Source organism: Ambystoma mexicanum, chromosome 4p (assembly GCF_040938575.1).
Source record: "Ambystoma mexicanum isolate Mex_15411 chromosome 4p, UKY_AmexF1_1, whole genome shotgun sequence".
Classification (NCBI taxonomy): Eukaryota; Metazoa; Chordata; class Amphibia; order Caudata; family Ambystomatidae; genus Ambystoma; species Ambystoma mexicanum.
Window position 1 is genome coordinate 1,279,460,184 of NC_090927.1, and position 1,153,433 is coordinate 1,280,613,616.

The following is a 1,153,433-nucleotide window of genomic DNA, read 5'->3' on the forward strand; positions in this document are numbered from 1 at the left end:
ATGAGGCAGGCGGAAAAGGGACACTAAGATTAACTTCCCCAAGAATCTTGGAGATGTAGGCAAGCCAGGGGATTTTTTTGCCATCCAGCTCTGCCCAACACAGTCCGAATAATAAAATGGGAGAGAGAGGCATGTTCATTGGCGCACAGCCGAACCCAAAATAATAGTGGAGCCAACGCCCACTGGTCCTCCCAAAACTCCACACCCAATTCTCTGTGCGTGGCTATTCCAGAAGTGCAGGTCGGGAGCGCCAACAGTTTTTTAAGAAATGTGCTCTCTCTACTTTGGATTTCGGCTGCATTCTGGAAGCCCCAAATGGGTGCACCATACATAGTGACTGCCACAGTTTGGGCACCGTAAATCTTGGTAATAACATCCAGTGGCTGGCCCCTACACTTTGACATAAATCTGTACAGACCTCCTAGTTGCTGGCTCAACTTTGCAGATTGTTTGACCACATGGGCCCTGCCGTTTAGTGCTTCTGAGAAACAAATTCTCAGATAGTCGAAAACCTTAACTCTGGGTATGATTTCTCCAGCACAGATCATCAGTTTCATGGGCACTGAACGTTTTCTACCTACACAGGCCATCACTGCTGATTTTTTGGTGTTTATGTTTAGGCCCAGATTGCCCAAGAATGATGTGTAAGTATTAATCAAAGCCTGTAATGTGCTTGGTGTTCTAGCTAGCAGGACTGTATCAGCAGCATAGGCCAATACTGGAAAGCCCCTTCCCCCCAAAACCAAAAAGTCAGCCGGAATGTTTGTTTGTTTGTTTGTTTTATTATTTGTAATGCGCCGTCATACCCTCAGGTAACAGTGCGCAGCATTTACATGAGATTGTGTAGCTTGGTTACATTATCAAAAAAAATATATAACATACAGTTAAACAGGAATATATACATATGTGCAAGTAGGCATCAATGGGTACAGTAAACAAGAGTCTGATAGACTAGGCACCTGGCTATGATGGGAAGCCTACATTTTCAACCATAAAATTACCTTAGATCGAAAGTTCTGATAGTGCAAGTCCATTCTGAGGGGTGGTGGTAAAGAGTTCCACAATTTTGCTGCTTTGACTGGGAAGCTGTTACCCCCTATGGTAGAACGTTTAAAATTGGGGACAGAAAGGCAGTCTTTATATACTGTTCTTGTTGGTCCCAGGGAGGTCTGTCTATGGAATCTATCAATAAGATAGATGGGGCAGCATTATTGAGGGATTTGTGAGTAAGTGAGGCCATTTTTAGGAGGATTTTGTCTTTGACAGAAAGCCAATTGTTCTGTTGACAATATGATGTAATATGCTCTCTTCTAGAGATGCCCTGTGCCGCTCTAAGAGCGTTGTTCTGGAGAGTTTGGAGTTTGCTGGTGATGGCTTTGGAGGACCCAAGATAGAGAGCGTTACATTAGTCCAGGCGGGACAGTATGAGGGCTCTGGCAAGGGTCAAACAGCTGGTGTCAGACAGGAAAGGTTTGGCTGCACAGATCAATTTACAAGTGTAGGCCGTGGAAGAGGCTAGAGATTACACCTGTTTGATGAAGGAGAAGGTGGAATCCAGGTAAAAGTGTAAGGTTTTGACCTCTTGTCCCACATTAATACTATTGCCATCGATCATGAAGGAGCAATAGGCAGAACCCAATTTCTTCAGACTGGTAGTAGTACCTAGAATTATGAGTTCGGTTTTATCATCATTCAGGCATAGTCCATGTGTGGCCATCCATGCCTGGATGATGATGTACACTCTATTCACCAAGGCCAAATCCTTTCCATAATCTCCAGAAAGTGGAAGGAGGATCTGGGTATCATCCGCGTAGTTAGTGTAGGTGATACCGAGATGATCCAAATCATCGAAAAGGGGCTTTGTAAATATATTGTACAAAGTGGGGGAGACACAGGAGCCCTGTGGCACGCCACAAGTGAAGGGAATGGGGTCTGCTGCAGCTATAGGTGAAAAGACCCTCATAGTTCTGCCATTGAGGAAAGATCTAATCCATGTAGTGGCCTTAACGGAAAAGTGGGCTGATGTGTGTAAGTGAGTGCATAAGACAGAGTGATCGACCAGGTCAAATGCTGCGCAAAGGTCTAGGAGGAGGAGTAAGGCGGCTTGGCCATTATCTCTAAGCTTGTCGATCTGGGCTTTAAGGTCAATGAGGGCAGTCTCGGTCCCATGTTGAGGACGGAAACCTAATTGCCTAGCTCCAAGTAAGTGGTGTTCTTCCAGATACTTCTGTATTTGCACGTATGCGACCTTATCCAATATTTTTAGAAGGAATGGCACAGTCGTTATGGGCCTATAGTTTGTGGGCGTGGCTGGGTCAAGTGTGGGCTTTTTTAGTAGTGGCAGTACCCAGGATTGTTTTAGGTTGGTGGGGATAGAACCAGTGGAGAAGGAGGCATTAATTAATTTTGTGATGAAAGGGGAGAGGTCACGGGCCGCATCTTTAATGAGCTGTGCAGGGCACAGATCGCCCTGACAGTTGGATGGTTTTAGTGACAAGATGATTTTTTCTACTTCAAGTGTGGTGACTTTAGAGAAATGAAAGCGGGTAGTTTCCCTTGAAGTAGGCTTCTCAGGCGATTTGGAGGTGGGAGGGTCATTCAGGGAGGCTTTTTTGCATGGAATTTTATTTTGTAGCGTAGCAATCTTGTTGGCGAAAGCCTTTTGAATTTCTGAGCACCAGTTTTTATCTTTAGTACAGGTATCTGGTGGTGCAATGGGGGTTTCTACTTCTTTCAGGATGGAGAATAGTTCCTTCATGTTGGCTTTTGCTTGGGCTATGCGGGAGTCAAAGGAAGATCGTTTAGCAAGGTAGATTTCTTTTTTGTAGAGGGCTGCTAGTTTGGTTAGTTTAAGTTTATTAGGTACTGAAGGGTGTTTTTTCCAAATGGCTTCACAGTTTCTTTTTTGCTGTCTTAAATTTTTGAGGAATGGTGTGTACCATTTGTTCAGAAGCGTTTTGGGCTTGCTTGGTCTAAGTTTGAGAGAGCGATTAAATCCAATGAAGTGGACATGATTTTATTATATTCTTCAACCAAGGTCTCCGGGTCCAGGTTGTCAGGGAGTGTGTTTAGTGTGGGGAGTAAGTTCAGGATAAGTCTCTCCACAGTGATGCTCTTCTTGTTTCTCGTGAGTGTAGGTGGGGCCCTACTAATAGGTAAAGGTGGGGGTAGGATGGTAGAGAGTGTGAACGATACCAAATAGTGGTCGGTCCAGGCTAATGGTGAGTGGGGTAGACAATTGTAGTCAGCCACCCAGTCGAGTATTCTGCCTTTGACGTGTGTAGGTTCCATACATCTTTGGGTAAATCCTAAATCGGAAAGGGCACTGAGTGTAGTATTGGCACTTTGGTCTTCTAGGTCATTGTAGCCCATGTTGAAATCGCCAAGGGTGAGTACTTGGGTGGAGCTTTTGAGGTTACTAGATAATATAGTATTAATATCTTCATCAAAGGTGCCTATTGGGCCTGGAGGACGATATATCAGGTGTATGTTGAGAGTTTGGGAGTTGGTAAGAGGGACGTTAACAGAGAGTAATTCGCAAGAAAGGAAATTTATAGTAGTTACAGTTCTCATGGTAAGGCTGCATTTGTGTATGATAGCAATGCCCCCTCCTCTGGAGTTGGGTCGGTCGTGTCTCAGGATAGAGTAATTATCTGGGATTACAAGCATGAGCATTGGGACAGCTGCCGGATGTAGCCTGGTCTCTGTAACGACAAGGAGGTCGAGGTCTTCTTTGAGGATCAAGTCTGCAATTTCTGTTGTGTGAGCTACTAGCGATCTAGCATTGATTAGGGCTCCCTTGATTTGGGGGCTTGCGGTAGTTTTAGTAGTTGTGATTTGAGGTGTGAAGTTGGGGTTCTGGGATGAGTTAGGTTAGAGATTAGGTAGGCTAGCCCGGGCATTTGTGGTTCTGAGTCTCTGTGAGGTGGGCATGGAGCTGGCGAGGGGCTCATAAATTTTAGCTAATCTTGCTCTAAGTCCTAAATTCCTATCAGAGGTGGAACGGAGGAAGGCTGGTGGGCAGCAGTGGCTGTAGGTCACCAGTATGTGGAGGAGCGCTACCAGGTGACTTAGTATTGCTCATAGTCGAATATATATTGATAGGTGATTGGGATGACTTGCTAAGCAGTACTACGGTATTTGAGAAGAGCAGGAGCCAAGGGGGAACAGGCTAGTATTCAAGGGACACATGCTAAATAGTTTGTAGCAAATATTTGGAAGTGAGGGTAGTTGACCTAACTCTGGGACTAGAGCTCGGGCCTAGGCCGGTGCCGAGTTAGACTCTCCCTGGGCAAAGAGGGCTCATGGTGCATGAAGAGAGTAGCGCTAGTTGAGGAGCAGTGCCTGGGTTCGAGCTAACGTAGTTTGGCTGCGCTGCAATAGGGTGGCACCTAAGTGCGAAATAACACAATTTGGCTAAAATGCAGTGAAGGTAGCACCTAAGTTCAAATGACACAGAATGGCTAAAATGCAATGAAGGTGGCACCTAAGTTCAAATGACACAATTTGGCTAAAGTGCAATGAAGGTAGCACCTAAGTTCAAATGACACAATTTGGCTAAAGTGCAATGAAGGTGGCACCTAAGTTCAAATGACACAATTTGGCTAAAGTGCAATGAAGGTAGCACCTAAGTTCAAATGACACAATTTGGCTAAAGTGCAATGAAGGTGGCACCTAAGTTCAAATGACACAATTTGGCTAAAGTGCAATGAAGGCAGCACCTAAGTTCAAATGACACAATTTGGCTAAAGTGCAATGAAGGTAGCACCTAAAATCAAATGACACAATTTGGCTAAAATGCAGTGAAGGTAGCACCTAAGTGCGAAATGACACAATTTGGCTAAAATGCAATGAAGGTGGCACCTAAGTTCCGATGACACAATTTGGCTAAAATGCAGTGAAGGTAGCACCTAAGTTCAAATGACACAATTTGGCTAAAATGCAGTGAAGGTAGCACCTAAAATCAAATGACACAATTTGGCTAAAATGCAGTGAAGGTAGCACCTAAAATCAAATGACACAATTTGACTAAAATGCAGTGAAGGTAGCACCTAAGTGCAAAATGACACAATTTGGCTAAAATGCAATGAAGGTAGCACCTAAGTTCAAATGACAAAGTATGGCTAAAATGCAATGAAGTTAGCACCTAAATTCAAAAGACACAATTTGGCTAAAATGCAATGAAGGTAGCACCTAAGTTCAAATGACACAGTATGGCTAAAATGCAATGAAGGTATCACCTAAGTTCAAAGGACACAGTTTGGCTAAAATGCAAAATAATATAATTCAATGAATACAATGAGAGAGCACCTTGATATGAAATAGCACATTTGGGCTAAGAGGACAGTGGCGCAGCACCTCTAGATGCATTAGGGTACACTAGTGGGGTGCCTAACACAGTGGCGCTCAGGTGCAGTGGGCAATGGCTGGACACAATAAGACAATAGGTAGAGTACATATCACCAAACGGCAAAAATGCCATAGTTAGGCAAAGCAAGCAAGGAGGGTCCTAGATCCGGTCTCAATGAAGTCATTAATGTTAATGAGGTCCTGTGAAAGGCCATTAATATAAAGACAAAAACAGATGGGGGCCAACACACAGCCCTGCCTTACGCCACACCCAACCTGAAAACAAGCCGTACAAGCCGGACCACTACACACACATGCCTCGTTGTCTGTGTGTAGGTCAACCAACACCTGCAGTATGTCCCCGGGGCACCGTAGGGACCCGAGCACAGCCCAGAGCTTTGCTCTATCCACCTTATCAAAGGCAGTGCTCAGGTCCATAAAAGCCATGTATACTGCCTCTCCCGGACAAAAAACGGAAATGGCCACTAAAATGTATAAGTTTAGGCTCTGTTCCATTGTACCCACTCCAGTGCGAAAACCCAAATTGAATGTCCGAAAGGATCGACTGTTCACTAATCCAGGTTTCAATGCGGACCAGCAGGATTCTCCTAAAATTTTTAAAGGACGAGTCCAGCAGAGAGATTGGCCTGTAGGCACCGGGGCTGGACATATCCCCTTTTTTAAAAATTGGGAAAATTATCGCCTTTTTCCAGGAAGGCGGATACTCCCCTGATTCTATGCAGGCATTGAAAACCACCGTTAGAAGAGGTGCCCACATGTCTACCGGATCTTGAAACAGATCTGATGGGATCATGTCCGGTCCCAGGGCTCGATTATGTGCTTGGAGCTTGATTGCCTTTTTGGTCTCCTCCACCTCGAATTTTAGGCAGGACCTAACAATGTCTGCGTGGGCCTGTGTATTCACTGACCCAAACAGATTCCCGAAATGGGTTAACCATGCCCCTTCTTCTACATGAGTGCCAATACCCAAATTAGACCAGCACCCGTCTGGTCCACCTTTTACTAATGCCCAAAATGCCTTCTGGTCCCCTCTGAGAGTGCCATTCAAGAAGCCTTCCCAGGCCACCCCTTCGATCTCATATTTCTGTCTCTTTAGCTCCTGCTGATACGCTTTTCTAACTTGGATGATCGAAGTTCTACTGCTGGAAGGATCCTTAAGTGTTCACAGCAAGGTTTTCTTTGCCCTTTTACAGGCCTCATCAAATCACCCCCTCTTCGATGATAGCTATAGTAAATTTTGTTGTGAGGTCAGCTAACAATTCTACAAATGTATCAACAACTTCCCTCGCAGGCAGACAATAACCCAAAATGTCCATTAGAAGGGGTTCATTCTCTCTAACAGATTTATAATGTAACTCCTCCTCTAAAATGGTCCCCCATTTAATTATTCTTGAACCAATAGGAACACCCAACAATGGACTGGGAGTAGTATCCTTCGAAACCCCTTCCCCCAGCAGACCCTCGAGTGACAAACATATGGGGTAAAGGTCACTATGTATGTCCACCAGCACCTCAAAGCTTACAGTACGTTCCCATAGGTTCGCAGAGATACAGAAATAATCTATTGTTGATGATCCCTGGTGATTGTTAAAGGTCACCTCGCCCGGTATATCCGGGGCTAGGCGGCCATTAACTATATGAAAGCTATATGAAAGCCCCAATCCAACAGCCAGGAACTCATTTGCAAACCCTTAGGACACACTCTCTCGTCCCTCATGCACCGAACCGGGATATTCTCTACCAAATCCTCCAGGGGATCTAAAGTATCCATAGATACACCCACTCCCATTCTGATGTTAAAATCGCCACCCCCAGATGTAGGATATAGTTTTGTTCTTACCCTTGGACAGCAAGTTCTCTATGAGCCCCTTAACCTTTGTTAGTCTGTCTAATTCAGAGATATGTGGGCTATTATAAAAGTTAATAATACATATAGAATCCCCCTTTGCTGTTGATAGTATGACCACCTGTAAAAAATCCATCCCCGTTGTGATCACCTTGGCCCTACATTCAAGGGCGGCCTTGATCAGAATACGCAAACCCCCATAGTATATGCCCCTCGGTTTTTCCTTTGCCGGAGTTCTGTATGAGATAAAACCGTTGTGGTGTGGGGGTTCCAAAGCCCATGTTTCCTGAAGTAGAACCACTGAGTTAGCTTGAAGAAGCACAATCACAGGCCCTAGGTTTATCTTCCTAGTTGAGCCTGCAATGTTCAATGAGAGCAGACAAAACTGTGGGTTCTTGCTCACTGGGCGCCCACAGGTACGGAAGGGGCTTGCAAAGGTTCACGAGCCTCTGCGACAACCACTTGTCAATCCACATCCTCGCAAGATGTTAGGATCTCATAGTGGTTATCCAGGGCAGGGAAGTTAAGTCATTCCTTTCTGTGGCATTACCCTGCCCCCTCTTAGTAGGAATGGTGCTCCAGTCGCCCATTGATGTACTATTTGGTAACGACCGGCCTGGGACGGTGTCTTTCTTCTCATATCCCCCACGAATCCTTCTACCCACCAGCTGACTCCGCACCTCCTGCCCCCCAACCCTGACGTAAAAACAATCCAAAGGTAGAAGTTTGCTTGACAATGTGTTGCCATTTGGCTTAAGCCACCAGGATAAGTTAGTGTTCAAAAGGTAATCTGTTATCTGTACATCTGAAAAGGTTACCACCACACAGTCCCCGATCATATTCTTGGGCCTATTCCCCACCCATCCCACTTGCCTGGCCATACGAATGATTTTGGGATCTCTCTTGGGCCCCATCAAGTTCAAATTTATCGAGTGGGAAGCCTTATTAATTAGGGAAAGTGTTGATTCAAAGCTCCCATTGGGGAGCCCAGGCAAACCAATAATGAGCCCCACAAAGGGGACCGCTTCCAGCGGTGATTCAGAATTGTCGTATTCCCTTGCCCATGCCCATGCCCTTGCCCTTGTGCGGATGTGGTTTCCTCCAGATATTCCTTGTCCAAATCCCTTACGGGCCCACTCGCTGCCTTTTGAGCCACTGAGACTTCTTCCAATTCTACTGTGACAGCGACAGCTGATTTCCTGCCTTGTACTTCACTAGCCTTAACACCACTAGAGGGATGCCCACCAGTTAAGGATACAGATGAGGGGCAAGGGCAAGGCCTGGCAACCACCCCCCTTTCTCCACACTGCTTGCCAGGTCACACAGTTTTAGAGAGAGTGCTCTAATGGAATCATCCATAATTGCCAGAGTATTAAGAACCCCCTCTTTTAACCCCCTCAAGGAGTTCAACAGCAGCAGGAGTGGTTTTAGCTTCTCATCCAATAAGGCCTCCAGCCACTCTTTATCCCCCTCACTAGCTGTGGAGGAGTCCAAGATCATAAGGTCCTGGTCCTCCGGAGTTTTACTATTCCTCCTTGGCACCCCCTCCCTAGGTGGCAGGGGGGGCATCGGCACCGGGACTATCCCCACTTCAGCATTAGCCCCAATCCCATCACCACCTGGCTCCAAAAACCTAGCGCCTGAGTCTTCTGCCCCTACACTCCCTATGCCAAGTGCCTCACACCGAGGTGCAACCTCTCTAGAGGCTGCTTTAGCTGCATTCATGCAGCTTACTATTTTATTGGCCATAACATCCATGTAAGAATCGAGGGATCTTTGGAATCTTTGTGATGCGTTAGGAGCTAGTTTGGGAGTGGGTTTAGCATTTTTCGTTGATTTGCTGGTTTTGGTGGCTGTAACATTTTTGGGCTTTTTTGCCCCCTTCCCTAGGGCCTCCCCTCCCCCAGATCTCCCCTCATCCCCAACTTTTCTTTTCCCCATATAGCAAGTATATGGTTCGGCTCAAACTGCCTGAAATACCCGAAATCCCGATTGGCCACAATAAGAGAAAAAACAGACAAAAACACAAATTAGACCAAAAAATGGAACACTAGATCGCAATAAATGCAGTGCTTTATATCCAAAAACACAGTTAAAGTATCTAAAAAAAGCCAGCTAGCCTTAAAAACAGGATTACCATATACAGAACTAAAGCATAAGCCCCAGAGGGAGGCAATGACAAACTCGTAGTGGTTATCCAGGGGCAAGGAGGCTAAGTCATTCCTTTCAATGACACTAAAAATGGGAAAAATAGGCAAAACAGGGCAAAACCGGGCAAAACAGGGCAAATTAGACTAGAGAAAGAGCCGTTGGAGGGAGAGAGAAATATCTTGCAGCCCCCTCCCTGCGGCTCCCTGCGGCTGGCTCTGAATAAAGGGGGATAAAAAGGATACAAAGAGCCACGTAATAAAAGCAGTGTTAAAATCCATTAGTAACCATTGCTAATGATTGTATGTCCATTCAATCCTTTTGTTGCAATTCCATTTAAAGGATCATAAAAGAGTCCAAAAGCCCAACGGCCCGATGGTCCAGTAGTGCAATAATCCTAAACCTGAGGAGGCAGTAACAACACAGAGGGCGGGGAATGCCGGACAGCTCGGGGAGCTGCCAAAGTCTGACTCCCCCGCCCCGCCCTCTTTATGAACAATCTGGTTCCCACAAACACTCGCCTGAACAGTCTGGTAGGCGTACCTTGAGGCCACATGACACTGTCCACGGATCCCGCAGTCCACGACGCTGTTCACTTAGAATGAGGCTGTGAGGCTCTGATCAAGGGCAGTCAGTCGGCACCTGACACGGGCTATCGCAGTTGGAGCACCCTGCGCTGGGGACCCCGAAGGCTAGACATATACACTCCTGCCTCCAGGCACCGGAGCGCGAAGGACACAAAGGACTCAGCCGGACTCCTATCTACGGGCAGAAATCTAATCCCATGCTGCAGCTCGGCGTGCTGCTGCTTCTGTCTGTTCATGCTATAACACTGCTCTCCTTACAGAGGATATGCTGAGATGGGAATCCAGTAGGGGTAGGAGCCGAATATGCCATGTGACACGTGCCAGTGACACAAGCTTCTGCATGTCACTACTACAAGTGACACGTGCCTCTGACAGGTGTCACATGACATGCCAAACAATGTCATAATTAATTCATACTTTTCACACTTCGCACTGTACGAATTGTGATACAGATAACTGCATTCCACTGATAACGTTTATAGCTTATATTGCAGATTCATGAAAACGTTTTCATTTACAAATGCTACATTTTCAGATTTAGGTTAAGCAGCACTTACATGTAATACATTCAGTCTTGCCCTATGAAAGTTTTCAGAAGCTCTGCAAGGTCATGTGATGTACTGTAATGTAATTTTTCATTTGTATGGCTCCTTTTCCCGTTGGTATGGTCTCAAAGTGCTGTAGGTGATGGCCCTTGGGGGACTAAAGTCCAAGGTATGAGAAATTCATCAGATGAGTTTAGAATGTGTGTGTGCATTGTGGTGTGGTCTTTTTTAACGCGCAATGACAGGGTACGTCTGTCATATGTTGCACAAGGCATCCAGGTAGGTTTTGGGTGGCTGTGCTGATGTAAGGGGGCAGGTAAGTGCATATAGCAGGAAGTTAAACAAGAATGAAGATAGGTGTGATGTCCACGTGACCCTTGTCACGTGGACGAGTGAATAAAAGGAGGAGGAGCCCGCCAAAAAGGCAGTTCCCGCTCCATGTTACCGCAACACTGTCCCCGTGCCTTATTCCTCCGCCAGCTGCGCCCACGGCCTTCTAAATGGCCTGGCTCTGCTGTGGCCACACTTCACATCGGTTGAGAACACCCACGCAACACAGCCCCCCACACAAACGAAGAGCGGGAAATCTGTCTTCCGCACCCCCAGGCTACATGAGGCTCGCCGAGTTACTCGCGCCAACGGAACGGGGGCCTGGGAGAGCTGCATAGGTGAAAAAAAAATACGTCTACACACGGACATCCAGCAGCGTGTAGCTGCATGCCTGCCAGCTGGCAGACATTACAGTAAGTGTGCCATGTGCAGCAGCAGAAATGCGTACAAGCCCCACGCACATGCCCTGACCTCACATCCAATGGTCAGACAAGCGTGCCCTGCAACTCACGCAACCAGGAAGAGGGGAAGTGTATAGGAGATACTTCAGCCCCACAAGACAGCATAATCCATGCCCCCCAGCCCAGCAGATCACAGAAAGACAACCCCAGAGGGAGGCAGGCTGCCACAACCCCCCCTGGTGCGACCAAAATCAACATTTATACGCCCAACTTGGCAGAAACACCACGCACAAGCCCCAGCCTCATGAGCAAAAGACCCACGGCCCAGGGAAGCTCCACGACCAGCGAGCCACAGCATCTGCCCACCCACAACAGCAAGGATGCCAACTACGCGCTGACACACACACGCCGAGCACAGCGACAACGAACGCAAGCCCACCACAACATGATGGTCGACGTCGCAACACCATAAAAGCTACAGGGCCGTAACCCAGACACTAGCACGTGGCTAGACACCGCGCAAGGAACGTTCATGCAGCCCTTTCAGCCCTTTAGACCACGTACTGGCCTTCGATGGGAGCTGTGGATGCAACAATTCGAGTTATGCCTCCTCACACATGAAATAAACGTTGAAGAAAAGAGAAGAGCATTCCTCATGCTCAATCCAGGCACAATGGAACTCCGCATATTCAACACCCTACCAAACCGAGGAACGTCTGATGATTATGAGACAGCAAAGGATGTACTCACGAGAAAGCTCAAGCCGAAAATCAGCTCCGACTTCCAGAGGTTTAAAATTAGCAAAGCCAGACAACGCCCGCAGGAAAGCATAGATGACTTGCACAGCCACCTAGGAGAAATTGCATTAGCCTGCGACTTCCCAAACGAAGAATTCTCAGTAAGACAACAAGTTATACACGGCCTATCCTCTGAAAAACTCAGACATGCCATTCTCTCAGAAACAGACCTTCCACTGGACACCATCCTGTCCATGGGGCGACTACATGAGCAGATGGATGAACACGCAACCGAGATGGAGCAAATCATAAACCGCCTGCCACTGGACGCTGAGCTAATGAAGAACACCGCTGCGACCATCAACGCCCTAAGAAAACAGAAACTCTGACAAAGCCAGCCTATCACACGGCCGAAGGACTGCATATGGTGTGGAGGACTGCAAGGCAGAAGCAACCCATGCCCAGCATATGGCACCATGTGCCACAAATGTGGAAAACTCATCCACTATGCATCGGTGTGCCTGAGCTCCAAACAACCCACAGACTATTCACCACGGGAGTTCACCCCGCACCACAGGGACGACGCAGGATCCCGCAGACCCCCTCCAGGCCGTCCAGAGCGACGTGACCGTCAACAAAAAGGACAGCGAGGCAGATCGCACAACGGCAGAAGTGGACACTCCCGAGCCATTGACGGCGAGAACACTGACAGCTTTAGCAGCGATGAAGAGCGATCCAGCAGGGAACAATCCCCAAACCACATGATCTCAGCAGTAAAACCTGGACACGAGAATCAGCCTAGCGGGACCCGGTCACGGCAGTGCACCAGATTTGTAGGAGAGGTTCCAGTAACTATGATGATTGACACAGGGGCCACCGTAAATGTCATGCCGTCCTCCAAATTCAGCAAACTCGACCCGAAACCTACGCTTCTGCAGCGTTCAGTCCTGCTCTATGCCTACGGCTGCAAAAAGCCCCTCCCTGTGGCTGGTTACTTCAACACAACACTCTCCCACAGGGAATCAGCTGCAGGATCCGCATCCATCCGGGATAGAGACCCTACTCAGCTACGCAACAGCAGAATACCTGGAGGACATCCAGTTCAACCTCGCAATCCAATCGGAGGACATAGAGCACCTGCTGGCCAGGCACAAGAACCTCTTTACAGGATTGGCTGTCTCAAAGGTAGGTCAGTGAAGCTTCACATCGACCCCACCATCGAGCCACGGGCTGTATGTCACAGAAGAGTACTGTTCCACATGAGGGCTGCAGTAGAGGCAAAGCTCAAGAAGCTGAAAGACCTAAAGATCATTGAGAAAATCTCAGGGCCCACCCTGTGGGTCTCGCCAATGGTTGTCAAAACCAAACCAAAGCAACCCAATGCAGTCCGCATATCCATTGACATGCGGCTCGCCAACACTACAATAGGGCGAGAGAGACATCACGCCAACGTTAGATGAACTAATCGTTGATCTGACGGGCGCAACAATTTATAGCAAGCTTGACCTCCAATCAGGCTACCACCAGATCCGCCTTGCAAGAGACTTGCGCTATATCACCACGTTTCAACGACTAGAAGACTCAGCGCTCACGCTCCACGAAGAAAAGTGCACATTTGGAAAACGATCGCTGAGTTTCTTTGGCTACATTTTCAACGAGCATGGTGTATCACCCGACCCTGGCAAGGTCAATGACATTAAGAATGCACAGGCCCCAACCACAGTGATGGAGATTCGTAGTTTTCTAGGCATGGCCACTTACTGTGGTCACTTCATTCCTGGCCTAGCTGTCAAGGAGTTCCCCCCTTCTCACCTGAGTTCGATCTTTGCTGGATTTCTTGATCGATGCCTTCTTGCGTACTGATCGAGTCTTGAATAAGGCTGCACACGTCTCTTCCGACTCCAGCATGCGTTCAAGTACCGGGATGCAGGGATACAGGAATCCAGGAAATAACAGGGTGCGCAACCAGCACACGAGTCCAGGAATTAAGAAAGGAAGGAAGGGGACTAGAATTGGGTTAGGGTGGAAGAAGCAAGGGAAACAATACCGCTAGCTACGGAGCACACGTCTGGTCGCTACTTCGCAATAGCATTGAGACGCGCAGGGCCGCGGGGGCGTGGCATATTTATGGAACATACTACGACCGCCGTGAAGGCTGGTGCGAGGCGTGTTACGTGATACGGTCATGTTGGGAGAAACAATGAATGCAAGCCCTGCCATGACAAGGACCAGGAAGTCCAGAAGGGGGTGCGTTCTGTGTGTCATGACAGCATGCCTCCCCCGAAAACCTGTTCCACCAGGTTTGCCCGGGTGTATAAGGTGAAATCTTCTGAGTAGTCGAGGGGCCTTGAGATTAGAAAGTGGTTCCCAGGTTCTTTCACTAGGAGGATATCCTTTCCATTCAACCAGGTATTGAAGCTGACCCCGTTTATACCTGGAGTCACATATTCAAGATACTTCATATTCCAATTGGTTGTCGACCAGTAGAGTAGGAGGTCGGCAGGATTTCCGGGAGGATTGGTGGTAGGGTTTTAACAAGGATGTGTGGAATACTGGGTGAATTTTGTTCCAAGATTCTGGTAGTCTAATCCGGTATGAAACTGGATTGATAATTTCCTTGATGGGAAATGGACCATAGTACCGAGGGGCCAACTTGTTTGGTTGTAGATGCCGAGGTAGTAATTTCGAAGACAACCAGACTTGATCACCGATTGCATAAGAAGGACCTGGTCTCCTTTTTAAATCCGCATACCTCTTAGTCTGTGTTCTGGCCTTCTCTAAATTTACTTTGGCCTCTTGGTGTACGTTGATGAGGGTTTCAATCCAGGAGTCGACAGGAGGTACTGGTGTAGGATGAGGGAGAACAGAGGGTAGAACCGATGGATGGAAACCTTGGCTACAATAAAAGGGACTGGTCTTAATTGCTGAATGTTCAGAATTGTTGTAGGCGAATTCAGCCATGGGTATCAGGAGCGACCAGTCATCCTGAACATTGGTGGCGAAACATCGAAGATACTGTTCCAGGGTCTGATTAGTACGTTCTGTGGCCCCGTTGGTCTGGGGATGATAACCAGACGAGAGGGCGCGTTGGATTCCCAAAATGCGACAGAGATGTTTCCAGAATTGAGAGATGTATTGAGGTCCTCGATCAGATATGATCTTGGAAGGGAGTCCATGCAAACAAAATATGTGTTCCAGGAAGATTCCAGTAAGCTCGGACGAGGATGGTAGCTTACACAGGGGTGTAAAATGGGCCATATGAGTGAACAAGTTTATGGTAACAATGATGGTCGTGTACCCTCGGGGAGGTGGTAATTCCACAATGAAGTCTGTAGCAATGAATTCCCATGGCCTTGTTGGCAACGATGGTTGCATTAGAAGACCCGCTGGTCTCTTGTTATCATGTTTGTTTTGACTGCAGACAGCACACGCATTGATGTACTGCTGTACGTCGGTCTTCATTCCAGGCCACCAGAACTGTCTTTGTATAAGACGGAGGGTGTTGGTTATGCCACGATGTCCGGAGTGAAGGGTATCATGACAGAGGTTTATCATTTTTTGTTGTAATGTCTGTGTAGGAATGACCAGTGCATTGTCCTTGAATAAGTATCCTTCCTTAAGTCTTAGGTTCCATGGATTCTTCCTTGAAATACCTTTCCAGAGGTCAGAGTTTTGGGTTTGCACTCAAGTTTCTTCCAGGAGGTTGACTGCTTGAGCTATAAAGATTGTGTGGGGAAACATCTTAGGATAGGCCTTGTCTTCAGTAGTTACATAGTCAGGACGTCGAGATAAGGCATCAGCAATCATATTTTGTGATCCGGGAACATGAGTGATTTGGTATTGGTACTGGGCAAAGAAGTAGGCCCAATGCGCCTGACGACTGTTCCTGCACTCCAATGACTGTAGAATTTGAAGATTCCGATGGTCTGTACGGACCTGAACTGGATATCTAGCACCCAGAAGTAGATGTCGCCATTCAGTGAAGGCCTGGCGGATGGCTAACAGTTCCTTTTCCAAGACGGAATAGTGTGTCTCACTGGGAGTCAGTGTTCATGAGAGGTAAGCAATGGGGTGTTCCAGTTTATCCTCAAGTTCCTGTTTCAAGATGTTAGGAAAGATTTCGTAATTGTAGGTAATTTTGCTTCCATGTGGCAACCCCTAAACTTTTTGCTGTTGTTTTTCACTTTGTTCTTGACTTTGCCAGAGAAGTGCAGCCTTCTGCCGCACTCCTCTGGGCTTTCGCTCCTTTCTTACGGGGAAACTGACATGCCCTTAAGACAGTCAGTACCGGGGAACGCTGTTTCCCGTAGTTTCTTTTATCATGTTGCGGCTTTCGTGCAACATGACACAAGAGGGCACTGTAAGCTAAGTTACAGCTCTCTTGGGTCTCTAGCCTTCTACAGGCCCAGATACTCGTTTAGGATTGTATTTGATCGGTGCAAGTGATTCAGCGACGGGAATGGTGGCAGCGATCGTTTCTTTGTATTTTGAGCTCCTTTTGGCGTTCTAAGCGCGTTTTCTGCGCTTAACCCAAAATGGTGGCCTGGCTCCCAAAATGGCCAGACCACGAGGCTCCTTTGTCCTGTCCGCTGACCGTCTTGCCCCCTTCGCCTTCCCCAGGTCGAGCCGACCCGGGGCCTTCCTTATTTGGGCATGTACTTTCCCGCGAAACACAGATGCTTTCGCGGACTTCTACATGTCTTTTGTGTGCCTCCAGGATGTGGGCTGGGATGTCTGGTCCCAATACACATCCTGGGTGCCAGAGAGTCTAGGGTGGTGTGAATGCCTAGGACCACCGTGGTCCGTGATTGGTCCACGAATGGTGTGAGTGTTAATGAGCGGATCTCCCATTGGGTCCCCTCCGTTTTGGCGCGAAGGGAACCGTGGATAAGAGGGGGCTGGAAACACCACTACCATGTCGATCTCCTGAGTTCTCACGAACGAAGGAATACAGGAGCCAAGTATCCTGCAAACAAGAGGCTGGACCGAGGAATCGCTGGTGACCCGCTGAAGGACTTCTGCTCTGCACTGCTGTCGCCTTGTGAAACCCTTTTCACCTTTGATCGAACCAGAAGGCCTGTACTGGTGCTTCGTCCCTTGGAATAGCGGGAACAGCTATTCTCGGCATCTTCATCATCTCCTGCCAGTAAGCCTTCGGAAGCGTCTCTGGGCCATCCAGTTGACTGACCAACTTACACGGGAGTCTTGCTCTGTAACCGCCGCCAGGTTGTGTAGTATTTCGAGTCCTTGTCACTCTCACACGCTTCGTACCCTTGGCGTTCCCAGGTCGGAAGTGAGTAGTGTACATTTGGCTCAGATACACACGGCCGCTCCGTTGCCCTGCTGTGGTGACAAAACTGTGCAGGTTCCTTCGATTGGGACGTCTTTTTACTCAACACGACGACAAGGTTTTCCCTGCTCTTCTGAACCTGCCAGCTGCTGAAACTGACGCAGAGAAGCCTGGGTATTTTTAATATAACAACTGTTTGGAGTAGTTTGTAAGTGATCTTGCTTTGTGTGCTCATTGCTGGCTTTCAGTCACCCTCACCCCTCTTGAGACCTAGTCTTGACCGCCGCGATCGCTACCTTGTTTGGTCTGGCTCGTCCAGAGGTTACCCTGTTCCAAGTAATTAGGTTGGCCTTCTGAACTTCTGCGCCACCAGGACAGAGTTCAGAAATCCGTCTTAACAAATTGGTGTACAGCGGTGGGATACGACTGAAGGTATCCAGTGTTGCGCACGAACTAAGGCATTTCAGGTTATTCCAACCAGGACACGTAGTGAATTGTTGTAGTATAACTTTAAAAAGGCCATAGTCCTATCTAACAGTATGGAAACAAATACCTTGTTAACTTTAAATGCTTCCAAATCAGAAACATTGAAGAAGATGTGTGCGGAGAGAGGTGTTTCCTCTCAAGGCACTAAATTGGAAATGATCCAAAGAATCGTGCCGTGGCAAGAAGCGCAGCTTGACGCTATAACTTCTGAGGACAGTGCGGAAGGAGGTGGGGCTGCTCTCACGGGTAGAACCGACGGTTCTGCCGCTGCACTGATCCATCGCGACCACGAGGACAGGGAGGATGTGATGTCTAATGTTTCCTCTGCCAGTGCTGATGGGGAGGCTATGCTTGAATTCAAGAAGCAAGAGCTGCGGTTTAGGCAGCAGGAGCTTGAATTCAGCATAGCCAAACTGAAAATCGAACAGGCAGAAAAACAAAAAGACAGGGATCACCAGTTGGAACTGGCCAAGTTTCAGGTTGCAAATGGGTCCAAGGGTCCTGGACATGGGTCTGGGGCCTCCTCTCATCCACGGTTTCCGAAAGATCTGCTCAGTGTGTATGAGGAAAGGAATGACATTATGGACTGGCTGAATGCGTTTGAGTATGCATGCGAAGTTCAACAAGTTGACAATGCTGATAAGATTGCCTGGTTACTCAGCAGACTGCCCATTCTGGCTGTAGTGCCATTATGGAAATGTCGAAGGCTGAGCGAGCTGATTTCGCAATGTTAAAGCAAACTCTCATTTTAAAGTTTGGGAAGACTCCGGCCCAATATTTGAAACGTTTCAGAGAGTATAAGAAAAAGGAAGGTGGTTCTTGGGTATCTTATGTCACTGAATCCTTGAAATACTTAACTGGCTGGGTTGAAGGGTATAAGGTTTCTACCTTCGAAGGCATGATAAATCTTGTCATGCTGGAACACATTTTTGCTTCTTCTTCCCCGGAGCTTAAGCAGCATTTGGCCGATTCGAAGGAGATAGATCCTAAGAAGCTGGCCATTGCAGCAGACTTATGGGTGTCACATCGAGTGTCCCATAAGGACAAAACTCATCCTGGTAAGCAGGAGGAAGGGAAAAAGTCCAAAGATATGGAGGGTGGAGAATCTGCTAAATCTTCTTCCCATAAGGGCCACAAAAAGAAAAATAAGGGTAGGACACAAGAGAACTCACAGGGTAGTGGAGGTCAGCCTCCGAAACAAAACTCTGGTTACAATAAGCCTCCCTATGTAAACAGACCCAATGGATCTTGTTTTGCTTGTGGAGCAACTGACCACGTGAAGGGGGATCCCCGTTGTAAGGTTAGACCTTTGGGGGTCCACTCCGCTAATCTGGCCTTCTCCTCCTACGAGGAAGAAGAGATTACAGGAGCATCCTTCTCCTCAGACTCATTTCCCAGCGGGATAGAGGCTGAGGTAGTTTTAGTGTCCCTGGGTTCCTGGGAGCCTAAAGTCGCAGAGGCTTATGCTAGGATTCCGGATAATACCAAGCACTACTTTAAAGACAGTGTGCTGATCAATGGAGTAGATACTCCAGCTCTTAGGGATAGTGGGTGCAGCCACACTGTAGTGGATTCTACCTTGGTAGACTCAGAGGAAGTTGCCAGAGCTACTCTGATGCCCACTAAGTTGGCTGACGGCCCCCTCCGTATGTTTCCCGTAATACCTGTAAATCTTACTTTAAATGGTACAGCAGTCAGGATTCCAGTGAGCATTCAGAGAAAGGTCTTGTTAGGTAATGATCTCAGAGCTTTAGGGCTCGTAGGAGACACTGCCGAAAGACCCTACACACGGTCTCAAGCACGGGCAGCATTGGCCAAGTCCAATACGCCGCCCCAGCCGAAAGGGGAAACCCAAGGCGAAAGGAGTCGACAAGTCACGACGAGGGAAAGAGAATATTCCCCCGAGCTCGCCTACCACTGTGGTGGAGGAAGTTGGTCAATCGCCCGGGCCTGACGAGGAGGTGGCGATGCCTGAAGTATTCGACCCCAACGATCATCCTGAACTAAAAGACTTGTTAGTTGAAGGAGGTCCTGATAGGGACGAATTCAGTAAAGGCCAACGTGAGTGCCCATCTCTGGAAGGCCTAAGGAGACAGGCCTGCTCCCAGCTTGAGGGTGAACCTCCTGGGACGCATAGGATTTATTGGGAAGGTGGACTCCTGTATAGTGAGCCCACAGAGTCTACAGAAGGAGACCATAGGAGGTTGGTGGTTCCCCTTGCTGTTAGGCCCTTCTTCCTGCAGTTGGCGCATGAAGTTCCCCTTGCTGGTCACCTTGGTATGAAGAGGACCAAGCAAAGGTTATCCATGCACTTCTACTGGCCCAAGATGGGGGTGCAAGTAGAAAGTCATTGCAGGAGTTGTGCCTCCTGCCAGTTGTCTGGTAAGGTTGGCGCGACAATCCAAGCTCCGTTGGTACCGCTCCCAGTTGTGGGGGTACCATTTGAAAGGGTAGGGATCGACATCATTGGTCCCCTTGACCCGCAAACATCCTCGGGCAATAGGTTTATCCTGGTGCTGGTCGACCATGCAACCAGGTATCCTGAGGCCATCCCATTGAAAACTGTAACTGCCAAGTCAGTTGCAAAAGCTTTACTCGGCATATTTACTAGGGTTGGCTTCCCTAAAGAAGTTGTGTCGGATCGTGGCAGCAACTTTATGTCGAAGTATATGCAGGCTATGTGGAAAGAATGTGGGGTCACCTACAAGTTCTCTTCTGCATACCACCCCCAGACCAATGGTCTGGTGGAACGTTTCAACAGAACGTTAAAGAGCATGATTGGGGCTCTGGAGGAGCCTCAGAGAAGAAAATGGGATCTTCTTTTACCATGCTTACTGTTTGCCTACCGAGAGGTACCACAGGAGGGTGTTGGCTTCAGCCCCTTCGAACTTCTGTTCGGTCATCCCGTACGGGGACCCTTAGCCATCGTCAAAGAGGGATGGGAGATGCCCACTCCCCCTGTTACTACCAACGTAGTTGATTATGTGCTAGGGCTCAGAAAATGGATGGTACTTCTGATGGGCTTGGCTAGTGATAAATTGAAGGCAGGGCAAGCGCTGGTGAAACATTGGTACGACCAGAAAGCTTCCCTCATCAACTTTACACCTGGTCAGCAAGTCCTGATCATGAATCCCATAAGGCCTCGAACTTTACAGGACAAATGGTCAGGCCCTTACACAGTGGTGGAGCCCCTGGGTGTGGTTAACTATTTAGTGGACCTTGGAAGGCCTGTACAGGCTCCAAAAGTGTTTCACGTGAATAGGCTGAAGGCTTTCGTCCCAAGAGTCGAAATCGCAGCACTGCTACTGGCTTCAGATGTTGAGGAAGAGGAGTCTGAACCTCTCCCCGACCTGTTCCAGAGCGGTCCTTCAGATAGCTCCTTTGAGGGTGTCCGTGTGGCCCCTCACCTGACTTCTGATCAGCAGGCTGAGGTGAAAAGTTTGCTTAGGCAGTTTTCCCCCCTGTTTTTACAGTCGCCTGGTTTGACACCTTGGTGCAAACATAACATTGAAACAGGAGACAGTGTACCGACCAAAAGTAGGGGATACCGGATGTCAGATAAAGTACGGTCTTATATTAAGACCGAGGTCAACAAGATGTTAGACCTTGGGGTGATTGAACCCTCTAGTAGTCCTTGGTCCAGCCCTGTGGTTTTGGTTCCAAAGGCAGGCACTTCTGAATTGAGGTTCTGCGTGGATTACAGGGCTCTGAATGCTGTCACCAAGACAGATGCACACCCCTTGCCTCGAACAGATGAGCTGGTGGATACTTTGGGTGTCTCCAAGTACCTCAGCACGTTTGACCTCACTGCTGGCTATTGGCAAATAGCTTTAGCAGAGCATGCCAAGGAGAAGACAGCATTTTCTACTCCAGACGGCCTTTACCAATTCCGGGTAATGCCGTTCGGGTTGAAGAATGCACCTGCCACTTTCCAGAGGCTTGTGAATCATGTGTTGAATGGGTTGGACGAATTCTGTCTTGCATATCTGGACGATATAGCAGTTTCCAGTGCCACCTGGGAAGACCATGTGAGACACCTCGGGATTGTGCTCCAGGCTCTTCAGAAAGCCCACTTGACCATAAAGGCTAGTAAATGCCAGATTGGACAAGGCTCAGTGGTTTACCTTGGACATGAAGTAGGTGGAGGGAGAATACAGCCTCTACCCAGTAAAGTACAAGCAGTACAAGACTGGCCTACCCCCACTACGCAAACCCAAGTGAGAGCCTTCTTAGGACTCACGGGGTATTACCGCAATTTTGTGGCAGACTATGGCACCATAGCTGCCCCTCTGACTGCCCTCACAACTCCGAAGAAACCCAAGAAGGTAACTTGGACCGACGAGTGTGAGAAGGCCTTCAATGGCTTAAAAGACTCCTTGTGCCAGGCCCCTGTCCTCAGGGCCCCTGATTATCAAAGACCTTTTATCGTGCAGACGGACGCCTCTGACACTGGGATAGGAGCTGTACTATCACAAGTAGATGAGAAGGGTAAGGAACACCCTATCGGTTTTATTAGTCGCCAGCTTAAGGACAGAGAGCTCAGATGGTCCACGGTAGAGAAAGAATGTTTCTCTGTTGTGTGGGCCCTAAGGAAGCTGAGGCCCTACCTCTATGGGACCCACTTCACTGTGCAAACTGACCATAAGCCGTTAAAGTGGCTAATGAACATGAAGGGGGAGAATCCAAAGTTGCTTAGGTGGTCCATAAGCCTACAAGGCTTCGACTTCACTATTGAGCATAGGCCAGGTGTCCAACATAGCAATGCTGATGGGTTGTCCAGAATGTTTAACCGACCTGAACAAGAGACTCATCCAGGGGTGGATTAGTTCCCCCTGTCCATAGTCTGGGAGGGGCGAGTGTTAGGAAAGATTTCGTAATTGTAGGTAATTTTCCTTCCATGTGGCAACCCCTATACTTTTTGCTGTTGTTTTTCACCTTGTTCTTGACTTTTCCAGAGAAGTGCAGCCTTCTGCCGCACTCCTCTGGGCTTTCGCTCCTTTCTTACGGGGAAACTGACATGCCCTTAAGACAGTCAGTACCGGGGAACGCTGTTTCCCGTAGTTTCTTTTATCATGTTGCGGCTTTCGTGCAACATGACACAAGAGGGCACTGTAAGCTAAGTTACAGCTCTCTTGGGTCTCTAGCCTTCTACAGGCCCTAGATACTCGTTTAGGATTGTATTTGATCGGTGCAAGTGATTCAGGGACGGGAATGGTGGCAGCGATCGCTTCTTTATATTTTGAGCTCCTTTTGGCGTTCTACGCGCGTTTTCTGCACTTAACCCAAAATGGTGGCCTGGCTCCCAAAATGGCCAGACCACGAGGCTCCTTTGTCCTGTCCGCTGACCGTCTTGCTCCCTTCACCTTCCCCAGGTCGAGCCGACCCGGGGCCTTCCTTATTTGGGCATGTACTTTCCCGCGAAACACAGATGCTTTCGCGGGCTTCTACATGTCTTTTGTGTGCTTCCAGGATGTGGGCTGGGATGTCTGGTCCCAATACACATCCTGGGTGCCAGAGAGTTTAGGGTGGTGTGAATGCCTGGGACCACCGTGGTCCGTGATTGGTCCACGAATGGTGTGAGTGTTAATGAGCGGATCTCCCATTGGGTCCCCTCCGTTTTGGCGCGAAGGGAACCGTGGATAAGAGGGGGCTGGAAACACCACTACCATGTCGATCTCCTGAGTTCTCACGAACGAAGGAATACAGGAGCCAAGTATCCTGCAAACAAGAGGCTGGACCGAGGAATCGCTGGTGACCCGCTGAAGGACTTCTGCTCTGCACTGCTGTCGCCTTGTGAAACCCTTTTCACCTTTGATCGAACCAGAAGGCCTGTACTGGTGCTTCGTCCCTTGGAATAGCGGGAACAGCTATTCTCGGCATCTTCATCATCTCCTGCCAGTAAGCCTTCGGAAGCGTCTCTGGGCCATCCAGTTGACTGACCAGCTTACACGGGAGTCTTGCTCTGTAACCGCCGCCAGGTTGTGTAGTATTTCGAGTCCTTGTCACTCTCACACGCTTCGTACACTTGGCGTTCCCTGGTCGGAAGTGAGTAGTGTACATTTGGCTCAGATACACATGGACGCTCCGTTGCCCTGCTGTGGTGACAAAACTGTGCAGGTTTCTTCGATTGGGACGTCTTTTTACTCAACACGACGACGAGGCGTTCCCTGCTCTTCTGAACCTGCCAGCTGCTGAAACTGACGCAGAGAAGCCTGGGTCTGCTTGCATCGGGGACCGGTGAGTAGTTTAGCTAGGATCTGGTCGCCCTCCTGCAGGAGCCCATTGCTTTTCCCCGCTGTGTAAAACAGCACCCTTTTGCCGTACTCGCGCTCTGCTTCTGCCCACTGTGGAGGCTGCGCTTGAGTCGCGGAACTTGTTCTCCTTCATTTGTGCACTGAACTGAACTGCCTGATTTCCTTAGAAGAGACTCTCCTTTTGCCCGTTGGCACCAGCGCGTGCAGGTACTTTGAGCACAAGGCTCCACTCTTCGCAGGGCTCGGACTTCCATCTAGTTAGGTGCCTCTGAAGGCGAACTGAGTCTAAAGCATTGTATTGCACTGACTGTTTTCCTTCCCTTGCAGGTGGACTACACATTTCGTGCATATAACGCTTGCGACTGTCGTATTTGTATATATATTGTGTTGATATGGTATGTGTTGGTTTACTATCGTTATATTGTGATTTTCTCGCTACGGTCATTGTTTTAAAGGCCTTGAAATAAATGTGCATATATTTTTAATATAACAACTGTTTGGAGTAGTTTGTAAGTGATCTTGCTTTGTGTGCTCATTGCGGGCTTTCAGTCACCCTCACCCCTCTTGAGACCTAGTCTTGACCGCCGCGATCGCTACCTTGATTGGTCTGGCTCGTCCAGAGGTTACCCTGTTCCAAGTAATTAGGTTGGCCTTCTGAACTTCTGCGCCACCAGGACAGAGTTCAGAAATCCGTCTTAACACAAGACCGCTCCTATGGCGTAGTTAGAGGCATCCGTTTCCACTAGGAATGGGCGATTTATGTCTGGTTGGGCCAGGATGGGGGCTTGCGTGAACTCTGTCTTCAATCGTTGGAATGCTTTGTCTTGCGGTGTAGACCAGATAAAGGGGGTGTCTTTCTTCAAGAGAGCAACGATGGGCTGAACGATCTCGGAAAAGGTAGAAATGAACTTCCGGTAGAAATTGGCAAGCCCCAGGAAGGATTGAACTTGTTTCATGGACGTGGGAGCAGGCCATGCCAGTATGGCCTTTACCTTTGAAGGGTCCATACCAATTCCTTCTGGGATAAGGATGAATCCCAGGTAGTGAACAGAAGTAACGTGAAACAAGCATTTTTTGGGCTTGGCTAAAAGTTTGTGTTCACAGAGTCATTGTAATACTGCCTTTACATGTTCTTCATGCTTTAGAGGATCCTTGGAAAAGATCAATATGTCATCCAGATAGACAATGACGAAAAGGAATAACATGTCAGAAAACACCCTATCCATGAAACATTGAAAAACTGCGGGGGCATTAGCTAGTCCAAAGGGCATGACTAGATATTCATAGTGACCAAAGGGTGTTCTAAAGGCTGTTTTCCATTTGTCTCCTTCCCGGACACGGATCAAATGATAGGCACCCCGGAGATCCAACTTCGTGAATACTACGGCGCCTCTCACAGCTTCCAGGATATCCGAGATCAGGGGCAATGGGTACCGATCTTTGAGGGTGCATTGATTTAAGCCACGATAGTCGAGGCAAGGTCTGAGTTCCTTGGTGTCCTTTTTGGGAACAAATAACAACGAAGCACCCGCTGGAGATTTTGAGGGTCTTATGGTGCCGTTTTCAAGGTTGGTATCCAGGTATTCTCTGAGGGCCTTGTTCTCAGGTTCGGAAAGAATGAACATTCTGCCAAAAGGAATCACTGCTGAGGGATCTGTATCTATGGCACAGTCTTCAGGTCTGTGAGGGGGTAAGGCCTGGACTATGGCTGTTGAAAATACATCAGCATATCCCTGATAGGCCGCTGGGACTTGTATGATATTGGAAACCATGAGTGGTATTTTCTGGTGTCTTGGTGGTTCTTTAGGGGGTGTCGAGGAGGGATCCAGGATTAAACAGTCGGACATACAAAACTCTGAGCCTAGGAATAGTGATCCTGCTGTCCAATTGATGTACGGATTGTGCTTCTGTAACAAGGGCATACCCAATACCATGGGGTAATGGGCTGACTTAATGATGTTGAATGTAATCCGCTCTTGCTGATGGTTTATGGAAAGTTGGATCTCTTTTGTCTGCAGGCTTATGGGTCCTGAAGAGAGGGGTCTTCGGTCGATTGCTTCCACCGGCTGCATGGTGCTTCGTGTCTCGGACTATGATGACTAACAACCCAGTCTTGATCAATGAAAATTCCCATAGCTCCGCAGTCCACCAAGGCCAGAATGGGATAGGTCTTATTCTTGGAGTCAACAGGAAGGCCTGTAGTATCACCAAATAGTTTTGTCCAGGAGAGTTCAAGGATGGAATTGATGTGGAGCAAAGATCTCTCTCCCGAAGCTCTGCTCCATCTAGGATCGTGAGCTGGCGTTTCCCGAACGCCAAGGAGGGGCTAGAGGACACTCCCTAACCAGGTGTTTGTCTGAGGCACAATACATGCATAACCCCATATGAATCCTTCTCATTCTTTCTTGCGGGGATATAGGTCCACAGAAGGCTCCTATTTGCATGGGTTCTGATTCAGAGATTGAGCCGGGGTTTGTGTCCGCCTTGGTGGTACCTTCAAAAGACGGCTTCGGAGGATTAGCTTTGGATTTCTTCTTCTCTGCCTTCCTTTCCTGGATACGAAGATCTATTTGCATGGCAAGGTCCATTAGTGCCTGGAATGAGTTTGGGCGAGCCACTCTGGCCAACTCATCCTTAATCTCCTCATTCAGTCCTCTCCTGAAAAGGGTAAAACTCGCCTCCGGGGACCAATTAGCTTCCTTGACTAATTGTTTGAATCAGGTTACATAGGTGAGCATATCCTGGGATCCTTGCTGAATGTCTAACAGGTGTTCCTGGGCACTATATACCTGTTCTGGACGGTCAAACATGATCTTAAGGGCTTGTATGAAGCCATCATAGTCATCTAGAAGAACCTCGCTCATTCCTATCTTCGGAGGATCAGGACCACAGCCCCCCGCCAGTATCGATCACTGGCTACTGCAGCTATAACAATTTGACCTGGACGTCCAGTACCGAGCAGGTGCTGACAATCCAGCAGACTTCCTGTCACGTCACCCTCGCCCGGCCACCACCACTGAAAATGAAGCCGCGAAAGTGACAGAAGAACATGCGTGCCAGATTATCGCATGCACCAGGCCCAGGCCCAGACTATGAAGATCGAAGAAATCCAGGGCGAGACGGACAAAGATCCATGCCTGCAACTTGCGAAGACAGCAATCCTATCAGGCGAATGGAAAATGTTTCTGACAGCAGTCGCACGGAAGACAGTCCCAGGGCAAGAGATGATACAGGCACTTTTTGGTATACGCCACAAACTATCCCATCTCACTAGACGGCCTAATCCTGAAAGGACACCTGATCGTGCTGCCTGCCTCCCTCCACGAGAGAGCCCTCAGACTGGCACATGAGGGACACCAGGGTATAGTGAAAATGCAAGCATTCCTCAAGTCCTGCATATGGCTACCTCGCATGCAATGCAAAGTCATAGCACTCGTAGAAGCCTGCACTGCATGTTTGTCCACACGCCGACCAGGGCCACCGGAACCCATGGAGTGTCCCCCCCGGAGTGACCGCAGGTGGGACGCCATAAGTATCCATTTCTGCACGATTGTGAACAAGATGTACCTACTGGTAGCGATCGATGAACACACCAGATACCCAGAAGTCGAACCTGTCGCCTCAACAGATGCCACATCAGTCACCACTGCACTTGAAAAGATGTTTGCGACACACGCCATCCCATCCTCGATCCGGAGCAATAACAGACCCCCCTTCACGAGCAAAGGGTTCAGACCTTTCATGGACAGTCTAGGAATACGCCAACACCACATCACCCCGTACTGGCCACAGGCCAATGGAGACGCCGAGAGGTTCATGGCATCATTTAACAAGACAGTGAGAATTGCCAAGGACAAAGGGCAGCCATGGCTCCAGGAGCTCTACAGGTTCCACCGAGCCTATCGGTTGACCCCCCCCACTCAACAACACGTGTCAGTCCAGCAGCCATGATGTTCGATGTCCCCATCCAGGGAAGCCTACTCCTACACCACTCCTGGAAGCCTCCACTGGTGGAGCTAGAGGAGGTAGAAACCAGAAGACGCAATCACAATGCCAAGGATGACGAAGTCAGAAGAGCCATTCCTAGCGAGCACCAAGTAGGGGACATGGTTCTTGTGAATAACAGGACCCAAAAGGGGAAGATGTCCCTCCGCTATGAATCTGCACTGTGGACGATATCTCACCGAGAACCTGGCCTTGCCTCGGCTACCCGAGGGCAAGAAACAGTGACTAGGAATGTTACACATTTCCAAAAGATCCTGCCAACTCTATGGGAAGAAGTGAATGTGAAACCTAGCCCCACAGGAGCATGGCCCTCAAAGGAAGGCAGCCTGTGGCGAGCGAGAGGCCAGGCGAGGACACCACGCCGAAGGACCCAGATCAAAAGGAAGAAGAGAGGAGCATGGCCATGCCCCGAACACCACACCGAGAGCAAGGGGAACACTACTCACTCCGGAAATGACTAGTGCCGTCAACAAGACTGCAATGCTAAGTACGGAACAGCATCTACGTGTGCAAGGGAGGCTGAACAACAAGACAAGCTCCACCACACAGTTAAAGACAACCCTGTCTCCACTGCTCCGACTGTGACCACGTGTTAGTTATCTGATGTTCAATGCATTTGTTTGTTCATCTAAAGATGAAAAGAAATTTGATGTCCACGTGACTCTTGTCATGTGGACGAGTGAATAAAAGGAGGAGGAGCCTGCCAAAAATGCAGTTCCTGCTCCACAAACCCGCAGCACTGTCTCCGTGCCTTATTCCTCCGTGCGCTGCGCCCGCGGCCTGCTCAGTGGCCTGGCCCTGCCGCGGCCACACTTCACAATAGGCAAGGTAATTCAGAACGACAGAACAGGAAGAAAAGACGGATCTCAATGTTGAACAAAAAAGGGATGGGAACCATGCACTGGACAAAACAATGAGGAATCCCACTAGTGGTGTACACACAGGTTGGACTGCCCACAGAACTAAGGGAAGGCCAATGCCTCTGTGTAAATTACTTTTCCAAGCACCACTCCTTGCAAGCCCATGGAAAGGGGAAGCAGTTGTGGCTTCTGTGTCTGGACCCTAAAGCACAAACAAGGATTGTACTTACACGAGACAAGCCGGTATGGGTCCAGCCGGAACTCACAGCGGATGTCCTCTGAGGGAACAGAACTCAACACACTGTTACATTAATTCACTATAGACTATAAGTAAAACAAGACAAGGGAAGGGGCAGTGATGGCCTGCTGGGAACCCCAGCTTCCAAACTCTAAACAAAGGAATAACAGAAGCACAAGTGAGGACAAAAACAGTAACTAAAATAACTAGGGAAAAATAGGCAGCAAAGTAAGCAAGGTTCAGAACGGGAAAAGCAAGTAGAAAAGAATCAATGGGCAATAATACAGGAGACTGGAACTGCAGACAGGTAACCAGGAACTGTAAATCTGGACTGGAATAACCAGGGGCAGTACTGAAGACAGATAACAAGGAAACTGTAGCTCTGAAGTGGGGATGATGAAGACAGATTACAAGGAAACTGTAGCTCTGAAGTGGGATAACAAGGGCGGGACAGAAGACGGAAACCCAGGACTGGTACTTTCAAGCTTAAGCCAGGGAAACACAGACTGTAGGAAGAGAAGAAGGAACAGCAGGCAGGGAGCCAGAAAATAGGCGGTAGAGAGCAAGGGACTGCAGACAGGGAACAATGACTGCAATGCAGGAAGCTCGGCAGAGCAGGGCAGAAGGCAGAGAAGAATAGCAGGCTGCAAGGCAGGGAGCCCAGAGGAGCAGTGCAGAAGGCAGAGGAGAGTTGCAGCCTGCAAGGCAGGGAGCCCAGACGAGCAGGGCAGAAGGCAGTGGAGAGTAGCTAGGCTACCAGGCAGGGAGCACCGGGCACTGGAACAGGAGCAGGATCTGACAGCAGGAGAAAACAGCAGCCTATCGTGGCTCTAGGCAAAAGAAAAGGGCTGGAAGTGAACTCAATGCAAGAGACCTGTGCTCCAGCAGGCTGTTGCTTAAATACTCCCCTGCCCCGTGCTGAAGCAGGCTAATTAGCAGCACCTGGAGCAGCACACCTGAAGGTAATCTGCCTCCTCCCTCCCTGGTCCTGGGAAGGTGAAAGTAGCACTGATCTCTAGGGCTTCTGGGGATTGTGGTTCCAACACTGATGCATAGGAATAAACAGGAAAAGAGAACTGCCTCATGGTGCATTATGGGTCATGTAGTTTGCGAAATTAAATAAGAACGTACCAAAGTCTTGCAAACGGAAAGTAAGGGCAAAAATGTGAATAGGTATTGTCCAGGGAGTTTTATGGAGATGAATGAGTACCAAATAGTCCACGATGGGTGCCAAGTGGTGCGCCAGTGGCACCGTAGTGACAACGTCATCCCGCGGTGTCAATAAATACAGCCCCGCTCCAGCACGCAGGGCAGTGCACGAACGGGGACGGAAGACTACACACGCTCTGTCTGTGTCTCTTTTAGAGGTGGGGAGGGCCTCCATTCCACCAGGCCCCCTAGTCCCATCAGGCCACCAGATGCACTATGGTCAATACGAAGGAGGGTCGGGGTGGCCAAGTCTATGCTAGCTGCCCAAATTGAGCTGGACTCGTTATGTGTCCAGCTAGACTGATTTTTTGTTGTTGAGGATAGCGTCATTCTTCTGGCGAAGGTGTTGTGCAATGTGTTTTACAAGTGGTGTGTGGTGGCAGATGCGCAGGGGTGGGTGGCCTTGCCATTGTTTATTTTCCATGAGCATGGAGTGTGATACGTACCCGTGTATCCTGGCTTGTTTCTTGGTTTCGTAGATGTAGTGTGCATTCTGTCCTGTTGTCTGCTGGAGTTTATTTTCTCTGGTCTCTGTACATTTTATTTGCAGGTACATTGCTACCTGAAAGGTGTTTTAATAACCCAATGTGAGGCATGGGTTTGGTGAATAATCGCAGGTTTCGGTTGGGTTGGTAATAGAGTAGCTTTTGTTGGGGGTATTCTGGGCCTGTCTTGTGGACGGCATGGTGGCCGATGCACATGGCTTTGAAAGTGCCCTTTGCCCGACAGGGAGCCAGTGGAGGACACAGTGGGCGGGTGTTATGCGCTCCCTGGGACCAAGGTATAGGAAGAGCCTAGCTGCATTGTTTTGGATCCATTGGAGCGTTCTGAGTTGCTATGCGGGGGCACCCAGGTAACAGGAACTGGCCTAGTCAAGGTGGGAGAGGACGATGGCCATGACTGTGGTGACTCTGAGGGTATGAGAGGTAAGGGAAGATACTTCTGAGAATGCAGAGATGTAGATAGCAAGATTTGGGCACATAGTTAATGTGGCGAGAGAATGTCAGATCAGTGTCCATGGTGCATACCAGGATCTTTACTGCATTTGATGCAGCAAGGGGAGGACCTAGGGAGGATGGCCAAGGAGTGTGTTGGGGAAAGAGAGCTGTCTTCCCGCATATCATGATTTCTGATTCTCTGGGGTTGAGGAGGAGGTAGTTGCCGGGAGGTCTGTAGATGAGTAAAAAGATGTGGGTAAGAGATGGGTTGATGAGAAATTTCAGGAGGGATTTGCAGTCTGCGTTGCAGGCTTGTCCCTCGGAGTGTCAGATGGAGAGGGGTGATTTGTGGAGGAGAACGATCCCGCCTGCTCTGCAAGTTCTGTTATGGGTGATGGGTGTGTAGCCTGAGGGGAATGCCTTGTGTGAAATGGTTGGGAAGCCATCAGAGAACCGGGTTTCTTTGATGAAAGGGATGTCTGGGCTTTCTGAGGAAATTAGGTCGTATATGTTGTGTCGCTTTTTGGCGACAGATCTGGCGTTAATGAGGATGCATGAGAGTAAGGAGGGAGGCAGTGTTTGTCCCGGAGAGGTGGAGGGTCTGTGGGGGTGGTGGTGGAGGGAAGGGAAGCGGTTCATCTGGTGATGTTCCCATGGGGCGGTGCAGTGTGAATAAGGGAGAGAGTAGGGAGTGCAGGAAGGGGGGGTGAGGGCAGAAGTAGAAGGGGAGAAGTGTCTTTGATGTTAAGGTGGGATGGGGAGGCTCTGAGCATTCTTTGAGTGTGAGAAAAGAGTGCTCATGATGTACAGTACCTAGGGAGGAGGACTGGAGTGTGAGAAGAAGGGAAATGGAGAGTTTGAGAGGAGATTGTAGGTGTGGAGTCAGGAGGGCGGGGGCAGGAGAAGGAGCTGGGCAGTGAATACGGTTGCTGAGGGGCGTTGTTGACAAAAGGAGTTTGGAAGAAAGAAGGGTGTAAGGACTGACATGAAGCTGGGTTTGCAGATTTCCAGGAGATTGTGGAGCGGGCTGAAGGGGGTTAGTGCTGAGGGAGTTGAAGGAAGTGTTGAAGATGAATTTCACTGGGTTGGGAGAGGTGGCGGATGTCAAAATGGGGAAGGTGAGGGGTGCATGCAAGCGACTGAGGGTGAGATAGGGAGAGATGTGCAGAGATGAGAGGGTCGGGGTGTTGCAAATTCTGTGTTTGAGGGGTCCATGGGTACCTGTGGGGTGTGTGTGTGTGTAAAGGTCAGCGGGGTGACTGAGGAAGGGGTGTTGGTAAAGAAAGCATGAGCAGCACTAAGGGAATGCGAAGTATGAGAAGTGTAGGGGACGGGGGAGGGTTGGCGCAAGGGTGTTAGAGGGCACTGTGGGAAGGTTAGGGCAAAGGTTTGTGAAGGGGCAGAGGGAGGTGTCTAAGGGGGGCAGTTCTCCCCAAGGGCTGGATGTGTGCAGGGGGGAAGGGGTTTGCAGAACAGTTGGCCACATATATGGGGTGCCAAAGTGCCCCTCTGATCTGTGAGTTGGTTTTCATGGTGATAGCATGTTATGGCTGCTCTTGGTGGCTAGAAAGGTTAATGGGGGGGTCCCCACTATCAGTGTACTACAAGGAGGCTAGATCAGGGAAGGAGGCATAGCTTGAGGCATCGCTGTATTTAAGTTCATGGCTACAGTGAGATTCAATGCAATGGCTATTCTCAGAATGCAACTTGATTTAACACAGTGGTGAACTACAAAGTGCAACTAGCATGGGAGCACTGGAGAAGTTCAAGCAGAGATATGCAGTGATTGCACTCATTATGCAGCTAGGTTCAATGCAGCTCGGAGGCAATTAGGCTCAACACAGTGTCGGGGTTCAAACACTGCTAGAAATAAAGCACAGGCTACCCTCACACTACAGCTAGCATCAGTGCTGGGGCTATACTCAAAGACAAGAAATAATGCAGTGGCACATTCAAAGTGCAGCTGAATTCAATGCAGCTAAGTTCAATAAAGTGGCTATACTAAAATAATCTGTTCATATTTCATACAGTGGCTATTGTAAGGGTGCAGTCTTTGACTGAGGACACAAAGGTGGCAAGCTTGCTGGTATAGACTTATTGAACTGAAAATAAGGAAGAACCCTACATGTCCCTATGACTAAGAGGGGTTTCGCTGCCTCAACCAAAACTAAGGACAATGTCAGAATGTCTGTCAAAAGAATAAAGTCTACTGTCCTGTGTCTTAAACGTATTTCCGTCCCTTACACTTCAACAGAAAACCTTTAACTAAACTACACCCTGCTAAGAACAGGATGGCTCCCTTCTTCGGGATGCTTTAGGCAGTTCAAAGTTCCAAGTTCCAAAACAATATTGGGAAGGTGTCGACCTTCCCCAAATGTTTCTCAGGTTCTCTTTATCAATAGTCTCTTTGTCACAGTTCTGTCTTATGGCAAAAGATAATACTCCCTTCCTCTCGTCTGCTAATGATTTGTGCCAAAAGGGTCTTTCTTTCCCCCCTGGGATTTCCGTGACTTGTGCCAAAGGATCTCTTCCCGTGGACCTCTTACAACTTGTGCCTAAGGTTCTTTGCCCCTGGTCTTCTCATAACTTATGCCAAAGGTTTTCTTCACCTGGATCTCTTGTGCTTTATGCCAATGTTTCTCTTCCCCTGGACTTCTCATCTCATTCTGTGGGACCCAGACCCCTTGTTCAACTGTGTAATGTATCTTAACTAAGTCCGGTTCACTAACATGCCAAGCCCCTCTTCCAATCTCTCTGGGTGCTCTTTGACCCCCTCTGTTCTCAACTTGGCTCTCTCTGTGTTTGGGTCTTTGACCCCTCTTTTAGCTTTGCAATCTCTTTTAACTAGGCCCGGTTCACAATCCTGCCAGGCCTCGCTTTCATTCTCTTTGGGGCGCTCTTTAACGCCCTCCGTTCTCAGCTTGTGTCTCTCTTCAGTTGTTGGGTCCTTAACCCCTCTTTCAGCTTTGCAATCTCTTTTAAATAGGCTGGTTTACTATACTGCAAGGACTCTCTTTCAGTCTCTTTGGGGTGCTCTTTATCCCCCTCTGTTCTCAACTTGGCTCTCTCAGTGTTTGGGTCTTTGACCCCTCTTTCAGCTTTGCGATCTCTTTTAACTAGGCCCCGTTCACTATCCTGCCAGGCCTCTCTTTCAGTCTCTTTGGGGCACTCTTTCACCCCCTCCATTCTCAACTTGTATCTCTCTTCAGTCCCACTGGGACGAGGAAGATGGCTCTGCACTTCCTCCATACCACAGCCTCTGGGGTATTCCTGTGCCTTCGCGGTCCCCATTGGCATACCTTTTTACTTGGTCTGCAAGGGTTTCAGTACTTGGAAACACTGAACAGGTTTTGCGGCTTCCCCAGAGCACTCGCAGTCTTCGTTTGGTGTTCGGCGGCTGTACCATGCTGGTTTCTCTCCACACGTCAGGTCTTGCCTGCACCACTCGAACAGCTGTGCTTCTGCCACCAGACCCCGGATTCCACACCCAGATAAGAAGTGGTGCTTCCCCGTCTTGCTGTTCTCTGCCTCTCTGTTCAAGGTGGACGGGTCTGCCACGGGACCTTTTCACTGCGTTCCACTCCCCAGCAGGAAGCTGCTTTGGGGCAGGACAGACACGGAGGGGAGTCCCTTGTCAGTGTTTATGTCCTGATTGCTTTCTAGCTTCCAATAGCTAGCATGCTCGTATCAGTTCTGCGTAGGGCTCTGCTTTGCTCTGCTCTTTCTCGTGACAGTACTTTTGAAGTTATCCATATTCACTCTTCCCTCACTCTTCCTTGTCATAGTGTTATTTGCCTGCAATACACAATTAATATTTATAACGAAATTAGTGGAAGCAAGAGGAGAAAGAGTGCATAGTGGTATCTGAGTCCTACATATAGGGCTGGATGCTTCAGGTCTAACAGCATGGTTGTGGTGATACTGCATTCTCCCTTGACAGTCTTCACTTCTCTTAGAGAGGGGGCCCCCACCCATGGGATCCTCCCACTGAGTACCACCCCCAGGGGGACTATCGGGCAGCCGCCTCACCTCCCTGGCCCCATGGGATGGTTCCCCCTCCCGGGGAGAAGTGACGACATTGAGGGATTCGTCACACTATATTCAGAGATGCAGCTAAATTCAGTGGCTATACTCAAAAATACAACTATTTATACAATGGCTTTACTCAGAGATGTGGCTAAACTCAGCACAGTGGCTATAATCAAAAATTCTGTTAAAATTGTATACAGTGGCTATAAGTCCTGAGCAGTGGCTATACTAAAAAATGCAGCTATTATATTTTATACAGTGGCTATACTCAGGGATGCAGCTAAATTCAAAACAGTAGCTATACAAACAAAATAATGCTAAATTCAACACAGAGGCCATACTCAAAAATGTGTCTAAATTCAAGGCAGTAGGTATGCTCAAAAAATGCAGCTATGTTCAACACAGTAGCTATAATGAAAGATGCGGCTAAATTCAAAGCAGTGAATAAACTCAAAACAATTAAGCTAAATTTGACACAATGGCAACATCAGAAGTGTAACAGGGCTTAAGGAAACTACTGTGGTAATACAATAGTTTGGGTAGATACATGACAGTATCAAGAGTTAAAAATACAGCACTGGCTATGCAACCAAAATATCCCTTTCTTACCTGGAGTTGTCTGTGGACAGCTGTTGGGGGGCCTAACAAGGGTGCCAAGGTTGTACACGCAAATAGGTGATGGAGGTGCCCTACGGCTGAGCCGGCTGCCCTGGGGGAGACTCTGAATTTTGGCTGTTCCGGTCACGTGGCTAGTGCACTGGGCAATACAGAGCATTGTGGGAGGGAAGGGGGAGAGGGGCAGTTGGGAGAGGAGGGTCATGGGAAGGAGCTGTGTGCTGGGTGCTTCAAGCTAAAAATGGTGCTCAACCACAGGGAAGCCAAACACATTACTAGCCATGAGGGGAGTTTCCCTCATCAGGTTACGCATTCCACCAACCTTAGGGGGGCTATTGGGAAGTAGCCACACACCCCTAACCTCAAAGGGAAAGGCTCCCCTCTGGGGAGATGTGACGAGATGCTGTGAATTTTCACAGAGCATACAGCAGTGAAAATTAAGTTTGAAATCTCCCACCTTCTAAATGTATGGAGGCAAAAACATTGTGCAAACACATAAAATTGCACATATCACCATATTTACCTGTATCAGAGCAATAGCAGATAAGTCACAAGGCAGCCAACAAGTGGACAGGAATACAGCACATTCTTCAAGTGCAAGACATCATGTCAGGAGGCATGCCCAAATTTAGCAGACTGAACACCTGGCATGATATTGGAGGAGATGATAGTGGTGGAGACATGGCCTAGGGTCAGAGGCACCTATATACACTTTCTACAGTAAAGGCACATGTGGGGCACCATTGTAGCAGCTGTTAATATGGTGCCACCATGACATGAGACAGGGAACACCTACACAAGCAGTGGACAAATATGAAGCGTAAAATGGGCTAGCGGATTTAATAGGACCAAGAGTTACTGAACACTGCCAAATGGGAACCAGCCATTATCTGGATAGCCGAGGATGAAAACGTGATGCCAATTATTGAACTGGTGTGTTTGACTGGCTTAGAGGGGGGGTCATGATACTTCTGTGTGTGACAAATGCAGCTGACAAGCCCCTGACAAAAAGCCAGCATATATGGCACACAGGCCACACACACACACACACACACACACCCACACACACACACACCCCTTTGAGGCTAGGGAGGTGTGCCCACTAAGCAAGACCCTCTCTAGGGGTCAGCGAAAGTGTGACCACCCTGAGAGTGAATCCCCTTTTGGGGACAAGGGCTCCCATTTCTGTAAGGAAATCCCTGTCCAGAGTACATTGTCTGCCTACATGTGAATCGGAAACACTGTTGTTACTTTTGTTTTGGATTCTCCAAATAGTGACATTTATTTTATCTCTTTGGCTTCAGGTAATGCTGGATCTTGCATGAACCCAACAGTGAAAGGGCAGCAACAAACCCCTTTTGTTTGTGATGACGTACATAAAACAATAAGGAACATTGGAAACAGAGAGAATCCTACGCAGAGGTGATCCTCCGATGAGAGGATGTCATGGAGGGGCGGAGCCACACTAGGCGCAGAGCCAGCGGTAGCGTGAGAAGTGAGCTGATCACTAGCAAGACACTGTAAAGCTGGAGTCCTGAATGGCAATAAAGATGAAGTAGAGAGAGAGAGAGACAGAGACGGTAAAGCAGCCATGTCACCTGGTGGGGCAACCACACAGAAGCCATGGTGGGCCTGGGGCACGTTACAGATGCTGAGACCAGACCGCAGCAGAAAGATCAGTTCCCCGAACTCCACATGAGAGGCGCATCAGCTGCCAAGCAGCGTAGAGCAAGGGAAGAGGATTCTCCCGAAGATGTAATGCCGCTGATAGGGGCGAACAGATGTATTCAAAGCTATGAAAGCCTAAAAGGTTACAGGAGCCAGGGAAAAAAACGAACAGACAGACATCCAGCAGAGACCCCGCTAAAGCAAGTCTGTTGGAGAACGCAAAGGGATTTGGGGAGCCCTGGAAAGAGAGACATTGGGCCTCATTACAAGTAGGGCGCAAAGGGATACGGGGCATCGGTAATGACACCGGTGCCGGTAATCCCTTTGCGCTCTACTACGAGTTCCCTTTGCGGGTCCTTCCTTAACGCCTGCTTTTAGCAGGCGTTAAGGACGGGACCCGCAAAGGGACACCGGGGTCAATAACGGCACCGTAATTTACGGTACCGTTATTGCCGCCTTCCCCCTTCCCATTGAGCCCTATGGGGGCTCAAATGGGAATGGGGAATGGTTCCCGGAATGGGGACTTACCGGTCCCGCAAAGGTTGGAATGACATGGTAAGTCCCCATTCTGGGACCACGGACCTGGAATGCGGTAAGGGGGTAGCCATGGCGCTAGTAGCGCCATGGCTACCTCGTAATGAGGCCCATTGTTTAATGCTATCTTGCTTAGAGTTATGACTGTCCTAAAACACCTTCTGTGGAAGATGGGTGGCCCATTATGCATTTATGGTATGCTTACTGTGGACAATCGTATCACAAGGGTGCTGCGATATTTGTTGTCATACCAATAATGGGAGAATATTTTAAGAGTGCAGGGGAGTGGTGGGTTAGGGCATTAGATACACCACACACCTCTTACCTGCTAAGCATCACATAGTGAGAGTGGTAACCTGGCACCTGTGGCCACCTCACAATACCCCACTAGACTTAGCAGTAGACTTCATGAGATAGTGAAGAGTATACTGTGATATAAAATTATGCAAACAACAATAAAAAGCAAACCTCTTGATCCTGTGATGTGTTATGTTATTTAAAGAGTTTTGGTACTACAACAATGACCTAAGCACTGGTATAACAATGCTAAGGACTATCTCAGGAATGGTCGTACTGTGCCCAACTCTGGAATCTACAGAGCTTAGTCTCTAGGAGGGTGGAAGAGTGGAAGGAGCAGAGGAAGGTTAGCGATGGATCCGTTTTATTAAATAAAAATAACAGAGATAGTCAATAAAATGTGATGTAGTAACAGAACCACATTAAAAGTTAGGAACATGTAATGTGTTGCAATGCTATACCTTCTGAACCGTTAGTAAAGAGGACTGCTAATTTCCAGTTTTTACTAAGAAGATGTTGCACCAGTACATTGTACGTTCTTCTTGCAAAATGTGCACATGTCGTTTTCGTTGCAGATGAAGATGAAATCATGTTGGTCTGAAAATCCAAACTTCATGTTTATTTTGTTTATTCGTTTTTCTGTGAATAACATGCCATATTTATTACATTAAATCATGGTCATGTGTAAGTTCATTGAGTAGGATTTCAAATATAATTAAATAACAAACAAAAAAATTCACCATGAATGAAAATCTAAATAACATTAAAACCAGAATTCATGTGGCATATGATCCAGCGTTTCCTTTTTACCTTTGCAAAACCACATATATATATAGGGCCTAAAAAGGAACACACTAGGAAGCATTCCCTTATTAAAGGATAGTTCCGGGACTTTTTTTTTATTGTCCCTACGGTTCGGCCATGTGTTTTTAAGCATAAATCGGTAGATCGTAGAAAACTTTCCTATGGACCTTACCCGACTTTTCATCCATTAACGCACTCGAAATCAGCCGCCATTTTCTGATAATCCTATCATTTCCCCTCATCTACCTGGCTCACCTGCTTTTGCGGCACTAAACCAAATCCCCCGCCCCTGAAACAGACTTTATCAAAACATTCATATTCCCCGCCTCTATCCGTGACCTGACTGTGCTGCGTAGGCAAACGCGCCCAGGCGTCTTCTACGCGACTCCACACAGAACCCGGAAACCAACACAGATTAGCTCACAACACAGCGCGCCACAATTCGGAATATGAAACTGTACTTTTAAATCAAACCGCAAGATTGTAAATTTGGTAAAGTACATTTATTTGACATCAAATGTTTAGAGAATATTCAGCGATTTGCATTTTTATTTGCTCACGTTCCAAAAAGTTCGTTTTGAGGCACGCGATGTTCCTTTGCTGTACACAGGGTCTTAGATCATCTCACAATACAGCGCCACAATTCGGAATATGAAACTGTGGTTTAAAAGCAAACGGCAAGATTGTACATTTGGCAAACTACATTTATTGGACATCAAATGTTTAGAGAATATTCAGCGATTTGCATTTTTCTTTGCTCTCGATCCAAAATAGTTCGTCTTGAGGCAAGCGATGTTCGTGTGCAGTACACAGGGTGTTGGTTTACGATAAAATAAGCTCTTGGGTCGCACTGATAATCGCATGGCTGTTCCAACAACGAGGCACTAGGCCACCACAACGGTCTGTATGTTGCATCTAGCCGTTAGTACCGCGTAAGGGCATACTTGTACTTGCCGATCGTCCCATAAAATGGTCAGGGTGGTAACGTTGTTCACGCGGAGAAGCAACTGGCAGTTGTAAAAGCCATCCGCCGGTGTCTGGTACTCGTGACACATACAATAATGAAGGATGTACCTGTTTTAAAAACATAAAAAATGAAATTAGTCTCACCATCAGATCTTTATTAAAATTATTCATTTTATATATTAGGTCGGGAAATTATTTCATAGCTAGGACAGTGCAACTGGATATTATATGTCAAGGGGGGGCTGTAGGATACTGAGACAGTCCCCCAGTGCAGGGGTTGACAGGGAGGCAGTGCAGGTGGAGAGTGGAAGGGCCCAGGACCGAGGTCGCAGACAGTGGACCAGTTGTAGCAGGGGAGAGGGAGAGAGAAAGCAGAAGCAAAGAGGAAGGTTTTGAGGTACTTCCGTAAAAGGAGATGGTTCTCCTCAAGATAGTGCGCGGTACAAAACAATATGCCACATAGAACGAACAAGTACAACTTAACCCGTCTTTAAAGCTACTGTATAGTAATTAAATTGCGGTATAAACTCATCTAAAGAGTTACTTACATTATATTTGCATTTTCCATTGTGTCTGTGCTTAGGGCAGCCCCGAAATACCACTCCTTCTATGCCGACGTTATTTCTTCTAATGAACGAACATTAAATGGCTTTCGTTTCTGAAATTATATTCATTATCGTTTCTTACGTTATTGCCCCACACCCCCAAAAAGAAGTCTTTCGGTATGGTCCCGGCCTGTCAAGGTCAAATAACAATAGAACCTTATTCTGAGTCGTGGGCCATTCCGGCACCCGAGCAAAAAATCAAAGCAGCTGACCTTCACTTTGAACGAGCACACATTCCTAGTTAGCTACATTCAGTGTAAGGCCATCTCACAGGACTCACAGAGCAATCACTTTTATTTACACAATACATAGCTACACATATTCAATGGGCCTGCGACATGAGGAGACTCGAGAGAACAGACAATCAAATTACAATCATTTAAACCGTGATGTGTATTTCTCAATGAGCTCTTCTTTAGGTGGACATGGAACAGAGGCAATGTTGGGTGGCAATGCAGTTGTCCCCTGCACAGGTTCGTTCACAACTCCATGTATGTGCCTATCTAGGACATCAACAATAAGTCTCTCAATAAAATCATATTGCATATCCTCAAACACTGGTTTGATAACCCATTGTTTACTTCTTTTAGTGAAGGCCTTATTGTAGCGAAGCGTCCCTAAAGTTCCGGTCGTCCTACTTTGTTGACGACCAACATTATGGTTATGTGCCAAGACCGCTAGAAGAGTCCGATTTATCATGCCCTCCATGCCAAAATGCAATCGTTTTGGCCTGTACTTTAGGCACATATTGTGGAACACCTCCAAATCTCCTGTGTGGCAGAATTCCGTGAGTCCCCTCAAATCTCTTGTTATAGTTTTATCAAATACAATCTTTTCAATGGCTTTGTGAGTGGGTGATGAAGGAATCAACCACTTCTTCTTCTTCTGTGCCTCCTCTGTGGACAAATGGCCATGTTCACAATTGTGGAAATGTTGGTTTGTGGTCCAGCGGTGAACGTTGCTACAGTGTAGCATTACTGACCGCCATTTTTCCAGTAGAATTTCCAACAACCCTCCACATGTTTTTGAGCTCCACCAAAGATGGTTGCTGATTGACTTGGACCACTGTCAAATACCTTGCACATCTTTTTTTTTACCTGCAGCCGACATTTTTTTATTGATTGTTTTTGCAAGATGCCAAACGTCAAATTGGTGATTTATATTTTTGTACTCTTCTCTCATTGTCTTGGCAATTGAAACGTGTCTGTCCGTGGCTATCAGGTCGATCACCATTCCCCGCGATTGTAGTTCTTGCAATGATGCTACAAAGCCAACTTTCTCCATGGCCACTGAGGATGTACTTTGTGACACCTGCACGACCACCGAACTCACAATTTTCTTACTTTCCATGTCCTGAAAGTGGTAGGTGCAGTACTTGGCTGAAAATCCTGGGCTGTCGCACTGTCCATCACCGGCTAGCCTGAACCGTTTGCCCGCGAATGTACTATCAATAGACATTTTTTCCATTCTCCAAGCTTCGCTAATGGCTGGAAATAGATAATCGGTTTGGTATTTGTAGAACTGAGTTTTCGCAAATGGATTCCCACAAACTGAAAGAAAGACTCTAACTTTTTAAAATTTGAACCACTAAAAAGTGCAGCCGCTGCACAAAGTAGATTGCCTGCTGGCAGTTGCCCCAGCATGGGTTGTGCAGACCATGAGAAAGGATGATATTTTGTACAGGTGGCATGTATTTTAAGGTAAGTGCCTCGAATTGCACGAGTCACATTAATCAATGGCTCCCCACATACTTCCCCACCAACCGAGTGCCCACATTTCATCCGAATAATAATATCAATCAAACAACTATCGAATACAATGAATTTGGCCTCTTTCCTTATACTGTCACTCTGCATCCCAGCTGGTTCGGCCTGTAACGTTGAGGACATGTAACTCACATGAAAGGTAGAATCTCTGATATCGTCTTCCGCTATGTTCAGTGATATTGATGGTGTTTCATTGTCGTCCACTTCATTCTCTTCCATTGCAACATCTGTTCCTTCTCCGGCGATGGGTGAATAAAACAATTTCTTCAACTTTCTCGCGGTCTTAGTTTTTGCGGGTGTGGATTCTGTGAATTGATCTCCGACTGCATCCGAACTACCAGGAGGACATTCACTATCAATGGCTGGTGGTGGTATAGCTCTGTTGTCAATCACTTCATATTCTTCCCATTGGCACGATGCATCTCCAGTCTCAAGTCCCTGCCAAAAGGTTTGACAAGCAACATCTCTCGTTCGCTTCACTGTCTGTGTAGATCTAGTTGGTACACCCACTCGCAACTAGAGGACAGATTGGAAAAGGGATGTTCAGTTTAAACACAACTTACAGTATTGAACTATTAACAGTGAAAAACAACATTATATAGTGACCAGGACACTAACCTTCTTTTGCTTTCTTTTCTTTGAAACTTTCTTGCCTCGAACTTCAACATCAGGACGCTGTTGCTCCGACTCGTGTGTGCATGTCTCCACTTCCTCTTGCGCTGCAACGACTATATTTTCATGATAAGCACATCCATCACGCACTGACGCTCCATCGACTCCCTGAAACATAGAACTTTCATTAGTATGTATAATAATATTGAAAACACAAACAGGGTAATTCATAGAATTTCGCAGAAAAGTGTCGCAAGCGGCTGGCGCAGAGTGTCCGCGTGCGATTGACTGCGCCAGGCACGTGCGCTAAAACCGATTTCCGCGCACAGCGTATTCATGGATTTCATGCTCCCAAACCAGCCGTGGCGCAGAGTATCGCAGCGACCCTGCAGCAGCGCCAGTAATGCCCCCAAGAACGCCCTCGCGCAAGGAAAAGCCAGCAAAATCGCTAAATCATCGCAAAGGGCTGCGCTAACCCTGGACCAGTTTACAGGGCAGCCAAACAAGGAACGCAAAGCGGGTAACGTGCATATCAGGGGTACACGTGAAGTCATACACGCGATTAGCCAGGGTAAGTGTATTACAGGGGTACACGTGAAGTCATACACGCGATTAGCCAGGGTACGTGTATTACAGGGGTACGAGGGAAGTTTAACACGCGATTGGCCAGGGTACGTGTATTACAGGGGTACGCGGGAAGTTTAACACGCGATTGGCCAGGGTACGTGTATTACAGGGGTACGCGGGAAGTTTAACACGCGATTAGCCAGGGTAAGTGTATTACAGGGGTACACGTGAAGTCATACACGCGATTAGCCAGGGTACGTGTATTACAGGGGTACGCGGGAAGTTTAACACGCGATTGGCCAGGGTACGTGTATTACAGGGGTACGCGGGAAGTTTAACACGCGATTAGCCAGTGTAAGTGTATTACAGGGGTACACGTGAAGTCATACACGCGATTAGCCAGGGTACGTGTATTACAGGGGTACGCGGGAAGTTTAACATGCGATTGGCCAGGGTACGTGTATTACAGGGGTACGCGGGAAGTTTAACACGCGATTAGCCAGGGTAAGTGTATTACAGGGGTACGCGGGAAGTTTAACACGCGATTAGCCAGGGTACGTGTATTACAGGGGTACGCGGGAAGTTTAACACGCGATTGGCCAGGGTACGTGTATTACAGGGGTACGCGGGAAGTTTAACACGCGATTGGCCAGGGTACGTGTATTACAGGGGTACGCGTGAAGTTATACACGCGATTAGCCAGGGTACGTGTATTACAGGGGTACGCGGGAAGTTTAACACGCGATTGGCCAGGGTACGTGTATTACAGGGGTACGCGGGAAGTTCAACACGCGATTGGCCAGGGTACGTGTATTACAGGGGTACGCGGGAAGTTTCACATGCGATTTGGCCAGGTACGTGTATTACAGGGGTGCGTGGGAATTATCACACGCGATTTGGCTTGGTACGTGTATTACAGGGGTGTGCGGGAATTATCACACGCAATTAGGCTGGGTGGGTCCTCACAGGTGTTCCCTGTACACCCTCCACAGCCCCTGCAGGCAGCCCACAAAACAGGGGACTACCCTGCACACCTGCTCATGTCCCCCTGCACCCCCACCCCCCAGCAGTGCAGGGGCACCCTCCACCAGGCCCCCACTCATGTCTCCCACCACCCCCACCCCCCAGCCACCAGGGTCACCCTCCACCAGGCCCCCACTCATGTCTCCCACCACCCCCACCCCCCAGCAGTGCAGGGGCAGCCTCCACCAGGCCCCCACTCATGTCCCCTATCACCCCACCCCCCCGCCACCAGGGGCACCCTCCACCAGGCCCCCACTCATGTCTCCCACCACCCCCACCCCCCAGCAGTGCAGGGGCACCCTCCACCAGGCCCCCACTCATGTCTCCTACCACCCCCACCCCCCAGCAGTGCAGGGGCAGCCTCCACCAGGCCCCCACTCATGTCTCCCACCACCCCACCCCCCAGCAGTGCAGGGGCAGCCTCCACCAGGCCCCCACTCATGTCCCCTATCACCCCCACCCCCCCGCCACCAGGGGCACCCTCCACCAGGCCCCCACTCATGTCTCCCACCACCCCCACCCCCCAGCAGTGCAGGGGCAGCCTCCACCAGGCCCCCACTCATGTCTCCCACCACCCCCACCCCCCAGCCACCAGGGGCACCCTCCACCAGGCCCCCACTCATGTCTCCCACCACCCCCACCCCCCAGCAGTGCAGGGGCACCCTCCACCAGGCCCCCACTCATGTCTCCCACCACCCCCACCCCCCAGCCACCAGGGTCACCCTCCACCAGGCCCCCACTCATGTCTCCCACCACCCCCACCCCCCAGCAGTGCAGGGGCAGCCTCCACCAGGCCCCCACTCATGTCTCCCACCACCCCCACCCCCCAGCAGTGCAGGGGCAGCCTCCACCAGGCCCCCACTCATGTCCCCTATCACCCCCACCCCCCCGCCACCAGGGGCACCCTCCACCAGGCCCCCACTCATGTCTCCCACCACCCCCACCCCCCAGCAGTGCAGGGGCACCCTCCACCAGGCCCCCACTCATGTCTCCCACCACCCCCACCCCCCAGCCACCAGGGGCACCCTCCACCAGGCCCCCACTCATGTCTCCCACCACCCCCACCCCCCAGCAGTGCAGGGGCACCCTCCACCAGGCCCCCACTCTTGTCTCCCACCACCCCCACCCCCCAGCAGTGCAGGGGCAGCCTCCACCAGGCCCCCACTCATGTCTCCCACCACCCCCACCCCCCAGCAGTGCAGGGGCAGCCTCCACCAGGCCCCCACTCATGTCCCCTATCACCCCCACCCCCCCGCCACCAGGGGCACCCTCCACCAGGCCCCCACTCATGTCTCCCACCACCCCCACCCCCCAGCAGTGCAGGGGCACCCTCCACCAGGCCCCCACTCATGTCTCCCACCACCCCCACCCCCCAGCCACCAGGGGCACCCTCCACCAGGCCCCCACTCATGTCTCCCACCACCCCCACCCCCCAGCAATGCAGGGGCACCCTCCACCAGGCCCCCACTCATGTCTCCCACCACCCCCACCCCCAGCCACCAGGGGCACCCTCCACCAGGCCCCCACTCATGTCTCCCACCACCCCCACCCCCCAGCAGTGCAGGGGCACCCTCCACCAGGCCCCCACTCATGTCTCCCACCACCCCCACCCCCCAGCCACCAGGGGCACCCTCCACCAGGCCCCCACTCATGTCTCCCACCCCCCCCACCCCCCAGCAGTGCAGGGGCACCCTCCACCAGGCCCCCACTCATGTCTCCCACCACCCCCACCCCCCAGCAGTGCAGGGGCAGCCTCCACCAGGCCCCCACTCATGTCTCCCACCACCCCCACCCCCCAGCAGTGCAGGGGCAGCCTCCACCAGGCCCCCACTCATGTCCCCTATCACCCCCACCCCCCCGCCACCAGGGGCACCCTCCACCAGGCCCCCACTCATGTCTCCCACCACCCCCACCCCCCAGCAGTGCAGGGGCACCCTCCACCAGGCCCCCACTCATGTCTCCCACCACCCCCACCCCCCAGCCACCAGGGGCACCCTCCACCAGGCCCCCACTCATGTCTCCCACCACCCCCACCCCCCAGCAGTGCAGGGGCACCCTCCACCAGGCCCCCACTCATGTCTCCCACCACCCCCACCCCCCAGCCACCAGGGGCACCCTCCACCAGGCCCCCACTCATGTCTCCCACCACCCCCACCCCCCAGCAGTGCAGGGGCACCCTCCACCAGGCCCCCACTCATGTCTCCCACCACCCCCACCCCCCAGCAGTGCAGGGGCACCCTCCACCAGGCCCCCACTCATGTCCCCTATCACCCCCACCCCCCCGCCACCAGGGGCACCCTCCACCAGGCCCCCACTCATGTCTCCCACCACCCCCACCCCCCAGCAGTGCAGGGGCAGCCTCCACCAGGCCCCCACTCATGTCTCCCACCACCCCCACCCCCCAGCCACCAGGGTCACCCTCCACCAGGCCCCCACTCATGTCTCCCACCACCCCCACCCCCCAGCAGTGCAGGGGCACCCTCCACCAGGCCCCCACTCATGTCTCCCACCACCCCCACCCCCCAGCAGTGCAGGGGCAGCCTCCACCAGGCCCCCACTCATGTCTCCCACCACCCCCACCCCCCAGCAGTGCAGGGGCAGCCTCCACCAGGCCCCCACCCATGTCCCCTATCACCCCCACCCCCCCGCCACCAGGGGCACCCTCCACCAGGCCCCCACTCATGTCTCCCACCACCCCCACCCCCCAGCAGTGCAGGGGCACCCTCCACCAGGCCCCCACTCATGTCTCCCACCACCCCCACCCCCCAGCCACCAGGGGCACCCTCCACCAGGCCCCCACTCATGTCTCCCACCACCCCCACCCCCCAGCAGTGCAGGGGCACCCTCCACCAGGCCCCCACTCATGTCTCCCACCACCCCCACCCCCCAGCCACCAGGGGCACCCTCCACCAGGCCCCCACTCATGTCTCCCACCACCCCCACCCCCCAGCAGTGCAGGGGCACCCTCCACCAGGCCCCCACTCATGTCTCCCACCACCCCCACCCCCCAGCAGTGCAGGGGCACCCTCCACCAGGCCCCCACTCATGTCCCCTATCACCCCCACCCCCCCGCCACCAGGGGCACCCTCCACCAGTCCCCCACTCATGTCTCCCACCACCCCCACCCCCCAGCAGTGCAGGGGCAGCCTCCACCAGGCCCCCACTCATGTCTCCCACCACCCCCACCCCCCAGCCACCAGGGTCACCCTCCACCAGGCCCCCACTCATGTCTCCCACCACCCCCACCCCCCTGCCACCATGTGCAGCCCCCACCAGGTCCTCACAATGTGCGTAATGGTCAGCCTCCACAGCCAAAAAGCCCTACCAAGTAACCCATTCACCCACATGGAAATGGAAATCACATGTTACACCCCCAATGTTCATGAAGCAAATGAACCCATGTCCGTCACACACATATTTTCCAATTGAATGGGAAAACACACAACATGACATGCATGAAACCAATGAGATGAAACCACACAGTGAACAATGTAAAAAAAAATGTATTAGAAAAAAATACGAATGCTAAAGAAAGAAAACTAACTACAATGTAAATGTGAAAAAAGAAGCTGCATGTCCGCATAAAAACACAAAACTAGAAAATCTAATCCAAAAAATTTTGTCCAAAGTGAAATGTCAAAACTCTCCGTGCAACAAAGAACTATGTACAAAAATAACAAGGGTCCATCATCACAACAGAACTAAGGAAACCTCCTAAAAAACCTACCTAAATATCAACTATATACAAAAAGTGGAGCAGTGTCCGTCGACTCCAAATCATAAGAAAAAACAAAGGAAACCTAAAACTAAAGAACTATATACAAAGGCGGCGGGCAAGTCCAGCGGCTCACTCTGTGGTGTTCCGGGCCAGGGCATCATCGAACTCCTGTTCGATGTCCCGGAGGCGGTCCAGTTCCATGGCCCCGAGGGTCCGCAGGGACGACGCCGTGTCCTCCTCCAACCCCCTGCGGATTGCCTCGAGGCACTCGGCCCGCCTCAGGGCCCTCCGCATGGAGTTCTCCGCCCTGACCATTGTGAGCCGCGCCTCTTCCGCCCGCCGCCGCTCTGCACCTATGGCGTGGCCCAACCGCTGCCACACGGAAGACACTCTCTGTCCTGGGTCCTCCTGCCCTCCGGCCGTTGCCTGCCCCTCCGATGTCGAAGGCCCCGAGCCTTCATGGCTCCCACCATCTTGCTGCTGCTGCTGCTCTGCCTCTGCCCGTGCACTGCCTCCTGCTGCCTGCACATCCTCCGCCGGCTGGGGTGCAGTTGTTGATGTGGCCACCCCTGCTGGACGTCCGACTCCCGACTGTGGCAGGGATGCCTCCTCCACCAGCCTGGCCGCACTGTCAGAGGCAGCTCCACAGGGCACCCAGGTGACTGATGGGTGGGAAGATGGCACAGAGGACGACTGGCGCGTAGGGGGTCCAGTTGAGGAGGGGGTCGGAACAAGCCCCATCAGACGGAGGAATCCGGTCTGGGTGACCTGTCCCAGCAGGCTGACGTGGTCAACGAGCCATTCGAGATGACGTGCAGTCTCTCCATGAAAAGACTGCAGGTCACCTCGCATGGCCCGTTGACACAACGCCACACCAGCCAGGACAGGCTCAACCCGGACCTGGATAGCCACGTCCGCAGGCAGAGGAAGGCCAGTTGACGTCAGCTCATCCCCTGCCTGAAAACGGGTCTGGACGTAGGCATCCCTGCTGGTGCAAGATGATGCAGGGACAGGATCGGGGACAGGATTGCACACAGGCACCTCCGCGGCCGCCTGTGCTGCCTCCTGTCCCTGGTCCTGGACTGCACCACTAGCACCAGTGGGATCCCCACCTCCAGACCCCGTCTCTGGTGCTTGCACGGCCTCCTCCTCCACCAGACCCCCCACCAACCTGGATGACTCTGTGCCATCTTCCCCTGTTGGGCCCTGTGGGGTCCCAGCTGCCCCTTCTGCTGCCGAGGAGTCCAACTGCAACCTCCGCCTCTTGGACCTCCCCCCGGCAGCTGCGGCCTGGGACGCGGCACCGGACTCCTCACTCCCCGACGAGATGACAACACGGGAGGGGAGCCGGGCCTTGCGTCTCCGGCTGGCGGTCGGATCCCCGCCGCTGTGCTCCACAGCACCTTCTCCGCCCTCTTCATCAGTTGACGCTGCAGACAGGGAGAAACAAAACACAGGCATCAGGGCACTGTACAATGGACACATACACGCATGACAGTTGCACATGAGTGGCATTGGCAAACCTCAGACATGTCATCACAATCCCCAACACACATGTCATTGCAACTGGCACACATGAGCCATACCACAGCCATATCGCAACTGCCACCACCATCCCTACACATACAACAGCATCAGCAGCCAAAGGGGAGCCATACATCACATGCAACACAGGAAGTGCACCACACATGTACACACACCACCACACTTGCATGCATGTCTACACCTCTGCCAAGTGTCGAACTGTTCAGACGGGCATCCATGTCACATCTGCCAATCAGGCTTCCACATACCGCTGTCACATGCATCCATGTAGCATCACTGTTGCACCTTTGACAAATACACACACATGCACATGTACACAGTGCTCATACATGCAGCCGAAAACAACATGCATGCCTGACATCACGGACATGTCTACTTACATACACATTCATCCAAACATGTGTGCACGCACAACTGCATTTGCCATGCAAGCCCACACACACAAGCACCATCCATGTCTCACACATTACAGCCCTCGCATGTGTCAGCCCCACGGCCCTGTACACCCCCACCCATACTCCACCCCATACAAACAGATGTGCAACCGGCACAATGGGGAATGATCCCCACACGCCCTGCTCACAACCAGGATGCATGTACACTCACCGCTCGACTCCAGACGGCTCTGCTTCTCTAGGACCTGGACGTGGAGCGCTGGGGATATGCGTTCCAGGACCCCCATCTGTTCTTCCGACAAGTGGCCCCGGCGCCCCTTGGCATCCGCTGCCTTCAAGAGGCGCCGGGCCTTGTTCAGGGTCCTGGACCTGAAGTCCTCCCAGCGCTTCCTGACATGTTGTAAGTCCCGGACTGCCACCCCCTCCGCGTTGATGGCAGTCACGATGTCTGTCCAGATCCGAGTCCGTCCTTCCTTGTCGGCGCGGGAACTTCCAAAGAGGGCATCATACTGCCCCAGGACTTGCTCCACCAGGACACCAACTTCGGTGGCACTGAAGCTGGTGCCCCTCTGCCTCTCTGGCCGGGGGTTGTCAGTGGTCACAGATGGTGTTAGCCCCGACATGACAACCCCAGAGGCAGGAGTGGGTGGGCAACTGGGTCCTGGGGCTGGGCTGTGGAGCGATGGAATTCCAGTCGGGAGTCTTCTGTTCCAGCAGGGGTGGTCACAGCAACAGCACCCCTGGCTGATGTGCAGGCAGCAAATGGCAGTGCACGTGGGCAGCAGGCAGTCAGGCAGCAGCAGATAGCAGGTGGGAGCGTGCTCGGGGCTCTGGGGGGCAGTAATTCGGCCTTCTGGGCAGGAGCGTGGTCTCCCGTGTGCTCACGCGTGGCCAGCTTGGTACGGAGTGAATTGGCACGTGAAAATCCTGCACGTCAGCGTGAAAACCGAGGAAAGGCCCTTAGCGCGTAAGCGCGTCAGCACGCATACGCGATTCCATTGGACCAAAGGCCCTCAGCGCGTAAGCGCGTCTGTGACGTGACCCGCACGGGTGTTTCCCACACAGCACGTGATGACAGAGCACACGTGGAAAGACTGCACGTCAGAGTCTCATCGCGTGTAATTGGACAAAAGTGCGTGTACACGCGATTGGCCTATGTACGTGTATATGAGGTGTGCGCGGACACTTACACACGCAAGTACGTCAGCGCACCTGTATCCCGGTGTACGGCCATTTCCACCAATCACACGCAATGAGACTCTGACGTGCAGTCTTTCCACGTGTGCTCTGTCATCACGTGCTGTGTGGGAAACACCCGTGCGGGTCACGTCACAGACGCGCTTACGCGCTGAGGGCCTTTGGTCCAATGGAATCGCGTATGCGTGCTGACGCGCTTACGCGCTAAGGGCCTTTCCTCGGTTTTCACGCTGACGTGCAGGATTTTCACGTGCCAATTCACTCCGTACCAAGCTGGCCACGCGTGAGCACACGGGAGACCACGCTCCTGCCCAGAAGGCCGAATTACTGCCCCCCAGAGCCCCGAGCACGCTCCCACCTGCTATCTGCTGCTGCCTGACTGCCTGCTGCCCACGTGCACTGCCATTTGCTGCCTGCACATCAGCCAGGGGTGCTGTTGCTGTGACCACCCCTGCTGGAACAGAAGACTCCCGACTGGAATTCCATCGCTCCACAGCCCAGCCCCAGGACCCAGTTGCCCACCCACTCCTGCCTCTGGGGTTGTCATGTCGGGGCTAACACCATCTGTGACCACTGACAACCCCCGGCCAGAGAGGCAGAGGGGCACCAGCTTCAGTGCCACCGAAGTTGGTGTCCTGGTGGAGCAAGTCCTGGGGCAGTATGATGCCCTCTTTGGAAGTTCCCGCGCCGACAAGGAAGGACGGACTCGGATCTGGACAGACATCGTGACTGCCATCAACGCGGAGGGGGTGGCAGTCCGGGACTTACAACATGTCAGGAAGCGCTGGGAGGACTTCAGGTCCAGGACCCTGAACAAGGCCCGGCGCCTCTTGAAGGCAGCGGATGCCAAGGGGCGCCGGGGCCACTTGTCGGAAGAACAGATGGGGGTCCTGGAACGCATATCCCCAGCGCTCCACGTCCAGGTCCTAGAGAAGCAGAGCCGTCTGGAGTCGAGCGGTGAGTGTACATGCATCCTGGTTGTGAGCAGGGCGTGTGGTGATCATTCCCCATTGTGCCGGTTGCACATCTGTTTGTATGGGGTGGAGTATGGGTGGGGGTGTACAGGGCCGTGGGGCTGACACATGCGAGGGCTGTAATGTGTGAGACATGGATGGTGCTTGTGTGTGTGGGCTTGCATGGCAAATGCAGTTGTGCGTGCACACATGTTTGGATGAATGTGTATGTAAGTAGACATGTCCGTGATGTCAGGCATGTATGTTGTTTTCGGCTGCATGTATGAGCACTGTGTACATGTGCATGTGTGTGTATTTGTCAAAGGTGCAACAGTGATGCTACATGGATGCATGTGACAGCGGTATGTGGAAGCCTGATTGGCAGATGTGACATGGATGCCCGTCTGAACAGTGCGACACTTGGCAGAGGTGTAGACATGCATGCAAGTGTGGTGGTGTGTGTACATGTGTGGTGCACTTCCTGTGTTGCATGTGATGTATGGCTCCCCTTTGGCTGCTGATGCTGTTGTATGTGTAGGGATGGTGGTGGCAGTTGCGATATGGCTGTGGTATGGCTCATGTGTGCCAGTTGCAATGACATGTGTGTTGGGGATTGTGATGACATGTCTGAGGTTTGCCAATGCCACTCATGTGCAACTGTCATGCGTGTATGTGTCCATTGTACAGTGCCCTGATGCCTGTGTTTTGTTTCTCCCTGTCTGCAGCGTCAACTGATGAAGAGGGCGGAGAAGGTGCTGTGGAGCACAGCGGCGGGGATCCGACCGCCAGCCGGAGACGCAAGGCCCGGCTCCCCTCCCGTGTTGTCATCTCGTCGGGGAGTGAGGAGTCCGGTGCCGCGTCCCAGGCCGCAGCTGCCGGGGGGAGGTCCAAGAGGCGGAGGTTGCAGTTGGACTCCTCGGCAGCAGAAGGGGCAGCTGGGACCCCACAGGGCCCAACAGGGGAAGATGGCACAGAGTCATCCAGGTTGGTGGGGGGTTTGGTGGAGGAGGGGGCCGCGCAAGCACCAGAGACAGGGTCTGGAGGTGGGGATCCCACTGGTGCTAGTGGTGCAGTGCAGGACCAGGGACAGGAGGCAGCACAGGCAGCCGCGGAGGTGCCTGTGTGCAATCCTGTCCCCGATCCTGTCCCTGCATCATCTTGCACCAGCAGGGATGCCTACGTCCAGACCCGTTTTCAGGCAGGGGATGAGCTGACGTCAACTGGCCTTCCTCTGCCTGCGGACGTGGCCATCCAGGACCGGGTTGAGCCTGTCCTGGCTGGTGTGGCGTTGCGTCAACGGGCCATGCGAGGTGACCTGCAGTCTTTTCATGGAGAGACTGCACGTCATCTCGAATGGCTCGTTGACCACGTCAGCCTGCTGGGACAGGTCACCCAGGCCGGATTCCGCTGTCTGATGGGGCTTGCTCCGACCCCCTCCTCAACTGGACCCCCTACGCGCCAGTCGTCCTCTGTGCCATCTTCCCACCCATCAGTCACCTGGGTGCCCTGTGGAGCTGCCTCTGACAGTGCGGCCAGGCTGGTGGAGGAGGCATCCCTGCCACAGTCGGGAGTCGGACGTCCAGCAGGGGTGGCCACATCAACAGGTGCACCCCAGCCAGCGGAGGATGTGCAGGCAGCAGGAGGCAGTGCACGGGCAGAGGCAGAGCAGCAGCAGCAGCAAGATGGTGGGAGCCATGAAGGCTCGGGGCCTTCGACATCGGAGGGGCAGGCATCGGCCGGAGGGCAGGAGGACCCAGGACAGAGAGTGTCTTCCGTGTGGCAGCGGTTGGGCCACGCCATAGGTGCGGAGCGGCGGCGGGCGGAAGAGGCGCGGCTCACAATGGTCAGGGCGGAGAACTCCATGCGGAGGGCCCTGAGGCGGGCCGAGTGCCTCGAGGCAATCCGCAGGGGGTTGGAGGAGGACACGGCGTCGTCCCTGCGGACCCTCGGGGCCATGGAACTGGACCGCCTCCGGGACATCGAACAGGAGTTCGATGATGCCCTGGCCCGGAACACCACAGAGTGAGCCGCTGGACTTGCCCGCCGCCTTTGTATATAGTTCTTTAGTTTTAGGTTTCCTTTCGTTCTTATTATTATTTGGAGTCGACGGACACTGCTCCACTTTTTGTATATAGTTGATATTTAGGTAGGTTTTTTAGGAGGTTTCCTTAGTTCAGTTGTGATGATGGACCCTTGTTATTTTTGTACATAGTTCTTTGTTGCATGGAGAGTTTTTACATTTCACTTTGGACATAATTTTTTTGATTTGATTTTCTAGTTTTGTGTTTTTATGCGGACATGCAGCTTATTTTTTCACATTTAAATTGTAGTTAGTTTTCTTTCTTTGGCATTTGTATTTTTTTCAATACATTTTTTTTTCCATTGTTCACTGTGTGGTTTCATCTCATTGGTTTCATGCATGTCATGTTGTGTGTTTTCCCATTCAATTTGAAAATATGTGTGTGACGGACATGGGTTCATTTGCTTCATGTACATTGGGGGTGTAACATGTGATTTCCATTTCCATGTGGGTGAATGGGTTACTTGGTAGGTCTTTTTGGCTGTGGAGGCTGACCATTACGCACATGATTGGGGATTGTGAGGACCTGGTGGGGGCTGCACATGGTGGCAGGGGGGTGGGGGTGCAGGGGGACATGAGTGGGGGCCTGGTGGAGGTTGAGCCTGCACTGCTGGGGGGTGGGGGTGGTGGGAGACATGAGTGGGGGCCTGGTGGAGGGTGACCCTGCACTGCTGGGGTGTGGGGGTGATGGGAGACATGAGTGGGGGCCTGGTGGAGGGTGACCCTGGTGGCTGGGGGGTGGGGGTGACAGGGGACATGAGTGGGGGCCTGGTGGAGGGTGACCCTGGTGGCTGGGGGGTGGGGGTGGTGGTAGACATGAGTGGGGGCCTGGTGGAGGGTGACCCTGCACTGCTGGGGTGTGGGGGTGGTGGGAGACATGAGTTGGACATGGGTGGGGGCCTACTGGCAGGTGCCCCACAGTGCTGGGGGGTGGGGGTGGTGGGGGACATGAGTTGGACATGGGTGGGGGACTGCTGGCAGGTGCCCCACAGTGCTGGGGGGAGGGGGTGGTGGGAGACATGAGTTGGACATGGGTGGGGGCCTGCTGGCAGGTGCCCCACAGTGCTGGGGGGTGGGGGTGGTGGAAGACATGAGTGGGGCCCTGGTGGAGGGTGACCCTGGTGGCTGGGGGGTGGGGGTGGTGGGAGACATGAGTTGGACATGGGTGGGGGCCTGCTGGCAGGTGCCCCACAGTGCTGGGGGGTGGGGGTGGTGGGAGACATGAGTTGGACATGGGTGGGGGCCTACTGGCAGGTGCCCCACAGTGCTGGGGGGTGGGGGTGGTGGGAGACATGAGTTGGACATGGGTGGGGGCCTGCTGGCAGGTGCCCCACAGTGCTGGGGGGTGGGGGTGGTGGGAGACATGAGTGGGGCCCTGGTGGAGGGTGACCCTGGTGGCTGGGGGGTGGGGGTGGTGGGAGACATGAGTTGGACATGGGTGGGGGCCTACTGGCAGGTGCCCCACAGTGCTGGGGGGTGGGGGTGGTGGGGGACATGAGTTGGACATGGGTGGGGGCCTGCTGGCAGGTGCCCCACAGTGCTGGGGGGTGGGGGTGGTGGGAGACATGAGTGGGGCCCTGGTGGAGGGTGCCCCTGCACTGCTGGGGGGTGAGGGTGGTGGGAGACATGAGTGGGGCCCTGGTGGAGGGTGACCCTGGTGGCTGGGGGGTGGGGGTGGTGGGAGACATGAGTTGAACATGGGTGGGGGCCTGCTGGCAGGTGCCCCACAGTGCTGGGGTGTGGGGGTGGTGGGAGACATGAGTTGGACATGGGTGGGGGCCTGCTGGCAGGTGCCCCTGCACTGCTGGGGGGTGGGGGTGGTGGGAGACATGAGTGGGGCCCTGGTGGAGGGTGACCCTGGTGGCTGGGGGGTGGGGGTGGTGGGAGACATGAGTTGAACATGGGTGGGGGCCTGCTGGCAGGTGCCCCACAGTGCTGGGGTGTGGGGGTGGTGGGAGACATGAGTTGGACATGGGTGGGGGCCTGCTGGCAGGTGCCCCACAGTGCTGGGGGGTGGGGGTGGTGGGAGACATGAGTGGGGCCCTGGTGGAGGGTGACCCTGCACTGCTGGGGGGTGGGGGTGGTGGGAGACATGAGTGGGGCCCTGGTGGAGGGTGACCCTGGTGGCTGGGGGGTGGGGGTGGTGGGAGACATGAGTTGGACATGGGTGGGGGCCTGCTGGCAGGTGCCCCACAGTGCTGGGGTGTGGGGGTGGTGGGAGACATGAGTTGGACATGGGTGGGGGCCTGCTGGCAGGTGCCCCACAGTGCTGGGGGGTGGGGGTGGTGGGAGACATGAGTTGGACATGGGTGGGGGCCTACTGGCAGGTGCCCCACAGTGCTGGGGGGTGGGGGTGGTGGGAGACATGAGTTGAACATGGGTGGGGGCCTGCTGGCAGGTGCCCCACAGTGCTGGGGTGTGGGGGTGGTGGGAGACATGAGTTGGACATGGGTGGGGGCCTGCTGGCAGGTGCCCCACAGTGCTGGGGGGTGGGGGTGGTGGGAGACATGAGTGGGGCCCTGGTGGAGGGTGACCCTGCACTGCTGGGGGGTGGGGGTGGTGGGAGACATGAGTGGGGCCCTGGTGGAGGGTGACCCTGGTGGCTGGGGGGTGGGGGTGGTGGGAGACATGAGTTGGACATGGGTGGGGGCCTGCTGGCAGGTGCCCCACAGTGCTGGGGTGTGGGGGTGGTGGGAGACATGAGTTGGACATGGGTGGGGGCCTGCTGGCAGGTGCCCCACAGTGCTGGGGGGTGGGGGTGGTGGGAGACATGAGTTGGACATGGGTGGGGGCCTACTGGCAGGTGCCCCACAGTGCTGGGGGGTGGGGGTGGTGGGAGACATGAGTTGGACATGGGTGGGGGCCTGCTGGCAGGTGCCCCACAGTGCTGGGGGGTGGGGGTGGTGGGAGACATGAGTTGGACATGGGTGGGGGCCTACTGGCAGGTGCCCCACAGTGCTGGGGGGTGGGGGTGGTGGGGGACATGAGTTGGACATGGGTGGGGGACTGCTGGCATGTGCCCCACAGTGCTGGGGGGTGGGGGTGCAAGGGGACATGTGTTGGTGTTCATTAGTTCAAGGAGACATGTGCCTTTGCTGGGGGGCATGCCCATGTTGGGTGGGCTGCCTGCGGGACATGACCAGGGATGCAGGGTAGTCCCCTGTGGTGTGGGCTGCCTGCAGGGGCCGTGGAGGGTGTACAGGGTACACCTGGGAGGACCCACACTGTCAAATCACATGTGGGACTCCCCGGCACCCCTGAAATACACGTACCGTGCAGAAATCGCGTGTAAAACTTCCCGCGCACCCCTGAAATACACGCGCCCAGGCTATTCGCGTGTAAAACTTCCCGCGCACCCCTGAAATACACGCGCCCAGGCTATTCGCGTGTAAAACTTCCCGCGCACCCCTGAAATACACGCGCCCAGGCTATTCGCGTGTAAAACTTCCCGCGCACCCCTGAAATACACGCGCCCAGGCTATTCGCGTGTGGAACTTCCCGCGCACCCCTGAAATACACGGGCCCAGGCTATTCGCGTGTGGAACTCCCCGCGCACCCCTGAAATACACGGGCCCAGGCTATTCGCGTGTGGAACTTCCCGCGCACCCCTCAAATTCACGCGCCCAGGCTATTCGCGTGTGGAACTTCCCGCGAACCCCTGAAATACACGCGGCCAGGCTATTCGCGTGTGGAACTTCCCGCGCACCCCTGAAATACACGCGCCCAGCCTATTCGCGTGTGGAACTTCCCGCGCACCCCTGAAATACACGCGCCCAGGCTATTCGCGTGTGGAACTTCCCGCGAACCCCTGAAATACACGCGCCCAGGCTATTCGCGTGTGGAACTTCCCGCGAACCCCTGTAATACACGTAGCCCGCTCCCCCAGGCCCGATCGCGTGAGGAACTTCCCGCGCACCCCTCAAATTCACGCGCCCAGGCTATTCGCGTGTGAAACTTCACGCGAACCCCTGAAATACACGTAGCCCGCTCCCCCAGGCCCGATCGCGTGAGGAACTTCACGCGAACCCCTGTAATACACGTAGCCCGCTCCCCCAGGCCCGATCACGTGTGGAACTTCCCGCGCACCCCTCAAATTCACGCGCCCAGGCTATTCGCGTGTGAAACTTCACGCGAACCCCTGAAATACACGTAGCACGCTCCCCCAGGCCCGATCGCGTGAGGAACTTCACGCGAACCCCTGTAATACACGTAGCCCGCTCCCCCAGGCCCGATCGCGTGTGGAACTTCACGCGAACCCCTGTAATACACGTAGCCCGCTCCCCCAGGCCCGATCGCGTGTGGAACTTCACGCGAACCCCTGAAATACACGTAGCCCGCTCCCCCAGGCCCGATCGCGTGAGGAACTTCACGCGAACCCCTGTAATACACGTAGCCCGCTCCCCCAGGCCCGATCGCGTGAGGAACTTCACGCGAACCCCTGTAATACACGTAGCCCGCTCCCCCAGGCCCGATCGTGTGAATAACTTCACGCGAACCCCTGTGATGCACGTACCCTGCAAATCGCGTGTGACACTTCCCGCGCACCCCGGTATACATGCACACGTATTTTTTGTCAGCGGGTGTCCGTGTTTGTGGGTACCCCTTTGCACGTCATTTTTCCTGGAGGGCCACAGTATGGGACATTCATCATGGCAGTATATAGGTGCTATTTGTTGGCGCACCTTTTGGCGCACATTTCTTACAGCCGCAGAGACGCTACCGCCTCCTTTCTTGTGGCGGTCGTGTTTGTGCCTGTGCGCTGGTTTGAGCGTGCGCTTTTTTCCCCTATTCTATTCCATGAATACGTGTTGTAGGCGAGCGTGTGGGCGTTCCGCGCACTTGTGCCCTGTACTTCCCCCGTGACGCCCACGTTTTGGCAAGTTGTTCCCCATTCCGAGTGTTACGCCCGTGTTCCGCCTACTTTTATTGCGTGCGCCGCGCTATGTGCGAATTTCGCTGTGGCCTGTGCGATTTTCGCTGTGACCTGGCGCACGCTGTTAGATGGCCTGTGCGCCAACGTGCGCCAACGTGCGCCGCGCACTTTTTTTTCGCACATCCGCTGGTTTTCTCGCGCACGGCCTTCCATGAATCGACGTGCGCTGCTTTTCGTGCGATTTTCGCACGTTCACTGCGATTTTCGCTATTCCACTGCGAATCGCACGTTTTTGCCCACTTGCGCCGCGCTAATTATTCCATGAATCGGCCTCAAAATGTACTTGGGGACCAATACCCACGTACATCTCAATAGCAAAACACGAATGAACGCTTTGTGTAGAACATTCAAACGACAATTATTCACGCATTGTTGATCTAGTTAGATGGAACTGTCAAGATCCATACCTCGGGCTCCTCATAGACTTCCATTGATGATATTATTGAAGATGATGCTTCGGTGACTCCCTGAAACACAGTAATTGCATTAGTATGGTTTTCTATTTTGTTAAAAAGAACATAAACTTTGTGCAGGCGTCAACGGCTCATCTAAATAGACCTGCACAAATGATCAGTTGTCTAAAATAAATAATGGATATCTAAATATGATTCGATTTGCTCGATCGTTGGAAGTGTCACCACCCAGAGATCTGCATCAACTACTAGGGGTGATGTTCTTGTAGAAGAAGCTCCGTCATCTCCCTGAAACATAGTACTTGCGTTAATAAAGAAGGAAGTATAGCGGATGTAATCACGTCATATGATTTCGCTTGATCGAACTGTCAGTATCCATACCTCGAAATGCATAAGAACATCAAGGGACGATGTAACTGCGGTGCACACTTCTGCAAGCTGTTGCGCCGACCCGTAACTGCATGCTCCCCCTTCTTCTTGGACTAATGCTCCATCGACTCCCTGAAACATAGGACTTTCATTAGTAATGAACACAATATTGAAAAAACGAAAGAAACATTGTGTGTAACAATCACGCTACAAGAATGCAAGATCTGATGATCTCCATCGATGGAACTGTCCGGAAACGTACCTCGAGCATCTGAGTGACATCAACGGTTGTCGTCAATGCGTAGGACTCCTCAGCATCTCCCTGAAAGACAGTACTTGCATGACTAGAGGACGAGTACAAGGGTGTACCATTAGGTAAAATAATCACACGATAAATTAAAACTATTGATTTACATGCCTAAAACAAGTCAGTGGCAGAATAGCTAAGTAAGATTACCCGATAGGTGCTTGAAGTGGCTGATGACTGCAATAACGACACGGATGGAGAATCTTCCGCCTTCATATTGAGTGGATACATAAATGGGGAAATTATTGTTAGCTAATGCTACACACTACCGCAAGGCCGAGAGATAAATACGTAAACTTGACTCACCAGTGGAGGGATGTGGACGAATAGAGTGGGAATAGCGGTTGAGAGCAATTTTCGCTTCGCTCGCGGTGTGTTCTTCTTTATTAGCAATGATGTGGAGTACATGTCTGAGCTAAAGTGCCTGCTACAGATGCGGTATCGATCAACCCTCTTGTCCGCAAAGACTTCTAGGACTCTACTTTCAAGCTCAGACGGTGGATATCCGCAATATCGGACCCATTCTCTTATCTGATCTATTGTCTTAGGGAAAACATGCATTATAGTACCTTCAGATTTATTATGGGTCTTCGAAGGGCAACCGCCAATGGAACAGGCAGGCATTGTGGAAAGTTCTGAAAAGTAAAGATCAACAATTCTCTATGAATACCAATGTGTTAAAAAATTAGATGACACATAAAAGGTTCAATGCAAGGTTCGTTTTGGTTCCTGGAACTATACACGTTATTCACATGCGGATAAGTATTTGAATAACATTAAAAAAATAGAAAAATAATTTGACTAAACTCAGAACATGTGACTAGTTCCTTGCATGTACTGTCTTGAACGAAAAGAAATTGGACGCAAAATGATTATGGTACATGGCCTTACCTTGACGAACAAACAGTTAGATGCAGGGATCAGAGTAGTTTCTTGTCGTAGAACAGGGAGCAGTTCACAGGTTGCAAACTGACGAGTTTCCTCGAAGTGGTCACGGAAGTTCACAGAGACGAAGAGCAGGTAACCAGCACCTTCACGGGTTGACTAGCAAAGCGCAAAGAAGTTCTCATTAGAAATATGAAGTGGGTTATAAAGAATTCAAAACAGGGGTGTGTTTGTGAATGAATGACGTGTATATGTCGTGGCATTATGCGGTTTGCAGGGGGGCGTCCAGCGTGAGGGGGGATGCTTGGCAGGAGATACGGGGTCTGGAGGTAGACATGGGAACAACAACCCATGCTCTATAGACCACTTTGAAGTGTACATGGTCTTTGGCACCTCTTGGCCTTTATCGCTCCCTGACAGCTCCACTTGCCAGCGCAAGTACCCCGGTGCGAACTGCCTTTGATAGGGCGGGGGGTGGATTGGGGCGGTGGTCGTGCAGACAAGAAACAGGAAGACTCGTGAATGGAGACACACTTATGTGGATTGCAGGGGGCGTCCAGCTTGAGGGGGATGCTTGGCAGGAGACACAGGGTCCGGAGGTAGACATGGGAACAACAACCCATGCTCTATAGACCACTTTGAAGTGTACATGGTCTTTGGCACCTCTTGGCCTTTATCGCTCCCTGACAGCGCCACTTGCCAGCGCAAGTACCCCGGTGCGAACTGCCTTTGATAGGGCGGGGAGGGGTGGATTGGGGCGGTGGTCGTGCAGACAAGACTCGTTTGCCGCAGGGCCTCACCAAGGAGAGGCCATCTAACTGCATGTAAGAGGCAGGCTGCAGGATCTAGTACATGGAAGGCAGGGGGGTGAGTTTATAAATACCTCACCCTCCCAGGAGAATATATGGGTGCAGTTCACCCTGGAGACCCTGGATGCCTAGGCAGTTAGTCAGCAGCAGGCTGGCCTGTGGTGGCAAGGCGGCACGGGCCAGAGGGGGTCATCTCTGTACCCGGTGCCCAAAAGGATGATTTATTATGATCAACCATATTGATTATTTACCTATAACCATGTTTTGTATCAATAAAATCCAACAGCCTTTTATTGCCAATGCTTGAACAAAGTGGTGTGGTAAGTATTTTTGGGGGAGGAGGCCGGGAGGCTTGATGCCAACCCGCAAAATAACATATGTATGTCTGCTGCATATGGGTTCAACGGTTATGTGGATTGAAGGTGGGCGGCCAGCGTGAGGGAGGATGCTGGCCGGAGACATGTGGTGTGACAAGACAAGGCACAGGAAGACTATTCAATGGAGACACACTAGATTCATTTAAAAAATCAAAACAACCATTGTTAAAATATATGTTGGGTTTTATTTTAGATCTTAATTTCAATTGAACATAAATAATAAACATTACACATTGTAAAGTTCCGGTTGCAGCACATCCAGGGAAAATCCGCAGTATTGTCCACTGTCGCTGGGGAAATGTTGTCTAATGGCAAGTACCGCACAGGCAGGTATTACTCTCCGAACGCGGTGTCCGAGCCTCCCGTGAAGCCACCAAGTGAAGCAACGATAGGCCACCAGCCTGTACCACCTGTGAAAATGAAAGATGCAAACTGTATTAAAATGACAAAACTTTCTTATCACTGTCGATTCAGGTAAAAAATGTCATTCTGCTTTGAAAAAAATTCTATCTAGAAAATGCACAATATGGAACCAATTTACATGCATTCGAATGATATGTAGATGTAATTTTATATGTGGGAGACGACCATGAAATAGTAGTGGCATCACTGACATCACAACCAGAGTATACTTACTAGTTACTCGGATTACGCGGACGAACAGTGCCGCAAAGTTCGTGCATAAGCACCATCATCATCCTCAACACGGTCCGTGAGAGGCAGGCTTCCCTGAACTCTGGCAGCTCGGTGATGCATTGCGGACTTGGCTCGCCTTCCGAAATGTAGGCCAAGCACCCGGAATTTTCACGGCAGCAGCAGTTCTCCTCCTCAGTTGGCATTAGCTCGCACCGATTGCACGTGCACCAGGTGGAGACGCCGTCCATGCGACATGTTCCAGGCTCTTCATCCGTTGACTGGTCCTCCCAACTGCCGTCCGAATCCCCATCGTTTTCGCATGCTTGCCTTTCCAGTAGTTCTTCCTCGGTGTACTCGGGCTCGTACATATACGGCATTATTGTAGCCATTGTGTGGTAAAGAAAGTAAAATAATTTACAGAGATGGTACAGGTGTTCACAAGGCCTAGAAGCGGCGAAGGTAGCTGACCAGAGCACAGAAACGAGTCACAGAATACTCAAAGTAATACAGAGAGAGTAATGTAATCGAAAATCTGCTGCTGTGTGTTGTGAAACGGTGTGTTTATACTTATTGAGGAAAGAGGCGTCCTGCCATTTCCATGGCGACACTTCATTAGCTGAGGCGCAGCGATTGTTGACACGGAACGTGCTTTGGCGTTGGGAAATGGGCGGTACGCGTCTGCTGATGTCAGGCTCAGGGGCGGGGGATTAGATTTAGTGCCGCAAAAGCAGGTGAGCCAGGTCGATGGGGGGGAAATGATAGGTTTATCACAAAATGGCGGCTGATTTCGAGTGCGTTAATGGACGAAAAGTCGGGTAAGGTCCATAGGAAAGTTTTCTACGATCTACCGATTTATGCTTAAAAACACATGGCCGAACCGTAGGGACAATAAAAAAAAAGTCCCGGAACTATCCTTTAAGTGTAGAGAGACAGAAATACATTGCATTCACATTTAAGGGGACGCATTTCCAATTCCCTAGAATAATACAGGGGTATAAGAATTCACCTAGCATATTCTCAAGTAGAATACAGAGCTTGCTCGCAGACATTCCAAACTGTTGGAAATATGCAGATGTATATATATATTTTTTTATTTACTTGCATATAATCGTTTAGATTTTTACAAGATCACTTTCAATGAAAAAAAAGTGGTCGTCGGGTAGGACGACTTCTAATGTTCGCAATACAGAGGTGCAAAATGTCTATTGGACTATGTTTTCAGGTAGAAGTTGCGAAGGGCTCAAACACGATCTTATATTGTCCATGGCAATACTCAGGAGTTTAGCCATCGCAATTGTCCATCTGGTCTGGTCTCCTGTAATGAGGCGGTTCCACCATATTCCTTCATCATTCATAAAAGAGTTTACAAGCAGAGGGGTGAAAAAGGCTTTTCTTTCTCGGTTCATTTCAGGACATCTCATCAAAAGATGTCTAATCGTCAATGTCTTATGTGGATCATTGCAGAGTCTGCAAGTCTTTTCATCACTAGCTGCCCTTATAGATGATATTTACATCACTCATGAGAATCTCAGTGAATCTCAGTGAACACTTGCAACAAGTAGACAGAGTCATTCACACATTGGCTTCAAAATGATACCTGATTAACTTCAGAAATTCAAGAATAGCTCATTGTGAGGTTACCTTTCTAGTATTCACTCTTTCAGATGAAGGCAGAGGCTGTTCAGTAGATTTTCTTGAGAAGTGTGCCAGGATACAGCCACCCACCACACTTAGGCAATTACGGGCTATTCTAGGGCTGTTGAACTTTGGCAGATCTTATGTGGCTAATTTTGCTGAGCTAGTAAAACCAGTGTATGCTTTGATAAAAACGAATTTCAAAGCAGTTCACTGGTTACTAGAACACACACCCATTCTGCACCATGTGTATTCATTAATGACTCAAACTGGTCCTTTGCAGGACAGAGAATCAGATAAAGACTTAGAGATAAACCTGTTGGTGGGAGATAATGCTTTCACATACACAGTCTGCAATCTAGGGGAGACTAAACCAATTGCATATAAGTCACATGTATATTCCACACCTGAGTTAACATTTACACCTGAGGAGAACATTCTGGCTTCAGTTCAGATGATTATTCAGAAGGAGAGGCCAATAGCAGCAAATAGAACTATACACATAAACACACCTTTAGCTCAACTTGAGGCTGCCACAAAAGCTAGCGTGCCCAATGCGAAGGCATTACATACCAGATGGATTCAATGGTCAGCATCTCAACATGCGCCAGATGTAAAGAATCATTATAAGGCAGAATTGCAAAGAATGAGTGGATTGACTCGGACAATGGACACAGAGCCTGACACCTCATGGCCTGACATACCATTGTTTGATTTTTTCCAAGTAATTTACTGCAATGGTTCTGCGATACTGGCAGTAGGGGCACGTTCCAAATATGCTGCCTGCGCTGCAGATCTAGGACATTTCACACATGAAGAAGCATTTATATTCACCGATATTGCAACAAAGCATCTGGGAGACATGTCTGCCCAGACTGCTGAATTGCATGGATTACTGCTTGCATTGCGCCAAGCAGATTCAGGGAAGCCTACACTAGTAGTCTCAGGTTCAGATTACATTATCAGGGTTTATAAGACTGATTTGCATTGGCGGATTCAAAATGACTTCATAGACAATTGGGAATAAAACCATTGCTTCCAGGCAACTCTGAAAGCAGGTTTGGGATCTTAAACAGACTTTCCCTTTGCTGTGTGTGATGAACACAGAGCACATACTAAAGGGCACATTCATAGCACAGGCAATGCATTGGCAGATAAATAGGCCAAAGAGCACACATTGAGAGAGACGATAGCAGCCATAATTCACTCAGCAACTGCAATGGATGAGAAAATAAAAGAGCCTTTTTTAGGTACCTAGGCCAAAAGGTTTCCCCAGTAATTATGTTTGACATTGAAAATAATAAAGCAATAGTCACCATTCCTATGAAACAAGGGGAATCTATTCAGAGATGAATCCCTAATAGAGCAGGCAGGGAAAGATTGGAGCCACGCACCCTGGACTTGCATCTGCCCATTTTGGGGTGAGTGCAACTGCACAGCTACTCCCTGACCGTTACTGGTGGCCAGGGCTAAAACAGCAGGTGAAAATATATATATAGCAAACTGTGATACATGCTTGAAGACAACTGTGGACCAGAGCAAAAAACCTAACGAGGTTCCTTTAAGAAAGGCAACCTCGCATTTTGAGATCCTATATATGGATCATATAGGCCCACTACCAGCAATAAATAAGCACAAGTACATTCTAGTAGTGGATTCTTGCACTAGGTTCACCTGGATGATTCCGCAAAAGAAAGTAGACTGCAAATCAGTTATACAGGCACTTAGGGGTGTAGTAGCGATGACGGCAACTCAAACGTTCCATGCTGACAATGGTCCAGCTTTTTTGGGGCAGGCTCTGAAGAAGGCATTAGAAGCATGGGGAACAGAGCTGCAATTCACACACCCTTTTCATCCTGGAACGAATGGGATTGTAGAGAGAGCAAACCAGTCCATAAAAGTGAGCCTGACTAAATGCATTCTGTCACTTGGAGGTAACTGGATAGACCATGTGCCCTTAGTGATCAGGAGTTTAAATAATGTACCACCAGTCTCTATGCAATGGTAAGACTCCATTTGAACTCTTGTTTGGGGGAAAGATGTTTATGCCTGATCTGCATACTCTTCCCAGCCCCCTCTCCATGCATAAGCAACTGCTGGCAGCAACGCTGCTGATGGAAACCCTCCATGTGGAAGCTGCTGAGGCCAGACCTGAGAACACTATCAAAGCAGGAGATTGGGGGGGGCGCTGTTGTGCGCCGAGCAAGATGGCCGCCTGATCCGTGAGCTCTGCGGCGAGCGGACCTCATAATCCTGAAATTCGGCACCTTCCCTATCTGCAGCCGTGTACGGGGTACACGATCCTGTTGCTGCGGTTCCGTGGATCCTGCGACCCCGATCCTGTCTCGAATCGGAGTCGGGAAAGGCAATCCCCGACTCCGTAATACCCATCCCCCCGCCTGCGGAGCTCCCACGCGCCTAGGACTGGGCCCGGGCGGTGGGTGGCCGTACCCGCCCGGGGTCCTGCGGCGCCGCCTCCCGCATCTGCCGGACATCGGCGGGGGCCGGTGTGCCTCATCCCCCTCGGCGGCGGGGCCGTCGGGGGCCGGGATTGTGTCCCGCCGGCCTTGCGGCTGCTCAGGCTTGGACGGGGGGGTCTGAAGCGGGCATAATATATCTGGGGCCCTCCTCGCTCTTCCCGGGGCGCCTCCTCGGTCTGTGGGGGGGTCGCTGGAGCCTCTCCCCCGCCGGCGTCCAGATACGAGCGGCGCGGGACCTCGCTGCCCCCGGAGGTGATCCTGCGACCGCTGCCTTGGTGCTCCTGTGATCCTCGGGCCCCGCTGGGCCGCCCCCCCCTTGTGGAGGAGATCTTGTGTTCCACGGCCGGGCGGGCCGTCTGGGGGCCGTGCCGAATTCCGCCTACTGCCTCGGTCGGCTGGGGGGGCCAGGCACTCGCTCCCCCTGGTGCTGGGCGGGCTGGGGTGCGCCGCCCCCGCCGCGCCTGGTGGACGGCCGGACTGAACCCTCAGCCCGGCTCGGGGATCTTCTACTCTTCTTCCGGGGGACCCGGCAGGAGGATCGTGGGGACCTTCCCCCCCAATGCTTGCGCACCCCACGCAGGCGGAGCGACGCGGCCCTCGGGTGCGAGCCGGGAGGCCCCACTGATCTACTGGACCTACTGCCTCCCTACCCCGGGACTCTGGGACCGCCCCTCCATGGTGGTTCTTGCTCTCTGCGGTGAGGGGATCTGAAACCCACAAGCAACGACGACCGGCTCTGCCAGGTGAGCCCTGCCCTTTCTGGCTCTCCTGCTCTGGACCTCGGCTCCTGCTCTCCCCCCCCCTTGGGGGGCCTCATACCAGCCACATACTGTGTCTACCTCGGCTGGAATCCCTCGTTCTGTTTGGCCCTACTGTGCGCTGGGTGCTGGCCTTCCCCCCTCTCACTTCTCTTGAGGCTATCGCCGCTCTGCCCGTAGTGATACTCTGCAGAAGGGGTCCGTCAATACCGCTGGGTATCTTCCACACTGTTCGGCCGGAAGCCTGCAGCCTACATTTCTCCGGCATAGCCTCGGGGCCACGATACTCCCTGCTCCGCTTGTCACGCACCCTACTTGGATTATTGACTTGCAAGGCCTGGGATCCCCCCTGTCTCCCTCTTGGTACCGTTGGAGGCTCCCCTTCACCCTACTCAACCATCACCACAGCCAGGATGACCAGGGGGGGCGCGAGAAAGCAGTGCTCCATCAACATGTTTGCGAAAGCAGCTACGAGATCCCCAGAGGACCCCATTGAACAGGCCCCTGTGGCGTCCTCATCCGCAGTGGCACCTGAGACCCAGGGCATGATGGACTTTATCAGGGAGGGTTTCACTGCCCTACACTCGAAACTGGACGATATGAACGGCACAATATCCTCAATCAAAGCCCACATCGAGAGGACCGATAGCCGCGTGTCTGAGGTCGAGACACGGGTCGGCTCCGCCGAGGACGCACTTGGGGTACTGCGCTCCGAGGTTGTCGCTCTCTCGAACCGAGTCCTCGAGGTGGAAAAGAAGAACGAGGACTTGGAGTCCCGCTCACGGCGCAATAACCTTTGCATCATCGGGGTTCCTGAGAACGAGGTGCACGAGCCAATGGAGGACTTCGTTGAACACACATTAATGTCTCTCCTGGATTCGCCCAAGCTCTCCCCCCACTTCGCTATTGAGCGGGCGCACCGTGCCCTTACCGCAAAACCCAGACCCGGGGCCCCGCCTCGTCCCATCATTGCCCGGGTCCTGAACTACCGGGATCGCGACACTCTACTCAGAGCTGCAAGGGCAAGGGCGAGCTCTTATTGGGGGGTGCGAGGATTCATCTTTACCCCGACTTCTCGGCTGCCGTCCAACGTGAACGCAAGACTTTTCCAGGATGTGAAGCGGAGACTGCGAGATCACTCCATTAAATACGCCATGCTCTACCCCGCCAAACTGCGCATAGAACATGCTAATCAGGTGTTTATTGACGAACACTTCCCGGGCTGACGTGCTTCTCTTATACACAACTCAGCAGTTTCCCCCTCGGGCCCTGCAGGGGGCGGCCTAGTTCGGCCCTTCCCCGACGCCGGCACCGCATTGATCCTCCCTCCCGGATTCGGCTTGCTCAAAGTTCTCCCTTCATCTCAATGATGTGCCATACTGCTGAGTGCAAGACACCCTCTCTAAGTTACATTCAATGTTTGCAGTTGCACCTTGAGCTCTACTGGTCCTGCTGCGGCCCGGAGCGCAGCGGTCAGCCCGGCCTACAGGCCCCCAGGCGCTGATGCCTCTAGTTTGGTTTTGGTTGAAGGGGTTTGGGATTGTCATTCCTCTGTTTGGGAGGGGGATGTGGGTGGGGGTGGGACACGGTTGGGGTGTTATTCTCAGAAAATTGGCACTGGCGGCGAGCGCGGACGGGGGTGCAGCACTCACCCTTTGGTCCTGGACACCTTTCTTGACTAAACCACTACCACGTCTATGGCGGAGGGGAACTTAACCTTTATGAGTTGGAATGTCCGGGGGCTGGGGAACTATAGGAAGATGAGGCAGCTCCAGCTGCAGGCTGAGCGCCACGGCTCCAAGATCCTCTTTCTGCAGGAGACGCATGCTCGCATGGAACAATGTGTGCGTTTTGCCAAAACCTGGGGCCCCCATAGATTCTTCACCGAATTTTCTACGCAGAGTCGGGGGGTCATGACCCTTATTCACAAGAGTCTCCGGTTCACCCTCATCTCTTCACATATTGACCCCCTGGGCAGGTATGTGCTGTTACATTCCACACTTCAAGGGAAAGAAGTGGTTTTGCTGAATATTTATGGTCCCAACCTTGATGATCCCGAGTTCTATAGACAGATCACGTCCCTTCTAGATGGTTTCCCCCTTGTTCCGATTCTCTGGGGGGGGGGCTTCAATACTATTTTCGATGTGGCCCTTGATAGATCTGGGACCAAGCCCCGTCATCTCTCCAGGGCAGCCTACGCGGCATTATCATCTCTGCCCCGGTTGGCCATGGTGGACGCATGGAGGTTCTTTTATCCCGATTCTCGCGTTTACTCATTTTACTCTTCAGTCCACGATTCATATTCCCGAATTGATCGCTGGGTGATCTCCAATGTCTTGGTTAAAGACGTGAAACAGTTAATGATTTTACCCAGAACCTTGTCGGACCACTCCCCAGTGACCATCACCGTTAGTTGGGCCCCTGATCCAGACCGGTCCCGCTGTTGGAAACTGAAACCCCTCGCCCTTCTAGACCCAGAATTTCACTCCGAGCTCGAGGACTCTATTGAGGAGTTCTTCGAGATAAACGCAGGCTCGGTACCATCAATAGCCATACTATGGGAATCTTTCAAGGCCTATATTAGAGGGATTGCGATCTCCAAGGAAAACGGAGTCCTCAAATCGATCAGGAGAGACCTGGCCGAGAGTGAATCCAGGCTTTCGACCCTGGAGGCTGCATGTTCACTTCACTCTTCTCCGGGTACCCTAGCGGCCATTGGGGTGGAGTTGGATGCATTCCGCTCCCTGGCTGATCGCGAACAGAAGTTTCTGGACAACCCAGGTATCGCGCGGAAATACGGGGAGGGCGAGCGCCCTGGTCGATTCCTTGCGAGGTTGATCCGACGCGAGACGGGTTCCCCACACATTCTCAGGATCCAGAGACTGGATGGCTCTTTAGCCGTCACCTCCCGGGACATCAACACGGAATTCTTTGATTTTTACAAGTCCCTATACTCCAACTCGGACGAGGTATTAGTGGAAGAAATCGACTCCTTTCTCGAATCTCTTCCCTTGTCAACTTTATCCCCTGAAGCTGCGGGCTCTCTTGATTCCCCACTCACACTGGAAGAGCTGTCCGACGCTATCGATTCCCTATCCTCCGGGAAAGCTCCCGGCTCTGATGGTATCCCAGTCGAATTTTACAAATCCTATAAGTCACTTCTCCTTCCCCACCTGTGGGCTGTGTGGGAGGAGTCGGTCGAGACAGGTGTGCTCCCCCCTTCACTACGTGAGGCCACGATCACAGTATTACTAAAGGCTGGCAAACCTCCCTCGCATTGTGGATCGTATCGCCCGCTTTCCCTTATAAACTGCGACGCCAAAATATACGCAAAGGCCCTGGCTCTCAGGCTGGCTCCCATTCTTCCGGCCATCATCCATCCCGATCAAGCGGGCTTTGTCCCGGGGAGGTCCACCTCCCTGAACTTAAGACGCATATTTAATATAATTGACAGGATTAGCCCAGAGACTCATGCCGTGGCGGCTACGCTGGACATGCAAAAGGCCTTCGATTCGGTCTCATGGCAGTTCCTTTGGCGGGTTCTCGAGAGCTGTAAGTTTGGGCCCGCCTTTCTCTCTTGGGTCAAGCTACTTTACTCGTCTCCCGTGGCTAGGGTCCGCACAGGTGACCATTGCTCTCCTACTTTCGGGATTGCCAGGGGGACAAGGCAGGGGTGCCCATTCTCTCCCTTGGTCTTTGCAATTGCCATGGAGCCCTTCGCGGACATGCTTCGCCATCGCCATGCCCACAGAGGCCTCCGTACTGCCGGGAGAGCGGACATAGTTTCCCTATATGCGGATGACGCGTTGTTGTTCATTCGCTCTCCATCCCTCAACTTGCCCCCGGTGCTGGAGGACATCATTTATTTTGGCCGGGTCTCGGGCCTTAGGGTAAATTGCTCGAAGTCCACCCTTTTCCCACTCACGGAATGCACTTCCCCCCCCTCTGATACTCTGGGATTCGCATGGGCTCAATCCACATTCACGTACCTAGGGATAGCAGTAACGCGCCAACAGGCACTAACCCTCGAAGAGAACTTCCGGAAATACCTTACACTTCTGTCCGCCAAGGTCCTAGCTTGGGACAAGCTCCCGATTTCTCTTGCGGGCAGAATGGGCTTATTGAAAATGGTGGTGTTACCTCAGCTGCTTTATAAGTTTGCCAGCGTACCCTTGTGGCCAGGTGCAGATTTATTTCGTGTCCTGACTCGTACAATTAACTCCTTTCTTTGGCACTCGGGAGCGGTCCGCCTTAAATATGAGACCCTATCCGCCCCCATGGCCAGGGGGGGCTTTGGCGCCCCTGACTTTCACAAATATTGGCTAGTATCCCAGATCCAATATGTCTCCCATTGGTTTAATACAGCTGACCCCCCCCCCATGTCCGACTCGAGAAACTTGCAGTCTCTGATCGCGATATCCGCTCTCTGGTTGTGCAACCCGCTCCCCAGGTACTGGACTCACAGAGTCCGGTCGCCTGTACATCCCTTGCATTAGCCAAGACATGGAAGCTGCTTGGAGTGGCCCGCGCCTTCCACGGCAACCTCCCCCTCTGGAACTTCCTCCCGGGGGTCCCCCAGGTCACACCGCTCTCTGTTCGCCGCTGGGCCGAGGCAGGCTATGAGCTACTGCGGGACGTGTTTGACCAGGGCATATTCATCGAGTGGTCTGATCTTCCCCTACCCCTGAGGAGTGACCGGGGAGTCTGGCTCCAGTACGTGTCCCTCCGTAAGACCCTTAAGCGTAATTATCCAACATTCCCTGCGCTACCTCCGGATGACCCGGCCATTGAGGAACTCACTTCCCCCTCACCCATGAAAGGTAAAATCTCCAGGCTATACTCCATGCTGCAGTCCAGATCCTCTCCAGAATTTTCTAAACTCAGGGGGTCTTGGGAGAGGGACTTGGGGGTGGAAATGTCGGATGACCGCTGGGCACATATCTGCGATCGCACGCACCGGGTGTCCTTTAATTACCGATTTAAGCTCATTCAGTTAAAAGTTCTGCATAGGTTCCACTATACCCCGGTTAGATTGCATCGCATGTCCAGTGAGCACCCATCTACCTGCCCTCGATGCGGGCAGGATGACGCGGACTACATCCACATGATCTGGTCCTGCCCCCGCCTCTCACAGTTCTGGGGAGCGGTTTGCTCAACGGTATCTGCTATGCTCGATCACCCCATTGATCCTTCTCCTGCACTGTGTCTCTTCCATGACCTCCCTGGTCTCCCTCGTGAATCCAAAAAATTGACTGGCCTCTGCATGCTTTTAGCGGTTCGGTCCATCCTGCTCTGCTGGCTTCGCCCCTTCCCCCCCACACATGCCCAATGGTTAAAGGCGGTTACTTGGGCCTCTGATTCCGAGGAAATGTGGTCCCGCATGCAACCTACCCATTCCAGGCCCAGGGACATCTGGCTTAGATTTCGCTCCTACTTGTCCGACCTTGACATGTCTCCGGTCACTTCTCCTCCACCTGCTTCTTCTCACTAGTCTGAGAGCACTTCCCATATTACTTGGGTCAGCCTCCCCTCCCCACATGTCGTTGTAAACTTTGCTTTTCTAATCATTTAATGTGTAATCTCCGCATGACTGTATCATGATATGTAATGTCAAGTTGTACCTGCTGGGCGCTGTTCGCCTGTTGTTCCGCTGCCACGCTGCCTAATAAAAAAGAGTTTTAAAAAAAAAAAAAAAAAAGAAAAAGCAGGAGATTGGGTCCTGGAGAAAATTCATGATAGAACTCTGTTTGGCCCATCTTACAGACCAGCAGTGCAAGTAATCAGAGTGAAAGGTTCAAGAACTGCTGTTTTACCCGCATTACTTTCCAAGAGAGATACCAAGCAAGTTTCTGTGGATCACCTGAAACCCGCTCGAGATGGTTACCGCAATGTTTCCACGCAATCCTCCTCTTCCAAGTGAGGAGCCCGCGGAAGATGAAGAGATGGAGATCCGTCAAATGATGCTGATAGGCGTTCAAGATGAGGAAAAATATGCCACCCTTGACTACAAGTCCACAATTCAGGGAAATAGTGCAGGTCTGCCAAGTTGGAAACAGAAAGCCTTGCTAGTTGCTAAAGTGATGAAAGAATTCTTTTGGACAGACTTTCTGAAATGGTGTTATAAAATGCTGGCAGTGTATTTTCTCCTACTGTTGCTCAGCCTCACTTTGTTCTTTATCTCACTAACTTCCAGGCATTTTCTGAGCAAGGGTTCCACTCCACCTGCAAGCAAATAAGTTGTACTAAAGCCTTTAAGTTCTTTACCAATGTTAGAGTCAATCTCCAAGAGCCAGGAACTCCAGCCTCAATACTCATGTTTCCTCTAATTATGGTCCTGTGTGAAGGCCATTGTTTAAGACATTTAAGTTCACACCTCTTCTGTGATTGATTAATCCAGACTGTTTGCACCCAGTAATCCTGTGTCCATGACAAACAGAGAGCTTTTAGGAACTAGGCTCCAGACATTTGTGCAAAACACATTATTTGATGTGTTTGATGATGTGGGGGATCTCCATGAAATGGGGCCCCATGTGTGTTATGTGTGATATTACAATGCCTTTTTACTTGTCAAGCATGAGCCCATCTTGTGGCCCAAATACACATTCTGGGAACACTGTGCAGTGCCCGTTCAAACTGACAGTCCTGAATTCAAAGCACAGTACTCATATATTCCACTGAGAACATACCAAGCAGGGGATTACATGTTTGAAAATAAGTATAAATTCCCTCCAGAGCCACATAATGCACAATACATGTATGTTGCAGATTCAGTCATTTTTGACAGCGAATACTTTTCAAACATGACTGAACAAACATGGTGGGAAACTGTCCCTCTATGGTCTAATTTGGGTTTACAGGTATGGCAAATCAAAGAGTTCATGCGTTACACATGGCATGTAGATTCCCACATTTGATGTATTTTTTTAAATTTTATACTGTAACAGACCACTTGTAGTGATGGGAAGTTGAGCTTCTACCCACAATGGAAGAAGGCAGAAGGTGAGTTCAGGAGTGTGTCTTATAGAGAAGCAAAAGTGCGCAATGGCACCAAGCATATTACTTATGCATCAGGGAGACCTGTGTTATGGGCGGCTCAAGCAAAAGAAAGCAATAAAAGAAAAGCAGGACTCAGTGCGGGCCCATATAGGGTATGGAATTCCCATAAAACTTCCCTAACACAAGCTATACCCATAGGTAAACTGTGCCAAGGAATGCTTTCACAGTATCACCTGAGTGAGGTGATACAATCTCTAGATAACTTCATAAAAGAAGAGAATTGGACAGCTATCATGCAGTCAGCTGCTGGTCTGAGGCGCACCCAGAGTGGGGGTATCGGGAGAGCAGCTTCCTGTACCACCTCTGACCATACAGTACCTTGTGAGGTGGGACAAACGTCCGTAACAGGTAGAACCTACACTTGGTCACAAGCAATAATGCAAATCCTGCAGACTGAAAGTGCAGCAGTGCAGCTAGGATTTCATGCTGCAGATTCTAATGATCAAGCACTACAACAGGGCTTCTATGAGCTATGAGATGCAATTACAGATGTGGTAGGGTTGATTCAAAATTATTTATCTATGATTATAAGCGACCAAGAAGCAGCAGTAAGTCCTTCTGTGGTAACAGGTTTTCTGGAAACTCTCAGCAGAGGGGTCCCAGATTGCAATGTAATTTCATGGCCAGAACAAATACATACATTTAACTTGTCCAAGGTTGCAACACGTCAGACAATGTCTGGCTTCACTTTCTTATTGCTGAGTGTACTTGCAAAGAGTGTGGCAGCAGCATCTGCCTGGTCGCCAGACTCAACAAATTGGATCGTGCACGGGGTGCTAAACATTCCCATTCAAACAACACCTTCTATGATATGTCAGGAACTACATTCATGGGGTAATGTGCATTCGGTAAATGACACGTGGGTCAGAGAGGATTATGTTGTGACATATTCACGTGCATGTGTTTCACCATCAAGTCCTGAAATTATCACTGTACTCGTAACGTGAATGCAGAGCCTCTACTTGAATGGTGTGTACACATGCTGAGCCAGTGAATTCCTGTGACAGTGACTCTAAATGCACACTGCATGTTGCACCAATTGTGTCTTTTCACAGTGTCTTTTCACAGTCATAGCCTACCTAATGGTTCATATCTGGTACATTTCAATCAATCTTGTCACGTCACAGTGGGAATGCACAAGTTAAATGTTGTGGGTTCATTTTGAATAGATTATTCAACTGAAATCATTGCACAGGCCCAGTTTCACGTTAAGGCCATTAGAATACCCGAAATTGGGCTTACACATAGCAAAGCTGTTAAAAATGCATTTGGAGGTGTGAAGCACTGAAGATGCATATCTCCAAGAACACTCCTCTGTGGTCAAACATATTGTATCTTTACTGGCCTCCGAGGATATAATGGAAGAAGCGATGCACTCGTTGATTGACAGTTCACAGTTCAGTGGGTTCAATACTGGTCTTTATGTGGTGGCAGCAGCGGCCACAAGTACTCTACATAAAGGGTAGATTGCCTTGGACACAGTCATTAGAACACTGACTTCGTCGAGTGCGTGGTACTGCTGGCTGTCGATAATACTTGGAATTTGTCTTATATGTTGCTGCAGACACTGAAATCATGAAAAATCGCAATATGAATGGCCTTGAAGCAACTTGTTTCCGGTTCAGAGCAGAACTTTGCAGACTTCTTGGATGCGAACAGTGTGCTCAACTTCAAAAACATTTAATTTTGTCATTGATCAGGAAGAAGTCTACGGTATCAACCATTGCCAGATGCAGAGTGTGTGCCCGAAGAATCTCTTCTTGCCAAGAACGTGGCAGTCAAAGTCTCACCGTCCAGGCTTGCACTGTGGCACAGCAGACTCACCAGAATATTATCGGTGCATAGAGACATGTGCAGAATTCAAAGGTTCTTCTACTGTGAGTTCATTGAAATCCCACCTGAAACCACACCTTGCTATGGGAACATGCCAGGGCAAGATAAACTGCTGAGGAAACGACGAAAGTGACTCCGTTTTATAATTCTAGCACGTTGTAGTTATGAGAAGTAGAGATTCAGTCAGGTTCCCTTCACCACAAAACAACAAAATGGAAAATTCCTACCTTGTCTTCGATGAAGGATCGAAGCTAGCAAGAATTCCCGTGTTACACCCTGTATCCGGCTCCGACTCGGCGAACAGAGGGTGCCTGAGGGAAACCCTTTGTGAAGGGAAAAAACCCTGTGCTGCTTGAGAGCGCGGGATCAATGGGAGGTAAAAAGGCCTCGACAGCTGCCTCGATGTGTAGACTATCGGCCAACAGGTTTCCCCAGGAAGTTTCCCTGCGGGTCGCGGGTTGTGTCAACGCTTTCCGGAAGCAGGGGCGTTGATGGGTCCGTGACCGGAGGTAGCCAGTCCAAGTGTGAGGATGGATGAGAGAGAGAGATCCCTGTGATGAATGCTGGGAGATGTAGTCCGGAATTTCCTAATGAAGGAATGTAAACGGGTCTGGTTGCAGATTCCATGGCGAAAGTGATCTTTAACTGTAGAGCGTGAAGGTGAATGGCGGCAGCTGGTCTAAGAGGGAGGAAAGAAGGAGAAAGAAACAGGTTTCAATAAAGGAAGGATGTGGAAGCTTGGAATAAGTTTGGATGCTGGAATCCAGGAGTTTCTTATGCGGTGACTTACGAAGCGTGACCACAGTAAACAGTAGCAACGCACTGAAGTTTCCTTTCCGGAGGTTTAAGTACCGTGACCAGGTTAAGGGGAGGAGTTTCCTCAGGTGACTGAAAGGGATCTAGACCTTCCATTCGTGCACACGATGCCATCTTGGGAGAAATAGCATGAAGACGGCATAAAGCGCCACCGGCGCAGGAAAGACCACCTTCATGACCGGGCCGTAACAGTATGCCCCCTGCCAAAGGAGGCAGAACCCGGCTTACCCGGGTGACGGCGATAGAAGGCGCGAACCAAGCGTGGAGCATGCACAGCAGAAGCGGGCCCCCAGGATCTCTCAGATGGAGAATAACCTTTCCAATCAATCAAAAATTGTAGAACCCCCCTGTGAAAACATGCATCACATATGTCAGCTACTTCGTATTCAGGGCCAGAATCCTGGAGTATTGGAGGAGGTGTGCCAGTAGGGACACAATGAAAACGGTTCCGAACATCTGGCTTTAGTTGAGATACATGTAAGATGGGATAGATCCGACTCCATGATCGAGGTAGCTCCAATTTAAAGGCTGCATTCCCTTTCCGTTTGAGCACCTTAAAAGGTCCATAGAATTTAGGGGATAGTTTAGAAGGGATAGGTCTTCTGTGAAGAAATTTACTGGCCAGCCATACTCGATCCCCTATGTTAAGAGGGGGATCAGGAGATCTGTGTTTATCCGCTTGCAACTTGCTCCTATCCTGTGCCATCTTTAGAGCTTCCAACACCTTTTGGTGTCCTTGTTGAATCGAGTCCGATAGTCTCTCCAAGCTAGGGAAAACTGAGAAGGATGGTAAAATGGAAGGAAATATGGAAGGATAAAATCCATAGGTACAGTAGAAAGGGCTACCTTTAGTGGCAGAATGCGTAGCGTTGTTATACACGAACTCTGCAAGAGGCAGTAAGTCTTTCCAATTGTCTTGCGCCGCGGAGATATAGCATCTGAGGTACCCTTCTAGAGTCTGATTAAGGCGTTCAGTCTGCCCATTAGATTGAGGGTGGAAGCCCAAGGTGTTACACAGGTGTTTCCAGAATCGAGAGGTGAATTGAGGTCCGCGATCTGAAATAATCGTATCGGGAAGACCATGTAAAGAAAAGATATGATCCAAAAAGACTTGAGCCATACTTACTGCGGAAGGTACTGCAGGAAGAGGGATGAAAATGTGCCATCTTGGATAGAGAATCTACGGTGACCATAATGGTGGAGCAATGGTCCGATGGTGGAAGATCCACAATAAAATCCATGGATATAATTTGCCAGGGTCTGTCAGGTAATGGCATTTGTATCAATTGCGGGGAGCTTTAGTTTGAAGACAAATAGCACAGGAAGCTACGTAATCACGTACATCTTTTTTTACAGTCGCCCACCAAAAATGTCTGAGAACTAACTCCACGGTATTGGAGATTCCTCTATGACCCGCTACTCGAGAGTCATGGCATAATCGCAATACTTCCATTCGAAGGAACTCATTAGGGATGAATAACCTGTCTCCTTTGAAAAGAAGCCCATTATTGTTTGACAATTCTTGCTGAATTGTGATGTCAGGATTGGCCGTCAACAACTTCTGAGTCTGTTCTTCTACCTTCTGCAGAAAGTGATGAATGACTGGAATGAACATTGCCTTGGGGAACAACGGTTCCGGGTTAAACATCTTGTGGTCTTTGCCTTCCCTGCGGGATAGAGCATCAGCCTTCAAATTCACTCTACCTGGAATGAAGGTAAAAGTGATTTGGAACGGTGAGAAAAAATGTGCCCATCAAGCTTGGCGACTATTGCATGTCTGTGCAAACTGAAGGGTTCGTAGATTTTGTGATACGTCCTCTCTTCTATGGGGTGTTGAGCCCCCAATAGAAGATGTTGCCACTCCTCAAACACTCTTTTTATGGCAAGAACCTCCTTTTCCAAGACAGTATAATTGAGCTCCACTGAGATAGGGTTTTAGACATATATGCTACTGGTCTTTCCGTGTTCTGTGCATCCGGCTGTAATAGGACCACTCCAAGTGCAGAATGGGAAGCATCTGATTCCACAATATAGGGTCGATTTTGATCCGGAACTGCCAAGATAGGTGCTTTAGTGAATACAGATTTCAATGCTTCAAAGGAGTTTTGAGATTCGGTAGTCCAGACGAATGGGACCTCTTTTTTGAGCAGATGTGTAAGTGGTTGAGACAAGAAAGAAAAACGTGAGATGAACCGTCTATAGAAGTTGGCGAACCCCAAAAACCTTTGTATGTCTTTGACGGTCTTGGGGGATGGCCAGTCACTGATGGCTGAGATCTTTGTCGGGTCCATAGAAATACCTTGCGAGGATAGGACGTACCCTAAGTAAGTGACGGAAGTTTGGTGGAATTCACATTTTTCTATCTTACAAAACAAATGGTTTTCTTGAAGACGTGCAAGGACACTACTGACATGTTGAATGTGTGTAGATAAGCTAGGAGAAAAGACCAGGATATCATCCAGATAGATGATGACATAATGTAGCAAAATATCAGTGAATAAGTGGTCCATGAACCTTTGGAAAACCGCTGGAGCGTTGGTAAGACCAAAGGGCATGACTTGGTACTGATAATGACCAAAAGGGGTGAGGAAGGCTGTCTTCCACTCATCCCCGGATCTTATGCGGATCAAGTGGTAGGCTCCCCTGAGATCTAGTTTAGTGTATATCTGTGCACCTCTGACAGCCTCTAAAATGTCCGGTATTAAGAGCTTTGGGTATCTGTCTGGGATGGTGATCTTGTTCAACCCCCGGTAATCAATACATGGACGGAGTTCTGAATAGTCTTTTTTCGGGATAAAAAACAAGGATGCCGCTGCCGGGGAATTAGACTCAGCAATCAACCCATTCTGTAAATGTGTGTGCAAGTAGTCTTTCAGTACCTCCTTTTCTTTTGCAGATAGTATGTACATTCTCCTGAAGGGGAGAGGGCTGTCAGGGATCAATTCGATTGCACAATCATCCCTGCGGTGTGGGGGAAGAGATGAATACTCCGTCTGTGCAAAGACTCCCTGGTATTGTTGGTAGACAGGGAGAAGAATAGCTACCTGATGGAGCCCCTGGCTGGTTATTGATTTGTTTTTGGAAGGGTTGTTTGTTCCTACGCATTGTTGAACACAATGTTCCGAGCCTAAGAACAAGGTGCCGGCGGCCCAATTTATGTAAGGATTGTGCTTCCTTAACCAAGGTAATCCTAAAATTATCAGGTAATGAGCCGTCTTGATGATGTCCAGCACAAGGGGTTCCTGGTGATTGGAGATGATTATAGTTAAAGGGCAGGTATGGTCTGTAATGGATCCCGAGGTTAATAGACTGCCATACACGCTTTCAACTATTGCTATGGGTTTTGCTCTTCTTGGGATGCCATGTCGTGAAGCCCATCATCAATAAAGTTACCTGCAGCTCCACTATCTATCAGAGCAGACACCCTTTGGAGCTGGATATTGTCCCGTGTTAAGGAAACTTCCAGTACAACCATGGAGCCTTCTGGGCTGGGATTAGAGTCAGAGTGTGTAGCGAGTAGGGAACCGGTAACCGTCAAAGAGCCCTGGACCGTTGTTCCCTTCACGGCCGGGCGCTGGCGTTTCCCGATTTCATTTTGGGAGTGAGAAGACACTCCTTTACATTATGGTTGCTGGCTCCACAATACATGCACAAGCCTAAAGACTTCCGTCTGGACCTTTCTTCTGGTGATAGAGGACCTCTAGTGGAACCTAATTGCATGGGTTCTTCCGTAGATGGAATCTTGGGTATGGGGACTGCTCCTTCAGAATAGGGTTTTTGTGAACAACCCTTACGCCTTTCACGCTGTCTCTCCTGGAGACGATAGTCTAGTTTCATTGTTAATGCAATAAATTCCGTCAAATTGTGAGGACGTGGGACTCGAGAAACTTCGTCCTTTAGTTCTTCAGAAAGCCCTCGCCTAAATATAGTGATGAGAGCGTCGTCAGCCCAGGAGGTATCGGCTGACATCTGTTTAAACCTGGTAATATACGTTAAAATGTCCTGACTTCCCTGTTTAAGGTCCAACAGTCGCTCTTGTGAGGCTATTGTGATTTCCTGCCTGCCAAACATACTTTTGACGCTGTTGCAAAAAGCTGGGTAGGAGTCCAGTATCGGATTGTTACTGGTTACCAGGGGGGTAGCCCATGCTAATGCTGCGCCCGTCATTTGGGCGATCATGTAACCAAACTTTTCGCGATCAGTTGGGAAAAAGGCTGCCTTAAATGCAAATTGCACTGTACAGGCTTCTAGGTATTCTTTGACAGCATGTGGATTTCCATCGAATTTCCCTAATGGAAGTGGACCCGGTTGAACCTCGGAACTATGAGCGGAGCAACCTACTTGTTGCCGCAGAAGAGTGTTCTCTTGTTTAAGTTGTTGGGCCTCCCCTGAGAGGGCTTGTACTACAGCCATCAACTGTTGTACCTGCTGCTCCATGTCAATTTGCGATGTTGTTATGAAGGGAACACAGAGTGAGCTGAACAAACAGCGGCTCTATTTTCTACCCGGGCGTTGCTATCTGTTATAATTCTAGCACGTTGTAGTTATGAGAAGTAGAGATTCACTCAGGTTCCCTTCACCACAACACAACAAAATGGAAAATTCCTACCTTGTCTTCGGTGAAGGATCGAAGCTAGCAAGAATTCACCTGTTACACCCTCTATCCGCCTCCGACTCGGCGAGCAGAGGGTGCCTCAGGGAAACCCTTTGTGAAGGGAAAAAAACCCTGTGCTGCTTGAGAGCGCGGGATCAATGGGAGGTGAAAAGGCCTCGGCAGCTGCCTCGATGCATAGACTATCGGCGAACAGGTTGCCCCAGGAAGTTTCCCTGCGGGTCGCGGGTTGTGTCAACGCTTTCCAGAAGCGGGGGCGTTGATGGGTCCGTGACCGGAGGTAGCCAGTCCGACTGTGAGGATGGATGAGAGAGAGAGAGATCCCTGTGATGAATGCTGGGAGATGTAGTCCGGGATTTCCTAATGAAGAAATGTAAACGTGTCTGGTAGCAGATTCCACGGCGAAACTGATCTTTAACTCTAGAGCGTGAAGGTGAATGGCGGCAGCTGGTCTAAGAGGGAGGAAAGAAGGAGAGAGAAACAGGTTTCAATAAAGGAAGGATGTGGAAGCTTGGAATACGTTTGGATGCTGAAATCCAGGAGTTTCCTAAGCAGTGATTTACGAAGCGTGACCACAGTAAACAGTAGCAACGCACTGAGGTTTCCTTTCCGGAGGTTTAAGTACCGTGACCAGGTTAGGGGGAGGAGTTTCCTCAGGTGACTGAAAGGGATCTAGACCTTCCATTCGTGCACACGACGCCATCTTGGGAGAAATAGCATGAAGAGACGGCATAAAGCGCCACTGGCACAGGAAAGAGCACCTTCGTGAACGGGCCGTAACACTCCGACTATTGCCAAATGCAACCAACAACACAGCCAAGGAAACAGCTGGATCCTCTGTCGCAAAACCTGACTCAGGCCAGCCACAAGATGATCAATGCCTACTCACAAATCCTGAACCCCAGGGACTTCAGACAGGAGACACAAGTGATGGATTCCTCTGGTTCCAGGAGTACATGGCATAAGGATATGATGCCCAAGACAGTACAAATTGACGACATGCGCATCCTGTTTTTGTCCCCTCTGTGCTTCTTAACACACGTCAGAAGAAGGCTTGCTACTAATCCAGAGTTCAGAATGCCTGAAAATCTACAAAATTTGCCCAGGCAGGCATCTCAGTCATGGGTCAAAGAACTGAAAATATATCGCATTATACCTCGAGATGCAAGTTTGAGTGCAAAGCACACATACAAACTGGATGACCTCCGCGTGCAAATCACTGTGGGTGACAAAGGCACTCACATATTGGTTTATTTCCAAGAACACTAATTCAAACTATGGACAGGTTACGCATGTGAGCATGTGCTCAATATCACGCTGTCGAAAACGCATTGGGTCAAGAAGCCAGGAGCTAAACTATCCTGGTTGTTAATTGCTAACGGATTCTCAAAGGATCCTTTGTCGTATATTGAAGCTATTGCCAGTAATGATTTTCAGTTAACCTAAATACCTCACATTTAATAAATGCATTCATGCATCCTAGCTATGTCCATTTACAATATAGTGGACTCCTTTTGAATATCTCAATGTTAGGCACATGTATTCATTCCTGCTGGTGTTGGCAATTAGGGCTAACTATTTGAAATGTGATGAAGCCGCTGATTTTTATTGTGTATAGCAGACATAACATGCTTTTAGGCGCTCATCAATTCATCAAGCAACTCATGTTCGTTTTTTGCATGAAGTATTTATTTGCTAAGATATGAATGCTTAAATTGTGTTTTGCGACCAAAGTAGGCAACCTTTTTTATGTAAATGTGGCTCCCTGTAGATGTATTAATGACTTCACCTAGCTACAAATCTTTGATCTGTGACAAACTCCCTTAAGGGGGGGTCTTATGGATTATGGATAATGGACAACAAGCCTGGTAAGACAAAACAAAGGGGGTTCTGGGAGTTGCTCTACCAACACGAACACAGCCCATTGACCTGTTCTTGGGTGGATGGCCCCTGGGAGAGTCTCAACCAAGTCTTTAGCTCACTGTCCCTTTCACAGAAAAGAAATATCACTGCATATCAGTCTTTGTCCTGCCCAGGTGCAGTCCAGCACCGAAATGCTAGGCAATTCTCCTCTGAACAAGAGTACCAACAGCAACCACATATTCTCTGAACAGGGCATGTGCCTGGACCCAAACAAGGTTGCATTCCTCAATGGAGCCCTGCGCCCAACAAATGTGTCCAACCTGAGGTTGTTTCTTGGCCTTGCGAGCTATTGTTCACAGTACCTCAAACTATACAACAGTGAGCGCCCCACTCCGAGAGCTCACAAGAGACAAGCAAGAATTCATAAGGACCCCTGAATGCAAGAGGAGCTTCAAGACCATCCGGGCGAATATTGCATCCGCCACTGATATGGCATATTTCAGTTCTTCCAAGTAAACAGAAGTGATGGTGGAAGGCAGCCCGATGGACCTGGGCGCCGTTCTGGCACAATTTGACAAGAGGAGCCCCCACATCAAACAAGTTGTGTTGTATGCCAGCCACAGCCTGTCGACTACGTAGCAAAATACTCACAAGTGGAGAAGGAGTGCCTGGCCAATATATGGGTCAGTGAGTATTTTCATCTCTTTCTGTTTGGTAAAGCATTCACCATGCCACAGACTACCAGGCACTCCTCACCATGCCACAGACTACCAGGCACTCCTCGCCATCTACAGAAATCCCAAGGCAAGACTGCCTCCCCATATTGCACGTTGGGGACTCAGGCTTCAAGACTACAAATTCACAATCCGCCACAGGCCCGGGAAAGACAAAAACCCGACAGACTACATATCCTGGCATCTCACGAGTGCTACCCAGCCAGGACACTTGATTGCCGACACCTATCTACACGACATCATTTATCAAATGAAGCCTTTCCTAGTGGCGTGGCAGATACTCCAGCAGGAGTCGGCAGCAGATGCAGTGCTCGCCATCATCGCGCACTGCGTCACCACGGGCAAGCTAAAACATGCGAAAGACATGATATGATATGATATGGCATTTATAACGTGCCTATACACAAGTGTTTCAAGGCGTGACGAGGCAAAGGAGGGGGAACGGACCGAAAACACACAACGATCCTACTAGCCCAGGTGGCATTCAGATCACGCAAGTGCATGGAAAGGTGGAAGTCGGCAGTGCGGTAGGGGTGAGGAGGAGGGGACAGTGCAGTACATGGGATAATAGAATAAATAAACAATAAGTAAAATGTACGGCCAGCAGGTTGCAAGAGTAAGTGCAGACATCAGGTGGCAAGTGCTGGTAGTGGGACTGTATAGTACAGAAAACAGTCCAACATGGCGAAGCATCTCGACCAGGCAACACAAGACAATGTTTGGTGTATGACCCTTGTGCAGGACAAACTCAGTCACAGAAGACCATGTAGTGATAAAGGGGTGCAAGATCTTCCTTCTGAAATCTCTGTGCCAGCAGGTCATGGACCTGGTGCACAAGGGTCATCGGTGGGTGGTCTCCACCAAGAAACACCTCCAACAGAAGATATGGCTTCCAGGTCTAGACAGCAAGGTGGAAGAGATCTTGAAGAACTGCTCCATTTGGTGTGTGGAGGCCCTGGCCACCCGGCTGAGCCACCTGCAGATGTCCCCTCTACCGGAAGGTGTCTGGTAAGAGGAGGCAGTATAATTCTTCGGCCCACTCTGAGATGGTTCCTACGCTGTGGTGGTCATGGATGAGTACTCTAGGTTTCCCGAAGTGCAGATCGTACCCTCCAGAGTGGCTATGTCGGTCATACTGGCACTAGTTGAACGTTTTGCTGATGTATCAGGTTAACCCTTTGATCAGGCCCTCGACCAGTTGCTAAGAGACTACAGTCACAGGCCCCACAGCACCACAGGCAGACTTTATGTTTGGTAGAAGAATGAGGACTCGCAGGCTGCAGGGTCCTGATACAGGGGTGCCAAAGGAGTCTGACCTGGAGCTTCGAGAAAAAGACATGAGTGAGAAGAGTAAAATGAAAACAACGGCAGATACCAGGAAGGGTGCGTGAGACAGCGCCCTTACTGTCGGGGACAGCAGCCCCAGCCCCGAAAGGAAGACTCCTTGATCGACACAGGGTGTGCTCACTGTAAAGCAGGCAAAGGGCACCATGACCACGGCACAGGACTCTGAAGGAAAGCCAGTCACTCGAAATGCCTCATACTTCAAGGAATGCCGAGGTGAGCATGAAGACGGTGCGATACCCCCAGCTGACTCAAGGATGTGGGACCCAAACGAGTGCTACTTGGGAGATGGAAAAACGTCTGATGAAGAGTGGGAGGTGCCAGAGTATACCTCGCCAAGAAGGAGCACCACCCAGCAAAGGAAAGGGCAGCTGGTCCAAGCCAATTTAAAATCTGTAGACTCATTGAAGAAATGGGTTAAGTTATTATTGTTCAGTTTGACAAGGGAGGAGGTGTCACATTCTCCATTACCCTTGTTATGTTAGAGGCGGGGTTGGGGTGGATCGAGAAAAGGGACATGGCGTGTGAGGACAGGAAGTTTCTCAGTTACCATTAAAGTTCGGAGTTGAACCATGTACTTGGTGTGGGCCTCCGTTATTTGCATATTCCTGTTGCATTGCCTGCCCGCAACTTCACAAGTAGTGTTGCTCGTATTGTTATAAATTGATCCCCCGGTTGTGGCACTTAAACACATGGGTCTGCCTCCTTGAAAATCTAACAAAAGGGGTGGGGTTTTTTGCATACTGCAGGTTGGCACTAACAAGGGCTTTGAAGTACTGTGGTGGTGAAAGCCATAGCTGGGGTTCACAGGCCACAGGTGTTTCCCCAAGAGAGTGCTAATGGCCCCTTTCCACGACCCTGGCCCCATGGAGGGCCCAAACGGAGATGGGAGTGCCCCAGTTTGAACCACAGACAGAGGGGATAAGAGTCGAAGGAGAAAGAGTGGCAAGCAAAAAGAAAAAAAAGCATGGGGACCAGGTAGATCGAGAGCACAGGGAAAAGGTCCCACTGGGCCCCGCAACCCAACCCACCACTGTAGGGGCAGAGGAAAGAGATGGAAGGTGCACACCAGCAGAGACCAAAGGGCAAAGCAGGTGCAGAAATAAACCATCCGGGACACTGGGTGGAGGGGGGAGGGGCACTGCCTCTAGATAATCCTGCAGACAACCACCAACCGTACACAGAATAAAGGAGGAAGACTCTGTCACTCCCCCTAGAACACCACAATACAAGACACTAGCAGGGACATATCACAGGCGGCCATAGCGTAGGAGTACAATAGAGGGTCACCACTAACCAAACCCTACTAACAATCTCGTCCCTCTGTTCACACCACTCAAATTCTAAAACATAACACAACCACACCTATACTGCAAAACAAACCGCACACACTTCAACACACCACAACAAAACAAACCACACATAGCCTCACACAACAGCACACGACACCTACCGACTGAAAAAATCACACCCACGCTCAGTGAACGGTGTAAACTGCCCTGAAGCTGCCAACAGCACATCAAAGCTCGCCAGAGCCTTTTCCAGCAAAGTGCTACTAACTTTACCGTACCCTCTTGCTTTTCAGATCCACCGGAGCGCCAGGGGACCACTCCCGTGGTGATAGTGCGTGGTATACATTACCTTTAACATAACATAACAAGCAACAGTTCACTAAGAAAGGGCAATTAGCATTCTAAAGCCACTCATTCCGTGTATTCTCCACAGTAAATGCCTGCATCACATTAACCTGAAACAGTGTAATTCATGCACACTTGCACGTTTAATTCAGAAGATGCTTGTGTGAAACAATTCAGGGATGTGAAGACAAGTAGGGCAATACACAAAGAAAGGTAAAAAATATTAATGCGTCAGGGTGTTGTCATTGTTCAAACTCCTAGATTTTGGGAATACGGGGTGTTTCAAATGAATGTTAAAAACAAGGACGGGGACGAGCATGGGTACAACTTTAAACTGAGAGTGCTACCACTATGGTAGTGGGGTTTGGACTCACGGGTAACTAAGGCTTGTTTCTACAGCTCTCGCTTTTATATTTACAAGGAGGCAATGAAAAAAGTCGCCTATTAGATCCTACTGAACATGCCCAAAACGAGCTACATCGTGCCCGTACAGCGGTCAAGAATCAAATCAACGTTTCTTTTTCTCCAATAACGAAATGCATCGGTTTGGAAATACTGTTGATGGGTTTGATAAAACAAGCACACACACACTCGTATTGTAAAGAAGTCGTCAGCTTTGCGCATGTGCACAAGAATGTGTATGTCTCTAATAAACATGCTCACACGAATCACACTGGAGCCTCAAGCTGAGCATGCCTCGACGATCAGTATCTATCTTCTAAGCCTGCCCTCTCATTCTTTCAGGTAATTAGATTTTGAGCTAGCAAAACAAACATGCCCGATCTACGCTGATGTCTCGCTTGATAATAAGCAGGAGGATGTTCAAGCAGGTCGTCAGTGGCTTGTAGTGTGGTTGACTTGGGCGCTGGAGAGTTACTAGGAAGAACAGTTCGTAGATTTCGGAGTTGTTATAGCATTCATACTGGTTACCGTGGTTATATGCAGCCTGCCCACTGTTCGGGCGCTTAGTGTCAATTGGAAAAGTGCAATGGAAATCACACAAGAAATGTCGGAACAGGATTCACATAAGGTGAGTAAATTAAGCCTCGTCATTTTGAATAAGGTGCTATATTGGTAGTAAAACGTACCTATACGAAATGTTTCCGGTAGTATCACGCTTCCTACCATTTTGTTTGCCAACTAAAATGTTTACATTTTATAGATGCATTATGTGTGGAATTGAGGATCCCAATATTATTGTCTCCTGATATGGCACGTCGACAAGGAATTCTGTAATCGCATATTACGAAATGTACGATAGTGTTTTGTATCTGGCCACTTTAAGATGCATCTTGCTGTGGGGTTAATTCTGCCTTGTAATAAATGGCGTCCTGCACCGCAGGCTAAATATTTGGCGTGCCTGCGTCCCACCTGCTTGTAGACCCTTTTCTCTACTGTGATTTACATTTGATTTATAAATATACTAACTGTCCTAGGAGTTTCTCGTAATGTAACCTACACACTGGTGCAGCAGGTATGTAATTTGAGGAGGCTCTTGCTAGCATGCACGAGTATAGATTACTATTATTATTATTATTATTATTATTTGTGTCACACTGTGCTTTGTCGCTTTTAAACCTGCTACTTTTTGTAGAGAGCTGAAAGAGTGAAGTGGGTCCATGTCTGCAGGACTAATTACACCTTGTGTGTGGTGATTGCAGGGCCGACTATTCCTTTGACCTGTGTTTTGACAGGCTCCCAGCACGCCCCCTCTATTGATGCTAAAGGGGCGTGCTTTACCCTAAGTGTGAGCCCCTTAGTACTTCTAAACCAGCGGCGATTCCAATAAGAAAGGTGAAAGAGTCCAAACCCGACAGGTATACCCCTCATGCACACATTACTGGTGGGCCTTTATGGGAACACTCAGAGAATGCAGACTTTAGAAAAAAAGGGGCACTCTGGCTTTGTAAACGTCGGTGTTCAGGCAATAATGTAATCCAAATTGTCACCGTTTATGAAGATGTCTTTATAAATGAAGAGAATTGGCTTAAAGCAGGGGACTATCCAGCATTGCGAGTGTGTGTGTGTCGGGGGCGAGGGGGGCGGGTGCGTGGTGGCTGAAACATGAAAAAAGTCCTGCTACTTTCCCCCCTAATGCAGTGCACGCAATTCACTGGTCCCATTCGCGTCCAACATACCGCCCATCCCTGCCCCAATCTAGCTTTTTGGTAACATTAGTGGCAGATGGCATTTTAACACATAACAAAAAACAAAAAAACTGTAAATCATTACAGGCGCAGAGAACTCATCTATTAGAGCTCTGTCCAGGCGCTCTTAGCAAAATACATACAAACCTCCTAATTTGCATAGGTATTGCACTAACAGAAGGGAATTCACAGAAAAGGACATCACATCAGTCTTTGATACCTGGTGGCACCATGGAAGTGTTTTTAGAATAAGTTACCATAAGTAAGCCAAGTAGCAAATAACTTTGTGGTTCAAAATACCTAAATTTCACGATTGTTAGATATGGATCAACCCTATAGCGAGGCTTTTTTTTTTACAATAACAGCATGATCTATTAACATATGCTCTGAAGTAAAACACTAACAGAGCTGCAGATATGCCGAGGATCACACACTTTGGATAAATGGTGGAACTGGGATGTGGACAATTTAAGAAACTAACCACATCTTCACAGGTTTAGTTGATATAGATATTTATTAAGGTTTCCCCTTTGCATTTCATGTACTTAAATAATACTATATTTGTAGCAATGCCTTGGAAGCAAAACACATTACATAATAAACAATCCTTTCATAATTAGCTTTACATTATATACATCATCATAGAAATATGTTGAGCAATAAGAGTATGCTTTAGTTGTATTCTCCCCATCCTGCATGCAAAGGCAGAATAGCATCATGCAGGTTAATGTGAGCCTAACAAATCCCCCATGGGTAAAGCCATAGTCATTATTTCACTCCGGTATTAAGCGCTTTATAAAAAATAAAATAAAGCATGCAACATTATGCAGCCTTTCCTTCTCACTGCTGATCACTTCCTCCCATGCACATTTCTAAAGGGACAAAAGTCCCGGCCAATAGTCTCCCCTCCCTCGCATCAGTGCCTAATGGCTCACATTGAAATGCTCTGTTGACACAGAGCAACGTGTGAGCCCCTCTGCTGCCCAGAGCTCCTTGGGACTTGTCCTGGCAGCGGGAGGACACCTCTACCGTTCAGAAAGAGTAAGATGTCCTGCTGCCGGGACAATGAGTGTGCTGAGCAGGAATTGCTCAGCACACATTGTCCTCCCAGCGGGACAGCTTTCCTGTTGGGCACCCAAATTAACACGCTAAACGCGAGAGGTGTCCTGCTGACAAAAGTCCCGCTCAGGCTCTTAAACGAGCCTGTCCAGGCGCAGCTTGACCACCCTGTCCCCTGCTCAGTACGCCACTGGCTTAAAGGTCACCAGAGCTTTTTAAGGCAGTCTTTGGAGCACAAGAGAATTGGACCAGGCTTTTTAGCATCAGATCGGGAGTGCTTTTGCTGCCGAGCTTGGGTCAAGTTGAGCGGCGGTGACAAGTTCCAACGTAGCAGTGCTGTTCATCAGTGGGGATGGTTTGCAGATCGACAGCCCTCAGAAAAGCAGGCATGTTAGGTTGGCTGCCCCGGGAGGCTTGGCAGGCTCATGTGCAGAGAAGCAGGGACTGGCCTTTTGGGGCAAGCAGACTTAGCTGTCTCAACACAGCGTTGGGTACTGTAGCTGGCTTGAAACTCGAAGAAGGTATTGACTAGGCAACCATGTCAAGTTAGGGATGCTAGAAGACTTGACGGGTCTCGGATCATCAACAGCATCCAAAACTCGGAGGTGCGAAGGCGGTCAAAGTCAAAGATGACTTCAGCAGCTTGTACAGCGTCAAAGGTGCCCAAACTGGCATTGAGGTGGTTGAGAGATGTATAAAGAGCCAGGGGTCACTTACTTAGTTTTGTGGTCACTGGGAGACTCAGTCCAAGGTCTCTGGGGCAAAGTGAACCTTTCTTCTACCCTTCCCAAACAGGAAAGTGTGTTGAACATGATCCCATGGTTTCTGTCACATCCAGTGGCAGGGTCCTGGGTACCAGGGTCTAAGTTACAGTCAGCCTTTTCCACACCGTAATTTTACACCAAATGCCCCTTTGGGATGGGTAGGAAGAAGAGCATTCATTTTCCTTGGATGCGTCTGTCATCACCTGTCTGTCAGAGGACTTTGGAATAGACTGTATCCCCAAAATAGTTCCAGTTGAATCCTTGTTTTTGAAGTCCAAAGGTGAATGAACTAAGGGGAGGGGTGCTGCCTTATATAGTCTGCCACACCTTTATATAGGAAAAATACTACTGAGAATTGGTCCACTGCAAGCCTGTTGTTGAGGGTGTCCAGTCATAGTTTCGAAAAAAAAGGTTTGAATGCCCTTTTTTTTAAACCAAAAGGACCGAAAAGAAATTGTTGGAATGCTTTTTTATTTATTTATTTATAAATGTTTTAGTGTCGAAAAAAAGGCATTCGATCCTTTGTATTTCGAACAAGTCACCTACAACCGTTGTTGAGAGTATACATCTAAACTGCTGCGGTAAGTGTCCTTTTCCAGATTAGGTCATACCCAGAGTGCCTTGTCTGCAGGAAGTGTGGCCGGGCCAGGAGGTTTGGGAATCCCTAGCAAAATCCAAAATGGTTCAATTTGTGACAAAATGATTTCTGCCCTCCAGGAGTACAAGGATGGGTAGTGGCTAAACTGCCTACTCAACCCTCACACTTCTACAAAACAAGAGTGATCCCAATCATAAAGATGAAAGGAGCACACATAAAAGATATACGTAGGGTTTCTAGTTTTCATTGTTTCTGCTTTGTGAATTTCCGGGGTGTATTTTTTTGTATTTTAACAAAATCTAAAAAAAAGTGTATATCAGTGTTTATACATTTTTTGCGGAAAATAATGGAGCACAATCGTGTTTCTCCAGTGAATATGAAAAACATGTGTTTATTAACATACTTCCTTTTTTTGTAGAAATGTCATGGGCTATACAGTGTTCTCAATGGACAGGCCATTCGGGGAACAGTGTCTCAAAGGGGTTAGCCAATAGACCTCTTCTGAGAAAGGCAGCAACAGATGTCAGTGAGACTCTTCCCCTGGAAATCATGTAGTCGATTTTGTGCACAGAATGATGCCCTTTATCAATATCCATGGCATGTTCTATATCTGATCGGCTGTGTGAAAAAGGATGCTCAGGGGGCTCTAATTTGCATATGTATTTACATCACTGTGAAATCATAGAAAATGTTGTCATTAGAAGGGACATGAGGCTTTGGTATTTTATGGTATCATGGGAAGCAACATTACAAGAAATTGCCACGAGTAAACCCAAAAAGCAAACAAAATTTGTGATGTGCAATATGTTATGTTGTTTTATACTGCACTCCGCTGCCATTTCTATCATCTCCAGGCACTCTATTTATGGTCACTGTTATTTATGTAGCAGTAGAATGAGTGGGACATTTAGTTTATAGAGTACAATGTGGACAGAATCAATTCTAAGGACTTTTACTTTTCATGGATTAGTCACAGTGAGATAAAATGAGTTGCCTAAGATCACACACTCCAGTTAAGTGCTGACGCAGGGGTTTTAGTTAAAACATAGAATTCTGACCACATATATCTTCCAGGCTCTGCTTGGTAGAAAGATGTGTTTTTGTCTTTCAAGAATACTCTGGACAATAATCATAATAGGCCACTGTGACTAACATATACATCCCTGTAAAAATATGTTAAGCAAAACGAGGATACTTGTAGCTTTATTTTCCCCATCTTGAATAGAAGCATGAATGTATCACAATGCAAAGCAGACTGAAACTAAATACTCGCTTTTGAGGTCTGTAAATGTACTTTCAAGACCTAGGTGCAACAAAATATGTCGATGAGGTCACCTGGTTTAGTCATATTTCACAGGCATTCAAGTGGAGACTAGGGAGGGTTGCCAGGGCCTCAATGCTCTGGAGTATGAAGGGCCTTAAAAGTATAACAATACTGTGCAACAGTGTACTTTGTCGCTGACTCCTTCGACACCCACCTCCCTGTGACTAGTCGCCTGCCTTATTTCAACATGTGTGCTGGAACACAATCAAAGAGCCTTGGAGCATGAATGCAGATTATGCAAATGCAATGTTCCATTGTGTTTATTTGTAAAAGGAAAAAGTATTTGTCAGTGGTCAGGGGCTGTTTAGACGAAGCGTGGCAATTTTCAGGGCCATTTTGAGTTTGGGCTATTAGGTGTCGCTTGCGAGACCTATAAACTGCATTTTAGTACAGATAGGGAGGAATGACATATGAGGAGGGACACAGAGTCTGTGGGTGGTGCTTGTTTATGTGCCCACCCATTGCCTTCCCATGGCCATGCTAATCCCAAAAGCTATTCCCACCCATTCCTGCCTCTGTCTGCCCAAAATTCCTAATCTTTGGAACTCTTTGGGTTTGCTTTAATCAAACCTTACCATCCGGCTTTGCATTAAAAGTGCCTGCCAGTGTTTGTTCAAAGCAGTCTTCTTAGAGTTAATGGGCCTCATTATAAGTTTGGCGGTAGCCTTGCCGGTAAAACCGGCAGGCTGCCGCCAAACTTCCCTCAATGGGAATGGGGAGGCTGCCTCCCCATTCCCATTGAGCCCATTCCCATAGGGCTCAATGGGAATGGGGAGGTCGGATGCACCGGCACCATTTACAATGGTGCCGGTGCATCCGACATGCTCTGCTTGCGGGTGCCGTTAGAAAAGGCACCCGCATGCAGAACTCTTAGTTTGTCGGTCCGGTAACTACGGTACCGAAAAGCTTACTGGTACCATAGTTACCGGAACAGCAAACTTATACTGAGGCCCAATGACTTTATTGGAGTTGTAAACATAGCAACATGAACCACAGGTTTCTCAATTTATACAAAAGCAAATACAAATGCTGAGGAAATAACACGTGTTCAAGTGGTTTGTTTTGTTTTCGGATAGATGTGTAATCTGCTCTGGAGTGTGGACAAATACCCTAATCCTTGAGCAAAACCTGTGTTAGCCTTTTATTATTGCTTACAAGTTCTTTCTTCATACAGAGCATTTAAAGTGGGGGTGATTCACAAGTGATGGACCATTTAAGAGGCCATTGTTTTAGTTACGTTTCCATCTTAAAAAATGCAAATAGGCATTTTCATTTTGAAAGCACACAGAAAGCACACGTTAGCTGCCTAAGTCTACGCCCTCCTCCAAGTCAAATAAATGGTATCACACAAAATAGTTTAAAATTAACTACAGTATTTTTAGATGTTCATGTTTAACCCACCAAAGCCTTTATTTTTAGAAGAATGTAATATTTTCATCACATCATACATGAACCCTGCATTTGTCAAACACTTAAACCTTTTCAAACATTACATATTGTTATAAGTCTTGAAAGTACATGTTCAAAACCCAAAGGGAATTTCTTTGCCTCTTGCTGAATTGCATACTGGTATTTGTAGTCTCCCAGTCAAGACGCGGGAGGGGGAATAATGCCACAATTGTACACTTTTTTCCTAACATATTTCTATAAGAATGTATATGTTTGAGTAGGTACCTTACTATGGTATTTGTACATTTCAATTCATCTTTATAAAGCAGAATATTGTTGAAAACCAGACATGGGTATGAGGAAGGGAAATGATGAGATGCAAGTGAGTCATGAATATTTGCCCAGGATGTGACAAGAGAGGTTGCAGTCCTGGAGACCTGTGTAGTTATTTTGCCCTGATTGTGGCCATGTACTGCTTTTTAGGGCACAAGTAAAGGAAACATGTGGGTGGACAGCTTAACTTTTTTCAGAGGGTGGATGCAACCCCATTGGGTGTTTTTGAGGTCGGCAAACTTGCTCAAGCATTTGGCTATCAGGACGTTACTCATGTTGTCATGTTTCCAGTGCAAACACACGCCTCGTATTGGGATTTTGTTTTCCAGAGAATATTTCACTACAGGTTGCTGGGTTTAAAAGGTGAGTATCTTTTATACGTTGCAAGCACATTTATTGGAACATTTCATGTCTCAGGTTATTTTTCTGGTGTTGATTACTTTTTTTGAAAGGCCAATGCTCGTTTGTCATGTGAACTTTCTTCTAAGGGGAAGGACAATTGAACTAAGTTTGCATATTTCACTTTAAGATATGTTCACTTACTGTGTGTATATTCATGGGTGCTAGCTTTTGATTTTTGCTATGGGGGCAATAGATCCCACACAGAGTGAAGCGAGGGAGCCATACTCATCCACAGATCAGAACATCATATTTTACAGCACATGTTGGAGCATGAATAGGAAAAAAGAAATATGATTTACAGGAAGGTATAAAAATATAGCATATGACAACAGTCTTCTAACCTGCTGAGTTGCCTCTGCAATATTCTGCTATAGGATCCTCTGCTATTCCTTCACCTAGCAAATAGCTCTGGCCTGCTCACTCTCTCCAATCAAGGCTCAGGGGGTACATTAATGAGATTCCCTTCTCGTTTTGTAGTAAGCAGCACTTAATAAACGTAGTAGTTATTTGTTTGGAATTCATTCCTTTTGACAGTCAAAATAGTCCTTATCTGTAGCTTCTGAAATAAAAGCATATTGTTAATTTGGAAAATATGACCAAATATACACACAATAAAAATAAAAACAATAGTGAACCTTCTGCAAAAACAGTTTCAGTTAGCAGAACACAATCACCATATTTTTGCAATGCCTTTCACAGTCAGACAGTGTTTCCAAACCAAAGTTTCAAAAAGACATTTGCAAACAGTATTTCTACCAATGACATTTGGGAAGAGATGTGTTCGTTCAAGTTCCTGACTTGCACACTGCTCTCAAATCCTGGCTTTGACACTTAACAAAATAAGTGCTCCCGGGAAAATGCATTTATGACACTATGGGGCTTATTACGAGTTGGGTGGAAAGGTTGAGGATTCACCTCCAGCTAAGAGCTGGAGGTAAATCCGTTGACTTTCCGATGATATTTGGCAGAATTACTGCAGCAGAATTACCGCCGCTGTAATTCCGTGGAAAAAACCCCGTAGAGACCAGTGGACTCTGAAATAAAATGGGTATTTACACGGCCACCGCCGAACAAAGTGGCTGGAATACCGCCCAACTCGTAATGACTCCCTCATTACGAATTTGGGCGGTGCAGGTTAAATGTGGCAGTATTACTGTATACTGCCACATCACCGTGCGGCTCAACTATAAGTTGAGTGGAACGTTGGAGGATTCACCAACTTTCCACCATATTTGGGCAGAATTACCACCACAGTAATTCTGCCGAATTGCCCCATGGAGTCCTATGGACTCCAAATAAATGGGGACTAACACTGCCACCGCCACCAGTAATCCGGCAGTAATACCGACGTACCAAGTGATGGTAATTCCATTTGGTGGTATCTTGGTGTAGTATTGCCGCTGAGATTCCACCAAATTTATAATGTGGCCCACTGAAAAATCCATGTTAAACCATTTTTGTAAATACAAATATTTGACATTGGACAAGAGCCATTTTGAGGAATTTTTGTGAATTTTGAGAAGCGGATTGGTAGCCACAAAAATAGCTCAAATTTCCCTACAATTCCTCAATTGCCCCTGACCACTGCCAAATCATCTTATTTTCATTTTATTTTTATTTTTGTTTTTTTAAACTTTATTTAATACTGGCATGTTGACATTATGGGAAGATCGTATTTCACTTAAAACAATACATTATCAAGCATTTCATAGGTATACAGTGCAACAGCATATACAACATTGGGGTGTATTAGGGGGGAAAGAGGGGAGAGGAGGAAGATGGGGAAATAGGTGGAGCTTAACAGGTCACTTAGGGGGGGTTCCAGTCCTCGTGTCCCTTGTCTTGACTTCCTCCGACATTAAGTATGATCTGAGGGGGGCCCATAAGTCTTTGGGTCTCGAGGTGGGCTGGACCCCTCTAACGTAAGTTTCTTCACATTCTTGTGTGCTGATCAAGTCTTGCATCCAGCACTGGTGTGTTGGGGGGTCTTTTGCTTTCCATTTTCTGAGAATGTTCCGTTTGGCTACTGCACCCCCCACAGCGAACAGTCTGCGGGTCCTGACCGACGCCTTCCCTATGTCTCCCAGTAGGTACTTCAACAGGGTAGCAGTAATGTTTGTGTTTAAGATCAAGTTCATTGTCTTTGCCACTTCGTTCCAGTAGTGTTTAATTGGTGGACATTCCCAATACATGTGCAGGGGTGTGGCATCGAGTGGGTTGCATTTAGGGCATGTCTGTGGTTTGGAGGGGACAAACTTGGAGATTTGCTTGGGGATGATGCGTAGATGGTTCAGGATTTTGAATTGGATGAGTCTAAAGTTTTCGCAGAGAGATATGGTTTTAGTGTATCTTCAATAGTTTGTCCATTGTTGCTCTTCAATCTGTATGTTTAAGTCTTATTCCCATTTAGTTTTTATATCGTTTTTGGATGGTGTGTTGGCCTGTGTTATCCTGTATAGTGTGGAAACGCTGCCCGTAAAGCCTTCTTCTGTGAGGATTTCCGTAATAAACTTGTGGGTTGGAGGTGTCTCTGGGAAGGTCGGCCATTTCTTCTTGCAGGCAGCTTTTAGTCGTTGGTAATGAGAGTTGTGGATAGGCCCTTCCCTGTCCTGTTTGGATTTCTGACAACTTGAGGAATCGACCTTCCGGGAAAAGGTTTCCATCTTGGGCTTGCTTTTCAGGGTCCCAGGATGTTTGTATTGTGCGGTCCACTGTGGGTTCCAGCCCTGGTTAGTACCATAGGGGTGAATGTGGCCAGTATGCCGTTTTGCATCCTACTCTTCTAAGGATCTGCGCCCACGCTCGGACAGTCAATTCCATCGGGTCAGCAAGTGTTTTTTCTCTAGGTACCGTGGCAAACATCATGCTTCGGAGTTCTAGGGGAGATGCAGCAAATTTTTCTGCATGTATGTGTGCAAACTGTTCTCCAGTATTGGACCAGTATTTTGCAAAGTGTGCCTGTGCCGAGTAGTAGTATAGTTGAAAATATGGGGCTGCCAGGCCGCCAGAGTCGTAATTTTCGCATAGTTTGGCCGGGGGGTTGTTGTTCAGTATCTTTATGAAGCGGAGGAAGTCTGCGCCGAACCCCATCTTCTTCAGTATTCCAACCATGAACCTCCACGAGACAGAGTCGAATGCTTTTCTGCGTCTAGTGTGACTGCCACTGTCTGTGCCCAGCGGTCTAATTGGGAGGTGATGGCGAAGAAGCGCCTGATGTTCAGGGCAGTGGAGCGCCCATGAATGAACCCTGATTGGTCCGGATGCACCAATTTGGTCATATGGATTCAGTTTGTTGGTTAGGGCCTTAGCGAAGATTTTTGAATCGATGTTGATGAGGGATAATGATCTGGATGATGACAGAGAATGCGTGGGCGTATTTGGTTTGAATAGGACTGTAATAATGGCTTCTCTCATTGTAGGAGGGAGCGTTCCGGATTCAAGGGATTCCTCCCATACCTCCAGGTGTCGTGGGGCTAGTTCATTCCTGAGGATCTTGTAGAGGACTGCCGGCAGGCCGTCTGACCCTGTTGCTCTGCCCACCTTGAGGTCTTTTATTGCTTGCTGCAGGTACTCCGGGGTTAGTGGCAGATCAATGGTGGCACTTTCTTCTGCAGTGAGTCTATGAAGCGGAAAGGAGTTCAGGTACTCTTGCAGTTCTTCTGCTGTTACTTGGTCTGCATTTGTGTAGAGCTTGCTGTAGAATTCTCGGAACACCTCATTCACTTCCCGGTGGTCTACATGGGTTCTACCTAGATCGTCCGTGATGCTGGTGATTTGTCTGTGTGCCAGTTAGTCTTGATGAGGTTAGCCAGTAGTTTGCCGGATTTATTGCCCTCTCCATACTGCCTAGCTTTGATTGGTTGTGCTGTATACCACACCTCTTGTTCTGTTAGTGTTGTGAATTTAGTAGGGGCTTCATGCATCCTGGCTAATGTAGCTGGTTCTGGAGTTCTTGTATATTCTGTTTCAGACTCTTTAATGCGTCCTTCTGTTAGGGTTAGTTGGGTGCATATGTCTTTCAGCGTGCCATGCACCTTGGAGATTAGGTGCCCTCTTGGCCAGGCCTTAAAGGATTCCCAGACTATTTGGTGTGATTGAATCGAGTTTTGGTTCCGGTCGAAGTATTCCTGCACCTTAATTTGTAGAGTTTCATGTAGTGAGACGTCTCGCAGAAGGTCTGGAGGCATTCGCCATAGTTGGTGCTCTGGTGTGGGAGGCCCAATCTGCATTTCAAGTACCACTGGTGAGTGATCCGAGAGTGTTCTAGGCAGTATGATGCATTCAGTGCCAGGGTGTAGCTCATGGAGCAGAGCCAGTAGTCAATTTTGGAGCTCGACCCATGGATGTACAAGTGAAACGTATAGTCTCTGGTGTCAGGGTACATTTCTCTCCAGGCACAAGCAAGCGGTAAAGATGACATGGCTTGCTTTATGGTGAGTGCGGATTTGGAATTTGGCCGCGGCGTTGTGGATTTCCTGTCAAGCAAGGGATCTAGAATAATATTGAAGTCTCCTCCCCATATTATTCTTGTTTCTTCAGTCAGCGATATCAGGGACACTATCTGTTGGTAAAATTCTGGTGTATCGACATTAGGGCCTTAAGTGTTCACAATGACCAGTTCTTGCCCATGTAGGGAGCCCCAGATTATTACAAATCTTCCATCAGTGTCTATTTTAGTTTTTTGTGCTAGGAATCCCAGTGTTCGGTGAATCAATGTTAGGACTCCCCGTGATTGTGACGAGTAGTTTGTTGTGAAGAACTGTGGACCCGAAGCACGGACAAATTAATTGGTCATCCATTCCGTGATGTGTGTTTCTTGTAACAGAAGGATGTTGATTCTGTGTCTATTGGCGTATGCGAATATTTTCCTGACTTTGATTGGATTCAGAAGACCCCTCACGTTCCACGTTAGTAGTCTGGTGCTACTAGTCATCTGTTGGTATACCATTCGTGGGGTATTTGTATTATGATTGCTGTTTCATCCGGTTTATGGTAGTCTTCTTCCCGTTGCACCCATGCCAGGGTTTTCATTTTTTTGTAACAACATTTACTAACTCTATGAACATTTGGATGACATAACTTCATCCTGTACTGGCAACTGGCCAGTGACTTTCCCTTCCCCCAACCCTCACCTTCCCCCCAATCGGGCGGTGTATCCCTCAAAACCATATGCAACTTGCAAGCAAAAACCTTTGACTGTGGTGGAGGCGGCGGGCCCGTGTGGCCCATCCCGTTACTGTGTCACGGCTTCAGTTGTTTTGTAGATCGACGTGCTGCTGTTCAAGGTGTTCTGGACTTTATGGGTATTATTGCCCTTCTTGTGTCTTTGAGTAGGGGAACTTGCATCAGGTCCCGTTGGGTGCCTCTGGAATGTGGCGTTTGATAAATGCCATAGCGTCCTCTGGTGATTCAGAAAACTGTGCTTACCTGCATGCTGGATGCGTAGCTTGGCGGGGAACAGCATCGCATATATTACTTTTCGTTCTCGAAGTGTTCTTTTCATGGGGTCAAAGGATCTTCGGACAGTTTGGACTCCCATTGAAAAATCTGGGTAGATGTGGACTCGGTTAGACTCGATTGTCAGTGGACCTTGTTCTCTTGCCAGGCGGAGGATAAGATCACGTCTCTATAGCTGTGTAGTCTGGCTATAATAGTTCTTGGGGGTGCTCTGGGCTTGGGCAGAGGAACTGGTGCCTGGTGTGCCCTTTCTATCAGGAATTGTTTTGAGAATTGTGTTTCTGGGAATAGTGAGTGGAGTAGATCTTCCAGGAATTGTTCCATGGGCACATTGGACTTGCGCTCTGCCACCCGCCCACTCTTATATTATTCCGTCTAGATCTAGATTCTAATTCTTCGCATTTGGTTTGGAGGGTCTTAACATCTTTCTGAATCTTGTCCATGGTTTTGCTTTGGGAGCTTGTTGTGTCTTCCAATGTGGAGACCCTGTCCTCTGCCTCTGGGAACCTTGTGTTTAGTGTTTTTATATCTGTGTGGATTGAGGCAATGTTGTCACCTATGTCGTCTAGTTTGGCGTTAATGGATGCAAATCCTTTTTCCATAGCAGCCATGTATGGGGCCATACTGTGTGTTGAGAGGTCAGAGGGAGGATTGTCGGGTGTTTCAGTAGGTTCAGAGGTGTGTTCTTGATTGGGGGAGTTTGCAAATGCATCCATGGGCCCGTTTTTCTTTTCCTTGTTTTTGGCACCGCCTGACATGTTCATGCGTTGGGTATGGGTTGTTTTATTTTTGTCACTGAGACGTACGGGTCGAAGGCTGAGTGCAAAGGCGAGTTGGTACCCTGACTTCGGTGGTCAGAGTTTGTATCTGGTGCCGGGAGGTCCGACTAGGTGTTTGCCCCCTGGTGTTGCAGTGGGTGCAGTTGGAGGATTTATGAGGGGTTCACCTATCGCCCTTTGCTTCAAGGTTCAGAGCTTTGGTCTGGATTCTATGGGGCTCTGGACAGGGGAAGATGCAGGCAGTTATACTACTTTGCTGGTGGCGTTATGTGCATGGAGTTCTAGTTGCTCGTGGTAATGTTGTGGATAGAGTAGTGGTACATGTATTGCAACCGGATTGTCCTCTGATTTCCTGAGTGTGAGTCTGGTGTGGAGGATGCCTCTCGGACCTGCTTTGGTGGTTTGAGGTGTGGGTGCAGAGCTGGGTGGCAGTTCGTGTGAGTGGCCTCACAGTTATCCCCCTGCTTGCCAATCCGGATCGTAAGTTGGAAGGGTGGGGGGAACTGCAGTCTGTATTCCCCTGGGAGCCCGCAGTGTTGTCCTCCCCCACCCACGTACCTTAATGGTTGTTCCTGAGCCAGGAGACGACATCAGCGGCGTGTTATTCCTCCCCGCCTCCGGGGAGCGGATCGACCTGAGCGCAAGTAATATGCCTGGTCTTGCCCTAGAGGCCCGCTTTGACCCGGGGCGGCAATGATTATGGAGGTTGTGCCCAGGATAGTCTTTGCAGCATGCCGATGTCTGTCCTCTGGTAACCGGGTCCCCACAGCGGCAGGCAGCAGCAGAGCTCGGTCCCGGCACGGTAGTGTCAGGAGTGCGTGCGAGGGGTGCTGCAGCCGCGGCGGAGGGTGGAGTCTACCACCCGCGGTCGTCAGGCCCCTCACAGGGGCTCCGGCCCCGGGAGGATTTTTGGCGCGAAGACAGGAAGGCGCGCGGCAGCAAGGCGAGACGCCTAGGTTTGCGGGCGGTGTCTCCAATCGGCTGAGCTGCAGGCGGCTCTGTAATTAGCCCTGGATGTTCTGGGGGTATTGATGCTCCTGCCGGGTCGTGTAGAAATGCCAGCAACCACGTCCATCTGCAGAATTTTCTTATCAGGATAAGCATACTGGTGGGTCGGGGAAGGCCCCCCTTCTCATATTGTATGCCAAACCCACTCTCAAACCACCTCTCATCCCCCACACCTCCTCCCATCCTTGCTCAAACTATTGCACCACTCAAAAGGGCTAAAACAGTATTTTTTGGCTTAAACTGAGTGGGCACTTTTTCCTCCTGGTGTTGTTTTTCCGGGGTTTATCGGATTCAAATGAAAACCAGAAAGCCTAAATAGTCTTCCTTCGTCTTTGTGGTAATGTGAGCCAAGGGCAGGCTATACTCTTAAGAGGGGTGTGAAGGTGAAACAGCAACAACCCAAACAGCAATAGTTCAGCAGTCCAAAATAATAGAATTCCAATCAAGGTTCTATACAAATAAATATTCATTAATTAAACCTACAAATGTACAACTAAATATTAAAAACACTATGAAAGACCCACCGCCACAAAGGAAGGCAAAGAAATGCAGAATGTAAAAGATGCAGGCAATCTAGCTAATTAGCAGGGAGAAAAAAGGCAAAAAATAACAAAGGGTTCAAATAGATGTACATTTGGGTGAAAAAGGGGCTTAGCCAGTCTTTGGGGTCCCAACAAATGGCCATGGGGGCTGGAGCCTTCTAACAGTGCCTTAATCAATTCTTGACGGTTCAACAGCATTGAACAGGCTTCTTATTTTTCTTTGAGCAGTTCGAATCGAGTTCGGATGCAGCGAGTCACAGTGATCCTGACAATGGGCAGCATGTGTCGATTCGGGTTGCAAAGAGAGGCTTGTTGATGTTTGACGCAGGGTTCTAATGAAGCAGATCAATGAGGCTACCAGGGTCAGTTCGATGCTTGATCATGGATCATAGACAAAGAAGTAGGCAAGACGAGGCGCTTGGTCGAGAAGCAGCAGTTTGAATTCTTCTCACAGCAGCGAATGTCTGGTTTGAGCCGAGGCAGTGATGTGGTCAGCTGGCATGGTGAAATGGCGCACTGTTTTGAAGTTCAAGAGAGTGCCTAGGAGCAGCACTGGCGGGTCCTGTTGGTTCGAAGGGTGTGAGCAGGGTTTGAAGATGGCTTGAAGTGGTTCTACAGTGAAAAACAGGGATCCTGGCTGTTCTGACTCTTAGGATGCTGTCCCTATCCTGGGTCTCTGAGTCAAGATGAGTCCTTGTTCTTGTTTATCTCAACCTGGGGGAAGCTGCTAAACACCTCAAGTAGTCCTTCACCTACAGTATGGTCCTGGGTACCAGTGTGGCTAGCAGAGAGGCAGGTCTTGCTCCTGCTTTAAAGGGTCCAAACCCTGTCCATATGACAATTGGTATTTGCCTTCTTACATCATACCCAAAGTGCTTTGTGCAAAAGGAAGTGGCGGTGACAGGAAGGAAGATGTACAGAGAGAAACAAGATGGTGGAATCCTTCCACAACTTTCTGATCTCATTCTGATTACACTAACTCCATCGCCTTCTCAGGCCCATAGCATCAGAGGCCCTTTGGTGTGCAACACCCTAGTGTGAGATTAGCCCTTTTGTTTAGGGTGTGCCCTTCGATTGCTGTTTCCCAGTATAGCTCCATCTGAGGGGCAGCCCTACTGGAGAGATGCATTACCTGACCTCATAAAGGATCAAAAAAGAGGCATAGTATTTCAGTCTCTTGTCCTACTGGCTAGCAGAGACATGCTGTCTAAATAGAATACATGCAACCATTCAACAGTAGACCTGGCCTCACAGTGTTGACACATGTATGATGCAGATCAGATGTGGCTTTAATAACTATGAAAATTACCAGCCACCATACCGCAAATTCAGGTGTGGCTCAAGTTTAAAGATTAATCTGCCACCAGGATAGCAATTCCTCATAATGATGTGGTTTTGGAACAGAGGTGCAGACTTTAAATGTAACCTCTATGCTGAAGTGATTTAGCTGTCACAGCAGTTCTCAAAGGGGCACTTGTGATTGTTGATGCTGCTCTTACCTAATGAAGAGCAGGTGCTGCAGATTAGGACACTATGAATATTGATTATTAAATGAACAAGCCAGGGCTTCTAAGTCCTTGTCAGATGGCAATTCCTCCCAGAACCCCTCTCTGGAATAAACCTATCCTCTGGGCTACACTAATCCCATCCCCTTCCCATGTTTGTCTACTTTAAAAGTACTCCAGTAATCTGCACCCCAACGTAAAAGAGCCTTTGTAATGTGAGCACTATCTCCGAAATACCCGTTCCCAGAGGACTTTCTGGCGAGGATTCCTGCCTCCTGAAGAAAGATATCGACCCGCCTCAGGGAAGTAACATACGTGCCTGCTGGGCAGTGAACAACATGGTTGTTGTAGTTCCTAATACACACCCAGCCCTGCCATTAATGAGTAACTTCATCAAGCTGACAGTAATATAACATCCAAATGCTTGTGGCTTAATAGTTGTGTAATCTCAGTAGCCACCATATCAAATTAGGAATGATTGCGATTTAATTATTAATCCATTGACACAAGGCTGATGAGGGGTACACAATTATTGTATTTGAATAAGAGGTGCTTGCAGTTAATAGTCCACCTCTGTCTGTTGGAACTTTGGGTTCCAGCAACTTAGTTGGGGAATTGTATATGTGACCTTTAAACCTGCCTTATTGCCACTTCTGGATGCACGTTCTTCTGACTTTCTTTGGACATACCCTAAAGTCCACCCTCCCTATTTAACACATCTTTATCACTGAAGCAGCATGAAAGCGACCAGAGTAGGGAAACAGAACCCTGCTTTGACTCTAGGACCTAAATGGCAGTAAGAGAACAAGCAGCATTTTTATTAATTAACAAAGAAGAAACTTTGGATTATGTATCTGGGGCTACCTTGATTGGATAAATGATTTCGATGGAGTTAACACAAGAAAGTCAATGCCCTTCCAGATGTACTATAATTTTGGAAATAAAAGGGAGACAATAGCTTATGGAAAATCAACAACTCTGAGAAATGATTCAAAATTAGTTGTGATGGGGAAAACCCAATGTTGAATGATGAAACGGTAACTAATGGGGGGGGGTGCAATGTTAATGGAACAGATAAATCAACAGAGAGCTGGTATTGAATAGAATACTCTTCTCTATCGGGCCCAGCAATCCAGTTTCAGAAAATGATCAGTCCTTGTATAAAGTCTCCATGAAAGTCCAATCTAATAAGGCTAATCAAATAATGGTTTCAATAATTAAATTATGTCCGTTATTCGAATTCCAATGTGTGCCACAGTCTTAGTAAATGAAGGAAACAATCATTAATTGAGGATATCATTATTAATGTAATATGTTGCTATCCACACACTCCTTGATTAGTGTGTTTGATGAGGACAAAGGTTAAAGGATTATGGCTGGGAATTTACAATATACCAATGGTTGCAAGGTAGTTGAAAGTAACGTCTTGAGCTCATCTCTTGGTTGTGTAAGGACATCTCTTGTTAAACTTTGTGGGCAAGGTGAGCCTGCTCCACAATACCCTCCCTAGCAGTAGTGGCATGTGGGAGCTCACCGGGAGGGACTTCCCTTTTGGGGACAAGGACTCCTGTTCTGATGAGGAGCTCCCTAAAAACCCCTCTCAATAATATCTGTGAAAACATCAAACCAGTATCCGCTATTACATTAAAAAATGGTAAATATATCTTTAAATAAAGAATCTCATTCCACTGCGACATTGAGGCCAAACGAGCGATCTAGAAAGGCCTGACCGTATGCCAGGGAAGACCCAAGTATACTTCACACATAACGAGGGAGGAGACTAGCACTGGAGAATGCCCACGAGTTACAAAAGGGCGGAGCTGCTCATTGCAGGAAGTGAGGCAGACGCACAGCATTGCGCTGGGAAAGCAAAGAGAGCACCAGCCGCGCAGCGTCTTGGTGAGAAGGCAGAAACCGAACTAGACATGCAGCGTCTGGCTGAGAAGGCTAAAATTGAATGAGATGTCCAGCGTCTTACCTGGAAAGAAGAGAGAGAAAATTGGACGTGTGATGTCGTGTATCCAGGAAGGAAGCCAAAATAGATGTGCAGCGTCTTACCTGGACAAGAGCAGGAGGAACAGTTAGACATGATGAATCCTGCATCCAAGAGAGAGAAGGAGACACCAAAGGTGGTGGCATGACCACAAATGACTTGTGGTGGACCAGGAGTCTCAAAACGAAAGCTGAAACCACTGTGAAGGCAAAAGCACAGAAACTAACAATGCAGAAAGTACCTTGTGAATATCCTCAACAAAGGCATGAAAAAGGAAGCCTTGAGAGAGCAAAAGAGAGAAAGCTGAGGATACAGAGAGGTGACCCCGAACCACTAGAAAGCCCGGTGATGTTGCCCCTAAAAGTCCCATGTAACAGGGATAACGGGAGACCGAGGAGGGGAACAGAAAATTGTTATGGGACAAATTATACTCGTCCCAGTCAAAATAAAGACACTCTGATAAGTAAACCAAGAAAGCTGTATGAGAATTGTTGCATGACTAATCATACTAGTCCCAATCCAAATAAAGGAATTGTAGTGCTTAAACGAAGGCGAGAGACTGTGATACTTAAACCAAGAGGAGTATGTGAAAATCGTAATGAATCCAATCTTACTCGTCTCAGTCAAGATAAAAGAATACAAATAGTGGAACCACAAGAAGTGAATAAGAATCAATACTGGAACACTCAGTCTTACACCAGTAAAGCCCAAGAAAGCAACATGGAAGCAGAGAGTGATAAATGGTGGATCGGTTTATCACAGAAACAGAAGAGTACACATCTCTGGAGAGAGAATCAAGTTGAGAGTAATAGAATCCAAAAGGGTAATAACCTAAGGAAGGAGAATCCAAAGAAAGTCTTGTGTGAATTGTATGAACTCATCAAACAGTCACAAGAGTCTACCTTAAGATTAACTATTGAAGTTTGCAAGAAGCAAAACAAGCCACAGTAGATGGGAGTCTGTTATATCCCATTCCTGTTCAGTAACCACATGCAGCATTTTGTCATATGTATTTATATGTATGTTTAGATGTATGTTCAGCAGTTATCAAATCAACATGTTTTTCCTTTATCCAGTGTATCATTCAAAGTTGTTTATTTACATTCAGTTCACAGCTTCTCAGATAGGCATATTGTGATGTAATAGAATGTTCCATATTTATATATGTTGGTCCTCTGTGAAGCTCTGGTAGTTTCGGCCTAGCAGTGGAGATGGGCATTTATGAGAATCCACTTAATAAATACAGTTGGAGAAAAGCTGTTGTGTACTTAGCTTTCTTCTCACTTCACATTTGGTGAAGAGCTGTAGCTTGCCCCTCTCCCTGCATGCTCTTCGGGCTGGCCACGAGCTGTAACTTGGATTTCCAGCACCTCTGCTTGGTTGGGTGCCACATTTGTTTCCCACTATTTGCTTCGATGTGAGTCTGTCTTCACATCAACCACTTGAGGATTTGTTTGGTTCCTGTGGCGGGCGCACCTTCCCCGCTCTTGCTTTGAGGGGCTTGCCAGTGTGCGCTTGTGCCCTGACCGCTTGTGCCCTGGGTGCCTGGCTACCCCAGCCAATTGTACCGATAAGCCGTGACTCTGCACCAGAGGGGGGCCTGTGCCTGTACTCCCTTCCAGGGTGTCTCAGTGCAGAACTGGGCTAATGGACTAATTCCTGAGAACGTGATTACACCGCTGTGGTTGCACCGACTCCCCATTGCTGTGGGAGACCGCTTGGATCACCTGCGCTACTTGAACTGCACTTCTAGCAGTGCTGTTTTCGCCCCGTCATTTTCCCTCTTCGGAAGCCTCTCAGTGCAGCACTTCAGAGGAGAGGACCCTCCAACGCTGCTACGGTGACACGCAGCGTGCGTAGCTTCCCAGCAATGTCTGCTGCAAGTGGGGAAGCAGGACACGCTTTCTACGTGATTTGCGTTGTCCCTTAGCAAAGCTAAGTCACTTTGCGAGGTAGTGAGCACAGATCCTGGGTGCTCACTTTTGCTTTGTTTTGCCGTTCTGTTTTCGCCAGTTCAGCATCTCCTCTAATTTGAAGACTACATCACTGTTTTGGAGGTACGACAGCTGCTCACCTGGCTCAGCTGTACATTTCTAACACTGAAGGTACACATTGAGTTTTTCTTTTCACTGTCACTTTATTCACCTGCATGGGAAGAGTTAAGCATCTCCTGGATTTCTGGTAAGAGGCACTAATCTGGCAGCTGCTTCCTCTGTGTTGGCGACTGCATCACCATTTGGGGAAGCACAGTTTAGGGAAACATCACCCTTTTATATATCTGTGCCACTTGCAGTTGAACATTGAACACATTTCACTTGTCTGTCCGGTGAGACTCTGGTTTGCATCATTTTATTAGAGTTAATTCTTGGGGCATCATGAGTGCTCTCCCTGTCCAGTTCCTCCCCAGCACAGGTGAACCTGTCACTAAATGGGAGATTTGGATGGAGGATCTCTTGGACTACATTATGGTAGTGTATGGGCCTAACTTCAGTATAGAGAGGCACAGAGCCCTACTCATGCACAGTTTAGGTTTAGAAGGTAGACACATACTTGATATGATATGATATTTTATTTGTATCGCACTCATACACAAGTGTTTCAGAGCATAACGTGGCAAGGGAGGGAACAAGGGAGGACAAAAACAACGATCTTACTAGGCCCAGTGACATTGAGAATGCGCAAGTGCAGAAAACGCTTAAACGCTTACCTGATTTGGTTCTGTCTGGTAATGATGACGGAGAGTCAGTGGAGGCTCCCAATGGATTTCAGACCATTATCCAGAAACTAGACAAACACTATGAGAAGAGAGTGAGCATTGTTCTGGAAACTAAACTACTTTAGCACCAGGGAGCACTTGGAGGGCGAAAGTGTGGAGGCAACTTTGGTCTGACATACAATGAGCATCTCAGAGATCCGTTTATGCCCAAAGTGTGGGAGAATAAGATAAGAGAAGACATTTGGACTAGAGCAGATCCATTGCTAGAGGCGGCACTTGATATTGCAAAAAGGATGGAATATATAATAGCGTGTGTTAAAGAGCTAGAATTTAAGGTTACTAGTATCCATGTTTCAAATACTTAACAGCTCTTGCAATACTAGAGGTGGGAAAATGTGTGCTCCTTAAAAAAGGATTGGCAGAGAGGTTAAGCACAATAAAGCAACAGAAGCTATTTGTAGGAAGACATGGTACCGAACAGCATCCGTGTGGTTATGTGGACAATTTGAGTTTTGCAGGAGACAGCAGTTTATTTGTTGAGATGCAGCTGAATGCTCCATGATACACGTTGGAGCCTTTCGGTGACTTGATGCACTCTTATTGAATTTGTTTGGTTTATCAGCCTTTATTTGCAGTTCCGTTGGAGACGACTTTCGCATTAATTCTTGAAACAATCCCCAGCATATGCAGCAGTATCAGTAGGACTTCTATTTGAACTATTTCTTGCCTTGAGAAAGACCGCAGAAGGTTGAAACACGTGTCGGCAAATCGTTCTGGCTGATGATAAAGCATTTTTGAACATAAGCTACATTGGACATTCATCTTGTGTTTTTTGTTTGATCACAATTAGTCATTATATAGACAGTACTCTGAAACATACTGAGTCTAGCAGCACAATATATCCAGTGGAGCTTAACCTTGGTGGGTTTTTGTTGTTATTTGTAGGAAATGTTTCAGGTGTGGTAGCTCTGCTCACCTTCCTAATTCAGTGAAGTGTCTAGCACTAGAAGTAGTATGTTTGTGGTGCAGTAAGAAAGGGCACTTTGCATGATACTGTACAAAATTTGCCAAGGGGATGGTTAAAGAACTGTGTATGAATCAGAGTAAAGACAGAGGTGAGGATGGAATGGATGACGAAAATGATGTGGGTGTTGCATGGTCAGTGAGTAGAGTAGGAAAAAAAAAAAATAAGGAGAAACCGTAACACTGATATAATAGTCAATGACAAGACTGTCAATATGCTTGTGGACTCTGGCTCAGACTATGCAATCATAGATTACAACCTGTGGAAAAGATGTTTTATGGCTGAAACTCTATGCAAACCTAAAGTAAGAGCAAGTGCCTATGGAGGGTTTACTTGGTTATTTTAAAGCAAAGAGTCAGTGCCTCAGTGGTAGCACTGTAGCAGACGTGTATGTATCCAGAAAGGGTGGCAGCCTTCTAGGGTGGTATGAACAATATGCCACAGGCATTGTTATCAATCCTAAAGTTCCAGGTCACATTGCCACAGTTGCTCGAGAGGTACATAAACCAGAAGATGAATTTGAGAATGTGTTCAGAACTAGCATAGGATGTGTAAAGGGATTCTCCCACAAGATTGTTTTGAAACAAGGGGCTATTCCAGTAGGACTGAAGGTTCGTTGTGTACTATTAGCACTAATAGAGGAAGTCTCCAAAGAGATTAAGAAGCTGTTGACACAAGATATAATTGAACAAGTGGAAGCCTCTTAGTGGGTTTCCCCTGTTGTGTAGTTTGCAGGGCCAATGGCTGTGTCAGATTATGCGTAGATTTGAGAGCACCGAACAACTGTGTCGTGGTGGATAACTTCCCCCTACCCAACAATGGGGAGATGGTGGGTATGATGGCAAGTGCCAAATATTTTAGCACTCTAGACCTCGCTTCAGCCTGCTACCAGATTCTTTTACATCCAGTGTCAAGAAGCCTAACCATGTTTATCACACAAGAAGGGACATTCAGGTATAAGCGAATACCCTTTAGCTGGTCTCAGCTGCTGCATTTTTTTCAGTGTTTGATGCTCAAGCTTTTGGGTCACATTAAAGGAGCGTGGTTCTTCCAGGACGACATCTTGGTTACAGTAACTTCAGAAACTGAACATAATCATAGACTGATGGAGGTCAGGAATTGAAAATATTGAGTGGGAGGCCACCAGGGGGCGCGCTCATATAAGCTGCCTGAGAGCATTCTCTTCCCCACCCGGCACCGTTAAGTGAAATGAGCCCACACTTAATGTCCCCCCCCCCCGCTGAAAAATTGAGGAGTGCAAAGAAGAACGCCCGAGGCACGTCTGGTCCCAGCAGCGGAGTGAATCGCCCCAAGGAAAGTGAGAACGTGCCCCGGGGACTTTGCGGCGCTGACTGTCCAACGCACCAGTTCGGATAGAATGTATGTGATGTCCAGAGCCCCTTTGGAAGGAGCCGGCATCACCAAAATAGAGGAGGGCCGGCAGGACAGGGCAACTGAGGCGCTCATGTGCGCCTCTCAGGATCCCAGTGGGTGCTGTGCCCCGTGGGGGGAGTGGATGTCAATCTCGTGGTCCCCCACCCGGCGCCCTGCGTAACTTAAGGCCCGAGTATCGGGATACGGGAGGAGGAGCCTTGGTGGGCGCACCAGGGGTCTACTGATGCGCGCCCCGTGGACTGCCTTGAAGACGTGGTATCCCCTGTTCGTGACAGACAGGGATCCATCGAACTGAGCCTAGGAGTAATGAGCCGACACAGGAGCTGGGAGTGTTGGGAGTGTTAGAGGCGAGGACGGTAGCACAGATACTACGTGGCTCGGCCCAAGTAAGCAGTGAGTGGCAGAGGGGAAGCCCGAAATAGACTGAGAGGAGGCTTGGCGATTACTGATACCCTGCAAATGTTAACGGGGCACAGACCCACTCAGCAGTGACAACAGCTTGTCTATAGGGAAAAGTGGGGTCACAAGCCTTGGAGGGAGCCTTGGTCTGTCTGAGGATAGATTTGTTTGGAACTTTAGAGGGAATATAAGGGCGGCGCCCTGCCCAGCGTGGCTTAGCCCGCCTAAGGAACCCATACACTGAGGCAAGGCCACTTCGGCTTAATCCAAAGATTCAGAACAATTAGAGGAAGACATTGTGACACACACATCCGTGGAGAACAACCTGGAGGGAGGGAGTGGGCCCGCCTGATACGGACATCATAAAGGGCCGAGAAGGACTAGGGGAGATTGCCAAGGTCAACTGCTAGGGCGGGAGCAAGTGAGAGGCTCAGGTTCAAACACCCCTCATGGGCTACAATTGGGAAGGTGCTGGTTTGGGGCCTCTGGGCACCAACGTACTCTTCCACATGTGGCTAGGGGGGTGTGGGCCCCCAGTAATGTCACATGTGCCTGTCCCCCGAGCACAGGGGTGAAATCGGCAGACAGTGCTTGAGGAAACTCTGAGGTGGGCCTGGATGTGGAGGTGGACCCTGGGTCTCACAAGGGGCCCCATCTAGACATTGTGTATACCACATTGAGGGGAACCCCCACGCCAGCTACTGCCCCAAAGTGGATCAGGCAGCTAGAACCAAGGAGGAGCACACACCGGCCATAGGGCAGTGGTGGATGGAGGCTAAGCAGAGATTAGCCATATATAAGTACACACCGAACAGCCCCGGAACGAGACTCTCGGGCAGTGCAAAATGGTAGCAACATTGAAGGAATCAGCAGCTACCAAAAAGGGCCGTGGCGGCCCTGATGGAAGAAATAAGGAACATGAGGGGCGGACATTGGAAGCCGGGTCGACAAGATTACCCAGAGGATAGATAAGATGGAGGAGCGGCTGGAAGAAGTTGAGAATTATCAGACCTCCCTGGACACCCTGGAGACACATATGGATAGGCAGATGTCAGAAATGGAAGGCCGAGAGGAGGAATTTCGGATGAAGATGGACGATTTGGAAAATTGCAAAAGGCGTAATAGCCTTAGGATATTCGGAATCCCGGACAAAGATGGGGAGTCGGAACAGGACTTCACAAAGTTGGTCTTTGAAGATGACTCGATTGACCAGGCAAAGATTGAGAGGATACATCGGGCGGGAGGGATAGCTGGGGGCCTTAGGTCAGTCCTGGCGCGATTCCATAATTATACAGATAAAATGAAGATCCCGGAGAAAGCAAAACAAAAGGGCTCAATCACCTATGGAGCAGCTAGGATTCTGATTTTCCATGATCTGTCCTCATTAACCCTGGCGAAGAGAAGAATGTGTGTACCCCTGACAAAGTGACTGAAGGACAAGGGAGTGCGGTACAGATGGGGTTTCCCGTTCTCTCTCACGTTTGAATTGGACTGACAGAAACACAGGTTGTTGACAGAGGGGGACATTCGCAGGGTCATCGGCAAACTGCTGGGCGGATCTGACGGCGAGAGGAATCAGAGTGAGAGACCAGACGACGACAGGCAATGGCGTATCAAAGGGCCGAGGAGGAGGAGGATTTCTGGATCCAGGAAATCCAGCAAGCTAAACTCATCACACAGGGTATACAGTTGAAACCCACAGGGTTCACGGTACTGTTTGTAAAAAGAGAGGTTGGAAGTGGTTACGATGTGATGACGGGGATTGGGGGTGCCCTTGTTGGGGTAGGATGTTGCAACATGGTGGAGTGCTAGGGCAAAACCAGCAGTGGTTATGGGCCCAGTGGGGGGAGTTGGAGGGGGTTCAATGGCATGTGAAAGGATAAGTGATGGACTGGAGGGGTAACGGTCCCAGCATGTGATCCATACTTAACCCGGTGATGAAATCCGGGAGATATCGGGTGCCTGTGCAGGGGGGGAAGGGGATTGGGTGGAAGGGTTAGGAATGGGTTCTTCTGGCAGTTGAGTTCAATCAGGTGTGATACGGTCGAGTCCGGGGCTTGGTCGCCTGGGAGGGGAGGAGGGACATTGATGGTGAGCTGACACTATGGCTGTAAATGTGGGTGCCTAGGAAGGTGGACGTCTGGGGGGTGGGAACATTAAATGTGAAATGGATGAATTCACCCACGAAAAGGTCATTAGTGGCCAGAGAGTTCCGTAGAGCGGGGCTTGACATGTTGTTCCTTCAGGAGACTAAATATGCCAGAGGATTGGAACGGAGGGTCCCTGGAAGTGGACTGGGACATGAATTGTGGGGCTCCGGTCCACTGACGAAAGCCGGGGTGGGTATTCTCTTTAGGAAGGGGCTGAAAATGGAGGTGACCAAAGTATGGGCGGACGTAGAGGGCAGGGCTCTCTTGGTGGTTGGTAGTGTACAGAAGGTGTGTTTTAAGTTTGCTACAGTTTACTGTCCTAATCAGGGCCAAACAAGGTTCCTGTCAAAAACTCTCCCGAAACATTTGCTGGAGGCCTCGGGCCATATAATATTGGGAGGTGTCTTCAGTATGGGCTCCGACATCAAATTGGATAGACAAGGGGGAGAGGCGGAAACAGGGGACCCACCCGGGAGGGGTTGTCGGAGGTCCTGGAAATGATGGAGGTATACATGCTCAGAGATGAATGGCGGCATCATCACCCGAATGAAAAGGGCCATACTTTCTACTCTGCCCCGTATGGCATTTTTACTAGGATAGACTATGTGTACACCTCAAGAGGACTAGGGGAGGAGATGCTGGGTTCCGAGATCGCTTCGATCACATGGTTAGACCACAATATGGTGATGGTGGATCCAAACAACCAAGGCCTGGTACATAAGGGATCCAAATTGAGGTGCAATGAATCCTTGTGGAGGGACCCGGTGTTCAAAGTGGAAATGGTATCGGAAATTCGGGAATTTTCCAAAATAAATGATACTGGAGAGGTCTCAAAGAAGATGGTGTGGGAGGCTGGGAAGGCGTCAAGGAGGGGGATCCTGATCAGGGAAGGGGCGAGGAAGAAAAGAGAGCGGACGCTTATTGAGAACAGGCTGAGAGAGGAGGTTATCCACCTTGATAGTAGGCCAAGCGCCGCCACAGAAGACAGGGAGGACACAATTTTCGAGGCGAGAAGCAAGAGGGAAATGCTTAGGCTCCTGGAGGAGGGACAAACAGTCAGGAAACTACAGTTCCTGAAACAAAAAGTACTATGAGAAGGGGCACAAGGCGGATGCATTATTGGCAGCCAGACTACGGGGACAGCAAGCCGAAAGATAGGTGGATGACATAGAGGGGGGAGGAGGGGCGCATGACCAGGGGATGGAGAGGGTTCAGAAGCCATTTGCGGCATTTTATGAAAATGTATACAGATCGGAAGCAAATCAAGGGACCAAGGGCATACTGACATATTTGGCTGTTACTCAGATGCCGAGGCTCTCCCCGGTGGAGGCCGAGGCACTCGAAGCCCCGATTACGGCAGAGGAGATTAAGAGGGCATTGGCGAGATTGCCATTGGTCAAGGCCCCGGGTGAGGTTGGGTTTACGGCAGGCTTTTACAAGTCTTTTATCTCCACTCTCCACCCATCCATGGTTGCATTTTTTAACAATATTTTGGAAATTGGGGAGGCCCCAGACTCATTTTCATGTGCACTAATATCAGTGAATATCGACGCTAAGATCAACACGAGGATACTGGCATCTAGGTTAGAAACATATATGCCCGATCTGGTTAACCCAAACCAGGTGGGCAAACAAAACAAGAGTGTGCTGACACTGAACATTCCCGTAGATGACCATAGGATGCTAAATGTCAGCTCTGAAGAAACCCTATTTGGTACAGCCACAGTGCCGGGCAATTACATATTAGGCCAGGAATTGAAACCCATCTCACTTACATTTGCATTAATCGAAGAGGAGAAACACGATGACGCCCACCGAGGGAAGTTAGCGTCGGCACAAGATGCCTGCTTTTGTACCATTGCTCATTTGCAGGCTGCAGCAATGACTGCTAAATTGAATTGCTGCACAAAGCGGCCATCTTGGAACAGAATGGGTACAAGGCCTTTGATGGTGCGAGGTCATTTACATGCTTTTTTCTATCTGTTGCTTGCTCAAGCATTACTTATATCTTATGTTACAATCGTGCCCGTTTTGTTATTATTATTCCTAATTGTTCTTAATTCTAGGAAAAACAAATTTTGGCAGAATATATTGTTTTCCCACACTTCAAGTTGCCACTGTAGGGACGATATTAGCCAACCAACATATTTTACTCTCCTGCCAGGACTTCTTGTATTTACACTTTGTTCCCCTACTACTTACACAGTTGTGCATACCCTTTTTGGTATTGTATATCTCCTTGCTACATCATTCGGTTTGGGTTCCCCCACGTATTTGTATTCCATACAATCATATCTTGTTAGGGTGTTCTTATTCGCAATATACTTTCGTGTTTCTCATTCTCTTGACTTTCCTTCTGTTGCTTTAATTATTACAGTTCGTATCTGGTGCGGTTGCTGAAACACCTGGGGTTCGCACTGTGATTGGGTTGACTCACTGGCTCTTGTTGGCTTTCTCTGCCCCGTTTGCGCACAAGCGGTAAAGATGTACTGCCTGCTTTCCTCTTTGGGCTGCTCTTGCTTCGCTCTGGTGTCTCACGCAGCCGTGCTTCAGCATGCCTGTCACAATGCAAGTTCCGGTAGATAAAACGCTGCTTTCTGAGGTTGCCGAATGCCCAGGAGTGTTACATTGGCTCCTGGCTTACCTGCGGTGCGTCCTGTCCTCGTAGCATTTCTCTTCTCCCTTGCTGATGAGCTGCTCGGCTCTGCCACACTGGTTCATGCTTCCAAGCTTCACAAGCCTCGCGGATGGCCGAGTCATCTTCTTCCGAACAGCAGAAGCCTCTGTGACTTTGCTTTCCGTCTTTAAATGTCCAGCGCACAGTTGTATTTTGAAAACAACTAGAACGCTCATTGAACTTGTGACTCCTTTTGTTCTGCGTTGCTCTTTCTCTCTTCCTTGTCCAAGTATTTGGGTAATTGTGAGAAAAGAAGTCAATTTTTGTTGTGTGATGTAGAAAACATTTCTTTCAACAGTTCTGAATGGTAAATCAGTTCTATATGGTGAATACTGGAAAAGGTGTTCTTGGAGCTTCCACATTTTAGACCAGGGATGGAACTTGGGTCTATAGAGTTTTGGGAAAGGGTTTCTCTATTTCCCTAAAAAGGGGTGTGGATGTATGGCAATAGGCTATGAGGGTATGATATGATATGGCATTTATAACGCGCCTGTACACAAGTGTTTCTAGGTGCAAGCGTATTGGGTATAAAGGGGCCATCTTCAAGGGAAAATGGGGGATACCATGTCTCATCCAAGGAAGCCATGACATCTCCCCAGAGGTTGTCTCCTTCCATGTGATCCTCCCTCATATAGCCATCCCAGGGTCCGGATCAAGTAGCGGCTGCTGTCTTCTGGCCACATGGGAGGAGCTTACTGCTGGAGATCAGTGATGACTCCCTTGGATTCATCACACTACTCACAGTGCTCTTTGTTAGACAGCAACATATCCTCTTGTGAGCTGTGAATTGGGAACCAGGAAGTAAGATATATGGCCATTCGCTCCCTGGTATTCTTGCACATCTCCAGGATAGGGTGAATGCACTTGGAGAAAGAGAAGTGTAACAGGGCCACGAGCTTCTGGACTAATTTGTTTTGAAGGCCACAACACTGAGGTTTAGATTGGACAAGAACTTCCTTGACTTAACAGCATATACCTAGGATCCTATTATTTGCCACCCCTGTGAACAAAATCATGGCACGCGCAGTACCTCTGTAGCTGCAGGGATCAAAATAGGGATTATTTTAGCAAGAGCTAAAAGCAGCTCCTGGGTATCTGCATCGTGCATCGCCTAGCAAGCAGAAGGTTGCTCTGGGAACCAGAAGCTGTTATCTTGCATGACGCAAATGTAACTCCCATATGGGATGCCAACTATGCCCTTTTGCTCATTATAAATGGCACATTCTACTTCACATTCCTTTTAGTGGTTTCCGTAAACACATTCAAACACATTCGCAAAACACGTATCTTGTGGTAACTGTTGCTGTCAAGTCGACCATGCTCTTCTAGGCAATAACCAGGAGGTAAATAGCACCGAGCAATTTCGAACCCTGCACAACTGATTTTGACTGAGGGCCGAAAATACCTTACATGCTGCCTATAGTGGGCCGAAAAGTAAATGTGGGCGGGGCCGTAGGTGTGGCGGGTGTGGCAGGAGGCTTTTTCAACCCCCTATTTTTATTAAACACATGGAAAAAGAATACATTTTTCAGGTGTAACAGTCTTTATTTGTCAAACTTACATTTTGTACTACACATTTTCCATTGTTATCATTTATTTCTATTCAGTAACTGCATTGTCTGTTTAATTAAAGTATATAGATTTTATTGACCCTTGATTGGACATGCCCATATTTTTGACTGCTTTACTTTGCTGTTTAGGTTGGCCAAGAGGAGTATGGCCTTCGTTGAGTCAGGTTTCCACAAAAAGCAAAGGATGTACATCTCCTAACTGCCTGTTTTAGCTTTACTATTAGGTTCACTCTTGCAGAGTGCAACACTATGCCCCATGGCCTCCAGCCCCCAACCAGGTACTATGCCCCATGGCCCCCACCACTCAACCAAACACTATGCCACATGGCCCCAACCCCTCAACCAAACACTATGCCCCATGGCCCCCACCCCTCAACCAACCACTATGCCCCCACACCTCAATCAAACACTAAGCCCAATGGCTCCCATGCCCCAACCAAACACTATGCCCATGGTCCCCACCCCTCAAGAAACACTATGACCCATAGGCCCCTCCCCTCAGCAAACACTATGCCCCATTGGCGCCACCCTTCCAACAAACACTATGCCCCTGGGCCCCACCCCTCAACCAAACAGTATGCCTCATGGGCCCCACCCCTCAACCAAACACTATGCCCATGGGCCCCACACCTCAACCAAACACTATGCCCCACACCTCAATCAAACACCGTGTCACACCTTTTGTGTTTTACCCAGTGCCCCCCAGGCACTTTGAAGTGGCACACCTAAGAGTGGGCACATTTGAAAAATAAATAACTATATCATTTGTGAAACTGTAAAGACAACACAACATGACACCCCCACATCTATCCAGTAAATTCACATATAATCATTAACATATCCCAGGCTGCATGGAATGAATGAGTGGGTGGTGTTCCGTGTGCGTGTGTTCCCACTTTCATGGAAAAATGGGGTCAAAGAATTAATTGACCGTCCTAATTAGATGCATGTATATAAAGAGTCGGAGGCGCCACTAGTCATTTGCGAGTGATAATTGACTCCTGGCGAGTAAGAAATGGTGTGCTGGTGTACATGTGGAAAATCAATAGGGCAAGTGACTTTTCATGCCTAGCTAGTGGCTTTAGACTTGCCATTTTTAGCTGTCACGTAATATACACAAGCAAGATGTCATCTATACTTCTATAAAAGGCAGGAGCCACAGTGTCCTCCACCTTCAGAAACGAGTGACCACCAATGGGCAGAGAAGCTGGAGCCCCACAGAATGAACCAGTATGCAGTTTGGGGGAGAAGGCATGCCCCCATGAAGTCCTCTAAGAAGAGGGGCAAGAACAGCACAGACATTTCCTTTGGGGAGAAAAGGGCCACCACTTCCACCAGGGACCAGAAGGAAGGTGCCACAAGGAGGACTTCTGTACCACGACTGCACATGTGCAGTCAGAGGAGGGGAAGAGCACAGACTGTCATAACTGTGGTGCCAGTGAACAAACACCTGAACAGAGACCTGAAGCTGGGGAGGGGCCCAAGCCGAAGAACAAAAAATTGGCATGCAAAGACCCATGCCAGGGAGAGTCGCCCTCAAACAGAGAAAGGTCCTGCAAGAGATCCCTCAACCACGCCTGGAAAGGGCACCACAACAGCTGTGGTGAGTGTCCATCATTGGGATAGCATAACACAAACTTTATTTTCCATGAGAGGGAACATCCAGGGTAGCAATGCTCAGGCAATGTGAGCACATCACCTGCAACAGCTCGCACCACAAGAGATCCCTCAACCACCCCTAGGAAGGACACCACAACAACAACCACGCCACTCTCCACACCATAGCACCTTCTTCAGGCGCCATACCTGAGGGTACGCCATAGGGGAGCTTACACAAACGTGACTTTCCAGGAAGTGGAACTCCCAGGGTAGAGGTGCTCAGACAATATGAGCACATCACCTTCAACAGCTAGCACCACACCAATGTTGCTGCGAGGGCCAGAACTTGCGCCAACATTGCAAAGAAGATCAATGTTCTTGGGGTCTATTAGCGCAATGTGATGAAGGTGAAGAACCATTTGAGTGCAACTCAGGCAAGAAATCAGCTAACATCCTGATGGTGGATAAGCAAGAACCCAAGCAGGGTCATGTGATGTCCCACATGAGCCCTTTGGAATGTTTTGTCTTCATGAGGACAAATCCGGAAGAATACTAGTGGGTGGTGAATCTGGAGCGCTTCCACCCAATGCCTGGTGAGTACATGAGTCTGTATCAATTCCTCTCCTTTAACTCTTGGCTTACATGTTGTGCCTGGCATTGTGCCCCAATAGGGCGTTCATAGGTATATGGATTAGGAGTGGGGTGGGCGTTTAGGACATGGGTGGAAAGGTCAAAGGGCATATGTGGTGCAAGATACCCTACATGTTACGTAGATAGGGTCATCCACTGGCAAAAAAAAGGCGATGACCTTTATTAGTGTACTCCATGTTTTGGTGACCATATATGCTGCCCTGGTAGTACATGGCATGAGCGCTTGACAAAGGTCATATAGCCTTGCGTTTTAGCTGATACATGATTCAACATTTACTTATAATGATCGTCATGTGCCGACTGATGAGGTCAGCCAATAAACACAGACATGCTGCCAGGCGCAGCAGTACATAGAGCTTTTTGTGATTGTGATTTAATTTAATTGTTTAAAACATGTGGACACTCCAACTGGACCTCATGGGCCTATGGGCACTGTCAGCAGCTAATGAACACACTGTGTAGAGCTTTAGGGAGTTTCCATGGTGCATTGCAGCATCCAGGTTTTACCACACAGCAAGCTACATGTGGCCCTCAAGGGATGTAAATCTCACACTTGCATACACAGGTGTGGAGGAACAGTTTCATTGGGAGTGTGAGATTTCTCAATACTAGCCATATTTAATGGTTTAGTGTGCCCGCAAGCCTCTAATAAATAGTTCAGACAAAGAGCTTCATCTGCTGGCCATGTAGGTAGCTGGTGCTTGTAAGTGGAACCAGAAATGATACAGAGACACAATGACTTATGGTTTTGGCCATAAACTTGTATTACAAATGAAATGGGGGCTGGGGAATGCCTCTCTGTCCCTACTCTAAGAGGTGTTTCCCTACCTAATACCAAAACTAAGGATCTGCCCAGTGTCATGAAGTCTAAAGCAAACCGTCCTGCATCCAAAGTACTATTCTGGCCCTCATAGCTTTGAAAACAACTCAAAGGTGAAAAGGGAAAAGGTGTTTGGCCTTTAGTGGTACACAAAAGCATACAAAGGAAATGCATAACTCCAAAACAAAAATGTCCAGAAGCATAGAGTTCCTTGTTCCAGGAGGCGGTTCCCTTCCTCTGGATTTCTCCTCACTCTCTTGTGTATTTTCAAGAACGTCAGTTTCTCAAGTTTCTTCTGATCAATAACACAAAACAACTTGGCTGTTAGTCTGTATCTTACTAGGATACTTGATGTACTCCCCTGCCAGGTTTCCACTTCTCTTTAATGTGTTTTTACAGCCTTTTTCTAATCCTGATGTATCCTGATTAGGACCTCCCCTGGGACTGTTTAGTACACACTGTTCATAGTGACCATGTCTGGTCTGCCATTCCTGTCAGAGCTTTTTCACATAAAGATACCTGCAACTTGTATCTGTCTGGTATACTCTCCTGCCAGGGCTTTTCTTATTTATATATATTCTTGTGACTTGAATCTGCCTGGTATAATCTCCTACCAGGGCTTTGCTCATGTGTTTATTCTTCCACCTTCAATCTGCCTGTATACTCTTCTGCCAGGGCATGTCTCTTATGCATGGTGTACACTTACAAACTTGAAAGTTTCTTGTGTTTATTTGGTTCCGTCTTAAATCCACCTGGTATACTGTTCTGCCAGGACTTTCATTATATTTGCACTGGGCACACTTGCAGACTTGATAGTCTCTTCTATCTGCTCTGTCCTGTTTTGAATCCCCCTGGTATACCATCCTGCCAGGATTTCTCTTATAGGTGTAATGCATACAATCACAAACTTGACAGTATTTCAGGCTTGTTCCGTTATGCCTCTTTAAGAGAATTTCACTTGTCCGTTCTTTCTTATCTGCTTTTTTACATTGATTTGGTTTTGGCAGACTTGCCGATACACCCCGGTGTCCCTGCTTCCCGTTGGTGGACTCATTAGTTTTGGCTGGTGTATGTCGGATCTCATGCTGCAAGCCTGTGGCAGGCATTTGGCATTCTGCTTTCTCTCGCCACCTCTGCTTGCCAGCTCACTTCCTCTCGCGGCTCCCGCTTTTCTATTCCACATCTCTCCGGGCTTCGCTGCAGTGGAGGCTGCCTTGTAGTACTGGCAAAAACACCCAGAAGCTCGGTGCTCCTGGCATTCTTGCCACGTATGTTCGCCTGCAGTTTGCTTTCCTTTACCTTGTCGGAAAGCCGTGTTTCTCCACGGACACCACTCCAACCCCACAGTCCCTCAGTCAGCACAGAGAGAAGTAGCGTTCTCCAGCCAGCGTCTCTCCATCAACTGTCAGTATTTTTACAGTTAGGGAAATAAAAGCTTGTTGCTGATAGCTCGGTACAGTGTTACTAGTGATTTTTTTTGTTTGTTAAAAACTTTATTTAATTTGCACAGATTATCCACATTACATACAATTGTGTTACTTGATGATACTGTTATACAAATGAGTGGGTAGTTCTCACATTATACCACTCCCTCTAGGTTGTCCTCCGTTGTGCTTTTATCAAACATGTATTGTCTGAAACTGCCCAGATGTCTTTAGGGCGGCATGCCACCGGTAATAGGCTAGAATATACTTCCTCATTATCATTCGCCCAAGTCATAGCTCTCAGCCATTCTTCCATCACTGGATGGTCTTTGCTTTTCCAATGCAGTAGTATTGTTTGTTTGGCTAAAAGTAGACCAATGTTTAATAGTTTTCGCCTGATTGGGTTCATTTTGCCTACAAAGCCTAACACACACATCGCTAGGGTCCCCGTTTAACGGTTGAGTCATCATTGCATCCAGTGCTCTTGCCACATCCGTCCAGTACAACATTTGTAGTATTCCTGCTTCCTCACTGCCAAATCTGGGGCACCTCCCCGTTGCTGTAGTGTACATACTCTTGAGCCGGCCTGGAGTGAGGTGTACTCTGTTTACTACTTTGTAGTGGATTAGTCGGTACCTCGAATTACAGGATATCTGTTTTGGCAATCTGCAGACTAGTGTCCAGTGCGTATCTGTAAGGGCAACACCCAGGTCCTTTGCCCATTCATTTTTCATGTCTGGTATCGGAGCATCCCTGGTGGTTAGTGTGATCTTGTACAGCACTGAGGCTGATTTCTTCATTGCACTGGGCGTGAGTACATATCCCAGGCTTGAGTGTGCTGGAGGTTCCTCTGGGAAACCATCCCACACAGTTACCATTGCCGAACGCAACCTGAGATACTGTAGTTTTTGCAGCGGGGTATCACCTACAATCGTCTTGATATCATCCCAGCCAACAAAATTATGTTCATAGTATAGGTCTCTAAAATTGTCTCTCGAGATCTGTGATAACATCCCGTTGACACATACTCTCGCGTAGGGTTGGGTATAGAGTATGCAGAACCACTTGATGAAGTTTGGACAAAATCCGTAATTGTTTAGTACTGAATAAGGAGGGCCAGTACACAGTGTCAAACGCTTTTTGCATATCTAGGGCGATTGCTGCCCCTTTGGTGTCTTTTGGGATTTTCGCTATTATGGTATAGCACCTCCTGAGGTTGGATGCCGTGGACCTGTCTTGTACAAACCCTGCTTGGTCTTCGTGCACCATGTGCGGCATTAGGGGGTTCAATCGGGTAGTCAGTATCTTCGCAAATATCTTCGCATCAGTATTTATGAGGGACAGCGGGCGATAAGAGCCGGAATCCTCTGGAGGCTTGCCTGGTTTGAGTAGAAAGGTTCTAACTGCTTCGCTCGGTGTGTCTGGTAACTTACCATTCTCCAGCGCTTCGGTCCATAGTGAGTGGAGTCGGGGAGCAAGTAACTCTACAAACTCTATAGAATTCCACACCCAGTCCAACCGAGCCTGGAGCATTCCCACCCGGGAGGGTTTTTATGGCTTCCTTTATCTCGTTCAGTGTCAGTGTGGTATCCAAAGCATCTCTAGTTGCCTCAGACAGAAGGGTGGTGGGTAGCTTTTCTAGGTAGGTGTCAATTTCAATGTCTGTGGCTTTGCTTTGGGGGGAGTATAATCTAGCATAGAAGTCGTAGAACACAATGCTGATTTCTTCCCGTTTAGTGACCACTTCCTCGACCTGTCTGGTTATGCATGGGATATTCGTATTCCATTTCTCCCCACGTACCATATGAGCCAGTATCTTCCACAGCCTTTCTTGTTCCCCCTATCTCTGTGCAGCAGCCCGTCTGTCAAAGTAACACAGCTCCCTGTCTGCCACTGCCCAGAATTTGTCTAGTTGTGCTTTAATATCAGCAGCAATCTGTGCTGTCAGGGTGGTCGCATATTGTGGGCGCAGGTTGGCTACGGCTTCCTCCCTCCTCCCGAGCTCCCAAAGTACCCCCAATTCTGTGGACATGGCAATGCCCCTGATATAGGCCTTAAATGTTTGCCATATTATTGCCTGACTGGTTACAGACCCGCCATTATTCTCAAAAAACTCGATGACGTGCTGGTTTTAGATACTGGGTCCGCTAGTGCGGTCGCTTTGAACCGCCATGGACGTTTTTGTTGGGGCGCTTTCTGGGATATCTAGCGTTAGTAATACAGGTGAATGGTCTGATAAGGTACTCAGGAGTATTTTGGTGTCTGTCGTCCAGCCTTAAGCCCTCTGAGATACCAGCCATAGGTCTATCCTCAAATGCATATCATGAACTGATGATTAATAGGTATAGGCCCTCTGTGTCCCATGTAGTGTACGACAGGCGTCCCTTAATCCCAGGTCTGTAATGTGTGCATGTATTGTGTGCGCTGCTCCTGTTAAGGGGTTGGGGGTGATTGATGTTCAGTCTAAATCCACATCCAATATGGTCCCCTCCACATATGACTTGGGCTGTCGGGTATTTGGCACATTTGTGTAAGAGCCCTTGGTAGTACTCTGGGTAGTCAATGTTGGGGCCATATACATTGATCAGTAGTACTTCTGTGCTACCCAGTTTGCTGTGTACAACCACATATCTACTGCCCGGGTCGCACTCTGTTCCACAATAGGTAAATGGTAGCGATCTGTGTATCAGTATCATAACACCCCGGGCTGTGGTGGAGTAGGATGTGTAGTATCGCTGTTCTCCCCACCCTGGAGCGAATGTACGTGCCTGTTGCTCTAATAAATGTGTTTCCTGCAGGAATTGTATCCGTGCCCCTTGTCTGTTGACATACGCCACAACTTTCCTTATTTTAACCGGCATGCCAAGACCCCTCACGTTCCAGCTCAATAGTTTTATCTCTGCCTCCCTTCTATCATCCATCATCATCCATGTATATTCGTCTCACTTCCACACCCCAAAATCTTCTATCATTGTTGCAGTAACATATTTCTTTCTGCCTGTGCATTTTTTTAACTTTAACCCCCCAACTCTCCCCTTCTCCCCTCTCCCCCACCCTCATAGTTCCCCGAACTTCAACTGGCCCAACACTTCCCTTTCCGCTCCACTCCCTCACCCATTGCACTAAACTATGCACCCCTTTCACTAAACTGCGGTGGCCCGGGTCCTGATGCCCTCACCATTGTCATGCTATCTAGGTTTCTGAATGTATGTGTACATTACCAGTACACATAATGAAAAATGTCGGTCTGCAAGCTGCCAGCAGTCCGACTACCCAGGATCTCTGACCGGCTGGCTGCTATGTCTGCTGAATGCCTCGTGTCTCTCCGGCCAAGATCAAGTCTCCAGTGTTTAGCGCAGTCATCTCCGTCTTCCGATACTGGGACCATTACTCGTTACCATCGTCGACTCCTGGAGGTCTTTTATCTGGCAGTGGAATGTTCGATTCTGCAAAGTTAACTGCTTCCTCCGGAAACGTAAAGAAGTAAGTCTTGTTCTTGTATTGCCTATGTAATCTGGGCGGGTATAGCATCGCGTAAGGTATCTTTCGTTCTCTCAACATTTTCTTTACTCCCGTAAATGTCTGCCTTTCTTGCTGGATTGCCAAGGTGTAATCGGGGAACATAGGGATCACATTGGATCCCATCTTAAGTGCTTGCTTGTCTCTGGCGGCTCTTAACACCAAGTCTATGTCCCTGTAGTTCTTAAGCCTCTCTATTATCGGTCTTGGATAAGCACCTGGCTTAGGTCGTGCATCTAATGATCCATGCGCATGTTCAACCATGAACATCGTCGACCACCCAGGGTCTCCCAGTAGTTCTTTCAATAGCTCTTCAACTACAAGTTCCATCGGGCCTTTCAGTGCATCCTCGGGGACACCCACAATGTGTATGTTGTTGCGACAAGACCTCGCCTTCAAGTCCTCACAATTCAATTTAACAGTACCCAAATCCTTTGCCATGTTGGTCACTGTAGTTTGCAGTGCTTCTAACATGTCTTTAGTGGTACTGATCCGCGTCTCTGCCTCCGTGATACGCTGTGTGGCTTTCTCCAGCTGGTTGTGGATTGTTGTGACATTAATATTAATGCCATCAAGTTTGTCATTAATTGCTGCAAAGCCTTGTTGCATTGATGTAAAGACGCTCTGGGGGTCAATGCTAGCCGGTGTCGTCTGTGATGGGGATGGCTCCAGGCAGTCTGAACCTTTATCACCTCTGGTACTTCCCTTGGAGACCGACTTGGTGAACTTATCCATTGCTCCTTTTTTCTTGAGCGCCGCTCCTTTAGGCATTTTAGTGGGCTCTAGGTGTTCATTCTTTGTGTTTCTACAAGAGCGTAATGGTGTAGGTCTCTTCAGGATATCTTCCACTGCTATGGTTCTTTGTGGGGAGCAAGACAGTGGCTATAGTAATGTGCACGGATCTGTTCGTGCCAGGTATCCTCTGGGGCTAGGTGCCTCTACCGCCTTCCTCACTCCCACACCTGGAGGCCCACCCAATGTCACTGCTATTGATCCTTCGTTTGCTCTGTGTTACATTAAGTTAGGAGATTTTTGCTGTGACGCTTCTGTGGCATGCCCTGAAAACGTAACTAAGGCTCTGCTGCCCTTGGCGTATTTACAGCAGACTAAGAATATTCACCCGGGTTTGTGTGCCCCCCTTTCCAATACCTGGTTGTGTGTTGCCGAAGGTCTGCGTCACATGTCTTCAGGGCTGGAGGCCTTGCAGTCCTCCCCTGGTAATGATCCAATGATTATGGCGGTTAATAATGTCTACTGGAGGCAGGGGTGGGGTGATGCGGAGGAACACGCTGCATTCACGTCAATCGTATTATATTTCTGCCCCAATCGAGCGTTTGTCAGATGTCCACTGGCGTCTCTAGTCCTTTTCCTTGTCTCTTTTCAATATGCATGCACACGTGCCTGGGACTGTATGTGTGTATTGCTTAAATTCGGGTTGGCTCCGTGCAGAGAACGCCAGATCCCTTAAGACAGAGCTATTTGTTTTTGTTGAGGCGGGTTACTCGTTTGTTGCCTGCAGTTCACAAGCTGCTCCACAATGTCGCTGCGGTGCGCAGCGTAGGTTTCTGCTGCTATGGCTCTGCACTCGCATGTGATGCTTGGGAACCTCTGCCTCCGCAATTATGTCTGCTGCAACTCAAAACCGAAGCGACAGCAAGCCACAGCTGGCCGCTGAACATTGTGCCTTCCTCCACACTCTCACTGTTTTTTAAACATTGCCCTTTCCTCCTCGCTTATGCCGTTGTTCCTGTGGCACTGCACGGCTCTTGCTGAGTGAAGGTCGTGCCTAAGCAAGGGATCAGGGGTGCCTTGTGCCTTTTCCGCTTCCCAATGCTGAGAGTTTGTCACTTTTATACCCCGTGAAGTAACCAGGGTACTGGAGGACTCACTATGCCCTTGCAGGGAGGATCTGTCGTCTGTGGCTGTAACAAGCATTCCTGGAAGACGGAGGGGGGAGGCAATATTGTCCTTTGTGCTCGAGGAATATGCGTTGTATGTCTGCCAGTACTTAGGCCGCCACACACTCAGTGCCGCCTCAATTATACTTGTGGACCTTTATATTGGGGAGGCTCGCCTGTGTTGGGTGTTGTGCGTTTCTTTTGCACCAGCAATGAACTGGCCAGTGGTGTTGCATGTAGTCCTTAGCCACCATGTGGCTTTATAAATCCAAAGTCCCTGCCTCTGTTTTAGGCTTTTAGCGGGCAGGGCCACTGAGTGCACAGTCTTGCTGCTCCTTAGCTTCTTCTGTTAAACTGGTGTCAGTGATTTAGTTCTGGTCGCCATGTTTCCTTGTGTGTGCTGCCCGTAGAGTGTGACCACCTGTGTAGCATAATATATGTGTTAGACTGCGTCTTCTTCATTGGGTGTACACTCTGCTCATCCTGTTTGAGAGCTTGCCTCTGCACTTGCAGTGAAGTGCTCCCATCTACGATGGAGGCGATTGGTTACTTTTAGGGATGTCTAGTGTTTATGTCCAGTGTTGGTGTTCCCAGGAGGACATGGGAAGATGGCGGATCTATCCGTTATGTTTACGCGGAGTTTCGTTCGAATGCCCCGTAGCTTGTCGGCTGCCAGTTTCACAGCATCGCCCTTGGTCTCTGATCCTGTGGTTAATGAATTACGGGGTTCTGAAAGCTGTGTGCAATGTGCCACCACTGTCCCTGCTTGGCACTGGTGGATGATTATTTCTCAGTGGAATCGAGTTGAGAGATTTGTGGCTGTGTAGCCACCCGGGGGTTGGGTCTGGTAGTGTTGTGTCTGCAGATTCCCTCTAAGCCATATGTTGTCCCAGCTTACCGTATGACAGTGTATTGCAGTGTTGGCTCGCACCGTGATGTTATTCCTCCTGGAGGGTGCCGGTGAGCGTCACTGTGCTACAGTTCCCCTGAGTTCGTGGACTTCCAGTCCTATGGCGGATCGCTCTCAGCTCTTTACTCTCGTTGTCCTCACAGCTTCTTGGGTTTTCTCCGCTCGATCCCTGCTGAAGGCGTTTACTGTGTCCTGCACTTGTGATTTGCCTTCCGGATGTTGAGTTGGAGGTCTCGGTCGGATCTTCTGGTCGCCGCTTGGGTGATATGCGCAGCTGATCTGCAGGACGAGCCTGCGGAGCCCGCTGCTCGCTCTTCAGTGGGCTGTTTCGCGTTGAGCTGAAAACTGGTCACAACTTTGTTTCTGCCGGTTTGTTTTTTGCGATTTTTGGCCAGGCCACAGCATGCACTGGACCATTATATGCTTTTTCCTGTAGTTTGGTCAGAAACTGGTCATAATTTAGCAAGTTTCTCGCTCAGGACCCTGGATCACCACCGGAGCTCACACAAAAGGCTGCATTTAGCTTCATGCACAACAGCACCGCCCCCCAGTTCTTAGTGATCTTGAAGGGCAAGACAGTTCTTGATGTCTTGTGTGCAGAAGATGTCTTCAGTACCTTTCTTAGGTAGGTGATGGGAGGGATGGCAATATTCCATTAGGGTATGGGGAATGGCAGGGGTATCCTCAAACCAAATAGGGGGTTACCATCTGTCGTCCGATAATGTCATAACACCCCGAGGGTTGCTTCCCCCCATGTGATCCTCCCTCATATAGCCGGCCCCAGGGTCAGGATCATGTAGCGGCTGCCAACCCCTGGCCACATGGGGAGAGGTCACCATCGGGGAAGAAGTGATGACACCATTGGATTTCTCACATATCCCTCACATATCCTTTCCCTAAAGACCAGGCTTCCTGCACAAGGGCTACTCTCTCTGCTTTAACCTGCCATTTTCCCCAGGGAAGGAATCCCTTCTTCAACTTTGGTATCCCACCTCCAAACAGGGCTTTCGGGTATGAACCCATCTTCTTCCCAGGAATCGAAAGGGGAATATGGAAGGGCAGACTCATTAGCATTTTTTTGGAGGCTTTCAAAACGTAGAAAGTCTATACCAATTGTGGTCTCTTACGGCAATCTGGGGATAACCGCAGCATTTATTTGGGTGGATTCTCCCGGGACTCGGATGGTAACTGGGGTTTTGTGATATACCTCTTCATCAAATTAAATTAAATCCCCATGGGCGCAGGTAATTTTCACAGGACGTCTCCTTCCCAGGTCTGTGGTTGAGATTAAGTCAGCTCTTACCGCTGTCTGCTTACTGCCTGAATCGCTTAAGGCCTTAACTGGCACTCCATTTGCTAGTGCGGAATCGTGTGTTTTAAATGGCATAACTCAGCAGATGAAATTGCTGGTAGTTTCAATAAACTCCCCTTTGGGAAAGCTACATGCCTCCCACTCACTATTAGTCATAAACCCCACTTCCATAGGTTCCTCCTTTTAATTCAATGAACCCTGCCTAGACAAATCATGTTCTGATTGTCCACAGGAGAAACACACAATGGAGGTTGGTTTAAGGGTTCACCCTTCTGATTTTCTTTCCCCTCTTTCTTTGGCTACTATGGGTTTTTTCTTTCCCCATCCAAGATCTTTTATTACTGGTCTGAAAACATTGTCTTGGCTCCTGTCTCTTGTGGGTCTTCTATCTCTTGAGGAAAAGGGGAAAAAGGAGGGGGAACCCCTTTTGATCCTTTTTAGTTTCTTTACCCCAGTGGATGGTTTTTAAATGTATGTTGGCTTCTTGACAATTTTGAGTGGTCTCTGTGGCCATTGCTAGACTGTTTGTTTAACTGAAGCACTGCCCTTTATAAATAAGGTGGTAAGAAGTTTATATAATGCTCAATGGTTAAAGTTTCTGTTACCTCAGATTTTTTAGCAGAGCCATAAAGAGATGATATTTTGTACTCAGGCCCCCAAGGTGTTTCTCTGGGGTTTAGTTTGATTTCTCTAAGTTTCTGTTTATAGAAGCAATCTGTTTTGGCCCACTCTTAGCAATAATCCTTGTTTTATTTAATTAAATGTGGCTGTTCCCAAAATTCAAAAGTTGGTTCGAATTTTGTAATTCTCCTTTAAATAGAGGACACAGGTAACAGGTTTTTAAGTCTTCTCCCGGGCGGAGTTGTTGTGCCAACCTTTCAAAATTAAGAAAAAAATGTCCTAGGCATTCCCTCTCTTTGTAAGGCTGTAATACTCCATGGGGCAGTATAGATCTCTGCTGGGAGGCAGCAATATGATCCAGCCTGCTTTGGAACCGTATTTCTGCTTGGATCTGGGGGGCAGTTAATTGCATCAACAGATTTTCTAAAGTGGCCTTTTTGGGGTTCTCTGTTGTGGTGGGGATTTCAGTTAGTATATTCTTCAACAAAATCAATGTGTTTTTCAAAAATATAAAGATCAGGGTTCGGAATAAGACTCTCTATTTGCCCTGTTGAAAAGGAAAATATTTCCTCTTCTGGCTCGTGGGATTGATCTATCTCTATCGGGGTGGTAGGTTCCCCTAGATACCTTTTTCTCCCAGGGATTCTGGAGGGTCATTTGAGGCTTGGTTTTAAGCATGTCATTTACTGGCAGGAGATATATTCTGGTCTAAACCACAAGATTTAACTTGCTGTTGGGTTTTATCGCCTAATCTGTTCATCTTAGAGCATTTAGTATTGGCTATCCTTGGAAAAGGAGCCCGTGGCATCCGATGGGGAGATGGAACTTACTATTACTTGCTTAATATTAAGGACTGTTTCATCTGCGGCTACTTCAAGGATCAACTCCTCACCATGTAACTGTTTGATCATCAATATGATAGATGATGAAAATTAAGAGAATTTAACATATAATTGTAGTGGGTACCCCAGCTAGAGTCAGTATCCCGTACATGACACCATATGTGAGGAATCAGGAATGAGACACGGACACAAGGACTTATGGTTTTGGCTATAAGCCTTTATTACAAATGAAAAGGGGGTTGGGGAAAGCCTTTATCTCCCTACTCTAAGAGGTGTTTCCCTACCTAAAACCAAAACTATCGATCTGTCCAGTGTCAGGATGTCGAAAGTATTCTGTCCTGTGACCAAGGTACTATTCTTGCCCTCACATCTAGGAAAAGCAACTCTAAGGTGAAAAGAGAAAATGTCTTTGGCCTTTAGTAGTGCACAAATGTTCAAAAAGGAAATGCTTAGTGGAAACATGGCCGCCTAAGTTACGGTTCCCGATCCCTCTGGCATAAAAGAGATGAAAAAGAGCAGACCCAGTCCCCCCCCAGAACTGAAAAGCTGAACAAAGGTGCAGTGGAGCGGTTGCTGAGCTCCCAGGCGAAGCACAGAGGAGCTAGCTCATGTAGGCTCTGGGCTCAGAGCACCAGCCAAGCCCGGGCCAACACACAGTAGAAGGCAGCAGCAGGGGCCTTCCTCTACTCAAGGTGCTAACCCACGCTAACCCCCCGATGTCCTGCGGAGGAGCCATGAGGAGAGAGCGCGCAACCTGAGGCCTGCACCATCCTTTGGCAGCAAAGAAATAGCAGAACCAGGACCCAACAGGCCAACTGCTGCGCGGGTGCTTCCCTGTGGTGCTGCTTGTCCTGCAAGGTAGAGATGTCAACAAAGCGGTGCGCTGACCCCCAGGCGGCATACAGAGGAGGGGATCCACATCAGCACCTTCAATCGCTGACCGGCCTGGGCCGAAAAGGAGAAGTAGTTAGCAGCAGGGGTCTTCCCCTGCATACAGAACGAGCCCTGGTGGGCAGCGTTGAAATGGAAGCACGAGAGTGTAGGCTGGGGCCTGCTGCAGGGTTAAGCCCAAGGAGGCTCCCCCACCACACTCCGGCCTCACCGGGGCACAGCACACCCCACTCTGCAAGAAACAGGAGCCAGGCAGTGAATAAGGTGCAACAGTAGACAGAGGCAGAGTGCCCTACCACACCAGAGAGTGATGTGAGGCAGCCTGAGGCATTCAGGCACAGTGGGGAAACAGCATCCCTACAAGGATCTATGAACAATATACCCACACTGGTGTACTGAGTCAGACCTCAGCATCAGTGCCTTGGACAGCTGGAAACTTCATCTCACTCAGTTTTCCTAATGAAGATTATGCAAAATGTAGAAAGCCCTGCTAGCTGACAGGCACGGCGGTGAGTATGCCCAAGCAGGGAGGAAGTGGAGTAGTCATCTCTCACCTGCTGCTTAGGGACTATCCCAGACTTGGGGGAAGGGTGAGGACTCTGGCACCTGTAACCTGGGGCTGGGAGCAGTGAGCCCACAGGTGGGGACTTCACTCTGTTAAAGGAATGGTTCGGTCAAAACTTTTTATTGCCCCCTACGGGTCGGCCATGTGTTTTTAAGCCTAAGTCGCTCGATTTTAGAAAAATTTCCTATGGACCTTACCCGAGTTTTCGTCCATCAAACGCACGTGAAAACAGGCATTAGGGCGCTGCCATTTTGTGATAATCCTATCATTTCCCCCATCGCCCTGGCTGACCTGCTTTTGTGGCACTAAATCATATCCCCCGCCCCTGAGCCTGACATTATCAAAACATTTATATTCCCCGCCTCTCTCTGTGACGTTTCTGTGCTGCGTAGGCAAACGCGCCCAGTCGTCTTCTACGCGACTTCACACAGAACCCGGAAACCAACACAGATCAGCTCACAACACAGCGCGCCACAATTCGGAATATGAAACTGTACTTTAAAATCAAACAGCAACACGTACATTTGGTAAAGTACATTTATTTGACATTAAATGTTTATAGAATATTCAGCAATTGCCGTATGAACTCTGAAAGTCATTTATTTACTTTTATCTCTATCCGCGAATCCGTAAAAGTTTATCGTGAGTCACGCGCTGTTCCTTTATGGTACACAGGGTGTTGGTTTTCGTTCAAAGAAGCACTTTTGTCGCACGTTCAACTGCAAGGCTGTTCCATCAAGTAGGCACTAGGCCAGCGTAAAGGTTGATATGTTGCTTCTAGCCGCTAGTACCGCATAAGGGCATCTGGGCACTTGGCGATCGTCCCATAAGATCATCAGAATGGTGCAGTTATTTACATTAAGCTGCAGCTGGCGGTTAAAAAAACCATCTGCCGGTGTCTGAAACTGGTGGAAGTGGCAAAAGGGAAGGATATACCTGTTTTGAAAACATAAAATTTATAATTAGTCTCGCCAGCCGATCTTTATTAATATTATTCATTTTATTTATTATGGCCGAGCTGAAAGTATTTGCTTTCAAGGATAGTTCAATGGAGTATGTTCGGCTCTAAAATCAATGCGAAAACTAACGAAATAAATCTAGGTTAGTACACAATGAGAAACTACTTTTTGTCTACATGCGTGTGGAATGTGGACCTGCATGCCCATGTACCCGCTACAAGGACGATCCCACAAACGTTTTCAAAGCTCTTCATTCATTCATTTATTCATGCATCCATTCATTAATTCTTCATTCGGTATAAAAGCGTCTAAAGAGTTACTTACATTATATTTGCAATTTCCTTTGTGTCTCTGCGTAATGCAGTCCGTAAATCCCACTGTGCTCTTGACAACGATTTTTCGTATACTGAACTAACATGAAACTCGGTCTAGTTTCAGAATTTTCTGCCTTATCGTCTCTTACGTTATTGCACCCCCCAAACTCCCTTCAAATGAAGTTCTTTCGGCATGGTCCCTGTCTCTCAAGGTCAAAAAACAATAGAACCTTATACTGCCAGTGCGAGTTGTAGGCCTCTTCAGGGCGCGAGCTGAAAATCAAAGCCGCTGACCTTCACTAGAAATGAGCATACATTCTTTCTTTGCAACATCCCGTAGTAAAGCTATCTGTGAGAACTTGAAGTTTCGAATCCATCTATGTAGTGCGTCTCAATGTGCAAATGCGAACTGGCTTCTCTCCCATCTGCAACGGCCCGCTTGGCGCGTTCGAAGGCCCCCAATTTTGTCCTTGTTGTCTGCGACCTTTGAAGCCCTAAAGAACCATAACTATTGAGACTTTTAATTTTTTGGGGAAGGTCAGGGAAAGTATAAAGTACCCGAGGAGTTGAGTTGAAAGTGAGATTTATTGTTTGTTTGTTTTATTATTTGCAATACGCAAGCCTCCCCTCGGTTAACAGTGCCCAGCATTTAGAAGAGATTGCGAAAATTAGTTACATCAACAAAAATATATACATACAGATATAGACATGGTCAGCAATATGAGGTGAATAGAGGGGGAATTCAAAGATGACACCCAGGTTGTTCGGCACCCAGGATGGTGAAGGTAGGGGTTATGGTTAGCGTACTTTGTATGCACACTGTACAATAACATTTATGTACAAAAAGACAATGGTATTACAATTATTTAAACCGGGATATGTTGGGTGGCAATGGATCAGTGCTCTGCACAGAAACGTTCAAAATTCCATATCTGTGCTTCTCTAATACAGCAACAATAAGGCTTTTGACAAAGTCGAACTCCATTTCCTCTTAGACTGGTTTGATCACCCATTGCTTACTTCTTTTTGAAAAGGCCTTAGTGTAGCGAGGCATCCTTACATTACCCTTAGTCCTAGATTGTTCACGGCTGAGATTCTCGTTATGGGCCAAGACCGCTAGCAGAGTCCTATGTCTCATGCCCTGTATGCTGAAATGCAAGCGCTTTGGTCTGTACTTTAGGCACATATTGTGGAACACCTGAAAACCTCCTGTGTGACAGAATTCTGTCAGTCCCCTCAAATCTCTTGATAGAGTTTTATCGAAAAAACAATTTTCTCAATGGCTTTGTGTGTTGGTGAAGATGGATTCAACCACTTCTTCCTCCGTGCCTCCACTGGGGACAAAGGGCCATGTTCACATTGGTGGAAATGTAGGTTTTCTGACCAGCGGTGCACGTTGGAACAGTGGTGCATCAGTGACCGCCATTTTTCAAGTAGTATTTCCACTGACCCTTCACAAGGTTTGGAGCTCCACCAAAGATGGTTGCTGATAGACTGGGACCATTCTGAAATACTTTCCAAACCTTTTTTTTCCCTGCAGCCGAGATTTTCTTATTGATTGATTTAGCAAGATGCCATACGTCAAATTGATGTTTAATATGTGGGAACTGCTCTCTCATTGTCTTGGCAATTGAAACGTGTCTGTCCGTGGCTATGAGGTCGATGTGCATTCCCCTCGATTGCAGATATTCCACCGATTTTATAAATCCTAGTTTCTCCATGGCCACTGAGGATGTACATTGTGTTACCTGCACGACCACACCGAACTCACAATTTTCTTACTATCCATGTCCTGAAAGTGGTAGGTGCAGTACTTGGCAGAAAATCCAGGCTGTCGCACTGTCCATCGCCAGCTAGCCTGAATCGTTTGCCTTCGAATGTACTTGCTAGAGACAATTGTTCAATTTTCCAAGCATCACTAATGGTCGGAAACAGATAATCATGTTGGTAGTTGTAGTACTGCGTTTTTGAAATTAAATGGAGTCCCACAAACTGAAAGAAAGACTTTAACTTTCTAAAACTGGAGCCACTAAAAAGTGATGCAGCTGCACACAGTAGATTGCCTGCTGGCAGTTTCCCCAGCATCGGTTGTGCAGACCATGAGAACGTATGATGTAATCTACAGGCGGCATGTATTGTGACGTTACTGCCTTGTTTTTGATGAGTCACATGAATCAATGGCTTCCCACATACTCTCCCTCTGACGGAATGCCCATATTTCAGCATACTTATAATATCCATCAAACAACTGTCAAATACTATGTATTTGCCCTCTTTCATTAGACTGTCATCCTGCGTCAAAGTTGTTTCGGCCTGTGACGTTGAGGACATTTCACCACATTTGAAAGAAATATCGCTGCTATCAATTTCTGATGCGTCAGTGAATGCTGCTGCTGGTTCATTCGCTGTCATTTCAACATCTGCTACTTCAACATTGATGGGAGAACACAACAATGTCGACAGCTTTTTTGGTGGCAATTTTTTGGCGGGTGTAGATTGTGTAAATTGATCTGCGACTACTTCAGAGATATCTTCAATACATCCAGTATCATGTTGTTGCGGTGGTGCGGTCGTACTGTAGCAATGGTCCTTTACAACTTTACTGGATTCTCCGGACACATTCATTTCATTTTCTGTACATTGGACATGAGCATCCAGAGTCTCAACACGCCGCGTCTGAATTAATAGTTCCTCCATAGCCTCCATAGTGTAAATGGTCTGGCAAGCAACAGCTCTCATTCGCTTCACTGTCTGTGTATGTATAGTTCGTAGACCCACGGGTAACTAGAGGACAGATTGGAAAAGAGATGTTCAGTTTAAACAGAAGATAAAGTATAGTACAATTGACTTGAAAAAAACATAAAATAGTCCCCAGCACAAAAAAATTCTAAAGTTATGAACTGTTTGTAACTAACCTTATTTTTGTTTCTTTTCTTTGCAACTTTTTTGACTCGACCTTCAACATCTGCACGCTGTTGCTCCGATACGTATCCGCATGTTTCCCCTTCCTCTTGCGCTGCAACAACTATATTTTCTGTATCCGCATAGACAGCACGGAATGAGGCTCCATCGACTCCCTGAAACATAGTATTTTCATTACTGTGTATCAAACTATTGTTAGCATAAAACACACGTGAGGACGAACACACATGTACATCTCAATAGCCAAACACGATTTAAACATTGTGTGGAACAATCAAACGACAAGTATTGGAGCTCTGATGACCTAGTGCGATGGAGCTGTCAGTATCCATACCTCTGGCTCTGCATGGACTGCCACGAATGATTGTATGGAAGAGGAGGCATCAGCAACTCCCTGAAACACAGTACTTGCGTTAGTATGGTTTTCAATATTGTAAACATAACACACACTTGGGGTCGACGGCACAGGTACATATAAAGAGATAACCACAAATGTTGCATTGTCTAAAAGAATCAAGGAATATTTAAATATGATCAGATTTAATCGACTTATTTCTCTGATTTCTTTACATCTGCATCATCTAAATGGGATCTTATGATTGTAGTGGAAGCTCCATCGTCTCCCTGAAACACAGTTCTTGCGTTAATAGGGAAGAAAGTATAGCAAATGGAATCACGTTATATGATCACGCTCGATGGAGCTGTCAGTATCCATACCTCGTGCTGCTGAAGAATATCTAGGGCTTTTGTCAATGTGGTGCGCACTTCCGAAAGCTGTTGCGCCGATTCGTATCCGCATGGTCCTGCTTCCACCGGTATTACTTGAATGTCAGGCTCTGCATCAAGTGCGTGGGTTGACGATTCAACAACTGCCTGAAACATAGTATTTGCATTAGTAAGGATTACAATATTGAAAACATAACACACGCTTGGGGTCGACCGCACAGGTACATATCAACGGCTAACCACGAATGAAACATGGTGGTGAACAATCAAACGACAAGTGTTCCAGTCCTGATGATCATGGTCGATTGAGCTGTCAGTATACATACCTCGTGCTGCTGAAGAACATCTAGGGCTGTTGTCAATGTGGTCGACGCTTCAGCATCTCCCTTAAAGACAGTACTTGCATTGGTATGGATAACGCTAATTATAACTGAAAACAAACACCAGGGGACGACAACTAAGGTGTATATCAATTGGAAAGCACTAACCAAACAATTGGTAAAATAATCACATGATACATACAAACTCTTACTTGACATGCATAAAACAAATCTGTAGCGGAATAGCCAAGTATGATTACCAGCAGTGATACGCGCTAGAAGGGGTTGATAACTGCGGGCACGTGACGGAAGTAGAATGTTCTTGCTTCAGATTCAAGGGATAGTCAAGAAGTTGTAAAGGTAAATTGTTTGATAATGAAAAGCCAACTTTTAAAATTGCCATGTAAGGAGACAGAATACTTGAGTAATGCGCAATATAGCACAGTTCCCTGTGCCCATATATAGATTTCGTTTGTGGGTTATGAAATCTAAAAATAATATATTGATAAATGTCATTATTCAAAAAGCTATACATTCATATCAATGTCGAAAGTATTACAAATTGGAAACAACACCAAAAATATCAATGAATCCATTCAGCTACCTACACACTACCGCAAGGCCTAAAGCTAAAAATGGACACTTAACTCACCAGTGGCGGATTAGAGTGGGAATAGCGTTTGCGAGCAAAATTCGTGTCGATCGCCGTTTATTCTTCTTTGTTACCCAAGATGTGGTGTACATGTTCGAGGGAAAGTGCTGGCTGTAGATGCGGTATCGATCACCCCTCTTGTCCTCAAAGACTTGTTGGACTCTACTTTCCAGCTCATCCAGTGGATATCCGCAATGTCTGACCCATTCTCTTATTCGATCAACAGTTTTCGGGAATACATGCATTGTAGTGCCTTCAGATAGCATGGGTCTTCGAAGGGCAACCGCTATCGAACAGGCAGGCATTGTTGAAAATTCAGAAAAGTAAATATCAAGATTATTATAAAACCTTGATGAATAAAAATGTCATAAAAAAGTAAATGAACCATACCATGTTCAATGCAAGGTTTGTTTTGGTCGCTGGAACTATACCAGTTCATCATGTGCGGCTTAGTATTTGCATAAGTTACAGAAATGTTTTAAATTATGTGACTAAACTCTGAACATGTGACTCGTCCCTTGGATGTTCTGTCTTGCACGAAAAGGAACCATGCTTACATTATAGACTGGACCCCCGAAGGATGCAATTCGATGACAATTGACACAGATGAAAATAAATAGATCTATTGATAGCATAACAATTGAAACTCAAGTCAATAGCAATGAGACCAATGACCATTGCTCTATTGGGTACTGTAATAGCAAATAGATTGAAATGTAAAAATGACCGAAATATGACTAGGATACATGGCCTTACCTTGACCAACAAACAGTTGGATTCAGCAGGCCGAGCAGTATGTTGCAGGAGAACAGGTAAATGGCCAGAGGTAGCACACTGACGAGTTTGCTCGAAGCGGTCACAGATAGCACGGCAACGAGCAGATTAGCATACATCTCAGTGTTTCTCAGGTAGAAGGTTCAGGAGTTGACTTGCAAAGCACAAAGATGTTCTCATGAGACATATCAAGTGGTTTATAAGGTATTAGAAACAGGGGTGTGTTTGTGAATGAATAACGTGTGTATGTCGTGGTATTATGTTTATTGCAGGGGACGTCCTGCCTCGGGGGAGGCGTGCCTGGAGACACGGGGTCTGAGGAGGCCATGTGAGTGATGGCCCATGCGCGTGGGATACCTTTTGAAGTGTACATGCTGTTTGGCACCTTGGCCGTTTGCGCCCGTGACAGCCCCCATGCCAGCGCTCATCCCCGGGTGCGAACCGCCTTTGATAGATAGAGGGGGGTGGGATGGATGGGCCTGGAGCATGCAGATAAGGCACAGGAAGACTGCTGAATGGCGACACACTTAGGTGGATTGCATGGGGGCGGCCTGCCTCGGGGGAGGCCTGCCTGGAGACACGGGGTCTGAGTAGGCCATGTGAGCGATGGCCCCTGGGCGTGGGATACCTTTTGAAGTGTACATGCTGTTTGGCACCTTGGCCGTTTGCGTCCGTGACAGCCCCCCCCCATGCCAGCGCTCATCCCCCCGTTGCAAACTGCCTTTGATTGAGGGGGGTGGGATGGATGGGCCTGGGGCGTGCAGATACGGCACAGGAAGACTGCTGAATGGAGACACAAATATGTGGATTGCAGGGGGCGGCCTGCCTCGGGGAGGCCTGCCTGGAGACACGGGGTCTGAGGAGGCCATGTGAGCGATGGCCCCTGGGCGTGGGATACCTTTTGAAGTGTACATGCTGTTTGGCACCTTGGCCGTTTGCGCCTGTGACAGTGCCCCATGCCAGCGCTCATCCCCGGGTGCGAACCGCCTTTGATAGAGGGGAGTGGGATGGATGGGCCTGGGGCGTGCAGGCAAGTGTGTGGGAGCGAGGGGCCATCAGGCCCCTCTCATCCTTTACTTCTCAGTAGAAACTCGTACCAAGTGCCTTCAGTAGTGGGTTCGCCCCTTGCCCTTATGTGATGTTAACTTTGGATGACATTCGCGTAGATGGGAACACTGAGCAGGACACGGGGCATCCATTTTTGTACCCCCTTTCCACTCCATCTTGGTGACCAGGCCTCACTGCGATAGTAAAGCGCGCAGAGCACATGGCCCACACCCTTGTTCCCACCATGACTGGAAAACTCCAGAGGTATTTGCAACAGCTAATAAATGTAACACATCACTCTTCCTCTGAGATCCCGGTCCTGCATGTGAACCAGCCTGAACCAAGCACATAGCTCGTTCTTCGCCACAAACGTGTCCTTGCCCACGCACCCTCGCCAGTGGAAACTTACTGCCATTCTGACCACGTGTCCCTGCAAGGTATTCTCTTCATGTGCCAGACCACTGACCACGCCATGATGCCCACCTAGCAGATCCCCAACTAACATTAGACCACTACTGCAGTATATCGTTGCCTATCAATAACAAATGCTACATACCAGAGATTCTTGTGAGCACAGACCCACACTTCAAACAGTGTATTATAGTGGTCAAGACCCTTGACCTAAGGCCTGTATAATCCAATGTTAATTGATAGTATAGATATATGTGTGACTTTTATAGAGACATAACCGACTGAAAGACTTTGAACAAGTGTTATTTAGTGCATGCATTATTGATAAATATTATGTTAGCTTAGATAGTGACCACCCCGCTTCACAGCGACCTGAACTTCACCCATTCCGAGCACAGATGTCTGACATCCATCCTTGAATGGAGACACACTTGATTCATTTAAAAAATCAAAACAACCGTTGTTAAAATATATGTGGTGTTTTATTTTGTATCTTATTTTAATGACACAAAAAATACAAAACTTTACACATTGTACAGTTCAGGTTGCAGCACAGCAAGAGAAAATCCCCTGTACTGACCGCTGTCACTCGGGAACGTTTCTCTTATGGCACGAACGGCACAGGCGGGTATCACTCTTCGAACGCGGTGTCCAAGCCTCCCGTGAAGCCACCATGTAAAGGAACGATAGGCCACCAGCCTGTACCACCTGTGAAAAGGAATGAAACAAAGTGTTTTTAAATGACCAAGATAAGTTTAATAAACGTTTGTTGTCAATGACAATTCTTGTAACTAATGGCATTCTGCTCGCACAAATGCTATGTAGACACTGCACACTATTGAATGACTTTCGTGCGTTACAATGATATGTATGTGTAATTTTGGATATAGTAGAAGACAATGAAATAGGAGTGGCATGACAAGCAGAGTATACTTACTCATTACTCGGATTACGAGGACGAACATTTGCGCGAAGTTCGTGCATAAGCACCATCATTATCCTCAACACGGACTGTGTGAGGCAGGCTGCCCTGAAGTCTGGCAGCTCGGTGATGCATTGCAGTCGTGGTTCGCCTTCCGAAATGTAGGCCGCGCATCCCGAGTTTTCACAGCAGCAGCAGTTCTCGTCCTCGGTTGGCATTAGCTTGCAACGATTGCATGTGCACCAGGTGGAAACACCGTCCATGCGACTAGGTCCAGGCTCTTCAACTGTTGAATCGTCCTCCCAACTGCCGTCCGAAGACCCATCATTTTCGCGTGTTTCCCTTTCCAGTAGTTCCTCCTCGGTATACTCGGGCTCGTACATGTAGGGCACTATTGTAGCCATTGTGTGTTAAACAAACTAAAATAATTGATAGCGGAGGTACTGGTATCTGTTCACACGGGCTACAAGCAACGAAGGTAGCTGACCAGAGCACAGAAACGAGTCACAGAATACTCAAAGTAACACAGAGAGAGGAATGGAATCGAAAATCTGCTGCTGTGTGTTGTGAAATGGTCTGTTTATACTTATTGAGGAAAGAGGCGTCCTGCCATTTCCATGGCGACACGTCATTAGCTGAAGCGCAGCGAATGTTGACACAAGACGTGATTTGGCGTTGTGAAATGGGCAGTAGGCGTCTGCTGATGACAGGCTCAGGGGCGGGGGATATGATTTAGTGCCGTAAAAGCAGGTCAGCCAGGGCGATGGGGGAAATGATAGGATTATCACAAAATGGCAGCGCCATGGTACCTGTTTTCGCGTGCGTTTGATGGATGAAAACTCGGGTAAGGTCCATAGGAAATGTTTCTAAAATCAAGCGACTTAGGCTTAAAAACACATGGCCGACCCGTAGGGGCAATAACATTTTTTGACTGAACCATTCCTTTAAGGGGAGTTTTTTTTTAAGACTGGCAACATTGCCGCAGACCCCAGTGAGGACAGTCCCTGGTCCCCAACTGGAAGGAGAGCAAGGGGGGATCTCAGGCATACCCTGCCTTGGCTGAGCGGGTGTTGCACCAGATATCAGTGCACCGATGAACCACAGAAGTGGGTGAGAACCTGAGCAGACCACCAGCCAACCGAGATGGCACCCCGGAGACTGTGAATGCTGACCCTGATGAGGAGGAGGATAGTGGGACCCGTCAAGGAGAGCGAGGAAAGCTTGTATTCCTAGAACTTGGACCTCAAGGAGCCGAGGGCCTGGGAGTGGACTCATCAGAGCAGGATCTCCGGTAGACACAGAGGCGGTTGCAGTAGAGAAGTACAAGCTTTGTGGCGCCCCTGGCAGTGTAGGTAGGGCAAATTGCAAAGGACTAGGGCCTGGAGCCAAGAACAATGCAAACTGGGAGGCCTGGTGGAGATGCAGTAGTTTTGCCAAAGGGGAGGTTGCTGGTGTTAGGCAGAATCCTGTGCAGTTCCCTTGGGGAACACTGCAAGAAGATTAAGACTGCAGGAGTAAGCAGTAAACTCAAGTGGTAGCAGTCCGCACCACCCAGATTTACCTGGTAGCTGTGGCTGAGCAGTCAGACCTCTTTCAAGAAGAGTAGGGCAGTATACAGAGGATACACAATAGGGCTAAAGACACAGCAGAGCAAGCAAACACTGACCAGAGCTTGGTATCAAAAGTATATAATTATTTATTTAACACACACTTAAGGACATAAACTAGCACTATAAATCAAAGCAAGTTCAAACGCAATCAGAAAAGTATACACAACTCTCTAAAGAATTATTAGACAAGTCTAAGTCAAAACACCACTATTTGTAAAAACAGATGCGAGCGTGTAACTTAGATGGCACTCCAATAATTAACTTAAAGGGAGAGAAAAAGGCAGGTCATGAAAATAAAACAGTTCCCAACACTTTTCTAAGACCAAAACAAGGTAGTGAAGGCAGAGTCTACCGTAGAGCCAAAGTTCATAGGCCAGGTCCACTTTAAATGGAGCAAGGTGAAATGTGCCCAAGATCACACCGTTTAGAAATGCATTCAAGTCTTTGTAAAAATGGTCAAAAGAGGTTGGGTTGATTCAGAAGGTAAAGTTCGAAGGTCTGGGGCCAACCCAGTTGGAAAGCCAAGGATTTAAGGGTCACCTTTAGCAAATCGTAGAAAGGGGGGCCAGGTGGAACACGGTACCTTTAAAGTTGAGGAAGCTCCAGCAGAGGCAGTTGTTCCTGGCAGCGGGTGCAGTTCATGGTTTCGACCAGGGGAAGAGAGGATCTCCTCGAGGAGGAAACTTGGAGTTGTTGCACTGCCCAGGGAAGAGACCAGCCGCAGAGTTCGTCGGTTGAAAGGTGTGTTCCTTTTATTCGCTGTCACAGTGGTGAAGCTTGGCTATCGGCCGCCGGGGAGCTTGGCACGGGCGATTCGACCAAGAGATGTCCTGGAAGGCGAAATGGCGAACTGGTCGATCTCACCAGCTCAGAGGAAGAAGACTCTTTCAGCAGAAGATCTTCTCTTGTCGTCGGGAAAGTGGTGAGGTCGTTGCAGCAGGGCTCCACCGGTGGTGTTGTCGTTGCAGATGGCTCAGCTTCTCCCCTCTTCGGATTTCTTAGGTCCTGTGGCGACTTCTGAAGTTCCAGTCCCAAAAGCCCTGCTTTTATGCAGAAAAACCCCCATTCAACAGCCTAGCTGTCACTCATACATGCTAAGTGGTGAGCCGGGCACCTCACCACTGGGCCAATCAGAACAGAGTGCGACTTGAGTTGCTAAGGCAACGCAGCCCAGGGTGCCCATTTCCCCACCCACACATCCTGTGGAACCCAGACAGAGTGGCACCAGTTGGAGGGCTTCTGCGGAGAAGCCCGTCAAAAAGTGGAACAAAGGGCCGACCTTGGTTGGAGTTACAGAGAAGGACACAAACGCCATTTTGGAAAAGAGTTCTGGCGAAAAGACCCAACCGGTTATTTTATATTAAATAAATAAACCAGCGGTATCTTTAACATTGTACCAAAAAGTGGTGCGTTTAAAATCAATGGGAAAATCCCATTGGAAATATTCCGGTGGAATATTTTGTGTGGTAACCACTGCCACCAGCCAGAAACTCGACAAGGGGGGATTGGACAGTGCATCCTTGGAAACAGACCCAGGGGCAATCGAATTAACCCCATCCAGTACTTCCACAATATGATGGTTTCTACTGGTTCTGTTCACAATTTTGGACTAGTAAAGTCAATGGTGACTTTACATGCCCTGGGAGACAGTAGTCAGTCCCAGGGTATGGAGTCTATGTTTGGGGGTCACTATGACACCCCTGTGTTACTGCACTGAGGGTGCTGTGTAACACATACACTAAAACAGACAATACCCTATGGAGTAAAAGACCCCATAGCCCATAAGCACACAATAAGTCAAAGACATACCTCAAATCATGCCTAAGAGTGGGAGAAAAAGAGTCTTACTCTTAGCAGGAGAAAAAAACAAACGCCACAAATACAGCAAAGCAGCTGGGAGACTTACTAGGTTTGGGAAATTAGCCTTATAAGATAATTCTCCCTAACAGCTGGCTGGGGGCTGATGTGTCAAACCTTGCCAATAAGGATGACATTGGAAGTATTTTGGCAGAAATTACATAGGGATCGGAGGAATAACATTCACATACTGGGTTTGAGGGAAGCAGACAGGGAAACTCCCTCCCAAGTGGTGCATAAGGTGCAAGGCATCATCAATCTACTGTTTGTGGTGGAAGGGGGGCAGAGCGGTGCAATTCAAAAGGGCGCACAGAGGTGGTAAGCTATATGGCAATGGGCCCCCATCCATCATTGCCAGATTCTCGAGGTACATGGACAAGACAGACGTGCTAGAAAGAGCACGGACGAGGCAAGATCCGGAGTACGAGGGCTCCTGCATAACAATCTACCAAGACTTGTCCACTCTAACGTTGTCTTGCAGAAGGGACTGCCGGCCACTCACAAAGTGGCTAAATGATAATGGGGTCAGCTACAGGTGGGTGTTCCCGTTTGCCTTACAGTTCTATATGGACGGGATATATTATCCGATTGCATCGGCAGAAGCAGCAGAACAGGCTTTGAGCCACCTGACTTGGGACACGGATACAGCGCCAGACCAGCAGGTGAGCCCAGCCAAAAAGAGAGGAAATGAGGAGTCACAGCCAAACCTCCCTAGGTGCCGGAGGAGACAAAGCGGGCACAAATAAATGCGTCTTAATGGCCTGTCCCGATGGAAGACCTCATGAGTATACTGGCGAAGGGGAGGTGGAACTGAATATATGCCACCACCCACCTGAATCTACGTAAAGGGCAGACTGTCTGGTTTTTGTTCGAATGTTGAAGGGGATTGTTTGACTCCCTCTCCAGGTGGCCCTCAGTGGGAAGGACAGTGTCTCAGAAGCATTGACTGCCGTTTGCAGTTTACATTTTGTGCAATTTATACAGTTAAAGTTTTGGGTGAGTAGGGACGTTTTACGGGTAGCAGGTATAAGCAGTGGACTCCATTAAGGGAGACACCACATCTTTGCAGAAAAGCAATGTGGGGCCACTAGTTATGAACATGGGATGGCTGGCGCAGGATGGAATACAAGATGATGGGGACTAGTGTGGGGGGAGGAGTCTGGTCGCGGCGACCCTGAATGTTATAGGACTCAATTTACCCACAAAAAGGTCCCTGGTAGCACACACATTTTGCAGTGCACCCTAGACGTACTGTTCTTACAAGAAACCCGGTTGGTGGAAGGGGAGGAGAGGCGGTTGCAAGGTGCTGGGATTGGGCAGGTTCATTGGGCATCAGGGCCAGCGAAGCAGGGAGAGGTGGCACTAATACTGCATAAGTAGCGGCGGATAGAGACGTGTGTAGGTCCGAAACTGATGGAGGGGCCCTTGCTTTAAGACAGGGTATTCTAGATGGGGTGAGCATTGTGCTGGAGGCACTCTATGCCCCTGATCAAGGACAAGCAGTATTTATCCAGGGGGGCCTAGATGCAATATTGGCTATGTTGGGGGACCGGTTTATTATAAGTGGGGGCTTTAATTCATGGGCGGATGGAACTTTGGACAGGAGATCTGCAAGGGACATGCACCTCCCTGGTGGGGGGCAGTGGGATGGGCACTTGGGTCGTGCAATTGTGTCAGGAGGATTGGTAGATGTGTGGAGACTGATGCACCCAGTGATTGAGGAATATACTTTCTTATCCGGCCCATCATACCACATATACTAGAATTGACTACCTGCTCCTGAACAAAGACCAAGGAGGAAGGGTGATCAGCCGTGCCATTCGGCCAGCGGGGTTATCAGACCACAATATGGTAGTAATGAAACTAGATGTAGGAGGGCTTAGCCAAACTGATATCCGGTGGAGGTGTAATGAATCCTTATGGCGGGACCCACACTTTGCTGAGGGACTCGTGGAAGACATTGCCGCATACGTTGAGATGAATGAAACGGGAGATGGAGGTCAACGTGGTCTGGGATGCGGGGAAGGCCACCTGGAGGGGGCTCCTTAAGCGGGAAGGGACGCGCAAGAAGAGGGAGCTGGGACTGCGGGAGGAGGTGCTTAGAGCAGAAAAGTTAGAGGGGTAATCGCAGATGCACATGGAGGGGCAGTATTATGAGGATCTTAAAGACACACTACAGAAGAAGAGGGCAGAACTGAAGGTGCTTCGGTTGGGGGATACCCTATGTAAACTTAAGTATCTTAAGCAAATTTTCTATGAGAAAGGAGATAAAGTGGACGCACTGCTAGCCGTGAGGCTCAGAGCACAGAGGGCCGAGAGGTAGATTGCGGAGCTGAAAGATGCAGAGGGTCTCGCTGCGATTTTGCCCGAGGGGATAGTGGAAAGCTTTTAATGCAATTATGAGGGCCTGTATAATACAGAGTGTTCGGGGGCGGGGGTGGAGACCGAGGAATATCTCCGAGGTGTCGAAATGGTGGAGCTCACTGGGCTCACTGGCGAGCCCAATAACTGCTGAGGAAGTGCTGGCATCGATCCAGGGGCTTCCAAATGGTAATGTCCCGGGTGAGGATGGCTACACGACAGGATTTTGTAAACGGTTTTCAGGAGTCCTCCTGACGCACATGACCAAGGTGTATAATAATATACTTGCGACAGGGACTGCCCCGGCGTCCTTTAGTAACGTGCTTATCACAGTGATACCCAATCCAGATACCCAAGGGTCTCAATGATCTTTATATGATTAACTACTGCCTGTTGTTGTGTACGCTCTTTTGGGACATGGAGATATGGTCAAGGCTCATCCCTTTGTGGTTGGGTAGGCTGAATGCCGTTAAAATGGCGTTCCATCCCAAGATGTTATATTCTTATCAGGCGCTGCCTATTGCAATGCCGGACGCACACTTTGCAGAGATGAAACATCAGCTTGATACATTTATATGGCAGGGGCAGAAACAGAGGGTGCCCCACAGGGTGTTGTAAGGAAGGCATGGTATCAAGAATAGACAGACACAAATTATCACAATTCAAGGGTGTTTATTAAACTGTAAATGCAGGGTGGAAAAATTCCTAACCGGTCGTGCGCATCTCATAGAAAGCCTCACCATGCAACCACAGAGAACAACTGGATCTAGTGATACTTTTCGGCTACGGTTAAGCGAAAAAGAGGTAAAGGACACTCCTTCCCTGTTCAGGCTACACACACCTGGAGTGGATTGCCAGCCGAACTGCATAGAGGGAAGAGTCTCCTTACCTTTCGTAAACAACTGAAAACAATATTATTTGATTGATACTGCCCTATAGCCATGATGATCCATTAGCTGACTTGTCTGTCTTCTGTTGTTAGTTCTCTTAATGTGCACCCTGATGCCAGAGAGCTGCAGCGCGTAATAAGCAATAAATAATAATTATTATAATAATACCACCTCTTGGGTACTACCTTGATGGGTAGGTCTTCTGTAAACAGAACCAACATTATTTCCCTAGAGAACCCCTGCTTGTCCATGACTGTTCCTGATAAGGGAAAGTGACCTTCCTTAATACAGGACTTTGTAGCTCTTGTATCTACCATGAAGTTGAATGTTGTACTACCTATCCTCACACGTACCTGTGGTTCCTCTTTCGGATCAGCAGTGACTGACAGGATTGGGCATGTCAGGGTTCTCTGCTTTCTGTCCTATTGGGGAATAGGTGTTCAACCCCGGGAGTGGAAAAAAACCTCCTCCTATTACGCTAGCTCCAGTGTAATGGGTTACTGTACCGTATGGCAGGGGTTCCTTATCCCAGGGTTCAGATGGGGCTGTGGGGCATGCTGCTGTATATACACCGCTGCAAGATTTTGGACCTGGGTTCTGCATTTGCTGGTGTGGAGGTGTCAGATATTGATACTGTGGTGGTTGTCCAGGGTTAGGCACTTATGGGGGGCCTGAGGCGATTTGCGGGCCTCATAATTGATGGCGGATGGTATGTAAGTGCAAATGTGGCTCCACCAGGGTAAGCATGGGGATCATACTAATATACTGGTTTGCTCCTAGACTCTTGCAAAATGTCCTGTCCTACCACAAGTCCAACATAGTCCCGGTCCCCCAAACCTCAGCCTCATTCCCCCCAAACCACTTCCTGGCCCTCTGTGAAAACCTGCTTTTTCGCTCTGGTAATCTCCTGTGCCCCTTCTGTTGTCTGGGTACCGTTGGTAACCCTCCGTCAATTCCAGTGCTTGACTTCTGTCCTGCTGCTCGTCAAGGGAGCTGGTAAACAGCGCTCCATCTACACTTAACTTTGCCAACTTCTTCTGTACTAACTTCACTTCAGCCTGCTACGCCTGCCCTGCTGTTTCCTTTTCCTGTCTCTGCCTTCTCCTGCAATGATGAATCTCAGCCCTTCCCTTCGCTGCTATCCCTTCTACCTTGTCTAAATACTTTTGCACATCTTTGGGGAGTCACTTCCATAGCATATTGATGTCGGTGTATCTGGGTATGCTAACCTCAACGCATATTCTTGTTTGACAGTCATTAATCGGTGCTCCATCATGGTTGTCTTTTATCTGTAGCCCTGGGTACCCCGCCTTCATCTGTATGTCATCTACCTGTTCTCCTAGCAGTGCAGCGAATACACTGTTCATGTCCCCCACTGCCAATGTAATCCCTGCATACTGTTTTTCTAATGCATATATCCATTTTCTGGCCCCTGTTATGCGTGAGGGTAATGTATTCATTAAATAGTTTTTGTCCATGTGTGGCCAGGGCATATACTGTGCCCGCCCCTGTCCCTTGCGTAGCAATGGAAGCCATTTTCCTGGCTGTTTAGCCTGTACGGTTCTCCCTCCTCTCTTGACTTTTGCTACATCCATTCGAACTGGTCATGTCCTAAGTCTTGGCTCCCATAAGCGGTCTACCCTCACTGTTGGTACTGGGGATATCTCATCTGCCTCAGTCTCCCACTGCTCCACATCTGGCGCCCACTGATCTACCTCTTCTGGAACCTCTGCGCCTCTGGAATTCGAGTCGGGTCATAATCTACACTGAAAATATACGATGGACCCTCTGGGTGCCCCACAGCATGTGAGTTATCTTCACTTGCAGATATTTGCACGGCCCTAATTACTCTATCGATTCAGGACAGAAGGTCCCCTGCTCTCAATTCGTCTGTACCTATCATCACTCTCCTCCCTCCCCCTGCTCCTCCTGCGTGGATTGCTGCATGTCTGCCTCTTTTCAGTGGAGTGCCATCTCTAATTCTCTCCGTGCCCTGTTTTCTACCTCCATAACCAATGTGGTGTAGCAGTAGCCAGTAAGCCGATTGTGTCATTCTCACCAGCAGCAGGAGTTTGCTGTCTTGGTGCAGGTTGGGGTACATACTGTGGGTTGGTATAGACTGCTGTGGGTTGCAAGGGAAAACACTCATATGGAGGCTGGGCTGTGGGGACAACATTAGGTGTAGGTATTACCACGGTTTGTTCTTTTTGTTCTTCTGGGGCATCTTCTAAACCCTGAACCATTCTCCAGAGTTCGAGGATGCCCTGCCTACTTCTCAACTTTCTCCCTTTATACTTTGTGGCCAAATACAAATACATGTGTCTTAAGACATCCTTGTTATTTCGGCCCTCTTCGTGCCAAGGCTTGGACATTCCCCCTTTTGTATCCGCGACCCACTGTAAGGGAGGCAAGGTATCATAAGTATGACACTGACACAAAAGGTACAAGTTTCAAAACCTTTATTCAATTTTCAGGTTTGTAAAAACTCCTGCTTTGCCCTATAGCTATGATGGGAGTAGTCTCTAACATCAAATAATAAAGAAACACAGTCCTAATCCGTTTTTGTCAAATCAAAATGGCCTATATAACAAAACTTAATGCCTGCCCTATCTCTAATACAAAACGTGTGTAAAGGGGAATATGTATGCAAAGGAAAATCAGTGTTATAACATAAAGGATCAAGATGACTAAGTCAGCTCTCCTCCCCACTTTGGACAGCACTGAGTAAGGCAGCCCCCGTAGACAGGATGACACACTGTGACTCAGGTTCTCAAAAATAAAGGCAGTTCAAAACGTGGATCGAGGCACGCCCGACCTGCCACGTTTTATAGTCACTTATTCCAGCATTTCAAAAGTTCTTTCACAGTTCAACAAAAAGTTCACGTAGGTCTCCCTAAGCCAGGCTCTGACCTCTCAATCACAGCACTTGTAGGGGTTCCCTCCCCCAACCTTAATTCACATTTGTTAGGGGTTCCCCTCCCCTAACTTATCACACTTCCAGTCTCCCTCACTTGGGCTCAGCCCTTTCACTGATGTCAAAGATTTTCGAATGTGGAAGGCTTTTACTATAGACCTCTGCAGGACCACTTCGACTTTCTCTTCAGCTAACACTCTCATGTTATTTGCCCAAGCGTCTCTTGGTCTAGGTAGTCCAGCACCATAAGCACAAATGTTCATAGAAATATTGATCTCAAGCATTCACCTTTTAACTTCCCCTTTCTAATCTTGATCATTGTGGATTTTCAGAGTTCATTCACTTTGCTGCTTTAAAACACGATATCCCATATTTCACAGAGACTTTCGAGTGGGCTTCTTCCTTTCGCCAGACCACTCCGCTACTCTGTATCACCGGCTTCACAGTTATCTGTAATTTAAAGTTCACCATAGGTCTGCCTTCCTTCGCATCTCATCCACAAGTGTGCAGCCTTCAATTGTGAGATCTACTCAGGGCTTTAAGTGGGGTAAGAAATCGAGTGGGGGCCCTCATTTGGGGGTGTGGCTTGTGGGAGGGGCGTGGCCTAAAAAGTACGCAAATCGTAGGGTATACACACAAATATAAAAAAATGTGATATATTTGTGTGCGTACCTTACTATGGTTTGTGTACTATGCAAGCCATCTTTTCTAAACATAGAAATATGTAACATATTTCTATGTTTATAAAAGATGGCTTGCAAAGTACACAAACCATAGTAAGGCACGCATACAAATATATCACATTTATATATATTTGTGTGCATACCCTACAGTTTGCCTAGTTTTCAGGCCATCTTTTTTAAACATTTCGGGTTTATAAAAGATGGCTTTGAAACTACACAATTCATGCCATCTTTTATAAAGCTTTGACTACGGACAAAATTGTCGTCGGCAAAGCTTTATAAAAGATGGCTTGAAATGTGTACTTTCAAAGCCATCTTTTATAAACCTTGAAATATGTCGAGGAATGTCCAGGGTCGCCGAGGGTTAAAGACACCTCGGCGACCTGGGGAAACAAAGGGACAGTAACTGCCTCTGGTGACCTCTCGCGCGAGGGGTCACCAGATGCAGTTACTATGACTGACGGAAGTGGCAGCCAGTCACAGTGTCGCTGTGGCTGGCTGCCACTTCTGTCAGCTTGCCTGACTTCATTGCAGGCGCATCTCCCGTCGCGGCTGCAGCCGCGACGGTATAATGCATCCCGCCAATGTTGCAGTAGGACGGGGCCCCGGCAGGGCTCCGGCTCAGTCCCACTTTTTGGAGACTGCCGGGGCCCGGCAGGCCCCGGCCCACTTTAAGCACTGGATCTACTGTTGCAACTTCAATCTTTCCTTAACACACACCAGCCTTTCATGTTGCTCGCCAACTCACTGGCTGTGTGCATTCCTTTCTTGCGTTTCTGGTTTTTATTCACAAGTCAAGGTTAATGCCACAGGCTTGGCCTCGCATCCCCAACTCTGTCGTTCACCCGGGAGCATTGCTGGTGTCCTTGAAACACAATGCAGTCTTCTTGTCTGGGATTTGGCCTTCTCTGCGTATCTTTCACGGCTCTTCTGAGGCAACAACCTCCTGCAGGGATCTCCTGGGTTTCTCTACGTCCCTCTGTTGGTTGTTCTGCTCCAGTAGGTTTGCCTTCGCCCCAGAAATTCTGTTCCTTCTTGTGTTCCGGCTTGCTCAGAGTGTGTCTCTATGTTCCGCCTTTTATCCGTGTGGGGAGAGCTAACAGGTATCAGATGTAGGTGATTAAAGTCAAGTGCCTGACTTTACCTGACCCGATTAGCGGGACATGTCAATTTTAATGCTTGTGTTTGAGTCTGTCTTTCCCCAGAGCGCACTGTCCGTGTATTGAGGGGGGGGCGGGCGGTGGTTGAAGTCTCAAGATATATTACCTGGTAGGATGGGGTAAAGGAGTTACAGGGGGGGGATTCCCACTCGTCCACCCCCAGGAACTAGATCCAAAAGCGATGGCCATCACCCTGTGCTTTCTCACACCACTCACAATGATATTTGAGAATCTTTTCCTGGTACAGCAGAAGCGTGGAACGCATATACTCGAGTGGGGTACTCATAATTCTTCCCATTTCTTTCCTTACCAAAAACACATATTTCTCAAGTCGCCCATCCCGTGACACGATTCTACCCCACCCTCCAAATGCTGCGTACATTCCCCGCTTCCCCTCTCAATGTCCCCTGAACCCAAACCATACCCCCTTTCACACACTCACCACCACACAACCTCATTCATACAACTGGGCAACCATCGCCCTGTACCACAACAATTGTATATACACATTAAACCATAATGTATAATAAAAATATAATCAAAAAATAAAACACACTTATTTACACAAAGCTTTAGGCCCTTCCTCTGTCTTCTTGCCTCGAGACAAGGGAATTTCTCCTCATACCCATTGTGCCGCGCGTAGGGATCCTTGGCCCTCTATAAAACGGGCCACTTTTCTTCTTGTAGCACTGCCTTGCCTCTTGTATGAGATGATCCCTTTTCCTCTCTTCTCTTTTATCACTGTAATACTAGTTCTTCAGCATGGGGTCTGGCATATATTTACATGCTCAAGAATATTCCCTGTTGTCAGGCCGGGAATCCTCGGTAAAAGAAAAAACAGTTTCACTTTCACTTACAAACTGTATTTCTCCTCTAAACCAATCACTGAGCTTTGGGTCCTACTGCCCCCATCCAATGACAGTCCTCTCCCTAAGCCCCTCCTCTGGCAGCCATCTTCAGATTTTTACTGCACGTTTCAGTGTTGGGAGTCCTAGAGTTTTGCTCTGTGAGCTACTTCTACGTTTTATCATTTTTTGGATGCAAAAAAGTTCTATTTTTGTTCTAAAAAGAGCCCATGTGCTCTTTTCTTCAACTGCCCACAGTGGGGATCCATTGTCAGTGAATTTCAGCGCCCCTCAAGGGCGAAGATCGTCGAAGTTTCCAGAAGGCCATACTTCGCGCCCTCTACCCATGACAGAGGAGAAGAAGGAAGGAAGATCCCTCATCAGACCCTGCACCAAGTGCGGGCTACGGAACGTGTTTGTGGAGGACAAACACCTCCATTGCCTCTACTGTCTTCATCCGCACCACAAGGAAGGAGAGTGCAAGATCTGCCTTGGCTTCTCGAAGAATACGATGAAGGATCGGCACAGTAGACTGGCGGCATAGCTGAATGGCAATGCCTCTGCCCCATGCTCCGAGCAGGGTCATGCCTCACCCAGGACCGGCAGGTCCGAGGAGCAGGGTTCTAAGTCCTTTGAGGGTGCCTTATCTGTGGGGGACCAAGACAAGGCCAAGCACTGCAAGTCCGGTTCCATTGGGGTCACCGCACAAGTGTGTCCCGTGATGGACAGGGCACGATCGACATCACCATCCGCCTCCATCACCACCCAACGATCAATCTCCTCCTCGAAAAGGAAATCGTCCAACCTGGCTAAGCTGCGGGAGAAGGACGAGAAGCCAGGGACGCAGGAGAAGACGGCCAAACTGTCCAAGAAGGCCCAAGCGGCTCAGTAGAAGTCTTCATCGACGATAGAGCTGGTGGCGGCTGCTCTCACGACCCTGTAAAGGTAACCCCCACAGCGTCAAAGGTGTCCCTGCCTCTGAGGGGAGAAACTGCCACAGTGACTTTGGTGAGGTCTGCGGGCACGCCAAAGAAGAAGAGGATGCTGTCTCTGAGTCTGGCTCTGATCCCTCGGGGTGGAAAAAAGGGGGGGCAAGGAAGTCCCAGACCAGCCCCAGGCCGTGTCCCAGGCCATAGAAGTTTTGACACATGACGAGGACCTGGAGTCCTAGCACACGGTGCATAAGGACGAGGAGGAGGACAACAATGGCAACGCTGGCGATGACGACGGCGCAGGGCCTAGTGTTTTCCGATCACGCCGAGGGATGTATCTTTGGCCATTCTGTCAACTCTCCACACTTTGGTGTCGGAGATCCAGAAGAGGATGCTGCAGGGCCCAGTTCCTATGGCCCCTCAGGCCACCGATCAGCCTCTGGCAAAGAAGAGGAAGCGTCATCTGATGCCCCCGTTTCAGCCTCAATAACCGTGCCGGGCGCCCTAAGCCGGACAGGGGGATGGATAAAGGCATGGCGACGACTGACAACGACATCGCCACAGCGGGCGATGGGTCTCCGCAGCCGAGGGTGGCCCGACCGGATAAGGTGGGGTTGTTCCATTCCATGGTTTCCAAAGCCTCCAAGTTTTTCAGCTTGTGCCAGAGGAAACCAAGAAGGAGGGTTTCCTGTACCAGAGGTGTAAGGCCAAGTGGAAGATCACCATGGCGGTGCCCCTTCTTGACGACGTGTGGGAGGAGGGCTTGGCCCTCTTGAAGAACCCTTACACAGCTCCAGCCAAACGGGATAGGCAGGAGAAGAAGTACTGGGTGCTGAAATCGGCCCCAAGTGCCTGAGGTCACAACCATCGCCGTATTCAGTGGTTTCGGCAGCCGCGAGGAAACGGCAGGTTAAATCTCTGGACAGCGAGGGGAAGAAGATGGACGCTATGGGAAGGAAGGTCATTTACCCACGGCGTCCACCATCAATGTGGCCAACGCACTGGCGATCCTAGTCAGGTATGACAGGGAGCGGTGGTACAAGCTGGGCCCAATTCTAGAGTTCCTCCCCGACGACAAGAGAATGGAGGCAATCGCCTTCTTCCAGGAGGACGCGGTAGCATTGGATCACGCCATCACTGTGGTGTTGCACATTGCTGACACAGGGTTCTGGCAGATGAGGAACGGTGTCTGCCTTCATCGTCAGGGCTGGTTGAAGGCCATGAATTTCCACCAGGAAGTCAAAGTGAGGGTGCTGGACATGCCTTTCGACAGATATAACCTTTTTGGGAAGGTCGTTGATGAGTCTCTGCAGACCATCAAGGTGGATACAGAGATGGCTCGTTCCATGTCCACATTCCACCAGCACTGCTCTTCCTTTTGCTCCTCCAGAGGAAAGTCGAACAGGTTATCAAAAGGTTTTTCCTTGTCTTACCACCAACCTTCAAAATCCACGAATCAGGATGCCTACAGAGACTGTTCCCAGACCTATGGTGGAGGAGGCCAGCGCCATAGTCGCCCGCAAGGCAGGACGCCAGCACCTATGCAGGCCTGAACTGGCCAGGACATCGGGCCCCCACGCGTGCACCCCGGTGGGAGGCCGGCTGACGGGATCCATCAGCGAGTGGGAAAAGATCACCACCGACAGATGGGTGCTGGACGCTCTCGCCCAAGGATATACCCTGGAGTTTCAACACAGGTGTCCGCGGATACCTCCGGTGGCCTGGCAGGAGCAGCACGTTCCTCAGTTCTTGGACGAGGTACAGGCCATGCTATGAAAAGGGTCGATAGAGCTGGTTCCCCCACGACTCTGGGGCTCCGGAGTCTATTCCAGATACTTTTTAGTCAAAAATAAGACTGAGGGCTGGTGGGCCTTCCTGGACCTGCGATGTCTGAACAAATCCCAAAAATTCAGGATGGTCACGTTGCAATACGTGCTCGGCCAACTAGAAAAAGGAGACTTCTTGATGTTGCTGGACCTGGAGGACGCCGACTTCCACGTCCCCATTCACAAAAACCATTGAAGGTTTCTATGCTTCGTAGTGCAGGGACGGCACTAACAGTTCCAGGTCCTTCCTTTCGGCTTGAAGTCAGCCCCAAATGTGTTCACGAAGTGCCTGGCACCTGTGGCGGCCCATCTGCGTCTAGGGGGAATACATGTGTACCCGTACTTTGACGACTGGCTCATCTGGGCCAGCTCGCAAGAGTTAGCCGTCGGACACACAGAGGCGACCGTCCAGCTGCTGGGGGTTCTCCATCAATTATCCGAAATCCTGCTTAACGCCATGGCAGAACGCACTGTTCCTAGGAGCCAGACTCAACACGGTCTCCTGTCTTGCAACACTCTCAGAGGAGAGTGTAGCTGCCATTCAGGGGACAGTGCAACGCCTGTTGTCAGTGAAGACAGCCAGAGTGCAAACCATCAAGTCGCTGCTCGGCATATTGTCATCTTGCATTTACCTTATCCAGCTATGCAGGTTACAGATGAAACCTCTTCAGGAGTTCCTGGACGCTCGCTGGATACAGGTGTCCGTCGGGCGATACGGTGGTGGAGTGTTCGCTCCAACATCGCCCGGGGCACAGGGTTTCAGAACCCCCATACCAGGAAACGCTCACCACGGATGCTTCCCTGGAGGGCTCGGGAGCCCACACTGGACATCTGCACGCCAGAGGCCTGGGGCTACTGGTGAAGAAGGATCTCCATATAAATATTCTGGAGCTACGGGTAGTGTTCTGGGCCCTCAAGTCATTCCTCCCGTCTTAGAAAGGAAAGATGGTGAGGATCTTCACGGACAACACCACCACAATGCTCTTCATCAGGAAGCAGGGGGGCACACGATCCCCAGTGCTCTACAAAGAGGCGCAGGACTTGTGGCACTGGGCCGTCGGACAGGCATGTTCCTCGTTCCTCTTCACCTGGCGGAAGTCAAGAACAACATTGCATACTCCCTCAGCAGGGAGTTGTGCTCAAGCCGTGAGTGGGAACTTCGGCAGGACCAGGTGGGCCACATCTTCATCAAGTGGTGCAGGCCCCAGATAGATCTGTTTGCGACAGCGGCAAACTCCAAATGCCAGACATTTGCCAGCTTTAACCAACCAAGGAGCATGGGGGACACGTTCTCCTTCCTGTGAGTAAGGGCATGTTTCTGTACGCTTTTCTTCCATTGCCTCTTCTGCTACGAGTCATCAATGCACTCAGATGGTGCCAATGCAAGATGATACTCATCCCCTCGGCGTGGCAGAGGCAGATCTGGTACTCGGTCCTTCTCAGCCTGTCAGCTTTTCCGCCGGTCAAGCTGCCAGTGGTTCCGGATCTTCTCACCTGAGAAGGAGACGCAATCCTTCCCCACGATCAAGGATCGCTGAACCTGGGGGCTTGGCTCCTGCAGCCCTAGAGTTTGGAGGATATGAGTTGCTGGCGGACTGTAGGGAGGGAGCTTACAAATGGAACAGTTTTGCGACATTGTGCCAGTCTCAGAAGATTACCCCTCTGAGGGTCACTGCCCGCAGATTCTTCCATACTTGCTATCCTTGGCAAAGGACGGACTGGCGCACGCCTTCATCAAGGTACATCTGGCGGTATCTGCCGCTACACCAGGCCTCCATGATGATCTTCACTTTGGTCTCATTGACTCGTCAAGGAGTTCCTCAAAGGACTGTTTCGATCTTTCCCACCGATCTTTCCTGCAATCCTTCACCACGATCAAGGATCGCTGAACCTGAGGGCTTGGCTCCTGCAGCCCTAGAGTTTGGAGGATATGAGTTGCTGGCGGACTGTAGGGAGGGAGCGTACAAATGGAACAGTTTTGCGACGTAGTGCTGGTCTCAGAAGATTACCCCTGAGGGTCACTGTCCTCAGATTCTTCCATACTTGCTATCCTTGGCCAAGGACGGACTGGCGCACGCCTCCATCAAGGTACATCTGGCAGTATCTCCCGCTACACCAGGCCTCCAGGAGGATCTTCACTTTAGTCTCATTGACTCGTCAAGGAGTTCCTCAAAGGACTGTTTCAATCTTTCCTGCCGATAAAGGTTCCCAACCCGGCATGGGAACTGAACGTGGTGCTGACAAGGCTCATGGGGGGCCCCCTTTGAGCCTATGCATCAGGCCCCTCTCAAGTTCCTCTCATGGAAAACTTCCTTGTGGCCATCACCTCTGCCAGGAGAATGGATGAGATCCAGGCCCCATCCTGCAAGCAGCCATATCTGACTTTCCACAAATCGAGGGTGTGTCATGATCTCTGCTTCCAAAAGGTCAGGGTTTTCCCAACTCCCTTGGAAGCAGATTCATAACCCAGGTTCCGAGTGCCAACCAGTCCCAATTGCGACCTTTTGGACCCAGTCCTGGCGCCAGTGGCACCAGGCTCATAAATATGCCCAGTCCCAGCGCTGGAAGCCCCGGGCTCATAATGCTTGGGTGGACTTACCTGCAGCAGACCATGCTGCTTACTTGCCTGCCAGTTGAGCCTCTGATCCTCTTCTGTTTGGAACTACTTTTCCTGTTGGGTGGGGCAGGAGCCACTCCCTAGGTTCAGAACACTGGAACTCTTCTGGAAAGCAGGAACTCTTTTCTTACCTAGGCATGGCTGTGGAAGGAGACACCTAAGCACTACAGGAGGCTATTTAAACCACACCCGATGGATGAATCTTGCTTTGCATTATTCTGCATCCTCTGCAGCAGAACGCTCATCGTGTCTTCTGCATCTGATCCTGGGCCTAAGGAAAAAGGCTTACCATCCTGAATCCAGTCTTCAGCAACACCTATAAAGACAAGAAAGAACAGGTTAGCATTACGGTCTTCAGTGACAGCTCTTCACTTACCTGGGCCATCGGCTGTCACCAACGCCTCGCGCTGCATTCTGAAAGACAAAGGCTTACCTACTCTTCGTGCGCTCCGGAGGTCTTCACACTGCATTCCGGCATCTGAAAGACAAAAGCTTACCAACTCTTTGCACGCTCCGGAGGCCTTCGGCGCTGCATCCCACATCTGAAAGACAAAAGAAGGTGCGTTTAAAGACATTGGGGAACTTTAATACTCACGTGCCATTACTCCTTTCCACATCTAACCCAGTGGGTATTCCGGCACCCTGCAGCCGCTCCGAACTTGTACCTGCAAAATAAAAAGACAGTTAGAGCGCATCGTGAAGCAGGCAACAAGCGCTTACTTACGTGCTTCCAGGCGCTTCTATTCATCACACGGGCTCCATCTTCAACTCACTTCAGCCCGTCATCCACCATCGCCGGAACCCTGCAAAACAAGAGACATCATTACTAAAGACTTTAAAGACATTAGAATTACTTGAAACTTACCGTTTGTGCAGTAAACGACGGACAGCAGTCCTCTGAAGTCAAGAGGCCTGCTCCCCTTATCCAGTGAAGAAACTGGTTACAGCACCCTGCCCCGAGGCAGATGGAGAGCACGGCGTTCACTTACCTAAGACATCTTACCCTTCGAGTCAAACATACAGTGCACAGAGGTCCAGCCCAAAGAGCCAGCCGTGTGTTATACATCACCTTTGAAGATACGGTATATGCCCAGTCAAGACCGGCGCCTCTACGGGAATCAGGTGAGCGTTACAGAATGCAAAGCCTACCACAAAACTCCCGTCCAGGCGCTATGGAAACCTCGGATACCGACCGACTAGCCCAGTTACTTGGGGAACTAAGGGCAGAAGTGCATGCAGCCCGTCAGGAAACGAACGCTCTAAGAAGGGAACTGATTATTTCCAAGGAGCGAACAGATGATCTCGCTAGACAATTGCTACAGTCACAAGCCGGACAGACCCTGTTACCCGCATCTGGGGGAAATCTTCCTTCTACATCCTCTATGAATCCAATGCAGATCAACCTACCTGGGAATGTACCTCTGGCTCCGCCCGAACGATTTTCTGGTGACCCAAAGAGGTTTGCAGTATTTATCAATCAGTGCCAGTTGCATTTCTTATGCCGGTCAGCAGCCTTTCCAACTGATCAAGCTAAAGTAGCTTTCGTGCTTTCGTACCTTAGTGGCAATGCGGCAGACTGGTCGATCCCTCTAGTAAATCAAGATGATCCGGTCCTCCATGATTTTCAAGCTTTTCAGCTCAGTATGGAAAAACTGTTCGCAAGACATTCACAGGGGCAGGCCTTGGACAATGAGCTTCTTTCGCTGCGACAAGGTAATCAAGACCTTTTGGCTTATATTGCGTCTTTCAACAGACTGATAGTGGAAACTCAATGGCCTGAGGACAAAAGGATTACGCTGTTTTATAGAGGTCTACGTGGAGAGCTCAAAGATGTGTTAGCCCAAGTAGTGAATCCCCCACAAGATTGTTCGGACTATATAGACTTAGTCGTTCAAATAGATCACAGACTGCAGAACAGGAAGGCCGATCGTTCCAAGTTTGATGCTCGAGTATTTTCCAAACCGCCAACTCCTTCCAAAGGAGTAGACTCCGGGGAACCCATGCAAATAGGGGGTCTGAAAGGTCCTCTAACACAAAAGGAGTGGGAAAGGAGAAAACAGTTGCAATTATGCCTCTATTGCGGAAACTCAGGGCACTTTCTTCGAGACTGTCCGGTGAAACCTGCCAAGAAGGCAGTAGGAGCTGCAGTTACCAAAGTTACCAACTCTGAGCAGGGAAACGACCTCGCCCGACAAGAATAGAGGTCCTCTTGCCGAGCGTGAAAACCAGTTCCGTGACCTCGCATTTCGTGATACCTATGGTCCTCATTAGCCCTGATAATCCAGATCGATTACATGCAATTGAAGCTTACGTCGACAGCGGTGCCATCGGCAATTATGTGGATCATGAAATGGTTTTGAGGATGAATCTAACTCTTTGTCCCAAGGCTGTAAAGGACGTCATTACTACGGTGGATGGCACGAAGATAGCCTCCGGGCCAGTAACGCATACCACTCAAGAAGTGACGCTAATAAGTCAAGATGGACACCATGAGAAGATCGTGTTCGATGTGATCAAGGCCCCTCAGTTTCAGATTATTCTAGGAATACCTTGGTTAGAGAAACACAATCCTCTGATCGATTGGCGAGCAAGAACGGTCCAGTTTCCAGAATGTGTCTCTACTTGTCACCCTCCACCTGGTGTTGCACTGGCAGCAATTTCTTCAGAGACTCCCCAGTTACCTCCCGAATACCAAGATGTTTTCCGGAAGGATCAGGCTAACTCTCTACCTCCTCATAGGTCTTATGACTGCCAGATAGACCTGATACCTGGATCTACTCCTCCTTGTAGTAGAATTTATGCCCTCACCGAGCCTGAGAACCTTCACCTTCGACAATACCTGGATCAATACCTGGCAAATGGGTTTATTCGTCCTTCCAAGTCCCCTGCTTCTTCAGCTTTGTTCTTCGTTCCAAAAAAGGAAGGAGACCTTAGAACTTGTATAGATTATCGCTCCCTGAACCAGATCACCGTTAAGAATAGATATCCGTTACCTTTGATCCCTGAACTCCTGGACCAAGTCAGAAAAGCATGCATATATACAAAGCTGGATCTTAGAGGAGCTTACCACTTGGTACGAGTAAAAGAGGGCGATGAATGGATGACGGCGTTCCGCACCAAGTATGGGCTATTTGAATATCAGGTCATGCCCTTCGGACTTTGCAATGCTCCGGCCGCCTTTCAATATTTTATGAACGATGTCCTCAGAGAGCTCATAGATGTGTGTGTTGTTGTTTACATTGACGACATCCTCGTTTATTCTTCATCGGAATCTGAACATCGGAAACACGTGAAAATGGTCCTCGAAAGATTGCGTCAACACAAACTTTTCGCTAAGTTGGAAAAATGTGTTTTCAACGTGACTGAAGTTGAATTCTTGGGATTCATATTATCACCTAGCGGAGTGCGTATGGATTCAAAGAAGGTCGATGCAGTTCTCAAATGGCCATCACCATCCTCCGTAAAAGGTGTGCAAAGCATGTTAGGCTTCGCTAACTTTTACCGCAGGTTTATCCCCGAATTCTCTCGAATAGTCCAGCCCATCACTGCCTTGTTAAAGAAAAACAAACGTTTTGAATGGTCTACCGAGGCGGAACAAGCTTTCCAGGATTTGAAGACTAAATTTATCTCTGCACCAATCTTAAAACACCCTCGCCCCGAACTCCCCTACATCGTGGAAACTGATGCTTCAAGCCTTGCCATGGGGGCAGTTCTATCACAAAAGGACCCGGTAACCAATCAGTTGCATCCCGTGGCATTTTGGTCCCGCAAATTCTCGCCTCCTGAAATCAATTACACGATTACTGACAAGGAACTTCTGGCTATCGAGTCTGCCTTTAAGGCTTGGCGGCATTATCTGCTGGGGGCCCGACACACCGTTACTGTGATTACGGATCACCGAAACCTGCAATATTTGAAAACCGCAAAAGCCCAATCCTCTAGACAACTCCGTTGGGCATTATTCTTTGCCGAGTTTGACTTCATAATTACCTATCGACCTGGTACAAAAAACGGTAAAGCTGATGCCCTTTCTCGGATGGGAGTGGAAGAACACTTGATCAACCCTAAACCTGTACCAATCATTCCCGAACAAAGAATTCTGGGTGTAATCGCCACACAATCCATAGAGGAAGTTAAGGATAAAGCCAGACAACTTGTAACTCCAGCAGACATACAGAATTGGCATCTGCAAGGAAAGGACTTTGCAGTAAAGGACAACTTATTGTATTTCCAAGAACGATTATACCTAACCAGCACAGATTTACAGAAAGAAGTAATCTCTTGTTATCACAATTCTTTAATGGAAGGACATCCCGGTATAGCCAAGACCTCAGAAAAGATCAAGCGCTACTTCTGGTGGCCGTCTTGGAAAAAAGATATCAGAGACTTTATAATGTCCTGTGGAGTATGCGCCCAAAACAAGAGTCAAAAGGAAAGACCAGCAGGCCTCTTACGCCGTATTGACATCCCACCTCGCCCTTGGCATACGCTTTCTATGGACTTCATCACCGATCTACCTCCATGCTCCGGATACAATACGATTCTAGTAATCGTGGACTTATTCTCCAAGATGGCGCATTTCATTCCGCTCAAAGGCTTGCCAACAGCAGCAACTCTGGCCCGAGAATTTCTCGAAAACATCGTCCGACTGCACGGTTTTCCTTCGGTTCTAATTTCGGATCGAGGTAGTCAATTTATTTCTCATTTTTGGCGAAGTTGCTGTCGGTCGGCTTAAATTGTTGTGAGACTATCGACCAGTCACCACCCTCAGTCCGACGGACAAACCGAGAGGACCAATAAAACTCTGGAACAGTATTTACGCTGCATGCTGCAACAAACTGAAAAAACTTGGAAAGACATCCTTTGGATAGCCGAATATGCCTACAATAACTCTGTCCATTCGGGAACTGGGAAAACCCCGTTTTTTCTTTTGTACGGCAGTCACCCTCGAACCTCGGAGTTGGATCCCCTCCAAGATCTTGAAACACCAGCAGTAGACTACCTGCATTCTACAATCACCCAAGCCTTTAAGGAAGCTGTTTCTCACCTTCAAAGGGCTAAAGAACAATACAAGAAAGGAGCAGATCAACATCGGAAGGAAGCCCCTCAATATCGAGTAGGGGATCAAGTCTGGTTATCCACCAAATATCTACCTCTAAAAGGGCCACGCACATTCAACCCAAGATACCTTGGTCCCTATTCCATCACTACCATAGTAAACCCAGTAGCGGTCAAGTTGGACTTGCCCCCGCACATGAAGATACATCCGGTCTTCCACGTCTCTCTATTAAAACCCGTGCAACCTCAAACCCGACTAACTAAATCTCCAAAACCTATCTTAGTTGATGGGGAACTCGAGTTTGAAGTCAAAAGCATTCTGGACTCCAAGATCTCCAAATCTAAACTATTTTACCTAATTGACTGGAAAGGCTACGGCCCCCAAGAGAGATCCTGGGAACCTGCTGAATATGTCCACGCTCCTCGCCTAATCAAAAGATTTCACTGAACATTTCCTGACAAGCCAAAACCCCCGGAGAAGCCGGGTTTGGGAGGGGCCTTGAGGGGGGGTACTGTCATGATCTCTGCTTCCAAAAGGTCAGGGTTTTCCCAACTCCCTTGGAAGCAGATTCATAACCCAGGTTCCGAGTGCCAACCAGTCCCAATTGGGACCTTTTGGACCCAGTCCTGGCGCCAGTGGCACCAGGCTCATAAATATGCCCAGTCCCAGCGCTGGAAGCGCCGGGCTCATAATGCTTGGGTGGACTTACCTGCAGCAGACCATGCTGCTTACTTGCCTGCCAGTTGAGCCTCTGATCCTCTTCTGTTTGGAACTACTTTTCCTGTTGGGTGGGGCAGGAGCCACTCCCTAGGTTCAGAACACTGGAACTCTTCTGGAAAGCAGGAACTCTTTTCTTACCTAGGCATGGCTGTGGAAGGAGACACCTAAGCACTACAGGAGGCTATTTAAACCACACCCGATGGATGAATCTTGCTTTGCATTATTCTGCATCCTCTGCAGCAGAACGCTCATCGTGTCTTCTGCATCTGATCCTGGGCCTAAGGAAAAAGGCTTACCATCCTGAATCCAGTCTTCAGCAACACCTATAAAGACAAGAAAGAACAGGTTAGCATTACGGTCTTCAGTGACAGCTCTTCACTTACCTGGGCCATCAGCTGTCACCAACGCCTCGCGCTGCATTCTGAAAGACAAAGGCTTACCTACTCTTCGTGCGCTCCGGAGGTCTTCACACTGCATTCCGGCATCTGAAAGACAAAAGCTTACCAACTCTTTGCACGCTCCGGAGGCCTTCGGCGCTGCATCCCACATCTGAAAGACAAAACAAGGTGCGTTTAAAGACATTGGGGAACTTTAATACTCACGTGCCATTACTCCTTTCCACATCTAACCCAGTGGGTATTCAGGCACCCTGCAGCCGCTCCGAACTTGTACCTGCAAAATAAAAAGACAGTTAGAGCGCATCGTGAAGCAGGCAACAAGCGCTTACTTACGAGCTTCCAGGCGCTTCTATTCATCACACGGGCTCCATCTTCAACTCACTTCAGTCCGTCATCCACCATCGCCGGAACCCTGCAAAACAAGAGACATCATTACTAAAGACTTTAAAGACATTAGAATTACTCGAAACTTACCGTTTGTGCAGTAAACGACGGACAGCAGTCCTCTGAAGTCAAGAGGCCTGCTCCCCTTATCCAGTGAAGAAACTGGTTACAGCACCCTGCCCCGAGGCAGATGGAGAGCACAGCGTTCACTTACCTAAGACATCTTACCCTTCAAGTCAAACATACAGTGCACAGAGGTCCAGCCCAAAGAGCCAGCCGTGTGTTATACATCACCTTTGAAGATACGGTATACGCCCAGTCAAGACCGGCGCCTCTACGGGAATCAGGTGAGCGTTACAGGGTGGTGCTGCAGATGCACTCCTCTTTCATGCCGAAGGCCCTATTGTAATTCCACCTCAATGAGCCTTTGGTGTCACCTGTGTTTTTCCCGAAGCCTTTGTCACCGGCCGAAAGGGCCTCTCATTAGCTGGACGTTGCTCATACCTTGAAGTTCTACTTGAAACGCATAAAGAGTTTTCGGAAGACTTCTCAACTGTTTGTGAACTTTGGTCCTGTCAACCATGGGAAGGCCTTGTCCGGCTTCCATCTCAAGGTGGCTCTCCGGCCTCATCACGCAGTGTCATCGGTTGGCAAGCCGACCGCAGCCCGGCCGTCCGAGAGCCCCCTCCACCAGAGCTTGGCTGCAATGACAGCCTTTCTGTCTGGGGTACCCCTGCTGGACACCTGGAGGGCTGCTGCGTGGAGGTCCATGCACACCTTCACAAAGTTCTACTGCATTGAAAGGAATTCAAGGGAGGAGTCCAGAGTCAGCCAAGCAGTGCTACGCAACATGTTCGCTTTAGGTGAGTCAGTTCCAGAGGTAAGAGTTAATTGCTTCGGTTGAGCCTTGCCACCTCCCGTGGTTGTGTAATGTTCTAATGCTATGTATTCGTTGTTCATGAGCATGTGAATCCATGCCCGACCCCATGCTGGAGAGGAAACAAGTTATTTACCTGTAACTATTGTTCTCCAGCATGGGTCTGGCATGGATTCACATGCAAACCATCCCTCCGACCCCTCTGTGGCTCATCTTGGTCATACTGCCGCTTTACGTGCTTACCAAATTTAAAGATCGCTGCCAGAGCAGGGACTTAGGGAGAGGACTGTCATTGGATGGGGACATTATGACCCAAAGGACAGTGATTGGTTTAGAGGAGAAATACAGTTTGTAAGTGAAAGTGAAACAGTTTTTTCTTTTACCAAGGATTCTCAGCCTGACGACGAGGAATATTCTTGAGCATGTGAATCCAAGCCAAACCCATGCTGGAGAACAATAGCTACAAGTAAGTAACTTGTTCTTTAGGACACCCTCTTTCCTCTTGTGGGAGGAGATCCCTCGGGCCACTATTATAAAACCAATATATCACCATGTGGTCTACTGCATCCAGACACTCAGCCACACATTTCTTCTCCTCCATTGTTTTCTCCCGCCAAGGTGCACTTACGTCTATGCGTTCTCCCGAGCACCGCTGATGCATGCACGTGGGACTGATCACTCCAGACGGGCGCCGCAACCCACGGAGTAAAAAGAGATAAGAAGGGGAAAGAAGAAAAGGTCTGCCTCACCTTCTTCTTCCTCATCTTCATCATCTTCGAGTTCATCCTCCTCTTCTTCCCCTACTTCTCCATCTTCTCAAGATGATAATGAAGAACGTGAAAATACCTGGATATGGATAATTTGGAAATAACAAGAGGTTATGGGGTTTGCAGAGCAGGCCCACACCGCTCTATCCCTTGACCCAAAGATAGGGCAGTAGATGCATATACCCAAGGCAGGTCTCCCAATGATCTTGGACATAAAGGATAAGATCTTATGGGAGTGGAAGGACTATGAACATATTTCTATGCCCAGTACATGTCTAAACTCTATCCCCTCAAGGGTGAGGAAGCCAAATTGCCAGTAAATGTAGACATTTAGACATTCTGTGCTGCAAAGACTGTCTTGTCCGACTTAAACTAATGGAAGAAAGTATTGCAAGTGGAGCTGATTGCTCCCAGACCCTACCAGAGATACAAAAGCAAGTTGAGTTCATGTCTGATCTCTTCTATGATGGTGCAGGGGTACAGCCATAACAATGGGCTCCACCTTCTCTGTATGTCACCATATCCACCAGAGAGACTGCAAGCTGGAAGGCCCCCAGAAATCCACAGCGTTGAAACTTTCCTTCAAAGGCAGCAAGTTGTTTGGTGACGCCTTTGCGTACACAAAGTTTTTAAAGCAGATAAACACGCTGACAAATTAAGGAAAAAAGTTCCATCTGAGTCCGATCTTCAGGGCTTAAAATCTAAAAGAAACCCCATTTGATTCCAATAGAATCCCAGCAAATTCCGCTGTGCTCCCAAGTGTCAGAAGTCCTGACAATAACCGATGACCAGTGGGAGGAAGAATGGTGCACTATTTCTGTGTTTGGGATCGGTTGGCCTGTGATACTTGGGCCAAGACCATAATACGCCTGGGCTAACCAATAGAATTCCCATCTCTCCCCTGGGACTCAGAGACCGTACAGTCTCCCGTTACAGCAAACAGTATGAAGAAAGGAAGCTATAGAGGAATTGCTTACCAAAAGAGAGGTTTGTCAGAGTCCCAAAGGGACAAAGAGGAGTATTCCTGTTTGCCAAACCCAACTTCAAGTTCCAGCTAATAATCATATTAAAAGCACTGAATTCGTTTGTTGTGACACACCCTTTTAAGATGGAGACCCTTCAGAAGATCAGCCTGGTAGTCCTGATGGGGGACTGGTTGGCGACAGTGGATCTCCGAAATGCCTAGTATCATATCCCCATCCTCTGGAGACACCAGATGTTTCTGAGATTCACAATAGGAGTGGGTCATTTTCAATTCAGAGTCCTTCAGGTTTGATTGAAATCAGCCCTCAGAGTATTTCCCAAACTTCTGGCTCCCCTGGTGGCAGCATGTGTACATCTGTTTTGGACGATTGGATGATCGGGACGGCAGAACAAACAGTGACTCTCAGACACCTTCACTCGGTTTGCTAGTCATGAACCCAATTCGGATTTGTCATCCAAGGGGTCAAGTCTCATCTAATTCCATCTAGATCTGTACAGTTCATGAGAATGCAACTTTGCACATTAGACGGAAGGGCCTGTCTCCTGCTAGACCATGCAATTACATTAGAGCACATGTTGAGAAATGTGCTAAAGAGGGACAAAGCGACTGCCAGAGAGATGTTGACACTCAAGGATCATATGACCTTCTGTGTCTTTGTAATCCCGAGGAAACTGTTTTGCCTGAGACACTTATTGAATCACCTTCTCAGCTTTTCAGACCGGCATCCAACAGTTCAAACCTGTCGTTCCGATAGACAGTGTCCTGAGGAAAAACCTAAAGTGGTGGGGATCCCTGTACAATCTCAGGAAGTGGTTGAGCTTGATTCCATCCAAAAAGATCATCTTTACTAACGACACCAGCAGCACAGTTTGGGGGAGGCCTCTCTGGTAAGTCTGACTCATCAGAATAAGTAGGCTCAAAGGTCTCAGCAGATCATCCAGTTGAAAAGAACAGGCAGCAATAGGAAGGGTCCCCAGGTGGCCCTCTCCTCAGACAGACACTCAGGACCTCATAGTGACCAAATTAATTAAAGTATCGTTTTGGAAAATGAAAGGGGGGGACTGCAGATATTAGGGTTAGTGGCCCAATTAGCCAGGAGGGCTTTTACACTGAAGTCATATGATCGGGACTGGGATAATTTCATAGTTTGGTGTGGTAGGACGAATCTTCCAACACTAGAATGGGGTTTCCCAGACATTCGCCAATTCCTTCATGTAGGATTCATGAAAGGCTTCGGCAGTATCTTCCCTGAGGGCAGAGTGGGTGGCCATTAAAGCTTTTAGGGAACACTGAACCCCCACAGCGCTAGGAGACAGTCTGGTAACCAAATTACTTAGGTTCTAGCTATCTCTAGACCTATGAAAGAATCTGGGCACTCTACTGGGTCCTTCCCACGGTCCTGGATATTCTTCAAAAGGCTCACTTTGTACCTCTAGAATCAACTGATTTGAGACTTCTGACGCAGAAAGCCACATTCCTAATCGCAAGTATGTCTGCTAGGTAACTTGGGGAAATTGGTGTCTTATTGAGTAGACCTTCATTCTTGACAATTAGACATGATGCTATTATTTTGAAATATAAACCTGCCTTTATTTCAAAGTGGTCTGAAAATTCCATGGATCACGAGAAATGCTGCTCCTGGTATTTTTTTTCTCCAAAAACCAGTGTTATATGAAGAAAGGGCCTGACTTACAAGCTGTTAAGAGGACAGTTCTAGAATATTTGAAACGTACTGAGATCATCAAGAAGACCAATAACCTGCTAGTGACGTTGGGGCTATGGAAACTGTCAGGAAAGCTTCCACTGGGCAGTAACTATTAGGTAATTCATAAAGCCAAACCCATGGCGTATGACAGAATAAACCAGCAACCTCTTGGACTGGTGCAGGGACGATCAACGAGAGTGGCAACATCTTGGGCTAGTGTTCAGGGCGTAGCGTTACAATAGATCTTTTATAAGACAATACAGACTGAATGTGGGCCTCATTTGGCGTTTAAGTATTGCAGTCTGGACGGTGATCTTCATTACTCCAAGTCCTCTTCCTCGTCACAGAACTAACGTTCCTCCTCACCCTCCCAAGGATGGAAAGGGTCGCATGACTCAGCTGAGAAAAATGAAAACTGAGGACTTGTCTGTAAGGTGAAGGTTAGTTTCCCTAGGAGGTAGAGGATTGGGGAAAAGATCTTGGGAAAGTTGTTTTCTAGAGGTGTAGGCGGGTCTCATTGGTAAGTGCTGTAACGAGAAAGAGTAGGACTAGGAATAATGCTAATTACTGGTAAGTAATCACATCAATCTATGTAAGGATGTATGCCCTGCGGCTGATAGGGAGTAAGGTAATGCACAATGCAACCTAACTGCTCTTAAACCTACTAATGGTAAAAGTCAACTTCAAATATATATGGGGAAGCAGAAACAAACTCTTGAACATTTTATAGTTTGCTGCACAGACAAAACTATACTACTACATAAAACAAGCATGTTTCACAGGAATTTCCAAAGTTGCTAAGTTTTTCATATGCAAATTGTCTTCTAGGAGCCAATTACATTTCGGGACGTTGCTGCTTATTTCTCTGAAGACGAGTGGAAACTTTTACGCAATTGGCAAAAGGAGCTTTACAAAAATGTGATGAAGGAAATACAGCAAGCTTTCATCTCTCTAGGTAAAGTTCTACCATTTTTCTATACATGAGTGCTGTGAATCTATCGAAGTCCCTCCAGAATTCACTTAAAATATAAGCTTCAAAGAATGCATTTTGACTGAAAATATTTGATTGATGTCATCTAGGCAGTTTTTTGTTTTTTACTGAATCGAAACACTGGGGTTAATTTTTCAAAAACTACAAATTGCATGCAGGGGGGCTCCAGCGTTGGCATTTATGTGCTGTTGAGTCCCATACATGCAATTTTCGAATTTAGCAAAATAGAGCGTGAAAATGCCTTTAGTTTTTACTTTTACAATCTGTTTTGTAAAACATTTAAAGGCTGCTTGCACATTACACTTTGCAGACGAAATTTGTAATGGATACATATTGAATCCGCCTGCTTTTAGCAGGTGTTTAATGCAGGCAGGCTCCATTAGCACCAGTATGAAAAAGTCATCCGGCTGTAAAAGGGAGAGGCTTTGCAGGCAGAGTGGGAAGAACAAGGAAGAAATGTGTTTCTCCTCCCATTTACCACTCTGCCTGTAAAACCTTTGTAAAATCTCCTGCAGCGGTATAGCAAGAGATTTACGCCTTGGTGTTACGCCGTGGTACACCTCTTTGTTCGTTTTAGAATTACCCACGGTAGCATAGCCTTCAACATGAGAAGTTTCAAAACGCAAACGTTTCTGGTCTAACTCAGGACACGTTTGTGCGTACTGATTCTAAAGAGGGAAAAATAGGAAGTAAAATAACTGCCATGATTCAATCAATATTGAATACTGATGGATCTGAAAGCGTTAAATTAACCATAACTGCCTGCAATTACTTTTAGCATCTGTCCAAACATTGCTTTTTTTAGCCTCTTGTACCATTGCTGAAGGAGATATACCATATGCAAAATAAACGTGGTCTCATCCCAAAAGGGGCAGTCAACCTCAACGTTACTCTGAGAAAACAAGAGACTCCACACATGTTTTAGCCTCATTGGGCGTCATCAACTTCCTATAATAATCCTAGAAAGGAACTGCCCTTTAAAAAAAAAGAACAATCTCAGAAACAAGTGGAACACATGGGGCTGTGGGTGAATAGGAGGGGTAATGGATGGAATTTCTTTGAGCTAAACTGCAGAAAATAACCCTGACTCGCCATTAATGGAAAAGGTTGCGCTAATGAGACAGGCCAAGCTTATAAACTTTGCTAACCTGGTCCCTCAGCCTTACAGACTAACCAACCATTAAAACATGTAAGTAAATCCACTCCACACACCCCCAAGAAGTCCCACTTTCAGCTCTTCCTTACCAAAAGAAATTCTACCTTTTCTCACCTTCCCCAAGAAGCTCAATGTTACCCAAGCCCTGGTTCTCTCTAGGCTTGACTATTGTAACAGCCTCCTCCTGAATGTAGATTCTTCCACTCTGCAACCCCTCCTGCTAATCCAGAATAGGGCAGCAAGGCTTATCCTTGGCCTCAAGCCCAGGTACTGCATATCTCCTGCCCTAAAATGTCTTCACTGGCTCCGGTTGCTTCACGGATTAAATTCAAATCCCTCTGTATCATCCGCAAGACTGTCTGGGCCGGGGACCACACTATCTGCAACTCTCTCTTACTAAATATTCCCCTTCTAGACCTCTGCGCTTCTCTTGCACTAACTCCTTGTGTGTAAAGCAGCTAAACAGCTAAACAGAGGGCAGGAGGTCGATTGTTTTCCTCAGCTGGCTCCCTTCTTTCGAACAGCCTCCCCCTCCCTCTTCGTCTTGAGCAAGACTTTCTTAAATTCTGGAAGAACCTCAAGACATTCCTCTTTACCTCCTCCTTCCCTCCCTCTCCCCTCTGCTAATCTCACAGTTGTTTGTTTGGTGCTCAGGGCCCTTATGCATCCTCAGGGCCCTGACGTCCCACACCGAATCCCCCCAGCTTCTGTCTGTCCTCAACACTTGCCTCGGCTCACCCTCCACCCTTGGAGGCTTGCACTTACCTTACATTGCACTTCACTTGTTGCTCACCCATGAGCACCCCAGAACCTATCTCTATCCCATTCCCTCTCCCTTTCGCACTTGCACGTTCTGAACACTCACAAGGCATAGTATATTTGCCCCCCCACTGTATTTAATATTTTTTATGTATTTTAATTGTTTTCTTATCCCTTGTCCCCTCCCTGTGGCCCAGTGGGCGCTTTGAAACAGTATTTACTTCCTGTATAAGCGTCTAACAAGTGAACAATAAATAAATAAATAACTTGACATTGACCCCAGGACGCCAATGCCCACTTGCTTATAACAAACAGTGATAGTAGATGATTCCCTAAAGCCTGCAAAACCTAAACTCCTAAAAACAACTACTCCCCCTCACTGTACACAAAACACCTTTCCTCCTTAACCTGCCTCGACACCTTCCACCAGCAACCCTCTCTTCTCCAGAACACTGCCCATCCACGCCAAATCTGTGAAAAGAAATGACAAAATGAGAACCATACGAAAAATCTACCCAATTTCCAGCACTCAACTTCTATATGGCTACACCCAAAGCTCCTTCATAAACCTCCCCTTAATCCCCCCTTTGCCTCCTGCCCCTGAGCCTTCACTATACCACTCGTTCTCCCTACTCATATGCCCTGCCGCTTAACTCCCCACCTCGAGGAGTGTGACCCCATCCAGTGCCCTGTCTACCCCCTGTGCCACAAGCCATTCCGTACCTCCAAACATTTCCCTGCTGACCCATTCCTCCCACCCCTGCATGAAATGATAACCTAGCCATTATCCTCTTTCCCGTTCCCTGTACCATAACCAGGCACACTGCTGCTCCACCCTTTCCCCAGCGAAACCCCCCCACCTCCTTTACCCTGCTAATCTACCACAATGCCTGCTTTGCTTACTCCATTCTAAATAAAATTACACCCCTATTTGCACCTCTTTTCCCTGATGTACCCTCGATCCTTCCTCCTATACCACCCCCAAGAAACTCAGAGAAGCATAAACCTGAACCTATCACGCTCTGATGCCACAAACCAACGTAGGCCCTAAGGCCCGAAACTTGATGTCCCCAAAATCTTAAAGAACCCCTCCCCCCCCACATGCTGTCTCACTCCCATTCTTCCATCCTCTTTTCTCCTCGTCCTGCCCTCCTGGTTCCAAATGATCCTTGATCCCGCTACCATAGCCGGACTTTCCAAAATTGCACTCTTGTCTGTACCCTAAACATACCCTCCTAGATCACCTGACCATACTATCCATAATCCACACCTCCTTTCTATCCCCAACTACTACCGTAGTGTGAGAAACCTGAAGGTGTTTCACCCGCTAGTCCCCGAGATCTGTTATCCAGGTGACCAGGACATGGCCATCGCTACTGGATCCAGTTCCTGGGGGTGGACCAGTGGGGGGGATCACCTGGATGGGGGGGTCTTCGGGCAGTGGAAGTGGGACACCAACGGGTGAGACGCGCTACCCCCTTCCTTAAAACATCTTTTCCCCATCCTACCCTGTAGGATATTTAGAAGCTCTACCCTCCACCCCCCTTTCCGACACAAACACTTTCTTACACCGTGAAAGACAATGGACTAACACCAGAGCTGTGTACCTAACATGTCCTAACACAAGGGTTAGGCAGGGTCAGGTAATTGACCATAACTAGACACACCTTGGATTCCGGAATGCAGGCAGCAGAGGCAGCAGCATAATCTTGTAGCTCCTGGCCCTCTCCAGCTATTGATTATATTGGATTATGAACACTAAGAAAAAGATTGAGGTGGCTGAGAACCCCATACCCTAAAAGCCAAAATCAACATTGGGGATGGAGGAAGCTCTTAGCACTTGCGTTAAAAACAAACAATGGTGCACCAGTGTCCAAAATGCACTAAACAACAAAGTCACTGGCCTTCAAACAAAAATTAAAAATAAGAAAGACTCCCTCACCAATCTTACCGACCCCATCAACGCCCACGCGAGCCCTCCACCCTCACACCACACACCTAACACTGCTCGCTTCAGCTTTTCCAAAGTCTCTTCCCTCGAAGTAGAAAAAATAATTCTTAGCCTTAAACCCTCCAACTGCAAAGGTGACCTCTGCCCCCCACAAACCATTAAAGACGCGGCACGAGACCTCTCGCCATTCATCACCAGACTCATCAATGCCTCTTTCTCCTCAGGAACAGTCCCCAGTAACCTTAAAGAGTCCTGGGTCCTCCCTCTCCTCAAAAAACCCTCCCTTGACCCGTCCATCCCAACCAACTACAGACCAATTACCACCGTCCCATTCCTGCTCAAGATACTAGACAAGACAGCATACCAACAAATTCAAAAGTATCTTGAAACAAACCACCTTCCAGGAATAAGACAATCCGGCTTCAGACCCCAACATGGAACTGAAACAGCCCTGATAGATCTGATAGCCCAAATAGACGACCTTAGAGATAACAGGAAAACTGCATTACTACTCCTGCTAGAACTCTCTGCAGCGTTTGACCTAGTTGACCATAAAAACCTATGTAATCATTTAGACTCAGCTGCCCACTTTTCACAAGAAGCCATCAGTTGGATTGAGTCATTCCTCAACAACAGATCCATGCGAGTCTTCTCCTCCTCTGCCGCCGCCGAACCCATCCCCATTACATGTGGAGTCCCACAGGGCTCGTGCGTCTCCCCCACTCTGTACAACGTGTTCACAAAGCCCCTGTTTGATGATCTAGATGGCCTGGGTATCACCTACACTAACTACGCCGATGATACACAGATCCTCATCCCGTTGACGGGAGATTACAACCAGGATTTGGCCTTGGTGAACAGGGTGTATCTCATCATCCAGGCATGGATGGCTTCGCACAGTCTATGCCTGAATGATGACAAAACTGAACTCATCATCCTTGGTTCTACGTCCAACCTAACCAAACTCGACCACAATTATGCCAACTTCATCATAGATGGGAACCTAATCAAGGTTTCGAAAGAAGTAAAAACCCTAGGAATATACCTCGACTCCTCCCTAACCTTCCACAAACAGGTTAGCTCGATGGCATCCTCTACGGCCTACTCATGTAAGCTCATAAGAGCAGCCAAACCCTTCCTCTCCACCCACAGCTGCACTACACTAGCCAGAGCATTGGTATTATCCAAACTGGACTATTGTAACGCCCTCTACATAGGAGCCACCAAACAAATCACCAACAAAATTCAGACGCTACAAAACAACGCCCTTAGGGCAGCACTCAATATTCCCAGGAGGGAACACATTTCCAATATCAGGAAATCCCATAACTGGCTCAGCACAACAGACAAAATCCTGCTTAAAGTAGCATCGCTCACCCACAAATGCCTGAATAATGCTGCCCCACGCTATCTGGCAGACAGAATATGCAAACACAGCCCCATCAGACCCACCAGAACCTCCAATGCTAATCTGCTCACCGTCCCCAGGTTTAAACGCACTAAAATGGGTGGCAACAGCTTCCAGGTGAAAGCACCTCAACACTGGAACTCCCTACCACCATCGCTCAGAACTCCCCAACCTTACTCACTTTTTAGACGCAACTACATCCATTGGTTAAAGAACACGAACCACTAACACCTCTAACACCACACGGCTGCTCTCCGCGTTGCATGCTTTAAGAGAATCTGTAAATTTGTAATACTAAACTTGTATATATTTGTAATTCTTTAAATACATCTACTGCATTCTCTCCTGCCAAACTGTACACATGTTCCTTCATCGTCACGCTGTAATTATGTAATGTAAAGTATAATTATTTAATGTAAAGTATAAGCATCCTGTAACCAAGCTTTGAATCACCTTGCTGCTCATGCGCCCTCATACCCTCGGGTCTGGTGCGCAATACAAATGAATAAACTAAACTAAACTAAACTCATGACATTTACTCTCTACTTCTTAAAATGGCTCAAGACTTGGGAAAGGTGGTCCAGGATGTGGGAGATGTTAAATCATCAATGGATGATCTATCCAAAAAAGTCTCACAACTGGATAGTAGAAGTAGCATCCTGGAAACTGGCTCTGCCTCTATGTCTTTAGAAATCACTGGAAGTTTTAGAGCTTATAACACCTTGAAGTATGAAGTTCAAAAAGGAAGGGAGAAAAGCTTGGAATTGGATTTGAAGATGAGGAACAAAAATCTGAGACTTGTGGGAGTCGAGGAAAATACAAATGAAGATCTTTTGCATCTGGTTCTGGAAATTTTGAAGTTCTGCTATGGCTGTGAACAAATGATCCCTGGAGATATAGACAATATCTACAGAGTGGAGAGAAAGTCTGGCCCAAGAGCTAGACATATTTTGATCACACTAATGAACTCCAGGACTAAAGAAGCAATCCTGGGAGCTGCAAGAAAGAAAGGAAACACCTACTTTAAAAGTAAACACATATTTGTGTATCCCGACTACCCAAGAGAAACTTTGATAATCAGGAAATCATTTAAAGAGGCCAAGGATTTGGCAAGGCTGCTGGGCATTAAAACTTTCCTAAATAGGGCGAATCTCCTGACCTTGGCTCTACCAGAAGGTGAAAGGAGCACATCTGACCCTAAAGAGGCCATGGCATGGCTGGAGCCATTGAAGGATAAGTGCATATAGTGTTTTTTATTTGTGCTTTGACATCACCAGATCGATTTTGAACTTTTTATTTAGTTATTTAACTCCCCCTGATTGACTTTTAATGGTTAAAAATGGCACTGACTCGATAAAAATGTTAAACTTTTCGAACGATCTGATTTTTTAAACGAATACTAACTTCATGAGGTTGAATTCAAGGCTTTGTGTGCAGTGCAGAGGGATTAGAAGAAAGCACCCTCTAACGTGCCTAACGGGTGCCCTCTACGTGCTTTCAGGAAGTATGATGCCCTGTTCGTATTTCTCTGCTATGCTAAACATGAAACTGCCCGCAAAGGATCTGCAGCGTGTCAGTGAGAGCCTCTGGGTCCTGTGCATGTTGGATGGCTGAATCACTTTGAGGCTGGATCGGAACACACCCGCCCACCAGGTGAGGTTCAGTGTATCAGCAGTGTGGATCATTACAGCAGCGTAGTGTGCCTTATCCCCTCAGTCAGGCCAGCCCTTGTGTGATGTTTGGAACAGAGGGCGGTTCTGAGCACTGCCAGTTCGCCGCCAATCATTTCACCCATCTGGGGTGTTGGTGTGCATTGCCTGCACCGTCTTCATACCAGCGAGGTGCTTCGGGTCCCGTGGCGCAAGCCTGATGCGCTGAGACCCGGAGCTGGGGACCCAAGGCTGCCAATATGCTGCTGCTTGCCCTACTCCTCGAGCTGCTGTGGAGACCCGTCTCTGCATCGTGCCCGTCTAACTGCACCTAAACCGAGAGCCTGCTGGACTGCAGATACCGTGGATTGACAGATCTACCCGCACCTCTGCCCTCCTGGATGGTCTCTTTATAAGTGCCGACTTGTATGTTGTTGCACGCATTGCCCCCTTGCCGGGCACCCGGGGTCGTGGTTCGTGCACCGCAACCCTGCTAGCCTTGTTACATTGAACCTGACTGCACCATCTGCCAAATTCTGCCATGCTGGCTTATCCAAGGCCTTGCCGTAGTTCCTTGTGGGGAACTCTGCATGCGTGGTGCTCTCGGATACGAGTGGATTTCGATGTGAGAGGTTTGGAGACTTGCAACTGCTTGTTGCCAGTGATTTCTGATATTCACTGATAATTTCATTCTGTTGTGACCACTGTGTTTTGGAGCTGGGCCTTTAGTGAGCAGGAACAGTCATCTGCCGTATATACACCCCTGCTTCAGCCATTGAGGCCAGTTCACGTGGTAGGTCGGCTGGATGATCATGGAATCTGTGTTTGATGAGTCTTCTTCCCTGTGGTTTAGGAATCACTTTTGGCGTCTACCACAAACTTTCCAAACGAAATTGAGATTGCATGGTGTGAAGTTCCGGGGACAATCCAGTTGCTGCAGGGATTGACTTGTGTTTAAACACACATGAGGCAATGTAGATACCCCCTGTCTGGAGACGTGATAGCTGCTTTCCTGTGATGTGTGAGTGTGTCAACTATAACTGTATAAAAGAGGCAACCACTCCATTCTTAATATGTACATTTCTGTGGGGTATAGGGGTTATTGCCTTTGAAGCGGTGGGGTCTTCAATTGATGTGAATGCCAATGCTGAAATGCAAAAATTCATTCGAAGTCCAACTGTCTACTAATCACACATTACCTGGTTCTGCGCTGGTATTTCACAAGACAAAAATTTTAACCTTGTATTTTTGAACTTTTATCTGAAGGTTTTGTAACTTGTTGGCATTGTTGGTTGTTCATTTCACTGTTTATAGGTTATATCTTAAACGGTTTAGAAATTGCATGCCACCCTCTTTACTATGTTCCCAACATGGATGACTTTATGGTTGTGGGATTGTGGTGTACAATGTCACAGTCTATACAATATCCCTAGCTAAACACCAATATTGCCGAAGTCATTTATGTCATTGCTATATGTCTTTTCCGGAACGGATGCCTTTGCTGTAGGTGTTTGCACTGCCAAGGTGTGCATAGCTTTCCCGGTGTAGATTCCTATACAGTGGGGTAGGGGCGATGCTGGCTCTGTCCACTCATGGCTTTTTTGGGCTATCAAGTCAATGTGTGGGAGAGAGGACGGTGGAATGCGCAGGAAAAAAGGGATGAGATGTCTCCCGGGTATCCCCCGCAATTATACATATGAGTTAGATCTTAATGTAGTATATGATATTCTAGCATTGCTAGCCCTCAATGTGGAGTCAAAAACTACATGAAATGTATCTTCTAATATTGAACTACAAGACCACATGAGAATCTTGTTAACTGAGAGACAGTCTCCTTTCAGCATACTTTCCACTCTCTTTCTCGTGATTTACCATTCACATCTCCTTTTCCTGCTGCTTCCATCTATTTCCTTTGGCGGCTTTTTCTTTAACAGTGGCCCTGCTGAATTACATACAAGTTACAAGTGTGGAAGTATAAGCGGAAGTAATGTAGTAATGTAGTAATCGACACAGTTAGTCATGAGCTATGTGTAAATGATCACGTGTCTTTTCACAGCTACTGTTTTGAACGGTTTATTAAGTATTTCTTGTAAGTTTTAGACATAACTCAGGAATGTCTTTCATTACTTCTGCTCTTTCTCACATTTATTCAATCACATGTTGGGTTCATTAATTCAAATGTATTCATCGCTATGTCTGCACGGATGTACAGAGGAAACCTAGATAATTCTGAGGTGGATGTTTAATGTTTACTCAAATATATTGCTATTTATAATATGGTATATCTCGAAAACTGGAGATCAGTAGTGGTCTAATTGACTTACATGTTGGTTCGGATGTCGGGGTGAGATGATTGCATGTGACCACAGGTTGGGGATGTGAGATTGCATGACAACATTTTTTGCACAGTATTTGGCCCATACACTACAGTTGATCCTATTACTTAAATGCTGTATCTCGAATACACACTCAAGGATTTAGTTGATACTTGGATGATGATAGGCTGGCCTAAGGAAAGGAGATTGAGAGGTGCTGTTAACATGTGTTGTTAAGATGGGGAAATCGTGGCTACCTGAGTTGGATTTTGGTGATATACTACTAATGATTCAGATCTCTCCAATTGTTCAGGATACGCATTTTTCCTATTGCCGAATATTGAAATACATGTTGTATTTGTTATTTTAAATGTGATTCATGAAGGAGTCTATCAGCTGCTTCATGATAGGTTGATAAAGTGTATTCTAATCCACGATACTGAAGTATGTGTACCTATAGAGAGGGTGAGAAGCAAATGTAATATAGACACAGGTTCTATTAAAAGGATGACAAATGATGCAGTGGTTAAAAGGTCTAGGGGTAATTTAATGAGACCACGTCCACAGGGACAGATGGAATACTCTTTGATGTGGTCGGGCTATAATCAGTGGATATCCCAAAATACTATGGTGGATTAGTATGACTATGTTGAGAGGAAAATAAATGCTTACTGTTATGTTTGTTGATGCTGTATATGAATACTGCATAGTTGTGTTTAAGCGAATGGACATGAAAGGAAATTCCTTTTGGTTTGTGAAATTAAGGTGGTTTTTTGTGAGGGGTTATATAAAATGGCATTTATGAAAGGATGATGTTTATTTGTGACTCTGACCATATTGAAATATATGGCGATGTGGTCTGAGTATCATAGGGCTTAGGATAGTCGTTAAGTCATTATATCTATTGATAGAATTGAAGGGGGAGTGTCTTTACTGTGATTAATGAGTTTTGAATCTGATATAGATGTGGTGATGTTTGTCTAATATATGGGTTTTTCGGCTGATTTAATATTAGTGTAAAATGTTTATTAGTTTATGGGAGAGGTGTCCAGGACACTGTACTGGTTAAAATGTCATATTTAGTTTGTAAAATATTTCTGTTGTTGCTGACTTGCTTCTATTCAAAGGGGGTTAGGTTCACATCTGATTGTCACTTGTCAGGGTTTCTACGTTAGACTGGGGCGCTTTTCATTGAAAATTTTGACATGAACGGTGGGGTGAAGAAGATGGCCAGTGACCTACGTCTGGTTACATGGAACGTTAATGGATTAAATAATTCCAAAAAAAGGATGAAGGTTATGACCTATTTAAGAGAACTGAAAAGTGACATTTGTTTTATTCAAGAAACTCATCTTCTTAAGGATGAAATTGGAAACCTTAAGAACCATTGAGTTGGGAGGGTCTACGGATCCTCCTTCTCCACGCGGTCAAGGGGAGTAGCGATATTGATTCAGAGAAATTTGCCAATGAAGGTATTACGAGAATTGTCAGATCGAGAAGGAAGAATGGTGGCACTACTGGTTAATGTCCAGGGTTGTATTGTGGCTTTGTGTAATATTTATGCCCCATCTGTAGATGATGGGTCATTCTATAGGAAAGTAGCTCAATCATTACAAGATTTGGGTACAGATAATATCATTCTAGGTGGTGATTTTAACAATGTTTTAAATAAAGATTTGGATAGAAGTGTGTCAGTGATGGGTAAGCAGTCTGATCGTCACTATCTATCTCTGAAAAACCTGCTTGAGGAACATGCCCTACAAGATTGTTGGAGGTTGGAACATCCATTTACTAAAAAATATAGTTTTTATTCAGGGGCACACTCTGTTTATTCTAGACTTGATATGTTACTGACAGCTGGGAAAATTACTGAGAATCATAGAGCAAGTGAAATAGGTACTATTCTACTGACTGATCACGCACATGTAACAATGTGTATTAAAATGGTTTGTGATGAACGGAGGCAATATACTTGGAGAATGAACAATGCAGTCTTACAAGTGGAAGAGGGAATGCAATAATTGAGGACCGAAATTGAATTTTACATATCTGAAAATCACACAGGCAATTTGAGGCCAGAGATTGTTTGGAAAGCCTTCAAATTTACCATGCGTGGCTATTTGATTAATTTAACGTCTGGTTTAAATAAGAAGCATGTTACTAGATGAACGGAACTGGAAATGAGAATTGGTGATTTGTCTAAGAGGACAATGGCAGATCCCCGTGACTTGGTTGGTATGGCCGAATTGTTGAAATACAGAAGAATATAATTTAGGAGCGGACGGAACGGAAATACCACAACTTGAAATGTGTGTATTTTGAGAAAGGAGAGAAATGTGACCGCTGGCTAGCCTACAGGCTGAAGAAGAGGGAATCGGAGCGTTCTATTACGTCAATTCAAGGCAAAGATGGACGAATCACCTTCCATCCGGAAGAGATCAACAAAATCATTTGGGACTATTATGTTGATTTATACCGGAATGAATCCGATAGGAATATTGGGGGTGATGACTTTCTTGAGAAGGTGAATATTTCCAGACTTTCAGACAATAATTCTCACCTACTTGAGGCGGAGTTGACACTGGATGAGATCAAGGGGGCTATTAATAGATTGAATGTGGAAAAGTCACCAGGGTCTGATGGCTTTCCAGTAGAATTCTACAAGCTGTAACCAGACTCGGCCCTTGAATAGCTAAAGGATGTATATGTGGCTTCTTTGGCAAATGGTCTCTTACCGACATCTACAAGACACGCACGATATCTGTTTTTCCTAAGAAGGGGAAAGATGAGACACTTCCAGCGAGTTATAGGCTGATTAGTCTTATTAACACGGATAATAAGATTCTGGCAAAGGCCATGGCTATTAGACTGGAAAATCTTCTTCCGGTCTTGATCAATGAGAATCAATCGGGATTTGTGAAAGGTAGGAAGACATCAAGTAATATTAGGAGGCTGTTTCATACGATTGATAAAGCAACTGACCCGTTGGATGGAGCTGCTGTTTTCTCATTGGATGCAGAGAAGGTATTCGATCGAGTGGATTGGGAATTCCTCTTTTTAGTCCTTGAAAAAATGGGATTTGGGGTAAAATACAGGTCATGGATTGAGCTACTATATTCAGATCCTACAGCTGATGTTAACGCCAATGGTAGACGCTCAGCTTCTCTCAAACTGGAAAGAGGGACAAGACGGGGGTGTCCTCTTTCCCCATTGCTATTTGTTATGGCGATTGAGCCCCTGGCAGCTATGATTAGAGAGGATCCCTATATAAAAGGATTGTAGTGTTGGGGGAGACCACAAAAATTATGGTTATCTGCTGATGACATTCTTCTGGTTCTCCAAAACTTAGAACAGTCACTACCAATTCTAATGGACATTTTGAGATTATTTCAAACCATCTCTGGCTATAAAGTAAATTGGACAAAATCGGAGGTGATGCCTCTAGTACCTTGCTGTAATAAACAATATGTGACTGGTTTAAATGGTGCCCGGATAAAATGATGTATCTTGGTATCTGGATTACTCCAAAAATCAGTGATTTGGTGAAGTTGAACATGAATGCGATTTGTAAGGATTTTCAAAACGATCTGGAACTTTGAGGTTTATTAAGTCTTTCGCTATGGGGGAAGGTTAATGCTTTAAAGATGGTATCAACCACTAGGATCAATTATATCTTGAGTATGATCCCACTAAATATTGATAGTCAGTACTGGAAGGAATTGGACAGACATATTCAAGGTTTTCTATGGGACAAGAAACCACCTAGATTAAGTTTATGGAAACTACAATTACCACTTGAGAAAGGTGGACTGGGAGTGCCGAACTTTAGAGCCTGTCACCTTGCCCTTATTAGTGATTTTATGTTTGGTTTCTTGACACCGCTACCTGATGAATGGGCTGTGGCGGAAGCAAGTTATAATGGTCCTCTGTCACCTAGAGCCTTACTGACTACAGAATCAAGAGCGAGAAGTGTGAAGGACCCATTCACTGTCTGTCTGAGAAACTCCTGGAAGAAATTGAATGGTTTGTTGGGTGTGGATGCATGTAAAGATCCTGGTGTGTCATTATGGATGAATCCTTCTATTAGATTAGAAAATAAAACGCTATTCTGGGCAGAATTGTTTTTGGGTCATGTGAGTTGGATTGATGATCTATTTATGGAGGGGAAATGGATGTGTGCTCGCGAGTTGCAACAACAATTTCATATTGAAAATTTCAGGTTTTCAGATTAAAGGAAATTGAAGATTGCGGTTGGTGAGATTAATTTCCAGGCAAGGTTAAATCTGGATTTTCTTATAAGAGAGTCGTTGGTAGGTGAAGGTGGTTTAGCTAGCCGGGTTTACAAACAAATAGTGAATGAATATAAAGACAATGTTCAGCTCAGAGACAGGTGGAGTCGAAGAATTGGCTCTGACATTACAGTGGAGACATGGACAAGGATGTGTGCTAATGTCAAATTTTGTTCCCTGGGTTTGACTGAGAGAACGAGACAAATAAAGATATTAAACAGGGTTTATTGGACACCTGATAGATTATGGAAGCGAGGTTTGAAAGATGGCTCGAAGTTTTGGGCTTGTGCTCATGAAACTGGTACACTGGAACATATGATGTGGGATTGCAGGAAGGTGCGTGAATTTTGGAGTGAAATTGGTGTGATCATGGAAAAGGTCTTGGATGAATCGATAGGTTTTGATTTGGAGACATTAATACTGGGAAATGATACTGCCTTAGAACTGCTCACTCAAAGCCAAAAGAAGTGGTTATTTAGGGGTGCCATGATGGTGAAAAAAATCATCCTTAGGAATTGGAAATCTGACATTACTTTAAAGAAGGAGGACTGGTTGAAAGAAATGCTTGATCTGGCAGATGTGGAAAAATGTATATATAGGAAACAAGGGAAGAATGGGTTGTTTATGAAAATTTGGGGTAGATTTCTGACATTGGATTGAATCTGACACTTATATATTACATGATGTGCACCTGGTGTCTATGGGGGGGGTGGATTTATTTGTTTTGTAATTATGTATATAGTTTTTGCTACAAATTTCTTTTGCCATTTCATGTATTGTTGTTATAAGTAAAATGAAAATAATTTTTTTTTAAAAAAAAACTAGCCACACCTGACGGCCCTTTCCCTTCCCCACATGGATAAAAGGCAGAGGACGAGAGCACACTTTGAGCAAGGCCAAACGCACGAGGAAGCAACTAATCCAGGACGGCAGTTCAAACAGAGGAGAAAGACGGCAAGACCGGAAAGGACGACAAGGAGGGAAGTGCTCTTGCCCTTTTCATCCCAGACCTGCAAAGCCTCCGTGAAAGGAATCATCAGACCGGGAACTACAGCTGACGTGTATGAATTGAAAAAACGTATGAACACAGAACTTGTGTGTTACTGAACTTTTAAAGCCCTGGGAAAGACCAGCTGGAGAGTGGTCAGGCACCACATGGGTGCTCATTCGAAAGACTCTGGCTGGTCCCCTCTTTGTCGAATCTACAAATACCAGGAGGCCTAGGAGAGGCTGGCATAGAGAGTTAAGGTGGTAACACAAGGGTAGAGCCAAATCCCTTGTACAATCGAAAGTCCTTAACCCATTACCAAAGTTTTGACATTATTAAACAGGCGTGTGCGTCTGGCTGAGGAAAACGCTGTACGAACAGTGAATGTGTGAAGCCTGACTGGGGGCTAAGAGAAAGCCTGACTGGGGTTAAAGAGAAAGCCTGACTGGGCACTGGAAAAAGCTAAGGGAAGTGAATCCAGCAAGGTAATACAACTAAGTGAACTGTGTTAAACTGGCAAATGTGAATCCAGCTGAGGGATGCCCACGAATGAGAGCAAAACGTAACACCCCATAAACATTGTGTCGACAAGTGTAAACTTGAGAGATGTCCACAGTGAACGGTTGTTTAAAAAGACATTGGGACTCATTACAAGTATGGCGGAATGGCAACAACGGTGCCCATAGTGCTGCTGGCACCGTTGCTACTGTACCGCCAAACTATGAGTTCTGCTCGCGGGTGCCTTTGCAACCACCAGGTCTGACCTGGAGGCCGTACCGGCACCCGCGAGCAGAGCAGAACAGGACTGTAGCATTGGTACCGTTATTAACGGTACCGGTACTACCACCTTCCCCATTCCCATTCAGCCTTATGGGGCCAGATGGGGATGGGGAGTCCCTTATTACCGGCACCCGCGAATGGGTAATTACCGGGTCCGCCAAACTCACCATAATGCGGTAATTGCCCATTCGCGGGTGCCAGAAAAAAATGGATACCAGCGACAGCCGTGCCTGTACTACAGGCACGGCTACCACCAGCCTCGTAATGAGGCCCATTGAGACTCTTGAATGTTACAAGTTGCAGATATCTTGAACGAAAGGATGTAGTGAACCCGACTGAGGCAGGCCAACGTTGTAAAAGGATCGGAAATCGCCCAGTTAGACGAGAGGCTAAGGGGCACCGCTGAGGGGAGGGAAGAAAGAATCATGGAGGCGAGGGGGAAGCAGGAAGAACTACGACTCTTGGAGGAAGGTCAAATAACCAGGAAATTGCAGTTCCTGAAACAAAGGTTCTATAAAAAAGGAGACAAAGTGGATGCAGTACTGGTCACGAGACAGAGGAGACGGAGAGCCGAATGGTGGGTGATGGCCATAGAGGGTGTGGAAAAAATAGAGGACCAAGGGAGGGACAACATCCAAGAGGCATTTGCGTCCTTTTACGAGGATCTCTACAAAACAGGCACCAATTCAGATACCGTAGAAGTAACAAATTATTTGGAGGGAATTCGGATGCCCAGGCTCTCCCCTGAGGAAGCCGAGGCAATGGAAGCCCCAATAACAGCCGAAGAAATAAGGAAGGCAGTGGCAAGGGTTCCTATGGGAAAGGCCCAGGGGAAGATGGCTTCTCGGCAGGCTTTTATAAGTCGTTTCTTACCCCCTTATTCTATTTATGGTAGAGTTATTCAATGATATCCTGGAGACGGGGAAGCCCCGGACACCTTCTCCCTAGCAATGATCACGGTTATACCAAAGGAGGGCAGGGACCCCCAAAGATGCGGTTCTTATCATCCCATCTTCCTCCTAGAGACACACATGCCCCAATTAAACCACCCTGATCAAGTGGGCTTTATAAAGGGACGCCAGGGAGCGGACACATTTAGGAAGACCCTACATCTGATCCATGAGGCGCAAGGTATGGGAGGAGACCCCGTTCTCCTCTTGGTGGATGCAGAAAAAGCCTTTGATAGGGTAGAGTGGGGCTTTCTCAAGGCGATAGTGGGCAATGTGGGTCTGGGCCGGAGGTTCAGACGGGGCATCATGGCAGGCTACGGCTCCCCCCAGGCTTGCGTAGCAGTTAATGGTGGCTTTTCCCACAGGTTTGCTCTGAGTAGGGGCACAAGACATGGTTGCCCTCTCTCTCCGATCCTATTTGCAATCTCTCTGGAACCATTACCGCAGAGAATCAGATATTACCCTGGCGTAGTGGAATTCATGGTGGGGGAGTGGAATATAAGGTAGCGTTACACGCTGATGATTTGCTTTTGCATATGAAGAACCCCCAACCTCCATACCCAGGGTAATCATGTTGATTGAACATTACAGTGACCTCTCCGGATTTAAGATTAACAGGTTACAATCGGTCCTGTTCCCACTGGACAGGGACGGGGACGGAGAGATACATAAGTTCACTCCACTGGGGCTATTGGTTAATCAGGACACATTAAGATACTTGGGGATTAAACTCACAAGGAACATGGGAGACCTGATTGTGAAAGATGGAGACAATTGACCATTTCGTGGCTCGGACGTCTCAACGCCCCTAAAATGGTGTGCTTACCGAGGTTCCTCTATGCTTTTCAAATGCTTCCTATTCGTGTCCCCGAAGCATTTTTCCAGGAAATAAAGTTTGCTATGGTGAAATTCCTGTGGCAAGGAAAAAAACAGAGAATATCCTTTGAGGTCCTTAGTTCACCAAAGGACAGGGGTGGGGCTTCCGAATATGAAGCTGTACTACAAAGCCACACAGCTACGGGTCCTTATCCCACATCTCAGAATGCCAAGGGAGTACCAATGGGTCGGTTTGGACAATCTCCACCTGTCCCCCACCTCTATTGGGGAATAGCTGTGGGTTCCTAGAGGCAGGCCCCCCCGCAGAATCTACGACCACCATATTCAGGGTACAATATGGGACTAATGGAGACAGGGCACGGAAATGTACGAGGTGACAACCTGGCCCTCCCCTTTAAGCCACTTTTGGGCGCCAGTAATACGTGATGCAATCCCAAACACAGAGAGATTCCAGGCTTGGTTTGAAGAAGGTCTCGAGCGGTTGGGTCAATTGGGGAAGGACGGTAGCTTTGTCACTATAAAGGACCTGGAGGGGGAGCTATGTTTGGGTACCTTATCGGCCTTCTCATACCTTCAGTTGAAAGGGGTGCTCACAGGAGGAAAATGGAGAGACAGGATACAGAGGGACCTTACTCCTTTTGAAAAGCTCTTAGATAAAAGAACGGAAATGAAGGGCCTGATCTCGGTCATGTATAGAGAACTGGTGATTGCAGGGATGGGGTCTACGAAAAAACTGAGACGGAAATTGGAAAATGACATTGAGAGGGAAATAGACAATGCGTTGTGGCTGAGAATGTGTAGTGGGGCCTCTCGGACATCGATTTCGAGCCAATACAAACTGCATGCCATCAAGCTCCTCCATATGTAGAAATATGACCCTGTCAGGCTCTCAAAAATGTTCCAGCCGGTGAGCCCAGAGTGCTGGCGCCCATGTGGAGAAAGGGCAGACTACTGCAAATGTGGTGAGGATGCCCACGAGTGCAGATATTTTTGGATGAAGTGCTGGGTTGGATCAAGGAAATTGATGGTGTCCACCGATCCAAAAGGCCATTTTTGATCCTGTTTAGTATGGAGGAAATTGAGGCAAGGTTGCGGGGTTGTCAGCGCCCCTGCTGCTTGCAGCGTGAGCCTACCGGGTGATGAAATAGAAAAGTGCCCGGACTCCAGGTAAGAGGGACTGGGTCAATGTGGCACTGAATATATGTACCATGGAAAGGATCACTGCAGCACTTCATGGGAGGGCAGCATCCCATGAGACCATGTGGGGGGATTTCATGACCAAATATTTGAATAACTGAAGCAATGTGATGTTCAGCATAAGGATGTAGGCATTGGGGACTGTGCCGTGCCAACAGGGGGTAACAGGGTGGAGCTCCCCCTCGGTGGACCACCCAAAAAATTGACTATTGCCCAAGAACTTGGAAGAGTTGCAGGAGGCAGCCACTGACATGTATGTAACTCATCATCTTATTTCTATCCCGCTCTAGACAACCAAAGTTTTTGGTTAAAGTTTCTTTGAGTTAGAGAAGACTCTATTAAAAGTGGGGATGGGGAGGGATGGGATGGGGCGAAAAGGGGGTTGCCCTGTTGTTGTGTTTGCAAAGGTTTGTTGTTTCTATTCTGTGAAAACCCAAAATAAAATAAAATAAAAAATAAAAAAATGGAGAGAACCTTCACTCACAGCACCAGAGATCAACCAACTTGCACCCAGCGTCCTGTGCCAATTGCTAATATGAGATCTTACAGACAAACAGCCCTATCAAAATCTGATGTATATTTGTGCACATGGAGGAGCAATGACATCAAGGTAATCCTCATACCCTTGTATGCTCTTACAATACAGGTATTCTTATACCTTAGGAAAGCCATCTTTGCAACGGACTTTGCGTCCATGGATACCGATGTCACGTCATCCCAATACACGCTTAGCCCTCGTGTCATAAGCCATTTTTTTACATGAGTGAGCCACAGGATTTTATGATCCCCCCCACCCCTGCCCTAGGACATCACATGCTCAAAGCCTCCTGGTATTTGGCTAGGCCGGAGTTGCCCCACACCCTTAGCCAGTAGTACATTGGTCTCATCCCTGCCTCTTCGCCAATTTTGCCCAAGTCGCGCTCCATGCTGCACTTGGGGTACTTTGTGGCAGTAAGAGAATATTCTTCAGAAACTTACTTTCAATTAATTACAGACAGGTAAGAATTCTGTATGTGGCCCCAAATTCCTGACCCGTACAGGGCTGATGTCTTCACCTGTGCCTGGTATTTTTCTAGGACTGGTTTGCTGCTTGAAATAAAAAATTTTCAGTGCCGCAATTTTTTTTTTTAAAGTGGCCTCGCCCTTTTTTTAAATGTATTTTATTGAGTATTTATAAAGAGCCTGTACAGCAAATGGTGTTTCAAGGCACCTGGCTAACCCAGCCTGCACTACTTGAAAAGAATCTAAGTGATTTTCCCATGACGGAAATCACTGCACATAAAATGTCTGCATGAGAAATGTACGAACTACAAAATTGTTCGTACATTTCCCATGCGGACATCCATTAAAGAAAACACCACATCCATACAAACACAAACACCCCCAAAACACTGCCACTCAAACACCCAACACACCACCCCCCTACTTACTTTTCTTTTCGACACGTTGTATCCCTGCAATGCTGGTTCCCTTTCACTTCCCTGATTGGGAACCGGCACCGCAGGGTCCTTTTTCTTTTCTTTTTTTTGTAACATTTGGTTGGTGAGCTGCAGGGGTGTCCCTTGCAACCCCCACTCACCATACTGTATAGTATGGTGAGCGGGGTGTTGCGGAGGATACCCCTGCAGCCACTGCATCCATTTTACTTTATTTTTCTATTTTTTGTCAGGCAGCTTCGGGGGTGACCCCCGCTCACTATACTGTATAGTATGGTGAGCGGGGTGTTGCGGGGGACACCCCCGCAGTCTTTTTTTTTTACCTACCTACATTGCATACCACCAAAGGTTTGAACTTTTGGTGTTCGAACCTTTGGTGGTATGCATTCTCAGACTTTTTGTAACGGTCAGAACTTTCGGTGCGGTCATTTCGGCCGAAACTCTTGAAAAGCATATGCCCAAGTAGTCATACCAGGATACTTGCTCTAGCATAGTGCCCCCCATGGTTATGTTCAGGGGTCTACATTTTGACTTTCTTGGACTGAAGACCATGGACTTGGTCTTGCTAGCATTAATCTCCAGTTCAAGGTCATCATATTTGCTTGCGAAACAGGATAAGGCCAGGCGCAGCCCCATAGGGGACGTTTACAACAGCACTGTGTTGTCTGCGAAGAAAAGGGTGGGGATTCGATCGTTCCCCAACCTTGGTGGGGTCTGATTAGGTGGTAAGAAGATGATCGATGTAAAATTAATATAACAAATGTAGATGCATGCAGAATAGTAGGGGGCCCAGGACACATCCTTGTCGGACCCCCCTTGCCACAGCCAATAGTTTTATAACGTCCCGTGCCAAAGTCCAGCAAACCACTGTGGTTTTTTTGGTGTAAAGGAGCTGTATCGGGTTTAGCAGATTTTCAAGAATGTTTTTTGCCTGAGTGCCTCCCACATTAAGCCTCGTCAAACACTGTTGAAAGCGCCCTTCAGGTCGACAAACACTGCATGTAGCTTGGTCTTCTTCTTTGCTAGGAGGTGCTTCTGGATGATTAAATGCAACCCAAAGCTCTGATCTATAGTGCTCGTCCCAGCTTAGAAGCCTGCTTGAAGATGGATTAGTGGGCTTACATTGTCAACCCAAGCTTGGAGAGTTTCAATACCACCATGGCTAATGTTTCACCTCCGACCACCAAGACGAAGACCGAGTGGCAGTTAGAGGGTGTCACCCTGTGCCCCATTTTAACAATTGAGGCTATCTCAGCGCTAACCAAGTCTAGGAAAATTCTGTTCGTAGCCAAGATGACTTTGAAAACTGTTGCTAGCACTGGGACCCCAACTACAGGCTCGCTTTTAAAAAGTTCAACAGGTGTTTTGTCCAGGCCTGCAGCTTTTCCACCAGACTGTGTCCTAATCGCCTCATCCACCTCATTCAAAGTGAATACTAAATGTTGGCTCCCACGATTTTCAATGGTGTCTGATTTGGGGAGAAGTGTCAGCTCCTCGTTCCTATGGCCACATGAAGGCTGGTATAAACCCTGAAGTACTTATGCCACATATCGGGAGTAATGCATGCCTGAAGAGTTACGTCTCCCTTTAGATCTCTGTCTGTGACAGACTTCCAAAAATTGGGTAGAGTCTCCATCTTGAACAAATTGTAGCATTGAGGCCCATTTGGCAGCCATGTGCTCCTGTTTCTTAGCTGTTACTAGCTTTCGAAACGCGCCTTTCATGTTACAAAGGTGCTCTCTGTCTACATGTACAGTGTTCTTCAGATAAGCAAGCAATTTATTTTTGTCATCTGTGCAATCCCTGTCAAACCAGGTTTCCACTTTTTTTGCACCCTTACAAATTTGGGATTTTGAGGCTGTGACAAGAGCCTGAATGTGTTCAGTCAGTTTCCCAAATTCCAACACCTAATCCAGGTCAGCACTTTCCCAAGAGTGTATCAGCTTAGTGTTTTCCAGGGTTGTGCCATATATACTGCAACTTTGATTTTTCTGAATCAGTGATTCCCATTTCACTGAGCGGCGGGCATGTCCCGTGACTATAATGTCATAATGTCAGTGGTGTTGGTAGAGCTCTTAGTTTTTGTTTTATCATTACTCTTGAGAAGAATTACTGGTCTTTTATCGCTTTCACAGTGATCAATCACTTGAAAGCCTGCCACTTGGTGTCAATCTTGTGCTAGGATCTATTCTTGGCCTCCCATTGGGTCCGTGGTAGGTATCGTTGGCAGGCTGGTAAGTGGGAAAGCGACCATTGCAGGCCCTCAGTTCGAAGTTGTATAGGGTCTGGGTAGTTTCCACTGCAGTGCCATGAGTTCTCACAGGGGGACTAGCATCTATTTGTGGGATACCCCAAGCCTCGTCCTGGTCTTCCATAGGCCCTTGAGTTCTCTTAGCGGCTCCATGTGGATGTTGAAATCCCCCATAACAACAATCCCATAATTGTTCTTGCCGCCCATTTTCCATTTGCGTATACTCTCATTGAGCTTAGCGAGGGCATTGGGATATGTTCTATCGTTGGGCCTGTTATAGATATTGTACAATAGCATCTGCCGGTTGCCTGGCATGTTAATTTCAAGCTGCTGGAGGCCAAGTGAATCTGTGCTAACCTGCTTCACCACCCAATTTAGAGCTGCTTTTACCCAAATGGCAAGCCTCTACAAAAGGCCGACCCCCTTGGGCCCTTCTTAGCTTTGATGTCAAATGACAGATAACCTTGAACGGCTATCTCTTCCATGGCCCATGTTTCTTGGAGGAAAATGATGTCAAAATCCTCCATTGACTTCACCCATTCGCTGTCTATATCCTCTCGCGAGGATAGCTCAGGGGCAACGTGCTCGCCTTGGAAGCAAGACCATATGGAATAACACTGGTTCGATCCCCGAGTCTGCGTTTAGAAACCTCTGGGTATTAAGCGCTTTATAAATAACCAATCATATCATATTGTATATCAAATGAAGGTTGGTACTCCCAGTAGAAGCTAAGACTTTGGCCACCAGTGTCAGTCAATCTACACCCTCCAGACCTTTATATATAACAAGTGGGCAGCTTACAGTACTCCCACCCGCTGGGCCCTGAGTTGGGCTTGGAATCTACATAGTTGTATGGACTATAGTTTGGCTATTCGATGGTGGGTATAGTGATGCAAACCCAGCCACAGGGCGTGGGGATAGCTCTAAGTGAGATATTACATCCTCGGGCGGATATGATCTGAGTTCGAGTGTCGACAATCCTTTGGCCAACCATTCTTCTCTGAGAGCGACCTGAATGTAATCGTCCCTGCTGCTGAGTGGACTTTATCTTTTGCAAGCCACAATTTCCTCATGGATCATGAAGACGCATCCCCACTGTGGCAGATCCAGTGGGTGACTTCGTTAATGAGTGCCTCTTGGCTCTCGTAGGCTCACCCCCCCCTTGCTATTTTGGGAACGTTATTCACGAATACAAGCTGATTTATTTACCCAATTCTGCCATCCCTCCTGAATGGGTCTGATCTCAGGTCCCTCTACGGGCCACCATAAAAATCAAAGGATTGTTCTTTCCTTTTTTGCGTGCAGCTTGCATTGGATATGATGTTTCGTACACTCTACCAGGGGGATTCATTTGGCCCCCAGGGCCTTTTTCTACCTGCTTCCTGATCACTTCGAAAATGGGTCCAGTCCAAGTGGGTCACTTGTTTACAAGGTCAAGCTCAACATTTGGATTACTACGCTAGTTTTGATCAGAGTACCCCATTATGTGACTTCAAAGCTCCTCGCTTGCAGGCTTTGTTGCAACTATCGGGGTGCTGCTTTTTGGCCTCTTGCTCGGCCCGGTTGACTAGGGTCTGCAGAGCAATTTGCACATGTACCCTTTAGTTTTACTAAGAGTTGGCCCAGCTCCACTAAGATTTTGCACACAGTCTCCTTAATATTTTCTAGGTCTGCTGCTATTTGCAGAGTGTTCTGCTCTTCGCCAGATTTGGTGGGCCGTCGTTTCTCCTCATTAACAACCATCTCCTTCTTTTTAAACGCTGATCATCTCTTACCAATCCCGATCTGTATCGCTTTAAAATCTGTGTTGGGGCCCCACTTTGAACTCTTCCTCTTTTTTCCCTCTTGATTTCCACCTTCCTTGGTGGCTATGTCCAATTCAATCAAACTGGAAAACACATTTGAGGTTGGGACTGAAATCACCAAATCATCCCCATTGTCGTTCACAGAAGTGTCCTGGTCAAGATACATTTTCTTCCTAGGAACCATGGGGGTTGGTAGTTGCGGTTCCTCTCAGAATCGTTTGGGAGTGTGTTCTATTGTACACGGGGGCGCCATAACAACCAGACTTATTTTGCAGACTCGTAGCAAATAGTTTGTTTCCCCTTCCTGCCCCTTTCTCCTATCCACTGCAAACTCATCTATGGTTTCATTGCTCAGGCCCCCAGTCTTTCCAGTTAGGGGTCTGCCAAACGACGGGGGAGCGTTGGAGCCAGGGTCATCTCTGGCTACCTACAGCAACCCTCAACTGCCTCATCCACCACACAATTTGATTTGACCCCCCTCCCCTTCTCTCCAGCCCCAGTGATTCCTTCAATATCACTCAGCTGACCCTTAATTTCAGTGATTAGTATATTCACTTCATTTATTGGTTGAAAAATGTTAAAACAGATTTTTCCACTCTTTTCCAGAAGCGATTTCTGAAATGGCCTTCTTTTTGGACATCTTTTAAATGCACATCTTTTGAATGCCACTAATGATACAAATTGCATGGACAACCCCTGCAACTCAGCGATATTGGGAGGAAGAGTAGTATTGTTACTAACATTTAATACACATAAAAGTTGGCAGTCAGCTTGCAGTCACAATGTAAAATGCCTATACAATGCCTAAAATATATTAAACACTTTGAATATCCTAGCCCACTGGTCCAAATGCAAGGTTCACTAAAAATGTATCCAATGTGTACAAATTGTATAATCATATGTAGCCAAGTGTGTGCAAATATAAAAACACAAGGCAATGGGACACACTCCTAAGGGATCTGCCCATGTAATCCACCCAGTTCCTATGACAAGATACTGTTGCCTGGCCCTGTTGCACTGATGCTAGTAATTAGCATGCCGAAGGAGTTGTAAAACTGCGCTTTGTCCCGAGCGAAGAACGCCCAACTAGCTTACGGGGCACCCAACGTCCGAATCCCCACCTTTGCTCCAGGAATGAGCAGAAAGTCAACGTAGCAGTTGTGCACCACCCACACGAGGCCCTTCGAGGACAGAGGAGCACAAAAGTACCAGGAGCTGAAAGAGCATATGGGGAAAAGCGTAGAAAATGCAAAAAGTCACCTTTCGCTCTCGCGTTCTGCTGTTTCACATCCTCCGAGCTAAGCTGCTGCTATGGGGACGCTTTCGCGATGCCAGATGAGAGATGGCAGGCTAAATTGAGTTGAGAGAGGACACTCACGCATGCAGCAACCACGTGCAGTGCCAACACCACGCCCTTGCTCACCGCTGGCTTACACCACTGCAGGCTTGTACTGTACAGGTAACTAGGGTGGAAGACATTTTCTCTGCTATGGCTACAAAAGGCGCCAACACTGCACCCTTGTTCGCTGCGGGCTAACCAAATAATGAAGATAATCATTGTCAAATATCCACACATGGTTGTGATTAATTCTGCTGAGTCATCACTAAACCCCAGCCTGCTCCCATGTGGCCAGGGGAAGACAGCCGCTACCTGATCCTAACCCTGGTGGTGGTAACATGAGGCAGGATCACATGGGAGGAGATGGCTGTTAGGGGGAAGTGGTGACTCCGTTAGGAGGGACGCCGTATTCATCCTGTTCTGAGGATGAGATTCCCCTAATACCTAAATATCTAATGCATGCTGTCAACGTACGGTTCCCTCTCCTAGAACTACCCAAAGTTTAGAACATGAAAACTCTTTTAACCAGCATTACAGTGGTGCATTGAGGGTTCAGGAAGTTAATATCATAACTTCTAATTGTTATTATTCTGCCTTATGTAGAGGTGTACAACCCACGGGTAAACTACTCACTCTTTTAATACCTCACATACATCTGACCACTCTCAGTTAACAAATCAGCATTTGTTTGATATCTCTCCTGCCCTTGGCCCTGTGCATGTGGCAGAGGAGCACCTCTGCCACTTTCCTGTACCTGGTTCCGCCCTCTGGGCATTAAGCAGAACCCTCCTCTTCCTTGGGAAGGTTATCATTGCTTTGTTTGCAGTGCCATAAGCTTGACTTCAGTACTGTTCATTTGCCTCTCAATTATCTCATGGAAATGTTTTGCAGCTAGCAAAACCTCTGTCAAACTGTTTTCCTCCCAACCTATGAGGTTGGCTTGTATCCCTTCCAGCACCTTTGGTTCCAATTCCATAACAAACTGTGCCACCAGAGCATGGGGGGCATCAGGTACCGCATCAATAATGAAAGTTGTTCAAAACATCGTTTCAGGTGCTCAAAATTTTCAAGATTCTGCAGGATTTTCTCCCGTCGCCTGTTTACAGGCATTTATTTTCGGAAAATCCGTCTTCCTGGGACACATTTCAAGAATAGTTTGTACATGTCTATCGGTAAATACCTTTAAATCCCCCAGTAGGGGGCTCTTCAACAGGCCAGTTGGAGCACACTTTTAGCAGAGTAAAGGTGTCAGCAGGAAGGACTGCATGCAGCAATTGATTCAGATCAGCACATGTGGGACAGTGCAATCTATAATGACCTGTAGTTCCTCTTGGAACTTGACGGGGTCTTCTAGCATTTTACAGACTTTATGAACAATATTAGACAGGTCAGTGGCGCTCATGGTGCATGTACTGTGACCAGGGTATCTCCTCCCTACAGGGAGTTGCCTGAGTGGGAATGCAAGGGTGCTAGTAGTTGCAGGAGTAACGGTGAACCCTTCAAAGGTCCGGGAGTTGGTGTGGATGGTGGCTCAAAGAGACTGGAGTCCTGTGCTTGTAGTGCTGCTGAGTGGGGGTCAGTCTTGGGACTTATCAGGGTAATCTGTTGATAGGACGGCGGTTGGGTGGAATCCGGGCTAGCCATTTACCCAGGACTGCCTGGCTGAGAGCCTGGTAAACACAATGGGGACTGACCTACTTAAGTGTATTATTTAGCACACTCCTAATTGTGGTGTGAATATTTTAACTGAGGGTGAGGCTCATGTCAAATTTGCCTTCAGGAGCAATAAGTGTTGAACCCTAGGGTAGCTTTGGATATACCAGAAAATGTATACCTTTGGCTGACCTGATTGGAGACAAAAGCACCAATGAAGAGAGCGAGCAACAACTCTGGCAGGCTACTGTTTTAATTTAGTAGCCACTATTGAATTCAAAAAAATGAAAAAAATCTTTGCATTTCATATTCTTTACATTAAATGATATACATATATTCAAATTCATTCAGTCATTACTGAGAACAAAACATATAACAAAAGCAGTACTCCAAACATGAGGGAAAGAACACACTTGTGAACGAAATTGTATTCAGATGTGCAAAAACAACAACCGATCTAAAGCAGCTTTTTTTGTTCTGTGGACATGATCAACAGGACAGCATCATTTTGCCTTAGTCATGTGCAGTATATGGAGCAAAGTGAATTAACCACCAACGAGAGTCCAACCTATTGACCTCCGGTAAGGGGTTGTTGTCAATCTTGTAGCCTAAGAATGAGCTTTTTCTAGTTCTAAACCAGTTCAAAAAGAAATTAATTTCATGGCAGGCTGAGAGATCAGTCAATGAGTGTTGTGGGTGTGTAGAGACCAATCCTAGGTCCTGGTGCAGGGTTTTGTGTAGCTGGATTGTAAGAGTACAGAATGTGCTCAGAGTATTCTCTCAGTGTGGGTGCCCCTTGGATGACAGTGTATTGTCGCTTTTACCCGATTTTATGTGCCAGTGCCTATTGGTTGGATTATTCAGTCTTTAATGTCTTAACTTGCTCCTGGAGCTTCTATTGTGTGTCTCTCAGGGCTTGAGTCTTTGAGTCAGACTGTCTCTTGGTGGCTTCTGTGTACCAGTCTAGAGCGCTATCTAATTGCTGTTGGTGCACTTGGGCACCTTTCTTCTCTAACGCCTTGCATAGGATTGGTATCTTGTTTAAGTCGAATGTGCCCTCCTGTGGGAAGTGTCTAGGTGACTCCTTCTGTGTATAATTGTGCCATTTTTCCAGAAACGTACATGCTTTGGGTGAGTAGTGGGTAAACAGGAAGTGAGCTGGACTAGCTTTAGGAGGAAGTATCACTTGTCTAGACTGACCTGAACCTATTCTTGCAAGGGTTGAGGCAAGAGATGGCTTATTGTGGGACCAGGTCCATACCTAATTCTAATTGTAGCACTTTAGTGTCCCATGGTTGGTGGGGCTGGTTCAGCTCATAGCTAACTGCTCTGAAATGCCTATCAAGAATCTTTGGATAGGGCTCCCACCCTCAGTTCCTTCCCTGTTACAGAAATGTCAGTGGCACCCACAGGTGTTGATCAAATTGAGATTCACAGCCTATATTCCCTGTTACGCTACCCACAATACAGAGTTGTGTTCAGTTTACAAGAGAGAGGGTAGGAAGCGGTTGAAAACAAGATACATATGCAGAGGAACCACAGCCTTTTACAGCATCTGTAATAGGATAGAGCAGAGTGTGAAATGCAAAGTCGGGTCGCAACTGAGTTGCACATACAGGGTTTCAAGTATCGGGGAAATGGCTAGACAGGACAGGCTCTCATCCAAAATATTTTCTTCACACTCATACAAGACACATTAATTCCAGCTCCTGTTTTATACTACTCTACTCTGGCCGACGCAGAAGCCTCATGTCGTCTTGAATCAGGTGGGAACATGGATGCGCTGCTTCACAATTCCTTTTTAACTGCAGTGACCAACTGCCTTTTAACTTTCTATGACTTTTGATCAGTTCTGACTTGTCAAAGACATGGTACCTTCCCTCCTAAATCCTAGGAAAACCAGGCAGATTCTAGGTTTCAGGTTTCTTGGAATTCCTTCAACCAGAGACGAACATCATCCCAAACACGTTTCTAGACATTAATACACAAGACATGGCAAATAGCAATGCAATTAACTGTGCTCACCAACTGACGACTTTCAGTTGGCTCTTCTTCTGCATCTGCCCTGTCAACTCTCCCAGAACCCTCACCGTACCTGCAAATTCTCCCCACTGACAAAATCGTCCTACCTGGGACCACAGTTGTCACTTGGAGTCGCGTCTGGCGACCCCTGAGTTTGTCTGCAGAGCAGTGAGAATCCAACATCTCAGGCACCGATCGTGGAAAAATAATCACAGACTCGTCCAGTGGATTGGTGAACGACTTATAATGCCAGCCCTCAAAGCAGCATACACAGGAGATCCAGCAACCCAAAGACAAATGAGACTCAGCACAACAACCCCCTCTTCCCTTCAGTCACTGGGTTTTATACCCCAACGATACCCCTGCCTTTCAATGGAGAGGAAGCTTTCAGACATAGTAAGACTTTGGGAAGAAACAATGTATCGGGTGCAAGGACAGTGATTCAGCATACAAGTCATGGGTACAGGCTGCGTTCTCACGCCTAGATGGGCATGTCCAGGATGGAAGACAAACAGTGATACTTTCTGGGTGCTGCTGTGAAAGTTATTTCTACAGTTCGCACACAGGTCAGGCCTAGTGAGCCTACTTATGATATGACCACTTCTGTCTGCTACAGCCGACTTGCCTGGGAAGATGGCAGTCTAAAACATGCTTCTTTATGCAAAAAGGTAAACACGTCAGAGGCGAGAACTGAGGAAGCAAGCTCTGCCAGGTATTAGGCGGTAAGCCTTTTGAGGTTCAGATAGGCGCATTAGAACATAGGGCTCACAGAGCAATGGCATTAAGGCACTTTTTAAACATGGCAGTTAGCATTTGCTGAGCACTACTATAATGATGCACATGTTAAAAGGTTATTAACATTTTTTAAATCCTCATTTCTTCCCCCACAAACACATAAGGCGAGGGATGACTGTGGAATTTTGGGGATCAACCACATCCTTCTTCCAGAGTTCACTCACAGGGCTGGTTGTGGTACACAGACCCATGGGCGTAATTTTTGGGGGACAGGGGTATTTGTCCCCCCAACTTTCATGGCATACCATTTTGTCCCCATTCATTTGGCTGGGGCACCTTTTCTTCAGATATCATATCCCCCCAACATTTTCAGCAAAGTTACTCCACTGCACAGACCCCATGGCTTCCCCAGTCTCCTCCCCTGGCCTAACGCATCAGACTTTGCCACATAATTCCCTGACTGATACCAAGCCCCCTGTTCGAATATCTACTGAATGTTGGCTTATGAAGTCCATATTTGCACAGATGAACCACTGTGAAAGTGTATGGTTGCAGTATCAGGAACCATCTCATCACTCTAGAGTTGGGGTCTTTGTTTCTGGCTTAGCAAGCAAGTGGGGCATGGTTGGAGTTGGAATCTTTTTTTCAGATAAGTATTTGTATTTTGTATAAAATGTGCATATTGACTTAAAGGCATCATCATGCTAAAGTAGTTCTTTAGAATCTCTCTTGTGCACTTGATGTCAAGACAATCCATCTCAGTAGCCTGGTTATTATACCAATATATAGGATGGTACTTGGTAGCAACTTTATCGGGCACTAGTCAGGGAAGCTCGGGGGTAGATAGTTCTTCCGGGGCCGAAATTGAGGTGACTCCCACAGGAGTGGGTTGAAGCATAGAGGAATGTGGGGTAGGCTCGCGTAAGGGGGGTGGGAGCAGGGAGGGAGAAAAACAAAATGTGTTTATGTGAAATAAGGTGAATGCATGTTTGGCATTCCATTGTATAATGTTTGTTTACATCAATAAAAAAATATTTAAAAAATATATATAGGATGGTACTTTCATCAGGCATGGGGGAGGTAAAAAGTACTTCAATTCCTAAAAGGCCTTTTGACTTTGAATGGTCCAAGTAAATCTCTTTTATTTAGAAGGTCTTAGATGATCGAGCAGACGTTGTGCAATGCTTGAGGCCTGGGTTGTTGCATGTCACCCCTCCTGGGAGCATGGTAGCTCCCAGGACTTGTACCTTGGTCACATGGTAGTAACCATGTGACCTATGCAATAAAAGGGACGAGCCAGTTTCGGCTTGTCAGTCGATCCAGAGCTGACTCCTTGTTTGTTGTAGCTGGTGCCGCGCAGCATGCCGATGGCCCGTCCACGTGGCCCGGCATCCGGACTGTGCCCCTGCTGGGCAACACCATCCCAAAGGTTGTATCCTGCCATGTGATTGTGGCCATTGTTGCAGCAACGTCATGGTTGCGCCCAGAGCAGAGGCTGCTGCATGCTGGTTGCCCCCAGCCAAGGGGTCCCACTCCAGTGATCCGGAGTTTGCAGGGTGCCCCTGTTGTGTCCTAGAAGGACGGCAGGACGCTGTAGTGGATCTACTCTACTTTATTAAATAACAACTGGTGGGGACTTGTATATGTCCAAGTTCTTAACAAGCACGTACTTACAGTTCAGTTAAGTTCAGGGCTTCCCCAGTTGAGTCACTGAGGTAAGTGGGTGCACTAGGGTGGCACGCTGTAAGCTTCTAGGGCCCCCAGGTAACCTCCTGTGGCTGTGGTGTTACACCCTAGAAGCTGGGCTGTACGGCTGCTGGAAGTTCTTGCCTTCTTGGCTCCTCATCAGGAGCAGCGCTCTGGTACGACCGCTTCATCTGGCAGGCTGCCAGCTCTGAAGCGGGAAACGTTTTCCCGCGGAGCGTGGGCTCGCGAGATCTCGTTAGGTGCGATCTCGCGAGAACACGCTCCCGCGATCGAGAGATATCCCCACACATCTCCTTTGCTGGGAAAAAGGATGCATGGTCATTCCATGACAAAGTCTGCAAACTTGCTGGGTTTTCTTCTCTCTCTCTGAGGTCTGCTTAGATCTGTATATGGGGCAGGATTGCTGGAGTGCCCTTGAGAAGATGCGGGTGATTCAAGTTCTTCTTCACTTGCTCCTCGCTGTGACTCCCTGGGTGTAGTTGGAGAGTCGGGGCTTGAGAACTCGTTGCCCTGGTGTGGCTCCAAGACACTCCTTTCTGAGCGGCGAGGGTTTTCGGATGTCCCTTGGCGGTCTTGCTCTTCTCCGGTGTCCCAGTGTGGTTGTTCCACGTCTTCCCTTCTGCGGTACATGGCCACTCTCTCCAGATTCCATTTCCTTCCGTCGCTGGTGCAGATGTGGTTTGACCCTCTCTCCATGACTTCTATGGGACTGCTGTACTTGGAGCCGGTGTCATTGTCTTTGTGGGGAAGGCGTATTTTCACCAGGTCACCTCTGTTAATTGTTGTCTGTCGAGCGGCTCAACGCAAGTCCCCTTGGGCCTTCATGGCTTCTTTGTTGCGCCGCATTCGAAACGCTACGTCGTCCATGTTCACGTCTTCGTCAGCCCTCACTTGATGGAGCCAGGGTGGTACCAGTGAGGATGCTGCCCTTCTCCCCCTCAGCAGATGGAATGGGGAGAAGCCAGTGACAACGTTGGGGGTGAGGCGGTGTGCCGCTACTGCTTCCTTGACCGTCTTGTACGGGTCAGAGCCCGAGGCATGAGCCAGTTGAAGTGCCCCTTTGATGAAGCGGTTTGCTCGCTCAACCAGGCCATTGGCCTGTGGGTGGTACAGGCTTGCTCTTCGTTGTCGAATGTTGTTGAGCTTGAGAAACTTCTTCATTTCTCAGGAGACTAACTGGACTCCATTGTCTGTGACGAGTTCTTCTGGTAGACCTTCCCGCTGGAATACGGCGGTGAGTGTTTCAATGACTGTGCTTGTGGTGATGTCTGACGTGAAGTCAGCTTCTACCCATTTGGAGAAGTAATCAACCATGACTATCCCATATCTGTGCTCTGGGGGCATGTTGTCCAGGGGCCCAATGAAATCCAAACCTAGTTTTCGCCACACCCCTTTGGGCACTTCGGTGGGCAGCATGGGGGCTTGCCTCACGGTTAGGCACTTGTCACTGTTGGTGCACTCGTGGCACCTTTCGACCATTTGTCTTATGTCCTGGTCCATGCCTGGCCACCAGTAGGCGTCGCGTATCCTGCGTCTGGCCATGTAGCACCCCAGGTGGCCTGAATGTGCCCTGCACATTATCGCTTTGCAGATGCCGCTGGGCGGGATGATTTGATCACCTCTGAAGATGAGGCCGTTCATGGTGGAGATTTCCTCGTTCACTTTCCAGTAGGGACGGAGGCCTTCGGGGATCGCTCTCTCGTTGGGCCATCCCTCGCGAACCCAGGTGCTGACGTGCCATAGGGCCTCGTCCTGTTCGAACTCCTCCCGCCAGTGGCGCTCACTCAGGTCCATGTATTCGCCGTTCCTCAAGTCACTGATGGAGGCTACGACACACTCATCCTCCAGCAACGTGGTGTCGGGGGCTCTTTGGCTCAGGAGTCTGGACATGCAGTCCGCTTGTGCATTTTTCCACCCCGCAATGTGTGCTATTTCGTACGTGTATTCTTGAAGCTTTGCGGCGATCCTGGCCAGCCTCGGGGTGGCCGTCTTGGTGCCGCCCGGGCTCAACATGTGGATGAGGGGTTTGTGGTCGGTGACCATCTTGAATCTCGTCCCCCATACGTACGTTCTGAAGTAGTCGATGGCCCATGCACATGCCAACATTTCCTTCTCGACTGTGGAGTAATTCTTCTCCGATGCGGATAACGCTTTGGATGCAAACGCCACAATGTTCTCAGCGTCTCCCTTCTTCTGGGTCAGGGTGGCCCCCAGGCCATACGCGCTGGCGTCTGTGGTAATGCAGGTGTCCCATTCAGGGTTGTATGGTTTCAGGCACGACGCGTGTAGGATTCTCTTTTTGATTTCCCGGAATGCCTCGTTCTGTTCCGGACCCCACGAGTAGGCTGCCCCCTTCTTCAGGAGCTCCCTCATGGGAGACGTGGTCTCGGAGAACCTGGGGACGAATTTGGCATAGTACTCCGCTAGGCCCAGGAATGAGCGTAGCTCCTCCTTGGACACCGGAGCCGAGGCTTCTGTTATGGCCTGCATGAGGTCCTTCTTGGGACTAACGCCGTCACTTGAAATGCAGTACCCAAGGTATTCTAACTTGTTCACTCCGAAGACGCACTTTTCATGGCGTAGGTGAATGCCCTCCTCTTGAAGCCTGCTCAAGACAGCCTTGAGTGCCTTGTCGTGGGTCACGTTGTCTCTGGCATACACAAGGATGTCATCTTGAAAGAAGGAAACATTTGTGAGTCCCTTGAGTAAGGAGTTCATCATTCTCTGAAATGCGGATGCCGCCGATGACAACCCGAATGGCATACGGGTATATTGAAAGGTGCCGAAGGGCGTGATGAACGCTGTAAGGGGGCGAGAGGCTTTGTGCAGGGGAATCTGGTGATAGGCATCACGCATATCCAGCTTAGTGAAGATTGCCGTCTCTTTCATCATGAGGACGATCTCATTGATACTGGGGAGTGGAAAGCTATCTGTGATCACCTCTAGATTGAGGCTTCTCAGGTCGATGCAGATCCTAAGGTCGTTGCTGGATTTCTTTTTAATCAAAACTACTGGACTCAAACACTGTGAGGATTCCACGGTCTCGATGGTTCCTTCTTCGACCATCTTCCGAAGGTGGGCCTCCAATGCGGGTCTCGCTGTCGCAGGCACTGCCCCGGCTTTGTGTTTCACCGGTATGGCGTTGGGTTTTAGGCGAATCCTGTGGACATAGTTTCTCACCTTCCCTGGGTTCTCGGAGAACAGGTCCGGGAACATCTCCTTGAAGTTCAGCGCTGCTCCTGAGGAGACCATGAGAACCTGTTCCGGAGAGCTGGGAACCAGTTTCATGCTGAGTTTGTGTTGATCGTCCCATCCCAATACAGCTGGGCCTTTGGGTGAAAAATACACTTTGGTGGTGGTGGACCTCCCTTTGAATTCGATCCGGGCTTTGATGTAGCCTAAAAGGTCGACAGTTGCACCACCGAACACCGTCGGCTTTTGCCTGGTCGTTCTGATCTCTACTTGCGCTCGACCCATCATCTCCTTGTACATGTTGATGGGGAGGATTGTGAAGTCGGATCCCGAGTCTGCCATGACGCGCGTTTCCATTCCGTCAACTTTAATGGTGCAGTGGGGCTTTTCCCTCATGGCCTGGGGAGCGTTGACCATGACCACCATGGGTCTGTCCTGCTGGTTATCATCGACGCTTGAAACGCAGTCACCATCGACACGGGAAACCGTCTTCTCCCGCCACGTGCATGCCTGAGCCACGTGGCCGATGCGTCCGCACTTAAAGCACTCCTTATTCCTCGCGGGGCAGTCCCGATCATTCGCCATGTGCTTGGTGCTGGCGCATCTATAGCATTTGGGTGCCCCCTTTTGCCTGGGACCTTTGTCTCTGGGGCCGTCGCGGGACTGCTTGTCTCTGCGCCCTCTCCATTGTAGCGCCGCAAGTTCGGGCGCGGGCAGGTGACTTCCCGCCTCTTTGCATCTGCTGGAGGTTTCCTCCTCCGCCCTAGCAATTTGGATGGCCTTGTCAAGGGTGACCTCCTTTTCTTGTATGAGCTTGTCCTGCACTTTCCTAGAGTTGGTGTGAACGACAAGCATGTCGCAGATGACCTGTTCTGCGTTCTCGCCAAAGGCGCAAAGAGAGGCCAGCTCCCTCATCCTGGTGATGTAGTCGTCCACGGGTTTGCTCCCTTCTTGTTTGCGGGTGTAGAACCTCAGTCTGTGCAGTACAACGTTCTCCTTATTGGTGAACCTCTTCACAATGCGACGGGTCGCTTCCTTGTAGACGTTGTCATCATCATCGGCCGCAGGTATCTCCTTCAACCCAGCAAAAATGCACGGCCCTTCAACCCCCAATGCATTTAACAGCATTGCCTTCTTCCTCACGGGGGCATACCGCGTGCCGCCTATCGCTTCCAGATAGGTGGAGAACAGGGGCTCCCACTGCATCCATGGAATCGCTGGTGTCCCCGGTGACGGGAGAAAGACAGGGGGCGGCGTGGCACCTTGCATGGTGAGGCCGTGGGGTCTTTGGTATCCTGGTCGCCAATTATGTTGTGGCCTAGAAGGACGACAGGACGCTGTAGTGGATCTACTCTACTTTAATAAATAACAACTGGTGGGGACTTGTATATGTCCAAGTTCTTATCAAGCACGTACTTACAGTTCAGTTAAGTTCAGGGCTTCCCCAGTTGAGTCACTGAGGGAAGTGGGTGCACTAGGGTGGCACGCTGTAAGCTTCTAGGGCCCCCAGGTAACCTCCTGTGGCTGTGGTGTTACACCCTAGAAGCTGGGCTGTACGGCTGCTGGAAATTCTTGCCTTCTTGGCTCCTCACCAGGAGCAGCGCTCTGGTGCGACCGCTTCATCTGGCGGGCTGCCAGCTCTGAAGCGGGAAACGTTTTCCCGCGGAGCGTGGGCTCGCGAGATCTCGTTAGGTGCGATCTCGCGAGAACACGCTCCCGCGATCGAGAGATATCCCCACAGCCCCCCATGCAGATCCTCTGCATGTTCACAGAGCCATTGTCTGTCGGGTGATCCCGGCACTGAGGGTGGCCTGCCCGGAAGCCAAGGGAAAGGCCACCACATTGGCGACGAAGGTGACGGTCCAGGGCCCCGTACTTTGTTATTGTGCCGGCTGCTTGGTGCCCACGAGGACACAGAATCGGTGTCGGCCGCGTGTGGGGGGCGTGGCTTGGTGTGCCCCGGGCCCACAGCAGCAGTGGTGCGGAGTGCCGGGGCCGCTGATAACTCCCTGCGCTTTTGGAAGGAGGAAGACACAGGGAGAAGTGGCGGGTCCTTGTGCGCCTGCTACCACGAAGTGAGGCACATCTGGAAAGAATCTGCACGGCGGGGCTTCATGTGGATGTGGCGGCCCGCCCAGCCGCTGAAACAAAGACAATGCGAGCAGAGCACCAGGCCAGCTGGCATCTCCCTGCTGTATCCTGCAGCAGGGGGGGGCAGCCAGCAAGCCCTTGTGTGCCCGTTTCAGTGGACAATAGGAGGTTGGGGAGAGGCCGCAGAAGGTGGGTGTGACCTACAAATCCCTGGGCCTGCGGCAGCTCGCTCAGCGCCGCAAAGACGAACACACACTTGTGTATAGGCGCATTATAAATGCCATATCATATCATATATCAAAGGAAGTGGGTGTGGCCTGGGGAATCCCAGCACTTGGCAGCTCCCGAAAAGAGGGGGGTGTGGCCCACCAAGACCCAGGCTGGCCGCAGTGAAGAGGCAAGAAGGACATTGAGGCCCACGGCGGACCTGAAAAGAAGGTGCGTAGCCCACAAAGACCCGGGCATGCCGCGCTGAAACAACAGAGGGGCAAAGACTTGTGTGCAGGCAGAGAGTGAGGCTCTGCAAGTCATTAAGTGGGGTGGGGAAGCATATTATAACCCCTCACAGCACTTCATCTGTTTGTCCACCCAGAACTCTGTAAATCCAGGGCCCATTGGGCGGTGAGTTGGGCAGTGCTCACCGTCGAGCAAGGACAATGTGAATTGACGACCAGTGAAGACCTCAGGCTAGCTGGGGCTGATGGTCCGTGTGCTCCCTTTCGGAGGTGTTAAAAGCAAAGGGGCCAGTGATATTGGTGGCATCCCGGGCCGCATGTGCAGGGGCGGCATTACAATCAGCCCACTCGATCGGGACTGTGCAAATAGAGGTCCCAATGTGATCAGGGGTCCCGCAGTGGTGGCTGGCATGTATAAAGAAATAAAATATCGGGGAGGGGAAGGAAAAGGCTGCTGCCGTGCCACCCAATGAATGGGGGTGTTGGAGCAACATCATGCACATGCAGTGAAGAAAGTGCAGGACTGCCCATGCTCAACATATAGGGGCAGGCCCCATGCCAGCGTACCAAACATGCAGTCGCCACACCAGAACCAGGTGGCAGTGACTCCCAAGAGGAAAGAAGAAAGATTGGAGGAGGTTTGCAACTCTCAAGAGTGCTTGTGCGCATTAGCGGTGTCCTGCTTCAACCCATGTGTGGAGTGGGAAGTGACGTGAGTGGCCCGTCATCCAACACCAGCACCCTGCTGTTGTGTTGCCACAGTTTTCCTGCCACGATTTTGTCCCACCATCTAGAGACTAGGCCGAGGTGGCCCCTGGAGCCCCCAGGTGCGACTTTGCCGGCCCTTGAGTTTTGAACTGTCCAGGAAAGATGCCAATGGAAGTCAGACTGGTATCCTCCGGGTGTGGGTTGTGTTATGAGGGGTGCCAGGCGCGAGCAATAGTGTTTTGTCAGTGGTGCAAGTTCCACTCACCCAGGTTAATAAAAGGTGTGCTTGCATGTGGAGTCTCCAACACGTCATCAGTAACCCACCAACCCTCACGGTCACTCCCATGGGTACCAAGGTTTAGTGGGTGGGGGTAACCTGTGTTCCTAAGTATGTGAAAATTAGTTGCATCTATATTCCTAGTGGCATTATTTGTATTGTGGTGGGATGTCATGTTTTAAGCATTGTTTGGTTTTTATGGAAAAGTAGGAGTTTCATGTAACCCCTCCCGGGAGCATGGTAGCTCCCAGGACTTGTACCTTGGTCACATGGTGATAACCATGTGACCTATCCAATAAAAGCGATGAGCCAGTCTCGACTTGTCAGTCGATCCAGAGCTGACTCCTGCATTTGTTTGTAGGCACCACGCTGGTGCCGCGCATCATGCCGAGGGCCCATCCACGTGGCCCGGCATCCAGACGGTGCTCCTACTGAGTTTACCGTCCCAAAGGTTGTATCCTGCCATGTGATCATGGCCATTGGTGTAGCCCCGGCCTGGGTGCCCCCAAAGCCGAGGCTACTGCATGCTGGGTGCCTCCAGCCAAGGTGTCCCACTCCGGTGATCCGGAGTTTCCAGGAACCCCCCGGCAGATCCTCTGCATGTTCGCAGAGCCATTGTCTATCGGGTGATCCCACCACTGAGGGCGGCCTGCCCGGAAGCCAAGGGGCAGGCCACCACATTGGGTTATCAGTCCGGTAATTCCCCAAAAGGCCCATAATGTCCCATAGTTCAGGACCAAAATGCCCCATAGTTATGTCTTCATATTTTACATGGGGAGTGCGCGCAGGGGCTGACAGGCACAGCTGAGCCAGAAGAGGAGTTGCTTGAGTGTCCAGGGAGGGAGAGAGGGAGGGAAGGAGTGAGGTAAGGAAGGGGAGAGAGAGAGAGAGAGCACAGATGTATGAGAACGGTAAGGGTGGGGCGAAATGAAACTGTATGTGGTGAGGGCTGGGGGAGCGGAGTAGTAGGGTGGGAAGAGGTGCAACCCCCCGAATAAAAAAAAAATACCTTAGCTATGTGCTTTTCGAGAGCCGCATAACATAGACCGAAATAAATCGGTCTTTTTTGAGTGCGGTCTTCAAAAAGCGGAAAAAATACATAGGTATGGCTGTGTATCCCATTGTAAACCAAGAACTTTTGACGCGCAATCATTGCATGTCTTTCTTCCGTCAGTTTGACAGTTAATGTCAATTAGGCATTTGTAATAAAATAGGGCCATGCCATTGTGCTAACGGCTTGTGTTCAGATGTTGGCAGCAACACTAATATTTGATCTCCAACCTTGACTTTGTTGAGATGGGCCTGATCATCGTAGAGCGTTTTCTGTTTGCGGCTTCACACAGTCATGTTGGTTCATTAATTCTCACACAAGATCATCATATCCCAGTTATTTAGCATACTTGCCAACCCTACAGATTTAGGCAGTAGGCTGCTGCTTTTGAAGCAGCCCTACCGCCTACAGATTTCATTGACATATCCTATTGCTTTTTATAGTGGCAAGTAATTTATGTGACTCTAAGGCAGGCTCCAGGAGAGAGCATGCAACACATTAATTAGTCTGTCTATACAGTGAACTGGTAGGTGCTTACTTTGATTGCACTCAGACCAATCCACTGACCTGACAGCTGCGTGACTCTGTCCTGCACTCTTGCCACAGCAGTGAAAGCAAGTGGCAGAGTGCAACACCATCACACCACATCTCCCAACCATTTGGTGTTAGCATTCAGAATGATACATTTTTAACATTTCAACAGCTTTCCATGTGCTGTTTTATGTTTTGTATTTTCCTGTGATGTCATTGTTATGGGAATTATTATTTTTCAAACTTGAAAAATCCTAAATCTTTTTGGTCACAGAATGTTGGCAAGTATGATTTAGTCAAACTAAAGGAATGCTTTAGGCATCAAAAGCCGGCTAACGTGTAATTCCTCAGACTCGCTAGATTTCTCAGACTATTTAAAAGAGTTCCAAATATCCTTAAAAATCAATTTATATTTCCGATTTTAATCCAAACCCTTGCATTCTGTTGTATAAAGCGTCTGTGCTCTGCTAGTACCCGGGACTCCTTCGAAGGCCGGCGTTTATGTCCACGGAGCGGCTGAGCACGTCCTAGCCAAGCAAGTACTGTAAATATCTACTACGATTTATTACCATTTGTAATGTTTCTGCTTTTAACGTGTTGAACTTGTGAGCCTAACAAGAGTCTGTGGAGCTTTATTTCAGTGGTGCAGAGGTGTGCACAACTCTATAGAGCTGCGGGGGCGTTGGACTTGGTTATAACAAGCGGGAATCAGGCGGTTCATTGGGGGGTCGCCAATTGTTTCTTACATGCTTCCTTGATTAATTTGTCGAACACCTTCTTCCCCGTGCTCAAGGAACCGACAAAAGGGGCGGGAGACGGACCAGAGAAATCCTATCAAGCCACGAGAGGCCCGATTCCGAGCTCGATGCCACGTGTAATACGCCATTCCCTCTACCAGATCCCTTCACCTCCATTCTGAGGTGGAGGTAAGAGTGGAGGAGAGATGTCGTGGCAGAAGGCAAGAACATTACTGTAAAAGTGCGCAGATGAAGGCGGCAGGGTTAAGGTGCGCAGAGGACAGACGCCTGAATGCAAACTACAAAGACACGTTTCTTACAGAAAGTGTAGAGATCAGAGTGCTCAACACATTCTGTAATGTAGAAATATGGCGCTGACTAATTGAATTGCAAACATATTTTACAAAGTCCTTGCAGTTAGACTGTCAGCGAACTATGCGCACTGCCTGCTATCTTGTGGCCCTTTAGTGTAAAATCTTTTTAAAGTAGTAATCTGATAAAAAAGGTAGTTTATTTATGCAAATCCGAATACTTTGGAAGTAATGCTGTACTTTAGCACCTATATTTCTAGGTGCAAATCTGGTGTTAGGTGAGCAGAATAAGCATGCTCTCGCTGCTCAGCGTTTGGTGTGATCACTAGGACCGTTGCCAAGCCATAAAGTGAGGACGCCACTTTTGTATTGCAAATGGATCTGGTGCAATGTAGAAAAGTGTCCCTACTTCAAGGAAGAATCCTTTTCTATTTTGGCATGCCCCTCAGAATCTGGCCCTCAGGCGTTCCCTATTCCATCCGATTGAACACATTTCCTTGTGATTCTGAGCCTTGAAGCCAAGTCCCCAATTATGCACACTCCAGAATAAAGACAACCCGCTAGGGAAATAGGCCAGGAGAGAGTGTTGCAAGGATAACAAGGTTTAATTATACAATATACAAATGTCAGCAAAGGAATCTGCTGCCCGAGAGCACTCTGACCCGTTCAAGTACAAACATCAGCTTATCAGGGGATACATTGTCACAATATACAGTACAGACTTGGTGCCACTGATTGGTGGGGACCCTACACATGGGCCTGTTCCATAGGGGATGCCAGACTACAATTGGTTAGTTCTCCGTCCATCAGGATCCACGCGGGTAAGCTGGGGTCATCTTCGCATTGAAGGTCGGGTCACACATTGAAAACAATGTTTCTATAACTAACATAGTACGACAGAATGTTAACTCATTGTGGGAGGCACCTGGGCGGCATGGGAAATGGTACCAGGGAGCAGGGAGGATAAAATGCAGTTATGCTGACCCACACATTCTGGGCTTCATTGATACTGCAGTTCCTGCATACAAGGTGTTCCCCCGGGGGATCTTAAATATATGTTTCCTGGTGCTTTGGGTTACAAGGGGCATGTGCTGCTGTAGAGGAGACATTTAGTCGTACCTGCTTAGATCTCTTGTGGACACTTAATGAGGATTTGGACCTGGAGGTCGTGCTTTGATCAGAGAATGCAAAGGTGCATGGGTGGAGTCAGTGGTGTGGGGCTGGCTCCAACCTGGCTGGGTGGGCGTTAGAGGCTGAATGGCAGTTTTGTGGTGATAAATGGGTGCAGCGCAGAGCCTGGTGTTGTCTTGCGCTCAGGGTACATTCAAGCGGAAGATACTAGATATTCGCAACACTAACAGGATGAGGGGGAAGTGGACTTCCGTGGGAACAAAACTTGCGCAGAGCCATCATGTTGAACAGAAATTGGATCATGAGAACTGTGTTTGCGATCAGCGTGAGCCTGCCGCTTCTCCCTCTGGGGCATAATACAAAATGGAGTCCAGGGCTCCACGCTTTCCTAGTGCCAAGTGTCTACATCTAAGCGCTGTGAGGCCTTTATATGCAAAATGCTCCTCCTTGTATATTAGATCACTTTGTATGGTGTTTGCCGTATTTGGAAGCACCTTGGGGGTGGGATAGGCTCATTTCCATCCCAACATTCCCCCCTTTCGTTACTCCTACAGTAACAAATTCCCCACCCCATATTTCCATTCATTTGCACACCTTTCTGCTTCGTCCCAAGCGGGTGTTCCTTTTATGGGCATCCATGCCCTACATACATGCCTTAAACTTTCCCCATGTTGCGCATACCGTTCAGGTGTGCACGTCATGCATATGCATCCCCCATCCCCGGCTAAGTCCACCCATACTTCTTTGTAATTCTCGGGGTCCGCAGAGGTACAATAGTGGTGTGGTATAACGTGTCCATCTCGTAACCGAGAGGGAGGGGGACCATATGATATTTGGGCCATTGTTTTGTTCAGTCTGGGTTTCTATTTCTTGTGTGTTACGAGGTACTTTGTTATTATTCTTCCCAATTGTCAGCATCATCATTGCACTATTAGGTACTGCTTTGGCACAACACCGGAGACCCAACTGGCACATGCAAAAGATCATTAGGATGAACACGAAGATTGGGACCAGCATTTTGATCAGTGTTCCAAGCCACAACGGGACCCAGCTGAAAGCCATTGTAAACCAGTCATCATCCTTGACCCCAGCCTCCTTTTTCATCTTTACCCCGAGCTCATGCACTGCAGCAATGATGTGCGACAATGTCCCATTTTCAGCATCTTCAGAAGGTACGAATGTGCAACATGAGCTCCCGATCTTTTTGCAAACACCACCCTCCATGGCTGTGAGAAGATCGAGGACGTATCAGTTCTGCATTGTCATCAATCTTAAGGCTCTTAGTTCTACCTTTTATGACTTTGAACCCTTCTTCTGTGTCGTTGGCAAGCTGGATCTGTTCCCATCAAACAATCTGGAGCCATTTGGCATTGGCTCTTGTCTGGATGCTGGGTACTAATGATGCAAACAATGTCTCTGCTGAGTTGTAGAGTTTATATTCTTCAGGTATTTGTGCAAGCAGGTCAGATGAGTCTTTGGCTTTGTAATTTGATGATCTTCTTTGCACAGCTGATCATAGTATTCTTCTTCTTGGGGTGTGTAAATGGTTGGTGGTTGTTCAGTCTGTCGAGTTTCTTCGCTGGGGGGCAGTAGAATCTTCGAGCAGGGCACCCCCCTTTAGAAGCTCTTCTGGTACCACCAGTATTGCTGAATGCAATATAGCTAGTGCACAATAGCCCCTCCAAGAAGGTGGGAGGTGCAAGTGTGCTTGCTGTCCGCAGATCCAATAATAGTCCATTATTGCATCAGTGCCTTTCTTGAGGTCAGTGATGACAGTTCGATTGCACTTTGTGTTTGACCCAACTGCAGTTGTGCCTTTGTTGAAAAAACACAGTTCATTTGTTTCGGGTGGGTGTTTTTTTATGGGCCTTTCGATGGCTGTGACCCATGTTAGCTTTGTGATATGCTCTGCCCACGGTTGTTTGCAGGCCTGCGCTATGAGTGCTGGTATTTCTTCATTTCCCCCCAAGAGCCCTTCTGCCCTGCACAAATAAGTTGCTTTTTGCCACTCGTTGTTGACCTATCTTTTTCCTTCGCTATGGAGATGTGGTTCTTGGAAGCATTTGGGGTTACTTGAGCTTGTTTCGCATTTTCGGGGGTCTGGATCCAAAATTTCTAAGTGAACATTGCGTGCCTGGAAAGTGCCATTAATCCTACATCGTGCAAGATGAATCAGACATTGGGTTTTTGTCATAGGTACTTCCTGTGGGATTAAGACCTTGGGTGCCCCAGATGCATGCAGTATCAAGGAACCAACATAGCAACTTGCATTAGTCGTTCGCCTTCCCATCGCACTCATGTTGGAGTACCAACTGTTCCAGTGTTCGGGATGACGAAGGTCGTCTACTTCATCAAATTCTAACCCATGATACATGTCATATTTCCGTTGACATGTTTGTCGTTTCCTCCTATCACTGCGCAAGATGAACCTTCTCTTTACCACTAACGTCTCATTCCTTAGGTGGGTCGGGAAGTAAAAGTGTTCTTATCTTTGGTGACATTCAGTAAGGTTACCAAAACTCTGGCTGTTGGTGTGGTCATGCTCATAGTTCAAACTTCAATGGTATTGGGAATGGAAGTAGGGTTACTCTTATCGTGCATAGAGTTTAGAAGAGTGGAAGTGAAGACACTTAGAGGGGTTGCGGTTACATTAATCTTTGAAGCAATTGTCTTATTCTGGTACAAGCTTGTGAGATTTAGGGGTTGGCTCCCATTCCAGGTCCATTTATACCCATCCCAAGTCCATTTGCCCCCCTGCCCTCTTCTTTTTGATGATCTGCCCAGAAAAAATATGTCCCCAATATATTCCTAAGGCAAACATTAACATTGCAAATAACATAGCTGTGAAAATAAGCCCACATTCATAACTGTAAGCCCTAGTAAAAATGTATCCTACTCCTACTGCTATCTACATTCAGAGAATTTCATAATGGTTTCATCTCCATCATCATTGAACCTGCGTAAATTACAAAAAAACGGGGAGGGTGCACCTGGTGCTTTGCCCTGTGGTGCCTTTCGAACATCAGAAAGGTATATCCAGTATCGCAGCCCCTTCACTTTTACTGCCAGCGGGGTGGAATACATCACTTCATAGGGCCTGTGGAATCTGGGGGTGATCCACTTTCAGACGAATCTGCAGACATATACCCACTCACCAGGCAACAGAGGTTGCGCTGGGGTGATGTCTGCGGGTGGGGTTCTTGTTGTTTCTCTGTCTCCCGTGTGAGATGGGGCAATTTGTTTTGAAATACACCTAATTGCACGATTGAGCTGGGTCAGATACTGTTTGAATTCCTCACCCAGGATTGTGGCCGTTTTGTGTGTGTCTGATGCCCTCCTTACTGGCGACAAGGGCGTGTGCATGCGTCTGACAGTTACTATTTCGTGGGGGGACAAGTGGTGATCCTTGCTGGGCTCTGTGCTTAACTGGAAAAGAGCTAGAGGTAAACAGTGTACCCAATTCTTTTTGAGTGTGTTACATAACTTAGAAAGTCTGCTCTTGAGGAGTCTGTTTATTTTCTCCACCACTCAATTTGCTTGTGGGTGGTAAATGGAACACATACAGTGCTTGATCCCTAACAGAGTTGTTTCTTCTTTGAATAGTTAGTTGAAGAAATGTGTCTTGTTATCTGATCATAGTACATCACACACTCCCCACCGGAGGAAGACCTCTGACGAGAAATGTTGCTGCATACTTGGCGTCAGGGCAGGCACATGGGCCAGCTTCAACACATCTGAAAAATAGACACACCACCATGATCAAATGTCGCACCCCATTACACCGTTCTCGCATGTCTGCATAATCAATGTGCAGCTGTCGGAAGGGGCCCACATGGCGCGGAAAAGTCCCCCTTAGAGTTCTCAGTGTCCTTCCAGTGCTAATACCTGGCACGTTATTCATTAAACCACCATTTGTTTCAGGTGCTCCTGTAGATTTGGTATAAACCAATCCTCACGGAGATCGGCTGCGATGTGTTGCTTAGAACTGTGAGATGGATAGTGTAATTGTTTGAATTCCGTGTAGTGTAACTCGACAGCCATCACCAACTTACTCGTGGCTTGCTGTCTCCACAGGAGGTCTGTGGGTGACTGAGCGCACCCACTCTTGAGCCATAACGCTTGTTCTTCAATGGGTGCTCTGCGCTGTAACTCAATGATTTGTGCAATTGGTAGTGCCTCTGTTCGGTTCTCAGTGGTGGATGTAGTTATAATGTATTCTGCTGTGGTATGTAAGGGGAGATATGCTGCCTCTTTGGCTGCCGCATCTGCAGCTGCGTTTCCCAATGATATTTCGTCTGTATTGTGTGTGTGTGCTTTGCATTTAACAATTGCCACAACAGAAGACTCTGCAAGGGTGGAAATCAATGAGTTGAGTAAAGTTGCGTGCTGCACGGGTGAGCCATCTGCTCTTCTGAACCCCATCCTCCTCCACCGTGACAGACCTGCGTGCACCGTGGTGGTGACATAAGCAGAGTCTGAATAGATGGTCACATAGCAACCTCTAGATGCCTGCAAGGCCTCTATGAGTGCTACGAGTTCGGCTGCTTGGGCGGAACGATGACTAGGTAACATTTTCATGACAAGTGTCTCATATTCCCCTTCTTCTAATCGCACCACTGCTGCGCTGCATGCTTTTCACCTGTGTCCTGGTCAATTGATGCTGACCCATCAACAAAGAGTATTTCCCCCTCTTTTAAGGCAACGTCTTTTGCCTTAGCGATATCATCCCCTTTCCCTCGTATGATGCACAGTCATGTTGTTTCAGATCTTCAGCTGTGCAGGGCTCAGTGAGAAAGGTGGCAGGATTTACTGTTTTGCACCTAACCATGTGGATGTGTGCGCTGGATAGTATTATCTCATATGCTGATGCTCTTTTTGTGGTAAGAGTGGATTTGGAGCGTTCTAAGAGCTCAACATGTGAGTGCTCGATGTACAGCGTCACTGAGCACCCCATGACAATGGTAGAGCCCTTTTCAATGGCGAAGGCTATGGCAGCAAGGGCATGTTTGCAAGCAAATTGCCCCTGCATGACAGAATCGAGTGTGCCACTGTAATATGCCAGAGGCTTGTGGCCCATGGAACTTCTCTGCGTTAGAACGGCGGTCATGATAGTGCCACTTTAATGGGAGAAAAGAAAAAACACCTGTGTAGAGTTGGGGGTGGCTATGACGGATGCCTTTGAAATCACTTCTTTGAGATCATTGAAACTTGTTATCATCTCTTTTGTCCACTGAATTGGGCTGCCTTCTTTTTGCGCCTCCTTGAGGCCTTGTAGGAGTGGTCCCGTGTATGCTGCATAGTCTAAGATCCATGCTCTACAATAGTTGCAGAGCCCCAAGAATGTGTGCATGTCTTTCACTGTGATGGGCTTGGGGGTGGCAGCACTGCTGCAGCCCTGTCTGGAATTAATCTTTTACCATCCTTGGAAATGATTTGGCCTAAATACAGCTCTTCCGTTAAGCACTATTGGAGTTTTGTCTTGTGTACCTTGTACCCTTTGTATGCTAGCAGTTGTAATAGTGTGATGGAGTCCCTTTTAACAGCTTTGCTCGCTGTCGCTGCAGACCAGTAGGTCATCACGCTGGGTACTTGAGTATTGCCTAGAACTTCGTGCAGTATTCTATTGAAAATGCTGTGGCTTTCACAGTACCCATGGGGTAGGCGACGGTGCTCGTATCGCCTTCCTCCCAGGCTAAATGCTGTAAGGTACTGTGACTCTGGGTCAAGTGGCACTGAGAAGAAGGCATTCTTCAAGTCCACTACTGTAAAGTGTGTTGCCTGTTTTGGAATGCTGCACAAAATGGATGCCAGGTTAGGGACACGTTAGGGACGAGTGTACATTTCTGTACAATGTCGTTTAGGGGGAGCAAGTCCTGGATCATCCTCCAACTGCCCCCTGTGGCCTTCTTGATGGGGTAGACAGCCGTATTGCATGGTGGCATGTAGGACACTATGATCCCTTGCTGTAATAGGGCCTGTAGTGTTTCTTGTATTCTCTCCTCAGCTTCTTTAGATAGGAGGTACTGTTTTACTCTCAGGAGTATGGCTCCTGGTTTAAGAGTTATCTTTACTGTGGTCACTTCCTTTAGCATGCCTACATCGTGGTGGTTTGTTGTCCACAAGTGTGGTGGGAGGTCTGCAAATCACTTTCACAGAAGGAGGGCGGGCCGCTAACAATGACCAGGAGAGGACACCATTATGTCACAAAGTATACACCTTTCAAGAATTATCTCCCCTTCATTATTGTCATCCACAAAGAGGTCCTCATCTGTCAGTTCTCGGAGAGAGGAATATTGGGTCAATGCACAGCACTGTGTGCCATTGGCACCCATGGTGGTCAGTTCCTAGCACTACAATCCTTTTGGCAGATACTTGTAACCCCTTTAGATTAAATGACAAGATTGTGCCAGCAACCACTTCGGGGAGTGCTACGGGTCAGAAAATAAAATCGGCAGGTACGCTCCCTTCCTAGTAATCTGTGGAACCGCTCAGGCCAGCACTCTGATGCCGTAAACGAACATGTCTGGTTTCACAGGTATTCCCCTCCCTACCATCTCACTAGCCACAGCGTGTATCAGTAGCATCACTCGGAGGGAGTATATGCCGGGGGTGGCACATACAATCCCTCTGTCTGTGAATAATATTGAAATTGACAAGGGGGGGTCCTGGGAGTCTCTCTGCCAGACATTAGTCCTGGTTACGAGAGACTTACCCAGAGTCTTTAGCTCACTATCTTTCACAGAGAAGAGATATCCCAAACATATCAGTCTTAGTCCTGCCCTGGGGCAGTCCAGCACCGAAATGCTAGGCAATTCTCCTCTGAACAAGAGTACCAACAGCATCCCCAGACACGTGTTTCAGTCTGGTTGGACCTCATCAGTAGGGAGGAGCTGTGCCTCTCTAAGAATAGTGAGCAAACATGTGTCTGGGGTTTCTGTTGGTACTCTTGTTCAGAGGAGAATTGCCTAGCATTTCGGTGCTGGACTGCCCCAGGGCAGGACAAAGACTGATAGGTTTGGGATATTTCTGCTCTGTGAAAGATAGTGAGCTAAAGACTCTGGGTAAGTCTCTCGTAACCAGGACTAATGTCTGGCAGAGGGACTCCCAGGACCCCCCTTGTTAATTTGCATATTTAAGTAACTTTGGGTCTCACCCTAAGTTACTAGGGGAATCCAGACGTGGACCCCTTGCTCACTATTCTTAGAGAGGCACAGATCCACCCTACTGATGAGGTCCAACCAGACCGAAACACGTGTCTGGGGTTTCTGTTGGTACTTTTGTCCAGAGGAGAATTGCCTAGCATTTCTGTGCTGGACTGCCCCAGGGCAGGACAAAGACTGATATGTTTGGGATATTTCTGCTCTGTGAAAGATAGTGAGCTAAAGACTCTGGGTAAGTCTCTCATAACCAGGACTAATGTCTGGCAGAGGGACTCCCAGGAACCCCCCCTTGTTAATTTGCATATTTAAGTAACTTTGGGTCTCACCATAAGTTACTAGGGGAATCCAGACGTGGATCCCTTGCTCACTATTCTTAGAGAGGCACAGATCCACCCTACTGATGAGGTCCAACCAGACCGAAACACGTATCTGGGGTTTCTGTTGGTACTCTTGTTCAGAGGAGAATTGCCTAGCATTTCGGTGCTGGACTGCCCCAGGGGAGGACAAAGACTGATATGTTTGGGATATTTCTGCTCTGTGAAAGATAGTGAGCTAAAGACTCTGGGTAAGTCTCTCGTAACCAGGACTAATGTCTGGCAGAGGGACTCCCAGGACCCCCCTTGTTAATGTGAATAATATTGTCATATTCTGTTTGCTAAGTAGGTCCCTTCCCAGCAGGTTGACAGGTGAGCTTTCAGAGTAGAGGAGGGGTGCTCACAACCTTCCCTCCTATTTTGACATCTAAATCTTTGGTGTATGGAACCATTACCAAACCCCCAGAGAATTCCTGTGTGTCGATAGTTTTTCCTGATAGAGGGAAGTCACCCTCACTTATGCATGACTTCTCCGCTCCCGAGTCCACCATAAAGATTAATTGCGTTTTGCCCCTCTCTGCCCCCACCAGTGGTTCCTCTTCTGGATGTAAGGTCCTTGACAGTACAGGACACGCAAGTGCTCCCTGTGGGCTGTCCTAATTGGGATAGGTGTCTGTCCCTGGGAACAAAAAGGGGTTTCTGCCTACCACTTTGGCTCCTTGATAAGGTGCTGCTGCTCCGTTAGTTGCAGTTGCAAAAGGATGTCTGGCTCTTGCTGCCTGTTGGTTGGGGCGGTGTTGATGTGGCTGTACTACCTGCTGCTGCGGGGGCGAATTTTATGGGCCCAGTATTTGAGGAGGCAACTGAGCATAAGCTTTATGGATTTCGTGGTATCATTGTCGTCCCCTGGATGGGCCCCTGTGGACTCTCGGGTGGGGACAGCCACAGGGTTGTTTATTGTAGCTGTAGTTCCACCCAGGCCTATTGCAACATTCTCTAGAAAAGTTTCCCCACCTTCTGCATGACCAACAGTGCCCTTGCCCACCCCCTCTGGGCCCCTGTCCACCGGAACCACCTCCTCTCTGACCTTGGAACCCACCTTGTCCTCATGGTGGCCCTCCTTGCCACTGTGGTCCTGCAGAGTGCTGGTTTTCTCGCCACTGTCCTTGCCCATTGTCTGCGCAGACCGCTGCCATGCTTGCTTGTGTGGCCACTGAGGTACACCTTTCTGCCACTGCCTGTTCTGGGGGTAATTCTGCAGATACTGCTTCCCCCTTTACCAGTTTATTTCTAACTAGTTTTGCTTCCTCCGCCTGCCTCCTTTGAAAAGTTTCTTTTTCGCGCTCTTTGATCCTCCTGCAATGGTGCACTATGATGCTTTGAATCTCAGTCCACCCCATCGCCTCCACCCACGCTATCTTATTGAGGACCTTCTGCACCTCATTGGGCAATCCCGTTTTCACAATGAAATAAGTATGTCGATTAATCCCAGTCGCTGCCCGTCTCTGCTCTCCACATCTCTTGAACCCTAAGAATGAACTGCGCAGCATTATCCTTGTCCCCCATAGTGCATTGCATTATTGATTGTAGGTCAGGGTTATCCAGAAAAGTGCATCGCAGTGCATCCCACACCCGTGTCCTAATCCTGTTGAACGATGCCTCATCATGGGCATCATTGCTCAATGTCACTCCAGGGTACCCCGCTTTCACCCACACTGTCTCAGCCTGATCGCCCACTGCTGCCACCATTAAGCTCTTAATGTCCCCTATGGCAAGGAGCACACCCGCGGTGTGTTTTTCAAAGGCATAGATGAATTTTCCTGTGCGCGCCATGAGTGGTAAGAGTGCCTTAAGGAGATTATTCATATCCATTTGTGCCCAGGGGACATAGTGGGGCTGCCCTGCACATTTATGTATTAGGTGCATTTGTAACTTTGTCTTCCCCTTCCCATTTTTTACAACATTTCCTATTTTCTTTGCCAATGCTATCCTACCAAACCTCTTCCTTATCCTTCCGTCCCTTGGCATTCTTCCCTGGGTGTAGTTATTGGCGCTTGCTCAGCCCCTCCCTCTGTGTCCTCTTCCATATCCTCAAAATCACTCCACCAATCTTTGTCTCCTCGTTGGGACCCCACATTCTCGTACCCCAGGCTATCGGTTTCTCCTTCTCACTCTACATGTACAGCCTGTATGGGGGCACTGTGAATTCTGAACAGGAAGTCCCCTGACTTCCATTCATCCCCATGTGGCTGCGGGGGCGTCACTGGGGGCAACATTGGGACCTCTGCTGCCCTTGCTGTTTCGCATGCTGCTCTTAACCTAGCTAATTCTCTCCGTGTAGTAGCCAATGCCACTTCAAGATCCCTCACGCTTACCCCGGTGTGGATGGATACCTCAGGGGGTGCAATATATGGTGGGGGTGGAGCTGTGCTTTGGCCTGCAGCCATTGTGCCCCCTGATACATACGTCGGGTTAGTATACCCCTGTGCTGGCCGCGAGGCAAGTTTATAAATCCTCTTTTTAGTCTCCCCACTCGTCACAGCAGCTTCTCCCGTGTCTGTTTTGTTACTACCGTCAGATGTTGCCCCGTTCCCCTCGAGTGCCTCTGTTTCTTCAAACATTCTCCAGAGTTCCAATATTTCCCTCCTATTCTGTAGTGGTCTCCCCTTATACCTTGCCGCCAAGTATGTGGACATGTGATCTATTGTGCATCTGTTGAAAGACCACCCCCGGCCAGAAGTGGGGCATTCCTTCTCCCTTTATCTCCGTTACCCATTGGTTATGATACTTCTTAAAGGCATGGTCTAGTAAAAATGTTTATTGTCCCTACGGGTCGGCCATGTTTTTTTAAGCCGAAGTGGCTCGATTTTAGAAAACTTTCCTATGGACCTTACCCGAGTTTTCGTCCATTAAACGCACGCGAAAACAAGCACCAGGGAGCCGCCATTTTCTGATAATCCTATCTTTTCCCCGATCGCCCTGGCTGACCTGCTTTTGCGGCACTAAATCAATTCCCCCGCCCCTGAGCCTGACATTATCAAAACATTCATATTCCCCGCCTCTCCCCGTGACGTTACTGTGCTGCGTAGGCAAACGCGCCCAGTCGTCTTCTACGCCACTCCACACAGAACCCAGAAACCAACACAGATCAACTCACAACACAGCGCGCCACAATTCGGAATATGAAACTGTACTTTAAAATGAAACAGCAACACAGTACATTTGGTAAAGTACATTTATTTGACATTAAATGTTTAGAGAATATTCAGCAATTGACATATGAACTCCGGAAGCCATTTATTTTCTTTTATCTGTATCCGCAATAACTGTTCCGTTTCATCTTGAGTCACGTGCTGTTCCTTTATGGTACACAGGGTGTTCATTTTCGTAAAAAAAATCACTTTGGAAGCACGGTGAACCGCAAGGCTGTTCCATCAACTAGGCACTAGTCCAGCCAAAAGGTTGATATGTTGCTTCTAGCCACTAGTACAGCGTAAGGGCATGTGGGCCCTTGGCGATCGTCCCATAATATGGTGATCGTGCTCCAGTTGTTGACACGAAGCTGCAGGTGTCTGCTGAAGAATCCATCCGCCGGTGTCTCAAACAGATGGCAGTGGCAGAAAGGGATCAAAAACCTGTTATGAAAACAAAAAAATGATAATTAGTCTCGCTAGGCGAACTTCATTAATATTACTCATTTTATTTATTACGGCCGATCAGAAACTATTTGCTTGCAAGGGTAGTTCAATGGAGTATGTTCGTCTCTAAAATCAATGCGAAAAGTAACAAGATAAATCGAGGCCAACACACAATGATAAACGACAGTCTACATGCGTGAGGAATGATATGATATATGATATGGCATGTGTAACGCGCCTATACTCAAATGTTTCTAGGCGTGACGAGGCAGGTGGGGAGCAAGGGCAGACAGACAACGTTCCTACTAGGCCAAGTGTCTTTCTGATCGCGCATGGGGAAGGGCTATACATGGTTAGTTGAATACAAATTAAATAATAGGGCCAGCTGGTGGCAAGTGCAAGGTAAATGCCGGGAGAAGGGGCTGAAGGATACAGAGACAGTCCCGTAGTGCAGGTAGGCAGTGCAGGGAAATGTGGCTGGGCCAAGGACCGAGATCGGTGAGACCAGTGGACCTGCATGCCCATGTGCCCACTACGAACAGTTTTACTTGCTTTTCCTAGCTCTTCATTCATTCATTTATTCATGCATTCATTCATTAAATCTTCATTCCGGTATAAAAGCGTGTAAAGATTTACTTACATTATATTTGAAATTTCCATTGTGTCTCTTCGTAATGCAGTCTGTAAAACGGACCGTGCTCTTGACAACGATTTTTCGTATACTGACCTAAAATGAAACTCGGTCTAGTTTCTGAATTTTCTGCCTTATCGTCTCTTACGTTATTGCGCACTCCCTTCAAATGTAGTTCTTTCGGCATGGTCCCTGTCTCAAGGTCAAAAAACAATAGAACCTTATACTTCCAGTGCGACTTGTGGGCCTCATCTGGGCGCTGTCCTTCGCATTCTTTATTTGCAACATCACGTAGTATAGGCATATGTGAGAACTTGGAAGTTTAGAATCCGTCTATGTAGTGCGCCTCAATGTGCAAATGCGAACTGGCTTCTCTCCCAAATGCCACGGCCCGCTTGGCTGGCGCGTTCTAAGTGCCCCAATTTTGTCCCCGTTGTCTGCGAGCTTTGCAGCCCAAATTGAGACATTTAATTTTTGGCAGAAGGTCAGGGAAAGTATAAAGTACCACAGGAGTTGAGTGAAAAGTGAGATTTATTGTTTGTTTGTTTTATTATTTGCAATACGCAAGCCTCCCCTCCGTTAACAGTGCGCAGCATTTACATTTACATGAGATGAGACATGAGAAAAATATATACATACACATATGTGAGGTGAATAGAGAGAATTCAAAGACGACATCCAGCTTGTTCGCCACCCATGATGGTGAAGGTAGGGGTTAGGTTTACAGGTACACTGTACAATAACATTTATTTACAAAAAGACAATCGTATTGCAATTATTTAAACCGGGATTTGTACTTCACAATCAGCTGTGCTTCGGGTGGGCATGGCACAGTCGCAATGTTCGGTGGCAATGGATCACTGCTCTGCACAGAAACGTCCAAAATTCCATATCTGTGCTTCTCTAACACAGCAACAATAAGGCCTTTCACAAAGTCTAACTGCATTTCATCATAGACTGGTTTGATCACCCATTGCTTACTTCGTTTTGAAAACACCTTAGTATAGCGAGGCATCCTTACTTTACCCCTAGTCCTAGATTGTTCACGTCCGACATTGCTAGCAGAGTGCGATGTTTCATGCCCCGAAAGCTAAAATGCAAGCGCTTTGGCCTGTACTTTAGGCACATATTGTGGAACACCTCCAAATCTCCTGTGTGACAGAATTCTGTCAGTCCTCTCAAATCTCTTGATAGAGTTTTGTCGAAAACAATCTTCTCAATGGCTTTGTGTGTCGGTGAAGATGGAATCAACCACTTCTTCTTCCGTGCCTCCTCTGGGGACAAAGGGCCATGTTCACATTGGTGGAAATGTTCATTTGCTGTCCAGCGGTGAACTTTGGTACAGTGGTGCATCAGTGACCGCCATTTTTCAAGTAGTATTTCCACTGACCCCTCACAAGTTTTTGAGTTCCACCAAAGATGGTTGGTGATAGAATGTGACCACTGCAAAATACTTTCAAAACCTTTTTTTTCCCTGCAGCCGAGATTTTCTTATTGATTGATTTAGCAAGATGCCATACGTCAAATTGATGTTTAATATGTGGGAACTGCTCTCTCATTGTCTTGGCAATTGAAACGTGTCTATCCGTGGCTATGAGGTCGATGTGCATTCCCCTCGATTGTAGATATTCCACTGATTTCATAAAACCTAGTTTCTCCATGGCCACGGAGGATGTACATTGTGTTACCTGCACGACCACTGAACTCACAATTTTCTTACTATCCATGTCCTGAAAGTGGTAGGTGCAGTACTTGGCAGAAAATCCAGGGCTGTCGCACTGTCCATCGCCGGCTAGCCTGAAACCTTTGCCTTCGAATGTACTTGCTAGAGACAATTGTTCAATTTTCCAAGCATCACTAATGGCCGGAAACAGATAATCACGTTGGTATGTGTAGTACAGCGCTTTAGAAATGAAATGGAGTCCCACAAACTGAAAGAAAGCCTCTAACTTTCTAAAACTGGAGCCACTAAAAAGTGATGCAGCTGCACACAGTAGATTGCCTGCTGGCAGTTTCCCCAGCATCGGTTGTGCAGACCATGAGAACCTATGATTTAATCTACAGGCGGCATTTATTTTGACGTTACTGCCTTTTATTTGACGAGTCACATTAATCAATGGCTTCCCACATACTTTCCCTCTAATGGAATGCACACATTTCAGCATACTTATAATTTCCATCAAACAACTGTTGAATACAATGTATTTGCTCTCTTTCATTAGACTATCATCCTGCATCAACGTTGTTTCGGCCTTTGACGTTGTGGAGATTGCAACACATTGCAAAGTAATATCGCTGATATCAAGTTCTGATGCGTCTATGGATGCTGCGGCTGGTTCATTCTTGTCATTTCAACATCTATTACTTCAACATTGATGGGAGAACACAACGTCGACAGTTTTTTTGGTGGCAAATTTTTGGCAGGTGTAGATTGTGTAAATTGATCTGCAACTACTTCAGAGCTATCTACAATACATTCAATAACATCTTCTTGTGGTGGTGCGGTCGCACTGTGGCTATGGTCCAATGCAACTTTGCTGTAGTCTCCAAACACAATTAATTCATGTTCTGGCCATTGGACATGAGCATCTCGAGCCTGAACACGCCTCGCCTCAATTAATAGTTCCTCCATAGTGTACACGGTCTGGCAAGCCACATCTCTCATTCGCTTCACTGTCTGTGTGTGTATAGTTCTGACACCCACGGGTAACTGGAGGAGAGATTGGAAAAGGGATGTTCAGTTTAAACACAAGATGGAGTGTAGTAGAATTGACTGAAAAAAAAACATAAAATAGTCCCCAGCACAAACATTTTTTTAAAGTTATGAACTGTTTGTAACTAACCTTTTTTTGTTTTTTTTCTTTGCAACTTTTTTGACTCGACCTTCAACATCTGCACGCTGTAGCTCAGATTCGTTTCCGCATGTCCTCCCTTCCTCTTGCGCTGCAATGACTATATTTTCTGTATCCGCATAGACAGCACAGAATGAGGCTCCATCGTCCCCCTGAAACATAGTACTTTCATTACTATGTATCAAAATATTGTTAGCATAAAACACGCGAGGACGAACACACAGGTACATCTCAATAGCCAAATACGATTTAAACATTGTGTGCAACAATCAAACGACAAGTATTCGACCAGTGATGATCTATTTCGATGGAACTGTCAGTATCCATACCTCTGGCTCTGCATGGACTGCCATGAATGGTTGTATTGGAGAAGAGGCATCCGCATGTCCCTGAAACACAGTACTTGCATTAGTATGCTTTTCAATATTGGAAACACAACACACACTTGGGGTCGACGGCACAGGTACATATAAAGAGATAACTGCAAATGATGCATTGTCCAAAAGAATCAAGGAAAATCCAAATATGATCACATTTCATCGACTTATTTCAACGATTCCTTTACATCTGCATCATCTAAATGAGATGTTGTGATTGTGGTGGAAGCTCCGTCGTCTCCCTGAAACACAGTACTTGGATTAGTATGGTTTTCAATATTGGAAACATAACACACACTTGGGGTCGAACGCACAGGTACATATAAAGATATAACCGCGAAAGATGCATTGTCCAAAAGAATCAAGGAAAATCCAAATATGATCACATTTCATCGATTTATTTCAACGATTCCTTTACATCTGCATCATCTAAATGAGATGTTTTGATTGTGGTGGAAGCTTCGTCGTCTCCCTGAAACACAGCACTTGTGTTAATAGGGAAGAAAGTATAGCAAATGGAATCACGTTATATGATCACGCATGATGGAGCTGTCATTATCCATACCTCGTGCTGCTGAAGAATATCTATGGATGTTGCAAATGTAGTGCACACTTCCGAAAGCTGTTGCGCCGATTCGTATACTTGAATGTCAGGCTCTGCATCAAGTGCAGGGGTTGACGCTCCATAAACTGCCTGAAACATAGTACTTGCATTAGTGAGGATTACAATTGTGAAAACATAACACACACCTGGGGTCGACAGCACAGGTACATATCAACGGCTAACCACGAATGAAACATTGTGTAGAACAATCAAACGACAAGAATTCCAGCTCTGATGATGATGCTCGATGGAGCTGTCAGTATCCATACCTCCTGATGTTGAAAAACATCTAGAAATGTTGTAGATGTGGCGGACGCTTCAGCATCTCCCTGAAAGACAGTACTTGCATTAGTATGGATAACTTTAATTATAACTGAAAACAAACACCAGTGGACGATAACTAAGGTGTATATCAATTGGAAAGCAGTAACCAAACATTCGGTAAAATAATTACACGATAGAATAAAACTATTACTTGACATGCATAAAGCAAGTATGTAGCGGATTAGCCTAGTAAGATTACCTGATACGCGCTAGAAGTAGTTGATAACTGCGACCACGTCAAGGATGTAGAATGTTCTTGCTTCAGATTCAAGGGATAGTCAAGAAGTTGTAAAGGTCAATTAATGATTGATAATGAAATGCCAATATTAAAAATAGCCATGTAAGCCGACAGAATTCTTGAAAAATGCTCAATACAGCACAGTTCCCTGTCCCCATATATATATATATATACATTGCGTTTGTGGGTTATGAAATCGAAAAAGAATATATTGATAAATGTCATTATTCAAAAAACTATACACTCATATCAATATCGAAATTATTACAAGGGATAGAACACCTACAATACCAATTAATCCATTCCGCTACACACTACCGCAAGGCCGAAAGCTAAATCCGGACACTTGACTCACCGGTGGCGGAATGTGGACGAATAGAGTGGGAATAGCGTTTTCGCGCAATTTCTGTGTCGTTCGCCGTTTATTCTTCTTTGTTACCCAAGAAGTTGTGTACATGTCCAAGGAAAAGTGCCGGCTGCAGATGCGGTATCGATCACCCCTCTTGTCCTCTAAGACTTGTTGGACTCTACTTTCCAGCTCATCCAGTGGATATCCGCAATGTCTGACCCATTCTCTTATTCGATCAACAGTTTTTCGGGAATACATGCATTGTACTTCCTTCAGATTTCGCATGGGTCTTCAAAAGGCAACTGCTAATCGAACAGGCAGGCATTGTTGATAAATCTGAAAAGTAAATATCGACATTATTATACAATCTTCAAGAGTAAAGATTTGATACAAAAGTAAATGAATCATACAATGATCAATGCAAGGTTTGTTTTGGTCTCAGGAACTATACCAGTTCATTATGTGCTGCTTAGTATTTGCATAAGTTGCAGAAATGTATAATTGATGTGACTGAAATCTGAACATGTGACTCGTCGGAAACATGCTTACATTATAGACTGGACCCCCGGAGTATGCAATTCAATGACAATAGACACAGTAAAATAAATAGATCTATTGAAAGCTTAGCAATGGAAACTCAAGTCAATACCAATGAGACCAATGAACATAGCACTATTGTGTACTCTACTCGAAAATAGATAGAAATTTAAAAATCTGCGAAATATGACCAGGATACATGGCCTTACCTTGACCAACAAACAGTTGGATTCAGCAAGCAGAGCAGTATGTTGCGGGAGAATAGGTGGATGGCCGCAGATAGCGCACTGATGGGTATGCTCGAAGCGGTCACAGAAGTTCACGGATAGCACGACGACGAGCAGATTAGCATAGATCTCAGTGGTTCCCAGGTAGCACGTTCAGGAGTTGACTTGCAAAGCACAAAGATGTTCTCATGAGACATATCGAGTGGTTTTTAAAGTATTAGAAACTGGGGTGTGTTTGTGAATGAATGACTTGTGTATGTCGTGGTATTAGGGGGGCGGCCTGCTTGAAGGGGAGGCCTGCCTGGAGACACGGGGTCTGAGGAGGCCATGTGACCGATGGTCCCTTGGCGTGGGACACATTTTGAAGTGTACATGCAGTTTGGCACCTTGGCCGTTTGCGCCCGTCACAGCCCCCCATGCCAGCGCGCATCCACCGACGCGAACCGCCTTTGATACAGGGGGGTGGGATGGATGGCCCTGGGGCGTGCAGATAAGGCACAGGAAGACTGCTGAATGGAGACACACTTATGTGGATAGCAGGGTGGCGGCCTGCTTCAAGGGGAGGCCTGGCTGGAGACACGGGGTCTGAGGAGGCCATGGGCCCGATGGCCCCTTGGCGTGGGACACCTTTTGAAGTGTACATGTAGTTTGGCACCTTGGCCTTTCGCCCCCCATGCCAGCGCGCATCCACCGGCGCGAACCGCCTTTATATTAATATACAGTATATCGCCTTTATATCAATGATAGTATATCGTTGCTTATCAATAACAAATGCCACATACCGGAGATTCTTGTGAGCACAGACCCACACTTCAAACGGTGTATTATAGTGGTCAAGACTGTATAATCCAATGGTAAATGTTAGTATAGATATATGTGTGACTTTTATAGAGACATAACCTACTGAAAGACTTTGAACAAGTGTGTTTTAGTGCATGCATTATCGAGAATATGTTATGTTAGCTTAGATAGATAGTGACCACCCTGCTTCACAGCAACCAGACCTTTACCCATTCGGAGCACAGATGTCTGACGTCCATCCTTGAATGGAGAGACACTTGATTCATTTAAAAAATCGAGACAACCGTTGTTAAAATATATGTGGTGTTTTATTTTGTATCTTTTTTTCATGACACAAAAATACAAGACTTTAAAGATTATACAGGTCAGGTTGCAGCACAGCGAGAGAAAATCCCCTGTACTGACCGCTGTCACTCGGGAACGTTTCTCTAATGGCACGAACGGCACAGGCGGGTATCACTCTTCGAACGCGGTGTCCAAGCCTCCCGTGAAGCCACCATGTAAAGGAACGATAGGCCACCAGCCTGTACCACCTGTGAAAAGGAATGAAACAAACTGTTTTTAAATTACCAAGATAAGTTTAATAAACGTTTGTTGTCAATGACAATTATTGTAACTAATGGCATTTTACACGGACAAATGCTATCTAGACAATGCACACTATTCAACGACTTACATGCGTTACAATGATATGTAGATGTAATTTTGGATATAGTAGAAGACCATGAAATAGGAGTGGCATGACAAGCAGAGTATACTTACTCGTTACTCGGATTACGAGGACGAACAGTTGCTCGAAGTTCATGCATAAGCACCATCATTATTCTCAACACGGCCCGTGTGAGGCAGGCTGCCCTGAAGTCTGGCAGCTCGGTGATGCATTGCGGTCGTGGCTCGCCTTCCGAAATGTAGGCCAGGCATCCCGAGTTTTCTCGGCAGCAGCAGTTCTCGTCCTCAGTTGGCATTAGCTTGCACCAATTGCATGTGCACCAGGTGGAGACGCCGTCCATTCGACTAGGCCCAGGCTCTTCATCTGTTGATTCGTCCTGCCAACTGCCGTCCGAATCCCCATCGTTTTCGCGTGCTTCCCTTTCCAGTAGTTCCTCCTCGGTATACTTGGGCTCGTACATGTAGGGTATTATTGTAGCCATTGTGTGTTAAACAAACTAAAATAATTTATAGCAGTGGTACTGGTATCTGTTCACACGGGCTACAAGCGGCGAAGGTAGCTGACCAGAGCACTGAAACGAGTCACAGAATACTCAAAGTAACACAGAGAGAGGAATGGAATCGAAAATCGGCTGCTGTGTGTTGTGAAACGGTCTGTTTATACTTATTGAGGAGAGAGGCGTCCTGCCATTTCCATGGCAACACGTCATTAGCTGAAGCGCAGCAAATGTTGACACGAGACGTGCTTTGGCGTTGGGAAATGGGCGGTACGAGTCTGCTGATGACAGGCTCAGGGGCGGGGGAATTGATTTAGTGCAGCAAAAGCAGGTCAGCCAAGGCGATCGGGGAAAAGATAGGATTATCAGAAATGGCGGCTCCATGGTGCTTGTTTTCGTGTGCGTTTAATGGACGAAAACTCGGGTAAGGTCCATAGGAAAGTTTTCTAAAATCGAGCCACTTAGGCTTAAAAAAACATGGACGACCCGTAGGGACAATAAAAATTTTTACTAGACCATGCCTTTAATTTTGTCGCCGTACAGGGGTAGGGCCTTACATATGTGGTCAAGGGGCGTGTCTATCCCCATTTTTAGCCACATTTAGACAGAATTGTGAACATTAACCTGCGTTGCATCTGAATAAGACTGTGAAGGTTAGCAAGTACCCCACTTAGAACTGTGAATATCAGCGTGTGCCAAACTTAGATAGAAGTGTGAACATTAGCAAGTGCCACACTTAGAACTGTGAATATTAGCATGTGCCACATTTAGACAGAATGGTGAACATTAGCCTGCGTCACATCTAGATAAGACTGTGAAGGTAAGCAAGTACCACACTCAGAACTGTGAATATTAGCATGTCCCACATTTAGACAGAATTGTGAGCATTAGCCGGCGTGGCATCTAGATAAGACTGTGAAGGGTATCAAGTACCACACTTAGAACTGTGAATATTAGCATGTGACACATTTAGACAGAATTGTGAACTTTAGCCGGCGTCGCATCTAGATAAGACTGTGAAGGGTATCAAGTACCACACTTAGAACTGTGAATATTAGCATGTGTCACACTTAGAGAGAATTGTGAACATTAGCCTGCGCCGCATCCACTCTGCAGGATTCTCAAATCTAGGTGTAGCCTCCATCTCTGTCTATTATATGTTAAGACCCACTCACTGCGGAACCCAGGTCTTTCTCCCCCTATACAGGACACTCAATCCAAGTATAGCACCCATCGAGGTCTACTTAATGGTGTAATGCATTGTGAAACCTAGCCCTCTGCCCCATTCTACAGAATCCTCAAATACAGGTGTAGCCTCCATCTCGGTCTATCATTGTCATGTGTAGACCTTTCACCCACTATGCGGGACTCCCGAATCTAGCTGTGCTTAGCCTTGTACTCAAATTGCACTGTTAGGTGTAGGCCTCTCTCCCACTATACAGGACTCTCGAATCTAGGCATAGCCTACATCTCTGCTTAATATGAGGATACCTGCTACATTATGAAAGCTAGGCCCACTGGTATAGGCCCCTCAATTCTAGACCTGGACATATATTCAAGCAATCTCGCAGCCTACGGTATGTATATCTCACACCACTAGCGTGGACACAGGCCGCAGGCACGGCCAAGCATCCATGCACGATAGTATACGCCTATGGCCAAGTACATCCGGTCTAGTGCACAAATAGCCGTCGAGACAGAAACACCTGACGTACCTCAACACCTCTACCACTAGCATGCAGCGACCACCACCTGAAAGGAATTTGGAATAGCTGACCTTGCATAAACTCTTTCAACAATAGCAATCTATCTCTAACCCTCAACAGCACCCACCCATGTGTCTGACCTCTCTTGGGCTGCTTAGTCGAGCCTTGCCAGCCACCCAAGTCCTAGAACGGCAACATGCACACACGCATCTCCTAAATTAATCTCCCTAGAACTTTTCATCCACATCGACTACAGTCACCAAGGGCGTTCAACCAAGGAAAAAGCACATTGAGGTCACACAAGTGAGGAAAGAGCCCTATATAAATAACCAAATACAATACAATACAATACAATACAATGGTTGCAGTCTGTCAAAAGTGTGTGTTAACAATATGTTTGTGCAGTGTTCCCCTCATTAACCCACATCCACAAGACGTCCAATACCCTTTAAAACATACGCTTTACAATTGTCTCTGTACCCACAGTCACTACTGTCGAAATTTTTTATATCAGAAACATCAATATTATTGCTTTTTCCCTAATGCATCCCCATTCATTCCTGACACACGTTCCCTCTTCTCATCCCCATTCACACCATACACACCCCTCCTAGGCCTCCTCCAACATATGAAAAAATACACTGAAAGTAACAAACTAAAATAACAAACTAAAACAACAACCACTACTTTTCCGGAGCCTTCTAATTGTACGGGGCTCCTAATTTTCTTCTTATATTTCTTTTCCCGCACTGGTCGGGACAGTGCACTGTGGCTGCCACCTTCCCCCCTCACTCGGGGACAGGGGGGTTCCCTTTCCTTCCTCTTTTTTGTTCTCTGTATAACTAAAATAAAATAAGTAAAAATGGCCATAAAAACCTCAACAATCGGCAAACCAATCTATACTTCCACTTTCATTCATTGGGTGTTCACCTCTTTCATACTGCTCCATAACATTGTTAGTCCTGGCAAGCTATACTCGCGTGTCCACATTATTTCGCCAGCCTCCATTCACGGAGAATCCACAACACACTTGGACTCTCTTTGGGGCTGCACCACGCTCCAACGAGCAGGTGGGAATTCTGCAAAGACGGCACCCACAAGAGCCACTTTCCCTGCATACGCGTTTTAGGGACTGGTCACTGTAGGTGGACACGGCCCTTCCGGAGAGGTCGCCTGGACGCCGCCACAAGTACAGGAGCTATGGAATCGCATCACAGGGGTCACCAAATGAAGGCAAGTCCCCAATTCCGCACACTCCAGAATAAATACAACCCACTTGGGGAATAGGCCAGGAGAGAGCATTGCAAGGATAACAAGTTTTAATTATACACTATACAAATGTCAGCAAAGGTCTCTGCTGCCCAAGAGCGCTCTGACTCGTTCAAGTACAAACTACTGCTTATAAGGGGATAAATCGTCACAATATACAGTACAGACTTGGTGCCACCGATTGGTGGGGACCCTACACATCGGCCTGCTCCATAGGGGATGCCAGGCTACAATTGGTTAGTTCTTCTCCATCCATTAGGCTCCACGTGGGTCAGCTGGGCTCATCTTCACAGTGAAGGTCGAGTCACACATTCAGAACAATGTTTCTGTCTAAACTAACATACTACAACTCATTGTGGGTGCACAGGTGTAGAGGTACACCCAACCCAAAACGATTTGTAGAAAAGTAGGCACAGATGCAAAACAAGTCTGTCTCTCAATTTCTAAAAATCGTTTTGGGTTGGGTGTATTTGTACATCTGTGCCCCCCTCTTGCAAAGAGGGGGGCACAGATGTAGAGGTACACCCAACCCAGAAGGATTTTTAGAAATGGAGGCACAGATGCAAAGCAAGTCTGTCCCTCAATTTCTAAAAATCGTTTTGGGTTGGATGTATTTGTACATCTGTGCTCCCCAGGCACCTGGGCGGCACAGGAAATGGTGCCAGGGAGCAGGGAGGATTAAATACAGTTCTGCTGACCCACACATTCAGCTTCATTGATAACACAGTTCCCTCATTGAAGGTCTTCCCCCCAGAGATTTGATCTTAAATTTGTTTCCTGGTGCTTTGGGTTACAAGGGGCATGTGTTGCTGTAGAGGAGAAATATAGTCGTATCTGCTTAGATCACTTGTGGACACTTAATGAGAATTGGGATCTCGAGGTCATGCTCTGATCAGAGAATGCAGAGGTGTAGGGATCGAGTCAGTGGTTTGTTGCTGGCTCCGACCTGGCTGGTGGGGGTTAGAGGTCGAAATGGGAGTTTAGTGGAGATAAATGGGTGCAGCGCAGAGCCTGGTGTTGTCTCACACTCATGGTACATTCCAAGAGAATATACTATTCGGAACACTAACAGGACGAGGGGGAAGTGGACTTCCGTGGAAACAAGGCTCGCGCGGAGCCATAATGTTGTACAGAAATTGGACCATGTGAACTGTGTCTGCGATCAGCGTGAGCCTGCAGTTCTCCCTCTCGGGCCTAATACAAAATGGAGTCCAGGGTTCCACGCTTTCCTAGTGCTAAGTGTCTACATCTAGGAGCTGTGAGACCTTTATATGTGGCTTGATATGCAAAATGCTCCTCCCTTATATTATGTTACCATATTTGGAAGAGCCTATGGGGGTGCGATAGGCTCATTTCCATCTCAACAGCCTGATTCAGAGGTGTATGTTAGACACTTTTCCATAATGACATGCATTTCAATGTATTACGGGAGTGGCAGCAATGCTGTGATTTACGGCATGGCAACAGCCATGCCAACCACCTCACATGCAAGGGGCTGGCAAGGTCTGCAGTCAGAGGTCAGAACACCCTTAATGCCCCATCCAAAAGATGCATACATTAGCGGTATCCTTGGAGGTGCCGTTAAAGCCCACAGCACACATTCTCCCATTATGTACATACCATTTCTCAGACTGCAGCACCACGTTTTATAGTTCAATCAAAGTTTAAGAAAACTTTCTTGAATTAGAAAAGTGGCAGCCTTTTGAGAAATGCTCGATAAGCCACCAGAGCACCTCTTTCCCCTGCAAAGATACATTTTATGCTTCTGAAACCCATCTCAGAATGATGGTGTTGGAAACTGGAGGGGAGAATGTCGACGTTCCACGGTATATCTAGCACGGGCTCTGAATCAGACCCTCTGACGTTCTGGAAGGAGTTTTCTGTAAAAGTAAATCCGGTTAATTGTATTAATTTTAGTGCGTTTTGGTACCTGGCCAGCTGGCTTAGTTTGAATTGCAATTTTAACAATGTTACGATTGTTACTTGTATGGTTCTTTATTGTTTGTATGTATATGTATTAGAAGCAGGATTTTTATTGTAAACGGATTGGTTCGTGCATTTTAGGCATACCTCTCAACTCACATGCTTTTGGCGGGTGTCACCCGACACTTAGGCAGCTCTCTCACCCACTAAGCTCCCTCCACACCCAGAGGGATCATTTCACCCGCCAAATTTAAAAAATCGGGTGTTTTCACCCACCCAGGGGCCATGAAAGGTTGAGAGCTAAATTTACGGGAGGTGTTTTTTGCACAGAATGGAGAAGTCATTTAAAGCACTGGGTAGCTTCTACTCTAGATCCACTTCCACTGCCTATGATAATGATGTGCTATTTTTATCATGCTTTCGCCAAAGCACTTTACATAGAACATCTTCACACACAATATTACCGAACCGAAGTTGGGACGCATTTATCCACTCAAACCTGCAGATCACACACAGATAGCAGCAACAAGCACTCAACTTGCTGTGCTATTCCTGGGGAGGAAGGATAGCTCGGGGGTAACGCATTTGTCTTGTAAGCAAGGCAACGCAGCGCTGCACAACAGAGGTTCGAATCCCGAGCATACGCTTAGAAACCTGAAGCGAGTTACAAAAGAACAATGATAATTATAATCTTGTCTATGTAGTGGTATGTGCACTTTTCTGATTTCTTCCAATCTATGTCCACGCTTGAGCCCTCTTACATTGTGTTAGGCTGCTAATATGAAAGGGAGAGGATAAAAGTTGCCCAGAAAAATCGTGATAAAGCAGGGCCCCACAATGATAAATACAGCGCAAAGAGATAGCGATAATCATCATTTGCAGGGTATGAAAAAAAAGTCCAGCTGCAGAATTTCAAGATTACTGGCAGGTTGTCTGGTGGTGATTCTTATAGGATGCAGCTAGGCCAAAGGAGGTGCAGTGTCATTTTTGGGGGCAGCATGTGCTCAGAGGGGCGGTGGGGTGATTTATGGCTGCATATAATAGGTCGATGGTTCTATCTGCCTGCAGACACTCTGCCAGCAATGCTTACTACTATGAAAAAGTGTTATTTTTACCATATCTTCTGACAGGGAAACAATGGCGTGCTTTTAGTCAAGGGTTGCAAAGGGGGCTTAAAAAGACTATAGGAGAGCGTATATTTTTTTTTCAGTGCGTCTGCTTTTGTGAATCCGTAAAGAAAAGTTAAAAGTCTTATATATGGATACAATTACTGTTCATCACTTGAATAGCCGAAATAAATGTTAACGTTATCTACAGGGTTTCATCTTTTCTTTACAGATTCAGGAAAAACACACCAGCTCAGTCTAACTATTAACCGCCCAAATAAAATGTATTCGGACACTTTAACAGTATATTAAAAATCATTACCCTTGGTAGGATTCTCTCTGTGTCCTGTCGCGCCTTCAGCTGCTCTCAGTGGCACTGTTTATTTGAATACATAAATCCATTTTATCTTTCTCCGTTGACTCAGCAACGATTATTTATTTTATTTATTAAGAATTCTTGTATACCGCGCCACATGCCCAAAGGCCTCAGGGAGCTCACCTACAACAGACAAACAGACAAAAACCGGAGAGAGCGGTCAGTCTGAGAAAGCAGTCAGACTAAGGGCCAGGGGGAAAAATTGCAAAACATCTGAACAATTAGTCAGGGGGTGGGTCAAAGAGAAGTGTTTTCAGCTTTTTCTTGAACTCTACCATTGTCGGAATAGCTCTGAGGCAAGATGGAAGCAGATTCCAGGCTGTGGGGCTTTGAACATTGAAGCTGCGCCCACCGTCCTTCACCAGTTTGAATTTAGGCTGTACAAGTTTGAGTAAATTCTGTGACCTGAGTGTACAGGCCGGAACATATGGCTGAAGACATACCACCTGGTATTTAGGAGCTAGGTTTAGGAGACATTTGTGGGTCAAAGTAAGTATTTTATGTCTAATTCTCAGCTTCACTAGCAGCCAATGCAAGTCCCGTCTGGATGCAGTGATATGAGTTTGTCTTGACGGACCAAAAACGGCCTGAACTGCTCCATTCTGCATAACCTGAAGGGAGGATATATTATCCTGCGAAAAGCCACTCAAGCGGCTGTTGCAGTAGTCTAGTCGAGAGTTGATAAGGACTGTAGCCAATGTTGCTATATTTTCGTAGGTCAGCAAAGGTCGAATGTTGCATACAAGTTTATTAATCAGGCCACAGGAGGATCTGGTCTGGGCAACATGTTGATTTATGGTGAGCTCGGCGTCTAAAACGACACCAAGAGTCTTGACCTTCTTAGCCACGGGAATCGTGGAACCGAGAATGAGAACGCTCTTGTTTTCCGATGGGAGAGATTTCAGTTTTGATCTGGCGGCAACAATCAAGAGCTCAGTCTTCTTGGCATTAAGCGCAAAAGAGTTGGTAGCCATCCAGACATGAATTGAGGCATAGATAGAGTTGAGATTGGCCAGGTCCTCGGAGTAGGAGCCAGAGAGTTTTACGACAACCATCTGCATAATTCGCTTATTGGACGTCCAGGCTGTCAAGATGTCTTAGAAAAGGGATGATATAGATGTTGAACAGCGCGGGGGAAATATAGGACCCCTGCGGGATACCAGTCATAGTTGGGGTAGGTTTAGAAAAAACCTCTCCCACGCTCACTCTGGCATTCCTAGGGCCCAAAAAAGAGGAGATCCATTGGATTGCCTGGGGCGAGCATCCAGCTACCGAGCGGAGTCTATCCTCTAGCAACGCATGATCAACAAGATCAAATGCAGAGGATAGATCCAACAACATCAGTACAGCTGGTTGCCCAAGATCAATACTCTGTATCAAGTTAGCCTTAAGGTCTAGAATGGCGGTTTCTGTGCTGTGCCCCTTTCGTAATCCAGACTGGTGTGCCAAAAGAATGTCATTACCCTCAACAAAGTTCTGAAATTGGATATAAGCCACTTTATCCAAAATTTTCAAAAGTAAGGGAACGTTTGTAATAGGTCGATAGTTATCCACTGAGAAAAGCTCAAGATTCTCCTTTTTAAAAAGCAGGTTGACCCAGGCTACTTTTAGAAATAACAGGAGAGTCCGCTCCGCAAACAAAAGGTTAATAAACTTTGTGACCCATGGACAGAGCACATCGAAACATTTGATTAAAGGACTAGATAGACAAACATCCCCCTGACAGGAAGCAGGCTTCATGCTGGAGACAGTTTGCCCTTTGAAGGTTTCGGAACAAGGGATGAAGGAGAATGGAGTGGAAGTGCATATGGTAGATTCACCTTCTATACCGCCCACATGGGGCATAGCCATGCTATGGCTAGCGTCCCTGATAGACTGAATATTTGTTTGGTGTAAAGTGACCTTATTGAAAAAGGAGTCATGAATAGACTGACACCAGTCTTTTTCTTTCACTGGGGCCTGTGCAGAGTGTGGCTTACCCTTGAATTTGCAGAATATTGCGAACAGTTCCTTCGAACTGGATTTTGCATTCAGAATCCTATAATTGTTGTAAAAGTTTATTCGAATAAAAAATAGTCATCAAACTCATACATATTGCATATCAAAGACAAAACCTAGCCCATTGGTGCATATCAAATATATCAATCGCAATTACATAAAAATTGAACAAAAAGAATCGCATAGACAGTAATTTTACATCATTTTAAAATGCAGCTGCTTGTCTTCTTAAAAACCCCCTTCTATAAAACCTGGCAGCCTTCAGATACAGCAGGAGGGCCCAGGCCGTCAATTTCGTTTCCGCCCTAAGTAAAAAAGACATTGCTGGCCTATATTGGCACAGATCTGTGCGTTTTAGAACTTGCAGGATGGTCAATTTTCTTGTTTTCTCATAGCCCTGGCAAAATAAGATGAATTTATATCATTATATAGGGAGGATTTGGCCATAATAATGGTGTCCATATATTGTTTCACCAGGATTTTTTAGTTGGCCAGAGTTATTGCTGAAGGGTTTATTCACCAGCAACGTTCAGCTGTTCGTTTCTTGAGCCTAATTTGTATTATGTTGACATTAAGCCAGGGTTTGTGGCTGAATTCACTTCTGATGCGCCAGACTTTTAGGGGTGCTAACTGGTTAGTGATTTCCTCAAGAGTACTTATAATGTGGTGAGCTAGATCATCAGCATTGCCAAAGTCCTCCAAAACACCCAGATTCTCACAAAGCAAAAGGGAGACATTTTAGGGGGTTCGGGACTTCCGGTTACGCATGCGCACAGCAGCTCTCATGTTTGTATCAAGTCTGGCAGGGGGGTCTGGGAGAATAAGGTTGAATGACAACAGCGAATGATCGGACCATATGCATGGAGATGCAATCAAGTTGGCCAACAAGAGATAGTGAACCAAAAGCCAGTCAAGTGTATGACCAGCAGTATGAGTAGAGGAGCAGACCAATTGCGAGAAACCAATAGTATCAATGGCACTCATCAATGAGACCATGGCAACGTCAGGGGGTGCATTGAACCAGTGGTTCTAATCACCCATTACCGGAACTGGTGTCCAGCCCTTGGTAATATTGTTTAAACGGTTTAAAACCTGCTCTTCAAAAGAGGGAAGGGCCCTGAGAGGTCTATAGATGACAATGATGGTAAGTGACGTGTTATCTGTAATCTTCAATTTCACCTGGAGAGATTCGCAATCCGCAGGGGATTCATGCGAGATTGTGTGAAACTTTAGAGATTTTTTTAAAAACAAGGCTACTCCACCCCCTCTACCGCTAATACGGTCAGCGCGAAGAAGAGAGTAGCAGTTGGGAATAGCAAGAAGTGCTTCTGACGGTGTGGCTTCATCAAGCCAGGACTCACTTACAGCAAGTAAGTCGCGGCTAGTGGAAGTAGGAGGTCAGCAATCTCCACACCATGCAGACGCAAAGAGCGGGTTTTATGAAGTACCGCTTGAAGAAAAGGTGTAGCACTGCTACTGTCTGTTGGAGGGCTAATTGGGGTCGTGGTTTGTAGAGGCACAGCCGCCTTGGCATCAACAGGTCTGCAGGGTTCCACCAGTTCAGAACTAGAAATGCCTTGGGGTTTTATGGCAGTAGCCCTCATGGGAGGTTGATCTATAATTTAAGGCTTAAGATTATCAAGGCCTCAGGATAGACATTGGGGTGTGAGTTTACAGGGCGATCGACAAGTCCAGATAAACTGAGGAGCTGGGGTAGAGATATATCAATATCCAGGAGATTAACTTGTATTTGTGCTGCAAGCCTGGCTTGTCTATTCCGTTGGATGTTCATAATTAAGTCTACACAAAACATGGTAATAGAGAAAATAAGAACAAGCCCAGCAAAACCTACTGTAGGTAGAATAGGCACCCAGGGAGGCCAGAGAAGAGTAATACGCACCTGACATGCACCCACAACCCAGAACTAACTGGACAGTCACGGCGGCGCAGTCACGCCTGGAGGCGTAGTAAATACTGCATGCGACTACAAGAATGATGTTCAGAATCTGGACTGTTATACAATTAAATGCAACAATTAGCAAAGACAGAGAACAGAGCTGGGGGAGGCAATATGTAACTAAGTTAAAAGTAAATAAAAACAATTTTAAAAAGACACGATCTAAAAAGCAAAATAAAAGCAATGAGCAGCAACAATTCACGTTAAAGACAGAACACGTATTACAAAGTATTACGATGCGTGAAGAGGCATGTGCGAATTGCTAGCTACCCAACCCAGCAGGGTAGGGGACTTCAAGTCCTCCTTACTGGAACCACCCACAATGCTGAACCCTCTCTAAGCTGGGTGCTGTAAAAGCAGCCCAGGTTACGAGCATACCAGAATGATGTCATCAGACAATCACTCCATGTTTTTTTTACAGATGTCCATGAAAAAGTCGAATGTGAAATATCTGAGGGAGAAAAAAACGAAAGTTATTTTCTCCCCCAGACACTTCTAGCTACCAGCTCCCCTCCACCCCCTTACTTACCTTTTGGCGGCCCACTTTGCTGCGTGCCACTGACTCCGTCTCCCTTCGATGCCTGTTCCCTTCACTTCCATGGATGGGAACCAGCGCTGCATGGTCCTTTTGTTTGTTTTTGTTAAACATTATGCTTTAGGGAGCGGGGGACACCCCGACAGCCCAACGATACCATTATAGTGAACAAGGGCGTGGGGGACACCCCTGCAACCCCCGCTTCCCTCTTTCGCTACAATGGTAAGGAATGGTAGAATTGTTTGACATTTTCGGCTATAATTAATTTTGGTACAGACGCAATTTGAACAATTCTACCATTCGTTTTTTTTGTTTACCAACCTTTTATACGGATACCGATTCTTACACTGGCATAGCTCTGGTTAAGCAATTGTTCTTTTCCACCTGCACCCCGGTGTGGGGCTGGCCTGCCCTCTGTCTTTGAGGTGTCAATCACTCAGATAGACCAATAAGACAGAGGCAAAGCCAGGGGTGGACTGGCCTACAGGGAACTCTGGAGATTTCCCAGTAGGCCTCTGCACCCTGGGCCTCTCGTGTGCTATTTAAAAATGTTCTCACCGGAAAAAGATTGGGCTTGTTGAAAATGTTTAATATGGGGCCACCTTGAACATTATTTCCAGGACCTCTTTTGGTTCCCAGTCCACCCTACGGCCAAAGCCCCACCTATATGCCCTGCCTGAGGCGAAAGAGAGAGCATTGTCCTTTACTTACAGCAGATCATGCTGGCAGCAGCCTGACTAATTTATTTATTATTCTCTGCCTGGCAGCCTGGAGTGAAGCCCTGCCGTAGGTGATAGCAGAGCTGTTGCAGCACTGTAAACATCAGATTGTCTGACACTGCTAATCTCGTGATCGATGGCACACACATGACTGGGCTGACCCTCTGCATCATCTGTGTGCAATCAATCAATGGCCACATTTATATTACGCTCCTCAACTCTGGAGTCTCCCTCAAGCTAAGAGTCCTGACACATTTATTTCACACTATACCTGGTGGGGCTGTGCCCAACCGTCCCTCTGGAGGGGCCTCCATTGATCCTACGGTTGGCACAGAAAGAGTTCAGGTGAGGGGAGATTTCCATGGATACGATGCTTGCAACACCGTTTCAGGCGTGACATGGGGGTGTACCAAGGGCTCCAGTGTTTGGTGTAAGGTCGTGTGGTTTTTAGGGGGTCATGGGTGTCCCCTAGATTCATAGCTGAGTTGAATAAAATCTAGGAGGACTGAGGTATTCTCTGTGGTGGGAAAGTCTGGGAAGTTTGCTTTTAGCTCATTGACCAGGAAGGTGTTGAATTAGCGGCCCTGTGAGAGGGGTCGTTTAGCCTGACCTTTGTGGGACATGGTTGAGTGGGTGATCGACAGTCAGACCAGTTGAGTGGGTTAGCATCTGCACCTTTGATGAAGGGTGGGGGGAGTAAAGACTAAATATACAGTGTTTACTTTGTTGTTTGTGGGGAAGAGCACAATTTTCTTAAGGTACATGCATCCGTGAAGTGCAAAAAGCATGCATCCAGTGTGGTTGTCGCCATGCGACTCAGGGATGTTAGCATCTCAGCGAAAGGCATTATTAGTGTGTGCTAGTTTGGCAGAAGAGAGTACGTTGGAGAAGTCAGTAGAGAAAGAGTCACTCACGTGAGGTGGTCTGCCGATGAGGTGAAAAGTGATAGAGTTCTTGTGTTTCTTGTGAGATAAAGGGTACATGCCACAGAGTGATTTAAACAAGTTTGCTCTGGAGAGGGGATTGTATTGTATTGTATTGTATTGTATTTTATTTATATAGCGTGCCAAGCCCTGAGGCATCTGGGCACATTTCTTACAGTTGCAAAGAGAAAGTATTTACAGTTCAACAGAAAATATATTTACAGTTACATCAAATCATTAATTACATTAGGCATCGAATTATATTTTTACAGTGAATAGTTAGACTTTGCAGCAAATATACAATAATCTTTACAGTTGTATCAAATCATTAATTACATTAGGCATCTGTAAATAGTTGGTGATTGGTTGTTAACATTAATTCTGAATGAGCCAAGTTGTTACGTTGTTTCTGAATTTGTGGAAGGAAGGCTCAGCTCTAATGATTGTAGGTAATGCATTCCATATTTTGGCTGCTAATACCGGAAAGCAGCTAACTCCTGCCATTTGGAGGTTAAACCTTGGGACAGTAAGGAAGTTAGCTTGGAGGGATCTGGTTGGTCGATCCGAGGAGTTACGTTTGAATTTGTCGCATAGGTACTAAGGTGCTAGGTTGTTTATGCATTTGAAAGTGAGTGATAGAGTTTTAAGTCTAATTCTTTGATTGATAGATAACCAGTGTACACTGCGTCTCAGTTCTGAGATGTGAAGTGCTCTTGGGAAGTGAGTCGCTGACCTGAGTGCGCTGTTCTGGAAGATTTGTAACTTTTTAAAGTTGTGTTGGTTGGTACCTAGGTATAAGGCATTACAGTAGTCTAGTTTGAATAGCACGTATGCCCTAGCTAGAGTAATGCAGTTGTCTGTTGTCAAAAAAGGTCTACAGGCATTAATAAGCGTGCAGGTTTATGCAGGATGATGTAGAATTGCCATTCACTCCTGTGGATGATTGCCACTCTGCCTCCTGCCCTTCCTGGCCAGACCGCATGTTGGATGCAGTAGACTAGGGGGAGGAGGACATTGAAATCATGCTGGAAGAATGGGATAAAACATGTTTTGGTGACAAAGAGGGTATCAAGGTTGTTATATGAGATGAGATTGACAATCTCTGTGGCGTGAGCAACTGCAGAGCGAGCATTGATCAGCATGAGTGGGCGTGTCCATGTGGGTTGAGGTTGTTGGACTAGGCAAGGGCGATATTGATGAGGTTTTCTAGAGTAGCTTGCGGGCACCTGGCCATTTGAACCCTAGCAAGTGTAGGGATAGGCTGTGGAGGGAAGAGACACTTGATGATATCATTTGGTGAGTAGTAGCAGTAGTGACTACTTTGTAGGTGGAATGCAGGATAGTGGGTCAGTCATAAGGACTGCTAGCATGCCTCTTTCTGCCTTTGCTCACTTCCTTGCATCATGAGCTAGGTGGCCCATTTCCAATGGCATTCATCCACCTCTTTTACTATCCTTTGTACATCTATCAACCTCCCGGTCACACCACCCACCGTGCCATATTTATTATTCTGTGTTATCATAGGTTCACTGTCATCCTTTGATAGTTTTCCATCTAAGCTGCCACACCACTAATTCTATCCTTTTCATCATTCCTCCCTAGTATAGGTTTGCCTCTAACCATTGCTACTTTGATGTAGCTTATTGCTTCCGGTGTTCACCTCACTCTACCCCACTAAAGAGGAAATTCCTAAAAGATAAAGACATTTATGGCACATAGTCTTTACCAATTGGTATATCCAATAAGCTACATGGTATGAAGTGCATTTAATACTTTCAGAAGAATGAAGGGGAAAAGAGCAAAAAGTAAACACAAATTACATATATGGCATATATTTTACATGCATAATATATCCGGTCTATGCTTCATGTATCTTTATTCATTTTGTAATCTGTACATTGGAATGATTACATGATCTGCAGGAAGCTAGACGTTAATAATGACATGTTATGGTATCCTACCCTTAATACAGTGGCGTATTTAGGCTATCTGCTGCCCTTGGCCCAAATAATTGCATGCCCCCCACCCCCAACTTTACTCCACCTCTGCCAGACTCTGCACCTTCACCAGATTCCAGCCCTTCAACAAACTCTGTCTGCACTGTCCATACTCCCCCACTTTGGCTCCATAACATTATAAGGATGTTTTTAAGGTTGCAGGGATTAGTGAGTTATTGCTTCCTCTTTTAATATTCTAGCCTGCCATCTTCTATGGTATGTTAGTTGAAAGAGTTTCTTCAGAGCTCTGCTGCCCAAGATTTGGAGAAGGCAGAGTGTTCTACAGTCAATTGAACTAGAGCAAATTGTTACGGCTAATTGTCTACTTTTGGTTAAGTCTGAAAACACTCTTTTAGAGGAAGTGATAAGAACATAAGCTGCCTGCCAACTGGACACAAGTGAGAGAAGGTTGGAATAAGGAATTTTGGTTTCAATGCTAATATCTGATTTCTCTCACAAATGTCCTGCTGTCACTCTATGAGAAGCACCTAGACTGGTCTGTAATATTAATGCAACATAACTCAATTTCTACATCCGGTCTTGTCAAATGGTAAAGTTTACATATGAAATGTGTATATGCAATATGTACAAATATGTATATTACATATAGTGGTATATGCAAGTGGTACAGGGACACCTTATAAAAATGTTGAATAAAAAGAACACAACACCCTTCTTTTTTATTGTTACAGCTGAATTAATCAACTTTTTATCACATTTATACATCGATGGACACAGTAGTAAGATAAAACATTCTACCAAAGCTCTAAAATCCATAATCACATAATGCAATAAAGTGCTCAATAAAAAGAGAAAGTGATTATCTATGAAGAAAATACGAAAACAAACATGTACATATGAGAAGTTAAAATCAACAATTTAAGTCATAGCCTAGTGATTCACCTATAATAGTCATAACCTTTATAAAAAGGTTAGATAATAAAAAATGCCTTCTAAATAGTTTTCTATATATTACATTTCTTGCATTTGAGTTTGCCTATCAAGATGTTAACAATCAAAGCTCTATTATTTATCTTTCCTTCATATGATACATGTAAGTATAAGTGAATATCTCTACATCAGTGACATTATGAGCAGTTGTGCTTCAATCTATACAATGTCTAGAATTAACATGAGTCGCAGTGTAAGTCTAATTTGTACATACGGCCGCACATCAAACTGCATGGAGGAGAAAAAATAGCAAGTGATCAGGCGGTAATTACTGTATCGTCTAATTTCAAGGCATGAAGCATGCCTAGTGTACCTATTCTAAGAGACAATGGCCCTCATTACGACCCTGGCGGAAAGTAACTGACCTGACCGCCATAGCGTAAATAGCGTTTCCGCCATTGCACGACGGAGTAAAGTGCGGCTAATTCTGACCCATCGGGCACGAGCACTACGCCATGGCGGAAGTGCAAAGTCCGCGATGGCGGAAATGTCCCCAAAACGCCCCTCACCGCCGTCGTACGGCGCCCTAGGTGCAATTCCGCCACCCATCATAGCGGTCACCGTAATGAGCGGTAATCGCAAAATACGGTGACCGTAAATATACGGAAACGGAAGTAAAAACATGGGCCCGGAACGGGAAACAGCACGCCGTACACCTATAAAATCAGAATCCCAACACAACCATTAAAAATCCTACCCTGAGACACATCCCAACCCGTTAGCCACCCTAGTGAAAACAATAAAAATGGGAAAAGTTGCGAAAAAAGCGTGCGACCGCAAGCGGCAGGTCCACTTCTCCCATGAGGAACTCACCGTGCTCACAGAGACCCTCCAGGAGAATGCTGCCGTCGTCTTCTCGACGCAAATGACCAGGATGGCACTTGCGAACAAGAAGGCCATATGGGCCCTGGTGGCACAGCGGGTAAGTGCGGTGGGGACCGCACCCCGCAACCCACAGCAATGCAGAAAGCGATGGGACGACTTGCGGATACGCGTACGGAGCATACTATCAGCCAACCGTAACATTGCCACAGCTACCGGGGGAGGATCGGAATCACCCATCAAGTTGACCCCCTGGGAAGAAATCTGTGCCTCCACCATTGGAATGGAGAGTATAGAGGGAGTCGGAGGGATGGAGAAAGGAGTGCAGACATCCGAAGAATCAGGTAGGTGGGCCAAATAAAACGATGCTAAATCCACAATGTCCAATCATGTGAAGTACCATGTGTCCACATAGTGCAACAGAAACACATGTCCAGGAGAACGTCCACATACATTGGCCTGATAGCGCACTTTAAAAGTCACATTAAATACATAAATAATTAAAAATCCTAAAAAAAAACTCTACACGTGCAGCATGCACACCCTAACTGCAGGCTGCAAAACAACTGCATCCTCAATCCACACAAAAATGAAACCACCTCCAAGGCCCTGACCCAAATCACCCTCAGGTACCACCCCAATGCATGTGATACATTGCCATTCCAATTTCCACAGACCCATAAATAACGCTCGCCCTCCTTTACTCCAACACAGGGTCCGATTCAAACGACAAGCTTCAGGACACCCCTACCAGCACACCTGCAAAGAGGGCCAAGACCAACGGCCAAAGTCCCTCCACCTCAGCTGCACGGATCAAGACACGGCAGCAGCACAAATCAAGTGGCAGCACACAGGAGGGGACTTCAACAGGCACCCCAGCAGCCAGCATGCCCACAACAGCAGCACCACAGGTCCCCCCAATGGATGCCACAGAAGGCACTGCTTCTGGTGGCAGCAGCACCATAGGTGACACTGCATTAATGGCAGCATGCTCCGACACAGAAAACGGTGCTGTCGATGAGAGATCCATCCATGACCTGTCTCAATCCCCCTGTTTGTTTCATCCCGTACACCATGAGGATACCACGCAGGGGCACCCACAAGACGACGACTGGGCATCCCCCACAAGCCCTGTGGCAAGGCAACATGAGGTGATCAGCCCCTCTGTGACACCACCGCAAATGGGCATGGCCCAGCAGAGGCAACAGTCCCTCGACCAGGTGATCGTGCAACAGCAGCAACTGGCCACGCTCCTCAAGGAGCATGCTGATGAATGTGGGGGTACTAAGGCAGCCATAGAAACATCTACTGAGACACTTAGGGCAGAAATGGAGAGAAGTACAGAGACACTAAGGGCACAAATGGAGAGAAGCACCGAGAGCCTGAGGGTACAAATGGAGAGAAGCACCGAGAGCCTGAGGGTACAAATGGAGAGAAGCACCGAGAGCCTGAGGGGGGAACTGCATGCGACGTCCAAAGACGTATGTGCTGAACTTGCCGCTGTGCGCCGTGTGCTCACTGAGCTCTCACAAACCCTTAGGGACATGCATGGACGTGAGCAGGCAGAGACATCATCCGTTGCAAGTTCCGTCCAGGGCAGCCCCCAACGTAGATCTGGGAGGAACCTGCGCTCCACAGGCAGGGGTGCCCCTGATACCCGGAGAGGGGGCTTGCAATAGCGTCTGCCCACTGACAATGAGCATCTTTGGACACTGGTGTTCGGGGGGGAGGTAGGAGGGTGGAGGGGGTGTGTTGGGCTTTCTTGGGTGGCGGGTCGATGGGGTGTGTAACATAATTTCACATATGCTATAAACATTTCACAATCATCCAATGAGATGTGTGGACATTGATCTTTGTGTACGAGGCCTTTATAGGCGTACAGTCCATATTGTGCATGTTCCAGACACACACAGTGCCACAAGTCCCGTGTCCATGTATCAGCCACCAGGCGTGAGTGCTAGAAGCATGAATCTATGATAATCTGACGAATTTCACGGCCCTCCTGTGCCTCGCGGACTCCTTGAGGTGCTGCCACATCCCCACCCTCATCATGACCATCTTCAGGTGCTTGCAGTTCTGTGTCAGGGGGCATGGGCACATTTCTACATACGCACATGTTGTGTAGCATGACACATGCCATGACCATCTTTGCAACCTTCTCATGGCGGTACAGGAGTGCCCCGCCAGACCTGCTGAGGCAGCGGAAACGAGCCTTCAGTAGGCCGAATGCCTGTTCTATGACTACACGGGTACGTGAGTGGGCATGGTTGTAGTCCTCCTCATGCTGGTTCTGTGGGTTCCGGAGTGGTGTAAGGAGCCATCTCTTCAGTGGATACCCGGCATCACCTGTATGTGGACAATAAAGGATGTTTGTGGAATGACATTGCTACGTACGCATCCCCCCACCTTCCTGCCAGGTCATTGCCGCATCACATACCCCACATTATCATGCATGAAATGAGACTCACCGAGTAGCCAGGATCTGTTCCCTGCGTGTCGCTCCATGTAGCGTGGTATTGTAGAGTTCCTCAAGACCATAGAATCATGGGTTGATCCAGGAAATCGGGCACAACAATGTGTAATGATCCTGTTGGAGTCACACACCATTTGTACATTAAGAGAATGATATTGTTTTCGGTTGCGGTACTGGACCTCCATGGCATGTGGGACAACCAATTCCACATGGGTGCAGTCGATGGCACCAATGCAACCCGGTATGCCGGCAAGTGCATGGAACCCCACTTTTGTGTTCGTAATTTCCTGCTCCGAGCGTGGTAGAGAGATGTAGTCGTCTGCGTGCTTCAGGAGGGCATCGAGCACTTGCAATAGTGTCCGTGACAACAGTGGCTGTGAAATGCCATGCAACTGTCCGACTGTGTGCTGGTAGGTGCCTGTGGCCAGGAAGTGTAGTACAGACACCACCTTCAGTAGGGGTGGGATGGCGGTTGGGCTATCTATCATGCTGACAAGGTCAGCGTGTGTCATGTCCACAATGGCGGTTATGGTGTCCCGGTCCAAACGGTAGAGGGTGTGGATCTGCTCATCAGTGAGGTTGAACGGATGAGCTCGGAGGCGTGGGATTGCGGGCTGCCTGCGTGGTGGTAGTGGCTGTGCTGGTGGGCCTTGCTGGCCCTGCCTTGCCCTCCTCCTCCTCCTGCGTCTCCTCTGTGCGGCCGGTTGTTGTAGTAGTTGGTGTTCGTCTTCTTCTTGAAGTTGGAGTACTTGCAGTGCTATCAGGTCCCCCAGGGCCAACATCGCTAGTCCTGCCGGTAGCATTTTGGAGTGGGTGTGGTTGTGGGAGGGGGTTGGGTGTGCAATTTATGTGTTTTCAGGCAGTATAGCCTCCACCTGTGGTGATTCATTCCACCTGTGCAAGCTGCAATCCCCTTTGGGCGAGCACGTCCCGCACAAAACGCTGCAATTTGACACATGGCATCTTGCTATTACAATCATGTATTTAATCCCGATGGCAGTGAAATATTGGTTCATATGTTCATTCTGCTATGGTCCCATTGTTTCACATACTATCTTTACAGTCGCGAACAAACTTGTGAAGGGTCAGTGGAATGTAGTACTCGATTAACGGTGGACCCTCATGCAGCACTGTACCGAGGTTCACCGACGGGCGGGGCGTCCCATTTGTGAGTGAAGCCAGTTGCCATTTTCACACACTGCCGCACTACATGGATGAATTTGTGATTTCAAGCGGTCACAGATGCCTTTTCGACGTGATGTTGCAAATGAGGAATTCGAAGGACAGCGCTTTCGGTTTTCAGCTAGCAGCGAGGAGACGCCCACAGGTCTGACTGCAGATATAAAGTTCTATTGTTTAATGTCCTTCGGACAGGGGCCATGGCGAGAATGCAATGATTGATATGAATAGTATGGGATGCGCAATAGCGTAGTGGACGATAAGGCCGGACGTTCCCAAATACATGTTACTACACAACACTGGAATTCCGGGCTGGAGCACAGTGGATTTTGCAGACTGCATTACGCACAGACTCAATGGAAATTTCACATGTTATGTGAGTTAATAATCAGGCGTTTTCATACCGGGATGAGGGAATGATGTATGGATGCATGGACAGATGATTTAATTGAGAGTTTGCCATGTACATGGCTTTTTGGAATCTATCCACTTCCCCTGCGCTATGTGATGCAGAGCTGCCATAGTGGGACCATCGTCTATCTGCCCTTGTTGAACCCTCCCTGTCTCGACGCGCCTTCAAACACTTGTGTCTATGCACGTTACTAATCCCATCTAATGGATTCTGTTTTAACAGACGCATGCACACAAAGACTCGTTTGTAATAGTGTTTTCACCTCGATTTATATAGTTATGATTCGCAAGTGATTTTTGGGTGGGAATAATCCTTTTGAGTGGGCTAGCATGCATATGGCTGTAGATTTAGTGTGATCATTGAAGTGAGTAATTCAAATGAAGTTCTGATGCCCATACTATTCTTTTTCATTTCATTTGGGTGACAGGTATCTCCTCCCCTTTTGCCGCTGCCATCTGTATGCCACTCCTGCAGATGGCTTTTACTCCCGACACCTGCTGCTTCGTGTTAATCAGTGGAGCACCATTACGATCTTATGGGACGATCGCCAATGGGCCACATGCCCTTACGCAGTACTAGTGGCTAGGAGCAACATATCGACCTTTCAGCTGGACTAGTGCCTACCTAATGGGACGGCCCTGCGGTTCTAGGCGCTTCCATGTTGCCTTTTTGAACGTGAATGTAGCCCCTGTGTACCATGAAGGAACAGGGCGTCACACAAGAAGAAGCTGGTCATTTATTGCGGATGCAGCCCACAATAATGAAATATATTTTGGAGTTCATGACCTAATAGCTGTATGGGCTTGGTGATTTTGTTGTGCATTAAATTTCTATTATGATATTAACCGTGTAGCGTTATTCTTTGCAAGTAATGTAGCATATTCCTATTTGTGGAGCGATGTATTGTGAGAAGATCTGCATTGGGTTCCGGCTTCTGAGTATAGTTGCGTGGTACTGTACTGGGCGCGTTTGCCTACGAAGCCCAGTGAGGTCAGGGATCGGGGCTGCCATTATGACTGTTTTAATGATGTCATGCTCAGGGGCGGGGGATTAGCTTTTGTGTAACAGATGCCGGTCAGCCAGGTGGATTGGTGGAATGATGTGATTATCAGAATATGGCTGGTCACAGGTGCCTGTGTTTGCGTGCGTTTCTTGGAGGGAGACTGAGGTCATGTCCATTGGAATAGCTTCTGTATTCGTGCCATCTGTGCCCTGCAGCTCCCATTGGCCCCTCTTGAGATGAGCCTGGCTGCTCAGTCACTCTGCCAACTTGTGTGGTACATGCTTATGCTGATGGTTGGTTTGTTTACTGACAAGAGTACAGGGCTGGTGCAGTCTCCCTCAGGATACTGCTTTGAATGTTGCCTTGCACTGGTGTCAAGCGATGGGGGCCTGTTGTTGTTTTGTCTCATATTTCAGTTCATATTGCTGTACTTGAACCTTCACATGCCTGTGCTGCATCAGTACGGCAATGGTGACATGGCAAATATGGATGGCCACTCACAAGGCACTTGGAGCCCCTACATTCATTTGTTCGTTGGCATGCATGGGTGACTTGTACATTTCACTGGTTGCATTGTGTGACTTCATTGCACCTACGAGGAGTTGTGCAATGTGGCCAGGGAGTGGTGTACAGGCACTCAGTAGGGCCATTTACGGTTGGTTCGCGATGCCTTACTTCTCACCATGGCGGAATGGTACTTTCCGCCATGCTTGATGGCGTTAGGTAAATGTCCGCTAGGGTCAGAATTCGCGTACCGTTGTGCCATGGTGGTAATTACGGTTTTGCATGGCGCGCGTGCGCGTACTTGGTGCAGTTAGCGTTGGCGTTCACTACGGTGTCGCTAATGGCATCGTACTTTACGGTGACGGGTCATAATCGCACCGAGCGCTATTCGATGGCGGTATTGCATTTCCGCCATCGTTTTTCGATTTCCGCCAGGGTCGTAATGAGGGCCAATATGTGTCCACTAAAGATTGCATGCCACAACGCTTCCGCACTTACTATTTGATACTGCTCTGAGGCTGATTTTAAGTATTGGATGCGCATTAACACTAAAGCCTCACAATTTGCCAGTAAATGTTGTAAAGTTTCTTTAGAGTTAGGACTTGTGCAAAATCGACATATATTTTCATGTAGCTGAATCAATTTACGTCTCGCCTGAAGAACTTTGGTACACCTTAGATTTAGCCTCACATGCATGAAATCTGAACGATGTTGCGGAGAGGGAGATTGACGCAGATAGGACTCCAAGGCGCTGAATTTCTTATGATTGAAAGGCTGATTTTTATAACCTTTGTCATTCAGACATTTTATTCTTGTTTGAATCCAATCATGTTGGAACAGTTTAGTTTTTGCCCTTGACATATCTTGAATTAATACTTCTAGGCCAATATCTGCATCAGCAAGGGCCTGTAGCACTGTAAATCTCCATGTCCGCACAAAAGAATCATCAGATTTAAACATGTGCTTTGACAAGATTCCTATGAGCAATGTTGTGTCAAAAGCCATAAGGCATTTTCTAAATAATGCTATGGCTTGCCAGAGATATCTTGTATAGAGTGAGATGAGACCCAGTTTATTCCTAAATAATACACCAGGGATGCAGCTAGGAAGCATCAACAACTGTCTCCAATATTCAGGCTCAAGTTTATTCCAAACTTGAGCTGGAGCCGGTTGTTTGGATTCAGAATCATACAGGAGACTAGGAGTCACTTTTTGCATTTAGAAAATGAATGCCGGTAATATCGTCAATTTCGCATATTTGTTTTGAATTATGGAGGCTTTGCGCAGTGAGTCTCTTCAACTTGATTTCTAGAGATGAATAGTGTGTCCTATCGACCGCATAATCAGAAAAAGACACCCCCAAATATGTATAATGTCTGACTTGTTCCAATTCTTTTCCCTGTAGAAACCAGCTGTTCCCTTTTTTAACCTGTTTTTTTTTCCATTGCAGATCATCACCTTCGTCTTCTCCAAATTAACAGTGAGGAGATTTTCCTGCATATAAGTTGCCAAAGCATTTAATAGGCGTTGTAAAGCTCGGGGTGATTTAGATAACAAAACTAAATCATCAGCATACAAAATAGCTGAGACAAGTTTAGAAGCCAACATAGGCACATCTGCAAGTATTCCAACAAATGCACCTTGTATGTCTGCAATAAAGAAATTGAAGAGGGCCCAGGCAAGGATGCACCCCTGCCTAAGCCCATTTTTGGTGTCGATTTGAGATGACAATGAGCCCTCCAGATCCAGTCTGATCTGAATCGAGGTATTCGTGTGTAGGGCTCTAATTAAATCAACCAAATGGTCAGGGCAATCAGCCATGACCAGCTTTTCAAAAAAGCATTTCTCTCAACACCGAGTGGAACGCTGCCCGCAGGTCGACGAAAACAAAATATAATAGTTGTTTCAAAGGGATGTAGTGGGATACAATCGCCTTTAAAGTCAAAAGATTAATTGCTGTTCCCATCCCTGCAATAAAGCCAGTCTGGAATACATCACATTGTGAATACTGAATGTCCATTGATTAAAGTCTTGCAGTATGAATCTGGAGAAGATTTTTCCAGGAGCATCTAGAAGGTCGATCGGTCTATAGTTGGTCAGGCAAGACCGTTCGCCCTTCTTAAAGATGGGCACAATGATTGAGCATCTCCACGAATTGGGCACGCAACTGGTTTGCAGGCTTGTTTGAAATACTTTATACAGAATCTCAGACCATGTATGTGGATGTAGCTTGAGCATCTGGTTGCTCAAGCCGTCATGACCTGGAGCTCTAGAATTGCTAGATCTCATTATAAAGAAATATAAGTCCTCCTCCAGGATCGCTATATTGCTATAATTGCTTTTTCTGGATGGTTCCATTCTAAACATTCATCAGGCATTTTATATAAGTTGGAGTAATGGAGAATCCATTCTTGTTCGGTTACTCCATTTATCTGAACCGCTATTTGTCCTGAGCGGTTAGCTGCATTTAGTAGGGCACAGATTTCTGACGTGTTTTTAGAATGTATAGCTTTTAACATAGCTTCTCCATCATTCTGAAGGAGAATCATTTTATTTGATCGTAGCCAGTTTTTGTATTTACATTTAAGGGACTGAATCACCTTGCTACCTACTAAAGCCGGCAAACAAAGGGCTAGTTTTTTGTCCCTACGTAGCTCATTTTTGTGAGCTTGGACCTCAAAGTCAAAGACATGCTTTGGTTGAAAGTGTTGTCGAGCTGTCCCGTAGAGAGATTGTGGAATAACTGCAGAGTAGATGTGTACTGTTCACCTGTCCACATAGCATTTTTCAGAGAATGTAAAGAGCGTTCGTTCCATCGAAAATGTGTTCTTCCATTATTAACATTCAACAACGGAAGATACTGCATATGACTGGATTGTTGCTCAACTGCTTGTGGCATCCACTTTACCGGCAATAATTCATGGTTACTGTGAACCTGAGATAATATTTCAAACCCGAGCATACGACTAAAAGTATATCTATCCATGAATATGTAGTCTATCACAGCTTCACTATTGCCACGCTGCCATGTAGGTCTATGGGGGATATCACTCGTAAATGCTCCATTGAGCATCAACAGTTGACGCTCTCATCAGACTCACCCACCTTACCATAGTAGGATTGTTTTTTTAAACCTTTGCTGGAAGGCACTGCAAGTTTAGATCGTCAACTATTAGAGTGTTAATGATATCTGGAGTTTGAGAGATCATATCCAATAAATGTTCTAAGTCTCTAAAGAATGTTTTATCAGAGATAGCTATTGGGTTGCGATACATATTTATTAAGGCAATTATATTTTGATGATGTTTAATTCTTACCATTTGTAGATAATGGTTGGGGGCAGCCCAAGGAAAAATCCCGAGGCCCTGACGATGCTCGACCACTGTTATTAGATTTAGCAGGATTCAATATGATCTCATATCCATCCCAGACTGGCTGTTCAACCAGCCATGTCTCCTGGAGTGCTAGAATTTGGAATGATCGCAGTAAGTTCGCATTTGGGACAAACAGGTGGGTGGACCCACAAGTATTCCAACTGGCAAGTGATACTTCCTTTGAATTCTGTTGATCATCTAGTTATAACACAGGTTGCTGTTTCCAATGAGTACTGCCATTGCGCTCTATACTCGATCTTTGACCATACATTTGTGGGATTCTCACTGGGTGCTCATGTATCACCTTTTTGGAGAAGCAATTTTGTACTTCACCCTTTGCTACAGAGGGATCATGCGCCAACAGGAAACCTGATGCAAACAATTCCATTTTCGCTTGCCAGATGATATTTCTAACTACATTAGAGGCAAGCCATATTCTCACTATTGTGAGGTTGTTTTCATTCAGGAACTCTATCTGCGATATGTCAACTCAAGTGATGTCTTGTAAACTGCCAATTTCTTCAAAGATAGCTAATACTGAAGAACGGTTCAGTTTCATAGGCAGGAAACGGGGCAGGCCGTCATTTCAGAATAAAACAATAATTATGTTCGCTCAATTTAGATAAGGGATCTTTTCGCTCATCGGTGAGATGTGATTTCATATTTAGAGAGCGTGGAAACTTCAGCATCTCTTGCAATATCTCTGGGGACAGGAGCAGGCACGGAGGCTGGTACAAGCAAAGGCAATATGTGTTCCTCAGGGATCTTCGTGATGTGCTGTTTTTGTTGTGTGAACAGATTTTCAATTGATGATTGAGTTAAAGCTCTCATTTGCGGAGAGATATCATTGCCAGAATTAATGTCATTAATCAGCAAAGGAGCCATTGAGTTTAAGATGCCAGGGCAAGGTGCAGGACCAGCCCCAGGAGCGGCCTCACTAATAGATTTCGGCACAACGACTGGAGCTTGTATATCAGATGTTCTACTACTAGTATCAGCCGTTTTAGCATACTCTATGGATCCTTGTTGTTGGTTATCTTTCAGACTAGTCATCCCCACTGAGGCCGTAATTAATTCATTCAATGGAGCGTGCCCTACTGGGGCTGTCCTGAGCTCTTTAGCACTAATAGCCTTGTTTCTAATGTTAGATTTTTGTTTATTCCGCATACCATAATTTGCTCTGGCTCGTGTTGGTGCCGACGAGATTACACGTTTAACAAATTGTTTTACACTGGTTTTAAATTAAGAACACATTTTTACTACAATGGCAGTTTCTTCTGGTTTCCTATTTGTAGCCACTTGAAACATATTAAACGTAGTCAAATGTTTAGATCCAGCATTTTTGGTTAATTTTGAATCAAGCAATTTTGGGTGGCAAGTGGCTTCATTCACCGCATTTATTATCGCAACAGGCACACTTGCAGGATGACACTTCTCATTCAAGGCTGAAGCAACAGACCCAAATGTGATACCAGTAGGTTGATGTTTTTCCCCTTCTAAATTAGACATTATTGAATGAATTATGTGGGAGATCGTGGGTAAAGTACATAAAGAACGCTGAGGCGAAACTGCAGGCTGGAAGGGCTGAATTACATCTTTAATGAGGGTGGGAGTTTGGGCTCGTAGTTCTTGCCTCTTGTCAAATGTATTCATCCATAAACTAATATCGTCTATCTGTTTTGATTGACAAGTAATCATGAGATCTAAACTCTAAAATAATCAAAACAAAGCTAAAATGGATGAATTCATAGCTTGGAGAGTGATTTGCTGTAACGGAAATCCGTTCAGCACCTCAACCTGAGGATCATGCGAGATTGCAGGAATTGCAGCAGGAGGCTGAGGTCTCCCTGGAGTAGGATTTGAAAAGGACAGAGGTGAATTCACCTCATTGTCAATTGATTGATCAAACATACTCTGTGAATGGGCAGAACTTTCATTTACAGGATCGGCAGGTATAGGTGAAAAACAAGTAGGATGCATTCATGTTAATTCTTACCTCCAGTAAGTTCAAGGAGAGATTTTTCTCATCCGGCAAATCAATGGCAGCACACATCGAAGCATGAGGCAGCACATTAAAGCTATTATGCCCATCCATTATAGATATATCCGCTACAGGTTGACTAGTCAAGTCAACAAGTGCAGAATTTTTAATCTGCTCAGCCGGTGAACCACAAGCCCCTGAGATCAGCTGTGTGTCAGCCAAAGAAATATTAATTGTAGCAGCCTGTTGGGGCTCGTGGACCATCGGATGTACACCTTCAACCAAATTCTTAACCACTGCGGATGGCATCGCCAAAGACTGCAATTGTCAAAGATCTCTTATATCTTCTGCAGCATTCCTTTTATCAAGCATGAAGGAAGCCAAACCTGTCAGCTTCCTTCTGCTGGCAATGGCTGGCAACAGTTTTGTGGCCGTGGATCTTAACGTGATCGACGCTTGTGAAATTATTAGTTGATTTGGCATACCTGATTTTAACGTGTAAAATCTGCTTTGCATAGAGAATGTGGTTATTCAAGTATGATTTGGAAATAAAACGTTTCACGTGGAACGTAAAACAGCGTTCACAGGGAAGAAGTGTTCTTCGCAGCCCCCGTGTGAAAACTGCAGTGTGCGCAAGAAATAAATAGTTATAAATTAGGAGGTAAAGTTCATCAGTAAAGCGACTGCATTAATACTATGTTCACCAAGGGTGAGTGATCCACACAACTCTCATAAAAAGCGGAGTGATCGATATAAACTTACAACTGTAACTGTGATTTCCACAGATTAAATACATTTATATAGTAAAATTCATCACTGCACGCAATATTGATGTAACAGAAGCGTGTGAAATGGAGGAGGATAACCCATGCAAATTTAAAACGATCAAATAGAGGCTTCAAGCCTTTCAGCAAATCTCATGCTTAAAAGTATCATCTTGTTTAACTTAAGGGCTAGAGGAGTTCATCAAGAATGTACATTATAAAACAGTAATACAGGGCGAGGCACGCCCGACAGCTTGAGGAGCCACCAGAGTGCATCTCTCCTCCCTCGCCCTGTATCAGAATCCACAGCTAATTCGTAGGGGACGTTCAAACAGGTAACTTGCATAAATACCGTGATAACGTCGGAAAGATTCCTTAGGGTCACGGTCGTTCAAGTGTAGCACAAACAATGTTCCCAGACTCTGGCCGTCACTCTCAAGATTGACTCGTAATAGTGAGGACAACGGCCCACGTCCTGCCAAACAGCTGCTCCTCACCCTTATCTACTGAGGGCTTAACGCCGCAAGGGCGGGTGGGCAGGGCTTAAATACGGAAGTCCTGCTTCGCGTCAGGGCACGTCAGGGCTTTAAGTGGGGTAAGAAATCGAGGGGGGGCCCTCATTTGGGGGTGTGGCTTGTGGGAGGGGCGTGGCCTAAAAAGTAAGCAAATCGTAGTGTATACACACAAATATATATAAATGTTATATATTTGTGTGCCTACCTTACTATGGTTTGTGTACTATGCAAGCCATCTTTTCTAAACATAGAAATATGTAACATTTCTACGTTTATAAAAGATGGCTTGCATACTACACACACCATAGTAGGGTACGCACACAAATATATAACATTTATATATATTTGTGTGCATACCCTACGGTTTGCCTAGTTTTCAGGCCATCTTTTAAACATTTCAGGTTTATAAAAGATGGCTTTGAAAGTACACAATTCAAGCCATCTTTTATAAAGCTTTGACTACGGACAAAGTTGTCCGTCGGCAAAGCTTTATAAAAGATGGCTTGAAATGTGTACTTTCAAAGCCATCTTTTATAAACCTCTAAATATGTCTAGGAATCCCCAGGTTCGCTGAGGGTTAAAGACGCCTCGGCGACCTGGGGAAACAAAGGGACAGTAACTGCCTCTGGTGACCTCTCGCGCGAGGGGTCACCAGATGCAGTTACTATGACTGACGGAAGTGGCAGCCAGTCACAGCGTCGCTGTGGCTGGCTGCCCCTTCTGTCAGCTTGCCTGACTTCATTGCAGGAGCATCTCCCGTCACGGCTGCGGCCGCGACGGGATAATGCATCCCGCCAATGTTGTGGTAGGACGGGGCCCCGGCAGAGCCCCGGCTCAGTCCCACTTTTTGGAGAATACCGGGGCCCGGCCCCGGCAGGCCCCGGCAGGCCCCGGCCCACATTAAGCACAGGGGCACGTTAAATAGACAAGAGTCTCAATTGGATATCCAAAGTTTCAGCGCATCCACAGGACAACTTTCAAATGTTTTGCAAAAGCAGGAAGCTTTATCTCGCCAAACAGCTGCTCCTCGCCCTTATCTTCTGAGGGCTTAACCCTTCTCATGGTTACAGCTCTGGTGTTAGCAGGGGGCAACATGGAAATAAGGCAAGTCACCTGCTGCAGCCGATGTAATTCTAATCCCTTGAGTTGGAACGCCATTAAAATACGGCACAATAACACGTGAAATGTGTAAACTCTGCCCAGGCATAGACACCTCAGTAGAGTAAAGACAGTCGGAGAAGGTTCTTGGAATCTTTGGCTGTGCATTCTCAAAGGCGGGGTAATGGATAAGGCTGAACCTGAACATTCATGTGTGGGAAGCAACAGCATTCCTCGTAGCTGCACAATGCAGGCACCTTTTTATAACAAATGAAGTGGTATATACTGTTTACATCATTGGTGTTTGTGCAATTGGTCAAAATACCCAACATTCCAAGAGTGAAATTGAGCAATGGATCGGGTGTTCCAGTACAATCTTACCTTTGTGGGTGTGGTTTAGGCTATTGGTCTTGCCAGCTTTAAAATGTTTGTTAACTCTGTTGAGTTGGTTGCACTGTACACTACATAGGGACATTTTGAGATGTGTGGGTATAGCTATAGATGACCTGCTGTCATTTGAAGTACTGTTTAACAGTAAAGGTCCTACCTTGTATTTAAAATATAATTAATATAAATATTACTTGTAAGCAACCCAGTTATGCATTGTGTCCCTGCTTCCGTCATACCCACTCAATCCTACTCTTCCTTTGAATGACTTGTCTACAAGCTTGGCATCTCCTACACTCTTGCTACCATCTAAAGACCCCCTGGGCAGATCCCGCTCTTCCTTTCCGAGTGGGCCGACCTTGCATTTTCTCTTCTGGCCTCTACCTCTAAACTTCTCCTCAAAGAATTCAACATTCATTTCGACTCTCTTGATGCAGCCTCTTCACTCTTCCAAAACCTCTGTGACTCTCTCTCTCCCTCACCATTCCTTCCACTTGTAAGCCCATATATGGAATAAGGCACCATAACCATATACTAATGACACGCCAATTGTGAGGTTCGTTTTCCCAACAAGTCAGGTTTATTCATAGAGTATCACAGTCGGCCGACCGGGTCTCAGCGCCTCCCGTGTGTTCCCAGACGCCGCGATATGAGAGAGAGCGAGCAGCGCTAAAGCAGTCATAGATATACATAATACATTATCCTTCACAATACCATTCGGCCCGCCCTTATACATGTCATGCAAGCTAGGGTTCGGTAATTGACAGCTATCTGTATAACTTCAGTCCATCTAAACATTAGTATTTCTAGCGAAGGCTGCAGAGACAGTTTTCTGTTATGGGGAACACGGGGCCCTGGCACAGGGAAGGATATCATGTTCTCGCAGGGAGACATTCCAACCAATGTTATCTGTTTGCTGCGCTCAAGAGCTAAGGGTCAGACAGTTCTAAAACAGAGAAAAATACCATCCTTCGTGTAGGAGCACCGTTAGTTGCCTATAATTCACATTTAACTGCCTTTTACAACAGCGCTTGGAAGACAAACCGGCACCTCGGTTGTTGATTAATGGAGGCTCTTGCCCAGGCTTCAAGGCCTTACAGAGGAAAACAATGTGTATCTGCAGGATTCTACATTCCTGTCTACCTTAGTATTCAAAGTTCAAGCTGTGGCCTCGCACCGTGTATGGATCTGAAATGCAGAATATATTTGCAAAGCGTTTACAGAAAAGAAAATGGCCGGCAATTACAAAATGGACTCCCAATGGTCACATTCAGGTTTCATGGTTTGCAACGTTTGTCACATGATGCGATTTGCTTCTGGCCAACATACTATTCATATCATTTGGGCTATGCGATTGCATTTACGGTATAACACTCTGGTCCAACTCATTAAACAGGGCACACCTTGGATGCGCTCCTCTCAGCTGATATCTCCTTCTCTTCCCCACTCACTACTCCTCTCTCCTGGTCTGTCCATTCTCTCCTCTCTTCCCATCCTGAGCTCCTGGGCTCCCCGACTAAACCTCTGCCTGCACTGCAAGTCTTCTTCTTTGTCATTCGACCGATGAAGCTAGTGTCAGTAGCTGCTTTTGCTGATTCCTTGATTCCCCCCCATTCCTGCTGCTGACTCTGACATGGACTCAGCCGTTGCTAACCTTCACCTCTCCATCTCTAACACCCTTGACACCCTTGCCCCTGCCATGAGGATCCTCATGAAGCCTGCCTCCAAGTGCAACAGCTGGTATGATTCCAAACTAGCCTCGCTGTAACGCAAGTGCAAAGCTGCGAAACAGAAGTGGTTGGCTTCTAGCACATTCTCTGCCAAATTGGCCTGTCGCCTGCTTCAAAAGCTAAACCGATTCTCCATCCGTTCCAAGAAACAGGCCCATACCCATAATAGCATCTCTGGGGCCACAAACAACACAGCTGAACATTTCAAAATCTGCAAGGAACTTGCCAATCCTACTGCAGTCTCCACCTCTCCTCTTCTTTCTCAGGCCCTCTGTTTGGCACTGGCCTCCCATTTCACAACCAAAACCCAAGACATCCTGCCCTCTCTCCCGTCTACCCCATCCCTCCTCTGCCTGCACCCAGGCCTCCCTTGGCCTCCTCCCTCCTTCCCCCTAGTCTCCTCCTTCTCACCCATAGCACTGGATGAGGTCACTAAGACAGTCTGCTCTATGAAAGTCTCCTCGAAACAGGTGCTTCCCTGCTCCTCTAGAACTATCAAGGGCACCTTTGCCTCTCTTGCTCCCCCCTTGACTGAGTTATGTAACCACTGTTTTGCCACTGACTCCTTCCCATCACCCCTCAAGGACTCCCTTGTGCACCCTCTCCTAAAAAGACTGTCTGCGGACCCTTCCTTCCCGGCTAACTACTGCCCTATCTCCACTACGCCCTTCTTGGGCTAACTCCTGGAAAAGTTGGTCATTTCCCAATTATTCCACCACAGTGAATCTGTTGTTTGTCTCCACGACCACCAGTCTGGCTTCATAGCAGCCAGAGGCACGGAAACTGCTCCCCTGAACACCCGTGAGGACTTGCTCTCAAACCTAGACTCCAACACTCCTTCCGTTCTCATCGTCCTCGACCTGTCCTCTGCCTTTGACACAGCCAATCTGTCCACCCTCTGCATTATGGACTGGGCACTGGATTGGTTGACCTCTTTCCTTTCAAAATCGTCCCTCCCAAGTGCAGTTTGGCCCTTTTCTCTCCTCTACCTCACTCACTACTCAGGGCTCCATCCTCTCACAGTGGCTTTTCTAAATGTACCTTTCCCCTCTAGCCCACCTGATCTCCACCATCTCTCCTCATTTCCGGTGCTATGCTGACACACAGCTCTCCTTTAAGCTTCTTTCTACTTCCTCTCTCATTCCCAATTGCCTGACTGATATTCAGGCATGGTGTGCTTCTAATGATCTCTGCCTTAATGCCAATAAGACTGAGATCCTTCTCATTGGAACCCCTGTCACTTCCTTCCCTTCCACTCTCTGGCCATCCTCCCTGGGCCCTCTTCCCTCATCCTTGTGTGATGCCGAAAACCTTGGCGTCATCTTCGACTCCTCTCTCTCCTTCATACCTCATAACTCTGACCTTGCCAAGAAGGCCCACTATCAGCTTCACCCCCTCAGAGGCATTCTCCCTTTCTTCATCTTCCCCCCCAGAAATTCAATGTCTTCAGAGCTCTGGCCCTCTACAGGCTGGACTACAGCAACAGCCTCTTCCTCAATCTCCCCATTCCTCCCTACGCCCCTTCAGCTAATCCAGAATAGGGCTGCTGTTACACTCACCTGGCTCCCACAGGGGCATCGATCGGATCCGGACAGCTGCGACCTCCTCCAACGTGAAGCGTAGTGCAGAGATGACAGACTGGACTGGACCACCTAACCTCGTCTGCTTGACCCGTAGAAGTATTCTCCTGCAAGTGGAGAAAGGGATTTAGCCACCCGTGGATTCTAGTAATGGCACCCCACTGTTCTCCCCACTAATCACCACCGATATTCACTTTCAGTGAGCTCACCTTATGTTTGTAAATGATGAGCTCTCCATCCTGCGCAGAATGCAGGGGCGCATAGATACCAATTACTTCACTGTTTTGAAGGCGTTGGAAGAATTCCGGATGAATATTGACTCCGAGGTTCCAGCCGAGAACCCGTAAGTATTAAGTTCAAAGAGTTCAATATGTCCGATGTTCACTCTTGTACATTCCTTTCTTGTGTTGCAGCTGAGTCCAAGGGAAGATTGTCTTGTGGCAGCTGATGGTGTTCAGGTAGAGTCTGTATTACCCAACACCGTCCGGCAAAAGATGCGTGTGTTTAAATTGCTGGTTTCTCTCTCCTTACAGGTGCGGCGTAAGAAGTTGCGGTTTGTTACAGAATAATGCCTCCGGTTATTAATCAGGTAAGTCTATGGTGGAGAGGTTGTATTTGTTGGCTTTTTCGGCTCACCTTATGTTTCTTTTGTCTCCTAGATGGTGGAATTCGGCAGAGAAAATGATGGAGGCTGCGCTGGATCGAAAAATGCTGTGAGGACTGGTGAGTATGGCGCGGCACTGCAACTGGCAATGCGACACGTTTAGAATAATGTCCTTTTCAAGTTCGAAGACGTGATGGATCCGGAATTCAGGTAAGGATTGAAATAATATCTGTTTTCTAACCTTTCCTTCTTCCTTCTTCTATTGCTAGGAGCTCTGGATTCGACATGGGCGTGGCTGAAGACTGGATGCTGACTGCAGGCACGGTGAGCGTTACGCTGCTGGATGCAGAATAACGCAAAGCATGTGCTGCTGTTCGGGCGTGGTTTAAATAGCCTCCAAAGTAGTTCCAGGTAAGAAGTCCCTAGAACCACACCCGAGTAAAAAATAGTCCCTGTAGTAAAATAGTCCCATCCAGGCCTCACGTTGGCTTGGATTCATTTGCAGTATGGTCTGCATGAGGTAAGTAAAGACTATGAGCCTGGCGCCTATGGCGCCAGGACTGATTTCTATTATGAGCCTGGCGCCTAAGGCACCAAGACTGAACCCAGACAGCCCTCAGCCGGGTCTGCTGCGGTTTTATTAAATATCTGGATGCATGCTCCCGGGGCTGATGGGCTTGATCCGGATGCCCGGGGGTAGGCATCATGACAGCACTCCCCCTCAAGGCCCCTCCTAAAGTTGTTCTTCCCCTTGGTCCTGGTTTGCCTGGGAAGTTCCGATGGAATTTCTTCACCAACCGAGGTGCATGAACGTGGTCACTAGACTCCCATGACCTTTCTTGTGGTCCGTAACCCTTCCAGTCGATTAAATAAAAAAGTCTTGATTTAACCATCTTAGAGTCCAGGATATTCTTTACCTCGAATTCAGGTTCTCCATCTATTAGGATGGGGTCAGGTGGTTTGGTTAATCTTGTCCCAGGTTGAACTGGTTTTAGAAGTGAAACATGAAAGACAGGATGAATCCGCATATTAGAGGGCAATTCCAATTTGACGGCCACCGGGTTGATAATGGCCTTAATGGTGTAAGGTCCCAAATATCTAGGATTGAAAGTTCGAGTTCCCTTTAGAGGTATGTGTTTTGTAGCCAGCCAAACTTGATCTCCAATCTCGTATTGTGGAGTTTCACTTCTATGTCGATCAGCATTTTTCTTGTATTTCTCCTTTGCTTGTTTTAAGTGTTCTATTGCTTCCTTAAAGGCTTGTGTAATAGTAGAGTGCAGATGAATCACTGCAGGCATTTCTAAGTGTTGATGCGAATCGAGTTCTGAGGTTCGAGGATGATGTCCATATATGGTATAAAAGGGGCTTTGTCCGGTTCCTGAATGTACAGAGTTATTGTATGCGTATTCGGAAATCCATAAAATATCTTTCCAATTGCTTTCAGTTTGGTGTAGCATACAACGTAGGTATTGTTCAAGAGTCTGGTTGGCCCTCTCTGTCTGACCATCAGTTTGGGGGTGGTGACTGGTTGATAGCCTTACGTCGATTTGCGCCAATTGACAGCATTTCTTCCGAAATTGCGAAATGAATTGACTACCTCGGTCTGAGACCAATACGGAAGGAAATCCATGGATTCTAACAATGTTTTCGAGAAATTACTTGGCCAAAATCGAAGTGGAAGGTAATCCTTTTAAAGGAAGAAAAGTGGGCCATTTTGGAAAAAAGATCCACAATAACTAGAATGGTGTTAAAACCATTACACAGAGGTAGATCTGTAATGAAGTCTAAAGACAAGGTGTGCCATGGTGTAGGTGGAATATCCAAAGGTTGTAAAAGGCCAGCTGTTTTTTTCTTCTGACTTTTGTTTTATGTGCAGATATCACAAGACATCACAAATGACTTTACGTCCTTTCGCCAGGTGGGCCACCAGAATTGTCTTTTAATTTTAGATTCAGTTTTTGCGATACCTGGGTGTCCTTCCATAAGGGCGTCATGATAACTGGAGATGACTAGTTCTTGTAGTTCATTGTGTGGTAGAAATAAACGTCCTTGATAGTAAGGCAGGTCATTGATGACTGAATAATCTTGACCTTTCTTTACGCAGTCCTGCAGGGCTGCTGGATCGAAAAGTTGTTGGAGTTTTAAGTGAACGTCTTCTAGAGTCTTTAGAGTAGTTATGCCAAGAATTCTTTATTCTGAAATTATAGGCACCGGTTCCGGGTTCGAATATACTTCTCCCATCCCTATTCGGGATAGGGCATCTGCTTTACCATTTTTACAACCTGGTCGATAAGTGATCACGAAATCGAATTCGGCAAAGAATAATGCCCACCGAAGTTGACGCGATGATTGGGCCTTGGCTGTTTTCAAATACTGCAGATTCCTGTGATTACAGTGATGGTATGCCTGGCACCGAGAAGATAATGCCGCCAAGCCTTGAAGGCGGACTTGATGGCTAATAACTCCTTATCAGTAACCTCATAGTTTAATTCGGGTGCTGAGAACTTTCTTGACCAGAATGCTACTGGATGAAGTTGACCAGTTTCGGGATCCTTCTGGGACAGGACAGCTCCCATGGCTAAACTGGATGCATCGGTTTCAACTATGTATGGTAGCTCAGGGCGTGGATGCTTTAAGACTGGTGCAGACGTGAATTTTGATTTTAACTCTTGGAAGGCTCTTTCAGCCTCTTCAGTCCACAAAAAACGTTTGTTTTTTCGCAAAAGTGCTGTGATGGGGTGTACAATATGTGAGAATTCAGGAATAAATCTGCAATAGAAATTAGCAAATCCAAGCATGCTTTGTACCCCTTTAACTGAACTGGGTGATGGCCACTTGAGGATTGCGTCCACCTTTCGAGAGTCCATTCGAACTCCTTTTGAAGTCAGGATAAATCCCAGGAATTCAACTTCTGTAGAATGAAAAACACATTTCTCCAATTTTGCGTATAACTTGTGCTGGCGTTGTTTCTCAAGGACTGCACGAACGTGCTTCACATGGTCTGATTCTGAGGAGGAATACACTAGAATATCGTCTATGTATACGACAACACAGACGTCAATGAGTTCACAAAGGACATCGTTCATAAAATACTGGAAGGCTGCTGGTGCATTGCACAACCCGAAGGGCATCACCTGGTATTCGAATAACCCGTACTTGGTGCGAAAGGCAGTCTTCCATTCATCGCCTTTCTTTACACGTACCAGATGATATGCCCCTCGGAGGTCTAACTTAGTGTAGATACAAGCATCCTTTACTTGGTCTAGTAATTCGGGGATCAGAGGCAATGGGTATCGTTTTTTACTGTAATCTGATTTAATGCGCGGTAGTCTATGCACGTTCTAAGATCACCTTCCTTTTTAGGCACGAAGAATAGAGCTGAGGATGCAGGAGATTTGGATGGACGAATGAAGCCATTAGCAAGGTATTGGTCCAGATATTGTCGTAAGTGAAGATTTTCAGGTTCCGTAACAGCGTAGATTCTACTGCATGGAGGTTGTGCACCGGGTACTAGGTCAATTTGACAATCGTATGATCTGTGAGGTGGTAAAGTATTTGCCTGTTCTTTTTGAAAAACATCCTGAAATTCCTAATATTCCTGAGGTAGCTGCACAACTGGATTAGTAACGGTGGCCAGGCTTTTGTTCAAGGTTTTTTCCGGGTAACAGGTGTGTGCACAATCTGGAAAGGTCACTCTCTTCTCTCGCCAATCAATACAAGGATTATGTGTTTCCAACCATGGCATTCCCAGAATTATTTGGAATTGCAGGGCCTTGATTAAATCAAACACAATAGTTTCTCGATGCCCATCTTGACCCAACAGTGTCAGCTCAGTAGTGGAATGAGTTACAGGCCCAGAAGCAATTTCAGTTCCATCGACTGTGGTGATGACATCCAAAGCGGTCTTTTTGCAAAAGGGTAGATTCATCCTTGAGGCAAATTCGTGGTCCATGTAGTTTCCTACGGCCCTGCTATCAATTTATGCCCTTACTGCGTGCATACGTGATGGCTGCCTTGGATCAATTAGGACCGTTGGTATAATTAGGTGGGAGGTCTGAGTGTCCTTCTTTAAGCTCGGCAAGCGGACCTCTACGCTTGTCGGGCGTGGTCGTTTCCCGAATCAGGCTCTATTTGGCTTTTGTCAGCTACTCCTACTACTTTCTTTGGTGGTTTTATAGGGCAATCCCGTAGAAAATGTCCTGCGGTTCCACAGTACAGAAACAATTGCATCTGCCGTCTCTTTTCTCTTTCCTTTTGAGTTAAGGGTCCTTTAACCACCCCCGATCTGCATGGGTTCTGATGCATCTGTTCCTTTGGGGGTAACATTGGGTTTAACCCATACTCGACTCTCGAATTTAGCTCGATCAGCCTTTCTATTCTGAAGTCGGTGGTCTAACTGGACCACTAAGTCTATATATTCTGCACAATCCTGAGGCGGGTTCACAACTTGAGCCAAAACATCTTTGAGTTCTCCCCGAAGACCACGATGAAATAATGTAATTCGTTTCTCCTCAGGCCATCCGGTTTCCACCACCAACCTATTGAAGGTTGCGATATAGGTTAGCAGATCCTGATTACCCTGTCGCAGGGATAAAAGTTCGTTATCCAGGGCCTGTCCCTGTGAATGTCTGGCAAACAGTCTTTCCATGCTTCTTTGAAAACCCTGAAAATCCCGAAGAAAAGGGTCATCCTGGTTGACTAGTGGAATTGACAAGTCAGCTCCGCTGCCACTAAGATATGATCGTACAAAGGCTACTTTGGCTTGGTCATTTGGAAAAGCTCCAGATCTGCATAAAAAGTGCAAGCGGCATTGATTCATAAACACTGCAAACCTTTTTGGGTCCCCAGCAAAGCGTTCGGGTGGAGCTAAAGGAATAGCCCCTGGTAGGATTACTTGCACAGGATTGCTCGATGAAACAGGAGCTGGGTTTCCCCCGAGTCCAGGTAGGGGTGTTTGCCCAGCTTGATTTTGCAGCAGTTGTCTAGCAAGATCATCTGTGCGTTCCTTTGACACAATCAGTTCTCTCCTGAGGGCATTAGTCTCTTGGCCCGCAGAGTGCACTTCTGCCCTAAGTTCCCCTAATAATTAGGCTATTTGGTCTGTTTCGGAGGTTTCCATAACGCCCGGGTGGGGTTTTGTAGATAGGCTTTGCATTCTGTTACGCTCACCTGGCTCCCACAGGGGCGTCGATCGGACCCGATCAGCTGCGACCTCCTCCAACGTGAAGCATAGTGCAGAGATGACAGACTGGACTGGACCACCTAACCTCGTCTGCTTGACCTGTAGAAGTATTCTCCTGCAAGTGAAGAAAGGGATTTAGCCACCCGTGGATTCTAGTAATGGCACCCCACTGTTTTCCCCACTAATCACCACTGATATTCACTTTCAGTGAGCTCACCTTATGTTTGTAAATGATGAGCTCTCCATCCTGCGCGGAATGCAGGGGCGCATAGGTACCAATTACTTCACTGGTTTGAAGGCGTTGGAAGAGTTCCGGATGAATATTGACTGCAAGGTTCCACCCGAGAACCTGTAAGTATTAAGTTCAAAGAGTTCAATATGTCCGATGTTCACTCTTGTACATTCCTTTCTTGTGTTGCAGATGAGTCCAAGGGAAGATTGTCTTGTGGCAGCTGATGGTGTTCAGGTAAGAGTCTGTATTACCCAACACTGTCCGGCAAAAGATGCGTGTGTTTAAATTGCTGGTTTCTCTCTCCTTACAGGTGCGGCGTAAGAAGCTGCGGTTTATTACAGAATAATGCCTCCGGTTGTTAATCAGGTAAGTCTATGGTGGAGAGGTTGTATTTGTTGGCTTTTTCGGCTCACCTTATGTTTCTTTTGTCCCCTAGATGGTGGAATTCGGCGGAGAAAATGATGGAGGCTGTGCCGGATCGAAAAATGATGTGAGGACTGGTGAGTATGGCGCGGCGCTGCAACTGGCAATGCGACAAGTGTAGAATAATGCCCTTTTCAAGTTCGAAGACGTGATGGATCTGGAAATCAGGTAAGGATTGAAATAATAACTGTTTTATAACCTTTCCTCCTTCTTTCTTCTATTGCTAGGAGCTCTGGATTCGAGACGGGCGTGGCTGAAGAGTAGATGCTGACTGCAGGCAAGGTGAGCGTTACGCTGCTGGATGCAGAATAACGCGAAGCATGTGCTGCTGTTCGGGCGTGGTTTAAATAGCCTCCAAAGTAGTTCCAGGTAAGAAGTCCCTAGAACCACACCCGAGTAAAAAATAGTCCCTGTAGTAAAATAGTCCCATCCAGGCCTCACGTTGGCTTGGATTCATTTGCAGCATGGTCTGCATGAGGTAAGTAAAGACTGGACTGATTTCTATTATGAGCCTGGCGCCTAAGGCGCCAAGACTGAACCCAGACAGCCCCCAGCCAGGGCTGCTGGGGTTTTATTAAATATCGGATGCCTGCTCCCGGGGCTGATGGGCTTGATCCAGATGCCCTGGGGGTAGGCATCATGACAGCTGCAAGACTTATCCTTGGCCTCACGCCCAGGGACTGTATCTCTCCAGCACTAAGAGCTCTCCACTGGCTCCCGGTGGCCGCAAGAATCAAATTTAAGACCCTCTGCATCATCCACAAGGCTTTTTGGTGCCTGGGTCTCCAACTCTCTCTCCCTAAATACTTCCCTTCTAGAGCCATCCACTCCTCTAACTAGAACTCTCTGATTGTCAAACATTTCTCTAAGCAGAGAGTGGGTGGGTTCTCTCTCTCTTCATCGGGTACCTCTCTCTTGGACAACCTCCCTGCCCCTGTCAGACTTGAGCCAGACCTCCTTAAATCCTGTAAACTTCTCAAACCCCTGTTTTTCTCTACCTCTTTCGCTCTCTCTCCCTTCCCTGCTAACCACCCTACTCCCACTGAGACTCGTGGCTTGGTACCTTTATGAAACAGGATACTAGGCCCTCTGTCCATTCGACACCAGAACCCCCTCAGCACTGCCCTTGTGGGCCCCCCGCCTGGAGGCTGTGCCTCCCACCCATTGGGATCCCTCCGCCCAGAACTTAGCTAGTGCACTCCTTCCCTGGCACCCCTTTGCACTTCCCTCTCTGGCTCAGCAGCACTTGTCTATCCCTAATCCCCCCTCCCATCATTCATTACCCCTTGCACTTCTCCTCACAGCACTTGCACGTCCAAATGCCACAAGGCCCAGTAGAACCATGTGTGTATACTTTCTTCTGCATTGTATTTACTCCCCTTGTTCCCTCCCCATTTGCCTTGTGGCGCTTGGAAACACGAGTGGTGTTGTATAAGCGCCTTAAAAATGCTCAATAAATAAAAAAAAGAAAAGCAATCTTTGTATTTCGTAGGCTTATTAACAGTTGCCAAATAACTTCATTATAGTTATAGATGTCACTTAGGAAATGCGCAAACTGTACCAAGTGCAATATTCTAAAGAACCGGAGTGCAGGACAGTGCAAAAGCAAGTGATTCCAAGTCTCGAGTTCCAACAGAACACCACAATGCTGCAGTAAGAGGCTTCCTTTAGTATAATATCTTTACAGGCCATCATTTCCTGGGTCGGTAGAATGCTGAACCTAAAACACCTCAGTGTGTTTCTCACATAACTGTGCAGTAGGTACGATGCTATGGTACCCATTTTTTTGTGCTCCTTTTCTAAGTGGGCAAGTGAGGCATATTTGTGCATACTCTCCATGGTAGCAATCCAATTAACCTCATATACAGAGTGCTTTGCAAACCCTGGCCTAACATAAATGTCTTCCTCATTCAATCCTAGACCAGTTAATATGGCTTGACAGTGGTTGACTAATTGCCCTATCGTAGCATTATGTGCTTGATACATTAAAGTGTTCATGTCCCCATAAAGGAACTGGGCTAATGGTTTACAGAATTTAGTATAGAGACAACTTAGTTTCAAATTCACCCTGGTTTGTACAGATATCAGACACAACTTGTATCTAATAAAAACAATTGGAATACAATTCGGTACTTTAAATGTTCGCCTCCACATTAAGCCTTCCAAAAGCGTGAGTTTCTCCCAGATCCATACAATCACTTAGGGACTATTTTCACCTCATAAAACTTCACGGCAGGACCTATGGAGATCTTCCCAAATGTCTTATTTACCTTTCTGAAAAGGGGCAAAAGGGCATTTGCTTTATTTTTATAATTATCCCACAAGCAGAACTTAGGCTTGCTGAGTACTGGGAGACCTAAATAAATCAGGTTATCTACAAACCAGTTCCCTTTAATTACTCTTTGTCTTGCAGTCAATTCCTGAACAATAAGAAGTCGCCTGCATAAGTCAACCACATATACCTCTGTCTGCACAATTTAGGAGGAACAAAGGCGACTGTTCTTAAATAATCATTAATGTCTGCCATAAACAAATTTAAAAGGCAGGGCCATCCGAATATAATATAACTTGAACATTAGAATATTTGAGGACTCATGCAAGTTCATGCAACTTTATTAGAATCCTTAACAGCCCATCAGGAAGACCCCAGATGGACTCAGGTCCTGGGGGCAATGCAAAAGGTATCCGTTTAGCGCTTTGCTGTGTGCACGTCTAAATCCCATCTGCTATTTCAGGATGATGATTTCCACTGAGTTCCATTTTTCCAAGTGAGTTGACATGAACACAAGCCTAATTTAAGACAGCTTTTCATATCTAATGCGGCCTCCAACCATTGATAGCCGTAAAATGGTAATCAATTATACAGCACACTTTTGCACAGAAGGTTAGTGTGCACACTTGCTGGACAAATGTTCTTGGGTTCACCGAGGTCCAGGAAGTGGTGCTTGCCTATTCTGGCAGATGAGCAAACCACAAAAGACAGATAATTACCTGTTTTACCTGCACACCAGTAGGTGTGAGCATTGACTTCACACCATTAGGTGTTATTTTAGAAGCAGCTGGTGGACTTTACAAGGGGAAGTGTTATATCTGATAAGGATTTGCGAACAGAAACATTGCGCACATTCGCCCAGTTAAAACCCATAGAGTGATATACAAAGTACTAAGTAACAAGTGGGAGAGATGTCTCTTTACAACAGATATATGATGAATAGTTTCACTAATGCCATAAAGTGCAGTGAAGGCATTCACTGAGAGGTGCGAAAATCCACCTAATGTAGTTTACATAGGAGACCTGACTCAGCGAACACAGTGACACACTCTTCCCTAGGCTTTACTGTTCCAGATAGCGCATATGATGAACGCACACGGGCAGGGTAAACATGTTCCTTCACACATATAACGCCCAAGCAAAAAAGGGAAGGGGAAACACCAGCAGACTTGCCAGGGCATTGAGGCCTGCAGGGCTGGGGAGGAGTGCATACCAGAGCAGCAGCAGATAGGAAAGAGACAGCCGGGCCCAGCTAAGCAGATCTCGGCAACCCAAGAAGGAGCTGTTTCATCTGAAGCACACTCTGCTCTAAATGTGAGTGACGGGTGGGGGCTTGCTGAGTGCATTTAAACTGATGGCGTGTAGTGTGGTGTAGCATAGCTTCATGAGACATAAAGGTTACACTTGCTCTTTAACTAAAACCACCACTTGGTCTATTATTTATCTATTCAAACATGCTCTTTTCACCCACATGGCAATCTTGTTCATGGTTGCCAGACATTTGGTCGAAAAAAATTGGTCGACCAGACAAATGGTCGAACCAATTTGGTCGAAAACCAAATGGTCGAATTTTTTATTTATTTTATTTTAACCCTTTTTTTTATTTTTTTGGGGGGTCCCCCCCCAACCCCCTTTTTTTCTCTAAAAACCCCTTTTTTTACTAAACGAAAACCCGAAAAATAAATATATAAATAAATAAAAATTCGATCATTTGGTTTTCGACCAAATTGCGTCGACCAAATTGCAGTCGACCAGTTTTTTTTCGACCAATTGACTGGACACCCTTGTTCATAGGTGTGATGTTATGTTATGTTATATCTGCTTTTGCTTTAGCTTGTTTAATGAGACTAAAAGCCCCAGAAGATAGGGGGTCATATTAAATGCATTAACATGATGACTCCTGTGTCAAGTGTATAATTTAGAGAACTTTACAATTCCTGGCTGTATATGTTTAATCATGTTGATGAACCTAGGCATGCATGTCTTTTAGCGCTGAGACACAGCCTAGGTTGAATTTTTGACATGACTAACTGATGATCAGGGGTCTATTTTCACAGCCTCAAACGAGGTGGCGATAAGAGGCGTGTGGTCATGCCTAATCATAGGCAATCAAGACAGAGTTAGAACAATGGACGCAAATATCGTACTATCCACGTCCATGATCATGATGGGCCGAGTTCCTAGGGTCTGAATGTAATCCCTTTTCATATAGGTGTAACAAATGATGTCTGCCATGAGGGAAGAAAATATGTTTGCTAGAGAGGATCTGTGTAAAAAATATCTCCAAAATAGTCACCCAGAGATCTCAGGCAGATTTAAATGACCCATTTGTTAACATGCTTGGACCCATCGTACAGGAAGTGCTGGCCTTCCGAATCTTATATAAGACTTCCTCATATTCAAACTCCATCGAACTAGCCACCCGTGCTGTAGCCAAGGGAACTTTATTTAGGTACAGTGTTTCACCAAATTACCCCTGAAAATAGTCTGCCCATTTCAGAATCGGAATACTATTAGATTTAACAGATGCCTGGCACACATCCTGAATATTGACTTGGTCCCAGAAGCCCTAGATATCCTTTTTCAAGATAACCTCCAACATTGCCTCATTGTAACATTGCCACATTGTCTTTCCGGACCACCTTCCATTCATGGAGTTTCACCCAACTACAGTACCACTGTTTAATCTTAATAGCAGCCACTATACGCTTCTCCTTGGGCAATGATGATTTCCTTATTCTCCTCAACTCCTTCTGCATAGTCGCCTTTCTCTCCTTTAAAGTGGCATCAAACACATGCAAATGTTTTTTTATGCTACACGGTTGGAACCCGGCTACTCTTTTTCCAAAGAACTTCTGATTTACCAGGTCCTAAACAAGTGGGTGAAACAAATCAGGAGAAAACATTCCTGTTTGCCACTCATAATCTGTGGATTTTATTACTTGTGACAAGCTTTCATTATAAACAGACATTCTCACTAAATTCCATCTAATCCTCTTACCCCCTTCATTTACCACAGTCACCCCCTTATTTTATCTTGATACTCCTTTCTTCATTGTAAGTGCAAGGAACAACATTCTATGGTCGCTAGCTGTGGTCCCCAATATTTTCATTGTCTCGCAATATTGCCAAGTATTAATCCATGTAAATATAATTGATCACAAATTCAGACCTGACATTAAACTAGGTGGCCACCATTGGAGAGTCCCCATCAATGTTCCCATTAAGACGTGTGAGGCCCATAGAGGCCAAACAAGCCGACTATACTTGACCTGAAGTCACTTTCCTAGTGGAGTTATTATGCTCATTTATCCAAGCCAAAGACTCCCCACAATCTCTGGCCACTTCACAGCAGGAGTTAAAATCCCCACCTACCAAGGCATGTCTGTTCAGATGGTTAGCAGACCAGCCCTCTATAAACACCTGTAAGGCATCCGTGAAGGTTATAATATGTGCTACACCAGGATGCCAATAAATATACTATAAGAATAATATTCTTATAGTATATTATTGGCATCCTGGTGTAGCACAGCCTCCATCATTTTCTCCGCCGAATTCCACCATCTAGGGGACTTATATCAAGCTCCAAGCCCAGGGCACCCATGTGGATATCATACCGTTCTCCCACTTTCCACTACGGTGAAAACTTTACTGCAGGGAATAGCCCCCCCACACACCCAAGAATGACCTCTTGCAATATGTTTTGCATTTTGAACCGCCAATGCATAGCCATCCAATACAGGAGGGGTCCTCAGCCATTTCTCTTGCAGCAGAATAACCTCATAGTTTTTCAACCTTTAATACAAGGTGTCATTTTCATAAAATTGTGAATGCCCTCTCAAGTTCCAGCTACTAACTTTACTTTTTGTTAAAGAGGCTGATGGTCGGGCAAATGCCTGTTTCCATTTATACACTGGCCATGCGACACCCAGGACCAATCCGTCTCCTTGCGTGTTCTAGGTTGTACACCATACTGGAAACCTACGTCCAGCGTATCAGCTTCCCCTTTGTGTGACACACATGACTTGTCACTTAGTGAGGAATGCCTGCTTGAGAACTTTTACATGACAAAGGGAAAAAGATTGGTGTTACATCATATCCCAATTGACGCATTAGTGGGGCTTATTTAATGATTACATCAAAGACTATTTTAGATCTTATATCCAGTTTGACCAAGCCCACCCAGGCGTGTTCTATAATATCAACTCTTGAGATATCTTTGGCCGAACGGCTTGCAAATTGGGAATTTCTGCATAGAGAAATGGAACATTCTTTCTGTTCATCACCACAGGCTGAGCTTCTTTAATTAAACATTCCAATATTCTGTTTTCTCGCCCCGGGCTCAAGGGGGGGACCAAGGACTCCCTGTTACCAGAGCCCCCCATGACTTTCTGCTGCTCAAACCGTGCATGCCGAGGGTTTTCAGATGAAATGTCTGAAGATCAAGAACTCCTCAGAACACTGATGGTCTGATTTTGAGAACCCTCATCAAACACTCGTTTAACACTTGGGGCCTCATTATAAGGCTGGCTCTCCCATAATGAAGGGGGTCGGTACTGGACTGGCCTCCTTCATTACGGGAGCGCCGATTACGAGCTTCCCATCACGGGACCTGGATAGCACGCCTGGTAAAACCACGAGGGGAAGAGGGAGGCAATAACTGGCCAGATGTAATCTGCCCATTATTACCTCCCTCCTCATTCCCATTGAGCCCTATTTGGGCTCAAATGGGGATGGGTTCCTGCAAGGAGGACTTACCGGGTCCTCCTATGTCGGAGTAACCCGGTAAATCCCCATTGCAGGAACCCAGTAATGGAGCCCGGAACGAAGGCAGCCATGGAGCTAATAGCTCCATGGCTACCTCCATTCTCGTAATGAGGCCCTTAGTGTTTGTTAGAAAACCTGGGCCCCACCCCGGCCACTCAATCACCCCCTCACACACAGCATTATCAACATCCCTGCTCAGTTGATTAACACCAGAGTGTATCCCCCCATTACTCAGTATAGCCCCATCATAATAGGCACCCTACCTCAGTGTGTTATTTTGCAGACCGGCATTCACACCCCTTTGAGCGTGTGGCTCTAGCACTTGATTAACTGGCACCTCGGCTAATTTCACGCTCTGAAACACTTGTGTACGAGCGCGATAGAAATAAAATATCAATATCAATACAACCGCCCTTTGTGCGCAGACTCACAGACCTGAGTACTCACACCCTTCACTCCCTCAATATTGACAGTGCCCTTAATAAGCATCTGTAAGCATTGCTGCTGCTCCTTGTCTTGGTTCATCAAAATAATCGCTAAGTCACTGTTGTTTTCTCCTTAGATTGTCCACCAAAGTCTTAGTATACTCCGACTGACTTTTAACTACATACAATCGTTTCTGCCCCACTTGGTCCAATTCATCAGTTTGTAAACTGGCTGCATTGCCCATATGAACTCCATCCAAAGGGGAATCCAGTATAATGGGTACAGCAGGGAGAGCCACAGTAGGAACAACTAAGTTTAATGATGCAGGGACATCTCATTGGTTTCTCATTATGATCTGCCTACAAGAGGTTAAAGGGGAAGGGGAGACCAGTCCTGACACATTTCTCAAATATTTTCTCGAGTCTTTCCCTTTGCCCTTCCAGTTTTAAATTTTTTGTTTTCTTTTCCTCTTGTTTATTCCTCTCCAGTGGTTGCTGTTGGTTCTTCTTTTCAGCCTTTGCTTGCATTCTCTTACACTCTTATTTGCTTCATTTATTGACTGTGTCGAGAATGAGGTGAGATCCACTACTGCCTCCTCCCAGGACTGATCCATGACAGCCAGTTCAAACAATGACAATGGTGGAGCCGACTCCCGACTACATCTGTCAACAACTTCCGCTCACACCCCAGTCCTGAGGGGCCAGGAGCGACAGTGGGAGCCTGTGTCCCCAGTGTATACAAGATGCATACCTGGATCTTCAGTGTTTGGATCTTTACACAAGTGCTTCTTAAAGCGGGCACACAATTAGTCTGCTCCAATCAGCGAATGTAATTTCATTGTAACTGAATCCAGGATTACTTTGTGTATTTTCACCTCCATTTTTATATTTTCATATAAGCTCACAAATTATGTAAGCACATAATTGAATGCATGCAAAACATAACCATCCCTGTCTTTATTGGTTCTTTCTTCCCCATCCCTTGTAGATTATAATTATGCTCACAGGGAAAAATCCAATAATGCTTGTTTCTGCTTGATCTCAGAGTAGAGCCTTTTTCTCAGATATTATGAACGTAGTATTTAATTGAAACGGACAGGGCAGTGTCCAGAAGGACTCATCTAGTGGGTTTGGTGTGTTATTTACCGACACTTCCACTTCTTCTTCCCTCCGAGTGTGACTTGCATATTGTAATAACTCATTGTCTGAGAGAGATATCTTTGCCTTATCACATGTTTGTGACTGTGCCACCATCTCGATTGGGTGCCACAGATTGTTCTAGGCATTTTGATATTTAGTACTTGGTTCCTTGGTGTTGTTAACACCCTGGCACTTGGTGCCTTATTGCGAACTCCTTGATCCTTCTATGTTGCCATTAAGATGGTGAAAATGAAGGCTCCAGATCTGTGGAAGCAGAATGCCGGGCAATCACCTCTGTGAAAGCGAGGGATGGGGGCTTCCCAGAACATCCCGGGGGCCTAAAGGGGGAGGATGTTAAGGGAAAATGGCCTGGAATAGTTCCTTAAAAAAGGGTTAGGTGCCTTAGATGACAACATTTCACTGGCAGAGAAACCCGTCAGTGGCACAGTGAGCCTGGGAACTGATGGGAATTATATTTAGGACCCCATCCGTCATCTAGGAAGTAGTTCGGCATTTGGCCTCCTGGGTAATACTGCATATGAGGATATAAACCGAGTAGAGTCCAACCTGGTCACAAATAGTAAGGAGGCTGGTAAAAAGCTGAGTGGACCCTGGAAGGGTGGGGGGGTCAAGAGGTAGCACAGGAGAGCAAAGAGCTGGCTCAAAGGGTAACCTTAACAATCTTGTGGGCCTAAAGGAAACATATCCCGAATATACCTATAGTAAAAGACTTGCAAAGCCATATATTGAATATGTATGAGGTACTGGCAGTAATGGATGGTAAAATGAACACCATTTTAAAAGAATTAGAATCCTTGAGTCAGGGTAACAGGCCCAAGGAAAAAGGCATCCCAATAATTGGGATGGAGCCTAGCATTCAAACCTCTGGGGTTGGTCTGGTGTCAGACAAACCTCTTGGCAGGTCCCCGGTTAGGGTTAAGGATAAGAATGCCAAGACTGTGATTATCATTGAGATGGATGGTTCACACCAAGGAACACCGGCTGGGTGCTCAAATAAGGTGCTGGATTTGATAGATCTAACTGACATCTTGACCACTGAACCTAGGCCAATTAGAGAGGATACAGGGGCTTGCGTATGATATTGGCCCATGGGATCACCAGAGCCAGGTAATAAGGGGACAGAAAGGTCATGATTCAGGTTTAACCTTTCCGCCACAGGCTGCACCTTTTGTGGTGATGACAAACGTCCCTACTTTGGACGATAGCCAAACAAAAGACACAATCAGCTTGATAATAAGGTTACTCATTTCATTAAAAGAATTTGTAATGTGGATTTTTGTCCAGGCAGGGATGTTTTGATGATGAAACGATCAGCTTGGGTGAGGCAGGGTATGAAGTGTGTAAGGAGAGAATGCGTTACTGTCACTTATAATAACACTGCCAAGGCAGCGGATCTCCTCTGGAAAAGTACACACTGTTGAATTGCACATTTGGAGGTTGGGTTTTACCCTCTTGTTTTTTTCTACCACAGAGACAAAGGGAGACAGATATTAATAATGCGTGGCTTTCCCCTTCCCCTCTCAGGGAGTTTCTGGCGGAGAAGTTAAGCAATGAATTTGGTTGCAATTATGCAGGGACATCTAACTGCCCTATAACCCTGAAAAATAGGTTCACTTGTCTAGAGTCTATGGAGAACGCAGACTGACAGATTGATTCTGCACTGTGACTGAACATCCTCCCGTGAGGTATGATTACCCAAAAATGTAATAACAAGCAAGAGCCTTCGGGGCCTGATCGTTCTCCAGATAACGGGGGACCAGCAAATTTGAACATTCTGGTATGGAATATTGCAGGACTGGGTTCCAAGATTCTGGATATGGACTGGGTATCAAACATTAGGAGCCACCAGATACTGCTTTTCCAAGAGACCTGGTTGGTAGACCCAATACATCTACAGGGCTATGCTCTATTTTTTGTCTCAGCCGTGAAAAACAGTTTCAGAGGGAGGACTTTCAGTCTATGTTGCAGTGATCCTTCCCGTGGAAATTAGACGGTCAAAGGACTCTCATAGTAATATGACTTTGAGGGGTAAAGCGGGTCAGAGACTAGGACTGATCAATTTCTATAACAAAACGGGTAAGGATCGATAGAAATTCGTTTAAGGTGCTAAGTAGTTCTGACTCATAACCTAGAGGAGTATCATCGTAATTTCCCTATTATAGTGGGGGGTATTTTTAATAGTCGGTTGGGGACAGGAGAAGATATTTTTATGTTGGAAGAAGAAGAGAGAGCCTATTCTGTTCCTCCAGCATCCCTGGTTGATTTTTTTTTTAGCTTCAGACTGTGCTCTGTATCTATGGGAGATTTCGGTTGACTCAAGTTATAAAGCCGTAAACAGTACTGGCCCACCGAGAAGCTGCAACAACAGACTCCGGTATAACTTTCACCAGGGTCCAGATTCACCCAGAGTTTCCAGTGCAAGTGGTGTTGGCTCTGAATCTTTTGTTGCTTTGTGTGAGGAATCCAATGGAGTCATCACTGATTTTCCAACGGTGACCTGCTCCCTTGTGGCCAGGGGACGGCAGCCGCTACCTGATCCTCACACTGGGGGTGGCTATATGAGGAAGGATCACATGGAAGGAGACAACCTCTGGGGAGATGGCATGGCTTCGTTGGATGAGGCATGGTATTCCTATTTGCCGTGAAAATAATCCTCCCATACCTAAGACCCTTATGGCCTATTGACATTTATCTACATCTCCCCCTTTGAAGAATAGGGAACATTTTTCCCACATCAAATGAGCCAAACCTCCAACCTTAATCTATCTACTAGAAATTACAAAACTACCAGTTCCATTTTTCAATCGCCCAAAAATACTTGCCATTTGAAACTATTGAAAGTGATTATTCAAACTTTTGAAATCAATCACCAACGATGAACTTCTTGTCCCAGAATCACACTCAAGTACTGGGAAGAAGGGGGAAAGAGTAATGCACAGCTGGAGAAGCCACAAGTCCAGCGAGCGCTCTAGTCTTTATTTAAAGGATGGAAAGAAGATACTCGAGATTGCTGTTGGGGAGACAACGTTTCAGCTCTCCGCGAGGCTCAAAGGACCGAAAAGCAGAAGCGGGCGTAGTGAAGCTGGGTGGCTCACCAGCTAAGAAGAGAGCGTGTCATGCTGCCGGGATGCCAGGAGCCAGGGAAAGACTCCTGGGCATTCGCCGTTCACCACAAGCAAACCCTTTCTTACCAGAGCCTAAGGCAAAACAGGCGAGTGGAAGAAACGCCATGAGAGATGGGAAAACTAACAGGACACGGCACCAAAGGGAAACCAGGCCGCATACCTTCACTGAACAACCGCGAACAAGCCTGAGAACTCCAGCAAGAGCCGGTGAGTCAGCCCAAAGACAGTGGTGTGATCCAGGGACATATTGGCGATCACGGCAAATAGCAATAATAGTAACAAGAACCACAGAAAGTGAGAAAGCAAAAAGACTAACTGTAAAAGAGGGACAGAATTAAAACCCTTGTCTGTATGTAAAATGCATGGAATGTAAATACATGGGAACTCCAAAGCAAAGTGCATATCAAGGGAATATATTACATAACCACGTAAATACAACAGGCAATTACAACTGTGAAAGGAGCAGAAGCCCTGACAGGAGAGTATACCAGGCAATCATAAGTGTGTGAATTTGAGAAGTCTTAGTAGAAGAGTATACCAGGCAATTACAAGTGTTGAAGAACAAGAAGCCCTGGCAGGAGAGTATACCAGGCAGTTACAATTGTGAAAGGAGCGGAAGCCTTGGCAGGAGAGTATACCAGGCAATCACAGGTGTATGAATCTGAGAAGTCTTATCAGAAGTGTGTACCAGGCAATTACAAGTGTGTAAGAACAAGAAACCCTGACAGGAGAGTATACCGGGCAATTACAATTGTGAAAGGAGCAGAAGCCCTGGCAGAAGAGTATACCAGGCAATCGCAGGTGTGTGAATCTGAGAGTTTCTGGCAGTAGAGTACACCAAGCAATTACCAGTGTGTAGGGAACAAGAACGTCTAATAGAGGAATGTCAGAACTGTGTTAAGCATATGATGAAAAACCAAGACCTGACAGAAGTATTTACAAAGCTAGGGAGCTTTTTTTGTGACAGTGCTGTTGTGGGCCAAGTAAGACACAAGGAACTGTTTTATTTGTTGAAGAGAAATCCAGGGGCAGGGAGCCCACATTTCTGGAACAAGAACTCTTCATAGATAAATCAGGATTAATTCTTCTTTAATGAACACATTTTTCAAGCGCTTAAAGACATTTCCCTTTTCACCTTTATAGGTTAGTTTTAGTGTGAGGGGTCAGAATAAAGCTATTGGATACAAGGACAATTTTATTTTGACATCCTGACACAGATAGATCCTTAGTTTTGGTTTAGGTAGGGAAATTCCTATTAGAGCTGGGTCAGAGAGGCCTTTTCCTAAACCTTTTATTTTAAATAAAACCAAAAAACATGGGCAACTTTCACTTTACCAGGTCATTTTGTATTCTGTAATTAAGTTGGTATCAAGATTCTGCTGGCTATAGAAGAAGATCCCTGCGCCACTGTTTGTGATGCTCAGGACAGAGTACTAGCCTTTCCAAATGTCCCTTTCAGATCTTCATACCTCAGCGCTCTAACTTCCAATTTTGTAACTCAACGATGCATTCAAAGTTTCTCAAGAATGCTCCTGAATCTTCTCTAGTAGTTTATATCAGCAAACCAGGAGGGTGAGGGTGGTGTGCCAGCCGAGTCTGTGCCACTGCATATTTTACTTTTCAGGGATATCTTGACTAAGGGGCTCATTACGAGTTTGGAGGCATCCATGCCCTTTGTTAGGGAGAATTCTCTCTTTAGGCTGAATTTCCTAACCTAGTGAGTCCCCCAGCAGCTTTGCTGGATTTCTGGAGTTTATTTTTTCCTCCTGCCAAGAGTGAGACTCTTTTTCTCCCACTCTTGGACATGATTTATGGTATTCCTTTGACTGGTAATGTGTTTTATGGGCTATGGGGTCCTTTACTCCATAGGGTCTCATGTGTTTTTCCTATGTGTGTTACACAGCACCCTCCGTGCTGTAACACAGGGGTGTCATAGTGACACCCCACCATAGACTCCATACCCTGGGACTGACTACTGTCTCCCAGGGCATGTAAAGTCACCATTGGCTTTACTAGTCCCAAATTATTAACAGAAACCAGTACAAACCATCATATTGTGGATGTACTGGTCGGGGCAATTCGATTGCCCTGGGGTATGTTAGTCGAGGGGGCACGTCTCCGTCCCCCCTGATCGAGTTTTGGCTGGTGGCAGTGGAAACTACTTTTTATATTCGACCGCAAATATTTTCCTATGGGATTTTCCCATTGTTCGAGGCTACCAACTTTAATTATTTAATTCTCATAGCCTCGAACATACCGCCGGTTTATTTAATGAATATTAATTCTCCGGTTGGTATTTTTTGCCAAGACTCGATTCTAAAATGGCGTTTGTGTTCTCTTCTGTGACTCGAACACAAGTCGAGCCCTTTGTTCCACTTTTTGGCGTGCTTCTCCACAGAAGCCTCCAAGAGTGGAGCCACTCTGTCTGGGTAGCACAGGGGGGTGTGGGAGGGGGTTTAGGCACCCTGGACTGAGTTACCTTGGTAACTCAAGTCACACTCTTGTGTGATTGGCCCAAGTGGTTAGCCAGCCGGCTCACCACTTAGCATGTTTGATTGACAGCTAGGCTGAGTGAATGGGGGTTTTCTGCATAAAAGCAGGGCTTTGGGGACTGGAACTTCAGAAGTCGCCACAGGACCTGAGAATCCGACGAGGGAAAAGCTGAGCCGACCTACCACGACGACACCACCGGTGGAGCCCTGCAGAACCGACTCACCACTTCCCGACGACAGAGAAGATCTCCCGGCTGGAGAGGCTTCTTCCCCTGACTGGTGGGCACAACCAGTTTACCTTTCTTTCTTCGCACCCCAGCCCGGTTTGTGGTCGAACTGCCCGTACCAAGCAGCCCGGTAGCCGGATAGCCACTCACCACTGAACCGGGAATCACCAGACCACTCCTTGTACCTGAGAAACTCCGCTGCTGGTTTCTTCCCTGGCAGTGCAAAGGACTCCTGTCTTCCTCCACGACGAGATGCTCTCTTCCCTCGGACGAAGCACCGACTTGCACCCGCTGCCAGGAACAACTGCCCCCGCTGGAGCGTTCTCACCACTTTAAGGTACCGTGTCCGCCAGGCCTCCCTTTCTAAAGATTGATACAAGGTAATAATAACCCCTTAACCTTCTGGACTGGGCTGGCCACCTTGACCCTCTAACTGGTCCCTTTCTTTGGTCCAACTCCTTTTTGAACCTTTACAAGACTTTTGTGCACTGCAACCGTGTGACCTTGGACACATTTCGTGTGGATCCGGCCTCTTGAACTCTAACTTCACGGTTTTACTTTGCCTTCCTCTCTTGTTATGTTCTGATAAAAGTGTTGGGATCTGTTTCAACTTGTTCTCTGCTTTTCTCTCCCTTTTTAAAACGAACTATTAGAGTGCCATCTACGTTAAGCGCTCACCGCTGTCTGAAAATAAGTGGGGCTTTACTTAAGACTTGTCTAATATTCTTTTAAGGGAGTGTATATCTTTTAGTGACCGTGTTTTTGAATTGCTTACTATTAGTGCCTGTGTGTTTTTCTAGATGTGGTTTTAAATAAGTAATTATATCTCTTTTACACCAAGCCCTGGTCAGTGTTTACTTGTTCTATTGTGTGCTCTTGACCTATTGTGAATACTCTGTATACTGCCTAACTCTTCTTGAGGGAAGTCTGACTGCTCAGTCACAGCTACCAAGTGAATCTTGTGGTACAGACTGCTACCAAGTGGGTTTACTGCCAAACACCTGTAGTCCTAAATCTTTTGCAGTGGTCCCAGAGGGAACTGCACAGGTTTCTGCCTAACACCCTTAATAAGGGCATGGCTGCCTCCAAACTCGGGTCCTGGTTCCCTGAATTGGGAAATACCGGGCCATTCCGACCTTGGAGGGCCCGGTATTTCCCCATTCAGGGAACCCGGACCATTTCCATTTGATCCCCCTTAGGGCTCAATGGGAATGGGGAGCATGCTAACAATGGGCCCGTTAATGACGGGCCCGTTGTTAGCATGCTGGACCACTCGCGGGACGCGCTAAGGACGTCTGGTAGAACCAGGCATCCAGAGCGGGTCCCGCGAGCGGACCTTGTAATAGGGCGGTAAGGGGTTAACGGCTCCGGCACCTTTACTGGTGCCATTAACCCCTTACCGCCCACCTCGTAATGAGGCCCTAAGTCTTGTGCCACACCCTGACTGACTTCAGGCCTTATGGGTCAAAGGACTGGTCTGGGTGTGGTATCGGCAAGGATTGTGCTGCTGAAGCATGTTTGGGATCTAAACTTGGAATGAGTTTGTCTCATGGATTTGGACTCCTTGACTTGCAGCTACCCTTATTTCTTTGCTCTCATGAATCCATTGTTACTTGGTTTGACTTGGACTCTAGGTCTTCCGGTCCTTCGATGCTCTCTGCCCACACAGCAGTTAGAGCCAGTCTAAAATTCTTCAGGACTTGTCACGATGGAACTGACCTGTGGTGTCTTGGCCCAAGAGATTTCCTACTCAGTTACTCAGTTTCCATTTAGCTGATACATACTCGGTCTCTTTACTGAATGTGTTCTCCAGGATACTGCCTTCTCTTTTCCAGAGATCAGCCTTGCCACACACATAAAAGGTGACAGACACCTTGGCTTGACTGGGATGGTCTACTGGATGATTAGACTCACCCTTCATCCTCCTTGCTGCATCTCCAAGGTAACAAAATAAAAAGATGTGGTCCCTGATACAGGGAGCCATGCTATCTGATTTACAAAATTAATAGGTCAGCATTTACTTGTTCAAAGTTTGCATTCCTACTCTGACACTATAAGTCACAGCTGAGGGATCAACTGACATTTCGAAGCCAAGGTTCAAGTGTCTTAATTAAACAACAGAAATGCTAAGAGATTAGGTAGAATTTAAATAATATGGTTGAAAACCGGAAGCAATTTAAATTAAGCAGTCTCTTGGGAGGACCATGATCCAGTTGTCCTTCCCTTTGTCCCTTAGTCTTCGTGTACTGTCATTCAAAATGTAATTCACACTCATTTGGGTATTAAGTAGCCAGACACTCCTGTATTGGATCTTGTGTTTGGATTCTTGGCTTTTGTAGGAGGTTGCTCTTCTCTAGATGGAGAGATGGAACCACGAGGTCTAGTACTCTGGGTCATCTGTTAATGACCCATGGCCATACGTCCATTGTTTCATTGGGTTCAAGCCAAGATCGCACTGTGCTCTGGTATTGCTAGGTTTAAACCTTTTGATGCTGGTTGCACAATGTGTGACAGTTTCTCCTAGCACTTGAGTGTGGAACACCCTCAGTCTTTCTTGCCCTTTAACTTGGGCACCGCCTTTTCCTTGCTCTCTCCCATTCCCTCTGCTCCTTACTATTCTTTTTCTCTTCCCCTAAATACCTCAACACATTAGCACACTCTGATAGTCTCCTTCTCCTTTCTTCATTTTTCTTTCCTCCCCCTTTATCCAACTCTCCTGTTGGGTCCAATAGGTTCTGCTCCTCTCCTCTTTAGGTTTCCTGTCACCACCTATTTGTTACCTTCTCTACCTTCCTTTACCTTTTTTCTTTTCTGTTGTTCCTTTTCCTCCACTTCACTTGTTGTTCCCTACCACCTTCTATTCAGTTATTTTACTCCTCCTCTGCCTGCTGATAGATCCTCTCACTCTTCTTCAACTCTACTTCAGTTCCCTTATTTTCACCACCCCCTTCGCTTTGCTGCACTGCCATTCCACACCACCACGCTCTCTCCTGCTTTCTACACCTCCAACACCTGACTCCTTCACCCTTGAAAAATTGCTAGGCCTCTTTATATTTCAACAGTTTCGTCTGCTGCATTTGTGATGGCAATATTACTTTCAGCTGGGTCTCCCAGACCTGCAGGAGTTGCGATTGGATGACTCTCTAAGGATCTAAAAAAGGCAGGCTGATATGAATCATTGAGCATTTGGTAACAAGTTCCCACATTCAGAGTTTTCAATTCAGGGGACTACCAACTTTGTTTCAGTTGTTGAGCATCCGTGGAGCAGACGCCTTCTCGCTGCTCATATTCTTGTCTCTTTTCTTTGTAAGTGTTAGCGTTCCTGTGTTGAACTGCCCACCATGAGCTTGCTCGGATTAAGCCCCTGAGTAAAGGGGAGGGGTGCACTGAATGCCAAGTGTGTCTGTTCAAACCAAGTATTTGTATTTTGTATTTTATTTATTTGTAGTGCGCACCAGGCTCATGGGCATCCGGGCGCAAACTTAAAGGACAAGGTTTCAAAGTGGCATCATGTACAGGATATACAGGAAAAGCGTAAGTTTACATAGGTACGAAGTTGTGTATATAAAATAAATTATAATAAAAAATAATTACAGAGAGAAAGGGAATATGCAATCAAGCGAATACTTACAGTGTAAGCATAAAAATATACATCATATACATCATATACAGCAGTGTGAAGGCTTGGTCACTTTGAGCGTAGTGTCAGGACCAGACAGAGGTAAGTTGGAAGGCAAATAGTGGAGCATAGACAGACACAACATGTTGCATAGTCAGTCGCTTAGGCAGTTTATCAAAGGACAGAATTAAGCTAGGCAGTTTCAGTGGGGGCAGAGGACTCTGGGTGGCTGCTATAGGCAGAGGCTGGGTCAGATTTGAGCATAGAGCCAAGATTTTGTTTTCCGTTTGAAGGAGTTGAATGAAGGCTCGGATCTGATGTTGGAGGGGAGAGTGTTCCAAAGCTTAGTAGCCAGAACAGGGAAACTCACGCCCCCAGCTTTTTGAAGTTTAAATCTCGGCAGAGATAGGCTGCGTGTCTGAGCAGTTCTTTGGGGGCGTGAGGAGGTGTGGAGAGAGAGGCGGTTGGATAGGTAGGGTGGGGCCTTGTTAGTCAAACATTTATGAGTAAGGGCAAGTGTTTTCAATGATATTCTCGGTTTGACAGGGAGCCAGTGCAGGTTAGTCCTGACATCAGAGATATGTTGGTTTCTTGGAATATTTAGCGCCTCTCTGATGGCATTATTCTGAATGATTTGTAATTTGTTGAGGTTAGCTTGGCTAGTCCCCAGATAAAGGGCACTACAGTAGTCTATTCTGGACATGATAAGTGTTCTGTCTAGAGTGATGCTATTATGGGTGGTCAAAAAAGTTCTGCATGATGCAATAAGTTTGCAAGTATATGCGGACGCTGATCTGACTGCATTGGTTTGTCTTGTCAATGATAAGGTAGAGTCAAGATAGATACCCAAGGTTTTAGTGTCCTTAGACACCTTAATGACATTGCTATCAATGATGAATGACTGATAAGAGTGATCCAATTTGTTAAGTCGTTGAGAGGAGCCCAGGATGAGGAGCTCCGTTTCATCATCACTGAGACAAAGTTCGTGTTGGGCCATCCAAGCCTGGGTTACCAGATATACTTAATTCAATGCCTTGGTATCCTCAGTGTGGTCACCAGTGATAGGGATGAGTATCTGGGTGTCATCAGCGTAATTGGTGTAGGAGACACCCAGATAATCCAGAACATCGAAGAAAGATTTGGTAAACACATTGTAGAGTGTACGTGACACGCACGAGCCTTGGGGGACTCCTTATTGGATGGGGGCAGGGTCAGCAGCTGTGAAGGGGAGAATACCCTCATGTGTATGTTGCTGAGAAAGGAACTGATCCAGGCAGTGGCTGAATCAGAGAAGTGGGCGGCAGAACGGAGGTGCTGGCACAGGATTTTGTGATTGACCAGATCAAAAGCCGCGGACAAGTCTAGGAGTAATAGCAAGGCTAATTTCCCATTGTCTTTCAGGACTTCGATTTGAGTTTTCAAGTCTACAGGGCCGTTTCAGTTCCGTGCCTAGGACGGAAGCCGGATTGTCTTAGTCCCAGGAGGTTATTAAGTTCCAAATAGTCTTGAATTTGCAGGTAGGCTGCACAGTCAAGTATTTTAAGCAAGAACGGGACAGTGGTGATGGGTCTGTGGTTAGTTGGTATGAAGGTTTTTTTAACAAAGGGATCACCCAAGCGTCCTTGAGGTTGTCTGGAACAATGCCTGTTTTAAAGGAGGAGTTGATAAAGGCCGTTATAAAAGGGGCAAGGTCGTGAGCAGATTCCTTGATTATGGGTGCAGGGCAGGAATCACCTTGGCAATTAGAAGGTTTGATTTTGTTGATGATGACTTCCACTTCAGGAATGGAGAGTGGAGTGAAGGCAAACTGTTTGATCAAAGGTGAAACCGAGGTGGCAGTCATTAATGATGTGGACTGAAGATGATCCAAATTCAGACTATTTTGTTTGGCTTTAATTTTGGATTGAAGGGAAGAGATTTTGTTCAATAAGGCTGTATGGATATTATCGTACCATTCACTATCTTTAATGCAGGTTGCAGGGGGTGTGGCAGGCGATTCGAGTTCCTTTAGGATCTTGGATAGTTCTTTGGTGTTCGAGTCAGCTTGCATGATGCGATTATTGAGAGACTCTTTTTTGGCCTGGTAGATAGCTTCTTTATAGTTGAGTGTGGCTAGGATGAGGCCGTCCTTGTGAGCATCTGACTGATGACTTTTCCAACGATTTTCAGCACATCGTTTAGCTTTGCGGAGTACTCTTAACTGAGGTGTAAACCATGAGTGGAGGTGCGCGTGGGGTTTAGGCTTTCTGAGTTTGATACGTTCGATAGCGTTTAGGGCTGAGAGCATTGCTTGGTTGTACAAGTCTGCTTGGATAGTAAGATCAGAGCAGGAGTGTGTTATCTTGTTGAGGGAGGGGAGTAAGAGAGGGAGTAATTTCTCTCCAATTATGTCCCTTTTGTTTCTAGTAGGGAGGGCCGGGGCCATAGTTGGTAGGGGGCGAGCGGCTGCTTCAATATTAAAAGTGATGTTATGGTGGTCAGACCATAAGCAAGGTACATTAGAGAGTACCTTGATGTCACAATTGGTATCGGCTAGCCAGTCAAGTGTCCTACCTTTACTGTGGGTAGGTTCTTGGATGTGCTGAGTGAATCCGAAGTCAGTTAGGGTGTTAGCAAGGTCAGAGGCGGTAGGGTCATTAGGGTCACGGAATCCCAAGTTAAGGTCGCTCAAGAGAATGATTTGCGAGCCAATTTTGGATTTATCTAGTAGTACGGTAGAAATCTCATCCACAAAGGAGGAGGCTGGGCCGGGTGGTCTGTAGATGAGGTGTATGGTGGTTGTTTGGTTAGGCGTTAGCAGGAGCTTGACTGAGAGTAATTCTGCAGACTCCATATTGACATTGGGGACCGCTCTTAGGCCGAGTGAGTTTTTGTAAATGAAGGCAACTCCCCCTCCTCTGGTTTGAGAGTGTTACAATCGCAGCGCGTAATACTGTAATGTGGAGGTATGGCTAGAGATAGTGTGGGTCCAGATGCTGCATGTAACCAGGTCTCAGAAATAGCAATAAAGTCAAGCTTTTGGTCGTGATGAGGTCAGCAATATCAAGTGCATGGGCTTTGACTGATCTGGCGTTGATAAGTGCACCCTTGATCTGTGCAACTTCGGCTTCTGGGGCTGCAGTTTTGGGGTTGTTAATTAATATAGGAGAACACATGGCACTGGAGCTAGGACTTGGGGAGGCATAGGGGAGTTTAGGCACAGTGCAAGTAAGCGTGTTAGTGCGCCTGTGCGCATGCGGGAAACTAGATCCTAATCTCTTATTTCTGATGTGGAGGGCGCAAGGTTGATTAGGTGTAGGTTACTTTGCGAAGTGTTCCAGCCAGAGGGCAGGGGCATTAAGGTACTGGTTTGTGGAGGCATCATTATGATTACGCTCATTGGACACTATCAAGTGGCAACCCATGGTGTGGGGAAATGGTGGCAGTAGCTGGTAGTGTGTAAGGTGTTCAGGTACCACAATAGTTAAGGGAGTGCAATAAAGGTAGGCTGGTGACGCCTGCATATGCACCCTGACCGGGATGGGCAGTAGTAAGAGTAATAGGTGGATGAGGATTAGAGAGATACAAGAAAACATGGTAGATAAGGGTTGTGGTGCATTAAGTACTGCAAATGAGCCAAATGACAAAAGCATGCATGTGGTTCAACCACTAAGTGGTGCTGAGGCAGAAACAGGTATGCACCAAGATAATAGCCTATGAGCACACAGTAGCCAAAAAACAATCAGGCAGTTAGGTAGCTAGAACCAATCAATTTATGTACCACAGAAGCTGTAGGCTTACAGATATTGGGGATCAGATGCAAATGCAGCAAGGCAGAGGTGCTGGCGCAGTTGAGAACAGGTAGCAAGGGTAACAATGTGTAATGCGGTAGCCTACTGCACATGACTCAAAGTTTCTATAATATCAAGAACTCAAACATGCGACTAGTTAAGTGGCAGGTGTAGTGCATTCCTACAAAGCAGAACATTGCGTTAGGACAATTGTAAGTAAGAATCAGGTGCCAAGGAAGTACGCCTCGTGAATAACACGGCTGATATATCAGACTAAGTCGGCAGTAACAGGCAACATTAACCAATGGTACAAGGCATTGCTAACAGGCTAAACATTATTTGGGCAAGTCACTGGTACACATTACAGTCGCAGCGGTAATCGTATGATAAAGCGGAGCGAAGGCAGGCAAATCTGACCACACAATGTCAGATCAAGGTAAAGGTGGCACTTAAGCAAAAGAGCGAAGCGGTTACAAAGCGCCCACGCCAGGTCACGTATCAATATGAGCAGGGAGGTACCAGACAATTATAATAGTAGCAGGGTTGTGCTTACCCCATTTAGTCCAGTACCAGGCAGCGTTTAGACACAAGCACAATAAAACTGAGGTGAAAGGAGCAGAGTAACCGGCCCTGGCCTCTATCGCCTCTGGACAGGCTCAGGACAGGGCTGCCTTGTTGGGCAGGCTTAGTGGGTGGGCTGCCGTTCGCCTGCCGGCATCGGTCATTGGCTGAAGTAGGTGCAGGGAGCCAATCACTGGAAGTCCAGCCTGCAGAAGGCTGTAATTGCACACACAAAGTTACGGGCGGCCATCTTGGAAGATAAACTGCCTCGTCCCAGTGTTTATATTGTCCGGCAAGCAGGGACCCACTACAGGATTTTCCTGGGCATTGACACATTGGCAGCCACCTTATAAGTGTGCTTTCCACATTGCAGAAACCAATCCTTTTCTTTAACATTCAATCTGCCCATGTATGAGGACCTGGCTGTCCATTATAACCACTATATTACTCAGCATGGTTGGTTTGCAGCAACTCCCTGAATCTTACAGGGGTCTTCATGTAGATGGGCAGGGTATCTGCTATAGCTAGAGAACGTTTCAAAACATGCGCTATCAGTTCTACACTCCCTATTGACAATAAGTCAGCCCTTTAATCTCCCCAGATGCCAAACAGATGGAGCACCTACATTACTACCCTCCCTTATCCTTCATGATGCTTATGACCCAGGAATTCAGGTTCCTGACAGGTCTGGGGAGGTTTTGAGGGGTGGGGGGGGATGTCAGACTCAGTTAGGCTTTATCCTGAGGCTGGTAACATGAGATCCTGCAGGATACTCAATCTACCTTCTCTGGGGGTGGCATTTGAAGTGGGAAGTGGCACCCTAACCCCAGATTTATCCCAGTCCCATCACCCACCCATCAACATGGACCTTTGTCAAACCATTCAAGGGATATCCTTGACAAACTTAGGACATTTTTCAGGAGAAGGTAATCGGTATAAAAACATATTTTGTAGTGCCTTTTAATGCCTTACTGAACGTCACCTTCCACCTTGCGTATGTGCCACTGATCTTCACAGCTGCTACTTCCATAGTAAGAATGAACTACCCTTTTCTTCACTTTAGGCGATTGGGGTAGTAGACCATTCATGTTGGCAGGTTTACAGAATCCTCTTCATCTCTGTGAAATTTGTCCCAAACCCCATTCACTGCGTCACTTGTACTTAAAATGCCCATTGAATCCAAAGACTTTCTCAACGTCCTGTGGCACAACTGTGGCTGGATCGGGACAAGCATGTTCTTTCATGTTTGAAGGAATCTTTGCATGTTCTCAACAATTCAGTTCCTTAAAGCTACTCTTGTCTGTGCCAATCGGATAATAAATAAAATCTCTTGAGACTTCTTGTTAGAATACTTTTGAGGACCTTACAGTCTAGGTCCCCATGCTGTTGTGACTATCTTTTTTGAGTCGGAGACTGATCATTGAGTGTCAAATATTTTAAGGGAATACCAACCTAGAGAGTGAATCTACAAACATTGCATGCTTGAGATCTATGGATGGTAAATGTAGGATTTTATAGTATTCAGTCAGGAATCCGTACAGACTAGGTGTTTTCCCTGAGTTAAGAGTTGCTATTTTCATATGTAGTTCCTCTCAAACTACAGGCTTTTCCAACATCTTGTCTTCTTTTCCCAACTGGAGCATTTGCAAGCTCCCATGAAGTTTCTCAGTGCAGTTCCATCTAAAACAGTTTTTGATTGCTAGTGATCAACCTAAATATTCTCCATTTATTTAGTCAGGTATGCACTGTCACATCATGGGCATTGTTCAACAGATCAAACCCAGCTAGGTATAATATCAACACTGCAAACACTTTACAGAAAACCAATGCAAATAATGATGGCACTCTGATAGAACTCCAACCTAAATTCCCCTACCCTCAGGACATCTTAGGTTTGGCATTTCTTCCATCCCCAATCACCAAGTGGTTCTCCTGGCTGTCCAAAGACAGCACAGAAATGCCATGATAGTCTTTTGCCAGCAGTTGCATAACTTCAAGAGTCTTCTTCTAAAGGTCACAATATTTTGTGGTACCTCCACAAGGCTTGACATGCCTGGTTCTTTCCCAAATTGTAATGCGTGTGCAAACATTTGCTAAAAACAACATGGTGCTGGTGCGTGGCCATTTTGTACATTCACTTCCAAACCGCAATGAAAGTCTACGTTTCTGTGTGCTCAGTTAGCAGACATGAATTCTGCCACGGGTGCAATATTATATTATGAAGCAGATGAGCTCACTGGGGAGGATAGCTGTTGTATTGTTCGCTCAAGGACGAGCCAAGAAGGGAGTCAGAGTTGTGCAGGTGCAGTGATAAGGGGTGCTGGGAACGAGCGCATGGGAGACAAACTGGGTTTTGCCACTACTGACTGGATGGTTCCACTCTTTGCTCCCCATGCTTGCTGCCTGTCCTTCAGCCGGGGACGGTTGGCAACCTAAGGTGGGTGGGGATATTTCCGCATAAGAGACGAGGTATCCTGGTGGTAGATAGAGATTTGGAACCCCAGGTGATGAAGTCTCACTGAGAGGGAGGACGCTCCGCTCCAGACCCCGTTAGCACATGTGATCTCTCTGCCTACCTGCCTTGGGACTGGTTACTGTCGAATTGGCTGAGATGAAGCTTCCTTCTTCAACTGCACTAATTGTGATGTAGACCTTGTTTGTAGCTATCCTTGTCTCTGTGTGTGTGTGTGTGTGTCTATGTATACCCAATTGTATCTACTACCAGAATTATTTGTATACTTATATCTTGTATGAATAAAAGGACCTGCAAAGAGCCAATCATATTCTAATTATTGGTCTAAGTGTTTGTTATTGCCTCCCTGAGTCCAAGAACCTTTGGTCCGTGTAATAAGGTAAGTGGTTCTAGGGCCATTACACATGACAGAAAAGCAAAACACAAATAAAGATCCATTGTACATCCCTGGTACTCTGAGTCTCTAGTTCTTTCTCAAAGAAAAGGGTAATTAAGCATATTTCCTATTGATGGTGGGATAGAAGCAACTCTGATCTACCCTGCAGGTTCTGCAAAAATCCCTGTGCCTTTGCCGCAAGCCGTAGAAACAGCTGGAGCTTCTCTTTGACCTGCAGCAAGAGCCAGCTGGGGTTTCCTGCCCCAATTTCCACAAAGGAGCTTATGAGGGCCTTATTACTTCCCCTTGCTAGGGTCCTGATTTCTAACTCGTGCTCCTCTTTTGGTACTGACCCTCCTTGATGCATCGCCACATCACTGTTCCCCCTGCAACTATGGGTTTAACTTGTACAGATTGGGGTCTCTCCCTGTCCACTTCCTCAGGCAATGCAGGCCTTCTCATTCTTTCCTTCTCTCGCTAACTACCACTTTACTAACACTCTGTGCTTCCTACTGTTTAACAACCTCTTGCAGATTTTCTCTCCAACCACTTTTGGGTCTTTTTCTTCATCTCCTACAGTTTTCCTTCTTTCAAGTCCTATTGTCTTCCACCTACAACTTCCAGATAGCTTCCTCTTGCCAGTGCCACCCATTGTTGTTTTCCTCAAACCACCTTCTGAGGTCTTCTTCCTATGTCATGTTCTCTCTCTCCAACCACTTGTTCATATCGTACACCTGCCACCTTCTGTAGTCTATCTCTCACTGCCCTCCAATGTCTTTCTTCTTCTATCTCCCTCAGTATACCTTCTGATGTTTTGCTCCGTTCACCTTCTAATATCTCCCCTCTTCCAATGATTCCTTCCTGCCGTATGCCTTCAAACACCTCTTGATGTCTCTTTACCCCCTCTTACCTATAATCTCCTCTGCTTTTGTATCTCTATACGTCTTCTCCCCGTCCTTTCAGAATCACCAATTCCCTCTGAACTCAAACCACAAACTTCTCCAAATGTCCACTCCTCCCTTTCTGGGATGTTCCTTTATACTCCTGTGGGTCCTGCCCACGGGCCAATCTGAGAATATGTGCCTGTGCCTGTGTCTTCTCATTGATGCTACAGTATGAGTGAAAGCTGGGGAACTGCCATCTTGCCACAGTTGTATCATATATTTGGTTGGGTACTCCATCGTTTTGCTTGACCGCAGCTTTAAGAAGCTGGTCCTACATCTTGGGTTTCATATCTGTGTGGCTTTGTGCATGCTTGTGGGCATTGCTGATGGGAGCAGTGTTATATGTACGCCGGGACTGGAATTCAACACTGTGATGATGGTTTCTAGGCAGTTTGGGGTCTACATGTTGTGAAGCCTTAGATGAGATAGCGGTGCAATGTTCAGCTGAGGATGTTCATGTAGGTGCCCTTAAAGGTACAATAGCTTTTTCTCACTGGATGTGACTGTCTATTGCCTAGTGGCAGGGACTGAGTGTGGGCGACCAGGGGATCCTCCCCATAGCACTCCCGGGGACAATGCCCACTAGTTTGGGGAGGTACCCTGCTCGCTTGGTCGCCCCAAGAAGTCCTCAGAATAAGGCATGAGTTACTGCACGCAATTTCACTGTTGCCTAATTGTATTTCAGCAATCACGCTTTTGTGGCACCAGTTGATGGACCTGGACAGGGCTATAGCTAGGGACAGCTCTAAACAGGGGTATTGTCTGATATTAAAGGAATGGTCGCCTCCACACTTTTTTTCGCCATGAATCTTCATTACACCCACTCTGCATCTCATAGTGATGTATTGGTGTGTTTTTGATGGCGCATCACTTACATTTTGGGGCACGTATCATTGCGACCCACCTGTGTTCACCAAAGCCAGCTATCACAATGATGCACGATAACATCGTCTATCCGGTGCCACAAACTGGGGCAAATGCCCCTACCGGTGATGTCTTCGGTCACCATAACAAAACATATTCTAAACGTATTTATGCAATCACGTGTCATCTCGAAAATGCGGAAGATGCTCTGCCTACCAATGCATATCAACATTGCCTTTCTCCGTTATCTCAGAAGCTTTTCTTTTCAATAATATAATTAATAAAATTATTAAAGCAGTTGACACATCAATGTAATTTAAGGATTTGTATTAATATGTAATCCGAAATGTGCACCACTGTTATTAAAAGGCCGCTCAGACAGTGATCATTATGCATGCAAAAAGAAAATGACATGTTTTGTTTATCATCCATGTGGCTCTGAAAACATGTGTGTTTGTGTCCCTATCATGCTGGCATGCACTATTAAAACTGTGCATTTTGTCTTTAAACCTTATTATGCGTTTGGGGAATGCCACTGGCTCAATGTTCTATAAATTGCACCATTTGTGGCTAATTTGACACTAGTTCCCAAACACATGCCTTGATGAAATCAGAGAGAGAGGGCCCCTTACCAGCAGGTTTCCCCTGATCACACTAAATCTCTGAAGGTTTCCCGTCAGCCTCCATTGGAAGCATTGGACACTCTCATGCCCCCCTAGCTGCGCCCACGGCAGCCCTTTTCTTTAAAGAAATCTCAGCTCTGCTTATGTGTTACAGCTGATTGATTGATGTGCTGTTGTCGTGTAAATTATGCATAAAAAGAAGGTGTATACTTTTATCAAATGATATCTACAAGCATTTGGGTCTATCCCAAAGGCGCTTGCGGGAATGTAAATCTTAATCCTATTAAAACCTCTAGGACAATTGAATGAGTTTGCCAGTTCCAGGTCTGAATTAATTCTATGTTCCTGGCTTTTGGGCTCATAATAAAAAATACCTATTCTTGTGACTCCTGGTTATGGACATTGGAAACTGCCTTCTGTTGTGGATTTGGTTCCCATAACGTTTGTCAGCTTTCACTCGGAGTCTCATTTATGATTTCTGTATCTAGCATTCCATGATTTTTTAATTTATTGATAAACATATTTTTTTATGAGTTGCCACTCCCTTAATTTTTGGGCACACTTGATATGCTAGTTTGCAATTCTTCGGCCAGCACACACACCGTTTTTAGTGCCACACACTTCTGATTTTAGGACTCATTCTCTACACTCATAACCTGTGCTTTGATAGCTATGCTCAGTTAAAGCTTTTTGTTGCTCAGATAATTTACCTTCTTTGAAATGGCACAATGCCATGGCTTTGAACAATAATCGAATATAGGCCAACGTACAATTCTTAGCCTTTGTGAGTATTAATTTAGGGTTTGGGGCTGATTCACAAACAGGTCAACAGGAGTAACTCAATTACCTCTGGAGAGGGGCGTTACAATTAAGCAATAAGCCCCGAGCAGGGAGTATTACCACTTCAGGTAATGCCCCGGGGCCCATAGTTACAGGCCCCATGGCATTACTTGAAGTGGTTAATGTCCCCCCTGCGAGGGGCCTATTGCTATTAGTACCCCAGACACGAAGACCGGGGTACTAAGAGCATTTCTTTTATCTTCCGAAACGCTCCAGCGTTTCACAACAGAAAAAAATGTCAGAAAAATGGCTGCCTGCAAAGGGAAAACTGTCCGTTTTCCCTTTTCATGGCAGCCATTCAAAACGAATGGAAAAAGGTAAAGAAATAAAATGGCTGCAATGGAAAGGGAGAAGGGACTACAACTAGTGGCGGCCATTAAAAAAATAGGGAAAATGTAAAGAAAGAAAGTGGCTGTCATGGAAAGGACGAAGGGACTACGTGTAGTCCCTTCTTCCTTTCCATGGCTGCCTGACGCCAATCGGGAGTGGATGCGCTGGGGACATAAGTGTGCCCAGCGCGTTCGCTCCTGAAATGGACCAAAAAGAAGGTAAGTGGGGTTCAGAGTGCGGGGAGAAGATTGTTTGGATTGGGGGGGCAGAGGGAGGGACAACACTTACCTCGATCCCCGGTGGGGGAAAATGGCTGCCTCCAGCCACGTGGTGCTCGGAGCGGGGATTACCCCATTCCGAGCCTCCTCATTGGCTGAGTAGCTGCTTACACCCGCCTCGTCCCCTGCCAGGGACAGGAAGGAATGTAATGGCGAGAGGGATTTCCGGTCAGGTAACGCCCGGGCGAGGGCCAATGAGATTGCATGTTACAATCGTATTGTCCCTCGCTGGGTACTAATTTGCAACAAACTTACCGGTAGTAACCCTGACATGCTCTTCTCTTACCAGGACTTAGAGTTACTTCTAGCTTCTTTCTTTGTATGAATCAAATAGTCCCCCAGGAGTAAGTCAGGGCAATCAAATATTTCTGGCTCAGCCTCTTAGTTTGTTGCTGAAATGCGTATTTCCCTCTGCAGTATGTATGTTGTATTACCTTTGTGAATAGGTGAAATATGATTTGGACTGACAAAAAACGGTGCAGTTGCATGATAAACAGAGATAATTTCACGTTTGATAAGGTTTTGTCTCTTAAAAATATAAAATAATTGAAATGCTCACAAAAATGAATCCTTGTCCGATACCCGCCTCTTATTAATGTTAAGATTTATTCGACAGCAACAAAGAGCAATAGTCTTCTTCTTCAAAGATGTCAAGTCTTCTTATCTTATCGTATACACACTATATCAGTAATATGCTTTGTATTATGTTGGTTTTTCTCAGAGAAAATATAAACATACATTTTCAAATGTGTACATATTAAATTGTTTTCCTGGTTCTCTATAAATCGAAAACTGTGCCATGTTTTGTTTGTTTATTTTTGTGTCATTTATGTACTATTCCCTTAATCGTTTTTTGTAGGACTTTTACTGTTTGCTAAACATTTTCACAAGATAATAGATAGACTGCCATCGAGAGGGTATTGTTGAAATATATTGATGATTCTGTATTGTTCTGTACTTTCTCATAAGACTTACTATTGAACGCACACGTGTGGCAACCCTTTCTCTGTCTACTACATTCCTTGATTTCCTTCTGCCTTAGTGCATGCTACTTGATTATGTCATTGGCTTCTCTGTGTTTGCCTTGATAGTACTATTTGCATTCAATCTGTGTACAACTGTAGTTTTTGTAATCCAACACTTACCTTAACTTTCCGTTTTCTAACCCCTCTCTTTTGCTCATGATTACACATCGATGTTTTATGGTTATTACAGAAAAAGCTGTATATTAATGATATACTTATTTTTACTTTGGAAAACAGGCCCTCGTATTGCTGCCTCTGTCTTTTCATTGAGAGCAAAAGAAAAAGAAGATCTTTTCTCAGTGGACTCTGAGAGAAGATATGGGACTGCTCCTGCCCCAAGTGAGTGCGAATTTCTGAAATACTTATGGAAAGCTGAGCTAATACCTAGATGTTGCAAATTGGTTTGATTTGGCTACTAAATCCAACAATAAAAACAGGGTTTTTATAGGACTGGAATGTGTATTTTTACCAAAAAGCATTCATATTTCTTTGCTGTCAAGGAAGTGTTACATCACCATTTTTAAGGAATTTTTAATGTGATCGCTGCACCCCCACACTGATTCTAAACCTGTCAACGGGCAAGTGGGGACATGCACCCTCCATCTAACAACATAATTAAAGTGGGGGAAGATTAGCACCAGTGATCAATGTAATGTGGACACATGTGGGAAGCTGGGTGATGGGACTGAGGCGGCCTTCAAGGCTGGAGACCACCACCTGCTTATTGATGCTGGCCCTGGACGAGGTACATGGAGGATTCTTTAAGCACCCCACTCCATCACCAATCTTGAGTCCACAACCCCCTTCCCATATTTAGGTAACTCATTATCATCCCATTCTGGCAGGATGAGAAACAATCACAAACCCCTATCACCTGGCACAGAGGACCTATAATAATCCTCTGAAATACCACAGAAGGGGTAAACATTGTTTACTGAACCCTTTTGAGGAGATGTAAGTTGCAAATTGGCTGAACACCTCTCTGATTAGAGAAGGTGGCACATATGGAGATTACAGAGACTGTGGAGGGATCAGTATGTACCTTAAATATGGAACCCCTGGGGATTTCAGGAGAAACAATACATTGACTTAAGGCAGAAAACCTCAAAAAGCATTTGATGTTGTGTCTTTGATGGGCCACTTACCTGCTGCTGCAGGTGTCCGCGTAACTCGTGTCATTGATGAAGGGGCATGTTTTGAAGAACACCAAAGCTCCACAGTTGTCAATCACATTCCTGGTCGCAATTCTGAAAAAAACAGATCCCCCAGAGGAAGTAATAATGGATTTAAGAATGCAATGTACTGGTGAACACTGTCACAATGCATCTGGATCCAAAATGGCACCTGGACTTGATGTAAACTTGGTGAGCAGACCTACAGGCTCTGCTCACAATTTGACAACACAGGAAAGGTTTGTAGTCCCTCAGTGCAAATGTCATTACAGCACCCTCAATAAATCCAGCATGATTATCCTGGCAGCAGTAATATGTGGGTTATATTTCTGTACAGCTGTAGGGACAGAGAAAAAGTAGAGTATCACGTAGAGTATCACATCCAGATGATGTAGCTCCTAAGCACACATTTCTCTGGGTTTTTATATGGTTTTACCCAATGGGAATAAGGTCACGGCAGTATTCCCTTCTGTTGTTTTCTTAGATCTTTGTCAATCAATCATGGGTTCTCGCTCTTCTACCGCAACATGCTGCTACTTGTGGCTGTTTTGTTGCTCTTCCTTTTACAGCTGCATGGCCAGTGCTCATAAAAGCAGGGAGGAAAGGAAAGAGAGAGAATAGAAAAATACTGAGAGAAAAGGGGAGATGAAGGGAGAGGAAGAGAAAGAGAGAGAGAGAGGGGGGAGAGAAAAAGAGCGAGGAAGAGATCCCAATTCCCATTAGATATGATATGATATGATATGATATGATATGGCATTTGTAACGCGCCTATACACAAGTGTTTCAAGGCGCGACGAGGCAGGGAGGGGGGAACAAGGGGAGACAGACAAACAATCCTACTAGGCCAGGTGTCATTCAGATCGCGCAAGAGCATGGGTAGGGGGGACGGGAAAAGTGCAAGGGGGAAAGGGTGAGGGGAAAGTGCAGTACAAAGTGATTAGTAACATACAAGATAAATAATAAGGGCCAGCTGGTGGCAAGTGCAGGATAAGTGCAGACAAGTGCTGGGAAGGGGGGGCTGTAAGGATAGAGAGACAGTCCCGCAGTGCAGGGGTTGCCAGGGAGGCAGTGAAGGGGAGAGTGGCTGGGCCAAGGGCCGAGATTGGTGAGTGGCCCAGTTGCTGATTCAGTACAGTTTCAGTGATTTAGCAGGGGAGAGGGGGAGAGAAAGCAGAAGCAAAGAGGAAGGTTTTGAGGTGCTTCCGGAACCAGAGATGGTTCTCCTCAAGATACACCTACCGTGGTGCAGAATCTGTGTCCAAAGAGCTCTCTGGCCTTCTGGCAAACGGTTAAGTCTAACAACCCCAGGGCACATTGCAAAGGATCTTTGTGTCTGATGCCTGGCCCCTATCAAGATGACCCTATGCACCAGGGACAGTGGTGTTAGTACCTCTTGAAAGTAAAGAGCGACATACTGACATCATCGAAAAAAGGCAAGCAAGCACCGCCAACTACCAGCGATGAAGTGCAGGGTACCTAAAACCCAGAAGAATTGGGGCGGGGGCGCTGTTGAGCAGCCAAAGGTACTAGAGGTCTAGGAAAGTGCTCCGGCCCGGCAACATCATGATACTTCCAATAACCTTTAAATGTCAGAGTGAGTATATAGAGAACCTGTCGGAGGAAGCTGGGACTATTGTGCATTCCCTGTCCAAAGCTGGCCCTAATCCGTTTGCGGGGAGAGGAGAAAAGACTGGTTATTGGTCCAGCGGCGCGTCAGCCTGGCCGGTGCCAATGGGGATGCCCAGGAGAGCTGGAAGCAGGCTACCCAGTTCTGCAGCGTTGTTTGCTTGGAAGTGGGAGGAGCAACGAAGGCAAGCTGCCCCATCTGCATTGTTTCCCCGGAAAGAAGCTGTGGGCGCTGTGCGTTCCCCATCCAGAGCCGGCCCAAATCCATTTGCAGGGAAAGAGAGCGGGCTGGTTACTGGTCTGATGATGCGCCAACCTGGCCGGGGCCGACGAGGACACTTATGTGAGCTAGAAGCAGGCTACCCCCCATCGCACCCTTTTGGCCTGAATGAGGAACATTGAAGAACAGCAGCCCATTCTGCATAGCTACCCTCCGGACGGAGATCACTCGGCCACACCAACGGGCGGCGACTTCTGCTGAGGCCATTCCCAGACCGAGAATAGACCTATGGACCACTTCGAAAGCCCCAACAACCCGGCGAGAAGTACGTTAAAAGGGAAACTCGAGGGAGGGATGCTGTAAAAGATGCTCACACGGCAGTGATTGGTACTCTGTCAACGGTGGAATCCAGCTCTGTTGAACAGTCCCTGTGCCCGACCATCCACCCCTCCTGCCGCTGAACACTGGCCCACTGCCCATTTAGGCACTAATGATGAGATATCCCTCGGGGGGCTGCACTGCGTACTGCATCACCAATATCTCGTCAAATCGGAAACAGGACTCCCTCCACATTCCAGGAGGTATATTATTGTGCCAGATAGTGCTGATCACTAGAGGGTAGTTAGCAGTCTCCACAACATCCTTTACAATCCACACCCCTGCAGTGCACCGTGAATCCAGGACCCAGTGGGACACTAGAGAGAGCTATAACCCGGCAACATAAAGCTTGTGTGCAATATTTGTAGGGGGCAACAATAGACTATTGATTCAGACTCACCTGTAAACACATCCTAGTACCACCAATCGCAAACTTAGTGGGATGCCACCGGACCCAAGAGCACAAGGGAGAAACACAGTGGACAGTGGACATTTTCCTGCTGAAATAAGAAACCTAGCAATCCTCGAAGCAACAGAGGGGATCTGGGACACGAAAGACAACATGACCAAAGGGTCTGGGAAGAAAAAAGGCCCAACATATTTGTTTACCAGTGCCCAAACAGTGGCCCCGCAACTCGTAAACCAGTCGCTGGGAGAGAACTTGAGCACTATAACCGGGGAGACACGTGAAGACCATCTGTTGGTGGTGGTGCAGAGTGGCTTCATGTCCATTAATGTTAAGCGATATTGTGGCAATAATTGGGTCCCTAAAATCAAAACTGGAAAAGGAGACAGCCTATATTGATGAAGCAGAAACCAGAATCGGTGAGTTGGAGGACAAGGTGGGACGTCTTGATCGTGACATTGCGGAACTCAAGACCGAACTCACTAAAGTACGTGGCAAATGTGATGATCTCGAAATCACGCTAGAGACAAAACAACATACGCATCGTTGGTATACCTGAGGTGGCATGCAAGGGACCCATGGAGCCGTTTATCGAAAGTCTACTGACATCCATGTTTGATCTTCCAAATTCTCCACACACTTTTTGGTTGAATGAGCCCACCACACTCTTGCTCCATTGCCTAGAATAGGAGCCCCTCCGCACACAATCATAGTGCTACTACTTAATTACAGAGACAGGGGCCTCATCCTGAAACTCTCCATGGAGCAAGGGACACTGAGATAAGAATCCAACGATATCCATATTTACCCTGATTTTGCTGCCAGAGTACAGGTTCTTAGGCGTTCATATGACCCTGTGAAAACATTAAGAGCCAGACGCGTTCCATATGTCCTTATTTTCCCTGCAAAGCTACGTATTCAGCACAGGGGCAGGACGCATAGCCTATGTGGAAGCGATGATCCCGCTCCCACCCCGTGACCAACAGTGTCATCAAAATCATGGTCCTGAAGCAGAATCTGTCTGGCATGATTTCAGTGACAGAACAAGAAGCCCCCATATGATCTCAAGATAACAATATTTGACTCTGATATATTTAATTGTTAATTAAAGCCAGGGCACACGGCTATAGAACCGGCCGTTGCAAGTGACGATTGCTCACGGCGGACGCTGGGAAAGTTCCATGGTTGTACAAGGGAAGCATCATCGAGTTGGGGTAGTTGGTCCGGGAGGGGGGAGGAGGGTATGTTGGGACGACCTCAGAAGGGCAGTTATTTGGAGAAATGGGAGGGACGGGAGTTTGGGGATGTTTAAAGTTAAAAAAGGTTGGTTGACAGATTAGCAGAACGACACTGGGTCACACGAGAATAATCTGTACTTTGAAAAACACCCAAATATAATAAATCAATGGTCAAATAACAAATGGACGAATCAATAGGATTCATTTCATGGTACGTAAGGGGCCTTAGTAACCCCATTAAAGCCAGAAAGACTTGCATATATTGACCAACACGCACCCAAAATAATGATGCTTTAAGAAACGCATGCACTGTTGCCAATTCATGAGAGCTTCGCCCCTAAATGGGGAAAACAAAGATTCTACACCTCTTAGTCGTCACAGGGAAGGGGGGTGTTGATACTGGCGCACCGGACACTGCCCTTTCAATCCAAAGAGGTCCAAATAGACCCAGAGGGAAGATGCATAATAGTAACGGGGGAGTTGGCCGGGAAAAAGATAATATTGGTGAACTCGTATTGGCCCAATATAGATGACCCAAGCTTTTTACAATGGGATTTCCGAAAAACTGTCAGGAATAATGGTGGAATAATGGTGGACCTTAACAGGCCGGTTGAGCTAGAAGAAATAGAAGAAGCAATCAATTCATTGGCTTCAGGTAAAGCCCCGGGGCATGATGGACTTGGCATAGAACTGTACAAGGTATATACGGAAATTCTAGTCCCGTGGCTCCTTCAGGTCTGAGAGGAGGTACTCGAGAATGGATGGCTCCCCCTTCGCTGTCAGAGGCCGTCATCACAGTACTGCCAAAATCAGGTAGGCCGCTGAACGACATGACCTCCTACCGTCCGCTATCTTTAATTTACACAGATGCCAAGTATTGGCGAATAGACTACTAGCCACATATGCAGCGATTAGTGCACCCAGATCAATCGGGTTTCATCCCTACATGACCAACAGCCCTGAATGTACGACGCCTATTTGTCATTATTTTACAAATTAACCCAAATGCGGTGGCAGCATCAGATTTTTATTTAGTTTCATGGACATTTCTGTTCGGGGTACTTAAACAATGTGGGCTTGGAGACCACTTCATTAGATATGTTTGGCTGCTATACACTAACCTGACCGCCAGAGTCCGCACCAACCGGATGCTGTCCCAGGACTTCACACTATCCTGGGGTACGCGACAGGGTTGCCCCTTTAGCCCCCTATTATTCGAAGTCACGATAGAACCTCTGGCCTGTAGAATGCACGATCAACATGCACATAGAGGAATACATATAGCAGGGGCCCCCCTCAGATAGTCTCTTTATACGCAGAAGACGCACTGCTATTTTTACAAAACCCTGAAGTAAACCTTAGACCGGTGATGGAGGAAGTGGCCGAATTCATGACACACTATGGGTACAAAATAAATAACGCAACATCTGAATTATTCCCGTTGACTGAGAACACAACTGAACTTACTGATCTAATGGGATTCAAATGGGCCCCAACTAACCTTAAATACTTAAGTGTGATAGTTTCCCGTAAACAACACACGCTATATGAGGACAACCACGAAACCTATCTCAATGCATCGCAAACAAAATTGTCAGCATGGACGAGACTCCTGCTATCCTTGTATGGTAGGCTGTCCTTGTTGAAAATGATAGTGATGCCCAAATTACTATATTATTTTACCACAATCCCGATATGGCCCGGACAAAATTCTTTACTAGACTCAGATCCATGGTAATACAATATACTTGGGGGAACGGAGTGCCCAGCATGAGTTGGGAGGGACTGACAAAACCATATGAACGTGCGGGATTGGCCTCCCCAGATTCCGAGCTATACTACATAGTAGCACAAGCACAATATGCGGGTCATTGGTATGCACAGACCCAGGGCCCAGCCCACCTGGCAGTGGAACGTTACGGTGCAGCCCTCACGGATCTCAGGGCAGTAATCCTGGAAGATAGATACGAGTATTCATGTGCATTTGACCCGGTGTGCACGACAGTCAACACATGGGCACGGGCGTTCAAGCGCCTGAACATAAACACACCATATAATGGCAAGATAATGCTATGGAATTGCCTGGTGCTCCCCCCGACGTATGAGCCGGATATACGGAGGGCCTGGGACCCCAAGGGGGAGATGAGGCTGGTGACTTGTTTCTGGGGATGAGGGGGACATTCCTGACCATAGACGAGTTTATAGAGAAGCTAGGAAACAACCCAGTTAGGCTATTGCAAAACCTTCCAATGAGAGCAGCAGTGCACCGTAGATGGCCCTCATTCCCACCAGAGCCGGAGCCAGACACATGCATAGATGCTATAATAGCAGAAGAGATACCGAGGGGGCTGATCTCCAAATTATATAAGATAATACAGGCAGGTCAGGCACAACAGAACACAGCTATGGTTACATGGGGAAAGAGATTTGGCAGAAAACATTGATGAAGCCAAATGTCAATGATATTGCTTATTTACAAGGGAAGTTTTGCTAAATGCACGCCTACAACTCATACTGTTTAAAATACTGAACCAATTGCATTATACACCGGCAAGAGTCTCGTGGTTCTTCCCTCTGTCATCAGATAAATGCATCAAATGTGGAAGCGAGGGGGCAGATTCAATACACATGTACTTGAATTGCCCAGTGACAACACAATTCTGGCAGGATGTGGTGGAAATAGTACATGATATAACTGGAATTTCTCTGGTACTCTTACCATTGAAATATTTACTGGGGGACATAACCAAAGTATCTGCCAAGGTGTGCAGTCTATTCAACATGGGATGTATACGTGCCAAGAAATGTATCTTGATGAAATGGAAATCCAAAGTAGCACCAACTATCCAAGAATGCCTGAGAGAAATGACATTTGTGAATGAGATGAAAGGGAAATATAACGAATAACGAATAGGCCCAAGGACCCAAGGACATATGGGACCTCTTTAGAGACTAACTTAATAAAAGACAATCTGAAAATGTATAATGATATAAAGTAGTAAGTAAATTATTGGCGTGTAAAATGTATCAAAGACGATATCTCATTTGTGATAGTACTGTATGAACTTGGTGTCAGGTTTAACCTGCTGACGTGTTGCTTAAATAACATTTTTTTTAAACCCAGAAGAGTGTGACTTTATAATTCCCATCAAGAAGGTGGAGTCTAAGGAAGAGGGAAAGGACTAAGTACTACAGTTCAATAGAGAGGCCTAAATTATCTTGTTTTGTTGAATTCTCACTAGTTTCCTTCAGCTTCCCCTACTTAGTTGTAATAAAATCTCTGCAACTGATAACCTGGCTTTGAGTTGTCTGTCATATCCCTTGGCCATGACATCAGTCCTGGTAATACATTTCCAAATGAGCAACGCAGGGTTAGGAGTATTTGGTCCAAACCAGCGTAGACATCTCACCTCCCACCTTGAGAGATGACTTTTTGGCCCATTTCACACGGTTGACACCCAAATTACATCCACTCTTTTTGAAGATTTATTGCATTTTAACACTGAGAAAACATTAACTTTCCATATTATAACAAGATTATAACATATTCCCCTACACCAATCAATACATTTACCTGCCAAGGGTTACTAACGATCCCAACAATATAACAAAAGAATTGGTGGATGGGAAATCCGAATACATTAGTGTCGGCAGAGAGAGGCAAGGGGCCAGCGGGTCCTTTAGAAAATCTGTGGTCCCTCACCATATAAATCCCAATTTGAGCCTACTACTGCCTACCACTTCACCCCGCTCTAGTTCTTGCACTCCATCTGCAGCAAAAAAGAGAGAGGCATGGCACTTCCTGCTGGGACATCTGTGGCTCTTTTGCCTTGATGCATTTTTTGCTATGGAACCTCTAGCGACTTGCCTTTATATGCAATGCAGATTGTCAGGATCAGCCCCACTATGGACTAAATTGTAAAGAACTTTCCCACATTTCTTCTCAACACTGAATTGCAGAGAACATCACAGCCCCCAAAGAAGTATAGTCCTTTGGACCACCCTGCAATGCATGTTTGCACTCTGGTGATGGGGGAAGGGCCTCAAGCCATACTTAGGAGTGGTGTCGGATCACCACGGACAAGTCGGTGCCTCACCTTGTACAGTCGGGCGATGACCGAGAGTTTTTTCAGAAACATTCAGCTTTTCCACCTCAACCAGACCATCACCAGCACTGATGCCTAATTCTTCAACAAATGGAAGAGGTTGTGAACCTATTCCCTATTCAACAGAGAGGGTTTGGTTGCTACTTCAGGTATTTCCTCAAGCAAAAGAAAAAGGTGAGTGGCACCAGATTCTAGATCTGCATCTCATGAAATCCTACAGTATGTGTTAACCTTGATATGGCCTGGCAATTTGCAGGTCTCAATGAACCTGCAGGATGCTTACTTCCAAGTCCCTATTCCTTCTGCTCACAGGCATGTACCTATGTTCCACAAGTCTTAACAAAGTATTTGGCCCCGGTCGCAGCACATCTTCGGAGGCTGGGAATACAAATGTTCCCAAGTTAGGCAACTGATAGTTGCTGGGGCCCATATGGAAAGCCACATCATGGAAGACCGAGGCCCAGCAGACTCAGGCTCTCAGGCAGTATTCTCAAGTTCCAGATTCACCTTTCCAAGCAGTCATCTTCCTGTACACCAATTTTGATACACAGCAGAGCCCGATTCCCCCCCCGGTCTGAGGGTATCCACAGCCTGATGGCCAAGGCGCAGTTCATGAGAGGAAAGAAAATCTGATAAAAATCTCCATGGTACACAGCTTCTCATCTCTGCTCGGACTTATGTCTTTCTGCATCAGCATACTCCCACACTGCAGGCTATGGGTGGGCCCTGCACAGGAGGACATCAATCTCCAGTGGGTTTAATCATCTGTGACAATACCCGCTCTCTCAGCATAAAGGTCATAGGATCCCTCCAGTGATGGGCCAAGGTGGATCAGCATACTCCCACACTGCAGGGTACGGGTGGGTCCTGCACAGGAGGACATCAATCTCCAGTGGGCTTAATCATCTGTTACAATACCCTCTCCCTCAGCATAAAGGTCATAGGATCCCTCCAGTGATGGTCCAAGGTGGATCATATGTCTGAGGGGCTGCCCTTCCACCCACCAGTGGCAGGACATGTGATTAATACATAACCCTCCATATTTTGGTGGAGCATGCACCTGGAAGACCTCAACCCCGTGGGTCTAGGGTCTGTGGCAGTGTGACACCTTCACATCAGTGTCCTCAGGCTACAGCCATACAGCTAGCTCAGAAGGCCATTTTACACTCCATCTTTCACTCGACGCAAAAGATGCCTAGCGCATGTAAACCTGAGCTATCCAACATCAGGTCTACCGAATGTCGGGGCACTTGCCTCTGGCAGAGAGCTCCCTAGTGGACAAGCTAAGCATAAGCAGCACCATTTAAATTTCTCAGGAATAGGAACTTCAAGATGTACAGATAGAGCTGGAAGGGGGGTTATTTCTTAATGCTTTCCTGCCCTTTCCTATGATCGTTTAATACCTCTCACAGCTTCAGTGGATGCCGTGGAGGGTGAACCTGGATGCCCCGGATTGGACACGGCATGTTTGGTGCCCAACCCTTCAGTCGCTCTCCAGGACCCCATTAATGACCCTGATAATTCCCCCTCAGCTGCTGTCCAGGGAAGGTAGGCACGCTTTTTATCACAACCCCAGCTCTCTTATGCTTTTAGGCTGGACCTGAAAGGTGCCATTTTGGACACACAGGCCTCCCGCATGGCTGTCCATTCTGTTTTTCTGCTGTTTGGAAACCTGGCATGTCCTGTTTGGGAACCAGAAATAGAGTAGGTCTCACTGTGCATGTTTAGAAGCGGGAGGCAAGCAAAATAACTTTGTGTAATCCATGAATCAGCAGTGTATTAAATCCAGTTCCCAGGTGTCACAGGGAGGCAAAGGGCAGTAGTGCTTACACTACACATCACCAGGGGAGAAACATTTACATTTCCGTGTCGCACCAGGGAGTAGTCAGATTTCTTTCTGACTAGCAAGAGAATAATAAGTACCATGATTTCAATAGAAATAATTTAGTGGCTGCATGAAGTTCAGTCTTAAGAAGAAGCCCCATATCTCATTGTGACTGGGAAGGCTTTGTGTTGTGCATAAGGTAAATATAATGAGTTTCTCCGTTTTTTTGTTCTTTGGGTGTGCGTAGGACTGAGACAACAATTCTGGTACCTATGTCTCAGAGAGGACTATGGAGTAAGCAGTTTTTCTTTGCAAGTTCACCAGTTCACAAGGGAATATGTGTGCCATGAATAACACATATAGAACAGCATTTACTGCATTGAACAGGGAGAGCTATGAATTACCTAAATAAGTATGTGAATCCTGACGGTCTGATTGAAGGAAACACGTGTAGAATGACTGAGTTTGTAACTGATGGTAGATTGTTTTATTAGTTTTTTCACCTGCAGGGGTACACCTTTGACAAGAGAAAGGTCTACTTGTGCCATATATACATTTAAGTTTCATCATGGGAGATCACCTGCTATCTGGCCTGATGATGGCCTAGCCAAATTGAGGGGTGGTGAAGATAGCACCTCCGCCATAAGAGGTCGAAACACACGTCGGTCGACACTGTCTTGTTTGTTTAATACACAGTGCATCAAAGAAAATATATGCAAGTCTGAGACAAAACGCATGACCTTTGTGTTTAGATTGTCATGGTTTTGCCACTGTCAATTGGCCATAAGAAAACATTGAAATAGGGTAGGAACGTTGTAAATGGCCAGATGAAAGGCATTGTGGCGATTAGTCCAGACTGATGTCTGTGGATGAAGAAAAGTGAATTAGTTGTTTAATGTAATACTGCTGCTTTGCGATTTTTTGAGTCACTTTTACTAACGCCATCACTTATTTTTGTGGTAAATTATCCACAGAGAGTGTATTTGGGATTTATTTTTGTTGCTATTGGGTTGTTTTAACATTTGTATATAATAAAAACATTTCTTTTTATACAGTAAACAATTGAGTACAGAAATGTTCCTGTAGGAAGAAACTGTTTTGAAAGGAGCGTGACTGAGTGAGAATGATGTTGATAGATGTTGGGCCAGAGTGACAAGAAACACATGCATCTGCCATAGGTGTTCTTTTTTTCTAGATTTCCATCCCGGTAGACATAGACTCTAGTCCGGGCCCCACCTTTTTTTAAGTTGTCTTGACATGCTTCACAGTGCTAGCGGCCATGACATACTTAAGGCCTACTCCAAGAAATGCAGGCAGTTTAAGTCCTCGCACCCTGAGAAGGGACTTTCACCCCTTGATCATCAGTGACACAAAATTCTGCCTCATCTGTTGCATTCGATCACAAGGGGCTTTCACTAGCCTCTGTCAAAGTTCATCTGTTGATCAACTCTTTTTACTTGTTGTCCCAGATTCAAGGCCATTCTTTTCAGCCCCACTGGTCAAACTCTTCCTGAAGAGGCTTCTTCGATGGTATCCCCTAAATCTGCGCCCTGTCCCTGCTTATGCAAGCACCTTTTGAACGTATGCGTAGCGCTTACGTTAAATACATTTTGTGGAAGACAGGTTTATTGCTAGCCATAATGTTAGCACACAGGGTAGATTAACTGCAGGTGCTGTCCTCTGAATAGCCCTTTACCAGATTTCCCAAAGACAAGGTTGTGCTTGGCCCTCATCATGGTTTTCTACCAAAGAAAACAATGTTGCTCTATCTGCCAGTGACACTGCAAACTTTCTTTGTCAACCCGGTGCCTATTACCAAGAGATGCCTTCGTTCTCTTGACTTTTGCTGAGTTCTATGATATTACCTTGCAAGGACTAAAGACATTTGTCAGTCAAATAGGCTCTATGTGGCCTTTTGGGCCACTTCAAAGGATCTGGTTATCTCCAAGCAGTACATTGGATCACTTCCTGCATCAACTATTGTCAAGGCGCGTCTGGCCAGATTGGGCGGGTGAGCCATGGGTGAAACACATATGAAGCACAGCGCCACACCTCAAGGCCTGAGTCCCCTCTAGGGCAGTTGCTCCGTTTTCAGTGCTATATTATCAGCAAAGGGACTTCACTACGAGGCCAACCCACTGTGTTGCGTTCAACAGCAATGCAATACTCTTTAACAAGCTCTCACCACGAAAACTCTGTTGCTGCGGGACATTCAACACAAAGTTCCAAAGAATTCTGTTTGATATCCCATACTTTTAGTCTATCTTTGACACAAGCACGCAGATTGCTGTTATCTATGATGAGATTAAATCTGTACTACTTGTTCTTTGATGTTAATCCTGTGTCCTGCACTAGCTCCTCCTTCCCTTCTCCTAGCACTTTTCGACTTCCCTCTCCCCGGCACTTGCGCGATCTCAATGTAACTAGGCCTAGTAGGAGCGTTGGCTTGTCCTCCCTTTGTTTCCCGTCCCTTGCCTCATTGCACCTTGAAACACTTGTGTATAGGGGCGTTATAAATACCATATTATATCATATCATAGTTCAACAGAAGAAATGCTTTCTTTACATGCCAAACAAGCAATCATCCGAATGGGATACAATGTTATGAACAGCTTGTTAGTTCTGTTTTGTTTTTGGTTTCTTGAATACAGGTGAATATTGAGCATCCACGTTTGGGCGGTTGTATACTAATTGACCTTTTCACAATTGACCTCGGGAGAATTGACCTGATTTAGAAGGTCAATTAGGAAATATATGCGGGGGTAAACCCCCTGCAACCCCCCACCCAATCCAAAAACCTCCACAACCCCCCATCCAATCCCCTTATATTATTTAAACCAAACCAATACATATATAAAATAATATAAAGGTCAATTGTGCAGAAGATCAATTAGGACCACTATAATTAGGTCAATTGTGCAAAAGGGCAATTGTAAAAGGTCAATTTGGGTTATACCCCTTTGGGCACGTGAGATGTTGCCTTTGAGAAGGAGAAACAAGGTAATAAGAAGTGTTTGCTGCCCAACATGGGACTTTGCTGTGTTGCTACACTCTCCAGGCTCACACTTAAATGGGACACCATCCCATCCTTCCTGAGCTAGTCAAAGCAGGTCTAGCCCACACTGCTAAAAGAATAGTGGAGCACTCTGTGCACCTGCTTGTTCCCTCGACTTTTGCCTTGATTTGAAGTTTAGAGGGATGCAAAAGATTAGGCACACAGGAGGTGAGGTCTGCATTAACGGGAAGACCACAATCATGATGGTGGTGCCTCTCTTTGTTATTCTGGTCAGCAGTGTGCATGGACAGAGAAGACCTAAAGGGTGGCACAGTGAAACATGGCCCCCCTCTCTGAGTATTGTGTGAAGGTTATGATGCTTTTCAAAACGTAACAATTCGTTTTTTGTTTGTTTGCTGGTGTGGTGCCTTTTGAAGGTAAACATTTCTTGGTTTAGCCTTAGTGTGGTGATACCGTTCAGCGTTTCTTTTGATGGATCTTCATAACTCAATACCTACAATGATGATGTTCTTCAGCAAGATGGGACTCAAAAGGTTCCCACCATTGCCTTTCTGCATTTGTCTTTTGGTCGCAGCCTGATGTTAGATTTTGAAAGGTCTTTATGCAACTTGGTAATTCAATGTAAGGTTCCAATGTAAAGTATGGTGCCTTCGTGTGCATTTACTATTATTAATTTTAGGCAATTTTTTACTTCAAAAAAGGTCCCCGTATTGCCACCTCTGTCTCATCACGAAGGGCTAAAGAAAAGGAAGATGTGTTTCCAGTGAACTCAGAGAGAAGACTCTGTACCGAACATTCTTCAAGTGAGTGAAGATTGATGAAATCTTTTTGTGGAAATCTAATGGTAATGTTTGGAGAGAGAGAATGTGGGCAGAGGGACAGAGGGGACCCTTGCTGTTGCCTTTGTCTTACTCAGATGAATGCAAAGGAGAGTTAGCAGTCACTTTGACATCGCTAAGCCTTGCACAATGCTGTGTCACCTGGCATTTCTTCTTTCTTTCACCACATATAATACATAGATTGCTTTTATCCAACATAAGAAATCTGTACAAACGTATGGGAGCTCATGTTCGTTATGGCATATTGTAAAATGTATGTGTAAAATCAGGGTTCGAAATTGCCAGGAGCTGGGAGCTATTTAGCGCCTGGTTATAGCTAAGTGGACCCTGGTTAGCTTGAAACCAACAAGTACCACTTTTGACTCCTGTTGCAAGTGGCGCCATACAAAACCTAGATATGTGATATTAACTGTATATGTTTGTGCATGTATAGCGAGGAGAATAATTGACTCACCTAAGGGACATTTAGAGCATATTGGATACGATAAAATGGACACAAAGTTAGAGTTTGCATCTTTGCTGCATGCTATGTACTAGCTCCTGGTTCCCCAGCGGTAGCTCCTGCCTGATTATGCCTGAAATCCCAATTTCGATACCTGAAAATGCTTCATGCAAAAAACTGTATGCATTATTTTTACACCATGCGCTATATTTGTACGATGTAGAGGGGCACAGAGAAGAATTTCCATTTCAACCATCCACATTCACTCCACCATACAAATGCAACAGCATTCATGCAACCATGATACTTTCATGCTGGTGTAAATACTGTGGATTCCAGTGTAATCCACCTGTCTTTTACATCAGAAAAAAATCAGGTGGATTAAATATGAATCCATTGTAAATCATACATTGCAGGTAGAATGCACTCAACTAGCACTCTGAAATGCAAAAGGAAGGTGTTAAAGCTTAAAGCAGTTTTACTTGCTTTTTACACCTCTCTTTTGCACTTTGTAGTACATCTGACAAACATAGCATGCATGGGATGTATTTGTGTCACCAACCAACCTAATCTGCGGCTGGAACCCGGCTTGTGATGAGAAGAGATAGGTCCTGCTCTTATAAGTCGCCACTGCTCCTGAAATCATCAGGTAGACGAATGGCTTCTAGAAAGGAAAAACCAAGAGGAAAACCGGGCAGGGAAAAACCTCCTAGGTAAGAATCCAAGATGGTGATGACATTGCAAAGCACATACAAACCGCTGGAACACCAGGTGTGATGAATATTGCCATTAATCAATCTGGAGAGGGGCATTCATGCAAATTCAAAGATGCACTAAGAGAGACGAAATTAAAAGACCCTCCCCCAAAACACTGAGGCATTACCGTAGCTCGGATCCAGTTAATCGCATGGGCCAACACAAATAGTGAAATGACTAAAGTATTGTAAAAAAGGTTAAGTGACCCGAGCAGGAGTAGCAGCAGACTGGTAGCAGAGGACATGTTCCTAGCTGCTTTTTGCAAAGACAGACTGGCACTTGGTACAAGGTTGTTGCTTTGCTGGAGAAGCTACATTCTTCCGGGACGGTTTATAGTCATAATATCGAAAAAATAATATCGAATTACAAAAATGTTGAGAAAAAAATGTCGAATTCAAAAATGTCGAAAACACATACATATAATAGAAAAAGTCATTAATTCGAAAATAAAATGTCGAAAAAAAATCGAAAAACCAATGTTAAAATAACTATGTAAAATATCACATATACTAACGTTTTTTATTGGGGGGGGTCCCCCCCAACCCCCCCATCCCAAACCCCTACCCCAACCCTCCACTCCTCCCCATCCCCCCCAACACCCCCCATGGATATACCTTTATTTTTTTTAAAAAAGGATTTAATAAAACATTAATTAAATAATTAATTATTAAAAAAAACCCATCCCAAACCCCTACCCCAACCCCCCCACTAACCATGGATATACCTTTAACCATTTAAAAAAATATGTTTTATAACATATAATTAATTAATTATTTATTTAAACATTAATTCGAAAAAAAATCGAAAAAAATTCGACATTTTTGTAATTCGACATTTTTATTTTCGACATTTTTTTTTCGACATTTTGACTTTCGATATTATTGTATTCGACATTATGAATGGACACCTTCCGGGACACTGATGGAAAGCCCTGCATAAATGAATGCTTTGAGAAAAAAAAGAAGGAAGACTGAAGAAGGGTCCAGATTTTCACTAACCCTAGAAGAACCCTCCCAAGAGAAATTCATGTTGTGTATTAGGCTTGTGTCATAGATGGCTCATCAAACACCTTACTCCCAGAGATGGTTCAAGGGTTTTTATTGAACCTTTAAGCAACGTGCTAGGGACATCCATCTCTCTCTCTCTCTCGTCTGAAAGGACCAATCCCTCCTCAACCCATGTGTCCATACTCACAGGTAAGTATATACTGCAGTTTTCTCCCTACTGTCTAGCTTCAGACTGTTGCTAGGAGGAAAAACCTCAAAGCCAACGCCTTATCTGTCTAAACTCCCCAGGGACTTCCTAGACTGACCTTACTTTATCAGTGGTGTTAGTTGATTACAAGGGATTATAGTGTGTGCCTTTCAGACATGTTGCCCGACTTGGTATGTTCCTATCATGCCCACATACTCCTCTTAATCACTCTGATTTTCTCCTGCTCCCAACTAATTGTAATAATGTTAGAATTATTTCAGAGGCAATGCAGTTCGTCTTGTACTAATGGCTGCTTTGTTTCTGACATTTGTGAATGATATTAATGCCGCTTTTAAGTTCTTGGGTAGGACATTTTTATTTTCGACTAGAAATTCAGCCATTTGTACATGTTAATTGGTTGTGTGTCTTTGTTGTTAATATTTAAATTGAAAGTCTAATGTACGGTTGTAGTTTATTGTAAAAAGTATTTTGTGTAACATTCTAATGGCGAAAACTGAATAAAGTCTCACTACTGCTACCGAACTCCACCCACCATTATTCCTTCTCCCGGCGTCTTACTTGTGTGGCCGTCTGCTTTCTCTCACTCCTCCTGCCACTTGCCTCCACCCTTCGACATTACTTCTCCCTCCTCCTCCTCCATTCCTCTACTACCTCCTCCACACTACTTTTACTACTCCACCCACCTTCCACTCATCACAACCACTTCACATTCCCTCCCTACATGCCCTCTAATAATCTCACTGACTACTTGCACACTTAAAACACAGTACCACTTGCGCTCACTTATCAATAAGTCACCTTTCCTAAAATTCACCTCCACGCTCTTGTCTACCATCCTTCCTCCTGCTGGTCTCTGGCTCCGCCAACTCCTTCTGCTTTGGCCGCACCCAAACAACCCACAACTTTCTGTTGCCTGAGGTCTTTCGTGTCCCCCTCCCCAAACCCTGATTGGTTGTCTGACCTCAGCCAATCTGGCCCTGTCTTCCCTGCCCTGTAGGTGTTGCATATAGAAAAATGTTTAAATAACGGGTTAAGCCCCGCCCCTTTTTTCTGCATGGCGCCACTGTGAGGTAGCAATGATCCCCTTCATTGCACAGTGTCCAGGCTTGTGTTAGCAGCCATGGCATGGCTTCCCCCAAGCTAAATGTAGTTGTCGTTGTTGGTTGTAGCTCTTATTTAGGCCCCTGGCCATCTAGGGTGTTTGCAGAGGTATTGCTGCTGCATGCACCAGCACTGGGAGAGTTATGTGGCTTGGCAGGTTGCCACCTAAGCTCTCTGCCATGTCTTCTACTGTCTTTCTCTCATTTGCCAGTTTGGGTATTCCGGCGCTGAAAAGCAGATGGCGTAGGGCATTGGTGGTTTGTGCTTCCTCTGCGGGCTTCCAATATGGCTGCAGTGTTTGATCTAAAACAATGAGAACATTTGGCAAGCATTTGTTTCAAGAGGCATGGAATGTTGCCAATGGGTACTGGCCACATAAAAACTGGTGTTTAGGGCGAGGACAGGAATTGGGGCCCTCTCAACTGCCACTGTCCTGCACGGGGTACGACTGGCTTTGGCTTTCAACCTGGTAGGCCTTCCATCCTAAGATGTGAGAGGTTCCTATCCCGTCGTGCCAAGGGAAGGTTACACCTTGTCCCACACATGCATCCTTTCACCTAAATCGTCCTCTTAATCCTGACCACTAGCTGACAGAGCATTGTTGTGAAGAAAGATCTAAATTTGCCAGGTTGATCCCAGCCTGGTGTTTGACTATAAAGGAATATGGCGGTCTGGCCAAGAACCATCTCAGGAAACGGGGTTATTTTCCATGTTCCTTGCCATGCAGACTAGTGGGGCGTGGTTTGTGACAAGTTTGACTGGTCGGCCAGTTAGGTAGAAGTGGAGGCTGAATTTGGCATATTTGATTGTCAAGTATTTATCATATAGCTTTATGTTGGTTAATATTGAACCATAAAAGCAAAGTGCATTAAAAATCAATCCATGTATCTTACAAAAAGTGCTTAAGAACAACAAGAATAAAAAACATGATAAAAAGACAACCTTTAACACCAGAGAATAATCTTCCTGCATAGATTAAAAAGCGATGGTTGCAGCTTCCCAGTTATTGCAGCTAAACAATGGAATACCATGCCTCTAGCACTGAGATCAGATCTTTCCCTATGGCCCTTCCGGAAACAACTCAAAACTTGGCTTTTCATTCAAGGGAAATAGCAACACATGTCTCCTCCTGTCTCTAACCCCTGCCTAACGCAACACTCATGTTCTTTACCTGCATACTACCTAAACTATACCTGTAATCTGCAACCTACTGTATGCAACTGTTAATGTAACATAGTAACAACTGTTGATTAATTTTGTCATCTGGTATAACCTAACCCATCCTGCACTGAATGTAACCTAAGATAACTACTGTAACCACCACGTTTATGTTATGTAACCAGCGCATAGATGCCCCCAGGCTAAGTGTGCTTAACAAATGTCAAAATAAATAGATAAATAGATCCACTTGAACAGCCAATAAACATAGCAGATAAAACCTTTACAAATCATACAATTGCCTAAAACCTGGTCTCAACTATTTGATTTCATTATCTTTGTCACATCAAAAGAGATATACAAATTAATTCAAGAGATTGATACAGTAAAATAAAATGTGAATCTATTTCACCAGACTTCTTTGACGATATCTCCAGGCTTTTGCAAGATAGCTTGAAACTGCATAAACCCTAAAGACACCGTTTGGGGTTTTACAAAAGCTTAACGCCCCAAGTACAGTGTCAATACTATTGGTTTTAAACAGAGGTAAAAACCATTTCCGTCGTAGGTATATCAAGATCGGGCAAAAAAACATGAAGTTATATAAATCCTCTTTAACACAACCACCCATCGGGCAATTTGGCATTTCCCTCTGCCTTCCAGTTCCTTGTAAATTGATTTCACAATGACCTTTCCATAGGTCTGGTAATCCAGGTAAAATATTGTTCTAGGCTGAGGGAGCTCTTTTATTGCGTGAATAAAGTTGAAAGAGACTGTTGTGGACATTAGCATGCAATGTGTACAACAATGCCCATTGCCAGTATGCAGATTTCACAACTTGTAAATTATCTAAAGTCAAGGTTTCTGAAGCATACCAGAAGTCACTCAATATGATCATCCATAAAACAGTTTTTACGTGTTTAACCCATGCCCAGAGTTGAGAATGGTTGTTGCTCAACACACCTCTCAATGAGTTCATATGCACCCTTAATTGCAGGGAGGTCTACAATTTAAGCCATAATAAAACTGGCTTTGATTGAGCATGGTAGATGATACATGATTGTCTCAATTCTAAATTAACTGCTGCACTCGAGGTACCTGATGGTAAACCTAGCAATTTTTAAAAACATGTGTTTTCACTGATCTTGAGTACTATAGTCCCGCACCCACCCCAAAGCTCAGCATCATAAAGGGTGCTTGAAAGGGCCTGAGACCTATAGACCTCCAGTGTAGCTTCAATAGCCACATTACCAAATATTTTTGAAAAGTCGAGCAAGGCACCAGTATTTCTATTCAGTAATAAATTACATTTTTGAATCTGAGCACTCCAGGAACCTACTCTGTCAAAGCAAACCTCCAGGTAATCATAAAATTCCATGTTGTCAATATTTAGACCATCTAGTTCTAAATCCAAAGGTGGAAGTGGTTTTCTAAAACAGGACATGACTTTAGTTTTAGATTAATTGATTATTAGCAATTTTTCCTTACATAGCAATACAAATTCATCAAAAGTGGTTTTTAGGGAGGCCACCAGGGGGCGCACAGGCAATGGCTGCCTGAGTGTACAGCTCCCGCTGAGGCCTGGCCGTATCGGAGGATTGAGCCCCCCCAAGCCCCCCAGGTGAACTCAACGTGGCGAATCAGCGTTGTGACCTCCCCCGGGCACCCTAGACTCGAAAGAGCGACCCCCGGGAACCCCGTGGAACCTGAGAACGGGCCCGACACACACAAGAGGAGAAGGGAAACGAGGCCTAGGCGGCCGCGGCTCCAGAGCAACGGAGGCATTTCACCGAGGCCGCGAGGAGGTGCGGACCGAGAGCACAGACCCGGAGCGCGAGGTGAGCCCTCGCCCCCCTCCTCCCTCCGCCCGGGCCGGAACACACTACCCCGAGGCCATCGGGAGGTGGGGGTTTGGGGGACTGGAGCAGTGGGGCCCCCACTCACCGGGACGGGTCGTCGCTGGGCTCTGGACAGCCTGAAAAAGTCAAGGCAGGCCGGGAGGGCGGGAACCTCCCGTATCACGGTAGGTCCAGCACCCCAGCGCATAATCAGAGGTGCCGCTCCCACCAGAAGAGCGAGTGGAGGGAGCGCGAACATGCCGACCTCAGTCGTGGAGGGATCCGCAGGCACTAGGTGAGGGCGGCGAGGCGGAGTAGCCAGGCCCTTTGACCAAGGGGCGAGCCGGTGAGGCCAGCGACCTCGACCAGACTGGACCATTCCCTCCCCCACGGGAGACACTGAGGAGGCCCCGACAACCCCCCCGACAACTCCGGGGGGTGTCCGGGTGCGAGGCCCCACCCGGCATTGGTGGGGCGTGTGCCAGCCCGTAGACACCCTCTGGACCTGACCGGACGGATTCAGTTGCCTGCTCCACCAAGAACCCCCGACTGCCACGGTAGAACTGGATAGGGTGTGAGGCCCCTGCCCGGCGACGGCGGGGCGTGTGCCCGCCCAACACCAATACCCCCCGCAGCAGCACAGTCACACTAGGGGAGGGTGGGGAGAGACCTGGCCTCGGGGCTCCCCAGGAGGAAAATCACCAGCTGCCTCGCGAGGGGCCACAGTGGTCTCGACGGTGGGCGACTAGGGGTGACCAGATGAACTGGTGGAAAACATTGCAGGAATTTCGCTTTTAGGAGGCCGTGAGTAGCATCAAAGGTACGACCCTCAGGAGCGAAATGGCCCAGCCGGAGGCCCCGGCACCCTCCATAGTGGCAATGGAAAAGGGTTTTGCCTCGATCCTGCAGGAGATCAGGGACATGCGCTCTGACACCGCCCAGAAATTTGAAAAAATTGACCAGAGGGTGGATAAGGTCGAGGACAGACTACTACAGGTGGAGACCAACCAATCCTCATCTGCGTCCCAAGAAATACAAATAGGCATGAGGGTAGCGGCCCTGGAGAAGAGGGACGAAGAGCGGGCCAGGCAGATGGACGACTTTGAAAATAGGGAACAGAGGAACAACCTCAGGATCTTTGGGGTCCCGGAATCGGAAGGAGAAACGGAGAGAGACATCACCCGCACGGTGAAAGACATCATCACCCTCCTGTTTGCGGAGGAGATGACGACGGAACTCACATTTGATAGGGCGGGGGCAGAGCGGGGGGCCCCCGGTCGATCTTGGTCCGGTTCCACTATTACTTGGAAAAGGCAAAAGTGCTGGAGGAGGCCAGAAAAGCCTGGGAGATCACTTACAATAACGCTCAGATCTCAATATATCAGGATCTTTCGGCCTACACATTGGCCAAACGCAGAATGTGCCGCCCCCTAACGCAACTGCTTAAGGAGAAAGGGGTGCGATGCAGATAGGGTTACCCCTTCTCCCTGACCTTCGAATATATGGGTCAACGGTCAACTCTGATTACGGAAGACGACATAAGGGGAGCCATCCAGGACTATGTAGTGGACTCTAACCCCCGGAGGGGCCCATCGGGCCCGAGATGGGCAGACCAAGTGGCTCTGGCCCATCGGGAGACAGGAGAAGGAAAACGGCGCAAGGAAATTCAGAAAAATGAATACACCATCTCCAGCGAAAGACGGAGAGCGTAACGACTCTGAGGACTGAGGACGGGGGCAACCCGTCAGGCTCCAAAATGGTGTAATGGTGTCTCGGAAGTTCAATTACTCACAGCGTCCCCACGAACAGCAAGTATAAGGGGGCCAGGAAGGGGACGCTGCAATAAGGGGGTAGGGGTGTTCAAGGCGATGAGCTTTACACAGATGGCCTGGCCGAGGTGGGCCGGCTGGTGGTTCGGCCAAAGCCAGCAATGGCAGAACTAATTGGCTGGATGCCGGGGAGGAGGAAGGGGGGACACACGTCAGTTGGGGTTGTTCAGTTCTGGACAGGGATTGGGGGCAGTTGGGGAAAAGTTTCATGCCCACCCAGGGGGGCGGGGATGGAGGAAAGGGGGAGCACACATTAAAACCAAGGGAGCACGCAGGAAGGGGTGGTGAGAGTATGTCGACAGGGAGAGAAGCGATCCTAGATAATGGCTGAGAGTCCGCCGGCCCTGGGAGTGGGTTCCCTCAATGTACGGGGCCTAAACACCCCCACAAAGAGGTCCCTGGTCTGTAGGGAATTTAGGAGGGCTAACCTTGACCTTCTCTTTTTACAACAAACTCACTGGGCACGGGGGAAGGAGCCCAAGATGCGGGGGGGGGGGGAATAGGGGAGGTTTTTTGCGCATCCCACAAGGGTAAAAAAAAGAGGGGTAGCCATCCTCCTGGCGAGGAATGTTGGTTTCGAAAAAGAGGACATACTTAGCCCCTGCTTTATTCATCGCATTTTTGGGTGACTTTCAATATACGCAAACTTCATTGAGAGCATTTCCTCCAAAAGTTGGAAACAGCGCAGTGTCCAGGTTGCTCTACGCCGACGACTTGATTCTGATGGACCAAACTCAAGTCGGTCTTCAGCGCCAGTTGACAAACCTGGCCAGATTCATTACCAAAAACGACTTAGAAATAAACGTAGAGAAATCAAAAATCTTGATCTTGGGGAACAAGCGCTCAAAATCTAAACCAGGTGGCACCTGGTTCTTAGACAACGTAAAGATCGAGATAGTCACAAACATCAGATACTTGGGTGTCATGACTGATGAATCAAGAACTGAGAACTCAGCCATCCTGGCTCTGTGGGTGAAAGTCAAAACACTTACCACTCAAATAAGACTGATCGACAGCAAATACTGTAAATTTTCCCTAATACCAGCAATCCAGTTTTACAGACAAAAGGTGGTACCAGCTTTAATCTACGAAATGGACGTAGCGCTCAACATGCATGACTCCATCTGGCCAAAACTAGAGGGATACCTCTGGAAAGCGGTTTTGGGATTGCCAAAATCGACATCTATCGCAGCCATACGACGAGAACTTGGCTTATTATCTTTGTCAGCATCCTTAGAACAAAGCCAAATGAGAGCATTGAGGAAAATCATTGACCCGGACTCGCTGCCAATATACAAAACGATTCGAGAAGAACTTAAGATGGGGCGCTGCAAAGCATTGACCCTTTGGGAAAAGAAACTAACTTTAAAACTAAAAGACCTTGCCTGCACCCGCGAGGACTTAATCCAAAACCCGGAAAAAATTAAAAGCAAAGTAGCACATGAGGACTGGATCACTACATGCAATCTGGCAACGGCAAACAAACTGCTTTGCCACCTTCCACCTACCACCAACAAACTAAACCTTCCGCTGAACTATTGCATCAAATTCCCAAACAAGAATCTCTGGAAAATGTTCATGCGAACAAGACTAAACCTGATCCCAACGCAAGAAATTCGGGCTATCCGTACTCAATCAACAAACAAAACCTGCAGACTATGTCTAAACCCAGACATCACAGAAACATCAAGACATTTGATCTTGAGTTGTCCTAAAACCGCCCACCTCCGAGCGGCATTCTTGCTACCGCTTCTTCAGGACTCTACTCTTAGAGAAGAACAGATTTGGTGGTGTAGATTGATCGCCGGGGAAAAAACAAAATGGGTTATAGTGGCAGTCAAGATTCTCGAAGCTGCCTTAAAACAGGCTACAGAACTCTGATTTAAATAACAAACTTAGCCAAGATTGAAACCGGTGAAACTGCATCAACAGACCCCAGAAAAAACGCTGATCTTTTTTTATACCTTGTAAAAATCAATTCTTTTTGGTTAAAATCAAGTAAATAAAAAAAATAAAAAAAAAGAGGACATACTGAAAGATCCCGAGGGTCGCTACTTGTTGGTACAAGGGTCCCTGGAGGGTGCCCCACTTACCCTAGCGGTAGTGTATGTCCCAAATGAAGGTCAAACCCAATTCTGGGAGGAGGTGGGGGAGACACTTAAGCTTCTTGTCCGGGGAGTGTTGGTGGTGGGGGGAGATTTCAACATGGTCCTGGACCCAACCCAGGACAGGAAACGCGTTGGTCCTCAGTTATCCAGGGCAACGGATGAGGCCATGGCTCAGACCTTCCAAAGGGTTAACTCAGGACTAGGTCTGGTGGACACGGTCCCGTCTCCCAGGACGGGAGCCCCCTCCTTCACATATTATTCAGCCATCCACTCATCTTTTTCCAGAATAGATTACATCTTAGTGGATGAGACCCTGCACCCACTCGTCACTGGCCACAAGGTCGACTCCGTCCCGTGGTTGGACCACGACATGGTCCGAATCACCATTGCAAGGGGCTGGCTAAGCGACCGTAGGGAACAATGGAAATGCAACGACTCTTTGTTGAAGGATGAGGTCCACGCTCAGCAGGTGCTAGACGCCATAACGGAATTCTTTGAATTTAATGACAATTGGGAGGTAGGTCCGCACACCCTATGGGACGCCTTCAAGCTAACCCTAAGGGGGCTCCTTATCAAAATGGGTGCCCAAAATAAAAGAGTAAGGGATGCCCAGGAGAAATCCCTGAGAGAGAAAATAGCACAACTCCAACCGGGGGGTCCCCCAGCAGTTCCCTTGGATCGAGATCAGCTCACCACTCTGGCCGACTATAGGCTCCAGTTAAAAGATCCCCTCCTGCACAAAACGGAACGGAGTCTCCAACTGGTTAAGCAAAAGTACTACGAAAAGGGGGATAGGGCGGATAGGATCCTGGCCTGGAAACTGAGGGAGGTACAGAGAAGCAGAATGGTGAAAGCAGTAAAGAACGAAGAGGGGTCTATAGGCCACGACACTCCGCACATAGGAGAGGCCTTCCGCCGATACTATGAAAAAATATACTCATCAGAATATAACGGGGTGACGCAGAGATAGAAGGGTTCCTGAACTCAATACAAATACCGGCACTGACTGGGGAGATGGCAGAGGGGTTGGAGGGCCTGGTGACCGAGGATGAGGTGGAACATGCAATCAGCGGGATGAAGGTGGGCTCTTCCCCGGACGAGGATGGCTTCACAGTCTACTTTTATAAAAGGTTTCGCTCGACCCAAGCCCCGCACTTAATGAAGGTCTTCAACGCAGTACTAGAGGGGGGGACCCTCCCGGACTCCATGAAGGAGGCCATAATTGTTGTGTTGCCCAAGGAAGGAAAGGACCCCACGGAGTGCTCCTCCTACCGCCCAATATCCCTGTTGAACATCGATGTTAAGATCCTAGCCAAGGTAATCGGGAAGCGGATGGAGGAGATACTATCGAAACTGATCCACGGGGACCAGGTAGGGTTTATAAGGGGAAGACAGGGCTCAGACAACATCTGTAAAGCCACGCCCAGGAGTCGGACCTCGACGGGACTTGTTCTGACATAGACAGTGAGACATACAAAACTCTGAGCCAAGGAAGGTTCATGACAGCATGCCTCCTCCGAAACCCAGTTCCTCTGGGTTTACCCGGGTGTATAAGGTGGTACCTTCGGAGTAGTCTGGGGGCATTTATGTTTGAGACTGGTTCCCAGGTGCGTTCACTGAGAGGGTACGCTTTCCACTCGACCAGATACTGTAGCTGACCACGTCTGTACCTGGAGTCACATATTCTGGACACTTCGTATTCTAATTGATCATTGACAACCGCAGGAGTAGATCTTGGAGCAGTCTGGGAGGACTGGACGTATGGTTTCAACAGAGAAGTGTGAACAACTGGGTGGATCCTCTTCCAGGATTCTGGTAGTTTGAGTCAGAAGGCCACTGGGTTAATGATTTCCTTTATGGAAAAAGGGCCATAGTACCGGGGAGCCAACTTATTTGGTCGTAAGTGTCGAGGCAGTAGTTTCGAGGATAGCCAGACCTTATAACCCACTGCGTATGAAGGCCCTGGTCTTCTTTTGGAATCTGCATAATGCTTGGTGTTTGTTCGGGCCTTTTCGAGGTGTTCTTTGGCTTCTCTGTGTATGTTGATGAGGGTTTCAATCTAGGAGTCAACTGTAGGAACTGGGGTAAGATGTGGGAGTATGGATGGTAGAACCGAAGGGTGGAATCCTTGGCTACAGAAAAAGGGGCTGGTTTTGACAGCCGAGTGGTCCAAATTATTGTATGCGAATTCAGCCACGGGTATTAGAAGTGACCAGTCAACCTGGACCTTGGTGGCAAAACAGCGAAGATATTGCTCCAGGGTTTGGTTCACGCGTTCAGTAGCACCTTTGGTCTGTGGATGATAACCTGAGGAGAGGTCATAGTATACGACATAAGTGTTTCCAGAACTGAGATATGTACTGAGGTCCTCTGTCAGATATGATCTTGGCGGGTAGTCCATGAAGTCGGAATATGTGTTCCAGGAAGATTCCAGCGAGTTCAGAGGAGGATGGCAGTTTATATAAGGGTGTGAAATGAGCCACGTCAGTGAATAAATCGATGGTAACCATGATAGTTGTGTATCCCCTGGAAGGTGGTAGTTCCACAATAAAGTCTGTAGCGATGAATTCCCAAGGTCTTGTTGGCAACGCTGGTTGGAGCATAAAACCTGCCGGTTTCTTGTGATCATGCTTATTTTGAGTGCAGACAGCACAGGTTTGGATGTAATGCTGGACGTCATCTTTCATTTTCGGCCACCAAAACTGTATTTGTATTAAACGGAGAGTGTTGGTGATGCCACAGTGTCCTGAATGAAGGGTGTCATGACATAGGCTTGTGATCCTTTGTCGCAGTCTCTGCGTGGGGATGACCAGACCATTATCCTTGAATAAATATCCATCCTTTGTTCTGAGATTCCATCGATTCTCCCCAGTAAACTCCTTCCAGATCCCAGAGGACTGGGTTTGAATCCGAATGTCTTCCAGGAGACTGATTGCTTGGGCAACAAATATTGTGTGGGGAAACATCTTTGGGAAGGATCGGTCTTCAAGAATTTCGTAGTCGGGACGTCGGGATAAGGCGTCAGCAATTATATTGTGTGTTCCAGGAACATGATGGATTTGAAACTGGTACTGGGCAAAGAAGAAGGCCCAATGGGCTTGACGATTGTTCCTACATTCCAGGGATTGCAGAACTTGAAGATTCCGATGGTCCATGCGGACCTGATCAGGATGTTTCGCTCCCAAGAGTAGATGACGCCAATCTGTGAAGGCTTGACGGATGGCTAATAGTTCATTTTACAGAACAGAATAGTGGGTTTCGCTAGGAGTCAGGGTGCTCGAAAGATAGGCGATGGGGTGTTCTAATTTGTCATCAAATTACTGTTTTAGGACTGCCCCGATGGCATAGTTGGAGGCCTCCGTTTCCACTAGGAAGGGTCGATCAATGTCAGGTTGAGCCAAGATGGGGGCTTCTGTAAACTCCGACTTCAATCGTTGACATGCCTGATCTTGGACTGCTGTCCAGTGAAAGGGAGTATCCTTCTTCAGCAATGCAATGATTGGTTGCACTATCTCCGAAAAGGAAGGTATGAATTTTCGGTAGAAGTTGGCAAACCCCAGGAAGGATTGAATCTGTTTCACAGTAGTTGGAACAGGCCAGGATAGGATGGAGTCTACTTTCGAGCGGTCCATTCCAATTCCTTCTGGGCTAAGGACAAATTCGAGATAGTGAACAGTAGACACATGGAAAAGGCATTTCTCAGGTTTGCCAGGAGCTTATGTTCACGTAGACGGTGTAAGACTGCTTTAACATGTTCTTCATGCTTCAGATGGTCCTTGGAGTATATCAGTATATCATCCAGGTAAACTATGACGAAGAGGAACAGCATATCGGAGAACACCCAGTCCATAAAACGTTGGAAGACCGCTGGGGCATTGGCGAGTCCGAAGGGCATAACCAAGTATTCAAAATGACCAAAGGGTGTTCTAAAGGCTGTTTTCCATTCGTCACCCTCCTTTATACAGATGGTAGGCACCTCTGAGATCTAATTTCGTGAACACTACAGCTCCTCTCACTGCTTCCAGGATATCCGAGATCAAGGGTAATGGGTAGCGGTCCTTGAGGGTGCATTGATTAAGACCACGATAATCAAGGCAAGGCCTAAGTTCCTTGGTATCTTTCTTGGGAACAAAAACAACGAAGCTCCCACTGGGGGCTCTTTTCTCTGGTTCTGATAGAATGAACATCCTTCCAAAGGGAATCACTGCTGAGGGTTCAGAATCAATAGCGCAGTCTTCAGATCTGTGAGGGGATAGAGCCTGAACTATGGCAGTCGAGAACACATCAGTGTAATCCTGATAGGCCCTGGGAACCTGGATGATATTTGAGACCGTGAATGGACCTTGCTGGTCTGTTTGTGTATCTTCAGAGGATCTTGATGAGGAATCCAGGGATAGACAGTGGGACATACAGTGTTCTGAACCAAGAAACAAGGATCCTGCCGCCCAGTTGATGTAGGGGTTGTGCTTCTATAACCAGGGCATACCCAGTACCATTGGATAATGGGCAGATCTTATGATGTCAAATTTGATCCTCTCTTGATGGTGGTTTATAGAAAGCAGGATCTCTTTAGTTTGCAGGGTTATGGGTCCTGAGGAAAGAGGGCTTCCATCGATAGCCTCTACAGGTTGCATGATGTCTCGTGTTTCATATGGAATGGGATGGGTAGTGACCCAATCATGATCTATGAATATCCCCATGGCCCCACAATCCACTAATGCCAGAATGGGATAAGCTTCTTTCTTGGAAGGCGATAGAAAGGCCTGCAGAATCACAAGATTGTTTTGTCCTGGAGAGTTCAAGGATGGAATAGATGTGGAGCAAACATCTCTCTCCCGAAACTGTGCTCCATCTAGGATCGGGAGCTGGTGTTTCCCGAACGCCGTGGAGGGACTAAAGGACATTCTCTCACAAGATATTTATTAGAGGCACAGTACATGCACAGCCCGGTGTGAATCCGTCGCATCCTTTCTTGCGGAGTTATGGGTCCGCGGAAGGCTCCTAGTTGCAAGGGTTCTAGGTCTGTGGTCAGGGAAGGAGCGGGCTCAGGTCTAGAGGAAGGTTCTGTAAAGGTAGGGCATTTTAGTCTTCTTCTTTTCCGCCTTCCTTTCCTGGATGCGAAAGTCTATTTGTAAAGAGAGGTCGATGAGAGCCTGGAAGGAACCTGGGCGAGCTACCTTGGCTAGCTCGTCTTTTATCTCTTCATTCAGCCCTCTTCGAAAGAGGGTAAAACAGGCCTCAGGGGACCAGTCTGCTTCCTTGGCCAGTTGCTTAAAGCATGTTACATAGGTAAGCATATCCCGGGATCCTTGTTGGAAGTCCAATAAGCGTTCTTGGGCACTGTAAACCTGTTCTGGGCGGTCAAACATGGTCTTTAGCGCCTGTACGAAACCATCATAGTCATCCTGGAGGGCATCACCCGAATTAACTAAGTGTGTTGCCCAAGCTAAAGCATTCCCGGAAAGATGTGAAATCATAAAGCCCACCTTTGCCCTGGGGGGGAGAAGTAGTAGGGCTTAAAGGTAAAGTGCACTAAACACGAATCGAGGAAGCCATGAAGTTCTTTGATGAGCCATCATATTTATCCACCACTCCGCCCAGCAACACACTTTCCTTGGTCGCGGAATCACGTGACAGGACTAGTTGTTTCAAAGCAGCATTCTCGGCCTTAAGATTCTGAACTTCTGTTGTTAACTCCTGCATGCAGCGCATGAGGTCTTGAGCTGCAGCCTCCATGTCCGTAACTGTATCAGTTTGTTGGCATCTCAATCTGTCACAGGTTTCCCCCCTTCTCACCTGTCTGTGTTGTTTGTTCGAGTTCTTCGATGAAGTCTTCTTTCGCACCGTTCGGGTCTTGTATAACCCTGTGCGTGGGTCCTCGGGTTCCAGCGTGCGGTTCGTGTCCCATCTCCAGGGAGCGTTCAGATGTCCGGGAAAAAAGTCCAGGAAATGGCAAGGAGCGCACTCGGAAGGCGAGTGCGAAGGAAATCCAGGAATGCAAGGTGAGGACAAAAAGGGGAGGATAAAGGAGGAGGAAAATTAGGGGACCAGGAATCGGTGGAAATCGCTGTACGAACTACGGCAGTACACGTCTGACTACTGCAAGCGGTAGCGTTGAGACGCGCAGGGCCGCGGGGGCGTGTCTGCTTTGTAGAACGCAGAGCATACAACGCGGAGACTGGCAAACAGCGTTTCACGTTCGGCGGCCATGTTGGGAGTACTGCTGAGTTCAGTCTCCTATGGGTCAGAGACCACAAAGTCCAGAAGCGTCCGGTGGTTCATGACACCTTGATAACTAGTGAATGTCATTATTCAGTCCTGGAAAAGGAGCTACTGGCCCTCTGACAAGCATTCACTGACTGGCGTCATTTACTCCTGGGAGCTAAATATCCAGTGGAGGTATGTACAGATCATCGAAAGTTGCAAGTACTACAATCCCTGGAATGCAGAAACAGTCACCAGGCCCGTTGGGCCTTCTTTTTCGCTTAGTACCAGTTTCAAATTAATCACCTTCCTGGAATCAATAACATTGTTCCAGATGCCTTATCCAGACGTCCTGACTATGAATCTGCCAAGGTCAGGGCCTTTCCAAGATGTTTCCTAAAACCGTGTTTGTGGCACAATCTAAATTTCTCCTGGAAGACATCCATGCTCATACCCCTTCCTCTGATCTCTGGGAAGATTTCACCCAGAACAATCAATGGAGCTTGAACACTAAGGATGGTTATCTCTTCAAGGACAAACGACTAGTCATCCCTACACAAGAACTGAGAAATAAAATCATGACTCTCTGTCATGACACCTTTCATTCAGGACATCGAGGCATTACCACTAACCTTCATCTCATACAGAGGCAATTCTGGTGGCCAAGAATGATTATTGACAGAAAAACATCCAATCCTGTACTGTGTGCAATCAAAACAAACATGACAATAGTAAACCTGCCGGTCTTCTGCATCAACCTACATTACCGACACGTCCTTGGGAGATCATAGCCATGGATTTTATTGTGGAATTACCCCCATCTCTGGGATATACGACTATAATGGTTACCATTGTCTTGTTTACCCATACAGCACATTTCACACCGCTGTTTAAATTACCCTCCTCACTTGAACTTGCTGGGATATTTATCGAACATATATTTAGGCTCCATGGATTACCTTCCAAGATCATCTCCGATAGAGGTCCTCAGCATATTTCCCAGTTCTGGAAACAACTATGCCGAATGCTAGGCATTCAGCGGGCATTGTCTTCAGGTTACCATCCCCAAACCAACGGGATCACCGAAAGAGCCAACCAGACTCTTGAACAGTATCTCTGCTGTTTTGCGAGCAAAGTCCAGGATGATTGGTCACTATTGATTCCTGTGGCCGAATTCGCTTACAACAATTCAGACCATTCGGCCATCAAGACAAGTCCATTCTTCTGCAGTCAAGGATTCCATCCTTCAGTTTTACCATCAGTTTTACCACATCCAACCCCGGTCCCTGCAGTTGAATCCTGGATTGAAACGTTGGTAAACGTTCTCAGGGATGCCAAGGAACATCTGGAAAAGGCCAGGATAGCTGTTAAACGATATGCATATGCCAAGCGGAGACCTAGCCCTTCTTATTCAATAGGGGATGAAGTCTGGTTATCCTCCAAACTCCTTCCTCGACATCTACGGCCCAATAAACTGGCTCCCAAGTACTACATACCTTTCACCATCAAAGAAATCATTAACCCAGTGGCATATCGACTATAGCTCACAGAATCCTGGTAAAGAATTAATCCGGTCTTTCACACCTCCTTATTGAAGCCATATATACAATCCAATCAGACTATTCCTAGACCTAATCCTGTACTCATCAATGATCAGGTTGAATTAGAAGTTTCCAGGATATGTGATTCCAGATATAGACGAGGCCAACTATAATATTTGGTACAGTGGAAAGGTTACCCCCCCAGCAAGCGTACATGGGAACCAGTCTCTAACATGAATGCTCCTCGTCTACTGCAGAGGTTTCATCGAATACACCCAAGCAAACCAGGTGGGTCTGAGCTCAGGAGGAGGCATACTGTCATGAGTAGCCGGATTTAACCCTTCTGGGCTTCGTGGTCCATGATGCACCGCGGCATAAACACTGCAACTCATCCAAGATGGCCGACAAGTCAGAACCGTTGTGGTCTAGCCTTTGCGTGCAGTCGCCAGCTTCCTACGAGTTACTAGACGCTGTTCGAGTTCGCTCTCCGCATTGTCGAGTATTTCTATCTTCCTTCTTTGTTCCTGAACCCTCTCCCTTCCAATCCTTACCTTCCGATACCTTCCTTCCTGGATTCATTGACATATGCTCCTGGAAATCGAACGCTACTGGCTTGGCAACCGGCTTCCACGCTGGAACCCGAGGACTCGCATTCCAGCCTGTACAAGTCACGGTCGGTGAAAAAGAAAGAAGCCTCATCCCGGAACAACACAAGCAAGGAGAAAAAGGTGAGAAAGAAAGAGGCTTTTGACAGCAGAAGTAGTTGATGGTGCTGGATGGGGCAGCGACAGAACCGAAGGGTTCAGTGAGGATCATTCCTATGAGGGATGTGAACATGAAGATTAAGGATGGGAGAGAGCTGAAGAGGTTGGAAGAGGTAAAAGAGTGGAGAGTGAAAAAGAGGGTTAAATTATTGCACAGAGGAAGCTGGAGAACTGGCAAGGTTGGGAGAGGATCCGGGAGAGGAGTAGAGAGAAATGTGGGAAGTAAGAGAGGGGAAGGTGGATGTTCCCTTGCAGGAATAGTGTCAGGTCAATAATAGCCTGACAGCAGTAGTTAACATGTTGTCTGGGGGTCATAAGAGTAAGAATGAGAATGTAGTGAGGTGTCGATGAGGTTAAAACATTCAGATTGAGGGCAAGTGATAAGACCTAGTGACAAATGTGTTGAATTGGTGAAACTCCTTTGTATTTAGGGAAGCTGAGGTACCGAGAGGAAGCCCGGACTACCAATCCCAAAATGTAAAATATGAAGTCACAGACTGGACTGAGAACAAGGGAATCCTTATGCAGCATGGACAACAAAAGAAAATATTTAAGACAAGTATTTGCAAATTGGTCAGCTTTCGCCAGGCATGAGAAACAGGCTCATTACGGGTGGTCTTTGCAGATTTTTATGGCTACCGATCGTGGGAAACAAGGCCCCTACAGACAACAGTGAATGGATCTCAAAACCGCTACACACAAGAAATAAGGCAGATCGTAAGCAGGGGAATCCAAGACTGCAAGTCGTGACAAGGCACACGTTTCTGAACAAGAGCAAACTAATCTAAAACTCACTATGCCTGGTACACAAGTAATTCGCAAACACAGATAAGAGGTGCCAAACCTTGCTTACCTCTTTTTCAAACAAACCTGCTATGAGGCTCTGGGTAAAATCTGAGCACAACCTCCCTGGCAGTATAGAAACAACAAAGTTTGCTGCAGGACTGCTGAAAAGCAGTGAGGGATTTCCAAGATGGTTCTGCATGCTGCAGACCTTTAGAAACCTCCCATTTGCATGCAGAAGAGAATGAAATCAGTGAAACCATTGGACCACACTGCAAGCCATTTTCCAAAGAGGTTGTAAAAGGAAATAAAACCCTGGCTGAGCATAACCATTCCCAGAGAAGGGAACAATTAAACCTGTAAAATGACCAATCAGGAACCATATTAGACACAACATCAGAGTCCAATGGGTCCAATTGGGCTGGGACAAAAGACTAGGTGCTTTGGACCCAGAGGAAGAAAATGTGCCCGCAACAGGTAGCCCCTGGAGGAGAAACCCAGGAGAGCACAGCCCACGTGAGGAAGATCCCAGAGGTTTGGGAATGCATCCAAAGGACCACCCTGAGACTGGCCCTGGCCAGGAAACCCTGAAAGGAGCAGGTGCCCAAGACAATTGGGAAAGGCCTGCAGAGCCATGAGGGAATTGGAAGGCCTACGCCTGTGGCCATCTACCAGTAACCCCAAATAGATTGAAGGCAAGCCCTGAATAAAGACACAAGAGTGATAGAGTATCTATTGCTTGAAAATAACTCTAATGAGCAGTGAGGTACAAATATCCATTAATTCACAAACCCAAGGTCTCGGAAGAGACCTACTGTGAATCCTGAAACTCAAGGTCTGAGAAGAGATCTGCTGTGAATCCTGAAATGCCGGTCCGGGAAGATACCTGTGGTGAAATCTGAAACCTATGGTCTGGGAAGAAAGAGAGATAGTGTGCATCCTGAAACCCAAGGCCTAGGAAGAGACCTGCTGTGAGCCACAAAGCCCAAAGTTCTAGGAAGAGACCTTTTGCAAACCTGTTGCAAACCCTGGAGGGACCTGTTTAATATGCAGAGATAACCAAGGTACAGGAGAGAGAACCAAGGTCCTGGAGGGGCACCTGTTGTGAATCTTGATTAAAGCCAAGAGCCAAGAGGAACCTGTTGAAAGCTCTGAGAGAACCAAAGTACAAGAGAGGCACCTGTTGTGAATTTTGAATAAAGGTAAGGGTCAGGAGGGACATGTGGAAAATTCCAATGGAGTCAAGGCCCAGGCAGGACCTGAAGTTCAAACAGAGCCATCCAAGGCTTATGGGAGACTACAGAAAACCTGAAGAGACCAAGGGCTATGATAGGCCACAACTGATTGTGATAGGTCACAAAGCATCCTGGATAAGAGAGAATTTTGAAGCCTGAATCAACTTCTCGGGACAGTTACTGGAGCCTGGAGGCAAAAGCAGAGGGGACAAAGGAACAGTCCAGACTATGTGTAGCTCCTAAAAGAGTCTTCCCAGGAACTGTTAGATTTTTGTTTGTTGACCTTGTATAGGGACAGACTCTTCAGTTTAGGGTTTTTGAATATGTTAGCCACCATTGTAACATTTATACTATCACTTTAGGGTTGCCAGGAGGCTAAATATTCATTAAGATTAGGTTGAAATGTTCATTTGGCCCCTCCGTTTAAAGATTGCTTTGTAGAATGGGGTCTCCCGTGAGGAGTAAGGACTTAGAAAATTGTGAACAACCAAGAGGAAACCCCACTTTAGTTTAGTCCGTGCTTGACACTGTTTTTCTTAGAAGATCCCTTATCATTTCTACAAAATCCTAATAATACCAATAGGTGCTAACCACCCCATCCCTCATTAAAATATCTGACAATAAAGATAATAATAACTACTGCTGGAATCACACTTCGAGCATGCATGTAATATTATTTCCTTGAGTTTGTCACACAGACCTCTAGATAAGAGGAAGCATCGGTACAGCGAAGAAGAAAGTAAGACTATTTTGGGCGATAGGGTAAAGTCCTTAAAACAATCAGACCGACCAAATTTCAGCCAAAAGCCTAGAGACCCTCTTAGCTTACCTCACTTCTGGGAGACATTTTGAACCTTGCTGGAACATAACCTTGAGCTTCAAGACAAATACCTATAATACCTGATGCTCTGATACCTGTGGAATACCAAGAGGATCTGCACTGCCGAGTACCTAATGTCGTGGAGCAACGTTTCATATGTGAGTGCCCTGGGAAATTATCCAGACAAAAACTGTTGTTTTTCAGAGACTTTCTTTGGTGCAGTGGTAGAGTGAACTATTATGAAAACTGGTTTCACCTCTTGAGTCACTCTTTATAACATATGGTAAAGGACTACTCCCAGGAATTTACACAAGACATTTTGTTGTCAGAGGGAAAAGTTTCAATGGGGCTAAGGGCCTCATTACAGGTCCGCCGGTAACCCTGCTAGTGTTACCGGCGGGTTGCCGCTGGACCCGTAATAATTTACCCGCACCTGACTTCCCGGTGCCACCGGGTTATTACAAGTCCGGCGGCCTGGAAGTTAGGCGCTGGTACGTTTGTTAATCCTCATTCCCATAGAGTCCTACGGGACTCTATGGGAGTGAGGACATGGGAGCACCGGCACCATTAACAACCGTGCAGGTGCTCCTGTGACATGTCTGCCTACCGTGGCCGCTGCGCCCATCAGGGTCAGACCTTTTCACACCGGCTCTGGCAGGCAGACTTGTACTTTGCCGGTCCACCAACATGGGTGCCGGTGAGCTTACCGACACTCTTGTTTCCGGACCGGCAAGCTTATAATGAATCCCAAACAAACCTCACAGAAATTCAACCACCAAGTTAGGCACCGTCAATGAGGGAAATGCCGAAAAGACTTTGTTGTTGTTGTTGAAAACATTTATTCAGCGTGAACCATCAGTTACAAAACACAAACGTTCATGAAACACATAGACCCAAGAAGTTACAGATTAAAATACATAATACAGAAAAAATACACTATACTTCAAACAAGCTAAAAAAACAAACATCACAGTTTGTTAAAAAAAAATACCACGTTAAGATCATAAAGTGCTAATGCAGAGGGCAAGTAAAAGTCTGCTTGTAACGGTCAGCAGCTTATTCCTCTTGTGCCATGCCCTACTGATGTGCGCAGAGACAAAGAATACAACATTCTGATTTTCAGCTGATTTGCAAAGGTGCACGGCTTCCTGGATTGTTGAAATCCCAATGAGTGTAAAAGTGGTATCAAATACTTCCTCCTGAGGTCTTTAAGGCCTGCACATAAAAGCAACATATTGACAGGGCTCTCATTCTCAGCATCGCAAATTGGGCATCTTTTATTCTGGGTCTTGTCCCAGGTGGCAGTAACAGACCTCAGTGGAAGAGTGCCCAAGCGTAATCTAATATATAATGATTGGGCATAATGGGGAAAATACAGCATCAATGTATTCCTCATAGCCTGGCAGTGGCTTACATTGCAAATAATCTGGCCCACTGGCCAATGCAGAGCACATAATACTTACTTTGTTTCTCCTATATCTAAAATAGGCTTATCAGACTATTATCTTTGCAGCCGTGGGGATAACTATGGGATTTGTCCAGTACAGACTTAGGCCTAATATAAGAAGCCATTTCTTCATGTGTAAAAGCCATGCAATTTCGTGGCTGCCCCCCAGGGACATTACGTAAGAATGTGCATCCCAGGGTTTGGCCACACCAGGAGTTCCCCATACTCTCAACCAATAATATACTGACCTCCTTTCTGCTTTATCACCAATGAAGCCAATATCACACACCATCGGCACTGCTTCGGTTGGAATGCTTTGGGGAAGGAGTAGGGCACTCTTGAGGAACTTGCTCTCAATCACTGTGAGCGGAGCAGAATTTGCATAGCCCCAAATCTCAGACCCAAAGAGGGCCGAAGCCTTTGCCCGAGCTTGATAGACTGCCAAGACTGGTTTGACGGCACCTTTCCCATGACTGAAATAGTACCTTTTCAGAGCACTCCTGGTTTTCTCCAAGGTGGTCTAGACTTTGTAGTGGCAGGACACCCTGACCAGGAACATATATACATCTAAAGAGTGGCGGGCTGATCCCCCAAACTCAGGTAGGAGAGAATTGTAGAGCAAACCTATCATTAAAGGAATGGTTCGCACAAAAAATGTTATTTCAAAAATAGATAGGCAATATTAAAAAAAAACGATTGCCATTTTTTTTTTCGAAGTCCCTATGTAAAATGTTGAGCAATTCAAGCTCAAAGAAAGCACATGGGGGCTCCCCGTGGGGAGCCCTAAAGCCCCAAATGGGAAAGCAGAGTTAGGCAGAAACACAACGCGGTTGTGTTTGAAAACGCTGCGGTTTTTCTTTCTAAGTTACTCATGCTCGGAGGAGCCTGAGAAACTTAGAAAGAAAAACTGCAGCATTTTCAAACACAACCGTGTTGTGTTTCTGCCTGCCGTGGCTATCACTTTGGGTCTCCGGTGCTCCCCCAGGAGAGCACCGGAGACCCAAAGTGAAAGCCAAGGCAGGCAGAAACACAACACGGTTGTGTTTACATGCCGCAGTGTTTCTGCCTACAGCTGATTTCCCATTTGGGGCTCTCAGGCTCCCCACGGGGGGCTCGAGAGCCCCAAATGGGAAATGCTAAATGCTGCAGTGTTTCTGCCTAAATCTGCTTTCCCATTTGGGGAGCCCTAGAGCCCCAAATGGGAAAGCAGGGTTAGGCAGAAACACTATGCGGTTGTTTTCTGCAATGCTAAATGCTGCAGTGTTTCTGCCTAAATCTGCTTTCCCATTTGGGGCTCTAGGGCTCACCGTGGGGAGCCCTAAAGCCCCAAATGGGAAAGCAGATTTAGGCAGAAACACAAAAGCGACCGCAAACATAAATACAATGTTTTTAAAGCTGCGGTTTTATTTCTCCTCCAACCCGGAAAACTTAGAAAAAAACCCACAGCTAGTGCTTATTTAAAAAAAAAAATAAATAGCACTTACTGAGATGCAGCTGCAGCTGCAGCTTTTCTGCCTGTAGTCTCCGGTCCGCGTCCTCCGAGTCCCGGCACCAATGAAGGAAAAGCCACCCAGTGGTAGCTTTTGTTTACTACAGATGGATGGCTTTTCCTTCATTAGTGCCGCAAAAGCAAAAGCCAGCACAGGCGGGCATCCATTTCACAAAATGGATGCGGCCATGTGCTTGCTTTTGCAAATTTTGAGCTTGAATTGTGCAAAATTTTACATAGGGACTTCAAAAAAAAAAGGGCAATCGTTTTTTTTAATATTGCCTATCTATTTTTGAAATAAAAAATTTTGGGTGAACCATTCCTTTAAGTTGTTTTAGTTTGTTTATTACAATACCAGTTGGAACAACTTCATTATGTTTTGTTGCTATCCCTGTGTATTGTGATCTTCGAATAAAAAAACCCTATTTATTAAAACCAATTTCACCTTTCAGGTGGTGCTTTTGTCATGTCTTCACGACACAACTGAAACTAATCTGTGCAACATATTTTCTGTTGAAACATAATGTTCTAATTCTTCTTTTTATTTAACAGGTGATGCAAGTATCAATTCTGACGTGTTATTCAGGAAAAAAGGCGACACGGATCCCAATGTGAAGTATCTTCACAGTACAGATAAAGGGGATCACAATGATAGTCTCACTACAGGTCAGTAATAACTAATAGAATATGTGAGATTTTCCGAATGAAAATATTGTATACTTATAACTTGCAATATTTCTTGAAATTCAACAAAGCTACCAGTTCTTTATGCAAAATTAATTATAGGTTCTATGTATTTTTGGCTGGCACGCATGTTTACATATGTCCTCGACAAAAATTCATCAAAAAAGTACAGTTGAGGACAGGTCTAGCCTTGAAACTGATAAAGAATGTTCATTCTGCTGGGCTCCTGTCCATGATCCAGCCAGTCCCCTTGTACACCAGATGAATTAACCCGTGTGACAATACGGCAATAAGGTTGACAAGAACCGCAAGGCAGGCAAGGGGCTGGAAGCAGCTGCAAGATGATTTGCAGCACTCCTTAACTTCCACAGTTTCAGTTTCTGACTACACTGCAGTGTGATACTTTTTTCATTCGGTCTATATTCAACACTGCAGCTTTTCATGTAAGTGCTGGGCTCGCAAATCACTCCGATTCGGCCCCTTTAGCACAATGCATGATACACATGCTAGGTCCACTATGCTGCCCGCTTTTAAATCCAGGGGATAGATATGGCACAGGCAGCAAGTATGGGAAGTTGTGCTATATACAGAAGAGTCTAGCACTGGCTTTAGAGGGTCCCTCTCCCACAGCACTAGTGAAACCCCAAAAGGAAAGTGGCAGAGTAAAGAGGATTGCCGAGAGAACAGACACATGATATTGGACTTAGTTGTAAACTTATAACTTGAAACACATCCTTACGAGAGTGCACTCAGGCCCACCTACTACCCATGTTTTTAAAACAAGAGGTTTGACAGGGACGTCATTTCACCAAAATGCCTGGGGTAGCTGAAGTGACATCACACGACCCTTGACCTCTGATGATATCACAGGAAGTGATGTCATTTGACCCCGCAGTGAAATCATGGGATATGATGGCACACAACCTTTCACCCCCTTGACAAAACAGGAACTGGCATCACATAGCATTGTTCCTAAATACACCATGAATAAAATGCCCACCACCCCAAGACCTCTCTGTGAACACCCTGGCGCAACGGAGGCACAGCACTAGAGGAGTGAAAGTATTTTGTTGGCAAAGTGCCCGCTAGGCAGACCAGGCACCCAGTGCCGGAGCGTCCTGCTCAGAACAGCTGCTGGGCGGCAACAGTAATATACAGAAAAAGGGCCTGCTAAGTAGACCAGGCGGCCAGGGCCGGGTTGCCCGGTGCTGAAGAGCTGCATCAGCCCCCCTGGCAAGCAGTTGGCAGTGAGGGGGAATGAGCCACAAGTCCCGGGGTGGACATGGTGGTGTGCCAGCCTAGTCAGGGCTTCTGGCGTTGGGGCTGCAGGGAGTACCTCTCCCTACAGCCCAAGGAGGAGAATGCAGTGACTAAAGGAGCCAGCACACATGTAGCAGGGGGAGGACTGGACCGTAAAGAGTGCACCACTACCCGCGCTTGCAGGCAGTGGAGGAACGGCTGCCCGCACCAGCAATCTTGAGGAGAGTGGAGCGGAGGGGCTCTAGGGGAGAGCCAGAGGCTGGTGTCTCTCCTTCTGCTTCCCCTCACTGGACCAACATGGATCAGAACAGAGCACCACCAGAGGCACAATATCAAGATTAACAAAGGCCCAGGAGACGCCGGTGAGTGCTGGGGATAGCAGCCGTGTGTTCAGCACCTGAGCGTGCCCTGCAGTGTGCTTAATGGGGTAAAAAGGCCTTGCTCAGGCATGGCTCGGGGGCCTATTGAACAGCAGTGGTGGCAGCAACAAAAGAGCTGGGGCGTCCACCAAACTGATTTTAGGCTAGAACTGCCAACAGCCGTTTTGGTAAAAGCTCCCAGGCCCTGCTATCAAACTGGTTGGAAAATGCTCCCAGGCCCTGTGGAGGAACCTCAGAGAAGTCACTGAAATTCCCTGGCTGCCGGGAAGTGCAATTGCAGTGGTCTGGAACACGGGGACAGTCGCCTATACTTAGAGCTCTTGGACACCTGGAGGCGCCTTGAAGCGTTGCTGTTTGACACTTGGGAGGAGTTGGCCTGGAGAAGGGTAGTGTGTCCACTGACACAGCTTCCATCGCACAAGGGGAAATTCAGGAGGACCCCCACTGGAGATAGCAAGGGCCTACCACCAAAGTGGCAAGCAGCAAGCAGGCTCCCTGGTGGGGGAGACCCGAACCCTGGTCCCCTATCCCCTGGTCCATTGAACGCACGCGCTCAGCATGAGGCACAGACTCGAGGCCTAGACCAAGGGGCCTCTACAGGATCTGGCAGGGTCCCGGGCCCCTGGAGGCTTGTCACTGAGGATCTTAGTGCCCGTAGAGGCTGGACAAATGTCGAAGACAAAGTCGAAAGGACATAAGAAGGCGACGGGAGCTGGAGAACCGGTGGGCACCCGCCCCACTTTGTGGGCCCCGAGTGAGACAAGGAGGCCGAGCAAGACTGATCTCGACATGATGGAACAGGGGGGGGCAAGCGGCAACGGAGAAGGATGGGCCCCTATCCAGAGAAGACCGATATAGGGAGATGTCGAGCCTTCAGTCAGCAATAGCTAAAGCCTTTCAGGAGCAAGTCCAACTGATGCAAGCAGACGAATTGGCAGAAATTCAACAGGAGGTGGGCTAGCTCAGATATGAACTGACCTCCTGGAAAGGTATGTCAGATCACAGTGAGGCAATCAAAAGGGTGAACCTGGCCACGCAAAATCTGGAGTTACAGATGGAAAATCGATCAAGGAAAATTAATATAAGGATTAAAAACTTGCCGGAATCTGTGGCCGACAAGGATCAAAAGGTTCAGGCCCACCAGATCTTTGCAGGTCTCCTGAAGAGTGTGTCCCCAGTCGCAATTCGTCTGGATCGCATACATAGGACAGGGGGGCCTGACTCAAGACCTTGGTGGCTTTCACACGCTACACGCAGAAAGAGGAGGTCTTGCGAGCAGCACAAGCAGAAGAACTGGTGCAATACCAAAGGTCCCCAATTCAGCTATTCCAGGATCTGGCTGGCAGCACATTGTTCAAAAGGAGGCAGGCAGATGGGCCCTGTGGTCAAGGAGCTGGCTGGCAGAGGAATAAAATACAGATGGACTTTTCCGTTTGGACTAGTTTTTGAGTGGAAGGGCGCCCAGAAATGTATCACTTCTGTCCAGGAAGGTGTAAACCTGCTACAACTGGATCTAGGAGAAGATCCCCAAGAGGACCGTCCATCTCATCCCGAGAACTCAGCGAGACCTTGCCCTTGGGAATGGTCGACAGCGGGAGAAGGACGCAAGCGGAGATCCCAGCTGCGGGGCCCTCGGCTGGGGCCGGAGGAGGGGGAAGCCAGGGAAATGGGACTTGAAGCCAGCAAGGTCATTCTGGCAACAGTATTATTTGGGGTAGTGTGGAGAAATGAGGTGAAATAGGGCATCAGGAGCATGGAGGGATGCTCCATCTGGATTACCATAAGGGCAGAAGTGCCCGGGTGAAAGTATTGCGGTGAAGGGAGGGTAGGGGGGTTAACCCGGAGTTGGGGATCGGGATGCGGGATGGAGCAGGGGGGCAAAGGGGAGATGGGGTAGGCACCAAGGGTTGGGGATCAGCACCGGGACAGGGCGGCAGGAGGGTCAGCATGGGCAGGAACAGAGGCAAGGACACCAACAAGGGCGGCGGGAACTGGGGAGGGGTACAATGCAACAGAGGAGGCAGGTGGAGCGGCTAGAGGAGGAATGGCAAGTTGAGGATGCTAAGTTAACATAGCCATTCAGGTGGGCAATGCATAACATGAGGGGCCTCAACACGCTGGAGGGGTTTACGAGGAAAACATTCCCTGATATCCTGGCACTTCAAGAGACTCACCTCCTGAGGCCGGACCAGACGAAAGGTCGACTGAGGGAGTTTTCGCACCTAAGGCCTAAATATAACATGTGATGTGGCTCTGGCTATTCGCAATGCAGTGGGCTTTAGAATTAGAGCCACCAAGGCTGATAAAGGGGGCAGGTATGTACTGGCGGCGGGGGAGGTTGAGGGGATCCCACACAGAGTAGCATCAGTATATGCCCTTAACACACGGCAGGAAGGGTTTTTGAGAGATTGCGAGAATTATTGGATACATTCGAGGGGTTCACGACAAGCCAAATAGTGCTGATGGGGGACTATAACATTGCCAGAACCTAGATAGGGACACGAAGGGATCAACCCACATGGGATGGGTGGCATCCAAGCCGCTGAGGGACAGATTTGATGCCCTGGGTCTTGGGAATGTCTGGAGAGGGATGTAAGGAAACAGGGAGGGCTTTACCTTCTTCACGGTGCATGCTTCACAATCCCACATCGATTATATTTGGGTCTTGGCTTCCTTACTGGGTCGGGTGATGGACGTAGAGGTGGGCCCTCTAGGCATACCGGACCATTCAGTGGTCTCAATGACTCTCATCCTCACCGGGCGCTGTGGCATTGGACTGTACCGGGACAATTGCTGAGGGGCCCATTTATGAGAGAAACACTGGAGAACAAGATTAGGGACTTTTTTTTACCTCAACATGGCTGAGGCTCTGGCGGATGTGTTTAAGGCAATGCTCACGGGGTAGATCATTGCGGCAAAGGCTGCATGGAACAAAGAATTGAGGGCTTTGAAGGTTCAGTTGGAGGCTGTGGTGGAGGCAATTACGACAACATTTCGGGAGCGCCAACTATACGGGCCATGAGAGAGTACCCCCAGTCAGTGGGTCAACTCAGTATCCTTAGAACCAAGAAGCTGGAAAGGTCCCTGTTATTTGTCCACCAGCGATTCTATGTTAGGGCCAATAAGGCAGACAGGCTACTAGCGCATCTGTTGAGGGGAGAGTCGTCCCGCAACGCGATAACAACAATTGACCGTGATCAGGGGAATCAGCACTCTATTACATTGGAGATTCAGGAGATCTTTGCCCAGTATTACAAAGACCTATATTAGACCCACAACCCTCCCGAGCCACTCCAGGGGGACTATCTTAGTGGAGTCCACCTGCCTAAATTGGGAGCCGAACGTAGGACGGGAGATAACGGAAGAGGAGGTAAGGAAGGTTATTTCAGCCAGTGATCGCAGTGAGCACGAACGGTCGGGAGCGGTGTTCCACTACTTTTCTTTTTTTTCTGTCCACCATTCCTCTACTTTTTATGACCATATTCACCATTCTATATAGAGGATATGTCCATTCATGTCCCTGCGCAAGTGTAAAGTTGTAATAGGAGCCTTAGTTTCTAATCACTTAGACTATTGTAATGCCCCGGCTGCAACACCTTTTCACATGTTGCACTATGCTTCTGCCTACCCTCTCCCCAACCAAGACCACAGTTCTACTACTTTTTTGGTACACTTCTACCACTGATTTTAGCCCTCCCCCCAACAAATTGCACGGGCCAGATGGGTATACCGTGGCCATCTATAAAACATTTGGGCGACTTCTCATCCCCATCTCACAAGATTGTACAATCACTTTCACTTTCGGGTAGCATCTCAGCGTAGAAGGAGTAGGCGAAAATTATCCTTATTTCTAAACCAAACAAGGATCCCGCTAGGTGTAGCTCCTATAGATCAATAGCATTAATTAACTTAGATGCCAAAATATATACCAACATTTTAGCCAACAAGTTGGAGGGGCACCTCCCATATTTGATTCACCCAGATCAGCCAGGATTTGTGAGGGGGCGACAAACATTCAATATCATTAGAAGAATAGCATACGTGATGGAGAAGGCCCACAAGACAGTGCTCCCAACGGTCCTCCTTTCCGTCGACCCCGAGAAGGCCTTCGACCGCGTGGAATGGTAATTTCTGTTGAAAGTGATGGAGAGGATGGGTCTGGGTGCGGATTATATCCGGATGGTCGAATTACAACAACCCAATGGCACGCCTTTCTATAAATGGATCCCTATCCAGGTGCTTTAGTCTGAGTCAAGGGACCAAGCAGGGTGGCCACTGCTCCCCCTGCTTTACGCTATAAACCTAGAGCCCGTCCTGCAGTACCTGCGGGAGTCAGATGAGGTACATGGAATACCCTTTGGAGGAGTCCAGCATAAAACTGCAGCTTTTTTGGGGCTTTGGGCCTAACTTTATTAAATGGGTAATGGCTACCTACCAAGTCCCCACCATGCAACTGGGGATGAATGGTTACAGATCTGAGATAATAAGCATTGGCAGGGGAACAAGGCAGGGCTGCCCTCTATCGCTGATGATCTTTGCCCTATCCATGGAGCCGTTTGCGAATAGGATCCGGCAAACCCCGGAGATAAAGGGGCTCATGGTAGGGAATCAAGAGTATAAAGTAGCGCTCTATGCAGACGGTGTCCTGGTAACCACAACCAAACCAACCACCTCCCTGGGACCACTCTGGGACGAAATTGAGGAATTCAGCAGGGTATCGGGGTTCAGTAGCAATGGCAATCAACCGCTCCAAAAAAACAAAAGGTGGACCTGAGCCCGACACTACCAATCCCCTGGGCAGACTCAGCGATCGAATACCTGGGAGTTCAGATCCCCAGATCGTCCTCCCAAATATATCAGGCCAACTTCCCCAAACTGTTCAGTGAGTTCAAGCGCGACCTAGAGCTTTAGAAGACCCAGGAAATCTCATGGTCCCTAGACTACTGTACCATTCGGCGGCACTCCTGGTCAATATTCCAGAAAAAGAGCGTATTACTCTCCAGAGAAGCATACAGAAATTCATCTGGGGGGGGTAAAAAACCCAGAATAGCGAAGAAAATCATGCTTCGGGGCAGAGCTCTGGGTGGTCTGGGAGTCCTAGATGTGACTAGATACTCACTGGCTGCACAGCTCTCTCACGTATTCACATGGGCACGCTCATCTGACCAACCTCTTTGGAGACGAATAGAGGAAGCTTGGTGCCCGGTCCCGCTAGGGGACCTCCTGCACCTGCCAACGATAAAAACCCAGGATAAATTAGGTCCCCTCACAACGACATTGAACACAGTGCAAAAATGGAGAGCCGCAGGCCGGAAATGGGGCTGTAAAAAACCGCTAGACCCACTAACTTCACTCTGGAATAACCCAGAATTCACTCCTGGAATTCCCCCGCATGGATTTGCAGCATAGCAAGAGGGAGGTCTACGAAAGCTATCAGACTTTTTAGAGGAGGGCTCCCCACAAACCTTTGAAAAGTGCAAGGACAAATTTGGGGTAACACAAATAGAAAGATTCCACTATGCTCAATTGCGGCATTGGACCTCACACAAGACAGTGAGGGAAAAAGGGGGACGAGACCTAACGGCATTAGAACACACCCTTGTAGCAGCAAACCCAAACGGGAAGCTACCCACACTCTACCAACTCCTGGACAAGACAGACCCCTCCAAAAAAGAAAATTATATGCTGGATTGCGAACAGGACTTGGGCAGAGTAATAGAGGTGGAAGAATGGGGGAAAATATGGACGAGGCTACATAAAAGTACCCAATGCATCACGAACAAGGAAGGGGCTATAAGGTCTGCTATAGATACTATACCATGCCAGATCAGTTAAATAGAGCCAACTCGGAAATCCCACCGAACTGCTGGAGGGGCTGTGCGGTCAGGGGGACCCTGTGCCACCTCCTATGGTCCAGCCCAAGAGCGGAAAGTTACTGGGGGGAAGTAATAGGCCATGTTAAAGCAATCACAGGCCTAACAATCCCGTGGGATCCTGGAATAATTCTCCTGGGGAATACTGGAGGTGGGGCATTCCCACTGTCAGGGCAAATGGCTCGACTATGCACACACCTCCTGCTGGCAGCGAAAATTGCACTGGCCCGTTTATGGAAAGACACAGAGGGCCCCTCAATCCCACTATGGTGGTCGAAATGTTAGGAAATCATAGCGGCAGAAAAGATAACGGCAATACGCGCTGGGAACCTAAACACCTTCCTGAACACGTGGGCACCATTTATGGACTACTCTGAAAAATGTCCAGGCCTCTCCCGAAGAACCCCACTGACTCGATGGCTACAGGACTGACAAAGCGGAACACAAATAAATAGGGCTAGGGGCACCCAAACTCTTTATACCCTGCCCCCTAAGTGGGATCTAAAGGGCACAACACCCCCCCCCCGAACGGGGCCTGTTAAAAGATATGGCTGGGGTGCATATGGCGGGGGGGCATGATGACAGTTGGAGATATATGCCATGTTGTGACTGCCCTCATGCACTTTAAGATCGAAATGGTTAATGGGGAAAATACTACTGGGGCGGAAACGGTGGAAGGAGCACGCAGCCTACAGGGCCTCATGACCTCCATAATACCTGGACAGCATTGGTCACTGAGCCAGACTCCCGCAAAGGAAATGGCTTATGAGCTAACCTGTGATGTGAAGCGTAATGTCGCAAATGTACTGTTGTGATGTCATTGTTTATCCAAATGAATTAATGAATAAAATGTTTTGTTGAAAAAAAGAAAAACTGCAGCTTTTGCTGACGAATTTCTGTTCATGCTCACAAATCCTGGGTAGCCGTTGGGGGCATGTAGGAGGGTGCTAACAAAGTTTGGGGGCTGGGGGTGTATCAGGCCTGAAGATCAATGTGTCCAAGTCGGAACTCCTTAATCTCACAGTAAAAGGGGATGAGAGGCAGAGGACCCGAAGGTTACCTCGCCTTTCATTTGGAGCCCGGGGGGGGATTCGACACCTGAGAATTCACATAACATCTAAGCTCCAGCGGTGTTATCTGACTAACTACCCGCCCATGTTGGCCTCCATAAAAACGGACCTCAGTAAATGGAAAAACTTGAGAATTTCTTGGTGAGGCAGAATTGTCTTTCAAGTTCTGATCTTGGCGCTGCACAATACCTTGTTTTGGGACCAGGGGATGAATGCAGGGCAGTTCATCTGAGAAGGTAAGCCCCCAAGGCTTAACCGCGGTCTCCTTACATCCCCTAGGGGGTAGTGGTGTGTGGCTCTTCCCAATTTTCAGCAGTACTACGAGGCATCCCAGATCCGTATTATTAGGGAATGGCTCTCGGGGAGTGAGGAAAAACTGTGGGTGGTAATGGATAGAATCTGTGAGAGGTTTTGTGATTCCCGTGCCCAAACAGGCCACGTAACCTATACCTTAGCGCCATAACAAAGCTTGTGGCCGTCACATGGGACAGCTTAGTTAAGAAGTATGGGATCACAACATTTCTGTCCCTGTTTACCTCATTGTACAACAACCTCGATTCTTCTTTGGGGACTCAACTGGGGACATTTGCACATTGGCAAAAAAGGGGGATGCCACGTGATTCGTGATATGTTCCATGGCCTCACTATACAACCTTCCACGATTGCAAAAAAAGTTTTGGGGTAGGGTCAAATGAAAGGCTACGCTAATTCCAGATGAGGTATTGGCTGTCAGACCCAGATATAAAGAAGGCAGCAACGTGCCCATTCACCCAGTTTGAAAAATAGCTAACACATGACTGGGAAAAGGGCCTTAGTTCGTGTCTTTATAAAGTTCTAGCAGTGGCCAGCCCCTGCGCAATGTGGCCCTATACGGTGCAGTGGGAGAGGATGATTGGGAGGGAGCTGGTTAGGAGTGACTGGGAAATGTGGGCGCTGTTGCCCAAGATGGTTAAGGCATCTTAGCTACAGGAGTGCTGTTTTAAACTGATCTTCTGGTGGCACTACACACCAGTCCAACTCCACAGAAATATATTATGAGGCATCAAAGGCGTGTTGGAGGGGGAGCAGGGCGGACGGCTCCTGGTCCAAAATATGGTGGAGGTGCCCTAAAATTGAGCCATTCTGGAGGGAAGTGCGGTAGGCTCTGTAGGGTATCTCCGGCGAAGCCGCGGGGGCGCCCCCAGAGGAGGTGATACTTGGCTGGATGGAGGCACGTGGGACGAGGAGCCCAGAGGAAACAGGAAGGCCAGAACAGTGCTTACTTTGGCAGCAATACTCCTAATTGTGCAGCTTTGGAAGGGGGCTTACATCCCCACAATGCAAGACTGGTTAAGGAAAATGTGTGAGTTTGTGGCTCTGGAGTGGGCAACGTATGCGATGAACAATAACTTAGCACGTTTCGCCACAGACTAGGAGCAGAGCCTGGCTTCCTCAGGGAAGACTTCAGAGCCCAGTGGTGTCCTCAGCGCCTGAAATTATTGTACTTGTTTTAAGACGCTTTCTGTATCGCTCCAAAGTTTATTGTAGTTTGTGTGCGGGTCCCTGCCTGTGTAGTAGGGGGGAGGGAGGATTAGTAAAGTTTGTACATTTGTATAGGTTTTGTCTCGAATTGTATAGTGTCTGCAGAAAATGTATAAAAAAGAGTAAAAAAAATAAGAATAATTAGTGCCACATGTACAGTGGATACGGCCATAGCCAGTGGACCTTGAGGCTACCGACTATGTCCTATGGGACATGGACAGTGGGTACAACTGAAGGCGGTGGCCACTGGCTATGGTGGAAGGCCATGGCTAGTGGGCCACTGGCAAAGGCCAAAAGCCAGTGGAGACTGACCCCGCTGGGCGTGGACTTAGGATATGGCTAGTTGGATCTGGTTAGGTACTAGGGAGGGGGGTATTTGTCCTTAGTCTGTAGACAGGGGCCAGTGTCCTTGCCTTTTTTAAAATCATTGGTGCAAAATGTACAGTGGCCATGGGCGAAGATCATGGCTTGTGCGCCCCAAAGAAACTATAGCATAACAAAATCCTTGAAATTCAGTGAAAAAAACATTAGTTAAGAGAGAGTTAAGGTTAACAGATTTATCGCAACAAAATCCTTGAAATTCAGTGGGTGTCAGAAGTGGATGAGCATCTTAACTACGTGTGGCACCCCAACCCCACTGCTGCAATGCCCATAACCACACACATCATAGCACAGAAGGGATTCAAAATGTGATACAAAATGGCATCATGGGGGACATCAATTGGGGGCACGCAGAGTTAAGATGCTCATCACTTTTCACACCTGCTGAATTTCAAGAGTTATTTTACAATAAATCGGATCGCCTTAACTCTCTTAACTATCTGGATTTCAAGGCATATCTTTTATTAACTTATTGTAGTTTAATCAGCAAGTTTACTTCCTATGAAGTGATCAGGGTCAACAGTACATTACATGTTCTGCAGCTTTGCCCATTTTTCTAAGTTTATGTCACTGCCTGGTGCAATCACCCTGGGGAAAAGTAACAAGATGGCTGACGCCATGGGAAAGAGGACTTAGTCCCTTTTTCATTTTGTGGCGACAGCCGTGGTCGGGGAGATCACCAGTATTGGAGCACAGAGCTCCGGTCCATCAGGTATAAGTGGGGAGGGAAGGAAAGGGTGGGGAAAAGGTTTGGATGTCATTGGTTGGGGCAAGGGGGGAAGTGGGGAGGCAACAGGGAGGGTCTCCCTGTTGCCTCCCCACAATCAAGATGAAGCCACCTGGGGAAGGGCCTCAGGGGGCTGGAAAGAGCAGGTGATACTCAGTGTATTCTCGCCTGCTTTTCCAGCCACCTGATTGGCTGAGCACCCTTCCACAGGTGCAAATTATATTTCTGTCAGGTGCTAATATTTGTGTAATATGGACCAGATGCTTACGAATGCAAGTAGCCTTCCATCACTTATCTCCATCAATATTGTAGAGGTAGTATGACATTTTAATTTGATGTAACATATTTTGGTTCCTCTAGAGAGAACAAGACGATTTTCTATATGTATATGAAGACTTTGAAGAAACTTGCCCACTTTCTGAAATGGCATACATCTTTTATTTAGAGCCTATCCTATTTTACCTCCTTTTATTAATGTGGTGTATAGTGGTATCACATTTCACTCGTGTCCATATCCTTTGTCCATTAAATGTGCTTTTTGTCTAAAATAAGGCATACTACATACAAGTGATCAAGGTTTTAACTGGACGAACGTGTGGCTACAATAAGATGATTATATCTATTTTTTGGTCTTCTTTTGGAAGGTGTCATTCTCAGACAATGGTGTGCATCTGTTTTTAAAGGCCAGTCCTGATGGAGAATGTATCAGGGAGCTCTTTACTTGGCTTTTATTTTTCTTGCTTTGTAGGGATATGGAGGGCTCTGTCACTTTCCCTCTCTGTAGAACAGAAGTCTTCATTCCTGCTTGGGGTATCAACGGGAGACTAGCATGCCTACGTGGAAAATGGAGTGGTGCACTTTTTCTGCAGATTTCCTTGTCTTTATATTAGTTGATGCAGATTTCAAATACACTCCCTGCCTAGCGAAAGGGATGGAGAGGCACTGCTCTACTGCTAGGATGTTTGGCTCCTGCATTGACATCTCACGAGTGTTAGTCGACATACCTTGCCAGCCTAGCTTAGGATCTTGCCACCCTCATAAGCATCCCCTTCTGAATCAGGCTCTTATCTTCCGTCCACCATTATGTGTGAATGTAATGTTCTTAATTATAAAAGAATCACTTTGGAGGAACCTCTAAAGAAGACAGAGTTATTTTATCACTTTACATGCTTGCTTTACAAAGCTTCTATTTCAGACAGCTCATATTAGTTGTTAGTTAAGGAGTGTTACAAGGCTTCTCTTGAACATTAGTCAGATATTGAAGTAACCACTTTATTAAGCTAGACGTTCAGGCAGACCAAAAAATACCACTGTTGACTTTGGGAGGACTACGATACTTACCAACACAGACTAATGGTTACCTGTTCATATTCTACTGGATGTGGATATTGTGTAATTTTAGTATTCTGCTGTCAATACACATTTTTGGCTTTGATCATCCTACAAATGGTAATATTTCATCAGGATTTTCTGATTGTTTGCCTGTCATACTGACCAGGAGTAAGAAGCATTGACACCTTCAGTAATTGATTATTCATTCTTTCTTTTAAACCTTGTCCGTGCAAGGGAATGGAGGATTTTGAATGGGATTGATTTTTTTATCACTTATTTTACAATTTTGTGTTGTCCAACAGGATTTTCTGTTCTCAATCGTGACAATCGGCTACGAGTGGAAAAGGAAATTGAGGAGACTCGAATGGATCATCATGAAGGAGACCAAAGCAGCACTGGCCCGAGTTCAGGTGATGCTCAAATCCTGTTGCATTGTAGTTGAACAAACTATTTAGGAGTATATTTTAGGTTTGAGAAGTCCTCTTATCGTGTGCTGTTTCTACTGAACCCACAAATGTATTCCTTAACCATACTGACTTCTTTGGGATATGTTTGGCTTCTCCAATGATTTCAAATACATTTTTGGGAAAAAGAAACTTCGGGCCCAAACCTGAAAACAGTATTTTTTGCACGTGATAGGATGCGCTTTCTGATACCATTCCTTTGCACACAAAAGTATTGCGCAACTAACAATGGGCATCAGAACATGTGCATCATAAATGCACACATTCAGATGCATTTTTCTCCATTTGCGTGCAATTGTGCCAAGCAGAGGGTGTTTTTATACATTTCAAAGCGTATATTTTATTCACTATTCCCTCTCACTTCCTGAATGTAACCTGCAGCCTTCCTGCACAGAGACCACCAAGTCATCAGTCCTATAGTGCCTGGCAGGTGCCTTGTGAGGGCATTCCTTTGATTCCAGTCCGATTTTGGCTAGAATTTGTGTGCCGTTAGGAATGATTTGTGAGTATATTGTAATCTTTTTTTGGGCTAGTTGCTGATTTTCAGAGGGATTTATTTGTTGTTTCCCTTTGACTCCCAACCTGTTTTCTGTGCTGGTCTGCCTGTAGAGTGCCCTAGACTGGTGTTGTGGCGCATTGTTTGTTTCTGGCTTTTTTGCTTTTCCCAGCCCTTTAGCAATTGGCTGAGGCAGTCAGGTGTCCCTTTATGCACAAGCCCCATTCCAGCTTGCACACCGACCACTTGTTCCCTGATTGGCCCGAGAAACCCTTTTTAAGAATGACCCCAGAGCAGCCTGTGCCCAGGCAGCCCACGGCTAATGGCCCCAAGACAAAGGGCAGCTCCTGAAGAAGCAGCACCAGTCTGTGTTTGCCTGTGTTGACTTGGGAAACCTGCTGCCATCAACCAGCAGTGACTGATAAATTAAGTGTGGTAGTGTGGTATGGCCGGGGAGTACAGCCATTACTGGACTCCATTACAACCCCACCACTCTTACTACCTATTATAAATATAGCCTATTTGTCTAAGGTATTCATATTTTGCATTTTTCCTAATTCCGCATGGAAGCCTCACATTGCTTGAAGCCCATCTGTATAAGTCTGTCATATCTCACACTTACCCTATTTTGTGTAAATCCTCACCTCTCCTATTAACTAATATCATATGCCTACTTGCAGTTAGCCCAATTGCGCCAGCTAGCCAAATTCTGATTTTAGCCTAATTGTGCCAGGTAGCAATTCTCTGCTATTAGCCCAATTGTGTCATGTAGCCACAGCAATTGCAAGGACCACCCACGTGTCCTGTGAAGATTAGCCACATGTCAAACTTATATAGACTGTGAAATTAACCATGCATATCACTATATAGAATTGTGTTGATTAGCCACATAGATGAACTTAGAGAGTAGCCAATGTACTAACCACCCCACTCCTGCTTCCTCCAACACACCACTATACATGCCCACTGGGCTAGCCTACCTATACACTAACACCCACCCAACACGACCCACACCCACCCCTCTCAAACTTGAGCCGGACCACTTGAAGTTCCAGAAGCAGCTCAATACCTTCCTTTTCTCCTCTGCTTTCTCTCTCCTGCTCCCCTTTTGACCTACCTACCTGATGCACTGATTGGTTGCTTGGCTACCCACAGAATTTCACTGGGTACCAGGCTCCTCCATGATCAGTCTCCCCTGCACTGCCTCCAGGCCTACCACGCACTTGGGGCTATAACTGTAACTCTAAATTCCCCTGCCTCCTGGCATTTACCCAGAGCCACGCTGCACTGGCTGCACTTACTCAGAGCAATGCTGCCCTGAATGCACTTACCCGTCCCTCTCCCTGGCACTTCCCCTTTCTCCCTTCCCCCTGCACTTTGCGCTGTCGCACTTGCCCGATATGAATGACACAAGGTCTAGTAAGATTGTTTGTCTTGTCCTCCCTCTGTTTTACCTCCCTTTTCTTGTCCCGCCTAGAAACCTTGTATACAGGCATGTTATAAATGACATGTATCATATCATATGAAGTAACAAAAGCTTACAACAACAAACCTGGACACTGGACAATACCCATACGGATAGAACAAGCCAGTTCTTAAACTTGGAATACCATCCAACCTACACATAAAACACAGAGACCCACTCCTACATAACCAACAGTCACATAGAAATAAACTAGGCATTGGACCATACCCGTCTGGATACAAATAAGCCAGTGCACGCAACCAACCATTCGCAAGCCAACACACACAGATGCCAGTTTCTCCTGTTTCCGGACCTGTCCTATCACCCTTCCCTCACTAACTAACCCCATCCTCTTTCTTGCAGAGCCACGTTAGCGCCTGGAGACTGCCCTTGGGTTGTAGCGGTGCGCAGTATAAATCAACATAACATAACATAACAAAAGGGATGGACTTTGCAATGTGCAAAAAATAAACAGCGTTTCCAAATGCCTGTTTGGGACAGGTAAAGGGGAGTGCATAATGATTGAGAGGGTCATTTCGGACCCTGTCATGGGTTTATATTATGTTGAAAAGTAGTGGTGTGGATGTTGCTGTCTCACTTGCATTTCTAGTCTTCAAAAAGGGTTAGAACAGCTTTTTTTTACCTTTTGCTGCATTTCAAAATAACAGGGTCTATAGGCTGTAAAAGGCACTCCCAAAACCCATTTAGGTGCTTGGGGCTAGTCATACATTAGTGTCGGTTGCACAGTCCCAACACCAAAGTATGCAAAGGGGTTGGCCACCTCATCAATTGTACTGGTTCACAGGCCCCCATAAATGCCAGATCACTTTGTAAATAAGGTGACATGCATGTTTCTTGAGATTAATTTGTGTTTGTAGTTATTTAACAACAGTTTGTCATTTTGAACAGTAAGGACTTGCAAAGTAGTCAATACCAGAGAACAAAGGCATCATCTATACTTCTTGTAGGATTTTTTCAGACTCTGGCCTATTGTCCAATTGTTTTCCATTTTTCATTATAGAACGTTTAGGAAATGTTGCCTTTTCAGTATACTTAAGTATGTTCATTTGACCGTACTTTGATTAGCTGCTTGAGTTGAGCCTTGATTTCTTTCTGCCAAAATAAGATGCATTTAATTCAGGATACTCACCACCCTGTTTTATGAGTGCAGCATGCATGACTGCAGAGAAAGTTGGGGTGGGGGAGAATATGGAGAGCAGAATGTGCTGGCTCCTGAGGATGCTACGACTCCTGGTGAAGTGGACACATACTTCATCACCAACCTTTGCCCATCAGATGAAGCTTGGCTTATCCGTAATGACATTAACTCACACCTTCGGCAGGGGATGTCCAATGTCATATGGGAGTGCGTGGGTGAACAGGGTGCTCAGAGGCCGTCAATAGAGAGCTGCAGCGAGAGCCTGGGAGTGTAGCAGCAGTAGAGGCTATTGTAGACTGGCACACGGACTAGATAGAGATGGTTGTGGTGCCCAGAAGGAGAAAAAGGAGTGAATGCTCCAGTGGGCCAATACCCGCACTTGAGGGGCAGCAGGGTTTCCATAACCCATTTGTGAGGGCAACAGACACAAAAATCTGTTGCCCTCAGAAATCTTGCTGTGGATTGGAGGTCTCAAAGAACATTACCAGTAGTAGTTTGGTGACCTTGGTAAAAGGAATGAGGAAAAAGACAGCGCAAGTTCTTTTGCATTGCACTAGAAGGCAGTGAGTTTGGGAGGAAAGTAGGCTACCAACTCACTGGGACAGATTGGATGGGACCTTTCAGTTGATGGGACTCACATAAGGGCTGCCCTGGAAAAGGCATTGCTGTAAAAGAGGTGGGATGCCAAGCAGGGTGGATGCCAGAACATTCTGAGGGTCCCAGTTCCTGTCTCCTCCCTACGTGCCTATATTTGTATCAACAGTACCAGTGTAGATCACCCCATACCTCATGAAAAGATTGCTGGCCAGTTCCTTTTTTTGCCTTTCAGATCACCACAACATACAGCCAAGTTCTGGGTAGACCGCCCACCAACCATAGTCGTTCAGCCAACAACTACAATCATTCAGTTCCTGTGGACAGCTAGAAATGAAAAAGCAACCAAGCGACAAGGCAGACACCTTTTGCAGCCACCAGGGGCACTGCGCTCTGCTCACTAGCATCAATGTTTGCTGTACTCAGAGACATCTACAAACAGTCGTGAACTTGATCTGGAGCAGCTTCCAAACAAAAAGAAATACTTTTTGTCATATTTACCTTAGACTTCACTGCAATGCGACCCCTGACACGCACTGGGGTATGCTGCAATGTGTGACACCATTGTTTCAGCATGGTGGCCGCGCACGGTAGAAAGGGACATAGATTAGCCGCCAGTTTGTTAATTCTGACTATTTAAACCTCTCCCGGGCAGGGTAGTCAGGGCAACATTGGTTAGGGTAAGAGGCCCAATGGAAGAAGGAGGGAGAGAATAAGAAGGGCAAAAGGAAGATGTGGGTTGTTCGGGTGAGGTCAGAGGAGGATGTGGTGGCAGACCAAGGGACCAGAAGGAGGAGGAATGGTGGCTTGGAGTTTGAAGGTGTTTTTGAGAAAAGGTGAGTTATTGGTTGGTGAGACTAAGTGGTTCTGTGTTGTAAGTGCGCATGTAAGGTGAGTGAGAGTGCTCAAGAAAGTATAAAGAGTGACTGGATTGGGACAGAGGGAGTGAAAGTAGGGTGAGTGAGTAGAAGGATGGGTGGCATAGTCTTGGTGAGGGGACAGTAACAGTGTAGTGCATGAGTAGTTTTGTAGTTGAGATGTGGGGTAGTGTTGTAATGGGGAGGGGTGAGTTGTAGTGGACAGGATAAGGAGAGTAATAGAGTGGAGAGGGGCAGGAGAGAGCAACATCAGAGGGTGGAGGTATATCAATCCAATATGTTTTGGATGCAGGCGTACAGCCATGTAGCACGCAAAAAAATGTTTTTTTATTTCAATCCATGAATGTGCTTCATGGCAGTTCGTGTTAAATGTTGTGGGCAAACCCGTGCCTCGGGTCACCCAGCACACACACTCGCTCACACGCATCCACACAAGGAGACACGGGACATGCGTGTGTGCCTTACGGCGTCCCCGCTGCAACTGCCCGCACGGACGTTCTTTATTATCAACACGCATGCACGGCCCAGAACGAGGCTCGCGCATGCTTCGATCATGCTTGCAACGTCACATCCCTTTTTTTCTTCAACAAAAACAATCTAACATCAACAAGGATGAACAGTATAACCGGCAAACATAAATCATGTAACCCAACGTGGGTTGGCCGGCTGCTGTAACCTCGGCTCAATCTCCCGAGTCCAGGACATAGACCTTTAGGCGAGCCGGCAGTCTGCGGTTTCCTCGCACAGGGTACCGAGGGGTGCTTTGCGAAGTCGAGCTGGGACCATCTGCATGCGGAACGGCCTCCCTCTGGGCGTCCTCCGCCTGACCTTCGGGGACAGCCTTGGAAGAGGTGCTTTCGTCCGGTTCACTGACCCCTCGTTGAAGTGTTGACTTTTTTTAAAACGGACCTGTTGCGGGTGACGGTTCCCCGGTTGCAAGCTGCCGTGACCATGGTCCCTTTCACGTGTGTGACTGTCCACGGGTGAGGCTCGTAAGGCAGTGACAGTCTGCCTTCTGGGTGGCGATTCCGAACTGGCAAGGAATCACCTACGGCCACTTCCTTGTCTTGGAGACCTCTCCTCTCGCTCTCTCTCTGATTGCGGGCTGCCCGCTCCTCTCTCACTTTTTCATTGTCAATGACCCAGGGTACTCTTCCTTCTATCTCCGGTATCATGCCGCGAGGGTAGCGCCCGAATAGCGCTTCAGCAGGGGCTACGCCCGTCGATTGATGCGGCGTGGTCCGATACTCTCGCAGGAATTCCACAACCTTTTTTCGGGAGGTCCTCCCCATCGCTTGCGGATATTCTCAGCACCTTGTTTAGCATGCGCATGAGCCTTTCAGCTTCCCCGTTTGCACGCGGCCACAACAGGGATATTCTCCGGTGATGATGCCCCTCGCTTTGAGATACTGTGCAAACTGGCTGCACGTGAACGGGGGACCATTGTCTGAGCATAGTATTTCGGTGGAAGCCATGGGTCGCAAACATTTTGTCCAAGGCCCTGGTGGTGTACTCGGTGGCGGTGGACTCTACGACCTCTATCTCGGGACTACCGACTCAGGTAATGCCCCAGGGCCCATAGTTATAGGCCCGAGCGAAGCTGCTATTATATGCGTGACCGGAGCACTAAAAGCATTTTTTTTTAAAAAACGACCAAGAAAATGGCCACCGGTTGTCCGTTTTCTCTTTCCATGGCGGCCTTCGGGAGCGGATGCGCTGTCTTCCCAGCTCGTCCGCTCCCGAAAAAAAAGAAGCAGAAGGTAAGTGTGGTTGGGAGGGTGGGGGAGAAAAAAAAAACATACCTTCGTCCCTGCCAGGGGACGATGGAAGCCTCCAGCTGTGTGGAGGCGCGGAGTCTCCACACTGCTGGAGGCTGCCATCGTCCTCACCAGGGACGCAGGAGCAAGAAGGTAAGTGGGGTGGGGTAGGGAGGAGGGAAGGAAGAAAAAAAAAAAAAAGCTTACCCGAGTCCCCAGCGGGGGGCAGAGGCAGCCTCTCAGCCGTGGGGAGGCTCGGGGCGGGGATGGCCCCACTTCGAGCCTCCTCATTGGCTGAGGGGCTGCCACGCCCCCCGCCGAGGACAAGGCAGCTGGAGTCCCGGCCGAGAATCGAAGGATTCTCGGCCGGGTAAGGACCCGGGGAGAGCCAATCAGAATGCGTGTTGCATTCTGCTTGACTCTCGCCGGGTACTAATAAGAAAAAAAAAAGCGCTTTGAAGAACTCGAGTGACAGGAAGGTGGATGTAAGGGATAATGAGGAGGAAGAGCGAAGATAGTGACAGTTGGGGATGAGCCAGGGGTGGGGATGGAGGATAGTTTTGGGTTCTATTTTATATTGAAGACAGGGATTTGGTGTTAAGGTAAGGGGTGAATAAGTGACAGAAGTGTGCAGTAGTTAATGTGAAATTGGGGGTGGTCTGTTTCATTGTTTGGGGGCATGAGGTATTGGGCCCAGGCCTGGGATAGAGGGGGTGTTGTGCATGTATGGTCCCTCTGGGCCTTGTGGTTTAGGATCTCATTGATACTGCAGGCCCAGCCTGTGCCTTTTACGGCCCAGTTAAGGGTTGCCCCACCCGGGACAGGGATGAGAGGCAGGAGGCAGAAGGCAGCCAGCAGTCTTCGGGGGAGGGGTTGCAACACGAGGGGTAGCGGTGACCGACTGGAAGGGGCACCTACAAAGAAAGATTAGGATGGGATATGTACATATCGGGTCAAGACGTTGTTGGGTTTGGGTGAACGGCAACAAAGTAATATGTTTGTCGTATCTATGTGAGTTTTGTTTGTCTTAAGTGGAATTTTGGGTATGTGACAGTTAAGTTTGGGGACAGTTAAGATGGGTGAATATAGGTCAACAAAGAAGTTTGGATTAATGGGGTACCCGAATGTGCAGGTATGCAGAGAATGTTAATTTAACAGAAAATGTTGTATAGGGAAAAGTAATGATGAATGGGAGGACGAGCATTGTAGAGGTGTAAAATTATATATTTCTTGACATGGAGATGGACAGGATGGCTTAAAAAAAGGAGTCAATGTGAAAGGAAAGGAAAGGATGGGTTCGAAGATCTTTAAGGAAAAAATGGTTGGGTGCAAAGGGGCTTTATAAGAGTTGCCTCTGGTGAAGGGGCGGAAACACAGCGGCTCACTGGGAGATGAGGTGGGCAGTGGTGCTATGTGAAGTGGCAAGGTGGGTGGATTGAACTGCATGGACAGAGGGGGCACGGAAGGCCCCTGGTGCAGTGGGGGAACAATGATCGCACAAGGTATTTGCAAGTTTGAGCATGCAGATGCATTGGGGATGTAAGAGGAATGAGGTGTTACTGCATGCAGTGTGCAGAGGGAATTAAACTGCAAAGACAGAGGGCCCAGGTATGGCAACTGGTGCAATAGGGGACAGCAGGTGAGGTGCATGGCATAGAGCTGGCAAGCAAGCATTTACAAGGGTGAACACGGGGGCGTAGTGGCAAATGAGGAGCGTGGTGGTGTTACTCCGTGGGGTGGAGAGGGAATTACACTGCATGGACGGAGGGTGCGGGTACGGCTACTGGTGCAGTGGGGGAGAAATAATGAGGGGTGCATGGCAATAAGCGAGGGAGCAATTGGTATTGTTGGGGTGAGTACAAGGGAGAACTTATGCAGGAATGCGTTGGTTGGTCGATGGCCATGGGGTGTGGTTCAATATGCTGACCCCTAAGCAAATGCAGGCGGGATTGGTCTGGGGTTACCAGGGTTTAGGTAATTTGCAAAGAAGAGGAGTGGAGTTAGTTTATGGTTGGAGTGATGAATATGGAAAAGTACAGAGGGTGGTTGTGTCAACATTTGCGGGTCATTGCGGGAGATCATACTGTTGGTAGAGTAGACTGGGGTGTTATCTTCAATTCGTTTTACTACCTTGACAACACATTACGTTTCAGGGCCCTTGGTTTATCTAAGGAGAATAAGTAGGAGGAGCATTGGTGCGGGGCTCGGAATTCGAGCAATTTCTTTTTTTTTGTTGCATCTTCAGAAGGCAGATGGGCAGGCTGTATCGGAGAAACAGGAGCAAAGGAGCAGGTGCAATAATGACAGGAGGGTGCAGCACAACAACAAAAATACAATAAAAGAAATATATAGATAAAAGGGTCCAAGGAGCCGGCAAAGGGCCTATTACGGCTCAGAGGAAGAGTTTATGCAGGGAAGCAAGTAGGTTAGAGGGGTCGAAAGTATGTGAGGGGGATGGTGAAATGGGGAGTTTAGCAGGGAAAGGGGGAGAGGTCATTGAAGTGGGTTTAACAGGATTTGGGGCATAGGTTCCACAGGGTTGTGCATCACGGGGGGCTGGTGCAGGCTTACGATGGTCCAATTGTGTTTTTTTTTTTTAGGCCAGTGAAGTTGGTGTGTATAAAAATAAAATAGAAGTGAAAGGAAGCTGTTGGTTTTGGAAAGAGAGAAAGGGAGAGATAGTGTTGTGCTCTATTATGAAGAGGTACCATAAGGAGTTCTGTAAGGACTGAGTATAGGTGCTTGTTTATCAGGTCAAGGGTTGGAGAAAGGAACACCGGTGAAATGTGGTAGGGGTTAGGGTTTTTTGTGAGAGCATGAGCGGTACAGGAAAAGGGATCATATGGTGGGGGTACATTACGGGGGGGGAGGGGAGGGAGATTGCCAGAAATGGGGATTTGGTGAGCAGGGAGGAGGAGCAGGTTTTGATGGGCAAGGAAGGAATGGGGCGAAAAGGAGTACGAGATTTATAGTGATGAGCGTTAGGGAAGAGGAGGGGTTGCAGAGGGCAGTGAGGTGTGTTTGAGTACAATTGGTGTGGTGCTTAATTTGTCTTTTCTTTCACAGATGCAGCAGGGGTTGGTGTTCTGAAAAATAGAATAAGGGACCGGTTGCTCTATGTAGGGTGTCTATTGATGTATTGATGTAGGGGTATAAAGGTTTTATTGCAGTTTGGGGACAGTTTTCTCAGGTGAGTGTCGTTGGTGGGGACGGAGGGGGGGTGATGGTCTTTATGATTGTGTATTGAGGTAGGATGGCCATGGTGGTCAGAGGTCAGTAGTTAGTTATGAAGTTACAAAATAGGTTTTTGGCCTTCAAGGATTGAGTTAGGTAGGGACACCATCAATGGGGAGAGGGAAGGGCATAGGAACACTTATAGTGGCATTGTGAGCAATTTTAAAGGGGGGGGGGGTTTGGAGGTAAGGGAAGGAGGGGAAATTACAGAGGAAGGAATAGTAAAGAACAGTTTTTTCAGTTCGGGTATTTGATGTCTGGGTGTCAGGATTCGGGCGGGGGGTGTATAAAAAAAGAGGAAGGAAAAAGGTGATTGAATAATTAAACAAAGGAGTAAATAGGAAGTTCATAGGGGGGCAGAAATAACACCTGTTCTGGTTTCGGCGACACGGTTGGTTAGATGATGGTTGGTTGAAGACAAAGGATTTATATCGCGGTAAGGAGGGTGGTTAGTGCTGTTTGGACGGATAGGTTTGCCAGGGATTACAAGAGAGGGGAAGAGGTAGGGAAGAAAGGCAGTCGCTGGCTCGGGGAGAGGACATGGATAAAGTTTGGAAAGATGTGGGGGAGTTGAATGAGGAAGGAATATGTGATGGGAAGGAATGGGGGGGCGTAAGTGGGTTTACCTACATGTTTAACGTTTTGTTTAGCCTGTAGGGCCAAGAGGCCAGGGTAGCCTAGTTTGTAAACCATGGCCTATCACATTAAAGCTATCTTTTCCAGTCTGGGTATTTTGTGCAGTCAGCCCAAAGGGGGCCCCTGGGGAGCATGCGGTACATGTTGCTCCCCGAGGAGGTTTTAGGTGCTACACCTCGGCCAACGAGCCGAGCCAGGCAGGGAGTAGAGTGCATCCCAGTTTATTTATATGGGTGCCGGCGAAGGTTCAGAAACAGTTGGCAGTTAACACTGTTCCGTGTTGCCCGCCCTCCTTCCCTGTTAACTTTGGTTTAAGGTACTGTTTTTTCTTTCAAGGTGAGCAGACTGGTGGAGGTGAGTAATAAAGAGAGACTGTGGTTTTTGGTGTCAGGGTGGCAGAGAAAAGTAAGATTTGTTCTGTGGTGTTTCTTTGTTGCTGATGTGGCAAGTCAGCCTGGCTTTCACTGAAGAAGAGAGTTGTGGTGAGTTTGGGGTCTTGGGAGATTGGGGAGATTGAGGATATTGGAGCGTTAGCCAGGTACACGGTTGGTTAAATGATGGTTGAAGACGAAGGATTATTATCGTGGTAAGGAGAGTGGTTTGTGTTGTTTGGACGGATAGGCTAGCCCGGGATCACAAGAGAGGTGAAGAGGTTGGGAAGAAAGACGGGCGGTGGCTTGGGGAGAGGACATGGATAAAGTTTGGAAAGGTGTGCAGGAGTTGAAGGGGGAAAAAATATGTGAAGGGAGGGAATGGGGGTGGAAGTGGGTTTCCCTACATGTTTAATGTTTTGTTTAGTCTGTAGGGCCGAGGGGCCACGTTAGCCTAGTTTGTAAGCCATGGCCTATCGCATTAAAGCGATCTTTTCCACTAATGGCGAGTCTGGGTATTTTGTGCAGTCAGCCCAAAGGGGGGCCCTGGGGAGCATGCGGTACATGTTGTTCCCCAAGGAGGTTTTAGGTGCTACACTTCGGCCAGTGAGCCGAACGTGGCCGGAGGTAGAGTGCATCCCAGTTTATCTATATGGGTGCAGGCGAAGGTTCAGGAACATTTGGCGGTTATCACCTCCTATCCTGTTAACTTTGTTTTAAGATACTGTTTTTTCTTTCGAGGTGTGCAGGCTAGTGGAGGTGAGTAATAAGGAGAGACTGTGGTTTTTGGTGTCAGGGTGGCAGAGAAAAGTAAGATTTGTACTGTGGTGTTTCTTTGTTGCTGATGTGGTAAGTCAGCCTGGCATTCAATGAAGAAGACAGTTGTGGTGAGTTTGGGTTCTGGGGAGATTGGGGAGATTGAGGATATTGGAGCGATAGCCAGGTACACGGTTGGTTAAATGATGGTTGGTTGAAGACGAAGGATTATTATCGTGGTAAGGAGGGTGGTTAGTGCTGTTTGGATGGTTAGGCTAGCCCGGGATTACAAGAGAGGGGAAGAGGTAGAGAAGAAAGATGGGCAGTGGCTTGGGGAGAGGACATGGGTAAAGTTTGGAAAGATGTGCAGGAGTTGAAGGGGGAAAGAATATGTGAAGGGAGGGAATGGGGGGCGTAGTGGGTTTCCCTACGTGTTTAACATTTTGTTTAGTCTGTAGGGCCGAGAGGCTAGGTTAGCGTAGTTTGTAAGCCGTGACCTGTTATATTAAAGGAACGTTTTCCACTAAAGGCGAGTTTGGGAATTTTGTGCAGTCAGCCCAAAAATAGTGAAGCTCAGCCAAGGTACCTGCCAAGTCGAGAGGCAACGCAGCCAACGGCTATGAGCTAAGGGGGGCTGGCCGGGGCTGTATTTGTAAATGGAGCGAAAGTTAAAACTCGCTCAGGCACTGTGTGCGCTCCTTTTAAATCAGGTGAGGCTAACTTGTAAAAGTATTTTGCCATACAGCATTTACATTAACACTGTGTAACGCTCACCTGGTATCCACGGGGACGTCACTCAGCCTGCTCTGACCTCTTACGACCTCGAACCCTTCCCTGGAGTCTACTCGACTGGAGACTGGGCCTGAAACACAGGATTGGTAGAGTTTAACTCCCTATTGTCTCTGTGTGCTTGAACCCCTTCTTCCCCGGGGTCCAACCCTTCCCTTTGATCCACAGCTCACCTTGTTTTCTTGGAAAGTGTGCTCTCTGTCCTGCTTTCAGCGCAGGGGCGCGTTGATTGATGCTGGCTCATTGCTGCCTAGTTACTTCACTGGCAAGAGTCTGACAGGTAAGTATAATGAGTCTTTTGAACAGTTCTCTAACTTCATTCTTTTTCTTCCTTAGATGATGGCCGACGTCCGGGGATGGCGACGTGCTGCTGAGATGAGTAGCGCTGAAGGTGAGTGAGAGCGTGATGCGCGATGCGACCCTTTCGTATTTGTATTGAACTGAGTTCTTTTTCTGTGTCTTTTAGGTGCCGCAACGTTTTCAGCGTGGATGCCGGTTATGAAGAAGAAATGCGGTGAGTAAGTGCGGTCTGCGGTGCCTTTAGATGTTTCCACACTAAGCTGGAGTGTGTTTTCCCTCTTGCAGATGGATGAGAAGTTCCGGAGACAGAGTTCCCCCAGAGCGGCTGGGATTCAGGTAAGCGTTTGAAGCTCGTACAGTCTTTAAAAATAAGCGAAGATTTGCTCAATGCTTACTAATGCCTTTTTCTGTTCTTTTCCCTTTTCCTTAGGAAGCGGCGTGCCGGGATGGGAATGACACCGCCGAAGATGCCCGCAGAACAGTAGAAGCGATGAATGATGGGCAGAAGCGCTGCAAGGTAAGGCTGTTCCTAACGGTGTTCTTGTTCTTGCAGGAGCTGAGCACAGAAGAAAGATGCAGGCCTACTGGAGACCGATCTGAACACGGTGAGTGTCACGCTGCAGGTGCAGAAAACACAAAGCATGTTTCTCAGTCTGAACCACACCCAAAAGACTAGACTGCACATGCAGTTCTGGGAACCGAAATATGTGGGGGCATCCATCTTGTCCCCATCAATGCACTGCAAGTCCAATCCCAATGTTATCCTATGGGAGTGAGTGAGTCTGGTGCCACAAGTGCCAAGTCTGACTCCAAGTGGGTCTTTGGAGGGATGGAGAGGCCCTTGAGGGCCATGTAGGTGATCGTGGCCTGGCTCCAGCATGACATCTTGGAGGGCTGGGGACATGAGGGGCAGGAATCATGACAGCACTCCCCCCAAAGCCCCTCTCAAGGTGGCTCTTCTGTCTGGTCCAGGTTTGTTTGGATGGTTTTGATGAAATCGTCTAAGCAAGCAAGGTGCATGGATGTACTCACAAGGCTCCCATGTCCTGTCTTGTGGCCCATATCCCTTCCAGTCTAGTAAGTAGTATAATTTGGATCTGACATACTTAGAATCCAGGATGTCCTTGACTTCGAATTCTGGCTCCCCGGCGACTACTACTGGCTGTGGTGGCGTTGCTACCCGGGTCCCAGGTTGAACAGGTTTAAGGAGAGACACGTGAAACACAGGATGAATCTGCATGTTTGACGGCAAAGCTAGTCTGATCGCCACAGGATTTATCACGGAGGTGACGGTGAATGGACCCAGGTATCTTGGACGGAAAGTTCGGGTTCCTTTAATGGACACGTGTTTAGACGCCAGCCAGACTCTGTCTCCCACTTGGTAGTTGGGGGCCTTTGCTTGGTGTTGATCAGCAAACTTCTTTTGGCGATTCTTAGCTTGAAGTAGGTGTTCAGCTGCCCTTTTAAAGGTTTGAGAAATGGTAGTGTGCAAGGTTTTGACTGCTGGCATTTCCAGGGTTGTAGGAACGTCCAACTCAGAAGTACGTGGGTGCCTGCCATAAATGGTATAAAAGGGTGTCTGTCCAGTGCTGGTGTGTAGGGAATTATTATAAGCATATTCAGATATCCATAATAGGTTGAACCAGCTTCCTTCAGCTTGGTGTAACATGCAACGCAGATACTGCTTGAGCATCTGATTTGTCCTCTGTTTGACCATCCGTTTGGGGATGATGACTGGTGGATAGCCGGATGTCGATCTGGGCCATAGAGCAGCATTTTCTCCAGAAGTTAGATACGAATTGAGTACCTCGGTCTGAGACTAAAACTGAATGAAACTCATGGAGCCGTACGATGCCTTCAAGAAATACCTTTGCCAGAGTGGAAGCATTTGGGAGCCCCTTAAGAGGAATGAAATGTGACATTTTTGAAAATAGGTCCACGACCACAAGAATAGTGTTAAAACCTTGACTGGGTGGTAAGTCAGTAATAAAATCGAGGGACAACATGTGCCAGGGTGCTGGTGGGATTTCCAATGGTTGTAATAGACCATCCGGTTTCTGCTTGGATGACTTGTTTTGAGCACACACTCCACAAGATAGGATGAATTGGATAATGTCTTTAAGTGGGTCTTTAGAGGGATGGAGAGGCCCTTGAGGGCAATGTAGGTGATCGTGGCCTGGCTCCAGCCTGACATCTTGGAGGCCTGGGACATGAGGGGCAGGAATCATGACACACTGATACTGACATTGTCCTCTTCCCACTGCCCTTCAGCACCGTCACCATGTCACCTGCCGTGTCCAGGCAAAAAATAGTAATTTTATTTTATTGTAACATTTAGTTTATGACAAACTTTTATTACATTTCACACATTCACACATTATAGTCCAAGTCTTTACAAATGCATACGTTGTCTCGGGCCTACACAACCCCCCTTTGAACAAATGTCTGTGACTTGCTTTGGAGGTTCATCCTAGTTTACACAGCTGTTAGAATCATGTCCATATAGCCAATCACTTTGCAAATTAACTTTTCATATTTGCCTGCAAGCATCATATTCCACCCCTCCTCCAGGTTACCATTTAGGGGGGCAAATGTACTTAGAAAGGTGGACCTTATGAATTTAGCTCCAGGCATTCTGTAATCAAGTGCTTAGAGGATTCAATTGAGGTGTTGCAGAATCTGCATAACTTATCTGTGGTTCCTTTGTCTCGTTTCAGAAACAACATCTCCTTAGTTTTGTATAAATTGAGCCGCAACTGCAAAAAGTGGTCTCTGTGGTATCGCGAAGGACATTTTGTCAAGTATTTCGGAAACTGATCAATATCACATGCAGCAGGGCCGTTATACAGCGATGAATCAAGTTTATTTCGTTTCTCACAGTTTTGGATCCAATTCCACCTCTTTAACTTTTTCTTTGCCGCTTGAGGGTTGGAGATGACTATTTCCATCTTGACATCCGCTTAGGAAAAAATGTTGTCAATTTTATCTGCCCAGATCTTTAATAGTCCAGAATGAGGAGACTCCTTTGACAAGCCAGAATGCGATAAGGAGGAGTAGTTTGCGTTAAGCGCATATTCCTCAGTGCCGCAACCGATTTCCACAGGACGGTTCCGTATATTGATTCCAAACATAATTCATGTCGAACTGCTGTTATTGAAACATTGGAAGGTAATTTAAGCAGTTTTCGCCAAAAGAGGCCCTCAAGATAAGACCAGATATCTTGACTTAAATTCCAGCCCACTTCACTCCCAAAGGTAATAGTTGGAACCGCCTTTTGTGAGTAGAACGTCAACACAGGTATTCGGGTGAATTTCCCATAAGCAGCGTGTAATTTTGCCCCTTGCAAGGACAAGATTCACATTCAACATATTAAGTCATTCACGGTGGATTGATTAAAGAGTACTCCTAGGTAGTGTATACATTGCGTAGTCTCAACGTGTTTGCCACCAACATTCCTTTTAAAGTTCTTGTCTCTTTTTCCTGGCTTTGGGCCAAAGGCAACCATTTTTGATTTATTTACATTTTTTTCAAGATCATTTTTCTGGAGATATTCTTGAAGGTTGCATAGGAGCCTTTGCAGCCCAATCTTAGTGGTGTCCATCAACACTAGGTCATCGGCATAAATGGCCCAACTAATCTGCTTGCCATTTATTTTAGGAGGAAATGACTTTGTGTCCGGTAAGTCAGCAATGAATAATTTGAAAAGTAGGGCTGCTAGTGGGCATCCTTGTTTAATGCCCTTTGTCGTCAAAATTTTGTTTGTGAGGTCGCCCTGTGAGGTCCGCACTGGTTGCCCACAATGACAACTTTCTTTTAAGAAGGACCGCAAAGATCTTCCCAATAATATCAAGTAGGGCAATCGGTAGGATTGCCCTTTTTGAAAATTGGTACCACCACTGCAGAAGACCATGATTGAGGAAGTTCTTTCATTGATGAAATCTTTCTAAAAAGCGCTTCAATAAATAGAGACCAATCAATTTTGTTCGCTTTTAGGATAATGTTGGTAAGGCCGCCTGGCCTAGTGGCCCTTGAATTTTTTAGATTTTGAATTGCTAGAGAGATGTCATCTAATGACTCGCACACATTCCACGGGAGAGACTCACTACTCCACTTAATGCTGTTACTGCATTCGGTTTTTCAAAGACTTTAGTGAAGTGGGTCTCCCATACATTAGAGGCAGCACTGTTTGACATTATTGTACTTTGATTCAACGATTCTTGATTTATGATCGTTCAGATCTGTCTGGTTTTATGCTTTGAAATCAATCGCAGAATCTCTTCGGCTCATTATTGATCGTGAATTTGAGCGAAAGACTTCAGCCAGTTCCGGTATTTCAGTCGCCTTTTTTAAAATAGCATCAGGAGTCTTGACAGAAGTTTTTTTTTTTAGAGTTTTATGTCTTTGTGAAGGATCTTTTAGCTTTGCTGACGTTCATACTATAGCAATGTTTGTTCGTTTGAGAAGTAATTTTGCTTCCATGTTCCTTTATGGTAAATTGTATTAGGAGCAGGGCATAATTTACTTGAATCGGAGACGTCACATTTGAAGCGATATTTGCACTTAAAGTGGCAATTTGTTGCTTATTAACACGTAGTCTTTTTGCGCCCTGGTTAATCGATAACTTCTCAGCGTGTTTTATGATTGGGAGGCCGCTATTTATATACCAAGTAAGTTTAAGCGCATCATGGTCACTACTGGGTGATTGTAAGGTTGTTAGTTTGTTTGTTTATTAATTTATAATGCGCGCCAGATCCAGAGGTAACCGGGCGCAACAGAAATAATATGCAAAGCTTACAATGTTACATGAATCTAGTAATGACAGTGTTACAAAAATGTACACTTTACATATATACAGGTGTAGATAATTACAAGGGAATAATATACAATGTACAATACATTTTACAGGCAATGTTAGAATTTTATACATACGTTGATGTTTCTAATAATGCATCAATACTAACCAGTTAGGCTAGGGATACATGGGTATCTACAAGTTATTAGAGTTGATGTGTTTGATGAAATTCCTTCTGAAGTGTGAGAAGGGTTAGCCTGCTCTCAGGTTGTGTGGCAGAGCATTCCAAAGTTTAGCGGTTCACTGGGAAGCTAGTGCCGCCAATTTTGGCAAGTTTGAATCTTGGTACTACCAGGCAATTAGAGTTGGCAGTTCTTATCGGTTTGGTCGATATTTTACTCTCGATTTTGTCGGTCAGGTAACTAGGAGCAGCATTGTTAAGGGCTTTGCGGGTCAGAGAGATCATTTTCAGATGGATTTTGACATCAGTAGAAAGCCATTTGTGTTGGCGTCTAATAGAGGAGATATGCTCCCTTTTATTTATGCCAACTGCAGCTTTTAGGGCATTATTTTGTAAGATTTGTAGTCTTTGGGTAATGGCTTTGTTGGCACTGCTGTAAAGGGCATTACAGTAGTCGAGTCGGGAGAGTATTAAGGCTCTCGCCAGGATCATACAGCTGTCATTGGATAGGAAGGGCTTGCCTGCTCTTATTAATTTACAGGTGTAGGCTCTAGTTGGCGCTAAGGAATTGACCTGTTTAGTGAATGACATGGTAGAATCAAGGTAAAAACCAAGCGTTTTTACTTCCCTAGAGACCTTGATAGTATTGCTGTTGATACTGAACGCGGAGTAGTCTGGGCCTAGTTTGTTGATATTGGCCTGCGTACCCAAGATGATCAGCTCTGTCTTATCATCATTATCATCATTCAGGCAAAGACCATGAGAAGCCATCCATGCCTGAATGATGAGATACACTCTATTCACCAACTCCCTTTCCTTACTGTGATCCCCGTAAAGCGGGAGGAGAAACTGTATATCATCTGGGTAGTTAGTGTAGGTGATACCTAGATGGTCCAAATCATCGAACAGGGGTTTGGTGAAAATGTTGTATCATGTAGGGGAGACACAAGAGCCCTGGGGTACTCCACATGTGATAGGTATTGAGTCAGCTGCTTTCGAGTGGGAGAACACTCTCATAGTTCTCTCGCTCAGAATGGATTCTATCCATCTAATGTCCTGGGTAGAGAAATGGGCAGCAGTGTCCAGATGTCTACAGAGGACCTTGTGGTCCACAAGGTCGAAAGCAGCTGAGAGATCAAGTAAGAGGAGGAATGCAGTCTTTCCTTGATCTCTCAGTTCATCTATTTGGGTATTTAAATCAATGAGGGCTGTTTCAGTACCATGTAGTGGACGGAAACCAGATTGTCTAGCTCCTAGTAACTTATGTAGTTCGAGGTGTTTTTGAATCTGCGTGTAAGCCACTTTGTCCAGTATCTTCAGTAAGAATGGTACTGTGGTAATCGGGCAGTAATTCGTAGGGATGAGAGGGTCAAGAGTCTGCTTCTTGAGAAGCAGGAGCACCCAAAATTGTTTTAAGTTGGCAGGAATGTTGCCTGTGGAGAAAGAGGCATTAATGAGTTTGGAGATGAAAGATGATAGATCTCTGGCAGCGTCTTTTATTATCTTTGCAGGGCAGATATCACCTTTACAATTGGTGGGTTTAAGGGAGAGGATGATTTTCTCTACCTCTATAGTAGTTGTTTTGGTAAAGGAGAATTTGTTAATCTTGTTGGGGGTAGCATTGGGTGATGGCTTAGGCAGATTAGGAAGGTTTAGAGAGTCTTTTTTTTAGTTGTATTTTATTTTGGAGGGTGTTTATTTTGTTGGCTAGTGTGTGTTGGATATCTGTATACCAAGTTTGATCCTTGGTGCAAGTATCTGGAGTGGCAATAGGTGACTCAAGTTCTTTCAATATGGAAAAAGGTTCCCTCATGCTTGAATTAGAATTGGCAATGCGGTCATTATATGAGTTCCGCTTTGCCAGGCAAACTTCATTTTTATAGTGGCTAGAGATAGAGGTTAGGTTTGCCTTGTTTTCATCAGTTGGGCAGAATTTCCAGGCAGATTTACATTTTCTCTTTGATAGGCGTAGTGCCTTAAGTTCAGGTGTGAACTATTTATTTAAGTGGGCCTTGGGTTTACTTGTTCACAGTTTGAGTGGGGCATATTTGTCCATAGTGTCAAGCATGATTTTATTGTATTCGAGAACTAGAACACTAGGGTCTAGTTCGTAGGGCAGAGCATTTAATATTGGGAGGATAGCAGGGATATTATCCACTGTCATGTTCTTCTTGTTTCTAGTTGTGTAGAATAGTTGGTCTATTCTACATAACAAGTTCCTTGAAGTCCAGATGTAGTCCAGGGTTTTGTGACTGATTCCAGTGCCATGTCCGGGCCGCTGGAATGTCACCTCTGGTGTTACCTTTTAACATGCAACAATTCCTCATGTCAAGTTTGGATTTCCAATGTTGTCCTCGGATTAACTTCTGGTTGGACTGATCTGGCTCAAAAAAGAGAGTTGCCTGTCATTGTCGAACCAGGAATAATTCAGATCACCACAGATGATAATAATGGAATCAATTAATTCAGTCATGCAATCATCAATTAGGGATGTCACTGATGTTATGTACTTTCCCGAGGGGATCATCGCTGGGTTCCAGTAGGTGTTTTTTATGAGGATCTGTTTATTCATACTGGAGCCTGGTTGCATGCATTGTAGTGTTGTGGCTTGTACAAACAAGTTTGGATTTGCCGTTTTCACCACATTCCACATATTGTTGATCTTTAACATAGTCACTAAACCAGAATAAGGTCGACCCATGCGATTTCTTTTTGATGCATTTAACAAAATTAGATACCCATCTCTAATGGGTACTTCTCGCAGCCAGGTTTCCTGGAGACAGATCACACGGTTATTTTCAAGTAGAAGAGATGATGCGTTGAATAAATATTGAAACCCTCAGATATTGCAGGAGATGAGGGAGCACAACTCCTCTTGCTGTTTGGTAACTAGCTAATGTCGATTTGATTGCTCGCTAGGGGTAGCGGTCGTCCTGTTTGATTGAGTGAAGCCATGGTCTAATGTGTTTGTCTCTGGGAACTTGGTTTTTATAAGGTTCTGCAAGGTGCTGCGCCTTTTTTCATTTGATGACTTAGTTTCAGAAACTTGAGACGGACTCACAACACAGTTGTCTTGTTCGTCGTTTGCTGACGAAAGCTCGAAGCCAAAATAAAGTTCATCTTTCGCCTGTATTAACGTTTTTATGATGAATTGAAATTTGATGTGAAGAAACACCCAACCAGAGCGATTTTCAGAGGCATATTCAACAATTGCGTTATGTTCTGATGTAATTGTCCATAACGAGGGAATACAGTGCAGTAATTTCATTATGTTACTTCTGTTCAGATTGACCTCGTTCTTTTTATTCAGAATATTTTCTAATTGTAGTTTCCAATGGGTGACAAGTGGTATATTCTTCAAATGAGAGGCCATGCTTGCTGGGCGTTTGCCTTGTTTTTGCATTTGAGCCGTAGTCAGTTTCGGATTAAAATTCGAGGTCAAGCTTTCTACATGTTTGTCAATTGGTTTGGGTGCTGTTTTCAGCTTGGTGTCGTCCAAGCCATTGTGGGAGAAGGTCTCTTTTTGACGACCTCGGCGAAGATCAGTGACTCCTTCTAGGGATTCAATAACAGCCCTCGTCACGGATTTCGGCTTTGTGATAATTTTGGATGACTGACTGATTGTAACAATAGAATCGTCAGCAATGGTGTTATCATCCGCTGAAGCCTCATCCTCGTCACCTGAATAAGTGGATAAGTCGTATAAGTTAATAGAGGCTGGGGAGACGTGATTCGAGGTGTCCTCAAACTCGACTCTTGGTCGTTTAGATGGGTTACGCAATTCAGATAGTACTTGGTGCACTGGACTGTTGGTATTAGGGGCACTTTTCATTTTCTCCTGAGTTGGCACCTTGGAAGGATGCTCAAAGGGCCCAATTTGAGGCAGAGTAGACAAGTTTCTAATGATTTTTTTTTAATTGTTGACCAGGACTTTGGACCACCATGCGTCTTAACCGTTCGTAGTTTTGCAGAGCTTTTTTCTTTGTCGAGAGTTGACACAGTGGAGTTATTCATTGTGGTTTTCCCAGGGCCGGAGAAGATTCCAAACAATGGCGTCTGGCTCATAATGGACATTGAAGGAAACCCTTTGTTTTGGGGAGCACATGGAGTGTGAGAGGTGGCCCCAACTGAAGTCGTGGCAGTAGAGGAACTTTTGCTTTGGAACAATCACTATGTTTTGAATAGGTTGTGTCATTGCTTGGAACTTAAGGCCGGTAGGATGGCATCAATCAGTTTATTTTTTTGGGAGGTTTTTCGACAACCACAGTTCCTTCTGAAGGATGCAATGCCAACATGACTGAGTCACAATTTAAACCTAGAGATTCCAAAGAGGTGTCCTTTTTGACGAGAGGGCTGGATTTAGGTTTTTCTGTGGCAAAAGGGCTGTGGCGGACATCATATTATTGAGACATTATTTGTGGAGCAGTGAGCTAAAGTGACTAAGGAAGGGTTAACGTTGTGACGCATCCATTTTGTGCACTCCGGTACCGCTTCAATCAGGTCAGATTTCTCTGCTAGTTCATTCCTTGCTAGGTCGCTTTGCCATTGTGCAGAAACTACTGCTTCGCCATCCAGACGATGTTGTAGCTGTGAAGTAAAATGTTCCAATTTAGAAAGGTTTGAAATTAGATTGGCAATCATCGACCCTTGATCTTATAGCGCATCATTTAGTGACTCGTATAATTTCACAAATGGAATGAGCGCTATTGACATGGTAGCTAATGCATTATTATGTATTTGAATGCCTGCTGCGATGGATAAGTTACTTTTGATGCTGGGTTCACTGTCAGTATCAGGCTGTCTCGCCGCTGATAAGTTACTTTTTCTGTTGGGCTCCGTTGTCGAGTTAAATGTTGCAATTCAGGTCATAGGGCAACCTCTTCTTTGAACTTTGCCACAAATGGTGATTTTCGAGCCAAACTATTTTTAGCCATAGCTGTCATGTGAGTCGCTGCTTTAATTTGAGGTGTACTTGTCAATTCTTTAAATGTATTGTTTGCGTCCTTGTTGTGCCTATGAAATGGCAAGAGATCTAATGGCGTTCCTTTTTTAAACTTCCCAGGGCTATTACCAGACGTCAGGGCACAACTCTCATTCAGCCGATCACATAGCATTAAGAAGTCAGCTCTTAATCACTCTGTTAAGCAAGCTTCACAAGCTGCAGGATCGTACATACTCAGACTTCATCTCGTAACATGTTCTTAGTGAAAACCAAGCCACCATCGGATCAGGGGGGGTCGACGCCTTTCATTCGAGGCGCTGATTTCCGCCTTCAAATCCAATGCGTCCTGTTTGTTGCCTTGTGAACAACCAGCGCCTACTAACTCTGATGATATCGAATTTATTTGGTAATAGTAGATAGATTCAAATTAGTAAGCAGCTATGTGGCAGGAACTCTAGTTCGCAAAGTCGGAGGAAACTGAAAGGCGGTAGACGTTCTTTGTGTACGATTGTCCTGTAGATTTAGCTGGTGACTTGAGTACAATATCATGCTGTTTTTGAAATATGGTTGGAATCCGTATTGCCAGTAACTCAGTGTCTGTGATATCAAACGGGTATTGAAACATTTCTGTGTTCACTTCAACAGACTGCACGGGCTCCCTTCCCTTTTGTTACATCTGTGTCCATTGAAAGGTTGCGCTGTGTAACTGGATTAGTTGGAGGTGTTGGTACTAGAACAGCAGTCGGGTTCATCTAGGCAAGGCGAGCCGCTGATAGCACGGGTAGGGACAACACTGGCAGCAATGGGGCGACTGTAACCGCACCAATCAGTTCTTTTGAAGTGCTTACATCTGCTTGCGAATCCTGGAATTGATCTGTTTCAAGCTGCTGTTGATGTCATAGCAACTTTTGAGTGGCCAGCGGACCAGGAGCCGCCGCCATAGGTAGATGGCCCTTGGGTTCCACAGGTACTGCAGCGGACTGAAGCAGACTGGACTCTGCTCAGGACTTGTAATTGTAAAATGGAAAATTCTGCTTGAAATCCCCCCACCCAGCAATGCTGAGAAACAGCATGGTAACATTGAGAAACAGCAAGATAGCCGAACAAACCCGACGGGGGAGGCAAACAACTTGATAAATAAAATAAAACAGTTTGTTGGTATTACACACGCTTTTAATGAGTTGGACCCTTGATCAAACTCTCAAAGCAGGATACATAAAGTCATTGTTAATGCTGCAAATGATGATCCACATTTTGGGGGTGAGTACAATGTTATCTGCATTAGCCCCATGTGTCGGGATACAGACGCTTTATCAGTTGTCACAACAGATGCGACCATGTGCGCCCCTGATTAACTCAGAACTTCCCTACGTGAGGTACAGGATGTTATGGTGGCTGACCACCGTCTAGCTGCTCAGACCTTGTTAGAAGACTTGCCTACCAAGCCGTTACCCCTGCCATACTATTTTCCACAACCAGAGGGGGCGAGGATGTAACAGTACCCATGTTGGCACCCTCTGACCGGAATTTTGCGAACTTTGACAAATCTAATGGGTCACAGGGGGAGTGATGTTGTCTAGCAACAGCCCAAAGAGAGACTCTAGGGACTCAAATGAAACTGCGCAGGGCAACCCCAAAGGTGTGCAATTTGTATCTCATCCCAAATTTCAAACAGTCCAGCTCCCAGTGTGGAATATGGGGAGGGGGATATAATGGCTGCCTCACACAGGAGAACAATGCAACTGTTCTACTTCCAACTAGGAGTTTAAAGCCAAATATGGAGGGTTGGTTGGGTGCATCGCGAGTGGTCTTCGTAGCAGACCACTTTGTCAATTGACCAGCTTAGGCACCCCTGCTACACATCATCCCAACCAGGCTAGTAAGGATTCAGCTGGAACCAGTGGGTGTCACTGTAGCTCCTTCTTGGTATAGTTGGCTGAACTAAAGAAACTACTTGTGTCCCTACTTGAAGCCTATGGAAGTAGAGCTTGTGAGATGAAGGTGTCTGCTAGTATCGAGGGTGCTTTGGGAAGTTTAAATCTGATGGATGTTGCAGCCAGCCACAGTGGTGATGCTTGTACCAGCACAGGATTCACTAATGTGGCTGGCACAGGGCCCACTCTGGAAAACAGGGTGAGTACCGGGCTTAAGTATGATTTGCCTGGAAAAGAGACCCAGTTTATATCTAATGCAGGCACCCCCGTACCCAACCAAAGTATACTGAATCCCATAGCTCCCCCACTCCCTCCTGATGTCTACATGGCAGGAAGATCCTGAACTCACTGTTGTTTGCAAGGCTGGTAAGCCAACCATAAGGGTTGACCATAGGGAAATGAAACCTCACCCTTATGATTATACTAGACGACGTCCACGGCCTGGGCAGGATAAGAAAGGAAGCAAGGTGGTTGGGGGATGCAAGGGGAGAGTGCTATTTTTAGATAATGTCTCAAAACTGCCACAAAATCAGCCTGAAACTAGGGAAGCCTGTGTTAATAGATGCATTAATTGGTTCTGTGCAGTGCGTGGCCGTATATCAGTAATATGCAAGGATATATTAAGTTGTACTAGGTTACATTATCAGGGGAAAAATGGTGTTGACTCAAACCAAATCGAGTCTAGAGAGTCAAGAGTGAGAAATGGTATTTTAGGCATGTGTATGATAGCCCAGCCCCCTCAAAATAGTGCAATTGAAATTAGAGCCCACCTGCTTTACAATGCTGACTGAATAATACAGAGCCAACAGTAAGAAGAACAACTGAACAAACAGGAATTTTCAGAATTTGTCAGTGGGTGAACTGAATGATCAGCAATAACATGCATAGTTAATCACAAACAGGTACAACCCCATAACACAATTGCTTCTTCGGCTTTCTTTTCCACTCCTCTTCCTCCAGCCCATTCCTATATTTTCACATCTCCTGCTCCTTTTACTCCTCTCTCCCTCCAAATGCACTTTCCACTCTCTCTGCCTTGCTGCAACATTACTCCAGTCGACCACACTCACTTCCATCCTTCCACCCTTCCCGAGTTGATAAAGTAATCCAAGCCTACCTTTGGAGCTGAGCACAGCACTATGGGCTGCTTCTGTGGTGATTTATTACTGTGATCTGGGATTCGTTTGACGCTGAGCCATCAAAGTGCTTCCTTTATGTTCGCTTTTGCCTATCCCACCCAGTAGATGAAGCCATGATTAAGCCAGTCCACCGTCTTGGATTATGTCTTCCCAAGCATAATCATTAGGGTGTGCTTGCAGCGCCTGACAGGGAGAGGTGGTTAGTCTGATGATTGTACTGTGGTGTCAGTGGGCTGCAACAGCTGTAGAAGCAAACTCCTGCTTTGCCTCTAACATTGCAACGCACCTGGGAGGGAGATTTCCGCAGGGAAATCGGGAGACATGCATTTTCCCATAGGAATGCATTGGGACTACGGTTATTTTAGGTGGGAGACCGTGAAAAATAGCAATATTATTCAATGAAAAATCGGGATACTCCTGCCTAAATGTATGCTCTAATCTCCCAACGGTGCCTTCTTCTTCTTGCATTGTTATTGTCCACCACTCTACAAAGATGTGAGCCACTGAAAGTGTCACTGACCTATCTCGGGCTAACTATAAAGGGGCAGCAGCATGAGTAGTGTCATTGTGGTGATCCCCTGCCTTAGGCCCCCAGTGCTGCGGGGGGGCAAGGGATCCTCCACATACTGTCCCTGGGCCAAATTGCAAAAACACACACACACACACACGCACGCACGCACGCGCGTGCTATGCACCCAGTATGAGACTTGGCATGGAGCAAAGGCTGGATGCCAACATCACAGGAACACACCCTTTGAGAGCAGCTGTGAAGTCATTTGCAGCAGCCATGTGTCTGTATTCTGCCGCATGGCCTTGCGGTTCTGTTTCCTCGCATTGTGGTGCAGTCTGTTGCATAGCTCTCCAAGCTCCTCCGTAATTGCGTGAAAGTCTCTCAGGATTCTGCTACAAGAGCCAGCCTGGTGAAAGCACTTTTGCTAAAGATGTATTACAGCGCTGCTTCCCTTGCAGCACTGTGCTTACCTGTCATAGAGGGCCCACTAGCGCCTCCAGGATCGCCTTCTCTGGGGTCTGCTGCATGCTTTGTGGACCTGGCGTCTGGTTTCCGCGCCTGCGCGGTACAAATGGCTTGTTGTTGTTGCCATTGTTTTCTGGCAAGGACACGGAGCCTCGCTGTGATGCAAGAGCATTTAAGGAAATCAGACACTGCTTTCAGCGCGTCGCAACTTTCCCTGTTCTGTGGGAATTGACACTGCCTGGATCCTTGTTCCAACATTCCAGTAACTTTCCTTGGCAATCGCTCCTTGCCTTCCTGCTTTCCTCTTCCCTTCTCCATTTTGAAGTTCTGGTCTTTTCAGCCTTTCATTCTAGAATAGGTCCTGATTCCTTTTGTTTTCTACCTTCTTGTCATTCTGGTTACTTTCTGCCCGGTTACCGTCCTAATTTTGTTATGGGTGCCCACATCTTTGCTTGCACTGTTCTGACACCATGCTAAATACGTGGGTGGTCCTTTTCCTGTGGTTTTGGAAGAGAACTCCCGGTTTCTGTCTGAGTTCACTTCTCAGACTTGGAATCTATGGTGACCTTCTTAACCATAATACATCACGACCCGATTGAGCGCCAGTAACGGCAGTAACCTGGATAGCTGGAAACCCAGATCCACAGGTACGTGGGAGTCCCGGAGGGAGCACCTTGACAAGATGCCATAAATTCCATGACCTAAAGTACTGAACCCCATCTTCCTTCTAGTGAGAGTAGCAAGCCTCATGACTTCATGGGGAAAGAACAAAAAAGATCAGCCCTGTACAAAATTAGGAATGTAGGCACTGAATACCCTTTCCAATGCAACAATGTATTAAACTAATACTGTATATAACTTTCCCTTAAGAGAATCATTCTCTAGAAAAAAAACATATAAAGTAGTCTTCTGCATAGTTATGTTCTATCCTCATGAGCATAGTGACCCATGCTGCCAGGGCAAACAATACAGCAGCTCAATCCCCTGCAAAAGGAAGAACTTATTCACTGAACATAATATTCCCTACATCTTCTCTTATGTAACAGTGAATTAAACCAAGATTGTCCATGTCATTCTCAGAGTTGTACTCTTTAAGCAAAATCATGCATAAACCTGAGTTTCCAGCACCCTGAGGTTTGTTCATCTCGTTTGAGTTATCACCCCATTTGCATGCGGAAAGAATACAACAAATCCCACCCCTTGTGAACAATCTGATGGGATAGTCCCCAGAAACCTATTCTCGGGCCCTACTCATGTGGCCAGGGAAAGGGAGGCGCTTTCTGATCCCGCCCCTGGGGGTGGTGTACTGCGGGAGGATAACATTGGGGAGAAGGGGGGCAGACAAGGAAGACTGGGATGAACCCCTTTTTAACTTTCCCCGTAAACCTGACCTTTTGATAGCTTTTTGCCAGACTAAAGAAGTAGAAAAACCTGACTTTTATAAAGTAAACTACATGTTCCAGAATCCTATAAGGACTGAGACAAAGAAGAGGGCTGAAGAGGCATATAGATGTAGTAGTCAGGTAATTAAGCCTTATAGCCGTCGCACAGGTCAGGCAATTGAAACCAATGGCTCACACCTGAAGTTAATTGCCAAACCTGTGAGGCATAAAAGGCTGCAGCAGGAGAGTAGAGGAGGAAGGAGCTGGAACAGGAGTTAGAAGGTTGGTAGTAGAAGAAGTAATAGCAGATCACAAGTCTGGCAATTGAAGGGGCAGTGTGATCACAGAAAGGACGCTCAAGGGTGGAGATAGCAGATTTTACCTGCAAGTTCTGAGACGGTCCTGTGGTCTCAAACTCTGGATTGCCGTGGCTGTACTGAGCAAGACGTGCTGAGAGTGGAGCTTTCACCATGTGTGCCTAGTAGCTGTGATTGCAGAGCCATGACCGTGCTGAAGTCTGAGGCCCATAGCAGAAGGGAAACTGAGGAATTGATGAGTGAATGAGACTCCCAATTAGTGTGGCTGGACCGGAAACATCCATGCTGCAGAAGAATGGGGATCCCAAGAGTGCCCGAAGTAGTAGTAGCAGTTGAAGAACTCAGGAAAGTGAAGCAGCATGCAACCGCAGTGTTGGAGCCGGTGAGTGAAACTCTGCATTCAGGTTTAATTTACAAGCCTTGCCAGTAACTGTTACCAGCTCAGAAGTAACCTGCGTAAGCTCTAAAGCAAGTATAAATTGTTGGTCCTTGTGGAAGTACTTCATGACAATGCAAATGTGTCAAGCGCACTATTAGTGAGAGCAATAGTGCTTGCGTAAGAAGAGAAGCCTATTATTTCCATGGTCGAGCGATTTGATGTTGCCGCAGTGGTCGCGTGTCTCTCATTAAAGGGAAACACTTGTTATAAACCTTTCCGAAAACATAACGTTGATTTCCACAAAGTGTTACAAGAAATGCAGCATCAAAGGGAGGTCGCGTGTGGCCTATTTTATTTCCCTAAAGGAGTTTGAAAACATCTCCGTAAAATTGAATAGGAATACAATCACCGGTATCTCTTTAAAGTTTAAAATCTACTTGAAAGAGTAGTCGCGTATACTTAAAACAGTTTTTCCTTTAAAGACTGAACCTTCTAATATTCAGAACACTTATTCTTTAAATTCATAGTGAAATCAACCCTATTAAGAACTATCCATCTGTTTTACGAGGTTGTTAAAGGTCCAGTCTCCTCTGATACAAGTGTGGCATTATTACCTGATGCTGGAAGGGTGGCAATACAGCTTCAAGGTAGTTACTGGAACCTAGAAGGTGTGAATAATGCTGGGGAAGGGAGCTGGGTGCTTGTAAAAGAGCCATGCAGAAAAAGATAATCTGTAATGCTGAAGACTGTTGAAGCTGAGAGAAAGTCTGTCTTGGAGCAGAGACAGGTTATACCTGTGGCAGTAAGGTTGATAGTAGAAGCAAAGAAGCTGCCATTTTCTTGGAGTATAAGAAACAAGAGTGCCTAGAGGTCGAAGAGTCTTGTTTTTCTATGCATAATAATTCTGAAGTACAAAATTGTAGAAGAAGAAGCAGAAGTACTGTGGTGGTGTATACATTGTCAGTCAATGTTACATTGAAGTTGGTTGTAGTAGTAGTATACTGTCGAACAAAGGAGACTGTTCCCACAGTAACAGTAGTAGAAGAGTGGTTGTCATGAGGAAAGCAACAACCCAAGAAGAAGCATCCTGACAATTATACCAAATGTACTGCAGAGCTGAAAGAGGACATCCGGAATTACCATTGGTGCTATTTTCTTGGCTGAACTTGGAAGGGGATCTTTTCAACTGAAAGCTGAAGAATTGTTACCAGTGGATTTTTCTTTTTTTTAAAAAATGTTTTATTGTTTTTTATTTAACAAGGTAACATGCAGACTTATATATCAATGTACCACTTTACCATATCAACGTTGTGTCTGCTAACTTCCCTCTTCCCCCAACTACCCTCTCCCACCTACTAGCATCCAATTCCACCAACCCTTCGCAACTAAGTCTGTTGTCTCCATGTGTCTGATTCCACATACTTTCTTACACACCCTCTCAGCCAATATCCTTATACCCAGCAGTAGCTATATCCATTACTATCTGTCTGCAGGCCTCCAACCCCATATTGCTCTGTTCCAGGTTGTGACTGGCTGCTTCTTGCCAGGCCACAGTCTCTGCATTCATCCATTTCAGTAGATCTGCCCACCACCCCCGTAATGCAGGTCCCTTATTTGCTTTCCACCCCATCGCTATTCAGCGCTTTGCCATAATGTATGCTAGGTCTTTTAACTTAGTCACATGTTTAGCTTGCTTGGGTCTTGCAAAGCCCACCAGCAGACAGGCTTTTGCGGATCTAGTATATAAAGTGATACCTGCCCGCGCTAACACTAGGGTTACCTCATCGCCTAATCATCCCACAGGCCCAGAACATATGAACCAGTTCTGCGTAACTAGTTCGTACTTCAGACAGGCTTGTGCTGCTACATGGCAACATTTCACTATCCTCCCCGGGGTCAGGTACGCCCTATGTGTCACATATAATTGGATCTGCTGCAATCTGGTATTTCTGGACACCTTCTTGTGATAAGCCAATGTTCTTCCCCACGTTTCATCTGACATTTGTTCCTGTAATTCCGCCTCCCAACTCTGCTTGACCTGCTCCATCTCGCCTTCCAGCTTACCCACCAATAGCTTGTATATTCTCGATACCTTGTGTCCTTCTTCTGAAATGTCATAAAGCGTCTCTAGTTTTTCATCCCCTTGTAAACCTTCTACTGCTGCTTGTCACTTTGACAAGATCTGGGTTCGCAGGCGGGCGTGCGTGCGGTATTGACCCGGATGCTGCCCCGTACCTGCTGTCAGTTCTGTGAAGTCTATTGGCACCCCTTTTTTCAACATGCCTCCCACTGTAACTACTCCTTTGGGCTCCCAATACTTCCTCACATTCAATCTCATCTGCCTATCTTCTCCATACAGTGTGACCAGTGGGATCTGAGGAGAATATGGGTCCTCCCTCCCAAGTAGCTTGCAAGCCCGTCACAACACCCACCCCAGCTTCAATAGTAGGCGCTGGCAAAAGTCACAAGGTGCTGTTATCCATATCACATCTTTAAGAAAATACGGGGCTGCCTCCACTCGCAAGAATCGGGACTCCTGAGTCTGCTCGTCCAACAGCCATTTGTTCGCAAATTGCAGTTGGCTAGCTACAAAATATACTTTAAAATGTGGCACGTTTATCCCTACCTGCTCATACAAATTCCCGCTGTCTCCGATCTGCCGGTCTCTTCCTTCTCTCAGTTCCCCCGTCCCCAATGCACTTCCTCACTTTTTCGCTCGTTTCAGCTACTTGCCCCCCTCAACTGGAACTCCCTTCCTCTCTCTGTCCGTTCCATCCCCACCTATTCCTCCTTTCTTGTCTCCTTGAAATCTCTTCTTCTCCACTCCCCTCCCTGACACTCCTATCCCCTCCTTCCACTTTCCCCTCTCCTCCCTTTTGCCCTCCTCTTCTTACCTCTGTCTCCCTGCTCCGTACCTCTTAAGTCCCCTCTCCTCCTCTCTCATCCTCAGCCTATTCCTCTTCCTGTTTCCCACTTCCTTCCCCTTCTCTGCCCCCTCCTCCCTCGTTTATCTTCACTGGCAAATTGTTCTACTTACTGTATTACTGGTTTGAGTCATATTTTGTAATTGCTTCTACTGTTTTTATTGTATCCTTGTTGTTATAATGTAAAGCGCTTTGGTGTAAAGTGCTATATAAACACAATAAACATAAACATAATGATACCCTGCATCGCGAGTTATGTCATAGGAAGCTCCTGCATATTCTGTCCAATCTAAGGAAAAACGGCTTTGGGATAGCGTACAGGACATTGATGAAACAATCAAGAAGTCTCGGGAGCACCACCATTTTTAACAGAGCTGCCCTTCCCATCATTGACAATGGCAGCGTGGCCCAGAAAGACATGGTTTTCCATTGCTTTCTGTGTATTTTTTCTATGCTCAGTCTTGGGATCATGGTATATATCCACCCCTAGGTGCCTGAATGCATCCACCTCCCATTTAATCGGAAGCACTAGCAAAGCCACGTTTTCTCCCAGGAGAAACAGGCTTGACGTCTGTGCGTTGATAGTAATACCTGATAACGCTGCGTATCATTCTAACACATCTTGGATATATTGCAGATTAACCTCCGAGTGTTGCAGGTACAAAAGCATATAATCTGCGTACAATGAGAGAAAATGTCTTCCTCCCGGGGTTGCAATGCCAGCATCTATGAATTCTTCACGGCGGTAGGCCGCCAGAGGCTCCAACGCCAAAATAAAAAGCATCGGGGACCCAGGGCAACCTTGTCTTGTTCCTTCACCCAACTACCACTGTTCTGAAACAATTGTGCCCATTTTAACTCTCGCCATCGGTTCATTATATAGCAACTGCACCCACCTGATATATGTGGGGCCCATACCAAACTTTCTTAGCAGCGCTATAAGGCAAGGGCATCTGACCGAGTCAAATGCCTTCCCCGCATCTAGCAAAGCCAAAGCCAAATGGTATGTGCTGCCTTGGGTATAATCTATTATGTGGTGCAGTCTTCTCAGATTACTCGTAATGTGTCTATGTGGGACGTATCCTGTTTGGTCCAGGTGTATTAACTTGGCAATGGCAGGCTTAAGCCTTTTGACCAATATAGCAGTGAGGATCTTCCCATCCTGATTCAGCAGTGACAGGGCCCTATATGAGCCACAGTCCGTAGCTGGCTTGCCTGTTATTAAAAGGGGAATAATTATCGACTCTCTAAGCGACATAGGTAGACAGCCTATGTGCAATGCCTCATTAAGCATTGCAAACAATGGAGCTATGACCTCCGCTTTATAATGCCTCCTCAATCTCGGACATCGGGCACTCTAAGGCCTCCTCATATAGTGTCTTATAATACTCATAAAAACACTTATTCACCTTCTTGAGTGTCCTCTCGTTCCCCACCACTGCTCTAATCGTCTCCCGCTTAGTCTCGCACTTGTAAAGCCAGGCTAGCAGGCGCTCAGACTTGTCTCGACCTACATGTTGTCGCTTCGCATACTTCCTATAGCTCAACTTACTTAGCCTGTCCCAGTGTTCAAAGCACTCTTTCTGCATGCGGGCTACCATTGGTGTCTTGTCCCAGGGCATGTCCTCTGCTACCTCAATGGCCTTTCGTTTAGCTTCTGCTTTACTCAAGTCTCTCTCTATCACTTCTAGTATCCCTTTTTATTTTGCCATAGCTGCCCCTCGCACCACCACTTTAAAGGCCTCCCACAATGTGCCTGCTGACTCCACACTACCCATGTTATGTACAAAATACTCTTTCACCTCTCAGAGTCTCGCGAAATCCTGTGTCTTTGAGCGCCTCCACCCTAAGCATCCATGTTGGGATTCTGGCCCGGGGAGGGAGCAGCTGCTACGTGACCACTAAGGTTGTGTGATCTGAAAGCACTCTCGCTTTATATTCTGCCTTTGTGAACTGTCCCAGTGCTTCCTCCCCAACGAACACATAATCTTACCTTGTGTAGAGGTTCTTGAGAGCAGTGTAGTGGGAGTAAAGCCTCTGCTGGGGATACAGTGCTCTCCATGTGTCAGTTAACTGAAATGCCTGTAATTACCCACTCAGGGCCTTAGCCGCCAGAGCTGGATCAGTGGATTTATCATCTGACCTATCGCCCACCGGGTCCATTACAAAGTTAAAATCCCCCTCCCCCCCACGGGGGTGTAACGCTCACCTGATTCCCGCAGAGGCGCTGGTCTTGACTGGGTGAATGCCGTATCTTCAAAGGTGATGTGTAACACACGGTTGGCTCTTTGGGCTGGACCTCTGTGCACTGTATGTCTGACTCGAAGAGTAAGATGTCTGCAGATAGAAAATATGGGATTAATGAACTGGGGTTATTGGGTGCCTCTCTCCTCTTCCCTTTCTCTTCTCCTGTAGAACCCCAAAGGTTAACGCCCTCACCTTAGGTAAGTGAACGCCGAGCTCCCCATCTGCTTCGGGGCAGGGTGCCGTAACCAGTTTCTTCACTGGATAAGGGTGCAGGCCTCTTGACCTCAGAGGACTGCTGTCCGTCGTTAACTGCACGAACGGTAAGTTCTGGGCACTTCAAATGTCTTAAAAGTCTTTTGTAATGATATCTCTTGTTTTGCAGGGTTCCGGCGATGGCGGATGGCGGGCTGATGAAAGTTGAGGATCGAACCCGCGTGAGGAATAGAAGCGCCTGGAAGCACGTAAGTAAGCGCTTGTAGCCTGCTTCACGATGCGCACTAACTGTCCCTTTTATCTTGCAGGTACAAGTTCGGAGCTTTAGAGAAGCTGAAGGGTGCTGGAATACCCACTGGATTCGACGTGGGAAGGAGTAATGGCACGTGAGTAATAAAGTTGCCCAATGTCTTTAAACGCACCTTCTTTTGTCTTTCAGATGCGGGATGCAGCGCCTAAGGCCTCTGGAGCGTGTGAAGAGCTGGTAAGCTTTTGTCTTTCAGATGCCGGTAGCAGTGCGAAGACCTCTGGAGCATGCGAAGAGTAGGTAAGCCTTTGTCTTTCAGATGCCGGAATGCAGCGTGAGGCGTTGGTGACAGCCGATGGACCAGGTAAGAGATGCGCTGCCACTGAAGACCGTAGTGCTAACCTGTTCTTTCTTTGTCTTTACAGGTGCTGCTGAAGACTGGATTCCAGGATGGTAAGCCTTTGTTCCCTTAGGCCCAGGATCAGAAGCAGAAGACACGATGAGCGTTCTGCTGCAGAGAATGCAGAATAACGCAAAGCAAGATTCATCCATCGGGTGTGGTTTAAATAGCCTCCTGTAGTGCTTAGGTGTCTCCTTCCACAGCCACGCCTAGGTAAGAAAAGAGTTCCTGCTTTCCAGAAGAGTTCCAGTGTTCTGAACCTAGGGAGTGGCTCCTGCCCCACCCAACAGGAAAAGTAGTCCCAAACAGAAGAGGATCAGGGGTTCAACTGGCAGGTAAGTAAGCAGCATGGTCTGCTGCAGGTAAGTCCACCCAAGCATTATGAGCCCGGCGCTTCCAGCGCTGGCACTGGGCATCTTTATGAGCCTGGTGCCACTGGCGCCAGGACAGGGTCCAAAAGGTCCCAATTGGGACTGGCTGGCACTCGGAACCGGGGTTATGGGTCTGCTTCCAAGGGAGTCGGGCAAGTCCTGATCTTTTGGAAGCAGAGATCATGACAGCACCCCCCCTCAAGGCCCCTCCCAAACCGGGCTTCTCCGGGGCTTTGGGCTTGTTAGGAAATGTTCGATGAAATCTTTTCATTAGACGAGGCGCGTGGACATATTCTGCAGGTTCCCAGGATCTTTCTTGGGGACCGTAGCCTTTCCAGTCAATCAGGTAAAATAGTTTAGATTTGGAGATCTTGGAATCCAGGATGCTTTTGACTTCAAACTCGAGTTCTCCATCAACTAGAATAGGTTTTGGAGATGTAGTTAGTCGGGTTTGAGGTTGCACGGGTTTTAATAGAGAGACGTGGAAGACCGGATGTATCTTCATGTGAGGGGGCAAGTCCAACTTGACCGCTACTGGATTTACTATGGTAGTGATGGAATAGGGACCAAGGTATCTTGGGTTGAATGTGCGTGGTCCTTTTAGAGGTAGATATTTGGTGGATAACCAGACTTGATCTCCTACTTGATATTGGGGGGCTTCCTTCCGATGTTGGTCTGCTCCTTTCTTGTATTGTTCTTTAGCCCTTTGAAGGTGAGAAACGGCTTCCTTAAAGGCTTGGGTGATTGTAGAATGCAGGTTGTCTACTGCTGGTGTTCCAAGATCTTGGAGTGGATCCAACTCCGAGGTTCGAGGGTGACTACTGTATAAAAGAAAAAATGGGGTCTTCCCAGTTCCCGAGTGGACAGAGTTATTGTAGGCATATTCGGCTATCCAAAGGATATCTTTCCAAGTTTTTTCAGTTTGTTGTAGCATGCAGCGCAAATACTGTTCCAGAGTTTGATTGGTCCTCTCGGTTTGTCCGTCGGTTTGAGGGTGGTGGCTGGTCGAAAGTCTCACATCAATTTGAGCCGACCGACAGCAACTTCGCCAAAAATGAGAAATAAATTGACTACCTCGATCCGAAATTAGAACTGAAGGAAAACCGTGCAGTCGGACGATGTTTTCGAGAAATTCTCGGGCCAGAGTTGCTGCTGTTGGTAAGCCTTTGAGTGGAATGAAATGCGCCATCTTGGAGAATAGGTCCACGATTACTAGGATCGTATTGTATCCGGAGCATGGAGGTAGATCGGTGATGAAGTCCATAGAAAGCGTATGCCAAGGGCGAGGCGGGATGTCAATAGGGCGTAAGAGGCCGGCTGGTTTTTCCTTTTGACTCTTGTTTTGGGCGCATACTCCATAGGACATTATAAAGTCTCTGATATCTTTTTTCCAAGACGGCCACCAGAAGTAGCGCTTGATCTTTTCCAAGGTCTTGGTCATACCGGGATGTCCTTCCATTAAAGATTTGTGATAACAAGAGATTACCTTTTTCTGTACATCTGTGCTGGGCAGGTATAACCGTTCTTGGAAATATAATAGGTTGTCCTTCACCGTAAAGTCCTTTCCCTGCAGATGCCAATTCTGTATGTCTGCTGGAGTTACCAGTAGCCTGGCTTTATCCTTAACTTCCTCTATGGATTGTGTGGCGATTACACCTAGAATTCTTTGTTCGGGAATGATAGGTACAGGTTTAGGATTGATCAAATGTTCTTCCACTCCCATCCGAGAAAGGGCATCAGCTTTACCGTTTTTTGTACCAGGTCGATAGGTAATTATGAAGTCAAACTCGGCAAAGAATAGTGCCCAACGGAGTTGCCTAGAGGATTGAGCTTTTGCGGTTTTCAAATATTGCAGGTTTCGGTGATCTGTAATCACAGTAACGGTGTATCGGGCCCCCAGAAGATAATGCCGCCAAGCCTTAAAGGCGGACTTGATAGCTAGAAGTTCCTTATCAGTAATAGTGTAATTGATTTCAGGAGGCGAGAATTTGCGGGACCAAAATGCCACGGGATGCAACTGATTGGTTACTGGGTCCTTTTGTGATAGAACTGCCCCCATGGCAAGGCTCGAAGCATCAGTTTCAACGATGTAGGGGAGTTCTGGGCGAGGATGTTTTAAGATCGGTGCAGAGATAAATCTAGTCTTCAAATTCTGGAAAGCTTGTTCCGCCTCGGTAGACCATTCAAAACGTTTGTTTTTCTTTAACAAGGCGGTGATGGGCTGGACTATTCGAGAGAATTCGGGGATAAACCTGCGGTAAAAGTTAGCGAAGCCTAACATGCTTTGAACACCTTTTACGGAGGATGGCGATGGCCATTTGAGAATTGCATCGACCTTCTTTGAATCCATACACACTCCGCTAGGTAATAATATGAATCCCAAGAATTCAACTTCAGTCACGTTGAAAACACATTTTTCCAACTTAGCGAAAAGTTTGTGTTCACGCAATCTCTCGAGGACCATTTTCACGTGTTTCCGATGTTCAGTTTCCGATGAAGAATAAACGAGGATGTCGTCAATGTAAACAACAACACACACATCTATGAGCTCTCTGAGGACATCGTTCATAAAATATTGAAAGGCGGCCGGGGCATTGCAAAGTCCGAAGGGCATGACCTGATATTCAAATAGCCCATACTTGGTGCGGAAGGCCGTCTTCCATTCATCGCCCTCTTTTACTCGTACCAAGTGGTAGGCTCCTCTAAGATCCAGCTTTGTATATATGCATGCTTTTCTGACTTGGTCCAGGAGTTCAGGGATCAAAGGTAACGGATATCTATTCTTAACGGTGATCTGGTTCAGGGCGCGATAATCTATACAAGTTCTAAGGTCCCCTTCTTTTTTTGGAACGAAGAACAAAGCTGAGGAAGCAGGGGACTTGGAAGGACGAATAAACCCATTCGCTAGGTTTTGATCCAGGTATTGTCGGAGGTGAAGATTCTCAGGCTTGGTGAGGGCATAAATTCTACTACAAGGAGGAGTAGATCCAGGTATCAGGTCTATCTGGCAGTCATAAGACCTATGAGCAGGTAGAGAGTTAGCCTGATCCTTCCGGAAAACATCTTGGAATTCTAGGTATTCAGGAGGTAACTGGGGAGCCTCCGAGGAAATTGTTGCCAGTGCAACACCAGGTCGAGGGTGACAAGTAGAGACACATTCTGGAAACTGAACCGTTCTTGCTCGCCAATCGATCTGAGGATTGTGCTTCTCTAACCAAGGAATTCCTCGAATAATCTGGAACTGAGGGGCCTTGATGACATCGAACACCATCTTCTCATGGTGTCCATCTTGACTTACTAGCGTCACTTCTTGGGTGGTATGCGTTACTGGTCCGGAGGCTATCTCCGTACCATCCACCGTAGTAATGACGTCCTTTACAGCCTTTGGACAAAGAGTCAGATTCATCCTCAAAACCATTTCATGATCCACATAATTGCCGATGGCACCGCTGTCGACGTAAGCTTCAATCGCATGTAATCGATCCGGATGTTCAGGGCTAATGAGGACCATAGGTATCACAAAATGTGAGGTCACGGAACTGGTTTTAACGCTCGGCAAGAGGACCTCTATTCTTGTCGGGCGAGGTCGTTTCCCTGCTCAGAGTTTGTGACCCTGGTAACTGCAGCTCCTACTGCCTTCTTGGCTGGTTTCACCAGACAGTCTCGAAGAAAGTGCCCCGAGTTTCCGCAATAGAGGCATAATTGCAGCTGTTTTCTCCTTTCCCGCTCCTTTTGTGTTAGTGGTCCTTTCAGGCCCCCTATTTGCATGGGTTCCCCGGAATCTACTCCTTTGGTAGGAGTTGGTGGTTTGGAAAATACTCGAGCATCAAACTTGGAACGATCGGCCTTCCTGTTCTGCAGTCTGTGGTCAATTTGAACGACTAAGTCAATATAGTCCGAAAAGTCTTGCGGGGGATTCACTACTTGGGCTAACACATCTTTGAGCTCTCCACGTAGACCTCTATAAAACAGCGTAATCCTTTTGTCCTCAGGCCATCGAGTTTCCACTATCAGTCTGTTGAAAGACGCAATATAAGCCAAAAGGTCTTGATTACCCTGTCACAATGAAAGGAGCTCATTGTCCAAGGCTTGCCCCTGTGAATGTCTTGCAAACAGTTTTTCCATACTGAGCTGAAAAGCTTGAAAATCATGGAGAACCGGATCATCTTGATTAACTAGAGGGATCGACCAGTCCGCCGCATTGCCACTAAGGTACGAAAGCACGAAAGCTACCTTAGCTTGATCAGTTGGAAAGGCTGCTGGCCGGCATAAGAAGTGCAACCGGCACTGATTATTAAATACTGCAAACCTCTTTGGGTCACCAGAAAATCGTTTGGGCGGAGCCAGAGGTACATTCCCAGGTAGGTTGATCTGCACTGGGTTCGTAGAGGATGTTGAAGGAAGATTTGCCCCTGATGCGGGTAACGGAGTTTGTCCGGCTTGTGACTGTAGCAATTGTCTAGCGAAATTGTCTGTTCGCTCCTTAGAAATAATCAGTTCCCTTCTTAGAGCATTTGTTTCCTGACGGGCTGCATGCACTTCTGCTCTTAGTTCCCCAAGTAACTGGGCTAGCTGGTCGGTATCCGAGGTTTCCATAGCGCCTGGGTGGGAGTTTTGCGGTAGGCTTTGCGTTCTGTAACGCTCACCTGATTCCCACAGAGGCGCCGGTCTTGACTGGGTGAATGCCGTATCTTCAAAGGTGATGTGTAACACACGGTTGGCTCTTTGGGCTGGACCTCTGTGCACTGTATGTCTGACTCGAAGAGTAAGATGTCTGCAGATAGAAAATATGGGATTAATGAACTGGGGTTATTGGGTGCCTCTCTCCTCTTCCCTTTCTCTTCTCCTGTAGAACCCCAAAGGTTAACGCCCTCACCTTAGGTAAGTGAACGCCGAGCTCTCCATCTGCCTCGGGGCAGGGTGCCGTAACCAGTTTCTTCACTGGATAAGGGTGCAGGCCTCTTGATCTCAGAGGACTGCTGTCCGTCGTTAACTGCACGAACGGTAAGTTCTGGGCACTTCAAATGTCTTAAAAGTCTTTTGTAATGATATCTCTTGTTTTGCAGGGTTCCGGCGATGGCGGATGGTGGGCTGATGAGATTTGAGGATCGAACCCGCGTGAGGAATAGAAGCGCCTGGAAGCACGTAAGTAAGCGCTTGTAGCCTGCTTCACGATGCGCACTAACTGTCCCTTTTATCTTGCAGGTACAGGTTCGGAGCTTTAGAGAAGCTGAAGGGTGCTGGAATACCCACTGGATTCGGCGTGGGAAGGAGTAATGGCACGTGAGTAATAAAGTTGCCCAATGTCTTTAAACGCACCTTCTTTTGTCTTTCAGATGCGGGATGCAGCGCCGAAGGCCTCCGGAGCGTGCGAAGACCTGGTAAGCTTTTGTCTTTCAGATGCCGGAATGCAGTGCGAAGACCTCTGGAGCATACGAAGAGTAGGTAAGCCTTTGTCTTTCAGATGCCGGAATGCAGCGCGAGGCGTTGGTGACAGCCGATGGACCAGGTAAGAGATGCGCTGCCACTTATGACCGTAGTGCTACCCTGTTCTTTCTTTGTCTTTACAGGTGCTGCTGAAGACTGGATTCCAGGATGGTAAGCCTTTGTTCCCTTAGGCCCAGGATAAGAAGCAGAAGACACGATGAGCGTTCTGCTGCAGAGAATGCAGAATAACGCAAAGCAAGATTCATCCATCGGGTGTGGTTTCAATAGCCTCCTGTAGTGCTTAGGTGTCTCCTTCCACAGCCACGCCTAGGTAAGAAAAGAGTTCCTGCTTTCCAGAAGAGTTCCAGTGTTCTGAACCTAGGGAGTGGCTCCTGCCCCACCCAACAGGAAAAGTAGTCCCAAACAGAAGAGGATCAGGGGTTCAACTGGCAGGTAAGTAAGCAGCATGGTCTGCTGCAGGTAAGTCCACCCAAGCATTATGAGCCCGGCGCTTCCAGCGCTGGGACTGGGCATCTTTATGAGCCTGGTGCCACTGGCGCCAGGACAGGGTCCAAAAGGTCCCAATTGGGACTGGCTGGCACTCGGAACCGGGGTTATGGGTATGCTTCCAAGGGAGTCGGGCAAGTCCTGATCTTTTGGAAGCAGAGATCATGACAGGGGGGCGCTCGAGAGCCAGAGCGAAGATGGTTGTGGGTCCTGAAACTCAGAGCAAGCCAGCCATCGCGCCATGCACATCGCCCATTCCTGACCCCGTGAAGTGGCAGAATGTACGCAGGTGAGCACCGGTAGCCCTCCTGCATAATTGGGGAGAATTCTGGCCACATTGGACGATATATGAGTGCCTTTCAGGGAGGTAGCAAAACGGCCTCCAACAGCCATGGTACATGCACCACAGCCCATGCAGGGAGACTATGGCCCACGCATACAGACCAATGGACGAGAGCTAGGATATAAGCCCAAGACGAAAACTTTTGGGCAGTTCCTGTGAGGCAGCTGGACCTGGCTCGGGAACGGGCGATCCGCTCCCTGCACGCCTTCCTCAGAGAGCATCTGCCGCTTTGGGAACCTGCTGGGGCGACGCACTGGTCTCGAGATCTCCGCCCCGGCCTGACACAGAGAGACCCGCAACGCACCCGACCCTGCCCTGGAGATACGACTAGCCAACACCGGGGAGGGGGCGACCCTTTGCAAGACCTCAGATTCTACACCCTCACCCAACCACAGCCTGGAACGAACCGAGCAACAGAAGGTGAAGGTGAGGAGCGGCCCCGGGCAGCGGGCGGAACTGGGTATGGGAGCTGGGCTAATACTGGCCGCAGGGGGGAAGGTCCCCTACAACCGAAAGACTTCCTTAGCAGCGCCCAGGCTTCCAAACGGGCCCACACTGCCACGGGACCACAATATGCCACCCCAGACAAATCAACCTCCCGGCGGGGCGTACACGGTCGCGAAGGCCGTAGCTTGTCAGCTTTAAACTCTCCCAGACTCCAGACCAACTAACGTCGTCCATCCTGCTGAGCAAACCCTGCACACGGCATCTAGGCGCCAGCAGCCGCAAGCCCTCCGTACAGCCCATCGCAAGGCAGTGCGCCTCGGGTGGACCCGGTGCGGTCAGACGCCCGGTGCCGCCTCCACCTCGGAGGGAAGGACCCCACCAGCACACGCCATCTCTTGGGACACCGACGGGTCACAGAACACCGGCTCTGAAAAGGCCCTGGCAACATATTTCAGCCTCTTTGGACAAATACCCTTGCAGTGCTCTGCTGAACATATTCACAGCCCCCATGGGAGGCTAGCATGGCAACCAGCCTCATGGACCCTCATGCCTGGTGAGTGTCCGACGAGGAAGCACACCTCAGACCCAGGTGGAGGGCAGGACGCGGACGGGGAGCAAGGTGCATCTCACTCCACGCATAAACATCACCCCTGGAGTGCGGCGGCAGAGGATCCCGCCTGGATCAATTTGCTAGAACCGAGACTGTCACAACCAGCGTATCCCCAATATTAAAAGGGGAACAAGGCCTGAGTCACAGGGACAATCGGGCCATTCAGCGCGCCTGGGATCTGCGGTGGGAGGCCCCCGTGGGCTAACACAGCATGCCGGTGCTGTGGCCGCCGGGAGTGCCCCGCACCACAACGCCCTACAGGACTGAACATCAGACCGCCCTGCATGTTAGGAACACCTGCCTTCCCTTCTGAATACAGCAGTAGCACCACCCCGGGCAGTGGCTGCCTCACGTGGCCCCCCATCTACATCAGTCCACCAGCTCCCCAAAACGGGCCTCAATACTCCCCAACGTCATCACTCAGCCAAGACCCTCACGCCTAACCGGATCAGCCACTAAGCACGCCGCCATTGCAACGGCACCAATTTAGGAGACCACTAACAGAGCGCCTGGGCTAACGGACCCTTTGCCAACCTACTCCAGGAAAACAGGAGTACAGGCAACACCAACAGTCGCTGCTGGCACACCACACCACCCCCTGCGGTGGCTATAATAGGTGGACTCTCAGTGGCCCCCACATAGCGGCCCCCTGAGCTACAAGGAAACCTGTGGCCCCAACCTGGCCGGAACAGTAAGAGCAAAGGTCCTCTTACATGCGCCCTCCTCTGACCTTGCGCAAACACAGAGTCTCGACCCACACTGCAAGTGATACATACACACATCCGACTACAGGCGTCGCATAGAGGGATATGCAGGAAGGGCAAATTGACACACAGCCAACATCGCTTGGCACCCCGGATACCACCAAACCCACTCCAAGACGTTCCTTGCGACAAAAGATGGCAGTGGATGTCCCCATGCAGCTCCAAGCCATCTTGGCAGAAATTAAACTTATCGACCAATGCACCCAAGAGACCAACACCACTGTCCAAGATATAAAACGGGACGTCCAGGACGTCCAGGCGAGATTCAATGTTCAGGCTGAAAGAACAACGCATAATGAGCGACACATTAGTTCACTTGAGGATAACCAGGACTCGACAGCCACCGAACTAGACGGACTCATCAGAGAGGTCCAACGTCTGAGCACCAAGATGGAGGACCAGGAAAATAGGTTCAGACGGAACAATATCAGAATGGTCAGACTTCCTGAGAACGTGGAAGGCCCCGACCTAGAATTGTTTATGTACAATTTCCTGCAAGATGTTCTCCACATAGAAAACCCCAGAGATCTCAAGCTAGAAAGAATGCACTGTGCACCGGTCCCAACGCCAGCGACTGGTGACCGTCCGAGGCCGATCACACTCAGACTCTTAAACTTTCAACACAACATACTGATCCTAAAGGCATATAGAATGGTTGGGCAGGTGAACATTGAGGGGACACCGATCAGGCTGTTTAACAACTATTCGGCAGAGGTCTCTCGCCGTAGTAAAGGCTTCAACCCCCTCTTTGAGGCGTGCGAGGCCACAAGCTTCGGCACTACTTAAAGTTTCCGGCTGTGTGGTGCGTCCAAATCGACTGCCAATGGCACTCTTTCGTAGACCTGGAGGATGCCTGGCGTTTCCTGCTGTGCCAGAATCTGGTCACAACAGAATACCCATGAGAGGTGGACCAAAGACAAACGTCGTCACAACGGGCAGTCTCATCAAAATTCTGGCAGCTGCACAACAAGAACAGAAGGCAGAGATTCGGGAGAGATCTCAGGGGCCCAGAGCAGGGGCGTAAAGGATCCACGACGTAAACCCCCACACCCGTGTCGATGCAGACACTGCTACGGCAATTATAACCTACTATGTCTCCCAGCACAGAAAACTCTTAAGTACCGACGAGGGCACCCTGAGGGCAATAGCCGATTTACAGAGTTTCTCAGAACGGCCATCATCAACATCCACTTCCGGGGAGGAGAACTGTAATATGGCAGCCACAAATTGGCCAGCAAGCCTGATCGTCTCCAGCGACCTACCGGCAGTCAAACCCCCACGAACATTGTGCAGACGACGATCTTAACCTCTACGCAACCGCTGAACAAGACCGGGGTGCATATCTTTGCCCGGCCTCCAACTCAATCACTACCACCGCGACCACCACCAAATGGGCCATAGACCCCGGCAGCCTCGCAGCTGTACAGTCCCTATAAAGAGGGACTACCTCTATGCATGGGAATGTGTGTGACCCGAGGGACCCATGCTCAGAGGCTCCATGCATTGGCTTTAAGGCCTCGTATTGGGCTTGGTTACTCCACACCCAATGTTGTAAGGGGGATGTTGTTCCCTAAGTTTCTTGTTTGTGTTGAAGATGTAAGGTATAACCTAGGGTCAGATAACAGAGCTAGGAATCGGGAAAACACACAGGGCTTCTGCACCACACTACATTCTATAGACCCGACATGAGCAGCCCATATGCACACATCCATAGCTAAACTCACACTGATATTACTGAATGTGCAGGGGCTGGGACACCCAATCAAGCTAGGCGAGTCCTGAATCATCAGAGGGGTCTCCAAGGGGACATTGTGTTTCTTCAAGAAACACATCTCAAAGAAGAAGAGTCTAAAAAGCTTGTGAGAGGTTGGGTTGGGAGCACCATTCACTCACCATTTAGGGGCAAAAGGGGAGTATCTATTCTGATCCATAGAAGAGTACCCTTTGCAATCCAGAATAAGATCTCTGATAAGGAGGGGAGATATGTTCTGTTGCAGGGTACGATTCACCAGCACTCAATTACACTAATCAACATGTACACCCCAACTACTGATACCCCTGCATTCTTCACTCATGCCTTTGCAACATGTGCACCCCTCATGGGACAACTTACACTAGTGGGGGGAGACCTAAATATCGCTCTAGACCCGGACATGGATAGACAGGTTGCACGCTCCACGGGCATGGACAGGTTGAAAAAACTCATCACACTCACTTCCCTCCTTGCGGACCTGGGACTGAAAGACATCTGGAGATGTAGACACGCAACTGAAAGGGACTACACTTTTTACTCCCACAGCCACCAAAGCTACCCGAGAATAGACTACTGGCTGGCTCTGAATACGATACTACACTTATTCGACGACTGCTCCATACTCCCCATCAATGTCTCTGACCATGCACCTATCAAGATCAGACTAACCCTGCCAGACACACCACAACGCTCCCCAAACTGGTGCCTAAATATGAGAGCCCTGGCAAACCCAGACTTTGTAGAAAAAATCCGAGGGGACATATCCATGTTCTGGGAGACAATCATTAACTATTCGTACAATGCTTTCTCCTGCTGGGACGCATTCAAGACTTTTGTGCAAGGCCATGGTATCTCTAGATGGGCGCATAAACTCAGAGTGTGGTGACGCAGAGAAGAGCAATTAACACATGGCCTCCAGAACCTAGAGAAACAACATAAAAGAACACAAGACCATCAAATCCTTTCACAAATATGCAAATTGCGAGCAGATATTAAAGAGGTCACGACCGCTAGAGTCCAGAAATCCTTTTCAAGCTGGTCCCAAAGATACTATATGGAAAACGATAGGCCCCTGCATCTCATGGCGCTCGCACTGAAACAGCGCGAGGTGCCCATGGCAATCAGCTCCATCCGCGATAGGCAGGGGAACACAATCGTGGCGATAAGGGTATTAACAATAGATTCACAGAATTCTACGCAAACCTATACGCGAAACCAGAATCACTCCCCCCGCAAGCGATACAGGGGTTCCTGAACTCCATCCAACTGCCCAAACGTACCCAACCTCCATATGCAGCGCTAGACACCCCCATTTCGCAGGGCGATGTCAGACGGGCGATTTGCACCCTAAATTCAGGCAAAGCAGCGGGCCCCGATGGAATTCCGATAGATCTGTACAAACTTATGGCCAAAGACACTCCTCTGAAACGCCACGACGTGTTCACGGAGTCGCTCGTTTCAGCCCGATTACCCGACACCATGATGACTGCCAACATAGTGGTTTTCCAGGCCCATCTCTTTAATCAATTCTGACGCCAAGGTCCTGGCCAAATGTTTGGCACAGAAACTAGAATAAGTGCTCCCCCACCTGGTGCATAGCGACCAAACAGGCTTCATATGCAAACAACACTCTGGGGACAACGTTCGCCGTCTCTTGCCTGTCATCGCGGGGAAACGGGCCCCCAGGATGCTATCCTCACAATAGACGCCGAGAAGGCCTTTGACAAGGTCCAGTGGGACTTAATGTTCCTCGCGCTCGCTCACTATGGCCTCCCCCCAACTCTAATCCAACTGATTCGCCTTCTATACACTGGCCCAACAGCGACAGTCACCACCAACAGCCTCACGACAGCCTGCTTGAATCTAGATTCCAGGAGAGGTATCCCCCTTTCGCTTACAAACGGAATCTGTCAAATATCTGGGGGCTCTATGTCAGCACATACTTAGGGAATATCTGGGACCTTAACTACCCCCACATAATCGAGCGAATCCGCTCGGACCTCACCAGATGGGACGCCCTGCCCCTGACAGGTAGAATAAATGCCATCGAAATTAACTTGATGCCCAGGCTCATTTACTTGGCGATGAAGCTGCCGTGTGCCCCCACCCCAGAGATGTACAAAACACTCGAAAGCCGCATTCTCTAAATTTATCTGTGGAGGCAAAAGAGAGCGTAATCGCTCGAAGATCCTCACGGCATCCAAACTGGATGGCAGCCTGGCGCTCCCGTCTTGGAGGGGTTACTATCAGCCAGCACAGATTTGCTGGGCCAAACGATGGTTAAACCCAGAGGATACTGCGAGCTGGAGAGGTCTGGAACTGACGGTGATGTCCCCCTTAGAACCTCTACACGTCCTGTCCACCCCCCAACAAACTTACCACGTCACCTCAAAGCACACCCAATCATGGGCCTGACCATTACCCAGTGGCACAAGCTTCGATCCCAACAGGGCATTGACACAAAAATGACACCTAGCTGGATGCCGGTCAAAACCCTTCTTTCACATGGTCATGACACAAAACTTCACTCACAGCAAGACACCCTCTGGGCGCAGGTTAAAATACTTGACTTATGCAAAGGCCCCAAATTGCAAACATTTACTGAGGGCAGCAGGACACTTGACCTACACTCAGGACAGTGGCTACAATATGGCTCAATCTGTGCAGAAATTAAACGATACACCACAGAGACCTCCAGGCAAACAACCCACAGCACCCTGCGAACTGGAACTCGAGCATAGGTTGGAAACCCACCCACGCCTCTGCACGTTTTATTCCATGGCCATTCCAAATAATGTGGTTAGGAACTCTGCCATTGCAGCAGCCTGGTCACAAGACGTTAATATCACCATAGAAACGGGAGGCGCATATCATTAATTCACGGCCATTCCGGGGATTTCTGTAAATTTTAAAAATAGGGAAATTCAATACAAAATAATACACCGCCTTTACTACACTCCATCGAAGATTCATAAAATGGGCCTAACGGCCTCCCCATTGTGTTGGCGCGTGTGCAGAGAAATCGGCACCATGGGTCACATAATGTGGTCGTGCCCAGCGATCAAACAGTATTGGCACACGGTACACAGTCTACTAACCACCCAATCTACAGAAACAAACATAACCATGGCCCCGGACGACATGTTATTTGTGGCTAATTACAAGGACCGGCACTCAGACCCTCTAACTTGCAAAGTCATGAACTCTATAGTGTTCGCCGGCCGCAAACTCTTGGTAGTGAACTGGAAAGCACCAGAGCCCCCCACTAAACCACAACTAACTACTATGCTAGTCAAGATGGGTTCTCAAGAGACCAGCACAATCAAAAAAACAGACCCAAATAGGGCAGAACTGACGCGCAAGATATGGGTTCGACTTGCCCTTCCACCGTAGTACCCCTCCCACACTCTACCAAATACAAACTACGATTTTGTTCCAACGACACACAGCCATTAACTCGTTCTGCAGCAACGGCATCACAAGCTTGCGGACCCCACCCCACACCTTGCACATTACACTACGCATAACATTTAGGCAACTAGTGCAAACACATACCATAGCTGACGTAGAAGCTCCCCGAGACTCAAGAATCTGACCCTGGAAACATAAATAGTAGTAGTAGTAGCGGTTTATAGTTGAGTGGTGAGAGGGGGTGGGGTGGGCTGGAGAAAGGGGTTCAAGGGTAATTTATTACTGCGGCAATGACTCTGAATTGCAGTTAAACAATCACACTCAACGCATACGGCAAAAGGGAAAGGAGCCTAGAGTCCCCCCACCCCCAAGCTAGACATGTGAGGGGAGAAGTGAAATCTCCTGGCAAGTAAGCTCAACCGGGAATTCAGGGGTCTGGATTTCTTATCTTGTATGACTAAATCTCATGTATGCCTTATGTTGTGATGTGTGAAGAACATCTTTCAATAAACAGAAGTTTCAACAACAACATCCCCTCCCCATAACCATGTTCCATCCCTGTAAGGGCTAATCTTGGATTACACTGATCGGAAGTATGCTGCTGTATCTTGATTCGGCGCATATGAGTTGACGATACAAATCTCCCTGTTTTCCACCAGTCCCTGTAGCACAACCATTCTACCCTCTTCATCTAGGAAGGTTTTGAGGACTTTAACCGGGACTGTCAGCGCCACCCATATCAGGACCCCTCTGGCTTACGCTGAGTATGACGAGCCAACAGTCAACCCACTGCACTTCTGTGTCATGGTATTTAGCTTTTCTTTGGTGAGGTGTGTTTCTGGCAATCAGGCAATATCTATCTTCTGGCGTTTCAAGTAAGCCATCACCCTATTACGTTTTATATAACTATTCAAACCCCTGACATTCCAGGATACTATTTTCAGTTCCCCCATTACGTTTCAGCATTTCATTCACTTAATGTTCTATACATGTTGCAAATCCAATCACCACCATGAATGCATCTGTAGGCCCCTCATACTCCATTAACTTATCCAACTCCCCCTGCCCCCCTAACAACATCCCAGTTCGACTCCATGAGCTCACGCCTCCCCACGTCTCACATCTGTCCCTGGAACATGTCCTGGTCCGTAAGGCGCAGTGGGCGGATACGTAACTGCTAGTATCCGTGCAATTCAATACAACCTGGGGTGTAGTCCGTTGTTGTGTAGTGCGATCCCAAGAAAGCATCACGTGGTTAGCTCCTGATTCAAGCCACTTTTCCATGACGTTCATGCTGTCATGCTGCTGCAGAACTTCCATGGTTGTAGTATTCTCATTGTGATTATTCCTGACTACTTGGGTCAATGACTACTCCCGTTGTCAAGTTCTGCATATCCATCCATTTATGTACATCTTCGGGATTGTCGAAAAAAAAAGTGCGGCTTTTATGGACCACCTTCAGCCTGGCTGGGTACAACAGCGTATATTTCTGATTAGCCTCTCTGTTTCCTCTTGACCGCTATATAGATAATTTGCTGCATCTGGACCTGCAAGTTGTAGTCAGGGTAAGCTGTTATCGTGGCCGATGCCTGTTGGATTGTTCCACCCTTTCAAAAGTGTTCAAGGATCCTTTCTCTATCGAAGTAATTCAAAATGCGGGCTATCATTGGCCTCGGCAGGGCGCGTGGCGGTGGCTTCCTTGTCAGTGCTCTGTGCGACCTTTCTACAGTAAAGCCTTGACTGAGGGCCCCTGGGGTGATCTCCTGCTGTAACAAGGTTTCAATGTACTCTGTCGGATTTGCTCCTTCTTCTCCTTCCGGAGCCCGACAATGCGTACGTTATTTCGTCTGGCCCTCGCCTCGGCATCTTCTGCTCTTTTCCTCCAGGTTATGCACCTGTTGGCGCAGTAGCACCTGTTGGCGCAGTACCCTGACTTCTTCCACTGTGTCCTTCAGGCCACTTGTGTTTTCCAGCACTGTTTTTTCCAGAATACCTGTACGTTCCTCTAGGCCCCTCACATCTTGTCTGAGCAAAGAAACGTCAATGCTGATGGCGTCTATTTTGGCTTCTAGAGACTCTTTCAAAGATGCTATAGCCGCCAGGAACTGCTGGTCCCCCTCCACAAGCTTCTGATCCTTTTGAGGCTGCTTGGGGAGGACCCTCCGCTGAGGGCGCTGTCTTGGTGCATGCTTCCAGGGTGAGTTGTTTCCCCTTGCATTTCTGATGTTTGGATGGCATGACTTGTCTCGTTCCTCTACCCTGTACCAGTGACAATATGTATGTGTCCAGTGCGTATCAATCTTACTTGCAACACTGTTTGTGCAGCAATATGGGCCACCTCTTACCATGTTTGTCTTGGAGTGTTCAGTGCACTGCCTGGTGTCGTTTGTCACACCTCGCGAGCTCCTTGACCACCCACTTTTCCTTGCTGTTAGTAGTGGCGGGGCAGCCGCGCTTCGCCAGACACCGATTGCTGGGGGCCTAATGGGTAGGTCTACTACATCACTGAGAGCTCTCTTTTGATTAATTCTGTGCTTTGTGGCCCACTTATTCTGATCTGTGGCCGCTTCGCTTAATCCAAGTAGCAGGTCACCTTAGGCTTGATGTTGCAGGACCTTCTGCCCTCCTCTGTGCATCAGCTTCCCCCAGGCTGACATCCTGGTACACGTCATGGACCTTTTGGCTATGTAACCACCTCCAGGGCTCTTTCCTATGTGTCTGCTAGGATTTCCGCTACCAGTCCCCTGCCTACAGTTGTGGCTTTAAACGCCCCTTTTCTTGCTCCAGTAACTCAGGTGGATGTTATTTGTCCCACGCTCATCTGATGTCGGTGGGAGTCAAAGCAGGGGGGTTATGTGCCTCCCCCCCGGAGTCACGCTACTGGATGCGTTTCTTTTTGTACCAGCCCAGGGGACGTATGCAAGAGCCCTTACCTTGTCTGAAGTCTTGCGTGTCACACCTGACGCTCACCCAACACTTGCATCTCACACCTCCTCAATGATTCTGCAATTTCCAATCGGGGCCCTCCATTCGTATCTGTGTATCAGGTTTCTGCAGCCCCGGATATTTAGCCAGCCTTCTGTGGGCCTCTGTGTGTCCTGGCACCAACCGTGCTTGGGCCTCATTAATTGCATACGCTGTGATTATACCTTCACTCTGTTGGTGTTACTTGCCATGTAGTACCTCCAAAAGCACCCCATCTGGGCTGTACCCTGCTCGCAGTGTTTCGGAAGCGGGGGGCTTGCACACTGCCCCTGCCTCCCTTTACTACTTCTTCCACCTCCTTGTTATGGTCCCAACCTGTACACAGTGGTCCATGTCGTCCTTCCCGGGTGGCTTCTGTTCAGTCTTCCCTTCTCTGCTTGCCGTACACCTGCAATTCTCCCTGCATTTTGTCTGTGCCCAGGCCGACGGTGAGCTGCCGTCACGCTGCCCCCATCCGAAGTCCTCCACTCGCCGGCTGCTGCTCTCCAGTCAGACGGAAGGCTGACACGTTACTGCGTCTCCTCTGTGTGTCAACTCGATTAATCTTTGTGCACAGGTTCTCACGCCTCATACTTTCCTTGTGCTCAGCACTCCTTATGGGCATCCACCATCTCAGCTGTTTATCGTCCGTTCAGATGCTGCTCCACCATTATCGCGCTCTGACGATGGGGACCTGGAGGCTTAACCCTGTGTGTCCGTCTCATTCGAGCATAGGTCCGCGAGGTCTCTGCCACCAGCCCTTCACGTCCCTCGCCTCTGGGTTGCATCTCCTGTGTGTGCACCCTCCTTGTTCCCTGATCACAAATGTTTGCAGGGCATAGCGTTTCACGGGCTGTCCCTCAGTGACGACTCGGGCCGTTCCGTCCTCGTTGCCATCCGCCGGCTCTTAAACGTCCTTAGTGTTCCACGTTTCCTTTGTTCTCAGCCACCATCTTGGAATTAGCCCGCCCGAGTTGCAGCCCAGATCTCGAATGGCTCCAGTTGCTCGGGCTGAGCACTTTCAGTTCCCAAACTTTACCCAGCTATGCTTGCCGAGTTCCCCACTGCGGTGTTGCAGGTTTTCAGATGTAGGCTCCCAAAAAACCTTCTTCTCAGTGCATCTGCATGTGAGGATCACAGGAGCTATGAAGGACACGTCCTACTCCAGGGCTTTGTAACCACGCCCCCAGATTTTTGTTTGATGAACTTTTGTATTGACTTTGAACTCTTAAAGGAACAGTGTGCTCAAAAATGTTGTTGTCCCGATCGTTCATGCAGGTCATGTTTAGCATACTGGGATCAATCCAAAAAAAATGTCCTATGCATCTTACCTTAGTTTACCTCACATGTTGGGCGTGGCCATCTTGTGCTAATCTTATCCGTGGATGGATCGCCCTAAGTTCAAAGGAACTTGCATCAATAAATCAAAACACCCGCCCCTGAAGCGGACATTACTTGTCCGAACAATCTGCTCCACCTATTTTCATTATGTTCATGGCCAGCATAGCCCAACGTGCCACGTCATTACCCACGCCCGCAGAAACAGGAAGATAAACACAAGATAAACACAGATATCCTCACAATGAGCGTACCTTCTCTGTCTTGCCGTGAAAAGCATATAGAATAATTCAATAATGCATCAATAGTATGCAATGTAACAAGTGCTTTTATTTTTCAAATAACGTTCACAAAAAATTATAAACTCCAGGAAACGAACTAGTATATTTTTTCCACCCAGGTAAGTTACAGCCAACGACCATCGCATGACTCTCAAGCTATGCAGTTTACAGTGAACAATCCATTTTCTGTGTCCTTTCAAAGACCCACTTGGTGCTCCGTGTGGGAGAAGAGGAGATTCTTTTTTTTTGGCATTTTCTAGCACAACGCTTTTACTACTCCACGTTGCTACATCAGGAATGATTGAGGGGTCCTTCTGGTTCTTAAAGATCAGCAGTGTACATGATATGTAATTCACTAGGGCATGACCCTAATAGCGGGTCTTATCGCACCCTTTTTTCACTTCAGGGCACAATGTTAAGTATTCTGTCTTAATTTGAACTGTCCTTAGTGTGGTTGGTAAATGCTTGGGTTGCCGTTAGCAACCAGGCCCACACCAAGATAAATGGCGCTCGGCCAGGATCCCACCACGCATGCGCGTAGGTGTCCAGGCGACGCCATAAACATTGCCTCGTTGTATCTAGCAGCGATCAAGATGGTGACCGTACCTCGCTTTATGGATACATGAGCGGGTAAGTGGTCTGCGCATCTGTTTTTACTGTGGATTAACAACTACGCGAGCCACACAAGCATGCGTGCTATCAGACTTTTATTTACACTGTAGCCTGCATATCGCGGCGGGTGCACAGATGCCGGTCCTGTGTTGTTTTTTTTATGTGAGTGCACTTTATGGAGGCTCACTGAGATAATCAGTGGTCTCATTTTGTTTTTCTCATGTGCGGCTGTCTGCTTCGGCGCTGCAGAGTAAAACTGTTTACACACAGGCACCACACATTTGTTGCATTTCATGACCGTTTGGGGAGATTGTCCTTAAGATGCCCCATTTCGTTCTGTAGTATGGAGATTTATAAAGTACACAGCTTATTGCATACTGAACAACAGTATTATTATCTCGACATAGGGAGCACACATAGGATTCACATCTTATGTCCAGTGGTCTGGGATACAGGAATGGAGACTTACCCGCTATCTTTTTCCTGAACAGCGGTCTCTTTCGAACCGGCAGTGATGACCATCAGGTTCTAAACACTGGCTAATTGCCATTAAGACTGGAGTCGGGTAAGTGGGGTTTCCCTCCATCCCTTCTCCTGTTGTGTTATACACAGTGACACTAGAGATACAATACTGATACAATTATTTTTTTTATAAATAGGGCTTAAACTGTACAAGGGGCATCATGATGAAATGGCATTGAGGTTAGTGCCATGTTATATATACTTTACTACCATGTTTAAGTGTGTTGGTATGTATTCTCTGCATTGCTTTGCAGATGATCTATCAAATATTGAATATATTGTGTTACGACTAGGAAATGATAGACTCCAAGGCCCTGAAGAAGGATCTTATATATATCTGAAACGCGTTGGCACTTGTCATCTAAATTGGAGTGTATTAGGAGAGACACAATTGTGCTTGCATTGTTTACTTGAAATTGTTTGAAACACCAAAACCTTTTGTTATGTATAACACAATTGTTTTACTTTGCTTACCATTGTAAATGGTGTTATATGTTTTGTTCCTCTTGTGAGTTTTGTGGACCATTTTTCCTTGATGAAATTTGGTTCTAACATTATATTTGTATGAAAAAACACAAACATGTGTGTGGTCATCATTGGATAAGTGATGTCCTCACAAACTGGGAATAGATTTGAAAATCATGTGTTCACTCAGTTATTGAGTAAACTTACTGAATAATGTTGTCTTTGACTTTTGCAAATTTAATATGAGGACAGTAACAGTGAAGTTACAGTGAGAATGCATTAAGCAACATCTTGACATGCAATAAGCTTCTCTGGAGGCTTCTTTACACATGTCTAAAGTGTTTTAGGATTTTGTATCCCTGAGGAGTGCATTTAGGGGTGCGGATTGGCAACAACTGGCTTTTGTTCGATTTTTGCTCCTTAGTTTCGGGTGGCCTTGAGACTTGTTTTCCCCATTTGCACCTGAAATATGTTAACTTAGATTGTAACTAGCAGAAGATTTAGCTAATCTGTTGTTAATCATATGTAAACAGTGATGCCCCCCAACCCCTATTTTTTCGTTTTACATCAGGAATGCTGACGGGTTGCTTCTTGTTGTCGGAAACGCCAATGGAAATATCGGGCCATGTCCGTCGTCCTACATAACGAGGATCGAAAATACACTGCTTATGGTAATCCTCCAGTGTTGCTTGAAGAAGCCGTCGGCTGGCACCTGGAAGCTATGGCATGGGCAGTACGGTACAAAGTATCTGCGAAGAAAACACAATAAAAATACTTTTCGGTAGCTGTTCTGTACTCTAATATAACAGGTTACTGTATAACTCATAACTGTTTGAAACCTAATCATTAGCGCAACCAATATTTAACACACGCATGGAAACATGCTGTACTACTTGAGACCATGAGTTGTGTACAAGTTGAACGCTCTGAAGTAGGTATAGCTCCCATTGGGATGGAGTACCACATGGAGAAAACGCAGAACACACATAGCAACCATTTAGGTTGAATCATGGACAGATGTCATTATAACGAAGCTGGCAAGATTACTGATCGAAAAGTGATCACAGTACACATGGACAACGTTTACCCCACCGCCCCCAGCACCGCCTTCCATCCCCTGTGTAATACTGTTATGTACATTGTCTTACCAATCAAGGGTGCGTGTTCAGACACTGTGTGTGATGTCATTACTGGCGCTGTGGCCTTCCAAAAGTCACCTGGGTCAGCCCACTCTGTTACCATTATGCGAGACCGGTGACATAGTACATCCCTGAGCAGTGTGTCAACTTGTTCGTAAAAATTGCAGTAGCTGGTGAAATTGCATGATCGTGCCGCTGAATGCAAAAGTGGATCTTCATGGGAAGTCTGTGTCAAGTCAGGAAGGGGCATGAGACGATGAAGAATTGTTTCCGACTATTCGAGTAGGGTGTGCCCTTGGCGTCAGATCAGTTTTAGAAGGGTGAGAATACCTGGATAGCACAGGATAAGTCAGACAACATCGATTGTCTCAGACTGTCTGTCTGCTATCTAGGAGCAGTGTGCCTCCAATGATCTCACGTTCACCCAGATGCTCACTGTGTTTAGAGCACTGGTTCTGTCTAGGCCTTTCCAAAGGCACCAACATTCATTCTGTATCGAGAGAACTTTTGTGATATGTTTTTTTTTATTCTGTAAGAAATCCCATACTAGAATGAACTGGACAATATATTTGTATGATCTAGTGAAACTCAGATACTAGGCACTGTATAAACCAGTAACTCAGATGTGGGATAGCACATTTATTATAGGGGAGTTTGACCTTGGGGGGTAATATTCAATTACAATTTCTTTTGAGTTCAAAGGTTATGATATTGCATTTATGATAAGACATTTATAACACCTCGAAATGTTACTGTGAGCGCATTTTAAAGAGAGCTACAAATCATTTGAATCTAGAAACCCTCATTTCGACAAGTTCGGATTTTGGAGGACAAGGATCTTTTGTAATGTTTTGTGGCATTGTATGGCTCCTGGGAACAAAATCAGCATCCAGTCCATGCGTATGCATGGTCAACACAGTCAATGTCAGATCTTTGACAAATTCAAAATCCATTTCCTCGTATATTGGCTTGACCAGCCATTGTTTTCTTTGTTTTGTGAAGGCCTTGTGGTAAGGAAGCATCCCGAATGTTCCTGAAGTTCTGGCTTGTTCACTCCCTAAGCTGTTGTTATAGGCAAGTACAGGTAGTATCATTCTAGCTTCCATACCGTCGATGCCGAAGTGCAACCTTTTGGGCCTGTACTTTAGGCGCATATTAGGGAACACCTCCAAATCTCCAGTGCGATAGAATTCTGTGAGTCCCTTTAGGTCTCTCAAAAGCGTTTTATCGTACACAATCTTTTCAAGTGCTTTGTGTGGAGGTGAACGTGGCTCCGACCACTTCTTCTTCCGTTCCTCCTCCCCCGACAACGGTCCATGTGCACATTCATGGAAATGTTGGTTTTCCGTCCAAGCGTGTACGTTAGAACGCCATTTCTAAAGTAGAATTTCCACAGATCCATCACAGGTTTTGGAGCTCCACCAAAGATGGTTGCTGATGTACTGACACCATTTTATAAGGTTTTCCAAACCCTTCATATTCCCCAGCAGCTGTAATTCATAATTATTTTTTTTATAACACAATTTATTGATTTTTGTGAGACCAACACTTAGTCAATAAATTACAAACATACAGATATTCTTAAAGCACAGATCATAAGTTTGAGCATTGTATGGGTACTTCCTCACATCTCGATCAATTGCCTTACATTACAAATACAGATCAAGGTAGTCTCACACATTTGTCAGTCATCATGTCTTACATATTTGTCTTTACAAAGTATAAGGTGGCAATTAATTAGGTTAACAGGGAATGCCCTTCATAAATCAGGTGTGTAACACGAAGGTTTGGACAATTGCCATCTGTATTCGAGTTGAAGTGAGAGTAACCAATAATCTGTTTTCCAAAGCCAGGTAGTCAGCCTGTTCTTTGGAATAAAACCACTGTGGTTGAGGGCACAGTTATTTCCCACAGAGAAAGAAACTACTGTGGGTTTTAACGCCAACAGGGGCAAGGCTGTGTAGGAAGACAGGAAAGGATAGAGTTGAGTTCTAAATGTCCCTTCCTTGTGGTCTCTTCTGTCCCTGTGTAGCGCTGCTGGGCCACCTACAAAAACAGGGGATAGGTAAGAAGAGACACTAACTACTTCTAGATGTTATGCACCATTCAGCCTTGCATCAATGTGCCCATCAACCACTCTCTCCCTCTATTTGTTAGCATGGGAAGAGACAAGTTCCCGATCTAAAAACAGTGTTTACGTGCTGAGGCGAACATACATCCACTGGGTTGTATAAGTTTATTTGCCCAAGGATTGTTTGTCACACCCCATCCACTGTAATTTTAAAAGGACTACCACAAAGTCAGATTGCAATCACTCTGAAATTGTGTTAGACCAACATCAAAAGACAAACAGTACAACACTCTCCACTTGGCCGTCTTCCTATTAGTATGGCAGGTGGAGGATGATAAAAAAACTGCTCATGTATAGAAAGTATCTATCATATGTAGCAATTACTGTCTACCGGTTTCAGCGACTCTTGTTTGTTAAGGACGCTTTCTTTAGGACAGTCTTTTTCTATGTGTTGACACCACAGGGGTAAGAGAGATAAGTTCTATACCTCCGTGTAATTTCTAGTTGGGAAAAGTGGATAATCAATACTTTAGCACCTCCTCGGTGCGGCAGGGCTGTAACAGACAGGTGACCTGTGTCAAGACAAAAGCATATGAAATACACACGTCACCATTGGTTGTTCACTGCCAGTAGATGGCTTGCAGGATTAGCAGGTTTCTAGTGCTAATCCTGTTCTTAAAAACACTATGCTGGGCGTGGTGTGGTTTACCTCTTTACTTAGTTGTTACTCAATTGTTGAGCATATAGCGGATGTTTCAAACAGGTTTTTCAAAAAAAGGAACCCCCGATCCTGTGGGGGCTTTGCTTATATATTTTATAACGTGTCAAAATGGCCTGAATCAATCTCTCAAGGAATGCTGCTCAAGTGTATTATATTCATTCCCGGGTCATACATATAGTCACTAACCTGAAAATAGGTCTTTCCATCTGGCTCGATGTGTCGTCAGGTGACAGGCACCTGGTGTTTCTGTGATTCGAGTGAGGTGTCGTGCTCCTAGAACAAAGCAGACAGTACAAGCTCTATTTTCGTTTAACTATTTTGCTATAGAGTGCTACGTCTGATTCGTACCCGAAAGCACAATCGGGACAAGTGATGTCCATCTGTTGTTGAGCAACATAACGGGCTGGACTCCACTTTACTTTATCTGTGGAACGATTCGGAAAGCGCTCACCGTACTTGCAGTAACGACACCGAACTGTGACTGCTCCGCACCGAGTTCACAAGTCGATGTGCAAAAGGGAGTATCAAGAACCCGTCTGAGATCACGTGCCGTGTGTGTGACGTGTTACGTGTGCAGTGTAGCTTACGTTATGCGTATGGAGGCGTCTGCCCGGAGGTCAGGCATCTTCCAGTGTGGTTACATTGCGTATACAGGAAACGTCTGCCCGGAAGTCAGGCATATTTCAAGACTGGGAGTACAGAAATGGGCGGCCTCTACCGCAATCTGATGTCTTTCCTGTCACCATGGCAACGCTCACATAGGGAATGTGGTTTATCATGATGCCACGTCTATTATAGAAGTATTGAGGTTCATAGAGGTGCAACTTGCAAGTATCTCGAGGTAAGGGCGTGACAAACAAAGCCGTTCATTGCCAGTGTTTGCCATGCAGTGTTCTCATTGAGTCCCACCTTGTCTAGTTTAAGACTAAATATCCACTTCTGCTCTCTTTTAAGGAGCAGATTGGTCATGTCTCCGCCTCTTCTTGGGCACATTACTTTCTCTATGATGGTCCACATGATTTCGTTGGCCTTATGTCTATGTATTTTGAAGTGCTCAACTAGGGGGGCATTTTCCCTTTCGCTTCGTATACATGACATATGCTCTTGTATGCGCTTTTTGACAGGTCTCGTGGTCATCCCTATGTATTTTTTGTTGCACGGGCAGGTGATCATATAGATCACATTGGAGGTGTTACAATTAGTAAGAGATTGTTGTTGCCATGGGGTGTCATGATACCTACCCCCAGACATCCGGACCAAGCCCATCAGCCCCGGGACCAGGCATCTAGACATTTAGGCGCCAGGATCATAGTAGGAATCAGTCCTGGCGCCTAAGGTGCCAGGCACATAGTCATTACTTACCTCAGGCAGACCATGCTGCAAATGACTCCAAGCAAACATGAAGCCTGAAAGGGACTATTTTTCTACAGGCACTATTTTTTACTCGGGTGTGGTTCTAGCGACTTCTTACCTGGGACTACTTTTGAGGCTATTTAAACCACACCCGACCAGCAACACACGCTTCGCGTTATTCTGCATCCATCAGCGTAATACTCACCGTGCCTGCAGCCTGCATCCAGTCTTCTGCCACGCCCGCCTCGAACCCGGAGCACCTAAAAGAAAGAGGAAAGAAAGGGGCAAGGTTAGAAAATGAACTTATTTCTATTCCACACCTGATTCTGGATCCATCTTGTCTCCGGACCTGTAAAGAACATCATTTCGGCACGCGCCGCACCTCCAGCAGCAGCGCTGCGCCATACTCACCAGTCTTCACAGCATCCTTCCGGTCGGCGCTGCCTCCATCATTTCTTCGCCGAACTTCGGCACCTAGGAGACAAAAGAAAGCCACAAGGTGAGCCGAGGGAACCAACAAATATAATTCTTACCACCATAGACTTACCTGATTTACCACCGGAGGCATCCTTTTGTGACTCTCCATATTTTCACGTGCCGCATCTGTAAAGAGAGACAAAACAACATGTTTTCCTCGTGCAACATTTACCTGTACAGCGCCGGGTAATACAGACTCTTACCTGAGTGCCACCAGCTGCCACAAGAGCATCTTTTCACGAGCCAGCTGCAAAACAAGAAAGGAAGGGGGGAACAAGAGTGCACATCGGACATATTGAACTCTATGAACTTAATACTTACTGGTCCTCACTAGGAACCTCAGAGTCAATACTCTCCGGAACTCTCCCGAGCTTTCAAAACAGTGAAGTAACTGGAATCGACGTGCCCCTGCAAATCCACGCAGGATGGAGAGCTCATCTTTCAAGAATATAAGTTTAGATTGCTGTGAGGGCATTTCGGAGGTGGTTAGTTTGGGAGGACTGTAGGGGTGCCATCACTTGAATCCACAAGTGGCTAAATCCATCTCTCCACTTGCAGGAGAATATTTCTATGGGTTAAGCAGACAAGTTTAGGAGGGCAGATCCAGTCAGTCATCGCTGCACTACGCAACACGTGGGTGGAGACCGCAGCTGTCCGGGTCCGACTGACGCCCCTGCGGGAGCCAGGTGAGCATAACATGGGGTTGGTAAGCCTAGTTCTAATGCTTGGGATTTTTTGGTTAAAGCACAAATGTTGCATTGTCCGCATGGTGTGTGTCCACATAGTGGTGTGGTACCCCAGAGTGTGGTCTGTCTCATGGGATCATGGGGTGGTATATATGAATGAATGAGTGTATCTCGTATGTTCTTCCTCTTTTTGATGGCGAACTGTGGGATAGGCAGTGTAACGGGCCGCATGTTCAGTAATGGCCAGAGTTTTATAATTTCTCTCTTAATTTGATTTACTTTGTTGGAATAACTGAATACGGCAGTGATAGTGTTTTCACCTATTGGGCGTGTTTTTTGCTGAAGAGTGATAGCCCGCGGGATGTTTCTTGCCCTCTTGCAGGCCGTTTTGATTGTTTTTTTAGGGTAACCCCTCTCCGTTAGTTTATCTGCCAAGATCTTGGCTTGTAAGTCGTATTCTTGTACAGTTGAGCAATTGCGCCTACAGCGCAAAAACTGTCCAAATGGTAGATTTTCCCGTAGGCTCTGTGGATGGAAACTTCTGTAGTCCAGTAAAGCATTTCGGTCTGTCGGCTTCCTGAAAACTGTGGTTGACAGTTGTCCTCCATCAGTTTTAATTTCTACATCTAAGAAGTGAATCACTTGTTTGGAGATGCTGTGAGTAAATTTCAGATAGGGATTCCTAGAGTTGAGCCATTCCAAGAATTGAAAAAATGAGGTTTCTGGCCGTGTATATATTCCAAGATATCATCTATGTATCTAGTCCATAAAGATATCTGTGATCGAAAAGGATTTGTTGCTGTATAGATGAATTGTTCTTCGAATTCTGCCACATAGAGGTTGGCCAAAGATGGGGCAAATGTGGCACCCATCACAGTCCCTGAGCATTGTTGATAGAAGATTTCATTATGTAAGAAGAAGTTCTGTGTTAAAGCCAATTCAGCCAATTGCATTATGAGATCTATTGGCACTGCTGGTGGGATCTCCAATTCTCGTAGCACTTTCTCCACTATTTCCAGTGTTGCTGTCTGTGGTATGTTTATGTAGAGAGCCTCAATGTCTAGTGTCACCAGACATTGTGTGGTTGGATCAAAGGTGACTTCTTGGAGCACATTAAGAAAACTCATGGTATCTTTCAGATACGACAGCATTTTCGGGAATTCAGGTTTTAAGAAGAAATCCACGAATTGTGAGAGGGGCTCCAGGATGGATTCGATTCCAGCCACAATCAGCCTACCTGGAGGTGGTGATGTGCCCTTGTGCACCTTTAGCAGTGCATACAATACTGGTAGTTTCGGGAATCTCGGTGTGAGAAAAGCTGCCTCTTTAGTGCTAATGTGTTCCTCGCATGCTGCTTCTTCCACTATGTTAGCGATAGTGAGCCGCAAAGTCTGTGTAGGATCCCCTCTCAGGATTTTATAATGGTTGGGGTTGTTCAGTTATTTTGCTACCATTGCGTCATAATCGCCTGAATTCATGATGACTGTGGCACCGCCTTTGTCAGCCTGTTTGATGGTCAGTGCCGAATTATTTTTTAGGCCTTGAAGTGCTTGTCGTTCTTGCCTCGAAAGGTTTAGAAAGCTTGATTTTTTTTCTTTTTCAAGTTCCTCTAGTTTTTTGAAAATGGCTTTCTCAAAGACTATTGACTCTGTGGATAGAGTTGGAGGGTAGTAGGTTGATTTGTGATGTAAACCTGTAGTATCTTGTTCTCTTGCGCTCTCGGGGTGATCAAGTTCTCCAAAGTATTGCCATAGCCGGATGTTCCTCATGAGTCTAGCAACTTCGATTCTGGTCTGAAATGCATCATGATGCGTATGGGGACAAAACTCAGACCCTTTTGTAGGACTCTTGTTTCTGCGTCGGTAAGGTTATGATCAGACAAATTCATGACTAGTAGTTGTGTTGTTGTTGTTGTAGGCCCCTGCTCCTGGTCACTACAGGGGATCCCTGAGTTTGGCCTCTGTTGCGTCCGCCTCCTCTTTGGCCGCGGTATAAAAAAGAGGCCCTGCGGTTATCATTTTGACCTCTCTGGTTGGTATTGACGAATTGAACTCGCCTGTCTCTTTATTGGTCCCGGGGACTTGGGGCATTCCGTTCTTGTTCTCCCGAGGTTCCTGGCCTGTTATCATCGTCTCAGCTTCCGCTTGAAAAACTCCATTGCACTGGTGTGTTACATTTCTTGTAGTTGTTATGTCTTGGCTGCCACCCTCGCCTGTTGATATTGCTCGGTTGTTGTGCTGCTCCTATTTGTGGCTCATCATAATAGCTGTCTACGGTGTATGGATAGGTTTTTTCTTGTGTGAAGGATGTTATATCTTTTTTTCAATTTGTTGATCTTTTTATTCAGATTCAGATCTTTAAATTCTTTGATCAAGAGTTCAGCTCGTCTAGCTTTTTCTTAAAATTGTCCAAAACTTCAGTGGACTTTAATTGGTCAATTTTGAGTTTGATTTCGCTCATAAGTTTGATTGAGAGGGTCTTGGCCGTGTAGATTATAAGTTTGAGCCAATCTCTTGTGCACTTGTTTGCAATAAAGCTCCAGTCTTTTCGAAACTGTATCTGATCTAAAAAGATTCTGGGCTCTTTGCGGATAACTAGCCCAGCCGGTGCTGCTTGTGCCCCTAGATATTCCGTCATAATTAAGCCATGTAGTTCTGTCCTGATCAATTTCTTCTTAAGACCTTCCAATTCGTTCCATACATCGCCGTTGGTTATGGTTGCAGGTATTATTCCATCAGATATGAGGGGGGGGTGCCGAGGGTGTAGATGGTCTCTACTAAGTCCTCTGCGAAGGCCAGATAGTTTGATTCGGTCATCATATTTATGCTTGCGTCAGCCATGAAAGCTGGTCTATGTGTGCTAATTGAGGTAAATCAACCACCAGGGTTGTGTAAAAGCCAGATCTTGTGGATACAATCCGGGAGGTTATTAGAAATCCAAATTCTAAATCCCAGACACAGTGGGAATTTTTTCACCCACGGCTGTCGCCGTTAGAAAGACTTTACAAGGTATGAGGGGGCAATTAATTAGGTTAACAGGGAATGCCCTTCTTAAATCAGGTGTGTAACACGAAGGTTTGGACAATTGCCATCTGTATTCCTGTTGAAGTGAGAGTAACCAAAGAATAGTCTGTTTTCCAAAGCCAGGTAGTCAGCCTGTTCTTTGGAATAAAACTACTGTGGTTGAGGGCACAGTTATTTCTCCCAGAGAAAGAAACTACTGTGGGTTTTAACGCCCACAGGGGCAAGGCTGTGTAGGAAGACAGGAAAGGATAGAGTTGAGTTCTAAATGTCCCTTCCTTGTGGTCTCTTCTGTCCCTGTGTAGCGCTGCTGGGCCGCCTACAAAAACAGGGGATAGGTAAGAAGAGACACTAACTACTTCTAGATGTTATGCACCATTCAGCCTTGCATCAATGTGCCCATCAACCACTCTCTCCCTCTATGTGTTAGCATGGGAAGAGACAAGTTCCCGATCTAAAAACAGTGTTTACGTGCTGAGGCGAACATACATCCACTGGGTTGTATAAGTTTATTTGCCAAAGGATTGTTTGTCGCACCCCATCCACTGTAATTTTAAAAGGACTACCACAAAGTCAGATTGCAATCACTCTGCAATTGTGTTAGACCAACATCAAAAGACAAACAGTACAACACTCCCCACTTGGCCGTCTTCCAATTAGTATGGCAGGTGGAGGATGATAAAAAACTGCTCATGGATAGAAAGTATCTATCATATGTAGCAATTACTGTCTACCGGTTTCGGCGACTCATGTTTGTTAAGGACGCTTTCTTCAGGACAGCCTTTTTCTATGTGTTGACACCACAGGGGTAAGAGAGATAAATTCTATACCTCCGTGTGTAATTTCTAGTCGGGAAAAGTGGATAATCAGTACTTTAGCACCTCCTCGGTGCGGCAGGTCTGTAACAGACAGGTGACCTGTGTCAAGACAAAAGCATATGAAATACACACGTCACCATTGGTTGTTCACTGCCAGTAGATGGCTTGCAGGATTAGCAGGTTTCTAGTGCTAATCCTGTTCTTAAAAACACTACGCTGGGCGTGGTGTGGTTTACCTCTTTACTTAGTTGTTACTCAGTTGTTGAGCATATAGCGGATGTTTCAAACAGGTTTTTCAAAAAAAGGAACCCCCGATCCCATGGGGGCTTTTCTTATATATTTTAAAACGTGTCAAAATGGCCCGAATCAATCTCTCAAGGAATGCTGCTCAAGTGTGTTATATTCATTCCCGGGTCATACATATAGTCACTAACCTGAAAATAGGTCTTTCCATCTGGCTCGATGTGTCCTCAGGTGACAGGCACCTGGTGTTTCTGTGATTCGAGTGAGGTGTTGTGCTCCTAGAACAAAGCAGACAGTACAAGCTCTATTTCCGTTTAACTATTTTGCTATAGAGTGCTACGTCTGATTCGTACTCGAAAGCACAATTGGGACAAGTGATGTCGATCTGTTGTTGAGCAACATAACGGGCTGGACTCCACTTTACTTTATCTGTGGAACGATTCGGAAAGCGCTCACCGTACTTGCAGTAACGACACCGAACTGTGACTGCTCCGCACTGAGTACACAATTCGATGTGCAAAAGGGAGTATCAAGAACCTGTCTGAGATCACGTGCCGTGTGTGTGACGTGTCACGTGTGCAGTGTAGCTTATGTTATGCGTATGGAGGCGTCTGCCCGGAGGTCAGGCATCTTCCACTGCGGTTACATTGCATATACAGGAAACGTCTGCCCGGAAGTCAGGCATATTCCAAGACTGGGAGTACAGAAGTGGGCGGCCTCTGCCGCCATCTGATGTCTTTCCTGTCACCACTCAACTCTATCCTTTCCTGTCTTCCTACACAGCCTTGTCCCTGTGGGCGTTAAAACCCACAGTAGTTTCTTTGTCTGTGAGAAATAACAAGTCTATTGCAACATTTTTGCCAGAAAAGTTGAATTTGTGGGCATTCCCACAGGATGTGGAAGAAGGTTCCCCTCTCTTGACGACATCTCAGGCAGTTCGGGTTTGTTACTTTACCCCATTGATATAGCGCCTCACTCAGGTAGTATATCCTGTGCAATATTTTAAGTTGGACAAGTCTGATTCTGGCAGAGATGGCAGGTTTCCCTGGGATGCATTAGGGCTGTGGTCCAATCCTCATGTTGTAATATTCCCACGTCTTTTTCGCACTGGGTTTTTAAACTACAGAGCTCTGGTGTTGCGAATGAGGAGATTGCGTTGTACATTGTGGAGGATGTTTTAACATCAATTCGATCTAGCACAATATTTCTTTCAATTGGTGTGCATTCAGGCATATCGGAGAGGTCTGTCAAGTGTGTTCTCAGCGCGTGTGACATTTGCCTGTAGTGGAAGTGTTCTGTCAAAGGTAGGACAAATCTATTCGCTAGGTTCTTGAAGGGCACTATTTTACCTTCTTGTATCACATCCCCGATCTAGGTTACTCCAGCTACTTCCCAACTTGCCCATTTTGGAAGCTTGTTGAGCTCAGGTAGATATCTATTCCTCCACAAGGGCTGAATTGGGGTAATCTTCCCTTCCCAACCTATGTGTCTTTGTGCTTCCACCCATATCTGCGCCCTGTGAGCTGCCGCTGTGCAAGGAGGTGGGTGTGCTGTGGTCTGATAAAGACTCTCCAGTGGGGAGAGCCCCTGTCCTACATGTGTGTCTGCTCGGATGTGTGGGAGTTTGCCATTTCTGTGTAAGATGTCATTTACTACCGCCATCTGGGAGGCCCAGTAATACGTCTGCAAGTGGGAAAGTCCAATGCCTCCTTCCCAGATGGAGCATTGTAAGGTGCGTAGGGCTATCCGCGGGTGTCCACCTCCCCATAATAGTCTTCTAAGTATCCTGTCTATTTTGCGGAACTCTATCTTGGATATATGTAATGGTGCGTTCTGTAGGATGTATAGAAAAAGCGGGAGGGCTAGCATCTTGAACAACGCCGCTCTCCCCAATAAAGTAAGGGGAAAACCATCCAATGTCTCACGTCATTCGCAAATCTATCAATGATTGGATATAGGTTTCTGGGCACATAGTCCCTAAGGTCAGTCGTGACCTGTACGCCAAGGTAGCTGAACTGTTCCGTTTCTACGCGCTATGGGCAGATATCTGGAGTCATGTTGCTTATTCCTTTAATCGGAAATAGTACAGATTTGTTCCAATTTACTCTCAGCCCACTAAACAACCCATACCTTTCTAGTAGCTGTGTAACGACGGAGCAGTATTCTGTCGGATTACTTAGATTAATCAATAAGTCATCGGCATACAGGCAAACTCTATCTTCCCAGTCGTGAGCCCAGTGAAAACACCTCCATGCATGTGTGTTCCTCAGCAGCACTGCCAGGGGTTCGATCATCAGTGCAAACAAAATTGCAAACAGGGGACAACCTTGTCTTGTTATTTTTGGACAATTTAATACTACGCGAGGACCATCCATTTACTCTAACCTCAGCCAGCCGGAAAGTTTTTTAGGAGCTTTACCCAACCCATAAATCGATCTCCAAATCCCATTCTACTCATTATTGGCCACAGAGCCTACCAATAGACCGAGTCAAATGCCTTCTCAAAATCGATTGCGAGAAGTGCAAGAGACTCCTGTAGCTCTGGTGTCCAAGTGAAGCCTATGGATATTAATCCGTGAGGACCTTTGGGGCATAAAGCCGCATTGGTCTGGATGGATGAGAGAAGTTATCACATTTTGTAATCTGTTATCAAGGATCTTCGCTAGGACTTTGGTCTCGCCATTTATAAGCGAGCTTGGCCTGTAAGAACTACATTTATCTGGTGGTTTACCTTCGTTGGGGATCAACCCTATGCTGGCCTTCCTCAGATCTGGGGGAGAATTCCCAGCTCTTTGGAATGCAGGAACATGTTAAGCATGTGTGGTGCCACTTCACTACTCCCTATCTTCTTCCATGTTTCGACTGGGAACCCATTAAGCCCTGGGGTTTTCCCAGTTTGGAGTTGGGATAGAGCAGTTACCAGTTCCTCTTCTGTAATCTCTCCTTCTAGGTTCATTTTATGTATATCATTTAAGGACGGAAGAGTAACCTCGTCCAAAATGGTGATATCTATAGGGTCTGTGGGGGCAGCGTACAGTGTCTCATAATAGGCCGCAAAGCTCTCTGCGATTTCCCGGTCAGTCGAGGCCTGCCCTGCATTTTCGGTGGTTATGTTTCTAACCTGCTGATGCCCTTCATCCCTCTTTTCCAACCATGCTAACATTTTACTGGGCTTGTCACCCATCTCATATAGCCTAGCACGCATTGCTCTATGTGCTTGTTTTGCGCGATTCAGTGTTATGTTTTTGTAGTTTCTTTTGTGCCAGAATCAGGATTCTATTGTCCTCAGCTTAGTTTGTGTTTATGTAGAGTGTTTCAGCTCTCTGCACTTCAGTTTCAGCGTCTTCCACATCTTTCCTATGTGCTTTCTTATGTGCCGCTGTCCACCCAAGGATTTAACCCCTCAGAAATGCCTTGTACGCCTCCCATAGCACCACATTGTCATCTGTCGAGGCTTGATTCAACTCGAAGTATGATTTTCTCCACCAGGTCCGGGAAGCCCAAGTAATAGTTTTTAGCCGCCAGGTTGGTGGGGGCTGGGGTCTTTCTGTTTCAAGAAGTATCAATAGTGGGGAATGGTCCGATATACCTCGGGGGAGCAGGGATGCCTCCGTTGCCTTATGTAGGTTTTCAGCAGGGATGAAGAAATAGTCCAACGTGGATAGTGACGCATGTGCACCGGAGTGAAACGAGTATTGACGCTCTGTAGGGTGCAAGTCGCGCCATACATCCTTCAGTCTTAGTGCTGATGAAAAGGTGGCTAGTTTGGTGGGTATTGCTGGTGGTTGTGGGAAATACAGTTTGTGTGTGGTGGCGTTGCAGTACGTGAGTATAGTCTTTGTTCTGCTCAGCCCGGAGTTTCTGTTATGCGTGCTTCCCCTCAGCTCAGCATTTCGACTGCCAACAATCTCGCCTCCAGCCGATGACCTTTTGAGGTGTTGGACCAGGCCCCTATGCGGTCCCGCAGAAGAGGACAAAGTCTGTTATTAAGTATTATGCTGGGAAGCCGGTGTGTTTGCTGGCCGGTAGAGCCACAAGACTTAGCCCGGGTGTACAGCGCTCAGCTGCTTCACCTCGTCGCTCTAAATTTGTTGCCGTGCGCTGGCCTCATTCGTCCCGTGGCTTTCGCACACTCTCTGTCCGCAGCTTACCGTCTGTTTGCAGCCGCCGCGTAAATCAAGTGCTGCACACCCAACAACAGGTTCTTGTTCTAGGGACACACAGCGAGAGTTTGGAGTGTAGGAGAACCACTGCCGTCCTATATTTTTACTGCCAATCGGATCAGTTTGTTCACCTCTTTGCTTACAGTGTAAAGGCGCTTAATTCAGCCATCTCCATTCACATCCCGCAGCAGGGGTTGCACACGTTATAGATGTTTTGTTTCTTCTGTAGTCGGGGCGCACCCCGGCAGCACTTCACCGCCCTCCCGCTACCTTAGGTCGCGTGGCTTCTGAAGTGTCTAGGGGCACAGAGCCTTGCTCCGCAGTTCCATCTATAACCTTGTCGTTATAATCTATAGGATCTCCACTCTGCGGGCTCGCTCCTGCACCTTCAGGCTGGGTCGCGCCTTCAAGCTCCGAATCACCGGAAGGCGTCTTTTCGATTGTGTTCACAGGTATGCATCCCCCTGCACTGGGTTGTTAATATCTAGGATTGATGATAGTTCATACCGACCTTTGCATCAGTGCCGTGTGTGTTGTTGCTCGGCAGGATGCTCCGCGCGGAGGAGTCATAGTCTCGGTAGTCGGCTCCAGCTCAGCTCGTTACTCGGCCGGCCATCTTAGCCGGCCTACGCAGCCAAACACTTCCACTTTCATCGACGCGCACCTCCGTAACCAAGCTCCGGTTCTGGTCAGTATTACAGCGACCCACTGTAGATGGGTTCCGCCGCCTGTAAATGCTATTTTCTTGGATTGAGCGACACAGAATCTCAGGATATGAGGCAGGATCTAGCTGTCGGCCCGGGAGCAACGAGGGATTGCGTCCTCATCGCATGCCCGTTGGCCACGCCCCCTGTAATTCTTTTATTGATTGATTTTGCAACATGCCACACATCAAATTGATGCTGATGGAAACCGGTCTTGCATGGCCTTCGCAATTGAAACGTGCCTGTCAGTGGCTATCAGGTCTATTTCCATTCCCCTGGATTGCAGAAGTTGAATGGATTTGATGAAACCATGTTTCTCCATGGCAACATACGGTGAACATTTAGACACCTGCACCACGATAGAACTCACCATTTTTTTTACTTTCCATGTCTTGAAAGTGGTAAGTGCAGAACTTTGCGGAAAATCCTGGACTGTCACACTGTCCGTCGCCAGCTAGCCAGAAACATTTGCCAGAGAATGCACTGTACATTGACATCTGTTCGACATTCCAAGCATGACTAATAGCGGGGAATAAGAATTCCCTTTGGTATGTGTAGTTTTGAGTTTTAGCAAGGAACTCAAGACCCACAAACTGACAAAAACTGGAAATCTTGCTGAAAGTCGATCCGCTGAAAAGTAAAGCTGCTGAACAAAGTAGATTCCCAGCTGGCACTTTGCCAATCGTCGATTGAGCAGACCATGTAAATTAATTATGAAGGTGGGCACAGGTTGCATGGAATTTCAGTATGGTGCCTTGTAATGTGCGAGACACATTCACCAATGGCTCCCCGCATATCTTGCCCCGATTGTATGTTCACATTTCAGCATTAGTACAATCTCCATCAGGCAGCTATCGAACACAATGTACTTTTGCTCCGTTAATAGCCAATCATAATGCAGTACTGATTTTTGTGAGTCGACGGTGCTGGACAAATCCACAAGCCTTGGCAAACTGAAGTTGTGATCTTTAGCAAGTTCATCAGTCAATTGCGTTGAAGCTTCAACCTCTGTGAGTTCATGCTATGATAATTCAACATGAATTGGAGAAAGAAGTAACTTTGAATGTTTTTTTGGTAGAGCATTTTTAGCAGGTGTAAATTGTGTGAAGGGGTCGTCAAGCAGTTGCAATGCATCATCACTTTCATCATTTGCATGTGTTGCAGCTGGCACAAAGTAGCAATGGTCTAGGCTGACTTTGTGAGGGTCGCATGTGACATTCCATTAATGTTCCGGCCACTGGACATATGCATCAATAGTCTGCTATTTGACTGTGCCATGCTGCGTCTGAGATATTAGTTGCTCCAATGTGAAATCAGTTTGGCAAGCAACATCTTTGGTTACAAGCGATGTCTGCGTCTTTATACTCCTCTTACTTCTGGCCTTCTAAATGAATGAATAGAAGAAGATGCTGAATGTATTACACACATACAGAACATACAATGTTGCAACTAAAAACCTAGAAAGACTAAAACATCTGCTCAAAAGCATGTGGATAACAAACTAGTATGTTATTTATCCTTGGTTTCTTGATTTGTTTCAAACCAGTGGCCTTCTCTTTGCCTACGACGACATCAAGCTGCAAAAGAACCTTTTTAAATGGTTTTAATACAGCACATTTAATTTCAAAGCAAACAAACATAAGTACATATCTACAAATGGAAAAGATAGCGACATAATTAAAATGTATTCATAATGCAATGTGATGCCCAATTAACTTCATATATGTATACCTCTGTTCTATGCGCCTCTTCTAAGTCCACATCTGGAGTACATTCCCTGAATAGAGTAATATAAAAAAGAAATGCAATGTCAGACAAAGTGCACAATAAAAGCTTTCAATCGACAGAGAACCTCTAAACGACATATTTTACATAGTCTTTGAACCATATACTGTTAGGGTTGCTGTCGCAATACAAATAGAATATTAATATGGATAAAAACTCAAAACGAGTGTATGTGACTAGGTCATAACATCCAGTTCATATTTCACCTGATATCCATCCGAGTTCAAACATGGACTTGATTTGAGGTCACCCTGTAAAACATAGTGATTACAATGTTGCCCTGCAAATTATTTTTCTTTGTAATGTGTCCTTGGTAACTGTTCTGCATTGGTAGGGGAAGTGCAACATTACAACCTAAATCACAAAAGTTTTAAACAGTGCACGCTTAAATACATTTATGTCTCACGATATATCCAATTTATTTATTTAAATTTTTGTAACGCGCCACATGCCCATGGGCCTCAGGGCGCACATGAAGACGACAAGGACAGACAAACACAAAAAGGCAGAAGAGGAAGGAGGAATCATAAGCAAGTTATTCCAGGTTAAAGAGGTGAGTTTTTATGGCCTTTTTGAACACAGTGTAGCTTTGGATCTGCCGTATCCGAGCTGGTAGTTGTTTTCCAAAGAAGGGGGCCCTGAGCATCAAGGGTGGTACCTCCAAATTTAGCTGTCTTTAATCTGGGGTGTTTGAGGACGACCGCGGTTGATGAGCGAAGATTCCTCTCATTTGACTTGATACTAATGCGTTCAGACAGATATATAGGACTGCTGAGGCTCAGGCATTTGTGCGTCGTAGTTAGCACCTTATGTGTTATACGATGTTTGACCGGGAGCCAATGAAGTTTTTTCCTAAAGGTGGAGATGTGGGTGCGACGAGATTGGTTGAAAATGGTACGCACAGCGTTATTCTGGGCCACTTGTAGAGATTGAATGTTGGAAACTGTGGTACCAGATAGAAGACTATTACAGTAGTCTAATCTAGAATTAATCAGTGCCGTGGACAGGAGAGCACAGTTTTTTCAGTGATAAATGGGCGAATATTTCCAATTCGCTTGTTGATGAGTCTGCAGCTAGACTTAATGCTAGAGACGTGGGACTTCATGGATAGTTCGTCATCAAGGACAACTCCTAGGGTCTTGACTTTCTTTTGGACGGCGATGATATTATCAGCAGTTATCAATGCAATTAGCATGTAATCAGCAATTAGCAACTATTGTCAATGTTGGATGTACTCTGATTCTTGAATGTGAAATTTGAATAGAAATACCTCAAGCTGTGGACCTGTTCCAAAGGAGGAAGATATGGTAGTCGAAGTTTCACCGTCCACCTATAATACAGCACTTGTTTTAATACGGATTAAAAAGGGAAATGAAACAGAAAAAATGCAATGCAGAACAAGATACATACTGAACTGAAAAAATTAGATGCAGACGACAGAACACACGTACACACACCCATACCTGCCACTTTGTACAAATAGCCAATACTGCACATAATACATTTGGATATGTTGAAATTGAAAGCATACCACATGCAAGTAGTTCAATCGCATACAAACAGTAGTGTAATATAATTACTTGGTAGATGTATGAGGTTGATGTTGACTCCGGAAAAGAAATGGATGCAGAATCTTGCTCCTTCATTTTCAGCCCAATGTCCGAAAACAGTACAGTGGAAAAGGAAAATGAGTACTTGAAAAGTGGACTTATGCGACGCTATAACATTTCACTTTGTGCATGTCGGTAGGGCACACCATTGGGATAGAAAGCGGGTCAGTGCTTTTGTCGCTTGCAAGGGTCTGTTCTTCCATCAATGTGCTCTAAGTGAAGAACCAACCAACATATTTCTCAAACACCATTTCTAATGGGCACTGTGGAAGTTTTCATCAAGGATCACATTTATTGATTAGAGGCTTCAGAAAGCGAGGAAAGATGATTTATACAAAGATGAGATATTTGACACTTGTGTTGAATCTGGTGACTATGGAAAATGGAGTAATAGAACATTGATGTAGATAAACAGATGGAAGATAATGCTTATTCATGTAGACCATCGTTCTACATACCAACAAACATAACAAACTCAGCGTTCACTACTCACCTCAACAGCCACCTGCGGAAATTGAATTGGGATGGCATTTGGAAGCAATTTAGGAAGAACTTGCAGTTGACGTTTTTTTGTGTACCTTGACTGGTCGTACATTTCCTCAGTGACGTACAGGTTGCAGACGCATAATCGATTGGCCCTCACGTCGCCCAAGATTTCCTGGGCCCTAATTTCAAACTCATCCACTGTACAACAACCGCAATTTCTAAACCATCTTCTTATTGAATCAATATCTTTTGGGAATACATGCAGGATAGTCCCAGGATCTTTGGCGTGGCTTGCAGAGGTGCAACCGACAACAACACATGATAGCATTCATGAAACGTGTTTGAGATCTGTACAAAGAAATATGAACTATTAGCACAAATGATACTGGATGAATGTGAATAAAGGAATTTGCACCAGAGATTTCTCTTTAAAGTTTAATTAAAATAAAGAAAGAAAAGATGTGTAACCTAGTCGAGTGAACTCAGCGACAACTTTATTATACATTTGTTATACTGCACATTCTACTATAACGCACAGTGATGAATTGTGTTACTTATCGAGAACAAAATACGTGAACTAATCGCTAATGCCTAGGTCTTTGAGATACATGAATTAAAATCCTGGGTACATTTGGTTGAAATTGACATAAACGTTCATAGTAACATTCGATGAACATAGGGAAGTAGTTAGTTGACTTAACCTTACTTTGGTGAACAGATGAGCCAATTCAGCAAGCAGAGGAACAAGTATCCGGTGAACAGGTAGCTCGATGACGATATACCTAGTAGATCTTCCTGATGTCCTCAAGGTAAATCTCAAGGTGTTTATAAAGGCTTACAGAAGTGGGTGTGTATGTGAATGGATGACGTGTTCAGAGACACCCACTCTGCCTCCAAACCAATGGTTCCCATCTGCCATATGAACCCACAACAGGCAATGAGCACTGCTCATTGGACAAACACATTGCTTGATTGCAGAGACGGGGTCTTCAGGAGATGGAGTATGGAGAAACTGTATAGCATGGCCATATGGACAAAATAAAATCATGGGCCCTGGCACGTAGCTACCAGTGATTGCAAGAGAGCTTGCCAGACAAGATGTAGGTACACAACACACAAACCTGATAGCCCACAAAAGTGGCAATCGGTGAACTAAATAAGGCTAGTTCCAGTTTCACAGTAGAAGTGTCCAACAAGTACAAATCTAGGATAACTCTACACACCTGTTTATTTGTGCATGGTCTTCGGTGCAAACTGCCATTGATACTGTGGAGGGATAGAGGGAGGGAATGGATGGACGTGAAGAGGGGAGTCTGGAGACACAGGGTCCGGGGTGACCATGTGGACAATGGTCAGCGTGCAGAATATCCCTTTGAAGTGTAAATGGTGTTTGGCAACTTGAGCGATCACACCCACACAGCCCCCTTGGAGAGCACGGTCATAGGTGTGAAATGCCATTGATACTGGAAAGCGGGTGGATGGACATGAGGCGTGAGCGAATAGGCCGGAACAATTCTGAATGGACACAAACGTTTGATGATTACAGGGGCTGGGACGTGAAGAGGGGAGTCTGGAGACACACGGTCTGGGATGGCCATGTGGACAATGGTCATTGTGCGGAAGATCCCTTTGAAGTGTTCATGGTGTTTGACAACTTGAGTGGTCACGCCCACACAGCCCCCTTGGGAGCGCACGGTCATAGGTGTGAAATGCCATTGATACTGGAAGGCGGGTGGATGGACATGAGGCGTGAGCGAATAGGCCGGAACAATTCTGAATGGACACAAACGTTTGATGATTGCAGGGCTGGGACGTGAAGAGGGAAGTCTGGAGACACAGGGTCTGGGGTGGCCATGTTGACAATGGTCAGCGTGCCGAAGATCCCTTTGAAGTGTACATGGTGTTTGACAACTTGAGCGGTCACACCCACACAGCCCCCTCGGGAGCGCATGTCATAGGTGTGAAATGCCATTGATACTTGAAGGACGGATGGATGGGACATGGTGAGCGCCATAGTGCACCAACCAGGGCTGGACTGGCCTAGAGGGTACTGTGGAGATTTCACAGTGTGCCTATTTTGTTTTTTATTTTCACATTATATCATAGGAAAAGGGTTGAGCTAGCTCAAAATGTGTAATATGGGACCACTTTGCAAATTATTTCCAGAGCCTCCATTCGTTCCCAGTCCACCCCTGACACCAACCATTCTTTCATGACACTCATAGACGATTGAGCGTCTTCTTGACTCACTGGAAAACTCAAAAAACGATCCGTATTTACTCAGTTGTATTTTATTTAATTGGGTGATGTTGATGGCACCAACCAACTACAAATTGTATACTTGAGGTTGAACAACAGTATGAGAAAATCCCCTGTACTGTCCGCTGTCACTGAGGAATTTTTCGCGAATGGCTAGAACGACACAGGCGGGTATTACTCGTCGAACCCGGTATCCAAGCCTCCCATGAAGTCACCATGTAAACGAACGATAGGCCGCCATCTGTACCACCTGTGAAAGAGAAACATACATATTTTAATTGAATGAACCTGATAAGTGTACCATTCAACTTCAAAAAGTGCATCCGAATCGATGGCTTATTTACAGCACAAGTCCCACAATATGCTAAAAGAAATAATGATAACACACCGTAGAGGTTTGATCTACCTTATGCCTTGCTTGGATCCTAGTGATATAGGTGGACGTGTTTTGCTTTTGGGAGAATATACAGATGCACAGGATTCGGGCTGTGGTGGGTGTTCAGGAAAGGTCAGTGCATGGGGGTCACATGAGTATCAGCATGAAAGCAACTGGGTGGTCGGGGCTGGTGGGACCCTGGCCTGGAAGGGTGGGGGTAGAGAGGGCCCATGCTGTTTAGTGGAGATGAATGTACACTTGGGATATGGCTTGTCACAGTCTCACGCTCTGCGCAGAGCACATTCTTTCAGAAATGATACTACAGAATTGTAACAAGGCATGGCTGGACTTTCGTGAGAACAGTACTCGCGCAGAGCTGACAGGGGGAGGCGAGGGTGTGTGTGGGCTTGCCATGCGAGGCGCTGGGGATGGTAGAGCTGCATTTCTACAGAGAGATCGATCACAGTTAGGACAAAGTAGGAGAAAAACATGCTATTCGAATGGACTCGGTGGTCAAAATTACATTGCATCTAGAGTATACTTACTCGTTACTTGGATTGCGAGGACGAACTGTTGCGCGAAGTTCATGCATAAGCACGATCATAATCCTCAACATAGACCTTGTGAGGCAGGCTGCCCTGAAGTCATGCAGCTCAGTAATGCAAATCGGTGGTGTGTCTTCTTCGGCTATGTAGGCCGAGCATCCAGAATTTTCTTGGCAGCAGCAGTTCTCCACCTCGATTGGCATGACCTCGCAACGATTGCAGGTACACCAGGTTGAAACGTCTCCCATGCGTCTCAGCTACGGCTGATGCTCGGGTGATTGATCTTGCAAACTATCGTCTGATTTCCCATAATTTCTGCAGCCTTCTCTTTCCATTAGTTCATCCTCTGAATAATCAGGCTCATACTGGTAGGGCTGTATTGTTGACATTGTACAACAAAGATTTAACCAAAAAGAAAGTTAGTAACGGTTCGCAGGGGCTTCATACTAGGAAGATAGCTGAACAGAGCAGAAACGAGTCACGGGTGATCGAAACTAAACACTTTGAAAATATTAACGAAGAGACTCCAATGTTGTCTTATCAGAAAGGGTCTGTTTATTCTTCTTGAGGAAAGAGGCGTCCTGCCATTTCCATGAAGACACGTCAATAGCTTGCGCACAGAGAACATTGAAACAAGACGTGCATTGGCGTTGTGGAAAGGGCTGAGCGTGTCTCGTTATGTCAGCTTCAGGGGTGGGCGATCTGTATTATTGTTGCAAGAGCACTGGAACTTAGGGCGATGCATCAAAGGATAAGATTAGCACAAGATGGCCGCGCACAACAGGTTGTTTTCACTAAGGTAAGAGGCATAGGAATTTCTTTTTTTAATCGATCCCAGTATGCTTAACACGACCTGCATGAACGATCGGGACAATACAATTTTTTAGTGCACTGTGACTTTGAAAAACCCTGGGAAAAGGATTTACCCAGGACAGGTGAAGGTCATCCAAATACTGGTTAAATATTGTTTATCCTGTTATGTTGTTTATGATTTCCTTTGAATGTTTTGTTTCGTGCGAGGGCCATTTGTTTATGTTAGGAGTTATTCCTGTAGCCTCTAGATCATGTAGGAAATTCCATGATATGGTGTCATGGTCACCCCGTACTGAAAGCTCTGGGATAGATGGACGCACTGCCATTGTAATGTTCCCCAGGCTGTGATGCTGTAACGCGAGTTGCGGTCTAGATTATTTCCAAAAAGGCTGCCCTCCGTTCTACTAAGTTCACAGTTTACTTCCAGCTGACGCATTGCAACCCTTGTTTGTATCCTACGGGTAAGACGCTAGTGCTTTCCTCTTTCTACTGCCTTCCGCTCCTGCATTCCTTCATTTCTCATCCTGCTCCTGTTATCCCTGCTTGCCCTTGCTCCCGTGCTTCTGTTCAGCTCTGTTGCTCCTTTTTTCATCATTCTGCTGCTGTCACTCTCTCCAAGTGCTTCTTCCAGCTCCCTCTTGCCTTCCCATTTTTAGCAGAGCTTACTATTTCACTGTCTCTGTGGAGATATTCAGTATTCATTCTGTCTCTGGGGAGATTGCTTCATGGATCCACTCTGTTGATAACGCTGCAGCAGGGGGTTTTGTGCCTGGAGGCTTTTCTCCTTACATGGGCTGTTGCCGGAGGGTATGCCATTCTGTCCCTTTGTTTTGACATCCTCAGGACATAGTGGCTACCTCCTGGAACAGACCCTATCTCTTTGAGAAGAGGGGCTCCATCCAAAGCAAGAAAACTAACCCTGCAGCTGAGCCATCGGAATCTGACCACTCCACATCATCATCAGGTGAGAGTGAGGAAGACAAACCCGCTATTTCTGAGAGTTTGCAACGCCAAACTACGATGGCTACAGCGGAGCAGGTACAAGAGCTTAATCTGCTGTACAAGGTCTATCCATTGAGATGCAGGGCTTAAATGCCAAAAACACGGTCCTGTGACAATTTATAGCATTGAGGGACACCCATCAGACAGATCTTCCTCCTTTGGGACTGGCCTCTGGAAAAAAGGATGGCTCCCCCAAAAAGCTCAAAGAATTTCTAGATGCGTATATAGTATACTTCACGTTCAGACCAACAGCTTATGCTTCTGATCGCTCGAGAGTGCAGCTTCTGATTTCCAACTTAGTTGGTAACGCCCTAGCCCGGGCTACCCCCTTGGTCACTTCAGCCAATCCTGTTCTGCAAAACTTCAACGCTTTCATAGCGTTACTCAGACAAACTTTTGAAAGACCAGAGGTTGTCTTTACTGTAGGAGAATCCCTTCTGGACTTTAGAGAAGTTTCCTTATGTCCTACATTTCAGCCTTCAAACGTATTGCAACAGAAGCCCAATGGCCAGAATCAGTGCAATCTACTGTGTTCAGATGTGGCCTCCATGAAGACCTCAAAGACGAGTTGGCTCACACTACCCGTCCCAACGCTTTGGAAGAACTATTCACTCTATGAATTTCCACCTGTCAGAAAGACGGACTGAAGAGAGACGGTCTCGAATTCCTGTTTCCTCTTCTCCTTCATCTGCTCTTGTTCCGGCTTCTTGAGAAAATATGAACACTGACGAGCCTATGCAGATAGGTACAGCACGAGGACTCTTAACTCCTTCCGAAAGAAAGAGGATAAGAGACAAGGGGTTGTGCTTCTATTGCGCTGCTAAAGGACATTTGTTACGAGACTGCCCAGAGGTTCCCCCTAGGAGATCGGGAAATGATCGACCCCGGTCCTAGGAGGGATCACTAGCCGGGGTTCAAGGTCTGGTCCCATTAGAGCCATCCAACCTAATGAAGCGAGACTGGACTCCCGCCTCATGGTGGTACAGGTTATGTTAAGATGGGTGACAAAATAGAACGCAAAGTTTTGGCTTTGCTTGAGAGCGGAGCCACGGGAAACTTCTTGGACACACAATGTGCCGAAAGAGAAGGGGTTCCTCAACTCGCCAAATCTGATGATGAGCCAGTAGAAGGAGTCGATTGAACACCACTCTGCTCTGGTCCCATTACGCATACCTCAGAGTCTCGAGTATCAATATTCCATCATGAAGAAAGGATTACTTTCGATTTAATCAGAGCAGCTAATTTTCCAGTTATTCATGGAATTCCATGGATGCGCTTACACAATCCCCTCATCGATTGGTCCTTGAACACAATATCCTTTCAATCCGAATACTGTAGGTTGAATTGTCATTCAGCTCGTGCCAACACAGAAGCCCCAGCAACATGTTCTTTGTATGGAATTATGACCATACATTGCATTCCCCAACAATACTAGGCGTTTTCCGATGTATTTAAGGACAAGACCCATAGAGAATTACCTCCACACAGACCCGAAAATGGTGCAATTGACCTAATCCGCGATGCCATGGTACCTTTTGGAAGGATGTATTCCCTAACTATACCAGAAAAGAATGCTCTTAAAGACTGCCTCGACAATAACCTTCAGAACGGTTTGATACGGCTCTCTAAGTCACAAGTGGGGGCGTCCTTATTCTTCATACCCCAAAAAACATGCAAGAACTCCTGCCCTGTATCGATTACAGGGGACTTAGTAAGGTCACTACTCTGGATCGTCACCCGATGCCCCTCATCAGGGACATTCTTGAAGCAGTAGAAGGGGCCAAAGTCTTCAGTAAGTTGGATTTAAGAGGCGCGTATAAACTATTACGTATATGGGCGGGGAATGAATGGAAGACAGCGTTTCGCACCCCCTCAGGCATTTTGAATATCAGGTTATGCACTTTGGCATTGTCAATGCCCCTTCTATTTTCCAATGGTTCATGGACTGGTTGTTTGCCGATGTACTTTACCTGTCGGTAATCGTCTATTTGGACAATATCTTGGTTTTTTCCTCCAATTTGGAACAGCATAAGGGACATGTGTCTAAAGTATTGAAACGCCTTTGGTTTGTTCATCTCTTGGCAAAGCCTGAAAAGCGAGTTTTTGAAGCCTCTTTGGTCTCTTACCTTGGCTATATTCTATCCAACCAACCAAGGGGTATAGATGGATCCGAGAAAGGTGGCCTCTATTATCAATTGGCGGTCTCCGTCTTCCATGAAAGACGTACAGAGGTTTCTGGGGTTAGCAAAGTTTAATCATAAATTCATAAGGAATTTCTCCGATTTAGTTCTCCCCATCGCAGCCCTCTTGAAGAAGGATGTGCTGTTCATCTGGAATGATAAAGCAGAAGTAGCATTTCAAGATTTGAAGTCAAGATTTTGCTTTGCACCCATTTAAGGCAACCCAACCAGGAACTACCTTTCATCGTTGAAGTGGATGCTTCAGCTGGAGCTGTAGGTGGTGTTCTAAAACAATCAATGAAGGGAGAGGAGCATCCTATTGCCTATTACTCAAAGACCTTAAACCCCAGTGAGATCAACTATTCGGTTATCAAGGGGGAGTTGTTGGCCATCAAACTAGCCTGTACTGAATGGAGACACATTCTGCAAGGATCAGTCCATCCATTCGAAATCTGAGCGGATCACTGCAACCTCTGTGTGTTACGGCAGATGGACTACGTTAACGCCAGTCAGGCCAAATGGGCCTTTTTTTTGCTCTATACAAATCTTTTGTTTCCTACAATCCTGGTAGCAAGAATATAATTGGTGACTGCCCTTCACGATGTCCAACAGTGGATACCAGTGTGTTGCCACAAGGAGAAGACATGTTCAACAAAGACAAATTCGTCTTTTCATTCACTTCATTTCTGCAGAAAGTCAAGGAAGCTACTCATACCTACACCTCCCATTCTCCTCAGGAACTCCACACAAGTTTACCAAAATGGGAGGGTTGTACTTCCTAGAATACTGCTTGTTTATATCTATAAGAACACTTGAACTCCAAATCCTATCTTGGGGTCATGATACACACATTTCTGGACATAAAGGAGTTGCGGCTGTCACAGATCTCATAGGCCAATCATTTTGGTGGCCTTCCATCAATCAAATGATAAAGAGCTATGTGTTATCTTGCCCGGCTTGTACTAAGAACAAATATTCAACCGCCAAACCTATTGGGTTTTTGGTTCAGCCTACTTTGCCAGCGGAACCCTTGACCCATTTGTCAACATATTTCGTTGTGGTTCTTCCACCTTCTAAAGGTTGTTCAGCCATTATGGTAACCGTGGTTAGCTTCAGTAAGGTGGCACATTTTCCCTGTTAAGAGGAGTTCCTACAGCCCCCCAAATGGCACAAGTCTTCTCCTACGTGATGTAGTTCGCCTACACAGTCTTCCCAAAACCATTCTTTCTGACTGAGGAACGCAATATACTTCCTAATTTTGGAAGAAGTTGTGTCGTTTGCTTGGGGTCAATTGGGCTCTTAGATCTGGATACCGGCCTCAATCTAACGGTGAGACAGAATGACTCAACCACACAATGGAACACTATCTCCAATGTTTTATCAACACAGAACAAGACAAATGGATTGGTCTGTTGCTTACAGCAGAATTTGCTTATAATAAGGCCTTTCATTCTACCATAGGTATTTGTCCTTTTTTTTTGTTTGTCCGGCAGACATCCCAAGTCGTTTCCCTCCACTTGTTTTCCGCCTACCGATCTTCCTTCAGTGGATTCACTATTAGACTCTATCTCTATATGCCAAAAGAAGGCATACACAAACCTGAAAGAGAGTAGACGGTACAGACTACAGGCCAATGCCCGGAGGAGAGATGTACCAGGTTGGAAGGTAGGATCTTACATCTGGCTATCCACTAAATATATACCCAGGTGAGTCCGACCCTCCAAGTTGTCTCCCAGGTATATTGGGCCATTTCCCGTTTTGGCACAGATCTATCCAGTAGCCTTTCAGTTAAGACTACCCAAATCTATTAAACGCATTGATACCGTTTTTCATGCCTCCTTCTTGCGGACCTTTATTCCCAACAGATTCCAGAGAAAGAACCCGACTGGAGGACAGGGAAGCGATCCTTCATCAGATGAATATGAAGTCGAAAGGATCTGCAATTCCAGATACCGGAAAGGAAGACTTCAATATCTCATTAGATGGAAAGGTTATTCTTCATCTGAAGACTCCTGGGAGCGTGTTTCTAACATAAAGGTGAAAAGACTTATGCAGCGCTTTCACAGGTGACACCTGGGCAAGCCTGGTACCTGCTCCCATAGGAGGGGGCATACTGTCACGATCGCCCGTTCTGGAAGATCTTGGATAGATGGACGCACATCCATTGTAATGTTACTCCACGCCGGGATGCCATAACTCACCCTTCGTTCTGCTGTCACCCTCTCCAAGTGCTTCTTTCGGCTCCCTCTTGCCTTCCTTTGTCAGCAGTGCTTACTATTCCACTGCTTCTGTGGAGATATATTTAGTATTCATTCTGTCTCTGGGGAGATTGCTTCACGGATCCACTCTGTTGATAACACTGCAGCCCACCTGCTACAGGGGTTTTTGTGCTTGGAGGCTTTTCCCCTTACATGGGAGGGTATGCCATTCTATCACTTTGTTTTCACATCCTCATGACATAGTGGCTACCTCCCGGAACAGACCCTATCTCTTTGAGAAGAGAGGCTCCACACGAAGCAAGAAATCCGACCCTGCAGCTGAGCCATCGGAATCTGACCACTCCACATCATCATCAGGTGAGAGTGAGGGAGAGTGAGGGAGACAAACCCGCTATTTCTGAGATAGGGTAGAATTAGAGAGGATTCATTTGCCAATTTCTTTCTTAATAAAAATGTCTATTCTTGAGCAAACCACAAGCAGTTGTCCGCCTTGCATTACTGACCCCTCACACCCTTGCAACACTTTAATCACTGAGCACAATTTTCCTTCCATTCAATCGCATTCAATAATTAGTTAAGCTAAGATTATGCATAAGAATCCCTTTAGACATAACATACCAAGATCTCCCTCATGCTTAAGTAAAATTGGTTGTGCCTTTTTCTAAATTCCTGGGCGATATTACATTTATGAAACACTTTTAAGCCTGTAACCAGAATTCATGAATTCCTGCAGGCCCTGTCGTAACTGTTCATGTTGCTTTCGGTTCCACCATGTTCCTCACCAACAATTGCGTAACCCGGTTTAGCTCATCCAAGTGGGTTAGATAATAAGTGCCTCTCCACTTTCAAATATCAGTGCAAAAGAGTACCTTGTACTTAATATTACTTTTTCTCAACCAGGCAGCAAGGGTTTGTCCATCATGAGAATCAATGAGGGCTGGTATTAATAGATGCCGCATTTTCTGCCCTTTGATTTGTCTTTTCCTCTCATTTTTGTTAAGATGCCCTGCTTGTTCATGTAATAGCGACCGCAGGCAACTACTGATTTCGGACCATTACCAGCACAACCTATGAGCTGTGTTTATAGTCAGATCCAGACCCCATCTTCCAGAAAGAGGTTAGATAAAACGTCTTTGATCACCTTTTCCACCTGGGTTGGCAACTCGCCCTTTGCATCTGTGACTCTGATAAAGTGTAAATTGCATCTCTATTCCTGTTCTCTTCATCATCAATCTTCCACTCTTGCTCTCTTCCCCTCATTTGGATCTCCATTTCCATCAAGTTCAAGACCCTCTGCATAGTCCACAAGGCTTTCTGGGGCTGGGGCCCGCACTATCTACAACACTCTCTTCCTAAATACTCTTCTTCTGGAGCCCTCCGCTCGTCTGCCTCCAACTCTTTGCGGGTGAGCCGTTTTTCTAAGCAGAGATTTGGGGATGGATCCTTATCCTCTACTGGTGCCTCCTTCTGGAACAGCCTCCTTGCCTCTCTCCGCCTTGAGCCAGAGCTCCTTAAGTTCCGGAATCTCCTCAAGACCTTCCTCTTTGCTTCCTCTTTCTCTCTCCCTCTCCCCTGCTAAACTCCTCTCTCGTTTTCTCTCCTACCTCACTCCTCTGTCCCTTTCCTAACTCTGTTCAGTTTTTACTGGCTGGTCGCCTGGTTCACCTTCAGAGCCTCACAGGTCCCAGGCTCCCCGCCAATTTTTGCTCTTGCCACCGGGCCTCTACACTGTGTTCAGACTACTGCACATTCACCATATGCTCCATGAGAGGTGTGTAACCTCTCTGCACCTAACCCAGGGCCCTGCTGGACTGGGCACACTTACCCCCCCTCGCACAGCCGTATGTACACTTGTATGACCCGAATTTACTAGGACTAGTAAGTTCTGTCTTGTCCCCCCGTTATCTCCCCTCCCTAGTTTGGTTACACCTGCAACAATTCATGCACTTGCACTAGGAGAAATGCCGTCAGGCCTAGTACGCTAGTTACTTTTTTGTTAGATCATTCGGAACCTTCAGGGCCTAAGAATGACTACTGTATTCCATTGCTCCCTCCCGCCTTCAAGCGCTTTGAAGCACTTCACTTGTGCATAAACGCTGTACAAAGAAACAATAAATGAATAAATAAATATATCTTGTCCTTGTCGCATACTTAATTTCACACAGGTCTGCCAAGAGTTAATTGTTTTGGAAGGCTTCAATTCTATAATTCTATCGTTCTTTCTTTTTCAACTGTATCCCTCGATTATAGTAGAGACTTTCACCTCAGATTGCAAAGCAGGGAATTCAGCTAAGATGTCCTAGATAACCTCTTTGTGGCACTTCTTTTGGTGTAAAAGGGGAGACTGCTGCTGACTCCGCCTGAAGGTCCATCATAATTTCAAGCTGCACAGTGTTGGCAGGGCTTACAAATCTCTGGATTTAGGTGTACAGGAGGTGAGTGTTTGTCTCAGAGAAGACACTTTTACATGGTGAATTATTGTGCTTTATCATTTCTTTCTTTCAGAGTTGCCTGTGGAAATTTCAGCAGTGGTTTCCTTCAGGATTAAAGAAGAGGGAGAAGCCAATCCTATGGACCATCAATGCTTAGAGAGAAGAGAAGGAATGAATTGCCCCAGAGGTAAATAATAGCTTTCAGCTACAGATTCACAGCAGTAAAAGAATTAGTGTTCACCCTAATACATTGGCATTCATAAAACGACAATGTGACACCTCACTTTCCCATCTATAATGTATGCTTTTTGCCATTCAGGGTCATCAGTTCATTAACACTTGTCTAAACTTTTGATCCTCCCCATGTTCCACACACCTAATGAAGTGGCCTCACATTATAATGTTTTTCTCCAATATTCAGAGGGAGCCCTGCGTTAGCCAAGCAACATTTTTGAATCATACATATGTATAAATGTGCTGATATGAAGTTTGCTGCCCTATACATTTACACTGGTAAACTTAGATACTTGAAATATTCTGTCGTTCTATTATTATGATGAAATACTGTCAATTAATTGATTATGGGAAGCAAGGTTTGACATCAGACTTGCTTGTAATAAGAAAATAACATCACTACTCACCTCTAAAAAGTAATTACAATCAAGTTATGATGACACGGCACGTTCTCCTTTACAGATGGGATGCGTCTCTCATGCTGATATTGTCATTTTACATCTCATAGCATTGTCATTGCAGACAGCTGCAATAGTTTTTCCAGAAAGTTCACTTGCACTTGGAAAAGTCTGGGTTCGGCTTAACAGATGGATCAACATAAAGTTATCAAGGGACAAAATGGGTTTGAAATAGCTCTTTGAGTCAGGTGACATTGCTATGTTCTCTTATTTTCATATTTTATTTTTATTTTATTAGAACCAAGGACCTGACTTTTGATGGCCTTCAAGCCAATCAGGAATCTTCGGGCATTACCCCATGGTGTTGCCTGCCTTCCGAGCCCCCGATCAGCAGGATGCCACCATCTTGCCTCCCTGGCCTCTGGCCTCCAGTCACCTCCGCTCTTATGTCATCCCCTCCTCACCGGCCCCTCAACCACATTACTACCATTCCCCACCCCCCATGCATCCACTTACACTCCCCTAACTTCTGATCTTTGTATTTATGTGTGCCTGTTTGGGGTCCATAAAACGAAAGTGTATTTTAATTCTGTTTTAATTTTAACTACACGTTGTGTTAGTTTCAGTGGACTTCCAATGCCTCTTGATTAAACTTGAGGCCATTAGGATCTGCCGCAGAAATTTGACAACAGTAAAATGAATACATTTCACACTTTGGCTCATGGCCAAAACGGAGGGGGATGCTCAGGACAAATATTCGTTAACAACGCTCTTTGGCAGGAAGTAGTCCTTGCCACAATCTTTGCAGCTCTATTTTTCACTTAAAATAAGAGAAAACTTGGAGGGGTGCTGTTACGCAGCTTAGAAATGGCTGCCTGACTGTGTAGCTTCGTCTTGGGCAACATCCTAAACATTTAAGAATACTCATTGGTGGCACCTTATTCTACGAAAAGCAGACAGATTGGTGTCTACGGTCTTGGAGCAGAAGCTGTTTCATTCCCGTCCATTCCTGATGCATGCAGGCAGAGAAATCTGCATATTTCGGCACACCGTCTGAGACTTAGAGTGCGACCCGCCTACTGCCTCCGAGCGGTGCAGCGTCATGGTGGGGGAGAGAGCAAGGCTCCTGAGTCCGTAGTGGAGGAGCAGGCCAACAATGAACTGGAGCGGGATGTATCCTCTTTCGATATTCCCCATCTTATAGAGTCATCGCTGGTGAGACCGGGGGTGTTCCGAGCCCTGAGGGACCCCCCATTTCTTCGGGACCGCAGCACCGTGTCTACCAACGAGGTGGCCGAGGCCACTCACGAACATAAGACTCTCCGTGCAAATATTGAATACTGTGGGGTGTGGGATGGACCACCCTGCTCGGGCTGCACGACTGAAGTGGTGGACCCTGCTGCCAGAGGGGATAGGCCAACGAACGCAAAGAAGGTGCAGGCCTGTGAGGCTGCAGTTGCCCTGCTGAGGGAGACACATGCAGCGATCTACCACAGGACCCTAACAACAGACGGTGGCCGATGTGAGCGGGAGGCTTCCACCCGATCCTAATAACAGGTACATAGCCCCCACGCCTTACTCCAGGTGCAACACAAACATATTCTTAGACGGCCGCTGCCGTGTGGAGGCCGCTTCCAGTCCAGCGCCCTTTGGGGGGATAACGGAGACTCTGCACGCCTTGCCCTGTATGAGCACACTGGTGTGGGCACCCCTCGCTACCACTATTGTCCACTTGTCCCTTATGATGGAGGGAGGTTCAGGATCCTGTAGTGTTGCAGCTACCCCGCCGCATCCCAAAGACAGCCAAGAATATAAAAACGACGTCCCCGCGGGGTGCCCTGTCCCACATCCGAGGAGGCGGGGGAGCTGGTGGTCTACTTTGAATACGCAGAGTGAGGCCTTCTGCTCGCAGAGGACCGTGGCCCACTCTGCCACCATGAAGTGAGGCGGGAGAGCCGTGGGTGGTTGAGGCGGCGCATGAGTGGTACCTGGACTCCACTGGCCATCACGCTCTTCTCGGCGTGGTGGACTTCGCCCCAGCTGGCTTCCCCATATATTATTACTTGCTGGGCGAGCCACCATCCAACATACCCGTAGAACACATGGGGCCTGGAGGTTGGGGGACGCAGCAGTTCATGGTTTGATCGGACAGAGAGGAGGAGAGGCTCACTATGCGGGAGGATACAACCCATTCTGACCCATGACCCATCTACAGGGTGTAGCAATTGGGGCACCACAGAGGGAGTGGGGCGTGACCACTGGGTATGGATTGTGGGGGCAGCAACACTGCAACATCTATTGTGTACATATGTACCTGGCTGACAACTCCTATCCTTTCATGAGAACAACCAGATGGACCATGTGAACTGTACACCTGTTGTGCCCCACGGATATATGGCAGCTGTCCCCCTAAAAACCCTGGCACGGAGACAGACTCAGCTGGATCACGCCCACAGGACATAACCCAAGCTGGAGCTGAAGAGTGTCACCCTCCAGGAAGAAACAGTTAGCCTTGGCCCATACTGCAACCGCTCCAGTGTCTGTTACGAGTGGTGCTCGCAAGCCGCAGAGTGCAGGGTCCCAGCACAGAGACAACACTTAGTTGCATTGCTCGGTGGTTGATGGGTTTCTGTCCGTTTGGAAGGGTGCAGCGACTTGATTCTCCCCCTACTACTGGACCTGTGAATGAAGGTGGGACGGCCCCCTCCTCCTGCTTCTCTTGACCCCTGGGTCGGCTATCTGCAGGCCCACTCCACTGTGTGGGCTCTGCGCCCCCATGCCACACCTGATTCCTTCGCATCTCTCCCGGGGTGCTTGAATCCCTGCTCTATCAACCCGCTCTGTTCGGTCGGCTGGGGTCCTCGCTCTGACCACAACGAGGCGGATCTGGACTCCTCTGGCTTCCACCTTATCAGCTTCGCCCCCCCCCACTACAGTGCCTTACTGCAGTCTTACATATATATCCTGGTGTGGTCATGACTAAGGGGGCCAGTTGAGAATAATCTCTATTAATATGTTTACCATGTCAACACCAAAGCAGAGCAAGGCTCAGCTGGAAGCCGAAGCTCCCCCCCCGTGGTGTCTGCTGTACCCACAGAACTCCAGAAGATGATGGAGTATATGCGAGAGGGGTTTACTACACTTCAATTTACGGCCCCATGGAGGATTATGTGGAACGCATCCTTCTCTCTTTACTTTATGCCCCTAAGCTCTTGTCACACGATTGAACGTGCCCACCGATCCCTGGCTGCGAAACCAAAGCCCGGTGCTCCCCCCGTCCTATCATAGCCAGAGTACTAAACTATAGTGACAGGGATGCTTTGTTACGTGCAGCCAGAGCTAAAGGATCCATTTGTATCCAGACTTCTCTGTGGCTATTCAACAGGAGCGCAAAACCTTCATTGCCGCCAAGAAACTCCTTCGAGAGCTAAGGGTTAAATATTCCATGTTATACCCAGCAAAATTGAGGATCAAACATGTGGACAGGGTCTTCTTTTTCACCATCCCTGTGGAGGCCTCCAAGTTCATTGATGATAACTTTCGTGGTTAGCGGTTATCTCTTATCACCCTTGCAGACCTTTCCGGATTCTTTCGAAATATGGACCTCCCATATAATCCCGGGTGATCAATGCTATGTTCATCTATGCGTTCTCCTCCCACCATTAGTTGATACAAATCTGGGCTCTTAGAATGATTGGAAGCCCGAGGCGGCTTTGTCTAAGTCCCTTAAAATTCTTTGTTGTCAAGTTCCGAATTGTGCACCACATTATGCTTTCTTATGCCCTATGGCAGAGTGGACGCCGTTCTTGGCCAGCGCACAGTCCCCATGGAGTGCTGCGATTGTTGCTGTTTTTTTTTAATGATCTGTTGGGGGTTCATCCCTCTAATTAGGAGAGAGATGGGGTGGAGGGGATGGTCCAATTTTTGAAAAATTGCTTGGCTTGCAATGGGGAGACGAGTTCCAACTTACCTTTGTGTTGAATGTATCATGTCTCAACCCTTTCCGGCCTAGCCAAGATTTTGCTGGGCATATGGTCATCGTGGCATACTCCCACTGATATGAGCCTACCGTCTGGATGGCGGATGAAGGCATAGTATGTATGAGCTGGAATTTTAGAGGACTGGGTAACCCTGTCAAAAGGCGTAAACTGTAATTGTATGTTGAACGACATAAGGTCAACATACCTTTCCTACAGGAAAACCATGCATTAGCTAAGGGGTCTAATGGATTTGCCAGGTCATGGGGTCCCCATCGCTACTATACCACCTACTCCACCCACAGCTGTGGAGTTATGACCCTAATCCATAGGTCCCTCAAATTCATCCACAAAGTCTCACACATAGACCCCCTTGTCCGCTACGTTTTACTGTTTGGTTCACTTTTGGGACTGTGGTTTTGCTCAATGTATACGGCCCTAGTACTGACAATCCCGATTTTTACTCTCATCTCTCCTCCCTGTTGTCTGGGTTCCCCCTCATTCCTATATTGTGGGGCGGTGATTTCAACACCATAGTAGACATTGATTTATTTTCCAAGGCCGCTAAGGCCATTATAGAAGTGCAGAACTTGCTGAGGGTGGTTGATGCGTGGAGCCTTATACGCCCTGGTTCCTGTGTCTTCTCCTTCTCTCCATCGGTACACAACTCGCACTCTCGTATTGATAGATGGCTAGTATCTGATATACTTATCAGAGCTATAGGGCAAATGTCCATCCTACCTAGCAGTTTTTCAGATCACAGGTTACTGTTTCATTGAGGCGGGGAGAAAGCAGCGGGCTGGCACGCTCTTGCAGGCTGAAACCAAACGCCTTGCTGGACCCGATATTTGAATCTGAACTGGGGTCCAATACTGACGACTTTTTTGCGTTCAACACTGGGTCGGTAGAGACTCGGGACACTCTCTGGGAGACATTTAAAGTCTACATTCGGGGAGTTGCCTTGGCAAAGGAGCTTGGGATCCTTAAAGTGATTCGTAAATCCATGGCAGAGAGTGAGCTCTTACTGGCCAGGTTGTAAACCCAATACGCCTCGTTCCCATCTCCCGCTACACTTGGCGGGATAGGGAAGTTCTTAGATGACCCTCAGACTGCCAGGAAATACGGTGTGGGGTGACCGCCCCTGTCGTCTATTAGCTAGATTGATCTGACAGGAGAGGGGAGCTTCCCATACTCTAGCAATCAAAAGAGCGGACGGTAATCTTGCTCTCTCATCTCAAGAAATTAACGACGAGTTTTGCTCCCTTTATGAAGTGCTAATATTGATTCCTTCCCTACGGCACATATATCGAATCCTTTCTTGACGGTCTTCCGCTCTCTGTGTTGTCCACACAGGCCAGGGAGGCCCTTGACCACCCAATGACAACGGAGGAATTATCTAAGGCAATAGACTCTAACGTTTGGTAGGGAGCCCCGGGACCGATGGGCTTCCTACCAAATTCTATAAATGGTTCCCCGGCTGACAGCTGTGTGGGAGGAGGCGTGGTGGTCGGTAACCCCCCACCCTCTCGCTTTGCAGGGCGGTTATTTCAGTACGACTGAAACCTTACAAGCCAGCCACGCAGTGCAGCTCCTACCATCCCCTTTCTCTCATTAATTGTGACGTCAAAATATTTGCCATGGTCTTGGCCCTCCAGTTAGCACCATATATGTCGTTCATCGTCCACCGCAACCAGTCAGGATTCATCCCAGGGTGCTCCACCGCTCTTTACTTGCGTCGCTTATTTGGCATCCTGACCCGAATCGACCCAGAGGCGCAGGCTGTAGCAGCCACATTAGACATGCAAAACTCATTTGATTCGGTTTCCTGGAGGTATCTGTGGTTGGTAATAGAGAAGCGTAATTTTGGCCCCCGCTTCCAGTCCGGTGTGAAATTATTATATGCGTCTCCGGTCGCTAGGGTCCGCACTGTAGTTCGGTGCTCTACCTAATTTAAGATAGCCTGGGGCACCAGGCAGGGCTGTCCCTTCTCGCCTTTGATATTCCCGTTAGCTATTGAGCCTTTGGCAGACAGTCTTCGCCAGCGGCATTCCCATTGGGGTATAAGACTCTCTGGGGACCCCGAGATCATCTCACTCTATGCAGATGACGCATTGCTTTACACCTGCTCCCCTGAGGAGAATCTGGCACTGATAATAGAAGACGTTATTCTTTTTGGCGAGTTCTACTGGCTAAAGGTTAACTGCTCCAAGTCCACTCTATTCCCATTGACAGACACCACTACGGTCCCCCAGGACCTTTGTGGGTTTACCTGGTCTCAATCGGAGATGAAGTACCTCGGGATAGTAATCACGCGTCACCGGACCTCACTATATGACCACAACTATGGAAATTACCTTACCTTCCTTACCCGAAAGACTGGAGGCTGGGCACATTCCCGATCACACTAACCGGGACGGTGGCTTTTCTCAAAATGGTGATACTCCCACAACTTCTATACAGATTTCAGAATGTCCCGCTTTGGACTGGAAGTGAATTCTTTAAATCACTAACTCGGGCAGTCAATGCAATCTTTTGGCACTCTGGGGCTGTCCGCCTGAAGTTGGACATGTTGGCTACCCCTTATGCGCAAGGTGGGTTGGCTGCCCTTAATTACTGTATTGCTGCTCAGTACCATTTTGCAGCATTTTGGTTCGAGCCGGGTAGATCCCCTCCCCACGTCAACCTTGAGTGCCTGATAGCCGGCAACCTAGATGTTCGCTCTCTGGTTCTCCCCTCTTTAAGTCTGAAACTTGAGCCCACCAATCCCACCAGAGTCACGATGTCCGCATGGAATAGATTTTGGAAACAGGTAGACAACCCCCACCCATTTCATTGGGATTTCCCCTTGTAGAACTGCCTCCCCCGCTCCTCGTGTGGATGGAGCAATGGTCCGCCACTGGTTGCAGGAGGGTCTTGACACTGTACGGGATGTTTTAACTATGGGATCTTTCGCAGAATGGTAGGACCTGCCGGAGTCCCTAAGAGGGCATCCCTCCCGATGGCTACAATACCCCGGCCTGCACTGTGCGCACAAGAGCAGATGGCACAAATTCCCCTAGATTCCCCCTGATGATTCGCTAATATCTGAGATTATGATGGGTACCGCCACAAGGGGGAGGGTCGCCAGGCTATATGGTCTTCTTCAGGGAAGGACAAGTCGGTCATGGGACGGTCTCCGGGGTGCATGGAGTAGGGACTTGGGTATAGATATACCCGACCAGAAATGGGAATCTATGTGTGCCCATACCCAGGAAGTCTCCTTTAATTATTGGTTCAAATTGATCCAGTTTAGAATACTCTACAGATATCACCATACCTCAGCTAGACTGCATCGTATGTCGAGGGACCGGTCTTCTGAGTGCCCGAAGTGCAGAACAGACAATGCCGAATATATACACATACTCTGGTCCTGTCCAAAACTCACTTCATTCTGGGAGGAGGTATGTGAGGCAGTATCTCAAATACTAGATTGCACTATTACACCGTCCCCAATGACATGTTTATTCCACAAGTTCCCCAGCAGTGGACTTGACCTCAGGAGGCTAGCCGGTGTCTGCATGTTGCTCGCAACCCGCTATATATTGTTGCACTGATTACGCCCTGGTGCCCCCACCCTCAACCAATGGCTTCAGGCTGTCACTTAGGCCTCGGATATGGAGGAGTGCAGGTCTGCTATGCAGCCGGCAATGAGTAGCCCAGGAACATCTGGGCCCCCTTCCGATCCTAGCTACACTTCCTGTCTGTTCAAGCTGGGGATGACAGCGACAAATCACTGTCTCCTGACCCTGCCCCTGGTTAATATGTACACATGTTTATGTTTATGTTTATTGAATTTATATAGCGCTTTAAGCCAATGCATGCTTGTTTTGGTATCTACCTTTATGATGCGAAGCTTGTGAGTTGCTCTGTTAAGTCCCTGGCTGGCTACATTGCCTGATTATGTACTTATCGAGCATGGGGTCTGGCATGGATTCACATGCTCATGAATATTCCCCGTAGTCAGGCTGGGAATCCTCGGTAAAGAAAAAATCAGTTTCAGTTTCGTTTCTGAACTGTCTTTCTCCTTTCTCATACTGCCCCCAGCCAATGACTGCCCTCTACCTAAGCCCCTCCTCTGGCAGCCATCTTCAGATTTGTACCGCACGTTCAAGTGTTGGGAGTCCTCGTGCTATAGCTCTCAAGCTTTTACTGCGATTTTTAATTTTTTCAAAGAGTTTACTCTAATTTTTTCGGTCAATCGAGCCTCAAGCTCTACCATTTCTACTTCCGATCAACGGGGGCCCGTTTCGGAATTTCCTACACCCCTCAAGGGCGAGTTTTCGTCGAGTTTCGCTTCTTGGAGGATTCCAGAACATCTTTGAGGCCTACCCCGCGTGGACATGGCCCAGGACAAAGGAAACACGACACCCGGATCCAAGCTTTTCAGGAGCTGCCCTGGATGCGGATTACAAAATGTTTTCAAGGAAGATGAGCACTCTCTGAGCCTCTACTGCCTTCACAATGACAAATCGCAGGTAGAAAAGGACTGTGCGTTTTGTAAGAATATGCCCGAACGGACAATGAGGGATCGTCGTACACGACTCACCAACTGGCTGGAGGGGAAGAGCCCAGCAGCAGGTGAGAAGAAGAAGAAGTCCGAGCGGTCTTCTAAGACCTTTGAGGGCGCTCCGGCGACAAGGGCCCAACAGAAGGCAAAGCACAGCGAGTCCACGGGCACCGGGAGCGCCGATGGGTCAGGTTCTTTGGCTGCCAGGCATGGCGCGATGTCACCGACGCCATCAACCATGAGCCAGCGCTCTGGCTCGGGGAAAAGGAAGTCGGAGAACCCAGGTAAGCTTCGGGAGAAATCCCTGTCGACAGCGGCAGCCGAGGGGGAGCGAGGCTGCGACCCTCCCCCCAAGGTGAAGTCCTCAGGCGCACCAAAAAGCCGCGAAGGCCCTGATTCACCTGGCTAAGGCCTCGATCGAGGGAGTCGTGGCGGCCCTGACAAAGCCTGCGGAGGCTATCCTAGTGGAGATGACCTCCGAGCCTAGAGTTTCCCTGCCACCACGGTGGAAATCCTCATTTCAGCCTATCGATAAGATCCCCGTAACACCCCGAGCGGAGAAAGAGGGGGGGCAATGTAGCCATTACGGACACAGATACCACCTCTGAAGATGAGCTGGCTGGCGTCGCAAAGATCCTGGACAAGTAGTTCGTGGAGGTCTGGTCCTACAGGAGGGATCCCGACGAGGCGGACGAAGAAATCGACGGTGGTGCCAACGAGGAGCCGCAGGCCGTGGAGGAGACGGAGGATCCTACTCCCCAACCGTCGCTCCCATCGCAACCGGTGCCTGTGCCACAAGACAACTCAGGGGCGAACTTGATGGCTATTCAGGCCTTGGGTACGGAGATAAGGACAAGGTTGCCCTGACCCCCAGCGGATGATCCAGCAGAGCCTGGACCGTCGGAAAGCCCACCCAGCAAGCAGAGGTGAATCCATCCCCCTCCTCCTTCTCAGCCTTCACCTCCTTCCCCTCCACCGAGGGATGAGACGGGAACAGAGACGGCGACGACAGGGACACGAATGGACCTCCCATCACCGGCCACTCGGGGGCCCCCCCCCGTCAAAATTGGCTCCTTCCACGCCATGATCGCCAGGGCATCTGAGCTCTTCCAGCTCTGGCCCGAAGAACAGAAGAATTAGAGTTTCGTCTACCAACGGCAGGAGGCCAAGAGGAAGACTGTCCTCGCAGACCTGTTACTGGACGACATCTGGGACGAGGGGCTGGTGCTCCCAAAGAACCTGTCCACGGCTCCTGCTAAGAGAGACAGGTATGAGAAGAAGTACCGGGTCCCGGACTCCGCCCTTATGTGCCTCAGGGCACAGCCGTCCCCGGATTCAGTGGTCTCCGCGGCGGCCAAGAAGAAAGCGGCGGGGGCAACGGCTTCAACTTGAACGTCCCTGCCGGACGGCGAGGGGAAGAAGCTGGACGCCATGGGACGAGGGGTCATCCCGTCGGCGGCGACGACTATTAAAGCGGCCAACGCCCTCGCAATCGTGGCACGCTACGACAGGGAGCTGTGGTTCAAGATCGCTCCCCTGCTGGACTTCCTCCCTGACGACAAGAGGGCTGAGGTCCTGGAAATCCTACAGGAAGGCGAGGTGGCCATTACAGTGGCCACGGACATCGCCGACACCCGCTTTCATCAGATGGGCAATGGCGTTTGCCTTCGCCGGCACGGTTCGCTTAAGGCCACTGACTTCCGCCAGGACGTGCAGACCAGGGTTCTGGACATGCCCTTTGATGGAAACAACCTGTTCGGCAAGACACGGGACGAGTCACTGCATGCCATCAAAGCGGACACCTAGACGGCGCGGGCCTTGGGTGTTCTTCAACAACGACGGCCGTCCTTTCGGAACTCCGGAGGCAAGCAAGGTACCTCCAAAGGATTCGGCGGTGGTTCCTCCTCGTACCACCAAACGGCCCGCTCCTCATCGCAGGAAGCCTACAGAGGATGCGGCAAGACTGGAGGATTGTGTCCTCATTGCCAAGGAGACCAAGCCGGCAAGGCCGTGACAAAACAGGACTGAACCGGCCGTGGCGTCGGGCCCCCAAGCACCCCGGTGGGAGGCCGGCTGGTGAAATTCGTCAGCGTGTGGGAGTCCATCTACACCGACCGTTGGGTGCTGGATGCCCTGGCCCATGGGCACACTCTGGAATTTCAGAGAAGGTGCCCCCGCATACCACCCGTGGCCAGGAAGGAAAACCATGTCCCACAACTACTTCTGGAGGTACGAGCGATGCTAAGAAAGGGAGCCATAGTACTCATCCCAAAAAGGCTCCGGGGCTCCGGAGTGTACTCGCGGTACTTCCTTGTCCGGAAGAAGACCAACGGTTGGCGATCCATCCTGGACTTTCGTTGTCTAAACAAGTACATCAAGTCTCAGAAATTCCGGATGGTCACCCTCCAGCACGTGCTGGGACAGCTGTAGGAAGGCGATTTCCTATCGTCGCTGGACTTGGAGGATGCCTACTTCCACATCCCATTCTAAAGGGACATCACAAATTCCTACGATTCGTGGTCCAGGGGCGGCACTAGCAGTTCAAAGCCCTTCCCTTCGAATTGAAGTTGGCGCCCAGGGTATTCACCAAGTGCCTGGCACCAGTGGCGGCACGGTTGCACCTGCAGGGGATTTACGTCTACCCCTACCTGGATGACTGGCTCATCCGAGCAAAGTCAAGAGAACTCGCCGTCGATCACACAGCAAAGACCGTCCAACTGCTCACGGATCTGGGATTCTCGATCAACTTCGCGAAATCCCACTTGGTACTGTCGCAAGTCGCCCTGTTCCTGGGAGCCAGACTCGACACAGTGGCACGATTGGCCTCCCCGTCAGAAGAAAGGACAAAGGCCATCCTGGGCAAGGTACAACGGCTGTTGACCATGGAGGTGGCCAGGGTAAGGTCCATCAAGTCCCTACTCGGCATGATGTCATCATGCATCTACCTCGTGCACCTATGTAGGCTGCCTCAACAAGACTTTCTGCCAATCGATCCGGTGGTGGGGCACCGGCACGCATCTAGCGCAGGGCATGGAGTTCCTGGGCCTTCAGATCGTTCCTTCCGTTCCTCAAGGGCAAGTTGATAAGAATCTTCACCGACAACACCACTACGAAGTTCTACATCCAGAAGCAGAGGGGCACCAGATCCCCAGCCCTATCCAAGGAAGCGCAGGATCTGTGGCACCAGGCCGTCTCCCAAGGGATGTTTCTGGTACCCTTCCATCTGGCAGGAATAAAGAACACCATCGGCGACTCACACAGCAGGGAGCTGCGCTTGTGCCATGAGTGGGAGCTGCGGCAGGATCAAGTGGATCTCCTATTCCGACGATGGGGCAATCCCCAGATCGACCTATTCGTGACGGCGATGAACACCAAGTGCCGGAGGTTCACCAGCAGGTTTCCCCAGCCGGGGAGCATGGGCGATACCTTCTCATTCCCCTGGGACGGCCTGTTCCTGTATGTGTTCCCATTGTTGCCGTTGCTACTGCGACTCATCAGTCAACTCAGGCGGTCCCGGTGCAGGATGATCCTCGTCGCACCGGCATGGCCGGGGCAGATTTGGTTCCCGGACTTTCTGGACATGTCATCGTCCCCCCCCCCCAGTCAAAATGCCAACGGATGCGGATCTTCTCACCAGAGAAGGAGGTGCCATCCTCCACCACGACCCGGGGTCGCTGAACCTTCAGGCCTGGCTCCTGCAGCACTAGAGTTCGGGGGAGTACAATATCCCGGCGGACTGCAAGGAGGTGCTTGCAAAGGCCAGAGCGTCCTCGACTCTCAAGTGCTATGGACACAAATCGAAGCGACTCGCTGCCTGGTGCCGTGCACAGAAGATTAACCCTCTTCGGATTACGGCCCCTCAAGTGCTGGCGTACTTGCTATCGCTGGCCAAGGCGGGGCTGGCACATGCCTCCATCAAGATCCATCTGGCGGCTGTCTCCCGCTACACCAGAACTCCGGGGCGCTCGTCGCTATGGTCCCATCGCCTGGTGAAGGAGTTCATGAAAGGACTGTTCCGATCGTTCCCGCCGGTGAAGGCCCCAGCCCCGGCGTGGAAGCTTAACGTGGTGGTGACCAGGCTCATGGGGCCGTCATTCGAGCCGCTGGATTCGGCACTGTTGAAGTTCCTGTCGTGGAAGACAGCGTTTCTTGTGGCCATCACCTCTGCATGACGAGTGGGAGAGATCCAGGCCCTCTCCTGTAAACCTCCATACCTGACATTCCACGAGACGAGGGTGGTGCTGAGGACACACCCCTCCTTCATGCCCAAGGTGCCGTCGCTCTTCCATCTCAACAAGCCCTTAGTGTTACCTGTTTTCTTCCTGTCGCCTTCGTCGCCGGCTGAGAGGACTTTGCGCTTGCTGGATATAGCTAGAGCGCTGAAGTTCTACGTGGACCGCACAAAGAGCCTTCGGAAGACATCACAACTGTTTGTGAACTTTGGACCTGTGAACCAAGGGAAGGCCCTCTTGAAGGCTTCCATTTGCAGATGGCTCTCCAGCTGCATCATGCACTGGCACCAGTTGGCAAACCGACCGTTGCCCGGCCGTCCGAGAGACCATTCGACCAGAGCGATCGCTGCTACCACGGCGTTCTTGTCTGGTGTGCCCCTGCTGGACATCTGCAGGGCTGCTACGTGGAGGTCGACGCACACCTTCAGGAGATTCTACTGCGTCAACCGGGATTACAGGGAGGAGTCCAGGGTCAGCCAGGCAGTGCTGCGCAACCTGTTCGCCTGAAGGTGGGCCTGGTGAGGAGGTAAGAGTTGCTTAATGTTGAGTTGATGAAATGCTTAATGTTGAGCCTTGGCACCACCCGTGGTTGTGCATGTGTGTACTGGTATTTATTCTTGTATTCATGAGCATGTGAATCCATGCCAGACCCCATGCTGGAGAAGGAACAAGTTACTTACCTGTAACTGTTGTTCTCCAGCATGGGTCTGGCATGGATTCACATGTGAACCCTCCCTCCTACCCCTCTGCGGCTCTTCTCTTGGTCCTACTGCCACTTTACGTGCTACCAAATCTGAAGATGGCTGCCAGAGGAGGGGCTTAGGTAGAGGGCAGTCATTGGCTGGGGGCAGTATGACCCAGAGACCAGTGATTGGTTACTAGTAGAAAGACAGTTCAGAAATGAAACTGAAACTGATTTTTTCTTTACCGAGGATTCCCAGCCTGACGAATCCATGCCAGTCCCATGCCGGAGAACAACAGTTACAGGTAAGTAATGTGTTCCTTCCTCATTAATGGATATCATTGCGGTGGTCTCAATGTTCTGGAGAATCATCTCTAAAAAATGTATCCCCTGACATGTGAATTTGTGGTAATATATGCTTGTAAAAAGTAGTCCCAACATTCCTTAATGCTTTTGCCTCCTTCTAGAGACAAGTATGTCCTCAGCAGTTGTTGTCTCGCATTATCTTCTACACTGCATTCTAGTAACAGATGAAATGTTGTTTCCATTTGATTTGGTTTTTGACACCCTTCACAGGTTCCGTTAGAAATGCCAGTCCGGTATATGTAATCATTGGTTGGATACACATCCAACCTAATTTCATCAATCTTTCTCTGTAGAAACTGGAGGGGAATTTGTGCAAATACGCCGGCATTTCATTTATTTTCCGATGTTCATTCGCCATATTTACACTGTTTTTGAGAGCCATTTTAGCTTCTCTTGTCGCAATCCAGTCAGATCTAAGAAGTTTCTCCTTCACTTGATTTGGATTAGATGTTAGTTCTTTCATAGATGAGTCTAGCTCTCCCAAGACTTCTTCCCACTCCTTTTTCCAGATGTTTAGGGACTCTGCGTTTTTTTCTTTTTTTGTTTTCTATTTTCCACCAATATTCTATACCCTTCTATGGGTTTTTCTTCACTGATTTTCCTCAAGAGACATAGGGCCTCATTACACGGATGGCGGTAAGGGATTACTGGCACCGGTAAGGGCACCGGTGCCGGTAATCCCTTACCGCCCTACTACGAGGTCCCTAAGTGGTTCCCATCCTTACCGTGTGGTCAGACCACACGTTAAGAACGGGACCCGCTGAGGGACTTCAGAGCAAATAACGGTACCGCTAATTGCGGTGCCGTTATTTGCTCCTTCCCCATTCCCATTGAGCCCTGTGGGTGCTCAAATGGGAATGGGGAAGGGCCATGGTGAATGGGGAATTACCGCCCCCGCCAACCTTGGAATGGGGCGGTAATTCCACCATTCACCATGCCGACTCCGGCGACAACCATGGCGTTACTAGCGCCATGGTTACCGCCATCCGTGTAATGAGACCCATAGAGAGTTCCATTTCATCTTTGCTTCCATGGACTCAAGACATATTTCCGCTCTTATTGCAACAATTGGGATATTTTTGGGCAATTTAAGTATGGACTTCCAAAATATGCTTTCTAGTTTTGGCCAGATTTTATGACTTAGGTTCATACCTGCTTCGCTTCCATACGTTGGCGACGGCACCACTTTCTGAGAATAAAACATTCTCACCGGGACAAGCGAAAACTTGCCAAATTTTCTGTTTATAATACTGCCCTGTGAGCATAACATCTTTGCCTTTGACAATAGCTTTCTATTCTAGACCTGTTAAACATGATCCTGAAATACCGAATCTCAGAAACTTTGTCCAATTGTTCTCCTCCAATTTGCCCTTTGAATTTTTTTATTGAAAGTTTCTTGCTTCCTCCAATAGTGACAATCTTAGATTTCTCACTGTTTATAACCAGGTTGTTAGATGTCATATATACCTGCAGATTAGTTAACAGCCTCTGCAATCCAATTCTTGTCTTGTCCAATAGTACTATGTCATCTGCATAGCATATGATTGGTACTTCTTGATCGCTCAATTTTGGAGGAAAGTGTTGTATATTCGTTGTTATCATTGGAAGATTCGCTATGTATAGTTTGAAAAGGGTAGCTGCCAGCGGACATCCTTGTTTTACTCCTTTTTTTATTGCCACCTCGCGAGACAGCGTTCCCTTATTAACAAGACGTATTTGTGTTGTTGTATTTTGATGTAAAGCTCTTATTGGGTTTAGAAGAGTTTTTGGGCACTTCCACTTCCCCAATTTGTCCCATCGTTTTTTTCCTATGTACCATGTGAAATGCCTGACTAAGGTCTATAAATGCAAGATGTACTTCTCTGTTCGATTTCTGTGCATTTGTTTTAAGCATTTTAAGTATGACTAGATTTAGGTCTGTACTTGTTCTCTTAGTAAACACTGTTTGTCTGGGGTCAATGATGTTATTTTTATCTGCCCAACTTGTCAGTTGCCGTTGAAGTTCTGTGGCAAAGATCTTTCCGATTGTTGCTAAAAGGGATATAGGACCGTAATTGTTTGTCTCATCCCGAATCCCTTTTTTGTATATTGGAACTGTAATGCTTTTATTCTACATTCCTGGTACTTTCTTTTGCACTACTATCTGATTCATTATGTTGTAGATTAGTGCGGCCCATATTTTTAGATCTTTTTTCAGATGCATGTTGGTTAGACCATCGGGTCCGGCCGCAGAAGAGTTTTTCAGTTTTTTTATTATGTCTATAAGATCTTTTATCTCCATCCTCCCCGTCCAAGGAGTCTTTGGGCCTCATTCCGAGTAGGGAGGTAAGGGTTAACGGCCACCGGTAACGAGACCGGTGCCGTTAAACCCTTACCGCCCTACTACGAGTTCCCTTTGCGGCTCCTTCCCTAACACCTGCTTTTAGCAGGCGTTAAGGACGGGACCCGCAAAGGGACTCCTGGGTCAATAACGGTACTGTAATTTCCGGTACCGTTATTGCCGCCTTCCCATTGAGCCCTATGGGGGCTCAAATGGGAATGGGGAATGGCCCTGGTGAATGGGGAATTACCGGTCCCTCCAACCTCGGAATGGGCCGGTAATTACTCCATTCACCAGGCCGGAGTTTGGATGAGTTCGGAGGCAGCCATGCCGCAGATAGCGGCGTGGTTACCTCTGAACTTGGAATGAGGCTCTTTGTATCCTCTTCATACTGTATTGCCATTCTTGTGTGACGGTCACCAGATTTCATCAATTGTTATAGTGATGCGATGCTCTTCTCTTCCCCTTGTTACCTCTAAATGGGTTACCCATGTCCCATCTAATGTGGAAATAAGGCTGAATATTATAAGTCGGCTTTGTGCAAGACATCATTATAAACTACCCCTTGTTTAGCTTCTCCTTGTTTTGGAAATGTTGCTGTAAGGAAGGTATGGTATCAAACAGTAAAATGGACACAAGTTATCACAGTTCAAGGGTGTTTATTGTACTCCAATTGGGTTTGTAAAATGCCTATCTAAACTTAAATCTAAAGATGGTAGCAAGCTACGACCATTAAATAATAATAACGCAGTCCTAGTGGTGTCTTGTCAAAATAAAAGGGCCTATACTAATAAACCTATTGCCAATCCTTACTTCTAAATACAAATAGTGTGGGAAACAATGTTATGCAAAAGAAAAGAGTTCAAGAAATGAAATGTCAGGATATTCAAGCCGTTGACCTCCCTTTCCCATGTTTTCCTCAAGGACAAGGCGGCACACTCGAGCTTAGCACAGTCTCTGGCGTCTCTAGCACGAGGGTGCAGTTCAAAACTTCAAGATCATGGCCTTCTGTGCCATACTCTCTATGCCATTCAAAGTCTCTTTTTCAGAGGGCCTGATGCAATACGACAAACAGCAAAGTTCCTTTCTCCTTTGGGTTTCACACGTACAAATTCCCAGGTGATTTTCTGTTTAGCCCGGGTCCCCCTCGGCCGGGCTCAGACCCACTTCAACACAAAACTTTATCGGGTGATTTTTGCTTCACCCCAGAACCCCCTCTGTCGGGCTCAGACCCACTTTAAAACAAAGCTTTCAATTGATCTCCCTCTGCCGAACTCAGACCAACTTTATCAACTTTGCCACAAATGTTCTTTTCTGTATCAAAATCGAAGACTTTTGATTATGCGCAGGGTTTTACTTGATCCATCGCAGGACCACTTTGATTCACAATGCTCTACAACTCTTTCACTTTTCAGCTGGATACCTTACAGAGACCTTCGATTGAGCACCCATGTGGTGCTGTACCACTCTGTCAAAGGTATTGTATCTTTGTTTCAAAGTTCAATCACACACCAGCAGTTCAACTTTACGTGCGTCTTTTATCACACGTGTTTCAAACAATGTTCGTTCCAGCACTCGCCATAACAATGTTGCTGCTTGCAACCTGGGCTTTGACACAGACCGGTCTTGTATCGGTTTCCCCAACTCACTGGCTGTGTTGATTTCACTGACACTGCTTTTTTGTTGGTGCCAAGGACAGCACCACAGCGGTTGGTATTTCTCCCCGCCTTGATTCTTGACGTGGGAGGGCCCCGGGTATCTCCGACACACAATGCAGGATTCTTTAGTCTGTTTTCCTGGTCTTACACTTTCCAATCTCGAGGGCTCATGAAAGCAGTGGTTCTTTGTTGAAAAGGTCAAGGGAACTTCCCTCCTTGCAATCCCCTTCTGTTTCACCGTCTTTCTCCTCTTGTTAAACTGCCATCTTGGAACTGTTGTTTCCTTGTGTGCTTTGCCTCACTCTGAGTGTGCTCTCGTGCTCCTCCTTTTCTCTGTGTGTGGAAGCTTAATGGAAGTCAGGTGTGTGTGATGGTCAGTAATTGTCTAACCTTGCCTGACCATTGTATTGGGACACGTCAGGTATACGGCTCGGGTGTTAGTCCATTTTCTATCGTAGCGGGCTATCCGTGAGAAAGTGTTTGTGTTGTAATGGGGTCAGGGGATTCAGAGTTGCCCCTTCTCCCACTCCACTACTGCCACTCCCCCGGAGAACCCTCATCCAGGTGATCCTCCTGCACTGGTCCACCCCCAAGAACTGGATCCAAAAGCAATGGCCGTGTCCTGGCCAACTGGATGACAGATCACAGTACTTATATACTGTATAATGTTATTTTACCTAAAGCATTGTGCATAATTATCTAGTTGTTTCATTACAAGGTTAGATGAGGGAAAGCCACAAAAAGTGTATGCAATTTTAGACTAGAGGCAGAGGTCAGCCCAAAACCAGTTCTGAATGGCATGTACAGATGCTTGTGTGGATGTATTCCTTTGTGTGAGAGACTCCTCCCGAATGCATTGGTGTGCTTGGAGGGGTGATCTGCCATTGGCAGGCCATGCCTCTTTTTGAATGATGCTTGATGTGCCATTGGCTGTAGTGTCCACTCATTGATTCAGGAGGGCTAGACAAATAGACCCCCATCCACACTCGCCTTCTCTACAGTTGGATATGTAAACTTGCCCTCTAGAAGGCCCGCTGCTTTGAAAGTGAAACTCTGTCTCTCTATGAACAGCAGAAGGATCCCAAAGCAGTGCTCTTTTTCTGTGATCTGGTGAAGATAACTGGATCACAGCTCCTGCCTGACTTGACTGCCTAAAGCTTCCAACTGTGCCTTGATCTCCAGACACAGAAGTGGGTACCCCTTCACTACCAGGACTCCGAAAACTCTGAGTCAAACCATCTCCCAGCTTAATCTACATACTGAATCTGTTGGTTGCCTCCATGACCACCAATCTGGCTTCAGAGCTGCCAGAAGCACGGAACCTGCTCTCCTGAACACCTGTGAAGACTTGCTCTCCAATCTTGACTCTAATCTCCCTTCTGTCCTCATTCTCCTCTGCTTTGGACACAGTCAACTATGCCATCGTGCTCAATCGCCTCTGCAACAACCTTGGTATTACTGATCAGGTCCTGGCCTGGTTCACCTCCTTTCTCACCGACCGCCCCTCTCAGGACCAACTGGGTCTTTCCTCTCTTCTATCTCTCTCTCTCTCTACTTGTGGTGTTCTCCAGTGGTCTAAACTCTCTCCCTCGCTCTTCAACCACTACCTGGCACCTCCTGCCCACTGCATCGCTACTTTATGCTCCAATTTTCAATGTTATGCGGATGACACTCAGCTCTCTTTCAGGCTCCCCTCAACACCCTCTGCTTCTTCTCTCATTCCAGACTGTCTGGACGCAATTCAAGAATGGTGTGCCGCCACTGATCTCTGCCTTAATGCCAGTAAGACTGAGATCCTTCTCACTGGGACACCCTCTCCCTCCTTTCCTCTCTCACTCTGACCGCCCACTCTGGGCCCTCTTCCTGCTCCTTCCTGTAAGGCTAAGAACCTTGGTGTCATCTTCGATTCCACCTTCTCCTTGTCGCCTCACATCTCCGACGTCTCTAAGAAGTCAAAGTATCAGCTGCACCTTCGCAGAGGTATTCTTCCTTTTCTCACTTTCCCCCAGAAGCTCACTGTCTCCAGAGCTCTGGTCCTGTCTAGGCTGGACTATTGCAACAGCCTTTTTCTAAATATTCCTGCCTCTACTCTTCGACCTTTATAACGTATCCAGAACAGGACTGCAAGACTTGTCCTTGACCTCAAGCCCAGGGATCATATCTCTATATGTCATGGGTGGTAGTCCTTGAAGTGCACAGTGGTGGCGCGAGTTAGGGTTGCTTAGCATACTACCCCTCCTTCTGAAGGGCCTGGACAAGGGAACAGGCGTGGTAATGTAGATAGAGGAGAATGAGGATGAAGTAGAGCGATTACCCACTGCTTTCAGCCAGTGTGAGTCGTGGATGTGGAAACAGTTTACCACCGTAGGAGACATGCCCAAATCTGTGCTACCCAGGTGAAATGCACTGAGTGCAGTCGCGGAAAACCTGGCTTGTACAGCTATGGCGCCACCTCCATGCGATGGCACCTGAAATCGGACCACAAGGCAGAAGTTCAGAGGGTTGTCCCCTTCAAACAAGGCAGTAGGTTAATTTCCTCTACAGCATCCTCCGCATGTGCTCCTGCCACCACTAGGGACACTCCAGTGGGGCAGCAGACCCCTAAACCAGCCTTGCAGGCCATACGCACCGCAGCAGATCCGTACCTTTCAAAGGTCACTGTATTGCGCATGTACTGCGACGCAGTACTCTGCAGGGGAGAGCAACTTCAAAGTGCTTTCGAGGCTTTGGTCCGGTAGCATGACAAGGACTGCCCCCTACCAAAGCAGGGGCCACCCAACATCTTCCTCTCTCCACGTGCCCTTTCTTATCCCTATGGTTGGTGCCCTTTCCCTTCCTTCCCTTCTGTGTCGTGTGTTAGAAGAATAGCAAAAATGGAAAACAACCAAAAAGGGGTGGGGGGCTCTTTTTCACAGTTCATAAATAGAATTCCAATGAAATGATGCAGGTCGTCCCACAGCCTATAAGCTCCGCGGACAGCGCAATAAAAAATGCGAGGTGTGGCTCCATCACAAACATTGCACGCATTCATTCACAAAAGGAAGTGGTGGCTCTGAAAAGAGCCTTTTTATGCTGTTTGTGTTAGTGTTTGGAATGTTTGAAGTGGTAAACACCCACTGGGGAAATGCTTGCTAGACTTGCAAGAAGCACTTCACTGCATTCTGGATATTACGCAGAAACAGCTCATTGCCAGCATGAGTGAGATGGACTCCATCTGTACGAAAAAGGTTGGTACTATGAAACGTAATGTTTTCACTGTGGAAGGAGAACATGCCAACGTCTCGCAAAAATGCCGCACACAGCCTTGTTCACTTTGCGCCACGCTTTCTCCATTTGTGGCCCAAATTAGGAAGAAAGCAGCCACAACTGTTTCTGGGGAAAAAAGTACATCAGGATTGTTCCAGACTAGTCTTGGTGGTATACAAGAAAATTTCACTGTCGCAGTGGGAAAAATGTGCATCACTGCTTTTAGCACCTCCTTCAGTTCACCGAGCAAACTTGCAGCAGTGCGAAAAGCCACATGCAGTGCTTCACAATGCAGAACTAGTATGTCAACAGTAGTCTAAGTGGCCACATCTCTGCACTCTGCAATGACAGCTTGCAAGCTCGGTATAGCCACACTGCGCCACAAAGCGTGTACTCCTTCCACACCAAAATGTTCATCAACGCCGCTACCCTGTGCATATGTGCGCAGGTCACCCACAAATGAATCACAGATGATGAGCACTCTCACTCTCTGCATCTCTGCCATCATCACAGTTCAAAGCAATTAAAGTATGACTACCCCTTCCTATTAAGCATACCCTCAACACCTGATTGGATAATCTGCAGTCCCATTTCCATGCCAAGCATAGTAAGAAGGACAGCATGTAGCATGTGCGCTTCCCCAAATTACTGCGAGGGACGTGCCCCAATAAAGCAGCGGCAGTCCTTTTTCCCTTTCCAGTACTTTTGTTGCCAGCACTCCCTCATTGGCTGCTGTTAAACAGTCACACACACATCCACCAATCACATCCAAGACCTCCACATCTAACATTATCATCTCTGTTGAACACTCCATACTAACCGTTAAACACTCAGAGTGCAAGTGTCCTGTGACTCAAAGAACCTTCACTGGAAAGTACTGTAAAACTATATGATTTCTGCATCCAGATTCATCCACATTGCCACCCATCACCACAACCTGCAGGTATCAATACTTTTTGTTCAGTACATTGCAACTGTGTTATTAGTGACTCGAAAAACGGTACCTGCCACTAAACCTCCATAACGTACTCAAAAAGCATACTATCATTTCTCCCATCACCTACCATCAAATGCCACCTACAGTGGTACGTGCTTGCAAAGGTGGGATTTGCCCATAGCAGCCATTGTAATATCCAAACCGTTACTCTCTTCTTTCTTTCAGTCAATTTTACGATCTTTTCCCCATTAACGCACCTCCTAAGAAATTTGTAAAAATCGCACAGAAATTGATCAGTGAATCTATCCTACCAAACTAAGCCAAGTGCATACATTCCATGCACAACAAAAGGTTGCCTGCCACTTACCTTGCCCACTTCATAGATTGAAACATTACTTAGGAAACAAAAGAATTTGTGTGCATTTACCACAGTACCATTCATAAATGTGCATAAATAAATGAAAGAACTGAAACAATTGTTCCACTCATGTAGCAAGCATATATATGCATAAACGTAAATGTAATTGCACACACTAAAATATTCTCCTTTGCAATCTGTACATCTTTCTGAACGTTTTTCTCACTCTTCTACAATGAGAAGTAATCCATTTTCAAAATAAATAGTCCTACACCAATGCACACACTTGCCAAAGAGCATGTCATACAACACACTTCCAAATAACCCACTTACCACCTTACCAAACATGCTGATGTGCCCAAATTCCCATTTATAGACACGCACTAACCCTTCCTGCCAAGACATCCCCCTCCACTTTTAAAGAATGTATTCTCCAAATGCATTTACTATGCCATTAACAAACACATTTTCTTATGATCTTCTTATTTTTGCAGTACCCACCAACTTGACAATACAACCTAGAATAAACCTACTCTCACCAACCAACAAAGTAAGTACAATACCATTGTAGTGTTTTACGTGTTACTGAGAGAGTGCAGTGTTCTTGTATTGTAAGATACAGAATTTCGTCAACCCAACGGTATGTGCTTCATTCTTACTCATGACACCTCTACAGTTCCTCACTGTATATTATCATCTCACCACCATTATACTTATTCCCATATAGTAATATAGCATTTCCATCCGAAAGTTAGAGCCCATTACACAGTGACACACTTCCATTTATATACCTACCCTCATATTCAACCACTCATGCACATTGTACACATATACATTTCAAAATCTGCACACCCACACTTTCCTTTTTTCTCCAGCAGCTACTAGAGAATGCCTACCAAACAGCAACACTGTAGAAAACAACTCAGAAATAGATCAGCGTAACCTAAAAGCATAGAAAGTAGCCATCCACCCCTAGCAGAATTTGTACAAAAGAGAAGAGCTAATACAGTCATTAACGAAAAGGGAAGCACATACCAGTAAGGACACTGTAATTCCTCTGTCAAAATGTGGCAATGAAAAGAAAAGCACTAAAATGAGTGCAACTCGCACTACTGCTAACAGAGCACGTACAAATGGTTATGTAACCACATGGAAGCATTCTAAACAATTAATTTTACAAAAAATGTTCTACCACAGAGTCCTTCAGAACCTTATAAATAGAGGGGAGAAATCACGCTCAACCCTTAAAACCTACCGCACAATGAAACCACTAACAAAACTAATTGGTAAACTATAACCACTACTTCGAAACAAACGCAATATCAACATAGATACCTTTGGCAACATCTGTACAGGTGAGTGGACTCGCACCACCACCATAGAGCCATGTTTCAAAGAAGAATCATACAAACAAAAGCAAACAAACCAAATTGCCATAAATAGCAGTGGACGAGGGTATGAAAAGGTACACAATACCATAAAGGAAAAAAAAACACTGCTTTCACAAATATCCCCATCACACTTAGATGCCACTCTCCATTCCACCGAACCAATACGCATCACATACAAATGGCCTTGCACATCAATGTGTAACGTTCATGAACACTCTATCAAATCTTTGCAGCAGTTCCTCAATCACTATGTGAAAGCCAACAACAAAATAAAAATGAAAATACTACAAAGTATGGACTCCTGTCCAGTGCGCAAATACACAGGACTACAAGGACATTCCTTAGGCTGTATTTCTGGACTTACTTGCAAAAGCACCTTCCACCATATCAAAATTTAGCAACACACCATTCTACTATAAGAAATCTCGTTTACAAACTGTATTATGCAAAAGGTCCAGCTTTAGCACTGCAACATTTAAATGATATTTCCTACACATACCGCCAAACAAATGCTTGAATAAATAGAGCACATCCAAAGGAAATATTTTGTAACTGAAGAGCACCTACAAACTCAAGCACTTTCAGACAATAGTAGTGACAACTTTGCAGATTTCTACTTTCTATGTTACACATACAAAAAAGAAATACAAAAGTTCAAAAGCACATCTGCTGAAGTGCTAAACCAAGTATGTGTGTGTTGTCACAGAACTTTCTATAGAAAGAGAACCAAAACTATAGATATAATGCACAAAATAGAAGACAATGGGCCTCATTACACGGACGGCGGTAAGGGTTAACGGTCACCGTTAATGGCAACGGTGACCGTTAACCCTTACCGCCGTACTACGAGGTCCCTTTGCGGGTTGGAGGAATTAACGCCTGCTTCTTGCAGGCGTTAATAACCAACCCGCTAAGGGACCTCGGAGCTAATTACGGCACCGCAAAATTGCGGTGCCGTAATTAGCGCCTTCCCCATTCCCATAGAGCCCTATGGGGCAGAAATGGGAATGGGGAAGGGCAATGGCGGAAGGGGGATTTACCGCCCCTCCAACCTTGGAATGGGGCGGTAAATCCCCTTTCCGCCAAGGCGGTGCCGGTAATTTACCGGCATGGTCCAGGGTGCTAATAGCACCCTGGATTACCGCCTTCCGTGTAATGAGGCCCAATGAAATTACTAACACCTCCATACTGTGCACATACTGCACTGCAAAACTTAACAATAACCAAATGTCTTCATGGGCTATCAGTTATAATTTGATACACTTTCCACTGCCAAATGCACTCGAGGAGCTTAATTTATATGAGAGCATTATAATCCAAACAGTACACCCATTTCAAGCAATAATACGACTTCAACCAAAAACCGCAAAATTGCCTGCCACCGAATTACTAAGAGGCATTTGTGGGAAAGTAGTTTATTTACCATTAGATCTCAAAGAAAATGTAGACACTCTACGAGTGCAAAGACCAATAGACCAATCTTTGATTATCCTGGTAAATGGTGTACCTGCAAAATGCAAAACAATGTGGCAGTAACTAGTGGACTTAAACAAATTTAGGAAAGCCTTGCAATACCTTAAAAAGAACAATGAATACAACAAAGAAATAATCGTTGAAGAAAACCTGAGAAACCACCAAAGTAATTCAAGACTCCTCAACAACTGACCAATTTGAACTTCTAGATCCTACTGCAGTCTCCAATATTTTAGATCACTATACAATTCACCCACTGGACTCCAAAGACACCGGCCCTCATTACGACCCTGGCGGAAATAGGAAAACGATGGCGGAAATGCAATACCGCCATCGAATAGCGCTCGGTGCGACTATGACCCGTCACCGCAAAGTACGAAGCCATTAGCGACACCGTAGTGAACGCCAACGCTAACTGCACCAAGCACGCGCGCGCGCGCCATGCGAAACCGCAAACACCACCATGGCGCAAGGGTACGCCAATTCCGACCCTAGCAGACATGTACCTAACGCCATCAGGCATGGCGTAATGTACCATTCCGCCATGGTGAGAAGTACGGCATCGCGAATCAACCGTAAACGGCCCCACTGAGTGCCTGTACACCGCTCCCTGCCCACAAAGTACAACTCCCCGTAGGTGCAATGAAGTCACAATGCAACCATTGAAATGTACAAGTCACCCATGCATGGCAACGAACAAAAGAAACACAAGAGGGGCCAATGGGAGCTGCAGGGCACAGATGGCACGAATACAGAAGCCATCCCAATGGACATGACCACAGTCCCCCACCAAGAAACGCACGCAAACACAGGCACCTGTGACCAGCAATATTCCGAGAATCACATCATTCCACCAGTCCACCTGGCTGACCGGCATCTGTTACACAAAACCCAATCCCCCGCCCCTGAGCATGACAACATTCAAACTGTCATATTGGCAGCCCCCATCCCTGACCTCACGGGCTTAGTAGGCAAACGCGCCCAGGACAGTACCACGCAACTAAACTCCGAAGCTGGAACCCAATGCAGATCTCCTCACAATACATCGCCCCCCCAAATAGGCATATGCCACATCACTTGCAAAGAAAAACGCTACACGGGCCAAATCAGAATAGAAATTTAATGCACATCAAAGTCACCAAGCCCATACAGCCATCAGGCCATGAACTCCAAAACACTTTTCACCATTGTGGGCTGCATCCGCAAGAAATGACCAGCCACTACTTGTGTGTCGCCCTGTTCCCTCATGGTACACAGAGCCACATTCACGTACGAAAAGGCAACATGGAAGCGCACAGAACCGCAGGGCCGTCCCAATGGGGAGGCACTAGTCCAGCTGAAAGGCCGAAATGTTGCTCCGAGCCACCAGTACTGCGTAAGGGCATGTGGGCCATTGGCGATCGTCCCATAAGATCGTAATGCTGCTCCACTGATTAACACGAAGCAGCAGGTGTCGGGAGTAAAACCCATCTGCAGGAGTGGCATACAGATGGCAGTGGCAAAAGGGGAGGAGATACCTGTCAACCACAAGAAAAGAAAAAGAACAGAATGGCCATCAGAACTACATTCCAACAACTCACTTCAATGATCACACGAAATCCACAGCCATATGCATGCTAGCCCACTCCAAAGGATCATCACCACCCCAAAACCACTTGCGACTCATAACCATCTATATCGAGGTGCAAAGACCATCACAAACGAGTGTACCTGTGCATGCGTCTGTCAAAACAGAATCCATCAGATGGGAATGTTAACGTGCATGGACACAAGTGTCTGAGGGCGCGTCGAGACAGGGAGGGCTCAACAAGGCCAGATAGACGATGGTCCCACTATGGCAGCCCTGCATCACATAGCGTAGGGGAGGCGGATAGATCCCAAGAAGCCCTGTACATGGCAAACTCTGTATCAAATCACCTGCCCATGCATCCATTCATCATTCCCTCATCCCGGGATCAAAACGCCTGAATAATTACTCACATAACATTTGAAACATCCATTGAGTCTGTGCGTTATGCAGCCTGCAAAATCCACAGTGCCCCAGCCCGTAATTCCAGTGTTGTGAAGTAACATGTATTTGGGAACGGCCGGCCTCATCGCCCACGTAGCTATTGCGCATCCCAAACTATTCATATCAATCATTGCTTCCTCGCCATGGGCCCTGTCTCAAGGACATTGAACAATAGAACGTTATATTTGCAGTCAGACCTGTGGGCATCTCCTCGCCGCTAGCTGGAAACCGAAAGCGCCGCCCTTCGAATTCCACATTTGCAACATCACGTCGAAGAGGCATCTGTGGCCGTTTGAAATCACTAATTATTCCATCGAGTGCGGCTGTGTGTGAAAATGGCAACTGCCTTCACCCACAAATGGGACGCCCCACCCGTCGTTGCAACTCGGTACAGTGATGCATGAGGGCCCACCGTTACTCGAGTACTACGTTCCACTGACCCTTCACAAGTCTGTTCGCGACTGCACAGATAGTATGTGAAACAATGGGACCACAGCAGAATGAACATATCAACCAATCTTACACGGCCATCGGGTACAAATACATGATTGCAATAGCAAGATGCCATTCCCCGAATTGCAGCGTTGTGCGCGGGACGTGCTCGGCCAAAGGGGAGAGCAGTTTGCACAGGTGGAATGAATCACCACAGGTGGAGGCCATACAGCCTGAAAACACATAAATTGCACAGCCAGTCTCCTCCCACAACCACACCGAAATGCTACCGGCAGGACTCGCGATGTTGGCCCTGGGGGACCTGATAGCACTGCAAGTACTCCAACTCCAAGAAGAAGACGAACACCAACTACAACCAGCCGCACGGAGGAGACGCAGGAGGAGGAGGCCAAGGCAGGGCCAGCAAGGGCCGCCAGCACAGCCACTACCACCACGCAGGCAGCCCGCAATCCCACGCCTCCGAGCACATCCGTTCAACCTCACTGATGAGCAGATCCACACCCTCTACCGTCTGGACCGGGACACCATAGCCGCCATTGTGGACATGACACAGGCTGACCTTGTCAGCATGATAGATAGCCCAACCGCCATCCCACCCCTACTGAAGGTGGTGTCTGTACTCCACTTCCTGGCCACAGGCACCTACCAGCACACAGTCGGACAGTTGCATGGCATTTCTCAGCCACTGTTCTCACGGACACTATTTCAAGTGCTCGATGCCCTCCTGCAGCACGCAGACGACTACATCTCTCTACCACGCTCGGAGCAGGAAATTACCAACACAAAAGTGGGATTCCATGCACTTGCCGGCATACCGGGTTGCATTGGTGCCATCGACTGCACCCATGTGGAATTGGTCGTCCCACATGCCATGGAGGCCCAGTACCGCAACCGAAAACAATTTCATTCCCTGAATGTACAAATGGTGTGTGACTCCAACAGGATCATTACACATTGTTGTGCCCGATTCCCTGGATCAACCCATGATTCTATGGTCTTGAGGAACTCTACAATACCACGCTACATGGAGCGACACGCAGGGAACAGATCCTGGCTACTCGGTGAGTCTCATTACATGCATGATTATGTGGGGTATGTGATTTGGCAATGACCTGGCAGGAAGGGGCGGGGGGTGTGCGTACGTAGCAATGGCATTCCACATCATACGTTTCTCGTCCACATACAGGTGATGCTGGATATCCACTGAAGAGATGGCTCCTCACACCAGTCCGGAACCCACGGGACCAGCATGAGGAGGACTACAACCATGCCCACTCACGTACCCGTGTAGTCATTGAACAGGCATTCGGCCTACTGAAGACTCGTTTCCGCTGCCTCAGCAGGTCTGGCGGGGCACTCCTGTACCGCCATGAGAAGGTTGCAAAGATGGTCATGGCATGTGTCATGCTCCACAACATGTGCGTACGTAGAAATGTGCCCATGCCCCCTGACGCAGAACTGCAAGCACCTGATGATGGTCATGATGAGGGTGGGGATGTGGCAGCACCTCATGGAGTCTGCGAGGCACCGGAGGGCCGTGACATTCGTCAGCATCTCATTGATGTATGCTTCTAGCACTCACGCCTGGTGGCTGATACATGGACACGGGACTCGTGGCACTGTGTGTGTCTGGGACATGCACAATATGGACTGTACGCCTATGATGGCCTAGTACACAAAGATCAATGTCCACACATCTCATTGGTTGATCGTGCACTTTTTATGGCATATGTGATGTCATGTTGAACACCCTATCGACCCGCCACCCAAGTGAGCCCAACACACCCCCTCCACCCTCCTACCTCCCCCCCGAACACCAGTGTCCAAAGATGCTCATTGTCAGTGGGCTGTCGCTATTGCAAGCCCCCTCTGCGGGTATCAGGGGCACCCCTGCCTGTGGAGCGCAGGTTCCTTCCAGATCTACGTTGGGGGCTGCCCTGGACGGAACTTGCAACGGATGATGTGTCTGCCTGCTCACGTCCATGCATGTCCCTAAGGGTTTGCGAGAGCTCAGTGAGCACACGGCGCACTGCGGCAAGTTCGGCACATACGTCTTTGGACGTCGCATGCAGTTCCCCCCTCAGGCTCTCGGTGCTTCTCTCCATTTGGACTCTCAGGCTCTCGGTGCTACTCTCCATTTGGACTCTCAGGCTCTCGGTGCTACTCTCCATTTGGACTCTCAGGCTCTCGGTGCTACTCTCCATTTGTGCCCTTAGCGTCTCTGTACCTCTCTCCATTTCTGCCCTAAGTGTCTCAGTTGATGTTTCTATGTCTGCCTTAGTGCCCCCACATTCATCGGCATGGTCCTTGAGGAGTGTGGCCAGTTGCTGCTGTTGTACGATTAACTGGTCGAGGGACTGTTGCCTCTGCTGGGCCATGGCCATTTGCGGGGGTGTCACAGAGGGGCTGTTGTCCTCATGTTGCCTTGCCACAGGGCTTGTGGGGGATGGCCAGTCGTCGTCTTGTGGGTGCCCCTGCGTGGTATCCTCATGTTGTACGGGATGGGACAGACAGGGGGATTGGGACAGGTCATGGATGGATCTGACTTCGACATCCCCGTTTTCTGTGTCCGAGCATGCTGCCATCAATGGGGTGTCACCTATGGTGCTGCTGCCACCAGAGGCAGTGCCTTCTGTGGCATCCATTGGGGGGACCTGTGGTGGTGGTGTTGTGGGCATGCTGGCTGCTGGGGTGCCTGTTGATGTTCCCTCCTCTGTGCTGCCACCTGATTTGTGCTGCTGCCGTGTCTTGATGCGTGCAGCTGAGGTGGAGGGTCTCTGGCCGTTGGTCTTGGCCCTCTTTGCAGGTGTGCTGGTAGGGGTGTCCTGTAGCTCGTCGTTTGGATCGGACCCTGTGGTGGAGTAAAGGAGGGCGAGGGTTAATGATGGGTCTGTGGGAATTGGAATGGCATTGTATCACATGCTCTGGGGTGGTACCTGAGGGTGATTTGGGTCGGGTCCTTGGAGGTGCTTTGATTTGTGTGTGGAGTGAGGGTGCAGTTGTTTGGCAGCCTGCAGTTAGGGTGTGCCTGCTGCACGTGTAGTGCGTGTATTAGGGGTTTTTAATTATTTATGTATTTATTGTGGGTTTTAACGTGCGCTATCAGGCCGATGTGTGTGGACGTTCTCCTGGCCATGTGTTTCTGTTGCACTATGTGGACGCATGGTACTTCACATGGATGGACTGTGTGGATTTGGCATTGTTTTATCTGGCCCACCTACCTGAATCTTCGGATGTCTGCACTCCTTTCTCCATCCCTCCGACTCCCTCTATGCTCTCCATTCCGATGGTGGAGGCACAGATTTCTTCCCAGGGGGTCAACTTGATGGGTAATTCAGGACCTCCCCCGGTGGCTGTGGCAATGTTGCGGTTGGCAGAGAGTATGCTGCGGACGCGTATCCGCAGGTCGTCCCATCGCTTGCGGCATTGCTGTGGGGTGCGGGGTGCGGTCCCCACCGCACTTACCCGCTGTGCCACCAGAGCCCATATGGTCTTCTTGTTTGCAAGTGCCGTTCTGGTCATTTGCGTGGAGAAGACGACGGCAGCATTCTCCTGGAGGGTCTCTGTTAGCACGGTGAGTTCCTCACGGGAGAAGTGGACCTGCCGCTTGCGGTCGCACGCTTTCTTCGCTACTTTTCCCATTTGTCTTGGTTTCGCTAGGGTGGGTGACGGGTTGGGGTGTGTTTCAGGGTAGTGATTTTAGTGGTTGTGTGGTTTTTGTGGTTTTATAGGTGTACGGCGGGATGTTTCCCGTTCCGGGCCCATGTTTTTACTTCCGTTTCCGTATATTTCCGGTCACCGTACTTTCCGGTAGGCGCACACTGCGGTGACCGCTAAGAGGGGTGGCGGTATTGCACCTAGGGCGCCGTACGGCGGCGGTGTGGGCCGTTTTGGGGTCATTTCCGCCATCGCGGACTTTGCACTTCCGCCGTGGCGTGGTGCTCGTGCCCGATGGGTCGGAATGGGCCGCACTTTGCTCCTTCGTGCAATGGCGGAAACGCTATTTACGCTGTTGCGGTCCGGTCAGTCACTTTCCGCCAGGGTCGTAATGAGGGCCACCATAGATGATGCACTAGAAACATATCAAATGCGGGAAGCCAAAGGAGCGCCAATCAGTATATGGGATAAAAGTGTAAAAGCACAAGCCTTTCCTCTACTCTTCCCGAATGGAAAAGGTGGAAGGTACGATGAAAGAAATACCGCTCTTTACGAATGTATTCTGAGGACCCTAGATTTAGACAAAACATGGAATACATATTTCACCTCCTCTTTGAAAGTGAACTAGCAACGCTATGTTATGGAGTTGCACATACATTGAAAACAGGTGCCCATTTTCAAAACTTGTCTTCTGCACAGCTACTTCAAAAGGTGCAAGACAAGGACGAAGTTTTACATTCAAGTATTACAAATCTCTTGACAAACATGCGTGGTACGAAAGAGTACTGGTTCCGACGACACGCAGATGTACGGTGTATGCTACACAACCATGGCCCACCCACATGGTTTGTCACTTTAAGTTGTGCAGAGTATGCATGGGAAGACTTGCACACTTTCCTACGCATAGTAAACAAAAACAAAACGGGTATAGACATGAAAACAACGGGAGAACTTTGCTTTCTTGATACTGTAAATGTTTCAAGGTACTTCCATCAACGCTTCATTGCCATGCTGCACTTCATTTGCAATAAAGCACTTCCTCCCCTCTGAGAAGTGGAACACTTCTTTTGTGGAAAAGGATATCAAGCCGAGGAGCACCTCACATCCACGTGCTTTTGTGGATTAAAAATGCTCCTAATTTTCGTGAGGACAGTGATGCAACTGTTTTGCAGTTCATTCACAAATATGTCACTTTCGAAATCCCTTCAGAAAGTACACATAGTGACCTACATGCACACATTTTGCAGTTTCAAAAACACAAGTGTGGCAAGTATTGTCAGTGCAAATATAAAAACAAAGGCAAATACTACACCAAATGCCGCTTTGGTTTTCCTATACCAGTTTCAGCAACAGGGCAAGTAAACAGTTTCATGTCTTTGGTTCGACCCAGTGTGAAAGGGAAATCTCCTAAGAACACATACTACATAAAAAGAACCGGAGCATCAAAGTACATCAATGAATACAATGTAATAATTGCCCTCCTACGGAATGCAAATGTACAATACATTGCAGACAATTCCACTGCAGTTGCACGATATGTCAGAGCCTACTTAACCAAAGCAGGGTCATTACGAGATTGGAGGCAGCCATGGAGCTATTAGCTCCATGGCTGCCTCCAATACCGGGTCCGGCACCAGTGTTGTTCAATGGGGACTTACCGGTACATTCCGACCCTGGAGGGACCGGTAAGTCCCCATTGAACAAACCAATCCCCATCCCCATTTGATCCCCCATTGGGTAAGCCCTCATTGCAGGAACCCGGTAATGGAGCCCGGTTTGGAAGCAGCCATGGTGCTAATAGCACCATGGCTACTTCCAAACTCGTAATGAGGCCCAAAGACACAAAGAAGGTTGGCACATGCTTAAAGCTTTTGTAAATCACGCCTTAAGTATGTGCCAATCTTCTTTGGGCTTCATTACGACCCAGGCGGTAAGTTACCGCCTGGGTCGTACCCTTAAGACCAAGGTGTAAACTGCGTTTACACCATGGTGGATGGCGGATTTACCGCCCCATTCCAAGGTGAGTGGGGCGGTAAATCCCCATTTCCCATTTTACCCTTCCCCATTCCCATTTTTGCCCCATAGGGCATAATGGGAGTGGGGAAGGCGCTAATTACGCCACCGTAAATTACGGTGGCGTAATTAGCACTATGGTCCCTTAGCGCCATGGATTTTAACGCCTGCAAAAAGCAGGCGTTAAACTCACCATGGCGCAAAGGGACCTCGGAATCAGGCGTTAAGGGTCGACGCCGTTTACGGCGCCGTTAACCCCTTAACGCCTGATTCGTAATGAGGCCCTTTGTGTCTTTGGGCCTCATTACGAGTTTGGAGGTAGCCATGGTGCTGTTAGCACCCAATGCTGCCTCCAAACTGGGCTCCATTACCGGGTTCCTGCAATGAGGACTTACCGGGTCATTCCGACATAGGAGGACCCGGTAATTCCTCCTTGCAGGAACCATTCCCCATTCCCATTTGAGCCCCCATAGGGCTCAATGGGAATGGGGAGGGAGGTAATAATGGGCACACTATAAATGGCCCATTATTACCTCCATCTTCCCCTCGCGGGACCCGGAAAGGACGTCTGGTTTTACCAGACATCTGTTCCGAGTCTCGCAAAGGGAACCTCGTAATCAGCGCTCACGCAATGAAGGAGGCCGGTCCCGTACCGGCCCTCTTCATTACGGGAGCGCTAGGGTTATAATGAGGCCCATAGAAACAATAGCCAAAAACAATCCCAAAAGCCAGGACATTTTGAAAAACAACTTATTGGACACTTACTACCCAAACAGGACTATTACTTTAGAAACCGTGGACAGCCACTCATAGCAAGAGGCTGAATTAGCCATGACAGAAGTAAAGACCACCGTGTGCCAGTATGAGCAATCTGCAGAAGAGTTTGCTGTACTAAAATACCAATTAAACAATGAGCAGCGTACCATTTTTCTAGAAGTAAGTAAAGAAATTAAACATGGTATACAGCACGAAAGTAAAATTTGTACTACAAACCTGTACTGCTGTATGTAAGTAGTGAAGCTGGTTCAGGGAAAACTTCTTAATAAAAATTATCAGTAAATTCCTCCAACAATTAACAAACAACAACCTTTCAACTGTTGTAACTGCCCCCACAGGTTTAGCTGCCTACAACATAGGCGGGATCACTTTACACCGATTGCTACTCCTTCCAGTAGAACACCGAAGCAAATTAGAGTACTACAAACTTTCAGCAGAAGCTGCTATGGAGCTACACAGTTTTGAAACAAATGAAAATGCTCCTAATAGATGAGGTGAGCATGATTTCCAACCTAATGATAGCTTTAATTCACCTCAGATAGCAAGAGGTCCTCAAAACAGACTACGAAGAACTCTTTGGAGGAAAACATGTCATTGGGCCTCATTCTGAGAATGGAGGTAGCCATGGTGCTAATAGCGCCATGGCTGCCTCCAATAACGGTACCGAGTCTGCCCTCATTCAATGGGGACTTACCGGTCTAGTCGGACCTTTGCGGGACCGGTAAGTCCCCATTGAAAATACCATTCCCCATTCCCATTTGAGCCCCCATAGGGCGCAATGGGAATGGGGAAGGTGCAAATAACGGTACTGCAATTTGCAGTACCGTTATTTGCTCCCTGGACCTTTTGCGGCTCCCGCTAAGGCCGCCTGGTAAAACCAGACGGCCTTAGCGGGACCCTCAAAGGGACCTCGGAATAGGGCGCAAAGGGATTACCGGCACCAGTGTCCTTACCGGTGCCCGGTATCCCTTTGCGCCCACCTCAGAATGAGGCCCAATGTTTTCGGAGATCTCCTACAATTAACACCAGTGAAAGGTGAACCTATCTTTAAAACCTTAGGACACAAACTGTGCCGTAAAAGTCTTGAAAGCATCAGGAATGTAAATCTCTGGCAACATTTCCAATACAGAGAACTAACTAAAAACACACGTCAGTCTGCAGATCTCACCTACGCCAACATTTTAAAAAACATACGGATTGGTGTACTATCAAAGGAAGCACAGTCTACCCTATAAACCAGATGCATCCATGAGCTGTACGGCATAACACGTGTGCTACTGATGTCATGAAACAATTAGCTCACAAAAATGTCCTTAATGCCAACTCTAGCAAGCTGTGCACAATTCAATGCAACAATTCTGAAAAAAGAAATGCAACCACCAGTGGAAATTCACTCCACAGACAAACTAGACGTACACGGTATGACAATACCTATGTGTCAACAAGCCATAGCACAACTAAATACCTTAGAAAACTCTTATCTCCAAAACAGCTGGTTTGGAGAAATTATTAACGTTATGAATTAACTGTAGAGTCATGCTAAAGCGTAACCTTGACGTAGAGCAAGGTTTAGTTAATGGAGCCCTTGGTACAGTTGTTGGCTTCCAGACATACCCACGGGACAACAGCATTCAGTTTGTCAGCATCCAGTTTGACAAACTTTCAGAAGTAAAAAGGATAGGACGCACAATGGCTCGATTCCTTCTTTTCAATGACATGTATGTACGCAGAGAACAGTTTTCTTTGTTGCTAGCTTATGTAGTGACTATTCATAAATCGCAAGGTCTAACCTTAGATCAAGCATGAATTGATATTGGCAGCACAGTCTTTAAAGAAGGCATGAGTTACATAGCACTGTCACGCCTACGTACACTTGAAGGACTATATCTAGTAAATTTTGATGCAAGTGCAGTCAGTGCTGACATTCCTTGCATCATAGAGTACAATAGCTGAAAAGTCAAAATAAAAATTACCGACTCCACCAAAAGACCTAAAACACACACCACAAAAAGTTCTAACTAACAAAATTTCAAACTTTTCGTGTTATGTGTTCAGGTGTTTCGGTGGGGTCGGTGTGGGCCCTGGTGGGTGTCCCCTGAAACACCCCGCTCACCAGAGTGAGCGGGGTGTTGCGGGAGGCACCCCTCCAGGCCCCCACCAGTACAAAAAACTATACAGTATAGTGAGCAGGGTGTTGCGGGGGACACCCGTGCAGCTCACCCGAGCAATAAGAAAAAAGGAAAAAAAAAGCCGGGGTCTGCGGGGGTGTCCCCCGCAACACCCTGCTCACTATACTGTCCAAAAGCTTGGTCATGTGCCCTTTGTATCTCCTTCCAAGAACGTTCAATCTTGGGGCATATCCACCATATATGCTCTACTGTCCCCGCCAACCCGCATCCCCTCCAACAGCCACCCGATTGCGCTGGGAACATCTGGCAGAGCCGGTCAGGGGTGTAGTGCCACCCAAACAAGATCTTATACCAAACTTCCTGCAGCTGGGCCGCCCTGGCCAGTTTTGGTATTCTCCTCCATAACCTCTCCCATTCCTCCTTGCTAATGACCCTACCAAGCACCCGCTCCCATTTTTGCATGTAAACCCACTGCTTGTCCGTGTGTGAGCTAACTAAGATCTTATATATAATGGAGATAAGGCCCTGCGTTCCATCGTTGGTTAGCGGAAATCTCTCAAAGCTCGTTGGATCCCTTGTTGCAGCCTTTCTGATTCCCGGGTGAAGAACCCAGTGCCTTAACTGAGCATATCTCCACCTTTCCCCCTCTTGTATTGCAAATTCCTGCTTACATTCCTCAAAAGAAAGCACTTCTCTGCCCCGGAACATGTCACATAACTTCCTACAACCCCCTTCTTGCCATTTCGCAAACGCCCCTCTCTCCTGACCGGGGGTGAAATCTCCATTGCCAAAGATGGGGGTAAATGGCGATGGATACGTTGTGATTCCCACTGAACCCACCAGCCTATCCCAGGTGTCTGCCATTAGCTTAGTTATTGTACTTTCGTAGAGGTGCCGGGTGTTAGGGAGAATTCTCTGTTTAGGCTGAATTTCCTAACCTAGTGAGTCCCTCAGCAGGTTTGCTGGATTTTTGGGGTTTATTTTTTTCTCCTGTCAAGAGTGAGACTCTTTTACCCTCACTCTTGGGCATGATTTGAGTGTGTTTCTTTGAATCTAGATGTGTTTAATGGGCTATGGGGTCTTTTACCCCATAGGGCTTCATGTGTTTTTGTGATGTGTGTTACACAGCACCCTCAGTGCAGTAACACAGGGGTGGCATAGTGACCCCCCAATATAGACTCCATACCCTGGGACTGACTACTGTCTCCCAGGGCATGTAAAGTCACCATTGACTTTACTAGTCTTAAATTCTGAACAGAACCAGTACAAACCATCATATTGTGGACGTACTGGCTGGGGCAATTCAATTGCCCCGGGGTCTGTTAGTCGTGGGGGCACGTCTCCATCCCCCCTGATCGAGTTTTGGCTGGTGACAGTGGATAGTACTTTTTATATTCAACCGCGAATATTTTCCTATGGGATTTTCATATTGTTCGAGGCTACTATCTTTATTTATTTAATTACGATAGCCTCGAACATACCGCCGGTTTATTTAATTAATATTAATCCTCCGGTTGGTATTTTTTGCCAAAACTCAGTTCTAAAATGGCGTTTGTGTTCTCTTCTGTGACTCCAACCCAAGTCGAGCTCTTTGTTCCACTTTTTGGCGGGCTTCTCCACAGAAGCCCTCCAAAGTGGTGCCACTCTGTCTGGGGTACTTAGGAGGGGTGGAGGGGGATTTAGGCACCCTGGACTGAGTTGCCTAGGCAACTCAAGTCGCACTCCGTCCTGATTGGCCCAAGTGGTGAGCCGGCCGGCTCACCACTTAGCATGTTTGAGTGACAGTTAGGCTGAGTGAATGGGGGTTTTCTGCATAAAAGCAGGGCTTTGGGGACTGAAACTTCAGAAGTCGCCACAGGACCTAAGAATCCGACGAGGGAGAAGCTGAGCCGACCTGCCACGACGACACCACCGGTGGAGCCCTGCTGGACCGTCTTACCACTTTTCCCAGCGACAGAGGAGATCTCCCGCCGGAGAGTCTTCTTCCTTTGACTGGTGGGGATAACCAGTTTCACCGTCTGTTCGCCTTCCCAACGTATCTCGTGGCCGCATTGCCTGTGCCAAGCACCCCGGCAACCGGGATACCACGTTTTACCACGACCGCGAATTAAAGGGTACTACCTTTAACCGGAAAACTCTGCGGCTGGTTTCTTCCCTGGCAGTGCAACGACCTTCATCTTTCCTCCAAGTCGAGATCTTCTCTTCCCCTGGACGACGACGCATCTCGCACCCACTGCCAGGAACAACTGCCACCGCTGGAGGATCCTTCCCACTTAAGGTACCGTGTCCCGCCTGGCTTCCCTTGCCACCGACTGTACGGGGTAGATTTAGCCCCTGGCTTTCGAACCTGGGTTAGCCTGGGACCCCCCGGCTAAACTTTTCTGAGCCTCGCTAAACTCTTTCTGAACTCTCTGCAAGACTTTCTAAGCCTAGTGTAACTGCGTGATCTTGGGCGCATTTGTGCTCTGCTCTCTCTAAGAGTGGGCCCAGCCTTTGGACTTTGGCTCACCAGTGACTTTTGCTCTTCTGCCTTGTGAACAGTGTTCCTAAATCTTAGAGTGGTGTACCTTTCCATATTCTGTCTTTTTCCCTCCCTTTTTCACAAACTTATTGGAGTGCCATCTAGTTAAGCACTCACCTCTGTATGAAAATAAGTGGTGTTTTACTAAGACTCATCTGATAAGGAATAAGGGGTGTATATATTATAATAGTAACTGTGTTTAGAGTGTTTTACAATAAGAGTGCAGGAGTGTTTCAAACAGTGTGTTTTTAAATAAATAAGTATATACTTTGATACCAAAGCTCTGGTCAGTGTTTGCTTGTATCATTGTGTCTGAGTGCCTATTGTGTATACTTTGCATACTGCCTAACTCTTCTTGAGGGAAGTCTGACTGCTCAGCCACAGCTACCAGGTACATCTGGGTGGTACAGACTGCTACCAAGTGGGTTTACTGCTAACACCTGTAGTCCTAAATCTTTTGCAGTGTTCCCTAAGGGAACTGCACAGGTTTCTGCCTAACACCGGGGTCAATGGGTTTTCGGAAGCCACAACACCTCTGCCAACTCCCGATGGGCTACCGCTCGATCCATTCTCACCCAAAGTTTGTCCTTCTGGCTTTCCTCCCCCTTCAACCATTCCCTAATTATTCGGAGCTGCATTGCTTCAAAATACCTCAGAAAGTTTGGTAGGGCTAAGTCTCCCTCCCCCTTTGGGGCCATCAATTGTCTACCACTCACCCTTGAACGCTTCCCTTGCCAAACAAAATCTCTAGTCAGGGTATCCAACTCCTTTAAAAAACTCGAGGGAACTGGCTGCGGGATCACCTGAAATAGGTACAATAGCCGAGGGAGCGTTACCATCTTAATTGCCGCGATACGCCCTAACCATGATACTCTAAGACCTCGCCACTTTTGGTAGTCCCTCTTGCTAGCTTTAAGGAGAGGGGGAAAATTAGCAGAGTACCACCCCGCCAAGGTAGCCGTAATTCTTACCCCTAGATATTTAATACCACCCGGACTCCACTGAAGCTGTGTGCAGCCCTTTAGATCATCCCGATCGTTCCCCCGTAATGTAAGGTTCAGGACCTCAGACTTCTTGGTGTTAATCTTTAAACCTGAGACCTCCCCGAATTTGCCTAACAAGGTCATGCTAGCCTGGAGCGAATCACTCGGCGCTGTCAACATGAGCAGCATGTCTTCGGCAAAGGCAGCGACTTTCTGCTGTTCACCCCCAAACGGGATGCCTCGAATCCCCTCCGCCTCCCTGATTGCCTGCAGGATGGGTTCCAGATAAATTGCATAGAGAAGTGGAGATAACGGGCAACCCTGTTTTGTTCCCGTCTGGAGGTGCACCCTTCTGGAGGGGGTCCCGTTCACCATTAATCTAATAGAAGGGGCCTTGTAATTAGCTTGGATCATGGTCAAGAATTCTCCCCTGAGACCCATCTTCTCCATCACTCGGAACAGGAAAGACCACTCCACGTGGTCAAATGCTTTTTCAGCATCAAGAGCCACAAAGACCGCGGGAGTGTTTGTTCTCTGAGCCTTTTCAACTAAATGGGCTACCCGTCTAATATTATCTGCCGTTTGTCTGCCTTTGACGAAGCCTGCTTGGTCGGGATGTATCAGGTGAGTGAGAATGGCATCTAACCTATTCTCCTGGATCTTAGTATATATCTTTGCGTCGATGTTGATAAGAGCAATGGGTCGATAGGCTGCCCGCTCTTCCGGATCTTTATGTGGCTTTAGGACGAGGGTTACCTTTGCTTCCTCCATGGAAGGTGCAATCCTACCTGTCTGCCGAAACGAGTTATACAGGGAGGTCAGTTGGGGGGCCAGTTGTGAGACAAACAATTTATAAAAAGCTGAAGTGTAGTCATCTGGGCCCAGGGCCTTGTTAACTGGGAGAGCTCTAATTACCCCTCTAACCTCTTCTTCCATAATTTCTCTGTTGAGGGCCTCTCTTGTTTCCCTGCTTACTTCCCGCAGCTGCACCGATTGCAAAAACTTCCTGTTCATCTCTACTGGGATTCTGGGATGCATAAAGGGAATCATAATACTCTGCAAGAACTTCCTGTACCTCTTCCCGCTTAGTGACTGTCTCCCCCGATGTCAATTTCAACGCTGCAATTGCATTTTTCGCTCTCTTTCCCCTAAGTAACCGTGCTAGAAGGGCGTCTGCCTTATTTGTCTTAGCATAACATTTTGTCTCACCGCTAATAGCGCCCCCTCTGCGTTCTTGGTACGCAGATGTTCCAACTGCCCCAGCGCTCTCCTATAGTTCCGCATAGCCACCCGGGAAGGAGTACTACCTGCCACCTGTCTAGCTGCTTCCACCTCAGTCTCTAATTGGGACTCCAAAGCCTTCATTTGTTTTTCTCGGAAAGCTGCTGCAGCAATTAGTTCTCCCCTTATGGTAGCCTTAAATGTATCCCACCTTACTCCCTCACCCGTATCCTCCTTGTTAATCGCAAAGAAGACCTTGATCTTCTCTTCAATGTTCCCACGTACCACTGGGTCCGTTAGGATCACCCTTGGCAGTTTCCAACCCCACACTCCTCTCCCCCTCCGACCCAGATCCATCACTGCTGAGACTATTTTATGGTCCGCTATTCCTATCGGGCCTGTATTCACTTCCCGGATGCTACCCACCAGGCCTACCGATGCCCATATGTAATCTATTCTGGATTGCGAGCCATGAACTCCAGAGATGAAGGTAAATCCCTCCTCATCCCCCTTTAATTCCCTCCATACATCTCTCAAACCCAGCTCGCCAATCTTTTCTTTCAAATCGGCCAACATTACCGCCCCTCCTCCCCTCCGCCGATTACCATCTCTGTCCCTTTCCCTATCCCAAGCTATATTCAAGCCCCCAAAGAGAACAATCTGACCCCACGCATGCTCTTCCAATAGTTTCAATACCCGCAGTAAAAACTGTTCCAGACCAGTATTGGGGGAATACACAACTGCAATATTATAAAGCGCGTCTAGGAATCTGCCCCTGACCACCAAAAAGCGCCCCTCCTTATCCCTTGTCACTGTATCTACCTTGAAGTCGACTGAATTCCTAATGGCCAAAGCTACCCCTCTCGCTTTGCTTTGTCCCGAGGCATGGATGATCTGTTCAAATCCCTGCAACTTCATTCTCCCCTGATCCCTGCTCAGAAGATGCGTTTCCTGCAATCCCATAACATCGGGCCTTTCTTTTCTCGTGAATTGTTCCAGTTTTTTCCTTTTTAGCGGGGAGTTCAGCCCCCGCACATTATGTGTTAGCCACTTAAGATGTCATAACTAGAAAACCGATTGCCCCTGTAACCTCCTACTCTCCCGCTCGTCCCTCTCTTGAATGACTCGTCACCCCTCTCCGCAGGTTTCTCCCCCAACTCCCCCTGACCCTCTCCCCTCCCCCCTGGAAGGATTATCCCTCCCAGCTTACTCACCACTCCCACCTCAGGCTTCTCCACCCTTTCCATTCCCAACATGGTTGCTCCCACTAAGACCCCTATAGCCAAGTCTCCGTTTAGAGGCCCACCACCCCTTCTAATACCAGCTAACTCAGGAGTCTGACACATGTGCGTTACTCTCTTCATTTAAATTTTCTTTTCGCAGCCTTTCGTCCATTCCGTTTTTCCTCTTCTTTTTCTCTCTCACCGTCGTCCACTCCCAGGGTTTCAACCTGGGGTGCCCCGGCCTGCTCTGTGTTCCTGAAGTAGAGGGGGCTTCCTCCAGTTCTATTCGGAGGAGATCAGCTCCTTCCTGCAGGGACGTAATACGCCTCGAGACCCCTTCCCAATCAAAGAGAAAGCCAAACGGGAATGTCCATTTATATCGAATACCCTTCCCATTAAGAACTTTCAACAGCTGGCCCATTTGCCTCCCCTTCAGCAATGTGATACTTGCCAGGTCTTGGAACAGTGCAATTTGTTGTTCTTTGAACAGTATGAGTTCCAGCTGCCGCGCTGCACGCAGAACCGCCTCCTTTTGGGCGTACCTAGTAAACCCTGCAAGCACATCTCTAGGCCTCCCCGCCTGACCTTTAGGGGTACCCCCCGTTCTGTGAACTCGGTCTATCTCAATCTTCTGAGGGCTCCCTTCACCCAGAATTTCCGCAAAGATACTCTGAAGCACCGCTCTTAAGTTCTTGTCCAGTACCGACTCTGGCAACATTTTCACTCTGATATTGACCCTACAAGAACGGTTTTCCAAGTCCTCCATTTGAATTTCAAGATTGCGTGTGGCCACATCGAGCCTCTCAATGGCCTCGCTATTGGCTGTTGTTTCTGCATCGACTTCTTGAAGGCCCCTTTCCAGCGTATCTGTCCTCTCCCCCAATTGCCGCATGTCCTGTCTTATCTCTCCAAGGGCTTCAGACAGGTCTGCACGCATCAACTGAAATTGGTCTTGAAAAGTTTTCGTCAGATTGTAAAGCGTGCAGTTCCTCCAGGAATTCCAATCTGGTCATAGCCGATGGTTCTTCCGAAGCCCCTCGGGGCGAGTCCACCCCGACCTTCCTTGTGGAGCCCCATGCCCCTCCTTTGATGAATGCGCCGGCCAGATTGCAGTGAGCGTACCCAGTGTGTCCCCCGAAACTTGAACCACCCTCCCCCCTTTACACTTGGCTTTCGTGATCATATCGCTCCCTTCCCCGTCAGTTGCGCTTAGGGAACTCGCACAGATGGCTATACTTCGCTGATTCTCGTCCCGCGGAGCCTCCTCTAGGTTGTGTAGGAGATGCGATGAATCGGCACCGAGAACCAGGATTTCTGCCGCCAAAAACCGTTATAAGGGAGCAAACCTCCAATAGACCGGAAGGAGGGGGGGAAGGGCCTGGGATTGCCAACCCCCGCTGCTCTCGGCCTCTCTACTGTCGCCTCTCTGGTGGTACTGATCACACTTGCTCTACGTTCTGTTAAGCAACTGGGTGCCACTCAGTCCTCAACGCAGCTCACGCTGAGATCTTCTCCACTTCCTTGGGGGGGGCCGGGGCAAGACTATCAACCCCAGCCCTGAGACCGTCCCAATAATGCCCATCTCAGAGGGCTGCTTCCCGTTCCCGTATCACTCCGTGCGCTTCACCGCCTCCCCCATAGCCTGGCAGTGATCACAGATTCTCCCTATGGAAGGGCCTCCAGTCGGGTGCCAGCCTCCACACCCATGCAGTCCAGACTCGCCGAGCTTCAGCTTGCCACCTCTGCCGCAGGCGTGGTAGCGTCTCCCTTCCCTTGTTGCGGGGATGTGGGGTGTTTATTCACAGTGGGGCTCTCTTCTGTCCTGCCACCTGTCGAGGGGGAGAGCGTATCCCCACGCAGCGCTTCCCGACTCACCCGCACACTCTGGCCTCCTCGAGAGCTCCACTGAGCCGCATCATCCGAGGTGCCTCCTCTCCCCTAGCAGCGCTGCTTCGATGCTGCAGGACTGTTCCCAGAGCTCCTTTCCCTCCGCCACCTTCAATGGGGGGGGGGCGGACAGCAGGCCACATCCACCGACTCGTCTACTCCTCTCTGCGGATCTCCTCGGAGCCAACCCGCCGAGCACTCCGTCTGTGGTGGCGATGGGGGAGGGGCAGATCTCCGATCTTCACCCATGGGGTCTCTCTCCCCCTCAAGCCCCTCTCTCCTCCTCGGGCAGCCTCTATCCTTGCTCCTCCCGAGCTCCCCCGGCGGTATCCGCTATCGCCGCGCTGCTCGGCTCCCAGCGGACACCCCCGCAGTCGGAGCACTGTCTCGGGCTGTGCCGCTCCGGAGCCGTGCACCAAGTCGCCTTGTGAAGCCGAACGGCTTCTCTCCTGCACAGGACCCCCCACAGCTTTTTACCGGACCGGATCGTGCACTGTTAAGTGGGCGGTGGGCCAATCTGTGTGATTTTAATGGATGTCTGCATGGGAAATGTACAAACATTTCTGTGTTGCGTACATTTCCCATGTAGACATTTCCGTCACAGACTATTTCCGTCGTGGACGTTTCTGTGTTGCGTACATTTCCCATGCAAGCATTTCCGTCGCGGACCATTCCGTGGCAGTACATGGTAAATCACGCAGATCCCAATAGACTACGTGCAGTCTGCACACCCCATCTTAAAAGAAAGCTCATGCAGTTCTAAATGATTTCCCAACAGTACCACCAAAGAAATTAAAACCAGCTCATACTGCATCAACTACCAAAAACTCCAACAAATGGATTGAAAAGTACAACACATACCCAACTCCACACAAAAAGAAAACTACCTCTTCAAACAGACCAAGTGCACTTCCATCAAAGTACTCGGACACAGAACTACCTGGTCCATTCAAATTTTCCAGTACAACTGGTGTAAATTGCTATGCAAATGTAGCAATGAATGTTCTATTCCAAATGCCAGCAATTGTTGAAAATATTTATTTAAATGGCTCGGACCAGTTGTGTTTACAAATGCTAATCCTTCACAGAAATGCAGTAAATAATCCTGTCAACACTTAGTGTCTCAGGATCAAGGCAGGAATTGGACTACTGTGCTGGAATGATGAAATTCACGTTAAACAGACAAGAAGATCCACAGGAATTTCTAATGTACTTACTACAAATACTGGAAAGCAAAATCATACCCATAAATGAAATCTTTCAGATTTCCTACATGTGGAAACATACATGCACTCTCTGCAACCATATAAATCAGGAAGAAGTCCCTAACGAGCGCTTTGTCTATGTATCAATACCTAACTGAGAATCCATTCAATTTCAGCAACTGGTGCAAAATGCAAACCATAGCATATTGTGTACTTCTTGCAATTCCGATAAGCGTTTGACATACATATACAATCACATAGTCAATATGTAATATTAATGCTTTTAAGATACAATGCAGATGGAACCAAAAATAACAGCAACTTACTATCTTCGCACATGGACAGTTATCACTTGGCAAGAAAACCTTCCCAATAGTAGGCATAATCTACCACAAAGGCGACACAACCAGTGCAGGCCACTATACTGCATACATTAGAAAGCAAGTGTCATGGTGGGAATGCAATGATACTTCCATTATTCCAAAGCAGAGATTACCTGCAAATCTTGCAAATGTCTAGTTAATATTCTTGAAACCAAAATGTACTCATGGATGTACAAAATTAGAATATCTTACTCCCCAGCAGCCACCAGTACCTAGGAAATTGCACAAAAAAAGAATTACCTTCGACACTGTGGAAATGGAACAATTTATAATACAGTAAGTATCCAACAAATGCATCAAGGTGTCTGTTCGACAATTTTTTCCCCAATGAACCCAAATGATTACACTCAGAGAAGCAATAAGTGTACATAAATGGCAGTAATATTGTTTCCTACATGATACATAAAAAAAGTACTAAATATGAGGGTTCACAACTATCCTAAGTAACCTCTGAAACCACCAAGTACGAAAATGAGTCACCACCTGTCTAACAATGCCCATACAAATTCAATACATATGCAAATATCAGTAGGTAAACCCATTATGGCGCAACACCACTTCAGAATGTGGAAAGATGTGGAACTATCAACAGGAATGCACGAGCTTCTAAACGTACCCTATAGAAATGGGACACTGTAAACAGTTAGAATACGCCACCTGGTATCTAACTGCAACCAGAATACTGCAATATTACTTGCAGCATTGAAACAGCCCAACTCAACCTTCAGCAACCACTGTGCTACAAACATATTCTCAGACACTTCCAAAGTATGAACAGGTACAGTACGCCAACAGGTACGTAACTGCCCTCACAATTCTGCAGTAGCACAATGCAATGGCACTATACTTGCAAAACATCAGCAGTAACCAAACCCATAAAGAAACAGTGCTAACAAAAGGAAGCAGGTAAACAGTTAGAATAAACCAACTACTATATAACTGCAACCATACTACCAACACGTACAAAACAGAAATCGTACACCATTGTAATTCCTCCTACTGCAACAGTAAACATTGCTATTATCAGTGCACACGTTACTGTAATGGACCGTGCAACGTAACAGCAAATACATTTGGAAGTTTTTTTTTTAATCCAGCATGGATTTATTTTTTTCCACGGACCCAATGATTATGCAAACAAACACAGGAACTGCACACATTGCACAGTACACTTGTTTAAAGTATAGTACTTATGAAGTACTAATTATGAGGGTCCACAAAGTATCAAAATATCTGCAATGTAATGAACTGCAAAGTAACAAAACACCTGCTCTAACATGTTATGTTCTCTTTTTCCACAGATAATGAAGCAACGATTATTACAACATTTTACATCCCATACACACAAAACAACACAGGCAATCCACAATAGAAACAGTAAGTATGAAATTATTGGTAGCATACTTCTTTATAATTTGCAAAGTGTAATGTGTTGTCATGACCGCAGCCTCCAAGGAGTCAGGTTTAGCCCAACTGCCTCGGAAGCTGGGTCACAACTTTATTTTCAGGCACCCATCGGCTCCCATAGGGGCCTTATGGACCTTGTCCTGGCGCCAGTGGCGCCAGGCTCATAAGGGGACCCAGTCCCGGCACAGGACGTGCCGGGCTCATGATGTAAGGAATGGTGCTTGGGTGGACCTACCGGCTGCAGACCATGCTGCTCACTCCCCTGCAGGATGAAATCCTCATCCATCCATGGCTGGAACTACTTTACCTTCTGGGTGTGGCCAGCACCACTCCCTGGGACTGGCTACTGGAACTATTCTGGAAGCTGGGACTTCTTACTTGGGCGAGGCTGCTGTGGAAGGAGACACCTAAGCACTCCAGTAGGACTATTTAAACCACGCCCGATCAGAGCAACGTGCTTCGCGTTATTCTGCAATAGCAGCAAGACGCTCACCGTGTCAGCTCCAGAGAATCTTCAACTTCTGCATCTTGGGAAGAGAAATCCGTAATCTTACCTTCTGAAATACCATCTTCATCTTCTGCAGCATCTGAGAAGGGAAAAGAACACCAGGTTTGCACGAGAGAACAACCAGCACAGCACTTACCCAATCCATCGGTGCATCTCAAGCCACGGGCTGCAGCTCTCCATTTTTCGGCACCCTGTGGAAGCAAGGACATTGGTTAGTAACCATCGTGAAACTTTTCCTACCTGCGCTGCATTCTTCTCGCCTCCGCCGACGCTGCTACTCGCATCTGCAAAACAAAAGGACATCATTAAGAAATACAAAACTCCATCCATACGCACGTGTTTTGGGCAGCTCTCATCTTTCTCACTCCTCGGCGCATTCCTCGACATCTATTTTTCTACCCAGCTGCTTCTGCAACCTGAAAAAGGAAAAGAGACATTAAGAAGTGCTTTAAACTTCGAATTGACATTTTTTACTTACTTGCCTGCAATACCTTCGCCTTTCCATCGCTCTCCATTCAAGCAACCGCCGTTCGTGCTGCTAACGATGGCCTAGCTCCGAATCTTCATCCTCTGCAACCAAGAGGCTGGACAATTAACCAGTGAAGTAACTGGCTTCGGCGCCCCTGCACAGACGCAGGATGGAGAGCTCTGCTTTCACCTATATAAGGTGAGCACATTTAGCCTACGAACTACGTGGGGAGTACCAGGAAGGGGAGTCAGCTTGCCCAGTCAGGCTTATATATCCTATTAACCCCTTGCTCTCACAATTGCAGACACCTCACCCTTCAGATCAAGATCTCAGTGAGGAGAGGGCCTTTCCAGGGTGGCATTCGAGGCCTGCGCGTGACCCTAGAAGACTCCGAGAACCCCCAGCCCAGACCTGCGCCTCCGAGGGATTCAGGTGAGCGTTACATGTGTACACATATTTTTGCACTTCACATACCAATGCCACAATGTTCAATGTACAGCTATATTGCACTGTGCTGCTTGTGCCCATGGCCTACACGCTTCACTACACACCGTACAGTGTACGGGCTCCAACCATGCACTCAATATTGTAGACCCTGGCCACACCTACCGCAGTACAGTACAACCATGCATCGAAACATCTATCCACTTATCACAAACCCGACACATAAAACAGCCACCTACCCCTTAGCCAATTCAGTTCACATTGTATGACATTACTTCCACGCAATGAACAACCTCTCTGCTGAATACCCTCTTCACCTAAGCCTGTAATAAGTGCACATTCAATGCACTATAGTACAGTAACATACCCAATAATCTGCACAATCACAACAACCCAAACAGAAAAATGCATCCATATGTCTTACGTAACTGTACTATGTGCTGTAAGATTTGCCTCCTTGCATGCCACTGGCACCGTTTAGGGCATTAGGTCATTGTTGTTGTTATGTACACCATTTGAGTGGAAGGTATAGAACACAGAATAGAGTAGAGCACATGGTGCACAACTTGGCAGCCATTTTGGAAAGTGTGCGGTACTCTACATTTTCAAACTTCTGCTTCTCTTTTTTAATGTGTTTTGGAGACACAATTTGAAAACCATACCGCCCTTACAATGTTTGAAAAAGGTGTTGAGTAATACCTTTTGTTTGATGAATGAGAGCCCCAAAGATCCTCGTGCTGCCAGACAGCAAACTGCCTAAGATGGCCCTGCCACCCACGTATGCAGAGCCATCGCACACACAGTCTGCCATCGTACACTATTGCGTCGTAAGACACTGCACATATAAGTAGTCCATAGGGGCTGTAAATGTACATTTTATCTATCTTGTCATCTGTGCAATCAGTGCTGCATGTGTAGGGTACCATCATCTCTCCATGTACGTCATACTAACTTCAACGTAACGACACTACTGACATTTGGAAATACACTGTGAAATCGAAACACGTTGCCGCCTGAATTTTTTTTTACCTGAATGGTCGCGGAAAGCGAAACCTAACATACCTCTCTTTCAACAGGGCAAATGCTCATTGTAAAACAGCCTTGAGTGGGATGCATGATTTGCTCCAAGGGCGGACATTGGGCCTCATTAAAAGTTTGGCGGTAGCCTTGCCGGTAAAACCGGCAGGCTGCCGACAAACTTGTGATTTTTTCTGGCAGCCGAGAATGGGCAATTACCGGGTCATTACGGCCCCGCCTGACCCGGTAATTGCCCGTTCGTGGGTGCCATAATAAAATGCTCCTCATTCCCATTTGAGCCCCATAGGGCTCAATGGGAATGGGGACGTTGGATGCACCGGCACCATTATTGAATGGTGCCGGCTCATTAGACATGCTCTGCTCGCGGGTGCCGGTACGCCCACCAGGTCAGACCTGGCAGACGGGCCGGCACCCGCGAGCAGAACTCGTAGTTTGCCGGTTGGATAACAGTACCGGAAAGCTTACCGGAAACTTTGTTACCGGACCGGCAAACTTATAATGAGGCCCATTGTATGAAATAAAAAAAAAGCAAAGATAACTTACAGTGTAGTTGCTGCGCACATGTTCGGCAAAGGTAGTTGGCAACCGTTCAATACGCCGTAAACAGCAATTTCTCGTCCACACAGTATAACCATGGAATTTGCAGTACAACTTTACATTACATGTGTATTGGGATTAAAATTTACGAGGAGACAGTTCTGTACACATAACTATGAACTTACTGTACCATTGACTTTGACTGTGTGCACTGTACAGGGGTTTGGAACAGGAGTGGTCAAGCTGTGTTACAGTGCCATGTCTCCACCATTCAGCGTAAATGTCAGCTATGATTGTTGTTGGTTTTGTTGACATGCTTCTCCAGCCCATACAAGTTCATACATAAAGCACAACACTGAAACTGAACGCAACTCGTGCACTGAAACAGCACACCATATGCTCCCTCGTGTGCAGCTAGATTGCCTGTATTGTCCTTACAATGACTTTTCAAACACTTAAGTGTTGTACGCGACTTCATTGTATTAAAATTATTAACGGCCAGAGGTCCATATAGCACTCGACCGGCACACACACGTCGACAGGTAATATTGTAGTGTTGCATATTTTGGCAAAACAGCTCCTGCATTGTCCTGCAATCGGAGGGGAACCCCATGAGGATTTTTTTTCAATGTTTCTTTGGACACACACAGAGAGAATGTGGCGTGGGTCTGACGACACTCGCTGCCACTGACATCTTTTTTGATAAGCGAACACATGAAAGGAGGGTGTGTTGGCAACGTTTGAAAGACGATTCGCATGTGTGTAGGCGTAGAAGGAGATTGCCACCTACAAAACAGAGAGCAAGGCAGTGGGTGAACATATGATGCTACTCAATAACACACAGTAGATCACCCAAAGGTCCATGACCCAGCCACCTAGCACCCGTTTACGAGATCCTTCCCACAGACCCTTGTCCTGTACGCTGCCACTGATAATGGCTACGTAAATGTATTTTTGTTCCTCTTTGTTCGCAGCTATCTTGCACCTTACTGCTTGTGTGACACCTTCCATGTCCCAACAGATGGGTGGTGGAGCAATCATTGCAAGATTACCATAAGCAGTATGTTTTCGCTCATTGTTATCTGGGACGACCGCTATGGGCCTGAATGTCCATTTGCGTTTCCGGCAATAAGAAGCAAGCTGCAAACCTTTATGATGTAAGGCATCACAGAGACAACATCTGCTACCTTTCCTAACTTACAAAGAAAGGGTGTTCTCCCACACGAACCACCAACGACCACAAATTAATGCTTTTGCTACTTTGCCAGATGACAAAAAGTACAGAAAAGCACACACGGCATTCTACACTGGAATTTATACACAAAATGAAAAAAGCAGTGGTTGCAGGCAGCTTACACTTTCTTGTAAACATTAGGCCTCATTACGACCTGGGCGGTAGGGATTACCGGTACCGGTAAGCGTACCGGTACTGGTAATCCCTTACCGCCCAATTCTGAGGTCCCTTTGCGGGTCCTCCCTTAACGGCTGGTTTGACCAGCCGTTAAGGACAGGACCCGCAAAGAGACTTTGGAGGTAATTACGGTACCGCAATTTGCGGTACCGTAATTACTGCCTTCCCCATTCTCATTGAGCCCTATGGGGGCTCAAATGGGAATGGGGAAGGGCCATGGTGACTGGGGAATTACCGCCCCTGCAAACCTTGGAATGGGGCGGTAATTCCGCCATTCACCATGGCGGAATCGGTAGTTTACCGGTGGCAACCATGGCGCAAATAGCACCATGGTTACCGCCCGGGTCGTAATGAGGCCCATTGTATGAAAAATAAAACCACTTGCAAAAGTACACAGCATTGTTCGTCAATTATTCAAATGTTCTCTGAGGAACCACTGTGTTCAACAACACCACGACCGTACACTCTGCGTGCGCATGTCTGCATTAGCTTCTGTTTATGTTGCTGGTTTCCGGACCTAGCTCCTCACATGACAGGGTGGGCTACGCTGGGCACGCAGGTTATGAAAATATCTGGAGTGCACAGCTTGAGCAACTACTGTCAACAACTAATGCATACTTGCCAACCCTAACGATTTCGGAGATAGGCTAAGGCTTTTTAAGTACTCTTACGGCCTACGGATTTGGGTGTTTGATCCTAGCGCTTTTAGTGTGTCTCTGTCAAATTGCTTTGTGGCTCCCAGGCATTGATGACTGGGAGTAAGATACAGGCACAGTCAGCAGCTGCAAAGCTCAGAGCTACAGAATGAAAGGATCTGTGTGGGATTTTAGCTGGTGGTAGGCGGGTGTGAAGTCCTTTTGATTGAAATGGTGAGCTGTGGCTGACCTGACGTAACTCTGAGCGCTCGTGTGCAGAGGACATCAGGTCATCACTGGGACATTTGCACCTCAGTGTGTGTGCATACTTGGACGAACTTGTGCAGAGGGGCGAGAGAGAGGTAAGCAGGGGATCAATGGGAAGGCAATTTGTGGGTCACTGTTATAAAAATGAGTAACATTGCAGGGGGTCGATAGGAAGGCAGTTGGTGGGGCACTGTTCTACTAAACAATACACATCTGAGTCAATTAGTGCCTCTTTGAGCGGCAACACTACTTTATCAGTAAGCTTTGCTGGGTATAATTGACGGTAATACCTGCGAATTCAATATGATGTTCTTAATGAAATGCATATGAGAATGGCTTAGTTTGAAGCAGCGCAGGAAGGAGGTCTTATCTCGCTCATTAACAATGAGAGCGTTCCCGGCAGTAAACAGTGGGGACGTGAAGAGGCGAGGCCCAATTGGAGGGTCGCAGTCTCACTGACACCCACTCACCTCATCACCCCCACCAGGGACAACTCAAGCACCCAACATCCTCAAGGCTCCAGGCAATGCGCACGAGGGTAGCTGGTTTTGTACAAAAGGCACTTATCCTAGTACAGCAATCTCTACTAAAATCCCTAATGCCTTTTGCAAGCCATTTCCGAGTGTGACACCGAAGAGTGACACTGATCATGCTGACAATTACTCATCTGGCAGTGTATTCTACAGTGCAGCACACTTTTTTTGAAAGAGCAAGATGGCATAGCAGAGTGCAGTGTGCTGACAACTACCATTTAATTCGAAGAGGAGAGAAAGGGCCTCATTACGACCCTGGCGCTCCTGCAATGACGGGGGCCGGTATGGGACCGTCCCCCTTCATTGCGGGAGCGCCGATTACGAGTTTCCCTTTGCGAGACCCGGATCAGACGTCTGGTAAAACCAGACATCTTTTCCGGGTCCCGCGAAGGGAAGAGGGAGGTAACAACGGGACACTTGTAATGTGCCCGTTGTTACCTCCCTCCCCATTCCCATTGACCTTCCGGGTCCTCCTATGTCGGAATGACCCACTAAGTCCCCATTGCAGGAACCCGGTAATGGAGGACGTTTGGAGGCAGCCATGGTGCTAACAGCACCATGGCTGCCTCCAAACTCGTAATGAGGCCCAAAGACACAAAGAAGATTGGCACATACTTAAGGCGTGATTTACAAAAGCTTTTTTCAATGGGAAAATCCCATTTAAAGCGCTTTGTAAATCAGGCCCTATATCTTGTAAGAATTATTTAGTACACAGCACAGTCACTTGAGGTCATTTCCTGTGAAGTGATAAGGTCAAATTTTATGTGACATCATTTTCTGTGATGTCCTCATTATGCTAATTGTTTTTTTTTTGAAACTTTAAGATTCCTACAGATTTTTGGTCACAGAATGTTGGTATGTATGCGTCAGCTATGAAGGCGAGTGTTGTGATGTTGTGCCGCGCTCACACGTAAAGTTAGTGCAAGCGATGCAAACATAACAATAGCACAGAATGGCAACCCCGACCGCGTTCTTTGTGCATCTAAAACAGTACACAAAAGAAAGCTAATAGTAAGATGGCCACGTGTCCTCTATTTTGCTGGACTTACTGGCATAGATGGTTTTGTCCGGTGATTTGCTGGCATTCTCTGCGGACCTCTAAACATGCCGAATTTGCCTTCACCTCCTGCCTGCCTAAAAGCTTTTGTGCCCTGAGCTCACACTTCTGTGTGAAAATTGAATGCTAAAGCAGAAAGACGGTAGGGGAGCTCTCCCAGGATATGTGGCATTTGAAGATGTTGCTCTGTGTAAATAAAGCACTGCAACGGCAGCAGATAAACATCAATAGACGCCATAGGGGGATATTAGCAAGGACTGTTGTTCCGTAAGAAATGTGCACTCGGAGTGAATAGAAGCGGCAATGGAGCATGTTGTCTGGCAACTAAGAGTGCAATTTTCAGAGTATAGTGTAACATTTTTCTCACACTGTAGCATGTCTAGTACTGCTGTACTTCCATGCTGGATGGGGGGCAAAAGAATAACAGCATACTGATTTCACTGAACATATGTCTATGACCAATTATATAGCACAAGGTTATGTCATTATGAAGTGCTCCTTTTCTTGTAATGGGATATGTTTTCTTTCCAAAGCATTTCTATAAAGCAACCATTTTGTACACATATATGTGAAGTACACCTTCAAACATATGTGGGTAGCTGTGTACATTATCCACATTTTAAATGTGTGATGCTAAGGAACTTGTGTCATGTTTCAACATCTTACTTCGCTCCCAAAGCAAAGGGTGTCATGAGGGGCAAACCATACCAAATGCAAATAGTGGCATATCACTCTGTAAAGGGAAACAAGTCTAATGAAGTACACCATATGCAAGTCCACGCATTTCAGGTCGCCTCTGGTGCTCTACCACGTCTACAATGTCCTACACAACCATTCTGTAATGGTGACCACCCATATGAGGGATGCATATTTGAAAGGGTGTACAATGGAGCAACGTATGGTTATAACAACTTACCCAAACGAGCAAAGGAAAAAAATGCACTCCATAAACATATTTGTGGAATCCATATACCAGTATCACAGTGTTGGAATGCATGGCTGCATTACGTTGGGGTGGGTGTGGCCAAGGCCTAGCCTCTTGGGTGCATGCGAAGGCCTGCAGCCTCCGGCCATGCACCCAAGTGATTAGGCCTTGACCACAACCACCCCCATCGTAATGCAGCCATGCATGCGAACATCTGGCCAGTTACCACAACCCACAAACATAACACAGCCACTGGCACCCCAACCGAACCTCTGCAACATAATACACGCATGCATATAAGCATCTAGCCAGTTGCCAGAACCCGCAAACATACCACAGCCTCCGGCACCGCTACCCACTTCCGTTTACATACTATTGTGCTTCTCCTAACTAAAGCACAAAATCTTCAGAGCATTGGCCCTGCACCCAACACTGTATCATAATACAGTAAGGTTCTCAGTCATCTGGCCAATGAGCACAACCCAAACACATTAACCATCCACTGGAACCCTATCCACTTCTATACACACAGTATTGCAACACTTAACCCAGTGGACACTCTGCAGGACTATTGACTCCATCACCTCCAGGCATGGATGGGAAACTGTGCACAAACCACGCACAAGTCAACAGTGTGAAACCTACTTGCAAACCGTGGGCAGACTCTTCGGTGCACACAAGGCAGTAGGGGCTTGGCACACACAACACAGCATAGTGCACCGAATGCAAATATCCTGACATCATTTGCAATCCACTCCCCATCCCCAATGGAGTCTGCCTGCACTCACCACAGAAGGTAGTCGCCTGTGGAGCTACCCGAGAATCAAGTATATGTGAGTAGCTGCGTACATTGTCCATATTGTAAATGTGTAATGCTAAGGAAATCCTTTCATGTCGCAATATCGTACTGCACTCGCTAAGGAAAGGGTGTGATCAGGGGCAAACCATTGCAAACGCAAATGGTGGCATGTCACGCCATAATGGGCAACAAGGGCAATGAAGTACAGCATATGGAAGTGCACACATTGCAGCTCACCTCTGGTGCTCTAGCAAGTCTAAAATGTCCTCCAGAAGCAATCTGTAAAGGTAACTACCCTAGGAGAGATGCATATTCAAAAGGGTGTGCGATGGAGCAACGTATGGTTATAATAGCTTATCCAAATGAGAGAAGGAAAAGAAAATGCACTCTGTATACATATTAGTGCGATCAAAATGCCACTATCACACTGTTCCCATGCATGGCTGCATTGCGCTGTGGTGATTGTGGCCAAGGCCTAGCCTCTTGGGTGCATGCAGAGGCCTAAGTTGTTGTCCATTCAGTCTATGGAAAAAATAAATGTTGGTACCTCCCCTATAACTTTCCCCCCCTCCACGAACCCTCACTCAACTTCCCAAAAAAACTCAGAACGGGCCATATACTTTCTTTGCAAAGTTATATGCCATTCGTCCACGGGGAGTGAAGTTATAAGCTGGCCAAAAAGTGGTCTTCCTATGAAATGAGCAACTTAACCATAACTACACGCCCGCTACAGAGGGCCCTGTAATGCATATACATATATTTCTAGGGCTTGTGAATCTGATTATTTTCACTTGCTTTGCATAATAAGCCATCTATTGGTTGGCTCGGAGTATAACATTTGTTTTTCGAAGTTGAAAAATAGGGCTTCGACAGGGACTTTCCTATGTACCTATCTCTATCCCACGTACTCCTGATCCCTACACGTGAACGGCCCAAGATTGTTTTTTTTCTGCCATTGGTTGGCAGCATAGCTAGTATAGAGAGAAACATTTCGACATCATCATACGTGTTGTCACCAATTTCGACATCAAAGCAATGTCAGACGAAAGAACTTTTTTGGCTCGACACGACCACAACTTAACAAGGCATACACTAGCGAGAGGTTGAGACATGGTACACTTCTACGGGCCTATAGGTGTAGAGATTGTATTTGTCCCTTTTCATTACTTTCAATTGGCCAGCGTGGATTACCCCAGGCTGTATAGAAAATACACCAATTAAATTATGCCCAATGTGTAATTGTAACTTTCCCTGTAGGTACACATAATGTGTAATAGTTGTCTCAGAAGGGGCCACACTAAAGACGGCTGCCAGGCGTGCCTACAATTTCAGCTTAAGCCTCTTCTGGAGCACCATCAAAAGAAGGGAATCGGAATCCCCAGTGTCCAACTTCCAGACGCTGGAACTCAAAGGAGGGGTATCAGATACAGGGGTCGGGACCTAACCGCAACAGCCTAAAAAGGAGGGACTTTCATGAAAAGCCTTGCAGCAGATCCCCAAATCTGATGGCTCAACCTTAGGCTGTGTTATGGAGAAGTCCCTGGCAATCAAGAAGTCGCTAAAATAGATGAACACAAAAATAAATAACACAAGGGTAGTCGAGAGAGGAGGGTTTAGGGTTGAGCCTCGGCGCAGAAAATAAAAGAAACACTGCTCCCGTTATATAGTGGAGACTCTGCCGACAGAGGAACAAACAAGAGTGGGACACAGGCCCTGACCAAACAAACACCTAAATGGAAGTAGGGTTTAAAACTACTGTTACTTTCCACACCAACACCAATGCTGTTGATTTGTTGCCAAAAGAGAAAATGCGCACTTCAACCATAAAACAGAAAACACTTGTTGATATCTCAGACTCTGAGAAAGAGTGGAAGTAAGGGGCCACTATGGGAGGTGACCACTGAAACATAGTTCAAGCGTCTCAGAGCCTACACCTCGATGCCTAAAAGAGTGGTTGATGAATTAATTTTGAGAAACCATGTAAAAAATTATGTCATTCATGGAAAAGCATGAGACTTCTTCCTATGGAAAAATAAACACTGCAGACAATGAGCCGCCTAAGAAGATAGCTAAATCACATGTGCAGATGGACATGCACCCAGAGCCATTCTCTGACCATGGGGAATTTGAGGATACTGGTGATACTGATTCACATCACGAGTATCAAGACATCGACCCTGATGACTACATAATGCCTTCCATAGATGAGGTTGACCCCCCAGTCTCTTTGTCTACAAAAGAAGATATTTTCCAAAACCCATACCTTCTAAAGAGGGCAACTGAACTCTTTGGTATCTTTACAGAGGAACCAGATGAGTATAATGATTTTATAGAAGACATCTTGAAGGAGAAATCTGGTATCCCACTGTATCCCTCTTCTTTCTGCAATTAGGAAGAGGATAACTACATCATTAGCTAAACCTGTTTTCACTGAGCCTGTTAAACCAAAGGTGGAGGAGAAATATAAACGCTCAAATTCAACCCCATGTACATGAGAGCGTAACTTGCCCAGACTCGATAGTTGTCGCCACGATCAAAAAGAGGGCTAACACGCCTACATCTGCCACAGGGTATCTCCTTAACAAAGGGAGAAAACAGATATAAACTTTTGGACGCTAAGCCACAGCTCTAATGTCCAGGTACAATAGAGCACAGTGGGATAACATGGAGGAGTTAGAGAAGTATATCCCAATGGAATTTCAGACATCATCCTGTAAAATCTTCTTAGAGGAGAAAAAGACTGCAAATACCATAATAAACAATACTCTTGGTGCAGTAGAAACAGCGAGCTAGCAAGTCGTATTGGCGACTGTCGTAACACATCATGCATGGCTCAGGGTTTCAGTGTTCAAGGCAGAGACTCACGCAAACCTATTAGACAAACCTATAGAAGAGGCATATCTATTCGGTAGGGCCGTGGATGAAACCCTAGAACGGCCCAAAAAAGACCAAAATACACTAAAGACTCTGGGACAGATGTCGGACAGATCTTTTCAACCTAGAGGAACACAGAATGACCACTGTTCCTTTTGGCCCAATACATACTCACAGCCAGCAGCTCAGTTCCTACAGGCTCAGGGCAGTTGCTGGTATACAGGAAATCAGTTACAACACACCTACTCACCCCGCCCCTCTAAGCAGCAGTGTAGAGGAAATCCCAGGGGAAGAGAACGAACCTCCAGAGGAGCATCTCCACCTCTAAACGACGACTCCAGAATTCACGTCCACTCCCATGTCCCATCGGTCAGGGGTCACATAATATTATCCCCCCACACATGGGAGGGTATAGCTTCTGACCACTGTGCTAGACACAGTCACAAAGGGGTGTTGAATAGAGTTAGCAGGAACTCCTCTAAACCTATCACCATGCAACAGAACGCTGCCTCAGGACCATCAGCAGCTCCTACAGAAGGAGATCTGGGCTTTACTACAAAAGGGTGCTATCGAGCAATCCCCTTCAAACCAGGTAAAGGAGGTGCATTTACTCCCTTTACTTCCTGGTACTGTCAGGGTGCAGAAGAACAGGTCTGACACATTGGTGGCATAGTTGTTGGCAAAGACCTTTATTGAAAAGCAAAGAAAAAACCTATCTTGCCCTATAACTAAGAAGGGTTGCCCTACCTCACCAAAAATACTAAGGGTTCTGTCAGGATGTCAAAATAAAGTTAAAAGTCCACCGCCCTGTGTCCAAACCTATTTCTGTCCCTTACACTCTAAGTTAAACTAAGGAAAACTGGGAAGCTTCTTGATCCAGAAAGATGACTCCCTCCTTCTGGACAATGGCTTGGTGCTCACTTCTTCGTGAGGAAGAATTAACCAAAACACCAAGTAACTCAAAAGTTCTCAGTAAGGTTTCCAGCATGAATACTCCACCAAATACACAGAAAGGCAAGACTCTTCAATTCTATTATCAGTTCATACCATTAGGGGACTTTTACCTCTAAACCTTCTAACAATCTTGAGCTTCTCCAAGCTGTAACAGGATCGATGGGGGGAGTGTCTGCTTTCCTCCCTCTTTTCTCAGTCTGCCTGGTTCACAAAAACACAGTTCTCTGATATGGGGGAGGGGGATTCACTCTTCCCCTGGTTTTCTCTTAAGCTTGCCGATGTAGCAACAAGTCTGGTTCACTATCCTGCCAGACCGGTTAGTATTGGGGGGATTTTCTGACTTCCCCTGATCTCTTTCAACTTTGTTCATGAAATGACTAGTCCGGTTCACTAACCTGCCAGACCTATCAATGGAGATTAAAGTTCCAAGTGTTCTTTCACTTTTGACAAAAGAGTCTCTGCCCCTTTCTACTTGTTCCTCAAAGTTCATATAACAAAATGTGGGGGCCAGACCCCTGCTTGTTGGCTTCTCAGGTATTATAAAGGGCACGTGGTTACTTCCTTGCTATACCCAGGTAGGTATACTCATTTATCAACACAATTGAGCAAGATCATATAGATCCAACTAGAGATTGGACCCTCTCTCTCCTGAATTTCAATAAAGTCAACTTTGAATTGATTGAAAGATACTGCCATTCTTATTTAATTTCTTTGCAGCAGGTGTAGTAATACACATTGGCCCTCATTACGACCCTGGCGGAAAGCAACTGACATGACCGCCATAGCGTAAATAGCGTTTCCGCCACTGCACGATGGAGGAAAGTGCGGCTAATTCTGACCCATCGGGCACGAGCATTACGCCATGGCGGAAGTGCAAAGTCCGCGATGGCGGAAATGACCCCAAAACGCCCTTTACCGCCGTCGTACGTCGCCCTAGGTGCAATTCCGCCACCCATCTTACCGGTCACCGTAATGAGCGGTCAGCGCAAAATACGGTCACCGTAAATATACGGAAACGGAAGTAAAAACATGGGGCCGGAACGGGAAACAGCACGCCGTACACCTATAAAACCAGAATCCCAACACAACCATTAAAATCCGACCCTGAGACACATCCCAACCCGTTAGCCACCCCAGTTAAAAAAATAAATATGGGAAAAGTTGCTAAAAAAGCGTGCGACCGCAAGCGGCAGGTCCACTTCTCCCACGAGGAACTCACTGTGCTCACAGAGACCCTCCAGGAGAACGCTGCCGTCGTCTTCTCGACGCAAATGACCAGGACGGCACTTGCGAACAAGAAGGCCATATGGGCGCTGGTGGCACAGCGGGTAAGTGCGGTGGGGACCGCACCCCGCAACCCACAGCAATGCAGAAAGCGATGGGACGACCTACGGATACGCGTCCGGAGCATACTCTCTGCCAACCGGAACATTGCCACAGCTACCGGGGGAGGATCGGAATCACCCATCAAGTTGACCCCCTGGGAAGAAATCTGTGCCTCCACCATCGGAATGGAGAGCATAGAGGGAGTCGGAGGGATGGAGAAAGGAGTGCAGACATCAGAAGAATCAGGTAGGTGGCCCAAATAAAACTATGGCAAATCCCCAATTACCAACCATGTGAAGTACCATGTGTCCCCATAGTGCAATAGAAACACATGTTCAGGAGAACGACCACATACAATGCCATGACAGCGCCCCTTAAAAGTCAGATCAAACAACTAAATATTCAAAAAACCAAAAAACACACCCTACATGTGCAGCATGCACACCCTAACTGCAGACTGCAAAATAACTGCATCCCCAATGCACACAAAAATGAGACCACCTCCAAGGCCCTGACCCAAATCACCCCCAGGTACCACCCCAATGCATGTGATACAATTGCCATTACAATCACCACAGACCCATGAATAACGCTCGCCCTCCTTTACTCCACCACAGGGTCCGATTCCAACGACGAGCTTCAGGACACCCCTACCAGCACACCTGCAAAGAGGGCCAAGACCAACAGCCAAAGACCCTCCACCTCAGCTGCACGGATCAAGGCACGGCAGCTGCACAAATCGAGTGGCAGCACACTGGAGGGGACATCAACAGGCACCCCAGCAGCCAGCATGTCCACAACAGCAGCACCACAGGTCCCCCCAATGGATGCCACAGAAGGCACTGCTTCTGGTGGCAGCAGCACCATAGGTGAAACTGCTTTCATGCCAGCATGCTCCTACACAGAAAACGGTGCTGTAGATGTAGGATCCATCCATGACCTGTCCCAATCCCCCTGTATGTTTCATCCCGTACACCATGAGGACACCACGCAGGGGCACCCACAAGACGACGACTGGCCAACCCCAACAAGGCCTGTTGCAAGGCAACATGAGGCGTCCAGCCCCTCTGTGACACCACCGCAAATGGGCATGGCCCAGCAGAGGCAACAGTCCCTCGAGCAGATGATAGTGCAACAGCAGCAAATGGCCACGCTCCTCAAGGAGCATGCTGATGAATGTGGGGGTTCTAAGGCAGCCATTGAAACATCTACTGAGACACTTAGGGCAGAAATCGAGCGAAGTACAGAGACACTAAGGGCACAAATGGAGAGAAGTACCGAGAGCCTGAGGGGTGAACTGCATGCGACGTCCAAAGACGTATGTGGTGAACTTGCCGCTGTGCGCCGTGTGCTCACTGAGCTCTCACAAACCCTTAGGGACATGCATGGACGTGAGCAGGCAGAGACATCATCCGTTACAAGTTCCGTCCAGGGCAGCCCCCAACGTAGATCTGGGAGGACCCGGCGCTCCACAGGCAGGGGTGCCCCTGATACCCGAAGAGGGGGCTTGCAATAGCGTCTGCCCACTGACAATGAGCGTCATTGGACACTGGTGTTCGGGGGGGAGGTAGGAGGGTGGAGGGGGTGTGTTGGGCTTCTTTGGGTGGCGGGTCGATTGGGTGTGTAATGTCTTCTCACATCTGCAATACAAATCTTCATATTCATCCTATGAGATGTGTGGACATTGATCTCTGTGTACGAGGCCTATCCTGGCGTACAGTCCATATTGTGCATGTCCCAGACACACACAGTGCCACAAGTCCCGTGTCCATGTAACAGCCACCAGGCGTGAGTGCTAGAAGCATGCATCTATGAGATTCTGCCGTAATTCACGGGCCTCCTGTGCCTCGCGGACCCCTTGAGGTGCTGCCACATCCCCACCCTCATCATGACCATCTTCAGGTGCTAGCAGTTCTGCGTCGGGGGGCATGGCCACATTCCTACGTACGCACATGTTGTGTAGCATGACACATGCCATGACCATCTTTGCCACCCTCTCATGGCGGTACAGGAGTGCCCCGCCAGACCTGCTGAGGCAGCGGAAACGAGCCTTCAGTAGGCCGAATGCCTGTTCTATGACCACACGGGTACGTGAGTGGGCATGGTTGTAGTCCTCCTCATGCTGGTCCTGTGGGTTCCTGATTGGTGTAAGGAGCCATTTCTTCAGTGGATACCCGCAATCACCTGTATGTGGACAAGAAAGGATGTTTGTGGAATGTCATTGCTACATACGCACCCCCCCCTTCCTGCCAGGTCATTCACGCATCACCTACCCCACATACTCATGCATTAAATGAGACTCACAGAGTAGCCAGGATCGGCGCCCTGCGTGTCGCTCCATGTAGCGTGGTATTCTAGAGTTCCGCAAGACCATAGAATCATGTGTTGATCCCGGAAATCGGGCAGAACAATGTGTAAAGATCCTGTTGGAGTCACACACCATTTGCACATTGATAGAATGATATTGTTTCCGGTTGCGGTACTGGGCCTCCATGGCATGTGGGACAACCAATTCCACATGGGTGCAGTCGATGGCACCAATGCAACCCGGTATGCCGCCAAGTGCATGGAATCCCACTTTTGTGTTTGTTAGCTCCTGCTCCGAGCGTGGTAAAGTGATGTAGTCGTCTGAGTGCTTCAAGAGGGCATCAAGCACTTGGAATAGTGTCCGTGAGAATAGTGGCTGTGAAATGCCATGCAACTGTCCGACTGTGTGCTGGTAGGTGCCTGTGGCCAGGAAGTGGAGTACAGACACCACCTTCAGTAGGGGTGGGATGGCGGTTGGGCAATCTATCATGCTGACAAGGTCAGCGTGTGTCATGTCGACAATGGCGGTTATGGTGTCCCGGTCCAAACGGTAGAGGGTGTGGATCTGCTCAGCTGTGAGGTTGAATGGATTAGCTCGGAGGCGTGGGATTGCGGGCTGCCTGCGTGGTGGTAGTGGCTGTGCTGGTGGGGCTTGCTGGCCATGCCTTGCCCTCCTCCTCCTGCGTCTCCTCTGTGCGGCCGTTGTTGCAGTCGTTGGCGTTCGTCTTCCTCTTGAAGTTGGAGTACTTGCAGTGCAATCAGGTCCCCCAGGCCCAACATCGCTAGTCCTGCCGGTAGCATTCTGGAGTGGGTGTGGTTGTGGGAGGGGTTTGGGTATGCAATTTATGTGTTTTCAGGCTGTATAGCCTTCACCTGTGGTGATTCATTCCACCTGTGTCAGCTGCAATGCCTTTCGTGCGAGCACGTCCCGCACACGACGCTGCAATTCGACGCATGGCATCTTGCATTTGCAATCATGTTCTTAATCCCGATGGCTGTGGAATATTGGTTTATATGTTAATTCTGCTATGGTCCCATTGTTGCACATACTATATTTGCATTCGCGAGCAGTCTTGTGAAGGGTCAGTGGAATGTAGTGCTCGATCAACGGTGGACCCTCATGCAGCACTGTACCGACGTCCTCCGACGGCGGGGAGTCCCATCAGTGATTGAGGCCAGTTACCATTTTCACACACAGCCGCACTGCATACATGTATTTGTGAATACAAGCGTTCACAGATGCCTTTTCAACGTGATGTTGCAAATGAGGAATTCGAAGGACAGTGCTTTCGGTTTTCAACTAGCGGCGTGGAGACGCCCACAGGTCTGACTGGAAATGTAACGTTCTATTGTTGAATGTCCTTGGGACAGGGCCCATGACAGGAATGCAATGATTGATATGGTCTGAATGGGATGCGCCATGGCGTAGTGGACGATAAGGCAGGACGTTCCCAAATACATGTGACTTCACTACACAAGGAATCCGGGCAGGAGCACAGTGGATTTTGAAGGCTGCATTACGCACAGACTCTATGGAAATTTCGAATGTTATGTGAGTGAATATTCAGGCGTTTTCATTACGGGATGAGGGAATGATGAATGGATGCATGGAAAGATGATTTAATTGGGAGTCTGCCATGTACATGGCTATTTGGAATCTGTCCCCTTCCCCTGGGCTATGTGATGCAAGGCTGCCATAGTGGGACCATCGTCTGTCTGCCCTTGTTGAACCCTCCCTGTCTCGACGCGCCTTCAATCACTTGTGTCTATGCACGTTGATGATCCCATCTGATGGATCCTGTTCTGACAGGCGCATGCACACAGACACTCGTTTGGAATAGTGTATTCACCTCGATTTGTGTCGTAATGATTCGCAAGTGATTTTTGGGTGCAATTGATCCTTATGAGTGGGCTAGCATGCATATGGTTGTAGGTTTGGTGTGTTGAATGAAGTGAGTAATGCATATGGAGTTCGGATGCCCATACTATCATTTTTTTCATTTGGGTGACAGGTATCTCCTCCCCTTCTGCCGCTGCCATTTGTACGCCACTCCTGCAGATGGCTTCTACAGTCGACACCTGCAGCTTCGAGTTAATCAGTGGAGCACCATTACGATCTTATGGGACGATCGCCAATGGCCCACATGCCCTTACGCAGTACTAGTGGCTAGGTGCAGCATACCTAGCTTCCAGCTGGACTAGTGCCTACTTCATGGGACGGCCCTGTCCTAGGCGCTTCCATGTTGCCTTTTTGGACGTTGATGTAGCCCCTGTGTGCCATGAAGGTACAGGGCGTCACACATGGGGAAGCTGGTCATTTATTGCGGATGCAGCCCACAGTAATGCTGATCATTTGTGATTTTATGTTCTAATGGCTGTATGGGCTTGGTGATTTTGATGTGCATTAAATTTATATTCAGATATTTACCGTGTAGCGTTATTCTTTGCTAGTAATGTGGCATATTCCGATTTGTGGCGCGATGTATTGTGAGGTGTTCTGCATTGGGTTCCGGCTTCTGGGTACAGTTGTGTGGTACGTCCTTATGCTGATGGTTGGTTTGACTACTGGCATGTGTACAGGGCTGGTGCAGTCTCCCTCAGGTTACTGCTTTGGATGTTGATTTGCACTGGTGGCAAGCGATGGGGGACTGTAGTTGTTTTGTGTCATGGAATTTTCTGTTCGTTTTGGTGTACTTGCACCTTCAGATGCCTGTGCTGCATCAGTACGGCAATGGTGTGTTGGCAATTGTGGATGGCCACTCACAGGGCACTTGGGGCCCCTGCATGCATTTGTTCGTTGGCATGCATGGGTGACTTGTACATTTCGCTGGTTGCATGGTGTGACTGCATTGCGCCTACGAGGAGTTGTGCAATGTGGCCAGGGAGTGGAGTACAGGCACTCAGTAGGGCCATTACGGTTGGTTCGCGATGCCGTAGTTCTCGCCATGGCGGAATGGTACTTTCCGCCATGCTTGATGGCGTTAGGTGAATGTCCGCTGGGGTCAGCATTCGCGTACCGTTGCGCCATGGCGGATATTGCGGTTTTGCAGGGCGCGCGTGCGCGTACTTGGTGCAGTTAGCGTTGGCGTTCGCTACGGTGTCGCTAATGGCATCGTACTTTACGGTGACGGGTCATGATCGCAACGGGCGGTATTCGATGGCGGTATTACATTTCCGCCATCGTTTTTCGTATTCCGCCAGGGTCGTAATGAGGGCCATTGACATTTAACACATAGGGGGCCTCATTAGGACCCAGCTGTTAAGGGGTTAACGGCGCCGTAAAAGGTGTTGGCGCCGTTAAACCCTTAACGAGGTCCCTTTGCGGGACCCGACCCTAAAAGTAGGGGCCCGCAAAGGGACTCTCGAGGTAAGTACGGTACCGCAATTTGCGGTACCGTACTTACCACCTTCGCCATTTCCATTATGCCCTATGGGGCAAAAATGGGAATGGGGAAGGGCCATGGTGGCATGGGGAATTACCGCCCCGCCAACCTTGGAATGGGGTGGTAATTCCCCATTCCGCCATGGCGGACTCCAGCATCAACCATGGTGCTAATAGCACCATGATTTTCCGCCGGAGTCCTAATGAGGCCCAGGATATACAACATAAAAAGGTACATGGTGTAAATCCAAATCAAAAATATTTGGTAGATCAATTTGAGCAGTTACATTCTCTATGTATCCTACTAGGGTCACATGAGAAGTGAATACTGTAATTGCAAACAAGATGTGATACAATGGGCCTCATTACGACCCTTGCGGAAATGGAAAAATGATGGCGGAAATGCAATACCGCCATCGAACACCGCTCGTTGCGATCATGACCCGTCACCGTAAAGTACGATGCCATTAGCGACACCGCAGTGAACGGCAACGCTAACTGCACCAAGTACGCGCACGCGCGCCTTGCAAAACCGGAATCACCGCCATGGCGCAACGGTACGCGAATTCTGACCCTAGCGGACATGTACTGAACGCCATCAAGCACGTCGTAAAGTACCATTCCGCCATGGCGAGAAATACGGCAACGCGAACCAACCGTAAATGGCCCACTGAGTGCCTGTACTCCACTCCCTGGCCTCATTGCACAACTCCTGGCATGCGCTATGTACTCACACTATGCAACCAGTGAAATCCACAATTCACCCATGCATGCCAACGTAGAAAAGCATGCAGGGGCTCAAAGCGCCCCGTGAGTGGGCATCCATGTACGGCATGTCACCATAGCCGTACTGACGCAGCACAGGCATGTGAAGGTACAACACATCAAAATGAAAATCAAGAACACATGACACAAAACAACAGTAGTCCCCCATCGCTTGCCACCAGCGCAAGGCAACATCCACAACAGCATCCTGAGGGGGATTGCACCAGCCCTGTACTCATGCCATTAAACAAACCAACCATCAGCAGAAGCATGTACCACACAAGTCGGCAGAGTGACTGAGCAGCCAGGCTCATCCCAAGAGGGGCCGATGGGAGCTGCAGGGCACAGATGGCATCAATACAGAAGCTATTCCAATGGACATGACCCCAGTCCCCCTCCAACAAACGCACGCAAACACAGTCACCTGTGACCAGCCACATTCTGAACAACCCATCATTCCACCAATCGACCTGGCTGACAGGCACCAGTCGGCCAAAAGCCAATCCCCCGCCCCTGAACAGCACATCATGTAAACAGTCACAATGGCAGCCCCTATCCGTGACCATACTGTGCTACGTAGGCAAACGCGGCCAGTACTGTACCACACAACTCAACTCAGAAGGCGGAACACAATGCAGATCATCACGCAATACATACCGCCACAAAGCGAAAATCGCCACATCACCTGCAAAGAACAACGCAACACGACAAATATCGGAATACAATTTAAATGCACATCCAAATGACAAAGGCCCCACAGCAATTTGCAAAATACCACCAAAACAACCATCATCACCGAGGGCTGCATCTGCAATAATTGACCGGCTTCCACTTGTGTGACGCCCTGTACCATCATGGCACACAGGGCTTACATCAACGTTCCAAAAGGCAACATGGAAGCGGCAAGAACCGCAGGTCCGTCCCATGAGGCAGGCACTAGTCGAGCTGAAAGGCCGAAATGTTGCACCTAGCCACCAGTACAGCGTAAGGGCATGTGGCCCATTGGCGATCGTCCCATATGATCGAAATGGTGCTCCACTGATTCACCCGAAGCTGCAGGAGTCGAGAGTAAAAACCATCTGGAGGAGTGGCGTAGAGATGGCATCTGCAATAGGGCAGGAGATACCTGTCACCCAAAAGAAACACAAATCAACCGATTGCATTACGGGACTCATGATGCATTACAATCTTCATTCAACACACCAAATCCACACCCATATGCATGCTAGCCCACTCCAAAGGAATATACACACCCCTAAATCAGTATCGAATCACAACGAAACCAATCGAGCTAAATACACCATTGGCAACGTCGGTTACTGTGCATGCGTCCGTCAAGACAGAACCCATGACATGGGATTAGTAACGTGCCTAGACACAAGTGTATGAAGGCGCGTCGAGACAGGGAGGATCCGACAAGGGCAGATAGACGTATGTCCCACTATGGCAGCCTTGCATCACATAACGCAGGGGAAGGGGAGTGAACCAAAAAACCCATGTACATGGCAGACCCTAAACGGATTCATCAGTCCATGCATCCACACATCATTCCCTCATCCCGCAATGAAAACGCATGAATATTCACTCACATAATATGTGAAACTTCCATCGCGTCTGTGCGTAATGCAGTCCGCCAAAAACCACTGTGCCCCTGGCCGGATCTGTAGTGTTGTGAAGCAAGATGGATTTGGGAACGTCCTGCCTTATCGTCCACTACGCTATTGCGCATCCCATTCAATTCATATCATTCATTGCCTGCTCGTTATGGGCCATGTCCCAAGGACATTCTACAATAGAACGTTACATTTCCAGCCAGACCTGTGGGCGTATCCTCGCCGCTACTTCAAAACCCAAAATGCTGGCCTTCGAATTCCTCACTTGCAACATTACGTCGAAAAGGCTTCTGTGAACGCTTGCATTCACAATTACATCAATGTAGTGCGGCTGTGTGTCATGATGCTAACTGGCTGCAATCACAAATGGTACGCCACGCCCGTCGGTGAATTACGTTACTGTGCTGCATGAGGGTCGCCCATCGATCGAGCCCTACATACCACTGACTCTTCACAGGTATGTAAGCGGCTGCAATCATAGCATGTGTAACAATGGGAGCATAGCATGAAGATCAGTCAAAGTACATCACACTGCCATCGGGATTAGATACATGATTCAAATCCCAAGATGCCATGCGGCCAAATGCAGCCTTACGTGCGGGACGTGCTCGACCAGAAGGGATTGCATCTGCCACAGATTCATTCAATCAGCACAGGTGGAGGCCATACAGGCCGACAGCACATATATTGCAGACCCAAACCCCTCCCACAACCACTCCCACTCCAAAATGCTACCGGCAGGACTAGCGATGTTGGGCCTGGGGTACCAGATAGCACTGCAAGTGCTACAACTACAAGAAGACGACGAACAACAACAGGTACAACAACCGGGCGCACAGGGGAGACGGAGGAGAAGGAGGAGGAGGAGGGCAAGGCAGGGTCAGCAAGGCCCACAAGCACTGCCACTACCACCACGCAGGCGGCCCGCAATCCCACGCCTCCGAGCCGATCCGTTCAACCTCACTGCTGAGCAGATCCACACCCTCTACCGTTTGGACCGGGACACCATAATCGCCATTGTGGACATGACACATGCTGACCTCGTGAGCATGATAGATAGCCCAACCGCCATCCCACCCCTACTGAAGGTGGTGTCTGCACTCCACTTCCTGGCCACAGGCACCTACCAGCACACAGTGGGACAGTTGCATGGCATTTCACAGCCACTGTTCTCACGGACACTCTTCCAAGTGCACGATGCCCTCCTGAAGCACGCCGACGACCACATCACACTACCACGCACGTACCAGGAGATTACCAACGCTAAAGTGGGATTCCATGCACTTGGCGGCATCCCGGGTTGCATTGGTGCCATCGACTGCACCCATGTTGAATTGGTTGTCCCACATGCCATGGAGGTCCAGTACCGCAACCGGAAACAATTTCATTCAATCAATGTGCAAATGGTGTGTGACTCCAACAAGATATTTACGCATTGTTGTGCCAGATTTCCAGGATCTACCCATGATTCTATGGTCCTGAGGAACACAAGAATACCACGCTACATGGAGCGACACGCAGGGCACAGATCCTGGCTACTCGGTGAGTCTCATTCCATGCATGACATCGTGGCCCATTTGATGCGTCAATGACCTTGCAGGGGGGGGGGGGGCTACTTAGCACTATCATTCCACTGACACCCTTTATTCGTCTCATACAGGTGATGCCGGGTATCCACTGAAGAGATGGCTCCTTACACCAATCCGGAACCCACAGAACGAGCATGAGGAGGACTACAACCATGCCCACTCACGTACCCGTGTGGTCATTGAACAGGCATTCGGCCTACTGAAGGCTCGTTTCCGCAGCCTCAGCAGGTCTGGCGGGGCACTCATATACAGCCATGAGAAGGTTTCTAAGATGGTCATGGCATGTGTCATGCTGCACAACATGTGCATACGTAGGAATGTGCCCATGCCCCCTGACGCTGTACTGCATGCACCTGAAGATGATGATGATGATGAGGGTGGGGATGTGGAGGCACCTCAAGGAGTCCATGAGGCACAGGATGCACGTGCAATCCGACAGAGCATCATAGATGCATGCTTCTAGCAACCACGCATGGTGCCTATTACACGGAAAGGGGACCTGTGGCACTGTGTGTGTGTAGTACAGGCACATTGTGGACTGTACGCCTATGAAGGCCTCGTACGCAAATATCAATGTCCACACATGTCATTGGATGATAATGAGGTGCTGTATTGTTAATGTGATTTGATTTATACACCCTATGGACCCGCCACCCAGTGAAGCCCAACACACCCCCTCCACCCTACTACCTCCCCCCCCAACACCAGTGTCCAAATATGCATGCTGTCCGTGGGTAGACGCTATTGCAAGCCCCCTCTACGGGTATCGGGGGCACCCCTGCCCGTGGAGCGCAGGTTCCTGCCAGATCTGCGTTGGGGGCTGCCCTGGACGGAACTTGCCACGGATGAGGTCTCTGCCTGCTCGCGTCCATGCATGTCTCTGAGGGTTTGTGAGAGCTCCGAGAGCACACGGCGCACAGCAGCAAGTTCAGCACAAACGTCTTTGGACGTCGCATGCAGTTCCCCCCTCAGGCTCTCGGTGCTTTTCTCCATTTGTGCTCTCAGGCTCTCGGTGCTTCTCTCCATTTCTCCCCTGAGGCTCTCACTACTTTTCTCTATTTGTGCCCTGAGTGTCTCGGTGGATGTTTCCATGGCTGCCCTGGAACCCCCGCATTCATTTGCATGGTCCTTGAGTAGCGTGGACGCTTCCTGCTGTTGCTCGATCAGCAGGTCGAGGGACTGTTGCCTCTGCTGGGCCATGGACATTTGCGGTGGTGTGACAGGGGGGCTGCTCAACACATGTTGCCTTGGCACAGGACTTGTGGGGGTTGGCCAGTCGTCGTCTTCAGGGTGCCCCTGCGTGGTTTCGTCATGGTGTAGGGGATGGAACATGCAGGGGGATTGGGAAAGGTCATGGATGGTACCTACGTCGCCAGCACTGTTTTCCGTGTCGGAGCATGCTGGCATGACAGCTGTGTCACCTATGGTGCTGCTACCACCAGAGGCAGTGCCATCAGATACGTTCTTTGGGGGGACCTGTGGTGCTGGGGTTGTGGACTTGCTGGCTGCTGGGGTGCCTGTTGCAGTCCCCTCCAGTGTGCTGCCACTTGATTCCTGCTGCTGCCGTGTCTTGATCCTTGCACCTGAGGTGGAGGCTCTTGGGACGTTGGTCCTGGCCCTCTTTGCAGGCGTGCTGGTAGGGGTGTCCTGCAGCTCGTCGTTGGTATCGGACCCTGTGGTGGAGTAAAGAGGGGCGAGCGTTAGTTATGGGTCTGTCGGATTTGGAATGGCAACGTATCAAATGCATTGGGGTGGTACATGAGGCTGATTTGGGACTGGGCCTTGGAGGTGGTCTCATTTTCGTGTGGATTGAGGATGCATTCATTTGCTGCCTGCAGTTAGGGGGTGCATGCTGCACATGTAGGGGTTGTTTATGGCTTCTTGATTGATTTGTTTGTTCATTCTGACTTTTAGAGGGCGCTGTCAGGGCTAAGTATGTATTGCACTATGGGGTCACATGGTACTGCACATGTTCGTGGTTTGTGGATTTCGCATTGTTTCTCTTGGCCAACCTACCTGATTCTCCGGATGTCGGCACTCCTTTCTCCATCCCTCCGACTCCCTCTATGCTCTCCATTCCTATGGTGGAGGCGCAGATTTCCTCCCAGGGGGTCAACTTGATGGGCGACTCTGAACCCCCCCCGGTAGCTGTGGCGATGTTCCTGTTCGCAGAAAGTATGCTGCGAACGCGGATCCGCAGGTCGTCCCACCGCTTGCGACATTGCTGTGGCGTGCGGGGTGTTGTCCCCACCGCACTTACGCGCTGTGCCACCAGGGCCCATATGGCCTTCTTGTTGGCAAGGGCCGTCCTGGTCATTTGACTGGAGAAGACGACGGCGGAATTTTCCTGTAGGGTCTCGGTGAGCACGGTCAGTTCCTCTCGGGAGAAGTGTACCTGCCGCTTGCGGTCACACGCTTTCTTGGCTACCTTTCCCATATTTATTTTTTTAACTGGGGTTGCTAACGGGTTGGGATGTGTGTCAGGGTCGGATTTTTTATGGTTGTGTTGGGATTCGGTTTTTATAGTTGTGCGGCGTGCTGTTTCCCGTTCCGGCCACATGCTTTTACTTCCGTTTCCGTATATTTACGGTGGCCGTAATTTGCGGTGCACGCTCGTTACGGTGACCGCTCATTACGGTGACCGCTAAGATGGGTGGCGGTATTGCACCTGGTGCAGCGTACGGCGGCGGTAAGGGCCGTTTTGGGGTCATTTCCGCCATCGCAGCCTTTCGGATTCCGCCATGGCGTAATGCTCGTGCCCGATGGGTCGTGATTGGCCGCACTTTGCTCCTTCGTGCAATGGCGGAAACGCTATTTACGCTGTTGCGGTCCGGTCAGTCACTTTCCGCCAGGGTCGTAATGAGGGCCAATGAAGAGTTGAAAGACAACACAAAAAAACAAGTCAACACAACAGTGTTTTGGCCATTTAGCTAGATTTGCAGAGCTGTGATTAAGTAGGCCTTCATCAGGACAGGCGAATTCATAAGGCTGAAGAATCCTATGTGATCATAATCATGTAGCACATTGGCGTGGATCCTCTAAGTGTCTAAGTCCACCGAGGTAGGCAGATAAATAATTTTTCTGTGACGGGGTCATACCAGTCAAAATCATGCGTGTGGGATCACTCCACAGGAAGGGGCAAGTGAATGAGTGCGGATCATATTAAGATGGTTGATCCGCAGTCTGTTGATAGTGCGGATCGGCTGAGTTGCAGGAGGCAGACTGACAGAGTGCTGTCTCCGAAAGCGTGGCTGGTGTGCTTCTCAGGACTTTCCCGACTTGATATGGGTCCCTTGGTCGTGTGCTTCTCAGGTCCTCCACAACTGTTTATGGGTCACTGTTAGGCAGAATCCAGTGCAGTTCCCTTAGGGAGCCCTACACCAGATTAGGACTACAGGTGAGAGCAATAAATCCCCTTTGGTATCAGTCTGTACCACAAAGATTTAGTTGGTAGCTGTGGCTAAGCAGTCAGACTTATCTCAAGAGGGAGATGAGCAGTATTCAGGGTTTATACATTAGGCCCATTAGACTATGAAACAAGGAAACACTGACCAAAGCTGTGTTGTTAAAAAGTATATTTATTTTATACACTTCTAATAAAATACATGTATCACAAGTATCAAGCAAGTTAAATTAAGTCAAGGAAAAATATACACATTCCCTATATGAATTGTAGACCAAGTGAACCAGAGTGAAAACTGAGCAAAACGGCACAGTGAAAACTACACACAAGGGATCCTCTAACAATTCCTCACAAAGGAGGGAAAGCACAAGGTATTCAGAAATATGGTCTTATACACCCTAACAACACTTCCCATCAGTTGTGAACCAGTTCAGCAAGACAGTGCATCAGTGTAAGCAATACTTAGAATGAAAACTGAGCAAAATGGCATTTCACAATGATTATGCAGTGGGAAGAAAGAGTGGTTATAAGAAAGGGGTGCACCACACAGTTCAAATGGAGAATCAATCTCGAGAAGGCAGATCTAACAAATGTGACCAGAGTCAGTAGGCCTGTGCCAGAGTTAGTGGTACAGGCTAAGGGCCCAGGAGCAAAATGTTCTTGTAGCTGCAGTCAAGTCTTTGGTTAACGATATTTGAAAAGGTGGTTGCAAAGGTTGAAAAGACAGTGTTAAGAGAGAGGGGAGGCCAACCCAACAGGTAGGTAAAGGATTTAAAACACCTTTAGCACTACCGTGAAGAAAGGGTGGCCTGGCGGAACAATGTACCTTAATATGAAGAAGTGGCTCCTGCGGTGGCGGTTGTTCCTGGTAGTTCCTGTAGTTCGGGAGATCCAGCAGAGGAAGAGATGCTCTCGTCGTGGAGGAAGGTTCGAGTTACTGCACTACCCAGGGATGAAACCAGCCGCGGTGCTGCCCGACGAATAAAAGGTACGCTCCTTTAAATCGCAGTCCGGGTGGACTGGTGCCTGGCTATCCGGCCTCCGAGTACAGGGTACGGGAGATTCGACCAAGGCAGGCCCGAGAAGGCAATTGGCAAACTGGTTGGCCCCACCAGCTCAAGGGAATAAGGTTCTTGCAGGTGAAGATCTTCTCTCGTCGTGTGGAGAAGAGGTGAGACGCTGCAGTAGGGTGGTTCAGTCGTTGGAGATGTCTTTGGCTTCTCTCCTCTTCGGGTTCTTAGTTCCAGTGGCAACCTCTTGCTCTTCCAGTCCTCAGGACCCTTCTTTTATGCAAAAAGATTCCCATTCATACAACCTAGCTGTCACTCACACAGTGGAGGGGTCATCTTGGCGGGAGAACCTCCAGCCTATCAGGTTAGAGTATGACATGTGTTGCTGAGACAACCCTGTCAAGGGGTCCTACTACCCCTCCCACACAATGGACCCACCCCAGTCTCAGTGGCGCCGGAAGGAAGGCTTCTGAGCAGAAGCCCACCAAACGGTCGAACAAAGGATCGCCGACCACGGTTAGGATTGTAGAGAAAGACACAACAAAAAAGTTATATTAAAGTTCTGGCAAATAAAACCTACCGGAGCAAAGTTAATATTAAAATGCACCGGCGGTATGTTAGAGGCTGTCAGAAAAAGTGGTAGCCTCGAACAATGGGAAAATCCCATAGGCAAATATTTGCGGTTGAATATTTTTGGCCAGTAACCACTGCCACCAGCCAGAAACTTTTGAGAGAGGCACTATAGGGTACACTCTCAAAAATGAACATAGGGGAAAAACTATTGACCCCTTCCAGTACCTCCATAGTAAGATGGGTTGCACTGGTTTAGCTCATAAGATTTGACTAGTAAAGTCAATGGGGACTTTACATGCCCTGGGAGACAGTAGTCAGTCCCAGGGTATGGAGTCTATGTTTGGGGGTCGCTATGACACCCCTGTGTCACTGCACTGAGGGTGCTGTGTAACACAGGTGAATAAAGATGGTTCCTATGGGGGAGAGAAAATCCCATAGGCATTAAACACAAAAATAGCCTAGAATACACATAGCAAAAATGCCTCAGAGTGGGAAAAAGAGCCTCACTCTTAGCAGGTAAAAAGAAACGAACCCTTCAAATCCAGCAAAGCTGCTGGGCGACTCTATAGGTAAGGGAAATTAGCCATAGAATGAGAATTCTCCCTAACAGTCACTGACCATTGATTTGTGCTTCTTGGGTATTCCCCGACTTCATATGGGTCCCCGACCCTTCTGTATGGCTATCTCTGGTCTTCCCCAAATTGGTATGGGTCCCAGACCCTAACCCGTGGCTTTCCCTTGGGACTTTTCCTGGACTTGCGAACCGTCACAGGGTCTCTCCTTCTCTCCGGTTTGGGATTGGCGCTGCAGCAGCTCCACAGTGGAATCCCTTGATGGGTCTGTGTGATCCCGGTCTTCCACACCGATCAACTGCAAGAGACGCCAGGGACTTGGCCTTTGGTGTTTGACGCAGAGTTTCCTGCCCCTGGCTCTTCTCCACACCAGTTCCCCTGTCTCTGCGTCCCAGCCTCCCAGCTTCTCTCCTGACTCGCTCTCATGGCTCCTCCAGGGTGGGTTAGACAAACCGCATAGTTCTTCTTCCCTTTTTATATTTACATAGTGTTCATATTGACTGGACTGCATACGGTGGCTCTGCAGTACAATCTTTCCTCCTTGATGGTTCTTCTTCGTCCCAGTAGTTCATTGTTCTCCATTGGAGTAACTCTCAATCTCCCTCGTCTCAGTACATCCTATGTGGATGGGGTCTTCTACTCTGCACAAATATATAGGAGTGTTGGAAAGCAGAGGTGACTGAGTAGGGTAAGAGGGTGAAAGGGACAGAATTGGAGACTGTACATACTGCTTTCTCCCACAATAGTCATCACTGGTGCCATAGAGGGTTTCCCTCCCCATGAGATACTCCCGCTGAGTACCACCTTGAGGGGAACTATCAGGTAGTGGCCTCACCACCCTGACCTCATTGGATAGCAGCAGTGGCAATACCATGGGATTTGTCACAGTACACAAAAAGACCAAAACAAAAAGTTCAGTGTTAGATCAAAGACCAGCAAACAAATATGTAAAACCCCCAAAATTCATCAGAATGACAGCTGTACAGGAGGTCATTACAGTTCTAACGAGAGGATTATTCATGGCGACACTAGATATAAAGATGCATACTTTCATATTGCAATGTTCCCACACACAGAAAACACTTAATGGTTAAGGTAGGGAGATGTCTCTACCAGTTCAAGGTACTACCTTTTGGAAAAGTATCAGCACCACATGTATTCACAAAAAAGGTTGCCGTGCTAGAAATACACCTATGCAGGGAAACATTTCCATCTAACCTTATCTGGACAACTGGCTCGTAACAGAGGAGTCAACGGTGCATTGCTGATACAACCCCTAGAGGATGGTGGAACTACTTTTCAAGGTATGTTTCACGGGGGCGCTGTTGTGCGCCATTAAAAATGGCCGCCTGAATCGAGAGCTCCGTAGCCTACAAGCCCCTGCCTGAATAATCCTGCAGATCTCCTCTACGCCTAATGTCTCCGGACATACATACACAGACCGGAAAGTCCCGGGAACATCCTCAGCGACTTCCAGCCCGAAACGCACCCTGGATCTGGTGAAAACGGCACCTAGATCCCCCGCCTGTGAATACCAACGGCTGGCGTGCTGCGCGCCAAATCTCGTGTGCCCATAAGCAACGTCCCCTGACACCGCTTGCTTCACTCACCCCGAAGCCTCTCAAACTCTGAGGCGGACTGTTGCTCCCAGGGGAGCAACAGTCTCAAGGACACCCGAGAAAGCAACCGACGCTGCACAGGAGCCCAAAGTTCCCCCGTCACGGGTTGCAGCGGTCACCGACAAGCTGTGCGCATGGACCGCGCACATACTGGCCCACTCCCCGACAACGGCCCGACTCCTTTGCAGGGGACCGCAGGAGGGGCCCCCCGGAGCAGCATTCCATCTGGCCCCACACAACACAACCACAAACAAAGAGCTGCAAGGTACGTGGGGAGGGGCCAAGTGGGGGCACACATGAGTGAATCCAGAGACCTAACCGCACAAAGCCCCTTCTGGGAACGGCATATACCCCTCCCACCCCCCGCCCCCACAGTACAAATAACTCACCTGTGGGCATCTACTCACCCAGTGCAACAACGTGTGGGCCGGCGCCGGGGGCAAGCTGTGAGCCCCCCCACCAATACAACAAGGGCCATACCACCCAGGAACAGAATGCCCAGCCCTCCTGGGCCAGTGATAAACAGTGAGAAGCCACACCAGCCATAGTGGGGCATAATCACACGAGACTCCTGGGGCCACCTGTAACACCGGCTCCCCCCAGCTAAAGCATCTCCGACTTAAGTACCAAACCACCATCCTGACCCGTATCCTTTGAACTACAGGGGAGTGCACACATCCACTCATCACATCCAGACGCACTCACCCCCCTAATAGGTGCTCGACCCCAACACATCAAAACAACTGGAGCCTAAACAACACGGTACAGCCAACACCTGATGTCCCACGATGACGGGGGAGCAAAGAGCAAGAAAAAAGGCCCGATGGGCACATTTGCTAACACCACAAATTTGGAACATGCTGTAACCCAACCACTTTCCCCAATGAGCCCCACGGCAGAACCTCCTGAACAATGCATGTCCCCCTACATGGCAGCAATGGAAAAGGTGTTTGCCGCCATCAATAATAAACTTGACGATATAGGGGACAACATAGCGTCCATACGAGCCAACATACAAAAGGTAAACACCAGAGTCTCCGAGGCGGAAGAAAGGGTGAGCACCCTGGAAGACACAGCCACCTCACAAGGCAAAGCTATTGAGGAAATACATAAAGACATCAGAACCCTTCGCGCCAAATGCGAGGACCTTGAATCCCGATCACGGCGCAACAACATACGAGTGGTCGGGATCGCTGAAGCCAAACTCAACATTCCAATGGAGCAACTCCTCAAAGGAGTCCTTCACAAACTATTCCCAGACACCCAATTCTCAAGCCAATTCCTTATTGAAAGAGCCCACAGAGCACTGACCCCCCCTCCAAAACCTGGCACTCCAGCCCAAACTATCATAGCACGCTTCCTAAACTACCGAGACCAGGACCTAATCCTAAAGCAGGCAAGAGAAAAGACCCCCCTGATATACGACTCCAATCGAATTCACATATATCCGGACTTTTCAACAGGGGTACAGTCAGCTAGAGGCTCATTCGACCAAGTGAAAAGACTACTCAGGGAAAGAAAGATTGTCTACGCTATGCTGTTTCCCGCTAAACTTCTAATTCAACATTCTGTCAGGACCCATTTTTTTTTCGAAACACCGGAAGACGCTCTAGCATATGTCAAAAGAAATATCCCCCCGCCACAGGGGATACTTGAAGGAGGCAATGCACAAACAATAATCAGACGTTCAGTCAAGATCACATATGCAGACCCAGCACTGATAAGACACCGTAGAGGACCCCTGCATCCTTAGAGGCTACTACCACAGGCATGGAAACGGACCACACCGCCTCCATTGTTGCAAAATTGCAGTTGACAAGTTGGGATACACCGCCCGATTGGCGGGATGGTGAGGGAGGGTGGAGAACACATAGCAGGCCTGTTGCCTGTGAAAGAGAAGTCCCACCACGACAAAAGGCCGGTTGCCTTACTCCAGAAACGAAGAAACCACAAATAGGAAGAGAACCAAGTTGGGAACAAGTTGTTATAGTTAATGGTTGCAGTTGTTATAATATTTTTTTTTAAACCTGCCATCAACACAGAACGAGGAAGAACATCACAACACCGAAGACGCAATGGCCCGGAAAACGTTTCTTGAATGGCATCAAAGCAAATAACAAACAGTACTAGACTCTTCTCCTCGAATGTCAGGGGGTTACTCAACCCAATCAAGGCCAGAAAAATCCTATCATATGCCAGTAGACACAAAATCGACATCCTATTATTACAAGAGACTCATACCACTGAACAAATATCTGCCTCGTTTGGCCGCCCCTGCGGCTCTCAACTCTTCACTACAAACTATTTGTCACAGTCGAGAGGAGTACTGACGCTGTTCCATCGCAGACTGGGGCTCCTGGTGACTAAATCCAAAGTGGACACAGAAGGCAGATTCGTAATACTATGGGCCATGCTACAAGGACAAGACATAATCATAATCAACACATATGGACCTAATATTGACACACCAGCATTCTATCAACAGATCATCACACTAATAACACCAACGGGGGAGGCGAGAGTGATATGGGGAGGAGATTTTAACACTATCCTAGACCCCTCACTCGACAGAACATCCACTGCTCACCGGATGGAAGCAAAAGCAGCACTCGCCATAGAACAAGCCATGATCTTACTACCACTTGCCGATGCATGGAGAGAACTACGCCCAGTCACCAGAGACTACATATTTCACTCATATGTCCACGGGTCGAGCTCTAGAATCGACTACTGGCTCTGCTCCACCAGCTGCATCCCAGACTTGAGTGAATGCACTATACTGCCCAGGACCCTCTCGGATCACTCCCCCGTGGTGCTGGATATCCAGATAGGGACACAGGAGCCGGACCACTTCCTATGGAGAATGCCACCGGATCTCCTCCGAGATGTCTCACTTCTGGAACGACTTCGAACTGAAGTAGCTGAATTCTTCGAACGTAACCAAGATTCAGTGAGCTCTCACAACACGATCTGGGAAACCTTCAAAGTGTGGCTTAGAGGACACCTGATATCCAAAGTCCATGGTACACTGCGAGAAATATGTAATCAGTTATCTACTGCCGAGGATCACATCAAAGAGGCTGAGGAAGCGTACACGACCAAGAACTCTGACCCCGCTACATAATGCCCTGGCCGAATTTACGTCACTGGCAGAACGAGAGGTCTGGAATGTGGCACAGCCAATCAAAGCCAGAAAATATGGAGAGGGCAATAAATCCGACAGGATGCTAGCTAATCTAATCAAGTCTGAGCAGGGCCACTGACAAATCACCAGTATCACTGATGAACAGGGCATAACACATGTAGACCACTTGAAGGTTAACAAAGTGTTCCTAGGTTTCTACAGCAAACTCTACTCGAATGCGGATGAGGTGTCAACAGAAGAGCTACAAGAATACCTGGACTCCTTTCAGCTCCCTGCACTTACTCCGGAGGAGAGAACTGCCTTAGACCTTCCACTGAGCCTAGAAGACTTGAAACAAGGAATCAAAGACCTCAGGGCAGGCAGGGTACCAGGGTTGGACGGGCTACCAGCAGACCTTTACAAACACCTCATCAAGGAACTCGCCCCATGCCTCCTGGAAGTATGGGAAGAATCCCTGGAGATGGGAACACTACTGCCATCAATGAGAGAAGCCATCATCACGGTCTTATTGAAACCACACAAACCCCCTCACTCTCCCTCATCATATAGACCGCTATCCTTTATCAATGTTGACACCAAAATATTCGCAAAGGCCATAGCCAATAAGTTGAACCCGTATATGCCTAAACTGGTGCACCCAAATCAATCGGGCTTTATAACGGGCCGCTCCACCGCCCTGAATCTCAGACGCTTCTTCGCCATCACCTCCCAGTTAGATCATCGAGCGAAAACGGTGGTGGTCACCTTAGACGCAGAAAAAGCGTTTGACTCCATCTCATGGAAGTTCATGTACGCAATACTGGGAAAAATGGGATTTGGCCTAGGATTCCTCCAACTCATAAGACTGCTATACTGCAACCCTTTGGCCAGAGTACGTACTAACAAGACACTATCATCTAGCTTCAATCTACAAAGAGGCACCAGACAAGGCTGCCCACTCTCTCCTTTAATCTTTGCACTGACAATAGAAGGAATGGCGGCATGCCTACAGCACAGACACTCCCGGTGAGGTATTCGTATCATGGGATCCCTGCAGTTCATTTCTCTCTATGCAGATGATACGATGTTGTACATTAGAGACCCAGATCTACATGTACCACCTGTGCTGCGAGATATAACAGAATTCACAAAATACTCAGGATACAAAATCAACCAGGTCAAGTCGGAAATAAGACCTCTGACCAACTCCACGATCCAAACTACAGCTATGACTGGCCTCCGCTGGTCTCCCACCACAGCACGATACCTGGGCATCATAATGGCACCAGAAAAGAAAACCCTGTATTGCATTAACTATGCTCCATACTTGACACAACTGGAATTCAAGCTCAACGCATGGGCTAAATTGCCACTATCACTGTACGGACGTATATCCCTATTGAAAATGTTAGTGGTACCTAAGCTATTATACCTATTCAGCGGTATCCCGATCTGGCCAGGTGGGAAATTCTTCGACACACTACAGAAGATGTCTTCCCGATTTGTCTGGGGAGGACGCACGGCTAGAATCAGCTGGCCTAAACTATGCGAAAGCTATGATACTGGTGGACTGGCGGCCCCAGGCGTTCTCTTATACTACTACGCTACACAAGCACACTTCGCTAAATACTGGAACAATACTGCAGAACAATTTGCACCTATACATGCTGAAACGTTCGCGGCATCTCCCCTGAACCTTAAAAGCATGATATTCTCCAAGATAGCAGAGGAAAAGATTCTAGCGGACCCGTTGTCATCTAGAGTCCGGGCATGGACACAGATCCTCAAAAGAGTGGGATGCGACATTCCATATTGGCCACACTTATCCCTATGGCACTACCCTGACCTCGAACCCACCATGGATCGAATGATACAAATGAAATGTGATCCAGAAAAGCAAGCCAGGGTTGGGGACCTATTCCCAGAGGATCGATTTCTTACAGCTGCAGAGATCAAGAATAGGGCAGGAGCCGGACTAACCACAATATTACAGTGTCCAGTCAAAGTTTCGAATACATAGTTTCGAAATGCAATACCTTCGAAGCAAAAGGATCGAAGATAAAAAAATGTGAATGCTTTTTTTTAATGTCTTTTTTTCTGGGTTTCGTATAGGAAAAAAGTGTGGTTTTTCCCCAAAAAACAGGGGTTTGGGGGGGGAGGGCCCAAAACAAAGAAAAAAAAAAGAACGTGCATTCGAATATTTTTTTTTCCATCCTTTTGTTTCTAAAGTATTGCATTTCAAATATATGGGCCTCCATACCGGGCTCCATTACCGGGTTCCTGCAATGGGGATTTACCAGGTCACTCCGACATAGGAGGACCCGGTAAGTCCTCCTTGCAGGAACCCCTCCCCATTCCCATTTGAGCCCCCATAGGGCTCAATGGGAATGGGGGGGGGAGGTAATAACGGGCAGATTACATCTGGCCCGTTATTGCCTCCACCTTCCCCTCGCTGGACCCGGAAAGGACGCCTGGTTTTACCAGGCATCTGATCTGGGTCCCGCAAAGGGAAGCTCGTAATCGGCGCTCCCGCAATGAAGGAGGCCGGTCCCGTACCGGCCCCTTCATTACGGGAGCGCCAGCCTTATAATGAAGTCCAATGTATTTGAAACTTTGACTATAAACCCAATATTACATCACCAGCGCCTAAAGGCACCCTGCAAGAAGAAATGGCCGTCCTTCCCGACAGCACCACCAGTGCACAAATTCCTATCCAACATCATGACACAAGAGGGTTTCACAGGCAGCATATCCACATTATACAGAACAATACAGAGCAACACCCCATCCAAGAACGAAATGAAAACCAAATGGGAAAGAGATCTAAACATTGAGATTGACGAGCAACACTGGACGAACTACTGCAGATACACTACATCCATCTCCTTATGCGCTAACGTCAGACTTATCCAGTTCAAAATTTTAAACCACTTGCATATCACCCCTAGCCAAGTCTCCAAGTTCGATTCCACTAAGCAAATGGCATGTCCCAAGAGTGGTACAAACAACGCAAACGTGATACATATGTACTGGGAGTGCCCACCAATCAGGCAATACTGGGAAGAAATAGCAGAAACTATGAACGATATACTGAACACAAACATCCCGGCCACGCTGCTGAAAAACCTACTGGGGGACATCGGGAAGGCATCTATCAAAACCCGCAGACTATTTGCAGTGGGAGGAGCAGTGGCCAAACGGAACATTCTCAGGAAATGGAAATCCAAGACTCTGCCCACACACAAAGCTTGGCTCCGGGACCTGGTAAACACACAAGAATGTGAAGAGACCTATGTTAGAGGTATACAAACCACCTCCAGACCCAAGGACATATGGGGCCCCCTACACCCCCCAGTAGGACATACCTACTGAATGCAGAAGAGATACAAGAAGAATGAAGGAACCACATCAAAGACTAATTAGCCCCCAACTCCCTTCCTCTCTCCTCCACCCCCTCCCATACCCTGTACCTAATTGACCAGAGGCAACCTATGCCCCTGCCATACGCAATAGACTTACTTTTACAATGATACTGTAAAGTTCTCTATGATGTAACATGCTGTTATGTGTACGCCCGTGCCTCGGGTCGTACCGCACTTACACTTGCACGCAGTCATGCACACAAGAAGACACGGGACGCGATGTGTTCCGTTCCGCGTCCCGGCGGCAACTGCCCGCACGGGCGTGATTTATTCCAACGCGCATGCGCGTAGCCACAACGAGGCTCGCGCATGCGTCAATCGTGACGGCACATCACATCCCTTTTTTTTTAACGAAAAACACAGTATAACATCATATTCCAGCAACAGTACAAACGTCTAACACATAAACATTTTATCTCGCTAATTGGAAATCTCCCGTGACCTCGGCTCAGTCTCCCGAGTCCAGGACGTAGTCCTTGAGGTGAGCAGGCGGTCTGCGGTCTCTCCGCACTGGATACCTCGAGGCACGTGGCATGGTTTCGCTGGGACTGTCTCCACATGGGACTGCAGCCCTAGGGCCATCTTCAGCTGGACCCTCTCTCTGGGATCGCTTCGGAGTCAGGGCTCTCTCCGGGGTCAAAGGTTTCCGACGAAGTGTCCACCTTCTTGAAGAAGGACCTGCTGCGGCGGACCGTGCCATGTTCACAGGCTCCCGTCACCATGGTCCCTTTCACGTGCGTGACCTTCCACGGGTGAGGCTCAAACGGCAACGACAGTTTGCCCTCTGGGTGACGGTTCCGGACTAGCACTGAATCACCTACACCCACTTCTTTGTCTTGTAGACCTCTTCTTTCACTTTCCCTCTGATTGCGGGCCTCGCGCTCCTCTCTTACTTTCTCGTTGTCGATGACACCTGGCCCTCGGCCATCCATTTCCGGTATCATGCCACAGGGGCAGCGTCCAAACAGTAATTCCGCCGGAGCCACCCCGGTTGACTGGTGAGGGGTGGTCCGGTACTCTCTTAGGAATTCCACAAGCTTCTTCGAAAGGTCATCCCCCCCATAAGCGGATATCCTTAGCACTTTGTTCAAAGTACGCATTAGCCTCTCGGCTTCTCCATTGGCACGAGGCCACAGAGGCGATACTCTGCAGTGATGGATGCCTCTATCCTTGAGGTATTGGGTGCCAGTGAAAGGGGGCCCATTGTCCGAGCATATTATTTCTGGGAACCCATGGGTCCCAAACATTTTATCCAAGGCCCTGGTGGTGTACTCTGTTGCAGTGGATTCCACTACCTCCACCTCAGGATACCTTGACCATTGGTCTACGGCCACTAAGAAATACATGCCCCCGACCTGTCGACCCAAAATCCATGTGGACCGTTCCCCAGGGATTTTCGCTCCGTTCCATGGAGCTGATCGGTTGGGCCTTGTCCCCTGGAGCTGCTGCTTGACATGGCAAACACCTTTTCACAAAACGTTCAACCATCCCTTCAAGATCAGAGAACCACACTTTGGGCCGGAGCCTCGCCTTGATCTTCACGACCCCTTGATGGCCAATGTGTGCTAACTCCAGGATGTGATTCCTTAGCCCCTGTGGGATAACGATTTGTCTCCCCCTCAGCAACAATCTGTCATCCGAAATGGACAGCTCATCTCTGACCTTCCAAAGTGCCTGAAGGTCTTTTTGGGCGTTTGCCTGCCGCCTGGAGTTGTTTCTTAGTACCTCTCTCCAGTCTCCACTTCTCACAGCAGCCTTGATGATGTGGAACACCTCATCCTTGGATGACTCCGACGCTATGGCAAGTCTCGATTGCGCCACCGGTAATGCACCTTCCACCACGTGACAGAATAGCCCTTGACAGTCAGCCACCTCGTCGTTCTTCTCCACACTCCCAGTGCTGGGGTGACGCGACAGGTAGTCCGCCGGGTTATTGGTCCCTGGCCTGTACACGAGTCTAACCCCGTACTCCATCAGTGCCAACATCCAACGCTCAATTCTGGGCGGTGGCTTGGATGACACGCCCGCCAGGATGGGCAGCAACGGCTTGTGGTCTGTCACCACCACAACAGGCTTTCCCAGAATGTAGAGACGAAAATGGCGACAGCCCCATAGGATGGCCAAAGCTTCTCTTTCGATCTGCGAGTAACGCTTCTCCGTGTCCGAAATTGCTTTGCTCGCATAAGCGATGGGTCGCATGTCCCCTCTTGTGTGGCTGCTGCAGCACCGCTCCAACACCCACGGGACTGGCATCCACAACAATCTCGGATTCCACCGACGGGTTAAAGTACGCCATTGTGTCTCTGTCAGACAAGGCAGTCTTGAGGAGCTGAAAAGCCTCCTGCTCCTTCCTTTCCCACGTCCATACGGCGTCATTCCTGGTCAACGCCCTGAGGGGCTCCGACAGAGAGGCCAAACCTTTGATGAAACGCCCGCCGTAATTTACCATCCCCAAAAAGCTCCTCATCTTGGTGGGGGACTGGGGTGCTGCTGCCTCTCGAATGTCTTTGATCTTAGCCGGATCGGGTGATACACCACTAGCGTGCAAAATGAAACCAAAAAACCCAATCCTGTCTTTGAAAAATTCACATTTTTCACGGTGGAGAGTAAGGCCCAAATCATCCAGCCTCTTCAGTGTGCACTCCAGCCTTTTCAAGTGTTCTGTCTCCGATTCCGCAAACACTAAAATGTCATCACTCATATTCAAAACACCTTTGAGGCCAGCCAGCGCCCCCCTGATGGTATTCTGAAAGACCTTGGCGACAGATGAAATGCCGAAGCTCAGGCACTTAAACTGATAGAGACCTTCATGTGTTGTGAATGTCGTGATAAATCTGGAGTCTGGGTGGAGCTCGAGCTGATGATAGCCCGCACATAGATCTAACTTCGAGAAAACTCTTGTGCCCTGCAGTTCTCCAATAATATCATCAAGAGTGGGCGTAATGTGTCTCTCCCTCTTGATGGCGGTATTGGGGAGATGCATATCTACACATATGCGCACCGCTCCGGGCTGTTTTGGCTTGGGGGCCACCACGATGGGCGAGACCCAGGGTGTTGGGCCTTCCACCCTCTCGATAATGTCCATCTGCATGAGCAAGCGGAGCTCCTCCTCTACCTTCTCTCAGAGGTGAAACGGGATCCTGCGATGCTTGAGAGCCGTAGGTCTGATGGTGTCGTCGATGTGTAGACGTACCGGGGGAGCCTTCAACTTCCCCACACCCTTGAAAATTCCTGAGAACTTGCCCAGTACCTGCTCAATGTCCACTTGGTAGACCTCCCATGCAAAAATGCACTAGGTCCAGGGCCTCTGATGCCGCACAGCTGAGGTAAGAGTGAAGGCTCACGTCTGTGATGAAAAATCGGGCTTTAATGGTCTTGCCGCCTTTGGACACAGGTGCAACGAAAACGCCCTTGATTGGGAGTGGCGTGTCTCCGCCAAATGTGAAAGTTTTCTCTGTCTAAACATCTAGCGCCGGTGGTCCCGGGATAGACTGGTAGTGATCGGACGCCAGCACACATACTGAGGCCCCCATGTTGACCAGCACTTGTGTCGGTACTCCTTGAATGTCCACGACACACTTGGGTTGTCTCTTCTTTTTCACCCCTGTTGCAATGCTCGAAATGAAGAACACTTCATCCTCCTCGTCCTCCTCTTCCTCTGCCATGTTGAGCTTCTGCATTTCCTGTTCTAACGCTGCGATGCTCCTCTGCACCCTCGAACTCCTGCCAAGTGCCCTGGCCGGGCCCCTCTGTACAGTTATTGAGGCGGGATCGCGACACATCCAGGCATAGTGTCCCAGTCCATTGCATCTGCCACATGTTCTCGATTTAGCGGGACACTCCTCAGAGTGCGGCAGGTCATATCTGCAATATTGGCAAATAGACATCGCCCCTTGCATCGGGCCTGCTTCCTGGCGCTTCTGGCCCCACTTGGCTTTCGACGCCAACTGCCTTCCAACGGCAAATGCTTCTTCCGACTTTCCCGGACGCACCGCCGCGTCCATTTTGGCACCCCTCGATTCTGCCAGTTCATATGTTCTTCCGCTGTCTAAAATCTGTTGCAGAGACCATCCAGGTCCCCTCAGCACTTGCCTACGTAGCTTGCCTGAGCTACAGCCTTGGAGGACCTGATGCCTGATCATGGACTCTTCATTGTCCCATCGACAAGTTGTAGCCATTTGTCGCAGGCGAGCGCAGAATTGGTCAAATGACTCCTCATCCCGCTGTTTTTCACCACTAAACAGAAATCTCTCATAGTCCACGTTGGACAACGGAATGAAGTAGTTTTTTAGAGCAGTTTTAACAGCATGATAGGTGGTTACCTGCAGGTTGAGGAACTCATAAATACGCAGAACGTCCATGCCCGCTGAGTATAGGAGAGTGGCTGTTTTAGCGTCGTCATCGGTTTCCCCAGTTGCCGTAAAGTACATGTCCAATTTTTTTATCCACAACAACCATCTTGGGCCCAATTTGGAGGGGGGACCAGACGTGTCAAATTCTAGCATGGGTAACAAAGCCCCCTGTTGTCTCCTTACTGCCACTCTCGCTGTTTCTGCCTCGCCGTCACTTTCCGCCATGTTCACAGGTCGCACAGGCACCTCATGGTGATTCAGAGGCCGCAAACCTGACTTGGGTGAACCGTGGACGTACCTTGGGTCACTGCGTCATCATGGAATGTTCGAGTTGATGAGGGCCTTCCCCTTCAGTTGCCCCTTGTGTAGTGACAACTAGTCCAGGAGCAGACCTCTTGGATGGTGAGGACTGCCGAGTTTCCAAAAATTGTTCAGATGTATTTTCAGGTATAAGCAGCGCACGAGCACCTTTTCAGGCCGCTACTGCCTCCTACCATGCGTGAAAACACCTCCGCTGTGTTCGCGCCGGGTTCGTAACGCTCAGCGGTGTAGCATTATGATGATTGACACGCAGCGGCGTGTCAACAAACGCTCCGCTTGCATCCCGCTTCGTCGCCAGATGTTATGTGTACGCCCGTGCCTCGGGTCGTACCGCACTCACACTTGCACGCAGTCATGCACGCAAGAAGACATGGGACGCAATGTGTTCCGTTCTGCGTCCCAGCGGCAACTGCCCGCACGGGCGTGATTTATTCCAACGAGCATGCGCGTAGCCAGAACGAGGCTCGCGCATGCGTCAATCGTGACATAGCACGTCACACATGCTATGTCAGTATAAATAAAGTTTTTTAAAAAAAAGATAGGTTTCACCATAAACTAAACTTAAGTCTGTTACCATCCCTGAAATAAGATGCAGGGAAATCCATTCCTTACCCCTTACCCCTCTACACAAAGGGTACAAGAATTCCCAAACCGAATCCCCTGGTGTCTGGGTAACAGTAAGAAAAATAATAAACAGTAAATTACATCCATCTTTGCACTGTGATCACAAAAGCGCAAACACCAGTGACTTGAAACGGCACATCATTTCAGTGCACACAAAGGATTACCCACATAACTGTAAAATGTGCGACAAAGCCTTTCACCGTCCATCGGAACTGAAAAATCATATGTCGCTCACAATGGTAAAAAAATGCATCAGTGCAGACATTGTGACTTCAAAATTGCTGATCCATTTGTTCTCAGTTGCCACATTCTGTCTGTTCACACCAAGGAAATTCCATTTAGGTGCAAGAAGTGTAGAAAAGGCTTCAAGCCAACACAAACTAAAAAAACACATGAAAATACATACCGGCAGAAAGGTTTACCAGTGTGACCACTGTGAGTATAGCACTACAGATGCCTCTGGCTTCAAACGACATGTTATTTCCATTCACACAAAAGACTACCCTCACCATTGTGACTACTGTAAGAAAGGTTTTTGGCGACCATCAGAGAAAAACCAGCATATATTTTAAAGCAAATCAACAAAATGAAAACAAGAAATACTGTGCATTTCAATTCATTGCTGAAATAAAAGAGAATAATTGATTAAGTTAAACTTTTTAATTCAAATTCTGTCAAACATGTCTTTGAATTCCACTTCAGTTTGTTTAATAGATGAGGAAAAGATGGCAACAATATGTAAAACAAATGAGCGTATGCCGCATATTCAATTTTCCAAATATGTTTTTAACTGTGCAATATTTGTCTACCTTCCAGTTCCAATTTCTAATTGTACATTTAAATTAGCTGTCATTAATAAAATGTTTGTCTAAGAAAAATAATAAAAATACTAAGAAGGATGGCATCATATATCTTCATGTATGTCTAAACATGAAAAGCATCCAAGAATGGCTATCATTACAATGGTCCCAAGTATCAGGTCAGTGTAATGATCTATTGGTGGTAACAAAAGAAGTAGTAAGTACTCTGCTGTGGTGGTCAAAAGAGAACCTTTAACAGTCAGGCCCTTCAAACTTCTAACAGTGCAGGCTACAATCACAACAGACTCCCCAGTGCTAGGTTGGGCGGCCGATTGTCAAAAGCTCACTGCACAGGGTATGTGGATTCAAAGAGAAACCACACAGCACATACACGTGCTAGAACTGTTACCTCTAAAGATGGCACTGCTCTCCTGTCAATCAGAACTTTACAACAAAAGTGTGCTGATCAATACAGACAACACTACAGCTATGACATACATATATAATCAGGGAGGAACATATTTGTCATCTGGCAGACAGCCTAAACAGACCAACAAAAGCGCCAAAGGGAAGTAGACATACTCATACTCAAACAAATGTTCAGTATGTGGCGAGTGCCAACAGTGGATCTGCTCACAACAGCACAAAACAAAGATGTAAAAACTTCTCATCCTGGTACCCGTGAAAAGGGTAATTGAGAAATGCTGTATGGATGGTGGTCGGGTTGGGGTTGCAGGCAGTCCTTACAATTAGGATGGTAGGGAGGTGCATACTGGAGTGCCCAGAACCTTTAATAGGTACTTTGCAAGGGCATGGCGAAAGGGTTGAAATGTATGACATGGAATATTAGGGGTTTGAATTGCCTACCTAAATCCTGCAGCGTGTTATTATACATGTTATAGCGTTTCTGCAGGAGGCACAGTCGACCTCTCCTGGGTAATCATGTTTTAGGCATGGCTGGGGTTGTCACCGCTACATTTCCTCTTATTGCTCTTACTCCAGGGGGGTTTGTATATTGATACACAGTTCGGTGGGTTTTCGCCTGGTGGAAGTTGTTAAAGATAAAGAAGGGAGGGTGCTGTTGGGAATGTGAGTGGTACATGGTCAGGCGATTACCTTTGTTAACTACTATAGTCCTAATCTGGACACGGTGGATACGCTGGAGTGGATAGCTCAACAACTCAATAGGAGTCCCACTGGTGTGATTATATGGGCAGGGGATTTCAATCCGGTTATGGAGCCATAATTGGACAGAATGGAGGGGTGTTAGGGAGAATTCTTAAAATGTGCTAATTCCTCTCTACCTTAGAGACCCCCAGCTCTTTTGCTGAACTTTGGGACTCTGTACTTTTTAATTCTTTTTGTTTTCTTTGTTTATTTCTTTTGATTGTGGAGTTTTAGACAAATCCATAGGCATCATCTTTTTTATTTGTGTCACACAGCACCTTCAGTGCAGTGACACAAGGAAGTCCTTTTAGACTTCCCACAGGTTTAAATACCTTCTCTGGGATAAACTACTGTTTCCCAGAGATTGTAAGATTAAATTGACTTTACTAGTCTTTTTAAATTCCTAGACCCAGCACACACTATCTTCCTACAGAGTGTTGGAGGGCTTACCTAGTATCCCCTGTGTCTAGAAACTCATGTAGCAGTCAAATGCTACCCTATCGGAATGACTGGTGACAGTGGTTTTACAACAAACTACCATGATTTTTCCCGACCACGAACACCGGTAGCTAAAAATCACGGGAGCCATGTTTTTCAAGATGGCACCTTAAGGCCCTTTGTTTAAACGGGTCCCGGTCTTCTTTTTTCACCATTTCTTTTTGAAAAGGTCCTTCAAGTGTTTGTCTCTGCGAGCCAAACCAGGTTTGGTCCCTTTATTTCCATGCCTTTGGCGGCCTTCAGGACTGAAGACCGTCTCTGGCGTCTGAGTGTCTGGGGTGGGCAGGAAGTGAGGGAGGTGCCCGAAACTCCCTGTGCTTAGTCTCCTAGGAGACCCATATGCGCTCTGGCGTGATTGGCTGGCTGAAGGTCCAGCAAGGGCAGCCACCCTGCTGGGTGAGTGGCAGATAGGCTGGAATGAATGGGAGAAAACTGTTTAAAAGGCGAGTTTCTGGGACTGGAAAGCAGAGTCGACCACTGGAAAGAACCGAAGACGAGCTGGAAGAGGATGGCTGCTGCAACTCCTGCACCGTTGGTTTGCCCGGTGAAGCCCTGCTGCCAGTCCGAATTGGCAAATCTCCTTTCGACAGAGAAGCCCATTCAATGATGACTTCTTCCTTTGAGTTGGTGGGACCAATCAACTCGTAAGCCACCCAGATACCATTCTCGCAGCGGGTTAGGATTAACCAGGGGGAAGGACACCAGCTTGTGTGCTTGAATTACAGCTACTGGAACTGAAGTGACTCAATTTTGTCCGCGTTTTCTGACGATCCCGTGCAGTGCAGGAGTCCCCCAACGTCCTCCCTCTTGTCCCCACGACGGAGGCTCAGGAACAGTGAGATCTGCAGGAACTGCCAGGAACCAACATCTTCAGCTGCATCTTTTGCTTCATACTAAGGTACTGTGCCAACCCAATTGAGAGAACGCCTCTCGCGGTGAAAGTTCATGGAACTTTCCCAATTTACAGGCCTAATCGCCTTGTGACCCAACATATGATTCTTTTTTGTACAAACTACACACATTGGTAGATTCATAGTTTTGGAAGTTTCACATTTGCTTGAATATTTGCTCTATGCTTTTCGGGAAACTATTCCCTTCCTCAGGAACTGTTTATTTTGTACAGTTTCTATTCCTTTTCTATAATGTATAATAATCATATGTTAGATTTCATCTGTTTAAAACAGTGTATTTCCTTTTACGTCAATAGCATTATCTGTCATGAATCCTACTGAAATAATCACCTGGATGATAGTCTATTGTAAAGAATTTTGAGATCCTCCTTCTATGAGGCTGTCTTAGATGGAGCAAAGTTCCTGCTGTAAATAAGAGATGTATTTTGGATCAGTAAAAGGTTATGTCCTTTAGAGTTACATTTTAAAATCTTAAAATCTTAGTGGCTAAAAAGACATATGTTTCTGGTATCCAATATTGTTATCCCAATTGTTGTAAACAATTGAGGTTATATCACAATGAGAAAAAAACTATTGTCTATATTAGACATATCTGTTGTTTACCTCTATGGGGTAGCCAAAATCCACCGCTCATGTGTAGTAAGAAATTCATCCACTCAGTTTCAAAAGGTCATCTTGTGCCTTCTTGTATAGTGTATGACCTTCACCCACTACTGTAAGGTAGGAGAGAATTTGTATCAACTAGGGTTCCACTCTCCTCAATAAGGAGACAATCATTCTAATCTTAAATGTAAAAAGTCAGTTGGTAATATAGTTTTAAAGCTTACGCATATGGTGTGTCAAAATATGTTCTAGGTATTTCCTTGCCTATTCAGTATTAGATGTCACGGTTTGGCAGCTCTCTATATGTTAAAACCCTGTGAATATAGATCGAAAAATACCTTATTGAGGTGCTGCCAAGGTTCTCATAAATACTAGATTGTCTCCTCTGTCAAAAACATGAGTAGTTGACAGTTTGATACTTACCCCATGCTGTCTTGTTCTGGACGCTTTTTTATTATTGTGCGGCATCATGCTATTGCGTGATGACTTCACGCTTGTTTATAAGCGCCGCTAGGCGGCTTTGCTCCACATAAAGAATATATATTATATATTTAATAAAGCTGAATAAATACATTGTCTGATGTTGTGTCTTATGTTTTGTCTGTGAGTTGGATGCGTATTACCCAATTATGCATCCAGTAACATCTAGGTTAACAGAGTATCTTGCTTCCTCTGCCTTATGCAGATATATATTTGTCATTCAATGCTGGTATAAGCTCACTGCTTGGAGTCAACAGGTATAGTAAGGTATGTCTCACCCAATGCGGTGACGTCGGTAATAGGGATAAACATCCCCAACTATTTCTGTAAGGCTGGCCTGTAGCTACTAGTGATATAACAATGTTTCACGGGATTCTGTCTGAAAGGAAGGTCTTGTTGTGAAGTTGGCCTCTAGTTATAAGTGATATAACAGTGTTGAAATTGAGGTATTCTAAAGGGAACAAATCCATCAGTGTCTGTGGGCCTCATCACGAGTTTGGCGGTAACCCTTAAATGCAGCGGTAGCGCTATTAACGCTGCATTTAATGGTCCGCCAAATCACGGCTTCGGCTGATTTCCCCCCAGCTCTTAGCTGGGGGGAAATCCGCCGAAATTTTACACTCATACCGCCGGAAGAGCATGAAATTTCCACCATTGAGCCCAATGGGGAATGGGCTCAATGGGGAATGGGAATTTCTTGCTCCGCCAAATTCGTGATCCGGTGCTAATAGCGCTGGTGGGTTTGGCGGTAGGGCAGATAACGCCAGCGCTATTAGCGCCGGCGTTACCGCCCAACTCGTGATGAGGCCCTGTGACTTCAAAATCGGTTAGGTTTAATCTAATAGATACTATATCAATCACATGTTTATTATGAGGAACATGCTCCGATTCTTGTATACTCCTATCGTTGTATGTAGAGCAATTGCACATTTTTAAAGTTCACAAAAAGGAACCCAGGTTGTACTCTTCATTAATTCTGTTTGGGGTTAAGCTATTTGGAGTCTCTATCCAAAAGATTTCTCTTTGGTTGATACGTCTAGTATACACTCTGAGCTTTCTTAACTACCTCCAGTATAATGACTTTTAGTTGTGCAAAATGTGTCTATTTTCATTAAAGTGTTGAGCTACTGGTAACCTGATGTTGTTAGTTCTTATATTACTTTTATGCTGATTTCACCTCTCCTTCGCTTTTCTTGTTGTTTGGCATACGTAGAAAATTACACATGGGCAACTTAATGTATCATTGATTTGGTATTGCATGTTGCATAATCTTTCAGTTTGATCTTATTGCCTTTCTTGGGGTTTCTAATGTAACTGCCTCTAATTACATTATTGCAGTTGCTGCAATTCAAACAGGGATATGTACCTGTCTTTGTTGTCTTTAGGGTCTGTTGTTTGTCCTTTGGTGGTCTTTCTGACTTAACCAGCTGGTCTTTAAAGTTCTGTCCTCTTTTCTAAGCAATGATAGGTGGTTTGGGAACAGTTGATGGAGTTGTGGATCCAATTTTATGAGCCGTCAGTTCTTCTTTATCAGTTTCGCTATATGATGACTCTGTCCTGAGTACCAAAGTGCATATAGGAATGGAATGTCTTTTGGTATGGTTTTTGTTATTAAGAGATCCTTCCTCTCTAGATTCTCAGTTTTTACTCTTGCTTTTTCAATAATGTCTTTCGGATAACCTCTCCTCCTATATTTTTCAGTCATCTTTGTGTGCTCATATCTCAGTGTGTCTTTTGATGATATGATCCTTCTCAGTTGTAGAAATTGACTATATGGCAAGTTGTTTTTAAGGCATTGAGGATGCTGACTTAGGTAGTGTAGGGAGTTCTTGACGTCTGTCATCTTGTGGTAGATGTTGGTTATTATTTCATTGCCATTGATTTCCAACTCAACATCTAAGAAGTGCAATTGAGTTGTTCCCACTTCCATAGTGAATTTTATATTTTATTCGGTCATGTATGGAGTTTAGGAATTCTGAAAAATGTGTCTAGGTCTTTTTGATCTCCTCTCCAGATGACGAACACATAGGGCCTCATTCCGTGATGGGAGGTAGCCCTACCGCTATTTGCTCTATGGCTGCCTCCAATAACGGGTCCGGCACCGGTCTTGTTCAATGGGGACTTACCGATGCATTCCGACCCTGGAGGGACCGGTAAGTCCTCATTGAACAAACCATTCCCCATTCCCATTTGAGCCCCATAGGGCTCAATGGGAATGGGGAGGGTGCTAATAACGGGCTCGCGAATAGCAGGCCCGTTATTAGCGCACTGGTCCCTTAGCGGGGCCCGTAAAGGACGTGCGGTCAGACCACATGTCCTTTACGGTTCCCGCTAAGGGACCTCGGAATTGGGCGGTAATGGATAACCGGCACCAGTCTCCTTACCGGTGCTGGTAATCCCTTGCCACCCAACTCATAATGACCCCCATAGTCTATATATCTTTTCCACGTAACAATATTTCATGCCATCTTTCATTAGAGTGTACAAATGTTGTTTCTAAGCGGAACATAAATAAGTTTGCATAGGCCGGGGCCATTGATGACCTCATTGACGTACCCGAAGCTTGTTGCTAAAATTGTGTTTTATGGCTGAAATAATTGTTCACCAATATTATTTTACTCAATTCCAGTATGAATAACTTATTGGCTTCAAAGTTGTCACTTCTTAATAATGCCCATTTCAGAGCATCTAATCCATCATGGTGTGGGATCGACGAGTAGAGACTCTGTACATCGAATGATACTAACAAATCGGTCTAGTGAGTTTAGAAAGTCTGTGGTATCTCTGAGGTATGTGGAGGTTTTCTGTACTAGTGGTTTCCAGGCTTTACCTACATGTAGCGCTAATGGATTAAAGATGCTATCAGTGCCTGCCACTATTAGTCTTAATGGTGATTTATTTAGATCCTTGTGAATTTTTGGTAGCCCATAAAACACAGGAGTTATGGGGTGATAGTTTGTCAAATAACTCTGTGTTTTTTCTGATATCCAGTCTTGTTCCTTTGCCTTTATTATAGTATCCCTTATAATCTTGGCCACCCCTGTGGTAGGGTTCTGATCGATCTTGATATATGTGATTTCATCCTCCAACAGTTCTTTTATTTGGTTATCACAGAATGTGGTGTCCATGATTACAATTGCTCTACCCTTATCTGCTGGCTTTAAGATTATTGTAGGGTCATCAGCTAGATCTCTAATTATTTGGCTTTGGTGTCTCCTGATATTGTAGTCTGTGTTCTAGGTGAAGTTCACAGCTTTTTGATCTTTAAGCATTTGTCATTCAAATATTTTAATGACTATATTGTTGCCCTAACGGTCAAACTGACTTTTTTGTTTAATTTCCAAATATTCATGTCTTGTAATCTGTGTTCCCGCTAGTGGTTCAGTGTCAAAGAAGACTTTTAACCTCATTTTCCTTGTTAGTCTGTGTCGGTATCTTTTGTGTTTAATTTCTAATCACATTTGTTTAAAAAAGTGAATGAATTGGATGTGTACAATATGATCCAAATATGTTCATATGAAAACAAATATACAGGAAGAGGAAAGTAATTATTATTTGCGTCTTTAGCGGAGTCATTGTAATTTATACAGTAAACAGTTAACGTTTGGTTGTTGTTCAACACATATTGGGTGTGCAAGGGACGGGAGAGTTCCACAAAGGTGTGGACTTCTGCTGTGTTTCTCTGTTACATCATATTTAGTACTGTAGGAAAACTTCAAATGTGTGGTGACGGGGGGTTGTATCGTGAGGGAATCTGGGATATTGAAATGATTAGGGGAGAGTTGGCGGATAGTGAAGCACACATTCAACGTTTACAGGTAGAGGCTGTTTTCATGGGTTAACCTGGTAAACAGAAGACTGTTAGGGAGGAATTGGATAGATTTAGAGACGAGGACCAGAGAGCAGTGAAGCTCCTGATGGGGAAAGTGGCTGTTAGGCAATACAGGGAGGGTCAACGACCGGGCAAGCTGCAGGTGAGGGCGGCCAGGGATAATACTCCTAGAGCACACATTACGTCCATTAAGGATGTGCAAGGGACTCTGAAGCACACCGATAGGATATCGTTCAGGAGTTCTATTCTATACCTGCCTTCACTCTTCTCAGACTCGAGCTTCGCAGTCTGAGTTAGATGGATTTCTTGATCAAGTGGCGCTCTATTGGTATTGTGAGAAACCAAAGGGTGTCTCACTTACTAGTCCCAGGGATATCTCTCTCTCTCTCTCTCTCTCTCTCTCTCTCTCTCTCTCTCTCTCTCTCTCTCTCTCTCTCTCTCAGGTGGCATGGGCATGGCCATCGCCTTCGGAAACAGACCCTGGGGGTGACCAGGGAGGGAAGATCACCTGGGTGGGGGATCTTCAAGTGGTGGCGCTGAGGCAGCTGATGGTGAGGCACGGTATATCCCACTTTTCTGTGCCCATACCCCATACTATTTTATAGGATTCTCCAATGCTCCAACTCCCCCCTCCCTTTCTACACAAACACTCGGCTGAGGAAGAGAAGGACTGAGAGTAAAGAGCCTAATACTTGCATAGCTTTTTGGACATGTCCCAATAATAAGGTCAGGTGAAGTCAGGCCCTTGACCATAATCGCATACATCTGATACCTATTAGCTCCCCCCACATGGATAAAAGGCAGAACATAGTGACACACTCTGTGCAAGGTGGGACGCGAGAAGGAGCAGATCTTCCGGGGTGAAGGCAAACCCATTGGAGCAGGACAACCGATCGAGGGACCAGAACGAAGGGTAGGGAAACCCTGAAGATCCTTGCAGGAGGTTGTTGCCTCTTGGAAACCACAAAGAATGTGCGGAGAAAGCCAAATCCCACACTAGAAGAAGCATGCATTGTGTTTCAAGGATGCCAGTGACCCTACTGTGTGAACGGCAGAGTTGGGGAGGTGAGGCCAAGCCTGTGGTATCAACATTTACTCGTGAATCAAAGCCGCAAAGACAAGAAAGGAATGCACACAACCGTAAGTTAGTGAAAGACCTGAAAAGCCGGTTAGTGTCAAGGAAATATTGAAGCCGCAACAGTGTATCTCACGATTGAAGTTTGTGCGCATGCTGATGAGACGCAAAAGAAAGTATATATATTTTTTTCCAATACATTTATATCTGCATTTTTGTAAACAAACAACAACGTGTGGTTCCCCGCCCACTATCCCCTTCTCACCCCACCCCCCTTTGATCTGATTGCTGTCCTAGCTGTAGTCATTTTCATCAGGGCAATCGATTTCCACGTTACAGTCTCTTTTACGGTCTCTTGTGGAGTCTCCCATCACATTGCTTCATCTGTGAGGCTCTTTTATAGGTCCCTCTTATCCTGCAGGTAGATTATTCCCAGGAGGCCCATGGCCCTGGGGCACCACGCTCGACGTGCTCCGTCCTTTAGATATCTCAGTAGGCTTGACCAGTCTGTTCTGAACCTCATACCTCATGTGTTCCCCTTGTATCGAGTATGTGAGCCACTCCATAGCAACTATTGACCAAATGTTTGCCATTCGTGATCCTTTCGAGGGTCTTGTGTTTTCCATTTACACGCCAGCACCAGGGCTGCTGACATCATCATCATCATGTAGAGTTTACGGCTTGGCTTAGATGTGATGCTGTCTAGGACCACATTCAGTCCTATCAATTCCAGTTCCCTGTTCCCTCCACACTTGACTCACAGGACCTGTTCTATTGCCTTTTGTATTCCTTTCCAGTATTGGTCTATTTTTTGGCATTTCCACCAAATGTGGCCCCTGGTGCCTTCCCCCCCACTCCCTCCAGCAGAATTGTGAGGTCTCTGGGTACATTCAATGTAACCTTACCGGAGTCGGGTGCCACTGAAGCATCGACCTTCAGCCATATCTCTCTGATTTGGAGCGATCTGGTCAATTTGGGAATCTGCTCCCATAGTTTCTTCCACTCCGCCTCCCCTATCGTGCACCCTGTATCGGATTCCCATTTTTCCATATATGCCCTGGTCGGGGGAGGTTCTCCCTCCTTAATGTGTTTGTATATGGATGTGACCACTCTTCTGTCGCCCGGATCCGTATTTAGGTACTTCTCAAATGGGGTTAGCTGGCGGGTCCCCGCTTGCTTCATAGTGGTATGTAGGAGCCAGTGCCTCAGCTGGACATAGCCATATCTCTGCTTTTCCCCCAGGTTGAAATCTGTTTTGCATTTCTCAAAGAGTTTAACCTGGTCTCCTGTGACCATGTCTCTAGCCATGTGGCAGCCCCCTTGTTGCCAACCCTCAAACGTGGATGTTTTGTGTCCTGGAGTGAATTGAGTGTTATCAAAGAGGGGCATGTATGGGGAAGGGTAGGTGGTGATGTGTGACTTTGTTACTGCGTAGTCCTATGCATCCCCACTGTCGAAAGTATATGGCTACTATACATTTGGGGGGATCTGTCAGGCTTTGGTTTCCACAGAATGCCATCTAAGTTCCCTCCCGCTACCGCCTTGTCCATTGGCCTCCAAATCTTCTCCCTATTGTCCCTGTGCCAGTCCCTAACGACTCTTGTTTGTGCAGCGGTGTAATACGCCCTGAAGTCTGGCTCCCCATGCCTCCCCCCAGAGGAGGTTGGTGTTCTCATTACCTTTGTGGCTACTCTTGGATGCTTTCGTTTCCAGACAAGTTGATTTGTGAGTTTTTGGAGGGATCTGAAGAAGGCGGGTGGGAGTATTACAGGAGTTGCAGCAGTACCACCATCTTTAAGGTGTTGATGTGTCCTAGCCATGCTATGGTTAATGGACCCCAGTCTATCATTTTGGTTTTGAGTTTCTCCATGAGGGGTGGATAATTCACTTGATAAATTTCTCCCACCGATTTGGTCAGGTGTATCCTTAGGTACTTTAAGGCCTTGTTGACCCATTTATATTGGAAGGCACCTCTGAGATCTTGCTCTGTCCTTTGCGATAGTGTGAGGTTGAGAATTTCCGATTTGTTTGTATTCACTGTTAAACCTGCTACTTCTCCGAACTGGGCGTGTTCCCTGCCTGCAGGGAGGTGTCAGGTTGGTTCAATGTCAAGAGCATGTCGTCCGCGAAGGCGGCAACTTTATGGGTGTTCCCCCCTGAATTGTATCCCTTCTATGTCTGTCTAGATGAAGTGCGTACAGCAGGTGAGACAAGGGTAACCCTGCTCTGTACCCCTCTCGACTGGGTCCAGATCTGATATTTGCCCATTTAAGGCTAGCCGAAGGAGCAGGTTTTGATAGTTTGCCTTGACCCGACCAATGTACTTGGGGCCAAAGCTCATCTTGGTCATGGTAGCAAAGAGAAATCCCCACTCCACCAGTCGAAGGCTTTTTTAGCGTCCACTGTGAGCAGGAGGGCAGGTATTTCTCTCTTTTGAGCCTTCTCGATTAAGTGTACTATTCTTCTAACATTGTCTCCTGTTTGTCTGCCTCTGATGAACCCTGATTGGTCGGGTTGTACTATTTTGAGGAGGATCCTATCGAGCCTGGATGCTAGGATTTTGGTATGGATTTTCGCATCAACGTTAATCAGCGCTATGGGGCGATAGGACCTGCATTGTGTGGGGTCTTTACCTTTCTTGTGTATTAGTATTACATTCGCTTCCTCGATTGATTTGGGTAGGGCACTTGTGGTTCCGATGTGGTTGAATAAATTGGTGAGGTAGAGAATTAGGGTTTCTTTATGGGATTTGTATAATTCTGCTACAAATCGGTCTGGGCCCGGAGATTTATTGGTGGGTAGGGAGTTTATTGCCATCCTGACCTCATCTCTTGTGATCTCCCCTTCTAAGATTTCCCTCTGCTCACCAGAGATGCGTTGTAGGTTGATCTTTTCCAGATATGCTTCCTGACTTAAGAGTGATGGATTATTAGAGCTGTATAGTTTGGGTTAGAATTGAACAAACTCCATTTCTACGTCGCCATTATTGGTGCTCGTCAGACCTCCGTCGACCTTCATTTTCAAGATTGTCTTGTTCCTTTCCTCTTTCCTCAGCATTCTAGCTAGGAGCCGGTCAGATTTATTAGCTTTTTTTTGCCTGAGACGCAGTAGGTTGCGTTCAGCTGCCCTAGTTTTTATGAGGTCCAGCTGCCCTCGTACTACCCTGTATTCTCTTTTAGTGGACGCGGGTCTGTTTCAAGCACATCATGGCAATTATATCTTTAAGTCTACTCTCTAGTTGACCTTCCTCCAGCCTCAGCTCTCTGTCTCTTCTCGCCTTTATTGCTATGATTTTGCCTCTTGTTGTCGCGTTGAGGGCGTCCCACCATATCTGTGGGGTCGTGTCTTCCTGTTCATTATGTTCTATGAATGCTTCCACTTCCTCTTCTATTTCGCAGACGAGCAATGCATCTTTAAAAAGCCTGGTTGGGTAGCTCCACCTCCACAAGCGCCGGGGCCCCCGGGTTCTTTTTAAGGAAAGGGTCTTTGGGGCATGATCGGAGAGCGTGATTGCCCCTTGTGCAATATCAGTTGTTTTGCCTATCAGGGCTGTGGAGATCCATATGTAATCAATCTGTGAGTATGATCGATGTGTGTGTGAGTAAAAGGTATATCCTTCCGGATCCCCCTGCAGCTCCCTCCATGCGTCCACTATGGCCAGATCATGGGTTTTCCTCCTGAGGTCCCCTGAGGGCCACGCCAGTGGCCTCTGGGGAGACAAGCTCCTATCTGTGGTGCGGTCCCAGGCCATATTGAAATTCCCTGTTAGTATAATGCGCGCTTTCGTGATTTTCTCAAGGCGAGTGAGGGTTTTTTGGATAGAGGCATCCTGGCCTATGTTAGGTGCGTAGAATGTCACCACTGTGTATGCCTCTCCCCTGCCCTCCAGCGCCACAGCTAGGTACCTCCCTTGGTCGTCGTTCTCCTTCGCTTTAATTGTCAGGTCCATACCATCTTTCAAGGCGATCAAAACTCCCCCCTTTTTGTTTGGTTGTGTGGCATGGATAATTCTTGAGTAACCCCAGAACTTTATCCTATTTGTGTCCCGGGTTTGTATTGTTCTCTCCTCAGGAATCTCTCCACCTTCTTCCTTTTAATCTGCAAATTTAACCCGTTGACGTTTATAGTTCTGTGTTATCCATTTATGTACCCCTCGTTTAGCTCCCTCTGCCTATTGGGCCCTGGAGCTCAAACCCCTCTCCCGTAAGATTTGTAGTGTCGGACGTAGATTCTCCCTTCATCTTTTAGTGCTCCCGGATCTTTCCCTCCCCCCATCCCTGGTGCCCGCCCCCCTTCCTTCCCCTGTCCCCCCTAGGTGGGCTCAGCTGGCTCTCAGCCCCTCTCGTATTGTGTTGACGAGAGCTGAGCCCTAACGTGTGCACAGTCTTCTTCCACCACGCGGGAACTCCCAGTTCCATTTTGAATTCCCATCCCTCCCCTCTGCCTGCTGTTGGATGTTTCTGTTCTCTATTTTATCCTGAGGCACGGTACTTCTCTTGTTCTAGCGGATTCCCTCCCCGGGTAGGCTGTCGCCTCGAGGTTGTACCTCCAGGATTCGGTATCAGTTGGTGCTCCCAGACGGGCTGTTATGATGATCTGTTGCTTTTTTCTTCGATGTGTTCCAGGATGCGAGGTGGTGTTCCCCTTTCTTTGGCCGTTTGGGTCCCACCATGGACAATTCCCATGGTTTGCGAGCGTTGAGTTGGGTGGTCGAGGATGAGGGACTAATTGGAGGTGGGTCTTCCAATCCCAGCAGGGTTATCCCTTGTTCGCATGTCGTAATTTTGTGCTGTCTGCCCTGCCAGTTGAAGCTTAGACTGAATGGGTGGGTCCATCTGTAGCGGATCTATTGGGCTCTCAAGTGTGCCAGGACCGGTCCCATTTGTCCCCTTTTAATGAGGGTTATTTGGGCGAGGTCTGGGTACAGGAATATTTCCGCGCCATTGTAGGTGATGCGCTCTGCTTTCCTGGCCTTCTCGAGAATTTGCTCTTTGATCACGTAGCTAGGAAAGGCCACCAGGACGTCTCTCAGTCTCGGCCCTTATTCGAGCCGGCAAGGGCCCACCCTGTGAATCCTGTCCTGGCAAGGAAGTCACCAAAGCTGCTCTTGAGTAATCGTGTTAGGTCCTGGTCCTGTATGTCCTCTGGTACGCTTTTGACCCGTATCTCCTGGATCTGTTCTCCAAGTCATCGGCTTGCAGTTCTAGGTTTTGGGTTGCCACCGCCAGTGTTTCCAGAAGGGTGTCGGCTTTTCTCACATCCTCTGTCAGTTCCTGTATAGCTCGCTCATTGGTGTCTACTCTCTCCTCTATTTTGTTGATGTCTCTTTTTATTTCTCCAGCATGGGGTCTGGCATGGATTCACATGCTCATGAATATTCCCCGTTGTCAGGCTGGGAATCCTCGGTAAAGAAAAAATCAGTATCATTTTCGTTTCTGATCTGTCTTTGGTAGTAGTAACCAATCACTGATCTCTGCGTCATACTGACCACAGCCAATGACTGCCCTCTACCTAAGCCCGGCCTCTGGCAGCCATCTTCAGATTTTTACCACACGTTCAAGTGTTGGGAGTCCGCGTGCTTAGCTCTCGAGCTTTTACTGCGTGTTTCACGCTTTTTCGGGTGAATTTTCACATTTTTCGGTTAATTGAGCCTCAAGCTCCACCGTTTCTACTCCCGTTAACGGCTACCCATTGCAGGATTTTCCTACGCCCCTCAAGGGTGAAGATTTCGTCGAATCAACTTCTTGGAGGATTCCAGAAGATTTGCGGCCTACTTCGAGATGGCCCAGGATGCAAGTTCGTTGCCCGGACCCAAGCTGTTTCGCAGCTGCCCTGGATGTGGGCTGCAGAATGTGTTTAAGGAAGACGAACATTTGCGATGCCTCTACTGTCTTCATGGGGACAAGACTCATGTAGAGAAGGACTGCCAGTTCTGCAAGAACTTGTCGGAGCGGACCATGAGGGCCCGTCGATCCCGTCTCGCCAGCTGGTTGGAGAAGGGCTCAACGGGTGAGAAGAAGAAGAAAGGGTCAGAGCGGGCTTCTAAGTCCTGTGCGGGCACCCTGGTGACGGGGGCCCAACACCAGGCCAAGCGCTGCGAGTCCGCTGGCTCCGGGACCCCCGAAAGGTCGGGCTCTTCGGTCGCCAGGCAGGGCGCACCCTCCCCGGCACCGTCAACCACGAGCCAGCGCTCCGGTTCGGGGAAGAGGAAGTCCGAGACCCCGGGTAAGCTTCGGGAGAAACCCCGTCCGATCTCGGAAGAGGGGGAGCGAGGCGTCGCCCCTCCCCCGAAGGAGATGGCCCGGGACGCACCTAAGGTGGTGAAGGCACCTACCCAGCAGGCAAAGGCCTCTATCGAGGCGATTGCGGCGACTCTGGCCAAGCCGGCAGAGACCCCGCCAGCGGAGACTGCCTCCAGGACTAGAGTTTCCCTGCCGCCAAGGAGGGAATCCTCTTTTCAGCCCATCGTCGTGGCCGCCATGATGGGAGAAGTGAGGGGGGGCACGGTAGCCTCCTCGAGCTCGGAGTCAGCCTCGGAGGAGGAACTGACCGAGGCCGTGAGGAACCTCGAAGTCCAATTCGAGAAGGTTCGATCCCGTAAGGAAGATCCTCGGGAGATAACCGAGGAAGACGACAATGGCGAGGAAGAGCAGCCTTCCCTTCCGGCGCGGCCGGAACCTAGGCCTCAGGATGGCTCGGCGGCCATTTTGTCTGCGATCCAGTCCTTATGCTCTGAGATAAGGACGAGGTTCCCACGGCCCAGGCTGGAGGACCCGCAGCCTGGCCCGTCGGGAAGTCCTCAGAACAAATGACGGAGGACCCAACCCTCTCCTCCGCTCGCCCCCGTAAGGCCTACAGTTCCCTCCTCATCCTCCCACGAGTCGGGAGATGACGGTGCGTTGGGCTCGACGACGGGTTCTGAGGGCGACGACGACGGAACGGGTCTCCCGTCGTACGGGCCTCGCCGCCCGATGAGATTGGCTCATTCCACGCCATGATCGCCAGGGCGTCCAAATTGTTCCAGCTCTGCCCGGAGGAGCAGAAAAAGGAAGGTTTCCTCTATCAGCGCCGGGAGGCCAAGAGGAAGACTGTCATCGCGGTGCCTCTAATCGATGACATCTGGGAGGAGGGCCTGTCGGTTCTCAAAAACCCCTCCACGGCACCAGCCAAACGGGACCGGTACGAGAAGAAGTACCGGGTCCCCGAAACCGCTCCCCTGTGCCTCAGGGCCCAGCCAACGCCAGACTCGGTTGTCTCGGCGGCGGCGAAGAAGAAAGCGGCGGGGTCAGGAGCCTCGACGACGAATTCCCCGCCGGACGGCGAGGGAAAGAAGTTGGACGCCATGGGGCGGCGGGTCATTTCGTCGGCGGCGACGACGATCAAAGCGGCCAACGCCCTGGTGATCGTGGCCCGTTACGACAGGGAGCTCTGGTTTAAGCTGGCCCCCATATTGGACTTCCTGCCGGACGACAAGAGGTCCGAGGCCCTGGAAATACTGCAAGAGGGCGAGGTGGCGTCGGACCACGCCATAACGGTGGCAACCGATATTGCCGATACCGGGTTCCGCCAGCTGGGCAACAGTGTTTGCCTACGACGACGGGGTTGGCTCCGGGCGACCGACTTCCGTCAGGACGTCCAGACCAGGGTGTTGGACATGCCGTTCGACGGCAGCAACTTGTTCGGGAAGGCGGTGGACGAATCCCTCCAAGCCATAAAAACGGACACGGAGACGGCCCGTGCCCTAGGAGCCCTTCAGCAACGACGGCCCTTTCGGAGCTCCGGAGGCAGACAGGGTGCCTCCAAGGGATCCAGCGGTGGCTCGTCGTCCTACCGCCAGGCGGCTCGCTCCTCGTCTCAGGAGGCCTACAGGGGTCGCGGCAACCAGGGAGCGCCTCGCCGCCGTCGGCAAGGTGGCCAGGGCGGCAAGGCCACCACCTCCAAGCAGGACTGAACCGGCCATGGTCTCGGGCCCCCACCGAAGCACCCCGGTGGGAGGCCGGCTGACGAAATTCGTTGGCGTGTGGAAGTCCATCTCCACCGACCATTGGGTGCTGGATACCCTGGCAAGAGGACACTCTATCGAATTCCTGAAGAAGTGCCCTCACGTTCCACCTGTGGCCAGGAAGGAAAATCACGTCCCGCAACTGCTGTTGGAAGTACGGGCGATGCTCAGGAAATGCGCCATCGAGCTTGTCCCGAAGAGGCTCCGGGGTATACTCAAGGTACTTCCTCGTCAGGAAGAAGACGGGCGGCTGGCGCCCCATCCTGGACCTTCGTCGTTTGAACAAATACATCAATTCACAAAAGTTCAGGATGGTCACCCTCCAGCACGTACTGGGACAGCTGGAGGAAGGCGACTTTCTATCGTCGTTGGACCTGGAGGATGCATACTTCCACGTTCCCATCCTCAAAAGTCACCGAAAGTTCCTCAAGTTCGTCGTCCAGGGACGCCACTACCAATTCAGAGCACTGCCGTTCGGATTGAAGTCGGCCCCCAGGGTCTTTACCAAGTGCCTAGCACCAGTGGTGGCGCGGCTGCGCCTGCAGGGGATTCACGTCTACCCCTACCTGGACGACTGGCTCATCCGCTTAAGGACGAGGGAACTCGCCGTCGAACACACTGCGAGGACCGTCCAGCTACTCACAGACCTGGGATTCGTCATAAACTACACAAAGTCCCACCTGGTGCCGTCGCAGGTGGCCCTGTTTCTGGGAGCGAAGCTCGATACAGTGAGGCGCCTGGCGGCCCCGTCGGAAGAACGGACGAAGACCATTCTAGGCAGAGTGCAGCACCTGCTAGCCACGGACGTGGCCAGGGTGAGGTCCATCAAGTCCCTCCTGGGGATGATGTCCTCCTGCAATCTGGTGCGCCTCTGCAGACTACGGATGCGCCCTCTTCAAGAATTTCTCGATGCCCGTTGGATGCAGGCGACGGGCACCTTCGAAGACAGGGTCCCCCTCAACGAGGTGTTCCGGCAGGCGATTCAGTGGTGGGGCGTTCGAGCGCACCTCACGGCGGGCAAGGACTTTCAGACGCTGGCGTACCAGGAGACAGTGACGACGGACGCCTCCCTGGAAGGTTGGGGCGCCCACACCGGAGATCTACACGCAAGAGGCCTCTGGCTCCCGGAGGAGAGGCTCCTGCACATCAACGTCCTGGAACTCCGAGCCGTGTTCTGGGCTCTCAAATCGTTCTTCCCATCGCTTAAGGGCAAGGTGGTGCGGATCTTCACGGACAACACCACAACAATGTTTTACATACGGAAGCAGGGAGGCACCAGATTCCCAGCCCTATCCAAGGAGGCACAGGATCTGTGGCACTGGGCGGTCGCCCAGGGGATGTTCCTGGTTCCCTTCCACCTGGCAGGAGAAAGCAACACCATCGCCGACTCGCTCAGCAGGGAGCTGCGCGCGTGTCACGAGTGGGAACTGCGCCAGGATCAGGTGGATCAACTCTTACGACGATGGGGCAAACCCCAAATCGACCTGTTCGCAACAGCGACGAACTCGGAAGTGCAAGAAGTTCGCCAGCAGGTTTCCCCAGCCGAGAAGCATGGGCGATGCGTTCTCGTTCACCTGGGACGGCCTATACCTGTATGCGTTCCCTCCGTTGCCGTTGCTGCTTCGACTCATCAGCCAGCTCCAGATGTCCCAGTGCAGGATGATCCTCGTCGCACCGGCGTGGCCGAGGCAGATCTGGTTCCCGGACCTTCTGGACTTGTCAAGGTCCCCTCCCATCAAGCTGTCGGCGGATGCGGACCTTCTCTCCAGAGAAGGAGGCACCATCTTCCACCACGACCCGGCGTCGCTGAACCTGCATGCTTGGCTCCTGCAGCGCTAGAGTTTGGAGGCTACGATATACCGGCCGATTGCAGAGAGGTTCTTGCAAAGGCCAGGGCGTCCTCGACTCTCAAATGCTACAGTCATAAGTGGAAGAGGTTCTCTATCTGGTGCCGAGCACAGAAGATCAACCCCCTACGGATTACGGCCCCTCAAGTGCTGCCGTACCTGCTATCGCTGGCAAAGGCTGGGCTAGCCCATGCCTCCATTAAGATTCATCTGGCGGCGATCTCCAGATATACCAGAACCACAGGACGGACGTCCCTGTGGTCCCATCGACTGGTAAAAGAGTTTATGAATGGACTGTTCCGGTCGTTCCCGCCGGTGAAGGCCCCGGCCCCGGCGTGGGAACTTAACGTGGTGCTGACCAGGCTCATGCGGCCCCCATTCGAGCCGATGCACTCTGCACCGATGAAGTTTGTGTCGTGGAAGACTGCATTCCTGGTGGCCATTACCTCCACACGACGAGTGGGAGAGATCCAGGCCCTATCCTGCAAAGCACCGTACTTGACTTTCCATGCCTCGAGGTTGGTGCTTAGGACGCACCCCTCCTTTATGCCCAAGGTGCCGTCGGACTTCCATCTTAACGAGCCCTTGGTGTTACCTGTTTTCTTCCCGTATCCTTCGTCGCCGGCCGAGAGGACTTTGCACTCGCTGGATGTGGCTAGAGCGCTGAAGTTCTACGTGGACCGCACGAAGAGTTTCCGGAGGACATCACAGCTGTTCGTGAACTTTGGACCTGTGAATCAAGGGAAGGCTCTCTCGAAGTCTTCTATTTCCAGATGGCTCTCCGGCTGCATCATGCACTGCCACCGGTTGGCTAACCGAACGCTGCCAGGCCGTCCGAGAGCCCATTCGACCAGAGCGATTGCTGCTACTACGGCGTTCTTATCTGGTGTGCCCCTGCTGGACATCTGCAGGGCTGCTACGTGGAGGTCGACGCACACCTTCACGAGATTCTACTGCCTCGATCGGGATTCCAGGGAGGAGTCCAGGGTCGGCCAAGCAGTGCTGCGCAACCTGTTCGCCTAAGGTGAGCCTGGTGAGGAGGTAAGAGATGCTTAATGTTGAGTTTTTTGTATTGCTTAATGTTGAGCCTTTTGCCACCTCCCGTGGTTGTGCATGTGTGTACTGCTATTTATTCTTATATTCATGAGCATGTGAATCCATGCCAGACCCCATGCTGGAGAAGGAACAAGTTACTTACCTGTAACTGTTGTTCTCCAGCATGGGTCTGGCATGGATTCACATGCGAACCCTCCCGCCTACCCCTCTGCGGCTCTTCACTTGGTCATACTGCCTCTTCACGTGCTACCAAATCTGAAGATGGCTGCCAGAGGCGCGGCTTAGGTAGAGGGCAGTCATTGGCTGTGGTCAGTATGACGCAGAGATCAGTGATTGGTTACTACTCCGAAAGACAGATCAGAAACGAAACTGATACTGATTTTTTCTTTACCGAGGATTCCCAGCCTGACAACGGGGAATATTCATGAGCATGGGAATCCATGCCAGACCCATGCTGGAGAACAACAGTTACAGGTAAGTAACTTGTTCCTTCCTTTCTTCCCTCATCTAGGTCTTCCCTCAAAGTGTCCGTTTGCTTCTGCCCGCCGCCGTGATCTTGTCCACCAGCTTGCCCATGAATTGCTTGAGTGAGGCATGAGTAACTAGTCTGTCTTGCTATTCTTGAATGGAGTCTGCGACAGGATCCATAGACCAGTCTCCTGTGGAATGGTCACCTGCTGGCTCAGGCTCCTTTGCCCATATCTTTGTCAGGGGCCCATCCTGCATTTTTTTTTGGTGTTTTCAAGAGCAGCCGGCATTTCTTTTATTCTGTTTCTTGACATACCGGGCTGTATTGATGGGGTGTATGCTGTGGCAGCTCGGTGCGTTCCGACTCGACCCGGAGTCGATGCTTGGGTGCTTGGTAGATCGGTTTCAGTTGAGTGGTGAAGTGCTTCTGCCGGTTTGTTGGCCCTAACCCTTTTCTACTCCTTATTTGTCAATTTGGGCCGAGATCAAGGCTTGGGGGGTTTCCACTGCTCCTTCCGAGGGGTGCTGACGCTTTGGGGGTCTGAGCTAGTTCGTAGTCAGCTTGGCTTGTCTGGTGTTGGGGGCTGTCCCCCTATGATCTGTGGTGTACCTCTTTGGGGGTTTGTTGTCGATGAGTAGGAGTCCCTCCACTCACCCGCTCCTCTTCAAGAGATTCGCTGGTGAACCCTCGATCGCATCTGCTTGGTTACCTCAGTGTTCCGTGGGGTCTCCGTTGGCATAGGGAATGTGCTTCTTCAGACTGTGGGTTTAGGTTGGTGCTATTCTGCTCCGCTTAGGCGAGGGGTTACCCCCTCCGGTGCTTCCTTGTTGTAGTTTGCTGGTGCTTAGAAGACTTGAAGCAGGAGGGTCTTCCTACCCTCCCGGACCCCTCTTCTGTGCGTTGGTGGGCTTGGGGAAAGGGACAACCTTATATGTCTCCTCCACCTACTCTTGGTTGCTTTGGGGCATTGGTGAGCGTCTGGGCTTCAGGACTTGTCTCCCTTGTGGGGGTGGCAGGTACTTGGCTGAGTGGCCAAGTTTGCGAGGGGGTCTGTTCCCCGCCCTCTCTCAGCTGGCCAGGCCTAGCAAGCTGCACGGAGGGGAAGGTTTGACTGTGGGGTTAGAGTTTCAATATGGGTCCTGCTCTGTGCCTGGTCTCCGGTGCACCAGTGGTGCGATGTCCTTTTCACTCCCTGCACCGGGTCTCCTTTTATTTTCAGAGTGCGCCGGGGAGCTGACACAGTGGGTTTGAAGGCTCAGCTGCGCCTACAGTGCTCGGGGAAGTCTGAGTCCCTGTCCTCTCTTGAGCATCCGGAGCTAGCTATGTAGTAATCAGACTGTGTGCCCAGGTCTGGAATTTCAGGGGTATCGGGGAGCGGTGCTGGGCTTCTGTTGGGGGGCATTGGGATACCTACGAGCGTGGTGCGCCCAGCTCCAAGAGGTATTCCGGGCTCTTGGTTGCTGGGCTTCGGTTTTTGCGATCCCTTATGGGGGGGGGGCACCATCAGGATTGGCGGGCCTCCGTGCATATGTGAGCCTGTCAGGTCCGTGGTATTTCAGTCCTCTGGGGGTAGTGCCTGGCCGCTGAGACTTGCAAATGTGTCTGTTTCTTACCCGCTCCCTCCGGTGGCGTACTTCGAGATACGGAGGCGGGTGCTTTGTTGTGGGGCCTTCTTTCTTCTAGGCTGCTGGGCCGACCACTCCTTCTGTCCTGAGGTATCTCCTCTCGCCCTGAAGCTCCGAGTGTCTGCCTGGAGTCGCCCTGCCGCCATCTGTAACTTTGTCTGACGGCCGAAGAATTCAAGGGGACAGGTCGACCGTCCGGATTGGAGGGAGATCCTGAGCAGGACATCCTAGTCCGGGTTCCCAGGCCGGGGGTTCTCTGGCTCTTGCTTGCTGGGCAGGCTTCCCCCACGAGTTTTCTGTCTTTGTGCGCAGGGTCATGTCTAGGCAGCCCCAACTTCCGTTCTCCGCTCTTCGTTGGGTGAGGCATGGTGGTCCCCACTGCCGACGCTCCCAGCTGTCCTCCTTGAGGTGCCACGGTCTGGTAGGTCGTGTCGCACTGTGCCGGGTTCAAGTTTATTGTCAGAAAAAGGGTTTTGCTTGCCGCCCCGTGCAGCCCCTATGAGCCCCCTTCGCTCCGGTACAGGAATCTGTGCTTGGTGGGCCCCGGCCAGGGCTAATTTTGCTGCTTTTGAAGCTTCAGGTTCTGCGCGGGTTGGGAGCTCGGGAGCCGCAGTGCTCAGTGATGTGTGGCCATCTTGGAATCCGAAAGTATTTTATTTAAAAATGTTTTTATTGTATTTTATAACAAACAAACAAAAAACAACACCAAACCTCACAATGGTATACAACATACTCTTATTTAGAGGTGTGCTGGGGCACGGCCCAGGGAGCATGCACTGCCCTGACTCCACCCTTCCGGCGCCACACCTCAGTCCCCTTTTCCACGTCGACGGGAACAGGCCGAATTCACCAGCGCTCCTGGGTTTGGCTTCGGCCATTTCATTCCACGCGCGGATACTTCTTCTCTTTGTCTTTTTTGTCTTTTGTGTTATTCAGGTACTGTAGCAGGTGTCCATCCTGCAACAGGCTCTTCTCAACTTCAGACCCCCATGCCCTCTGCCTACGTTGCCTTGGCCCAGACCACGGTTGGCAATCATGTTCGGCGTGTGACCTGCTGTCCTCAAAGGCACTGAAGAACAGACTAGCCAGGTGGAGGGAGCTTTTCCAGAGGTCGCCTCCAGAGGATCTCAAGAACTTTGTGAACCATCGAACCAGGCCCAAGGTAGGGCCGATATTTTCCAGCGCACCCCGCAAGGGAGACTCCTTCCCAGGGATTCTCCCGTGCGGTAGGGACCGGCCAGGTCCTTCTACCGGCACGTGCACCAAGGCTGCTACAGCTACCGGCCTTCTGGTCGAGGGGTCCTCGGACCCTCCCGGGCGCAGTGTCGAGGGACCAGAAAGGTTCTTGTCCCGGGTCTACACCCAAGGGGCTATGCCCTTTTACCGGCACAATGTCCGAGGGGCTATGCCCTAACACGGGCAATACGTCCGAAGGGCTATGCCCTAATACCGGCAATACATCCGAGGGGATGCCTAAACGCAGCTCTACCGACCCCCAGGTCGAGGGTGCCACACCTACCGGGCCGAGACCAGAGGAGCAGGGTAGGCCTTGTGATCCACACGCAATAGTCTTGGATGAGGCCGGGCCCAGCGGGCTGGGCAACACGTGGCAGGCAGCTTGACAAAGTGGCTGCCGTGCCAGAAAGGGGCACCCGTCTGACGCCATTCCACAAATTCGACGAAGAACGAGTGTCAAGGTGGGACTGGTCTCAACCAGGTACGTGGCCTAAAGTCTACCCTTCCTTTGCGCAGGGCAACTTTCCTGTGCCTCCATATGGACAGGGTACGCAGCGGCTACAGCAGCCCCCCGCTACCCTGTTCATACACCCTGCCACCTCTTGGGCCAGTGAGGAGATGCACTTCGAGAAGTTGCTCGGTCTCATGAGGTCTCCTCAGATGGGGGTTATCATCAAGGACGCACAGAGGGAAGTCCTCCCCGCCATGCTAGAGGCAACACAGACGCCTTCTTCAGGCCCTAGGCCCTGGCACAGCCGCCTCCTCTGGCTCCACAGCCAACTCCGCAACCTCTGTGCCTCCTCAGCCTCCGGCTGCGGTCCCTTACCCCAGCCTCCGGCGCCATCTACCCCTCCTCCTCCACAATATGCTCCAGATCCGCAGGATATGGACGAGTAGGAAGATCCAGACACGCCATCCTCAGCCAGGGCCTTCCATGAACATCTTGCTGGCCTGGCAGAGTACCTGGGCCTCCCCCAACCCGAGGTCGAACAGCCGGCAGAGGGGGTTCTGGCTGAAGTCCTCACAAGATGCTCCTCACTGGGATTCCACTGCAAACCGATGTAGTCTCCCTGGCCAAGAAGGGTTGGCTCAAGCCCCACTTGGTCCAGCCTGTCAACCGACGCCTGGACTTACAAGTACTGGAAGATGGAGGGGAATACACTCTTGCTCTCGACCCATCCTCAGTCACACTGCTCGGTGATCACTGCGGCATCACTATACTCCAAGCCTCAGTTGTCCTCAGCCTCCTCATCTGTGGCACTGCTAGGCAAGGAGGAGATCTTGGAGGCGTACGGCAAGGAGATCTACTCCAACGCCTCCTTGCACCTACCTCAAGCCAAAGCAGATGCCATGCTCGCTGCCACCAACCAACGGTTATGGCATGAAATTGCAGACTTCCTCCTGGAGCTCCCCTCCCAATGCCAATCACGTTTTAAGGAAGGGCTAACGAGGCCAAGTTTGTGGCGCATGACCTCATGGAATGCACAGTGGCTCATATCGATACCTCAGGCCGTGCCATCTGCATTGCCACGGACATGAGGAGAACAGCCTGGCTCCGGGCAACAAAATTCAACCCGTATGTCCAGGAGCGCATTCTAGATCTGCCGTTCGAGGGGGGGTGACCGCTTCCACTCCTCTACGGACGAAGAGCTGGACAAGAAGAAGAACAGCTCACAAACGGCAAAGTCTCTGTCCATTCTTACAAAGACCACGCCCAAATCGTACACTCAATCTCAGCAGTGCTCGGAAAGGGGTCGTACATATGGAGGTTTCCGCGGCTTCCAGGAACGTAGATTCAGGCAGCCGGGCCGCTCGCCGTCTCAGAACCGGCTCAAACAACAAAAAGGGGAGGGGGGTAAGGGCTTTATTCAGTCCCCCCCCTCAACGTCAGCCTCAGAGGGAAAGAAGCCATGACACGCCCCTTTCGGGTCCACGTGTCTTCAGTGGGGGGCAGGTTTGCCCTCCATTCGCAATTCTGGTGCCAGAATTTCGCAGACCCCTGGATCCTCTCTGTAGTATCCACAGGGTACCATCTTCCTATCCCAGCATCTCCTCCCTCCTCCCCTCCACTCCCACAGGTTGGGACAGCAACTCTTTTGGCGTAGATCCAGTTGCTCGTAGAGAGCAAGGCAGTAGAGGAAGTCCCAGCCTCCCAGCAAGGCTTTGGCTTCTACTCCAGGATTTTCGCCATTCAGAAGAAGAACGAGGCGGGCCTGAGAGTTGTGCTGGACCTTTCCACCCTCAACCTCTCCCTACCCCTGCAGAATTCAAGATGGTTACGCCAGCTTTTATAGCGGAGACATTGAACAGGGGATACTGGATGTGCTCCCTGGACCTGAAGGACACATACCAACACGTCCCGATTTGGCAGCCCCATCGTTCTTTCCTATGGTTCAGGATCATGGGCTACAATTTCCAATACAAAGTCCTTCCATTTGGCCTCAACTCGGCCCCCAGGGTCTTTACCAGACTCATGTACGCTTTGGCGGCCCTCCACAGAGCGCAGGGCCTCCACATCTACCCATACCTCGATGACTGGCTCGTCGGGGCTACATCTCCGGAAGCGGTTTGCCACTCTTCCCATGCCCTTATGAACACACTGCACGACCTGGGCTTCTCGCTCAACCTCAAGAAATCACAGCTGCTCCCTACGCAGTCTGACATTCCTGGGCCTCATTTAGGACATGTGCACCAAGAGGGTTTTCCCTTCGGAAGACAAAATCTCAGCCATCAAGAAGACCACCGCCCACTTCCTCAGCAGAGAGGATCTGGTACCAACATCTCCTAGGTCTACTGGCGGCGGTGCTGCTTGCCGTGCCGCACACGAGACTAAGGATGAGAAGGATTCAGCAGCACTTCGCGGCCTCATGGAATCAAGAGCGGGGCTCACAATCCGAGATGATCAACGTTCCTCCATCTCTCCACCCGGACCTAACTTGGTTGTCCATGGACTGCAACCTACGGACGGGCCAGTCTTTTCGGCCGCCCTCCCCGCAGGCCACCATCACCACAGGCTCCTCGCTCGAGGGCTGGGGAGCCACACTGGACTGGACGATCTCTCTGTTCACGGCACCTGTATTTGACAGGAGTTGGAATACCACATCAATTGGTTGGAGCGGATGGCCATCTGGCTAGCGCTCAGAGCATTCATACCACTTCTCAAGGGAAAGGTTGTCCTCATCCAGACAGACAACTCGACCAGCATGTACTACTTCAACAAGCAGGGAGGCACCAGTTCCCCTGCTCTGTGCAGGCTGGCGATCAGCATGTGGGAATGGGCCCTGGAAAACAACATTTACCTCTCGGCAGTCCACCTCCCGGGGGAATCCAACCTGGAGGCGGACAGACCCAGCAGGCTGGGAGCAGACAATTATGAGTGCCAGCTAAATTACCTCATTATTCAAGAGATCTTCAACAGGTGGGGTCATCCCCAAGTGGATCTCTTTGCCACCTGGCGCAACAAGAAGTGCCCCCAGTTCGCATCCTGGCAGGGTCTGTCCCGGGCTCTCTGGGCAACGCATTTCACCTCCAGTGGACCGGCATGAAGGCCTACGCATTTCCGCCTACTCCCCTGAACCACAGGGTAATTTGCAAAATCAAGGAGTCTCACTGACTCCTCATCATTCTGATAGTTCCATGGTGGCGGGCCAGGCCATGATTTACGGAGCTACTCAGCCACTCGGAGGTGCCCCCGATAACCTTTCGACGGGCCCAGCACATCTTCTGCTGCAGCAGGGAGGCAGAATCATCCACCTCGCGCCAGGGACACTAGCCCTCACAGCGTGATACCTGAGCGGGTAACGCTTTGGCACTTTAGCCTCTCACAGGCCAATCTGGAGATCATACAGGGCGCCAGGAGAAAAGCCACCAGGGCCCAGTACAAAAGCAAATGGACCAGATTCTGCCACTGGGCAGACTCCAAGGGAATTGACCCCTTGGCCTGCAATTTGGACGACGTGCTCTCCTTTTCAGCGCACCTCGCTCATTCGGGCGTACAGGTGTACACCTGTCCTACATACCTTGCAGCCATTGGGGCTTACAGGAACTCGGAGGGAGGCATTTTTTCCTCCTCCAACCCTATCGTCAAGAAACATCTGACCGGTCTCGCTAGGCTCTACCCGCCTGTCAAACTGCACCCCGTGTGGGATCTTAACATAATCTTGGGAGCCCTGGCGCACAAACCATTTGAACCAATGGCGTCCGTGGACATTAGGCTGGTCACCGTCAAGACGGCCTTACTAGTTAGTCTTACCTCGGCTTGCAGAGTCAGCGAGATCCAGGCGCTGGTCGCCTCTGAACCATATACCATCTTTCACAAGGACAAGGTAGTCATGTGGACCAAGGGCTTCCGCAAGTCGGACACCCTGTTTGTCACTTTTGGAGGCTCCAGGCCAGGCTGTCAGGCCTCTTAAGGCTTCCATATCCCGCTGGATGGTCTCTGCCATCAAAGAAGCGTAAGAGGGCCAGCACAAGCCGCTCCCGGCCACCATGCATGCCCACGCAGTCAGGGCCAAGGCAACGGCCATCGCATTCCAACGCCATGTCCCTTAGCAAGTCATAAGCAGGGCGGCCACTTGGGCCTCTCCCTCAGCTTTCTGCAAGCATTACTGTTTGGATGCCGGCTCTAGATCTGATGCAGCTTTCGGACAGGAGGTTCTCAGGAACCTTTTGCTTAAGGAGGGTCTCCTCTGCGCCCTGGGGCTACAATCAGTTGTAATCGCCCATACAGTATGGAGGAAAGGGGACGGAACGTAAGAGTAATTATAAGTTACTCACCGTAGTGACTAACGTACTCTTAGTCCATAGTCCCCTTTCCTCCATACGTCCCACCAGCTTCCCCCCTAATAATACTGGTGTCATTAGGAAATGTTAAATCTATTGTCGATGCGTCAATGGGGAATGAGGTGTGGCACCAGGGTTTTTTCTGGTGAAAAAGGTTCGGTCTCCCATCCCTTGGAAGGGACGCCCATACAGTATGGAGGAAAGGGGACTATGGACTAAGAGTAGGTTAGTCACTAGAGTGAGTAACTTATCATTTATTAACATCCTAATCGTTCATTAACTCCAACTAATTCTACATAATCCCCCCCCAACTTGGCCTATGTAACCTATATGGTTATACATTTGTTATCACAAACCATCATCCACTCCTGTTGCTGACTCCACAGCCTCCTCCCCTTCTTTGTTAGCAAACAATGTCACAGTTACCGCTATCCATCTCTGAATATCCATTCCCACATCAGCATTTTGTTCTCTGAATGCCATCTCCCATACCCCTGTCTCTGCTTTGCACCATTTTTCCAACTCCTCCCACCATCTAGTTATACTTGGTTCTTTCGTGTCCTTCCAACACATGGCTATGCTGCGTTTAACCATTATATACATCAGATCTTAGAGTTTATATCTTTCACATTCTTCTTATATCAGCCTAGCATGCAAGCCTTGAGTGTTTGTATATCCAGCTCTATACTTCCCTTGGCCACTTTATGCGCCACCTTCTTCCAGAACCCCTGTACTATCGGGCACTCCCAGAACATATTTATGTGCCCAGCATCCTCCGCCCTGCCTCTAGGACATTCCTGCCTAGCAGCCCCTTTAAAAGTTGCAATAACTGCAGGGGTTAGATATGCCCTCTGTGTGACATATAATTGTATCAACAGCAGTCTAGCATTTCTGGAGACCTTCTTATGGTACACTGTTACATCACTCCATTCTTTAGCCTCAAATGTCTTCCCCAATTCCCGTTCCCATTTCTCTTTACATTTCATCTCTGATTCTGAGGCTTGGCCTATTAATATCCCATAGATTCTAGAAATGGCAGGCCCACTTCCGCTACAGTGAGCAATGGCTAAATGTCCTCATTCTCAATGACTCCCTCCATGCTGTTTGGCCATCTATCTCGCAGTATCCTCAATACTGTGTTATACAGCAGGAACTGTCCTGCGTGTATGCCCGTGGCATCCGGCAATTCCGCAAACATCTTCCATCCTCCCTCATTTTGCAGGTCCCCCACTGTTGCCACTCCGCACATCTCCCACCCTGTTCTTATCACTGCCCTGCTGCCCGGTTTCCCTTCCAGGATCGCTGCTATCGGTATCGGTGGCGAGAGTGGGTTCACTAGCCCCAAAACCTTGCAGGCCCTCTGCCAGACTCGGATACCCAATTTAACTAAGTAAGGGTTCCCATTTTGCTCCTTAGCGGGGATCCACAGAAGGCCCCTCAAGTATCTTTTTTTAATAACTGGTTGTAACAACGCTGTTTCAGTCATTGTATCATCTGCCATCCATTGCACCATGTATTGTAGCTGGCACGCTAGAGGGTACAGCTCTAAATTTGGTATCCTTAGCCCACCTTGTTCGTACCGCCTTTGCAGCATGTTCAGGGCTACCCTGTCCCCCCTCCTGCCACAGGAACCCTCTGCATATCCTGTCCAGGTCCTGAAAGTACTGCCTCGGTCTATCATACAGGACATTCCCGAAGCAGTGCATGAGTCTCGGCAGTGCAACAATTTTCAGCAATGCTGCTCTACCCATCACTGACAAAGGTAGCTTACTCCAGAACCCCATGGATGTCACCAACCCAGCTTTGGCTCTTACTGTGTTAGCTTCATATTCTCGCCTAGGGTCATTATGAATGTTAATACCCAGGTATCTAAATGAGTTCTTACTTCAGGGTAAGGGAAAGTCTGGTAAGACCTCCTCCATCCTCTTTGCAGTGGTGGCCAGTGGAAACAGACATGACTTATTCTTATTTATTTTGATTCCTGTTAATGCACTAGAGTTGTCCAGTACCTCCAGGATAAATGGCAGATTCATCTCTGGATTACTCACATATAGCAACATATCATCTCCGTACATGGACACCACATGGCTCACTCCGCCTATTTCTATGCCTGCATCACCATATTCCTGCCACAAATATGCCAGAATATATATCATCAGGGACAGTGGGCATCCTTGCCTCGTGCCTCTATACAGTTACCACACCTCTGAGTACGTATTCTCCATCCTGACCCTAGCCATTGGCCTAGTGTATATTAACCAAACCCATTTCATGTACCGTGGGCCTATCCGCATCTTCGTCATGGTGGCATATAAGCAGTCCCAATGTACTGAGTCAAATGCCTTTGTTGCACCTAAGGAGGCCACTGCACATTCTGAGGTGCAATCCATTGTGCTATAAATCACCTGGTGCAGTCTTCTGAGGTTCTCCAAGATGTTTCTCCCTGGGACGTACCCTGTCTGGTCTGGCTGAATCAGTATGTGTATTACCTTGCAAAGTCTAATAGCCAAGATAGCAACGATCTTACTATCCTGATTCAGCAACGACAGTGGTCTGTAGGATCCACAGTCTTTACTTATTTTATCTGGTTTGAGAAGCGATATTATCAGGGCTTCCCTCATTCTCCCAGGTAGGATATTTTCTGCATACGCTTCGTTATACAATTTAGCCAGCAATGGTGCCACCGTATCTGCATATGCTTATAAAATTTACTCGGGAGCCCATCCGTTCCTGGTGCTTTCCCCGTTGGCAGTGTCCTAATGGTAGCTATGACCTCATCTGGAGTTATGGGTGCTTCTAGTGGGTCCGCCTGGAAAGCCTACAGTCGGGGTAGGGTTATCTGTTCGAGAACATCCTGTATATCCTCCTCCCCACCTCCCGGGGGGTCTGCATATAATGCCCTGTAGTACTCAGAGAATACCTTGTTTATGCCCGCCTGCGTGTTCAACTCTTCTAGGTCTGTGTTCTGAATGGAGCATATTGGGGACCTAGTGTCTCGGTGCCTGCACAGCCAGGCTAACATTCTCCCAGGTTAACCTCCTGCGCATTGCTTCTTTCCAAGTATTTCGCATAATTAAACTTCCCCAACCTGTCCAATTGCACCAAACCTGCCCTTTTCCCCTTCCTGTATCTTTAATTTCTCTTCTATCTTCTCCAATTTTCTAACAATGACTTTGTGCACCCCTCCCGACTTGGCTACCATTTCCCCTCTAATGACAACTGTACGTCTCTCAAACTCTACCCATCTTCTTCATACTCCCCTCTTTTACTGTAATGTATTCCACTGTGCTCTTCCTAATATGCTCAGCAAATGCTTTATCTTGTAGTTATTCACTCCTCAGCTTCCATGTGGGGATGGGTGGTCTCGGGGCAGACACTCTCCACCTTGCCACAAGCGGTGAGTGATACAACAGTACTCTGGCTAGATACTCCAGCTCTGAGAATTCAGATTCATGCTCCTCCCCAGTAAACAAATAATCTATTCTAGTATATACTTTATGCGGCACCGAATAATAAGAGTATGCCCTATCCGCCCCATTTTTGAGCCTCCACAAGTCTCGTAGTTGGAAGTGCTCCAGCAACGAGTTCAGTACCTTGGTCAGAGGAGACGATTGTCTGTGTTTATCATCTGACCTATCTTTAGTGTGGTCCACCGTACAATTAAAATCCCCCCCAGATCAAAACTCTGCCTCTGTAGGATCCCAGCCTCGCATACAGTGATCTAAAAAAGACAGTGGTGTCATGATTCGGGACATAGGTATTCACGACACAAATCTCCTGGTTTTCCATTATCCCATGCAACATTGCCATCCTCCCTTCATTATCAGTCTTCACTGTCAGCACCTTGAATGGTATATCAGGGGCCACCCAGATGAGGACCCCCCTTGCATATGTCGACCATGTGGAGCCCACCAGCACACACCCCTTTGCTCTCTCCAGGTTCTTCTGCTTCTGTGCATCTTAAGTGCGTTTCCTGTAACAATGCTATCCCCACTTCATTCCTCCGAATATACATGCTCATGCTTCAATATTTCACGTAATTGTTAAGCCCCCTGACATTCCAGGTCATAATTCTAACGGTATCAGACATTATTGAACCTTGTCTAGGGTATCAGTGGGCCACCAGCCTGTGGCCAGTCTCAGTAGGAGTATGATGCAGTCTATAGTTGTAATTACTAGGCTCCCCGCCTCTCTCCTTACCCCCGCCTTACTTATATATTTTGTTTCTACATAGCCCAAGCTCAACCACTGCTGGTCATATACATATGTTTTTTGTCCTTACTACTGCAACCGACCACCCCGGGAGTCATCCCCTCTCTTAGGTGCGTTGACTTTGTTCCGCTGATTTAGTGATCTGGGCACTGTCCATCCACTCCTGCGCTTCCATTGGTGTCTCAAAGGAAAGGGCCTTGCCGGTTTATATAACTTTCAGTTTGGCTGGGTATATCAGCATGTATCTTAGGTCCCTTCCTGAGTCTGGCCTTCGTTGCAATGTACTGGGCTCTCCTCTTCTGCACTTGGAAAGTGTAGTCAGGGTACACTGAGATTTTTGCAGATGCCTGTACTGCTCGCCCAGAGTGCACAGACAGTCATTAATCACCAGCACAGTTGCAGAGCCAATACTTTGAACGCAGGTAGACGACGCAATGACTTACAACCACACGCACGCTTAGAAAATAATGAGAACTTATACGGCTATTTATTCATAGCTTGGAAGCAGCAAGTGATAACACAGAAATAAATCACAGAAAAGACAGAGAATTCAAAAGAAAATACATCACCGTGGGCGTAATTGAATCCCTCATCTCGCCAGAAGCGGCTGGAAGACCCCGGTAACAGCCAGGCCGGGAGCACAACAGCCCACAGGTAAATCAGACAAAGGCGTCCCCCTTCCGACTGAGGCCTTTGTACTTATCTCGTCTGACCGCTGAGGGGTTCCGCATATATGCACTCCTCAAACAGGGGTGGCAAGTACTCGAACCTTCTAGCAATGTACTAGCGCATTGATAAGTGACCGTTGGTTGCTAGCTGGGTCAACCGACAGTAACCTCAAGGAGCAAAGCGCTTCCCTCCTCTCCTAAGAACAAACGCCATGGAAAACAGTTCCATAACTCATAGAAAGACATAACAAAACCAGCTTTCCCAGCAGAATGTCCTTGACTGGCTGCATACCAGGTTTGGAAAGCATGTTTATTTCAGCAAAGCAAATTCAGCTCTCAGCAAAGTAAATACAGCTTTTCACTGAGGCCTGGAATAAATATCCATTATGGCTCTGAGTGCCCCCAGAATGCACTGCGCACCAGCGCCATGTTTTAGCTCAAGCATAACAATGCCCTTTGTATCGTCCCACTCGACCTCGAGAAGGCCAGGATTTTTTCACATTCTTTGTAGTTTAGTACCTTAGCTTTCACAGGTCGGAGCAGGCGGCGAACAAGGGAACGATGCGCTCTCTCTATCGTAAACCTCCTCTCCCGTCCTCACACCCCCCTTCGACTCACATGTTTACATTTTTTCCTATCACTCCTGATGTCTCTCCTCTCCTCTTAACTAAATCCCACCCCACCGCTGCTCCTTCTGATCCTATCCCAACCCTTTTTATTCCCAAGATATAGGCCCTTCTCATACCCGATCTAACCGCTTTCTTCATTACTTGTCTCTCTACGGCCACCTTCCCTTCTGCCTTCAAACATGCCACTATCATCCCTATACTGAAGAAGCCTTTTGCTAATCCTCTTCTCGCCTCCAACTTTTGCCCAATCTCACTTCTACCTTTTCTCTCTAAAATGCTCGAACGCTTAGCCTATTCTCAGCTCTCAACTTTTGTCACTACCCACTCTCTCCTTCCCCCTTCTCAATCTGGCTTCTGCCCCAAACACTCCACTGAGTCTGCTGTTACCTATGTCCTTAACTCTCTCCTTACCGCTCGCTATTCTAAGCAATCCTCTATCCTCATCCTCCGTGACCTCTCTGCTGCATTTGACACTGTCGATCACCCCTTACTTCTCAATACTCTTTCCTCCCTTGGATTCAAAGGCTCTGTCCTTAACTGGCTCTCCACTTACCTCACCCACCGTTCTTTCACTGCTTCTTGGGGCGGACGAACCTCTACTACCTTCCCTCTCGATTACGGTGTTCCCCAAGGCTCTGTCCTCAGACCCTTCTTATCCTCTCTTTACACTTCACTCCTCGCCCCTATCATCTCCTCCTTCGGGATTTCTCACCATTTCTACGCTGATGCCACCCAGCTGTTCCTCTCCTTTTCTTCCTTCACCTCTGATTTACATCTCAATCTCTCTTCCTGCCTCACTGCCATTGAAACTGGATGTCATCTGACTATCTCTCTCTTAAGATAAGACTGAACTTTTGTTCTTTCCTTCTAACACACTTCCTCCTCCCTCTCCCCCTCCTTCTATTCAATTTCCCCCTTCTAATCTACCTATTTCCAACCATGCTCGTAATCTTGGCATTTACTTTGACTCTTCCCTCTCCTTTACTCATCATATCTCCCTCACCTCTCGGGCATGTCACTACCATCTCTTTAACATCCGTAAAGTCCGTCCCTCTCACACCTTTCATGCTACCATACTTTTAATTTCCACCCTCGTCTTTTCTCGCCTCTTCTATTGTTCTCTCTTCTTAGGTCTCCCCGCTTCCCATCTTCCCCCCTCAAATCCCTCACCCTCTGTCTTCTCTCCTCTCACGACTCCATCTCCAACTCCCTTTCTCACTTAGGATGGCTTCCTTTCCACTCCCAACTTAAATTTCACTTCCTTTGTCTTGTCTTTAAATCTCTTCACAGCCTTGCTCCTCCTTACCTTTCCTCTCTTCTCTCATTCTACACCCCCTCTCGCTCTCTTCGTTCTGCTGATCTCTTCTTACTCTCTGTTCCTCCACCCACTTGTGCCTCCTCTCGTTTCCGCTCTTTTCAGCTCCTTGCCCCCTTACACTGGAACTTCCTACTTTTTTCTATCCGTTCCTCCCTCACCTATTCCTCCTTCCGCTCCTCATTGAAATCACTCCTTCTTCATTCCCCTCCCTGACACCCTTCCCCCTCTCACCATTCTCTCCCTCCCTCTAGTACACTTCTTTTTGTTCTCTTTATCCTTTCCCTTCTCTCCTAAATTCTCCTTCCTCCTACTCTCCCTCCCTTTTCCCCCACCCCCTTCCTCTCCTTTCCCTTCTCTTATGCAAATAGTTCTACATGCCGACTTTCTGGTTTGATTCATGTGTACTGTTATTGCTTCTACTGTTCCATGTTTAATGTGTTCTTGTTGTTAACAGTAACGCGCCTTGGATTAAGGCGCTATATTGTTATGCTCACCTGGTCTCTGTGGAGGCTTTGGGGCACAGTTGCAGCTCTCCCTGAACTTGAATCACCCCCTTCAGGCCTCTCCCTTAGTAGAAAAGCTGTGAGCAATGGTATGTGGTGATACTGCTCCTGCGTGGAGATAAGAGTGTGTGAGTGTGCCAATCTGTGATTGTTTTACCTCTCGAACCATTCACCCCAAAGTACGGTTTCTGTGAGCATACGCCGGCCCATAAAGCTCACCTGTGAATTATGGAAGATAAGCTCTCCGTACTGCTACTTCTGGCAGAGGCGCGTCAAATGGGATCTAGTTCCTTCACTGATTCCTGATAAGGATTAGTCCAGTCCAGCTGCGACTATGCTTCTCCTTATGATTGATAAGTCTTTCTTGAGCGTTTGTGATGCTGTTTGTTCTGTTTAATGTCTTTATATGTTGCTCCTTTTTATGCCCGCAATAATGTCTCCATTCTGTTTTCTTCCCTTAGATGCAAATGCGGCCTCAATGCAGCTGTGAGACGCGAGATGCAGACGGATGGAAGATGGATGCTACCGCAATGTTCGACAGGGGGTAAGTTATGGTTTAAGGAAAGTGTGAAGTATGGCAAATCGCAACCTTAAACTGACTGTTTTTTCAATGTCTAACCTTGTATTCTGTTTTTCCTTGCGTGCGCTGCTGTCGACGATGGAGCGTGTCGTGCTGCGGTGCCAAGACGAAGATTTCGGCGTTCCGGAAAGTATAAAGATGAATACTTGGTTTGCCGAAGAGATGTACAGGTAAGAACAGCTTCCCCCAGTTGGTAAGTATGCTGGCAGGAAGCAGGATGTCCAGGAAGCAGGATCTTCAAAGGTAAGTCTGACCACAGGCCACAGTGAGCGTTATGCTGCTTGCAAGTGCAGAATAATGCGAAGTGTCTGTCTTGAGGATCGGGGCAGCCTATATAGCTGAGATTGTGGGCACGCCCATTAGGGCCGGCTTACCAGCCACAACCTGCCACTCCTAGAGAGTGAGTACATGCAAAAGTAATCCATTAGCAGCCACACCCAAGAATACACTTGGGGCTGCTTAATGGATGGAATATTCAAGGTTAATGCATCCTGCTTAATGGATGGAATGTTCAAGGTTAATGCATCTGAAGTGCTATGTCCATAATAAAAGCTTTTTGGTGTTAAATGGATGTTGTTGTTTATTTTGTTATTTTGTTCATGAGCCTGGTGCCAAAGGCGCCAGGACAGTGTCCACCGAGGTCTGCTGTGCATGCGACCCCTGTATGCCTGTGCCCCTGACTTCATGACCATGACATATATAAATCAATAAATACAAATACAAAATACAAAGTAAACCCCTGTGTAAGATCCCCTGCCCCTATTACTTGGAGCAACATGTTTTCAATATAGGTGGTGGGATCAGACCCTTCCGTTCCTTCGGGCAGCCCAACAATTCTGATGTTATTTCTGCGTGCCCGCCCTTCTGCCTCTTCCGCCCTGTCCTCTAGTAGCTTGACTTTCTGCTGGAGGATGTCAATATCCTTAGATGTCAGCACACTAGCTTCTGCATTTTCTTTGACCTGCTCCTCCCGCTTCCCAGTACCTTCTGCTATGGCTCAGACATCTTGATGTTGTCACGGAATTCCCCCTTTCTCACCTGGGAGCGATCCTTGCAGGTTTTCTTGGGCGGTGTCTTCTTACGCATGGACCTGGTCTTGTATAAGCCCGCGCGAGCCTCTTCGGACTCCAGCGTGCATTCAGAGTTCCAGGATTCAGATTCTCCGGGATCCAGGAACGAAGAAGGTGCGCACACGGTGCACGAGTCCAGGAAACAAGGAAGAAGGAAGAGGGGTATGGGAATGGAATTAGGAGGTCCAGGAACAAGGATAACAGAGTAGCGAACTACAGAGCACACATCTAATTGCTGCTTGCAAGAGCATTGAGACGCGCGGTGCCGCGGAGGCGCAGCGTAATTTGTAAAATACGCTACGTCTGATGTAAGACAGAGGAAGGCGTTCCACGTTAGACAGCCATGTTGGAAGTATCAAGGAGTGCAAGCCCCATTGTGATAAGGACCATGAAGTCCAAAAGGGGCGCATTCTGTGGGTCATGACAGCATGCCTCCTCCGGAGACCCGTTCCACCGGGTGTGCCCGGGTGTATGAGATGGTATCTTCTGAGCAATCGAGGGGTGTTCAGATTAGAAGTTGGTTCCCAGGTTCTTTCACTTGGAGGATATCCTTTCCATTCAACCAGGTATTGAAGCTGACCCCGTTTATACCTGGAATCGCATATTCGGGACACTTCATATTCCACTTGGTCGTCCACCACCACAGGAGGGGGTCTGCAAGATTTCCGGGAGGATCGGATGTAGGGTTTTAATAAAGAAGTGTGAAAAACTGGGTGAATTTTCTTCCAGGAGTCAGGTAGCTTGAGCCGGTATGAGACTGGATTTATGATTTCCTTGATGGAAAATGGACCATAGTACCCGGGGGCCAATTTGTTTGGTCGTAAATGTCGGGGTAGAAGCTTCGAGGACAACCCGACTTGATCACCAACTGCATAAGAAGGCCCTGGTCTTCTTTTAGAATCTGCATATCGCTTAGTATGTATTCTGGCCTCCTCTAAATGTTCTTTGGCTTCCTTGTGTACATTGATGAGTGTTTCCATCTAGGAGTCGACGGTAGGAACTGGTGTGGGATGTGGAAGAACAGAGGGTAACACTGATGGATGGAATCCTTGACTGCAATAAAAGGGGCTGCTCTTAATTGCTGAGTGATCGGAATTGTTGTATGCAAACTCAGCCACAGGTATTAGGAGCGACCAGTCATCCTGAACCTTGGTGGCGAAACAACAAAGGTATTGTTCCAGGGTCTGGTTTACACGTTCCGTAGCTCAGTTGGTTTGTGGATGATAACCTGATGAGAGAGCGCGTTGGATTCCTAGAATGCGACAGAGATGTTTCCAGAATTGTGAGACGTATTGAGGTCCTCAGTCTGATATGATCTTGGAAGGGAGTCCATGAAGGCGGAAAATGTGTTCCAGGAAGATTCCAGCGAGTTCTGATGAGGATGGTAGTTTATACAGGGGTGTAAAATGAGCCATATGAGTGAACAAGTTAATGGTAACCATGATAGTCGTGTATCCCATGGAAGGTGGCAATTCCACAATGAAGTCTGTAGCAATGAATTCCCATGGTCGTGTTGGTAGTGTAGGTTGCAGTAGGAGACCTGCCGGTCTCTTGTTATCGTGTTTGTTCTGACTACAAATAGAACAGGCTCGGATGTACAGTTGTACGTCATCTTCATTCTAGGCCACCAAAATTGTCTTTGTATAAGACAGAGGGTGTTGGTGATGCCACGATGTCTGGAGTGAACGGTATCGTGGCAGAGGTTTATTATCCTTTTTTGTAATTTCTGTGTGGGGATGACTTGAGCATTATCCTTGAACAAATATCCATCCCTGGTTCTCAGATTCCATTGATTCTTCCTTCCAGAGCTCAGAGGATTGTGTTTGCATCCGAATTTCATCCAGGAGAGTGACTGCTTGAGCTACAAAAATCGTATGGGGAAACATCTTGGGATAGGTCCGATCTTCAATAATTTTGTAGTCAGGACGTCGAGATAAGGCGTCAGCAATTATGTTTTGTGATCCAGGGACATGACTGATGCGGAACTGGTACTGGGCAAAGAAGAAGGCCCAACGGGCCTGACGACTGTTCCTACACTCCAAGGATTGTAGAACTTGAAGATTCCGATGGTCCGTGCGGACCTGGACTGGATGTCTAGCTCCCAGGAGTAGGTGTCGCCATTCGGTGAAGGCTTGACGGATGGCTAACAGTTCCTTTTCCAGGACGGAATAATGTGTCTCACTGGGAGTCAGGGTTCGTGAAAGGTAAGCAATGGGTGTTCCATCTTGTCCTCAAATTCTTGCTTCAAAACTGCTCCTATGGCGTAGTTAGAGGTATCCGTCTCCACTAGGAATGGCCGATTAATGTCATGTTGGGCTAGGATGGGGGCTTGAGTAAACTCTGTCTTTAAACGTTGGAATGCCTTGTCTTGAGGTGTAGACCAGAAAGGGAGTGTCTTTCTTCAAGAGTGCAATGATCGGCTGAACAATCTCAAAAATGGTGGGTATGAACTTCCGGTAGAAATTGGCAAGCCCCAGGAAGGATTGAACTTGTTTCACAGAAGTGGGAGCCGGCCAAGATAGTATGGCCTTTACCTTCGAATGATCCATACTAGTTCCTTCTGTACTAAGGACAAATCCTAGGTAATGAACAGAGGTGACGTGAAACAGGCATTTCTCGGGTTTGGCTAGGAGTCTATGTTCACGTAGTCGTTGTAATACTGCTTTTACATGCTCTTCATGCTGTAGAAGGTCCTTGGAGTAGATCAGGATATCAAGTCCAAAGGGCATGACCAGATATTCAAAGTGTCCAAAGGGTGTTCTAAAAGCTGTTTTCCATTTGTTACCTTCACTGATACAAATCAGATGATAGGCACCCCTGAAATCCAGTTTCGTGAAGATTACAGCTCCTCTCATTGCTTCCAGGATATCCGAGATCAAGGGTAAGGGGTAGCAGTCCTTGAGGGTGCATTGATTTAATCCACGATAATCGAGGCAAGGTCTAAATTCCTTGGTGTCCTTTTTGGGAACAAAGAACAACGAGCCTCCAGCTGGGGATTTTGATGGTCTTATGGTGCCATTTTCAAGGTTGGTATCCAAGTATTCTCATAGGGCTCTTTTTTCAGGTTCGGATAGGATGCACATCCTCCCGAAGGGAATCACTGCTGAAGGTTCGGTGTCTGTGGCACAGTCTTCAGGTCTGTGAGGGGGTAGAGCCTGGACTATAGCAGTTGAAAACACATCAGCATAACTCCGATAGGCCTTTGGAACCTGTACGATATTGGAAACCATGAGTGGTACTTGCTGTTCTATTGATGGTTCTTTAGAAGGTGTCAAGGAGGATTCCAGGAATAGACAGTGAGACATACAAAACTCAGATCCGAGAAATAAGGATCCTGCTTCCCAGTTGATATAAGGATTATGTTTCTGTAACCAGGGCATACCCAGGACCATGGGGTATGAGCAGACTTAATGATGTCAAATCTGATCAGCTCTTGGTGATGGCTTATTGAAAGCTGGATCTCCTTAGTCTGCAAGCTTATGGGTCCTGAAGTGAGGGGTCTTCCATTGATCGCTTCCACCGGTTGCATGGTACTTCGAGTTTCGTATGGAATGTGGTGACTAAAAACCCAATCTTGATCAATGAATACTCCCATAGCTCTGCAGTCAACCAAGGCCAAAATGGAGTAGGTCTTATTCTTGGATGGCGATATGAGGGCCTGTAAAATCACTAGGCTGTTTTGTCCAGGAGCGTTCAAGGATGGAATAGACGTGGAGCATATATCTCTCTCCCGAAGCCTTGCTCTATCTAGCATCGGGAGCTGGCACTTCCCGAACGCCGAGGAGGGGCTAGAGGACATTCTCTAACCAGGTGTTTATCTGAGGCACAGTACATGCATAACCCCATATGAATCCTTCTCATCCTCTCTTGCAGGGATATGGGTCCACGGAAGGCTCCTATCTGCATATGTTCAGTAGCTGACCCTGGATTATTGTCAGTTTTGGAGGTAGTCTCGAAGGATACCTTTGGGGGGGTTACTTTGGATTTCTTCTTCTCTGCCTTTCTTTCCTGGATACGAAAATCTATTTGCATGGCAAGGTCCATAAGAGCCTGGAATGAGCTTGGGCGAGCCACTCTGGCCAACTCATCTTTGATCTCATTCAGTCCCCTTCTGAACAGAGTAAAACTTGCTTCAGGAGACCAGTCAGCTTCCTTGGCCAATTGCTTGAATCGGGTTACATACGTAAGCATATCCTGGGATCCCTGTTAAAGGTCTAGCAGGCGCTCCTGGGCACTATAGACCTGCTCTACGCGGTCAAACATGGTTTTAAGGGCTTGTATGAAACCATCGTAGTCATCCAGAAGGGCATCACCGGAATTGACTAAGGGCGTAGCCCAGGTTAGAGCATTTCCGGAAAGGTGTGAAATTATGAAGCCCACCTTAGCCCTGGGAGTTGAAAAGTAGTAGGGCTTAAAAATAAAGTGAACCAAACAAGAATCAAAGAATCCATGAAGGGTTTTTGCCGACCCATCGTATTTGTCAACAATACCGCCCAGCAATACACTTTCTTTTGTGGCAGAATCACGGGATAGAACTAATTGTTTGAGAGCGGCGTTTTCCGCTTTTAAATTTTGTACCTCGGTTGTTAGTTCTTGCATGCCACGCATGAGATCCTGAACAGCCGCTTCCATGTCGACTTCGAGTTCGGTCGTTTGGCGTTTCAAACTGTCACGGAATTCCCCCTTTCTCACCTGGGAGCGATCCTTGCAGGATTTCTTGGGCGGTGTCTTCTTACGCACGGACCTGGTCTTGTATAAGCCCGCGCAAGCCTCTTCTGACTCCAGCGTGCGTTCAGAGTTCTGGGATTCAGATTCTCCAGGATCCAGGAACGAAGAAGGTGTGCACACGGTGCACGAGTCCAGGAAACAAGGAAGAAGGAAGAGGGGTATGGGAATGGAATTAGGAGGTCCAGGAACGAGGATAACAGAGTAGCAAACTACGGAGCACGCGTCTAGTCGCTGCCTGAAATAGCATTGAGACGCGCGGGGGCGTGGCCTATTTGTAAAATACGCTACGTCTGACGTAAGACAGAGGAAGGCGTTCCACGTTAGACGGCCATGTTGGAAGTATCAAGGACTGCAAGCCCCGTTGTGATAAGGACCATGAAGTCCAAAAGGGGCGCATTCTGTGAGTCATGACAGACGTAACAGTCCCACGTCTATGCCTACAGTGTCGCTCTTGGCTTCCATCATGGTTTGCAATGCTGCAATGGCCTCGAGGATCTGTCGGTTCCCTTCTGCAGCCATGTCTCTGGTGGAAGTTGCCTGCTCCTTCTCTTTGCCCCCACCACTTTCTCCCTGGTGGCTCAATGGACCTTTTGTGAAGGTGCCCAAGGTGGCTTGCTTGTGTTTATTCTTGTTACACTTTGTCATCATTTCTCCCTGCTTGTCCTGCTCTGGCCTTTGCGTGCGCCAATTCTGTAGAGTCCCTGCTACGGTTGCGATCACCAGTGTCCCGTTTGTGGTGATGTCTCAGGCCCCCGCGTCTACTCTATTGTGCTACCCCAGCTCTCCGGCGCCTCTGCCCGTGACGTGTATCGTGGGTCTGAGCTCCTACAGCATTGCTTCCTCGCCGGGTCCTCTTCACTGTATTCGTTGGGCCTCTATGTTCCTTGGTTCTTGAGCAAATTCTGTTTGTGGGCACCTTTCTTGATCTCTGACTTTCTGTGGCAAATGCTATCCGGTCTTTCAGCCTTTAGCGCGGCATGGGCACTCTCTGTGGACATCCTGTACTAGTGCCGTCCTGCCATTACCATGTGCCAGGTCAGGAGGGAAGCACAGTCTTACATAGGCAGTTACTTCAACACTTTGAGCCTTCACCGTAGATTCTAGACCTATCCCCCCACAGGTCTTCACTGGGGTTCTCCTGCCTCTTTATGCCCTGTGTGGATATGGCATCCGCTGCTTCCCCTTTGCTGCCTGTCATTACGGGTGCTCACTGCCAGGTCTTCTACATTTCCTCTGTCCTCGGCTCTATGTTGCAATCTGTATGTTCATTTCACCCTCCGCCTTGGGTATGGTCGTTGTGATTGCCACCCTCTGTCACAGTTATCCTTACATATTGGTCCTGCCTTTAGCTTAAGGTGTCATTGCAATATTGCGCTAGGGCTCTTATCTGGACTCTCCCCCACCCCCTGTGCGCAGTGCAGCTCTGTTGCTTCCCCAGTTTCCCTTCTGGTATTAGCCCGCCTTTGCAACTGCTGGTCTGTGGGCGACTCAGTTTTTCCCGTAAGTCCGCTTGGGAGGGTGGGGAGAAGGGATCTCCATTCTCGGAGGGTAGTGTCCTTTCTGGAGACCGTGTCAAAGCAGATGTTTTATCTCTGCCCTGCATGTATTGTTCGTGGCACCTTCCGTTCTGAAATTCACTCTCCGGGCACCATGCACTTTCCCACTTCCAGCCCGGGGTGAGCAGTTATATTTGCGTGCCCTTGTTCCCACGACTAGGGGGGGCTACTCCATCCCACCTTCGGGCGGCACAGCTAACTCTGGTGCCTTTCAGCCACCTAGGGCGCCCCTTTGCAGTTTTAAGAGTTAGGGGGCTGCCCTATTTTCACATAGTCATCCTGGCGCCACTTGCCCCGGGGTCCCATTCTACTCCTTACCGCTTTCACTGTCCTGCCAGCCTTTGTTCCCGATCCTGGCTCGGCTCCCGTAGTCACCGCTGCCATCATCGTTCCAGCCAGGAGGAGGGTCCGCTTCTGCCGTCTTCCTGCAGCTTGTGAGTCCCCATCTGCCAGCAGTGGTGCACGTGATTAGTCCGTCCTGCAGGCCAATTTGCTCTGTACAGTCTGTCAGCCTGCTCCAGGAGCGTTGTTGTTCCAGTCTGGTTACTTCACACGCTGGGTCATCGGACTCCTTTGTTATTTTTTTTCACAGTTCTCTTCCGCACCTTGGGCTCCGCTGTACGGCGTACTTCGACTGCGCCTTCTTTTACTGCCACAGTCCACTCCTATACCCCTCTGGGTCCACCAGTCGCCGCAGCACTTTCTTGGTTGGTGGCCTGACTGCTCGCACCCTTCAACGGTCTCCTTCTTTCTCGTCACCTCATGCTCCGCCAAGCTCTGCCGCCATCTTCCCTTTCTTTTCATATCGCACAGAGGAGCGCGGCAAAACCCTCTTCCAATGGTGTTTTGGGGCTTCCCTCTCAAGCCGCAGCTTCTGAGATGTTCCCTCACGCTGCACACTCCTTTCCACCCGCTTCAGGCTAATTAAATGTCTGTTCTGGAGCTTCTCTGTACAGGATCGGCAGGAGCTCCCTGCAAGTACTTCTTCCTCACATGGCTGCTAGCCACGCCGCCAGATGCAAAAGAAAGTAAACGAACAGTGAACATTAAAGATACCGATAACTGTGAAGTCAGTGATACATAGTAGTGGAGAGGTCCGGTGAAAGGAAATAGCCCACTCGAAAGTCTCTGCAAATCGTTTGATGTCTTGCCATAAAACGATAAAGCGAATGAACTATGAAATGCACAATGGTCAAGATTAATCCTGTCGAAAGGGGAAGTTAAAATGTGATTGATTTAAAAGAAAAATATCTTTGAACTTTTCTGATTGTGTTATGGAACTACGAAGACCAGAAGACACTGTGGCAAATAACATAAGGGAGTGCTGAAGTGGAAGTCGAAGTGGTCCTGTGAAAGGTCTGAGCTGACTGAGGGAGGGCAAGATCAAGAAAAAAGTTAGGGGAATAGAAACCTCTAACAAATGTGAATGAAGCTTGGGGAAGGGCACTCTAGCAAGTGCTGTGATTGCGAGGTCTGAGCCAGTCTAAGGGAGATCTACATTGAATCAGGTACTTAATGTTGAGAGGTCTGAGCCTGACTAAGGGAGACCTACGTTAACTTTTGTATAACTGAGAATAAGTGACTTTAACATGTAAGGCCAAGCGGACCTCGACCCCCGTTTTGAACTGCCTTTTTTTGATACCCTGAGCCAGAGTGTGTCATCCTATCTACGGGGGCCACCTTACTCCATGCTGTTCAACATGGGGAGAAGAGCTCACTCAGCCACCTTGATCCTTTATGTTATAACACTGACTTTCCTTTGCATACACATTCCCCTTTACACAATGGTTGCATAAGAGATAGGGCAGGCATTAGGTTTTCTGAGTATAGGTCATTTTGATTTGACATAAACTGACTAGGACTGCGTTTTCTTTATTATGTGCTGGTAGAGTCCACTCCCATCATAGCTATTGGGCAAAGTAAAAGTTTTACCGAACCCCAAGAATTTAATAAATGTTTTGAAACTTGTGGTTCTTGTGTCAGTGTCAAATTTATGATACCATGCCTCAATTACAATGTACTGAGATTGGCTGTGTCAAACTATCCCGGTCCAGGCGATCAAGGTGCTGTCATCTGGGAAACCCCTGTGGTCCGATGTGTTCCCGGACAAGTTTTCTAAACACTTAGCAGCGCTGTTGGTGCCACATCTTTTAGAGGTATATCAGCAGGCTTTGAGTGATGGGCAACTATCTGACTCCATGAGGGAAGCAGTGGTCACCGTACTGTTGAAGACAGGGAAGGTGGAGGATGAGTCTTCCTCCTACCGCCCTATTTCATCTATTAATTGAGACAACAAGATCTGGCCAAATTGCTGGCTCTGAGATTGACACCCCTGCATAAATGTGTTCAATGGGATCAATCTGGTTTTATCCCGGGGCGCTCTACCTCCTACGGGCTGCGGTGCATGTTTGGTTTGATGTCAGCAGTACAACAGGAAAATGCTATTGGGCAGCGTTATTAGATGCCAAAAAGACTCAGTGCAATGACCCTTTCTTTTCACAGTTTTGAGGAGGATGGGGTGGGGGAAGGTTTATTTTTCTCTGGTTTCATTGCTTTACACCTCGCCCAATGCTAAGATTAGAGTAATTGGCCAGCTCACCTCGGTCATCCTGCTGGGGAGAGGTACAAGACACAGGGGTGTCCTCTTTCACCCTTGTTTTTTGCTTTGATGATTGAACCACTGGCTGAATTGATTAGGCATAGGCATATTGTTAGGCAGAAACCTGTGCAGTTCCCTTAGGGAACACTGCAAAAGATTTAAGACTACAGGTGTTGGCAGTAAACCCACTTGGTAGAAGTCTGTACCACCCAGATTTACCTGGTAGCTGTGGCTGAGCAGTCAGACTTCCCTCAAGAAGAGTTAGGCAGTATGCAAAGTATACTCAATAGGCACTCAGATACAATAATACAAGCAAACACTGACCAGAGCTTTGGTATCAAAGTATATAATAATTTATTTAAAAAAAACACACAGTTGAAACACCCCAAACACAGTTACTATTGTAATATATACACCCCTTTTTCCTTATCAGATAAGTCACAGTAAAACACCACTTATTTTCATACAGAGGTGCGCTCTTAACTAGATTGCACTCCGATACGTTTGTGAGAAAGGGAGGGAAAAAGACAGAAGATGAAGAGGTACACCACTCTATGATCCAGGAACACTGTTAGCAAGGCAGAGAGCAAAAAGTCACTGGTGAGCCAAAGTCCAAAGGCTGGGCCCACTCTTAGAGGGAGCAGAGCAGAAATGCGCCCAAAATCACACAGTTACACTAGGCTTAGAAAGTCTTGCAGAGGGTTCAAGAAGAGTTTAGAGAGGCTTAGAAAAGTTTAGCCAAGGTGTCCCAGGCTAACCCAGGTTCGAAAGCCGGGGGCTAAATATACCCCGTACAGTCGGTAGCAAGGGAAGCCAGGCGGAACACGGTACCTTAAGTGGGAAGGATCCACCAGCGGTGGCAGTTGTTCCTGGTAGTGGGTGCAAGTTGCGTCTTCGTCCAGTGGAAGAGAAGATCTCGGCTTGGAGGAAAGATGAAGGTCGTTGCACTACCAGGGATGAAACCAGCCGCAGAGTTTTCCGGTTAAAGGTGGTACCTTGGTTTCGCGGTCGTGGTAAAACGTGGTATCCCGGTTGCCGGGGTGCTTGGCACGGGCAAGGCGGCCACGAGGTACGTCGGGAAAGCGAAAAGACAGTGAAACTGGTTATCCCCACCAGTCAAAGGAAGAAGACTCTCCGGCGGGAGATCTCCTCTGTCGTTGGGAAAAGTGGTGAGGCGGTCCAGCAGGGCTCCACCGGTGGTGGTGTTGTGGCAGGTCGGCTCAGCTTCTCCCTGGTCGGATTCTTAGGTCCTGTGGCGACTTTTGAAGTTCCAGTCCCCAAAGCCCTGCTTTTATGCAGCAAACCCCCATTCACTCAGCCTAGCTGTCACTCAAACATGCTAAGTGGTGAGCCGGCCGGCTCACCACTTGGGCCAATCAGGATGGAGTGCGACTTGAGTTGCCTAGGCAACTCAGTCCAGGGTGCCTAAATTCCCCTCCACCCCTCCTAAGTACCCCAGACAGAGTGGCACCACTTTGGAGGGCTTCTGTGGAGAAGCCCGCCAAAAAGTGGAACAAAGGGCTCGACTTGGGTTGGAGTCACAGAAGAGAACACAAACGCCATTTTAGAATCAAGTTTTGGCAAAAAATACCAACGGGAGAATTAATATTAATTAAATAAACCGGCGGTATGTTCGAGGCTACCGTAAATAATTCAATAAAGATAGTAGCCTAAAACAATGGGAAATCCCATAGGAAAATATTCGTGGTTGAATATAAAAAGTAGTATCCACTGCCACCAGCCAAAACTCGATCAGGGGGGACGGAGACGTGCCCCCTCGACTAACAGACCCTGGGGCAATCGCATTGCCCCAGCCAGTATGTCCACAATATGATGGTTTGTACTGGTTCTGTTCAGAATTTAAGACTAGTAAAGTCAATGGTGACTTTACATGCCCTGGGAGACAGTAGTCAGTCCCAGGGTATGGAGTCTATACTGGGGGGTCACTAAGACACCCCTGTGTCACTGCACTGAGGGTGCTGTGTAACACACATCACAAAAACACATGAAACCCTATGGAGTAAAAGACCCCATAGCCCATTAAACACTTCTAGATTCAAAGAAACACACTCAAATCATGTCCAAGAGTGAGGGTAAAAGAGTCTCACTCTTGGCAGGAGAAAAAAATAAACCCCAAAAATCCAGCAAAGCTGCTGGGGGACTCACTAGGTTAGGAAATTCAGCCTAAACAGAGAATCCTCCCTAACACATATGCACAAAGGGATACAGTTGTATAAGCATAAGGTGGTGGTATCTCTATGCAGATGGCATGGTGATATATGTCAAAATCCTGCAGGATAATTTGATGCTGATAAAGACAAATGTGTTGGGCTTCGGATACTTTTCAGAACTGAAAATAAATACCACAAAATCAGTGCCCTTCCCCCACACTGATTCTACTTTGCAATGTAATGATGGTTTAGGGTTTCAATGGCACATGGATTATACTCAGTATCTGGGAATAGACATAGCTTGCGCCCCAGGGATTTTGTTCCAACAAAACTATGAAAGAGTACTGGAACAGGCAAAGGTGGTTGTGGGAAAGTCGATGGGGCTTCTCCTCAACCTCTATGGGAGGATTTCAATGGTAAACATTGTGCTGTTGCCTCGGTTTCTTTATGTATTCCTCAATGTGCCGCTTGTATTGCCTAGGTCGTATTTCAGTGAGGTTCAGACGGTGCTCACCTGGTTCATCTGGGCGGGTAAACAATTGCGTATGAATTGGAAAAAATGTGCGGTGCCACTGGATGGGGGCGGGGAGGGGGTTGGCACTACCCAATTTTGATGTGTAATATGAAGCAGCTCAGGCGGGATTCTTGGTGTATTGGTTTAATGCAGATAGGAGGCACATGGAAATAGAGAGGGCCCTCTCAGCGCCACCTTTGCTGTGGGCAGCTATACTGACGGCCCCTGGTAGGTTATCTAAGTCAAAGAATATGGTGAAATTGACAGGCAGAGCTTGGGTTCACATTGAAGGGAAAGGGAAGGGGGTGGTTCTTATTCTCCTAAATTGCCGGTTATTCATATCCTGGGTTTACCGTTGACTAGCAAGCTCAGATTAATTTGTTTTATGAAGTGGCTGATCATCTCTGACTTTCAGGATCTATTCCCAGGGGGCAGGGGGCCGGTCCCTCTATGTGGAGGTATTTAAGGGGAAGGGGAATGTTACATGCCTGGACTTATTCATGTATTTTCGGCTATGGCACTCCCTGAAGGGTTTGTTTTCAACATTTCCGAGTATGCCGGGGTGGCCCCTATGCTGGACGGAATCTCTGACTGTCTGTCTGCCATCCAGGTGTGGTGTGCTGCCAATGATCTCTGCCTTAATGCCAGTAAGACTGAGATTCTCCTCATCGGCATACCCGCTCCCTCCTTTCCTGTCACTCTCTGGCTGGCCTTTCTTGGCCCTCCTCCTGCTCCCACCTGTGAGGCAAAAAACCTCAGGGTCATCTTCGACTTCTCACTCTCCTTCTCTCCCCACATCTCTGACGTCTCTAAGAAGTCACACTACCAGCTGCACCTTCTCAAAGGTATTCTTCCTTTCCTTTCTTTCCCCCAGAAGCTCACTGTCTCCAGAGCTCTGCTTCTCTCTAGGCTTCACTATTGCAATATCCTCCTTCTAAATCTGCCTGCTTCTACCCTCCGCCCTCTGCAACTCATCCAGAACTGGACTGCGAGACTTGTCCTTGGCCTCAAGCCCAGGGATCGTATCTCTCCAGGACTGAAATCTCTGCACTGGCTCCCAGTGGATGCGAGGATTAAGTTAAAAACTCTCTGCATTGTCCATAAGGCCTTCTGGGACCTCTATACCTTCAACACTCTCTTCCTAAATATCTTCTTCTAGAGCTCTTCGCTCAACTGCCTCCAACTCCCTCAGGGTCAGTTGCTTCTCCAAGCAACTTGTTGGTGGTAGATCTCTTTCTTCGGCTGGGGCCTCCCTCAGGAACAGCCTCCCTGCCTCCCTGAAACTTGAGGAGAATCATCTCCTGTTCCGGAAGCGCCTCAAAACCTTTCACTTTGCTTCTGCTTTCTCTCCTCCTCTCCCATGCTGACTTCCTGGCTGATACTGAAACTGCACTGGTTACCTGGCCACCCTCTGATCTCTGGGCCAGGTCCCCCCCCCAACGCCAGTTGCTTACCTGCACTGCCTTCCTGGCAACCCTCACACTTGGGGACTGTTTCTGTACCCCTACAGTCCCCCTACCAGCACTTGACACCCATTGTCTGCACTTACCCTTGCACTTGCCACCTGTTGGCCGTACTTTACCTACTGTTATTTATTCTATTATCCCATGTACCGCACTCACCCCCCGTCCTCCCTGCCGCACTTTCCCCCATCCCTCTTCTCATGCACTTTCGTGATCTGAATGACACCTGGCCTAGTAGGATCATTGTCTGTTTTCCCTCTGTTCCCCCTCCCTTTCCTCGTCGCGCCTTGAAACACTTGTGTATAGGCGCGTTACAAATGCCATATCATATCATAGGGAAGATGGACACTAGCAGGATTGGGTTGAATATCTATAGGGAAATATTGGAGTCCTGTGTGGGATGGGCAGAGTCGCCCTGAGGGAAGTGGGAGGTCACTGTGGGTGTTGCTATTGCTGATGAGATCTGGTGATAGAACTGTGCGCAAACTAGGAAAATAGCCATTACCAGCAGGTTTAAGCTGATACCTCAACCAGTTCTACTATACCCCTGCCATTTTGCATAGAATTTTCCCTGACTCCCCAGATGTCTGGGTTAGATGTGTAGCTTCCCCGGCAGACTTCCTTCACCCGGCATGGAGCTGCCCCCCATGTTACCATTTTGGGAGGAGGTTATGAGGATACTGAGTGATATTATAGGGGAGAGGGTGGACCCTACACTGGTGATGGCCCTACTGGGATATACTAAGCAACTTGAGGAGGTTGGTGGGGCTGTTATTATTCTTGGCAAATTGAAGAGTGGCAATGGTGTGCGGAAGGGCACAGCGTCCTACGATAGGATGGTCGAAGGAAGATATTATCTACTTTAATGAACTGAAAATGGAATATGGAATGGTGATGCATCCCTGTGCTTAGCCTAATGATATTTGGGATACTTATAAAAAATATCTCATCTCACAAGCACGGGAGATGGGTTCGGCTCAGAGGAGGGGATACCCTGAGAGACTGGGAATGAAGAACAATGAGAAACCTGATGGGGATATGTTTGATGGGGCCTTAATTTATTGAGGGGAGCTCACAACTGATGGTGATGGGATATCTAGCAAAACCGTAAAACCATAGACGATTTCAGTGTATATGCAGAACAGGGGGATGTATGGAATTGGGGGAGAGGGGCGGCCTCTGAACCACTGCTTTCTCTATGTTGTTTGTTGTTGAAAACAATAAAAAGAATTTATAAGTAAAATGCTCTATGGATGAGTTGGTCAGGGACATTTGTTTCCGCTTTCCCCCATTGCTATTACTCCACAAAGTACTCCACAAGCTACTATACGAGAGAGGCCCTTTTGAACCTATCACAAAGCCACGTTAAGAGACTTCTCTAATAAAATGGCATTTTTAATAGCATTCACATCCATCAGAATAGTTAGTGAGCTAAATATATTGCCAGTATATGAGCCTTTCGCCTCGATGCATAAACACAAAGTAGTGCATCGCACCCACCAACGCTTATTACTTAATACATGTCAAAATTCAATGTAAACTAATCCATAGAACTTTCAAACTTTTTTCCTAATCCACAGAAAAAAGGGGAGAAGGCACTACATATTCTGGATGTGCGTAGAGCTGTTACGTTCTATTTATATAAAACAAAAGAATTATGCAAGGCAAGCCAATTCTTTGTCTCTTTCGTTACTGGTGGAGAAGGTGACCCAGTTACCAAAGACACCATTTCTGGACAATTGTAACAAAGAAGACATTACCCTTTAAACCTAGAGCACATGCCACACGCAACATGGGAGCAACTCTAGCCCTTGTTATTAATGTGCCACTGGATAACACTTTCAAGGCTGCAACCTGGAGCTCAATTCATACTCTAACACATCACTATTTTGTGGATACACAGGCTAGATCAGATTCAAAAGTGGATCAGGCAGTAATTAAATAACTATAGCTCTTCTATGCAAAGCATGTGAATATAAGCAGATTCACACGCCCCAAAAAGCAAATATTAATTGTCTATCTGAGGCTTGTATCTGCTTAGAGACACATGCCACCACCCTGCCTCCCCACAAGAGAGCAATGGTACAGTACAAAGGTACATATAAATATATATAAAAACAGCATTTCCCACAAACCTTACAAATGACATGCCTGGGACACAAACAATCTGAGGATGTCGATGTGTTAGGAATCATGGGTACCTGTCCACATAGGACGGGGATAGAGTGACAGGAACGCCCCTGTCGACACCCTAATTCCGACTTCGGAAAAACAAATGGAATATACCGAGCCAACCACTAAATGGCAGACTATGCAAAGTATGTGACTCCAATCAGATATAAGCCTCACTGGTAAGTAATATTTGTCATATTGTGAGACGGGCATGGTATCAAGAGATGACACAGGAAACAGATTGTGGATTCAACAATATAATCTTTATTAAGTATCAGGATGGGTGTACTGCTTAACTGGCCCTAAAACGATGGTGGGGGATTTCACTACCTATAAGGAAAGTCTATGCCCATTAGTCCAAATCAGTTTGTCGGTGTCAAAAACCTGTGCGTGACCTCACGTCTAATACTGAAATGTAGTGCAGGGGTATTCTAACTCAATAGTGTTCAAAAATAAAGTCTGGAGCCATCTCTAGCTCCCTTCCCCAAGTTCAGGATACAGTTCCAACAATTATAGGCTTCAAATGTTCCTTCAGGACTTGGGTTTCTCTGCCCCAAGTTTGAAAAACACTTAGTTTCGGTATACAAAGTTCTGAAGGAGCTCAGGGTTCCCATTCCCCAAGCTTGAAGTACTGGTTCACAAAATAATCTCACAATGTTCCAAAGGAGCTACGGTTCTGTGAGAAACCAGAAGGTGTCTCACTCACTCATCCCCTGGGATCTGTCATCCAGGTGGCCAGGACACGCCCATTGCTTTTGGATCCAGTTCCTGGGGGTGGACCATTGCGGGAGCATCATCTGGTTTAGGGGTCTTCAGAGAGTTGGAGGGGGACACCAGAAAGAGAGACGCAGTATCCCCATCCCTGTAACACCTTTAACCCATCCTACCAAGTAGGATATTTAGGAACTTTCCCTCCCCCCTTTTACAAGTCAAGTACTTTCTCACAGACAGCCCGATATGAGGGAAAACCGACTAACACCCAAGCGTATACCTGACGTGTCCCAATACAATGGTCAGGTGAGGTCAGGCAATTACTGACCCTCACACACACCTGACTTCCATTAAGCTTCCCCACATGGATAAAAGGGCGAGCATGAGAGCACACTCTGAGCGAGGCAAGGCACATGAGGAAACAGCAGTTCCAAGATGGCAGTTTAACGGGAGAAGAAAGATGTCAAAACAGAAGGGGATCGCAAGGAGGGAAATTCCCTTGACCTTTTCGACAAGGAGCCATTACTTTCCTGAAATCTCGAGAATAGAAAACGTAAGACCAGGAAACCAGGCAGGAAAATCCTGCATTGTGTGTCAGAGGGACCCGGGGCCGTCCTGCGCCGATAATCAAGGTGGGGAGAAATGCCAGCTGCCATAGTACTGTCCTTGGCTCCAAGAACAAAGCAGCGTCAGTTAAATCAGTACAGGCTGTGAGTTGGGGAGACCAATACAAGACCGGTCTGTGTTGAAGCCAAGGTTGCAAGTGGCAACATTGTATGGCCAGTGCTGAAATGAACATTGTTTGAAATGCATGTGAAAATTGATGCAAGTAAAGTTGAACTGCTGATGAGTGATTGAACTTTGAAACCAGTATTCAATACCTTTAACAGAGTGGTCTGGCACTGCGTGTGTGCTCCATCGAAGGTCTCTGTAAGGTAACCAGCTGAGATGTGGCAAAATTGAAAGAGTTGTAAAGAATTGTGAATCGAAATTTTCCTGCGATGGGTCAAGCAAAATGCTGCGCACAATCGAAAGTCTTCGATGTTGTTGAAGTAAAGAAAGCTTGGCAAATTAGATCAAATTGGTCTGAGCCCAGCAGAGGGAGATCAATTGAAAGCTTTGTGTAAAAGTAGGTCTGAGATCTGAGCCTGGCGGATGGGGACCCCGGGGTGAATCGAAAATCACCCGAGAAGTTGGACATGTGAAATCCTAAAAAGAAAGGAACATTCATGTTTGTTGTCTTGCATCAAGCCCTCTGAAATAAGAGACTTTTAATGGCAAAGAGACTTTGGCACAGAAGACCCTGATGCTGAGATTTTGAACTGCATCCTCATGCTAGAGAAGCCACAGCCGGTGCTAAGCTTGAGTGTGCCGCCTTTTCCCATGCTGTAAACGTGGGGAAGGGAAGCCAATGGCTTGAATATCCTGACATATCATTTCTTCAACACTTTTCTTTTGCCTAACATTGTTTCCCACACTATTTGTATTTTGATGTAAGGCTTGGCAATAGATTTATTAGTATAGGCCCTTTTATTTTGACAGACTCGACTAGGACTGCATTCTATTATTTAATGTCGTAGTTTGCTCCCATCTTTAGATTTAGGATTAGGTAGGCGTTTTTCGAAACCCAGTTAAGTTCAATAAACACCTTTGAACTTTGATCACTTGTGCCTGTCTTACTGTTTGATACCGGTTAGATATATTTTCGGAAGGAGTTAAACATAATTCTGTGGTAGCTTATTATGGTGGTAAATAGTGGTATTTACTGTTGCATAGCACCTCTTGTGATAATCCCCTTGGCACGTTCCTCAGAGTATATTCTAACAAATATTCTCTTTCATCCAGGTCCTTTGTAATATTAGATACAGACTTATTACACTTACTTTGGGTGGTAAATTTACCCTGAAACATTACACATGAACTGACACCCTGCTGACTGACTATCGAACAGGCAAACTCAGCACTGCCTCACTTAGAACCGTAAATACCTAGAAATTGATCAGATTCTTTGCACTGCTGACTGTGGAAATCCCCCTCACTTGGTTCGCCACCGATAAGGACTGTCGCGATCCCAGCATCTGCCAGCACTGCCTCAACCCAGCTCTCGGATAGAACCTGGATGTCTCTCTCCCAAGTGACTCCTGCCCGTCTGACCTGCACGTCTGACTCACACCCTCTCCCCGCTCCTTTTTAAAACTTTCCACTGTCACTCAAAGAGAATCCTTCCCCTCGCCCTGATCATCCCACTGCCCCACGTGGTGTTACTGTTAAACGGCAATAAGAAACATTTGTCTTTCTTTGGCTTCCTGACTTAACAATGGTGTTTTTCAAAAGGGCACATTTCATCTTCGCAGCTCAGCCATGCTGCACGCTTCAGAATGAAACCACACCGCGGATAACTGCCTGCACATTTAAACTCCATTGCAGAAGAGCATTTTTCCAAAATCATTTTCAGGTTATTTCATCTGGACACATTTGCACTAATTTGTTAATGACATCTTATAGGTTACTGAGAAGGGGTTGTTAGTTCATATTATTATTTAAATATAGTGCAAGTCAGACCATGAAATGTTACCCTGAAATATAACATTTTTAAAACATGTGCCTACTGCAATAATATGTGCATTTCCATTTATGATGCATGCCGGCCATTTAAGATGTTTGTATTTCTACATAAACCCACTACCGCTACATATGCCTGAACCTCTGTAGCTCACAGCCCCCGGATATCCCTACATACCATGCCTTCCTTACAGCTCCCTTCCCCAAAGCTTGAAATACTGGTTCATAAAACAATCTCCAAATGTTCAGCTCTATCTTGTTTCAGGGTTGTTTTCAAATTTGTCCTCGATCTGTTTGGGCTTCCTGGTCTAGGTGCAGTTGACAGGCTGCACAGTCCACCCTCTACAGGTTGCGCAACCTGTTGTCCTTGCCTCAGCTTTTTACTTTGCCTTGGGTTGGTTTAGCGGTTCATGACCATCTCAAAAGACTCAAAAGTTCATTGATTAAAGATTTATCTTTCTTAGCACTTTTTTTACTCTCTTTTCCAAGTTCCTGTTATGTTATGTTATGGTCACTTATAAAGTGCACTGTCGCCCGTAGGCATCATGGCACTAGAAAGGCAAGTAGCCATAAACAGAACAACCCAGTGGGGCCAGGAAGGTTAAAATGTCATAATAAATGGGTTTTTAAGGCTTTCCGAAAGAGCAGGTGATTTGACAACAATTTTATAGATAGTGGGCGAATATTCCACCGCTGCGCTGCTGCAATACAGAAAGCCCGACCACCCTCCCAAGTGAGGCAAAACGAAGGCACACATAGCATGTTCGCATGTTCAGCTTAGTTGTTCTATTTCAGCATTTGGCTCAGACGTCACTGGCTCCCCTTGGCTGCCATTTCACGGCTTTCATTCTCCTTTCCATAGTATTAACAGTTAATTTTTCTTTCTCAGTGTCTTTAATAGATCAGAGACATTTGAACACGTAACGTTCCTCTGACGTGACCACTCTGATATATTGTTTCCAAATACTTCATTTCTAACATTGCATGCACTTCAGTACGTTCATCCACTTTGATCAGAGGCTTTCGAGAACATGCCGATTGCACACAACCACTCTGATTCAATGTAGCTGAGCAACTTTCACACGCGCACCGGGTTTCTCGCATTCTGAAACTCACTGGTCGCGTTGTTCTTTTATTTAGATTCCTGGTAGATACAATTTCTTATATTCGAGGTCAGGTTCTCACTTCCTGCCCCTCTGATACCCCTTGGCTGGCACTTCCACCCAGGGGAACAAGCTCTGCTTGCCCACAACGAAGGGACCGACACTCTCCACGGTTCCCTTCTCCCGCCTTCACCTGGTCCCTTGAGACACTGCTCCCTGGCCACGCAATTGCACTTTGTTTCACCATGCAGTCCTTCAGCATCCCGTTGCCCTGTTCTCTCTTGGCTTCTCACAGGTTGGACTGGCCTTCCTGCTGCTCTCTCCCTGAGTTCACTGGTGCTCTACCTTTTATACACCTGAACCCTATCAAGGGTTTTCAGGTGTGATTCACATGCCTGGTTTGCCTGATTCCAATTAGACCAATAACTGGGACATGCCTGACCTTCAGCCCTGTAGTCTCCAGGATCCCTCTTTTTCGCCCCAGTACTGTAGTGGTGTTATCTATAGGTAGTCTGTATTACTTTTTGAGGCATCTTCCTCTTCTCAGTGTCATTTCAGGGGAAAATACTTTATTAGAGGAATTCCATCTGGACCCTGGTTGCCCTTTCTTTGCTCTCCTGTTAGAATGGTATCTGGAATGGGACGCAGATATTATTCTCAGTTGCTGCTTTCTAACCTCAGTATTTCTTAGGATTGGAGAAGGGAATATTGGCTAGGGTTGACAATAGCCCATAAAGGCTGAGGGAGTGGAGCGTGGATCAGAATTAGGAAGGGGGTAATACAATGTCTCACCTTTGGACGTCCCCTACACAATCCCCAAGGACCCTCCATGCAGGTGATCCTCCCTCGCTTGTCCACCCCTAGCGTTGGGATCCAAAAGTGATGGCCCTTCCCTGGCCACCTGAGCAGGAGATCCCTGGGGAGTAGATGTGAGAATGCCCTCAGGTGTCTCTCAATATATATTCACAGAATACCAGAATGTCCCAAGTCTGGACCTAAGACAAGGGGCCTCAGTGAAAAAATCTTTTTTTATAAAAATCAAAAACAGAAAAGGTCAATTTTGAAAGACCACTCCGAGCTGTCTTTCTTAATCGACCTGCCATGCCACTTGCTGAACACGGGTGTGTGCAGGAGTTGACAGGTAGGCACTGCGGAAAGACGGAAGTTGCAGGCCTCCCAGGTAAGTAATAATAATAATTTGGCACTTATATAGTGCTACGAACCCTCAGGTATCTGAACGCTACTTATTATTACCCACGGTGTGTGGTGCTCATTTATCGACCTCGGGTCGGAAGGGGGGGGGAGAGAGGGGGGAGAGAGGGGGGTGTGTGTGTGTGTGTGTGTGTGTGTGTGTGTGTGTGTGTGTGTGTGTGTGTGTGTGTGTGTGTGTGTGTGTGTGTGTGTGTGTGTGTGTGTGTGTGTGTGTGTGTGTGTGTGTGTGTGTGTGTGTGTGTGTGTGTGTGTGTGTGTGTGTGTGTGTGTGTGTGTGTGTGTGTGTGTGTGTGTGTGTGTGTGTGTGTGTGTGTGTGTGTGTGTGTGTGTGTGTGTGTGTGTGTGTGTGTGTGTGTGTGTGTGTGTGTGTGTGTGTGTGTGTGTGTGTGTGTGTGTGTGTGTGTGTGTGTGTGTGTGTGGGGCTGCACAAAATAATGGTCTTTTTTACATGCAACCTTCAATATGCAGGATTATCACATAGAACCAAGACTGTAACTTGGGTTACAGAACAAAGTGGATTATTTTAAATAATTTAAACAATCTCAAAATAGCCTTTGACCACTGACACATATTTGTATTTACAAAAAATGGTTAAACATGGATTTTTCAGTGTCTCTATTTGTGCCCCCAGACCTTCTTTTTTCCCCTCCCTCGAATATACGGTTTGAATAAGATGTGCACAGACGCCAACAAATGTATGTTACATAGTTTTTTTGTAAAATACATTATTTGTCAGTGCAAAGGTGCTATTTTCAGCAGTTGTAGCACATTTTGAGCCTTTTTATGTGACCATGAATTCCAACCCTCAAAAATAAACTTATCCAAGAAGTTCCACAACTTTGCATTCATGCTCCAAGGTTCTTTATGTCTGGTACTGCACACAAATTGATATTAGGGAAGTAACAGGTGAGAGGGAGTTGGCTGTCTAAGGAGTCGGCGACAAACTACATTGTTACACAGTATTGTTACACTTTTAAGGCCCTTCCTACTCCATCGCATTGAGGTACTAGTCTCCACTTGAATCCCTATGTAAAACTATGACTAAACCAGGCCTCATAAACATATTTTGTTGCACCTAAGTCTTGAAAGTACATTTACAGAACTAAAACGTGTGGCATGACTTGCACTCCCTCCTGGTCTCTTTGGCTCCAATGGAGGAGAATGCAAATAGGAGGTTTGCATCCTTCCTCTGAGATGGCACCACCCTGCTCCCTTTTTGAGAAGTCCGAGCTGAGGACTAGTTGTTTTCAAGATGGCAACCACACAGCTCGTACCGAGGCAGACCATCAAAGGCAACGGAATAAAACAGACGGCAGCAGGCTGTGCTGTGCGTCGCTTCACTCTAAATGTGCAATGCTCCTGTAAGTTTATCCTTTGACTTTCCTTGCTTTCCTAGATATTCTCAGTCCTTCCCCCTTCCCATCTTCTCTTGCCATTTTTTCTCCCTTTTTTGCCTCCTCTTCCCGTCTCCTTCTGATGCGGAACATCTGGATGAGTTCTGCATTTCCCATCATCCTGCCAGTGCAACACGTTCACTATTGATTTTAATTTGCAGGGTGCCTGAATTTTCTTTTCATTGTACACACTCCCATGTCAGGCTCTCCCCCTTCCTGATACAGCTCTTGTCTCTCCTGATTCTGACAGCGGCTTCTGCAACGCGATCCACCCGTTTACACTGCTATCATTAGCCTTCTTAAGTCTGTCTATCTATTCTCATTCACTCACATGTCTGCTGCTCTCCCCTGGACTTTGTTACTACCAAGGGACATTGGAACTATCATTGCTGCATTGTGACACCCCATCAGCTAGGTTGCTGTTTCATCCTGTCTTCAGTTTTTTTCCCCAGGAGGGTTTCCCGAATTCCAGACGGGTCTCTGTGTACCATCCTTGCAGGACCTCGATGGGATTGGGGAGGCTTTCTATAGCATATTTTACCCTTTGCTTCATCACCCAGGTGAGTGTCCATTGTTTCATATAGTAAAGTACTTTGTGATTTCTAACAAAGTAATTATTTAAATTGGAAAATAGTTATCTCTTACAAATCAAAAGCACCCGAGAACAGAAAGAATTTGAAAGACCCAATGAGTAAGCAACAATATTTTTATTGATTTTTTTAATTCACAAAAATGAACCACAGGAAGGTTTCAAATCTTAATTAGGCTCATCTGTGAGCCTCTTCTCCTTAGTATTGTCCCCTTTATAGCCTCTTCTTAGTTTTTCCTCTTTGTATCCTGTCCTCTAATATATCCGCATATATCCTCATTTGCCCTTGTTTCATTTTCCTCTTTTATATACTCTCTTTTGTATCCTCTACACGTGTTTCACCATCTCTATCTGGCTCTTCAGGAGGAGAATTATAATATTGCGGCTGACAGCTTGTTTGGCTCGCAGGGACCATCGTATCTGCCTGCATTGAGAGAAATCTCAATTTCTTTCCTTCAAAGTTTTCACAACAAGCACCAAACAACATATGGGTGCAGTATAAGTTTGAGAAACAAGGCTACCCATTTTACCAGCCTATGAAACAATAAGGCATGGATTAGACTTCACACTTGGACACACACATATAGCTGTCAAACACAATATTGAAACCTCCCTGTGGTTAATTTTTGTTAATAAAAACAAAAAAATGTTTTTCTTTTGGCTTACTCATTGGGTCTTCTGTTCTCAGGTGCTTTTGATTTGTAAGAGCTATTTCCAATTTACTTATACACTTGGGCAAACACAGGAGTTAATCCGTTCATAAAAGGGATGAGATCAACCTTACGCATTAAGATCGCCTGGACAGAGAGTGAAAGTTTGCACTACAATTTACAAAGTAATTATTTAGTCTGACGCTTCTTTCCATCTTGATACATTCAGGTTTCTATTTAAGATGGGGAAACAAAGATACAATTATCCTCTTTTCGATGTAAATGTTTGGCGGACGCAGTGCTTTCACTAGATTGCCAAAATAGCGGCATCGATACAATGTGCAGCTGGGAGTTGTAACCACGTTTTCTGGCCCAATGTTCTTTAAAAGATAATTTGTCCATAAACGGTACCCAAAAGAGGCCCCACCGGTAGTACTCAGTTTGCTGTTTAAAGTTATGAATTGTGTTTTGCGAATGAGGGACATGTTTCTTAACTCGCCAAAAATGTATAGAAACAGCAGAAACAGTGCACACTTTATTAAAGCCCAGAATATATTGCACATGAAGCAGAATTTCAAATTTCCTAGGCATACAGGAAATGTATACTATGGGTAGCATCAGAGCATGTGAGCCTCCCTCCTCCCCACACATAGAACCACTGAAGTACAGGAGCAAGCATTAACATCTTTGATGCACAACAGCCCTGCAAGCTGCTACCACACACCAAACAGGTGCAGCATAAGTACAAGCAATGCCACCTTCCCTCAAAGCCACCTATGATAGTCACTCCGTAGGCAGCCTTACTGTAAAGTTCCGAAAACTGCATGTTGTCCTCATAAATACACCACATACAGTTACTACAGGGGCAGTATCAGCACAGGCTTCCCTCCCAAATAGAACAGGTACAGGCACAAAGGAGTCAGAAGCAATGCAAGCTTTTCTTAAGAGGGGCAGTAGGAGAAAAGCCAGTGAAAGCTTGTTAGGGAGATTTTCCTTAAGGCCCTGTTTTCAGGAGGCCTCAAAGTGGTAGATGTGGCAGAGCAACCCATGCCTAACTCAAAGGAGGTGGAGTGGGGTGGTTCACAAGTACAGTATACACTTTCCGTTAATACAAAATAAGAGAAGGAAAACACACTATATTTGTATTAAAAACATTAACAAAGGCAAAGAGAAAAACAATTCATTAACAGGCAAGTAAAACTTTGTAAAACAGAGAGGTGACAAATTTCAATAAGAGATCTTTTTAGAGTTGTAGTCCTTCCAGAAAAAGAAACAACAGTAACTGCCATATAACATACTTTTTGGTTCAGATAGGCAAGTTCGCAAGAGACTAAGAAGGACCAGTATTGTGAATAGGGGCAGACTTTGGCAGGAGAGAGTTAACTCAGTGTACGTTCCATTGGAAGGAGACCCTTTAAAGTTCATGAAGAGGCCCAGGGATAAAGAAGGCGCTACAGGGCCAAGTTCGGAGATCTAGCTATTGACAACTAGGGTGGGCAATGGGATCTGCTTTTATCTTCATCAGAAACCAGTGAAAGATCACTGCGCCCAATCACACACCAAAAATAATTGAAAGAGAGGGGTAATTTGCCAATAGTAGAGCATCCCTACCCTCGAACCCATGCATTCTAGAAATATGTCTCACACAAAGGAATGAATTCAGGCCAGCATATGCCAGTCAGAGCTGGTTTTAGGCTGGGTATTGCTCAGGCATTCGAAGCAATAACTGCAACCTCCATTTTGATTAATGGGAGAGGGGCTAAAGAAGGACCCAGTTAGGTTAAATTCAGTCTCCCAGGTATTGCCATTTACACAGGTAAAAAAGCCACAAGCTGCTGAGCCACATGACTAACAGAGAGAAAAGCCAGCAGAAAGTGCAGGGGCCCATTACATGTGATAAAAATTCTGATTTCAAAGGCATGGCCAACCGACTAACCATGAAGACATACTCTTCGTGAGCTCCCGCTAGCCAGGTTATCATAACCCCTAATTCCCTAAAATCAATGACATACTGGGGTTTACCGCCGGAACACTGCTCGCACTTAACATTTGCAAGAACCTCAAGATGGCGCTGTGAACCAGGAGTACTCTGGCGATGGTCCCTGGAGCCCTGCTTCTGCATTGAGTCCTCTTTGTGCCGGAAGCTGGGAGCGGCTCAACATAACATCTAGACTGGCACATACTTGCAGCAGAAAAGCACATGGTACATAGATGACATTGAAAACACCCTTGCTAATCCAGAAGACCAATTGGAAATACTGATCGCAAAACAAGAGGATGCCAAAAACCATTCCCGCAGGAATAACAGATTGAGAGCGGTCCCACGAAATATATGGTATCAGGACTTGAAAAGTCTTCTTTTATAGAACCATATAGAACTTTATAGAACCTAGATGTGAACATACTTCTGTTTCAACAACAATTTCAGACAACTCTCGCCAGGAGAAGCAAACTGAATATGGTCATATCTTAGTTCAGAGATAATAAAATAAAGTCCTCATCCTTCTGGATCTGTCCAGCATGGAAACTGCTCTCCTGAACACCCGTGATGTCTTGCCCTCTAATTTTGACTCCTGTTCTCCCTGTGTCCTCATCCTTCTGGATCTGTCCTCTGCCTTCGACACTGTCAATCATGTCACTCTCTTAAATCGCCCCCGTGACACCCTGGGCATCACTGACTGGGCACTGGCTTGGTTGACCTTGTTCCTTTCAAATGGGCCCTTTTCTCTCCTCTGCAGTGTTTCACATAGTTCTCTCCTCTCTCAGTGGCTTTTCAACATTTACCTTGCCCCTCTTGCCGACTTGATCTCCAACTTCTTCCCTCATTTACAATATTATGCCAATGAGACACAGATTTCCTTCAAGCTGCCCTCTCATTCCTGATTGCCTGACAGCTATTCAGTCATGGTGCGCTGCTAATTATCTTTCTCTTAATGCCAGTAAGACCGAGATCCTTCTCATTGGAATGCCTGCCCCTTTGTTCCCTCCTAATTTCTGGCCGCCCTCCTTGGGCCCCCTCCCCTCATCCTCTTGTGAGGCAAAGAACCTGGGAGTCATCTTCGATTCCTCTCTATCCTTCTCACATGACATCATTGATTTAGCCAAGAAGGCCCACTTTCAGCTCTATCTCCTCAGAGGCATCCTCCCTTTCCTCACCTTCCCCCAGAAACTCAAAGTCTCCAGAGCTCTGGTCCTCTTCAGGCTGGACTACTGCAACAGCCTCTTCCTCAATCTGCCTCTTTCCTCACTCCGCCCTCTCCAACTAGTCCAGAATAGTACTGCAAGACTTATCCTTGGCCTCAAGCCCAGGGACCGCCTCTCTCCAGCCCCAGAATCTCTCCACTGGCTCCCAGTAGTTGCAAGGATCAAATTCAAGACCCTCTGCATCATCCACAAGGCTTTCTGGGGCCTGGGACCATGCTACATCCAACCTTCCCTCCCTACAAACATCCCTGCTAGAGTCCTTTGGTCCTCTAGCTCTAACTCTCTGCAGATCAAACAATTCTCCAAGCAGAGAGTGGGGGGTACATCTCTTTCCTCAGCAGGTGTCTCCGTCCGGAATGGACTCCATGCCCCTCTCAGACTTGAGACCGATCTCCTTAAATTCTGGAAACTCCTCAATACTTTCCTCTTCTCCTCCTCCTTTCCTCTCCTCTCCTGTTAATTCCCTCCCACTGCAGTGACTGGCTGCCTTGTCCCTTCTGAGTCCTACAGGGGCTAGGCCATCCGCCTACCAGTCTTCCGCAGTACCCCACTACCAGCACTTGCCTTCGGGCACCTCTCCCTGACTATCCTACTGAGTCTGTTCCACCCCTGTTTCTCGCCCATTTACCCTTAACCCATCCTCCCTTCACACTTGCCCTCCATGGGCTCCTCTAGTACTTACGCTGCCTCAACCCTGGGGCCTTCTCTCCCACCTATGCACTTTATATAATGCACTTGCATGATCTGAATGTCACAAGGCCTAGTAGGACAGTTTCTTGTTGTTTTATCCTCCTCTGTTTCCCCTCCCCTTTGTCTTGTGGCGCCTGGAAACACTTTCTGATGTATAGGCACCATACAAATGTCCAATACATAAACAAAACAAAATAAATAGATGGGGCTTCCCTTGCAAGTTACTATTCACACATGAATGCCAAAAATATGCAATTGCCTCAGAAAATGAAGCAGCGGCTTTGATGGGAAATCAGCAACAGGAAGTTGTCTTGGATGATGGAAAGGAGTCAGAATCACACGGACCTCAAATGATAATTATAATTGCCTATTTATAAGGTGCTTAATACCCAGAGGTTTCTAAGCGCTGACCCAGGGATCGAACCTGTGTTGCTCCGCGTCATCTTGCTTCCAAGATGAGCGCATTGCCCCTGAGCTATCTTCCCGACAATGAAAAAGAAGCTTTGGTGATGTGCACATTATAGCACAAAGAGACAGCAAAACACAGGTACATTCTCAAAGAAACCACCCTAACGCATATGGGTAAAGATTGTATTAATCTAAACTTAAACCCGGATGTAGGCTGGACTACATCTTCCTGTAAGTGCGAGTCTTGGGCACTAGGTTCTATTTTTATATACTTAAACAACCTAATAAATCCTCAAAAGGTGGAGTTATCGCTAAATAAGAGATGGAAGTAAATAATTGAATCTTTTGTTGTTGCAAACATTGCTTTTACCAGATTATTGGGCGTAATTTGTTTTCAAGAGCAATATGGTGTACAACCAGTGTAAGGCGATCAGGGTATACAGGTTGGGGCCCTGTGCATATGGGGAATATAACCCCCTTTTTTGTTTTCATTGCTAAAAGAAGCGTGACGTGATCAGAATGTATGACTCTTCAGTGCTCTAGGAGTAGTAACCTTGAATGTTCAAGGCCTTAATTCCCTGATTAAGAGGAAAAACATACTACATAGGTTGGATGATTCGTTGACATACCTGCAGGAGACTCATTATATAGTGATTGATGAAAAGAGATTTCTCTATAAGGCATTTACCACACAATGCTTTACTTCTAGCGGCATGAATAAGAGGGGTTTGGCCATTTTAATTTGAAAAAGTCTTCCATTTTATGAACACAACGTTTCTCGGGAACCTGAGGGCCGACTGTTGATGATTAAAGGGGTGCTAAATGGCTGAAAATGCATATTAATCTCACTATAAACACCAAATTACTTGCACAAACTATTCTAACATCAAATTACCTACACAAACTATTCTTTGTCAACCTAGATTCAAAAACAGGAAAACTTGTAGAGGGCGGATTGAAAGTGGGTGGGGATTTTAATTGTGTGTTTGATCCCACACTGGATAAAACCATTGCTGGGTTCCCAGGCTGATGGAAGACCTTTCCAGGTGGTCATGAACATCCTTTGTGATTTTCCCTTTATTGAAGCACACATGAAAGGGAAAGGGATTACACCTATAACTCCTCTTCCTATAGGGGCTATTCGAGAATTGACATGATCCTACTATCCTCTACCCTAATACCACAAGTAATGGCCGTGGAAATTGGTAAAATAGTGATATCAGCTCATGCCATGGTAACTTTTGTTCTCTTCCTGGGGATGCCACCCATCCCTGAGACAGAACTTGTCAGTTGCATGTTTTTAAACTGCAAACTCAGTAAGTAGAAACTTTATTTCATATACTCTTTTTTTATGAGACAGAAAGTTGTTTGCCTGATATCTGCGCACAAAGACACTATTCAACTATAATTAGCATAAAGTTTAATTGGAGAATTCTTGAACAGCCTTTGGGGAATTCTTAAAACAGCCTGACACGTGTTTCGAGCTAAGGTGCTCGTCATCAGAGGCTGGTGATTCTTATTTTCCTTGTGAATCAGCCTAGACAATGAATGATTGGTAATCCAGATCAATAAGTAACGTGTGCTCGACTAAATTAAACGCTTCCGATGCGTGGAGAAATCAGCATCTCCGCCGATGTAAACTGGAGCCGAGCCACTTTATGAAGAATATAGAGTGCATTGTGAGGATGTAGAAGAGTGTACCTTTTTAGTTGAAGATTCAGAAATCAATGTAGTTGAGGATGAAGATGCGGATGTTGAAAAATCCATGGCAACAATAGAAATAGGTGACACAAAAGTTAGCATGGTAATTGACTCCGGTGCCAAGTATTCTTTGTTGCCCAAAGTACTTTCCGAGAAAAGCTTCAGAGTACGAACCACATTAAAGGAGGTTGATGTTAAACCTGTTGCCTATGGTGGTAAATGCATTGAATTGGAAGGGTGGTTCTGGTCTACTGTGAGATTTAAGGACAGAACAGCCAAAGGAAAAATGTATGTTTCAAAAAGAGAAATGCACCCACTTTTGAGCTGGTCTCATCAAAGGAGACTAAAAATCAAACTGGGGGCCAATGCCGAGGAGGTGGTATATGCTGTGGATCGAGAAACATCTTCTGGACTGTTTGAACAACATCCTGTTTTTCGATAGGAACTTGGCAGTTTAAAGAATTTTAGACACATAATGTGCATGAAAAGTGATGCCATTCCTGTGGTACAAAAGGTGAGACCGGTTCCTTTGGCAATCAAAGCCTCCGTGAAGGAAGAACTTGAGAGAATGGAAGCACAGGGTGTGATAGAAAGAGTAGAATCATCTGAATGGGTTTCGCCATTGGTAATAGTGCACACACCCAATGGAAAACTTAGGTTGTGTGTAGATCTCTTATGTGTGAACAAATGTGTGATTCCAGACAGGCATCTGCTGCCCAACATAGCAGAAATGCGGGCACGATTAAAGATGCCAATGTAATGAGTATGTTGGGTCTGAAATCTGCATGCCATCAGATCATGTTGCATCCTCTTTCCAGAAATGTTACAGCTTTCATTAGCACTGAGGGTTTATTCCAATGTAAAAGGATGCTGTTTGGGCTTATAGTTGCAGCCGCTGCGTTTCACCGAATAATGTATCAATTATTTCATCATATGCAAGGGGTACTATGTTTCCAAGATGATGTGTTATTTTATGGAAATAATCAAGAAGAGCATGATAATAGGATTCATAGGGCCTCATTATGACCCTGGCGGAAGACCATGGTGCTATTAGCACCATGGTCCATGCCGGTAAGTTACCGACTCCGCCATGGAGAAAGGGGGGATTACCACCCCATTACAAGGTTGGCGGGCGGTAATTCCCCTTCCTCCATGGCCCTTCCCCATTCCCATTTTTGCCCCATAGGGCTCAATGGGAATGGGGAAGGCGCTAAGTACGGTGCCACAAATTGCGGCACCGTAATTAGCACCAAAGTTCCTTTGCGGGTCCCTACTTTAACGGCTGGTCTACACCAGCCGTTAAGGTCGGGCCCCACAAAGGGACCTCGTAATTAGGCGCTAATAGGTTAACGGCGCCGAAGCCTTTTTACGGCGCCGTTAACCCATTAGCGCCTGGGTCGTAATGAGGCCCATAAAGTTTTACATATTTTCATGGCAGCTGGTCTTACACTTAGCAAGAACAAATGCACATTTAACAGATCCAATATACAATATCTAGGGCATGACAGTTCTGATAAAGGTATCAGACCCAAAGAAGAGTTAGTGAACACCATTCTCAATTTTCCCTGTCCCGATAGTAAGGATAAAGTAATCTTGTTTTTGGGTATGGCTGAATATTACGCCAAGGTTATTCCAGACTTGGCGAGTAAAACCTTTCCTATGATGAAGCTAGTAAAGAAAAAAGTAAAACTTGACTGGAATGATCAGTGTGAATTTGAGTTTAGCAGGATAAAGGTAGATTTAAATGGTGCACCCACTTTAAAGACTTTTAATCCCAACAAGAAAAGCATTCTCACCACAGATGCCAGTAATCATAGCTTAGGAGCTGTATTAAGGGAGGCAGAATGCAATTATTCCACCATTGAGAAAGAGCTGTTGGCTGTCAAATGGGCCATTGAGAAGTTTCGCTCGTTTATTTGGGGAACAAAGTTTGTGGTAAGATCAGATCACAAACCACTCAAGGAGATTGTGACTACAAAAGGCTTAGATAAAGTTTTGTCAAGTATTCGAAAATGGGTAGCAGGTTTGCAAGAGTATAATTGGGATGTACAGTTTGTCCCTGGTGTCACGAACAAACCCGCCGACTGTCTATCAAGGTTAACCAATGTTGTTGATAGCAATGATGATGATGAACAAATATTAAATGTTAATCAAGAGGTAATAATCAGAAGATAAATGGGTACAGGCCGTGGCATCGGACAAAGTCCTTAAAAGTATGAAAGGGCGCCTCGAGTGGTGTAAAAGGTAGTTAGATTAGGAAGGGTGAGCTACCGGAGGCGGTCAGGCATGTGTTTGATGAACTACACTTAAATAAGAGTTTGGTGTTGAGGGGTGAGAAATTATATCCACCTACTGGGGTAAGAAAGAACATTTTAGATTTAACACATGAAGGGCACCAAGGTATGACAAAAACAAAACAGTTTGTCAGGCAAGATTATTGGTGGACTGGAATGGACGTGGAAGTCGTGAGACTGATTAGAGACTGTTGTAGATGTGAAGATTCTGCCAAAGGGTACATAACAAGGCAAGAACCAATGACTGTCATGTCCATACCTACCATACCTTGGGAACGTGTAGGTCTACACATTGATGCTCCAGTGAGAAGTCAAGGAACATTGAAGTTCTGTATAGTACTGATTGACATGTTATCCAGATGGGTGGAGATTGAGTGGGTACAGAATATATATTCTAAAGATATGATTTCATTTTTGGATGTCATTTTTAAAAGGGAAGGTTATCCCACAACCATTATTACCGATAATTGTGTACAACTAGTATCAGAAGAAATTAAAACATTTCTTAAGGGCAATGGGGTGGAGCATAGAACCAGTTCAATGTATCATCCCCAAACGAATGATATTGTTGAGAGATCTAACAAGGTTATAAAGAATAGCATTGGGGCGCAATGGCGAGAAATGGTGATTGGAAGAAGGCTGTTGAGGAAACCTGTCATGATGCCTACCCCCGCAGCATCAGGCCAGGCCCAGCACCCCCGGAAGCAGGCATCATGCCCTCGGGTAAAAGCTCAGCGGCCCCTTATAGGGACTCTTTGGACTCAGTCCTGGCGCCTTTGGCGCCAGGCTCATGTTGGACATCAGTCCTGGCGCGATAGGCGCCAGGCTCATAAAGGGAGGTGTTTTGTGCACTTACCTGATGCAGACCATGCTGCACGCTTCAGGCTTCCCTGAGACCTGAAAGGGACTATTTTTTCATAGGGACTATTTTTTCACTCGGGCGTGGCCAGGGAAGGATACATACCTAGTTGGGGAGGATACATACCTGGGACTTCTTTGGAGGCTATTTAAGCCACGCCCAGACAGCAGCTCATGCTTCGCGTTGTTCTGCTTCCTGTAGCTTAACGCTCACCGTGTCTGCTCCTGCTCCTGGACTGCAGCCACGCCCGTCTTGAACCTGGAAGACCTGCAAGGAAGGAAGAGAAGAGAAAGGTGAAAACCAAGGATTATTTCAAGCTTCTTACCTGCATCCGGAATCTTCTCGCCAGCATCCCTGAAGGAAGACTTCAATTTAAAAGCATCGCGTTGCTCGCTGCAGCCCAACGCTTCAGTCACCTGTCCTGTCCTCGAGACATCTCCCGGCTCCATCGCGGCTGTCAGCATCGGACGCCACATCTCTGCACCTAGGGGAGAGAGGAAGAAACAAAAGGTGAGCAGAAGGACACACAGAAGGAAAGCCTGATTAACAGCCATAATACTTACCGGCTTTTCTTCCACATTTCGGGTCGGCGCCGCCCTGTTGGCAGGTACCGTACCCCGGCCCCTATGGGGAAAGGACTAGAGACATTTCAGAGGAATGATAAGGACATCTAGAGGGATCGCCCTCATTACTACTCATCTCGGCAGGTTAACCCCTCGACGCATCGCCTTCATTCTGCACCTGAAATAAAGGACGGATCACAGGTGAGAAAGACAGTATAAAGGGGGCCTCACTTGAACTTTGAACTTTCATACTTACGGCGCATCGCTCAGGAAAGTCAAGTGGATTTTGCCAGCGCCATTCTGAAAACCAGTGAAGTAACTGGACGAACGCGCGCCCCTGCACCAGAAGCAGGATGGAGAGTTCAACCTTCCAAACCATAAGGTGAGCTTAAACCGGGTTTGGAGGAATAGAGAGGAACGGAGGGGGGAACGGGGGAGCTAGCCCACCATTCTGCAGACTGTTAATCCCCTTTCTCATCTGCAGAAGGATATTCCTACGGGCCAAGGAAGCACGATTTGGAGGTCCTGTCCAATCGGTGTTCCGGGTCCTGCGCATCACGCTAGAAGAGGCCGCAGTAATCCAGACTAGATCAGCGCCCCCGTGGGAACCAGGTGGACGTTACAGAACGCGAAGCCTCCCTACAAATTCTCACCCAGGCGCTATGGAAACTTCTGAGACTGACCAACTGGCCCAACTACTGGGGGAATTACGGGCCGAGGTACACGCCGCTCGTCAAGAGACTAATGCCCTCAGAAGAGAAGTGATTGTAACAAGGGAAAGGACTGATGACCTGGCTAGACAGCTTTTGCAAGGTCAAGCTGGACAAACTCCTTTACCCGGTTCCGGGGGGAACCCCACTCCTGTGGTTTCCAGTAACCCTGTGCTGATTAATCTACCTGCAAACATGCCGCTGGCCCTACCCGAAAGCTTTGCTGGGGACCCCAAACGATTCGCCGTATTCATGAATCAGTGTCGTATGCACTTCCTATGCAGACCCGGGGCCTTCCCTAATGATCAGACCAAGGTAGCCTTTGTGTTGTCATATCTCAGCGGCTGTGCTGCCGATTGGTCAGTCCCACTGGTAACTCAAGATGACCCGATTCTTCGTGATTTTCAAGGATTTCAAACAAGCATGGAAAGGTTATTTGCTCGACATTCCCAGGGACAGGCTCTGGATGACGAACTTCTATCTCTGCGACAGGGCAATCAAGACCTTCTATCCTACATTGCAACCTTCAATAGACTAATTGTGGAAACTGGTTGGCCAGAGGATAAAAGAATCACGTTATTCTATCGAGGTCTACGCGGAGACTTTAAAGATGTCCTGGCACAAGTTTTAAATCCGCCCCAAGAATGCACTGAATATATAGACTTAGTGGTCCAGTTGGATCACAGGCTGCAAAACAGAAAAGCAGATCGGTCCAAGTTTGAAACCCGGGTGTGGGCCAAAACCCACGCTAACCCCAAGAGGGCTGATGCCTCGGAGCCTACGCAAATCGGAGGAGTTAAAGGACCCCTAACTCAAAAAGAACGGGAAAGAAGACGACAGATGCAATTATGCCTTTATTGTGGGTCCTCAGGACACTTTCTACGAGATTGCCCTGTTAAGCCGCCCATGAAGTTGGTAGGAGCCGCTGATAAAATCCATGGAAACTGTGTATCGGGAAAACGACCACGCCCGGCAAGCGTAGGGGTCCGCTTGCCGAGCTTGAAAACTAACTCTCAGACCTCGCATTTCATTGTGCCAATGGTCCTCATAGATCCGGAACAGCCAAAACGGTTGCATGCTATAAAGGCATACATCGATAGCGGGGCTATAGGAAACTATGTGGATCGAGAATTGGTCTTTAGGATAAACCTCCCTCTGCGTCCTAAAACCAGCAAAGATGTCATCACCACTGTAGATGGAATCGAAATTGCCTCTGGACCGGTAACACATTCCACAGCTGAGGTGACACTTGTAGGTCCGGATGGCCATCGGGAGGCAGTTGTGTTTGATGTGATCAAGGCTCCACAGTTTCAGCTTATTCTCGGAGTCCCTTGGTTAGAGACACATAATCCTCGAATTGATTGGCGAGCGAAGAGAATAACCTTCCCGGATTGTGCACAAACCTGCTACCCAGAAAATCCAAAGATTAATCTAGCATCAGTAACCTCTGTCCCCGTGCAACTACCTCCAGAGTACCAAGACTTTCAGGACGTCTTCCAAAAGGAACAGGCCAACATGTTACCTCCCCACAGATCGTACGATTGCCAAATCGATCTAGTGCCCGGTGCACAACCCCCTTGTAGCAGGATTTATGCCCTTACTGAACCTGAGAATCTGCATTTGAGACAATATTTAGATCAATACCTCGCCAATGGTTTCATTCGCCCGTCAAAGTCCCCGGTATCTTCAGCTTTGTTCTTCATGCCAAAAAAAGAGGGCGACCTTAGGACTTGTATCGATTACCGCGCATTGAACCAGATAACTGTTAAAAATCGTTACTCTCTGCCTCTGATCCCTGAACTCCTTGACCAGGTGAAGGACGCTTGCGTATACACCAAGTTAGATCTCCGGGGGGCTTATCATCTGGTACGAGTAAAAGAAGGCGACGAATGGAAAACGGCTTTCCGTACAAAATATGGATTATTCGAATACCAGGTGATGCCTTTCGGGTTGTGCAACGCACCTGCTGCCTTCCAATTCTTCATGAATGATGTCCTTCGGGAACTCATCGATGTCTGTGTTATCGTGTATATCGATGACATTCTTGTGTACTCCTCTTCGGAATCTGATCACAGAAAACATGTAAGGGCCGTCCTAGAGAAACTGCGCCAGCACAAACTGTTTGCCAAGCTGGAAAAATGTGTTTTCCATACCACCGAGGTTGAGTTTCTCGGATTCATCCTGACACCTAAAGGGGTCCGAATGGATTCACGGAAAGTGGATGCCATCCTCAAATGGCCATCACCTAGTTCAGTGAAAGGTGTCCAAAGCATGCTTGGTTTTGCCAACTTTTATCGCAGGTTTATCCCAGAGTTTTCACGTGTGGTGCAACCCATCACTGCACTCTTGCGAAAAAATAAACGTTTTGAATGGACCGAGGAAGCCGAACAGGCCTTTCAGGAGTTCAAAGCTAAGTTCACGTCCGCACCTATTTTGAAGCACCCGCGTCCTGATCTCCCATATATAGTCGAAACCGACGCGTCCAGCTTAGCCATGGGAGCTGTCCTGTCTCAGAGAGACCCTGAAACCAACCAACTGCACCCCGTAGCATTTTGGTCCAGAAAGTTCTCACCGCCGGAGATAAATTATGCGATTACCGATAAGGAACTATTAGCCATTAAGTCCGCCTTTAAGGCTTGGCAGCAATATCTCCTCGGCGCCCGGCATACCATCACCGTGATCACTGATCACCGAATTTTACAATATTTAAAAACTCCCAAGGCCTAATCATCTCGACAGCTCCGATGGGCTTTGTTCTTTGCTGATTCGATTTTGTAATCACCTACCGCCCCGGTTCTAAGAATGGTAAGGCGGACGCTCTATCCCGAATTGGAATGGAAGAAATAGACACAAACTCAGAACCTGTGCCGATAATTCCCAAACAAAGAATTTTGGGAATAACCACTTTACAAACCCTTGAAGACATTCAAGCACGAGTAAAACAAGTCCTGGACTCTTCAGCCTTGCAGGATTGGATCAAAAAGGGGTCTAACTTTTCAGTCAAGGATGGTTTACCTTACTTCCAAGGACGCTTATTTTTGCCAGAAAAGTAATTGCAAGAACTGGTTATTTCCCGTCATCATGACACCCTGATGGAAGGACATCCTGGCATTGCCAAAACTGAGGAAAAGGTTAGACTACAATTCTGGTGGCCTTCCTGGTGAAAGGATATTAAATCTTTCGTGATGTCCTGTGGAGTTTGTGCCCAAAACAAAGGTCAAAAGACAAAACCCGCCGGTCTTCTTCAGCCCTTAGACATTCCACCAGCACCTTGGCACACCCTGTCACTAGACCTTATCACGGACCTGACCTCTTGTAATGGTTACAATACTATTCTGGTAGTGGTGGATTTATTTTCCAAAATGCCCCACTTTATTCCGTTGAAAGGATTACCTTCAGCCTTTGTTCTTGCCAAGGAATTCCTCGAGAATATCATCCGTTTGCATGGATTCCCGTCCATACTAGTCTCCGATCGGGGAAGCCAGTTTATTTCTCATTTTTGGAAAAAGTGTTGTCAGCTGGCACAAATAGACGTAAGACTCTCGACCAGCCACCACCCACAGACCGATGGTCAGACGGAGAGAACGAACCAGACCCTTGAACAATTTCTACGATGTATGTTGCACCAATCGGAGGGTAATTGGAAGGATATTCTGTGGGTGGCTGAATATGCTTATAATAACTCAATACACTCTGGAACGGGTCAAAGCCCCTTTTTTACCCTATATGGACATCACCCTCGTACTTCAGACTTGGACTCACCTTCGAGCCTTGAAATGCTCGAGGTGGATCATTTGCATTCTACGATAACTCAAGCCTTCAAGGATGCAACTGCACATTTGCAACATGCGAAAGAGAAATACAAAAAGAATGCGGATCTACATCGAAAGGAGGCTCCTCCGTACCAAAATGAGGATCAAGTATGGTTGGCTACCAAACACTTATCGCTCAAGGGACCTCGAACTTTTAATCCAAGGTATTTAGGCCCTTACTCAATCAAAGCTATAATTAACCCAGTAGCAGTCAAGCTCGATCTACCAGCCAACATGCGGATTCACCCCGTTTTTCATGTGTCACTTTTGAAACCAGTACAACCAGGAACCAGATTAATAAAGCCACCAGACCCAATCCTGATAGATGGAGAGCCAGAATTCGAAGTAAAGAACATTTTGGATTCCAAAATCTTAAAATCAAAGCTTTTCTATCTAATTGATTGGAAAGGGTACGGGCCTCAGGAAAGGTCTTGGGAACCCAGTGATCACGTACATGCACCTCGGCTGGTAAAAAGGTTCCATTGGAATTTCCCAAACAAACCGAAACCTCCAGAAGGAACGACCTTGGCAGGTGCCTTGGGGGGGAGTGCTGTCATGATGCCTACCTCCGGAGCATCAGGCCAGGCCCAGCACCCCCGGAAGCAGGCATCATGCCTTATAGGGACTCTTTGGACTCAGTCCTGGCGCCTTTGGCGCCAGGCTCATGTTGGACATCAGTCCTGGCGCCATAGGCGCAGGCTCATAAAGGGAGGTGTTTTGTGCACTTACCTGATGCAGACCATGCTGCACGCTTCAGGCCTCCCTGAGACCTGAAAGGGACTATTTGTTCATAGGGACTATTTTTTCACTCGGGCGTGGCCAGGGAAGGATACATACCTAGTTGGGGAAGGATACATACCTGGGACTTCTTTGGAGGCTATTTAAGCCACGCCCAGACAGCAGCTCATGCTTCGCGTTGTTCTGCTTCCTGCAGCTTAACGCTCACCGTGTCTGCTCCTGCTCATGGACTGCAGCCACGCCCGTCTTGAACCTGGAAGACCTGCAAGGAAGGAAGAGAAGAGAAAGGTGAAAACCAAGGATTATTTCAAGCTTCTTACCTGCATCCGGAATCTTCTCACCAGCATCCCGAAAGGAAGACTTCAATTTAAAAGCATCGCGTTGCTCGCTGCAGCGCCACGCTTCAGTCACCTGTCCTGTCCTCGAGACATCTCCCGGCTCCATCGCGGCTGTCAGCATCGGACGCCACATCTCTGCACCTAGGGGAGAAAGGAAGAAACAAAAGGTGAGCAGAAGGACACACAGAAGGAAAGCCTGATTAACAGCCATAATACTTACCGGCTTTTCTTCCACATTTCGGGTCGGCGCCGCCCCGTTGGCAGGTACCGTACCCCGGCCCCTATGGGGAAAGGACTAGAGACATTTCAGAGGAATGATAAGGACATCTAGAGGGATCGCCCTCATTACTACTCACCTCAGCAGGTTAACCCCTCGACGCATCGCCTTCATTCTGCACCTGAAATAAAGGACAGATCACAGGTGAGAAAGACAGCATAAAGGGGGCCTCACTTGAACTTTGAACTTTCATAATTACGGCGCATCGCTCAGGAAAGTCAAGTGGTTTTTGCCAGCGCCATTCTGAAAACCAGTGAAGTAACTGGACGAACGCGCACCCCTGCACCAGAAGCAGGATGGAGAGTTCAACCTTCCAAACCATAAGGTGAGCTTAAACCGGGTTTGGAGGAATAGAGAGGAACGGAGGGGGGAAGGGGGGAGCTAGCACACCATTCTGCAGACTGTTAATCCCCTTTCTCATCTGCAGAAGGATATTCCTACGGGCCAAGGAAGCACGATTTGGAGGTCCTGTCCAATCGGTGTTCCGGGTCCTGCGCATCACGCTAGAAGAGGCCGCAGTAATTCAGACTAGATCAGCGCCCCCGTGGGAACCAGGTGGGCGTTGCAAAACCGTTGTTGCACATAGATTTACCCCACACACCACCACAGGCATCTCTCCCTTTGAAATGCTGAGGGGCGAAAACCCAACACAAGAGTTTGTCCCTCGTGGTTGGGTAGAGCTGGCAAAAGGGACATTGATTTTAAGGACATTGGGCCTCATTACAAGTTTGCCGGTAAAAAAACATGTTTTAGTGAGCAGGAGCGAAACACGTTGGAAGACACACTTGTGGAACATGCCAACGTCGGACCTGTGGTGGCCAGCCCAACTCTTCAAAAAGGCCATATGGGAGGAAGTGGCCAGCAAGGTATCGGCAGTGGGGACAACACCCCGGACGGTCTGAGATTGCCGTAAGCGTTGGGACGATCTACGTCTCCGGGTCCGCAACCTCCTTGCTGCAGAGCGCAGCCAGGGGCTGGCCACGGGAGGCGGACTGACATTCCCCCTCAAACGCACGTCCTGGGAGGAGACCTGCAGCACCGTCATCCACATGGAGGGTATCAAGGGGGTAGGAAATGCAGATATGGGAGCAGCAACATCGGATGATAATGGTGAGTGTCCCTTACTGTAATTCCAAAGTCACACCACACACCTACATCCCCAATGCCAATTGTGAAGTCCAAATGCCAAGTAGGTGGCACCAGATTCCTGCTGCATTTGCACCCACCGAAAGCTACCTCCCACACAACTACAATGTACCTGCCACAAACACAATCAACAAACCCCACTGACACACCCCACATGTCCCCTGCGTGGCCGACACAAGAACCATCTGCATGCGCACACCCACCCGAACATCACTGTACAACTGCAGCCGTCACCACTGTGTCACCTCATGGCAAGATGTACACATCACCAGCACCAGTTGCACACCTGTCACACCCACCATGTCCATACACACAGAGTAAACATCAATGCATCCACATACAGAATGGGAGCACATCAGTTCCACAATGAATCACTACATGGCACACAGCCCCTGTGGCATGGCCACAACACCCAAACCACTGGACACCTGTACCCCACCCAACAGACACTGTGTACAAGATGGCTGCACCAGAAGGATGCTCCGACACTGCATCCCCCCACATTCTTGTGTGCACCATGCCAGGCTCTCCAACATGTCCATGACAATGCGCATGACTCGGAATGTACTAGCATCGATGTATGTCAGATGTATGCACACCCATAACTAATGCCCTGCCTCACTGTCCCCCACTGGCACAGGATCTGACAGCGAGGGCGAACATGCCACAACACCCCGGTGTGAGGAATAAAGGCTGGAAACGCACAGGAGTAACACGTTTTGTTTCTTAAACCTCCTAGGCAAGTACAGAGGCAAGACTACAATTCCAAGCAAGTCACGGGGGGCTTGTAGTTCAAGTCTCGGCCACAGGTGTATGTCACGTGCGCGTTGCCAGCTGCAGTGAATGTGAACAGCATAAAGGGCAACGGCGCGTAAATCAGGTGTGGCTTATTAACGATCTGGGTGCGGTTGGTGTGAGGAGCATGTCGACGGAGCGCTGCGGAGCCATGGACGGCGAAGCTCTGTCCCGTTGATTGCTGCAACGAAGCTTCGCACGATGGACCATTGAAGCCACCAGCGTTCGCTCGCACCGTGCAGAGTGGGTGGACCGGCTGCGACTCACGGCGTGCTACAAACACTCTGAGGTGTCCCGAGTGGCCCTCGGAGATCAGATAAGTGCTGCAGCCATTGTGGGGTGGGGCTCATTATGTACTTGCTTTCACCTGCATTGGATTTGTGCTTGGCAATCACGGAAGGTCTGAGTTGGTGGCTGATAGTGGGTTTTTTACCTTGATGCGAGAACTTCACTGAGTGCTTATGTGGGCATAATCTCGCCTGTTTAAACTTCAAGGACATGAAGTTACGTGTTTGTGTATTGCATCAAGCTTGCATTACAGACTGTGTTTTGTCCTTCATTTATGGAGAAATTCCCCTTGTCCTGTGTTCATCCCGCTTGCTACTACATGTGAATGTTTGCTTCTCTGTGTTTTCTTTTAAGTCAAGTGCATACGTATTAAGGTGTGTCTTGGGTTATGCTTCAGGATGTTTCGGTATTAAGGAAACAGGAACCAGACAGGAAGGGTTCTTTCCCAGTGCTTCCCCCTACCTATCCAACTTAGGTTTGCCCTGACCCTTTTTCCGGTTTTCCTAACTTCCCCTACCCCATCCACAACCTCTCCTTAACTCCTCTTCCCCCCACTGACTGCCACGTGGTGTCCTGTGTACTACTTCAGGCACCTGTGCCAACCACGGTGGGAGGGTCGAATTCATTCGGCTTCTGTGGTTCGGGGGAGTGTGTCGAGTCCTCTCCTCCCTCGTTGTAAGTGTGTTTTGACATAATAAGCCTCCCCCATATTGGGATACTTACAACCACCCAAGCCAAATGGAGTCGACTCCTCCGCCTTTGGCCGATGTGCTAAAGGCCTTACAAGATATCCAAGTAGAATTGGCACATACACGTCAAGAGTCTGACGCTTTAAAAGCACAAGTACAAGGTTTAGTGGTGCAGCAAACCCCTTTGGAGGGGCCAAGTGGATCTACAGCAAGGCCTAGGGAAGTAGTCCCTAATCAGAGTGCTACAGTAATTGTACAACCTCCCGGCAGTGTACCTTTGGCAGCCCCTGAGCGAATATATGATGTTCTTGACTTAATTCAGATTGCATTTTCTATGTAAACCAACAGCATTTGAAACAATACAGGCTAGAACTGCATTTCTGATCTCCTATTTAACGGGGGATGCGGCGGCTTGGGCCATGCCACTAGTTCAAAAGGATGACCCTTTATTATATAATTGGGATGGGTTCCTGGCAGAGTTTGGTAGATTATTTGACCGGCCGGAGGTATCTTTGGCACAGGATAAAGAATTGTTGGACTTGAAACAGGGTAGTAGAGATCTAGTGACTTATGTGAATCAGTTTAATCGGTTAGTGATTGAAACAGAGGGGCCAGTAGCAAAACAGACAGTGCTCTTTTATCAGGGTTTGAAGGAAGAATTAAAGGATGCCATTGCTCAGGTAGAACCACAACCAGGGACATGTACAGCTATGATTGATTTGGCGTTGATTGGATCACAGAATGAATGAGAGAAAAGGAGACAACGAAAAAACAGAAGTGGCACTCTTTGTGAGACTGGATAGGATTAAGGGAGGTAGGGGAAATGAAGTGGAATCCAGGCAGATCGGTAGTATTAGAGGACCTCTATCGGTAACAGAAAAGGAGCAGCGTAAAGCTAACAATTTGTGTTTGTACTGTGGGCAGGCAGGACATTTCATACATACCTGTCCGAACACGCCACAAAGAGGGGCGGGCAGCGAAAGAAGCAAGAAGGAAGCGGGAAAAGAGACGGGCTGGACGTAGCGGGAACACCGGTGACAGGTCCCAGTGAAATAAGGTTCCCTAGATGGATAGCTAACACAATTGGTAATAAGACTTCTCACTTGTATATATTGGTGACGCTGTGTTTTGCGGTGTCTAAACAAGAGGTATGGGCCATGGTGGATTCAGGTGCAACGGGAAATTTTGTGGACATTGCGTTAGCGATACAATGGGGATTGCCAATACAGGAGAAGGAAAGAATGGAGGGAGTACAGTCAGTGGATGGATCGCCTTTAATATCAGGACCCATTTGGCAACAAACCAAGAAACTGGAGATGGTGTGCCCATCAGGCCATAGAGAAGAGATTACATTTGATTTAATGGCAGCACCTCAGTTTGGGTTAATTTTGGGCATGCCATGGTTAAGAAAACATAACCCTCGAATTGATTGGGCGAAACAGGTGGTGTGGTTTGAGAGGCAGCAGTGTCAGGATCATATGTTATCAGAAGTAGGGGCTGCATATTGGTTAGTGGAAAGAGAATCCCTGGAACAAGTGGTGGGAGCAGTAGATGTAGGCATCCCAGTCCAATATAGAGGATTTGCAAAAGTCTTTGATAAAGGAGGAGCAGAAAAATTACCTCCGCATTGTCCCTATGATTGTGTAATTGAACTGGAGGAAGGGGCCAAATTACCATGTAGCAGGATATATGCTCTCACAGGGACCGAAAATAAATATCTCAGGGAATATCTAGATGAGATGCTGGCCAAGGGATTAATTCGGCATTCTACTTCCCCAGTCTTCTCACCTTTATTTTTTGTCCCTAAAAAGGAAGGCACCTTACGAACCTGCATTGATTATCGGGCTCTAAATAGAGTTACAGTAAAAAATAGATTTCCTTTGCCATTAATTTCAGTGTTGTTGGATCAAGTGAGGTCTGCACAGATTTACACCAAGTTTGATTTAAGAGGAGCTTATCATTTAATCAGAGTGAAAGAGGGGGATGAGTGGAAAACGTCTTTCTGAACTAAATTTGGGTTGTTTGAGTACCTTGTGATGCCGTTTGGTTTGTGTAAGCCCCTGCAGCTTTTCAGTTTTTATGCAAGAAGTATTGCGAGACTTTATTGATATTTTTGTTATTGTTTATATTGACGATATCTTGATCTACTCAGATTCACCCGAACAACATGTACAACATGTTCAGGCAGTGTTGCACCGTTAACACGAATACCAATTATGTGTAAAATTGGAGAAATGTGCGTTTCATGTGAAACAACTGAAGTTTTTAGGGTAAATTCCGACTCCATCTGGTGTGGTCATGGACCCAAAGAAGGTGCAGGCAGTCAAAGATTGGCCATCTCCAAAATGTATCAAAGACATCCAATCCTTTTTGGGATTTGCCAATTTCTATAGGCGCTTTATTAGCAATTTTTCTAAAATAGTCACACCCATTACACAATTACTGAAGAAAGCGGTGAGTTTTGTGTGGAGCCTGGAGGCAGAGAGGGTGTTTAAAGAATTGAAAGTGGCCTTCACTACGGCTCCGGTATTGAGACACCCAAACACGGAGAAACCGTTTCAGGTAGAGACCGATGCAAGTAACATCGCCATAGGAGCCATATTATCACAGAAGGATGAGGAAGGAGTATGGCATCCTGTAGCCTTATTTTCAAGAAAGTTAACTGGTTGTGAGCAGAATTATTCAATCACTGACAAAGAATTGTTGGCCATTCGAGCAGCATTCTTAGACTGGAGACATTATTTACTGGGAGCGAGACATCAGGTAGTGGTGGTGACTGATCATAAGAACTTACAGTATTTCAACACTGCGCACACCTTGAGTCAAAGACAGCTCCAATGGTCCCAGTACTTTAATGAATTTGATTTTGTGGTGACATTCAGACCAGGGAGTAAGAATGGGAAGGCGGATGCATTATCCCGGCAACAAAACATAGACCAGACAGTAGGGGAAGTTAAGACCATTATTTCTCCTGAGAAAGTTATTGGGGCGGTCACTAAACAATTAATTGACCAAATAAAGAAGGCTGTCTCCTATAGACAATTGCAACAGTGGAAGGACAGTCATCCGGCACGTACTGTGTGAGATGGGTTACCCTACCACCAGGGTCATTTGTATTTGCCCACTAAAGGATTGCAAGAAAAGGCGCTGTTTTGGTGCCATGGATCCCCGTTGGCGGGGCATGCAGGTCAGAGAAAGATGCAAAAAATGTTGGAGAAGTATTTTTGGTGGCCTACATTGAGACAAGATGTGGTAAAATATCTGATACAGTGTGAAAATTGTGTACGGAACAAGGCTGATCATGTTAAAAAGAGAGGTTACTTACAGCCATTGCCTACACCAGAAGAAATATGGACTCACATTTCTATGGATTTTATATTTGATTTACCACCAGATAACCAGTTTGATACCATTTGGGTAGTGGTGGATTTTTTGTCCAAACAGGCTCATTTTGTTCCATGTGTTGGTATTCCCGGGGCAAGCAAGTTGGCTGAGTTGTTCTTACAACATGTTGTTAGGTTGCATGGGTTACCAAAGAGTATTGTTTCAGACAGAGGCTCACAGTTTACATCCAGGTTTTGGCATTCTTTCTGTAAGATGCTGGTAATCAACTGTGCTCTGTCCACCAGTTACCATCCCCAAACCGATGGTCAGATGGAGAGAGTTAATCAGACTTTGGAACAATATTTGAGAGGTTATCTGGGGGATGGTAAGGACTCCTGGGTGCAGGCCCTGTGGTTGTCAGAATTTACTTACAATAATACCTTCCACAGCTCACTGGGAATGGCACCTAATGAATGTTTGTATGGGCATGAACAAAACATGATCCCGGAGCAATTACCAGAGGTTGAAATCATGCCAGTGTTACAAGACCGAAAACAGTTGCTTCTATCATTCAGGCAGAGAGCACGCACACATTTGGAAAGAGCCAAGAAAGCCTATAAGGAACAAGCTAATAAGCATAGGCAGGAGAGTCCACGGTACAAGACTGGGGACTGAGTGTGGCTTTCAACTCGGAATTTAGCCTTGGTGGGATCTAGGAAATTTATACCGAGATTTATTGGTCCATACGACATCATTAAGTGTGTATCTGATACTGCAGTGAAATTGAGATTGCCAAAGACTTTGCCGGTACATCCGGTATTTCATGTATCTTTGCTTAAACCTGCAGCTCCGGAAATAAAGACAAAGCAACCTCCTCCTATGGTGAAGGAAGGACATTTGGAGTATGAGGTGAAATGCATTTTGGATGCTAAGAAAATAAAACAAAAGTTATGGTACCTGATTCAGTGGAAAGGTTATGGATTGGAAGATTGTTCGTGGGAGCCGGCAGAAGAAATGCATGCGCCTCAATTACTGAGACTCTTTCATAAGAGACATCCACAAAAAATTGGACCTGGGAAGAGGCCTGGGGATGGGAGGTAATGTGAGGAATAAGGGCTGGAAGCGCCCAAGAATAACACGTTTTGTTTCTTAAACCTCGTAGGCAAGTACGGAGGCAAGACTACAATTCCCTGCAAGTCACGGGGGGCTTGTAGTTCAAGTCTCAGCCACAGGTGTTTGTCACGTGCGCGTTGCCAGCTGCAGTGATTGTGAACAGCATAAAGGGCAACGGCGCGTAAATCAGGTGTGGCTTATGAACGATCTGGGTGCGGTTGGTGTGACGAGCAGGTCGGCAGAGCGCTACAGAGCCATGGACGGCGAAGCTCTGTCCCGTTGATTGCTGCAACGAAGCTTCGCACGATGGACAATTGAAGCCGCCAGCGTTCGCTCGCATCGTGCCGAGCAGGCGGACCGGCTGCGACTCATGGCGTGCTACAAACACTGCGAGGTGTCCCGAGGGGCCCTCGGAGATCAGATAAGTGCTGCAGCCATTGTGGGGTGGGGCTCATTATGTACTTGCTTTCATCCGCATTGGATTTGTGCTTGGCAATCACGGAAGGTCTGAGTTGGTTGCTGATAGTTGGTTTGTTACTATGATGCGAGAACTTCACTGAGTGCTTATGTGGGCATAATGTCGCCTGTTTAAACATCAAGGACATGAAGTTACGTGTTTGTGTATTGCATCAAGCTTGCCTTACGGGCCATGTGTTTTGTCCTTCATTTATGGAGAAATTCCCCTTGTCCTGTGTTCATCCCGCTTGCTACTACATGTGAATGTTTGCTTCTCTGTGTTTTCTTTTAAGTCAAGTGCATACGTATTAAGGTGTGTCTTGGATTATGCTTCAGGATGTTTAGGTGTTAAGGAAACAGGAACCAGACAGGAAGGGCTCTTTCCCAGTGCTTCCCCCTACCTATCCAACTTAGGTTTGCCCTGACCCTTTTTCCGGTTTTCCTAACTTCCCCTACCCCATCCACAACCTCTCCCTAACTCCTCTTCCCCCCCACTGGCTGCCACGTGGTGTCCTGTGTACTACTTCAGGCACCTGTGCCAACCACGGTGGGAGGGTCGAATTCATTCGGCTTCTGTGGTTCGGGGGAGAGTGTCAAGTCCTCTCCTCCCTCATTGTAAGTGTGTTTTGACACCCGGACAGCCACTGCACGTCGGCACCGCGGCGAAGACACTGCCTCCAGCCATGAGCCGTCTACTGCCACGGCAAGACACAATCGTGCCACACCATCCACGGCACAGCCCCCCCGCCACCAGGAAACAGGCTGGCCAGCAGCCCGAGCAGCCACCATCAACTTCCAGCAAGGCCCCCCCGGCAAACATCAACTTCTGCCAGCAAGGCCCCCCGGTAAACATCAACTTCTGCCAGCAAGGCCCTCCGGCTATCATCACCATCTGGGGCACAGCAGGCACTTCAGCTGGAAGAGCCGGAATCCCCTGTGGCCAGCGAGCTGGAGGAGGCACAATCTGCAGTGCACAGTGAGCAGGGTGAAGCGGCACAATCCGCAGTGCACAGTGAGCAGGAGGCGGCAGACTCCCCAGGCCACAGCCAGCAGGAGGTGGCAGAATCAACGCCACCCAGGCAGGCAAGCACACATGGTAGACCTGTTGATGGCTCAGGTGCACACTGCCCAGTGGAGGACAGTGGCCCTGACATCCATAGCGACAACGCTGTGTTCAGTCCTGCAAGCCCTCGGAGCCCACCTCCCCTGCCAGTACCAGGTCTCCACCACATCAGGAACATCGAGGGAGGACTCTCTCTCATGGAAGGGCAGCAGCAGGCAATGCAATCCTTGGTTACACAGTACGTGACAGAGGCAGAACACACACGGCAGACCATGCAGGATGCCCTGGAAGACACTGCAAGATTGGTGAGCAGGGCCATGTACTGCGTGGCCAGGCGTGTGCGGGAAGGAAATGCTGTCATGTTTGCCATGGCCCAGTCCATTACCCAGTTGGCAACCGCTATAGCGGAACAACAGAACATCACCACAAACCCCCAACCCGGCCCATCCCCAGCACAACTCTGGCCAGTTCAACTCACACTAGCCCTGTGCGTCGCTGACAGCGACTCATTCGCCGCCCAGAGGCTCACCCCCTCCTCCAAAAGGGGGCGTGAATAGGACAACTCACAAGGGCATGTGGGGAGGAAGTAGTTGGGAAGGTGTTGTGGGGGTAATGGGGAGGGTGTGTTGGGGTGTTGGGTGTGGGGATAGTGGGGGAGGGGGTGTTAGGGTATTGGGTGTGGGGGCAGTGGGGGAATGAGTGTGGGGTCTATTTAACAGGACAGTAGTGGTAGTCAAATAATGCAAGTCTGTACATAGTTATTCATTATTCAGTACAGCTGGTGTGTGAAAGAAAAACACATGACTGGGCATTGCTTCTTGAGTGTGTGTCTATTTAATTATGTATAGTGTCCAGTGCCCAGTTTGACCCATGCTCAGTTCCTTGTCTTTTCCATTCCATCAGAAGTAGTGGTCAATTCAATATTGCTCTATCGCACGTCCTTCATTTACATTGTGCCGCTGAGGAATTCCACCATTTTCCTCATCATCATCCTCATCCTCAGGTGGCATCATGTTCATGTCAGGCGGCAGGGGGACGTTGCGCCGTATGCAATTGTTGTGTAGCATGGCACATACTAACACATTTTTTCCCACTTTCTCTGGCCCGTAAATTAGTGCCCCCCCCCAGACCTGCTGAGGCAGCGGAACCGGGTCTTCAACAGGCCAAATGTCTCCTCAATGGTGACACGAGTGCCTGCATGCGCACGGTTGGAGTTCTCTTTGTGCCTTTGACTGGTTGCCTCATGGGGGTCATGAGCCAGCCTTTCAGGAGATACCCGGCATCACCTGCATGGGAGCAAGAGAAAGGGTACTTGTGATTAATGGTAATTCCATGTTAGCGCTGCCTGTACAGTGTACATGATTAAATGCAACTAAGGATTCAGAACTGCACATGACATGTTAAATTTTCAATGACCCGGGCAAGTGTACTTAGGGCTGATCCATGGGTGGGGAGGATGGGTGCAGTTGCCGTCCCAAAGACCATTCAATGTGAACCTGCACTCTCACATATCAACTCCAGATGTCCATGATGGCATCAGATTTCATTGATGTGTTACCAATGGAAATGGACTGTGCATGTACAGTGGATAATCACTCATTTGCCTAATTGGCTTCATGTAACACAGTGGTATCCCCAGTATGCATTCTACTTATTCATGTATCCATGTACATGTCCATCGACACCTTCCCCCATATGACTAGGTCAGATATACATTAGTGGTATGGGCCACGGGTGAAGGGTTACGTTTCTGTGATACAGCTGGGTAGGGGTTGGCATGGTGGAACTGAGGTACTTTGGATGAGTCCTGCTCCTCTCAATCACATCTTGGTGGTAGTCAATGATTGCAGATTTTAATCGTTTTCATACTTGACCCATGGTACTTAGACGTGTCCCTTAAGGTGACATGACAGGGATACTGATCTGCGGTGTACCTGTGGACTGAGTGCAGTGACTGATATTTTTCAGTGTGGCAGATGGGTTTCTCTCAGGCAGGGCAGCATGACTTGTGGTTACCTTTGCTGAGATCATGTATTTCATGCATTGTCACTACAGGGTGGTACACAGTGGTACATGTGGTTCATGTTAAATGATGTTCCTGATATATGTGCTAGTGTGTGCACTGTGTCTGTTGATTGCGTGTACACACAGCTGTGTAGGTCTTGAACATCTGCAAGCATTGGATGTGTTGCACATTCTGCTTACTTTACTAATGTCACAGTGGAAGGCATCCAGGATGCTGTGTGTGGTCTTGTTCCATTCTATGTGTGTGGTTTAATATTGTGCAGGTTGGGAACGTAGAGGTTGCTAGGTCTGATTCCTCATCAGAATTTACCTTCTATTGCCCAACCCAGTTTCTCTGCACTTCATTGCATACCTGGTAATGTGTACGCCTATTTGCAGGAGTGATGATGGATTAATGCATGCAGTGTGCACTTGTGCTCCTCATGCATGCAATCCTATGCTATGTTCTGACACCCCTCATGGCCCAGCCAGCAGACATGTTGCCTATGCTTGTGATTCCGCCCCCCCCAATCAACACCCCTCATGGCCCAGACAGCAGACACGTTACCTATGCTTGTGATCCCCCCCAATCAACACCCCTCATGGCCCAGCCAGCAGACACGTTGCCTATGCTTGTGATTCCCCCCCTCTCCCCCAAATCAACACCCCTCATGGCCCTGTGGTTAGACTCACCCAGCAGCCAGGTATGTTGTGCAGCGTGTCGTGCCATGTAGCAGGGAAGCGTGAAGTTGCGCAGCACTATGGTGTCATTTGTGGAGCCAGGAAATCTTGCACATCAATGTGTGGTGATTTTGCATGCATGGCACACCATCTGTACATTCAGGGAGTGGTACAGCTTCCTGTTGTGGTACACTACCTCCACAACATGCTAGAGAACCAGCTCCACATGTGTGCAGTTGAGGGCACTGATTACATTTGGTATGCCTGCCAGGGCATTTAATGCTATTTTGGTTGCATTCACCTCGTCTGCAGTCCGTGGTAACTTAATGTGGTTGCTTGCGTGCTTCAGGAGTGCATCTAGCACCCGGCTGAGCACACAGGAGAAACAGGGTTGGGATATTCCATGCAGCTGCCCCACTGTGTGCTGATAAGTGCCTGTGACAAATAATTTTAGCAAAGAAACTACCTGCAGCAAGGGGGTGGGGGGAGTGGAGGTGGCTGTCCAGATATTGATCAGGCTCACCAGGTCATCATGAATGAGGTCCACTATTGTGGTGATGGTGTCCCTGTCCAGCTGGTACAGGGTGTGGATCTGAGCAGGGGTTAGGTTGAATGGGCTGGCCCTTAGGCGAGGGATTGGTGGCTGCCTGTGGGGACCAACTGCCTGCACAATGGGTATGTGCTGGCCCAATCTTTCCCTCCTTCTCCTCCTGCACCTCCGCTACATTCTCTGGCTCACTGCCTTCTCAAAGTGTAGCAGTGCATGCATGTCCTCCTGCTCCAGTACTGCAAATGCTAATGGTAGCATTGTGGATTTGGGAGGGGTGTGGTGTGTGGGAGTGTTCCTTTTGTGCTGTGCCAGATTCCATTGCCTCCACATGTGCTGATTGTGTGCACCTGTGGCAGGTTTCTACACACCAGATTCCTATTAACGCCTGCACAACGATGCCGGTGTTAACGCCATCATTGTATCCGTTCTTAATGTGCACTTAACTGCGGCATGCCGGTGTCACTGGCACGGCTGCCGCGTGTCGACGCTCATAACGACAAGGGTGAGGCTAGTCACGGCGGGTCCCTGCTGATGCCGGTGACACCGGCATCGGGGCTCCTAATACTCCGGTCCGGTAAACAGTGCTAGTACGGTAATACCAGCATCCATTTTACCGGACCGGCAACCTTGTAATGAGGCCCATTGAAAGGAAGATCTCTCACAGACAGTTGAGTAATAAAAGCTTTTTTGATGGGAGAAAGGCTATGAAAGAATGTTGTGTGAAAAAGGATGATTGGGTAAGAATTAAACTTCCCCAACTGGCTTCAGGTACATACGTCAAGTGGTCAGAACCCATACAACTACTAGAGAGATTCCATGGAGCTGTTAAAGTCTCAGATGTTAGAGTGTGGAACGTGAACAGGGTGTGCAAGAGTTATAACCACATTCCCAGGAGTACCAATGTAGTTAAAGGGAGTAACAGATTTTGAGAAGGAAAATAAACCTGAGAAAGGAAAAGCCATGGAAGAGAGGGTTAATACCTGCACCTAACGTGTTTGTGGGAAGCCCTCATATCTGAAAGATTATGTGAGTTGAACCTTGTTCAGCTCCAGCTGCAGTAAAACACAGCACTGCACTACAGAGCATATTGATAATTCCAGTGTTGATATATATACATACAGGTCATTCATTTTGTTTCTAATGTTTCAGACAATTTCATGTTTAGTAAAAATGTATTAAAAATGTGTATAAAGAAGGGAGGTGTGTAGCATTCCATGCTCCATGTTCCTAGCATTCTATGTTCCATGTTTCACCTTCTTACAAAATTGTGGGAAGAGTGGAACATGGAACATGGAATGCTGGAGGAAAGGTGCTTATCAGAAATGCTCTAACATGCATTTTTTGGGTTGCTGTTGAAGAGCCGGTGGGCCAATCCCTCATCTTAAATAAAACCATCATTAATCTTCTACATGGTATTGAGCAACTTTATTTCACGGGTCCTTACCCGAGGGGGCGCCTATACGCACGGCCAGCACTACCGGCCTGGAGGTTGAGGGCGCACAGCCTACCGATTGTACACCTGAGGTGCAGGGCGGGGCAGAGCCGGTGCCGGCAGGCATGCAGGCCGAGCCCGGGAACACGCCGGCTACAGGTCCACGTACTGGAGGCACTGACAAAATATCAGAGGCACGAGACAAGATGGCCACCACTCCCGATCCTCAAAGGCGGGAACCCACGCAGACAGGTACGGAGGTCTGACAACCCAGCGATCAACAGAGGAGAAGCATTTCTTCTAGGGAAGACTGGGTACCAATGACGCCCATCACCTGGACCACGTCTAACCCCAACATCTCGGGTTCCAGGTACAGTGACCTCATGTACGGACAAGGGATTGGTAGGCAGCAGACGTATTTGCACCCCCCCTGTGTAGCCATGTCTCTCATGAGGTCCCCACAAATGGGTGCCATTTTCATGGGCATTATCAAGGACATGTTGCCTCCGGCTCCGCCCGCGTAGCCCACTGCAGCACAGTCCATGCTCCTGCCCCCGGCTCCACCTCCGCAGCAGCCCGTTCATGGGGTTCCAGCAGCCCTGGTACAGGTGCAGACCCCCACACCGTAAGTGCCTCCAGAGGATGCTGAGGTCACTCCCCCACCTCAGGGGCAGATGACCAGCAGCAGGACACACCTTCCTCTTCCTTATAGAGAACAAGGCGGTAATGGAGGTGTCCCCCTGCCCCCAGCAGGGACAGGGCTTTTACTCCTGCATCTTTGCTATTCAAAAGAAGAACCAGGCGGACCTGTCAGTGGTGTTGGATTTGTCTTCCCTGAATCTTTACCTACCCCTGCAGAAGTTCAAGATGGTGACACCAGCGCTCATAGCCGAGACACTGTGTGGGTGAGACTGGGCGTGCTCCCTGGACATGAAGGACGCGTATCTCCAGGTTCCTATTGTGCAGCCTCACCGGGCCTTCCGCAGGTTCCGGTTCATGGGCCTGCATTTCCAATACAAGGTTCTGCCCTTTGGGTTAAATTCAGCTCAGAGAGTCTTTCCAGGTCTTATGAATGTGGTGGCAGCTCTCCTCAGGTCGGAGGGGCTGCATGTCTATCCATACCTCGACAACTGGTTAGTCAGGGCCTCGTCTCCGGAGCAGGTTCAAGCCTCAGCGGGCAAGCTCATCTCCACCCTATTCGACCTGGGGTTTTCAATCAACTACCAGAAATCTCAGCTCATCCCTCCTGGAACTTGAAGATAATCCTCATAGCGCCTCGCTGGCTGGCACAACCCTGGTTCTCAGATCTGCGGCAGCTGTCAACCCAGCCGGAGATGTTGCTTCCCCTGGGGAAGGGCCCTCTACTAGCGCAGCAGTGAGGTGCAGTCTACACCACTCCCCAGAGAGGCTAGCCCTAGGGGCCTGGTTCCTGAGCAGCCAACGCTCCAGCACCTTCAGTCTAGCGACAATCTGGAAATCATTCAAAGTGCCAGAAGTCAGGCTATGCGCAAGCAGTACAAAAGCAAATGGACGAGATTCTGTTTTTGGGCTAAGGAAAATGGGGTGAACCCAATGACATGCACCCTGGATCAAGTCTTATCATTCTCGGCCTATCTCACCAGGTTGGGTGTCCAAGTGGATACCTGCCAAACATACCTGGCCGCTATTGGCGCATATAGGAACTAGGACTCTCTTATCCTGTCTTTGGCCAAACCCGTAGTAAAAAAAACACCTGACGGGCTTGACCAGGCTGTATCCCCCGGTCAAACGCCCACACCCGTTTGGGCCCTCAGCATGGGGCTAAGTGCTATAGCCCACAAACCATTTGAACCCATGGCCACAGCAGACATCAAGATGGTCACTCTGAAGATGGCCCTTCTGGTTGGTCTTACATCAGCTAGTAGAGTGAATGAGATCCAGGCGTTTGTTGCCTCATAGCCATACTCTGGATTTCACAAAGACGAGGTTGTGCTTTGCATGCACTCCAAGTTCCTTCCAAAGGTGGTGTCATCCTTTCACAACAGCGAGGAGATTGTGCTCCCACATTCTTCCCGGACCCCAAGGAAGACGCAGAGAAAACGCTCCACTGTCGGCATGTCAGGAGAGTGTTGAAATTCTATCTGGACAGAACGAAGGGCATCCACAAGACTGACACACTGTTTGTAACATTTGGAGGCTCCAGGTCTGGGCAGCAAGCCTCCAAAGCATCCATAGCTCGATGGAGGACAACAGCGATCCATGAGGCATAGAAGGTGCAATGCAAGGATCCGCTGCAGGGCATGAATGTGCATGCAGTAAGAGCCAAGGCAGACAGCAGTCGTGTTCCAGTGCCACGTTCCCTGGCATGTGATCTGCAGGGCGGCAAACTTGGGCCACCCCTTTGGCCTGTTGCAAGCACTACTGCTTGGATAGCAGTGCCAAGGCAGATGCAGCATTCGGTCAAGCAGTGCTGCATGATTTATTTGCCTAGAAGGTCAGACTCTCCTCCCCAGAGCGCTGTGTCAGTTGTAATCACCCATACAGGATGGAGGAAGGGGGACGGGACGTAGGAGCAATTAAGTGTTACTCACCAGGGTGACTAACATACTCCTAGTCCATACTCCCCGTCCCACCATCCATCCCCCTATAATAAGTGCAGTGAGGTTGTTAAAGTGTAATACAGCCAACGTGTCAAAGGGGACTGAGGTGTGGTGCCGGTGGGCGGGATAAAGGGAGCCTGCGCCCCCAGGGCCCGCGCCCCGCGCGCCAGTACATTTAAAGGGGAGATGTCTTTTTCTGGTGGAAAAGAGGTTCCGTTCCCGTCCCTCGCGAGGGACGCCCATATAGCATAGTGGAAAGGGGACTATGTACTAGGAGTACATTAGTCACTCCGGTGAGTAACACTTAATTACTCTTCTGTCTTCTGGCTCTTCTCAGCGATTGAACTTCCTCTTAGACTTCCGCCATGTGGATACTCTGGAGGAAACTGAGTCCACACAATATAATATGAAGAGTAGTAAGGAATAGAGAGTTTATTACAATGCAATGCCATTAGAGGCAAACCCACAGCATGCTACCCTTCGAAACTTCCAGCAACCTAGACTCACTCCCAAAACACACTATTTTACAGAGAAAGTACACTATGACGAAAAGGAAACTTAAGCAAAGGATGTTATCTACTATGGCCTTGGACAGTCCATGCAAAGACGCCTCTCACAACCTTCAGGAAGTAGTCCCTCTAAGTCCTTGTTCCGTTTCTCAATAAGTCTGGCATTATCCTCCGATGGACTTGCGGCACACATCACATGATAGAATCCTTCACAAAATGTCCAGACTGCAGTAAATCTGTGTTTAGCTACCACACACTATTCATGCATATACACTGTCCCCAATCCTTAAATATTTCTCTGTTTTTTGGAAGTCTCATTTCCATGCTGCTTCTCTAGTGCAAAAGCCCTAATGCGATGGTAGCAGTTTTTCAGGACCCTAGCTAAATGTTGCTTGGCCTCATAGCAACGTACCATCAGCTCTATTAACTGTGCTCTCGTGTAAATGTACCAACAACCTTAATGGAAGCGTTACACTCCGACTCTAGTTACGATCAGTACGAGTCAAAACTAAGGGAAGGGACGAGATCTCCAAATACCCCAAGATCACGAGAGATCCCTCTCCCATTAAAAATAGGTTATGGTGCTCTAGAAACAACAGCCTTAATATTTTCACCGTAAGAGGATGAACTAATAGGTAACACGTTTCCCTATAGTAAGAGGTTGGAAACACCTGAAACAACTAAGGAGAAATGCCAGCCCACTCCCTGTGAAAAGGACTCCCATATTGCGATTTCTGCTGAGGAAGTAAGTGCGAAACATGGCCCCACATCCTTGTCAATATCTTGCCTTTAGGAGTGATCTGTATAAATGTAGTTCTGTATGTAGTTCTGGTTAAAATGTGGGTAATGAAGTGGCTGACCTTTCCAGTACCCTTACTTCTTTGGAAGGTTCTTTTCTTCTGGAAATGGAACCCTTGACATTTGGAATCTAGAACCTCCATGTCCTCCCACAAGACTGATAACACTAAATATCCTCAGAAAGAGAATACCCGGGATAAAAGGTTTTTTGGGGTACCGTCCCGATAGTTGAACCTATGGTCTCCTATCCCTTGCCATCCCCTCTTCACAGTTATGCATGTTATTCTTGTGTGAAATATGGACACCCCACAAAGCATTCCCCCTTTAACTTAGTTGGCCTTCCTCCTTTAGCTTCCTTGCCAGGACCATTCCCCATGTTGCAGGGACAATCTCCAGATCTAGTCTTCTCAACAGATAGACAATAGACTCCTGAAAACCCTCCTGACGGAACTCTATACCCACATAGTTTTCAGGTGGAACGGGAGGATAAGTTGGATGGTCTGGTCAAATCGGTCTGACCATTATCGATCACTTAATGTAATTGCTAGACATCTACATTCTTCAGGACATACATATGTATCTCATATATATCATCCTCATTTAACTTAAAAATGAAATGTGCAGTCTGCTCATATAACAGTCACTGAATTCTTACCAGCATAGCATCTGCTACAACAAATTATTAAATCTGATGAGGCTATGGAAAATATTGTATAATAATAATAATAATAATAGTTATACTCCCCAAGAGACAAAAGGTGTTGTGCTTTCTGCTTTCATTTGCCACACACAACAATTCTGGAGGAGTGCACAAGGTAGTGTGCTGGTATGGAAGTTTGAAAGTTCTCTTTTCAACAATTAAAGTGATTTCTACAAGAGTTGTTTGTCTACCTTTCTCTGATATTTGTAGGATTGTATAGTATCTAAAGGATTCAGGAAACAATGTGGCAGGAGGTTGGTCTAGTTGGTAGGAATATCATATTCAATACTTTGACCTGTTCCTGCCTGCAGGTCAAAATACATTGATTCCTAGTGCATGTGTGTAGGATACAATATATGGCATGGAAGGAGATCCCACTACCCAAAACAGTTATCAAATGCACTGAATAGCTCTGTTCCCTCATACGAGAATGCTTGACCAATCCTCTCCCAACATATCGTACTTCCTACCATTACTATTTGACCTTGCTCTAATTTTCTGGTGCATTGAAACTGGGGTTGTTCTAGGGGCCATAACTTCTACTTTGTTCCAAGACTATTCCAGACTTCAGGTGTCATCTCTGGGGCCCTGAGGCGCCAATTGGCTATACTGTCCAGCAATCTTGATCTGCCAACACATCGCAGTGTGTTCAATCCAGTCGTAAAAACAAACTGCCCGTGGACCAGGCAGTATTTGACTGGTAGTTGTCCAAGTTTATTTTTTTTATTTATTGTTCTGTGTTCTGCTGCGCTCCATCCTCCTCTGGGTTATCTTTTTAATGACTGCTCTGTTCCTGATGCCCAGGTAACCTGGTTTGCTTACCAACCTGCCTTGTTTTCGGCCTGCTCTTCCATCCGAGCTCTTGTCTACTTAGTCAATCGTCCACTATTGTCTTGTTCCTTTCTGTCTTGTCTGCTTGCACCCCTTCTTGTGTCCTCCCCTGTTGTCTCCCCCACCTTTCCCCTCCATCCCTCTTCCTCTCTCCTCTTCCCCACCTACCCTATGGTGCTCTCTATTTCTCCTATCTTTTCAAACTGCTTCTCTATCGACTATCCTGCTCTCCTCACTAGGTCTGGTAGGAAGAAGTTCAAAAAAGATATCATGGTCTCCAATCCAGGCCTCCCTATCGCTGACACCTATAACAGTGCTTCCTCCAGACAGACCCTCACCGACATCCTCTTTGTCGTTCCCTTGCCAGATCTATGGACTCTTCATATGCTTTCTGTGCTCTCTCCTTTCTCTTCTTCTCCCATTAATGGTGACACCAGGTGGGAGGACCTCCTGGACCCTTTTCACTCTTCTAAGTCCATCATTAATGTTTACCTGAATGGACCGTCTTGGTCCAAGGCCCCCAGGCCAACCTTCTCCTCTTTGATAGAGGCTTCCCGCGCCTCATCAATTTCCTTTCTTCTCCTGCTGTCCCTTCTCTCCCTACTTTGGCTTCCTTGACTCCTCCCTCTCCCTCCTCCTTGTCTACCTTGCCCTCTCCTCCTTCCTCTTCTGCCCCCCCCTAGGGTTCCTTTTACACCTCTGCAGGGTGTACCTCTGATTTGTACCCCTCCCTGGAAGTCTTTTAAGGTTGGCAACCTTCTCCATATTGCCACTCTCAACTCTCGCTCAGCTGTCAAACACTTCTCTGACATCTGCCACCTCCTGGAAGAACTTGATATCGATGTCCAAGGTCTCACCGAGACATGGTTGACAGCCAGCTCTGTCACAAGCTTTGACACTCTCCTCCCTGATGGCTACAAGGTCCTCTCCGTGCCCAGATCCAGCCGTTCCGGAGGGGGTGTGGCCTTGATCTTCCCGTGGATTCCTGGCTGTCATTCTTATGCATGCCTACTCCTCTTCCGAATGCCTTGTCTGCCTTGTCTGCAGGCTCTCTTTCTCTCGTGGCCACTCTCTTACCATGGCTACTGTATATCGGCCACCTGGTCAGATCACCTGCTTCCTCTCTGAGTGGGTGGACCTCTCCTCCTCCCTCCTGGCTTCAACCACTCAACTCCTCCTTCTTGGAGACTTTAACATCCACCTGGATGCTTCCTGTCCCTCCTATGGATTCTTTCGCGACTTCTGCCGCTCTCTCTCTCTTTCTATTCTCCCCTCTGGTCCAACTCACTCTGCAAGGCACACTCTGGATGTTCTGATTTCCTCAGACCTTCCCCTCTCTATTCCTCTCACCACTCCTCTCTCTTGGAGTGATCACTTTGTCCTTTCCTCCCATCCGGTAAAATAGCTCCGCGGGTTGAGTGCTCGCTGCTGCGATCTGAGCGTGATCTGCAGGTCGCAGGTACGAATCCGGGCAAGGCCAACTCAGCCTTTCATCCTTCTGAGGTTGATAAATGAGTACCAATTTCGGTTAGGTGATATTGTATGTAAATATGTGCCCTGGAAAGCGCTTTGGATTAAGGTGCTATATAAATAACACATCATTATCATTATCTCTCCCTCTCTACCCCTCAGGACAAGCCAACTGCAGCACTGCCGCCTACCTTCTCGGTCATCCGACCCATGAAGCGTGTGTCAGTTGAGGCTTTTGCCGCCACTTTCTCTCCCTCTCCTCCTCCTCCTCTGGCTGACTCACATCCTGACACAGCCCTGTCCATGCTCCACTCTTCTATCTCTGATACTCTTGATGTTCTTGCCCCTGTCACGAGGATCCACTTGAAGCCCAAAGCGAAGTGCAACTCCTGGTATGACTCTGACCTTGTCACCCTTAAACGCAAGTGCAGGGTGGCTGAGAGGAAATGGCTAGCTTTTTGTGCATCCTCTGAGAAACTGGTCTGCCACCTGCTCTAAAGGCAATACCGACTCTTTGTCCGCACTAAGAAGAGAGCCCACATCCAGGCCTGTGTCTCTGCGCATCTAACAACTCGGCCGAACTCTTTACAATCTGCAAGGAGCTGGCTAATCCTGAGGCAGTCTCTACCTCTCTTGTCCCCTCCCAGACATTCTGCACGGCCCTGGCTTCTCATTTCATCTCTAAAACCCACAAAATCCTATCCACCCTCTCGTCCTCTCCTCCTCCTCCCTCTACTCTCTGCTCTACCTCTGGCCCTCCTGGGGCAACCTCTCCTCCCGCTTTCTCTTCATTTCCTCTGTTCCCCCCATACAAGGTTTCTAGCAAAACCATCAAGGACCCCATTGACACCCTCACTCCTGCCCTGGCTGACTTCTGCAACCACTCCTTTGCCACTGAAGCCTTTCCCACCCCACTGAAGCCCTCTCTTGTGCACCCTCTTCTCAAGAAAACCTCAGCCATCCCCTCCTGCCCGGCTAACTATCGCCTGATCTCCATCACTTCTTTCCTGGGCAAACTTCTGGAAAAGCCGGCCATCTCCCAGCTTAATCTTCACACTGAATCTGTTTGCTGTCTCCATGAACATCAGTCTGACTTCAGAGCAGCCAGAAGCATGGAAACTGCTCTCCTGAACATCCGTGAAGACCTGCTCTCTAACCTTGATTCTAATCTCCCCTCTGTCCTCATCTTACTCGATCTCTCTTCTGCCTTTGACACGGTCAACCATGCCATCCTGCTCAATCGTCTCAGTGATAACCTGGGTATCACTGATCAGGCCCTGGCCTGGCTGACCTTGTTCCTCGCTGATCGACCCTCCCCGGTCCAACCTGTGTCCTTCCTTTCCTCTATTGCACTCTCTACTGTGCTGCTCCCCAGGGGTCTAACCTCTCTTCCTAGCTGTTCAATCAATACCTGGCACGTCTCACCGCATTGCCGCTCTCTGCTCCAACTTTCAGTGCTATGCGGATGACACTCAGCTCATTTTCAGGCTCCCATCTGCCACCTCTTCTCCTTCTCTCATCTCCGACTGTCTGTCTGCTATCCAGGAGTGGTGTGCCACCAACGATCTCTGCCTTAATGCCAGTAAGACAGAGATTCTCCTCATCGGCACACCTGCACCCTCCTTTCATGTCACTCTCTGGCCGGCCTCCCTTGGCCTTCTTTCTGCTCCCACCTGTAAGGCTAAAAACCTCTGGGTCATCTTCAAATCCACACTCTCCTTTTCTCCTCACATCTCTATCGTCTCTAAGAAGTCAAACTACCAACTGCACCTCCTCAGAGGTATTCTTCCTTTCCTCTCCTTTCCCCAGAAGCTCACTGTCTCTAGAGCTCTGGTTCTGTCTAGGCTGGACTACTGCAGCAGTCTATTTCTAAATCTGCCTGTTCTACTCTCCGCCCTCTGCAACTCATCCAGAACAGGACTGCGAGACTTGTCCTTAGCCTCAAGCCCAGGGATTGTATCTCTCCAGCACTGAAATCTCTGCATTGGCTAACAAGTGCCTGCAAGGATTAAGTTCAAGACCCTCTGCATTGTCCACAAGGCCTTCTGGGGCCTGGGTCCTCAATACCTCCAACTCTCTCTTCATAAATACCTTCCTACTTGAGCTCTTCGCTCCTCCACCTCCAACTCCCTCATGGTCAGTCGCTTCTCCAAGCAACACGTTGGTGGTAGATTTCTTTGTTTGGCTTTGTGCCCCATGGTAAGGCCAGCTACTTTCTCTAGGCGACCCAAATGGTAATCAATTGAGTGGCCCTTTTGGACATTCCAAGCTGCAAGTACAGAATTCGCCTCATTCCTCTGTGTCAATCATACTTCTAATGGAATAACACTTTCTGTTGTAGCTTTTGGTAAAATGTGGATATTGAAACATGACCTCGAAGGCAGACAAAAGCAATAAGAAATTGATAGTGGGTAAGTTGACATTCACCAAGGTCACCTATACTGTCTTATCGAACATCGCTGCTGTTGCCTACCACAGGTCCTGACCAGCTACGGTGGTGATATTATTTATTAAATGATATCACATTCATAACATAGAAGATTGAGAATTGTGTAAAGAAACCAGAAACAACATTTTCCGCAATATATGGAGGGTCTATCTGTAAACACCCTCCCAATCAGGATTTTTATTTTTCACTGTAAAACGTTTGACTAGACAACAATAAGAGTCCATTAAAATGGTCAATGCCTCTTTCAATATCGCAAAAGTGGCTTCCAGGAGGGGGACTTTATGCCTTGCAGTATCTTTATGTACTTCATAGTGTGTTGAATCTGCGTTTATTTCTTGGACAGTACTATTTGCATACCAAGTGATGTACTACTCAAATTTGTGTCCATCCTTTGAAAAGTACAAGTTATTGGTATTTCAAGGGGTCAGGTCAGTAATGCAAATTAGTTTAGGGCATTTAAATTAATCAGGCGCAGTGTCAGTCAATTAGAGCCATAACAGGGACAGTTGAGTCACTTTGTGGGGCAAGAGTTTGTGGTTTAACTGTGATAGCAATTAATGCTTTCTTTTGCATGCTCCTGATATGAAATCAGACTGGAAGGGCATCACAAGGAGGAATAACTTATGTCTCTTTACACTTCGCCGCAGATGGAATAAAACCATATATCAAATCTTCACCACACTGCTAGGCTCCAAGCAAAGCACTGCACTCCCTTTCCTCACCAACAATATCCCTTTTCTCCACTATGGCCAGCTCCTCACTACGGCAGTGGTGATTGTTAGTGTTAGGGAGAATTCTCTGTTTAGGCTGAATTTCCTAACCTAGTGAGTCCCCCAGCAGCTTTGCTGGATTTTTGGGGTTTATTTTTTTCTCCTGCCAAGAGTGAGACTCTTTTACCCTCACTCTTGGGCATGATTTGAGTGTGTTTCTTTGAATCTAGATGTGTTTAATGGGCTATGGGGTCTTTTACTCCATAGGGCTTCATGTGTTTTTGTGATGTGTGTTACACAGCACCCTCAGTGCAGTAACACAGGGGTGTCATAGTGACCCCCCAGTATAGACTCCATACCCTGGGACTGACTACTGTCTCCCAGGGCATGTAAAGTCACCATTGACTTTACTAGTCTTAAATTCTGAACAGACCCAGTACAAACCATCATATTGTGGACGTACAGGCTGGGGCAATTCAATTGCCCCGGGGTCTGTTAGTCGAGGGGGCACGTCTCTGTCCCCCCTGATCGAGTTTTGGCTGGTGACAGTGGATACTACTTTTTATATTCAACCGCAAATATTTTCCTATGGGATTTCCCATTGTTTTAGGCTACTATCTTTATTGAATTATTTACGGTAGCCTCGAAAATACCGCCGGTTTATTTAATTAATATTAATTCTCCGGTTGGTATTTTTTGCCAAAACTTGATTCTAAAATGGCGTTTGTGTTCTCTTCTGTGACTCCAACCCAAGTCAAGCCCTTTGTTCCACTTTTTGGCGGGCTTCTCCACAGAAGCCCTCCAAAGTGATGCCACTGTGCCTGGGGTACTTAGGAGGGGTGGAGGGGGATTTAGGCACCCTGGACTGAGTTGCCTAGGCAACTCAAGTCGCACTCCGTCCTGATTGGCCCAAGTGGTGAGCCGGCCGGCTCACCACTTAGCATGTTTGAGTGACAGCTAGGCTGAGTGAATGGGGGTTTTCTGCATAAAAGCAGGGCTTTGGGGACTGGAACTTTAGAAGTCGCCACAGGACCTAAGAATCTGACGAGGGAGAAGCTGAGCCGACCTGCCACGACACCACCACCGGTGGAGCCCTGCTGGACCGTCGCACCACTTTTCCCAACGACAGAGGAGATCTCCCGCCGGAGAGTCTTCTTCCTTTGACTGGTGGGGATAACCAGTTTCTTTTTCGCCTTCCCGACGTACCTCGTGGCCGCCTTGCCTGTGCCAAGCACCCCGGCAACCGGGATACCACATTTTACCACGACCGCGAACAAAGGTACCACCTTTAACCGGAAAACTCCGTGGCTGGTTTCTTCCCTGGTAGTGCAACGACCCTCATCTTTCCTCCAAGTCGAGATCTTCTCTTCCCCTGGACGACGACGCGACTTGCACCCACTGCCAGGAATAACTGCCACCGCTGGAGGATCCTTCCCACTTAAGGTACCGTGTCCTGCCCGCCTTCCCTTGCTACCGACTGTACGGGGTAGATTTAGCCCCCGGCTTTCGAACCTGGGTTAGCCTGGCACACCCTGGCTAAACTTTCCTAAAGCCTCTCTAAACTCTTTTTGAACCCTCTGCAAGACTTGCAAAGCCTAGTGTAACTGTGTGATCTTGGGCGCATTTGTGCTCTGCTCTCTCCAAGAAGGGGCCCAGCCTTTGGACTTTAGCCCACCAGTGACTTTTGCTCTTCTGCCTTGCTAACAGTGTTCCTGAACCTTAGAGTGGTGTACCTTTTCCATATTCTGTTTTTTTTCCCTCCCTTTCTCACAAACTTATTGGAGTGCCATCTAGTTAAGCGCTCACCTCTGTATGAAAATAAGTGGTGTTTTACTGTGACTTATCTGATAAGGAAAAAGGGGTGTATATATTACAATAGTAACTGTGTTTAGAATATTTTACAATAAGAGTGCTGGAGTGTTTCAAACAGTGTGTTTTTAAATAAATAATTATATACTTTGATACCAATGCTCTGGTCAGTGTTTGCTTGTATTGGTGTGTCTGAGTGCCTATTGTGTATACTTTGCATACTGCCTAACTCTTCTTGAGGGAAGTCTGACTGCTCAGCCACAGCTACCAGGTAAATCTGGGTGGTACAGCCTGCTACCAAGTGGGTTTACTGCTAACACCTGTAGTCCTAAATCTTTTGCAGTGTTCCCTAAGAGAACTGCACAGGTTTCTGCCTAACAGTTAGTTAAATTAACCCTTCTGACCAAACATTCCAATCGAACTTCCCTTCCAAATTGTCCCAATTTACTAATGAAAAGGCTTTGTGGGATAAACGCCATACTTGAACATCTATTGTATAACGTTATTCAACTGCATACACCACTAGGGTTCAGGTTAGGTTGAATAGCATGCTAAATGTTTCGCAAGAGATTGCTATGCAGAGTGCCCTGAAGCAAGGCAGTCTCCTTGCGCCCATGATGTTCAATTTATAGCTAGCAGATCTGTATGAGCAACTTATGTTGGTGACAAATTTCCCCCCTAAATTAGGACAGCATCGCATCATCCAGCTTGCTTATGCAGATGATGTGATTATTTTTGACAATATTTACATAGGGTTAAAGAGGAGTGCCACTAGACTAAGCAAATATGCCAAGGCTTATGATTTACAGATAAATCTGGAAAAAAACGAATTCATGTGCTTTGGAAATTCTAAATGCTCTTTGCAGTTGCTTGATATACCGATTGCTCGGATCAGAAAAGCCGAAAGCTATACGTATTTAGGTTATCAGATCTTTTACAACGAGAGTAACAGGGAATTAATTGAGAGTAAATGGTCCGGGACCCTACTACTCTTGACAGTGATCAAGAAATGTTCTATGAAAACGTCTGGCTTTAGTCGAAAAGGCATTATATTGGCCTACAAGCAGAGCTTTGCATCCACCATCACATTCGGTCTGGAGGCCAGTCATGGAAAATATCATAAATGGCTAAGTAAAATTTTAGCAGCCATATGCAAGAGGGTTCTGGGGCTTTTTCAAAGTACTTCCATTGAGGCCATACGTCTTTAGCTTGGTCTGACGTCTATTAATACCCTTTTTGTCCAAATTGACTGCAAAAAATTACCAAATTTTCCAGTACCATTAGTTTGAAGCCAAAAATATAGAACATGTGGAGCAGGGGTTGCGGGGGTGTGCCCCGCTTCCTTGACATTGGAAGCGAGGGACCCAAAAAAACTAAGAAAAAAGAAAAAGGGGCCCTGCAGCATCAGCTCCCACCCACGTCAGAGGGACGAAACTGGCGCCACAGGGTACAGGAGGGGTGGCGGCGGACAGAGAAAATGTAAGTAGGGGGTTGTGGGCCTACAGGCGGTTTGGGGTACATGTTTATTTTTTTTTAGTGAGGTAAAAATGTATCTGCAGTGAAATCGACTGCAGTCAATTCCGCTGCAATTGTTTTTACCTTGGTAAAACTAACCCAATCCTTAATACCTGTGTACTGTGATGATGCTTCAGATGGCGTCACTACTCCCCAGGGGAGAACTGCTCTCCATGAGGCTAGGGAGGTTAGGCTGCTAACCGATAGTCCCCCTAGAGGTGGTAACATGCAGGAGGATCTTATGGAGAGAGACTCCTCTCCTGGGGATAAGGATGTGATTGGAAGCCCAGCCCATTCAAACCCCAACTCGGTAGGCTGACGATAGTACCTGAACCATATGGGTCTAAACTTATGTCCAAAACCATATGTTAATGTGAAGCATCGAACCATCCTGATGCTTTTGGTACTGAGATGAAGAGGTACTCAAGCAATACAAGCAACCAGGAAGAACACCGGAACAGCTGTAGTCAATGGAATGGACGTTACATCAGGGTGGGCCCTACTTTATCAGGGCATCATGAACAAACAACAGTGGGAGCGTACCAGGAAGGGTACAGAGGAGAGTACTGGAGAGAGTACCAGAGATTGATGGTGACAGAAAACCTGAGGCAGGCTCGAGACGTTTGAGCTAAAGACATGGAGGGTATGGTTCAGGGTGCTGGCCATGGAGAAAATGGAAATGAGGAAAGGAATAGGCATCTCGCATGATGGCAGAACACCAAACATTATACAGGTAAAACCTGGCGGCTAGTCGGGGAGGGTCAAGCCGAGCAAGAGGAGGAGTAGCAAAACACCCCGGTACCAGAAGTATATTGTCCGTAAGATGCTTAGAAATCATTGTACCAGTAGGCCAAGAGTCTGCCCTATGAAGAGACAGAGATTGAGTTGGGGTGGCATGACCTGTAGTGGGTTGACCAGGCGGTCCAACAACTGCACTGAAACCGCTAACCCTACCCATTCGCACAGCCACCTACACAGACATGATCAGTATCTAGAGAGGTGGTGTATTGACGTTCTGTATAAGGAAAGAAGGTAGAGGCCCTGGTACGCTTCTCGACAGCCAGCTGTACTGGGTCCAGCAAGCGAGCCCTGACGAGCGTGGACAAAGGCAATTGACTGTCATAAAAAGCCAGGCCGAACCGGTGAAGACTTCCGACACCAAGTACCAGGTCAGGGGAATTATTAAAAGTTTCGGAGAGGGCCACATGAAACTTAAGTGAGCCTCAGAGGGCATCAATAATATCAGGAGGGTGCATAGAAATGTTAACTGAACACGCACAAAGATTAAGAACAGTAAAGTAATCAAGCAAACCATCACCTTGGCCATTGGGATTAAACTCTGTCAGTACGACTCCGGAAACCAGATGTATTCAAGGGGTTACCTTCTCAAGCACAATATGAAGAAACCCGTCAACAGGTATTCAGGGGAATCATTGACAAGAACAGAGTTCTCAGGAGGGCAACCATTGATAGAGACCTAGCGGTCCTCCTGGGCACACCCCAGAATCATCTAGGGCTGGTCCATCGAGCCAAACCCCTATCATCTTCTGTCATCTGTCTGTTACACATTGCTGATTCGTGAATACCAGACCCTACCTAGAGTCACGTCTTTTCAGTTTATGACCTTAAATTTTCCTTCTTCAACATGAGAAGAACACCATTGTCCCCATGTTCTTCTCACTTGAATAACCAGGAGAATTGAGAATTCTCCAAGACTGTAAAGCCCTTAAGAAATAGAGAAAACTGTAAACCATTTTGTGATGCAGTCCCAGTTCAGGTCCACAAAAGTGTGCTGCTGGGGAGTCAAGAGGAACTCCAGGAACCGCTTCATTGTCCCAGTCGGAGCAGATCAAGACATGTGCAAAACCCAGAGATTCTGAAAACCTCCATAAAGGGGCTACACATCTTATTAAGAACTCTGAAAGACATTGGGGAACCAGCTAGGAGAAGGGTGTCATTCTCCTAGTCCCATGATGCCTTTATGCGGTTGTTTGATTTTCTGTTGAGTGACAGAGAACCCAGAACTTTTATGGAACTTTTGTTTTGAACAACCTGAGAGGCGTTTGGATGCTTTGCGCCCAGGAGAAGGGAGTCATTCTCCTGGATTACAAACAGTTGCTGGACTTTATGTTGTTTTGTTAGTGGCAGAGATGGAATAGGAGCCCTTGTGACCGGGACAGTGGCTTTTTGTTTTGACTCACACAGACTTCCTGGCAAGCACCCAAGTTTCTTTAGTTTAGGTAGGGAAACTCCCTTAGAGTTAGGGATTGATAGGTTTGGTTTTTCGTTTAATAAAAGTCTATAGCAACCACTATGGCACCACTTGGTCAGTGTCTTCATTCCTTGTTGCCACAAATGGTGTCAGAATGGGATCCTGCCCAACTACTATATAACTTGGGGGAACCCACTGAAGCATAAAACTGAGGCTGGCAAACCCACTACCTATTCCCTTTAATACCCCCTTACCCAACGGGTGGCCTAGTGAAGAAGAGGAGCAACCCTACAATATAGAACCAATGGAGTTTGCCTATCAAGATCAAATGGAGGCATTATTGCAGCACCTGGTAGACTACCAGATCCAGATCCAGGTGGGCCAACGCTTCCAGGAAGGGTTGAATAGGTAAGCCACTGCTCAACTTCCACCAAACCTTCCACATGGTATACTGGAGCCCTACCGAGAAGGAGACGACCTTAGGATTTGTTTATTTTTTTTTATTATGAAAGGATGGCCCAACAATTTGGCTGCAACAAGGAACTAGAGTTGTTATGTTGCACCCCTCATACTGGGAGAGTTACAGGCATTCTATCAGACCCTAAATCCTTGAGGTACTACCTTGTTTGCCGAGATTAAACAGGGGCTATTACATCGGGTTGACCAATATGAAGGGTTCTATAGAAACACATTTTCGGAGATTCGACTGGGCCCCAATATAATACCATTACAGCTAGGGGCCGCATACAGAATACCCTTTCCCAATGGTTTGGGGGAAAAGACTTTGCCCGAAGTTATGGCAGCATTAGCCTTAGAGCAGTTCATTAATGGGCTGCCAACCTTTTGACAGCGGGCCGTACTTCAGTTCTGGAGACTGAGCTTGACCATCACTGTTGACACAACTCAAGCCCATGCTGAGGCGGCCAAACAGCTACAAAATCTACATAGAGGGCACTGACTTTCAAGACTTCACAGAATTAATGAACCATTTAAATCAATGTTCCTAGAGACACTTGGGAGGAAGAGTGCTTTGTAGCTGATGTTCCAGCTTCGTACTTGGGGAAGATCTATCAGAAAGCACATATAAATATGTTAAATATGTTAAGAATATGTATATGTTATATGCTCTAGAAGTTGACCCTCCCCCAACTCAACTGTCATACCGAATTTGTTGGCAGTCTCCACAACCACCAGTCTGGATTCGAGCATCCATCGGCACGGAAACTGCTCTTCTAAACACCCATGAAAAACTGCTTGCATCCCTTGACTCCAGATCCCCTGCTGTCCTCATCCACCTTGATCTCTCTTCTGCATTTGACACAGTGAACCATTCCATCCTCATAAAAAGGCTCCATGATACCCCTGGTCTTTTGGAACTGGCAATGGACTGGCTTACCTCCTTCATAACTGACTGTTTCTCCAAAATCATACTGGGCCCTTTCTCCTCCCCTACTTCCTCCTCCACCTGTGGCGTCCCCCAAGGCTCAATTATTTCGCCCTGGCTCTTTAACATTTACCGTTCTCTGCTACCACACCTCATTTCCTCCTTCTCCCCCAACTTCCCCCCTCCCCCCTCGCTGCCATCCAGGCCTAGTGCACTGCTAATGACCTCTTCCTTGATGCCAGCAAAACAGAGATTCTCGCTATTGGGTCCCCTGCAACCTACTTATTCCCTGCACTCTGGCCTTCCTCCATGGGCTCTCCCCCTGCAGCCTACTCTGAAGCCAAGAATCTCTGAGTCATCTTCGACTCCTCTCTCTACTTCATCTCTCATATTCAGGACATTGTCCAGAAGTCCCACTTTCAGCTCTTCCTTCTCAAAGGAACTCTTCCCTTCCTCACCTTCCCCCATAGATTCAATGTTACCCATGCTATGGTTCTCTCCAGGCTAGACTATTGCAACAGCCTCTTCCTTAATCTTCCTTCGTCCACTCTGAGAACCCTCCAGCTAACCCAAAATAGGGCAGCAAGACTTATCCTTGGCCTCAAGCCCAGGGACTGCATCTCTCCTGCCCTACAAAGCCTTTACTGGCTCCCGGTTCAGCACGGATTAAATTCATATCCCTCTGTATCATCCACAAGGCTATCTAGGGCCGGTGGCCACTCTATCTTCAACTCTTCCTGACCAAATACTTCCCTTCTAGATGCCTGCGTTCCTCTGGCACCAACTCCTTGCGTGTGAAGCGGTTTGCTAAACAGAGAGCTGGTGGTCGATCGCTTTCCTCGGCGGGCTCCCTTCTGTGGAATAACCTCCCTCTGCCCCTGCATCTTGAGCAGGACCCCCTTAAGTTCTGAAAAAGCCTCAAGACCTTTCTCTTTACCTCTTCATTCTCCTTCCCTCTTCCTTGCTAGTCATACAGTAACATGACTGATCTGCATGGCCCTTATGTATTCTCAGGGTCTTGACTCCCCACATCTCTCATCCCAGCTGCTGTCTATTTACCGCACTTGCTTAGGCTCACCCGCCTCACTGGCAGTTGCGCTTATGTTTTTTTTCTTCTTAGCACTTCACGCTGAGCACTTCTCCATGAGCACTAGAGCACCTGTCCCATACCCCCCTCCCATCTGGACTTGCACGTTCTGAACACTCACAAGGCATAGTAGGTTCGTCTCATCTCCCTGTTATTCTTATGATTTGTTGTACTTCAATTATTTATCTTTGTTGTAATTCATTGTCTCCCTGTCCCCATCCTGTTGCCCTGTGGGCGCTTTGAAACAGTTTTGCTAATTGTTTAAGTGCCTAACAAGTGACCAATAAATAGGTAAAATAAGAAAACCAGTCCCAAAGCAAAGCTAGATGGGGAAGCCAAAAACCTAAGGGGAAGGGTATGTGACGATCGTTCAGATGGCGTCACTTCTCCCCGGGGATATCCCCTCTCTTTGAAGCTAGGTCCCTAGGTTTCCTCCCTAATATTTCAGAAATTCTTCCTAAGATTTCTGAGATTCCCAATGGCCATGGGGTGTGTCGGTCACCAAATTGTCTGTATCCTTGGAGATTCCTGCTAGTTGACTTAGGGAAGCTTGAAATACATTTGCCTCTCTTCTGTAATTGGTACCCCCCTTGTCCCCTTGTTCACAGACATTGGAAAGGGGTGGAAGTGGTGGGAATCTGAGAAAATATAGGGGCAGCCAATCCCACAGGTGCCTAACTAAGAGAATAGGCTGGCGGTACGATCGAAGAGTGCTGGTTTGGGGAACTCAGGAAATTTGGAGGTGAATATGGGAAAACAGGCAGAATTGGGCAGCAGGCTGTTGGCTAACAGGTGTTTGCTGGACCTGTTGGTGTGGGTCTGCTTGCTGTTAAGCGGTTTGCTGTGGTGCAGCTCAGACATTAGACTGGTCAGACGGTCAAGAATTAGATCAGACATCGTTGAAGAAATCCTTTATATACTCTGTTGTATTCTCATCCTGCTTATTTTTTACTAAATGAGGGTAAAACGGAGTGGGTGCCAGCTTCATGTCTACAGTCCCTGCTAATTTGCCCCTTAATTTTAGATTCTTAATTTGGCTTTTCAGTTCTTTATCAGAATCCTTTAATCTCCTTAATTCAGAGACATTTTCTCTCCCGACTGTCTCTGCATATCAGTCAGAATAAATACCCAACTGTTTTAGGCAGATTGTACCCCTCTGCTTTTAGTATGCTTTTCAGATGTAAGAGTCTGTTGACATCAAAGTACTCTTCAAAAGGAATTGGTTATGCTGATTTTCCCGCATCAAAGCATGCCATTCTTGTAAATATTTACATGTTCTACCATTATATTTAGTGTACATGTAGTATTTTTGGGATACTCATGTTTGGTACCATTGCCTATTTGGACTGTACTAATCTTAGCGCCTTAGCCTTTAGCTGTCCCAGAGAGCCCTTTTCGTTGAATACTATATTCACACTTATACACGCACCAATGTAAACTTCACTTTTCTGCAGGAGAAACATTTGTTGGGAAGGAGAAGAAAAATTCTGCTAGGTGACCTTGAGGAGGAATGCAATCATACACATATTAAAGTCACCAAAGAAGTGGAATGGATGAAAAGAAATGTGTTCAGTCATGGGGTTTCCTTTCCTCTCGTTCCCCCCTTCTTCACTGCGAGGGGCAGATCGTCTAAGCAGCTAAAAGTCAAGGTTGTCCCAGACCAGTACAGCTTTAAACACATTTCCATGGCTCTAGTATCCAGCCTCCGCCGGCTCATTGCTCTTGCCTTCTAACTATTGGGAGCTGATTTATTTCAGTGACTGACTGATGTAAATCATGCATTCAGTAACTGCTGACCCAGTTTCCGATTGACTGACTACAAGCATTTTAATTGGCCGACTCATTTACAACATTCTTAATGTATTGTGTAATATGTTCCTATACTATGCACATGTGCGTTTTTGCCTCATCTGTGGTTGCCTGTGTTTTCGTGCAGAGGGGTCCTGATGTAGCAGTTTGGGCTCAGCTGCTCTTATTGGTGACAGTACCTGACTGATTTGCATATGGATGGACCCCTTTTGCAATGGTGTAGACAGGCTAAAAAACAGTGGTATGTTAGGTTGCACAGAGCAGTGTCAGTGATTCAAATTGATTCAAAACCTTCCACCCATCACTTTTTGGTTATCGGTTTTCTTGAACATGACCAGACACAAGCCTTACAGTGTACTGATTACATAACCAATTCCTACAATAACCCCAGCCCCTTTTCCCTCTGTATCGGCACTTGCTACTTTGTGAAAAATTGCCATTCCCTATGTGCCCCAAAATAATACACCACCTACGGTCAGCCTGCCTCTGACAGCCCCACTGGAGTATTACAGTGGACTCCTTACCTGTCAAATATGGCAGCATGTGGTTCAGAGGGAAACTGTATGCAACTCATCTGTAATCCCAGGGCAGCTGCAGGAACGTGGTGCGGCACACGCTTGTGGAAGAGCGACAGAGCCCACACAGCATCATTTGAAGAGTAGTAAGGAAGAGAGACACTTTACTACATTGCAATGGAATAATAAACAAACCGAAAGAATATCCTCATCTACACAGCTAGCAGCAAACTGGACCCACCCCTGAAACACACTCTCCTATAGGAGAAGCATACAATGATGAAAAGGAAACTCAAGCAAGGAAGGTGATCTAATATGGCCTGAGACAGTCCTGGGAAAGATGCTTCTGGCCGCTTTCAGGAGCAAGTCCGGCTAATTCCTTCTTCAGTTTAAATAGGAAGTGTGGGTGGATCGAGTCAGGCCAGAGGAGGAGGCAGGTGGTGACAAGAGACCAGCAGGAGGCAGTAGAGTGTGGAGGATTGTGAAGAAGAGGTTTGGAGCAGGTGGGGCATTGGCTTAGGATTGTTAGTGGTTCTGTAGTGTGAGTGTGCTTGTAATATGAGGTATGTGGGTAGAAAAGACAGCATAAGGTATGCATTTGAGGATCCTGATACACAGTGAAAGAGGGGTGACTGAATAGTGGACTGGGAGGAGTGATAGTGTGAGAGGGGTGGTAGTAGGAGGTGTGGTCCTAGTAGGAAGAAGAGTGTTAGTAGTAGAAGGGAGTAGTAGTGGAGAGGAGTGGTAGTTTGGGTGGGAGGAAGGAGGTGTAAGGGAGGGGTAGTGGAGTAGTAGGAGGGATTAACAGATAACATTAACAGGTGGAGGCAGGAGAGAGGAGGAGTGATAACAAAGGGGCATGAGGTTGGTGGGGCGGAGTCAAGGGAGGAGCATAATGGTGTACATGAGTTGAACCAGGTGAATATTACTAGTTAGCTATAAGGCACAATCACTAACTTTGACATTATAACACTAACATCTGATGAGAGAAGGACAAGTTAGGAGGTCCATGAGGGGATAGAGAGCCTACCTTTAGGGAGAACATCACTGGGCCAAAGCAGATGTTAGACAGTAGGGGTCAAAAAGGGGGGTTTGCTGCCCCTTGTATTGTATTGTATTTTATTACTATAGCTCGCCTAGCCCTAAGGCATCTAGGCATATTTCTTAGTGTTACAAGCTTAAACCCTTACACTGACAATATTTGTACATATTTAGACATTAGCATGATATTTTCAGGACAACACATAAAATGAGCATATATACAGAGGGAGAAACTGGGACAGTATGGGAAGTTAGTCTTCATTCATGATGAGCCAGGATTTGACAGAGTTCGGAATTTGTGGTAGGAGGGTTCCAGTCTGATACTGGGGGTAGGGCATTCCGGGTTTTGGCTGCTAGTACCAGGAAGCTTCTGCCACCTGCCTTTTGGAGCTTAAACCTAGGTATGATGAGACAGTTGGAATGAGATGATCTGGTCAGTCTGTCCGAAGTGTAATGTTTGAATTTGTCACATAGGTACCTGGATGCTTGATTGTGCAAGCACTTGTATGTGAGTGAGAGGGTCTTATATTTCATTCTTTGGTTGATTGAGAGCCATCGAACACTATGTCTCAGCTCTGAGATGTGGAGTTTTCTCAGAAATTTAGTTGCCGCTCTTAGCGCATTGTTTTGATATATTTGCAGTCTTCTTAGATTGTGTTGGTTAGTGCCTAAGTATAAGGCATTGCAGTAGTCTAGTTTGGTTAGTACGAGGGCCCTAGCTAAGGTAAAACTGTTGTCAGACATCAGAAATGGTCTGCAACAGCCCCTGACCTTTGTCTGTACTGGCTAGCAGTGCAGGCCCAGTTTGTGGTATACTGGTTTGTGCAGGATGTGCCCCACCCACATGTTAAGCTCGAGAAGTACTCAGCATGGGGTCGAGATATCAGTAATTCGAAGCGGCCAACTGTTTGATGATTAATCAAAATATGCCATTTTATTCTTTAAATCATTTAAAAAATCCCTACTCTGTCCCTACTCTGCTGGAGAGTTCCCTGCCTAACCAAAGCTAAGGGAATTCACTCTAACACATGAATAATGGCCCTCACACTAAACAACAAACATACTAAGAATATATATGGCAATACAACATTACATTAATACCATTCCCAGTTCCTAAATTACATTCTAATGTCCCGGGTAATTTCCCACTTCTGCAAATGTTCAACCAAAGAAAGAAAATATCTAGAATCTGTTCTTGATGTTTCAAAGTCAAAGTAAAGGTTCACTAATTAAAGTTTCACTGACAACAAATCTCTTCTCCTGGGTGAAAAATCCACTTTCCTCTTCTAGTCAAAATAGCACCAATGGTAATCCTGGTCACAATGATTGATCACCTCTCTAGGAAGATATGCCACAGTTCAAAAGAAAATGCAACATCCACACAGTTAGAAATATAGAAATATACAGTTCCTGGTCAACAGTTAGGACTTCTTGAGTTTTAGTATTCACAATTGTATATTTGTCAGGATAACGTCTCAGTGCTGCTGCTTCCACTTCAACAACCACACTTCTACTTCTTTTACCATGATAACAGTTACGTCTTGTCTCACAGTACTCCGCCATGTTTAGTCTACTGCAATGTTTCATCTACTGATATTTATATATACACCACCACAACGTCAGTATTTCAATACTACTACCACAGCCTAAAAGTACTTCAACACCTTCTGGTAGGCAAGGCATTCTTCCTATGAATATCTCCTTTCAAAAGGGGCAGCCTATTTGCCTCTCTTGTCTGTTTGCCACCATGGTAACCTGAATTTGCCTTTTAGACTTACTTCTGTCTCTTCACCACAGTCTTCAGCACTACAGATTGTATCTACTTCAAAACAGTCGTTACAAGCAGCCTTTTTCACTTCCCCAGCGTTACCTGTACCTTTCTGGCTGTTATAAGCCCAAGTTATTACCCAGAAACCTTGGTGCCACTCTCTTAGCTTCGGGTAATGCTTGCACATTTATAACATAGGCAAATGAACTGTTAGTAAACTTCCAGTACACGTATATTCCTTTCTCACTGAAAGAAAGGTTGATATTGCTCTTACTATGGGAAGACTCTTGGCTTTGGCAATGCTTGTTTTCTGCTTCAATTATTTATACTTTAACTTCTTAGGCGGGAAAGGTATGCCTTGTTAAAGTGGCAAATAGAATACAGTCTTTCTTTAGAAATCATAATTAGGCACACGTGACCATTTCTTGTAGTTTTCAGAGTTTAAAGATGTTAAAGTTCGGGATGAAATTGTATTCCCTTGCAACGTGAAGGATAGAATGCAGTCCTACTTTGGGAACTACAATTAGGCACATGTGACCACTGTTTGTTATAGTTTCCAGAAGTTAAAAACTTTGACAATGAATTGAAAAAAATTTGATATTCGGCAATGTTATTGATAGCGTTCACTTTCTTTAACTGCTGACACGCGACCACTCCTTCGAATAGTATCAGTCGTATAATGGTGAACAATGGATGTCAGCAACGTTCTTTTTCTGACATGAGTAAACAGCCTTTTCATTTTCACGTGAGTGTTACATTTTTCATTATTCAGGTAATTCAGAATAACAGTCTTAGAATAGTAAACAAGTTATGTAAGCAGTCTTTTATTTCTATGCGGGTAAATGGCCTTTTCATTTACACTTTAGTGCTACATTTCTGATTGGTCAGGTACTTCAGATTTAATAGACAACTTCTACTTGCTTTACTCATACACAAGTAAATGAAGGACTGTATACTGTTGCCGGTAACGCTCTGTGGGTCGCACTGCTTCTACAACCTCCACCTCGACTTCTGCTGCTCTGGCTGCTTAAGGACCCACACCCTTCCCCAGTGAACGTGTTTCTGGTCCGGGCCACACTTTTCTGGAGCACCTCTGGCTCCTAAGACCCACTGCTTGGTAACTGCTCCTCGCCTCGGACTCCAGCACATCTAGAACGCTGCAACTTTGCCAATCAGGCTCACATGGGGAAAGACAGCTCTCCTGCACGCCTTCCGCTGCTCAGCCTCTGCAATTCAGAGTTTTGGGGAACAGGACCCTCTAGGAACATGCAGGTGATATCTGCTGTTTTCACGTTCCGGCATCCCTCTTGTTCTCCCAATTGGTTTTCAAGCCTTTTGCCTTCTTCATTCAGCTGCTACTACTACTTGCATTCCAGTCACACTTCTAGTTCCCTCCTCTCCTCCTTCCTTCCTGCACCTGAGGGGGCCTTTTAAGCCTCCCAGGATCGCTCAGGTGTGGGCTGTTAGGCTCAATTGCCTGACTCATGCAACTGCATGCCTCTTTTTCGTCCCAGTACTTCTGCGATTCTGGGACTTGTAGACCCTTTCTACAAAAATGTTTCTTTCAACTTTTACAGTTTGGCAAACAGTCATCAAAAGTGTGGGATTAAGGGGAACGTTAAACATGGGGGTTTCCCAGTCTTCCTGGTCTGCCCCCCTACGCCCATGTGATCCTCCCACAGTACACCACCCCCATGGTTGGGATCAGGTAGCGTCTGCCTTTCCCTGGCCACACGGGGAGGGTTCCAGATGAGGTTTCTGGGAGGAATCATCACTGATTCATCACAGCTCCTTCCTTTGTTTGCAGACCCATTACCATTTGACCCAGCGAGTATGACTGCACTGGCCTGGCAAAAACCTTCAAAACTCCTGTGGGTGACCCATCCCTACCACTTTGCCCTCCCCTTATGGAATTGTGGTCCGGCCCTCCCTAAGGTAGATACTGCCACACAGAGGCAGTGGACAAAGGGTGGTTTTGTCTGGTTGGGTAACATGTACCTGGAGGGGAACTTTATAGCTTCAGACGATATCCCCGTTATTGTGCAACACCGATCCTCACAGTGGCTGTGTAATATGTGTTTGCATAGAGCTTTCAAAGCACTGTTGGTGGAATTCCCTGTTGAACCGGACAGTTACCTCATAATAGGGTATGTTATGAATGCGCATGGCAACTGAGGTGTTGTCTCCACTTTTTACAGCATGGCTCAGAGCTGGGCCCGGTGCCCCTAACTGCGCTCCAATCCAAATGGGAGAGGGACATGGGTATCAAAATTACAGATGAGATTTGTGTGCGCAAACCCGTAAGGTTTCCTATAACTCCTGCATGTGCCTAATAAAGCTCAAAGTCCTGCATAGATACCACTATAATCCGGCCTGACTACAACCCTTTTCCCAGATAACAAACTGGCTGCTTTCCCAGATGCAGGAATAATAATGCTGGCTATTTTCACGTGGTGTGGAGTTGCCCTAGGTTAGGTAGGTATTAGGAGGAGACATGCACCATACTTGCTAATATGGTTGACAGCAGATTTGAGGCCAATCGCATGCGCTGCTTGTTCCATGTGTTTGATGATTTAATTGACCCTAGGCATAAACTGGCTAGTATATGTTTGCTTCTGGTAGTGAGATGCTTACTGATATACTGACTTAAACCCACTGTTCCGTCATCCAAACAATGGCTGTGGGTCATCACCTGGGTTAGTGACACTGAGGTCCAATGGGCACCCTTACAATCAGCGGGCAATCGTCTGAAAGATGTATGGCAGCCCTTCCGTTCCTTCCTAATCTGAGCGTAGGAGGATCCCTCGGTAACCTCAACTACCTGGGGCCTGCTCCCCAGCCATTTCGATTGTATCCCTGTATGGCCTCTGCCTGCTTATATCAACACGCTTTCTGTTTTACTTTTTGTGTCTCATTGGATAAGATTGATTTTCTTTCATCTCTTCCACTGCCGAAGTGCATATCTAGCTATGCTGTTATATACTGTTACTGTGCTATGTATACAATGTTTATGTATACTGTGCTACCAAGTGCTTTAATAAAGAAAGTTTTAAAAATAAAAAGAAGTAGGATTCAACAGACTACATGGTCGATTTACACCAAGCAACACGTAAGTGTCGTCATAAGCCGGAGACTGTTGGGTTACTGCTTGTACAGACCATGGGAGCAAGAGTTCAGGCAAACAGGCATAGACATAAAATTCCTAAGCCTCGACCTGGTGTCCAAGAAATGGAAAGAAACTAAGAAGGGGGAGGAGTGCAATAACCAACCGGTATAGAGTACCACGCTAGAATCAATCCGGGCACAGAGCTCCAGCAGAAGCTTGGTGGAACAAATCCGAGAAGCCTAAGAGAAAACAAGTATGTGCAGAATGACCCAAGCTAGTGGTAGTTGAGTGTCCAAGATCCCCTGGGACAGAACCTTCTCCAGTGTACAGAACCCAATACTTTGGATGAGGTGGAAGAAGTACCAGCTCTCTCTCTCTCCTGAAAATGGGCTCAAACAAACCCCCAGAACCTCAAACTAAGATGCAAGACCTATTACAGGCCCTGGTTAAGGGCCAGTTGATCATCAGCTGCCAACATCAGGCAACATTGAGGGCTCCGCAGAGGATAATGGCCGACAGACAAGAGCAACCAGCCCTATCCCTACCATCTTATAAAAACTTGGAACAGGAAAAGATCACTCAGACGTCTTTATCAATTTTGAGGGAGTGGCCAAAACAGAGGGATAGCATTGCGATAGGTGGATTAAGTATATTGCACCCTTACTAACCGGAGAAGCAAAACAAGCGTTCCAGGTACTGAATCTGTCTGGACAAACCCTATATGAAGACTTGAAGAAGGGTATCCTGGAAAATATAGGAAAAGACCAGGAGCACACTATGGGTTATGTCTCTATTACCTTTGTCTCTGTCAAGGCGAGACTCAAAGAGACAAATGCCATATCGAGTCCGGATGCTCTCAATAAGTGGCCAAAGGACAAAACTCATGAGGATGTCAAATAAAAGATGGTTCTTGAACAGATTATAGTTTTCCTCCCACCATACTTCCAGAAAGTCATTAGGCAGCTGCATGAACCGTCACTCTAGGCTGTAATTCTGACAACAAATGCACACCAGCTGGCTATGTATGCTCGAGAGCTCAGTGTAGGAGCCAAGAAATGGATAGAGGGTACACTGTCGGGCCGAGAAAGAAAGGAGAACCCGGGTGCAAAATGGCCTGGACCCAGCATGTTACCTTCGGTTGATAGTCAAGTCTGAACCCCTACTCCCAGTGAAGCCCGGAACCATACCAACTAGACCAGACATCCTTCAATGCTATGCTTGTGGGTGGCCCAGGAACTTAGCCAGGTTTTGTGCCTGGAGACCACAGAAGGAACCAATGGAGATTGGTCTCCTCCAATCCGGAGGCAACCTATAAGAAGAGGTGGACACCATAGAACAGTCCCTCAGGGAGGAAGAAGGTCCTGGATATCTCGCCGTCCTGTTCCCAGAAGAAGAGGAAGGGCAGGAACTGGGGCACTGGGCAGTATGCACCACAAGTGAGACAGATCAAAAATCTCACCTTCCCGGCGACAGCAGGCCTGTTTCCAGGAGCAGAAAAAGAGCAGTTTAATCAGACGCCATTGCTATGGAGGAGTTAAACATTGGGGCGCCTGTTTAAATCAAATGCGTTCATAGAGATCTGGAACTATACCGCAGGCAACATTGACTGTGCGGGTATTAGGCCCTGAAATACAGATGCAGATAGTCATGCCAGGGCTCCCTGAATAAGTTCTACAGGGTACTGGGTTTCCTCTACTTTACCATGTCCAAAGGTGGTTCAAGGGCTTAAGACTATTCTCTGTGGAAGCTTGCTCAGCCAATTAGACCTCAAGGACACGTGAAGACTTTAAGGGAAGGGGTGGAACTATGTGACAAGGTAAAATCCTTAACTTTGTTCCCAGGGATTAAGTTCCCCTCTTCCAGTTATTGGGGGTGGAAGTAGAAAAAGAGAGAGTCCAGAGCTGGCCCTGGCATTAAAGGGAAGCAAACAAACCAAGTCCCAATCCCACAGAAAACCTTCTTCTGCTAATATGTTTCTGGGCAGAACACAGTCTCTAGCCTTGCCTATCAGTGCATATGCTTGTTTCCATTTCAGAGGCCAAAGTAAGAGAAGAACACAGAAAGACGAAGAGGAAAGCCAGGAAGAGCAGAGAAGGCTACCTGCAATAACCAGACTCTAGACCGCAGAGACCCAATCACTGCGGTAAAGCGGCAAGAGAGAGAGACACCAGCTCTAGCCGCACAGAGACATGGAGCAGCCGCAAAGAACCTCAGTGCAGCTATGCAGAACCGGTGGATCTGGCTGAGCTAGATGGTAGTCCTGATTTGTTAGACAACCATGGATTTGAAAGGTAGAATGTCTCCCGACTTACCCGCAGTGTCCCGGACAATACAGCCCTAAAAATGAACTTTGGACTCCATCTTCCAGAACCTTAGGATATCCCTAATGGCAAGCACATGCAGAGAAAGTGAACAGGGCTAAGACCCACTTTTAAGACTTTTTTTGCACATACATGTCTTGGGAGGGGAAGGAAGCAAGCAGATTGGGTAGGGACAGTTGACTAACCCTCACAAAGAGATGGATATATAAGTTGGGACAGGAAACAATAAGTGTGAGTGAATCGGGAGAGGTCATAGCATCTGATTACGTGTCGGAATTCTTCTAGAAATGCCCAGACTTGTAGGTAAACATCAACCAGTTGAATACTCTACCCCGTGAAGGAGGAAACACAGAACGATACAAGTTATGTTCCTACAACGCTCAAATCCGTTTCACTCAGACTTAGTGCATTTATTATCTAGCATCTTGGCATCCTTTTCTTTATACTCTGCCAGTTTTTTCTTTTCCTTTTTCTTTTTCCTTGCGTTGTACTTGCCAATCATGACTGGCTCCATTCTGGTTCATTAGATATTAGACAGTAAGTGTCATAGTTATGCAAAAATATGCAAACAGTTTGAGTGTGGATATTGTGGACTTAGGAAAAAAATGATTACTCTCAGGTATCAGGGTGCAGCCTCGAGCAAGCATTAATCAATCTCAACCACTACAATGCAAGCAGCAACACAGCAGATTGCCCACTTTTAATATTTCTGATGGGGCAGGGCCTATATTTTCTTTTAATTTTTAACTTTTATTTATTCATTCTTAGCACACAGAATGTGGTTTATCTGCACACATGAACTGTATACCTATATTGATAATCAATCATACTGCCAAACAACATCATAAACAACCTTAGACCACATGGTGGTGCAGTGGTGCCACCTTCCCCGCCTTCCAGACCCCCTCCCACTGCTCGCCCCAAACCTTAAACCAACACCTATACCAGCAATTACTACTGATCAGGGCTGAGCAAGGCTCCTCTTTAATGTTATCCATAGTACTATTGCAATTGCCCGACCAAATGATCCGATCAACCAAAAGGTTTATAGATTTTAGGGACATTGCTGGAAAGAACTCTTTCTCATACGTGTTAGATGCTTACAAGTTTGTGATGCATGCTGGAAACCCACATTTTAGGCCCTTAAGTTTTACATATCTACTCTGTTCATCGATGTACAATTCATCACTAGCTAATGGAGCATCTTTGGCCATGCAAGTTAGCACTCCCTCTTGCATATTTGGGATAGTTTGCCGCATACACTTTTCCAACCCACTTATTTTTGTAATTTAACAATCTCTAGTCTGATCAAACTGGTTTCTTGAAGCATGGCTACATGTACATTTAACAGAGGCATTCATGCCATGTGTGTTCCATATTAGTATGGTTATGCAACCCATAATGACTTCTCATGTAGCGTTGATATTAATTGCTTGATAATTTATCTGGACTTAAGTGGATACCAAATGGTAATTTATGAAACCACACAACCCTTGTAGGAAATCTACATTTCATTGTATTTCATTGTATGACATAACCTCTTCCTGCTGCATTGGTTTATTTAGCCTTGTAGGAGTCCAACTCCCCATCCCACCCATTTTGACTGCCACGACTCCTATTTTATGGTGAAGTTCTGTTCTGGAGTCATTAATGTCTTTTAGAATCTTCTGGGTCGCAGTTATTTTGAGGTACTGAAAAGATCTTCCATTCCGACTGGAATTCACTAGAGTGTTGCTGTGCAAAACGATCCAGTTTGTTCTGCAAGCACTACTTTTTTACCCTTTGGCTGTTTTCATTGAAGAAGAACTCAGTTAGATTATATTAGATTATGTTCTACTGTTGCTGAATACTACTTACTTTGTACTGCCTACCCAAATCACTACTGTATCTAGCAGTAATATCCTCAAGTACTAAGCTTCAACCTAAATTTGTAGCGTAAAGTAGTTGCTAGCGGAAGGAGCACATGAAAACAAAAAGAGGGGCAAGAGGGTAAGAGCTGTCACACCGAGGAAAAGCAAAGAGCCTGGCATTTTCGAAAGCCTCTGATTCTACCCCATGAGAGGCATACCTGGAGATCCCATACGTGGCTGGTAGGTCCCTATGAACGCTCTCTAGACCTCCTCTGACAGCGTTCATATGCGCCAGCCTCGCTATCGAGCCTTGCATCTCAACGCTTGGTATTACCTGCCTTCTCTTCGTTCCGGCTAGTACTCCCTTGCTTAGTGCACTCCTTACCTGTCCTTGTTTTTCCTCCTACGCTCTCCCTGGTACTTCTGCATACTTCTGTTGCGCTGTGCACTTTGTGATTGTTTTCCTCCCCTTCCTGGTTGCTTCAGTCCCCTGTCCTGTATCCTCTTGTCTCCTTGCCTGTGTCCTGGACTTACCTGCTCTGCACTCATCCTGCTACAGTCTCCTGGACTTACCTGCTCTGCACTCATCCTGGTACAGTCTCCTGGATTTACCTGCTCTGCACACCCATGAACCAACTACAGGTGTTTTGTCCCCTTTTTGGGGATTTTCCGGGATACTGGGTTGTCTCCCCAGGGTCGGTCTGCCTGGTGGTTTGCCTACTAGGCAGGGCGGCATCAGGGGAGGCTCGCCCCTTTCTATATGAAACGCAGACTTAGAAGAACACCAAGACAAAAACTCAGAGCCGGAGGATCCTGAGAAACTTGGAAAGAAAAACCGCAGCGTTTTCAAACACAATAACGTTGTATTTATGTGTGCGGTCGCTTCAAAAGCGACCGCAAACATAAATACGTTTTTAAAGCTGTGGTTTTATTTCTAAGTTTTCCGGGCTCCTCCAGCTCGAAAACCTAGAAAAAAAACTGCAGCTAGTGCTTATTTAAAAAAAAAAAAAAATAGCACTTACCGAGATTCAGCTGCAGCTTTCCTGCTCTGGTCTCCGGTCCCCGTCCTCTGCGTACAGCACCAATGAAGGAAAAGCCACCCAGCGGTAGCTTTTGTTTACTACAGCTGGCTGGCTTTTCCTTCATTAGTGCCGCAAAAGCCAGCACAGGCGGGCATCCATTTCACAAAATGGATGCGCCCATGTGCTTGCTTTTGCAAATTTTGAGCTTGAATAGCTCCACATTTTACATAGGAAGTTTTAAAAAAAAAAGTGCTAGTATTTTTTTTTAATGTTGCCTATCTATTTTTTAAATAACATTTTTAGCTGGACTACCCCTTTAAGAGTGGAGAAGGGATTATGTTTGTACTGTGCATCCCCCAAACACATGGTACGCAACTGTCCCATTGTTACTCCTAGGCATTTGGGAAACGCAAGATCCTGTTCCTAAATGGAGCCCAGGCTCGGGAGGTCGACACTTGCCCCTTTCTTTCTGCTTCTTTGGGTCCTGCATCACTTTCCTCATTGGTGGTCCTTCAAGTCTCTTTCTTGTCGGGCTAAGGTGAAGCCCATTCAGTACTCGCATTGGTGGATTGTGGTGCCATGGGAATATTCCTAGATGATGAATAGACCCAAATACATCATATTCCCATAGAAAACAAGGAACAGGTCCAAGCAGTGGAAGGGATCGATGGATGCCCCTTGTCTTCTGGACCAATTACACAGCAGTCAAAGCCTCTTTGCTTGACCATAAACAACCATCAGGAATATCTCTGCTTTGATATAATCAAGGCAGCCCATTACCCAGTGGTTTTGGGTATGCCGTGGCTTCATCAACACAACCCTTTCATAAACTGGTCTGCGGGTTCACTGTTTCTGGGCTCAGAATACTGTCTTTCTCATTGTTTATCCAAAGACTCGAACATTATTCAGAGTCCTCTGATTGGTTACACTGAAGATCGTCCTGTCTCTATTTCGAATCTCAATCATGTGCCACAGGAATACCAGGACTTCGTTGATGTCTTCTCAGAATCCATTGTCCAGTCCTTACCCCCTCATCGACCCAAGGATTGCGCTATTGAGACGGCGAAACAAGACATCATTCCCTTTGGAAGAATGTTTATCCTGTCCACCCCTGAAAAGAAGGCCTTGAAAGATGATAAATATAAAAAATTTAACAATTCGACAATTTAAGTCTCCTGCCGGAGCCTCTCTGTTCTTCATGCCCAAGAAGGATATCACTGAGTTACGCCCCTGCCTGGACTATGGAGGCCTTTATCAGGTCACTCATAAAGGTATCCCTTACCTCTCATTTCAGATATTTTGGAGGTACTAAAAGGAACTGACCTATTTTCTAAGTTACCACCTGATACGTGTAAGGGCAACAGATGAATGGAAGACTGCCTTCCCTTTGGCCATTTCGAGTATTTGGTAATGCCCTTTGGCCTGACCAACGCACCTGCGGTCTTTCAGTGCTTCATGGACCGGATCTTTTCTGGCTTGTTGTTCCTTTTTGTAATCGTCTACTTAGATGACATACTTGTTTATTCCTGGGATACTAATCTTCATCAGGAACATGTCACCAAGGTTTTGACTCGACTACGTGAGGACCAGCTGTTGGCAAAACCAGAGAAGTGTAAATTCCATGTGTCTACCATCCGTTATATCGGATTTGTTCTAAGTCCTCAGGCTATTTGAGGGTCTCAGGAGGATAGCTCAGGGGCAACTTGCTCGCCTTGTAAGCAAGACGACACAGAGCAACACAGGTTTGATCCCCGGGTCCACGCTTAGAAACCCCTGGGTATTAAGCGCGTTAAAAATTACCTACCATATCATATATCATATTTCCATGGATCCCAATAAAGTGTCGGCGGTCATGTCATGGCCTGCATCCACTACAGTGAAACAGATCCAGTCCTTCCTAGTTCTAGCCAACTTCTACAGAAAATATATACAACATTTTTCCACCATTGTACAGCCAATCATTGAATTACTAAAGAGAAAATACTCCTTTTGTTTGGTCCTTTACTCAGGAAACAGCCTTCAATCTGTTAAACATTTTTTTTACTGAAGGCCCTATACTTTGTCAGCCAGACATCTTCAAACCCTTTGTTGTGGAAAGTTGATGTTTCCGAATCTGCTATTGGCGCAGTGCTTAAACAAGAACAGAAAGATGGTTCTGAACATCCTGCTGCTTACTTATCCAGGACTTTGTCTGACAGCGAAAAACATTACTCAGTCCTGGAAAAGGAACTATTAGCTATATGTCAAGCCTTTGCCAAATGGTGAGAACTTTTATTAGGTGCTATCTTTCCTGTACACGTCAGAACGGATCATCGGAACCTCCAGGTATTGCAGTCGTTGGAATGCAGAAACAGTAGAAAAGCCCGTTGGGCCTATTTCTTTGCTCAATTCCAGTTTCAGATAACCTACATTCCTGGTCCTCTCAATGTAATAGCAGAAGTTCCCTTCCGTCGTCCTGACCTCATCATGAATAACACTCAGCAGTTTCTTAGGATGCTTCCTGCGACTGTTTTCATCAGTCATGTAGATGAATTCCTAGAAAGAGTTTGTCAGGAAACACTTTCCTGTGAGGAGTGGCGAAAATATGCACATGACAATCCCTGAGGCTTAACCGTCAAAGAAGGAAGACTCTTCAAAGGTACTTTCCTGTACCTAAACTCTAAGACCTTAAGGGATTCAGTGATGTTTCTCTGTGATGTTTTCATGATACCACCTTTTCTGGACACTAGGGATTCAAGATCACTCTGCGGAATCTCTAAAGGCACTTTTGGTGGTGTAACGCTCACCTGGTATCCACGGGGACGTCACTCAGCCTGTTCTGACCTCTTACGACCTCAAACCCTTCCCTGGAGGCTATTCGACTGGAGACTGCGCCTGAAACACAGGATTGGTAGAGTTTAACTCCCTATTGTCTCTGTGTGCTTGAACCCCTTGTTCCCCGGGGTCCAACCCTTCCCTTTGATCCACAGCTCACCTTGTTTTCTTGGATAGTGTGATCTCTGTCCTGCTTTCAGTGCAGGGGCGTGTTGATTGATGCGGGCTCGTTGCTGCCTAGTTACTTCACTGGCAAGAGTCCGACAGGTAAGTATAATGAGTCTTTTGAACAGTTCTCTAACTTCGTTCCTTTCCTTCCTTAGATGATGGCCGGCGTCCGGGGATGGCGGCGTGCTGCTGAGATGAGTAGCGCTGAAGGTGAGTGAGAGCGCGATGCGCGATGCACCCCTTTCGTATTTGCATTGAACTGAGTTATTTTTCTGTGTCTTTTAGGTGCCGCGACATTTTCAGCGTGGATGCCAGTTATGAAGAACAAATGCGGTGGGTAAGCGTGGTATGCGGCGCCTCTAGATGTTTCCACGCTAACCTGGAGTGTCTTTTCCCTCTTGCAGATGGATGAGAAGTTCCGGAGACAGAGTTGCCCCAGAGCGGCTAGGATTCAGGTACGCATTTGAAGCTCGTACAGTATTTAAAAATAAGCGAAGATTTGCAGAATGCTTACTAATGCCTTTTTTCTGTTCTTTTCCCTTTTCCTTAGGAAGCGGCGTGCCGTGATGGGAATGACACTGCCGAAGATGCCCGCAGAACAGAAGGAGCGATGAATGATGGGCAGAAGGCCACAAGGTAAGACTGTTCCTAGCGGTGTTCTTGTTCTTGCAGGACCTCAGCGCAGAAGTAAGATGCAGGCCTACTGGAGACCGATCCGAACACGGTGAGGGTCACGCTGCAGATGCAGAAAACGTAAAGCATGTTTCTCAGCCTGAGTGTGGCTTAAATAGTCTCTGGGTATCCCAGGTGTCTCTGGGCTGAACCACACCCAAAAGACTAGACCGCACATGCCGTTCTGGGAACCGAAATATGTGGGGGCATCCATCTTGACCCCATCAATGCACTACAAGTCCAATCCCCAATGTTATCCTATGGGAGTGAGTGAGTCTGGTGCCACAAGCGCTAAGTCTGACTCCAAGTGGGTCTTTGGAGGGATGGAGAGGCCCGTGAGGGCCATGTAGGTGATTGTGGCCTGGCTCCAGCCTGACATCTTGGAGGGCTGGGGACATGGGGGGCAGGAATCATGACAGGTGGCCTAAGATGTCAACAGATGTCCAATCATATTTGCGATCTTGTACCATCTGTGCTCAGAGCAAATGTGCTACTCGACAGCTATCCAGTCTGCTGTTTCAGCCCGAAGTTCCTTCTCGGCTCTGGCAAGTTATAGCCTCTGATTTCATTGTGGAGCTACCACCGTCTAAAGCATGTACCTCAATCATGGTTACCATTGACCTCTATACTCACATGGCTCACTTTACTCCGCTAGTCAAACTACCCACCGCTTGTGAAAGAAATGGCAAATGTTTTCCTTTCTGAGATGTTTCCGTCTACATGGGTTGCCATCTACCATTTTGTCTGATCGGGGTACTCGGTATACATCTCGTTTCTGGTCTCAACTTTGCCAACTTCTCGGTGTTCAAAAAGTCTTGTCCTCTGAATATCATCCTCAAACCAATGGAATAACCGAAAGGGTCAACCAAACCCTAGAACAAAACTTGTGATGCTTTTCTCCCCAGGTCCAGGACGATTGGGTGACTCTTCTTCCTGTAGCTGAATTTGCCTATAATAACTCGGATCACTCGTCCTTGGACACCAGTCCCTTCTTCTGCAAGTATGGTTTTCATCCTTCCATTTTGCCTATAAATACTGCTGGATTCAGTCATGTACCCACCGTGGATGTCTGGACTAGCAATCTACAAGCCACACTCATAGGAATGTGAAGGAACATCTTTTGAAGGCCAGAGAAGCCCCAAAGAGGTTTGCGGACCGTAAACAATGTCCATCCACCATATAAGCCATAGGTGATGAGGTGTGACTATCCTCTAAATATCTTCCCAGACATTTGTGACCTAACAAACTGTCACCACGTTTTTACAGTCCTTTTCCTGTAATCAAGATTGTTACTCCTGTGACATTTAGTTTTATTTATTTATTTATTTACATTTGTATAGCGCCTAGGCAGCCCTTGGGCATCGCAACGCTGTTACTTTTGATCAACTTAGTTACAGTTACAGGATAATTTGAGGCTTGGTTACATTTTCACATCATTATACAGTGTACATTTCTTGCAGGGTAGTAATAAGCTAGAGGGTGCCGTGAGAGGTGATCAGGCGAAGATACATGTTTTTACTGCTTTTCGGAATGCTAGATGAGATTTTTCAGCTCGAATGGGTGGTGGCAGGGCGTTCCAGTGCTAGGCTGCTACTTAGTGGAAGCTGGCACCTCCTGCTTGGGCTCTCTTGATTTGGGTAGCGTGAGCATGTTTGAGTAGGGCGTTCTAGTTGGTCTTGTGGATGTGGAGAGGTGTATTCTTGCAGCGAGGTAGGGAGGTGCAGTTCGATAGATACACATGTGTGTTAGAGCAAGCGCCTTAGAGATTACTCGCTCTTTGATAGGGAGCCAGTGAGCTAGCTTCCTGGCGGCCGTGATGTGCTCTCTTTTAGGAATCCCGATGGCTGCGTGCAGGGAGTTGTTCTGAATAACCTGCCGTTTTTCCATGTTCTTTGAAGATGTGCCTAAGAAAAGGGCATTGCAGTAATATAGTCTTGATCACTTGTTCCCTGTGTCCTGGAAACGCACCCATCCCGTATTCCACACTTCTCTTCTTAAGCCTTTTCATGCATCTACCAGGAATTACTGTGATTCCTCCGCCAGTCATAGCTGATGACCAACAACTGGAATATGAGGTATCAAGGATATGTAACTCAAGGTATTGGAGGGGACGACTCCAATACCTTGAAGATTGGAAAGGTTACCAAGACAAAGCTGGTGGTCGAAACCTTCGGAGGGGGCATGATGTCATGACTTACCGCACTTGGCTGTCGTGGCATGCTTGGAGGTCCCGTACGTGGCTCGCAGCGGCTGTTTCTTCCACCAATATGGCCGCCACTAATGTTCCCGGTTAGCTATGAATGCTGTCTAGACCTCCTCTGACAGCGTTCATATGCACCAGTCTCACTATTGCACGCTCCGCTCAGCGCGATCCTTACCTGTCCTTGTTTTTCCTCCTATGTTCTCCCTGGTACTTCTGCATACTTCTGCTACGCTCTGCACTCTGTGATTGTTTTCCTCGCCTTCCTGGTTGCTTCAGTCCCCTGCCCTGTATCCTCTTGTCTCCTTGCCTGTTTCCTGGACTTACCTGCACTGCACTCATCCTGCTACAGTCTCCTGTACTTACCTGCTCGACACTCATCCTGTTACAGTCTCCTGGACTTACCTGCTCTGCACACCCACGGGCCAACTACAGGTTTTTTTTCCCCTTTTGGGTTTTTACCTGGATACTGGGTTGTCTCCCCAGGGTCAGTCTGACTGGTGGTTTGTCTTCTAGGAATTGTAGCGTCATGGGAAGCTCGCCCCTTTCTACATGAAACCCGGAATAAGAAGAACACCAAGACAAAAACAGCTAAGAAAACCTTGCCAAAGGTTCCACAGGTGATCCCTGTTCAACAATCTCCAAATCCTGGCACGGCCATTAGAAACATCAGTTAAGGGAACCATCCCTTTAGATTTAGGGCCAGTCAGGCATTCCACCAACCCAGCAACCTTCCTAAATAAAGGTTTTAAAATGAATATTTTTGAGTCTGTGTTCCTCTTGGTCCAAGGAGTTTTCAAGTAATATAGCCCTTCTGTACCCAACCTCACATGTAGCAGTGCCTTTTCCTGTTTACATACCCTCTTCATGCCATGCCTGCCTCACAACTGCCTTAGCAGTTTTAACTGAATCTCCACCACGAGACCAGTATCTCCATGTACATGCTGCCCAGCATGCTCTGCATTGGGCTACTGTCGCGCCTCTCTGGAGGAATTGCCTTTCTGTAAACACTCGGATGGCTCTGCTTGAAATCCCCAGGCACTAGGAACCACTACCTCACATTGCAGCCTCTAACCCACATGCCTCTCACACCTGGCAGCCATTCTCACCCGTGTACTCATCTGCTCGCAACAACAATGATGGCTCTGAACACACACGTTACCCGATCCTAGAAAGGCTACTCTTTTTCACCAATTAATGCTAGACCTTGACACCTCACTTGACCTCTACTGAAGGTCATGCCTTATTTGACCGGACTCTGCTCCCAACACCTTGTTGCATAGCCCAGGCCCTGCATGAATATTGGCCCATCCAGCCACAATCTTTAACCTCATGCTTCACCAGCACCCAGACCCTTACCCAAAACCCGCCAGCTGCACAAGAGCATCCAACCATTAACTGACTCCCCTTAAACCTCAGTCTCTACATTCACCCAGGATTGTGGAATACCCACCAGTGTGCAAATGCAGGGGCCTTCCCCCTCCTGACCATAAGATGAATTTACCACACCTATCTTGGTAAGCCATGAACATCCTACAGCATTCAATATAGAACCTTGGCTGCCCCTCTCCAAGGGCAACACTACTAACGCAACTAGATCTCTCGCTTTTCTCCCCTTCCTCCCTACTCCCTCTTTGTATGCCTTGTCCTATATGTTATGTTATTTTCCCCCACGTCTACCAACACCTTGCTACTGTTGCACATACTTACCTCTGTTCGCCAACCCTTCCTTGTTTTTATTGAATGTATGTATCACACTTACCATTACGCACACACAAGGGATGACACGCATATGGGTGATACATGCAATATTGATTGTACTGCTTTACAATAATAAGCCGAGAAAATGACCTCTGAAGGTCGAAACATGTGGGCTAATCTAATAAACGCCTTTTCATATTTACAAATCAAAATCTCGAAAGCCTTATTAGAGAGAACCTCTCTCCCAACATTTACTGGTGTCTTGCATGAATGTGGATGGTCTCAAACCACATTTCACTCGTTATATGTAGGTGCAAGTTTCAGTTCTGTATTCAATAGGCATATATAGTATTTGTTTCAAAGACCGCTACCAGTTCCTGTCTGTTCGGAGCAACTTGGTGCCCAACTGTTCCCTCTGACACTCACTGGCTGACGGCAGCTCCCTCCGATGGCCCTCGCAGCTTCTATCTGCCTGCGAGGCTGACAGGCCTTCTCATGAGAGCCCTGTTCACCTGCCGGGTAGTCTTCCCTGCATGCTGGCACTCAGAGAGGCTTCTCTCCCAACGCAGACAGCATCTTTTCTCTCCAGGCTTCTCCCACACCTCCTGCTGCTCCTGCTCTGCACTGGAGGCTCCCACACCTGTGCCATGACACGTCTCACTTGTCTTGGGCAACACAAGCTCTTCTGGGTCTCTGCCAGCAACCTAGCTCCTGCACTGGTCCCACCGCGGCTGCCTCCATACATAAGGGTTTCTCTGCTTGTCTCTCCCTTGCAGCTTCCCTATATCGCTCTTCGTCTTTCTCTGACCCTCATTTTATACACCTGCAATCAGTTAACAGGTTGCAGGTGTGTGTCTTTACTTAAGTTTGCCTGACCATGATTATAGGGACATGCCTGACTCTCTGCAGGCATCTTCTTCGTCCCAGCACCAGAGTGGTAAAAGGAATGTATAGTGTTTACTACTTTGTCTCCTCTTCCCCGTCCCAGTACTTTTAACTGTCAAATGAGGGGAGCAGTCTTATAGTAGCCCCTAAAGTTTGGGGGAGGGTTATGTAGGTCATTATTAGGGAAAGGGGGATACCATGTCTCGCCTGAGGGACCCTACTTGTAACACCTCTCATTTTTCCCTTTCTTCTGCTGCCTCTAGACTGGCCAGATCTTTTACCATTTGCTTTGTCAATGGGATAGCAGTAACAATATCCCATGATTGCGTCTGGGATAGGGGATTATCTGGGAGAAGGGAGTGTGGAATACTGTGTCTCACCTGAGGACATCTCACCCCCAATCTCCAAGGACCCTCCACCAAGTTAATCCTCTCTCGCTTCTCCAACCTAGGGTCGGGATCCAAGAGCAATGGCCTTTCTCGGGCCACCTGGGAAGAGGACCTAAGGGGATTATATGTGTTTCTCACACTCCCCATAAGCTTTCTAAAATGTACCTAAGCATAAGCCCATTCTGTTGGAGGAATTGTAATACTAAAAGTACTTACTGGCACATATGGTGGGACTGCCCCTTAGTACAACAATAGTGGAAAGAGGTCTTAACCTGGATTAAAGACGTAGACACGATAGCAAGAAATCTGTCCCCATTGTTGGTTCTGTTTGGCCTTGAAAATCAGGAGGATGGCTATGTACAACTGTCCCACATGCCCAGAAACCTGCTCCTAGCAGCAAGAGGTTGTCTAACTATCCATTGGAAGAGACACCATCTCCCAACGTGAGAAGAATGGAAGAAAAAAGCATATGAACTGTACGAGATGGAAAGCATGACTGTCATCTTAATGGAATCCCATACACACATAGATTTAGAGTGGCTCCCCTTCCTGTAATACTATAGGTCATAAGAGCGAAGAGGGCACGATGTGGCTATGTCGGAGAGCACAGACTGTACACTTACAGAAAAGACTTGGTAAAAAGCGTAATTGAACCCTATTAGTCATCTGAACATGTAAAGTACATAATCATCAGGTCAACAAACCCACTGCAGTATTAGCCAATGTTTGATATTTAGCTTTCCCAAAACACAAGGTACCATTTAATGGGTTAGTGGGGGAGATAGGGAGGTGGTGGGGACAAGAGGGAGGGTGCTTATGACAAGTGAACTACATGCAATCGTAGAAGATTCTGTATTTGAATTCTGGTGATGCAACAACATGACCTGTGTTGATATATTGCTTGGAATATTTTAGTGACCCTTTGTGTTCTAGATGACATGTTGTAATGTTGGTTCCTGCTGAAAACTTAATAAAGAAACATTTCATGAAAATATATTAAGTTAACTACGGTTGCCACCGAGAGTTACAGGAGGCTATTGAGAAAATGTTGTGTTAGAGACAGACTAGTGATTTAGTTTGTAATATGTGTCATAACCAAGACCAGTTGTAATTACAAACCTGATTATTAACATGCGTCTTAGTTTCTGCATTGCATTTAACTTCATGATTCTTGTTGGAACATTGTATTTCAATATCATGATGGTAGATGTTACTATTCAAACCTTGAGTACCTAAAAGTTTACTATTATTATGTGCATAACATAGAGGGACCAGGCTGTAATACACCGTATTCCCACAAAATCCACATAAACCATTTTGTTAATATAACTCTCAACGAACGGTGTTCCCCTAATAAGGACAGAATATGTGCTTTATTCAAGGGTTCTTGGTTAAGGGACATGAACACCCTATAACCTTCAAAAACCTTAGATGTAATATGTTGAGTATCAATGCTTTCCACTTTTCCACTTTATGCCTCATATTGGGTGCAATATTAACAATGATAGGTGGCCTAGCAGGTGCAAAGTGAATAGGCTGGAGTTCATTCTGTTTGGAGCAATGATCTTCAGTATGTGAGTAAATTTCGCACAATGATGATTGGTCATCAATTTTTGCCAAAGATGAACGAGACTCGTCCACATTTGCAGAATTCTTAGAAGAGGTATCTTTAATCGACCCATTATCCAAGTTTACTGCTGCTAGTCTAATACGCTTAGGGCCTCATTCCGAGTACAGCGCTAACCAATGGTGCTATTAACGCCTTGGTTGACGCCGTACCCGGACCGGCAGCGCCTTGGTGGATGGTGGAATCACCGCCCCATTCCAATGTTGGCGGGGCGGTAATTCCCCATTCACCAAGGTTCTTCCCCATTCCCAAATGAGCCCCCATAGGGCTCAATGGGAATGGGGAAGATGCAAATAACGGTGACCGTTCATTACGGTCACCGTTATTGGCTTGGAGGCCCCTTTGCGCCCTCGACTTTAACACCTGCTCAAAGCAGGCGTTAAGGGCGAGGGCGCAGAGGGAACTCGGAGAATGGCGGTAAGGGATTACCGCCACCGGTCTCGTTACCAGTGGCCGCTATCCCTTACCGCCATACTCGGAATGAGGCCCTTAGACTCTAATTTCAACTTCCCTATAATGTTGTTCTGGCTCGTGGTAAAACCGTAATTAGTGAAATTCTCGATGACTACACACTTTCTTTAGGTTGGTTTAAGCGTTTGCCTTTACTCAGGTTTTTTCTGCTTCTGTTTCTTTGATTCTGCTTGTGATGGCTTGTTTTTACCCTTCCTGGTGTTTTATCCAGGCGCATTATCTGACGAAATCAGGTGTTGTTCTATTGAACCTCCACCCATTGATTTATTAGATTCATCCATTGTTCTGATGTCAGGCACAGTTGCAGCAGAGGAAGTGATCTGGACCAAATATGAGGTGTTCGTATTTGATGTAAATGTTTGGTCATATCTTCGGTCTAACAGGCATTCACCTGAAGTAAAAATACTGGGTTTAAATGGGGAGCCAAACCCACTTATTCTAGCTGGAGAGTTCAAAGAGGAAGTGTTTAAGCATTGCTTTTCCTTTTTCTATAACAGTAAATTACCATTGATTATATAATTCAAGATGTTACTTGCTATTTTAGTGCCTGTTTGATCTTGCTCTACTTGCGTCTCATATAGTGTGTGACAAATCTTGATAATGGTGTTCAGTGCGAGTAAGACTGCAGAGTCTTGCTAGCTTGATGTAGAAGTGACATAGCTGTTCTTGTTCCTGTCCAAATGTATCAATGCAGGGGTATTATTCAGGCTGGCAATTTTATTCATATTTGAAGTTGATAATATCTGTAAATCGCATATGTGAGTAGCATCTGTCTCCTTTAAAATAGGGCCAAGGCCCTCCCTGTTGGGGAATTAAGTTGTCAATTGGCCCCCACTCGTGAGACTATAGCAAAGACTCACTAAAGAGTTGTTATCAATTGCTGTCGATGCCAGACTTTAGGACATCCAGGCATCCATTCTCACCTGTTAACATCTCAGGCACTGTTTGTAGCAATGAGGACAAAATAAACAGTGTTTTTTTCGCTTCTTCCTGTTTGAGTATTCTCCACAGGGACCGACGTGTGTGTATCAATATTCATATGCTCAGTGGGCTTACTTCTCAGATGATATGCCATTTATTCAACAATAGAGACGTAAAGCCAGTTTTAAGTACTTACAGTTGAAGATTTAAAAATGAACAGTGAAAAACAGGCTCCAAACACAACGCTCTGTGTTCTGTGCACTGCAGAATGCTCACTACTTGTCTCGCCACTTTTCCTGTGCATTTCACGTACCAAAGACATTTTAAATCCTCCAGCTGATCCTGCGGGGTGTAGCCTTGCAATACTGCAGAATAGTGGAGAACACTTGAGAAGGAAGGTAAGCGTTCAGTCTGCAGACTGGTCACTACTTCTCGCTACTTCACGTGTGCACTTTGCATGCTGAAGCAATTTAAATCATCCAGCTAATCCTGGGATGAATCCTTGCAATACCGCAGAAAACACACTGAAGAACAACGGAGCAGGAGGGTATGCATTCATCCTGCAGACTGCTCACTATTTATCTCGCTACTTCGACTGTTTTGCACTCTAGGAAATGCCTTGCATATAATCAATAAAATAAAATCCTCTCGTAATCTTGTCGGCAGTTCCAGTGATGATCCCTATCAATAAATATATTGTACCTTGGTGCATGTTATTTTGAGGTTCAACGTGGGGGAAAAAGAAGATGAAATAATCATATTCTGTCCTTAAAACAAGTGCCCATTTATATACAGAATACAATTAGCACTGCGGGTAGCATCGACATGACATACATGATTCCTATTTCTGGGATGCCCCTGTCGAGTAAAACAGGTGTAACACTCTGAGATAACCACTAGATGGTTCACTATGCATGGCATGTGACTATAAAACAGGTACAAGCTGCAAAAAGACTACGGTAATTAATGTTTTTCTTATACTCCCACTGTCATGAAAAACGCTAATGTTTCTGGGAATAAAGAAGACGACATTGGGGTTCTTTTAGTCAAAAATGAACATCTATGTATTGTTCATACAGTGAAGTAGTAATGTGCTGACCTTGACCTTCTGCTGCTTTCAATTACTATGTCATATCTAATTTAGGATTATCATGTTCGACAGGCTTTGCCTTTTATGATACTGATCTAGAAGCAAGTTTACGGGATCATCTTGGTTCAAAGGTTGAAGAAAGCAGCTCTGGACTCAACTCTGGTAAATACAAATGTTAATCAGTTGATTCATTGGCGAGATTGCTATCACTTAAGAACATATTATGTCTGTATGCAGTATACATAGTTTTGTATCTTCTGGTTTACTGTGAGTTATTGTCCTCTTTTTAATAAAATCAACTAAATTTTATATTCTTGTTTTAGCCAACGAGTTAAAGGGTATATACATTAGTTGTATACTTAGTATTTGTTATTTATGTATAGATTATATTTTGTAAACTAAATATAAAACGTTAATTGACTTAATATATTGATGGATAGAATGTTGAAAGTTAAGCAAGGGATTCACAGCATGTGATACAATGGCTGTGTACTTTTTCTATTCTTTGTCCCGACACAATTGATTTGAAATTCCACTTAAGTGATACCATGTCATCGTGAGGAAATGAAAGCTCAGCTAGTGTCTCATTTCTCACAGCTGCATACAGATTTTCTAAATTAAATAAGGTAGGTACAAAATAGCTATGTCTGGCATACAGTAATGGGGTTCTGACACATCTGGGCAGAAAGCAGTCTGCAATGGCAAGATCAAATTGTTTTGTATTCATCCACAGATGTTTGAGCCAGGAATCAGATGGCAGCAAGTGATTGTCCCTTTGTCTCACAATGCAATAAAACACACACATGACTACATGTGTATTTGTATTTATTTGCAATCCACAGGGATCTAAATTTCTGTCAGAAATGACTTACAATAAAACATTTACAGATGACTGAGGCCTTCCCTGGAAGAGTGCATGTGCAACAGCATAAATATCAGAACAAGTGGTGCACCAGTTTATGTGTGTGTAAACAGAGTGGGACATACAACAGAGACGAACCTTTATAAGAACCAGTTGACTTACAAAGGTAACATTAACCTGTCAAGGCAAATGCTTCAAACTAAAGCAGTATCAAATACACATATGAACAATTACAATATTCAATTTTTATGAGGCACTGGAGGGAGGGGTGGGTTCAAGTAGGGAGAATGGGGGAGAGGGCAGGGGAGGTTTCCTTATTGCTAAGTAAGTGAAGTTTAAGATGAAGTTTAAAAAGATACAAGTCAGGCTGGCTTTGATTTTAATGGGCATCAGGTTCCAATCAAGCCTGGCAAGGAGGGAGAAGGAGTAGATGCAAGAAGAGGCTCAGGGTTTATGGACAAAAGAAGTTTAGTGCAAAAGAGGAGTGGAGGGAACATGAAGGTGAGTAGGCAGCGATAGACAGGTACTGAGGAAGAAGATCATTGATCACTTTGTAGACTAGGAGAAAGACGTTGAAAATGGAGTCGTTGTGCATGGAGAGCCAAACAGCATGATGTAGATAGGTGGAAGTTTGGTAGGATTTATTTATTTATTTATATTTATATAGCCTGCAGACAGCCCAGGGGCATTGTGGCGCTGTTACTTGCAGGAACTTAGTTACAGGTGGTACACGATTTGTAGCAGTCGTTGACACATTATGATTGCTACAATAGTAGAGAGTGTGGGTAGCAAAGTTCAGAAAATTGTCTAGACGTAGTAAGTAGTAAAGAGGAAGGCTAAATAGTTGGCATGAGCAGCAGTCAAATTGGCTGGGCACAAGGGTGGAGATTAGAACTTTCATAGAGTGGTTAGTAAGAAACTGACTAGTTATCCGAATGTTGAGGCGATTGGCAAAAGCAGCAGAGGCAGTGATAGTGATTAATTGTTGCAGTCTGTAATCACTATCGAAGAGGAACGAAGGTTATGAGGGGAGCAAGAAGTTTCAAGCAGGAAGAAGATGGGAGGAGGGTGTAGAGATAGCCAGTCAAAATCACTTTTAATTGGCTCAAAACCATTAAATGTTAACATAAACAATAAATCAATAAAACAGAAGTTAGATCTAAAAAATATTACTTAAGAATAATAACACCAGTTGTAGATACATTAAGACAAAAATCCAACAAAGAACAAGTGTACAATTATATATTATTACGAGCTAAAATGTTTATACAGCAGAGAAGTTATTACTTAAAAATAGCAAAAAATATATCTAGCAAACTACTAAAATCGCTATCATCAATCAGAGAGAGTAAACTCGCAGCCCAATTGATGAATAAGCCTATAACGTGCCATAGTGCTCCCATGTAAAAGTAATATTATTGCACAAGTAGCACAAAGGTGCGAGAAGACATATGCCTGGATGAAGCCACAGCACCTCCTTAGGCCTCAATAACCACGCCGATGTATAAAGTTAGCTACCATGAGGACAATATCCAAATCCTCAGTTCATCTACAGCACTTCATAGCTTCTGAAGTAGTGCGAACGCCAATCTCTTTTAATATTGTCTTCGGGTAAAGAATTCTGAATGCACTAAGGAGAGTACAAAAGAATGCAAAATGGCAAAATAGTTTCCTCATTGGAACTGCACAAATGGCAAATGCCCGACCCTCCCCAAGTACAAGAGTTAGTGAACAAGGCCAATTTAAGGGTGCCCGTCCTAAAATCAAGGGGGTTCAAGAAGATAAAGGTACTTTGCAAGCTCAAATGCTAGTTTATTTGTAGGGTAGCTCAGACCCAGCTTTAAATTTAGACAAGCTTCCTTCATGGTCTTCCTGTCATGAGCTATTATATATTTTTGTTAACTCTGTTAGCAAAGGCTTTATTAATGTTCACAGGCGCAGCCATAGGTCAAGGTTTTTCCTCACATGTGTGACCCAAGGTAGGCCTTTTTCCCCTTCTAAACTTATCAGATGGGTACAGGCATCATGATTTAATTCAAGACCCGAGTGTAGGTAAGGGCTGTATCTAGTACAAAACTTGATTCATGGAACTCTCAACATGAATACGACACAAACAAGTCTCCATATCAATAAGGACATTAGGTGTTCCCTGGGTTAGCATGAGTGGATTCTTCGGAAGTCCTACTCTAGGCAAGCCAGATACATGTTCATGGCCCCAGAGTTCCGCCCCATATGACGAGGAGGTGATGGCTTGTTTCCTAAATAATTCCAGCACAGGGGTAGCAGCACTTCTGCCATGCCGATTAAAAAAAGCCCCGGACCCGACCTCTATGTTTTTCCAAAGTGGAATGCGCTCTATCCGATTGGGCAGACCAAAGTCCATTCTCATGAGATTGTATCCCTAGATAGTCGTAAAACATGACCTGCTCAAGTTTATGGCCACCTACTTTAATATCAGTTCCTTTGGGCTTGAAAAACAAAGACTTGGGTTTACCAGTATTTAGGGTGAGTTTTAAGTCCCCGCACTTGCTCACAAACGATGCTAGGGTGGCTCTGAGCCATTGGGGAGAAGTAGACAATAAAACAGCATCATCCGCAAAGAAAAGAGCAGCATATCTTTCTAATCCCATTTTAGGGGGATCTAAGCATTCTCAAAGCAAAACTGTAATAACCTCCTCGATATAGATACAAAACAAAAGAGGGACAAGGACATACCCGTACCTCACACCTTTGGGGACATCAAATGGGGGTGTATCCGTGTCTGCCATCCCATAACGAACCACTGCCTTATTTTCAGTGTATGGTGACTTTACAATTAAAATCAAGCCGTGCAGTGTGTCCATTGCGTTTAAACTGTTCCAGAGTAAGTCCCAAGGTACACCGTTGAATGCTGTCTTAAGATCTACAAAGCCAGCATATCATTTGACCTTAATCAAGACTTCAATATGGTGTACTTCTGAACAAGCATGATAGGCAGGAACTTTGGTCAATCTTACCTTTACCTTTTTGAAATCCGGACAGGAGGGTTTGGATAGTCTTATGTTAATCAACCCACGCCTGAATGTGTTTAAGAATCACTTTGTCAAAGATCTTCCCATTACTGTCCAATAACGATATTGGGTGGTAATTGGCCAGTTGATCTATCCCCCCTTTTTTGTAAATGGGGACAATTTCGGCATGACATCATAATTGGGGGCAGTATTTGTATTAATGGATGCAGTAAAAAGCCTCCATAAAACAGGGGCCCAGATCAATGTCTCATCTTTGAAGATATCATCAGAGACCCTGTCTGGCCTGAAGCCTTCCCTCCCTTTTGAGACTTAACAGCTGTGATAATTTCCTCCAACCCAAGTTGCAGCCCACCATCTTCCATAGCACTTCCATAACAGGGATGAACACCAAAGGCACAAGGAGTATCAGTGTCCAAGCCCCCTCCGTACAATTCTGCAAAATGATTGCACCATACATCTGATGTAATACTACATTGGAGGTCCCCATCTCCATTAACCTGAGCACCGGAGACAAGTTTAGCTTTGTCATGGGCAATTGCAAGACTTTCCCATTTTGATCTTAAAAATACATCTTTTTTTTCCTTTCGTAATTTTTTTTATAATTGTCTCTGAATGTGCGCAGGAGCGTCTTATCCACCAGAGGACAAACCAGCTACTTTTACATTCCTGGCCGTTTACATTCCTGGTGGTCAAACCAAGCTATCTTAGCAAGGACATTTTTTTTTACTACCTGTCTGGAATAGGTTACAAAGGGAGATATACCATCAACCACACTGCCAAACTCCTCAAGGACATTAGAGTCTGGGGTCCCCACCATACATTTGCTTTCTATCTGCGGAAGGATGGCCTCATATTGCACAGGTTTAATGTCTTTCTCCATAAGCTTTGTCCATTTGACAACCCTACACAAGTGGCCCGTGACAGATATGGCCTGATTAGAGGGGATACCCCCATAAGTTGTTCACAAATGAAAAGGTGAATGTCAGTGGCCTATGGTCATTTTCGTATTTATTAAGCACCTCAAATTTTGTAGCCTTTTCCAATCCCTAGATAAAATGAGGATGTAATCAATAAGAGTGGAACTTGTTGGCCCAAAGAAAACCTCTTCCCAGCGGGTTGATCATTACAATGTCACCCATTACAAGCTCTTAATTCGAACTCATAGAAAGTACGGGCTACCTCTACTGCAAAGCAATGAGCCTTATTTGGACGTGAAGCAATTAGGGGTGTAATATCACAAGCTTAAACCTCGTCATCCGAGATGCCCTCAAGATCTATCAAGGGTTCCACTTAGATATTGAATTCCCCAATGACCACTATATCAGTTTTATTCTGGTCCGATACGTACCGGGAAGAGACCAGTTCATCAACTTTATTTACAGCTTTCATATAGTTCGACCTGCTGTAAATATTAAATAGCGGAGGGTGGTGCCCATCAGGAGATGAGGCTGCAAGATGTTGCAACTCTGTCAAATCATTTTCCAGAGGCACCACGCTCCAGTTCAAAATAGGATTTACCCAGATAAGCAGGCTGCCACTCGCTCTACCCCTAAGACTTTTCTGAGCCGTAATTTGAAAGGATTGATATCCCTGCATTTCCACCCAATCTGTAGCTCAGGCCTCTTGAAGGAAAATAAGTTGTAACTCAGGTATAAACTCACAGTGGCACGGTTCTTTCAAATGCTTGGTAATGCCTGCAATTTTCCACAAGAGTCGTTTACATGCAGCTGCCATGGTATCCGCCCTACTGGCCGGGTTGAGTCAGTCAACTCCCTCAAGACCCGTTTTAGTGATGGGAGAATATCCACCGCTTGTGCCGATATTAGTAAAAGGGGCTGTGAGTGCAGTAGAATCAGACCCTACAAGTTTCCTTCCCCTGTCCTTGCCAATATCATGGCAATCTACCTGAAGTACCTGCACCGTTGTGTATGCTCTTATAATTATTGAGAAGCCTTTGGGGGGATACGTCAGAATGTCAATGGCTAGGAGCCCATCCACCAGTTGCCTGTTTCCAAAGAAAATGTGGATACAGACGTAGATGCTATTGAGCATTCTCATCCGCATACCTCTCACTATATCCTCTCTAATAATAGAAACACAACCTTTCACAGCCCTGATCCAGTGTGTACATGTTTTAGTCAATGAGACCTGGGACCAAGCATCTGGTGGCAACCTGGGAACATCAGAAAACAGAAGAAATCCAAATCTTGGAAAGCTGCGTCCCCTGCACACTGTCAATGAGGCAATAAGCCTAAGGAGAAGTAAAAACAGGTCTGACTGGTTTCAAGAAGACTTTTTGTATATTTTACACACATACAGTGTATACAATTTTTAGAATGACAGTGATATGTAGTTCAATACATCCAAAGAATGACATACAATGATTCTGTTCGTTTTTGGAGGAAAAGATGTCTTCTCCTTTTTTATTATTTTCAGGTTGGCCCAACGCGTTTCGAGATTCATATTCTCTTCATCAGGGGCATAAATCTTCAATAATTCATTCACTTTAATCTACAAATAATTAATCAAGCATTAATTACTTTTTACAGAAGGTCAAAAGAAGAATAATTAACCAAGTTAAATCACTTTTTATAAAAAACAGACAATTCTTAAAGAGGGGCATCCCCTTACAAGTTCCTCAATTAACCTGACCTTGCTAGGGTACAATTGTTAATAGTGCAATGATTGGATCATGTTGTACATTTGGTACCGAAATATTATGTCATGTGAGACCAAGATTGAGAATAATGTAGTTTTAACAAGATTTCTACACATTAAGAACCTTTAATTTACATGGATATGCTATCTTGAGACATAATAATGCCTAGAAAAAAAATTCAAATAAATAAATAGAGCCTGAATATAAAGTAGATAGTGGATAGAAGTCCACGGACAGAGCAGTGGTTGCTGAAGGTAGTCTAGTCAGGAAGCTCCGTTCTCCTATGGGAGAATAAGAGCATAAGTGCCTGCAGTCCGTCTAGGCTTAAGTAATAGCCCTATGATGTGAAAGAGAACTTACTTTCAATTAGATGATAGAAGAAGCAACAGTCTACGGCAGGATTGCGGTCAGGAAGCCCAGCTCTCAGACCGCATCTGCCACGGACTGTTTATTTATACTCAATGATGGTGCCGTGACGCCACTCGCGCATCCGCGAGCGGCGTCACAACAACCATGACGTCACTCGCGCGAGCGGCATAATGTCAGGAATACGTGTGCGCGGGCGGCGTCAATGACGCGTCACCCGACACCCTGTAATCAATATGAAGGTAAGTAGACAAGACGTGATAACATAACTGTTGTCACGCGCTATTCAGGTCCGTGAAAGTAGAATGTTATAAAGGCTCACTATTTACTGTGTGTCTATGAAAAAAATGAAGAGAAGTAATCTAAAAGGTATTATGTTGCATGTCAAACTTCAACAGCCTACTGCCACAAAATAATGGTGTAAACGGCTAAAGTTGCATTAATGAAAAAGATAAGAACAATGGTTTGATCATTGCAATAAAAACAATCCAAGTACACTGGAGAGCATTGTTGTGATTCAATGTTGACTATCCAGAATATCCAACTTTTACATATCAACATTTCAAAGAAAAGGAAGAACAGACACCTGTACAAATTGTCTAACCCAAAAACGGAAGGGTGTACAATCTATTGTCAATGCCATCCTAAAAGGTGTTATAATCAGGGAATCCTAGAAACAAATTATCAGTTATTAAGGCAAGCATTGTGTGAATGTGAAAAATAGCCATGTTTACAGAAATGGACCTAAATAATAGTCCTCATTAAGGTCCAGTGGGGTCATTGCATCAAGTTTATTTATCCAGAACAGTTCTCTCTGGGCCAATAGTTTAGGTAGATTACCTCCTCGGCTAAGGGGATGTAGAACCTCCAGAATCACTAATCGCATTTGACAGACATTGTGTCTTGAGTCACGGAAATGTCTGAAGAATGGTGATTTTATGTTCTGTGTCCAGATGCACGATTTGTGTTCCGTCCATCTATCCTTTGCCCTCCTGTTTGTCTTGCAAACATAGTATTTCCCGCAACGACAGCGAATTGCGTAGACGACATTTTTGTTGTCACATGTTGTGAAGAGCTTCAACATGATTTTTTTACCAGTATGCGGGTGACGGATGTCGTCTCCTTTAATTACGTTATTACAATGCTGGCAATGTAGGCAAGCAAAAGTGCCAAATTTTGGTTTACTTAGGGTCTTCTGTGTTGTTGATTTGCTCCTTTCCGCTCTTATCAATTGGTCTCTGAAGTTCTTTCCACGTTTATAGGCCATCATTGGGGGATCTGGAAATAAGTTGGATAAGGTTTCATCTGATTTAATCAAGTTCCAGTTTTTATGGATGACTCTCTTAATTTGTAAACTTTGGCTTGAATATTTGAGCGTATGTATCAGATTTTTTTCTTCTTTCTTTCGATTGGCCTGTAAGAGTACATTTCTGTCATGTGTCGCAGTGCGTATGATGGCTTTGTCGATAATCTCTGGAGGAAATCCTCTATCTAAGAACCTTTTCTTCATGGTATTGTATTCTTCTTGTAGTGTGTCCGTTTCAGAGGTAATTCTTTTGAGTCTTAAAACTGACTGTATGGTAAATTTTCTTTGAGATGTTTAGGGTGATAGCTTGCATGATGCAGACAACTGTTCACATCTGTGGGTTTATGGAAGATCTTAGTTTTCATATGCGTACCAGTATATTCCACTGTGACATCTAGGAAATTAACCATAGGTTTACCGATATCCATTGTAAAGCCAATTCTTTGGTTACAGGTGTTAAGGTAGTTCCAGAATTCAAGTAGTTCCGCTTCTGTACCTTTCCAAATTCCAAATATGTCGTCAATGTATCATAGCCAGGTTTGTATCTTATTCTGCCATCTGAGGTTGTCCAGTACGTGTGTTTTTTCAAAGTGGTACATAAAAATGTTGGCATAGGATGGGGCTACTGATGACCCCATAGAAGTACCTGAGATTTGAAAATAGTATTGTCCGTTGTACCTGAAATAATTGTTGTAAAGTATGATATGTAGCAGTTCTAGTGCGAAGACTTTGTTGATGTTCACATCTCTGTGAGTCTGTAGGAACCACTCCATGGCTTCTATACCTTCCGAATGAGGGATGGAAGTGTATAACCTATTTACATCCATTGTAAACAGAAGTACAGTCTCATCCTCCAACTGTAGTGCTTGTAAGCTCCTTAGGAAGTGAGTGGTGTCTTTAAGATATGTGCTGATCGATTGAACTGCCGGTTGAAGAGCAGTATCTATGTAGATGGCAAGCGGTTGGAAAATGCTGTCTGTCCCAGCAACAATAGGACGGAATGGTGGATCATTCAAATTTTTATGGATTTTGGGGAGTCCATAGAACACCGGCGAGACGGGATGTTTTTGAATAAGGTATTCTGCTGTTTTTTCGGAGATCCAATTCATAGTTTCAGCCTTGTCCACAGATGTCTGTATAATTGAGTTAATTCCCATGACTGGGTCGTTGTCTAGTGGTTTATAAGTCCGTAAATCTTCCAGTAGTTTCCGACATCCTTTGTCATAGAGTGAGGTATCCATCAGGACGAGTGCTCCACCTTTGTCTGCCTGTTTTAGTGTCAACGTGTTATCTTCTGCTGCTTGTTTTATTAATTTCAGTTGGTGTTTCCTGATATTGCATTTCCTAGGCTGGGCGTATTTCAGACGTTTCAAATCTTTCATAGTTCTTTGTTTAAACAGGTTAATACCGAGACGGGAGGAAAGCTGAGGGGCAACATTACCCAACATTGCCTAGCTGATTTATTTTGAAAACAAGTGTCTGAATAGTGCCATAGTGTGTTTCAAACCCCCTGTTTTGCTTGGGGGCTTTACGTGTACTGATTTCATTCACTAGTTCGTGAAGCATAATCTCACAGCAGCAGGTATGCAAAACACTTTTTTCACCACCACCACCTTCATTTGCATTCTGCATAGTACATTTAGATTTCGCCCAAGTCACCTTGACACCCTTCTTGATTTCCTTGTTGGTTGCCACCATATTTTTTACAGTAAACAGCTGTATTTTTCCTGAGTTCTTAAATGGGCAAACTTATTTCATAAAAGGAATCAAGGGTAAATCACAACCAACTCTTTGTCTTGCACTTCACGGGTGGCCTCCAATTCAGTGAGTGTCGGGCATGACATTGTTCGATGACCTAACTGTGGGCTTCAACTGGTTGAAGAAGATGAATCTCGACAAAATTAACAGGGGTGGTTTTGGAAATATTAGAACCAACTGTGACGGCAGAAAGGATTACGTTTCTCCCAATTCTTGGCCTTTTCTTTTCTTTTCCCTACCTCACAGTCCAGGAAGGGGTCCTTGGCCTCGGCCACAGGACGGGATGCACAAAAACTGGTTCCTGGTCAACCTGAAAAGACTCAATAGGCGCAACACCCCCCTCCCGTTACGACAGTTGGAATCTGCGCATCCCACAAGACCATTACTCCCACTGAATCTCTCCCTGGGAACCCTTCTCTAATTTTTTCCAATAGAGGCAGTTCCATCAAGACAGTCAACATTGTGTATCAGATCTTTGATTTCACAAATGAGAACATTGACTTCTTCAATTTTTTTAAACATCTTGTAGAGCTTTTTTTACCAGTTCTTTGGCGAGATCGATGTTATAAAGTCTATTTGTGGTCATTCTAGCTGGCACTCACACACAGACCTGCTGTGGAGTCTCAGGTTGGTCCAGGAAAGCTTTATTGTACAGTATGTACAGTATATACACAATCCTGTTACTTTTGTGGTATATACAGTGATGTGAAGGACAGGACAGGAACAGGGATAGGAATTGAACACTACATACATAGGAGAAAACCCACCGGCCATCCTAACATCCCAGCTCAGGCTCACAATTGACACTCTCAGAACATTCACTCCAGATCCACTCAACATTCTCCTGAGCTGCATTCATGCATCAACATTCTGACAGCAAGCACTCCTGGCCAGTGACATCACATAACAAGACTACATCACAACAATCGAGGTGATAGCTTTCCTCTTAGACATGATAATAACAGTAAATCATGAAACTACACTACACTATAGTTCAATCAATAAAAAAATCCTATGGCACCAATTGCAAAGACAGCGGTAATGGTAACAATAGTAGTTAGAGCAGGACCAAGGCACACTGGATGGGCTTAAGAGGCCGCCTGAGTCGTCCCATCCCACCTCGCTCCCTGCAACAATCCTGGAGCAGTCCTGGGGGCCGCCAATAGTGAATACAACTAGAGCATGGCATGCCCAATGGCTTAAGAGGTTGCTTGAGTCTATCTCTTCCCCCGTGCTCCCTGCGTGATGCTGCAGAAACAGTCCTGAAAGACAGGTAGACAAGTGAGCAGGTTGACAATCAGGAAACAAGGCAACCATCAAGGTCAGTGTGTAAAGAAGGCAAAAAGTCTTACTCTTCATGGTTAGTGTAAACCTGTTTCACTTGCCATTAATCACCACTGCTGGCACCTCTGATGCCACTGTTATCGAGCTGCTCTGATCACACAGCCGAATGGAGCTAAGGACGAAAGTTACAATGCTGTCATTCGGGGTCGTTAGGAGTCGAAATGAATCGGCCACAATAACTCCTACTTCGCCAAGCATCTGCGGTGCCAAGTACTGCATGCTAACTCTTAACTTCACGGGCAAAGTATACCTCTAATCCTCTTGATTTTTCTTAGCAAACACAAAAGCAGCACAATGGCAGATAACGACTCCTCTTCGAAGTTGTCTCTGTCTCTGTCGAAAGTTCAGGAAATCCAAGATGACGTGACAATCATTAGCAACAGTGGCAAACCTCACTCGGCCCCAAAAAATTGTACTATGGCGAAAGAAGCACAACAGTGCACTGCTAGTCACAAACGTGTCCAATGAGCCAGAAAGCCTGTCAACCTGCCAGCCCAGCCGGAGCCTCAAGCAGCTGAACAGCAAGGAACAGCCTGCCCAACGTCCGCTCCTCTCGCAAAGTGAAGGGTGCTTTTAAACCTCAGCACCTATCAGCGCCTCGGCCCAGATACCAGCACTCAGGCAGGAAACCGCAAGGAACAGCCCACCCCATGTCTGCTCTGGTCCGTAGGGATATCATTGGAGGGTGGGAGAAAGATGGCTTCCAGTTTTTGAAGAGTTTCAGTGCGAGGTGGCCAGTGATGACTTGCAGTGAGACAGTTGGTAATGTGTTATGATTTGGCGGGGGTGAAGTAGGAAAAGGAGAAGCAAATGGATGATAGTGAAAGCCAAAGGATGAGATAAGTCTTCTTAGTGCAGTGATATAGAGGGTGAAGAGCAGAGGTCCGAGGACTGTTCCTTGGGGAACGCCGACGGGGATAGGGGTGGTTTCAGAGGTTTGCGAGGTCCAGGACATTTTAAAGGAGCAAACTTCCAGGTAAGAGGCAATCAAGGTGAGAGAACATTTGCAAAACCTAATGTCCTGGAGAGTGAGTGAGGAGGAGAGCGGAGTGGCTGAAAGACTTGAAAGCATTCTTGATCTCTCAAAGAATGAGTATAGAATAGGGTTTGGAGTGGTGAGCATCAGAGAGAAAGTTAGATTGTGCAGTGTTTACTACGGAAGCTAGATTGAAGTAGACCACCCACTCAAGGGTTTTCTGAATAATGGGGAATGATGGAAAATGTCTGATAGTTCACCAGGAGCTTGGGCCTGCAGGGAAGGTTTTATAAAGCGTAGGCCAGTGTGATGAATCCTACCCTAAACCTAAATCTAAGATGGGAGCAAGCTTTGACCATCAAATGAAAATAAGGCAGTCCTTGTGGCGTCTTGTCAAAATTAAAAGGCCTACACTAAAAACTATTGCCAATTCCTTACAACTAATAATTGCCAAGGGTCTCCCTTCCCCACGCTTTGAGCATGGGACAAGGTGGATCTCCTGAGCACAGCACGTACTGAAGCTTTCCCAGCATGAGCCGACAGTTCTGTACTAGCTATCAGGTTCTTCGATGTTTAAGTCTCTTTTCAATAAAAAGTCTCTTGCCTTCGAGGCCTGAAGTATCCAACAAACAAACACAAAGTTATGTTCCACTTATACTTTGGGTGATGGCTTCACCCCTGGGTCTCCCTCTTCCGGGCGAAGACCTTTCACAAAGCATCAGCCTCCCTCCTTTGGGTTCACCTTGGCTTTTCTTACTTTCACAAATCTTAATGTCTTTTTACACAATTCTTCAGCCTTCGCCCCTTTCGGTCGACTTCCTTCTACCGGGTTCACTCTTGCCCACTTTTACACTTTTACAACACACTGTTTATGCTCTCATTTCAACCAAGCAGGATTCTTTTTCGTTAGCTTCGCAATCATCTGTCGGTCAAAGACTTTTGACGATACAGAGGAGTTTACAAGACCCCTGTATGACCACTTTGACCTCTTTTCGCCTCTTCCCAAGGGCTTCTGGTTACGATAATTTCTACCATTGGGTAGTCGCCCAAAGTTTCCTGCGTGAGCACCGACGTGGTGCCGGACTCCTCTGTTGCTGGTTTCCCCCTCTTTCATCAATAGTTCCTTTAAACCTTTCAAGGTTCAAATTAGCCGTTGGCTACTTTTTGTTTAAAACAGTTTGGATTCTTATCCACTCTTCCCTCGAATCACCGGATGTGATGAACTACTTGGCTTTGGTCTCCTTCGAGTCAAGGTTGGTACCACGGAGACCCGCATCTCTCTCTGGCTTGGTTATCAGCGGAGGAGGGTCTTGTGTACTGTAGACATCTGCTGCAGACACACGCTGGTTATTGTTTGCAGTCTTATAATTCCTTCTGCAGAGGTTCCACGGGCCTTGGTTGTAAAGGGCAAGGTTCCTTCTCTTCTTGTTATCCTCTCGGTATGCGCCGTCTTTCTCATACTTCTCAACGTCATATGCGGCAAGATGGCTGCTTAAGGATGACGTTCAGTGGAGGGGCGTGGTAAGGCGGCCTTGGAGTAAGACGCGCTTCAGACCGTCTCCTGCTGATCCGGAATGATCCTTGGGTGTATCGGCACCGTAATCCTGAACATTCGCCACCAAAGACAGACCAGAGTCGGTGGGAACGCTAGCTGCTTCGAATGACAGCACTCCGCCCTAAATTCACCCAGTATTAGTGCGGCTACCGCGGAAAACTGTGCTGGCGGTGGAGGACAGCGCCCGGAATCAAAGATGGCGGCCGTACAGGCTCTCTGAACAAAGAAACGGAAGGACTGAGGAGGAGGCCTCGATGGGCAACCTGAGGGGCAGCGTCCCTGGTCGGCCGAGATGGCGGCTTAGAGGATAATCGTGAAGAGCCCATGCTGCGCAGCCTATACACGCGGTCATCGGAAACGGGAGTGCACGTGCGCTCCATAGAACTGGCGGCGCACAAGCGCCATGTAGACCTGAAGCAGTCGACATAGGACACTTCCAAGGGGCCCCGAGAGCGGTTGCACATAGAGTGGCAGCATCCACCTGGAACTGGAGGGAGGCAGGGGCCAATAGTGGGCCCCCCAACATACGGCTGGCCGGCCGGTGAGACTGCGAGACTGCGGGCCTACTTGTTTTGCGGCACCGCGACAAGGGGCCAGTAGGCCTTGCTTGTGACCACGGGAATGCCAGACGGCAGGACGGCGTCCAAACTGCTCAAATCCAAGATGAAGCAGCCTACAATGGAAGATTTCACCAAGACCCCGCAACAGGCGGAGGGGGCGAGACCTAAAGACAAGAATCTACCAGTGGACATCACTCCTACACGCGTCGACCGGCAGATCCTGGAGGCAATTGCAGACCTTAAGGAATCGTGGGAAAGCAAGGTAGAGGCAGTCACCACCGAGCTTAAGGCAGCGCTGGAGCTCAAAATTGGCGCAGTGCAGGAGGAGGTCAACTTGCTCAGGTTGGACGTGCGGAAAATGGCATAACGCACAGATGAACTAGAGAAAGAAGTGACCATAAACACGACTGCCCGGACCTCGCACGCGTCAGAGATTCATGTCCTGAGACAGCAGGTGACCAACCTGGAGAATAGATCAGAGGAGGACAATGTATCACGGTAATCATCAGGAGATGAGTGGGAAGCACTCTTGACCCCAGTAGTTAGTATATTAGTTAGGTCACCTAATATTGGTGACACCCTGCCAGGTTCCCGACCACGGTATTTCGAGGTGGGACCAAAAGCGGGGGAGCCTGAGATCCAGGGATGGAGCTGGGCATTAGTTGGGGCAGGTTTGGGGGGCGGGAGGGAAGGGGATGTGTGCAGTGGGGAATAGTTGAGTGGGGGGTGGGGAGTGGGCCAGTTGGAGAGCCCAAGTTGGGGGAGGGTGGGGAACGAGCCCAATTTCATACTGGCCGGGACTGGAACGGTGGGGGGAGGCGGAACATTTTTCACACAGTTATGGATAGCCTCTGGATTGTAACCTGGAATGAAAGAGGTCTCAACAGCTACCTGAAAAGGAACAAAGTGATGATGTATCTGAGAAGGCTGAAAGTCGATATAGCATTGCTACAGGAAACCCATCTTACCAGGGACAAATTAGAGGTGGTCAAGAGAAAGTGGAGAGGAACCACCTCAGGAGCTACATACTCGGCATATGCAAGGGGGGTGGCTACATGGGTAGCACCTCATGTACCTTTCCAGGTCCTCCAATCCACGCCAGCCCCGGATGGGAGAATGTTAGTGGTGCGGGGATGTTGGAGAATAGGGAGGTCAACATCGTGAATACATATGCTCCCAATCAGGACACAGCGGCCTATTACAGGGCCCTGTATGACAAAATTGGCCCCCTAATGGGCAGCGCTCCATCTGGGGAGGCGACTTTAACTGTACAATAGATACCAAGATGGACAGGTCCGATAAGAAATTCGAGAGACCAACCACCGCGGCGAAGACACTAACGGCCCTACTGCAGGATTTTGATCTAGATGATATTTGGAGGTTGCTGCACCCGGGGGACAGGCAGTACTCGCACTATTCGGCACCCCATGACTTGTATACCAGATTGGATTACATGTTTGTGTTCTCAGGCATGGCCTGGGAAATGATAGGTTCGGAATACAAGACCAGGGTGCTCTCGGACCACTCCCCCCTAGTGGTGGAGTGGAGGCATCGGCCTCCCAGGGCGAGAATCCCTACGTGGAAACTCAGAGCTGAGGCCTTGCAGGATTTGGGATTTCGAGAGGACCTAAAGGAGGCCATAACTGAATATTTCGATATTAACACTGGCAGTGTGCAGTCGGAGGGCACCTTATGGGACGTGTTTAAAGTAGTAGTGAGGGGCGGGTCCATATCTAAGTCTAGAGGGCTCCAAGGCGGCGTAGAGCGGGAGCTACAGGAGACAGAGAGGGAGCTTGAAGAGATAATACGGATGGGATGCACCTCACAGGAAGATACAGCGAGGATGGCCCTACTCCAGCAGGCTAGCAATGGGCATTGGGACAGGCTCTGTAAGTTAAATTACAAAAAGTACATTGAGAGGCAACATACGGGATGTGATAAACCGGGTAGGTTGCTAGCAAGGCTTTACAAGAACGAAACGCCGCGCCCAGTGATTAGGGAGATAAAGGACGAAGATGCCAGACCTGGGATACCCAAGAAGGAGTAAATGAGGGATTTCTCAGATTCTTCAGGCGCTTATACGAGGACACGGGGGAGGAGATGGGAAGAGAGACCCGGGAAACCCTGGAGGATATAGGATTGCCCAAGTTTAGTGATCAGGAGCGGGAGGACTTAGACGCCCCAATCACTCTTGAAGAAGTAGAGATGGTGGTACAGCACCTACCCATGTTTAAGGCCCCAGGGTCAGATGGGCTCCCGAGTGAATTTTATAAATTATACAAGCAGGAGGTGCTCCCCCCCGCTGCTCGCCCTGTTAAACGAGGAATATGAACAAGGGGAGCTGCCGATGTCCCTGAGGGAGGCGGTAATAATCTCACTCCTGAAACCGGGCAAACCAGGCTCAGACTGCGGATCTTACCGACCCATGTCCATACTTAACCAGGATAGTAAAATCCTCACTGCTGTGTTAGCAAACAGGCTTAAATGCGTCAAAGGGAAACTGGTCCACACCGACCAAACAGGGTATGTACCAGTAAGGAATATAATGGACAATCACAGGAGACTCCACCACATAATCGAGCAAACTGAGAAAGACCTGGGCGAAATGGCGATAGCCTCGTTGGATGCTATTAAAGCTATTGATTCGGTGAGATGGCCATGGCTGCTGGCGGCGTTGAGGGAGTACGGCATGGGGCTGGGGTATTTGAGGTGGGCCAAGATAATATATGGGTGAAAACCGGTGCCATGATCTTGGACAAGTGGCAGCTCAGCAGGGGCACGAGACAGGGTTGTCCATGGTTGCCCATGTTGTATGTCCTTCCTCTGGAACCGCTGGCAATCTGCCTCAGACAACAGTATGGGGAGATTGGCATCCCCACAAAGGGAGGGACGCACCTCACCTCGCTGTATGCAGATGACATCCTGTTATACCTGCGCTCCCCAGAGGAAAACTTGCAATTTGTTCTGGAGGTAATGGAACATTATGCCACCCTCTCGGGCATAGCGGTGAACCCCAGGAAATCGAGCCTGTTCCCTCTGGAAAGATATAGAAGGGTCCGAGCGGAGGACTTGCCGGTCTTGCCGATACCCTGGCGGACCAGGACCTTTAGGTATCTAGGCATTGATATATACCACTCTGTGGAGGACGAACACAAACACAACACGGAGGCGGCAGTAGCAGGTATTAAGAATAGTATTGGGTTCTGGTCTAGTCTCCCCTTGGCCATGATGGGTAGGGCGGCACTGCTTAAAATGGTGGTCCTGCCGAGACTGTTGAACTTCTTTGTGAATATTCCATGTATGCTCCCCAGACGATTTTTTCGAATGCTCCATAGTTTATGTAGGGGCTTCATCTGGCACAATACCAGAAACAGGGTGGCTTTATGGAAGCTGCAAAACCTGAGCGACAAAGGGGGCATAAATTTACCGAACTTTGAGCTGTATTATTTGGCAGGACAACTTCAGTACGTGTCCAGGTGGCTGTCCGAGGAAGAGTCCGCTGAGTCCAGGCTGCTGTGTAGGGACCTGGCCCCTTATTTTTTGAGGGAGGTGGTGTGGTTACCCAAAGCTAAGGTGCAGGGAAGGGCAGGGCTCCTGACGCTGGGCTGGGAAATCTGGAACAAAACGTGGCAGCTGGTTGGGATCCCGAATCCGTGCTCCCCGTAGGTGCCACTGGTAGCGGTATGTAGAGAGGACCCGCAATTGATAATGGCGGTCCGTAAATACTGGGAATCTACGGGACTTGTGACCCTTGGGGATGTATGTCAAGAGGGCGAGGCACTAGATTTCAGTAGGCTGATGGATGACACCAGAGTGCATGCAGGCCAACACATTACCCATACTAGAATTATTAGACTGGTGTTGGTCTGTGGAAGAGTTATCGAAGGAACCAGATATGGCCATCAAGACAATGTGTGACATCTCGGAGGGAGGGCATGAAGTGTCCCGCATATACGAGTTACTGATGTCCAGGGTGGGTAAGGAAGTGTTGTAATTGAGACGGGATTGGGAGGATGAGGTGGGAGAACCCCTACTAGATGGACAATGGGACAGAGTTCAGAGGTACCACAAGAAGGTGTCTCGCAATGCAAGGATTCAGCAGATACAGCTCTATGTCTCCCATAGGGCATATATGACCCCCGGTAGGATTGCCCAGTTTGGGAACTCAGCGGCGCAAAAGTGTCCACGATGTGGGGAGGCGGAAGCAGGGCTAATACATATGTTCTGGGCCTGCCCGGTGGTAGGCAGATTCTGGACAGAGGTCAAGTTGCGCCTGGTGGAGAAAGGGATCACATTGGAGGTGGAATCAGTATGGGCATGTTTGCTTGGGGTGTTGGCCAGACCGCGTAAACTGAAGCACGTTAGTAAAATGAAGGACCTGGCCTACATTCCAGCTAAACGCAGAATCGCAATGTGCTGGAAGGCCGCCCGGCGCCCCAGAATAGAGGCGTGGTGGACGGACCTCCTAAAATGGGCGGATGCTGAAACGACAGTCTGGTACGAAGCAATCAGTAGGGGTGGGGAGGAAGAAGTGGGACCCTTCATCGAATGGAGGCAACTGGTGTCTACACTAGCAGGCACCCCCAAGGCGGGTCCTGATGGGGACTCCGAGCAGGAGATGTGAGAGCACAATGAGATTTTTTGGCGGGCAGCACGGAAATAGGGGCTCGCGGTAATGGGGAGGGAGGGGGAGGACTGTAATGTTTGCTGTATAACTATATTTTAATAGACTTGAATGGAAATGTCCTCTAAGTTGTAATGTTTGGTGTGTTGGTTATTAAAATAAAAAATATTTAAAAAATAAAATAAAAAGGATGACGTTCAGTGAGTCAGAAGGAACTCACTGACGTCAGTTGTTTACATTATGTAAGATGCCTGATTGGTTACTCTTGTCCATAGCGGATGTAATTGTTCACCGCAAGGAATCTTCACTAATAAATTGCGGTGAAAAATTACATTAGCCCCAATCCGCTGTGGACAAGAGTAACCAATCAGGCATCTCGACAAGTGATTATTCCCTTGATTAATAGGATAAGTGATTAAGATATCTCAACGTTAGACTAATACTGAAAAAGGGTACGTGTATTTGGGGATCCCAGGTATGCAGGCGTTGTGGCTTGAGTGACAGATGGTGTATCAAATTTAATACCCGCTGCAGACTATGGACCTCTAGGCTACCCCTGCCTAGTGTAGCAAAATGAATATTGGGATTGTTCTATGTCCATGCGCTGGTATTTGCAAAATAGGTATTATGACATATCAGTACTGAACCACATGTATGAATTTTGATATCAGTATTTATTCCATGTTTATGGGTATGCAAATGAAATGATATTTTATTTACATTGTGCTCGTACACAAGTGTTTCAGAGTGCGACCAGGCAAAAGGGAAGGGAACAAGGGAGAACAAAAAATTCAAATAAAAATAAAACCGTGATCTTACTAGGCCCAGTGACATCTAAGAAAGCGCAGGGGCATGGAAAAGGGAAACAAAGGGGAAAGTGCATGTAGGAGGGGAGTGGAAAGTGCGGAACAGAGGTGAGAAACAGATTAAATATTAAATAAATAAATAAGGGCGATAAATCATGGTAGTGCAGCCAACAAGTGGCAGGTGAAAGTTGGTCAGATAAGGTATATCTGATAAGTGCAGAAGAAAAGTGGGAGGGGGACTGTATGGGTACAGATACCGAACCCTAGAGCAGTGGGTGGCCTGGAGGCAGTGCAGGAGGGTGACAGGGTGAGCAGGTACCTCGGCTCGAATGACAGGGGGTGGCCAGGTGCACAATGCCAAGAGAAGAAACAGATCAACAGGGGAGAAGGGGGTAAAAGCAGAGGCAAAGAGGAAGGTCTTGAGATGTTTCCGGGACTGGAGATGGTTTTCCTCTTGTTTCAGGGTGGCCGGGAGGCTGTTCCAAAGGGAGGCACCAGCAGAAGATAGAGATCTACCCCGAGCTCGTTTCTTTGCAAAACAACTAACCCTGAGGGAGTTAGAAATAGAGGAGCGAAGGGCTCGAGACGGGAGGTATTTACAGAGGGATAGTTGAAGGTATTTTGAACCCAGGCCATAGAAAGGCTTGTGGACAATGCAGAGGGATTTAAATGTAATCCTTGCATCCGCTGGGAGCCAATGAAGGGATTTCAGGGCTGGAGAGATACGATCCCAGGTCTTGAGGCCAGGGACAAGCCTTGCAGTCCTGTTCTTGATTAGTTGCAAAGGGAAGAGGGTTGAGGCTGGAAGATTTAGGAAGAGGCTGTTACAGTAATCCAGTCTGGAGAGAACTAGAGCTTGGGAAACAGTGAGCTTTTGAGGGAAGAAGAGGAAAGGCACACTACCTTTAAGGAGGTGCAATAAAAAGTTTGACTTTTTGGAGATGTCAGAGATGTTTGCAGAGAAGGAGAGTGTAGAGTCAAAGATAATCCCAAGGTTCTTAGCCTCACAGGTGGGGGTAGGAAGAGGGCCAAGAGAGGCCAGCCAGAGAGTGACAGGAAAGGAGGGAGCGGGTGTGCTGATGAGGAGAATCTCGGTCTTACTGGCATTAAGGCAGAGATCATTGGCGGCACACCACTCCAGGATGGCGGACAGGCAGTCAGATATGAGAGAGGGAGAAGAGGTGGCTGAGGGTAGCCTAAAAATGAGCTGAGTGTCATCCGCATAGCACTGGAAGTTGAGGCAGCGTGCGGCAATGCAGTGGTCAAGAAGTGCCAGGTATTGGTTGAACAGCCAGGGAGAGATAGAGATATGTACCCCTGGAGAACCATGTCAATTTCAAAAACAAAAAAGAAAAGAAAAATCTTGTCAGTGTTTAGTCCCATACCATATATTATTCAAAAACCACATTACACCTCGTGCATTCTAAGGAACCAGACTTTTATAAAAATAGATATATGTGCGCCATTGTAACGGAACAAAGGTGGAAGGGAGGGAGGTTAGGAAACTCCTGCTAATTGTATTTCATCTTATTCAAAGTGCTGTTTACGGTATCATTGCTGTCACTAAATGCGATTGCCTACTTTATTACTGCCAGTGGGTTACATGTAAATCATCTCTTACCCTTTAATGTGTCATTACGGTTCACACAAAGAATAATGTTCTTGTTGTAAATGAAGCACTTTTAGTCTTGGGCTCAATCCCACCTGTGCAAACAAGCAAGTGTAAAAGTCAAATTTTGCAGCGTGTAGCGTGCATACTACTATAACACATGATAATGCAATTATAAACAGCAATTGTTCACAGTTGCTGGCTTCTGTTTAACCAGGCGCGGTACTGCCTGGGTGCTGACATAACAATTTTAGAATGCATAATGTTGGTAAACACATGCTAAAAAACATTATATTTGGGACTAAGTCCCATCATTTGCAAATACATTTCAGTTTACTTATAAGAGGTTCTGTTCAGCACAATATAAAGCGTGTAAGTATCTTGAAAGGTGGGCTTCCCTCCCATTCCCAGGGCATCCAGCACAGCAATTGCGGGCCAATGGCAATTTCGGTTTGTTAATGAAACTTCTGTGTAGCGCGGTCTTCAGCGCAAAAATAAATAAAGTGAATAAACACCCTTTTGTAGTTTATTTTCAAAAGTTTTGCACTAACACAATTAAAATTTCTGAAAGCACGTCCCAAGAGCAACGGTGGACCTTAGCTGCACCCACCTTCAGCAGCAAGGTCCGTGCCAGCGTGGGAAGAACGCACCAAGCGTAGCAATTGAAAGTGGAGTCAGGACACGTTGCGTCCGACGAGCGCGGATGCAGAGAAGAAGAGAAGCAAATGGTGAAATGGTCCATTTGAATGTGATGGGCCCGGCTAGCCTGCTAGTCCTCTATTGGCTTTATAGTAGGACCACACAACCAATCACGGACCCCAGGGACAATGGCAGCTCACCCGCTGTGAGTTCACCAAGCAACCACAAACATGGCCATTTTTGACATCAGCCCTGAAAGATTGAAGAGGTAGTCCCCAAGTGGCATCGAGCGCAGCAATTGTGGGCAAAAGGCAATTTTGGATTGTTAATGAAACTTCTGTGCAGCGCGTTCTTCGGGGCACAAATATAAAGTGAATAAACACCTTTTGTAGTTTTTTTTCAAAGGCTTTGCACTAAAACAATTAAAATGTCTGAAAGCATGTCCCAAGAGCAACAGAGGTCCTTAGCTGCACCCACCTTCAGCAGCGAGATCCGTGCCAGCGCGAACCAAGCGTAGCAATTGAAATTGGAGTCAGGACATGCTGCGTCCGACGAGCGGGGATGCGGAGAAGAGGAAACAAAAACTATGCTGACACGTGTTTCGACCACATCAGTCTTTTTAAGGCAAAATATTACATCTGAGATCAAGAAATTACATCATTATTAACAATAATACATGTAGATGACAATGCAAACGAACAAAAAAGAAGAAATCAAAATGAATGACCCATTTCATATCCAAATGAAAAGTATGGCCATGTTGCATTACAAAATTCAATAGGTGTTGGAAGAGAACAGAGAAGAGCGGGGAGTGGGAGAAACAAACCAAAAAGAATATATGAGAACCAGCGGAAACTGGTGAAAGATAAGAACAGCTGTCAATAGAAAATGATGCACTTTGTCATCTGCTATGTTTACTATGACATACATTTAGACATGCAGGTCATGGTCACTACTTAAACCTAGCTTGGTACATGGCAATTTACAAATCATGCTCGATTTGAGTTGCCTGAGGCGGAGTTTGTTCATTTGCATTGTCATCTACATATATTATTGTTAATGTTGATGTAATATCTTGATCAGGGATCCAATATTTTGCCTTGAAAAAAAACGATGTGGTCGAAACACCTGTCACATAGTTTTTGTTTCTGCATACTCATGAACATGGAATAAATACTGATATCAAAATTCACACATGTTGTTTAGTACTGATATGTCATAATACCTATTTTGCAAATACCAGCGCATGTACATGGAACAATCCCAATATTCATAAGACTAATAGTGATGAGGATTTTCTCACTTTTTACTTTTGTAGATAACTTGAAGCATGAAGCTAGGAGATTACATTTCAATTGTACGCCTAATGAACCTTTGTACTTGATGAAAGAAATTTTGCTCTTGAAAAAGGGAGATCAACTCCCAAAACGCATCAAGCTCTTTATGTGACATGTACCATTTAGACTAAGAAATTCTTTATGTACTATTAATAAATTATATATTTTTGCAATTAATATGAATGTTAAGTGAGATATGGTAAACATTGTTATCAGTTATTTAATCCAAACAACATCACGTCTATTTAACTACTGACTGATTATATTATCAGTAGGCAAGGGGTACAGGGGACGGGAGTGTCCACCAAGCAGTGAGACTTTATAGTTTTGTCATTATATATTTGGCGCCTTTTTGTGCCAGAGTTGCATTATTCTCCCCTGCACCTATTGAACCACATTGAGTATCCTTAACATTCCTCATTTTTCTCGCTTTAAAAAGGTGTGCGGACCATTATCCTCTTTTGCACCATGTATTGGGACATGTCAGGTAAAGGGCTCTGGTGTTAGGTCATTGTCTTTCATGTTGTGCGAAAGTGTTTGTGTTGGAAAAGGGGGTGGGGGCAGTGTTTTTGAACATCCTACGTGGTAGGATGAGGAAAAGGTGTTGAAAGAAGGGGGATACCACGTCTTGCCCATCTGTGTCCCACTCCCTAAGGACCCCCATACAGGTGATCCTCCCTCACTGGTCCACCCCCAGGAACTGGATCCAATAGCGATGGCCGTGTCCTGGCCACATGGATGGCAGATCCACGGGGACTAGCTAGGGAGACACCTTCAGGTTTCTCACAGTACCCAATAATCAGAAACACGTTCCCTCTCGGTACATAGACTCCTATAAGACCACTGAAGTCCTTAGTTGGAGGAGGAGATTCCCTGATGTAAGGCTGAACGGCAGGGGAGGAGCTGCTCACAGCAGACGCTCCTACAGGAGTACGGAACGCAGGGAGACGGGAGGAGAGACAACGGGAAGGTTGCGGTGGGCTTGTAGCCCGCAGAACTTTGCTGAATCCAGGAATGTCTGGGGCAAAAGCTCCTCAGCCCCCATGCTGAGAGTCTGAGAAAGAGAGAGAGCCATGAAGACCGGCGCGGCCCCAAGAAGGCTGCAACAACCATACAGCAGGCAGAGACAAATGCCGCTGACACCAGCATCACTAACCCTCCCGGGACAGAAGCGCTGTGAGAAAGCATGTACGCGAGCGATCCAGGAAGAAGAGAAGCAGGCGGTTGTTTGTTACGAGGGGGAGATCCAAGCCCTGAATCCTTTACACACTAAATAGCCCGGGACCAGTCGTAATGAAGAGAAGGGAATCACAAGTGATACAAAGGAAAGTAGAGAAAGTCAAGAGAATCGAATGCCCAAGTCCAAACCGGAGAAAGGGATGCAATCTTTGGCAGGAAACTACGATGAGAGTCCAGCTGCTAGAGAGCCCAAGCATACCCTACAGAGGAACTGAGAGAGATCTGGATTTTTCTTTGTGAGAACTGCGGTGGGAACCCAGGCATGGGACCGTGTCCTGGGAAGAACATTTATTTTGAAAATTGTCTGAAAAGAAGAGGAGGTCAACTAGGAGGTGTTGACAAACCCCAGGGTGAAAGCCTGTTTCTTTGTTTTGTTTCTTTTTATTCTAGTAGTAGAGCCAGATAGTTGGACAGGTTAGGACTGATTTTGGTTAGTGTGACATTCTAAGGAGCACCTTATTTTTAGTTTCTGAGGAAGGGAATCCCCTTATAGCAGTAGGGCAAGTGAGGCTTTATCTTCTTATTTAAATAAAGTAAAAGTAGAATTAAGTAATGTCCTCTGGTCAGTGTCTTATTTCTGGTTCGTTACATATGAATGGGAATGGGATCCATGCTAGTCCAGTGTTCACGCCCTAGTGCTAATCTCCCTATTCAAACCACCCATCAGTCGATAGGGTTTGACCTTTTTAGTACTGAATATATTCAAATTTCCCAAAATGAAAAGTGCCTGAATCCCACTGGGATCAGCGTGTCCCCTCTGCTTGGACTTGTATTAGGCTGGCTGCCAAGTCAGGGTTAGCTTGGCGGTATTCATTAGATATTGTATCCAGAGTAATAGACCCAGACTACACGGGGGAGATAGAGGCGGTCCTACACAATCACTGGACGATTCCATACAATGTCAAGGAAGCGGAGGCTGTTGCCCAAGGGGTCCTGGAGTAGGCCTTAAGTCCTACCATACAAGAGGTGGATAAGTTGTCGGAAACACTAAGAGCCTCTCTGGGCTTCAGGAAGACTGACCCTCTCTCTCTCGAGAAACATTTATTTTATGTATTTATTTTGTTTATTTGTATACAAGAGGAACAATGCTCCTTTGATCACAAAAGAACATACAATAGATAAGAAATCAGATTTGACTGGAAGCAGGGAATTTCTTACAATGGGGTGAGTTTGAGGGACATTCTGACCTGGAGGGGAGTAAATGGAACAGTCACCAGGGACAATACATAAGTGGACATGCATAGATTAAGGACAACCAACATTGGACATTTTTAAGTGCGGGTAGGCGGTGCAGCCAGCTGTGCTTCGATGTGACCATGATGGGTGAAGTGCTAGAGTGGAGGCAGAGGACGTTAGGGGAAGAGGCAGGTTAGAGGCGAGGGAAAAATGTTAGCAAGATGAGAGATAGGTTAAGAGGGTAACTTAGAGGTGAGGAGGTAGGCTTTTAATTTGGTTTTGAATAAATCCGTGTGGACTGTTTCTTGGATGTCAGGGGGGAGAGAATTCCATTCAAGCAGTGCAAGAAGAGAGAAAGAGCGGAAGCAAAAGGAAGCACAGGGATGGCGAGGATCTACAAGGGTAGTCAAGGAGGCAAAGCGAAGATTACAAGATGGCTTGTACAGTTGGATAGAGGAGGATAGATACAGTGGTACCTTACAGTGGTTAGATTTGCAAACCAGGAGAAGAAATTTAAATCTGGCCCTGTTTTGCATTGTCAGCCATCTAGCCTGGTGACGGCACGAGAAAGTAGGTGTGAAGTGAGGGAGTTCAAAGAGAGATCTGATAGTGAAGTTAATGGTCTTGCAGAGAGGACAGAAAGCATAGTTGGGGAGACCAAAGCAGATACTGACACAGTAGTCCAGTTTAGAGAAGAGAATAGAGGTTAAGAGATGCTTTGCAGTATTGAAAGGAAGGAGGTGCCTGCTTTTGCAAATATTTAGGGGGTGAGGGAGTGGCTTTTCCAGATTAGGAGATGAAAGTAGATGAGGTGTGATAAGAGTCATAGATGATGCCAAGGTGTCTAGCTGAAAAAGAATAGGGGTGAGTATCAGATGGGAACTGGATAGGCAGAGGAAGAGATGAGAGGGAGCTCTGGCAGGGACAAAGAGCATCTCTGACCTGTGTGGAGAATTCTGTGGATCCCCTGCTAAAACCCTGCCTAAAGTCTCTGCCTAGGTAGCCAGGAGAGGGCAGACATTTCCCGATCCCAATCCTGGGGGTGGTGCATTGTGGAAGGATAGTTTAACCACTGAGTTACCGGAGGAATGTCATTTTGATATATCTCAAACTCCTGTTAAAAACGCCAGGGTGAACTCCAAGGGTGTGATCCAACAAAGTGTTGTCTTCAAAGAACAGGTCTTTCATAACCGTAAAATCATATATCCTCCCCAATGACAAAAAGAATGATGAAGATACAGCCTTTTCTGGACCATCTGTCTCTAAAAGGGTTACACCCTATAATCCCTCTCTTAATAACATCATGGGAGGTAGAAAAACACTGTTAGAAATAATAAGGATGAAGAAAACCCTAATTTCCTTAAAAAAGGACTACATGTCCCAGAATCCCTCAGGGACTGTGATGAAGAGGGCTGAAGAGGCATGTAGAGCTAAAGGACAGGCAGGCAGGCCTAGAAGCCTTTCACAGAGTCAGGCAATTAACTCCAAGGGACTGTACCTAAAGCCAGTTAAACCACCTGAGGGGCTCAAAAGGCTGCTGCAGAAAGGAGCAGCAGAGAGAAGCTGGAGCAGGAGCTTGATGGTCGGCAGCAGTAGCGGAGCACAAGGCTCGCAGTTCACTAGAAAGTGTGACCATTGAAGGGACGCCAAATCGAAGGAAGAGCAGATTTCACCTGCAGGCTCTGAGTTGGTCCTGTGCTCACAAACCCTACGTTGCTGTGGCTGCATTGGAAGAGACTGGGAGAAACTAGCAGTCTTTCCATATGTGCCTAATTGCTGTGAATGCAGAGCTCAAGTCGTACATCCACCCGAGGCCTTTCTGCAGAAGCAAGAGAAGGGAAGCTGGAGAAAAGAAGAAAGAAGACTCTCCATTGTCGAGGCCGGATCTGAGACACCCGTGCAGCAGAGGAGTATGGGTCCCAAGTGTGCCTGAAGTAGCAGTAGCAGAAGCAAGAAAGTCAGGAAGTGGAAGTCACCTGCAAACGTTTTGACTTTCGAGCCGGTGAGTGAAGCTCCGTACAACAAAGCACAAGAATTACCTTGCCAGTAACTGTTGCCTGCTGAATTCACACTTGCATAGAAGTTGGAGCGAGTGAAGTTGTTTGCATTCGTGGGAAGTCTTCTATAACAAAGTGAATTTGTATCACGCATTTTCAGCACAAATTAAAGTACTTGCATAAGAAGAAAATCTGTATTTTCTCATTGTTGCCTTTAAAACCATTACTGTGATGTCACATGCCTCCTATTAAGCGGGAGAACGTTATCAGTAATTGGTCAAGATGTAATTATTGACTTTCCCAAAGTGTTACAAGAACATTTCACATCACAGAAAGGTTGCGTATGAGAAACTGTGTTTCCCGATCCTTGATCAAGCAGAAAGCTGCCTGTATAAAAGGAAACACAAGTTAGAAGTTGAAGTTTATCATGAAAGAGCGATCCCGTATACCTAAATTTGTTTCTGTAGTTAAAATGACTCTTGTAACATTCAGAACAAATTCTTAATATTTGTACAAGCTGCTGGAGTCATGAACAGAACATGCATTGCCCAAGCCAGTAGACAGTTCCTTTATAAAGTGAAAGCAGCTGTGAGAAATCATAGGGTGGCTCACCCATTAGTCCCTGGGGATCTCTCTCTCAGGCGGCCAGGGCATGGCCATCACCTTCGGATCCAGACCCTGGACCAGTGCGGGAGGATCACCTTGGTGAGGGGTCTTCGGGTAGTGGGGGTGAGGCAGCATATGATGAGATTGTCCATCTAACTCATCCTATTTTTTAGGATTCTCTGAGGTCCCAACTCCCCCCCTTTTTACACAAACATTGGGCCGGGGAAGAGGGTGACTGAGAGTAACAAGACTAACTTTCATATACCGTTAATCGGGTCAGGCAAAGTCAGGCACTTGACTTGAAGTGCATACACCTGATACCAATTAGCTCTCCTCACACGGATAAAAGCCAGAACCTAGACACACACTCTGAGCAAGGCGGAACACGAGTACGAGCAGAACTTCCGGGGTGAAGGCAAACCTACTAGAGCAGAGAGACAGACCAAGGGACGAGAGCAGCGGGTCAAAAACCCCAAGAGATCCCTACTGGAGGTCGTTGCCTCCGACAGGCCGTGAAAGATACGTGAAGAAGGCCAGATCCCACATCAGAAGGCTGCATTGTGTTTCAAGGACCCCAGCAACCCTCCCGGGTGAATGGCAGTGGTGGGGAGGCGAAGCCAAGCAGGTGGTACTAACCTTGGCTTGTGATTTAGAAATCGTAAAACCAAGAAAGAAACGCACATAGCCAGTGAGTTGGCAGGCAACCTAAGAAATTGGTGTCTGTTAAAGAAAGTTTGAAGTGGCAACATTATAACGCAAGGGAAGGCTGCACGCATGTGGATGAGAAGCGAAGAAAGGCAGACCTGTGAATGAACTTTGAAGTAAGGACGGCTGTGAAATCAGCGATACTGAGTAACGGAGTGGTTCGGCGAAAGGAAGTAGCCCACTCGAAAGTCTCTGAAAGGTGCATTGTTTGTAACGATAAAGCGAATGAACTGCAAAAGCGAAATAAGCCAAATTAACTCCTAGAGAAGGAGAGAGTGAAAGTTGAACCTTGAACTTTTAGTCGAAGTGATCCTGCGAAGGTCTGTAAAGGAAGCCATGCAAATTCTAAAGTCTTCGACATCTGTAAGCGGTCTGAGCCTGACTGAGGGAGACCCGAAGTGTAATAAGCTTGGGGAAGGGAGCCCCCTTGCAAGTTTTGTTGAACTTTGTTCTGAAGAGGTCTGAGCCCGATAGAGGGGGACCTATGTAAACTGTGTTGTGAAGAGGTCTGAGCTCGACAGAGGGGGGCCTACATGAGGACTGAGCCTGACAGAGGGGGATCCAAGTGAACTGTGTTTTGAAGAGGTCACAGTCTGACAGAGGGGGGCCTACGTAAACCTTTTTTGTTGAAACATTATGTGGTAGTCTGGAAAGAAAGACTTTAACGTGGAAGGCCAGGCGGGCCTTGATCCACATTTTGGAACTGTTTATTGTGTTGAAAACCTGTGCCAGAGTGCGTTATCCTGCCTCCAGGTACCGTCTTATTCTGTGTGATCTAACGTGGGGAGGAGAGCTGATTCAGTCACATTTATTCTTTTGAACACTGATTTTTCCTTTACATACATTTCTCCTTTATACACTTTCTGTACAAGAGATAGGGCAGGCATTAGGTTTTGTTAGCATAGGCCATTTTGATTTGACAGACTCCACTAGGACTGTTTTGCTAATCGTCGGATGTTCGAGACTACTCCCATCTTAGTTATAGGGCAACGTAGGAGTTTTTCTAAACCCAAAATCCTCAATAAAGGTTTTAAAAAATGATACCTATTGTGTCAGTGTAATACTTGTGATACCATGCCTCCCCCACACAGCCCAATTAAGATCTGAACACTAAGGTTCTAATATTGTTGAAGCTGATATAAACCCAGAATCCTCTGATACAGAGGTGACAAGGTTATCAAAAGCTGAAAGAGTGGCAATACAGCTTTGGGGTAACTACTGGAAATCGGGAGGTGTGCATAAAGCTGGGGAAGGGAGCTGGGTGCTTGTTAAAATAACTACTCAACAATCTGTGAAGCTGAGACTGTTAAAGCTGACAGAAAGAAGCAGTCTAGAAGCCAAGACAGATGTCTGTGGTATCTGCAAGACAGAAAGGAGAGGCAAAGAGGTTGTCCTTTCTTAGGGGATAGAAAGAAGAGTGCTGTGCCAACCTGTAGAGGTCAAAGAGTCTTGTTTAAAGTTGCCTAACATATTTTCTAAATATCCATTTGCAGCAGAAGCAGTAGATCTGTGGTTATCTATCATTTTGACAGAACATTTTTTCTTTGAATGAAGTTGAAGCAGAAGTAGACTGTGAAGCAGAGGAGTCTGCTTTCACAGTATCAGTTGTAGATGGGAGTTACTTAGAACCCCCTTAGAAGAAACATCCTGACAAATTGTATTCAAGACGCTGCAGAGGTTACAAAGAAGAGTTGTTGTTAAAGCAGAAGTGGTACTTTTGTTTTGAACTTTATCCGTTCTATCCTGGACCGAGGTTATCCAGGATTGCCATTGGTGCTGTTTTCTCTGTAGAACTTGGAAGGGGAACTTTTCAGCAAACCAAGAAGGAATTGTTACCAGTGAATTTTTGTTTGAGTGAACTTTTGTTTCTTTGGAACTTTTCCAGAACTAATTTAAGACTTTATTTTCCTTGGGAAAGATTGACTTTGGCCGTTCCTGGGAAAGATCATCTACCCAGGCTGGATATAAGTCATCAAGACACTAGTTGTTTGGTAATCTTTCATTTATGTTGTTTATGCTTTGTTGGGATTGTATTGTTGTTTAGAGTGAGGGCCAGTTGTGTATATGCTTGCAGATTTTCTGTAACACCCTATACTAGGTAGGGAATTCCCTGGTAGAGTAGGCTTAGTTAGGTTTTATTTGCATTTTTCTTTGAAATAAATAAAATGTCAAATACTGAGAAAACTACAAGCAGTTGTTGTCCGCCTCACATTACTGACCCCTCAGAATTGGTAGAGTTAAACATCAGAGAGTGCAAAGTTATCCTATATTTAATGGCAGAGAGACAGTTGGACATTTTAATAGAGAGATCAGAGGAGAGGTCAGAAAAGAGAAGAAGATTTAGGTGTTGTCCGCAAAGAGTTGGTACCAGAACCCAAAGGACGAGATTAGTGCCCCAAGAGCAGAGATGCAGAGTGTAAAGAGAGCAGATCCAAGATACTGTTGGTGTTCCACAAGGAACACCAATAGTAAGAGGAGTGTGTTGAAAGGTGTTTTTGCTGCACGAAACAGAGAATTGGCGGGTTGCAAGGTACGATTCAATCCAGGCATGGGCTCAATTGCAAATCCCAAGAAGAAAGAGAGTATTAAGGAGATCAGAATGATCAACAGTGTCAAAGGCAGCAGACAGGTAAAGGCGAATTAGGATAGCGGATAGGTTGGAGTGCTTAGCAGAGGCAACGACTTTGGATACATTCATGAGAGCAGTTTCCGTGGAGTGACAGGTGCGGAAACCTGCTTGTAGGGGGTTTCGAAGGTGATGGATGTCTAAGAAATTGGTAAGGCAGTTGAACACAACACTTTTGAGCACTTTACAGTAGTGTGTAAGGAGGGACACAGAGCGAGAGCTAACCAATAGGTTCGGGTCAGACCCTTGCTTTTTTAGGAGAGGGATGACAGTGACTGTTTTGAAAACAGAGGCAAAGCAAGCTGTGTTGAAGGACTGGTTAAAGAGTTCAGCGAGGTGAGAGGCCACTAAAGGGACAATAGACCTGACTAGCTGAGGAGCAAGAGGGTCTGATGGGGCAGAAGAGGGGTTAATCTTCATTAGTAAAGATAGCTCTTTGTCAGTATTAGTGTGACTAAAGTGGGAGAAAGAGGCAGGGCGTGATGGTAGAGTAAGCGTAGTGTAAAATGTAGGAGGAGCTAATGTGAGGAAGGTCAGGGGAGTGTCTATAATTTTGATATCGATTTGTGGATAAAGGGGAGGAGCAAACTTTTGCGGTCTCCCAGCAGTCCTGTTGAATTCACGTAATAGGATTCAGCAAACAGCAAAGTAAAGCGACAGAGAATCCGGTGAAACAGCCCTTCTGAGTCCTTACTCGATGCGCACCGAATATCTTCAGGAAACACTTGAAGGCCTAGCTATTCCCCAGCGTTTGACTCTGTCCTGGTGGCTGTAACTGAGATCTATCTTTAGTGCCTGAATGCCTCTTCTGAGGTGATAGGTTGCGCTCTACAAGATTTCTACCTATCTACCCACCTACATAGACTACAAACTCCATATTTATCCCAACTTCACCATCAGACAAACAAAAGATGGGATAGCTGGAAGGTCTTAAATTAATGTTAACCTACGGCGCTGATCTCGGCATCCCTACAGGCCATCGTTCTTCCACCTGCTAAGCCATTACAGAAAGGGGAAAGACCATATGCAAATCAGACTTGATTCTACCACAAAAGGGGTAGTGAAACCTGAACTGGTTGGTCACATCCCTTCTGCACGAGATGTCAAGCAACCCCAGAGGTGCTTATGGTCTCATGCAGAAAGGATGTGACTTAGCAGTTCGGGCTGAACTGTCCCTTTTGGGGTGGGACCAAGCCTGATTTTCACATGATATTCCCCCTTCTGTAATGGTTTATCATACTGAAAAACAATGGTCTGGAACGTTGTCCAGAACTGTGTCCGTGGTTATGATTCATTCAAAACCTTCCAGCCATCACCTTTTGGTTTAGTTTAACTTCACAATCGGGCTGTGAGGGGAGGGAAAATGGATTGGTATTCATAAGTAAAAGTTGTCAACAGATCCACGGCTAGAGTATCTACAGTATGACATTATGAAAACAAACACAATGTAAAAAATAATCATGTTTTGGAGAGCTGCTGAGCGTGTCATTACTCAGCGCAAATCCTTCCCAAGAGCAGACTCATTACAAATGCTGCTAATGTGTTCAGTTTACTAAAATAAAAACAAACTGTGACTTCTTTTGGTACCATACATTTACCCAATTGATTACCTAGCTTGGTTTATTCCAATGTTATTTTTGTAAACAATAAAAAGGTGATGATTTTTATTGCATTGAATCCTTTTGAAACCATTGCTAGTAATGAAAATGGTGTAAACGTGCAAATAAGAAAATCATAGTTTCTTTTTTACAAAATATTTACAGTTATGGGGTTTAACTATAAATACAAACAAAGTATATTTTGATGGGAACGTTTACCAATGGACCTGTTTGTGTGCAGATTTCTCTCTGTAATAATATCTTTACATTTGTTTTTGTCACAGGATCTGGTTTTAACATGCCCCTTGTACCACTCACCAACGAAGAACAGAGAATAACATCTTCCTTGAACAACCAAGATTCTGAGAGATGGGAAAGCATTAACCACCCCACAGGTGGGTGAACGGATTGCTTCAGTGCTAATGTGACCATGAGATAGGGGCAAGTCTTTTATAGCTTTCTTCATGACTCAGTCACAGGTTTTAACTCCAAAATTGTTTATAGTATCTTATTTAATTATTTTATTATTTGTATACAGTAATAAAACTTTTACACATTTTTTTCAAATAGTCAATTCAAATAGATTTTCACATATAAGAACATCGATAATTAGCCAATTCAAATACAGATTAAAATTGAAATAGAAATATTAATACTGTATATTATAACTCATACAATCATTAAATAATCATTAGAACATATCACATCGACACCATTATTTCATCAGCACTGTGATTCATTAGAGTTCTTCAAAATCCCTGTGGGCACAATTAATTGAACTAATCTTAATATAATAAATAATAAATAATAAAGGTGTAAGTACCAGCTTACATGTTAAAACTCCCAAAATCAGACCACTAGGCCTGCTTATATAGTCCCAACTTCAGTGAGCACCCATAGTCTATTCCATACATTCACTAAGACTGTACACGCGGCAGTAATTTCTGGATCCTTTTCCATAGTCTAAACAGTGCAAAATGTATCCTACTATTTTCTGAATTTAAACAGTATGTCCAAAAGGGATCCGAAAGGATAAACTCAATGTAGTGTACGAAACCCCGAAAGATCTCTATAATAGCAGGCACTAACGCCACACATTTTGTAAACAAATGTCTAGCAGATTCTAAACTACGATTGCACTTGCCTTGCATATTCGACATCTATGCTCTTACTAGTCTCTTATTAAGAATTGCGAGTCATTGTATTTAACATTGCAAAGGCATCAAACTGCTAAGAGCAACATTAAGGTGAATTGAGGGACAGAACATACCACCGAGAATCTTCCTAAATTATATTGAGCATTTGTATAGCACACTACAGTAATCAAGATCAGCCTTTATGAAAGAAGGGCATCCACAAGCTCCCCAGCTTAAACCCAACCAACACTGGCCTTAAAATGTTTGAACATGATCAGAAAACATAGTGAGATGCACACATGTCACAGAACAGAAATACACCCCGCACAGACTTAATAATCATTCAGTCTCCTTTTGCTAAAAAGGGGGATTAGAAGGGGTATCCTTCTTAACTTCATAAGGATGAAAGACTGAGTTAAACTAGTAGTTTAAATGTGTTACCTTCCAATTACTCACAGATCTAATCAAACTGCACATTATCTCACTGATATCACTGCCATTATGTACCTCACCATCGATTTTGCCCCTGATTCATGTGTCAGCAGTTTAAACGCAGGTGTTTACATTGCATTAATGAAGGACCAAGTCTTTAAACTGCTTTGGAAAAATAGGAGGATATCTAGTTTGCTAAGTGATAGTTAAGCTTACAAGATATCACACTGAGTTAAGGACTCACCGGTGTGAGCTGTAAGTGGCTGGTTTGAATATCCGCAGAGCTGACTTTGTATTTGATATCCCTTAAAGTTCATAAAAAGAGCATCTACTATTTGGCTAATGGTAGTTTATTTTTTTTACCATGTTTCATATATGGCAGTGTTTGTATCTGTTGTTTTATTTTACTATTTTTAGTTTAAAAAAATACCACTCATCAGAGAATAGTATTGTAGATGGAAAAAGGCATACTAGTCAGAGACCAAGATAATATACAGCAGCGAGAATTAAATGCAAACATAGATTGCCTGAAGTCAAAGTGAGAGGTGCTGCACTGCTTCTTCAGCTGTGACACATGTGATTCAACTGTTGGGAGAAATATAGTGGCAACAAAGCAAGTGAATAAGGGCCACCTTTCATAGTGAACATCACTAACACAAGACATGCAGATTGTTTCAAGTTTAAATTATGATTTCTGCCTCTTACACAATACCAAATGCGCAAGGGGGCATCTGAGAGATAGCACTCGACACACTGGGCCTTTGAGTACATTCCACTCAACGACTAGGTTTTTACCAATATCAAGTGCAAAGAGACCCAACTTTGTCAAAATATATAATCATGTTAACTAGAAAATACAGACTGTGTTCCATAAAATTTAAAATGATAAAGGTTCAGTAGTAGGATGTTGTGAAGTGTTTTAAATAGCATGCTCATGCGGTTTTCCTACTGTACATGAATACTGGAAGTGTGAATCGTCATTCATTCAGAGAGTCTTTCTAATCTAATGTTTTATTTCTCCAACAATTGTCAGATTATTATAAAACGCTTATAATTCTTATAGTGGATTTAAATAATATCCTACAGTGTACATATGTTGAAAAGCAGTGATCCCTGTATGTTAGTTTGAATAAAATATTTGTTTAATTCAGCCTTATATTGTGCTGACTTCAAGTTGACCTGAGTCTGACCTTGAAGCCAGCAAACCCTCCCACATTTGGGAGTCTTCCTTTGGATGTTCTTATAAAAACACAATGCCCTACAAAGAAAATAGAATGTGTGGTCTTCTGAGAGATTAGCATCGAGGATGACCAGTTGGTCTATTGTTCAAGCCAGCCTCAAAGGAAACTTATCCATTAGCTTGCAGCTTTGACACTACTAACTTATAAAAATCATTGCTGGGACTAATGCAATGAGAACAATGGGGCCTGTCAAAAATGCCCGATCTATCATTAATCAAGGCCTCACAAGAGTTGTGTATGTATCTGAAAATGAAAAAATGTTGTACATCACTGCAAAATATCGGATAATTATAGTTATTTTATTCTTCGGTTTGTGATCAGCCGACATGTGTTTCAACCTCTCTGGTCGTTTTCAAGAAACACTAATGACATTTAGGGTCCGATCCCTTGTTCTGGTTGCCATATAGTTTCCAGGTCTAGTTCAACCATCAAAAGCAAAAAAGTCCTGTAGCAGCAATAGATCAATCCGCTATACTGAATCAAGTATTACCAAAGTGGTAAATCCAAATAATCCTTCAATTTGATAGAACGTTATGATCTGTGAAGCGGTAAATCCAACTGATCCAACAAGTGCTTCCAGGCACTTCCTGCTACTCACTCGATATAGGCGTCCGCCTGTTCCAATTGTATATTGGGATCAGTCCCCGCACAGATATATTCCTGGCCAAATGCCTGCAAAAAGAGAAACCTGATGCCATCGATATAGGGCACTTCCTGCTACTCACTCCATATAGGCGTCCGCCTGTTCCAATTGTATATTGGGACCAGTTCCTGCATAGATATATTGCTGGCCAAATGCCTGCAAAAAGAGAAACCTGATGCCGCTCGATATAAGGCGGACGCCTATATTGAGTGAGTAGCAGGAAGTGCCTGGAAGCGCTTCACAGACCATAAAGATCCATTAATTTAAAGGATCAGTTGGATTTACCGCTTCACAGATCATAACGTTCTATCAAATTGAAGGATTATTTGGATTTACCACTTTGGTAATACTTTATTCAGTATAGCGGACTGATCTATTGCGGCTACAGGACTTCTTTTGCTTTTGATGGTTGAACTAGACCTGGAAACTATACGGCAACCATAACAAGGGATTGGACCCTAAATGTCATTAGTGTGCCTTAAAAACGACCAGAGGGGTCGAAACACGTGTCCGCTGATCACAAACCGAAGAATAAAATAACTATAATTATCCAAAATGTTGCAGTGATATACAACATAATTTCATTTTCAGTGGACATTGTATACACTTTGGGGGAGGTAAGAGCGTGAGATACCTTCCCAACCCAAAGATTCCTTGTTTAATTACTCCAAGCTTTGTGGGAGGTTTGTGGGAATCAGGTTAACTCGCTGCCACCCGTGCCTTGGATTATTTGTCATTTGTACTATTAACATTAGTACTTTTTCTATTTATAGAGTGGTAAATAGCGCACACTGAACAGATCAATGCCATAACCTAATCCTTCTTGTTCATGTATCTCATGTTCATGGGATCCAAGTTGAATTACACAGCATGTGATGCCATGTACATTTCCCTTGTTTTAAAATCTCTTGTTATTTAGTATTGACTCTATTGCAAAAGCAAATAATGTTCATAATTCGAGAACTGCAAGATATAAGAACATGAAACTTGGTGTGTTACAAATATCAGAACCCCCTCATTAACGTGTCACCAGATTTGAATTTGATATCTTAGTCAGAAATTAATCACATTAGAAAATGTATAACTTTATGAAGCAATATGCCAAATAGCATGTTACATACCCAACCTTTTTCTTATCGCAAGTATAGACATTATGATCATTCAATGAACATTGGGGTGTGTATTAATTAGCAGTGTCTGACTGTTGGGTAATTTAATGGAAGGAGCAGGATAATCACATAGTGTGACATAAATATGATATAATGGTGGGAATTTGGGAGACTTTACAAAATAGTTTGAGCACTTAATTGGAGATTCTAACTCTGGAAAATCTAGCGGGAAGAGGAACAGCTGTGCCCATTAGATGATTGCTGAATCTGGAGGGGATTTACCACCATGGGGCGCTTTTTCCAATTTAACTACCTTAGCATTACAGTGATAAAATGCACTTTGACTTTCACTGTTTGAGGGCCCAGTGAGACCTGATTATGTATTTAACTCATAGCATTCCAGCAGATAGTGTGAGGGGTTGGTCAATTATTATTCATAGAAAGAGAATGGGATATTGTGGATTGCTAAGGTGAGTTACCTCACAATTTAATTGTATTTAAGGCTGACGAAGAATATGTGTAAAGACCGGTAGGGGGTGGCTGTACTTCCGCTCTCTATATGGTAGAGGAGAGGCACAGCGGACCCCAGCCAAGATTCTCTACAAGGTAGCAATGGACGAGCAATCAAGGCCTAGCTTCTCAGGAGGTGATGCGGGCTGGTTCTTAAGTACAGTGTAGTCCCCGAACCCCCACAAAGGAATGTCCACACACTGTATTACTTAAAACAAAGTCTTTATATAATTAATATTCAAAGGTATGTACACAATCACAATAACCCACTTTGTACTTGAAAGTCAATAATGATAAATATATACACGTCTAGAGTGGTACCAGTAATGTTATCAAATCTCATTGAAGTGCATCATCTCTACGGTTAAAATGTCACACAGATCAATAACGAGTAAACCAGCAATAGAGATAGGCAGGAACGTAAGATGGTTGAAACAATAGGCAGAATGCTGACCCCTACCAATAGGCACAGTTCTGTGTGGAGATCCCCCCCCACCTGGGCAACCTGTAAATAAAGATATATAGCCTAAGCCCAGTCCAAATGTTCAATAGTCTTACTTCTTCCTGTTCAGGTTTTACCCCCCCAATGTACCTGGTGGAGTAGAGTTCTCCGACGATGCACCAACCGATCCTTCTTGAGTGCCTCCCTTTCAGGCGGGAGCCACGGATCGTCGAGAGGTGTCGGGGAACTTGGCGTTCGTTGTCGGGGAATCGACGGCCCTTCTTGAGTGCCCTCCCTTTAAGGCAGGAGTCACAGGTCATCGAACGTCCGAAGGTGAACAGGGTGAACTATGGCAGGGAAGTTGCAGCTTCGTTCCTAGCGGTGCTCGTCGACGACAGAGCGTTGGCGTCCTGCAAGGAAGAGGCGTGCGGGGCACCTCGGTGACAATAGTTCTGGACCGCAAAGAGATGATGAAGAACTGTGGCCCACCAAGGGCGTCGAGTCGTCGGCGTCTCTGCGGTCTGTAGGTGGCAGGAAACCCAACGGTGGATGCTCCTCGGCGCGTCGACGGTCGGGCCTTCTCCAGCGGGAGACAAGCGGATGGCGATGCAGACGAGAGCGTCCGATGATCAATGAAAGTTCTTAGGCAAACGGGAGCACGGCGGCTCCGGTCGGCGACGGCGGTCGTCGACAGTGGCGGACAACAGTCCGAGTGCTTCTCCTTGGAGTTCCGTAGCAGTCCCTGTATCGGCTCGGCAGCCTGTCGTAGGTCTGTCTACCAGGGAGCGTTGGCAAAGATCAGTTGTGCACGATGGTCCCTCTAGCTCGGGAAGAGGGCGCCTTACCAGGTCCTCTCTGGGTCAGTCCTTGGAAACACAGCAGCTTTCAGATTGTGAAGGAGAGCAACAGAACTTCTTCTCGTCCAGCAGGGCTTCAAGGTCAAGCGTCAGTTAATCCAGTTACTCGTCGTAGTGGACTTCAGCTTCTGAACACGATTCCTAGCAGTGAGAGGTCCCCAGATATACTGTTGATCTCCCATTCATTCCGCTGGGTCACACTCAAGCATCCAATCACGACTACGGGCATTCATGCAGGCAGGCAGCCAATTAGGCACACAAGGTATTCAGGCCATTCACTTCGCTTCAGACACTCACAACAAGTTATGTGTATTGGGACAAGTAACGAGCCACTCAACACTCCAAGCTGCATTCATACCGTTTTTGGGCAGGGTTGTCTCAGTCATTGTGTCAGCCACTAGATACTAGACACCCACAACACAGAATGCATATTCGTCACACACTCTATTCACCCAGGTCCCACCCACAGGAGGTACCCACAACATACATCACCGGGAAGGCTCCAGCTAGTCTGACTGGGCCTTCACAACAACACCATATATGGCACTTCCATCCAACAGCCAGTCAGGGGGAAGGGACAGAGTCAGGGCTTCCCAGGACTTTGGGAAAACAAGGTAATGGGTAATAGAAAGCAAGAGGCCACCGGGGCCATCTTGTTTTCCATCAGGGATCAACTGATCCCAATGGCAGGGCCGGGGTATCCCAAAATGGAGGATACTCCGCGCACCTGTCAAATTCAGCATGGAGCTGCCACCAGCCCATACCCTGCTCTGTGGGCCACCCACAGGTGCCCAAAAACATACACTAGGGGCACAGGGTTGTACCCCCACCCATGGGTGCCATAAGGGTATCCCACGGGTCCGTTCACCAAACCAAAAGAAAGAGAGCTGCACCGCCAGGAGTCCCACATGAACTCCTGCACGTAAAACACGACAGAACACACAATAAAAAGCAGTAAAGGACAAGGATACGGAGGCCCTGTCCCTCCGATGCATTTCCAGCATCACAGTCACCCCCCCCCCGCAGACTGAGGTGGAGGGTGCCTAATCTCCCACGGGATAGACACCCTCATCCAGACGGTCAACATACCTTCTGGAAAGGCCATCTGCATTATCGTGACTCTTCCCTGGTCTGTGCTCTATGGTGAAGTCTAGCCCTTGCAGGCTATTGGACCACCTGAGCAGTTTTGGGTTCTCACCCTTCATCTGTATAAGCCACTTTAGGGGCTTATGATCTGTTTGGACCTTGAAGGTAGACCCCGTAAGGTAGGGCCTAAAAAGCCTAAGGCTCCAAACTATACTAAAACATTCCTTTTCAACAGTAGCCCACCTAAGTTCTCTACCCTTGAGTTGCCTACTGATGAATATGATAGGATGTTCTCTCCCTTTGTCATCTAACTGGGACAAGACCGCTCCAATTCCGGTGTCGCAGGCATCCGTCTGGACGATAAAGGGTCGGCTGTAGTCAGGCGCACACAACATGGGTGCCCGACACAGACTTTCTTTCAAGCCTTTAAAGGCCCTCTGACAGTCTTCAGTCCAATTGACCTTCCTAGGCTGCTTGGGTGAAGTCAGAGCTGTCAGTGATGCAGCTATGGTTCCATAGTCCGCCATGAAATTGCGACAGTACCCAGTGAGACCCAAAAAGGCTCTCACCTGGGTTTGAGTAGTGGGAGTCTCCCAGTCCTGTACATCCTGTACCTTACTGGGGAGAGGTTGGATTTGACCCCCTCCGACCTCATGACCAAGATACGTGACTTTCCCCTGAGCTATCTGGCACTTGGTGGCCTTGATAGTGAGGTTAGCCCTCTTTAAGGCCTGCAACACTCTACCCAGATGTGTCAAGTGCTCTTCCCAAATGGAACTGTAGACGGCAATGTAGTCTAAATAAGCCACACAAAAGGCTTCCAGCCCACTGAAAGCATGATTGACCAATCTCTGGAAGGTGGCAGGAGCATTCTTCAACCCAAAAGGCATGACCCTAAACTGGTACAGTCCCTCGGGTGTTGAGAACACCGTCTTTTCCTTGGCCTGGTCCGTCAGAGCTATTTGCCAATAGCCCGAGGTGAGGTCAAAGGTACTCACAAATTTGGCAGCACCTATGGTGTCCACGAGCTCATCAGCCCTGGGCAATGGGTGCTCGTCAGTTTTGGTGACGGCATTGACTCCTCGTTAGTCCACACAGAACCTCCAATACATGGTACCGGCCTGGGAACTTGCCTTGGGGACAAGGACCACTGGACTGGACCAGGGACTGGTTGAGGGTTCAATAACACCCAGATCCAACATCTTGGCGACCTCAGCCTGGATGTGGTTCTTAACCGTATCTGACATTCGGTAGCTCCTGCTCTTGACAGGCACGCTGTCACCAGTGTCAATCTCGTGCTTACACCACAGTGTAAGGACTGGCGTCAGCGAAAACAGAGAGGCATACTGCTGGAGCAAAGTCCTGCAGGCCCTCTGCTGCTCAGTTGTCAAATCTGGAGAGAGCTGTACTCCCTCCACTGAGCCATCCTGAGGGTTGCTATGCAGCAAATCAGGAAGGGGCTCACTCTCATCCTCTTCTTGCTCTGAAGCCAGCAAGAGACATGAGACTTCTGCTCGCCGGTGGAACGGCTTGAGCCTATTAACATGGAATACCTGAGGGGCTACCACTGGGATTCCAGTGTAAACCAGATAATTGACATTGCCCATCGTGGAGACTATCCGGAAGGGTCGAGTCCATTTATCTGCCAATGCCCGAGGCTTGGTAGGCTCCATCACGAGGACCTCCTGTCCCGGAGTCCACTCCACTTGCGATGCTTTAAGGTCATGCCAGTATTTGTTCAATTCCTGGCTGGCCTTGAGATTCGCCGTTGCTTGTCCCATCATCTGTGTCATCCTCCGTCTAAGGCCTAACACATAGTCCCCCACTTACTTGGCGGGACCGGGAGGGGTGGCTTCCAAACCTTCTCTGGTCAAGGCGAGGGGCCCCCTCACGGGATGTCCAAAGAGCAACTCAAAGGGGCTGAAACCAACACCCTCTTGAGGTACCTCTTGGTAAGCAAACAGCAGGCATGGCAGGAGGAGATCCCATTTCCTCCTTAGGGGCTCTTCCAAAGCACCTAGCATGCCCTTGAGAGTTTTATTAAACCTCTCAACTAGACCATTGGTCTGGGTGGTAAGAAGTGCAGAACTTGTAGGTTACCCCGCATTCTTTCCACATGGTTTTCATGTAACTAGACATGAAGTTGGATCCTCGGTCAGAGACAACCTCCTTGGGGCATTCAACTCGGGTGAAAATGCCCAGGAGGGCCCGGACAACCACCTTGGCAGTAACAGTCCGAAGGGGTATAGCCTCAGGGTACCTGGTAGCATATTCTACCAAAACCAGGATGAACCGATGTCCACCTGACGTGGGAGGGTCAAGCGGACCGACGATGTCGATGCCCACCCTCTCAAACAGTGTGCCAACCACTGGCAATGGCTGCAGTGGGGCAATGACACTGCCTCCAGTCTTGCCAGACAACTGACAAGTTGGGCAGGTCATGCAGTGGGACTCCACTTCTACTCCCATCCGGGGCCAATAGAAATGGGCAGAGAGCCTCTGCTTAGTCTTCTTGGTACCAAGATGACCAGCCAAGGGCACCTCATGCACCAACTGCAGTAGGAAGGGCCTGTAAACCTGGGGTACCACCAACCTCGTGAGGGCACCAGGTTCAGGCTTAGTGGGCTCACTAACAAGGAGCTCACCCTCCCAATAAATCCAGAAAGTCCTAGGCACTTCGCCTTGTGCCTGGGACAGGGCCTGTTTCCTCAGACCCTCGAGAGAGGGACACTCTCTCTGTCCTTTACAGAAGTCTGCCCAGGAGGGTCCCCCTTCAGCCAACAAGCATTGAAGATCGGGATGATCCTCCGGGTTGAGAACCTCTCCCACAGGAGAGTCTTCTGGTTCTTCTCCCACAGGAGTTGAGACGGGGTGTACCACTGGACCCAGCCCGTCCGGAGCATGGATCCCAATGGGTGCTGTAGGAACAGCAGGAAGAGAAGGGACTCCCTCCACAGAGGTGGCCTTCTTGCTCTTCCTTCGTCGTACCTTAGGCCGTGCCTTCGGCTCGGGTACCTGTCTCACAGCCAGACCCGGTGTCACCTGTGACCTAGTGACCACAGCAGCAGTCATGGGAAGACCATCCGCGATCAATCCCAACTCGACTAGATCGTTACCTAACACAATGTTAGCAGGGACGTTGTCCTGAACCAGGACAGGAAGCTTTACTGTCTTGTCTCCAATCACGAGTGTGACTCGGACTACAGCCGATAATTTGGGAGGCCCACCAGCTAACCTGGTGGTTCTCAGAGGAGCATCTACACAGTCCTCTGGCCTGAGCAGGGTCCTGTCCACCACTGTCATGCTTGCCCCAGTGTCTCTCAAACCAGTAGAAGGCTGGCCATTCAGGAGGACACTTCTCAAAAATCTACGGGTGTTCTGTGGGATAATCTCCAGTACTTCCGCGTACTGGTCCCAGGCCCCAAGGGACACTAAGGAAATCTCTACGGGAGCACCAAAGTGATCCCGGTAGAGGAGGGGAGGACGGTGGCCTCCACCTCAGACATGGGGTAAGGGTAGGTCAGGCTGACAGCCTGTACTCCGAGTGCCTTTCCTTTACACTTGGAGTCACCCCTTTTGTGATCCAGAGCCCCACAGTCCCAACAAGTCCCAGGAGTGCGGGGTACGGTACTGGAACCACCGGGAGCCTGCTTTGCAGCAGATGGACCACTACTCTTATTCCCACCCACAGATGACTTATCCCCACTAGATATTTGGGTCTTAGGAGAGGAGGGTTTAGGTTTATTCGACTGTGACTGCTTTTGGGACTCCTCAGCTTTCTGAGAGGCCCCCTTTTCTTTGTCCTTGTCCTTCCCACTGGAGTCCTTAGGGGACACCCGGTGGGAGACCCACTTGTCAGCCAACCTAGCTAGCTTAAAGGGATCCAAAATGTTCTGGTCAGCAACATACTGACGCAGCTCTGGTGAACAGGCTTCAGAAAAATGCTCAAAAAACAACAGGTGGGGCAATTCAACAAAAGTTTTCATCTTGTAACCATCAATCCACCCCATCATATTCATGTGCGCAGCACTCACCCAGTCGACCCAAGACACATTCTCTCTTTTCTTAAAATCCCTGAACCTTTTAAGGTATTGGGTAGGTGTCTTGCCAAACTTGGCAATCAAAGCAGATTTCATACACTCATACTGACCCCGTTCTTCCACACTCAGCTTCAGAATACAGTCATATCCAGTTTGAGGCACTCTGCTTAGCAAACACTTAGCCCAATCTCTTTTGTCAACATCATGAATTGCACAAGCCATTTGAAACGCTTCAATCCATTGGAAGATATCAGAACCCTCCGAAAACACACCAACCAAATCCTTCATAAATTTAGTGGCTGGGGACCTGACACTCTCACTGGGTTTTGCTGAAGTCTCCATTCGAGCTTTCTCTAGCTGGATTCTCTGACATTCAGTGTCCTTGTCTTTGAGTTCAAGATCCCTATTCTTGAGTTCAAGATCCCTACTCTTGAGCTCCACTTGTTGAGCCAACTCCTCCTTCTTAAGCTCAGCATCTATCTCCAACTTGTGATATTCAAAGGCCAAATAACTCAAGCTCCAAGGTATTGCTGGGGTTCGGAACAGAGGCAGCAGGAATGGCGGCATTCCCAGAAACAGATTCAGTAGAAACCCCAGGGGCAGAGTCCTCACTGGTTGCATCCCCCGCTCATCACCATCGGTCTGGTAGTCCACCAGGGCAGCTATCAGCTTAGCCCTAGACTTGTCTACAAAGTCTAACTCCCTGGCTTCACAAGCACTCTGGAGAGCCTCTAAGCTCATCCGAGTCAATTTATCATTCGCAATAGACTCCATTGCTTGCAATACAGTTATTTTGTACACACCCAAACCTTAATCGAATAAAGTGCGGATATTTTGTAAGTGGCACAGTTATACACTGAGTCTTAAAACCATAAGCATCCCACCGCTGCCACCAGTGTAAAGACCGGTAGGGGTGGCTGTACTTCCGCTCTCTATATGGTAGAGGAGAGGCACAGCGGACCCCAGCCAAGATTCTCTATAAGGTAGCAATGGACGAGCAATCAAGGCCTAGCTTCTCAGGAGGTGATGCGGGCTGGTTCTTAAGTACAATGTAGTCCCCGAACCCCCACAAAGGAATGTCCACGCACTGTATTACTGAAAACACAGTCTTTATATAATTAATATTCAAAGGTATGTACACGATCACAATAACACACTTTGTACTTTGAAGTCAATAATGATAAATATATACACGTCTAGAGTGGTACCACTAATGTTATCAAATCTCATTGAAGTGCATCAACTGTACGGTTAAAATGTCACACAGATCAATAACGAGTAAACCAGCAATAAAGATAGGCAGGAACGTAAGATGGTTGAAACAATAGGCAGAATGCGGACCCCTACCAATAGGCACAGTTCTGTGTGGAGATCCCCCCACCTAGGCAACCTGTAAATAAAGATATATACCATAAGACCAGTCCAAATGTTCAATAGTCTTACTTCTTCCTGTTCAGATTTTACACCCCCCAATGTACCTGGTGGAGTAGAGTTCTCCGACGATGCACCGACCGATCCTTCTTGAGTGCCTCCCTTTCAGACGGGAGCCACGGATCGTCGAGAGGTGTCGGGGAACTTGGCGTTCGGTGTCGGGGAATCGACGGCCCTTCTTGAGTGCCCTCCCTTTAAGGCAGGAGTCACGGGTTGTCGAACGTCCGACGGTGAACAGGGTGAACTATGGCAGGGAAGTGGCAGCTTCGTTCCTAGCGGTGCTCGTCGACGACAGAGCATTGGCGTCCTGCAAGGAAGAGGCGTGCGGGGCACCTTGGTGACAATAGTTCTGGACTGCGAAGAGATGATGAAGAACTGTGGCCCAGCAAGGGCGTCGAGTCGTCGGCGTCTCTGTGGTCTGTAGGTGGCGGGAAACCCACCGGTGGATGCTCCTCGGCGCGTCGACGGTCCGGCCTTCTCCAGTGGGAGACAAGCGAATCGCGATGAAGACGAAAGCATCCGATGATCCATGAAAGTTCTTAGGCAAACGGGAGCACGGCGGCTCCGGTCGGCGACGGCGGTCGTCGACAGTGGCGGACAACAGTCCGAGTGCTTCTCCTTGGAGTTCCGCAGCAGTCCCCGTATCGGTCGGCAGCCTGTCGTAGGTCTGTCTACCAGGGAGCGTTGGCAAAGATCAGCTGTGCATGATGGTCCCTCGTAGCTCGGGAAGAGGGCTCCTTACCAGGTCCTCTCTGGGTCAGTCCTTGGAAACACAGCAGCTTTCAGATTGTGAAGGAGAGCAACAGTACTTCTTCTCGTCCAGCAGGGCTTCAAGGTCAAGCGTCAGTTAATCCAGTTACTCGTCGTAGTGGACTTCAGCTTCTGAACACGATTCCTAGTAGTGAGAGGTCCCCAGATATACTGTTGATCTCCCATTCATTCCGCTGGGTCACACTCAAGCATCCAATCACGACTACGGGCATTCATGCAGGCAGGCAGCCAATCAGGCACACGAGGTATTCAGGCCATTCACTTCTCTCCAGACACTCACAACAAGTTATGTGTATTGGGACAAGTACCGAGCCATTCAACACTCCAAGCTGCATTCATACCGGTTTCGGGCAGGGTTGTCTCAGTCATTGTGTCAGCCACTAGATACTAGACACCCACAACACATAATACATATTCGTCACACACTCTATTCACCCAGGTCCCACCCACAGGAGGTACCCACAACATACATCACCGGGAAGGCTCCAGCTAGTCTGACTGGGCCTTCACAACAACACCATATATGGCACTTCCATCCAACAACCAGTCAGGGGGAAGGGACAGAGTCAGGGCTTCCCAGGACTTTGGGAAAACAAGGTAATGGGTAATAGAAAGCAAGAGGCCACCGGGGCCATCTTGTTTTCCACCAGGGATCAACTGATCCCAATGGCAGGGCCGGGGTATACCAAAATGGAGGATACTCCGCGCACCTGTCAAATTCAGCATGGAGCTGCCACCAGCCCATACCCTGCTCTGTGGGCCACCCACAAGTACCCAAAAACATACACTAGGGGCACAGGGTTGTACCCCCACCCATGGGTGCCATAAGGATTTTCCCACGGGTCCGTTCACCAAACCAAAAGAAAGAGAGCTGCACCGCCAGGAGTCCCACATGAACGCCTGCGAGGAAAACACAACAGAACATACGATAAAAAGCAGTAAAGGACAAGGATACGGAGGCCCTGTCCCTCCGATGCATTTCCAGCATCACAATATGTTTTAAAAAAAATACAAAAATGATTTCTCTGTGGCGAGTGCTGTGTAAAATAGGGAATGTTTCTCTGCACTGATAGTGTAGTATTAAATAAGCGACATTTAAAAAGTACCTTAAGCGCTATCAGAGATATATCCAATATTGGACCATGGTTTGAGGGCCTACACCATGGCATAATGAATACATGTTAGATAATGTGTTTTCCCTGAAGGCCATGGCTGTTTAATAAGTAATGGGAACTGAGAGCCAGTTTAATTGAGTTATTTCTATTTCCATAAAAATAGTGCAAATGTGCAAATTCAACCCCTCATTATGAAATTCCATAGTGAGAGTTATATGTGATTCAAAAGGTGAGGGGTATTTATATTTGTTCAAACAATCTGAAAACCGTTCTCTCAGTAAGCTGACATTGCATGCGTTCTAAATTGGTGACACTGCTTCCCTTACCTATAACCCACAGGAGTTTGATGTGATGCATTATGAGCTTATTTTAAATGACACACACACATATTGATTAAACTCAGCACCTTCTTTATATGGGGTAAGGTGGTTATGCAACGGTTACTTAATAAGAGCATCTGTTGGTAATATAGGGGAAAGCAAAAGTCCTATCTATTATGTGCAAGCATAACTGTATGTGCAGTTTAAAGAATTTAGCATATTGGAGAAAATATAATGGTTTGAAGAATTATGCTACTCTTATGACCCATCTGCAGTTTTGAATGCTATGTGGTACATTTAAACCCAAAGGCCGTAAAGTGGCAGAGTTACAATTGGAATGCTTGTTATTCTGACTTCAATGTGTATACAGAATTGATTATGGATATGAGTGCTTGTGTGTTAGGAATAGTGAGATAAAGGTAGACAGGCCATGTGCTGATACATTATATTGTGGCTATAAGCCACGAGATGGCGGGCCAATATCGCCCCAGGTAATGCCCCCGGGTCCGTAGTTACAGTCCCGAGCGTACCCAGGGCCTTAACGAAGCCCAGGGGGCATTACCGCAGGCACTATTGGCCCGCTGTCGAGGGGCTTATTTCCATTAGTACCTCGGCCCGTTAGACTGGGGTACTAATTGCTTTTTTTCTGTTCCAAAGCGCGTTTTGGAACAGAAAAGAAAAGAAAACCTTTTAAAAAATGGCCGCCGGGAAATGGAAAACGTAGTCCGTTTTCCCTTTCCATGGCGGCCATCGGGAGCGGACGCGTTGGGAACACACTGTTCTCTGCGCGTCTGCTTCCGAGAAAAGAAGAAAAAAGAAGGTAAGTGGGGTTGGGAGGGAGGGGCGAGGATAGTTTGCAGGGGAGGGGGGTCGAGGAAAAAAAAACTTACCTGAGTCCGCGGCGGGGGACGAAGGCAGCCTCCAGCCATGGGGAGGCTCGGAGCTGAGATTGCCCTGTTTCGAGCCTCCTCATTGGCTAAGGGGCCGCCCACACCCCGCCGGGAACCATCGGCCCGTACAGCATGCAAGGTATTCCCGGCCGGCTAATGCCCCGGGCGAGGGCCAATAGGAATGCATGTTGCACTCTTATGGACCCTCGCTGAGTACTAATTTCCTTTATAATCCTCATGATTTGGGGTCCTTTTCTAGGTTTATGAAAGAGCACTATTATAACTCATCCCAACCGCTCTTTATTTTTGTACTGCGCTTAGGCTTCCACAGGAGATTGCACTTACGTTTTTCTCTTCTTAAGCACTTCAACACAAGCATTTCTCCATGAGCACCACAGCACCTATCCCTTAGCCTCCACCTCCCCCTCATCCCTCTCTGCACTTGCACGTTCTCAACACTCACAAGGCATAGTGGGTTCGTCTCTCCTCCCTGTTATTCTCATTTTTTGTTGTACTTTTATTTCAGTTATTTACCTTTATTGTAATTCCTTGTCTACCTTCCCCTGACCCCACCCTGTTGCCCTGTGGGCGCTTTGGAACAGTTTTTTCTAATTGCATAAGCGCCTAACAAATGACCAATAAAATAAAAAATAAATACATTTCATTCATATAGATCTTGGTAGTGCTTGTAGAAGGACCCTCTCGCACAGGGTATTCATTAAATGCAGGGGCCACAGGACTGTAAAGTTTGCTTAAGTGGCTATGCCAAGTAGAAACTGGATTAACCTGGTTGTGTAGATGGTTATCATTTGTGTCCTGTGAGAGAAACTGTGAAATTAAAGACCTCAAGAGCCTTAGGTCATTGGATAAAATGTGTACCTTAGTAATATAAAGTTGTGGACATTCTCTTGTTTTTTTTACAATTAGACATTTGTACTCTCTATGCAAGTCTGCAACCGAGTTGCCGAAATAGTGTCTCTAGCCCTTAATGCCTGCAGTAGTGTTTGTTTACTATATCTGCATTCTTTTAATGAACCACAAGTTACGACTTTGTTAAGGATTGAGCCTCATAATCCCTGATGGTGCAGGAACAACTGGCCTCAATATATTCGACAAATCTTGATTGATTGCCTATAATGTTTATCCATAAACATTTACCCCGGAAAAACAATTTTCCAACATTGGAGTAACAGTGCGATATACTAAAGGGATTTAAAGTTGTAGGACTAATTTGGACCATTTCACAGATCGCCTTCATATAGCTAGAATGCTAAACTCTGGGTGTAAAGAGCCATTATTAGCGTTAGTGGTAAATGTAGGAAGCAAGGGTGATAGAGAGACTGGATCATGGTCACTTTCGACTCAGCGCGTAACTAGCAGGGACTGTGCATGCTCCCAGGCTGCTACATCCTGTAATATGTACCCCCTCGGTTCATCTTCCTGATTTCGCAGTCTGCCTTCTCCACCATGCGGGCCAGGACATCACCCTCCCCACCCCCGGGCACAGTTCAATGCCAGCATGGCCCGCTTCTATGCAATTGCGGGCATGCCCAATGTGGTGGCAGCCTGGGACTGCACGCATGTTGAGCTGGTGGCCCATACTCCGCAGAGTTTACAGGAACTGGAAGCAGTTCCATTGCCTGAATGTCCAGGTCACCTGTGACGCTGACTTTACCATCATGCACTGCTGTGCCCGATTCCCAGGATCAACTCACGATGCTTCCGGCCTACATGGAATGTCACAGCGGACAAAAGACTTGGGTGTTGCCTGAGTACATGTACACTACCATCTACCTAGCAGCAGGAGTGACAGGCAAGAGGCAAGAGGTCGGGGCGCAACAATGTCACAAATGCATGTCCAGAGAGCACACTGCACATGCAGCACCCACCAGCGAACCTCTCAATTCACAGGCCACAACAAACAGGAGTATCACATGACTGGAGATGTAGCAGTCACGGACCAGGCCTTTTCAAATCCTACAGGACATCCACACGCACTGCACTACTATAGGTACCAGAATGTAACACCCCCCTGAGCAGTGCAATAAGCATGCAAGGACTGTAACATGAAACAGTGTGGCACAATGTAACATAGGAATGCATGCTCAGACTGACCAATGAGATTCCGACGTCACAGGCCGAACACCATTACTCCAACCAGTGTCCTTATCTATAGTAGGTGACTCTGGATACCTGCTGCTTCGGTGGCTGATGACCCCACTGAGGAATCCCCAGACACTGCAGGAAGTGGCATACAACAGGGCCCATGTGAGGACCAGGGTGACCATTGAGCGCACCTTCAGGCTCTTGAAGGCACATTTCAGATGCCTACACCGGTCTGGGGGTGCGCTCATGTACAGGCCACAGAAGGTGGGGCATATAGTCCTGGCCTTTGCAATGTTGCACAACATCTACATCAGGCACAACATACCCCTGCCCCTAAATCTGGACATTCATCCACCAGAGAATTTTAGACTACTTCAACATGCACGCCTAGGAATGGTGTAAATGGTGGCACACCGGGCGTTAGAAAGAGACAAACGAAAGACAGACCCAGTATGCCGCATAATTTCACAGGAACAGCCTCACAAAAAACAAGACCATAGCCGGAAAACGGCTAAAATTGATCCAAAAAATATCACAATAAATACACATAAAGACAGTATGGACAAACCAAGACAACTGAAGTTCTGCCTGCTCAACACTCAATCATTAAATAAACACGCCCAAGATGTTCACAACCTAATCATAAGGGATTCAGTGGATGTGGCATGCATAACCGAGACATGGTTACAAGAACCCACTGGGCCTACATGCTCTATAGCAGCACCCCAAGGCTATGTGATATACCACAAAGACAGGGAATCAGGCAGAGGGGGAGGAGTGGCCATGATAGTTAGAGACAACATTTGTATGTTTCCATCTACGACCACCAGCGCAGGCTACAAAAAATTGCATCTTAAACACTCTCCCACTGCAAGCAGCAGCATTAACATCATTCTAATATACAGACCTCCGTCACTTGTCTCTGATTTCAACGATGACATCAACCAACCACTTAATGCGCTGAAAGGTAAAAACACAGCCAATGTGGTCCTAGGGGATGTCAACAGATGGTATGGAAACATAAAAGACAAAGACGCAATCCAGCTAGAAAAAAATGTAAATAACATTGACTTCCAAGTTAAGAACTCTGACCCAACCATGAAAAACAGCAACCAATTAGACTGGATCATCACCAACAACTTAGAGACCAGTGATTTTGTCACAAAACCCTGCATATGGTCAGACCACTTCTTAGTAGCCTTCTCGCTGACGCTAAACACGCTCTCTAAGAACAACTTTGGTAATGAACCAAAAAAAGTGAGTAGCAGGAATTACAATAAAATTGAACCACAACTCTTGCGATAAATTAATTACCAAATTTAATTCACAGGCAAAGCAACTAATGGACTTAAAAGCCTCCCTGAGAAACAGATTACTAAGACCCAATAAAACCCCCCAGAAATGGCTTAACACAAAACTGGTCGAGCTGAAAAGAGAAAATAGAAGGAGAGAAGCAAAATGGCAACAAAAAAAAACACAACAAACAAAGCCAGTTGGAAAGATAGCGATAAAAACTACAGAAAATGTATCTGCGACAGCAAGATAAATTATTACAATGATCAAATAATAACAGCAGAAAACTCAACTAGCAAACTATTCGAAATCCTAAAAACAATAGAAAAACCCAAATCACTAACCCTGCCGTTCTCTCCGTCCAGCAATGATTGCGGCAAAGTTCAAATAGCGTTTGCAGATAAAATAAAGAAAGCCAGGCCCGCACTCAGAGAGGCACAAAAAAGCCAGGCAGTACTAGTACTAGTATAACACAGCAAGGAACCTTTAAATTCCATGAAATCAAGGTAGAAGATATGCTCAAAACTCTCAAATCAATGAAACCCACTACATGTGCAGAAAACATTATCCCACCGAAACTGATACTGGAGAATGCCAATATTTCCCCCCCTTCCCCCCTTTCTTAACAAAATGGCAAAGTCCTCCTTCGGGAATGCCGGGTACCGACATCAAAAAAGTCACAATCACAACTTTAGCAAAAAGAACGGAGTTAGACCAAAGTGATCTGGGGAATCTAAAGGTATTAGACAAAATCGCCACAAACCAACTTCAGGCATTCGTCGAAATGAATGAGATCCTTCACAGCCAACAGTCAGGTTTCCGGGAGGCACATAGTACCGAGACGGCAATGCAAGATCTCCAATCCCACATGCTAAACATAGTGGAGAAAGGAAAAACAGGGCTCCTAATACTATTAGATTTTAGCGCAGCCTTTGACCTACTGGACCACAGCCAACTCAGACTAGCATTAGTGAGAGGAGAAGACTGTTCCAAAGAGGCAATCGACTGGATATCCTCCTTTCTCTCAGACAGGGAGTCAAAGATCCACTGGGGGGATAACTTCTCTATTGCAGAAAAGATTAGCTGCGGTGTACCGCAAGGAGCCAGTCTGTCACCACTTCTTTTTAACTTGTATATTAGGTTTCTTTGTATGATCCTCGAGAAATCGGCGTTTGTTTCACCAATTACGCTGATGATACCCAACTGGTCATAGAATTTAGCGGTGACTACACCCAAGACAGTGCCAATGTAAAAATATGTTACAGGTTAATTGAAAAATGAATGACCCACAACTGGCTTTGTCTCAATGCCAGAAAGACAGAATTAATGATTTTTGGGACTAATACAGCCAGAGCAAGAGTGAACCATCAATACAAGTATTTCAACATCAATGAGACCCAAATAAAAGTTGTGAACAAAGTCAAAACTCTGGGGATGCACATGGAAGCATCACTGAGTTCAGGGGTCCAGGTCATGCAACTGACTAAGAGCACAGAATATGCCCCTATGTAAGCGAGGAAAATTGTGCCGCAGTAGCAAGAGCCACCATATTGTCCAGGTTAGATTACAGCAATGCCCTGCTACTAGGAGCAAACAAAAGGCACATTGCAAAATGTCAAAAAATACAAAATGGGGCTGTGAGAATCATCAAAGGAAAAATGAAAACAGAACACATCAGTAAAGATAGGAGAAATCTACACTGGCTTACTATCGAAGATAGAATACAGTTCAAAACCCTGACGCTAGCCCACAGGTGCGTTCATGGGAAAGCCCCAGCATACCTCAAGAAGAAACTGGTTACATATGTACTGAGATGGCACTCAGGTCTGAAGCCCAGGGCAACCTTGTAACCACCAGTTTTAGGAAAACCAACGGAATCGGCAAAGCATTTCACACCAAAGCTGCAACCTTATGGAATAACCTCCCACCACAAATAAGACTGGAGCTCTCATACATTACCTTCCGAAAGAAACTCAATACTCACTTGTTTAGATAGCTCCCTTAATCTAAACTAAAACCCGCCTGAGAATCCATAGATTCATGTTGTCCCGTGATTTGTTTGTATAATGTGACTCTGCTTGTACATGTGGCGCCCTGATGCCTGCGGGCTCCGGCATGGTAAAATAAATAAATAAGTGATGCAGGTGAAAACTATGTATTAACTAACAGTGTAAATGCACACAAGCCCTCCCCCTACCCAAAACACCACCACCCCCTCCAACCACCCCACTCCTCCTACAAACACACCCTCCCCCTCCAAACACACCCTCCCACCTCCAAACATCCTCTCCCCCTCCAAACATCCTCATCCCAAAACACCTCCCTCACCCTCCAAACATGTCCCCACCAAACACACCCAGTGAAGCACCCAGTCATCGAACATTCAATTGTGGCCCCTCTTTGACGTGGGGCCCTTTGCACACTCCATTGAGGCCGGAGTCGCTGCGAGTGGCACATTGGGCTGCCATGCAGACCGCTCTCGGTGGTTGTGACTAATGATGGTGGGTCAGACTTCTGGCCCTGCATGTGTTCCAGAGTCAACTGTAGGGCATGATGAATGTCCTCGTCTGTGATAGAGGCAATCTTATTGCCCTCACGCACTCTTTGGGCAAGGGTGAGGAGAGCGGCAGTGGCATGGCCTCTAGACTGTGCATCCCTGCGTGCTCAAAGCCTGCAGGCATTCACGCTGGCATGCAAGTCCGGTAAGCTCTGCGTGGTGCTCCTCAATTGCACACAGGTGTGCATCAAGTGAACGGCAACTGGCCTGTGGCAGTGGATGGGAGCTGTTTGGTGTTGTAGGGCTGCACCACAGTGTCAGTAGGGGGTGTGGTCGTCCTCCCCCTCGTCTGTGTAGTACCTGCCACGATGGTCTGGTGGCTGCTGTGCCCGTGGTGGTGTGGAGGGCATAGGAGGGACAGTGGGGCCAGTGCCCACGGGTGTGGTGATTTTGGCAGCCACATGCACCGCTGCTGCTGTGCCGCATACAGCAGTGGGTGATGATGGTGGTGGTGATGATGGTGGTGGGGCTGCCACAGCTGGAGGTGGTGTGGCCTTCGCAGCTGGAGGTGGTGGGGTTTCCCCAGCTGGAGGCAGTGGGGCTGCTGCAGGTGGAGGGGCCTTCGCAGGTATGCCTGTACCTGCTGGGCCTGATGTTGACGGTCCAGGCACATTGCTGTCAGAGGACTGTGTGCCTGCTGGGGAGAGATGAACAGGCTGTTAGTTGTGATGAATCCTATGGAGCCCTCACTAATTCCCCAACAAAGATCTCCCATGTGGCATGGGGACGGCAGCCGCTACCTGATCCTGACCTTGGAGGTGGTATTATGAGGGGGGATCATGTGGGAGGAGATGGTTGTCGGGGTAAAGGTGGTGACCCCATCATGCGAGATGCAGTATTCTTCCTTTCACAGAGAAGAGGACTGCATTATTCCTAAAATGTTAATGGCTTGTCACTATCCAAGCCCTTTCCTTGTAAACCCCCAAAACCTCTTCTTGAACAGCACTCTAGGCAAAACATTATTCATACCTCATACACACATAATATTCCTTTAACATCTCTTGTCTTTAATGATTCTCTGAATAGAAATCCTGAACAATATCACATTGGAAGTCACAGAACTCTATAAACTCCAACTCCCAGAAAGCCTCAGGTACTGAGAGGAGGAAGTGGAAGACGGAGTTAATGAGGGTCAAGAGAAACACAAATTAAACATGCAATCTAGCTGTTTTGAGGAGATCCCAGTGAGAAGGACATTTAAAAAGGAGAAGGAAGCAAAGCTGGGGACGAGAGCAGACAGCTGTACGAGGAAGGGCGATGCAGGAGGAAGCAGGCATTTCCACTCTGCTGCTTGCGAGCGTTCCATACCTGTGTGGCACGAGGCCAGAAGGGACACTGCAGGAACGGAGAGAGAACCGCTGAAGAGCCGGCAGCCCTAGTGGAGCTACGGGGAAAGCGGTTGTGCCGGGGAGAAGCAGCCGTGCTGGCGGGTGGAAGCGGAACCACCCGGAAAACTGGAAGTCCGCACGGCAGAGCAGGTCATTCCAGGGTAGGAGTTCACCGCAGCAGCATGCCATTGGTTGGAGATGCTTCAGTACACTGGTGAGTCTACCCAGTGCCTTTGGGGAACCGGGACGCAATGACATGAATACTGAAACAGTGAAATACAAAGACAGCACTTGAACGAATCCCCATACATTAGATGTCAGTATGGGGAAAGTGGAAACAAGTGTTCTGAGCAAATTAATCATAATGAAGAAATACAAAGACAGCACTTGAACAAATCCCTATACATAAATTGTCCGTACGGGGAAAGTTGGAACAAGTGTTACCCCAAGCAAATTAATCGAAATGAAGACTTAAAAAGGCACAACTTGAACAAACCCCCATACATGAGATGTCCATGGGGGAAGTTGGAACAAGTAGAACCTCAAGCCAATGAAGTAGAAAACACATTGAAGTAACACAACCGTGTTGACTTAAAATACAGTGAACTCAAGAAAAGTCCCGGTGAAAGGAACACACCAGACAATGAACATTTGGAGGGAAGATACCTGGCAGCAGAGTACAGCAGGGGATCTGAAAGACCTTGACAGGGTTTCCTGGTAGGGGAGTATGCCAGAAGGTCCATTTAAGTGGTATAAAGAAACTCATTTATTTTGCAAAGTATTTGGTAAAGAAGTACACCAGAGATACATTTGCCAGCTTTAAGGAATTATTGTTTGAAAGAGACATTTTCACTATCCTTAAGAAACTGCTACTTGAAAGAAACACGTTAGCCATCCCCAAGAATCTGGCACTTGAAAGAAACACATTTGTCATTCTTGAGGAACTGTTACTTGAAAGAAATACTTTTGCCATCCTTTCACCATTTTTAAGAAACTTTTGTTTGAAGTAGGCTCTTTTGCCAGCATACTTAACTAATCCAGTGGAAGGGAAATCACCCTCTGGATCTAAGGACTGCTCCTTGGGAAAGACTGTTTCTGTTGGATTTGTTTACTTGCCTTGGTTATGAAAACTTTTTGACAAATATAAGTCAGATGCATTTCCTTGCACTCTTAGTTGTTCATTTTAGTGTGAGGGTCAGAATAGTATATTTTGGACAAAATGACGGTTTATATGTTTGACGACGAGACACAGAATGATCTTTATTTTTAGGTTTATAGATGGGGAAACTCTCTTTAGGATGGGGACAGAAAGGCCTTCATCCAACCCTTTTTTTGTGTAATAAAGATTTCTGATTTTGAAAGCATTACAACTTTATGTCCGGCTTTCATTCCTGACCCCTCACATAGTCTTCTGGGAGTCATGTTTGCGGGCTTGCATTACACTAATGCTACATTGTGTGTGTCCTGTTCTTGTTTTACGGCTTTTTTGGCCTACTTGCTCCGATATGTGCTTCTACATGTCTGTGGTGGGAGTGCACATTGACTGTTTGTCTGCCAAGGTGGCTTCTTGTTGTATGTGCAGTGGGCCTATGATTCCTGTCCTGCTCCCTTGGCACATATGGGCGCTTGTCATGTGTCCATTTATGGGGCTATACATTTTGGCAACAGTGCTTGTACATGGCTGCATCTGCCTGCATCCCCTGGCATGTGTGTGTGATCGGGCCATTTTCTCTGACTGACACTTGTTGGACCTGTTCCCTTGCCCATTTGGTGTTCCTTTGCCTAGGGATGCATGTATTTGGACTCAACATTAGAATTTACATGTGGTTTGTTGTACTTACCAACATCACCTTGGGTCCCAGCTCCTGCCTCTGCTGTCCCAACTCCCTTTATGCCCTCCATATGCATGAAGGAGCTGAACCTCTCCTCACAGGGCATGTGGTTTAGGAGGGGTTACCACTGTCCCTCCTCCTGTGGCAGCAGATTCCCTCCTGTGTGTGGCTAGGAGGTTGTAGACCCTGAAGCGCAAGTTGTCCCACTGTTTATGGCAGTCCCTCAACATGCTTGGGACAGACCCCACAGCCGTGACCCTGTCTGCCAACTCCTGCCAGATGGCCATCTTCCTCCTCTGGTTGGTCCTCCTGAGGCAAGCCCCAATGAGGGCTTCCATATTCCACACCACTTTGTCTGACAGTGCAGCCAGCTCCACCTCCGTAAACCTTAGCTTCCTTAGGCGGACATCAGGGACTCTTGATTTCTTGCTCCATAGACACTTTGGCACCTCCTGTTGTGGTGGATGGCAGTTGGAAGTGGGGATTTCAAAGTGGATCGAGTTTTCAAAATGGCCACCAGCGGGCTTCCCATTCCTGTTCAGTAGTACCAGTGTATTGCTGCCGACGCTGGTAATTCCGGTGTGCCGGTATTACTGTTTCTGGTAGGGGTGTGTGTATGTGACCGAGAACCTTTAATGCACCGGAATTACTGGCGTTTAGCAGCAAACTTGTAATGAAGACCAAAGTCTTCATTGAAAGTAGGAACTTTTGAAAATGGCTCAATGCATAGAATGTTTTTAAGGGTACCAATGCAGCTCTGCTCTTCTTTTCCGCACCTTACCTTCTGGGGCTCAGCATTTTTCAGTTTATTGGGCAAATAGGCCATGATGGATGAACAATTGGGAATGAACCTTCAATAGTATCCCACCAGTCTCAAAAAGGCCCTTAGATCTCGTTTGGTTTTTGTCACAAGAGTTCCCTTCATGTCACTGACCTTTTCTACCTGGGGTTGGACCAGCCCATTACCCATAAAAAATCCCAGATACTTCAAGGCCGATTGGGCTATGTGACACTTTTTTGGGTGTCATATGTTCCTCCCAGGTTTCACTATGGATATTGCTATGATCCAAATAGGCTGAAAGAGAAAGGACCTAGGCTAATTAGCCTTCGGTGTGGGCTGCACACCTAAATTCCCCCAATAGGGTTAGAACATTTGTTTTTAGAATATAAATGACAGTAAAGCCATCTTTGATAAAGTTGCTTCAAAGTGCTTTTATTCTGCAAATTGTAATTCAATTTGATTTCTCTTTTAGTTAACGAATGGTTAAACTTCACCAATTTGTTTTGTGCTGATACAATGGCAAAGAAAAATAACCTAGGGCTAATGCATTTCGGAATGGTAACATTCCTTCTTCAGAGCCAGGTTAAATGTACACGAGCATACAAAAAAATCTTTCTGTTAGAATATTTTGAAAAACATCAAATATATATGCATTCAGGAGAACAGGGTACCTACAATTGACAAACACGTACTTGTAGACAGAGAGAAGAGAACATTGTCAGTAATTTGTAGACATAACATTGCATTAATGCCTTCTTTAAAAGACTATTATAATCCGACAATCAAATTGTGCTTCAGTCAAGGTTTACATTAGATCTAATAGTTATTTCACTAAATGTCTTCTGGTCAAGTATTCTGGGGGATAAGGCAGGACATTTTCATGTTATCACTGACTGAAACGGGTGGCTTCAGTACATGCCGTTCAAACGTTCCTTCTCCGAACGCTGCAAAATGAAATAGTATGCTGCATTTAGTCACGATCGCTCGTGGTCGCTTCTAATACGTGCCTGTCTGTGTGAAAGCAGAGCGCTTACCTTGTGAGTGTGTAGCTCGCTCGAGCGAAGTAACCTCCGACTGCGGGTAGCAAGAAGGCTTTGCTCGCGTCTGCGTGTATATGTGTAGTGTTGTCAAGGTGATGTAAATCTCAAAATGGCGGATGGCGGGTGCATGAAGTGGCCATACTGGAGTGGGCAATTAAAGCAGTGTTAATGCTGGTGTATGGTAACTCGATTGCATAAACACGCTGGATTATACAAATGATCCAAATAGAACCGGGATGCCCTCTGTTCTAATTGGTGAAGTAAATAAAATATAGTGCTGTACGTTACATGAGGTAGTTAGGGGTCAAATTATGTTCTTGTGTGTGGTTTATAGTCATAGGTGGATACTGTGTTCCCAGGTGTTTACATTCTGAAGAGTGATATGTCTAAAACACAGGTAAGTTCAATGTGTTGTAAAAACAGATACAATTATAGAAAACAGTTAAGATCGAACTCATCGTTCATTCCTCGAGGTGACAATGATTCCAGTCTATCAATCCAAAAGGATTCTCTTTGTTGTCTCTTCTTCTTAGTGTCCATGCCGGTATTTACAATGACTTGTAATACCTGAAATTTGATCTGGGAGATATTGTGCTTCTTTTCATTGAAGTGTTTAGCTACTGCTGAGTTGATGTTCTTATTACGAATGCATGACTTGTGCTCATTCAGGCGAATGCATACTTTTCGTCCTGTTTCTCCTACATAGTACTGTCCACAGGGACAACGTATGCAGTATATACAGTTCTCCGTGTTACATGTGGCGTGGCATTTTATTGCAATTTTTTCCCCTGTGTACGGATGCAACACAAAAGCTCCTTTTATGATATTGTTGCAATTACTGCAATTCGGGCATGGGTACGTGCCAAATCTTTTGGTTGGACTTCTTCTTGGTTTATCGTTGCGTGTGTTGACGAGTAGGTCTCTTAGATTATTGGATCTCTGATAAGCAAATGTAGGTGGATCGGTGAACAATTATTTGGTTCTTTAGTCAGGATTTGCCAATGCTTATTAATACACCTTTTGATTTGCATGCTCTGGCTGGAAAATTTGGACACGTATACCAAAGATGGTGATGTCTTGGTATCTTTAGGAGTCAGGGTGCTTTCTCTTCTTTTAGTTGCTACCTTCTCTACTGCCATCTTAATATCCTCCTCCAGATATCCACGGTCTTCCAACCTCTTACTTAGTTTAGCTAGTTCTTGCTCAAACTCTCTCTGGTCGCTGATAATTCTCTTGAGGCGAAGCATTTGTCCATAGGGTAAATTTTGTAAGGTTTTTTGAGGGTGAAAGCTCATCCTGTGCAGTAAATTGTTTCTGTCTGTAGGTTTAGAAAATAGAGTTGTGGTGATCTGCTGGTTGTGTACTTTGACTTGAATGTCGAGATAATGTATCCCAGGGTTCCCTATCTCAGAGGTAAATTGTATCCGGTGGTCAATGCTGTTAATGTATTGTAGAAATTTGTTTAATGTTTCTCTTGTGTCCTGCCATATACCGAAGATATCATCGATATACCGTACCCACACTTTGAGCTTGTCTTTCCACTCTGCTTTTTCTAAGATATTTGTCATTTCAAAGCGATACATGAAAGCATTGGCATACGATGGTGCCATGGTTGCGCCCATGGCTGTGCCAGAAGTTTGGATGTAGTAGTCGTTCTTGTATATAAAGTAAGAATTTGTGGAGATGAAAATCAGGAGTGACATAATAAATTCTTTAGCCGCCCCTATATCGTCTTCTTGTAGAAGGAGCCATTCAACCGCTTCTTGACCCATGTTATGGGGAATGCTCGTATAAAGACTTGCCACATCGATGGTGAATAGGATGTCTTGCTCAGATAGTTGTATCCTTTCCAAAATATTGAGGAAGTGTGTACTATCCTTGACATAAGTTTGTGTTTTTTGTATTAGGGGATTGAGAAAGTAATCGATATAAGTCCCTAGCGGTTGTAATATGCCTCCTGTGGCCGCCACTATTGGTCTCCCTGGCGGGTTTGTCAATCCTTTATGTATCTTTGGTAAAAGATAAAAGTGTGGGATGGTTGGACTGGATGTCTGTAGAAATGTTCTTGTTTTCTTTTTAATCATTTCCCTCTCTTCCGCCTTGTCTAAAAGAATTGACAAGTTATTGCTGATATCTTTGGTTGCATCATGTTCGATTCTTAAATAGACTGTGTGGTCATTCAACTGTCTTTTGCATTCCTTTTCATAATCTTGTGTGTCCTGTATCACCAATGCTCCCCCTTATCTGCTGGTCTTATGGTGATGCTATCATCAGAATATAGATTGCGTATCATTGACATCTCTCCTCTGCTCAAATTCTTCTTTTGTGGTGTTCCATATTTGATTTTTTTCAGATCTATGATTACCATTTTCTCGAATATGTCAATTGCAGGTACACTGATGGGTGGAATGAATGTGCTTTTTGGTTTAAACTCGATAAATTCTGCGGGATCACGTTCTTTAGCTTCATGCTCCATTTCTGCGAAGAACACTTTTATCTTCAGTTTTCTAGTTAGTTTGTGAAGTTCAACCTTCGTGTTGAATAAATTAGTACCAAAGGTTGGTACAAATTTTAGACCTTTTTGTATTACTGTCTCTTCCTGTTGGCTCAACATGCGTTGAGAAATATTAACCACTAATTTATTCGAGACTGATGGCGTGTCTGTACTCCGGGGCCTCTTCCTCTGCCCCCTCCTCGTTCGTTTCCTCTTTGGTTTGCGTCTAAAAAAGTAGATGTATGAGTGACAGTGCCGCTTGTGCCTGGTCTTGCGGAACCTCTTGTCGCGTCTTCTGTTTCTGCTGTTGTTGCTATTGGGATGTGTCCATCTCTGCTCGAGTCTGTATCGGAACTACTGTTGCCAGAGTTAGGTTTAGGGTTCCTTGGTCGTTGTGGTTGGCTTTGGTATTTGTCTGCCCAGGTGTAGACTTCGTCCCGTAGATAGTCAAAGGTGTCCCTTCGAAATTTCCTTATTTTCCTAGCTTCTAAATCTGTTTTATAACCTTCTAATTTCTTGTTGATGTCAATCAGAATATCATTGAATGTGTCTTCGCTTGTGAGTGTAGTGATTTCTAATGTGAGATCTTTGATTTCTTGTTCCAGAACCAATAGGTTTGATGATAATTCTTTGATGGTCAGTAATATTAAATCCAGGGAACATTTATTGAGAATCTGTTCCCATTTTGTCACAAACTCCTTGCTTTCTTTGCATAAAGTGGGTTTTAAGCCAATTCTCAGTCCGCGTTGAATCCTCTGTGCTTTGTAGTAGCGACCTAAAGTGACCGCGTGTAATTTACGGTTGATGTTTTTCCTGGATTTAATATTACTGACCATCAAAGAATTATCATCAAACCTATTGGTTCTGGAACAAGAAATCAAGGATCTCACATTAGAAATCACTACACTCACAAGCGAAGACACATTCAATGATATTCTGATTGACATCAACAAGAAATTAGAAGGTTATAAAACAGATTTAGAAGCTAGGAAAATAAGGAAATTTCGAAGGGACACCTTTGACTATCTACGGGACGAAGTCTACACCTGGGCAGACAAATACCAAAGCCAACCACAATGACCAAGGAACCCTAACCCTAACTCTGGCAACAGTATTTCGGATACAGACTCGAGCAGAGATGGATACATCCCAATGGCAACAACAGCAGAAACAGAAGACGCGACAAGAGGTTCCGCAAGACCAGGCACAAGCGGCACTGTCACTCATCCATCTACTTTTTTAGACGCAAACCAAAGAGGAAACGAACGAGGAGGGGGCAGAGGAAGAGGCCCCGGAGTACAGACACGACATCAGTCTCGAATAAATTAGTGGTTAATATTTCTCAACGCATATTGAGCCAACAGGAAGAGACAGTATTACAAAAAGGTCTAAAATTTGTACCAACCTTTGGTACTAATTTATTCAACACGAAGGTTGAACTTCACAAACTAACTAGAAAACTGAAGATAAAAGTGTTCTTCGCAGAAATGGAGCATGAAGCTAAAGAACGTGATCCCGCAGAATTTATCGAGTTTAAACCAAAAAGCACATTCATTCCACCCATCAGTGTACCTGCAATTGACATATTCGAGAAAATGGTAATCGCAGATCTGAAAAAAATCAAATATGGAACACAACAAAAGAAGAATTTGAGCAGAGGAGAGATGTCAATGATACGCAATCTATATTCTGATGATAGCATCACCATAAGACCAGCAGATAAGGGGGGAGCATTGGTGATACAGGACACACAGGATTATGAAAAGGAATTCAAAAGACAGTTGAATGACCACACAGTCTATTTAAGAATCGAACATGATCCAACCAAAGATATCAGCAATAACTTGTCAATTCTTTTAGACAAGGCGGAAGAGAGGGAAATGATTACAAAGATAACAAGAGCATTTCTACAGACATCCAGTCCAACCATCCCACACTTTTATCTTTTACCAAAGATACATAAAGAATTGACAAACCCGCCAGGGAGACCAATAGTGGCGGCCACAGGATGCATATTACAACCGCTAGGGACTTATATCGATTACTTTCTCAATCCCCTAATACAAAAAACACAAACTTATGTCAAGGATAGTACACACTTCCTCAATATTTTGGAAAGGACACAACTATCTGAGCAAGACATCCAATTCACCATCGATGTGGCAAGTCTTTATACGAGCATTCCCCATAACATGGGTCAAGAAGCGGTTGAATGGCTCCTTCTACAAGAAGATGATATGGGGGCGGCTAAAGAATTTATTATGTCACTCCTGATTTTCATCTCCACAAATCCTTACTTTAGATACAAGAACGACTACTACATCCAAACTTCTGGCACAGCCATGGGCGCAACCATGGCACCATCGTATGCCAATGCTTTCATGTATCGCTTTGAAATGACAAATATCTTAGAAAAAGCAGAGTGGAAAGACAAGCTCAAAGTGTGGGTACGGTATATCGATGATATCTTCGGTATATGGCAGGACACAAGAGAAACATTAAACAAATTTCTACAATACATTAACAGCATTGACCACCGGATACAATTTACCTCTGAGATAGGGAACCCTGGAATACATTATCTGGACATTCAAGTCAAAGTACACAACCAGCAGATCACCACAACTCTATTTTCTAAACCTACAGACAGAAACAATTTACTGCACAGGATGAGCTTTCACCCTCAAAAAACCTTACGAAATTTACCCTATGGACAAATGCTTCGCCTCAAGAGAATTATCAGCGACCAGAGAGAGTTTGAGCAAGAACTAGCTAAACTAAGTAAGAGGTTGGAAGACCGTGGATATCTGGAGGAGGATATTAAGATGGCAGTAGAGAAGGTAGCAACTAAAAGAAGAGAAAGCACCCTGACTCCTAAAGATACCAAGACATCACCATCTTTGGTATACGTGTCCAAATTTTCCAGCCAGAGCATGCAAATCAAAAGGTGTATTAATAAGCATTGGCAAATCCTGACTAAAGATGAAAGAAACAAAGAATTGTTCACCGATCCACCTACATTTGCTTATCAGAGATCCAATAATCTAAGAGACCTACTCGTCAACACACGCAACGATAAACCAAGAAGAAGTCCAACCAAAAGATTCGGCACATACCCATGCCCGAATTGCAGTAATTGCAACAATATCATAAAAGGAGCTTTTGTGTTGCATCCGTACACAGGGGAAAAAATTGCAATAAAATGCCACGCCACATGTAACACGGAGAACTGTATATACTGCATACGTTGTCCCTGTGGACAGTACTATGTAGGAGAAACAGGACGAAAAGTACGCATTCGCCTGAATGAACACAAGTCATGCATTCGTAATAAGAACATCAACTCAGCAGTAGCTAAACACTTCAATGAAAAGAAGCACAATATCTCCCAGATCAAATTTCAGGTATTAGAAGTCATTGTAAATACCGGCACGGACACTAAGAAGAAGAGACAACAAAGAGAATCCTTTTGGATTGATAGACTGGAATCATTGTCACCTCGAGGAATGAACGATGAGTTCGATCTTAACTGTTTTCTATAATTGTATCTGTTTTTACAACACATTGAACTTACCTGTGTTTTAGACATGTCACTCTTGAGAATGTAAACACCTGGGAACACAGTATCCACCTATGACTATAAACCACACACAAGAACATAATTTGACCCCTAACTACCTCATGTAACGTACAGCACTATATTTTATTTACTTCACCAATTAGAACAGAGGGCATCCCGGTTCTATTTGGATCATTTGTATAATCCAGCGTGTGTATGCAATCGAGTTACCATGCACCAGCATTAACACTGCTTTTAATTGCCCACTCCAGTATGGCCACTTCATGCACCCGCCATCCGCCATTTTGAGATTTACATCTCCATGACAACACTACACATATACACGCAGACGCGAGCAAAGCCTTCTTGCTACCCGCAGTCGGAGGTGTCTTCGCTCGAGCGAGCTACACACTCACAAGGTAAGCGCTCTGCTTTCACACAGACAGACACGTATTAGAAGCGACCACGAGCGATCGTGACTAAATGCAGCATACTATTTCATTTTGCAGCGTTCTGAGAAGGAACGTTTGAACAGCATGTATTGAAGCCACCCGTTTCAGGTCAGTGATAACATGAACATGTCCTGCCTTATCCCCCAGAATACTTGACCAGAAGACATTTAGTGAAATAACTATTAGATCTAATGTAAACCTTGACTGAAGCACAATTTGATTGTCGGATTATAATAGTCTTTTAAAGAACGCATTAATGCAATGTTATGTCTACAAATTACTGGCAATGTTCTCTTCTCTCTGTCTACATGTACGTGTTTGTCAATTGTGGGTACCCTGTTCTCCTGAATGCATATATATTTGATGTTTTTCAAAATATTTTAACAGAAAGATTTTTTTGTGTGCTCGTGTACATTTAACCTGGCTCTGAAGAAGGAATGTTACCATTCCGAAATGCATTAGCCCTAGGTTATTTTTCTTTGCCATTGTATCAGCACAAAACAAATTTGTGAAGTTTAACCATTCGTTAACTAAAAGAGAAATCGAATTGAATTACAATTTGCAGAATAAAAGCACTTTGAAGCAACTTTATCAAAGATGGCTTTACTGTCATTTATATTCTAAAAACAAATGTTCTAACTATATTGGGGGAATTGAGGTGTGCAGCCCACACCGAAGGATATTAGCCTAGGTCCTTTCTCTTTCAGCACATAACGAGTGTCCCACACAGTGACACGGTATAATGGGCTGCACCCTTTGAAGCAAATCTAAAAGCATACTCAACAGATACTAATCTATTCAAAATCAAAAGAAACAAGCTGTGCACCCTCTCCCATTCTTCAATTCTAATGATCCAAATAGGCCCCACAGAAACTAGAATAAGGTCTTAGTACTTTGTCCACAAGCCTTTGGAAAGTTGCTGGTGTACCATGAAGGCCAAATGGGAGGACCTTGAATTAAAATAGTCCCCTAGGGGTGGACAGTGCAGTCTTTTCCTTGTCTTCAGAGGTACCTGCCAATAGCCTTTGGTGAGATCAATCGTGGAAATATAAACAGCTTTGCCCAGTTGATCCATCAAGTCGTAATCTAGGGCATGGGATAGTTGTCGAACTGGGACACTGCATTTAGTTTGCGTAGGTCAATGCAAAATCTCCACCATTTATCTGATTTGGCCACCAAGACTATCGGCGAGGACCATGGACTCGGAGAGGGCTCTATGATGTCAGCAGATAGCATTTTCTACACATCGTCGAGGTCTATCTCTTTTCTAGCCTCTGGGATCCTGTATGGTTTTAAATTCACCAGTTTCCACATGGGAGTGTGACTGTGGTGGTATATGCCCTCGACTCTACCTGCTTCTTCACTATAAACATCTGGGAACTGGTCTAAGAGGTCTCGAAGATTATGTTGTTGGGACAGAGGAAGGTCAAATGGGAGTAGGCTATGTGTGCTTACGTCATCAGTCAACAGGCTGGCCATCATTAAGGAAGAGGATTCTACTGGGTCTTCCTTACATTCTTTCAAGATGTTAATATGGTAGATCTGGGACTTGAGTCTTCTATCTGGATGGGATACCCTATAGTTGTAGGTGCCATTCTGTCCTACAATCTCATATGGCCCATGTTGAATTATTCCACTTTGGGAAAGCCTCTGGGTAGTGGGTTGCATAGTCTATAATGACTAATATGTACTTATTTCCAAAATGCGATGGCTCAAGAGGTCCTACAATATCTACCCCTATATGATCAAAAGGGATGTCTATAATGGGTAATGGTTGAAGTGGAGCTGGAGGCGGAATGTGTTGGGACGTCTTCTGACAGAGGGAACAGGTTTCTACAAAGTTTTTTGTATCAGCAAAAATCCCTGGCCAGTAGAACCTACTTACGATTTGCCCCTGGGTCTTAGCTGTCCCTAAGGTGGGGCGATTTCCAGCACTACCCTATGATGACCTTTGTGTACTACACTTCAGGAGTGTAAGATACCCTTTGGGGTTGTATTTCCCCTATAGAACAACCCTTGTTTAAAGAAGAAAAAAGGACTGTCTTTCTTCCTTTCTTCCTCTTCCTGTATCACTTTTAGGAAGGCCTCAGCTAATATGGGGTCGTTACGCTGAACAAAGGCTAGATCTGGTATTATCTCAACTTCATCAGCCTCTGCCTGTGGGACAGCTATTTCTGTTTCTGTTTCCTCTCTTATGTCAGCCTTGCAAACTCCTTTCTCCCCCCTATCCATTTAGTCATGGTCAGGGGCTTCTAGTAAGTCGGGAAATATTGCTTTTTCTCATATCCCTTGCACAGTCTTATCTCCGATCTTAATATGATAAGATTGTCTTCCATTGTTTTGGAGTAAGGTTTTAGCATCTGCCCTATAATCGGGGTCCAATACCCTGGCCACAACATCCAAACCATATTTCCAGGCTAAACCTGATTTTGTCACGCACCGCTGTACCTGGCGTCTTTGGCCCTTCAGGCTACGGAGTAGCCGATGATCGCTTTTTCCTCTTCCTGGTTTGGTTGTGGGTCTAGTCTTTCTTTTCCGGTTTTCCTCTTAACCCCTCCCCTCCCCCCTGTCTGTGCGTTGCAACTCACTGTGTTTCCTTCCGTGAGTAACGCTCGTTTCACAGCTACTCTCCTGTTCCTTCCCTTTCTCCGTTCCCCTACCTCCTTATTCTTTCTGCTTGGCGGGGTTACTCCAGCTCCGTCACCCCTCCTGCTTCAATCCAAGTCTCCGCCGGAGTTCCTTCGGCTCGCGGCTTCCACCAGGCTGTTTCCGACTTCAGAGGGTTCTCCTTCTGCATACGGAGTCCCTTCAGATCCGTATTTGCTACAGAAGCCTTCCGGACCATTACCCCCCCGGGTAGGAACCTACGTCCTCCGCAGTTGCATTCTGGGACCTGTGGTCCGAATACCTACCTTTCCGGACTTGTTATCATCAAGAGGTTGTTTTTGCAATCGCCTTTTTTCCTCTTGAATACCGGACTTCTTCGGAAGGAAGCCCCTCCTGTTTGCCAACACTAAAGGGCATCAGGGTGGCTTCCGACCGAGGAAGACCATTCCTCTTCGACCGGAGGCATCCGAAGCCAAGGAAGGAAAGACGAAGAAAGGACAGCCCCATAACAACAGGTGAGGAGGCGGAGGAGGAGGAAAGGGGCAAGATTAACAGAGTTTCGGAACAGTCTATTTGTGTAGTTCCCGAAGACAGACCTGTTTACCCGACTAGTTGTGAGAGATTGCAACGCCCAACCAAAAACATTGTGATGGCTACTCCCGTACAGTTGCAGGAAGTGGTCAATGCCGTACAGGCTTTGACCCAAGAAGTACAAACTCTAAAGAATGAGAACGCTACTCTTAGACAATCAATCGATACTCGAGAGCTATTGCGGTCTGAATTGCCTCCGCTACCCCTTACCTCTGGTAAATACGACGGATCACCTCGCAAGTTTAAAGAGTTCATGGAAGCGTGCATAATACATTTCACTTTCCGCCCTCAGTCCTTTTTGTCCGATAGGGCACGTATAGGGTTTTTGATTTCTAACCTTACGGGCAATGCGTTGGCCTGGGCTGCGCCTTTAGTTACTAGCGGCAGTCCCCTGCTACAGGATTATGGTGCCTTTACCGCCCAATTCAAGGCTGCGTTTGAACAACAGGAATCAGCCCAGGTAGCCAGTGAGGAGCTGTTGGACATCCGACAAGGCACTTGTGAACTGCTGAGTTACATATCCCACTTTAAACGAGTAGCAGTGGAGACTGGATGGCCTGACACTGCCCAATATGCCATATTCCGCAGAGGACTTAGGGAGGAACTCAAAGATGAACTTGCACGGGTACCTAGACCAGCAACGCTTTCCGACATGATTTCCACTGTACTTCAGATCGACTTCCGTTTGAATGAAAGACGGTCCGAACGCCGCAAGAATCGCGGCATTTCTGTTAGAGTTGATTCCCCTATTCCCAGTTCCTCCTCACCACCTACCAACGTACACGAAGAACCAATGCAGATCGGTGTCATGAGAGGCCCTTTAAGTGTGGAGGAAAGAAAGAGAAGAAAAGACCATAACCTTTGTATGTACTGTGGTTCGGCCAAACACTTATTACGAGACTGCCCTCTCGTACCCCCACGGCGCCAGGGAAACGACCAACCTCGGAAGTAGAAGGGGCCGATTTCCGAGGTACATCAAGAGGTCCTTACGTTACCTTAGCCATTACCACCACGTTGCCCTCCGATGATAACCGACTCATGGTAATGGGTGTCCAGCTTCAAACCAAGAATGGAAGACTTGAAGTACTAGCACTAGTGGACTGCGGAGCCGCTGGCTGTTTTATGGACATTTCCTGGGCAAAAAGGAAGGGCATCGAGACACAAGAGAAGGAAGAAGATCAGAAGGTAGAGGGAGTCGATGGCAAACCACTTTGTTCCGGTCTGATTACTCATTCCACGATTCCCTTAACTATGTGGGTCACGCACCACGAAGAGACCATCCAATTTGACCTTATTAAGGCAGCGCATTTTCCAGTCATACTAGGCATAACTTGGCTCCGGAGACATAATCCGGCCGTAGATTGGATGAAGAATCAGATGGCCTTTTCTTCTGACTACTGTCATCAAACTTGCCTCCTGAAGGAGCACTTCGCCAAAGTAGACATGGTCCCAGCAGAAACGATGACGATAACTGCTGCAGAAATCCTTCCGTTTCCAGCCTTCTTGACGGACCTCAAGGGGGCGTTCAACTGCGAAGGTCCTCTAGCACTACCCCCGCACAGGCCGGAGGATTGTTCTATTGATTTAGTTCCGGATGCCATTGTGCCTTTTGGTAGGATGTTCTCCTTGTCCCTCAAAGAAAAGGAAGCGCTGCGGAAGTACCTAGATGGGAACCTCCAGAACGGTCTTATCCAACCCTCCCGTTCTCCTGCTGGGGCACCACTATTCTTCATCCCAAAGAAGGATTCTCAAGAGCTCCGCCCCTGTATAGACTATCGTGGTCTCAATGGGGTTACTGTTCGAGACCGATACCCCATGCCCCTGATTAAGGACGTATTGGAAGCAGTACAGGGGGCTGTCATATTCTCTAAACTGGACCTCCGACAAGCCTACCATCTCTTAAGGGTCAGAAAGGGAGACGAATGGAAAACGGCTTTCCGGACTCCGTTCGGTCTCTTCGAGTACCGTGTCATGCCTTTTGGCCTGGTTAACGCCCCTGCGGTTTTTCAAAGGTTCATGGACCGTATTTTTTCGGACCTCCTTTTTCTTAACACTATTGTTTATTTAGATGATATCCTTGTTTACTCGTCTTCACAGACGGAACACAAAGATCACCTACGTCAGGTCATTCTAAGGCTTCAAGAACACAAGCTGTTAATAAATCTTAATAAATGCCTTTTTCAAGTATCCACTATCCCCTACTTAGGATTTCTCTTGTCCCGAGAAGGAATCCGGATGGACCCCAAAAAGATCACCGCCATACTAGAATGGCCAACACCAGATTCAGTCAAGGAAGTTCAAAGATTTTTGGGTTTGAGCAACTTTTATAGGAAGTTCATATCAGGATTCTCCAAGACGGTACTACCCATTACGGCCCTTCTAAAAAAGGGGATCCAACCCTTCAAGTGGACTGAGGAGGCCAATCTAGCTTTTAACCAACTCAAGACCGCCTTCTGTTCAGCACCCGTTCTACGCCAACCCGACCAAACTCTACCGTTTATCGTTGAGACGGATGCATCAGCAGCTGCCTTAGGAGCAGTCCTTCTGCAAGAGCATGGGGGTCTAGAACATCCCATAGCCTACCTTTCAAAAACGTTGACACCCAGTCAGACGAATTATTCAGTCCTTGAAAAGGAGTTGCTTGCAATGAAGACAGCGTGTGAAGAATGGCGGCACTTACTCCAAGGCTCAGCTCATACCTTCATCATAAGAACTGACCATAAGAATTTAAGGGTGCTGCAACGAATGGAGTGTGTTAATTCCAGGCAAGCCAGATGGGCGCATTTTTTTTCCCAGTACGAGTTCAGCATAACATACCTACCCGGAACTAAGAACATTCTAGCAGACGCCCTTTCTCGTCAACCTATGCCGGGCAGGGTTGTTTGTAGCAGTCCAGAGTATATGTTCCCTCCAAAAAGAATCATTAATGCTGTGTCCTTTTTTCTCCAAAAGGTGAGAAGGGCCATGATTTCTCATTCTCCCTTACCTCCGGATGTGACTCACAGGGAAGGTCTGTGTTTTAGGAACCAAAGGTTGTTTCTGCCTGATCCAGAGACCAGGCGGCAAGCACTTGAATGGTGTCATGACAGTCCGATAGCGGGACACAGAGGGATCACTAATACCATTGAGCTGCTACAACGGCAGTTTTGGTGGCCTGGGATAAGGAGAGACACTCAAAGTTATGTACAGAATTGTCCCACATGTTGCATGTCCAAATACGATACCAGAAGACCGTTGGGTTTGTTACAGCACGAACCCATCCCTGAAAGACCTTGGTGTACCATAACTACAGATTTCATAGTTGAATTACCGCAATCAGAAGGTTTTACGTGCGTTATGGTTACAGTTGACTCCTTTACCAAGATGGCTCATTTCACTCCTCTACCTGGTGTACCCACTGCTGCTGAGATGGCTACGGTGTTTATCCGAGACATATTCCGTCTACATGGTCTTCCTATCAAGATCATATCCGACCGAGGAAGTCAGTATACTTCTCAATTTTGGAAGACCCTCTGCGCCAAGTTAGGTGTACAAAGAGCTTTATCGTCTGGTTTCCACCCACAAACCAACGGACAGACCGAGAGACTGAATGCCTCACTGGAACAATACCTCCGGTGTTTTATAAATCATCAGCAAGATAATTGGGTGGCACTACTCCCCTTGGCAGAGTTTTCGTATAACAACAGTAAACATAGTTCTACTTCTCTCAGTCCGTTTTTCTGTTCCAACGGAATCCACCCTCAAGCCATATTTCCGGACGATCTTCAAGCTACATCCATTCCTTCGGTTGATCACTTGCTAACTAACATTGTGGAAGCCCACAAGGTAGCCAAGAGGAGTCTATTAGACACCCGTCAACGTTACTGCAATCAAGCCAACCGTCATCGACTGCCTTCCCCCTCCTGGCAGGAAGGAACCAAGGTATGGCTTTCTACAAGATACTTACCTCGTTGGTTGAAAAGATCAAAGCTTTCACCTCGCTATGTGGGTCCGTTCACCATCTCTAAACGGATCAACCCTGTAGCCTATAAACTTCATTTGCCCAATCACATGAAACAAATCCATCCGGTGTTTCACTCCTCTCTGCTCAAGGAATGTCAATCAGATCCCTTTGAGAGATCTTCTCCTACCATAAGACCCCCCCTAGGTGTCGAACCAGAGGAATACGAGGTGGCTTCCATACAGGATTCCAGGTACCGGAATGGGAGGCTGGAATATCTCGTTCACTGGAAGGGGTATCCTCATACGGAGGATTCCTGGGAACCAAGACCTCATGTCCATGCTCCGTTATTGGTGCGCCGATTCCATCGATCCCACCCGGGAAAACCGGGTGGCATCTCTTCAGGGGGGGGTCATACTGTCACGCGCCGCTGTACCTGGCGTCTTTGGCCCTTCAGGCTACGGAGTAGCCGATGATCGCTTTTTCCTCTTCCTGGTTTGGTTGTGGGTCTAGTCTTTCTTTTCCGGTTTTCCTCTTAACCCCTCCCCTCCCCCCTGTCTGTGCGTTGCAACTCACTGTGTTTCCTTCCGTGAGTAACGCTCGTTTCACAGCTACTCTCCTGTTCCTTCCCTTTCTCCGTTCCCCTACCTCCTTATTCTTTCTGCTTGGCGGGGTTACTCCAGCTCCGTCACCCCTCCTGCTTCAATCCAAGTCTCCGCCGGAGTTCCTTCGGCTCGCGGCTTCCACCAGGCTGTTTCCGACTTCAGAGGGTTCTCCTTCTGCATACGGAGTCCCTTCAGATCCGTATTTGCTACAGAAGCCTTCCGGACCATTACCCCCCCGGGTAGGAACCTACGTCCTCCGCAGTTGCATTCTGGGACCTGTGGTCCGAATACCTACCTTTCCGGACTTGTTATCATCAAGAGGTTGTTTTTGCAATCGCCTTTTTTCCTCTTGAATACCGGACTTCTTCGGAAGGAAGCCCCTCCTGTTTGCCAACACTAAAGGGCATCAGGGTGGCTTCCGACCGAGGAAGACCATTCCTCTTCGACCGGAGGCATCCGAAGCCAAGGAAGGAAAGACGAAGAAAGGACAGCCCCATAACAACAGGTGAGGAGGCGGAGGAGGAGGAAAGGGGCAAGATTAACAGTGTTTCGGAACAGTCTATTTGTGTAGTTCCCGAAGACAGACCTGTTTACCCGACTAGTTGTGAGAGATTTGGATGTTAACCTTGGGAGCTGTTAGGAAAAGACCAGTAGGGATAACTTGTCTGTCTCCTGGTTCTATAACAAAATCAAATTGACTCTGAAGTGGCCACTAAGAGGTTAGATGCCCTATCATTCAGTTTGGTAAACTTTACGGATCCCCGGTTTGTGTCAACAAGGTCAGATCCCACTCCTGACTTTCTCTTGTGGCTCCTCCAGGTCTGTGAGACCCAAGCTAGTTCTCACTGTTGAGGCCCAACAAGGCCAAAACATGTCTGGTAATGCTTGTGGTCTCATGCAGAATGGATGTGACCTAGCCGTTTGGGGTGGACAACCCCTTTTGGGGTGGGACCAAGCTTAATTTGCATATCGTCTTTCCACTTTTGTAATGGCTGGACAGGTGTAGAACGACGGTCTGGAGGGTTGGCCAGAGCAATGCCCAAGGTTAAGATTAATTCTAAACCTTCCAGCCATCACCTTTTTATTTTTGCTGTGGATCCCTATGTATTTCTCCTCCCAATTAAGTGCAGGTTTCCATAATGAGCCCTGTGAGAAACCTGAAGGTGTCTCCCTGGCTAGTCCCCGGGGATCTGTCATCCAGGTGGCCAGGACATGGCCATCGCTATTGGATCGAGTTCCTGGGGGTGGACCGGTGAGGGAGGATCCCCTGGATGGGGGGTCCTCGGGGAGTGGGAGTGGGACACTGACGGGTGAGATGCGGTATCCCCCTTCCTTTGACACCTTTTCCCCCTCCTCTCATGTAGGAAATTCTAAACCACTGCCCCCCGTTCCAACACAAACACTTTCGCACAATACAAAAGGACAACCGACTAACACCAGAGCCGTTTACCTGACATGTCCCAATACAAGGGTCAGGCAAAGTCAGGCAATTGATCAGAATTGCACACACCTGACGGCCCTTTCCCTTCCCCACAGGGATAAAAGGTGGAGCCAGAGAGCACAGTACGAGTACGAGCACGGCAGACAGCATGACGGAATGGCTAATCAGGCACAGCTGATGAAGAGAAGCAAAAAGGTGGCAGGAATTGAGAGGGTGGCAGGCAGAGGAGTGACCTTGCCGTTTTCATCCCAGGCCTGCTGATCCTTCGAGAACCTATGACCGCGAACAATAGCACAAGTGTCTTGCAGCAGATGTCAATGGTACATGGGGCAAGCTTATGCTGATAAGCAGGACTGAGGGAAGCTCCTGCACCCATGGTACTGGCCTTGACTCAAGGAAAGCCAAAAGCCAAGCGGTTCATGACAGCCGGTGAGTCGAGGATGAGAATCGATAAGAACCGGGCTGTGTTGAATGAGAAGCGCAAAGTGGCAAGTATGAACGAAGTTTAATGAACTGTGTAAAAAACTGTAAAAGTGTTAAGGGGAGACCAGCTTCAGAGGGAAAACCGGCACCACGTGTGTGCTAATTCAAGAGACTCTGGTCGATCCCCATCTGAGCGAAACTATGGGTGCCAGAAGGCCGTAGGAAAGTCGCTGAAAGAGGTCAAGGTGGTCATACAGGAGGTCTAGTAAATTCTCTGTACAATCAAAAGACTTTGATCTACAAACTAAGTGAAAGAAAGGGAAGTGAATCCCACAGTGAGAAGAAACAAGGGAAGCAAATCTCAACAGGGGCAAAGTTTAAAGTCCCAAGAAACAGTGTGTTTGGAACTGTTTAAAAAGACATTAAGATTTGTGGAACACGATACAGGAAGGGTCAGCGCCCAGAAGAGGGGGACACAGGGGTGAACCCATCACCCTACGTGAAACTGTGATAAACAATTGAGAAGTGTCAGCGCCCAAAAGAGGGGGACCCAGGGTTGAACCCATCACCCAGCGAACATTGGAAACAAACTTTTCATTTGTTAAAGGAATTACGTTTTGTTATTTGAACACGTCAGGTCCTCGAAGGCAAGAGACTTTCGAGTAAAACGAGACTTGGCCATCAACAGCCCTGATAGCTGAGAGCTGCCATTAGAACCCTTGTCTCCTGCTGGAGAAGCCCGAGACTGTACTGTGCTCCAAGTTCCCATCTTACCCCATGTCCCAAACGCGGGGAAGGGAGACCCAGGCTACCACATCTTGACATATTGTTTGAGAACACTTCTTTCTTTTCTTGAGAACTATCCTCCACCCCTTTTTGTATTAGTTGTGAGGTTTGGCAATAGTATACGCCCTTTTAATTTTGACACGACGCCACTAGGACTGCCTTATTTTTCATTTGATGGTCGACACTTGCTCCCATTTTAGATGTAGGTTTAGATTAGGCGTTTTTCCAACCTGAATACAGCATTCATTGTTCAATAAACACCCTTGAACTGACACCCATGAACTGTGATCACTTGCGTCTGTCTTACTTGTTGCCACCATGAGTTCCTCACAGCTCTCTGCAGCGCATAGTCCTGTACTAAACAAATCCATGGGTCACCCATTATCCAAATGCAATACCATCCGTGGACTGTCCAACACCAAATGGATTAATAAAAACAATTATCCCGGATTCTAATATTAAGAATATGAAGTGTGTGACATAGAATTGTAATTTCAGTAATGGCAATGTGCAATGCACAAAAATGCATTTCGAATATCATTGCAATAATGAAAGGGGGTGAGGACACATCTCTGTTTTACCACCTTCTTTACTGGAATGGGGCTAGTTACTCTGCCTTCTTTACTTTATCTGACTACGGCACTATTGTGATCATGAAGGTGAACTAAAAGGCAGGGGAGTTCATATAGCACCCGCAATTGTTCCAGGGTCTTTCACAGACAGTTCCGATCTACAGAGTTGAAAGCTGCAGCCAGATCCATAAACGCCACATACCATTATCCTCCTTGACAAATATTGATCTGGCTGCCAGTATAGGTTACAACTATGGAACTCCGTTCCCACGTCTGCCCTAAAGCCCAGCTGTGTCATGACCAGAATGTCATTCGCATCAGCCCCATTTTGAAGTCTTTCTACAATGACCTTTCCAGAAATGATCAATACGTTATCTAGTAGGAATAGCAGTCTATAGTTAGCTGTAAAATAATGTAAATAATGTAAAGCAAACTGACAAACACATATCATGAAAAACATATGTGTATGCATATTGCCTTAAAATCAAACTTCCGTAAACAAAATGTGTACCTTATATCAACAATTACAAAAAACACAAAATAGTTGTTTTTCCTATTCTTTGCAACACAACATTTACATTATTTGCCATTATGTTTGATTACAAATGTGAATGAAGATCCAAAAGGTCCACCTAATTCCGAGTTTGGAGAAAAAGTGGAGGATTACCTGCAGCACTTTCCCTCCAAAAATCTGTGGCACTACCATGACGGAATTACTGCTCATAGTAATTCTGCCAAAATCCTCATGGAGTCCCTTAATGTAAAAAAATGCTGATTTATACCCGATACCACCACTTGTAATCCTGTGTTCAATCCCCGGGACCAAGTGGCAGTAACAGTAATCAAGTTTGGCGGTAATGTACTGCCAAAATACCGCCAAACTCATAATGACTTCTGCTATTGTATTCGCTCTCCCCTCTTGCTTCTCCACTCTTTTTGACTGCTTACTCTCTGTTCTGTCCTCCCCTCCCCTCTCCCTTTTCCTATCTCCCCCCTCCTCCCCTTAATTTCTTCTATGCACTTACTCTATCAGAATTGTCCCGGGACCTAGTATGATAGTAACCTCGTCTGTCGCTCCACCATCCCCTTACTGTTTCCCCCTCCCTCCAGCACTATCTGAAACGTTGTCAGGCCTAGTACGATAGTCGCTTGTTTTGTTCTTCTCCTCCCTTTCTGCACCCCTCGCCCTCACCTTTTGTTTTCCTCCGGCTCTACCAGAAATGTCGTCAGGCCTAGTACGGTAGTCACCTGTCTGTTTCCATTTCCTTCCCACTCTCCCGCTCCCTTCCTTATCTATGTCTTAGCACTTACACTATCTGAAATGTCGTCGGGCCGAGTACGATAGTTAATTTCACATCCTTACTGTTCATGGCCTGTAAGAATGTCATTGTGTTTTCCCTTGTTCCCTCCCTTGCCTTGAAGCGCTTTGAAACGCATTGTGTATAGGCGCTATATAAATAAACTATCATTTCATTTCATTTCAATATCATTCAAATCATTACATCTTTTAAAAATAAACATTAACATCTTATAACAAACCTCCTTCTTTGTAATTACATGCAAACCAGGAAAAACAGTTAATGGTTGTGCTGGCATGACTACCACTGTGACCTGGTTGCAAATGAACTGTGTTTTTATTGGTGATTAGTGGGATTCACTACATAAGGTGATTTAGAAACATTTTCACCGTGAAAACAACATTTAGGTTTCACGCTAGGATTTATGTAAATTTATAATTGTGAATGCAGCCCTGCTAATTTGGAAAATAACAAGATATCAGAGGAAGCATGAAGAAAGCAATATGTTGTTGAAAATGAATATGGAATATGTGATTTTGCTATAAATACTTAATGCAAAAACTTAAAGGAAAAAGAAAATAACCAATGCATTGAATATGATTGGCTACTAAAAATGAGTCAAGAGAATTTGCTCTAGCATTGAATGCAGTACAAAGTGAAAAAAAATAAGAGGAGAAAAAAGATAAATGTTGGGTACAACTGTATAATTAAGGCATGGACATTGTCCAAAACACAGGAAGCAGCAAAGGTATGGACACCACCACAAAAAGCTGAAAATATGTTGTTCCCAAAAATGTACATTAAGACAATAAAATGTGTTCCTAAACCAACTTTTGAAGAGATATTTGGAACATGATACGTTTACAATCTTTCCTAAATAGAACATGTTAATTCCAAAAACAATTTCTTCAGAGGAGAATTGCCTAGCATTTCAGTGCTGGACTGCCCCAGGGCAGGACAAAGACTGATATGTTATGGATATTTCTCGTCTGTGAAAGAGATAGTTATGTTATTTTATGTTACTTTGAATTTATATAGCGCCTTATATACCATTGGTATAGTCTGAAGGCGCTGGTAGGCTGAACGCCCTTGGGAACCGAAATTCAGGTCAGTAGAGAGAGTAGAGAGAGTCAAAGGTGCATGTGAGCACCGGTTATGTGTGCAGCTGGTGTGTTATTCGTGTAATAGCTGCTTCTTAGCGGTAGGTGTGGTGGTTGAGAGGTCAATAATATGTGTTTGTTCTGGCAGGATTTATCCAGACCGATTGTGGCTGCGTTAGGCTTGAAGAGAACGCCTGGCTGGGGGGTGCGTAACCGGCAGTGTTTAGTTAGAGTGATGGGGAGAATGAGGCAGATGTTGGTATGAGAACAGTTATACCGAATGGTGTCATAGTATCTCTGTGTTCTAGTTGAGTGGTGGTGTAAAGAAGAGAGTAAGCGTGGTGATGTGAGACGGTGGGTTACATGCTCATTGAACGTTCCATGCATTCCAACCATTCCATTTAAGTCGCGCAATTCTATGCACTCTAGTTCGCTCCATGCCTTCAAGATCGTTCCACGCACTCCAGTCCGCTCCACGCACTCCAGCATGCTCCATTTGCATTGTTTTATGGACTTGTATTTCACCTGTACCTCATATTTCACCTGTACCATCCACATACTTCCCGGAACCTTTCACATATTACACCAGTACCTTCCACATATTTAATTTGTTCTGTCCGCATATTTCACCCTTCCATCCACATATTTCATCCTTCCATCCACATATTTCACCTGTTTCACCCGCACACGTCACCTGTTTCCTCCACATACGTCACTCGTTCCATCCACATACATTGTATGTTCTATCTACATATGTCACCCATTCCTTCCACAAACTTAATCCGTTCCGTCCGCTCTAGGCACTTAACGGCCCTAAGTAGTCATCCGCTCTATGCACTCATCTGCTCTACGCACTCATCTGCTCTAGGCACCCATCCGCTCTGCATGCACTATGCATTCATCTGCTCTACGCACTCATCCGCTCTACGCACTCACCCGCTCTACGCACTCACCCGCTCTCACGCCCCCCTCCGCTCTCACGCCCCCCTCCGCTCTCATGCATTCTTACGCACTTACGCACTCGTCTGCTCCATACATTCATCTGCTCCATACATTCGTCTGCTCTACCCACTAATCTGATCAACGCATTCATCCATTCTACACACTCCTCCGTTCTTACTCACTCCTTCGTTCTACACACTCCTTTTCTCTGCGTACTCCTCTGTTCCGCGAACTCTTCCGCTCTGCGCATCTATCACTCTCTGCGCACCTATCACTCTCTGCGCACCTATCACTCTCTGCGTACACATCCGTTCTGCGCACTCGTCCGCTCCACGCACTCGTCCGTTCCTGGCACTCGTTCGCTCTATGCCCTCGTTCTTTTCACGCTCTCATCTGCTATATGCACTCATCTGCTCTACTAGATCGTTCACTCCTACGCTCTCATCCGCTCAAAACACTTATCTGCTCTATACGATCATCATTATGTTGAATAGTGTTCTGGTGAAAATGTTGTAAAGCATGAGGAATATGCAGGAGCACTGCGGCACTCCACATTGGATGATGGCCGGTTTGGCACAAGCATGGTCAGAGAATACTCTCATAGCTCTTCCTTGGAGGAATGAGGTGATCCAGGCAGTTGCATTGTGGGAGAAGTGTGCTGAGGAAAAGAGGTAGTGGCAGAGCATTTTGTGGTCTACAAGGCCACAGGCCGCCGATAGGTCCAGGAGGACTTTTTAGGTTGAGCGGGCGGTTTCTGTGCCGTGGCCAGGACGGAAGCCAGACTGCCGAAGGCCAAGGAGGCTGTTGGAGTCAAGGAATTGTGGATTTGTAGATAGGTAGGAAGGGAACTATGGTTATTAGTCTGTAGTTGTTGGGGGGAGTTAGGGTCAAGTTATGTTTTTTTAAGAAGGGAGCGTACCCAGGCTTCCTTGAGGCTAGCGGGAACGAATCCCGAAGCGAAGGAGGCATTTTTGAAAGCGGTGAGGAACTATACAAGTGTGCCTGCACAGTCTTTGATGAGTGGGGCCTGGCATATATCACCAATACAGTTAGAGGGCTTGATGTTCTTCATGAGGGAGATAACATCCTGTTTTTGATGTCTTTGAATGTGAAGAGGGGGTGCATCGATGGCCTTGTGGTTCGGGGCGGGCATGTGGGGCTAGCTTGCCGAGCATGGCTGATTGTATGTCAGTGCCCCAGGGTTCATCTTTGGTCCTAGTATGAGATTCCAATTCTCGGAACATTACGAAAAATTCTTCTGATTTAGCGTTGGCGATCCTTGTGTTAAATGACATGGCTTTGGCTTGGATGATTTTATGGTCCTTTGCGAGTTTGCGAAACTCGAGTTTGAGTGAGGCCAGGTGATTTGATTGCCAGATGGAAAGAGATAGTCCATTTTTTAGAGCAGAGTAGTAGTAACTCAGGGGAGAACCAGGAGTTTGAATGTTTTGTTGGCTTGGCTTTCTGGGCAACTAGTGGGGCAATGACCTCCAGTGCCTGTTTTAGTGTGGTATAGGTTTCAGCCAGTATATCGGGTCATTGGAGAAAGGAGGCCTGAGGGCCGGGACTAGTAGGTGGGGTATGAGACTCTTGTGAGCATGGGGGAGCTCAAAGAGGGTAGAAGGGGCAAAGTGGGCGGTTTCTTTCTTGGGGGGTGGGTGGAGAATCGGATAACATGGTTGTCTGTCCATGGGGACATTGAGTCGGCACTAACAACTGGTGGGCAGTTATGGTGTGCTAGTCAGTCTAAGGTGCAGCCTTTGATGTGGGTAGGGTCAGTGATTGGGTGTTTGAAGCCTAGGGTTTCAAGTGCTTGAGCAAGGGATTCAGCAGGTGAGTCTTTTGGGTCAATGAGTCCAGAGTTAAGGTCACCTACAAGGATGACCTTGGTTGATGTCTTCAGATTGTCCGAAGAGGTACGTTATGGGATGTGTTAAGTTTGAGGACTAGAAAGTTGCTATTGCTCTCGACCAACCTTTTAATCTTTCTGATTGGGATGGACTCTTTCGCTAGAAGGGCTACCCCACCACCATTAGAGTGCAGGCGGTTTTCAGGAATCCATCAGCAACTAAGCCCCATCCTATGCATTCCAATGTTCATGGTGCCAAGAAGCTATTCTCTAACAAGCGCTTAATACGTACTGGTCTTCGTTTCCCATCATTCATGCCAAAGGCAGTCTTCCAGAGGTACGATGATTCCTGTTTGCAAAGGCCGTTTACGCTCTTGTTTTCAGGCTAAAGCAATCCCAGTGCAGGTTTGTCATTCCGTGCACGCTGGGGGTTGCCATGGCGACGTTGCTATCCTGCCCATGCAAGATGTCGTCACAGCAGGACCGCTGATGAGGTGACTGCATTTAAGCACCGCCTCCATCCGGCTCGGTGCTTCAGAATTTTTCATTCAGTAGTTACGTATTGTTGGCTCGCAACATTGTGCATTGAACCCTTGCTTTGGACCTTTCTTTATGCTTATTTGCCTTGCCTCACCCTTGGTACTGATTTGGAACCCTCTGGTTTTGACACAGAACGGTTTTCTTCAACTACTGCTTCTGTCTCACACTCTACATGGTCACCGCAAGCTCAGCGCATACTCAGAACTACCCACCGGACTCCTCCTGCTTTCTGTTTGGAACGTTGCTGCCCGCAAGTTGCCGACCCGTATTCTCTCCCTGGATTTTGCCTTTGCTCTCGTTTGGATTTTGGTTCATATAAGTGCTAGGACTAGAGACGTCCATCAAAGCACTGACTGCACCAATTAGGCGTCCTCGTGCCGTCGGGTCAGGGGATCTTTATGCTGCCTAGGCAAAGGAGTGCTAGTACTACAAACATCCATCCAACATTGCACTATTAGGCGTCCTTGTGCCGGTGGGTCAGGGGATTCCTACACTGCCAGGACAAGTTCCTTCAGTCATCTGCACATCACGCCTACTGTATTGTGAACTTAGTTTGGATATTTGAACAACCTCCCATGGTAAGAAGCCGCATACTTCTGTGTTTTTTTTCTCTTGCAAATTTTCCCAAGTCTAGTTGTTATTGCACCTGTCTGGTTACAGGGTCACTCCCAATCTGGCTGTTCTAAAGGGTTCCTAATCAGGGTTACGCACAAAGGAATCACCTGTTTCACACAGCACTGAACAGGTTAGTGCCCTGAGATTTTCCAAACAGAAGTCTGGTATTCGTGACCTGGTTTTGACATTGTACTTTTTCCTTTTCAGCCAGCTGTGTCCCGGGAGCATCCAACACCTCTTTCGTTCAATAAATCCCTCAGGTTGTTGCTTTTGGAACACCTAAGGGATACATTGGCAGGAAGAATTCATCATCTACACAAGTTCAACTGCCTGTCATAGTACACCTTCCCATAACACAGAGGAGGACGTATCTGAAAGTGGTCTTGTCTGAAAATGGTGTATCCTGGGAGGAGAGCTAGAGCTATGGCAGGGCCTGAGGTTTTGTGGAGCCATTGTTCAGAGATGGCGAGAAGGTCAAAGGATGTGGACAGTGATCAGGTCATGTATGTCTAAGGTGTGTGGCGAGAGGGAGCGTGCGTTGATGAGGGCGCGGCTGAGTGTGGTGGGAAGGGGCATCGAGCTGTGTGGCCTCTGTTAGGGCAGTATCTAGAGAGGTGGTGGGGCTGGCGCATTTGGAGGCCGTAGGTGGAGTGGCCTGGGTAGCATAGGGCAACGATGTGGCCTGTGCAGGTGTGGAGCCATACGTTGCTTTTAGTCGAATTATGTAAGGTAACCTTATTCTGCATTTGGGCTAATTCTGTAATGCAGCCTTATCCTGCAATTGGCCCAACTGGGTAGAGTAGCCTTACTCTGCATTTAGCCTAGTTGTGTAAGGTAGCCATATCCTGCATTTAGCTTAGTTGTGTAAGGTAGCCATATCCTGCATTTAGCTTAGTTGTGTAAGGTAGCCATATTCTGCATTTAGCCTGAGTGTGTTTCTCAAGGATCTTATCTAAGAAGGGAAGATGGGGCTGTAGATGCTACGGTCATCTGAGTCCAGTGTTGGTTTCATGAGAAGTAGGAGGGACTTCTCTGGTCTTGAGGGACGTGATGCCTTGAGGGAGGGCTCTATTGAGGATCGTCAGGTATTGCCAGAGTGCTTCATTTGGAAGGGACTGGAGTACAGAGGCTGAAGAATGTTGACTGCCACTGTAGCATCCCTCAAGAGCATAGTGTATGCAATACAGATTTTCCATACTAACGTTCAGGAAAGTCGCGATTCTATGGCAAGCACCAGTCTTGCATTATACTTTTATGTCACAGAACACTATCATTGAAAAAACTCATAAACTAGACTACATTTCCCAGGGTCTCTAGCAAAAATGAGTTATTTAACCCATGACCATTTCCCCAAACCACTGTCCATCCCAACATAGAACATCTCTTAACCCAGAAACATCTTCCTCTTTCTTTGATGCTCAGAGAAAGCAGATTAGATCAATATTTGGTCTTTTCATAGTGTATGGATTAATGTGATATGGATGAGTTGTAGATAGAGGTGGTTGCAAAGCACAGACAGAAGTCTGACTTGCGGCACAGCGAATGTGAGGAAAACATGTATCTGCTAGCCCGGGGACGAGTAATCAGCCCAACACGCAGACTCCCATGGTTTTCCAAATAAACCGTTGGCAGTAGCGTGGAGCTGTCGGGCGACAGCCGTGAGAGCATGGCCTGATAGAATTGCGAGCAGGAGCTCAGGGCGCACATCAGTTATGTGCAGTGCGGAATTCAGCCACTACAGGGCGCAGGATGTCGGCTCAGAGCTGCAAGGTGGTGAGAGCGTGCTGCCTAGTAACAATGAAGGAATAAATAAAAGAAAAAGATTTTAGCGCAATAAAAGGATTATTAATGTCCTATTGCAGCGAGGCTGTGAGAACAGCAGGTTTCCTGCACAGGACGGGTCAGTAGGGACCCATGGCAAAGCCCTACAGCTCCCCACAGTTCGACTGTGACAAGACAGTGATCAGGAGCCCGAGCTCAAGTCCTGTAGCACCACCTTGCGTTGTGGATAAACCATGTCTGACTGGGGCTTCCAGTGAGGAGATGAACCCAGAGGACTCACATCGCTAGGAGCTTTAAGAGTGTTAGGAACTCTATGCATAGGTCGGTGCACAAAGCAATCAGCACATATCGTACACAATCAGGTCTTCCACAGTGATGTGACTTGAAAGATGACCAGGAAGTGGTGATGCAAAAAGGGATATACAGTGTGCAGTCTGTTGTGGCATTGGCGTCTATATGCTGGTGGATTTGGTTTCTGAAGAAAAAAGTAGATGGTGGATTTTTCGATGGAGTGGGGTATGGATGGGTCAGGCAAAGGGTTGATGCCTTTTAAAGGGGTCCGGCTCTCATTGTTGGCCTTGGTTGCTGTGAGGTGCATATGCTACTGCAGACAATAGTGCAAGAGGGAAACGTCACATTGGCCAACAGATGGCACGTGGTCCTCAGAAGCTGTTAGAACTAAGGACTAGCAAGACAGTGTCTATTCTTAGCAGGTGTTAGAAAAGATTTCTCTTGACGCTACTTTTCCTCCAAGGTCTATGGACCCCCAAGCCTTTTGCATTTGTTTCTGTATCCTTTCGGATGCTGGAGCGCACCCCCTTAGCTCTAAACCACTGGGCTTTAGCTCATTGTTATGGGAAAACGACACACCCGTCAGGCTGTCTGTACTGGGAAACGGTTTCACTTAGTCTAACGACTTTGTTGCCAATGGTTGGTAACATGTTATCATTGGGTAAAAGGTATTGCGCAATGGGGCCATTGTGTTTTCCGACCCTAGATACCCTCTAAGGAATTTTGGGTGGTTGTACAATGGGCCTTAGGCCAGACTGGTGCCAGCAGAAACGTTTTCCTATATTTGTGTAACCTTTTACCGTGCCAAACGGTGTTTGGCCCATGACAGTGTGCAAGATGGGCGTGCCACAAGATCTTTTGTTTGTCCCATTGCCCATTTTGTCCTCGGACCTTCACCCTGCCTTTCCAGGTGTGGGACCTCCTTATTTGGGCATGCAGTTGCCCGTGAAAGCTACTTAGTTTGCAGGTCCCTGCAGGTCACGTGTGTAGGTATCCAGGAAGATGGCTGGGACTGTCGGGTCCCAATCCACATAACTGATGCCAGGGTGCCTGCTGTGCCAAGAGAGAATGAGGACCCCCAGTGGTACCTGATTGGACTGCTGCTGGAGTGCATGCAAGGTGCAGATCTTTCTCATTGACCAATCACTCGCGACACCTCCTGGTAGCCCTGCAAGTTAGCCTTCTCGGAAGTCTCTCTGGGCCAAACAGTGGACTGGCCAGCTGAAACCTTGGGTACCATGCAGGAGCGTCGCCGGTTTGACCCGATATTTTGGGGCATCCCAGTTTATCCAGCAAAGCACCATGTAATGAGATAGGAGAGTGCGTTGTACAGTGAGAGTTGGGCGCCCCTGTGCAACAGTGATGGACGCTGAAGGGGGTTTTCCCACGTTCCTTCCTGGGGCCTGCATGTTTTCTTCATTCTTCATCCGAATCGAGAGTAGCAGCTCCTGTCCCATAGCGGACCTCCAGCACCCGCAGCGACCACCTTTAGACCTGCCAAGTCTGGACCAAAACCAAGCTAACAGCTGTGAGTAGCGAAGTCACTTGCCAGTGGCCCTTTCTTCATCCAAAAAGCATTTACGCACGCAAGGCTATTTTGGTCTTCCTTTTGGCTTGGGTAGTATCCGCTTCCTAAAGCCCACTGAAAGTTGGGAACAGCTTTGTTCACCGTAGCAGACCTTCTCCCAACTTTTGGAACCCGTTTTACCCCTTCAGAATTCTTCCCTTAACTTTTTCCTGCATCCTAAGAAGTACTTTGTGAATTTTACGCATGACCAAGCTCTTTCACGCACGCGTTGAGCACAAGGTCTTAGGGCTGGACTTTGGCATCTTTTAAGGTTTTCTGTGCTATAAAAAAAATCACCCTTTTCCTTTACATGTATTAGTAGAGTTACAAACTTTCTCATTGAGACCCCAGATCACTCATCCCTCCTGATATTTAGCCTCGACTGCTCTCCAAGCTACTGTGAATTGGCCTGTCCATCTTCCCAGAAGTGGTCCCTTGTTCATCTAACAATGGTGGCTGGCCCTCCTAAACATCTGTGCACCAGGCCAGAGTTTACAAATCCATTCTAACAGCGGGACCATGGTTTCTCCGTTGAAAAATGTGCACAGGAGACATTAAGGTGAAAATCCAATTCTGCATAACTCTACAGCCCCCCAGCCACACATTCGGTTTCCAAACTATATTTGGGGAAGGGGAGGGGATGGAGGGGGTAGCATAGAAAAACTGCTAAGCCAATCCAAGAGGAAAAACCACCAGCAGGTCCTCAGATATGGCTGGAGAATAGATTGGAATCTCCAGTACGGGAGGCCATGTCACAAGAAGAGACCCATAGAGGTGTTTAAACGACAAGTGGTGATGAGGGCCCGTGAATTAGCGATTCTTAACCATATTTGAGGACCAACACAAAACAAAGCCCAAACAGACTGCAAAGATAATTTTCAAAAACAAAATTGTCAATGAGCATGGGGACATGAGCAGTGAATGGCAGTGGCAAGGTTAAAGTTACTTTAGGAAGCAACTGTGCTCAAACAGAGCATCCCACTAAACAGTTTCTTCACTGGAACAATACAAATAATGACAACACACTTAATAGTTTGCTTCATATCTTTGCCACAATCTTTTCCGTAGGCCAATGAAAAATCAGTTAAAACCCTGACGGTCATAATGCTTGGATACAAAGCCTTTCATTTAGCAGCTATTGATTTTCAATCTTTAGCGCAAAACCCCAAGTAATTATTCATCACAATCCAAAAGAGCTCTCTTTCAGAAAACTGGAATGATGCTATTGAGTGCGTATGTGTGCAACTACACATATATACACACACATATATACAAAAGCTTCTCTTCGCAGCGGAGATGCATGAAAACATTTCCAAACGCATATCGGAGGATGCTGTTTCTTCATTTCAGGTTAAACTTGATACCTTCCGGTAAAATTCAATGCATCTGATCTACACATAGTCCACACCATAACTTTTTTTTATCATATGTAATCAAAAAGAGTGCACTTAAAGCATTTGATATCTTGCCCAACTCTGCAAAAGGCAAAAGATTATGGAACTTTTGTGGGGAGTTGTCGAATGGAATTGAGACTCCTTTAACAATGGCGGTTTTAAAATTCCTATATCGAATTATGGAGATCAGATGGTAAGATTTCCCATTGCTTACAGCCTTACACCATTATTTTCTACAACAGGCTGGAAATCTGGAGAAAATTCTAAAAATATTCCTTTTTATATGATAAAAGAAACTGGTATCTTTTTTTAAGGCAGTTATTTCTTGGTAGAAAACATTATGAAATTTTAACTATGCATATCTTGTGTTTATATTTATGGGGATATGAAATACGGGTATTTTGATGAATGAAAAATATATAGGATAGACGTTAAATTATCATGGTGGCTTAGCAGGAATTAGTAAGTAATACTAGATGTTATTTAATGTCTAGAACTTGTTTTTACTGATTTGTATGTTTATTTGGAAAGAAGAAAAGATTTGCAACCATTGATTAAGCTTGTCCCTGGCGACAATTGTGTAGTTTATTACTATAAATTCATCTTTTCTTTATAAGTTGTCTGCATGAGTGATACTCAGATCCATGTGCGGCTGCTGCACAGAAACACTATGCAAATTGAAATGATGTGAGAATTTTGATTTTCACTCTAATGCGACAACCTAGTTAGTTAAATAGGATTCGGTGAAGACGCTACATATAGTTCAATAAAGATCAAATTAAGCAAATAATTTTACCAAAGTCCAAAGTTTCAGTTCCAGTATATTTTAATCTTCAGTTTTCCTCATGTTATCACCACATGCTTTAAAACATAATTCAAATGTTCGTTCCACATCTGTTAGTTCGTTAAACAAATTAAACTCATCATTTTTCTTCAATGTCAAATATATTCACTCTCAATCTTCAGTTTTCCTCATGTTATCACCACATGCTTTAAAACATAATCCAAATGTTCGTTCCACATCTGTTAGTTCGTTAAACAAATTAAACTCATCATTTTTCTTCAATGTCAAATATATTCACTCTCTACACGTGTTTCCCCATTATTGTGTAATGGTTCTTCAGGAGAGTAATTGAACTCAAGTTTACTGTTTACTCTGAAAATTTCTAAAAGAAAAAAAGAAAAAAAAACCCGAAACAACCACTGTTACCTCTATTTGTCACTAGTTGATTCGCTCATGAATCTCAGAAAATCAATGTTTAGAATTAGCATCACTCACCTAGATTGATTCTTGGAAGAACCTATTTACTGGTTCTGATAATCTTAAATTCTAATGTTTGTTCTTGTTCATAACATGTTTTTCTTTGATCAGCTCACTGTTGCTGACTCCTGTCTGATTCTAAAAAGACAGAGAAGGCTAAGTTTTAATGAAAAACTTAAAATAAAGGGGCTTGGATAGCACATTTTTCAAACCACCATAAATTCTAGGCCAATGTTAGGCTAAAAGTTCTCACCTCATTTTCTAATTATTTCACTTCAAGGAAAACGTCATTTCCGATCTGGTCAGACATCAGGATGCTGCTGAATGCTTTCGCAGCAATCCTGAGCTTTCGCGGTCAATTTATACACATTTTGCGGGTCGCGATGACGTCATCACGTCGCGCCCACACTTTTACACACAACGTGATGCCGTCATCGCTTTAGCTCGCGCTGGCGGCCATTTTAAATGAAAATTTAACGTAAATAATATATATTATCTCCTATGGACTTAGCGGATTCTACCTTTATGCGATGTAATTTCAATTTGACTCAACATTTGTTCATTATATATCATTGTAAATATTCACATTTATTACAGGAGTGCTCTCTAAAATAACAAAACATTCATTAATCAATGCCTATTTGTTTCTTTTTACTGGCTTTAGGTCAAAATTGTATCTTCAATTCGGAAGTAACCAACATGGCTAGATATTGATAAATCACTTATACAAAAAAACATATTTCACTTCTAAATTCCAATCATACAACTTATTCTAAAAAAATATATAAAAAAAATCAAAAAATGTATTAAATCAAAGCCAGTTATTCATCTCAGTATCATTATTCAAACCAGTTATGCATGTGTCCATGATACATATCCATTTGCATTCTTGTTTCCTCAGTATATCTTCCCTGTTTCCTCCCCTTGGTGGTAAAGACATTTTCTCCAAGCCAAAAATACTCAAAGACGTAATGTCCATCGTTGGGTGATTTTCCAAAACATGAACTGCAATGGGGGATCTCAGATCTTGATTTTGGATCGCTCTCATGTGTTCAAACATCCTCACTTTCAGTTTTCGTATTGTGCTACCAATATATAGTCTCTTACAAATGCATCCAAGACCATAAATCACATATGTCGAATTGCAGTTGATGAGCTGCTTCATTCGTTTTGTCTTTCCATTCGGTAGTTGAATTTCCTTTTTTCCTGAGATGAGAAACGGGCATAATTTACAATGTCCACATTTGTGCGTACCTTGCATCAATGATTGAAAGAAAATTCTTCTGGTGTCTGATAGTGGTTTCATAAAGCTGGGACTAACTAAATTTCTTATAGTTGGAGCTCTTCTGAAACAAATACTTGCTTTATCATCCACGTGTTTTTGCAGACTTGAATCTGTTAAAAGAATATTCCAATTTTCTGATAGTATTTTCTTTATCTTTCTTGCTTCTGTACTGTATGTTGTTATGAATTGTACCTTGCGTCCAATATTTTTGATTTTTGGTTTATCCATAAGTAGAGATTCTCTCGAAATGTTCTCTGCTTTATTATGGCAGACTTAATGTTTTTAATGCCATAACCTCTTTGTCGAAATGTAGTAATTGTGGTGTCCAAATTTTCCTGAAAGCTGAAGTTAGTGCTACAATTTCGTTTGATTCTAAGGATCTCCCCAAACAGTATATTTTGAATGGTATGCCTTGGATGATGTGAAGAAGCATAGAGTAGACTGTTTCCTGAACTTTTTGTGGAGAATTCACAAATCCAAACAAAACTGTACACAAAACCATCAGCAGGAAACAGTCTACTCTATGCTTCTTCACATCATCCAAGGCATACCATTCAAAATATACCGTTTGGGGAGATCCTTAGAATCAAATGAAATTGTAGCACTAACTTCAGCTTTCAGGAAAATTACTACATTTCGACAAAGAGGCATTAAAAGCATTAAGTCTGCCATAAAAAAAGCAGAGAACATTTCGAGAGAATCTCTACTTATGGATAAACCAAAAATCAAAAATATTGGACGCAAGGTACAATTCATAACAACATACAGTACAGAAGCAAGAAAGATAAAGAAAATACTATCAGAAAATTGGAATATTCTTTTAACAGATTCAAGTCTGCAAAAACACGTGGATGATAAAGCAAGTATTTGTTTCAGAAGAGCTCCAACTATAAGACATTTAGTTAGTCGCAGCTTTATGAAACCACTACCAGACACCAGAAGAATTTTCTTTCAATCATTGATGCAAGGTACGCAAAAAATGTGACATTGTAAATTATGCCCGTTTCTCAGCTTAGGAAAAAAGGAAATTCAACTACCGAATTGAAAGACAAAAAGAATAAAGCATCTCATCAAATGCAATTCGACATATGTGATTTATGGTCTTGAATGCATTCGTAAGAGACTATATATTGGTAGCACAATATGAAAACTGAAAGTGAGGATGTTTGAACACCTGAGAGCGATCCAAAATCAAGATCTGAGATCCTCCATTGCAGTTCACCTTTTGGAAAATCACCCAATGATGGACATTACGTCTTTCAGTATTTTTGGCTTGGAGAAAATTTCTTTACCACCAAGGGGAGGAAACAGAGAAGATATACTGAGGAAACAAGAATGCAAATGGATATGTATCATGGACACATGCATAACTGGTTTGAATAAGGATACTGAGATGAATAACTGGCTTTGATTTAATACATTTTTTGATTTTTTAAATATTTTTTTTAGAATAAGTTGTATGATTGGAATTTAGAAGTGAAATATGTTTTTTTGTATAAGTGATTTATCAATATCTAGCCATGTTGGTTACTTCCGAATTGAAGATACAATTTTGACCTACATCCAGTAAAAAGAAAGAAATAGGCATTGATTAATGAATGTTTTGTTATTTTAGAGAGCACTCCTGTAATAAATGTGAATATTTACAATGATATATAATGAACAAATGTTGAGTCAAATTGAGATTACATCGCATAAAGGTAGAATCCGCTAAGTCCATAGGAGATAATATATATTATTTACGTTAAATTTTCATTTAAAATGGCCGCCAGCGCGAGCTAACGCGATGACGTCATCACGTTGTGTGTAAAAGCGTGGTCGCGATGTGATGACGTCATCGCGACCCGGAAAATGTGTATAAATTGACCGCGAAAGCTCAGGATAGCTGCGAAAGCATTCAGCAGCATCCTGATGTCTGACAGATCGGAAATGACGTTTTCCTTGAAGTGAAATAATTAGAAAATGAAGTGAGAACTTTTGGCCTAACATTGGCCTAGAATTTATGGTGGTTTGAAAAATGTGCTTTCCAAACCCCTTTCTTTTAAGTTTTTCATTTAAACTTAGCCTTCTCTGTCTTTTTAGAATCAGACAGGAGTCAGCAACAGTGAGCTGATCAAAGAAAAACATGTTATGAACAAGAACAAACATTAGAATTTAAGATTATCAGAACCAGTAAATAGGTTCTTCCAAGAATCAATCTAGGTGAGTGATGCTAATTCTAAACATTTATTTTCTGAGATTCATGAGCGAATCAACTAGTGACAAATAGAGGTAACAGTGGTTGTTTCGGGTTTTTTTTTTCTTTTTTTCTTTTAGAAATTTTCAGAGTAAACAGTAAACTTGAGTTCAATTACTCTCCTGAAGAACCATTACACAATAATAGGGAAACACGTGTAGAGATTGAATATATTTGACATTGAAGAAAAATGATGAGTTTAATTTGTTTAACGAGCTAACAGATGTGGAAAGAACATTTGGATTATGTTTTAAAGCAAGTGGTGATAACATGAGGAAAACTGAAGATTGAGAGTGAATATATATATTTTTTTTTAAACTTCTTTTTATTATAAGCGTGGCAGCAAAACACAGGCGAACAGCGTCAGGCAGTAGCAATGTAAAAGAGTAGCGTACATAGCATAGGTATGCAGAGGTTACTACACATGATGAAACATTCAAAGAACAAAATACAGTCACATTGTGAAAAAGGACATCAGGAAACTATGACTGGGGTGAGGACCCAAGCTGGTGGGGGCAAGCGGGGGGGGGGAGGTGTCCTGAGTCTCGACTAGGTCAGACATATAGGAGCGGAACCTGAGCCAAATGTTTCTAGGTCTGGAGTGAGTGGGTTGTAAGTGGGACCAGGCTTCCTCGGAGTCAGAGGCCCACGTGACCGCTCTCAGCCATTGGGCATGTATGGGAGGCAAGGGGCGAAGCCAACAGAGCAGGATGGAGCGCACCGCGAGAAGCAGGCAGAGACCGGCTAGTTTCTTGGAATCTCGGGGGAGGCCTGGGAGATCATGAAAGAGGCATACCAGCGGAGAGAGAACAATGGGGTGGTCGGTTACAGCGGACACTGTCGAGCAGACGGCCTCCCAGAATTGTGCGAGGCGGGGGCAGGAACAGATCATATGGATGTAGTCGGCATCATCCTGGCCGCATCTGGGGCAGCTGGCAGGGTGGTCGGCGGACATACGGTGTAGTCTGATCGGGGTGTGGTGAAACCTGTGAAGCACTTTGAATTGGATAAGTTTAAACCGGGAGTTGAAGGAAACCCGTTGCGTGCGTTCGCATAGGTGGGTCCAGCGATCATCAGACATCTCAACACCGAGGTCCGCCTCCCAAGCACGTTTCAGTTTAGCGAAGTCTGGGACCGATCTGGATTGCAGCATGGTATATAACCTAGAGATCCTACCCCTCGTAGGGCCGGGGGAAGTGAGCTCCTCAATGGCGGGGTCGTCAGGTGGTAATGCAGGGAATGTTTGGTAATGCCGCTTAAGGGTCCTACGAAGGGATGCGTATTGAAGCCATACACTCCGGTCTCCTCTCAGGGGCAAGGGGAGGTCGGGCCACTCGTCGAATATACCCTGGTCAAACACGTCGCGTAACAGCTCGAAGCCCGCGTCCGCCCATCGGCGGACCGTACCCGGTGGAACCTGTGGGACCCCAGGGAGAAAATTCCAAAGAGGGAGATTGCCATGGAAGGCGTAGGCAATCCCCGTCAGCTTCCACATTTTTGCCAGTTCAACGGCTGTGCAGGCGACCGGATTCTGTGAGTCCCGTGCCAAGGGGGCGGGTAGCAACACCAGGGAACGGATATCCCGGTCCATAACCGCAAGCCTCTCAAGTCGGACGTGCGGGGCAGGATCCGTAGTATTAAACCAATAGGAGGTGTATTGGATTTGTGACGCCAGCCAGTATTTAAGAAAGTTAGGGGCACCAAAGCCCCCATTAGACATGGGAGTGGAAAGGGTCCCAATTTTAAGGCGGACCGCACCCGAGTGCCAAAGAAAGGAGTTCACGGTGCGAGTCAAGTCGCGGAAAAAGCCCACCCCCGGCCACAAGGGAATGTTAGCGAACCTGTAGAGCAGCTGGGGCAACACCACCATTTTCACCAGACCTATCCTGCCAGCCAGAGAAATCGGGAGTTTGTCCCAGACCTGGATCTTAGCTGTCAAGTGTGTGAGATACTCCTGGTAGTTTTCATGGAAGGTCAGCTCGCGCTGGCGAGTCACCACCGTCCCCAGGTAGGTAAATGTGGTTTGGGCCCATGTGAAACCAAGGGTGTCGGGAGGGGGAGAGGTACATTCCGTGAGCGGAAAAAGAATGGATTTCGAGCAATTCACTTTAAGGCCCGAGACTCGACCGAAACGGATAATATCCGCTAGTATAGGGGGTAGGTTGGTGGAAGGAGAGCGCACGAACAACAACGCGTCATCCGCATAGAGGGACACTATGTCCGTCTGTCCCGCGGAGCGGAGGCCCCTGTGAGCATGGAGTTGGCGGAGCATGTCGGCGAAAGGCTCGATTGCTATCGCAAAGACCAGGGGAGAGAAGGGGCATCCGTGTCTCGTCCCCCTGGCGATCTTGAAAAGGGGGGAGTAACGGTCGCCAGTGCTGACCCTGGCAACCAGCTTGGAGTAAAGCAGTCTGACCCAGGAAAGAAAAGAGGGGCTGAATTTACAGCACTCGAGGACCCGCCACAGATACCTCCATGAAACCGAGTCGAATGCCTTTTGCATGTCAAGGGCAGCAGCCACAGCGTGTGTCCCGGGACTGATTCTGTCAATAATGTTGAATAGGCGCCTCAGGTTCAGGGAGGTAGAGCGACCCGGGATAAAACCGGCCTGGTCCGGGTGGATAATAGATGGCAAGAAGGGGGCCAGCCGGAGAGCCAGAGCCTTGGCAAATATCTTGACATCGCAGTTTATGAGAGAAAGTGGGCGATACGAACCGCACTGCGAAGGGGGTTTACCGGACTTAAGTAGCACTGTGATTGTGGCCTCACGGAGAGAAGGGGGGAGCACCCCGGCCTCCACGGACTCCTCCCAGAGAGCCAGCAAATGAGGGAGCAGTTGTGACTTGAAGCGTTTATAGAACTCGACCGGGACACCGTCCGAGCCAGGGGCACGGCCCGAAGACAGGAAATCAATAGCGACCGACAGCTCCTCCCGCGTGAGAGGGGAGTCAAGGGAACCCGCGGTCTCCAGAGATAGAGTTGACAAAGGGAGGGCGTCGAGAAAGGAGTCGATCTCCGCCAGCGATACCTCATCAGCGTTGGAGTACAGGGATTCGTAGAAGGTGAAAAATTCCTTGTTGACCTCCTGTGAGGAGACCGCCATGGAGCCATCAGCTCTCTCAACCCCGAGGATGTGCGGGGAGCCCGTCTCGTGTCGGATCAACCGAGCCAGAAAGCGGCTGGGGCGCTCCCCCTCCCCATACCTCCTCGCCATGCCAGGGTTATCGAGGAACCTCTGCTCACGGTCCGCAAGAGAACGGAACTTGTCCAGTTCCTCCCCGATGTCAGCCAGGTTACCCGGGGTAGAGTGAAGCGAGCATGTAGCCTCCAGGGACGAAAGTCTAGATTCGCTGGTGGCGAGGTCTCTACGGATCGACTTGAGGACCCAATTCTCCTTGGACAGCGCAATCCCTCTAATATACACCTTGAATGACTCCCATAAGGTGGCCTGGGATGTTACCGAGCCCGTGTTGGTCTCGAAGAACTCTTCGATCGACAACTCAAGCTCGGAGCAGAACTCCGGGTCAAGTAGGGAAAGGGGTTTCAATTTCCAGTGTCGGATGCGGGCGGGATCGGGACCCCAATCTACGGTAATGGTGACAGGAGAGTGGTCAGATAGGGTTCTCGGAAGGATCATTAGTTGGGTGACGCTCTTGACCAATACGTTAGAGATCACCCACCTATCAATGCGAGAGTAGGAGTCATGAACAGAGGAGTAGAAAGAGTAGATGCGAGAATCCGGGTAGAAGAACCTCCATGCATCCACCATGGCCAGACGGGGAAGGGAAAACAGTGCCGCGTAAGCCGCCCTGGAGAGGTGACGGGGCCTGGAGCCTGATCTATCTAGAGCTACATCAAAGATTGTGTTGAAGTCCCCACCCCAGAGGATTGGAACAAGGGGGAAGCCATCGAGAAGGGAGGTGACCTGCACATAAAAATCCGGGTCAACAAGGTTAGGGCCATAGATGTTCAGAAGAATCACTTCCTTGTGGTGCAGCATGGCGTGAAGCAATACGTATCTACCCTGGGGGTCGATTGTCGAGGAGATGAGGGTAAAATGGAGGCTCTTGTGAATGAGGGTCATGACTCCCCGGCTTTGAGAGGAGTAATCGGTGAAAAACCTATGGGGACCCCAGGACTTGGCAAAACGCATGCAGTGTACAGAACGGGCATGAGTCTCTTGAAGAAAGAGAATCTTGGATCCATGGCGCTCGGCCTGCAACTGAAGTTGTCTCATCTTTCTATAATTCCCCAGTCCCCGTACGTTCCAACTCATAAAGGTCAGGCCACTCTCCATCACAGTGTGGCGGTGTTTGGGATTAAGTAGAATGTCAGTGACCAAAGGGTCGGGTCAACGGTCCTACGACAACAGTTCCAGAGTGCCTCAGCACAGTCCGCCTTCGCTGCCAGCGCTAACTTTCCAATAACAAAAACCCCAACATGACCCACCCCCACCCACACCCCCCCCCAAACAGAGGGATGACAAGCCCATCCCCTTGCAAACAGAACCAAAACAAAGGCATCAGCGCCTGGGGGTCTGAAGGCCTGACTGGCCGTATCGCTCCGGGTTGCAGCAAAGCAAGTAGAACATAAGGTGCCCACAATGGAGGTGAAATGTAGATTGGACAAAGTTCTCGCAAGTAGCGATCCGGGCGGGCTCTGCAAGTTGAACTGAGCAAGCAGGCTACGGGATGAAGGATCAACGTGGCCCCGGTACAGGAGGGCGGGAGGACCCATGCACCCTAGGATAACTGCTGAACCAAGGTCAGGGGAGAGGGATCAGCCAGGGACGTGTTCATCAATGAATTTGGAGGCCTCTTCTGGAATCGTGAAGAACAACACCTGATTGGCGTGCTCTATGCGGAGCTTGGCGGGATAGAGCATAGCATATTTGATTGAGTGGTCTCGTAGCCTGCGTTTCACTGCCTGGAAGGTCTTGCGTTCCCGCTGGACAGCCGTTGAGAAGTCAGGGTAAAGATGAATCCTTGCACCGCCCAGTAATAGCTCACCTTTGAGTCTTGCGGCCCTGAGGAGGGCGTCACGGTCACGGTAGTTCAATACACGAGCTATGATAGGCCGAGGAGGGGCACCGGGCCTAGGTTTAGCCACCAGGGCGCGGTGTGCCCGCTCAATTGCGAAGTGTGGAGAAAGCTCGGGCTCATCAAGGAGCGACAGAAGTGTGCGCTGAACAAAGTCCTCCATTGGCTCGTGAATGTCATCCTCAGGGACCCCGATAATGCGGAGATTATTGCGCCTCGAGCGGGATTCCAAATCTTCATTTTTCTTTTCCACCTCAAGGACCCGGTTAGAAAGAGCGACAACCTCGGTGCGCAGGGCACCCAGCGCATCCTCAGCGGAACCGACCCGCGTCTCGACCTCCAATACACGGCCTTAATAGACCTTATGGTGCCGTTCATATCATCTAGTTTTGAGTGAAGAGCGGTGAAACCCTCTCGTATAAAATACATCATATTCTGGGACTCCGGGGCTGCGTCGGGTGGGGCGGTAGAGGCCTGCTCAGCAGCCTCCCCAGATGGTCTCCCCGCAGCCTTCGCGAACATATTGATGGAGCTCTGCTTCCTCGCACCCCCTTTGGTCATCCTGGCAGTTACGTAGATCGAGGAGAAAGAAGGGGGAGAAATGAGAACTAGATACTAGTGCCGAGGCACGTCCTCCAGGTCGCCGGGACCGATGCGTATACCGGGACAATGTAGGCGAGGAGCAACTAGTGGGCTCACCTAGAGTCCGGGGGGGTGAAGAGAAGGAGAGGCTATGACCCCTCTTAGGCTGGTGGGCAGGTGTCGCCGAGACTGGTGGCGTAGAGGATGCAGCAGGCTCGAGCGCGCCCAGGCGGTGTAGGGCACAGTGGCAGGTGCGGAACTCCAGAGAAGCCCGTGGGGGCAACAGCGTAGTTTGTTCCCCGGCTCCGCAGCTCCAGGACACAGGCAGCCTAAGGGCAGATTGGACGTGGAGAGTGCGCCGCGGCCCGACGGGTCAGGGTGTCCAGGGCAACCCAGTAGGCCTCAGGTAGGCGGAGAGAGGCAGGACCAGGGCAGGGGTGGGGGGGTCCGCGCCGCCACGGGCCCAACAGCGGCGCCGGCCCCAGTGCAGGGGGATCACTTGCAGGGTAAAATAGGAGCGAGTTATCGATCCGGGGCCGCAGCAGCCAGGCACAGCCATTACCCAAATACCCCACACGCCCCCTACCTCTCGGGTGCTCCGGTGTCGATGGGGCACCACGGGGCCCGGCCCGAGGGCCCGAGGCCGGTCAGCGCCGGCGAGCCTCGCCGAAATGGAGAAGAGGCCAGCAGTCACCGACGATCCTGGCCGGGAGGCGCAGAGGAGTGAGGAGAGGCCCGGCCGGCCGCGATGATCCGGCGCGCCTCGCCGGGCGGGCGCCCCTGCCCCAGAGCGGCCCGCAGCGCCGCGGGGCGGGGAGAGCGGGAGGTCGCAGCCGCTGGTGGCAAGCTTGATGCAATACATAAATACGTAACTTCATGTCCTTGAAGTTTAAACAGGCGAGATTATGCCCATTTAAGCACTCAGTGAAGTTCTCGCATCATGGTAACAAGCCCACTATCAGCAACCAACTCAGACCTTCCGTGATTGCCTAGCACAAATCCAATGCGGGTGAAAGCAAGTACATAATGAGCCCCACCCCACAATGGCTGCAGCACTTATCTGATCTCCGAGGGCCCCTTGGGACACCTCTGAGTATTTGTAGCACGCCGTGAGTCGCAGCCGGTCCGCCTGCTATGCACGGTGCAAGCGAACGCTGGCGGCTTCAAAGGTCCATCGTGCGAAGCTTCGTTGCAGCAATCAACGGGACAGAGCTTCGCCGTTCCTAGCTCTGCATCGCTCCGTCGACCTGCTCCTCACACCAACCGCACCCAGATCGTTAATAAGCCACACCTGGTTTACGCGCCGTTGCTCTTTATGCTGCTCACAATCACTGCAGCTGGCAACGCGCACGTGACATACACCTGTGGCCGAGACTTGAACTACAAGCCCCCCTTGACTTGATGGGAATTGTAGTCTTGCCTCCGTACTTGCCTAGGAGGTTTAAGAAACAATACGTGTTACTCCTGTGCGCTTCCAGCCCTTATTCCTCACACCCGGCAGGGCTCAGCTGCATGCCTCCAAAGTGCTTGGCTGAAAACTGATACTTTGAGGACGATTTGAATGGCAGCGGTTGGTGATTTTCTGTAGCAAATACCATTGTCCTAATCCCAAGCAGGCACCAAGGTTTTAAGCACAATTTTACAGAAGACAATACAGGGGTGTGCGCTCTGGGTTTCAAGCACAGAGTAAGTCCGCTGCGTTATTTTGGGCGATTTTAAATTGTTGCACCATGCCTGCCCTGAAAAAGATTCACATAATGGGTATTACAACAGATAATATGGGAAGGGGCCATGGCCCTTATTACATCCATTTTAGGCGCCAAATGCAACTACGGTGGCACCCATCATAGCAGAAGGAAGCCAGAGTGTAATTTCCTTGTTGCGTTCTATATTTGGAGTACAAGGGATAGCGAGAAATCTACGTTTTTGTAGATGTCAAGAAGGGACGGTGTCTTCACAGTGGTTGGACAGGTTAAAACACAGAGGAACCAATTATAAAACAATTTTTGAAGGACCGAGACAAATGTCAATCATCCAAATCGTGTATGCTTGCCAGACAGGCCGATCTAAATTACAAGGGTCAAAACTTCAAGGTAGCCAGACATAAAAGTTTCTCTCAACCATAGCATGAACAACTTCTCCATATGCGCATTGAGAAAGACTTCTTACACACCAAGCGTAAATGAGAGCTCACTACTTGGTAGGAGGTTAGAGTGCCCATTTTGAAGGTTGCTACATGTGTAGCATTTATTTGGGTCGGGTTGCCAAAACTGAAGGCAAAGTGGGTGTCATCTGCATGTTTGGCATGATGAGGTGTAGCGAGTAACAAGATTGGCTAGAGTCGTAAGATAAACATTCAAAAGCCAAAATGAGAACACAGCCTTGAGGCACAGCACTGGTAGAGATGGATGGTCTAAAGAGGAAGGGATTGGCTCTTACTTGCAAATTCGGTCTGCAAGGAAGGAAGAAATTCAGCCTAGAGCTGCTCTCAACGTAAACTACACATGTCAGGCACCTCAAAGAGGTGGTGTGATTTACATAGTCAAACACCATAGACATGCCCAAGAAGCCACAGTACAAATATACAGAGGTTGCAGCAGTTCACCTCTCAGATGTGGAGGGTTACAGGGTTGGTCAGGTCGAGGTTGTGCGTAGATGCGATTACTGAAGAGGAGTACATTCCATAGGGGACAGGGTTACCAAGATATCTTGGCTCAGGAATAAACCTCAGTCATCTCAGATTGATCTTAAGAGTGGGCTATCAAGCCTTTCAAACGTGAGATGTGAAGATGAATATGAAATGGAAGGTCAATGCCAGGTACAGATCAGATGTACTGAAAACAGTGAGGTGTGGACCGTGTGCTTGGAGGTGGAGGAAGGATTCTAGTGGGTGGATGAGTAAAAGAGACAGAGTGGAGAATTCTGAGATGCAGGGAGTGGAACAGTAGACGTCCCTTCCGGAGAAAGAAAATATTGTCATCTGGAGGTCGAAGTGAGTGGTAAAATTAAAAAAAGGAGGTTAAAGTAAATGGTTGAAAGGTTTAAAGTTTGCATTGGGTAGGTCACTACTTACTGACTGATGATTTGGTTATACCGAATGGTTTGAAAAGTGACCTCTAGATGTGACTAAGATATTACATAAAGGTCAGTGATCGAAGTGTAGAACATTTGGGAAAGTGTAGGTTTGAGTGAAAAGAAAGTCAGCTAACCTCCGATTGGATCTGTTCAGCTATTTGACGAGAGATGTATGTAATCTATCAGAGGATGTAGATAGTTACAGGTGAAGGAGGAATTTCCCCCTGGGTCAGTTGTGCGAAGACCCATCCCTGGTGAAGGAGCAGGCTCAGATTGGCCCCTAGAGTCGGGTGGGACATGAGGGCCTATTAAAGGGGATTGTCAGATCAACAGGAACAAACGGGTATGAAAGACTCAGAGGTAACTGAAGATGACAGGTGTTCTGTTGTGGGCAAGGGGAGTGGACTGACAGACAAGTTGGAGGACCAACAATGAAGCAGAGTGCTGTAGAGGTTGTGGAGCTATGTAGATGAGGTGTTGATTGGGAGAAATCGGTACCGGGGGGGGGAGAAGAGAGAGAAAGAGAGAGAAAGGAGAAAGAGAGAGAAAGAGAAAGATTAATTTAATTGCTGGCACTATCTGAAAACACATTCCAAACTAGACAGTGGGGAAAAAGCCAAGGGAGTAAGATACAGGACCGATATAGCCACACTACTGGAGGCAGTAGGGACTTCTGATCTCAAGTGGAAACCACACTGGGGTATGGGAATGCCCGAGTTATGGTGGGGGGAGCACCAGGACGGAAGCTCATTACATTCTCTACGCTGCAGCCTAAGAACCAATATCAACCCATGTCACTTGTATAACAATCCCTTGAACCTTGAACAATGTGTAACAAGTGCTGTCAGAAGTGGATTTTTCAGGCCCCAATCCAAAGGCTGACGACAGGAGCAAGAAGCATGGAAAAACAGACAGGAGACTGCTGGGTAACACAGCCACTGAACCCCTAAACAAGGAGATAAGAGTTGAGACTCCTCAGACTAGAACCAAACACAGAAAGGTGAGACAACTCAGGAGAATAGGCCAAAACTGACCACACCCCTCACTCCATTGAAGCCAACGAGCTATACAAACCCATAACCCCGACCCGGGAAGTATCTTGGAGAAGATGTGGGAGGCCTCGGAAAGATCTATGCAGCTAAAGACGGCATAAGCCATTGGGGGTGGGATGGGAGAAGTGGCGGGAGCTCTAGGTTTCCGGCATTGGAGTCGTACTAGGTTACCTGCCACAAAAGGCTGTGGAGGAGGCCATGGAGGAAGCCAAAATGAGAACCATTTTGTTGAGACCATGCCAATGTGGAATACACATGTGCAGAAATCACACACTATCCCAATGCTTTTCCTTTGTACGATACAAAGCAAGGTTCATGACAAGAGTGCTGGCTTGGAAGGACACTGGGTACAGTACCATTCCTTCTTCCTTGCTTGGTACACCCATTAAAATCAAACTTACCTGTGCCCAGTGGCTGCATTGTGGTTTCATTCTGTCATGATAAAGCTGTATGTACCTGTGTGCCATACCTTCCGTCTCCCTCCCCTCCCTTGTGCCCCCTCCCCCCTGCGCCTCAGCACTTCAGACTGGTAAGTGTCCTTCTAACCACTGCAGCTAGCTATGTCACTATTTATCTCTCCTATCTTCTCTAACTGCTTTGCTATCTCCTATCTTTCTCCCATCACCAAATCTGTCCCGAAGAAACTTAAGGGCATACTGGGCTCCAAACCAGGCCTTCCTATTTCAGACACCTATGTCACAGCTTCTGCCAGAGAGACTCTCACTGACATACTTTTCTTCATTAACGCACCTGACCTATGGACTCGCTACATGGTCGGCTTTCTCTCTCTCATCTCTTCTCCCATAAACGGTGGCACTCGTTAGGAGGTTCTCATTGACCTCTTCGCCATTTCCAGAGTCATCATTAATGTCTATTTCAATGGAACCATCATGGTTCAGGGTCCTCAACCCAACCTTCTTCTCTTTGACAGACTCCTCCCTCGCCTCTGTAACTTTACCTCTCCCACTGCCCAGGCTCCCCTGCCTTCTGTGCCTACTGCCTCCTCTGCACAAGCTTCCTCGGCACAAACCTCCTTGCCCGCTGTCCGTCCCCTCCTCCTCTGCACAGGCACCCTTGCCGTACTCCCCGGTCTCCCTTGTCGGCTTTGGCTCCTCCGCCATCCTCCACTATCCCTCTTGCCACCCTCAGGGGTGGGGGGCACTGTCTTTCCGCAGGAGGGGGGGGCACAGGGGGCCAGTGGTACCCCGCAGAAAGACCTTCAAAGATGGCAAGCTACTCCAAATTGCTATGATCAACACTCGCTCCGTTGTCAAACACTTGTCTGACATCTGCAACCTCCTTGAACGCATGGACCTTGATGTGCTTGCCATCAAGGAGACATGTTGAAGGGTAGCGCTGTCACAAGCTTTGACACACTCCACCCTGAAGGATACAAAATCCTCTCTGCGCCCGGGCCAAAGAAGACGGAGGGATAGGGGAATTGGCACTGATCTTCCCAGAATGGATACCTATGTCCAACATCCCTACACAGGCCTATTCCTCCTTAGAGTGCCTAGTCTGCAGACTCTCACCCTACCCTAAATATTCTCATTAAGGCCACCTTCTGTCGGCCACCAGAACAGTCCACTCTCAACCTCGAGGAATGGGCCGACCTGGCCGCCTCTCTACTTTCCTACTCAAGTATTGATGGGTGACTCTCTGACCTTTACATCTCTCTCACTCTCTCTAGCCTGCCCTCTGGCTCAACACACACAACACAGGCCACACTTTGGATGCTTTCAACTCTACCGACATCCCTCGCTCTCTCCCTTTCTCCCTCTCTCTTGGACTGACCACTCTTCTCTCAACACAACGGAAGCTCCCCTCTTGCAGCGGCACACCCGGCTTCAAAGTTACCAAACCCATGAAAAAAGTGACAGTGTCTGCCTTTGTCTCCACCTACTCTCTTCCTCCCATTCCAGAGGACGACTCTCACCCTGACACAGCCCTCGCTAACCTCAATCTCTCCATCTCGAACGCCCTTGATATTCTTGCCCCTGTCATGAGGGTCTGACTGAAGCCTTCCAAAAAGGGTACCTCTTGGCACGACTCCGATCTGGCTGACCTTAAACGCACATGTAGGGCAGCTGAACGGAAATAGAATTTGTCGTGCAGACCATCTGACAAACTGGCCTGCCGCCTCCTTCAAAGGCAATATTGAGTGAATCCGCTCCAAGAAGTGTCTTCATTCAAGCCTGCATCTCCGCAGCATCAAACAACATGGCCGAACTTTTCAAACTCTGCAAGTAACTGGCCAATCCTGCAGCAGCCTCTTCGGGTACACCCACCCAGGGCCTTTGCTCGGCCCTGCCTGCACACGTTTCCTTTCCTCCCTCTCAACAGCATACACCTACACCAGAGTCTCCCTTGGCCCCCTCTCTACTTCCCCTCTTTTCTCACTCTCACCCCTCACACCTGATGAGGTCGCTAGATAAGTCCTGTCCGTGAAGGTTTCATCCAAATAGGTGGACCCCTGCCCCCCCAAGACCATTAAGGACAATATTGACTCCCTTGCCCCAGCCTTGGTTGATCTCCGCAATCTCTCCCTTTCCACTGGAGTCTTCCCAACTGCCCTTAAGCACTCGCTTGTGCACCCTCTGCCAACCCCTCCATTCCAGCAAACTACTGCCCTATCTCTATCAATCCTTTCCGGGGCAAACTCCTGGAGAAGTTGGCTATCTCTGCTGAATATATTGGTTGCTTCCATGGCCACCAGTCTGGCTTTAGAGCATCCAGAGGCATGGAAACTGCTCTTCTGAAGACCTGCTCTCAAACCTTGACACTAACACGCCCTATGTCCTCATTCACCTTGACCTCTCCTCTGTCTTTGACACGGTTAACCACAGCATCCTATCGCACGTGTACGTGACAGCCTGGGAATCACAGATCAGGCTCTGGCATGGTTAGCCTTTTTTCTCTCTGACCGCTCATCCCAGGTGGAACTCTGAGCCTTTCTCTCGACTGTCACTCTCTCAAACTGTGGCGCTCCCCAGGGATCTACCCTATCCCCCTGGTTCTTCGAAGTCTATATGGCTGCCTTGGTATGTGTGATTGCCACTTTCACCTCAAACTTCCAGTGTTACGCGGATGACGCGAAACTCTTTCAGGCTACCCCCAGTCGCCTGCTCCTCCTCACTCCTGTCGGACTGTCCGCTATTCAGTCATGGTGCACTGCAAATGACCCCTGCCTCAACACCAGTAAGACGGAGATTGTTCGCATTGGAACCCCTGCTACTGCTTCCCCACTTTCACTCTGGCCGGCCTCACTTGGCCCTGCACCTGCACCCACATGTGTGGCTAAAAACACTGCTGCAATTCTACTCACTCCTCTCACATTTCGGACATCTCTAAAAAGTCTATAAGCTACACCTCCTCAGAGGTACTCTACCTTTTCGCACTTTCCCCCAGCAGCTCACTGTCTTCAGATCCCTGGTTTTCTCTAGGATGGACTACTGCAAATTCCTCTTCCTCCCTGCTTCTACCCTGCGCCCTCTGCAACTCACCCAGAACAGAACCGCAAGACGTATCCTTGGCCCACAGACTGCATATCTCAGGCACTGAAATCTCTTCACTGGCTCCGTGTCGCTGCAAGATCAAGTTCAAGACCATCTGCATTGTCCACAAGGCTTTCTGTGGCCTGGCACCTACCTGCAACATTACCTACCTAACTACTGTCCTTCTCTCTCCCTCCGCTCATCTACCTCCAACCATCTATGAGTGAGCTGGTTCTCCAAGCAGAGATATGGAGGGAGATCCTTATCCTCAGTGGGTGCCTCCCTCTGGAATAGCCTCCCTCAGTCTTGTTCCGGAAACTTTCCAAGAATCTCCTCTCCTTCTCTCTCCCTCTACCCTGCTAACCTAGTTGTCTGCTCTCTGCCTCCCTTCCTTTACAGCTTGCTGACTGGGCGCCTGGTGTACCTCAGTTTCTCACAGGTCCCTGGCAACACCACCAGCCCTTTCCCGCACTTGCCCCTTTGGGGGAGTGTGTTTACCAAAGTGCTGTTGACTCAAAACTGGCAAAAGCCTCCGCTGCTACACAAAACAGAGCATTTGCAACTGCATCTTCAAACTGAAAGAACGACATTGTGGTCTGGAGCAGCTGCGCAATAAATGCTTTGTGGGTAACTACGTACCTAATGTTAACTGCCAACTTCTTGCACCACCTGCACAATGTACATGCTGAATGGTACGATTCAAGTAATGGGTCAGTTCTGTCAATACCCCACACCTCCCCCCCGTAGTGGTTGCAGTGCAGAATACACTTGGACTTTGACACTTCCTGAGTCTATCCCTGCGCAGCAAATTTCTAGTATTCAGCGTATGGAAATCCTGTCACAGTATTTTAAAGCCAACAGGTCCACACACCACAAGTCTTCACAGGCCCCGTTGTCCAGCCAAGTTGCTTGAGGAAGCCTTTGCGTTTCTGCGAATCATTCCACATGGCAGAATACTCACGCAGGAGCATATAGTCGGTGGGGTTTGGCATAGGCCCCATCCATGGTTGCATGGACGCGTATGTAATGACCAAATTACTTTCTGGTGATCATTAGTCCTAGTCCCAATACTTACTTCCAACACACAGGGTTTGAAATTGAGAGCAGCAAGGGGCTGTTTAGATCCTGCATGTAGTTCAGAGTGAAAGAGATAGTGAGCTAAAGAATCTGGGTAAGACTCTCAAAACAGGGACTAATTGGCCGGCAGAGGGACTCCCAGGACCACCCTTGTTTTTGCATGATTCGAAAAACAATGACACTGTTTGTATCTTTAGCAGCATGTTAGTAGCTAAAGACAAACTACAAAGTTAATAACCATTTAGTGTATGTACTGTGACAAATCCTTGGATGTTGTCACTTCTCTCTGAGGGGGAGACAGAGGCCAAACAGGTGAGGCCGCTACCCGATAGTCCCTCTTGGGGGTGTACTCAGCGGGAGGATCTCATGGGGAGAGACCTCCCCTCTAGGGACAAGGACGACCACCCAAGAGAAACATGGCATGCCAAATCTTCATCACCTCCTCTCACCTCCTACACATCATCCTATCCGTTCATTTGAAAACACAAGATTAACTGGGACGAGGAAGAGTAGGGGTGACTTTAGAAAGGCTTCCCTGGAAGATACTGGGATGAGGAAGAATAGGGATGACTTTAGAAAGGCTTCTCTGGAAGGTACTGGGACAAAGAAAATATGTGAGCAAGGAAGAGTCCTCAAAATAACATGTACGTTCAAATTGTTATGGTCCATGCGGAATAAACATGAAGGAAGGACTTACCAAAAGAGAAGCCATCACGGCGCAACCTTGGAGAAGGAAGCGGTTTGACGGTGTACCCAGAAGAAGCCGGTGAATGGAGCAAGATTGAGAGAGCCGGGAAGTCCGTCTTCGGTCCAACGAGGCAGAACCGAATGCATACCGTGTAGACAGAAAGTCCAGACGTGCGAGAGGCCTGGACGGTGCGTAACTGAGCCAAAGAGCACGTAGAGTGAAGAACTACGCTATGGAGTCACCACAGCCAGATGGAAGAGCAGAGAACTCGGGGGTGGGAGGGACCAAAGCCCAGGAGCCCAAGACCAACTGGAGGAAGCCAGCAAGAACCCAAAAGGTATCTTAGTTGCTGGGAAGATTACTGAGGGCATAACGGAGTTGTGGAAACCCTCCACGAACACCAAGCTGGGGTGAGGAGGGAAGCACTGGGAAAGACACACATATAAGGGCCTGGGACCCGCACACAAAAAGCGAGAAGAGCCATCCAGGTCATCTTCTTTGTGACAGTACCTGACAGGAGAGTGAACCAGGTCTGCCAAAACCTCAAGGAACTTTTGTAAACTATCTTCTTTGTGGCAGTGCATGATTAGGAAAGGCCTGGGAATGGGAGATATTGCCCCTTCTGTTGTGAACTGTAATACAGTGCCTGAGAAAGGCCAGGGGAAGGGAGACATTCCCCCTGGTATTGTGAACTGTGAAAGTAAAAGCCAAGAAAGTGTGAGAACAAAGCCAAGGAAGGCCAGAGTAAGGGAGTCATTGGGAGTCCCCAGGCATTGTGAAAGCCTGACACCAAGTAAAGAGAGAGTTCAAGGGAAGGTAATCATTCCCCCTGGCTGTGTGAGGAGAAAGAATACTTAGATTCAGACACCTGGTAATTGAGTGTACAAGATACCCTGAGAAGGGAGGCATCCAGCAGGAACCCAATAGGGAAGAAGCAACTATGCGCAACAAGGAACATTGATGTTTGAACTGGAACTTTACCCTTTGAATCAGACTGAGAACTTTACTAATTGTTGACATTTCAACCTGGAACTTTGTTTTGTACCTTGGAAAGAGATTGAGACCTGGGGGAAAGGAGCCATTCGCTCAGGTAAAGGTCCCACCTACAGTTGGAACTGTGATCTTTTGTTCAAAAGAAGGGAGTCATTCTTCGGGACCAAGATCTGTTACCTCTTTAGTTTAGTGTAAGGGACACAAGTAGATTTTTGGACACAGAACGGTGAGCCTTTTGATTTATATGGACATCCTGATAAATCCTTATTATTTTAGTCATGTCAGAAGAACTCCCCCTTAGAGTTAGGGAGAGGTAGGTTTTCTCTTTATGTTCTGGTATTCTAGATGATTATGCAAACTACCTTGACACCTGTGTGTCAGTCTCCTCCGTCTAGACCCTTACAGAACACTTAATTACAGGACATTCTTCTGAAGAACCTCAGACATGCCCAGCCACAGAAACCAAAATTGCAGGTGGCAAAGGCTCATCAACGTCAACTCAACAAAGGTTACATAACAAATGTTAAAAATCACACAGTAAAACATATACTAAAAAGAACAATCAAATGTGTGTTTGTTTTGGTGTGAGCATATTCCCCAAGGTCTTATTTCGAAGATCTAGCGATATAAGAATAAAGTGTAGCACAAAAACAGCCTCTCTTACAGAATCACGAAAAAACATTATTTATGTACAGACTATGTGCTATCTGTTCTTTTGCAAATAGGTTTAAAGCTAAAGCAGGAGGCACAGTGTTGGGAAAACCAAACCAAATCCATGTGCTTCGGTGTTAGTGTAATCAGAAATAATGTTACATGTACCCTAAAAAGATTATGGGATGCTTCCTTAGCCTCCCACATAGTAGGAATAGAAACAAAATTGATTTGGGTCTCAATGCGCTCAACCTGATATTTCAGTAGTGGTGTGGTTCAACTCATATCAGTGATTGTGAATGAATGTGTTGCACATGACTGCATAGTTAATTAATACATTCTGCAAGTAAGTGCTTACCATAAATATACATAACAAATGAGCGCGAGCCGACGCGTGTTTTTAGATACACTCTCTTCTCCAGGGCTCAAAATAACGTTCAATTGGTCTACATCAATACCATAAAGCACCAATCTTTAAGTGTTGTTAGTAGTGCATGTGATCAGTATACATAAAACAAACAAGATTTGCTGACATTTGTATCACTATGGCCAGAATGGAAATCACTATCCACAAAACATCATTACTAAAGTAAATGAAATTGCACCTTCAAAAAAACAAAGTCATATATGATATCAAAGTAGAAGAGAATGGCAAGCAAACGGAAAACTAAGAAAAACAATGATTGCTATACAGAACATATTTGTGATTATTTAAAAATACATCTTTCAAATTATTGTATTTTATTATTTTAATATATAATATATATATATATATATATATATATATATATATATATATATATATATATATATATATATATATATATATATATATATATATATATTTCCGAGGCTTGTGGAATCTGCTTGGATCACATGCTGTGCATAGGCCGACATCTAGTGGAAGCTGTGGAGTATTACAGTTTGTTTTTCGAAACTCGAAAATGGGCGTCGACACAGGGCGTGCCAGTAATACTATCCCTAGTGTGACGTCCACTGTACCCAAGATCCCTCACGCGTGAAGGATCCTAAGATTGTTTTTTTCCGCCATACTGGTCGGAAGCATCTTGCGGAGTCCCCTGGCCTTAGCCATACTTTTGCTAAAATTAGAAAATAATAATCGATTGACATCCTTCCCCACCCCAACGTCGAACTTCGACACTCGACGCCGGCTGGAGAAGAAATCGACCGTCGGCTGCTGCACGACGGATTTGGGCCTCGGAAGGCCGCTGGCCTCGGCCCGGGCCTGGTAGGCCGCTGGCCTCGGCCCTGCAAGTAGGGAGAGTGGGGGGGTGGTACATACTCTACTCTCTTGGTATATAGGTACACCTTATATATTTCCTACACCTAACAGCCCGCTGCCTCAAGGTGCGTATGGAGGGTACCCCTTTTCAATTCTGCCCCAAGTGCAACCGCAAATACCCTTGGGTCGACAGGCATGCCACGTGCAATCTCTGCTTGCCGAGGGACCACCCCGAAGCGAACTGCAGAGCGTGTAGTAGGTTTAAACCTAAGACACTTAAGGACCGTTCGACGAAGCGTTGGGCCCACCACGCCAGGCAGGCGGCCATGGCAGCGGAGGGCGCCTTCAGCGATGGCAGCGACGCCGTACTTTCGGACGGCGAGGGCATTACGGCGTCGAAAGACAGCCGAGTGCAGATCCCCGACCTCGGAAGGTCGTCCGGCAGGGCGGCTATGGGGAAGACCCCCGGCGACGCAAGCGCTTCACATACTACTCACACTAAACACACTAAGTCCAACCGAGACTCAACGACGTCGAGTTCTCGGAAAGAGGCACAGACAGAATGGTCCAACTCGGTGTCCTCTGGGCGCTCTCGATCGAGATCGCTGCATGACGCCAGGCAATCATCCACTCTTGCCAATAGTGCCTCGCTCCCTAGGCTAACAGAAGTTCGATCGTCGGAAGACGAAGACGACTTCCACCCCCAGGCCGCGCTCCAGGAGGCAGAGCCTGCAATTAAAACCAACGAGGTCCCACGCTCGAAGGACAGGGACACCTCTCCCGATCCTCGACGCCAGGCGTCGAAGAACTCCGGAGCTACTAAGGGACAGGGAAAACATTTTTCTACGCATGGGGAGGGGGAAAACAGCAGAAGAAACTACCTGTACATTCTTCCACACCTGTGAGACACTCCAACCCCCCTAAACAGACAGACAAGTCCAGGTCTGCTGATAGGTCCACAACCAGCAAAGCTACTCAGGATAAATCCCATAGACTTGCTGAGAAAGTCATTCCCAGTTCCAAAAAATGGTCCAGTGAAGACATAGATAGGGTCATGTCAAGAATGTCTTCCTTGGCTGATTTTTATGATAAAAATCCTGAACATTTCCTCTCGTATGATCCACAAGGGGCCACACCCTCAGGCTCTACTGATCCTATCCCCCCGAGTAAGAAGGCCCGGTTTGAAACCCCGATGAGGTCTGAACCCTTCGAGGTACAACCTTACGCAACTCCATACTCTCGGTATCAAGGAGAGGCTTCCTTTGGTGGAGACCAAGAGTTTGAGATGATAGAGGAGCAAACCGGGACGGGATACTATGGGGATGATGAGGACCAGGAAGAAGAAGAGGATGACCCGGAAACATACAGAGTAGATTCCCCAGTAGAGAACGAAGCCCCGGTTACCGACTCCCCGGTCGATAACCAGCCCCTCCTAAATGAGGTTCTCGCTCGCGCAGCAGAACATTTTCACATTGACACCCACGGTGTAAAGGAGGAAAGAGACTTCGCAGAAGAGTTAGTGGGAGAAAGGAGGCCGGTTGCCCAGACCATCCCTATCCTTAAATCCATTCAGCGAAGAATAGATCCGTCCCTGGTGAACCCAAACCTCACCAGAGCAGTCAATCCCAGGGTTGAAAAACTTTTCAGGGCAGCTCAGTCTCACCCTCTCTATATAAGAGGACATCTGTTACCAACACTCGTAAGAGGGCTGGAACACCCTTGTCTTCGTCAGAAGCTCCTCCCGACAAGGAGAGCAAAAAACTATACGGTTTCGGCAGGAAGGTAGCCTCAACGTCCGCCTATCAAGCAAGGATTGCTAACTCCACCACCCTGTTGGCCAGCTACAACTGCCATCAGTGGGAAGAAGTCGCGGCGCTCATAGCCTCTGCTCCTGAACCGTTAAAGGGCCAATTAGCTCGGATTTCCGCAGAGGGTAGAGCCGTGTCTGGTTGCATTTTGAAAGCAACCTTCGACGCCGCGGACAACGCAGGCAGATTGATAGCAGAAGGTACTGTTATCAAGAGACATGCGTGGTTACGGCAGTCTGGTTTTAAGACAGAAACCCAGGCATCATTGTTAGACAAACCGGTGGAAGCCGATCTGTTGTTTGGGAAGGCGGTCGAAGACGCACTGAAAAATGCCAAGGACGAATACGAGACACTCAAATCCCTTGGCCAGTTAACCAATAAACCCCCCAACCAGAGAAGGAATAGTAATTTTCGTCGCCCACACGGCCAAAATTCCCAGAGAGCATCTAACTATTCCCAGGTGCAGGGTACACAGTGGAACAACAACCAACAGTCTACCCAGGGTTACGGCAGAGGTAATAGGAGAGGTTGTGGTAACGGCAGAGGCAGCCCCAGCAAAGGAGGCGGCACGCCTCCACCAAAGCAGTGACGCTCAGTTCAGGGTCCCTTCTCACGCAACCCCTGTAGGGGGACGCATTTCAAACTTCACCCAGGCTTGGGAAGGGATCACATCAGACAGATGGGTGCTGTCAACAGTATCCACAGAGTACTGTATAGAACTACTGCAGCATCCCCGGAACCATCCTCCACGACAAAAAGTACACTCCCTAGAACATCAGAAGATTCTCCTCGAGGAGATCGCCATTCTTCTACAAAAGGACGCGATAGAACTCGTCCCGGGACACCAGGTAAACAAGGGTATTTATTCAACTTACTTCCTTGTGCCAAAGAAAGACTTGACAATGCGCCCAGTATTGGACTTACGGCCTGCCAACAAGTATGTCAAGCCCCAAAAATTTCGTATGACCACGCTACAAGAGGTAATCCCCCTCCTAAAAAAGGGGGATTACATGGCAACCTTGGATATGAAAGATGCTTATTTTCATATTTCCATGTTCCCAGCGCACAGAAAGTACTTGCGCTTCAAGGTGGACAGCTGCCACTACCAATTCAAGGTACTGCCCTTCGGGATAGCTTCAGCACCAAGGGTATTCACCAAGGTACTGGCGGTGGCAGCTGCACACCTACGCAGGGAGGCAATCCCAGTGTACCCTTATCTGGACGTCTGGCTTATAACGGGGGAAACCCCAGGAATTTGCAGGACAAACATTCAAAGGACTATCGACCTCCTCCATGAATTAGGCTTCTCAATCAACGAGAAGAAGTCAAGCCTAGTGCCAAGCACCTCAAAACAATTCCTAGGAGCAATCCTGGATACCCAGGAGGGGTTGACCTTTCCTTCAGAAGAAAGAATTCAGAATATACTACTGCAAATTCCGCATTATCAGTCCGGTCAACAAATAACGGTACGCAAAGCAATGCGGTTACTGGGCATGATGGCGTCATGCATTTACCTGGTCCCCCACGCGCGCCTGAGCATGCGTCCCATGCAGGAATGGTTGGCGAAACAGTGGTCTCAGGCAAGTGGTCAGTGGGACGATCTAGTGGTCGTTTCGCCAACACTGGTACAAAGCCTCCACTGGTGGACAAGAGAGAATCTCGCAAAGGGGAAACCCTTTTACGATCCCGAAGTACAGGCAGTAGTCACTACAGATGCATGTCTGACGGGGTGGGGAGCTCACCATCTCCACCACACAGCACAGGGTCTCTGGTCTCACTCTGTGGCCAAGAACCACATCAACCTGCTAGAGCTTCTGGCAGTATTCAGAGCGCTTCAGGCGTTCGAGCCCCATCTACTAAACCTGTCAGTGCAAATCCGGACGGACAGCACTACAGCCATGTTCTACCTGAACAAGCAAGGAGGGACTCGCTCGCCAAATCTGTCCAAGCTTGCCCAGAAAATCTGGATATGGGCACTCAGACAGAACATCTTCCTGTCATCGCAACATGTTCCAGGGGAGCTCAATTCCCTAGCGGATGCTCTGAGCAGAGACTCCCTCCCAGAGGAACACAAATGGGTTCTTCACAGAGAGGTCGTAGAAGATCTCTTCTCTCAGTGGGGTTTCCCCACTATAGACTTATTCGCCACAAGCGAAAACAAACAATGCCCAGGATTTGCATCCAGGTTCCCCCAACCAGACTCCCAGGGGAACGCCCTGTGGATGAACTGGTCAGGGATGTTTGCATACGCTTTTCCACCAACTCCTCTCATCAGGAAAGTGGTGAACAAGATGAACAAGGAATCGATGACGCTCGTCCTAGTTGCTCCCATGTGGGCAAGACAACCGTGGTTCCCACACCTACGCAGGATGGCGGTGTGCGAGCCCATCAAACTTCCAGCCTGGTACAACCTTCTTTCCCAGCACCAAGGTCAAACAGTGCACCAGCAACCCAACTCAATGAACATGGCAGCATGGCTCCTGAGGTCATAGAATTTGGACATCTCAATTTGCCACAGAGGTGTATGGACATCCTAAAGGAATCAAGGAAACCAAACACAAGGCACTGTTACTTTGACAAGTGGAAGAGGTTCGTTATCTGGTGCCAGAGTAGACAAATCAACCCGGTTGATTGCACTCCTTCCAACATTGTTACATACATGCTCCACCTGCTAGATGCAGGATTGGTTTTTAACTCACTGAAAGTACACCTGGCAGCCCTCTCGGCTTACACCACTTCCCATAGCAAGGTGTCGTGGTGGAAAGTACCAGTAGTTAAAGCCTTCATGGAAGGAGTAAAGAGACTTCACCCTCCTATTTCAAACCCACCACCAGGTTGGGACCTTAATGTGGTGCTAGCCAAGCTCATGGGACCCCCTTTCGAACCCTTGCATAAAAGCAGTCTCAAACACCTGACTTATAAAACGGCCTTCTTAGTAGCTATTACTTCGATAAGAAGGGTCAGTGAAATTCAGGCTCTGTCAGTGCAGGACCCCTTCTTTACTATCCACAAACTGGTTTTACGTACACACCCTAGGTTCTCACCTAAATTTATATCAAAATTCCATGTAAACCAGTCCATAGAGCTTCTGGCTTTTTTCCAGAACCCGCAAAGCTCTGCTGAGGTGAAACTACACACCCTAGATGTGCCTAGGGCGGTCCTCTTCTATGTAAATAAAACAAGACCGCTAAGGAAAACAGATTAACTATTTGTCTCCGTAGCTACAGGCAGAGAGGGGGATCGCGTCTCTAAAGGTGCCATCTCGAAGTGGATTATTAACTGTATCCAGCTGTGTTACTCACTCTCTGAAAAGACTCTGCCTTTTATGCCAAGAGCCCACTCTACTAGAGGCATTGGGGCCACTCTGGCTTTCATTGCAAATGTTCCCCTTGACACCATTTGCAAAGCAGCTACTTGGAGCTCTATTCACACTTTTACTCAGCATTACTGCATTGACACCCATTCCAAGGTAGATACACAAGTGGGACAAGCGGTTCTAAGACACTTATTTGCTCATGACCCTTCTCACATCCCACCTCCTTCTTCTGGTACTGCTCGCTAATCTATGCACAGCATGTGATCTAAGCAGATTCCACAAGCCTCAGAAGGGATACATTACTCACCGTTATCGTATTTCTGATGCTTGTATCTGCTTAGATTCACATGCGATCCACCCTTCCTCCCCTCCGAGAGAAGGCGCATGATTGCTTGTAGTCTTACCTTTCTGTCTATCTGCTTGGATTATCTGTACTCACGCTACTCCTCATGCTACCTCATGTCAGAAAAAATACAATCTGAGGATCCTACACGCGTGAGGGATCTTGGGTACAGTGGACGTCACACTAGGGATAGTATTACTGGCACGCCCTGTGTCGACGCCCATTTTCGAGTAATACTCCGCAGCTTCCACTAGATGCCGGCCTATGCACAGCATGTGAATCTAAGCAGATACAAGCATCAGAAATACGATTACGGTGAGTAATGTATCATATATATATATATATATATATATATCTTTATTTGGCATTTGTGCCATCAAAGCAAAGTACACACCATAATAAATAGCTGTAAAATCAAATGTTCATAATAAAACCATATAAAAGGGAAAATAACATTCCTTTTAAAAACATTATAAAACCATCAACCGGATTCAACCCCTCCATTTCCGCACATGATCATCCTCCTTAACCACGCCCTGTGCAAATATCTGGCAACAAAATACACAATATTAAGGTAATCGCTTTTGATTCATAGGTCCATTGCATTGCTGCCCTTCTTATGCCTTTCAAGTTGAAGATTGGCTTTAAGTACATCACTTGCAGGTCTTTTTAGTTTGGGCAGAACAAGACAAAGTGGGGGACAGACTCACATATAGCCCCACACGGCAAGAATTTAATGTCATTTTGCCCATACCAATTCCTCTTGAAGGAGCCACTCGTAGCGTCCCCGCTCTAAGTTCATAGAAGAGTGAACAGGCATAGCCTGGATTAATAACATCCAGGTACTGTTTGTATTTAACCACATCATGACCACATCTCTAGACTCTATTGCACCACTAAACTTAGACAAAGCAAACCCAAAGCCCATCTCAATTCATGGTACACCCCATACCTAAAATCATTGCGCAAACAAAAAAGGCACTGTGAGACATCCTGGCGAGCACAACCTTCTGACGAAAACAAAGCCAACCTCTGCTCCATCACAGCCCTATACAAAAAAGAAATCATCCTAGCTAAACGCGAAACCTACAACGCTAGAATTGCCCAAGCTAATTCTAGCACGAAAGAACTCTTTGTCATCCTCAAAGAGCTAGAAGCGCCCATCCCAGTGCCAGACAACTGCATCAAAGACCAACTCTGGTGCACCAACATACAACAAGCTCTAGCCAACAAAGTCACTACCCTTCAAATAAAAATAGCCAAGAAAAAAGCCACACTCGCCGGCAACAAACCCATTAGCGTCAACCTAGAACAACTAAGTAACTCTACCAATCACCCCAGATTCAAGTTTTCCAAAGTCACCATAAAAGAAACAGAAAATACCATACTATCTCTCAAACCCACCAACTGTCAAGGAGACCTATGCCCCGCTCAACTTCTAAAGGATGCAGCCAGAGATCTGGCCCCCTTTATCACAAAACTTATTAACTCATCCTTCTCCACCATTACCATCCCATCCAACCTCAAAGAATCATGGGTGCTTCCTCTACTGAAAAAGCAGTCCCTAGACCCACTAATACCCACTAATTACCGCCCGATTACTACAGTGCTGTTTCTCCTAAAGGACCTAGATAAAATGGCATACTCCCAGATACAAAAATTCTTGGAAACCAACTCTCTACTAGGAACTAGGCAATCAGGCTTCCGGCCCCAACATGGGACAGAAACAGCTCTCATAGACCTCAAGTCACAGATAGATGAACTCGGGGATGAAGGAAAATCAGCCCTCCTTCTGCTCCTAGATTTATCAGCTGCCTTCGACCTGGTCGACCACAGGGTCCTATGCAGCCATCTGGATTCGGCAGCTCATTTCTCCGAAGAAGCCACTGCATGGATACAATCATTCCTAACCAACAGGACTATGAGAGTCTTCTCTCCTATGGCAGCAGCCAACCCCATCCCCATAACTTGCGGAGTGCCCCAGGGATCCTGCGTCTCACCCACCCTCTACAATATCTTTACCAGGCCCCTGTTCGACAATCTGGACCTTCTGGGTGTCACCTACACTAATATGCAGATGACACTCAGATTCTCCTACCGCTTACCGGTGATTACGACAAGGATTTGGCATTGGTGAACAGGATATATCTCATCATCCAGGCATGGATGGCCACCCACGGTCTATGCCTGAATGATGACAAAACAGAGATCATCATCCTGGGCACTCCCTCGACCCTCAAAAAACTCAGCCCCGAATACTCAGCATTCAACATAGACAATAATATTATTACTGTCGCCAAGGAGGTCAAAACACTGGGTTTCTATCTGGACTCCACTCTCTCCCTCAGCAAGCAGGTCAATGCCTTGGCCTCGGCCATGGCATACACATGCAAGTTGATCAGAGCAGGCAAGGCCTTCCTGTCTCAGGACAGTTGCATCACCCTAGCCAGAGCCCTCATCTTATCCAGGCTGGACTACTGCAACGCGCTATACATGGGAGCCAATAAACAAACCATCAAAAAAATCCAACTCCTACAAATTAATGCGCTAAGAGCAGCCCTAGGAATCCCCAAGAGAGAACATATCTCTAACACCAGAAGAGCCAACAACTGGCTCTCCACTCACGACAAAATAAAACTAAAAACTGCCTCCCTCACGCACAAATGCTTGAACAATGCAGCACCCTGCTACCTATCCGAGAGATTCACTTTGAAGCCTACCACAAGAATCACCAGACTCGCCAACACCAACTACCTCTGGATCCCCAGATACAAACATGTCAAAATAGGAGGCAGCAGCTTCCAGGTCAAGGCAGCACTCCTATGGAACTCACTACCTTCCCCTCTAAGAATCAATCAATCCTATCACAAGTTCCGTCAAAGCATCACTAGTTGGCTCAAAGATGCAGACATCTAGGCATATACCTTGCTGACTTTGCCCGACACCTCTCTCTACACCGCATGCACCAACCACTGTGTAAAACTATGCATGCCATCAATGTACCCGCCTGTATATATCGTAACTTCATTGTGCCAACATGTAACCAAGCGGCACTTGCACATAATTGTATTTTACATGTTGTAACCAAGCTTTGAATATCCTTATGCCTTGCGCCTGAATACCCTCTGGTCTGGAGCGCAATACAAATAATAAACTAAACTAAACTATCTGAAAGTTAGCTTGACCTCCAAATCTTGTTGGCCACAAGAAAGCCTTGCACAGGATGCCTCAATTTTTCATCTGCAGTCCAATCTGCATGCTGTTTTTCCCACCGTCTTAGAATTGGCTGGCATGCTAGATGGGCTTTCCCAGAGTGATCCCAAGCCCAATCTCATGCACCAGAATTGTATGTGTTTCAGCCACAGGATTGATCGACTTCCTTCAAGTGCCAGATCATTATTCAGCAGTTCTCTGAACAAACATAACCCTGGTGCTGTCCAAATACGAACCCAAAATAGGAGTGGTTTGATGGAAATTAGATGCTCAATGGGACACAGGACACATTCAATATGCAGTATTGCATTGGGCGCACTGCTGGGTTGCATCAGCAGAGATTTTAGGAATGTATTTTCTACCACGTTCAAAGGTCCTAATTTGGTATGGCCCCAGATCTTTGCACCATGTACTGCAGCTGAAGTGGCTTTTATTCTATTTAGTTCTAAGGCTGGTGTCAAGTCTCCTCTCCCATGTGTTTGGAAGACCTTCCTGTTACCCCCACTATATTTGTTTAAGGTTGTAGTTGGTTTTATGACTTGCTCACTCAGGTGCAATTTTCTGCAAAACACAATTCCAGATTATTGTATGTGTCAACCTGCTCCAGTATGACTCCTTCTATCTCTACATTGACCTTTGAATGTTTGGCTGATCTGCATCTAAAAACAAAGGTTTTTGTTTTACTTTTGTTTATTGCCAAACAAAGGTCGCCACACATCTTCACAAAAATAGCCGAGGTGTGCTTAGGACCCATAGAAGTGGTTGCTAACAACACTGTGTCATCTGCAAAGAATAAGGCAGGGAAGCGCATGTCACCCACCCTCGGGGGGTCCATACTACTGGCCTCCAGTTCTTCAATTAAACTGTTAATGTAAATACAAAATCGGATCAGCACCAAAACACATCCCTGCCTTACTCCACGGTGCACCTCAAAGCTCTCTGTATTTTCCTCACTCACCGCCATTGCACCGAGGCCCTATTATTGGAGCATAATACTTGTATAATAGACAGCAAACTAGCCGGGATGTTAAGTACTTTTAGAGTCTGCCACAGCTTGTTCCTGGGGACTGAATCAAAGGCTGTCTTTAAGTTAGCAAACACAGCCTAAACCTTGTTATTACTCAAGGCTGTGTACTTGCTGACAATAAGGTCTAGCCTGAGGCACTGCTCAACAGTCCCCATTCCCTGTCTAAAGCCTACCTGTAACGTACTAATTAACCCACTAGTCTCGGCCCATTCTTGCATGTGACCTAAGATTACTTTTGTGAACAATTTCCCAGCCCCATCCAACAAGGAGTTGAGGCAATAGTTCTCTGGGGAGTCTTTAGCTCCCATATTAAAGATAGGCAAAAGGACTGCCTCCTGCCAAGTATGAAGGATTACTCCATGCTGAATGGCTGCATTAAAAACTCTAGTCAATACTGGGCCACATATATTCAACTCATTTTCATAGAAGTCTACTGGTATACAGTCGGGGCCTGGCACTTTCCCCTTCCCTAGGACTCTAATCGCTTTTTCCACCTCTTCCTTACTCACAATGAGATCAGTAGAGTGCCCAGGTTGAACGCCCCCCAATGGTACCTCGCTGAATGGGTTAGCAAACACCTCTGGGTTTTTATACAAGTTCTGGAAGTTATTACACCTAACATTTGGTGCTATACTACATTTCGAGTAACACAAAGCATCCTGTTCTATGCCAAAAACAGGTTTCCAGAAGGTACGTGTCTCATTATTCTCACATGCCTCCTGAATAGTCTCCCATTTGGCCTGGAAAAACTTTTCTTTCTTACGTTCTACCAGTGACTTTTTCTATGATTCTGCAAAACATTGATATCAGCATTTGTACCCATTTTAAGGCATGTGACAATATTTGCTTTGTACAATCAGCACTCCTCGTCATACCATCCCTGGGATGTTGAGGCACATAGCTTGGCCTTGCTCTTTTTCCCAGATTTAGTAAACAAAGGTTGTAAATCTGAAACCATTTCAACGCAATCATTTATTATGGTGCTGCTCCCACAGTCCGATCACAAATTGTTCATATGTGCCCTAAAATTCGGCTATAGATCTCTGGAAGACGCTCTTTACTCAACACCTCTGCCCACTTCACAGCTCTTCTTCTTTGGCCAATAGTTTTGATTGAGGTTACTTCTTGAGAATCATTAGACTCAGCCATATGTCCTATGACAGCTGATAAACAACACTTAATTGGCCTATGGTCACTCCCTCTGCGATCCATCACCTCAAACGAGGTAATCAAATCCCAGTCTTTCGCCCCTGTCATAGCATAATCTATTCTGCTTGGGTCATTTCATGCCCTGAGGTTGAGATAATTTAAAAGTGGTGCTACCTCAACAGCTAAATGGTGTTTTTTTTTTTTTTAGGGTAGTCACCCTTTAAATAATGAATTCCCCATGCTGCATCTTGATCTTCCCACATATCATCCAATACTCTCAAAGGTTCATATTGGAGGGTCAAATCGCCTACTACCATGGTTACTAGGTGGGGACTCTTAGAGTTGTCACCACCCACAATGATCTCATTCATCCTTCGCATGGATTGTATTGGTGTGGACCACATGATTTTATTATACACATTAAATAGGTGTATTTTGGTTCCCCCAGTACTTCTAAATTTCATTAACTGCTGCGCTGGGCAGTCTGTCGAAACTTGGACAGCCTCCCAGTTTAGTAGTGAACTAACCCAGGTCAGTAGGCCTTTATTCGGTTGCCCCTTAGCCTGTTTTTCGCCGAAATCCCATACACCGGAAAGCCTTGTAATTCAACTGGATCAGAGGCCCATGTCTCTTGGAGACAAATGATGACAAAACCCTGCATTAAACTTCTCCACTTAGGGTCCTCCATGTGTTTAGCAAGACCAGCAATGTTCCATGAAAGGAAATTAATGTCTCGGTGGATTGGGGTTTCTGGTACGTTCCGGGGGAGTAAGAGTCAATCGACTTCATTGAGTTCAGAGTCCACCCGGTCCTGGGTTTTTTCCCCTTAGCTGACACAGGACGCTTCCACTGGGAGGATAGGTCGATTATTTTGAAATGTCTGTGCCATTGGGAAGATATGAGCATAGCTCTACTGACAACAGACCATAGGCCAGGGCTTTGTTTCTTAGGGTTAATTGAATAAAATCAGTACTGCCTACTGGCATCCCCACCCTGGTACATGACAGAATATCCTCTCTAATGGGAGAAGTACAGCCCCTTGTGCTTCTAATCCAGTGTGTCACTTTATTGACTGGTGAGTCACAGTTTTCAAACTGTCTTTGTAGTAATCTAGGGACCTTGTGCAAGTAAACATTGTGGCCATTGCACTGATGTGCACTCTTGCTCCCAGGGTAATTAAATTCATGTCCCGAATCTGGTCTCCATGGCCCTTTATACCCATTGTGCATAGCATGTTGTAATGTTTTTTGGGGCCTCCTACATGGATTGCCTTGTGCAAATCTGTCAATTGCTGCTGCAATCGCTGGGCTGGCCCTAGTGTTGCACAATGTTTTGCAGGCCTGCTCATGATCTTTGGGCCAGTAGCGCCTGGCACCATTTGAAGCGTTTCCTCCACCATCACGTGTATCTGCTAGAGTTGTGTTCGAAGAGACCGTCAGCCCTCTAGTAGCACTTGTTGCTTTTGGGCCATTGGAGCCCAAACCACGGCCCTCTGTGGCCGGAGCAGCCTGTCTTGTCCTCAACATAGGTGCTGCTTTGCCTGCTTTAGAGCCCTCAGCAGTGCCCCCTGACCTGGTTCCAGCTCTAGACCCACAACCATAGCTGCAGATCTGACAATGTGCATCCTTGGATCGCTTTATAAGGCTTGCATTCCCCCAAGCTGCAGCATCCTTGAGCAGGATATCCATTTTCCCTGCCATTACTTTAATTAGTAACATGATTTCACACAATTCTTCCAATACTGGCATATACATTGTTGCTTAAGGACCATGCTTGCCTATTTTGGTAATGGCGGTGTCGCTTTTCTTGCTTGAGTCTAATTCATGGGCACCCAGTAAATCCACCAGGGTTGCATATCTGTTGGTTGTCACTAAGTCACAGACAAGTGTTTGGCTCCTCTGCCATCTCTACTTCTAATGCCATACTATTGTAAATGGAGCTGATTTGAGGGCAAGTAATTGCAGGTTTTTTCTGACTTTCCAAAGTACTCTTTAGGGTGGAAACTTGTGCCAATTGTTAAACACAAGCATTGGCCAGATCATTGAATGCATTTGTAGACGCCACAAGTTCACTTGCTTCCCTCAGGCACTCAGTACTTTCCATGACACACTTTTTAGCCGATGGGTATGTGGGAGAGTTGGTTAGACTGGCAGAGTATGTTTCCACAGTGAGGGAGCTACATGAGGAGGCTCTTGCAGCTCTATCAATACCAATGCACCACTTCCTATTGGCCCTAATGTTCCAGAGGGTCATCGTCCACCCACAGGAATTGTCATGATTCCTGTGAGGGCACAGGGCAGGGTTGTTAGGACTATTAATAGATCCCCCATGAAAATGTAGGGAGAAGGTGGGCTTGTAAGGTGGCTGGCTGGCATAGGCGCTTGATGGGAATGGTATTGACCCACTCCAATATGGCTGCGAAGAAAGTACCCACTATGGAACCTAAGATGGCCCCTGGAAGATGCAAAGATCTGACATCCCTGGTGGTCTAGTGTTGACAGGGTGCAGCCCGAGGCTATAAAATTACGCCTCGGGCCACACCCTGTGCTTAGCGTTTCGTCTGCTACCTACCAGATCAGTGTAGTGCTTACTGCTCCTGTTTCTCCATGTGCAGTGAATGAATGCCTGGACTTATTTGCAGCATACTCACCTGAAGACTGGAGGCATCATCATAAGAATTCTACTGCCCGCTTCTGTCCTGACACTTACCTGGATCATCGTTGACCTGCAGCTGCACAACCCGATAACTTCATTCATCGCTAGAATTTTGTTTCGAGTTCCTGTTCTCTGATTGAAGTCCACAGCAACCGCAGCCTCTGATAAGAGAGAAAGCAGAGAAAGACAATAGTAAGGGATTGCAATTACCCGCTAATTCCCTCCCAAGTTCCCTGTTTTCACACACACTTACATAGGCCAGAGTCCAACCGTGTCGCTCTTCTTGCGCACTGCAGCAATAAATGCAAAGACTTTCTGTTGATTCTGCATCTGGGAAGATAGAGAAAAGAGACTAATTAAAGCACATCGCATCATTTGGGAAGAGAAAACAATATGCAATAAGTCGCACTTCACACTTAAGGCGACTACAAAGCCAGAACAACACTCGGCAAAAACTTACCTTCATACTTCCAGCATCCGGTGCGTCACAGCCGGTCTGGACCACTACCTTCAGTGAAGTAACTGGAGTCGGATGCTTACCAGATCTCTCCGGCCTGCATTCTTCATTTTAATACGGTGAGCGCCAGCATCAGCGCGCCAGCCAGCCTGCCTAGAGGGACAAAGTGGAGGTGGTGGGAGATAGCGAAAGGGAACACAATACTGAATACCTGTATCTACTTCCCTTTAGGTCTTCATCCAGACCCCTTAGCACAACTTACCAGAGGCTCTAAGTTCATCCGCGTCCCTCCCAACCTCACTGTCCTCTGGGGTTTGATTCACCAACGGATCAGTGGGGAAAAGAGTGGCTGGGATATTCAGCTTAGCAGACTTATTCTGTGGGGGCAACGCTTCGGAACAGTCCAGACCAGGCACTGCAGGGCACCATAGGTAAGCATTACAGAACGCTAAACCCACGTCTCAAGGCCTGCCTGAGTGTCATGGAATCGGGGGTAGACCACTTAGCAGCCCTTTTGGGGGATTTGTAAGCAGAGGTGCACGCAGCCCATTCAGAAACAAACGCCATGACAAAGGAAGCAGTGGTCAACAGAGAAAGGACAGAGGACTTGGCAAAACTCCTGATGGTAGCACAAGCAGGTCAAGTCCCATTGCCCGACCCATCTGATGGTGCAGTAGCTGGACCTCCCCATATCCAGGTAACCCCTCCCCCCGTTACAGTTCCCCTGGCCGCACCCCAGCGATTCCTACAGGACCCACAGAGGTATGCTATCTTCATGAACCAGTACAGGTTACCTTTCTTGTGGCGGCCTGGGGCGTTTCCTGTGGACCAGAACAAGTTGGCCTTTGTTCTATCCTATTTGGGGGGTCATGCAGCCAATTGGTCAGTACCATTAATGAATCGGGACGACCCCATCCTGCATATCTTTGCTGGTTTCCAACGTGAGCTAGACAACCTCTTTGCACGTAGAAGTCAGCGGAAAGCCTTGGATGGGGAGCTATTAGCCTTACTACAGAGACCACAAGACTTATTGGTATACATCACTACATTTAATCGACTCATTGCCAAAACAAATTGGCTAGAAGAAAAGAGAACTACCCTCTTCTACCGAGGTCTGCGCGGTGAACTCAAGGATGTTTTACCACAAGTAGTCAATCCGCCTGAACGTTGCTCAGAATATATAGGTTTAGTGGTACAACTAAACCACCGGTTACAGGAAAGAAAGACGGACCACTCCCGCTCAGAAGGGCGGCCATTGTATGTCCGTCCACGCAAAGTACCATCACCTTCTCTAGAGAGTCCACCTGAACCCATGCAGTTGGGTAGTGTGAGAGGGACACTGTCCAAGGAGGAGAGAGAGAGGCGCCGACACAACAGTTATGTTTGTACTGTGACAAAGCAGGTCACTTTTTGAAGGACTGTTCTAGCAAACCAGGTAAACGGCCATTAGGAGCAATTGATGTGCACCCAGCAAATTCAACGGATCCCAAACAAACGTTGGAAAACTCCACGACTCGACAAGAGTAGGGATCGGCTTTTCGCGGGAAAAAAAATCAACCACTGTTTCACACCTTACAAAACTCGTAATCCTCATCAATCCGGGGCAACCTCAGAAAATGTACGCCATGGAAGCCTATATTGACTGTGGGGCGATAGGCAACTACATAGATTTGAAGGTCCCTCAGAGGATTGGCATAACAGGACAACGGAGAGGGAAGGTAGGCAACATAGTCTCAGTATATGGCTTGCAACTATCATCTGGACCCGAAACTCAGTGTACTGAAGAGGTGGAACTATTTTGCAGAGACAGTCACAGAGAGCGCATAACCTTCGATCTGATACACGCGCCTCAGTTCCAGCTCATACTAGGCATGCCCTGGTTGGAGTACCACAACCCTGTCATTAACTGGAAAGCACACACAGTGATATTCTCTTCAGGGTGCCTTCGTACCTGTTACCCGTTCGTGCCTACTGTGACCAAATCGCCTGGGTCTCAGACTCTAAAACTGGGGGCAGCGGTGCTTAGCCTGGCTAGATAATTGGCTACCATATATGAAGAGTACCAAGATGTGTTCCAAAAAGAGCAGGCCAATACACTACCCCCTCATAGGCCATAAAACTGCCAAATAGATTTAATACCAGGATCACATGTTTTCGTGCAGCCGCATTTACGCTCTCAACAAAAACGAAAATCAGCACCTACGTGAGTATCTGGACCAGTACTTAGCAAACGGATTAATATGACCTTCAAAGTCCCCTGCACCCTCAGCTCTCTTTTTCATACCCAAGAAAGAAGGGGACCTCAGGACTTGCATCGATTATAGAGGGCTTAACAAAATCACTGTAATGAATAGGTACGCACTACCCTTAATTCCAGTGCTGCTAGACCAAGTAAAGAATGCAAAGATATACACCAAATTGGACCTACGCAGGGCATACCATCTAGTACGTGTAAAATAAGGCGACAAGAGGAATACAGCCTTCCGCACCAAGTTTGGGTTATTCGGATATACTTTGATGCCCTTTGGTTTGTGTAACGCACTGGCAGCCTTCCAGTTCTTTATGACTGACATCCAGCGAGAGCTCCTGGATGTTTGCGCCATGGTCTACATTGACGATCTATTGATCTATTCAACCACTGAAGAGGAACACGTACAGCATTAGATCGGTCTTGGAAAAGCTCCGACAACACCGGTTATACGCCAAATTGGAGAAATGTTACTTCCATGTGACCACTGTGGAATTCCTGGGCTTCATCTTGACTCTGCAAGGCATTCAAATTGACAATCACAAGGTGGAAGCGATCCTGAAATGGCCCTCACCTACATCTGTCAAAACAGTACAGAGTTTTTTGGGATTCGCTAACTTTTATTGACGGTTTATACCCAACTTCTCAAACATTGCTCATCCAATTACCTCATTACTCAAGAAGCACAAGACCTTCGTGTGGACAGCAGAAGCGGAACAGGCTTTTAAACAACTCAAAGTGCAGTGCACTTCCGTGCCAATATTAAAACATCCAGATTGTGAGCTTCCGTTCCTAGTGGAAACTGATGCTTCCAGTGTGGCAATGGGGGCGTACTATCTCAACGAGATCCGGTAACCAATCAATTGCATCCTGTGGCATTCTGGTCCAAGAAATTCTCCCCAGCTGAGTTGAACTACGCAATAACCGATTAAGAGTTGCTGGCCATCAAAGTTGCCTTTAAAGAATAGCGTCACCACTTATTGGGCACACGACACACTATCACTGTTTACACTGTCCATCGCAATCTGCAATATTTACGGACAGCACAAGCACAATCTCCACGTCAGCTGAGATGGCCCCAATTCTTCTCAGAGTATGATTCTACTGTCACATTCGGTCCAGGAGTCAAAAACGGGAAGGCTGACACTCTGTCCCGCATTGGGTGGAATCTGGAAGGAGAAGATGGGTATGCAGCTCGGGAACCCATGGCCATAATACCTGGAAGTAAATTGCTAGGTTTGACAAGCTCCACTCTACCTCCTTTGGACTAGCTATGGGCGGAAGTCAGGCAGTCTTTGAAACCAGAACAATTACAGACCTGGGTTTCCCAGGATCCTCAACGAACTATGGAAGACAGCCTACCTTACTACCGAGAACATCTTTATCTACCGGACCCGCCGATGCAATGCAAGGTTTTACACAACTATCATGATACCCTAACAACAGGTCATGAAGGAATCACCAAAACCTTGGCAAAGATCCAACAACATTTTTGGTGGCCGACGTGGCAATCAGACGTGATACAATATGTAAAAAGTTGTGATGTGTGCGCCTGCAACAAAGCCTCAAAGACTAAACCACAGGGATTACTTTGCCCATTGGTCATACCACCAGCTCCATGGCATACGATATCACTGGATTTCATTACTGAATTCTCTCCTTGTAATGAATACAATACCATTCTGGTAGTTGTGGATCTTCTAACTAAAATGGCGCACTTCATCGCTTTAAAAGGCCTACCGAATGCTGGAATTCTTGCACAAACTTTCCTGACACACATTGTGCAATTGCATGGATTCCCATCAATAATCATCTCGGACCGAGGAAGCCAATTTGTATCCAAGTTTTGGAAAAACTGTTGTGACAAAGTCCAGATTGAAATCAGGTTATCAACCAGCCATCACCCACTAACCTTTGGTCAAACCGAGAGGACCAACCAAACTCTAGAGAAATATCTGCGTTGCATGTTTGTCCAAGCAGACAGTTGGGTCGACCTTCTTTGGGCAGATGAATATGCGTATAACAACAGTGTTCACAGTTCCACACGTTTTTCACCTTTTTTTTCCTCCATGGAAGGGACCCACGTACCAGGGCTCTTCACCCACCCACACCTTTACAAATATCTGCCGTAACATCACTACATACCAGTATCCAAGAAACGTTGAAGAAAGCCACCAAGACCCTGCAAGACACCAAGGTGCTCATAAGCACTTTGCAGATAAGAAAAGGAGAGATGCGCATACCAAGTAGGAGAAAAGGTCTGGCTCGCAACCAAATATATTCAACTAAAAGGTCCCAAAAGGTTCCATCCCAAGTTTTTTAGTCCCTATCCTGTTGTATCAGTCATTAATCATGTTGTAATCAAACTTGAATTACCTCCAACTTTGAAGATACACCCTGTCTTTCACTTGTCACTAATTAAACCAGTACACCCTGGCACACAAAACTCCATATATGTTCCTCCTCCCGTAGAAACTTAGATGGGGGAAAGCAATATGAGGTACGGGACATCTTAGATTCCAAAATTATCAGAAACAAATTACATTACCTGGTCGATTGGAAAGGGTACAGCGTGCTAGATAGGACATGGGAACCAGCAGATAACATTCATGCCCCTCGTCTACTGGCTAGTTATCACCGCAATTATCCCAACAGGCCAGGGCCTGGTTTGTCTCTCCTTGGGGGGGGGTGCTTTGGAGGGGAGTGCTGTCATGATTCCAGTGAGGGCACAGGGCAGGTGTTATCTATAAATTAATACTGCGCTCCCAAAACTAAGAGATGCGCACACAATCACCCTCACGTGAGCAACACAAGTGTAAGAATACGAAATCGCCAATCTTATCTTCAAAGGTAAACTGAGGAAAGGAGCAATTCACCTGGCATTCTTTCTCAGTGCAGGTAAGGTTAGCACAGAGTGAAAACACTAGGGAAACCCTTGAGGGGAATAAAACCCTTGTAGATGGAGATCGCTGGATGCGAAACAGAGCTTGCCTCTGGTGTGTGTCTTCGGGGTGTAGATTGTCGCAATCACCAAACCAACGCGAGTTCAGAGCGTTCTATCCAGTTCCAGAAGTGGCTACAACGAGAGGGAACAAGTTAACCCTGATACGGTAGAAAAAAGGGACATGTAAGGTTTACAAATGGATATATGTCCTACCCTTGTTGTTTAGTTGTTATGGAATCGAAAGAAGGCTGAGTACTGTCTGGAAGATAGGGGGGAGAACCTATGTGGGAACACAAAGAACTAATCAGCTAAGGAGGTGAAGAGGGAATGAAAGTAGGATGTAATGGAACCTCACGTACCAAAACCCTGAAAGGAGATTGGAATGAAACGCCCGGGGAAATGTTCCGCGAGCAGTTTGTGATGGCTGTTGGGAGATGTAGTCTGTGTAACCGCAAGGCGCGTTTTGTGCTAAAATAACAGAAGTACACGAGATGGTAAGTTTGTGAATCTTAAGTCTGCTCTCTGTGGGTCGTGTAGGAAAAGTATGCCTACTTAGGTCGGGAAGATCCCAGGAGGTTTCCTGGCTTGTTAATCCGTGGGTTGGCATGCCGCTATGCACGGGGGAGATGAGAGAGTTCTTGACAGATGTGAAAAAGAAGGGGAAAAGTGAAACAAGGATTTCCAATGTAATCAAAGTCTGAGGAGTCTCTAGAAGCGATACTCAAGAAGCGTGGCTTCTGTAAACAGTAGCAAGGCAATGCCATAATGGATCCAAGACCGGAAGTACTTTACCTGCATGAATGGGAGGAGCGTGATCTGCTGCCTTCAAAACCACTGAACAGTCACCCTGTGGTACAGTGGCCATCTTAGGTGGGGGAATCCGAATTCCCGAGATACGACGCCAACGGCGCCATAACGACCATTTCCGAAAGACACCCTGAGTGTTAGTAACAGAATGCCCCCTTTAATGGGAGACAAAGCCCGGTTTGCCCGGATGGAAGTGATAGAATGAACGAACATGCCGAGGGTCATGTACAGCCGAGGCGGGCTCCCAAGATTGTTCTGCTGGCGAATAACCTTTCCAATCCACTAAATACTGTAAAACCCCTCTTCTGTAGCGAGAATCACAGATTCCTGATACTTCATATTCGGGGCCGGTGTCAGTAAGGACTGGAAGAGGTTTCCTGTTAGTCTGTAAATGAAAGTCGTTCCGTATATCAGGTTTCAATTGTGAGACATGGAATGTGGGATGTATGCGCTTCCAAGAGTGTGGAAGCTTCAGCTGGAAAGCCGCCGGACCTTTCTGGTTTAGAACCCGAAAAGGGCCAAAGTATTTAGGTGACAGCTTGGAGGTGACTAATCTTCTTGGGAGAATGTTGCTTGATACCCATACTCGGTCTCCCACTTGTAATAATATAATAATAATAATAATTTGGCATTTATATAGCGCTACGAACCCTCAGGTATCGTAGCGCTGCTTATTATTACCCACAGTGTGTGGTGCTCATTTATCGACCTCGTAAGGATGAAAGGCTGAGTTTGGCCCCGCCGGGTTAGCAAGCTCTGCACGGATGTCAAAGCGAGCGCTCTACTCGCTGTGCCACTTGACCGGCTTGTATTGTTGGGTCTGGGGTTCGATGTCTGTCAACCTGTTTCTTGCTTTTGATTTGAGCCTCAAGCAAGGCTTCTTTAGCTTCTTTATGTCCCTTTTGAATGGTGTCTACCGTACCGTTTCTGTCCGGAAATGAAGATGGGTAGGAATTGAGTGATGTGAATACCGAAGGGTGAAACCCATAGGTACAGAAAAAACGGCTGAGACAAGTAGCTGAATGTGTGGCATTATTGTATGCAAACTCTGCTAGCAGTAGGAGTCCTTTCCAATTATCCTGTGCAGCTGAAATGTAACATCTGAGATAGTCTTCCAAAGTTTGATTGAGTCGTTCTGTTTGCCCATTTGTCTGTGGATGTTATCCAGAACTTAAAGCTCTTGAGATCCCTAGGATGTGACACATCTGTTTCCAGTATTTTGAGGTGTATTGTTGGGTCTCGATCGGATATGATAATTTCCGGAAGTCCATGAAGTGAGAATATACAGTCCAAGAATACCTGGCCCTTTGCTGCTGCTGATGGAACTGCTGGCAGGGGAATGAAATGAAGATTCCTCATAATATATGGGGGCTTCTGTCCTTAGGCGTGGGGTGTATGGGACTGCTACCCATTTAGGAGTCAGCAGTTTTGTTTCAAAGGAATTTGGGGCCACATTTCAGAGAGGAACTGTTTTTGCTTTTATTGACCTTCATGAGAAGTGTGTGGTCCCCGAGTTATAGATCACTCGGTGATTATTCAAAAAAACAAACAAAGTGTTTGTGAGGAATTAAAAACAAGGAACTTCATCCATAGTACAATTTTGTATGGTCTGGTTCACCGGGTATCCCTGGTTCGTTTCTGGGATATCCTTGGTTAAAAGGTGGTCGACTGGTTTCGATGATTATTACTTATCATCTTCTTCAGGACCGTAATTTATAACTTGTCTCAATGAGATCAAGAGCTGGGGAGGGGCACAGGGGCCGTCATCCCATCTGCCTGAGAGAAAGAAAACCAAAATGGGTTTTAAGTCTTGAGGTCACTGTAATTCCTATTCAAGAGTACTTTCTAGTTATTTAGAACAGTTTAATTGATGAACATTAAGGGATATCTAGGAATATCAGAACAGTCATTTTGGCTATTTTGGCTATATGAGACTCTTTGTGGCATTTGCTGCTAGTGGTTACCTTTAGGACAGCTCTGGCATGTGCGTGATGTCAGCCGGGTGTTTTGATGTATACGGCTGTGGCAGTGCGTCTCTCAAGTCCTGTAAGACAGCAAAGAGGGAGGCGATTTTTGTCATGGAATGCCCACAAGAAGCCCTGTTGTGCTGTGTTCACATGCCGCTCAGTATGGATTAGTTAAGATCTGTGCGCGTGCCGGGGTGAACTAGATGTTGACATCCTATTTGATCTAGCGCAATCTTGTGTATTAATAGGTGGCCGGCAGCCGGAAAGCTGGTGTGCGCCCAGCTGCACATCCCTTGACTAGTTAGTGCGGCTCTTGTTTAATGAGCCCTGTCAGAGTCCCGATCGCATGCGCGGCTGCCAGGATGGCATGCCGCAGCTCGCGATCAAGCGCGAGAAAGCTTTGTTCTTTTTGGTAGCTGCGTGCTCTTGGAAAGCGCATGAACATTGTTGGTGATCAGGATCGCGTACGTGGAAGCCGTAATGGCATACCGCTGCTTGCGTTCATACGCGGTGGGTAGATTGGGAGCGTTTCTTTTGTATAGAAGGCGCGTGGGGAGATTGTAGGGGCGCCACTCACGGTATGGCTTGAGCGGCTGCTTGTGTCTGGCCGTAGGATGCTGTGATTCTTGCACTGTTTTAGCAATGGTTGCTCAGCAACGAGGACACTTATAGGTAGTCCATTGTTACTGTTAGTGGTCCTCGTTTCTGTCGGCCATTTTGAAGTGACTTGGGTCCTATTAGAAGGTATGGGCATATCATAAAATAGTCTTGTTATAGATTGAGGGATTACTGAGGGGGCCAGCGTTATTCTATCCCTTACGTTTGTACAGTTATGGTGAGAGATCTTATATACAATTCGGTATTATTTTTTAACATGGCACACAGGCCTCATTATCATATTGTAGGATACTGTCAATGATTGAATTATGCCTCATACACATATATACGCCTTCTTCCTTCGTCAGTGGTGCTGTGCTGGTGGTTTATAGGGCGAATTTGAAGGTTGTGGATTTTTTGTTTTATTTTAAGAATTTCAGATTTTTTGAATTTCTTGAGGGGGGAGTTGGATTATCTATGTGGGCGGGTCGCGGTGCTGACACCAGTTGACTGCGGAAAAGGGTTACACATGTGTAGGGCGTAGACATTATAGTTCTTAGGGTACCACATCAAGCTGTGTCCCTGGTAAACAGTGTTACATGCAGTATTTCTTGGCATTCTTGTTTTGTATTAATCTCATTAGGGCCAAATTGTTCCACTGGATTTCTTCATTCAGTCCATTTTTTTCTGTGTTAAGTCTAAAAATCCAAAGTTGTTCTCGTTTGAGGAGCATTTGTCCAAAATCCCCGCCTCTTCTTGGTGGGGTTAGTTTTTCAAGGATAGTCCACGTGAAATCTTCCTGTGTGTGTCCTTTTTTGACAAAGTGGTTCACAAGAGGAGCTGTCAGTTTTTTTGTTCGAATGTATGATTTATGTTCAATAAGTATTTTTTTCACTTCCCTCGTTGTCATGCCCACATACCGGAGGGTACACGGGCACGTAATGAGGTAGACTACCCCTTTGGATTTACAATTAGTGAAGCTTCTTTGTTGCCATGGTGGGTGCCATCCAATCTCGATGGACTTGCTTCTGGAAGTTTGTGCACACATGGAGCATCCCCCGCATGGTGTGTGTCCCATGGGTTTGTTTGCTCCCCAAATTGTGTTCCCCGCCTCATTGTCACTTGGCTCTCTCATGGTGTGTACCAGGCTATCCCTTAAGTTTCTGCGTCTTTTTATGGCGAAGGCTGGTAAGGCAAAAGAGCTGGAGCCTGTATTTAGGATAGGCCAAAGTTTTTTTATTTCTCTTTTGATGGTATTGAACATGGGGGAGTAGCTCATTACTGCCGTTATTTCTTCTCTTTTTTCATCTTTTTTGTGTTGTTGGAGTGTAATTTCTCTTGGTATATTTCTTGCCCGTTTGCATGTGTCATTGATGATTCTTTTTGGGTAGCCTCTTTTTTTCAGTTGTTTTTTGAGAGCCCCCGATTGTTCTTTGAAGTCTTCCAGTCTTGTGCATGTCCTGCGGTACCAGAGAAATTGGCCAAAGGGGAGATTGTCCCTTAGGGCTCTTGGGAGGTAACTGTTATATTGCAACAATGAGTTTCTGTCAGTGTCTTTTTTTGTAGACCCGTGCCAGCCATTTGTTTCCTTGATTGGTGATGTGGAGATCTAGGAAGTGTGTCTCTGTCCTGTTAGCCTCACTGGTGAATTTCAGATGACCGTTGCAGTTATTCAGCCAATGGTGAAATGCTGTTAGTTCTTCTTCCGTCCCTTGATATATCATGAGGACATCGTCAGTATATCTTTTCCACACCGTTATTTTATCCCGATGGGGATTTGTGTTTGCATATACGAATTCCTTTTCAAAATGTTCAACATAGAGATTTGCTAGACTGGGTGCAAAGGATGCGCCCATTGCTGTTCCGAAGATCTGCTGAAAAAATGTATTTTCAAGAATGAAGAAGTTTCTGGTTCAAGCTATTTCAGCAAGTTCAGTGATAAAACCTGCATGTCCTGGTGTTATACTCAGGTCATTAATCAGAGTTCTTCTTACCATTTCAACTGTCTCCCGCTGGGGGATACTGGTATACAGGGCCTCGATATCCATTGTTACTAGCCATTGGTTGGTTCTGTCAAAGGTAAGAGCAGTGAGCAGATTTAGTATGGCCGTTGAGTCTTTTACATAGGATGTCATCTTGGGGATCCTATCACGTAGAAATTTGTCTACATATTGGGACAGGGGTTCCAGAATTGAATTGATACCTGACACTATAGGTCTTCCAGGTATGGGTGTTATCCCCTTATGCACCTTTGGTATTGCGTAGAATGCTGGTAACCTTTGGTGTGTCGGTGTAAGGAAGGAGGCTTCTTTTTCATTGATGTACTCCTCATTTAGTGCCTCTTCCACAATTGGTGCGATAAGTCTTCTTAGAGATAGAGTAGGGTCACATGGAAGGACTCTGTAGCTAGTTGGATCTTGTACCAGGGTATTGACCATCTGTTGGTAGTCATGCAAGTCCATGAGAACCGTAGCTCCTCCCTTGTCTGCTGGCTTGATTATTATCGTATCATCATTTGCCAATGTTTTGAGAGCCTCTGCATCCGCTTTGCTGTAGTTGTTGTGTGTAAATTTGTGTTCTTTTTTCATTGTTTCTACTTTTTTAAGGAGTGCTTGTTCAAAGATATTGCACTCTGGGGGAATTGTGAGGCTGGGCGGAGGTCCGTAAATTTCCCCGTTTCGGTTTCTATGGTGTCTTGAAAAAATAGTTTCAGTCTTATTTTTCTGATCAGTTGTCTTATTTCAATTCATGTTTGGAACGGGTCATACCGAGCAATAGGTACAAAAGAGAGTCCTTTTTCCAGGATATTTCTTTCTGCTTCTGTGAGTATGTGAGATGATAAGTTCATAACTAATGGAAGTTCGGTTGTTGGAATCCTTTTTTCCGCGGCTGCGGGTTGTCATTGGGGAGAAGGGTTGCCAATGTGGTCTCCCTCGTTGGTTCCCTTGTTGGCCTAAAAAACGAACATTGTTGGTGCCTTGCCCTTGTCCCTGGTTGTTCCGAACTTGGCCTACTGTAGTTGGGTGTTGTTGTTGCGCCCTTAGGTCGTCATCCTGAGCTCATACTGGAATTGTTGAAGGAGCCAGATCTGTTGCCTCTGTACTGTCTTCCGCCCGTTTGTTGACTTTGCAGAAAAGCATTTCTTCTCGCTAGTTTCACCTCTTCAGTGAAGTAGTTCTCTGTGGTGTAAGGGTAGATTTTTTCATGTGAGAAGGCTGACAGATCTTTTTTCAGTTTGTTGATCTTCCTTGTGAGGTTTAGTTCGTGGAATTCCTTTAATGATGTCTTTAGCGCTGTTAATTTTGTATTGTAGAGCTCTAGTGCGATATTGGCTAGGCTGGTATCCAATTTGTTTTGGATGTCCTTCATCAGTTTTTCTGAGACTGTTTTTGTTGTATTGATAATGAGTATTAGCCAATCTCTTGTGCACTTGTTATCTATAAATTACCAGTCTTTTCTAAAGTGTAGATCATCTAGGAAGATTCTTGGTTCTATGCGTATGATGAGCCCACTGGGGGCTGCATGGGCTCTTAGGTATTCTACTATTAGCGCTCCATGTAGTTCTGTTTGTATTCGTTTTTTTCTCAGGGCTTCAATTTCATTCCATTCATCATTATTTGTCAGGGCTTGTATTGTTGCGTTTGTTCCAAGTAAGGAGGGGTTTGCTAGGATGCCTTCCACAAGATCTTCTGCAAACGCCAAGTAGTTGTTTTCTGCCATCTTCTACTTTGAGGTGGTTTTTAGTAGGATGTGTCTTTTTTAGCCAAAATTTCCAGACTGTTCCTTCTTGTTGTTAATCTTTTTCGGACTGGAGTGGTGCTCCAGACCAGTTAGTATTTTGAAACTTCCCAGCAGTCAGATGGCTGCGCAAAGAGATATTGGATCACATTCAGGGAGGCGATGAATTAAACTTCAATGTTTTTACCCGAAGTGTTACTTGAGACAATGTTTTTAACACACATCAACACTTATTGGGATCCACCTTTTCAGTGTGGAGGCTGATTCTTATTCTGGTACCATTTAATGGATGACCTCAAAGAGCAATTTTCACAGAAGATTCCTCATAATATATGGGGGCTTCTGTCCTTAGGAGTGGGGTGTATGGGACTGCTGCCAATTTAGGAGTCAGCAGTTTTGCTTCAAAAGAACTTGGGGCAACATTTCAGAGAGGAACTGTTTTTGCTTTTATTGACCTTCATAAGAAGTGTGTGGTCCCCGAGTTATAGATCACTCAGTGATTATTCGAAAAAACAAACAAAAGTGTTCGTGAGGAATTAAAAACAAGGAACTTCATCCATAGTACAATGTTGTATGGCCTGGTTCACGGGGTATCCCTGGTTGGTTTCTGGGATATCCTTGGTTAAAAGGTAGTCGACCGGTTTCGATGATTATTACTTATCTTCTTCAGGACTGTAATTTATAACTTGTCTCAATGAGATCAAGAGTTGGGGAGGGGCACAGGGGCCGTCATCCCATCTGCCTGACAGAAAGAAAACCAAAATGGGTTTTAAGTCTTGAGGTCACTGTAATTCCTATTCAAGAGTACTTTCTATTTATTTAGAACAGTTTAATTGATGAACATTAAGGGATATCTAGGAATATCAGAACAGTCATTTTGGCTATTTTGGCTATGTGAGACTCTTTATGGCATTTGCCCGCAACAACAACACCCAACTACAGTAGGCCAAGTTCGGAACAACCAGGGACAAGGGCGAGGCACCAACAATGTTCGTTTTTTAGGCCAACAAGGGAACCAACGAGGGAGACCACGTTGGCAACCCTTCTCCCCAATGACAACCCGCAGCTGTGGAAAAGGATTCCAATAATCGAACTTTCATTAGTTATGAACATATCATCTCACGTACTCACAGAAGTAGAAAGAAATATCCTGGAAAAAGGACTCTCGTTTGTACCTACTGCTCGGTATGACCTGTTCCAAACATGAATTGAAATAAGACAACTGATCAGAAAAATAAGACTGAAACTATTTTTTCAAGACACCATAGAAACCGAAACGGGGAAATTTACGGACCTCCGCCCAGCCTCACAATTCCCCCAGAGTGCAATATCTTTGAACAAGCACTCCTTAAAAAAGTAGAAACAATGAAAAAAGAACACAAATTTACACACAACAACTACAGCAAAGCGGATGCAGAGGCTCTCAAAACATTGGCAAATGATGATACGATAATAATCAAGCCAGCAGACAAGGGAGGAGCTACGGTTCTCATGGACTTGCATGACTACCAACAGATGGTCAATACCCTGGTACAAGATCCAACTAGCTACAGAGTCCTTCCATGTGACCCTACTCTATCTCTAAGAAGACTTATCGCACCAATTGTGGAAGAGGCACTAAATGAGGAGTACATCAATGAAAAAGAAGCCTCCTTCCTTACACCGACACACCAAAGGTTACCAGCATTCTACGCAATACCAAAGGTGCATAAGGGGATAACACCCATACCTGGAAGACCTATAGCATCAGGTATCAATTCAATTCTGGAACCCCTGTCCCAATATGTAGACAGATTTCTACGTGATAGGATCCCCAAGATGACGTCCTATGTAAAAGACTCAACGGCCATACTAAATCTGCTCACTGCTCTTACCTTTGACAGAACCAACCAATGGCTAGTAACAATGGATATCGAGGCCCTGTATACCAGTATCCCCCAGCGGGAGACAGTTGAAATGGTAAGAAGAACTCTGATTAATGCCCTGAGTATAACAACAGGACATGCAGGTTTTATCACTGAACTTGCTGAAATAGCTTTAACCAGAAACTTGTTCATTCTCGAAAATACATTTTTTCAGCAGATCTCCGGAACAGCAATGGGCGCATCCTTTGCACCCAGTCTAGCAAATCTCTATGTTGAACATTTTGAAAACGAATTCGTATATGCAAGCACAAATCCCCATCGGGATAAAATACAGGTGTGGAAAAGATATATTGACGATGTCCTCATGATATATCAAGGGACGGAAGAAGAACTAACAGCATTTCACCAGTGGCTGAATAACTGCAACAGTCATCTGAAATTCACCATTGAGGCCAACAGGAGAGAGACACACTTCCTAGACCTCCAGATCGCCAATCAAGGAAACAAATTGCTGGCACGGGTCTACAAAAAAGACACAGACAGAAACTCATTGTTGCAATATAACAGTTACCACCCAAGAGCCCTGAGGGACAATCTCCCCTTTGGCCAATTTCTCTGGTACCGCAGGACATGCACAAGACTGGAAGACTTCAAAGAACAATCGGGGGCTCTCAAAAAACAACTGAAAAAAAGAGGCTACGCAACAAGAATCATCAATGACACATGCTAACAGGCAAGAAATATACCGAGAGAAATTACGCTCCAACAACACAAAAAAGATGAAAAAAGAGAAGAAATAACAGCAGTAATGAGCTACTCGCCCATGTTCAATACCATCAAAAGAGAAATAAAAAAAACTTTGGCCTATCCTAAATACAGGCTCCAGCTCTTTTGCCTTACCAGCCTTCGCCATAAAAAGACGCAGAAACTTAAGGGATAGCCTGGTACACACCATGAGAGAGCCAAGTGACAATGAGGCGGGGAACACAATTTGGGAAGCAAACAAACCAATGGGACACACACCATGCAGGGGGATGCTCCATGTCTGCACAAACTTCCAGAAGCAAGTCCATCGAGATTGGGTGGCACACACCATGGCAACAAAGAAGCTTCAATAATTATAAATCTAAAGGAGTAGTCTACCTCATTACGTGCCCGTGTACCCTCTGGTATGTGGGCATGACAACGAGGGAAGTGAAAAAAAGACTTATTGAACATAAATCATGCATTCTAACAAAAAAACGGACAGCCCCTCTTGTGAACCACTTTGTCAAAAAGGACACACACAGGAAGATTTCACGTGGACTATCCTTGAAAAACTAACCCCACCAAGAAGAGGCGGGATTTTGGACAAATGCTCCTCAAACGAGAACAACTTTGGATTTTTCTAATGAACACAGATAAAAATGGACTGAATGAAGAAATCCAGTGTGTTAGGAAGAATCCTGTGCAGTTCCCTTGGGGAACACTGCAAAAAGATTAAGACTACAGGAGTAAGCAGTAAACCCAATTGGTACCACCCAGATTTACCTGGTAGCTGTGACTGAGCAGTCAGACCCTTCTCAAGAAGAGTAGGGCAGTATATAGAGTATACACAATAGGGCTAAAAACACAGTAGAGCAAACAAACACTGACCAGAGCTTTGTATCAAACGTATATAATTATTTATTTAAAACACACTTTAGGCAATACACTAGCACTCTAAATCAAAAGCAAGTTAAAACACAGTCAGGTAAAGTATAAACACCTCACTTGATAACTATTAGACAAGTCAGAGTTAAAACACCACTATTTGTTAAAACAGATGTGAGCACGTAACCTAGATGGCACTCCAATAGTTAAGTTAAAGGGGGAGAAAAAGGCAGGGCATAGAAATAAAACAGTTCCCAATACTTTTAGAAGTTCAAAGCAAGGGAGTAAAGGCAGTATACACTGTAGAGCCAAAGTTCAAAGGCCAGGCCCACTTTAAATGGAGCAAAGCGAAATGTGCCCAAGATCACACAGTTTAATATGCACTAAAAGTCTTTGCAGAATGTTCAAAAGAGGTTGGGGTGATTCGAGAAGTATAGTTAGAAGGACTGGGGCCAACCCAGTTGGAAAGGCAAGGATTTAAGGGTCACCTTTAGCAATCTGTAGAAAGGGAGGCCAGGCAGAACACACTACCTTAAAGAGAGAGGAAGCTCCAGCTGTGGCAGTTGTTCCTGGTAGTGGTTGCAGTTCATTGTTTCAACCAGGGGAAGAGAGGATCTCGTCGAGGAGGAAACGTGGAGTCGATGCACTGCACAGGGATGAAATCAGCCGCGGAGTTCGTCGGTTAAAAGGTGCGTTCCTTTATTCGCGGTCAAAGTGGTGAAGCTTGGCTATCCGGCCGCCGGGGTGCTTGGCACGGGCGATTCGACCAAGAGACATCTTTGGAAGGCGAAAGGGGTGAATTGGTTGATCCCACCAGCTCAAAGGAAGAAGACTCGTCCAGCAGAAAATCTTCTCTTGCCATTGGGAAAGTGGTGAGTTCGTTGCAGCAGGGGTCCACCGGTGGTGTCATTGTTTGCAGATGGCTCAGCTTCTTCCCTCTTCGGATTCTTAGGTCCTGTGGTGACTTCTGAAGATCCAGTCCCAAAAGCCCTGCTTTTATGCAAAAAAAAACCCATTCAACAGCCTAGCTGTCACTGAAACATGCTAAGTGGTGAGCCGGGCGGCTCACCACTGGGCCAATCAGAATAGAGTACGACTTGGGTTGCTAAGGCAACGCAGTCCAGGGTGCCAATTCGCCTCCCCACACATCCTGTGGAACCCAGAGTGGCACCATTTGGAGAGCTTCTGTGGAGAAGCCCGCCAAAAAGTGGAACAAAGGGCCCGACCTTGGTTGGAGTGACGGACACGAACGCCATTTTAGGAAAGAGTTCTGGCGAAAAGACCCAACCGTTGATTTAATATTAAATAAATAAAACAGCGGTATCTTTAACATTGCACCAAAAAGTGGTGCGTTTAAAATCAATGGGAAAATCCCGTAGGAAATATTCCGGTGGAATATTTTGGGTGGTAACCACTGCCACCAGCAAGAAACTCGACAAGGGGGGACTGGACAGTGCCCCCTTGAAAACAGACCCAGGGGCCATCGAATTAACTCCTTCCAGTACTTCCACAATATCATGGTTGGTACTGGTTCTGTTCACAATTTTGGGCTAGTAAAGTCAATGGTGACTTTACATGCCCTAGGAGACAGTAGTCAGTCCCAGGGTATGGAGTCTATGTTTGGGGGTCACTATGACACCTCTGTGTTACTGCACTGAGGGTGCTGTGTAACACACATGAAAAACAGATGATACCCTATGGAGTAAAAGACCCCATAGCCCATAAGCACACAAAAAGTCAAAGACATACCTCAAATCATGCCTAAGAGTGGGAGGAAAAGAGTCTCACTCTTAGCAGGAGAAAAAACAAACCCCAAAAATCTAGCAAAGCTGCTGGGGGACTCACTAGGTTTGGGAAATTAGCCTTATAAGAGAATTCTCCCTAACACTCGCCCCCCCCAGACTAAGGGACAGGAGGATTGAATCCACTCCTGGGTGAATCTCATACCTCTAGTCGGTTATAAACATCCTAGAGAGACCATCATCATTTTGGTGGTGACACCCTGGCCTGTGCTCAATGGTGAAATCAAACCCCTGGAGGCAGATTGACCATCTCAATAGTTTTGGGTTCTCTCCTTTCATTTGCATTAACCACCTCAAGGGTTGGTGGTCAGTCTGAGTAACAAAAGTAGACCCATACAAGTATGGCCTAAACTTCTTCAGAGCCCACACAATGGCAAAACATTCTCTTTCAATAGTTGCCCGCCTTGTCTCAGGATCCTTCAGTTTTCTACTGCTGAAGCAAATGGGCTGCTCCCTACCTTTCCCATCCAGTTGACTAAGGACTGCACCTATACCTGCATTAGAAGCATCTGTCTGTACAATGAAAGTTTGGTGGTAGTCAGGAGCTCTTAACACTGGAACTTGACAAAGGGCTTTCTTCAGGTTTTCAAAAGCCTGATTGCACTCCTCATTCCACCTGACCTTTTTAGGGAACTTAGGAGAGGAGATCACATTCAGTGGAGAAGCTATGGTCCCATCGTTTTCTATGAAATTCCTGTAGTACCCAGTGAGACCTAAGAAGGTTCTCACCTGGGTCTGAGTAGTAGGTGTTGTCCAATTTTGCACAGCTTACTGGGCAAAGGCCTTATTTCTCCACCTCCTACCTCATGTCCAAGGTAGACCACTTTACTCTGTCCAATCTGCCATTTACTCGCCTTTATGGTCAGATTGGCCTTCTCAAGAGCCTGCAAAACATGTCCCAGGTGGTCAACATGCTCTTCCCAGGTTTGGCTGAATACTGCAATGTCATCCAAGTATGCCATGCAGAAGTCCTCCATTCCAGTCAGAACCTGATTTACCATCCTTTGGAATGTAGCAGGTGCATTTTTCAGTCCAAAAGGCATAACCTTAAATTGGTATAAGCCAATTGGGGTAGACAATGCAGTTTTCTCCTTGGCATGGTCTGTCAGGGCTACTTCAGATCAAATGTGCTGAGGTACTTGGCTGAACCAAGTCTATCCACCAACTCATCTGTCCTTGGCAAAGGATGAGCATCAGTCTTGGTGACTGCATTAAGAGCTCTATAGTCCACACAGAATCTCAATTCTTTGGATCCTGCCTTTGGTACTAGCACAACTGGGCTAGACGATGGACTAGTAGAGGGCTCTATTACCCCGAGGTCAAGCATCTTGCTGACCTCTCCTTTGATGTGGGTTCTTACATTCTCCGATATCCTGTACCCTCTGCTTTTTACTGGCAGACAGTCACCAGTGAGTATATCATGCTGGCCACAAGGGGTCAAGCCTGGTGAAAGTGAAAACAGGGAGGCAAACTGATTTAACATAGATTTGCACTCCTCTTGTTGCTCAGGTGTCAGATTTTAAGAGAGATTAACTCCTTCAATCTTTTCATCCAAAGGTAAGCCTCTGAGGAGATCAGGGAGAGGTTCACTCTCGTCTTCCTCTTCTGCTGAAGCCAGAAGCAAGGCTCCTACTTCAGGTCTAGAAACATATGCTTTTAGTCTGTTGGTGTGGAAGACTCTGGAAGGCTCCATGGGATTGCCCAAGTCCACCAGATAGTTCACCTCTCCAAGTTTTCCCACAACCTTGAAGGGTCTCATCCATTTGTCTTGCAAGGCCCTCTGCCTTGTTGGAATCATAACAAGAACTAGCTGGTCTTGAGTGAACTCAACCATGTTAGCCTTTTGATCATGCCAATGCTTGACCAGCCTTCAAGTTATCACTAGCTTGAGCCATCATCTGTGACATTCTACTCCGGAGTCCTATCACATAGTCAGTCACTCTGACTGGCTTGGGGGAAGGAGCACTCTCCAACCCCTCCTTAATCAGGGCCAATGGACCTCTGACTGGATGGCCATAAAGAAGTTCAAAGGGACTATAACCTACTCCCTCCTGAGGGACTTCTCTATAAGAAAAGAGAAGGCATGTCAGTAGAAGATCCCACTTTCTCTTAAGGGGTTCTTCTAAAGCACCTATCATGCTCTTCATGGTCCTATTAAACCTTTCAACCAACCCATTTGTCTGAGGGTGGTAGGCGGTAGAGAACTTGTAGGTAACTCCACAGTTTTTCCACATGTTTTTCATGTAATGGGACATAAAATGTGACCCCCTGTCAGAGATTACCTCCTTAGGAAACCCAACCCTGGTAAATATACCAAGGAGGGCCGTAGCCTCTGCCTGAGCTGTAACAGTCCTCATAGGAATTGCCTCAGGGTACCTAGTAGCATGGTCTACTACAACAAGGATAAACCTGTTGCCTGAGAAGGTTGGAGGATCAAGGGGACCAACAATGTCAATCCCCACCCTCTCAAATGGGACTCCCACTACTGGGAGAGGCACTAAAGGTGCCACATTCTTGGAACCACTCCTACCAGAGGTTTGGCAGCTCTTGCAGAACTTATCTACCTCAGCCCCCATCTATTGCCAATAAAAGTAGAGTGAGAGCCTTTCCTTGGTCTTCTTGAAACTCAAGTGACCAGCCAAAGGAATCTCATGGGCCAGTTGCAAGAACTGGAGTCTGTTTTCTTGAGGGACTACAAGTCGTTTGTAGTCTCCAGGTGCAGACTCAGTCGGTTCACTGTAGAAGAGGCCATCTTCCCAGTGCAACCTATACTTTCCAGGCTCTTGCCCATCAGCCTGAGAAGCTGCCTGGTGGCAGAGACCTTCCAGAGTTGGACATTCTCTTTGTCCCTTACGAAAAGCTGACCTGCTGGGTCCACCTTCTGCCAGTAAAGACTGCAGCTCAGGATGGTCAGCAGGATCCAGATCTCCAATAAGTTCTTGGCCTCCTACTATCTCTTCTTCAGAGTCTAGTTCAGCCACAAGGGTTGTACCTCCCTCTCAGCCTCAGCTGGAGGTGGAGTTACAGGTGTAACTTTGGATAACCTAGGGGAAGTCCTTGTTGGAAGCACTGGAGTGCTTGCTGCTGGTTTCCTTCTAGAAGTCTTGGGTTTCCCCTTTGCCTCTGGTTGTTCAGCTATAGCAGTAAGTAGCTCCAGTGCAGTAGGAGTGATTTCTTCTTCCATCATCTCCTTAGGAGAACCTCTTAAGGTTTTCTCCCTTGCAGGTCTGGTTAGTTCCTGTAACCTTTTACTAGGAGGTCTGGGGGTATGTGACACAACTCCAAGAGTTTTCAGGTCATTTCCCAACAGAACCCTTCCTGGTACCTCACATTGTACACTGACAGGTATCGTCACAGTCATATCATTGCACTGGATGAGAACTGGTAGCTGGGGACACATCTGCACAGGCCCTCCAGCTAACTTGGTGAGGCATTTGGGTGCCCTAGCAACCTCCTCTGCCTTGAAAATAGATTCATCCCCCACACTTATGCTGGCCCCAGTGTCCCTAATTGCAGGAGTCTCCTGACCATTCACCTGGACACTGTCCTTATAATACTCTTTAGTATTATCTGGGATAGAGTTATATACATCTAAATTCTGTTGTTCCCACAACCCCAGGGACACTAAAGAAACACTGGCTGAGACTCCGATGGGATCATCAGCCAGTAGTTGAAAGTTTCCACTTGTCATAGGTACTTCCTCCTCTGGAGCGAAGGCTAGGGAGACAGTTTGGACCCCTGAAGGTTTACCCTTACATCTGGTATCCCCTTTCACATGGTCAGTAGAGCCACAAACATAGCATTTCCCAAATACCTTCACAAATGGTGGCTTGCTCTGACCTCCTGGTCTGGGACCAGAAGGTACACTAGCCTGATTTGGTTTCCCATGTGGCTTACCTTTATGGTGCTGTTTGGGTCCCTCTTTGGGATTGGAATTATTGGAATTCTCTTCGGAGTCCTTTTTAGGCTGTTTTCCCTCATCCTTTTTCTGAGTTACCCCAGAATCCTTGTGAGTAGCCCTGTTGGCAACCCACAAGTCAGCAGCCTTAGCTAGCTTCTTGGAATCTATTTCCTTTGAATCAGCCAAGTGCTGTCTGAGCTCAGGAGAGCAGGCATCATAAGTTGACTCCAACATAACACGATTTTTCATTCCTTCATAAGTGTTCACTCCGTAACCCTTAATCCATCCCTCTAAGTTTTTCAAACTTTCACTCACCCAGGTAGCCCAAGGGGTACCATCATGCTCTTTGAGGGTCCTAAACCTCTTAAGGTACTGGGAAGGGGTCTTCCCAAATCTAGCTATTAAAGCTAGCTTCACACATTCATAGTCCATCCTATCCACCTACCCCAACTCCATTACCACATCAGATGCAACAGGGGGGAGCCTAGAGAACAACCAAGGAAGCAACTGATTCTCTGTGATGTCCTGGAGCCCATGGTTATATTCAAACATAGCTAACCAATCCAACACATCTAACTTAGGTTTATACATACCCACAATCTCTTTAGGTATCCGGGGTCTTTTGGGACTGGAACTCCTAGAGGATCCGGGGAGAGAAGTATTTTCAACAATTTCTTCATCTCTAGCTCATGCTTGAGCTCCATTTCTCTGAGCCTTAGTTCTTGGTGCTTTTGTTCAGATTGGGCACTAATTCCTTTGAACTCTAATTCAAGTCACATTGTTTCTAGTTCAATGAATGCAGGACTTAGTGTGGGACCTGACAAAGGTCCAGTAGACATAGCTTGAGGTGCTAGAGCAGGCAGAGGGGAAGTAGGGGCAGTTACATTGGCCTCACTGTCCTCATCTGACTCTACAACAATATTATCAACACTTTGGGCCTCATTACGACCCTGGCGCTAAGTGAAAAACGATGGCGGTAAATGGTTACCGCCATCGTTTTCCGCCAGGTCCGATCATGACCCGTGACCGTTAACTACGATGCCATTAGCGGCATCATAGTTAACGCTGCCGCTAACTGCGCTAAGGGTGCACGCACGCGACCTGCCACACCGTACTTAGCGCCATGGCGGAAAGGTACGCAAATGCCGACCCAAGCGGACATGCACCTAACGCCATCACCCAGCCCGTTAAGTACCTTACCGCCATGGTGCTAATAACGCCATTGCGAACAAACCGTAAAGGGCCATGTTAAGTGAATGCAGCTGCCACAGGTGCACAGAAACAGCACAGGTGAAGGCAATACAGACTCAGGAAGTACAAAAAGAGCACACCCCACCCCTTCCCACACCCAGTCACACTCCACAATGATACCAATACGACTAGCAATGTTGGGGCTGGAGGACCTGATAGCAATGCATGTGCTACAACAGCAACAACAACAACAGGCAGCACAGAGGAGACGCAGGAGGAGAAGGAGGGCAAGGCAGGCCCAGCAAGCCCCACCAGCACAGCCAGTGCCACCACGCAGGCAGCCCCAATCCCACGCATCAGAGCCAATCCATTCAACCTCACTGCTGAGCAGATCCACACCCTGTACCGTTTGGACCGGGACACCATCACCGCCATCGTAGACATGACACACAACAACATTGTCAGCATGATAGAAACTCCAACCGCCATCCCCCCCTACTGAAGGTAGTGTCTGTACTCCACTTCCTGGCCACAGGCACCTACCAGCACACAGTGGGGCACCTGCATCGCATTTCACAACCATTATTCTCACGAACACTCATCCAAGTGCTCGATGCCCGCCTCAAGCTCACAGACGACCACATCTCATTACCACGGACTGGCCAGGAGATTGCAAACACCAAAGTGGGTTTCCATGCACTAGCCGGCATACCCGGTTGCATTGGTGCCATCGACTGCACCCATGTGGAATTGGTGGTTCCACGTGCCATGGAGGTACCGTACCGCAACCGGAAACAGTTCCACTCAATCAACGTGCAAATGGTCTGTGACTCCAACAAGATCATCGCACATTGTTGTGCCCGATTCCCCGGATCGACCCATGATTCTATGGTCCTGAGGAACTCCACAATACCACGCTACATGGAGCGACATGCAGGGCCAAGATCCTGGCTACTCGGTGAGTCCAATGTCATGGAAGTGGGCAGGTGAATGACGTACCGATGCATACTCCACCTGGCTGAAAGGGGGGGGGATGATGCATACTCCACCTGGCTGAAAGGGGGGGGGATGATGCATACTCCACCTGGCTGAAAGGGGGGGGGATGATGCATACTCCACCTGGCTGAAAGGGGGGGGGGATGATGCATACTCCACCTGGCTGAAAGGGGGGGGATGATGCATACTCCACCTGGCTGAAAGGGGGGGGGTGATGCATACTCCACCTGGCTGAAAGGGGGGGATGCATACGCCACCTGGCTGTGAGTAACACAGAGAACAGAGACAGAGGATGGGCACTCACAATGCACACAACCCCTCTGCATACATTGGGTGATGGCATGCAAAACAGGCCATGGGAGCCATGAGCATATACTGGTTGCATTGTGTGAATCAATTAGTGCATGTAGAAGTGAGCCAAAGTAACAGTTGGATGCAAGCCATGGTGGAACATCATGTTCTTGATCAGACAACATGACTGACACATACATTCTCGCCTACATATAGGTGAAGCAGGCTATCCCCTGAAGAGGTGGCTCCTTACACCAGTCCGGAACCCGCAGAACCAGCACGAGGAGGACTTCAACCGTGCACATACACGTACTCGTGTGGTCATAGACCAGACATTTGGCCTATTGAAGGCACGGTTCCGAAGCCTCAGCAGGTCTGGTGGGGCACTCCTGTATGGCCATGAGAAGGTGGCAAAGATCGTCATGGCATGTGTCATGCTACACAATATGTGCGTCAGACGGAATGTGCCCCTGCCCCCTGACGCAGAACTGCAACCACCTGACGATGAGGATGAGGAGGGTGCAGATGGGGCGGCACCCCATGGAGGAGGCGATGCACAGGAGGGGCGTGCAATGCGCCAAAGTATCATCGACCACTGCTTCTAGCACACACGGCTGGTGTGTATCACATGGTGACTGCACTTGGGGCACTGTGTGGCTCTGGGACATGCACACTGTAGACTGTACACCAATAAAGCACACATACGCAATGAAAATGTTCACACATTTCTTTTTCGGAAAGAAAAAAGTGTATTCAAACTATGAAACGTCGTGACACACCCCCTCCCACCTCCCCCCTGCACACCCCAACACACCCCCCCACCTCCCCCCTGCACACCCCAACACACCCCCCTCCTTCCCCCTGCACACCCCAACACACCCCCCCACCTTCCCCTGCACACCCCAACACACCCCCCCACCTCCCCCCTGCACACCCCAACACACCCCCTCCCACCTCCCCCCTGCACACCCCAACACACCCCATGTAGGTGTCAACAGATGTCTGTGACAGTGGCCACAGGCTGTTACAAGCCCCCTCTCCCGGCCCCCGGGGCACCCCTGGCTGTGGAGCGCAGGTTACGTCCGGAACGTCGCACGGGGCTGCTCTGTGCAGAACTGGCAGTGGAGGATGTCCCTGCCTGCCCCCGTGCATGCACGTCCTGTAGGGTGTGGGTGAGCTCAGTGAGCACACGACGCAAGCCGGCAAGTTCAGCACAGATGTCCCTGGACATGGCCTGCATGGCATCCCTCAGGGTGGCAGTGCTCTGCGCTACTTCGGCCCTTAGGGTCTCCGTGGCCTGTTCAATGGTTGCCCTAGCCCCCACACATTCCGCGGCATGCTCAGTCAGCATCGTGGACAGTTGTTGCTGCCGTTCTGTGATGTCCTCGAGGGACTGCTGGCCCATGGCCAGTGCTGGTGGTGTGATGGAGGGGCTGCTCCCCTCCTGTGGAGTGAGGACTGGGCATGGGGTGGAAGGCCACTCCTCTACCTCTGTGTGCCCCTGTGTGTGATCCTCATGGGGGCTGGCGTCTGAGAAACAGGGGGAATGTAGTAGGTCAGTGGGGCTTCTGACCTCGTGCTCCATGTCTGAGTCTGAACATGCAGCTATTGCAGCTGTCTCACCGATGTTGCTGCTGGCCGCTGACCCGGTGCCTTCTGTGGCAGGCAATGTCGGTAGAGGTGGAGCTGCTGCTGCTGGCCTGCTGCCTACAGGGGTGCTTGCCGGTGGGACGTCCAGTATGCTCGCAGTGGGTCCTGCTTGTTGTGGGGTCTGCCTCACTGCAGCTGAGGTTGAGGGTGCAGGGACGGTATTGATGGCCTTCTTGGCTCTCTTCGTCGCAGGGGTGTCCTGCTCCTCGGGGTGTGAATCTGTGCCTGTGGTGGAGAAAAGGAGGGAGGGTGTTATTGATGGGTCTGCGGACTTTGGAATGACAATGATTGACATTATTCTGGTCAGTAGATGAGGCAGATTTCAGGCAGGGGCATGCAGGTTGTCTCCTTTTAGTGTGGAATGTGGATGCAGGTATGCTGGTGCCAGCAGTGTATACAGGGTGGTGCTCGCATGTGGCTATGGGCAGTGTTGAAATGTGTTGCATTTACACTGTAGGGCAAACTTGTGCTACACATGAATGGACTGCAGTGACTATGGCATGTCTTGTTTGAGGCACCTACCTTCATCGCCTGATGTCGGAGCTCCCCTTTCAATCCCTCCGACGCCTTCAATGGATTCCATGCCAATCGTGGTTGCACAGATCTCCTCCCACGGTTGGAGTTTTAGTGGGGATTCCGACCCTCCACCGGTACCCAGGGCAATGTTGCGGTTTGCAGAGATGACGGCTCTGACCCGTATGCGTAGGTCATCCCAGCGCTTCCTGCACTGCTGTGGGGTGCGGGGTACGGTCCCCACCGCGCTGACGCGCTCGGCCACCAGGGCCCAGATGGCCTTCTTCTTCGCTATCGCTGTCCTGGTCATTTCCGGGGAGAAAACGACACCTGCGTTGTCTTGCAGGGTCTCCGCAAGCATGCAGAGTTCCTCCCGCCTGAATCTCTCCTGGCGCTGGCGGTCACATGCCTTCTTTACAACTTTAGGCATTTTCAGGTAATTGGATGGGTGGGTGATTGGTTGGGACAGTTGTCAGGGTTGGATCTGGTGTTGTTCGGTAGGATGGCAATGGATTGTGTTTTTAAAGATGGCCGACGTGCTGTTTCCCGTTCCGACGCGGTTCTGCTTTTTACGGCCGCCGCAAATTACGGTGGCCGATACTTACGGTGGGCGCTAATTATGGTGGCCGCTACTTACGGTGGCGGAAGTGCACCTTGCTCGCTTTACGATGCCGGTAGGGGCCTTTTCCGCCATGGCGTTAATTGCATTACCGCCATGGCGTAATGCTCGTGCGCGATGGGTCGTAATGTGGCGCTCTTTACGCCATCGGCCCACGGCGTAAACGCTCATTACGCCATGGCGGTAATGACGGAAGATTACCGCCTGGGTCGTAATGAGGCCCTTTGATCCATATTAACTTCATCACTGTTGTCTACATTTGCTGGGGAGGTAGGTTCCTCTGAACCAATATCCAGACTTTGGTTTTCTAACAATCTTTCAATAAGTTCCATTTTCTAGCCTTTTACAGGGAGATCCTTAAGACTACAAAGAACTCTTAAACAATCAGCGGTTTTTGCAGAAAGGGACTCCTAGCTGTAACTTTCCATAGTTGACTTGTTAAAAAATAGCTTTTACAGTGCTAAGCTTTGTTGTTAGTTGCACTAAAGTATCAGAAGCACTCTAAAATGTATACTCAATACAAATCCCACCGCTGTACACCAGTGTTAGGCAGAATCCTGTGCAGTTCCCTTGGGGAACACTGAAAAAAGATTAAGACTACAGGAGTAAGCAGTAAACCCAATTGGTAGCAGTCTGCACCGCCCAGATTTACCTGGTAGCTGTGGCTGAGCAGTCAGACCTCTCTCAAGAAGAGTAGGGCAGTATATAGAGTATACACAATAGGGCTAAAAACACAGTAGAGCAAACAAACACTGACCAGAGCTTTGTATCAAAAGTATATAATTATTTATTTAAAACACACTTTAGGCAATACACTAGCACTCTAAATCAAAAGCAAGTTAAAACACAGTCAGGTAAAGTATAAATACCTCCCTTGATAACTATTAGACAAGTCAGAGTTAAAACACCACTATTTGTTAAAACAGACGGACGCGTAACCTAGATGGCACTCCAATAGTTAAGTTAAAGGGGGAGAAAAAGGCAGGGCGTAGAAATAAAACAGTTCCCAACACTTTTAGAAGTTCAAAGCAAGGGAGTAAAGACAGTATACACTGTAGAGCCAAAGTTCATAGGCCAGGCCCACTTTAAATGGAGCAAAGCTAAATGTGCCCAAGATCACACAGTTTAAAATGCACTAAAAGTCTTTGCAGAATGTTCAAAAGAGGTTGGGGTGATTTGAGAAGTAAAGTTAGAAGGACTGGGGCCAACCCAGTTGGAAAGGCAAGGATTTAAGGGTCACCTTTAGCAATCCGTAGAAAGGGAGGCCAGGCAGAACACAGTACCTTAAAGAGAGAGGAAGCACCAGCGGTAGCAGTTGTTCCTGGCAGTGGTTGCAGTTTGTTGTTTCAACCAGGGGAAGAGAGCTTCTCGTCGAGGAGGAAACGTGGAGTCGATGCACTGCACAGGGATGAAACCAGCCGCGGAGTTCGTCGGTTAAAAGGTGCGTTCCTTTTATTCGCGGTCAAAGTGGTGAAGCTCGGCTATCCGGCCGCCGGGGTGCTTGGCACGGGTGATTCGACCAAGAGACGTCTTTGGAAGGCGAAAGGGGTGAACTGGTTGATCCCACCAGCTCAAAGGAAGAAGACTCGTCCAGCAGAAGATCTTCTCTTGTCGTTGGCAAAGTGGTGAGTTTGTTGCAGCAGGGCTCCACCGGTGGTGTTGTCGTTTGCAGATGGCTCAGCTTCTTCCCTCTTTGGATTCTTAGGTCCTGTGGCGACTTCTGAAGTTCTAGTCTCAAAAGCCCTGCTTTTATGCAGAAAACCCCCCATTCAACAGCCTAGCTGTCACTGAAACATGCTAAGTGGTGAGCCGGGCGGCTCACCACTGGGCCAATCAGAATAGAGTGCGACTTGGGTTGCTAAGGTAACTCAGTACAGGGTGCCAATTCCCCTCCCCACACATCCTGTGGAACCCAGACAGAGTGGCACCATCTGGAGGGCTTCTGTGGAGAAGCTCGCCAAAAAGTGGAACAAAGGGCCCGACCTTGGTTGGAGTTACAGAGACGGACACGAACGCCATTTTAGAAAAGAGTTCTGGCGAAAAGACCCAACTGTTGATTTAATATTAAATAAATAAACCGGCAGTATCTTTAACATTGCACCAAAAAGTGGTGCGTTTGAAATCAATGGGAAAATCCCATAGGAAATATTCCGGTGGAATATTTTGCGTGGTAACCACTGCCACCAGCCAGAAACTCGACAAGGGGGGACTGGACAGTGCCCCCTTGAAAACAGACCCAGGGGCAATCGAATTAACCCCTTCTAGTACTTCCACAATATGATGGTTGGTACTGGTTCTGTTCACAATTTTGGACTAGTAAAGTCAATGGTGACTTTACATGCCCTGGGAGACAGTAGTCAGTCCCAGGGTATGGAGTCTATGTTTTGGGGTCACTATGACACCCCTGTGTTACTGCACTGAGGGTGCTGTGTAACACACATGAAAAACAGATGATACCCTATGGAGTAAAAGACCCCATAGCCCATAAGCACACAAAAAGTCAAAGACATACCTCAAATCATGCCTAAGAGTGGGAGAAAAAGAGTCTAACTCTTAGCAGGAGAAAAAAACAAACCCCAAAAATCCAGCAGAGCTGCTTGGGGACTCACTAGGTTTGGGAAATTAGCCTTATAAGAGAATTCTCCCTAACACAGTGGAACAATTTGGCCCTAATGAGATGAGTACAAAACAAGAATGCCAAGAAATACTGCATGTAACACTGTTTACCAGGGACACAGCTTGATGTGGTACCCTAAGAACGATAATGTGTATGCACTACACGTGTGGAACCCTTTTCCGTAGTCAACTGGTTTCAGTTCCGCAACCCGCCCACATAGATAATCCGGCTCCCCCCTCAAGAAATTCAAAAAATCAGAAATTCTTAAAATAAAACAAAAAATCACAACCTTCAAATTTGCCCTATAAACCACCAGCACAGCACCACTGACAAAGGAAGAAGGCGTATATATGTGTATGAGGCACAATTCAATCATTGACAGTATCCTACAATATGATAATGAGGCCTGTGTGCCATGTTAAAAAAGAATACCAAATTGTATATAAGAACTCTCAGCATAACTGTACAAACGTAAGGGATGGAATAACGCTGCCGCCTCAGTAATCCCTCAGTCTATAACAAGACTATTTTATGATATGCCCATACCTTCTAATGGGACCCAAGTCACTTCAAAATGGCGGACAGAAATGAGGACCACTAACAGTAACATTGGACTACCTATAAGTGTCCTCGTTGCTGAGCAACCTTTGCTAAAACAGAGCAAGAATCACGGCATCCTACCGCCAGACACAAGCAGCCGCTCAAGTCATACCGTGAGTGGCGCCCCTGCAATCTCCCCACGAGCCTTCTATACAAAAGAAACGCTCCCAATCCACCCACCGCGTACGAACGCAAGCAGCGGTATGCCATTACGAATACCACGCCCGCGATCCTGATCACCAACAATGTTCATGCGCTTTCCACGAACACGCAGCTTCCAAAAGGAATGAAGCTTTCTCGCGCTCGGTCGCAAGCTGCGGCATGCCATCCTGGCAGCCGCACACGCCATCGGGACTCCGACAGGGCTCATTAAACAAGAGCTGCACTATCTAGTCAAGGGACGGGCAGCCGGGCGCACACCAGCGTTGCGGCTGCCGGCCACCTATTAATACACAAGATTGCGCTAGACCAAAAAGGATGTCAACATCCAGTTCACCCAAGCACGTGCACAGATCTTAACTAATCCATACTGAGCGACATGTGAACACAGCACAACGTGGACATTCCATGACAAAAATCGCCTCCCTCTTTGCTGTTTTACAGGACTTGAGAGACGCACTGCCACAGCCGTATACATCAAAACACCCGGCTGACAGCATGCACATGCCAGAGCTGTCCTAAAGGTACCCACTAGCAGCAAATGCCATAAAGAGTCTCATATATCCAAAATAGCCAAAATGACTGTTCTGATATTCCTAGAATTCCCTTATTGTTCATCAATTAAACTGTTCTAAATAAATAGAAAGTACTCTTGAATAGGAATTACAGTGACCTCACGACTTAAAACCCATTTTGGTTTTCTTTCTCTCAGGCATATGGGATGACGGCCCCTGTGCCCCTCCCCAACTCTTGATCTCATTGAGACAAGTTATAAATTACGGTCCTGAAGAAGATGATAAGTAATAATCATCGAAACCGGTCGACCACCTTTTAACCAAGGATATCCCAGAAACCAACCAGGGATACCCCGTGAACCAGACCATATAACATTGTACTATGGATGAAGTTCCTTGTTTTTAATTCCTCACGAACACTTTGTTTGTTTTTTCGAATTATCACCGAGTGATCTATATCTCGGGGACCACACACTTCTTATGAAGGTCAATAAAAGCAAAAACAGTTCCTCTCTGCAAATGTGGCCCCAAGTTATTTTGAAACAAAACTGCTGACTCCTAAATGGGCAGCAGTCCCATACACCCCACGCCTAAGAAGTCCCCATATATTATGAGGAATCTTCTGTGAAAATTGCTCCCAATAAGTGTTTGTGTGTTAAAAACATTGTCTCAAGTAACACTTCGGGTAAAAACGTTGAAGTTTAATTAATCGCCTCCCTGAATGTGATCCAGGGGAATGAAATGAGGCATCTTGGTTAGGGAGTCCACTGTAACCATGATAGTATTGTATCCTTCGATTTCGGAAGGTCCACTATAAAATCAGTGGAAATTATTTGCCACGGTTTTGTAGGTATTTGTGTGATGACTTGTTCTCCTAAGGGTGAATGTCTTGGGGTCTGGGTTTGGAGACAGATAGTGCATGATGCTATATAGTTCCGGACATCTAGTCTGATGGTTGGCCACCAGAATTGTCTTTGAATGAGGTCTAATGTACCTGCAAAGCCTTGATGTCCAGCCGAGCCAGAATCATGACAAAGACGTAACACTTCTTGGTGTAAGTCTTTATTGGGTATAAAGATTCTTTTGTCCTTGAATAGAAGGCCTTGGCTATGAGTTAGATGGTATTTCGCAATCAATTCTGGATTCGAGAATTCCCATTCTTTTGATGTGACTTCGATCTTTTGTAAGAAGTCTCGCACCACTGGCACACACACAGTCTTGGGGAACATAGGTTCTGATCTGAATGGAGTACCTTCCACTGGATCCCTACGAGACAAGGCGTCTGCATTTAAATTTTCTCTGCCAGGGATAAACGTAAATGTGATACGGAAGGGTGAAAAAAATGAGCCCAACGAGCTTGGCGGCTGTTACAAGTTTGCACATATTGCAAAATGCGTAAGTTGTGGTGATCTGTTATCACCTCGATTGGGAATCGGGCTCCTAATAGAAGATGTCGCCATTCTTAGAAGGCATGTATTATGGCCAACAGTTCTTTTTCCAACACTGTACAGTTGATTTCCGCCTGAGAACGTGTTTTTGATAAGTAGGCTATGGGTTGTTCAATGTTATTGACACCTGGTTGGAGGAGAACCGCTCCCAGTGCCTGATAAGACGAATCTGATTCCACAATGAATCTTTTCTGTTGATCTGGCATCGTCAGTATTGGAGCTCTCGTAAAAAGTTCTTTCAGCTCTTCAAATGAGTGTTGAACTTCCGATGACCAATGAAAAGATACCCCTTTTTTAAGGAGATGCGTTAAAGGATGAGTAAGAGATGAAAAATGGGGGATAAAACGGCTATAAAAATTGGCATAACCCAAGAATCTTTGAATGTCTTTGATAGCCTTCTGAGTTGGCCATTCTGTGAAAGCGGAGATCTTGGAGGGGTCCATGGAAATGCCATCTCCCGACAGTATGTATCCTAGATAGGCGACCGAAGGCTTATGGAATTCGCACTTCTCTATCTTGCAGAAGAGATGGTTTTGTTGTAAACGTGAGAGGACTTCCTGTACATGATGAATGTGCTCAGATAAAGAGGAGGAAAAAACCAAGATATCATCTATAGATGTTTACGTAGTGTAAGGATATATCTGCGAAAATGTGGTCCATGAACCGTTGGTAAACTGCAGGGGCGTTGGATAAGCCAAACAGCATGAATCTGTATTGGTAGTGGCCAAAAGGAGTACAGAAGGCCCGTTCCATTCATCGCCCGTCTTGATGCGGATCAGGTGATAAGCCCCACGTAAATCGCGTTTGGTATAGATGTGTGAGCCACGTACCGCCTCGATAATGTCCGGGATGAGGGGCATCGGATATTTATCCAGCACCGTGATCTTATTCAACCCCCGATAGTCAATGCATGGGCGAAGTTCTGTGGTGTTCTTTTTGGGAATAAAGAATAGTGATGCTGCCACCGGGGATGTTGACTCCATGATGAGACCGTTTTGTAGGTGCGTTCGCAAATACTCTTTTAGCACTTCTTTCTCCTTGGCGGAAAAAATATACATGCGTCCGAATGGAAGAGGACTGTTTGGCACTAAATCTATGGCACAATCATCCCTCCTGTGTGGGGGCAATTCGGAGTATTCAGTGTGTGTAAACACTGGCTGAAATTGTTGGTATTCAGGAGGTAGGGTAGAGATCTGATTTAGTAATGTTCCCACAGGACTAGAATTCCCTGGACCGCGATCCCCTCCGGACTGAGGGTCAGCCTTTTTTAGACAGTGTTGGACACACATCTCTGAGCCCAAGAACAGGGTCCCTGCCACCCAATTAATGTAAGGGTTATGTCTTCTTAACCGGGGTAGTCCTAATATGATGGGATAATGAGCTGTCCGTATGATGTCTACGTCTATAGCTTCTTGATGAGAGGCTATATTCATGATAAGGGAACAAGTATGGTCCTTTATGGGACCTGAAATGAGAGGACTACCATCTACACTTTCTACTGGGATGGATATGGTCTTGGCGGTTCGAGGAATGTTATGCTTTTGAGCCCAAGAATCATCAATGAAATTCCCCACGGCACCACTGTCTACAAGAGCAGGGACGTTCTCCAATCGGATGTTTTCCCAGGAGAGGGACACTCCTAAGACAACCATGCCGCTTTTGGATTGTGGGCCCTGGGAATCCGCAAAAGCACTAAAGAGGGAACTGTTTGTGGCTTGAGTACCCTGCACCGTTGTTCCCTTTACGGCCGGGCACTGGCGTTTCCCACCTTTTTTGTAGGAACCAAGAGGCATTCCTTGACTTCATGAGTATTAGCCCCACAGTGCATGCAGAGTCCAAGAGACTTCGTCGGAAAAGTTCTTCTGATGAGAGAGGACCGCGTTTGGCGCCCAACTGCATGGGTTCTTCTGTTGACACGGGTTTACCAGGAATCGCATACCCTTCCATGTCCTGTTGATTGTTCCGTCCCTTTCTTTTCTCTCGGTTTCTCTTCTGGAGTCTATCGTCCAGCTGCATGACTAACGCTATGAATTCACTCATATTGTGGGGACGAGGTACCCTTGAAACCTCATCTTTTAATTCTTCTGAAAGTGTTCTCCGGAATATGGTTATTAAAGCATCATCTGCCCAAGCCGTATCAGCTGCCATCTGCTTGAAACGGGTGATATACGTCAGGACATCTTGCGTGCCATGTTTGAGATCTAGAGGGCGTTATTGAGAGGCTATCGTCACTTCCTGTCTTCCAAACATATTCTTTACACTATTGTAAAAGGCGGTATAGGAATCCAGTATGGGATTATTATTTGTAACTAAAGGGGTAGCCCAAGCTAATGCGGCTCCGGTCATTTGGGAGATCATGTGACCCACCTTATCCCTGTCTGTAGGGAAAAAAGCTGCTTTAAATGCAAACTGGACGGTGCAAGACTCTAGAAATTCTTTTACAAGATGGGGGTTGCCATCAAACCTACCGGAGGAGAGGGGTCCAGGAGGTACCTCTGAACTCTGAGCCGATTGGCCTACTTGATTCTTTAAAGAGGCATTTTCTTGTTTAAGAAACTGTACCTCTGCTGACAAATTCTGCATGGCAGCCACAAGTTGTTGAACTTGTTGTTCCATCTTATTTGTGTTTCGTATTCTTGTTACCCGTGAATGAGGTGATTAAATAGTGATATTCTCTCTTTACAGGCGTTGCTAGCTATTATCTATAAATTAATACTACGCTGCCAAAACGAAGAGATGCGCACACAATCACCCTCACGTGAACAACACAAGTGCAAGAATATGAAATCACCAACCTGATCTTCAAAGATAAACTGAGGAAAGGAGTGATTCACCTGGCATTCTTTCCCAGTGCAGGTAAGGTTAGCACAGAGTGAAAACACCTGGGAAACCCTCGAGGGGAATAAAACCCTTGTAGATGGAGATCGCTGGATGCGGAACGGAGCTTGCCTCTGGTGTGTCTTCAAGGTGTAGATTGTCGCAGTCACCAAACCAACGCGAGTTCAGAGTGTTCTATCCGGTTCCAGAAGTGGCTACAACGAGAGGGAACAAGTTAACCCTGATACGGAAGAAAAAAGGGACAGATAAGGTTTACAGATGGATATATGTCCTACCCTTGTAGTTTAGTTGTTATGGAATCGAAAGAGGCTGAGTCCCGTCTGGAAGATAGGAGGGAGAACCTATGTGGGAACACAAGAACTAATCAGCTAGGGAAGTGAAGAGGGAATGAAAGTAGGATGTAATGGAACCTCACGTACCGAAACCCTGAAAGGAGATTGGAATGAAACACCAAGGGAAATGTTCCACGAGCAGATTGTGATGGCTGTTGGGAGATGTAGTCAGTATAACCGCGAGGCGCGTGTTGTGCTAAAATAACAGAAGTAAGCGAGATGGTAAGTTTGTGAATCTTAAGCCTGCTCTCCGTGGGTAGTGTAGGGGAAGTATGCCTAGGTCGGGAAGATCCCGGGAGGTTTCCTGGCTTGTTAATCCATGGGTTGGCGGGCCGCTATGCACGGGGGAGATGAGAGAGTTCCTGACAGATGGTAAAAAGAAGGGGAAAAGTGAAACAAGGATTTCCAATGTAATCAAAGCCTGAGGAGTCTCTAGAAGCGATACTCACGAAGCGTGGCTTCTGTAAACAGTAGCAACCCGATGCCGTAATGGATCCAAGACCGGAAGTACTTTCCCTGCATGGATGGGAGGAGCGTGATCTGCTGCCTTCAAAACCACTGAACAGTCACCCTGTGGTACAGCGGCCATATTAGGTGGGGGAATCCGAATTCCCGAGATACGACGCCAATGGCGCCATAACAACCATTTCCGAAAGACACCCTGGGAGAAGCTGGACTTGTAAGGTAGCTGGCTGGCCTAGGCGTTTCATGGGAATGGCATTGATCCACACCAACATGGCTGCCAAGAAAGAACCCACTATGGAACCTAAGATGGCCCCTGGCAGATACAAAAGATCTGACATCCCTGGTGGTCTAGTGTTGACAGGGCGCTGCCCGAGGCTATAAAACCACACCTCGGCCACACCCTGTGCTTAGCTTTTCGTCTGCTACCTACCATAGCAGTTATACGCTTACCGCTCCTGTTTCTCCAAGTGCGGTGAACACCCAGACTTATTTGCAGCATACTCACCTGAAGACCGGAGGCATCATCGTAAGAATTCTACTGCCCGCTTCTGTCCTGACACTTACCTGGATCATCGTTGACCTGCAGCTGCACAACCCGATAACTTCATCCATCGCTAGAGTTTCTTTTCGAGTTCCTGTTCTCCGATTGAATTCCACAGCAACCGCAGCCTGTGAAAGGAGAGAAAGCAGAGAAAGACAACAGTAAGAGATTGCATTTACCAGCTAATTCCCTCCCAAGTTTCCTGTATTTGCGCAAACGTACCTATGCCAGAGTCCAACCGCATCGCTCTGCTTGCGCACTTAAGCAATAAATGCAAAGACATTCTATTGATTCCACATCTAGGAATAAATAGAAAAGAGACTGATTAAAGCACATTGCATCATTTGGGAAGACAAAACAGTACGGAATAGGTTGCACTTCACATTTAAGGCGACTACAACGCCAGAACAACACTCGGCAAATACTTACCTTCATACTTCCAGCATCCGGTGCTTCACAGCCGGTCTGGACCACTACCTTCAGTGAAGTAACTGGAGTCGGATGCTTACCAGATTTCTGCGGCCTGCATTCTTCATTTTAATACGGTGAGCGCCAGCATCAGCGCGCCAGCCAGCCTGCCTATAGGGACAAATAGGAGGTGGGGGGGAGAAAGCGAAAGGGAACACAATACTGAATACTTGTATCTACTTACCTGTAGGTCTTCATCCAGACCCCCTAGCACAACTTATCAGAGGCTCCAAGTTCATCGGGGTCCCTCCCAACCTCACTGTCGTCTGGGGTTTGATTCACCAACGGATCAGTGGGGAAAGGAGTGGGTGGGATATTCAGCTTAGCAGACTTATTCTAAGGGGGCAATGCTTCGGAACAGTCCAGACCAGGCACTCCTGCAGGGCACCAGAGGTAAGCATTACAGGAATTAGGTAGTGTAGCGGAGGCATGGTATCACAATTGAAGACAGACACACAAGATGTAAGGTTCAAGGGTGTTTATTGAGAAAAAAGGTTGGATTAACTCTCCTATCTCTAAAGATAGGAGCACGCTGCACCATCAAAATAATAAACAAACCAGTCCTAGTTGTGTCATTCAAACAAAATGGCCTATACTAAATAAACCTATTTCATGCCCTTATACTATTACAATAAATGGATGCATGGGAAAAGGTGTATGTACAGGAAAAACAGTGTTCTAACATAAAAGTTCAAGATGGCTGAGTCAGCTCTCCTACCTACGATAGACCACACAGAATAAGGAAGTCCTTATAGGCAGGATGACAGACTCTACCTTGGGTTTTCAACACAATAAACAGTTTCAAAACGTGGATCGAGGCCCGCCTGGCCTTCCATGTTAAAGTCTCTCTTTCCACTTCCAAATAATGTTTCAACAAAAAGTTAACGTAGGTTCCCCTCTGTCAGGCTCTCTTCACAACAAAGATCAACAAAACGTGCAAGGGGACTCCCATACCAAGCTTATTACACTTCATGTCAGAGAGTTTTCGGATGTCGAAGAATTTCAAATGTTCGTGGCTTCTTTACAGACCTCTGCAGGACCACTTTGACTAAAAGTTCAAGGTTCAACTTTCACTCTCTCCTTCTCTTGGAGTTAATTTTGCTTACTTAGCTTTGTAGTTCATTTGCTTAATCGTTATAAACAATGTACCTTTCACTGAGACGTTTGAGTGGCCTACTTGCTTTTGCCGGACTACTCCGTTACTCAGTATCGCTGATTTCACAGCTTTCCTTCCTTCAAAGTTCATTCACAGGTTTGCTTTTCTTCTCATCTACACATGTGCAGCCTTCACTTGCAATATAATATTGCCATTTCAATCTTTCTTTAACACACACCAGTCTCTCAGGTTGCTTGCCAACACATCGGCTGTGTGCCCTTCTTTATTGTTTCTGCAGTTTTCCAGAAGTCAAGGTTAACACCACAGGCTTGGACTCGCCTCCCCAACTCTGCCGTTCACCCGGGAGGGTCGCTGGCATCCTTGAAGCATAATTCAGTTTTCTCCAGGAGTCTCCCACGATCGGGCTCGGACCCCTTCCTTAAAGTTCACACACGGGTCTCCCTCAGCCTTGCTCGGACCCCTTTTTAATTTGCAGGTTTTAATGTCTTAATGTTCAAGTCCCAGAATGCACTTTTCCATTTAGCTCCCACTTCCCTCGCTCTCCTTTTGGCACACTGGTGATTTTGGGAGCAGCACAAGGGGAGGTTCTGTTGAGGTCAGGGTTCTATCACCTGACCTGCCCCTCAAAGGCATAGGCTCTCCTGCTTTGCCCAGGGAAGGAGCTCTGGTATGAGCACTGCCAGGAAAGCCCCAGCTGACCCTGGTTTTGGCTCCCTGGAGTTGGCACTCCCTCACTACACTGCAGCCTCCCCTGTACTCACAGGCCCAGCAATCAGGCAGTCTTTGGTCCTCCAGGCTTTTCAGGGTCTCTTCAGCTCGAATTCTCCTCCTGGCCTCTGTGTTCCATCCAGCATCCCCAGCTCGCTCAGAGTGAGCCTGTGTGCTCTGTCTTTTATACTGTCTAGGAGAGTCAATTGGAATCAGGTGTGAATGGTTGTAACGGGAGGCCTGATCTTGCCTGGCCCCATTATTGGGACAAAATGGCGACTGCCCAAAGGAATCCCTGGTGCATTGATTCCTATGGGTAATCTTCACAGCTCTTGTTCTCTTCTTCATCCTCCCAGTGGTTTCTGGAAAATTCACTGGGGAGGAAATATGGGAGTCGTAGTCTTTTCTAGGGATGATGGAAAAGATTAGTAACTTGCTGTCAGAAAAAGAGGGACAATCACCTTATTGTAAATGACGGGGTAATATGTGTAATTCCCTTTTCCTTATTCTTGTATACCTCCCTCTTGCCTTGTTACAGGTTGGAATAAGGATGGCGGGGGGGGGTAATGAGATAGGACTCACAACACCCTATGTAAGTGGAGGGAATGTCAGGTAGGGGTGTGTTGGAAAGAGGGGACAACAGTGTCTCGCCGCTGGATGTCTCACCCCCATTCCCCGAGGACCCCTCACCCAGGTGATCCTCCTGCACTTGTTCACCCCCAGGGTCTGGATCCAAGGGCGATGGCCGGGACCTGGCCACATGAGCAAGAGATCCCCGGGGTTCAGACAGTGAGACACCCTTAGGTTTCTCACAGTAGTTCTTTACCTCAGTTTGGGCTGGCCCCTTGTTCATTTCAAAATCAGTTAGAGGGTCTAACAGAACCCTGACCTTCCCCCTCCCCATTGACCAATATTGCTTTTGATACCCTGGCTGCCTACAGTGTCCAGTGCGTGATTAATGCTATCCATCCCAGCAGAGATTACCCATTACCCCTACCTGACATTCCCTCCACTTACATAGGGTGTTGGGAGTCCTATCTCATTACCCCCCCCTTACACACATGGCGGAATGGGCCGCTTCTCTTAACGAACAGATTAGCAGCACGGATAATTTAGATGAAATGTCTTGTACTTTCTCTGAGGCGTTGGGCTCTATAACAGAGACTTTAGCACCATTGAAAGCTAAATCAATACCTGTAGAGGCACGTAACTCATGGTTTAGCAAGGAGCTTCAGTTACTTAAATCTAAGAAAACCAATCTGTCACACACCTGGCGCAAAAATAAAAACTGCATAGACCTTGTCGCCTATAGAAAAGCTGCAAATGTCTATAAAACAGCAATCTACTCTGCCAAGAAGGAATCCTTTGACACCAGGATTACAGAGGCTAAGTCTAACAGCCATGAACTGTTCAAAATCTTAAAAGAACAGGCTCATGCACCCAGACCTGCTCAAGCTACTTTCAGTAAAGATGAGGCATGGTGTACAGAGATTCAATCTACCCTTTCCAACAAACTGATTAAAATTAGAGAAGGTATCGAGGTGAAGAAACTCAGTCTTTTGACTCAGGTTCCAGAAAAGAGCCCCCTGATCACTATTAGTAAACCAGTGGAACAAGCTGCGTTTAGCTTTCAACCTATCTCAGAGCAAGACCTGTCTAAGATAATTTCTAATTTAAAATCCACAAGTTGTAAAGGGGATCCCTGCTCCTCGATCATAATTAAAGAGTGTTCTCCGGTCCTCATTCGAGCTCTAACCAAGTTCGTCAATGCCTCCCTCTTAGCAAATAAAGTTCCTGACAATATAAAAAAAGCATGGATCACTCCGTTGCTAAATAAAAACAACCTTTGCCCTCTCACCGCCTCTAACTATAGGCCTATCACTAACACCCCATTCTTGTTAAAAATCTTGGATAGGGTGGCCTATAACCAGATCGCTAGCTATCTGGAACAAAACCAAATCAATCATGAATTTCAATCAGGGTTCCGTCTGAATCACGGCACCGAAACATCTTTGTTGGCACTCAAATCTCATCTTCTACAGAGAATGGATGGTGGCCATATTTCCCTTCTCATGATTTTGGATTTGTCGGCTGCCTTTGACCTGGTGGACCATAACATTCTGTCCACCAGGCTGAGACAGAATGCCAATTTCTCTGAAGAAGCAGTTAATTGGGTCATCTCTTTTTTGAAGAATAGACAAAATAGAGTGGCCAGCGACACTGCAGAAGCAGAACCGACCATAGTTACGTATGTGGTCCCCTAAGGTGCCTGCGTGTCGCCTTGCTTCTATAATATATTCATGATTCCCTTTTTCCAGATGCTCGAAAACGAGGGGATCGTATTTGCAAACTATGCGGATGACACCCAATGTGTCATCCCCATATCGGGTTCCCAGGCAGAAGATGAGGCAAGAATTAACGAAATATACAAGAAAATCCAGGATTGGAAGGTTCTGAATGGCTTAGCTTTAAATAGCTCAAAAACCGAGCTTCTAATTATTGGCTCAGAGGCCAAAGTAGACAAACTAGGGCCTAGCTATAAATCGCTCATTATAGATGATTGCCACATTGAAGTTATGAGCAAGGTTAAAACCTTAGGCATTTACTTGGACAAAAACCTTAGCATGAACACCCAAGTGAATAACTTGGTCTCCTCTGCTTCATACTTTCTTAAATGTTTTCGCTGTTTGAGACCTTTCATATCAGAATCCAACGCAGAAACATTGGCAAGGGCCATAATTGGCTCTAAGATTGACTATTGTTGCAGTCTACTCATAGGGTTGCCGGTATCTGACATCCACCGGTTGCAAGTTATTCAGAATGGAACAGTCAGGGTTGTGAAAGGCTTATCAAGAAGAGACCATGTGTCGGAGGCCCGGTGCAGCCTCCACTGATTACCGGTTAAGGCCAGGATTATGTTTAGATTGCTTCTTATCACCCAGAAATGCATACATGGAGTTATGCCACCTTATTTAAAAGAACTAGTCTTAGTAAAAAATAACATCCGCTCCCTGCGTTCAGATGAAACAAACACTTTGGTTATGCCACGTGTGAAAACTAAAAAATCCAGAGATTCAGCCTTCATCTCAGCAGCTCCCCTTAATTGGAACTCATTGCCTGTTACATTGAGGAATACTATCCCTGTAGAAATCTTTAAAAAGGGGTTGAAAACAGCGCTCTTCTCATAGGTCGGATTCTCATCTGAATATTCTTTCTGCATATGAACCTTCTGCTTCTAACTGGGTTTTTCTTTCTTGTCCGTTTGTGTATTGTGAGTGTTTCGTTTCGAAGCGCCCTTAAGCCCTAGGGTACCTGGTGCGCTATATAAATGTTAAACATAAACAGAGTTGGTCACAATGGTTGCCGATGCTCCTCCCATAGCCCTTTCCCTTTCTGAGCCTGATTTCTCAATGCCGTCTATAGCTTTTAAAAAGTCCTTTATCTCCTTCACAAGTACATTGACTTTGTCAATAGGTTTAAATAGCTAGAATAGTTTTTTTCGTCCATCTACGGGCAAAATGGTTTTGTTAGCTTTCCGCTTTGTCATTTTTTTAATCTTTCACCCTTGTCAGACCTTGGCTACTCTTGGTTGCGTGCTATTCTATGATGACAGTCTTGTCATTTGAGCAAGTGCCCTGTGAATGCGCTGTGCCCATGCGTCACCCTCAGAATCAGTTACATTTTCTATACATTTTACTGTGCAGGAATCCATAATGCTCAAAATAGGTTTTCCAATTCGATTTAATCATGCAAAATCATGCATTCATCATAAAATGGCCATGTGTTCGCTTCTTCTTCAATGTTCCCGGAAAAGTATTGTGGCAGTTTTTGTGGGTTTACTGGGGGCGGGGGGTGGGAGGAGCTTATGGATGATGGGCCCGGGGATTGTGGGGAGGATCCTCTTATGTTGGTCTTACAACCAGAAAAGTAAAGCGGAGGTGGACTGAACACAAATCTAACATCTGATTGTCTTCAGTCCACTCTCCAGTAGCTCAACACTTTAAATTGTTCAACCACACCATAGCCCAAATGAAACTTTTGATCCTTGACAAATCAAATGCCCAAAGAGGGGAGGTGACATTAATTTGCTGCTTCGACAAAAAGAGATAGAGTGGATTGACAGACTGAACTCTCTTGAGCCAAAAGGCATGAATAATGAGTTTGATTTAACATGTTACATCTGAACTAAGTTTATTTCCGCTTTCTCTCCCCTCCATTTTTTAGTTTCTACTTTTTAACTCTTATTCTCAGTAAATTCTCATTTGTAAAATTGAGCCTGTTTCAGTAGAGGCTTGTGTGGATTTGTAATAAGTAGGATTTTGTTATTTACTGTGTTATTTGACATATCCAAATGAACAACTATTGCGCTAATGGCAACTCATTTTAACGACCTGTGTAATCATGTTGCATGTGTTTATCATGTGGGTTATTCTCTCAAAGTATATTGTCATCTACTGTCAATTTGTTATAGGATGGTTATCACCATCTGATCCATTACCACCTTCGCTGGTCCATATTGTCATCCACTTCCATTTTGTAATAGCATGGCCATGACCATCTGATTAAATTTAGTCTATTCATTATGTGTAATTTACAAACCACGTTTAGTGGAGGAATCTAACATTGAACCACGGTCCGCTGACCATTTAGATGTACGGTTTTTGTTCCGTTTCTAGTTTGTTACCATTGACATAGGCTTACTACTTTACATTTCAGGAAGGGTGACGATTCTCTTCACCTTTTTCCCATCACGCACATCTTGATACGATGTCTCGCACTAGTCATTTCATTCCTGATGCAGTTCTCCATTCACAGGAATGGCTGCGACGTAACGTGAGCAGGTGACTGTCACATGGAGATTTCATCGCGCTCATTGACACAATCATGGTAATCATGTTTTTGTATACTTAGTGAAGTAACGCCTCTGGGTTATTTACATTAGGCAATCTGTTGTTATAGTTTTTCTTACGCGTAATTATGGATGTGACTACACATACGGCATTCATGTATCACGAGGTACTTCCTGATCACATGATCATTCTACGATCATTTGACTGACTACTTGAGTGAATTTAAATGCGATGCGCGACGGGAGGCTGTCTCAGCAGCCGTCCGTTCCCGTATCGCATGCTGGATTAATGGCAGACAGGTAGGCACTGCTCGCTGGTACACGGGTCTTTGGGGCCTTTTTGGACTGCACTGTTGTGCACCTTACCTACAATTCAGTTTGAATATTTGCTCATGGCGAGTTGTTGTTTTTTTTTTTGCTCTCGCCATTGTAGATCTGGTTAATCTCGTTTGCATCTGTTGGAAAATAGGAGTTCAGGCTGCCATTCAGGGCACATGCTTTTGTGGCTAACATTGATGACCTATCATTCTGGCAGATCCCTTTTTGCCTGTTTTGCGTGCTGAAGCCGCAGACCGACCTTTTGAGTTGAAGGTTAGTCTTACTAATTACTTTTCTTTTTTGCCATTCGTAGTTCATAGTTGTTCAATTAGACCATGATGACTAGAATAGTGACATCACATTTTCTATTGTATTTCTTGTTGAAATTGAAGAAACGCAATCAACATTCACACCTGAAGAAGGGGTTGATACCCCGAAACGCGTAGTATACAAATGTAATTGTATGATAATACTGCATGCACTCAGATGCATATTACAGGGATCCTCTGTTTAATTTTGGAGTTGTATTTCGTTTAGTGAACTTATGCTTGAATAAGATTTCACTCTGATCTTACCTTTCAGCACATTCACCAAGGTGCTTAAACATTTTTGATATTAGTGAATGATGCAATCCATTGTACCATATGTATTTATCCTTGTTTTGAAATCAATTACTTTACAATAATTTCTTGTGAAATCAATACACTTCTTGTGAAACAAATACATTGCGTATTGTTCTATTTTGTTTTTTCAAATTGTTGAATTGTTTTGTTACATTAATCTAAAAGCATGGGAAGGGACCTCGTCGCGACTTCAGTGACCAGGTTTTTTGCCATAGTGTTTTCTGAGGCTACAAGCCGGTGAGGATCCCCTGGTCACCATCTGAGTCCGTGAGGATTCCCTGGTCACCATCTGTTGGCTGCAGGGCACGTCGTTGAACAATCACACACAGGCAGCTAACATACCCTTCCCGGAAAAAACATTTAAAGCTTTCGCTAGTGTGATTTAGTGTCCATGGGGGGAAACATCAGCACCTTGCATTGTGTCTAAACTAAGGATAAATGAACCAACCCACCATTATGGTTGCTGACAGCCTTTCCTGGAGCACCGACCCATGAAGCGCGTGTCAGCAGAGGCATTTGCCGCCCCCTTCTCACCCCCGTCCCTTTGGCTGATTCTCATCCTGACACAGCCCTCTCCATGCTCCACTCTGCTTTCTCTGATACTCTTGATATCCTTCCCCCTGTCATGAGAATCTGCCTGAAGCCCAAAGCCAAGTGCAACTCCTGGTACGACTCAGACCTCGTCGCCCTAAAACGCAAGTGTAGGGCGGCCGAGAGGAAATGGCGTGCTTCATGTACATCCTCTGACAAACTGGCCTGCTGCAAAGGCAATACCGGCTCTCTGTCCTAACCAAGAAGAGCGCTCATATCCAAGCGTGTGCCTCTGCGGCATCGGCTGAACTCTTTAAAATCTGCAAGGAACTGGCCAATCCTGCCACAGTCTCTACCTCTCCTGTCCCCTCCCAGGCCCTCTGTACGGCACTGGCTTCTCACTTCATCTCTAAAACTCAGGACATCCTGTCCTCTCTCTCCTCCTATCCCATTCCTCCCCACTCCTTGCTCTTCCTCTGGCCTGTCTACAGCCACCTCTCCTCCCTCCTGCTCTGCCTTTCCCCTGTTCTCCGCAGACGAGGTTTCTAGACAAGTCCGATCTATGAAAGTCTCGTCAAAACAGATTCACCCTTGTTCCTCCAAAACTATCAAGGACCACATCGACTCACTGCCTCCTGCCCGATTTCTGCAATCACTCCTTTGCCACTTGAGTTTTCCCATCCCCCCTGAAGCACTCCCTTGTGCACCCCTTTCTTAAGAAACCCTCTGCCGACCCCTCCTGTCCGGCTAACTATCGCCCAATCTCAATCACTCCCTTCCTGGGCAAGCTCCTTGAGAAACTAACCATCTCCCATCTTAATCTCCACACTGAATCTGTTGGTTGTCTTCATGACCATCAGTCTGGCTTCAGAGCTGCCAGAAGTACAGAAACTGCTCTCCTGAACATTCGTGAAGACCTGCTCTCCAACCTTGATTCTAACACCCTGTGCGTCCTTATCCTGCTTTATCTCTGTTCTGCCTTTGACACTGTCAACCATGCCATCCTGCTCAAACGTCTCTGTGATAACCTGGGTATCACGGGTCAGGCTCTGGCGTGGCTGACTTCTTTCCTCTCCGAACGACCCTCCCAGGTCCACCTTGGGTCCTTCCTCTCCGCTGCCTTTTTCTCTACTTGTGGTGTCCCCCAGGGGTCTAACTTCTCCCCCTGGCTGTTCAACCAATACCTGGTACTCCTTGCCCACTGCATCGCCGCTCTCTGCCCCAACTTTCAGTGCTATGCAGATGACAACCAGCGCATCTTCAGGCTACCCTCGGCCTCCTCCTCTACTTCCCTCATCTCCGACTGTATGTCTGCTATCCAGGAGTGGTGTGCCACCAATGACCTCTTCCTTAATGCCGGTAAGACTGAGATCCTCCTCATCGGCACACTTGCTCCCTCCTTTCCTGCAGCTCTCTGGCCGGCCTCTCTTGGCCCTCATCCTGCTGCCACCTGTAAGGCTAAAAACCTCTGGGTCATCTTCGACTTCACTCTCTCCTTCTCTCCTCACATCTCTGACGTCTCTAAGAAGGCACTCTACCAGCTGCACCTCCTCAGAGGTATTCTTCCTTTCCTCTCCTTCCCCCAGAAGCTCACTGTCTCCAGAGCTCTGGTTCTCTCTAGGCTGGACTACTGCAACAGCCTCTTTCTAAATCTTCCTGCTTCTACTCTTCGCCCTCTTCAACTTATTCAGAACATGACTGCGAGACTTGTCCTTTGCCTCAAGCCCAGGGATCGTATTTCTCGAGGACTGAAATCTCTGCACTGGCTCCCAGTGGCTGCAAGGATCAAGTTCAAAACCCTCTGCATCATCCACAAGGCCTTCTCGGGCCTGGGACCTCTATACCTTCAACTCTCTCTTCCTAAATATCTTCCTTCTCGAGCCCTTCGCTCCTCCGCCTCCAACTCCCTCAGGGTCAGTCGCTTCTCCAAGCAACAAGTGGTGGTAGATCTCTTTTCCTTGGCCGGTGCCTCCCTCTGGAACAGCCTCCTTGACTCCCTTAAACCTGATGAGAACCATCTCCGGTTCTGGAAGCACCTCAAAACCTTTCTCTTTGCTTCTGCATTTCCTCCCCCTCTCCTCTGCTGACCTCCTGGCTTTAACTGGAACTGCACTGGCTTCCTGTACACACCCCAATCTCGGGCCATTGTCCTTCCCCGCCAGCGTCTCACACCTGCACTGCATTCCAGGCAACACCTGCACTTGGGGACTGTTTCTGTATCCCTACAGTCCCCTTACCTGCCCTCGACACCTGCTGCTGCACTTACCCATGCACTTTCCACTTGCTGGCCGTTACTTACTTATTATCTTATACCATTGTACTGCACTGTCCCTGCCCCCTTCCCACGCACTTGCACGATCTGAATGATACCTGGCCTAGTAGGATCATGTGTCCATCCTCCCTTTGTTCCCCCTCTCTTGCCTCGTTGCGCCTTGAAACACCTGTGTATAGGCGCGTTACAAATGCCATATCATATCATATCATATCATATCACCAACATATTCACAAGGCTCATGGCGGAATCCCACAGAGTCTACATTCCAGCATGGGTCAGAAACCCCAGCACAATCCACAAAGCTCACTTCAGAGACAAGGAATAGGGTGATGATTTGTGAAATACCAGCAAAGGTTATTGGATTGAACCAAAAACCTTTTGTGGCCCATGAACTCCACACACCCTCACTAAACCAAAGCCTTACCAATAGGAAACTCTACGAATGGAGACACTGTGGGACATTTTTCCCACTGACAGGTGCCCTCTAGGGGATCCAGAGCTGCCAGCTTGTCACAGGGCAATACTGAGTCCACACATGTGGGGGAGGGGTTAAAGAGTTGCCCCCCTTTTCAAACAGCTATCAGAATGTAAAAACACAGGAATACTGAAAACTAAGAAGGCAGCCAGACCTGAAAAATGCTTGGGCTGGGTCCCTCTCAGGGATTGACAAATCAAAGGGCAGCATTAATTTGAGAGCACCGGTGCAGACCTTCACCCAAGTTGCAATTTAGGAGGGAGCAGTAACTCCCATATATGTACTCAGGCCCTGCGTCAGTTGGTGTGGGAGTTTGGAGGAAGGAGATTTTCAAGTGAAGCTTGAGGCAGAGTTGGTTGGCAAGCACAGACAATTTATGGAGGAGGTTGGTGATGATTTGGAGCCCAATAAGGGGTTGGAAGAAATGTGGGGGTGGACGAGAGGAACACCAGAAAAATGAGGTTGGAGGAGGAGAACATTAGAGGGACATGGTTAGAAAGGGGTAGGAGCCTGGAGAAGAACCCCATAAGGATGAGGATGGACACATAGAAAGGAGATTGGAGGAGAAGAAAATCAAAGGGTAGAGGTTGAACAGAGTGTAGACTGAAGACAAAAATCAGATGGAGGACATTGGACACATACAGAGAAGGTTGGAGGTGAAGAAGAGCTGAAGATGTAGGTTGGAAAAGGGGGCAGAGGAGGAGAACCCCCAGCAGAAGGAAGTCAGTGAGCATCAGGAGGAAGTGGTAGAAGAGACTCAGAAGGAGGAGGTTGGTGCAGAGAAGGAGGTGGCAGGAAACAATAAGGTGAAAACTAGTGAATTAGAATGGCAGAAGGAAAGAGCGATGGGCAGATGAGGAAGGTTCCAACTGGCTAGGCTGGCACAACATATTTGCTAGAGACAGGAGGAGGAATGTATGAATGTATGGTAGACAGGGACTCAATGTTTGGATCAGAGAGAAGATGGACCGGAGAAGAGGAAGAGACCCTAGTCCAGGTTCCAGAAAGCAAGGAACCTCTCCTCTGTAACTCTGCCTATCACCAAATGCTCATGGGCCTAAGTTGTCTGGAGTCCCATTGAGGGAGCAAGGGGAAGAAAGGCAGGGGAGGAGCTCAAGTTACAGCAAACAACATTGCAAAGCAAAGGGTTTCAGGACACCCAACCCCCACACTGAGTAAAGGACTAAGAACCTCTACAGAAAGAAATAGAGGAGTGAGAAAGCAGCCATAGATCTTGGAAACTGAGACTGTTTTGGGGATCCAATAAACAGGGACCGACTATGAATTTCTCCCAGGAAAGGGCAACCTGGGAGGAGAAGCCCTGGAATTTTAGGTGTGGTTTTCTTCTTTTCCATTTTCCCCAGGTTATTTTAGCCCATTCGGTAGAGAATCACAAAGTCAAATCTTGTTCAACAATAAGAATCTGATTTTGGTGGTTTCTTGATCCGCTGCCATTATATGAACATTTTTATAGTACGCTTACATAGCTAAGTCTATTTTGCCCAAATCACACCTTTGCAATTTAAAGTAAATGATGATATATTTTCAGGTTAACGGCAAACCTTTTACAGTTTATTGTCTCATATTTTAGACATATCAAAGGAAATGTATTTCTTCCATTTTTCATTTTTCAGCAATATGAAGTCTATAGTCTCAATTCTACCCCAAACAATGTTTTAGGTTCATGTATGAAGGAGAACAAAGTTAAACAGATGATGTAATTTTGTTATATATCAGTGTCAACTGTCCAAAACCAGCCATAATGCATCTTAGTCTCAATCTGTGTTCCATTTTAGTAGCGTCACAAAAAGTCTTCTTGTGTGCACCCAAAAATAATAGATTATTGATGGCACAAATAGAGTCATTGAATTGTGTCTTTCTATAATGAACTCTATAAAATAATGTCCACCTATATGTTGCCTTTAAGATATAAAAAGCTGGGATCCAAGATGGTCGCCAAGCTGTCAGGACACGCAGACCGAGCTCTGTACCGCACGTGAAGCGAAACTCTGCAAATTAAATTGTAAAAGCGGTATCAGCGCTTGAAAAACCTAGCGCTCCTGAACGGCATAACATGAAGCTACTTCTGGAAGCTCTGCAAACTGGAGACACTGCGTAGCTGTGCGGCTTGGTGAACGCGACTGGCTGCAGGATGGAGCCGGACCCCTGGGGGATGATGTGCAGGCTTGATTGATCCTCCGCGAAGGGCAGACACAGAGACAGAAGTTCCCCTTGTGCCTCTATGACTACAAGGGGAAGATTAGAAGTGAAGATGGAAGATCCGGAGCATCTGCAACGGCAGCGCAGAGGGGCAACGCCCAAGATTCTACCTGGCAAGGTGGAGAATGCCCAGGGAACCCTGCTGATGGCCTTGACGCCAGGCGTCAAAATAAAAGCAAGGGTGAGTGACTCTGCTTCCTTCATGTGGCTCTGCTTCACCCGCTTTATCAGCCGTTGCAGCACAAAGCACTCCACCCCTCCCCGCAGGGAGAACATTAATTTACAATGAGCCCGGCAGAGCCCACCCAGTTTGACACCTGGGAATCACCTTCACCCTTAAAGTGACTACAAATATTTTAATACACGACATTGCGCTGGTCTTCTGGGAATTATGCGTTACCAGATAACGGCAACTCCAGCATACCAGTATACCATCTGCCCTTGTCTTTTAGTGCCTACGAGTGTGACCCACCTACACCAATAGCACCTGAGAGAGGAGTAGTTTGGACTTTGGGCGATTAGGGTTAGTGGGTGAGACAATACTCTCATATGCTTCAAGGTAAATTTAAGTGCTACGTCATTAATATTGCATACTTCTCAGAAGGTCAAAAGAGCACTGTTATTTTCTGAACAAAGCCAACATATAACTGATACCATCAGAAGGATAATTTCGGGTGACCACTCGGTCAATGTCAGAACCCAGGGGGAAAAGAAACGTGCGTACTTCCTCGCTCCCTCCCACTCCTAAAGTGAATCCGATAAGAAGCTGTTGGCTTAGGTCGGGCGGACCCCAAAAGAATCCTGAACACACGGGAGAGCTGGATAAAGCACAACAGCACAGTGAGGTCACCAAGATGGCGGCCTCAAAAGAAGATGTCGAGCAATGCTTTCAAGTTTTTCAGGACAAACTTGCAGCTTCTTTACAACTACAATTTGATAATTTCACTACAGAATTCAAATCCGCCCTATCAGATGTAAGAAAAGATATCGCCTCACTTAAGGAAAGAACGGATACAAATGAGCAGGCACTACAAGATTTAGCACAGGAATACACAAAGTCTGAGATACTCCTTGAACAGTGTTAGGAAAGATTCCCATTTATGTGTAATTTTCCCTCCAGTTGTGTACCCCCCAACTTTTTGCTGATGTTGAAAACCATAGTCTGACTTTACCAGAGGAGCCGAACCTTCTGCTGCACTCCTCTGGGCTTTTCGCTCACTTTTTATGGGGAAACTTACTTGCCCATAAGACAGTCAGTACTGGGAGACTTTGTTTCCCTTAGTCCTTTTCAATGTTGCAACTCTTCTACAACATGTAACAGGTGTACAATGTACCTTCCAGTACAGTGCAATTGGATCTATTAGTCATTTCCAAAGGCCCTAGATACTCTAAAAGGATTTTTTAGGAGAAGTGCAGATGTGCCTTGGACAGGGCTGGTGGCAGCTCATCATTTCGCATATTTTTAATACCCTTTCTTGCAAGGTAAACCGTGATTACCGTGTTTGGCACAGATAGGTGGCCTGGCTCCAAAATGGCCATGCCACGAGGTTCTTTGTCCTGTCCTTTGGCCATCTTGCCCCTTCACCTTCCTCAAGTCGAGCCAACCCGGGTCAGTCCTTATTTGGGCATGCATTCTCCCGCGAAACGCCAAGCTTTCGCAGGCTTCTGCATGCCCTGTGTGTGTGTGCCTCCAGAGTGTGGGCTGGGATATCTGATTCCAATACAGATCCTGGGGACCAGAGAGTCTGGAGTGCTGTGAATGCCTGGGACCACCGTGGTCCATGATTGGTCCACATATGGTATGCCTGTATGTGAGCAGATCTCCCATTGGGTCCTCTTCGTTTTGGCACGAAGGAGATTCTGGTTAAGAGAAGGCCCCCAACACCCATACCATGTTGATCTCTGGAGTTCTCACTGAACGAAGGATAGGATCCAAGTATCCTGGAACTAAGAAGCCGAGTCGAGGAACCGCTGGTAACCCACTGGAAGGTTTGGCACCCTGAGCCTGCTGTCGTCCCGTGGGACCCCTCTGCATCTGGTCCTAGAAGGTCTGCAAAGACGCTTCGACCCATTGGAATAATGGGACCAACTATTCTTGGCACCTTCATCAAAACCTGGAAGTAAGCCTTCTAGGAAGCGCCCCTGGGCCAACCAGTGGGCTGACCAGCTTACGCAGACTCTTTGCCCTGATACCAATGCTGTTTCGAGGAGGCCCTCGAAACTTGGTACATCGCTAGCTCTGTAGATCGCAAACCTTCAGGATTCCGGGGGCTTCACCAGTAGGACAGGGCCTTTCTGCTTTCTTGTCCGGGTCCGTTGAACAAATGTCCTTTCCCAGTGTATTAGTCCTCGGGGAGCGTAGGTTTGCATTCCAGTACTACCAGTACTAGGGCGTGGTTGGTCCTCTGATCTAATCTCAAGATTCGAGCCCTGTCATCTTTCGTTGTGACCCGGTGCTGTTTGTGTTCCCAAGTGAATAGAAGGCCAAAGGGGAAAGTCCATCTGTACGGTATCTTATGTGTTTGTAGATGTTGCAGGATCTCTCACATATCTCTTCTCGTTTGTAATGTCCTTGGAGACAGATTCTGATATAATTGAATGTCATTCCCATTTGTGTCTCTTTCCTGGCTTCCCTAAGAATCTGTTTCTTCTGCGGGTAACTTACCAGTGCCACCAACGTGTCTCTAGGTCGGGTCCCCAGATCTGGACGCTTCGGGCCAACTCTATGAATTCTGTCTATGGGAATTGTGACTTCCTCGTCGGTATTTAGTAGATCCTTGAAGACACCTGCAACTTCCTCTCTTAAGACTGAGTCAAGCACCGATTCTGGAATGTTCCGTATACAAATATTGGACCTCCTTGATCTATTCTCCAGATCCTCACATTGCAGCTCCACATTATATGTTGTTCTTGCTAATTGTTTGGTAAGATGGATTTCTGAACTCTGACCTGGTGGGCAGAGGTTCAGAAAGCCAGCCTAGTTTCTTGGAACAGGGTAACCTTCTGGACAAGCCAGACCAATCAAGGTAGCTTGGCGGCGGTCAAGACTAGTTCTCAGGAGGGGTGAGGGTGACTGAAAGACCTCAATGAGCGCACAGAGTAAAGGACACTTATAAATCACTCCCAGTCAGGTGTAGATATATTAAAAATACAAATACATTTATTTCAAGGCCTTTGAGTTTCAACACACAAATCAAATCACAGTAATACTATTAGCCAACACAATCTTATCTAAATACATATAGACAAGACCAATGGGGTCCAAAGGGTTAATTCACGAAATGGGTCCACAACCTAAAAGGTGGAGGAAACAGGCAGTGCAAATAGTCTTTAGACCCTTCTACATCCAACACACTCCTAACTAAGAGGCAGTCTAATCCCTAAGAAGAGTGGAGCCTAGTGCTCAAATGTACATGCAATGCTAGCGTACGCAGTATTTCAAATGGGCAAAACGAGGTCTCTTCAAGGGCCTGTAGCAGCTCAGGAAGCTAGGTGAGGCGATGAAGAATAGGTTCCCACTATTCCAGGAGGGCCTCCACTTGAGGGCAGAGTCGATTCCAAGAGTTGGGAATAGTTTGCTAGTTCGCACTAGCATTGGAAAGGAGAGGGCCCCCAGGGGCCACTCATGCATAAAATTGGATGGAGGTGCTAGGGGCCACCGGCTAGGGTTGCAATTACTCACCAACCCCCGGTGCACTCCGGACCAAACTTTGGCAGTCAAGTCCACTTCGGAACAGTTTTGTCAGGGAGAAATGATTGTGATGGGGGACCTGAATATCGCATGGGACCCACTAAGGCGTAGAAGCTCCAACACTATGTATGCTCGACCACCACTGTCACTAGCTCTTAGACAGAAATTTGACCAGCGGACACTTAAGGAGATGTGGCCTACCTTGAAAGGAGATGAAGGGGCGCACACATTTTATTCCCACGTTCACAAATCCTTTTCCCGAATAGATTACTTTTGTGCTTCGATTAGGCTCATAGGTAGAGGGACACAAATCGATACCCACAAAATCACCATCTCAGACCCTGCCCCTTTGACCATGGACCTTAAGATTCCCAAAGTGGGTCCCACACTCTGGAGCTGGAAGTTCCTGAAATAATTAATATCAGATCCGATTATATACGAAGAAATACAAGGGAAAATAGTGGAATATTTTTATTCTAATATGGATGGGAAAGTTATGTTATGTTATGTTATGTTATTTTGCACTTATATAGCGCCTTATATACCATTGGTATGGTCTGAAGGCGCTGGTAGGTTGAACGCCCTTGGGAACCGAAGTCCTGGTCAGTAGAGGGAGTAGAGAGAGTCCAAAGGTGCATGTGTGCACCAGGTATGTGTGCAGCTGGTGCGGAATTCCTGTGGTAGCTGCTTCCTAGCGGTAGGTGTGGTGGCTGATGGATCAGGAGTATGTGTTTGATCTGGCCGGAATTATCCAGACCGAGAGTGGAAGCGTTAGGCCTGAGGAGAGCGCTTGGCTGGGGGTGTGAGACCAGCAATGTTTACTTAGAGTGATGGGGAGTGAGCGGCAGATGTTGATATGAGAACAGTTATACCGAATGGTGTCATAGTATCTCTGTGTTCTAGTTGAATGGTGGTGTAAGGAGAGAGTAAGCGTGGGGTGTGATAAGAGGTATGCATCCACACTCAGCCTCTCTCCACACTCAGCGCCTCTCCACACTCAGCGCCTCTCCACACTCAGCGCCTCTCCACACTCAGCGCCTCTCCAGTTGGCTTAGATGTGGTTTGGACGTATTTAAAGTGACCCTTCAGGGGGAACATATCACAATACAGGCACATAGGGGAAAGCTTAGGTGTAGAATGGAAACAGAGTTTGAGTCTGAGGTAAAGGATGCCCTAAAAAAAATTGAAATCAGACACATCCCTGAGTCTTCACAGGCGGTACCGTATAGCTAAAGGTAAATTGGACTTAATAAGAACCAAGCAGGCAGAAATAAGCTCATTATATTTAAAGCATAGGGTATATGTTAAGACAAATAAAGCAGATAGAATGTAAGCTAGACAATTAAAACAGAAATTAGCACCCCAAATAATTTAAGGAGTGGAAGATACAATGGGAAAGAAAGTAACAGTGACAGAAGATATTATAGCCCAGTTATGAGCATTTTTTTCTACTTTATATGAGTCAGATTCCCCAGACCAGATAGCACAAAAAAATAACTTGCAATCAATTCAACCGGAGAACATTTCAGAACAAGATATAGTAAATTTAGATAAGGACATTACCCAAGAAGAAGTTGTATCAGTTATACTAACCTTCCAACAAATAAAGAGCCCGGACCAAATGGGTATGTTGCCTCCTTTTATAAAATGTTTCGTATAATCTTAGCCCCTAAATTAACAGATTTATATAATTCCTTTATTGGGAGTGGTAAAATAACAGCTTCAATAGAAGAGGCTAAAATAGTTCAAATTCCAAAGCCAGGTAAGGATCCAGCGAAATGCGGTTCATATCGCCCAATTGCGCTCATGAACATTGATGCAAAAATAAATACACACATTCTAGCAAACCGGCTTAAGGACCTTATGCCTCACCTTATCCATCCCGATCAGACAGAATTTATAAAAGAGCGACAAACCCATGCCAATATTCAGTGAATCTGTCGTCTAATTGAAAAGGTGACTAAAACTGGGGACGCAGGGGTCTTGGTGTCATTAGACACTGAAAAAGCATTTGACCGTGTGGTATGGTCCTTCCTTTTTAATACCTTACGAGCCATGAGGTTTGGTCCCAAATATTTAGCGATGGTTATGGGTAAATTATGTGCACCCTTCTGCTAGATTGCTTATCAATGGTCAACTTTCCCCAAGTGTTTCTCTTGGTAGGGGTAAGAAACAGGGCTGTCCTCTTTCTCTGCTTCTATATGCACTGCATTTAGAACCGTTATTATTGCAGCTTCGACAATCGGAGCAAATAGAAGGTATATCCTTTGGGGGAGAGACTGACAAGCTGATGGCATATGCTGATGATATGCCCCTCACGATCTGCAACCAGAGTATCTCAATACCTGCAGCCCTTGTTCAATTAGAAACATGTGGTAGGGTGGCTGGTCTTACAATCAATATCACAAAGTCAGACATTTTGAATCTGGGTCTTAAACAGGGTAAATTATCTGTAGGAATGAAGAAGACACAGCTTCAATCGATGCCACAGAGCATCCGGGTTTTGGGAGTAAACATAATAGGTTCACTCGGGGAATTATTTTCTACCAGTTTTCGCCCGCTATTAGATGAAATTCTGGTCCTGGAGCCCTTCGTGGCTGGGTCGGATTAATTGTATTAAAATGGCGATCTTACCTAAACTGTTATATTTGTTTCAGGCTCTTCTGATCTGAATTCCAGCTTCCTTTTTCTGAACGCTGCACAAAATAATGTCAAAGTATATATGGAAAACTAAACCCCTCCGCTGCATTGCATTGAAAGCACTAATGCTTCCTTTAAGCAGAGGAGGGGTAGGTTTTCCTGATTTCAGAGACTATTACTGTGCGGCACAGTTGCGTGTTATTAAGCATTGGTTTAGTGAAGACACAGATAGAAGGTGGAAACAGATGGAAAGAGCTATACTGGGTCCTAGAATGGGAGAGAAACCATGGCTACCTAGACCTGACACACCCCGGAATATTCATCACAGTCTAAATACAGGGGTAGTGGAGGATACTTGGGACCATGCTGTTGGTCAGCACGGCTTTACATCATTTCACTCCCTGTTCACCCCCTTGTTTTCAAATCCTCAGTTCACTCCGGGAAACATGGCTAATTCTTTCTCTGAATTGAAAAGGGAGGGATGTATAAAGTTCCAAGACATGTTTTTAGAATAAGAGATTGGCCCTCATTACGACCCAGGCGGTAAGTAATCGAAACTACCGCCATGGCGTAATGACCGTTAACGCCATGGTCCGATGGCGATAAGAGCGCCATATTACGACCCATCGCGCACGAGCATTACGCCATGGCGGTAACGTAAACTACGCCATGCCGTAAATAGCCCTTACCGGCCTCGTTAACAGTGCAGGGTGACCTACCGCCACCCATCATTGCGCCGACCGTAGTCAGCGGTCACCGTAATTAGCGGTGACTGCAATTAGGCGGAATCGGAAATAGCGTAATCGCGGCGGAACGGGAAACAGCACAGCGGCCATCTTAAAAAACACACCATTGCCATCCTACCCAACCACACCACAACCAACCCTCAAACCCTGTCATTCCCATAACCCACCCATTTCCTCACCCAACCATGCCGAAAGTTGTGAAGAAGGCATGTGACAGGCAGCGGCAGGAGCGCTTCAGTCGTGAGGAACTGCAAATGCTTGCAGACACGCTCCAGGAGAAGGCCGATGTTGTCTTCTCCACTGAGATGACCCGGCCAGCCATAGGCCGCAAAAAGGAGGAGTGGGAACTTGTGGCACAACGTGTCAGTGCTGTTGGAACCACCCCACGCACCTCCAAACAGTGCCGCAAGAGGTGGGACGACCTGCGGATCAGGGTCCGGGGCATTATGTCTGCCAACCGTAACCTGGCCCTGGGAACTGGCGGGGGAGCAGACTCCCCACTGAAGATGCAGCCATGGGAGGAGACATGTGCCTCTCTGATTGGCATTGAGTGCATCAAAGGTGTCGGCGAGATGGAGAGAGGGGCCCCGACATCTGGAGACACAGGTAGGTGCCTCATATCCAGCCTTGCAAGACACCCTGATACACTTGCACGTGACAATCACAATGTGGCAGACGCAACACATCAGCAGATGAGCCACACCCTGCGCACATGCAGCATGTACACTGTACAGTAGGCAGACACACACCTGCATGCAAAACCGAACCTAAAGGGAGGCAACCTGTATGTCACGGGCTACTAACTCCACCATCTATCCATTACACTCTTCACAATGCCTGCTCAATGTCCGCTGAACCATCAATAACAGTCACCCTCCTCTGCTCCACCACAGGCTCGCAATCGGACACTGGCAGGGACGACAGCACCAGCACCCCAGCCAAGAAGGCCAGGAAAGTGGGAGAAGGGAACCATGCATCCACCTCTGCTGGACCCAGGCCGAAACCACGCCAGGCTGAAGAGGCCAGGGCAGCAAAGTCCCCCGAGGAAGGGGTCGGGACAGCGCCTGCAGCCCAACAACACCCACTGTTGCCCACTGAGGGCAATGTGTCAGCAGGGAGCAGTACTGTTGGGGAGACTGCAGCCATCGCTGCCTGCTCCGATAGTGATGTGGAGGATGACACTGGACTTGACCACAACACGCAACTTCACTCACCACACCTATCCCCAATCAGCCATCATGGAGATGACACCCAGGGCCAATCGCCTGCTAATTCATGGCCAGCAACTCCAAGCCCAGTGGGAGTTGGGGAAGATGGGAGTAGTCCCATTGGTCCCCCATTGGCACCCTCCATTGGGCCAGATTTCCAGCTGTCGCTGGAGCAGATTGCCAACAGGCAGGAAGTACTGGGCACACTCCTCACGCAGCATGTTGCAGAATGTGGAAGTGCCAGTGCAGCCATGGAGAGGAGTGCTGATGGCATCAGGTCTGCCATCCAAACTGCCAGCAGGGACATATGCACCGAACTTGCTGCAGTGCGGCAGATGATGAGCCAGCTCATCCAGACAATTGTGGACACATGCCATACTGAGCAGCCCGGTACATCCTCAGCTGCAAGTTCAGCACAAGCCACTCCCGTCCGCAGGTCATCCAGGACCCTGAGGAGCACAGGCAGGGGGGCCCCAGGTTCCGGGAGAGGGGGCAGTCAATAGTGTGCAAAACTATACACACTTCACCACGGGCAATGTCACATGTTTGCAGGGTGTTCAGGGGGGAGGGGGAGGGGGGAATTGGGTGTGTTTGAGTGTTCAGGGGGGAGGGGGGAATTGGGTGTGTTGGAGTGTTCAGGGGGAGGGGAGGGGGGAATTGGGTGTGTTGGAGTGTTCAGGGGGAGGGGAGGGGGGAATTGGGTGTGTTGGAGTGTTCAGGGGGAGGGGGAGGGGGGAATTGGGTGTGTTGGAGTGTTCAGGGGGAGGGGGAGGGGTTCTGTTATACCTATTCAGAAGAACAATACACTTTTTCATTTCTTACAAACGAAATGTGTGGACATTGCTCATTGCGTATGTGTGCTTTATTGTTTTACAGTCCACAGTGTTGACATACCAGGCACACACAGTGCCCCAAGTGCCATCCATATGTTACACACACGCTGTGTGTGCAAGAAGTATCGGTCAATGACATTCTGACACATTATATGCCCCTCCTGTGCATCGCTGCCTCCCTGAGGTGCTGCCCCATCCCCATCATCATCATCCCCATCATCAGGTGGTTGTGGTTCTGCGTCAGGGGGCAGAGGCACGTTTCGTCTGATGCACATATTGTGTAGCATGACACATGCCATGACGATCTTTGCAACCTTCTCATGGCGGTACAGGAGTGCCCCGCCAGACCTGCTGAGGCAGCGGAAACGTGCCTTCAGTAGGCCAAAAGCCTGCTCTATCACCACACGGGTACGTGCATGGGCATGGTTGTAGTCCTCCTCATGCTGGTTCGATGGGTTCCGCACTGGTGTGAGGAGCCACCTCTTCAGGGGATAGCCCGCATCACCTGTAAAATGTGAGAAATGAATGTGTCAGGAACGAGATTGATTTGTGAACATGACGCACAACCATGCCTTGATTCCGACTGTTACTGTGCACCAATTAGAGTTGTGCTAATGGATTTACACTGTGCAACCAGTATGTGTTCATGGCTCTCATGTACTGTTTTGCATGCAAAAACACAATGCAGGGGGGACGATTGCCTTGTGAATGGCCATCCACTGTGTCTGTTCAGGCCGTCATTCATGTGACCTTGCACGTGTCCTGTGAGCTTGAAGCTCACATGATAGCAACATTGATGTCTGGCTCATTATGACCCCAGTGAGCATTACTGGTGTCATAGTTTGTGGGTCTTGTAGGGGTGCATTGATGTTCCTGTCTGTCATGTGCCTCCTTTGTGCGCAGTTGTGGGGGACAGGCCTTTCAGTAGTTGGTGCATGGTGATGTGCATGTTGGTGGTTTTCTTTAGGGTCAATGCGGTCACAATTTGCACAATGCACTTGCAGATGGTTGTGTCGTTTTTGGGATACACTTTCATTCACATGTTGGGATGATTAGGTCAGGCATAATGTGTACACTACTCTGTTGACGTCAGTGCTGCCACAGGGAATGATCTGGCTACTGCTAGTTGCACCCATGTGACGTATGCATCACCCCCCTGTATCTGCCAGATGAAATATGCATTGGTACGTCATTCAACACCCACTTTGCATTTCCATGCTCATGACATTAGACTCACCGAGTAGGTAGGATCTTGGGCCTGCATGTCGCTCCATGTAGCGTGGTATTGTGGAGTTCCGAAGGACCATTGAATCATGGGTTGATCCGGGGAATCTGGCAGAACAATGTGTGATGATCCTGTTGGAGTCACAGACCATTTGCACGTTGATTGAGTGGAAATGTTTACGGTTGCGGTACGGTACCTCCATGGCATGTGGGACCACCAATTCAACATGGGTGCAGTCAATGGCACCAATGCAACCAGGTATGCCGGCCAGTGCATGGAAACCCACTTTGGTGTTGGCAATCTCCTGGGCAGACCGTGGTAATGAGATGTGGTCATCTGTGTGCTTGAGGAGGGCATCGAGCACTTGCATCAGTGTACGCGAGAATAATGGTTGTGATATGCCATGCAAGTGCCCCACTGTGTGCTGGTAGGTGCCTGTGGCCAAGAAGTGGAGCACGGACACTACCTTCAGTAGGGGGGGGTGGCAGTGGGTGTTTCAATCATGCTGACGATGGCGTTGTGTATCATGTCCACAATGGTGGTGATGGTGTCCCGGTCCAGCCGGTACAGGGTGTGGATCTGCTCAGCGGTGAGGTTGAATGGGCTGGCTCTGATGCGTGGGATTGGGGGCTGCCTGCGTGGTGGCACTGGCTGTGATGGTGGGGCTTGCTGGGCCTGCCTTGCCCTCCTTCTCCTCCTGCATCTCCTCTGTGCAGCCTGTTGTTGTTGTTGTTGTTGTTGTTGTTGTTGTTGTTGTTGTAGTTGCTGTTGTAGCACTCGCATTGCTATCAGGTCCTCCAGCCCCAACATTGCTAGTCCTATTAGTATCATTGTGGAGTGTGACTGGGTGTGGGAAGGGGTTGGGTGTGCTCTTTTTGTACTTCCTGAGTCGGTATTGCCTTCACCTGTGCTGTTTCTGTGCACCTGTGGCAGCTGCATTCACTTTACATGGCCCTTTACGGTTGGTTCGCGATGGCGTAATAAGCACCATGGCGGTAAGGTACTTAACGGGCTGGGTGATGGCGTTAGGGGCATGTCCGCTTGGGTCGGCATTCGCGTACCTTTCCGCCATGGCGCTAATTACGGTGTGGATGTTCGCATGCGCGCGCCCTTGGCGCAGTCAGCGGCAGCGTTAGCTACGATGCTGCTAATGACATCGTAGTTTACGGTCACGGGTCGTAATCGGCCCTAGCGGAAGACGATGGCGGTAATCGTTTACCGCCATCGTTTTTTGCTTTGTGCCAGGGTCGTAATGAGGGCCATTAAATCCTTTGCGTTATGCAAAGAGGAGTTGGCCCTCCAACAGAAACATCGCTTCCAATACTTTCAAGTCCGTCACTGGCTGATGGTCCCATTCAACATTTCGGCAGCGCCAAGACCAATCACACCAACTGAGCAGTTTGTAACTTCCAGTTCGGGGGATAAACCCTTGATCTCCAGATTATACAAGTATTTGATGCACCTCCGCCAAGTGTCCTTACATTTCAACTGGCCTGGGCAAAGATCTTGGGATACATGCCTACAGAGGAATCATGGTCCAGCTTATGGTTCAATATTCCGAAACGGATAAGATCTATACAAATTAAGGAATTTTGGCTCAAATTAATGTATCAGTGACACTATACCCCCGAACGATTACATAAAATAACTACATCAGTCTCAGCCTCTTGCTGGAGGGTTTGTGGGGGGAAAGGTGATTGGTTGCACATATGGTGGTCGTGTCCTAAATTGGCTCAATTTTGGGAGGAGGTGCAGGCAACTATGAAGGTAATGTTTGCTTTCAAGAAGGAGACACATCTTGAGGAAAGTGTTTTAGGTCTGGCACCACAGCACTGGCACCACAGCACAATGAATAGTACTAGCCGGTCAAGTGGCACAGCGAGTAGAGCGCTCGCTTTGACATCCATGCAGAGCCTGCTAACGCAGGTCCGAATCCCGGCGGGGTCAAACTCACCCTTTCATCCTTCCGAGGTCGATAAATGAGCACCACACACCATGGGTAATAATAAGCAGTGCTCAGATACCCGAGGGTTTGTAGCGCTATATAAATGCCAAATTATTATTATTATTATTTTATTAGTATCTGAAATATAAGAGGAAAGCATTTTATATTCTTCAATTGGCTGCATTGCTAGTAGTAGCTCAGAAATGGAAGTCTATGGATCCTCCACACATAAAAGACTGGTATTATAAGATCTGGAATTGTATATCTTTGGAGGGAATTACATACACAATCCAATGGGAGCAAGCTAAATTCTCAACTGAACTTTCTCCATGGGGACTTTATGGAAAATTACTGCCCGCAGAATTTTCGAATGCTGGACATACTTTGAACTTAATGACAACCATGATATTCTGTATAGATGGGAGGGTGGGACGGTTGGAGGTGAGGGGGATTTGGGGGGTAAGGGCGTTTTGGGAAAGTTAGGGAGTGGGAATGGGTTGCTTTTATTTTGATTTGTATTATGTATATTTGAAAATACCCAACAAATAAAAATATATACATATATTAAAAGCTACATAATTGTGTTATCTACAGATCGTAGAAATGTGCCTAATATTGTAGTATATATTGAAGAGAAAGGGAAAGTAGACATGCTTTTCAAAGTTTAGAATGCTGGTGGCATCTTCACACAAGGTTTCGTATTTGGTGTTCTGTTTTCCAAACACTATATAAACTTGTTTGTATAAAAAGAAGTACACTTTATTTTAAGAAATTGTTATGACATGATATGATATGGTATTTATAACGCACCTATACACAAGTGTTTCAAGGTGCAACGAGGCATGGGAGGGGGAACAGAGTGAGGACAAAAAACAACAATCTTACTAGGCTTAGTGACATTGAGATTGCGCAAGTTCAGGGAAGCGGGGAGGGGAGAACTGTGGGGAGGGGAATGGGCAAGTGCAGGCCATGGAATCAATACAAGTAGTGCAGCCAACAGGTGGCAAGTGTGAGTGTTAAAAGTGCAGACAACAGGTGTCAATAAGTGCAGGAAGGGGACTGTAGGGTTACAGATACAGACCACAGTGCAGGGGATTCCAGGAGGCAGTGCGGGTGTGCAACTGGACGGGCAGGGACCTGGGCCCGAGTTCAGAGGGTAGCCAGGTGACCAGTGCAGTATTAGACAGGACATCAGCAGGGGAGAGGAAGAGAGAAGGCAGAAGCAAAGAGGAAGGACTTGAGGTGCTTCTGGGATCGGAGATGGTTCTGCTCAAGTTTCAGAGAGGCAGGGAGGCTGTTCCAGAGAGAGGCGCCAGCCAAAGAAAGAGATCCCAACTTGTTGCTTGGAGAAGCGACTGACCCTCAAGGAATTGGAGGTGGAGGAGCGAAGAGCTAGAGTATGAAGATACTTTCAAAGAGAGAGTTGGAGGTATTGCGGTCCCAGGCCCAGAAGGCCTTGTGGACAATACAGAGGGTCTTCAACTTGATCCTTTCCGCCACTGGGAGCCAATGGAGAGATTTCAGGGATGGAGCAATACGATCCCTGGGCTTGAGGCCAAGGGCAAGTCTAGCAGTCCTGTTCTGGATGAGTTGTACAGGACGGAGAGTAGAGGCAGGGAGATTGAGAGAACCAGAGCTCTGGAGAAAGTGAGCTTCTGGGTGAAGGTGAGGAAAGGGAGAATACCCCTGAGGAGGTGCAGCTGGTAGTTTCACTTCTTAGAGATGTGAGGTGAGAAAGAGAGTGTGGAGTCGAAGATGACCCTGAGGTTCTTAGCCTCACAGGTGGGAGCAAGAAGAGGGCCCAGAGTGGGCGGCCAGAGAGTGACAGGAAAGGAAGGTGCAGGTGAGCCGATGAGGAGGATCTCCGTCTTACTGGCATTAAGGCAGAGATCATTGGCGGCACACCACTCCTGGACTGCAGACAGACAATCTGGGATGAGAGAGGGTGAAGAGGCGGCTGACGGGACCCTTAAAAGCGAGCTGAATGTCATTCGCATAGCACTGAAAGTTGGAGCAAAGTGCAGCTATGCGCTGGGCGAGAGGTGCAAGGTATTGGTTGAACAGCCAGGGAGAAAGATTAGACCCCTTGGGTACACCACAGTTATAGAGTGAGATAGAGGAGAGGAAGGACCCAAGTCGGACCTGGGAGGGTCGGTCAGAGAGGAAAGCAGTCAGCCAGACCAGGGCCTGATCAGTGATACCCAGTGTGAGTAGGATGGCATGGTTGACCGTATCAAAAGCAGAAGAGAGATCGAGTAGGATGAGGACAGAGAGGTGGTTTTCATCAAGGTTAGAGAGAAGGTCTTCGCAGATGTTCAGGAGAGCAGTTTCCGTGCTTCTGGCCGCTCTGAAGCCAGACTGATGGTCATGGAGACAACCAAAGGATTCAGTGTGAAGATTGAGCTGGAAGATGGACAGCTTTTCCAAGAGTTTGCCCAGGAAAGGAATAATGGAGATTGGGCGATAGTTAGCCGGACAGGAGGGGCCAGTTCAGGGTTTCTTGAGAAGGGGGTGCACAAGAGAGCCTGTTTTAACAAGACTTTCATAGATCAGACTTGTCTAGAAACCTTGGCTGGGGTGAACAAAGGAAAAGAAGAGAAGGGAGGAGGAGAGGTGGCCATAGGAAGGCCAGAGGTAGAGGAGAAAGTAGAGGAGGAAGGAGGAGAGGAAAAGAGGGTGGACAGGATGTCCTGGGATTTTTAGATGAAAGGCTGTGCAGAGGGCCGTGGAGGGGACAGAATAGGTAGGGACTGCAGTAGGATTGGCCAGCTCCTTGCAGATTTTAAAGAGTTCTGCCAAGTTGTTAGATGCCGCAGAGATGCAGGTTTGGATGTGGGCTCTCTTCTTAATGTGGACAGAGATTCGGTACTGCCTTTGGAGCAGGTGGCAGGCCAGTTTCTCAGAGGATGCACAAGATGCCAGCTATTTCCTCTCAGCCACCATACACTTGCGTTTAAGGATGAGAGAGATAGAACGTTCATTATGTTTTGTACAGAGTCAAGTCCCAAAACAATATTACAAATCGGATCTGACTTATCCAATTTCCCCCTGTTTACTTGGATCTGTACCTTTTAAGTGCCCCCCTCTCCCTCTAACTCTGCCCCTACCCGTTATCACCTCAACCCTCCCCGTACATGCCACCCCTCTCCTTGGAGTTTTGCTTCTGTCACTCTCCCCCTTTGCTCTACTCTTAACCTTTCTAGGTCCTACCCCCAACTAATCCCCAACCTCCCCAAATCTTTGTGTATTTTTCCATGGGCACCCCTATTCCTATACACCAACTGGTCCCATCTCTGCATGGCATCCACCCCCTTTCGACAAGCTGCGATCGTCAGGGCTTTTGGCCCCATCCATCTCTCCGGAATGGACTTCTTTGCAACTGCGCAAGCAATGTTGAGAAAGATCCCCTCATATCTGTCCAGCTCCTTGTCCCCCCATATCCCCAGCAACATCCCCTAGGTTCCAGTGGTGCTGGTCTTTCCAAGGCTCCTTCCACCTCCCTTTTCTCTTTCCCCCACTATCTCCTCAATTCCTGGCACTGCCAGATCATGTGGAAGAATGTTCTCCTATATGCCTTGCATTTAGGGCATGTATCTTCCTCCCCATTTCCTATCTTTCTCAGTCTGTCCCTGGAATAGTAGACCTTTTATAAGTATTTAAATTGTATCAGTCTGAGTTTGGTTGTTAAAGCCACTTGTCTGGGGTGTTGTGGTGCTGTCCTCCATTCCTCCTCGTCCATGTCCCCCACATCCATTTCCCATCTCCGTTTCAGCTAATCTAGCTGTCTCTTTGAATGTGATGCCAGTGTTCTATAAAGGGTTGATATCTGCTTCCCCTCAACCTCACACTCCAGTATGTTACTTACTCTTACGTCCCCTTTCCTCCATACTGCATTGGTGTGCCTTCCAAGGGATGGAAGATGGAACCTTTTTCACCAGAAAAAACCTTCTTCTCCTTTAGATTTAGGGGCACGCTGGGGTGCGGCCCTGGGAGCATGCACTGCACTGACTCCGCCCTCCAGCGCCACACCTCAGTCCCCTTTTCTGCGTCGACGGGAAGGGGCCGAATTCACCAGCCCTCCTGGGTTTGGCTTCGGCCATGTAATTCAACGTGCGGATACTTCTTCTCTTTGTCTTTTTTGTCTTTTTTTCATTCAGGTACTCGGTCCTCAGGCATCACGCTCCTCCCCGGCGCATGTCGACTTCTACAGTGTTCAGCAGGTGTCCATCCTGCGACAGGCTCTTCCTGACTAAAGACCCCCATGGCCTCTGCCTACGGTGCCTTGGCCCTGACACGGCTGGCAAGCTTGTACCGCGTGCAATGCGCTTTCTTCGAGGTCTCTGAACAACAGACTGGCCAGGTGGAGGGAGCTCTTCCACAGATCGCCTCCAGAGGACCTAAAGGACTTTGTCTATCATCGATCCAAGCCCAAGGTAGGGCCGCTCTTTTTCAGTGCTCCTCTCAAGTGAGACCCCTTCCCAAGGTCTTGCCCGCGCGGGAGGGACAGCCTTGGTCCTGGTACCAGCACAAGTACTAAGGCTGTTTCAGCTACCGGCGGACAGACCGAGGGATCAGTAGATCCTCCTGGTGACGGTGCTAAGGGACCAGAAGTTTCTTTTACCGGGTCTTCACCCGAGGGGCTATGCCCTAGTACCGGCATCATGTCCGAGGGGGCGCCTTTACGCAGTTCTACCAGCAGATCCGCTGAGGGCGAAACGCCTACTGGGCCTCGGCCTGAGGAACAGGGTAGGCCCCATGACCCACACTCAAGAGTACTGGACGGGGTGGGGCCCAGCAAGCCGAGCAACACGACGCAGGCACGTGGAAGGTGGCTCGACAAAATGGCTGCCGCGCCAGCAAATCCAGACATCTGGTCAACGCCCCTACAAGGAAGGCAGGTGGAGGACTGTGTGTCGAGGTGGGACTGGTGTCAACCAGGTATGTGGCCTACAGCTTACCCTTCCTTTGTGCAAGGCAGGTTTCCGCTTCGTCCATATGGGCAGGGCATGCAACGGCTCCAGCAGCCGACCGCTACCCGTCAGTACCCCTTACCACCAATCCAGCCTGCAAGGACAGGTTCTTTGAGAAGTTCCTCGGGGTCATGAAGTCTACACAGATGGGGGTCATCCTCATGGACGCCATCAGGGACATGCTCCCCCCAATGGCTCTGGTGCTGCAGGCTCCAGTACAGGCCCCTCCGGTCCCTGTTCAGCCTCAGCAGCCCACTCCGGCCCCCAACCAATTGTGCAAGTTAGTTCCGTACCATCCTCCGCAGCAGCCTCCGGTTCCGGTCCCCGCACCTCAGCCCACAGCTCCTCGCACCCCTCCTCTGGTTCCGGACCCTCCGGACCCGCAGGTGGATACAGATTGGAGGAGGACCCTGACACGTCATCTTCAGCCAAGGTCTTCCACGAACGTCTGGTATGGCTGGCAGAGTACTTGGGCCTTCCTCAACCTCAGGTCGAGCAACCAGCAGAGGGGGTCTTCGCAGAAGTCCTCACGCTACTTCCCGTTGCGAGAACAGGGATCCCTATGCAGAAGTACGTAGTTGCCCTGGGCAAGAAGGGTTGGCTCAAGCCCCACTGAGCCCAGCCGGTGAATAAACGCCTGGATGCCAAATACAAGGGATACACTCTTGCTATCAGCCCATCCTTAGCCACACTCCTCAGTGATCGCTGCAGCATCACTATACTCCAAGCCTCAGTCGTCCTCAGCCTCCTCCTCTGCGGCGCTGCTAGGCAAGGAGGAGAAGATCTTGGAGGAGTATGGGTAGAAGCTGTATTCCAGTGCGTCCTTGCACCTGCGTCAAGCCAACGCAGATGCCATGCTGGCAGCCGTTAACCACAGGCTTTGTTGGGAAATTGCTGATTTCATGGAGTCCTGTGTGGCCCACATTGACATCTGTATTGCCAGGGACATGAGAAGAACGGCCTGGCTCTGTACTACGAAATTGAACCTGGATGTCCAGGAACGCATTCTAGAACTTCCGTTCGAAGGGGGTGACCTCTTTCACTCCACAACGGACAAGGAGCTGGACAAGAAGAAAAACAGCTCTCAAACGGCTAAGTCTTTACCCATCCTTACAAAGACCACGCCCAAACAGTACACCCAATCACAGCAGCACTCTGAGAAGGGGCGTACGTATGGAGGGTTCCGCTGCTTCTAGGAGCAGAGGTCCAGGCAGCCTGACCGTTCGCTGACCTAGCATCGGCATAAGCAACAAAAAGGGTCCCTCGCCGCCTCTGCAGCCTCAGAGGGAAAGAAGGCATGACACGCACCTTCGGGTCCACGTGTCTCCAGTGGGGGACAGGCTTTCTCTCCATGCACATTTCTGGCACCAGAATTTCACAGACCCCTGGATCCTCTCTGTAGTCTCCACGGGGTAACACCTCCCTATCCCAGCCTCTCCTCCCTCCTCCACTCCCACAGGTTGGGACAGCAACACTTTTTGCGGAAATTCAGTCACTCGTCGAGAGCCAGGCAGTGAAGGAAGTCCCAGCCTCCCAGAGAGGTTTGGACTTTTACTCCAGGATTTTCACCATTCAGAAGAAGAACCAGGCGGGCCTGAGAGTTGTGCTGGACCTTTCCACCCTCAACCTCTCCCTACCTCTACAAAAATTCAAGATGGTTACGCCAGCTTTGATAGCGGAGACATTGTGCAAGGGAGACTGGATGTGCTCCCTGGATCTGAAGGACGCTTATCTACATGTCCCTATCTGGCAGTCTCATCATTCCTTTCTACGATTCAAGATCATGGGCTACCATTTCCAATACAAAGTGCTTCCTTTCGGCCTCAACTCGGCCCCCAGGGTCTTTACCATGCTGATGAACTCTGTGGCGGCCCTCCTCAGGGCGCAGGGCCACCACATCTACTCGTACCTCGACGACTGGCTCGTCAGGGCTACATCTCCGGAGATAGTGCACCATACCTCCCACACTCTTATGAACACACTGCACAAGCTGGGTTTTTCTCTCAACCTCAAGAAGTCGCAACGGCAGCCCACGCAGAGACTGACCTTCTTGGGCCTCATTTGGGACACATGCTCCAAGAAGGTTTTTCCCTCAGAGGACAAGATCACAGACATCAAGAGGGCCATGGCGCACTTCCTCATCAGACAAGGGACCTCGGCTTGGTGGTACCAACACCTACTGGGTCTCATGGCAGCAGTCTTCTTGGCCGTCCCCCACATGAGACTCAGGATGAGGAGGCTACAGCTGCACTTTGCAGCATCTTGGAACTAGGAACGGGGCCATCAGTCAGAGATGATCAACGTTCCTCCGTGACTTCACCCAGACCTTACATGGTGGTCCAGGGAGTGCAAGCTGCGGACATGCAAGCCTTTCCGGCAACCTACACCACAGGTCACCATCACCACGGACTCCTCTCTCGAGGGTTGGAGGGCCACTCTGGACAACCACTGCGTCCATGGCACCTGGACCTGGCAGGAGCAAGAGTACCACACCAATTGGCTGGAATTGAAGGCCATCTGGCTGGCGCTCAGGGCCTTCCTTCCGGTGATTGAGGTCAAGGTCGTCCTCATTCAGACAGACAACTCGACCAGCACGTTCTATCTCAAAAAGCAGGGAGGTACCAGATCGCCGCCACGGTGCAGGCTCACAGTCAGCATGTGGGAGTGGGCCCTGGAGAACAACATCTACCTCACATTGGTCCACCTGACGGGGAATCCAACCTGGCGGCAGACAGGCTCAGCAGACTGGGAGCGGACAACTACGAGTGGCAGTTGAACGACCTAGTGCTGCAGGAGATCTTGTGCATGGGGTCACCCTCAGGTGGACCTCTTCGCCTCCCAGGGCAACAGGAAGTGCCAACTATTCGCCTCCTGGCAGGGCCAGGGCCAGGGCCCGGGCTCCGTGGGCGATGCCTCTCAGATCAGGTGGGGCGGCATGACAGCATACACCTTCCCGCCCAATCCACTGATTCACAGGGTGATATGCAAGATCAAGGTGTCTCGCATCATCCTACTAGCTCCATGGTGGCCAGCCAGGCCATGGTTTTCGGAGCTGCTCAGCCTCTCGAAGAGTCCTCCCATTCGCCTGCCGACGGGCCCAGCACATCTGCTGGTGCAGCAAGGGGGCAAGGTCATCCACCCTGCACCAGAGAAATTAGCCCTCACAGCGTGGTTCCTGAACAGGTCACACTAGGACTTCTCAGCCTCTCCCAGGCTAATCTAGAGATCGTACAGGGTGCCAGGAGCAAATCTACCAGGGCCCAGTATAAAAGCAAGTGGAAAAGGTTCTGTCGCTGGGCAGACTCGAAGGGCTTCGACCCTCTGACATGTTCCCTGGACGATGTGCTCTCTTTTTCGGCGCATCTCACCCATTCAGGTGTGCAGGTGGACACTTGCCGCTCCTACCTTGCAGCCATTGGGGCATACAGAAACTCGGAGGAGGAGAGTTTTTCCTCTTCAAACCCGATTGTCAAGAGACATTTGACGGGTCTCGCCAGACTCTACCCGCCCATCAAGAGGCTGCACCCTGTGTGGGACCTCAACATAGGCCTGGGCGCCCTGTCGCACAAACCATTCGAACCAATGGCATCCGCGGACATCAGGCTAGTCACCATTAAGACGGCCTTGTTGGTCGACCTCACCTCGACTTGCAGAATCAGTGAAATCCAGGCGCTGGTGGCCTCAGAGCCATACACTATGCTTCACAGGGACAAGGTGGTCCTCCGGACACACCCAGCTTTCCTGCCTAAGGTGCCGTCTGCGTTCTACCTAAACGAGGAAATTGTGCTGCCTACGTTCTTCTCCGATCCTAAAGACAAGGCACAAAGAGTCCTGCACTGCCTTGATGTCATGCATGCACTGAAATTCTACTTGGACAGGACGTAGGGCTTCCACAAGTCGGATGCTCTTTTTATCACCTTTGGAGGTTTAAGACTCAGGTATCGGGCATCCAAGGCCTCCATAGCCCGGTGGATGGTCGCGGCCATCAAAGAAGCCTACGAGGGACAGCCTAAACCATCTCCGGCCAACGTTCACGCCCATGCGGTCAGAGTCAAGGCAACCGCCCTCGCCTTCCAGTGGCATGTCCCCTGGCAGGTCATAAGCAGGGCAGCCACCTGGGCCATCACTTCAGCTTTATGCAAGCATTACTGTCTGGATGCCGGCTCTAGATCAGATGCAGCTTTCGGAAAGGCGGTTCTTAGAAACCTGTTTGCTTAAGGAGGGTCTCCTCTCCTCCCTGGGGGTACATTCAGTTGTAATCACCCAGTCATTATGGAAGAAAGGGGACGGGACGTAACAGTAATTATAAGTTACTCACTGTAGTGACTAACGTAGTCTTAGTTCTTAGTCCCCTTTCCTCCATACGTCCCACCATCCTCCCCCCTAATAAAATTGGTGTCATTAGACAATATTAATCTATTGTCGACGCATCTATGGGGACTGAGGTGTGGTGCCGGAGGGTGGAGTCAGGGCAGCGCATGCTCCTAGGACCGCACCCCTGCGCGCCTTTAAATTCAAAGGGGAAGAAGGTTTTTTCTGGTGAAAAAGGTTCCGTCTCCCATCCCTTGGAAGGGACGCCCATGAAGTATGGAGGAAAGGGGACTAAGGATTAATAGCATGTTAGTCACTACGGTGAGTAACTTATAATTTCAATGGGGAGGTACACCATTTTGTATAGAGCCGCCCTCCCCATCAGTGCAATAGGGCGAGTCGTCCAGTGCTTAGTGTCCTGTTCAAAGTTTTTATCGCTGGTTCGAGGTTAAGATTGAGAAAGCGGTCCTCTTCCTTATGTAGCCACACCCCAAAGTATCTGAAGCCTCCTTCAGCCGTCTTTAGCAGCAGGCTCAGTCTCTGACGTTCCCTCCCCCACTCCACTGGTTAGTGGATAGACCTATCCCATTTTATTCTCAGTCCCGAGAACAAGCCTTGAGTATGGCTATTGCTCTGGACAGGGAGATCATTGGGTTTGTCAAGTAGGGTAGGATATCGTCTGCATATAGCGATATCCATACCTCCTTACCCCTGGCTATGGAAATCCTATTATTTCTGGGTATATCCTGATCCATTCCACCAATGGCTCCAGTGCCAGGGCATACAACATGGACGATAGCGGGCACCGCTGCCTGGTTCCCCTCTCCAGCTCCAATTTCCCCAACACCATGTTGTTTACCATTATCCTGGCCATCGGCACAGTTGTACAGCAACCTCACTCACCTCGTAAATCCTTCTCCGAATCCCATTCTCTTAATTCCTGCAAAAAAATACTCCCATTTGATGGAGTCAAAGGCCTTCTGGCCATCCAATGCTAATATATCTAATGGCTGTCGTTTACTTATCGCCATCCCTAATACCAGATTAAATCGTCTGAAGTTCATTCTTGCGGATCTATTTGAGATTAATCTGCTTTGATCCTCTTTCACTATGTTCGCTATTATTCTTTGCAACCTATTTGTCAGAACTTTGGCAAGTATCTTGGCCTCAATGTTTATCAAGTCTATGGCTCTGTAGGACCCACAGTCTTCCCTCGGTTTACCATATTTTGGTATCACCACAATCATTGCTTCCCTCAGATCTGGAGGGAGGGATCCTGTTGTCGCACCCTCTTGCAGCATTTCCATCACTGGTCCCATCGTTACCCCTTTTAATTTCAGCCATAATTCCAGTGGTACTCCATTTGGTCCTGCTGTTTTCCCCCGCCCAACTGTCCCATTGCTGCTTCCATTACGCCAATCTGGAGGTTCCCCTCCAAGGCCCCTCTATGTTCTACTGACTGGTTGTACCAGTAGTTGATCCAGGAACCAGTGTATCTCCGCCTCTGACTTAGTCAGTTCAGTTTTATATAGCCTCTGATAATAGAGTCAAAGGTCTACCGAATGTCCTCTGGGTCTCATGTTCTGTCCCTGTTGTCCCTGTCATGATTTCGTAAATTATCCAACTACTTTCTTCTCTCTGTGACAGTCAAGCCAGCAATTTCCCCATATTGTCTCCCCACTCAAAGATGTGGGCCCCCTTGTGCCACAATCAAACCTTAGCTCTGTCCAAGTCCCAATCCTGGCGTCCTCCATCATCTTTTTTAATTCCCCTATTACCCTATCTCCCAGGGAGCCTCTCCATCGTACCTCGAGCCCTTTCACTTTGGCCTCTTTCTCTTCCAGTTCTCTCTCCCTCCTCTTCTTCTTGGCAGTAATGACTGCTATGGCTTTCTCCATAAGCAATGCTTTATACACTCCCCACAAGGTTTGTTTAACTCCACTGTGTTTCGGTTGATGTGAAAGTATTGCTTCATGCCCTCCCTTAAATCAGTCACCATCTCCTCATTCAGCAGGTGATAAACTCCCAATCTGCAAATCCCTCTCGAATTGTGAGTGGTGTGTGGTCTGTCCAAGTGTGGGGAGAAGACATGGGGCCTCATTACCCGGTAGGCGGTGAGCCATGGCGCTATTAGCGCCATGGCTCCTGCCAGTAAAATACCGGCACCACCTTGGCGGAAAGGGGATTTACCGCCCCATTCCAAGGTTGGAGGGGCGGTAAATCCCCTTTCCGCCATTGCCCTTCCCCATTCCCATTTCTGCCCCATAGGGCTCTATGGGAATGGGGAAGGCGCTAATTACGGCACCGCAATTTTGCGGTGCCGTAATTAGCTCAGAGGTCCCTTAGCGGGTTGGATTTTAACGCCTACAAAAAGCAGGCGTTAAATCCCCCAACCCGCAAAGGCACCTCGTAGTAAGGCGGTAGGGATTTACCGGTACCGGTATTTTACCGGTACCGGTAAATCCCTACCGCCATCCGTGTAATGAGGCCCATGGTCTAGTCTAGAAAAGTATTTGCGTGCTCCCAAGAAGAATGAGGGCTCCCTTCCCTGTGGATGAGCCTCCCTCCATACGTCTACCATTCCCATTGTATCCAGGAAACCTCCCAATTGTGTCTCCTTGCTGTCCACCTGCAGGGTTCCCTTCCACCTACCCAGTGTGGGCTGGACCACCTCATTGAAGTCTCCTGCTGCCACCATCGTCCCTGACATCACCATCTTTACCTCCTCAAGCGTGTCAGTCAACAATGTCGGGGGAATACATACTAATGAAGGAGAAGCTTTCCTTTCCCATTTTCCCCACACACCCCACTACCCTGCCTCTCTTGTCTTGGCACGTATTGGTAATCTGGATGGGCAGCACATATTTTCTTTTTATGTGAAACCCCACTCCCCTGGAATCCCGTGTCAACCCGGCGTGCACCACACATTTATACTGGGCTCTTCCCAGTATGCTATACATATACTGATTGGTGGTACAGTAGTTGATCCAGCGAGGTGCGTTTCCTCAAGTAACACCACCTCCGCCTTTTGTCTTTTCAGCTGTTGGAACACTGCATTCCTCTTAAATATATAATTCAACCCTTCGCTCGAACCAGGAGATGCAATGCGTACGACATGCTATCCATGTCGTTAAGCCCCCAATCTATACCTTGAACCCGATCCACCTCCCATCCTCCTCTCACTCCTTCTACCTACCATGCTTGCGAACTGATTCTGATCTGTACAACTCTCCCCCTCAAACACCCCCACTTTTCTTACCCCTCCCCATCCTCCCCATACTTCCTCCCCAAATGCGAAGTACGTATTGCCCCAGAACAAACTTAACCCCCAACTCCTCCTACCGACTACCCCACTGTTTCTAACCCCTCTATTGTGTTTTCCCTCACACCAGCTACCCTCAGAAGTTAACTTTTAGAAAGTATTTCAAAATTAGTGTACAGTTCTAGTAAATATATTTTATAATGCTAAAATATGTTTCTTTTTAAAGGTTTTTTGGTACCATTTAACCTATCTCGTATCCATCATGTTATTGTAAAAAGGAAAGACATTAGACATCTTATATTAATACAATTGTAACTTCCAAACTTTACAATGGTTTTCACCTACCTTTTAGTGTGCAACCATAGTGTTTGTGTGAAAACAAATATATAAATATAATAAATATATATATATATATTACTTTCTGTTTGACAATCATTATTATGCACAAACATGAGGGACAGCTATGGTGACTAAAGTTGCCCTTGCGTATGCCAACCTCCTGATGGCCTGTGAGGAAAACTATGTCTCACATCAGAAAAGTAATATGTGGAAGGACCATATCGCTCTTTGGCTCCGGTACATAGACAACCTTTTTATTCTTTGGAGATGCAGTAACAACACGTTACCAGAATTTGTTACCAAGATAAATCAGAATGATTTGAATTTGAAATTGACTTCATTGATTTTAAGATTAAAGTTGTGAATAACTAGATCCACACGACTACGTAAAGAAAAGCCACTGCAGGCAATACTATCTTACATACCTCTTCTGCATACCCACTGCATAATACACCATACCCTATGCTGAATTTCTCAAGGGTAATGGTAATTAATTGTTCACAAGAAGGGAGTTCCATTTCCTCTTGTAAAGAAACTAACAACTGTTTTTTAGAAAGAGGCTATTCCAAAAATAAAATCAACCAAGCTTTTGCTAAAGTAGCTGGTAAATCGGGAGGCAAATGTTCACTTCTAAAGGCTCCTAAATCTAATACCTTGAGAATTATAGCAAACCCAGAATTCAGACCAAAAAAATCATAGGTATCATTCGCAAGCATTGACACCTCATGGGACACAACCATACTTTAGGTTCCATCTAAGTGCAAGACCCAGTTTCTATTTCAAAATATGTACACATTTAGCAGATTTGGTCACTAAGGGTTATTTTTTTAATCTCTGATTGACATTGTCCTTATTAACAGTGCCTTCAATCCACTTTTTATGGACCCTACTCAATTAGCATCAAACAGGTTTGCTACTATATTTGCAAAATGTCCCTTAGAAACATCACATTAGGGATTACATGGACTGCAACACCCTTGTCCCAAGTTATACATTGGCAGTACTGTACATAAATAAAATATTCAAGTACTGGAACACATAAAGGCATCAATAAGCAATGATGACAGCAATGACGACAGTAACTATGCAGTCGCCTTTGTGAGAAACCTGAAGGTGTCTCACCCGCTAGTCCCCGGGCATCTGTCGTCCAGGTGGCCAGGACATGGCCATCGCTATTGGATCCAGTTCCTGGGGGTGGACCAGTGTCGGAGGATCACCTGGACGGGGGATCTTTGGGGAGTGGAAGTGGTACAACAAAGGTTGAGACACAGTACCCCCTTTCTTGTAACACCTTGTCCCCATCCTACCCTGTAGGATATTTAGAAACTCAACCCCCCCTTTTCCGACATGAACACTTTCTTACATCGTAACAGACAACGGACTAACACCAGAGCCGTTTACCTGATGTGTCCCAACACACGGGTCAGGCAGAGTCACGGAATTGACAATAACCACACACACATGACGGCCCTTTAACTTCCCCACAGGGAAAAAAGGTGGTGCACGAGAGCACACTACAAGCAAGGCAGAATGCATGAGGAAACAGCTACACCGAACCGGCAGTTCAAGCAGAGGAGAAAGGCGGCGAGTCCTGGAGGGACAACAAAGGGGGAACTGCCCTTTTCAAATCAGACCGCAAATCCTCCAAAAGGGAAATCATAAGACCGGGAGTTACAGCTGGCTTGTGGAGGAACAGATGTCAACAGTGCGTGGGGGCCTCCTGCATTGATCACACAGACGGGAAGGCATGCTGGCTACCGTGGTACTGTACTTGACTCTAGAAGCAAGACCAGCCAACGGACTCAACAAAATCGGTGAGTCGGAGGAAGCTGATAGCAAGACCGAGTCCAAGCTTGCAAGTAGCAACATTAGATGAACGCAGGAACTTGAGAACAAGGAACTTGTGTGTGTGTTTGAACTTTTGTGGAAGCCCCGAGAAGGTCCAGCTGCAGAGTGGTCAGGCGTCACAGGAGTGCTCATTCAAAGGACTCTCGCTGGCCCCTTCTGTGTTGAAACTGCAAGTACCAGAAGGCCCTAGGAAAGGGCGACGTGAGGTGTCAGAGTGGTCCTACAAGGGTCACGCCAAATCCATTGTACACTCGAAAGTCTTTGACCCATTGCCAAAGGGAAAGCTAATGAGAGTGAATCCTGCATTAAGACAAAGTAAAGTGAACTTTGTGTTTGACAAACGTGAACCCGTTTGAGGGATGTCTGCGATCTGGGGTGAAGAGTAATACACCTGTGAACATTGTGTCGACAAGAGTGAGGTTTGTCCACAATGAGAAGTTGTATAAAAAGACATTAAGGCTCATGAATATTGCAAGCTGCATTGAAAAGGCTGTAGTGAACCAGAAATAGGGAGGCCCAAGTTGCAAGAAGGATCTGAGCCCATCGGAGAGAGATCCAAGGGGCAAAAAAGCAATAGCGCAAGGTGCAAGATTACTGAAGGAACTTCTGTTTGTTGTTTTGATCCATCGAACTTCTAAGGCAACAGACTTTTCAGAGAAGAGACTTGGCCCCTGAAGATTCTGGTATCGTTAAACTGGAATTGTGAGCCTCGTGCTGAAGAGGCCCAGGAGTGTGCTGTGCTCAGAAGTCCCACCTTGTCCCATGCTAAAAACGTGGGGAAGGGAGACCCAGCCACACCATCCTGATGTATCATTTTGTGAACACTTCTATCTTTTCTGATGAACATTATCCCACACTATTTTTGTAACTTAGTGGTAAGGATTGGCAATATTTTCTTTTAGTATAGGCCATTTTTATTTGACAAGATGCCACTAGGACGGCCTTATTATTATTTGATGGTCGCAGCTTGCTCCCATCTTAGATTTAGGTTTAGATTAGGCGTTTATCTCACCCATTATAAAGTTCAATAAACACCCTTGAACTGTGATCACTTGTGTCTGTATTTACTGTTGCCACCATGAGTTCCTTACACCACCCATTTTAATGGTTTTCATAATCGCTTTAGTAAATTACTCAAATGGGTGGTTATAAGTAAAGGCGCACCTCAGCCACAGGGAGGTGACAGAGAATCCCTATTGCAACAACTGGAAAGCAAACTGATGATTTGTTTAATTGTAAAACACCACACAGTCTTAACAGGTCAGAAGGATATCATGTTTTCTTGTAATCATTAACTTAGTTTCTCCTGACATAATGACTGTAAATATCACTGCTGTGAGTTTTTTTTATTGTTATATCTCTCTTTATTTGTTTTATATATAGGTTCTTTTCTGCCACAACCTTGGAGTTGTGTCCAAACAATATGCACTATGCAATGCACTTTATCATTTATTACCTTGCATATTTGTACTATGTCTGGCACTTTAGTGAATAATTGATAATTGATATGAAATGATAAGTCATTTATAATGCGCCTGTACACAAGTGTTTCTAGGTGCGACAAGACAAGGGAGGGAAGACAGAGGGAGGACGAGACAATCAATCTTACTAGGCCTTGTGTCATTCAAATTGTGCAAGTGCGAAAACGAGAAGTGCAAGGTGAAAGGGAGGTGGGGAAGTACAAGTGAGAGGGGAGGGGAAAACAGGGCAGCAATGCTCTGAGTAAGTGCAGTCAGGGCAGCGCGGCTCTGGGTAGTGCAAGGAGAACAAGTGACTGCAGGGTTACAGTTACAGCCCTTAAGTGCGTGGTAGGCCCAGAGGCAGTGCAAGGGTGACTGATCAAAAAAGAGCCTGGTACCCAGTGAGGCTCTGAGGGTAGCCAAGCAACAAGTTGGTACAGCGGACAGGTAGGTCAGGTAGATCAGCAGAGGAGGGAGAGAGAGAAAGCAGAGGAGAAGAGGAACGTTTTGAGCTGCTTCCGGAACTTCAAGTAGTCTGGCTCAAGTTTGAGAGGGGTAGGCAAGCCATTTCAGAGGGAGGCACCTGTAGAGGAGAGAGATCTACCCCCCACTCTCTGCCTGGAGAAGCGTCTAACCCTTAGAGAGTTGGAGGTAGCTGAGTGAAGTGCTCAAGAAGGAAGGTATTTTGGAAGAGAGTGTTGGATGTAGTGTGGGCCCCAAACCCAGAAAGCGTTGTGGGCAATGGAAAGGGTCTTGTACTTGATCCTTGCAGCCACTGGGATTCAGTGGAGAGATGGCAGGGCTGAAAGATACAGTCCCTGGGCTTGAGGCCAATGATAAGTCTCACAGTCCTGTTCTGGATTAGTTGCAGAGAGCAGAGAGTAGAGGTGGGCAGATTGAGAAAGACGCTGTTGCAGTAGTCCAGCCTAGAGAGAACCAGGGCTGTGGAGACAGTGAGCTTCTGGGGGAAAGTAAGAAAGGGAAGAGTCCCTTTGAGGAGGTGTAGCTGGTAGTGGGACTTCTTGGCAATGTCCGAGATGTGAGGAGAGAAAGAGAGAGTGGGGTCGAAGATGACACCAAGATTTTTGCCTCGCAGGAAGGTGAAGGAAGAGGGCCCAAGGCGGGCGGCCAGAGTGAGAGCAAAAGCAGGGGCAGGGGTCCCAATGAAAAGGATCTCTGTTTTACTGGCATTGAGGCAGAGATAGTTGGAGGCGCACCAATCCTGAATCGTGGATAGACAGACAGTAATGAGCGAGAGAGGGTAGGAGGCTGAGGGGAAACTGAAGGAAAGCTGTGTGTCATCCGCATAACACGAAAGTTAGAGGAGAAAGTAGAGATCAGGTGGGGCAAAGCGGTCAAGTAGAGGTTGAAAATCCAGGGTGAGAGGATAGAGCCCTGGGTAACGCCACATGTAGAGAGAGAGGTGGCAGAGAGAAAGGGACCAAGTTGGACCTGGGAGGGGCGTCCAAGAGGCAGGAGGTCAGCCATTCTAGTGCCTTATGCGTGATGCCCAGGTTCTAACGGAGTCGATTGAACAGGATGGTGTGGTTGACCGTGTCGAAAGCAGAGGAAAGATCAAGGAGGATGAGGACAGAGGAATGCTGGAATCAAGGTTAGAGAGCAGATCTTCACGGGTGTTCGGGAGAGCAGTTTCTGTGCCTCTGGCAGCACTGATGCCAGAGTGATGGTCATGAAGACAACCAACAGATTCAGTGTGTAGAGTAACCTGGGAGATGGCCAGTTTTTCCAAGAGTTTACCCAAGAAAGCGGTGATGGAGATTGGGCGATAGTTTGCCAAGCAGGTAGGATAGGCAGACTGCTTCTTGAGGAGGGGGTGCATAAGGGAGTGCTTAGGTTCCAGTGGTGAAAGAGTGATTACATAAATCAGCCAAGGCGAGGGTGTCAATATGGTCCTTGATGAGCAGGGGAGCACCTGTTTAGAAACCTTGTCAGGTGTTTTTAGAGAGAACGAGGAGAAAGGAGAGTGGAAGAGAAGATAGAGGACATGATGTCCTGAGTTTTAGCGGAGAAGTGAGAGGCCAGAGCCATACAGAGGGGTTCGGAGGGAACAGGAGAGGTAGAGACTGCAAAAGGATTGGCCAGTTCCTTGCAGATTTGAAAGAGTTTGGCCATGTTTTCGAGGGCGCAGAGATGAAGGCTTGAATGTGTGCTTTCTTTTTTGGCAGGACAGAGAAGCACTTGGACGTAGGATTCAGCCGGATCCCCATGACATGGTGAAAGATGTCCTGGGTGTTGGAAATAGAAAGATGTAGATTAGAAAGGGCTGTGTCAGGATGTGAGTCAGTCGCAGGAGTGGGAGGAGCAGAGAAAGTAGAGGCAAAGGCATCCGCTGACACACATTTCATGGACTGAATGACCGAGAAGGTGGGGTGCAGTGCTTGGAGGGTGGAGGGGCTTTGCCTGAGGGATAGAAAGTTTCAGATGAGAGTAGAAAGTGGTCGGTCCAAGAGAGAGGAGTGGTGAGAGGGTTAGAGAGGGGGATGTCCGAGGTGATGAGAACATCCAAAGTATGTCTGGCAGAGTGTGTCGGGCCAGAGGACAGAATGGAAAGAGAGAGAGTGTTGCAGAGGTTACAGAAAAGCCCAGAGGAGGGATTAGAAGTGTCCAGGTGGATGTTGAGATCTCAGAGGAGAAGAAGTTGAGAAGTAGAGGCAAGGAGAGAAGAGGAGCGTTCGGCCCATTCAGAGAGGAAGAGTACGACCTGGCCAGGTGGCCTGTGGATGGTGGCCACATTTAGAGAGAGGCCAGGAGAGATAGAGAGCGTGCAGACCAGGCATTTAAAGGAGGAGTAGGCCTGCGTAGGGATGATAGGGGCAGGGGCCCACTCTGGAAAGATCAGGGCTACTCCACCTCCAGAATGGTTGGTTCTGGTTTCAGAGGATGTGCGCTTGCCCAGCTTCCTTCTGGATGCCGCTCAGAGGATTTTTAGCAGCGCACACAGGCAATTCTCACCTTCTCAAGATTTAATAAGGCACAAGCCACAGCAATTACCTATTTGCATTCTTTTAAAATAACGAACTAGTCATGATTTTCTAGCTCATTTACATTACACTAGTATGCAAGCCTGACCCTAAAAACCTAAACCCCCTAAAAAAAAGAATACAAGCACAGGAGGTAAAATCTAATACGAAAAAGTGGCTCCATGAACAGAAAAAGCTAAGATTTGTCTGCACACATTAACCAAATACCCATGGCTCCTATGCCTCACCCTACCATGCGTTTACTCTAACCTCTGCCCCAGAACATATTTTGATATTACCAGACAACCTTGAGTCTTCCTCTCTTGTCTCTGTGAAAGGTTACCCGACTTGTACCTACATCCACTTGTTTTATGTTTGTTATAATGTGAATAAACTTCAAGCACCAGACCTTGTGTTACTCATGGTGCCTTATCAAAAATGCCATTTTGGAAGGCCTTCCAGCAACTACACTGGCACACCTGAGATGTGTCCTGCATACTGCAGCAGAACTCATCAAAGGACTCTAGAAATTCGACCAAATCACCCCAACCCTCCTCTAACTGCACTGTCTTTTGCTGCAAGCCCTTTTCATCTTCAAATCCTGTTGCATCATCAACAAGGCTGTCACCCTGAAGTCCCGAAACTACCTGCCTGAGAAACTCAGCATCTCCGGAGGACCGCAGTCCAATAGCCTTCTCTGTCTATGCTCCAAAGACTCTGGAACTTCCTCCTGTCAACATCAGACTCACTCAATCGTGGCTACAGTTCAGGAAAGAGCTCAAGAACATACTCTTCAAGTAATGGCTTCTCTGTAAAACATAGGCCCACATACGCTCCACTCCCCAATGTACCTGATACTCTCTGATCTGCTCCCCACTGTCTCCTCCCCTGGTTGTTTGTGGATCCCTTGCTGCAAATTGGCCATCCGTGCCCTCTCCTACTAGCTCCCACTCACTTCTTCTCTGCTTCCCTCAATGTGTTCTTTACTCTATGATTGTAAAGTGCTCCGTTGCTCCCAAAGCTAGGTCTACGCTCAATAAATACCCTAATAATAATAATAATAGTAATAATAATAATAAAAGCATCACCCACACTGTAACCAAACTATTATCTCAAATATCTGATACTGATGGTAAGTAAGCAGGCTACTTGGACGTGTAACCTCATCCCATGCTTCCTATTCTTCCTATTCTTAGTACATATGGCACACAAGCGCTTTGAAGCGGTCCCCTTGCAAATTAACGTATTATACAACTCAAATATGAATGTGCTCTCTAAGGATTTTGACTAGACAACGTGTCATGCTCATCATCTGCTACTTTAGCATTGCTAACATTACCCTATACGTGGAGAGGAACATTGCAATATCATTTACTTGGCATACAAGGGTAATGGGTATGGGCTATGGCTGGTATTACTAGTCTATAATATTAGGGTAACAGATATTCAGACAATAGAATGCTTTTCACACAATCTGCATTCTTTCCAATTGTTCAGAGTTGCATTGGGCATAGGCCTTATCAAATTATTCTGTAACTTGCTGCTATACAAAACTGTTTCAATTATCAGTTGTATAATCTTACCTAATGATATAAGGGTGGGGTAAATTGCAAACATTCTTGTATTCACTGCAAAATAATTGTGTACGTGCAGATTCATTCAATTTTCTCAAAATGCACATAATATCAGGGTGATGCACTACATTTATTTTGCTTGCAAAGTATCATGGGAATGCAAATATCCCATTGAGTATATTGCTGCTGCTACCCCCTACTTGTTACAGTGTCCTGTCAACTAATATTGGAGGCTAGCGCAGTAGGCAGGGGGGGTCGGGCGGCAGGGGGTAAGGGTCGAAGGGCAGAGGAAGTCACTCCTTGCGGGTAATAAACTAGTTAGTAACTTTCAAAAACCAAGTGAGTTGTTTTGACAGTACATTTAAAAAACAAAAATGTTTAAACCAAGTTTATTTTTGGATCGAAGGCATACAAGTAAATACGACATAGCACTTGCCATCAGTAATTAATTAAGTAATTAAGTTCTGTATATTTCTTGTGTTCGTACCCTTCAGTTCGTAGAAATTCCCTTTGCCTTTGAAGATTTTCAATTTTTCCCCCCTCTCCTCTTCCCTCTAATCCCCCTCCCCTTTCTTACCACTACTTTACAATATAGAGTTCAGCAGATTTAAGATCCTTCCCTGGCGCTTGGGTCCCGGAGTCTTTACGTATAGTAAGCCTCAGATGACATACGTGTTCCAGATTAGGCGGGGTTTGAAGAATTGGGCTTCTCTATCTCGCACCAGTTCATGGAATGGGTTCCAGACAGATACGAATTTTAGATATTTTCCAGTACTGAGTGTACATATCTTCTCCATAGCCATTACTCCCCAAACCTTGATCCACCACCATTCTGAGGTCGGGACCTCTTTGTTTTTCCAGTTTTGTGCAAGGGTCATTCTTGCTGCTGATAACAGGTGAGTGATGAGAGTGGCTGTTGTTCCTGACATTGCGTATTTGCCTTCTATGGGGACTCCTGCGAGAATTGTTTTCGGAGATCTCGGCAATTCAACCCCAGAAATGTCTTTTATGTGGCTTAGTATTCCCTTCCAATAGGCCACGGCTTTGGGGCATGTCCACCACATGTGGAATAGGTCTCCCTTCTCAGAGCAGTTCCTCCAGCAGTTTGGTGAGTATGACTTTGTGATTTTATGAATGCGGTTCGGGGACATATACCATCTGAGGCATAGTTTGTAAGCTGATTCCTTGATCGTGGTGCATCTGGAGGTGCCTTGTGCATGTGACCATATTTGGTTCCATTCCTCCTCTGTTAGCGACTCTTGCATGTCTCTTTCCCAGTTCACTTTGTATGTGAGATTGTCAGTCGATTGATCGTTGGAGAGCAGTCTGTAGAATCTGGTGACCCCCTTTGCGGAGTTGCAGTTCCTGCAGGGTCAGGCCTGATGGCGTTCTTGTGCCGCTCTCTTTACCGTTGGGTGGGTTATCCAGTGCCTTATTTGTGCATATCTATAGCGCTCGTTTTTTCCTATGTTGGATTTCTGCTGACAGTCTGTGAAGAGTAATGGAGAGCCGTCTCTGTACATGTCTCTCAGGTACAGGGTCTCAGCCCCTGACCATCCCGCCCAATACTTTCGTTGGAGACCCGGTGTGAAATCTGGGTTGTGCATCAATGGCGTGTATGGGCCCATTCCGCTCGGGATGCGTTTCTTTTTCTGGGCTTTGTCCCAGCTTTGCAGTGACCATTTCGTCACTTCCAATAGCGCAACCCTGCTCTCTCGGTTTTCTTCTCCCAGGCTCAACAGGGGTATTAGGGGAGCTAATGAGGCTGATTGTTCGATTCTACACCATCCCTTGTGGTTCTCTGGTTTTGCCCACCTCAACATTGGTGCTAGTTGTGCTGCTAAGATGTATCTGTCCATTTCTGGAACTCCCAGGCCGCCCAGGAGCGGGGTGTGCATTAGGATTCGTTTCTGGATCCTGGGTTTCTTACCGTGCCATATAAATTTAAATATTGCATTTTGCAACTCTCAGATCTTGGCTGGCAGTATGGGCACCGATAATTAACTTATTACATAGAGGAGGCGAGGGAGGATAGTCATTTTGACAGCTGTGATGCGGGCGAACCATGACAGCTCCTGAGATTCCCGTCTGAGCATGTCTTCCTGTAGCTTTTTCCACAGCAGAGTTATGTTTGCCTGATATAGCTTGTGTGGTTCTCTAGTAAGGTGGATCTCTAAGTATTCCAGTGTTTCCCCTGCCCAGCTCATCGGGAATGTCCTCTCCAATGTCTGTCACTTCTCTCCTTGCTGTTATGTTCATGGCTTTTGATTTGGAGAGGTTTATGGAGAACCCTGAGATCTGTCTGAATTCCTCCAGTTGGGCCATCTCTCTGGGCATCGTATTTTCTAGGTCTCCCAGGAAGAGCATAATATCGTCAGCGTACAGCGCTATTTTGTGGGTCTCCTGACCGATCGCTACTCCTTTGATGCTAACATCTTGTCGGAACTGCATTGCGCATGGTTCCATCGCATCGCAAAAATCAGAGGGGAGATTGGACAACCCTGTCTCGTGTTTCCCCCCTCTAATCTTCACGAACTCCGTACTTTGTCTGTTGATCCTGAAACCTGTCGAAGGATGTTGGCAAATGGCAAGCACCATCTTGGTGAATTGTGGGCCACAGCCAAAGCGCTCCAAGATCAGTTTCAGATAGCACCAATCCATGCTATCAAATGCCCGGGTGGCATCCAGGGCTGCCACTGCAAACGTCTGTAGTGTTCGTCGCCCTGCATCTATAACGTCTACTGCCCTCCTGACGTTATCTTGTGTGTGCCGGTCAGTGTTGAACCCTGCTTGGTCGTCGTGTATTATGTTCGGAAGGATTTTCATGAGGCGAGTAGCTAGGATTTTCGTATAGATTTTTGCGTTGGTGTTCAGCAACGATATGGGACAATAGCTTGCACAATTGTGGGGATCTTTTCCCGGCTTCAGGGACAGTATAGTTATAGAGCTCCCCATATCAAGCGTGACCTTCCCCTCTTCTCTGATTGCATTATATAGCCTTGTCATCGGGCCGAGCAATTGAGTGCGGAACGTCTTGTAATAACCGTTGCCAAGGCCGTCTGGACCTGGAGTCTTATTCGCTGGTAGTGCTGAAATGGCATCGCTGATCTCTTGTGCCGTAATTGGGTTCCCAAGACTAGTTCTGTCTGGTTCAGCGATCTGGGGTAGCGGGAGCGTGTTGATGTAGGAAAGTTGGCGTTCTGAGTCAAGAGTTCCTCATGAAAAGGCTTAATTATTTATTTTTTGTTGCGCTCCGCCATGTGGGGTTTTCCCTGGACGTCGCTTAGTTGTGCAATATAGTTCCGGGTTTTCTCAATTTCGCCGCCAAGAAACGATTTGCCTTGCCCCCAGGGATATAATAGGATTGTTTTGTTTGTAGCCGTGACTGGGCAATCCGGTCCGCAGTATGATTCTCCAGTTGTGCTCTGATTTTCCAAAGCACTCTTAGGGATTTTCTCGAACAATGGGCTTTGTGTTGGGCTTCAGCAGCTTTCACCTCTTTTTCTAGTTGGTTTGTCACCAATGCTCTTTCCCTGCAGTATGCCGCTGCCTGTGACATGAATTCTCCCCTGATCACTGCCTCTCCAGCATCCCATATTACCCCCCGAGTCTGTTTCCCCATTGTCATTTTCTTTGAAGTAGTTGTTGATGGTGGCCTCCATATGGGCCCTTAGTACTAAGTACTTCAGGAGGATTTCATTTAACCTCCAAGGCGGTTTTGCTCCTTTCCACCCCCCAATCTATACCCAACAACACTGGTGCATGATCCGAGTGACATTCCACTCCTATTTCTACTTCCATTATTTGCAGGACTAATGTTGTGGATATTAAGATCATGGGCCTCATTACAACCCAGGCGGTAAATTCCCTACTTTACCACCATGGTGTAAACACCGTTTACACCATGGTGGATGGCGGATTTACCGCCCCATTCCAAGGTGAGTGGGGCGGTAAATCCCCATTCCCCATTTACCTTTCCCCATTCCCATTTTTGCCCCATAGGGCATAATGGGAGTGGGGAAGGCGCTAATTACGGCACCGTAAATTACGGTGCCGTAATTAGCACCAAGGCGGGTTAGCGCCTTGCATTTTAACGCCTGCTAAAAGCAGGCGTTAAAATGGTAATCAGGCGTTAAGGGTTAACGGCGCCGACGGCGCCGTTAAACCCTTAACGCCTGGGTTGTAATGAGGCCCCATGTCTATCCTGGAGTATCCAAGGTGGATGGCTGAGTAGTGGGTGTACTCTCTCTTGTCCCCTTGGAAGAATCACCAAGTTTCAATCACCCCTAATTCTCTGAAGAAGCGACACAGTGCTTGTCTATTTTTCCGGTCAGTTGTTGTGGGGGGGAGTGTTTTGTCCAGCATTTGGTCCATGACACAGTTGAATTTGTAATTTTTTAAAAGTCTAGCGCCCCCCCAATTAGTATAGCTACCCCCCTTTTCTTCTCACCACCTGAGGCAAAAATTGTTGTGGGAAGGCTCGATTGGCCATTCTCTTCTCGTCCTTAGGGAGGAGGTGTGTCTCTTGAAGGAACCCGATCGCTGTCTGCAGTGCTTTCAGCCTGTCCAGAATCACCCGACATTTTATTGGCGAGTTCAGGCCCTGTACATTCAGGGATATTATCTTTGACTTAGCCATTTTTGTGTAGGGGAAGTTGCACGGTTTCGGGCTGAGAGCGAGGCTCTCCAGTATCTCTCACGCTTTTCTTTTCTGTCCCCTGGGTCTCTAGCTTGTTCTGTTGCTGTGCCTCTTGGTTCCTTTGCCCTTCCCCCAACCCTTCAACCCTTCCTCTTTTTTCCACACTTCCCAGATGTGTTGTTCTTCTTCCTCCGTGCGGGTTTTGTACGTTTCAGTGTGTTGTAGTCCTCGACTATTGTTCTTAGGTTGTTCACTCTCTTGTTGGTTGCTTCTCCTAGTATTCTTCCATTGCTAGTTATTCCTGGCTCTGTTGCAGAACCTTGGATTTTCCTGTTTTCCTTGACTTTCGCTTTTTCTCGGTTGACCATTCCCAAGGTTTACTCGCTGTGTCTGGAGGATTAGGTCCTGGTCGGTCATTCGGACGATCTTGTTCTTCCTCTAGCTGTAGGATTGAACAGTTAGTGATTTTCTGCTGATTGCCCTCCCATGGAAAGGAGAGGCCAAACTAATGCGTCCAGCTGTATTGTATCTGCTTTGCTTGGAGTACTTTTGTAATTGGCTGCATCATTCTTCCTTTGCGGAGAGTGATCAAAGCTAGGTCTTGGTATAATTGAACGCGAGAGCCGTTGATTGTGAGATCGTTGTGGGGTCTTGCTACTCTTAGGATGTCTTCTTTCAGGCAGTAGGACGTTACTGCTATTAGGACATCTCTAGGCCTTGCTCCAGGGTCGTTCCATTTTGGGACAACTCTGTGTATCCAATCCAACCCAATTTGGTCTGGCTGCGTGTCCGGGAGCATGCTGCTGAAACATCGTTGCATAGTGTCTTTGAGGTCTCTATCCTGGATCGTTTCAGTCAGGCCTTTGACCCTGATGTTAGACCTTCTTGAGCGGTTTTCAAGGTCCTCTGCCTGTAATTCAAAGTTGGTTGTTGCGTTAACTAGCTGGTCTAGAAAGACGCTGTTCTGGTTAGTTTCTTCTGCTACATTTGATAGACCATTTTCGACGATATCTATTCTGCCTCCCAGGTCCGCCATTTCTCTGCTTACCTCCTGGAGGGAAGATTTCAGTTCCTTCTTCATCTGTTCCAACTGGTTGTGGAACGTATTCGTGAGTCTGGCTTCCATCCCCTTCAAACAATTTAGGAGTTCCTCCTTGACTGACACCATGGTGTTTAGTGTTGATGCCACTGCGTGGTTAGGTCGTTCCAGGGAGAAGGAGGTGAGTCACTCTCCGTTTGTCATCTCTGTCCCCAGCACTTTCAAGTTGGCCCACTTGGGTTTTGGCCGGTGTTCTCGTCTTCGACTGTCCGGGCCTCACCTTAGCCCCTGGCATCTGAGTTGTTCTGTTGGGAGCTGTCAGTGCCACTCAGAAACAGCAGAGCTATCTTCTTGGGTGTCGGAGCAAGAGGGGGCTCATTCCTTTGTGCTTCTGCTTTCTTCACTGCTTTCATTTCGTCTCCTTATTCAGGGGAATCACTCGGGGAACAGTTCCACCGGCATAGTCTACCTAAGCACGTTGGTAATTCGCTTGTCTCTGCTTTGGGCTATTCTGGGATGGATCTGCTCCTCTTCCCCTTTCTTCTTCATCCACAATTCACTGCTTTATCCCCCAGGGTGTGGGGTAGGTTGAGATCTCCACAACCCCATACCCACTGGGTTCATCCACCAGTGCTTAAAACCGTCCTGTAGGGGATGTTGTTCGGATAGGTTTGCCAGCAGATCAGCCCTGTGTACGTGGGATGCTTGAGTGGCGTCTGGGTGGTGCAGGCTCCCGTTGCTCCGCAGTGGGGTTTCTGCCTGTGGTTCGCCCCAGCAAAGCGGAGTCACTGCTCCATGTGGCCCCCTCGTGGATATGGCATGACTTTATGGGCGCTCTGTACTGGGCTTTTACTGCTCCAATCGTATGGGGGAGGGAGCTTCTTTGGTGTCTCTTTTGTGGATTCTGAATTTTCTTTAGTACAGTATGGGCACCATTCAATTTCACTTTGGCACTATGTGTTCGTGTTTTTGTCTTGTAGAGGATGGCCTCCCCAACTCTGCTCTTCGGGCACCATGGGTCCCTCCTATGACTTGCTTCCTACTGGTTGGAGGCAACCTCCAGCTGATTCGAGTTTTGGGTGGCGGTTCACCTTTATTTGTGGTCAGGTGTCACTTCTGGATCGCGCCTCCCCCTGGGGCGAGTTGCTGAGTCTGTGTTTACCCCTCTTGAATTGGGTTCGCCACAGGGGCAGCGCGGCTCTGGTCGCCGTTGGTGTTCTTGTGGGGTAATGGCTCTCCTAGTGCCCACAGGGAAGTTAGCTTCTCATAGGCGGGGGCAGGGGGGTTTCTTACAATTGCATGCTCTAAATCTGTCCCGGAAGGCCTGCGCACCCCGCTTCCTCTTAGTTGCAAGCTGTTTTGGGCCCAATGCGCCAGGGAGCGTGTTGTTGGCAGGTGAGAGAGAGGAGATTCCCTTACTTCGTTTCAGTTGCTGCTAAGTCTCTGTGGGGCCTCAGAAGGCTCGCATTTACTTTGTTGGCTGCTTCTTGTGGTTCACTGTGGGCGCTTGCTGGGCCATGAACTTCCCCAGCCCCTCTGCTCTCCTTACCTCGGTGTTCGGAGGTGATTTATAAGTGCCTCTGCTTCTTGCCAGGGCTTGAATGCTATGCTTGGCTGTCCACAGCTTTGTAGAGTAAGCACGTCGGTGGATAAGTCCACCCAATCCTCAGGTCTGTGGAGGAGCTGCGGCCGAGGTAGCCCCCTCCACCGCGTTGGCGTCGGGCTGTTCCAGCAATCCAGGCCCCTCTGCAGGTGTAATGCTGTCCTCCCTCCCGCCAAGTGCAGGGGACAAGAGCGCGGATGCCCTGCTCGGGGGAGAGTGGCATCCACTCCACGCCACCCATGCAAGCTTAGCACCCGGGGACTCGGAAAGGCAGGGGGGGCTCGGCACGGCACCTCCGGGACACCTTCACGCCGATTGCTGCTGTCCAGCTGTCTCCAGGGCCAGTGCTCTCACTAGGGGCGCACCGGCCACGCTGCTACGGACCTCCCCATTACCAAAGCTAGGTGCAGAGTCGTCTGTGCCGCACCCCGGGCCTCCAGACCGTCCACAGGGTCGATTTAGGGAGGCTGTATGTCACCCACTTCCCCAGATGAAGTGGGGCCAGCATCTCGGGGTCTTCAGCTGTGGGCTCTTTCCCCCTCTGTCGCTGCAATGTCAGGCGCCCTCAGGTGTCACAACAGGCACACTGCGCTCCTTTCCAGCGGGTCTCCTCACGGGCGGTGTGGAAGCCTCTTTGCTTGCAGCGTTTTCTGGGCAAAAGGGTCCCATTTTGGCCAGGGAAAGGACCAGTGGTGCCTGACCCCTTCTCCCACAAGGATGTCGGGTCACAGAGGTTTGCAGGTTGGTCAAACTTCAGGATTTTACTCTATATCTGAGGTTTCTGGGGAGCTGAGCTTTCAGGCTTCCATGTGGCTTGCGCCCCCTGGTGGTCTCCTTATTTTTTTTTTATTGTGTTTGGTTTAAAAAAAAAAACTTTACATCAGTTATTAAAACCATACAAATAAAATCATTCAATATCAAAGATTCATACACAGATAAAAACTACATACACAGTCAAAAAGAAAACAAATCCCAACATGTAACACAACAACATAAACAGCTTAATAAATTGATTCTCACAAAAAACATTCCTCTTAGAATCAAGTATAACGTCACAAAGTTATATCCTGAAAGCATTTATGCTTCGTATACATCATACACCCTATGGAATCAAATCAACATCACTGGTAATAATTCTTTTCAGTAACAAATGTTCCTCAATAATATATAAAAATGTAGTTAAACTGAGCACAAGTTTTTGGCTAGAACCTGACGTGCATCTTTCCCAGAGACTTTCTCTGCTCAACCAGGATGGAGTAAACAATTGTGCTCCAAATATCAACACCCTCTGACCTTCAAAGAACGTATAGTGTATTGTTAAATGTTTTAAGGTTTCAAGCACATTAGAAGGGGTACAAAATCGACACCGGCCAGTTGTGATATGCACCAAAGAGCGATTCGAATAATGCAATTTTTCATTAGTCACAAGTTGATTCAATTTAAATCTCATGTAGGCTTTTCCTGCTTTACTGTATGGGATGATCTCTAAATAACACGCCCACTCACACCATTTTCTCCTAAATTTCGCATATTCGTAATACATCTTGCTATTGCCTATTTTCTCTGAGAGTATACACCAGTAATAACGCTGGAATTTTGTTTTACAAGCAGGAAGACCCACAACTAAATCTTCCTTGGAAATCAAAGAAGCCTTTAGAATGGCATTCATTTTGTTTTTAAATTTCAAAATGGAGGGAGGGCGCCCCTCCTTGATCATAAGAGCAAGATCTTCATAAAGCGACGCTTTAGGTGGAACAAGCATTTTTACATAACTATCAAGCAGACGCCAATGCCATTTAGCAGACAAGGGTAATAGCCCCAATTCGTGACATATAAGCATATTGGGAATGGAGGGGGCCAAACCCAATACCTGTTTCCACAATCTTCCCTGAATGAAATCCAGAAATTCCTCCATCTCACATGTGCAGATGTCGAGGGTGTATAATACAATTAGTTCCACTTTTTAAAGATAGAACTGTATGCTGGGTAACAATGAAAACTTACTTATCTATGGAAAATAATGTTCATTTGTGAAGTAAGTGGCTTTAATATTTCATTAAGGACCTCCTTCCATAGAGCCACCGACAGTACATTACAGGCAAGCAAATGTGTTGTTTGTTTCCTAATGGATAGGAAACTCTAGTAAAAGTCTAGAGAACTGCACCTTCTATTTCTTTCTATGCTGAGCTGCTGAGAGCATTTCAATATAAAAATGTGTTCTTCATTTATTGACTCTAGCATCACCCTGCATCTTGTTTGACTGATAACAATGAATTACATAGGGATCCCTAGTTACAGAAGAATACACTCAAGATGTTGTACCTCTAAGCATTCATGCTATTAACCTCAGAATGTCTTCTACCGGGCTCCATAACAAACCTCAGTAAGGCTCTTGTTGAATTTTGTCTAGGTTGTGGTTAGGAAGGGTGGGTAAAAGTAGAGACTGTATTATGTACTCAGTCATTTTACTTCCTATGTCAGGGTTACAAGCAAGGCTCTGATAAGAATTTACTTCCTACTTGGAGTGAAATCCTTTTTTAGGGAGTACAAAAATAATTAGCTTTGCCAACCAGGATACTTTATGCTTATTAAAAGATGTTATTTCCCCATAAAATTCACCTTGAGATTGGGCAGAAATATTATTAGAGTTTCTTCCTATGTCACTACTGTGTTGGGCACTGATTCGAAAAAACATCAGTGGAGCTTTGTTGATAGAAGCCATGGGTTGGCTCCTATGTGTTCATTGTTTCCTGTTTTTGATGGGCCAATTTTAGGGATATTTCTCTTAGCTGTGAGGCTGGGTTTGAGTAAGTGCTGTCACAACTCACAGGACAATGTAATGTGTTTAGTAAGCAGAATCTAGGGGATTTGTATCATCATATTCAGTGGTGCAGTTACTTTTTAAAGGATTTTATTGATTTTATTCAAACCAAACAACAATACAAATCACACACGCAGTGCAATTTACAACAGTTCCATTTTACACTACTTAATCTCAATCACTGCTCTCCTCCTCCCACCCCCCTTCATGAGCCTGTTTATTCCTCTCATCCTGTATCCGCTGCACGTGGCGGGGTCTCGCTATCCGCAGATTCTGTCGGATCTTGTATTGCTCCAAACAATTCAGCTATTAATGATTTCCATGCCATCAGGGTTCCCGCCTCTTCCTCCCTCCCCACACCGCTCGCCTCTTGCCATACCACTTCTGCAACTCCTTCCACCACACCTCCACCCGGGGCTTGTGACACGTCTTCCATCCCATGGCAATCCTTCGTTTTGCAAGCACATATGCCAAATCTTTCAGTTTCCCAACATGCTTAAGTTTCTGCGGCCTAGGGAACCCTCCCAGCAGGCAGGGCCAGGCTGTGTCTATGATTATCATAACCCACTTTTCCGCCAGTTTCTGTGCCACTTCACCCAGAAATGCTCAATTACTGGGCATGACCAAAACACGTGTGTCATATCAGCATTTTCCACATCGCATTTGGGACATGCCTGTCGTCCTGCATTTACAAACCTGGATATCCTCAGAGGTGTCATATATGCTCTATGCGTTATATACAATTGTATTTTTGTTTTAGTCTCGCATTCCTTGACACCTTCTTGTGGTATCCCAGGGCACGTTCCCACATCCCATCCTCTATCGGGGCTCCTACTTCCCCAGTCTAGTCTCAATTGTGTTAGCTCGTTCCCAACCTTAGTCATCACCATCTCATACAGTCTAGAAATCTCATGCCCCCCCTCTGATATGTCATATATTGCCCCCATGATAGTATCTGATTCTTCTTCCAATACTGTTTCAGGCCACGTTTTCTGAATTTTCTGTACTATTCTGTGATACGTAATATATTGGCCCGTATGTAACCCCACTTCATCTCTAAGCGTTCCGAAATCCTTAATGGTCCCCTCTTGCCAAATGTCCCCTAATGTTACCAACCCCACTGATTCCCAGTGGGTCCTAATAATCACCTTTAGCTGCACATCTTCCCCAGCCAATGCGACTAGCGGTATGTGCGGGGAGCACAGGAACGGGTTCTCCATCAACCGGCATGCCCGTCGCCACATTTTCCAACCAAGCATCATCATACCGGGGCGTTCTCTCATTTCTGACTCATTTAACCAGATCATCTCCCTTAGGTAAAATGGGGCGCAATCATGCTCAAACAACCTTAATTCAGGGGTCGATTCATTTGCGAGCCATTTGGCCACATATTGCAGCTGACTCGCTATATAATAAACCTCAAAATTCGATAGCTTAATCCCACCCTTTTGGTAAAAATTCTGCAGCTTCCCTAGCGCCACTCTATTTCGGGTATCGTTCCACAGGAAGTCCCTACACATACTGTTAAATTTAGTAAAAAAACTTCTTGGGTATCATGTATGGAATATTACTAAAATAATGCAGGAGCCTAGGTAGGACCATCATCTTCAGCATTGCACCCCGTCCCATCATTGCCAGGGGCAACTTCACCCAGAAATTCATAAATTTCTCGATTTTTGCAATAGCTACCTCGGTGTTGTGCCTATGTTCTTCCTCCGCCGTGTGGTACACGTCTATCCCGAGGTATCGGAAAGAACTAACCGCCCATGGTATTTGTAACACCGGTAACCTTCTCACAGGGATTCCCTTATAGCTGCCCAGCGGAAAAATGCTTGATTTTTGCAGATTCACTGCTATCCCGGACAGCCCCGCATACCTCTCCATCACTTCCAGGATATACTGGAGATTTTCTTCCGGGCATTTCAAGTATAATAACAAATCATCCGCATATAAGGATATCAGGTGTCGTTCCCCCCCTATCTCAATACCTATCGTATCATATTGTTGCCTGAGGTATATTGGTAGGGGCTCTAGGGCTAGAATGTAAAGCATCGGGGACCAAGGGCATCCCTGCCTGGTACCTCTACCAAGTAGCCACCTATTGGATATCACTAATCCAGTTCGAACTCTGGCTAGCGGCCCACTATATAGCATCTTCACCCATCTAATGTAACCAGGCCCCATTCCGTACCCCTCTAGGGCTGCCAGCAGCCATGGCCACTTGACCGAATCAAAAGCTTTTACCGCGTCTAGAGACACAATCACAATCTCGCCTTTAGTTCTATTCCCCCATTCGACCACTTGGTGGAGTCGCCTGTGATTGTGAGTTATGTTCCTATTCGGGACGTAGCCCGTCTGGTCAGGATGTATTAATTTGCTAATTACTCTTCGCAATTTGTTTGCCAGGACGGCCGTTAATATCTTGCTGTCCTGGTTCAGCATCGACAAAAGTCTGTAAGAGCCACAGCTATGCCCAGGTTTATTAGGTTTGGGGAGCGGTATTATGATCGCCTCCCTAAGCGACTCCGGTAACCGTCCTACCTCAAACGCTTCATTAAGCATTTCTAGCATTGGGGGGAGCACTTCCTCTCTATATGCCTTATAAAATTCACTCGGGAACCCGTCTGCCCCCGGGGTCTTACCGGTAGGCAACTGCCTCACCACTTCTTCTAACTCATCTAGAGTGATTGGTGCATCTAGCTCTTCTCTTTCATCCCCACTTATTTTACGTAGTCCTATATCCTCTAGTGTTTCCATTATTTCTTCGTGGCTGCCTCCCTCCCCCTTCCCATACAACACCTTATAATAATCCGCAAACTCCTTGTTAACTCTTTCTTGAGTGTCCGCTACCCCACATCCTCCCTCATTATCGTTCTAATTGGGGGTCTGGGAGTTTCACTTTTGTACAGCCATGCTAAAAGCCATCCTGTTTTATCCCCTCCAGCATGCTGTCTCTCTATGTACTTTTTGTAGTTGAGGTTGCAGAGCCTTTCCCAATGCTCCGCACATTCCTGCTGCAGCTTAAGTACCAGCTCCATATCTCTGCTACCATCCTGTAATACTCTTTCTAGTTCCCCTTCTGCTCTTTGTAGGTCAGCAAGGACCCCGCCCTGCAGGCCTTTCGATTTTGCTATGGCAACCCCCGCATCACTACTTTGAATGCTTCCCACAACGTGCCTGCCGAGTCAACGCTACCTGTATTCACCTCAAAGTAGTTTGTAATCTCTTCCCTTATGTCCTCTCTAAACACTGGGGCCCTCATTACGACCCTGGCGGAAAGTGACTGACCGGACCGCCACAGCGTAAATAGCGTTTCCGCCATTGCACGAAGGAGCAAAGTGCGGCCCATTCCGACCCATCGGGCACGAGCACCACGGCATGGCGGAAGTGCAAAGTCCGCGATGGCGGAAATGACCCCAAAACGGCCCACACCGCCGCCGTACGGCGCCCTAGGTGCAATACCGCCACCCATCACAGCGGACACCGCAGTGTGCGCCTACCGGAAAGTACGGTGACCGTAAATATACGGAAACGGAAGTAAAAACATGGGCCCGGAACGGGAAACATCCCACCGTACACCTATAAAACCACAAAAACCACACAACCACTAAAAACACTACCCCGAGACACACCCCAACCCGTCATCCACCCTAGCGAAACCAAGAAAAATGGGAAAAGTAGCGAAGAAAGCGTGCGACCGCAAGCGGCAGGTCCACTTCTCCCGTGAGGAACTCACCGTGCTAACAGAGACCCTCCAGGAGAATGCTGCCATCGTCTTCTCCACGCAAATGACCAGGACGGCACTTGCGAACAAGAAGGCCATATGGGCTCTGGTGGCACAGCGGGTAAGTGCGGTGGGGACCGCACCCCGCAACCCACAGCAATGCAGAAAGCGATGGGACGACCTGCGGATACGCGTCCGCAGCATACTCTCTGCCAACCGCAACATTGCCACAGCCACCGGGGGAGGTCCTGAATCACCCATCAAGTTGACCCCCTGGGAAGAAATCTGTGCCTCCACCATCGGAATGGGGAGCATAGAGGGAGTCGGAGGGATGGAGAAAGGAGTGCAGACATCCGAAGATTCAGGTAGGTGGGCCAGATAAAACAATGCTAAATCCACAATGTCCAATCATGTGAAGTACCATGTGTCCACATAGTGCAACAGAAACACATGTCCAGGAGAACGTCCACACACATCGCCCTGATAGCGCACTTTAAAACTCACAATAAATACATAAATAATTAAAAACCCCTAAAACACCCACTACACGTGCAGCAGGCACACCCTAACTGCAGGCTGCCAAACAACTGCACCCTCACTCCACACACAAATGAAAGCACCTCCAAGGCCCCGACCCAAATCACCCTCAGGTACCACCCCAATGCATGTGATACAATGCCATTCCAATACCCACAGACCCATTAATAACCCTCGCCCTCCTTTACTCCACCACAGGGTCCGATCCAAACGACGAGCATCAGGACACCCCTACCAGCACACCTGCAAAGAGGGCCAAGACCAACGGCCAAAGACCCTCCACCTCAGCTGCACGCATCAAGACACGGCAGCAGCACACATCAGGTGGCAGCACAGAGGAGGGAACATCAACAGGCACCCCAGCAGCCAGCATGCCCACAACACCACCACCACAGGTCCCCCCAACGGATGCCACAGAAGGCACTGCCTCTGGTGGCAGCAGCACCATAGGTGACACCCCATTGATGGCAGCATGCTCCGACACAGAAGACGGGGATGTCGAAGTCAGATCCATCCATGACCTGTCCCATTCCCCTTGTCTGTCCCATCCCGTACAACATGAGGATACCACGCAGGGGCACCCACAAGACGACGACTGGCCATCCCCCACAAGGCCTGTGGCAAGGCAACATGAGGTCAACAGCCCCTCTGTGACACCCCCGCAAATGGCCATGGCCCAGCAGAGGCAACAGTCCCTCGACCAGTTAATCGTGCAACAGCAGCAACTGGCCACGCTCCTCAAGGACCATGCCGATGAATGTGGGCGCACTAAGGCAGACATAGAAACATCAACTGAGACACTCAGGGCAGAAATGGAGAGAAGTACAGAGACACTAAGGGCACAAATGGAGAGTAGCACCGAGAGCCTGAGAGTCCAAATGGAGAGAAGCACCGAGAGCCTGAGGGGGGAACTGCATGCGACGTCCAAAGACGTATGTGCCGAACTTGCTGCAGTGCGCCGTGTGCTCACTGAGCTCTCACAAACCCTTAGGGACATGCATGGACGTGAGCAGGCAGACACATCATCCGTTGCAAGTTCCGTCCAGGGCAGCCCCCAACGTAGATCTGGGAGGAACCTGCGCTCCACAGGCAGGGGTGCCCCTGATACCCGCAGAGGGGGCTTGCAATAGCGACAGCCCACTGACAATGAGCATCTTTGGACACTGGTGTTCGGGGGGGAGGTAGGAGGGTGGAGGGGGTGTGTTGGGCTCACTTGGGTGGCGGGTCGATAGGGTGTTCAACATGATATCACATATGCCATAAACAGTGCACGATCAACCAATGAGATGTGTGGACAATGATCTTTGTGTACTAGGCCATCATAGGCGTACAGTCCATATTGTGCATGTACCAGACACACACAGTGCCACGAGTCCCGTGTCCATGTATCAGCCACCAGGCGTGAGTGCTAGAAGCATGCATCAATGAGATGCTGACGAATGTCACGGCCCTCCGGTGCCTCGCAGACTCCTTGAGGTGCTGCCACATCCCCACCCTCATCATGACCATCATCAGGTGCTTGCAGTTCTGCGTCAGGGGGCATGGGCACATTTCTACGTACGCACATGTTGTGGAGCATGACACATGCCATGACCATCTTTGCAACCTTCTCATGGCGGTACAGGAGTGCCCCGCCAGACCTGCTGAGGCAGCGGAAACGAGTCTTCAGTAGGCCGAATGCCTGTTCAATGACTACACGGGTACGTGAGTGGGCATGGTTGTAGTCCTCCTCATGCTGGTCCCGTGGGTTCCGGACTGGTGTGAGGAGCCATCTCTTCAGTGGATACCCAGCATCACCTGTATGTGGACGATAAACGTATGATGTGGAATGCCATTGCTACGTACGCACACCCCCCCCTTCCTGCCAGGTCATTGCCGCATCACATACCCCACATCATCATGCATGAAATGAGACTCACCGAGTAGCCAGGATCTGTTCCCTGCGTGTCGCTCCATGTAGCGTGGTATAGTAGAGTTCCTCAAGACCATAGAATCATGGGTTGATCCAGGGAATCTGGCACAACAATGTGTAATGATCCTGTTGGAGTCACACACCATTTGTACATTCAGGGAATGAAATTGTTTTCGGTTGCGGTACTGGGCCTCCATGGCATGTGGGACGACCAATTCCACATGGGTGCAGTCGATGGCACCAATGCAACCCGGTATGCCGGCAAGTGCATGGAATCCCACTTTTGTGTTGGTAATTTCCTGCTCCGAGCGTGGTAGAGAGATGTAGTCGTCTGCGTGCTGCAGGAGGGCATCGAGCACTTGCAATAGTGTCCGTGAGAACAGTGGCTGAGAAATGCCATGCAACTGTCCGACTGTGTGCTGGTAGGTGCCTGTGGCCAGGAAGTGGAGTACAGACACCACCTTCAGTAGGGGTGGGATGGCGGTTGGGCTATCTATCATGCTGACAAGGTCAGCGTGTGTCATGTCCACAATGGCGGCTATGGTGTCCCGGTCCAAACGGTAGAGGGTGTGGATCTGCTCATCAGTGAGGTTGAACGGATGTGCTCGGAGGCGTGGGATTGCGGGCTGCCTGCGTGGTGGTAGTGGCTGTGCTGGCGGCCCTTGCTGGCCCTGCCTTGGCCTCCTCCTCCTCCTGCGTCTCCTCCGTGCGGCCGGTTGTAGTTGGTGTTCGTCTTCTTCTTGGAGTTGGAGTACTTGCAGTGCTATCAGGTCCCCCAGGGCCAACATCGCGAGTCCTGCCGGTAGCATTTCGGAGTGGGTGTGGTTGTGGGAGGAGACTGGGTGTGCAATTTATGTGTTTTCAGGCTGTATGGCCTCCACCTGTGGTGATTCATTCCACCTGTGCAAGCTGCTCTCCCCTTTGGGCGAGCACGTCCCGCACACAACGCTGCAATTCGAGGAATGGCATCTTGCTATTGCAATCATGTATTTGTACCCGATGGCCGTGTAACATTTGTTGATATGTACATTCGGCTATGGTCCCATTGTTTCACATACAATCTTTGCAGTCGCGAACAGACTTGTGATGGGTCAGTGGAACGTAGTACTCGAGTAACGGTGGGCCCTCATGCATCACTGTACCGAGTTGCAACGACGGGCGGGGCGTCCCATTAGTGGGTGATGGCAGTTGCCATTTTCACACACAGCCGCACTAGATGGATTAATTTGTGATTTCAAACGGCCACAGATGCCTTTTCGACGTGATGTTGCAAATGAGGAATTCGAAGGGCGGCGCTTTCGGTTTTCAGCTAGCGGCGAGGAGATGCCCACAGGTCTGACTGCAAATATAACGTTCTATTGTTCAATGTCCTTGAGACAGGGGCCATGGCGAGGATGCAATGATTGATATGAATAGTTTGGGATGCGCAATAGCGACGTGGGCGATGAGGCCGGACGTTCCCAAATACATGTAACTTCACAACACTGGAATTACGGGCTGGGGCACTGTGGATTTTGCAGGCTGCATAACGCACAGACTCAATGGTAATTTCTAATGTTATGTGAGTAAATATTCAGGCGTTTTTATACCGGGATGAGGGAATGATGAATGGATGCATGGGCAGGTGATTTGATACAGGGTTTGCCATGTACAGGGCTTCTTGGAATCTATCCGCCTCCCCTGCGCTATGTGATGCAGGGCTGCCATAGTGGGACCATCGTCTATCTGGCCTTGTTGAGCCCTCCCTGTCTCGACGCGCCTTCAGACACTTGTGTCCATGCACGTTAACATTCCCATCTGATGGAATCTGTTTTGACAGACGCATGCACAGGTACACTCGTTTGTGATGGTGTTTACACCTCGATATAGATGGTTATGAGTCGCAAGTGGTTTTGGGGTGGTGATGATCCTTTGGAGTGGGCTAGCATGCATATGGCTGTGGATTTAGTGTGATCATTGAAGTGAGTTGTTCGAATGTAGTTCTGATGGCATTCTGTTCTTTTTCTTTTCTTTTGGTTGACAGGTATCTCCTCCCCTTTTGCCACTGCCATCTGTATGCCACTCCTGCAGATGGCTTTTACTCCCGACACCTGCTGCTTCGTGTTAATCAGTAGAGCAGCATTACGATCTTATGGGACGATCGCCAATGGGCCACATGCCCTTACGCAGTACTAGTGGCTCGGAGCAACATTTCGGCCTGTCAGCTGGACTAGTGCCTCCCCATTGGGACGGCCCTGCGGTTCTGTGCGCTTCCATGTTGCCTTTTCGTACGTGAATGTGGCTCTGTGTACCATGATGGAACAGGGCGTCACACAAGTAGTAGCTGGTCATTCCTTGCGGATGCAGCACACAATGGTGATATGTGTTTTGGAGTTCATGGACTAATGGCTGTATGGGCTTGGTGATTTTGTTGTGCATTAAATTTCTATTCTGATATGGGCCGTGTAGCGTTCTTCTTTGCGAGTGATGTGGCATATTCCTATTTGGGGAGCGATGTATTGTGAGGATATCTGCATTGGGTTCCAGCTTCGGAGTTTAGTTGCGTGGTACTGTGCTGGGCGCGTTTGCCTACGGAGCCCAGTGAGGTCAGGGATGGGGGCTGCCAATATGACTGTTTGAATGTTGTCATGCTCAGGGGCGGGGGATTGGGTTTTGTGTAACAGATGCCGGTCAGCCAGGTGGACTGGTGGAATGTTGTGATTTTCGGAATATTGCTGGTCACAGGTGCCTGTGTTTGCGTGCGTTTCTGGGGGGGGGACTGTGGTCATGTCCATTGGAATGGCTTCTGTATTCGTGCCATCTGTGCCCTGCAGCTCCCATTGGCCCCTCTTGTGATTCTTTTGTTCGTTGGCATGCATGGGTGACTTGTACATTTCACTGGTTGCATTGTGACTTCATTGCACCTACGGGGAGTTGTACTTTGTGGGCAGGGAGCGGTGTACAGGCACTCAGTGGGGCCGTTTACGGTTGATTCGCGATGCCGTACTTCTCACCATGGCGGAATGGTACTTTCCGCCATGCTTGATGGCGTTGGGTACATGTCCGCTAGGGTCGGAATTCGCGTACCCTTGCGCCATGGTGGTATTTATGGTTTGGCATGGCGCGCGCGCGCGTACTTGGTGCAGTTAGCGTTGGCGTTCACTACGGTGTCGCTAATGGCTTCGTACTTTGCGGTGACGGGTCATAGTCGCACCGAGCGCTATTCGATGGCGGTATTGCATTTCCGCCATCGTTTTCCGATTTCCGCCAGGGTCGTAATGAGGCCCTGGGTCTTTAAGCGCCTATGCACGGAGACGCCAAGTCAGGATCCATGCTGCCACCCGAGAACCAGCGCCGAGTGATCCGAGAGGACCCTCGCTTTATATTCTATCTGAGTGGCTTCATAATTACATCCGACGTGGCAAAGACATAGTCCAGTCTTGTGTGTAATTGCTGAGGGGCGGAGTAATGCGAATATTGCCTTTCTTGGGGGTATTTCGTTCTCCAAACATCTGCCAAGCCAAAGTCGTCTAGCAGTGTCTGCAATGCTTTAGCTGCTGGGGTGGGCCTATCAATCTTGCCATCTGATCTATCCATCTTGGGGTCCAATACAAAGTTAAAATCCCCTCCCCTGATCACTGCACTACCCGCACACATGCTAAGGTTGGTGCACAGAGTCCTGAAATATGCTGCTGTGTTTTGGTTAGGGGCATATGTATTTACAATGCTTATCTCCTTATTCTCCAACAGTCCCTTCAATATGACCATCCTCCCGTCTGTCTCAACCACTTCCTGTAATAGCTGAAACGGGACTTGCGGCGCTACCCAAATAAGTACTCCTCTGGCATAAGCAGAGTATAGCGAGCCCACCACAACCCCTTTCCATTTCTTTACCACCAACTCCATCTTTTCCCGTGTCAAATGCGTCTCCTGCAGTAGTGCAATATCTATTTTTTGCCTTCGCAGATACAGCATGACCTTATTCCTTTTCAGATAGCTATTAATTCCCCTGACATTCCACGTGATTATTTTAAGATCACCCATGGCTCATGAAAGATCTTCTCCATTGCCTCCAGCCGATCTCTCCCACCCGCGCAATACAGATTCAACCATCTGACTCTTCTATGTAGGCTCATGTTCAAACTATTCAAACTTAAACTCCCCAAAACTATATACACAACCAACGCTCCCGCCTCCCCCACACTCCCAACCCTTACCCAACAACACCCTCCCAAACTGTTGCGCAGCTCCATCCCTGGATCTCAGGCACCCCCACATCTAGCCCTGTCTAGCAAGTCTATACAAGGGCTCAGTAGGGTAAAGTCGCCCTAATGGCCACTTAACTACAAATTCTTGGGGGTAAGTTGCATCATCCCTTTGCTCCTATTTCCCACTTTAGTACGCGTCATATTAATGCTATTCAGCTCCCACATGCAATTAATTTACTATATTCCAGTCCAGCCGTAGCATAAGGTCCAAAGGCTGCAAAATGTCACTCGAATCTCCCATGTTCCCATGATAGGGCCTCTCGCTTATCCCATCATTGTCCATGACACAAACTCCTCACTTGTCCTGCTCCTGACGATCTCGTTCAGCCTCCTGTTCCGGGCAGCCCTGCAGATCCAGCCACGACGCTGCCTCCTCTGGGGTGTCAAAAAATAGCGCTCTGCTCTTGTGCAACACCTTTAGTTTCGCCGGGTATAAAAGCATATATTTGGTGCCTGCCATGCGCAGCCTCCTCTTGACGGCCACATAACTATACCGCTGCCTCTGCACCAGCATCGTGTAATCCGGGTATGCCGTTATATTGGTGGCCGCTCTCTCAATTGTTCCGCCCTTTCGAAAATACTCCAGGATCTTCTCCCTGTCTCTATAGTTCAGAATCCTCGCGATTATCGGCCTCGGCGGGGCCCCAGGTCGTGGTTTTCTCACCAGTGCTCGATGCGCACGCTCAACAGTAAACCCCTGCGAAAGTTTGTCTGCTCCTATCTCCTGGAGGATCATGTTCTCTACATAGTTCGTGGGGTCCTGGCCCTCTTCTCCTTCGGGTAGGCCTACCACCCGTATGTTGTTCCTTCTCGCCCTTCCCTCCGCTTCTTCCACTCGACTCTCAAGGTTAGTGACCTGCTGTTTTAACACGTGGACCTCTTTGGCGTTGTTCGTGCTGACATCCGTGTTAACCTTCACTGCACTTTCCAGCCTGCTTGTTCTCTCTGCCAGCGCTCTAACGTCTTGTTGCAACAGGGTGACCTCAATTCCTACAGCATCAATTTTGTTCTCCAGGGCTGTCTGCAAATCCACCATAGCTGCACCCCATTTGGTGCTTAATTCCATTATGGCCGCTAGGACCTGATGGCTATCCCCTTCCGAGGCGCCAGCTGCAGGGGCCGCATCCGTGCTTTGTGTCACTGTTGTAGGGGTCCGTTGCGCTTTCGCAAAGACCTCCATTGTGGATTGTTTGGACTTGGCTCTCAGTCCTTTCACTGACATTGCGCAAACCTCTTGTGCATCTGGTTTCTATTATGCAGTGTCTTTATATCAATCCCAGGTCTTCCAGGTGCTGGGATATCAGCCTCAGCCGGCTGCGTTATGGTGCGGCGCACAAAATTGGATTTCAAATGGATTGTATCCTCCCACGTTACACTCCTGCATGCAATTCTCCATGCGCCATCAGCCTGTGTGTAAGGGTCGCTCAGTCCGCTCAACCGTCTCTGCAACAGTGTTTCAGGCCCTCAGTTAGTGGGGGGTTCGTTTGGGTTCCTGTGTATGGACCGGACCACCCCTGTGTTCTGCGTCACAATACTCTAGTGATCATGCAAGCCCCTCCTGTTTCCATCTCTAATCCTGGTTCAGCTGCAAGTATCTGGCTCTTCCTAACGCCGCTTCACCCGCTGCATTGTCACATCAACGAGGAACTCTGCCAGTCCAGCCTCTGTGCCATCTTGTCTCCGTTATACGAGCCTCCAATCTCTCAACTGCTTGCCTGCTCTGTCGAGCGCCTGGGTCCCAGAGCCCAGGGGTGCACGTTTACCAACACACAGTGTGTTTTTACTCCCCTACTTTACATTGGCCTGCCTGGGCATGTGAGGATTATTGCATAGTTCGGGTATGTGCTTGTTATAGCATGTCAGAAGCACACACACATCAGCCGCTAATTTCTTCCATTACTCTCTCTTTATCATGTCAGGGGATATGGAGTCACTCTACCTCCGGAATTCCCCCATGTCCACCATCCATCCACAGGGTAATTCGTATGTGGTTTTAAAACACTAGTATTGTAATGTGGGATTCCGCTTGGTCGTGGTCTCAGGGTGCCCCACACGGCTCTCTGCTGTATCCATATGCATCCTCCAGACTTCCTCTCATGTATGCGGAATGCTGATCTTGGCTTCGCCGCCTGAGATCGTGTGCTGGGGATCTCCCGTTCGGTGCTCACAGCCCACAGCACCTGCCTCGGAAGCTTGCGGCCGCAGGCCCGCACTTGATATATGTTGCAGCGCCAGCCTGCGGGTTCGCCGCCTCTGACTCTGTGCTCCTTTATCCCATTTTCATGCCGTGTGCAGGCAACGGACACACACGCTCTGCACGCACCTCCTTTGTATCTCAGTCCACGGCTATGCCGGCAGAGGACACACGCTGTTGACGGCCGGCAGCAGCAAACAAAGTCAATTGTGCTGCTACTGTTACTGTAGCCTTTCGGAGACGGCAGTTCTCTCACAGGGACACGTCCATCAGGATCGCTTTGTCTTCAGCTACCGCCGCCATTTTGATGTTTCTCTCGCGGCTGATCCTACGAACACAATATATCCTTCCTGCTGTTCCTCGGCAGCAGGCGTCAGCCAGCTCTTTCATGCTCTGCCCGATGTCTTCCCTCTCATCTCCATATGTTTTATAATCATGAACAGGTAGATCAGTCAGCGTTTGCGTCGGATCTGGTCGTCGGATCACAGAGCACACAGGGTTTGCAGCCTATTCCATGGCTGCTCAAGCCACGCCCCCTCTGTGGTGCAGTTACTTGGTTGCAATTATTATCCGTACACAAATTATGAGAGTCATGTTCTCCTGGCCCCTAAATTGCATAAAGTGACAAATGAATTCCTATTAGCATGTTTTCTGACACATTCCTTTTAGTTGCCATTATTCCACCTGCAAATATTGTATCCTGTCTGATTTCTTGACAGCCACATCAGTTATGAAATGCGATAATTGTTTATTGCTATACACATTAGTGTTTTTCTAGTGGCATAAAGCACACATTTTTCTCTGCACAGGAGTACTTTTGCTAGCTACTGTAGCAGATCGTGAGATCTTGAACTAGTTGAGTTCTCTTTGAATCATATATAATATTTGTTTTTTTAGCCTATGTATTTCGAAGAATTGTTGTACGATGCACCTTTTACACAGATTTGTAAAGAATTGTAGGGCCTCATTACGACCCAGGCGGTAATTTACCGCCTGGGCCGTGACTTTACCACCATGGCGTAAACTACGTTTACGCCATGGTGGTTGGCGGACTTACCGCCCCATTCCGACCTTGGCGGGGCGGTAAGTCCCCAATCCCCATTTACCCTTCCCCATTCCCATTTTTGCCCCATAGGGCATAATGGGAGTGGGGAAGGCGTTAATTACGCCACCGTAAATTACGGTGGCGTAATTAACTCCATGGTCCCTTAGCGCCATGGATTTTAACACCTGCTAAAAGCAGGTGTTAAGTCCGCCATGGCGCTAAGGGACCTCGTACTCAGGCGGTAAGGGTCGGCGCTGTTTACGCCGCCGTAAAACCCTTACCGCCTGAGTCGTAATGAGGCCCGTAGTGTTTGGGAAGGGGAAATTCCTTTCCAAACTCGCTTCGGAGTTGGTAGCTCACTAACTTTGCACGCTCATAAAGTGGCTTACCTCGTTAGTCCGTTGCGCACGTGGAAAATAAAGTGTACACAAAAGGCAACCAGTTGTGCACTTAGAAAAAAAATAATTAGAGGGAACATTGGAAGAGAGTGTCAAAACTCATGACAGAACTGCCCGTAAACCATGTGTCGGTGAGAGCAAGGACATCTAAGTTGAGTTCTTCGAGGACTTGACAGATGTCAGAGGAGTGTTTGACAGAAGAGGGAGAGTTGAGAGTAGCGACATGGAGCAGGTTGCCACGTTTGGAAGACTTCCGTCGAGGGGTACAGGCTTGAGGTACACCCTGCGGAGGTGGTAGCAGGGCTAGAGGGTAGGCATAGGAGGAAGATGAAGGTGCCAGAGAGGAGGCAGAAGGAGTAGCAGGAGAAGGGAGGAAGTTGATAAGACGTGGGAAACGCCTATCAAAAAGGTGGAGATTGGGCTGAGGGCCCTGAACCAAGACGGTGCCGTTCAGATAGACATTAATGATGGTCTTGGAGGAGTAGAAGAGGGCCAAGAGGACTTCCCACCTAGTGCCACCATTAATGGGAGAGGAGGACAAAGTAGAGAGAACAGAGACCATATAAAGGGTCCATAGGTCTGGAGCGGGTATGACAAAGAGGATGTCAGTGAGAGTCTGTCTGGAGGAAGCACTGGTGTAGTTATCAGCGGTTCTAGGTCATTTGGTCGAAAATAAATGGGCGATAGGACAATTGGTCGACAGGTCAATTGGACAAATTCACAATTTTTTTTTTTGGGGGGGGAGTCCCCCCAACCCCCTTTTTTTTTGCTAAAACCCCCTTTTTTCCCTAAACAAAAACCTAAAAAATATATATATAAATAAAAAAAAATTCGACCATTTGACCTGTCGACCAAATGGTGTCGACCAATTGTCCTGTCGACCATTTGTCTGTCGACCATTTGACCGGACACTGTTATCAGCGATAGGGAGGCCTGGGTTGGAGACCATGATATCCCCCTTGAATTTCTTCCTTCCAGACATTGGGTCTCATTACACTGTAGGCGGTGGACCAAGGTTCTATTAGCACCTTGGTCCATGTCGGTAAAATACCGGCACCAAGGTTGGCGGGGCGGTAATTCCCCCTTCCCCCATTGCCCTTCCCCATTCCCATTTTTGCCCCATAGGGCATAATGGGAATGGGGAAGGTGCTAATTACGGCACCGCAAATTGTGGTACCGTAATTAGCTCCCTGGTCCCTTTGCGGGTTGGTTTTTAACGCCTGCAAAAAGCAGGCGTTAAATTCTCCAACCCGCAAAGGGACCTCGTAGTAAGGCGGTAAGGGTTTACCAGTACCGGTAAAATACCGGTACCGGTAAACCCTTACCGCCTACCGTGTAATGAGGCCCTGTGACTCTCTAAGAAATAGTTTTTATTCGTTGAAATCACCATAGGGCATAATGGGAATGAGGAAGGTGCTGATTACGGTACCGCAAATTTCGGTACCTTAATTGGCAACCTGGTCCCTTTGCAGGTTGGGTTTTAACACTGCTAAAAAGCAGGCGTTAAAGTTCCAACCCGCAAAGGGACCTCGTAATAAGGCGGTAAGGGTTAACGGTCACCGGTACCATTACCAGTGACCGTTAACCCTTACCGCCTTCCGTGTAATGGGGCCCATAGTGAGAGGGACAGGGTAAGAGATAGAGTAGCAGTTCGAGACGATGGGAGAGAAAAAGAGCACCATAGGGGGTGTGAAGGAGGTAGGTGGAGGATAAGGGGGTGAGAGAAGAGAGAGAGAGGCACAGCCCTGTGGCACACAACTCAGAATGCGCAGTGGGAGGGCAAAGAGGGGGGCAGGGGTCACAACAAAGGAAGACACAGGAGGAAAGCAAGTAACTCACAATGAAAGGCACGCCTTGTGGGGGGGGATCTAGGTGGGAACCTAGAGAGAACCAGCAACAATGCCACAGTTACCGGAATGCAAAAACACCCAGATTTCAGCAAAGCATAATACAACACACCCAGATGCGACTGACTTGATCAGTCGCAGTAGGTCGCCGGCTGCAGGCCACGTTAGGCCTTTCCTCCATCATCGTGTCTGGTCGTGGCACACAATTCACATCGCATTTCTGGCGATCATTAACGGGTTCTTTTGGCATTGGGGAGCGGTTTTCTAGCGCTTACCATCCCTAAACCACGGCGGACACCAGCAGACACCACTGGAGCTGTCCTTAGCCTCTGGTCCTTGGCAGGGGGTGCTTTGGGTGGCTGATTTAAAGGGCCCACCAACCAATGGGGGCAGGGTGGTAGGGAGGGAGGGAGTGAGGGAGGGAGAGAGAGAAGGCCAACAAACAAGGAAGCAACCGGGACAAAGAGAGGGCGAGCGGGCACACACGCGTTGCGGCACGAGAATAAAACCTTTACAAATACACAACTTACTGTGCTACAGAGCATCTGTCCTCACCCCAGCACCGTAGAAGTTGACGTTGTCTGATGATGGTAGGGATAGCCTGTGGAGACTGAGGGAGAAAACACATGTCGGCGCATGCTTACCTGTGTTCTGAGCAGGAGTTCGGGCCCTGGGTCCTCCTGGTCCGAAAAGGCTTAAACAGATGTAGCCCTTTTCTTCATCTGCCCTTCACTTCGGACGCCCGGGCAGAGACACCCTTGATCTAAGAATTAAGAGCAGAAAGGAAGAGGCAGGGCTAAGAAGGTCGGTTGGGCTTAGGCCAGCTGACCTAGATCCACTTGCATCTGTTCACCAACTGGAAAGGAAAGGATGCTGGAGGGCTGCTTAAGTAGGGAAAAAGAGCGGCAAACCAGGAAGGCATCAACAGTTTAAAGTGGTGTTATTCCTTAATGGAATAACAAGGAGACCTGCATTTTATTATGTAATACGAGTACTTATGCACTTGGCAATGCTCTTTATCTGTCAAATCTTTGCTCATTGCAATGCACTTTACCCGCGTTGCTTGAATTTCTTCTATCCATTAAAATGTACCATCAGCTGATAATTTAAGGTTTACTCACTATGCCATGACGTGGTTATGCATGTATATTTACATTGAGGTTGTTGTGTCTCCTACCTAGTACTGCTAGATCTTTTCATCATATTTCAGTGAGACAATCAACACTTTTGGTCTCATTTAATCTGTTAATTGGTTAACTTATTTATGAAGGTATTCTTTCTGCTATCACTCGTTTTACTGTTCTTTTCATCCAGCTCTGCTTATGTGTACACTTCGTGTTAATGGTCTGTCCAGTGGTATAAAACGTTTTTTTAAATAGTGTGCATTTCTTTGCCTGGCAACATCCTTAACCGTGAGTGAATTGGATGTTCACTATTATACAAAGTCTGATTACTGCTTTGTTTGAAGCACGTTTTCACTTTTAAAGTCTTACTTCCATGTTTAGTATTTTGTGTGTACAAATAGTCTTGTTTTTCAATGTTGCTTGATTGTTCGCAACCTTGACTAAACTGTGGAGGCAGCGAAAAGTTGTTTGCTTCATGTTTGTATGGATAAAATGAAGAAGATATTTTGTTAAAACACGTTGACGGTATGAAGGTTTTGAGGATGATTTAACAAGAATGATTACTTGTGATCTTCATGGCTATAAAGTAAAGAATTTGTAATGCAATGTACAATCTAGCCTTCAAAAGCAGTGCTATTGCGCTTTCTAGCAATGTTAGATCTGTAACAAAAATGGAAGTACATATTGCAGTGAAAAGGAATGTCACCAAATCTTACATACTTTGGAAAGGGATGATAGCATCTTGACACCAAGTTTAAATCCTGTTTGTATAGTTCCCAAACACTACATATACTCATCTGTATAACAAGAAGCACACTTTCATGAAGTATTTCCAAGTCGTGTCTTGCCCATCCATGCTGTTAAACAGGTCTTGTATGAGAGAATTCCATGCAAGTAGTTTGGCCCCACTTTCCCCTCTTCCCTCTGCATCGCTATGGTCCACACTGATGTTTCCGCTATTGTCCATTTTTTCAGGTCTGCCCACCACATTTCTACTGCTCGCCCTGTGCTCGAGTTCTATGCCATCGCTATGCAGCGTTTCACCAGAATACATATTAGGTCTTTCATTTTCGCTATATGTGTTCTTTGTTTGCCGCCCCTTGTCCCAAAAGTTAAGGGTCACCGGGCAGGACCAGAACATATGTATCATATCTGCCTTTTCTGTCACACAACGTGGGCAGCTTCGGGTTTGTTTGTGTCCCATGAGTGACATTCTCTTGGGTGTGAGGTATGCCCTGTGCGTGAGGTACAGCAGCATTTGTTTGAATCTCGCATTTCTGGAGACTTTTTTTTAGCATACTTAAGTGTCCTGCTCCACTCCTCATCAGTGAAAGTCCTGTGGAGTTCCTCTACCCATCTAGCTCTTGCTTGCAACTCCCTCTCATTATTGCTGCGCAGGGGCTGTTCATAGAGTCTGAATATCGAGTGTCCTCCCTCCGACACATCGTACCACGCATCCAGTACTCCCTCGCTGTCCTCTTCCCCTGGCAATGTCCTCCACCTTTTCTTGATCCTCTGTATCATGCTATTGTACAATAGGAATTGTCCGCTGTGTATGCCCTGTTCATCCATCAAGGTCTGAAAATCCACCCACTGTCCATCTTTCCATAGGTCTCCAGTCTGTGCCACTCCCTTGTCTTCCCACTGCGTGCAGTAGATAGGTTAGCCGTGTGGATGTCGACTAGTCCCGCGAGGGGGATCTGTTTAGAGTAGGGGTCCCGTGCCCCTTGTATCTTCCACGCTCTCCTCCACAGCGTCAGGCCCAGTTGAACTAAGGGGAGGGGTTTGGTTAATGCTTTGTCCATCCATGGGAGTTCCCTCAGGTAATAGTGTCGTATTTCTGGCTGAAAAAGCAGAGTATCTATGGATGTATCATCCCCCAACCATTTTACAACGAATTGGAGTTATCCTGCCAGGTAGTAGCGTTCAAAGTCTGGTAGCCTGATCTCCCCCCCCCATTCATAATCTCTCTGTAGTGTATTCAGCGCTATCCTGTCCCCCCCCCCCACCCGCCCCACAGGAATTCTCTTGCCAGTGTGTGTAGCCGTCTAAAGAAGGGCCTGGGAATGTTATATGGGATATTGGTAAAGTAATACATTAGGCAGGGCAGGACCGTCATCTTCAATAGAGCTGCTCTTCCTATCATCCCCAATGGGAGTGTCTTCCAGAACATCATGGCTTTTTCTTATTTTGACTAGGGCTGCCTGTGTGTTAGCTGTGTGCGTTACTGTGATGCTGTGGTGTCCACTCCCAAGTAGCGCAAAGTGGTTGGTGTCCAAGTGAGTCCTAGACCCGGTATCTGGTCAGGGGCGGCCATCCTCAAGCCTGCCAGGGGGAAGAGTGAGGATTTGTACTTATTAATCATGATACCCGACAATCTAGCAAAGGCCTCCAGTGCTTCTAGTAGGTCTGGCATGTTGTCCCTCGGGTTCCCAACATAGAGGAGTATGTCATCTGCATATATCGAAATTAAATGTACCACCCCGTCGATTTCTATTCCTATGTTCCCTTACTCTGCCCTAAGGAAAACGGCAAATGGCTCCATGGCCAGTATATATAGCATCGGAGATAGTGGACATCCCTGCTTTGTATCCCTGCCAATTTGCCACCTCTCCGAGATATGCCTACCAGTTTTCACCTTTGCTCTGGGATCACTGTAAAGAAGCCGTATCCAGCGGAGGTACCCCTCTCCTATCCCAAAATGGGCAAGAGCCCCCAGGAGCCAGTCCCAGTTTACTGAGTCGAATGCCTTAATGCCGTCTTGTGACGCCACAGCATAGTTTTCCTGTTTCTGGTTCGTGCTCTCAATAATGTGGTGGAGTCTACACAGATTCCATGTCGTGTTTCTCCCTGGTACATATCCCGCTGGTCGGGGTGCACCAGCATGGATATGACCCGCTTGAGTCGATTCACTAGGGCTGCAGTCAGGATTTTGGAGTCCTGGTTGATCAGGGAAATTGGCCTATAGGAGCCACATTCAAGAGGAGGCCTCCCCTGTTGCAATATGGGTATGATGACCGATTCTGATAGGCTCTGCTGCACCCTTCCCTCCTCATATGCCTCCTGAAATATCTCTAGCAGCCGTGGGGCCAAGGTGTCTTTGTATTTCTTATAGAATTCCCTGCGTAACCCATCCAGTCCCAAGATTTTCCTGTTGGGAGGTCGGTGATCACCGCGGTATGCTCATCTAGCGTAAGGGGCGCGTCCAATGTCTGCACCTGCTTCTCCGATAGTCTGGGGAGGGGAATCTCCCCTAAGGGATCAGTTATATCTTCCGCCTCCACTTCCTGTTTCTTGGAATACAGTTCTTCATAGAATCGCGAGAACACTCCATTAATCCCATCTTGGGTCCTCACTTCCTCGCCTTGCTCATCCCTAAGTGCGGTTATTGGTTAGTGCCTGTTCTATTGCTTGACACAGCACTTTTTCCTGAGAACGATCCGCAGTATTCAGCTACCGAACCTGATCGCTACTCTGTTTACATTTCTGTAAATCAGGAACGCGAGGATGATGCCGTCCGCAGTTCAGGTGGCTATATAGCCCTCTTCTGTGCCCATTTAAGTCGATACAGAGGACTGATTCTCCCTCCTACTTCCAACTGACCTATATTGAAGTTGCGAGCCCCCACAAGCACTCCTTAAGGTGCTATGAAATTGACTCAGATCAAGTCTGTGGGCCTCATTACATATGAGGCTATTAGCACCTTGGTCCATGCCGGTAAAATACCGGCACCGCCTTGGTGGAAAGGGGAATTACCACCCTATTCCAAGGTTGGTGGGGCGGTAATTCCCCCTTCCCCCATTGCCCTTCCCCATTCCCATTTTTGCCCCATAGGGCTTAATGGGAATGGGGAAGGTGCTAATTACGGCACCGCAAATTGTGGTACCGTAATTAGCTCCCTGGTCCCTTTGCGGGTTGGTTTTTAACGCCTGCAAAAAGCAGGCGTTAAATTCTCCAACCCGCAAAGGGACCTCGTAGTAAGGCGGTAAGGGTTTACCGGTACCGGTAAAATACCGGTACCGGTAAACCCTTACCGCCTACCGTGTAATGAGGCCCTGTGACTCTCTAAGAAATAGTGTTTTTCGTTGAAATAACTTCCTCCTGATGAATGTTCGTGACATGCGTTTATGAACAGAAACATGTCGAGACATCCCTCTGGATTAAAAACAGAGTTGTGAAATAATGGCATAATAATCCAAAAGGATACTGATACATGAACAAGTATTTTGAAGTGTATAAAGTTTGTGTAATTTCCTGGAATTGTTCTAGATAGCATTTGTCTGCCTTCTACGTATTCCTATGTTTCTTTTGCTAAGTATTGTGATTTGTGTGGACCGCTGAATTTAATTATATTTTAACTTGCTGCTTGATTCTTATTAAAATGTGTTTGGTGATTTTTTATATGTGTTAGGTCCAATTCTTAGGTCTGACTTAGTGTGACCAGTACCTGTTCCCTTAGTTCTGTCTCTTATTTATAATTGCTATTGTTTAGTGAGCCAGGCTAGAAGTCTGCCAGACGTGTCCACTTCAGCGAGTAGTACATACTTCCCATAGTCTAATCTGCCCAGTTTTTCCCAGATTGCGCAACACTGCAATCGCAGCGCTGTGAGCTCCCCCGGTTCTTCCCCCTTCTCTCCCGCACGTGCATCTGCCCATTCTATCTCCTTTTCTATTTCCTCCAGATCAGCCATAATGGATCCGCTGAGTCCACCCGCCTTCCCTATCGCCGCTCCTCTAACCACCACCTTGAATGCTTCCCAGACCGTGCCAGTCTGTCCATGCTCCCCAAATTATGGTCAAAATTGTCCTCTATCGTCTCTCCAATATATTCTTGGAAGACATCATCTGTCAATGCCTCCGCCCTCAGTCTCCAGGTGGGTATGGGGGCTTCTCTGTATGTGTATGTCCATGTTGCTACTATCAGGACGTGATTGGATAAGGTTCTTGCCTTAATTTGTATGCCTGTGAATTCCCTGAGGGTCTCGCTGCCCGTAAATAAGTAATCTATGCGAGTGTGTGTGCCGTGGGGGGCGCTATAGTGTGTGTATCTCCTGGTATTGGTATGTACCTTCCTCCAGATGTCTTCTAGTTCCAGCTGGTCTAGAGTCTTCTGTAGGGCCATGGCCAGCAGAGCTGGTTTCTTCTGCTTGCTGTCGGATCTGTCCATCTGCGGCTTCTGCGTGCAGTTGAAATCTCCTGCCCATTTGAATGACGCTCCTCTGTAGGGGGCTTGCCGGGGTGTAATCATCTTAAGGAACTCTGTAGCATTGTAATTGGGGGCATATGTATTTATCAGGCACCCCTCCTTGTTCTCCAACATTCCGTGTACGATCACCATTCTGCCTTCCATGTCTCTCTCTTGCCTTATTAGTTTGAAAGGAACTCCCGGAGCTATCCATGTCAGACCTCCCCTGGCATAGTTCGAGTATGTTGAGCTATACATTTGTCCTCCCCATTTCTTAGCTATCTTTATTTGCTTTTCCACTGTCAAATGTGTTTCTTGTAGCATGGCAATTTGTACTTTCACTCTGTTCAGCCAGGCGTAGACCCTTAGTCTCTTGACGTAGGCGTTTAGTCCCCGTTCCAGGTGGCTATGACCGCTTTGACTTGGTACATTTGGTTGCATTGTCCGTGGCCCACATGTTCCCATAGGCCTGCCTGTCGGCTTGTGTCTGCCGGTGGGCGTACATTTTTTCCATCCTCTGCTGTTATCTCCTGCATGGAGTGGGTCTGACCCTTCCTGTTCATGCTGTGTCTTACTCGTGTGGATTTGTTTTGAGTTTGCCGCCTTGTTGTACTTCCCTGGTAGCCGTCATCGGGATATGTGTCTGTTCACCTGCCATTTGCGCTTCGTTCCTGTTGCTTGGTGCTTTCTTCCCCACTCGTGCCTTCACTCCTCCTAACTAACCACTCACTAACCATATCTATTAACCAAATGCCCAGCCACCCTCCCCCTGCTCGGCCCTCTCTGCTTCTCTTGCCCCGCCCACTGAGGTGGGACCGGCTTGTGGCAGCATGATGCCTCAAAACTGACATCCTAACTAACAAAAGTCTTGGGGTTGCGTGTTCTGCCACCATCCGCGGCAATAGCGAATCTCGCTGCTCCTTTAGTTATATTCCATCCGGCTTGCGTAATGTCTATAATGTCGAAACCATCTTTCCCATGATAGGCTCACTCCTGCTGACCTCCAGGTGAATTCTCGTCGTTGTTGGCGTTTCTGGTTCTCCCTTGCGGGATACCATCCGTGCTTGGGCCTCCTCCGCTGTCTCGAAGAAATGCGATCTGCCCTCTCGTATCACCTTCAGCTTTGCTGGGTACAGCAGCATATTGTAACGCTCACCTGATTCCCACGGAGGCGCAGGTCTGGCTTCGGGACTCTGAAGATGGACAGGAAGGGCCCTCTACTCTGGCTTCTCCGGCTCGCAGGAATATTCCCCTGTGCGTGAAAAGGGAGTATTACCTACTGAGTTATGCTCAAGCCTCCCACTCTCTTCCAACCCTCCACGATACCCTTCCACGATTCCCCGTGAAGTCTCACCTTAGGGTCTGAAAGGACGAGCTCTCCATCCTGCTTCTGACGCAGGGCGCGTTGAACCCAGTTACTTCACTGGATTGAGGTTGGATGGGAGTTCAGGTAAGCTTGATTATACTGGTAAGGTGCTGTAAAAGTTCTGTTGCAAGTTCAAAAGTTCAAGCTTTAAATAATAATGTTCATTGGGCCTCATTACACGGAAGGCGGTGATCCAGGGTGCTATTAGCACCCTGGACCATGCCCGTAAATTACCGGCACCGCCTTGGCGGAAAGGGGATTTACCGCCCCATTCCAAGGTTGGTGGGGCGGTAAATCCCCCTTCCGCCATTGCCCTTCCCCATTCCCATTTCTGCCCCATAGGGCTCTATGGGAATGGGGAAGGCGCTAATTACGGCACTGCAATTTTGCGGTGCCGTAATCAGCTCCGAGGTCCCTTAGCGGGTTGGTTTTTAACGCCTGCAAAAAGCAGGCGTTAAAGCACCAACCCGCTAAGCGACCTCGTAGTAAGGCGGTAATGGTTAACGGTCACCGTTACCATTAACGGTGGCCGTTAACCATTACCGCCTTCCGTGTAATGAGGCCCATTGTCTTTTTTCAGGTGATGAATGAAGATTCCTTTGGAAACTCCTTGCAATAAAGCGCTGATGTTGATGTCTTTTTTCCCCATAGGGGCCGGGGTCCTGCTTGGAAGCAGCAAGACCCGAAATGGAATGGGAATGACCCAACAGGTAAGTCTTAGAAGGAAACTGAGCTTTTCCTATTCCCTTCCTTCTCTCACCTCTTATTTTTGTCTTTTTCTCTAGGCTCTGGGAAGTGGCTGTGTATCCGGATGATCGCTGCTGAAGATGGAGGAACCCAGGAAAGGTGAGTGAAATGCAGCGCTGCAGCGATCGTAACGAAATGCTTTTAAAAATGATGTCTTCCCTTTCAGGATCGTCGGTGATGTCTCCGTGGTGCAGATTAGCTGGTAGGTCTCTTGTCTCCCTTTGCAGGTGACCCAGGATGCTGACAGGCTTGGCTGAAGTCCAGATGCAGGAGCTGACACGGTGAGCGTCCAGCTGCGAGGAGCAGAACAACGCGAAGCGTGAGTTGCTGATCGGGTGTGGTTTAAATAGCTTTGGAAGAAGTTCCAAGTGTGTATCCTTCCTCCGATCAGGTATGTATCCTTCCCCGACCACACCCGGGTGGAAAGTAGTCCCACAGGTAAAGTAGTTCCTATTCAGGCCTCAAGAGGGCCTGGATGTGGCAGCATGGTCTGCATCAGGTAAGTGCACATTAAAACACTTGAACACATGTCCAGCTTTATGAGCCTGGCGCCTAAGGCGCCAGGACTGCGTCCAAAGGGCCCCAGCTTGGGCCCGCTGGCACTCCCCTGGGGGAAATGATGCCTGCCTCAGGGGTTGCTGGGTCGGACCTGGCTCCTTGGAGGTAGGCATCATGACACATATAACGTATACCTGATGCCTTGAGGTGCCCCTTGGTAGGTCTGTACCGTGCACGTTGTCTCTGGACCAGTATAGTCTGGGTAAATCGTTATTCTGGAGGAATTTCTAGTTATCCCCCCCCCTTCTCTAGAGAATGTCAGTATTTTATCTCTATCTTTGAAGTTCGTAATTCTTGCAATCCTTGATCTCGGAGGAGCCCCTTGTTGGGGCCTCCTGGTGTGGGCTCTATGGGTACTCTCCACTGCAAAGCCATGGGATAGAAGCCCTGCCCCAATCTCCTGTAGCAGGAGGTTCTCATCATAATTCGTGGGGTCCTGACCTTCTTCTCCCTCCGGCAGTCTAACGATCCGGATCTTGTTCCTCTGGGCCCTGCCTTCTGCATCCTCTGCCCTCTGTTCCAGAATCTTCACCCATCGGAGCACATCTGACATTTGGGCCCGGGTGGTGGCAACGTCACTGGTGTTTCGTCGTGTGCTCACTGTGGTATCCCGGGGGGCCTATAATGTCACACCCTCTGTTTGCTGAGGTGCCTTACTCTTCTTGCATGCCTATGCGGCTGTCGGCTTTGAGAGCCATTCCACCCACCCCATGTGGGTTCCCCGCCCTCAGCTATCCCTTTGCTGTTGGCCCCTTGTTGAAGAGGGGAGACCACAGCTTGCTGTGCCCTGTGGTCTATCAGATTAGGCAGTGGGCCTGCCGTGGCATTAGTCCTGGTGAGTCTGGTGGTGGGCTCCCCAAGCGGCAAACCACCAGCCAATCTGAGCTGTTTGCCTTCCCAACTGTGCTTCACTTGCTATGCTGCTATTGTGCGCAGCGAGTGGATTGTGCTCTCCCATGTCCACCAGTCGTTCTTGCTCCTTCACAGCGCCATGTTACCCCTGCGGCTCAAAGGTCCTTACTCTGTTTCCGTCTGCCCAGCGGCACAGGTGGGGGTCGCATTCTGCTATTGAATCACTTGCTCGCTTGGGGTGTTGCTTGTTGTATGCTGATGTTTTGTAGCACTCGGCTCAGTCCTGTGCCATTCACTGTGTAAGCCTCCTTGGGTTGTGTACCTCGTTGCACCCTGCTACGTTACTCCACGAGTGCTTTCCCACATCAACTGGCTGTTAGGAATCGTCATCTTACACAGACTGGTGTTGAAATATCTGTTAAAAGAAACTTGCCGGCACAGTTGTCATCAGAAAAGAAATCCTTGGGTTCTCGCATTGCATGTTTTGAATGTCATCCTAAATTACAACATCGAGCACCGTTACTCGCTCATTACCAGTTGCCCTGGCAACGAGGAGGAAGCCTCTGGCGCAGATATGCTGCTGTTAGCCCATCATGTGACTATGGCACGTGATGCGCAAAGAATAAAGCCGGCCCCCAGACTGCTGCACAGCACTTCTGATTCAAGTGTGTGTACCCGCATCGTAAGTTTCTGTTTCTTGAATCTTCATGTTTTGGACCAGTTTTCTTGATCTACCTTTTGCTGAACGGACTGGTGTTTTCCTTCTGGTTTTGTCTCTACATTGCCCGCACGCTGCTAATCCATTTCTGCATATCGGACTGCCTCTGCATATGATTCTGTCCTTCATTGCTCGCACGTTACCAGACCCAGTTAACCTAACGGAATTCTTCTGCCTGCTCCTACTTCCATCTGTGTGCCTTGGTTGGCACCAATCCTTCCTCAAGGAACCTACTAGCCGCCCTGCCTGCAGAAATACCAGCCTCCTTTGGACCCTTGGAACAGTTCTTAGGAACACGCCTCAGACTTCCACTGCACAGGATAATCAAAGACTAGAGACCTTATTTGATATACTCCTAGGCGTCCTCGGGCCGTCGGGATAGACTGTGGATATTGGGACTTGCTGGAACTCTCAGGCGTCCTCGTGCCGTCGGGGTAGGGCTTTGGATCTTTGGACCTTTGGACCCTTGGAACTGGGATCACAGACAGACTACGAAACACCTAATGGTAAGAGCCATTCCCCCTTTTACTTTGAGGCTATTTACGTACAAATTCCTCAAAAGGTTCACATTTTGTTCTTGTGCTTGTTTGCTTAGGAATTCCCCTGACTCTACTGAGGATACTACCAATACCCTTCTGTGATATCTGCACGGACAGTGGCCGTTCAGGTTGGTGTAGTTCAAGTATTCTGTTACTTCGGGTCATACACAAATAGCAACAGTACTGATCTTGTTTTATTCTCTGTTGTTTCCCAGTTGGTGTCCACGGGTGTGTGTGTGTCTCCTCTTCCAACTATTTGATCCTTCTGTCTGTAACTTTTACACAGCAGAAGGTTACAATTGTGGGAAGAATTCTACAGCGACTCTCAGAGTTCGGTAACCAGTGCTCCTGCCTCATTTGCATTCCGGCGGTGAGTCATAACATAATCAGAAGCCATATAAAATGGAGACCACTGACGCCCTAAAGAATTTAGCTCGCCTTGTCTCAGAATTAAGGGCTGACATAACAGCCGCACATGACGCCACGCATCAGCGCATTGATGCCTTGCAGTATGCGGCCCAACCAAGTGGTCCTGGTGCAGACGCTTCTCAGGTGGCTTCAGGTTCAGGGTTTCCTGTGCCCAACCAGGAGCCGGTTCCTGTGCTTATATCTGCCCAATTTCCTTTAGCTGCTCCAGAAAGGTTTCATGGGGATCCCAAACATTACCATGCCTTCATAAACCAATGCTGTTTACACTTCTTATGCCGTCCCGCTTCATTTCCCGACTCCACCACCAAGCCCGCATTTGTGTTGTCCTATCTGGGGGGTACAGCAGCTTCTTGGGCCAATCCTTTTTTGGAAGAAAACAGTTATATGTTATCTGACTGTTATGCTTTGATTAATGCCATGGCTCGTGTCTTCAACACACGGTACAAAACCCAAGCAACTGACTTAGAGCTATTAAACCTCCGACAAGGGGACTCCCCATTACTCGCCTATCTGGAAAGATTCAACCAATTGTTGGCAGAAAATAGTTGGCCAGATGATAAAAAAAACAGCGGTCTTTTAGAAAGGGTTGTCAGAATCATTGAAGGACACCCTAGCTACCGTTCCGGTGGTTCCCACTGCTTTTCCTGAGCTCCTAGACCTAGTGCTACAAATCGATGCCATAAGGGCGGAGAGGAAAGGGGAAAAGAAACCTTTGCCTCTTGCAACTACTCGCCCTGAGTTACCAGCAAGTAGTGAAGCTGAACCTATGCAGATCGGGGCGATCAGGAGCCCTCCTACTCCCAGTGAGAGGGAAAACAGGAGACAAAACAACCTCTGTTTCTACTGTGGGTCTTCTGACCATTTCATACAGTCATGTCCCAAGAAACCAACAAAGAAGGCAGTAAACGCCACGACTCGACAGTAGACAGGGTCCGTCTGTCGAGTTCCACACCTCTGGACCTCAACGTTAGCACTGGTTTTTCTCTGTTTTCTATCATGGTTACCCTTTCTTTTTCTGATGGGAGACTATGGTCCGCTTTGGCCATCCTTGATTGGGGTGCAACAGGCAATTATATTGATATACAGTATGCCTGTGACATTGGGATACCTGTCACCACTAAAGAGAACCCAGAACTCGTTAATGCAGTGGACGGCACCTCTATGGTGTCAGGACTAGTTACCGAAAGTACTGTAGATCTAAAGATGGTCACGAAGGATGGGCATATGGAGTCCATCATTTTCGATTTGATTGCCGCTCCCCAATATAAAGTTATATTGTTGCTTCCCTGGTTATCTGTACATAAAACCCTTGTGTGGAATGGAAAACACGTGAGGTGTGTTTCACAACTGGGTATTGCTCGCTCCATTGTTTCAATGATTATGGCATTAAGCCTGTGCTCCGTGTCGTCAGCTTTCTGATGCTGCCATGGCAGTGATTTCAGTCACCAACCACACCATACCAGCAGAATATCAGGCTTTTTTGGATGTATTTGACAAAACCAGAGCTGAGAAACTACCCCCTCAAAGGCCATATGATTGTCCAATAGACCTGGTCCCAGGGGCAAGCATACCCAACGGGAGAATCTACTCCCTCCCCCATAAGGAGAACATTATCCTTAAGGATTACCTTGACAACGCGCTATGCACTGGGTTTATCCGACCATCTCGCTCACCTGCGGCGTCTCCCTTATTCTTTGTCCCTAAAAAAGAAGGGGACTTAAGACCTTGGTCGATTATAGAGCACTTAACGCTGTTACCATCAGAAACCAGTACCCACTGCCTTTGATAAACACGCTCCTGAATCCATTAGGTACTTCGGTCTTGTTCACGAAACTGGATTTGCAAGGTGCCTAAAATCTGGTTAGAATCCGCAAGGGGGACGCATTCAAGATGCGGTATGGATTGTTTGAGTATTGTGTCATGCCTTTCGATTTGTGCAATGCACCAGCCACATTCCAGAACTTCATCAACGATGTGTTCAGAGATATGATTGACCATTTTGTGCTGGTATATCTCGACGACATCCTGATTTATTCTCCCTCGCGTCAACAACATGTTGATCATGTGACCGCGGTTCTCCAATGTCTCAGAGAAAACAGTTTATACGCAAAAGCCGAGAAGTGTATATTTCATGCCACTGAAGTGGAATTCCTGGGCTACGACCTGACGAACAAAGGGGTGCGTATGAACCAAACCAAAGTCAAGCTGTTTTGCACTGGCCCATACCCGCTAATGTGAAGGCCTTGCAATCCTTCTTAGGATTTGCAAACTTTTATCGACGTTTTGTTCGCTCTTTTTCTGAATGAGGGGCTCCATTGACTGCACTAACCAGCAACAAACGTCCTTACCTCTGGTCTTCAGAACAACAACAAGCCTTCGATGCTCTTAAAGCGGCCTTTACTTCTGCCTCAATTTTGCAGCATCCCAACCCCGCTCTACCATTTTATGTAGAAGCGGATGCATCTGGTGTCGCTATTGGTGCCATATTGTCCCAACAATGTAACGACACTGGACTCCTACATCTGGTAGCCTTCTTTTCTCAGAAGCTTACAGCCTATGAGCGTAACTATACCACCACTGAGCGTGAACTTCTGGCTATCCGTGACACCTTCAAGGAATGGAGACATCATTTACTGGGGGCTTCTCATCCGGTCCAGGTCTTCACAGACCATAGAAACCTGCTTGCTATGAAGTCAGTTAAATGTTCCACCTCACGAAATGCTAGATGGCATGAGCTCTTTTAAATTTTTGACTTTCTGATTACCTATCGACCAGGTCATCTCCACTCAAAAGCCAATGCTCTTTCACGTATGCATGATCCGAACCAGGGTGGAAAGGATCTCAGTCCTCTCTTGTTGCTCACGCAAGTTGTCTGTGGATGCACACCACAAACATCCTTGAAAACTTCTCTTGCCGAGTGGGTCCTAACCCAGCCCGGTGAGATCCATGAATACAATTTGTACAATACAATAGTAAATTCTATGCCTTACATCCAAGGGCGTCTGTTTCTTCCAAATGATAAAACCCATCAAACAGCCCTACTAAGGTGCCACGATACTATGTTTTCAGCACATCCCGGCAGGAAGAAGACCTTGGATCTCTTACAGAGATGGTGTTGGTGGCCTACCATGAGACGAGATGTACAAAACTACATAGAGTCATGTGCCATCTGTGCGCAGTGCAAAACTACACCTGGTAAACCTATGGGGTTACTCCAGCCCTTACTCGTACCACAACGTCCTTGGACCATGGTATCTATGGACTTCCTAGTCGAGTTGCCTCTGGTACATGACTTTAACACACCTGGGTAGTTGTGGATTATTTCACGAAGATGGCCATTTTTGTACCTTGTCGTGGGTTACCATCTGCACCGGTTCTAGCGGATCTGTTTATGAAGAACATTTTCCGCTACTTTGGCCTTTCCTCTATCATCGTGTCTGATTGTGGCACACAATTGACATCGCATTTCTGGCGATCATTAACGGGTTCTTTTGGCATTGGGGATCGGTTTTCTAGCGCTTACCATCCCCAAACTGAGGCCAAACCGAGAGGCTCAATGCTACTCTTGAACAATATCTGCGTTGTTTGATACTCCAACACCAGGAGTCTTGGCTATCTGTCTTAGTAGCTGCTGAATTTGCTTACAACAACTCATTGCATACCTCGACAGGCACATCCCTGTTCTTTTCACTCAGTGGACAGCATCCACGTGCCTTGCCCCCTGACCCGGTTTTGTCGTCAAACAATCCAGCCACTTCCGATTGAGTGAGAGAAATGACAGAAATACATAAGACCATAGAACTAAGTCTTCGGGAAGCTCAAAACAGCGCTAAATCCTTTGCAGATACACACCGTTCGCCGGCTCCCTCCTATCAGACTGGCATGAAGGTGTGGCTATCAACCAAACATCTGCAGATTCCGGGTCGACGAGCTCTGTTGCCTCGCTTTGTGGGCCTCTACGAGGTCACTCATGTAATCAACCCCTTGGTTGTCCATTGTCTTTACCCGCCTCTTGGAGGATACACCCTGTCTTCCACGTATCTTTAGTCAAGCCTTTTCGTTCTGGTTCTCATCTCAGTGTCCATCCCCCTTCTATCATGGTGCAAGGTTCAGAAAGAATACGAAGTCAAGGCCATACTGGACACCCGTATACAGAGGGGGGTCCGTATGTATTTTATGGACTGGCTGGGTTACGGCCCGGAAGATCGTACCTGGGAACCACTGGAAAACATCCATGCCCCTCGCCTTCTAGCGTGATTTTATGCCTCCAAGGGATTGGATATTGCATCGGGGGAGGATGCTGTTAGGAATCGCTGTCTTACACAGACTGGGGTTGAAATATATGTTAAAAGAAACTTGCCGGCACAGTTGTCATCCAAAACGAAATCCTTGGGTTCTCGCATTGCACTTTCGGATGTCTTCCTAAACTACAACATCGAGCACCGTTTCTCGCTTGTTACCGGTTGCCCTGGCAGCGAGGAGGACATCTCTGGCGCAGACACGCTGCCGTTAGCCCATCACGTGACTATGGCACATGACGCGCGAAGAATAAAGCCGGCCCCCAGACTGCTGCACAGCGCTTCTGAAAGAAGTGTGTTGTCCCGCATCGTAAGTTTCTGTTTCTTGAATCTTCGTGTTTTGGACCAGTTTTCTGTCTCTTGAATTGCCTCGACCTTGCCCTTTTGTCTTCCTGCTTCCGTCTGCCCCCTTCCTTACCTCGTCCTTGCTGCTGATCTCCCGTTAATAGGACTCCTTTTTTTGGCTTACTGGACTCCTTTTGCCTAATGACTTCAGAGTTTCACTTTGCAGTTGCTTGGTCTACCTTTTGCTCAACGGACTGGTGTTTTTCTTCCGGTTTTGTCTCTACATTGCCCGCACGCTGCCAACCCATTTCTGCATATCGAACTGCCTCTGCATGTGATTCTGTCCTTCATTGCTCGCACATTACCAGACCCATTTACCCTAACGGAATTCTTCTACCTGCTCCTACTTCCATCTGTGTGCCTTGGTTGGCACCAATCCTTCCACAAGGAACCTACTAGCCGCCCTACCTGCAGAAATAACAGCCTCCTTTGGACTCTTGGAACAGTTCTTAGGAACACGCCTCAGACTTCCACCGCACAGGATAATCAAAGACTAGAGACCTTATTTGATATACTCCTAGGCGTCCTTGTGCCGTCGGGATTGACTGTGGATATTGGGACTTGCTGGAACTCTTAGGCGACCTTGTGCCGTCGGGCTAGAGCTTTGGATCTTTGGACCTTTGGACCCTTGGACCTGGGATCACAGACAGAATACGAAACACCTAATGGCAAGAGCCATTCCCCCTTTCCTGTATATTGTACTTTGAGACTATTTACGCACAGATTCCTCAAAAGGTTCTCGTTTTGTTCTGGTGCTTGCTTGCTTAGGAATTCCCCTGACTCTAGTGAGGATACTTCCACTACCCTTCTGTGATATCAGCACGGACTGTGGCCGTTCAGGTTGGTGTAGTTCAAGTATTCTGTTACTTCGGGTCATACACAAATAGCAAGAGTACTGATCTTGGTTTTTTCTTTGTTGTTCCCAGTTGGTGTCCACAGGTGTGTGTGTGTCCTCTTCCAACTATTTCATCCTTCTGTCTGTAACTTTTACACAGCTGAAGGTTTCAATTGTGGGAAGAATTCTACAGTGACTCTGAGTTCGATAACCGGTGCTCCTGCCTTATTTGCATTCCGGCAGTGAGTCCTAACACTGGCCTTCGTAGTTGGCTGTGCTCTTCCACACCCACCTTTCACATTCCGCAGCCAGTGTCTGCCTGTTCTCCCGGAGTGCTCTCTCATGCATACATATTATAGTACGCCAGGTGGTATTGCGGGTACAGTTCGGTTGGCCTTGCAAGACCCCGTTCCTCTCCACTTATCAACCCACTGTGGTACCTCACAGGCAGTATCTGTTCCACCCTGGTGCCAGTAGTCACCCCACTCTGCCACTGGGTGGGCTGGAGGGGTTCCCAATGTGGTCTGTCTCATATTTGGGCAAGGGCTCGGAGAAGCCCCCCCACCCTGCCATTGTGCGCTGCTCACCTCTCTGTTTTGGGCTATTTGGAGATGCCTCTGCTCTTCCTCTCTCGCCACGCTCCTCCAGTTCCAGTTGCCCTTCAAAGCGGGGCCGGAATTCCCCTCTTCGCCGCAGCCATGGCTCATTCTTCACTCTCGAAGGTGCAGGCCGCAGGTTGCTCCCCTGGCGTGTGTGCCGGTGTCTGGGTTGCGTGTGTGGCATGAGCCACTTGCCCGGGAACTGACCTTGTTGCGTGTTGCACCTGTGGCCGGGCTGAACTGCACCCTCCTCTCCTTGCTCTGCGTCCCCGGGTCCTCTGGTGTCGGCTCTGCCCAGGACGGCAGGGGGCAGGGGGTCCTTGAGACTTCGTTTCCAAAGTTGGATGTTTCTGCTGCCCCGCTCGGGCCATCCCATACCTGGGATTTGCTGTAGGGCTACTTTTCACCCTGGCTCCCTCGACCCTAGTACTGCGATGGTCGTATGCAATCTCGGCCCCGGTGAACTCGCCTCCTACAGTGCAGGTGCTCACTTCGGCTCCTGTCTCCGATCTGCAGGGTCCGCGCAGCCGTCACTGCTCCCAGTGTGTCATGGAGCCCGTCCGCTGCCTGGCTGCTGTCTCTATACGGTTGCTGTCTCTGGCGATCACCGTCCAATCCTTGTGTGCAACGGCCCTTCATTAGGAAACCACACAGCTTGCTCGCGTCATCTTGGATTCGACGTGGCAAGCCTTCTTTGTCAGTTTTCTATTCGATCCCTCCTCCGATTATTCTCGTCGGGCTCCCCAGCCGTTCTCTGAGAGTTCTCACACCTGTTCATATGTTCTTTGTAGTATTTCTCTGCAGATTGCGAATGATACGAATGTTATTATAATCGCGTTAACAGAGAATATTATGGTAATTCACTATCCATTAAGACCACATTGGTGACAATGTGAACACACATGTACTGATCCCTTGTCAATACAATAACTGAGTGTAGACTTTTTTGCCCAACAGCCGCTCTTGTATACATCACATGTCCGTTTGGAGTCACGTGATTATATACGGAAGACATCTTGGGATTTTTTCTTTTACTTTGCCATAAAAATGACAACTAAGAACATAAGTATAGCGACCCTGTGACTCTACAAGTAATAAAGAACAAGTAGGCATTTTTCTACTATCCTTTCACTAGGTATTTATTTAAATGATCGCTTTTTTTGGATTTGTCGCTAAGATACAATAAAGGAATTATATATTTTTTACAGAGTAGTCTTGACTCAACACAAACAATTACTGAACATTATCAACACAAAGTAGAGCTTATTTGATTCTGAAAGTTAGTATAATTGAACACATCTAGAATATTGACAGAGTAAAGGAGAGTTAGTCCAAGCAGTACAAAGTAGTTTTTTTTGTTCCCTTGACAGTTTAACACAAAAGTAACAGTTTCACCTGAAGAAGGGGTTTTACAGCCCCGAAACGCATAGTGAAGTGTGGAATCCGGCCATAGCATCTTACAAGACTGTGTATTGATGATGTGGAATTAAGAGCAATATTGACACACAGCAATTACAGCATTTTGTTGAAAGTGGTTTATTTGAATATTGTGAAAGTTGTAAAGTGAGAGCAATGTAAATAACTCTTCCGTGCAACCTAACATAAGAGTATATCAACATCCCACACTGGGCATGATGTAATTTACTTTGCTTTATGACATTTGCATTTATGAACATTGGAATTATAAAAAGAAATGTCTCACATTTAGTATCAAAAGTCTTTCATTTAATTGACTATAACAAATGTAGAGAACATTCAGAGTTGGATTCTTTTGAACATTGTTGAAGAGGTCCATTATCTCGAGGTGAGTCACCAGGCTTTTCATCAGTGATTTTGATTAATGTATAATGAGATGAAGTGCTAGAATGGACACACACGTGGACAGGATGCTGGTGAAGAAGGATTATCAAATCTGACTTGTACCAATAACAAAATGTACTCCATAACATCTTTTAAGCGCATGTAACCAACATTTCAAAACACCAAGAGTCTTAAAGCTCACGTTTTTAGATTTGCAAATTGACAGTGGGGTGGTTTTGAGGATGACAAGGCAAGACCCAATTGGGATCAGTACGAATACACAAGTACAGTCAAAACAGTGGTAAAATGTTAGTAATTCCGTTACCTCGAATTTATCCACAACGCTTTGCTATGGGTTTGGAGGTAAATCCTCCACTTTACTGCAGAAACTCAGTGGATTTACTGGCAGAATTACAGATTGTAGCAAAGACACTAAAAATGCCCATGGACTTTTATGTACTTAAAAAAATGGGATATAAACCGCCAGACAACAACTCGTAATCCTGTGGTAACAGGACTGAGTAGAGTAATTCTAGTGAATAACTTTCAGATTGCCATCAAACTTGGATTAAGGGCTCAATGTCTTTTATGTTGGTGGTGGCTGGTTGACTACCCGAATGGCTGTCAAAGGAAGTAATTTTACTGAAATTTTAAACATTTGAGAAACATTTATTTTTTAAAGTGTAAGATTTAGTGTTATGTTATAGGCTGGTTTCATAAAACGCTATTAATCGCCCAAATGGTGTCTCTGCGCTGTTTAAAAGTTGAGTTGGTAATGGCAACCAAAGAATGGTAATCTCAAAAAATCAACTTGGTTATTAAAGAGGTGGGTTTTTGATATTTTCCGATTTGAATCTGTGTGATTCATGAATATTAAAACAATGCTTTATTGGTTACAATGCAAACTCAATAAACATTCATCAAATGTTAACACAACAGATGCAATTGGGTTATTCACATAATATAAATTTGTAATGTGTTGAAACATGTATTTCCTACTACATTTCAAACATTATACATTACCTGTTTTACACTACTAAATAAGACAACGGCTTCTCATTTAAAATCCAAAACCATGACAGACATTCATGCATTTAGTAGAACACACATTAGTAATTTAATATTTCTGGGCACCATCAAATAAAGAAGCAATATTTAATTAATCTTTTCCCAATTAATGCTGTTTATACCTTTTGGCTATATTCTAAGAATGTTAGAGTTTTCATACTATTTAAATAATCACAATATTCAAGAATTAAAAAAGAGCACAGTACTTCTATTATTGTATATGAGAACAACACCCACTAATGATTAAACAATATTATTGAAATGTATAGTGTCCAAAAAATGTCTGTCAATCTGGGTAAACATTTTCATGGGTATACATTGGGTCATCTACAGATAGGTATGTTATCTTTTTAAGAATATTGCAAGTGCATATTACTAACACACTGATGCATTTTAAATCCACACCATAAAAGACATTAGTGCTAGTCAACACTGTAAACTAAACAATATCTATTGTTCCATGGTGTTTTCCATTATACCTAATTTTGTTACTATTGTATATATTTCCACTTGCACTGTTAGAGTCTTTTTCATTATTTCTGAAACCAGAAGGTCAATTATATATATATTGTAAATGATGAATGTTTTGAAATATTTTGAAGTATTGTATCAAAAAAGTGAAATTCAAAATGTGTAGTATTGGTCTTTACAACGGGTACGTTGCTACACACATTTTGAAGGTTCCACAATATCATCCTTTCTCTGAAAATATACATTTCATTGTAAATGATATAAGAAGTATACACAGCAAAAACACACAAGGTTTTTCAAACAAATAAATAAATGAAAGTGGAAATTACATTTATTACAACTGACAACCTTAGAATAATGGATAAAACTGATTTAATATAAATATGTGATATTGATTTCGTGGTAGCTAGATATGTAATATTGTATTGTGCTACCTCTTTCACATCCACATTTTACTGTAAGGTGTTGAAAACAATGAATTGCATCTAAAATATAAAGGAAAAGTAATACACTTCTAAATGTTTTCATGTATTCCACTGTCACTTGGTTGATTGAATAAAAGTGTGTATAGGGCAGGTTAATATAGTAATGCATTTATTTATTGCATTTAGGCAATGCCCAGACCAGGGCATATCACAGCGTTTGTACAGAAACTAGGTAAAGCATTCAATATTTTACAATGAGGTGACTGAAGCATTAGTGTTAATCATATTTGTCAAACAACCACGTTTTCTGAAGGCTTGACAGGAATGCTCATTTCTGATGTTGCGAGGAAGTGAGTTCCATAGGGAGGGCACTGTGACGCAGAAGTGAGCGCCTCCTGCTCTTTTGTTTTTGAATCATGGGGTAAGCAGGGCCGGGCTGGAGGAGGATCGTAGAGGGCACACTAAGGGTTTGGTGTTGATGCAGGGGCTGAGGTAGTGGGGTGCCTCTTTGTAGACACAGAGGTGCGCGATAGCCAACTCGATGCATGCTTTAATGGAGAGCCAGTGGAGGTCACACCTGGATGATGAGATGTGGTCTTACTGTCTTAGGCTCAAAGCCGCTCTGACGGCTTTGTTTTGCATAAGCTGGAGGTTGGCGAGGTTCTTGGCCGTTGTGCCCATGAGGAAGACATTACAATAATCCAGTTTGCTGTAAAATGATCGCTCTGACAAGTGTTAAGCAGTTGTTAGAACAGAGGAATTTCCTACTCAGGGACATGAGCTTGGACATATATGCTGTGGAAGAGGCCAACGCATTTCTGGTTTTATGGCTCCTTGCGCAGTCTTCTGCTGCCATGGGTTTCTGTTTGTTCCAAAAGAAGTGGGGACGCCCTCAGGTTCCTCACACTGTGTTGAATTTAATGTGACTCGTGTTTCTGTTTACTGTTTGTGCACTGTTGCATCTGCATGGTGCCGTCTATCAAGAGTCTGAATTTTGTGCTCGCATTTCATAATCTGTTTATTATCTGTCAAACCCCTCACACCTGTGACATTATTACCATTTAATTGTAACTTTAAAAGACTCCCAGATTACCCCATTGGAATTTACAGTACCTTTGTTCCAGGTAAACAATTGCTCCTGTAACATATGTCTGTATGCACCATCTAACAGTGTAGTGGATTTCAGTCTCCAATTTGGTAATGCTGTCTCTAACCCACCCCATATTGAAATGTACCTGTACCGACAAATGATCAGACAATGATCTATCAAGAAATTCTGTGTTCTGCACCTTCTTTATGTATGTCTTACTCACAAACACCATATCTATATGTGAGAATGTATTATCAATTTACAAACAACATGAATATCCTGCTACATTAAGGGTGATGCTCTCTCCAGATATCACATATATGGAACCCTTGCAGCACATTCAAGAGCATTTGAGCCACTATGCTCAGGGGTCGACCTGTGCTCCTTGAACTGTCTAAGCATGTATCTAGAATGCAGTTGAAATCCCCCCTGCACCCTCACATGGCCAAACACCCTGTCTGATCTTAATGCATCTGGGACATTTTAGAGAAAAATATGGGTTCCTCTATATTTGGTGCATGCAAGTTGAGTAAGACAATCTTAGCCCCCATTAACAGGCCCCTTAAGGCCATATATTGCTGCTGTAGCACGTATTGGACTCCTTAGGCCTGCCAGGATGCTACACCCTATCAGCGAAAGCCTCAACTGACACACGCTTCATGGGCCGGATGACCGGGAAGGTAGGTGGCAGTGTTGGAGTTGGCTTGGCCCGAGGGGTAGAGAGGGAGAGATGGGAGTAAAGGAGAAAGTGATCGCTCCAAGATAGAGGAGTGGTGAGAGGGTTAGAGAGGGGGAGGTCTGAGGAGATGGGAACATCCAGGGTCTACCCTGCAGAGTGAGTCGGGCCAGAGGGAAGAATAGACAGAGAGAGAGTCGCAGAGGTCGTGAAAGAGTCCAGAGGAGGGACAGGAAGCATCTAGGTGGATGTTGAGGTCTCAAAGGATGAGGAGTTGAGTGGTCGGCCCACTCAGAGAGGAAAGCGGTAGCCTGACCAGGCGGCTGATAGATAGTAGAAATAGTGAGAGAGTGCCCAGGACAGAGGGAAAGCCTGCAGACAAGGCATTTGAAGGAGGAGTAGGTGTGCATAGGAATGACAGAGGCAGGAATCCACTCTGGGAAGATCAAGGCTACACCCCCACCGGGACGGTTGGATCTGGGCGCAGAGAGAATTCTGTAACCACTGCTCCCCCAGGGGGCTCGCGCTAGCTCAGCGCTCAGCACACCAGTCTGGGGGAAATCTTCCCCGGCTCTCTGCTTGTGGCTCCTTCAAGAGGTTCTCGCTCACTTTCCATACAGTTCCAGGCCTCTTACGCTCTTCAGCCACAATCCGATGCTCGAGCCCCGTCCCCTGTCAGCAGTCTTCTCAGGGCTATTACACTGCTCTATGTTGGGCCCACTCTTCTACTGGTCTGTGCCTCTCCCTTTTTCTCACGGGTCCGGTCCTGCATAGAGAAGGCGCGCAGCTACGTTTTCCTGCTATTGGGGCTTATTCTTAAAGTGATAGCCAGCCCAAAGATCCGGAGCCAGGCCCGCTGTGCTTCCCCTTTAATATGAATCACAGTGCTTTCGATTTCTTACGCCCAGGGAGTAAAGGAAGGGGAAACCCCAATGCAGCTGTGGCCCTTCTCCCGAGGTCTGGGGTACCCTGAGAACCAGACAAATCACTGCGGCAGTGGCCGGCCCTGGTGTCCAGGCCGCTCCTGTGGAGGAAAGCGCGGGCTATCGAAACCTGGCCGTGTAAAACTGGGAGACTGGGCTGGAGAACCTGGCTCCCCTGCTTCCCCCGCCTCCTCTGGGGGTGAGACCCGTACCTCGTGTAGACCCTGGTCGGCTCCGGTAGTGTGGACACCTTTGGGTGCGGCATATGCTCCCCCCTGCCAAGTGGCGTGCTGAACGAACGTCCGCTGCCTTCCTTTGCATCACCTGGCTCTGCGGGCGGTGTGGAGTGGGGGCAGATCTGAGGGAGGCCTGTATGGTTGAGAGAAGATGGGGATCTGACCCACAAGACGGAGCCACAGAGCCACCTGTGACAGGCAAAGTGGACCTCGTGGCGGTCATCGCCTCCGGTGCTGCGCTGTGGGGAGAGCCAGCGTGGCGCTTGCCTGAGAAGTGAATTCACCCGTCTGCAACTGCCAGTCTACACACACGATCGCAGGTGACCATGGAGGCCACTGTCACAAGGTGAGACTGCTAACCACTGCCGGCTAACATCCGCTCCCCCACTGGGCTCAGTGTCTCTACCGCAAGCCTGCCGGGCCCTCCTTCTGAACGATGGTCCGGGCCCGACCCTGCAGGTGCTCCAGACAATGCTAACATGCCCGTGCTGTGCCACATTGTCTAACCCTAAACAGTCTGCGATTCTGCTTGACAGCTGGCCCGCTTGGGGGAGAAGGCTAACTGTAACGCTCACCTGATTCCCGCAGAGGCGCCGGTCTTGACTGGGTGAATGCCGTGTCTTCAAAGGTGATGTGTAACACACGGTTGGTTCCTCGAGCTGGACCTCTGTGCACTGTGTGTCTGACTCGGAGAGTAAGATGTCTGCAGATAGAAAATATGGGATTAATGAACTGGGGTTATTGGGTGCCTCTCTCCTCTTCCCTTTCTCTTCTCCTGTAGGACCCCAAAGGTTAACGATCTCACCTTAGGTAGGTGAATGCCGAGCTCTCCATCTGCCTCGGGGGCAGGGTGCCGTAGCCAGTTTCTTCACTGGATAAGGGTGCAGGCCTCTTGACCTCAGAGGACTGCTGTCCGTCGTTTACTGCACGAACGGTAAGTTCTGGGCACTTCAAATGTCTTAAAAGTCTTTAAGTGCGTAAGGCGTAGCTGCTGTGGAGTGGTGCCGAGGAGCACGTGAGTATGGCTTTTGACTTATGTAAAGTTCTTTTGTAATGATACCTCTTGTTTTGCAGGGTTCCGGCGATGGCGGATGGCGGGCTGAAGAGAGTTGAGGATCGAACCCGCGTGAGGAATAGAAGCGCTTGGAAGCACGTAAGTGAGCGCTTGTTGCCTGCTTCACGATGCGCACTAACTGTCTCTTTTACCTTTCAGGTACAAGTTCGGAGCTTTAGAGAAGCTGAAGGGTGCTGGGATACCCGCTGATTTCGGCGTGAGTAGTAAAGTTGCCCAATGTCTCTAAACGCACCTTCTTTTGCCTTTCAGATGCGGGATGCAGCATTGAAGGCCTCCGGAGCGTGCGAAGAGCCGGTAAGCTTTTGTCTTTCAGATGCCGGAATGCAGCGCGAAGACCTCCGGTGCGTGCAAAGAGTCGGTAAGCCTTTGTCTTTCAGATGCAGGTATGCAGCGCGAGGCGTTGGTGACAGCCGCTGGACCAGGTAAGAGATGCGCTGCCACTGAAGACCATAGTGCTAACCTGTTTGTAACGCTCACCTGATTCTCGCAGAGGCGCCGGTCTTGACTGGGCGACTACCGTATCTTCAAAGGTGATGTGTAGCACCCGGTTGGCTCTTTGGGCTGGACCTCTGTGCACTGTATGCCTGACGTGTAGAGTAAGATGTCTGCAGATAGAAAATATGGGGTTAATGAACTGGGGTTATTGGGGTGTCCCTATCTCTTTCCTCTTCTCCTCTCCTGTAGACCCCCAAAGGTTAACGCTCTCACCTTAGGTAAGTGAATGCCGAGCTCTCCATCTGCCTCGGGGCAGGGTTCTGTAACCAGTTTCTTCACTGGATAGGTAGCGCAGGCCTCTTGACTTCAGAGGACTGCTGTCCGTCGTTTACTGCACGAACGGTAAGTTTCGAGTCATTCAAATGTCTTTAAAGTTTTTAGTAATGATGTCTCTTGTTTTGCAGGGTTCCGGCGTTGGCGGATGACGGGCTGAAGTGAGTTGAAGATGGAGCCCGTGTGATGAATAGAAGCGCCTGGAAGCACGTAAGTAAGCGCTTGTTGCCTGCTTCACTATGCGCACTAACTGTCTTTTTATTTTGCAGGTACGAGTTCGGAGCGGCTGCAGGGTGCCGGAATACCCACTGGATTAGATGTGGAAAGGAGTAATGGCACGTGAGTATTAAAGTTCCCCAATGTCTTTAAACGCACCTTGTTTTGTCTTTCAGATGCCGGATGCAGCGCCGAAGGCCTCCGGAGCGTGCGAAGAGTTGGTAAACTTTTGTCTTTCAGATGCCGGAATGCAGTGTGAAGACCTCCGGAGCGCACGAAGAGTAGGTAAGCCTTTGCCTTTCAGATGCCGGAATGCTAACCTGTTCTTTCTTGTCTTTATAGGTGTTGCTGAAGATTGGATTCAGGATGGTAAGCCTTTTTCCTTAGGCCCAGGACCGGATGCAGAAGACACGATGAGCGTTCTGCTGCAGAGGTTGCAGAATAACGCAAAGCAAGATTCATCCACCGGGTGTGGTTTAAATAGCCTCCTGTAGTGCTTAGGTGTCTCCTTCCACAGCCACGCCTAAGTAAGAAAAGAGTTCCTGGTAAGAAAAGAGTTCCTGCCTTCCAGAAGAGTTCCAGTGTTCTGAATCTAGGGAGTGGCTCCAGCCCCACCCAACAGGAAAAGTAGTTCCAAACAGAAGAGGATCAGAGGCTCAACTGGCAGGCAAGTAAGCAGCATGGTCTGCTGAAGGTAAGTCCACCCAAGCATTATGAGCCCGGCGCTTCCAGCGCTGGGACTGGGCATATTTATGAGCCTGGTGCCACTGGCGCCAGGACTGGGTCCAAAAGGTCCCAATTGGGACTGGTTGGCACTCGGAACCTGGGTTATGGATCTGCTTCCAAGGGAGTTGGGAAACCCTGACCTTTTGGAAGCAGAGACCATGACAGTACCCCCCCTCAAGGCCCCTCCCAAACCGGGCTTCTCCGGGGGTTTTGGCTTGTCAGGAAATGTTTGGTGAAATCTTTTGATTAGGCGAGGAGCGTGGACATATTCAGCAGGTTCCCAGGATCTCTCTTGGGGGCCGTAGCCTTTCCAGTCAATTAGGTAGAATAGTTTAGATTTGGAGATCTTGGAGTCCAGAATGCTTTTGACTTCAAACTCGAGTTCTCCATCCACTAGGATAGGTTTTGGAGATTTGGTTAGTCGGGTTTGAGGTTGCACGGGTTTTAATAGAGAGACGTGGAAGACCGGATGTATCTTCATGTGCGGGGGCAAGTCCAACTTGACCGCTACTGGGTTTACTATGGTAGTGATGGAATAGGGACCAAGGTATCTTGGGTTGAATGTGCGTGGCCCTTTTAGAGATAGATATTTGGTGGATAACCAGACTTGATCCCCTACTTGATAGTGAGGGGCTTCCTTCCGATGTTGATCTGCTCCTTTCTTGTATTGTTCTTTAGCCCTTTGAAGGTGAGAAACAGCTTCCTTAAAGGCTTGGGTGATTGTAGAATGCAGGTAGTCTACTGCTGGTGTTTCAAGATCTTGGAGGGGATCCAACTCCGAGGTTCGAGGGTGACTGCCGTACAAAAGAAAAAACGGGGTTTTCCCAGTTCCCGAATGGACAGAGTTATTGTAGGCATACTCGGCTATCCAAAGGATATCTTTCCAAGTTTTTTCAGTTTGTTGCAGCATGCAGCGTAAATACTGTTCCAGAGTTTGATTGGTCCTCTCGGTTTGTCCGTCGGTCTGAGGGTGGTGACTGGTCGATAGTCTCACATCAATTTGAGCCGACCGACAGCAACTTCGCCAAAAATGAGAAATAAATTGACTACCTCGATCCGAAATTAGAACCGAAGGAAAACCGTGCAGTCGGACGATGTTTTCGAGAAATTCTCGGGCCAGAGTTGCTGCTGTTGGCAAGCCTTTGAGCGGAATGAAATGCGCCATCTTGGAGAATAAGTCCACGATTACTAGAATCGTATTGTATCCGGAGCATGGAGGTAGATCGGTGATGAAGTCCATAGAAAGCGTATGCCAAGGGCGAGGTGGGATGTCAATAGGGCGTAAGAGGCCTGCTGGTCTTTCCTTTTGACTCTTGTTTTGGGCGCATACTCCACAGGACATTATAAAGTCTCTGATATCTTTTTTCCGAGACGGCCACCAGAAGTAGCGCTTGATCTTTTCTGAGGTCTTGGCTATACCGGGATGACCTTCCATTAAAGAGTCGTGATAACAAGAGATTACTTTTTTCTGTAAATCTGTGCTGGGTAGGTATAATCGTTCTTGGAAATACAATAAGTTGTCCTTTACTGCAAAGTCCTTTCCCTGCAGATGCCAATTCTGTATGTCTGCTGGAGTTACAAGTTGCCTGGCTTTATCCTTAACTTCCTCTATGGATTCTGTGGCGATTACACCCAGAATTCTTTGTTCGGGAATGATTGGTACAGGTTTAGGGTTGACCAAGTGTTCTTCCACTCCCATCCGAGAAAGGGCATCGGCTTTACCGTTCTTTGTACCAGGTCGATAGGTAATTATGAAGTCAAACTCGGCAAAGAATAATGCCCAACGGAGTTGTCTAGAGGATTGGGCTTTTGCGGTCTTCAAATATTGCAGGTTTCGGTGATCCGTAATCACAGTAACGGTGTGTCGGGCCCCCAGCAGATAATGCCGCCAAGCCTTAAAGGCAGACTTGATAGCCAGAAGTTCCTTGTCAGTAATCGTGTAATTGATTTCAGGAGGCGAGAATTTGCGGGACCAAAATGCCACGGGATGCAACTGATTGGTTACCGGGTCCTTTTGTGATAGAACTGCCCACATGGCAAGGCTTGAAGCATCAGTTTCCACGATGTAGGGGAGTTCGGGGCGAGGGTGTTTTAAGATTGGTGCAGAGATAAATTTAGTCTTCAAATCCTGGAAAGCTTGTTCCGCCTCGGTAGACCATTCAAAACGTTTGTTTTTCTTTAACAAGGCAGTGATGGGCTGGACTATTCGAGAGAATTCAGGGATAAACCTGCGGTAAAAGTTAGCGAAGCCTAACATGCTTTGCACACCTTTTACGGAGGATGGTGATGGCCATTTGAGAACTGCATCGACCTTCTTTGAATCCATACGCACTCCGCCAGGTGATAATATGAATCGCAAGAATTCAACTTCAGTCACGTTGAAAACACATTTTTCCAACTTAGCGAAAAGTTTGTGTTGACGCAATCTTTCGAGGACCATTTTCACGTGTTTCCGATGTTCAGATTCCGATAAAGAGTAAACGAGGATGTCGTCAATGTAAACAACAACACATACATCTATGAGCTCTCTGAGGACATCGTTCATAAAATATTGAAAGGCGGCCGGGGCATTGCAAAGTCCGAAGGGCATGACCTGATATTCAAATAGCCCATACTTGGTGCGGAAGGCCGTCTTCCATTCATCGCCCTCTTTTACTCGTACCAAGTGGTAAGCTCCTCTAAGATCCAGCTTTGTATATATGAATGCTTTTCTGACTTGGTCCAGGAGTTTAGGGATCAAAGGTAACGGATATCTATTCTTAACGGTGATCTGGTTCAGGGAGCGATAATCGATACAAGTTCTAAGGTCTCCTTCCTTTTTTGGAACGAAGAACAAAGCTGAAGAAGCAGGGGACTTGGAAGGACGAATAAACCCATTTGCCAGGTATTGATCCAGGTATTGTCGAAGGTGAAGGTTCTCAGGCTCGGTGAGGGCATAAATTCTACTACAAGGAGGAGTAGATCCAGGTATCAGGTCTATCTGGCAGTCATAAGACCTATGAGGAGGTAGAGAGTTAGCCTGATCCTTCCGGAAAACATCTTGGTATTCTAGGTATTCGGGAGGTAACTGGGGAGTCTCTGAAGAAATTGCGGCCAGTGCAACACCAGGTGGAGGGTGACAAGTAGAGACACATTCTGGAAACTGGACCGTCCTTGCTCGCCAATCGATCAGAGGATTGTGTTTCTCTAACCAAGGTATTCCTAGAATAATCTGAAACTGAGGGGCCTTGATCACATCGAACACGATCTTCTCATGGTGTCCATCTTGACTTACTAGCGTCACCTCTTGAGTGGTATGCGTTACTGGCCCGGAGGCTATCTCCGTACCATCCACCGTAGTAATGACGTCCTTTACAGCCTTGGGACAAAGAGTTAGATTCATCCTCAAAACCATTTCATGATCCACATAATTGCCGATGGCACCGCTGTCGACGTAAGCTTCAATTGCATGTAATCGATCCGGATTATCAGGGCTAATGAGGACCATAGGTATCACGAAATGCGAGGTCACGGAACTGGTTTTCACGCTCGGCAAGAGGACCTCTATTCTTGTCGGGCGAGGTCGTTTCCCTGCTCAGAGTTTGTAACTTTGGTAACTGCAGCTCCTACTGCCTTCTTGGCAGGTTTCACCGGACAGTCTCGAAGAAAGTGCCCTGAGTTTCCGCAATATAGGCATAATTGCAACTGTTTCCTCCTTTCCCGCTCCCTTTGTGTTAGAGGACCTTTCAGACCCCCTATTTGCATGGGTTCCCCGGAGTCTACTCCTTTGGAAGGAGTTGGCGGTTTGGAAAATACTCGAGCATCAAACTTGGAATGATCGGCCTTCCTGTTCTGCAGCCTGTGATCTATTTGAACGACCAAGTCTATATAATCCGAACAGTCTTGTGGGGGATTCACTACTTGGGCTAAAACGTCTTGGAGCTCTCCACGTAGACCTCTATAAAACAGCGTAATCCTTTTGTCCTCAGGCCATTGAGTTTCCACTATTAGTCTATTGAAAGTTGCAATATAAGCCAAAAGGTCTTGATTACCCTGTCGCAACGAAAGAAGCTCATTGTCCAAGGCCTGCCCCTGTGAATGTCTTGCGAACAGTTTTTCCATACTAAGCTGAAAGGCTTGAAAATCATGGAGAACCGGATCATCTTGATTAACTAGAGGGATCGACCAGTCTGCCGCATTGCCACTAAGGTACGAAAGTACAAAAGCTACTTTTGCTTGATCAGTTGGAAAGGCTGCCGGCCGGCATAAGAAGTGCAACCGGCACTGATTGATAAATACTGCAAACCTCTTTGGGTCACCAGAAAATCGTTCGGGCGGAGCCAGGGGTACATTCCCAGGTAGGTTGATCTGCACTGGATTCATAGAGGATGTTGAAGGAAGATTTGCCCCTGATGCGGGTAACGGGGTCTGTCCGGCTTGTGACTGTAGCACTTGTCTAGCAAGATTGTCTGTTCTCTCCTTGGAAATAATTAGTTCCCTTCTTAGAGCATTCGTTTCCTGACGAGCTGCATGCACTTCTGCCCTTAGTTCCCCAAGTAACCGGGCTAGGGGGTCAGTATCCGAGGTTTCCATAGCGCCTGGGCGAGAGTTTTGCGGTAGGCTTTGCGTTCTGTAACGCTCACCTGATTCTCGCAGAGGCGCCGGTCTTGACTGGGCGACTACCGTATCTTCAAAGGTGATGTGTAGCACCCGGTTGGCTCTTTGGGCTGGACCTCTGTGAACTGTATGCCTGACGTGTAGAGTAAGATGTCTGCAGATAGAAAATATGGGGTTAATGAACTGGGGTTATTGGGGTGTCCCTATCTCTTTCCTCTTCTCCTCTCCTGTAGACCCCCAAAGGTTAACGCTCTCACCTTAGGTAAGTGAATGCCGAGCTCTCCATCTGCCTCGGGGCAGGGTTCTGTAACCAGTTTCTTCACTGGATAGGTAGCGCAGGCCTCTTGACTTCAGAGGACTGCTGTCCGTCGTTTACTGCACGAACGGTAAGTTTCGAGTCATTCAAATGTCTTTAAAGTCTTTAGTAATGATGTCTCTTGTTTTGCAGGGTTCCGGCGTTGGCGGATGACGGGCTGAAGTGAGTTGAAGATGGAGCCCGTGTGATGAATAGAAGCGCCTGGAAGCACGTAAGTAAGCGCTTGTTGCCTGCTTCACTATGCGCACTAACTGTCTTTTTATTTTGCAGGTACGAGTTCGGAGCGGCTGCAGGGTGCCGGAATACCCACTGGATTAGATGTGGAAAGGAGTAATGGCACGTGAGTATTAAAGTTCCCCAATGTCTTTAAACGCACCTTGTTTTGTCTTTCAGATGCCGGAATGCAGTGTGAAGACCTCCGGAGCGCACGAAGAGTAGGTAAGCCTTTGCCTTTCAGATGCCGGAATGCTAACCTGTTCTTTCTTGTCTTTATAGGTGTTGCTGAAGACTGGATTCAGGATGGTAAGCCTTTGCCTTTCAGATGCCGGAATGCTAACCTGTTCTTTCTTGTCTTTATAGGTGTTGCTGAAGATTGGATTCAGGATGGTAAGCCTTTTTCCTTAGGCCCAGGACCGGATGCAGAAGACACGATGAGCGTTCTGCTGCAGAGGTTGCAGAATAACGCAAAGCAAGATTCATCCACCGGGTGTGGTTTAAATAGCCTCCTGTAGTGCTTAGGTGTCTCCTTCCACAGCCACGCCTAAGTAAGAAAAGAGTTCCTGGTAAGAAAAGAGTTCCTGCCTTCCAGAAGAGTTCCAGTGTTCTGAATCTAGGGAGTGGCTCCAGCCCCACCCAACAGGAAAAGTAGTTCCAAACAGAAGAGGATCAGAGGCTCAACTGGCAGGCAAGTAAGCAGCATGGTCTGCTGAAGGTAAGCCCACCCAAGCATTATGAGCCCGGCGCTTCCAGTGCTGGGACTGGGCATATTTATGAGCCTGGTGCCACTGGCGCCAGGACTGGGTCCAAAAGGTCCCAATTGGGACTGGTTGGCACTCAGAACCTGGGTTATGGATCTGCTTCCAAGGGAGTTGGGAAAACCCTGACCTTTTGGAAGCAGAGACCATGACACTGTTCTTTCTTTGTCTTTATAGGTGCTGCTGAAGACTGGATTCCAGGAAGGTAAGCCTTTGTTCCCTTAGGCACAGGATCAGAAGACACAGTGAGCGTTCTGCTGCAGAGAATGCAGAATAACGCAAAGCAAGATTCATCCATCGGGTGTGGTTTAAATAGCCTCCTGTAGTGCTTAGGTGTCTCCTTCCACGGCCTCGCCTAGGTAAGAAAAGAGGTCCTGCTTTCCAGAAGAGTTCAGTGTTCTGAACCTAGGGAGTGGCTCCTGCCCCACCCAACAGGAAAAGTAGTCCCAAACAGAAGAGGATCAGGGGCTCAACTGGCAGGTAAGTAAGCAGCATGGTCTGCTGCAGGTAAGTCCACCCAAGCATTATGAGCCCGGCGCTTCCAGCGCTGGGACTGGGCATATTTATGAGCCTGGTGCCACTGGCGCCAGGACAGGGTCCAAAAGGTCCCAATTGGGACTGGCCGGCACCCGGAACCGGGGTTATGGGTCTGCTTCCAAGGGAGTTGGGTAAGTCCTGACCCTTTGGAGGCAGAGATCATGACAGCACCCCCCCTCAAGGCCCCTCCCAAACCGGGCTTCTCCGGGGGTTTGGGCTTGTTAGGAAATGTTCGATGAAATCTTTTAATTAGACGAGGCGCGTGGACATATTCTGTAGGTTCCCAGGACCTTTCTTGGGGGCCGTAACCTTTCCAGTCAATCAGGTAAAATAGTTTAGATTTGGAGATCTTAGAATCCAGGATACTTTTGACTTCAAACTCGAGTTCTCCATCAACTAGGATAGGTTTTGGAGATTTAGTTAGTCGGGTTTTAGGTTGCACGGGTTTTAGTAGAGAGACGTGTATGTGAGGGGGCAAGTCCAACTTGACCGCTACCGGATTTACTATGGTAGTGATTGAATAGGGACCAAGGTATCTTGGGTTGAATGTGCGTGGTCCTTTTAGAGGTAGATATTTGGTGGATAACCAGACTCGATCTCCTACTTGATATTGGGGGGCTTCCTTCCGATGTTGGTCTGCTCCTTTCTTGTATTGTTCTTTAGCCTTTTGAAGGTGAGAAACGGCTTCCTTAAAGGCTTGGGTGATTGTAGAATGCAGGTGGTCTACTGCTGGTGTCCCAAGATCTTGGAGTGGATCCAAATCCGAGGTTCGAGGGTGACTACCGTATAAAAGAAAGAACAGGGTCTTCCCGGTTCCCGAGTGGACAGAGTTATTGTGGGCATATTCGGCTATCCAAAGGATATCTTTCCAAGTTTTTTCAGTTTGTTGCAGCATGCAGCGTAAATACTGTTCCAGAGTTTGATTGGTCCTCTCGGTTTGTCCGTCGGTTTGGGGGTGGTGGCTGGTCGAAAGTCTCACATCAATTTGAGCCGACCGACAGCAACTTCGCCAAAAATGAGAAATAAATTGACTTCCTCGATCCGAAATTAGAACCGAAGGAAAACCGTGCAGTCGGACGATGTTTTCGAGAAATTCTCGAGACAGAGTTGCTGCTGATGGTAAGCCTTTGAGTGGAATGAAGTGCGCCATCTTAGAGAATAGGTCCACGATTACTAAGATCGTATTGTATCCGGAGCATGGAGGTAGATGGGTGATGAAGTCCATAGAAAGCGTATGCCAAGGGCGAGGTGGGATGTCAATAGGGCGTAAGAGGCCGGCTGGTTTTTCCTTTTGACTCTTGTTTTGGGCACATACTCCACAGGACATTATAAAGTCTCTGATATCTTTTTTCCAAGACGGCCACCAGAAGTAGCGCTTGTACTTTTCTGAGGTTTTGGCCATACCGGGATGTCCTTCCATTAAAGAATCGTGATAACAGGAGATTACCTTTTTCTGTAAATCTGTGCTGGGCAGGTATAACCGTCCTTGGAAATACAATAGATTGTCCTTCACCGTAAAATCCTTTCCCTGCAGATGCCAATTCTGTATGTCTGCTGGAGTTACCAGTTGCCTGGCTTTATCCATAACTTATTCAATGGATTGTGTGGCGATTACACCCAGAATTCTTTGTTCGGGAATGATAGGTACAGGTTTAGGATTGATCAAGTGTTCTTCCACTCCCATCCGAGAAAGGGTGTCAGCTTTACCGTTTTTCGTACCAGGTCGGTAGGTAATTATGAAGTCAAACTCGGCAAAGAATAGTGCCCAACGGAGTTGCCTAGAGGATTGAGCTTTCGCGGTTTTCAAATATTGCAAGTTACGGTGATCTGTGATCATCTGTGGGCCCCCAGAAGATAATGCCGCCAAGCCTTAAAGGCGGACTTGATAGCCAGAAGTTCCTTATCAGTAATAGTGTAATTGATTTCAGGAGGCGAGAATTTGCGGGACCAAAATGCCATGGGATGCAACTGATTGGTTACTGGGTCTTTTTGTGATAAAACTGCTCCCATGGCAAGACTCGAAGCATCAGTTTCAACAATGTAGGGGAGTTCTGGGCGAGGATGTTTTAAGATCGGTGCAGAGATAAATTTAGTCTTCAAATTCTGGAAAGCTTGTTCCGCCTCGGTAGACCATTCAAAACGTTTGTTTTTCTTTAACAGGGCGGTGTTGGGCTGGACTATTCGAGAGAATTCGGGGATAAACCTGCGGTAAAAGTTAGCGAAGCCTAACATGCTTTGAGCACCTTTTACAGAGGATGGCGAAGGCCACTTGAGAATTGCATCGACCTTCTTTGAATCCATACGCACTCCGCTAGGTGATAATATGAATCCCAAGAATTCAACTTCAGTCACGTTGAAAACACATTTTTCCAACTTAGCGAAAAGTTTGTGTTGACGCAACCTCTTGAGGACCATTTTCACGTGTTTCCGATGTTCAGTTTCCGATGAAGAATAAACGAGGATGTCGTCAATATAGACAACGACACACACATCTATGAGCTCTCTGAGGACGTCGTTCATAAAATATTGAAAGGCGGCCGGGGCATTGCAAAGTCCGAAAGGGCATGACCTGATATTCAAATAGCCCATACTTGGTGCGGAAGGCCGTCTTCCATTCATCGCCCTCTTTTACTCGTACCAAGTGGTAGGCTCCTCTAAGATCCAGCTTTGTATATATGCATGCTTTTCTGACTTCGTCCAGGAGTTCAGGGATCAAAGGTAACGGATATCTATCCTTAACGGTGATCTGGTTCAGGGCGCGATAATCTATACAAGTTCTAAGGTCCCCTTCTTTTTTTGGAACGAAGAACAAAGCTGAGGAAGCAGGGGTCTTGGAAGGACGGATAAACCCATTCACTAGGTATTGATCCAGGTATTGTCGGAGGTGAAGATTCTCAGGCTCGGTGAGGGCATAAATTCTACTACAAGGAGGGGTAGATCCAGGTATCAGGTCTATCTGACAGTCATAAGACCTATGAGGAGGTAGAGAGTTAGCTTGATCCTTCCGGAAGACATCTTGGAATTCTAGGTATTCGGGAGGTAACTGGGGAACCTCCGAAGAAATTGCTGCCAGTGCAACATCAGGTCGAGGGTAACAAATGGAGACACATTCTGGAAACTGAACTGTTCTTGCTCGCCAATCGATCTGAGGATTGTGCTTCTCTAACCAAGGAATTCCTAGAATAATCTGGAACTGAGGGGCCTTGATCACATCGAACATGATCTTCTCATAGTGTCCATCTTGACTTACTAACGTCACTTCTTGGGTGGTATGCGTTACTGGTCCGGAAGCTATCTCCGTACCATCCACCGTAGTAATGACATCCTTTACAGCCTTTGGACAAAGAGTCAGATTCATCCTCAATACCATTTCATGATCCACATAATTGCCGATGGCACCGCTGTCGACGTAAGCTTCAATCGCATGTAGTCGATCCGGACGTTCAGGGCTAATGAGGACCATAGGTATCACAAAATGCGAGGTCACGGAACTGGTTTTAACGCTCGTCAAGAGGACCTCTATTCTTGTCGGGCTAGGTCGTTTCCCTGCTCAGAGTTTGTGACCCTGGTAACTGCAGCTCCTACTGCCTTCTTGGCTGGTTTCACCGGACAGTCTCGAAGAAAGTGCCCCGAGTTTCCGCAATAGAGGCATAATTGCAGCTGTTTTCTCCTTTCCCGCTCCTTTTGGGTTAGTGGTCCTTTCAGGCCCCCTATTTGCATGGGTTCCCCGGAGTCTGCTCCTTTGGTAGGAGTTGGTGGTTTGGAAAACACTCGAGCATCAAACTTGGAACGATCAGCCTTCCTGTTCTGTAGTCTGTGGGCTATTTGAACTAAGTCTAAGCTAAGTCAATATAGTCCGAGCAGTCTTGCGGGGGATTCACTACTTGGGCTAACAGATCTTTGAGCTCTCCACATAGACCTCTATAAAACAGCGTAATCCTTTTGTCCTCAGGCCATGGGGTTTCCACTATCAGTCTGTTGAAAGACGCAATATAAGCCAAAAGGTCTTGATTACCCTGTCGTAATGAAAGGAGCTCATTGTCCAAGGCCTGCCCCAGTGAATGTCTTGCGAACAGTTTTTCCATGCTGAGCTGAAAAGCTTGAAAATCATGGAGAACCGGATCATCCTGATTAACTAGAGGGATCGACCAATCTGCCGCACTGCCACTGAGGTACGAAAGCACGAAAGCTACCTTAGCTTGATCTGTTGGGAAGGCTGCTGGCCGGCATAAGAAGTGCAAGCGGCACTGATTAATGAATACTGCAAACCTATTTGGGTCACCAGAAAATCGTTCGGGCGGAGCCAGAGGCACATTCCCGGGTAGGTTGATCTGCACTGGGTTCGTAGAGGATGTTGAAGGATGATTTGCCCCTGATGCGGGCAACTGAGTTTGTCCGGCTTGTGACTGTAGCAATTGTCTAGCGAGATCATCTGTTCGCTCCTTGGAAATAATCAGTTCCCTTCTTAGAGCATTCGTTTCCTGACGGGCTGCATGCACTTCTGCTCTTAGTTCCCCAAGTAACTGGGCTAGCTGGTCGGTATCCGAGGTTTCCATAGCGCCTGGGTGGGAGTTTTGCGGTGGGCTTTGCATTCTGTAACGCTCACCTGATTCCCGCAAAGGCGCCGGTCTTGACTGGGTGAATGCCGTGTCTTCAAAGGTGATGTGTAACACACGGTTGGTTCCTCGAGCTGGACCTCTGTGCACTGTGTGTCTGACTCGGAGAGTAAGATGTCTGCAGATAGAAAATATGGGATTAATGAACTGGGGTTATTGGGTGCCTCTCTCCTCTTCCTTTTCTCTTCTCCTGTAGGACCCCAAAGGTTAACGATTTCACCTTAGGTAGGTGAACGCCGAGCTCTCCATCTGCCTCGGGGGCAGGGTGCCGTAACCAATTTCTTCACTGGATAAGGGTGCAGGCCTCTTGACCTCAGAGGACTGCTGTCCGTCGTTTACTGCATGAACGGTAAGTTCTGGGCACTTCAAATGTCTTAAAAGTCTTTAAGTGCGTAAGGCGTAGCTGCTGTGGAGCGGTGCCGAGGAGCACGTGAGTATGGCTTTTGACTTATGTAAAGTTCTTTTGTAATGATACCTCTTGTTTTGCAGGGTTCCGGCGATGGCGGATGGCGGGCTGAAGAGAGTTGAGGATCGAACCCGCGTGAGGAATAGAAGCGCTTGGAAGCACGTAAGTGAGCGCTTGTTGCCTGCTTCACGATGCGCACCAACTGTCTCTTTTACCTTGCAGGTACAAGTTCGGAGCTTTAGAGAAGCTGAAGGGTGCTGGGATACCCGCTGATTTCGGCGTGAGTAGTAAAGTTGCCCAATGTCTCTAAACGCACCTTCTTTTGCCTTTCAGATGCGGGATGCAGCGTTGAAGGCCTCCGGAGCGTGCAAAGAGCCGGTAAGCTTTTGTCTTTCAGATGCCGGAATGCAGCGCGAAGACCTCCGGAGCGTGCGAAGAGTCGGTAAGCCTTTGTCTTTCAGATGCAGGTATGCAGCGCGAGGCGTTGGTGACAGCCGCTGGACCAGGTAAGAGATGCGTTGCCACTGAAGACCGTAGTGCTAACCTGTTCTTTCTTTGTCTTTATAGGTGCTGCTGAAGACTGGATTCCAGGATGGTAAGCCTTTGTTCCCTTAGGCACAGGATCAGAAGACACAGTGAGCGTTCTGCTGCAGAGAATGCAGAATAACGCAAAGCAAGATTCATCCATCGGGTGTGGTTTAAATAGCCTCCTGTAGTGCTTAGGTGTCTCCTTCCACGGCCTCGCCTAGGTAAGAAAAGAGTTCCTGCTTTCCAGAAGAGTTCCAGTGTTCTGAACTTAGGGAGTGGCTCCTGCCCCACCCAACAGGAAAAGTAGTCCCAAACAGAAGAGGATCAGGGGCTCAACTGGCAGGTAAGTAAGCAGCATGGTCTGCTGCAGGTAAGTCCACCCAAGCATTATGAGCCCGGCGCTTCCAGCGCTGGGACTGGGCATATTTATGAGCCTGGTGCCACTGGCGCCAGGACAGGGTCCAAAAGGTCCCAATTGGGACTGGCCGGCACCCGGAACCGGGGTTATGGGTCTGCTTCCAAGGGAATTGGGTAAGTCCTGACCCTTTGGAAGCAGAGATCATGACACTAACGCAGCATTCTGACATCTGCTGTGGCTCCCCACCTTGATCACTGGACCGCTGCTACCCACTGGTGCGCCGTTAGAGGGCATAAAGAGCTGGCTCCACTGGACCTGAAGCGGCAGGGCTCCCTTCTGCAGCCAGTTTAGAACACCCACTTCACCCCAATACAAGCCTTCCTGGGTGGGTGGGCGGGATCCTAGCTATACCCCAGAGCGATGTTGCGCCTTCGGGGTGGAGGCCCACGGACGCAGCCCTCCACACACAGGTGCCCGGTCCGGATAAAGGCAAACTGGCTGGGATATTGGATCCGGCAGCAATTTAAACAGATCCTCAAACTGAAATCCACTGCACCTTCAGCATACAGATACTCTCTCTCCTCAAATATATTGACATAGGCGTCCACCACTTCCATACACACAAGCGAATGAGTCCACATGCTGGGATGTGCCCAAGCGGCTGAAGACCAGCTACAGCTCTGTCCCTAACCACAAACTTAGAGACACCATCTACTGTCTGCTCCCAACAGACAAGATCAGATAGGTTTACGCCTACTGGATCCCACAGGAGGTAGATTGAGGGGTAACCATTGAATTTAGCCACCTACCAAACACTGCACAGTGTTGTGATGTGTACTTGCAATGAGCTGTTGGAATGTTGAGAGGTGAATGTCGTATGAGGGTTCTGCGGGAGCCGTTGGGAAGAGAATGAGAATGATGATACTGGCTCGCTGGGACGCCAGTGTTTCATGCACTAGCTTTCCTGGTAATGATAATAAAGGCTAAAGAAGTTACCTATGAGAGCGGACTTCCTTTATTATTACACACCTCATCTCCCCCGGGCCCCCCGTTGGGGTTTGTGCCGAGCTTAACCAATCTAGCTACGCATTTGAGCCTGCTCCGGTCGGCGCAAACACTTCTACTTCACAACTGCCAGACTCCTCGGCAGACGTTTATGAGGAGGTCCCTTCTGTGCAGCCCGAAAACTCCTCCACCCCCCTGGCTATTCCCCTTCTGAAAGCTACTATGACAAAGGGCTCTGGCGGCAGCAAGAGAACCGGGGCCATGAATAAATACGCAAAAGCTACCCACGCAGCGAAGCAAACTAGCAAGGGCTACTCCACCTCGCCCCGGGACGTTCCTTGGGTGCTACGGAGCCCCCCACCCCCATCCCGACATGGCGGGCATCATAAAAGCTATGGAAAAAAGATTTGCGGCAGTCCATGAAAAGCTAGACCACATAAATGCAACTGTGGCCTCCATTAAAACCCAACTAGCTCACGAAGGGGCCCGTATAACGGAAGCAGAAAATAGGATAAGCACTAATGAAGACAATATCTTCGCACACAAGACACAGTGACCACACTTTCCACCGAGATGAAGGTAACTAAGAACAAATGCAAAGATTTAGAATCAACAATATATACGTATTGTGGGGGTCCCAGAGAATGCATTTGAAGGCAGGATGGAGCTTGCTATTGAAAATCTGTTGAAAGAACTTCTCTACCAACCCAACCTATCTCCATTCTTTGCTGTTGAGAGGGCTCACAGGGCGCTGTCACCCAAACCTAAACCGGGTAACTTTCCAAGACCCATAATCGCCAAAATCCTAAGTCATCATAACAGAGATGCGATCCTTCGCTAGCCCGAGAAAAGAGAGAGTTAAGATTGGGCACTCAGACGATCCGCATCTTCCCAGACTTCTCTGTCCCGGTACAGCTGGAACGCTTACAATTCATCGGGGTCAAGAAACTACTCCGAAGAAATATTCAATATGCTATGCTGTTCCCGGCGAGACTGAAACTGCAATTCCTTGGCAACATTTATTTCTTTACTGTCCCAAGTGAAGCCATCAAATTCATAGAGGCGCAAATCCCTGAAGCAAATCCACCGGAAAACCCTGCTGAGAGCAACAACTGACACTCTAGGATACACGCAAGCTGTTCTAATCTAGTGACTATATGTATAACATGTGTAGATTGTATTTTGAGATGGCCTCTCACCTCGACACTCATTATTGTAAGAGGGTCCATACCTCTGGTATCTGCAATAGCCGTACGATCACAGTGCTCCCACTGGCAACTGCTAGATGCATTCATTTAAGTTGTGGTTCCCCAGGGCAGGTTGGCCTCCCAGGGCTGTTATGGAAAGGAAAGGGGTGCGGGTTTACACTTCTGGGTTGGGGGTGGCAGTGGGGGAGGAGGGTGGGCTAACAGTTATGTTCCCCCTGGATCCGGGCAAACACTGAAGCGCCGGTGGCGCTACCCAGGAGAGCAATAGCGTGCAAATCGTTAAAACACTGACAGACAGAGAAAGGTGCTGAACTTCCACACTTAGTAAAATGGTACACACGGTGAGATACTACCCCACTATGCACAGATGCCACAACAAGTAACAATCCTGAGCTGGAATATCAGAGGTTTGAGGAACCTTACTGAATCCCGAAAAATGATTACCTATGCACAAAGGCATAAAGCCAACATCCTATTCCTTCAGGAAACTCATGCAACTGAGACCACTTGCCGGAACATAGCCCCCACATAGGGAACAGATACTCCACCTCATACTCCACTCAAGCTAGAGGGGTTTCCATACCCATACAATCCTTAAAGTTAGCAGTGAAACACACCCACATTGAACCGGAGGGTCGGTATATAATCCTACATTGTGTCCTGGAAGGACTGGAGACCATATTAATAAACACATATTGCCCAAACACAGATACTCCTGAATTCTTCATGAACATACAAAATATTTTAGAGGGATATTTTGGGATACCCCATATTTGTTGGGGGGGACATGAACCTAATACCAGATTGTACTCTGAATAGGTCAAACAAGGCACCCAGGCCCCAAACCTGAGCGGCTCGCCAACTACTTTCTGTTATGCCGGCATACGATCTCCTAGACGCATGGAGAACCATCTACCCCACTGCCAGAGAATTTTCCGTTTACTCCTCTGTCCACGATATGTCATCCAGGATCGACCTGTTTTTGATCCCCAGCTCACTAATGGGGAAGGTATTAAAGATGGAAATTAAACCTCAGATGGTATCCGACCATTCCCCGGTGCTCCTAACTCTGAAGTATAGAGACAGCCCTGAAAGGTGCCCCTGGAGATTCAAATCCGAGGCTCTGCAGGATATAGTGTTTCGGGCAGACATCAGAAGCGACATTTACACTTTCTTTGCAACCAATGCAGCAACTGACACATCACAAGACGTTAGATGGCAAGCCTTCAAGGTATTTATTCGGGGAATGTCATTATCAGGAGAGGCTGGGGCACTTGAGGGTATCAGAAGAGACCTAGACAAGTCGGAAAGTATACTTAAAAACCTTCAACAGACTCACGCTCTGAACCCCGATCCCACAATATTAGCCCACATACATGTTAAGCTGGAGATATTCGAGTCCCACGCCACAAGGGAAACCCAATTTTTTGTCTTTCCTGCTGTAGCTAGGAAATATGGTGAGGGAGATAGACCTGGTAGAACTTTGTCAAGAGTGGTCCGCTCTGAGCGGGGAGGGGAGCAAGTGGACTGTATACTTGATGCACAGGGGGAAAACAGATGGGCGGACTTGGAAGTAGTGGAGGTGTTCAGGGACTTCTATCATAACTTATATAAGGCCCCTACGTCCAAAGGGGACACCGACATCCGTACCTTACTCAATAATATCACATTACCTTCCTAGAATACCCAAGTAAGAGATGAACTTGAAAGCCCTTTTACACTCGAAGAGATTACGGACATTAATGCCGCACTCCCTAAAAACAAGGCACAAGGCCCTGGCGGCCCAACGGCTGAATTTTATCAAGAATATGCTTCTTTATTAGGACCGATCCTCCTACAGGTATGGGAAGAATCATTACAGTGCCAAATCCTCCCGGGATACCTTAGAGAGGCCATGATCACGGTGCTACCGAAGCCAGGTAAACCCAAAAATGAATGCGGCTCCTATATACCCCTCCCTCATAAATTGTGATACGAAAATATACGTAAAGATCCTGGCCAATAGACTCCTCCCCTTAATTCCCCAGATGGTACACCCTGACCAGAAAGGGATCATTCCCGGGAGATCCGCCTCACTTAGCATTTCATGACTTTTTAACATTATGGCCAGACTAGACCCAAACTCTCAGGCTGTAGTGGTCATGATAGATGCTCAGAAAGCTTTCGATATGGTTGCTTTGGACTACATGTTCCTAGCCCTGGAAACGACGGGTGTAGTCCCAAAAATGCAACAATATATTAAATTATTATACACACGGCCACACTCTGACCAATCTGTCCCCAATCATACAAGACATCGTACTCATTGGTGAACTATCAGGATTTACGTTCAACGCCTCTAAATCAGAGATATTCCCACTCACTGATAACACAGCAAATTGCCAGGGACAGCTGGCTCTCCGATGGGCTCCAGATCACATCAAATACTGGGGGTAACAGTCTCGAGGGCTTGGGATACACAACAGAGAGACAATTACAACGCACTTAGAACATACTCAGAGGCCAAGATGAACAAATGGAAGGCACTCCCACTTTCACCAGCAGCCAAACTATCTCTAACTAAAATGATACTGCTCCCCAAAATGCTATATGTTTATGCCAATGTCCCAATCTGGCCTGGGAAAAGTTTCTTCTCCCAACTACATGGACAAATGGCCGAATTACTCTGGCATGCTGGAGCGGTCCGCAAAAAATGGCCAGACATGACACACGCATGCGAGAAAGGAGGAATCACATCGCCAAATCTAGAACTGTATTGGATAGTATCCAAAGCCCAATACGCAACTTACTGGTACTCTAGAGCCTCCCCCCCTCCACACACCAAACTTGAAGCCCTTGCTGCCGGAAAGTTGGTCCTCAGAACCCTGATACTAAACCAACACTACAGTGATAGCTGCCCAGTATACCTGGTAATGTCCACGCTGCGGGCATGGAGATCGATATTTTCGCTTAAGGCCTCTACGATACCGTGCTATCAATGGCTGCCATTATGGAAATTCCCTGAGCTCAAACCGACGTGGGACAAATCAATACAAGTTAAATGGGAGAACCTAGGATATAAGTACCTTGAAGATCTCTTCTGGGGGTGGGGGGGCAGATTTATCACCTCTGATACTTTGAAACCTGGTCACGAGGACACTAGTGGGGATCGACTACAACTCTACAGACTAAGTGCGGCCATCTCTAAAAGATGGGCAACATATCCATATGAACCGCCTGAAACCCCATGCGTAGCCTACATCGCCAATTCAGTAAACTGTAGGCATATCATGTCAACGCTTCACAAGATGGTACAAAATGCATCCCTATCCCCAATATCTAGTGCAAGATTGTGCTGGGCTAGAGAATTGGGTTTGGATGTGTCAGATAAACTATGGACCCAGATGTGCACCCACACCAAAAAGGTTTCTCTGAATTTCAGATTCAAGTTTATACAATTCAAAATCTTGAACCGACTTTACTACACACCAGCCAGACTCTCTAAAATGTCTAAAGGGCAACCTCATAACTGCCGTAAATGCATGCTGGTTGGTGCAGACCACTTACACATGTTTTGGGAGTGACCTACATTGGGGAACTACTGGTCTCACGTCATTGACACAATATTAGAGGTCATAGGTAATCAGCTAGAACCTGAAGCCATGGGCCCACTCTTTGGCATTTGGCCAACAATCCGCAATTGTGACTCTCGTACATTTGCCAATACTGCCTGTTTGATTTCCAAAAGAACCATCCTTCTACTCTGGAAAGACAAAATAGCCCCTGACAAGAAGGAATGGCTGAACACATTAACTTGGTCCCAGGAACATGAAACTATGTACATATCTAGCTCTCTGCGAGATCTAGACCCTGTGACTCATGGGCTGCCTTTCGAACTTACCTCTGCGACATAAAAGGGAGTTGATCACTGAAATATACTTCTTAGGTGCCTCATAGAATCTAACTGTTAGTATATGTATTATGTAATGCAACCAATGTTGATTACTTGAAACTAAATGTACCAATCAAATGCACTATGGGACCTGTCCCATTCTGCATACTGTATAATGTTCTGTTCTGTCAGAATTAATTAAAGGTTTATTAAAAAGAAAATCCAAAAGAAAATCAATGAAATCAAGCATTTCCTAACTATGATAAATTACCATGACATCCCAGCCGCCCGCTTATTTCACATGGCTCGAGGAAGCCAAGCAACTCCACCAGTAACTGCAGCATTACCGCTGATTTATGTATCATCTCGGATGATCAAATTCCCTCGCATTTACAAAGCAATCAGAACCATGGCCCCTCTGTGTCTCGTTAGAATGACATCCAGTCAGGCATTGTGCCTGTGTGTAAATTGTTACAGACGAGCAAGGACCCACTGGCTAAATTGGAAACAGCAAAACCCAATGTTTAGGAGGCTGGTAAATGCTACAGCATTCCGGCATTCAGGCTTTAGTACATACTGTCCTTGATAATGATCATGTCAGCCTTCTGGAGCCCCCATTGCTGGCTAGATTCCCCCTTGTAAGGATGGCATTTGTGACCTCACAACTTTAACGCAAACGGAAAGGGAATTTTCAACTACTTGTCATTTAGAAGTCCTCCAAATGTTGCCACCCCATGTCTGTTCTGTTCTCTGGCACCTTCTCTGTCGGGTCAATCTATTAAGTATACTGTACCGATTATGAATAAATTCACACTTTTATGGACCCCCAGGGGGATGAGCAGCTTAATGGTGATATATCGCAAGTTCCTTTACTACCAACAAAGAAAGAGCAACCTCTGCTGGAAATGTTTGGTTTTACCAATACAACAATCACTCAAACCCCAAGTACAACACATAAGGGGAATAATGTTTGTAAATGTGACATTGTATTGGATGAATTGGAGGCCCTGAAGAAATTAATTTCATCCGTAATTAGTGAAATACATGGGAAGAATAATAAGCAACCAGGCATGACTCAATGTATCCTTCATGCTGAGGCAGCATCTTGGGCAGAGGGCACGGAAAAAGTAAAGATCTCTGATGCTAACGCAGTGATCAAGCAGCACCAGTCTAAACTCGCTCCAGAACCACAAAGTTTAAGCCGTGCTGTGCCAATTCCTCATGGCATAAATACACTGCAGCACACAATTCGATCTTTAATGACTATTGTGGCACAGCAGGAAGGTCGACATCCCTGTTTGTTGTGGGATACCAGATTCTAAAAGACCGGATCTTGTTCACAATTTAAGACACGCAAACAGAACTCCCTGTGGCATGTATAACGTCCCGGACCACTCTCACAAAAATGAGGCTCAGTATAGACTAGATACTCTCTACATGTCCGGGCCTATGGCTCATAATCTCACTAGCAATGTAATGTTCCTGCATGAAGTGCCTAAACTAGCCCCAAAACAAATAGAAACCAAGGAGGGGTTAGTCAATAAATGTATACATTGGATTAGTGTTTTGCGTGGCTGCATTTCGGTTATACGCAATGATATTGTCAGCTGCAGTAGATTGGAATTGAGGGAGACTTCTGTGTTATTAGACATTGATATTAGATCCTTACCACCACCGAACTACACAATTGAACGGGGAGCTTTACCTCCGAATAGCCGACCACAAGTACAATATAGGTGGCCTAGATTAGCTAGGCATCGGGTGACTTCTGTAGGGTAGAATGGTCGGGAGTAGCCTAGCAACAACTTTACAAGTGTAGCTCTTGGGGAGGGATTGGACTCAGTCGAGTGACTAGGCACTATCTTTTTGTCATCCCCACATCAGTAGTTGAAACACTCACATCTGATGTGGACATGGGCTTTGGACTGTTTAACATCTTAAGGATGCCTTGGCCTGATGTAAATTTACATCTAACATACTGGTTATGTCTCCAATGTCAACCTACCTTAACAGGGCTTGGGTCAAAAGAGTCAAGGGGCCTCATTATGACCCTGGCGCTACGGGGTAAACAGCGCCGTAAAATGTGCCGGCGCGGTTTACTCCGTACCGCCTCATTACGAGGTCCCCTCGCGCGACCCAGGAAGCAACGCCTGGTCAAACCAGGCATGCTTACCGGGTCCCGCGAGGGAAAGAGGGAGCAAACAACGGGCCCGGGTCCTTGGAGGGAGGAATTACCGGGCCTTCCGAACTCGAAATGGCCCGGTAATTCCTCATTCTGAGGACCCGGACACGATTTCGGCGGCAGCCATGCCGCCAATAGCGGCATGGCTACCGCCGAGGTCGTAATGAGGCCCAGGGTCCTTATAACCTTATCCTTAGGTGCAGGTGGAGACATTGCTCGCATTCCGAAGTAGGTCGAGGGGAATGACTGTCCCTGTAAACTCTATGAGGCTTTTGTATTCAAAGTCTATGCCCTTCCATGGGCTTTGTTTATCACAGTATGTCAGGCACACACCGATTTCCACCCCTCATGTTCTTCCTTTAGTAGCCATGGAATGTAAAATCTCCCATTGATGTAGTATCTTTATGGGTAAATAGTTTTAGGCACAATGAATTTTAATTAGGTTCTAATGGCCCAATGTAGATGATTTTTTAGTGCATTTATTTGTAAAGGAAAAATAACCAATCACGCTACATTGGAGTCGGGCACTTATGTATTTGTGGTGGGCCATAGGACCCAAATTGGGCTGGATTTTCTGTGTTTATGTCTCATTATCAGATGAGATCTTTGTGATGTTTATTTTAATAATAACTGATTTTATCTGTATATTGTGGATGTACTTTCAGATTGCAACTGTACTTTCAATGTGATTTATATGAACTTTAATGGCCCACTGCCAAAATAAAGTTATTACTACTACTACTAAAAAGATACATTTATTGAACAATAGGTTATGGATTGTGACATTTGCAAGGATAGTGATTAAGTCTTGCAAAATAGGGTACCGTCCATGGCGATGCATAGCATTCCACATGTTCCTTGGGATGTTATTGGGGTTGATCTGTTGGATCATTTGAGTATACCAGGAGTATGTGATAACAATGTTATTGTTTTCATGTATTTGTTGACAAGGTGGCCTGAAGTGGGGATTTTTAAGGAGGTGACGTCTACAAGTGTGATTATTCTTTTGAAAGGTGTGTTTTTGAGGGATAGTTTCCCGGCCGAGATTGTGAGTGATAATGGTCCACAATTCACCTCTATGGAGTTCAGAAATTGGCTCATCACCATGGGCATCACTCAAAAGAGGACCTTTTTGTATCATCCCCAAAGTAATGGGTGTTTTGAGAGGTTTACCTAGACGATCATGGATGGCATAAGGATGTCGGTTTGGTAGGAATGAGAATTGGAAGAGTGCTTTAATGCAAAGAGTATTTCAGTACCAAATTAGGCTGCATCGTACGACAGGAGTGTCTCCATTCGAGTTGTTCAGGGGACGCAAACCTAATACTTTATTGATGCCTGGATGTTTGTGCAAATCAAGTATTGTGGCATTGAATTATGAGATGATAAGAGATCGAGTTGCTAGGTGTGGTGAGTCAGCAAAAGTGAGGTATGATGTCAGGCATGGGTGTGAACGCCAGGAATATGCAGTGGATGACAAAATAAGTGTTGTTGCCGAGGAAGGTTAGGAAGTGTGAATAGAGGTTTTCAAAGAAGACAGTGTTGAAAGATTATGGTAATGCAGTGAGAGTAAGTGGTGGTGAAGTGTGGAACAAAGAGAGAGTAACCTGCTAGAAGTAGATATCTGTTCACATATGGTGTTCATTTTAGATATTCCATTTTGTACATAAAGTTATTTTGGCTTTGTTTTAATATTCATTTCTTTCTACAACAATGTCGCAAAGGAAAGGAGGTGTGTTGTAAAGTGAAATAATTAATGATTGATGTATATAGTTATTCGCCCTTCATTTTCCATTCGAACCATTACATAGAATCATACCATCACATTCCTTTTAGAATTGTTGTCAGCCAAGCTTTGTAACTGATAGAGACACAGTTGGAGAGATATAACTTAGAAGCAGAGGTGCTACAGCTGTTGTTCTGTTTCACTGAGGCAATGAAGTCTCTCAAAAGACTTACCAAGAGTCTCACTTCATTATACAAACAAGGGCAGTTTCTCTATTTTGTGGAATAATGTATCTAGACCACCCCAAAAAGGAATTGTCAATGAAAAGAAAGGGGGAAATAGATTTGAGCAAAGAATTCTCAGACGCCAGGTGGAACATCATGTTTGCCTATAACATAGGTCTCAGAAATACATTGTTTGAAAAATACAACATAATGTTCTCCACTGAACTTATGTCAACCTGCTAACGAAGCACAACATTGATGGGCAGTACCACCCACATTGTTCTTAATGCCATGCAGATGGAGAAACCTTTTTTATTTTGTATGGGCCTACCCTCACCTAACAGGATTTTGCAATTAAACTGTGGCTGTGCTTGAGCTAATCTCTGGAGTTAGCACTTTAAATTCAAGCCAGTATGTTGCCTGCTATGGCCTATTCCCAATTCTAAGGTAAAATTAGATTTGTGCATCTTGGTTGTTTAATAGCCAAACGTCACATTGCTATGAAATGTTTGTCAAAGTCGGTAACATCATTTACAAAGACTTTAGTGCAAGAGGGTTTGGACCAATGTCGAAAATGAACTACTAGCTTAAGATAAGAAATGTGGTGGAGAAAGTGAATCGTCCTTGCAGTGGAGAGAGAGGCTGTACAAGATCCTGATTCAATCTGCTGCATACCTGCCTTGAAGACCCCGAGTTTTTTGTAAATTGGTGTATACACAGGGTATTGCTGCTTATTGTAATTGAATAAATTACTTGCATGATATTCGCAAGGTTTGTTAAGATTTTATTTCAAGTCACCTAGATGTCCATTAGCGATCTCACTGCACACTGAAAATGATGATGTAATGGTAGTGATTTCCTCTTAAGTATGTAGGCATACCAGAAATATAAGATCTTTGACTAGTTAATGGAAGATGATGTTGTGATTTTGAATTGACATGTTCTTTCAGGCTGTACTGATAGGACCTACTTGAAAGTTGAATAAAAACATTTACACTAAATAAGAAGACAGTTGGAGTTGGAAGAAAGAGGTTATCTAATCTTTAGACAGATGGCAAATAGTACATAAGGAGCTAGATCAGGATGCAGGTTTCGAGAGGAGAGACCCAGAATATAGCGATAGGAAGGACCCAGATAGCTTGGGTAGGGAGGAGATAGGAGGCTGGAGGAGAGAGCCAGAAGACAGGGCAGAGAAAGGCAGAGGAGACTGGGGGGAGGAAGACCCAGGAAGATATCGAATAGAAGATCAGTGATGGGGGGAGAGGGAGAGAGGAAGGCCCAAGAGGTTGGGGAGAGAGGGAAACAGCAGGCTCGGGAGAGAAGAAACCACACATTTGGAAGAGTGAGATTGTAAAATGAGTTGCTGTCACAGAGGTGTTTAAGCAGGGGTTGATGAGAGAAGTTATGGAGGAGGTGGCTAGAACAATCCAGGAGGGAGGGGTTGGAGAAGCCAACACGCAATATAGAGGTGCCAAGGGGGGGGGTGCATTAAGAGGGGTTGCTAGAGTGGAGCGGTAAAGCGGAGAATTCCAAGGAATAATTGGGAGGAGGAGGGGGCGGTGAGGAAGCCCAAGGAGACAATAGAGTAGAAGGAGGAGACTGAGAGGAGTCACAATGGGGGGGTGCCTGGGACACATGGGAGAATGAGGCCAAGGTGAATAATCGAGGAGGTTCAGAAGAAGTACGTGGAAACAGAAAGATAGAGGCATGGAATAAAATAAAGTAAAACAGGTACAAGTTTGAGGGAGGAAATCAAGGACAGAGTGATTGAGTTTGGAGGCAGTATAGCTAGAAACCTGGGAGAGGGGGGTATTAATAGAAGTGAGAACCCTCTAAAGCTCTTAGGTTTGTCTCCTTTCTTCCTTTGGCTCTGCGTTAGTTTAAGGACCGCTCCAGGCCACTGTAGAAACACCATCAGGCTCCAGTGCAGACTTCAGAGCCGGGAGGAGGATGCCTTCCGCCATCATTTAGCTGTACAAGTATATTGACATGTAAGTTATGGCTACCAGAGACTTGATATGATATGATATGGCATTTGTAACACGCCTATACACAAGTGTTTCAAGGCGCTGACGGGTAGTGATCCCAAAAATTGCCAAGAGGAATCGTGAGAAATACTTATTTGGAGTTCTATATATTTTGTGTGTCTCAAAATAGTCATTCACATCTGCTAGGAGAGACCAGTGCCCGGGCTTAACAAAAACGTTCCTTGGAAGGCTTTTTAAATTCCTTCCTGGCCCAGACTAAGTTATTTTGTGGATATTCATGGTCCTAAGAGAGTTGATTTTGCTTTTCCCTGTAAAACACACTAATACAAATTATTAAGACAACTAATTTGCATTTGGCCTCTGTTTGCTACACTCAACATTGTGACAGCGCCTGTGTGCTTCCAACCAAAGGCTCATCCTATCCTTATCCCAGGCAGAAAAGCAACCCTATACATTAAATGTTTCAATAGAGAAGCATCTAAAGGGACACAGATGTTTGTAGATGTGCCAGGTTTGTGGTCGGGACGGTAAAACAATGATCTTACCATGCCAAAAAAATATAAAGACTGTGGAAAATTTATGAAAGTGAAAGAGCATGGGGCTTTTGCATGTTTTTTTTAAAAGTGTTATTGGGATGGAATGGATGATGATGGTTATCGGACACTGAACCAGTTGGTAAACTGTGCAGAGCATGCTTACGAGGGATGCCCAATATTCATTGTACTGGCTCTACTGTTCCATTGATGTCATAACGCATAGAGAAAAGAAATGTTGTCAAATGTGTCACCAACTGTGGATACAGCAAGAACATTTTCGGTTGCTATTAAAGATGAGGATGCCGAATAGTGGTGGTATGTTTCAGCATTAAGAGATGAAGATGCAATGTGAAATATGCTCCTTTCGACATTGTAGCTATGTTTGATTCCCTGGTGATAAGGATAGAGCGCCAGGGGACCACTCCGTTGGTGATAGTGTGCGGTACAAATATCCTTTAACATTAACATTATCTTTGCTTTTGTTTCAGTCTTTGGTCTTTTATAAATGTTAACATCCAGTGTATCTTTTTAATTAGTTTTGACGTTATGGAGTTAGTAATATGGCATATTTTTAATTCTTTCTTGTTTTTGTCTTTGTAGAAGGTGTTAGTAAATCAGTAAACTCCGCTGAGGAACAGCAAGCAAACAATTGGGATGGAGCATACCGTTATAGTACATTTGGATGCAATCCAAAATTAGATGGGATTATGCCAAACAGAATACTTCCAGAAACGAAAACGTATGCATGCACTGAATATGGCAGCAGCTTCAATCAGACAACAACTATTGAGAAAGGCCAGGGAAACCAGAGGGATCAGAAACTGCACACCTCCAATGAATATGGGAAGAGTGTCAGTGAATCAGCAACATCGAGTCATCTTCAGAAAACCCCCATGGGATTAGAACATTGTATATGTAGTCGTTGTGGAAGCTGCTTTGAACAGCCAACAAACGCAAATGCAGATCAGCAACTAAGCAACGGAGAGCAACTGAATACCTGCAGTGAATGTGAGAATAACTTTTACCAGTCATCAAACCTGAACAAAGATGGAGAGCGACTGTACATATGTAATGAATGTGGAAAGAGCTTCAAAAAGCTGCAAATGTTGATGAGACATCAGCACACACATACTAGTGAGAAACAATTTGTATGTAATAAATGTGGGAAAAGTTTCAGACGTTCTGATGCGCTGGTGACACATCAGAGAATACATACTGGAGAGAGACACTACATGTGCAGTAAATGTGGTAAGAGTTTCAGACGGTCAGATGCATTGGTGACACATCAACGAATACATACAGGTGAAAAACCATATAATTGTCTACAATGTGGGAAGAATTTCAGACAGATTTCACATCTCATTAAGCATCAGCGAATGCACATGGGAAAAAACTCAGACTGAGATCATGAATCTGAGGGAACAATGCAGCATAAAAGAACCTGGAGAGACATGGATAAAATACACATTGGGAAAGAGAAAATGGCAAACAGTGGACCCAAAATAATCAATAAGGAATGCCACAGAAGATAATAATAATCGACTATAGATAAACATGTAAATTCCTTACTTATATGTAAACTTGTGATTTTCATATTAGCCTTTAGCTCTGGAAACATATCAGCCTTAAGAAAAAGGAAACTGATTAAATGTAAAGCACTGCAGAATATCCCCATAGTCAGTAGTTAATAACGGCACCAGCTAACCCACCATCAGAAGATCTGCATTCGGAAAGTGGCAAGAAAGGCGGGTCTATTATTATGGGCCACAGACATTCTTCAAGAAATCAGAAGGAGCACATATTGACAAAAAAAACAGCTTAAGCTACTTCTATCATAGATACTTTTCACATAGTCAATCATATAACTCAAAATGTATAAAAACACTGTAAAAAGCAATTTAAAAAGAAAGGCGTTTCAGTGGCTTGTGGTCCTTCAGCCAAGATGGCTTCTTAAGATTTGTGTTTTTCGATGCTGTTTCTAAACATTATTGGGGCTTGTAATACTTGCAGTATACTATTGATTTTTTTTGTTGTACTTGAAAGCAGTTGTCAATGCCTTCTGTCTTAAATTCAAGTGAGGCTCTACATTGTAATTGTCCCTCGTATCCCCTAGTGTGTGCTTAATGTCTATACCACACACATTCTCTATATGATTTGCAAGGCAGCTTTGCATGTCTTGCATTTGTGCTGCTGGAAACTGCGGAAGCAGCCTTTCTAAAGGCTGAAGTGCCTATGCATCTCTCCCGCTTGGATATGGACTGTTTACCAAAAGTACAGTAGTGAGAATAAAATGGTGTTGTAGCCCTGATGAGCTCCTTTGGGGGCAGCGTTGGTAACAGCATTCCTCATATCGCCCTACTAAAGACAGCTAGCCATCATTCTGACTTATTTATATGGATTGTTTTAGGATGTAGGCTCAGCCACAGAGCTCCTCATTATTTTGATAACTCTGCTCTGAGTAGCAGCACTCATCGATGGGGCACATTGTTCCTCCTGCCTGGGAAGAAGAACTTCACCCTCAAAGCATGGACATCCTCTGTGTCTAAAGATCATATACACTTTTTTGTAGAATTGAGTGTCATTTTGTATTTCTCCCTAGTTCTTCTGCAAGTTCTGTGGAACACAATTTGTTCAAGCGTAGCTATGGTACCGGAGTTTTTTTTTTATAATAAAATCCAAATGTAGTGTATTTTAACAAAATTTGAGAGACAACTTCAGAATCTTGTATTTATTCAGATGTCTCTTTTTGGATTTTAACTTGCATACCATAATCAAATCAACAATCATGTCTTATCATATTAGCTCTTTCTGAACCTATCAGCAATACACCACACGTTTGTTTCATCACTGTTACCCTTACACCTTCTGCCTGTGTGTATAAAATTTTAACCTTTGGTTTTGGCCTCCCTTGTTTGTGCCTCTTCCATCATGCGTCTCTCTGTCTTCCTATGGTGGTCTGATGGATACAGTAAGACATCTAAAAATGCCAGTCTTTCACTTCACTTCACTTCCTCCCGTATGAGCTCTATTTTTTAATTTGAGTGTCACCTCTAACTCTGTTGACACCCATACTTCTTTAGCATTGGATATTTCATAGATTCACATGCTTGAATATTCTCTGTCGTCAGACTTGGAATCCCCAGTAATTTAGATAATAAAAATAATACTATAAAACTTCTTCCTTAGGAAGAGGAAACTACACCCAAAGAGCTCCACAGGGCCTCTGTAGCCCTTGACTTGTGTAGTCCCTCCACCTCCTTTTTCCCATTTAGGCCCCAACGAATGAGGTAGCAGGGTTTAGCCTCCACCCCAGTCAGCCATCTTCCGATTGTTCACTGTGTCTACAGATCAGGGGAATCCACTTCAGCTCTCTGAGCAAATTTGTTTTTTAAATATTAATTCTAGACATGTTTGTCATTTTCTAAGCATCCTTTGCACTGGAGCATCCTGGTACAACTCTATGAGATCAGGTTTCCACCCCTTGCCATCTACAAAAGTTGGGTTTTTAGGCTGCTCACTCTCACCTCTTGGCTGAGACTCCGGTACAAGCTGTCAAGGAGAAGACCTCCCTTTTCAAGGGCTGCTCCAGGTACGGTAAAAAGGTCATATTCATCAGAGATCCCCACAAACTTTGCAGTCATGTAAAATATGTCAAAACTTTTCCAAGAAGACTCTAGAGGACAGGCATAAGAGACAGTTACTCCACCTGGAGAGCAGACATATGTCGTCTGATGAGGAATCCAGCAAAACTGCGACCCTCAACTTCCTCCAGGCACCCTGAGAAGCAAGCTCCAAGATGAGAGCCTCAGTGGATAGAGAAGACTCTCCACCATCCAAGGTCAAGCAGAAGAGTGGGAAATCCTCAACTCAACCTGAATATAAAGGTCTGCTGGAAGGCGAACTACACAAAGGTAAAAGTTCCTCCTTTTCTTCTCTGCCGCTGGCGAAATGGCCGTCCACGGGGACACCGTCCACAGCTAAACTAACCTTGCTTTCGACTAAAACTGTCCCGTCAACAGATAAGCCGTCATCCACCGTGAAACCAACCACCTCGTCGATGAAGACTAGTCATCGATGAAAGAACCATCGCCAAAGCACCTATCGACGAAAGACGCTGCTGAAAAGCACACGTTAACAAAGACATCCTCGTTGATTAAGCACCCGTCGACGAAGCTCTCGTCTACGTCCAAACCATCGTCATCGACGGAGAAACCATTGAGGGAAAACCCATCAACAAGCCCCCAAGAACAGGAGAAAACACTGTCGATTGACCCAACACCACCAGATGTCATCGACAAGCCTTTTCAACAACCAGAGGAAGCTTTTAGCACTCATACACCACAGGTACATGGGTTAGAAGGCGTTGTCCCTCTATCCCCTGTAACTGTGATGAACGAACTACCTGACATCATATTACAGGAGGAGTTCTCTGAGGGGGAGGAACAACAGCCAGTACAATCTAAAGAACACAGTCCACACTGGCAACCGGTGATGGAAGACGTGACAGATCCTTTCGATCCTACTCTACAGCAGTCCATGCGCAGAATTATGGATGAGTTCCAAAGGAGACAAAGGGCAAGACTCCTGATCACGCACGCAGTTCCTGTAAGCGGACCTTCACAAAGCACATCGCCACACTACGGCAGATCACCCATGGCTCATTCACCGCCAACACAATGCTCATGCTATAGCGGATCACCCAGGTTTCATTCACCACTGACACGAGACTCACGCTATGGCGGATCACCCAGGTCTGAAAAAAGAAGACGCTCTCCATCTCCTCCTCCGAGGTCTTCAACAGTTAGCCGCCACCAAGGGCAATGCTCATGATATGGGGGGTCACCCTGGTTTCAGAAGAGAAGACGCTCTCCATCTCCTCCAAGGTCTTCCCCTCAAAGATCCAGAGCATGCAATGCACCTTCAATTGTTACAATCTCTGAATGTCCAGACGGCATCGCAGACAACGCTGGGGAGCCTGATGCAAGGCATAAATTAGTTTTGCAGAATTGATTAGCGAAAAATGATATATACAAATTGTTTGATTAGCAATCCATCCTAAATGATTAGCCATTTTCATGTCACTATTTTCAATGGAATGAGCAGTTAATTGCAACAAGGCAGCAATAAAGACACAACAGTTTGTGCGTGTGCCATTTTTGCTTTTCCATCAAGTTTGTTAAAACATTTTATCGGCATTTCGCATAAAAGTGCACAGCCACAATCAAATGGTTGGTTTAAGACCATGGAAAAAAACTGTATAATGGAACCTAAGGCTAAGACATATCATGCGGTGTGCTTGCTGTATTGTGCTAGTCTATGGAACAATTCCCCAATTGCACTTGGAGTTAGCACTGGCTTGGGAAATCGATGGGTGCAGAAGGGATGTAAACCAGGGTTGGCATTTTCAGAAATCTGTACAAGGAAAAACTGCTAGGGCTCATTATGGGTCGCAGTGCTGTATTATCAGGAGGTGTATTGGCAGACCTGTATGAAGATTTGGAAAAGCTGTGGTTGTACAAAGCACAAATGAAATGCATTGGCACAGCTATAAGTAGGCCCCATACTTCGAATAACAGTGGGTGCTAATGGTAAAGATTGAGGTGTATTGGCAGAGCTGAATGCTGGCTTCAATTCTGGAATAGCAATTATTGGTGCTGCTGATCATCATGAATGAGGTGCATTGGGAGAACCGCTTACTGGTCCCAGCAATGGTTGCTGGATGTTGGGATTAAAATGCAATTGCAGTTCTAAATTCTGGCCATAGTAGCAGAATAGTAGGGAAAGCTACATTGGGGTGCTTTAACAGAGCTGTATGTGAATCACAGTGCAAGAACAGCAGCACGTTCTGAAAGTCAGGATTGATGTGCATTGGCCGTGCTATGCGCGAACGCAATTGCTCGAATATGAGTGGGCGCTGCTGGTCAGGATAGAGGTGCACTGGCAGAGCTGTGTGCTCGGCCTAGTATAGGAATAGCAGCAGGTGATTCAGATTAGGATTGAGTCACATAGGGCTATATTCTGCCTGGTGCTAGAGTAGCAGGGAGTGCTGCAGGTCAGAGGTACATTGGCAGATTTATATGCTGATCCCAATGCTGAAGTAGCACGTGATTCTGCAAGTTAGGTAAGAGATACATTGGCATATATATGTACTGGGCCCTGTGCTAGCTGCAAGGCCATCTTGGTGGTATAATAGGAGGAGCATCAAGTATATATTCCACAAATATCATTAGAAATGACGAATAAATATTAGTCTGTATGTTGATGGGGTGAGCCGAAATATTCCCTGTGTCTACTGCTAGATGAAGCCAACAGGGAATGGGGACAGGATCTGCGGCAAACTAGCTGTGGCGAATGGCTCGCAACAAAACGTCCTGATCAGGATTTGTTATGTGCACTTTCATGTCCAATAAAACCTAGCAGCTACTAAGGTTAGCCCATGAAAGTCAAGTAGGCTCACATTTTGTACCAACAAATAGAGTTCAAATACCAGCTTCACTGCTTAAATAACACGTGTGATTCCTGGCAAGCCATTTATTCACACTGCGCCTTTTAATCTTCAAATAATTGGAAGTGTTTGGTTGTGAAGTTTATTCATAAAAAGCCCATACAGTTTTGAAATCCATTCAACATATCAAACAATTATATGTACATTATTACAAAGGTATTTGCTGCTTCGTTTGTTCAAGCTAATTAGAAATACCCATGTACTTGTTTGAGTATAACGCGGTTGTCAGTCCAGACTCAGATGTCATTTTCTGTCACTGCTGTCATGTGAAAAGCACAAAAAGGCTATGTGGATATTCAGATGCGGTAGAGGTTTGATGTAAAGCGCAGGAGGTAGAGAGGGGTTGTAGAAAGTGAAACCATCAGAATAGTGGACATATAGTAAATAATTGAGGCGCTCACTAAGAAAAGATGGTAGAGGAACCGCAGCTTGGGACTGATGAACGCTGTCTACAGAATCATCCAGGGCCTGCTCAGAATTTTTACAAGCAGGGCTAGACTGGGAACCAAAAGCGGCCCTGGAAATGTATTTCAAAGTGGCCCCAGATGAAGATATGCTGGAAGCTTTGTAGCCTATTACTTACTTCAACCCACTCAAGAGGCCCAGGGTGCACAGCCCCCCCTCCCACCCCCAGAAATCACCAGCGTTCCATGTAGGCCAGTCCACCCCTGCTGTTGCTGGGTAGCCAGGCAGATACAGTAACATGTCCATATTGTTAGATGTACAGACCCCGAGCATCCAGGTACACACAGTTACATCTCCTTGGAAATGAAAAGCTTCATGTGCCTTGACATACACGTTTACATTCCCAAAGCATCACAGACTACAGTTACATTCCCTGTGTGCATTTATTGGGTGCCATATAGTTGCCCTAGCGCTCCCTGTGTGGCCAGACATAGCTAGACTCCTAGGTATAGGGGTGCTCAGCTACATTCCTTGGGTAAGTCAGCCAATAGTTTACATTCAATTTGCACCTTGACATATAGTTATACATTCCCAAGGCAACTGCAGGTACATTTCATTGGAATTCCATCATCTACATTTACATTCCTTGGATATCCTGACATCCAATAGGTACATCTACCGCTACACTCTGAAGTATAGGTGTACTCACGGTTACACCCATTCTATAAATCAGCCTATGGTTCCATTCAGTTTGCACCTTGACATATAAAGTTATACATTCACAAGGCAACTACAGCACACGGTCTAGGAATCCAGGCATCCATAGTTACATTCCATGGGCACCCAGTCCTCTACAGTTACATTCCTTGGGTAGTCTGGCACGAACAGGTACACCCCCCTAGGCTTTCAGACAGCACAGTGACACCCCTTGTGCACGCAGGCATCTACAATTGCATCCAGGAAAACATCCTGCAATCTACACTTACATTCCCTGGGGATGCAGACATATACAGTTACATTCTCTGGGCATGCAGACATATACAGTTACATTCTCTGGGAATGCAGACATATACAGTTGCATACCCTGGGTGCATACATTGCCATTATATGGGTAGAGACTTGTCCCACTAGGCACTGGGAATTGCTAACGAGGAATGTCTCTTTAAGGAACTATGAGCTTTTCAAACTATTGAGCAGCAGGGTGTATTCTGATCAACTGCTGCATGTCGACCAGCGAATGCATACAACCAGAAGCTAGGTGGGAAACAGGAGGAGAAGGAAAACAGGAGGAGCAATATCAGGAGGCGGTGGCGAGACAGCAAGAGGTGGAGAGAAATCAAGAGGCGGTGGCTGGACAGCATGGGGAGATGACGAGATATCAGGAAGCAGTGCTGAGATGGCAAACCAAGACAGAGGAGACAGTAACGTGACAGCAAGAGGAGGCAGTGGCAAGAGAGAAGGATGAGGGCGAGACATCAACAGAAAGTGGTGGTGATAGATCTGGAACGGGAGGTGGTGTAGATACCGGTGGAGCAGGTGGAAAGGATTAATAGCCTGGAAAGCCTGAGACAGAGAGGGAAGCTATCGCATGTACACTATATGCCTAATGGTGCAGAGCAGTGACAGCAGGATGTACGAGCACGTGGTGAGGAGGTAACATGAGTTCTATCTATCTATCTATCTATCTATCTAAATTCTTTCATTGCGCCACTAACCCAGAGGCCACAGGGCGCACAAAAGAGAAGGAAAGAGGAGGAACATATGAACAGTTAAACGAAAACAATGACATAGGAGATTAGAAAACATATAGACATAATAGGCCAGTAGAACGGCCACAGAGCCTGCACAAAGTATCGTGGATGTTATAGGAGGCAAGTGAGAGAAATTGTTGTGGCAATCTAGAGAGATTAGACTTGATTTGCATCAAAAAGGTACATTTTTAACTGTTTTTTAAAAGCAGCTGGTGAATTACTCTCAGCCAGATATCCAGGAATGGAATTCCATAAGGCAGGAGCCCACAGATTGAAACTAGCACCCCCAATTTTCTTTGATGAAGACAAGGGTTGGATCAGAGAGACGCCATGATTGGATCGTAATGTACGACCGATAGGCTTCTTTTTTATCCTAGCTGTAAAATAGGAAGGGGCATCACCCTGCAAACATTTAAATACAATAGACAGGCCCTTGTGCTGCAGCCGTTGTTTAACAGGTAGCCAGCGTAGGCTCTGCCTGGCCTCAGAGATATGCATGTTACGCTTGAGTCCAAACACTGCCCGGCAGCACTGTTCTGAGCCACCTGCAAATATTTAAGGTTGGCCTGTGATGTGTCAATAAAGAGACTATTATAATAGTCTAACTTGCAGTGAGGCTTCATGTAGCAGCAGGGGAGATGGGGGAGGACAGGGGCTCCCAGAGTCATGGGATTGCTGCAGAGGCATGGGGAAAGTATCCAGCAGGGAGAGCTGGGTGGTGTAAGGGACTAGAGCCTCCCTCCAGCCCAGATAAGCAGCCAAAGCCCAGCAAGGGGCCTCCAGGCCTAAGCTTGGTGGCAGAGACAAGATCACACAGCAGATGGGAGGGGAAGAGACAAGATCACACAGAGCATAGGGGGCAGAGGCAGGATCGCACATAGCACAGGAGGGGCGGAGGCAAGATTACACAGAGCACGGGAGGGGCAGAGACAAGATTACAAAGAGCACGGGAGGGGCAGAGACAAGATTACACAGAGCATGTGAGGGCCAGAGACAAGATGACACAGCATGGGAGGAGCAGAGACAAGATCACACTGAAGATGGGAGGGGAAGAGACAAGATCACACAGAAGATGGGAGGGGAAGAGACAAGATCACGCAGAGCATAGGGGGCAGAGGCAGGATCGCACATAGCACAGGAGGGGCAGAGACAAGATTACACAGAGCATGTGAGGGCCAGAGACAAGATCACATAGCATGGGAGGAGCAGAGACAAGATTACACAGAGCATGTGAGGGGTAGAAACAAGATCACACAGAGCACAGGAGGGGCAGATACAAGATCACACAAAGCATGGGGGGGAGAGACACGATCATATAGTGTGGTGAAGGGAGAAAAGATCAGTACCTATTACCCAGTAGGCAAACGAGGCCTGTTATAAAAGGGCCCCAAGTTGAGAGGGTCCTTGTAAGTTAAAGTCCGTAGCAGTCCTGTTTTCTTATGGGATGTGTCGTCATTGCAGTTTCTTGTGGCCACCGTTCCTGGCAATTTGTTTTTCTCCCTAGTGCGACAGAAGAAAAACAAAGTGCAGCAATATTTCTTTTGACCTCCCCTCCAGGGCCAGCGGCCCCATAATGTCTCCCATCCCAGGACACTGTGGCCTGCCTCCATGTATCTGCATTGCAAGGCACTTGAACCAGCCCTGAGCGTAATATGCAGGAGGAGGCTGGGTGCACCGAATTCCACTTTCTTTCTAACACATTATTCACATATCGCTGAACACATGATGTATGTCCTGGTGGGCAGTGTTCCAATCCCACGTGTCCAGATCAGAGCTGAGCTGCTGTGACACGGCGGCTTGGTGGGGAACTGAAGTGATCAGGACCCCACCTGTAAATTGGGAATCCAAGCCAGTTTCAGTGGGAGGGGTGTAACGCTGTAAACAAGCACTTGCAACTTACTTGCCATAGGGATGTGGGGGGGGGGGGGGGGTGAGGTGCTCGTTGAAGACATACATCAGCTGTATAGAGCCTGGCTGGGACTTCGGGGAGAAATGGGACGTGGGTTGCACAATGGAGGAGGGAGAGCTGCCTGGGGGGTGGAGGGGTAGGGTACTGCCTAGGGAGTGCAGGCTGGCATGAGAGTACTTTAGAACGGAGGGAGTTTGACCAGGGAGATGACGCACAATGCCCCGGAAACGTGCCTCCCGTCCGCGAAGAGACCAGAAAGGCATTTACTTGCATAAAAGGGGGCTCCGGGTGTCTCCAATAAATGCCTTTCATCTCACAGGTTAAAGGAAGTGAAGCAGTGAGCGGGACAAATGTTAAAACTAGCAGCTGCGCAGAAGAGGAGATGCTGAGTGGGGAAAGGGCAGGTGTTAAAATATACTTTGCACAAATGCCTTCGGCATGCTGAAAAGTGTAACTTTGTAATAAATAAATGTTTGGAGAAAAGCCTTGCCTCAAACCTGCAGTGAAACCCGTCATGCCTGTAGCTTGCCAAAGTTAAAAATGGCTCTTCGCACAGCTTCTGGGAGTACAGAAGAGGGAAGAATGAGTCAGGCACGGGCCCAGCCCGGCTACTGAAAAGAAAAAAAAGCATTACTGCGCTCGCCTCGGCTCGGTCGTCGTGGCAGTCAATTCAAGGCAAACCACTCAGGCGGAGCCGTGGCGAAATCACGTTATGAGAGCTTAATGTTTTGTGCATGTGTCTTTCTGCTCAAAAGGGGCCCTACCAGCCAGAGGCCTACGGGGGATGTCCCGTTGGGGCAGTGCAGTACAGGGCTGCCTGCAAAGAGGCCCCAGACAAGTGTGCTGCTCGGAGGAAGGTCAGTCTGAACTCTGGGCTTCTGTAAAGCAGCAGCACCCATCAAAATGTCACGCCAGGCCTCCGGACACCCTCCGCTCACAGAATGGGTCGACAGGCTGTACATAATGCTATAACTACATCCAGCGGGAGAAGTATTGCCAGCCACTAGCTAGTACACATGCCCGAACTCATGATTACGGACATGTGGCAGCTAATGCCTGGATTCATTTATCTGGCTGGATGCACATACTGCAGGTCTTCCCTGCTCCCCCCTCACCAGCATGGGGTATGTCCCCCACCCCCAGCATGACTGTACACACCCTCACCTAAGCAGCTGCTTAGATGGTTGAATGTGCATGCTATGCTCCTGCTCCTTACTTATCGGCATCCGTGAGGCAGGGCAGCAGATAGGAGTATGTGACTCGACCTGAAGATTTATCCTCTCCTACACATGTACTTCGCTGAACAGCACGTGCTTGCACGTATGGCCTGGGCACAAAAGTTGGTAAGTTTCAGCCCAGCCCGGAAGCCTCTGCCTTGTCTGCGCGTTGTGCACGCTCCTCTCAAGGGCAAATAATGCTGAAGTAGCACTATCCACGCTCTAAGAATCATGTTGCAGGTAGTGCGACATGTTTAATGAAATAAAACGCAAATCACTGGTATTGTAACACACACAATACCGCTTATTTTATGCGTTCAGATGACCCATTTAGGGAGTTTCCCGACAGTCATGACGACGAGCCAGAAGAGGGTGAACTGCCTCAGGACACTCCAGAGTTAGACCAAGATGACTGGAAGTCTATTGTCATCGAGAAGCAGAAGTGGTGTGGAAGTGATTACTGGTGGAGGTCGCCTAATCTCCCAGTCTGTCCTCACCGGCTATTTTTACTGAAGGAGGATGTCACAATTTAGAGCTATGGGAAAATATGAAGTACTCACCAGAGATGGTGTACGATACCTCTGGATGGCATACCGTCTACCTCACTTGCTCTAGTTGTGGAGAACAACCTGGACTCCGAAAAGTCTGTGTCTCCTCTTTCAGAGGGAGACCTTCCCAATGATACACCTCACTAGCTGCTAACAATATGAAAAGTAAATCATTTGAAAGGGCTAGGAATCCAATACCACAGGGAAACACCAGGCTGGAATCAGAATCAGACACAGATCCGTGATGGTCCTGAGGGAGAGGATATGATTGCCCCACAGTGATATTTCACTAACATGGGTGTAGAGGTATCCGGGCCTTCTATAGTTGGTAGGGAATCTCCTTCTTGGCTCTCATTAGGAAGGTAAGGCAAGTATTAGGGATGAGTGGGACCACCCCTACCCCCACCCTTTTCCCCTTAGCGCAGTCTATTGACCTTGACTGATAGGTTTTCTTACCGTAAAGATGGCTTGGTAGTCCAGTCACTTGTCCAGGAAAGGTAGCAGCGGGGAAAGGGAAGGAATTGAAAGAATCGAGGAATGGAAGGTTAGTAAGGGACTAGAACCCAGGCGGCACGAGGGACGCAATATTGTCAGGTTGGTGCACACTTGAATAGTAGCAGCAGAGCATCCCGAAAAAGTCCTATGCACAGTCAAACAATTGGAGAGGAAGGAACAATGATAATGGGAGAGGATTGGTATTGCAAGAGATAGGTAATTGGATCCTCAGAAGTGGACTCAGGAGCACAGTTGCTTTCTTGTCACTGCCGAATTATCAGCAGCGTGATTCCAGTGCTGTGGGACTGTAAACCACAAGGAACACAGCTGATAGTGGAGCTTCAAAGCGTTCCTTGCGCGTAAATCTGGTAATGCAGCCCAGAAGCGGGAACGAGGCGATAAAATATCCAGATGCAGGCCGAGGTCGGATACGTGCGGGAAAAGACAGTAGCAAAATCAGATTACAATCAGAAGTCCCAGGACAGACCGTAATCAAAGGAGATCAGACGGTAGCAAGAACAGTGGGATGATTCAGCAGGGAATCCGTAAGCTGGCATGGCAGGGTCGGCTACAGGTAAGCACACAAGGCGGTGTAGCACAGACGTAAACCAAGGAACAACGAAGCTTCAGTCTGTAACCACAATCGGAAGCACCGGACCACTGGATGTGAACAGTTAAATGCATCCTGGTAAGCGGCTCCAACGCGGCAACGCAGCGTTCCGTGTCACATGACCACAGAAGGTCTTGGAAAGCAGCGTTGCCGCGCAGCATCCTGTAAACACACCACTTTACCATGGCAACCTCCCGGACAGTTTCCATCGACTGTAAAATGGCCTGGCAGCCGCTCTATAAGTAGGCAAGAATCGAATTTGCTGCAAAGCACCGGGAGACCTGGATCTGGTAGAGACTGGGGAGTCTGCAGGCAATGCAGAGGAGGAGGAGCATATGATCCACCCTACGGTGCACGGCATGGGAGCAGAAGTGGTGAGGAAGTGGTTACTACTGGAGGTTACCTAATCCCGAAGTCTGTCCTCCCTTGCTATTGTTACTGAAGGAGGAGGAGGAGCTTATAATCCACTGCACAGCACGGCGAGGGAGCAGAAGTGGTGTGGAAGTGTTTACTGGTGGAGGTCGCCTAATCTCCCAGTCTGTCCTCACTGGCTATTGTTACTGAAGGAGGAGAAGGAGCATATAATCCACCCCACAGCGCGGAGCGCAGCGCGGGAACAGAAGTGGTGTGGAAGTGGTTACTGGTGGAGGTCGCCTAATATCCCGGTCTGTCCTCACTGGCTATTGTTACTGAAGGAGGAGGAGGAGCATATAATCCACCCCACAGCACGGACCGTGGCACAGGAACAGAAGTGGTGAGGAAGTGGTTACTGGTCGTTCATAGTGGAACGGTGTGGAGGGGTGCTGACCAAGGAGACAGTCAGTAAGCCATGTGCTACGTGCTTCTTCACTTCCTCACTGTTGCGATCTATGTGCTCACGCTCATCTGTGAGGTCTACAATGGATCGTTAAACCCTGAGCATTTTTTTAAACAAACGTTTAAATTCCCAATAGTAAACTGTACCAGCACTTCTTCCTGATTGACTCTTCCGCCTCGGAAGTTCTAACAGGGGCTGCGTTACCTATTTTCACATGGGATCTAACAGGAGGGAGGGGTAGGAGAGAGAGAATGAGTAAGAATGCTCCTTGAGCCATCGAGTGTTCCCTCGGGAGGAAAGCTCAGCGGCAACGTGTTCGCCTTAGAAAACAAGACGACACTAGCAAAACACAGGTTCGATCCCCGAGTCCACGCTTAGAAACCTCTGGGTATTAAGCGCGTTATAAATAACCAATCATATCATATCCCTGGCTCCCCTCTCCGGACGTACCTGAGCATTAGGCGTTAGATGTTCTCCAGCATGGGGTCTGGCATGGATTCACAGGCTCATGAATATTCCCCGTCATCAGGCCGGGATTCCTCGGTATAGAAAAAAATCAGTATCAGTTTTGTTTCTTATCTGTCTTTCTTAGTAGTAACCAATCACTGGTCTCTGGGTCATACTGCCCCCAGCCTAAGCTCCCTAAGCCCCGCATCTGGCAGCCATACTCAGATTTTTACCGCACATTCAAGTGTTGGGAGTCCTCGTGCTGTAACTCTCGAGCTTTTGCTGCATTTTCGAGCTTTTTCAGGAGATTTTTTCTCATTTTTCGGTTAAATAGAGCCTCAAGCTCCACCGTTTCTACATCCAATCAACGGGGATCCGTTTCGGAATTTTCTACGCCCCTCAAGGGTGAAGATTTCATCAAGTTACACTTTTGGAGGATTCCAGAAGTTCCGAGGCCTACCCCGGACATGGCCCAGGAGAAAGGAAGCTCGACGCCCGGGAAGCTGTTCAGGACCTGCCCTGGATGCCAGCTTCAGAATGTTTTCAAGGAGGACGAACATTCGTTATGCCTCTACTGTCTCCATGAAGACAAGATGCACACGGAGAAGGAGTGTGCCTTTTGTGGGAACATGTCGGAGCGGACCATGAAGGATCGCCACCTCCGTCTCGCCAACTGGCTGGAAGGGAATAGCCCGTCAGGCAAGAAGAAGAAAAAGAAGTCCGAGTGGTCTTCTAAGTCCTGTGAGGGCACCGCGGCGATGGTGGCCCATCAAAAGGCCAAGCACCGCGAGTCCGCGGGCACCGGGAGCACGGAACGGTCGGGCTCTTTGGCTGCCAGGTAGGGTGCATCCTCCCCGGCGCCATCAACCACGAGCCAACGCTCTGGCTCGGGTAAGAGGAAGTCCGAGAACCCGGCAAAGCTTCTGGAGAGGCCCCGGTCGATCTCGAAGATTCCGGCAGAGGGGGAGCGAGGCTCGGACCCTCCTCCCAAGGTGAAGGCCCCAGGCATACAGAAGGTCACGTTTGCCTTAATTCACCCTGCTAAGACCTCGATTGAGGATGTCGCAGCGGCCCTGGCTCAGCCTGTGGAGGCTACGCCAGTGGAGGCGACCTCAGGACCCAGAGTCTCCCTGCCACCGCGGAGGGAGTCGTCTTTCAGGCCCATTGAGAAGACCCCCACAAAGTCCTTGTTGGAAAAGGTGGGGGAGGGGCAGGTGGCCATCGTGGATACGGACACGACCTCTGAAGAAGAGCTCATCGAAGTCGTGGAAGAGGCCCAGCCCATCGGGAGGGATCCCGACGAGGGCGACGACGAGAGCGACGGTGTCGCCGATGAGGTTCCTCAAGAGCCCTCGCACCCGTCGTTTCTGGTGCCGCAGGACACTTCGGCGGGCATTTTGTCAGCGATTCAGTCCTTATGCTCGGAGATAAGGACAAGGTTGCCCCTCCCCCCGACGGAGGTACCTGAGCCAGACCAGACGGGGGAACCGGAGCCGGGACCTTCGGAAAGTCCACCTCATAAGAATAGGAGGACGCATCCTATGCCACCTCTCCCACCTCTGCGGCCTGCTCTGCCTTCCCCCCGGTCTACTACCCACGGGGATGATACAGGCAGGGACACAGCTACGACAGGTTCAGATGACGACAGAGGCGACGACGGGACGTGTCCCCCATCGTCCCCTGCATGGGGTCCCTGCCCGACGAGATTGGATCCTTTCATGCCATGATTTCCAGGGCATCCGAGCTCTTCCAGCTCTGCCCAGAAGAGAAGAAGAAGGAAGGGTTCCTTTACCAACGGCGTAAGGCTAAAAGGAAGACGGTCCTCGCCGTACCACTTCTTGATGATATCTGGGATGAGGGGCTCGCCCTCCTCAAGAACACTGCCACGGCGCTGGCAAAAAGGGACCGGTACGAGAAGAAGTACCGGGTCCCCGACGCTGCCCCCTTGTCCCTTTGGGCGCAACCTACCCCGGATTCGGTCGTCTCGGCGGCAGCAAAGAAGAAAGCTGGGGGGGCATCGGCCTCGACATCAACTTCCCCGCCAGACGGCGAGGGCAGGAAGCTGGACACGATGGGACGACGGGTCATCTCATCCGCAGCGACGACTATCAAGGCGGCCAACGCCCTGGCTATCGTAGCCCGCTACGACAGGGAGTTGTGGTTCAAAATCGCCCCTTTGTTGGACTTCCTTCCGGACGCCAAAAGGGCTGAGGCCCTTGAAATCCTACAGGAAGGTGAGATTGCTTCGGACCACCCCATCACGGTGGCAACGGACATCACCGACACCGGTTTCCGTCAGCTGGGCAACGGCGTTTGCCTGAGACAACGAGGATGGCTCAAGGCAACTGATTTCCGCCAGGACGTACAAACCAAGGTTTTGGACATGCCCTTCGACGGGAACAACCTGTTTGGGAAGGCGGTTGATGAGTCCCTTGAGGCCATCAAGACAGACACAGAGACTGCCTGGGCACTGGGAGTGCTCCAACAACGACGGCCGTCCTTTCGGAGCTCCAGAGGCAGACAAGGTGCCTCCAAGGGATCCGGAAGTGGCTCCTCCACGTACCGCCAAGCGGCAAGATCTTCGTCCCAGGAAGCCTACAGGGGACGCGGCAAGTCAGGTGGTGCCCGTCGTCGTCGACAGGGAGGTCAAGGAGGCAAGGCAGCCTCCAAACAAGATTGAACCGACAGTGTGGTCGGGCCCCCGCCGAAGCACCCCGGTGGGATGCTGGCTTTTGAGGTTCGTCAGCGTGTGGGAGTCCATCTACACCGACCGTTGGGTGCTGGATGCCCTGGCCCAAGGGCATGCCCTCGAGTTTCAGAAGAAGTGCCCTCGCGTTCCACCCGTGTTCAGGAAGGAAAATCACGTCCCTCAACTACTGTTGGAAGTAAGGGCGATGCTCAAGAAAGGTGCCATCGAGCTCGTCCCAAAGAGGCTTCGGGGCTCTGGAGTTTACTCAAGGTACTTCCTCGTAAAAAAGAAGAAAGGAGGATGGCGCCCCATCCTGGACCTGCGACGACTGAACAAGTACATCAAGGCACAGAAGTTCGGGATGGTCACCCTCCAGCACGTGCTGGGACAGCTGGAGGAGGGCGATTTCCTGTCGTCATTGGACTTGGAGGATGTGTACTTCCACATCCCCATTCTAAAAAGACACCGAAAGTTCCTCAGGTTCGTGGTCCAAGGGCGGCACTACCAGTTCAAGGCCCTCCCATTCGGATTGAAGTCGGCACCCAGGGTGTTCACCAAGTGCCTTGCACCGGTGGCGGCGCGGCTGCACCTACAGCGGATCCACGTCTACCCCTACCTGGACGACTGGCTCATCTGGGCAAGGACACAGGAGCTCACCGTGGAGCACACTGCGAAGACCGTCCAGCTGCTCACGGACCTGGGATTCTCCATCAACTTTCCAAAACCCCACCTGGTTCCGTCGCAAGTCGCCCTGTTTCTGGGAGCCAAGCTCGACACAGTGGCGAGGCTGGCCTCGCCGTCGGAGGAAAGGACCAGGACCATTATGGGCAAGGTGCAGCGACTGCTGGCCACGGAAATGGCCAGGGTAAGATCTATCAAGTCACTCCTCAGGATGATGTCCTCCTGCATTTAACTGGTGCACCTTTGCAGGCTTTGAATGCGCCCCTTACAAGAGTTCCTCGACGCCCGCTGGGTTCAGTCGACAGGCAGCTTCGAGGACAGGATCCCTCTCAACGAGACGTTCCGTCAGGCGATCCGGTGGTGGGGTACCTGCTTTCATCTGTCGGCGGGCACGGACTTTCAGACCCCAGCTCACCAGGTGACGGTGACGACGGATGCCTCCCTGGAAGGTTGGGGAGCGCACTCCGGAGATCTTCACGCGAGAGGCCTTTGGCTCCCGGAGGAGAAGTCACTCCACATCAACATCTTGGAGCTCCGCGCAGTGTTCTGGGCCCTCAGGTCTTTTCTTCCGTCTCTCAAGGGCAAGGTGGTGAGGATCTTCACCGACAACACCACCACGATGTTCTACATCCGGAAGCAGGGCGGAACCAGATCCCCTGCCCTATCCAAGGAAGCCCATGATCTGTGGCATTGGGCCGTCGCCCAAGGGATGTTTCTGGTGCCTTTTCATCTGGCAGGAATCTAAAACACCATTGCCGACTCACTCAGCAGAGAGCTGTGCTTGTGCCACAAGTGGGAACTACGCCAGGATCAAGTGGATTGACTCTTCCGTCGATGGGGCGAACCCCAGATCGATCTCTTCGCGACGGTGACAAATTCCAAGTGCCGGAGGTTCGCGAGCAGGTTCCCCCAGCCGAGGAGCATGGGCGATGCTTTCTCGTTCCCCTGGGACGGCCTATTTCTTTATGCGTTCCCTCTGCTGCCGTTGCTGCTCCAGCTCATCAACCAGCTCAAGAGGTCCCTGTGCAAGATGATCCTCGTCGCACCGGCGTGGCCGAGACAGATCTGGTTCCCGGACCTTCTGGACTTGTCAACGTCCACCCCAGTCAAGCTGCCGACGGACGCAGATATTCTCTCCAGAGAAGGAGGTGCCATTCTCGACCACAACCTGGAGTCGCTGAACTTGCAGGCCTGGCTCCTGCAGCACTAGAGTTTGGAGGGTACGACATCCCGGCCGACTGCAGAGAGGTTCTTGCAAAGGCTAGGGCGTCCTCAACTCTCAAGTGCTACGGACATAAATGGAAGAGGTTCTCTGTCTAGTGCTGTGCACAGAAGATTAACCCTCTGCGGATTACGGCCCCTCAAGTATTGCTGTACCTACTGTCATTGGCCAAGGCTGGACTAGCTCACGCTTCCCTCAAGATACATCTGGCCGCCATCTCACGATACACCAGAACTACGGGACGGGCGTCCTTGTGGTCTCATCGACTGGTGAAGGAATTTATGAAAGGATTGTTCCGATCTTTCCCGTTGGTGAAGGCCCCTGCCCCGGCGTGGGAGCTCAACGTGATGCTGACCAGGCTCATGGGGGCCCCATTTGAGCCTATGCATTTGGCACCATTGAAGTTTCTGTCGTGGAAGACAGCGTTTCTTGTGGCCATCACCTCCGCACGACGAGTGGGAGAGATCGAGGCCCTATCTTGCAAGCCGCCATACTTGACATTTCACGACACGAGGGTGGTGCTGAGGACACACCCCTCCTTCATGCCCAGGGTGCCATCGGACTTCCACCTCAACGAACCCTTGGTGTTGCCAGATTTCTTCCCGTCTCCTTCATCGCCGGATGAAAGGACTCTGCACTCGCTGGACGTAGCTAGAGCGCTGAGGTTCTACGTGGACCGTACAAAGAGTTTTCGGAAGACATCACAGCTGTTTGTGAACTTTGGGACTGTGAATCAAGGGAAGGCTCTCTCAAAGACTTCCATTTCCAGATGGCTCTCCGGCTGCATCATGCACTGTCACCGGTTGGCAAACCGACCACTGCCCGGCTGTCCAAGAGCCCATTCGACCAGAGCGATCGCTGCTACTACGGCGTTCCTGTCTGGTGTGCCCCTGCTGGACATCTGCAGGGCTGCGACGTGGAGGTCGACGCACACCTTCACAAGATTCTACTGCGTTGATCGGGACTCCAGGGTCGGCCAAGCAGTGTTGAGTTGTTGTATTGCTTAATGTTGATCCTGTTGCCACCTCCCGTGGTTGTGCATGTGTGTACTGCTATGTATTCTCTTATTCATGAACATGTGAATCCATGCCAGACCCCATGGGTCTGGCATGGATTCACATGCGAACCCTCCCGCCTACCCCTCTGCGGCTCTTCACTTGGTCATACTGCCACTTTACGTGCTACCAAATCTGAGGATGGCTGCCAGAGGCGGGGCTTAGGGAGAGGGCAGTCATTGGCTGGGGGCAGTATGACCCAGAGACCAGTGATTAGTTACTACTAAGAAAGACAGATCAGAAACAAAACTGATACTGATTTTTTTCTATACCGAGGATTCCCGGCCTGATGACGGGGAATATTCATGAGCATGTGAATCCATGCCAGACCCATGCTGGAGAACAACAGTTACAGGTAAGTAACGTGTTCCTTACATGCAAATTCTCCACACAGCTTTCACTTGACCGAGGCTTATGAAAGGGGTATCTGGTCATTTTTTCGAAAACTTATTTTCGAAACACCATTCTGTCGAAAACATTTTGCCAATTTGTTTTTTTCCGGATGTATTACTTTTTTTATTTTATATGTTTTTTTTGTTTCATAAGTTAAAAAAAGTGTTAAAAAAGGGGTCTTGGGGTGAACCCCCCCCATTTCAAAAATAAAATTAAAAAAAATAAACATTTGAAAAAAAAAAATCAGTCCAGGGCTGATTTTATTTATTTCTCTGTTTGTGGACCGTGTGTGCTTTTTCGCATGCCCACAGGATTTTAGGTACGGCTAATATGACATTGACGCTATTAGAGGCCACTGCTCTTATTGATTTTATTGTTCAATCTATGATGCCATCAGAGGCTTTTTGTTTGTTATTGATTTTATTGCCTAATAGTGTTTTAGGTGTGTTTTAACTCTACAGTTTTATAGCATTTTTATATTTATGGTGAATAGTGCCTGTGTTTACATTTAGTTCGGTCCCAACATGGTGAAAAGGAAAGCTAGGGACAAAGGTAGATCGGGGACACCAGGGGCACTGGCTGTTGGTGCTAAAAAATCTAAGCAAACTAAATCTTGCCGGGAATACCTTAAAGTTAAACCCCATTCCTTACAACGCTCCCTGGACATGTATTTGGAAGACATGGCCGGGAAAATCAAGAATCGTATTATCGTCACTGAAAAGGCAATCTGGGATGCTGCCTCGGGCATAGCGGGGAACCTGAAGGGCAGTAGAGCTGAAGTGAATATACATACGCAGGGTTTGGGAGATGTCTTGTGTTTGGTGGACCAGGACAAAGCACCTGCAATGGTGATAAGGGACAGCATGCCTTCTGACCTGGCTTCACCAAGTGGTAAGGAAGATGTAGGGCAGGGAGGTTGAAAAGGGAATGGTGATGGGGAGGTGCTGAGGGGGATGCTGTTCTCCCCTTAGATGTATCAGTGAGAAGCTGCTTGGGTGGGAATCCAGTAGGGGGAAGATATCAGGATCTAAATACCACCTCTGTGGGGGGGGAGGAGGACAAGCTCTGGCTGGAATCACTCCTAGATGCAAAACTTAAGCCCTGAAGACCATATGCGTATGACTCAGGGGTAATGAATACCCTGCCCATATTGGACAACTCAATCAGAGACCTAGAAAAAGAGTGGTGGGGGGCGCTGTAGCGCTGGCTGAAAATGGCCGCCTAATTAGGAGCTCCGCGCTGACGGCACACTCATCCTCCCATCCTGCCCTGGGTTGCTGAATGTTCTGGTTCCCCTCGTCGGTACCTGCTGGTGGGGCACCACACCAGATCCTGACCGAGTGCAGGGGCAGAAATCATCCCCTGGACTGAGATATGGCCCACCGAAGCTCTGACCGAGAGTCCTCCCGGTCCCGATCCGCTCCTCCTTTCCGGTGGCGCCGTCCTGAGAGCCTGTGGATCCTGGGCCTGGCGTGGGGGAGGGGCGCTCGCCCGCTCCACTGGGGCTCCTATATCTTCTAGCCGGCATCCATCGAGACCTGGGGAGAGACGCCGCTCACCGTGCCTGCGTCTCTGCCGGCCCCCACTCATGCCTACTGCAACGAAGCCTGAACATAGAGCTTCTTCTGTGCTGTGAGAGGAGACCTCACCTATACTTGGACCCCCTGTTACGCTCACCTGACTCCCACGGAGGCGCTGGCCTGGTTCGCGCTGCTGTGACCTCTTCTAAGGTGATGCGCACGGTTCGGAAGACGGACTGGTCCGGGCCCCCAAATTTGGCTTGCCTGGCTTGCAGAAGTATCCTTCTGTAGGCGAAAATAGGGGATTAACTGTCTGCGGGGTAATGCAATCGGCCTCCCACTTTCCCCTCAAAACCCTTCTGTGATTTCTCGTAGCGTCTCACCTTAGGGTCTGGAAGGACAAGCTCTCCATCCTGCTTCTGATGCAGGGGCGTGTTGGTATCCAGTTACTTCACTGGATTTTCGGATTGGTGAGAACCAAACTTGCTTGGCTTCCAGGTAAGTTTCTTGATAAGAGGTTCCCCTTGTGTCCATGCATTAATGTACTAATGCTAGTGTCTTTTTCCCCATAGGGCCGGGGTACGGAATGCCGGGGAACAGGCACCGACCCGAGATGAGAGGTGAAATCCTTGTAGAAATCAGGTAAGTCTTTAATGAGCGTTTTTTGGTAATGTCTTTTCATTCGCTCATTAACACTGATGTCTCTTTTTCCCCTTAGGGGCCGGGGTCCAGAAATGCCAGGATGCGGCGCGGACCCGAAATGAAAAGGGAATGAATCAACAGGTAAGTCTTAACATGGAGATTTAGCTTTCCTTATTCCCTTCTCTCTCTCACCTTTTGTTCTGGTCTTTTTCTCCCTAGGCGCTGGGGAGTGACTGCGAATCCGGATGATCGCTGCTGAACATGGAGGCGCCCTGTAAAGGTGAGTGGAATGCGGCGCTGCAGCGATCGACGCGATGAGCTTTTAAATTAAAGTCTTCCTTTTCAGGATTGTCGGCGAGATGTCTCCGGAATGCGGATTTAGCAAGTAAGGACTTTTCCTTCTTCTGGTCTCTTCTTCTCTTCCTTTACAGGTGATCCAGGATGCTGGTAGGCGTGGCAGAAGTCAGGATGCAGGAGCAGACACGGTGAGCGTCCAGCTGCTAGATGCAGAACAATGCGAAGCACGTGTGGCTGTTCGGGTGGGGTTTAAATAGCCTTGGAAGAAGTTCCAGGTATGTATCCTTCCTCCAATCAGGTATGTATCCTTCCCCGACCACGCCCGGATGGTAAATTAGTCCCACAGGTAAAGTAGTTCCTCAAGGAGGCCGGGATCCTGCAGCATGGTCTGCATCAGGTAAGTGCACCCAAGCACTCCCAAAATGAGCCTGGCGCCTATGGCGCCAGGACTGATGTCTTTTATGAGCCTGGCACCACAGGCGCCAGGACACTGTCCAGAGGGCCCCTATATGGGGTTGCTGGGTCCTTCCTTGGGGACAGGATGTTCGCTTTCGGGGACGCAGGGCTCGAACCGGCTCCCCGGGAGCAGGCATCATGACACCCCCAGCCGTCCCGCTGTGACACTTGCCTTCAGGTGCTGCACAACTCCGACATTTGCAGTAGGTCCCTGCGCTCTCCCCCTTTGGTCTAGTCCGCCCCCCCATCCGGGAACACGGTCACCACTACCACCTCCTTCCCGGGTACCGGGACCGGCGCGGATCTGACCTTTGGGCGCAATTTTTTTTGAGCGCTTCTGTGGGGGCCACGGGGAACCTGGACTGCCTTCCGCCAATAATATTGTGGGCCTACCCCACTCATTTGGGCCGACTACTTCGGGACAACTGGCCACACGGGCCTGCGCTGTGGTGGATGCGTGGGGCCCGGCGCCCTGTGACTGGACTTCCTGGACCCTCATGTGCCTGATACACCTCTTACATCACAGCCTTCAAGTCCTTGTGAGGCAGGGGGTGACCAACATCGCCCTTCACCGCGTCTGCCGTGGCACAGTACCATCCCTGGTTATTACTCTCCACCCTTTTGCAGGGCACCTGCTACGCACCCTCTCTATTCCACCGGGCCACTTCACGCCCTGCGCTAGGGCATCACAAGCCTGCCCCTGGTTTCGCTCCACCACCCCTGGACAAATATCACAGCGGATCACACGCTCCCCTGACCATTCATTGCCTGCCTCTCTCGGCCACTGAGCAGAAACATTGAAAACAGCTCCTTCTGAAGCGCTCACTTGAAAAGCATCTAATACATTCACTTAGCCATCTGCTTGGTTCGCCTATCCAGCTCTGATTGGAGACTGCTCACTGAAAATCCCTCGCCCCCTCACCCTTCAGCGTACTGAACTCCTATGACACAGCTCGGTGCTGCAGGACACCTTGGGCTCCTCACCAGTGTTGCACCATTCTTTTGGCCCTTCTAGATGCCCCTCCTGTGAGCCCGGATCTGTGGGCTCTCCACCTGTCGATATTATGACCAAAGGAGCAGGGAAAAAACAGTGCTTCATCAATATGTTCATGAAAACACCATCGAGATCAGCCGATGAGACAGCGGAACAGGCGCCAACCAACTCAACATCCTCTGATCCTACTAATTCCCATAGAATGATGGAATATATCTGCAAGGGATTCACCACACTTCATTTGAAACTAAATTATATGAATGGTACTATATCCTCCATTAAAGCCCATATTGAGAAGACTGGCGGCCGGGTGCCGGAGATCGAGACGAGGGTGAGCGCCACCGAGGATGACCTGGGATCCCTTTGTGCGGAGGTCTCCTAGCTCTCCAACCGGGCCTTCGAGGTCGAGAAAAAGAATGAGAACCTTGAATCCCGCTCGAGGCGAAATAACCTTCGCATTATCGGAGTTCCCGAGGACAGTGTCAAGGAACCTATGGAGGACTATGTTGAACGTATACTACTGTCGCTCCTGGACTCTCCAAAGCTCTCTCCCCAGTTTGCGATAGAGAGAGCCCACTGTGCCCTAACGGCCAAACCCAAGCGTGGCGCCCCTCCACGCCCTATCATAGCCATGGTTCTGAATTTCCATGACCGAGATGCCCTCCTCAGGGCAGCAAGAGCCAAAGCCGAACTGCTACTGGGAAATGCCAGAATTCATCTATACCCTGACTTTTCGGTGGCTGTTCAAAGGGAGCGCAAGACCTTTCTTGTGGTGAAAAAGAGACTGAGAGACCTGGGAGCCAAATACTCCATGCTATACCCCGCCAAGCTAAGGATTGAACAATCCAACCAGGTGTATTTTTTCATGATTCCAGAAGAGGCCTCCAGGTTCATTGACGAACATTTCCCCAGCTGACCCTCTCCTGCAGCGCCTATCTGCTTCTGTTACGCTGCTTTGCTGGATGTTGCCAGTTCTAGATACCCTCATGTTCTAATAGTCTGGGAGGTTGATCCTCCCAACCTTGAGTGAATTGTTTAACTATTAGGTGCCCACGTTGGGCCCAACTCCATAAGATCCTACCTATGTTACACATGATCTTATTGTCAGACACCATGTCTATCCTCAAATTGCCCCAAGCTCGGAGCATCGCCGCCAGGCCAGTTCGCAGGGCCCCGGCGTTGATGCCATTGGTTTGGATTTGGTTAGAAGGGTACGGGGTATCATTCCTCTGTTTGGGGGTGGGATGTGGGTGGTGATGGAGGGTTATGTTAAAAAAGGCTTGGCGTTCACAGGGGAGGTTGAGTGCAAGGCAGTATTGAACCAATGGTATTACAGTGCTGTTCGACCGATCCATCGGCCACCGGGGGCATCACTCCGACAAACACTGATCCTCAACAAATACTGCTACACTGTTAACCGAGGATAACTTGACTTTTATGAGTTGAAATGTGCGGCGACTGGGTAACTACAAGAAAATGAGACAACTACAGCTTCAGTCTGAAAGTCACAGGGTCAAAATCCTTTTTCTGCAAGAGACACATGTTTGCACTGATCACTGTGAAAAGTTCGCCAAAATGTGGGGCCCCCAAAGATACTTCACTACTTACTCTACCCAAAGCCGTGGGGTTATGACCCTAATTCACAAGAGCCTTAAGTTTGACTCCATATCCTCACAGATCGACCCCCAGGGCAGATATGTGTTACTTCATGGTACCCTGCAGAACAAGGAGGTGGTTCTACTTAATGTCTACGGCCCCAACGTTGACGACCCAGAATTTTATTTACATCTCACGTCCCTCCTTGACAGCTTCCCTCTAATACCAATCCTCTGGGGAGGTGACTTTAATACAATATTTGACGTAGACCTCGATAGATCCGGATCCAGACCCCGCCAACTCTCCAAAGCAGCCAATGCTGCACTGTCATCCCTGCATGGAGGCTTCTCTATCCCGACTTCCGCTCCTACTCCTTCTACTCATCGGTGCATGACTCCTATTCCCGAATCGACAGATGGCTTGTGTCAGATATACTGATAAGGAACGTGACTTGACTAATGATCCTTCCCAGAACCCTCTCTGACCATTCACCAGTGACTATTACCCTTTGCTGGGGCCCAGACCGCGATCGGATTAGACAATGGAGAATGAAACCTCATTCTCTCCTTGACCCTACCTTTAGCTCCGAATCGGAGACAGCCATTAAAGAGTTCTTTGAAATAAACACCAACTCGGTATCTTTGCAGGCCACCCTCTGGGAATTGTTTAAAGCATACATTAGGGGCATAGCACTCTCCAAGGAAAATGGCATCCTCAAAACAATTCGAAGGGATATTGCAGAGAGTGAGGCCACACTGTCGACCCTGGAAGCCCAATGTTTGCTACATCAAACCCCTGAAACCCTAGCATCCATAGGCTCGGAACGCGACACGTTCCGCTCTCTGGCGGACCGCAAGCTGAAATTCTTGGACACCCCTGGCCTTGCTAGGAAATATGGGGAGGGTGAACATCCAGGCCACTTCCTGGCTAGGCTTCTCCATCGCGAGCTTGGTTCCCCACACATCCCTGGGGTCGAAAGACCCGACGGCTCCCTGGCCACCTCTTCACAAGATATTAACTCCGAATTCCTTTCCTTTTACGAATCCCTACATGCCAACGCAGACAATGCCCCGACACCAGAGATTGACTCCTACCTAGATAGCCTCCCCCTCTCGATTCTCTCCCCCGAAACCAGATGGCATCCCAATAGAATTCTACAAACGGTACAAATCGCTCCTACTTCCCCGACTAATAGCCCTTTTGGAAGAATCAGTTGAGATGGGCAAATTTCCCCCTTCTCTCCGTGAAGCCACAATAACCGTCTTACTTAAACCTGCAAACTCCCCACACAATGCGGCTCATACCGTCCACTTCCGCTCATCAACTGCAATGCTAAAATCTACGCCAAACTATTAGCTCTACACCTGGCCCCCTACATGCCGCACATCATTCATCCTGACCAAGCAGGCTTTATTCCGGGACGCTTCACCTCCCTGAACCTGAGGCGCATCTTCAACATAATGAGTAGGATAAACCCGAATGTTCATGCAGTAGCCGCCACACTCGATATGCAAAAAGCGTTTGGCTCTGTGTCGTGGAGGTACCTCTGGAGGGTTCTCGAAAAATGCAAATTCGGCCCCTGTTTTCTCTCCTGGGTTAGACTACTATACTCCGACCCAGTTGCCAGGGTCCGCACTGAGGACCGATGCTCCCCCCTTTTCCTAATTGCTAGAGGGACGAGGCAGGGCTGCCCATTCTCTCCCCTGATCTTTGCCATAGCGATGGAACCATTTGCGGATATGTTACGCCAATCCCATGCACACAGAGGCTTGCAAACTGCAGGCCAGTCAGATATAGTGTCCCTGTATGCCGATGATGCACTTTTCTTCATTCGCTCTCCTTCCACGAATTTAGCTCAGATACTGGAAGACGTTATCCAGTTTGGACACATTTCCGGTCTCAAAGTGAATTGTTCTAAATCCATCCTCTTTCCTCTCACAGACGGCACGCGTCCTCCCCCTGACACCCTGGGATTTGCATGGGCTCAGTCAATATTCTCAGAATAGAAGTAGCTCGCCACTTTGAATTGGTCTTTGAAGAGAACTACCAAAAATACCTTACGAGCCTTGCAACAAAGGCACAAGGCTGGAGTAGATTACCGCTTTCTCTTGCAGGCAGAATAGGGATACTAAAGATGATAGTGCTGCCCCAACTTCTGTACAGGTTCACCAACATTCCCCAGTGGCCAGGTGAAGGGTTCTTCCGAACACTGACTCATACGATTAACACTTTTTTGTGGCACTCAGGTGCAGTCCGTCTTAAATGTAAGACTTTGGCCACCCCAATGGAGGGTGGTGGCTTTGATGCTCCTGATCTCTACAAATACTGGCTGGTAGCACAAGTCCAATTCACTTCATATTAGTTCAACACCCCCCCACCCCCCACATGTCAGGCTCGAAAAATTGACGGTTAGTGACCGGGATATTCGCTCCTTAGTTATTAAACCCATGCCGACAATACTGGATTCACTTGACCCGGTGGCTTGCACGTCCCTGGCCCTAACTAGGACATGGAAATGACTAGGTACCGCCCACCCCTTCCATGGTAATCTCCCACTTTGGAACTTCCTCCCGGAGGTCCCACATGTACCACCGCTCATAGTGCGCCGTTGGGCCGAGGCAGGATATGAGCTGATCCGAGACATCTTTGAACAGGGCAACTTCATTGAATGGCCAGACCTCTCATTGTCCCTGAGACGGAAACCATCTATATGGCTCCAGTATTCGTCCCTCCGGAAAACCCTTAAATGAAAATACCCCACTTTTCCAGCGATACCAACAGACGATCCTGCAATTGCATAGCTAACCTCCCCCACGCCCACAAGGGGTAAAGTATCTAGACTCTATTCCATGGTCCAAACCAGATCTACACCCCTATTCACCAAACTGAAACACGCGTGGGAAGACGATCTTGGAGTGGAGATGACCGACGAACGTTGGGCCCGTATGTGTGCACGCATACACGGGGTATTCTTCAACTCCTGCTTCAAACTCATTCAGTTTAAGGTACTCCATAGATATCACTATACCCCGAACAAACTTCATCACATGTTTAAGGACCACTCCCTAAAATGTCCCAGGTGTGGCTATGATAATGCTGACTATTTTCACATGATTTGGTCCTGCCCCCTCCTCGCCTAGTTCTGGAATTTAGTATGCTCTACTATGTCAACTATTCTTGTACATCCTATCACTCCGTCCCCAATGAGATGTCTTTTCCATGACTTCCCCGAACTCCACCGAGACTCCAAAAAACTGGCCGGCCTCTGTATGGTACTCGCAGTACGGTCCATTTTACTTTGCTGGCCTCGGCCTACACCACCTACTCATGCACAGTGGTTCAGAGCGGTCACTTGGGCCTCAGACACCAAAGAATCCTGGACTTTGCTACAACCAACTCACTGAAGACCTAGAGATATTTGGCTCAAGGTTCGACCCTATATGATTTCTATGGACTCTGCGTCAGACACATCTCCAGCTCCCTCTCCCCATCCTCCCTGTTCCCCCTCCTGAACTGCTGTTTCTCCAGTCCCGCACCCACTCTACATATGATGTCTCTTTTTCCCCTTAGGGGCCGGGGTCCAGAAATGCCAGGATGCGGCGCGGACCTGAAATGAAAAGGGAATGAATCAACAGGTAAGTCTTAACATGGAGATTTAGCTTTCCTTATTCCCTTCTCTCTCTCACCTTTTGTTCTGGTCTTTTTCTCCCTAGGCGCTGGGGAGTGACTGCGAATCCGGATGATCGCTGCTGAACATGGAGGCGCCCTGTAAAGGTGAGTGGAATGCGGCGCTGCAGCGATCGACGCAATGAGCTTTTAAATTAAAGTCTTCCTTTTCAGGATTGTCGGCGAGATGTCTCTGGGATGCGGATTTAGCAAGTAAGGGCTTTTCCTTCTTCTGGTCTCTTCTTCTCTTCCTTTGCAGGTGATCTAGGATGCTGGCAGGCGTGGCAGAAGTCAGGATGCAGGAGCAGACACGGTGAGCGTCCAGCTGCTAGATGCAGAACAATGCGAAGCACGTGTGGCTGTTCGGGTGGGGTTTAAATAGCCTTGGAAGAAGTTCCAGGTATGTATCCTTCCTCCAATCAGGTATGTATCCTTCCTCGACCACGCCTGGATGGTAAATTAGTCCCACAGGTAAAGTAGTTCCTTTCAGGCCTCAAGGAGGCCGGGATCCTGCAGCATGGTCTGCATCAGGTAAGTGCACCCAAGCACTCCCAAAATGAGCCTGGCGCCTATGGCGCCAGGACTGATGTCTTTTATGAGCCTGGCACCATAGGCGCCAGGACACTGTCCAGAGGGCCCCTATATGGGGTTGCTGGGTCCTTCCTTGGGGACAGGATGTTCGCTTTCGGGGACGCAGGGCTTGAACCGGCTCCCCGGGAGCAGGCATCATGACACCCCCAGCCGTCCCGCTGTGACACTTGCCTTCAGGTGCTGCACAACTCTGACATTTGCAGTAGGTCCCTGCGCTCTCCCCCTTTGGTCTAGTCCGCCCCCCCATCCGGGAACACGGCCACCACTACCACCTTCTTCCCGGGTACCGGGACCGGCGCGGATCTGACCTTTGGGCGCAATTTTTTTTGAGCGCTTCTGTGGGGGCCACGGGGAACCTGGACTGCCTTCCGCCAATAATATTGTGGGCCTACCCCACTCATTTGGGCCGACTACTTCGGGACAACTGGCCACACGGGCCTGCGCTGTGGTGGATGCGTGGGGCCCGGCGCCCTGTGACTGGACTTCCTGGACCCTCATGTGCCTGATACACCTCTTACATCACAGCCTTCAAGTCCTTGTGAGGCAGGGGGTGACCAACATCGCCCTTCACCGCGTCTGCCGTGGCACAGTACCATCCCTGGTTATTACTCTCCACCCTTTTGCAGGGCACCTGCTACGCACCCTCTCTATTCCACCGGGCCACTTCACGCCCTGCACTAGGGCATCACAAGCCTGCCCCTGGTTTCGCTCCACCACCCCTGGACAAATATCACAGCGGATCACACGCTCCCTTGACCATTCATTGCCTGCCTCTCTCGGCCACTGAGCAGAAACATTGAAAACAGCTCCTTCTGAAGCGCTCACTTGAAAAGCACCTAATACATTCACTTAGCCATCTGTTTGGTTCGCCTATCCAGCTCTGATTGGAGACTGCTCACTGAAAATCCCTCGCCCCCTCAACCTTCAGCGTACTGAACTCCTATGACACAGCTCGGTGCTGCAGGACACCTTGGGCTCCTCACCAGTGTTGCACCATTCTTTTGGCCCTTCTAGATGCCCCTCCTGTGAGCCCGGATCTGTGGGCTCTCCACCTGTCGATATTATGACCAAAGGAGCAGGGAAAAAACAGTGCTTCATCAATATGTTCATGAAAACACCATCGAGATCAGCCGATGAGACAGCGGAACAGGCGCCAACCAACTCAACATCCTCTGATCCTACGAATTCCCATAGAATGATGGAATATATCTGCAAGGGATTCACCACACTTCATTTGAAACTAAATTATATGAATGGTACTATATCCTCCATTAAAGCCCATATTGAGAAGACTGGCGGCCGGGTGCCGGAGATCGAGACGAGGGTGAGCGCCACCGAGGATGACCTGGGATCCCTTTGTGCGGAGGTCTCCTAGCTCTCCAACCGGGCCTTCGAGGTCGAGAAAAAGAATGAGAACCTTGAATCCCGCTCGAGGCAAAATAACCTTCGCATTATCGGAGTTCCCGAGGACAGCGTCAAGGAACCTATGGAGGACTATGTTGAACGTATACTACTGTCGCTCCTGGACTCTCCAAAGCTCTCTCCCCAGTTTGCGATAGAGAGAGCCCACTGTGCCCAACGGCCAAACCCAAGCGTGGCGCCCCTCCACGCCCTATCATAGCCATGGTTCTGAATTTCCATGACCGAGATGCCCTCCTCAGGGCAGCAAGAGCCAAAGCCGAACTGCTACTGGGAAATGCCAGAATTCATCTATACCCTGACTTTTCGGTGGCTGTTCAAAGGGAGCGCAAGACCTTTCTTGTGGTGAAAAAGAGACTGAGAGACCTTGGAGCCAAATACTCCATGCTATACCCCGCCAAGCTAAGGATTGAACAATCCAACCAGGTGTATTTTTTCATGATTCCAGAAGAGGCCTCCAGGTTCATTGACGAACATTTCCCCAGCTGACCCTCTCCTGCAGCGCCTATCTGCTTCTGTTACGCTGCTTTGCTGGATGTTGCCAGTTCTAGATACCCTCATGTTCTAATAGTCTGGGAGGTTGATCCTCCCAACCTTGAGTGAATTGTTTAACTATTAGGTGCCCACGTTGGGCCCAACTCCATAAGATCCTACCTATGTTACACATGATCTTATTGTCAGACACCATGTCTATCCTCAAATTGCCCCAAGCTCGGAGCATCGCCGCCAGGCCAGTTCGCAGGGCCCCGGCGTTGATGCCATTGGTTTGGATTTGGTTAGAAGGGTATGGGGTATCATTCCTCTGTTTGGGGGTGGGATGTGGGTGGGGATGGAGGGTTATGTTAAAAAAGGCTTGGCGTTCACAGGGGAGGTTGAGTGCAAGGCAGTATTGAACCAATGGTATTACAGTGCTGTTCGACCAATCCATCGGCCACCGGGGGCATCACTCCGACAAACACTGATCCTCAACAAATACTGCTACACTGTTAACCGAGGATAACTTGACTTTTATGAGTTGAAATGTGCGGCGACTGGGTAACTACAAGAAAATGAGACAACTACAGCTTCAGTCTGAAAGTCACAGGGTCAAAATCCTTTTTCTGCAAGAGACACATGTTTGCACTGATCACTGTGAAAAGTTCGCCAAAATGTGGGGCCCCCAAAGATACTTCACTACTTACTCTACCCAAAGCTGTGGGGTTATGACCCTAATTCACAAGAGCCTTAAGTTTGACTCCATATCCTCACAGATCGACCCCCAGGGCAGATATGTGTTACTTCATGGTACCCTGCAGAACAAGGAGGTGGTTCTACTTAATGTCTACGGCCCCAACGTTGACGACCCAGAATTTTATTTACATCTCACGTCCCTCCTTGACAGCTTCCCTCTAATACCAATCCTCTGGGGAGGTGACTTTAATACAATATTTGACGTAGACCTCGATAGATCCGGATCCAGACCCCGCCAACTCTCCAAAGCAGCCAATGCTACGCTGTCATCCCTGCATGGAGGCTTCTCTATCCCGACTTCCGCTCCTACTCCTTCTACTCATCGGTGCATGACTCCTATTCCCGAATCGACAGATGGCTTGTGTCAGATATACTGATAAGGAACGTGACTTGACTAATGATCCTTCCCAGAACCCTCTCTGACCATTCACCAGTGACTATTACCCTTTGCTGGGGCCCAGACCGCGATCGGATTAGACACTGGAGAATGAAACCTCATTCTCTCCTTGACCCTACCTTTAGCTCCGAATCGGAGACAGCCATTAAAGAGTTCTTTGAAATAAACACCAACTCGGTATCTTTGCAGGCCACCCTCTGGGAATTGTTTAAAGCATACATTAGGGGCATAGCACTCTCCAAGGAAAATGGCATCCTCAAAACAATTCAAAGGGATATTGCAGAGAGTGAGGCCACACTGTCGACCCTGGAAGCCCAATGTTTGCTACATCAAACCCCTGAAACCCTAGCATCCATAGGCTCGGAACGCGACACGTTCCGCTCTCTGGCGGACCGCAAGCTGAAATTCTTGGACACCCCTGGCCTTGCTAGGAAATATGGGGAGGGTGAACATCCAGGCCACTTCCTGGCTAGGCTTCTCCATCGCGAGCTTGGTTCCCCACACATCCCTGGGGTCGAAAGACCCGACGGCTCCCTGGCCACCTCTTCACAAGATATTAACTCTGAATTCCTTTCCTTTTACGAATCCCTACATGCCAACGCAGACAATGCCCCGACACCAGAGATTGACTCCTACCTAGATAGCCTCCCCCTCTCGATTCTCTCCCCCGAAACCAGATGGCATCCCAATAGAATTCTACAAACGGTACAAATCGCTCCTACTTCCCCGACTAATAGCCCTTTGGGAAGAATCAGTTGAGATGGGCAAATTTCCCCCTTCTCTCCGTGAAGCCACAATAACCGTCTTACTTAAACCTGCAAACTCCCCACACAATGCGGCTCATACCGTCCACTTCCGCTCATCAACTGCAATGCTAAAATCTACGCCAAACTATTAGCTCTACACCTGGCCCCCTACATGCCGCACATCATTCATCCTGACCAAGCAGGCTTTATTCCGGGACGCTTCACCTCCCTGAACCTGAGGCGCATCTTCAACATAATGAGTAGGATAAACCCGAATGTTCATGCAGTAGCCGCCACACTCGATATGCAAAAAGCGTTTGGCTCTGTGTCGTGGAGGTACCTCTGGAGGGTTCTCGAAAAATGCAAATTCGGCCCCTGTTTTCTCTCCTGGGTTAGACTACTATACTCCGACCCAGTTGCCAGGGTCCGCACTGAGGACCGATGCTCCCCCCTTTTCCTAATTGCTAGAGGGACGAGGCAGGGCTGCCCATTCTCTCCCCTTATCTTTGCCATAGCGATGGAACCATTTGCGGATATGTTACGCCAATCCCATGCACACAGAGGCTTGCAAACTGCAGGCCAGTCAGATATAGTGTCCCTGTATGCCGATGATGCACTTTTCTTCATTCGCTCTCCTTCCACGAATTTAGCTCCGATACTGGAAGACGTTATCCAGTTTGGACACATTTCCGGTCTCAAAGTGAATTGTTCTAAATCCATCCTCTTTCCTCTCACAGACGGCACGCGTCCTCCCCCTGACACCCTGGGATTTGCATGGGCTCAGTCAATATTCTCAGAATAGAAGTAGCTCGCCACTTTGAATTGGTCTTTGAAGAGAACTACCAAAAATACCTTACGAGCCTTGCAACAAAGGCACAAGGCTGGAGTAGATTACCGCTTTCTCTTGCAGGCAGAATAGGGATACTAAAGATGATAGTGCTGCCCCAACTTCTGTACAGGTTCACCAACATTCCCCAGTGGCCAGGTGAAGGGTTCTTCCGAACACTGACTCATACGATTAACACTTTTTTGTGGCACTCAGGTGCAGTCCGTCTTAAATGTAAGACTTTGGCCACCCCAATGGAGGGTGGTGGCTTTGATGCTCCTGATCTCTACAAATACTGGCTGGTAGCACAAGTCCAATTCACTTCATATTAGTTCAACACCCCCCCACCCCCCACATGTCAGGCTCGAAAAATTGACGGTTAGTGACCGGGACATTCGCTCCTTAGTTATTAAACCCATGCCGACAATACTGGATTCACTTGACCCGGTGGCTTGCACGTCCCTGGCCCTAACTAGGACATGGAAATGACTAGGTACCGCCCACCCCTTCCATGGTAATCTCCCACTTTGGAACTTCCTCCCGGAGGTCCCACATGTACCACCGCTCATAGTGCGCCGTTGGGCCGAGGCAGGATATGAGCTGATCCGAGACATCTTTGAACAGGGCAACTTCATTGAATGGCCAGACCTCTCATTGTCCCTGAGACGGAAACCATCTATATGGCTCCAGTATTCGTCCCTCCGGAAAACCCTTAAATGAAAATACCCCACTTTTCCAGCGATACCAACAGACGATCCTGCAATTGCATAGCTAACCTCCCCCACGCCCACAAGGGGTAAAGTATCTAGACTCTATTCCATGGTCCAAACCAGATCTACACCCCTATTCACCAAACTGAAACACGCGTGGGAAGACGATCTTGGAGTGGAGATGACCGACGAACGTTGGGCCCGTATGTGTGCACGCATACACGGGGTATTCTTCAACTCCTGCTTCAAACTCATTCAGTTTAAGGTACTCCATAGATATCACTATACCCCGAACAAACTTCATCACATGTTTAAGGACCACTCCCTAAAATGTCCCAGGTGTGGCTATGATAATGCTGACTATTTTCACATGATTTGGTCCTGCCCCCTCCTCGCCTAGTTCTGGAATTTAGTATGCTCTACTATGTCAACTATTCTTGTACATCCTATCACTCCGTCCCCAATGAGATGTCTTTTCCATGACTTCCCCGAACTCCACCGAGACTCCAAAAAACTGGCCGGCCTCTGTATGGTACTCGCAGTACGGTCCATTTTACTTTGCTGGCCTCGGCCTACACCACCTACTCATGCGCAGTGGTTCAGAGCGGTCACTTGGGCCTCAGACACCAAAGAATGCTGGACTTTGCTACAACCAACTCACTGAAGACCTAGAGATATTTGGCTCAAGTTTCGACCCTATATGATTTCTATGGACTCTGCGTCAGACACATCTCCAGCTCCCTCTCCCCATCCTCCCTGTTCCCCCTCCTGAACTGCTGTTTCTCCAGTCCCGCACCCACTCTACATATGATGTCTCTTTTTCCCCTTAGGGGCCGGGGTCCAGAAATGCCAGGATGCGGCGCGGACCTGAAATGAAAAGGGAATGAATCAACAGGTAAGTCTTAACATGGAGATTTAGCTTTCCTTATTCCCTTCTCTCTCTCACCTTTTGTTCTGGTCTTTTTCTCCCTAGGCGCTGGGGAGTGACTGCGAATCCGGATGATCGCTGCTGAACATGGAGGCGCCCTGTAAAGGTGAGTGGAATGCGGCGCTGCAGCGATCGACGCAATGAGCTTTTAAATTAAAGTCTTCCTTTTCAGGATTGTCGGCGAGATGTCTCTGGGATGCGGATTTAGCAAGTAAGGGCTTTTCCTTCTTCTGGTCTCTTCTTCTCTTCCTTTGCAGGTGATCTAGGATGCTGGCAGGCGTGGCAGAAGTCAGGATGCAGGAGCAGACACGGTGAGCGTCCAGCTGCTAGATGCAGAACAATGCGAAGCACGTGTGGCTGTTCGGGTGGGGTTTAAATAGCCTTGGAAGAAGTTCCAGGTATGTATCCTTCCTCCAATCAGGTATGTATCCTTCCTCGACCACGCCTGGATGGTAAATTAGTCCCACAGGTAAAGTAGTTCCTTTCAGGCCTCAAGGAGGCCGGGATCCTGCAGCATGGTCTGCATCAGGTAAGTGCACCCAAGCACTCCCAAAATGAGCCTGGCGCCTATGGCGCCAGGACTGATGTCTTTTATGAGCCTGGCACCATAGGCGCCAGGACACTGTCCAGAGGGCCCCTATATGGGGTTGCTGGGTCCTTCCTTGGGGACAGGATGTTCGCTTTCGGGGACGCAGGGCTTGAACCGGCTCCCCGGGAGCAGGCATCATGACACCCCCAGCCGTCCCGCTGTGACACTTGCCTTCAGGTGCTGCACAACTCTGACATTTGCAGTAGGTCCCTGCGCTCTCCCCCTTTGGTCTAGTCCGGCCCCCCATCCGGGAACACGGCCACCACTACCACCTTCTTCCCGGGTACCGGGACCGGCGCGGATCTGACCTTTGGGCGCAATTTTTTTTGAGCGCTTCTGTGGGGGCCACGGGGAACCTGGACTGCCTTCCGCCAATAATATTGTGGGCCTACCCCACTCATTTGGGCCGACTACTTCGGGACAACTGGCCACACGGGCCTGCGCTGTGGTGGATGCGTGGGGCCCGGCGCCCTGTGACTGGACTTCCTGGACCCTCATGTGCCTGATACACCTCTTACATCACAGCCTTCAAGTCCTTGTGAGGCAGGGGGTGACCAACATCGCCCTTCACCGCGTCTGCCGTGGCACAGTACCATCCCTGGTTATTACTCTCCACCCTTTTGCAGGGCACCTGCTACGCACCCTCTCTATTCCACCGGGCCACTTCACACCCTGCGCTAGGGCATCACAAGCCTGCCCCTGGTTTCGCTCCACCACCCCTGGACAAATATCACAGCGGATCACACGCTCCCCTGACCATTCATTGCCTGCCTCTCTCGGCCACTGAGCAGAAACATTGAAAACAGCTCCTTCTGAAGCGCTCACTTGAAAAGCACCTAATACATTCACTTAGCCATCTGCTTGGTTCGCCTATCCAGCTCTGATTGGAGACTGCTCACTGAAAATCCCTCGCCCCCTCAACCTTCAGCGTACTGAACTCCTATGACACAGCTCGGTGCTGCAGGACACCTTGGGCTCCTCACCAGTGTTGCACCATTCTTTTGGCCCTTCTAGATGCCCCTCCTGTGAGCCCGGATCTGTGGGCTCTCCACCTGTCGATATTATGACCAAAGGAGCAGGGAAAAAACAGTGCTTCATCAATATGTTCATGAAAACACCATCGAGATCAGCCGATGAGACAGCGGAACAGGCGCCAACCAACTCAACATCCTCTGATCCTACGAATTCCCATAGAATGATGGAATATATCTGCAAGGGATTCACCACACTTCATTTGAAACTAAATTATATGAATGGTACTATATCCTCCATTAAAGCCCATATTGAGAAGACTGGCGGCCGGGTGCCGGAGATCGAGACGAGGGTGAGCGCCACCGAGGATGACCTGGGATCCCTTTGTGCGGAGGTCTCCTAGCTCTCCAACCGGGCCTTCGAGGTCGAGAAAAAGAATGAGAACCTTGAATCCCGCTCGAGGCAAAATAACCTTCGCATTATCGGAGTTCCCGAGGACAGCGTCAAGGAACCTATGGAGGACTATGTTGAACGTATACTACTGTCGCTCCTGGACTCTCCAAAGCTCTCTCCCCAGTTTGCGATAGAGAGAGCCCACTGTGCCCTAACGGCCAAACCCAAGCGTGGCGCCCCTCCACGCCCTATCATAGCCATGGTTCTGAATTTCCATGACCGAGATGCCCTCCTCAGGGCAGCAAGAGCCAAAGCCGAACTGCTACTGGGAAATGCCAGAATTCATCTATACCCTGACTTTTCGGTGGCTGTTCAAAGGGAGCGCAAGACCTTTCTTGTGGTGAAAAAGAGACTGAGAGACCTGGGAGCCAAATACTCCATGCTATACCCCGCCAAGCTAAGGATTGAACAATCCAACCAGGTGTATTTTTTCATGATTCCAGAAGAGGCCTCCAGGTTCATTGACGAACATTTCCCCAGCTGACCCTCTCCTGCAGCGCCTATCTGCTTCTGTTACGCTGCTTTGCTGGATGTTGCCAGTTCTAGATACCCTCATGTTCTAATAGTCTGGGAGGTTGATCCTCCCAACCTTGAGTGAATTGTTTAACTTTTAGGTGCCCACGTTGGGCCCAACTCCATAAGATCCTACCTATGTTACACATGATCTTATTGTCAGACACCATGTCTATCCTCAAATTGCCCCAAGCTCGGAGCATCGCCGCCAGGCCAGTTCGCAGGGCCCCGGCGTTGATGCCATTGGTTTGGATTTGGTTAGAAGGGTACGGGGTATCATTCCTCTGTTTGGGGGTGGGATGTGGGTGGGGATGGAGGGTTATGTTAAAAAAGGCTTGGCGTTCACAAGGGAGGTTGAGTGCAAGGCAGTATTGAACCAATGGTATTACAGTGCTGTTCGACCAATCCATCGGCCACCGGGGGCATCACTCCGACAAACACTGATCCTCAACAAATACTGCTACACTGTTAACCGAGGATAACTTGACTTTTATGAGTTGAAATGTGCGGCGACTGGGTAACTACAAGAAAATGAGACAACTACAGCTTCAGTCTGAAAGTCACAGGGTCAAAATCCTTTTTCTGCAAGAGACACATGTTTGCACTGATCACTGTGAAAAGTTCGCCAAAATGTGGGGCCCCCAAAGATACTTCACTACTTACTCTACCCAAAGCCGTGGGGTTATGACCCTAATTCACAAGAGCCTTAAGTTTGACTCCATATCCTCACAGATCGACCCCCAGGGCAGATATGTGTTACTTCATGGTACCCTGCAGAACAAGGAGGTGGTTCTACTTAATGTCTACGGCCCCAACGTTGACGACCCAGAATTTTATTTACATCTCACGTCCCTCCTTGACAGCTTCCCTCTAATACCAATCCTCTGGGGAGGTGACTTTAATACAATATTTGACGTAGACCTCGATAGATCCGGATCCAGACCCCGCCAACTCTCCAAAGCAGCCAATGCTACGCTGTCATCCCTGCATGGAGGCTTCTCTATCCCGACTTCCGCTCCTACTCCTTCTACTCATCGGTGCATGACTCCTATTCCCGAATCGACAGATGGCTTGTGTCAGATATACTGATAAGGAACGTGACTTGACTAATGATCCTTCCCAGAACCCTCTCTGACCATTCACCAGTGACTATTACCCTTTGCTGGGGCCCAGACCGCGATCGGATTAGACACTGGAGAATGAAACCTCATTCTCTCCTTGACCCTACCTTTAGCTCCGAATCGGAGACAGCCATTAAAGAGTTCTTTGAAATAAACACCAACTCGGTATCTTTGCAGGCCACCCTCTGGGAATTGTTTAAAGCATACATTAGGGGCATAGCACTCTCCAAGGAAAATGGCATCCTCAAAACAATTCAAAGGGATATTGCAGAGAGTGAGGCCACACTGTCGACCCTGGAAGCCCAATGTTTGCTACATCAAACCCCTGAAACCCTAGCATCCATAGGCTCGGAACGCGACACGTTCCGCTCTCTGGCGGACCGCAAGCTGAAATTCTTGGACACCCCTGGCCTTGCTAGGAAATATGGGGAGGGTGAACATCCAGGCCACTTCCTGGCTAGGCTTCTCCATCGCGAGCTTGGTTCCCCACACATCCCTGGGGTCGAAAGACCTGACGGCTCCCTGGCCACCTCTTCACAAGATATTAACTCCGAATTCCTTTCCTTTTACGAATCCCTACATGCCAACGCAGACAATGCCCCGACACCAGAGATTGACTCCTACCTAGATAGCCTCCCCCTCTCGATTCTCTCCCCCGAAACCAGATGGCATCCCAATAGAATTCTACAAACGGTACAAATCGCTCCTACTTCCCCGACTAATAGCCCTTTGGGAAGAATCAGTTGAGATGGGCAAATTTCCCCCTTCTCTCCGTGAAGCCACAATAACCGTCTTACTTAAACCTGCAAACTCCCCACACAATGCGGCTCATACCGTCCACTTCCGCTCATCAACTGCAATGCTAAAATCTACGCCAAACTATTAGCTCTACACCTGGCCCCCTACATGCCGCACATCATTCATCCTGACCTAGCAGGCTTTATTCCGGGACGCTTCACCTCCCTGAACCTGAGGCGCATCTTCAACATAATGAGTAGGATAAACCCGAATGTTCATGCAGTAGCCGCCACACTCGATATGCAAAAAGTGTTTGGCTCTGTGTCGTGGAGGTACCTCTGGAGGGTTCTCGAAAAGTGCAAATTCGGCCCCTGTTTTCTCTCCTGGGTTAGACTACTATACTCCGACCCAGTTGCCAGGGTCCGCACTGAGGACCGATGCTCCCCCCTTTTCCGAATTGCTAGAGGGACGAGGCAGGGCTGCCCATTCTCTCCCCTGATCTTTGCCATAGCGATGGAACCATTTGCGGATATGTTACGCCAATCCCATGCACACAGAGGCTTGCAAACTGCAGGCCAGTCAGATATAGTGTCCCTGTATGCCGATGATGCACTTTTCTTCATTCGCTCTTCTTCCACGAATTTAGCTCCGAGACTGGAAGACGTTATCCAGTTTGGACACATTTCCGGTCTCAAAGTGAATTGTTCTAAATCCATCCTCTTTCCTCTCACAGACGGCACGCGTCCTCCCCCTGACACCCTGTGATTTGCATGGGCTCAGTCAATATTCTCAGAATAGAAGTAGCTCGCCACTTTGAATTGGTCTTTGAAGAGAACTACCAAAAATACCTTACGAGCCTTGCAACAAAGGCACAAGGCTGGAGTAGATTACCGCTTTCTCTTGCAGGCAGAATAGGGATACTAAAGATGATAGTGCTGCCCCAACTTCTGTACAGGTTCACCAACATTCCCCAGTGGCCAGGTGAAGGGTTCTTCCGCACACTGACTCATACGATTAACACTTTTTTGTGGCACTCAGGTGCAGTCCGTCTTAAATTTAAGACTTTGGCCACCCCAATGGAGGGTGGTGGCTTTGATGCTCCTGATCTCTACAAATACTGGCTGCTAGCACAAGTCCAATTCACTTCATATTAGTTCAACACCCCCCCACCCCCCACATGTCAGGCTCGAAAAATTGACGGTTAGTGACCGGGACATTCGCTCCTTAGTTATTAAACCCATGCCGACAATACTGGATTCACTTGACCCGGTGGATTGCACGTCCCTGGCCCTAACTAGGACATGGAAATGACTAGGTACCGCCCACCCCTTCCATGGTAATCTCCCACTTTGGAACTTCCTCCCGGAGGTCCCACATGTACCACCGCTCATAGTGCGCCGTTGGGCCGAGGCAGGATATGAGCTGATCCGAGACATCTTTGAACAGGGCAACTTCATTGAATGGCCAGACCTCCCATTGTCCCTGAGACGGAAACCATCTATATGGCTCCAGTATCCGTCCCTCCGGAAAACCCTTAAATGAAAATACCCCACTTTTCCAGCGATACCAACAGACGATCCTGCAATTGCATAGCTAACCTCCCCCACGCCCACAAGGGGTAAAGTATCTAGACTCTATTCCATGGTCCAAACCAGATCTACACCCCTATTCACCAAACTGAAACACGCGTGGGAAGACGATCTTGGAATGGAGATGACCGACGAACGTTGGGCCCGTATGTGTGCACGCATACACGGGGTATTCTTCAACTCCTGCTTCAAACTCATTCAGTTTAAGGTACTCCATAGATATCACTATACCCCGAACAGACTTCATCACATGTTTAAAGACCACTCCCTTAAATGTCCCAGGTGTGGCTATGATAATGCTGACTATTTTCACATGATTTGGTCCTGCCCCCTCCTCGCCTAGTTCTGGAATTTAGTATGCTCTACTATGTCAACTATTCTTGTACATCCTATCACTCCGTCCCCAATGTCTTTTCCATGACTTCCCCGAACTCCACCGAGACTCCAAAAAACTGGCCGGCCTCTGTATGGTACTCGCAGTACGGTACATTTTACTTTGCTGGCCTCGGCATACACCACCTACTCATGCGCAGTGGTTCAGAGCGGTCACTTGGGCCTCAGACACCAAAGAATCCTGGACTTTGCTACAACCAACTCACTGAAGACCTAGAGATATTTGGCTCAAGTTTCGACCCTATATGTCTTCTATGGACTCTGCGTCAGACACATCTCCAGCTCCCTCTCCCCATCCTCCCTGTTCCCCCTCCTGAACTGCTGTTTCTCCAGTCCCGCACCCACTCTACATATGATGTCTCTTTTTCCCCTTAGGGGCCGGGGTCCAGAAATGCCAGGATGCGGCGCGGACCGAAAATGAAAAGGGAATGAATCAACAGGTAAGTCTTAACATGGAGATTTAGCTTTCCTTATTCCCTTCTCTCTCTCACCTTTTGTTCTGGTCTTTTTCTCCCTAGGCGCTGGGGAGTGACTGCGAATCCGGATGATCGCTGCTGAACATGGAGGCGCCCTGTAAAGGTGAGTGGAATGCGGCGCTGCAGCGATCGACGCGATGAGCTTTTAAATTAAAGTCTTCCTTTTCAGGATTGTCGGCGAGATGTCTCCGGGATGCGGATTTAGCAAGTAAGGACTTTTCCTTCTTCTGGTCTCTTCTTCTCTTCCTTTGCAGGTGATCCAGGATGCTGGCAGGCGTGGCAGAAGTCAGGATGCAGGAGCAGACACGGTGAGCGTCCAGCTGCTAGATGCAGAACAATGCGAAGCACGTGTGGCTGTTCGGGTGGGGTTTAAATAGCCTTGGAAGAAGTTCCAGGTATGTATTCTTCCTCCAATCAGGTATGTATCCTTCCCCGACCACGCCCGGATGGTAAATTAGTCCCACAGGTAAAGTAGTTCCTCAAGGAGGCCGGGATCCTGCAGCATGGTCTGCATCAGGTAAGTGCACCCAAGCACTCCCAAAATGAGCCTGGCGCCTATGGCGCCAGGACTGATGTCTTTTATGAGCCTGGCACCATAGGCGCCAGGACACTGTCCAGAGGGCCCCTATATGGGGTTGCTGGGTCCTTCCTTGGGGACAGGATGTTCGCTTTCAGGGACGCAGGGCTTGAACCGGCTCCCCGGGAGCAGGCATCATGACACCCCCAGCCGTCCCGCTGTGACACTTGCCTTCAGGCGCTGCACAACTCCGACATTTGCAGTAGGTCCCTGCGCTCTCCCCCTTTGGTCTAGTCCGCCCCCCCATCCGGGAACACGGCCACCACTACCACCTCCTTCCCGGGTACCGGGACCGGCGCGGATCTGACCTTTGGGCGCAATTTATTTTGAGCGCTTCTGTGGGGGCCACGGGGAACCTGGACTGCCTTCCGCCAATAATATTGTGGGCCTACCCCACTCATTTGGCCCGACTACTTCGGGACAACTGGCCACACGGGCCTGCGCTGTGGTGGATGCGTGGGGCCCGGCGCCCTGTGACTGGACTTCCTGGACCCTCATGTGCCTGATACACCTCTTACATCACAGCCTTCAAGTCCTTGTGAGGCAGGGGGTGACCAACATCGCCCTTCACCGCGTCTGCCGTGGCACAGTACCATCCCTGGTTATTACTCTCCACCCTTTTGCAGGGCACCTGCTACGCACCCTCTCTATTCCACCGGGCCACTTCACGCCCTGCGCTAGGGCATCACAAGCCTGCCCCTGGTTTCGCTCCACCACCCCTGGACAAATATCACAGCGGATCACACGCTCCCCTGACCATTCATTGCCTGCCTCTCTCGGCCACTGAGCAGAAACATTGAAAACAGCTCCTTCTGAAGTGCTCACTTGAAAAGCAGCTAATACATTCACTTAGCCATCTGCTTGGTTCGCCTATCCAGCTCTGATTGGAGACTGCTCACTGAAAATCCCTCGCCCCCTCAACCTTCAGCGTACTGAACTCCTATGACACAGCTCGGTGCTGCAGGACACCTTGGGCTCCTCACCAGTGTTGCACCATTCTTTTGGCCCTTCTAGATGCCCCTCCTGTGTGCCCGGATCTGTGGGCTCTCCACCTGTCGAAAACAGTGCTTCATCAATATGTTCATGAAAACACCATCGAGATCAGCCGATGAGACAGCGGAACAGGCGCCAACCAACTCAACATCCTCTGATCCTACTAATTCCCATAGAATGATGGAATATATCTGCAAGGGATTCACCACACTTCATTTGAAACTAAATTATATGAATGGTACTATATCCTCCATTAAAGCCCATATTGAGAAGACTGGCGGCCGGGTGCCGGAGATCGAGACGAGGGTGAGCGCCACCGAGGATGACCTGGGATCCCTTTGTGCGGAGGTCTCCTAGCTCTCCAACCGGGCCTTCGAGGTCGAGAAAAAGAATGAGAACCTTGAATCCCGCTCGAGGCGAAATAACCTTCGCATTATCGGAGTTCCCGAGGACAGCGTCAAGGAACCTATGGAGGACTATGTTGAACGTATACTACTGTCGCTCCTGGACTCTCCAAAGCTCTCTCCCCAGTTTGCAATAGAGAGAGCCCACTGTGCCCTAACGGCCAAACCCAAGCGTGGCGCCCCTCCACGCCCTATCATAGCCATGGTTCTGAATTTCCATGACCGAGATGCCCTCCTCAGGGCAGCAAGAGCCAAAGCCGAACTGCTACTGGGAAATGCCAGAATTCATCTATACCCTGACTTTTCGGTGGCTGTTCAAAGGGAGCGCAAGACCTTTCTTGTGGTGAAAAAGAGACTGAGAGACCTGGGAGCCAAATACTCCATGCTATACCCCGCCAAGCTAAGGATTGAACAATCCAACCAGGTGTATTTTTTCATGATTCCAGAAGAGGCCTCCAGGTTCATTGACGAACATTTCCCCAGCTGACCCTCTCCTGCAGCGCCTATCTGCTTCTGTTACGCTGCTTTGCTGGATGTTGCCAGTTCTAGATACCCTCATGTTCTAATAGTCTGGGAGGTTGATCCTCCCAACCTTGAGTGAATTGTTTAACTATTAGGTGCCCACGTTGGGCCCAACTCCATAAGATCCTACCTATGTTACACATGATCTTATTGTCAGACACCATGTCTATCCTCAAATTGCCCCAAGCTCGGAGCATCGCCGCCAGGCCAGTTCGCAGGGCCCCGGCGTTGATGCCATTGGTTTGGATTTGGTTAGAAGGGTACGGGGTATCATTCCTCTGTTTGGGGGTGGGATGTGGGTGGGGATGGAGGGTTATGTTAAAAAAGGCTTGGCGTTCACAGGGGAGGTTGAGTGCAAGGCAGTATTGAACCAATGGTATTACAGTGCTGTTCGACCGATCCATCGGCCACCGGGGGCATCACTCCGACAAACACTGATCCTCAACAAATACTGCTACACTGTTAACCGAGGATAACTTGACTTTTATGAGTTGAAATGTGCGGCGACTGGGTAACTACAAGAAAATGAGACAACTACAGCTTCAGTCTGAAAGTCACAGGGTCAAAATCCTTTTTCTGCAAGAGACACATGTTTGCACTGATCACTGTGAAAAGTTCGCCAAAATGTGGGGCCCCCAAAGATACTTCACTACTTACTCTACCCAAAGCCGTGGGGTTATGACCCTAATTCACAAGAGCCTTAAGTTTGACTCCATATCCTCACAGATCGACCCCCAGGGCAGATATGTGTTACTTCATGGTACCCTGCAGAACAAGGAGGTGGTTCTACTTAATGTCTACGGCCCCAACGTTGACGACCCAGAATTTTATTTACATCTCACTTCCCTCCTTGACAGCTTCCCTCTAATACCAATCCTCTGGGGAGGTGACTTTAATACAATATTTGACGTAGACCTCGATAGATCCGGATCCAGACCCCGCCAACTCTCCAAAGCAGCCAATGCTACGCTGTCATCCCTGCATGGAGGCTTCTCTATCCCGACTTCCGCTCCTACTCCTTCTACTCATCGGTGCATGACTCCTATTCCCGAATCGACAGATGGCTTGTTTCAGATATACTGATAAGGAACGTGACTTGACTAATGATCCTTCCCAGAACCCTCTCTGACCATTCACCAGTGACTATTAACCTTTGCTGGGGCCCAGACCGCGATCAGATTAGACAATGGAGAATGAAACCTCATTCTCTCCTTGACCCTACCTTTAGCTCCGAATCGGAGACAGCCATTAAAGAGTTCTTTGAAATAAACACCAACTCGTTATCTTTGCAGGCCACCCTCTGGGAATTGTTTAAAGCATACATTAGGGGCATAGCACTCTCCAAGGAAAATGGCATCCTCAAAACAATTCGAAGGGATATTGCAGAGAGTGAGGCCACACTGTCGACCCTGGAAGCCCAATGTTTGCTACATCAAACCCCTGAAACCCTAGCATCCATAGGCTCGGAACGCGACACGTTCCGCTCTCTGGCGGACCGCAAGCTGAAATTCTTGGACACCCCTGTCCTTGCTAGGAAATATGGGGAGGGTGAACATCCAGGCCACTTCCTGGCTAGGCTTCTCCATCGCGAGCTTGGTTCCCCACACATCCCTGGGGTCGAAAGACCCGACGGCTCCCTGGCCACCTCTTCACAAGATATTAACTCCGAATTCCTTTCCTTTTACGAATCCCTACATGCCAACGCAGACAATGCCCCGACACCAGAGATTGACTCCTACCTAGATAGCCTCCCCCTCTCGATTCTCTCCCCCGAAACCAGATGGCATCCCAATAGAATTCTACAAACGGTACAAATCGCTCCTACTTCCCCGACTAATAGCCCTTTGGGAAGAATCAGTTGAGATGGGCAAATTTCCCCCTTCTCTCCGTGAAGCCACAATAACCGTCTTACTTAAACCTGCAAACTCCCCACACAATGCGGCTCATACCGTCCACTTCCGCTCATCAACTGCAATGCTAAAATCTATGCCAAACTATTAGCTCTACACCTGGCCCCCTACATGCCGCACATCATTCATCCTGACCAAGCAGGCTTTATTCCGGGATGCTTCACCTCCCTGAACCTGAGGCGCATCTTCAACATAATGAGTAGGATAAACCCGAATGTTCATGCAGTAGCCGCCACACTCGATATGCAAAAAGCGTTTGGCTCTGTGTCGTGGAGGTACCTCTGGAGGGTTCTCGAAAAATGCAAATTCGGCCCCTGTTTTCTCTCCTGGGTTAGACTACTATACTCCGACCCAGTTGCCAGGGTCCGCACTGAGGACCGATGCTCCCCCCTTTTCCTAATTGCTAGAGGGACGAGGCAGGGCTGCCCATTCTCTCCCCTGATCTTTGCCATAGCGATGGAACCATTTGCGGATATGTTACGCCAATCCCATGCACACAGAGGCTTGCAAACTGCAGGCCAGTCAGATATAGTGTCCCTGTATGCCGATGATGCACTTTTCTTCATTCGCTCTCCTTCCACGAATTTAGCTCCGATACTGGAAGACGTTATCCAGTTTGGACACATTTCCGGTCTCAAAGTGAATTGTTCTAAATCCATCCTCTTTCCTCTCACAGACGGCACGCGTCCTCCCCCTGACACCCTGGGATTTGCATGGGCTCAGTCAATATTCTCAGAATAGAAGTAGCTCGCCACTTTGAATTGGTCTTTGAAGAGAACTACCAAAAATACCTTACGAGCCTTGCAACAAAGGCACAAGGCTGGAGTAGATTACCGCTTTCTCTTGCAGGCAGAATAGGGATACTAAAGATGATAGTGCTGCCCCAACTTCTGTACAGGTTCACCAACATTCCCCAGTGGCCAGGTGAAGGGTTCTTTCGAACACTGACTCATACGATTAACACTTTTTTGTGGCACTCAGGTGCAGTCCGTCTTAAATGTAAGACTTTGGCCACCCCAATGGAGGGTGGTGGCTTTGATGCTCCTGATCTCTACAAATACTGGCTGGTAGCACAAGTCCAATTCACTTCATATTAGTTCAACACCCCCCCACCCCCCACATGTCAGGCTCGAAAAATTGACGGTTAGTGACCGGGACATTCGCTCCTTAGTTATTAAACCCATGCCGACAATACTGGATTCACTTGACCCGGTGGCTTGCACGTCCCTGGCCCTAACTAGGACATGGAAATGACTAGGTACCGCCCACCCCTTCCATGGTAATCTCCCACTTTGGAACTTCCTCCCGGAGGTCCCACATGTACCACCGCTCATAGTGCGCCGTTGGGCCGAGGCAGGATATGACATCTTTGCCCTGTTCAAAGATCCGAGACATCTTTGAACAGGGCAACTTCATTGAATGGCCAGACCTCTCATTGTCCCTGAGACGGAAACCATCTATATGGCTCCAGTATTCGTCCCTCCGGAAAACCCTTAAATGAAAATACCCCACTTTTCCAGCGATACCAACAGACGATCCTGCAATTGCATAGCTAACCTCCCCCACGCCCACAAGGGGTAAAGTATCTAGACTCTATTCCATGGTCCAAACCAGATCTACACCCCTATTCACCAAACTGAAACACGTGTGGGAAGACGATCTTGGAGTGGAGATGACCGACGAACGTTGGGCCCGTATGTGTGCACGCATACACGGGGTATTCTTCAACTCCTGCTTCAAACTCATTCAGTTTAAGGTACTCCATAGATATCACTATACCCCGAACAGACTTCATCACATGTATAAGGACCACTCCCTTAAATGTCCCAGGTGTGGCTATGATAATGCTGACTATTTTCACATGATTTGGTCCTGCCCCCTCCTCGCCTAGTTCTGGAATTTAGTATGCTCTACTATGTCAACTATTCTTGTACATCCTATCACTCCGTCCCCAATGAGATGTCTTTTCCATGACTTCCCCGAACTCCACCGAGACTCCAAAAAACTGGCCGGCCTCTGTATGGTACTCGCAGTACGGTACATTTTACTTTGCTGGCCTCGGCATACACCACCTACTCATGCGCAGTGGTTCAGAGCAGTCACTTGGGCCTCAGACACCAAAGAATCCTGGACTTTGCTACAACCAACTCACTGAAGACCTAGAGATATTTGGCTCAAGTTTCGACCCTATATGTCTTCTATGGACTCTGCGTCAGACACATCTCCAGCTCCCTCTCCCCATCCTCCCTGTTCCCCCTCCTGAACTGCTGTTTCTCCAGTCCCGCACCCACTCTACATATGATGTCTCTTTTTCCCCTTAGGGGCCGGGGTCCAGAAATGCCAGGATGCGGCGCGGACCGAAAATGAAAAGGGAATGAATCAACAGGTAAGTCTTAACATGGAGATTTAGCTTTCCTTATTCCCTTCTCTCTCTCACCTTTTGTTCTGGTCTTTTTCTCCCTAGGCGCTGGGGAGTGACTGCGAATCCGGATGATCGCTGCTGAACATGGAGGCGCCCTGTAAAGGTGAGTGGAATGCGGCGCTGCAGCGATCGACGCGATGAGCTTTTAAATTAAAGTCTTCCTTTTCAGGATTGTCGGCGAGATGTCTCCGGGATGCGGATTTAGCAAGTAAGGACTTTTCCTTCTTCTGGTCTCTTCTTCTCTTCCTTTACAGGTGATCCAGGATGCTGGCAGGCGTGGCAGAAGTCAGGATGCAGGAGCAGACACGGTGAGCGTCCAGCTGCTAGATGCAGAACAATGCGAAGCACGTGTGGCTGTTCGGGTGGGGTTTAAATAGCCTTGGAAGAAGTTCCAGGTATGTATCCTTCCTCCAATCAGGTATGTATCCTTCCCCGACCACGCCCGGATGGTAAATTAGTCCCACAGGTAAAGTAGTTCCTCAAGGAGGCCGGGATCCTGCAGCATGGTCTGCATCAGGTAAGTGCACCCAAGCACTCCCAAAATGAGCCTGGCGCCTATGGCGCCAGGACTGATGTCTTTTATGAGCCTGGCACCACAGGCGCCAGGACACTGTCCAGAGGGCCCCTATATGGGGTTGCTGGGTCCTTCCTTGGGGACAGGATGTTCGCTTTCGGGGACGCAGGGCTTGAACCGGCTCCCCGGGAGCAGGCATCATGACACCCCCAGCCGTCCCGCTGTGACACTTGCCTTCAGGTGCTGCACAACTCCGACATTTGCAGTAGGTCCCTGCGCTCTCCCCCTTTGGTCTAGTCCGCCCCCCCATCCGGGAACACGGTCACCACTACCACCTCCTTCCCGGGTACCGGGACCGGCGCGGATCTGACCTTTGGGCGCAATTTTTTTTGAGCGCTTCTGTGGGGGCCACGGGGAACCTGGACTGCCTTCCGCCAATAATATTGTGGGCCTACCCCACTCATTTGGGCCGACTACTTCGGGACAACTGGCCACATGGGCCTGCGCTGTGGTGGATGCGTGGGGCCCGGCGCCCTGTGACTGGACTTCCTGGACCCTCATGTGCCTGATACACCTCTTACATCACAGCCTTCAAGTCCTTGTGAGGCAGGGGGTGACCAACATCGCCCTTCACCGCGTCTGCCGTGGCACAGTACCATCCCTGGTTATTACTCTCCACCCTTTTGCAGGGCACCTGCTACGCACCCTCTCTATTCCACCGGGCCACTTCACGCCCTGCGCTAGGGCATCACAAGCCTGCCCCTGGTTTCGCTCCACCACCCCTGGACAAATATCACAGCGGATCACACGCTCCCCTGACCATTCATTGCCTGCCTCTCTCGGCCACTGAGCAGAAACATTGAAAACAGCTCCTTCTGAAGCGCTCACTTGAAAAGCACCTAATACATTCACTTAGCCATCTGCTTTGTTCGCCTATCCAGCTCTGATTGGAGACTGCTCACTGAAAATCCCTCGCCCCCTCAACCTTCAGCGTACTGAACTCCTATGACACAGCTCGGTGCTGCAGGACACCTTGGGCTCCTCACCAGTGTTGCACCATTCTTTTGGCCCTTCTAGATGCCCCTCCTGTGAGCCCGGATCTGTGGGCTCTCCACCTGTCGATATTATGACCAAAGGAGCAGGGAAAAAACAGTGCTTCATCAATATGTTCATGAAAACACCATCGAGATCAGCCGATGAGACAGCGGAACAGGCGCCAACCAACTCAACATCCTCTGATCCTACTAATTCCCATAGAATGATGGAATATATCTGCAAGGGATTCACCACACTTCATTTGAAACTAAATTATATGAATGGTACTATATCCTCCATTAAAGCCCATATTGAGAAGACTGGCGGCCGGGTGCCGGAGATCGAGACGAGGGTGAGCGCCACCGAGGATGACCTGGGATCCCTTTGTGCGGAGGTCTCCTAGCTCTCCAACCGGGCCTTCGAGGTCGAGAAAAAGAATGAGAACCTTGAATCCCGCTCGAGGCGAAATAACCTTCGCATTATCGGAGTTCCCGAGGACAGCGTCAAGGAACCTATGGAGGACTATGTTGAACGTATACTACTGTCGCTCCTGGACTCTCCAAAGCTCTCTCCCCAGTTTGCGATAGAGAGAGCCCACTGTGCCCTAACGGCCAAACCCAAGCGTGGCGCCCCTCCACGCCCTATCATAGCCATGGTTCTGAATTTCCATGACCGAGATGCCCTCCTCAGGGCAGCAAGAGCCAAAGCCGAACTGCTACTGGGAAATGCCAGAATTCATCTATACCCTGACTTTTCGGTGGCTGTGCAAAGGGAGCGCAAGACCTTTCTTGTGGTGAAAAAGAGACTGAGAGACCTGGGAGCCAAATACTCCATGCTATACCCCGCCAAGCTAAGGATTGAACAATCCAACCAGGTGTATTTTTTCATGATTCCAGAAGAGGCCTCCAGGTTCATTGACGAACATTTCCCCAGCTGACCCTCTCCTGCAGCGCCTATCTGCTTCTGTTACGCTGCTTTGCTGGATGTTGCCAGTTCTAGATACCCTCATGTTCTAATAGTCTGGGAGGTTGATCCTCCCAACCTTGAGTGAATTGTTTAACTATTAGGTGCCCACGTTGGGCCCAACTCCATAAGATCCTACCTATGTTACACATGATCTTATTGTCAGACACCATGTCTATCCTCAAATTGCCCCAAGCTCGGAGCATCGCCGCCAGGCCAGTTCGCAGGGCCCCGGCGTTGATGCCATTGGTTTGGATTTGGTTAGAAGGGTACGGGGTATCATTCCTCTGTTTGGGGGTGGGATGTGGGTGGTGATGGAGGGTTATGTTAAAAAAGGCTTGGCGTTCACAGGGGAGGTTGAGTGCAAGGCAGTATTGAACCAATGGTATTACAGTGCTGTTCGACCGATCCATCGGCCACCGGGGGCATCACTCCGACAAACACTGATCCTCAACAAATACTGCTACACTGTTAACCGAGGATAACTTGACTTTTATGAGTTGAAATGTGCGGCGACTGGGTAACTACAAGAAAATGAGACAACTACAGCTTCAGTCTGAAAGTCACAGGGTCAAAATCCTTTTTCTGCAAGAGACACATGTTTGCACTGATCACTGTGAAAAGTTCGCCAAAATGTGGGGCCCCCAAAGATACTTCACTACTTACTCTACCCAAAGCCGTGGGGTTATGACCCTAATTCACAAGAGCCTTAAGTTTGACTCCATATCCTCACAGATCGACCCCCAGGGCAGATATGTGTTACTTCATGGTACCCTGCAGAACAAGGAGGTGGTTCTACTTAATGTCTACGGCCCCAACGTTGACGACCCAGAATTTTATTTACATCTCACTTCCCTCCTTGACAGCTTCCCTCTAATACCAATCCTCTGGGGAGGTGACTTTAATACAATATTTGACGTAGACCTCGATAGATCCGGATCCAGACCCCGCCAACTCTCCAAAGCAGCCAATGCTACGCTGTCATCCCTGCATGGAGGCTTCTCTATCCCGACTTCCGCTCCTACTCCTTCTACTCATCGGTGCATGACTCCTATTCCCGAATCGACAGATGGCTTGTGTCAGATATACTGATAAGGAACGTGACTTGACTAATGATCCTTCCCAGAACCCTCTCTGACCATTCACCAGTGACTATTACCCTTTGCTGGGGCCCAGACCGCGATCGGATTAGACAATGGAGAATGAAACCTCATTCTCTCCTTGACCCTACCTTTAGCTCCGAATCGGAGACAGCCATTAAAGAGTTCTTTGAAATAAACACCAACTCGGTATCTTTGCAGGCCACCCTCTGGGAATTGTTTAAAGCATACATTAGGGGCATAGCACTCTCCAAGGAAAATGGCATCCTCAAAACAATTCAAAGGGATAATGCAGAGAGTGAGGCCACACTGTCGACCCTGGAAGCCCAATGTTTGCTACATCAAACCCCTGAAACCCTAGCATCCATAGGCTCGGAACGCGACACGTTCCGCTCTCTGGCGGACCGCAAGCTGAAATTCTTGGACACCCCTGGCCTTGCTAGGAAATATGGGGAGGGTGAACATCCAGGCCACTTCCTGGCTAGGCTTCTCCATCGCGAGCTTGGTTCCCCACACATCCCTGGGGTCGAAAGACCCGACGGCTCCCTGGCCACCTCTTCACAAGATATTAACTCCGAATTCCTTTCCTTTTACGAATCCCTACATGCCAACGCAGACAATGCCCCGACACCAGAGATTGACTCCTACCTAGATAGCCTCCCCCTCTCGATTCTCTCCCCCGAAACCAGATGGCATCCCAATAGAATTCTACAAACGGTACAAATCGCTCCTACTTCCCCGACTAATAGCCCTTTGGGAAGAATCAGTTGAGATGGGCAAATTTCCCCCTTCTCTCCGTGAAGCCACAATAACCGTCTTACTTAAACCTGCAAACTCCCCACACAATGCGGCTCATACCGTCCACTTCCGCTCATCAACTGCAATGCTAAAATCTACGCCAAACTATTAGCTCTACACCTGGCCCCCTACATGCCGCACATCATTCATCCTGACCAAGCAGGCTTTATTCCGGGACGCTTCACCTCCCTGAACCTGAGGCGCATCTTCAACATAATGAGTAGGATAAACCCGAATGTTCATGCAGTAGCCGCCACACTCGATATGCAAAAAGCGTTTGGCTCTGTGTCGTGGAGGTACCTCTGGAGGGTTCTCGAAAAATGCAAATTCGGCCCCTGTTTTCTCTCCTGGGTTAGACTACTATACTCCGACCCAGTTGCCAGGGTCCGCACTGAGGACCGATGCTCCCCCCTTTTCCTAATTGCTAGAGGGACGAGGCAGGGCTGCCCATTCTCTCCCCTGATCTTTGCCATAGCGATGGAACCATTTGCGGATATGTTACGCCAATCCCATGCACACAGAGGCTTGCAAACTGCAGGCCAGTCAGATATAGTGTCCCTGTATGCCGATGATGCACTTTTCTTCATTCGCTCTCCTTCCACGAATTTAGCTCCGATACTGGAAGACGTTATCCAGTTTGGACACATTTCCGGTCTCAAAGTGAATTGTTCTAAATCCATCCTCTTTCCTCTCACAGACGGCACGCGTCCTCCCCCTGACACCCTGGGATTTGCATGGGCTCAGTCAATATTCTCAGAATAGAAGTAGCTCGCCACTTTGAATTGGTCTTTGAAGAGAACTACCAAAAATACCTTACGAGCCTTGCAACAAAGGCACAAGGCTGGAGTAGATTACCGCTTTCTCTTGCAGGCAGAATAGGGATACTAAAGATGATAGTGCTGCCCCAACTTCTGTACAGGTTCACCAACATTCCCCAGTGGCCAGGTGAAGGGTTCTTCCGAACACTGACTCATACGATTAACACTTTTTTGTGGCACTCAGGTGCAGTCCGTCTTAAATGTAAGACTTTGGCCACCCCAATGGAGGGTGGTGGCTTTGATGCTCCTGATCTCTACAAATACTGGCTGGTAGCACAAGTCCAATTCACTTCATATTAGTTCAACACCCCCCCACCCCCCACATGTCAGGCTCGAAAAATTGACGGTTAGTGACCGGGACATTCGCTCCTTAGTTATTAAACCCATGCCGACAATACTGGATTCACTTGACCCGGTGGCTTGCACGTCCCTGGCCCTAACTAGGACATGGAAATGACTAGGTACCGCCCACCCCTTCCATGGTAATCTCCCACTTTGGAACTTCCTCCCGGAGGTCCCACATGTACCACCGCTCATAGTGCGCCGTTGGGCCGAGGCAGGATATGAGCTGATCCGAGACATCTTTGAACAGGGCAACTTCATTGAATGGCCAGACCTCTCATTGTCCCTGAGACGGAAACCATCTATATGGCTCCAGTATTCGTCCCTCCGGAAAACCCTTAAATGAAAATACCCCACTTTTCCAGCGATACCAACAGACGATCCTGCAATTGCATAGCTAACCTCCCCCACGCCCACAAGGGGTAAAGTATCTAGACTCTATTCCATGGTCCAAACCAGATCTACACCCCTATTCACCAAACTGAAACACGCGTGGGAAGACGATCTTGGAGTGGAGATGACCGACGAACGTTGGGCCCGTATGTGTGCACGCATACACGGGGTATTCTTCAACTCCTGCTTCAAACTCATTCAGTTTAAGGTACTCCATAGATATCACTATACCCCGAACAAACTTCATCACATGTTTAAGGACCACTCCCTAAAATGTCCCAGGTGTGGCTATGATAATGCTGACTATTTTCACATGATTTGGTCCTGCCCCCTCCTCGCCTAGTTCTGGAATTTAGTATGCTCTACTATGTCAACTATTCTTGTACATCCTATCACTCCGTCCCCAATGAGATGTCTTTTCCATGACTTCCCCGAACTCCACCGAGACTCCAAAAAACTGGCCGGCCTCTGTATGGTACTCGCAGTACGGTCCATTTTACTTTGCTGGCCTCGGCCTACACCACCTACTCATGCGCAGTGGTTCAGAGCGGTCACTTGGGCCTCAGACACCAAAGAATCCTGGACTTTGCTACAACCAACTCACTGAAGACCTAGAGATATTTGGCTCAAGTTTCGACCCTATATGATTTCTATGGACTCTGCGTCAGACACATCTCCAGCTCCCTCTCCCCATCCTCCCTGTTCCCCCTCCTGAACTGCTGTTTCTCCAGTCCCGCACCCACTCTACATATGATGTCTCTTTTTCCCCTTAGGGGCCGGGGTCCAGAAATGCCAGGATGCGGCGCGGACCTGAAATGAAAAGGGAATGAATCAACAGGTAAGTCTTAACATGGAGATTTAGCTTTCCTTATTCCCTTCTCTCTCTCACCTTTTGTTCTGGTCTTTTTCTCCCTAGGCGCTGGGGAGTGACTGCGAATCCGGATGATCGCTGCTGAACATGGAGGCGCCCTGTAAAGGTGAGTGGAATGCGGCGCTGCAGCGATCGACGCAATGAGCTTTTAAATTAAAGTCTTCCTTTTCAGGATTGTCGGCGAGATGTCTCTGGGATGCGGATTTAGCAAGTAAGGGCTTTTCCTTCTTCTGGTCTCTTCTTCTCTTCCTTTGCAGGTGATCTAGGATGCTGGCAGGCGTGGCAGAAGTCAGGATGCAGGAGCAGACACGGTGAGCGTCCAGCTGCTAGATGCAGAACAATGCGAAGCACGTGTGGCTGTTCGGGTGGGGTTTAAATAGCCTTGGAAGAAGTTCCAGGTATGTATCCTTCCTCCAATCAGGTATGTATCCTTCCTCGACCACGCCTGGATGGTAAATTAGTCCCACAGGTAAAGTAGTTCCTTTCAGGCCTCAAGGAGGCCGGGATCCTGCAGCATGGTCTGCATCAGGTAAGTGCACCCAAGCACTCCCAAAATGAGCCTGGCGCCTATGGCGCCAGGACTGATGTCTTTTATGAGCCTGGCACCATAGGCGCCAGGACACTGTCCAGAGGGCCCCTATATGGGGTTGCTGGGTCCTTCCTTGGGGACAGGATGTTCGCTTTCGGGGACGCAGGGCTTGAACCGGCTCCCCGGGAGCAGGCATCATGACACACCCAGCCGTCCCGCTGTGACACTTGCCTTCAGGTGCTGCACAACTCTGACATTTGCAGTAGGTCCCTGCGCTCTCCCCCTTTGGTCTAGTCCGCCCCCCCATCCGGGAACACGGCCACCACTACCACCTTCTTCCCGGGTACCGGGACCGGCGCGGATCTGACCTTTGGGCGCAATTTTTTTTGAGCGCTTCTGTGGGGGCCACGGGGAACCTGGACTGCCTTCCGCCAATAATATTGTGGGCCTACCCCACTCATTTGGGCCGACTACTTCGGGACAACTGGCCACACGGGCCTGCGCTGTGGTGGATGCGTGGGGCCCGGCGCCCTGTGACTGGACTTCCTGGACCCTCATGTGCCTGATACACCTCTTACATCACAGCCTTCAAGTCCTTGTGAGGCAGGGGGTGACCAACATCGCCCTTCACCGCGTCTGCCGTGGCACAGTACCATCCCTGGTTATTACTCTCCACCCTTTTGCAGGGCACCTGCTACGCACCCTCTCTATTCCACCGGGCCACTTCACGCCCTGCGCTAGGGCATCACAAGCCTGCCCCTGGTTTCGCTCCACCACCCCTGGACAAATATCACAGCGGATCACACGCTCCCCTGACCATTCATTGCCTGCCTCTCTCGGCCACTGAGCAGAAACATTGAAAACAGCTCCTTCTGAAGCGCTCACTTGAAAAGCACCTAATACATTCACTTAGCCATCTGCTTGGTTCGCCTATCCAGCTCTGATTGGAGACTGCTCACTGAAAATCCCTCGCCCCCTCAACCTTCAGCGTACTGAACTCCTATGACACAGCTCGGTGCTGCAGGACACCTTGGGCTCCTCACCAGTGTTGCACCATTCTTTTGGCCCTTCTAGATGCCCCTCCTGTGAGCCCGGATCTGTGGGCTCTCCACCTGTCGATATTATGACCAAAGGAGCAGGGAAAAAACAGTGCTTCATCAATATGTTCATGAAAACACCATCGAGATCAGCCGATGAGACAGCGGAACAGGCGCCAACCAACTCAACATCCTCTGATCCTACGAATTCCCATAGAATGATGGAATATATCTGCAAGGGATTCACCACACTTCATTTGAAACTAAATTATATGAATGGTACTATATCCTCCATTAAAGCCCATTATTGAGAAGACTGGCGGCCGGGTGCCGGAGATCGAGACGAGGGTGAGCGCCACCGAGGATGACCTGGGATCCCTTTGTGCGGAGGTCTCCTAGCTCTCCAACCGGGCCTTCGAGGTCGAGAAAAAGAATGAGAACCTTGAATCCCGCTCGAGGCGAAATAACCTTCGCATTATCGGAGTTCCCGAGGACAGCGTCAAGGAACCTATGGAGGACTATGTTGAACGTATACTACTGTCGCTCCTGGACTCTCCAAAGCTCTCTCCCCAGTTTGCGATAGAGAGAGCCCACTGTGCCCTAACGGCCAAACCCAAGCGTGGCGCCCCTCCACGCCCTATCATAGCCATGGTTCTGAATTTCCATGACCGAGATGCCCTCCTCAGGGCAGCAAGAGCCAAAGCCGAACTGCTACTGGGAAATGCCAGAATTCATCTATACCCTGACTTTTCGGTGGCTGTTCAAAGGGAGCGCAAGACCTTTCTTGTGGTGAAAAAGAGACTGAGAGACCTGGGAGCCAAATACTCCATGCTATACCCCGCCAAGCTAAGGATTGAACAATCCAACCAGGTGTATTTTTTCATGATTCCAGAAGAGGCCTCCAGGTTCATTGACGAACATTTCCCCAGCTGACCCTCTCCTGCAGCGCCTATCTGCTTCTGTTACGCTGCTTTGCTGGATGTTGCCAGTTCTAGATACCCTCATGTTCTAATAGTCTGGGAGGTTGATCCTCCCAACCTTGAGTGAATTGTTTAACTATTAGGTGCCCACGTTGGGCCCAACTCCATAAGATCCTACCTATGTTACACATGATCTTATTGTCAGACACCATGTCTATCCTCAAATTGCCCCAAGCTCGGAGCATCGCCGCCAGGCCAGTTCGCAGGGCCCCGGCGTTGATGCCATTGGTTTGGATTTGGTTAGAAGGGTATGGGGTATCATTCCTCTGTTTGGGGGTGGGATGTGGGTGGGGATGGAGGGTTATGTTAAAAAAGGCTTGGCGTTCACAGGGGAGGTTGAGTGCAAGGCAGTATTGAACCAATGGTATTACAGTGCTGTTCGACCAATCCATCGGCCACCGGGGGCATCACTCCGACAAACACTGATCCTCAACAAATACTGCTACACTGTTAACCGAGGATAACTTGACTTTTATGAGTTGAAATGTGCGGCGACTGGGTAACTACAAGAAAATGAGACAACTACAGCTTCAGTCTGAAAGTCACAGGGTCAAAATCCTTTTTCTGCAAGAGACACATGTTTGCACTGATCACTGTGAAAAGTTCGCCAAAATGTGGGGCCCCCAAAGATACTTCACTACTTACTCTACCCAAAGCTGTGGGGTTATGACCCTAATTCACAAGAGCCTTAAGTTTGACTCCATATCCTCACAGATCGACCCCCAGGGCAGATATGTGTTACTTCATGGTACCCTGCAGAACAAGGAGGTGGTTCTACTTAATGTCTACGGCCCCAACGTTGACGACCCAGAATTTTATTTACATCTCACGTCCCTCCTTGACAGCTTCCCTCTAATACCAATCCTCTGGGGAGGTGACTTTAATACAATATTTGACGTAGACCTCGATAGATCCGGATCCAGACCCCGCCAACTCTCCAAAGCAGCCAATGCTACGCTGTCATCCCTGCATGGAGGCTTCTCTATCCCGACTTCCGCTCCTACTCCTTCTACTCATCGGTGCATGACTCCTATTCCCGAATCGACAGATGGCTTGTGTCAGATATACTGATAAGGAACGTGACTTGACTAATGATCCTTCCCAGAACCCTCTCTGACCATTCACCAGTGACTATTACCCTTTGCTGGGGCCCAGACCGCGATCGGATTAGACACTGGAGAATGAAACCTCATTCTCTCCTTGACCCTACCTTTAGCTCCGAATCGGAGACAGCCATTAAAGAGTTCTTTGAAATAAACACCAACTCGGTATCTTTGCAGGCCACCCTCTGGGAATTGTTTAAAGCATACATTAGGGGCATAGCACTCTCCAAGGAAAATGGCATCCTCAAAACAATTCAAAGGGATATTGCAGAGAGTGAGGCCACACTGTCGACCCTGGAAGCCCAATGTTTGCTACATCAAACCCCTGAAACCCTAGCATCCATAGGCTCGGAACGCGACACGTTCCGCTCTCTGGCGGACCGCAAGCTGAAATTCTTGGACACCCCTGGCCTTGCTAGGAAATATGGGGAGGGTGAACATCCAGGCCACTTCCTGGCTAGGCTTCTCCATCGCGAGCTTGGTTCCCCACACATCCCTGGGGTCGAAAGACCCGACGGCTCCCTGGCCACCTCTTCACAAGATATTAACTCCGAATTCCTTTCCTTTTACGAATCCCTACATGCCAACGCAGACAATGCCCCGACACCAGAGATTGACTCCTACCTAGATAGCCTCCCCCTCTCGATTCTCTCCCCCGAAACCAGATGGCATCCCAATAGAATTCTACAAACGGTACAAATCGCTCCTACTTCCCCGACTAATAGCCCTTTGGGAAGAATCAGTTGAGATGGGCAAATTTCCCCCTTCTCTCCGTGAAGCCACAATAACCGTCTTACTTAAACCTGCAAACTCCCCACACAATGCGGCTCATACCGTCCACTTCCGCTCATCAACTGCAATGCTAAAATCTACGCCAAACTATTAGCTCTACACCTGGCCCCCTACATGCCGCACATCATTCATCCTGACCTAGCAGGCTTTATTCCGGGACGCTTCACCTCCCTGAACCTGAGGCGCATCTTCAACATAATGAGTAGGATAAACCCGAATGTTCATGCAGTAGCCGCCACACTCGATATGCAAAAAGTGTTTGGCTCTGTGTCGTGGAGGTACCTCTGGAGGGTTCTCGAAAAGTGCAAATTCGGCCCCTGTTTTCTCTCCTGGGTTAGACTACTATACTCCGACCCAGTTGCCAGGGTCCGCACTGAGGACCGATGCTCCCCCCTTTTCCGAATTGCTAGAGGGACGAGGCAGGGCTGCCCATTCTCTCCCCTGATCTTTGCCATAGCGATGGAACCATTTGCGGATATGTTACGCCAATCCCATGCACACAGTGGCTTGCAAACTGCAGGCCAGTCAGATATAGTGTCCCTGTATGCCGATGATGCACTTTTCTTCATTCGCTCTCCTTCCACGAATTTAGCTCCGAGACTGGAAGACGTTATCCAGTTTGGACACATTTCCGGTCTCAAAGTGAATTGTTCTAAATCCATCCTCTTTCCTCTCACAGACGGCACGCGTCCTCCCCCTGACACCCTGGGATTTGCATGGGCTCAGTCAATATTCTCAGAATAAAAGTAGCTCGCCACTTTGAATTGGTCTTTGAAGAGAACTACCAAAAATACCTTACGAGCCTTGCAACAAAGGCACAAGGCTGGAGTAGATTACCGCTTTCTCTTGCAGGCAGAATAGGGATACTAAAGATGATAGTGCTGCCCCAACTTCTGTACAGGTTCACCAACATTCCCCAGTGGCCAGGTGAAGGGTTCTTCCGCACACTGACTCATACGATTAACACTTTTTTGTGGCACTCAGGTGCAGTCCGTCTTAAATTTAAGACTTTGGCCACCCCAATGGAGGGTGGTGGCTTTGATGCTCCTGATCTCTACAAATACTGGCTGGTAGCACAAGTCCAATTCACTTCATATTAGTTCAACACCCCCCCCAACCCCCACATGTCAGGCTCGAAAAATTTACGGTTAGTGACCGGGACATTCGCTCCTTAGTTATTAAACCCATGCCGACAATACTGGATTCACTTGACCCGGTGGATTGCACGTCCCTGGCCCTAACTAGGACAAGGAAATGACTAGGTACCGCCCACCCCTTCCATGGTAATCTCCCACTTTGGAACTTCCTCCCGGAGGTCCCACATGTACCACCGCTCATAGTGCGCCGTTGGGCCGAGGCAGGATATGAACTGATCCGAGACATCTTTGAACAGGGCAACTTCATTGAATGGCCAGACCTCCCATTGTCCCTGAGACGGAAACCATCTATATGGCTCCAGTATTCGTCCCTCCGGAAAACCCTTAAATGAAAATACCCCACTTTTCCAGCGATACCAACAGACGATCCTGCAATTGCATAGCTAACCTCCCCCACGCCCACAAGGGGTAAAGTATCTAGACTCTATTCCATGGTCCAAACCAGATCTACACCCCTATTCACCAAACTGAAACACGCGTGGGAAGACGATCTTGGAGTGGAGATGACCGACGAACGTTGGGCCCGTATGTGTGCACGCATACACGGGGTATTCTTCAACTCCTGCTTCAAACTCATTCAGTTTAAGGTACTCCATAGATATCACTATACCCCGAACAGACTTCATCACATGTTTAAGGACCACTCCCTTAAATGTCCCAGGTGTGGCTATGATAATGCTGACTATTTTCACATGATTTGGTCCTGCCCCCTCCTCGCCTAGTTCTGGAATTTAGTATGCTCTACTATGTCAACTATTCTTGTACATCCTATCACTCCGTCCCCAATGAGATGTCTTTTCCATGACTTCCCCGAACTCCACCGAGACTCCAAAAAACTGGCCGGCCTCTGTATGGTACTCGCAGTACGGTACATTTTACTTTGCTGGCCTCGGCATACACCACCTACTCATGCGCAGTGGTTCAGAGCGGTCACTTGGGCCTCAGACACCAAAGAATCCTGGACTTTGCTACAACCAACTCACTGAAGACCTAGAGATATTTGGCTCAAGTTTCGACCCTATATGTCTTCTATGGACTCTGCGTCAGACACATCTCCAGCTCCCTCTCCCCATCCTCCCTGTTCCCCCTCCTGAACTGCTGTTTCTCCAGTCCCGCACCCACTCTACATATGATGTCTCTTTTTCCCCTTAGGGGCCGGGGTCCAGAAATGCCAGGATGCGGCGCGGACCGAAAATGAAAAGGGAATGAATCAACAGGTAAGTCTTAACATGGAGATTTAGCTTTCCTTATTCCCTTCTCTCTCTCACCTTTTGTTCTGGTCTTTTTCTCCCTAGGCGCTGGGGAGTGACTGCGAATCCGGATGATCGCTGCTGAACATGGAGGCGCCCTGTAAAGTTGAGTGGAATGCGGCGCTGCAGCGATCGACGTGATGAGCTTTTAAATTAAAGTCTTCCTTTTCAGGATTGTCGGCGAGATGTCTCCGGGATGCGGATTTAGCAAGTAAGGACTTTTCCTTCTTCTGGTCTCTTCTTCTCTTCCTTTGCAGGTGATCCAGGATGCTGGCAGGCGTGGCAGAAGTCAGGATGCAGGAGCAGACACGGTGAGCGTCCAGCTACTAGATGCAGAACAATGCGAAGCACGTGTGGCTGTTCGGGTGGGGTTTAAATAGCCTTGGAAGAAGTTCCAGGTATGTATCCTTCCTCCAATCAGGTATGTATCCTTCCCCGACCACGCCCGGATGGTAAATTAGTCCCACAGGTAAAGTAGTTCCTCAAGGAGGCCGGGATCCTGCAGCATGGTCTGCATCAGGTAAGTGCACCCAAGCACTCCCAAAATGAGCCTGGCGCCTATGGCGCCAGGACTGATGTCTTTTATGAGCCTGGCACCATAGGCGCCAGGACACTGTCCAGAGGGCCCCTATATGGGGTTGCTGGGTCCTTCCTTGGGGACAGGATGTTCGCTTTCGGGGACGCAGGGCTTGAACCGGCTCCCCGGGAGCAGGCATCATGACACCCCCAGCCGTCCCGCTGTGACACTTGCCTTCAGGCGCTGCACAACTCCGACATTTGCAGTAGGTCCCTGCGCTCTCCCCCTTTGGTCTAGTCCGCCCCCCCATCCGGGAACACGGCCACCACTACCACCTCCTTCCCGGGTACCGGGACCGGCGCGGATCTGACCTTTGGGCGCAATTTTTTTTGAGCGCTTCTGTGGGGGCCACGGGGAACCTGGACTGCCTTCCGCCAATAATATTGTGGGCCTACCCCACTCATTTGGGCCGACTACTTCGGGACAACTGGCCACACGGGCCTGCGCTGTGGTGGATGCGTGGGGCCCGGCGCCCTGTGACTGGACTTCCTGGACCCTCATGTGCCTGATACACCTCTTACATCACAGCCTTCAAGTCCTTGTGAGGCAGGGGGTGACCAACATCGCCCTTCACCGCGTCTGCCGTGGCACAGTACCATCCCTGGTTATTACTCTCCACCCTTTTGCAGGGCACCTGCTACGCACCCTCTCTATTCCACCGGGCCACTTCACGCCCTGCGCTAGGGCATCACAAGCCTGCCCCTGGTTTCGCTCCACCACCCCTGGACAAATATCACAGCGGATCACACGCTCCCCTGACCATTCATTGCCTGCCTCTCTCGGCCACTGAGCAGAAACATTGAAAACAGCTCCTTCTGAAGCGCTCACTTGAAAAGCACCTAATACATTCACTTAGCCATCTGCTTGGTTCGCCTATCCAGCTCTGATTGGAGACTGCTCACTGAAAATCCCTCGCCCCCTCAACCTTCAGCGTACTGAACTCCTATGACACAGCTCGGTGCTGCAGGACACCTTGGGCTCCTCACCAGTGTTGCACCATTCTTTTGGCCCTTCTAGATGCCCCTCCTGTGAGCCCGGATCTGTGGGCTCTCCACCTGTCGATATTATGACCAAAGGAGCAGGGAAAAAACAGTGCTTCATCAATATGTTCATGAAAACACCATCGAGATCAGCCGATGAGACAGCGGAACAGGCGCCAACCAACTCAACATCCTCTGATCCTACTAATTCCCATAGAATGATGGAATATATCTGCAAGGGATTCACCACACTTCATTTGAAACTAAATTATATGAATGGTACTATATCCTCCATTAAAGCCCATATTGAGAAGACTGGCGGCCGGGTGCCGGAGATCGAGACGAGGGTGAGCGCCACCGAGGATGACCTGGGATCCCTTTGTGCGGAGGTCTCCTAGCTCTCCAACCGGGCCTTCGAGGTCGAGAAAAAGAATGAGAACCTTGAATCCCGCTCGAGGCGAAATAACCTTCGCATTATCGGAGTTCCCGAGGACAGCGTCAAGGAACCTATGGAGGACTATGTTGAACGTATACTACTGTCGCTCCTGGACTCTCCAAAGCTCTCTCCCCAGTTTGCGATAGAGAGAGCCCACTGTGCCCTAACGGCCAAACCCAAGCGTGGCGCCCCTCCACGCCCTATCATAGCCATGGTTCTGAATTTCCATGACCGAGATGCCCTCCTCAGGGCAGCAAGAGCCAAAGCCGAACTGCTACTGGGAAATGCCAGAATTCATCTATACCCTGACTTTTCGGTGGCTGTTCAAAGGGAGCGCAAGACCTTTCTTGTGGTAAAAAAGAGACTGAGAGACCTGGGAGCCAAATACTCCATGCTATACCCCGCCAAGCTAAGGATTGAACAATCCAACCAGGTGTATTTTTTCATGATTCCAGAAGAGGCCTCCAGGTTCATTGACGAACATTTCCCCAGCTGACCCTCTCCTGCAGCGCCTATCTGCTTCTGTTACGCTGCTTTGCTGGATGTTGCCAGTTCTAGATACCCTCATGTTCTAATAGTCTGGGAGGTTGATCCTCCCAACCTTGAGTGAATTGTTTAACTATTAGGTGCCCACGTTGGGCCCAACTCCATAAGATCCTACCTATGTTACACATGATCTTATTGTCAGACACCATGTCTATCCTCAAATTGCCCCAAGCTCGGAGCATCGCCGCCAGGCCAGTTCGCAGGGCCCCGGCGTTGATGCCATTGGTTTGGATTTGGTTAGAAGGGTACGGGGTATCATTCCTCTGTTTGGGGGTGGGATGTGGGTGGGGATGGAGGGTTATGTTAAAAAAGGCTTGGCGTTCACAGGGGAGGTTGAGTGCAAGGCAGTATTGAACCAATGGTATTACAGTGCTGTTCGACCGATCCATCGGCCACCGGGGGCATCACTCCGACAAACACTGATCCTCAACAAATACTGCTACACTGTTAACCGAGGATAACTTGACTTTTATGAGTTGAAATGTGCGGCGACTGGGTAACTACAAGAAAATGAGACAACTACAGCTTCAGTCTGAAAGTCACAGGGTCAAAATCCTTTTTCTGCAAGAGACACATGTTTGCACTGATCACTGTGAAAAGTTCGCCAAAATGTGGGGCCCCCAAAGATACTTCACTACTTACTCTACCCAAAGCCGTGGGGTTATGACCCTAATTCACAAGAGCCTTAAGTTTGACTCCATATCCTCACAGATCGACCCCCAGGGCAGATATGTGTTACTTCATGGTACCCTGCAGAACAAGGAGGTGGTTCTACTTAATGTCTACGGCCCCAACGTTGACGACCCAGAATTTTATTTACATCTCACTTCCCTCCTTGACAGCTTCCCTCTAATACCAATCCTCTGGGGAGGTGACTTTAATACAATATTTGACGTAGACCTCGATAGATCCGGATCCAGACCCCGCCAACTCTCCAAAGCAGCCAATGCTACGCTGTCATCCCTGCATGGAGGCTTCTCTATCCCGACTTCCGCTCCTACTCCTTCTACTCATCGGTGCATGACTCCTATTCCCGAATCGACAGATGGCTTGTGTCAGATATACTGATAAGGAACGTGACTTGACTAATGATCCTTCCCAGAACCCTCTCTGACCATTCACCAGTGACTATTACCCTTTGCTGGGGCCCAGACCGCGATCGGATTAGACAATGGAGAATGAAACCTCATTCTCTCCTTGACCCTACCTTTAGCTCCGAATCGGAGACAGCCATTAAAGAGTTCTTTGAAATAAACACCAACTCGGTATCTTTGCAGGCCACCCTCTGGGAATTGTTTAAAGCATACATTAGGGGCATAGCACTCTCCAAGGAAAATGGCATCCTCAAAACAATTCGAAGGGATATTGCAGAGAGTGAGGCCACACTGTCGACCCTGGAAGCCCAATGTTTGCTACATCAAACCCCTGAAACCCTAGCATCCATAGGCTCGGAACGCGACACGTTCCGCTCTCTGGCGGACCGCAAGCTGAAATTCTTGGACACCCCTGGCCTTGCTAGGAAATATGGGGAGGGTGAACATCCAGGCCACTTCCTGGCTAGGCTTCTCCATCGCGAGCTTGGTTCCCCACACATCCCTGGGGTCGAAAGACCCGACGGCTCCCTGGCCACCTCTTCACAAGATATTAACTCCGAATTCCTTTCCTTTTACGAATCCCTACATGCCAACGCAGACAATGCCCCGACACCAGAGATTGACTCCTACCTAGATAGCCTCCCCCTCTCGATTCTCTCCCCCGAAACCAGATGGCATCCCAATAGAATTCTACAAACGGTACAAATCGCTCCTACTTCCCCGACTAATAGCCCTTTGGGAAGAATCAGTTGAGATGGGCAAATTTCCCCCTTCTCTCCGTGAAGCCACATTAACCGTCTTACTTAAACCTGCAAACTCCCCACACAATGCGGCTCATACCGTCCACTTCCGCTCATCAACTGCAATGCTAAAATCTACGCCAAACTATTAGCTCTACACCTGGCCCCCTACATGCCGCACATCATTCATCCTGACCAAGCAGGCTTTATTCCGGGACGCTTCACCTCCCTGAACCTGAGGCGCATCTTCAACATAATGAGTAGGATAAACCCGAATGTTCATGCAGTAGCCGCCACACTCGATATGCAAAAAGCGTTTGGCTCTGTGTCGTGGAGGTACCTCTGGAGGGTTCTCGAAAAATGCAAATTCGGCCCCTGTTTTCTCTCCTGGGTTAGACTACTATACTCCGACCCAGTTGCCAGGGTCCGCACTGAGGACCGATGCTCCCCCCTTTTCCTAATTGCTAGAGGGACGAGGCAGGGCTGCCCATTCTCTCCCCTGATCTTTGCCATAGCGATGGAACCATTTGCGGATATGTTACGCCAATCCCATGCACACAGAGGCTTGCAAACTGCAGGCAAGTCAGATATAGTGTCCCTGTATGCCGATGATGCACTTTTCTTCATTCGCTCTCCTTCCACGAATTTAGCTCCGATACTGGAAGACGTTATCCAGTTTGGACACATTTCCGGTCTCAAAGTGAATTGTTCTAAATCCATCCTCTTTCCTCTCACAGACGGCACGCGTCCTCCCCCTGACACCCTGGGATTTGCATGGGCTCAGTCAATATTCTCAGAATAGAAGTAGCTCGCCACTTTGAATTGGTCTTTGAAGAGAACTACCAAAAATACCTTACGAGCCTTGCAACAAAGGCACAAGGCTGGAGTAGATTACCGCTTTCTCTTGCAGGCAGAATAGGGATACTAAAGATGATAGTGCTGCCCCAACTTCTGTACAGGTTCACCAACATACCCCAGTGGCCAGGTGAAGGGTTCTTTCGAACACTGACTCATACGATTAACACTTTTTTGTGGCACTCAGGTGCAGTCCGTCTTAAATGTAAGACTTTGGCCACCCCAATGGAGGGTGGTGGCTTTGATGCTCCTGATCTCTACAAATACTGGCTGGTAGCACAAGTCCAATTCACTTCATATTAGTTCAACACCCCCCCACCCCCCACATGTCAGGCTCGAAAAATTGACGGTTAGTGACCGGGACATTCGCTCCTTAGTTATTAAACCCATGCCGACAATACTGGATTCACTTGACCCGGTGGCTTGCACGTCCCTGGCCCTAACTAGGACATGGAAATGACTAGGTACCGCCCACCCCTTCCATGGTAATCTCCCACTTTGGAACTTCCTCCCGGAAGTCCCACATGTACCACCGCTCATAGTGCGCCGTTGGGCCGAGGCAGGATATGAGCTGATCCGAGACATCTTTGAACAGGGCAACTTCATTGAATGACCAGACCTCTCATTGTCCCTGAGACGGAAACCATCTATATGGCTCCAGTATTCGTCCCTCCGGAAAACCCTTAAATGAAAATACCCCACTTTTCCAGCGATACCAACAGACGATCCTGCAATTGCATAGCTAACCTCCCCCACGCCCACAAGGGGTAAAGTATCTAGACTCTATTCCATGGTCCAAACCAGATCTACACCCCTATTCACCAAACTGAAACACACGTGGGAAGACGATCTTGGAGTGGAGATGACCGACGAACGTTGGGCCCGTATGTGTGCACGCATACACGGGGTATTCTTCAACTCCTGCTTCAAACTCATTCAGTTTAAGGTACTCCATAGATATCACTATACCCCGAACAGACTTCATCACATGTTTAAGGACCACTCCCTTAAATGTCCCAGGTGTGGCTATGATAATGCTGACTATTTTCACATGATTTGGTCCTACCCCCTCCTCGCCTAGTTCTGGAATTTAGTATGCTCTACTATGTCAACTATTCTTGTACATCCTATCACTCCGTCCCCAATGAGATGTCTTTTCCATGACTTCCCCGAACTCCACCGAGACTCCAAAAAACTGGCCGGCCTCTGTATGGTACTCGCAGTACGGTACATTTTACTTTGCTGGCCTCGGCATACACCACCTACTCATGCGCAGTGGTTCAGAGCGGTCACTTGGGCCTCAGACACCAAAGAATCCTGGACTTTGCTACAACCAACTCACTGAAGACCTAGAGATATTTGGCTCAAGTTTCGACCCTATATGTCTTCTATGGACTCTGCGTCAGACACATCTCCAGCTCCCTCTCCCCATCCTCCCTGTTCCCCCTCCTGAACTGCTGTTTCTCCAGTCCCGCACCCACCCTACATATGATGTCTCTTTTTCCCCTTAGGGGCCGGGGTCCAGAAATGCCAGGATGCAGCGCGGACCGAAAATGAAAAGGGAATGAATCAACAGGTAAGTCTTAACATGGAGATTTAGCTTTCCTTATTCCCTTCTCTCTCTCACCTTTTGTTCTGGTCTTTTTCTCCCTAGGCGCTGGGGAGTGACTGCGAATCCGGATGATCGCTGCTGAACATGGAGGCGCCCTGTAAAGGTGAGTGGAATGCGGCGCTGCAGCGATCGACGCGATGAGCTTTTAAATTAAAGTCTTCCTTTTCAGGATTGTCGGCGAGATGTCTCCGGGATGCGGATTTAGCAAGTAAGGACTTTTCCTTCTTCTGGTCTCTTCTTCTCTTCCTTTGCAGGTGATCCAGGATGCTGGCAGGCGTGGCAGAAGTCAGGATGCAGGAGCAGACACGGTGAGCGTCCAGCTGCTAGATGCAGAACAATGCGAAGCACGTGTGGCTGTTCGGGTGGGGTTTAAATAGCCTTGGAAGAAGTTCCAGGTATGTATCCTTCCTCCAATCAGGTATGTATCCTTCCCCGACCACGCCCGGATGGTAAATTAGTCCCACAGGTAAAGTAGTTCCTCAAGGAGGCCGGGATCCTGCAGCATGGTCTGCATCAGGTAAGTGCACCCAAGCACTCCCAAAATGAGCCTGGCGCCTATGGCGCCAGGACTGATGTCTTTTATGAGCCTGGCACCATAGGCGCCAGGACACTGTCCAGAGGGCCCCTATATTGGGTTGCTGGGTCCTTCCTTGGGGACAGGATGTTCGCTTTCGGGGAGGCAGGGCTTGAACCGGCTCCCCGGGAGCAGGCATCATGACACCCCCAGCCGTCCCGCTGTGACACTTGCCTTCAGGCGCTGCACAACTCCGACATTTGAAGTAGGTCCCTGCGCTCTCCCCCTTTGGTCTAGTCTGCCCCCCCATCCGGGAACACGGCCACCACTACCACCTCCTTCCCGGGTACCGGGACCGGCGCGGATCTGACCTTTGGGCGCAATTTTTTTTGAGCGCTTCTGTGGGGGCCACGGGGAACCTGGACTGCCTTCCGCCAATAATATTGTGGGCCTACCCCACTCATTTGGGCCGACTACTTCGAGACAACTGGCCACACGGGCCTGCGCTGTGGTGGATGCGTGGGGCCCGGCGCCCTGTGACTGGAATTCCTGGACCCTCATGTGCCTGATACACCTCTTACATCACAGCCTTCAAGTCCTTGTGAGGCAGGGGGTGACCAACATCGCCCTTCACCGCGTCTGCCGTGGCACAGTACCATCCCTGGTTATTACTCTCCACCCTTTTGCAGGGCACCTGCTACGCACCCTCTCTATTCCACCGGGCCACTTCACGCCCTGCGCTAGGGTATCACAAGCCTGCCCCTGGTTTCGCTCCACCACCCCTGGACAAATATCACAGCGGATCACACGCTCCCCTGACCATTCATTGCCTGCCTCTCTCGGCCACTGAGCAGAAACATTGAAAACAGCTCCTTCTGAAGCGCCCACTTGAAAAGCACCTAATACATTCACTTAGCCATCTGCTTGGTTCGCCTATCCAGCTCTGATTGGAGACTGCTCACTGAAAATCCCTCGCCCCCTCAACCTTCAGCGTACTGAACTCCTATGACACAGCTCGGTGCTGCAGGACACCTTGGGCTCCTCACCAGTGTTGCACCATTCTTTTGGCCCTTCTAGATGCCCCTCCTGTGAGCCCGGATCTGTGGGCTCTCCACCTGTCGATATTATGACCAAAGGAGCAGGGAAAAAACAGTGCTTCATCAATATGTTCATGAAAACACCATCGAGATCAGCCGATGAGACAGCGGAACAGGCGCCAACCAACTCAACATCCTCTGATCCTACTAATTCCCATAGAATGATGGAATATATCTGCAAGGGATTCACCACACTTCATTTGAAACTAAATTATATGAATGGTACTATATCCTCCATTAAAGCCCATATTGAGAAGACTGGCGGCCGGGTGCCGGAGATCGAGACGAGGGTGAGCGCCACCGAGGATGACCTGGGATCCCTTTGTGCGGAGGTCTCCTAGCTCTCCAACCGGGCCTTCGAGGTCGAGAAAAAGAATGAGAACCTTGCATCCCGCTCGAGGCGAAATAACCTTCGCATTATCGGAGTTCCCGAGGACAGCGTCAAGGAACCTATGGAGGACTATGTTGAACGTATACTACTGTCGCTCCTGGACTCTCCAAAGCTCTCTCCCCAGTTTGCGATAGAGAGAGCCCACTGTGCCCTAACGGCCAAACCCAAGCGTGGCGCCCCTCCACGCCCTATCATAGCCATGGTTCTGAATTTCCATGACCGAGATGCCCTCCTCAGGGCAGCAAGAGCCAAAGCCGAACTGCTACTGGGAAATGCCAGAATTCATCTATACCCTGACTTTTCGGTGGCTGTTCAAAGGGAGCGCAAGACCTTTCTTGTGGTGAAAAAGAGACTGAGAGACCTGGGAGCCAAATACTCCATGCTATACCCCACCAAGCTAAGGATTGAACAATCCAACCAGGTGTATTTTTTCATGATTCCAGAAGAGGCCTCCAGGTTCATTGACGAACATTTCCCCAGCTGACCCTCTCCTGCAGCGCCTATCTGCTTCTGTTACGCTGCTTTGCTGGATGTTGCCAGTTCTAGATACCCTCATGTTCTAATAGTCTGGGAGGTTGATCCTCCCAACCTTGAGTGAATTGTTTAACTATTAGGTGCCCACGTTGGGCCCAACTCCATAAGATCCTACCTATGTTACACATGATCTTATTGTCAGACACCATGTCTATCCTCAAATTGCCCCAAGCTCGGAGCATCGCCGCCAGGCCAGTTCGCAGGGCCCCGGCGTTGATGCCATTGGTTTGGATTTGGTTAGAAGGGTACGGGGTATCATTCCTCTGTTTGGGGGTGGGATGTGGGTGGGGATGGAGGGTTATGTTAAAAAAGGCTTGGCGTTCACAGGGGAGGTTGAGTGCAAGGCAGTATTGAACCAATGGTATTACAGTGCTGTTCGACCGATCCATCGGCCACCGGGGGCATCACTCCGACAAACACTGATCCTCAACAAATACTGCTACACTGTTAACCGAGGATAACTTGACTTTTATGAGTTGAAATGTGCGACGACTGGGTAACTACAAGAAAATGAGACAACTACAGCTTCAGTCTGAAAGTCACAGGGTCAAAATCCTTTTTCTGCAAGAGACACATGTTTGCACTGATCACTGTGAAAAGTTCGCCAAAATGTGGGGCCCCCAAAGATACTTCACTACTTACTCTACCCAAAGCCGTGGGGTTATGACCCTAATTCACAAGAGCCTTAAGTTTGACTCCATATCCTCACAGATCGACCCCCAGGGCAGATATGTGTTACTTCATGGTACCCTGCAGAACAAGGAGGTGGTTCTACTTAATGTCTACGGCCCCAACGTTGACGACCCAGAATTTTATTTACATCTCACTTCCCTCCTTGACAGCTTCCCTCTAATACCAATCCTCTGGGGAGGTGACTTTAATACAATATTTGACGTAGACCTCGATAGATCCGGATCCAGACCCCGCCAACTCTCCAAAGCAGCCAATGCTACGCTGTCATCCCTGCATGGAGGCTTCTCTATCCCGACTTCCGCTCCTACTCCTTCTACTCATCGGTGCATGACTCCTATTCCCGAATCGACAGATGGCTTGTGTCAGATATACTGATAAGGAACGTGACTTGACTAATGATCCTTCCCAGAACCCTCTCTGACCATTCACCAGTGACTATTACCCTTTGCTGGGGCCCAGACCGCGATCGGATTAGACAATGGAGAATGAAACCTCATTCTCTCCTTGACCCTACCTTTAGCTCCGAATCGGAGACAGCCATTAAAGAGTTCTTTGAAATAAACACCAACTCGGTATCTTTGTAGGCCACCCTCTGGGAATTGTTTAAAGCATACATTAGGGGCATAGCACTCTCCAAGGAAAATGGCATCCTCAAAACAATTCGAAGGGATATTGCAGAGAGTGAGGCCACACTGTCGACCCTGGAAGCCCAATGTTTGCTACATCAAACCCCTGAAACCCTAGCATCCATAGGCTCGGAACGCGACACGTTCCGCTCTCTGGCGGACCGCAAGCTGAAATTCTTGGACACCCCTGGCCTTGCTAGGAAATATGGGGAGGGTGAACATCCAGGCCACTTCCTGGCTAGGCTTCTCCATCGCAAGCTTGGTTCCCCACACATCCCTGGGGTCGAAAGACCCGACGGCTCCCTGGCCACCTCTTCACAAGATATTAACTCCGAATTCCTTTCCTTTTACGAATCCCTACATGCCAACGCAGACAATGCCCCGACACCAGAGATTGAAACCTACCTAGATAGCCTCCCCCTCTCGATTCTCTCCCCCGAAACCAGATGGCATCCCAATAGAATTCTACAAACGGTACAAATCGCTCCTACTTCCCCGACTAATAGCCCTTTGGGAAGAATCAGTTGAGATGGGCAAATTTCCCCCTTCTCTCCGTGAAGCCACAATAACCGTCTTACTTAAACCTGCAAACTCCCCACACAATGCGGCTCATACCGTCCACTTCCGCTCATCAACTGCAATGCTAAAATCTACGCCAAACTATTAGCTCTACACCTGGCCCCCTACATGCCGCACATCATTCATCCTGACCAAGCAGGCTTTATTCCGGGACGCTTCACCTCCCTGAACCTGAGGCGCATCTTCAACATAATGAGTAGGATAAACCCGAATGTTCATGCAGTAGCCGCCACACTCGATATGCAAAAAGCGTTTGGCTCTGTGTCGTGGAGGTACCTCTGGAGGGTTCTCGAAAAATGCAAATTCGGCCCCTGTTTTCTCTCCTGGGTTAGACTACTATACTCCGACCCAGTTGCCAGGGTCCGCACTGAGGACCGATGCTCCCCCCTTTTCCTAATTGCTAGAGGGACGAGGCAGGGCTGCCCATTCTCTCCCCTGATCTTTGCCATAGCGATGGAACCATTTGCGGATATGTTACGCCAATCCCATGCACACAGAGGCTTGCAAACTGAAGGCCAGTCAGATATAGTGTCCCTGTATGCCGATGATGCACTTTTCTTCATTCGCTCTCCTTCCACGAATTTAGCTCCGATACTGGAAGACGTTATCCAGTTTGGACACATTTCCGGTCTCAAAGTGAATTGTTCTAAATCCATCCTCTTTCCTCTCACAGACGGCACGCGTCCTCCCCCTGACACCCTGGGATTTGCATGGGCTCAGTCAATATTCTCAGAATAGAAGTAGCTCGCCACTTTGAATTGGTCTTTGAAGAGAACTACCAAAAATACCTTACGAGCCTTGCAACAAAGGCACAAGGCTGGAGTAGATTACCGCTTTCTCTTGCAGGCAGAATAGGGATACTAAAGATGATAGTGCTGCCCCAACTTCTGTACAGGTTCACCAACATTCCCCAGTGGCCAGGTGAAGGGTTCTTTCGAACACTGACTCATACGATTAACACTTTTTTGTGGCACTCAGGTGCAGTCCGTCTTAAATGTAAGACTTTGGCCACCCCAATGGAGGGTGGTGGCTTTGATGCTCCTGATCTCTACAAATACTGGCTGGTAGCACAAGTCCAATTCACTTCATATTAGTTCAACACCCCCCCACCCCCCACATGTCAGGCTCGAAAAATTGACGGTTAGTGACCGGGACATTCGCTCCTTAGTTATTAAACCCATGCCGACAATACTGGATTCACTTGACCCGGTGGCTTGCACGTCCCTGGCCCTAACTAGGACATGGAAATGACTAGGTACCGCCCACCCCTTCCATGGTAATCTCCCACTTTGGAACTTCCTCCCGGAGGTCCCACATGTACCACCGCTCATAGTGCGCCGTTGGGCCGAGGCAGGATATGAGCTGATCCGAGACATCTTTGAACAGGGCAACTTCATTGAATGGCCAGACCTCTCATTGTCCCTGAGACGGAAACCATCTATATGGCTCCAGTATTCGTCCCTCCGGAAAACCCTTAAATGAAAATACCCCACTTTTCCAGCGATACCAACAGACGATCCTGCAATTGCATAGCTAACCTCCCCCACGCCCACAAGGGGTAAAGTATCTAGACTCTATTCCATGGTCCAAACCAGATCTACACCCCTATTCACCAAACTGAAACACGCGTGGGAAGACGATCTTGGAGTGGAGATGACAGACGAACGTTGGGCCCGTATGTGTGCACGCATACACGGGGTATTCTTCAACTCCTGCTTCAAACTCATTCAGTTTAAGGTACTCCATAGATATCACTATACCCCGAACAAACTTCATCACATGTTTAAGGACCACTCCCTAAAATGTCCCAGGTGTGGCTATGATAATGCTGACTATTTTCACATGATTTGGTCCTGCCCCCTCCTCGCCTAGTTCTGGAATTTAGTATGCTCTACTATGTCAACTATTCTTGTACATCCTATCACTCCGTCCCCAATGAGATGTCTTTTCCATGACTTCCCCGAACTCCACCGAGACTCCAAAAAACTGGCCGGCCTCTGTATGGTACTCGCAGTACGGTCCATTTTACTTTGCTGGCCTCGGCCTACACCACCTACTCATGCGCAGTGGTTCAGAGCGGTCACTTGGGCCTCAGACACCAAAGAATCCTGGACTTTGCTACAACCAACTCACTGAAGACCTAGAGATATTTGGCTCAAGTTTCGACCCTATATGACTTCTATGGACTCTGCGTCAGACACATCTCCAGCTCCCTCTCCCCATCCTCCCTGTTCCCCCTCCTGAACTGCTGTTTCTCCAGTCCCGCACCCACTCTACATATGATGTCTCTTTTTCCCCTTAGGGGCCGGGGTCCAGAAATGCCAGGATGCGGCGCGGACCCGAAATGAAAAGGGAATGAATCAACAGGTAAGTCTTAACATGGAGATTTAGCTTTCCTTATTCCCTTCTCTCTCTCACCTTTTGTTCTGGTCTTTTTCTCCCTAGGCGCTGGGGAGTGACTGCGAATCCGGATGATCGCTGCTGAACATGGAGGCGCCCTGTAAAGGTGAGTGGAATGCGGCGCTGCAGCGATCGACGCGATGAGCTTTTAAATTAAAGTCTTCCTTTTCAGGATTGTCGGCGAGATGTCTCCGGGATGCGGATTTAGCAAGTAAGGGCTTTTCCTTCTTCTGGTCTCTTCTTCTCTTCCTTTGCAGGTGATCTAGGATGCTGGCAGGCGTGGCAGAAGTCAGGATGCAGGAGCAGACACGGTGAGCGTCCAGCTGCTAGATGCAGAACAATGCGAAGCACGTGTGGCTGTTCGGGTGGGGTTTAAATAGCCTTGGAAGAAGTTCCAGGTATGTATCCTTCCTCCAATCAGGTATGTATCCTTCCCCGACCACGCTTGGATGGTAAATTAGTCCCACAGGTAAAGTAGTTCCTTTCAGGCCTCAAGGAGGCCGGGATCCTGCAGCATGGTCTGCATCAGGTAAGTGCACCCAAGCACTCCCAAAATGAGCTTGGCGCCTATGGCGCCAGGACTGATGTCTTTTATGAGCCTGGCACCATAGGCGCCAGGACACTGTCCAGAGGGCCCCTATATTGGGTTGCTGGGTCCTTCCTTGGGGACAGGATGTTCGCTTTCGGGGATGCAGGGCTTGAACCGGCTCCCCGGGAGCAGGCATCATGACACCCCCAGCCGTCCCGCTGTGACACTTGCCTTCAGGCGCTGCACAACTCCGACATTTGCAGTAGGTCCCTGCGCTCTCCCCCTTTGGTCTAGTCCGCCCCCCCATCCGGGAACACGGCCACCACTACCACCTCCTTCCCGGGTACCGGGACCGGCGCGGATCTGACCTTTGGGCGCAATTTTTTTTGAGCGCTTCTGTGGGGGCCACGGGGAACCTGGACTGCCTTCCGCCAATAATATTGTGGGCCTACCCCACTCATTTGGGCCGACTACTTCGGGACAACTGGCCACACAGGCCTGCGCTGTGGTGGATGCGTGGGGCCCGGCGCCCTGTGACTGGAATTCCTGGACCCTCATGTGCCTGATACACCTCTTACATCACAGCCTTCAAGTCCTTGTGAGGCAGGGGGTGACCAACATCGCCCTTCACCGCGTCTGCCGTGGCACAGTACCATCCCTGGTTATTACTCTCCACCCTTTTGCAGGGCACCTGCTACGCACCCTCTCTATTCCACCGGGCCACTTCACGCCCTGCGCTAGGGTATCACAAGCCTGCCCCTGGTTTCGCTCCACCACCCCTGGACAAATATCACAGCGGATCACACGCTCCCCTGACCATTCATTGCCTGCCTCTCTCGGCCACTGAGCAGAAACATTGAAAACAGCTCCTTCTGAAGCGCTCACTTGAAAAGCACCTAATACATTCACTTAGCCATCTGCTTGGTTCGCCTATCCAGCTCTGATTGGAGACTGCTCACTGAAAATCCCTCGCCCCCTCAACCTTCAGCGTACTGAACTCCTATGACACAGCTCGGTGCTGCAGGACACCTTGGGCTCCTCACCAGTGTTGCACCATTCTTTTGGCCCTTCTAGATGCCCCTCCTGTGAGCCCGGATCTGTGGGCTCTCCACCTGTCGATATTATGACCAAAGGAGCAGGGAAAAAACAGTGCTTCATCAATATGTTCATGAAAACACCATCGAGATCAGCCGATGAGACAGCGGAACAGGCGCCAACCAACTCAACATCCTCTGATCCTACTAATTCCCATAGAATGATGGAATATATCTGCAAGGGATTCACCACACTTCATTTGAAACTAAATTATATGAATGGTACTATATCCTCCATTAAAGCCCATATTGAGAAGACTGGCGGCCGGGTGCCGGAGATCGAGACGAGGGTGAGCGCCACCGAGGATGACCTGGGATCCCTTTGTGCGGAGGTCTCCTAGCTCTCCAACCGGGCCTTCGAGGTCGAGAAAAAGAATGAGAACCTTGAATCCCGCTCGAGGCAAAATAACCTTCGCATTATCGGAGTTCCCGAGGACAGCGTCAAGGAACCTATGGAGGACTATGTTGAACGTATACTACTGTCGCTCCTGGACTCTCCAAAGCTCTCTCCCCAGTTTGCGATAGAGAGAGCCCACTGTGCCCTAACGGCCAAACCCAAGCGTGGCGCCCCTCCACGCCCTATCATAGCCATGGTTCTGAATTTCCATGACCGAGATGCCCTCCTCAGGGCAGCAAGAGCCAAAGCCGAACTGCTACTGGGAAATGCCAGAATTCATCTATACCCTGACTTTTCGGTGGCTGTTCAAAGGGAGCGCAAGACCTTTCTTGTGGTGAAAAAGAGACTGAGAGACCTGGGAGCCAAATACTCCATGCTATACCCCGCCAAGCTAAGGATTGAACAATCCAACCAGGTGTATTTTTTCATGATTCCAGAAGAGGCCTCCAGGTTCATTGACGAACATTTCCCCAGCTGACCCTCTCCTGCAGCGCCTATCTGCTTCTGTTACGCTGCTTTGCTGGATGTTGCCAGTTCTAGATACCCTCATGTTCTAATAGTCTGGGAGGTTGATCCTCCCAACCTTGAGTGAATTGTTTAACTATTAGGTGCCCACGTTGGGCCCAACTCCATAAGATCCTACCTATGTTACACATGATCTTATTGTCAGACACCATGTCTATCCTCAAATTGCCCCAAGCTCGGAGCATCGCCGCCAGGCCAGTTCGCAGGGCCCCGGCGTTGATGCCATTGGTTTGGATTTGGTTAGAAGGGTACGGGGTATCATTCCTCTGTTTGGGGGTGGGATGTGGGTGGGGATGGAGGGTTATGTTAAAAAAGGCTTGGCGTTCACAGGGGAGGTTGAGTGCAAGGCAGTATTGAACCAATGGTATTACAGTGCTGTTCGACCAATCCATCGGCCACCGGGGGCATCACTCCGACAAACACTGATCCTCAACAAATACTGCTACACTGTTAACCGAGGATAACTTGACTTTTATGAGTTGAAATGTGCGGCGACTGGGTAACTACAAGAAAATGAGACAACTACAGCTTCAGTCTGAAAGTCACAGGGTCAAAATCCTTTTTCTGCAAGAGACACATGTTTGCACTGATCACTGTGAAAAGTTCGCCAAAATGTGGGGCCCCCAAAGATACTTCACTACTTACTCTACCCAAAGCCGTGGGGTTATGACCCTAATTCACAAGAGCCTTAAGTTTGACTCCATATCCTCACAGATCGACCCCCAGGGCAGATATGTGTTACTTCATGGTACCCTGCAGAACAAGGAGGTGGTTCTACTTAATGTCTACGGCCCCAACGTTGACGACCCAGAATTTTATTTACATCTCACGTCCCTCCTTGACAGCTTCCATCTAATACCAATCCTCTGGGGAGGTGACTTTAATACAATATTTGACGTAGACCTCGATAGATCCGGATCCAGACCCCGCCAACTCTCCAAAGCAGCCAATGCTACGCTGTCATCCCTGCATGGAGGCTTCTCTATCCTGACTTCCGCTCCTACTCCTTCTACTCATCGGTGCATGACTCCTATTCCCGAATCGACAGATGGCTTGTGTCAGATATACTGATAAGGAACGTGACTTGACTAATGATCCTTCCCAGAACCCTCTCTGACCATTCACCAGTGACTATTACCCTTTGCTGGGGCCCAGACCGCGATCGGATTAGACACTGGAGAATGAAACCTCATTCTCTCCTTGGCCCTACCTTTAGCTCCGAATCGGAGACAGCCATTAAAGAGTTCTTTGAAATAAACACCAACTCGGTATCTTTGCAGGCCACCCTCTGGGAATTGTTTAAAGCATACATTAGGGGCATAGCACTCTCCAAGGAAAATGGCATCCTCAAAACAATTCAAAGGGATATTGCAGAGAGTGAGGCCACACTGTCGACCCTGGAAGCCCAATGTTTGCTACATCAAACCCCTGAAACCCTAGCATCCATAGGCTCGGAACGCGACACGTTCCGCTCTCTGGCGGACCGCAAGCTGAAATTCTTGGACACCCCTGGCCTTGCTAGGAAATATGGGGAGGGTGAACATCCAGGCCACTTCCTGGCTAGGCTTCTCCATCGCGAGCTTGGTTCCCCACACATCCCTGGGGTCGAAAGACCCGACGGCTCCCTGGCCACCTCTTCACAAGATATTAACTCTGAATTCCTTTCCTTTTACGAATCCCTACATGCCAACGCAGACAATGCCCCGACACCAGAGATTGACTCCTACCTAGATAGCCTCCCCCTCTCGATTCTCTCCCCCGAAACCAGATGGCATCCCAATAGAATTCTACAAACGGTACAAATCGCTCCTACTTCCCCGACTAATAGCCCTTTGGGAAGAATCAGTTGAGATGGGCAAATTTCCCCCTTCTCTCCGTGAAGCTACAATAACCGTCTTACTTAAACCTGCAAACTCCCCACACAATGCGGCTCATACCGTCCACTTCCGCTCATCAACTGCAATGCTAAAATCTACGCCAAACTATTAGCTCTACACCTGGCCCCCTACATGCCGCACATCATTCATCCTGACCTAGCAGGCTTTATTCCGGGACGCTTCACCTCCCTGAACCTGAGGCGCATCTTCAACATAATGAGTAGGATAAACCCGAATGTTCATGCAGTAGCCGCCACACTCGATATGCAAAAAGTGTTTGGCTCTGTGTCGTGGAGGTACCTCTGGAGGGTTCTCGGAAAGTGCAAATTCGGCCCCTGTTTTCTCTCCTGGGTTAGACTACTATACTCCGACCCAGTTGCCAGGGTCCGCACTGAGGACCGATGCTCCCCCCTTTTCCGAATTGCTAGAGGGACGAGGCAGGGCTGCCCATTCTCTCCCCTGATCTTTGCCATAGCGATGGAACCATTTGCGGATATGTTACGCCAATCCCATGCACACAGAGGCTTGCAAACTGCAGGCCAGTCAGATATAGTGTCCCTGTATGCCGATGATGCACTTTTCTTCATTCGCTCTCCTTCCACGAATTTAGCTCCGATACTGGAAGACGTTATCCAGTTTGGACACATTTCCGGTCTCAAAGTGAATTGTTCTAAATCCATCCTCTTTCCTCTCACAGACGGCACGCGTCCTCCCCCTGACACCCTGGGATTTGCATGGGCTCAGTCAATATTCTCAGAATAGAAGTAGCTCGCCACTTTGAATTGGTCTTTGAAGAGAACTACCAAAAATACCTTACGAGCCTTGCAACAAAGGCACAAGGCTGGAGTAGATTACCGCTTTCTCTTGCAGGCAGAATAGGGATACTAAAGATGATAGTGCTGCCCCAACTTCTGTACAGGTTCACCAACATTCCCCAGTGGCCAGGTGAAGGGTTCTTCCGCACACTGACTCATACGATTAACACTTTTTTGTGGCACTCAGGTGCAGTCCGTCTTAAATTTAAGACTTTGGCCACCCCAATGGAGGGTGGTGGCTTTGATGCTCCTGATCTCTACAAATACTGGCTGGTAGCACAAGTCCAATTCACTTCATATTAGTTCAACACCCCCCCACCCCCCACATGTCAGGCTCGAAAAATTGACGGTTAGTGACCGGGACATTCGCTCCTTAGTTATTAAACCCATGCCGACAATACTGGATTCACTTGACCCGGTGGCTTGCACGTCCCTGGCCCTAACTAGGACATGGAAATGACTAGGTACCGCCCACCCCTTCCATGGTAATCTCCCACTTTGGAACTTCCTCCCGGAGGTCCCACATGTACCACCGCTCATAGTGCGCCGTTGGGCCGAGGCAGGATATGAGCTGATCCGAGACATCTTTGAACAGGGCAACTTCATTGAATGGCCAGACCTCCCATTGTCCCTGAGACGGAAACCATCTATATGGCTCCAGTATTCGTCCCTCCGGAAAACCCTTAAATGAAAATACCCCACTTTTCCAGCAATACCAACAGACGATCCTGCAATTGCATAGCTAACCTCCCCCACGCCCACAAGGGGTAAAGTATCTAGACTCTATTCCATGGTCCAAACCAGATCTACACCCCTATTCACCAAACTGAAACACGCGTGGGAAGACGATCTTGGAGTGGAGATGACCGACGAACGTTGGGCCCATATGTGTGCACGCATACACGGGGTATTCTTCAACTCCTGCTTCAAACTCATTCAGTTTAAGGTACTCCATAGATATCACTATACCCCGAACAGACTTCATCACATGTTTAAGGACCACTCCCTAAAATGTCCCAGGTGTGGCTATGATAATGCTGACTATTTTCACATGATTTGGTCCTGCCCCCTCCTCGCCTAGTTCTGGAATTTAGTATGCTCTACTATGTCAACTATTCTTGTACATCCTATCACTCCGTCCCCAATGAGATGTCTTTTCCATGACTTCCCCGAACTCCACCGAGACTCCAAAAAACTGGCCGGCCTCTGTATGGTACTCGCAGTACGGTACATTTTACTTTGCTGGCCTCGGCCTACACCACCTACTCATGCGCAGTGGTTCAGAGCGGTCACTTGGGCCTCAGACACCAAAGAATCCTGGACTTTGCTACAACCAACTCACTGAAGACCTAGAGATATTTGGCTCAAGTTTCGACCCTATATGTCTTCTATGGACTCTGCGTCAGACACATCTCCAGCTCCCTCTCCCCATCCTCCCTGTTCCCCCTCCTGAACTGCTGTTTCTCCAGTCCCGCACCCACTCTACATATGATGTCTCTTTTTCCCCTTAGGGGCCGGGGTCCAGAAATGCCAGGATGCGGCGCGGACCGAAAATGAAAAGGGAATGAATCAACAGGTAAGTCTTAACATGGAGATTTAGCTTTCCTTATTCCCTTCTCTCTCTCACCTTTTGTTCTGGTCTTTTTCTCCCTAGGCGCTGGGGAGTGACTGCGAATCCGGATGATCGCTGCTGAACATGGAGGCGCCCTGTAAAGGTGAGTGGAATGCGGCGCTGCAGCGATCGACGCGATGAGCTTTTAAATTAAAGTCTTCCTTTTCAGGATTGTCGGCGAGATGTCTCCGGGATGCGGATTTAGCAAGTAAGGACTTTTCCTTCTTCTGGTCTCTTCTTCTCTTCCTTTGCAGGTGATCCAGGATGCTGGCAGGCGTGGCAGAAGTCAGGATGCAGGAGCAGACACGGTGAGCGTCCAGCTGCTAGATGCAGAACAATGCGAAGCACGTGTGGCTGTTCGGTTGGGGTTTAAATAGCCTTGGAAGAAGTTCCAGGTATGTATCCTTCCTCCAATCAGGTATGTATCCTTCCCCGACCACGCCCGGATGGTAAATTAGTCCCACAGGTAAAGTAGTTCCTTTCAGGCCTCAAGGAGGCCGGGATCCTGCAGCATGGTCTGCATCAGGTAAGTGCACCCAAGCACTCCCAAAATGAGCCTGGCGCCTATGGCGCCAGGACTGATGTCTTTTATGAGCCTGGCACCATAGGCGCCAGGACACTGTCCAGAGGGCCCCTATATGGGGTTGCTGGGTCCTTCCTTGGGGACAGGATGTTCGCTTTCGGGGACGCAGGGCTTGAACCGGCTCCCCGGGAGCAGGCATCATGACACCGCCAGCCGTCCCGCTGTGACACTTGCCTTCAGGCGCTGCACAACTCCGACATTTGCAGTAGGTCCCTGCGCTCTCCCCCTTTGGTCTAGTCCGCCCCCCCATCCGGGAACACGGCCTCCACTACCACCTCCTTCCCGGGTACCGGGACCGGCGCGGATCTGACCTTTGGGCGCAATTCTTTTTGAGCGCTTCTGTGGGGGCCACGGGGAACCTGGACTGCCTTCCACCAATAATATTGTGGGCCTACCCCACTCATTTGGGCCGACTACTTCGGGACAACTGGCCACACGGGCCTGCGCTGTGGTGGATGCGTGGGGCCCGGCGCCCTGTGACTGGACTTCCTGGACCCTCATGTGCCTGATACACCTCTTACATCACAGCCTTCAAGTCCTTGTGAGGCAGGGGGTGACCAACATCGCCCTTCACCGCGTCTGCCGTGGCACAGTACCATCCCTGGTTATTACTCTCCACCCTTTTGCAGGGCACCTGCTACGCACCCTCTCTATTCCACCGGGCCACTTCACGCCCTGCGCTAGGGCATCACAAGCCTGCCCCTGGTTTCGCTCCACCACCCCTGGACAAATATCACAGCGGATCACACGCTCCCCTGACCATTCATTGCCTGCCTCTCTCGGCCACTGAGCAGAAACATTGAAAACAGCTCCTTCTGAAGCGCTCACTTGAAAAGCACCTAATACATTCACTTAGCCATCTGCTTGGTTCGCCTATCCAGCTCTGATTGGAGACTGCTCACTGAAAATCCCACGCCCCCTCAACCTTCAGCGTACTGAACTCCTATGACACAGCTCGGTGCTGCAGGACACCTTGGGCTCCTCACCAGTGTTGCACCATTCTTTTGGCCCTTCTAGATGCCCCTCCTGTGAGCCCGGATCTGTGGGCTCTCCACCTGTCGATATTATGACCAAAGGCGCAGGGAAAAAACAGTGCTTCATCAATATGTTCATGAAAACACCATCGAGATCAGCCGATGAGACAGCGGAACAGGCGCCAACCAACTCAACATCCTCTGATCCTACTAATTCCCATAGAATGATGGAATATATCTGCAAGGGATTCACCACACTTCATTTGAAACTAAATTATATGAATGGTACTATATCCTCCATTAAAGCCCATATTGAGAAGACTGGCGGCCGGGTGCCGGAGATCGAGACGAGGGTGAGCGCCACCGAGGATGACCTGGGATCCCTTTGTGCGGAGGTCTCCTAGCTCTCCAACCGGGCCTTCGAGGTCGAGAAAAAGAATGAGAACCTTGAATCCCGCTCGAGGCGAAATAACCTTCGCATTATCGGAGTTCCCGAGGACAGCGTCAAGGAACCTATGGAGGACTATGTTGAACGTATACTACTGTCGCTCCTGGACTCTCCAAAGCTCTCTCCCCAGTTTGCGATAGAGAGAGCCCACTGTGCCCTAACGGCCAAACCCAAGCGTGGCGCCCCTCCACGCCCTATCATCGCCATGGTTCTGAATTTCCATGACCGAGATGCCCTCCTCAGGGCAGCAAGAGCCAAAGCCGAACTGCTACTGGGAAATGCCAGAATTCATCTATACCCTGACTTTTCGGTGGCTGTTCAAAGGGAGCGCAAGACCTTTCTTGTGGTGAAAAAGAGACTGAGAGACCTGGGAGCCAAATACTCCATGCTATACCCCGCCAAGCTAAGGATTGAACAATCCAACCAGGTGTATTTTTTCATGATTCCAGAAGAGGCCTCCAGGTTCATTGACGAACATTTCCCCAGCTGACCCTCTCCTGCAGCGCCTATCTGCTTCTGTTACGCTGCTTTGCTAGATGTTGCCAGTTCTAGATACCCTCATGTTCTAATAGTCTGGGAGGTTGATCCTCCCAACCTTGAGTGAATTGTTTAACTATTAGGTGCCCACGTTGGGCCCAACTCCATAAGATCCTACCTATGTTACACATGATCTTATTGTCAGACACCATGTCTATCCTCAAATTGCCCCAAGCTCGGAGCATCGCCGCCAGGCCAGTTCGCAGGGCCCCGGCGTTGATGCCATTGGTTTGGATTTGGTTAGAAGGGTACGGGGTATCATTCCTCTGTTTGGGGGTGGGTGGGGATGGAGGGTTATGTTAAAAAAGGCTTGGCGTTCACAGGGGAGGTTGAGTGCAAGGCAGTATTGAACCAATGGTATTACAGTGCTGTTTGACCGATCCATCGGCCACCGGGGGCATCACTCCGACAAACACTGATCCTCAACAAATACTGCTACACTGTTAACCGAGGATAACTTGACTTTTATGAGTTGAAATGTGCGGCGACTGGGTAACTACAAGAAAATGAGACAACTACAGCTTCAGTCTGAAAGTCACAGGGTCAAAATCCTTTTTCTGCAAGAGACACATGTTTGCACTGATCACTGTGAAAAGTTCGCCAAAATGTGGGGCCCCCAAAGATACTTCACTACTTACTCTACCCAAAGCCGTGGGGTTATGACCCTAATTCACAAGAGCCTTAAGTTTGACTCCATATCCTCACATATCGACCCCCAGGGCAGATATGTGTTACTTCATGGTACCCTGCAGAACAAGGAGGTGGTTCTACTTAATGTCTACGGTCCCAACGTTGACGACCCAGAACTTTATTTACATCTCACGTCCCTCCTTGACAGCTTCCCTCTAATACCAATCCTCTGGGGAGGTGACTTTAATACAATATTTGACGTAGACCTCGATAGATCTGGATCCAGACCCCGCCAACTCTCCAAAGCAGCCAATGCTACGCTGTCATCCCTGCATGGAGGCTTCTCTATCCCGACGTCCGCTCCTACTCCTTCTACTCATCGGTGCATGACTCCTATTCCCGAATCGACAGATGGCTTGTGTCAGATATACTGATAAGGAACGTGACTTGACTAATGATCCTTCCCAGAACCCTCTCTGACCATTCACCAGTGACTATTACCCTTTGCTGGGGCCCAGACCGCGATCGGATTAGACACTGGAGAATGAAACCTCATTCTCTCCTTGACCCTACCTTTAGCTCCGAATCGGAGACAGCCATTAAAGAGTTCTTTGAAATAAACACCAACTCGGTATCTTTGTAGGCCACCCTCTGGGAATTGTTTAAAGCATACATTAGGGGCATAGCACTCTCCAACGAAAATGGCATCCTCAAAACAATTCGAAGGGATATTGCAGAGAGTGAGGCCACACTGTCGACCCTGGAAGCCCAATATTTGCTACATCAAACCCCTGAAACCCTAGCATCCATAGGCTCGGAACGCGACACGTTCCGCTCTCTGGCGGGCCGCAAGCTGAAATTCTTGGACACCCCTGGCCTTGCTAGGAAATATGGGGAGGGTGAACATCCAGGCCACTTCCTGGCTAGGCTTCTCCATCGCGAGCTTGGTTCCCCACACATCCCTGGGGTCGAAAGACCCGACGGCTCCCTGGCCACCTCTTCACAAGATATTAACTCCGAATTCCTTTCCTTTTACGAATCCCTACATGCCAACGCAGACAATGCCCCGACACCAGAGATTGACTCCTACCTAGATAGCCTCCCCCTCTCGATTCTCTCCCCCGAAACCAGATGGCATCCCAATAGAATTCTACAAACGGTACAAATCGCTCCTACTTCCCCGACTAATAGCCCTTTGGGAAGAATCAGTTGAGATGGGCAAATTTCCCCCTTCTCTCCGTGAAGCCACAATAACCGTCTTACTTAAACCTGCAAACTCCCCACACAATGCGGCTCATACCGTCCACTTCCGCTCATCAACTGCAATGCTAAAATCTACGCCAAACTATTAGCTCTACACCTGGCCCCCTACATGCCGCACATCATTCATCCTGACCTAGCAGGCTTTATTCCGGGACGCTTCACCTCCCTGAACCTGAGGCGCATCTTCAACATAATGAGTAGGATAAACCCGAATGTTCATGCAGTAGCCGCCACACTCGATATGCAAAAAGTGTTTGGCTCTGTGTCGTGGAGGTACCTCTGGAGGGTTCTCGAAAAGTGCAAATTCGGCCCCTGTTTTCTCTCCTGGGTTAGACTACTATACTCCGACCCAGTTGCCAGGGTCCGCACTGAGGACCGATGCTCCCCCCTTTTCCGAATTGCTAGAGGGACGAGGCAGGGCTGCCCATTCTCTCCCCTGATCTTTGCCATAGCGATGGAACCATTTGCGGATATGTTACGCCAATCCCATGCACACAGAGGCTTGCAAACTGCAGGCCAGTCAGATATAGTGTCCCTGTATGCCGATGATGCACTTTTCTTCATTCGCTCTCCTTCCACGAATTTAGCTCCGATACTGGAAGACGTTATCCAGTTTGGACACATTTCCGGTCTCAAAGTGAATTGTTCTAAATCCATCCTCTTTCCTCTCACAGACGGCACGCGTCCTCCCCCTGACACCCTGGGATTTGCATGGGCTCAGTCAATATTCTCAGAATAGAAGTAGCTCGCCACTTTGAATTGGTCTTTGAAGAGAACTACCAAAAATACCTTACGAGCCTTGCAACAAAGGCACAAGGCTGGAGTAGATTACCGCTTTCTCTTGCAGGCAGAATAGGGATACTAAAGATGATAGTGCTGCCCCAACTTCTGTACAGGTTCACCAACATTCCCCAGTGGCCAGGTGAAGGGTTCTTCCGCACACTGACTCATACGATTAACACTTTTTTGTGGCACTCAGGTGCAGTCCGTCTTAAATTTAAGACTTTGGCCACCCCAATGGAGGGTGGTGGCTTTGATGCTCCTGATCTCTACAAATACTGGCTGGTAGCACAAGTCCAATTCACTTCATATTAGTTCAACACCCCCCACCCCCCACATGTCAGGCTCGAAAAATTGACGGTTAGTGACCGGGACATTCGCTCCTTAGTTATTAAACCCATGCCGACAATACTGGATTCACTTGACCCGGTGGCTTGCACGTCCCTGGCCCTAACTAGGACATGGAAATGACTAGGTACCGCCCACCCCTTCCATGGTAATCTCCCACTTTGGAACTTCCTCCCGGAGGTCCCACATGTACCACCGCTCATAGTGCGCCGTTGGGCCGAGGCAGGATATGAGCTGATCCGAGACATCTTTGAACAGGGCAACTTCATTGAATGGCCAGACCTCCCATTGTCCCTGAGACGGAAACCATCTATATGGCTCCAGTATTCGTCCCTCCGGAAAACCCTTAAATGAAAATACCCCACTTTTCCAGCGATACCAACAGACGATCCTGCAATTGCATAGCTAACCTCCCCCACGCCCACAAGGGGTAAAGTATCTAGACTCTATTCCATGGTCCAAACCAGATCTACACCCCTATTCACCAAACTGAAACATGCGTGGGAAGACGATCTTGGAGTGGAGATGACCGACGAACGTTGGGCCCGTATGTGTGCACGCATACATGGGGTATTCTTCAACTCCTGCTTCAAACTCATTCAGTTTAAGGTACTCCATAGATATCACTATACCCCGAACAGACTTCATCACATGTTTAAGGACCACTCCCTAAAATGTCCCAGGTGTGGCTATGATAATGCTGACTATTTTCACATGATTTGGTCCTGCCCCCTCCTCGCCTAGTTCTGGAATTTAGTATGCTCTACTATGTCAACTATTCTTGTACATCCTATCACTCCGTCCCCAATGAGATGTCTTTTCCATGACTTCCCCGAACTCCACCGAGACTCCAAAAAACTGGCCGGCCTCTGTATGGTACTCGCAGTACGGTACATTTTACTTTGCTGGCCTCGGCCTACACCACCTACTCATGCGCAGTGGTTCAGAGCGGTCACTTGGGCCTCAGTCACCAAAGAATCCTGGACTTTGCTACAACCAACTCACTGAAGACCTAGAGATATTTGGCTCAAGTTTCGACCCTATATGTCTTCTATGGACTCTGCGTCAGACACATCTCCAGCTCCCTCTCCCCATCCTCCCTGTTCCCCCTCCTGAACTGCTGTTTCTCCAGTCCCGCACCCACTCTACATATGATGTCTCTTTTTCCCCTTAGGGGCCGGGGTCCAGAAATGCCAGGATGCGGCGCGGACCGAAAATGAAAAGGGAATGAATCAACAGGTAAGTCTTAACATGGAGATTTAGCTTTCCTTATTCCCTTCTCTCTCTCACCTTTTGTTCTGGTCTTTTTCTCCCTAGGCGCTGGGGAGTGACTGCGAATCCGGATGATCGCTGCTGAACATGGAGGCGCCCTGTAAAGGTGAGTGGAATGCGGCGCTGCAGCGATCGACGCGATGAGCTTTTAAATTAAAGTCTTCCTTTTCAGGATTGTCGGCGAGATGTCTCCGGGATGCGGATTTAGCAAGTAAGGACTTTTCCTTCTTCTGGTCTCTTCTTCTCTTCCTTTGCAGGTGATCCAGGATGCTGGCAGGCGTGGCAGAAGTCAGGATGCAGGAGCAGACACGGTGAGCGTCCAGCTGCTAGATGCAGAACAATGCGAAGCACGTGTGGCTGTTCGGGTGGGGTTTAAATAGCCTTGGAAGAAGTTCCAGGTATGTATCCTTCCTCCAATCAGGTATGTATCCTTCCCCGACCACGCCCGGATGGTAAATTAGTCCCACAGGTAAAGTAGTTCCTCAAGGAGGCCGGGATCCTGCAGCATGGTCTGCATCAGGTAAGTGCACCCAAGCACTCCCAAAATGAGCCTGGCGCCTATGGCGCCAGGACTGATGTCTTTTATGAGCCTGGCACCATAGGCGCCAGGACACTGTCCAGAGGGCCCCTATATGGGGTTGCTGGGTCCTTCCTTGGGGACAGGATGTTCGCTTTCGGGGACGCAGGGCTTGAACCGGCTCCCCGGGAGCAGGCATCATGACACCCCCAGCCGTCCCGCTGTGACACTTGCCTTCAGGCGCTGCACAACTCCGACATTTGCAGTAGGTCCCTGCGCTCTCCCCCTTTGGTCTAGTCCGCCCCCCCATCCGGGAACACGGCCACCACTACCACCTCCTTCCCGGGTACCGGGACCGGCGCGGATCTGACCTTTGGGCGCAATTTTTTTTGAGCGCTTCTGTGGGGGCCACGGGGAACCTGGACTGCCTTCCGCCAATAATATTGTGGGCCTACCCCACTCATTTGGGCCGACTACTTCGGGACAACTGGCCACACGGGCCTGCGCTGTGGTGGATGCGTGGGGCCCGGCGCCCTGTGACTGGACTTCCTGGACCCTCATGTGCCTGATACACCTCTTACATCACAGCCTTCAAGTCCTTGTGAGGCAGGGGGTGACCAACATCGCCCTTCACCACGTCTGCCGTGGCACAGTACCATCCCTGGTTATTACTCTCCACCCTTTTGCAGGGCACCTGCTACGCACCCTCTCTATTCCACCGGGCCACTTCACGCCCTGCGCTAGGGCATCACAAGCCTGCCCCTGGTTTCGCTCCACCACCCCTGGACAAATATCACAGCGGATCACACGCTCCCCTGACCATTCATTGCCTGCCTCTCTCGGCCACTGAGCAGAAACATTGAAAACAGCTTCTTCTGAAGCGCTCACTTGAAAAGCACCTAATACATTCACTTAGCCATCTGCTTGGTTCGCCTATCCAGCTCTGATTGGAGACTGCTCACTGAAAATCCCTCGCCCCCTCAACCTTCAGCGTACTGAACTCCTATGACACAGCTCGGTGCTGCAGGACACCTTGGGCTCCTCACCAGTGTTGCACCATTCTTTTGGCCCTTCTAGATGCCCCTCCTGTTAGCCCGGATCTGTGGGCTCTCCACCTGTCGATATTATGACCAAAGGAGCAGGGAAAAAACAGTGCTTCATCAATATGTTCATGAAAACACCATCGAGATCAGCCGATGAGACAGCGGAACAGGCGCCAACCAACTCAACATCCTCTGATCCTACTAATTCCCATAGAATGATGGAATATATCTGCAAGGGATTCACCACACTTCATTTGAAACTAAATTATATGAATGGTACTATATCCTCCATTAAAGCCCATATTGAGAAGACTGGCGGCCGGGTGCCGGAGATCGAGACGAGGGTGAGCGCCACCGAGGATGACCTGGGATCCCTTTGTGCGGAGGTCTCCAGGCTCTCCAACCGGGCCTTCGAGGTCGAGAAAAAGAATGAGAACCTTGAATCCCGCTCGAGGCGAAATAACCTTCGCATTATCGGAGTTCCCGAGGACAGCGTCAAGGAACCTATGGAGGACTATGTTGAACGTATACTACTGTCGCTCCTGGACTCTCCAAAGCTCTCTCCCCAGTTTGCGATAGAGAGAGCCCACTGTGCCCTAACGGCCAAACTCAAGCGTGGCGCCCCTCCACGCCCTATCATAGCCATGGTTCTGAATTTCCATGACCGAGATGCCCTCCTCAGGGCAGCAAGAGCCAAAGCCGAACTGCTACTGGGAAATGCCAGAATTCATCTATACCCTGACTTTTCGGTGGCTGTTCAAAGGGAGCGCAAGACCTTTCTTGTGGTGAAAAAGAGACTGAGAGACCTGGGAGCCAAATACTCCATGCTATACCCCGCCAAGCTAAGGATTGAACAATCCAACCAGGTGTATTTTTTCATGATTCCAGAAGAGGCCTCCAGGTTCATTGACGAACATTTCCCCAGCTGACCCTCTCCTTCAGCGCCTATCTGCTTCTGTTACGCTGCTTTGCTGGATGTTGCCAGTTCTAGATACCCTCATGTTCTAATAGTCTGGGAGGTTGATCCTCCCAACCTTGAGTGAATTGTTTAACTATTAGGTGCCCACGTTGGGCCCAACTCCATAAGATCCTACCTATGTTACACATGATCTTATTGTCAGACACCATGTCTATCCTCAAATTGCCCCAAGCTCGGAGCATCGCTGCCAGGCCAGTTCTCAGGGCCCCGGCGTTGATGCCATTGGTTTGGATTTGGTTAGAAGGGTACGGGGTATCATTCCTCTGTTTGGGGGTGGGATGTGGGTGGGGATGGAGGGTTATGTTAAAAAAGGCTTGGCGTTCACAGGGGAGGTTGAGTGCAAGGCAGTATTGAACCAATGGTATTACAGTGCTGTTCGACCGATCCATCGGCCACCGGGGGCATCACTCCGACAAACACTGATCCTCAACAAATACTGCTACACTGTTAACCGAGGATAACTTGACTTTTATGAGTTGAAATGTGCGGCGACTGGGTAACTACAAGAAAATGAGACAACTACAGCTTCAGTCTGAAAGTCACAGGGTCAAAATCCTTTTTCTGCAAGAGACACATGTTTGCACTGATCACTGTGAAAAGTTCGCCAAAATGTGGGGCCCCCAAAGATACTTCACTACTTACTCTACCCAAAGCCGTGGGGTTATGACCCTAATTCACAAGAGCCTTAAGTTTGACTCCATATCCTCACAGATCGACCCCCAGGGCAGATATGTGTTACTTCATGGTACCCTGCAGAACAAGGAGGTGGTTCTACTTAATGTCTACGGCCCCAACGTTGACGACCCAGAATTTTATTTACATCTCACGTCCCTCCTTGACAGCTTCCCTCTAATACCAATCCTCTGGGGAGGTGACTTTAATACAATATTTGACGTAGACCTCGATAGATCCGGATCCAGACCCCGCCAACTCTCCAAAGCAGCCAATGCTACGCTGTCATCCCTGCATGGAGGCTTCTCTATCCCGACTTCCGCTCCTACTCCTTCTACTCATCGGTGCATGACTCCTATTCCCGAATCGACAGATGGCTTGTGTCAGATATACTGATAAGGAACGTGACTTGACTAATGATCCTTCCCAGAACCCTCTCTGACCATTCACCAGTGACTATTACCCTTTGCTGGGGCCCAGACCGCGATCGGATTAGACAATGGAGAATGAAACCTCATTCTCTCCTTGACCCTACCTTTAGCTCCGAATCGGAGACAGCCATTAAAGAGTTCTTTGAAATAAACACCAACTCGGTATCTTTGCAGGCCACCCTCTGGGAATTGTTTAAAGCATACATTAGGGGCATAGCACTCTCCAAGGAAAATGGCATCCTCAAAACAATTCGAAGGGATATTGCAGAGAGTGAGGCCACACTGTCGACCCTGGAAGCCCAATGTTTGCTACATCAAACCCCTGAAACCCTAGCATCCATAGGCTCGGAACGCGACACGTTCCGCTCTCTGGCGGACCGCAAGCTGAAATTCTTGGACACCCCTGGCCTTGCTAGGAAATATGGGGAGGGTGAACATCCAGGCCACTTCCTGGCTAGGCTTCTCCATCGCGAGCTTGGTTCCCCACACATCCCTGGGGTCGAAAGACCCGACGGCTCCCTGGCCACCTCTTCACAAGATATTAACTCCGAATTCCTTTCCTTTTACGAATCCCTACATGCCAACGCAGACAATGCCCCGACACCAGAGATTGACTCCTACCTAGATAGCCTCCCCCTCTCGATTCTCTCCCCCGAAACCAGATGGCATCCCAATAGAATTCTACAAACGGTACAAATCGCTCCTACTTCCCCGACTAATAGCCCTTTGGGAAGAATCAGTTGAGATGGGCAAATTTCCCCCTTCTCTCCGTGAAGCCACAATAACCGTCTTACTTAAACCTGCAAACTCCCCACACAATGCGGCTCATACCGTCCACTTCCGCTCATCAACTGCAATGCTAAAATCTACGCCAAACTATTAGCTCTACACCTGGCCCCCTACATGCCGCACATCATTCATCCTGACCAAGCAGGCTTTATTCCGGGACGCTTCACCTCCCTGAACCTGAGGCGCATCTTCAACATAATGAGTAGGATAAACCCGAATGTTCATGCAGTAGCCGCCACACTCGATAGGCAAAAAGCGTTTGGCTCTGTGTCGTGGAGGTACCTCTGGAGGGTTCTCGAAAAATGCAAATTCGGCCCCTGTTTTCTCTCCTGGGTTAGACTACTATACTCCGACCCAGTTGCCAGGGTCCGCACTGAGGACCGATGCTCCCCTCTTTTCCTAATTGCTAGAGGGACGAGGCAGGGCTGCCCATTCTCTCCCCTGATCTTTGCCATAGCGATGGAACCATTTGCGGATATGTTACGCCAATCCCATGCACACAGAGGCTTGCAAACTGCAGGCCAGTCAGATATAGTGTCCCTGTATGCCGATGATGCACTTTTCTTCATTCGCTCTCCTTCCACGAATTTAGCTCCGATACTGGAAGACGTTATCCAGTTTGGACACATTTCCGGTCTCAAAGTGAATTGTTCTAAATCCATCCTCTTTCCTCTCACAGACGGCACGCGTCCTCCCCCTGACACCCTGGGATTTGCATGGGCTCAGTCAATATTCTCAGAATAGAAGTAGCTCGCCACTTTGAATTGGTCTTTGAAGAGAACTACCAAAAATACCTTACGAGCCTTGCAACAAAGGCACAAGGCTGGAGTAGATTACCGCTTTCTCTTGCAGGCAGAATAGGGATACTAAAGATGATAGTGCTGCCCCAACTTCTGTACAGGTTCACCAACATTCCCCAGTGGCCAGGTGAAGGGTTCTTCCGAACACTGACTCATTCGATTAACACTTTTTTGTGGCACTCAGGTGCAGTCCGTCTTAAATGTAAGACTTTGGCCACCCCAATGGAGGGTGGTGGCTTTGATGCTCCTGATCTCTACAAATACTGGCTGGTAGCACAAGTCCAATTCACTTCATATTAGTTCAACACCCCCCCACCCCCCACATGTCAGGCTCGAAAAATTGACGGTTAGTGACCGGGACATTCGCTCCTTAGTTATTAAACCCATGCCGACAATACTGGATTCACTTGACCCGGTGGCTTGCACGTCCCTGGCCCTAACTAGGACATGGAAATGACTAGGTACCGCCCACCCCTTCCATGGTAATCTCCCACTTTGGAACTTCCTCCCGGAGGTCCCACATGTACCACCGCTCATAGTGCGCCGTTGGGCCGAGGCAGGATATGAGCTGATCCGAGACATCTTTGAACAGGGCAACTTCATTGAATGGCCAGACCTCTCATTGTCCCTGAGACGGAAACCATCTATCTGGCTCCAGTATTCGTCCCTCCGGAAAACCCTTAAATGAAAATACCCCACTTTTCCAGCGATACCAACAGACGATCCTGCAATTGCATAGCTAACCTCCCCCACGCCCACAAGGGGTAAAGTATCTAGACTCTATTCCATGGTCCAAACCAGATCTACACCCCTATTCACCAAACTGAAACACGCGTGGGAAGACGATCTTGGAGTGGAGATGACCGACGAACGTTGGGCCCGTATGTGTGCACGCATACACGGGGTATTCTTCAACTCCTGCTTCAAACTCATTCAGTTTAAGGTACTCCATAGATATCACTATACCCCGAACAGACTTCATCACATGTTTAAGGACCACTCCCTAAAATGTCCCAGGTGTGGCTATGATAATGCTGACTATTTTCACATGATTTGGTCCTGCCCCCTCCTCGCCTAGTTCTGGAATTTAGTATGCTCTACTATGTCAACTATTCTTGTACATCCTATCACTCCGTCCCCAATGAGATGTCTTTTCCATGACTTCCCCGAACTCCACCGAGACTCCAAAAAACTGGCCGGCCTCTGTATGGTACTCGCAGTACGGTACATTTTACTTTGCTGGCCTCGGCCTACACCACCTACTCATGCGCAGTGGTTCAGAGCGGTCACTTGGGCCTCAGACACCAAAGAATCCTGGACTTTGCTACAACCAACTCACTGAAGACCTAGAGATATTTGGCTCAAGTTTCGACCCTATATGTCTTCTACGAACTCTGCGTCAGACACATCTCCAGCTCCCTCTCCCCATCCTCCCTGTTCCCCCTCCTGAACTGCTGTTTCTCCAGTCCCGCACCCACTCTACATATGATGTCTCTTTTTCCCCTTAGGGGCCGGGGTCCAGAAATGCCAGGATGCGGCGCGGACCGAAAATGAAAAGGGAATGAATCAACAGGTAAGTCTTAACATGGAGATTTAGCTTTCCTTATTCCCTTCTCTCTCTCACCTTTTGTTCTGGTCTTTTTCTCCCTAGGCGCTGGGGAGTGACTGCGAATCCGGATGATCGCTGCTGAACATGGAGGCGCCCTGTAAAGGTGAGTGGAATGCGGCGCTGCAGCGATCGACGCGATGAGCTTTTAAATTAAAGTCTTCCTTTTCAGGATTGTCGGCGAGATGTCTCCGGGATGCGGATTTAGCAAGTAAGGACTTTTCCTTCTTCTGGTCTCTTCTTCTCTTCCTTTGCAGGTGATCCAGGATGCTGGCAGGCGTGGCAGAAGTCAGGATGCAGGAGCAGACACGGTGAGCGTCCAGCTGCTAGATGCAGAACAATGCGAAGCACGTGTGGCTGTTCGGGTGGGGTTTAAATAGCCTTGGAAGAAGTTCCAGGTATGTATCCTTCCTCCAATCAGGTATGTATCCTTCCCCGACCACGCCCGGATGGTAAATTAGTCCCACAGGTAAAGTAGTTCCTCAAGGAGGCCGGGATCCTGCAGCATGGTCTGCATCAGGTAAGTGCACCCAAGCACTCCCAAAATGAGCCTGGCGCCTATGGCGCCAGGACTGATGTCTTTTATGAGCCTGGCACCATAGGCGCCAGGACACTGTCCAGGGGGCCCCTATATGGGGTTGCTGGGTCCTTCCTTGGGGACAGGATGTTCGCTTTCGGGGACGCAGGGCTTGAACCGGCTCCCCGGGAGCAGGCATCATGACACCCTCAGCCGTCCCGCTGTGACACTTGCCTTCAGGCGCTGCACAACTCCGACATTTGCAGTAGGTCCCTGCGCTCTCCCCCTTTGGTCTAGTCCGCCCCCCCATCCGGGAACACGGCCACCACTACCACCTCCTTCCCGGGTACCGGGACCGGCGCGGATCTGACCTTTGGGCGCAATTTTTTTTGAGCGCTTCTGTGGGGGCCACGGGGAACCTGGACTGCCTTCCGCCAATAATATTGTGGGCCTACCCCACTCATTTGGGCCGACTACTTCGGGACAACTGGCCACACGGGCCTGCGCTGTGGTGGATGCGTGGGGCCCGGCGCCCTGTGACTGGACTTCCTGGACCCTCATGTGCCTGATACACCTCTTACATCACAGCCTTCAAGTCCTTGTGAGGCAGGGGGTGACCAACATCGCCCTTCACCACGTCTGCCGTGGCACAGTACCATCCCTGGTTATTACTCTCCACCCTTTTGCAGGGCACCTGCTACGCACCCTCTCTATTCCACCGGGCCACTTCACGCCCTGCGCTAGGGCATCACAAGCCTGCCCCTGGTTTCGCTCCACCACCCCTGGACAAATATCACAGCGGATCACACGCTCCCCTGACCATTCATTGCCTGCCTCTCTCGGCCACTGAGCAGAAACATTGAAAACAGCTCCTTCTGAAGCGCTCACTTGAAAAGCACCTAATACATTCACTTAGCCATCTGCTTGGTTCGCCTATCCAGCTCTGATTGGAGACTGCTCACTGAAAATCCCTCGCCCCCTCAACCTTCAGCGTACTGAACTCCTATGACACAGCTCGGTGCTGCAGGACACCTTGGGCTCCTCACCAGTGTTGCACCATTCTTTTGGCCCTTCTAGATGCCCCTCCTGTGAGCCCGGATCTGTGGGCTCTCCACCTGTCGATATTATGACCAAAGGAGCAGGGAAAAAACAGTGCTTCATCAATATGTTCATGAAAACACCATCGAGATCAGCCGATGAGACAGCGGAACAGGCGCCAACCAACTCAACATCCTCTGATCCTACTAATTCCCATAGAATGATGGAATATATCTGCAAGGGATTCACCACACTTCATTTGAAACTAAATTATATGAATGGTACTATATCCTCCATTAAAGCCCATATTGAGAAGACTGGCGGCCGGGTGCCGGAGATCGAGACGAGGGTGAGCGCCACCGAGGATGACCTGGGATCCCTTTGTGCGGAGGTCTCCTAGCTCTCCAACCGGGCCTTCGAGGTCGAGAAAAAGAATGAGAACCTTGAATCCCGCTCGAGGCGAAATAACCTTCGCATTATCGGAGTTCCCGAGGACAGCGTCAAGGAACCTATGGAGGACTATGTTGAACGTATACTACTGTCGCTCCTGGACTCTCCAAAGCTCTCTCCCCAGTTTGCGATAGAGAGAGCTCACTGTGCCCTAACGGCCAAACCCAAGCGTGGCGCCCCTCCACGCCCTATCATAGCCATGGTTCTGAATTTCCATGACCGAGATGCCCTCCTCAGGGCAGCAAGAGCCAAAGCCGAACTGCTACTGGGAAATGCCAGAATTCATCTATACCCTGACTTTTCGGTGGCTGTTCAAAGGGAGCGCAAGACCTTTCTTGTGGTGAAAAAGAGACTGAGAGACCTGGGAGCCAAATACTCCATGCTATACCCCGCCAAGCTAAGGATTGAACAATCCAACCAGGTGTATTTTTTCATGATTCCAGAAGAGGCCTCCAGGTTAATTGACGAACATTTCCCCAGCTGACCCTCTCCTGCAGCGCCTATCTGCTTCTGTTACGCTGCTTTGCTGGATGTTGCCAGTTCTAGATACCCTCATGTTCTAATAGTCTGGGAGGTTGATCCTCCCAACCTTGAGTGAATTGTTTAACTATTAGGTGCCCACGTTGGGCCCAACTCCATAAGATCCTACCTATGTTACACATGATCTTATTGTCAGACACCATGTCTATCCTCAAATTGCCCCAAGCTCGGAGCATCGCCGCCAGGCCAGTTCGCAGGGCCCCGGCGTTGATGCCATTGGTTTGGATTTGGTTAGAAGGGTACGGGGTATCATTCCTCTGTTTGGGGGTGGGATGTGGGTGGGGATGGAGGGTTATGTTAAAAAAGGCTTGGCGTTCACAGGGGAGGTTGAGTGCAAGGCAGTATTGAACCAATGGTATTACAGTGCTGTTCGACCAATCCATCGGCCACCGGGGGCATCACTCCGACAAACACTGATCCTCAACAAATACTGCTACACTGTTAACCGAGGATAACTTGACTTTTATGAGTTGAAATGTGCGGCGACTGGGTAACTACAAGAAAATGAGACAACTACAGCTTCAGTCTGAAAGTCACAGGGTCAAAATCCTTTTTCTGCAAGAGACACATGTTTGCACTGATCACTGTGAAAAGTTCGCCAAAATGTGGGGCCCCCAAAGATACTTCACTACTTACTCTACCCAAAGCCGTGGGGTTATGACCCTAATTCACAAGAGCCTTAAGTTTGACTCCATATCCTCACAGATCGACCCCCAGGGCAGATATGTGTTACTTCATGGTACCCTGCAGAACAAGGAGGTGGTTCTACTTAATGTCTACGGCCCCAACGTTGACGACCCAGAATTTTATTTACATCTCACGTCCCTCCTTGACAGCTTCCCTCTAATACCAATCCTCTGGGGAGGTGACTTTAATACAATATTTGACGTAGACCTCGATAGATCCGGATCCAGACCCCGCCAACTCTCCAAAGCAGCCAATGCTACGCTGTCATCCCTGCATGGAGGCTTCTCTATCCCGACTTCCGCTCCTACTCCTTCTACTCATCGGTGCATGACTCCTATTCCCGAATCGACAGATGGCTTGTGTCAGATATACTGATAAGGAACGTGACTTGACTAATGATCCTTCCCAGAACCCTCTCTGACCATTCACCAGTGACTATTACCCTTTGCTGGGGCCCAGACCGCGATCGGATTAGACACTGGAGAATGAAACCTCATTCTCTCCTTGACCCTACCTTTAGCTCCGAATCGGAGACAGCCATTAAAGAGTTCTTTGAAATAAACACCAACTCGGTATCTTTGCAGGCCACCCTCTGGGAATTGTTTAAAGCATACATTAGGGGCATAGCACTCTCCAAGGAAAATGGCATCCTCAAAACAATTCAAAGGGATATTGCAGAGAGTGAGGCCACACTGTCGACCCTGGAAGCCCAATGTTTGCTACATCAAACCCCTGAAACCCTAACATCCATAGGCTCGGAACGCGACACGTTCCGCTCTCTGGCGGACCGCAAGCTGAAATTCTTGGACACCCCTGGCCTTGCTAGGAAATATGGGGAGGGTGAACATCCAGGCCACTTCCTGGCTAGGCTTCTCCATCGCGAGCTTGGTTCCCCACACATCCCTGGGGTCGAAAGACCCGACGGCTCCCTGGCCACCTCTTCACAAGATATTAACTCCGAATTCCTTTCCTTTTACGAATCCCTACATGCCAACGCAGACAATGCCCCGACACCAGAGATTGACTCCTACCTAGATAGCCTCCCCCTCTCGATTCTCTCCCCCGAAACCAGATGGCATCCCAATAGAATTCTACAAACGGTACAAATCGCTCCTACTTCCCCGACTAATAGCCCTTTGGGAAGAATCAGTTGAGATGGGCAAATTTCCCCCTTCTCTCCGTGAAGCCACAATAACCGTCTTACTTAAACCTGCAAACTCCCCACACAATGCGGCTCATACCGTCCACTTCCGCTCATCAACTGCAATGCTAAAATCTACGCCAAACTATTAGCTCTACACCTGGCCCCCTACATGCCGCACATCATTCATCCTGACCAAGCAGGCTTTATTCCGGGACGCTTCACCTCCCTGAACCTGAGGCGCATCTTCAACATAATGAGTAGGATAAACCCGAATGTTCATGCAGTAGCCGCCACACTCGATATGCAAAAAGCGTTTGGCTCTGTGTCGTGGAGGTACCTCTGGAGGGTTCTCGAAAAATGCAAATTCGGCCCCTGTTTTCTCTCCTGGGTTAGACTACTATACTCCGACCCAGTTGCCAGGGTCCGCACTGAGGACCGATGCTCCCCTCTTTTCCTAATTGCTAGAGGGACGAGGCAGGGCTGCCCATTCTCTCCCCTGATCTTTGCCATAGCGATGGAACCATTTGCGGATATGTTACGCCAATCCCATGCACACAGAGGCTTGCAAACTGCAGGCCAGTCAGATATAGTGTCCCTGTATGCCGATGATGCACTTTTCTTCATTCGCTCTCCTTCCACGAATTTAGCTCCGATACTGGAAGACGTTATCCAGTTTGGACACATTTCCGGTCTCAAAGTGAATTGTTCTAAATCCATCCTCTTTCCTCTCACAGACGGCACGTGTCCTCCCCCTGACACCCTGGGATTTGCATGGGCTCAGTCAATATTCTCAGAATAGAAGTATCTCGCCACTTTGAATTGGTCTTTGAAGAGAACTACCAAAAATACCTTACGAGCCTTGCAACAAAGGCACAAGGCTGGAGTAGATTACCGCTTTCTCTTGCAGGCAGAATAGGGATACTAAAGATGATAGTGCTGCCCCAACTTCTGTACAGGTTCACCAACATTCCCCAGTGGCCAGGTGAAGGGTTCTTCCGAACACTGACTCATACGATTAACACTTTTTTGTGGCACTCAGGTGCAGTCCGTCTTAAATGTAAGACTTTGGCCACCCCAATGGAGGGTGGTGGCTTTGATGCTCCTGATCTCTACAAATACTGGCTGGTAGCACAAGTCCAATTCACTTCATATTAGTTCAACACCCCCCCACCCCCCACATGTCAGGCTCGAAAAATTGACGGTTAGTGACCGGGACATTCGCTCCTTAGTTATTAAACCCATGCCGACAATACTGGATTCACTTGACCCGGTGGCTTGCACGTCCCTGGCCCTAACTAGGACATGGAAATGACTAGGTACCGCCCACCCCTTCCATGGTAATCTCCCACTTTGGAACTTCCTCCCGGAGGTCCCACATGTACCACCGCTCATAGTACGCCGTTGGGCCGAGGCAGGATATGAGCTGATCCGAGACATCTTTGAACAGGGCAACTTCATTGAATGGCCAGACCTCTCATTGTCCCTGAGACGGAAACCATCTATATGGCTCCAGTATTCGTCCCTCCGGAAAACCCTTAAATGAAAATACCCCACTTTTCCAGCGATACCAACAGACGATCCTGCAATTGCATAGCTAACCTCCCCCACGCCCACAAGGGGTAAAGTATCTAGACTCTATTCCATGGTCCAAACCAGATCTACACCCCTATTCACCAAACTGAAACACGCGTGGGAAGACGATCTTGGAGTGGAGATGACCGACGAACGTTGGGCCCGTATGTGTGCACGCATACACGGGGTATTCTTCAACTCCTGCTTCAAACTCATTCAGTTTAAGGTACTCCATAGATATCACTATACCCCGAACAAACTTCATCACATGTTTAAGGACCACTCCCTAAAATGTCCCAGGTGTGGCTATGATAATGCTGACTATTTTCACATGATTTGGTCCTGCCCCCTCCTCGCCTAGTTCTGGAATTTAGTATGCTCTACTATGTCAACTATTCTTGTACATCCTATCACTCCGTCCCCAATGAGATGTCTTTTCCATGACTTCCCCGAACTCCACCGAGACTCCAAAAAACTGGCCGGCCTCTGTATGGTACTCGCAGTACGGTACATTTTACTTTGCTGGCCTCGGCCTACACCACCTACTCATGCGCAGTGGTTCAGAGCGGTCACTTGGGCCTCAGACACCAAAGAATCCTGGACTTTGCTACAACCAACTCACTGAAGACCTAGAGATATTTGGCTCAAGTTTCGACCCTATATGTCTTCTATGGACTCTGCGTCAGACACATCTCCAGCTCCCTCTCCCCATCCTCCCTGTTCCCCCTCCTGAACTGCTGTTTCTCCAGTCCCGCACCCACTCTACATATGATGTCTCTTTTTCCCCTTAGGGGCCGGGGTCCAGAAATGCCAGGATGCGGCGCGGACCGAAAATGAAAAGGGAATGAATCAACAGGTAAGTCTTAACATGGAGATTTAGCTTTCCTTATTCCCTTCTCTCTCTCACCTTTTGTTCTGGTCTTTTTCTCCCTAGGCGCTGGGGAGTGACTGCGAATCCGGATGATCGCTGCTGAACATGGAGGCGCCCTGTAAAGGTGAGTGGAATGCGGCGCTGCAGCGATCGACGCAATGAGCTTTTAAATTAAAGTCTTCCTTTTCAGGATTGTCGGCGAGATGTCTCCGGGATGCGGATTTAGCAAGTAAGGACTTTTCCTTCTTCTGGTCTCTTCTTCTCTTCCTTTGCAGGTGATCCAGGATGCTGGCAGGCGTGGCAGAAGTCAGGATGCAGGAGCAGACACGGTGAGCGTCCAGCTGCTAGATGCAGAACAATGCGAAGCACGTGTGGCTGTTCGGGTGGGGTTTAAATAGCCTTGGAAGAAGTTCCAGGTATGTATCCTTCCTCCAATCAGGTATGTATCCTTCCCCGACCACGCCCGGATGGTAAATTAGTCCCACAGGTAAAGTAGTTCCTTTCAGGCCTCAAGGAGGCCGGGATCCTGCAGCATGGTCTGCATCAGGTAAGTGCACCCAAGCAATCCCAAAATGAGCCTGGCGCCTATGGCGCCAGGACTGATGTCTTTTATGAGCCTGGCACCATAGGCGCCAGGACACTGTCCAGAGGGCCCCTATATGGGGTTGCTGGGTCCTTCCTTGGGGACAGGATGTTCGCTTTCGGGGACGCAGGGCTTGAACCGGCTCCCCGGGAGCAGGCATCATGACACCCCCAGCCGTCCCGCTGTGACACTTGCCTTCAGGCGCTGCACAACTCCGACATTTGCAGTCGGTCCCTGCGCTCTCCCCCTTTGGTCTAGTCCGCCCCCCCATCCGGGAACACGGCCTCCACTACCACCTCCTTCCCGGGTACCGGGACCGGCGCGGATCTGACCTTTGGGCGCAATTTTTTTTGAGCGCTTCTGTGGGGGCCACGGGGAACCTGGACTGCCTTCCGCCAATAATATTGTGGGCCTACCCCACTCATTTGGGCCGACTACTTCGGGACAACTGGCCACACGGGCCTGCGCTGTGGTGGATGCGTGGGGCCCGGCGCCCTGTGACTGGACTTCCTGGACCCTCATGTGCCTGATACACCTCTTACATCACAGCCTTCAAGTCCTTGTGAGGCAGGGGGTGACCAACATCGCCCTTCACCGCGTCTGCCGTGGCACAGTACCATCCCTGGTTATTACTCTCCACCCTTTTGCAGGGCACCTGCTACGCACCCTCTCTATTCCACCGGGCCACTTCACGCCCTGCGCTAGGGCATCACAAGCCTGCCCCTGGTTTCGCTCCACCACCCCTGGACAAATATCACAGCGGATCACACGCTCCCCTGACCATACATTGCCTGCCTCTCTCGGCCACTGAGCAGAAACATTGAAAACAGCTCCTTCTGAAGCGCTCACTTGAAAAGCACCTAATACATTCACTTAGCCATCTGCTTGGTTCGCCTATCCAGCTCTGATTGGAGACTGCTCACTGAAAATCCCTCGCCCCCTCAACCTTCAGCGTACTGAACTCCTATGACACAGCTCGGTGCTGCAGGACACCTTGGGCTCCTCACCAGTGTTGCACCATTCTTTTGGCCCTTCTAGATGCCCCTCCTGTGAGCCCGGATCTGTGGGCTCTCCACCTGTCGATATTATGACCAAAGGAGCAGGGAAAAAACAGTGCTTCATCAATATGTTCATGAAAACACCATCGAGATCAGCCGATGAGACAGCGGAACAGGCGCCAACCAACTCAACATCCTCTGATCCTACTAATTCCCATAGAATGATGGAATATATCTGCAAGGGATTCACCACACTTCATTTGAAACTAAATTATATGAATGGTTCTATATCCTCCATTAAAGCCCATATTGAGAAGACTGGCGGCCGGGTGCCGGAGATCGAGACGAGGGTGAGCGCCACCGAGGATGACCTGGGATCCCTTTGTGCGGAGGTCTCCTAGCTCTCCAACCGGGCCTTCGAGGTCGAGAAAAAGAATGAGAACCTTGAATCCCGCTCGAGGCGAAATAACCTTCGCATTATCGGAGTTCCCGAGGACAGCGTCAAGGAACCTATGGAGGACTATGTTGAACGTATACTACTGTCGCTCCTGGACTCTCCAAAGCTCTCTCCCCAGTTTGCGATAGAGAGAGCCCACTGTGCCCTAACGGCCAAACCCAAGCGTGGCGCCCCTCCACGCCCTATCATCGCCATGGTTCTGAATTTCCATGACCGAGATGCCCTCCTCAGGGCAGCAAGAGCCAAAGCCGAACTGCTACTGGGAAATGCCAGAATTCATCTATACCCTGACTTTTCGGTGGCTGTTCAAAGGGAGCGCAAGACCTTTCTTGTGGTGAAAAAGAGACTGAGAGACCTGGGAGCCAAATACTCCATGCTATACCCCGCCAAGCTAAGGATTGAACAATCCAACCAGGTGTATTTTTTCATGATTCCAGAAGAGGCCTCCAGGTTCATTGACGAACATTTCCCCAGCTGACCCTCTCCTGCAGCGCCTATCTGCTTCTGTTACGCTGCTTTGCTAGATGTTGCCAGTTCTAGATACCCTCATGTTCTAATAGTCTGGGAGGTTGATCCTCCCAACCTTGAGTGAATTGTTTAACTATTAGGTGCCCACGTTGGGCCCAACTCCATAAGATCCTACCTATGTTACACATGATCTTATTGTCAGACACCATGTCTATCCTCAAATTGCCCCAAGCTCGGAGCATCGCCGCCAGGCCAGTTCGCAGGGCCCCGGCGTTGATGCCATTGGTTTGGATTTGGTTAGAAGGGTACGGGTTATCATTCCTCTGTTTGGGGGTGGGTGGGGATGGAGGGTTATGTTAAAAAAGGCTTGCCGTTCACAGGGGAGGTTGAGTGCAAGGCAGTATTGAACCAATGGTATTACAGTGCTGTTTGACCGATCCATCGGCCACCGGGGGCATCACTCCGACAAACACTGATCCTCAACAAATACTGCTACACTGTTAACCGAGGATAACTTGACTTTTATGAGTTGAAATGTGCGGCGACTGGGTAACTACAAGAAAATGAGACAACTACAGCTTCAGTCTGAAAGTCACAGGGTCAAAATCCTTTTTCTTCAAGAGACACATGTTTGCACTGATCACTGTGAAAAGTTCGCCAAAATGTGGGGCCCCCAAAGATACTTCACTACTTACACTACCCAAAGCCGTGGGGTTATGACCCTAATTCACAAGAGCCTTAAGTTTGACTCCATATCCTCACATATCGACCCCCAGGGCAGATATGTGTTACTTCATGGTACCCTGCAGAACAAGGAGGTGGTTCTACTTAATGTCTACGGCCCCAACGTTGACGACCCAGAACTTTATTTACATCTCACGTCCCTCCTTGACAGCTTCCCTCTAATACCAATCCTCTGGGGAGGTGACTTTAATACAATATTTGACGTAGACCTCGATAGATCTGGATCCAGACCCCGCCAACTCTCCAAAGCAGCCAATGCTACGCTGTCATCCCTGCATGGAGGCTTCTCTATCCCGACTTCCGCTCCTACTCCTTCTACTCATCGGTGCATGACTCCTATTCCCGAATCGACAGATGGCTTGTGTCAGATATACTGATAAGGAACGTGACTTGACTAATGATCCTTCCCAGAACCCTCTCTGACCATTCACCAGTGACTATTACCCTTTGCTGGGGCCCAGACCGCGATCGGATTAGACACTGGAGAATGAAACCTCATTCTCTCCTTGACCCTACCTTTAGCTCCGAATCGGAGACAGCCATTAAAGAGTTCTTTGAAATAAACACCAACTCGGTATCTTTGCAGGCCACCCTCTGGGAATTGTTTAAAGCATACATTAGGGGCATAGCACTCTCCAAGGAAAATGGCATCCTCAAAACAATTCAAAGGGATATTGCAGACAGTGAGGCCACACTGTCGACCCTGGAAGCCCAATGTTTGCTACATCAAACCCCTGAAACCCTAGCATCCATAGGCTCGGAACGCGACACGTTCCGCTCTCTGGCGGACCGCAAGCTGAAATTCTTGGACACCCCTGGCCTTGCTAGGAAATATGGGGAGGGTGAACATCCAGGCCACTTCCTGGCTAGGCTTCTCCATCGCGAGCTTGGTTCCCCACACATCCCTGGGGTCGAAAGACCCGACGGCTCCCTGGCCACCTCTTCACAAGATATTAACTCCGAATTCCTTTCCTTTTACGAATCCCTACATGCCAACGCAGACAATGCCCCGACACCAGAGATTGACTCCTACCTAGATAGCCTCCCCCTCTCGATTCTCTCCCCCGAAACCAGATGGCATCCCAATAGAATTCTACAAACGGTACAAATCGCTCCTACTTCCCCGACTAATAGCCCTTTGGGAAGAATCAGTTGAGATGGGCAAATTTCCCCCTTCTCTCCGTGAAGCCACAATAACCGTCTTACTTAAACCTGCAAACTCCCCACACAATGCGGCTCATACCGTCCACTTCCGCTCATCAACTGCAATGCTAAAATCTATGCCAAACTATTAGCTCTACACCTGGCCCCCTACATGCCGCACATCATTCATCCTGACCTAGCAGGCTTTATTCCGGGACGCTTCACCTCCCTGAACCTGAGGCGCATCTTCAACATAATGAGTAGGATAAACCCGAATGTTCATGCAGTAGCCGCCACACTCGATATGCAAAAAGTGTTTGGCTCTGTGTCGTGGAGGTACCTCTGGAGGGTTCTCGAAAAGTGCAAATTCGGCCCCTGTTTTCTCTCCTGGGTTAGACTACTATACTCCGACCCAGTTGCCAGGGTCCGCACTGAGGACCGATGCTCCCCCCTTTTCCGAATTGCTAGAGGGACGAGGCAGGGCTGCCCATTCTCTCCCCTGATCTTTGCCATAGCGATGGAACCATTTGCGCATATGTTACGCCAATCCCATGCACACAGAGGCTTGCAAACTGCAGGCCAGTCAGATATAGTGTCCCTGTATGCCGATGATGCACTTTTCTTCATTCGCTCTCCTTCCACGAATTTAGCTCCGATACTGGAAGACGTTATCCAGTTTGGACACATTTCCGGTCTCAAAGTGAATTGTTCTAAATCCATCCTCTTTCCTCTCACAGACGGCACGCGTCCTCCCCCTGACACCCTGGGATTTGCATGGGCTCAGTCAATATTCTCAGAATAGAAGTAGCTCGCCACTTTGAATTGGTCTTTGAAGAGAACTACCAAAAATACCTTACGAGCCTTGCAACAAAGGCACAAGGCTGGAGTAGATTACCGCTTTCTCTTGCAGGCAGAATAGGGATACTAAAGATGATAGTGCTGCCCCAACTTCTGTACAGGTTCACCAACATTCCCCAGTGGCCAGGTGAAGGGTTCTTCCGCACACTGACTCATACGATTAACACTTTTTTGTGGCACTCAGGTGCAGTCCGTCTTAAATTTAAGACTTTGGCCACCCCAATGGAGGGTGGTGGCTTTGATGCTCCTGATCTCTACAAATACTGGCTGGTAGCACAAGTCCAATTCACTTCATATTAGTTCAACACCCCCCCACCCCCCACATGTCAGGCTCGAAAAATTGACGGTTAGTGACCGGGACATTCGCTCCTTAGTTATTAAACCCATGCCGACAATACTGGATTCACTTGACCCGGTGGCTTGCACGTCCCTGGCCCTAACTAGGACATGGAAATGACTAGGTACCGCCCACCCCATCCATGGTAATCTCCCACTTTGGAACTTCCTCCCGGAGGTCCCACATGTACCACCGCTCATAGTGCGCCGTTGGGCCGAGGCAGGATATGAGCTGATCCGAGACATCTTTGAACAGGGCAACTTCATTGAATGGCCAGAACTCCCATTGTCCCTGAGACGGAAACCATCTATATGGCTCCAGTATTCGTCCCTCCGGAAAACCCTTAAATGAAAATACCCCACTTTTCCAGCGATACCAACAGACGATCCTGCAATTGCATAGCTAACCTCCCCCACGCCCACAAGGGGTAAAGTATCTAGACTCTATTCCATGGTCCAAACCAGATCTACACCCCTATTCACCAAACTGAAACACGCGTGGGAAGACGATCTTGGAGTGGAGATGACCGACGAACGTTGGGCCCGTATGTGTGCACGCATACACGGGGTATTCTTCAACTCCTGCTTCAAACTCATTCAGTTTAATGTCCCAGGTGTGGCTATGATAATGCTGACTATTTTCACATGATTTGGTCCTGCCCCCTCCTCGCCTAGTTCTGGAATTTAGTATGCTCTACTATGTCAACTATTCTTGTACATCCTATCACTCCGTCCCCAATGAGATGTTTTTTCCATGACTTCCCCGAACTCCACCGAGACTCCAAAAAACTGGCCGGCCTCTGTATGCTACTCGCAGTACGGTCCATTTTACTTTGCTGGCCTCGGCCTACACCACCTACTCATGCGCAGTGGTTCAGAGCGGTCACTTGGGCCTCAGACACCAAAGAATCCTGGACTTTGCTACAACCAACTCACTGAAGACCTAGAGATATTTGGCTCAAGTTTCGACCCTATATGTCTTCTATGGACTCTGCGTCAGACACATCTCCAGCTCCCTCTCCCCATCCTCCCTGTTCCCCCTCCTGAACTGCTGTTTCTCCAGTCCCGCACCCACTCTACATATACCCCCCAGTGGCATAATCAAGTTGTAAGCTGACTCTGTATACCTGCATTACTTACACTGTTTCTGTATTGTATCTGCCTTCTATGTTGCTCACCTGTTCCTGTGCTGCCAAGCTCAATAAATAAAAGTAAAAAGAAAAAAAGAGAAAGAGTAGTGAAACTTGGTCGGGATGGGGTTGAGAAAATGGGCATGGCTGCCATGGCAGGTGGTGTGGCCAGTGTGAGATCTGGTTTGGGAGGAGAGGTGGGGGGGTGGCAGTGGCACATGTAATGGAAGTGGAGGGGCCATTAAAGCCATTACCCATTTCAATCAATAAAGGTCATTTTGGGGACACTAGGACTAAGTCAGGTCATAGTAAGTGTCCTCCCTTAGGGGAACCTGGGGTTGGCGGGTATTTTGAGGTGCCGGAAAAGAGTATATTGAATTTACTGTCCGCAGCAGCCCCACTTGTGGGGATCATTATGGGTGTACCAGGGCTACCGAAGGGGGGGATTCGAAACTACAATTTCGTTGATGAATAAAACGTCTCAACTAGGATGACGTCTAACACCATCCTGTTCTGTAAAGCCACTAATCTAATTGCTTTCTGTTCCAACGTCATATTGTATAGTATATCGGTGGTTCTGTTGATGGTTCTCTCCAATACTCTTGCCAGTCTCCTAATATCCTCGGAGTTCATGATCTGTCCCCAAATGGCACAAAGGATTTCGCTATATCACCCATGACCTGCGAAGGAGTATCATCATTCTCGTCCCGCCTCAGACGAGCTCTAGAGTCCTCAGAGGTGCTGGCTACATATAACCTTGGTAGCAAGATACCCAAATAACAAGTACCCTGCCAATCGCTAGGTAGCCAAGGATAAGCTTCATCACCACAGATAAAATAAATGGGATCACCTACATACAAAGGTTTGTCCTCACTAGTCAGATTCGCAATATTGGTACAACCCTCAAAAGTACCCATTGACTGAGAACCATCCTTTGTATGCAGAAGGAAACAGAGTTGGGTCTATGATTGATAGTGTAAGAAGGAGACATGGCATCCTGGTTGCCTACGGGAGTCATCTTGAAAGAAATCAACGATTGGAAAGGTCTAGAAAGTCTATTGGAAGGCCTAATAGAAGCAACATTGAGCTTGCTCCTATTTGCAAAAAGGGAACATCCCAGAGGCATCAGGACTCGTCTTTCAAATTCATTCAAATTAGTCCCATCAAAGTTCCCAAAGATGCTATCATTCCAACGACCAAAGAATAGTGCCCTTAGAGAGGCGTAGCATGCAGTAGTCAAAGGAAGAGGATGAATATACCAGCCCAACCCTTTTTCCCTGTGCTGTGGCAAATGCGAACATATCTAGAAATTTGTTCTGTCTAGAATCGCATGGGTGCATTCATAATAAATAGAAGATTATTATTGTGGTAACTCTGTCTGTGTTGGGAATCCCTAGAAGGCAGAGTGTGCAGATGCATGAAAGGTGAAGACGTAGTAGGAACAATTTTGTTTGGTAACAAAGTCTGAAGTGGACGCACCCCCCCAATATACCAAAACCCAAGCGCAATTACAACTGTTAGACCAGTTAACATTATCATAAGAAAACAGCAAGTCCTCAAGGAGCATGATTTTTTATGCTCAATGTCTTTGTTAGTCACAAGACCGATAGCTTGCTCCGTACGAGTAGAATTAGAGAAGGGCATTGTTCCTCAAAATCAGTTTGAAAAGTTTCTCCGTCAGACTCTTTCAGTTTGTCCGTTGGTAATCTCCTGACCACGTGGCTTATCTTGCTTGAAGGTAACTTTGCCGGTCCCGGCCACTTACTTATGTTTCAGTGAGAGAGTGGCAAGGGAGTAGCTCAACAGTGGTTTCTTGTGCGCACAGCTGTGCTGTAAGTCTAGTGCCGTGGACGCAGATCGTACCTCAAGACTCCAGGTACGGTGTGATCTGCGAACAGAGTGTCGTTGCTTCTTGATGGAAGTGGTGAAACAGAAGCCAGATTGCTCAAGGGTGCAGAAAGATCTGAGGAAGAATTCAAAGACAAAGCAGCAGTCTCCCCAGGCCCCACAAGCTCAAGAAGAATCTCCGAGACACCCTTGGTGTTGTTCAAAACAGGCTTATCATGCGGAGCAGAACAAACAGTTTCCTTCTCTTCTTCTTCGTCGAGTGGCAGAGGAAAAGGTATTTTCTTGACGTGAGTCATGTGCATCCAGTGTCGCTTTCCTGCTACTCGTACAGCGGTATGCGTGGCCAACAGGACCTGAAACGGTCCTTTCCAACGCGGTGCGAGACAGGATGCTCTTTCAAAAGCTTTTGTGAGCACCCAGTCCCCAGGTCGAAGTCGATGAACTGGCCCCTCGTATTTAACTGGGAGGGCTTCTTGCACCTGTTGATAAATCAAATTCAAGTTTTGAGTTAACTGGTCACAGTATTCAGAAAGGAGCAAATGCTCCACGTCTCTCAGTTTTTTGGGTTTAGGTAGATTCCAAATATTAGCTGGCCTCCCCATCACGATCTTGTAGGGAGAGAGACCAGTTCTAGTCTGTGGGGTCATCCGCATGGACAATAAAGCTACCGGTAAGGCATCTGGCCATTTCAAGTTACTGCTAGCACAGACTTTAGCTAGCTTGTACTTCAGGATACCATTATGGCGTTCTACAAGTCCGGCACTCTGAGCGTGTCTGGCTGAATGGAACCGTTTATCGATGTGCAATCCTGCGCATACTTGCAGGATAACGGCAGCGATAAAATGTGGACCATTGTCCGACCAGATGACTCTCAGCAAACCAAACCTAGGAAAATATTCCTTAAGCATGGCTTTCGCCGTGGTCATTGCTGTGGCATCTTTCACAGGGAAGGCTTCAACCCACTTGCTAAAGGCAAAAATGACTGCCAGAACGTACTTATAGTTGTAGCAGCGCTCCATTTCGATGAAGTCGAAATGTATTACCTCGAAAGGCACAGAGGGTGGACCAAAACTACCCCTCGGTGTCGCTGTACCCTTCCCCACATTATGCCGTAAGCATACCATACAGTTTTGGACCAAAGGCTCTGCAGTCTTTGAGATATTTACATTTACCCAAACACGTTCTAGTAATTTACCGATCTTTCTAGCACATATATGGGTAGGACCATGAGCCATCGTAACCATAGCGGTGACATAAGCATCGGGTAGCATCCATCTTTTCCTTACATTGTCTACCCAACAACCTTCCTCATCCAAACTTGCTATACCCTCAGCCCAATGCTTAAGTTCTTCTGGAGTGGCATCAGTTTGAATATTTTTTATCGAATCAGTTTCTTCATCTACTGTACAGGTATTTGTAGCTTGTTTTGTTATATCCATTTCTGAACATAAATCAATGGCAGTCTGTTTAGCTATCCTGTATGCAAAAGCGTTTCCTTTCCCTACATCGTCTGTTACTTTCTGATGTGGGGAGCACTTCATGATTGCTAGTTGAGTAGGAAGTGCAAGTGCTCAGAATAGCTGAACTATCAAGGTACCATGTTGGATTTTAGTTCCATATGAGGTCAAGAAACCCTGTTCGCCCATAGTCTACTGAAGTTGTGAACCACCCCAAAGGCATACTGGCTAACTGTAAATATATTTACTCTAAGCCCTTCGGAAAGTTCACAAGCTCGAGTCAATGCGATAATATCTGCTGCTTGCACAGAGTTCTGCGAAATTCTCTTGGTTTCCACAATCATGCTTAATGTAGTGATGGCATAAGCAGCAGTGGATGTACCATCCAGAAGTTTAAAGCAGGAGTCATCACAAAACAGCTCCCCTTGTGGTTCTTTCAATGGTGTATCATTTAAGTCAATGCTGCCTTTGGTGTCTTGCTCTGTAGTATAGAGGCAGTCATGTGACATGTTGTCACTGCAAGCAATGTCTTGCGGAAGAGGCAATAATTCAGCTGGATTCAATACGCAACACCTCTTAATTTGTATATGCGGAGCAAATAAAATAAGTTTGTATCTTGTTAATCGTGCAGAAGTAAGGTGTTGCGTTTGCATTCTGTTTAATAGAATGTCTACAGAATGGGGTACCATCACGGTTAAAGAGTGACCTAAAACCATACCCTCACATTGTTTTACGGATGCAGCAGCAGCAGTGACAGGTGTGGAGGAAAAATAACCGCACTGTCTATTCTTCCCCCATGTTCCTGCGTTAACACAGCCAAAGCACATTCATCACATTCATGCACATATAATACAAAGGCCTTGTCATAATTTGGTGTGCCCAAAACTGGTGCTGAACACAGTGCAACCTTGAGCAGATCAAAAGCTTTCTGGTGTTCCAAGTTCCACGGTAATGGCAAAGAAATACCCTTCTTTGTCAATGCCAACACTGGTTTTATCACTAGTGAAAAATTAGGGATCCACTGTCTACAGTAAGACGCCATTCCTATCAAGGCTCTGACCTCTTTCTGTGTATTTGGGACAGACATGCAAGAGATGCTTTTTATCCGTTCAGGTGTCAGTCTTCTTCCCTCCTTTGACAGGAGATAGCCTAGATAGGCGACCTCCTGTCGAAAATACTGAAACTTTTTCAATGAAGCCTTATGCCCGTGCTCTACTAGATGAATAAGCAACAACACGGTACCCTCTTTGCAAGCAACTTCTGAGTCTGCAGCTAAAAGAAGATCATCAACGTACTGCAACAATGTGCAATTGGAAGGCAACTTAAGTGTATCGAGCTGCTCTTTCAGAGCTCTACTGTAAATGCTCGGACTCTCCGTGTATCCTTGTGCCACACGAGTGAATGTAAACGAACGTCCCACTAGGGTGAACGCGAACAAATATCTACTATCCACGTGTACGGGAATACTAACTAGGCATTCTTAAGATCCACCACACTGAAATGAGTAGCAGAAGCTGGAATCATCGTTAATATCGTGGTTACATCAGGCACAATTGGGAATTGTGGAGCAACAATCTTATTGATAGCACGCAAATCAATAATAAAACGGAAAGGAATCGCATAATCCATATCAATATCTTATATTGTAGAATACATGGCAATTTAGCTCCTGGCTTCAAAAAAATGTTAATAAGTTCAATTTGCAAAATGCCGACATCATTGTCTTCAACCGCCCATAAACATGCCGAAACTTTACTAAATTCAGACGGTAAAAAGTCTAGTAAAAAATTGTGAGGCAGAAGATTGCTGGGGTGAAATCGTCAAATGTACTTCATCCAAAGAACAATTAATTACCACATTTAAAACTTCAACAGATTCAACCCCAACAAATTCTCACCACAATTCGTTGTTAGAAGAAATGGGCAGTGATCCGTGAATGGCCCCAGTGAAATCGGTACTGGCTGAGAAACTGGACTAACCACTGGTGTGCCAGAAAACCCTACAGAAATGTTATTCTGCCCTGACAGTGGAATATCTGGAACTGGTGAGTGATCAATGGAACACGTCTGTGCTCCTGTATCTATCAAAAATAGATGCTTCCTATTCCCCACTTTCATCTCAACGTAGGACCCTTTCTGATCGATGGGAAAAGGCACTGTTTCCAGACCCTGCTTCCGGCTGTCCTAACGAAATAATATATCATCAAAGACAAGATGCTCAGAAAGATAGGCAGTTGAAGGATTATCAAAAATATTTCTACTATCTATACTAGGTTGCTCATTATCTTGCGAGAATGACTGTAGATTTTGAGCGAACTGGCTTCTACCAGGACCCCCTACCCCAGTGCGGCCTCTGGATCATTTACCCATGATACCATATGTGTTATTCGATCTCTGCTGAAGGATCGGGCATTGAGCTCGCCAATGACCCTCTTGTCTGCAATAAGCACATTGGTTCATGTGTACAGGATCCAACTGTGTATTACTTTGTGGAGCAAGTATCCGCAAACAACCTTTTCCCTGACTCGGTGCTTAAATCCTGTCCGCTAAAATCTGAAAATACTTGTTCGAACCGATTAAAGAATTCGGTAGCACCTTCAGATTTCCCTTATTATTCTGTCTGGCAATGTCAGTATCACCTGCGGTGGTCTCTTTCCTTTCTCCGTCTAACCGCACCAAGTTAACCCATGTGTCACCCAATCCTGCTTAATCATCTAAGTCCTAATCTGTTTCCATAAATCAGAAGGGAGGAGCACAGGGAACAACAAGTCTATATCACCCACGGTGAAAACTGACGAATGCAAGACAGATTCTATTTCTTTATAAAAACCCTGTTGGATTTTTCCTAATGTCTGGAATCAACTGCCTAGTAGTGTTCACTACCTGTCTGGAGAACGGAACATGAACAAATTGTGATACCTAGTAAGCTTCAATAGTGGTGGCTGCTGCGCTTGTTGCAACATTAGCTGGAATCTCTACTTTAGGAACAAATGTCGGAGGAACCCCTCTCAAAGGCAACTGAGAAGTAGGCAACTCCGAACGTTCACGTTTGTTAAGCAATAGGGCTAGATCGAGCGCTATCTTTAGGAACAAATGTCGGAGGAACCCCTCTCAAAGGCAACTGAGAAGTAGGCAACTCCGAACGTTTGTTAAGCAATAGGGCTAGATCGAGAGCTAAAGAAGTCGAAGCAGTATCGGGCACAAATGCTCTCTTATAAATAATCATCAAATCTGCGGGGCAACAAATCTTGTTCTTCATACATACATCCTGCAGGTATTCTACCATTACCTGTAACACTTTGTTCTGCATTTCTGGAGTATACCCACTAAACGTATCATATACTTCTATGGGAGATATCGACACATCCGAAATCCATCTAAGTGCATCCCTTGTGCAAATTTGCGTCTCTTCACTCGTTGCTTTACAAGGAGGAAGGAACCGTTTCTGCACATAGAAAGCGTCCAATCTATCACCATCTACTTCATCATTCTGTCACCGTTCTAACTCCTTCCTAAACTCAAATACCCTCTCGACATGCACCTTTGCTTTCTCCACAGTATCCCTTGAATAAGCTAAGACATTCAAATGCCTTAACCCTTGTGGGACATCCATGTCCGTCAAATTATTCGACATCACGGCCAAGTGTATTCCCATCTCCTCAATAAAAACATTCTGTTTCGGAATACTTTCTAGATCAAGAAGTGCAGCTAAGACAGGTGATTTTTCACCTTTCTCTGTATATTTGCCCATGCATACAATTCTCTCTTCTTATCTTTGGAAACTGTTCTACGAGTAACTACCTTGATTCAGCACTTGTCCCTTCATTTGTTACAAGCGGAGCAGAACCGCTTGTGAAAGAGAGAGCAGACAAATCCTGTACGACAGGTAGTGGAGACACTACCGTTGGCAACAAAGACGGAATCACAGGAACAGTAATAGTCCGTAAAGGTGGAGATACAGAAAGAGAAGCAAACAGCGGGAAGAGGTAAAACAGCAGGAAGAGGTACATAAGGAGGTGGTGCAGTGGCACCAGTCCCACGTTCATTTAAAAGTTTATCAATTAGTCCATCTGAGACATGAAAATCTTTAGACAGATATATTTTCTGTACACCAAGTTGAAAAGCCCTATCCATGTTTCTTACAGACTCTGACGGTTTCTGTTGATCATACAATGCCTTTTCTGAATTAGACATTTGACGATGTTCATGCTTCTCTTTACTCTTAAGTTGCTGCATAGCTTCTTTTTTCCAATTCTGAATTACATACAATGCTGTAGGCCTAGCTTTTTTCTTTAACAATATAGGGCCTCATTACAACTCAGGCGGTAAGGGGTTTACGGCGCCGTAAAGAGCGCCGACCCTTACCGCCTGAGTACGAGGTCCCTTAGCGCCATGGCGGACTTAACACCTGCTTTTAGCAGGTGTTAAAATCCATGGCGCTAAGGGACCATGGAGTTAATTACGCCACCGTAATGTACGGTGGCGTAATTAACGCCTTCCCCACTCCCATTATGCCCTATGGGGCAAAAATGGGAATGGGGAAGGGTAAATGGGGATTGGGGACTTACCGCCCCGCCAAGGTCGGAATGGGGCGGTAAGTCCGCCAACCACCATGGCGTAAACATAGTTTACGCCATGGTGGTAAAGTCACGGCCCAGGCGGTAACTTACCGCCTGGGTCGTAATGAGGCCCATAGACTCTAAATGCTGTATACAGGCAAACTCAAAACTACCATGAACTGGCCACTGGAATTCGGAAGCATGTCTGTCTATGCCAAATATCGTTGAATACTATACTACCAATGCCTAACCTACAGTACATAGTACATGCCGGCGACCCCTCCTGTGGCGCTGGTTGGTCAAATTCCAAAGATTGTCTGTCTCTGCGGAATAAACCCCTGAAACAGGCAGACAATTTCCCAGGCATGTCAGATCACTGGTGTTACCTGGCATCTATGTGCTCGTGAGGACAAAACTGCAACCAAATATCAGGATACTTAGGAATCGGGGCATGGCTCACCTGATTACAAAGGACTGAAGAGGTCCGATCGGATTACAAAGGAATCTTGTGATTGGTGATTTCGGCAAAACTGCTCGCCTGGATATGTGGACCCTCGTCAAGATGCCTCCTCAAACCGTGTGCTCACCGTTCAGGGATCGGATCGTTCAGTACTGTCAAGGTGTTGCATCTCATACAAAGGGGCCCCCTTTTTTCTCACCATCCGATCCCGGTCCAATGGCCACGTCTTCTCTTCAACGAGGTGGCATCAATCTTGAGGGTCCCTATTCGGGAACCATCTGAAAGAACAAAGAAATATCGAGGCTTAGTAGCACAAATGAAATACACCAATCACGGGCTGAAAAGATACAAGTATCTTTTATTACTGAACAGTTTACGAAGCAAAACAGATAGCTATCTAGCTCCCAACAACTCGCAGTGTGTACCAGCAGACACAGTGAGAAGTGAGAGTGCTGAACATCTAAACACAGACATATTTATACCATTTTAGCAATATTGTCCAGCCTCTCTCCAAGTTAATAATTCACGGGCTAGAGTTTGTGCCTAGTTCACATGACAGATGTTACAATACTATACAAAGGATTAAACAGGTTTACATGTCCATGAAAATACAATGAGACTGTAGGTTCTCATGATCCACGGTAAGCCTTATTGCAAGAGTCACTACAATGTAGTTCAGCTAAAGCATACGATCAAAGTTTACTCTCCATTGTTTCGGTGTTTATACGAGGATGAGGCTTGTGAGCGCAGACAACACTTGAATGACAGTTCGTATGAAACGCAAGGTTTCTTTGCATAAGTTAAACTGTCGGCTCTCGGTCAACCGAAACATTAACGAACCTCAAAGGTCGTTCGGCTCGACTGCAAGTTGAAAACACAATCCACCATTTTAGAACATGGAACATGAGTCAAAATCAAAATGGCGGATGATTCTTAAAATGGCGGTGAAGTGAACCCAAAATCGGAACTTTGCAAACGCGGTTTTCTGTGTAACGAGAATGGGCTTAGGCCAATATTCATAATAAGGAATTACTATATGATTACGGTTTAACAATTTAGTAGGCTGGATTAGCTAGACTTCTTTTACCCATGAACAGGGAGGCCGATTGAACAAAGGAATGGCCTCCTTGAGCCATCGGGCGTTCCCCCAGGAGGATAGCTAAGCGGCAACGTGTTCACCTTGGAAGCAAGACGACACAAGCAAAACACAGGTTCGATCCCTGAGTCCGCGCTTAGAAACCTCTGGATATTAAGCTTGTTATAAATAACCAATCATATCATATCACATCCCTGGCTCCCCTCCCCGGACGTACCAGAGGATTAGGCTTTGGGTGTTAGATGCAGATTCTCCACACGGCTTTCACTTGACCGAGGCTTATCAAAGGCGTCAGTCCAGGGCTGACTGTATTTATTTCGCTGTTCGTGGACTGCGTGTGGTTTTACGCATGCCCGAAGGATTTTAGGCACGGCTAATATGACATTGACGCTATTAGAGGCCACTGCTCTTATTGATTTTATTGTTCAATCTGTGATGCCATCAGAGGCTTTTTGTTTATTGATTTTGTTGTCTAATTGTGTTTTAGGGGTCTTTTAACTCTACAGTTTTATAGCATTTTTATACTTAAAGTGAATAGTGCCTGTGTTTACATTTAGTTCGGTCCCAACATGGTGAAAAGGAAAGCTAGGGACAAGGGCAGATCGGGGGCACCAGGGGCACCAGCTGTTAGTGCTAAAAAACCTAAGCAAACTAAATTTTGCCGGGAATACGTTAAAGTTAAACCCCATTCCTTACAACGCTCCCTGGACATGTATTTAGAAGACATGGCCGGGAAAATCAAGAATCGTATTATCGTCACTGAAAAGGCAATCTGGGATGCTGCCTCTGGCATAGCGGGGAACCGGAAGGGCAGTAGAGCTGAAGTGAATATACATACGCAGGGTTTGGGAGATGTCTTGTGTTTGGTGGACAAGGACAAACCAATAACACTAAGGAGGAAAAGAGGGAAGAAAAGCCTGTGTTGGACCACCCTCAAACAAAGGTTAACAACCTTTAAAACTAGACATACAGGTCCAACAGGTATCTTGTTTCAATTCAACGTAGGTAACCTCAGATCAACAAAAGGGGTTAAGGGAAGAAGGCCAGTCCTTATTTCATTAAATCAATAGGCAATTTTTTAAGAAAAATATACAATTTTATTAATCTACAGAACAAATCATCATAAAAATCTATACAAAGATCATACACTCACTGAAGAATATAGCAGTACATTTGAAAAGATTGTACTGACATAGAATAGTTCAGGGAGGGAAAACAATATAGTTTGCTAATTGTCAAATTCACCCTCCTTATTTCTTCAGTGTTAGATAAGACAAAGGGAAACATCAGTGCAATGACATAGATAAAACCGTCAGTCTAGGGTGTACAGGACAGAGCAAAATGGCTCTCCTGCAAGTTTGAAGTATTATGCACATAAAGTGTCACGTGCAAGTGCAATTACGCAAAAATTTAAACAGAGTAACACCAGGTTTTCTCAAACATATACAGCATTCTCTCATTCAACACATCTCATACACACACTTCTCATACTATTATCCAACATGTTTCTTTCCGTCAACCACTCCACACAAAGGGAAAAAAAGGGGGTATAAACAAAAAATGAAAGGAAATTCGTCAGGGAACTGTCATGTCTATGTCAGTCATTTGTGCACTAAATAAAACACGAGAACACACACATTAATTGATTCTCTCGTGATACAATTCTCTCGTGATACAATCCTATGAATGCCTATAAAGAAATACAAATAATGGCAATAGAACAATGGGCCACTTTGGTATTCCTATAGGGTGTATATCCACAGCCACACCCCTTGTTGAAACGTTTAGTTACCTATGGAAAAAGAGAAACAAGAAGGGCAATTAGAACAAAGTCCACATGCCCTACCAAACTAACCAGTATATAATTTACCAGTTGTGAGCTTTTTTTCTATTTTTATCAAAAATAACTCAATTTGGCTAAAAGGAACAGTGTTCACCAATCAACACCACCAGCCGACATTGGTACAACACTGAGGTCCGAGTCTACAATGGGTGCCCATCACTACCGTTGCCACCCCGGATAGCTATTCCTACACACAGGACTCTGTTCCTGTGCCCCTACTAGTACATCACTTTACAAATGTGTGTGGCAGGTGCTTACCATCAGGAGGATGGTCCAAGAGGCTCAACTGCACTCTCACGTGGACAGTTTGGCCGAATGAAATACGCACCAGGCGTATAGATCCTGTGCTGCGGAATATTCTCATCCAAAATGTGCTAGGGCATCACACCTCAATTCTCTTCTGTGGGATAGAAACACACAACACGTGAGTAGACCTCAATAAGTCTATCACCCAAGACAATAAGGCGAAGAACAAAAGGGAAAAAAGGGAAAAAAAGGAAGGAAACTATAACGTAATCCTTGTTCACTCCGGGTCACATGACAAATACTTTTTTAAACAGAATTCTATCTGTAAGTGGGTAAAAAACCGGAACAAGAGGCCTCAGAGTCCACGTTTTACTACCACATGCTTCTTCATGCAGAGTCTGTCACATGTAGACACTAACAGGGATCCAGGAGGAAAAACACATGGGGAAGGAGAAAAAAGAGAGATATATCTATGAGGGTGAGTCTAAATCTCGCGGGTACTCATTCACCAACAAACGCGTGCGACCAGCTGCTGTATTTTACCTTGCTGTAGTCGGGCTTCACTCCGTACGGTTCCGTCTTTGGGTATTTGGCGTGGGCGTGGCTAGAAGTGCAAATCTAGCCGCCATACGTCATCCTTTATACAGGAAGTGAAAATGAGTGGAGCATTGTGATTGGCGCGCCTATGTTTTGCGTGCGGTCACGTGACGTTCTCGAATGTAACCATGTGAGATTTTCAATTGGATTCCTCTCGCGTATCTAATATCACGTGCTGTATCACGTGGCATCCATGTCACTGTTTGTTTACATCCACAGCAGTAATCACGTTATAACGTACCATGGGGACGGAGCACCCCCAAACTGCATACCAACTGCGCTCGGCATCGCCCAATAACACATGGCACAACGTTAACTCCCACAGCACGTCCCCGACTAGAGCCAAAGGGCAAACCGCCCGAGATAACGGAACCTCCCTGTCTGCCAGAAACCAAATAGAAACCATCTCGAGCACTGGGGAGCAAGGTAAGAAACCAGCCATCACAAGTAGAGAGAGAAAAATATGAGCCACCGGGGATAAGTATGCCAAACAAAGGGAAAAGGGAGTGGAAAAAGAAAGTGGAATCCAATATGATCCACCAATCTGATCCCTCATACCGACTCGAGATCAAATGTTGAGCCAGTTGATTTTATCATTCAGACCTGTAATAGCACTTTTAGTTAAAAAGATTAATTCTTGTTCTTTACGGAGAAGTAGACGCTTGTCTCCATTGGTGTCGGTGCTAGGTGTAAGTTTGTATATAACTGTCCATTGTAAATCTTCAACTTTATGTCCAAACTCGATCCAATGGTCGACCAGTGGGGCATTGACAGTTCTATTTCTGAGGCAGCTCTTATGCTCCCCTACCCTCAATTTCACCTTTCTGTCCGTTTTGCCAATGTATATTTTTCTACAAGGATACCAGATGGTGTAAATGACCATACTTGTGTTGCAGTTGGTGAGCTTAGTTTGTATCCACGGTGAATTAAGACCCAAATCTACCTCTGTGCTTTTTTTAGTGGAATTGCAGTAGGTGCAGTGTCCACAAGGAAAATAACCAATTACTGGGGGCATGTTCTATGTCTCTGTGATGCTTTTTTGCTGTTTAATTCTGGTGGTGATGTCATACCTAGTTATGTAGTTTTTGATGTTTTTACTACGTTTGAACGCAACCACAGGTTTAGGGACTGGTGTCTCACTTTTACTCAGGATATGTGTAACGCTCACCTGATTCCCGCAGAGGCGCCGGTCTTGACTGGGTGAATGCCGTATCTTCAAGGGTGATGTGTAACACACGGTTGGCTCTTTGGGCTGGACCTCTGTGCACTGTATGTCTGACTCCAAGAGTAAGATGTCTGCAGATAGAAAATATGGGATTAATGAACTGGGGTTATTGGGTGCCTCTCTCCTCTTCCCTTTCTCTTCTCCTGTAGAACCCCAAAGGTTAACGCCCTCACCTTAGGTAAGTGAACGCCGAGCTCTCCATCTGCCTCGGGGCAGGGTGCCGTAACCAATTTCTTCACTGGATAAGGGTGCAGGCCTCTTGACCTCAGAGGACTGCTGTCCGTCGTTAACTGCACGAACGGTAAGTTCTGGGCACTTCAAATGTCTTAAAAGTCTTTTGTAATGATATCTCTTGTTTTGCAGGGTTCCGGCGATGGCGGATGGCGGGCTGATGAGAGTTGAGGATCGAACCCGCGTGAGGAATAGAAGCGCCTGGAAGCACGTAAGTAAGCGCTTGTAGCCTGCTTCACGATGCGCACTAACTGTTCCTTTTATCTTGCAGGTACAAGTTCGGAGCTTTAGAGAAGCTGAAGGGTGCTGGAATACCCACTGGATTCGGCGTGGGAAGGAGTAATGGCACGTGAGTAATAAAGTTGCCCAATGTCTTTAAACGCACCTTCTTTTGTCTTTCAGATGCGGGATGCAGCGCCGAAGGCCTCCGGAGCGTGCAAAGAGCTGGTAAGCTTTTGTCTTTCAGATGCCGGAATGCAGTGCGAAGACCTCCGGAGCATGCGAAGAGTAGGTAAGCCTTTGTCTTTCAGATGCCGGAATGCAGCGCGAGGCGTTGGTGACAGCCGATGGACCAGGTAAGAGATGCGCTGCCACTGAAGACCGTAGTGCTAGCCTGTTCTTTCTTTGTCTTTACAGGTGCTGCTGAAGACTGGATTCCAGGATGGTAAGCCTTTGTTCCCTTAGGCCCAGGATCAGAAGCAGAAGACAGGATGAGCGTTCTGCAGAGAATGCAGGATAACGCAAAGCAAGATTCATCCATCGGGTGTGGTTTAAATAGCCTCCTGTAGTGCTTAGGTGTCTCCTTCCACAGCCACGCCTAGGTAAGAAAAGAGTTCCTGCTTTCCAGAAGAGTTCCAGTGTTCTGAACCTAGGGAGTGGCTCCTGCCCCACCCAACAGGAAAAGTAGTCCCAAACAGAAGAGGATCAGGGGTTCAACTGGCAGGTAAGTAAGCAGCATGGTCTGCTGCAGGTAAGTCCACCCAAGCATTATGAGCCCGGCGCTTCCAGCGCTGGGACTGGGCATCTTTATGAGCCTGGTGCCACTGGCGCCAGGACATGGTCCAAAAGGTCCCAATTGGGACTGGCTGGCACTCGGAACCGGGGTTATGGGTCTGCTTCCAAGGGAGTCGGGCAAGTCCTGATCTTTTGGAAGCAGAGATCATGACAGCACCCCCCCTCAAGGCCCCTCCCAAACCGGGCTTCTCCGGGGGTTTGGGCTTGTTAGGAAATGTTCGATGAAATCTTTTGATTAGACGAGGCGCGTGGACATATTCTGCAGGTTCCCAGGATCTTTCTTGGGGACCGTCGCCTTTCCAGTCAATCAGGTAAAATAGTTTAGATTTGGAGATCTTAGAATCCAGGATGCTTTTGACTTCAAACTCGAGTTCTCCATCAACTAGAATAGGTTTTGGAGATGTAGTTAGTCGGGTTTGAGGTTGCACGGGTTTTAATAGAGAGACGTGGAAGACCGGATGTATCTTCATGTGAGGGGGCAAGTCCAACTTGACCGCTACTGGATTTACTATGGTAGTGATGGAATAGGGACCAAGGTATCTTGGGTTGAATGTGCGTGGTCCTTTTAGAGGTAGATATTTGGTGGATAACCAGACTTGATCTCCTACTTGATATTGGGGGGCTTGCTTCCGATGTTGGTCTGCTCCTTTCTTGTATTGTTCTTTAGCCCTTTGAAGGTGAGAAACGGCTTCCTTAAAGGCTTGGGTGATTGTAGAATGCAGGTGGTCTACTGCTGGTGTTCCAAGATCTTGGAGTGGATCCAACTCCGAGGTTCGAGGGTGACTACTGTATAAAAGAAAAAATGGGGTCTTCCCAGTTCCCGAGTGGACAGAGTTACTGTAGGCATATTCGGCTATCCAAAGGATATCTTTCCAAGTTTTTTCAGTTTGTTGTAGCATGCAGCGCAAATACTGTTCCAGAGTTTGATTGGTCCTCTCGGTTTGTCCGTCGGTTTGAGGGTTGTGGCTGGTCGAAAGTCTCACATCAATTTGAGCCGACCGACAGCAACTTCGCCAAAAATGAGAAATAAATTGACTACCTCGATCCGAAATTAGAACTGAAGGAAAACCGTGCAGTCGGACGATGTTTTCGAGAAATTCTCGGGCCAGAGTTGCTGCTGTTGGTAAGCCCTTGAGTGGAATGAAATGCGCCATCTTGGAGAATAGGTCCACGATTACTAGGATCGTATTGTATCCGGAGCATGGAGGTAGATCGGTGATGAAGTCCATAGAAAGCGTATGCCAAGGGCGAGGCGGGATGTCAATAGGGCGTAAGAGGCCGGCTGGTTTTTCCTTTTGACTCTTGTTTTAGGCGCATACTCCACAGGACATTATAAAGTCTCTGATATCTTTTTTCCGAGACGGCCACCAGAAGTAGCGCTTGATCTTTTCCGAGGTCTTGGTCATACCGGGATGTCCTTCCATTAAAGAATCATGATAACAAGAGATTACCTTTTTCTGTAAATCTGTGCTGGGCAGGTATAACCGTTCTTGGAAATATAATAGGTTGTCCTTCACCGTAAAGTCCTTTCCCTGCAGATGCCAATTCTGTATGTCTGTTGGAGTTACCAGTAGCCTGGCTTTATCCTTAACTTCCTCTATGGATTGTGTGGCGATTACACCTAGAATTCTTTGTTCGGGAATGATAGGTACAGGTTTAGGATTGATCAAATGTTCTTCCACTCCCATCCGAGAAAGGGCATCAGCTTTACCGTTTTTTGTACCAGGTCGATAGGTAATTATGAAGTCAAACTCGGCAAAGAATAGTGCCCAACGGAGTTGCCTAGAGGATTGAGCTTTTGCGGTTTTCAAATATTGCAGGTTTCGGTGATCTGTAATCACAGTAACGGTGTGTCGGGCCCCCAGAAGATAATGCCACCAAGCCTTAAAGGCGGACTTGATAGCTAGAAGTTCCTTATCAGTAATAGTGTAATTGATTTCAGGAGGCGAGAATTTGCGGGACCAAAATGCCACGGGATGCAACTGATTGGTTACTGGGTCCTTTTGTGATAGAACTGCCCCCATGGCAAGGCTCGAAGCATCAGTTTCAACGATGTAGGGGAGTTCTGGGCGAGGATGTTTTAAGATCGGTGCAGAGATAAATCTAGTCTTCAAATTCTGGAAAGCTTATTCCGCCTCGGTAGACCATTCAAAACGTTTGTTTTTCTTTAACAAGGCGGTGATGGGCTGGACTATTCAAGAGAATTCGGGGATAAACCTGCGGTAAAAGTTAGCGAAGCCTAACATGCTTTGAACACCTTTTACGGAGGATGGCGATGGCCATTTGAGAATTGCATCGACCTTCTTTGAATCCATACGCACTCCGCTAGGTGATAATATGAATCCCAAGAATTCAACTTCAGTCACGTTGAAAACACATTTTTCCAACTTAGCGAAAAGTTTGTGTTGACGCAATCTCTCGAGGACCATTTTCACGTGTTTCCGATGTTCAGTTTCCGATGAAGAATAAACGAGGATGTCGTCAATGTAAACAACAACACACACATCTATGAGCTCTCTGAGGACATCGTTCATAAAATATTGAAAGGCGGCCGGGGCATTGCAAAGTCCGAAGGGCATGACCTGATATTAAAATAGCCCATACTTGGTGCGGAAGGCCGTCTTCCATTCATCGCCTCCTTTTACTCGTACCAAGTGGTAGGCTCCTCTAAGATCCAGCTTTGTATATATGCATGCTTTTCTGACTTGGTCCAGGAGTTCAGGGATCAAAGGTAACGGATATCTATTCTTAACGGTGATCTGGTTCAGGGCGCGATAATCTATACAAGTTCTAAGGTCCCCTTCTTTTTTTGGAACGAAGAACAAAGCTGAGGAAGCAGGGGACTTGGAAGGACGAATAAACCCATTCGCTAGGTATTGATCCAGGTATTGTCGGAGGTGAAGATTCTCAGGCTCGGTGAGGGCATAAATTCTACTACAAGGAGGAGTAGATCCAGGTATCAGGTCTATCTGGCAGTCATAAGACCTATGAGGAGGTAGAGAGTTAGCCTGACCTTCCGGAAAACATCTTGGAATTCTAGGTATTCAGGAGGTAACTGGGGAGCCTCCGAGGAAATTGCTGCCAGTGCAACACCAGGTCGAGGGTGACAAGTAGAGACACATTCTGAAAACTGAACCGTTCTTGCTCGCCAATCGATCTGAGGATTGTGCTTCTCTAACCAAGGAATTCCTAGAATAATCTGGAACTGAGGGGCCTTGATCACATCGAACACGATCTTTTCATGGTGTCCATCTTGACTTACTAGCGTCACTTCTTGGGTGGTATGCGTTACTGGTCCGGAGGCTATCTCCGTACCATCCACCGTAGTAATGACGTCCTTTACAGCCTTTGGACAAAGAGTCAGATTCATCCTCAAAACCATTTCATGATCCACATAATTGCCGATGGCACCGCTGTCGACGTAAGCTTCAATCGCATGTAATCGATCCGGATGTTCAGGGCTAATGAGGACCATAGGTATCACGAAATGCGAGGTCACGGAACTGGTTTTAACGCTCGGCAAGAGGACCTCTATTCTTGTCGGGCGAGGTTGTTTCCCTGCTCAGAGTTTGTGACCCTGGTAACTGCAGCTCCTACTGCCTTCTTGGCTGGTTTCACCGGACAGTCTCGAAGAAAGTGCCCCAAGTTTCCGCAATAGAGGCATAATTGCAGCTGTTTTCTCCTTTCCCGCTCCTTTTGTGTTAGTGGTCCTTTCAGGCCCCCTATTTGCATGGGTTCCCCGGAGTCTACTCCTTTGGTAGGAGTTGGTGGTTTGGAAAATACTCGAGCATCAAACTTGGAACGATCGGCCTTCCTGTTCTGCAGTCTGTGATCAATTTGAACTACTAAGTCAATATAGTCCAAACAGTCTTGCGGGGGATTCACTACTTGGGCTAACACATCTTTGAGCTCTCCACGTAGACCTCTATAAAACTGCGTAATCCTTTTGTCCTCAGGCCATCGAGTTTCCACTATCAGTCTGTTGAAAGATGCAATATAAGCCAAAAGGTCTTGATTACCCTGTCGCAATGAAAGGAGCTCATTGTCCAAGGCCTGCCCCTGTGAATGTCTTGCAAACAGTTTTTCCATACTGAGCTGAAAAGCTTGAAAATCATGGAGAACCGGATCATCTTGATTAACTAGAGGGATCGACCAGTCTGCCGCATTGCCACTAAGGTACGAAAGCACGAAAGCTACCTTAGCTTGATCAGTTGGAAAGGCTGCTGGCCGGCATAAGAAGTGCAACCGGCACTGGTTAATAAATACTGCAAACCTCTTTGGGTCACCAGAAAATCGTTCGGGCGGAGCCAGAGGTACATTCCCAGGTAGGTTGATCTGCACTGGGTTCGTAGAGGATGTTGAAGGAAGATTTGCCCCTGATGCGGGTAACGGAGTTTGTCCGGTTTGTGACTGTAGCAATTGTCTAGCGAGATCGTCTGTTCGCTCCTTGGAAATAATCAGTTCCCTTCTTAGAGCATTCGTTTCCTGACGGGCTGCATGCACTTCTGCTCTTAATTCCCCAAGTAACTGGGCTACCTGGTCGGTATCCGAGGTTTCCATAGCGCCTGGGTGGGAGTTTTGCGGTAGGCTTTGCGTTCTGTAACGCTCACCTGATTCCCGCAGAGGCGCCGGTCTTGACTGGGTGAATGCCGTATCTTCAAGGGTGATGTGTAACACACGGTTGGCTCTTTGGGCTGGACCTCTGTGCACTGTATGTCTGACTCGAAGAGTAAGATGTCTGCAGATAGAAAATATGGGATTAATGAACTGGGGTTATTGGGTGCCTCTCTCCTCTTCCCTTTCTCTTCTCCTGTAGAACCCCAAAGGTTAACGCCCTCACCTTAGGTAAGTGAACGCCGAGCTCTCCATCTGCCTCGGGGCAGGGTGCCGTAACCAGTTTCTTCACTGGATAAGGGTGCAGGCCTCTTGACCTCAGAGGACTGCTGTCCGTCGTTAATTGCACGAACGGTAAGTTCTGGGCACTTCAAATGTCTTAAAAGTCTTTTGTAATGATATCTCTTGTTTTGCAGGGTTCTGGCGATGGCGGATGGCGGGCTGATGAGAGTTGAGGATCTAACCCGCGTGAGGAATAGAAGCGCCTGGAAGCACGTAAGTAAGCGCTTGTAGCCTGCTTCACGATGCGCACTAACTGTCCCTTTTATCTTGCAGGTACAAGTTCGGAGCTTTAGAGAAGCTGAAGGGTGCTGGAATACCCACTGGATTCGGCGTGGGAAGGAGTAATGGCACGTGAGTAATAAAGTTGCCCAATGTCTTTAAACGCACCTTCTTTTGTCTTTCAGATGCGGGATGCAGCGCCGAAGGCCTCCGGAGCGTGCGAAGAGCTGGTAAGCTTTTGTCTTTCAGATGCCGGAATGCAGTGCGAAGACCTCCGGAGCATGCGAAGAGTAGGTAAGCCTTTGTCTTTCAGATGCCGGAATGCAGCGCGAGGCGTTGGTGACAGCCGATGGACCAGGTAAGAGATGCGCTGCCACTGAAGACCGTAGTGCTAGCCTGTTCTTTCTTTGTCTTTACAGGTGCTGCTGAAGACTGGATTCCAGGATGGTAACCCTTTGTTCCCTTAGGCCCAGGATCAGAAGCAAAAGACACGATGAGCGTTCTGCTGCAGAGAATGCAGAATAACGCAAAGCAAGATTCATCCATCGGGTGTGGTTTAAATAGCCTCCTGTAGTGCTTAGGTGTCTCCTGCCACAGCCACGCCTAAGTAAGAAAAGAGTTCCTGGTTTCCAGAAGAGTTCCAGTGTTCTGAACCTAGGGAGTGGCTCCTGCCCCACCCAACAGGAAAAGTAGTCCCAAACAGAAGAGGATCAGGGGTTCAACTGGCAGGTAAGTAAGCAGCATGGTCTGCTGCAGGTAAGTCCACCCAAGCATTATGAGCCCGGCGCTTCCAGCGCTGGGACTGGGCATCTTTATGAGCCTGGTGCCACTGGCGCCAGGACATGGTCCAAAAGGTCCCAATTGGGACTGGCTGGCACTCGGAACCGGGGTTATGGGTCTGCTTCCAAGGGAGTCGGGCAAGTCCTGATCTTTTGGAAGCAGAGATCATGACAATATGCCAGTTTTTTAGTACAATTTTCTTAATTTGGTTAGATCTGTCGCTGTAGGTGTTTACAAATACTAGTTTCCTGTCTGGGTTTTTCCATTGGTTGTGTTCTCTGTATTCCAACAAGGATTCCCGATGATTGTTTCTAGTCCTTTTCAAAGCCTGTGTTGTAATTTGTTTGGGGTAACCCCTTTGTTCCAAGTTCTTTTTCAAATTGGTCGCACTCGCTTGAAAATCTTCCTTGGTAGAGCTGTTTCTTTTCAGTCTTAAAAACTGGCTCAGAGGTAAATTGTCCCAAATGTGTTTTGGGTGAAAGCTTTCATAATGGAGCATAGAATTGCGGTCAGTTGGTTTGTTATATGGTCTGACATACAAGGTTTTTGACTGAATATCTGATGTTATTGTGATGTCTAGAAAGTTAAGTTTTTCCTTACTGAAGTTTGAAGTAAATTTCAGAAACCGATTTTGAGTATTGATCCACGTGAGAAAATGTTCAAGATCTAGGATGGAACCCTTCCAGATGACAAATATATCATCTATATATCTTTTCCATTCTGAAATGTTCTTCAAAAATGGATTGGTGGTATGAAAGATTTTAGAAAGCTCAAACGATTCCATATAAAGATTGGCGATACTAGGGGCTAATGTCGCGCCCATGGCTGTTCCTTGAATTTGTTGAAAAAAAACGCCATCAAAATGGAAATAGTTTTCCTGGAGGCTCATCTCTGCACACCACAGGATAAAAGAGATGGGAGTATTCCTCACTGTGTAGTCCTTCAGTAATTTCTCTTCCAACATATCAATTGATTCTCTCTGTGGGATGCTCGTATAGAGTGCCACTACATCCAGTCCTAAAAGGATTTCTGTTTCGGGATCGAAAGGTAAATTTTCTACTAGTTTGATCATTTGAGTCGTGTCTTGTATGTAAGATGCCATTTTTCGAACCAAAGGCTAAAGAAAAGTATCGGTGAACCTAGACAGGGGTTCAAGCACTGATTCCACACCCGACACAATCGGTCTACCTGGCGGATCTACTAGTGATTTATGGATTTTGGGCAGCGTGTAGAACTGGGGGATCCGTGGTTTAGTTTTGATAAGAAAATCAGCTTCCTTCGGTGTAATCCACTCCCTCTGTTTGGCTTTTTCAACTTTTTGCGCAATTACTTCCTTAGGTTTGTCAGTGGGGTCTTGGTCGAGATGCTGATAGTTGTCCAAATCAAGCAATTGTCTATTACATTCCCTTTTGTATTTGTCTTTTTCCTGTAATACAATTGCACCCCCTTGTCCGCCTTTCGAATAACTATTTGGTCATTCGTAAGTAGAGCTCTCATTGCGTCCTTTTCCTGTGTGGTCATGTTCATAAACGTTTTCTTGTTCTTGGTTTTTTTCTCCAATTGCTCTAAGTCATGGAGGACACATTTCTGAAATACCTTGGCCTCTGCGGTTTGTGCTAGAGTCGGGACACAAAAGGTGGACTTATTGTGAAGTTTGGAATCCGAATTATCAGGTTCAGAGTCAATGGGCCTCATTCCGAGTATGGCGGTAAGGGATAGCGGCCACCGGTAACGAGACCGGTGGCGGTAATCCCTTACCGCCATACTCTGAGTTCCCTCTGCACCCTCGCCCTTAACGCCTTCTTTGAGCAGGTGTTAAAGTCGAGGGCGCAAAGGGGCCTCCAAGCCAATAACGGTGACCGGAATGAACGGTCACCGTTATTTGCATCTTCCCCATTCCCATTGAGCCCTATGGGGGCTCATTCGGGAATGGGGAAGAGCCTTGGTGAATGGGGAATTACCGCCCCGCCAACCTTGGAATGGGGCGGTGATTCCGCCATCCACCAAGGCGCTGCCGGTCCGGGTACGGCGTCAACCAAGGCGTTAATAGCGCCATTGGTTAGCGCCGTACTCGGAATGAGGCCCAATGCCTTCAAAAAATTGGAAGAGGTGGACTTTTCTCATAAAGCTAAAGAATTCCTGTCTGAAATTGAAGGGGTCATGTTTATTGGTGGGTACAAATCCCAACCCCTTTTCAATTACCTTAATCTCTTCCTCAGTAGGTGTATACTTCGAGAGATTCACCATAATGCTTGCATGCTCCGAGTTATCCTCGGTTCCACATCCCAGTCCTCTGGGTTGCTCTCTAAAAAAGGCTGTGCTGTTAGAGGAGCTCTACTTTTATTTTGAGGAGCACCACGGTTTGAGTTATTTTTCCCACGCTAGTTGTTTTTTGAATTCCTAGGTCTACGGTTTGGTTGACCTTGTCTAGGGTTTGGATCTCCATTTGAGCTGCCGTTGCTCGAGCTGAACGAAGTGTTCCTGAATTGGACTTTTTTCTGTGCCCCTTGTGGAGAGTTTCCTGTAGCTGTGGTCTGGAAATAGTTATCCTGTGTATATCTGAACGCTTTTTCATGGGAGAAATTGATGAGATCTTTATTCATCCTCCGAACTCGTTCAGTTAGGGTACTCTCTTTAAAGGCTGTCATTTCTGCCAATAGGATGTCAATTCTTTTTTTATAAGTATCAAGGGGAACTAATTTTTGAATCTCCTCCTCCAGCGTTTTGAGATCAACTAAGATTTTCTCCGTTGTCTCAGATGCAGTATCGATGATCAAAATCACCCAGACCCTGCCGCATTTGTTAGCAATATAACTCCACTGTAATATGAAGTTTTTATTATCTAAGAATAACCTGGGTTCATTTCTAACAACTAATCCTTGTGCTAAAGTCCCTTTCTTCAGGTATTCTAGCATAATTGAGCCATGTAGCTCGGTCCTTATTAGTCGTTTTTTGAGTTGACTGAGTTCATCCCAATTCGTGATGTTACTCGTGGCCTCGGATGAGCCACCTAATCCTGAGGCGTTCTCAAGCAGTTCTTTTACATAATTTTCGTCATAGCTTAAGCACCGTTCTAGTGCCATTTTGGGAGATCCTAACTGCAACGTGACAATGACGTGACGGGAACCATACAAACTCGGACCCCCTAGTGCCGCCCCAAATGGCTAGAGAAAAGGTAAAAAACACCTCACGGTTAATCAACCGTACTCGATACCAATAACACTAAGGAGGAAAAGAGGGAAGAAAAGCCTGTGTTGGACCACCCTCAAACAAAGGTTAACAACCTTTAAAACTAGACATACAGGTCCAACAGGTATCTTGTTTCAATTCAACGTAGGTAACCTCGGATCAACAAAAGGGGTTAAGGGAAGAAGGCCAGCCCTTATTTCATTAAACAAATAGGCATTTTTTTAAGAAAAATATACAATTTTATTAATCTACAGAACAAATCATCATAAAAATCTATACAAAGATCATACACTCACTGAAGAATATAGCAGTACATTTGAAAAGATTCTACTGACATAGAATAGTTCAGGGAGGGAGAACAATATAGTTTGCTAATTGTCAAATTCACCCTCCTTATTTCTTCAGTGTTAGATAAGACAAAGGGAAACATCAGTGCAATGACATAGATAAAACCGTCAGTCTAGGGTGTACAGGACAGAGCAAAATGGCTCTCCTGCAAGTGTGAGGTATGATGCACATAAAGTGTCACGTGCAAGTGGAATTACGCAAAAATTTAAACAGAGTAACACCAGGTTTTCTCAAACATATACAGCATTCTCTCATTCAACACATTTCATACACACCCTTCTCAACATACTATTATCCAACATGTTTCTTTCCGTCAACCACTCCACACAAAGGGAAAAAAAGGGGGTATAAACAAAAAATGAAAGGAAATTCGTCAGGGAACTGTCATGTCTATGTCAGTCATTTGTGCACTAAATAAAACACAAGAACACACACATTAATTGATTCTCTCGTGATCAGCATGGGTCTGGCATGGATTCACATGCGAACCCTCCCGCCTACCCCTCTCCGGCTCTTCACTTGGTCATACTGCCACTTTACGTGCTACCAAATCTGAGGATGGCTGCCAGAGGCGGGGCTTAGGGAGAGGGCAGTCATTGGCTGGAGGCAGTATGACCCAGAGACCAGTGATTGGTTACTACTAAGAAAGACAGATCAGAAACAAAACTGATATTGATTTTTTTCTATACCGAGGATTCCCGGCCTGACGACGGGGGATATTCATGAGCATGTGAATCCATGCCAGACCCATGCTGGAGAACAACAGTTACAGGTAAGTAACTTGTTCCTTACATGCAAATTCTCCACACAGCTTTCACTTGACCGAGGCTTATGAAAGGGGTATCCGGTCATTTTTTCGAAAACTTATTTTCGAATCACCATTCTGTCGAAAACATTTTGCCAATTTGTTTTTTTCCGGATGTATTACTTTTTTTATTTTATATGTTTTTTTTGTTTCATAAGTTTAAAAAAAGTGTTAAAAAAGGGGTCTTGGGGGGGAACCCCCCCCATTTCAAAAATAAAATTAAAAAAAATAAACATTTGAAAAAAAAAATCGGTCCAGGGCTGATTTTATTTATTTCTCTGTTTGTGGACCGTGTGTGCTTTTTCGCATGCCCACAGGATTTTAGGCACGGCTAATATGACATTGACGCTTTTAGAGGCCACTGCTCTTATTGATTTTATTGTTCAATCTATGATGCCATCAGAGGCTTTTTGTTTGTTATTGATTTTATTGTCTAATAGTGTTTTAGGTGTGTTTTAACTCTACAGTTTTATAGCATTTTTATATTTATGGTGAATAGTGCCTGTGTTTACATTTAGTTCGGTCCCAACATGGTGAAAAGGAAAGCTAGGGACAAAGGTAGATCGGGGACACCAGGGACACTGGCTGTTGGTGCTAAAAAATCTAAGCAAACTAAATTTTGCCGGGAATACCTTAAAGTTAAACCCCATTCCTTACAACGCTCCCTGGACATGTATTTGGAAGACATGGCCGGGAAAATCAAGAATCATATTATCGTCACTAAAAAGGCAATCTGGGATGCTGCCTCGGGCATAGCGGGGAACCTGAAGGGCAGTAGAGCTGAAGTGAAATACATACGCAGGGTTTGGGAGATGTCTTGTGTTTGGTGGACAAGGACAAACCACCTGCAATGGTGATTAGGGACAGCATGCCTTCTGACCTGGCTTCACCAAGTGGTAAGGAAGAGTAGGGAAGGGGGGTTGAAAAGGGAATGGTGATGGGGAGGTGCTGAGGGGGCTGCTGTTCTCCCCTTAGATGTATCAGTGAGCAGCTGCTTGGGCGGGAATCTAGTAGGGGGAAGATATCAGGATCTAAATACCTCCTCTGTGGGGGAGGAGGACAAGCTCTGTCTGGAATCACTCCTAGATGCAAAACTTAAGTCCCTGAAGACCATATGCGTTTGACTCAGGGGTAATGAATACCCTGGCCATATTGGACGACTCAATCAGAGACCTAGAAAAAGAGTGGTGAAACTTGGTCGGGATGGGGTTGAGAAAATGGGCAGGGCTGCCATGGCAGGTGGTGTGGCCGGTGTGGGATCTGGTTTTGGAGGAGAGGTGAGGGGGGGCAGTGGCGCATGTAATGGAAGTTGAGGGGCCATTAAAGCCATTACCCATTTCAATCAATAAAGGTCATTTTGGGGACTCTAGGACTGAGTCAAGTCATATTAAGGGTCCTCCCTTAGGGGAACCTGGGGTTGGAGGGTATTTTGGGGTGCCGGAAAAGATTATATTGAATTTACTGTCCGCAGCAGCCCAACTTGTGGGGATCATTATGGGTGTACCAGGGCTACCCAAGGGGGGTTCGAAACTACAATTTTGTTGATGAATAAAACGGCCTGTTAGATTAATGCGAACCTAATGGGCCCGAGCATCACCCCTAATCTCATTTTAATGGTCAAAAGGGTGGGCTGGGTAGGCTCAAATCCCAAAACGATGGAGGGAGACCGTATTATGGTTTCCTTCTCGGACCCAAGGACGGTCAATTACTTGGTTAACGCCAACTTGTCCAGGGAATTTAAACCTAATGGTTACAGACTAGTAGGCTGGATTAGCTAGACTTCTTTTACCCATGAACAGGGAGGGCGATTGAACAAAGGAATGGCCTGGGAGAGTATGCAGGGTTGAAAGAACCGTGGAGGGATGCTCCTTCACGGGGAATACCACCTTCACATAGTAGTAGTGGATACATTGCAGGGCCGAGGACCAACCCCATTCTAGATAGACTAGTTCCACTGAGCAGAGGGTCAACCATCACTGGGGTCGAACTGGCTAACCGTTTCGATCCTTTAACTTCGTGTGAAGAATTAGATTGACAGATTGCCCACCATTCTTGCCAGGATCAGGAGGGTAGTTTTGAGAGTGGGGTTCCAGGCCCAGAGAATGGGGTGGTTCCTGTGGCACCAGAGGCTGCTCCTTGTGTGTCAGGCGTTCTGTCTTTGAATATAGCTAGGGCCTATGATGTCATCCTATTGCAAGAGACCTGGGCATTGAAGACTCCCCTTCTAAATGGGTATTATCATATGGGACCCCGGTCAAGAAAATTGTGAGAGGCAGATGTTTTGGGGGCCTGGCTATTTTGATTAAGGCTTCTCTATCCTACAGGGTTGGAGTAGTTGAGACAGATATGCTGCGTATCTCCCCATCCTGGGGGGACCCAGTAGTGATTTTAAAGTTTTATAACAGTCCGCACAAGGCAGAAGCGGATAGGATGGAGAAGCTCAAGGTTTTTATTTATGAACTTTTAACGAACAGGAGGAATGGAAGAACAAACTGTATTTGGGGGGAGATTTTAACCGCAAAATGGGTGTCGAACTATCAGAGGATCTGCTTGATCATTGGAGGATTTGGCTCAGAATATCCCCACCCCAAATATGATGGGCAGGTATGTGCTAAGGCCCTGCAGATGTCTACCTGGCTTACAGAATGCAGGATGCGCTCATTAAATGGACGCATAGTTCCCGACATACCGGAGAATCACACCTTTTCCAATCATCAGGGCTCCTCCACTATAGATTATTTCTGTCTCTCGTTAGAATTTTGAGACAGGATAGAGGGCTTTGAAGTGCTGTTGGACCCTAGTAACGATCACTACCCTATAAGCCTGAAACTAAATGATATTCTGGGGGGGATTGGCCATCGGGACAGTTCTGGGTGCATAGTTAAAACGAAGGATGTCTCCAACAGGAGAATCAAGTGGGAAAGAATCCGGGACCTTAACCTACACATAGTCACTTTGGCATAGATAATATCCCATAGCCATGTCATCCTTGATACTAATACGAATTTAGGACAGATAGTGGAACAGCTGAAATGTTACTAGGGCACTGACCAAGGACTTCACGGTACAGTGCAGCGGGAATGCGAACACCCGTAAAAGTGGGTGGTTTGATGACTCCTGTACCTCTGCAAAGAAAGCACTCCTGAGGGTTTTGAAATCCCCAACTAGTTTGAGTGGGGAGATTGCCCATGCTAGATCAATGTATTGCCTGGCGCAGAAGAGAAGCAAAAGCGAACTTGAAGAGGAAGCTTGGGAAGGTTTCCTAGAAACATCAATGCGTAATGATCAAAAAGCTTTCTGGGAATTTGGAAAGGGGGCCCTATCCGTTATGTAGTGGAGAGGCCTAGGGGTACGCATGTGGAAGAGGCAGCTTGGGTGGGTTATTTTGGTAATATGTTTGCAGGAGGTGTACCAGTGAAAAGGCCTGGAGATGCTGTACACCATTACATTTCAGGCCGAAGGATGTTTCTCGAGCCATTGTTCAATAGGCCCGTAACCAAGCTGCGGGTTCTGACGCAATATCTTCGGATTTGTTTCAGGATCAGTTAGACCTTTGGGCCCCATTGCTGGCTACAGCGTTTAATGCTTGAATGGACAAAGGTCCCATCTTCATGGAAATCGGACGTTATCTTTCCTATGTTTAAGCAAGGGGACCCTGCTAGTTCCACTTCTTACAGACCTATTTCCCTGCTTGAAACCTCATTTAAAATCTTTGGGAGGGTACTTCTGGGGCACATTGAGTCCTGGTTATCAGAGAAGGTGGTTCCCACTGATATACAGTTCGGCTTTCGCCCCAGGGTGGGAACTATGGAGCAGAGCCTAAATCTGTATGTAATCGTCTCCAACTCTGTTTTTTTGTCGGGGGAGGGGGTGTACCTTGCTTTTATGGACCTGAGCATGGCTTTCGACAAAGTAGATAGATCGAAGTTATGGGCCGTGCTTGGGTCAATGGGTTGCCTGACTGCAATTTTAGCTGTGTTACAAGAACTTCACAGTGAAAACCAGGCCTGTGTGTGCAGTGGTACTGGGGGACAATGCACCAAGTGCTTCAAGGTGGGATGTGGGGTGCGTCAAGGTTCTGTTTTGGCCCCAATTCTTTTTACCCTGTACATTAATGGGCTTTTAAAGGCACTGGTTGAGACTGGGGCTGATTATCCGTATCTGGGGCGCAGTTATTTTCCTGTCCTAGCTTACACAGATGTCACTGTGTTAATAGCCAGGACTCCCAGTGCCCTCCAGATCCTGATTTCTGCCTATGCAGCCTTTATGCAAACTTAGGGCACAAAATAAATACTACGCATTCAGAAGTTATGGGATGTGTGGGAAGAAAGAGGGCGGCGAAGATGTGCGCTCTGAGACAGTAACGGGCAATGCCCATAACAAAAAACAATCAGTGAAGTTAAACCAACAAGTAGGAGGGATTTCATGCTTTTTGTCCCGCTATCAGGGCCAACCACTCAATGCAGTGTTACAAGACTACAAAGCACAGACCAGGGCTGTGACTTTGTATGGAGCACCATTGTGGGGCTTCTCAAAAGCTTCTGAGATTCAGATTAAGGAGAAGACGTTTTTTAGAAGGTTATTGGGACTCCCAGGGATCCGCTCCCTGTATCTCTATTCATAGGGAACTAAGAATGGATTTCTGGGAGGACCAATGGGTCTTGGCCCCGATCACTTTCTGGCTTTGTCTTTGGGTGAACAAACATGATACCCTATGTCATTTTATTATTAGGACGTTAATGTCAAGGGACAATTGGAATAAAATCCCATGGCTGGTTGTCATAGACGAGGCTCTGTCCCGAACTAACATTCGGGCTCTTTCCCCTCCAGATAACTTGTTGACCATTGACCAACTGAGATCCTACAAACTTATTTTGGGTCAGGCTATAAAAGAGAAAAGGGATTTCAAGGAATTTTCAACCAAGTCGGATAGAGTTCACGCGGTGATCAGTAGGGTGATGGAGGTCCAGCCCTATATACTCTGGGGTACAAAAAGGGAAGACTGTTGGCTGATCATGCGTGCCAAATTTCATTGTCTTCAGCTGAGGGGAACACCATCTAAATGGACTGGGTATTCTGACACACCAGGATGCCCGGCATGCGGGGCATGTAGAGAGGACCTGAACCACCTCCTATTGTTCTGCCCAGCATACAATACTGTTAGATGGTCTACGCTACTGCCAGTCCTTAGGTCAGCCAATATCTGTTCCTACAAGCCGTCAGTGCTGTTGCTCCTGGCTGCAGACTTTGGGCCTCATTACACGGTAGGCGGTGAGCCATGGCGCTATTAGCGCCATGGCTCATGCCGGTAAAATACCGACACCGCCTTGGCGGAAAGGGGATTTACCGCCCCATCCCAAGGTTGGAGGGGCGGTAAATCCCCCTTCCGCCATTGCCCTTCCCCATTCCCATTTCTGCCCCATAGGGCTCAATGGGAATGGGGAAGGCGCTAATTACGGCACCGCAATTTAGCGGTGCCGTAATTAGCTCCGAGGTCCCTTAGCGGGTTGGTATTTAACGCCTGCAAAAAGCAGGCGTTAAAACTCCAACCCGCTAAGGGACCTCGTAGTAAGGTGGCAGGGATTTACCGGTACCGGTATTTTACCGGTACCGGTAAATCCCTACCGCCTACCGTGTAATGGGGCCCTTTGTGTCTTGTCCTTTCTGAAAAGAGCCATGTACCAAAGAAAGGGGATTTTGGCCCACCTAACCTAAAAGGATTGAATATATTTGAGGATAATGTAGTGCGTACTTTAAGCGATTGGTTGTGTAAAGGATAATATGAATAGGCTGTATTTTGATGCTCTCTCCCTTTTCTGGCACTTCTACAAATGGTATAATCCTTGGTTTATACATTACGCACTTTAAACTATTAATTATGTATTGGATATTATGAACTGCCTGTTCTTTTTGCTGTTTGCCTCTTTTTAAATGAAGTAATCTTTTAATATCTGTTTTTTTTATAGAATTGGACACCGTATATTATGAGTAATAAGCAATGGTTAATTTTGTAATGTATTGGGCCTCATTACAACCCTGGCGTAAGACCATGGTGCTATTAGCACCATGGTCCATGTCGGATTCCGCCATGGTGGATGGCGGATTTACCGCCCCATTCCAAGGTTGGCGGGGCGGTAAATCCCCATTCACCATTGCCCCTTCCCCATTCCCATTTTTGCCCCATAGGGCTCAATGGGGATGGGGAAGGCGCTAATTACGGCACCGTAAATTACGGTGCCGTAATTAGCCCCAAGGTCGCTTAGCGCCTTGGACTTTAACGCCTGCAAAAAGCAGGCATTAAAGTGTGAATCTGGCGTTAAGGGTTTAACGGCGCCGTAGCCTTTTACGGCGCCGTTAACCCCTTAAAGCCAGGGTTGTAATGAGGCCCATTGTGTTTTGTAATTTTATGTTTGATGGATTATTTGATCCGAATAAACACACTGACTGACTGACAGAAACGTGACTCACCGGGAGGATCCTCACCTCCGGATGATATTGTATCTTTTCATTCTATCATGGCAAAGTCGGCAGAGATCTTCAAAATACAAGTCACCAAAGAGGATAAAGCATTAGTTCACTGTGAACACAGAGACAAAAGATGATGTGCCACCACCACAATACCAATATTAGAAAGCATTTGGGATGCAGGTGAAAAGATCCTGTCCGCTGTGCTATCCACTCTGGTGCTAGTAGCGAGACCAGAGAAGAAATAAAAAGCTGTAGACTCTGCTCCATTGTGTCACACAGGCCATCCTAAACCCGACTCCGACATCATGGTGGCGATGAAGAGGAGACTACAAACCCTGCCTCTCCCCTCTCAGCTCCAAGGAGGGACATAAACTAGAAGCGATGGGGCGCAAGGTTCCAACTGAGGCATTGTTGATGGTGCGAGCCAGCAATGTTATGGCCATGATGGCAAGGCTGGATAGAGAATTATGGCTCTGTATGTCCTGTCTCACTAAACACCTTCCAGAGGAGTTTCAGGAAGAGGCCAAGTCCATTATCTCTGATGGCTAAGTGGTCTCGGACCACATGATCGAGACATCTGTGGACACCGCTCACTGCGGCTTCAGGCAAATGGCACATGGCCCAGTCTTGAGGTGTCAAGCCTGGATGAAAGCCACACGTTTCAGGCCAGAGGAACAGGCACAAAGCCCTTCAACAGACAAGACCTATTTGGGAAGAAACTAGATGACCACTTGAAGGGTATCAAGGCCGACACCACTAGGGCGATTAAGGACCACTGTCCTTTTTGCTCCTTTCAAGGTGCCAGCTGCAAATACAAGACATATGGCAGATTGTTCCAGGGTCAAGTGTCCTCTTCTACCTCCTACCAATAAGGGGGTAGATACCAACAAGGTTCCACCAGGTACCAGAACCAACGTGGCGAAAGGGGTTCAAGCCAGGGGAGGACATGTCTCACTGCACCTCAATTGTTGGTACACTATAACGTTGGACAAATGTGTGCTTCAGGTTATAAGAGCGGGACATACCATAGACTTTCTTCAGTGATCACCACCTCGCCCACCACCAAGGAAAAACATCCTCCTGCTGGAACAGCTTATGGTAGAAGCCACCAAGCTTTTACTAAAGGCCGCCACATAGAGTGCAGCACCTCTATAATGGGGGGAACGGATTCTATTCCGACTTTTTTCTAGGAAAAAAGTAAAACTGCCAATGGCACCCAATACTAGATTTACGTGCCCTCAACAAGTTTGTCATCCAAAATTCAAGATGACCTCCCTTCAACTTGTCCTTCCATGGTTCAAGAAGGGCGATTTCCTCGCAACCCTAGACTTGGAGGACACCTACTTCCATGTACCCATCCATACATCCATCCGACAGACAGTACCTCTGGTTCACTGTCAGCAACCAACATTTCCAGTTCAAAGTACTTCCTTTCAGGCTAAAATCTGCACCAAGAGTGTTTTGGAAATGCCTGGTCCCAGTGGCCGCTCAACTCAGGTGCTCTGGGGTACAGGTTTTTTCCATACCTAGACGACTGGCTAGTGAAAGGAGGCGCCCTGGAAACAGCGTCAGAGGCAGTGGGAAGAAAAACCCTACTCCAAGACCTAGGGTTCTCGATCAACAAGGAGAAGTCGTCACCAATACCCGCACAGACAGCAATCTTTCTAGGAGCAGATCTGGACACTGGAGTTCCCAGGGATCACCCGTCTCCGGACGCAATGCAAAACCTCATCGCATGGTTCAATGAGAGAACAAGCTCCACTGTCAGACAATACAAGTCCATCCTGGGCATGATGTCCTCCTGTATTTTCCTTGTACCAAAATTGCAGACTGAAGCTGAGACCGCTTCAGGAGGAGCTGGACAGCAAATGGCTTAACACAGACATGTGGCAGGACATTGTGCATCTCACACCAAATCTCCACAAAGCCCTCAAATGGTGGGCCAAACACTTTCATTTTCTCCAAGGTTTGCCCTTCCAGCAACCCACATCCACTCTACTCTTGAGAACGCATGCTTCACTCATAGGCTGGAGGGCCCATCTGGGCAATTTACATTCCAGCGGGGTGTGGTCGTGAGCAGAAGCACGTCTACACATAAATGTGCTGAAGCTCAAGCCATCCGGTCCTTCCTATCGGTACTTTCCGGACAGATGGTGATAGTGCAGACAGACAACACCACGTCAATGCACTACACAAACAAACAGGGTGGCACCAAGTCCAAGGGCCTCATGATGGAGGCTCAACAGCTCTGGAACTGGGCAATACACCACAAATTACACATGAGGACAGAACATCTCTCCGGCAAGGACAATGTTTTGGGAGACAAACTCAGCCGACAATTCCTTCAATCCCACGAATGGCAGATCAATGCTGCAACCTGGACAGATTATTCCTCAGATGGGGAAAACCCACTGTAGATCTATTTACAACCCACGTGAACAAGAAGTGCGATCAGTTCACTTCCAGAGAGCTACTCCCTGGGGGATGCGTTTTCCATACAATGGAAGGGAAAATTCCTTTTCGAGTCTCCTCCGACGCCTTTAATCCCGCTGGTGCTGCGCAGGATTAACGAACAACCCTGCACAATGATACTAATAGCACCAATGTGGGCACGCCAGATTTGGTACCCTGCACTCCTTCAACTAGCACTGCAGAAGCCATTTTGCCTCCAGCCTCACCCGCACCTATTGTCTCAACACAAGGGCTAACTGCTTCACCACAACCCAGCCAGCCTGTCTCTCAGGGGCTGGATCCTCGGCAGCAAAAATTCCACAATCTCTTCCTAGACCCCGAATGCTGGTGGTATAATGCGATCTGCCAGAGCTCCATCCACCAGACGGACATATACTAAGAAATGGAAACAGTTCAGATCCTGGGGTTGAGAAACTGGCACAGATCACTTCTTGGCATCTGCAGAACAGATTTGACCTTACCTTCTACATCTAGCAAGGAGTGGTTTGGCAATTTCTTCCATCAAGGTCCATCCCTCTGCCATCTCCGTTTATACCACAGGCCTCATCAACACTCTCTAGCGGCACACCTGGCGGTCAAAAACTTCATTAAAGGGCTTATGCGCTCTTTTCCCAGTCAAGGGAAAATTCCTCCTGCCTGGAGTCTTAACACAGTCTTAGCCGCACTAATGAGAGCACCTTATGAACCTATTCACAGGTGTGACAACATTTCTATCATAGAAATCAGCCTTCTTGGTGACTATCACCTCAGACAGGCGCATCAGGGAGCTACAAGCACTATCCACTGAGCCACCCTTCACAATCTTTCACAAGGACAGGGTCATTCTTCAGCCTCACCCTAAATATATTACTAAGGTCATGTCTGAATCCATCTTAGCGTAAATAATTTCTTGCCCACTTTCCTTGGCAACCACACAACCGCAGCGGAACGGACACAGCGGAATGGACGCTACATTCACTGGATGTGACGAGGACACTCAAATTCTACATTGAGAGAACAAGAGAATTCCAGAATTCAACAAAGCTTTTTGTCACCTTTGCAGGACAAACCAAGGGTCAACGCATATCAAAACAAGGTCTGGCACGTTGGGTTTCCAGTTGCATTACTCACTGTCACCAAATCAGATATAACCCTCTGCCATTCACGCCCACGGCACACTCCACCAGAGCGAGAGCAGCCTCAACTGTGCTCCAGGCAGGAGTGCCTCTGAACGACATCTGCCGGGTGGGCACATGAAGCACCCTCCACGTTTACTGCTTGGGGGAAGACAGCAGAAGGGAATCTGTGGTAGGACAAGCAGTGTTTAAGCACTTATTCACTTAAGGTAAGAGCAGCCTTGTGTTCCTTAATTTTGATTTTGTTTGTTCCCGCCATCTCTATACATGGTTTTCTGGTAGCCTTACTGTGTACACTATAAATATATTACACAAGATACATATAGCGCATGCACATGCAGGTACAACCTTCCGGCTATCAGACATGTTAGATGATATTTGACTGCTTGGTATTTGATTCAAGCATGTGAATCTATGAACGATCCAATGCTGGAGAAGTCTTAGTTACTTACCTGTAACTGTATTTCTTCAGCATTGGTATCTTTCATAGATTCAAATGCGCCCACCCTCTACCCCTGCTCCCTCGCCAGTCAGTCATCTGTTACTAGCCTTCACGGTTCAAAATCTGAAGATGGCTGACTGGGGTCGAGCCTAAACCCTGCCACGTCATTGGTTGGGGCCTAAAAGGGACCAACAGAAGTGAAGGGATTACACAAGTGTATGGCTACACAGGCCGAATGGGGCTCTTTAGGTGTAGTTTTCTCTTCCTAAGGAAGAGGTTTTATATTATTATTTTTATTATTTAGAGTACCAGGGATTCACAGTCTGACGACGGGGAATATTCAAGTATGTGAATCTATGACAGATACCAATGCTAGAGAAATACAGTTATAGGTAAGTAACTAAGACTTTTATGTCATGTGCCATTGTTCAAAGAACAGGCCAGTTTTGGCCGTCCAACTCTTCCCAGTTGTCTAACTGTAAAGCAGCAACTTAAGGTCCACAAATTTTAGCAGTTATTTGACATCTTTCCAAGGGTCAAGCAGGCTGTTTAATCGTGTAGTCCCCTTTGTCATTGTGTGTGTTGTGTCCAGAGCTCTCTCATGGCCATGCATTCCCACAACACGTGGTACATAATTGCTTCCAGGGTACCATACCTGTCACATCTGTCTGATTTGTTGCCAATTTTTCCAACATACACTATTGTAGGGTATGTTCTTTGTAGCTAGTTCTTCTGTACATACTCAAGCGTGCGTTCCTTAACAGTCTTCTTAGGAAATTCTCATGAATATTCATAATGAGCAATTTCACTTCTATTTGACAGTATTTTCCCATCTGGTCTTTCATTTTAGTCCCAGGATATGGCTACCACCTTGCCTCCCTCATACAACTACAGCAAACCTTACACATATCTGTGCCTCATTGTTACACTTTCTAAATCACAAAAAACTAATTTGAATTTTGGCCCCAAACAAGTCATTCAGATGGAAGTTGAACGGTATACCAGATGCAACAGTGTGAAAAACGACAAGGAAATATATTCCAAGATGGCGGCCACCTCTCAATGCCATTGACTTGAGTAACTCGCAGTACGTGTTCAACATCCTTCCAGAGTCACCCACACCACTCACGTGATTCCGCCGGTCAAATGACCCGCAAAATCAAGACTTAAAATCGACCCAGTAGTCATCCAATATACAGAAGACCAATCCCGCCGGGGCACACACGGAGAACCTGCTCCTGCAAATACTCAGCAGCCTGCACTCGGGCGATCTATGTAAGACATGGCTCTTCCAAGCCCCGTTCGTATACAGTAGAATCTAGATAAACTAACTAGTGCAATTTATCTACTGCACCAATCTCAACAATGCTTAAGTGTGGAGCACAGTAACTGTCTGCAATCACAGTTCTGTGGGTTTCACCAGATGCCAGCACCACTACCGAATATATGAGCATATCACAACCATGCAATTTGATTGATTGATTGATATTTTATTTCTATCGTGCTCATACACAAGTGTTTCAGAGCGCGAGAAGGCAGGGAAAGGGAACAGGGGAGAACAAAAACAACGATCTTACTAGGCCCAGTGACATTGAGAACGTGCAAGTGCAGGGTAGAGGGAGAAGTGCATGGAAGCGGGAACAAAAGGAGAATGCGGAGCGAGAAGGAAAAACCAAAAATAATAATAAAATAATAACTAAAAAGGCAACAAACAATGGGAGTGCAGCCAGCAAGTGGCAAGTGCTGGGTTTATGGCAGCAGGCCGTGTAGGTCTGAAAGTGCAGGAAGAAAAGGGGAGGGCTATATGGGTACAGATACAGACCCCAGTGCAGGGGGTGGCCCGGAGGCAGTGCGTGAGGGTGGCAGATGAGCAGGTACCTGGGCCCAGAGGACAGAGGGTGGCCAGGTGCATGGTGCAGAGGGAGAGTAGAATCAACAGGGGAGAGGGGAGGAGAAGGCAGAAGCAAAGAGGAAGATTTTGAGGTGCTTCCGAAACCAGAGATGGTTCTCCTCAAGTTTTAGAGTGGCAGGGAGGCTGTTCCAGAGGGAGGCCCCAGCCGAAGACAGAGATCTACCTCCAGCTCGTTTCTTTGTGAAACGACTGACCCTGAGGGAGTCAGAGGTAGAGGAGTGGAGTGCTCGAGATGGGAGGTATTTGCGGAGGGATAGCTGAAGGTATGTTGGACCCAGGTCCCAGAAAGCCTTGTGGACAATGCAGAGGGTTTTGAATTTAATCCTTGCATCCACTGGGAGCCAATGGAGAGATTTCAGAGCTGGAGAAAGTCTCGCAGTCCTGTTCTGGATAAGTTGTAAAGGGCGGAGAGTAGAGGCAGGTAGATTAAGAAAGAGGCTGTTACAATAGTCCAGTTTAGAGAGAACCAGAGCTTGGGAGACAGTGAGCTTCTGGGGGAATGAGAGGAAATGAAGAATACCTCTGAGGAGGTGCAGTAGGAGGTTTGACTTTGTTGATACATCAGCGATGTGGGCAGAGAAGGAGAGTGTGGAATCAAAGGTGACACCAAGGTTCTTGGCCTCGCAGGTGGGGATAGGAGGAGGGCCAAGGGAGGCTGGCCAGAGAGTGAGGGGAAAGGAAGGTGATGGTGTGCCAATGAGGAGGATCTCTGTCTTGCTGGCATTAAGACAAAGATCGTTGGCGGCACACCAATCTTGGATGGCAGTTAGGCAATCAGCGATGAGAGAGGTGGAGGAGGTGGCCGAGGGCAGCCTGAAAATGAGTTGAGTGTCGCCTGCGTAGCACTGGAAGTTTGAGCAGAAAATGGCAATACAGCGGGCGAGAGTTAACAGGTATTGGTTGAAAAGCCAGGGCGAGAGGTTAGACCCCTGGGGAACACCACAAGTGGAGAGAAAGACAGATGATGGGAAGGACCCATGTTGGACCTGGGAGGGTCAATCAATAATACAAGTACATTGCCATGACAGGCCAAATTCATACATCACAATGAAATGTATGAGTACAATCACGTATGGCCATTGGCCAAATCTGCCAAGCATTCATTAGTGTTCAAACAGGTACCATTCATGGGCTAAAGCCACACTGTTTCTCCATTTTCCTTACCAATATAGATGATTAGCTGGACTAGAAAAATAGAGGAACTTGAACACTAAGAAATTAAGTAACCCCTTTGGTTTCACTGCATCTGCAGGGAACCGCTCACAACAAGTGCAGGAACCTGCAATCTCCCACCAGTACTCCAACTGGTAATTTATATCGGACCTCCTGACAAATGGGATCATATCACTGGGCACAACCAGTTCAAATGCAATGGACAGTCTGTTCATCGATTTTTCATAAAATGTATTTATTTTTGTTCTCACAGATGATTGCGCGACTAATGTGTGCAAACCATGGGCCCCAGAACCTTATGACCACCCCAAGCAGTCGACCCACCAGGCACACTGCTTTGGTAACATAAAAGGAAACTCCATCCACATATCCCCACCTTATCATCCTAGAACCTCACCAAATCCAAAACCTAACAGAATCAATCTAGAACATAGGCACTCCTGACTATCCAGCATAAACTTTGCCCCCTCCAGGCTAATCCAGAAGAGGGCTGCAAGACTTATTATTGGCCTAAAGACTAGGAACTGTCTCCCTCCAGCCCTAAAATCTCTCCACTGGCTCCGCACCATCCACAAGGCCTTCTGGGACCTAGGACCATGCTATCTCCAGCTTTCCCTCCCTAAATACTCCCCTGTAGAGCCCTATGCTCCTCTCACTCCAACTCCTTGACTGTAAAATGCTTCTCCAAGCAGAGTGGGGGGAATGTCTATATCCTCGGCTGGTGCTTCCCTTTGGAACAGCCTTCCTGGCCCTCTCAGACTTGAGCCGGACCTCCTTAAGTTCTCAGAATTGCTCAAAACTCTGCTCTTCTCTACCTTTTCCCCTGCCCTGCTAATCACCACACTGTTGCTGTGATAGGTGGCCTAATCCTCATGAATCTTACTGGATCTCATTCCCTTCCTCCCGGTCAATACCAGCACTGCTAACCCCCACTGCACTGCCCTACTGGCTTCTGCTTGGCGGCTCCATGTACCACCCTTGAGTCATCTATACTAGCACTTAGCCTGGGGTTCTCCTCCTTGGCTCCCATTAGCACTTCACTCTGGGCCCTTTTCCAGCACTTGTCCACTCCTCTGCTACCCCTCCCTTACCCTTGCAACCCGTATTAATACATGTACATGAATCATGAAATTGAATAACTGTTTCTGTTACCATTCTGAACTATGCTGTTCACTAATTTGTGCAACCATATCTATTAATATTCAAAACTATGCTCCTTATCAGTCAATGTTAATATTCAAGGTCACCTTGGTAAAATTACATTTCACCAACTGCCACAGCCTTTATAAAGACCCTTCCGTTTAACACATGTAAAGGAATGAGTCCCCCCTCTCCCTCAAACTGAATGTAGTGGAGTAGACCCCTCTACCTCAAACCGGATGTCAATAACTTATTACGTTGATCAATGCTTTCAAATGTTGCAGAAATTAGGATTATAGTGGTTCGCAGGAAAGCGCTTTAAGGGATAATTTAGTTTATGGAATCACTATGGCATGAACTGTAGAGAATGTGTCAGGTAGTAAATGTTATGATATATTATCAAAGAATCTAGATCCAAATCGGAGCAGGTCCCAAGTTTTAGGTAAAATTTGGGTTGGTAAGGCATTTCATAAGTGATCCGCCATATTGGGTTTTGTGACAAGGTCAGGCATTTTAAAATTGATACTTGCTTGAGCAGACAAAATGGTTGAGTTGTGCTAACTCATTATGACCTTGGTGGACAGTTTGTTTTAATAAAAGTTCATATAGGGGACAATGGTGGGGGAATGAGTGAGTAGAACCATTCTACACTAGGTCTGAGAGGCAGGTAGGCAGGCGAATCACAAGTAGGAAAAGGAACCATCACATTGATCATGCCATATAAGTCAACGAGGCACAGACAGGAAAGGGGCTGTACTTATGATCAGGCAATTACCTCACCTTCCTAGAGTGTATATAAGGAGGGACATTTTATAACTTTTAGCTTAGTCCCAGAGATGTTTCTGATGATGTGTCCTGTGCCTTGCCTGCTGGAAGGAATAAAACTTGCTGACTTGAAAATCCTGCCTCAGCCTGTTGATGTGCTGCAGAGTCTCTTCTTGAAAAATATTGATTCCAGGCTGCCCCCATAAGATATTACTGCTTGTATTTTGTATTAAAAGCACTTGATCATAATCCTTTTTAAAGAGCCTCACTCCCACCCTGGGCATCCTTTAAAGACTAATAGTGTAGAGTGACTCTGCATCCATGGTTGCCAGCAATGTGACTCTTGAGAGGGTGTCAAAAGCATCCAGTTTCTTCATTAGATCAGTGGCGTCCTGAGTAAAGCTTGGGGTCTCTCTTACAGGTGTAGGAAAGGTGTTCTCAACCTTGCAGAAATAGTTAGCGCGCCCGATCCCGAGATTATTGGGCGTACGGTGTGTGGGGTTTTTGTGCATCTTGGGGAGCATATAGAATGTGATTGGTACGGGTTATCTGGTGCCAGGCCCTGAATGTGTTTCTTGATGTCATTCAGAAGTGTCTTTACAATCTTGTTGTTTTCTCTGTTATATGGTTTGGTTGGATCTTCCTGCAGCTTTGTATAATAACTTATTTCAGAAAATTGTCTGTGGTTATTATGACAACAGCTCCTTCTTTGTTAGCTGGTTTAATTGTAATACTCTGATTGTTATTCAGGAACTTCATAGCCTTTCTTTGTGTGGTGTCAGGTTTTAAGTCAGTTTAATGTTTTTCTCCAGTATTGAAGATGTAGCTTTATCTGAAACGTTCAATTAATCGGTCCAGTTTTGGGTTGCTGTTACGCTCACCTGGTTCCCAAGGGGCGTCGATCGGACCCGGACAGCTGCGGTCTCCACCAACGTGATGCGTAGTGCCAAGATGACTGTCTGGACTGGCCCGCTGTCAGGCTTTATCAAATCTGATGTTGTCCCCGGAAGCTGCTGAACCCCCGCAGTCCCTTTTTGGATGCTAACCTCTTAACTGGTATCAAACAGTTCAGTTGAGAGCACCACCAAGGGAAAGGGGGAAAATGGGACAAAATAATAAACTTCAGGTTTTGCTCAGCTTCTTTATCTGTCAACCTGTTGGTAAAAATAACAACAAATTCACTTTAGTCACTAACCTTTGAATTCCTTGGCTCTGACTTCTCTTTATCAATTTAAGTAAATAAACACGCCACCATACCTGATTATCCTCTGTGAATAACGTAGAGGACGTGTGTGAATTCTACTGAAGAAAACAGAAAAATAGAGTCTCAGATGCTCTTACTAATTTCTTCAATTCGGAATTGAAAAACTGCTAATCTCTCTCAGTTTAATGAGTTAATCTTCTAGCAGTTCAGATGTCATTTACCCAAACAACCCGCTGGAAATATTATACCTGTAGTTCGTATTAATTTCTAGCTTCAACACAAATTCCAAAAATGACACTCTGGCTATTCAATTTAAAATTGTTTGTTTCCTGAATATATAAAGTGTTCATTAATTGGATCTTCTGCTTGCAAAGAAGATCGCTCATAAAAGAAGCGTTCTTTTAACCAGAGTATGCGCATGCGTGAAGATATTGTTTTCTCCTTCTAAAATGGATGCACTCATGAACAAGGAATAGAGTTCAAAAATGAAACTGGCATGGGCGCATGCGTAATGGAATAGTATTCACTCTTCTTAATGTGAATTGTTCAAACTGTAAAGAAGAAATTCCTCAGTTCCGCACACTAATCCTTGAAGAGGCAGCCCAGTGATGATCACGCGCCAGGTTAGAATGTTAGTAAATAAAACATAACGCCTCGGAGTCGCGTGGCTACCACACTGTCACTTGCGCAGACAGTGTAAGATTTCTAACGCTAGTCCGACGTTAAGAAAAGCACTGTTACCGTAAAATGGAACAATACTCAATAATCTTTTATACGGCCGAAAAAACACACAACGCTAAAATGATAAACAGACCTCCATACTCCAACTTGCCAGGTGCAAAAAATGTGATGCAGTTCAATAAATTTAAATACAGTTCTATAAGTTCTAAAATAAATTCTTGAAAGAACGAAATGAACTACTAATTAAACAAAAACTAAGAAAACAGGAACAAGTTAATTAATGGTATTGATATTTAACTCCTGCTTGAATATCACAAAGTTCCGTAAAATATAAAGAATTCACTTAGCTTGCTTCTTTCTTTCACTGGAACGTTTTCTAAGTTTCTTCTTAATTCTCCAACACTTTCCTGATCCAAATAAACAATTTTAGGCACATGGGCCTAACTAAAGATTTCTAAATCTTAAGAGCTTCAAACATAAGACCTTCCAGCTGGGCTTCTGACAATGAAAGGCGGTTTAGAATGTTCCAACAATGCCTTTCTTTTACTTCTGACCAATCACTGATCCTTTTGGAAGTCTCCATTTTGGCTTGGGAAGCTCCCCACACTCTGCACAGAAAGTTAAGGCCCAAACCATACTTTATGTTAATCATATCCTCATTCCACCACATTCAACCAAATCCCACGAAACCTGACAGTACCCCCCCTTTAATGCCCTGTCCCAGGGCCAACTTTAGAAGGATACTTTCTATGAAATTTTGAGACTAATTGTGGTGCATGCACATTCACATCATCCTCCCATGTACGTTCCTCAGGTCCGAAACCTTCCCAGTCTATTAAATATTGTAGTTTCCCTCTTAACCTCCTGGAGTCTACAATTCTTTTCACCACAAACTCTTCAGATGAATTCTCTAACTGAACTGGTGAAGGTGGATGTACAACTCTAGTCCCCTGAATCACAGGTTTTAATAGACTAATGTGAAAGGTTGGAGGTATTTTCAAGGAAGTAGGTAGTTTTAACCGTACTGACACTGGATTGTTCACCTTGTCTACTTTATATGGACCTACAAAACGAGGAGTAAATTTGTTTTTGCCCTTAATTCTTAAATGTCTCGTCGAAAGCCAAACCAAGTCACCAACCTTATATTTAGGACCCAACCTCCTTTTTTGATCTGCAAATCTTTTGTACTTCTGTTTACTATCGAAAAGTACTCTTTTAGCTCTTTCCAAATTCTTTCTCATAGTTTTTAATCGAACCTCAACTCCAGGATTCTCTGACTCTTCAGTAATTTCAAAACTTAAAAAACGTGGGTGAAAACCTCTTCCAAGATAAAACGGAGACATGTTAGTTGAATCTTTAGCACAATTATTATAAGCAAATTCGGCAAGCCAAATCAAATCCACCCATTCTTCCCCTGCCTGTAGATAACACCTCAAATACTTCTCCAGTTCTTGATTTACCCTTTCTACTTGTCCATTGGTCTCGGGATGGTAACCTGATGATAAACTGACTTCCACACCCAAATCCTTACAAAAAACCCTCCAAAACCTAGAAATAAATTGAGGACCTCTATCTGAGATAATTTGATTAGGAAGACCATGCAGTCTAACTATTTCTCGCAAAAAGACTTTGGCCAAACTGTTTGCAGTAACCTCTCCCTCCATTGGAACAAAATGAGCCTCTTTTGACAAGAGGTCCACAACAACTAGAATAGATGTACAACCCTTGTCACAAGGAAGATCTGTAATGAAGTCCAGGGAGATTGTATGCCAAGGACGAGGTGGAATAGGCAAAGGCTCCAACAACCCGACTGGTTTTCCGGTTTGATTCTTCATTTGAGCGCAAATAGCACAGGTTTTTACAAACTTTAAGATGTCCTGACGCATTTTTTCCCACCAGAAGCTCCTCCTGAACAATTCTAGCGTCTTTCTAAAACCTGGATGTCCGGACAGCATAGATTCATGACAGTCTTTTATTACTCTCTCTCTCAATTCCAAAATAGGTAAGTAAAGTTTATTTTCAAGAAACGGCAATCCTTTCTCAATTTTTCGAACCGGATCCTTTCAAACCCATTCCTCCATTTGTGCAATTGACATTGACTTTCGAACTTCTTCCTCAACATCCTCAATTTTCTGTATTCCGGCAGAAATAAAACAGCATGGATCGATAATGGATATCATCTCCTTCTCTGATTCCTCTCACTTACAGGAAATTGACGCGATAAAGCATCAGCCTTTCCATTAAGCCTACCTGGCTTAAATGTCACTACAAAATCGTAATCAGCAAAGAACAATGACCATCTTAACTGCCTTGGTGTGAGAGTCTTGGCTGATTTAAAAAAAAGCAAATTTCTATGGTCTGTTAACACAGTCACTGTATGTCTTGCTCCTTTTAAAAAATGCCTCCACTCTTCAAAAGCAAACTTGATTGCCAATAATTCTCGATCTGAGATCGTATAATTTTGTTCTGCCATAGAACATTTTTTAGAATAGTAAGCCACTGGAGGAAGTTGTCCTGTCTCTCGATGTCTCTGAGAAAGAACAGCCCCCATGGCAAGATTCGATGCATCCGCTTCTACATAAAAAGGCTGAGATGGGTCTGGATGAATTAAAATAGGGGCTGAACTGAACCTTTTCTTTAATTCTTGAAATGCCTCCTCTGCCTCTGTCGACCACACAAATTTGGCACCTTTCTTTAAGAGTTTTGTTATGGGAGTAATCAATCGAGAAAATCCTTCAATAAACCTTCTGTAAAAATTTGCAAAACCTAAAAAGCTTTGAATTTCTTTTACTTTCGTTGGTGTTGGCCAATCCGTGATGGCTTGAACTTTGTTCGGATTCATCTCCAACCCCTTGGGAGAAACAATGTATCCTAAAAATTCCACAGAATTAGTATGAAACTGGGATTTTTCTAATTTAGCAAACAAATGATTCTCTCTGAGTCTTTGTAGAAGCTTTCCCACATGAATTTTATGAGACTCTAGATCCTGAGAATAAATCAAAATATCATCAATATATACTACTACTAATATATCTAAAAAATCTCTTAAAATTTCATCCATAAAGAATTGAAAGGCAGCTGGTGCATTGCATAACCCGAAAGGCATCACCAAGTACTCATAAAGCCCAAATCGGGTTTTGAATGCCGTTTTCCACACATCACCCTCCTGGACTCTCACCAGATGATAGGCACCACGTAAATCTAATTTGGAAAAAATTGTGGCTCCCTGGACCTGATTCAAGATTTCCGAAATTAGAGGGAGAGGATACTTGTTTTTGATTGTAATCCTATTCACAGCTCTATAATCAATGCATGTTCTGAGAGACCCATCTGGCTTTGGTACAAAAAATAATGGAGATGCGGCTGGAGATTGAGAATGACGAATAAAACCCTTAGCCAAATTTTCTGCGAGGTACTCTTTAAGATAATCATTCTCCTTTTCCGTTAATGCATACACTCGACTACTTGGTAAAACCGCCCCGGGCTCCAAATCAATTTTACAGTCAAAACTCCTATGTGGAGGTAATTCTCCTGCCTCCTTTTCATCAAAAACCTCCTTGTACCCATGATAACATTCCGGAAGATGTCCTAACACCGCTCCTATATTATGTCCTGTAATACCTGCGCCAGTCAGAAAAAAGGAAACCAAACCTTGTGTTTCTTCCCTCCCAGGATTACCTTTCAAAAGGCAGTTTTCTAAACAGAAACTAGACTGTAATTCTACCACTCGCCTACTCCAATCAATTTGAGGATTATGCAAGGTTAGCCATGGCATGCCTAAAATTATTTTCAGAATTGGTGTATCAATTAAATCAAATGAGATTTCTTCTCTATGACCTCCAAGTAATTCCATAACCAAGACACCAGTTTCATGAGTTATAGGACCTGATGAAAGAGAAGTTCCATCTACAGCCCGAACCTGTTCCACAACTTCCTTCCTCACAAGTGGTATTCCCAAAGCCTTAGCTACTCCCCAATCCATAAAGTTCCCGGTGGCTCCTGAATCAATCACTACCGGTCCATACCCTTTCCTTTCCTCCTTCAAATACAAGGATACATTTACAGTTATGTGTGGAACCGCTGACTGAACTGTATTTGCAATTTGCTGTCCTTTTCCTCCGGCTGATGAAAATTTTTTGGGTGTAAAGGGACAATTTCCTAAAAAGTGACCGCTCCTACCACAATATAAACACAAATTATTCTCACGCCTCCTAGTCTTTTCCTCTTTTGATAAAGGACCTTTTATTCTAATTTGTTGATCATTTACTCTTGGTTTCACTTCTTTACTACCCACCTCAAGCCTTGAACGATCTCCTCTAAGGACTGACCTCACCTCCCCCTGAATACAACAATGCCTTTCTGCTTTCCTTTCACTTATACGATAGTCTAACTGAACTACTAAATCAATCAATTCCTCACAAGAAGAAGGGCGTTGAACTACACTGGACAAGGCATCCTTCAACTCCTCCTTGAGGCCTCGATAAAAAAGAGAAGACCTCTTCTCTGCTGGCCACTGGGATTCTAAAACCAAAGACCTGAACTGTGTGATATATGTGACCAAGTCTCTGTTTCCTTGACGCAAATCTAATAATTCCCCATCAACTTCTAAGGACATTTGTCTTTTATCAAACATTTTCTTAAATTCTTCCATAAAAAGAGAAACATTTTTTAAAGATAAACTCTTCTGCCTGACCAATAAACTTGCCCAAGTAGAAGCCTCTCCTGATAAATAAGACATCATAAAAGTAACTCTGGAAGCATCAGAAGGAAATAGTTCGGGCCTACTAAGAAAGTGCAACTCACATTGGATTACAAATGTCTGAAATTTACTTGAATCTCCATAGTAACGCTCTGGAGCTGCCAAAGGTACTGGCATAACTAATGCCCTAAAACCTCCTTCTGCCCCGTCACCTCTACCCACACCTCTCTCCTCACCAGCCCTTACCAATTCCGGGGGGAATTCTTCTCTCCCAATTCCCTGCGTCTGTGCCATCTTTTCACATAACTCATCTACTCGTTGTCCTAATTTTTTATTCTCTTGATATGCCACCTTTAATTCCTCCTGTAATTCCCTCACTAAAACACTTAACGCTTCCATTGAGAACTCGGGGTTCATGACAGCTTAGGAGGACTATTTTTTCTGGCCTTTCATACTGTCAGGCTTTATCAAATCTGATGTGGTCCCCGGAAGCTGCTGAACCCCCGCAGTCCCCTTTGGATGCTAACCTCTTAACTGGTATCAAACAGTTCAGTTGAGAGCACCCCCAAGGGAAAGGGGGAAAATGGGACAAAATAATAAACTTCAGGTTTTGCTCAGCTTCTTTATCTGTCAACCTGTTGGTAAAAATAACAACAAATTCACTTTAGTCACTAACCTTTGAATTCCTTGGCTCTGACTTCTCTTTATCAATTTAAGTAAATAAACACGCCGCCATACCTGATTATCCTCTGTGAATAACGTAGAGGACGTGTGTGAATTCTACTGAAGAAAACAGAAAAATAGAGTCTCAGATGCTCTTACTAATTTCTTCAATTCGGAATTGAAAAACTGCTAATCTCTCTCAGTTTAATGAGTTAATCTTCTAGCAGTTCAGATGTCGTTTACCCAAACAACCCGCTGGAAATATTATACCTGTAGTTCGTATTAATTTCTAGCTTCAACACAAATTCCAAAAATGACACTCTGGCTATTCAATTTAAAATTGTTTGTTTCCTGAATATATAAAGTGTTCATTAATTGGATCTTCTGCTTGCAAAGAAGATCGCTCATAAAAGAAGCGTTCTTTTAACCAGAGTATGCGCATGCGTGAAGATATTGTTTTCTCCTTCTAAAATGGATGCGCTCATGAACAAGGAATAAAGTTCAAAAATGAAACTGGCATGGGCGCATGCGTAATGGAATAGTATTCACTCTTCTTAATGTGAATTGTTCAAACTGTAAAGAAGAAATTCCTCAGTTCCGGACACTAATCCTTGAAGAGGCAGCCCAGTGATGATCACGCGCCAGGTTAGAATGTTAGTAAATAAAACATAACGCCTGGGAGTCGCGTGGCTACCACACTGTCACTTGCGCAGACAGTGTAAGATTTCTAACGCTAGTCCGACGTTAAGAAAAGCACTGTTACCGTAAAATGGAACAATACTCAATAATCTTTTATACGGCCGAAAAAACACACAACGCTAAAATGATAAACAGACCTCCACACTCCAACTTGCCAGGTGCAAAAAATGTGACGCAGTTCAATAAATTTAAATACAGTTCTAGAAGTTCTAAAATAAATTCTTGAAAGAACGAAATGAACTACTAATTAAACAAAAACTAAGAAAAGAGGAACAAGTTAATTAATGGTATTGATATTTAACTCCTGCTTGAATATCACAAAGTTCCGTAAAATATAAAGAATTCACTTAGCTTGCTTCTTTCTTTCAATGGAACGTTTTCTAAGTTTCTTCTTAATTCTCCAACACTTTCCTGATCCAAATAAACAATTTTAGGCACAAGGGCCTAACTAAAGTTTTCTAAATCTTAAGAGCTTCAGAAATAAGACCTTCCAGCTGGGCTTCTGACAATGAAAGGCGGTTTAGAATGTTCCAACAATGCCTTTCTTTTACTTCTGACCAATCACTGATCCTTTTGGAAGACTCAATTTTGGCTTGGGAAGCTCTCCACACTCTGCACAGAAAGTTAAGGCCCAAACCATACTTTATGTTAATCATATCCTCATTCCACCACATTCAACCAAATCCCACGAAACCTGACACCCGCCTAATCTCGTCTGCTTGATCCGTAGAAGTATTCTCCTGCAAGTGGAGAAAGGGATTTAGCCACCCGTGGATATGAGTGATAGCCCCCTTCCACTGTTCTCATTCTCCCTTCTTGACACCTCCGATATCCCCTTTTTTGGAACCTCACCTTATGTTTTTAAATGATGAGCTCTCCATCCTGCGTGGATTGCAGGGGCATGTTGATGCCAGTTACTACACTGGTTTAAAGGTGTGGGAGAGTTCCGGAGAGTATTGACTCTGAGGTTCCTGGCAAGGTTCGGTAAGTATCAAGTTCATAGAGTTCAATATGTCCGATGATTCACTCCTGTCCTCCCTTCCTTCCTTGTCTTGCAACTAAGATCGTGAGAAGATACCCCTCGTGGCAGTTGGTGGCGCTCAGGTAAGAGTCTGTATTACCCAACGCCGTCCGGTAAATGTTGCCGGTGTTTAACGTGTTGTTGTGTCTCCCTTTGCATGTGCGGCACATGAAGATGTGGAGAGTTATAGAATAATGCCTCCGGTGGTATCAGGTAAGTCTATGATGATAAGTGTTTTATTTGTTGGTTTTCTCGGCTCACCTTGTTATTTTCTTATGTCCCTCAGGTGCCGGAGTTCGGCGAAGAAATGATGGAGGCAGCGCCGAATCGAAAGATGCTGCAAGGACTGGTGAGTATGGCGCGGTGCTGTAGCTGGAGATGCGACGCGTACAGAAATTATGTTCCTTCCAGGCCCGGAAGCGAGATGGATCCGAAATCAGGTGAGGAATTCGAAATAGTTTGTTTTCTAATCTTGTCCTTTTCTTTCCTCTTGGCTTTAGGAGCTCCAGGTTCGAGGCGGGTGTGGCAGAAGACTGGATGCAGACTGCAGGCATGGTGAGCGTTACGCTGCTGGATGCAGAATAACGCGAAGCGTGTGCTGTTGTTCGGGCGTGGTTTCAATAGCCTCCAAAGTAGTTCCAGGTAAGAAGTTCCCTAGAACCAAGCCCGAGTAAAAAATAGTCCCTATGGAAAAATAGTCCCATCCAGGCCTCACGTTGGCTTGGACTCACCAGCAGTATTGTCTGCATCAGATAAGTAAAGTCTATGAGCCTGGCGCCTAAGGCGCCAGGACTGAACCCAAACAGCCCCCAGCCGGGGCTGTTGGGGTTTTAAAATGTATCTGGATGCCTGCTTCCGGAGCTGATGGGCTTGGTCCTGATGCCCGGGGGTGGGCATCATGACAGCACTCCCCCCCAAGGCCTCTCCTAAAGTTGTTCTTCCCCGTGGCCCTAGTTTGTCTGGGAAGTCCCGATGGAATCTCTTCACTGACCGAGGTGCATGAACATGGTCACTAGGCTCACATGACCTTTCTTGTGGTCCGTAGCCCTTCCAATCGATTAAATACAAAAGTTTTTATTTAACCATCTTGGAGTCCAGGATATTTTTTACCTCGAATTCAGGTTCTCCATCTATGAAGATGGGGTCGGGTGGTTTGGTTAATCTTGTTCCTGGTTGAAATGATTTTAAAAGTGAAACATGAAAGACAGGATGAATTCGCATATTAGAGGGTAATTCCAATTTGACGGCCACCGGGTTCATAATGGCCTTAATGGTGTAAGGTCCCAAATATCTAGGGTTAAAAGTCCGAGTTCCCTTCAGAGGTATGTGTTTTGTAGCCAGCCAAACTTGATCCCCAATCTGGTATTGTGGAGTTTCACTTCTATGTTGGTTCAGCATTTTTCTTATATTTCTCTTTTGCTTGTTTCAAATGTTATGTTGCCTCTTTAAAGGCTTGTGTAATAGTAGAGTGAAAATGACTAACTGCGGGCATTTCTAAATGCTGAGGCGAATCTAGTTCTGAGGTTCGAGGGTGATGTCCATATATGGTATAAAAGGGGCTTTGTCCAGTTCCTGAATGTACAGAGTTATTGTATGCATACTCGGAAATCCATAAAATATCTTTCCAATTACTTTCGGTCTGGTGTAGCATGCAACGTAGGTACTGTTCAAGGGTCTAGTTGGTCCTCTCCATCTGACCAACAGTCTCGGGATGGTGACTGATTGATAACCTTACGTCGATTTGCGCCAATTGACAACATTTATTCCAAAAATGTTAAATGAATTGACTACCTCGGTCAGAGACCAATACGGAAGGAAATCCGTGTATTCGAACAGTGTTTTCGAGGAACTCCTTGGCCAGAATTAAAGCAGAAGGTAATCCCTTTAAAGGAATAACGTGGGCCATCTTGGAAAAAAGATCCACAATAACTAGAATGGTGTTAAAACCATTACATGGAGGTAGATCTGTAATAAAGTCTAAAGATAAGGTGTGCCATGGTGTAGGTGGAATATCCAAAGGTTGTAAAAGGCCAGCTGTTTTTTTCTTCTGACTTTTGTTTTGGGCGCAAATGCCACAAGACATCACAAATGACTTTACGTCTTTTCGCCAGGTGGGCCACCAGAATTGTCTCTTAATTTTAGCTTCAGTTTTTGCGATACCCGGGTGCCCTTCCATCAGGGTGTCATGATAATTGGAGATGACTAGTTCTTGTAGTTCCTGTGTGGTAGAAATAGTTGCATTTGATAATAAGGTAGGTCATTGATGACTGAGTAGTCCAGGCCTTTCTTTACCCAGTCCTGCAGGGCTGTTGGATCGAAGAGTTGTTGGATCTTTACCTGAATATCCTCTAGTGTCTGTAGAGTAGTTATGGATAAAATATGAATGGGCGAAACCCTCTTTTTTTGTGGGGGCCTGACTCTTGAAGGTGGCTGGTAGCAAAATTATAGGGGGTAGAGTCAAAAGCTTCCCTAGCCTAATGCGTAATGGGGGGTCAAGAAACCTTGCAAAAAGAACTGTGTGATTAATAGTTCTGAAGAAAAGGGGTCACCATGGGGTACATAGAAAACAATGAGGATTTATTTTGACATCTTCTTTGTGCCGTAGCATAATACAAACAACATAGAAACGTGCATGTGTATTCTGCACATTAGTGGGATAGTATCTTTGTGACAGTCTAAACAATTTATTACTGCACAGTTAGCATTCTCGTAGTGGTAACATTCTATTAATATATATTGTTCATAATCACAATACATAAAAAACGTTGTCAGTGCCGGATCTTTCACCGGTGCCGCTGGCGTTGTGGTTACACCAAGTAGCGAAGGAGTGTCTAGGAGCTTTTTATACAAATCATCGGAGAAACAAACAATGTTTACATACTGCATTTAGTGTGTGTCAAATGAATGATGCCCAACAACCAAGGGTTGACCAAGGGAAAGATAAAATATAAATGGGCGAAACCCTCTTTTTTTGTGGGGGCCTGACTCTTGAGGGTGGCTGGTAGCAAAATTATAGGGGGTAGAGTCAAAAGCTTCCCTAGCCTAATGCGTAATGGGGGGGGTCAAGAAACCTTGCAAAAAGAAGTGTGTTGGTGTTCCAGAAGATGGCAGGTGAGCAGCAGAGTGAGTCGGCATACCATCTTCCCCTCAAGCATGAGTACTGAGTTGTGCATGCATGGGGACCTTTGAAGCTGGATCTGGCTAAGTGGCAACAGCGGCAGAGCATTTTGGGGGTGCAGAGGTTCACTGGCACTTGGAGCCTGCAGTGATCCACCACCAGGAAGCGAGCACCCCTCACCTACTGCAGCTTGCAAGCGCACTGCCCGGCCCTGAAAGGGCCCTGACCTGGGGACACTGGTTTGGAGTGCACCACCCTCTTCGATGCAGGAGCCCGTGAGAGCGGAGCTAAAGTCTGTCGGGCCACAGATTGAATGCTGATTGCCAGCGACTGAGATGGCCCTGGCACCTTTTTATGCACCTGCAGGCATTGTATGTCCATGCTGCAGCACCGCGCAATCAGCCCCAAAGGGAGGCTGGCTGACACAAGATCTGATGGCACCACTCAGAACGCTGCAACCGTGGTGGACAAAGGGGACATGGATACAACTGCACAATTCCAGGCGATCCTGAGAGAGATGAAGACCCTAAATCAGCAAACCAATCAATGTACAGGCAGAGAGAACCACTGATAATGAGTAGGAGACCAGCACAGTGCAAGATGACCAGTGAGATATGGCAGTGGAGTAAGACACAGCTATCAAGGAGATCCACTGACTGGGGGCAAAGCTGGATGACCAGGAGAATCACTCCCGCCATAACAACCTGCAGCTGGTCTGGGTGCTGGAGGGAGCCAAGGGCACGGATCTTAAGGGATTCCTTTACACGCTGTGGCAATCCACACTTCATCTTTGGGACCCTCGGGAATTTCTCATTGAGCGGGCCCATAGAGCACCGATCCAGAAGCCTGTGGCAGAAGCTCGCCTTGTGTGATTACGGTATGCTTCTTGAACATTCGACATAAGGTCACCGTCCTGAAAACATATGCCAACACGGCCTGATCCGGCTACACATCCCCAGATACAGTTCTTCAGCGATGTTTCAGTGTCCAAGTGGTGCAGCAAGTTAAATCCTATCATTGAGGCACTCAGGGGGTCCTCACACTGCTATTACCTGAAGTTCATGATGCTGTGGTGCTTCAAATTAGATGGCAGCTGGCACTCCTTTGACACCCCCTCAGTGACATGGCAATATCTGGCCGGCAACGATATTGTGGGCCCTGAGTCTATTCCCCCTCTTGAAGCACATACTTCCGAATCTCTAGACGGGCCCTCGGGTCGGTGACTGGCAGGGGAGAAATCATGATGAGAAAAAAACAGAATCTGGTGACCTAGAGGCCCCTTGCATGCGGCGGGATGGGTGGATTGGCCAAGCCGCCACCTTGACTGGTCTGCCACATTGGTCAGCTGTATCACCATTATCACCCTTACCACCCACCATCACGGTCGTCCTTGTATGCAGCAGTGGACTGTCCTGGAGGGCCAGTTTTGGGAGAGCTACAATGATGGTCATTGTGGGCTACCTGCCAAACCTTTTTCATATCTAACATAACTGAGCCGGGGCATGACTCACTATTGAGGCTCCCGAGATGTGGCTCGTCATACCCCCAATCGGAGTAAACTAGGCTATGTACAGGACAGGTCCGCATAAAGTGACAATCTAAACTCTAGGATAAGGGTATTAATTAGGGGCAAAAGAGGAATGAGGGTGATCAGCAATGTTTTTATGTCAAGAGTCGATTATTCTGTCTGTTTGTGTATTTGAGTTGAATTAAGGTGTCGAGGAGTGACACGAATAGTTGTGTAAGAATTGAGACAAAGTGAAGTATACTATCTGTCTAGGGAAGTGGTTGGTACCAATCCAGAGATAGACAGAGATAATTGGAAAAGTAAGAGGTTTGAGCGGCGATGTTTGCAGCGCAGTCATATTGTTGTTTTGAGATGTTTGAAGGCATTGTTTAAAAAATCTGGTAAAGAAAGAAATACAGTCAAATTGTGACTCTACTTTGCATATTTAAAACAAACAAGTGAAATCAGGTAAAGGGTTAAAATGTATATACACACAATGAGAAGGCTTTTTACAGACTGAAATGCTTTGAACGATAGAAAACCGACAAGCCAAACATTAAAAAGAAGGAACAGATAAAGACATGTAGGAGACTCTGCAAGTATTTGCATGGCGGGGAAGAAAGTGCGTAGTTGAAAAAATTCTTTAAACTGATATATGAGCCAAAATCTAACAGTGATTTCCTTTTCTGTTTCAATAAATGAAGACAGTTTTGTACATGACATGATCTAAAATAAACAGAAGGCAGAAATATATTCATTTTAAAGTGTGCAGCTGATAAAGAGCTACGCACTGGCATACACAGTGAGATTTATGTTCCAAATCACGTTGCTTTTGAAGATTAGCCAAGGCTCCTTGTGCTGACACAAAGCCAAGAAGAGATTAAATAGTTGCAGGAAATCAAGGCTGGGTGAATTTTGAAAAACATAAGATGGCTTTGCAAGTCAAAGTAGCTATGTATCAGTTTGCACAGAGAAACAGCAATATGCTGTTGACAATATCTTTTGTGAAACACTAGTGAAATCATGGCCAATTTAGGAAAATGTATGTATGTGTATTAAACATTGAAACAGGAAAATACATAAAAAGTCATGACGATATGAATGAAACAAGTGATAATTAGTAGAGCCAAAGCTGATGTATATATGTTTTCTTGGAACAAGTAGTGGGTTATTTGTGCATTCTTTTTGAAAATATTCATATTTTTTGTACTGAGCTGTAAGTGAGCCAGGGCTGACTCACACCCTTATGGAAATATAGTTTTGAACCAGAACTCAATGAATTGAGTGTTGCTTTTTAAGGATTTTTGTGATACATACATGTAATGCTTGTGTTTTTGAATAAGGAAGCTCAGCTGCAGGTACGTATGACAAACTTCAGCTGAGGAAATTGATAAACGAGTACATTTTGAAAAACAGCATTTTTTCATGACATTTGTGCATGTTTATTGAAGCCAGGTGCTAGAGAAGCGCTGGATTGAATTATATAACATTGTGGGATAATTAAACCCCTGGTTGTTTAGTTAAGCAAAGGTATATATTTTGAAAAAATTGTTGATTTTGCCAAATAAACCATATGTGAGTTTACTGTTTTATATTAAAAGCTGCCCCCAGTTATTGCACATACGTCAACCAGGCTTGCCCCATTAGGTCACTGCTTAAAGTCACACAAGTCACTTCCCATTTTAAGGAGTTTGATAGTTATATTTGGAGTCAATGTTAGATACTTTCTCTGTTAAGCACACACTAGATCGCCCCATAATTGTTAATTTCATGTTAAGCAAAATAGCCATTTCTTATTGGTAATAAATGGGACCTTTAGAAAGGACATGGATCATAAGGCATGCACGGGCAAATCAGGCAGATGAGGAAGAGAGGAAAAGTGTTTCGCTAAGAGGTTTCAGTGCGCTACAAAAAGAAAGACAGATTGCAAATGATAACACAGGAGAGTGCTGTGGATGACTAGAACAGTGACAATATTGCTAATTAAGGACAGAGTGTGGAGGCATGGGATATGCACATAATAAAGTGCAGAGTCAGGCGGATGTTATACCAGCAGACTCAGGCATGCGCGCCAGGGCTACAGCAGATTGCAGAGGCTTCAAGAGGGGGGACAGTATCTTGCATGGAAAAAACAGAAAAAAACTGAATGTGTTTAAGATCACACAGATTGTGAAAGTGTATTGCTGAGAATAAAAATGTAATTATAAGTGCAAATTGCATTAAAAAGTAGATGAAGGCAATAATTAATTATATTAAATTAATCACAGTGAATATTTATGAGGAATAGCAAGAATTAATAAGACAAAACACCCTTTTCAGCAATAATGTTGAAAGTGCATGTATTAATGCAAGCATGTGTATTTAAAATGAGGAAGCAGTAAGTAATGAGGAAGAGTACTCTCAAATGCACTAAGGCTAAGGGTACACACAATATAGATGAACAGCATGATATATTTAACAGTTGTATTTAGTAGACATTAGGTAAAAAGAGTGTTTTTTATAGAGCACATACCCTGATTAATAAGATTTTCAAGAATAAGGAGTGCATTATTTAGATTTTTGTAAGGGTTTGATTAAATGAAATAGATTTATGAAGGCTGGCCACTGACAAAGAAAAACAAGAAAAGCTTGGTACAATTATTAAATGAATAATCTTATGCATGTTGTATTGATTTAGATCAGAGTCCCTGTAATGATATGCTTATAAGGAGAGGGGGAGTGACACATACACACACACGCACACACACACACACACACACACACACACACACACACACACACACACATACATGCGCACACACCTGCACATGCACATGCACACACACACACATGCACACACACACACGCACACATACATGTGCATGCACACATGCACATACACACATGATCTTGTGGCAGTACAGGCAATCAATGGATCGCAGGCTCAATTTACATAGAAACACACATAGGTAGTCAGAGAAGGAATTCAATACTGCAGTGAACACACACACACACTTTTGCTTTACATTAAGAATACCAGTTAGGGACATTTTGGGCCTCATTACGAGTCTGGCAGTAACCGAGGCGGTAAAACCGCCTGGTTACCGCCGGACTCGTATTACCATTCCGCCTCCGTGATTCCCGGAATTACCGGGGCATTACAACCCCGGTTTCCCGGGAAATCACGGAGGCGGAATGGTGTTAATCCCCATTCCCATTGGGTCCTATGGGACTCAATGGAAATGGGGATCATGGAAACACCGGCAGCATCTCGTAATGCTGCTGGTGTTTCCTCGTGTTTCCTCGTCAGCCTGCAGGCGGGCGGTGTTAAACCCGCCAGGTCAGACCTGGCAGGAACATCACCTCCCGCCTGCAGGAGTTGTGATCGCCCGGCATGGAAACAACGGTGGCGGCGGGTTTACCGCCACTGTTGTTTCCATAGCGGGCGATTTGTAATGAGGCCCTATGTCTTGCTAAAATATGATATAAGAGTAGCTACATTTTTGGAGACTACAAATGGAAGAGAGAGAGGAATACTCTGAATTTACTGGCTTAAGAAGAGATAAGAGAAAGGTTCGTACAAGATCAGACATTGTGTCAGATGCAAGCGCTGAGAGTGCAACAGGTACAACAGCCAGATTGAGTGCAAACAAATCCACTAAAAGGGCAATCGCAATAAGCCCCCATGCAATACGCAAACACAGGACAGGTATTGACACCCAGAATAGGAGGTGCCACTGTGGTATGAGGAATTCCTTTCACAGGTACTGGGGTATGCATGCACCCACAATAGGACAGTTCACAGGGCGACTTTATATGTTCAGAATTATCAATGACACCAGACCCCCAAGAGGAATCAAGGGTTGATGTGATGGTAGGAGGCAAAACCTTTACTTTTCTTGTAGACAATAGGGCTACATGTTCATGTATACAGTATGGAAGGTATCCAATGTTGGGAATTGTTATGAGATGCTCAAAGGGGTTTTCTGGAGCTACAAGTCAAGTTCCTTTTACTGATGAATTACCAGTCTCTATAGGAGAGTGTGAAATGCCTGTTCCATTGTTGTATTTACGACAGACACCAATTATCATTTTGGGAAGAGATTTGATATGCCAATTTAATTTATTGATGAAGGGATAGTGTTTCCATTCCTGGAATACACTATTTAAACGTGGGTGAATTGATACTGGCATTCACAGGGCAAGTAGCTCTGTGAGGCATCCCAGTAGAGCCAGAGGTTTTTCTTTATGGGGTAAGCATTCTACTGACATGGTTACCTGACTTAGTGGAGAAGATGGTGAGAACACCTGACACATTCTTGTGCAGACCACAGATACTTATGGACGAAGAGGGGGGACAGACTATCCCTATAAAATTAGAAGCAGCCATAGTATTAAAGGAAATGGCGGGGGGGCGTGGCTTGGAGCGCCATCGATGTGGTCGCTCCTCTGAGGCCGCCCGTGGGATGTCCGCCGCCGCCGTCGAATTCTGGTGGTTCTAGGTGGGGTTTCGAGTCGCTAATGCCATCTACAGCGACCGGAACCGACATGGCATAACCTGGCTAAATATCGTCTTCGACCGTGGCGGCGTTCTACTAGAAATTTGAAGCTGAACTCCTCTCCCATACCCGACGGACGAAACTAAGATGGCCGCCATTCCGGGGCTCAGCAGCACGCTCCGCACCTGCCGATAGCGGCACCTTGGGAGGCAGAAGAACCGGAGAGGGGGAGCGATACCTAATATAGAAACCCCTGATTTCGATTGGGCGGCCTGGATTCCTCCTGGGTTGCTACCGAGAGCAGGCCTCCACTCCTCCCCCCGCGTTGCAGAACGACTGGACCACTGCGGCCATCTTGGATCAGCTCGGCCGAAGTCCTGCCGAAGTCCTTCTCCCCGTTTCACCCTTCCTGGGGCGCCCCTGCCCACCCACCTATACCTGAGCGGCAGCGGAGGCCAGGGTGACGGAGTTCTCCAGTTGTGAGCAACATGTCGAGACAAACGAAGGTGAGCAAAGGCACGGATATCTCCGCCATGTTCACGGCTACAGAGAAACCCAAGAAACAGGAACCTCCCAAACTGACCCCACAGAAGCAGCAAGAGGACAGGGGCGAGCTTGCCACTAAAGGAGACCTGATAGCCTTCATGGCGGACATCAAGTCCGAGTTCCGCGCTTGCCTCTCGGAACTCGCCACCAAAGTTGACCAAACAGATCAGAGAGTCGCGGAACTCGAGCAGAGGTTTGGAGAGATCGAAGATCATGCCCAGGAGCAAACCACCGCTATGGGGGAAATGCAAAAATCGATCGATTCCCTACAGCACAAATGCGAGATTATGGAATTCAAACAGGAAGATCTCGAAAATAGGTCCCGGCGCAATAATCTCCGCATCCGGGGCATTCCATCCTCCGTCCCCGATAACAAGCTAGCGGACTACGTGGCAAATTTCTTTGAGGCTCTACTTCCAGATCTGGACAAATCTCAGCTCATATTGGACCGCACCCACAGGCTTCGCCAGCGCCGCGGGACAGATTCGGACCCCATTCCAGACGTGATCACCAGGGTCCACTTCTTTACAGCGAAAGAAGCGATATCAGCGATCAGCCGCCAAGATGAAGAGATCACTTTCCAGGGCACCCCTCTTCAAATTTACCAGGACCTTTCGCCACTTACGCTCCAGAAAAGAAGAGCACTTCGGCCTCTAACATTATTCCTCCAGGAGCAACAGATCCGGTACAGATGGCTGTTCCCGACAGCTCTTCAATTCACATATAAGGGCACCCTACGCCGAATCAGCCACCTGGAAGATGCGGAGAAAATCTTGCATCCGACCGCTCCCCGGGACCCTTCCACGCCACTCTTGGAGGGGACTGAGAACCCTGGTCCGCCTCCCTCCCCAAAAGCTAAACGCACGCCTTGGTCGTCGACACGACGAAATAACAAGAATTGATGCCTCCAAGGTCCCAGGCTCCGTCATCGAGCTAGCCGGGACACAGATATGCTCGTTTGAATTAGAACCCGCTATCTATTTGCCAACCTCTTTTAAGTACACGACGGCGGCGGGGCATTCCCATGGCTCATACCCACCCCAAGGATACTTTCCATCTTCTGTTCCTTGGGAACCCACAGTATGGGACAATTGGCCCTGTTGGCCTTAGGTATGACCGTACTGACAAAGTCGGTCGACCTCCCTGTTAAAGTTGCGATCCCCCGTTGGGATTTCGCGTTAAAACCTCAAGTGCAGAATGATTTTGTGAGTGCTTCCATCAGTCATGGCAGTTGAACCTCCACCCCAGGACCTCCCCCCCCTAACGCAGGGAACGGAGAGTGAGCCTTCAGAGGACCTTCAGTCGCTTCGGATCCTCTCCCTGAATGTTAATGGCTTGAACTCTCCCAACAAGCGAAAGGCAATTCTGCTAAAACTCCGCGATGAGGAAGCTGCGATCGCTATGCTTCAAGAGACCCATCTGTTGCCCGCTGATGTATCCCGCCTTCGGTCTCGGCTATTTCCGCTTCAATTCTTTGCCTCCGGCACAAGCAAAAAAGGAGGCACGGCGATTCTCTTCAGGAAAGACTTGAACCCACAGATTCTGGAAACAAAGACATGCCCAGAAGGCCGATTTATAGCGATCAAATGTCTCCTGATGGGAGACTTGTACACTCTCGTTTCAGTATACGCCCCCAACTCTGGACAATCACATTTTTATGACGCCTTGGGCACATCGCTCGCCAACTTCGTGGAGGGCCAAACGATCGTCGGTGGGGACTTCAACGGTGTTCCTGACCCCACTAAAGACCGATCACACCCCCCGACCCCAGGCGACTTCGCCCAAGCACTTAGCCTCCTTCGTCTCTTTAGGACCCTGGAGATAATAGACTCATGGCGGGTGTTTCACCCTGATGAAAAGGACTTCTCCTTTTACTCGTACGTCCACCGCACCTTCTCAAGGATTGACCTATTCCTGATTTCACCTCACACGTTCCCCTCAGTTAAGAAGGTCACTATCGGCACAAGAGCGATCTCCGACCACGCCCCAGTGCTCCTGGAACTTCGGGTTCAGAACCCTGACCCCACCATCCCGCGCAAATGGATGCTATACGACCCAATCCTCAACGACATGGCCACCAGAGACAAGATCGCAATGGAAATAAAGAACTTCTTTGTGGAAAACCCGGCCTCAGACACCTCATTAGCAAACAACTGGGACGCCATGAAGGCAGTAATCAGGGTCTCCCTGATATCCCAGGGTGCGGCCTACCATCGAGATAGACGACGAACCCGGACGGCCCTGGAGCTTGAATTGAGAGAGGCCGAGGCACTCCACAAGGAGAAAGGCTGGTCCCCCAGAACACAACGGGCCATTCGCACGGCACGGAAAAGACTGGAAGCCCACTAGGCGGAACAAACCGCCCAACTAATGGCAAAGGTCAAACAGTCGTATTATGCGAAGGGCAACAAAGCAAATAGGTTCCTGGTGGCCAAGCTAGCCAAGCAGAGACGCAGCATCGCGATCATGGGCCTGCGAGATACCAACGGGGCCATACTATACTCAGAACCCGAGAAGCAACGCCTCGCGATTGAGCACTTGGCCCAAATCATGAAGGCAACCCCACGAGACCCAGCACAACAGAAGGAATACCTTCGGCAGGCAGAGGTGCCCCAGCTCTCCGACGCAATGAGAGATGAATTGGAGGAGCCCATCACGGGGGAGGAAATTGAGGATGCCATCAAATCTCTCAAAACACGGGCCCCTGGCCCGGATGGCTTCTCAACCAGGTTCTACAAGCTATTCAGGTCGCAACTGACCCCCCATCTCACCACCCTATTCAACTCCTTCAGGGAAACGGGGGCGGTGACCCCATCGATGCAGGAATCGACCACCATCCTTTTGCCCAAACCTGGAAAGGATCCAAGAAGCATAACCTCGTATAGACCCATCGCACTCTTGAACATAGATGCGAACATTTACTCGAAAATTTTGGCGACCCGCTTGAATCGCATCCTGCCGAACATCATTCATCCAGACCAGGCTGGGTTTATCCGGCATCGGACCGCAGGCGATAATATCCGGAGAACCCTGAATCTGGTGGACCTCGCTTCCCGGAACGCCCAAAAACTAATCCTGGTGGCCCTCGATGCAGCTAAGGCGTTTGATAGGGTGGATTGGACGTTTATGGAACACACTTTAGGGGCCTTCGGCTTCGGACCGGCGTTCCGGACGATGGTGCTGGCCAACTATGATCGACCCACAACAAGCCTGAGGATCAACGGCCACTTCTCGGCCCCAATCCCCTTGTCACGCGGGACTCGGCAGGGTTGCCCGTTGTCACCCTTACTTTTTGCACTCACCATGGAGCCCTTCGCACAAAAAATTAGGCGGAATGACCAAATCAAGGGCATAACAAGCGGCCCTTCACATCATAAACTTGCCCTATATGCGGATGACATCTTACTTACAATCTCGGAGGCCCCCTCATCACTTGAACATGCGATTCGCGAAATCACCAGCTATGGCGAAGTCTCGGGCTTCACCATAAACTTTGATAAATCTTCCGCCTTGGGCATTGGCCTCACCCCAGCAGAGCGAGAACCGCTGACTAGGATGTGCCCGATAGTATGGGAAAGAAATGCCATCCCCTATTTGGGGGTTTACATTCCGGCGGATCCAAAAGAGACGTATAATTCCAGTTTTCCCCGACTTTTCAAGGAACTGGAGGGCGACTTGAAGCGATGGGGGACCCAGGAGATTTCGCTGTTGGACGCATCACGGCATGCAAGATGAACCTTCTCCCGAGATTTTTATACATATGCGCCTCACTGCCAGTGGCAATCCCCACGCCGATTCTCCGAGGGATCCAGAGGAAAATGCTGAACTTTATCTGGAGAGGTAAGAAAGGGAGAATCCCTCTCAGAACTATGTTGGGGAGTCCCAAACTGGGGGGTCTAGGGGTTCCAGACCTTCAGGCCTACAGAGCGGCAGCCCAACTGGCCCGGGTCCAGGCCTGGCAAAATACGACAGACCGCCCGAGATGGGTGGAGCTGGAACAGTCGCGGACCCCCCTGCCTCTGCGATTTCTGCCACACATCCCGCCCCCTCTCAGGTCCCATGGGGGAGAGCTCCTGCTTTCGACCAAACACACCCTTAGCACTTGGGACTGGGCGCTGAAACGAAAGGGAGTGCCAAGAGGACTGAGCCCACACTCCCCGGTCTTTCTCAACCCAATGTTCGCACCGGGCATGCATCCCCGCAATTTCCAAAATTGGACCAAAGGCGGGCTACAAACTATAGACCAGCTGTATGCAGGGGAGAAACCACTCACTTTCGCCCAATGTAAGGAGAAGTTCCAACTTCGGGAATGTGACAGATTTACTTACATCCAACTACGCCACTGGTGCTCACACCCCCAAACCTTGCAAGCAGCGACCCGTCCTCCCACTGCCCTGGAACTTACCCTAGGAGACCTTCCGACCCGCGGCAGCGTATCCACCCTCTACAGACGCTTCTTAAGCGACTTCTTAACCACAAGAACCCGATGTATGGCCCAATGGGAAGCGGACCTGGGACACCCGATAGAGGATCAAACCTGGGTGGACATATGGACCCGGACACATACCGCATCCACCTGCATCACCAACAGAGAATGCGCATACAAAATCATGCTGCGGTGGTACTATTCGCCCCTCAGACTCCACCATATGAACCCCCAGATAGACCACGCTTGCTGGAGAGGATGCGGCCTCCCTGGCTCTTTCTTCCATATGTGGTGGGACTGCCCGAAGATCCGACCATTCTGGAAAGCTTGTCTAGAGTCTATTTCGCTGATTACCGGAACAATGATTCCCTTGAAACCAGAACCGATCCTGTTAGGAGCTCCAATTCCCGGGATCTACCCGCGCTCCGGACCCAGAGCGAAATTATTGACTCAGTGCCTACTGGCAGGAAAAACGGTGGTGGCCCGAACCTGGAAAGCTCCGGAAGGCCCCCACATTGCCCAATGGTGGACCAAAGTATGGGACATTCTGATAGCGGAGAAAGTAACGGCAGCACGAGCGGGGATGCTACATCGCTTTCGGAACATCTGGGCCCCAGTCCTGGAATTCGACCAGCGCTTCCCCGCCCTGACCTATAAGCCCGCCAGAGCCCTCTGGATAGTGGCGAACCAGGAGAGCCCGGAGGAAGACTCATGACCGCTGAGGCTCCAGCCGGACCGCCCAGGCGGGAGGAGCCCGCTGGCAAAGACTGTGGGACTGATAACCCAGGGAGGAGGATAGAGAAAGAGGACACAGGGGGGGTCTAAAGACTGGGGGTCAACTTGCTGAGATAATCTGTGCATATAATGTCTGTAGTTATCATTCTGCCTTGATTTAAAATAAACAAAGTTAAAAAAAAAAGGAAATGGCAATGCTCAAGGAATGGACGGTGAGGGTAGACCATGGAGGACAGTGACAGCACTCGAAGAAGGGTCTAGTTTGACTGACATTATTGATGATGACATGGTTTAGAGAAGACCAAACAGATGTTGAAGTGGCGTTCTTTTAGAAGGGTGATCCAGGCAGTCCCCTCTCTTACAGACCGATTTCCCTGTGGGACACTTCTTTTAAAATTTTCGGTCGGGAGCACAGCTTCAACAGTGGATCTCTGATTCTCGGGTACTAACAGAGACACAATATGGTTTTCCACCCGGTTTGGGGACCAGAGACCAGGCTTTGAATCTGTACTTGGTAAATGCGACATCTATATTTGTGAGGGGTGAACCATTGTATTTAGCATTCATGGACTTTAGCACCGTGTTTGATAAAGTGGCCAGGGCTATGCTCTGGGCTGTGCTCAGGTCCATGGGTTGCCCGGAGGACCTTGTCAAAGTTCTCCAAATTATCCACGAAAACAAGATTTGGAGACCAGGGACAGTGTACAGCCTTTTTTGAGACTTTTTTGGGTGTTCACCAGGGCTGTGTTGTGGCACCAGCATTATTCACCCTGTATATTAACGGTGTCTACCAGGCATTAGTTAAGTCCAATGCCGATTACATTAGGGTAGGAGGAGTTCCGCTGCCAGTACTAGGCTATGCTGACGATATAGTCATAATTGCTCGCACCCCCATAGCTTTACAATGTTTGGTGAATGTTTACACTCAGTTCATGTCCACTCACAAATTGACGGTGAACTCTAAGAAAATTGGCCGTTATGGCTTGCAGGAGTACAGGTGGCAAACATCTCAAGATGCGTACGATTTGGAGTAGTGGAGAACCTATACCCAGGGTTACTAAATTTGAATATTTGGGAATCTGCTTTACTGAGAATTGGCGGGGGCTTGGCCACGTAGACAAGCAATGTTTGAGGATGAGACAGGCTCTTGGTGGCCTGTCTCGTTTTCAAAATAATTGTGTAGGTCAACCTATTAACCTAATTCTTGAAGTGTATAGAGCACAAACTAAAACTGCCACTAATTATGGGGCTGCATTGTGGGGTATAGAAAAGATTACAAATATTGAAAATGTGGAGAAAAGTTTTTTCAGAAAACTACTCGGGCTACCACAGTCTTCACCTAATTATGGCATTCATTTGGAACTGGGGTGCCCGCATATTGTTGATGAGTGGTTATTGGCCCCCAGTTCACACTGGCTGGCATTATGGTCAAATCCGAAAGCTGTTCTCTCTCATAAGATCGTAAGAGCCTTGGTGAGTTGTCCAGTTGCAAAGAAAATTCTGTGGCTTTCTTACATTCAAAAATGCATTAGCCAGCTAAATTGTGCGAGCCTTTTATGTCCACCAACATTTCTGGCTTCCTGTCCCATGAGGAAGTATAAGCAACTGTTTAATGCCATTCTTGTGTCGAACAGGGAGTCTTTTGCTTTGGGCATCCCTGCAAATAGAAGGCAAATTGTTTTTACAACTGTAGACGGAATTCAGCCGTACCTGTTACATAGTGATAAACCTTCAGATGGTTGGGCTTTGACGCGAGCTCCGATTTAACTCTCATGGCTAGCTGGTCACATAATGTACAGCCCACAGCATGCCCATGCTGTCAGTGGCCTGTGGAGGAACCCTTACACTTTGTGTTGTTTTTTCCAGCCTACATGGACTTGAGAAGGAAAACACTATTGCCATTACTCAGGATCGCAGGCATCACCCAGGCAAGACCTGCCATGTGTTATTTGCTCTCACCTGCTACGATGCGAGTGGCTTGGGGCTCGGTGGACTATTTGAGAAAGGCTTGGTATCGACGAACTAAAATCACTCCTCCTAACCTGACCGAACATTGAAAACCTTAAGACCAATTTAGAATTTTACTGGTGGAGACTATTTGTATTGTAATGATATTGTACACATGCACTTTTTTATCTGTTTTTCATATGAAATGTTTCTCTGTTTGAGCCATTGATTTTTAACAATAGAATTGCACTTTGCATTGTTTTATGTATTTTATTCTGTAACTGTCGTTTATGGATAATTTTATCTGAATAAACGTATTGAATGAATCAATGTGGTGTTCTTTATTAGCATCACTTTCTGGATAAAATTAGAAAAGAGGGAAATCTTGCAGCATATGGCAATAATGAGGCAGCACCCAGCATATTTTCAGGAAGACTTGGAGAAAGTGCCAAGTTTCCTGTGGACCTCAGGCCCTTATGATGTGGGTCTATTGAAAGGAATAGGGGAACAAAATAAAAGTACACACATGTGAGGGATTATAATATGCAAAATATGAGAGTTTGTGTTGTGATTAGACTAATTAATGTAAGGTAATAATAAACAATTTCAAAAAAAGGCACTGAAGTAAGAAGTTCAAAACCAAAAGATTGATGTCAATCCAGGAGATGAAATAAATAAATAAAAATGAATGAATATTAAAGCAGCAAAAGACACAAGTTGATAGAAGGTTTAAATAAAGCAACAAAGAATAACATTGTAAGACAAGAGTGATGGAGGAAGGCCTGGATACGATATCCAGATATGCAAACAATGAACACAATGGATGGTGCTTGTTTAAATGGATCAGTGTAAAATATTTGATATGGATAAAATGCGATTAATGAAAGGCCAAAAAGGTATGGATGGCCAAGATTGATCGAGCAATATGAGAGCATTTTTAGTAGAACTGCACAAAAGAACATACGAGAGTAAGTAACAAGAACATTGTTTATGTTTATATGAAGATGTTGATTTATGTTTTACAGATGAAAAATATTGTCATTTTTTGGAGCACGGGAGGAATGTCTATATGGCCTTAGTGGAGTATAGTGATGTAATCAGAAGAAACATTAGGACAAAGGTAAGTACTAGTGGACAAGTAGAGAATGAAAAGATAAGTACCAGTTGACATAGTAAGTGTGTGAACAAACCGTTTTGATCATTATTAGAAGTAAGAAGACCCAGGTGAGTACAGAAAAAAGGGGTAGTAAGGGATACAGTCCTTTTGAATAGGTGGAATTTTCCGAAGAAAGTTGCAAACAGGTGTGAGCATAGAATAGCATATATATGCGAGTATTGCCATTTCTAATGATGAGAATGAAGAAGACTTTTGGATAGAAGGTGGAGTAACCTTTTTGCAATTCTGGTGATAAGGAAATGCCAAGTATGAACAGTTGGAAAAATGCATGGAGCTTTAAGGATTGGCAAAACAATGAATTTCTATATGCCACACTTGCATGCACTTAATAGAATCAGTGCTGGGTTCCAAATAACATGGGTAGGCAAGATTAGTGTAGGAAGGACAACAACACATTTTTATTATATCTCAACAGAATAAATACAGAAAAGAAAGAAGAGACCGCAGACTTCAAAAGTACAAAGAAAATCTTCAGCATAGCAAAATAGACGAGAAACAGGCCTGTCACTACATTTATGAGAATTTGAAGGAAATTAAAAATGCACCAAAATTTGTTTTACAGAAAAACGATCCTGGATTTTATCGAGCTGAGGATGCCAAGAGATGACCGTAGCAACAATATGTTGAAAGAATAACACAAAGGTGTACCTTGAGGAAGTAATTGATCGCTCATGACTTTGCCTCTATTTTGGTTTCTACAGGGAGTAAGCAACCACATCACCGAGAGATACGGCAAGAAGAAAATAAGGGGGAGCGACTGAAAAGAGACATTCTTTTCTTGAAACTTTTCTTTTGAATTTATGTTGTTTTGTTTTTTATTATTTTTAATATAAAGAAGGAGACTGTATAACCCTATTTGTGTGAAGAACAACACAAACACAGATAAAATGTTTCCTTTGTTATTTAGAATATAAGTACACTATCATATTTTTTTTAATGAAGCTCATGAAAAAATGGGCAAGAGAAACAAAAGGCCAAAACAAATATGCTTTATGGGCTCATGCCATAGCCACATTCAGGTATCAGCCAGTATGCAGAGATAATTCAATAGAAATTGTTTTTAGGAGGTAGGATTGTTTAAAGGAAGGACATGCTTATTTATAAGGTTTGGGTTTGAGGAGGCAATACTGACGATAAAAATGCATTTCTTTTTCAAAAAAACTCACTCAGTTTTATATTACAGATGGACGGGAGGTACCTGCACACCAGGTGATTGACGGCAACTGATCCTGGTAGCAGGGAGAAAAACCCATTGTGAAAAGGGTTTTGAGGGACCCAGCCAGATGCCGAGTTGCAACCAACCGTGAAGATTTTTCATAAGACTCCCCCATCCTTGTGTTCCCCAGAAACAATCAAATGCCCCCCCCCAACTATTCTATGTGAATAAAGAAGATTGAAAGTTCGAGTCCTCTGTGGTCACAAAAAACAGTGAATCCAAAATGACTGGCCTATGAATTAAGGGACCCTTGAACGTGCTGCAAAGCAGCCCAAATGACAAATAAAACAAAAATAAATGGACTAAGAATGAAGAAAATCCTTGCACTTGAAATAAGGGAAATAAGATGAATCGGGTGGAAGATGTGCCGATGGAAGACGAGGATGAAATTAACATGTATATCGGGAAAGGGCAGGAAACAAGGAAGTGTCATGGGGTGGGAGGAAGGAAAAAGTAAATGTTGCACTTGGACGGAACAGTAGAAAATGTGCTGGTGGGTCCCCTCAATGAATGATTTCTCACGATTCTCGTGGTGGCTGAAATAACTTGTTGTGCTTGTTGTTTTTATGTTTAATGGGTAACAAGGGTGGGATCCAGACAGCAGCATATTGGGGATACGTACATACAAAGTTTAAAGCAGGACGAAACATATGCAATGATCTTTTAACAAAACAAAAAAGATACATATAAATCTTAGATTAGGAGACAATATGGTTGAAGACACTGTAGATTATTTAGAAGTGTCTTTTATGATACCTCCCATGTTGAGATAGAGCACTATATTTAGGGTGGTGACTGAGATAGGGATGCATAGGTACACTGTATATGGGGAGGGTGGATGTCATGATGCCTACCCCCGGGCATCCAGATCGAGTCCATCAGCCCCGGGAGCAGGCATCCAGATACTCATTAAAACCCCAACAGCCCTGGCTTGGGGCTGTTTGGATTCAGTCCTGGCGCCATAGGTGCCAGGCTCATAGACTTTACTTACCTTATGCAGACCATGCTGCAAATGAGTCCAAGCCAACGTGAGGCCTGGATGGGACTATTTTATTACAGGGACTATTTTTTACTTGGGTGTGGTTCTGGGGAACTTTTTACCTGGGACTACTTTGCAGGCTATTTAAACCACCCCCGAACAGCAGCTCATTCTTCGTGTTATTCTGCATCCAGCAGCGTAACGCTCACCGTGTCTGCAAGTCTTCTGCCACGCCCGCCTCGAATCCGAGCTCCTAGACAAAAGGAAAAGAAAGGAGAAGAGGTTAGATCACGGACATTATTTGATTCCTTACCTGATTCCGGACCCAGCACATCGCCGAGCCTGGAAAGGACATTATTTCAGCACGCGTCGCTTCGTCAGCAGCAGCGCCGCGTTATACTCACCAATCCACCGCATCTTTCAACTCGGCGCTGCCTCAATCATTTTCTTCATCGAAACCGAGCACCTGGGGGGAAAACAAAAGGAATAACAAGGTGAGCCGAGAAAACCGACAAAGACAATCTCTTTGCCACCATAGGCTTACCTGCTTTACCACCGGAGGTATTATCCTTTAAATTGCTGCATCTTTCTTTGCCGCACCTATAAAGGGAGAGAAAACAGCAAGTTAAACTCATGCAACTTTTACCGAACAGTGTTTGGTAATACAGACTCTTACCTGATCGCCATCAGCTGCCTCCAGGCAATATTCTTTTGGACCCAGCTGCAACCTAACGAGGGAATGGAACAAGAGTGAACATCGGACATATTGAACTCTTTGAACTTTATAGACACTGGAGTCAATATTCCTCCGGAACTCCTCGAGTACCTTCAAACCATTGAAGTAACTGGTATCTATGCGCCCCTGCATGCCATGCAGGATGGAGAGCTCATCATTTAAAAACATAAGGTGAGCTTACCAAGAGGGGATATCGGAGGTGATTAGTGGGGAGAACGAGAACAGTTGGGGGGGCCATCACTAAAGTCCACGGGTGGCTAAATCCCTTTCTCCACTTGCAGGAGAATACTTCTACAAGTCCAGCAGACAAGATTAGGCGGGCCAGTCCAGACTGTCATCTCTTCACTAGGCATCACGTTGGTGGAGACCGCAGCTGTCCGGGTCCGATCGACGCCCCTGTGGGAACACGAAGCCTATCTACAAATCCCCACCCGGGCGTAATGGAGACCTCAGAAACCGACCAACTAGCCCAATTGTTAGGAGAACTTAGAGCAGAAGTGCACTCCGCGCGCCAAGAAACTAATGCCCTCCGGAGAGAACTGATTGTGTCAAAGGAGCGCACTGATGATCTTGCCAGACAACTGCTGCAAAACCAAGCCGGGCAAACACCACTACCTGAACTTTGGGGGAATTCAACCCCCGTTTCATCGAGCAGCCCTGTGCAAGTGGTTCTAGCAGGGAGCATTCCTTTAGCTCCACCCGAACGCTTTGCTGGGGACCCGAAAATGTTCGCTGTGTTCATGAACCAATGCCGCTTGCACTTTTTATGCAGACCAGGAGCTTTTCCAAACGACCAAGCCAAAGTAGCCTTTGTACTGTCATAACTTAGTGGCAGCGCAGCGGATTGGTCAATTTCATTAGTCAACCAGGATGACCCTCTTCTTCGGGATTTTCAGGGTTTTCAATTGTGCATGGAAAGACTATTCGCCAGACATTCACAGGGACAGGCCCTGGATAACGAACTTCTATCCCTACGACAAGGAAACCAGGACCGTCTAACTTGCATCGCAACCTTCAATAGGTTGGTGGTGGAAACCGGATGGCCAGAGGTAAAGTGAATTACATTATTTCATCGTGGACTTCGGGGTGAACTCAAAGATGTTTTGGCCCAAGTTGTGAACCCACCTCAGGATTGCGCAGAATATATAGACTTAGTGGTCCAGCTAAACCACCGACTTCAGAATAGAAAAGTTGATCGAGCTAAGTTCGAGAATCGGGTATTGGTTAAACCCAATGTTACTCCCAAAGGAACAGATGCATCAGAACCAATGCAAATCGGGGGGTTAAGGGACCCTTAACTCAAAAAGAAAGAGAAAGGAGACGACAGATGCAGTTGTGTCTGTACTGTAGGGCCTCAGGACATTTTCTACGGGATTGCCCTATAAAACCATCCAAGAAAGTAGTCGGAGTTGCTGATAGAAATCAAACAGAGCCTGATTCGGGAAACAACCACGCCCGACAAGCGTAGAGGTCCGCTTGCCGAGCTTAAAGAAGGACACTCAGACCTCGCACCTAATCATACCAATGGTCCTTATTGATCCAAGGCAGCCATCACGTATGCACGCAGTTAGGGCATACATCGATAGCGGGGCCGTAGGAAACTATGTGGACCACAAATTGGTTTCTAGGATGAATCTACCACTCTGCAAAAAGACCACTTCGGATGTTTTCACCACAGTCGATGGAACTGAAATTGCCTCTGGGCCTGTAACTCATTCCACCACAGAGATGACACTGTTGCGTCAAGATGGGCATCGAGAGACTATTGTATTTGACTTAATCAAAGCCTCGCAGTTCCAAATAATACTGGGGATACCTTGGTTGGAAACACATAATCCTTGTATTGATTGGCGAGAGAAGAGAGTAACCTTCCCGGAGTTTGCACACACCTGTTACCCGGAAAAACCTTGAACAAAAGCCTGGCCACAGTCGCTAATCCAGTCATGCAGTTACCTCAGGAATATCAAGAATTCCAGGATGTTTTCCAAAAAGAACAGGCAAACACCTTACCACCTCATAGATCATACGATTGTCAAATCGACCTCAGACCCGGTGCACAACCTCCATGCAGTAGGATCTGCGCCCTTACGGAACCCGAAAACCGTCACCTACGATAATACTTGAACCAATACCTTGCTAATGACTTCATTCGTCCATCTAAGTCCCCTGCCTCTTCAGCTTTATTCTTCGTGCCCAAAAAGGAAGGTGACCTCAGAATGTGCATAGACTACCTTGCATTAAACCAGATCATGGTGAAGAACTGACATCCATTGCCTCGGATCCCCGAACTACTAGACCAAGTAAAGGATGCTTGCATCTACACTAAATTAGATCTCTGAGGGGCATATCATCTGGTACGTGTAAAGAAGCGCGACGAATGGAAGACCGCTTTTTGCACCAAGTATGGATTATTCGAATATCAGGTGATGCCCTTCGGGTTGTGCAATGCACCAGCAGCCATCCAGTATTTTATGAACGATGTCCTTCGTGAACTCATTGACGTATACATAGATGATATTCTAGTGTACTCCTCCTCAGAATCAGACCATGTTAAGCCTGTTCATGCAGTCCTTGAGCAACTACGCCAGCACAAGTTATATGCAAAATTGGAAAAATGTTTTTTTCATGCTACAGAAGTTGAATTCCTTGGATTTATCCTGACTCCAAAAGGAGTCCGAATGGACTCTCGAAAGGTGGACGCAATTCTCAAGTGGCCATCCCAGTTCAGTTAAAGGGGTGCAAAGCCTGCTTGGATTTGCTAATTTCTACCGCAGATTTATTCCTGACTTCTCATATGTTGTACACCCCATCACAGCACTTTTGCGAAAAAACAAACGCTTCTTGTGGACCGAAGAGGCTGAAAAAGCCTTCCAAGAACTGAAATTGAAATTCATGTTGGCACCTGCCTTAAAGCATCCACGCCCCGAGCTTGCATACATAGTTGAAACCGATGCATCCAGTTTAGCCATGTCCCCGAAGGATCCGGAAACCAGTCAACTTCACCCAGTAGCATTTTGGTCCAGAAAATTCTCGGCCCCTGAATTAAACTATGCGGTTACCATGAAAGAGTTGTTAGCCATCAAATCCGCCTTCAAGGCTTGGCCGCATTATCTTCTCGGTGCCAGGCTTACCATTACTGTAATCACCGATCACAGGAACTTGCAGTATTTAAAAACAGCCAAGGCCCAATCATCGCGTCAACTTCGATGGGCCTTATTCCTTGCCGAATTCGAAATCGTGATCACTTATCGACCAGGTTGTAAGAATGGTAAGGCAGACGCTTTATCCCGAATTGGGATGGGAGAAGCATATTCGAACCCTGAACCGGTGCCTATAATTCCTGAACAAAGAATTCTTGGGATAACTACTCTACAGACCTTAGAAGATATTCATTTAAAGATCCAACAACTTTTCGATTCAGCAGCCCTGCAGGACTGGGGTAAAAAGGGCCCAGATTATTCAGTTGTCAATGACCTACCTTACTATCAAGGGCGTCTATTTCTACCACACAAGGAACTACAAGAACAAGTCATCTCCAATTACCATGAAGCTCTGATGGAAGGGCACCCAGGTATTGCAAAAACTGAAGCTAAAATTAAAAGACAATTCTGGTGGGCCACCTGGCGAAAAGATGTAAAGTAATTTGTACTGTCTTGTGGCATCTGCGCCCAGAACAAAAGTCAAAAGAAGAAACCAGCTGGTCTTTTACAACCTTTAGATATTCCACCCACACCATGGCACACTTTGTCTTTAGACTTTATTACAAATCTACCTACATGTAATGGATTCAACACCATTCTAGTTATTGTGGATCTTTTTTCCATGATGGCCCACTTTATTCCTTTAAAAGGATTACCTTCTGCTTCAATCTTGGCCAAGGAATTTCTCGAAAATATTGTTCTAATACATGGATTTCCTTCTGTTTGATCTCTGACTGAGGTAGTCAGTTCATTCCGCAATTTTGGCAGAAGTGTTGTCAATTGGCACAAATCGACGTAAGGTTATCAACCAGTCACCATCCCCAAACCGATGGTCAGACGGAGAAAACCAACCAGACTCTTGAACAATACCTACGTTGTATGCTCCACCAAACCGAAGGTAATTGGAAGGACATTTTATGGATTTCTGAATACGCATACAATAACTCTGTACATTCAGGAACCGGACAAAGCCCCTTTTATACCATATATGGACATCATCCTCGAACTTCAGAACTCGACTCGCCCCAGCATTTAGAAATGCCGGCAGTAACTCATCTGCATTCTACTATTACACAAGCTTTTAAAGAGGCAACAAAACATTTGAAACAAGCAAAAGAGAAATACAAGAAAAATGCTCATGAACATAGAAGTGAGACCCCACCATATCGAATCGTAGACCAAGTTTGGCTGGCTACAAGACATATACCTCTGAAAGGAACTCGGACTTTTAATCCTAGATATTTGGGACCTTACACAATTAAGGCGATTATCAACCCGGTGGCCGTCAAATTAGAATTACCCTCTAATATGCGGATTCATCCTGTCTTTCATGTTTCACTTCTAAAACCAGTTCAACCCGGGACAAGAGTAACCAAACCACCTGACCCCATCCTAATAGATGGAGAACCTGAATTCGAGGTAAAAAACATCCTGGACTCTAAAATGGTTAAATCAAGACTTTTTTATTTAATTGACTGGAAGGGTTACGGACCACAAGAAAGGTCATGGGAACCTATTGACCATGTTCATGCTCCTCGATTGGTGAAAAAATTCCATCGGGACTTCCCAGACAAGCCAGGGCCAAGGGGAAGAACAACTTTAGGAGGGGCCTTGGGGGGGAGTGTTGTCATGATGCCTACCCCCGGGCATCCGGATCGAGTCCATCAGCCCTGGGAGCAGGCATCCAGATACTCATTAAAACCCCAACAGCCCCGGCTGGGGGCTGTTTGGATTCAGTCCTGGCGCCTTAGGCGCCAAGCTCATCATAGAAATCAGTCCTGGCACCATAGGCCACAGGCTCATAGACTTTACTTACCTTATGCAGACCATGCTGCAAATTAGTCCAAGCCAACGTGAGGCCTGGATGGGACTATTTTATTACAGAGACTATTTTTTACTCGGATGTGGTTCTGGGGAACTTCTTACCTGGGACTACTTTGCAGGTTATTTAAAGCACGCCCGAACAGCAGCTCATGCTTCGTGTTATTCTGCATCCAGCAGCGTAACGCTCACCGTGTCTGCAAGTCAGCATCCAGTCTTCTGCCACGCCCACCTCGAATCCGGAACTCCTAGACAAAAGGAAAAGAAAGGAGAAGAGGTTAGATCACGGACCTTATTTGATTCCTTACCTGATTCCGGACCCAGCACATCTCCGAGCCTGGAAAGGACATTATTTCAGCACGCGTCGCTTCGCCAGCACCAGCGCTGCGTTATACTCACCAATCCACCGCATCTTTCAACTCGACGCTGCCTCCATCATTTTCTTTTTTCGAAACCCAGCACCTGGGGGGAAAACAAAAGGAATAACAAGGTGAGCCGAGAAAACCGATAAAGACAATCTCTTTGCCACCATAGGCTTACCTGCTTTACCACCGGAGGTATTATCCTTTAATTTGCTGCATCTTTCTATGCCGCACCTATAAAGGGAGAGAAAACAGCAAGTTAAACTCATGCAACTTTTACCGGACAGTGTTTGGTAATACAGGCTCTTACCTGATCGCCATCAGCTGCCTCCAGGCAATATTCTTTTGGACCCAGCTGCAACCTAACGAGGGAATGGAACAAGAGTGAACATCGAACATATTGAACTCTTTGAACTTTATAGACACTGGAGTCAATATTCCTCCAGAACTCCTCCAGCACCTTCAAGCCAGTGAATTAACTGGTATCTACACGCCCCTGCATGCCATGCAGGATGGAGAGCTCATCATTTAAAAACATAAGGTGAGGTTACCAAGAGGGGATATTGGAGGTGATTAGTGGGGAGAACGAGAACAGTTGGGGGGGCATCACTAAAGTCCACGGGTGGCTAAATCCCTTTCCCCACTTGCAGGAGAATACTTCTACGTGTCCAGCAGACAAGATTAGGTGGGCCAGTCTAGACTGTCATCTCTTCACTACGCATCACGTTGGTGGAGACCGCAGCTGTCCGGGTCCGATCGATGCCCCTGCGGGAACCGGGTGAGCATAACAGTGGACACACGGTGTAGTGGTTGTATATTAACAGTGGTCGAATATCGACCAGAGTGGGGTGTATAGAGGTATAGAGCCCTCCCCCTCAACTGCGTACAGATAACATGATAGGCAGATCAATGGTTCTATTATTACAGAAATTAAGGTTATAGCGCCTTTATTAAAGGTAAAAGTGCACATGGTGCGGCAATATCTGTGTTAAAATGACCCAGGAAGTGAAGGGTGCTTTAAATGTCACACTTATATCATGGATATATAAAAATATATTATGAAAAAGAGATACAAAGTGAGAAATGCTTAAATAATTAAATAATGACTCACTGAAGAATTAATACAGTAGGCAGACAGAGACATTTATCAAAATGGATGCCCAAAGCACAAGATTGTGTCTTGTGTTAAGGACAGCTGTGGGAAAATTCTGACTCATGCTGATAAAGCAACAGAAACCGATACATGAAATAGTCGCTGGCAGCATCTTTCAGTGAGATAATTAAGTCTGGGAGATTACATTTGGAACTTGGCAGGAAAAGCAGACACGATTGTTGATGAAGTCATATAAAGACAAGGGGAACTACTAATTTGAACAGACCAGCTGTATTACTTGGCACCATTTAATTGAGCTTATTTATTTCTTCACGGTATAAGGGCTAATTAAACTTGGAAGAACCTCGAAGAGTAGATACTAATTGACAGTGATGTGATTGTTAACTGTTAAATGTTAAATGTTAAAGGTATTTGTACCGCACAGCGTCACCAATGTAGTTGGTCCCCAGGTGCTCTGGCGGATCTGTAAACGAGAAGGCGGGATGGGTTAGTAAGGTGAAGAGGGAGTAGGATAGTGAGAGGAGTGGTGTTCTGTTGGCAGCTTCATCTCGGTATAAACCGTGCGCTGAGCTTTGGTGCGAGTATCAGATCAATGTCAGTCCTTGTGTGCTGTTGGTGCGGCTTATGTGTTGTTGCGGTGTGGTGAAGTGCGTGCAACTTGCTGTGCGAGAGATGGTTGTGTGAGTATTTGAGTGAGTTAAGTATGCAGAAAGTTTGAGCTTTTTTGGTTAGTTGGTTATATGTTTCAAGCAAATTTTCACAGGATAGCTAAATGCCTAGATTTCGAGAATCCTGCATGGTGGGGAAAGGCCCCGGTCCCGCAGTACGCTCCGTATCAGCATACAATTGACACATGTGTATGCGACACCTAGATCCAAATGCCCCTCAAAGTTGTGCCCCTCAAGAGGTCTGGGCTTCACAATAAACTACGTCTCACAATACAGCATGCAAGGATGGGGGCTATCCCCAGATACGAGAGTCCTGCACAGTGGACACAGGGTGTAGTGGTTGTATATTAACAGTGGTCGAATATCGACCAGAGTGGGGTGTATAGAGGTATAGAGCCCTCCCCCCTCAACTGCGTACAGATAACATGATAGGCAGATCAATGGTTCTATTATTACAGAAATTAAGGTTATAGCGCCTTTATTAAAGGTAAAAGTGCACATGGTGCGGCAATATCTGTGTTAAAATGACCCAGGAAGTGAAGGGTGCTTTAAATGTCACACTTATATCATGGATATATAAAAATATATTATGAAAAAGAGATACAAAGTGAGAAATGCTTAAATAATTAAATAATGACTCACTGAAGAATTAATACAGTAGGCAGACAGAGACATTTATCAAAATGGATGCCCAAAGCACAAGATTGTGTCTTGTGTTAAGGACAGCTGTGGGAAAATTCTGACTCATGCTGATAAAGCAACAGAAACCGATACATGAAATAGTCGCTGGCAGCATCTTTCAGTGAGATAATTAAGTCTGGGAGATTACATTTGGAACTTGGCAGGAAAAGCAGACACGATTGTTGATGAAGTCATATAAAGACAAGGGGAACTACTAATTTGAACAGACCAGCTGTATTACTTGGCACCATTTAATTGAGCTTATTTATTTCTTCACGGTATAAGGGCTAATTAAACTTGGAAGAACCTCGAAGAGTAGATACTAATTGACAGTGATGTGATTGTTAACTGTTAAATGTTAAATGTTAAAGGTATTTGTACCGCACAGCGTCACCAATGTAGTTGGTCCCCAGGTGCTCTGGCGGATCTGTAAACGAGAAGGCGGGATGGGTTAGTAAGGTGAAGAGGGAGTAGGATAGTGAGAGGAGTGGTGTTCTGTTGGCAGCTTCATCTCGGTATAAACCGTGCGCTGAGCTTTGGTGCGAGTATCAGATCAATGTCAGTCCTTGTGTGCTGTTGGTGCGGCTTATGTGTTGTTGCGGTGTGGTGAAGTGCGTGCAACTTGCTGTGCGAGAGATGGTTGTGTGAGTATTTGAGTGAGTTAAGTATGCAGAAAGTTTGAGCTTTTTTGGTTAGTTGGTTATATGTTTCAAGCAAATTTTCACAGGATAGCTAAATGCCTAGATTTCGAGAATCCTGCATGGTGGGGAAAGGCCCCGGTCCCGCAGTACGCTCCGTATCAGCATACAATTGACACATGTGTATGCGACACCTAGATCCAAATGCCCCTCAAAGTTGTGCCCCTCAAGAGGTCTGGGCTTCACAATAAACTACGTCTCACAATACAGCATGCAAGGATGGGGGCTATCCCCAGATACGAGAGTCCTGCACAGTGGACACAGGGTGTAGTGGTTGTATATTAACAGTGGTCGAATATCGACCAGAGTGGGGTGTATAGAGGTATAGAGCCCTCCCCCCTCAACTGCGTACAGATAACATGATAGGCAGATCAATGGTTCTATTATTACAGAAATTAAGGTTATAGCGCCTTTATTAAAGGTAAAAAGTGCACATGGTGCGGCAATATCTGTGTTAAAATGACCCAGGAAGTGAAGGGTGCTTTAAATGTCACACATATATCATGAATATATAAAAATATATTATGAAAAAGAGATACAAAGTGAGAAATGCTTAAATAATTAAATAATGACTCACTGAAGAATTAATACAGTAGGCAGACAGAGACATATATCAAAATGGATGCCCAAAGCACAAGATTGTGTCTTGTGTTAAGGACAGCTGTGGGAAAATTCTGACTCATGCTGATAAAGCAACAGAAACCGATACATGAAATAGTCGTTGGCAGCATCTTTCAGTGAGATAATTAAGTCTGGGAGATTACATTTGGAACTTTGCAGGAAAAGCAGACACGATTGTTGATGAAGTCAGATAAAGACAAGGGGAACTACTAATTTGAACAGACCAGCTGTATTACTTGGCACCATTTAATTGAGCTTATTTATTTCTTCACGGTATAAGGGCTAATTAAACTTGGAAGAACCTCGAAGAGTAGATACTAATTGACAGTGATGTGATTGTTAACTGTTAAATGTTAAATGTTAAAGGTATTTGTACCGCACAGCGTCACCAATGTAGTTGGTCCCCAGGTGCTCTGGCGGATCTGTAAACGAGAAGGCGGGATGGGTTAGTAAGGTGAAGAGGGAGTAGGATAGTGAGAGGAGTGGTGTTCTGTTGGCAGCTTCATCTCGGTATAAACCGTGCGCTGAGCTTTGGTGCGAGTATCAGATCAATGTCAGTCCTTGTGTGCTGTTGGTGCGGCTTATGTGTTGTTGCGGTGTGGTGAAGTGCGTGCAACTTGCTGTGCGAGAGATGGTTGTGTGAGTATTTGAGTGAGTTAAGTATGCAGAAAGTTTGAGCTTTTTTGGTTAGTTGGTTATATGTTTCAAGCAAATTTTCACAGGTTAGCTAAATGCCTAGATTTCGAGAATCCTGCATGGTGGGGAAAGGCCCCGGTCCCGCAGTACGCTCCGTATCAGCATACAATTGACACATGTGTATGCGACACCTAGATCCAAATGCCCCTCAAAGTTGTGCCCCTCAAGAGGTCTGGGCTTCACAATAAACTACGTCTCACAATACAGCATGCAAGGATGGGGGCTATCCCCAGATACGAGAGTCCTGCACAGTGGGAGAAGGTCCAGGCCCCACAATAGGTAGGCCTCAACATACGACAGATAGAGACTGAGGCCACATCTAGGAGCGACTCAGGCTAACATTCAGAATTCCGTCTAAGTGTGACACTTGCCAATATTCATGTTTCTAAGTGTGGTACATGCTAATAGTTTCTAAGTGTGGTACATGCTAATATCCACAAATTCATCTAGATGCGATGCAGACTAAAGTTCACAATTGTATCTAAGTGTGGTACATGCTAATATTCACAGATCCATCTAGGTGCGACACCAGCTGAAGATCATGATTCTATCTAAGTTTGGTACATGCTAATATTCACAATACTTCTAAGTGGAACACTTGCTAATACCCACATTTCTGAGTGTGGTACACAAGTTCATCTCAATGCTACACCTGCTAAGGTTCACAATTCTATCTAAGTGTGACACTTGCTAATATTCACATTTCTAAGTGTGGTACATGTTAATATTCATGAATCCATCTAAATGCGGCACCTGATAAGGTACATGTTAATATCCACAGTTTCGAGGTAGGGTAATGTGGAGTGGCAGGTGTTTTCTGGAGTAGAGTAATTGCTTTACTCCCCACCCATGCCACACTTACTTTGGTGGTAGTTGCTGGTTGACGGCTGGCCACTGTCTTCTCCTGCTGACACCTGCAGACACATCTTGTAGCCGCCAATATAGGAGCCGCCCTTTGCCTTGGGGCCCTCAGCCGCAGGGGCTGCCCTGGGATGTCCTTGATATGAGTGTGATGGACCAATCATGGCGGGAGGGTGGTGTGGGAGGCGGGCAGAGGGCTGATCTGGAAGCAGGGGCAAGGGGAGAGGAACCACGCGCCAAGTACGTTCACCGTACTATTAAGCACAGGTGAATGATATTTTTTGAAAAGGGCACACGAGGCAAAGTCAGGGGGCTTACCTCAACAGCGGCTCACAGTCATATGGATTGCGGCGGCCGTTGCGGGGTGGACTACAGCTGCAGTATGTTGACGGTGGAGGACTAGGCACCAATCAGGGCAGGGGGTGGTGTGGGAGGTGGGCAGCGGGCTGATCACGAAGCAGGGGAAGGGGAGAGGAACCACGCGCTGAGTGCACTCACTGTGCTATTAAGCACAGGTGAATGATATTTTTTTATATTTTTTTAAAAGGGCAGGGCACACGAGGCAAGGCCAGTGTGCTTACCTCAACAGCAACTCACTGTTATACTGGATTGATTAAAATTGTTTTTGGCAGAAGTTGAAGAATGTTGTAATTGTGTTCAGTCGGCTCTAAAATAGCCTATCAGTCTATACGTCAGACAGCAAGTGTTAATTCCAAGTTTGACTAATGTGGCTTGGTGTGCATCAGATAAGGCACCCAATCGTAGGTAAACAAGGGTTTTTCTCTGACTAAATGGACCTATCAGATACATGCTCTAACAAAGTAGTCATTTTCATGAGGGTGTTGCATCATCCAAAATAGCCTATAAAAGCAGGTTGAAGGCAAAATGTTGCTGTGTGCTTCTCCAGAAGTGTCTTATAAACTCATCTAATAAAGACTGCTGTGGAAACCACCTGGGCGCCTGTTCTTTTGCTCCTCTCTTTGCCTAAAGATGAATTCACAGATGCCAGAAAGCTTGATAAGAAGAGGACCCCTGTTCAGACTGCTCTCTGATCTAATCATAGTGTTTTGAAATTAGTGAAACGTGAGAAAGGATTTCGGACCCCTCACCCACTGCTTCTGCATTGGTTCTATTGTTATGTTTTTATTTTATATTACTGAGCATTTGTTAGGCGCTTTATACAACTGAATAGTGTTTCAAAGCGCCACAAGGCAAAATGGGAAGGGGACAAGGGAAAAATACCAATGGCAAAAACAGTAAAATACAGTCATGGTCCCTCTTGGCCTTATGGCATTCGGCTGTGCAAGTGCAGTGAGAAATGCAGGAGAAAGGAGGCGAGAGGGGCGGGGACAAGAGGAGGAGGCAAGTGCTGGTGGAGGGCACGGGAGGGAGGTGCTATGGGGAGCCAGGCAGGATAATCACAGACTAAGTGCAAGTGCAGGCAGCTCCCATGGGTGGGATGCAGAGCTGCCAACAGGGCAGTGCAGGGGGTGCTGTTATCGACTGGGAAGAAGGGCCTGAAAACCTGTGAGATTCATGAGGAGCAGGCCAGCAGTCACCAGTCAAAGTGGCAGTGGGGTGATTAGCAGTGGAGGAGAAGAGGGAAAGAAGTAGAGAAAAGCAGAGTTTTCAGCTGGTCCGGCTCAAGTCTGAGAGGGTCAGGGAGGCCGTTCCAGAGGGAGGCACCAGCAGAGAAGAGAGCCATGCCCCCCACTCTCTACTTAGAGAAGCATGACAGTCAAAGAGTTGGAGTGTGAGGAGTGTAGGGCTCTAGATGGGGAGTATTTAGGGAGGGAAAGTTGGAGATAGCATGGTCCCAGCCCCAGAAGGCCTTGGTCGATGATGTAGAGGGCCTTGAATTTGATCCTTGCAGCCACCAGGAGCCAGTGGAAAGATTTTAGGGCTAGAGAGATACAGTCCTTGGGCTTGAGGCCAAGGGTAAGTCTTGCTGTCCTATTCTGGATTAGCTGAAGGGGTCATAGGGAGGAAAGAGGGAGATTGAGAAAGAGGCTGTTGCAGTAGTCCAACATGGAGAGGACCAGCACTCTGGAGACATTGAACTTCTGGGGGAAGGTGAGGAAAGGAAGAATGCCTCTGATGAGGTGGAGCTGGAAGTGAGACTGCTTAGTAAGGTCCATGACTTGAGGGATAAAGAGAGAGAGGAATCAAAGAAAACCCTGAGGTTTTTGGCCTCACAGGTTGGTGGGGGTAAAGGGCCAAAGAGGGTGGCCAGAGGGTAGGAGGAAAGGAGGGCACAGGCATCCCAATCAGAACAATCTCTGTCTTACTGGCATTAAGGCTAAGATAGTTTGCTGTACACCATGCCTGAATGGTGGACAAGCAGGAAGCTGTGGGTCATCGGCATAACACTGGAAATGGGGAGAGAAGGAGTAAATCAGGTGAGCGAGAGGAGCAAGATAGATGTTGAAGAGCCAGGGCGATAGGATAGAGCCCTGGGGGACGCCACAGGTAGAGAGTGAGGTGGTGGAGGAGAAGGGGGCAATTGCAATTGGGAGGGGTGATTAGTGAGAAAAAAGGTCCACGAATCCAGTGCCTGGTCACTGATGCCGAGGGTCTCAGAGAGTCGTTTTATGAGGATCGAATGGTTGACCGTATCAAAAGCAGAGGAGAGAACAAGGAGAATGAGAACAGAGGAGTGTTGGAATCGAGATTTGCAAGCATGGTTTCACGGGTGTTCAGGAGAGCAGTTCTAAATCCTAAATCTAAAGATGGGTGCAAGCTACGACCATTAAATAATAATAATGCAGTCCTAGTGGCATCTTGTCAAAATAAAAGGGTCTATACTCCTAAACCTATTGCCAATCCTTACTTCTAAATACAAATAGTGTGGGAAACAATGTTATGCAAAGGAAAAGTGTTCAAGAAATGGTATGTCAGGATATTCAGGATATTCAAGCTGTTGGCTTCCCTTTCCTTCCCCTCGTTTTGAGCACGGGACAAGGCGGGACACTCAAGCTTAGCACACGCCATGGCTTTTCTAACATGGCGATGCAATACAAGACTTCAACATCAGAACTTTCTGTGCCAAAGTCTCTTTGTCATACAAAGGGCCTCCTTACAAGTCTGGCGGCAGTCGTGCTAGTAAAACCATCTGGCTGCAACCGGAATTGTGCATTTTTTCCAGCACCTGTCTTGCCGGAAACACCGGGGGATTACAACCCTGGTGTTCCTGGAAGTGAGGCGCCGGAAAATTGTTAATCCACATTCCCATTTGAGTCCCATAGGACTCAGTGGGAATGGGGATGACGGAAGCACTGGCACCGTTACAGTGCTTCTGTGAAAGTCTGCCGGCGGGACGGCACCCGCCCGCCGACTCGTAGTGTGCCGGTCCGGTAAGACCGGACAAGCACACTCGTAATGAGGCCCAAAGTTTCTTATTTCAGAGGGCCTGATGAAACACGACAAAACAGTCTTTCTTCTTAGGATTTTCACTTATGCAACCTCTTGGGTGATTTACTGTTAACCCCGGGTCCCCCTCTGTCGGGCTCAGACCCACTTTGATACAAAACCTTCGATTGGTCTGCCTCTGCCAGACTCAGACCAAATTCATGTACTTTTCCAAACGTTCTCTATTTCACAAAAATCAAAGACTTCCGACTGTGCGCAGGATTTTGCTTGACCCGTCGTGAGACCACTTCAATTCACATGTATTAGTTCTCTTTCAATTGGTCTCCCTCCACCGGGCTCGGACCAAATGTATCTACTGTTATTATTTATCAGTTGGTTACCTTAAATTAACCTTCGATTGAGCACCCGTGCGGTGCCGAATCACTCCGTCAAAGGTATTGTAGCTTGCTTTAAAGTTCAATCACTCATCAGCAATTTAACTTCACTCGCGTCACTTATAATGCACATTTTAACAATGTTCATTCCAGGGCTCACCATACAATGTTGCTGCTTGCAAGCTTGGCTTCAACACAGACCAGTATTGTATTGGTCTCCACACCTCACCGGCTGTGTTGTTTTCACAGAAGCAGCTTTGTTATTGGAGCCAAGGACGGTGCCACAGTGGCTGGTGATTCTCCCCACCTTGATAATTGACGCCGTAGGTCCCTGGTATTTCTGACACACAATGCAGGATTCTCCAGCCTGCTTTCCTTTACTCAGGAAAGTAACAGGTCCTTGTCAAAAAGGTCAAGGGACATGAGGATGAGGAATGTCCCTCCTTGCGATCTTCGGTTTTGCTGCCTTTCCTCTCTTGCTCAGCTGCCATCTTGAAACTGCTTTTTCGTTGTGTTGTTTGCCTCGCTCAGAGTGTGCTCTTATGCTCCGCCTTTTATTTGTGTAGGGAAGTGTAATGGAAGTCAGGTGTGAATGATTCTCAATAATTGCATGACCTCGCCTGACCATAGTATTGGGACATGTCAGGTACACGGCTCAGGTGTTAGTCTGTTTTCCCTTAGAGCGGGCTGTCAGTGTGAAAGTGCTCTTGTTGTAAAAGGGGGGGTAGAGTTCCTAAATATCCTACCGGTTCAGATGGGGTAATGGTGTTACAGGGAAGGGGATACCGCGTCTCACCATCCGGTGGCCCACTCCCATTCCCCGAAGACTCCTCACCCAGGTGATACTCCCGCACTGGTCCACCCCCAGGAACTGGATCCAAAAGCGATGGCCACTTGGATGAATAGTGGTTAAGACACCTTCTGCGGGGTAAGAACCAGTGGCAAATTAGTGGTTACAGAATTCAGCACAAGCCGGTGCGAGAGCAGAGATGTTGTCCTTAATGGATTCTGGAGGAGCAGGGGAGCACCTTTTGGAGGAGGCCTTCATAGAGCATACCACATTAGAGACGTCATCCGGAGCTATGGGTAGGAGGTAGGAGAGTAAAGGGGTTGGGAGGAGAGGAGGCAGGGGGTAGGCATGGAAGTGGAAATGGGGGTGGAGGAGAGTGAGGACAGGATGTCCTGAGTTTTCGAAGTGAAGTGGGAGGCCAAAGCAGTGCAGAGTGCCTGGGAGGGGAGGGGAGAATTGGAGACTGCAGCTGGATTGACGAGTTCCTTGCAGATTTTGAAAAGTTTGGCAGTGTTATTAGTGGCTCCGGAGATGCAGGCTTGGATGTTGGCCCGCTTCTTGGTGCTGATAGAGAGGCGGTATTGCCTTTGGAGCAGGCAGCTGGTCAGTTTGTCAGAGGGTAGGCCCAAGATGTGCCACTTCTGTTCAGCAATTCTGCACTTGCGTTTCAGAGAAGCTAGATCGGAATCGTACCAGCTGTTGTTCTTGGAGGCAGGTTTTAGGCGGATCCTCATTTGCAGGGGCAAGGATGACAAAAACTTAACAGAGGATTTCACAAAGGTGCAATGTTGGGACGCCTTTAGGGGGCATTGAATCGCAGAGTGGGCATACAAACTGAAGGGCTGGACACCACACAAACAACAGCTTCAAGCAGTGCTTCTGAGTATGGAACAGGTGCATAAAGCTTCCTGTGATCGATCCTTATTGGGTAAAATCCATTGCTGTCAGAGGGATCTCAAAAACTGCACCGTGATGCAGGAGATGGAGAGGTGGGAGGTTAGCAAGGACAGAGTCAGAGGGAGAGTCAGAAGTAGGGGCGGAGGTGAAGGTGGAGGCGAAAGGAGCGATTGACACTCACTTCATAGGTCGGATGACGGCGAAGGAGGCTGGCAGTGCTGGGGGTGGCTCGGATAGAGGGCCAAGGGGTCCCAGGTGGGAAGAGAGGAGGGAGTGGTCAGACCAAGAGAGGGGGGTGGTGACCAGATTAGAGATAGGGATGTCCCCGGAAATTAGGGTGTCCAGAGTGTGACCGGCAGAATGGGTTGGGCTAGAAGGGAGAATAGAGAGAGAGAGGGAGTCACAGAAGACACAGAACTGAGAAGTGGATGATTTAAGGGAGTCGAGGTGGATGTTGAAGTCACCAAGGCCGAGGAGTTTAGAAGAAGTAGTTGAAAGGCAGGAGGCGAGATCAACGCATTCAGAGAGGAAGATAGGGGTAGGGCCAGGGAGCCTGCAAATGCTGGCAAGGGTGAGAGAGTAGGGGAGACTGCAAGCTTGTAGGTGAAGCATTCAAAAGAGGAGTAGGGTTGAGTAGATATGATGGAGGCAGGGAACCACTAGGAGAAGATCAGGGCCACACTGCCTCCAGGCCCATTAGGTTTGGGTTTGGAGTGGAGCTTTGGGCTTATCACTCAGGGGCCCAATGTTTATATGTTCACTGGTTAATCTTGTTCTCTTAGCATTGTGTTTTTTCGTGCTTCACTGGGGAGGACGGGCAGGCGATGAGAATATGGCGCAAGGGAGGGAGGTAAAGGTTGTTGCGCCTGAGATGGCCACCGGGGGGTGGGGGTGGGAGGTACACTGTCGGGCCTAGGGGGATGGTGGAATGGGGAATGAGCAATCCTGTATGGGTGGACCGCATGGTGATCATGTCGATGTCGGGGGGTGGGCGGCTGTTGGGGACGGGTAACAGAAATTACTTCCATCACCTTTATCACCATGAATATTCAGGATTTAAGCGGTGCAGGATGCTGAATTTGATGCAGGATGAGGGGAGTGGTATAGTATTTCTCTAAGAGACCCATCTGAACAAGGGGGAAGCAGAAAAGCTGAGCCGGGGGTGGATTGGGCAAGCATTTCACGCTCCCGTCCACCGCAAAAAAAAGAGTATCTCTCTTCATTCATAAACACAGGATCCAGAGGAGCACTATCTTCTTGTGAGGGGGGTGCTTTTCCAGCGATGTGTTACCCTCTTGAACATCTATGGCCTAACAGAGGACAACTCTGAGTTGTTCTTGCATGTTTTCACGCAGTGTGCACCTGAAATGGGCCCACTCACTTTTATAGGGGAAGACCTCAATGATGCCCTTTCACATAGCTGGGACAGACAACCCCCTCCCG

The 1,153,433-nt window shown here is 47.5% G+C and overlaps 1 protein-coding gene across 4 annotated transcripts; it reads left to right on the forward strand.

Moving 5' to 3' along the window:
* The first annotated feature begins 88,759 nt into the window (after positions 1-88,759).
* Positions 88,760-956,755, forward strand: LOC138453803 (zinc finger protein 436-like). 4 transcript variants are annotated; one of them, XM_069606979.1, is made up of 10 exons: positions 88,760-88,859; positions 172,865-172,991; positions 304,089-304,190; positions 318,540-318,641; positions 343,960-344,073; positions 356,938-357,045; positions 442,598-442,711; positions 667,065-667,172; positions 700,654-700,764; positions 954,461-956,572. In XM_069606979.1, the coding sequence occupies exons 2-10, from the start codon at positions 172,958-172,960 to the stop codon at positions 955,261-955,263; spliced, it is 1,596 nt and encodes a 531-aa protein (XP_069463080.1). In that variant the 5' UTR covers positions 88,760-88,859; positions 172,865-172,957; the 3' UTR covers positions 955,264-956,572. The 4 variants fall into 4 exon arrangements, with proteins under 4 accessions (XP_069463080.1, XP_069463077.1, XP_069463078.1 ...); XM_069606976.1 differs by having other exon boundaries at positions 88,850-89,145; positions 954,461-956,755; XM_069606977.1 differs by having other exon boundaries at positions 88,850-89,145; positions 667,083-667,172; positions 954,461-956,755.
* The last annotated feature ends 196,678 nt before the right edge of the window (positions 956,756-1,153,433 follow it).

Bases quoted from the DNA above. Each gene is read 5' to 3' on its own strand.
- LOC138453803 (XM_069606976.1), top strand. From the start codon at position 89,104: ATGGAAATCACACAAGAAATGTCGGAACAGGATTCACATAAG. The intron at 89,146-172,864 runs GTGAGTAAATTA...ATTGTCTTCTAG, and splicing joins CGGAACAGGATTCACATAAG to GAGCCAATTACATTTCGGGA. The intron at 318,642-343,959 runs GTGAGTGAAGAT...TTTATTTAACAG, and splicing joins CTGTACCGAACATTCTTCAA to GTGATGCAAGTATCAATTCT.